The sequence below is a fragment of the Halichoerus grypus genome, chromosome 7 (assembly GCF_964656455.1).
Source record: "Halichoerus grypus chromosome 7, mHalGry1.hap1.1, whole genome shotgun sequence".
Classification (NCBI taxonomy): Eukaryota; Metazoa; Chordata; class Mammalia; order Carnivora; family Phocidae; genus Halichoerus; species Halichoerus grypus.
In genome coordinates this window covers 21997532-23150964 of record NC_135718.1, presented here as the reverse complement: position 1 = coordinate 23150964, position 1153433 = coordinate 21997532, and the positions used below count along the sequence as shown (strand labels likewise).

At 38.9% G+C, this 1153433-nt stretch overlaps 1 protein-coding gene and 1 pseudogene across 5 annotated transcripts; one reads left to right on the top strand and one right to left on the bottom strand.

Moving 5' to 3' along the window:
- Positions 1-402625: 402625 nt before the first annotated feature.
- Positions 402626-403203, top strand: LOC118540830 (large ribosomal subunit protein uL11 pseudogene; annotated as a pseudogene).
- A 92212-nt stretch (positions 403204-495415) lies between these two features.
- On the bottom strand, positions 495416-1015911 carry SORCS1 (sortilin related VPS10 domain containing receptor 1). 5 transcript variants are annotated; one of them, XM_078077135.1, is made up of 27 exons: positions 1015164-1015911; positions 834103-834170; positions 745092-745191; positions 698568-698726; positions 681581-681654; positions 651550-651614; positions 637228-637346; positions 634395-634484; positions 627807-627986; positions 618991-619137; positions 611093-611195; positions 610753-610829; positions 608778-608869; positions 607326-607433; positions 605495-605612; positions 603519-603649; positions 600241-600354; positions 586643-586814; positions 562034-562220; positions 553216-553349; positions 550925-551048; positions 544600-544712; positions 541792-541923; positions 532306-532405; positions 515958-516063; positions 515675-515835; positions 511121-513865 (listed from the first exon to the last, which is right to left on the bottom strand). In XM_078077135.1, exons 1-27 carry the CDS (start codon positions 1015719-1015721, stop codon positions 513801-513803), a joined length of 3597 nt encoding a protein of 1198 aa, XP_077933261.1. In that variant the 5' UTR covers positions 1015722-1015911; the 3' UTR covers positions 511121-513800. The 5 variants fall into 5 exon arrangements, with proteins under 5 accessions (XP_077933259.1, XP_077933261.1, XP_077933258.1 ...); XM_078077133.1 differs by lacking the exons at positions 511121-513865; positions 515675-515835 and adding an exon at positions 495416-495460 and having other exon boundaries at positions 1015164-1015893; XM_078077132.1 differs by lacking the exon at positions 515675-515835 and having other exon boundaries at positions 511121-514147; positions 1015164-1015908.
- Positions 1015912-1153433: the final 137522 nt, after the last annotated feature.

The following is a 1153433-nucleotide window of genomic DNA, read 5'->3' as shown; positions in this document are numbered from 1 at the left end:
CTATGAAGGGATAGAATATTTCTCTAAAAATGAAAAACAAAAAAGTTTTTTAAAGAAGGGATTGATAAGATGTTGGTTGAAAAAAGGAAAAAGAAAAATTAAAAAAAAATTAATTTGAAAGACTAAAGAATCATGGTAAAAAAAGCCATGGATTCTATGTACAGTATTCCCCTAGCTCTGGAGTTCTTCCGTTCTCATCGGCAAACTTGGTCTTGGCTGGCTGTTCTTGCTGATCTTCTGGGGGAGGGGCCTGTTGCCGTGGTTCCCAAATGTCTTTGCCAGAGGTGGAATTGCCCTGCCCTTGCCTGGTCTGGACTAAGCAATCTGCTCAGGTTTGCTCTCAGGAGCTTTTTTTCCCTGCAAGCTCTCAGTACAGCTTTGGAGGATAAGAGTGAAAATGGCAGCCTCCCAATCTCTGCCCCGGAGGAGCTGAGAACTCACGGCCCCGCTCCTCAGTGAGCCCCCAGAGAAAAGCAGTCAATCACTCCCCTCTCCCCAGTCTCTGGCCGCACTCCATGCTCACCCAGCCTGTGACCGAGCGTTTCTATCTCTGGCACCCGACTCGGTGTGGAGTCTCCAAACCCAGCAGATCCCTGCGGTGCGCTCCCGCACCACTCCTCCCAGGGGAGGAAGGGGAGTCTCCCCGGATCTGCCACTTGTTTGGTCCCTGCTGGAGGAGCAGTGGCCCGACTGTGCCGCAGATCACAGTTTATGGAAACCCCGAGCTGAGAGCCCGCGCCTTGGCTCCGTCTCTGCAGCTGGCTTCCCTGCTCCAACACCTGGGAGCTCTGCCACACTTAGGCACTCCCGGTCTTTCTGTGACCCTGAGGGTCCTGAGACCACACTGTCCCACGAGGGTTCCACCCCCCCCCCCCCCCCCCCGCTTAGCCACTGGAGCGACGTCCCTCAGCGGAGCTGACTTCTAAAAGTTCCGATTTTGTGCTCCGTGGCTCTATCACTTGCCAGAAGCAGCGGACAGAGACCCCTCCCCCGCCATCTATCCTCCCGAATATCACCTCGGATTCACTTCTCCAAACGTCCTACCTTCCAGAAAGTGGTTGCTTTTCTGTTCAGAGAGTTGTTGCTATTCTTTTCTTCGATCTCCTGTTGAGTTCATAGGTGTTCAGAATGGTTTGATCCCTATCCAGCTGAATTCCTGAGACCAGACAAAATCCAGGTCTCCTACTCCTCCACCATCTTGCTCTGCCCCCTAATTATTAACTTTTAGTAGTGAATGAGATGACTGGGTGCTTATAAGTTAGCAATACAAAAAACATTCTTAATTTGTTTTTGGGTTGTCTTAAATCAAGGCAAAAATATCACAAATATGAACTGACCCATTAGCATTATGTCTTTTCTTGTCTTTTTTTCCATCTTAATCTATATTTATTTTCTAAACTACACGATATTACATGATCAATATAAGAAAACAGAAAATGTGATGGGCAAATAGAAAAAAAAAATACCCTTTATTCACACTGTAATACAACCACTCAATATTTTGTTTAAAGCCCTCTAGATCTTTGTTTCTTTGCATATATGAATAAATATATTCAGAAAATTAAAAGGCATTATATATTGATCACTTTTGAAACATGGTTTTTTTAAATATATCACTATCAAGAAATATGTCACTGATTTCTGATAATGATGGAATAGCTTAATCACACTCTTCCACGGGTAACAATTATATAATCTAGCAAAAAATAAAAAATGCACAGCACACTATTTGAAGACAGAAAACGGAGACTACCTGTCTTAGTCTACTTGGGCTACCATAACAAAATACCATACACTGAATGGCCTTAACACTAGACATTTAAGGTGGGAGAGGCATAGGATAGTCCTTTCCTTTCCAAAAAGGAGAAATAAAAAGAAGAGGTGACATGTCTTCAGTAAGTCCAAAACTTGGCAAGGCAAATTCTACTGGATCTTAAGATTCAAGAGTAGTCCTCTTTGGTTGCATGGTTTGCTCTACTGGCCTCCTAGAGTGGCAATATGACCCCTATGGCTTGGCAGGGCAGGCTCACCCTCTTAGCCCCTGTGACTCCCTGCCAGGGCTCTGCCCATGTGACTCTGTCTCCTTTAGTCCCACCTGTCAGTGCTTCTGTTAATAGGAACACATCTGTCTTCCTGGCTTCTATTAAGATAGCTGATTAAGTCCATGAATCGTATTCAGGAGCTCTTTATTCAATGGTAGTCCAGCCACACTTTTGATAGTCTCTTCCAAACATGTTTCCTATCTATCTATCTATCTATCTATCTATCTATCTATCTATCTATTTATTTATTTATTTAATACAGGCAGGTTGAGAATTTTTGAAATCTTTAAGTTCTGGGTCCCTTTTGTTTAAAATGTTTTTCTTCAGTTTCTCTCCTTGCATTTTTACTCTAAGTAGTCAAGAGGAGCCAAGTCTCTCCTTCAACCACTTTGCTCAGAAACCTCTTTAACCAAATATCCATTTTCATCACTCACAAAAAATCATAACACAGTTTTGCCACTTTATAATAAGGATTGTCTTTCTCTCAGTTTCTAATAATGTGTTCCTCATTCTCATCTGAGACATCACCAGAATTGCTCTTACTGGTCATATCTCTAGCATGTACCCCAAAACTCATTTGGCCTCTTCCCTTTATCTAGGTCCAAAACTGTTTCACAATTTCAGGTGTTTGTTAGAGTCATGTCCCACATCTTGGTATGAAACCCTGTCTTAATCTTCTTGGACTACCATAACAAAATACCATAGATTAGGTGGCTTGAACAGTAGGAATTTATTTCTCACAGTTCTGGAGGCTGGGAAGTCCTAGATCAAGGTGCCAGTGAGGTAGATTTCATTCTGAGGCCTCTTCTCTTGGCTTTTAAGTGGTTGCTATCTTGCTGTGTGCTCACATGACTTCTTTGTGTGTGCTCAGAACAAGCTCTTGTGTCTATCTTCTTAAAAGGATACTAATCCCATCATGGCTGCACATCTTATGACCTCATCTAAAACAAACAAACAAACAAACAAACAAAAAACAAAACTGATTAATTCCCAAGGGATTAAACTTCAGTCTGTAACACTAGCCTTGGAAGACAGGAATCATATCTGGTGAGAGTTGCCTATTGGTGTTTTTTTGAGGACATCTCTCAAATTGTAGGTGGAATGAAGCAGCAGAAAGCAACACCCTAACTGGTCTGAGATGTCAGAGGACAGAGTTCATTGATGGTATGACAGACTAAAATTGAGTTGGGGGTTTCCCAGAAGGAAGGGAGACACAGGAGCGATATATATAAAATCTTCCCAAATTTGACTGCTGAACAATACAGGTATCAGAAAAAACCCAGGAAGTCAGCTGAAAACACTGAATGGAAGTTTCCACTGTGGCCCAAGCCCAGGACACAGACTATGGAGTTTAAGTCCCATCATATAAATTACCTGCTAGAACAAAAATCACTCTTTAGAGGAATATAATAGTATCCAGAATCTCTGCAACTGTGGTAGCTTTGTACAAGTCAGTTTAGCTAAACTGGGATTACCGTCCCAGAATTATCTTCCCTATGATGTTCTGAATTATTGTTGGCCACTGAGAAATTTTATGAGATTTGCAAGGCATAAGTAAAGGAGTAGCTGTTTTATTCTCTGCAGGCCACCATACGGAAGGTGCTATTGCAACTCATACGCAACTCAAACATGTTGTCACACACTCACCTTATGGAGTGAAGCAATAGATGGGCTCAAAGTTCTTCCAGCTGCAACCAGATTTCTTCCTTACCTTCTCTGAATCCTGGGGTGGGTGTGTGCACACCTATGGTGAAAGGTGCCAGTTTTTCCTAGAGCCTATCACCATCAGTGAGATTGGGGGAATTGATAGTTTTCCTAGATTCATATTTGTCTCTGGAATTCCCCACTTCATGTCCATCTCCCCATCCTGACTGCTAGCCTTGCTGACTTTGACCCCAAAGAAAACAGACTTATAAAAATGATTCAATCAACTCCTACAAGGGAGTTGGGTCTAAACTTTTAAATTTTCTGCTTTATTATAGGGATAAGATAGGGATAATGATGTCTATGCTAGCTGATTCATAAGGTGGTTGCAAAAATTAAACTAAACCTCATTCTTAATTACCCAGCTTGCTTTTTGAAGCACATCTCCAATTATACTCTGTCACACACCTTCCCATTGCAAGGGACTACTTCTCCCTGTTGCCTACATGCAAATAAGACCCTCCTTCTATGCCTTTGACATGCCAAGATATGATATATGGTATTCCAGCGAAGTCAAAGATTATACCAATGAGCTATTTATCATTTAAGGTCGAGCTCAAATACCAAACCTTTCAGAGACATTTTTTTGATTGCTTCTTGGTTATACTCAATCTTTCTTTTCCTATAACTGCCTAGCACTCTTGACAGAACTCCAAATTAATTATCTTACATAACATTAATCACTGTAAAGAGCCTGAGTTGTACTTGACTTTGCTACTGGATTGTGTGCTCAATGAAGACAAGGATTTGCTATAATCCCTAATGTTCAATACAGTGCCTAGCATTGTATCTTTATAATCCCTGGCACTCCAGAAGTGTTTGACTTGAACTGGGCTTATCACATCCACAGAATTACTTTGAATGTATGAAACAACCCTAAAGAGCAGAGATTCTATTTTGATATCTTTCACCTCATTGTTAGTTGTGCCAGTTATGCAGGAGTTATTGATGTGATTTTTTAAAAGTTCTTATTATTCCAAATAAAGTTATGCTCATAATTTTATTTTTGCCCCAAGATTGGAAATCCTGGATATTCATGTTAAAATAAGGAAACTATGTGGAAATAGTTAGACAAAGGACTATGTTTTATGTAGACTTTTATACCAACTTGAGTTTCTTTGATTCTCTGATAGACAACTTTTATTGTGGGAACCTAAGCTGTTAAAACTGATTTCTTGACAACCTAATAAATTTTCCTTTATTGAGAGACAGCACTCTCACCTTACCTAGGTGTGATTTTCCCTACCATCTGCATGCGCCCCAGAAACAATTATTCTATATTTTTTCTCATTCAGTAGAATCAGGACTTAAAATACGTTTGTTTGTGTACATGTAATAGTGTACATGCTTACATGTAATAGTAAGCACATATTGTATCATTCAGTTCCTCTCCTATGTTCTTGATGTTAACAGGATTGTTCTATATTCTTTGACTATGAAAATAGTACAGTAAGGCTCCTACTATTGCTCTCCTCCTCACAGGGAGTTGTGTCTCATACTGTAATTCAGAAAGCAATGGTAGTGCTGAATTCTTGAAGTAAAGACATGCCTTCTCTCACTGTGTTTTCCTCAAACTAGAGATGCCTTCAATACACTCAACAAAAATTTGAGGATACCTAAATTTAGGATCTACAGTTCTTCCTGAAAACCTGAAAAAGTCATCTCCCCTCTCCTTAATTTGGCATCCCAAATCTATTGAAATTATTTATTGCTCTTTTTAATGCACAAACATGAAATGCAAGAAAGACCATCTATTTTTCTGCAAATCAGGAAGCTAATTCTCTCCCATTACCTGATACTTTTTGGAGTGTAACTGTAAGTCTTAGGTAAAAGGTTTTTTTCCATTACTTGCCTAGGCTGAATTCACTCCACCAGTGAGTTTAAATATTCCAAGTTTCTGCTTAGAGTATATTCACCATGATACCACTGTAACTGGAAATAATTACTTTGATTTCAACAAATCCTACAAAAGAGTAGTTAATCCTACTATGCAAGTATCCTTTTGACACAACCTTAACTACACCATTACAAGAGACATGATAATTACCCTCCCAGGAGAAGATTCTTTTAGGGAAAGTATGCATAATGGGCAGAGAAAGGGAGAGACCGGAAAGGAAAAGCAAAGCTTTGAATCAAACAGAACTGAATAAACAATTTGGGGCAATTTAAAATAAGAGCTTTAACTGAATTTTATGGAAGCAAATTGAATAAAGTAGTTAGAAAAATGGATATTGTGTTCAGAAAAAAAATGTATATTGGCACAGATAAATCAGGCTTGTCACATGTGGTTTCAATATTTGATCTCTTGCTTACAGAGATGAGCTGCGACATTTTCTTTTTATCCTCTTCGCTCACTGTGGGGGAAGCAGGGCCGTACCTTGATTTTATTTGCCTAAAAAGTGTGGTCATTAAAGGAAGTGGATATCTTTTAACCCATCTGCATTATGATGTTAGAAGGGGTTTAAAGTCAGAAGGATCCTTAGCACATTATATAACCTCAAAATTGTAGTCCAAGTACAGACTCTGTCACCCTCAGTTCCAGCACAGCTGTCAAATCAGCATTCTTCTCAGTGATTAGTATCAGAGCTGGACCTGCTTGATACTTAATGGTGAGTTAAACCAGCAAGAGACAGATTTTGACTAGACAGTGTATCGCTGACTGGGTTTGGAATGTGGAATGAGTGGGTTTCTTCATAAGTGGCCAAGAAACTTCATCAAGGAGGTGTCTATGTGTGTTTTATTCATTTTAATTTTTTTCCCCTAGTTTTTGAAATTTACTTGCTTAGGACTTAGGTATAATGGGTCTTATAAAGCCATTTACCTCACATGTGCAATTTCATTTATGAGACTGAGAGATTTTAACAGTTTGGGAGATACTGTCTACTGTTTCACCCAGTGTGTATGAGAGGAGTAATGAGTACTTACGTGTTAAGTGTGGTATGCTGACCAGCAGCAGTAGCATTCACCTGGGATGAGTTAGAAATGCATTCTCAGGACCCACCTTATACCCACTGAATCAGAAACTCTAAGGCCCAGCAATCTGGGTTTTAACAAGCCCTGCTGATGATTCTGATGCACAAAGAGTTTGAGAACCACTGACTTGCAGTAAGCCTAAGATTGAAGAAGTAAATCTGCTGCCTCAGCCTTGTCTTGATCTGCCCTCGTGAGCTGAATAAAAGTATGCATTTGAAGATGAATTTTATATTTTTCATGCAAAATGGCTGTTACACATAAGCCAACTATTTTGAAAAATATTCAGAGTAATAACGTTAAATTTTAGAGAAGAAAACAACTGTATATACTTAGAAAAGGTATCGTTCAGCATTCTATCCAAAATTAAAAGAATTTCCAAGGGAAATTTTTGCCTTGGAAAATGACTTTAAAATTTACCACCATCATGCACAGAAAAGGTAATATCATGTAACTACTTCCCATGTTTTTCTGGATAAAATTCACAACAGGTTAGGAAGAGAGAGAAAAATGGGAAAAAAATGAAAACATTTTTGACATTTTCATTCGTGTGTTACTCTGTATAGTCACTTAATAGAACTCAGCTAATACTCCCAACAGGTACGTAAAATTGTTACACGATGGGGAGCTTAGTATTCAGAGATCTTATACACAGATTTTAGAGAGGCTTTTTTGTACTATGCTAAAAATCACATAACGTTTACCATCTTGACCATTTTAAGTGTATAGTTAAGTAGTGTTAAGTATATTCACATTGTTGTAAAACATTTTTTGTGGGTTTTTTTTTTTTGTTTTTTACAAACTTGAAACACTGTACCAATTAAACAACTCCTTTATTCTCTCTTACTTTATCCCCTGGTAACCATTGTTCAGTTTCTATAAACGTGACTGCTTCTGAGATGAGATTATTTAATCAGGATATGAATTTGAATCTTTCTGGTTCCAAGGTCCATGTTCTTTGTCCTTTACAACATGTTATTTGTTGCACTACATCAAAACACATTCTTGGCCTTTAAGTCTTATTTCTTTCTTACCAATTTGAATATGTATAGTCAACTCTTTCAAGGCTGTTCTTTTGACGATTTCTTAGAAGAATAGGCTATTTTTTTCCTCATTTCTCTTTTTCCTTAAAATGGCCTAAATGTTCCTTTTTATCCAAGAAAACTCTAATCTCCTCCCTTTTAGTTCCTGTCCTCCCAATCTCTTCAGTGGTTTCTCCCTTTCTTTGTTCTGAATTCCCCACAGAAATTAATGCTTCACTACACATCCTGTCAATAAGAATAATGGACCCTCTGTGCTTGTAAGGACCTTAAATTCCAGCTAAATCAACAATTCATTTGGTGCATGAATCCCCTCAACAATAGAGCATAGGCTTATTCACCCCCAGAACTGTCTGGAGCCCATCCTATTTTTGCACATCTTTATTAGAAATCTCCTTATCTGGAGTTAAAATTTTGCACCTTTATAGCATCCACCCATTCTTTTTGGTTCTGTTTCTTGATGTTATATGGGGTGAGTCTAATGTGCTTTCCATATAATATCCCATACAATATTTAATATTCTCACAAATCTTTTCCAAGTTAAATATTTCCCATATTAGTATTAATCAATACTTTTCAAAGGTCTTCTCTCTGCTCTGGCTACCAGTTTAAAAAAATGGCCAATTGCTTTCTCTCTTAAAAACTGGACACCACAAATTAAACCAGTTCTCTAAGTATGTTAAAACATTACTTGCTTGATACATGCATTTAATAAAGGCTAAGGTATTTATTACTATTATTATTATTACTATTGGCAGCCACTCATCTGTGATGTCTATCAGCTCCTTTTTCCTATAAACTCATCATTGATAGAAACTTTTAACTATGTGTCAAATATGCAACTAAGACAGATAAAGCCAATCCTGAGTATATTCCCTTTTGTACAGTTTTTTTCACCATTTTACATGTGTATGGGTGCATGTTCCCAATGAAATAAATGTGGCTTTGCCTGGTATAAAAGTTGTAAACACAATTTTTGTAACTCCCTTGGGAGAATATGGTTGAGCATACTTAGTAAGCATGCATGGAGGTAACTATACACAAATTTTACTATTAGGTTGCGCTGGGTCCACTACAAAGTTCCCAAGTCTCACAAAATTGATAGAAAACTTCCCAACTTTTTTTTAATTAAAACATGATACCTTTGGAAATTTCTATCTAGCTCTGAAATCAGGTGGGTTTTAAAAACTACCCTAATTAACAGTTCCAGGAACTATGTCATTAAATGTATTTACAAGCAGAAAGCTCTTTCTCATGATGTGAACCAGGAGGAGAGGAGATGAAGCTTTGGTGTCTATTTCTGGCTCTGTCACTGACTCACCCCTCACTGCAGTGAAAAGCCAATTAACCTCCCCCAGTTTCCCCGTTTGTGAAATTAAAAAAAAAAAAAAATCACCAGGAGGTTGAGGAAATGGAGGTTGTGGAAATTTTCAATATGTGTAAATAAAGGGTGCTGTAAAAATGTAAAATCTAATTATTTTAGTGATGGAAGTACACTAAATTTGAGCAGGAATTACTGACACCCACCTAAGCCATTTTTAGCAGGCAGCTATTTGTATATCTACTGAACATTTATACTGAAATTATCTAAACATTTTGTATTTACATACTGTCATGCCTCTTAATTCTGTCATAAAATGATGAAATGAGTTAAAATTTGTTACTTAATATCCCTTGTAGGTGTTTTCACAGCATGATACCTGAAACCTGGTAAAATTCTGATTAAGGAATGGCTAATAGTAAAGTATTCCAATCTTCCAAATTCAGGATCTTGAGAGTTCTGACAGTGAACTGGCAATTTAACTTTACTGGACTAAATGACGAGAATATGGCCAAAATGTCATTAGGAGATATGGACAGAATCTGGTCAAATTACAGTTTTTCATTTTGTTCTTATTAAAGAGTTACATTTTCAAATTGGAAGTCTTGGGACAATTCATATAGGTTCTTTAATACCACTCTATTTCATTATTTTAGTTGTTTTCATGATCTTGAAGATTTAAAAATATGGACTAACTGATCATGGGTCCTCATCAGAATTCTCTTTCTTACTGCTGCTTCATCCTTTAAAAATAAGCCAGACTCTTTATTTCTGTATCCCAGGTTAGAATGATTCTGCATATGCATGTGTCTCTTTAAAATACAATTTTAAAACACCAAACAACCAATTAAAATGTTTATTTACCTCTAAGTTGAAAAAAATATGAAATTAAATTCCATGAATAGATAAAATGAAAAGTGATAGAACTAAAAGATTCATCCAATGTCCTTAATATAGTGATATTTTAAAAAAATGAGTCCTTTCAATTTTAAGGTATTTATATAATATCACATAAAAGTTCTAGTAAGTTGAATGATATTAGATTAGCCAACACCTGAAGGGGAAACTACTGGAAAATTATGACAACTTCTTATTTAAAACAAATTTCTTTACAAAAACAGACACAACCAATAGCAATTCATTTAATAAATTTCTCTTGAGTCAGCACACATTTCTGTTTTTCTCTCTGTCTGTCTTTATCTCTCTCTCACACACAGCTTCAAATGGAAAGGTCTGACAACCCCTGGAAATAAAATCACAGCATACATTAAAACCAAGGCAATAGCTAATAAGAAATACACACTACTTACTGTTTTGTCCTGAGTAATCCAAATTAGAATAGTTCAAGTACATTGCTCCAAAAATTCTAGGTAAGTTTCCAATTTAGGAAATTCTACTTAAGTATTGTCTCTTGAAACTTCATGTAATATTATGATATACCACCCCCAGGAAGATTTTCTTGAAGAATTTAAAATATGATTAGAATTCATTTCATCTCAACTCATTAGTACCACAATTACTAAACACTGTAAGGCAATTCATTTGAACATCAAGTAGTCATGGTTTCTGAACACTTATATAGCATTATTTGTATATCTTTCAGGAAGAGTATAGAGTGTTGCCTTATACATCATAGAAACTTTATGCACGTTTCCTGTCATAACTGATTTAAAGTCTTTTTTTTTTAACTTTTGTGAGAGTCATGGAATCCTACTCTCACACTAGATAAGTGATGCACAGGTGACTACAGCTAAACAAGACAGAAGACAGTATGTGTCTTTTTTTTTTTTAAGATTTTATTTATTTATTTGACAGAGAGAGAGTTAGTGAGAGCAGGAACACAAGCAGGGGGAGTGGGAGAGGGAGAAGCAGGCTTCCCGCAGAGCAGGGTGCCCGATGCGGGGCTCGATCCCAGGATCCTGGGATCATGACCCAAAATGAAGGCAGACACTTAACGACTGAGCCACCCAGACTCCCCAACAGTATGTGTCTTTAGGGGGCTTTGGGATGAACAGGAGTGATGGGAGGATACAGTGGAAAAGGAAGTAAGTAAGAAAACAGTTTGGGTCAGCACTATTCAGAGTCTATGCTGAGTGTGGAATTAAGTGAAGTGAGGATTGAGATATTGAAATGAGACATTGAAAAAAAGGGAAGATGAGAAAAATGGTACTAGATTAAGTAAAAAAAAAGAGTGGGGATGGGTGGGAAGGGGTTAAAGATCCTCATTTTAGCTGAGAAGCCTGGCACGTACTTAAAATCTTCCAAAGCATACTCCAGGGAGCATTATTGATTGGCACAAGTGTGCATTTGAGATGAAAAATTTTGGGTTTCCATTTTTGAATTTAGACACTTGGGTGGTAAAGTCTCCTGCCTTTGATGACAATATCTCAAATGAATCATTTCTCAGCAATGGATGTCGAGTAATGCATTTAAGAACTTGAGTGATTGTATCTGCATCAATTCCCTTATATGAGAGAAAACAATACCACTATGAGATCAGTGAAAATCAAGACCACAGCATTTAGGGAGAAGTATGAATGCATTACTTTGTGACAACATTTCATTTCACTGACAAGAACATGCTTGGTTGTGTGTCTTAGGTGCTGAAACACCAGCCTCTCTAGTTTCCAAGAGGAAGAATCCTTTGGGCTGGTGATTTAAGGTGACACCTACATTATTGTATCCCATCTCACTTGTGTCAGCTAAAATGATAGGATTTGCTAGAACCAGCATGGGTCACCATCAACCCCACCAACTACAAAGACTATGCCAAGGTTAATTAGAAACAGGTGCTGTTCTCTTAGTAAGCATAACTTCTTATTTGCATGGGCTGGCAGGTATATTCTCATTTTGGGCCATCCCTTACAGTGCTCTTCCAAAATGATTGTCTTTCGAGTGGTAGGGTATGTGCTGGGGCAATATTTATATGTCTTTATTCAACAAATACTTATTTACCATGTGAAGGTCAGAGATAGTAGCTATAGGAGAAAAAAAGTAGATATAAAGTCTTTGCACAAATTTAAAATCTATTAGGGGAAATGCATTTATTCATCCTTTATATTGCAATACAAATGTGATTTAAGTTTTCTCATTGGTTCTTTTATTTATTATTGAAATACAATTGACAATGTAACATATTAGTTACAGGTATATAACATAATGATCTGATATTTGTATATACTATGAAATGATCACCACAATGTCTAGTTTCCCTCATCACCATATAAAGTTATATAATATGCAATACATTAATAACTATATTCATCATTCTGTACATTACATCTCCATGACATTTATTTTATGAATGGAATTTTGTACCTCTTGACCTCCTTCTCCAAATTTGTCCACCCTCCCTCCCCTCTGGTAGCTACCAATGTATTCTCTGTGTCTATCAGTTTTGTTTCATTTGCTTGTTTTGTTAGGTTTCATGTATAAGTGAAATCATATGGAATTTGTCCTTCTCTGTCTGGCTTATTTCATTTCTCATAATGCCCTCAATGATGTCCATCCACATTGTTGCAAATGGCAAGATTTAATTTATTTTTAAAGCTGAGTACCATTCCAGTGTGTGCGTATGTGTGTGTATATACACATAAATATATACATGTGTGTGTCTCTGTGTGTGTGTGTGTGTGTGTTTCACATCTTCTTTACTCAGTCACCCACAATGTATACTTTTGTTGTTTCTATATCTTGGCTAATGTGAATAATGCTCTGTAATGAACATAGGGGTGTATATATCTTTTTGAATTAGTGTTTTAATTTTCTTCAGATAAATACCTAGAAGTGAAATGGCTGGATCATGTGGTAGGTCTATTTTCACTTTTTTGAGGAACTGCCATACTGTTTTCCATAGTAACTGCAGCAATTTACATTTCTACCAACAGTGCGCAAGTGTTCCCTTTTCATCACATCCTCACCAACACTTGATATAGCTTGTCTTCTTGATAATAGCCATTCTGACAGGTGTTAAGATGATACATCCTTATGGTTTTGATTTGCATTTCCCTGATGATTAGCGATGTTAGCATCTTTTCATGTGTCTGTTGACCATCTGTATGCCTTCTTTGGAAAAATGTCTATTCAGATCTTCTGCCTACTTTTAATCAGATTATTTGTTGTTATTGAGTAATATAAGTTTTTAAAATATTTTTATATTAACCCCTTATCAGATACGATTTCCAAATATCTTGTCCCATTCAGCAGGTTGCCTTTTTATTTTGTTGGTTTCCTTTGCTGTGCAGAAGCCTTTTAGTTTGGTGTAGCCCTAATTGTTTCTAGTTTAGTTTTGGTTTGTTTTGGTGTTTTTGTTTTTGCTTTTGTTGCCATTGCCTTTGGAGTCAGAGTAAAAAAAAAAAAAAAAAAAAATATATATATATATATATATATATATATATATATATATATATAACCAAGAGTGATGACAAGGAGCTTACTTTTCTATGTTTTCTCCTAGGAGTTGTATGGTTTACATTTAAGTCTTTAATCTATTTTGAGTTAACTTTTGTGTATGGTATAAGATAGTGGTACAGTTTTCCCATCAACATTTATTGAAGAGACTGTCCTGTTGCCACTGTATAATCTTAAATTCTTTGTTGTAAACCAATTGACCATGTATGTGTGGGTTTCTTCCTGAGTTCTCTATCCTTTTCTGTTTATTTATATATTTGTTTTTATGCCTATATCATACTGTTCTGATTACTATAGCTTTGCAATATACTTTAAAATCACAGAATCCACAATGCCTCCAGATTTGTTCCTCTTTCTCAATATTGCTTTGGATACATAGGGTCCTTTGTGATTCCATACAAATTTTAGGATTTTTTTGTTCTATTACTGTGAAAATGCCATTGTAATTTTGATCAGGATTACATTGAATCTGTAGATTGCTTTGGGTAGTATGGACATTTTAACAATATTAATTCATCCCTGAACACAGAATATCTTTCCATTTATTTGTGTCATCTTCGATTTCTTTCATCAATGTGTTGTAGTTTTTTTGGTGTACAGATCTTTCACCTCCTTGGTTAAATTTATTTCTAAGTATCTTATTTTGATGCAATTATAAATAGGATGTTTTTTTAATTTTCCTTTTTGGAAGTTTATTGTCAATGTATAAAAATCAACATTTTTTTGTATATTGATTTTGTATCCTGCAAATATATGAATTTGTTTATTAATTCTAATGTTTTTTTTTTTATATCTTCTTCAGGGTTTTCTACATATAAAATCACGTCATCCACAAATAGTGACAGTTTTATTTCTTCCTTTCAAATTAGAATGTTTTTTATTTATTTTTCTTGCTTGATTACTCTAGCTAGGATTTCCAATGCTATGTTGAATAGAAGTGGTGAGAATGGATATTCTTGTCTTGTTCCTAATCTTAGAGGAAAAGCTTTCAGGTTGTCACCATTGAATATGTTAGCTATTGGCTTGTCATACATGACCTTTATTATGTTGAGGTACATTCCCTCTATACCTGTTTTGTTGATTATTTTTATCATTCATGGATGTAGAATTTTGTGAATTTTTTTTTTCTGTATCTATTGAGATAGCATATGATTTTTATCTTCCATTTTGTTAATGTGGTGTATCAAATTGATCAGTTTGTAAATGCTGAATGATCCTTGCATCCCTGGAATAATCCTACTTAATTATGGTGTATGATCTTTTTAATGTATCAGTGATTTTGGCCCACTAACATTGCATTGAAGACTTTTGCATCTATATTTGTTAAGGATATTGGCCTGTAATTTAATCTGTTTTTCTTTTCTTTTCTTTTTTCTTTTCTCTTCCTTTCCTTTTCCATTCCTTTCCTTTTCTTTCCTCCCTCCATCCCTCTTTCCTTCCCTTCCTTCCTTCTTTCCTTTTTTTGGGGGGAGGGTGTCCTTGTCTGATTTTGGTGTCAGGGTAATGCTGGCCTCATAAAATGAGTTGGATGCATGCTTTCAGCTTGAATTTTTTGGAAGAGTTTGAGAAGGATAGGTATTAAGTCTTTGAATGATAGAATTCACAAGTAAAGCCAACTGTCCTCGACTTTTGTTTGTTGGAAGGTTTTTGATTACTGATTCAATCTCTTTGCTAGTAATTGTTCTGTTCAGATTTGCTATTTCTTCATGATTCAGTCTTGGTAATTTGTATGTGTCTAGGAATATATCTATTTCTTCTAGGTTGTCCAATTAATTGACATTTATTTGTCCATAATGGTCTTTTGTGATCCTTTATTTTTCTTCAGTATCTGTTGTAACTTGCCTCCTTCATTTCTGATGTTATTTTTTTGAGCCATAACTCTTTTTTTCTTAGTGAATCTAACTAAAGAGTAAATAATTTTGTCAATCTTTTTAAGGAATCAGCTCTTAGTTTTATTGATTTTTCTATTTCCCTTGTAGTCTTTATTTTATTTATATCAACACTGATCTTTATTATTTTCTTCCTTCTGGTAACTTTGGGCTTTTTGGTCCCTTTTTTCTAGTTTTAGGTACAAATTTAGATTGAGATTTTTATTTCTTCAAGGAGGCCTATATCACTATGAATCATTTCCCTTTTATAATTATATTTACTGCATCCTATAGATTTTAGTATATTGTATTTTCATTTGTTTATTTTTATTTTTATTTTATTTTTATTTTTTAATTTTATTTCATTTTATTTATTTTATTTTATATTTTATTTTATTTTAATTTTGTTAGTCCACCATGCAATATGTCACTAGTTTTTGATGTAGTGTTTCATGATTCATTGTTTGCATATAACACCCATTGCTCCATGTAGTATGTGCCCTCCTTAATACCCATCACCAGGCTAACCCACTCCCCCACAAGCCTCCCCTCTAAAACCCTCAGTTTGTTTCTCAGAGTCCATAGTCTCTCTTGGTTTGTCTCCCCCTCTGATTTCCCCCTGTTCCTTTTTCCTTTCCTTCTCCTAATATCCTCCATGCTATTCCTCATGTTCTGCAAATTAGTGAAACCATATGATAATTGACTTTCTCTGCTTGACTTATTTCACTTAGCATAATGTCCTCCAGTCCCATCCATGTTGATGTAAAAGTTGGGTATTCATCCTTTCTGATGGCTGAATAATATTCCATTGTATATATGGACCACATCTTCTTTATCCATTCATCTGTTGAAGGGCATCTCGGCTCTTTCCACAGTTTGGCTATTGCAGACATTGCTGCTATGAACATTGGGGTGCATATGGCCCTTCTTTTCACTACATCTGTGTCTTTGGGGTAAATACCCAGGAGTGCAATTGCTGGGTCATAAGGTACCTCTATTTTGAATTTTTTGAGGAACCTCCACAGTGTTTTCCATAGTGGCTGTACCAGCTTGCATTTCCACCAACAGTGTAAGAGTGTTTCCCTTTCTCCACAACCTCTCCAACATTTGTTGTTTCTTGCCTTGTCAATTTTTGCCATTCTACCTGGTGTAAGGTGGTATCTCAATGTGGTTTTGATTTGAATTTCCCTGATAATTAAAGATGATGAACATTTTTTCATGTGTCTGTTAGCCATTTGTATGTCTTCTTTGGAGAAGTGTCTGTTCATTTCTTCTGCCCATTTTTTGACTTGATTATTTGTTTTTTGGGTGTTGAGTTTGAGAAGGGCTTTATAGATCTTGGAAATCAGTGTTTTTTCTGTAGTGTCATTTGCAAATATCTTCTCCCATTCTGTGGGTTGCCTCTTTGTTTTCTGACCATTTCCTTTGCTGTGCAGAAGCTTTTTATCTTGATGAAGCCCCAAAAGTTAATTTTTGCTTTTGTTTCACTAGCCTTTGGAGATGTATCTTGAAAGAAGTTGCTGTGGCCAATGTCGAAGAGGTTACTGCCTATGTTCTCCTCTAGGATTTTGATGGATTCCTGTCTCACATTGAGGTCTTTCATCCATTTTGAGTTTATCTTTGTGTATGGTGTTAGAGAATGGTTGAATTTCATTCTTCTTCATATAGCTGTCCAATTTTCCCAGCACCATTTATTGAAGAGACTGTCTTTCTTCCATTGCATATTTTTTCCTGCTTTGTTGAAGATTATTTGACCTTAGAGTTGAGGGTCCATATCTGGGCTCTTTATTCTGTACCATTGGTCTATATGTCTGTTTTTGTGCCAGTACCATGCTGTCTTGGTGATCGTGGCTTTGAATATAGCTTGAAATCCAGCAACGTGATGCCCCAGCTTTGTTTTCCTTTTTCAACATTTTATTGGCAATTCAGGGTCATTTCTGATTCCCTACAAATTTTAGGATTGTTTGTTCCAGCACTTTGAAAAATTTCATTGGAAGTTTGACTGGGATGTCATTGAAGGTATAGATTGCTCTGGGTAACATAGACATTTTAACAATATTTGTTCTTCCGATCCTTGAGCATGGAATGTTTTTCCATCTTTTTGTGTCTTCTTCAATTTCTTTCATGAGTGTTCTGTAGTTCCTAGAGTATAGATCCTTTACCTCTTTAGTTAGGTTTATTCTGAGATATCTTATGGTTTTTGGTGCTATTGTAAATGGAATCAATTCTCTAATTCCTTTTTCTACAGTTGCATTGTTAGTGTATAAGAAAGCAACTGATTTCTGTGCATTGATTTTGTATCCTACCATTTGCTGTATGAGTTCTAGTAATTTGGGGGTGGAGTCTTTTGGATTTTCACATAAAGTGTCATGTCATGTGCAAAGTGAGAGAGTTTGACTTCTTCTTTGCCAACTTGAATACCTTTTATTTATTTTTGTTGTCTGATTGCTGTTGCTAGGACTTCTAGTACTATGTTGAAAAATAGTGGCGAGAGTGGGCATCCTTGTCGTGTATCTGATCTTAAGGGAAAGGCTCTCATCTTTTCTCCATTGAGAATGATATTTGCTGTGGGTTTTTCATAGATGGATTTTATGAATTTGAGGAATGTTCCCTCTATCCCTATAGTCTGAAGAGTTTTAATCAGGAAAGGATGCTGTATTTTGTCAAATGCTTTTTCTGCATCAATTGAGAGGACCATAGGCTTCTTCTCTCTCCTCTTATTAATGTGTTCTATCATATTGATTGATTTGCAAATGTTCAACCACCCTTGATCACGGGGATAAATCCCACTTGGTCGTGGTAGATGATCCTTTTAATCTACTGTTGGATCCTATTAGCTAGGATTTTGTTGAGAATATTGGAATCCATATTCATCAGGGATATCAGTCTGAAATTTTCCTTTTGCCTGGTTTGGGGATCAAGGTAATGCTGGCTTCATAGAATGAGTCTGGAAGCTTTCCTTTTGTTTCTATTTTTTGAAACAGCTTCAGGAGAATAGGTATTATTTCTTCATTGAATGTTTGGTAGAATTGCTCAGGGAATCCATCTGGACCTGGACTCTTGTTTTTTGGGAGGTCTTTGATTACCATTTCAATCTTGTTACTGGTTATTGGCCTATTCAGGTTGTCTATTTCTTCCTATTTCAGTCTTGGTAGTTTATATGTTTCCAGGAAGGCATCCATTTCTTCCAGGTTGCTTAATTTATTGGCATATAGTTGTTGATAATAATTTCTAATAATTGTTTCTATTTCCTTGGTGTTAGTCATGATCTCTCCCTTTTCATTCATAATTTTATTAATTTGGGTCCTTTCTCTCTTTTTTTGGATAAGTTTGGCCAGTGGTTTATCAATCTTTTTAATTCTTTCAAAAAACCAGCTTCTAGGGCACCTGGGTGGCTCAGTTGGTTGAGTGACTGCCTTCGGCTCAGGTCATGATCCTGGAGTCCCGGGATCGAGTCCTGCATCAGGCTCCCTGCTCAGCGAGGAGTTTGCTTCTCCCTCTGACACTCCCCCCCTCATGTTCTCTCTCTCATTCTCTCTCTCTCAAATAAATAAATAAAATCTTAAAAAAAAAAAAAAAAACCAGCTTCTAGTTTCGTTGATCTGCTCTACTCTATTTCTGGTTTCTAATTCATTGATCTCTGCTCTAATCTTATTTCTCTTCTAATGCATGGCTTAGGCATCATTTGTTGCTTTTTCTCCAGTTCTTTAAGGTGTAAAGTTAATTGGTGAATGTGGGACTTTTCTCTTCTTCTTTTTCTTTTTTTTTTTTTTTTTTGAGTGAGGCTTGGATGGCTATGTATTTTGCCCTTAGGACTGCCTTTGCAATATCCCATAGGTTTTGGACCAATGTGTTTTCATTCTCCTTGGTTTCCATGAAATGTTTAAGTTCTTCTTTGATTTCCTGGTTGACCCAAACATTCTTCAGCGGAGTGGTCTTTAGCTTCCAAGTGTTTGAATTTCTTCCAAATTTTCTCTTGTGTTTGATTTCCAGCTTTAAAGCATTATGGTCTGAGAATATGCAAGGAATAATCTCAAATTTTTGTTATCAGTTGAGACCTGATTTGTGACTCAGTATGTAGTCTATTCTGGAGAAAGTTCCATGTGTGCTCGAGAAGAATAAGTATTCTGTTGTTTTAGGGTGGAATGTTCTGTATGTATCTATGAGGTCCATCTGGCCCAGTGTGTCATTCAAAGCTCTTGTTTTTTTGTTGATCTTATGCTTAGATGATCTGTCTATTGCTGAGGGTGGAGTGTTGAGGTTTCCTACAATTAACATATTATTATCAATATGACTCTTTATTTTGGTTAACAGTTGGCTTATGTAGTTGGCTGTTCCCATGTTGGGTCTTCTTGTTGGGTAGCCCCTTTAAGAATGATATAGTGTCCTTCTATGTCTCTAACTACAGTCTTTAGCTTAAAATCTAATTTGTCTGAAAGGCAATTGATACCCCAGCTTTCTTTGAGGTCTATTGGCATGCAAGATGGATCTCCATCCTTTCACTTTCAGTCTGGATGTATCTTTAGGTTCAAAATGAGTCTCTTGTAGACAGCATATGGATGGGTCCTGTCTTTTTACCTAGTCTGCAACCCTGTGCCATTTTATGGGAGCATTTTGGCCATTCACGTTGAAAGTGATTATTAAAAGATATGAATTTATTGTCATCATGTTGCCTGTGAAGTCCTTGTTTCTATAGATTGTCTCTGTAAATTTCCGTTCTATATCTCTCTTGGGGTCCTTCTCCTTTTATAGAACCCCCCTTAATATTTCTTGCAGGGCCAGCTTAGTGGTCACGTATTCTTTCAGTTTCTGCCAGTCCTGGAAGCTCTGCATCACTCCATCCATTCTAAATGACAGCCTTGCTGGATAAAGTATTCTTGGCTGCATGTTCTTCCCATTTAGGACCCTGATTATGTCTTTCCAGCCCTTTCTGGCTTCTCAGGTCTCTGTGAATAGGTCTGACGTTATTCTGATGTTCCTCCCTCTGTATGTAAGTAATCTCTTCCCCCTAACTGCCCTTAAGATGTTTTCCTTGGTTCTAAGATTTGCGAGTTTTACTATTACATGCCAGGGCGTTGGCTTGTTTTCTTTGATCTTGGGGGGGGCAGGGTCCACTCTGCCTCTAGGACATGAATGTTTCATTTCCCAGATTAGGGAAGTTCTCAGCTACGTTTTGCTCAAATACATCTTCTAGTCCTCTCTTCCCACCTCCTGAGGGATCCCAATAATTCTGACATTGGAACATTTCATGGTGTCACTTATTTCTGATTCTGTTTTCATGGATTTTGAGTTTTTCTCCCTGGCCTCCTCTTTTTCCTTCTTTTCTATCAATTGGTCTTCTAGATTACTAATTCGTTCTTCTGCCTTGCTTACCCTAGCTGTTACATTACCTGGATTAGATTAAATCTTATTGGTAGCATTTTTAAATTCTGCCAGTTCAGCTTTCATTTCTGCTCTTAGAGACTCTATGTTGCCATTAATCGATTTCTCCATTCTAGCTATTGTCTTCACAACTGCTACCCTGAATTCCATTTCTGACTCCTTGCTTATATCTGTATCCATTTGTAAATCTGTGGCAGAAGTCACAGTCTCTGAGTCTTTCCTATTTTGGGGGTTCCTCCTCCTAGTCATTCTGTTGAGAGGTAGTTGAGGGAATGTACAGAGTCCAAATTATTGACCACAACCCAAGCAAGATGCACCTGTTTTATAGGGACTTTAGGGTTGTTGACCTCTTGTTCTCCCAGCCTGTCTTCTGGGGGATGGGCCTGCTGGGCTATTACTCAGGCAACCCTGTTTGTGCAGAGTTGCCCTGCCCCTGGTGATAGGGGAATGGGCTCAGGGAAAACCATTTTTATGGGGTTCTCTGGAGGCTTTCCCTGGTAGCTTTCTATGTCTCTTCTGAGAGTCAGAGCAGAAGAGATCATTTCCAACCCTCTGCCTCAGAGTCTGTTCTTCAGTGAGCTTTCCAGGCCACACTATCTCCATTTCTGTCTGTGCTGCTATAAATTGTAGCGTCCTGGGTTGTGCGCCCCTTGGCAGCACTCCCAGTCCTGGCCTCCAGGTTGGGGCTCGGGGGCACGTCTCTGCCCTTTGTACTTTTAAAACCGCCAGCCACCCCCAGTTCACATGCACGGCCCTGCCCCTCCAGGTTTCAGTCTGGGGGGGCTGCCCTACAGTCCTTTCCCCATTGCTACCGGTCTGTGAGTCTGTGCCCTGTCCCCAGTGCGGGAGGCTATCACTCTCTGGTGGTGTAGGATCCCCACGGCTCCCTCCCCATTCCATTTATCTTTGGATATGTGCCCGTAGAATCACAGCTCCCTACTTCATACCTAAAACCACCCACCTGCGAGATTCTGTTTGTAGAGATCCAGATTTATCTTCTTGCATCTCAGGCTGATTTCATGGGTGTTCAGAGTGGTCTGGTAGATATCCAGCTCAATTCCAGGGACTGGTTGGAATAGGGTCCCCTACACTTCTGCCATCTTTTCCTCCCCCCAGTATTTTTTAATTTTTTATTATTTCTCCTTCAATTTCTTCATTGACCTATTTGTTATTGAGTAGCATGTTGTTTAACTTCCACATATTTGTGATTTTTCCAGTTTTCTTTTTGTGATTGATTTCCAATTCCATACCACTGTGTTCTGAAAAGTTGCTTGATATGATTTCAATCTTCTTAAATTTGGGGCACTTGGGTGGCTCAGTTGATTAAGCATCTGACTCAATTTCAGCTCAGGTCATGATCTCAGGATTGTGAGATTGAGCCCTGCAGTCTGGTCCATGGGCAGCATGGAGTCTGCTTCAGATTGTCTCTCTCCCTCTCCTTCTGCCTCTCCCCCTGCTCATTCTCTCACTCTCAAATAAATAAATAATCTTAAATCTTCTTAAATGTATTGAGACTTGTTTTAGGGCCGAACATATGATCTCTCCTGGAGTAAGAATGTGTAGTCTGCCTTTGGACGGAATATTTTATATATATCTAGTAAGTCCATCTGGTCTAATGTGTTGTTTAAGGCCTCACGTATTCATAGATGTAAGTGGGGTATTAAATTTCCTTATTTTTGTATTGTTGTCATTTTCTCCCTTTGTGTCTGTTAATAATTGCTTTGTATATTTAGGTGCCCCTGTGTTGGGTGCATAAAATTTACAAATGTTACCTCCTCTTGTTGGATTGACCTTCTTCATTATTCTGTAATGCCCTTCATTACCTCTTATTATGGTCTTTGTTTTAAAGTCTATTTTGTCTGATATAACTATAGCTATCCCAGCTTTCTTTTACTTTTTATTGGTGTGAAACATCTTTTGTCATTCCTTCACTTTCAGTCCATGTGTTTAGGTTTGAAGTGAGTCTCTTGTAGGCAGCATATTGAAGGTTCTTGTTTTTTATCCATTAAGGCACCCTATCTTTTGGTTGGAGCAATTAGCCCATTTATAGTTGAAGCAATTATTGATAGGTATGTAGTTATTGCCATTTTGTTAATTGTTTTCTGGCTATTTTTATGGTTCCCTTCTGTTCCTTTCTTCTTTTCTTTCCATCTTCCTTTTGATTGTTCTCTTTAGATTCCTTTTTTTTTTTTTTTTTTTTTTTTTTAGCTTTGCGTATTCATTTTAAGTGTTTTGTGGCTACTGTGAACTTCACATATAACATCTTCTGTTTATAAATCTCTTTTAGGTTGCTGAGTTCATTTTGAACACATTCCAAAGCTTTGTATTTTTAATACTCTTCCTTTTTATATTTTTGATGATATATTTTACACCTTTTTACTTTGTGTATCTCTTACATATTGTATGTTTAATTGAGTTTACCACTTTTGTCTTTTACCCTTCTGCTTGCTTTATGTCATTAATTCACTACCTTTTTTATTTAATTCTCTCTTCCACTGAGATTTTTACTTTTATATGTTTTGTATTACTGGCTTTTTATCTTAGAGAAGTCTCTTTAACATTTCTTTCTGAGGCTGATTTAGTGGTGGTGAACTCTTTTAGCTTTTACTTATCTGGAAAACTCTTAATCTCTCCTTCAATTATGAATGACACCCTTGCTGGGTAGAGAATTCTTGGTTGACTATTTTTACCTTTCAGCACTCTGAATATAGGCCAGAAGGGAGTAACATGACAAAATTCCCACTAAAGAATTGGCTGATAGTCTTATTGCTGTTCCCTTGTGTGTAACAAGTTGTTTTTCCTTTGTTCCTTTTCAAATTCTTTCTTCTAATTGTAACATTATAATTATAATGTGTCTTGATGTAGATCTTTCTAGGTTTATCTTATTTGGAACTCATGAGATTCCTGTATCTCTGGATGTCTATTTCCTTTCCTGGGTTAAGGAAGTTTTCAGCCATTATTTATTCAAATAAGTTTTCTGTCCTTTTCTCTCTCTCTTCTCATTCTGAGACCCCTATTATGTAAATATCTGTTTGATGTTGTCCTTAGGTCTCCTAAGATATCTTCACTTTTTAAATTATTTTTATTTTCTTTTTGCTGCTCTGTTTTGTTAACTTCTGCTCTGTCATCCAGGTCACTGATCTATTTTCCTTCTTCACCTAATCTGCTGTTGAACCCCTCTAGTATATTTTTTCAGCTCAGTTATTTTATTCTTCATCTCAATGACTTCTGTCGGTACTTTATGTTTTTCAGTCTCTTTGCTGAAGTTTTGTCTCTGTTCATCTATTCTTCCCCTGAGATCAGTGAGCATGTTTATGACCATTACTTTGAACTATTTATCAGGTAAATTACTTACCTCCATTTCATTAAGGTTTTTTTTTTTTAAACTGGTTTTTATCTTGTTCTTTCCTTTTTTTAAGATTTTTACTTATTTGACAGAGAGAGAGAGATCACAAGTAGGCAGAGAGGCAGGCAGAGGGAGAAGCAGGCTCCCTGCTGAGCAAGGAGCCTGATGCAGGACTTGATCCAAGGACCCAGGGATCATGACCTGAGTCGAAGGCAGCTGCTTAACTGACTGAGCTACCCAGGCAACCCTATCTTGTTCTTTCATTAGGAACATAATCACCATTTCCTAATTTTGCTTGATTCTTTGTGTTTAGTTTTAGGCAAAATAGTTATCTCTCTATCTTAAAAGGAGTGGTCACAGGAAGACCAGGGGCTTGTTTCAGTCTGTCTCCAGGGCCCTGGGCATGGTAGCCTGCGAACTAATTGTTTCAGTACTATGGGGCCCAGAAATGCAAGCCCCCCTAACCAACTGCCTTATTAGATTTTATATGCTCCTATTCTTCACAAAACACATGAAAGTTCTAATAGCACTTTCCCACAGGTTTATAAACTTTATGTGGTCCACTCTGAGTCTGTTTTACCATTTATAACTTTACTATAGCCTGACACATAGCATGTGCTCAATAAGTAAAATCATTACAGAAATGATCAGCAATAACACGTTGTGTTGTTCCAAATTCAAGGTGCCATTGAAGTTTGGAGAAGAAAGAAGTTGCCACTGACTGTATAGATCAGAATATTTTTCATTAAGCACTTTAATTGGGCTATGAAATATAGAGGCTATTTGGATGTGTAGAGAAAAGATGAGAGAACAGAAATTGGTGAAAAATGGGTACAAAGTCAGATCTATTCCTTTTGCCTTCCTTCTGTCATTTATTCAAATATGAATAAAGCTAATGGAAGTAGAAAAATAGAAATTAGTATTGGGTCCTGGCATGGACATAGGTTGTAGAATGGTGATTGAAGAAAATTTTGAGCCTAGCCAATGACATGGCCAGAATCATGTGTTATTTGTTTTAAACTATCAGTGTCATATAAAGGTGAAGAGACTGAAGATCATGAAATAGGTAGAAAGCCATTGCTACAAAGACAGTGAAGATCTGGCAATGGAAATAGGGAGAAAGAAAGCCCCAGCTCAAAAAGTGTTGTGAAGGGACTTTGAAGCACTTGGAAATTAATTGGATGTGGAAATTGGGATGAAAGAACAGAGAGGAGTAAAATAATGTGTTGTGTTATTCAACTAATTTTTCAAATGAGCATTTACTTTGTCCCAACAAGAAAGATTTTAAGCTAGAGAAATAATGGATATCATGGAGCAATTATTTTATTTTTTTATTTTTTCCAGTTTTATTGAGATATAACTGACATATCACACTGTATAAAGTGTAAAATATAATGATTTGACTTACATATATCAAACAATAATTACCACTATAAATTTAGATAAAATTCACCATCTTATACAGATATAAGAAAACACAAAAACATAACATTTTTTTCTTTGTGATGACTACTCTCAGGATATGCTGTCTTAGCAACTTTCATATATATCGTATAACTGGAAGTTTACACCTTTGACCACCTTCATCCAATTTCTCCTCTCCCCACCTCCCACCTCTGATCTCTTCTATGAGGTTTTTTTTAATTCCACAAAAAATTGAAATCATACAGTATTTGTCTTTCTCTAACTTATTTCACTTACCATCCATGTTGTCACAAATGGGAGCATTTCCTCCTCTTTATGGCTGAATAATATTCCAGTGTATGTGTATGTGTGTGTGTATCTCATCTTTTTATTCATTAATCTACTGACAAACTTTTACATTTTTCCATGTTTCGGATATTGCAAATAATTCTGCTATGATGTTAAGGGTGCAGATATCTCTTCAACATAGTGTTTTCATTTCCTTTGAATATATTCCTGGAATTAAAATTGCTTGATCATCTGGTAGCTTCTATTTTTAATTTTTAAAAGAACCTCCATAGTGTTTTCCATAGTGGCTGTACCAGTTTACAATCCCATGAACAGTGCAATGGGTTCAGTTTTCTCCACATCCTTGCCAGCATTTATTTCTTTTCTTTTTGATGTTAGCTATTCTAACAAGCATGAGGTAATATCTCATTGTGGTTTTGATTTGCTTTTCTCTAATTATTAGTGATATTGAGCCTCTTTTTATGTACCTGTTGCCCATTTGTTTATCTTCATTAGAAAAAAAAAATCTATTCAGGTGTCTTGCCCATTTTTGTAATTGGGTTGTTTGCTAATGAGTTGTATGGGTTCTTTGAATATTTTGGATATTATTTCCATATCAGATACATGGTTTGCAAATATTATTTTCCATTAAATAGGCTGTCTTTTCACTTTGTTGAGCATTTATTTTGCTGTGTGATAGTTTTTAAGTTGACATAACGCCATTTTTTTTTTACTTTTGATTTTCTTCTTTGTGCTTGAGATAACATACCCAAAATGTCCTTGTCAAGACCCATGTCAAATAAATTTTTTTCCTATGTTTTCTTATAGAATTTATGGTTTCCATTCTTACATCTAAGCCTTTAATCTGTTTCAAGTTCATTATTTTTTAAAATTTTAATTCCAGTATAGTTAACATATAGTGTGACAATAATTTCAGGTGTTACAAAATAGTGATTCAACATTGCTATACATTTCTCAGTGCTCATCATTAAGTGTACTTTTAATCCCCTTTACCTATTTCACTCGTCCTCCACCCACCTTCCCTCTGGAAACCATCAGTTTGTTCTCTGTGGTTAAGAGTCAGGTGTTTTTTTTTTTGGTTTATCTCTTTTTTGTTTGTTCATTTGTTTCTTAAATTCCACATGTGAGATCATGTGGTGTTTCTTTCTCTGACTTATTTCACTTAGGATTATACCCTCTAGATCCATCCATGTTGTTTCAAATGGCAGGATTACATTCTTTTTTATGGTTGAGTCATATTCTATTGTATACATGTACCACTTCTTCTTTATTCGTCTATTGATAGACACCCGGACTGCTTCCATGACTTCGCTCTTGTAAATAATGCTGCAATAAACATAAGAATGCATTTCAAATTAGCGTTTTTCTTTTCTTTGGGTAAATACCCAGTAGTAGAATTATTGCATCACATGGTATTTCTAATTTTTTGAGGACCCTCCATACTATTTTCCACAGTGGCCATACCAAGTTTGCATTCCCCCCAACAATGCATGAGGGTTCTTTTTTCTCCACATCCTTGCCAACACTTGTTGTTTCTTGTGTTTTTTATTTTAGTAATTCTGACAGGTGTAAGGTGAAAAGTCTTTGTGGTTTTGCTTTGCATTTCCCTGATGATGAGTGATGTTCAACATCTTTTCATATTTCTGTTGGCCTTCCATATGTCTTCTTTGGGAAAATGTCTGCTCATGTCTTCTGCCCATTTTTTAATTGGATTGCTTGTTCTTTTGGTGTTGAGTTGTAAAGTTCTTTATTTTGGATGCTAACCCTTATTAGACATGTCATTTGCAAATAGCTTCTCCCATTCCATAGATTACGTTTTAGTTTTCATAGTTTCCTTTGCTATACAGTAGCTTTTTATTTTGATGTAGTTCTAATAGTTTATCTCTGCTTTTATTTCCCTTCTCTTAGGAGACACATCTAGAAAAATGTTGCTATAGCCAATGTCAGAGAAATTACTGCCTGTGCTATCTTCTAGGATTTTTATGGTTTCAGGTCTCACATTTAGGTCCTTAATCCATTTTGAGTTTATTTTTATGTAAGGTAAGAGAAAGTGGTGCAGTTCCATTTCTTGCATGTAGCTGTCCAGTTTTCCCAACACCATTTGTTGAAGAGACTGTCTTTTTCCCATTGCACATTCTTGCCTGTTTTGTCAAAGATTTATTGATCAATCATGAGTTTATTTCTGAGCTTTCTGTTCTGTTCCATTGATCTATGTGTTTTTGTTTTGTTTTGTGTGTGTGTGTGTGCATGTGCACACGTGTGCGCCAGTGCCATACTGTTTTGATTACTATAGCTTTGTATATGTTGAAATTATTTAATCCCCATGTATTTGTGTTCTTTCCAGATTTTTTCTTATGCTTGATTTCAAGTTTGATAACATTGTGGTAAGAAAAGATGCATGATATGACTTCAATTTTTTTGGAATTTGTTGAGACTTGTTTTGTGACCTAATATGTGATCTATTCTGTAGAATATTCCATGCACACATGAAAAGAATGTGTATTCTGCTGTTTTAGGATGGAAGGCTTTGAATATATCTAATAGATCCATTTAGTTCGATGTGTCAATCAAAGCCAATGTTTCTTTGTTTATTTTGTTTGGATGATCTATCCTTTAATGTAAGTGGGGTATTAAAGTCCCCTACTATTATTGTATTACTATTCATTGCTTAGTTATTAGCTTTTTCATGTATATTTTAATTTTTGTGAGTGATATAAGATAGTTGTCTAGTTTCATTCTCTTACATGTGAAAATACAATTTTTCCAATAATAGTGGTATTTATTGAAAAGACTGTCTTTTCTCCATTGAGCATTTTTGGCTCCATTGTCAAATATTAGTTGGCTGTATATGCTTGAGTTTTTTTCCGGGCCCTTGATTCTGTTCCATTGGTCTATTTGTCTGTTTTTATGCCAGTACAATTCTGTTTTGATTGCTACAGCTTATAATACAGCTTGAAATCAAAAGCCTAATACCTACTGTTTTGTTTTTCCCAGGATTGCTTTCATGATTGAGTCTTTTGTGGTTCTGTATAAATTTTAGTGTTTTTTTTCTACTTATGCAAAAAAAAAAAAATGCCACTGGAATCATGATAAGAATTGTACTGAATTTATACATAGCTTTTTGTAATACAGGCATTTTAACAATTTTAATTCTTCCAAATCATAAACACAGAATATCTTTCCATTTATTTGTGTCTTGGATTTCTTTCATCAATGTCTTATAGTTTTCAATGTATAGTACTCTCACCTCCTTGGTTAAATGTATCCCAAAGTATTTTATTGTTTTAAATGCTATTGTAAATAGAATCATTTGCTTATGCTTCAGAAAATTTGTTGTTACTACATAGAAAAGCTACAGTTTTTGTATGTTAATTTTGTATCCTGCAATTACTGAATTCATTGATCTAATATTTTTTGGATGAGTCTTTAGATTTTTTTCCCTATATATAGCACCATGTAATTTGCCAGTAGAGACAATTTTACTTCTTTCTCCCTAATTCTGATTTTTTTTTTTTTCTTGACTGATTGCTCAAGTTAGGATTCCAATACTATATTGTATAGAGGTAGTGAGAGTGACACTTTTGTCTTGTTCCTGCTCTTAGAAAGTTTTCATCCTTTTATTATTGAATATGGTGTTAGCTGTGGGCTCGTAATAGATGGCCTTTATTATGTTACATATGTTCACTCAATACCTACTTTGTTAGAAGTTTTTATCATTAATAGCTCCAGAAAAAAAATTGACAAAATTCAATATCCATTGACATAATTTGATTTTTTTCTCTCATTCTATTAATATGATTTAATATGTTGTTTGATTTATAGATGTTGAACCATCTTTGAAACCCAGGAATAAATCCCACTTGATCATGTAAAATAATCTTTTTAATGTGCTGATTTATTTAGTTTGATAACATTTTATTGAGGGTTTTTTGTTTTGTTTTGTTTTGTTTTGTTTTTTTTGTATCTGTATTCATCAGGGATATTGACCTATATTTTCTCTTCCGGTAGTGTTCTTTTCTGGCTTTGGTATCAGACAATGCTGGCCTCATAAGTGTTCAGAAGTGTTCCCTTCTCTTCAGTTTTTCTGTAAGAGTAAGGATTGCCATTAATTCTTGTTTAAATGTTTGCTACAATTCATCTGTGAGTCCATGCGGTTCTGGGCTTTTCTTCATTAGATTTTTTGGGTATTTTTTTAGAATTTATTTATTTGACAGAGAGAGACACAGCGAGAGAAGGAACACAAGCAAGGGGAGTGGGAGAGGGAGAAGCAGGCATCCCACTGGGCAGGGAGCCCAACACGGGGTTCAGTCCCAGGACCCTGGGATCATGACCTGAGCCGAAGGTAGATGCTTAATGGCTGAGCCACCCAGGCACCCCCATTGGTAGATTTTTTATTACTTCATCAACCTGCTTACTAGTAACTGCTCTGTTTAGATTTCTTCTTTCTGATTCAGTATTGGTAGGTTGTATGTTTCCAATTATTTTTCCATTTCTTCTAGGTTGTCCAGCTTGTCGATGTATAGTTGTTCATAGTGACCTCCTGATCCTTTTAATTTCTATGGTATTCATTGAAATGTCTCTTTTATCATTTATAATTTTGTTGATTTGGCTCCTTTTTTTCTTGCTTGGTCTACGTAAAGATTTGTAATTTTTGTTTATCTTTTAAAGGAACCAACTCTTACTTGTGTTAATCAGTTCTGTTGTTTTCCAGTTCTCTATTTCTGCTCTATTCATTATTATTTCCTTCTTATTTTTAACTTCAGGCTCTGTTTTATTCTTCTGCTACTCAATGTATAGAATTTGGTTGTTTATTTGATAACTTTTTATTTTGGTGGGCATTTGTTGGTATAAAATTTCCTAAAACTATTGTTGTATCTCATAAATTTTGGTATGTTGGGTTTCCATTCCATTTTTACTTTTCTCAAGGAACTTTATTTCCTCTGTATTTTTTTGGTCCACTAGCTGTTGAGTGTTGTTTCATTTCCATGCATTTGTGGATATTCTAGTTTTCTTCCTGTTGTTGATTTCTTGTTTTCTGCCATTATGGTCAGAGAGGATACTCCAATCTTTTTGAATTTGCTAAGACATGTTGTGTTGCCTAATATATGGTGTATCCTGGAAAACATCCCCTGTGCAGGAGCGCCTGGCTGGCTCAGATGGTTAAGCGTCTGCCTTTGGCTCGGGTTATGATCCCAGGGTCTTGGGATCAAGCCCATATCAGGCTCCTGGCTCAGAGGGGAACCTGCTTCTCCCTCTCCCTCTGCCTCTCCCCCTGCTCATGCTCTCGCTCTCTCTGTATCTGTATCTCAAATGAATAAAATCTTAAAAAAAAAAGAAAATATCCCATGGCCAGTTGAGAAGAATGTGTATTCTCCTGTTGTCTGATAGAGTGTTAAGTATATGCCTCTTAGGTCTATTTTGCCTACAGTGTTTTTCAAATCCTCTATTCCCTTATTGATTCTCTGTATGATCTACCTATCCCTTACTGAGAGCAGGTACTAAAATCCCCAACTATTATATTGCTGTTTATTTCTCCTTTTACTTCTGTATTTTTTGTTTTATATATTTGTGTGTTCTGATGTGGGGCATATAAGTACTTAAAATTGTTATGCTCTTGATGGATTGACCCCTTCATCATTATTTAATGAGCTTCTTTGTCTTGTTTTACTATTTTTATCTTAAAGTCTATTTTTTCTGAGATAAGTATAGCTTCACTACTGTTTTTTTCTTTTGATACCATTTTCTTGAAATATCTTTTTCCATCCCCCTCCTCTCACCTGTGTGTGTCTCTAAGGATAAATTATACCTCTTATAGGCAGCATTTGAATGTTTTGTTTTGTTGTTTTACCATTTAGCTGTTCCATAGTTTTTGATTGGAGAACTTAATCCATTTATGTTTAAAGAAATTATTGATAGGTAAGGACTTACTATTGCTATTTTTTTCCTCACTGCTTTGTAGATCAGTTGTTCCTTGTTTATATCTTACTGTCGTGTGTGTGTGTGTGTGTGTGTGTGTGTGTGGATATCTTTTGGTATCAATGTTCTTTGACTTTTTATTATGTTTATTTGTATAACCTCTACAGGTTTTTCCATTGCAGTTATCATAAAGCTTACATAAAATATCTTAAAATTATAACATCCTACTTAAACTGATAACAATTTCACTTCAATAGAATTCCTAAACTTTACATTTTAACTATAACTTCCCTTCACATTTTAGGTTATTGATGTTAATCTACATAGTTTTATATTGTGTAACTAATAACAGATGATTGTATTTAAGGTAAATTTTAAACTGGAATTGTAGGTAAATTACACACCAAAATTACCATATTATAGAATCTAAATATTTTTACATATTCACCAATATCAGTGAGCTTTATACTACCTTATGTTTTTACAATGTTAATTAGCATTATTTTTCTCAAAGAGTCTTTATTGCTCCTTCATTTATGAAAGACAGCTTTGCCAGGTGTAGAATTCTTGGTTGACGGTTTTATCTTTCAATATTTTGAATACATCTTCTCATTCTCTCCTGGCCTGAAACATTTCTATTAGAAATTCACCTATAGTCTTAAGGAGGTTCTCTTATAGGCAGCTTTTCTCATTTTTCTTGTTGATTTCAAAATTCTTTTATTTCTGACAATTTAATGTGTCCCAGTATAGCCCTATTCAGGTTCATCCTATTTGGGTTTTTTGAGTCCTCATGGATTTTGGTGTCCATTTTTCTCACCAGATTTGAAAATTTTTCAGTCACTATTGTTTAAGATATAATTAATCTCCTACTCTTCCGGAATTTACATAAGGTGCATATTGTTTCTTTTGGTTGTGTCCCCTAAGTCTTACAGAGTTCTTTTATTCATTTCTTTTTACTCCTCTGATTGGATAATTTTAAAAGTCCTCTCTTCTAGTTGACTTTTTTTTTTCTTCCCATAGTTGACTCTGCTTTTTAAGCTCTCTACTGAATTTTTCAGTATAGTCATTGTATTTTTCAGCTCTAGGATTTTTTTGTATTGCTTTTTGATGGTCTTTATCATTGTTGAACTTCTCATTTTGTTCATGTATCAGTTTCCTAATTTTGTTTAGTTGTCTGTGTTCTTATACTTCACTAAACTTCAAGAGGAGGATTAGTCTAAAATCTTTGGCAGTTCAGATTTCTCCATTTCTTTAGGGTCAAGTTTTATTAGTTTCCTTTGGCATGTCATGTTTACCAAATTTTTCATGACCTTTGATTCTTTACATTGGTATTTATGCATTTGAGTAAGTGGTCTCCACTTCCAGACTTTGCAGGTTTGCTTTGACAGAGACAGTTCATCTCTAGTTGGTGCATTTGGGTTTCTGGATGCATCTGCTTGTAAAACTCTCAGCAGGTAGGGCTTGCTATCAGGTTTATTTTGGGGTAAGGTCACTACCGAGCTTTGGGGTGGAAGGGTACGCTGGCTGAGAACAGTTGGATAAGGTTGATGGCTTGGTTCCCTGCCTAAGCAAATCTACTGGAGAGATTCTGCATTCACCTGGATTTTTTGGTCATGCTTAGTAGTCAGTCAGGACTGGGTACCAAATTCAGCAGTAGGTAAGGCTATGAATTAGCTTCTCTGCCTTGGCATGGCAGCATGAAGCATCCCAGTGACTGACCCATTTGCTCTAAGGGACCTGAAACAGGCATGACTATGCACTGAATTTTCTGGCTAGATGGAACCATTGGTTTTGCTGTGCAAATGGAAAGAGACAAGGGTTTGCTCTGTGTTTAAGTGCCACTTTATATCTGGCTATTGGATGGGAAGTGCAGCTTCCTATGTATTTTGGGTAGGTTCTGTGGTCAGGCAGGCTGAAAGATTTTTCAGCACTGGATGGGGCTACAAATTGGTTTCCATGCCCAACAGCAGTACAAGCACTTGCTTCAAGGCAGGTAAGGGTTTTGTTTGTTATTGACTCAAGGCAACCTTTGTCCCAATTTCCTTAGCCAAACAGAGCCACTGGCTTTGCTCTGCAGACTGTCACTCTCTCTGCCCCAAGTGGTTTTGGCCTATACAACTTTTTAGGCATTCTGGGCACGATTTCTGGTCACGTGAGGTTGGGAGCTTCCATCAGCAATGGGCAGAGCTCTGATGTAATTCCACTGCCTGGGCAGAACAGGCTCTGAAGCTAGCAAATCTCTTTGTGTGAGAACCCATATCATACAGACCTATATACCACCAGGTTCCCTAGTCAGACTGTGCCACTGATTCTATAGATAAGCAAAACTGCTGGCCAGGACAACTACTTAGGTGCTATGGGTAGGAATTGGGTCTTCCAAGATACAAGTGCCTGTTGTTGGAAGCCCCTCTCCCCTTCTCTGTCACAGTTAGGTTTCTACTGGTCAAGCTCCACAGATTCCCCTGTAATTCCTATGGGGTAAGACCAGAGTGGGGACTCCCAGGAAGTGACCCATCATGCTGGGGTTCTGGATGTGTACTCTGTCTCTCTTTTTCCACTGTGGGGAATGGTACATTCAGAGGACACCTCTTGGCATGGTACTTTGCTAGCCTGGGGGAATGGGCAATGTGGTCTCTCTTGGTCTGTGTGGTTCTAGGATTCCTTCAGTGGTGTCTTGCCCATAATAGTAGTTATTTGTTCTTCTTGTGAGGTGGATCAGAGTCAGGAACTACAGATGTTGCCATTTTGTGACATCACTTCTAGCTGGTAGGACATTTGTAAAAATGAATAAAATAGGAATAGAAGTTTTTTAATGGAAACTATATATATATTTTTAAAGTTTGATGTGTTCAAGGAGCATTCACAGAGAGATATCTCCTGAAAGGTGGAACAAGCAGGTAGGAGAGGTCAGAACTAGAAATATTGCAGATTTGGGCAGAGTTTAGAAAGGGACTGTTGATTTTCAGGTTCAAAAGAAGTATAAGAATGGATTCACTGGAGGGTCAATTTTTTAGCTCAAGAGAGAGGTCAGAACCAAAGATATAAAGTCATTGTTATAGAGGCTATATCATGGAGTTATGTATGGAATGACTCAGAAAAAGAAAAGGCAGGGGAGGAAAGAGTCCAGGAGAGCACTGCCACTATTTGAGAACACAAAGAAGAAACTAGAGAGAAGAATGCAGTGTACTCTTAAAGAAAGTGAGATAATAAAGTGAAAACATTCACATTCTAGTGAAAGAAGAGAATTTCAAGAAAAAACATTGTTGTCAACAGTATCCACTAGCATATTAATGTATAGGTAAGTAAGAACCCTAGATTATTCCATTAAATTGAGCAGCTTAAAGGCCATTTGTATCCTCAGAAGGCCATTCCTAATAGATAGACGCAACAAGCTCATGATCTGAGATTTACTAGGAAACGTTATAAAAAAAATTAAAAAGTTTAGCGCTTCTTTATTGAATGTGGTCATGAAGGAAAAATTGTTGACCAAAATGAAAAAAGAAAGTTATGTTTCTTTAGGCTTTGAGAGAGCAAGTGTTCACAGTTTAATGCTGGGGTAATAGAGGGAAAAGTGAAGGCATCGGGGAGGAAGAAGAGACATAAACAGATACCCAGAAAGTCAAAATCACTGACCTCAAGGACAACAGTGATAGGATTATTTGGCAGGACTTTTATTTGCATCTGTACTAATCTTTATGTCCATCCTTCTTGTATACAGGAAGGAAAGAATGCAGATCCCATGGTTTTTAATGCAAGCTCTCGATTTCCTTTGTTAAGAAGAGACCGTGTCATTGGCTGAAGAAAAAAAAAAAAAGGCTTAATGAAATAGGAAGGTCTAACATAACTTCATTATTTAAAATGTATTACAGTGCAATGATTTAGAACATGAACATCCCAATAAGTGAAGAAAATGAGATACACAACAAATAAGCAGTGTCAGTGTTGAAAGAATAACACTGAGCGAGATACTCCCCAAACCCAAACAATCTGCAAAACAGGGATAATACTGTTATATGGTGAGAATTAAATAGGAGTGTTTCCACTATTTCAGGTTGTATGCCAATAGCTTCAAATGCTTTTCTATTTCTATATTTTAGTTCCCTAACTTTAAGGATTCATAAAGATATAGGCACTATACCTTATATATATATATATATATATTTTTTTTTTTTTGCTTTTCTCTGCTCAGCATAGAGAATTGTACCCAATGAGCACTTTAAATATATTTGAATTCACTAGAATTTTGAAAACATTTCTTTGGGTCAGTCTTGTGGTCTCTTACCAGTGTGGGGTTTGGAGTGGGGGACAGTAACACTAAGGGATTTTTACTAGAAGAGGTCAGTAACTAACAGCATGTACTATAAACTGACATTTTTAGGGTAATGTCAAAAACACCAACTTCCTTTTGTTGTCTGTTAAAGGTGTGTCATAAGCTTATGGAGAAACTTCTGTAATATTTCAAAACTGAAAGGCATTCATTTTGACTTAATTTTCTACCTCTTTTCATAAAGTAGGTCTTTATTTGCCCCAAACAGAGGTTCCCCCTAGGGAAACCCCTAGGTTATTTTGTCTTCTTTGAGCTCTTTTGCTAATTTTATGGGTTCTACTCTTACCCATTCTTGGCACATACATTATATATAATATATATATATGATATCTGGGACATCTTAACCATTTTAATCTATCTTCTATGGAATCTACTCCATTCCCATATTTTTTTTTCTCTCCTATGGTATAGAAATGAATCTTAAGTTATATGGCAATTGGAAAATTTCCCTCAGAATCCATTGACACTTATAACAATAAATTTCTAAAAATAAGCTAACTCATGTCCAAATGACTTATGCAGCAGTTCTACTGATTCCTGGGATGATTTCACATCAAAACTAGAATGGGATAAGACTTTACATTTGGGAGAGAGATAATAGTTTTGTTATTTATATATTAAAGCATAGCCTATTGAGCATTTTGTTGATGGAAAAGATCTAAGAGAGCTTTTTGCCTAGTGTTTTTAAAATATTTTTACAGGATATTTTATCAAATAAAACATTCATGGAATCTCAACAAATAAACCAAAGCAACTACACTTTTATCTGTTATAAATGGGGGTTATAGCCCTTCTTTTCTTTTTCAGCTCTCTCGTGGGTGTAAGGCAACATGGCATCTTGACAAGCATAGTGCAGTAGGAACACGAGAACATATCTTGATTGTTGAGATTACAGACAGACCTAAGTAAGTAAATGATCCTCCCTGTTAAACTGCAATGATCTAAAGTTGTGTTGTTATTTGGAACCTAATATATTTCTATCAATGCCACCAGCACTAGTGAGTTCTCTATAAGAAAATAATGTACAGGCATACTTCAGAGACATTGCAGGTTTGGTTCCAGACTACTACAATTAAGTGAATATTGCAATAAAGCAAGTCAAATGAATTTTGTTTGTTTCCTAGTGTATTTAAAGGTTACATTTGCACTACATTTTAGCATATGATTGCATACTTAAAAGACTATCTAAAAACCCAATGTATATACCTTAATTTAAAAATACCTATTGCAGGGGCGCCTGGGTGGCTCAGTCGTTGGGCGTCTGCCTTTGGCTCAGGTCATGGTCCCAGGGTCTTGGGATCGAGCCCCGCGTCGGGCTCCCTGCTCACTGGGAAGCCTGCTTCTCCCTCTCCCACTACTCCCCTGCTTGTATTCCCTCTCTCTCTGTCTCTTTGTCAAATAAGTAAATAAAATCTTAAAAAAAAAAAGAAAAAATACCTATTGCTAAAAATGCTAACCATTAGAGATTTCAGCGAGTTGGAACTTTTTGCTGGTGGAGGGTCTTTCCTCAATGTGGATGGCTACTGTGGGGACTCTTCCTTTCATGAATGCAATGCTGTTTGATAACATTTTACCAATAGATCTTTGAAATTTAGTCAATCCTCTCAAATGCTGATGCTGCTTTATCACTAAGTTTATGTATATTTTAAACCTTTGTTGTGATCTCAACAATCTGTACAGCATCTTCATCAGGAGTAGTTTCCATCTCAAGAAACCACTTTATTTTCTCATCCATAAGCAGTAGCTCCTCAGGGAGCCTGGGTGGCTCAGTTGAGCATCTGACTCCATGATGTCAGAGTCCAGGGACCAAGCCCTGTGACAGGCTCCCTGCTCAGTGGGGAGTCTGCTGGTCTCCCTTTCCTCTTCTTCCTCCTCACTCTCTCTCCCAAATAATCTTTAACAGATGAGGAGCTGCTTTTCTTTTTAATTTAAGTTTTATCATGAGATTGCAATATTAAGTCCCATCTTCAGGCTCCATTTCTAATTCCCTTGCTGTTCCCACCCCATCTGCAGTTATGTCCTCTACTGAAATCTTGAACCCCCATAAAATCATCCATGAGGTTTGGAATCAACTTCTTCCAAACTCCTGGTAATGTTGAGTTTTGACCTTTTCCCATGAATCATGAATGTTCTTAATGGCATCTAGAATGGTGAATCCATTCCAGAATGTTTTCAATTGATTTTGCCCAGATCCCTAAGCTTAATCATTTTTCCCTTTTGATTCAAAGTGAGAGATGTGTGACTCTTCCTTTGACTTGAACACTTAGAGGCCATTGCAGGATTGTTAACTGGCCTAATTTCAGTATTGTGTCTCAGGGAATAGGGAAGCCTGAGGAGATGGAGGATGGATGAACAGGTGGTTGGTGCTGGTGGAAAAATGGTGCTGATAGACTTGCTCAGAAAAGGGTTGCCACACATTTTCAATTTGTGGGGTGGGGGGGACAGTATCTGTGAAGTGCAATAAAGTGAAGCACAGTAAAATGAGATATGCCTGTATGTTCTGTTGTTTTGTTTTGAATCAAAACTTGGTGTATCCTATTCCTAAACTCATTGAACTTTGACCAACTTTTGTATTCAAAGCATTTATATATTCATTCTGATGTTATGGATTCAAAATATATATTCTGGGGATTTATTATTGCAGTCAAGGGGCACAAGCTAGTGAGGAGTAGTGAGATACACAAATACTTTGATAATAATATATATTTGCATATTAACTACAATATTTTACGAGTAATTTTTTTAAAAAATGAACTTTAAAACACTAGCATAGTGATTATTTTAGATAGATTGATGTATACACAGCATTTATAGTTTCAATTGGTAAATTATTACCACCAAATCTCCACCTCATTGTCTTTGCTCATGCATGGGTATTCCTACTTGCATCTATATTAAATACATAATTAAATTTTCCACATACAAGCTGTATTAAATTTTATTGGTCAGATAAACCAGTGATATATGTTACCAGTAATCTGAGTCAAGAAAATTATATCTGTAACTTTTGTTGTCCAAGTCTTCATACTATAAACCATTAAAATTTAAGAAACCTTTTAATAATATCTTTCTTTCCTTGTGTTTAGGAAATCTGTCATTAATCTATCTTTGCTTCAATAGTGTTCCTAAGCACATTTCTGATTAAGAAAAACTCAAGCACTTTTGGAGCCAAGTGTATTTCCATTCCCCATTACTCCATGATTAATATATAACAAGTAAGCCACTTTATTTGTTCAAGTACTAATTTTGATGTGGACAGCTCCCCATGGTCTATGTACCTTTACTAGTAGAGACACCAAAGCAAAAGTAATTTAGCAATAATGAAGATTAACTGTAAGTAGTTGCCTCGAAACTGACTGAATATGGCTAAAGGAAGAAAAATGATTCATTTTTAACTTATTTATCTGGTAGTGACTTCCTGTTCTAAATAATCATGCATGGGCATATTGTTATGAATATTCAAAAGGTTTTTTAACGGCTTAATTTTTCTTCCTTTGTTTCTAGGAACAGAAGTCATAACACACACTGAAATAGAGTATCACACTTGCCAGCAACAGATAAAGTAATGTATCATTTGATGCTTTCTCTATCTGCCATGGCACCAACAAAGGCAGACCCACCATCAAAGGAAAGCATCACTCCCATCTGGGTTTTAATGCAGAAATAACACATAGCTGACTTAGTCTGGGCTCCCTTGATTAAAGTTAAGAGTCATCACTATCAAAAGTATGTCCCAGATCTGTTTGAAATAGATAATATGTTAGCTCCAGATTTTCTCAGCATCATGTTTCTGCTCACTTCTTTCCTGAGTATATAGAAATTGGTAGTTGGCAAAGTCACCTGGAAGAAAGAGAAAGAATCAAATTTTTCTCATTTTATTTCTCCTTCACATCTAACAAAGTACTGCTTTTGTTGTTTACACTCCTTTTTCCTCTCAGACTCACCCTCTGCACTTCCTTGCTAGCTTTGTGCCCTGGGTTACTTCCTCACTCTCTGGCTTCTAGCTGAGTTGGCCAATAGGAAGCACTGTTAGGAACTAGACGACAGGAGGCGATTTATTTCTTCTACTCTTTGTCTATAGTTTTGGTGGATATATTCAGTGTTTATATATCCTATGGGAGGATTTTCTTTCAGGGCTCAACATTTTTTAAAGGTTCTTGTTGGACAGCTTCTTTCTTTCCCACCAACAGACCTAGAAATGGTGATGGTTTGCCTCTGTTGCTAGTCTGTGTGTGTCATCATTTTTTTTTAAGATTTATTTTTGTGAGAGAGCGAGCACACATGAAGGATGGAAGGGGCAGAGGGAGAAGCAGATTCCCCACTTAGCAGGGAGCCCAATGCGGGACTCCATCCCTGGGATCATGACCTGAGACGAAGGCAGACACCTTAACCAACTGAGCCACCCAGCCACCCTGCCTCACCCTTTTTTTTTTTTTTTAACTTTAGAACTCTGTAGAATGAGTCTATCAAGACAAGTCCCAGAAGGAAACAGCATACTCAAAGGGTTTATCTAAACAGTCTCAAGAAAACACAAAATTTCTTGATTTTTGTTTCAGGTCAACAATACATTTCTCAGGAAAGGATCATAGTCACTCTTCTATTTCTCTTCCCTTTTGCATTAGTAGAAAGCAAAAATATAATTTACAGGCAAGTGGTTTGCAACCATTTTTCTTCATGCCACAAGACATATACCACATAATGTTCACATGTTCAGTTCAGATCTATGCACAAGATAAGGTTGATACCTGTGAGGTAAGATTTTCCCTTTTCTGCTTAAGAAAGCCTATCATAAAGCGAGTGTTTGAGAATATAGTTGTCATAGGTGAAACCTTGAAACTGTGCAATGTTATTTTTAAAGAAAAGTATTTTCTAACTTTGTTAGTAGTAATCCATCATTTGCAACATGCCACAGATTCTCTTGTGGGTCCCCTATGCTGCAGCCTGGAAAAGCTTTTCCTGAGATACAGATGGACAGCTAATTCTCTTATCAGGAGATGAGTGACAAAATGTCCTACATCTTCCCTTGACTATGGTAGGCTGGCCCTTTAGCTATACCTCAAAGAAATATGAATGGAGTAACACTGACACAAATGCAAATATGATAGATCTTTCAAAACTCTTTGAACTATGTTGGCATTATTTGCTACCTAGAATGACACTAAACTTCAAAAACCAAACATACTGTTAGATATTTAAGACAAAGAAAGTGAGGGAAGACATGTCTTCTTGGCCAGTCACCACCAGGTTCCTTACATTAGACACTGAAAGCTCTAACTTTTTTAATTGCATGATGTTCATTGAGCATCTACTAAAGCCAGCTTCAGGGTGAAATATGCATTATTAATGCCCACAGAGAAAGATGACTGAAAGCAAGTAATCAAAGCAATATTCTCAACTCTCTAAACATAGTTTTTGATTCTCAGTTAAGAATCACATGAATTCATTATTATCTTCATTAATGCATAAACTCAAATATTTTATAAATGTTATATTTCAATCTTTTAGTGCTATTCCTTTCTTGAAATCCCCACACCCTGACATATTCACAAGTAGTACTGTGTTTACATATTTATATCCTTAAAAGGTTTATATATAGCTCCAGGTAACCCTACAGATTTGCACACAATTTTTTCATCCACAAATTTAAATTTCACCATATGTTAGCCATGTTGTCACCCATTAGCAAAATCATTACATACTATATCTTCAACAACTGGAGACACAATAAAGACATTCAGAAATATTTTACAGAACTGACTCTGCAAGTTAGACTTCATTGTGAAAGAGAGTACCTTTATTAAAAAGCTTCACCACAGTATTCATAGTTTTAATGTTTCTTGCTTTCACTTTAGAGAAAAACTAAGTATTTCAAAGAAAAGTTGGAGTGAACATTTGTTTTGCTTATATATTCCCATCACTATAGTATATAGAACACCTCCAAGAAGTCCCAGCCTTGAAAATGCCATGAAACAATTACTTTAAATGAAAGACACTATTAATAACCTCATTTTCAGATAAGGCAGCTAATAGATTTGAAAGGTTTTAGTATCTGGCTTGTGTACTTACTGAGCTAGTAAGTGACAGAGTCAGCACTTGCGAGACTAGGTTCAATTCCCGAGCTCCTTCTGAGGTACCAGAAGTGTCCGGTTAAAATTATACCAGCAAAGGAATGACAGAATTGAGAGCCCTGGCAAATCCTAAAAATGATTTAATAGTCAGTGTCATCCTACCTTCAGAAGAAAAGGAGCTAAAGTATGACTTTTTATTAGCTTCAGATAACTGCTTTGCCAATGCCAATCAGTAAAATAATCATGAAAGAAAAATGCAGTTTAAATGCAGTTTATAATGTAGATTTCTTCACCCTGCTTCTGAGATTCTCATTCTAGGACTCTGGAATACAACCCAGGAAGTTTGATATTTAGAGATCACATTGGATGATACAAGGGTTCAAGGGCTATACTTTGAAGAATGTTGCCATAGAGAATATAAAGGTTAACTTAAAATTTCTTACTGGTCACCTAAAAAAACAAAACAAAACACAAAACACAAAACAGTATTCCCAATTTCAAATTGGAGAGACTCAGTTGCTTGCCACTGATTCTTCTGATTAGAAATCTGATTTCTAAAATTATTAAAAAGTTATATTTAGGACAGACTGAGAGCTATTGAGAGATTTGAGGATTTAATAAACTGGTTCTTTTAGAACTAAGTAATCTTAGCTCTGTTGAAAGCTGATGGTATTACCAGTGAATATAGTGAACATGATAAGAGATCACCAGTGTCTGTCAGAGGTCTCCAGAATGCAGTGAAATAAAAATTAGATATGTCCTCAGATGAGAGATTAGTTTTTTTTTTTTAAAGATTTTATTTATTTATTTGACAGAGAGAGAGCGAGCGAGAGAGGGAACACAAGCAGGGGGAGTAGGAGAGGGAGAAGCAGGCTTCCCGCGGAGCAGGGAGCCCGATGCGGGGCTTGATCCCAGGATCCTGGGATCATGACCTGAGCCGAAGGCAGACGCTTAACGACTGAGCCACCCAGGCGCCCAAGAGATTAGTTTTGAGTATAAATGGATAAAAGGAACCACAGAGAGGTTAAAAAAGGTTCCTTGGATCTCCTTTATCCTCATGTGCTGCAGTTGCAAATTACAAGTAATGTTCCTGACCGTAGAGGCATCTCCAAAGACAGAATAAGAGTAACATTTCAAATGTTCTCCCCCAATCTACACCCCCCTAGAGCCATCCCTCTGTTACCTCCCTAAGACAGAGGTCCTCCAGGCAGTCACTAACCAGACTTGACAAGTAGCAGAAGTGGGAGTAGTTTATTTCCTGTACTTCACCTTTTACCCACTATCTCTTATAGTGCTAAAGAGGCCCTTAACACAAACTTAGTTTACTCTCTTGGCTTTAAGTATAGGTCATGAAATCCAGGTTATCATAGGATGTGAGAAATAAAACATGGAACTAAATGACTTATAGAAAGGAAAACTCCTTAATAGAGATAGTCTGTGTGTGTGTGTGTGAGGCAGCAGCTGGTGCATGAAACGGATTTTAGTATTACAAAATAAAACCCAAGTCATTTGGAGATCATCAATGAGTAGGTTTGGTCTGAGCAATGTTTATGAGCTTTACAGGGCATGAACAGCAAGATCAATAAAGCAAAACCAGAAGTTCCAGAAAGGGTAACACAATGAAGCTTAAAAATCTGTACAGTTACTAGGAAACCTTTGTGTTTGGATTCAAATTGAGCTTAATATTTATTCAGATGCTGCTGGAAGAGGACATTGATAATTGAGTTTTCTCTTTTACTTAAATGTTACCAACCTTCATATGATCATGAGATCATTTAAAAATGTTTAATCTATGCAGTTTTAATATTGTTCTTTTTTGCATAAGGATCTTTTTTAATAAAAGCAAAATTAAAAAGGAACAAATGTATTTTAGACCTTGGAATGTAGGTGCTTTGTATTCATTGCTACACAAAAACTGAGCAGCTCTATATTGTGTGATTGTTTTATCAAAACCACGTCAATGACATTTAAGGTTATTCTTCATTAAAAGGATCAAGCATGGGTTGTCTACTTCCCCTCAATAAAGAAATTAAAATATAGATAGGGATTTCAAATAAACTTGGCCTAAGAAAGTTAAAAGCCCCACAATTCCATCAGCTCCTACTTTCTGGCAGTGTTACTCAGACTCAGGTAAAGTTTTTTTTTCTTTTTTTAAAGGTTTACACTAGTGGTTTTCACGATGCACATTTTATTTGACTATCTATCTATAGGTAATATTTCTTTAAGTTACTATTCAAAAATAATACCCCAGATATGAAACCAGTAACCAACGGTTTAACGGGGCTAATAAGAGCAACTTTAACTTTTTACCCAAATCTGCTTGTTCTCAGAAGGCTGTCTGCCACCATGTTTCTCTAAGATAACATTCTTGCCTGGCACCATGATAACAAAATGTTGATTTAGTTGTTTTGCAGAGACTCAAGCCTTCATAAAAAAACTGGCCACAACCAGTGAGGACCACCAACCTTCTCTTTGAGCATGCATGAGTGTCTGATGGGTAAACTTTTGACATAGAAGGGCCTAAATATCCACCCTTGGATCATGCTAAGGATGCCATTCTCTGGTCATGGACCACATGAAAATGTAAGCAGATCCTCACAGGTGCAGACAAAATGACTTCAACCTTCCCTTACTTTCTAACTTTATCTAATTTTAAAGACACATAGCTCTTTTCCCCTATATCCAGATCCTTTTTCTTTTACCTTTAAGTATCCTTGACTCTCCCCTTTCTAGGAAGTGGATTTGAGGCTTGCCTTCCTGTCTCATTGTTTGGCTGCATCTCAAATAAACCCTTTCCTTGCTGCATCCTTGATGTTTTAGTGACTGCGTTTGCAAAAGACAAACTTCAGTTTGGTTAAAAATTTGGTGAACAACACTCCATGGTTCATTGGCCCCCAGCCAGTAATGGGAATCTGATGAGGAGTCCATGCAGCAGCCTTCACTCTTTGTCCTGGGGACAGCCCCCAGGGCCCTACCCCAACAGGGTGCCACTGACCTTTAGCATTTTAATTTAACTCTTGTGGCAGGGAAATGGTTTTTGGTTTCAGTTTGGATGGACATCTTTCGGTGAGTACTTTGTGTGTGATGGCACATGAGCTTCTTTCTTACTCCTATTTGATTGGGCTCTCTGATTTCTTCCTTCCAACCAGCCTCTAGCTGGGGGGGGGAGGGGTTCTTAGCCTTTAAAAGAAAGGTTGGCTAGGAAGCCCTTTGGTTCAGTTGGTAAAGCTCTGACTTTTAGGGATGAACTAGAAATTAGGGAGGAACTAATACTCACAGAGGAAATCTGGGCTTGGTTTGTTTGTTGCTATAGCTTTTGGTATCTTCAGATAAAATCAGCCATGTTCTGATTGGAGAAGGGGAAATGGCAATTCAGTCCCCAAATGCAGCTCTTTTGACTGTATTCTACAAAATTGAGCAATGTTTAGTTATAAACCTATAAAAAGAAAAAAAATATCTTTTTTTGCAATACTGCTTGGCCACAATATTTGTTAGACCCTAGAGAAAAATAGTCAATTAACACATCCATAAATTAGAATACCACATTACAATTAGATTTGTTTTGTAAAGGGGAAAAAATAGGATGCAATACCTTATGTTCCATCTTCTATGCTTTCAAAATATCAGAATAAGCCAGCTCAGAGAAAATGTAAAATTTTACTCCAATTATAAAGCATGTGCTACCCAATTCTAACCAGGGAAAATAGGATATTTTATTAGTTACTGAATTAAACTCCCTCACAGCACTATTCCCAACAACTTAAGCCCCAGCAGGACCCTGAACCAGGACCTCCTACCTTGGGGGGCCAAGAAGTAGGAATGGTCTTCCCTTCTCATTGCCTACGTGGTACTCAATTTGGTCAGGGAGCCACTGATCGCCAAGGAGGCCAATCTCTGCTAAGGCAATTGGAGCTTAGATGCAGGAAAGATTTGGATCCATTCTCCATTCTCTACCTTGTATCTGTTTACTTGAATAAACACTATGACCATTTATAGAGATTGCCTCAAGAGGGTGAAAAATTTGTTCTCACCTATTTTGCCACCCATAACCCCACTTGGACAGATGTACAAAATTTATTAACCACTTTCCTCACTTCTGAGGAACACTACGTGGTCCTAAAAAGGCTAGGGAAGAAGCTAATTGAAACCCCCAGTAACCTCCTAAATGCTGATGCTATGATGATCCTTCCTACCATGGATACCAAGGTAAGCTTAAACACTATTGAGATTGTATTTTAGTTCGATTTCTAAAAAGGGGGCCCTAAGCAAAAAGTTTAAAAGAAGTTAAAAAATTTAAAAGAAGTTAAGCAAAAACTGAGAACCCTTTGGAAATTCTTGAAAAAAACAAACAAACAAACATTGAGATAGATTGGATACTGGTTTGGATACTCCAGAAAAGTTGAAAATGGTCAATATGATGTTTATCAGGCAAAGTGCCATGTATATTCAAGAGAAACTCCAAAAGCTAGAGGATGCATTGGGGATATCTAGGTTACAGTTGGCTAAATTTGCCTTTATGGTTTTGAACAGCACAAACCAAATGCAAGAAAGAAAAGGTCACTGGAAAATGAAACAGCTGGCTACTTTGTTAGCTGCTGCCCTAACTCAAGGGAATTCAAGACCAGGACAAGAACCACCACAAGGATGAGGTCAACCCAGGTAAGAAGTTTGGGATCTTGTCAATGTGTCTATTATAAAGAAGAGGCCCATTGAAAAATAAAATGCCCAAGCTCATAGAGGTCTCTTGAGGAGAGAGAGCCCTAAACTGCACCCCCCGCCCCCCCGCCAGGTGCTAGAATCGGTTGATAGTGACCAGGAATGAAGGGGCCCAGTGGTTCCTGTATATCTTACAGAGCCTGCCGTCATTTCCCACAAGGAACCCCAGGTTACAAGGGCAAATAAGCTCAGATTTTTTGATTGATACTGGGGCCACCTATTCAGTACTAAATACCTGGCTCTCTTGGCTTTCAAATCAAACTATCACTGAAATGGGAATTTTCTGGGAAGTATTGACTAAAACCTTCCTCCGACCACTAGATTGCCACATAGGTCAAATTCACCTTAAACACATTTTTTTATATGCCTGAATGCCCTATCCCTTCACTGGGTCATGACTTATAAACTAAATTGAATGCTGGAAGTCCTATTAGAGTTGCCTGAAGATGTCATCTAAAAGGTAAGATGGGGGGCTCTGCTCCTTCCCTCAATTGTATTCTCTCTCAAATAAATAAAATCTTTTAAAAAAATTATTAAAATAAATAAATAAAGGTAGGTTGTTTGGATAGATGAGAAGCCAGGACAAGCAATTATCATACATGTTAAACTTCACGATGGAGTTAAGATTCCAAACCTCAGATACAAGCCCTTAAAGGAATAAGCTAAAAGGAATATTCAGCTCATTCTTTCTGCATTCTTGGAATATGACCTCACCGGCCTTTGTTAATCACCAAACAATACATCCACTTTACCTGTACAAAAACTTGGGTTTTTGCAAGATTTAAAAACTGTTAACCAAATTGTAGATGATATCTGCCTGCTGGTACGCAATCCATATACTATTAACAACTTTGGGGGCATTCAAAGTTTCACTGTACAGTATTTAAAAGATGCATTCTTTTGTAGCCCTCTCAGTTCAGACTCTGGAGAACTGTTTGCATTTGAATGGAAAGACCTCAAGACTAAGAGTAAGCAGCACTATTGCTGGATACCCCTTCCCCAAGGTTTTAAAAACTCTCCCCCTGATCCAAAGTATTTTGGTGGAAATCTTAGCCAAGGACTTTCAGGGAGGAACCCTCTTTACCCATGTAGATGGTTTGGTTGCTAGCAAGACTAGGAAACCTCAGACTAAAATATGATTTTGACCCTGAACTTTTTGGCTGAGCAAGGCTATAAGGTCTAAAAAATCAGACTGGGGGCTAAGATGGCAGAGGAGTAGGGGATCCTATTCCAACCATCCCCTGAATTGAACTGGATATCTACCAGACCACTCTGAACACCCACAAAATCAGCCTGAGATCTAAGAAGATATATCTGGATCTCTATAAACAGAATATAGCCAGCTGTTGGCTTCAAGGTATGAAGCAGGGAGCCATGATTCCGTGGGCAGATATGGGAAGATAAACGGAAGGGGTTGGGAGCCTCCAGGATCCTGCCCTGCCAGAGTGTGAAAGCCTCCCACTCTGTGGACTGGGCACAGACTTGCAGACCGGTAGCGGCAGGGAAAGGACTTTAGGGCAGCCCCCCCTGCCCTGGACTGAAACCTGGAGCTACAGGGTCGTGTGTGCAAACTGGGGGCAGCTGGCAGTTTTAGAAGCACAAAGGGCAGAGACATGCATGGACCTAGAAGCAAGAGCTGGGGGTGCTGCTGCGGGGCCCGCAACCCAGGACGCTACAGTTTTAGCAGCACAGAAACAGAGACATTGTGGCCTGGAGAGCTCACTGAAGAACAGACTGCAATTTCTCTGTTCTGAGGCAGAGGGTGGGAAATGGTCTCTTCTGCTCTGACTCTCAAAAGAGACACACAGAAAGCCACCAGGGAAAGCCTCCAGAGAAAAAACGCCCCCCAAAACCAGTTTTCACTGAGCCCATCCCCTGCCACAGGGGGCAGGGCAACTCTGCCCAAACAGGGTTGCCTGAGTAACAGTGCAGCAGGACCCTCCCCCAGAAGACAGGCTGGGAGAACAAGAGGCCAACAACCCTAAGGTCCCTATAAAACAGGTGCATCTTGCTTGGGGTATGGTCAATAATTTGGACTCTGTACATTCCCTCAACAACCTCTCAACAGAATGACTAGGAGGAGGAACCCCCAAAATAGGAAAGACTCAGAGACTGTGACTTCTGCCACAGATTTACAAATGGATACAGATATAAGCATGATGTCGGAAATAGACTTCAGGGTAACAGTTATGAAGATGATGGCTAGAATGGAGAAATCGATTAATGGTGGCATAGAGTCTCTAAGGGCAGAAATGAAAGCTGAACTGGCAGAACTTAAAAATGCTATCAATGAGATCCAATCTAATCTAGATACTCAGCGAGGGTAAATGAGGCAGAAGAATGAATTAGTGATCTAGAAGACAAACTGATAGAAAAGAGGAAAATGAGGAGGCCTGGGAGAAACAGCTTAAAATCCATGAAAACAGAATTAGAGAAATAAGTGATGCCATAAAACGTCCCAATGTAAAAATTATTGGGATCCCTGAGGTGGTGGAGAGAGAGAGAGGCTTAGAAGATATATTTGAGCAAATCATAGCTGAGAACTTCCCTAATGTGGGGAATGAAACAAAGATTCATGTCCTAGAGGCAGAGAGGACCCCTCCCAAGATCAAGGAGAATAGACCAATGCCCCAGAATGTAATAGGAAAACTCACAAATCTTAGAACCAAGGAAAACATCTTAAGGGCAATTGGGGGAAGAGATTCCGTATGTACAGAGGGAGAAACATCAGAATAATGTCAGACCTATCCACAGGAACCTGGCAAGCCAGAAAGGGCTGGCAAGACATATTCAGGTTACTAAATGAGAAGAACATGCAGCCAAGAATACTTTATTCAGCAAGGCTGTCATTTAGAATGGATGAATAGATGCAGAGCTTCCAGGACTGGCAGAAACTGAAAGAATATGTGACCACTAAGCTGGCCCTGCAAGAAATATTAAGGGGGGTTCTATAAAGGAGAAAGACCCCAAGAGTGATATACAACAGAAATTTACAGAGATAATCTATAGAAACCAGGACTTCACAGGCAACATGATGACAATAAATTCATATCTTTTAATAATCACTCTCAACGTGAATGGCCAAAATGCTCCCATAAAATGGCAAAGGGTTGCAGATTGGATAAACAGACAAGACCCATCCATTTGCTGTCTACAAGAGACTCATTTTGAACCTAAAGATACATCCAGACTGAAAGTGAAGGGATGGAGATCCATCTTCCATGCCAACGGACCTCAAAGAAAGCTGGGGTAGCAATTCTCATATCAGACAAATTAGATTTTAAGCTAAAGACTGTAGTTAGAGACACAGAAGGACACTATATCATTCTTAAAGGGTCTACCCAACAAGAAGACCCAACATGGGAACAGCCAACTACATAAGCCAACTGTTAACCAAAATAAAGAGTCATATTGATAACAATACGTTAATTGTAGGAGACCTCAACACTCCACTGTCAGACAGATCATCTAAGCAGAAAATCAACAAGGAAACAAGAGCTTTGAATGATACATTGGACCAGATCAACCTCATAGATATTTACAGAACATTCCACCCTAAAACAACAGAATACTCATTCTTCTTGAGTGCACATGGAACTTTCTCCAGAATAGACCACATACTGGGTCACAAATCAGGTCTCAACTGATACCAAAAGACTGAGATTATTCCTTGCATATTCTCAGACCATAATGTTTTAAAGCTGGAAATCAATCACAAGAAAAATTTGGAAGAAATTCAAACACTTGGAAACTAAAGACCACTCTGCTGAAGAATGTTTGGGTCAACCAGGAAATCAAAGAAGAACTTAAACATTTCATGGAAACCAATGAGAACAAAAACACATCGGTCCAAAACCTGTGGGATACTGCAAAGGCGGTCCTAAGGGGGAAATGCATAGCCATCCAAGCCTCCCTCAAAAAAAAAAAAAAAAAAGAAAGAAAAGAAAAGAAAGAAAAAGAAAAAGAAAAGAAAAGAAAAAAGAAAAATCCCACATTCACCAACTAACTTTACACCTTAAAGAACTGGAGAAAAAGCAACAAATAATGCCTAAGCCATACATTCGAAGAGAAGTAAGATTAGAACAGAGATCAATGAATTAGAAACCAGAAATAGAGTAGAGCAGATCAACGAAACTAGAAGCTGGTTCTTTGAAAGAATTAATAAGATCGATAAACCATTGGCTAGACTTATCCAAAAAAAAGAGAAGACCCAAATTAATAAAATTATGAAAGGGGAGAGATCATGACTAACACCAAGGAAATAGAAACAATTAGAAATTATTATCAACAACTATATGCCAATAAATTAAGCAACGTGGAAGAAATGGATGCCTTCCTGGAAACCTATAAACTACCAAGACTGAAACAGGAAGAAATTGACAACCTGAATAGGCCAATAACCAGTAACGAGATTGAAGTGGTGATCAATAACCTCCCAAAAAACAAGAGTCCAGGGCTGGATGAATTCCCTGGGCAATTCTACAAAACATTCAACGAAGAAATAATACCTATTCTCCTGAAGCTGTTTCAAAAGATTCCAGACTCATTCTATGAGGCCAGCATTACCTTGATCCCCAAACCAGGCAAAGACCCCATCAAAAAGGAAAATTTCAGACTGATATCCCTGATGAGTATGGATTCCAAAATTCTCAACAAAATCCTAGCTAATAGGATCCAACAGTAGATTAAAAGGATCATCTACCACGACCAAGTGGGATTTATCCCCGGGATGCAAGGGTGGTTCAACATTCACAAATCAATGTGATAGAACACATTAATAAGAGGAGAGAGAAGAAGCATATGGTTCTCTCAATTGATGCAGAAAAAGCATTTGACAAAATACAGCATCCTTTCCTGATTAAAACTCTTCAGACTATAGGGATAGAGGGAACATTCCTCAAGTTCATAAAATCCATCTATGAAAAACCCACAGCGAATATCATCCTCAATGGGGAAAAGCTGAGAGCTTTTCCCTTAAGATCAGGAGCATGACAAGAATGCTCACTCTCACCACTATTGTTCAACATAGTTCTAGAAGTCCTAGCAACAGCAATCAGACAACAAAAGGAAATAAAATGTATTCAAATTGGCAAAGAAGAAGTCAAACTCTCTCACTTCACAGATGACATGATACTTTATGTGGAAAATCCAAAAGACTCCGCCCCCAAATTACTAGAACTCATACAGCAATTCAGTAATGTGGCAGGATACAAAATCAATGCACAGAAATCAGTTGTTTTCTTATATACTAACAGTGTAACTGTAAAAAGAGAAATTAGATAATTGATTCCATTTATAATAGCACCAAAAACCATAAGATACCTTGTAATAAACCTAACCAAAGAGGTAAAGAATCTATACTCTAGGAACTACAGAACACTCATGAAAGAAATTGAAGACGACACAAAAAGATGGAAAAATATTCCATGCTCATGGATCGGAAGAATAAACATCGTTAAAATGTCTATGCTGCCCAGAGCAATCTATACCATCACTGCCATCCCGATCAAAATTCCAATGGCATTTTTCAAAGTGCTGTAACAAACAATGCTAAAATTTGTATGGAATCAGAAAAGATCCCGAATTGCCAAGGAAATGTTGAAAAAGAAAATCAAAGCTGGGGGCATCCTGTTGCTGGATTTCAAGCTATATTACAAAGCCGTGATCACCAAGACAGCATGGTACTGGCACAAAAACAGACATATAGACCAATGGAACAGAATAGAGAGCCCAGATATGGACCCTCAACTCTATGGTGAAATAATCTTCGACAAAGCAGGAAAAAATATGCAATGGAAAAAAGACAGTCTTTTCAATAAATGGTGCTGGGGATAATTGGACAGCTATATACAGAAGAATGAAACTCAAAATGGATGAAAGACCTCAATGTGAGTCAGGAATCCATCAAAATCCTAGAGGAGATCATAGTCAGTAACCTCTTTGACATCGGCCACAGCAACTTCTTTCAAGACACATCCCCAAAGGCAAGGGAAACAAAAGTGAAAATGAACTTTTGGAACTTAAGATAAAAGTCTTCTGCACAGCAAAGGAAACAGTCAACAAAACAAAGAGGCAACCCACAGAATGGGAGAAGATTTTTGCAAATGACACTACAAAGGGCTGATATCAAAGATCTATAAAGAACTTCTCAAACTCAACACCCAAAAAACAAATAAGTCAAAAAATGGGCAGAAGAAATGAACAGACACTTTTCTGAAGAAGACATACAAATGGTTGACACATGAAAAAATGTTCATCATAATTAGCCATCAGGGAAATTCAAATCAAAACCCCATTGAGATACCACCTTACACCAGGTAGCATGGCAAAAATTGACAAGGCAAGAAACAACAAATGTTGAAGAGGTTGTGGAGAAAGGGTGGGAATGCAAGTTGGTACAGCCACTTTGGAAAACACTGTGGAAGTTCCTCAAAAAATTCAAAATAGAGCCACCCTATGACCCAGCAATTGCACTCCTGGGTATTTACCCCAAAGACACAGATGTAGTGAAAAGAAGGGTCATATGCACCCTACTCTTCATAGAAGCAATGTCCACAATATCCAAACTGTGAAAAGAGCCGAGATGCCCTTCAATAGACGAATGGATAAAGATGTGGTCCATATATACAATGGAATATTACTCAGCTATCAGAAAGAATGAATACCCAACTTTTGCATCAACATGGATGGGACTGGAGGAGATTATGCTAAGTGAAATAAGTCAAGCAGAGAAAGTCAATTATCATATGGTTTCACTTATTTGTGGAATAAAAAGGAATAGCATGGAGGATATTAGGAAAAGGAAGGGAAAAATGAATGGGGGAAATCAGAGGGGCAGACAAACCATGAGAGACTATGGACTCTGGAAAACAAACTGAGGGTTTTAGAGGGGAAGGGGGTTGGGGATAGGTTAGCCCGGTGATAGGTGTTAAGGAGGGCATGTATTGCATGGAGCACTGGGTGTTATACGCAAACAATGAAACATGGAACACTACATCAAAAACTAATGATGTACTGTATGGTGACTAACATAATACAATACAATACAATTAAAATTAAATAAAATAAAAAATCTATCTGTTAAATAGCTGGGCTTTGAAATGTCACAGAGACAAAGGAATCTGCTCCCTTACAGGAAGAAAGCATTCCCACTACTAAAAGACAATTGTATACATTCCACCATTTTTGGATGCCCAATTTTGAACTCATTGATAAACCCCTGTATGAAGTACTTAAAGGAGGAGGAAATGGGCCTCTTAATTCCAGAGAATGCCATAGGCATTCCACGTTACTAAAGGGAAGCTACTCAATGCTTCCACTTGGGGTCTCCAGATATCACAAAGTGTTTTTTTATTTCTTTTTCCATGAAAGACAGGTGATCAATCTGAGAGTGGTAACTTAGAATTGGAGTAACATAAGAGGACCTGCTGTGTATTTTTCAAAACAATTGGACCTAATAACTAAGGGGTGGCCTGTATGTCTGAGAACAATAGTGGCCCCTTGTGATCTATTACAAGAAAAAGAAAAATTTACATGGGGACAGCCTACTCTAGTGCATACTCCACATTATGTACTGTCCCTACCAAAACAAAAGGTTGGCTACTGGCCCACCTTATGAAGATGAGGCAAATATCAAGCCATCTTATTTGACAATTCCAATGTTACTTTGAAGGTAACACTGTGACTTTGCTCCCTACTAACTCTTAGGGACACATACATGACTATATATGGATAATTGAACAAGTTTATTCCAGCCATCGCAATGTGATGGATCTGCCTGTGGCAAAACCAGACCTTGAGATATTCACGGATGAGAGTTTTATGTATCAGGGATGATAAAGAGTTAGATATACAGTTGTGATCCATCAACAGACACTGTAAGTAGAAGCCTTCCCTCAGGTATCTCAGCTCAGAAAACTGAAATAGTAGCTCTCATAAGATCCTTCTATTTAGGTTAAGGATGAGAGAGTGACTGTTTTTATTGATTCTAAATATACCTTTTCAGTGGTTTATGCACATGGATTGATCTAGAAGGAAAATGGGTTAACTATAGGAAATAGAAAAATTAAATATGCCAAAGAGATTTTAGAATTATTAAAGGCTATTTTGGAACCCAAGGTGGTAGCTATTGTCCACTACTGAGGAGACCAGAAATCGGATTGCTTGATTGCACCAGAGAACAATCAGGTAGATCAAGCCTCCACGTTTGAACATCTTATGAAAGAGATAATGGGTGCTTTGGTGAATATGACTAATTAAGTGCAAGATGCTAATCTTCAATGGATCCTGAAGTATATTGTGGGTCCTGATCTTCAGCGGATGATTCAAATGATAGTCAAAAATCTGCTAAAGTCATCTGGGCTAAAGACAATCATAAGTCTGGGCCCCCACTAGTTCTAAATGGTGTACATCCTTGAGGGAGCTATCTTGGAAAAGACTGACAAATAGAGTTGGCTAGTATTTGTAGATGCCTTCAGAAGTTGGGGTGAAGTTTTCATGCATTCAGAGAAGACCTGAAAAGTTGTCAAAAACGCTTTTTTTAAAGATTTGTTTATTTTAAAGAGAGAGAGCATGAGCAGGAGGAGGGACAGAAGTACAGATGAATCCTCAATCATGGAGCCCAATACAGGGCTTGATCCCAGAACTCCAAGATCAGATCATGACCTGAGCTGAAATCCAAAGTTGGATCCTCAACTTCAAAAACACTTTTAAACAAAATTATTCCTAAATTGGATTGCCACAAACAATGGAGCATCATTTGTGGCAAAAGTCATACAAGCAGTATCCAATGCCTTGGGCTTTCAATGGAAATTACCTACTTCCTGAAAACCCCAATTGACTGGGAAAATAGAACCACACACTTGAAAAAAAAAATTGGCACAAGTTTTCCAAGAAACCAACTTAACTTGGAAAAAAGCCCTCCTGGTTACCCAAAGCAGGGCAAGAGGGGCCCCTAGTAGCAGGTTTGGTTTAAATGTTTATGAAATGTCATATGTAAGACCCTTTCTATACTCTTTTCATGACATAGGAGTTCTGGATGTGGCTCAAGTTAGGAAACTGGATACTATCAGGTACATTTAATCTTTAGGAAATACTCTATATAAGTTTGCTTCCTGCAAGTTGATGGACCCCACAGATATGCCCTTGTACCACCTAAATCCTGGAGACTTGATGTTTTTGAAGATCTGGAAGAACAAGAACCTGGAGGACCAACTCCAACCTCACTGAAGAGGACCTCATGAGGTGCTATTGACTACCCATTCTTCAGTGAAACTGAAGGGTATTAAGCCATGGATTCACCACACTCAAGTTAGGCTGTCCACAAGATTCCACAGGTTGCCTATATACTCTAAGGGAAACTTCAGAAAGAACCCTGCTTGCACCAGTGAGCCTCTGATGTACCTGAAAGAGCTATTTAGTAGAGCTGTTTGGAAAAGAGTCTTCTATGATAAGTAGCAAATAACCTGTGAACTACTCATAGCTTATACATTATGAATGTTACTACTTTTTCTCATTGCATTTTCCTATTGTTTACAATATCTCACTCTTGGGAAGATTTAGGATTTTTCAAACATTGGCCAAGGCTGGGAATCCTCCTCACTGTTGGGTGTGTTACCCTAAGCCCCACTCAGAGTATGACAACAACCCTATAGTGATGCCCATAACCAACTTCTTTCTGGTCTATAAGTTTTCAAAACATCCAAATTGACACACTCCCTTATAGAGTCATATCAATCAAGTTAGCTTTCCTCACTGCTCCCATCCCTTTTTTCTTAACTATCCCAAAATATGGGTTCCCCACATTCAGTAATTGAAATCCACTGTGAGAAGCTTGTAATTTTCCTTATGCTTACAATATAACCATAGGAGTTAATAACTTCACCTTTTATAAATTTAATTGTACATTGTTCCTTTCACCACCTTCCAGAGACATTGGAGAAACAGTTTTAACAAAATTTCCTCATCTGATTCTACTCCTCTCTGTAGGATACTGATAAACTTGGCTACATGGGGCCCCCACACCCTTCCCTGAATGCCTCTTACCAATTACACTAAACTTAACCATACAAATGGCACCTTTAGTGATTCTGCAAAACAAAAATATTGAGCCCCCTGAATTAGCAGACATGTTATGTGTGCCCCCAGTTTTTTTTTTTCCTGTGGTTATAAACGATAGCTGAAGCATGGAAAGTACTTGTCTTTTAGGACTTTTGGTCACCCCTTTTTTGACATATAACTCTGATAAAGTCACTCTTTAGACTGGTTTCTCTCAAACTGCTCAATAGGTTAAAGAGAGAAACAACAAAATAATCTAATTATTTTCCCAGAAATCAGAAGTATAAAATTTGGTACATATCTGGGAGAGAGTGGCATCACATGAATATATAAGTACAAATCTTTTAATGACTTTAGGAATCACAACGAATGAAACTGCCCAAACCATACAGAGCAGCCCAACAAAAGGCCTTCAACTCTTTGGCCAGAGTAATTTTAAACAATAAATTTTTATTTTAACGGAACAAGGAAGAGTTTGTGTAGTTGATAATTCATCATGCTGTACATATATTAATATTCCCTCAGAAGTTAAAGTTTGTCTTGACAAAACAAGACAAGTTACTTGGTTACAACAAATCTCTCCTAAAGTGCCAGAATAGTTTTGGACTGGTTTTCAGGGATTCTTTCTTGGATCCTTCCAAGAAATTAAGTCAGTTTTACTAAGATTACTCAATGTGAAATGCCCATTTTCATAATTCTCCTTCTTTGCTACTTAATCATAAAATGTGCTATGCAATGTTTTATAAAAACTATTAGTTAAAGAACAAAAGAATAGGTAATGCAAAATGTTGAGTTTTAACCTAGAAATAAGGAATATTTCCAAATGAGTGCAATAAAGTTCATTCCTCTAACTGATCTCCACCCCTCTTTCAGCAGGAAGTAGCTGGAGCAATCATCCCAAGTCCCTCAAGAAGATAGTGGGGACTAAAACCAGTAACCAAAGAGTTAATAGAACTAATAAGCTTAACTACAACTTTTTACCAACATCTACCTGTTCTCAGAAGGCTGTCGGCCACCATGTTTCCGTAAGATAACATGCTTGCCAAAATGTTGATTTAGTTGTTTTGCAGAGACTCAAGCCTTCACAAAGAAACTGGCCAGAACTAGTCAGGACCACCGACTTTCTCTTTGAGTATGTGCAAGTATCTGATGGATGGACTTCCGATGTATAAGGGCCTAAAAATCCACCCTTGGATCATGCCAAGGATGCCATTTTCTGGTCATGGATCACACACCATGTGTGCACAAGATCCATGCAGGTGGAGGCAACAAAATGACTTCAATCCCCTCTTAATAACTTCATTTATCTGATTTTAAAGTCATGTAGTTCTTCTCCTCTATACCCAGATTCTTTTTCTTTTTCCATTAAGTTTCTCTTACTCTCCCCCTTCAGAGAGGCAGATTTCAGGCTTGCTCTTCCATCTCCTCATTTGGCTGCCTCTCAAACCCTTTCCTTGCTGATACTGACATTTCACTGATTGGCTTTGCTGCATATAGGGCAACTGAAGTTGAGTTCAGTCACATAGAGGGCATGGCCCCAAATGTAAAGGGAAGAGGCTAAGCCTTATTTCACAATTATATAAAAGACAGTGAAGTGGCTTTACTTCTACCCTGTCACAATGCCTTGAAATCCCACCAGTTCTGACACTTGAGACATTGTCTCCAAAGTTACAGGATACATATGCAGATATGAAAGGTAACACTCCAGGAACACCCAATACTCCCTACTGTGAGTAATTATTACTCCCTACTGTGAGTAATCAGAGTGGGAACCAGCAAAGGTGAATTCTAATTGACAGAATACGAAGAGGAAGAACAATGGAAACACTGATGTTCAGAGACTTAACGAGGGCAGTCGTGAATGATACACCCGTGTAACAGAACAAGCAAAGCAGGGCACTGATGATGAGGCCAGGGGTATGTAGAGAAAGGTGCCAAGAAAGAACATGAAGACATGAAACCAACATTGAATAGAAGCATAATGTAGAATTTTGTAGGCAGCAAAATCATGTTATAGAAGGATTTCTATAGGCTTGTAATAAAAATGTATTGAGTGCAAAAAGCTGATATAAGTGAAGATACAGTCATTGGTATTTGTATATAATTATGAAGCAAACTGTCAGGAGACCTTTGATCAATTAGAATAAAAATTAATTAGATGAATATTTATCTCTCCTTCATTTGAACAAGAAACATATAGAGAAATTTAAGCATTCATTTTTTCTGAGTCTTTTTTGTTTTTCACTCAGTATTGAGAGAGTTATAAGAATGGAAATTCCCCACCTGCAGAGATTGATGATTTACTCCCACTACAAAGATAGGAAGAGTACCAGTTCTCAAGAGCAGTGCCTGATTCTGAATGATCATCCAGATCCCAAGAGATTTTCCTGGCTGTTAGAGGCTTTTGATCTTTGTTTTTCCTGATATTAAAGAATTCTCTATATTCCTGTATGGCCAGATCATGGCGCTCAAATATCTTAACTTTACATAAACCTTCAAGTTCCTCCTCTCTCTTTCCAATTTTCTATTTCCTGAGTGAATCTCTAGTTCATACACCAAAAATCTTAACATAGGTTTTGAGTCAATTACTCAGACTCTCTCTATAGATATGTAGATGACATAGACAGATGATATATATATATATAGAAATCTTATAGATGGAAGATACATGTCAGATAATTAAATAATATCAACTGTTGATAAGGATATGATGCATTGAGAACTAGTATAAGGAGAAATGTAAATTGGTCCAAAAATTAGGGAAATAATTTGGCATTATTTACACGTTTGGGCACATACACTCTGGATAAACTTGAGTCAGTGTACCACCAGAAGACATGGAAACAAGTGTTTGTAGCACACTGTTTATAAGAGCAAAATCTGGAAACCGAATTTCCACTGAAAGGAGAATGTGTAATAAACTAAGTATATTTTGATAAAGCTTTGGGAATAAAGGAAGTATACAGCTACTTGCATCAACATGAATAAATTGTGTCAACAATGTTTGACAAAATTAAGTCACAATAGAATACACAGAGTCTAACACCATTTATATAAAGTTCAAAAGCAATAAACACTAATATATTTCATATGGGAATACTTGTCTGTATAACTGTTTTTAAGTAAGAGAATGATAAACACATGCTCAAAATATGGTTATCCCTGTGGGAAGGGGAGGAAGAAAATGATCAGGGAGAGACACAAGGCATCAATAGTGTTCTGTTTTTTAAGTTGTGGTGAGTACACATGTGGCCATTTGATTATCCTTCATATCTTATAAATATGTTCCTATATATGTATTGAATATTTCAAAACAAACAAATTTAGGATATAGTCAAAAAATTTTAAATTGTATCACAAATCTCTGTGCCTTAAACTGAAAAAAATATTATACATGTGAATGATAATACACATAATATTTGACAGGGAGAAGAATGGTGCTATTGACAGGGAAAATACTGAATATTACTTATATCTAAAGTCATTTTAATTCTGCCACATGGTAAATACTTAATATATGTTAAATATTATCCTCCCACATTCCACCATCACAAAATAAGCATTTGGCACTGGATAATAATTATGATGCAAGAGAGGACAATGGTTAAGAACAGGAGTACATGTTTGTGTGAATGTGCATGTGTGTGTGCATGTTACTTAGAGAACCTGAATTTGAATCTCAGCTCTGTGTCACTAGTTATGAGACTTGTCAACTTTCTCCTCTATGCCTCAGTTTATTTTTTAAATTTAGATGATAATAGTTATTAATTATTGTTTTTGTGATGGGTAAATGAGACAAAACTAGATGAACTCTTCATTTAATAATTTCCATGCCTCAAGAACTGTGTTGAGTTCTGTGTATGAAGTAATATAAATATTAACATGGCAGCAGTACTATTTTCTTAGAATTCTATTCATCTACTCATACAAAATTTGGCTATTGTTAATGAACCTAAGAGGTAACTATAGAAAAGCTCAAGTTTGGCAATATCTGTAATCAGCTGGTTTGAATGTCTCATCTCTCATTTCTAACCTATAATTGCTTTCTTTTGATTAAGAAAAAAGACTGAGTGTCTCTGTTCTAATGATTTTTTTTTTAAAGGGGATAAAGGAAGATTTTGAAGTATCATCAGAAAGATCACATACACATTCCTAAAATTAAACGACCTGATTAAATGCCAGGCTGAATTTGATTTGCAATATGTTACAACAAGGAAAGCTTATTTTGAGGCCAGCTTAAGGTCTAAGTATTCACTGCATCAGAAAATAGAAGTCTTCAGCTCAGATAGAACTTAGACCTAATGTAAAATTCAAAACAGGATTGGACAGGCATAAAAAGTTCCACTCAGAAGTGTACACACTTGAAGAAACAAAATCACAGTAAGTACCACCTTTATTTAGCATGGCCCTTGACAAACATTTCAATATGACTTCCAGGAGGCTTTAGATTGAGTAAACTGTATTTGAAGGAACACATCTAATTGTAATATTACAAAGATAGTTTTCTTAAATTTCCAGTTCAGATGCAATACATTTAGTCACGTATTATTAAAAAAACAGAAAACAACAATGTTCAAGGAATTACTCTACATGACTTCAAGACTTACTGAAAAGCTACAGTAATCAGCACAATGCAGTATGTGAAAGAATAGATTGGTGGAACAGAATAGAGCATAGAAATATACTCCGATAAATATAGTCAATTCACCTTTGACAAAGAAGCAAAAGCCATACACTGGAACAAAGATGGTCCCTTCAACAAATGACACTAGACATCCACATGCAAAAAAAAAAAAAACAAAAAAAACCCCACGAAAACAAAAAAACTAAATCTAGACACAGACCTTATACCCATCACAAAAGTTAACTCAAAATGGATCATGGACTTAAATAAAAAAATTTTAAAAAACCCCCTCAAATTCCTAGAAGATAAACCTAGGAGAAAGCCTACATGCCTTGGGTATGGCAATGCCTTTTTAAGTACAACAGCAAAAATACAATCCATGAAAGAAATGGTTGTTAAACTGGAGTGAATTAAAATTGAAAATTTCTGCTCTGTGAAAAGCAGTATCAATAGAATTAGAAAACACACTGAAAGAAATATACCTGCTAAAGGACTATTATCCACAATATGTAAAGACCTCTTAAAACTCAAGAAAATAACCCAACTTGAAAATGGGCCAAAAGCTTTGACACAAAAGATATACAAATGACAAATAAGCATATGAAAAGATGTTCCACATAGTATATCATCAGGGAAGTACAAAGCAAAACAATGAGATACAACTACACATCTATTAGAATAGCCAAAACCTGGGGGGCGCCTGGGTGGCTCAGTTGGTTAAACGACTGCCTTCGGCTCAGGTCATGATCCTGGAGTCCCGGGATCGGGTCCCGCATCGGGCTCCCTGCTCGGCAAGGAGCCTGCTTCTCCCTCTTACCCTCCCCCCTCTCATGTACTCTCTCTCTCTCATTCTCGCTCTCTCAAATAAATAAATAAATCTTAAAAAAAAAAAAAAAAAAAGAATAGCCAAAACCTGGGATACTGACAATACCAAATGTTGTCAAGAATGTAGAACAGTGGTAACACACATTGCTGTAGGAATGCAAAATGGTACAGCCATGTTGGAAGGCAATTTGGCAGTTTCTTACAGAACTCAAAACATTCAAGCATATGATCCAGCAATTGTTCCTTGGTATTCATCCAAAGGAATGGAAAACTTATATATACACATACACACACCTACACATGGGTATTTATAACAAGCTTATTCATAATTGGCCGAACACTGAAGAAACTAAAATATACCTTCAGTAGGTGAATGGACAAATCAACTACATGTAGACAATGGAGTATTATTCAGTGCCAAAAAGTGTGAGCCATCCAGCCAAAAAAAGACATGGAGAGTACTAAAGTACACATTACAAAGTGGAAGATGCTGAAGGAGTTCATTACCACTAGACCATCCTCACAAGAAATGTTAAAGGGAGTTTAAGATGAAATGAAAGAAGGCTAATTAGTTACAGAAAATCTTTTTTTTTTTTTTTAAAGATTTTATTTATTTATTTGTCAGAGAGACAGAACACAAGCAGGGGGAGAGGCAGGCAGAGGGAGAAGCAGGCTCCCCACCGAGCAAGGAGCCCGATGTGGGACTCGATCCCAGGACCCTGGGATCATGACCTGTGCCGAAGGCAGCCGTTTAACCGACTGAGCCACCCAGGCATCCCTAGTTACAGAAAATCTTATCAAAATGTAAAAAATCACTGGAAAAGTAAATCTATAAATTCAGAATACTCTAAGATTGTAATGGTGGAGAAGGAATCACTTTTTACTCTAGCAAAAAGGTTAATGACAAAAATATTAATAACTACAATGATTTGTTAAAAGATATAACAAATATTGTAAAAAGATGAAAATTGTGACATCAAAAACAAAATGTGGGGGAGGGAGTATAAAAATGTAGAGCTTTTATATTTGTTTGAAGTTATCATCCACTTAAAATAGACTATTATAAATATGTGTTTTATATAACCTCCATGCTAACCACAAAGGAAAAGCCTATAGTAGATACATAAAAGAGAAAGAGAAATCAAATATACCACTATAGAAAACTATCAAATCAAAAAGGAAGAGAGCAAGAGAAGGAATAAAAGATTTACAGAACAGGGCGCCTGGGTGGCACAGTTGGTTAAGCGACTGCCTTCGGCTCAGGTCATGATCCTGGAGTCCCAGGATTGAGTCCCACATCAGGTTCCCTGCTCAGCAGGGAGTCTGCTTCTCCCTCTGACCCTCCTCCCTCTCATGCTCTCTGTCTCTCATTCTCTCTCTCGCGAATAAAAAAAATCTTAAAAAAAAAAAAAAAAAAGATTTACAGAACAAATGGAAAACAATTAACAAAATGACAATAATAAGTCTATACCTATCAATAATTACTTTAAATGTAAATAGATATATTCTCCAGTAAAAAGACGCAAGTGGCTGAAAGGATAAAAAAATAAATATACCCAATATGCAATGCCTACAAGGGACTCATCTTACTTTAGGGACACACTGAAAGTGAAGTGATGGGAAAAGATATTTCATGCAAATGGAAACCAAAAGAAAACAAGAATTACTATACTTGTATCAGACAAAATAGACTTTAAGCCAAATATTGTAAAAGAAACAAAGGTTATTATATAATGATAAAGGTGTCAATCTAAAAAGAGGGTATCATATTTGTAAATATTCACCCAACATACTGAGCATTGACATTAAGTGAATAAAAACAGGCCTAACAGGAGACATAGACAGCAATAATATTAGAAGATTTAATACACCACTTTCAACAATGGATGGGTAGTCCAGACAGAAAATCAATAAGGAAGCTTTGAACTTAAAGGACACATTGGAACAGATGGACCTAACATATATCCCACTCACTAGTAGAATACACATTCTTCTCAGGTGCACATGGCACATTCTCCAAGACAGTTCACATGTTAGGTCACAAAACAAGTCTTAAAAAATATTAAAATTCTATGAAGCAACTTTTTCTGATGACAATTGTATGAAACTAGAAATTAATTACAAGAAATTAGAAAATTTACAAATATGGAGATTAAACCATAATCTCCTAAACAAATGGCTCAAGGAAGAAACAAAGAGAAATCAAAAAATATCTTCAAATGAAAATGGAAATACAACATACTAAATCTTACCAGATGCAGCAAAAGTAGTTCTAAGAGGGAAATTCATCAAAATAATACCTACATTCAGAAAAAAAAGTCATCTCTAATAAGCAAGTTAACTTTGTGCCTCAAGGAATAAGGAAAAAAAGAATAAAGTAATCCCAAAGTTAGTATAATGAAGAAATTAAAAACAATCAGAGAGGAAATAATTGAAATAGAGACTAAAAAGTAGAGAAGATCAATAAAAACTAAGAACTAGATTTTTGAAATAAGCAAAATAGACAAAACTTTAGCTAGATTCACCAAGAAAAAAAGAGGAAAGAACTCAAAATTATAAATGAAAAAGAAGACATTACATTGGATACCACACAAACACCAACACCATAAAAGACTACTGTGAATCATAATATGCAAACAAATTGGTTAATCTAGAAGAAGAGAATAGATTCCTATAAATCTAAAACCTACTAAGAGGGACTCATGAAGATATAGAAAATCCAAACCCAAGTAGTTACAAATAAAGAGATTAAATCAGTAATCTAAAAACTCCCAACAAAAAAGTCCAGGATCAAATTTCTTCACTGGTGACTTCTACCCAACATTTAAAGAAGAACTAATGCCAAACCCTCTGAATCTTCCAAAAAATAAAAAGGAGAAACACTTCCAAACTCATTTTATGACACCATTACCCTGATACTAAAACCAGATAAGGATAAAACAAGAAAATTACATGCCAATTTCTGATGAACATAAATGTAAAATTCATCAACAAAATATTAGCAAATTGAATTCTACAGTATATTAAAATGATGGATCACCATGAGCAAGTGGGATTTATTGATCCCAGATTAACCACATTAACAAATGAGGGATAAAAATCATATGGTCATCTCAATAGATGCAGAAGAAACATTTTACAAAATTCAATTTAATTTCCTGATAAAAAATGCTAACAAACTGGGAATGGGAGTAATGTACTTCAATATAATAAAAGCCATATATGACAAGACCACAACTAACATCATACTCAGTGTTGAAGAGCTGAAAGCTTTTCCTCTAAAATCAGGAATAAAACAAAAGTGCCCACATTCACTACTTTTTTCAACATAGTATCAGGGCAGATAGAGAAGGAAAAAAAAGCATCTAAGTTGGAAGGGAAGAAGTAAAACTGTCTCTATTTGCAGATGACATAATATTATATATAAAAATCCCTAAAGACTCCACCAAAAAAAAAAAAAAACAAAAAACTGTAGGACTCAGAGAAAGACAAATACTATATGATTTCATTCATATGTGGAATTTAAGAAACAAAACAGATGAATATAGGGGAAGGGAAGAAAAAAATAAGAGGAAAACAGGGAGGTAAACTGTAAGAGACTCAACTATGGGGAACAACTATAGGGTTGCTGGAGGGTGGGGGGATGGAATAACTGGGTGATGAGCAATAAGGGCACTTGAAGTAATGAGCACTGGCTGATGTATGCAACTTTTGAATCACTGAATTCTCCCTCTGAAACTAGTAATACAGTGTGTGTTTGCTAAATTGAATTTAAATAAAAAATTTAAAAAAAAACTGTAGGACTAGTAAGTTCAGTAAAGTTGCAAGATACATCATCAATATACAAACATAATTTGCATTTCTATGTATCAGTGAACTGTAAGATAATTTATGAAAACCATTTTATTTACAATAGCATCGAAAACAATAACATATTTAGGAATACATTTAAGCAAGGAAATAGAAGATCTGTACACTGAAAACTAAGACACTGGTTAAAGAAAATGAAGATATAAATATATGGAAAGATGTTCTGTGCTCATGCATTAGGAAAATTAGTATTGTTAAAATATACATACTACCCAAGCAATCTATACATTCAATGCATATCCCTATCAAAATTCCAATGGCATTTTTCACAGAAATAGAACAATCCCCAAATTTTAATAGAACCACAACAGACCCTGAATAGCCAAAGCAGTATTGAGAAAGAGCAACAAATTTAGAGGCATCATACTTCCTGATCAAATTATATTACAATCCCATACTAGTCAAAATGGTATGGTATTGACCTAACAGACACATAGATAAATGGAACAAAATTGAGAACCCAGAAATAAACCCATGCATAAATATTTAATTTATAAGAAAGGAGACAATAACATACAATGAGGAAAAGATGGTTTCTTCAATAAATGGTGCTGGGAAATAACACTGAATTATATATTTAAAAGTTGCTAACAGAGTTGGTCTTAAATGTTCTCACCACACACACAAAAAAATGGTAATTATGTGATGTGATGGGGATGTTCACTAACTTTATTGTGGCAATCACTGAATACATGTGTATCAAATCATCACATTGTACACCTTAAACTTTCAAAATGTTATATGTCAATTTTATCTCAATAAAGCTTAAATGACAAAATCTTAAAAGCAGTCAGAAAAAAATGACACATCACATACAGGAGAACAATAAAAATCAAGGCTGACTTACCAGAAATGATGGAGACCCAAAGGAAAATGGACTAAGATATTGAAAGCACAGAAAGAAAAAAATAACATAGAATTCTGTACCTTTCAAAAAGTTAGAATGAACTCCAAGGCTTTGAAAGCAGGGACTCGGATGACTTGTAATGTTCATGGAAGCATTATTCACAATATCCAAAAATACCCAAAAAGTGGAAAAACAAATATCCATCATTGAATGAATGGATAAACAAATGTAGTATATCCATACAGTGGAGTATCATTCAGCCTTGAGAAATAATGAAATACTGAAACTTGCTACAACATGGATGAACTTTGAAAATACATGCTAGGAAGTCCTTACCAGAATAATTAGGCAAGAAAAATAAAAGGCATTCAAATCAAAAAGGAAGAAGTAAAACTGTCATTATTTGTAGATAGCATATTATATATAGAAAACCCTAAAAAGTACTACAAAACCATTATATAAATTCAGTAAAGTTTCAGGATACAAAATCAATATACAAAAATCTGTTGAGTTTCCATACACTAGTAACAAACTATCAAAAAGTGATTAAGAAAACAATTCAATTTACAATTCCATCAAAAAGAATAAAATATTAAGGAATAAACTTAACCAAGGAGGTTAAAGATCTGTATACTGAAAAGTATGACATTGATGCAAGAAATTAAGACACAAACAAATGGAAAGATATTTTATGTTCATGGACTGGAAGAGTAAATATCATTAAAATGTCCATACTATCCAAAGCAGATTCAATGCAATTTTGATAAAAATCCCTATGGCATTTTTCACAAAAATAGATCAAATAATTCTTAAATTTGTATAGAACCACAAAAAAAACCAAATAGCCAATGCAATATTGAGAAAGAGGAACAAATCTGGAGGCATCACATTCCCTAATTTCAAAGTATATTACAAGGCTATAGCAGTCAAAATGGTATGGTATTGGTATAAGAACAGACACATATATCAGAGACATTGCAAGACGGCGGCATAGTAGGAGGATCCTAGGCTTGCTTTGTCCCATGAACACAACTAGGTAACTATCAAATCATTCTAAATACCCCAGAAATTGACCTGAAGACTTACAGAACAAACTCCACAACTAAAGGGAAAGAAGAGGCCATATCAAAGAAGGTAGAAAGTGAAGAAACATGGTTTAGGAGAGAGAAGGATCATGGGTGCTGTGGAGGGGAAGGAGCCATGGTTGCAGAGAAGGACAAGAGAGGACCTCACAGGGAACACACAAGGAGAATGTTTCCCAAAGCAATCAGCTTAGGAAATGAGACAGGCTGAATTCCATGAGTTCTTGCAACCAGTGGGGCTTAAAGCCTAGAGTTTTAAAAGATCAGTGAGCTTGGCTGGGATAGGTTCCAGAGGGCGCTGTGCTGCTCCTGGAGAGAGGGCAGACAAACAATCGAGGGGGCAGACAGTATGTAAATGGCAATCGGGAACGTCTGGAGCACACAGGGGGAGATTGTTCACTCTTCTCAGAGTATGTCCCTGAGACACAGTGTTCATAGAGATGCCTCTCTGGAAAAAAGGAGCTGGCTGGCACCATTTCCCTCCCCCACCCCTCAGCATAAATACAGAGCCACCTGTGGGAAGCAGTGCAACACTGACATTGGCTGCCTACCTTGCTGAGACCAAGCCCCACCCCTTGTGCTCTGAGGGGACTGCCCTTTTCAGTCAAGCTTGCCTCAGGTGGCCCTGTGTGGTGGGCCCCTCCCCTCCCCCAAAGACCAGCACAAGCCCTTGCCCATACCATGTCTCCCAACCAGAGAGTTCTGTAGGGCCTCAATTCTACTGGAATTGGTGTCAGGACTCATTTCACAACAGACAAGAGCACACCTACTTAAAAGTCAATACATTTAGGCCAGGGATCAAACACTGCCCACAGCAGGCAAGGAGAGCCTCTGCAACCAACTGGCTGAAGGTCAGAGCAGCCAAAACACAACAGCAGAGACACTCCCAGAAGCAGCAGGCCCTGGGTACTACTTGACTTCTTCTTCATAAGGCCATTACATTCAGAAGCAGGAGGCCTAACTGGCTTTTCTAACACACAAAAGAAGGCAGAAACAGACAAAATGACAAGATGGGGGATTTCATCCCAAATGAAAACTAAGCAAAATGGATATAAGTAACATGCCTGACGGAGAATTGAAAGCAACAATCATAAGGATACTAACTGGGCTTGAGAAAAGAATACAAGACATCAGAGAGACCTTTACCACAGAGATAAAAGAGTTTAAAAAGAACCTATCAGAGAGGAAAAATGCAATAAACAGGATTAGAAACAGGCATGATGCAATAAAGAGCAGGCTGGAAGAAGCAGAGGAATAGATTAGTGACCTAGAAGACAAAATGACAGAAAACAAAGAAGCTGAAAAAAAGAGAGGAAGAAGAATGATGGAACACAAGAATAGACATGGAACTTGATGACTCTGTTAAACATAATAACATTAATATTACAGGAGTCCCAGAAGAACAAAAGAGAGAAAGTGGGGGGGGGCAGAAAATTTATTTCAAGAAATAATAGTAGAAAAGTTTCCTAATCTGGGGAAGGAAACAGAGATCCAGATCCAGGAGGCACAGAGAGTTCCCATCAAAATATATAAAAAGCAGGCTAACACCAAGACATATTGTAATTGAACTTGAAAAATACAGTGATAAAGAAAAATGAAAAAAAATCTTAAAAACAGAAAGACAAAATAAATCATTAATTTACAAGGGAAAACCCATAAGGCTAGCTGCAGATTATTCAACAGAAACTTGGCAAGCCAGAGGGAGCTGCATGATATATTCAAAGTGCTGAATGGGAAACACCTGCCACCAAGAATCTATCCAGGAAGGCTATCAGAGAAAGAGAGAATTTCCCAGACAAACAAAAACTAAAGGAATTTGTCATCACTAAACCAGCGCTACAAGAAATATTAAATGGGACTCTTTGAATCAAAGGAGAGACCAAAAGTGACAAAGAAAAGAAAGGATCAGAGAAAATCTCCAGAAACAATGACAAAACAATAAAATGGCAATAAATACACATATCAAGAATTACTTTGAATGTAAATGGACTAACCACTCCAATTAAAAGGTTTAGGGTGTCAGAATGGATTAACAAAAAAAAAAAAGACCATCCATATGCTGCCTCCAAGAGACTCATTTTAGACCGAAAGACACTTGCACATTGAAAGAGGGGATGATGAAACATTTATCATGCAAATGGATGTCAAAAGGAAGCTAGAATAGCAATACTTACATCAGACAAACTAGAAACAAAGACTGTGAAAAGAGACAAAGAATGACATTATATAATCATAAAGTGGACATTTCAACAAGAAGATATATAACAACTCTAAATACTTACAAACCCGACATTTCATAGAATTCAAAGAACATTCTAATTGACTTAGAGCATTTAAGAAACTAGTTTTCAGTTTATGACTACAATGAGCAACATACCACTATCCAACTTGAAAAAACACTGGTTTCAGTTTGCCTAAAGAAAATTTTCCTTCTCCAATTCTGAATTGAATATTTCCTTTCATTGTCTTGTCTTAAAAATGGAAATTTTATTAACAAATCCACTAATTTATACATTTCATAAAAGGTATGTTTAAAATTTTTTCTAAATGAAATTCAAAATCTATTTTAGAGCTCGTTTTTTTCTCTAATAAGGTCAAATACATGTGTTATGTTTTCATATCATGATCTTATTTTTTAAATTTCTTTAGTCTTGTAGCAACCTAAATCAAATGTGACTGTAGACTGTTGTAGAATATGAATTAAAATATACTAATCAAAAAAAGTTACTTGTTGAACAAACTATTTTAATAATAGAATTAAAAGAAGGGTTTGGAACATGGGTTTGGGAAAAATTTTTCAGAAAAATTAAAATTCACATGTGCAAGAACAGTATTTTTGTATACAGATTAGACTTAATAATTTAATTTACTTTTCATATCTTGAATTTTGATAAACATTTTAAGAATTGATATTCAAGTATTATCAAAATCAAATATTTTATATAATCTTGGAAGTTTTCTTTATTAAATGTCATGATGCAATAGATTGAGTTGGACATTTTGTTTAAATGTTTTAAAATTATTTTGAAATAATTATCTTCTCAGAAATAAGCTAAAAATGATAAACAGAAAATTCTGTTAGTAAATTGATTTTCAGGTGGCTTCTTATACTCTGATTTGAAATATGGTATGTTCTTCCCTGGGATTGTCTCCATCTACTAAAACTGTTACTGCTCATTGATAGGAAATATGTGTTTGACTCTAAATAGTATAAATCTGTATATGATTAAAAAATATTTGTTGATTGAATGTTAAGTGATTCATATCCTGGCAGAGACTCACTTTATAGAATAACATTGTGGAGAAAATGTTCTTATAATAATGAGTTATTATGTTTATACTAGAATAAAAAATAGGAAGCTCATTAAACAACCTATAAATAGCAGTTGTTAAATGTGAAATTTAAGTCAAAGTTTTTCCTTATTCCATAAGTTACTGTGCTTTACCTTATAGTTTACAAGACTGAACATAAAGAGATTTTGACATTTAAAAAAATGTTAATGTGCTCAATGAGAACATATCACCCAGATAATTTAATTGTATATATTTTCATATGTTCTTTTCCTAGGCATCCTAGCTTCTCATTTTTATCCTCTGAATTATCTGAATAGAAAAACATACACATCTGTAAGCTTTGTGCTGAATTCTAGAAAAAAGTGTTTTTTAGTCAAAAGTTTTAGTAATAGCTACCAGTCACAAAGAAAATTCAGAAAATGTATGGAAAAAAATTCAGTAACTCTCAATTATGGTGGCCCTGGGAAACACTCATATAAACATTCTGAAATCAGGGAAAATAAAGTCTTAGTTTTTTTGTGAAAGCAAAAAGAAACAAAAAACCCAGACATGTATATCAATGGAACAGAATAGAGAACCCAGGAATAGATCCACACATATATAGTTAATTAATTTATGACAAAGGAGTTAAGATTATACAATGGCAACAGGACAGTCCTTTCAATAAATGTTGATGGGAAAATTGGACAGCCATGTGCAGAAAAAAAAAAAAAAATGAAACTAGACTCCTATCTTACACCATACACATAAATGAACTCCAACTGAATTAAAACTTAGATGTAAGATTGGAAATCATAAAAATCTTAGAAAAAAACATAGGTGGTAAGCCACTGACATTGATCTTGACAATGATTTTTTTGGATTTGACATTAAAGCAAAGGCAACAAAAGGAAAATAAACAAGTGGAACTATATCAAATAGAAAAGCTTCTGCATAGGAAATGTTCAACAAAATGAAAAGGCAAACTACTGAAAATGAGAAGATATTTGCAAATCAGGTATCTGATAAGGGGTTAGTATAAAAAATATATATAAAGAACTTATACAACTCAGTAGCAAAACAAAACAAAACAATTACTCAATCCAATTTAAAAATAGGCAGAGGATCTGAATAGATATTTATTTCCAAGGAAGAAATACAGATGGCCAGCAAGGTACATGATAATGTTCTCAACATCACTAATCATCAAGGAAGTGCAAATCAAAACCACAATGATCAATTTGTTCTATTTATAGGTCTGATTCAGCTTTTAATTTGTTTTGTTTTTTTTTAGATTCCACATATAGGAGATACAGGCTTCCAGTTATTGCATGAATAAATCACGAGAATAAAAGGCACAACATAGGGAATATTGCCAACAATATTGTAACATACCTGCAGTTAGTATATAGCATAAGATGTAAAGAAGTTGAATCACATTGTTGTACACCTAAAATTAATGTAACATTATGTGTCAACTATACTTGTAATTTTATTTTTCAAAACACCATGAGATATCACCTCCTCCCTGTTAGAATAGCTATTATCAAAAAGACAGAAAATAAAAAGTGTTGACAAGGATGGAGAATAGAGAACCCTTGTTGGAAATGCAAACTGGCACAGACAGTATGGCAAACAGTATGGAATTTCCTCAAAAAAAATAATAAGAGAACTACCATATGATCCAGCAATTCCACCAAACAAAAAGAAAATATTAACTCAAGAAGATATATGCACCTCCATATTCATTGCAGTATTACTTATAATGGCCAAGATATGGAATCAACTTAAGTGTCCATTGATGGATGAAAGGATAAAGAAAATATGGTGTACGTACATTATATATATAATGGAATATTATTTACCACAAGAATTAATGACATCTTGCCATTTGCAACAACATGGGTGGACCTTGAGGGCATTATGCAAAGTGAAATAAGTCAAAGACAGATACTGTACAATCTCATTTATATGTAGAATCTAAAAAAGAATAAATAAACCCAAGTTCATAGATAACAAAGAACAGACGTGTGGTTGACAAAATCAGGGGTTGGTGGGTGGGTGAAATGGGTGAAGGGAGTCAAAAGGTACAAGTTATAAAATAAATCTTCTAGTTATAAAATAAATAAGTCATGAGAATGTAACTTACATCATGGTGACTATGGTTAATATTATACTGCATGTTTCAAAGTTTGTGAGAAAGTAGATCTTGGGGCCTCTGGATGGCTCAACTGGTTAAGCATCTGCCTTCAGCTCAGGTCATGATCCCAGGGTTCTGGGATTGAGCCCAACATTGGCCTCCTTCTTCTCTCTCTGCCTGCTGTTCCCCCTGCTTGTGCCTGCTCTCTCTTGCTCTGACAAATAAATAAAATCTTAAAAAAAAAAAAAAAAAAAAAAGTAGGTCTTAAAGGTTCTCATCACAAGAAAAGAGTTGCACCTATGTATGACAGTAAATGTTAGCTACACTTACTGTACTGATCATTTTGTAATATATACAGTAGCAAATCATGTTGTACACCTGAAGCTAATTTAATGTTAAATGGCAATTATACCTCAATTAAAACAAAACAAATAAAAAAAAAAACTAGCCTAGATCTGGCACAGACATTTGAACTAGCAGATGAGAAAATGGAAACAGCTATTATAATACATGTGCACAAAGTTGATTATAGACTGGGAAAATATAAAAAAGTACCAAATCTAATTTCTAGTGATGAAAACTATAATTATGAGAAAAACACAACTGGATAAGATTAATAGATGAACATCATAGAGAATAAGATTGGTGAACTTGATGACACAGCAATAAGAATCATCCAAAACGAAATACAGAGAAAAATAACAAAATGAGCAAAGCATCCATGAAAATACAATAACTTTAATCAGCTTAATGCACATGTAATTATAAATATATTTGGAGAAATAATTTGGATAAAGATTCCCAAATTTGATGAAAACTACACATCTGCAGATCCAGGAGTCTTGATGAACCCCAAGAACAAGAAACATGAAGAAAACCATAAGACCTATCATAATCAAATTGCCCAAAACCAATAATAAAGAGAAAATCTTAAAAATGCCTGGAGAAAAGATGTATTATATACAAAGGAACAGAGAAATGGATGGCACCAGTTGTCTCAACATAAATATGTCGGAGATAGTAGAGCAGTATCTTTTAATTTGGGGATGACAAGAGGGAGGGATTATAAAGGAGCATAAGGAAAGTTCTGAGAGTGATGGATATGTTCATTATCTTGATTGTGGCAATGGTTTCACTGGCATATACAGATGTCAAAACTTCTCAAATGTTAGACATTAAATATATACAGTTTATCATAGGTCAGTTAGAGTGCAATAAAACTATTTAAAAAGTAAATGTAGGAAAACAAGTTCACCTTCACCAATAATCATATAAAAATGAATCAAAACAACAAGGTTCTTTCCTGTTTCATGTGTCTGAATATATGATTTTGACCTTAATGATTAATGATCCTGATAGTCTAAAACATGGCACTCAACTCAATGGACCTATGATAAAAACCACACTTGGGAAGGCAACTTGGAGGTAAGCATCAGAAACTTTGAACCATTCATTCCATGTCTGATTATCTATACCAAGAAAATAATCCCAAAATATAGAAAATATTTAATCTACAATTATTTTCAATATGGCATTATATGTGTAGTCCAAAAAATGGACCCAAGCTAAATAGCTCATGCATCTGTTAAGATAACAACCTATAGGCTACCCTATGAAAATGAATTGGCTTTGCACAAACAGAAGTTCATTTCTCTCTCACACAAAGATGCAGGTCAAGGGGTAGCTCCTCTATCCAATCACTAATCAGAGATCCAGACTCACTCCATCCTGTGATTCAGCTATCTCAAAATGTGGCACTGTGTCGGGGGAAGGTAACTGAACAAAATCATACCTTAACTGCTTCCACATTATTTTACTCACAGTCCATTGGCCTAAACTAGCCACCTGTCTCCTAACCAAAATAAAAGGAAGCCTAGTAAATGTCATGGAACATATGGGATAGCACTACAGACTCTACCGTAACCCACAAGAGAGGAATTGCTTTTTAAAATACTGCCTGGCATAGAGTGTGCCTTGAATATCCACCAAAAAATTATGTAGAAACTTAAAATAAAGTTGAAAACACCTATAACATGGAAAAAAATGCTTTTGCTATGATGTTTAAAAAAACATGCTATAAACTTGCTTATGTCACTTATTCATTTGTACCCTTCAGTAAATCACTCCATTTCTATAAACCTTACTTTATCCATATGTAAAATTTAGATAGTGATATATCCTTCATAAGCTTGATGTGAAGAAAAAAGAAATCCAGCTATGCATGTTGAACCCTTGGGTCAGTGCCTAAATCTACCAAAAGGTCAAGAAATAACAATTTTTAACATTTATTTTTACCGATAGCTTTCATTACCTAACTTGTCTTATATGTAAGATTATTTTCTATCTCTTTTCAAAAGAGCAGGGACTTCTGCTTGTTCAATGATATATTCCTCGTGCCCAGAAAAAAAGAAAAAAAAAACAGAACTGAGTATTCTTATTAGATTGTTAGTACACTTTTCTGGTTTTTTTAGTGGATATCCTAGATGTGCATACTTGTCTTATTATTGTCTACCCTGAATTAGTATATTTACTACATCTGGAATAATGCAAGGAACTTAAAAAAAAAAATTTAACTCTCCCCGTGTTTTTTTTGCTATCATAGTTTCCTTCTACATGCTATGTAAGACATGGTTGCTATTTTTCACCCTTTCACATTCTTTCCTATTTACCCCCATGTTTATCTTGTCTGTAATCCTTTATTCTTTCATGTAGTTCAAAGCTTCTATCTGAAATCATTTTTTCTTCAGCCTAAAAAACTTCCTTTCAGATTTTATGCAGTGTGAATCTCTGGTAATAAATTCTTTCAGCTCTTGTTTGCCTGAAAGAGTCTTCATTTTGCCTCCACTGTTGATGAATATTTTAACTAGGTAAAGGATTCAAGACTGGAATTATTTTTTTTCCCCAGTGATTTAAAAAAAAAAATGTCATTTTTGTTTTCTGGATTCCATCATTTCTATTGAAAAGTCAGACATCAGTTTTATTGTCGCTCTTTTGAAGATAATATTTCTATTTTCTCTAGCTGCTTTCAGGTTTTTTCTTTAATACCCAGCAATCTGGGTGCCTGGGTGGCTCAGTTGGTTAAGCTACTGCCTTCAGCTCAGGTCATGATCCTGGAGTCCCAGGATCGAGTCCCACATTGGGCTCCCTGCTCAGTGGAGGGTCTGCTTCTCCCTCTGACCCTCTTCCCTCTCGTGGTCTCTGTCTCTCATTCTCTCTCTCAAATAAATAAATAAATTCTTAAAAAAAAAATAATACCCAGCAATCTGACTAGGAGGCATCTAAAGGTTACTTTCTTTGCATGTCTCCTGTTTAGGTTTCAGTGGTCTTCTGGAATTTGAGGGTTGGGATCTTTTATCAGGTTGGGGGAATTCTCAGTCATTATGTCTTCAAATTTTGTCTCCCTCATCCTCCCTTTTCTCTCATTATAGGACTCTAATTCCCAAGACATTAAAAGATTTGATCATGTTTCACATGTCTTTCACACCCTGTTCTATTCTATTTTATTCCTATCTGTGCTTCAGTTTAAATGCTTTTCTGTTGACCTGTCATTGAATCCATTTTTCCTGTTTTCTACTGTGTCCAGATTCTTTTTATATTCATACAATGGGTTTTTTAATACTGTATACTTTATTTTGTTATAAAATTGCTAATTTATTAATTTTACAAGTACTAATTCTCTATTGGAATTCTATAGGTTTCCTTCCACTTTTAACCGTCTTTTCCTCTAACACAAGTATTTATTTTAAAATTTTGTCTCTATTATCTGAATTGTGATTAAGTTATTTTTATCTGTTGTTTAAGAAACAACTATAAACTAATCCTTTTTAAAAAACTGTGTGTCAGAATTTTTATTAGATGCCAGTCATATGGAGAGTCTATAGAGTCCTTGAAGAAGTATATATGAAACTCCCCTAATACTATCCCCATCCTGACAAAGAGAAATCTGAAGCATTATAGTTCCTCACAATCCTTTGCAGAGATTAATGCCACCCTAAAAAATTTAAAGAATTTACAAAAATCAAAGTATTGTTTTGGATAACTAATAATTACAAGTTTAACTAAGTGATATCCACAATCCTAACTGTTCTGATAGATGAGGACTGTTTCCTGGAATACATCAATACAGCCCCTTGGACCTGGTATGGAGCTATTTGTCTGAAAAACGTGTTCTTTTCAAACCCCATCAATAATGAGAATTTAATTCAGTTTGCTTTTATATGGAAAATAGAGCAATACACATTCAGTGTCTCAACCCAAGGTTAACTCTCCTGATTTCTGTCATGATACAGCCCATAGAAATGTTAAATCACCTTTATATTCATGCCTAAACTCTTTATTGATGACATCAGGCTAATCAACAGCAATCTATGATATGATGGAAATGATACATTTAAAATTGTGCCTGAGTGGTCCAGAGAGTGCAAGTCAGTTTCATGCACACAAACAAGATACTTCCCCTCCTTACTGATGTTGCACCAAAGGTTATGGCTGTGGCCTTCTGTGCCATTCCCTCAAACCACATGAATGAAGAAGAGAAAAATCAGGCTTGCTGTGCAGAAGCCTTGTCCAGCTAATATCAGTGCAAGCTGAAATGTTATTCTGCCACTCTTTAGTTTGAGAATTAGCCCTAAAAGACAGTGGTGAGGGGAACTTCTAGAAATATACCTGTTTGTTTGTTTGTTTATGGAGAGAGAAATGGTCTGAAGTAAGGATATACATGACTCATGAAAAAGTACAAATATCTTGGCTGGCTGGTCAGGGGACTGGAAAAAATTGGGAATTCAAATCCAAGAAGTTGTGAGGTTGATGCATATTCATGAATCCATGCTAGTGGGCACTAAGTACACAAATATTTGTGTATCCTATCAGTGAACATCAAAGAGGACCCACTGCAAAGGAAGCACACAACCAGTCACAAGTGGACAGAATGACTCATCCAATGGATGTTATCTAGCTTCAATAGTCTGTGAATCTCTGCTTGTACAACTGGCTTACAAAAGGTGTATCCATTTTGGATGGTGTCAACACGTGACCGCAATGGGAAAAGCCCCTCTAAGTGAAGCTGATTTAGCTACTCAAACAGCTGAACAGCAGACATATAATCAACAAAATTCCACTCTGTGACCCCAAGAGTAAAATCCCTTGAGGAGATTAGTTTGTAATTTCTATCTAGTTGAAGACATTGGATTCCTTCTACCCTGTAAATGGCAATTGTGTATCCTTATTCAATTTGAAATCTAGTCCAGATAGGTTTCCCTTCCCTTCTCAAAGTGGTCTTATAGCAGCACCATTAGAGTACTTATAGAATTTCTCATATCCTGACATAGACTATTGTATAACATCACTTCGGACCAACTGGCCAAGTTTGCAGTTAAGGAGTACCAATTACTACATTATCACATAACTTACTGGCCTTACCATACAGTATACCACATGGAATTGATCAGTCTAATAAAATATTAGAGTGACCCATTAAAGGCTCCACTAACATTCCAGAATAACACTCTGTCCTCCAGAATGCAATATATATAATAAACCAATAGCCTACATGTGCTGAGTCTCCCATAGATGGAATACACAGGTCTGGGAGCCAAGTTTTAGAAGAACTGATCTCTCCCATCATCACTGCTAGTGAGCCACTTGCAAAATTTGTGCTTCTCATACTCTTTTAGATAAAGAGGTCTTGGTTCCCAGTCAGTGAGGTGAACTTACACCAGGGGACATAGTCGATTTTTCCTCAAACCCAAAATTACAACTGCAACCTGATCACTCTGGGATATTCATGTTGTTATTATTGTTTTACTTTAAAAGAGCTAGGATTACTGCTATATAATGAAGGTTGGGGGGAGTAGAGAGACAGTCTCTGGAATCAACAGATTTATTGGGAGCCTTTCTTGGTGCTTTGTGTCTTCAACTACAGCCTAACAAGGGCAACAGTCCTCAGGAACAAGGGCTGAGTCATATCAGCAGGCAAAAACTATAGAACACTGAAAGGCTGAAAAAAGATGTAGGAATGTAGAATCAGTGGTAGAGGAGGAAGATTATTATTTTCATGGTCTCAGCACCATTTGCAGCAGTAGGAACTATAGTAGATTCAATGAACTCTTCCCTAATATAAGTTTTTAAAAGAGATTTTATCTGGCTCCCATCTTTAAGAATCAGTAAGAGATGGACATAATATCCAAAAGTGGTTCTGAGTCATGCAAGGGAAGGACTATACCAGATGCTTTTTTATATTCTTTATCTTTTTTGCTTGGACCAAATCTGATTTCTAATACAGCAGTGGTGAACATTTCCATGCAGACAGTACTCCAACTTAAAGACATGCTGTGCATCTTTTTATGGTCTCCTGCTTCAGGGCCTTCCTCGCGTAAAAATGTAGTGCAGATATAAGAGAGTTAAGGCTCTCAGAAGCCACCCTTGACCAGTTGGGGTGGATTGTGGTGGGGGGGGGAAGGAGCCAGTGCACAATTCTGGAGGCTTTTGTCAGGCTACTCAGAGACCCTAGAAGAATCAAAGCCTCATTACTCACAGCAACAACTACAATAATGCACTTTTATGTTGTGACTTTTTTCCTCTCCTTATTGGTCTCACTTTTTTTCCTCCCTTACCCTGGCTTCCTGGGATGACCTCCCAAATAAACTGCCTACAAGCATGTCTGGTCTCAGACTTCTACTTTCATGGGAAGCCAATCTAACAAAACCCATCATTCACAAATTGGGCCCACTGAACTCAAAGTCAGCACTGTACAACCTCAGGTATGTAGTGAGCATTTTATTGAGCTCTACAAAAACAAAGTTGTTTCAGTCTCAAGCCTCCATCTACTAGGATTGGGGAAATGGAAGTTGACAGGAAAATTGAACCATAGACTTTTCAGAGTTCTTCTGGTGTTATGTCAAGTTGCTGGGAGTGATACATAGTGCTAAGGCGTTGGCAAATGAAGATTTTTATTTTTTTAGTCACTGGTCTGCACAGATGGACCAGATCTTCATTAGCAATATTGTCTTCATGGCACCTTGAGGTCTATCAGTTCTCCTGTTTCCCTGCCGATGTTGGATTAATGGAATTCTCTCTACTACTGCATTACTGTGGCACCAGGGACCTACGAATCTGGAAGGTTTTCTGTTGTTCCATCTACCGTATATCACTGGACAAATTTTTCAAGAGCTGTATCAGAGAAAAGAAATGAACTTTTTCTTCAATACATCAACGTATTTCTTTTCATTACTTCCCTCTATCTGCTTCATAGGATAGGGAAACCTATCTCTTGTCTAAGATGGCAGGATCCTTTTTACTCTATGTTTCTCTCCATCATTTTGCTGAGATTCTGAAGCTCTGTTTCCACAGACATTGGTTTTTAGAAACCAAAGCCAGGAGAAATCTCTGTATTTTCTACCTTCCCTCCCTCCTATGAGTCAATAAATATAGAACAGTAAGAAGGAGTGGGAGGAATTCTAGGAGGGGAAAAAAAGTACATAGATTAAATCTAAAAGAATGTATATGAAACACTCATTACTATTTTTATTTGTTGTGTCCTCGTTGAAATCTAATCATAGAGAAAAGAAAAATAGTAATTATTTGTTATTTTCTCGAACTTTCAGTCACTATTCCAAATACAAATTATATTCCAGTTAGGCAAGAGTGTGCCTATACACACACAGCTCTTTGTCTCTGTTGGGAGGGAAAGGAGGAATGCCTCTATTTTAATCTACTCATATCTGTCCATACAATCTCAAACCAGCCTGTTAATTCAGAAAAGTAATTATGTTCCACAATACCTAGTTACCTTTATTTTTTACTTTTCAAACTTTTAGAGTGATATAGACAGATTCTCTGTTCTCTATTTTCATCTTCTATATAGCACTTATTTTTCCCTCTGCCAAACTTTGTTTGCACCTGATAAATCGATTTTCATCACAGGGTGAGTCCTGGAAGATGCTGGAAAATAAATTCCACCTCATGTGCAGAATTCCTGGATACTCTGTAGTTCTCTTTCATGTAAAATTATTCTCAACCATTTCCTCCATCTGCACATTCATCTTTATGTGTCTTTTAGGGACTGAATTCACCACTCAGTCAGCCAGCTTGGAGTACTGCAACAATGTCCACAGGTGACATTTTCTTTCAATATGTTGTGATGGGAAAAGGAACAATACAAATTTTCAAGCTTATCTGAAGGAAAAAGTCCCCAAGAGGAAACTACACTCTGCTCTACTCCTTTACTCAAGGCCCAATTATTAGTACAGAAAAGACAAGAAGAAACAATACTGAAAAATGTTAAGACAAACCTATTTCATTACTTATGGGACCTCAACAGCCAAAATTGCAAAAGAGTGTGAGAGAGGTTCAGGTAATTATGATTAAATGCAAAGTATTTTAAAACATTAACAACACCCTGAGAAGCATGGATAAAATTACATGAAAAACAACAGTGATATGATAGGACAATTAACGCTTATTTCAACTCTGTATGGTAGGTGTTCACAGCATGAGTAGAGGTCTGAAGGCTGTTTTGTTGTTGTTTTTCTTTTTTTCTGAATGGAAGCAAACAGTTCCCTGCACAGGAGAGAAACTGGTGCTATTTGAATTGCAAATTTCTGCTGCAACCATTTGTTTCCCCTAATATTTTTTAGAATGGCTTTAAATTGGGACTATTTAGATATTTCCAGTTGAAATACATTGTCCTTAGTCATAAGCACCTTGAAACACAGTGAACAAGAGCTTCATAATCCCTGCCTTATAGTTGTAAGTGATACACACACACACACACACAGATGTCATTACTGAATGCTCTTTTGTCACTATGTACCATTTCTCTCACTAACATCTGTTTATTTAAATACAGAATAAATCTGACAATTTGCCATTACGTTTTTACCACTGAGCTGGAGTCTCTGAAGTGGAACAGGATCCCCCATGTACTATAAACCTGGCATTTCAGGAACAAGGTTTTCAAAAGTCTGTGCATTCTTTCTGCTAAATGAAAACTTCAAGGGTGGGGGTGTATCAATTTTATCAATATTATAAACTATTCACTAAGTTATCCAATTTTAAGTGGCCACCAGAAAGAGAAAAATCTTTTGTCTGAAATAATGTAACAAAAATAAATGGGGATTAATTGAAAGCCCATGAATGGTTAATGAAAAAACCTGCATCCACTTTGAAGCCTCCATCTGTGTTCTGAACTGTTCTATGAACTATTGGGCTTCTTTTAACTATTGTAAGAACACTCCACATACTCTAACTTGCAGCTTGAGTAAAGAACAAACTGCCTTTTAATTAGGTAGTAATTTAATAGAGCTCCCAGGTACACACTTGGTAAATACATTGTAATTATATATTCCTGCTGACAAAACTTTCCTGCTCTCTAATTTCATTTCATACTGTATGTTGGCTGGACAGCATGGAGCATATTGAACAACCTGTTAAGTAAATGTTCATTTATATACAGCCAGTTAAGGTATCTATTGACTTCTGTAATAATATAATATCGAAAGCACAAATGTTTGAGGAGTTTTCCCTACACCCACTTGGGTGGTTCAAAGAAGACTTTTCTCTCTGGTTGTGGGTGATGGGAGGGAAAGGGCACTGCCATGTTTTGGAAAATGATCTGAATTCTAGAGTTACCTCCCCAGGATCTTTGATATTTCCATTTATAATAACAAGGATGGCTTTCACTTGCAGATTTCTTTTTACCTGGCTATCTCAAATATTTCACAGATGTCTCATTCTTACTGCCTTACCATCAGGTTTATGGAACCATCTGTACTTTGTGTTTATAAGACAAGTCACCTGGGGTAGGACACAATAGGCCAGACCCTGACAGGGATAGTGTCTTTTCACCACTATTGAATCAACCAGGTGGTGCAGAATTTTTTTAATGGTTATTTTTGGATCAACATTTCAGTAACTTGATTCAAGTCACTGAAAACAAAATAATAAAGCATACATCCAAATTGAAGTGAAATTTTGTGTCTCTGACAGTCACAAAGTTCTCTGGTATAACCAGAAAGCACTCAAAACCCTTGAGAAACATAAGTATTTTTGGAAAAGCACTTGTTTATCAAGGTTTTTGGAAATAAAATATTAATTAAAAAAATTTCACACCATTCTGACAAAGGCAAGAGCTCACTATTAGGGTCTTTATCTAAGTAGCTTAGAACAAAAAAGTGGAATGAAAAGCAGTCAAAAGAAAAAAAATCTCTCAGTGAGATAGAATGAGACATTTTTAGGGTAGTGGTAATATTTAATAATTTGGTACACATTTCAACATGAACTATAGTAATTTATAAAACCAAGAATATCCCATTCCTATTAGATGGAATAATCACATTCAGCATTTAAAAGTAATGGATGCTAAAATATCATTACATCCATTCTCAAGAAATTATAGTGCCCAATATGCTCTTAGGACCTCATGCAAAAGCCGCCACCGCAAAGAATAGCAATTGTTTCCCATACTGCTTTGCCGCAAGGACTGCCTCCTCTGCATGAAAATTAAGCAGACTCATTATGAAAACTGTGTGAAAAAAGATCAAGAGCTTGCATGTAAAGAGCCATGAAGTAATAAAGATATTAGGGTCATTTAAAGGGCATGCAGTTCATTCATTAATTAATTAAAAATGTGGTTTCTACTGTCATGGTTCAATGGTCATTGGCCCCATTATATTGTATCGAGTACAGTGCTTGTTTGCTCTTCTGTTTTAAACCACATTACTGATAGACTTTCTACCGGTTCCACTAAAAATAGAAATTGGTAGGCACCAAGCTGATCAATGAGATAGTATGGCAAACTTATTAAGACTGCCTGTTGGTGGACCTAAATCTCCCATCCTTATCTACTTATTTGTTCCACTGCATCTTCACTTTTAATTATCTCATTTCTAATTCAAACTTTCTTCTCTCAGATTAACACTTTTATTTATCTATGCAGGTCAGCCCTTGACAATCTTTTTTTCAAGCTTCTTAATCCCTTAGTATTTAAAATGCACACACCATCATAGAAAATGGGAAATGCAGAATCTTTTAACATGCATAAATAGATTTTTGTTAAGTCTTCAAGATCCTCTGCTGAGCACACATCTAATTGGAATTTTTAGACTTCGTTATTACATGAATATCTATAGTCATTTTTAAATTTGAGGTAAAGGCATTTAAAGTTTGAAATACAGCCGATCCTTGGACAACATGGATTTGAACTGCAGAGGTCCACTTATAGGCTTTTTAAAAAAAAAATAAATACAGTACCATAAATGTATTTTCTCTTTATGATTTTAGTGACATTGTTTTCTCTAGTTATTGTATAAATACAGTATACAATACACATCAAATATGTGTTAATCAATTGTTCTTGTTATCAGTAAGTCTTCTGGTCAACAGTAGGTTACTAGCTAAATTTTGGGGAAATCAAAAGTTATACATAGATTTTTGACTGTGTGGGCATGGGGAGGTGGGTTTCAATGCCCCTAACCCTTTCATCACTCAAGGGGTCAACTGTAATAGTCAGTAGGCTTCCAGTATTATAAACTGTGTAAATGAGTTATGTGCACCCATCTCATTGGGATTTTTTGTTAAACTAATGCACCTGTTTAGATCAATTCTGACTAAAGATTAGAAAGAGATGGCAAAGCACAGAGATACCCTAACAATTTTCCATGGGGCTTTGAGTGAGCTTTAAGTATGAGAGAACAGTCTACTTCTCCAACACATTTCTCAGGCTATGACAACTGTCAGTAAAGAGGTCAGCTAGAGTAAATGCCAATGGGTATTATAATTTTAGAAATGCTATATAATGAGATACCAACATTGGGTCTATCTGTCCAAAGGCAGAGGTATGAAGGTCTAGGGAACTGAGAAAAGCCACACTGTAGCATTAAAAAAATAAAAATAAATAAAAATACTTAGAGTCTAAGACATGAGTCATGGAAATAATGTGAAGTGTCTCCAAGACCAAATATAGTACTCATCCACTTCTCAGAGCTGTGTGAGGGATAAAGGTTATGTAAAATTATTTAATATTAATATGATTCATACAAAAAAGTAAAAGAGATTTTCTTAAAGTTAAAATATGAGTGGTGAATGAGAGGTATTTAGGACACCAGCCTGCACTGCACAAGGAGGACAAGGCTCTCACATAATCAGCTAAAGCTGACTTCAAGTTCTTCTCTGCAAATGTTTACTTTCTTGACATCCTGGGGTCATCCTTCTCTTTATAGTACCACATTTCAGAGGGTTTACAGACCAGCACTGCTCAGCCTGGACTCACCCAAATGAGGATACACCATAGTACTACAGAACACTCCAACCACCACCAAAAGTCTGTACTTCAAGTCAAGAATGACCCAAGGTCTTATGGAGCAATCTACGTAAGCATGAGATTCTTGGCCATTAGTGCTATTGCTGCAGCAGTGGCCCCACTTCTGATGGGTTTGCTGGCTCATCCTAACTTCTCCCACATTGCTGTTGGAGACAGAGCTGGAGTTCCAACCTGAGAGGCTAAGACTCTTACACTGACATTCAAGAAGTGATAACAACTTCCTTTCTGGACTCTCTGATGGTCAGTTGCAAAAACAAGGTTCCCAATGTGGTGAAATATGATGCCATCTGCCTTCCAAAGAGGTAGAATCATTATTGACAGCATTTTGTCACTGCTAGTCAAGTACAAAAAAACCAAAATTATCTGTTCTGTCCAAGGAAGCCCTTTGGGTTTCAAAGAAGTCAGTTGTGTGATATTTGAGGAGAAACAGTACTTATATATCCCCTGAGTCAAGTCAGACATTTCTCTGAAGTGCCATAATTAGTAAAGCAATTCCAAGTGTATTCTCTATACTCATACAATCTCTAGGAGTTAGAGTAGGTACATAGCTTCAAAATCCAAGTTTCTGTCATTACAACAAACTATGTAAAAACAAATCTGATCCTGCAGAATAGATGCTCTTACCCTCCAGCTAGACTCTAAGCATCATGAAAATAATAATTATCTTTTTTTCTTTTAATTTTACCACTATATCATCCCATCAAACAGATGTCTACACAATAATTGTGGCTGATTTCCAGTCTTATATCAACTACATTTCTTCCAGTTTTATCCTTGTGAATATATATATTTTTCATATCAAGCCATTATTTTACCTGGAAAGTCCCTTCAATCAGGACTAAGTCTTACATTTTTTTTAAGCAAGTTCATATTCTACCTTCTCCCAGATGTCTTCCCAACAGCTCCACTCAGTTTTAATCTCATTCCTCCTACTCCCTTAATATATTGGTTGGAAATCCAATCACTTATGCTCTCTGCCATCTAACAATGCTATTTATGTAGCTTTCCCTGTCCTTCACTAGATCATGAGCATCTAAAGGCCAGGATATTAATTTCTGAATTCCAGAGTCTAACCAGTAACTGACAGATAGTAGGTAGTCAATAAATGTTGGATTAATAAAATTTATACCACCTTGTCATTTTAGGAAATAATGTCATATACTAAAGAAAGAATCATGTACTAGATCATACTCCCCTTTATGTCAAGCACTATTTTTTGAATGATTTTAACAAGGCAACAGAATAGTGCTTTGCCTATAGGGAGGTCTCAGCAAATGCATTAATTACATAACTACAAATGCAATATAGGTTTTCATGATGCTTAAATTACTGTATGACTAGGTGAGCATATCTGTCCCTTTTATTACGCTATTGATATTATGTACTAAAGAAAAATGACGGGGTTAAGGAATCCTCATCCAAGAAGAACTACAGGGCAGGAAAATGCCACCATTTTAAAAAATGCCTTTTCTCATTGTCTGCCTGGCAGTGCAGAGGCAGAATATCATTGATAAAAAACAAAACAAAAAACCTACCTTGTGGCTTTCCCTTAATAATAAATCACATTGCTCTCTACATCTGTCGTTAGTCAACAATGCACACACCACACTCACTGGGGAACTTGTAATTATTTGAGTAGTAGCCAGTTTAGGTAATGCCTAAATTACCTAAGGGGCGTCATAAACAGTAATTAAAGGTTTCTATAAAAGCTTTAAATTTGTTACTCCACATCTTATTTACATTGTATGCTCTATGTCACTGAAAATATACCCAGAATACAGGGACTGGAGAGAATACATTAAGTGCATCATCATATGTGTTAGAAAAATATACTTTTTCATCCTCACTACAGTTGCTGTAAAAAGCAAGAAGCTAAGGACTCCAAAGCCACGGTGCATAATTTGGAACAATGTGCTGCTGCTCCACAGCCCTGTGGGCTGCCTGTGTGTGGTTTAGACAGTTGGCAAGAGGACTGGTGCAAGGCTCCGGTGACTAATTGAAGCAATTCTATAGGCTCTGGGTGAACATGAAAAGCTGAGCTACCCCAACTGAAAAAAAAAAAAAATGTTTGCCTGCTCCCCCTTCCTTTGTTCAAACCATAATGACAGGATAATTAGTTTTTTTTACATTTTTAAGATCATGTTTTCCTTAGGGGACCACCCATGTTCCAGCTTCCATGGTGGAAAAATAAAACCCTCAAACAAAACAAAACTGTTTAAAATAATCTTTGCAAATCACTGGGACTTTGCCTTAATAACAGATCTATGAAAAAAAAGTGGATCTATGGCCTTACGGATTTATTGTTCAAACCTGCAGAGGTAAAAATAAATAAATAAAATAAATAAATAATAAAATTAATAAAATAATAATATATAAAATAAAATTAAAAAATGGCTGTGCATCCTAAAGCCAAAGTATGATTTTGTCCACACGTAAGGAAGATAGTTTTCAAATCCTCCAATTTTCAGGTTCTAAAAATCCCGCACTTTTCCCATAAATCCTTAGGGTGATTTGACCTTGATTCTCTTGCTTACCATTTAGATCCATACCCTCCTTCGCTAGTAGCTGATGATACTGGTGCTTTCTTGATTCCACCCACGTCTCATAAAATATTGTTTTTTTTAACTGAAATCTAAGCAGCGCCTCAAGATGTGTCTCAATTCTATAGTATGTATAAAGTTCTTATTTCAATTTCACTGCAATGGATCTTTGGCTCTATTTCTCCAAAACTGCATGCTTGTTACTATATGCCTGAAATCTGCATCAAAACCTTGCATATTTCTTAAGAAGCCTGATTTACAAATCTTTCACTTTCCACTCTACCGTGGCCACAAAGCTGATTCTTTGGTGAAAGATATTTTAGAATATGGTGAAAATTTTATGCAAAGATATAATCAAAGGAGTAGTGAGTAAACTATCAAAGGCTACAATTGTACCCCCTACTTCAATTAGCTTAGACTATAAGCATAATAATACTTCTTTTCAAGCTTTTAAGATTTCAGACATGATCTAAGACTTCTCACCAGGTTGGGAGATAAGCTTATATTGTTCTAACAGAAGACGGACTGGAAAAACTCCAGATTTATGATTTAATTTATTCCTAAAAGATAGCAAACCACCATTTAAGTAGGCTTTTTATTTGCTTCCAGTGCAGTTCTAAAAATTAAGGTTCATATCTTGTAAGTCTATTTGCTATTTTCTCAAATTATGTAAATAACAGTATTATATATATTTTTATGAGTTTTTCCATTTTAATTTAAAACTGAAAACTAAAAGAAGGTTACAAATGTTCTTTTTTGTGAGTTTTTTAATAGGAACTGAATGCCCCGATGAGGCTTTTGAAACCCTGGATTTAGTAAACTTTGCACTGAATCTTTGTCCTTTTTTTCCCTGGTAAAAATTCCTTTAGCAAGCATCCTTCAATAGTTGAAAGTAGTGATTGGCAACAAAAAGTCTACAGGTCAAATCTGGCCGTCCACCTGCTCCTGTGGATAAAGGTTTATTGGAACACAGCCATACCCATTTGTTTACATGTAGTCTAGGGAGGCTTTTGCCCTGTGTTGGCAGAGTTGCACCCATGCAAAAGAAATCATATGGCTCACAGAGCCTAAAATATTTATATTCTAGCCCTTTCCAGAAAGAAGTATCAGCTCCTGGTTACATCACTTCATTCAAAGTAGGTGCATCTGCCTCCCAAAGTGTCATTTTCTTTTGAGTATCTATAAATGTCACCAAAGTCTTCAGATAACATGTGCTGGAGATTAGAATTCTTTCTCCTTTTCTTCTCATCCTCTCATGTTTCTCAGGGCAGAGGAATAAGGAAGAGCAAGGAACTCTGATAGAGAGGAGGGGGAGCAACAGCCTTTCCTTGGCTCCCTTATAAAACTTTTTTTTTTTTCCAGTGTAACTTTGCAAAGATATAAATTTCCAGAAGGTCTTTACACTCATCACAGAAAATAGCTTTCCTCTCCAAATATTTAAGTGAATTTTTATGGGAAGTCTTTGTTTTACGCTGGCGCTTACAACATATTCCTGTCCTCAACAGTTATATAACCGGGGTCTGCTCTTGAGTCATGTGCTATTTATCAAAAACACTTCCTCACTTTCCCCTCTGAACTTGTTAACCTCTAGAAAGACAGACATTGTCTTTACCAGAATTCCTTCTTGATTCAGAGGTGTAGGATTCCAGGTATGCCAAAAGTTTTCCTCCTTAAGTGTTCCATTACATGAAACTCCTGCTTTTCAAAACACTCTATTTTTTTCTAAGTTCAAAATTATGTGTGGAATGAAAATTTTGACTTAGAGACTAGCTCCCTTTCAAGCAAGAATTTGGTTGACTCAGAATATAGTTCATGTACAGATATATTTGACATTCTCCTATGCATCATTGTTTCGTTTTCTTATGTAAGATTAAATCAATTTCTAAGTTTGAAAAAAAAAAAGTACTCAAAGACAAAAGGCTTATGATGGATATATCTTTCCTCTGATTCTATGTTCAGACTCAATCAGCCATGTTCCTCTCACCTCATCCTCCAATGGAGTCAGCTATTAGCTGTTCATAAATAAAAACCACAGCTATTAAGGTTATCAAAGAAGAGGGATATTGTAGGTCAAAACATCTTAAGTCCGGAAATTTGTTTTCATTTCTTTCAACAATTATATTTTTGACAAAATTTTAGTATCATTTTCTTCTGTACATAGTCCCATCATTAAATATGCAATATAAAAATTTAGTAGAAATTAAGAATCCAGAAGCCCCCTTGGTAGGATGATAAAAGAGCAAAAAGCTAAGAAGATACAAGAGATTGGGCCAGATAAAAGAACATTACATTCAGTCTCCTGCTAATATTCTCCTATAGAAATCTCACTGGTCAAAATTAACACTCCATATTCTCTAAGATATAGAAAGAATTAAGAATAACTACCTATGTAAAGTCAACAATGGAGTGGAATGTAGACTCATTTACTGAAATGGGGAAGGGAAGAGAAACAGTTCTGTGGAAAACTGGGAGACCTATCAACTCTGAGCCATTTAAAAGCATATGTTAGTACTTTAGTCTCCTTTTGGTGTCCAGGTCCAGAGCTCAAAGTGACGACTCCTGATTCAAATCTGAAAGTCATCAGAACACAGTATTTAAAGCTTTGGAACTGGGACGTCTGGGTGGCTCAGTTGGTTAAGCATCTGCCTTTGGCTCAGGTCATGATTCTGGGATTAGGTTCTGCATCGGGCTCCTTCCTTAGCAGGGAGTCTGCTTCTCCCTCTGCCTGCCGCTCCCACTGCTTGTGCTCTCTCTCTCTCTCTCTCTGACAAATAAATAAATAAATAAAATCTTAAAAAAAAATAAAGCTTTGGAACTAAAGGAGATAGAGATATATACAGTGTATCTATGAAGACTCAACTTTCCAGTATCCAATAGCAGGTAGAGAAGGTAGACAGAGAAAGAAGAGATACCAAGACTAATTTACATGATTCCACAATCCAAGGGAGATCTGTGATGAGAGGGTGAGAGAGACAACATGTCCAATGTCACAGAGCAATGTGCTAAATGCTGCTGTGGAGATGGAAAGCAAGGCCAATACAGAGAAATGGTCCCTGGATTGGACTACTTGAAAGAACAGTTTAGTTGGGGGTGGGAACAAAGTGGATACGAAAGAGGGGGAGACATAAAGAGTAGGGATCAGTTAGATGACATCTACTTTTGCAGCATCGACATGATTAATTCAGATCCTCCTCTCATCCTAAAAAAATAAATAATCAAGGAAATAAAGAAAAACACAAGCCATAAATGATGTAGCTGATTGTTTAAATTGTTATTAAGGCATCTGAGTGGTGTCTGGAGCCACCAAAGCCTTCTTGGCAGAAGGCTAAAAGGAGGACAGTATGTTACAGTAGGATGTGACATGATCACACGTGAACTTTTCCTGCTTGCAATGATGAGATATCTTGCTGAGAGTTCATCCAAAGCAGCCCCTGTGGTTGCCATTCATGAAGAGCTGCTTATAACCATATGGTCAACACTGAGTCTATGATGAGATCCTATCACTTTGCACTCAACAGAAAAATTGTAGAGGACAAAATTTATTAAAGGCATATTTTTTAAAGTCTTTGTTCAAATGAACAACAGGATCTGTAAGTAAGACTCTTAAATCTCAAAATTATGTGCTCAAGCTTTTTCTACATTATTTTGTTGGAGTACCAGTGTAGGGCTTGACTGGAGAAAGCCCCTAAAATCAGACTTTCAGTTGTGGAAACAAGACAGTTTACCTTTTTAAAGCAAAATCCCTTTCCCTGGTAGATAATGATACAGTTAGACTAGAGCCACAGATCTTGTGAGTTTGAGGGTCAAAAGAAGGTGATTCAAAAGAAGGATACAAACTGACAGATGAAGGTACTGCAAGAAAGTACTGAAAGATAAAAGGAATTATTGACAATGATTGTAATGTGCAGTAATGCAATTTACCCTGCTGGATTCTGTCAAGGGAGATTCGTGGGTGAGGCCAGAAAATAACCTGCAAAAGACAGCCTTTTGAGTTGAACCGTTAAGCAGATTATTGCTAAATCTGAATTCTGGAGAGAAGACTCTGTTTATTTACTTAAAAAGTATCTGGATTACAAAAATATGTGAAAACTGAACTGAATTTATAAACGTCTAGAGTGGAGAACCATTTTTCATACAGTAGGTACAATACAAAGATTTTAAAACTCAAGAATATTCATTAGGAATTTATTATTTCCTGGGTCTTTTAGGAGGGTCAATCTGTTTTGTGTCTGTAAATGAATTCTAAGTCAATGCATACATTCTCTTCCTGCAATAATCAGCCAGTCAATTCCCTAGGTAAAACTCTTGATTTGATGTTATGGATTGTGAAGCTGATTGGACCCAGGTAGAAAACTGAAGAATGTAGTAGTAAGACCATCTCTGTGGTCCATTGAGAGGGCAGGGGTGCTATTTCTTTGCTGATTGGAGCACACATTTCAATACATATTTCAAGACTTTATGAATCATGAATATGAGAGTGAAGTTTATGATGATGGTATTGAACTACTATCCTTTTGAAAAAGGAAAGATTGATTCAAGAGTGATTTAAAATAATGTGTTCTCGCAGGAAATCTTATCTGTTGCTTGAAACACACTAAACTTTTACTGTATCGCTATATATTTTTTTTTTTTCCAGATAAGCCTTTGACAGAACTTTCCACAGAGGAACCAACCGGTTAATATGGGGAAACTTTTCTGACATAATCAGAATAATAGTATCAGAGTAACAGGCAACAATTTCTGATTGTTTACTCAGCCCCACTATGCACATGCATGAACGCCTTTAATCTTTAAAAATAGCCTATTAAATGGGAACCTTTCTTCTCCTTAATTTACAGATGAGGACACTGAAACTTAACTAGATTGAGCAATTTATTCAAAGTCTTGCAATATACAGTAATCTCTGGAATTTGGGGTGCTTTTTGCTTCAGAGCCTATACTTTTAAATTCCCTTGCATACTGTACAGCCATGATTAGATATTCAGGTTTTGAACAAAGACTATGTGAGTTTGAATCCCAGCTTGGCCCCTTGGACAGAGTACCCTATTTTCTTGTCATGTCAGTGTTCTTAGTGGTGGAATATCAATAAAGCGAATAATCCCATTCACCTCATAGAACTGTGCTGAGGATTATATGAAACAATATATGTAAATATTTAGAATTATCCCTAGTTCTCAGTAAATACTTAGTACACAGTAGGTTTTAACCACAACAAGAACACAGTAATACTGCTGCATAACTTGAAAACTTTTCTCAATCATTGAAAAATGGGTGTCAAATGGCAAAGAGAATCACATTTGGAAATTCGTCAATGAATTAGGAAGCTCAAACTAGAACTTTTTTAGTGGATCTTCACACTATCCTGATAAATTAATAATTTTAAAAGGACAAATGAATTTCCCAAATTCACTGTTGTCACCATGGGCTTTTCTATCTCCTAAGTGATTTCAGCTGAAACCTTTCTAAAAGGATTACTTTTGTCAAATGTAAAGCAGATGGAGTGACAATGGTTCCTTCTCTGAATACATTTTGAAGTGGATACAACATTGGAATTCTACAAGAGCAAACTAAGCCTACATTCAGAACTCAGCCTTAATCTGAATTAGTCCATTTATTTGATCATGAAACCAAATGAAATTCCAACACATTCCTTCTCCAAAACCACCCACTTTGACTCTGTAATCCTTAAAAATTTCATTGTCAACCAACATTGAAAGAGCAGAAAACAATTCAGGGTACATTCACTTCTCACGTTCTCATGAAAAGTTTGAAGGCAACTTCCACCTGTCAAACTGATTTTGACTCATATGTACAGAACACGTTCACCCAGTGAACCATTCATCAGTAACAAGAGGTAACAAATTCTTCACAAATGCCCTAACTCACTGCACTCTTCAGGTAGTAGAGGAGGGTGTAGGATGGGGGTCAATTTAACAGGCTGGATTTCATCGTCAGGAGGTTAAGAACAAAGAGGACTGTCCTTCCAGGGTCACACTACACATAGTGCTGAATTCCCTCTAGAAATTTCTGATAGTTATCACTTATGTGCTTATTTGGTGAGCATTCAGTATCTAATATGTGAATCAATTTGTAGTGAGGGAATTTTCAAGATTAAAAGATTATTTGCCTGAACCAAGTATGAAATATAGCAAGATATAATGGTCCACATTGTGAAATAGTCAAAGAAATACTTAGCAGAAAACCATTCAAATTTAAGAAGGAACTATGGGCAAACAAGCTGAATCTCTCTTGGAGATTCATAATACACATTAGCGAATAAAATGCTCTCAACAGGTATGCATTTAAAAGAATCTATTTAGCTTTTCCTAAACACAGTCATCGCAAAATTTAGTTACCATGGAATCTTATCCTAGGTTGTCTTTTCCAGATAAAAAGAATAGCATGTGTGCAGAGTTAGAAGCTAGAGAAGTAACCATAGAGCATAATATGGAAATTCTCAGTTTTCCATGCCAAATACTCATTCATGAGTACTAAATTCTTTGGCTAGAAAAATAGGTTGCCAGAGGAGTGGGTATAAAATAAAATAGGCCTGAATGCTAAACAAAGGACTTGTTGCTAAATTTTAAAATATGATATTAATAAAAATAATTAGCATTCTACTTCTAAAAATAAAATGTATTCAAATAAATTTGAAAAATAAAACATAACAAGGAGAAAAAAGATCACCTATAATTTAACCGAAGTCATTTATAAAATATAAAAGTGGAGAAAAATACAGGGAATTATAAAATGTCATGAAACTTTTATCTATTTAAATAATTCACACATTCATATATTCTATAAATATTTTGAGCACCTATTTTGTAACACATACTTTTCCAGCTACTGGAGCTACAACAGTGACTAAGACAAATTTCCTACCCCTCAGAGAACCTGTACTCTGGAGGGAGAGGGAGAACAAACAAACATTTTAACAAATAAATATATAATGTGATGTAGTGACAAACAATAATCCCCATTCTTGTGGAGTTCTAGGGGAAAAGACTAACAGGAGATGAACCAGTAGTGCAATATAATGTTAGATAATATTAAGCATAATTAAAGGTATAAAATAGGATAAGGAGATAGAGGGAGTTTGGCATTGAGAGGGATAAATCATTTTAATATGGTGGTCAAGAAAGGCATTTCTGAAGAGGCTACTTTATAGCAGAGACATGAAGGGAGTGAAGAAGGAAACCGTTTGCTTCCCTGTTGATAGAAATTTAGGATAATTTAAATTTTTGCTAATACAAAAAAATACTAAAATGATAAACTACTTTTGTCTCCTTTTGCACACAGTGAAAAGTTTCTTTAGGGTATGTGATGAAAAACAGGATTCCAGGGCTGCTCATTTTCAAGGTTGCTAGATACTGTTTCACACATTGCCCACCAAAATGGGCGTACAAATGTACATCCACCGAGGAGCACATAAACTTAGAGGGAAGGAAACGTTCCCCTGATTAGAGGAGCTGTGGTCCCAAGAGGGTGAAGAAAACCCCAGTTGTGTTTTTGTTTTTTTTCTTGTCTTCCTCTTGGCCAAAAAGCTGGAGCTTTAGTTATTCTATTCTGTGATGTCCCTGGTGCTGGCAAAGTCATAGGAAGTACATGGTAGGTAGAGTAGCTAAAGTTCCATATTTCTGACTAGAGCACAGAAAAGGGGAATACCAGAGTACTGTAAAGTATCAGAGAAAATTTGGAGAGGGAGGAGCTCAGGAATGCAAACCCATGTACTTGTTTATGAACTAATGGGCTCTAAATGATCTAAATACACTAACAAAAAGAAAGATTAGCAAAGTGGGTTTAAAAATTGACTCAGCTGCATGCTATCAAAATCAAGGATATAGTTTGGTTAAAATTAAATGGATGGAAAGAATATTTACCATACAAACACTAAGACAGAGAAAGCTGGAGTGGATATATTAATTTCAAAGCAGACTTCAGAGTAAAGAAAATTACCAGAAATTAAGTGGGGCATTACATAATGACAAAAGGATAAATCCACGAAGAAGCCAAAATAGCCCTAAATGTATATGAACATAAGAAGAGAACTTGAGAACGTGAAGGAGGAATGGAATAGAGAAAGAAAAAAATCCCCAAATATAGCAGTGGATGTCCTTATCAACCATAAATAGAACTAGTAGACAGAAAATCAGCAAAGATATAAAAGAACTGAACAATACCATCAACCAATGGGTTCTAACTGGTATTTACAGAATATTCCACCCCAAAAAGTAAAATACACATTGTTTTCAAGTGTGCATACATGAACCAAGATAACTGAATTCTGGTTCATAAAACAAACTTTTAACAGTATTAAATAATTAAAATCATAAAAAAACATGTTCTCTGACCATAATGGAATTAAAATATAAACTAGTATGGGGATTAACATAACAATAAAAAAATTAAAAAATATATATAAACTAGTAACAGAAAGATAACAGGTAAATTTCCAAATACTTAGAAATTAGACAAATACTTCTAAATAATCTGTGGGTCAAAGAGAAAGTAAAGGAAATTAGAATGTATTTTAACTGAATGAAAATGAAAATACAATGTATCGAAATTTGTGGGATGCTGCTAATCAATAAAACGTTCTCAAATAAAAATAGCATTGCCGGAGTCCAGCTCCAGCCGGGGTGGGTCTCGTAGGAAAGGACGGCATCGGCGAATGAGGAGACACAGACACAGGGTCAGGTTGCAAGCATCTCCTCCTGACAGCCTCGGAGGAACTTTATTTATATGTTAGGATATTTTTGTTTTTCCAAATCTTAGATCATTTTCTGGATTATAGCCATAGCCTTCTTTCATTTTTCCTTTGTAATGATTAACATGACCTTTATTGATTTCAGCTTATCGGCTTTCACTAAAACTAAAAAACAGTACGTAAAGAGAAAGGTGCTAGACAGAGTGTGACCGTTTTGTTATTTTGTTCTATAGAAACTAATTCTTCGTGGAATTAGTTTCATTATGATTGCTTAGATAGGCGTAACTAAGATGAGTAGTCACTTTATCATGAAACCGCAGAAATATTCCCACAATTATAAAGATTGCCATAAATAAAATGAAAAAGAATAGCAGGAGCCAGCTGTGGAGTCTCCTGTTTTCAGGATCGTCCCCCATACTTGGACTTTGTCAAACAGCATGAGTAGCTTGGCTCGCGCCATAGCATAGCCATTTTGGAAAAAGAGTTTGTCAGTTCCCTATAAAGTTAAACAATATCCTGCTCAACAATTCTGCTCCTAGAAATTTACTCCAGAGAAATGAAACATTTCCACACAAAGAACACTTGAGAATATATATTGCAGCTATATTTATAATAGCAAAGAAAACCCCCAAAAAACTAGAAACAGTCCAAATGTCCACCGATGATGAATGCATAATCGAATTATGCTATATCCACCCAATTGAACCATCATTCACTGATAAAAGAAACATACTCTTGGGGGCGCCTGGGTGGCTCAGTCGTTAAGTGTCTGCCTTTGGCTCAGGTCATGATCCCAGGGTCCCGGGATCGAGCCCCGAATTGGCCTCCCTGCTCCGTGGGAAGCCTGCTTCTCCCTCTCCCACTCCCCCTGCTTGTGTTCCCTCTCTCGCTGTCTCTCTCTGTCAAATAAATAAATAAAATCTTAAAAAAAAAAAAAAAAAAACCACTCTTGATACATGAAACAATGTGCATGAATCTGAAAAGCCTTATGCAAAATGAATGAGGCCAGGCACAAAAAAGTGTTGAATAGATGGCCTTGTTTTTGCCCCAAACTCAGGGGACAGAGTTTAATAGTTATTTAACCATGAAGAAACATGTTATCTGACACCTTTGCATTGAAACCCTTTATCAGATTAAGAAAGTTTCCTTCTACTCCAAATAAGTTGGAAATATTTATCATGTGTGTTTAAATCTATTAAGTTATTTTTATCCATTGAGAAGAATTCTCTTTATAATAGATTTTTTAAATATTAAATTAAGTTGTCTTAACCGAGGTTAAGCCTCATTTGCTCATGTTATATATATTAGAAGATTAAATTTGCTAATATTTTAATATTTTTGTGTTTATGCTTGAGAGATAATTTTCTTTTCTTACTATTATTTAGGTAGTGTTGTGACAAATTATGATAACCTTATAAAATGAGAAAAGTTTACTTTTTATTTTTTCTCTGGAAGCACCTATTCCTGCTTTAAATGTTTTGTTCATCACAAAGTCATTGGAGCTGAGATGGTTTTTAATTAGGATTCATCATATTTAAACAGATATCAGGCAATTCTTTTTTTTTCTTACTTCAGAATTTTCGTGTATTTGATGTATGTACTTTTTTAACTTAAATTTTAATTTTTTTCTTCTATCACTTTCATTAAGTTTAATTTTGCAAAACAAAATATCAGCTTCATAAAAATTGTTAAATTTATTGGCATGAATTTGTTTATAATGTCATTACAGTTCTTTTAATGATTATAGGATCTGGAGAGATGTCCCTACTCACCTATACTGTCCAATATTCAGCATAAATGTCTTTGAGAGATTCAAATCCACTAGCTTTGTACTTAATTCTACAGGTTCATTTCTGTAGGGTAGCCCATAAGCAGTGAAAAACAGCTCTGTTCATTACTTCTATGCCTCCGGAAAATACTTTGCCCATCTATGCCAAAAATGAGAAGTGCCTGGAGTAGGAAAGTGGTATACTGTTCCTTATACCTAAAAAGGGATAGCACTCTTTTGGAATTGGGTCCTTTTAGATTTCTTTGCATCTCTCTCTCTATCAGATTAAAAAATAGAGAATACATCTAACATCCAGATCTCAGTTTCAAATACCATCTCTAATAAAAAGAATTGGCTGATTCTTACACTGGAGAAGGAAATATACAAGATGAACAAGAGCATCTTATAGTAACAGAAAGTAAAGAAATGCTAAAAAAAAAAAAAAAAAATCCCACTTAGGTGGGGATATGCCAAAGAGACACAAGAACCACCTGAAAGAGCAATTGACAAAACTAGAGCAATTTGAACAACAAAATAAGGTAGTATTGGATTACTACCCAAAGTATAAAATAAATATGTTTGAGTCCCTATGATGAATAAATGACTAAATAAATAAATAAATGGGGGACAAAAGACAAATCTCTTATGCAGAATAAATCCAGATATTTTATGTAGATACTTCACCCCCAAAGAGGGGAAGATAAATTTCCACTCCTCAAGTATGGGCTATGCATAGTGATATCCTTGCAAAAATTTTAGTATAGTAAAGGGGTAAAAAGAGGAGATTTAGAGTGAAGAAAGCTGAATATTATCACCTTATCCAGGTGATCTTGATTGGGTGGATATAGCATAATTCAATTATGTGTTCATCATTGGTGGTCATTTGGATTATTATTATTATTTTTTTTGCTATTATGATTATAGCTGCAATATACATTTTCAAGTGTTCTTTGTGTGGAAATGTTTCATTTCTCTGGAGTATATTTCTAGGAGCAGTATTGCCTCTGTGGTTTTCCTCCCAAAACAACAAAAACAAAAAACAAAACCATAATCATAGTCTAATCATGAGGGAAAATATCAGGAAAATTCCAAAGTTGGCTATTTTACAAAATACCTGACTAGTACTCCTCAAAACTGTTAAAGTCATCAAGTACACGGACAATCTGAGAAGGTGTCATAGCTAAGAAGAGGCTAAGGAGATATGACAGCTATATGTACTGTGATCTCTTTGATGGAATCCTGGAAAAATAAAAGGCCATTGGATAAAAACTAAGGAATTATAAATAATCTACAAATGCTAAATACTAACAATGTATCAATATAACTTCATTAGTTGTAACAAATGTACCATGCTAATGTCAATTGTTAATAGGGGAAACTGGGTACAGGGGTATATGGAAACTCTTTACTAACTTCTCAAATTTTCCAGTAATTTTGAAACTAAAAAATAAAGTCTATATAAAAATTTTTTTAAATAGTAAAATAAGGGACTATGTAGTTCACCTTTTTTGTTTGTTTGTTTTGGGTGGGTGGGTGCTGTTAAGAAATCTGTATCTAAATCATTTTGGAGTGTATTGATGTTCATTTGTTGTGTCAGTTTGCAGTTCATTTATTAATATTTAGCCAATTTTCCTCACAATATGCATTAAATAATTTGTAACTTTACTTTAATGATTTTTTTAAATCATACATTAAATTCTTACATAATTCAATCAATCAAACAGGACTTACAGTGATCCTTAAGCCACTTCTCTAGCTACCCATTCTGGGACCTATTCTGCTGGCCCTTTAACTTTTTATTTCAAGGTATTTTATTTAAAAAAATATCTTTGGTCTTCACCCATACATCTCTCAACCCAAAGAAAGCCATGACTCCAATTCCACTATCCCCAAATCTAAATCCTTTAATATTCCTCATTAGAGAAACTGTTTCCAAAACTCACTGCCTCATAAGCATTTTTTATTTTAAGCCATTTTTCAGGCTCAGTGTCTCACAAAACAACTAGTCATACATCACTGACATAAATACAGTTAATTAAAATTCAAAGTATATATGTATCTTCTATACTCAGCTAATAATCATTATTTTCATTTTTACCCATTTACTAATGACTTTTTTGAAAAGAAAAATACAAGAATTATAGATAGTATTACATCTAAAAATGATCTCTTTAAAGCATCATTTCAAAGAACAGACTACAGATCAAGTAAGAAGAACCTGTTTGTAAATTTTAAGATATTGTTTGCCACATATTGATATAATGGTTGTAGAAAATGTTTCATTCTTCAGATAGTAGTCTCACTAAGAAGCTCTTGCAACTGTATATTGATTCCTTAGTGCTTTCATTTCCTTTAAATCTGCTCACTTGTCTTGATCTGGCTCTTTACAGTAAAAAATTAATCACAGTTGCTATTGGTTGACCACTTTGTGGTCTTTTAAATTTTTCAAGAATCTCTGATTACCATCTGAGATTAAATAGGTAACCATTGACCCTGGGAGGTAAATGAAAGAGCAGAGCAGGCTATTACCTTACATAAACAATCTTTTCTAAGATTTTTTTGTTCTGTAGTCCTGTTTTCTCAAGAATGCCAAGCAACACTGATCTATGAAGATATTTGCCTTCTATTATATCTAAGGAGTGTATTGTACATGATATTATGAGACTCCAGAATATGTTTCCCAACTCTCAAAGTATCCCCTTTCAAACCTTCTGCATTAGTACCAATGTGTTTCATTCTTCCTACCTCTCATTTTAGCTGCATGTCATATAGGATGAAGACAGTGAATCCATCCTTTTATCTGTATTCAATGTGATGATAAACACAAGAATGAGGTATAAAGTTAGGTATTACAAGATCACAGTAAAATAGAGTCTTTGAAATCCTACATCCTTAACAAAATTTGCCCACACTAGCTAGTTATCCAAATTCTGCCCTGTTAGATAGGAAACCATCCTTGATGAGGTAGCTGTAGGATATCATTAAACCTTAACACATGAATATGATCATGTTTGAATTTTCTGCAATCAGGCCACAGGAGAGACTGAACATTTTTAGTATTCAATGGTAAAAAAGCAGGATGAAATTCTGAATTCTGAAGATATGAAGACATTATTAGATCCCTTCACACAAAGTTCCCAAAGAGTCTATGTATGCATGTGTTTGTGTATCTGTGTGTGAAATGTGTAATTTTTCATTTTTCATTTTTTTAATCTGTGGCTTAGATTTCAAATACCAAAAGAAAATCTCTTTTACAAACTGGACTAGGGAAGCTAGTAAATTTGTTTTTTCTAAAGTAGCTTGGTTTAAGAGTTGAAGTGAAAAAGAACAAGCTTGAGAACTGCTCTTCTCAAACCTACCAATTTCACCTTATGTTAGAATATGAAGGAAGATCAAACTCACACATACTCAGACTAGGACAAAGGCAACGACCACAGAGAGATGGAGACCAAGGAAGAACATTTGATGGAGGAATGTCAAAGCAACACAAGAGCCAACCAAAAGAGCTCCTGGTGGCCAAAACTGAAGCAATTTGAGAGAGCAAAATTAGTAAAGTAGTACTGAGTTACCAGCCAAAGAATAACACATACATGAGCCAACAGTGATACAAACAATACATACAACCACACACACACAAATGTTTCTTTATTCCACATGAACCCAGAGTTTTCAATTTGGATCAAGACCATATTTTCATATTTTTTCAATTGTCAAAATCTATTCAAATAGCTTAAGAATGTGTGATGGACTAACCGGACTCAAAGTAAAACACTGATGGTCCCGCACTGATCCTATTTTTCTAGAGGAAGAAAAGATCCCCATTGCCCTGGGATATACTACAAACCTTACTTTGCTGGTCTTATGGTTATGCTATCCTATTCCTGCCAGAGTGCTTCTTGCTCAGAATGACACTTCTGATTTTGGTAACTGTATGAGAACTGTCTGTATTAGAACACAGCAGATACGAGAAAGCAAGCGAGAAGATATTTGTTTCACTCAAGTCAGTGCGAGTTAACCTGTTTTCCTGTGCTTCAGCTCTCCATCATAGGCATGGGATGTTGAGCTGTATCTGGCATATTCCTAAGCTCTAGAAGCAGAGTCACAGGGGATTGGTAAAAAAGATCATCCAGATAATAACAGATTAGTTTCAATCTTTGCACAAGATTAAACCCAAAAACTTAGTTTCCTACTAAAAGATGTATTCACAAATGGATGCCATATTTGTTTCCATCCACAATTTCAACAACTTCTACATAAAACTCAATGATAATAGCATGGGAATAGGTTTGTGCCTCGATCAAAATCATCATAGATTTTGGTAAGCCCACGGACAAATAATTTTACATGGTCCTAGAGAAACCATCAAAGCCAGTGGAAAAGTCTGTGTACAATGAAGGCAGTGGGGCTGGTGCCAAGGCTCAGGTCAAAGATGAGAGGTCAATTTACCTTAAATTTGCTGATTAGGTCATTGAGGTGACTCCACCCTCACTGTTGACTTGGTAATTGGTCACATGTTCCTGGACTGATTAGGTCCTGGGGGTCTCCATATACCTTCAGGAAAAACTACCATCATTTCCACTAAGACATCCAGTACTAGGATCCAAGGCAAAATTCAGGTCACCAAAGCCATCCACAGCTTTCCTCCAAGTACAATTACACATCTATTTGATGAGGTAAGGTTAGCCTCAACATGAAAGACAAACTGCTGGGGGTGCCTGGTTGGCTCAGCCAGTTAAGCATCCGAATCTTTATTTTGGCTCAGGTCATGATCTCAGGGTTGTGAGATTGAGCCCTGAGTTGGGCTCATGCGGGGCATGGAGACTGCTTAAGATTCTCTCTCTCCCTCTCCCTGTGCCCCTCCCCCTGCTCTCTCTCTAAAAATAAATAATAAGTCTTAAAAAATTTTTAAAAGACAAACTGCTGACTTTTTAAATAGGGAATACCAATGGAAATGAATTTTGTCAGGTCTTTAAAGTTAGACTAGAAAATACTTCATGATAGAGTTAAAATTCCAGTGTCAACAGAACATAAGCTTCCTTCATGGTTGTGTGTGAAACTCTGGATGCTGCCCACTCTCCCACTTACTCCCTGCCTCCTTTGGAGCCATGCAAGAATCTTTAGGAGACCTGAAGCACAGTCCTCTGAAAGCAAACCTGTCCTGAATTCCCTGGAGAATAGGGTCTCTGGTTATGGGCAGTAGCACCTGCTTAAGGTTCTAACAGCAACCAAAGAGAACATGGGATGGCAGAGAGGGGCATTAAAAGAGCTAACAGCTGAACTAGAAAACAATAACCTCCCATGGCATGTTCAGAAATTATAAGGTGCCCTCAGAATATGCAAACAGACAATAATGAATGTGTGTCAGTATTGCATTGCTATAGACACATACACAGACAGAAGGCAATTTACGTCCATAATCAACCAAACTCCAGAACAGACTTACGGTCTCAAAGACCAAAACTCAACTTACAAGGAATTCTTAAGGGTTTACTTCCTCAAACCAACCAAAAAAAAACATTATATCCTCTTCATCGATTTTGAATATTTCACTCCTGTGAACAAAAATTTTCTTTTTATCCAAAACATTTTCTTGGAGAAACGCCATGACCCTTTAAAGTGTATGTTATCAGTACGATTTTCCAAACAATAAAGTCCAATTTTCACTCCCCTGCTGAGTGTCATGTTTTCTCATATACTGAGAGTCAAGAGGCTCCTCTGCCCTGCAGACTATAAGGCAGTTCTTGGAGGAGGCGTCCATACACATCTTTCCTCTAATGTAATTCTTACTGGCAAAGTAGTGGTTCTGAATGTTGACTCTGTTGCCTTTTTTTACATACCAAATTCACATGACTCCACATAAATATTGAAAGGCATATAACAGAATGTGTTTATTTAATCTAAGAGCCTGCATGAATAGTATAGGGAGCAAGGGCATGCCTGAGTTGTTGGTCCTAGGTTTAAAATTGGCTCTGAAGGTTAAGGATTTCCAGAACACTTTATAGGGGGTACAGCAAGTCTTGGTAGTTGGGCTGATGAAATTAAGACACTGGCAGTGACTTCTGCACTGAGACAGGTGCAAACCAAAGGGCCATATCTGTTACTTTCATCTGTTTCAACCATGTGCGATGTTCAGCCAGGACTCTTAGTGAGTATAACCAGTTGAAATTTTGGAATTAGGTGAAAAGGTCATGCCTTAGGAAACTGGAAAATCTAATGGTACATGAGTCATTTGTATAGTCATGTGTAAAGCATTGCTCAAATATTGCATAGATTGGCCACAAAATATTCTTTCCTGTGACTTTACTAAGTTCATTTTATTTTTTAGTTTAAATTTAATTAATTAACATATAGTGTATTATTAGTTTCAGAGGTAGAGTTCAGTGATTCATCTGACCACAGAATATTTAGAAACCATGACCTCATGGACTAGTACAGCCGTTCAATTTCACTTAGAGTAGTTGTTTACTAAGAATCAGAGCCTAGATCTATTACTGAAATATTCTGTAATCACTACCCTTTGTAAATGTTAGTAGCATTATATCTGTATTTTGCCAAGACATTCTCTATTGTCTCACAGCCATGTTGATCTAAGTTTGCTCCTCATAATATATAAAAACACCTTTTCTTAAATCTGTAGTATCATTGGTTAAGGAAATAATTGAGTATATAAATGTATGCATACATACATACATACATATGTCAAGCAAGCAAGCAGAGAAAGGGTACAGATAGAACCTGGTATGAGGGCTAATTTTTTGATGGGGAGGTCAGAGAAAGTCTCTCTGAAAAATTAACATGAGTGAAGTAAGATCCAGAAAAAGGAACTGAGAGGGTGACCCACATGGGTTCCTTGAGGGGGGAATGCTTCTGGCAGAGGAAAGAAAAAAAATGAAGATCCAGAGGGAGAAGCCCATTTGCCATGGGCAGAGGTCAAAGGCAACCATGTGGCTGGAGTAGAATGAAAAGTAGAACACCTGATTGATTTCATGGGTTCTTATAGGTCACTTCAAGGACCTTGCCTTTTAGACTTAATAAATACATATTTTTACTCTAAAAATATCCAGATTAAATTGAAGCTCATCCTATCCTTGGCACCTCTTGTCGTTAATTTGTTAGGTGTTATTTTTCTAGTAGTGGGTGAAAGTTGAGCCATCTACTATTTCTCATATTATCCTTTTTATTGGCTACAGTCATGAGATTAGAGACCTATAGCAATGAATTAAAAGAAAATTAACCATTATTCTTACTGATTTAGTACGGAATATTAGTACTCTTTACTAACTGATTCTTTGGAGGACTATCACTAAGCAATTTCTTAGTCGTGCTCTAGAAGCTCAACTGTGAAGTCCAGGAGGATTGGGACATGATTGTTTCGTACTTTTTTCCTTCAAGATTAGCAGTTTTTGGTGTAGGTAGCCACTCAATAATATAGGCTGAGTAAATAAATTATTACTATGGGGCTACAATGAGGGACAGTGTATACTTGGAGCCTAATTTTGTGGAATTTACAGTCAAGTGAAAGAGATTATTAAATCAGTGATTATATTGTTTAGTCATAAGTATGATGGAAGGATAGTTACATAGTGATCAGTAATTAATCACTGCAGAAATTTGTAACAGGAGGACTACTATCCAACAAAATAACAATAACAAAAGTCATTGAAATACTAATGGATGTTCTTAGAGGAAATTGAAAGGGAAAGATTCACAGTACAATTTGCAGATACTTATTACTTGTTTAAAACATGATTAGGCAAATTGTTGAAAGGCACCTAACAAAATTAAGTCAACCTTATAAATGGTGCCAGGATGCTTATTGGATTTGTTTGGAAATTTCTCAAAAAATAATTTAAGACTTGGCCAATTTACTGCAAAGCTAATTCTATAACTATATCCACAAAAGAACAAATATATCACCTCAGCATCTTCACTAAGAACAAGAGTAGGCACAAAAACTTTAACAGTAATTTCAAAGCAGATGTTGATTTCTCTCATATTCTTCTCATAGATAATTCATTAAAAGCTTGCAAATGTCAATTCACAAATCAAAGACACATTTGTATCTTTGGGTTCTCACATTTAAAAGGAGAAATGCATTCATGTTTATGTAGGATATGTCATCTCAATTTATAATTACCTGTCAGCTTTAAGGACAAATGAATATTCAAGACACAGGAAGAACCATCATTACAACAAAACCCACAACTTCACTGATTGTTCTGGAAGGCACTGAATAAGTTGTCTATTGACAACCCTTAGTATGGATCTAAAATTACCTAAAGCTTTTCCTATAGACCATTAAAAAAGAAATAAAATCTAACCAACAGAATCTTGATTACAGGAAGTGATCTTTATAGTTTCCAAAGCAGCACTTGGCAAACTTTTTCTGCAAAGAGTCAGACTGTAAATATTTCAGCTGTGTAGGGCAAACATTCTCTGTTACAGCTACTCAAACTCTACCCAAGTAGAGTGAAAGCAGCCTATGCCAACAAATGAGTGTAGCTGATAAAACTTTATTTACAAAAGCAGACAGCAGACAAGGCTTGGATCTAGGGTTTTAGTTTGCAGATGCTATTCTACAAGATACTAAAATTAAATCTCAGGGGTGCTTACCACAAATAATTACAACCAGGTACATTCCAAATTCTTGAATGGTATGGTGTCCCAGGTGATATCAAGCCTGGCGAATAAATACTATTTATGTTAATTAATTAAAAGCCCAGATGAAAACATGTGAACTCAATGAAATTTGAAATTATTCCAAACTAGAAAAGTTGCTGGTATTCTGAAACAAATGGCCTCACTGAAGATATCACCAATGGTAGGAAGTCACTGCAGGACAGCCAATGACAACCAAGAGGATAGGTGCTCCATTAGGCAGATCTTTTGTCTTTGAAAACTGAGTTGCCAGGGACAATTACGATGAATGACAATTACAGCAAGATGTTGGAATACCTTATAGCATACGTGCCATACATTACAGGGAAAGTCTGTTCAACACTCAAATAAGCAAGTAAACAAATGTACTGCCAGTAAGCCAAAATATTTATTTGCTTGCAAAGTAGAAGCAAGTATGGTTTACCTCAGAACATATGAAGCATAGCCTTCTATACATATGTGGGTTAGTATCCTCACATTTCTTTTCTTTTTTAAAAAGTCAATTTGCCTTTATATTTGATTATTTAAGATGCTGCATTTAACTGTGAATCTTAAATAGCCTCAATTCAAGTAGTTTTCAAGAAATATAATTTCAAATTCCCAGAAGCTCAGTTTTCAAAATTCAGCAGAGAAAAATATTGGAGGACTGCCTGAAGGATATACTGCCTGTTGATTATTCAGGATTCTTTAAAATCTATCTTTTCATTAAGCCGGATCAGCAGAGAAACAAACTTCTAATGTGCATTTTATTGTTCAACCCAACCCTCTGACCTGCTCACCATAGAATTGTTTTTACTGAATTATACTTGGCTATCATGTTATAAACATTAATCGATAATACTTGTATACAGTGCAGCTATATGGTCTGGTTTGCTTGGGGCAATCCTAGTTTATGCCTGTGGTCCTGGCACAATGACTAATAATGCCCTTCTAAGCACCATTTTTTTCCCTAAATGATGGAGATTTTAACAATTAACACATTTTCAATAGTCACAGGGAAAAGAAAAGAAAACAAAACACTATAACGCTCTCTCTTATTTTCCCTAAACCAAGTGAGAAGAAAGGGAAGGATCAATGAACAGATGTTCACTGCTCTAGTATAGGTATGGCAAATGTTGGGTGTTCAAGGAGGAAGACTAATGGCTTTCTACTTCTTGGTTACCAAGGAAGCCAGATCTTGACTTGTGCCGTGACAAGAGGAGCAGCAAGGTTCAGTAGAAGGATGACAGCTGTATAGACCAGAGAGATGCCTACCTTATCCTGTTGCCTCAGGTTACTCTGTAGAGATGAGCAAAGGGATCTCACTTTTTAAGGATCAGCTGTCTTTGCAAGTAGCTAAGAATTCAGGGCCAGAATGTCTAAGAAAAAAATAGATTGCAATCCTTTTAAAATACATCACTTCCATTTAAGGTATTCCCGTTTGCACCTGAATTCAAATAGCTACATGATATTCAAGGTTTATCAGTTAACTATGTTTTTAAAATACACAAATTTCAACTAATTTGTGGGACAGCACAATGATTAAGTGGAGAGAACAACATTTGTTTTTGTAGGACCTCACCCCCAAAATGTTATCTAAATTCCCTCATTGTCTTCTGTAGTTTATATTTGTTATAGCTACTTGCCTACATTTTTATACCATTTTAAATCCTTGTTGGAACAAGGCAGCTTATAAATAAATGAGTAGAAAAATATAAATGAATAGTGAGAAGGCAGGATATTTCTCAGGCTTCTTCAAATCATGCTGAGATTTGCTAAAGATAGAATGGGACTTGTTCATCTAACAACTATTAAGTATTAGCACTATGCACTGAATTAGGGATGATAACACCATATCAGCCTCTCAGAATTGTATATAATTTATTTTCCTTTCTTTCTCCAACAGTGGACTATAGTTATACAGTGAACCCCTCTCTGCTGCCCATTTCTCTGTATGAACGCACACACATTTTCTCAAAGGACCAGCCTGAGGAATGTGAGGCAATGGAGAATTTTGTCCTATCCATTGATTTATTTAAAACCCTTTGGCCTCTTATGCATCCTGTGTGAAGTATAATACTTTATCAAGAGAGCTAATCCAAACATAACTTCCTAAAGAACCATGGCTAAAAAGGAAAATGGGATAGTAGTGTTGTGGGTTAAACTGTGTTCCCCAAAATGGTAAGTTGAAATCCTAACACCCATTTACTATAAATATGACCCCATCTTGGAATAGACTCTTTGTGGATGTGAAAAGGCAGGAAGAGGCTGCCTGGGTTATGGTAAGCTCTAAGTCCAATGACTGTTATCCTTTTAAGACAACCATGTGAATTCATAGAGACACACAGATACAGAAGGTAGAAGGCCATAAGGCAATGGGAGCAAGGGTTGGAGTGATCCAAACCTGTGTATGTCCTTATAGCTGGACACTGTCCTATTAAAGATGTCATCAGACCCCACAGGTAGAAAAAATTTTCATATACAGTACATTCCACTTTTAGCCTGCATCTGATGAAATCATACTTCTGGTTCATTCACACCCAAACCCTAAGTGAAGAACTAGTGGATACTTAATCAATGTAATGGTTATCATTAAATGAACATATTCTGTATGTCAGGTACAATGCCAAGTATACGTGAGGTACAATGCCAATGCCAATAGAATCACATTAACCCTACCTATCGACACATAGAAAGCATTCACTGATGTCTGTTCAATAAATAAATAAATACGAATAATATATCAATGTGCCATTAAACTAAATTTAATAAAGGTCTCAAGTTATAAAGTATTTGAAAATTTCTACTTACAATAAAGGAAAAGAGCCATTTTGTGCATGAATGTGACCATTGAGAAACTGTGTTTTAGAATTAGGCTTCTGTAAACTTCTCTTCAATTATACTAATACATATACTTTAACCAGAATACCAGAAATCATATTCTTATTGTTTATGTTGTTTTGTTGTTGTTTAGTCTCTGGCCTATAGCTCAAAGCTGGTCCTGCATGATCTCACATGTAGGGCTCTCCTCAGGTGAAGGTAGTGCTCTGAAAGCCAAGGAAACCAACATTCTTCTTTGGAGCAGGTCTTGCTGCTCACATTGAGGCCTTGGAAACTTATGATCCTCTCCTCCCACTGAGTTTTGCTTGCTTGTTTGCTCATAAATAGCAAGAGTAAGAAACCCTTTATAGATCAATGATTATGAGCATAACCCCCGGTGTCAGACAGCCTGGGTTTACCATTCACACCACTTAAAATCTGTGTGAACTTGGCAACTTATTTCAACTCCTTGAGCCTTTTCTTCATCTGTGTAAGGAACTTAAAATAGTGCCTAACTCAAAGTTTTATTCTAATAATAAAATTTAGAAACAGAAGCTCACAGCACAATGCCTGCCAGATTGTGAGCATTTAATAACTACTAGATTAAAGCACAGTGATAATCAAACTGTACCCTGCTTTTCCCTTTCTCCCTCTCTACCATATAACACTCACCCACACCCTTCCTCTAGTACCTTATACAAACATACTCTGAAACATGCTGGTATTGGAGAATCCTGCATGCCCATGAAGGGTGTGGACATGGAGGATGCCCAAGGCACTAGAAGTTGTGTGCAGATATAGAAGCCCAACATCTGTCTCTTATCATGTCTGTATCCCAGTGGATTCCTTTCAGTTATAGGATTTCTCTGTGTCTGTGGTGGTGATGGTATGAGGGGGGAGAATCGTGGGCAGAGAGAGTCTCAGAATTCAAGGACAGAACATTTAAACTAGAAGAGATATTCTAGGTCAAGACATCTACTTAATAAAGACATGAAGCCACAGAAGTGTCATGCCTGACTCAAGTCTGAATTCACTAAAATCCTTGGCTTCTGCCTCTCTCTGGGAACCCTGTTCCTGTCCCACCCTATCTCCCTAGAAACTTTAATAATGCCAATCAGAAAGTAGCAGAGAAGAAATCACTAACCAGGGAACCACTTTGCAAGAAGAGGATGATTCTAGGTCATTAACTGATTAAATGAAGCAAATTCCAATGGAGTATTTCCTTTTCTCTCTGCCACTCCTTGGAGGAAGATTTGAGGAAGAAGAAACAAAACTACTAGTCAACTAAATGTTAAGTATTCAAATAATCTATCTTAAATAGATGATTTTAGTATTTTAAGTAAGAAAGAGCATGAGTGTTTTAAAATGAAGATCTAGTTTCCCTTTAATTTTAGCTTTTGATTAGCTAAACTATAACATTATTCTACTTATATAAATTTAAATTCATTTAGCTCAGTCAGAGAGATGTCCTAAGAGCTTTCCATAGTATGGGGAAGGAGTGATCTCATAAGGAAAGGGATTTTTCTTGCCTAAGGATCCTCAGAAGCATTTGGTGATAAGTGAGGTGAGGATGATGTATCATGTCTTCACTTAACATATGTATATTGAGTGGGCTGTGCCAGGTACCATATTAGCTACCAAGTATATGAAAATAAGACTTGGACCATGTTCTCAAGAAGCCTATTGTCTAGTAGAAGACCTTAACATTTTAATTATTAGAATAAGGCACAATAAATGTAAGGCTATAGATAAGCCCTATATACTATATTAATCTTAAAAATGCTCCCTAAATCACACTGGAGCAAAAAAGAAAGATATATCACTGAGAAACTGACTCTTGATGGACACATTGATTGGGAAGGAGAAACTCTTTGAATTAAAGAATAATAGGGGTTTAGAAGCTTTGATTTTAAGTTACCAGATAGTTGGTAAAATCTGATCTGGCTTCACCTCACTTTCCATTTAACAGGTATTAAAATCATACAAATAATTACAGACTAGGAATACTCATTAAAAAGTTGTAAGATTCTATGGGGGAATTTTCATTAGTCAACCCTCAGATGCAGTCTTATGGCCAAATATGTAGAGAATACTGGGAGAAGGTAGATTTTTTTTTTTTTTTACATCACTTATCTGCTCCTATCCCAGTGACAAGATTTCTGTTCATAGAAGAAAGGCGGGAACACTGGATATGTTTGTGGCCCTGAGTAGATCTTTCTAATAGTGCTGGCTTCCCTTTTATCTTCTGCTCAGGTCCTGATCTTAGTAATTAGCAAATTAAGCAAGCTATGTATATGAGTTCACCTTTCCTCTTTATGGGTTTGGGAAAATAATAGTCTAACTACCTTACACTTAAACAATGAGATATTTATTATTTTTAATGTAAAGGACACTTGTTCCATTAGAAATACCATAAATCTTAGCAAAGGTAGAACTTGAGCTGTAGTGAGTTCCACAAAGTCATGGTCTCACAGAGCACCCCCTACCCTTACCATTGCCTCACATTTAGAGGTCTAAATTTAATCTCCAGGATTCCATTAGGAAAGGGAACTCAGGGGCTAGGGCTCTGACTGGGAATCAGGATTTGGAATTTTAGCCTGATTCCAAAGACCACAACCAATTCCTTGGTTGAGATCAGTTTAGCAGTTTTATGCAGTTATCCAAAATTTATTGAACCTACACTGCATGCCAGGCACTATTCTATGTGCTAGGATATACGAGTAAATAAAACAACTAGAACTGCCTGCACACTATGACTGTTTTTGTGGAACTAGACAAGTGTCCATCAAAATGGCATTAGACTTACCAGTCCAATTACTTGTCAGTTCTATTGTTCCCCAAAAACAATAGTAAATTCAACTCCTCTTTCATGTTCAGGAAATAGGAAAGCTTTGAAATTGGTCATTTCCATTGCAACAATGACTGGTGTAAAAAATGGACAAGAGAGGAAGTTAAGATAATCAGGAGATGTAGTGTTTAAGTACAGCACATTTTCTTGAATTTAGAATTGGGATCCAAATTTATACCACACACACTGTGAATTTGTGTGATGACAATTATTACTGAAATGGGTCCAGGTTTATTAAGTTTTACAAGCTCCTGGCAAAAATAAAACTCCAGATTTCACCCATGATACAGAACCCACTATGACTATGACCAGCATGAACAAAACTCCCATAAGCAAATATTTTATTTCAAGGGTAATCTCACATCAAAATTTACAAACAAAAATTAACAAACAAATGTTGAAGTCATCCTACCTAATGGACAGCCTATTGGCACAACAACAAAAAATTAGTATTGGAGAACTTGATGTAATGGGATGATCTAAAAAAAGGTCTAAAATAAGTATGTTAAAATGAGATAAAGATTGAAAATACAGAAAATAAACCACAATGAAAGAACAGGGGGCTATGATTAATCAACTGAAATTTAAACTATAGAGAATGAGTTAAATAGCGAATCTGACACTGATAAAGAGAGATTTGTAAATGGAAAGATAAATATAAGGAAATCATTTGAAGTTCAGTAAAGAGATAATAAGAACTAGAACAGCAGATCTCAAAGTGTGGTCTCTGGATCAGAAGTATCAGCATCACCTGAAAATTTGTTAGAAATAAAATTTTTGGGCCCTATCCTACATTTATGGAATCAGAGATTCTGGGGGTATAAGCCAGCAATCTATCTTTTAATAAATTCTCCAGGTAATTCAGATATTTACTATATTTGAGAATATCTGAACTAGAGAAGATGAAAAATAGATTTGGAGATATGGAGACATAGAAGTTTTTCAACATACCTTAAATATTCTAGGAGAAAGGAGTAGGATAAATAAAAAAGATGCACTATTATAAACCATAGTGACTGAGAGTATCACCAAACTGGAAAAGAGAGAGAGAGCTTTAAGATTGACAAACAAATGGGGCACTTGGGTGGCTCAGTTGGTTGAGCGACTGCCTTCGGCTCAGGTCATGATCCTGGAGTCCCGGGATCGAGTCCCACATCGGGCTCACTGCTCAGCAGGGAGTCTGCTTCTCCCCCTGACCCTTCCCCGCTCTCATGCTCTATCTCATTCTCTCTCTCAAATAAATAAATAAAATTAAAAAAAAAAAAAAGATTGACAAACAAATGATCCATTAACATAATAAATGCTAGCAAATCCAAGTTACACATTGTGGTAAAATTGCAGAATATCCAAGACAAGCTATTATCTTAAGAGCAACCAGTGAGATTGACTTTCAAAATGGCAGTATGAGAACGCTTTTCCAGTCAGGCAAACAAATATTTAATGAAAAATTTAGAAATTAACCATCTAAAGGCTTTAGAAATTGTCCTAAGTGTATATAGCAAATGGACACCCATTTATTCAAGACAATTTACTACATCTAGGTAAAAGCAGTAAGAATCTGTGGCATTTAAACCATGACTCAATATCATTTCCTATCCTGTTCTCCTCCACCCCCAGCTCAAAGTGATGGAAGCTCTATTTCAGGCATTTGAAGCAAAGCAGATAGAGCTCTAGAGCTACACTAGGACCCAGGAGGGCACCCACATCCCACCCCAACTCTGAACTGCAGAAACCCTATTCTGGGAACTGTTGCCAAAAGCGATGGTCTCTTCCTTTACCCAGTCACACTCATGTGGCTGAAGTTCTATTTCAAGCACAACAGGCCATGGAAGCCTGATCCCAAGCACCCCTGCCCACCTAACTTGTAGGGCAGAGGTTCCATGCCAAAAGGGGCAAGTCCAGAAGTCCAGGGGCTACTTTCCTGCCCAGAGCCCCACTTGCTGAACAGGAAGTCACTCTAGGAGAAGTGGGCAATTGTCTTCCACCCTCAGCCCAGACTCAGTGTGGCACAGTGGTTCTGTCCACTAGGAGAAGCAGACAGTAAGCACAGAGTTCACAAATTTTCCTAATTAAGTTTCACTTAATTTGGAAGAGATTATGGGCATTTTTGAACACAACGGATATCACCAAATGAGCAATTAAGAGATTGGTAGTTCTCTGAACCTAATCACAAAAAATCAAAACTGTAAACGGGAAATTATTTTAACTGAGAGAACCAGTGAAAGAGACAATTAAGCAGAGCCTTCAGGGGATCAGAACAACCACAAAGACTGGCAAGACTCTGTCCCCGTACAGGGGCCTTACTTTAATTGGATCAGACTGTGGAACAATTTATGCCTCAGGATAGTGTTGCAAAAAATACAGCAATCAGCTAGCAATTAGTGAAAGCAAATGGGTATGATATTAATAGAGGCTGACCATCTCAGGTGCTCAGGGGGACTGTACATGCCCAAGGCTGCATACTCTCAGAAGAAACATTAGAGACTTCACACAACTGGAAAATCAAATACACTAAACTAGTCAAATTATCAAGCAACTAAACATGCAAACAATAAGTCCCAAAAGGTAGAGGAAATAAGGATCCAGAGTTGCTGGATTACTTAAAATATCCAGTTTTCAAGGAAAAATCATAAATCATGCAAGGAAATAGTAAAGTGCAACTCATAAACAGGAATAAAAGCAAACCTGTGAGGCGAAAAATCTCAGGAAAAAACAACAACTAAAAAGAGTTGAAAGCATCAATTAGAGAAAATCTACCTTCAAATTAATAAAAGCCAATACATTTATCCTGTAATTCAGAAATTCTGAGAAGCTCAGTGAAATATCTCTTGCTTTCAGGTCTCCCATACCAAACATGTTTCAAATGTTTCAAAAAATTCCTCATTTCCAAAAATCCCAAAGAAATAAAAATATTTGCAATAGCTGAGAGATAAGTTATTTTTTCCTAGAACCTGTGAAGACTTAGCTCGTTATTTAGTTGAACTCTGAACATGATCCTCAACAGCATCTTGGGACAATGGGGTCTCTGACCATGTTCACTGACAAGGATCTGATTAGACCTTCCACTCTTGGACTGTTGTCACTGGTATTTTTTCTTTGTATAGTGCAGAAATCAACTACCTCGTCACTTTTCCACATAGTTCTGAATGTGTCCTCCAGAACAATGTAGAATAAATTGATAGAGACTTCATCTCTGAGCTCTTACTGTACTTGCTCTTCACCTTGCACAGGATATATCTTATGTTGTGGCATTTTGAACATCTCCCTGCAATGTTTCTCCCATACCATTCATCCAGATTTGGTCATGCTGCTACGTCCTATCTGTGGTGACATGGTGCAACTTGTGAAACCAAGTGGTTCTTTGAGGGTTTTCACATAGAACTACCAAGTAACAAACATTGTAAGTATCTAATTCTAGGTATTTTCTCATTTCTTTACTTTTCCTGCCATGTGTACTTCTCGGACTACCATATCCTGAAATATTCATGACTTCCTCTCTCTAGGCATCATGTGGGATTCCCTGCAAAAGCAGGCGGGATCAGAGAAGAAGCTTGATGCCAAAAGTTTGCAGAGTAAAGACAATTTTCTCAGCCATTTCACAACAATCTGAGTTATTGCTGTGGTTTACCAATCCTTACTCTGTGTTTCAGTATGAGTTACTACGAGTCTGGCTTTCTGCAAGGTAGTGATATGTTTTCAATTGCTAGTTATTTTCCAGGAATGTCGTTTCTTGTCATGTATTCAATTAGTCATTTTAAAAAACACATTTATCGCTATAAAGCAAGGCTAGGATTAATGCTGACCTATTTCTTTTCCCTGGATTAGTGCATTTTTTCTCCTATTTGTGCCTTAGCACATGAACCCTATGTTCTTTTATTAAGGAAAAAAGAAAAATGTTTACAAAAACGTTTATTGGCCTACTTCACAGTGTTTTGCTCACTGCCATTTATTCCAAAGATTCTATCTGTGCTCTGACCAACACTGTTCATATCTGAAATGGTCATCATATTACTTAATAACACATTTTCTACTCCATTTGGGATCTCCTTGTTCTAAACACTACCACATATTTAAAAACTTGTTTTATTTATGAATTTGTATGGTGTTGGATCTCAGATTTAGAAGTGGTATTCTCAAACAATGGTATTTTCAACCAAATTATAGTTTATGGTCAAAAAGTCAAAGTTACTTCCCAAACTGGTACTTTAAGATGGCTTTAAGATATGGAGAACAGGATGCATATTGTGTTTAGGGTAGACTATACTATTTCCTGTGGAATCAATTTGTTTCTTTCCTCTTGTGAGGAACGAAATTGAACAGTCTCCTAGATGGCAGATTGGCCCATGTGTGGTATGGTGCTGTTACTAAAATAAAAACTGCTTGATCCCATACGAACTATATCCTATTCCCTTTCACCTATGTGCAGTGGCTGAGACCTAACAGCTGCTTCAGTGAACATCAAATCTTGCCCAGAGGAAGATTTGCATTGCTCTTCCTGTGTATACAGAAGTTTCTCTGGATTCCCTACCCATGCACATCTGCTGGAGTATCAGGCCTTACAAAGATGACAACTCTTACTGAACACCAAGTGAGTGGTTTTGAGACATTTTTGCATACAGAATCCTTGTTGTGGATTAAAAACAAAGGGACAAGATCGGGTGCGTTCAGGGTGGGATGGCCGTAGACTAAAATCAAAGGGATAGAACCTCATGAGATGCCCCTGACAAGGAAAATCAGATTCTAACAACAACCACTGATATTTGTAAATATACAGATATATATCTCTATGAATGGATATTGACAGATATCATCTCATTTTAATTTCAACACTGTCATGTGGGGTAAAATAGTAGACCTTTTTGGTTACCACATTAGCTTCCACCTAAATATTTACCCTTTGCAGAAGTTTCACTTTCTGTTAGATAAATTATGTGAATCTCAAGAAGCTGCTTCCTGGGGGGCGGAGCAAGATGGCAGAGGAGTAGGAGACCTGGATTTCGTCTGGTCTCAGGAATTCAGCTGGATAGGGATCAAACCATTCTGAACACCTACAAACTCAACAGGAGATGGAAGAAAAGAATAGCAACAACTCTCTGAACAGAAAAGCGACCACTTTCTGGAAGGTAGGACGTGTGGAGAAAGGAATCCCAGGCGATATTTGGGAGGACAGATGGCGGGGGAGGGGGCCTCCATCGGCCGCTTCTGGCAAGTGATAGAGCCCGGGAGCACAAAATCGGAACTTTTAGAAGTCTGCTCCCCTGAGGGATGTCGCTCCAGTGGCTAAGCAGGGGGTGGAACCCTCATGGGACAGTGTGGTCTCAGGACACTCGGGGTCACAGAAAGACAGGGGGTGCCTGAGTGCAGCAGAGCTCCCAGGTACCAGAGCAAGGAAGCCGGCTGCAGAGGTGGAGCCAAGGCGGGGGCTCTCAGCTCCGGGTTGCCATAAACCGTGATCCGCGGCACAGTCAGGCCACTGCTCCTCCAGCAGGGACCCAATAAGCAGCAGATGTGGGGAGACTCCCCTTCCTCCCATGGGAGGAGCCATGTGGGAGCGCACTGCAGGGATCTGCTGGGTTTGGAGACTCCACACTGTGTCGGGTGCCAGAGATAGAAACGCTCGGTCACAGGCCAAGTGAGCACGGAGTGCTGCCGGAGACCGCGGAGATGGGAGTGACTGACTGCTTTTCTCTGGGGGCTCACTGAGGAGTGGGGCCCCGAGTTCTCAGCTCCTCCAGGGTGGAGATTGAGAGGCCGCCATTTTCACTCTCGGCCTCCAAAGCTGTACCTAAAGCTTGCAGGGAACAAAAGCTCCTGTGAGCAAACCCGAGCAGATTACTTAGCAATTCCGCCTCCGGCAGAGACATTTGGGAACCACGGCAACAGGCCCCTCCCCCAGAAGATGAGCAAGAACAGCCAGCCAAGACCAAGTTTACCGATCAATGAGAACAGCAGAACTCCAGCGCTAGGGGAATAATGCACATAGAATCCATGGCTTTTTTACCATGATTCTTTAGTCTTTCAAAGTTAATTTTTTTTAAGTGTCTTTTTTTTTTTTAATTTTTCTTTTTCCCTTTTTCAACCAACATCTTATCAATCCCTTTTTTATTTTTATTTATTTATTTATTTATTTAAGATTTTATTTATTTATTTGACAGAGAGAGACACAGCGAGAGAGGGAACACAAGCAGGGGGAGTGGGAGAGGGAGAAGCAGGCTTCCCGTGGAGCAGGGAGCCTGATACGAGGCTCGATCCCAGGATGCTGGGATCATGACCTGAGCTGAAGGCAGACACTTAATGACTGAGCCACCCAGGCGCCCCATCAATCCCTTTTTTAAAAAAACATTTTTATTTTTCATTTTTAGAGTCATATTCTATCCCTTCATAGTAGTTACCCTTATTTTTGGCGTATATATATAAGTTGTTCTCTCTTTAAAATTTTGAGATAGTTTCTTCTAACAGAATAAAATATACCCTAAATCTCTAGTGTATGGTTTTGTTCTACTCTCCTGCCTGATCACATCCTCTCCTTTTTTTTTTAATCCTCTTCTTTCTTTTTTTCAAATAACTTCCTATCAATTCCTTTTATAAAATTTTTTACAATTTTCATCTTTACAGTCATATTTCATCCCTTCATCATATCAACCCTTATTTTTGTATATATATAAGTTTTTCTTTCCTTAAAATTTTGAGAGGCACTTTCTTCTAACAGACCAAAATACACCCAAAATCTAGAGTGTGGCAATGATCTATGCACCAGCCTGATCATATTTGATCATATTCTGTTTTTTTTGTTTTGTTCTGTTTTTGTTTGTTTTTATCTTTTTCTTTTTCTTTTTCTTTTTTCTTTCTTTCCCTTTCTTTTCCCCTGGCTTCAGGGTCTTTTCTGGTTTTTTTAGAGTATATTTTCTGGGGAGGTTGTTACCCTGTTAGCATCTGTTAGCATTTTGTTCTCTCACTAATCTATTCTCCTCTGGACAAAATGACAAGATGGAAAAAATCACCTCAACAAAAAGAACAAGAGGTAGTACCGACTGCCAGGGACCTACTCAATATGGACATTAGTATGATGTCAGATCTAGAGTTCAGAATCATCACTTTAAAGATACCAGCTGGGCTTGAAAAAAGCATGGAAGTTATTAGAGAAACCCTCTCTGGAGAAATAAAAGAACTAAAATCTAACCAAGTTGAAATCAAAAAGGCTATTAATGAGGTGCAATCAAAAATGGGGGCGCTAACTGCTAGGATAAATGAGGCAGAAGAGAGAATCGGTGATATAGAAGACCAAATGATGGAAAATAAAGAAGCTGAGAAAGAGATAAACAACTACTGGATCATGAGGGCAGAATTCGAGAGATAAGCGATACCATAAGACGAAACAACATTAGAATAATTGGGATCCCAGAAGAAGAAGAGAGAGAGGGGCAGAAGGTATATTGGAGCAAATTATAGCAGAGAACTTCCTAATTTGGGGAAGGAAATAGGCATCAAAATCCAGGATGCACAGAGAACCCCTCTCAAAATCAATAAAAATAGGTCAACACCCCGACATCTAATAGTAAAACTTACAAGTCTCAGAGACAAAGAGAAAATCCTGAAAGCAGCCCGGGAGAAGAGATCTGTAACCTACAATGGTGGAAACATTAGATTGGCAACAGATCTATCCACAGAGACCTGGCAGGCCAGAAAGGACTGGCAGGATATATTCAGAGCACTAAATGAGAAAAATATGCAGCCAAGAATACTATATCCAGCTAGGCTGTCATTGAAAATAGAAGGAGAGATAAAAAGCTTCCAGGACAAACAAAAACTAAAGGAATTTGCAAACACGAAACCAGCCCTACAAGAAATCTTGAAAGGGGTCCTCTAAGCAAAGAGAGAGCCTAAAAGCAACATAGACCAGAAAGGAACACAGACAATATACAGTAACAGTCACCTTACAGGCAATACAATGGCACTAAATTCCTATCTTTCAATAGTTACCCTGAATGTAAATGGGCTAAATGCCCCAATGAAAAGACACAGGCTATCAGATTGGATTAAAAAACAAGACCCGTCGATATGCTGTCTGCAAGACACTCAATTTAGACCCAAAGACACCCCCAGATTGAAAGTGAGGGGGTGGAAAACCATTTACCATGCTAATGGACACCAAAAGAAAGCTGGGGTGGCAATCCTTATATCAGACAAATTAGATTTTAAACCAAAGACTGTAATAAGAGATGAGGAAGGACACTATATCCTACTTAAAGGGTCTATCCAACAAGAAGATCTAACAATTGTAAATATCTATGCCCCTAACATGGGAGCAGACAATTATATAAGGCAATTAATAACAAAAGCAAAGAAACACATTGACAACAATACAATAATAGTGGGGGACTTTAACACCCCCCTCACTGAAATGGACAGATCATCTAAGCAAAAGATCAACAAGGAAATAAAGACTTTAAATGACACACTGGACCAAATGGACTTCACAGACATATTCAGAACATTCCGTCCCAAAGCAATGGAATATACATTCTTCTCTAGTGCCCATGGAACATTCTACAGAATAGATCACATCCTAGGTCACAAATCAGGTCTCAACTGGTACCGAAAGACTGGGATCATTCCCTGCCTATTTTTGGACCACAATGCTTTGAAACCAGAACTCAATCACAAGAGGAAAGTCAGAAAGAACTCAAATACCTGAAGGCTAAAGAGCATCCTACTAAAGAATGAATGGGTCAACCAGGAAATTAAAGAAGAATTAAAAAAAATCATGGAAACCAATGAAAATGAAAACACAACTGTCAAAATCTTTGGGATGCAGCAAAAGCAGTCCTAAGAGGGAAGTATATAGCAATACAAGCCTTTCTCAAGAAACAAGAAAGGTCTCAAGTACACAACCTAACCCTACACCTAAAGGAGCTGGAGAAAGAACGGCAAATAAAGCCTAAACCCAGCAGGAGAAGAGAAATAATAAAGATCAGAGCAGAAATCAATGAAATAGAAACCAAAAGAACAGTAGAGCAGATCAACGAAACTAGGAGGTGGTTCTTTGAAAGAATTAACAAGATTGATAAACCCCTGGCCAGACTTATCAAAAAGAAAAGAGAAATGACCCGAATCAACAAAATCATGAATGAAAGAGGAGAGATCACAACCAACACCAAAGAAATACACACAATTACAAGAACATATTATGAGCAACTCTATGCCAGCAAATTAGATAACCTAGAAGAAATGGATGCATTCCTAGAGATGTATCAACTACCAAAACTGAACCAGGAAGAAATAGAAAACCTGAACAGACCTATAACCACTAAGGAAATTGAAGCTGTCATCAAAAATCTCCCAAAACACAAAAGCCCAGGGCCAGATGGCTTCCCAGGGGAATTCTACCAAACATTTCAAGAAGAATTAATACCTATTCTTCTGAAACTGTTTCAAAAAATGGAAATGGAAGGAAAATTCCAAACCTCTTTTATGAGGCCACCATTACTTTGATCCCCAAACCAGACAAAGACCCCATCAAAAAGGAGAATTACAGACCAATATCCTTGATGAACATGGATGCAAAAATTCTCCCCAAAATACTAGCCAAGAGGATCCAACAGTACATTAAAAGGATTATTCACCATGACCAAGTGGGATTTATCCCTGGGCTGCAAGGTTGGTTCAACATCCACAAATCAATCAACGTGATACAATACATTAACAAAAGAAAGAACAAGAATCCTATGATCCTCTCAATAGATGCAGATAAAGCATTTGACAAAGTACAGCATCCTTTCTTGATCAAAACTCTTCAGAGTATAAGCATAGAGGGTACATACCTCAATATCATAAAAGCCATCTATGAAAAACCTACAGTGAATATCATTCTCAATGGGGAAAAACAGAGCTTTCCCCCTAAGGTCAGGAACGCAGCAGGAATGTCCACTATCAGCACTGCTATTCAACATAGTATTAGAAGTCCTAGCCACAGCAATCAGACAACAAGAAGAAATAAAAGGCATCCAAATTGGCAAAGAAGAAGTCAAACTCTCACTCTTTGCAGATGATATGATACTTTATGTGGAAAACCCAAAAGACTCCACACCAAAACTGCTAGAACTCATACAGGAGGAATTCAGTAAAGTGGCAGGATATAAAATCAATGCACAGAAATCAGTGGCATTCCTATACACCAACCTCAAGACAGAAGAAAGAGAAATTAAGGAGTCGATCCCATTTACAATTGCACCCAAAACCATAAGATACCTAGGAATAAATCTAACCAAAGAGGCAAAGGATCTGTACTCAGAAAACTATAAAATACTCATGAAAGAAATTGAGGAAGACACAAAGAAATGGAAAAACGTTCCCTGCTCATGGATTGGAAGAACAAATATTGTGAAGATGTCAATGCTACCTAGAGCAATCTACACATTCAATGCAATCCCCATCAAAATACCATCCACTTTTTTCAAAGAAATGGAACAAATAATCCTAAAATTTGTATGGAACCAGAAAAGACTTGAATAGTCAGAGGAATGTTGAAAAAGAAAAGCAAAGCTGGCAGCATCACAATTCCGGACTTCCAGCTCTATTACAAAGCTGTCATCATCAAGACAGTATGGTACTGGCACAAAAACAGACACACAGATTAATGGAACAGAATAGAGAGTCCAGAGATGGACCCTCAACTCTATGGTCAACTATCTTTGACAAAGCAGGAAAGAATATCCAATTGCAAAAAGACAGTCTCTTCAACAAATGGTGTTGGGAAAATTGGACAGCCACATGCAGAAGAATGAAACTGGACCATTTCCTTACACCACACACAAAAATAGACTCCAAATGGTTGAAAGACCTCAATGTGAGACAGGAGTCCATCAAAATCCTAAAGGAGAACACAGGCAGCAACCTCTTCGACCTCAACCGCAGCAACTTCTTCCTAGAAACTTCGCCAAAGGCAAGAGAAACAAGGGCAAAAATGAACTATTGGGACTCCATCAAGATAAAAAGCTTTTGCACAGCAAAAGAAACAGTCAATAAAACCAAAAGACAACCGACAGAATGGGAGAAGATTTTTGCAAATGACATATCAGATAAAGGGCTGGTATCCAAAATCTATAAAGAACTTATCAAACTCAACACCCAAAGAACAAAGAATCCAATCAAGAAATGGGCAGAAGACATGTGCAGACATTTTTCCAAAGAAGACATGCAAATGGCCAACGGACACATGAAGAAGTGCTCAACATCACTCGGCATCAGGGAAATCCAAATCAAAACCTCAATGAGATACCACCTCACACCAGTCAGAATGGCTAAAATTAACAAGTCAGGAAATGACAGATGTTGGCGGGGTTGCGGAGAAAGGGGAACCCTCCTACACTGTTGGTGGGAATGCAAGCTGGTGCAGCCACTCTGGAAAACAGTATGGAGGTTCCTCAAAAAGTTGAAAATAGAGCTACCTTATGATCCAGCAATTGCACTACTGGGTATTTACCCCAAAGATACAAATGTAGGGATCCGAAGGGGTACGTGCACCCCATGTTTATAGCAGCAATGTCCACAATAGCTAAAGTGTGGAAAGACCCAAGATGTTCATCGACAGATGAATGGATAAAGAAGAAGTGGTATATACATACAATGGAATATTATGCAGCCATCCAAAGGAATGAGATCTTGCCATTTGCAATGACGTGGATGGAACTGGAGGGTGTTATGCTGAGAGAAATAAGTCAATCAGAGAAAGACATTTATCATATGACCTCACTGATATGAGGAATTCTTAATCTCAGGAAACAAACTGAGGGTTGCTGGAGTGGGGGGTGGGGTGGGAGGGATGGGGTAGCTGGGTGATAGACACTGGGGAGTGCTATGGTGTGTGCTGTGAATTGTGCAAGACTGTTGAATCACAGATCTGTGCCTCTGAAACAAATAATGCAATAAACAAAAAAGAAGAAAATAGCAGGAGTGGAAGAATGAAGGGGGGAAAATTGGAGGGGGAGATGAACCATGAGAGATGATGGACTCTGAAAAACAAACTGAGGGTTCTAGAGGGGAGGGGGGTGGGAGGATGGGTTAGCCTGGTAATGGGTATTAAAGAGGGCACGTTCTGCATGGAGCACTGGGTGTTATGCACAAACAATGAATCAGGGAACACTACATCAAAAACTAATGATGTAATGTATGGTGATTAACATAACAATAAAAAAATTAAAAAAACAAAAGAAGCTGCTTTCTTTCCTAGATCTAGGGTAAAACCCATGAATCATCAAAGCCAGTCAGCGTATATAACTTCCGGGGTCACAGTGATTGGTACCAGCATGGACATAAAAACCCATGCTGACATTTTCTAAGCATCCCAGGATGAAAATATTGTCTCTTCCATACCACATGTAAATGATAAAATATTTGGCTCTGGAAGCCAGTGAAACCCATCTTGAGACTATGAAGAAAATCTACCACAGGGTGAAGAAGAAGGTATTTTGGAAGCCAAGGAGAATAATGGAGAGAAAGCAAATCTTTGGAATGTGGTAAAAAAAAAAAAAAAATGCAAGGTTGAAGACGCACATGAAACTAATCCTTCTTCTGGATGTTTACTTTTCCAAATCAGTAAAACCTCCTGTTGTCCCAATCAGTTTTAATTTGGTAACTGAAAGTAGTATCATAGATCTTTGATGAACTGCCCTCAAAACAGAGCCTGAAGCAAGGACTTGCTCCAGGAAGCCTATTTAAGATAAAATTCTAAATAGGATGATAAGAGAGAGATAGTAGAGAGAGAAAGGCAAGGAAGGATAAAAGCCAGTAAAGGAAGTATAATCAAGTTCATCACTCCTGTGGGCAATTGGGGTTAAAATCCTGGGGATCCTGAGGGATCAATGTAAAATGTGCCTCAGCGTGGTTCCTTTGAAGGACAGGAGACTGCACATTTATCCACCAATATCCACATCCCACTGATGGAGAGTAAGTGTTAACACCCCTTCACTTCCTGGTTACACTTGAGGCCAGGTTGAATGGCTTCCAGTGGCAGGAAAGCCTTGGGGTAGAAAAGTGAAGAGACTTTGCAGAGACTTCAGGTTATGTATCATCTGGTGCACTGACCTGTCCACAACAGCAGTACTGACATCAGAAGTGGGTTGAAGGGTTGGATTTTAAGCAAAGAAAGGAAGGAGAGAAGGAAAGAAAGCAAGAAAGAGCACATACTGTGGTAGAAAGATCAGGAATTACTACCATTTTTTTTGTATCAGTCTTTTTAAGAGAGATTATAGTATCTCTCCAAAGTCAAAGAACTAATAAGCAGGGATTGTGACACAACAGTACTGAAAACTGATATTGAAATTTTACTACAAATAAGACTGTGTGTTATGTTCTTTTCATGTATTATCTCATTTAATATTTAAAATAGTTTCTTGAGGAGAGGGAACCCTTATGCATTGTTGGTAAGGATATAAATTGGCACAAAACTATGGAAAATAGCGGCGCCTGGGTGGCTCAGTCGTTCAGCGTCTGCCTTCGGCTCAGGTCATGATCCCAGGGTCCTGGGATCGAGCCCCGCATCGGGCTCCCTGCCCGGCGGGAAGCCTGCTTCTCCCTCTCCCACTCCCCCTGCTTGTGTTCCCTCTCTAGCTGTCTCTCTCTCTCTCTGTCAAATAAATAAATAAAATCTTTAAAAAAAAAAAAAAAAAAAACTATGGAAAATAGTATGGAGGGAAGTTCCTCAAAAAATTAAAAATAGAACTACCATACAATCCAGCAGTCCCACTATTAATTACCCAAAGAAAACAAAAACACTCATTCGAAAAGATATATGCCTGCCTATGTTTATTGCAGTATTATTTATAATAGCCAAGATATGGAAGCAACCAAGATATCCATCAATTGATAAATGGATTAAGATGTGGTATACACACACACACACACACACACACACACACACACAGAGGAAACTTATGCAACCATAAAAAGAATGAAATCTTGCCATTTGTGATGACATGGTATTATGCTAAATGAAATAAGTCAGAGGAAGACAAATACATATGATTTCTCTTATATGTGGAATCTAAAAACCAAACAGACATAAATACAGAGAAAAAACTTGTGTTTGCCAGAGGGGAGGTGGGTAGTGGGACAGGTGAAATAGATGAATGGAAAGAGGTACAAGCTTCCAGTTATAAAATAAATAAGTTGTGGAGATGAAAAGTATAACACAAGGAACGTAGTCAACAATATTGTATTAATGTAGGGTGACAGATGGTGACTGCACTTATCCTAGCGAGCACTGAATAATGCATAAAATTATGGAATCAATATCAATTTTACACCTGAAACTAATGTAATATTGTATGTCAATTATAGTTCAATAATTAAATTTTAACAGACATCCCTAAAATGAATGAATGAATGAGATAGTTATAATATCCAATATATAGAAAAAGAAACTTGGGTAGAGAAAATTGTACAACATACTCCAAGCCACATGTTGAACATGCCAGAAGTCGATCTCAAATTCAGATCTCCCTGACTCCACTACCCATGCAATGCTGCCTTATACTCAACCACAACACATAAGGGAAGGAAGAGACAACAAAATACTCTCACTATTGAAAGAAATATTTATGTGAATTCTCCGGATTTCCTTGGCAAATTTAAAATATTATTTAATTTTAAACTAAGGACATCCTAATTTCTCAAAGGTTCATTTTACTCTTTGATAACATGAAAAACTCAGACTATGTTATCTTTAAGGACCCTCATAAATCTTAGATTACATAATTGATGTAAGCATTTAAAAATTCAGTATAAGTGAGCTTTAAACTATTGTCTACATGTAAGTACACCTGAGAATATATTTTTTTAAATAAATAAAATTCAATGTGCTTTTGGGTTTTCTGGGGCCTGAGGGAAAACCAAGTGTAATTTGTGGAACCATCAGATATAAATACAGATTAATAGCATTCAGCCTTTCAAGGATATTGGAGTACCTGATTTAGGTCGGACACTATAAGGAAATGGGGATGAAAAGATGTCCAAGAGTTGATGGCAACAAATTGCATGCCGCTAGAGTTTTTCCTCTGGAGTGGGATGAGGGTAGTATAGATTGAGATCAGGAAAGAAAAATAAATCATTTAATTCTAACCTGTGTCTCAATTTTTTCCCAATCTTGAAGCTGATTAGGGACTTGTCCGGAGATCAACAATTTTACATAAGCCTGTACATGTACATGCAAACACACACACACACACACACACACACACACACGTGCATACACACTTGTCATGGGACAATTTCCCAATATGGTACTCCCTAAGGAGGCAGCATAACCTGGTGGAAAGAGCAGTGATTTGGAAATGAGGGAGATTTTGGAGTAAACTTAAGCTGAGCCATTTTTTAACAAGATGCTACCTCTCTGAGCTTGACTGTTCCATCTTCTGAGTGATTTGTGAAACTGCAAATTTGTCAGCTACGGTTGATTTATATACAGTGCCTGATCTAGGTATTTGAACAGTGGAATAATAACAATAATAGAAACAACAGCAACTACTGTTTATTGAATGAGCATTTTAGCAATCATTTAAAATAGGGGTTTTGAGGGGCACCTGGGTGGCTTAGTGGGTTAAGTGGCCAACTCTTGACTTTGGCTCAGGTCATAGTCTCAGGGGTCGTGGGATTGAGCCCCTTATCAGGCTTCCTGTTGGGCATGGATCCTGCTTAAGATTCTCTCTCTCTCCCTCTCCCCAACTCCACTTGAGCATGTGCTCTCAATAAATAAATAAAAATGGAGTTTTGAAAACTGCTTCCTTGAAAAATATAATTTCTTCAGCCTAAATCACAAAGTGAATTATAGTTTTTAAAACGTTTTGAATGTCACAAATGATTGTACATAATTAACTACCACTGGCAAAAAAAAAAAAAAAAAAAAATCTAATGTGTGATTCTCCCTGGGAATCTAAAAGTTAATTTAAAAAATACTGGTATGTAAACTAAGTTCTTTTAAGTGTAGGAACTGTTTTTCTATTTTAGCAGCCTTCTTCTTTGCTTTAATAACATAAACATTTAAAAGTAAAGGACTTAGAAAGCTTATTCTTCTGAGCTAATAATCCCTTAGATCAAAGACTAGAGCAGGAAATTTTGGAAAGTCGTACATACGGAAGCAAAGGCATCCATTTGTCTCTATCATTTTACCTTACACAGTGTTAATTCAACATTTCAATCCACTATTTCACATACCAAGAAAATGTTTTTAAACATAAGTAGGCCCCATCATCCACATTAATATTTAATGATTAATTATCAGAATTCAAGTAGTTATATAGGATAGAGATTTGTCCAATAAATGGATTTAATTTTTTTAAAGATTTTATTTATTTGACAGAGAGAGACACAGCGAGAGAGGGAACACAAGCAGGGGGAGTGGGAGAGGGAGAAGCAGGCTTCCTGCTGAGCAGGGAGCCGGACGTGGGGCTTGATCCCAGGACCCCGGGATCATGACCCAAGCTGAAGGCAGACGCTTAATGACTGAGCCAGCCAGGCGCCCCATGGATTTAATTTTTTTATTTAAATTCAATTAGCCAACATATAGTACATCATTAGTTTTCGATATAATGTTCAATGATTCATTAGTTGTGTTTAACACTCAGTGCTCATTACATCATGTGCCCTCCTTAATGCGCATCACCCAGTTACCCCATCCCCCACCCACCTCCCTTTCCGCAACCTTCAGTTTGTTTTGGGGATTCAAGAGTCTCATATGGTTTGACTCCCTCTCTGATTTCTTCCCAGTTTCCCTGACCTTCCCCTATTGTCCTGTGCACTATTCCTTATGTTCCACATATGAGTGAAACCATATAATGGTTTTTCTCTGATTGACTTACTTCACTTAGCATAATTCCCTCCAGTTCCATCCATGTCAATGGATTTAATTTAATTTAATCTGTCCCTTTCACGTTGGTGAGGATCTTCAGATACAGTTATGATTTGTCTGTCTGTAATTCTTCATATATTATGTTGTGCCATTTTTGTCGTATTGTCTTTTGTTAATATTTGTATTAAAATCTAATTTTCTTAGGTGCTGACATCTCTCCTCCCCAGTAAGATTGTAAGATTATTGGTAAAAAGTGACCTGCCTTATGCCATTCCTCTTGTAGCCCCTGAGGTCACATAGCACGTATTCCTCCTGCAGAGCAAGAGCCCAGTGTATAATGTATTTAGTGTTTGGCTGATTAGTTCACTCATCTCTGCACACATCTCCATTTTTTCAAGCTGATTTGTTTCTGCTCCGTAACCCCTGTTCTCCAATTTGACCTCTCCATCACGGAGAGGTTTTATCAAATTTCCTCCTCATTTTAAATCAAATCAAGTCCTTCTGTTTACTTTCCACTTACATCACCACCCACAAATGTCTATCAGGCACACTCATATCCAGGTTATTTATGCTGGGACCGTAATGCATTTCACAACACCGTATGCATCAAAGAGGCTTCCCAGAGTAAACCTCTTTCTGATTTTATTACATCTACTCAATTTTGCAAGACTAAAACTCCTCCCAGTTGTCATTTCCACAATAGGGCCTTCCACAATGGGAGGTCACTGAAGGTCTGAAGATTTTACAAGATGCCTCTCTGTCTAAGGCCATTTTTCAGTTAATCAGTTTATTTTTACTTGTAGTCCCTGGTAATCACCACACACTCCACATTATTTGGCATTTGAGAATTTCTACGGTCTCCTCCTCCTTTAATTTACGTTCAGTTAATTTCAGACATAAGTTTCTCATGGACATTTTAAACACCTGCTCCATGTACCAAAAAAAAAAAAAAAAAGTTTTGAAACATAAGAAGTCCTTATCACCCACATTAACAAAATGTAGGATCTGTCACTGACTTATCTGTGCCTAAATAATGGGCAAAAAAATACAAAGGTAGATTGTAACTAAACTGTTACATTACATTACCCATTCTATGACACTAACCTGTCCTAGTGACAACAGTTACAGTGTAACTTTTGGCTAATCCTTGGTTCTCATTAGATCTCAGTTTCCTTTCACATACAGAAGGGAGAGGAGGAAGGGCTAGAAGTCCTCTGACAGCCTCATTTGTAAGCTCTACCCCGTGTCTGCCTTCTCAGTTGCATGACATAGAAAATACATTGTTTTGTCCACTGAAAGTCTGTTTATTTCATAATTATTCAATGGTAAAAGAAGAGACAATAAAATTCTGCCTAGAAGAACCAGACCATAGAGCAATGACATGGTTTTTGGTGGGTGCTCTAATTTTTGAGAGTTTAATTTCAAAGTATCTCAAGCCAAGGGTTAGGGTCTCTCTCTGTCCTGAGACAGGTACACAAGAGGCGGTGAAAACTAATAGGGATGATTTGTTCCTAAAATCCAGCTGCCAGAGCCACATCCTTGCACTATACTATAGCCAATGAACAAGAGATCTCCCAGGGTAAAAACCAAACTTAAATAGGGACTGAGTATCTGTTTTCATGCTCTTGACAGAGTCAGGTATCCGTGGCTGAAAAGTAAACAAAGATTACCTTTAAAATAATCTATTTTCAAATCTAAAATGTGGAACATAAACTCTAGAAATATAAAAACCCATATGGAGTAAATTAAAGTTACCTTTGTCCTGGCAAATTTGGGATATGTAGTCACTGCAATCAAAGTGGACAAGCCCCTTCTCTTTCCATAAACAACCCTCACTGGAACGCACCTGTGGACTTCCTAAGAAGCAGCCTGGAATAGAGAGACTTCAGGACTAATCAGATTTGGTAGGGACAATCTGCTTTCCTGTGCATACCTGGGAACAAAAATCAGATCTAAATGGACTGATGCAGAATTAAAGACTTTATACATTAACAATATAAAGAATGACACCTTGTTGCTGATCTATATGACACATTTAACCATGCTATTTTTCTAAACTGCATTAGGTAGATTTACTTGGCTTTTGGGGAAGGCTTTTAACAATGGAGGCTGGTTGGGGAAGATTTCTATTTTGATGCATCTTTATTAAAAAGGCTTGAATTTAGACATATCTAGAGAGTGCCACCTTGTGGACAAAAGTCAGTAGAGGTAGGTGGAAAAAAGCTCACACATAGGACATGTCAAGCTTACTATTTGTACCTGATTGCTGTTTTATATTAACCTTGACAAACCACATATTTCTTCAATCGTACACAAAGATTATGATCTAAGAGAAAGTGGTTCAGATTGGCCTAAAGATTATAGGTAAACCACCCCCTCACCCCGTTTTATTATGTGGTTATTACATAAGGAAAAATATCAGTGCATTATATTAAAAAGGAATCACAGGTGTACATGTATTTATACAAAATGTCACTTTGGTGGTGTTTGTTAAACACAGAGAAACAAAGTCAACAAACCCTACTTAAGATTGAAGTACTAAATTTACCTCTACCTTCTCATTTTGGTTAGTCAACACAACCTCAATCCCATATAATTATTAATTCGCAAGTACTTGGAGTCTAACACAGCATAAACATTGCATTCCTTTTATTAAAGAATAATGTTGTTATAAAGGAAAGAAAATACAGTACTGCAGTGGGTTTCCATTGGTGGCAACTTCTCACTCAATACATCATGTTAACATTATGCAGCTTTAATGCTAAAAACAAACATGTCTCAATTCTGGGGATAACCGATTTGATTTGGATTTTCATAATCTGCAAACACCATACTGTCTTTGATTCTGGAATGATAAACTGGAAAGACATCAAATATAACCAAATCCTTCCAAAGAAATATTAGGATTATTGTGTATATCTATAGCTATTTGTATATTTTTTAATATCTCAAGTTCACCTCTGAATATCTGACTGCTTTGAGCTCTTCAAAACAAAGCATTTGGATACAAGGACTTCTTAGTAATTATTATAAAGAAATCAGTTCCTTCCTCATTTACCAACTATTTTATGGATTCTGATTAAAAGGATAGGTAAGTCAGCTGAATTCAATTATAACCTCAGACAAAAATATCTGGAGATGTATTAGGCTGATTTATCTCATTAAAAAAAACGCTTATTTATCTTTGAAATGTACACACTCAGTGTACTCTCTTCCCAAATATCCTAACTCTGAGCCATTGTACATCCATGTCTCTACCTGTCCTGGCCAAGTCCCACAGGTACATGTCACAAGGGAACAAAGCAGAGACAGGGGTTTAGTTAGGAAACACTTTCCAATGCCCTCACCATCTCTCCTTTGTTTCTTTCCATCTCCTCCATGAAGCCATCCTTGACTTCTTCAGAACTCACCAATTTCCATCCCCTTAAATCTCTATACATCTTCATCACACCATTAAACTCTTAATTACATAATATCACGTTTTGCCCTCTTACTGTTTTTACAAGTGCTGATCTTGATTCCCTGCTCTCTGGTGAGCAACTTGAGAATATGGATCATATATTTTATTTTTTTCTAAACCCTTCACAGCATCTATCACAAGACTGAGCACAGCCAGTGCTCCATAAATACTTTAAATAGAATGAATTTGGAGTGTGGCAAGACCTTGGCCTTGTCCTGTTGAATATCTGGGGAAATGCCTTAGAAGTCCTAGAAGAAAATCTTCTCAAGTTTGCAGCTATCTTTAGATTGGGAATGAGAACTCATAGTCTAGTGAAGGAGACAGATATGCATTTAATGAACTTATCATGCATAGTCAAGGACTAGAGATGTGAAAAAATACTGTGGGGAAATTTAGGATGGAGAAACTATCTGTATGAGTCCACAAATACTGAGAGAGGACATCTGAGCTGGGAGAGAAGGGCATTGTGTACACAGGTGGCATGTACAAAGCAAAAGAACAGAGTGATCCCGAATTATCTAGAATTACCTAGAATTGTATATTTGAATGGCAGAAACATATGCGGATAGGTGGGCCTTGAAATATGCTACTCTGAGAAAGATAAATTAAATACAGGTTGTAAAGAACCTTATTTACCTTGCAAACTGCTAGAATTCAACCCATGGATTCTGTCCATCTCAGCCTGTTTCCAATACTATCACTCTAAAGTCCCTCTTTGTGTTTTGAATGAAATGTTAGAATAACCACTAAACTGGTCTCCCCATCCCCAGGTTTTTTTCTATGTAAATGAAACTTCCACTCAGTCTAAGAATATCAAGCCGCTTGTGGTTTCTTGTTCCAACAAATGGAGAATAAACTCTCCCAAAGTACTTTCGGCTGTAGGACCATGACCTAAATATCGTGCACCATCTACACTATTCCTCATGAGACAGTCAAACCCAATTTCCTCTGGCACCCAAACATATTTCAGGTTTTGGAAATTATTCATATTTCCCAATTACTCATGCCTTTCATTTTGAAGTGCCCATCTGCTTACCAAATTCTACCTCCTTCAAGTTCCACCTTGAGTGAAAAATCCCACATAAATTATCTCCAGAAACTCACTAAACCATAGGACTTCTACCTCCTTTGAATCTTTCAGACCTTTGTTTATAAGTATGACAACTGAACATACACTTTCTGTCCTACGCAGGAGTGATCTGTGTTCTCATCACACGATCACCATCTCGACCCCACCTTGTTCTCTCCTTGAAGGAAAATACGTGGATTATAGTCATCTATGCAGACCCCAAAGATGTAGGTATAGTACCTTGCTGAGGTCAACTGGCAGCATCATACAACTTTGTTTGCTTGCTGCTTTACTCCCGGTCATGGTGTGATGGGCATTGTGCTAATACCAAGGATGTATTGCAGGGCCTGACACCATGTCCTCCACAGACCCCACCCAGAGGAAGTTTATCATGTATGCACTTAATGTAAGGTGAAAAAATGAATCGGGGAAGCTAATAGGATTGCTAAGTGTGAGTTCATTAAGGAAATAGCCAGATTTTTTAGTCTAATCTCAGAAGGTCTGGTCCATGGACTGAAATGATCCTAGGCAATCATACAGAGGTAGATAGAGCAGTGTATTTGATAGAAGGGGATGAGGGACGAGTAGATCGAGTGACACTCCTTACCAAGATCCAGAGGCTGGATAGAAGGGCCAATGGAGCCCTTTTTAAAAGCAGAGCAGGGATTTTCTTTATGTTTATAAAGAAACACATACTCCTTGTAGAATCTTTGGGAAATAAAGAACTATCAATACAGAATTTTTTTTTTATATCTTTGACTATTCGAGATTGTGTTACATAATGTTGTTTGAACCCTGTCTTTTCTTACCTACTAATATGTTGGGAAGATTTCCCCATATTCATTAGATAGGGTCAAAAAAAGTGGTTCCAGAGTGCTGTGTCTGTGTGCTATACTGTGCACTAGAACTTATTTAACCAATCGATTGGGACCACTTAATTACTTCTGGGTTTGCAGCAAGGGGCAAACTGTTGTATTTTCTAAATTGGATTAAATGGAAAGCAGTTGTCAGGGGAAAATGACTACAATCATGACTACTTAGTCTCAGCTCAAATTTACCTCAAGATAATTTAATATTATGGAGAATACTTCTGCCTAATTTTTCTCCCCTTGTATTCTGGAAACATCACTAAAGAAGGCATATAATGGCAACCTACATTGATGGGGCAAGCACTCCTCTGTCATGAAATCAGTTTACTCATTTGATGAACTTCAAAGACAACCAACTCAAAGCAGAGACCTCCCTGAAGAGAGCGCACACCTCATTTCCTTATTAAGCACCAGCTGCTTTTCCAAGATGGGCCACAGAAGGGAAGGCAAAGGAAACGATTGTTAAAGAAATCACTGGAAAAGTGACAATTTGTTCTTATTGACACAAGCTTCCTCCTCTGAGCTTGTCTTCAGAAAGTAGCACACACTAGTCCATGAGCAGTTTCCTTTATCTATGTCTGGGTCTTATTAAAGTACAGCTGTTAATACCCACTTTGAATAATCAGTGTGGAGTTTGTAAATTAATAATAATCAATATACCCTTAAAATTGATGATGGAGGGTCACCTGAGTGGCTCAGTCAGTTAAGCATCTGCCTTCAGCTCAGGTCATGATCCTGGGGTCCTGGGATTGAGTCCTGCATTGGGCTCCCTGCCCAGCGGGGAGCCTGCTTCTCCCTCTCCCCCCACTCATGCTCTCTCGCTCTCAAATAAATATTATCTTTAAAAAATTGGTGATGGAAACTTAAGGGTTTCCCAGAGTCTGCCAGCAGATGATTTTTTTTTTTTTTTTTTTTTTTTTTGGTGGAGTGAAATGTCACTTCTAACTGCATGTGGATGTTCAAGAAGCACATTTATAGATGGAAGGGGGTCAAAAAAAGGTTAAAGAAAGACAACCTCAAACTTATCTTAATAATGGATTTTATGATTCTCTTGGAGTCCTAATATGTAATCCTATATATGTCAGATAAAGATATATAAATACAGATGTAGACCTAGAGATACGAGCCTATGCACAGACATAAAATTGAGTACTTAGCCACAAGCCAAAAAAATGTAGTAAGTGTTTTATGTATCTTGTGTCATTTGATTTAGCAACCAAAGGAAACTATCATACCCTTCATTCTCTGATGAAAGAGAATGAATCATGGATTTTCCACTGACCTTACAGCCAGCCTATCCAAAACTAAAGACCATGTTTTCCTGGTACTGCTGCTATTGGTGTTATTGTTACTGGTAATAGTACGGATACTGTAACTACACTATTTGCTGTATCAATAGCATTTATTTCCTACTTGGCATCTATTTGTTAAGTGTTTGCATGATGTGTTAAGCTAAGCAACTGATATGTTAGATACATTTATTAACTTTGTGGTGACCCTATGACTCTGGTCTACTGGACATCTCTTGCTTGGTTGTTGATGGTTTTTCTTTTTCTTCAGGATTCCTCTTCTCTAATCCATGAGATTCTTGTGGGGCTGCCAATTAAAGGGACTTGCTCCCCGTGATACAAAAGGCAGGCATGAAGTCCAAACTAGCACAGCCCGATTCTCTCCTCCAGAAACTGGAACAACATACATATGGAGAGGAATTCTATTTGGAGTTCAGTCATCTGTTCAGAAACACCCAGCTCTGCTATGGTTCTTGCTCTTTCCAACAATGTTCAGTTGCTCAGTCCTTCCTTCGATTTCCGGGAGCTACACTCAAGTTATTTATTAGATCCTTTCAATAAAGTTATTTTTTCAAGCATATAGTCACTTTGATTCCTGTTTCTTGCCTTCACGTTCAAATTACTTCCTCCAATTCACAACGAGGCCCCTGAGATTCAGATCTAAAACAGTGTCGGCAAGATGTGGAGACAACAACACAGATGTTCACCCAACTAGCAAGAAGGATTTGAACACAGCTCAGGCTGACTCCCAGGCCTGCACGCAGCTGGGCAGTGGTGCCCCCTCACACTGTCCCTAGTCCTGTCCTAGAGGCCTCTAAAGGAATCGGACAGATTTCAAGAGTGAAGGGAGACTGAAGGACACTGAAAAATGTCCCCTCTTTTGATCAGGAGGAATATTATTCATCATCAGCACTTTGTTAGGTGGAGGCAGTGAACACCCACAACCACCATCACCCATGAGCTCAGACAGAGGTCTGAAGACCACCTGCCAGGCTGGATGCCAACTTGGATCATGAAGAATCTGTGGGTTCCAGGAAGGAGCCCAAGTGGTCAGGGCAACTGAGGAAACTAGGGGGCTCAAATCGTGTCAGTTTTACCAAACAGTATGGAAAGATTTCATTTTTGTTTTGTTTTTAACCTATGTGTTCATTCCAGGACACTTGGGCAGGACATCAGAGGTGGATGAAAGGTGGTCTTTGAAGAGACCCAGAGAGGCTCCCTTGAGATTTCTCTTGAGCTGCACTTGAAGTAAGGAAGAGGGTTAAGCATGGGCAGAAGCTCAAGCTATCCCTCCCAGAGGCAAATTCCCACGGCCCCACCCCCACCCGGCCCCCCACAAGGGGGTATCTTGTAAAGAAACAGCAGTTGACCATTTTACTTCCGTAGGGATACAACACCCTTCTGGGCAACACTGATTCCTAGTGAAACAGAGTATGTCCCTATTTGTTTGCCTTTTATGTAGATATAGTTCAAACAGTGCAAGATGCTTCCCAATGTCCACATAGAATCCGTGGTGCTGGCTGGAGCTCTCTGTGCCTCATTAAGAGGCCTGTTTAAAATACACAGCTCTTGCTCGAAATAGGAAGGCAGGCTCACACCTTCACGCTTGTCCTCACTCATTTCTCTTAGAAATAGCGAATAGTTTGTTCCTCCATGAGGCTCTGCATGAGTTCCCACTCTATGTGATTTTCCTCCATAAAACTGCTCACTGAAGTCAGAAACTAAGCAGATGATTAGGGCCGGAGGGGATGGCATACAATGTGTTGTGGTCCCAGATATCTTCATGGCTTTAATTACCTAAAATTTTATATATATATATATAGTTTGGCAGGGTAGGAATCTTATTCCTCAGCCTACATGAGGACAGTGGCTGGGAGAGATGGTTCTTGAGTCTGCTGTTTATAGATTTCCCTAAAAATACTTTTTCTGGGAGCAGACCCAATGACTTTGATGGATATATGGTATATGTCCTTCAAAGTGGCTTAGGGGCTGGGCTTTGGACACCCTGGGGACCTGGGAAAGGAAACAATGATATTTATTACGGGTCTGCTATGTGCTGTTCTTTCCCTCACTGAATCGATACTATGTAGCTACTATGTGTCAAGCAGTGTTCTAGGCACCAGGAATGCAACAGTGGAAAGACAATCCCATTCCTTGCTCTCCTGGAGCTTATGTTCTAACTGGGGTAGGGGGAACAGGAGAAAATGATCAAAAACAAATACATGGACTATTTCTAGATGATGAAAAAGAAATGTGAAGATCTGGGGGCAGACCATTTCAGAAGATTAAAGAATGTAAAAAGGCCCTAAGGCGGGAGCCAGCGTACCACCGTCGAGAATGGCCAAATCAGATGGGCTGAGCAGATGGGGCTAGCATCGGATTTGACAGCCTAGCTCTGCCACTTACTAGCTGTGTGAATTTGAAAGAATCACTTCCCATCTCTCACCTTCAGTTTCTCCGTCATTATATGCAGTTAATAATGCTTCCCTTACAAGGCATTATAAAGTTACAGAATGTAAATTGACCACTTAGTGCTTGGCAAATACAAGGATCAAAATAAATGACATGGGTCTTGGACATTGTTATTAATTTGTAGTATCTTTTCTCATCTTCTATAGCATCCTACACTCCAGAGCAAATCATTCTCTCCATGTGCTATCTTTCTGATATGCCATCCCTCATCCTGAATGCCATACACAAAATACTCTCCACTGCCACCTTGCAGTCTTTTCAATCAGCCCGCTCTAAAGTTCTATCATCCTTCATGGCTCTTGGATGGATCTCCCTTCATATTTGACAATCAGTTGATGAGATACATCACAGAGCTCAGCTTAGACTCATTGTCTTGCTAATGATTAGACACATGAGGGTACCTCAAGGTTCTGCAGGGTCAGGGCTCCCAAGGTCTTTTTGCATGGGACTCGACTGGGAAAGTAATACCCATTCCAGGTAAACAGTAGGATTTTAATACAGAAAACTAGTTACAAAGATGTGGCAGAAGTCAAAATATCAAACAGTAGGCAACTCAGAAATGAGCAAAAGCAAGAAGTCTCCATCACCCTTGGGCTATAGGGATAAAGGGAAGAAATGGAATGGCTAGAGCCCAGAGATTGGCTACCCTCAAGGGGGCAGAAGTGGTGGGACGTGGGGCCAAAGAGACAGGAGGCATCCAACAATAGCAGAATGCAGTCCCTACTAGGAACAGTGCCAAATCACCGAGTCAAACGTACCTGAGGCTCTCCTTTCCTCCTCAAGTTCAAGCTCTTGTCAGTGTTTGCTATCAGCCAGAGCTAGCTGGAGGCCAGATGGAAGAAAAGTAGCCTGGGAAGTAGAGTTTGCGGAGCTCAGTCTCTTGTGACATGGGGTGGAGCGAAGGATGGAGAGGTCAAGCACTCTGAGCACAAACAGACCAATGGACAGCAGAGGAACAGACACGAGGGCTGCCACACTGTACACCACACATCACAACCTGAGTATTCACCTATGGCAGTTACGCAGCACCCATAGGCACCTTGGAAGGAGAACTGATACTTAGGAAACAATTCATCAGCAAACGAGAGTCAGATACCCATACCTGCTGAAGGGGAAGAACAATCCCAAGGACTGCACACTGCCAGACATTCCGCTTCTCCCAGCCTGAGCTTAGCCCCAGGATAGAAGCCTGAGCCTTAGCAAGGCTAGTCTACAAACCAAACCTGAAAGGGTTGATTAATTAAATCTGTAAAGTATAAAAAGTCTCAAGCCATGCTGGCGTGAGCTATGAGTAACAATGTGACACAAGGTGCATCCGTGAGATTAGCTTCACGTTAGTAGAAATCAAAGTGATTTGGGGCATAGTAAGTACTAATCACTCTGGTAGTAAAGGAAATTATTGCTCTCCATGGATTGTCAATGCCTCAGACCTTGACTGCTGGACACCCTAGTGCAGGTACCAGAAACAGCAGCAACACAAACAAGTTTTATTCGATTCCAGCTGTAACATCCACATAATTATATGAATCAGATCTAAACATCAGATCACCACATTGAACCGGATCAATAAGGAAAAAACATAGGAATATGCAGGTAACTGATAAGGGCTGTTCATGAGCCCATGATAATACATATTATTATAAATGTTATCTGAATACATTATAAATGCATATATGCATGTTATATAAACATGCATTTTATAGAATTCTCCTTCATTGAACTCAAGACACTGTATATTTGATTCATATTCTAGCTTCAGAGATGTTAAAGTAGAAAAATCCATCTGAGTCAATGAAACATGTAATATAGATCTAATTACAAAAAAAAAATATATAGATCTAATTACATGGACAGATTTATAATAAGTAACTATTGAGGGCTTACATCAGGCACTACATACCAAGTGCCTTTACATTAATTGATCTTTATAGCAAATCTGGGGGAGAATAAGTGCTTTATTTCCATTTTTCAGAGGATGAAAGTGAGTTAAAGAACTTGCCCAAGGTTACCAAACTATTAAGTGGTATGGGCAGGATTCAGATTCCAAACTCATGCTCCCACCCATTTGTTTATGCTGCTTCTACAGGAGACACTTCTTGAGCGCTTCCAAAAACTTGGGGTCTGGGAGAGACCCCAGACCCCAAGTTAATCTGAAAATATTAAATAAATAAATCTAAAAATATTAATAGATTGAGCTGTTAGGCTTTCTGCTTTGTTATTTTAAATTATAGCTACATCCATGGGACCTGTGCACACATGTGCATGCACACACACACACACACACACACACACACACACCCCACACATTCACATCATGATGTAGTCTAAGGAAAGTTGGATTCCACATAGGTGATGTCTATATTTTGTTGGTGGACCTGGACTACGTCTCTCTCATCATCATATACTTCATAACACCTATTCCTTAATCAGTGACTCAATACATGTTTTCTCAGTGAGTAAATTAAGCTGTTGTATGCATGTGGTGGGTTAGGGGTGTAAGGATGCTGAGCACAGAGGGTCAGAGAGACCGTTCCTAGCTCAATGAGAACCTAATCAACGTGACATGAGTATAAGGAGAAGGAAATGCCAATTGGAGGGTTAGATCTTTTTAAATTATACTGGGACACTAGCAACAACGGGGTGGGGGGAAGCTGTCTCATACATTTTTCACCAGCTAAAATGATAAAATATTGATTCAGGACTCACAATTAATCCCTATAAACCAACTGAGCTTTTAATAATTCAGTCCCATCTCTCAGTGGTCTTGTTCTTTCCCTCTCCATAGCTGAGCAGAAATTGCTTTCTGAAAAGATGGGTACCATTTTTACCCAAGAGCATCAGCTCAAATTCCTGTAGTTACACATCATGGTAAATATTAACTCACTCCAAGTGCTTCGCCTCATTCCCAAAACATTTTTTAAAGCAGAAACTCAGGCCATTCTTTGCCTACTGTACCCACCCACTTGAAATCAATCTTCTTTTGTATGTTCATCAGATGCCTTTTTGTTTTGACTTCTAATTAGCTCTGAAGCCTTCTGAGTTACAAAATACACTATAACTTTGAAGATGTACATGCAAAATTACATGTGGACAGTCTCTCAAAGGGCTGCATATAAACAGAAATCTAAAGCCCTGACTCTTGTCGTCAATCTACTTTGAGAATGTAAGTCTCCTTAGTAGGCCTCAGTTTCCTTATTTGTAGAGTGTAGGCCCCCTCAAGGCCCCTTTTGACTTAAACAACTTGCTTGAACCTAAGTCCTATTATTCTATGAATTCAGGTACTTATAGTTCAAGTAAATTCTGTGGAGTTTACAGAGTAGTAGAGGTAGCATCTTACTCAAAAGGAATTTATTTCAGTAGAAAAGATGCCAAATGTGGGGTCTTTGAATTCCTAGAGACTTTTTTTTTTTAGGTGATACAGTGTTTACTCTGCCTCCAAAGTCAACAAATTCCCATTTTAGCCACATGCTCAGTATATTCTGTTGATATAATGATCACTGCAAGCACATACATGTTATTTTTTTGTTATTGTTTCTATAGTCTACAGGTCTTAGTTGGCAGACTTATCCTGGAATCATAGGGTAAAAACACAGCTCATCGTATGATTTTTGATGTGTAGAATCCCTATCCCAGTGTGTCAGTTGCATTGATAGTCTTGGAGGGAGGTCTCTAGATATAGGAGTTAAAATATTTTGAATCAAGCAGATAGGACACTCTGCTTCCATCCCTTCATCTTCTCTAAACTTCTGCAGTTTCTTCTCTGGTTCCCTAACAAAATTCTCATTTTCTCCCATTCTTTGATTTCATTTTCCTGCTCTGACAGCCGCAGTACCCAGAGATGAGGCAAGGTGGCTGGGTTGGAAACTTCAACTTAAGCCTTCCTTAGCTACCAGGAAGTAAGAACCAAGTTGAGGTTCAACTATAGCAAGGATATGCTCTTTTAGGCTGACAATCTACAGTATTACTTTCTCTTTTGCCTTGATCCATTAAATTCACCAATGAGCCTGACTTTTTTCGGCTTTCTTTTCTTATATATATGCAAATATCTATCTGGCTATAAGTCACCTGAAATCCTTTGTGGAGGGAAAAAGCAAGTCTAGCAAGTGCTGTGAGCCATTTCCTTAGGTAAACTATAGCTCCAAGTAATAGACTTACAGAAAAGGCAACTGGGGAAAGTTTCAGATATAGTAATTATATGCAGCAATTTCCTGGATAAAATACCAATGCATTTAAATAATTATATTGTATACATATTTAAAATGCTTAGAAAATCTCCCTCCATCTCTGACCTAAGAAAGCATGATGGTAATCCTATTAGTAAGGCTAAAATTGAAGAATGATAGTAACTTGCCCCATGTGGGGAATAGGAGGTAGGGGGTGGGGAGGTGGGTGTCAATTTAATCACCCAAGCAGGACTGGAGGCCAGGTTTTTAACACCTGTTCTTGTTTTCTTTCCCTAGTTCAGTTCTTCTCAAACTGTGTTCCACTTGAAATATTCTGTAATATACTGATTGTGTTTTATATTATATCTCCCTCTTGGTGAAGTAAAGAAATAAACTTGCTTAAAGTTATGTACCCCAGATTTCTCATGAATCCTATCCTACTCACACAGGAATCCCCCACCCCCAACATCTAGGAACATCTTGGAGAAATATTCAGGTCTTGGGAATACAATCGCAGGAAATCACAGGAGACCATCATCAGAGCACAATAGGATTTGTAGTCCTGGCCATTCTCCAGGGTACCAATTTGCCCACAAGGTCTGGATTCAATTTTATTTCCAACTCACATTGGCTTGGTCAACTCATTCTGGTATATTAAATTCCAAGTTTGCTCCTTCATTAGTAAGATGAGGATAATAAAAATCTCGTGCATTTGTTTTGAAAATTAAATGAAAGAATATATACTGCTTGACTGAGTAATAACACAGCTGGTAATTGTTCCTGCTACTCCGATCATTAGTTCCTCCTGGGCCTGGCCTCTGACAAAGACAAGCATATTGCTGCCCTCTACTGGAACTGGAGCCCGTTTTGCCTCCTCCAACAAATGAAGGTCATTGATCTTTTCATGAAACCTCTCAAACTCATGTCAGCCCTTTACCCAATACTGGTCTTCTCAGCAGTTGATATGGTGACCTTGCAAATGCTAAGAAATGGGTAATTAGCCATGCTCTTAAGTCATTCAAATCATCTTACTAGTCACTTTAATGTGGGGTGATAAAATTTGTAATTTTTATGAGGCTTACCCTGCAGAGCCTAACTATAAAATATGCCACAGAAAGATAACTGGGGGAACTGCTACCTGAGGATTACAATACACCCCTAATGAACCCAGCTCAACTCCGCCAGCCATGCTTCAGAATCACAGAGAATGGGTACCGGTGACAATACAAACATCCATAGAAAGATCTCCTTTATCCCTACTCTCTTCTTGCCCTTATTTATGGTTTAAGATTCTCCTAAAGTAGCCCCACACAAATACCATCAAGGTCTAGTGGTTCATATTGGCCAAAACAGAGTGCATATCTCAACGATGTATTATCAAAGCCATTTTCTCTTAATAACGGACAATCCATCAACAGCTTCTATCAGTTTTATGAGTGTGGGTTACAGCAGAGACTGGAGACATTCAGACCCCAACTTGAATTTTCCTGGTATTTTCACCCTTGACATCACACACCTTTTTTTTTCCCCCTCAAAGTAGATATTTTCACTTGTCTGCTCACAATTGTCAACCACAACCAGGTAGATTTGTCCTATTTCCTCTCTCCGTATCACCTAGGAATTTAAATTTGCTTTATTGATTCTCTATCATGCAAATTTTTCTATAAACTAATCTACTAATTCAGACCAGAGCAGCACTTATTAGTAAGCAAAACACATTGGCAAAGGTAAAGTAAATACTGCAGAGGTGTTAGGAAAGAAAAAAGGAATTAATGTACTAATCCAAATTCTGTCCCATTGGTGAACGAGGAATTATTCCCTTACCTTTTCTTGTGATAACAGCTGTGTGGGTGTCTGGGCTTCTCAGGGAGGATTAAAATTCTGGTGACTTCCTTTAAGAACACACCAGGACTGGAGCCTGGCAATAGAAGATTGTCACGATTTCAGACTCTTTTTGAATTGACAAAACAAATATTTCTACTTGAGTTGATTTCTCGACTATGAAGAGCCTCTGAAGCTGAGTGCTTTTTTGTGTCAACTGACACAAAGAACCTCAAGAAAATTCCTAGAAATTAAGTTACAAGATAGCTCAAAGACGAATACAACCAATCCAATTACCCACCTTCTTGCCAACCGAGCATCTTTCCAGAAGAAATCTACTCTTCCTTGTGCTTTGGGGTTGGCTTTTAACTCCTGGGTCCTGATTGCTTATGACAATGATTCACAACTAAATACGCACATTAGGAACACCTTCTCCCCCAGATGAATTCAATCAGAATCTAGTCTAGAGGTTTGTTGTACAAAGTGAGGTCCATGAACCAGGACCATCAGCATCACCTGAGAGCTTACCAAAAATGCAGAATCTCAAGCCCTAGCCCAGACCTACCAAACCAGAGTCTGCATTTTAACAAGATTTCAAATGATTTGTACTCACATACAAAAATACACATGCCTGGGTCCTGTCATCAGAGATTCTCATTTGTTTAGAAATGAGGCCTGGACAGTGGTTCTCAAAGTGTGGTCCCTGGACCAGCATTATCATCACCACCTGGAAAAATGTTGAAAATACAAATTATTGGGGCACCTGGGTGACTTAGTCGGTTGAGCATCTGACTCTTGATTTCGGCTCAAGTCATGATCTCAGGGATCGTGAGATCGAGTCCCATGTGGGGCTCTGTGCTCAGCACGGAGTCTGCTAGTCCCTCTCCCTCTGCTTGTCTTCTTCCTGCCTGCCTCTCTCATAAATAAATAAATAAATAAATAAATAATAAATAAATAAATAAATATTTTTAAAAATTACAAATTCTTGGGCTCTATACTTACCAAATTAGAAATTCTGGAAGAGAGATTCAGTAATCTCTGTTTTAACAAGAAATACAGGTGATTCTAATGCATGCTAAGAATAAAAAACCCTTGCTCAGTCCCTGCTCAGCGGGCAGCCTGCTTCTCCCTCTCCCACTCCCCCTGCTTCTGTTCCCTCTCGCTGTGTGTGTCTCTGTCAAATAAATAAATAAATAAATAAAATCTTTAAAAAAAAAAAAAACCCTTGCTCAGGGGGATATGTCAAATTTATAGTATACTCATAATTTATTTTCCACAGATTATGAGTCAGAGTTGGGTTTATGACCCAGATCTACATGATCAGCACATTCAGGGATAGGTATGAGACTGAAACAGTGAACTTTATTGCAGCTGAGATTTCTCTTGTCTAAATACAAATTAAGATTCATGCAACTTGCAGCCAACATGAGTGAAGCCAGATTAAAAAATCAAACTGTATCCCTGGCAATAGGGGATATGAACTTTTGGGTCTTACCTACTTCTAAAGCATGCCCCACCTCCTGACTTCCATTTATATAAGCTAATGAGTTCCCTTATACATTGAGCTCATTTGCATTGGATTACCTCTTCTTTGAAACATAGAAAATCCTGGCATTTAAGGTATCCCCTTAAATCAGAAAAGGATAATATCTTTGATGAGAGGTTCTCAACCTATATTTTCAAACCTCTAGTGATCAGAAATTCACCTACTTCAGTGACAGTCCATCCCAACATCCCAAAGATGATTAGAAATGCCTTCTTATATTGAGCTGAATCCAGGAAAAAGTTATGTTTACAACAACCTAAAACACCTGACTTACTCCAACAAGGAACACTCTTTAAACATTTGAAGATATATCTGATGCTCCCCTCTCTTCTTAAATAAGCATCCAGATTTTTTTTCCATCATAAAATGATTTTGAATGCCCTCACCATCCTAATTGCTTGACCCTGAATACTTGGCACTTTATCAATTTTTCTTAATTAGTGCCTTGCAAATGGATGCTGTATTACAAGTTTGATCTAACCCATGCAGAGAGGACACCAAATAGTCTTTCTTGGAATAGTGGATTGAAGCATGCATTAGGGAAGCCGACTCTTCATATTGCTGCCAACCCATATTTGTGAGGCAATGATTCTCAATTGGGTAGGAGAGAGGTTACAAAAATCCTTTGGGGAAATTTTATACAACTCTGTCACCCCTCACAATTATTATTCTTTGATTAAAAACCAAAGAAGTTTCTATCTGTTTTATAATCTAGATCTGACACTATCACTCTTCTGTTCCAATTGCTTCATTGATACCTTCTCTTTATAGTTATTTGCAGCTTCTTAGCCAGTTAATTCAAACTTCCCTTCTCAACCTACTCTTAGCTGTTCTAATTTCTTAAGGCTTAGTTTCTACATTTATAATATGTGGATAGAAATCCCTTTCTCTTGGGATACTGCAAAGATTCAATGAGATACATTATATGTAAACTGATTAGTTTCAATGTCTGGCATATATCCAGTGCTCAATGAAATCTTGACTTAAAAATTAATATCATGAGGGCTTTCATAAACTGATTTATATGTATCTTCCCAACCTCATGTGCTTTTAGTTCTCGTACCTTAATTCCAACTATTTTCAATGATGTATAATGTCTGTCACACGCATATTTTCTCTACTGGCCTTTTTTCACATATATTTTCTATTCTATTTTCACATATATTTCTATTCTACAACATAATTACATTAGGCACTTGGGATGCAGTTTCTGCAGACTAAAAGGTAGTACCTTACAATAATGGAAATTCAATTTCACCTCATCAGATGAGATACATTACTCCAATATTAAATTGTTTTTATCCTAGCTCTGTCATGTATTTTATTAATTTTATCTTTTCTGCCATCATTCTTTAAGCCCTAAATAAGGAGAACCCTGATAGAACAAAGTTTCTCATATTTAGAAGCTTATCCTCTAAGAAAGACACAATCCAGTCTAAAAATAATGGCAAAATAACACACTAACAAGGTAGAACCTATATACATGATAGAATAAATATATGATAATGATTAGACAGGTTCTACATGGAAATCTGGATGAAAGAATTATCAGAGTAGGAAAATTTTGGAAGGTAAAGTGGAAAAAACCAGTTTTGAGATAGAACTTAAAAGTAACCACTCAATATGGACTAATATATATGAGAGGAGAGGAGGGAAATATTGCAGGAAGATGTGTGGAATTGGTTGGAGGCAGGGGTGAACAAGTTTTATATTATGGAATTAAAGTTGATATAAGTCTTTATTTTCCTAAGGTAAGTAAACATTTTCATTTGGATTCTCTATCTGTGTTTGCCTAAAATTATCAGGGGTTCTGAATACATAATGCAAATTCATAGGTGAACCTTTAGCTAGCCATCTTAGAGATGTCTGGCCATCTTAGAGATGTCTGGCCTGGAATGATATGTGACTGGTCCACACTAGGAATTTGCATTCCAAAGAAAAATACTGTCAAGGCAGGGAAATATTTTATCCAAATCTTTGGAAGTGAAGAAAGGAGAGAATTAAAATTATGATTAAAAAAGACATTTACATATTTTGCTCGTTTGATTAATCTTTTCTGTATTGTATGAATACCCACAATATGCAATGTACCATCTGGAAAACCAAACACAGGAAAGCTGCAGGGCTAATGTTTTATAAATCTCTTGATTCCAACATTCTCTGGTCTCCAAAGTATTATAAAATAGACATAGAATCAATGGACTATCTTCTCTTTTCGAACTTTCTGACTCACATAAACTAGTTTCTGTCATGAAATTTTGGCCATAACTACAATTCCCCAAAACATCCAGATTTAAATATTTTTAAGCAATTACTTAAATATGGTACAAAATGATAGCAAATCTTTTCATATTCAACATGTTTCTTATTAAAAAATCATAGTGGGTAACTAATTTGTGCAAAGCTCTACTAATTGCCACTGGGAATTTATAATGCATTAAGAGTGTTAAAACATGTACACCATTATCAAAAATGCATGGCAGTATTGGATAAGAGATAAGAAATTCAATTTCCAATCACTGTCATTAAGGAAATCATTGGGAAAGAGGTGAAATTTGAATTGTGACTAGGTAGAAAAAATAGTGTGATTGAAGTCGAGGACAACGTGCCAGGCGATGCAGATGGCAAGAGTAAGATGCTATCTGCTTAACTGTGAAACATTTTTGTGGATTCCTAGCAAAATGAATTCAGATAAGCTGGGTAGGTTCTCAAACATCGGATAGTCAAAACTGGTAATAGACCAATTATCTTCTGGTTTTGCATTTAGAGTGTGCGTTCTGTTTGGCAGGGCACTTTGTTTATCTTCTGAATGACATTTATCTCAGAAAAGCAGGGAAACATCATTGCTTTCTTCACCCTGCCCCACCCCATTCACTGTCTATGCCAATTAGGCTATAAAATTAGATTAGGTGCATAAACATCTAAAAAACAAATTTAAAAATATAGTCTTACTTATAACAAAAGAGTGAAATCTTCACTTAAGAATGGGAAGACACAAGAGGGATTAATAAATATTAAAACTTCTGATAACTTGTAACAAAGATTTCCCTCAACTTCCTCTATGGCTACGTACCATTTTGGATTGAGACATAGACTGAATACACTAAGCACTCCTAACTTAGAGAGCAATTCCTTGAAATAGAACCCAGGGAAGCACAATTCCCAATTCAGGCTTTTTTTTTTTTTTTTTTTTTTTTCTGAATTAAACTTGGACCAGTCACTGCCAAAACTATCAATTAACTTCTTAAAATAATTATATCAGTTAATGAATGTATAGGTACACAATGATCAGAGGGCTCTAAAATCAGTAACTGATCTTAATGCACAGTAGAAAATGTGATAACAGGATAGTCTTCCAGAAGGCTGGATCCATGTGAGTAGGAACCCTCTCTTTTTGCAGGTTTCAGATATTCAGACTACCCAGAATTTGACTCTGGGATGTTAACAAAGAGCAGTTTTGTGTGTGTTTGTGTGTGTGTATGCATGTATATAAATAGATATAGACATAGATATTATATATAGAGAGAATATTAAATAATATATATGTAAATATTAAATGATATGTTGTGTAGGTTTCTGTTTTTGTTCTTTCTTATTTTGCAGTATTTGCTTTTTTAATGAATCAATTGTTATATTTTTTATCTGCATAACTCTGTGTTATCTCCTAAATCCCCTCTTCATTCCCAACATATTGATGTAATTAACATTAATTGCCTAGTACATCTCCTTCCATAGTGGTTTTCTATGTACATATACATGCATAACTCTGTTTTTCTTTCTTTTTGATGAAATAAAATTGTACAATATATATTCTTCTGTATGTTTTCTCCTTGCTAACAGATCAACACATGCAGACATAACCTGTTTTTATTAGTTGCATACTTTTCATAAAATAAATGCCTACAACTTCTTCAAACATTTCCCCGATGATGGACTTTTTTTCCTCAAGTTATTTGATGTCACAGTAGAGTAATAAGAATCCTTGTAAACATATCCTTAGATACTGATATTTTTATCTCACTCTGGTGGATGACTAATTAGGGGATTGTGGAAGCAAAGCAAAGGCATAGTTTGAGTTTAAGATTATAGATAAGGCCAATTTACCACCCAAGAATATGGTTGTAGAAATTTACACTCACACCAGTAAGGTATGATGGTGCTTTTGACACTGTACTTTTCACATCCCTGCATGAAATCAATCTTCCCCATTTTGCCACTGGGGGAAAAAATTACATAATCCCTCATTTTGCCGTTGGGGGAAGAATGACACATTATTATTTTAATTTGTGATTGACCAGCTATTTGTGAAATTGAACATCTTTCCATATGCTTATTTCACATGTGCATTTAATTTCTTGTGAATTTTCTGTTCACATTTGTTGTCCATTTTTCTTCTCAGATTCTCTTAAGAAATCTCTAGATCTTTGTATATTAAAGATATTAATATTTTGTCTATTTTACCATATCCATATTTTCTATATTTAAAAAATATTTTGACCATTTTTGATTCATTTAACCACATAAACATCCTAATTATAAATGTCACCTAATATTTCAGGGTTTTTTTTGTTTTCTTGCTTTGCTTTATACTTTATGGTTTCTCAGTTTTGTGCTTCTCCCCATAAAACTATTCAAATATTTTCTTATAAATATTTATATACCTTATATTGAAACCTATAATACATTTGGTGTGTATGGTGTGTGTTTGTATGTTGCCTGTGATATGAATTATACTTTTACATCTTTCAAATTGAATAATTATGTCAATTAGGATCCTGCCTGGCATGAAAAAGATGGCACATTCAAACAGAGTAAATTAGAAGTCTTAATAAAGCAACTATTTACAAAGGTGAGGTGAGGTTGGGGAAAACCAATAGTGAAGCACCTTTCCTTTATTCTACTTGGAGCAGGAAGGGCGGGAAAGGCAGAGGACAGAGTGGTTATTACCAGAACTCTGCAGGACAGGGATGAAACCTACTCACAGCTCAGCAGAGAGGTACATGGAGGAATAAATACACCAATACTCCAATAAATATTCCTTTCACTCCAGGTTTTTCTCCTTAGTGCTTCTTTTTGGCTGAACTCTACAAGAATTCATAGAACAAGGGGCTCTGATGGGTGCAGTTCACAGCATTTATCTCATCAATGGGAGAGAAGATCCAATATGGCAGCCAATAGTTACATGCTCCTCCTGAATACTTAAAATATGCTAGTCTAAACAGATGTGCTATCTGTAAAACAGATACTGATGTCAAAGAATTAGTAGGAAAAACAAGCAAAAAAGAATATATAATTAATAATTGTTTATAATCATTGTATATTAAAATGGTAATATATTGAATTAAATGACATATTAAAATTAGTTTGATGTCTCTTTTTATTTTTTAAATATGGCTCCTAGTTTAAAATTACATATGCGACTTGCACCGATGATATAGATGAATAAATAGAAAGAATCCAATTATTCTTATAAAAGATCTGTCTCTTTTCCACAAAATTCAAGTGCTATTCCTCACATATATTAAATTTCCCTATAAAATAAAGTTTGTTCTTGAACTCTATATTCTGTTTTGCTTTCCTTTATACATTTGCCTGTCTCTATTCTAATAACATACTGTTAAGATTAAAGAAGTTTTCTAGAAAATTCTAATGTGAAGGGGATACAAACGCTTCCTCACTTTCTTTTTTTTCTTCCTCATTTCTTACCAATTTCCATATATATGTAAAACTGAAATTGGCCAAGTATTTTCTTCTCCCAAAAATATCAGTTGGTAATCTGAATCAAAGTATATTTTAAAAACCTGATAACAAATTTTATATATACATTTGGAAAGAAATGGCATTTTTAAGTTGCTAATTTATACCATCTAGTGAAATGGTCTGTTACTCCATTTACGAAGATCTTGTTTAATGTTCTTCTGTAACATTTTATAGATGTCTTTATGCTACATGTTATATATTTCTTATTAAATTGACTTCTAGGTATTTCATATTTTTTGGTCAAGATTTTCCCATTTTAACTCTTGACATATTATTTATTTGAATAAAGACAGCTATTGGGATTTATAGATTTATCTTTGTAATCAAATGACTTATTAATTCCATGTATTAGGTTCACTTGAGTATTTTCAAAGCACAGGTATGTTACCTACATTTCACGTTGATTTTCTTTTATTCATATTTTGACTATTTTAAATTATATTAATTAGATAAAACATCTACTACAGTGTTGATTAGTAATGGTAATAGCAGTCATCCCTGTTCTCATCCAGATTTCAATGAGAATGCCTTTATTATTTCACCTTTAAAGATGTGTTTGCTATTAGTTTTGAGTAAAGAAATAGGATTAGGTATAGGTAGTTTCCTACTATTTCTGTTTTACTCACACTGCATAATTTTTACAATGAATTTTTGTCCTCCTTTAACTTATTGATATATTTATTTAATAAGGTGTAGGTGTTATTTTTAATTTAAATATATTATTCATATTTTGATAGATTACCTCACACTGAGCAATGTTGGCATTCCTAGGATAATCCCAACTTTCTCACGGCACCCTATTCTTTCAATATATAATTTATTACTATTTATTTAGCATGTTCACACCTGTATTTATAAATTAATTTTGTCTATAGTTTTTGTACAGCATTTCTCAGGTTTGACTAAGATAATTTGTGATTACTTATGAAATTACCTGCAGAAATCTCTAGATTTTTCTTTGGTAGGGGATTATCAGAATTATAAATCATCTTTAAACTCAATTCTTATGTAACTCTTAAGAAACCTATAATTTGTAAGCCCATCTGAATTTGGCACCATTCAAGTTGTACTTTCTTTAAAAAAAAAAAAAAAACCTTTTGAAATTTCCTTCTGATGATTTGTCTGTCATTATTTTATAACTCTTCCTTAATCAAAGTGATATCTAATATTTTGTGGCAAAATCACCTATTTTTTCCAAAGTTTAAATATATTTTTAAAGAGTTATGCATCATATTACCTTGTAACTTCCTGTAGTTTCACATAAAACAGGTTAAATTTTATTCTTAATACTGTATGTGTTCTTCTTTCTTTCCTTACCCAAACCAAATAGCATCTTCAAGAGCAGCTATTCATTGTATGTAATCTTACCACTTTCTTGTTTCATTAATTTCTATTTCTATCTTTATTGAAAAGTTTCTTTCAATTTTGGGGGCTTAGTTTTAGTATCATTTTACTAGTTTCTTATTAGTAATAATTCACTCACAACTTCCTTTTTTAATTAAAAAATACTTAAAGCTACAAATATTCTTCTGAGTCTAGCTTTAAGTTAAGCTCATGTTTTACTATGATTTGTTACTTTCATTCATTTCTAGACAATTTTTAATGTTGAGTTTATCATCACTGTGATTAGGAAATACTCAGAGGATTGTTTCTTAATTTTTCAGGAGTAAAATTTGTTCTCTTTTATTAATGTTTTGAATTTGTGTGTTTATATCTTTGTTTTTGGTATATAGTCTTATTGGACTATGATAAAATAATTTGGCCTAGGCAGTATCTTTAATTAGTTGCTAACTATTAGTGAATTTTTCTGTAAATATTCCATTGATTTAAGAAAAGAATATGTGTGTATGTGATCTCTTTGGAAATACTTGATTATATTATTCAAATTTCTGTTTGATTTTTGCCTACCGGATTTATCAGTTTCTGTAAAAGACACATAAATACCTCCCTTTGTGTATTTGGCTGCTATAAGATTTGGTACAAGACAGTAGTGACTAGCATATTACCATAGATCTTTTCCTTTAAGATAGAAAGTTGTCTTTTTCTTTAATTTAATGTAGTTAGTATCAAATAAAGCATTAATATTAATAAATCCTATTTCTTTTTTGCATTTACATTACGTAGATATAGTAAGTACAAAATATATATCAGAAATATATGTGTTTGTTGGTATATGTTGACTTTAAGTAAATTTTTCAACAGCTTTATTGAGGTATAATTGTTAAGCAGCTGCACACATTTAATGTATGCAATCTGATGAGTTAGTACATACGCAAACACTCGTGATAACATCACCACGATGAAGATAATAAATGTATCCGGCATCTTCCAGAGTTCCCTTGTGTCTCTTTCTTTTTTGTTTTTTTGCAGTAAGAACAAAACATGAGATCTATTCTCTTAGAAATTTTGAAGTGCATAATACTGTGTTGTTACTATAGCCATCGTGTTGTATAGCAGACCTCTAGAATTTATTCATTTAGCATCATGGAAACTTGATACTGTTTGTAGAACAACTCCCAATTTCCCCACTCCCCAGCTCCTGGCACCCACTATTGTATTCTCTGCTTCTATAAGTTGGACTATTTTAGATACCTCATGTAAGTGGCAAAGGGCTAGTCAGATGTTTCACTAAAAAAAACATACAAATGGCTAACAGGCATATGAAAATATGTTCAACATTATTATTTTAAGTAAACTTTTAATCAAAATCTAACATTCCTAAAGGTCCAATATCATAAGTGCACAGCTTGCTAAACTATTATGGAGTGACTATACTTTTGTAGCCACCAACAAGATTAAGAAATATAGTATTTACAGTATCCAAAAAAAATCTTTGTTTCTGGTTCCAGTTATTTCCCTTTAAATAAACACCTTTATGTAGGTACTTGGCAGGCAGACTGTAAGGTGCCCTTGCCATCCCCTTCCCCCCCCCGAACCAATGATCTTGACTTGCTTCTAACCAAAAGAAATGGTAAAGGGGATGAGATGTCACTATGTGCTTTTATGTTGTATGTGACTTCTTCTTGCTAGTGAATTAGCTCCACAGACTCCTTGCTGGCTTGACAGGGTGACTATGTTGGGAAAACCCACATGGCAAGGAATTAAGGGCAGCCTCTAGGAAATGCAGGAAGTCTCCAGGACCAGAGTCAACTGACAGCCAGAGAAGCCATGTCTCTCATTCCTACCAGGAAATAAATTCTGCCAGCAAACTGAATTGTTTTGGAAGCAGATCCTTCCCCAGAGACACCTCCAGAAGACAATGAACTGAGCAGATACCTTGATTGCTTCTTTGTGGTAGTTTAAGCAGAGGATCCAGAAAAGCCATACTTGACCTCCGAACCCATAGAAAATTTGAAATAATCAGTGTGTGTTGTTTTAATTCTCTAAATTTGTGGGAATTTGTTACGTAGTGATACATGACTAATAAGCCCCTATTCTGAATTCAATCTACCGTAGTTTTGCATGGTTAGAATTTTATATCAATAATTTAGTGTGTGGTCATTTGTATCTGGCTTCGTTTGCTCAGTGTTATATTGCTTCTGCAGTTCTTTGATGCGTTACTGTATATAAACGTTAGATTCTATCTGCATTTTCTCCTTGTTTTCATGGGAGCACTGGCCTATATATGTGGCTCTCCATGTGAATCTATAGTCAGTCTTCGTTACTTTACTGGTCAGAGTGCCAGTAGGTGACCAAAAAGACACACAGGAACACCTATTTAATTGGCCATCGTTCCTGATTCCCCTCAACTTTTCAGTTTATTATTAAATTAAATATATGTATGCCTTTAATCTCTGAATTTTTTTAAGTTGGAAATTATGCAGACAAATTAATCTGTAATTCAATTTACAATTTTAATATTTTCCCAAGTTATTTTGAGTGAATGCTACTTAGAAAATCCTGGTTATAAAAATAGTTTTATTTTGCCACTAGCTAATATGGAATATTCTCATAGAGCTGTAAATGAGCTCAATATTCATTATGCAAATGAATAGAACCAGACAAAATTAAATGGGTTCAGCTTTGTGGCATCATTTCAGGGACCTAATTCAGGGGTTTCAGGCCTCCAGGCTAAGGCAGTCACATTAAGTTGCTCTTGAGAAATAATAAAACATTTCAAAGAGAAATTTCATTGCAAGGGGTCTGACCTAAAAGGAGGAAAGGTTTCAGGGAGATGGTGCTAGGAAGTGATGATAACTCCATCATATGCTGCTTCGTGCCTGAAGGCAACTTTCATGGTCCATTCTGCTGTGTTTGGTTTGGTGATCAACTCTTAGCCCTGACTATATAAGGACCAATTATCTATTTTTATCATCTTCTTCCTGATGAACTAACTGGGAGATACATATTCTCATGTATTTAACTTTTTGAGAGATGGATCCAACAGAAAAATATTCCTAATTTACTTAGCACAAAACTAAATCTAGGTACTGTTTCTGGCTTTGCCACCAAAACGCTGTATATTTTTGAGTAAATAACTTCATCTTCCTGGTTCTTCATTTCCTCCTTGATTAAAATACTGTTATCTTACTACTATTAGTAATAATAATGATAGAGGAGAGATGGATGGTCCAGATAATCATACAGGGAACTAAAACCTCAGAAACTAAAATGGAAAGAGTATTGAGCACAATCTGATTCACAGACCTTATGTGCACAAGGATGGAACTTATGCTAGGGAAAGTAAAGTAATATCTCATGAGACTAACTAGGGAATATACCCCAGTTTTCTTGAATTCAATTTCTGGTTCTTTTTTACTATGATACTCTAATTTCTAAGTGTATTTAAGATTCAAAAATTCTTTTCTAGACAACATAAAAATATCCAAAAGGATCTGCAAGATAATTGGCAGCTATATTGGAAAAAAAAAAAAAATCTGGAACTCTTTGGGTGAATAAAATAAGTTAATCAAAGAATAAAAATTTCTGGTTTATGGACAATATGTGGAGAATTCTATATATTCTATATTCTTATTCAACAGTGTTGTACATTAAGAGAGACGCTGACTCCAGCACCCCAAGGAAATATGTAAGGATAAGTTGTAACATAATAATCCTAAATAAGGCTTCACAAGTCAAAGTTTTCACAATGAGGAGTATCTCTTCACCAATTTCAAAGAAACTAATAATTTTTACTATTTTTCTCATGTAAGAAACAAGTGAATGGTGGCTCAGTTGGTTAAGTGTCTGCCTTTGGCTCAGGTCATGTTCCCAGGGTCCTGGGATCGAGCCCACATAGGGCTCCTTGCTCAGCAGAAGCCTGCTTCTCCCTCTTCCTCTGTGTGCACTCTCTCTCTCTCTCAAATAAATAAATAAATAAATAAATAAATAAATAAATCTTAAAAAAATAGAGAAAGAAGTGAATGGGCAAAAATAATAATGAAATTAGACTTTATGTATAAGAACATGCTTTAATATATAATATAATTTGATTTATCATGTTATTATTATTGCCAGATATAAAATTCACTTTCATTTCTCAGATGGAATTTTGCCTCTATTTTTGTAGCATCACTAAGAAAAACAGGGGACCCCCTATAATTGGCTCAGAACATCCAAATAAGTCCAGCTCTTTAGAGAGAGATGTAATTACTTTGATGAGGTTGTCTAAACAACCAGCCATCCTGTCTTTGCAGGATTAGATGCAAAAGAAGCAGTTATTTCTCTAATGCCTTCTGCTAATCTCAAGGAATTGTTTTCAAATGGGAAGGAAAAGTTCATCATTTTTCTTGCAAGGAGCTGTTTCATAAGTATTATTATCAAAATAATTGCAATTTCAAACGGTCAAAGACGTATTTTAGTAGAACTAGCAAATGCTCAAGGCTAGTATTTCACTGGGTGCTCTAAGAATTTTGTATGCAGCTCACACCTTCCCCCACTAGCCTCACATGCCTAATGCCACCAAATTTAGCCAGAAAAATCTCCCTTTTGCTGCTGGGTGTTGACATAACCCAAGAAAAAACCAAAGTCAACCGCTGGTGTGAGCCACCAGAAGGACCCTGAGGAAATCTGCACCTGTCAGGCGATGCACAACCTCACTTCCCCAGATCCCATTCCTGGTATTATTCTGACAAATATCCATTTTCACTATGCCATGCCTTCTATGACATCTCCAGCAGTGCTGGTGTGTGTCTGAAACTCTTCCACCCATGACAACAGTAATGTTTTAATGAGACTTTTTCCCCAGCTTCAATGACTATTTTCAAATAGATTTTACAAGGATCCTGGGCCGTTATTTTGAAGACAAATCAGAGAGAATGAAGTTACTATAAATCAGAGTAGATTTTGGTAGAACATTAGGAAGAACATCTTATTTGTCTAGGATAAAAAACAGAAATGAGTGACTGATGAAGGCTGAAAATCTTCCAGAATAAAAGAGACAAGCTCCATTTCAGAGCAAGCCTGAAGGCAAGGCTTCTATCAAATGGTCTCTTCAAATTTTAATCTGAGAAGATATAGTTCGTTTCAAGTATTACCTCTCAGCATATAGACCAGAAACAGGCTCAAAGAAGAGCCTAATGGGAGGATTGTTTATTTAGTATACTGGAAAGTCACCTTCACTGCTTTTACAGAGTTTCTAATCTTGTTCTCAAGTACATCCCCCAAATTTAGCCTATCCCAGGTGTCCAAAAGATATTAGTTGAATAAAGTTGTAAAAGAATTAACCATTGTCTCTTATTTTATAGTACAGGTATCTCAGTTCTAAAAAGGTAAATGATTCATCCAAGGCCACACAGCAAACCTTGAAGCTCACTCCAATTAAAAAAAAAAAAAAAAAAAACCATGCTTGAGCAGAACAGTGTATGGGGGAGAAAGCCTCCCAGGAAGTCTCCAAATCACACCCCCTATAACTGAGGACTAAGGTGTGAAGACCAACTCTTCCTCTAGTCTTTGTTCAGGCACTTTCTAACATGGCAATGCAGCAAAACTTGATATTGGCAGTAATTCCTTCCCGAAACCTCCTTTATTGAAGCTCAACATCTCATTAGCCTATCAAGTTGGTTGCTCACCTTTACTAGTTAAGGAGGTTTTTTTCTTTTACCCTAAAGAAATAATATCCAGCTCCTTTTTTTTTTTTTAAAGATTTTATTTATTTGACAGAGAGAGACACAGAGAGAGAGGGAACACAAGCAGGGGGAGTGGGAGAGGGAGAAGCAGGCTTCCCGCGGAGCAGGGAGCCCGATGCGGGGCTCGATCCCAGGACCCTGGGATCATGACCTGAGCCAAAGGCAGACGCTTAAGGACTGAGCCACCCAGGAGCCCCGATATATCCAGCTCCTTATTTGCATTTCTTGTGAAAAATCTTTTTCTTAAACCTCAGCTTGCTGTATGTGAAGTGCATGTATTTTCGAACCTGAGAGTTAATCATCACTCAATTGTCATCTTAGGCGTTACTTGAGAACTTTGTTTTTCTTGTTTTCTATACACCTGATTTATCATGAAGAACAGGTTTGTATAAGGGCATCAAGTACACCGTTGCCATATATTTATCAAGATAATAATATTATCCAGATGGACTTAAGGGATGGATACAAAACAGGCAAATAGTTAATAGATTAAGAAAATAAATGAATATTTGGACCTTTTAAGGCATTGAGTCTCCAATGGGAAAAGACTCTAAAGGTCATCTCATCCTTCTGTCACTTGGTCACTCTATGTATGCTTGCAAACACCAATTTCCAATCTCTACCATTCATCCTAGGTTTCTCTCAGTCTTGGCCAGCACATCAACTAATCATAATGATTTGCCTGGTGGGATGATCCAGGCACTTATCCCTAATATATTTTTGCTCTTAATTCACTCTTGTAAAGTCAAGGTTTTGCAAGTGTTCATTCACTCTTATTGCTGGGTACAGAAGCACAAATGCCACAGAGAGCTCCCTAGTTCAGGACATTCTTTCCATCATCTACTACTATGTAGAACCAACACCAGCTCATCATGATAATCTGAATCTGCTATTTCCATCAGTATAGTGACTCATTTTTATGCCTGTTCCTCTGGCATAAGAAATCCAAAGCAACTAGAAAGAAGTTCTGGCTTAAAATTCAACAGAACTCTTGATGTTTCTAAGAGAGGCATTCTTTCTTCTAAGATCTATGGTCACTAATTTGGCAAAGCCTAAGGTCTGGGGGACAGAAAGCACTGATTCTATCAGCACATCACTGGGAGTAAGGTGAGAAGAGCCAATCTTACTTCCACTGCTTTGGTTCCCAGACCCATATATACTAGCTATTATGGACACTTTTGGTCCATTGAACAGACTGTATTCTGGTGGTCAGTGCCCCAATCTCCAGGATGTTGTTCCTGAACTGTCTCATTAGCTGAACTTTTAATAATGCATTCTACTGTTCTGTCTGGATGATGGAATTTATGGTATGACCGATGTATCTGTTATTATGCAAACATTGTTCATAGTCCCTTTGCTGTAAAAGGGTCCATTGTTCTGAAACAATGTTATTTAGGCTACCATGATAATGAATTAGGCATTTTGTAAGTTCCTAAGTGGTGATGGTAGATGCACTGCTGGCAGGGAAGGAAAATCCATATTCGTAGTAGAAGTCAATTCTTTCCCTTTCTGGGTGGAAGGAATCCAATTGAACTGATCTACCACCGTGTGGGTAACTGGTTTTCTGGAGGAATTATGCCATATGGAGGGATCATCCTTACAATGGGCCTAATTTTCAGTGCAGTCTGTGCTGTGGCTTCAGAAGAAGAAAATCTCCTTAATAGCTGCCCCAGAGGCCCTCTGGCTTCTGTGGGCTTTGAGATAGCAGTTGGCTGCCCTGAAGCTATCATCAACTTATTGCAAGTTTTCCAATAAAGAGCCAAATGAATTCACATTCTTTATAATTATCATTTCCCCCATGTCATTGCAGCCCTCAGCTACTGCACAGTCGGTGCCTTACGTTCTACCAGCACTTCATTCTGATTACTCACATGAAAGCCCCAATGATAATGATGCCACATCACCAGTCATTAGATCCTTGTTGTCATCAGACCAGAGTGTAATCCAGCTCCAAATTCCCATCTCCTTTCTAGAGCCACCCCCAATTCCACTGTCTTAGTCTGCCTTCCCACACAATGCAGGGTCTAATGTGAAGAGGTATAAGCTATTGTTTTATCCAGAGTGCTATCCCAGGGAGCAGGATTGTGGGGGACAAAATTGAGATAGGAAGCAAGGAAGGGACAATATGAGGATGTGTTATAGAATCAGGTTTGTGTAACCAAATTCTGCCCCTTGACCTGAGTCATATGGTTCAGAGTTGAATTCTTGACCTGTAGTAGATCATTGACAGACTTCCTCAAAACCTCTCTTCCACTCCAACCCTTTTCCTATTTGTGTTCTAAAACAAAAATGAAATGTGGTCTATACTTAGAAAGAATATAGCAGAAGCTCAGAGTGAAACAAAGACAAAAGATGGAGACAGGGAAATGCTTTTTCCTTATAACAACCTGATCCCCGATTCCAAACTGTCCCTAAAGTCCAGAAACTACAAGATAGTCAGTTTTCTGTCAAGGAATTATACTCTCTTGCTTAAGACAACTTTTTAAAAAAATTTTTGCCCAGAAAGTAGGTATTTTTTAAAAATATTTTATTCATTTAATTGAGAGAGAGAGCACAAGTGGGGCGGAGAGGGGGAGAGGGAGAAGCAGACTCCCTGCTGAGCAGGGAGCCCAACGTGGGACTCCATCCCAGCGCCCTGGGATCATGACCTGAGCCGAAGGCAGATGCTTAACCGACTGAGACACCCAGGTGTCCCTGCTTAAGGTAACTTTAATGAGAATCTGATACAAGAGGAAAAAGGCTCTAAGTAACTATTTACTATTCACGGCTAAAGTTTGTCTCCCAGAAAACTCCAGATCTTGGCCATCTATAGGATACTGGTGCATGAGGACAGGTGAAAGAATTAGATGTATGAAACTTTTTATACACCTTTTTTTTTGGCATTGGCTTGTTTCATTTTGCACAGTGTAGGACAGATTTTAAGTTGACCTCCAGGATTCCTGCCTTCTGGTATCTGTGCCTTTGTGAAATCCCCTCACTTGTGTGGGAATTGAACCTGGAACTTGCTTCTAACCAATGAAATGTGGCATAGGTTAGAGGGATTATATAAGGATCTAGTCCCTGTTTTGCTAGAGTGTCTGGCTTTCCCTCTTTGGCCTTGAAAGAAAGGTTGCCATGTTGTAAGAGGGCCTATGGTGAGGGCCATGTGACAAAGAATACAATTGGCCTCTAGTTGCTGAAAGCAGCTCCTGGTTAAAAGTCAGCAAGAAGCCTGGGACATAGATCCTTCAACTGCAAGGAAATGAATCCTGCCAACAACTTCAGTAGCTTGGAGGCTGTTTCTTCTCTGGTCTAGACTCCAGATGAGAATGAAGCATGAGTACCTCTTGATTACAGCTTTATGAGACTCTGAGAACCTTGCTAAGCTGTGCCAAGATTCCTAACCCACAGAACTGTGAAATACTTAATATGTGTTGTCTTAAGCTTCTAAGTGTTTGATAATTTGTCACACAGGCATAGGAAATTTATATATATATATATATGACTAATTATTGAAACCATACTATCAGAATATGACTGTGACCTGGGTCATTGCAGAGGGATATGAAAAAAGAGTATTAGGGTCAAGTCCCTGACTTACTATGTTTCCTTGAGTCACTTCTTATGGTTAATTCCAGGTGTTATCTTTTTGATATTCAGAGCTACAGTGAAGTTCTTTAAGAAGAAGATATCTGCTCATCATAACTCTTACACTTTTCTCCTGTGGACTCCCTTGAACAAGTATGAGATAGATGATAGATAGATGATGATAGATGATACATAGATAGATGATAGATATAGATAGATAGATAGATAGATAGATAGATAGATAGATAGATGATAGATAGATGATAGATGATAGATAGATGATAGATAGAGGAAAGAAAGAAAGAAGAAAAAGAAAGAAAGAAAAAGAAAGAAAGAAAGAAAAAGAGAAAGAAAAAGAGAAAGAAAGAGAAAGAAAGAAAGAAAGAAAGAAAGAAAGAAAGAAAGAAAGAAAGAAAGAAAAAGAAAGAAAGAAAAAGGGAGCGAAGAAAGGAAGGAAGGAAGGAAAAGAAAGAAAAAGAAAGAAAGAAAGAAGAAAGAAAGAAAGAAAGAAAGAAAGAGAAAAAAAGAAAGAAAGAAAGACCTTGCTCTTCCTAAAGTGCGGATCAATAATTTGAAAACTAAATCACTGGGCCTGGTTAGATGGTTTGTAAATAACAGCAGTGGCAAAAGATGCAAAAGTACCAAACTGTCCAGGTAAGTGTCCACTCAAGTGATACCACTGGTGTCACTTTCAATTTGTCAGAAGTGGAAACGTTCCAGGAGATATATATTAAACATTTATGACTTCCTAAGCTGAGCACAAGGGAAAGAACAGCTGTTTTTTTTCTAGAGGACTTCATTCTATCTGAGGATGAAATAACACAATTGCAGCCTTTGTGTACTTCTTATTAGAAGTAAGGCTGTAGTCCCACTGTTGTCAGTTCCAATTCCAGCTTTGTCCTTCATTAACTGTGGGAAACTGAGTGAACCATATAATTCCTTTAAACACTTAACACACCCATGTAGTGGTAACGATTTTTATTTATTTTTATTTGTTTTTTAATTTATTTTTTTGGTAACAGATTTTAAATCATGATCTTGTGGCAAAGCTTGAAAGTGAGGTTATATACTGACTAAGACCAGGACCTTTGACAGGAGACAATACTGTATTTGATGTAAATCTCTAACTTTTGTGAGTTTGTGTCCATAAGTGACTGCCTTAACCACACTAAGTACCAACTTGTCATGTGTAACATGGACATTTAATTTCTACCTTCTCCAATTGTTATGAAGCTTAAATGACAGAATGCACAAAAGCACTGGGTCTAGGATGTTACATATAGTAAATGTTCAATAAATGTTAGCTAACATACCTAGATAATATATAACATATCATGCACTCGATACTTAGTTCCATTTTCTATATACTTTTATCACCCTTTCCTGTGTGTCATTCCTACCTTAATGTTCAGAAATAATTCTTCCAGAAGGTCCAGGTATACTATAAAGTTGTAACAGACTAAATAAAAAAAGGTGTTCAATCAAACATTTTCTGAAAACATAACCCCACTAAAATCTAAAAGAACAGTGGGTCCAAAATTTCAAACTGTTTGGAGAAGTAAGGTGTAGTGTTTAACTTTCTTCTTGTACTTTGTCTGGACAATATAAATGCCTATATTCCAATCCAAAGTAAGCATCTATGACATGTATATCACTCTCCCAAGTACCATGTGTAATTAAAAAAATGGAAGTGGTTTCCTGACATAATGTTATGTTCAATGTAGTTGAAGAAAACATTTATTTACTATGTCAAGGGAAATTTTAAATGCCTAATAAATTATAGGTGAAGAGAATAAATATTCTATTGGGTTTATTCACTTGTTTGCCTTAAAAATTTCAGAGCTCTGAAAAAAAAGCCTTCATAAATGTGAATACATTTGGACCTCCCACAAATTTTTAGAGGTCTGAGGAAAATGGAGGATAGGGAAGAGGGATAAACTGATGATATTAATGTAGAAATTGAAACATTGTCATAGATTTTTAAAGATTGATGGTGGGGATAATGGAAGGAGGCTTTATTGTATTGACTGAAAATAGAATAAAATGCCAATATTCCAGATAGATAAGATAGTGAATTGTGAACACTTGATTAAGAGTTATATTACCACCAACCTCCTAATTTCATTTGAGAAGAAAAATAATGTGAATCATATAGCAAAGGCAAATTTTGAATGTCTCATGGAACATCTGTGATTAAACATTTTTCATGTTCTTCATCAAGATGTAAGACATACAAAAGTATTCTTAAATAAATTTTTAATTAGAAGGTTTCAAAATGGTTTTCATGTACATGAAATTTATAGCACTTCAAAACAAAGTAGTAAATTAAAATACCATTATCTCTTGAATGATTGAGGAAGAAGGAAATGAAAGAAGGAGGCAAGCTCACAATCTATTAAATCACTAGGTAGCTGGCTGACTTTATTGGACCATGGTAACAGATCCTTTTTTTTTTTCCTTGCCCAACACATTTTTCTGTCTCTGTTCTTTGGTAACTCACACAGTACTTTTGATCACATAGATTGGCAAGTGAGCCAGTTCTGTGGAATCATATCACCCCATCTTCCTGGTAACAGTGAATAGGATATGGGATAGTCATTCAGGTCTAGAAGAATCAATCAGAATTTATAACCTCTATTGACATATGGACCCTAAGGAAAGAAGCTCCTTTTGTTGGAGCTGCTAAACTGGAGCTGACAATGGTTATCCATCCATAATGTTAAGAAACTATTGCATAAAAGGAAATAACACCAACACATTGAGAAGTTGGAAAAAGCAGAGATGAAAAATGAGCAGAGTCAAAGAGACAGAGAGAGAGATAGTTCTGGAATGTTGTCTCAGATTGCAATCCTTTAGACCCTAATTCCTACAGAACCTTCTTCATTCTACTAATTTCTCAGTATCTTTCTCAACTTCATGAGCCAATAAAGCCCTTTCTTCATTAAGCTACCATAAATAGGGTTTCTGTTCATTGCAGCAGAAAAAGTCTTGACTGTGACAAGAATATAGTTTAAATATGCATTCCACTAAGTTTTCTGACATGAAAGAATTTCACTTTACTCCAGGATAGTAGAAACCTAGCGGAAGTGTGATTTCCAGTATGAAAGAAGTTAGAAATTTTGAAAATCTTTCTGCTAATTTTTTTAAAATTTTAGCACACATCTCAGGTTTACAGCACTCTACTATTCCTCAGAAAATGTTTCTCTCTCTCTCACTCTCTCTCTCTCTCGCTCAGTAATCAGAAGAGTAGAAACCTCTATATAATTATATTTAGATGTTTGGAACGATGGTTCAAAAGGCTGGGGCACCTGGGTGGCTCAGTCGGTTAGGCATCTGCCTTCAGCTCAGGTCAGGATCCCAGCGTCCTGGGATCAAGGCCTACATGGGGCTCAGCGCTTCTCCCTCTGCCTGCCGCTCTCCCTGCTTGCACACACACTCTCTCTCTGTCAAAAAAATAAAATCTTTATTTAAAAAAGGCTAAGAATTAACTCTTAAAATATTTACTGATTCAGAAAACATAGCTGTTCTTGTCACAAGGAAAGTCCCTCAATGGGTAATTTACATCCTAAGGTAGATGAAAGGATCATGTGGATGCTATTGTTCTCAAATGAAGTTATACAAAGACATGAAAATGAGAGTCAAGGAAAGGGGAGAATAGCTTCAGGAAGAGAGCCACATTCTGTGTCTTGGTTTCCATTGAGCGATAAGAAAGCTCTTCCTTATTTTGCAGGTTGTAATGAATCAGCATACGGATTGTGGGGAAAGACTCTGGGTTCAAAACTTGGTGCTGCTGCTCCTGAGATATAGGACCCATTTGCAAACCACCTTAGTCAGTTGCCTTACATGTAACACAGGGCTAATATTAGCTACCCACGTGATATGATCATTGAGGGGATCCAGTCCATTATCTACAGGATCACAAGACAGTGCTAGAGAGTGTTTCCTTACTCCATTTTTCTCCTCCTGCCTTGGTGCCTGGAAGGCAAACCTTTGTACCCTGAGCAGCCAGCCTCCTCCTCTGGCTTCCAGTTAGGTTAGTTGCTTACAAGACAGATCTGCAGGAGGCTGGAGGACACAGGAGAGTGAGGTCTATGTATATTTGTCCTGCAGCAGCCCCCTGCCAGGGCACAGATAGGTCACACTGCAGTCCTCTACCAAAAGCCAACTTGGTACTGAGTGGTCCTCTTCCTCAGCCACTGCTGGCCAGGTTCTGGTAACCTCACCCTAGTCTTGTTGCTTATGAGTCTAGCAGCTTCTTTCTGTTGCTGACTCTGGAGTACTTAGCCATCCCCTGTTGTTTTCTCTTAATTCTGCTCATATTTTTGTAAATAGTCCGTTAATTAAACTCTCTAATAATTCCTTTTGTGTATGCTATCTCATTCCTGATGGATCCCCGAACAACAGACACTTAGAAGGTTGTCCATCATACAGTCAATATTAAATAAACGTTACCTATTATTAGAGAACCTCACAGGTAAAAGTGATGTCTTTTCTGATATGTTGAAAAATCATCATAAGAACAAAGAGCAAGATTATAATTCAAAGACTGAAGAGGACGAGAATGACTATTTCATTCTAGAAGCAGTGCCAGGAAGATTGTTGCTTGTCGAAAGCAAGGCAAGCAACAAAGATTAAGATATGCAGTAAATGAGAATATCTGAGTGAAAAAGAAAAAGTAGTTTGCTATACTTAAAGTTTTAAAACACTACGTTCTTTCATTCCAACAAAATAAAATACACGAGTAACAAAACATAAACTAAGAACTGTCTTGAAAAACAATATGCTAAAACATTTTTGAAAACAGGCACACTGGAATAGGGTTAATTTTTTTTTTTACTACCCTAACAAACCAAAAATAACTTTGCAGTGATCTTAGAGGAAATAAGCAAATCCAGAGTAGGTCTGAAATCTGGACTCACCAGGGGATGACAAGTTTATGCCAATTTACCGTAGAGAACATATACAGAGAAAGGATTATGGAAATAAGTGGTTGCAGAGATTGCATCTTTCTTCTTTAAGAACTGGAGGGAAGTGAATGCAATGAATGGTAACATTGCCTGTTTGTAGAGGAAATAACAAATGACCATGAAAATGCTGACAATCAGGATTCATGCACTCATCTTATAGTCAGTGTATTTAAATGGGTGACTCATAATGTACGATTGTATAAATGTTAGAATTTTAATTTATTAGGATTTTTAATTCCTTGGAAGCAAAGAAAAAGATGCAAGTGCTTTAAAACTCTTGCCATCTATTTTGAAAAGTTGGATTGAATGTTATCAGCATCTTACTTTAGGGAAATTTCCTATAAGTAGAAATAAAGGCAAGACAAAACATCAGTGCTGGTTTATTTCTGTAGGTCTGCCAAAAGGATTACATATTTACAAACAGAACATATTCTATTATTAGTTTTTTAGTATTACTGCAAAACTTCAATGATTTTCCATTTAATAGGGGAAAGAAAAAAAAAAAAAAAACCTTCCCATTCCTAGAGAATTATTTCTTCAGAGGTAAAGGAGAAAAAAAGAGAAACAGAGACAGAGAGAGAGACTGAGAGACCATGCTCTTTTCAGCAGAAATCATTCCAGGGTGAAAAGGTAATGTATTTCATCTCCCAGTCTACTACAGTTTTAAAGGTTTTATGATTTTTTTCTTCTTCATGCTTCTTTTTTTCCCAGCTGCCCATTGTCTCACCAGCTCTTCTGCATTGATCAGATATCACTGTTATTATTCTCTCCTGTTAAAGGTGAGGGATGTTTCTAGGATATTTGCTTTTGCTCTTTATGTTTTGGCAAAGACAATTCAAGCATCCTCTCTTTAATCAAATCAAGTTTAAGGTAAAATAGGGACAAGGTTCTACATGCATAGGCAACGGGGATAAGCGGAATGGGATAGATTGAAGGTAGCATTTAAACTTACAGAGACTGGTTTTTATAGGGCTGTTCAATGAACTGGTAAAGCTATTTGTGTGCTAAGCATCCTGTGAACTAAAGTAGCCTTTTCCTATTATGCTCAAGTGGGGAAAAATAACTATATATTCAATGTTAACTATACAATACAACCTAATAGAATCTTCCTCTGCAAAGTACTAAAATTAGATATTGGACACTGATGGAAAAAAAAAAAAAAAACCCTAGAACTATTCCAAGTCATAATGCTACTTTAATAAAACAGGAGGAAGAAGCTGTTAGTGGGATATTAATTTAGAAAGCATGTTTGCTCATAGGGGCCTGGCTAATGCTTCTCCATGACCAATCTCTACTCTATTAGATTCATATCATTCTCTCTGTGTTTGATATTGAAACTGAGCTTAGGCTTAGGGTAATGAAGTAAAGGAAGAGATGAACATTAAGCCTTCCTCCATGAAAGCTGGATGGTATTTTCTATATAAACACTTGCAATGAAAAATGACAAGTAGCATCATGTTGGCATTAGAATTAGCAGGCTTCAGTTTGCACAACTTGCAGGAACAGAGGAAGATAAAGGTTTGGTAATAGATTGGAAGCATCTTTAAACAGGGAAACCAGTGATAAGAGGTTCTGTTTGGCATCTTACTTCCCTGCCTTGTTGGCACGTGAACTAGTATAGTTGCAAATTACACACAGGTTTGGTGGTTTACACCACTCAAGACTGAATTTCCATGTCACTGGGCTATGAATCCTTTCCTAGATTTGTGACCACTGCATTCCCACATTATCTCCCTCTCACACCTTCAGGGAAGAGGGAATTGTGTTTTATTGAAGACTTAGTGCAATAAAAGACCTCCAAAACCAGCCAATATCTAATGTCTTATAAGATCACTTTATTAAAAACATATTTTCCTTTTATGAGCACCAATCTTTCCTTGTATAGCTTAAATACAGGCTAAGGCCAGCAAGGTCCTTCAACTGAGTGGAATTAAAGGTTATTGATGGTGATCTCAATTTGAGGGGCATTGGATTGGTCATTGTTTACCTCAATATTTGCCCATTTGACTAAACTTCCAACGTAAGAAGTCTAATTCCAGACAAAATGCAACTGCTCCTGTGAGGAGAATTATCTCCATTTTGTAAGAGCTTTTAGTTAATTGGAGCAGTTATCTAAAAGCAGGCAGCCTGGGGCATGGACTATGGGATAGGCAATGGGTGGACAGTCGGTGGAAAGGGGAATGGGAAACAGGAAACAGAAGAGACACATTCATCCACTCAGCGTTTGGCATACACATACTGAGCTATTCGTGGGTCTGGTGTTCCACAGGACACTGAGACAGAGGATGGACACTCAACAAACAGACAGGCCCCTGCTCTCACTGAGCATTCCTTTTAGTGAGAGGAGACAAACAAATAGTAAGTAGATGAGATAATGTCAGAGAGTGAGAAATGCTGAGAAGGAAATAAGAGAAGAGTATTGTGGAGAGTTCTGGGGGTGGGGTAGGAAGGGTTACTCCCCAGGAAATGATCAGACATAACCCTTCTGATGAGGGGGCATTTGAGTTGAAACTTCAAGAAAAAGAAGGAGCCACTCTTGAAAACTACCAGGGAAAGAGAGTTCCAGACAGACAAACTTCAAGTGATGATTTTTTTTCCCTACAAACTCAGAATATCAAAGGAATACAAGACGATGTGGATGGAATTTAGTAGGGAGAACAGCAGCAGATAAGCTTGGACCAGTGGATAAAGCCAGATCCGGTCAATTAAAAAGATTGATTTTATGCTGAACTAAATGGTGAGCGATAGGAGACGTTGGCGCAGGATGTATTAGTCCGCCCGGATTGTCATAACTGAATACCACAGACTGACAGCTTCACCAGCAGAAATTTATTTTCTCACATTTTTGGTGACTGGAAGTCCAACATCAGAGGGCCAATAGGCTTGGTTGCTGGTGAAGCTTCCTTTCCAGGCTTTCAAATGGTCTCCTCCTTGCTGTGTCCCCACATGGTCTTCGCCCTGTGCACACACATACCTGGTAGCTCTTCCTCTTCTTATAAGGACAACATTCCTGTTGGATTAGGGCCCTCATGACCTCATTTAACTTTAATTACTCCCTTAAAGGCCCTATCTTCAAATATAGTGAGGGTTAGCATTTCAACGTGTGAATTTTGTGAGGGAGACACAAGTAAGTCCATAACACGGGGGCTGGGTGATATTATCCTATACTTGTAAGTATGCCTTTGTGCAGCGTAGAGCTCAGGTAGGGGAAGGGGGTCATAGCAATGTGGAAACAAATGCAGTCTTCTTCTGTACTTTATGCTAATGTCCCCCAAAACCTCACCAGTGTTAGAAACAGGTAAACAAACAGAAAAACTTATTAGCTGTTCATGTTTGACATGAAGGTCAAGGTTCAATCCAAAGAAAAGAACCTTGGATATACTCAAACAAAACCCACAAAATTCTTTTGTCAGTTTATTTTCCTCCTGTGGTAAGGATTGTATGGTCATGGTTTTTCTTTCTATAAATTCCAAGAAAGGCCCTGTTGGATCATCAGCACAATAACAACAATGTAAAAGCCTCATAGATCAGAAAAGACCTGTCTCCTTCACCAGGCAGCCTGCCGTTGTCGCTCTATTAACCAAGAAGTGATTTGTTACCTGAGCCTCATGGACCATGGTCCTTATAGAGCTGGGATGATGGCTCCTACATGTATTGAAACAGAATTGTTTTCCCAAACCACACCAAATTGGAGCAGAAAATGAGAGAAATCGGATAGTAATAATGGCTATAACATTAGAGCCTTTAATGAATGCCACTATGTGTTTCAAAACATCATCTCCCTGAACCCTGAGGACAAACCTAGGAAGTAGGTATTATTAACCCAATTTTAGAAATGAAGAAAATGAGACTTAGAGGTTTGAAGCAACTTGTCCAAAACACAAGGTAAGTAAGGGCAGAGCCAAATGCAGACCCTGATACACCTCGAAAGCCTTGATTCTGAGCTAAGTGCAATGGTACATACTCTGCACACCACTGGGGTTTCACCTCTGGAATTACCCAATGCAGCAAACATTAGCAAAGTTCTCCTAGACTTGAAATAATCAAAACTGAACATCCAGATGTGCAGGCTGTGAAACAAGTTCTTGTCTATCCTGATTAAACAATATATAAGCATCTCTTTTGTGGACATATTGCTTGTTTAGCTTAAGAGTTCCTCAACATACATAATCTCACTTGCCTCTCATGACACTTCTGTGCATGTTAAATACTACTTGTCTATATCTAAGAGATAAGAGGCTGTAAGAGTCTAAGTGTCTGATCCACGGTCATATCGCAGCAAATGGCAGAATTTGAATCCTATGGCAGGATCCTCTCTTACGTGTAGACCAGTGTGTTTTGCACTGAGCATATTGTCTGTCTTATAGCACCTCCCCACGCCCTGATCAACCACTGTCCTCCCTTTATGCCTGCTAACTTTGGAACACATACAGCTTGCCAAAACTCAGCAATGGAAAGCGTGAATCCTAGGGAATAAGACAGTATTATTTGAATTCCTCCTGCCCCAATGACCTCTTTTCTGACCTTCGTCCTTTATTTAATTTAAATTACTTAATTGTAGGAGCACCTGGTTGGCTCAGTTGAAAGAGCATGCGACTCTTGATCTCAGGGTCATGAGGTCGAGCCATATGTTGGGTGTAGAGATTACAAAAAATAAAAATAAATAAATAAATAAATCTTAATTGTAAAAGTCTCAAACATTAGAAAGTTCTACCTTCTACAGAAAATGTTTTTTCTTTTTTGTTATATTAGACCACCAAATGTCATTTGTTGGCTCTATGCACTTGCCTGGCTCCTAGTGGTATGCTGGAACAAGGAAGCTTAGGCTGTATAAATGAGGATAAGAACACTTACCATATAGCTAACTGTGTATTGACATGGAAGGATGTCCATGATGAATAGGAGGCATGGCATGATCCTAATTCTGTTTTTTTTAAAGTGTGTATAACCTCATAGATAAATTAAATGGGACTCCGGGTGCAATAGGAAAATATTGCATTCCTCTCCCCCATTTAAACCTCCCCCCTCCGTGAGGTTATATGTCTAAATCAAAATATAATATTGAGTAGGCTCCATAGGTTATTCAATCACTCTCAAAAAAAATACTACTTTCTTATTGCCAGAAAAATCTCATTTAAGTAATTAAAATGTTCAATGCCATGTAGTGGTCAAAGTTTGAAATTCATATCCATTGGTACCTCTCCCCTCTGCAGACGGAACTCTCCCAGTGAGGAAGCCTGCATGGGGAAATGCTTGCATAGGTATTATCTTCTCTCTTTACTGGAAAACCTCCTCTCTTCTACCTCCACTTCTAGAAGGAGGCAGGAAAGCCGTAAGGAAAGGTCTTACTGACCAGTATTAATGCAAGTGTCATTTGTTTTCTCTGAACCAAGTACATATCTAAAGCTAATTCTCTCCTCTCTGGGGTCCTCTGTAGCTTCTTGAGAAACACCTACCACTGAAGATCTCATAACTACAGCTCTGTTGACTCACAGAAAAGTACCTCTACCAGTGGAGTTGTGGTGTTTCGGGGCAGAGCCTCCCCCCACTTCTCTAGGCTGAGGGCTCCTTGGTCCTCCCAGTGACTCTGTCAGACATTGCTGGGCCCCATCTCTCTCACTTGTAGTTCTTATCAAGTGAAAACTTATACATTTGTTCTGCCACTTAAAAAATTTGATTGCTTCTCAAACACAGCCTCCCCAAATTTCTACAAGGGCCACTTTTGATTTTCTCCTTGAGAGGAGGCTTGAGGTGAAAGCAAATTAACCCTTCCACCCTTCGAGACACAAAGAGGGAACTCACAGAGTCAACAGTTTCTCCAATGAAATCCTTTCTCTAAACTCCAGCATCTCCTTTCTTGGCTTTTTCAAAGTCTTAGAGGATGGAGATGGGTGGTCAATGGTTGAAGCTTCATAACCAGCTAGCTCGTTCAAATCTTCCAAGTTCTCCATTGTTGGTCAAGAGACTGACTCTGAAATGTGAAGTTAGTGACTCCTAGGGCCACAGAGGAGTCAGAATATTTATGGCCATAGAATATACTGACAAGGATATACAGCACATTATGAACAGAGGTTATATATCTGGGGAGTGGATTTAGATGCAAATAGATTTTCTGCACTATTTGCATTTCTTCCCATTGAGGATTTATTATTTTATAATTATAAAATAAGACATTTTTATTAAAATAGCTTCTACCTCAAGAATTGTTACACTTACAGAGAGGCTTAGCACAGACTAAATCTTGGTTAAATGGTAGCTGTTATTACTATAATTATCAGTGTTTAATTTAAACATTTAGCAGACATTTATTGAGCACTTCTACACAAGGCACTGCGTAAATTCCTGGAGATAAAATAGTAAACAAGACAAACCTATTTCCTGCCCTTGTTTCTGTTAAGGGGACCAAGGAAAATCAAATAAATAAATACAATGATTACAAATCATAATTAGTGCTATTAAAAAAAAAGAAACAATGAGGGACTGAGAGAGAATTCAAATGATGGGGGTAGTCATCTGCTTTCCCTAGGATGGTCACAGAAGGCCACTCTGGGCACATAGACTTAAACTGAGACCCAAATGGTGTGAAAGTGAGAGGAGAAAAGCCTGGGGAGAAACGTTACTCTTCAAGAGAAGAGCATTTCCCAAGGCAGGAAGTAACTTTCTATGTTTGAGGAACTAAAGCAAGACCATTATAGTGGCTGGAAAATAATGAGCACGGGAGACTCTGGTTTGAAATGATAATGAGAGAGAGAGAGGGGTCCCCCAATGCACAGCCCCAGAAGCCAGGGTCTGGTCTGGATTTCATTCTAAGCACAGTAGTGATTTTCTTTGGTCATCTTTACAGCATATTGCATGACATAAACCTGGGGGTGACCCACTGAAAGAATCCCTGTGCTCCAAAATCATAAAGATTTATGCTCCTCATCCTTTAACTAATAAGCCTTATGAAGACAAAGATGGTCACTGTTGTGTTGACTGTTTTGTCCCCAGAACTTAGAAAATGATCTGGCATAAGTTAAAGCTTCAATCACTGCGCTCTGAAGGAATAAACGAATGATGTGACTACTACACAGGGGCTAAATATTTGAGCTGTGGAATCTCACAGACCTGGATTTGAATCCTCACTTTGCAAATGTCCTGCATGTGTGGACTTGGACAAATACATTTAACACTTGAAGGCTAAGGGAATGATGGGTTCCGTGAAGGATGGCCTCCCAGATTGGGAGCTGGTCTCCTACAGAGCAGGACCATTTGAGAACTGAAACCTGCTCCATGGAAGCTGGCCACTGCTGGGAGTGTTCAGCAAACAATCACGGCCATGGCTGGGAGGTAGTGCATCACTCCGGAACCATGTAGCCGTATCACACAGGGATGGGACGTGAACCTGTCACCAAGAACCAGAGACAGGGAGACTGTGACCACACAGCTACAAGTGATGCCTCAACTCCTGCTCCTAGACATGTCCAGGGAGGGGCCGGTGCTCTGCCAGCCCTGCAAGCTGAGGTGCAGGGAAAGGGCTTGGAGACCACAGATCCACTAAGTCATAGCAAGACCACCTCATCCTCATCAGCAGCTGAAAAGCTCCACAACATGTGGCCACAGCTCCTCTCTGCATCTGACACCCAGTCCTACTTAGATCCCTCTGCACCTCCCAGAGCACAGTGGACACTGGGTGACACATACCTGTGTCTGTCTTTGAACTCCTTTCCTAGCAAACACTAATCCTAATCTGGGGGACGGGGAGCAAGCTGTTGCGTCATTCTTCCCTCTTTACCTCTTCACTACTTTAAGCCTCGTTTCTTAACAGTAAAATATGTATAACAATAATATCACCTCCATGTGGTTGTTTGGGTATTAAACCAGACAAAGTAGGCAAAGAGTTTAGCATCTTACTACTGAACTTGTCTTTATTTATAATTTTGACATTTTTTCATTTTTGGCATCAATTTTGATTTTTTAAAATCTTGCTTTAAAATATTGTTTATCTTGGGACGCCTGGGTGGCTCGGTTGGTTAGGCGTCTGCCTTTGGCTCGGGTCATGATCTCCAGGTCCTGGGTTCCAGCCCCATGTCGGGCTCACCACCCAGCAGGGAGTCTGCCTCTCCCTCTCCTTCTGTCCCTCCCCCACCCCCACTCGTGCCCTCTCTCTCTTCTCTCAAATAAATAAATAAAATCTTTAAAAAAGTTATTTATCTTGATTCTTATTTTTTGGCAGTTTTTTAAATGCTTCTGAATTAAGTACTGCACTTACCTCACCCTAGTCTCAACCCTGCCTTATCTGACATATATTAAATAATAAGTATTACACATATTTTTTGTTGCTATTGTTACATTTTATTAGTAGTTTTACTTCTCTTCCTCTCTTTCTCTCTCTGTCTCACTCTCTCCCCACTCTGGTGCCCCCTTCTCTCTCAACCTCTTTCAATTTATCTGTTTTCTTCCCCTTCCTTCATACACCCACATTCTCACACACACACACACACACACACATACACACACACACTGCAAAAAGCTACCATCACAGCTGCATGGTTATTTATTGACATAGAGCTTCATTTCTGAAAAATGAAAAATGTATAAGACATTCATCGTAGACAGCCTTTTCATTTTTAATCACTCCCTATCACAACGCACAGACACCTTGTTTTATAAAGGACTCAATGCTGAAATTGCTGCATAAAGAGGCTTTTATCTGTCACTAACATGTGCTGTTGCTATAAGCCACATTTCCATCTAATCTGATCAACAGTGTCAACAATTCTAGGACTGTGTCTCAGGAAATAGGCACAGATTTAGAGCTTGGCATAACCTCATATAATGCCCAGCCTGCGAAAGTAGCTATGGATAAGTTTCTCGATCCCTACTGGCATTCCTGAAGGAGGACAGTGACCAGATTATGGGGGAATATGCTTTAGGGGAGGAGCTGCAAACAGCCTCCCTATGCATTAAAAAAAAATGACCTACAGATAAGAAAATGGCCATTTATTTATTGCCATCGATTTTATTAATTTTTCCTACATGATTTTTTAAAAATATCAGTAATTAATAGCAATATTTCAGAAACTATGAGGTTTAAACTTTGTTCTCCACTAAAGTTGCATGCTAATGTTTTCTGGCATGTTCCATACGAAATTTTTGGCAACCATGATCATTGATTGCAAAGGCAACACACAGAGGAGGGGAGAACAGGAGGTGGAAGCAAGAAGAGGGAGTAAAGAGAGGAACGTAGAGGTAGAAGTGGATGCTTGTAAATAACAGAATATTTGAAAATTACTTTGGGTCTTACAGAGAATAAACCTAGTCCTAAAATAAATCTGGGAGCATTAGAGTCAAGATTGTAACAAAAATGAAATGTGAAAACCGTGCTCAAATGCAAGCGATCATCCCTGGATTTTTGTGCTTCCTGCCAACAAAGGGGTGTTTTACTGATTAATCTCAGAATCTGCATACTGGCTGAAATCTAATTAAAAGAAAATTCTGGGCAGAATTAGGATTAAGGCAAACCAAAGACATGTGGGATCACTTTCAATTAAATGACCTTCTGAAGAGTGAGAATCAGAGTCTTGTATATGCTGGCAAAACATCCTGATCATCTTAAACTAGGAGCTGTCTTGAGAGCAGATGGAATTTATGAAGTCTCTCACCGGATGTTATAAAATACCTCTTTCTATTATCAGGTTCTATAGAATCAGAGAGTACCAGAGGGAAGAGGGGCTTTCATGAATGATTAAATAATCAAAGGAAATAAAATGAAGATGAGCTACCAGCAAACCCAGGAGGGTCATATTATGGGCATAATAGAAGCAACTTGATATAAAACCCTTGGGAGTAGTTGCCATTTGGGTTTACAGATAAGCGGGGGAAAGAATGAATGCAATTCCTGAAGTAGCTGGCTTTCTCTGGGCTTTGCATATGGGCAGTCTCTCTTAGGACCATCCTCTGTGTATGTAGTCTATTCAGAATGGAACCCTCTTGTTCAGGATACTGTGAGCCTGTCTAAAATAAATGAGACTTCAGATTTCACTGGTGAAGGAAATATTTCTAGTTTCATTTTAGGGAAATGCTAAACACCAGGTTAATTTACAATATGGGAGGGGGGCACGAGCATTTTCTTGTTAAAAAAACTGTGTTTCACCTTATGTTCGCCATCCATAATTTATATGTATCTTCCCTGACCCCAAAGTGACATACTATGCACTGTTTACAGGCTAATAACTAACCCATAAAAGGCATCATGTGTTCTAGCAGACTTCTAATAAAAAATAATTGTCCATAGATAGAGTAAATCTTAGATGTGCATTTTAACAGAAAATTAATTCTAACAATTTGAGTTTCGGAGAGTCTTAACATAGACAGCATTTTTTAATTGAATGTTCTAATAAAAGCAACAGCTAGTCAAAGCTATAATAGGTTATTTTTAAAAAAAATATTGAGAGGCAGTATATTTTACAGTAAATTAAACATTTTATATAGCCTACATTCTTGGGATATTCTGTTACAATCACTTATGAGATTTAGATCATCTCCAAATTTACCAGTGAATAGCCCTGAAGGAAATATTCAAGCATACCCAACCTCTTGATTATTGTTTAAAGTGTAACAGAAAGAGAACCATTAATACCTCATATTTAGACTTCCAGTAGAATGTATCTAATTAGATAGGCACTAAATCTAGTGCCCAGCTATCAGTAAAACAATTAGGAACCACCTTCATAGTTGACATATAAGTGAGAAAGAATAAACACTATTTTGTATATTCATTTTTGTTAGTTTGCTTTTAAAGTGAACGCACAGACCCTTATTTAGTATCTTAGTAGAAGACATAAGTTGATTCTTTCTAATATTTACCAAAAACAAAAAAGCAATGCAGCAACAATATAGTCTTCTGGATTAGGAGCAGAGTGCTGTAGGCCGGATATCAGGAGAAAAGATATCCCTGTCATTTGGAGAGGGACCAGTTCTGAGACCCATTGTAAACTTTATTATGCCACTGTTTGTAGAGATAGATGCTCACCGTAGAGCAGTTTTCCTTCATCTGGATCCACAAACATGTTATCAGAGATCAAAGACATTGTTTCCCTTTTAAAAAGTATTCAGGACCCATTGGCATTTGGATATCATTGTGATGGAATAGCTCCAGAAAGACATGAAAGTGAGGAGCTGTTATCCCCCACCCCCCGTATTTTCTGAAACCTTCAAATGAAAGTGAAAATAGATGGGAAAAACCACATCCTGACATTTGCCCTTGGAGCCATTTGCTCAGATCCTCCCCCAGGGATTTTTCTTTATCAAAAGAGAGAGCCTGTGTTTTGCTGGGGTGGGCTTGAGGGTAGGGAGAAGGCAAAATGCAAGTTTAAAGAGTATTTTCTGACATCCAAGAGGCAGCGTCTGAGCTGCTCTGCTCCAGGGACCCAGGCTTATCAAGGTGATATACGGAGTGCAATGTAGTAATAAAGGAAGTGATGTTTATCACGGTTCGCTGATGTGCACAGCTGGGTTCTATGGCTTAACTAAAGGAATGGAGAAGTCTAATGTACCGTAGGAGATGGGTGGTAGGAAGGTGGGAGGAAAGGAGCAAAAAGTAAACCAATAGGATTAGTCTAAAAGGGTCAACCTTGAAAATGAGCCAGGCACCAGAATTAAAAGTTCCTTCCCCCAAATTTCCATGTCCTTTAGTGATGTCAACCAAGGACTTTAGTCAACCTGAAAATCCTGGAAATTTAATCTTTATGGAGTAAAACTCTTGAGTATATCACTGCTTTGCTCAGAAACCTTCAACACTGACTCAGCCATTTGACTATTATCAAATACTTGGCTTGACATTCCAAGTCTTGAACAAACTGTTCCAAACTACCTTTCTACTCTTAATGTTCTTCTCTTTACTACCATAAGCTCCAGCCTTACTCTTCTTTCTATAGTTTTCAACTTTTAATTCCATTGATACTGAATTTTGGCCTATAATATTCAGTTCTTCCTTGCCTTGCCTAAGCTGACCCAGCCCGAATGCTATCTTTTCCATAGACTCCACAAGATTTCCTCCAGCAGGAAGCATGTTTTCCTCTTTTGCAGCTTCCTTCATATGCTCTAGGAGAGTCCACGTGATGGAGAAAGAGAAACACAGCCTATAGAGTTAAACTGGGGTGAACTTCACAAGCTACTGAGCATGTCAACTTTGACATTTCAGTCTTGCTTCATTTGGATTTCCTCATCTCTACAACAGGAACAAGGGGAGCCCCCAACCTCACAGAGCTGTTGCGAGGACAGGGCGGTAACATGGCCAGGGTGCTAGCCTACTGTTTCCTCTGCACTCTTTCCCATGGCCCCTTCCCATGTAAGCCCTCCTTCTGGAAGAGAGCTATTGAAACTTACCCTGTGGATTCAGCTCCTCTCCATGTTCAATCTCTGTCTCCATCCCTAGTTCTAAGCCAGGGTCCTCCAACGAACTTCACACTCAATATGCCCCAAATCAAATTTATCATCTCTCCATTGCCTTCCTCCAAATCTGTACATCATTTTGCATGTCCCATTTCCCAGGGTTCTGACAAAAGTGGATCATAGAGGAAACTGAGGCTCAGAGAGGAGAACCAACCTGATGAAGAACACATAGTGAGGAGAACCAGAGCCTATTGGATATCCACTCATTGAAATCAGAGGCCTTATTTTTCTTCCTGAGGGCTGTATGTCTATGTCACAGAGCTGATATAGTACCTAGTATATTTCAGGTGCTTAGTAAATGTTTTTAAATAAATGAATTGGGGGTGGGGAGGACTCCAGTCCCCTTGGCTCCTTATTCGGTGATGTTTCTGTTACATTCTGTTACATTTTGCCATTAGACTTCCCCATATTTTCTGGTTATATTTTTTTTTTCTGGGCTTCTCCGGAGAGATGAGGGCAGGTGCTGGCACCTTTCATAGACACCCTTTCAGTCATGAAGTCTGATCTCTCAGAGTGCCTTCTTGCAATACCAGCATTCTGACATGCTCACTTTTTTACTGGTCATACATCAGTGGGTTTAATTAACTTTTTTTAAAATGGCACTAAATTTTGCTTTCCCAGGACAGAATGTGGACTCTGGTGGTCCACCGCAAAATCAATGTCTGTGTCTGGATCTTTTATAAAATATATAGCCCCTAATATTGTCTTTCAGTGAGTGATGCAAATGACTTCCTTTACGTCTTTAATCATCCCAGGATGATAGCGCCTCTTAATCTAGTCATTGCTGAAGCTTTGCTCACTAAAGAAACTGGTTGTGCAAAGAATTGTCCCCCATGGGGAAGAGACAAAATCTCCTGTATGTTAGAAAGACAAAATACAGTAGCTGTTTACAAATGGCATACCAATTATTTAATGGAAATTACATGCCAAACACTTTGTTATCAATGTTTTAAGTTTATAATGCAAATACTGTACTTGTTATCTTGATAGTATCTCTCCTTCTAAGCAAGGTAAGAAACCCATAGCACTTGCCTAGCCATATCTAGGGATCCACAATGATATGTTTTCAGTGTGTCTATCAATCTTTGTCTTATCTACAGTCACCAGGAGGAACTTGCCCTGTCCTCCCTCCCTGCTTCAAAACTCTAATCGTTAATATGGCTGCTCAAAGAGGCCGCACAGCTGCTTCTACTAATCACGAGAAAACCAATGTCTGTGCCAAGAGTGCTATATTTCTATGTCCCCAGAGCTTGTAAACCCAGTGTCACTAGATCAGTACTGGGTCTCATGCAGATGAGGTGCTTGTAACGCATGAGCATAACCTAATACTCAGGAAAGCCCCATTTAATCACTCTTGTATTTACTCCACCTTACAGATGATTGCACCAAGGCTCAAAGAGGTAAGGAAACTTTCCCAAGTCACAAAGTTAATAAAGTGTTAGAACCTAGATAATACCCCCAAGTTGACTGGTACTCTCCAAATGGTATCTAAATAATATGACTGGGTTAAAATAATTTTTAAACTTAAACCATATTCTTGACGTATCACATGGGGAAGTACACTTACACATATACAAACATATTTTTTGTTCTGTAAGTATAAGCACCAAATTTGAGTTTTAATTACTTGGACTCTGTCTTAATGAGTAGGAGAGAAAGACAAAGAGATGGGAGGAGAGAGATCAACAGAGAGAGAGAGAGAATAGAACACAGTAATCAGCAATGATTTTAAGTAGATAGTCTTCTTGAATCTCTTGGAAGCAAAGTCACACAGTGGAAAGGGCCCTGAACATGTGACCAGAAGACTTGGGTAGTAGCCCCCTGGCTGTAGGTCATTGTTGTTTAAATCTGGACAAGCCTAAACATTTTTGGACTTTAGTTTTTTCATCTGTAATTGAAAGAGGGAGTGGTCATATGCTTTTTCAGGTTCCTTATTCCTCTGGCACTGTATGATGTAGAATCAAAAATACACACATAGATATTTATACCATACACACACACGCACACACACACATACACATACACGTCTTAATTATTTTTCTTTGTCAACACTTCAAACTGCCTTCTGGTGGAGGGAAGTAGGAAGGTTCTTGGAAAACTCCTACCCATTTGAAAGGCAGAATTGGATGCTTATAAAATAGTTAGAAGGGATAGAGTGGCACAAGTCAGGGAGTTACCTCTGGCCTGTGAAATTTAAGAACATTTTGTTGTAGCAATGACCCTGAGTGTTAAAGGCCTTACCACCACAATCCGAAAACTGAAATCTCAGCACTAGAGTGAAGCATCCAGCTGCTGCAAGGAGTTCCAGTGATCCCACAGAAGGAAGATGACTTCTATCTGAACTATTCACACATGGAACCTGGGTTTGCACATGTTCTTCTACTCGCAGAAATTAATGTGTATTCAAACCTGCCTGCAAGAGAGTCTGGGAATTGTGGTCTCAAATTTTCCAGCCTCTCCAAAGATAAAATAGGTAGAAAGGAGGCTGACAGACTCAATACAAACTATCTACCACACATAATAACTGGGTTCAACAATCATGGCATGATATGAACATTGCTCATAATCAGCATTACCCTTGAGGATGCCATAAGTTTCCCCATGGTATTATCACTCCCTAAACTCAATACAGGCAGATTTACTTCAGTCAGTTTTACACAGAAGATTGTGTTCTAGTTCGGCACTTGTTGTATGTTTAGTCACAAGATGTTTTCAATCATTACAACCACAGTCAGGGACACAAAAGGCTGAAATCTGCAGGGAATTGAGAACAAGTGAGTCTGAATGTCCAGCAAGTGAAATGGCAGGATAAATAGCTTCAATCTATGCATTATTTTTTTTACTATTTTCCTCAGTCTGTATAGTTGCATCTGCATATGTTAAATGCTCATGTAGTTCAATTCCAGTGAATTTTTTAAGTTTATATTGTGTGTGCCTGGCACTTTGCTCAGGACTGCAACCACTACAGATATGCAGCAAGCATGGATCATAACTTTAGGGAGTTTGCCCTTAGCTTCGAGAAGAAGCATGAGTACACACATGTAAGCTAGAAAGAGTGAAGTAAATGAAACAGATTTGCATTTAGGGAGTTCCCAGAACGGGGAAGAGGTCTCTTTTGATTGGGAGAAGTTAGCATCTGAGATAAACAAATGTGATGATATATGGAAATGAGTACATACTTTATAGAACTTTTGCCTCTCTGGATGCAAATAATCAGATTTCTATCACTGTAACAAAATAGTACTAACTTTCCCCCTAAGACTCAATTGTAATATGTTTTCCTGATATTCATCTGGCCAGACCCATAGTAAATTATTATTTGCCTAGTGGCAGCAAGAGAATTCTTAAGATATTAGTTTTGTTTTATTTAGGGTATTTTCCCCCTTTATTCCTACCCTTTACCCTTCCTCTAGGCCATGCCAGTCTTAGTGTTTTCTTGTTTCTGGAATTTTATAGGTATAATGCAAAAGCTTCAATGTTAAATGTTTCCTTCCATTCTTTAAACTCAGGGCAGAGAATGTTCTTGGTGTACTGCAGAGGAAGGGGGAGAGCCTCAACCTTTGCAGGTGTAAGAGGAGAAAGGGAGATTTTCCCTAGGCCAAGTAGGAGTTAGAGGTCTCTGGGTTTCTCATGTCTGATTCTGGACATCAGTCCAGTGTGATGGTGAAACACCTAGAGGATAAATTTTTGCAAACTTAGGGAGGCTATACCCTGGCCCCTGGTTCTTCCTGAGGTAGTAAAGCATCACATGCCAGCATGTGGTATGGGATCCATGAGCCAGTATTCTTCCAGTAAGTTTGTGGACTTGAATGATAAGGCCAGCAGCAACAAGCATGACAGACTGGAGATTAGAACTTGCTGGATTTTCCCAGAAGCACATAAACATTCCATGGATGAGTGAGAGAGAATTTCCCACCTGTGTTCTCTTGCATACTTGAGTTAGGGAACTAAGTCACATACACTACATACATTTCTCCAACAAAAGTAAATATTGATTTGCAGCTCTGTGAATGAGAAAAAAAAATATTTGCAAAGGGAGTTGTATGGACTTAGAGACAAGGAAAATAAAATCCTGCTGACAGATTTATCTCTAGCTATTACAGAGGAGCATACACTGGACCCGACCACTTCAGGGAACAGGAGCTTTCTCATCTCATTTTATCTCTGACCTGTTGTCAGACATCATTTCATTTCCACAAAAATGGGGAGACTTTTATTTGCAACTGTAAAGTTTCCCTAAAGCCATTCTGCTTTAATCAGAACCTCAGAATAGGGAGAAAGGTCAGAGGATGATTTGGATCTATGTAGTCCAGTCAAATCAATGCACAAAGGCGTGATTCTAAGTAACAATCCCACTTTGGAAGTGTGTACACAATTCTGAATCGCTGACATGAAAAGTTTTTAAAAAGTCTGTTGGATTTTGGTATTTTCCTCTAAAGTAAGAAATGTCTGATACATAATATAGGCCTTGGTTACCCCTCAGTCAAAAAAAACAAAATAAGAAGAAAAAAGTTTGTCTTATCAACTTCATATTCTGAGGTGGTTTCTTGATTCATTTCTTTACAGTGAAGGTCTGTCTGGGAAATACATATTAGATTGAAGAGATCTCAGACAATGTTAGTTTTGATAACTATAAATTCTTACAGCAGAAGCAATTTTAAAAGGAGACAAATGAATTTAAGATAGGTTATTGATCATTATTTTCAATTGTGAGTGGGTATTCTTTGATAAGCAAACCTATTGAAGACTTCTTTAAAAACAATACAGTAAGAAGCTTCACAATTCCGCCAAAATTTTCCATTTAATTTCAAGTACATTTTTAAAAAGAAAATTGTTGTAACTTCTAATGATTTAGTTCCAAGTCTAAGAATAAAACTTTTAGGGGCAGCCTCATGGATTGACTCAAAAATACTATATCTTAAGTAATTCAGAGAGAAACAGACAATCTCATTAGATGACCCAAAAAGTAACTAATAATAGTGAAAACATGGCAGAAATGATTTAAATAATTCAAATAATGCTGTTTCATGGAATATGTGAAAAAGTCATTATAACATGTTATTTTAAACATGTATTGGTAAACATGAATTAATTAATAAGTAGACATTCATTTCATGTGTAAGACATTAATATTCATGTTTACAAACAAAAGAGAAACTTTTTAAAGAATATCTTTTATTGAGAAAAATGTTTTGATATGATTTTACATAGTCATATGTATCTGTATATATACATATATGACAATTTATATATATTTTACATATAGTATATATTTATGTACAAATATAAATAAAATTAAATATAGAGAATTATCACATGTGCTATGGTATTCTTATAGAACATAACATCACAAAGCAAAAATAGTGCTTATCATCACTGAGATTATTTTTTTAGCTTTTCCTTTTTAAAATGACTTCAGACAAAAAAAGTGTGTACTATACAAAGCAGTATAGAGTTCCCTTATGCCCTTCAAACGGTGTCTCCTAATAATATCTAACATAACCAAAATGAAATTATAGAAACCAGGAAATTAATACTTACATAAAATTACTAACTAACCTTAAGACCTTTATCAAGTCTCAGTTTTTCCATAATGGCATTTTTTCTGGTTTAGGATCCCATCCAGGGTCACACATTGCACCTAGTCATCAAGTCTCCTTAGGCTCCTCCAATCATGACAGTTACCAGTCTTTGTCTTTCATGACTGACATTTTTCACAGTGACCATTTTTTGTAGAGTAACCTTCAACTGAAGTTGGTGTCTTCTCACAATTATTGAAGTTGCATAGTTTTAATGAGTAATGCAGAATTGATGTTGGTGTGCTTCTTAGTGCATTCTAGCAGGGCATCCGTGATGTTCATGTATCTTATTACTGGTAATGTTAACCTTGATCACTTGGCTGAGGTGGCATCTACCAGACTTCTCCATTGTAAAGTCACTAATTTTTCCACTGTAATTAGTAAGTGTATTGTGAAGAGACACTTTGACACACTGCATATCTCCTATTTATCATTATAATTTCTGTCAATAGTTTTAATGCCTATCAATGATTCTTTCCCGTAACAATTACTAATGGAGTATTTCCTATGGTGAGTTCATTTGTATTATTTTTCTTTTTCAGAGATTCTGCTAATACTATTATTATTACTCCTTCTTTGTCAGTCTTCTATTTCTACTACTTCTCCTTTGACCAAATTTCTTTAAGATTTTATTTATTTATTTTAGTGGGGGGAGGGGAAAAGGGAGAAGGAGAGAGAAAATCCATGCAGACTCCCCGCTGAGCATGGAGCCCAACACAGGGCTCAATCTCATGATCCTGAGATCACAACCTGAGCGGAAACCAAGAGCTGGACACTTAACTGACTGAGCCATCCAGGCACCCCTCCTTTGATCAATTTTTAGTTGTTTCTTTATCTCATTTGCTTTCTCTTGGTTGATTCTATGCCTTTCTTCAAAACCACTTATTAGATTTGCATTTCAGTCTATCATCCTGTCGATAACCTGTTATTTTTTGTAATTTCATTTCTGAGATAATTTTATCTTTTTCTTCCAGGTCTTTCTTCTACTTTGTTTTTGTTTCAAGTTTTTATTTAAACTCCGGTTAGTTAACATATAGTGTAATATTGGTTTTAGGAGTAGAATTTAATGATTCATCACTTACATACAACACCTAGTGCTCATCACATGTGCCCTCCTTAATACCCAATCAGCCATCACCCCACCCACCTCCCCTCTAGCAACCCTCAGTTTTTTCTCTATAGTTAAGAGTCTGGTTTTTTTTTTTAAATTTTTTTAATTGTTATGTTAATCCCCATACATTACAAGAGTCTGTTTTATGGTTTGCCTCATCTTCCAGGTCTTCCCTGAGCCCAACAAGTCTATTTTCATTTCTCCCTTTTTTGGCCATTTCGATTTTTGTTTTTGTAGTTCTGAATCAAGGTGGTTTTCATATCCTCAAATGCTTGTTTGAGTATACTTAATTCTCTTCAGAATGTTGATTTGCAGTTTTCTTCTGCTTCCTGACTATTTTACTGGAGAAGTATCTGCAGTTAATATGTTCGGAATTTTGTTTTTAAAATTTTTACAATGGATCCCTATGGATAATACGTGTGTGTGTGTGTGTGTGTGTGTGTGTGTGTGTGTGTGTGTATTTCCCCCTTTTGCTGTTCTGTATTGTTTTGGTAGGGAATACTAAGATGGGTAGGTAAATAATTTTGTCTTCTGCTACCTAGACAGTCTTTTTTTGAAGTATTTTTTATCTTTCTTTTTCTTTGCTCTATTTAATCTTCTGTCTCTTTCTTCTTCCCAACTTTCTCCTTCAGGCTTTACTAGATTAAAATATAAACCTTGATATTCATGATAGAACTATTTATGCTTGGATTTCTCTTATCAAAACAGACAAAGTAATTCTGGCATGAGAAAGAGTAGTATTTGCTTAAGCCATGTGGTCATTAATTTTTATTCTAGACAAAGCTAGTAGGAATCAGCCTAATTTATGATTTAACATTTTGTTAAATGAGAAAAGAATGTCATGGCACTGATTCTTTTAAATTTTTTTACATAAAAGTATGTGTTTATGTACTTAGAATCAAAGAATGCAAAGTAACAAGATACTTTGTATTTTTACATATCTTTTCACTTGTTTGGATCATTTGTAGCATATAGCCAAAACATCAAACTATTTGATGGGATCATTTTTCTCACCTCATTTCAATATGTGGTGCATCTCCTTTAGAGTGTTTATAGTTCCCTTAAATTTTTCACAAACCTCTAGTCAGAAATAAGAGAAAATATTTAGATATTTTGCACATTAAGGATATTCACATTTTTAGTCTTTCTTCATTGCGTGGCACCACTCTTGCAAATGGTGCCTGTTTTGTGGTTCACTGTCTTTGGACTTCTCTCTTCCATGTTTATCTGACACATCATACATCTAACTGTCAAAATCAGGCTATGGTGGGGACAACTCCCACACTACTATGGTCAGCAAGGCAACACTGACAACGAAGGAAACATGCATCAAGAAAAGCGAAAGCAGCAGCCTCATAAACCACTGCACGGGATTCCACAGTGACAAGGCACATACAGCTAATGAAGTTCAGAGAAAGAGAAAGTTAGGAGATGGAGACAAACTGGAGAGCTGACTGGAGACAACAGTCAGGATTCTTCAGAGGATCCTGAAGCCACAGCTGCTTCTAGTCTACCCAATAACTTCTTTATTGTTTCCAGTTATATCAATATCTTATATTGACATGGGGTTGGCAAAGAGGTTTCAACCTGAATGCTAAATTCTAATAAGCTGGTGGTGAATTACAGAATTTTTAGGAGCAGAGAAACTCTATATTCCATTTTGTTTGGACATTTCCATTTCATGTTTTTTATTCAAGCATGTTTATTAATAGCTATCACTTTAACTCTCATAAGAGTCCTAGTTTCAACAATCAATTATGTTTTCACTTCATCTATGGGGAAGAAGTTGAGTCTTCCTAAAGCTCACTGATCAATTTTTGATATCTCCCCAGGGTTAAGGTAGTTTAAAAAGCTGGTAAAGTTGGCAGGATACCATATGTACCTTCTGTTCGCCATGTCCGTGTTAATGAATGAGCCAGATAAAAATACTTTGTTTAGCTAGAAGAATAGTAAGAATAAAGGAAATAGACAATATGGGGAGACAACTTGACAACATATTCTATATTGGCATATATAAATAATATTTTTAAAATAGTGATATGGTAACAAGAGTAAGTGCTTAATAAAAGTTTAATATCACTTTCTAGTTTCATTGTAAGATGCACATTTTTTTCACATTTTACCACCATTAAAATTAGGAAACATCCTACAATTGATGAACTGTTGTAATTTAATTACTGTAATATTTGTTCCTAGTGCTACATAAAATCAGTGCGTTGTATCTGTCCCAATTTACTTTCCCTTTAAACAGCCACCACCATCCACTTACACGGTGAGTACCTATAAAATTACTTCTCCTTGGAGTGACCCTTAATGAATGATTTAGAAGTGAATTTATGTAGGAGGAGTTAAGATGTCAGAGTAGTAGGGGGACCCTATGTTTGCCTCATCTCTCGAATCACAGCTAGATAAACATCAAATCATTCTGAACACCCAAGAAATTGATCTGAGGACTAAGAGAACAAACTGCACAACTAGAGGGAGAAAAGACACCACATCATGGAAGGTAGGATGTGCGGAGACATGATTTGGGGGAGAAAAGAACTGTGCGTGCTGTGGAGGGGAGGGAGCCCTGATCACAGAGAGAGGAGAGGGAGAGAGAGAAAGAGAGAGAGAGAACAAGCAAGTAGCATACAAAGGACTGCACAAGAAAAACACTTCCCCAAAACCACTGACTGGGAAAATGAGAAGGCCTGATTATGGTGAGATTTTACAACCAGTGGAGTTCAAAAACTGAAGTTTTAGAAGTCTGCACAGCGGCCAGTGTGGAGACTAGCGGGTATAGTGGTGCTCCTGTGGAGAAGGAGGGCAGAGGCACTGGAGTGGACAGCATGATCTGAAGATCCCCTGGGTTGCACTGGGAGAGACAGTTCCCCTACTTGGAGTGCATTTGGGAGAGGTGGCCTTGCCTCTCAAGGGACAAAAGAGCCAGTGGGCACCATTGTGTTGTCCCATTCATTAGCATAGGGGCAGAGACACATGCTGAGGGCAGTTAATCTGGATACCAGCTTTTTTGCTGCACTTTACTCTAAACTCCAAGCACCTGTACATTCATTACAACTGCCTTCTGGGACAAACCTGCACCAGCCCCAGAGCGGTGAGACCCTCCCCCAGAGGTTCTGTGCTGTGCTAGGTCCCTAAAATTTGGATTTTTAAATTCAGTCATTATGTCTGAGATAAAACACAGGTGCACTGCACTGCTGGGTGGGCAGATGGCAAAGACACAGACAGGATGAAGGCAGGGATCTGAGGAATGTGTGGAAGACAAGAGGAGAGATCGTTCACTCTTCTCTGAGGGCTTCCTGGACAAGAGTGGGCACAAACTCCCCTCTCCAGGTATAACAGACCAGGCTGGCACCATTTTTATGCCCTACCCATCAGCACAGACAGACTTCAGTGAGCAGCACAGTGTCCATAGTGGAGGCCGGAGCCACTTACACCAAGCCCTGCCTCCCTGCACTCTGCAGGTGCTCTTTTTACTAGGGCAAGTGTGCCTGAAAGCCAGAGCAGCAGCAGGCCCTTCCCGCAGAAAGTCAGCACAAACTCCCTGCATGCACCAAGTCTACTGACCATAGAGTACTTCAAAGCCTCAGCTCTACTGAATATAGGATCAGGCTTATTTTAACAAGCAGACCAAAGCACACCTAGTTAAAACTCACTACATATTGGACAAGGTCCAAACGCTTCCCACTGCAAACAAGGAGAAACTCTGTAGAGAGCTGATGTGAGGGAAAGAGCAGCCAAAGCACAACGGCAGAGTGCACACAGCATACACCAGAAACATTTCCTAAAGCACCAGGGACAATATATGACCTCTTCTTAATAAAGTCATTACTCTCAGGAACAGGAAACATAACAGGCTTTCCTAACACACAGAAGAAGACAGAGACTTAGACAAAATGCCAAGACAGAGGAATTCATCCCCAAAAAACAAAAAGAAAAGGCCATGCCCAGGTATCTAATTGAAACAGATATAAATAATATGCTTGATCCAGAATTTAAAACAACAATCATAAGGATACTAGCTGGCCTTCAGAAAAGCATAGGAGACACCAGGGAGTCCCTTACCACAGAAATAAGTGCCCTAAAAACTAGTCAGGCTGAAATAAAAAAAATGTTATAACTGAGATGTGAAACCAACTGGATGTAATGACCTTGAGGATGGAAGAATCAGAGGAACAAATAAGTGATATAGAAGAAAAATTATAGAGAATAATGAACCTGAAAAGAAGAGGGAAAGAAAAATAATTGATCACAAATGAGACTTAAGGGACTCAGCAACTCCATAAAGCATAATAACATCTGTATCATAGGAGTCCCAGAAGAAGAAAAGAGGGAAAAGGGGGCAGAAGGTTTATTTGAGCTAATTATAGCTGAAAACTTCCCTTATCTAAGGAAGGAAACAGACATCCAAATCCAGAGGCACAGAGAGCTTCCATCAAAATCAACAAAAGTAGGCCAACATCAATGCATATTATAGTAAAATTTGCAAAATACAGAGATAAGTAAAAAATCCTAAAAGTAGCAATGGAAAAGAAATCCCTAACTTACTAGGGAAGACAGATAAGGTTAGCAGCAGACTTATCCATAGAAACTTAGCAGGCCAGAAGAGAGTGGCATGATGGGAAAAATATGCAGCCAAGAATATTTTATCCAGCAAGGCTGTCACTCAGAATAGGAGAGATAAAGAGTTTCCCAGACAAACAAAAACTAAAGGAGTTTGTGACCACTAAACCAGCCCTGTAAGAAATATTAAAGGTACTCTTTGAGTGGGAGAAAGACCAAAAGTGACAAAGACTAGAAAGGAACAGAGAAAATCTCCAGAAACAATGACTTAACAGGTAATACAATGGCACTAAATTCATATCTATCAATAATCACTCTGAACGTAAATGGACTAAATGCTCCAATCAAAAGACACAGGGTATCAGAATGGGTAAAAACAAAAACAAAAACAAGATCTATCTATATGCTGCCTACAAGTGACTTACTTTAAAACTAAAGACACCTACAGAAAGAAAGTAAGGGGATGGAGAACCATCTACCATGCTAATGGAGGTCAAACGAAAGCCAGAGTAGCAATACCTATATCAAACTAGATTTTAAACCAAAGATGAAGGAGGTCACTATAACATCATAAAGGGGTCTATCCAACAAAAAGATCCAAATACATAAATCACTTAATAACAAACATAAAGAAACTCATTGATAATAATACAATAATAGTAGGGGACATTAACACCCCACTCAGAGCAACAGACAGATCATCCAAGCAGAAAATTAACAAGGAAATGGCTCTGAATGGCATACTAGACCAGGTGGACTTAAGAGATATATTCAGAACATTTCATCCTGAAGTAGCAGAATACACATTCTTTTCGAGTACACATGGAACATTCTCCAGAATAGATCACATACTGGGTCACAAATCGTGTCTGAACAAGTAGAAAAAGATTAAGATCATGCCATGCATATTTTCTGACCACAACACTATGAAACTTGAAGTCAACCACAAGAAAAAATTTGGAAAAACCACAAATAAATGGAGGTTAAAGAACATCCTACTAAAGAATGAATGGACTAACCAGGAAATTAAACAAGAAATAAAGAAAATACATGGAAGCAAATGAAAATGAAAACACAACAGTCTGAAAACTTTGGGATGCAAAAAAGTGGTCATAAGAAGGAAGTATATATTGGGGTGCCTGGGTGGCTCAGTCGTTAAGTGTCGGCCTTTGGCTCAGGTCATGATCCCGGGGTCCTGGGATCGAGCCCCACATTGGGCTCCCTGCTTGGCGGGAAGCCTGCTTCTCCCTCTCTCACTCCCCCTGCTTGTGTTCCCTCTCTCGCTCTGTCTCTCTCTGTCAAATAAATAAATAAAATCTTTAAAAAAAAAAAAAAGAAGGAAGTATATAGCAATACATGTCTACTTCAAGAAGCAAGAAAAATCTCAAATATGCAACCTAAACTTATACCTAAACGAGCTAGAAAAGGAACAGTAAATAAAGCCTAAAGCCAGCAGAAGAAGGGCAATAATAGAGAAGAGCAAAAAAAAAAAATGATATAGAAACAAACAAACAAAAAAACCACAGGAGCTGGTTCTATGAAAGAATTAATAAAATTGATAAACTCCTATCCATACTTATCAAAAAGAAAAGAGAAAGGACCCAAATAAATAAAATCACAAATGAAAGAGGACACATCACAACCAATACCACAGAAATACACTTATAAGAGAATACTATGAAAAATTACATGCCAACAAATTGGGCAATCTGGAAGAAATGGATAAATTCCTAGAAACATATAAACTACCAAAACTGAAACAGGAAAAAAATAGAAAATTTGAACAGACTCATAAACAGCAAAGAAATTGAATCAGTATCCAAAAATCTCCCAACAAATAAAAGTCCAGAGACAGATGGCATCCCAGGGGAATGCTACCAAACATTTTTTTTCAATGAAATTGGGTTTTTATTTATTTTATTTATTTTTAAATTATTATTATATACCAAACATTTAATGAAGAGTTAATACCTATTCTTTCCAAACTATTCCAAAAAATACAAAATGGAATGAAAACTTCCAAACTCATTCTATAAGGCCAGCATTACCTTGATTCCAAAACCAAAGACCCCACTTAAAAAGAATTACAGGCCAATATCCCTGATGAACTTGGATGCAAAAATTCTCAACAAAATACTAGCAAATCGAATCCAACAGTACATTAAAAGAATCACTCACCATTACCAAGTGGGATTTATTCCTGGGTTTCAAGGGTGGTTCAATATTTGCAAATCAATCATAAACCACACTAATAAAAGAAACGATAAGAGCCATATGATCCTCACAATAGATGTAGAAAAAACATTTGACAAAGTACAGCATCCATTCTTGATAAAAAACCCTTAACAAAGTAGGGATAGAGGGAACATACTTCAACATCATAAAGACCATATACAAAAGACTCAGAGCTAATATCATCTTCAATGGGGAAAAACTAAGAGCTTTTTCTCTGGTCAGGAACAAGACAGGGATGTCCACTCTTACCAATGTTATTTAAGATAGTACAGGAAGTCCCAGCCTGGGCAACCAGACAACAAAAAGAAATAAAAGGCATCCAAATCAGCAAGGAATAAGTCAAACTTTCACTATTTGTAGACGACATGATACCCTATGAAGAAAACCTGAAAGACTCCACCAAAAAATTCCGAATACTGAAACACAAATTCAGTAAAGTTTCAGGATACAAAATCAACATACAGAAATTTGTTGTATCTTTAGACTTCAATAATGAAGCAGCAGAAAGAGAAATCAAGGAATCAATCCCATTTAAAATTGTACCCAAACCCATAAGATACCCAGGGATAAACCTAATGGAAAAGGTAAAAGATATATACTCTGAAAAATATAGAACACGTATGAAAGAAAATGAAAACAACACAAAGAAATGGAAAAACATTCCATGCTCATGGATTGGAAGAACAAATATTGTTAAAATATCTATACTACCCAAAGCAATCTACACATTTAATGCAATCCCTATCAAAACACCAGCAGTATTTTTCACAGAGCTAGAAAAATCCTAAAATTTGTTTGGAACCACAAAAGAGACTGAATAGCCAAGCAATCTTGAAAAACAAAAACAAAGCTGGAGGCATCATAATTCCAGACTTCAAGCTATATCACAAAGCTATATTCATCAAGACGGTATGGTACTGGCATGAAAACAAACACATAGATCAATGGCACAGAATAGAAAACACAGAAGTGGACCTATAACTATATGGTCAACTAATCTTCGACAAAGCAGGAAAGAATATACAATGGAAAAAAGACAGTCTAACAAATGGTGTTGGGAAAACTGTACAGCAACATGCAGAAAAATGAAACTAGAACACTTTCTTGAAACATACACAAAATAAATTCAAAGTGGCTGAAAAGACCTAAATGTGAGACAGGAAACCATCAAAATCCTAGAGGGGAACACACATACAATCCTAGAGCAACCTCTTTGACCTTGGCCATAGGAACTTCTTACCAGACACATCGCCAGAGGCAAGGGAAACAAAAGCAAACATGAACTAGTGGGACTTCATCAAGACAAAAACTTCTGCACAGTGAAGGAAACAATCAACAAAACTAAAAGGCAACCTACAGAATGGGGGAAGATATTTGCAAATGACATATCTGATAAGGGATTATTATCCAAAATCCATAAAGAACTTATAAAACTCAACACCCAAAAAACAAAGAATCCAGTTATCAAATGGGCAGAAGACATGAATAGAAAAAAAAAAAAAGAAGACATACAGATGGCTAGCAGACCCATGAAAAGATGCTCAACATCATTTATCATCAGGGAAATATAAATCAAACTACAATGAGATACCACCCCACACCTGTCAGAATGGCTAAAATTAACAACACAGGAAACAACAGATGTTGGTGAGGATGTGGAGAAATGGGAACCCTCTTGCACTGTTGGTGGGAATGCAAACTGGTATAGCCACTCTAGAAAACATTATGGAGGTTCCCCAAAAAACTGAAAATAGAACTACCCTATGATCCAGCAATTGTACCACCAGGTATTTACTCAAAGGATACAAAAAAAAGATTTGAAGGGGCACATTCACCCCAATGTTTATAGCAGCATTATCAATAGCCAAATTACGGAAAGAGCCCAAATGTCCATGACTGATGAATGGATAAAGAAGATATATATATACATATATATATATATATATATACACACATACATATACATACAAATATATATATATATATATATACACACACACACACATATACATACAATGGAAAATTACTAAGCCATCAAAAAGAATGAAATCTTGCCATTTGAAATGACATGTATGGAGCTAGAGTGTATTATGCTAAGCGAAATGTCAGTCAGAGAAAGACAGATACCATATGATTTCATTCATATGTGAAATTTAAGAAACAAAGGAAATGAACATAGGGGAAGGGAAAAAAAGAGAGAGAGGGAGGCAAACCATAAGAGACTCTTAACTATAGAGAACAAACTGTGGGTTCCTGGAGGGGAGGTGGGCGGGAGGATGGGCTAAATGGGTGATGGGTATTACAGAGGGCATTTGTGATGAGCACTGGTTGTTACATGTAAGTGATGAATCACTAAATTCTACTTCTGAAACCAATATTATACTATATGTTAGCTAACTGGAATTTAAATAAAAACTTAAACAAACAAAAGGAAGTGAATTTATATTCCTCAGTTTCCTTGCAGGACATTTTCTGAGATCACACCTTTGTTTGGCCTCCTCCCTGTGCTAGGCAATGAATGTGGACAGCTTCCAATCTCAAAAAGGCAAGGAAACAGATTCTTCTCTAGAGCTTCCATCAGGAAAGAGTCCTGTCAACACTCTGATTTTGACCAGTGAGACCTGTGTTGTATTTCCGACATAGAGAAGTATAAAATAAAGTATTTGTCTTATTTCAAGCCACTAAGTTTGTGATGATTTGTTACAACATCAATAGAAAACTAACACACTCTTCTTTCTTCTACTGCTTAAAACCCTTCAGTGGCTACCATTGCACCTAGGCAGAGTCTAACACCCAATTTGGCATCCAAGATTCTGCATGATCTACCCTGTGCCCAATGTCTGTCAACTCCCCCCTTTCTGTCTCTGCTCTGGCCTTCCTCAGATGCTCATGAAAACCAAGCTCCTTTCCTTTAGCGGCTTTGGCAATGCTGTTTCTTTTCCCTGGAACACTTATCCCTCTTCTTTTCTCTTGGCCAACTACCTTCTACTCACTTTCAATTTCTAGTTTAATATTTTATTTTTCCTTGGGAAAGACAATCATGATTTCCAGACATCTGAGCCGTTCACTTAACCTGGTAAAAATTTAAGAAATCATTATATGTGATTTAATGTTTTAATTCTCTCTCCCCCGCTAAATGGCAAATTCCACGAGAGCACAAACACATTCATTGTGTTCATTCTTATGAACCTAGGCCTAACACAACACCTGGCACAAAAATTATTTCCTAATTGAATGATAAATTCTATGAGGCAGACACAGATGAGATAAACTTGAGGATCAAAGAAGATAACTTGCCCCAGATCACACGGCTGGTAAGGGGCAGATATAGGATTCAAAGTAAGGTTTTTCTTGTTGTCAAAGCTTGAATGCTTACCATAAAACACTCCATTATATTGCTTCTTACAGACTTTTAAAGATTCACTTCAAAGAACTACAAAGAAATGTATAAAATATCTGGTAGGGCCCGGTATAGAGAAGATATTTAATATGTAAGCAAAGAATGCACAGAAAAAGAAAACTAGGAAGTACATGCACTAATAGAGGAAATACGTGGGTGAAACAGATGATATCATGATCGTGAGAAAATGGCACTCTGTCTTCACCCGAAATGCCAGAATTTTAATCAAGTGGAAACAATTGTTGATTAAATTTCTGATGGTCTCTTTTGATTTCAAGATGCCTTCTCAGTATAAACAATAACATCAGTAGTGCATTGACCTGATTTTGCAGGCCACGTGCCCTGCTATGGTTTTATTAAATGCTACTGAGAAAGTTAATTTCCCTAAATTATTCAAGTTCAACTCCTGTCCCTGAAAACAAAGTTATCCTGCCTAACCATTAATAAATTGGATGAATGTTAAATAGCACTTTAATTTTGTTTCATTAATGTTCATTAAACAACCAAAAAAGGAAGGAAGTTGATTATGTCAAGCTCACAGGTTTTAATTAAAATGGAAAGAAGCAGGAGCTCCTAATTTGCAAACACAGAGCTTGAGACAGCAAACAGATAAAGTTTACTGTGCACACCGCGGGAAGAAAAAATTAGCGGTTAATTAAAACTTCAGGCATTTAAAATGTCTCTACCGCAAACACAAATTGCTACTTTGCATCTTCCCATAAACCACCAAACTCTATGGAATGTTTCATATGAAGAATCTTAAATACTGACCATGCATTTTGTTATTGTACCTTGAATCATATGTACTTGCATACCTTATGGAGACAGCACCCTAGTAGAAGTTCTACTTGCTAAGAATCCAAAAATGTGGTTCTCGTTCCGACTTGGCTTTTGTCTGATTTGTGGTGTGATTTGGAATAACAATAGTCTTCCTGTAACTCAGTTTCCTTTACCAGTAAAATGAAATAATATTTGCTCTTAAAGAGCAGCTGTCTTTTTTTTTTTTTTTTGCTTGTTTGTACATTTTGGCAAATAGATGCTGGGGCCGCATTACAACTGGGTCTTCATCCAAGCCAGTTCAATGTCAGGAAAGAAAATTCATAGACTCGCTCACTTTGTCAGCCGACCCTTGAAGAATCTGATTCAGATTCAAGGTGTCAGCCTGTCAACTCAAAGACTGTCTAAAAACCACAGGCTTCCTTTTATCCTTACTGCCTGAACAGACAAAGGAAATATGCAAACTTTTCAATCCTGTTTCACCCAGCCAAGGAAAAACAGAAAAGTTATGATTCCCTGCAAAGTAACTACTTTTCAGAGCACGACAGGTAAAAATACTTTATGTTACAGGTGCATTCATGGGAAAAAATAGTATATAATTGAATCCCATTCCAAAAGTACTTGGAGAACTTGCTATTTAAGAAAGCCTTGATAAAAATACAATTTTTTTACACATACACCACATAGTCAATTTTACTTTTATCTTTTAATTTTATCTGTACCTTAGGTGCACAGAATTAAATTAAATTAAATAATTAAATTACTCACCACTCACCACTAGCCTTGGCAGTGTCCCTCTTCTATTTCATTGCATTATTTTCTCTTCATTTCTCATCCCTACTGCTTTTCCCCTCCTTTTTAAAGGTACTCACACTAGTGTTTTTAATATACATCTTTCCAATTTCCTTCTTGTGTACCTATTTAGATATATGTGTATCCTTGAGAAATATATGGTGTTAACGTGCAGTTTTAATTTGCATAAATGGTGCTATAAATCTTATTCTTGCTTTCTTTTCTTATTAACATGTTTGTAAGATGTAGCCTAACTGCAATAAATCTGGCTCTTTGCTTCTGACTCCGCATATTTTATTTTATGCATATACCATATTTTATTTAATAATTCCCCTGGGAATGGGCATGTAGGTTGCTTCCAACGATTCACAACCACCATCAAAAGAAAAAAAAGTTGTTATAAAAAATTGTGTGCATGTCTTTTGATGAATTTACACAGGCTTATTTTGGATATAAACCTGGGAATAAAAGTTCTTGGTCTTAATGAAATTATATATATATAACCACCAATCTCTTCTTCACAATGAATGGACAGTTCAATCACCCACCAGCAATTCACAAGAGCTTATAATAGTCTCAGCAGTACATTAATATTTGACAACTTTGTAATTTTGTCATTTCTGGAGTTAAACTATCTTTTGTTCAAAATTGTCTATTTTTATCACAGAGTCATATAGAACATGATCATATTTCTGCAGATTGTGAGATATCTGCATGTTTGATGTGTTTTTTCACCTGTAGTTCATTATTAACTACAGTTTTATTTTTCTAATGTTAAAACATCATTACATTTCTGGAATAAACCTATTGGTTCCTGATGTATTAATTTAACATATTATTTCTTCAGTTAAATTAATTTAGAATTTTTATATCTATATTTAAAAGTGAAATTGGCCTATGATTTCTCTTCTTGTATTTGGGTATCAAGATTATTATTAATTTCATGAAAAAATTAAATTACTTCTTTATTTTACTTTTCATAACCTCTTATAAAGACTGGGATTATTTTTGTTTCTTGAAAGTTTAGCACAACTCACCTTTAAACCAGATTTGAGCTTTATGATAAAAATGCAATCAAAAGTTTCATTACTAATTAAAGTTTTTGTTGTTTTTATTATGTGATTCACATTTTTATTCTACATTTAGCCAATTTTGGTATTTTATGTTTCATGAAAGGTATCAAATTCATCTAGATTTCTATTTTTATTGATATGTAAATTGATAAATGTTTTATTTTTAAAATCTATAATATATATAATTATTTAAGAACAGAAGAATATGTGAATAAATAGAAAAGAAAGAAGAAATTAATGAAGGAATGGGGCACCTGGGTGGCTCAGTTGGTTAAATGTCTGCCTTCAGCTCAGGTCATGATCGCAGTGTCCTGGGATTTAGCTCAAGTCGGGCTCCCTGCTCAGCAGGGAGTCTGCTTTCCCTCTCCCTTTGTCCCTCCCCCCTACTCGTGCTCTCTCTCTCTCTCTCAAATGAATAAATATTTTTTAAGTAATAAATAAAATCTTTAAAAATTTTTAAAAAGAAATTAATGAAGGAATGTACTGTTGACCATAAAGTTTTTACTAGCACATGATTTTCAAACTTCCTATGTATTTGCTTATTTGTGTTTCTTGATCTACTACTTTTAGAAAAAGGTATTTTAAATTATTGAACTATAATTGTTCCTTATTTTTTTCTCATATATTTATGTCAACTATTAATTATGAATTTTAAAATATTATTCAATACATACACATTAATTATTTTTATCTTTCTGATGCATTCTCTCTTTCATCTACTCTTATATTACACTTGGTTAGTTCTTAAAATTCCTAGCCTGGATTACTTTGGGCTTTCAGATTTTAAAATAAATAAATAATTGTTTAAATAAAATTTTTGTGTAACATTAGCGTATCTTGATTTTTATTCACTTAGCAGTCTATCATTTGACTGATGAGTTGAGCCTATTTATAATTACTGATATATTTGGATTTATTTCTGAATCTTATTTGGTATTTTCTACTTGCATTGTCCTTTTGTACCTTTCCAAATCTTCCCCTTTTCTGCCTTTTAAAAATAGATGAAATTTTTTTCTGCCGATATATAAGTTACTCTTTAATTTTTATTTTTAAAAAATTTTATTTATTTATTTGTCACAAGCAGGGGGAACGGCAGGCAGAGGGAGAAGCAGGCTCCCCACTGAGCAAAGAGCCTGATGCGGGACTCAATTCCAGGACCCCGGGATCATGACCTGAGCTGAAGGCAGACGTTTAACCGACTGAGCCACCCAGTGATCCCTAATTTTTATTCTTTAAGTGATTCCTCTAATAAAAGAAAAAAAAAATGTTCTCTATTAATATCCTAAGCTCAAGAATACTTCTGCTGCCAAATTGTAATCATAACCAGAAATCTAACATACTCTCCCCTCCAGTCCCTTCATCCCTAATAACCTCTCTGACAACACCAGAATTTTAGGAAAACATGATCTGTTATGTGTTGAATTGTGCTTCCTGGCCATTAGGCTTGGCCTTACCAATTATTAGGCATGTGAATTTGGACAAGAAAACTAAATGTGCCAGGCTGAGTGTCCTCATTTGTAAAGTGTAACATTTTACTGATACACCTACCTCATAAGACTTTTTGGTGAATCATAAAATGCCAAAGAAGGGAAAGTGATTCATGCACAGTGATACACCATATGCAAGTAAGGTTTGATGCCCAGAGCCATATGTTACTGGTAATATGGATTGACTGTCCAGCTTCTGAAACAAGAGAGTAGGCACTTGCCATACACAGCAAAAATATGTTGATGACTCCTTGTTTCTTTTACCCTAGGGCATTGCCCAAGAAGGGAAGGGTTTGAGCAGCCTGTTATGGCTGTGGAAGGCAATTTGGCACTTTGAGTTTGGGCAGCACCAAAAATCTTCACCTAGTTCATGTTTTTCCATAATCAACATACTAGTTTCTCATTATACTTTAAACATATCATTAAAACAAAAACATGATATCTGAGAAACTGGAAGTCTTTGTAGACTTATCATAATTTATGATATCAGATAATTCCAAATAGACTGCTCTCGACATTTGGGAGTGCTAAAAAAAAAAAGAGAGAGAGAGAGAGAGAGTATAAAGGAATGATTCTCACACTCCTCCTCCACCCCAGACCTGGCTGGCATGTATAGAGACCCATCTACATGTTCCGGCACCATCCCCACATGTTCTAGCAACTGCTGTTATGCTCACTAATTGGGCACTGCACCCACAATAAGATGGACTTGGAAACAGGTCCTCACAAGCCCTGAAACAGACCAGAGACAGGTTAAGTTTGGAAATTTCTGGATTCCAGGTACATGGAACATGGTCTAGATAGGAGCACACATGCATACACCATTGGCAGACATATCCTATTAGCTCTGTGGACACACCTCAGAGAATGAGAAGGAAGGCAAGGAAGGCTAGGGAAGGGTAAGAACAGACCCAATAAAGCACAGTGTCTAAGGCAGGGGCCCCAGTACCTCACAGATAAGGGTATTACTCATCCCAGGTTTCTCTGGTGTCATATTAATAACACCAAGGAAATACTCTCCAAAAATCATTTAGTTTTTATTTTATTGCCTGTGAGGTAGCTTAGTGAAACAGCTTCTCTGTATAGTGTAACAAAATAACCTAAGGTGTCTTATTTGTTGGTACTTGTTTTCTGACATTATGTCTGAAAATTTTGATTCACTGGTTCTGACAGTTATATATATATATTTAAATCTCATATATTGGGGCATCTGGGTGGCTCAGTCATTAAGCGTCTGCCTTCAGCTCAGGTCATGATCCCCAGGGTCCTGGGATCGAGCCCCGCATTGGGCTCCCTGCTCTGCGGGAAGCCTGCTTCTCCCTCTCCCACTCCCCCTGCTTGTGTTCCCTCTCTCGCTGTGTCTCTCTCTGTCAAATAAATAAAATCTTTAAAAAATAAAAAATAAAAAAAATAAATCTCATATATTGTTCTTAAAAAACACTTTATTGAGGTATGACTGCCCCAAAAAAGCATATTTAATATGTAAAACTGATGAGCATGAAGGTAAGTATACATCCATGAAATCATAACCTTAAACTATGCCATAAATATATCCATCACCACAAAAAGTTTCCTCCTGCCTTATTTATTTATCATTTATTTATTTATTTATTTATTTGAACACTTAACATATGATCTACCACCTTAGCAATTTTTAAGTATATCATACAGTATTGTTAACTAGAGACTCCACACTTTCTGGTGCATCTTTCTAAAGGAGATGTTAGTTAGACATTTAAAAAGTTAAGAAGGTAGATCTCATGCTAAGTATTCTTTTCACACACACACACACACACACACACACACAAACAAATGGACACAGCAATCTTTTGGAGATGATAAATATGTTTATTTCCTTGATTGTGGTGATGGCGTCAGAGGTATATGCATACATGTCCTCAAAATTAAGTATGGACAACCTCATCAAAATGTGTATATTGACTATGTGCAAATTCTATATTTTAAGTATAACTCAATAAAGCTGAAAATTATAATAAAAGCATATGACTGCCCTTACAGCCTAGTTCAGACATCAACAATTTTATAATGACTACAGGTGGTCGGAAATGTAGTCACACTTCATGGAATTTAGTACCTCATGAGATTATCACATTAAAACTTGTAAGTTGTGAGGAGCTATATAATATTACATAGGTTTAAAAAAGAATAGTAGGTTACACTGACACTGAGATAGAGTGAAAAGACAGAAGGATATTGAATCAAGGGTCAAAAGAGTCAAACTAGATTCTAGTCAGAAAACAACCACTAGCTTTTGGCTTTTTTAGGGGAACTCAATTCACTTTCTGTACCAAGTTCTCTCTGTGAAATGAAAGATTATAATTAGATCATCTTTCTCTTTTTATTCCTAAAATATAATGAGTAAATAAAAGTCTGCAATGCCATATCATATCAAAGTCAAGTGCCCATCCTGTCAACTATAAGAATCTCCGTGTAGGTTATGACAAAAACTGGACTTCACCTTAAAGTAGTCTACCTGATGGGCCTGAAAGGAAGGATTACTGATTGGTTGCTCTCAATAAATTAGTCTCAAATGCGGGATTTTGCCAGGCAGAAAGTCTAATTATATTTTAATTGATCTGTCAACCAACTTAATTGTAGGTATTTAAAGTCAATAGATACCAAGAAACACACATGTAGGAATTTCAGCATGCTCTCCCACTCCAGTGTCTTCCAGCTAGAATTCCATTAGAATTCTCAACTGGACTTTGGATTTTACAAGAAAAGATGGAGTGGTGAAAGCAACACCTGTGAATGAGGGGACTTGGCTTCTACCTGCTCCTTGCTGCTTGGCGAACAAAGTTACTTACTCTCTCTAGGTTTCTGTGTCCTATGTTGAAGGAAATAAGGGCAACCACATTTGTAAGAAAAGAGGTTCCCATGAAAGACATGATGATAAATAAATGTAAAGGTGTTTTAAATTACTTTTTAGAGCTGTAGACATTTATGCACTACTGATGACATTTTGAAACCTGGAATAGTGGTACTTTACCATCTCCTGTGCTCTCAGGGCGAGGTCAGGCTTAAACACATGTCTGTGGGGGGAGGGAGTAGAACTAGCAGACAGAGAAGCAATATAATGGTGCTCATTATAGCTAAAAGGCCAATAGCAGAAAGGAGTCACTGTGATTAAAAAAGAGAGAGAGGGGCATGAGATCACGACTCAGTTGGTTTTAAGTGTTTCTAAAACATCTGTTTTCTTATCTACCTTTTTCAATCATTAAACATTATGCTTGTTGTCCTTTAATTTCTATAAAGCTCTACTCTGATAGAGTGCTATTGCATGTATAAAGCAAAAGATTCATGTATATGCATATACATATATATGTATATATAACTGCATATATATATACAATAATTTATAGCACATGAAATCACAGTTGAATCTAGGTCATACGAAAGTGAGATTCTAACAACCAAGAAGAAAATTAGAGGTATAGAACAGGCATGTGTGTTAAATACAAATGTGCTGTGAGGGATAGAGAGGAAAACAATATTTATTAAGCATTTACTATTTGGTAATTCACTACATCACTGTGCCTGATGTGTTTTATATAATATCTCATTGTATCCTACCAACAAATGTATGTTTGTAGATGATTCTGAGATGTGCCTACGGTCACAGAACTATTCTAATACATACTGCTGGATCTGAGATTTGAACCCCTCGAGCCCATCTGAGGTTGAGGGTGAGAAGTTTTCTATCTTGCTGTGCTGCATTCCAAAACATATGTCAGTTATCTTCAGTTGCTTATGCCAGTGCAGTCTCCCTTTGCCTTTTTCCCAACCATCTCTAAGAAGATGGAAAGGGTCTTGAGGAAGAATGCTGTCTATTCCAGTTAACTCCCTTTACACCCATTCTGATCTTTACCCTTTAATTCGCCATGATGCTTATCATCACAGACAAATGATTTGGTCATGTTTCTGCTTCTTGTCATCGTAAGTAGAAAATTTTTGTGACAATTAGGACATTTAGCTATCGAACTTCCATTCCCTGTGAATTGTACATTAATTAGTGCCAGACTGGATACAAATTGTCAAAATACCCAGATGAATTGCACAGATACCAAGGCTAATCAACACCTTATTTTACTCTCAATCTATTGAACAATGAGGTTAACCATGTTCCATCAAAACTTACTAGATTGAGAAATGTACCAATTTAATGTAGCTATTGAACCTGTCATCTTGTATTCTAAAGAAAGGCATTTTTACTCTTCATTTTTTCCAAAAGCATTTATGCTTCAATCAAACTAGCAATAGGGTCACCCCCTCTTTCCCCTTCATATCAGACACAATTCATAAAGTTATTTTTCAGGGTTTTGGGTATTTTATTGATGGGCTTCTCTGTTGTTCTGATTATCTAGACGAAGAACTCTAGATTCTATTATATATCAGGGTCATTAGGTAGAAGAATTATTCTTGGAATTATGAAAACAATGAAAAAGTACACTTCACTAGCACCTATAAAACAACTTTTTTATAAAAGTAGAAAAAAGTACAACTCTCTGAATATGTTGTTCTTTTTCTTTTTCTCAATAAACTAACAAATGCAACTCAAATAATTGATTTTTCATTTAAGTATACACATTTTTACCCATATACCAAAGCATTCTAAAGAAAACAAATATGCAGTGGATAACCATGGGCAATTATGAGATTCCCTCAAAATTAAAGACTCTAAGTTGGGGATACATATTAGTTATGGATGAAACGGATATTACTTAGAAGCAATGAGATGGGATTGACTTGCATTAGAAAGAATGTCTTATAATGCAGATTTAGAGAAAAAAAAGTGCCACTACTCCACCTGTCAAAACAGAATGGCAATCTGAGAGAGCCACTTCACACATTTTCCCATTTGGGATGACAGCTGATTTTTTGTACAGATGGCAACTCTTCCTTCATGTATAAAGTCATCAGCCACTCCTGCTAGGAGGGAGGCACCTGCCATTTTTTCTACTAGCTTCTAACACTGACTTCTCCATATGCTGCTGAAAAGAATTCAGACTCTCTTCATGTGGCGCAGTGGCTCTCTAGACTGATGAAGGGAAGGAAGTTAAGCAGCTGAAGTTGTCCCCACACAAAGTTGATGTCATCACAATAAGTACTGGCAGTGGAAGATCAGGGGGAGCCAATGGAATCATAATAGGCATAAGGTGAAAAGAGTTATAGTTTTTATCTTACTCATCCATTTCCAGCATCAACGTTTGTGAAAAACAGCTTTATGAAATAATAATTCCAGAAGATACTCAATTAGAAAAGGAATACCTGGACTTGTAAATATGGAGAACACTCAAAATATATAGTTCTTTTGTAAATTCACGTGATACTCTAGCCTATTAAAGGTACTGAGAATTCCAGAGTTTTAAAAAAATCTGTTTAAATTTTGCTACCAATAATAAAATGTATTTGAATACAGAACTTTACAAAAAAAAAAGGATATAGAATTATTTTCTACCAAAGATAGTTGAAAAAATATTGTCTCATACAATGCAAATATTATGAGTTATTTCTATATACCTGCCTCATGTTATTCATGCGAGGACATTTGACCCTACTTTTCCTTTAATTATATAGATACCTTGTTTTCAGATAAGCTTCATGACAACAGATTTTTGTGAGTTTTTTTTTTCTCTCTATCATTGTATCTTTAATGCCTAGTGGAATTTCCAACACATCATAAGTATGTCACAAATATTTATTGAATGTGTTATAAGGTCTTCTATTGCCATTGGTCCTATTTATCCTCATCCATTTTCTCCTCCTCTTCAACATCTAAAGCTCTCTTGGTCTAAGTCAATTTGCTTGGCTTTTAGCTCTCTCACCTTGCCTGAGTTTGATTTTTGGGTTTTCTTGGTAAGTCATCTAACTGAATCCGAGCCACTGCTTTCCCTGACTCTATTCCGACTGCCTTACCTGACCCCTAACTTGTATCATCCTGTCTGCATCCTACTTCTTATCTTGTAGTTCTGACTTCTGTCCTGATACCACCCCCATTAGTTGTGAATTCACATAACAGTGTGAAAGTCAGTACAAGAATAAAGGTCACCAAAGAAGAGAGGCCAGTTGGACTTGGAGGCACATCTAGGATTGGAGTGGATCAGAAGTTTCCAGGACAGGGCGCCTGGGTGGCTCAGTGGTTAAGCGTCTGCCTTCAGCTCAGGTCATGATCCCCAGGGTCCTGGGATCGAGTCCCACATTGGGATCCCTGCTCGGCGGGAGGCCTGCTTCTCCCTCTCCCACTCCCCCTGCTTGTGTTCCCTCTCTCGCTGTCTCTCTCTCTCTAATAAATAAATAAAATCTTTAAAAGAAAAAAAAGTTTCCAGGACAGTCTGCTGTCTAGAAGCACCAATGGAGGCTTACTGAGCAGCGGGTCAGTAAGAAGTAAACCAGTGCCAACATGCAAGGTAAGGAAGGTGGACATTGGATAAGATTTAAAATAAGAACCATATCTAGAGAAAAGAAATTGATTTCAACTGAAATGAAAATTAGCTTTTACTTACCATGTGCAAAGTTGTCAGGAAAGCCTACATGAGTAACAAAGGGGAATGGATACTGAAATAACTTGTGGCTTAAGTTTGAAAGTGTCTTGAAAGCTTGCTCCTTCCAGAACAGGAAAAATCTCTTATCATGTAGCAATCCACTGGCCTGGATGTATGGCTCCAGCACCTTAACCCAATCAAGTAGAAAAGCCTGACAGTTAAGCCTTTTTGTTCTTTTAATTTTTTAATTTTCTTTTCACAATAAGAAAATCCATGTACCAGAAATCCAGAGAGACCCCACTCCAGTCCCACTACACCCACAGAGACTCTCAGCGCGAGCCAGCGCCACATGCTACTGCAAACAATAGTCAGTGTACACGAACATGCTGGACCGCTGCTATGGGAAGGACGTGCAGTCAGAGTAGAACAGGGCCTTGAAAACATTCCCGGCCTTCTATAATTCAGGCAAACTGGATGCTGAAACATAATTAAGGTTCAGCCTCATTTCTGTTCCCTTACAGAATCAAGCTACAATGAGAGACATAGAAGCAAGAATAGAAAGGATGATTGGTACCCTGAGGTGGCATGAGTATAATGAATTAATTTCCCCACAGCATTCTTATGACTAAACGTGCCACGCTGAACGTGGTGAGCCTGTGAACAGATGCCAGTCATTCTACAGCCGCCCCAGCTCTTTCATTATGTTTAAAATAGAGTAACTCCCATGTGCGCAAAGACATATGTATGAGGTTGTTTATTGCTTTATTGGTTTTAGTAGGGGATCACAAGCAACCTAAATGCATATCAGGAGGAGAGAGGATAAATAAACAATGGTACATAAACAGAATACTCTGCAGTATTAACAATCATAGAGTACATGTGCAATATCCTGTTACTGGGAGAAAAAAGGAAGGCATAGAATGGTCTGCAAAATGTGGAAGTACTTTTGTATTTTTAGCATATACCTGTGTGATATATATGTGTGTGTGTGTGTGTGTGTGTGTGTGTGTGTGTATATATATATATATATATATATATATATATATATACATATAAACTTATCTATGTATGCATAGTGTTATCTCTTGGCAGCTACAAAAGAAACTGACAAGCTGTAACCTCTGAGAGAGAGAAAATTTTCACTGTATAACCTTTTGTACCCGCTTGTATTAAGAAAAATAACCCACCCTATTTAGACACCAACAGGCATATCCCCTCTCAAAACAAAGAGGAAGAGGAGACAGGAGGGCCATACATCACACTTTCATTTTAGAATGTCTAATGTCAGCTATCATTACTAGTAATCCATCTTACAGTTTACATAGTAGGAGTCCTCAGCCTGGAGTGCAGACCAACAGAGGATTCATGAAAACTAAGTGAAAAAAATTGAGTGTATCTGCTTATATCCGTTTTTCTTCCTGAGAGCGTTCTTAGCTTTCATCACATTTCTCTAAAGAATCTAAGGACTAAAAAATGTTAAGAAATACTGCTCACCTTAGGCAGACTTTAAAGAAGGCTTTTGTCAATTTTTGTCAACTTTTGCCAATTCTTTAGATTACATATAATGTTATTTGATAAAATAGCCGTGTAGCATCTTTCCTTGGCAGTGTGATAAATATTCCTTTTGTTTTTAGTGAATACCGTTTTTTTTTTTTTTGCAATTTGATCCCATAGTTCTGTGATATGAATTTTAACAATGATACCTTACTATGTGCTTTTTAAATGAGAAACCACAGATCTCCATGGTACCTGCCAGCTGGCTAGAGATTCCTTGAGGCCACAGAACAAATAGAATTTACCTTTGGGCAGCATCCATTCTACTCAGGAATTGTAAAATTGTATTTCATAGTAGAACAAAGTTAGGTTGGTTATGTAGTATTTAAACTTATTCTTAAGATAACACTTGAGATTAAAAACATTTTATGTACTAGGGAGGGGTACAATTCTTGGCTATAGACTCAATACTGCTAGCATTTGTGTTCCTCTGCAATATTTGATGAAAGCATTTGAAAAGACCCACCTTACATTTATTAACATCCTACAGTTTACAGGGCATTTCTACTCCTTTATTCTGTCTTTCCTTTCATCATTCAACCCTTAAGTAGATGCCAGGCACAAACATACAAAGTTTTTGCCTTCTTGAAGTTAATATTCTAATCTAGACACATCATTTCTTTGGAGCAACCATACAAAGTATATTAAATCTTTAAATAACTGTCCTCACATAAACAGTGATTGAAAATAATCAAAAGACAAAACCTGATCAATTTTTCCTGGTTTGTAACCTAATAAGGCCTGAGACATGCTATTTTCTTTACTTACTGGAATTTATAATTTCCTAATTTGTGTTCTTTTGGTTGTCCATTCCTCTAACTTCATAAATCAAATGATATTAGGAGGAGAGGAAGATTTCCAGCCCAACATATAAGAAGTCACCACTCCATCCTAACAACAACAACAAGATTCTAAAGTTACATGGAGAGGCAAAAGATCCAGAATAAATAACTCAGTATAGAAGGAGAACAAAGTCAAAGGACTGACACTACCCAACTTCAAGACTTAGTATAAAACTCCAGAAATTAAGAGGGTGTGGTATTAGTGAAAGAAGAGGCAAATAGATCAACAGCATAGAGATCACAGAAATAGACCTATATAAATATAGTCAACAGATCTTACAAACAGATCACAGAAATAGACCTACATAAATATAGTCAAACAGTATATATACAGTAGAGCAAAGGTAATCATTGCACCAAATGGTGCTGGAACAACTAGACATCTGTATGCAAAAAGAAAAGGAAAGGAAAGGGAAAGAGAGAGAGAGAGAGAGATGGAGGAGAGGGGAGGGAGAGAGGTAGGAAGGAAGAGAACCTAGACACAGATCTTGCACCCTCCATAAAAACTAATTCAAAATAGATCACAGACCTAAATATAAAACACAAGATTATAAAACTCCTAGAAGATGACATGGAGAAAACCTATATAACCCCATGTATGGCGATGACTTTTTAGATCTACCACCAAAGTGGTAGATCATGAAAGAAAACTTGATAAGCTGCTCTTGATTGAAATTAAAAATTTCTGCTCTGCAGAAGACAATGTTAAAAGAATGAGAAGACAAGCCATAAATTGGGAGAAAATATTTGCAAAGATACATCTGATACATCTGATAAGGGACTGTTATCCAAAACATACAAAGAATTCTTAAAAATAATAAGAAAACAAACTACCCAATTTAAAACATGCGCAATAGATATCTCACCAAAGAAGATGTACAGATGGAAAATAAGCATATGAAAAGATGTTCAACATCATATGTCATCAGGGAATTGCAAATTAAAACAACAGTGAGATACCACCACACACCTATTAGAATGGCCAAAATCCAAAAGACTGACAAATTCAAATACTGGCAAGGATGTGGAGCAATAGGAACTCTCATTTATTGCTGGTAGAAATACAAAATAGTATAGCCCTTTGGAAGACAGTTTGGCTATTTATTACAAACCAAACATAGTCTTACATTAAGACCCAACAATTACTTCTTGGTATTAACCCAAATGAACTGAAAGCATGTTCACACAAAAACCTGAACATGGATGTTTATAGCAATTTTATTCATGTCTGCCCAAACTGGGAAGCCACCAAGTTTTCCTTCAGTAGGTAAATGGATAAAGAAATGGTGGTATCCAGACAATGGAATATTATTCAGTGCTAAAAATAAATGAGTTATCAAGTGATGAAAAGACATAGAGGGACCTCAAATGAATATTTATTAAGTGGAAGAAGCCAATCTGAAAAGGCTACATACTGTATGATTACAAGTAAATGGCATTCTGGAAAAGGCAAAACTATGGAGACGGTAAAAAGATCAGTAGTTGCCAGGGGTTTGAGGAATGGAGGGATAAATAGGCAGAGCAAAAAGGATTTTTAAGGCAGTGAAACTATCTGTATCATATTACCAGAGTAGATACATGTCATTATACATTTGTCCAAACCCACAGAATGAATAACATCAAGAGTGAACTCTAATTTAAACTATGGAGTTTGGGTGATAATCATCAATGTAGCTTCACTGATTATAACAAATATACCATTCTGATGTGGGATGTTGACAATGGGGGAGGTTGTACTTGTATGAGAAAAGGGGGTATAGGACAACTCTATACTTTCCACTCAGTTTTGCTGTGAACCTAAAAAAGTTTATTAATTTTAAGAGAAGAAATATGGAAACTGCTCTCAAGAAAGAGTCCAACCAATTTTTACATGGGTATGTCTGATTTTAAATTGACATGGATGGAAAAATTAGCCCTTTCAATCAAAGAATTTCTAGTGGCACAAAAACATTTGGTTAATCATATAAAACTCGGTAGAAGGTACATCCATTGGTACAAAGTTTTTACTGCTTGCTATAAACACAGAGAATCTAGTTAATTATATGCAAATAAGCCTCACTAACAAACACCTAAATAACTCAGCCTTGTCTTCATTAAGCTAGATGATATAGTACATTTCTCAGGAAATTAGACAAGGAATATTAATCAAAGATGCTTGTAAGTCCTAATGAGTTTATTGATTGTTGACCTCGATGCTACAGCCAGTGGCAGAAACCTAAATGACAAGAGTTATTTGAGTAAGCAAATCTGATCTTCAAAAATTTAGAATACAATTTGTTTTTCATATTTGTGATATCATGCCCAACGCTTTTTGTGCAAACTCTCTTTGTGGAGAGAAAATCTATATTTAATGTTGTCCTTATTGTCTACTTTACACCAAAAATCATGAGCAATATTTATTTTGCAGCAATCTGGAGAGCATTTGTGGCTAGGAGAGCTGGAAGTTACTCTGTGCGCTAAGGGCAGAGAAAAAGGGCAGGCAGCAAATAAAAGGCAAAGGACTGAGAAGCAAAACTGAACTTCATTGCTAGCAGTTGACCTTGAAACTGATTTCTTCCTTAATCCTGTATTCTCAGAATTCAATAGCTGCTTTTCACTTCCCCTTGGCTAGAGTGGATGGAGGGTATATCCTGTCACTAATTAGGCTTAATGTTAGCTAAGTGCTTCCAACACGGACAGCAACTCCTGAAACATGGCTGCCTTTCTGTACGGTAGTTGCTTGGTTACTTTTCTGTAGTAAAACACTCTGTTCTCTACCAGCTGATGATTTGATCGAAAGTTTTAAAGGGTAATTTAGCCCTTGTTATTTTCCATTGTAAACTTCTCCAATTGGGCTTTTATCCCATTCCTTGATACTATTGATTTATTTTCAATTAAGATTCCCCATGTTCGAGCACCACAATTAGCTGCTGTCACTATTGATCCCCAACCCCAGGGATTTGTACATGGCTTCAAAGTGGACCACTGACAGTTTAGCACCAGTCCATTAAAGCTGAATGGAAAAAAAGAAAAAGAAAAAGAAAAAAAAAAAGCTGAATGAAAAGTGAAGGCAGCAAGAATCTTCTAGCAAAGAACTTCCTTATAATAGTGTTCAAAGCAGCAACTATGAGTAAAGTGTTTATAATGTAGTAGACATTATTCTATGAACTTTATATATGTTAACTGTTTTAATTCACACTACAACCCAATAAGGAGGTACTCTTATAATCCTCATTTTGCCAGTAAGGAAACTATAACGTAAAGAGATTAACTGCCCGATTCACAGATATAATAAGTGAGAGCACCAGGATCCAAACCAAAGTAATCTGGCCTTAGAATTTCTATCCTTTTCCAGTACAATCTACAGCTCTTATAGTTGATACTGAATGAGTGACATTATAATTAATAATGGCTGCCTGTTCTGATAAAATAAGCTTCTTTCATAGGTATCTCCTGGCACTACAATTTTATGGTCCTTTACTTGTTCCAAGCTTTGAAAATGAACTGACTGATAGTGATCATATATCTAATAAGTGGGAGAATCAGAACCAGAACTCAGATTCTCTCTGTACTTTACTCAATGTTCTTTCCACTACATCACTCTTACTGGGCATGTAGAGGTCAAACCATTGCGATATTTGACTATTTTTGATCTCCGTGATAGTACTTTCTTATGATTAAATCTGATGTGTGAAGATGACAGTAACTCTTTTCTCCCTGTAAAGAGACAGAATTCTCTGTCAAGAGAATGAGGAATGACTAATCTGGGATAAATGTTCCTTTGTTTGAGGAGTTAACATCTGGGGTAAAGCAAAACTCCTCATCCTCAAACTTCTTACAGAACATACCACATGCAGTTTGTGAATGCCAAAACCTTTGCGTCTGAATCTGCTCATGCAGTTCAAACCTGGAGCACACCCGTCCAGAGGCAACAATAGTTATTTGAGGTCTTATCTTTCTGAATTATTGTTTTCTTAAATAATACACTCTGTATGGGACCAATTGGTCACCAGGTAGTTTCAAGGAGTTTGTTCTTATAATTGTCAACTCATACGAGGAAGCTATGTGATGTGGATCTCTGTGCCACAGCACAAGCAGTGCTTACACGTGGTTGTAGGACAGAGCTTCAGGCAGGCAGCTCTCCCCTCTTCCATAACTCACAACCAGTTCTTCCCCCTGATTTCTCTTAGTGTCACCACCCCCTACCACATAATACTTCCCAGATTCTTTCTATTTTATTCATGTGGTTTTCTGGCACCCTCATAGCTTCTCACCTGCACTGTGGCTATCTCTTTCAAATGCTCCTATGTAGCTCCTTTTGCAATCCATCCACCACTTACTGTCACTATAGTAAGTATCCTGACACATGCTCTGTTCCTATTATTTTTATATTCAGAAGACAGTCAGCGATTCTCCACTGATTCCCACCCAATGAAAATGAAATTCAGGGTCATCTATTCTCCAGGCAAAACGTAATTCCCACTTTCATTCCCCCTAATTGCCTACATGGGCCAGATTTCTCACTGTTGCCCAGGTGTGCCTGGACTGTCTCACCTGTAAGTTTTTGCTTAAGCTCCCACCCTAACCTATTGACATTATGCTTACTTTGTGAGACTTCTGTCAAGTGCTGTGTACTAAAGCATATAGGAAGCCATCCACCTGACCTCTTACTTGGGAATGATGATCCCCTACTCTGAAATCCATGCATGCTACCCCTTTCTTAACAGAAGTTCCCACACTTTTTATAGCCTCCACATGTCTGAATTTTCTTGACAGGAGTGACTGTGTCATTAATCTTGGAATTCCCACATGTATAGGGAATTGCATTTAGTTAGCAACAATAAACAGCACAAGAATGAGTGTGTGGATATATGTTCACCTCAATAAATTTTTCAAGTCTCCTTTAAGAACTCCTATGCTATGGGCCTTTCTTTCTGAATTTCCCCAAGATCTCATACTAAATACAACAACACGTGAGATTCAGCTGTGTTCACTGTGCTGACAAGAGAAACCACAGTAATGGAATATTCACATTAGAGATTGGGTCCCAAGCACTGAATACCTGTTTTTAGTTTATACTCTAATAACAGTTTGGCCATCATTTATTTTACATAGTATCTACTTGTTCTCTGAAAAATCAGACTGTTTTGCTCCTTTTTGCCTGTGTGCATGCCATCACTGCTTCCCAGGATGCCTGTCCTCTACCTGACCCTCTGAGTCCATTTCAAGACACAGCTCTCTACAAACTCTTCCCTGAAATCCACTGTGGGAAGAACTGCCTTTTATGTCCCTTATTGTTTTACTTTTTTTTAAAGATTTTATCCATTTATTTATTTGAGAGAGACAGAGCCCAAGTGGGAGGAGGGGCAGATGAAGAGGGGGAGAGAGTCCCAAGCAGACTCCATGCTGAGTGCGAAGCCCAACATGGGGCTCAATCCCACAACCCTGAGATCATTACCCCAGGCCAAAATCAAGAGTCGGATGCTTAACCTACTGAGCCACCCAGGCACGCCATTTATTATTGTTTTACTTTTATTTATTCTTCCCTGTTGCTCATATCACACAGTATTATAATGGAATTGTTTTAATGTCTTTTTTTTTCCATCACACTGTGATTGTTTTGAGAATAAAGGACAGGTCAGATCCATGTCTCTGTCTCTAGCACCAAACCCAAATATGTTTGTCATAAATACACATAATGCTGAACCATTTAGTTAGCACTGAAATGAGGACTTAAATTTAAGGTAGAGGATGAATAAAAGACTGACCAGTCTTGTCCTCAGAGCAAGTCCCTGAGCCAAGAAAGAGGAAGGCTTTCACTTGAAAAGGCATTACGTTTTTACTTGGATTAAACACAGCTGGAATTTTCCATAACCAAACATGACAGGAAACCCATGGGATCTGTCCAAAATATTGAAAGATTCAAAAGAACATGGCTAAACAAAATGCTAGGAGTAAAATTGCTTCAAGTTTGTACTTAACTTCAGATCTTTTCATATATTGATTATATTAGGACACTGATCAAACATCCAAACATTTACACACAATTTCTAAGAAATATTAACATGTTTAGTTTATTATTTAACACAACATAGGCCAAATGACACACATAAGAACAATTGTGAGCATCTTTCTCACAGGAAAAATGCAGAATACCTTCCTGTCTTTTCTAATTCCTACTTTAACTTGTGAAGGAGGGCAACACATAATTGCTCCTTGAAAGTCTATGCTATGAATAATAATTTATTAAAAATCACTTGGCAGAAGTGTTACAGGGTAGATTTTATAAGAGCTATTTTTAAAACCCTTGCTGATTTTTTGGTGTGTGTGTGCTTTTCAGCTCTGCATAAAAGGCTTGCAATAACTCCACAAAACTTGTCTTCTGTCTACAATATAAGTGGTTGCTATTGAGAAGGTCAAAGTTATAGTGGCATTTGAGACTGTTTTGTAGAAAAACTTCTTTTAGAGATATGGGCATATTTTGCTTTTATTCACCTGGTTTTTTTTTTTGTGTGTGTGTGTGCTCCTTACTCATATCCATAAAAAAATATGTATATCTTCAAATTCAGGCTATTGGTAACTGCAGGTCTGAAAGAGAAAGAGATGACTATATGCTGGTTCCTCAAAAGCATGAATAACAAACTACCTGAATATTCCCTTTACTAGGTCATCACCCATCAACATGGTACATAGAGCCAAGGGAGTATAAGTTTAAATTTACCACTTATGGCCTCTTAATAATAAGTCTCAAGCTATGTTTATTATTTTTTAAACTAAATGCTTAGAAGTTTAATAAAGAAAGCTAGAATTCTTTGCTTCTTAAACTTGGCTAGAATTTTTCTGAATTTCACAAATTAAACACAGGGTAGATTAAGGGGTCAAATACCTTGAGAACAAAAATCAGGACTGTTGCTTCTGTTTTGGTGAATACGGTGCAGAGTAGTGGTGAGGATGACAGGCCCCAGGGTCAGATTCAATCTGATTTCAAGTCCTAGGCATTGGACTTAATTAGTTGAGACACTGGGCAGAATGCCCAAATTTCCTAAGCCTGTGTAAAATGAGGATAATAACAGTATCTAACTCAAGGCAGCCATATGGCTCAAATGATGTAACCCTTGTAAAGGGCTTAGCATAGTGCCTGCTGCAAAAGAAAAGGATCAACAGATGCTAACAACTGTTCTGTTATCTGACACTAGGTAAGGGTGCACACATCAAGCCAGAAATAATGGCATTCTCATCACTCTTAAAAAATTTCAGGGGAACAAAAGAACTTCTATCATATTTCATCATCTGTTCCCATGGGTCAATTTGCCCAACTCCACCTCCATATCCTTCTCAGTTTACATGACAGCCAGCACTCAAGATGCTGAAGTCATGTTTATGTGTGTGATTTACTCCTCAATATGTTGATGGATCATGCCAGATGCATAGTTAGAATAACCAAGTATTGCAATTTTAGCATATGTTCTGCACAGTGTTAAAACTTTCATATAGTTATACTTAGCCTTAAAAACAACATTTTGAAATAAAACTATTAATCCCATTTTACAGATGAGGAAGGTTAATGTGTAAAGATGCTTAGGTGTTTGCCTCAGGTCACAGAGCAAATATGTAGACTTCTAATACAATTTTAGGTTCTGAAGGCATTGAACTTATCACTGTCTCAGTTCTTACAATCTTCAGCTTCTTTGGAAATGTTACCCAAACTTATTGGAAGAATTCCTCATTTAATCTGTCAATCAGTCTACAAAATCAACAAGCATTTAAGAGCCACATACTCTGAAGGCAGAATGTTAAAGATTTAAAAACAATCCAGGTGGTATGTCTATCCTCAAGAAACTCTTATTCTTTACATTCATGGTTCAACATGCATGCCATTTTTAAAAATTAAATGAGAAAAGAATACATATTCTCTGTATTGTAACAAGGGGTTATAACATTGGGATTATTATTAATGATTGCCAACCCTTTGCAACACCTCCTCTAAATTCTGTACAAAAGTTATTTCATGCAATTCTCTACCTAACCTATTTTTATTGAGTAGACACTATTATCATCTACTTTTATAATTAAAAAAATCATAAGGGCTTAAATATGTTAAGAAACTTGCCCAAGGTCCTACAACTAATGGGTTTGCAAAGTCAAGATTTCAGGGTGATAGATGGATTTTTAATTACAGACTTATATTGCATTTAACTAAAGTCCTAATAGAACTTACATGCTTTAAGATCCAGATCATGATGTATTTTTATTTGTATCTCCACATCTCCCAGTATAGTGCGTTATATGTTACAAATGTTCAACCAGTATTTGTTGGAAGAATAATGAGTAACTATGACGTGATCTCTGATGACCCCAGGGTAAATTCTGAGAAGGCTATAGAAATATAAACCATCTGTGTCACTGAAAAATAATTTAATTGGAAACAAATCAAGGGATTCAATGGGCAATGAATGATAATATAGTATGATAGCATTTTTCACAAATCCTCAAGCCAACTATTAGTTGTTAAATTTATAAATTTATAAATTATAGTGATCCAATGCCCATAATTATCAATCATCAATCCATACCTTTCCTTCCTGGAATCAAACTCTACCTCCTCCATCTACCTAGAAACAATGATAGCTACAAGATGTCTTTTATCCCAAGAAGCATGCTATTGCTGCATTTCACATTTGTCCTAGAAAAAGAGACACCATTCCTCAGAAAAAATTAGCACAATCCATCCCGGCATAGGATTACATGGCTATTCCGAGCATCGGCTGGCACAACCCAATCCAGTTGAGAATAGCAAAACCACTCGCAGCACAGAATGGCACAGCCCACCTCAGTCACAGGACTGCACATCCCCTTCTAACTCATCCAGGAAGAAGATTGGCAATACTAATTTCACAGTATCCTTGATTCCCCATAGAGAGTATTACCCCTCCCAAAATTAAATCAAGTGCCCATTCAGCTGAAAGACATGCCCTGTGAAATTTGGGCTTTTGAACTCTAAAATCATGAACTAATCTAAAATCTAATCATGATAGGATTCCATCATATGATACATTTAAATTCTACCTCAATCAACGTGAAGTTAAATAGCAATAGCTAAACTTGGACCCCTCTCCTGTGATGACGTAGGGAAGTCAGCCTGAAATTCTAAGCAAACCTCCCTTTTGAGTCCATCTAAAAATTCCAAAAATGGCCATGTTGGTGGCAGCAGGCTGCATACAAAAGAGGGAACAAGAGAAATTATCTCTCTAGGAGCTCCAGTACAAAAGCCATCCAACCCTTCTGCACTGTAACCCCAGTTAAAGGGAGTGAGCTAGTGCTCATATATCCACTTGGTATTTGCATTGTCCTTGTTAAGAGTTTTGAAAAATGAAAGCTTAAATAACTACATGAAACAACATGTGTGTGTGTGTGTGTGTGTGTGTGTGTGTGTGTGTGAATGCCCATCAATTTGGGGTAATACAGAAACTTGAGTCTGACACTGGGTTGGAAGAACTGTCATTGTTAGTAAAAGGCTAATGTATGAAAAAAAATTCTACCGTTTGGTATTCTGCTATGTTGATGATTCAGGGAAGTAGACAAAAACCTAAAGAGGGAATTTCTGTACCTGTATTGTGATACAGTGAATGCTAGAGGTAGCAAAACGGAAGATTGGCTGTCAGCACACCTGTAATCTAAAGAAATGTGAAAAAAAAAATCCACCTGTTAGTAGGAGTCCTAATGCATGTAGGAAGGGAAATACTGCAGGTAGTTCTTACAAATGGCTCCAGGGTTTAAATGGTGAAGGTTTCATATATATGTGTGTGTGTGTGTGTGTGTGTGTGTGTGTGTGTGTGTGTGTGTGTGTGTATCTCTTTTGTATATAGAGAGGAGTGGAGGGATCAGGGGATGTCTCATCTGAAGACAGAGATCACTCCTGTGTATATTCAACCTGGAAGACACAGCCTAAGCTACCTAGTCTCCTTTCTGCTTGGGAACATCGTATGGGTCCCAATATGGGGAAACTCCTCCACCGGGTGTGAAATAAGATGCTGAATCCCCTCATGGAAATATTTGACAGGCTGAGAGGGAGTCTAAGAAGATGTCCGATGTAACAGCCATTTGGTAGCAAACAGTGTGTTGGAAGGCAAGGGATCCGGCCTGAGCTTCACTGTCACAAAAGTCTTTCTCAGATTTAGGCTTTTGGTCTTATCTTCCTAAGATACCGTAAATTGATTTAAAAAGTGTCAACTTTTTAAATAGAAAATTGGTTCAATGGAAAAATTAAAGCACCAATGTATTGAATGGAAAATTTTAAATTACCTCAATTTGCATAACATTTTCTCATCTTATAATGTAACAAAATCAAAAAATGGAAAGCCTACACCTCGGTTTATCTTGACCATGAGATGCTGACTGTAGGATTTGCACATACCCTTTGCAAACTTGTATCAGTTCTGTTTGTACTTTCTGTTAATGCTTTTCTCGATTGTGAATAAAATTCTTTTCTGATGCCAATAACTCAGCTCTTCTGAACACGACTGGCTAAAAGATTCCTATTCATTCTTAAGCTAGTGAGGCCGGCACAGTGCGGGTAAGAGGGAGACCCGAAGAACCAGTATGCGTCAGTTCCAGTGGCGGGGATACACCTAACAGAGCCTCGGCCAACTCAAATTGAGGTGAGTCTGCATATCCATTTTCATGAGGAAGACTGCGAGTGTTCAGCATACTTCATCCTCTGAGGGCCCCGCCTGAGCAAGATTACGTCCAACCGTTCCATCTGGCAGAGACAGGACTGTATCTAAGCCGCCCCTGTTTCTAAGTGACCACAGGGAGCTCCAAGCCAGGGTTACAACCTGTTCTATGTCTCTCTGGCTGCCTTGCAATTAGCTTACATAAAAATCTCCTCACTCAACTCACAGGCAAGCAGAGAAAGCAGCAAAATTTTCTGTTTTCCTTCTTTTGGACTGTCACAGAACCAAGACACTGGTAAAAGACCAAATCTGCATAATATCACACATATTATTTGGTACTTCCAAAGAAAGTTTGTAACAAGTGTTTGTTTTAGAGGGTTGCTAAAAGGTCCATGCTCAATGAAATATTGAGGAGAGGGGCTGCACCTGTCCAGAGATTCCGCCTGGCTTTGGGGAGGCATTTGTCACAGACACCAGCACTGGAAACACAGCTTACGTGCTGATCCTCCGACAGGCTGAGGGAGGAGAAGCTCCCTATCGTTACACCTACCCCACAGACGAGATTCCCGGCATAAAGCACCAGGGCTCCTACCGCTTCAGGATAAAGCAGATCAGATGCTAATGCTTCTTGTCCGTGTACAATGTCTCAGAACACGTTCCCATAGAAGGGAAGCAGCTTTAAGCTTGGAGAAATCCAGCTTTATCTGCTCGGCTGCAGAGCGTCATTAAATGAGTACCCTTGTGGAGGATGCAAAGGAGGGAGGTGGGGAGAGGGGGTAGGAAGAGATGCAAACTGATGAATGAAAAGTGAGCTTTCAGACTCAGTACACAGCACCCGCCTGTGGTCGAATGAGGTATGAAATATAGGGAGCCCAGGCAGCTGCCCACTGAGATAAGTCCCTGAAGAGGGAAGACACTTCTTCACCCACAAGCCGTCACTGACAGTTAAAAGACCCTCAAATAAATAGCTGATCCTTGAACAATACGGGCTTGGAAAGTACAGGTCCACTTATATGTGGTTTTTATTCAATTAATGCAATGCAGTACTGTAAATACATTTTCTCTTATGATTTTCTTAATATTTTCTTCTCTCTAGCTTACTGTATTATGAGAATACAGTATATAATACATATAACATACAAATATATGTTAATTGACTGTTTATCGGTTACTCTTCCAGTCAGCAGTAGGCTATCAGTAGTTAAGTTTTGGGGGGAGTCAAAAGCTATATTATATGTGGATTTTTGACTATGTGGGGGGTCAGCGCCCCAGCCCTGCCATGTTGTCCAAGGGTCAAGTGTATTTGAAGGGATCTAAACTAAAGTCTTTAGTGTTTATTGAAGGATTGCATTGCAGAGATTCCTTAATTCAGCTGCTTTTAAAATCAGTATGAAATGCATGCTTCCTAGATGAATATCTCCACCAGAGTCCCCTGGACTTTAATTCAGCTATACAAATCATAGCCTCTGGGGTAGAGCCCAGAAGGAAGCCCCCGACCCAGGCACCTGGGCCTGGGGGAATATTAGACATTCTAATGGAGATCCACTGCTGTAGAACTTCCAGTGGGGATTTATCACTAAAAAACTAACTGGATTTTTTCTTGTCTGAACATTGCCATTCATGCCTTGCATTTTTCCTAGTTCTTTATCACCTGGTATCATTTCCATAATTTCTGCATCTTTAAATTGCTTGTTTAGATAGGAGTATTTTCTTTTTTCCTGATATGTTTTCCAACCTGTGTTTCCTAGTGCATCACTGAATCCAAAGCTACCCTATGAGTTTCAGGTCTATCCTCTCAGTGCCCAGGCCACAATCCATAGGGGCTCTTAATAAGATTATCTTCAGAGCCTGCCTGACTTGGCACTATTATTCCTTTCAGCTTTAAAAGAGGTTTCAGCATTAAAGAGTACCCCTACTCCCATTAAAAAGACATTCCCGTTAGCAGTGAGCAATTCAGCAATATTTATGAAACAAGATTTTTGGATTTTTTTTAAATTTTATTTTATTATGTTATGTTAATCACCATACATTACATGATTAGTTTTTGATGTAGTGTTCCATGATCCATTGTTTGCGTATAACACCCAGTGCTCCATTCAATACATGCCCTCTTTAATTTTAACTGTATTTACTTACCCAGTAAATAGATAATTAGTGATATACACTAAGCTGATAGTATTCAATCTATAATGGTAAAACCTTGAAAGCAACTTCAATGGCTGTTAAGTACATTTTTATGCTCCAGATGAAAGAATGCTATTAATATTTAAATGTCTTTGCCATGTAATATGAAGGGCAATTTTTTAAAACAATGTTAAATCTGGGCGCCTGGGTGGCTCAGTTGGTTAAGCGACTGCCTTCGGCTCAGGTCATGATCCTGGAGTCCCTGGATCGAGTCCCGCATCGGGCTCCCTGCTCGGCAGGGAGTCTGCTTCTCCCTCTGACCCTCCCCCCTCTCATGTACTCGCTCTCTCTCATTCTCTCTCTCTCAAATAAAAATAAATAAAATCTTTAAAAAAAAAACAAAAAAAAACAATGTTAAATCTGATCATTTAGTTTGGGCTCTACAGCTTTTGTCCCCAAAGCTACCTGTGTCATTAAAAAAAATGAGTGAGAGAGAAAGAAAGAAAGAAAGAAAGAAAGAAGGAAAGAAAATTAAAATTTAGAATGTGCTATAGGGAGGAAGAAAAGAGAGCAGGAAATAAAAATAAATAAATTACTAAAAGAATATTAAAAATATTCTACCAAAACAGGTAGAATATGATTCCAAAGAGTTCATTAAACAAGCTGTCACCCAGCCCCGACCAGCAAGGCCCGGAATGTTCTCACCTACACGTAATTCATCAAGGACTCAGTGAAGTCACTGGTCTAGCTGCTGGCCATGAAAGAGCTCTAAACTGTGAGCATTGCCAAAGGCAGTAGAATTTTGGAAAAGAAATCTCTGTGCCCCCCCTCCCCCCACAAAAGTTAAGAAAATAATGCAGTTTTTGGTGCTTGCCGCATAAAAGCAGGCTTCCCCCTGACCAAACACTCTAGTGTAAACATGACTGCAGGAGACAAATTGGATAAATAGCTGTAGAAAATTCAACTATGAGAATGAATCTTAGACCACAAACTGAGAGGTGCAAAAAATAGAACATTAATTTTCTGTATTGCACTAAATTTCTATTTCAACCCCTCCTCTGCCATGGTATAGGGATACCAGATCTATTTCAATTTATCTGCCCTTCACAGCTTTTTCTCCCTACACTGACTCTGAATACCAAGTCATGAGGCCTCATCATGCTGTTAGTTCAACTTGTCATTGTTAAGTCATCCTTTGTGCCCATCCACAAAGCCCCTTTATATTAACCAGCTCTTTCTATTAACTTTGTGCCATTCATGGGTACAAAGGAATCTTCCTGACACTTCTGGGCCTTGCTAAGCCCTGGAAATATCTTGCAAGAATGCCTAAGGCCCCATTTGTCTAGGCACAATTCTTTTTTGTGGCGTCTTACCACCTCCCCATAAATTCTTCCCTTTCCTATACCCATGAATTTGCAGTGTAACTTTGCCTTTCAGTCTGTTGACTCTGGCCTCATAACCTATTGTACCCAACATGCATGGAGCAAACATGATACCGGCAGAGACTTGAAAAGTACTTATGCCCTGAGCCTTGTGTCTCTCACTATACTTGGAAGCTGGAGACCATCAGGAGAACAAAGCAAATAAACCCGGGCTAGTGTTCTGGAGGCATGTGTCCCCTTTACTGTTTATCTCAGGGGCTGGTGTAGACATATTTATCAATGGTATAGACTAGAATACCAGAAATAAATCTACACAGTTATAGTCAACTGATACTTGACAAAAGGTGTTAAGGGAATTCAATGAATGGTCTTTTCGACAGAGATGCTAGAACAATTGCATAGCTGCATTCAAAAAGAAAAGAAAAACAACCTTAGACCACCATGGCAAACAACTCAGGGGATCAGAGACCTATATGTAAGAACTAAAAACATGATAGTTACACAAGAAAACACAAAACACATTTTGCATGACCTTAGGAACAACAAAAAGAGCACAGTCCATAAAAGAACAAAAAGAAAGATGCAGTCTACTTCCTCAAAGTTTTAAAAATTTGCTCTTTAAAAACCAAAAATAAAAAGACAAGCCATAGACTAGAAGAACAGCTTTGCGGATCATATATTCACTGTTGGCCTTATCTCTAAATTGTAACAAGAATACTGATAACTCTGTAATAATAAGAGTTATATGTTAAATATTAATTTTTAAAAATATTGACACAAGATTTAAATAGACATTTCAACAAAGAAGATGTACCAATGACTAATAAGCACAAGAAGGGAAGCTCAACATCATTAGTCACTAGGGAAATGCAAATTAAAATCATAATGAGACACTGGGGCGCCTGGGTGGCTCAGTTGGTTGAGCATCTGACCCTTGATTTCAGCTCAGGTCCTGATCTTGGGGTCCTGAGATCAAGTCCCGCTATCTGGCTCCATGTTCATCAGGGAGACTGCTTGAGAATCTCCCTCTCCATCTCCCTCTGCCCTTCCCCCACTCCAACCCATGCATGCTCTCTCTCTCTCTCTTAAATAAATAAATCTTTTTTAAAAAAATAATGAGACACTACTAGAGTGGAGACTATGATGATAGCTCATTGTAGTTTTAATTTGCATTTCAAAGAGACTGACAGTACTAAGTGTCAGTGAGAGTATGGAGAACACAAAATTCTCTTACATTGCAATTTTGCAAAACAGTTTGGTGGTTCCTTAAAAAAATAAACATGTACTTCCCATACTGGATGACTGCAATTCCACCCTTATTTCTCTTTTCAAAGATATGAAGATATATATCTGTACAAATGTTCATAACAGCAATTATTCATAATCACTAAAAAACTTTTAAAAATGCTTGTCAATGAATGAATAAATAAAATTTAGGATAACAACATATTGGAAAACTACTCAGTAATGAAAAAGAACTAACTATTTTTACAAGCAAAAAGGATGTGCCTGCAAAAATGTTCCATAAAGTGAAAGGAGCCAGACACAACAGATGATACAGTGTATGATTCCATTTATTTGGAATTTCTTAAAAAGCCAAAACTATAGGAACAGAAAGCACATTAGTGTTTTCTTGGGACTGGGAGTAGATGGAGAAATGACCTCAAATACACTAGAGAAAACTCTTTTGTGTAATGAAACTCCTCAAAAACTAGATGGAAATGATGCATGTACAATAATATAAATGTACTAAAAATAAATTATCTATACATTTACAATGCATAGATAATTTAGATAAAATGAACAAATTCTTAGACCCAAACTACCTAAACAAACTCAAGGAAAGAGAAAATCTGAATAGACCTTTGAGAAATAAAATGCCTAGGGGCACCTGGGTGGCTCAGTTGGTAAAGCGTCTGCCTTCAGTTCAGGTCATGATCCCAGGGTCCTGGGACCAAGCCCTGTATCAGGCTCTCTGCTCAGTGGGGAGTCTGCTTCTCCCTCTCCCTCTGTCCCCCACCCCTTGCTTGTGCTCTCTCTCAAATAAATAAATAAAATCTTTAAAAAGAAAGAAAGAGAGAGAGAGAGAAAGAAAGAAAGAAAGAAAGAAAGAAAGAAAGAAAGAAAGAAAGAAGAAAGAGAAAGAAAGAAAGAAAGAAAGAAAGAAAGAAAGAAAGAAAGAAAGAAAGAGAAAGAAAGAAAGAAAGAAAAAGAAAGAAAGAAGGAAGGAAAGAAAGAAAGAAAGAAAGGGTGAGTTAGCCTGAGTTAGTAAACAAGAAAACTCTTCAAAGAAAAACCCAGAAACAGATAATGTCACTGGCAAATTCTACACATATTAAAAAAAAATTAAAACCAATAGTTTACAAATTCTTCCATAAAGCAAAATGGGAATTCTTCCTTATTTTTCTGAGGTCAAATATTACCCTGATATAAAATCCAGGCAAAGATATCACATGAAAATAAAACAGACCAACATTCCTGTGATGGTTGATTTCATGTGTCAACTTAGCTAAGGCATGGTACCCAGATATTTAGTTAAACATTATTCTAGATATTTTTGTGAAAGTATTTTTTAACACATATTTAACATCTAAATCAGGAGACTTTGAGTAAAGCAAATTGCCCCCCATCAAGTGAATGGGCCCATCCAATCAGTTGAAGGTCTCCCCTGAGGAAGAGGAAATTCTGCCAGCAGACTTCCTTCAGACTTAAGTGTCAACTTTTGCCTGAGTCTCCAACCTACTGGGCTGCTCTACAGTTTTGACTTGCCAGCCTCACAACCATGTGAGCCAAATCCTTAAATCAATCTCTGTCTCTTTTTCTCTCTCTCATATACACTATATATATATATATATATATATATATAGAGAGAGAGAGAGAGAGAGAGAGAATATATATATACACATAATAGCATAGATAGGTGTGTTTGTGCATGTATTTATCCTATTAGCCCCTTTTCTGAAAAACCTTGAGTAACACAATCCCTTATGAATATAGATGCAAAAATCCTCAACAAGTACTAGCTAAATAAATCTAGCTAAATAAATCTATAAATGATTATATAGCATGACCAAGTAGGATTTATCCTAAGAATGTAAGGTTGGTTCAATATATGCAAATCAATGTAATATACCATATTAATAAAGGATAAAAATTCACAATCATCTCAACAGATGTTAAAAAAATCATTTCACAAAAATTAATACTCTTTCATTACAAATACACTCAACAAATTAGAAGTAAGAAAGAACTCCCTCAACACAATAAAAAACGTGTATAAACAAATCCATAGCTAACATATCTAACGATGAAAGATTGAAACCCTTCCCTCTAAGATCAGGAATAAGATAAGAATGTCAACTCTCATGAGCCATGTCTGTTCAACACCGTTGTGGAACACTAGTAGCATCCAGATAGACAAGAAAGAAGTAAAAATGTGTCTATTCACAGATATTGTATATAGAAAATCCTGAAGAATCCACACACAAAAGAAACTATTAGAGCTAATAAATGAATTTTGCAAGATTGTAGGTTACCATATACAAAGAGATACACACACATGGAAAAAGTGATGATGGAAGAGAGCAGGAGTGAAGTCCTGGAGTAAACAAGAAACAATGGAACTTAGAACTTGAGTGTTAGATCAGGCTGGTGACAGCAGTGGAAACATACCATACATAGCAATGAGAAGGAATACCAAGAGTGTGAGTGTGGTTGTACGAAGGTTGGTAGATTTGATGGTGGTAGATGATGTTTCTCATTCTTCATGACTTCACTGTAAGTGTGGAGATCTGGTGGAAGATATGAGGTTTGAAGAAAGAAGACAAGTAAAACATTCTGGAAAGAGGGAAAGTGATCTGAGTAGGGAAATTTAGAAGAGTATTTGGGTACTTCTGATAAGTTGAGTCCTCACTTTATATATGCTGTTATAAATTTAAATTAAATCCTAGCAGTAAGGTTATGTGATTTCTCTAGACACTGCTTTATGGGAGCAAGAACAGAGCAGGAAGTGTTAGGTTTAAGAAACACTGAACTTTTATGAGATTCATGGTGGTAGGGAGGGGTGCAAGGGAATTGAAAGTAAATTAAAAACAAGTGATGAATGATGGTGGACTGTGGAAACTAAGCTGGGTAAAAGGGAATGCGTACATACACCCAGGAGAGAGTAGAAAATGGTAGGGAGAAAATGGGTTAAAAGTTCACATAGAGTTAAGCTGTTGTCATGGAGGGAATGAAATAAGTGAGCAGAAATATAGGAGGTGATGGTCAGAGACATCTGAAATTTTGGAGATTGTACTGTTATTACTGGTGATGTGTAAGCAATGAATATAGGACTAGATAGCCAAGGTAGAGTGGTAAAAATATGAGAGCCCACAGCATACAAGAGATCACCCCATTGCTGCTAATGTCACCAGGAATTATTCCAAATTACAAGTCAAAAGAAAACCAATGAGCCTGGTGTTAAAATTGGAAGGTTGGTAGATGACAGCAATAAGAAGGAGGAGTAGGTAGTCAAGTGCGATGCTAAGTACTTTAAAGGAACAGGAGTTTTTGAATGACAAAGAACTGGAAATGACAAAGAGAATCAAGAAGCAATCCTATTTCTGGGACTTGTGGTGTAAAAAGTATACAAGTAAAATACAATGACAAATTCATAGAGTTGCAAGTAAAGCCATGGATTCAGGATGGATTCAGGATTCAAAACAAGAAAAACGACCAGTAACTGAAGAAGTTAAAGAGATGGAGGACTTACATGCTGACAGATTATGAGATCTGGAGGGTTTTGAGTGTTTGGGGGGAATGAGGTAAAGCATAGAATGGAATCAAATTGGGGGATATATGTATTCATACAGGAAATAAGCCATCTATCTACATGTAGGAACAGGGAATTTTAGACTTCCCACAGTGACTGAGGTAAACAATAGAAAAAAGTGGTTCTTTCCAAATAATTTACCAGAGAAAGATAGAAATATTCTAATGATACCCTCTCTTAGAGATTAGCTGAGATAATAAATCACAGTCCCTGTGGCATGACATGGATTAGTGGTTTACCAAGAAGGAGGAGAGCTAAGGAAACACCTTGTTTCTTACTAAATGATATATGATAGCCAGGAAAAACATGTGGAGTACTAAAGCTTCTGTTTAAATTCAGAACCTATTTGTTTTAGTAAACCACCTTATGCCAGTCCTTCAGAAATGAATCTGTGGCCATTGTACTTACAAAACTGCCTTGGATTTTGCAGAAGAACTCTGAGTCTTGATGATTTTATTTTTTCCCTTAATTGGGAAAGACTTGGTTTTACTTTTTCTCAATTTTTTTATGAGTCTATTCCCCTACATTTGGATAATGCAGAAGGAACAAACTGAACATTAGCATGACTCTTTAGCAGAACAGCTCTGGTATGCTTAGTGCAGTCCATGAAATTTAAAGAGAACCTAGGTAATTGGGCTGTGGAGTCCTAACATCTCCTCCACCTCTCCTACCTAAGACATTCATTTCAAATGTCAATGTTAATACTATCCCACCTGAACTTGATAAAATTGTACAGGAGGATTATAACCTTATCAATAAAGTCAGAATGAAAAAAAAAAACGCACTGCAAGATTTAATTTTCAGATCCCATGAATTTCTATCAATTTGGGAGTACACAGCCAAGAGTAGTGAGAAAGTAATCTGCAATTTGTATCAAGGAAGCCTATTTCAAATGCCTTTGTGTTCCCAAGCTGTTATAGTGCAGAAAAATGGTAACCCTGCTGATGGGAAAACTCATGAGACTCTTCCTAGATATTGTATTTTTCTAAAATTAGTTTTAAATGTAAGAATAAGAGGTAGTGATAACCTAGTAATGCTGTGAATGTATATATATTTTTAAAAAATATAAGTGAAGCAATGAAGATTAAAAAAAAAAAAAAAGATCACATTCAAAATGACCTTACAAGAAAACTTACATGAGGGAGAAAGGTTTCTTGTAATTTTATCTTAGAATTTATCCTTCAGGCTTTAAACGGTCAATTATTAGAATTAAATAAGAACAAGTAAAAAAAAAATAACTTCCAAAAAATGAATTTTGCCTAGAGATATGGCATTGTATATTCCCATGCATGTCTGATTTTTCAAATTGAACTGGAATAAAAGCAGATGAGTAAATTTAGAGAGTCAGACAAGTGAGGATCATGCAAACAGTTGCTTCAAACATAGTGTTTACTCAGTTTCCTTTATAATATCTAATTTGGGCACTTTTACTTCTAGATCAAGGGTAAATAGAACAAAGAGTGAAGTAAATGAATAGTGATGCTTTTTTCTCCATCAGATTCACATGGTGGGAAGAATACACATGTAGCAAAAACATGGTCTCTGTCAGCAGAGAACTCATCCTCCACTTGCAGAGAAAACTTACATAAAATGTACATATAGAAATCTAAAAGTTGCTCAAAAGAGTTCTTAGAGTTCAACATTGCTCAGTGTAAGTTGGAGGAGGCTATAATCCAGAAGGGAGGTTGCCTTAAATAAATGAAGGGACGTGGTCTAGAAAGGAGGTGGTTTTAAGTGTAAGAATTTGAACAAAGCACAACCAGATAATGAAAACCTCAGGTACATAGGATGCATCACTGTTTCTGCTCAAACAGTAGGTTTGCCTCAAATAATACATTGGTATGCCTGGATTTGACAAAATGGAAACATGTTCTTGCTGATTTAATAAGTTATTTTGAAAATACATTTTTTTTTCATTTCAGTTGCTACATCATACTAAAAAATCAATATTTCTCTGGAGTCTCTCAAAAAAAGTAATGTCTACATTTTTTTGTTCTTAAAATCTTTCGGTTTATAGAGTTCTTTGACCTCCAAAATGCAAAAACACATACAACCAAAATGAATTTTGCATACATTTCTGGATAGTTATGGATTCCCTGAATCATTCTTGGATCAATACACCAGGTTAAAAGTCTGTCTATTGCTATTCGGTAGTGCATAGTTTCTATAAAAAACAAAAACAAATACAATGAAATGCACAAATTTCTCTCTCTAAAAACTAACATTTTAGGTTTTATGAAGGAATGTTTATATTGATTAATATATGGTCGTTCCCTCTAGTATTTTTCAAAGTATTTTTATGAAGAATGTGAAACAAATACAAAAATAGAATATATATGAACTCCCACACCCAGCTTCAGCAATTACGAACTCATGGTGAACTACATTGAATCTATGCCCCTTCTACTATCTCATCACCCATATTATTTTGAAGCAAATCTCATCTACCACATAATTTCATTCATAAATATTTTCGTATGCATTTCTAAAAGATAAGGACCATTTTCAGATCTAAGAACAATACCACTGCCATACCAAAAAAAAATTATTTCTTAATATAATCAAATTTCTACTAATGTTCAAATTTCCAGTTGTCTTACAGAAATCTTACCTATTTTTACCATTTATTAGAATCAGGATTCAAATATTACCCCCATACTGTAATTAGTTGACATCTGTTTCAAATCTTTTTTACCCTATATTTTCTCTCTCCCTTTCCTCTATCTCTGTCCTACAATTTATTAGTCAAATAAACTGGGCCATTTTTTCTGTGGAGTATTATAAAATCAAGATTTTGTTGACTACACTCCATGGGATAGATTAACATGCTCCTTTGTTATCTAAATTTCTTATCAATTAGAAATTCGATCTAGAAGTTTGATCAGACTTGATCAGATTTTAAGTCTTTTTTAAGACTTTTATAAAAAAAAGTTTCTTTTCTAATGTTTTTCCATTAGAAAACAGAAAATATCTGGTTGTTGCTCTCTCTTTCTCTTTAAAGATTTTCTTTTTATTTGAAAGGGGGGAAGGGTAGAGGGCAAGGGCGAGGGATGCACACTCCGTGCTGAGCACAGACCCCAACGCAGGGCTCAATCTCAGGACCCTGACATCACAACCTGAGCCAACATCAAGAGCAAGACTGTTAACTGACTGAGCCACCCAGGTGCCCCCTCTCTCTTTTTTGATGTAGGCAGTCTTTGATGTTGAATGTCTAGATTCAGTTCTTTTTTTTTTTTTTTTTAAAGATTTTATTTATTTATTTGACAGAGAGAGCGAGGGAGCACAAGCAGGGGGAGCAGGAGAGGGAAAGGGAGAAGCAGGCTCCCCGCCAAGCAGGGAGCCCGATGCGGGGCTCGATCCCAGGACCCTGAGATCATGACCTGAGCCGAAGGCAGACGCTTAACCATCTGAGCCACCCAGGCGCCCCTTTAAAGATTTTATTTATTTATTCATGAGAGACAGAGAGAGAGAGAGAGAAGCAGAGGGAGAAACAGGCTCCCAAGGAGCAGGGAGCCCGATGCGGGACTCGATCCCAGGACTCTGGGATCATGACCTGAGCCGAAGGCAGACGCTTAACCATCTGAGCCACCCAGGTGCCCTAGATTCAGTTCTTGATTAGAGATTGAAAATGTTGATATTTTAATATTAACATTCATTTTTATTCATTACTTCCCTTCATTTATTTGGTTACTCAATTACACAATGGCACAGCAAAAGCAGAATAAATATTTGACTTTCTTCCTTTATTTAGCAGTTTCCAAATGATGAACTGGTTTTTACTATCCTTTAATGATAATCATTATTTTATTAGGATCTCCTATTTAATCATCAGGAAAATGCAAATCAAAACCACAATAAGATACCACCTTACACCTGTCAGAACAGCTAGTATCAAAAATATATAAGAAATAACAATGTTGTTGAGGATGTAGAGAAATGGGAACTCTCATGCACTGTTGGTGGGAATGTAAACTGGTGCAACCACTATGGAAAAAAAAATTTCCTCAAAAAACTAATAATAAAAATATCATATGAGGGGTGCCTGAGTGGCTCAGTTGGCTAAGTATCCAACTCTTGATTTCAGCTCATGTCATGATCTCAGGGTTGTGAGATGGAGCCCTGTGTTGGGCTCTACACTGAGCATGGAGCCTGCTTAAGATTTTCTCTCTCCCTCTCCATCTGCCTACCCCCTACCCCATCTCTCTCTCTAAAAACAACAACAACAACAAAAACAAACAAAAAACATATGAACCAGTAATCCCATTACTGGATATTTACCCAAAGAAAACAAAAAGACTAATTGAAAAAGATACACACACAGAGGATTAAGAGGTACAAGTGTCCAGTTATAAAATAAGTAAGCCATGGGGATAAAAAGTACATCATAGAATATCATCAATAATATTGTAACAACATTGTACAGTGACAGATGATATCTTTACTTATCATGGTGAGCACAGCACAATGTATAGAACTGTCAAATCACTGCATTTTACACCAGAAACAAAAATAGTATGCAACTATACTTCAATTAAAAAAAGGATTTAAACACACTTGATATGTTTTAATATATTCCTGTTATTGTCTTTATAGATGACGAAATTTCCACATCATTGACCAATGGGAGCCTTTAAAAAAAAAAAAAAGATTTATTTTTAGATAGAAAGAGAAAGAAAGTTCAAGCAGGGGGAGGGACAGATGGAGAGGGGGAGAGGGAGAGAGAGAATCCTCAAGCAAACTCCCTGTTGAGTGTGGAGCCCAATGCAGGGCTCCAGCCCATGACCTTGAGATCATGACCTGAGCCAAAATCAAGAGTCAAACACTTAACCAACTGAGCCACCTGGGGGCCCAAGTGGGAGCCTCTTAAAGTTGACTCCTGGATGTTTGTGACTTGACTTTTGCTTTTTACTATAAAAATATTTTCACATAACAGGAACCTAATGAATAAACAAAGAAAGGAAAGCTAGTCATCAATTCATAGTCACTAAATGGGCACTTACTACTTGTAAGCTTAAATTTAAGGACATAACAGGAGAACACAAAGACACTTTGTATGGAAAATAATTGTGGAAACAAAACATACAAATATGGATTATATAAAAGATAATGCCTCCTTGAACTGAAAAGTTAGAGTCCAGTGAGAGGCACAGATAATAGGTACCACGAACTTAAATGAAGAGAAAGTTTCCAAAGCACTAGAGCGCGAAGTTGCTGCTGTTGTCGTTCAAACTATACCCAAAACAATCAAGGAGCCCCACTGACAGGATGGTTAATGTCAGGTTCAGCTTTTGCTGAGAACTTGTGTTCTACCTGGTTAAAGTTCAACTCTGTGTACAGTTTCTGTGATCAAAGAATGTAAAACATTCAGCAGTTTACTCCATATTTTGTTTCATTCTCTACAAGGTTGTGTTCACCTGTATATGTTCCCTGAATTTATGCCTTTGTATGATATCTAGTAATTAACAATGGTTCATTTCTCTCCTCTAGTAATAGATTCCACCTCTGATTAAGCAATGTTATTTCCAGAAAGAGTCCAGCCAGTCAATGTTGCAAACTCAAATGAGAGCAGAAATATGTCAGTATGGGAGAGACAACTACTGATCTCATATTATTAAATAATATACTTTTTAATGCAACAGGAATTTAAAATGAGACTCTGCCTCATCTCTGGCTGATTCCCCAAAGGCCTAGACTAATACAATAAATGTTAATTATCCTTGTATGGAGAAATAAGGTGCTAGACCTGCTAGTCAGGACATGGAAAGAGATTGTAAAAATGTCCATAGTGCCTTTACCTTATACCTACTTCAAGACTATAAAAGGCTTTTGGTGAGAAGGATAGAAGGGAAAGGATGGTGTTTGAAGAAAGGGGTTAATATTAATTTACTCTATGTTCTGTCTCTCCATAGAAGTGGGGATTGGAAGGCTTTTCAATCACCTGTGTCCAACCAGACAGGCTTCAAAGGGAGTCTTCGGAGTATTTGCTGTATTTCTTCTGGAGAATGGGGATTGGTGGCTTGGTTTCTGATGCACTCCTGAGAACTATGGAAGTGACAGCCTGTCCATGACCAACAGAATAAAGAGAGAGGATTTATTTAGAGAGAGCAATTACTGTGCTATTTATATTGCCAACCATGAGGAAAAGTAGAGGCAGACTTCCTCAAATCAAATTAAGACAAAAGGATTGCAGAGGACCATTCAGTGACCCTGAAGGATATCATATGGAATATAAGGACCATGGTGACTAGCGTTTGCCTCACACTTGAGTATCTAAAGTTGAGAATCTATGGTTCCTGAACTGTGGAGTATGGAGGGCTGCGTTGAAGATCAAGCTGCCTTTTCCTTCACATTTTGTAAAGTAAAAACCTGCATATTTTCTGGGAATTTGATGTGGACCCCCAGGAAGTGAAGTGGACTGAGGTCTTCTTAAATTCATACAGAAGACCATAGAAAGAGATAAAGGGACTCCAATTATAACAAGTGGAAGGTGAGTCATAACTGACCAGCCAAAGGAGAGGCAATATCCAGGAGGAACAAAGAACCCCAGCCTAGAAGATATTTGAAGAACCTGCAAAAACATCCCTGAATAAAAGTCAACCTTGGTCAATCCATGCCAAGAGGACACTGATACTAGACTGCATCTATACTAGCCATGTAAAGCTCTACCCTTCTTCTTCTAACTTTTTCTCCCCCAGGTCCAACCCTGAAGGGGTATAGATCAGCAGCAAACCAATGAGAGAAGTGGTGAATGAAAAGAGTAAAGAAGGCAACCAAGACCACTTTTTCCACTGCAGCCTCCCAAACTTGAAGCATGCTGGATCATGATGAGGAGGAATTTTAGCTTTGAATTATTTTAGAGTTGTGACATCACATCACCAATGCTTGAGCACTAACACAGTTCATTTTATTGTCTCAATATAACTGGGATAGCCAAGAGTTCTGCCTGAGATTAATCCAGGGACTGAGGGACAGGGGAACCATAAAGAAAGTTTAGTGGGAAAAGGCAAGAAAGAATAATGTTGTTTTCAAGATTGCACCTTATTAAGTTTAGCTCTTTCCAAAATTGGGATATGTTCAACTATTATATCAAATGGGTAGGAAATAAAGGATAAGCCCATGGAGGAAGCATAGTACCTAGTAGATTCCTAATTTAGGCCACACGTGACAATATTTTATTAGACATATAATTATTCGAACTTTGATCATCTACTGTATGCCAGGTACTGTTTTGAGTTCTGATGATATAACAATGAATAAAACACATGGATCTCTCTTTTAGTTAAACTTAAATTCTAGCAGGTGGAGGTAAGATAAATAAAAAAAATTAATGGGACGCCTGGGTAGCTCAGTCAGTTAAGCATCTGACTCTTCATCTCTGCTCAGGTCTTGATCTCAGGGTCATGAATTCAGGCCCTGTGTAGCCCAGCAAGGAGACAAATAAAAATTAAATAAATAAATAAATAAAATTTTAAAGTGTGGTAAATGTTACAGAAAAATGACACAGAGAATTATGACAGAGAGTGATGGCATATGTTTGTGGGTAGAGAGGCTTAATAGAGCTAATCATGGAAAATCTCTTCAAAGAGATAATAGATGAGCTGAATACTGAGAAAACCAGACATGAAAATCTGGAGGATGGGTGTTCTTGGTAAAAAGAATGTCAGATGTAAAAGGCCTCAAGACAGGGAAAAGCAGGGTATATTTAAGGAGTGAAAAGAAACCAATAAGGTTTGAGCAAAGGAATCAGAGGGACAGTGAAAAAAGACTGTGAGAGGCAAAAGTACATAAGATCTTGAGATCACAATAATGCTAAGCTGAGTACTTTTGGGATGTCAGAGTTGGGGGTATTGTGTAGACCAGTTACGGAGATTAAGATTACTTCAGATCACAAGATGGCACCACACATCTGACAGCCTTTTGAATTAGAATAAACCATGAAACATGCCCTAGTAAATCTATGAATAAGCAATTGCTTGCTGCACTAAGCACCATGTGACTCTTGAAATGCTCTCATTTTCATGCTATAATTACCATTGAACACAACTCAGAGCACATTATCACGCATCTGTGTGTCACGGACCTGCTAAGGCATGAATCCAACTAGAAAGAAAACCATCTATCTCAGATGTACTCTCACCTTGTAACACACCAGTTAATTTCTGACGTCAGGAGTGAGGAGATGAGTTCCCAAGGTATCTCAGACTAGCCACTGGATATAGTTGTCTAGACAATGATGGCTGATGAGTTCCTAAAGCCTTCAAAGCAGCCTCTCCATCTAAGCTTTAATTCTAAGATAATTGCTTTAAAATTATTGCCTCTCCATCAGAGCTCTTTGCTGAGGTTGTTTTAAATTATCTGTCATGGTAGGATACAATATTACTGTATTTTCTATAACCCCAGATTCTATGCATCTTCATTGCAAAGTAAGTATTTTTTTTAATTTTCTATAATATTCAAAAATCTCTTTCATTCATATGTATATATATGAGATATATATGTGATAATATGTGATATATATTATTTTAAAATATATTTTTATAAATTGTATATATTTCTATATATATTTTCTATATATAAATATATATTTGTGTGTGTGTGTACATATATATATATGTATATATATTGCCCTTGCACAACTACAAAATGCTCTTATGAGTTCATTTTGAGAGAGAATAAAGATTTACCTTACTATGTCTCACCTTAGGCAGACTTACATGATCTGCCCTACTCTCCACATCCCTATGGAAGGATGAAATGCAAAAAAAATACCATATAGGATTAACTGTGATTGGCAATGTGCCTTCTAACAAAGAAAGATTAAGACTTAAAATAAACTAGCACGAAGAAGTAAGCAAAATTCTCCTAAAGCCCAGACTGGTGTCTGCAAGGTTAGTGGTTAGAAAAGTCTTTGGACTTAGTCTATTGTTGTTTTTCACAAAGAATTAGCCTGAAGAGATCTAGAGATCTCTGTTGTAACTTCTGAAGCTCCTTGAAAATATTATAACTTAATCCCCCATCCTTACCAAAGTCCCAGTAAATTTCCTAGGGCAGTCGGCCAGGAAAAAAAACAAACAAACAAAAAAAAACCTCATAGAATGTAGACTTCTTTAATACAAGAACCCCACTCCCCAAACTTCTCAAATTTTTTACCCATTGGACCATTATAGCTCCAGAAATGTACAGAACCTAATGCCATGAATCCCTCTACAAGGGACTGGTGAGAGATCATTTCAAGTTTACTATGTTTGAAATCTGTGTGGGCAAGTTCATCAGTTCTTTATTTCTTTTACCATCCTCTTAATTCTTTGATTTCTTTCTGACATTCACTAAAATTTTGTCAGTCCTGGAGACTGCGGACATTTGCATATCCAAGTGGTAGTCAGTGGGTGCTTTTCAGTAGCCTGTGAAGATGCTTCTATTATTGTTTTTCAAGCAAGTTAATTGAGCCCAGGGTCCTCTAGGACAAAGGTCATGCCTGAGTGCACTATGAATTGTGCTGGTTCTCACCAATATTCTAGGGCACATTACCTTTGGCTTCCTTTTGGGTAAAATAAGGAGTGCACAGAGTAGATGCTCATTAAAACTTAGTCTCCTCCCCCTTTCCTAACTGAGATCTTTCTCCTTCTGGGAATCTCTAATTAGAATGCCAAGATGGGCACTAGTGAGGAACTGGTGTTGATGGCTACTCTTACAACCAAAATACACGGTGCAGCTTCACACAATGCCCGTTACATGGTAGTTACTCCATCATTACCCACTGAGGAAACACATGAATGAATCTTTTAGACAGTTGGCACCATTTTAAACATACAGTACTTTCTAGCAAAATATATAATCCAGGGGATGTGTGTTTCTAAATTAAAATTACACACCTAGTTTTTCATGAATTCAGCTCAAGAAGTATTCATTAAATGAGCAGAAGTAGGATGAGGCACAGATAAGACCTGATTGTAACCCTCAAAAGAATCTGAAGCTACATCAGGGAGACAGACGTGTAAATAAAATGTGTAATGTGGTAAGAGGCACACCACTCTATAGAGATGGCACGGCGGCAGGACGAAGAGGGAAATTTCAGCTTGTGTGGCTCCAGGAAGGTTCTTAAAAGAAAGGGGTAAGTAAGTACCCACCAGGCAGATCAATTCTGGGGCAAAGGCACTGCAATCACTGGAAACAGCATGTGTCAGGGCACAGAGCCATGGCAGCATGGTACATCTGAGGGTTCTAAGTGGTTTCCTATGGCTGAAGAAATGAGAAGCATGTTTTGTTTGTTTTTAATGAAGATGAACAGATAGAGTCCAGGACACGAAGTTCCTTACATAAAGAGTTTATAGAGTTTATCTCCCCCAGAGAAAATGAAGGACCATTGAAGGTTTTTTAAAGTGGGCTAAGACATTGCTAGATTTGAGTTTTAGAAAGATCATAGGGTAATAAATATATATTAGAGGTGGGTTAGACAGGAGTTTGAGGGATTAGTTGCAAAACTATGGGTAAACAGAGCATAATGTATAAACTTGTCAAATCACTATTTTGTATACCTAAAACTAATATAACATTGTGTGTCAACTATACTTCAATTGAAAAAAAATTAAATTACATGAGATATAATTATTTTAGGCAACTTCACCTAAAATGCTTTTTATCATCTCTCAATATAGGTGGCCATATAATTTATAATCCCGGAGGATGCCTTTTACGGTGAAATTGGGTGCCATTAATAATTACCAGAGAATAACAGAAGTAAACCAGAATTGTCCCAACAAACCAGGACACAGGCTGATCTTAAATTTAGAGTCCCTCAGGTACTCAATGGCACTGTTTCCTTGAGGGTCTATATTCCCATGTTTTTCGTGCATTGCTTTTCTTGTCTATCTCCCTCACTTAACTCTATGGTCACTAAAGACAGAGTATCTTTCATTACACTTCTAGTCCCTAATATTGTACCAGCCCATGGGAAGCTCCCAATAAATTTGACTGAAGTTGACTGACAATCGGTAAATTGGAATTCGATTCTAACTGGATTTAGAAGAGTTGATACTGGATTGCATCAGACTGAAAAGAATTTTTCATGTTAAGTTATTGACATTCTTGCTCTTGGCTACAACATCCATTCAGTAAATGGCCTTAACTTCTCTGAAACCTTAGTTTGTAGTCTGTAAAATGATGATAGGTATTTCTGACTTTCCATATAATACAGAAAATCAGATGAGACAACAAATAGGAGAATGCTGTGTACATATGAGAGTTAACTAGTTTTTTCCATCCACTATGTTCCTAGAACATTGTTTCTTTATTCTATTCTCCATAGCCATTTGCACAGATGTAGCAATGACTTAAAATTTTAAAAAATCAGAAAAGACTTGGGGAAAATTATTTTTTCTCAGTTTTGCCTTTCAGCCCCCTACCAATTTTGTACTTTGCTAACATAGCCAGTATGCCTTAGATTTTCTTACAACTTTAGAAAACATTAATTCTAAAAACTCCAGCAGCTGAGTTTTCCTCCCATCAACATCTATTCAACCAAAACTACAAACTAATAGTCATTACTGCTTTGTCTCACCAGAATTCTGCATAGGGTTTTTCTTCACAAATAAAGTATCTGACTTGCAAGGAAGACTATACATGCTAATCCCTGCTGTGTTCTCATACTTTCAGAAAAAAAGGGTCCCTTATCAAGCTAACTAGCTATTTTTGCTTTCAGAGAATGAAGATTTTTTTTAATGTTAGTTTGAGGCTGTAACAAGATCCATAAAATCCTAATGCAACTTGAATTTGATGGGCTTGATAAGATTAGTTTTAATGTTAAAGCTATTCCAAACAGGGCTGGAGAGGGGGGGGGAAAGAAAAAAGTCTGTATTCATTTAAGAACAACACCAATACAGAAATTAGAGTTACCTTTTAAAATATCCTCATTTGGCAGGCACCTGGGTGGCTCAGTTGTTTAAATGTCAGACTCTTGATTTTGGCTCAGGTCGTAATCTCAGGGTCTTCAGATGGAGCCCCGCATCTGGCTCTGTGCTCAGAGGGGAGTCTGCTGGAGATTCTCTCTCTCCCTCTCCCTCTGCCCCACCCCTGCTCTTACGTGCCCATGCGCACACATTCTCTCTCTCTCTCTCTAAAATAAATAAATAAATCTTAAATCTATTTTTTCTAAAATAGATAAAATATCCTCATTTGATTCTTTATCATGACCTAAGATTATTTTAGCTAATAGTTTTCTCTACCATGTTTGATAATCTTCAATTATAGATATTTTGTTTATTTTTGGTGATTAAATTTATCAAAATGGCCAATCTTATTCCTCTACATTTCTCTTCTTTCAAATGATCATGTCTGTGTGGTGATGGTAATCAACTAACTCTCTGGAATTGGAGAATTATTGATCAGGTACCTGTAGCAGAGCAAAATTAGTATTTATTAGGAAAGAGGCCAGACTGGAGATCCTGTCCAATTTTTTTAAACGACAACAAAACTGTCTTGAGATTATTGCCCATTTGGTAACTAGCTCTTAACATCTAAGTACTGCTTTCCTGCAGAACTCTTACTAAATACAAAAGGTTCTGGCTCAAAGAGTTTTTATAAACTTTAAAAACAAGATTGATCCCTGCTTGGTTGGTTTTGCATCAATGAAGATGAGGGTATGTTCCTCAAACCTTCCTCCACTCAAAGAATGAAAATGAGTAAGAGCTCCAAAATCCTCTCTGACATTTTACAGCAGGGATGGGGAAAGGAAAAGAAAAGGAGAGAGGACCAATATCAAAAGCATCCCTTCAAAAGTAGATTTAAACTCCACCACTCAGATATTCTATGACAAGCACTATAATTTCTTTCACATTATCTTATGGGCAGGGGTTATAAGGGAGGTTGGTAGATATTCCAGTTTTCAGAAACTGATGCTCTTCCTCACTGAAGAGCAATGTCTGAGCACTTACAGTGAAGAAAGCCTTGTACTGTCTAAGAAGAATCATATGAAATGAAAAACTCATCTCTGACCTCATAAAGCTTTATGATCCTTTGGAGGAAGCATATATACACATGTACAACTTTTGTAAACCTCTACTGAATTAAAGGCAGAAATTAATTCATGGTCAATTGTTTTATATTTAAATTATTTTCATTAATTGAGGTAAAGGTGGGGAAAATCACTATTTTTTCAGCCAACAAAGTCACTACCTATGATAGGTGCTAATTGCAAATGTAAGGATACAAACTGGCTTTGAGATATATTGACAGAGAACAAGACTGAGATCCCTAAGATCTTGACTTTCATCTGGGCTCTGTCACAAAAGAGCTGTGTGACCTTGAGCCAAGGCACTTCTCTTCCTCGGACTAAGATTGTCACACCTAGGGAGATACAGATTACATTTTTATGTTCTTTGAATTCTAAAAGTCTGTGATTCATGGTGCCAGAGCACAGTTAGTATCAGTCAATATCTAGGCTACCATATCTCATTGAGGTCTTTTGGTGCCATTAACATACTATTTTCCAACATTAGGGTTGCTTACAGGAGGTGGACTATTCTTTCACAGTTTATATACAATTTAGGATCCCCTTACACAATATTCTTGGGTGATTAAATTTTAATTAATGTTAATGGGTAAAATTCTAGATGTCAGATAATTGGACAAATATATCAGAACTTAGTCCTCATTATTTCTTTAGGGGAACCATAAATAAGAGGTCCCAAAGGGAGAGCTGACCTTCAACTTCATTTCTGCATATACAACATTTCAATATTTTGAATAGATCCAAAATGCAAGCAGAAAGAATATTTTCATCTTCCATTACCATGTGTGAAGCAAGACACCTCTTTAAATAGAAAAACTACTTTGGAATTCTGTTTGCTGGCTGTGGATACTGATTAGCTCTCTGTGGAAGAATTTTTGTTTCAAGTATAAGAAGAAAAATGCTTGTAGTCACTAATGAGTACTCCCATGTGGGAATGATAAAGATCCCCATTACATTTTGTCCATAGGCTGCCCAAAGCCTGGGCTATATCCTCTGAGGTTTGAGGGTGAGATTCCAGGCTGAGGCCTGAGGTAATTTAGACAAATCATTGGAAATGATCTTAGCCATGCTAATACAAATGGGTTTAATTGAAACATTTGGTTTAAGGGCCAAAGCAAATAAAATATTGTGAGATGTTTCAATTATACTGATTGGTTCTCTTGAAAGAAAGGTTTCATATGCAATAATTTCATTCTATCTTCCATTTGCATCTCTGAGCTCTTTGGAAACCCATTCAATATCAAGTTTCCTTGCTATCATGAAGGGCAATTAGATCTCACTGTGGTATGGATGACAAGCACCATTTTATTGAAGCACATGTTTACCTGACTTATGCATGTGGGCAGGGGCTCCAATTTTCTCTAACAGTCATCTTCAACCTGGGTTGCACAAGATAATTCACTGGGATCAAGGAGAAAATATTAACAGGTATTTGTGTTTATTTTTAATAAAAAAATAAAAAGGTAAGTTTTACTAGTATTTATATTGCTTCTGTGGTTGCTGTTCTGTTTACTGGTGCTTACCCAGCATATGTGATAAGAGAAGTCCTGATAGAAAAGGTGACTTAAAAAGTCAAAGGGTTTAAACTACTAAGTATTTACCCAAAGACTATGAAAACAAAAATAGTAAAAGATATACATACCCCTATGTTTATTGCAGCATTGTATACAATAACCAAATTATGGAAGAAGTTCCAATGCTCACTGATAGTTGACTAGATAAAGAAGATGTGGTGTGTATACACACACACACACACACACACACACACACACACACACACACACCTACATACATTGGAATATTACTCAGCCATAAAAAACAACAAAATCTTGCCACTTGCAACAACATGAATGGATCTAGAGAGTATAATGCTAAGTAAAATAAGAGAAAAACAAATACCATACGATTTCACTCGTATGTGGCATTAAAGAAACAAAACAAAGGAAAAAAGAAACAAACCAAAAACCAGACTCTTAACTACAGAGAACAAACTGATGGTTACAAGGAGGGGGGGGTGATGAGTGAAACAGGTGATGGGGATTAAAAGCACACTAATTGTGATCAGCACCGAGTAATATATAGAATTGTTGAATCACTGTATTGTACACCTGAAATGAATATAACACTGTATGTTAACTGTACTGGAACTTTTTTTAAGTCAAAGGATTTAATAAAGGCACTCCAAATTCCTTGTTTATTTTCAGTGTTTTGCAACTTAATTCATTTCTGTTTTTCCAGTTAAGACAAATAATAGGGAAATTAATTTTGCTAACTCTCACTAAATGTCTGTGTGGCTTGAAAAATTAATAGAAAGGCATTGCTAATTAAATATTTATAATGCAAGCACAAACAAATAACAAGAAAACGTCAAAGGACACTTCTCTTAGAATTAATTTAATCCCCCTCCCCTCCACTTTTTATCCTGTACCTGACGTCTGAAAGTCTTTACCTTATTCTCTATTATTCCAAATCAAAATTTTCTTCGGCACTCACTTCAGGTTCCATTTTGTCCATGATATCTAAACCTCTGATTACAGACTTCCAGGAATTGACATCACCTTAGCTAAACTTGGGGCAGAAACTGCCATTCTTACTCCTTTGATCATGAAATATGCGTAGTCTTATGCTAGCTCTTCTACTATTATTTAACATTGAGTTTTTGTGTCTTCTTTCTCCAGCTGCTATGAAGGATATGAGCTTTGTGTTTTCCAATAGAGGAATTTCTGTCCAATAAAACTTTCTGCAGGGAGGAAATGTTTTAAATCTGCACTGTCCTACATGGTGACCATGGGTCACAGGTGGCCTCCTGAGCATTTGAAAAATCATTAGTGCTGCTGAGCTTTTATTTAGTTTTAAATTATTTCAATGTAAATAGGTTCATGTGCCTAGTACCTATCATATTAGATACCCTGGCTCTAAAACATCGACATGGTCTTCTGAATATAGTGAGTGTTCATTAGCTTCCCATTGTAAACTGCCTGACCTTCTACTGTCCTTCATTTGCTCTCAGAGCCAACCCCTTCATTAGCAGGGAGGACTGAAAGAAAACCACAATCCGAGAGATACAGCTGCAGTGAGCTGGAACAGGGAAACTAGGGATTCTGAGTGCTAGTCCCAGCTTTACCATTACCACATTCATTCATCAGTATTTTATAAAGTACGTGTTACATGCCAGGCATATGCTCCATATCTGTGGAATGGTAGTAGGAGGGAAAGACCCAAGTCTCTGCCCTGCTGTTTGACCCTGGCTGAGCCATGTCACTTCTCTCAACTTGTGCTCTCTCTCCTGTTCTGAAGGAGTTGGGAGGCTCTCAAAGGTCCTCTTCAGCTCTAGATCCTACAGATTTATAGCTTCTTTTTTCTCCATTAACTCAGAAACAGAAGACTATGCCTGTGCCCACCCAAAAACAAACACACAATTTGGGGGAAAAGATAAAGGAACGATGAATGTGAACTCAGAAGTTTCTAGTGCTGAGGTGTGCCCTGTGAGAGTCCTCCAGCATCTCTAGGAATAAATGCGGCAGTAGTAATGACATTTCCTGTTAATGACCTCATAAATATTTTTACTACCTTGTCTTGAAATCCTAGCCATTATTGAGTCAAGTTAAAAGAAAATGAAATCATCTCATGCTATCTGGTATCTGGCTAGGATAATGGCCAATGTTGTCTAGGAACAGGATCACTTACAATGTATTTCTTTTGTGTATACCCTTATTCTAGAGTGCAATGGCTTCAGTTCAACACAGATACCTAAAACTGTGCATCTTTTGGTCAAACACTCAGATATAGCCTTCAATTTCTATTGCTCAGAATGTCCATGTGATTGAAAGTATGGTTCCCACACAGGTCATTAAATTAATATCTCCTTGCTGAGGCTATCATTAACAGACCTCAATTGTCTGTGTTGCAGTGTTAAAAAGTTCATGGTCATATACATATATTTCAAGGGATCAAGTTAATGATCTGAGATGTTATGACATTGAGCAAGGTGAGGAACGAGGGGTTAGAATCACACACACAAAAAATTATATGAGAAATGTTGTATGGTCTCACTAAAGTAAACTATACTAAGTACACAATCATGAGATTTAAAATGAAATGCAATGAGGAAAATCTTCCCATGCCTTATCTGTAATTAATTGGTGCTCTTTTCATGCAATGTTGAAAGTGTTAAAGGACCTGCCATCTCTAAAGAGTGTGATTAGCAGAGCCTGGTCTACAGATGGGGGACTTTAGTTAGCAGAACTGCCCCTTACAAGGCGGCTGTTTCAAGGTGGACATAACTCTAGAGATGTTCCAAGACATTTCACTTAGAACTGTGTTGTGTAATTTCCCTTTGATATCCCCTTAAGAAAATCTTCCATAAAGATGTACATGATTGTTTCAAACATTCTGGAGTTGTTATGTGGCCATTTGTTTGTACCACTGTGCTGAGACCAGGCCATTTCTGTGGTGAGAGCAAAACGAGCCAGTTTTATTTAGATTACCCATTAATGTTGGTGAGGTGGAATGAAGTAGAAATTGCAGTACTGACTTTTAAGTCTAATATGCAAAACTTACAAAATATCTTTCCTATTGCCCTCTGAACAGTAATGATTTCTGATCTGAAATTAGATGCAAACAATTCAGAAGACTGATTTTATTATTACCATCTGTTCCTATGGTGTACTGGAGACTGTTTCTGTGCCCCAAATCCAGTGATTTCAAATCATTTCTGACCACCTTATATGTTTCTTTCCACCCCAACCCATGGAGGGTCAAAGTATTATTTATTATTATTGTTGTTACTATTATTATTAATTTTAGTAGCATGAAATTAAATAATGTAAAAGGATACCAATTAAGAACATTTAATTTTAAGGAAAAGCAAATCTGACTGCATTTCAATTTTGGTAAAATAGCTTAAGCATTTGATATTTCAGAATTTCCTTCTCTATTTATACTATTCTTTTTGGCTCATTCAAAATGGATTTTTTAAAATTATTTTTTGAAGTGACTACTATACACCCCTTTTCATCAAATGTTTTTATCAGGAAAATTCTGAGAGACTGCTTGTATCTTAGAAAGACATGACATGATGGAAAGTGGTCTTTGGAGTTTTATAGACCTGAGTTCAAATTCTGATTTAATTTTAAAATTTCAATCTTTTTATCTTTTTAACTATGTGAAGGGAGAGAGAGGAAAGATGGCAGAGTAGGGGACCCTATTTCAACTGGTCCCCGGAATTGAGCTGGATATCTACCAGACCACTCTGAGCACCCACGAAACAAGCCTGAGATGTAAGAAGATCTGGATCTCTACAAACAGAATATCACAGGCAGTTGGTTTTGAGGTACAAAGTGGGGAGCCATGATTCTGCTGGCAGATATCGGAGGATAAACGGCGGCGGGAGGGTGCCTGGCCGTGGGGAACCCACACCGCCGGTGAGCGACAGCCTTGCGTGCTGGGGACGGGGCACAGACTCGCAGACCGGTAGTGGTGAGGAAAGGACTTTAGGGCACCCCCAGGGCAGAAACCAGGAGCGGCGGGGTCGCGCCTGCGAACTGCAGCCCCCGGGACAGAAACCCAGAGTGGCGGGGTCGCGCATGCGCGAATTGGGAGTGGCTGGCGGTTTTAGAAGCACAAAGGGCAGAGACGTGCCCCGACCTGGAGGCAGGACTGGGGGCGCTGCGGAGGGGCACACAACCCAGGACGCTGCAGTTTATAGCAGCACGGACAGAAACGGAGACGGTGTGGCCCAGAGAGCTCACTGAAGAACAGACTGAGGTCTCTTGGCTCTGAGGCAGAGGGTTGGAAACGGTCTCTTCTGCTCTGACTCGTGGAAGAGATGCAGAAAGCCACCAGGGAAAGGCGCCAGAGAACAAAAGCCCCAAAAACTGATTCCCACTGAGCCCATCCCCCGCCACAGGGGCGCAGGGCAACTCCACCCAAACAGGGTTGCCTGAGTAACAGCGCGGCAGGCCCCTCCCACAGAAGACAGGCTGGGAAAACAAGAGGCCAGCAACCCTAAGGTCCCAAGAAAACAGGTGCATCTTGCTTGGGTTCTGGTCAATAATTTGGATTCTATACATTCCCTCAAACACCCATCAACAGGATGACTAGGAGGATGAGCCCCCAAAATAGAAAAGACTCAGACATTATGACTTATGCTTCAGATTTACAAATGGATGCAGATATAACCAAGATGTCGGAGATGGAATTCAGGCTAGCAATTGTGAAGACAATGGCTAGAATGGAGAAATCAATTAATGGCAACATAGAGTCTCTAAAGGCAGAAATGAAAACTGAATTGGCAGAACTTAAAAATGCTATCACTGAGATCTAATCCAATATAGATAATCTAACAGCTAGGGTAACTGAGGCAGAAGAACGAATAAGCGACCTGGAAGACAGTATAATAGATAAAAAGGGAAAAGAGGAGACCAGGTAAAAACAACTCAGAATCCATGAAAATAGAATCAGAGAAATAAGTGACACCATGAAGCGTTCCAATGTCAGACTATCCCGGAGGGAGTGGAGAGAGAGAGAGAAGACTAGAAGATGTATTTGAGCAAATCATAGCTGAGAACTTCCCTAATCTGGGGAACGAAACAAACACTCGCATCCTAGAGGCAGAGAGGACCCCTCCCAAGATCAAGGAACACAGGCCAACACCCTGGCATGTAATAGTAAAACTTGCAAATCTTAGAACCAAGGAAACCATCTTAAGGGCAGTTAGGGGGAAGAGATTCCTTACGTACAGAGGGAGGAATATTAGAATAACATCAGACCTATCCACAGAGACCTGGCAAGCCAGAAAGGCCTGGCAAGACATATTCAGGGTACTAAATGAGAAGAACATTCAGCCAAGAATACTTTATCCGGCAAGGCTGTCATTTAGAATGGATAAAGAGATGCAGAGCTTCCACGACCGGCAGAAACTGAAAGAATATGTGACCACTAAACCGGCCCTGCAAGAAATATTAAGGGGGGTTCTATAAAAGGAGAAAGACCCCAAGAGTGATATACAACAGCAATTTACAGGGACAATCTATAAAAACAACGTCTTCACAGGCAACATGATGACAATTAATTCATATCTTTCAATAATCACTCTCAACATGAATGGCCTAAACGCTCCCATAAAACGGCACAGGGTTGCAGATTGGATAAAAAGAAAGGACCCATCCATATGCTGCCTACAAGAGACTCATTTTGAACCTAAAGATACATCCAGACTGAAAGTGAAGGGATGGAGATCCATCTTCCATGCCAGCGGACCTCAAAAGAAAGCTGGGGTAGCAATTCTCATATCAGATAAATTAGATTTTAAGCTAAAGACTGTAATTAGAGACACAGAAGGACACTATATCATTCTTAAAGTGTCTATCCAACAAGAAGATCTAACAATTGTAAATATCTATGCCCCCAACATGGGAGCAGCCACCTACATAAGCCAACTGTTAACCAAAATAAAGAGTCATATTGATAACAATACGTTAATTGTAGGAGACCTCAATACTCCACTCTCAGCAATGGACAGATCATCTAAGCAGAAAATCAACAAGGAAACAAGAGCTCTGAATGATACATTGGACTAGATGGACCTCATAGATATTTATAGAACATTCCACCCTAAAACAACAGAATACTCATTCTTCTCGAGCGCACATGGAACTTTCTCCAGAATAGACCACATACTGGGTCACAAATCAGGTCTCAACTGATACCAAAAGACTGCGATTATTCCCTGCATATTCTCAGACCACAATGCTTTAAAATTGAAACTCAATCACAAGAAAAAGTTTGGCAGAAATTCAAACACTTGGAAGCTAAAGACCACTCTGCTCAAGAATGTTTGGGTCAACCAGGAAATCAAAGAACTTAAACAATTCATGGAAACCAATGAGAATGAAAACACATCGGTCCAAAACCTATGGGATACTGCAAAGGCGGTCCTAAGGGGGAAATCCATAGCCATCCAAGCCTCACTCAAAAAAACAGAAAAATCCCAAATTCACCAACTAACTCTACACCCTAAAGAACTAGAGAAAAAGCAACAAATGATGCCTAAGCCACGCAGTAGAAGAGGAATAATTAAAATTAAAGCAGAGATCAATGAATTAGAAACCAGAAACACGGTAGATCAGATCAATGAAACTAGAAGTTGGTTCTTTGAAAGAATTAATAAGGTCGATAAACCACTGGCCAGACTTATCCAAAAGAAGAGAGAAAGGACCCAAATTAATAAAATTATGAATGAAAGGGGAGAGATCACGACTAACACCAAGGAAATAGAAACAATTATTAGAAATTATTATCAACAACTATATGCCAATAAACTGAGCAATCTGGATGAAATGGAGGCCTTCCTGGAAACCTATAAGCTGCCAAGACTGAAACAGGAAGAAATTGACAACTTGAATAGGCCAATAACCAGTAATGGGATTGAAGCAGTGATCGAAAACCTCCCAAAAAACAAGAGTTCAGGGCCTGATGGATTCCCTGGAGAATTCTACCAAACATTCAAAGAAGAAATAATACCTATTCTACTGAAGCTGTTTCAAAAATTAGAAACAGAAGGAAAACTTCCAAACTCATTCTATGAGGCCAGCATTGCCCTAATTCCCAAAACAGGCAAAGACCCCATCAAAAAGGAGAATTTCAGACCAATATCCCTGATGAATATGGATTCCAAAATCCTCAACAAAATCCTAGCTAATAGGATCCAACAATACATTAAAAGGATCATCCACCGCGACCAAGTGGGATTTATCCCCGGGATGCAAGGGTGGTTCAACATTCGCAAATCAATCAATGTGATAGAGCACATTAATAAGAGGAGGGAGAAGAATCATATGGTCCTCTCAATTGATGCAGAAAAAGCATTTGACAAAATACAACATCCTTTCCTGATTAAAACTCTTCAGAGTATAGGGATAGAGGAAACATTCCTCAAGTTCATAAAATCCATCTATGAAAAACCCACAGCAAATATCATCCTCAATGGGGAAAAGCTGAGAGCCTTTCCCTTAAGATCAGGAACACATCAAGGATGCCCACTCTCACCACTATTGTTCAACACAGTACTAGAAGTCCTAGCAACAGCAATCAGACAACAAAAAGAAATAAAAGGTATTCAAATTGGCAAAGAAGTCAAACTCTCTCTTTTCACAGATGACATGATACTTTATGTGGAAAACCCAAAAGACTCCACCCCCAAATTACTAGAACTCATACAGCAATTCAGTAATGTGGCAGGATACAAAATCAATGCACAGAAATCAGTTGCTTTCTTATACACTAACAACGCAACTGTAGAAAGAGAAATTGGAGAAACGATTCCATTTACAATAGCACCAAAAACCATAAGATACCTTGGAATAAACCTAACCAAAGAGGTAAAGGATCTATACTCTAGGAACTACAAAACAGTCATGAAAGAAATTGAAGAAGACACAAGAAGATGGAAAAATATTCCATGCTCATGGATCGGAAGAATAAACACTGTTAAAATGTCTATGCTACCCAGAGCAATCTATACCGTCAATGTCATCCCGATCAAAATTCCAATGACATTTTTCAAAGTGCTGGAACAAACAATCCTAAAATTTGTATGGAATCAGAAAAGACCCCGAATCGCCAAGGAAATGTTGAAAAAGAAAAACAAAGCTGGGGGCATCACGTTGCCTGATTTCAAGCTATATTACAAAGCTGTGATCACCAAGACAGCATGGTACTGGCACAAAAACAGACATATAGACCAATGGAACAGAATAGAGAACCCAGATATGGACCCGCAACTCTATGGTCAAATAATCTTTGACAAAGCAGGAAAAAAACATGCAATGGAAAAAAGACAGTCTCTTCAATAAATGGTGCTGGGAAAATTGGACAGCCACATGCAGAAGAATGCAACTCAACCATTCTCTAACACCATACACAAAGATAAACTCAAAGTGGATGAAAGACCTCAATGTGAGACAGCAATCCATCAAAATCCTAGAGGAGAACATGGGCAGTAACCTCTTTGACATTGCCCACAGCAACTTCTTTCAAGATACATCTCCAAAAGCTAGTGAAACAAAAGCAAAAATGAACTTTTGGGACTTCATCAAGATAAAAACCTTCAGCACAGCAAAGGAATCAGTCAACAAAACAAAGAGGCAACCCACAGAATGGGAGAAGATATTTGCAAATGATACTACAGATAAAGGGCTGGTATCCAAGATCTATAAAGAACTTCCCAAACTCAACACCCAAAAAACAAATAATCAAGTCAAAAAGTGGGCAGAAGATATGAAAAGACAGTTTTCTGAAGAAGACATACAAAGGGCTAATAGACACATGAAAAAATGTTCATCATCATTAGCCATCAGGGAAATCCAAATCAAAACCACATTGAGATACCACGTTACACCAGTTAGAATGGCAAAAATGGACAGGGAAAGAAACAACAAATGTTGGAGAGGTTGTGGAGAGAGGGGAACCCTCTTACACTGTTGGTGGGAATGCAAGTTGGTACAGCCACTTTGGAAAACAGTGTGAAGGTTCCTCAAAAAATTCAAAATAGAGCTACCCTATGACTCAGCAATTGCACTCCTGGGTATTTACCCCAAAGACACAGATGTAGTGAAAAGAAGGGCCATATGCACCCCAATGTTCATAGCAGCAATGTCCGCAATAGCCAAACCGTGGAAAGAGCCAAGATGTCCTTCAACAGATGAATGGATAAAGAAGATGTGGTCCATATATACACTGCAATATTACTCAGCCATCAGAAAGGATGAATACCCAACTTTTACATCAACATGGATGGGACTGGAGAAGATTATGCTAAGTGAAATAAGTCAAGCAGAGAAAGTCAATTATCATATGGTTTCACTTATTTGTGGAACATAAGGAATAGCATGGAGGACACTAGGAGAAGGAAGGGAAAAATGGGGGGGAGGAATCAGAGGGAGAGATGAACCATGAGAGACTATGGACTCTGAGAAACAAACAGGGTTTTAGAGGGGAGGGGAGATTGGTTAGCCCGGTGATGGGTATTAAGGAAGGCACGTACTGCATGGAGCACTGGGTGTTATATGAATACAATGGATCATGGATCACCACATCAAAAACCAATGATGTATTGTATGGTGACTAACATAACATAATAAAATTAAAAAAAAAAAAAACCTATGCGAAGGAATGCATGTTGCTTAATTTCTCTGAGTCCCACTTACCTACAAAATAATATTTTTTAAGAGTATTAGGTATACAGATTTACATGGAGACATACATATATCTCAAAAATACAGTTTTTCCTTCTAAGATCAAATTTTTAAAATTCCAAGAACTTCTTTTTGTTTACAGAAAATAAAATGTTGATTCATTCTTTATCTGAGTTTTTGACAGTATTGCTCTAATAAAACTATCTCCTTTATAATTTGGATAATATTTTTCTTTTAGTTAAGAAGAATTAGGGGGAATTTTTCTCTTTTGTGAAAAAATTTTTCTCCTCCCAAAAAGGAGATTGCACTGACTTTGATAATCCTCTACTTGACATTAGCCTATATCCTCTATTCTGAATTAGCAGCTGAGCTACTCTCTATTTTTATTTAGCTAGAGTTGAAGTTGTCTACAGTTTTGTGGGATCACTTTCCACAGTAACATAAAAATATATATTCACTAACTATATGCACTTGAGGCTCTGAGCATGTGCCTAATCTTTCCATGGGGCATTTTATAATTTTATTACTTAACTGATCCAGGGTCAACATATATTTTGGTCAGTAAATGAGATGATGTTACAAATGTCTGTCCCCCCTATTCATACAATGTAATAATCTGGATCTGAGTAATCAGTAATACAAATTAGGATGGGGTGAGGAGAACAAGCCAAGAGGTAAGCCATGAGAGTAAGAAAATGAAGGTAACTTATGATACGTTGGAATCAACGCCTGGAAGAAATGGAGAATAAGATAAATTCCCTGAGGCAAACAGTTGTGTATTTATGATGGCTCTTATTTCATAGATTTCTATAATCTTGGAGCCTTGCAAGAAAATGTGAAGAACCTTCATGAAACACACACAGACATGACAGAAACTTTGCGAAGGGGCCCCTTCCAACTCTTCATGATATTCACCAAGCACACGTTATTTCAAAGTCTACTTAATGTACATGGCTACATGTACACATGGCTACAGGTCTCTGCTCTCAGCAAATATCCAGATCTCAGCCAGACCCAATAACACAAGCACACTTATATATCCATTTCACCAACTTGTGCAGGGGACCATTAACTGCTTTGAAGGAAAAGCCACAATATGATCAGCCTGAGATTATGATGAAACCATCTCTCTTCAAAACACAGGGTGTAAATGTAGCTCAGTGATTGAGTCTTGCTCCATATAACTGAGGGAAAATAAGTTTCCTATGCCTTCTGGGTAAAGATGACAAATGAGATACCTCAGTTGCAGGACAGGTAATGGGGTGCCTCAGATCATTCCAGGGCATAGTCTTAAAGTCAACAAAGATAAGTCAATCACATCTTCATTCCTGGCTTCCCTATGTACTTTCTTTAGAAGTCTTAAACAGCTTCCTCTACTGTTTTTTCTTCAGAATCTCAGCAATAAAAAATCTAATGTATTTTCCAAAATAATTTGGGGCTACACAGACACAAATGTAGCAATTATTCCCCTTGCTTCTGGAAGGATTAAGGGAGAAAGTTTTAGAAAGCAAATAATCAAACATAAAAATATAATTTTATGGCTGTATTAAAAAGACAACGGTGGTATTCATTGCACAAATTACAGAAAGTAAAATTTAACAAAATCTGTGTGGCTGGGGAAAGAGGCAGATTTTGTTTTCCCTGGTAGATGGTGGATGATCACATCATAATCTGGAGGAAAATAGAATTCTTTTTCACACTGAGATAGATTGGATTAACAAAATAATCCTGTTACAAAGTAGAGAGCAGGAGAAGAATGCTTGCTTGCAGTTTAGTAATCTAGTGATAAGTGTGCAATCCTCAAGGAAGTACACATGTTTGTCTTGTGACGACACAGCCTCTGGACCCTACCATTAAATTAAAACCACACTCCGTGCATCACCTGTGCCACCAGCTTCTTGTGATGCTTTAGCTAATTGGTTGAAAGTTCTTTGCTCCATTAATGAATCACTCCTGATAAAAATAAGAAGGGCCAAAGGTAATTTTTAGATGACCTGAGAGTGACTTTCGGTCATTGCTTTAGAATCTAAGAAAGCCTTCCCTGCTGTACTTGAGGATAGTCAGAAGAAAGGCAGGCGGGGGCAAAGGGCACATCTCCTTAGAGGAATCTACCCTTAAAAGGCAAAAGACCCCATCCTGTTATTGTACACCACCCTGAAAAGAGCCCTCCACCCTTTCCCATGTAAACAACTATTTGATAGGTGGATGAGTGCGTAGACAAAATCTGATTGGGTGACAGTACATGGAGGGTTAAGCAGATTTAAACAGCCTGCCCACAGTCTCATAAAAACCCCTAGACTTAGAAACTCCAATGGCAACCCTCTCAGGTCCCCTCCCTCTTCAGGAGCTTTGTGTTATGGCTCAATAAACTCCTTCTGCTGCCCACCACTGTTCATCTGGTCTGCCTCTTCGTTCTTCAAAGCCTCGTGACCAAGAACCACAGGCACTAAAGGAAAAGAAATCCTGCAACATTAGGATCAAAGAGGCTAATGGACAACATATGTTTTGGGTATCCTACACCTGGCTGAATAGTGACACCTATCTATTATTCCAACGGATATCAGTTACCTAATGACTTCACACTGGGAATAGTGCTCAAACGTCTATTATCTTACTACTTTTCTACAAAACGAAGATAACAATGCCTTCCTCAAAAATATGTAATCAGACGTGTTGAAAGAGGACTTCTACTACTTTCATTTTGACCTCAGTCTGTACTTCTAATTAAGTTCCTCTTTCCAGTTTATCTCTTAACTCAGGCAAAAGAACCTGTGGGTAAAGCGTCCCCTGATGAGAACCAAAACTAACCCCTCAAACAATAAGGACTTAGCCAGCAAGCCCCTGCCCATGATTGACTTCAAGACAATGATAAACTTGACCTTCACTGCCCACCTGCTGTACCCACTGACCTTTGTCCCACATTTTCCTTATATAAACCTAGAAGTATTTTTGGAACTTCAGAGATAGTCTTTGAGACCATGCCAGTCTGCTGTCTTTCCGGTGCTGGCCTCACTGGAATAAATCCCTTTCTTGTTTTACCACCACCTGTCCCTCTGCCTCTGGATTTTGTTAGCAGGGAGTGGCTGAACCTGGTCTGTTTGGGACCCCTGGAGCCAGGTGCTCTTGCACCCCTGCACCCCAGTAACAATATGATAGCAAATGTAACTTCATCCACCTAGAAAATGGCCTGCCACCTTCCAACAGCTAAATGTGTTCCCTAGTATTGCATTTTAAACAACTCTTGTGGACTAAAAATATGTTAATTAGCTTTAAGAATACCTATTTAGACCAGAGACACTAATGATTGAAGATATAGGGAAAAAAAACTACCTGGGAAAACCAATGATGGCAGTTTTTATTATTTTTTTGTTGCTGTTTTTTAAGCTCCCAGGAAAAAAAAACAAACTTAAAACTTATGTGGGGTTTTATGCCAAAGACAATTTTAAAAAGATTCCATTTGTGATAAGTTTTGGAGAAAGGGAAGTCATTTGGGCAATGGCCAGGAGAATTACAGTAGAAATTTGAAGAAAGAAGCAGAGAAATAGAAACCAGACAACTTAATGTTTAAAAAGAAGTACACTGGGAGGAGTAGGAGACCTGGGTTTAGTCTGGTCTCAGGAATTCAGCTGGATGGGGATCAAACCATTCTGAACACCTACGAACTCAACAGGAGATCGAAGAAAAGAATAGCAACAACTCTCTGAACAGAAAAGCGACCACTTTCTGGAAGTTAGGATGTGCGGAGAAGGGATCCCTAGGCAATATTCAGGAGGATAGATGGCGCAGGAGGGGGCCTCCATTGGCCAATTCTGGCAAGTGATCGAGCTGCGGAACACAAAATCGGAACTTTTAGAATTCTGCTCCCCTGAGGGACGTCGCTCCAGTGGCTAAGCGTGGGGTGGAACCCTCATGGGACAGTGTGGTCTCAGGACCCTCGGGGTCACAGAAAGACTGGGGGTGCCTAAGTGCGGCAGAGCTCCCAGGTATCGGAGCAGGGAAGCCGGCTGCAGAGATGGAGCCAAGGCACGGGCTCTCAGCTCGGGGTTGTCATAAACCGTGATCCGCGGCACAGTCGGGCCACTGCTCCTCCAGCAGGGACCCAACAAGTGGCAGATCTGGGGAGACTCACCTTCCTTCCCCGGGAGGAGCAGCACGGGAGTGCACCGCAGGGATCTGCTGGGTTTGGAGACTCCACACTGTGTCAGGTGCCAGAGATAGAAACACTCGGTCACAGGCCAAGTGAGCACGGAGTGCAGCTGGAGACCCGGGAGACAGGAGTGATTGACTGCTTTTCTCTGGGGGCTCACTGAGGCGTGGAGCCCCGAGTTCTCGGCTCCTCTGGGGTGGAGATTGGGAGGCCGCTATTTTCACTCTCGGCCTCCAAAGCTGCACCGAAAGCTTGCAGGGAACAAAAACTCCTGAGAGCAAACCCGAGCAGATTACTTAGCCCGGACCGGGCAAGGGCAGGGCAATTCTGCCTCTGGCAAAGACATTTGGGAACCACGGCAACAGGCCCCTCCCCAGAAGATCAGCAAGAACAGCCAGCCAAGACCAAGTTTACCGATCAATGAGAATGGCAGAACTCCAGCGCTAGGGGAATACTGCACATAGAATTCATGGCTTTTTTACCATGACGCTTTGGTCTTTCAAAGTTAATTTTTTTTTAACTGTCTTTTTTTTTTTTTTTTTGAATTTTTCTTTTTCCCTTTTTCAACCAACATCTTATCAACCCCTTTTTTAAAAAAACATTTTTATTTTTCATTTTTAGAGTCATATTCTATCCCTTCATAGTAGTTACCCTTATTTTGGCATATATATATATATATATATATATATATATATATATATAACTATATATATATATAACAATATATATATATAACTATATATATATAACTATATATATATATATATATATATATATATGTTCTCTCTCTAAAATTTTGAGATAGTTTCTTCTAACAGATCAAAACATACCCTAAATCTCTAGTGTATGGTTTTGTTCTACTCTCCTGCCTGATTACATTCTCTCCCCTTTTTTCCCCTTTTTTTTAAATCTTTTCTTTTTTCAAACAACTTCTTATCAATTCCTTTTATAAAATTTTTTATAATTTTCATCTTTAAAGTCATATTCCATCCCTTCATCATATCAACCCTTATTTTTGTACATATATAAGTTTTTCTTTCTTTAAAATTTTGGGAGGCACTTTCTTCTAACAGACCAAAATACACCCAAAATCTAGCGTGTGCACTGATCTATGCACCAGCCTGATCATATTTGAACATATTCTGTTTTGTTTTGTTTTGTTTTGTTTTGTTATGTTTTTGTTTGTTTTTATCTTTTTCTTTTTTTCTTTTTCTTTTTTCTTTCCTCCCTTTCTTTTCCCCTGGTTTCAGGTCTTTTCTGATTTGTTTAGAGTATATTTTCTGGGGACGTTGTTACCCTGTTAGCATTTTGTTTTCTCATTCATTTATTCTCCTCTGGACAAAATGACAAGATGGAAAAAATCACCTCAACAAAAAGAACAAGAGATAGTACGAACTGCCAGGGACCTACTCAATACGGACATTAGTACGAAGTTGGACCTAGAGTTCAGAATCATGATTTTAAAGATACTAGCTGGGCTTGAAAAAAGCATGGAAGTTATTAGAGAAACCTTTCTAGAGAAATAAAAGAACTAAAATCTAACTAAGTCAAAATCAAAAAGGTTATTAATGAGGTGCAATTAAAAATGGGGGTGCTCACTGCTAGGATAAATGAGGCAGAAGAGAGAATTGGTGATATAGAAGACCAAATGATGGAAAATAAAGAAGCTGAGAAAAAGAGAGATAAACAACTACTGGATCACAAGGGCAGAATTCGAGAGATAAGCGATACCATAAGACGAAACAACATTAGAATAATTGGGATCCCAGAAGAAGAAGAAAGAGAGAGAGGGGCAGAAGGTATAGTGGATCAAATTATAGGAGAGAACTTCCCTAATTTAGGGAAGGAAACAGGCATCAAAATCCAGGAAGCACAGAGAACCCCTCTCAAAATCAATAAAAATAGGTCAACACCCTGACATCTAATAGTAAAACTTACGAGTCTCAGAGACAAAGAGAAAATCCTGAAAGCAGCCCGGGAGAAGAGATCTGTAACCTACAATGGTAGAAACATTAGACTGGCAACAGACCTATCCACAGAGACCTGGCAGGCCAGAAAGGACTGGCAGGCTATATTCAGAGAACTAAATGAGAAAAATATGCAGCCAAGAATACTATATCCAGCTAGGCTGTCATTGAAAATAGAAGGAGAGATAAAAAGCTTCCAAGACAAACAAAAACTAAAGGAATTTGCAAACACGAAACCAGCCCTACAACAAATATTGAAAGGGGTCCTCTAAGCAAAGAGAGAGCCTAAAAGCAACATAGACCAGAAAGGAACACAGACAATATACAGTAACAATCACCTTACAGGCAATACAATGGCACTAAATTCCTATCTTTCAATAGTTACCCTGAATGTAAATGGGCTAAATGCCCCAATCAAAAGACACAGGCTATCAGACTGGATTAAAAACCAAGACCCATCGATATGCTGTCTGCAAGACACTCATTTTAGACCCAAAGACACCCCCAGATTGAAAGTGAGGGGGTGGAAAACCATTTACCATGCTAATGGACACCAAAAGAAAGCTGGGGTGGCAATCCTTATATCAGACAAATTAGATTTTAAACCAAAGATTGTAATAAGAGATGAGGAAGGACACTATATCCTACTTAAAGGGTCTATCCAACAAGAAGATCTAACAATTGTAAATATCTATGCCCCTAACATGGGAGCAGACAATTATATAAGGCAATTAATAACAAAAGCAAAGAAACACATCGAAAACAATACAATAATAGTGGGGGACTTTAACACCGCCCTCACTGAAATGGACAGATCATCTAAGCAAAAGATCAACAAGGAAATAAAGACTTTAAATGACACACTGGACCAAATGGACTTCACAGACATATTCAGAACATTCCATCCCAAAGCAACGGAATACACATTCTTCTCTAGTGCCCATGGAACGTTCTCCAGAATAGATCACATCCTAGGTCACAAATCAGGTCTCAACGGGTACCAAAAGATTGGGATCATTCCGTGCATATTTTCAGACCACAATGCTTTGAAACTAGAACTCAATCACATGAGGAAAGTTGGAAAGAACTCAAATATATGGAGGATAAAGAGCATCCTACCAAAGAATGAATGGGTCAACCAGGAAATTAAAGAAGAATTTAAAAAATTCATGGAAACCAATGAAAATGAAAACACAACTGTTCAAAATCTTGGGGATGCAGCAAAGGCAGTCCTAAGAGGAAAGTATATAGCAATACAAGCCTTTCTCAAGAAACAAGAAAGGTCTCAAATACACAACCTAACCCTACACCTAAAGGAGCTGGAGAAAGAACAGCAAATAAAGCCTAAACCCAGCAGGAGAAGAGAAATAATAAAGATCAGAGCAGAAAACAATGAAATGGAAACCAAAAGAACAGTAGAACAGATCAACGAGACTAGGAGCTGGTTCTTTGAAAGAATTAACAAGGTTGATAAACCCCTGGCCAGACTTATCAAAAAGAAAAGAGAAATGACCCAAATCAACAAAATCATGAATGAAAGAGGAGAGATCACAACCAACACCAAAGAAATACAAACAATTATAAGAACATATTAGGAGCAATTCTATGCCAGCAAATTAGATAACCTGGAAGAAATGGATGCATTCCTAGAGATGTATCAACTACCAAAACTGAACCAGGAAGAAATAGAAAACTTGAACAGACCTATAACCACTAAGGAAATTGAAGCTGTCATCAAAAATCTCCCAACAAACAAAAGCCCAGGGCCAGATGGCTTCCCAGGGGAATTCTACCAAACATTTCAAGAAGAATTAAGACCTATTCTTCTGAAACTGTTCCAAAAAATAGAAATGGAAGGAAAACTTCCAAACTCGTTTTATGAGGCCACCATTACCTTGATCCCCAAACCAGACAAAGACCCCATCAAAAAGGAGAATTACAGACCAATATCCTTGATGAACATGGAGGCAAAAATTCTCACCAAAATACTAGCCAATAGGATCCAAGAGTACATTAAAAGGATTATTCACCACGACCAAGTGGAATTTATCCCTGGGCTGCAAGGTTGGTTCAACATCCGCAAATCAATCAACGTGATACAATACATTAATAAAAGAAAGAACAAGAATCATATGATCCTCTCAATAGATGCAGAAAAAGCATTTGACAAAGTACAGCATCCTTTCTTGATCAAAACTCTTCAGAGTATAGGGATTGAGGGTACATAGCTCAATATCATAAAAGCCATCTATGAAAAACCTACAGCGAATATCATTCTCAATGGGGAAAAACTGAGAGCTTTCCCTCTAAGGTCAGGAGCGCGGCAGGGATGTCCACTATCACCACTGCTATTCAACATAGTATTAGAAGTCCTAGCCACAGCAATCAGACAACAAAAAGAAATAAAAGGCATCCAAATTGGCAAAGAAGAAGTCAAACTCTCACTCTTTGCAGATGATATGATACTTTATGTGGAAAACCCAAAAGACTCCACCCCAAAACTGCTAGAACTCATACAGGAATTCAGTCAAGTGGCAGGATATAAAATAAATGCACAGAAATCAGTGGCATTCCTATACACCAACAAGACACAAGAAAGAGAAATTAAGGAGTCAATCCCATTTACAATTGCACCCAAAACCTTAAGATACCTAGGAATAAATCTAACCAAAGAGGCAAAGGATCTGTACTCAGAAAACTATAAAATACTCATGAAAGAAATTGAGGAAGACACAAAGAAATGGAAAACGTTCCATGCTCATGGATTGGAAGAACAAATATTGTGAAGATGTCAATGCTACCTAGAGCAATCTACGCATTCAATGCAATCCCCATCAAAATACCATCCACTTTTTTCAAAGAAATGGAACAAATAATCCTAAAATTTGTATGCAACCAGAAAAGACCCTGACTAGGCAGAGGAATGTTGAAAAAGAAAAGCTAAGCTGGCGGCATCACAATTCTGGACTTCAAGCTCTATTACAAAGCTGTCATCAAGACAGTATGGTACTGGCACAAAAACAGACACATAGATTAATGGAACAGAATAGAGAGCCCAGAAATGGACCCTCAACTCTATGGTCAACTAATCTTTGACAAAGCAGGCAGAATGTCCAATGGAAAAAAGACAGTCTTTTCAACAAATGTTGTTGGGAAAATTGGACAGCCACATGCAGAAGAATGAAACTGGACCATTTCCTTACACCACACACAAAAATAGGCTCAAAATGGTTGAAAGACCTAAATGTGAGACAGGAGTCCAGCAACCTCTTCGACCTCAGCCACAGCAACTTCTTCCTAGAAACATCACTAAAGGCAAGGGAAGCAAGGGCAAAAATGAACTATTGGGACTTCATCAAGATAAAAAGCTTTTGCAAAGCAAAGGAAACAGTCAACAAAACCAAAAGACAACCAACAGAATGGGAGAAGATATTTGCAAATGACATATCAGATAAAGGGCTAGTATCCAAAATCTATAAAGAACTTATCAAACTCAACACCCAAAGAACAAAGAATCCAGTCAAGAAATGGGCAGAAGACATGAACAGACATTTTTCCAAAGAAGACATCCAAATGGCCAAAAGACACTTGAAAAAGTGCTCAACATCGCTCGGCATCAGGGAAATCCAAATCGAAACCTCAATAAGATACCACCTCACACCAGTCAGAATGGCTAAAATTGACAAGTCAGGAAATGACAGTGTTGGCAGGGATGCGGAGAAAGGGGAACCCTCCTACACTGTTGGTGGGAATGCAAGCTGGTGCAACCACTCTGGAAAACAGTATGGAGGTTCCTCAAAAAGTTGAAAATAGAGCTACCATACGATCCAGCAATTGCACTACTGGGTATTTACCCCAAAGATACAAATGTAGGGATCTGAAGGGGTACTTGTACCCCGATGTTTATAGCAGCAATGTCCACAATAGCTAAAGTGTGGAAAGAGTCAAGATGTTCATCGACAGATGAATGGATAAAGAAGATGTGGATATATACACAATGGAATATTATGCAGCCATCCAAAGGAATGAGATCTTGCCATTTGCAACGACGTGGATGGAACTGGAGGGTGTTATGCTGAGCGAAATAAGTCAAACAGAGAAAGACATGTGTCATATGACCTCACTGATATGAGGAATTCTTAATCTCAGGAAACAAACTGAGGGTAGCTGCAGTGGGGGGTGGGGTGGGAGGGATGGGGTGGCTGGGTGATAGATACTGGGGAGGGTATGTGCTATGGTGAGCGCTGTGAATTGTGCAAGACTGTTGAATCACAGATCTGTACCTCTGAAACAAATAATGCATTAAAGAAAAAAGAAGAAGATAGCAGGAGTAGAAGAATGAAGGGGGGGGAATCGGAGGGGGAGACGAACCATGAGAGACTATGGACTCTGAGAAACAAACTGAGGGTGTTAGAGGGGAGGGGGGTGGGGGGATGGGTTAGCCTGGTGATGGGTATTAAAGAGGGCACGTTCTGCATGGAGCACTGGGTGTTATACGCAAACAATGAATCATGGAACACTACATCAAAAACTAATGATGCAATGTATGGTGATTAACATAAGAATAAAAAATTTTTAACATAAAAAGAAGTAGACTGAGAAGAATAGCAAAATAACAATAAATGGCATACTTAAAATATTGTTTTTATCTAACATTAAAAGGTGACTTGTGAGTTAAAACAATAACAAATATTCATCCAAATTTCTGGGAGATTTTCCAAGCTACTCTACAATTTAGAATTGGTGGAATTTTACTCCTTTCATGTTTTTTTTTAAAGTTGTGAGTAATGAAAATAATATATTATTATTTTTAATCTCAAATTGAATCACTTGGAATTAGCTCTCCAAAAATAGCTTCTATTGCCTCACATTAAACAAACTACTGACAGTTATTTTGAGAACCTACATATGCCCTTGTACTGACTGTTCTGTTACAGAAAAAAAATATTAAATTTAGGATATGAAATTATTTTTTTGGAACCAGGTGGCTTCTGGTATAAAATGAAACAAGCGTCCAATGCTGCTTGGAGAATTACAGAAGAAAAATACAGGATGTTAGTTTAAAAGAGATCTTGGCCACCTGTGTTTTACAGATGAAGTCATTGAGGCCCAAAGAGATAAATTGTCTTCCAATATGGGTACTTAGAAAAAAAGAGAGAGTAGGAAAGTAATTGCTAATCAAATTCAAGAAAACAAATTTGAATCAAAGACAAATCTGAGAAGAGAAGGAAACTGTCACAATTATTAACACAATCAGCCTTTAGAAGTCAGAACCATATCTATGCAAATATGAGGCTGAGTAAGGGTGGTGGGCATTATAGATTGAGTAGGAACATTAGCTTCTCTGCATGGCTCTGAGCAGAAATAAAAGAAACACAGATTTTTCTCCACAAATGTAGAAAATGTTTGACTAATCTCTGATTGCTATTTTGCCCCCATGGTCCTACCTATTATTAAGTTTCCTGGTAAATCAGATTCTTTCATTTGCCATGGCTATAATCATATGAATTATAGGTTTCATTTAGACTCATTTTACCTCTCCCAGTGGGAAATATCCTTCTGTCATTTTCACTAGACAAAAATAACATTTGCCAATATGAATAAGGAATCAAATATGCTCAATTACACAGCCGATCTCTATGGACATCTGAGAACCTTGTGCCTTGCCCAGAGCTGTGTCCTGATGGAAAAATGCCTGGTGAATATTTGATTTCTAGAATGTCCTTTTGGGTAATATGCACATTGATAGTTATCAAGACCTGTTATACCCTGCATTCTGTCTGTTATCAGAAACTACACCTTTGCCTCCCTAGTCTATTAATCTTCCTGAGACCTCAAAATTGCTGAACAGTATTCAAACTTGAAAATAGACTATTGGTTTTGTAAGACGTTTCATTTCCCATTTATTCTAACATTTCCATTTCAACCCTGCATTTTAAATGTCTACACAAGAAGTTTAAGGAGAACACTTTTAGAATCTAGCCAGAAAGGTGGACACACCTGTACAGGTATGGTACATACTTACTAAATTGTTGTGAGGATGAAGGGGAGAGAGAGGAATGACCATTGCTCTGTACAATATATGACCAGGTGGGACTCCATGCCATTTTAATGGGTGAAGTTCCTTAGTGACTTGTCTGAAGCCCTATAAATTAGGACCCAACCTATGTATCACCTCCTCCAAAAAATTTCCCAAATACTTTATTTTTATTTTTTAACAATTTTATTTATTTATTTGAGAGAAAGAGAGCATGCACAAGCAGCGGGGGAGGGACAGAGGGAAAGGGAGAAGCAGACTCCCCACTGAGCAGGGAGCCCTATGTGGGCCTTGATCCCAGGACTCCAGGATCATGACCTGAGCCAAAGGCAGACGCTTAACTGACTTGAGTCACTCAGGCACCCCAAATTCTAAATAATTCTTAAAGGGACAGAAATCTGAGGATGGCTGCTTCCTATGCAGGAGTTTAGACACAAAGAAACATTTTTTTTTTGTTTAAAAATTTTTTTAAAATAATCTCTACACTCAACATGGGGCTTGAACTCGTGACCATAAGATCAAGAGTTGCATGCTCTACCCACTGAGCCAGCTAGACACCCCCAAAAGGAAACATTTTGAGGAGGGTACGGGTAAAAGGGAAAGTATGGGGAAAAAAAATGATACTTCAGAAAATAGGAATGAAGTAGCTTCTTTTCTTTATGCAAGCTACTGCTTGTTTTATTAAATGAGTGTGTTCTACAATATGCAGTAGCTTACAAAAGTTTTTAAATAGCCCACGGATTTAAACATTTAATGACAGAGAATTGTTAACCTAAGCCATAATCTAAAACCGAAGAGAATGATTCCTTTCACTTTTAAGAATTTGGAAGCAGTGAGAGCTGAACCCTACAGGAAAGTAATGAGCTTCACATTTTGTGCCTGTATTTTTACAGATATCCTTAAGGCATGAGAATTTATCCTTTCACCAGAGACTATAATTAATATTTCAAGGCCGAATTAGATCTGTTCACCAAAGATGTAATAGAAGACCCCAAGGAAAACACTGTTGGGAGGAGGGTATATAAAAAGACAAGATACTGTCTGAAATGTACCTTAAAAAAAAGTAGGGGAAACTCAACCAGAAAGGAAAACGCTGCCAACTTTTTCCTGAGAAAACATAGTAGAAATTCCTGTCCAGTTCCCTTTTGCCTGAGGTAAATATTTAAAATCTAGATGCAGTATATTCCTTTTGGAGGTGGACTATCAAATCACTTGAGAGTCTTTGAATATAACACACAGAACCAAACAAATCCAGAGACTAGTTTAAAAGGCAAAGTCTTCCCCTACAGCCCAAGGTAGGCTTCCCAGGCCTCCAACTTAACCTAATTCCCCAGTCCATAAATAACAAAGCAGATGTCTAAATACTGATTCACAACAAGAAAATCAATCCCCTGCAGGCCAGCTCTACCCTGTAGATAGTCGGTTTCCGAATAGAGTTCTTTTATTTATTTATTTATTTATTTATTTATTTATTTATTTATTTATTTATTTTTAAAGATTTTATTTATTTGACAGAGAGAGCACAAGCAGAGGGAGAGAGAGGGAGAAGCAGGCTCCCCGCTGAGCAAGGAGCCCAATGTGGGACTCGATCCCGGGACTCTGGGATCATGACCTGGGCCGAAGGCAGCCGCTTAACCAACTGAGCCACCCAGGCGTCCCTAGAGTTCTTATATTTAATAACCATTTCAGAAATAGCTTCAGATAGAGAAAGATCCAATTAGAACCCTGGCATCTAAGAATAAGGATAACTTCCTCATTTAAAATTGAATATACTGAACCTAACATAACTCTTATTTAAGCCCTTTTCATTGACACCAATATATTTGGCTATCTGAGCTATGGTGCATCCACAACTGGCAGACTATGACCCATGGGCCAAATCTGGCCTGCTGACCACTTTTGTGTGCCCCATGAATGAAGGATGGTTTCTATATCTTTAAATGGTTGAAAAACATCTAAAACAAGAATAATATTTCACAGCATGTAAAAATTATGTGAAATTCAAATAGTATACCTAAATAAAGTTTTATTGAAACAATTATGCTCATTCATTTATTTATATATTATACATGATTATTTCACCCTACAACAGCCTAACTGAGCAGTTGTAACAAACAGTGTATGACCCACATAGCCTAATGTAGTCACTATCTGACCTTTACAGGAAAAGTTTGTTGATCTTCGATCCACAATTCCGATTTTCTGGAACAAAACTAATTTTCAATGTTGTCTTGTGAATGTATTTGTCCTAATTGTTTGACAAAACATGTGTTAACTATAAATCTTCATCTGTATAGTATAAAATGATTTGACTCACAAAATAATCAAGTTCATGACATTAAGTAGGCACCGAGAATAAGAATTTGTCTTACCCTGAGTCCTTATTTCACATTCACAGCCTAGTGAAGTATCCAAATTTTGACCCATACTTATCTAACACTGAATGACTGGAATCATTCATAGTAAAACACCCTTAGGGATGACATGTGAGTCAATTCATTTAACATCTGTGCTTAGGAAGTTATCTAGATTCTCTCAAGTGTTGGACTTTAGCAATACAAAGAAGAATGGGACTGTTTCTACCCTCAAAAACTTCCAACATATAGAAGAACACCTAAGGTGAGAAATCACAGTATGTGTCTGGGGAATAAACTGATTCTATGGTTCTATACCATTATGGGAATTCTTTACAGGTTATTGGCCGAATGAGGAAAATAAGTACAGAATTGTTAGTGTTTTATGAAGACAGGTTGTTACAATTTAAAAATAGCCATTTATTCCAAATTTGTAATCTTTATAATTTTTTAAGGTCTTTATCTTATGAAATAATGATATAATTACAGGATATGGCATTTTTATTTTTATTTTTTCTATTAATCTTATGTATTATAATCTTATATATTAAACATATGTCCAAACCTCAAAATCAAAATAGCAATTAATAATAATTACAATAATATAAAAATCCATGAAATCCTGAAGTCTGGAAACTACTGGTCTGGTTTGTCAAGACTAGAGTGTCCAAGTAAAGCAATAGCTGTTGGAAGGTTTCAAGGGTGAGGTTGTTGTATTCAAATTACCCAGAATCATGATAGTTAAATGGAAAACTTCAAATTTAATTTGTGAGTCAAAGGGGGGAGCATTAAATTTTTGCACTAGAGAATAACATAATTAGAGTTGTGCTTCAGGGTGATGAATTTGGCAGCAGTGAGATTGGGTGAGGAAGAGACCGAAAGTGCAGGATCATTTAGGAGAAGACTGTCCAAATGAGAGGGAATGAAGTCCTCAAACTAATAGTGACCATGGGAGTAAAAAGGAGAGAACAAGACATTTGTGGAGTCAGACTTGACAGGACCTTGTGACTAACTGGATAGAAGAGATGAGAGGACAGACAAAGTCAAAGAAGGTACCATGGTTTAGGGTGAGGCAACTGGGTAGACATGGGTACCATCATTAGAAACAGCAAATGGTAAAAAAGAAACAGATTTAGGAGACATTGCAAATGCAATATAAATTCTATGATGAAGAATGAAACCTAGGCTAGATATAAGGCATAGAGTGTGGCACCTGGAAATATGAATATGATTATGTAAATGCTGTAACACTACTGCGACCTCTTCATTATAATTTCTGCCCACAGGAACAGAAACCTAAAGAACTGTATTTCCAGAAGACTATGGCATTTTAAAAATTGAAGTAAACAAATACAATGAGGGCTATCCCTTCTTAATTGATAAAGTACCCTAGAGGAAAAGTAGATCATAAAAGTTGAACATCTTTACAGATTCCTTAGTTTTCTGGACATGATAACAGCTCTTAAAATTTCCACAGGAAACCAGAACTTTCTGTGTATATGCTGTCTGGCTCCATCAGCTACCCACTTGGCTCAGGGAAACAGTCAGTGTGATGCAGTGTAGAATTCTCACTCCCACTGCCTAATTACCAGCACCTAAGATCATGGATCATAAATAATTCTAACAATTCTAAACTTCAAGAATGTAATGAATTATGAGCTTTTCATCAGAAGACATGAGGATCAATAGAAGCAGAAGGTTTCTAGATAAGCACATTCCATAATTACTGCTTAGGACTGAATAAATCAATTTAATACCACACTTCAGAAAAGTTTTCAAAATGTATTTTCCCCCAGATTTATTAGAGTAATGGTGTGTTGGTTCATGGTTCCATCCCATCTCCTTCTTAATATAACCTTTTAAGGAAATTTAATTCCTACTTCAAAAAGAGTTACATAAAACATCAATTCTCTGTAACTGGATTTGACACATTTCTGTTTTATTTTTTTCCCCTGGAGGAGATGAATCAATCATCCAACTACTTCTCCATTTATCTTATTTTTTCACTGTGCCACTAACTTAAATTTATCAGGTTTATTTAGCAATTAGATAATAAATAGGTATTTAAATACTCTTTACTTACAACCTAATCGCCCAGGTAATGAGGCTGAAATAGATTGCATGATGCATGACAAGCTAGCCACTACTTTCACATTTAATAAACTTTTTGTAGAACAATTAAAAATGCATACTTGCTGATCACCTAACCAGTCTACAACACTGTAAATAACTGAACATTTTAAAGCTCAGTGCCAATAACTGTAAAAAAGTTATTTGGGTTATTATTTCTGTTGTAAGAAGCACATTAAAGACTAACAGGGACCATAATACAAATGTATATATTTGTTTTGTGGTGTGTGTTTGTGTGTCTGTATTATAACATATATAATTAAAAATTCACTGGTTGTCTAAAGGATTGTCTGCAGTACATAAAATAGGATTGTTTAACAGCTCAACACTGCAAAATGCTGCAAGGTTAAATAACCGATGATGTTTTTGAAAGTGAAAAAAGGCTCTTGATAAAACTAGTGCCATCAAACTTTTCAAGGCTTTCTTATGTTCTTGTCACATGAATATTACATTCGCTAGTTTTAAGTGTGTATGAGTTTTTAAAAAATATTCTGTAAGAAAGTAAATTGAGAGATCTATGAGTATACAAGAGAAAAAAAATCAGGGTAAATATCAGCAAGCTCTTGCAGAAGAAGAGATTTTAGTTATTAAAGCGAGTTGTCAATAATGCCCACAGAAATTCTTTTGCCATTGAATTAGATATTAAAGATCTATGAGCCAAAGAAAATCAAGAACTCAGAGTGAAAGGAAAAATAACAGACCTTGGTAGTCATGCAAACTCCTTCTTCTTACCCAAAGACTTGAAAAGGAAGGAGAGGCAAGCAAAGGCCCTCTATGCCTTTCTTTCTCAATCCAAAGGATCCCACAGAGGCACAACCTCTCCAAACCGGGGTCCTGAGGCCACATCATTATAACTCATCCTGAAGAAAAATCAGGACGTTTGGAAGAGAATGGAAAATTCGGGGGATGGGGAAAGGTAATCCACACTAGTTATAGAAACAGCTCTTTTAGAACTTTCAATCAAGCAAGGATATTTTTTTAAATGGGATGTTGAAAGAAACATTTGGGGAGACTGTCATATTGCTTTGCATCATGTATTGTTTCATCCTTCCCAGTGTGTGAAGCAGTTCCCCACTCTGTTTTGCTTTTTCTGACAAACAATATTCAGAAGATGATGATTTTATTCTTTAATTATTGGGGCTTTAAAAAAAAAAATCTTACTGAATAAAATAGGGCCCTGGAAATGGAGTAGTGATTCTTCATTCTTTATGAAATGTTTCTAATAAATAGAGAATTTGATATCAAGAATACATCCCAGGGTACCTAGCTGGCTCAGTGGGAAGAGTATGCAAGTCTTGATCTCAGGATTGTGAGTTCATGCCCCATGTTGGGTGTAGAGATTACTAAATAAATAAATAAACAAATACACTTAAAAAAAAAAGGGAGAATATGTCCTTGAACAAAACAAAGTTACAGAATAAGAATTTGGTCTAAGCTTGGAAGTATTAGCCAACATCCTAATATGTGATATTTGCTTGATTAAAAAAAAAAAACCAGGCTGGTCCCCCAAAGCACTATAAATATGACTTTAGAAATCAAGAACTTGAATTAAACAATTAGTAACTCATAGAAGTTCTAACCACAAAGTAACATATTCATATACATTAAAGTTTTCATTCTCTCTTTAATATTGTACATTAGATGTGATGATTGTGTTAATTTCTGAGAATGACACTTACCAAAACAACTGAAGGCAAACAAATAGAAAAAGATGGCTTTGAGTTATCAATGTCCCAGGGATTAAGGTTGTGACTTGAAGCACTTACTAAAATTATTTGCTTATCTTGAAAACGCTTCTAAGCATGAATTACACTGGAGGTTCCCTTTTCAGATACTCAGCTGAAATAATGAGTCTCCCCCCCACCTTTGTCTGGGCCCTTGTACCAATAGCAGAGTTATTTCAGGGTGACTTTTCTGCCAATGTTACAAGTGCAACTAATCTTACCGAAGGGAAGATTTGTGTGAAATCTTTTCATTAAATCAAGTGTCTGCCTACAACATCCATCTCAGCCACAGTAAATGATCTTCCCAGGGAGAGGGAAAGAAAGAAAGAGGAACATATTAGAGGATGGTTCCTGCACTCCAGACACACTGGTCCTTCCTGCATGCCTGCTTCTGACCATGCACTTCATTTGAGTCCTCTTGAGGAGCCAGAGTGATGGAAGCAACCTCCTCAGTACACAACTCTGTCAGCTCAGTAAATTAAAAGGTTTGTAAGTACCAAACATGAAAAGCTTTAAAAATAGTAAACATAGAAATAGACAAGCAGGAGGACAATAATTCTGAATTTCAGACAACATGATAAATTTGCCTCTGGTAGATCAAGAGTAGAATCACACACCTTTAGGGAACAGACTATAACCAGAATAATCATTGTTTCGAAGGGATATCTACAATAGTCCTGGTTATGAAAGACAGAGAGAGAGAGAGAGGAAGAAAGAAAGAAAGAAAGAAAGAAAGAAAGAAAGAAAGAAAGAAAGAAAGAAAGAAAGAAAGAAAGAAAGAAAGAAAGAAAGAAAGAAAGAAAGAAAGAAAGAAAGAAGGAAGGAAGGAAGGAAGGAAGGAAGGAAGGAAGGAAGGAAGGAAGGAAGAAAAAGAAAGAAAGAAAGAAAGAAAGAAAGAAAGAAAGAAAGAAAGAAAGAAAGAAAGAAAGAAAGAAAAGAAAAGAAAGAAAGAGAAAGAGGAAGGAAGGAAGGAAGGAGGGAGGGAGGGAAGGAAGGAAGGAAGGAAGGAAGGAAGGAAGGAAGGAAGACAGAAAGAGAGAGGAAGGAAGAAGGAGGGAGGGAGGAAGGGAAGGAGAAAGTAGATTACCAAGAAGGTACACTGGTCAAAAAAATTTCAAATGATTAACATACAGAATATTCTTTCTTAGTAGATTTTAGGACACTCTCAATGGAAAATTCCAATCTGACCATAGCAGCACCCAAACATACTTTATTTTGTGTTCAATATATATCTAGATCTCAGGTTCTGAAAAAAAAAAAAAAAAAGAGTTAAAGTGAATCTGAATTGTTCTAATTATTTTATAGAAAAAGTATATTTTATGATATTTTGTGTCATCCTTGATATCAAATATATAGTCATATATGGCTTAAAAGTCAGAAAAGCATCAGTTTGATGTCCAAATCCCCTATTTCTAGCTATAAATCTTAGGAAGGCAATTTGGCTTTTTCATGTCTCAGTTTCCTCATCCATAAAATGATAATAATAATAGCTGTCTAAAAATAAAGTAATAATTGTGGGTTTTAAGTGAGGTAATGTAGATACTTCCTGAAACGGATATGTCCAATGTTACTTATAATTCTCATTCTGGTATTGATGGTAAGATTTTTATTGTTGTTGAAAATTATTTACATTACCCACGAGAAATTGATCTACTCCCTAGGGAAAGTATATTGTACTATTTAAAGAAAATAGAGCTATCTCTAGCTTCAGGATCACACACCATAACTATCTTAATATTTTCCCCCTCCATCTTGGCTCAAAAAGGGAATATTGGTTTCTTGGAAGGGAATTTCTGTACTATAACTGAATTTCCTTGTCTGCATCAGAGTATTTTTAATTATATCTTACAGTGAAATGGAAGAATAAAATGGGGAATATCCAAATTATATTCATCAGGGAGAGGATTAGTGGAAAACACTCAGACCAAGTGATATCGACTGCAAACCTGTGAGTGGCAACTTGACCTTCCTGAGACAGGAACCATTAAGAGGAAAAACAAAAGTCTCTTTTTAAACTAAGTGCTGTGAGATCTCAGTAAGTAGTTTCTTTACAAACTTAGTTCATTTCTGCTAGTACTCCAAAAAAAATATTTTATTCATAGTGCAAAGGCACCATAAAAATCAAAAGTCCTCGAACTTGAGAAGGTCTTTGTACAACCTTGAAAGGACATTAAGAATAAATCAATGCCGTTCTTACAATTTTATTTAAATTGCAAATTCAAATCTCTCTTCACTATAGGGTTTTTCTTCTATTTGTTAATGCTATCCTTGCTCTAGAAGGAGAATTCATGAGTCCAAACGCTCTACCTGACAGGTAGACAGACCTCTCCAGAGGTTACTTGCAACAGAGGCAGTGCAGAGTAAATCTGGAATCAATCCATTTGTGGAAAAGATTTGGAGAAACATCTCAAGATTTAGTGTTTGCATGGTCAATTTCAGATCATTGCCATTTCAAAGCTTGTCCTTGATTGGCAGTGTAGCTGCCTCTGAACATTTTCATCTCAGGAAGGGACAGGCAAGCATAAGGAATCCATCAAGCCTGCCCCTACTATTAATGCTGCAGAACTGGAGACCTGAATAAGTTTCAGGCAGTAAATCCTAAATGTTGCAGAAGAGACCCATCTACTACTCTTCTGTTCTGCCAGTCAAGTCCACGCTGCAGAAGCAAAAGAATCTATAGCCTATCACAGACACTGAAAGCTTTAATTTCTCACCATCTCATCTGATAGATGGGGTAAGAGCAGAGAGAAATGGACCACAAAGGACTTCTTAATGATATACAACAAGAGGAATTGAAATACAGTCATTCAGTCACTCCTCCAAACACATGACATTTATTGAAGACATGCAACATGTATGGCACCCACAGAGTTTATAATCTACTAAAAGACAGACTTGTAAACATCTAATTATGTAAGAAAGAGTTTTGGAAGTGTGGTTATTGACTATTGCCTAGGGCTGTGGTATGGCTTCTAATAAAAAAATACATTCACATTAACACCAAAAAACAATAAAATTAAGGTATCCAGGAATAAACCTAACAAAAAATGTGCATGTATTTATAGAGAAAAGTGCAAAATGTTAAAGTTATTTTCCTAATTAAATTAAACCAATGCAAATTATATTAAAATCAAAATAGGGTATTTCATGAAACTTGATGAATCTTTCTATCCATCTACCTATCTATCTGGCTAGCTATCTAGCACCATAATACCAAGAAGAATAAAGACACCTTTGAAAAATAAGGGTGGTGGGAGAAAACTTACTCTACTATATATCAACATTTATAACATCATTGTAATTAAAATACAAGATGATGTTTGCAGAGAGATAGACAAATTGACCAGTAACTAGACTAGCAATCACAGAAAGAGAAAAAAACCCTCATGAGTATATTAATATTTTTATTTGATATTTTCTTTATGATATAATTTAATAAATAAATTATTTATTATTTAGAGGTGGCATTATTTAATAATGATGCTGAGATAATTACTCGTATGGATCTGTACTTTAAATGGTACACAAAAATAATTTCCAGACATATTTAACATCTATATGTAAAAACAAAACTTTTTTTTTCAAAAGAAACTATAGGAACACATTTAATGACCAGAACATTGAGAGTGACTTAGAAAGACAGAAAACTGTTAGCTATGAGAGTAAAGATTGATACATTAAAAATAATTATGTAAAGATAAAATTTTTATATAATAAATAAATAAAAGCCTGCAAACAATGTTGAGATGGTATCAGCAATACACAAAACTGACAATGGGAGAAAACACAAATGGCCAAGAAAAATGAACATATGCTCGATTTCACTGGAAGTCTAAGAAGTGAAAATATAAACAATAATACATTATATCACAACCATAAGTCTTTTTGTCTTAAGTCTGAAAATGCCAAGTGTTGGCAAAATCACAGAGGAACTAGAAATCTCATACTCTACTGGGGGGAGGGAATGTAAAATGTTGTAAAACTATTATTAAAAAGACAAGTATCATATAATCTCACTGATATGAGGAATTCTTAATCTCAGGAAGCAAACTGAGGGTTGCTGGAGTGGTGGGGGGTGGGAGGGATGGGGTAGCAGGGTGATGGACATTGGGGAGGGTATGTGCTATGGTGAGCGCTGTGAATTGTGTAAGACTGATGAATCACAGACCTGTACCTCTGAAACAAATAATACATTATATGTTAAAAAGACGAAGATAGTAGGAAGGGAAAAATGAAGAGGGGGAGATCGGAGGGGGAGATGAACCATGAGAGACTCTGAGAAACAAACTGAGGGTTCTAGAGGGGAGGGGGGTGGGAGGATAGGTTAGCCTGGTGATGGGTATTAAAGAGGGCACATACTGAATGGAGCACTGGGTGTTATATACAAACAGTGAATCATGGAACACTACGTCAAAAACTAATGATGTAATGTATGATGATTAACATAACATAATAAAATAAAATTTAAAAAAAAGTATTCTAGCAATATTGTGTAGAGCAGAAGATATAGGACTTCCATCTACAGGCAATTCCTTTCTTAAGTAAGCACTCCTGAAAAACTCCAAGGAATGTTCAGGGAGACATATAAAGCATATTTTTCATACCACTGTTTTCAATAGTGAAAAATTAGAAAGAGCCCAAATATCCATCACAGGAGAGAGGATAAATATATTATGGTAAAGCCTTGCGATGGAGTACCATAAACATCAGTGCAAATGACCTGTATCTCTATTTATACCTACACCTATATCATTACCCAGATATATCTCCAAAAAGTAATTTTAAGTAAATAAAGTTGTAGATTGGAAATATACTGTGATACTATTCATATAAAATGGAACAATGTGGAGAATATATTACTATACTATATCATTTATATAATATATATTAAAATGTTTATATATTTTGTTTTCAAATGATAAAATGATAAAAATATTTATGGAGATGATAAACAACAAATCCAAAATAGTGACTACCTCTGGAGTAAAAAAGAAAATATTGGGAAAACATACAAAGACAGAACCAACCATAGCTATAAAGAGAGAACAAGAATAAAAAGCAAATGTGCATGCTAAATTTAAAAATGACAAAATATAAGATTTGTTAAAAATTGGACAATAGGCATAGGTGCTGGTAATATTCTCCATACTTTTCCTTATATTTGAAATAATTCATTATAATTATTTAAGCAGTTGACTCAAAATTATTAAGAATTTCTAGGCTAAAATATTTGAACTTGAACTACTTAATGGGAAGTCCACGAAGGTTCTTAAATCATAGAGTAGCTAAATAAAGATCCCAATTTCCTCAGCTTAGCAGCAAAAATGTTTCATTTCCTGCAAATAATTATGATCAGCCCTGACCTATTTTTTGAACTCACATAAAGAACTGTATTTTTTACATCTGAACTTGCACATTCTACCCTAAATGTCCCAGATAGGGTTCCTGGACTTCCTTCTAAAGTGTGCTTCTCCCGTAGTCTTCTCATTTTCAAATAATGGTAATCCCATCATTTGAGCTGCTTTATAAACCTTGGAGTCATTTATCACACTTTTGTTCATTTGCCCTATCTTCAAATTCTATTGGCGCTACATCAAAATATATTCAGGTTCTTACCATTTCTTAGCTCTTCTATTACTAGTATGTTTATCCAAACCACCATCTCTCTTGCCTTGATTATTGAAATGACCTCTACAGAGGTCCCCCTATTTCTATTCTTGATATTTTATATATTAATACAGATCTAGAATGATTCTCTGGGGAAAAGTAAGTTAATTTCAACGCTTTACTCAAAAAATCCCCAATACCTCCCTGAACTGAATGCCAATGGTGCCAAGGACTTTGAATCTTTCTACTTTACTACTTTATGCAGTAAAAGGACATTTATTTTCCCAACTGCTGGGAGTATGGGCTGCTAAGAACTTATGGCTGAGTCTCTTTCCAGTAATTGTCTTTGGCCAAAGCAAGTAGCCTCACCCCAAGTTGGACTCCCTTCCCAGAAGCAGCTCCCATCTAATGGCTTGTTAATGCATGAGTACAAAGGTCCAGACTCCTTGCCTCAATTTGGAACAACTCTGAAGGATCCACTTAGCTCTAAACCTCTTCCTATGATTTTTGGAGGTTCTACTGCAATTACATCATGGTTCAACTTCTCCCTTTGCTAAATCCCACTTCCCTCACTTCCTTCAGGTTTTGTTCCTGAGAGCACACTCCCCAGTCGACCTCCTCTGCCTGCAAATCCCTATAGGATTTGCTTTCCTTCTACCCCCTTACTTCTTTTCCTTTACCCTCTCCCTCATTTCTGCTCCAGCCCACTGGTCTCCTGGCTATTTCTGGAAGGTACCAGGCACACACTTACTTCAGAGCATTTCCACTCATACTTACCTTTGCCAGGAATACTGCAGAAATACATTACTCCTCCCTTATATCCTCCAGCTCCAAGCGTTCAAAGTTTACCCTTCTTACAGCACCTAATTTAGAAATTGTAATCCTCTTTCACTGCCCCACTCCCACATCCTGTGCCTTTTACTTTGCTTTTTTTCCTACATTGCATTCATTACCATCTTATATCAATATATTTTATTTAATGTCTATGTTCTCCACCTGGAACAAAGAATCGAGGAGGGCAGAGGATTTTGTCGCTGCTGTATTACCCAGGGCTCAGAACAGAACCTAACACACATTGAATGAAGCAATGAATTAAAGTGCATTCAGGACCAAATTAAAGACGATCATTTGCATTTCAAGGAAACTTCCAAAGGATTCTATTTCCTGCCCCAAATGTCTCTATGCCTCCTCAAATAAGTGGTTCTCTGAAGTAATATCCTTACCCCAAGGTGAACCACTAATGCTCCTGAGAAGGTAGGAATTGGCACCCACCTGGGAAAATTGAAGTACATTTTCAGTTAAATCATAGGTTCCTAAATCGGATTTTTTTCTTTTTGTTAAACTGAAGTTGGGGAGGTAAGCTGCCCTTACATCCCCAAATGTGGGGGTGGGTAGAGGAGAGGCAGAGGGAGGATTGATTTTAAAAGAAGTCCCATATTGCAGCCTTGGGGACAAGGATTGAAGCAAAGGATGGCAGAAGTTTCAAGGCTGTAAAAGTGTAATGAAAGCAAAGATCCAAACTTACTCCTTACTAATGTATGGCTTACAGGTCACAAGGTCATCAAAACTTACATCGCTTATTCAGCATTGATTTATATATTCCTTACAAGAAAAAAAAAATTACCTTCCCAGAGTCTCTTTGATAAGATATTAATATTCTGCATTTTGAATACATTTAATGCATGTCTAAAATGATTTTATATCCATTATCTCATGTGATCTTCACACAAAGCCACTAGCAAAATCAATAGGACCAGCTTTGTTCCCATATGGCATAAAAGGACAGTCAAACACAAAAGCGTTGTTAGATGTTTAAGATCACATTAAATTCATCAAGGACTTTGAATCTTTCTACTAAATATATTGCTCCTTACTGTTTCCTGTTAGAGACTGCTGAGCTCTGAAAAAGACTAAGAAGCTCCAAAGGATAATTATGAATCTGAGATCAAAAGGTGTTTTCAGGTTTGTATCAGAAAAGATCTGTTAAGAAAATGCAAACTGCAAAGACATTAAAGAACCACACAGGAAAAACCATAAGCTCACAGTAGGAAGGGGGAAAAAAAAGTCTTTCTTGAAAGGAGATAATTTAGTACAAGTAAAATTGTAGTTTATTGCACATTAAAGAAGCATATCCCCATTTTTTGTTTCTAAATTACAAGTAGCATCAATCACTCAGGAGAAAAGCAGCAGGGCAGAATGTCTTAAATCCCTAGGTTCAATAAAATTCTTAATTGGTATAATTCAGAGTACCCTCCCCTTAGATTTCTTAAAATCTCATTTTATTATAATTGAAATTTGATCAATATGCAGTTTGGATTACTTATACTCGTGAACAAGTTATTAAGACGGTTCTTACGGGATACCATAACTACCAGTCAATTAAGTAAAGGGGGGAGAAAAAGGCAAACTCACTGTTAGTGCTCTGGAGAAGAAATAATAGTGGATTGACTCAGAATTTCATTTTTAATGACTGTGTGTAGGTAGAGTTTAAATCAATTATCTTCACTCATCTGCCCAAGCTATAACAAGCTATAATTTCTTTGCCACAAATGTATTCCACCGAGTGAATGAATGTAAGTTTGTGAAATACTCTACAGCATGAGCCAGGTCAGTAGTAAAAGATATCCAGTCCTACCTCACCAAATAGTCCGTGATTACTGTTATCATCATTATGATTGTATATGTGTTCAGCAAGCTCTGAAGTTTCTGAATAAATAATTTTTAAAAATTAAGGAACACTACTAACAGTCTGCCCTGTGTATATATAGATATCTGTATAAAGATAAAACAAACACTGTAAAGAGAGAAGAAAAAACCTATGATGGGTAAGGGAAGGTTGGACTTTATCTGTGCCATTGTGGTTTTTAACCACAGGCCACCCATTCTTGGTCTATTGGAAAATTAGTATGCAAGTGGGTCGCTAATTTCTACCTCTAGTCTAGACCAGCATTTCTCAAACCATTTATGGTAAAGGAAAATTGTTCCTTTTTCTTCCCTTTCAAATTTACCACTGATGGATGTTTTTATAAAACACAGTAAATATACAGATTACTAGAAAAATGAAATAAAAAGCCAAAAGCATGTAAAACACAGCCCTTTTTCATTATTAGATTCAAAAGGCATGAAATCACTCTGGCAAATTGCCATAAAATTATTTAAATGCTTATGCTCAATTTTGGTCCTTCTCATGGACTAGTGACAGTTTCAAGACTGACAACCATGTGAGGAACACCCACCATATAGCACGGACACATTGCTTAGAGGTCATGATGAGAATGTTAATGGTGATGGTTAAGGGTTATGAAAGTCTTAGTGTATGTGAGACATTGTGCTGAAGTATTTCTATATACATTATCTTGCTTAGTCCTCACAACATTCCTGTGAAGTCTTTATAAATTTTAGCCTCACTTTACAGATGAAAAAACTGAACCCCGGTCTTCTTTTAAGTTTTTACTTAAATTTGTTAGTTAACATACAGTGTAATATTAGTTTTGGGTGTACAATACAGCGTCAACACTTCCATGCAACACCCAGTGCTCATCACAAGTGCCCTCCTTAATCCCCATCACCTATTTCCCCCATCTTTCCACCCACCTATCCTCTGGTCACCATCAGTTTGTGCTCTACAATTAAGAATCTGTTTCTTGCTTTGTCTCTCTTTTTCTCCCTTTGCTCATTTGTTTTGTTTCTTAAATTCCACATATGAGTGAAGTCATATGGTATTTGTCTTTCTCTGACTGCCTTATTTCACTTAGCATTGAATTCCCTAGCTCCATCCATGTCCTAGCAAATGGTAAGATTTCATTCTTTTTTAGGGCTGAATAATATTCCATCACACACACCATACATATATATATACCATTGCATATATATACATATATACCACCTCTTCTTCATTCATTCATCAGTTGATGGACACTGGGGCTGCTCCCATAGTTGGGCTATTGTAAATAATGCTGCAATAAACATAGGGGAGCTTATATCTCTTCAAAATTAATGTTTTTGTCTCACCTTCACCTTTCATGTCTAAGTCCTTGGCCTACTTTTAGCAAGAATCCTGTTTGATTCAGAAAGAATCCTCCTAAGTTTGAGGTCTTCTCTTAGTGATTTTCCATCCACTGAGCTTCTCATTCTGCTCCTTGTCTACAATTTCCCAGCTGTCTTCACTGTAGTTGGTTTTGAGCCTGATCTCTCTCCCCTATTGTGACAGCCTTGAACAAAATCTTCCTTACTGTTTTAACAAGTATCAGAATAATTTTTCTTTAAATGAAGGCAAGCCCTTCTTACCCATAAAACTCAACAAACAGCCTTACAAGGAAAATGAAATGTAGAATGTGTATTTTAAGTAAACCACAGAAGAGACCATTTAAATAGCCCATGTAATTGTTTCTCACTAACAATCAAGGACTTTTTTTAATTGTAGGCAGTAGACCATAGTGGTTAAGAGCATGTGCATTGAAGAAAAACTTTGGATCCTGGATCTGCCATTTACTGGCTGTAGGACTTTAAGCAATTCTATATATAAAGTACCTCTATTCTTCATTCATCAGTAAAATGGGAGTGTGATACCTCATAAGATTGTTGTGTTAGATGTTAATATGTATAAAACGTGTACAAAAATTGCCTATCACAGAGTAAATGTTTCAGTGTTAGTTATTTTTATTCTTGTCATACTCCTACTCCAGTAAGGCTTTTAGATATCAGATACGCAATGTGATACTCTTGAAAAGTCTTTTTTATTGTGCAAGATCCTACTCTATCCCAAGTAGATTAACAATTGGGTTCACTCAATTGGATTGGGATAAAATAAGAAACACTTTTTGGGTGTCCAACATCCTATGCTTGGTATTGTGCAAGAAAGGAGCTTTTCAGATTATCATGATAAGAAAATGATGTGGTTATCACCACTAACACCTATAAAGTAGCTCAAAATACCTTCATCATTCATTCATGAACATTACTGATGAATACTCAGGTGCTCTAAAAATCACCAATGATGTTTTATCCTTCTACTGGATCACTTATTTCAGAGCTTGGCTAAGGAAATTGTATTTTTAACCAATTCTTGATTTTTACTGGGTATAAACACAGGCATTTTCCCTTTTGCTGTATTCTCATAAAGAAAACCAAGGTTCAGAAAAGAAAGCTTGCTTCAAATCAGTATAGTAATATGATGATCCTTTAAATGTTTCATAGTACATTTTAGCTTCTAGTAACATTGCTTCATTTCCTAACTAGAGGGGCAATTTGCACACTTCAAATCCCTGTCAATTGTGGGCAAAAAGAAAATATGCCACATAATTACCACTGACCAGGACATAACTTTATTCACACAAATAGGCATCTTTTGTGTATTTTTATTCCTTTTCATTATGGAGTCACATGAGTAATAAAGTTGTAAAGGTCAAGAAGAAAATTGTCGCTACCCACAAATCTCCCAGGGTATTACCAGAGATTCTGCAATAGATCCCTCCTACCCTTTTAGAGAAAGAGAGAGTGTCAGGAAGTTTGTCAGGCTTCCATGGCCACTGAACCAGATGGATGAATGACACATTCTATCATTTTGGTAGCCAAAGGCATCTCATGATGTCCAGGTATAAAAGGAGATATTTAAACCACACTTAGTACCTTTTTGAGTAGAAAATGGAACCCTATTTTTCATGGGACTTGTTTGTTCTTTGCTTAAGAGACTTTTGGCATAGAGAGGAAACTGGTTTCACTCTGGAACCAGTACCACAGATTCATATACATGGCATTACACTTTCTGACTCATATTCCAATATACAGATGCATTTTTGCAACTCTAGTAAAGAACAGATCAGGGAGGGACTTATTTCAGAATTCAATATGTCTTTACTGTTTTCTAAACTGGTACTAATCTCCAGAATGGCAGAGATCACCTTTCCTTTAGCTGTGCATCAACCACATTATCAAAGCCTGATGCTTTGTGCCCAGAGGCATTCTCTCTCTATGTATATATATATATATATGATTATTGTTCATCTTTAGAACCAGAAATGATGTGTTTATTTAGGGGAAAGGGGGATTTAATGACTTAAAATCTTTAGATAAAAGGTATGTTATTTCATTATTCTAGTCATCACAGCTCGTGAATACAGTTACACAGAGATGGCTTTAACATAATCAAGGACAAGAAATAATTGTCTCCTCAGTCCAAAATGCCAACATTTTGCAAATTATGTCACAAAAATCACCATAGAAACATGTTTTTTTTCCTCAAGACCAATTTAAAGGAGGAAGAATACTGTTCAGTTTTAATAATGAAAGTGGGTAGAACTTGTCCTTAAAAGTCATGCTGAAATTGCTTTTAAAGTTTGCATGACTGTAATTACCCTCGGGCTGAATGTTGGAAATACAATCTATAAAACAAAAAAGCAAATAAAATTAACCTCACTCCTTAAATGATTATTCCTTCTGACTATGGGAAGAGAAAGCATTATTTTTAAAAAGTGTATCCCTCTTTAGATTGCTGAACAGAATAGCTCATGAGAAGGACTTCTCTTAAACAGAAATATGGAAATCTTCTAATGGCTTCCTATTTAAATAAAATAAAAATTGAAACTAGATAATTCAGTAGATTTTTAAAATGTTAATCAGAGAAGGAAAATTGAAATAATGAGTTCCTAACATGTTTTCTGTGATATTTAAGATTTAACCTATATCAAAAATAAAAATAAAAAGGTTTAACCCATATCCAAATGATTTCCTTTTGCTAAGGCTCTATACATATATATATGTATCATGAATCATCAACAAAAAGTTTGTCTTTGTGCTGTAGACTGATAGAAACCAAGGAGTCTCCGGCCTAACCAAATAGCCTATCAGTTCCCATTCTCTCCTTATAAGACCATCTTCATGAATCTGAGTAACTATGACCCACTCAAAATTGGGCTGGTTTCTGGTTATACTATTGTAGCACACAAGTAGGGTAAGTCACAGATACCTATGGAAATAAAGAGGCCTTTGTCCTCTTCAATACAGAGGTGAGAAACTAGAGTCTAATACCAGCAAAGGATTAGAGTGAACCAGCCCTACCTCACCCAACGATCTTGGAAATATCAGCACATACTGATGAGAGTTAGGAAAGAATTATAGCTAGAAATGATAAAGGAAATGGTTTTGTTTTCTTTTATATCCCTACCTGTGTGTGCAACTAATACAGTTAAAAATGTCATGCCAGTACCAGAGGTTCTAAAATCTACTGTCCAAGGCAACTTAGCCCTAACTTGTAGTCCTCCTACCCACTCACTCCGGTAGAATAATGTATCCCAGTTCTATTATATTCAATCATCTTATAAATATTTATTGTGCACCTATACTTTAGCAGACACTATGTGAAACACAGAGAGTAACCTCTAGTTGCTCAGAATCTCATGGTAACATATCTAAGGAAAACAATTATAGTAATGAAAAAAAACTGTTATATAGAGGCACATGTAAGTGAGTAGTCAATTCTTGGTTGAAAATCCATGGAATACTTCAACAGACGATCGATCAATGGATTGATGTATGTACTTACAAGTTGAAGAAGAGAGGAGGGTCCATTAAGCTTAAGAGTTTAACAGTTTAAAGCCATCCATGGCTTCCTATTTGCTCTCAAAACTAACTTTAACATCTATCAATAAAGTCTTTATGGTCTACAGGATTTGTCTTCTCATGATTTGTCCAGGATCATCACTGGATTTTATGCATTATATTTTTAGAATATGCATTAACAAGTGTTTATTATGCTTCTACCATGAAGCAGGCATTGGTTAGGCTCTGGGAGCACAACTGTGAATCAAAGAGACATACTGCTATCATGGCATTTAAAGTCTAGTGGGGGAGAAAGGCAATAAGAAGTGAATACCCAAATAAAATTATGGCATATAGGAGGTGTGATGAAATAAAGAAGGTGTGGCAACAGAATAATAAAGTGGGAGTAAGTCCAGGGATAGGAATAGGACTCACTGAGTAAGCAATACTTAAGCAGAGATCTTTAGTTTAAGAAGGAACTTACCTTACTAAGAGCCTGTAAAACATCTTTCCAGGCTTAGGGGACTGTTAATATAAAGGTCATGAGATAGAAATTAGTTTATTGTAACATAAAAAAAGAGTAATATTAGTGAAGAGGGAGGGCAGATCTCAATGACACAGATCTTTATAGGCCCCTACTAAGAGCATGGATTTTATTCAAGGCACAAAATAATATGCACTATACTCTTTCTCACACTGAGATTTCACATATTTGGTCCCCTCTGCCTGACCTACTCTCCCTCTACCTTCTTCACCTGCTGTTAGTCACTGATATCAGAGACCAGGTCTGAATTCACTTTTGCATCTTCAGGTCTGGCTTATATTAGCTGTTCCATGATTGAAGAATGTAAATATGGAGACCATTCTCTTGCTTAATAAGACTTTGAATACATTGTAGAAAAACTTCTTCTGAATTTCAGTGAGAACATAGCAAATAATATTAAGATCCAATGAAATAGGAGGGAATTAACTCAAGTTTGAGGAAGGAATCCACCTGCCTTCTTTGAAAAATATATACATAGCATATACCCTTTACCTTTACCTTTGAATTAGCAAAGTCTAATTCTTTACCTTTTGCAGTCAGTATTTAAAATCAATACTTTGGTCTTGATTTATCCCATTGCTTTTGCAAGTATATATAGATATATTTTAGTTTTATAATGTAAAAAAAAAAATGAACAGTTTTGCACTAGGCACCAAGGATATTGAAGAACACCAATGCAGATACAATTATAGTGAACACTCAGCCCCTCTCTCCTTTGTGAAGATGATTATTTTTTTAATTTTTAATGGGTCATTGGTTATTATAGAGGGTACTCTATAGGATGCATGTTACAATCTAATGATATACTTCCAATGATGCTGTCATGGTACTTACAGCAATGGGAATGTATCTATCACTGCTGTTGTTGTTAAGGATATCCTTAACACATTCCGCAAGGAATTTCTTAGCTGCAAGAGGAGTCCTCATAAAGCAAATTTCTAGTGACTAGTGAGCAGAAGCATCACCCTTTCTCAGTGCAAAGGGAAAAGGAGACAGTTGCCATGAATAATGACTAATTAGGAAAATTTTGACAAGGGTGTAATTTCAATTGGTGATTCTCAGCACTGAGATAATTTCATGCTTTGTGAAAACCATTTGGTGAAAAGTTAATTCAAATCTAAACTTTATTTTTGTAGGAATTCAGTGAAATTGATTTGACATTGGCTAATGGTTTTATAACAAGCAATCAAGATGAGAGGCCTTTAGGGAAAAAATTTTAAATCCCTCTTTTTTTTGGTTTGCTTCTTTTTTTCCCCCCTATGATCATTTGACTCTTAACTATAGAGAAAAAACTCTATATTACCAGAGGGGAGGTGGGTGCGGGAATGGGTTAAATAGGTAATGCGGATTAAGGAGGGCACTTGTTATGATGAGCACCAGGTGTTGTATGGGAGCGCTGAATCACTAAATTTTATGTATACCTGAAACTAATATTACACTGTATGTTAACTACCTGGAATTTAAATAAAAACTTTTTTAAAATCTCTATTTTTTCCTATGTGGTATCTTGGTAGTATCAGAAAGACTTAGCTGCTATCAATATATAAAAAAGTATATAATTCAATCTTGGCTGGACGGGTGTGGGAAAAAGAAGCCTGTACATTATTTGACCATATTCACTGTTCCACAAGCAGAACATCTGTAAACATTCATTTGATTTAACTTATGTATCAGAACATTTCAATTTGCCACATTTAAGACAGTCTTTGAATCCTTAAACGTGAGCTAGATGGACCTCTTCACAGAATTTGGCATCAAAAAGTAATATCAAATTCTATACAAATTATCTACTTCTTGAGATACTTGAAGGGAATTGTACTTTTAAAACTTGGTCGAGCTAATGTAATTCTTCTTCCCTTTGTAGCAACTATTTTCAATGGCAAAAACATCACTTTAAATCCTTTAAAGCAATGAGGATTCTGATGAACATTAAAAAAAAATTCACAATTCCACAATGTGATTCATAGTCTATGCTGCAAGATACCCTATAAGAAGTGTTCTAATCAACTTAGTAAAGAAATACTGTAAGATCTATTCATGTCCTAATAGAGCAGGAATTGGCAAACATTCTATAAATGGCCAAATAGTAAATATTTTAGACATTGTGGGCCATACAGTCTCCATCATAACTATTCAATGGCACTGTTATAGTTCAGAAGCAGCTACAGATAATATGTAAAGGGGTATATTTGTGTTTTAATAAAACTTTATTTACAAACACAGGCCATGAGCTGAATTTGACCCATGGGCCAAAGTTTACCAACTTCTACTATGTAAAAATAAGAGGTAGTTCATATTAAATATCTTTTAAAGGCAATTTTATCATGTTGAAATCATCAGCTTTTATTCAAACTTCAGAAAGGGCCAGATATTAAATGATATTTCATAGTACTATTCCATATAAATATGAAAACAGGTGTCAAAGAAATAAGTAACACTTTGTAGCCATTTGTGCTAACATACAGTAAAAATATTGCTTTAACGTTATTCCAGATTTGAAAAATAATTTAGAACATTCCTTATGCACAATAACCCAAATGCATAGACAAGTCCCATAAATTCTACTTCCTCAGTCATTCAAATCTGTTCACTCCTCTTTATCCCCACACCGGCTCACATCACTAGCATCATCTCCTTTCTTGACCACAGCAACAGCTTCCTAACTTATATCCCTGAAGTCAGTTATCCACCTTGTTCCACAAGCCCCTGTCCAATTCTCCATTCAGTTACCAGAATGATCTGTGATAAATAAAAATTTAATCATATCCTTTTCTCTCTCCTGTTTAAACATTCCAAAGCTTCTGACTATGTTTAGGATAAAATCAAATGTTAACGTGGCTTGCAAAGTCTTAGCTTGATTTTGCCTGTCCACTTCAGCACCACTATTCTTTCTTTCAACTCATCACGTTCCTTTTGCTTAAAGACATTTGCGCATATGGTTCATTTTGCCTACAATTCATTGGTAAATAATGATCTCCTCACCAGGCTCTATGAGGGGAAGAGTGATAATGTGTATTACAGCACTTGACCTGGTTTGACATAGAGTAGATGGTTGATATAATAGCTGCTCAATAAATATGTGTAAGGCATGAATAATTGAATGAATGATAGTCTAGAAGATTTATTTAGACATTTGTTGAAAATACATCCTGGTGGAAATGGGGCAAAAGCATTCATATTGCTCTTGCCAGTAGTTAAATATATGTATGCTGTTGCTTCCTAGTTTATAATTTTTTTTCAATAAACCTTGTAAGAGTTCTTTTCCCTTCCCCTGCCACATAATATTTCAATCAGCTTTCAAAAAATCCAATTGAGATTTTGTAACTTATTTTTCCAGATCACTAATACTAATTATCAAGTAGCATCTTTCATTCCCTAAAGCATTCCCAATCTGAGATCCTTGCAGAGACTTCAGAAAAATGGAAAGCTGGAAACATTCCCAGGTCTTAGATTCAACCTGCTGCCGGCTTACAGTTATAAACTATTCAGAGAAGCAAAGCTGTTAGATCAATTTGTCTTGTAGAAGTTCTAAGACAGTTGGCTCATGAACACTTTCTGATATGTTCAGCAGTCTACAGCTCTTTTGCTGAGTAGACAAGAGACGTGACTTCCCAGATGTTAAGACAGCTGTCATAGTCACCCCTAAGGATTCACAGCAATTGCTAAAGTTTTCATTTTTTTTTTCCTTCTGGATGCAAAATGTTTGAAACCTTGCCCTGTGAGAACTGATCTTCAGTATTCAGTGTTGCTACAAAGCTTCGTACACATTTGTGAGTTGTGCGGGTGCAGGGGAAGCTGTGGAATGAGGGTAGAAAGGTCCTACATGAGCTTGGGATAGGATTTGTAGGGGAGACTTTTATTTCTTGATGTAGTGGACTAAAGAGTATCTTCATTTCAAAATTCAGTTAAAAACCCAGTGTTTAAAGAAGGTACACTGGGGCACCTGGCTGGCTCAGTCAGTGGAACATGTGATTCTTGATCTCAGGGTTGTGAGTTTGAGCCCCACGTTGGGTGTAGAGTTTACTTAAAAATAAAATCTTTAAAAAAATAAAGAAAGAAAGAAGGCTCACTGGAAAGAAACATGAAGTACCAGAAAGACACTAACGTGTATCTGGGCCTCAATGTATCCCCAAATCCCTATGAATGTCTGAATATATACAATCATAAGTTAAATATTCTTGATTAGGAATCTAAGTGCATTCAATTATTTTTAATGGTTTCTCACAGCATTTCTGTGATGATTTTTGTAATGAGAGGAGAGGAAAACCAATTCAAAGATGGAAACCAATTATAGTAATTATATGTTTTATGTTATATATATATATATATATATATATATATATATATATATATCCATATATCTGAATATATATGTTCACAAATCTTTTTGGAGAAACCAGAAATCATATTATCAAAATACCTTATTTTGCCAATAAAGAACTTAAATAAAAACATGAAATGTTAAATAATTTGCCCAATATCACAGAACCAGTGGCACAGTCTGAACCAGCATCTAGATATCCTAACTCATAACCAAGATATTTTCCACTACGTCACACAGATAGTTGTATTAAAAGAAAAAAAAAAAAAACCTTCAATTCTATCATTCTGCAAATAAATTTCTAGTTTAATTAAGATGTATGATGATTTATTTTTTAGCTGTGCTTTATAAATTGCAATTCTAAATCTCATGCAACTAAGACTTTCTTCCTCTTCTCTGAAGAAACTGAATAAGATTCACACATCAACTTATACTAATTAGGTACATTTGACATCCAAAAGAATAGAAGCTTTCAAGAAATAAACAAGAAAAATAATTCTACATATTTAAAAAACACTCATATATTCTTTTCAGAAAGAAAGATTTTTGTGCTAAACCAAAATGAACAAATTGCAAAATAAAAGCTTGGGGACTATTTACTCCAACTAATATTTTACCTTCAAATGCAGTTTTAGCCATCCCTGCCTTCTGCTCTCCTGAAATTAGGACAGGTTACTTACAGTAAACCACCAGGGTAGTTCCTAGAGCCCCCACTCCTGTATTTACATGTATAAAGCAAGCATAACCTTGGATTGCTCAACATCCCCTTGGATGTTGAACAAAAAACACTGTTTTCTTGTAAAGATAAGAAGTGACATAAATGTACATCGGCAAGTTCTATCTACATAAAGGAGAAAGGTTCTAATGTAAAAGAAAGGTTCTAATGTAAGTTCTAATGTAAGATTATACCTAATGACTGACATAATCCCTACTGTTAGCAATTGTAGTAATAGTAACACTAGTACTATCAGTAATTGTGGCTACATTTTCCATTTTGCCCTAAACAGAAAGAAGTTTTGACATATCTACTTGCTATGTGGATCCTGTGCAATGAAGCAGCTTGAAGAGGATCTTTGACCTAAAAGGTGAAATATTTTATACTTTGTCACACAATTATGCAATCATGTACCAATTCATATCCTGAGCTGTAGGAAGTCATCTATAGACAGGACATTAGCTTATGAAATCTCCTGGGATAGGAACTCAGCCCAAAAGGGCATTCAGGATTGCAGATTGAGCATGTAACCCAATCAGAAGCTGCATCTTAGGGCATCTGAAGTCAAGATGACATGGGTGCTCACAAGGTGCATGGCACAGTAACTGGTACAGAGTGAACACTAATAAATAAAACTAGGATTCTGAGTTGCTATAGAAGCAGTCCAGGTATCACCAGGGGAGAAGACAAGCTGAGTGATGAGGATATTGTTAGAACTGCTTGTGGGTTACAAGGATGTTCTGGAGGAAAGCCATTTCTCTGTAAGGTATCACTGATGAGTTACTGAGGTCCCTTCCTGAGCTTCTGGACTTCCTTTATTTCCTCGAAGTAAGTGCCTCCCCCTAGTCAGTCTCCTTCCTCACCACCTGATAGAGCCTAATTCTGTAGAAGCAGCTCCCAGTCCCGTCTCTTGATTACGTTACATATGTCAGAGAAGACATTTAATGTGCTTGGGAAGAGGAAATATTATTACACTGTCAACTTTCTGTCCCTTAACCTTGTTTAGAGAACATGTTAATCACTTTGAAAGAAGTGAATGGCTTTCTCTTCATAAATGTCTAATATGCAGAAGTATACCTTATGGAAGGAGGCAGTATGACTTCACGTACCTACCACTCTTCCAGTTTGTCTAAATTGCCAAGGAGTATTTTGAGAGAAAACTCATAACCTAAGAAAGATGAAAACTCAAGGCTTTACGAATTGACTGGTCCTTTAAGGATATACTTAGAAATGGCTGCTGCATGATTTCTTTTTTCCTTTTACTATTTGTGGACAAAGCTGAAAGCAATAATTAGTTATGGTCAATACATCATCATATGCCAATAGTTCCTGTAATTGAGAAAAGCAGCACAATACTATTTGAAGGCAGTATCATATTATAAAATGTATCCAAACTGCAGAATGTCATAACAGCATCAGATAAGAGCACCACATTGCAATTCTTATCTTTGGTAATAGTATGACAATAGCATATCTGCTTTCTTTTTACCTTGAGAAAAGTAAGAGTTGAACTAGAAAAGATCCAGAAACATAAAGTAATCCATAAATCTGGATACAGCACTTACAATGAAGAGGTTTCAAGTAGAAGTTCTAAGGAGGGAAAAGAGCTAGGACAGACTTAATTGAGGGGATTTAACCTTGTGAAGGTCACACACTAAATGGTTTCTATGTGTGCTCATTCTCTCTCTTTCTTTCTGATTATACAAAACCATGAACTAAAAATTACTTTCTCAAATTAAAGGCCTAATATTCAGAGAAGTGCACTGAAGAGTTTCTGTAAGCAGTATGTATTTCAGAGTTAGTTTTGGTAGATGACCTTGGGGATATGGTAGATATTCAGTAAGTATTTCCTGATTTGCAATGCTTAATTTTAGAACCTGGAGGGACTTTAGATAATTATCATTTATCAAGCACAGATGATGAGCTAGCATTTTATTTAGATTATTTCATTTTATCCTCACATCAACCCCCAACCCCCAAGGACTATTATTATTTCTATTTTAAGGATAAGATATGGGAGCTTTGGTGAGGTCAATTGATTTACGCAAGAAAAGATCTGTGACTGGTGGAATTGAATTCCCCTTTGAGGCTTTAAAGCCTGCACTTTTAGCTTTTGCCTTTGGATATCACTTAGTCTAACACCTATTCTTTCCACCAGGAAAAGAAAAACGATTTGTTTTTCAAAACTGAGATTTTGAAACATTACATAATTGACTAAGGTTGTATGACAAGTTCATGACAGAGCTGGACTGGAAATTAGCCTCAGTGCTCTTAGTTCAGAATACTATCCTAATAACTCGATGTTATGGCTCTAGTTTAAAGGACACTGGTGCTGGCTGGCAGGTCAGGTGGCATAAACCTGCATCTGCTAGGTGAGCTTAGACAAGTCAATTCGTCTTTTGGTGTTCCATTTACTTCATGTTTAATATGAGAAAGTTATGCTGTCAACCAAGACTCTTTCCATTTCTGAAATGTGATGCTTCTGTTTCTGCGGTCTATGATGCTATTGTCAATCTATGTAGCAAATACCTCAGCTACAATCTCCACTTTTGATCAACAAGATCAGTAGAATATGATTTCTAGGACTATAGTCATGGTCTAAGGAACCCAAACCCTAGGTTCCAAACCCAGCACCATTTCCTAATTATGAGAACTTGGGGAATTTCCTTAACAGTTCTGAATCTCAGATCTCTCATTTGCAAAGTGAAATCTAAAATCATGCCTACCATAGAGGGTGGTAAGGATTAAATGGGATGTCTCACATAAATTCTGAAAAACTGCCACTCAAGGGACACCTGGGTGGCTCAGTCGTTAAGCGTCTGCCTTTGGCTCAGGTCATGATCCCAGGGTCCTGGGATCGAGTCCCACATTGGGCTCCTTGCTCAGTGAGGAGCCTGCTTCTCCCTCTCCCTCTGCTGCTCCCCCTGCTTGTGCTCTCTCTCTCTCTCTCTGACAAATAAATAAATAAAAATCTTAAAAAAAAAAAAAGAAAAAAGAAAAACTGCCACTCAACAAGTGGCAAATAGTTATGTGAGGATGTTGACAATAATGGTGATGAGGATGGTGACATTGGAATGTGTCATCCTATGATTACAAGGCTTTTAAGTCAGTTTTTTTTTTTTTATTATTTGACAGAGAGAGACACAGCAAGAGAGGGAACACAAGCAGAGGGCGTGGGAGAGGGAGAAGCAGGCCCCCCGCTGAGCAGGGAGCCCGATGTGGGGCTTGATCCCAGGACCCTGGGATCATGACCCGAGCCGAAGGCAGACGCTTAACGACTGAGCCACCCAGGTGCCCTTAAGTCAGTTTTATAAATTTCTTCCCAGTGTGGAGAAAATCTTTGATAGTGATGTTCCACAAAGACTTAAATAGACAAAAAAATTATAGATGGAGATGAATGATTGCAGTTGTAATTAAAGCTGATAAAGCCAGAAATCCTAGGACTAATATGACTAGGTTCTCTCTGTCTCATTTCCCCCAAGCCCTCCCTGCCCCCATATCCTCTCTCTCCCCTACCTCCCTCCCTTTTTTCTGACTTAAATGGATGATTTCCCTAACAAGACAATAATAATGAATCTATAAGGATATAAAATTACATATAGGATATGTAAAACTACAAAATATGTGAATTATATACACACTTGTGAATATATATATGTATGCATTGGTATAAAAATTCCCTCAAATGTTAACATACCTGGATTGTAGAATTATTGGTGATTTTAACTTTTTTCTTTATAAATTCCTGCCTTTCACAAATAAGTGTGCATTACTTCTAGTTTAAGAGGGAGACTTTGAGTCAATAAAAGTCATAGCAAAAGGATCACAAGGGATCAAAGTGTCTTAATGGCTATTTCTAGGCGGCAGGACTAAAGGTGGTGTTCATTTTACTTTTTATCAGCAACTGTTTTCTAAATTTTCTAATTGAGCGTGCATCCTTTTAAAATTATTTTTAAAGTATTTAAAACCACATATAAATACTCAATAATAATATGGTAGATTTCTACCAGTATTCAACCACTTGATTTATGGGCTTAAACAACTCTGCCTGGGACACAGAGACACCCTCACATTTCAAAATGTCTCAAATTGTTTGACAGTAAGCAAGTTATTTATGTCTCCCTTTCCCTTCCGGGATGATGAAAGGTAAACAGTCTTTCAGAGTGATCATGAGGATTAACCAGGAAAATATACATGGAGTGCCTGTAACAATGCCTGTCACTTAATCAGCCCCAAAACATCACCACTGCCCCTGATCCAGCATGCTCTCCGACCTCTGCTACTGTCTACAGAAAGAAGACAGAGGCCTCCTGGTCAACAAATTGCTGCAGAATTTAACCTTCCCTGGAGTCTCCAGTACATCTCTGCACTCCCATCCCATTGTAATCTGTTAAGAGTTCTGCAAAAGATCATAACCATTAGGATGACACCACATAATCAAAGAATTACTGCGTAATTTAACAAAGCCGGTATAAATGTCTTCAAAAGGAACAAATAGAGAATTGAATTATGATCCCAGAGCAAAGAATTGTTTACCACAGTGTTTGTTTTCAGGCTTAAGTGCAGGACAATTTGTCTACACAGAGTGGTCTCAATGCACAGTTGTTCTCATCAGCACTGGTGCCCTTCTCCAACGATGTGGCTTTGAAAGGAATTGCTTTGGATAAAAAAACATCACTTCAATCCACTAGGCATTTAAATCTCACACTGTTCTTTCATAGTCTCTGTCACACGAATTCTACCACTTCTTGTTTACTGACAAACCAAAACAGCAGAATGAACTTAGAGGAAACTTGGATCTAGCTTCTCAGTGTGAGAAAACCTTGAGATTTGGGGACTGTCATCTCACATGTATCTGAGAAGATGCAAGTTCTACAACAAACTCCTTGCTAGAAAGGATAGAGTGCTACTAAATCAGGAACTGCAGTAACTGTTTTGCTGGGGCCAAAGGCAAAGCAGACATTTCCCCATGGCTGATTATCACGGGGTGTATCAGAGGTCCTTAAACATAGTAGGCATTTGATGTTTATTTGGATACATGGGAAAATACACAAATAATTAATAGTAGCTTCTCATTTGGATTTTAGTTTCTTGAAGAGTGAACATAAAGTGTTACTAACCATCTACTTTACACAATGTCTGGGCTTGGTATTCTTAAATCTATAGTTTCTATTTGAGTGCAGCAAGCCTGGGTGAATGGGGTGCTGCAGAGAAGGGGAATACAAAACCCAGCCATAATGAAAAAAATCAGAATTAAAGAATTATTTTCAGGAACAAGGTATTAAAAGCTACAATATATTGCTTATTACAGATCAGGCATTTTAGCATCTTATTACTTCATTTAGTCTCCTCACACAATGGTCTCCCCTTTATGACTGGTGTTTCCATTCTGCAGATGATGGAACAGTCTTGTTGTTGCTAAACAAACTACTCTGATATTTAGTGGCTTGCAACTATAACCATTTTATTATTCATTTTATATTTTATTATTTATGGGAATGGCTTTTCATGGCTTCATGATATCCAGGATCTCTTCTGGGAAGATTCAAAAGCTGGATGATTCAAGAATTAGAAGATAGAATGATCTGGGGTCTCCTTCATTCTCACATCAGGCTCCAAAATGACTTACAAACCAAGACTGCTGAGGGGCTTGTCTTCCTCAAAGCATGTCATTGGTGTTGGCAGACTCCTCACCTGGTGGCTAAGGGCTCCAAGAGCAAGTGTTCCAGACACCAAGGCAGAAGCTGCATCATCTTTTATGACCAAGCTTTGTGAGCCATACAGAGCCATTGCTTTTGGTTGAAGAGTCACAAACCACCCAGACTCAAAGGCATGGTATATAGTCCCCACTACTTGATAGGAGGAGCGTCAAAGAATTTGGGAGCTATGAGACTTAAAGGGGTTAAGGAAAATGACAAGTTTCAGACCTGGAATTGGGACCTAGTTCTTTTGAATTCAATGTACAAGCCATTAGTCTCTCATTCAGGTGGCAAACTAAGGTTTTCATGGAGGACATTTTTGGGGGTCAGTTTCAACAACAAACAGAAAAAGTTGGGGGAAATGTTGTAATCAACTTAATTTATCATTCAAGAGCATTCAGTTTATAAGGTAAAATATTCCCCTACAAATTTCTTTTATTATGTATATCTTCCAACAAATCCCTGAAGGAAAAAAAAAAAAGCAATAATGGTGTATTACAGCCCAGTCTGCCTGAACTATAACAAATATCAAGCTAATGAAGTCTGAACTAATCAAGTTTAATGCAGCAATAATTGTGCAGTCCCAGTGAGAGAAAGGAGATAGTTATTTAGGCTTTATTTGGTTTTAGAATAGACTGTGGCTTTCAAGATACTTACTAAGTGACTGAGCATGTGCACATGGAAACCTCTCAATCCAGTGTTTGTCAGGAAAACAAATGTGTCATATTCTGGAAGACTTTTGCTAATGAACTGCATAGACCACAGCTCTAATTAATATCAGAATCCACTCCTACATTTGTGGGTTGTTTTAATTGCTTGAGAGATCCAGCCCAGGGTAGGCAAATTTGTTTCATAAGGGATGGATAGTAAATAGCTATCACTTTACCGAACATCTAATCTCTGTTGCAACTACATAACTCACCTGTCATCACCCAAAAGCGGCCACCGACAGTACATAAGCAAATAGGCATGTCTACATTTAGTAACACTTTATTTACAAAGACTTGCAACAAGCCAGATTTGGCCCTTGGGCTACAATTTTCTGATCCTTGTCCAAATGTTTCATTTTACGAGTGAGAAGACTGAGACCCAAAGAGCACAGTTTACTTTACCATGTGAACCTAAAAAACAATGGATGAAACAGCAGAGATCTAGAAAAATATCCAATAATAAAAACAGATATGTTTGATTTCCTAAGTTCTAAACTATCGTCTGATTTTCACCATCATCAATGAATATTTATTGAATATCCCCTTAGTGCAAAGTTCTGTACCTTCCATTTGGCTTGTCAAGTGTCCCTTTAGGTAGGTTACATTCATTGTACTGTTCTTTTTTTTCTATTTTCTTGCTAAAGATAGTCAAAACCCCTCCAAATTTCATCAATTTTCAGTATGCAAGTTTGAATGTGTTTAATTTTCTTTTATTGAAGCTTCTAACATTCTTTGCATCTCTTCAACTATTCTTTATTAGAGGATTCAGACAACCAATGATAGCATCCTGTGAATGATGTCATATCTCCTAGCTAATAGCAGTTAATATTTTTCTACTCATATCAAGCATCAAACATCTCCATCTGAGCATCTACAAGATAGAGATGTTTGTGCTGGCCAGGGAACAACCATCTATTTCACTGCTCTGGCCCATGTCCGTTCTCCTAAGAATCAACATCTAAAAACACAATAATCTTCCAGGTGCACGGAGATGCTCCACTCAAGTAAATCGGACAGAGAGAGGATAAAGTGTAATTTTGCTCTTCAGTGATTAACTGCATCAAATAATAAGGAAATATTTCTATTCCAGCTAATTTGTGTAAAAAAGAAATATGTAAAAGAATGAATATATAAAAGAATGTGACAAAGACAACATACAGATGACCAACAGTCACATGAAAAGATGCTCAACATCACTCATCATCAAGAAAATGCAAATCAAAACAACCATGAGATATCACCTCACACCTGACAGTATGGCTAAAATCAAAAACAGAATAAAAAACAAGTGTTGGTGAGAATGTGGAAAAAACGAGACCCTCATGCACTGTTTGTAGGAATGCAAACTGGGGCAGCCACTAGGGAAAACAGTATGGAGGTTCTTCAAAAAATTAAAAATAGAAATACCATATAAGCCAATAATTCCACTACTGGGTATTTACCCAAAGACAACAAAAACATTAATTTGAAAAGATATATGCACTCCTATGTTTATTGCAAAATTATTTACAATAGCCAAGATATGGAAACAACCCAAGTGTCCATCGATAGATGAAGATACGTTATAGATATACGATGGAATATTATTCAGTCATAAAAAATAATGAAATCCTGGGGTGCCTGGGTGGCTCAGTCGTTAAGCGTCTGCCTTCAGCTCAGGTCATGATCCCAGGGTCCTGGGATCGAGCCCCGCATCGGGCTCCCTGCTCTGCGGGAAGCCTGCTTCTCCCTCTCCCACTCCCCCTGCTTGTGTTCCTGCTCTTGCTACGTCTCTCTCTGTCAAATAAATAAATAAAATCTTTAAAAAAAAAATAATGAAATCCTGCCATTTGCAAGAAGATAGATGGATCTAGAGTATATAATGCTAAGTGAAGTCAGTCAGAGAAAAACAAATACATGATTTCACTCACATGTCGAATTTAAGAAACAAAACAAATGAACAAAGATACAAACAAAAAATAGATTCTTAAAGATTTATTTATTTATTTACTTATTTATTTATTTATTTATAAGAGAGAGAGAGTGGGGAAAGGGTCAGAGGGAGAGGGAGAGAGAGAATCCACAAGCAGACTCCCCACTCAGTGCAGAGCCTGACATGGGGCTCGATCTCAGGACCCTGAGATCATAACCTGTGCCAAAACCAGGAATTGGCTGCTTAACCAACTGAGCTACCCAGGTGCTCCCCCCAAAAAATAGATTCTTAAATATAGACAACAAAGTGGTAGTCACCAGAGGGGATGTAGGTGGGGGGATGGATGAAATAAGTGAAGGGGATTAAAAGTACACTTATGGTGATGAGCACCAAGTAATATACAGAATTGTTGAATCATTATATTGTACACCTGAAACTAACACAATACTGTATGCTAATTATTCTTGAATAAATAAAAGAATGAGACAGTTTATAGTAAACCACCTTGTCCATCTTTGGAAGTATATTGCCTTTCTTAAAGTCAGACAGAAATGCATAAAGGAAAATTTTGTTTTTAAGATATAATCAAATAAATAGCTGAACTGTGTTTTGCAGTCTTTGGGGCATGAGCAGATTAATTGCTGATACTTCTGATAACCTACTTATGTTCCATCTATTGAACAGAGGAAATGACCAAAACTCGTTAACTTGGCATTCAATGTACCCAACATGCTTACTTCAGTCTTTCTTTTCAGCCCCATTTTCTGGAATTTTCCTCTACCAATTCCATATTTACCAGAAACTTTCCCCAAGTTGCTCTTTATGCTTTGCTGCACCATTTCTCTTGCCTGTAATTCTCTTCCTTCCTGCCCAATACCCCTTAAACTTTTACCCTTCCTGGAGGATCATCAAAATGTCTATTTCATCATGGAATCTTTCTTGATCCACCCAGCTAATAGGATGCATCCAGCTAACTTCTTCCATATTTAACTGAGAAATCATATTAATACCTTTGTTATAACATTTAACATATGCTGTTTTGTAATGTAATTGTTTGTATAGATCCTTCAAGATTTTTGTTTTATGCACCTCTGCATCTTATTCAAACACAAGCAGGTTTTCCCCCTAATGCAGATAATTAATAGTTTAAGGATGAAAGGATAGTTGGATGAATACATTTCAAGTTTTGCCTCAGTGATTCAAATGTTGCATTATTCCTCTTCATAATGACATTGGGAACATCTTGATACAGCCCTATATGCTATGGTCCATATTACAAAGAGATGTGAAATTTAATTTATATGTTTTTAATGCCTAAACATACTCTATCATTTGAGAATACAATAAGACCACCTCCCTTGGGGCACCTGGATGGCTCAGTAGGTTGAACATTTGATGCTTGGTTTCGGCTCAGGTCATGATCCCTGGGTTGTGAGATCAAGCCCTGCATCAGGCTCCATGCTCAGTGGGGAGTCTGCTTAGGATTCTCTCTTCCCCACCCCAAGCCCCCTCAAATAAATAAATAAAATATTTAAAATTTAAAAAGACCACCTCTCTCAGAGAATGAGCCATGTCCTGAAGCACTCAAAGAGTAAAATAAATTTTAAAGATCCCAAAACTAATTTAACCCTAGAATATATTTTTTATTCCATAAAAATGTACTCAGTCGTGACTAATGACTAAAAAAGATTAAACTTTGATGAATTTTCTCTCCTTTCACACAACATATCATCTCATTTATTCCTTTTTCTTATATATATATATATATATATATATACATATATATATATATATATATATATATATATATATATAGTCCACTTTACACTCAAGTTCCTCGAGAAATCGGCAAATTTATAGTAATAAATAATACTGTTTCATTATTTGGGAACAATGTTCTGAAGATAAGATATTTAATATTTGATCTAATAGAACCCATGCATTTTTATTAAATCCAACCAAATATTGTCTACACTGGCTGGGTTTCGAGTAGATTTCAGTGGCCATGTCACCACATAATATTTCTTCCTTGCCCTTAATTGAAGCTAAGCCCATGTCCTCATCAGCTTAGGATATTCTTTTTTTTTTTTTTTTTTTTTTTAATTTTATTTATTTGACAGAGAGAGACATAGTGAGAGCAGGAACACAAGCAGGGGGAGTGGGAGAGGGAGAAGCAGGCTTCCCGCGGAGCAGGGAGCCCGATGTGGGACTCGATCCCAGGACGCTGGGATCATGACCTGAGCCGAAGGCAGACGCTTAACGACTGAGCCACCCAGGCGCCCAGCTTAGGATATTCTTAAATATCAGAACAAACTTTAAAATTTTAATGCCCACAACTTGTAAATTACTCTGAATCAACCTGTCCCCAAGGAAGTTTAGAGTTAAGAGTTTTGTTTTTATTATTAATCAAGAGAGAGTTAAGTGAGAATGTCAGAGTATAAAAAAAATCATGGGTCTTATATGTTGAAGACAATTGGAAAAGTTCAAAACCAGTAAGAGAGAAAAATGCAAGGATCCGTGGAAACAGAATTCTTGCTAAAGCAGCTTCCATTCTGGCTGCAGTTTTATCTGAATGATGTACAGGATATTAGCTGGCTATTGGCCAGTGAGGTGGAAAATACTTTTTTTGGTACTAAACAACTGGTGGTAAATAGACCCATTCTCAGATTGCCTGCCAGAGCCACAGACCCCTTCTACGTAAGCTGGCTCACCCACAGCTCCTGTTTGTTCTTTGCAAAACCCTATGCAGACTCTATGACCCTGTCTTATCCCCAAGGATGATGGGATTCTAGGACAATAATACCCAAAACAGTAAACCGTAAGGTTGGTCAGTGGCAGTGTTAGAGCCCCCCCAAAAAATAATGGTCTGGGTCAAATAGAGTCTCAAGAATTCAAGCTAAAAACAAAACAAAACAAACAAACAAAAAACCCCAGAAAATTAGGCCATTAGCAGATTGAGGGATAATCAAAGGATGCCTTAAAACAGAATTTGATCTATGACAGTCCTCATATGTTAAAGCTATGAGTGAACCAAAGTTATAAGCAGCAACATAAAGGGAAAAAAAGGTCAATAGTATATGGAAAGGGAAAGCTATCAGAAAAGGAGAGAACTCAGACATTTCAGTGGTCCCAGTGTTACTGAGTTTCTTTCCCTCCTCTGGTCTGGCTTGTCAGTTACATCACATTTTACTCCGAATTCAGATTCTATAGTGAGTGCATGCAACAGACATTGAAGATAGTCATCATTTCCCTTGAAAGTCCTTTGGGGAAAATATCACTACAGACACTAAAGTATCTCTTTTTTTTCTTCTAGCTTTGGAACAAATCATGGTTTCTTTCATTGAGTACCAGATGAAGTGACTGTCTTGTTTTTGGAAGAAATTGTATGTGAAAAATATGCTTCTTTAAACATTATAATCTCCTCAGGGTTTTATGTGATGTTCTTGCTGTGATAGAGAATGACCAAGGAGACAGAAGATTCCCATCTTCCAGCTCATGCTCACTCCTGGGTGCAAATTTATTAAATGGTCACAGGAATGCCCCCACACATTTTAAAAGTGCTACTTCTCTCCCCTCTCAGAAAAGCAAGTACAGTGGAAGGTGCACAAATTAACAATGCCTACCCCAAGAAGTGCCCTGTGTTATCATACATGTGTAGCTTACTAAATAATCCTGGTGCTTTAAGTAAAATGAGAAAGCCTCAGTCCCTTGCAGCCAAAAGAATTTAATAGAATGGGAAAATCATGTATTTTATCACTTTATCTTCTTACAAAGAAATAAACAATCAAATATCTAAAATTAGCCCTGTTCTGAAATCATCAAGGAGAACTGGAAAGCATGTAGCCTAAAAAAAATGCTATACATCTGAGCTGAAAATTCAATAAGCTAGCTCGTGGTTTTATTAAAAATAACCCCTTCCTTCTAAGATGGGTTTGCTCGTAATCGGATAGTTGCCTCTCTTCTGTTTCACTTAGCATACTCCGCTGGACAAACCATGTGCTCCCCCCTCACCATCCTTTTGGCCCACCTTGCATTCCACCCACTGCTCTAGCAAGGAGCCTCCTGCAGGAGTAACTGCAAAGCATCTCACCCAAGAGCGTCATGGCTCTGGCTCTCTGCCCTTTTGCCTCTCTGGCTTTGTCAGTATTATTGGATAGCTTTGGAAACCAACCAGCACTCACACATACAGACTAGAAAGGAAAAGGAGTTAACATCCCAATTAGGTGGGGTGGAGGGAAGTATCCAGAGAATAAGTCATTTTCTTCTGTTCCTCTGGTGAGTAATCCTGGGGCACATTTATTGTGTTCCTTAGTCCACATCTGTACAAAAGCTTTCCCTCTTCTCCCGATTCCCTCCCTCCTGCCTTCCATTTATGTTTCCTGAGATCACTTCCCAAAATAAACTACCAGCATGCAAGCTCTTGGTGAAGTTTTGTTGTCTAAGAGTCCTCAAATTAAGACATACCCCAAAGTAGGAGAGAGGACCATGGAGACAACAACTATTTACTGAGCATATACTATGTATGGGATGATCAGCATGTGTTATCTAATTTAATACTCATTCCAGTCTTATTAGTTGGGTATTATGATCCTCTTTTTCCCCAGACCCCCTTGTTTCCCATGAGATAGCTGAGATTGTCAAAGGTAATGGGATTTACAGAGGTCACATAGCTAATCAGAGATAAAATAAGGACTTCAAATCCTGATCTCTGATTCCAAACTCACCTTCATTCCACCATCTAACAGAGTCTCCCTGTTATACAAATGAGCCGAAGTTGACTTCCACATATTGGCCCATCTGTGGTTTAGTTTCTCATAGGGGACCGAGACCCAGTAGCTCAAAAGCCTACTGGCACCAAATTCCTTTTTTAACACATTGTTGTTTTGAACATAAACCAAGTACACAGATTTTTAGCCACTTAGAGCCTGCCTACTTTGCATACCCATGAAACTTTGCCCAACATATGTTAGCTATAGATAAGCTCCGGGGCTGTACATAACTCAAGCTGCTGCCCCCTTTTGCAGCTCTCTGACCCAGAGACTTCCCAGCACACTGCTGAGCAACATCACCCATCACCTAGATGGATATTAAGCCTCCTCTCTGATCCACCTCTCCCTGGTAGTTCCTTGCCCTGTTTCCCTTCCGAATGGTTTTCCCGCTCTTGTAACCCCTGTGTGGTCTCACGCTATAAGGGATTTCTCCACGTGCAAACCTGTCAGAGGGTTGCTAAAACAAACCTTGTATGTGCTACTGCCACCTAGTGGCCATATCTTTTTTCGATCAGTTCCCAAATCCCTCAATGCCCTACACAAAAGGTGACCCATGCTGAAAATACAGATTTATGTCAAGATAAATGAAAAGATGACAAGACCATACTGGCTTATTAAGACTGATTGCCATGTGCCCTTAATCTCTAACATGAGAGTTAAGGAGGTTGAAAGTTGAAACGAGGGACTTTTTTTTATTATATAGGTATTCTCCATATCTACCTAGTACGATTCTTAGTAACAATACCTAATGGATGATCATTGAGAGGAAACCAATGATTTTTCACAGCCTATTCTGCAATATTGAAAAAATATTCTGATTCTGTGGCTGAGAGGCACATGAGGCAGGACCACGGGGACAATTTTAAGATTTGTGGGGTCCAGTTTTGGCCCAAATTGAAAGTATTTGATTCTATTCTATATAATGTATTTTACTAATTTTCATAAGGCTGATTTGCTATCCAAGATTTGATCCACTTGATTCAAGGCCATGAGCTAGAAACATTTAAGACCTTCAATACTTTTATAGCCATCAAAATTTCCAAAATGTTCCAAAATGTTATAAAATTTTACAACCTGACTTGAGTCACGATAATCCTCAAATTACTTATCACAAATAAGAATGATTAGTGTAAGGATTTAGAATAAGGGGGCATCCAAGGAAATTTGGAGTATGTTTTGGTTTATCACAATGAAGGGCTTTGACTAGAATCTAGTGAATGGGTGCCAGGGATGCTAAGTATCCTGCAATTTACTACAGGGTATTTACCCCAAAGACACAGATGTAGTGAAAAGAAGGGCCATATGCACCCCAATGTTCATAGCAGCAATGTCCGCAATAGCCAAACTGTGGAAAGAGCCGAGATGCCCTTCAACAGATGAATGGATAAAGAAGATGTGGTCCATATATACAATGGAATATTACTCAGCCATCAGAAAGGATGAATACCCAATTTTTGCATCAACATGGATGGAACTGGAGGAGATTATGCTAAGTGAAATAAGTCAAGGAGAGAAAGTCAATTATCATACGGTTTCACTTATTTGTGGAACATAAGGAATAGGATGGAGGACATCAGGAGAAGGAAGGGAAAAATGAAGGGGGGGAATCGGAGGGGGAGACGAACCATGAAAGACTATGGACTCCGAGAAACAAATTGAGAGTTTTAGAGAGGAGGGGGTTGGGGGGATGGGTTAGCCCGGTGATGGGTATTAAGGAGGGCACGTATTGCATGGAGCACTGGGTGTTATACGTAAACAATGAATCATGGAACACTACATCGAAAACCAATGATGTACTGTATGGTGACTAACATAATAAAAAAATAAAAAATAAATAAATATCCTGCAATGCATGGTTGTATCATCCAATAAAGAATTATTCTACATCCTGCATCACTTTTGAATACAACTTATTTGCAAAGACTTTATTCTTCCTCATTTCTCCACTTCAAGATTTTACAATTTCTCCTGGCATGTTTTCCCTATTCCACATAAGCATTATCTTTCCTTCTTGTACTATACTCAAATCTAGTTGACTAATACTTAATCTGATATTAGTTTTTATTCTAGCATCTACTCATATAATTTTATATTAAATTCCTGAGTGTCTTATATGGAAAACTTCTGATCTTTTACATCTAAATTAGTTAATTTTAAGTGGCGCTACTAGTAGAATTATAATCTAATATGATCATGCACACATATCTATATATATATGTAAATTTATATTTTTCTCTTTTTTCTCTTTCCTCTTATTTCTCCTTCATATTATAGGGTTTTATATTGTTTTATTATGTGTTTAAGTAGGTTATATGATTTATGGGTATCATTTTGTGACAGTAAGTAGGATATAAAAATATTTGTAATGGAAAAGGAAGCCGATAGGTCTGAAAACCACTTTTAGAATATATTGGAAAAAGACCATATTACCTCTTACTGGCTGTTGGCTTAGTGGCTGTGTGTTCCAAATATTAGGTTAGATCTCTTATCTTAGATTTCTTATATGTAAAAAGGGAATCATGATACCTGCCTGCCTCATTGGAATAAGTTTAGGCTGGAATGAAGTAAGTAATACATGCCAGAGTGCCTGGCCCATACAGACAGTCCTTCCTACACTATAGTTTCAAATTCTACATTAAAAAACAGATGTTCACTCCAAAATAAGAACACAAATCACTTAGTTTTTTAAAATAGGCAAGAGATCTAAACATATATCTTGCCAAAGATGCACAAATGGGAAATAAGCATATGAGAAGATGCTCAACATTACTTGTCATTAGGGAGATCAAATTAAAATAATGAGATATCACTGTAGACCTATTATTATGGCTCAAATAAAAAAAAATTGACAACACTAACTGCTGATGAGGATGCGGAACAATGGGGACCTTTCCTTTATTGTTGGTGGGAATACAAAATGGTACATCCACTTCGAAGAACAGCTTGGCAGGCAGTTTCTTACAAAGTTCGACTTGGTCTTACCTTACAATCCAGCAAATGTACTTCTAGTTATTTGCCTAATTTGAACCTGTCCCACACAAATATCTGCGTGATTTGAATATTTACAGCAGCTTAATTCAAAATCACCTAAAAGTGGAAGCAACCACAAGATATCCTTTGATAGGTGAGTGGATAAGCAAACTGCGGCACATCCACCCGATGGAATATTATTAAATTGATTTTTAAAAAAAGCTCTCAAGCCACCAAACACATGGATGCATTCAAAAGCAAATTGCTAAGTAGACGAAGCTGGTCTGAAAGGGCTACATTGTTTGATTTCATTTAGATGACATTCCAGAAAAGGCAAAACTATAGAGACAAGAAGCAGATCAGTGTTGACAGATGTTGGGTGGGAGAAGTTTGAAGAAGTGAGGCACACGTTTTTTGAGGTGGTGAAACTATGCTGGATAATACTGTAATGGTGGTACATGACATTTGACACTCACCAAGACTTAGAAAACTTTATAGCACAAAGAGTGAACTTTAATTTATACAAATTAAAAAAAAATCATTTAAGATGTCGCAGAATGAAGAATATGAAAAAATCTAACTGTATTGAAAGTGTATGAAACAATCTCATTGAAGAGGATGGAAGAAAAGTTGATATAATTAGGGGAAGGAGTAGACTCTCTAAGACTAAAGGCAAAAAGAATTGTACATAAGAACTGTACTCCAGTTGAAGAAGTTGTTTCCCATAGCGATACGGGCTAACAATTCTGAAACCACTCTACCTGTTGTTGTTGGGTTGAACTGTGTCCCTCCAAAGAAGTTATGTTGACGTTCTAACCCCCAGTACCTTTGCATGTGACTTTATGCAGAAACATGACTTTTGCAGATGTAATCAAGTTAAGATGAGGTCAGCTGGAAGGGCCCTAATCCAGTATGACCAGTGTACCTATAAGAAGAGATGAGACACAGAAATAGGGACAGAGGGAAAATAGTCACATGAAGACAGAAGCAGACATTGGAGTTATTCTGTCTCAAACCAAGGAACACCTAACATTATTAGAAGCTGGAGAGACAAGAAAGGATCCTCTCCTAGAGGATTTGGAGGAAGTGTGGTCTTGTCAACATTTGGATTTCAGACTTGTAGCAACAAAGTAGAAATGGATTACAATGCCAACGTGTAAAATAAATATCCACAAGGACATACTGATATAAATAAATACATGGGGGAAACAATGGGAAAGAAATGACAAATCTCCCATGCAAAAGAATTCCAAATAATTTATCTAGATAGTTATCCAAATTTGGATAATTCATCCAAATGTATCCATTCTTAAGGAGCTATAGTATAACTCTCCACTCTATAAGTATGGGCTGTCATAGTGACATTAAAGAAAACCTTAGGAAATCTGAAAAAAAAAAAAAAAGGTAGAATTAATAGTATTGTTTCAATATCGATTAATAGTGAATACAACTTAGTATTGTAAAATGTTAATAAGAGGGGAATCTTGGTATGGGGCATATTGGAAATCTATTACCTATTATTGTAAAATAAAAAGTACACTACAAAAGTAAGCCAGATGTTTAAGTCTGAGTCTAAATTTTGTTCCAGCACTTCTTTATATGTGATGGGCAAGAGTTTAGTTACTTATCTTTAAAACGCAGGTGATCCCTAGTCTAGAAGACAGTGGTGAGGATTAATAAGTTAACATACATCAAGGGTCCACCTGCAAAATTCTAAAATAATGCCCTGAATGATTCTGGAACTTTTAAGTGTTGTTTTTCTTCTGTCTTTGTGAATATATTTTCAGACTAAGAAGTCAATTAATTAGTAGGAAAGGGGGATAATATAAAAAATAGTTGTGATTTGAAAGCTGGGCTTCCCAAACTGTTTCAGGTTGATGTGAATTTGGCCAAATATGAATTTCTTGTTGGTTTAAGTGGGAGGTTGACTGGAAGTTGAATCCCTCTTGGATGAAGCACAAGGTCAAGCTGTCTCCTAGATCTTGGCTACTGGCTGCCCTTGGTCAGTGTTTGTGGCTTAAAGTGATGATATCATGTGGCCTACAGATAAAATGAAAATGCTTGCTCGTGGAATGTTCGTTGGAATCACTTAAGAGTAAATATGGAATTGTACTTCAATTCCAAACTTATTGAAGTGCTATTATCCCGTAAAATGGTATTAGTAATCAATATTTCCCACATAGAACGTATTACAAACCATCTATATATAAACCTCAATATAACAGAGAAGGTTTCCTGTTTAAACCAGCCAGCCCAACCCGATAGTTGGGCAGACAAGCTTCAATTAATGTAATAGAAATCTTGTCCTTATTTACCATCATCTCTGCCCACATGGGTAATTATGGGTAATTATAACAGCATTATTTCAGTTTGAAAGGATTGTGTAATATGGAAAAAATTCAGAGAGCCATTATGAGTCTGTGTACTTTTGTTTCCAATACCATCTGGACAAGCTCTAATAATGAACATTTTCAAACTCTGGAGTCTCCAAAATATATAGTATCATCAATGCCTTTAAACATGTAACAATAATGTTGTAACCAAACAGAAGTTAGTAATATATGAGTGCTTCAAGTTCTCCCTCCCTTTGCCCATTAGGAATAATTTTGGCTTGACTGAATATGCATATCCTTCTCCCTGCCCCCATCCCTAACATTTCAAGAATGGGGGTGGGGAAGAGCACAGGAGACTCCTGGAGGGCCGTAGGGAAATTATTGTTGCAGTACTCATTCTCTCTCATGGTGCTCCAAAACCCAAGGAAAGAACTTGAGTCATGTTCATGTTATCCTTGGTTTTTAGATTGTTTTATTCTGAAACCCATTGCATCACTGACAAGGATCTAAGTAGCCGAAGGAGACTTTTACTTCTCTCGGGTTACAAAGGCAGAAGCTCAGTTTCACTTCTCTCTGGTTACAAAGGCTGCACTACTTCCACTACATTAAAGATTATGATTAACTCAGGTGGGAATGTGCCTGCCAATATTTGATTCCAGCTTCTTCACTACTTGGGATTTAGATCCCAACATTCTGGTCTTTGGCTAAATTGTTTCACCTCTCATTATCTCACATTCCTCACGTGTAAAATGGAGATAGAAGCAGTGCATAGCTGATAGGAGTAGTAGTAAGAAAGAAACTGTATGACCTGTGTAGAAACAACAGAATAGAAACCACATAGTAAGCACTGAAGAAATGTTAGCCAAGATTACATCTTCCTTTCTATCACTTCTCCATTACTATCTCAATCTTGTTGTTTTGTTAAAGCTTTTTACCTGCAGGGAAATAAGACATTTATATTAAACAGATATGCATTTCTTTTGTGATGAATTTTTATTTATTGGGACAGCTAAATCCTGAAAGTGCAGCTAAGATGTTCAACCCAGTGACTGTGTGATTACTTAACTCCTGCTCCTGACTGGCTACAAAGATGATACACTTTGCATTCAGTGAATGTAAAATGTGAAATAACCAATTTTCTGAGTACCAGGATTTAAAGAGACATGTCTTAATTTAAGTAAAGGACTTTCTACTTTTCCTTGCTTTGATAAAATGATGACACCCATCAAGTTGAACTGGTGTCTATGATGCTTAGTCTTTCTGATGTAGGCTGGCCATTGGTACAAAAAGAAAATCAGCCAAAATGAGGCTATCACAAATGGTTCACCCAGCAGCAAGAATACTTTATGAGCTGAAAAATCAGCCAATAGGGAAAATATAAAACAACCATAAAAAGATCTTTCATCATTTAGATCTTTTTAAAAATATTATTAACTTCACAGGAGCAGCTGAGCCACATTTTGCACCCAGTTGCTGACACTCTTTTCTGACCATATTGAGAATCTTTCTCCCCAAGATATGCTTTTGCATCTTAAATGCTTTTAGGAACCAATGGGCTAAAACCAATATTATTTATGTTAATTGTGCTGTGAACTGTATTAATAAAAGAGTTTAAAAAACATTTGTGATATTATGCATTTAAATTCTGTATCTTCACCCTTCGGTGACAGCAGCATTTGCACAAATGGTAGAGGACCGAAAATAAAATCATTTTTTGTGACAAGCTTGCAAATGTGAAGGCGAATATTAATGGACAAATGGAAAGCACTGAATTTTCACAAAAGAGAATTTCAAGTAGCGAATGCACCCGAGAACAGAGTTTAAGGGTAAGCGGGTAACTCATCTAGATGAATTCCTATAAATTAGGCCTATAGTAATGCACCTGCCCTTGCTAAAATGGAGGGCCGTCCTGAGTGTTACTAAGGACATTAACAATCGATCTCTTCTTAACTCAAAGAAAGATTAAAAAAATCAAAAACTCTCAGTGAAAATTCTGTCCGAGTTGGATGTATAATTAGTGGTAGGTCACAGGGGGTAGAGAATTCATTAACACTGTCCATACTTCCAAATAGCTAGCATCCCATAGTTGTCACGGGCTTCCACGTATTATATGTGATAATTATTTAATTAAAATGATCTCAATTTAATCTTATAATAATCCTTTATGTAATGAGGGCAAATATTATCTTTCTAGAGATGAGAAAACAGACCAGAGAAGTTGTGATTTGCCCAAGTTGACAGGCAGTTATTCTGCATTCAGACAATTGATTTTGTGAGAACTAACCCTTTCAGAGAAACGCATAGCTACTGCTAAGTCAAGTCTCTCGGGTTGAATTCAGTTTTCCATGCACTTACTCACTAGTAACATTTTACCTGTTTGAACAGTGATACTTTCTGCCATACACAGTACATTTTTGGCCTCATCACTGAAGTATTTATCTCATAACAGTTGGTAGGTTATGTAGGTATTTTGGCATTGTTATGTAGATATTGCTGTATAACAATATTACTATAAACTTAGCAGCTTAAAATGACACATATTCACTATCTCACAGGGTCTGCGGGTCAAGAATCTGAACATGGCTAACCTGGATCTTCTGTTTAGGGTCTCACAAAGCTGCAATAAAGGCTCATATGTCTGGGGTTGCAGTTTTACCTAAGGATTAACCGGGGAAGTTTCTGCTTTATAAGCTCACTCATGCTGTTGGAAGAATTCAACCTCTTGCAGCTGTAGAACTGAGGACTTCAGTTTCTTGTTGACCATTGACTAGAGACCACTCTCAGCTCCTAGAGGTCACCTACAGTTCCTTGCAATGTGGGATTCCCCAACAGGGCCACTTGCTTCCTCAAAGCAAGCAAGGGAGGGAGAGACTCTAGCAAGAAGAGTGTAAATCATATAAGTTTTGTGTAAATCATATAATCACATACAAATAATCATGCACATCCTAGCACTTACCATATTCTATTAGAAGAAAATCCTAGGTGTGGTCCACACACAGGGGTAGGGGACCACATAGCAGTATGAATACCAGGAAATGGGAATAATTAGGGCTACCTTAAGAGCCTATTTGCCACAATCACTATCAACTTATACAATGATATGAATAATTCATTGTATTTTGCCCTTATGAAAAGGTTAAAAAATTTAAGTGTGCTGATGTTACTGATAACAACCACTAAGTATAGCAATTCAATACAAAGCTAGAAACTGTTACATAAATATTTAGTCTGTCAGGTGCTATAATTTAAATTGAAATGAGAAAAAAGGAAAATAAAAAACATGTACAAAATTCTAAATATATATTGACATGGTATCTGAAAGAAAATTGGGGAATTTATAATTTGTTGTAGTTCTCTTAGAACTCTTCTTATAAAGTATAAGGACATTGTTTAATTCTTGCAAAAATTTCATATAATTACACATACATTCACTGGATATGAAAGCGTTGCCTCTAGTTAATAAGAGGCCAAGTAGATTCTGTAATACTTTCTGGAGTTTTCATCTCAAAGTTTTACTGTCAAAGCTTAGATCTAATTATGGCAATGCTGCTTAAAATTGTCCAAAGGCTTTCTGTTGCACATAAAATAAAAATCCTTAATAGGGCTGCAAAGCAGTGTAATCTGGTTTCTGCTCACCCACCAAGCACTCTCCCTATACTTTTACCCCAACACTGTTGGCTTCTCTTACAACCCATACCCTTTGTACGTACCACTCTGGCAGCAATGAATGCTCCTTCATCACTCTCTCATTAATTTATCACTTACTAATATTGCAAGTATCCTTTTCTCAGTAAAGCCAAGTTATTTTATTAATTCCTTGTTTAAGAGTGATGTTCCTTTCCTTCATAAAATTTATCTCCGTTCATAATTATGAACTCATTAAAAAAAATACATGGTTTGATGAATGCTTTTCTAGCCACTAAAGCAAAAGTTGGTAAAGGCAGGATTCACCAAGTCTAATAATGTGCATTTCTGTATCCTTAATGGTTGGCATTATGCTCGGCACATAGATGATCAGTAAATATTTTCATAGATGAATCAACCAACCAACTGACCAATCAATGATTACCGATGCTTTTTACCTCCTCCCACCTCCTAATACAATCTCTATTTTTTGCTGCATTGAAATCATTGATTTTTATATGTAGTTTTATTTTTTTTAAGATTTCATTTATTTATTTGAGAGAGAGAGCATGAACAGGGGGAGCGGGAGAGAAAGAAGCAGACTCCCCACTGAGTAGGAAGCCCGATAGAGGGCTTAATCCCAGAACCCAGGGATCATGACCTGAACCAAAGGCAGATGCTTAATCGACTGAGCCACCCAGATGCCCTTCTGTGTACTTTTGGAAGTAAACCATAATCCATTTTCAATAGATAGAATTAAACGGGATGCGTTGTGGTTTATTTTGGTTTTGGGGAGTTTTCTTTTTTTTGGAGGATAAAAGGACATAATTGAAATGTTGAAAATAAAAAAGTACTTATGATTTTTGGGGAGTCTCTTGTCAATGAAGATAATGGCATTAAGCTTCTAGAAGGAGTGAAATCTTTTTCATCATGGGGAAGCAGGGCCCAATCTTCTCTCTTCTGCACCTTGCAAAAAAGAACTCTTGGAATCCGGGGACAGATATTGTTAAATTCTTTATTTTCTTTTGAATTTTTTGAATTGCAGTGAAGTAGCAAAATATATTTTTTAAGAAATAAGAGAAATTTCCTGAAAACTAAATATAGGAAGCAGTCCTCATGGAAGTTAAATATCCAAAGAGAATCCATTTTTATATTAAAAGGAAATTTATAAAGTAAAAGGAAACTAAAAGTTTTGTATCACGGTCTCATATTTAATCAGCAATTACATTCTAAATTAGAAGAAAGAAATTCACAGTAATTCTGAGATGGGTCTGCGTGATTTACCCACTGTTATCTCATGCCAGTTAAATCTTACACAATTCTCTTAGAATAAATGCTGATTGTAAACAGATCTTGGGTAACCACTCCCTCCCTCCAACATTCTATAATAACTATTTCAGCTGAGAAGTTTTCCACTTGCTGGCTCTCTAAGTGAACTCCATGGGCTCTGCCATTGCAAATTGTTTTGTTGACTTGACTTAAGCAAATATATGTTAAAATCAAATGAGTTTATCACATGGGTCTTTTTGGATATCCCTTTTAACTTCTAAGGAACTTCTGTAGAGAAAATTTGGTTCAACTATCTCATTAACTCCAGGGTGGATATTGCAATCAAAATCACGAAGAGTGAACACATCTGCTATGTAAAAGGAAGCAATGGTATCTGGAATCAACTACCCTTTTCTCCTACTTCTGCTACACAGAAAACTAGAGCAAGACTTTTCCCCAAAGTATTAATGGTACACTTAATCCAAAGAAAGAAGGCTCTTAAAACCTCAGATTGATTTTAACATTATTTTCTCTACACATAGCACCCCTGCTAAATTTCCCCCATTGTAACAACACATTTGAGTCCCCAAACCATTTTTTTATGTTGTTGTTCAAATCTTCTATTATCAGTATTATTTGAAATGAATTCCTAGATTTTATTGGGAAATGCTGAAATTATGGCTAAAGTTTTTAATCTCTTTGTAAGTAGGTTGAGCTTTAAAGAAATCTAGATACTTTCGTAAGGAAACAGAAGATTTATCTTCAGAAAGATCAATAGGGCAGAGCTTTCAAGCTGCCTCTAGTTATGAAACAGAAAGAAGTGTGAAGCCCATTTATTTATCTGAAGCATTTGTTCCATGCTGGGTCAACCAAGCCCCAAGCACCTGTTTTCTCTGTTAGCACACACAGTGCCTGAATTACCCTGATTATTGCCTCAATTCTTCCTTTTACCTTGCCTGTGGGGACAGTCTGCCAACATTCAGGGCTTCAACCAAGAATGACAAAAACCCACAGGAGGCTCCATTTGGCTCTTGCCAGCCAAGGAGAGAACTGGAGCAGAAATATGAGCTACTCATTAGACTTTCCCAGTTGATTTCAGCCCTTATCTGTCCTAAAAATAACTGTAGGTATTTTTCAAATGTACATTATAGATCAAATCACATCATTCACTTCAACTGCCCTCTTAGGTAGCTATTTTAAGTGGCATCCAAATTTCCAAGCAAATGAAGATTTACTGAATCAAAGTTCCCAAGTCTATCAATAAGGTATTGCCAGTTTCAGGATGGAAAGTATCACTTGAGCCTCAACAAGATATACAACAATGGACCTGTTTTGCTAGATTCCAAAATATGTGAGCGTGGGCTAAGGAATGTGTGGGCTGAAAACTGTACAGTTCAACATCACTTCCATTTCTATATCCAAGTAGCTAAGAGCCCATTCTACCCAAAATGTAGAGGAGGCAATTAGATTTGAAGACAGGCTATAAAGACATACATGGGGGCACCTGGCTGGTTCAGGTGATAGAACATGTGACTCTTCATCACAGGGTTATAAATTTAAGCCCCATGTTGGGTGTAGAGATTACTTAAAAAATAAATCCTTAAAAAAATAAAAAGGACATACGTGACTTTATTTCTCCCCCTGTGTCCAACCTAGCAGAATATAATTTGATTAGGAAAGGAATGGTACCTATACAAATGCCAAGTAAAGGATTGAGGAAAAATAAATTTTAAAAGCAGATCAATGAAAATGGTTTATGTATCAAAGGAGGAAGAGAATATTTCTGCCAGTGTCAAGCGGCAAAGTAAGATATCAGAAATATATCAGAGAAATAAGTATATGTGTGAAGAATAAATTAGGAAGGAAAGGGGACACATCATGAGCAAGGTCGTCAAAAAATCTGGTTATCTTTGAACATGATCATCTTTATTCGGTTATACTAAATCAAATAAGTAATTTTTTAAAAAGTACTTTACTCAGATAATACAATGAATTTGGCATTCCTAAAGGTTGCAATCCAGTGCCAACAAAACAGGATCTATGCACAAGAAGAGTAATTACTTTTAATAGCTGTGGGAAAGACTAAGTATGACAAAGACAGGAAGGAACAAATGTCCAAATTCCAAAGAACTGGTAGACTAGTTTCCTTATGCTGTTTAACAAGTTATCACAACCCTAGTAGCTTCAAACAACACATATGCATTTTCTTACAGTGTTAGGAATCTGGATTCAGTGTAAATGGATTTTCAGCTCAGGGTATTACAAGGCTACAGTGAGGTGTCAACCAGTCTGTGATCTTTTGTAGAGCTAACAGTCATATTCCAAGTTCCTGTGCTTTGGGCAAAATTTAGTTCCTTATGGTTGTAGGACTGAGGACTTCCCAAGGGCTTACCAGTTCCTTGCCATGTGCACATCTCATAGGCAATTCACAACACAGCAGTTTGCTTCTTCAAGACTAGCAGGAGAGTCTCTCTCTCCAGCCTCCCAAGATGGAGTCCTAGATAAACATTCCATCATCTTTTTTAACCAATGACATCTAATTACCTTTGCTAATTACCTAAACTACAGATCCCATCCATACTTAAGGAGAGTGGTTTATACAACGGCGTGGATCATTGGGGGGTTGTCTACAGTATGTCAACCCCACAAATGGAAATAACATAAATGGAATGATGGGGGAATGTTGGTCAATGATATTGACCCAATGAAATAAGTCCAACTTGAGCCCACATATCTGTTTCATGCTGCCCTCTAGATACTTAAGTCGGCAGAACTGGCCACCTGAATAGCACCAAGCCTGTTCCCTGCAGCATGTAGTCCTTTTCCTCAGTCTGTACTCCTAAAGGGAGAGAATGCTAATGACATACATACCTTTAAATCCTAGGAGTGAGTCAAGAAGCAGCTCTTTTCAAGAAGGCACTGGCTGACAGGACTGGGACTTATGGTCTGAGGTCTCTACAAACATGCTCGTGGCTCTCCACAGTACAGCCTGGAATGAGGGAAGAGAATTGAAAATGTGGGCATTAGTGGAAGGACTCTCCGTTTGTTCTCTTTCCCCAAGGCTTGCAAATGTTATCAGTGGGCCTGTTTACATACAGAAAATAGAAATCCCACTTTGAGCAGACAATTTCATTCACTCTCATGGTGTGAAGTGATAGCCGGCTCAAATATTTTCGCTCTATGCTGAGTGAAGAATGGTCTCTTGAGAAGTTGGAATAAAAATGCTACCTCATCAATAAAAGCAAACACATGGAAAACAAACAAACAAAACCTCACAATCATCCAGGGGGAAAATAATTCCCATAGGGTAATTGATACTTAAATGTTTTATACTATGCATTTTTTAAGGAAGTGAAAGAACAGAACATGTGAGAATTAGTTTAGATTCTCATCATATTAAAGCATAAGAGATATAATAAAACATTGAATATAAAACTCAAAAGAGATACTGGGGAAAATTTTCTCAGAAAACACATTAATTGGAAATACTGTTCAGATATGAAAAAGACATCTCTGACTTGGGGTTTTAGTGCTGAGCACATGTACTTTTGTGCATCCTCTATTACTAGAAGAATGCAAGAGAATCAGGTATTAATGCTACCCCTTGGAGGCTGTCCTGCCTGTTTACAATATGGCATTGGAGAGGTTTGGGAACTCAATAGCTCCCTTCCAAGTTTTCAGTTTCCAACTTCATGGCCATTTCAGATAAACATCTGTGCTTCATATCGTGTGCTGGGCACATTGCTACTGATGTGATATCAAATGGCTTTCCCTCCATCTGTTGCCTGCTGTTATAACACTTGATTAAAAATTTTTTAAAGGCAGTTCAGTCAAATCTCCACTTCCACCACATTTGACCCCTAAGAGGAGAGAAAATCTGGGCGAGAACTCACTTAACATTAATAGATGCATAGATTTAACTTTTTGTAAGTTATTATCATTTAAGTGTCTTGGGAGGTATATATAATAATTGGCCACAGTTTTCACTTAGTGTATGCATCCTCATGCTTATAACTTTCATGGCAGAAAATACATTTAATAAAAAGCCATAGGATGTATATGGATGATGTTACACAGAGTTATTCACTCTCCTTGGCCTAGACCCTTTTTTCTTTTACCAGGAGCATCTTCTTACAATATAGCTGGGTCACATCTAAAGTATAGTGATAGTTAAGAAGATAAAGTCAAATGTGATTGAACTTTCCACTTTAGTCTCATCAGTACTGACTTAACTGCCAGTTCAGCTTGCCAAATAATTTTTTAATTAAAAAATGACAGTAATTTTCCTCATGAGCCCCATGTTTCGAAAGTTTGTTTCCATCAACTAAATGGCATTTATTTATTCTCAATATGACCATTGTTTATTACAAAGGCATATGTAATTGCTAATCAACATGATTCCTCTGTATGAAATCAGCACTGGTGACTGGAGTAAGTTGATCTATGTCAAGGCAAAGCAAGAACAAAAGAATTGGTCTTTCAATTACCCGTATCTTGGATTTTGGAATATGTAACAGTCCATCAACCCTTATCGATTTTAGATCAAAGATGAGGAAGAACTTACTCCTGTAAGAGTTGAAGTTTTTAACAACAGATCACTGTGAAATAAAGAAAATTAAATAATGCCATGAGTTTTCCATTATATCAAGTGTGTTCATGTTAAAGTGTCTTTTATTGTGAGATGATGTTCTTTCCACTTATGTTAACAACATTTTTCCCCTATGAACTAATGCTGACAGCAAAACTTTCTTCTTCTCCTCCTCCTTCTTCTTCCTCCCTCCTCCTCCCACTTTAGTACTGCCTGACTCTGGTCTCTATTCTTAGCCCAAATTCTCAAAAGGTAATTAACCAACTTATGAATGGATGCCAACCCTCAGCCAGCTGTCCATTTATGTTCCAATCGATAGTAGCCACTGAAGAAAGGATCACATTACAAACATGTTTCTTGTATGCAATTACAATTTTTTAAGGCAAGTTACAAAAAAACACATGTAAAGAATACAAATCAATGTGGACATAATGATCACTGCTTTGTAAATAAATAGTATTGTAGAATTAATTAGAACAGAAAGGAGTCCCATCCTCACTTCACCCAAGAGACAGGTAGCCTCATGGTATTATGCAGTCAGTAAGAGAAATAAAAAGTGATTAACGTTTGACAATCTTACTGCAATTGCAGACACTACTCTTGCCCCATAGTATGCTGTAGTAACAGTCCTTCAGTATTCTGACTCTGCTCATTTCTGTGGCTTGAGCTCTCCAAAAGAGTTAACAGGGGAAACCAAGCATGGGAAGAGCCAAAAGAACCGTATTTGTTGTCTAAGCACTTGGAAGGCAAAATTTATAAGCTGATTTGTCTAAGAAATAGTTTTATGCTAATCTAGCATCAGAAAAACAACTATCATAGATCCAGATATAAACACAATTATCCATTATATATTATAGCTCCTTTGTCATAAATTAATCGATTATATATACATGGCTTTATTTCTGGGCTTCCTATTCTGTTCTATTGCTCTATGTGTCTTTTTTTATGCTACTACCATACTGTTTTGATTACTATAACTTTGTAACAGAGTTTTTTTTTTATTTTTTTTATTTTTTTTAAAGATTTTATTTATTTATTTGAGAGAGAGAGAATGAGAGAGAGAGCACATGAGAGGGGGGAGGGTCAGAGGGAGGAGCAGACTCCCTGCAGAGCAGGGAGCCCGATGCGGGACTCGATCCCGGGACTCCAGGATCATGACCTGAGCCGAAGGCAGTCGCTTAACCAACTGAGCCACCCAGGCGCCCTGTAACAGAGTTTTAAACAGGAAGTGTGATGACTCCAGATTTGTTCTTCTGACTCAACATTGCTTTGGCTATTCTGAGTCTTTGTAGTTCCATACAAATTCTAGGATTTTTTTTTTCTATTTGTGTGAAAAATGCCATTGGAATTTTGATAGCAATTGCATTGAATCTTTAGATCACTTTTGGTAATATTGACATTTTAACAATATGAATCCTCCCAATCCATGAACATGGGATATCTTCCCATTTATTTTGTCTTTTTCAATTTCTTTCATAGTCTTTGGGATACAAATCTTTCACCTCCTTGGTTAGGTTTATGCCTAAGTATTTTATTCTTTTTGATGCTACTGTAAATTGGATTGTACTTAGCATCTTTTTTGCATAGTTTGTTCTAAGTTATAAAAATACAACTGATATTTGTATATTGACTTTGTGTCCTGCAAGTTTATTTATTAGTTCTAACAGGTTTTTTTTTGGTGGAGTCTAGGATTTTTTTATATACAAGATGTCATCTGCAGAGACAATTTTACTTTTCTGATTTAGATGTCTTTTACTTAATTTTCTTTAATGTTCCCCTGTATTTTTTTATTATTATGTTAATCACCATACATTACATCATTAGTTTTTGATGTAGTGTTCCATGATTCATTGTTTGCATATAACACCCAGTGCTCCATTCAGTACGTGCCCTCTTTATTACCCATCACCAGGCTAACCCATCCCCCCACCCCCTCCCCTCTAGAACCCTCAGTTTGTTTCTCAGAGTCCATAGTCTCTCATGGTTTGTCTCCCCCTCCAATTTCCCCCCCTTCATTTTTCCCTTCCTGCTTTCTTCTTCTTCTTCTTTTTTTTTTTTAACATATAATGCATTATTTATTACAGAGGTATAGGTCTGTGATTATTTCTTTAATTTTCTTGATTAATTGCTCTTGCTAGAATTTCCAGGACTATGATGAATAGAAATTGTGAGAGTGGGAATATTTGTCTTTTTACTGAACGTAAAGGAAAAGTTTTCAGATTTTTACCATTGACTATGATGTTATCTGTGGGCTTGCCATTTATAGTCTTTATCATGTTGATGTACATCCCTTATTTTTTTTTATTATTTTTTAGAAAGAGAGTGAGCACAAGCAGGGGAGGGGCAGAGGGAGAGGGAGAGAGAATCCCAAGCCCAGCATGGAGCCCAACTCAGGGCTCAATCTCATGATGATCCTGAAATCATGACCCAAGCCAAAATCAAGAGTCAGACACTCAAATGAGTGAGCCACTCCAGGCACCCCTTTCCCTTATTTTTTTAATCAGAATATTTCAAAAGTTAACACTTGAAAAAAAATATTCCCCTGAGTATAAAGAACTAATCATACAATAAAAGACCATTACAAAATTAAACAATTAGAGGTATATCATTCTCTGCATTTATCTCTATTATAAACTTGTTCTTTAAAATATCATGTATTGGGGTACTGTAGATAATATTAAAAAAGGGAAAAGCTCATTTTGCACCAATAATATTGAGGTATATTCAATCTATCTTTATCAAACTCCAGAGCAATCTTTAAATCAGTGCTATTAAGGTCAATAGATTGATGTTACATATGATAGAAACAATTATTCTCCTTGGAGGAACCTAGTTATTTATACCTTCTGCACCCATTCTTCAGGAAGGGACTGGCAGCATACTACCAGTAGCCACTGCACCTTCGGTATGTAAGGCAACATTCATGTTGTTGGAAGAATTCAGCTCCTTGCAGATGTCAGAAAGAGGGCTTCAGTTTTTTGCTGGCTGTTGGCTGGAAGCCACGCTCACTTCTAGAAGCTGCCCACAATTCCTTATTATGTAAGATTCCTCAAAATAGCCACTTGCTTCCTCATGGTGAGGATGAGAAAGATTCTAGCAAGACGGACACTACCATTTTATGAGATATAATTATATACATCCCATTACTTTTGCTATGTTCTATTATTTAGATGCAAATCACAGGTTCTTCCCACATTCAAGTGGAGGAAATCATGTAATAGCATGACTACCAGGAAATGAGAATCATGGGGACCACCTCAATTTCTGTTTTCCACATAGGGCAGGGTAAATATTTGTTGAAGTGAATCAATGGCCCCCCAAAGAACTCTGCCATTACCAGTCAGCCCTCAAATGCAAAATTAAAATGGGGTAAGAAGCATTCTAGACATTACATGCAAAGTTAGGGAAGTGAGGGTTGGGAAGAGGATGGAGACATTAATTAAACAAAACATGCAATTAGAACTTCAGTTTGATTGGTTTAAAATATTATATTCCCTTACGTATTATCTGTAATATCTGTTTAATCCAAAGGAAAAAAATATAATGTGAAAAATACAATAACTAAGGTAGTTTATAAGGATTTCTGAAGATCTGCTTTAGTACACATTTTCTCTGAGCACATCTGTCAACATTCCCTATTTCTTTCAGATGATGTAGAAAGACCTCTGACATTTCAAATGCATCACCCTAATCAAATCCTCATCCTCCAGAATGATTTCAGAGAATGTATTACAGACCTAAGGAAAGTTCTGAATGCCAAACATTTCAAACACAATAGACGAACTTGGAAAAAGAGGGAGGAAACTAAGAGGCCAGGGGTTTTAGATCAGGTGTCTTCACATTCCTTATGATGGCGGCAGGAAATTGTCCATATATGCTTTCGAGCAAATGAAAGCATATATCTACACAGGAATAGAACATCAAGTCTTTGAGCGACATGTTTTAGTTTTTGCTACTTGTAAAGCCAAGCCAAAAATTGTCTGGGGCAAAGGAGAAGCTTTGCGCATAAAACTTTCATTGGTCAGAAGATACACGCTACAGGTCTTCCTAGACGCTAAACTGTCATGACACAGTGACTGTACTGCAGATACTAGGCTGATAACATCTGCTCTATTAAATATGACTTAGAAAAACTATTTTAACTCCTTTAAAAACCAGTATCACTCTATGAAATGAGGATACATGTCTGTCATTTCCATAGTCAGCCCACTGATCTTTAAAGACATTGTTTACATTGTTAAAGCACCTGGGTGGCTCCATCCATTAAGTGTCAGACTCTTGGTTTCAGCTCAGGTCATGATCTCATGGTCCTGGGATCCAACCCTGAGTTGGGCTCTGTGCTCAGCAAGGAGTCTGCTTAAGATTCTCTCCCTCTCCCTCTGCCCCTCCCCTCACTAGCACTCGCTCTCAGATAAATAAATAAATCTTTAAAGAATAATAAAATAGAAAATGAAGACATTGTTTGGGAAGCTTATTTAAATATACAGACTCATCAATACCTCCCCTGGAAATTCTGAGACAGCAGGTCGGCCTGGTCTGAGAATACGTTTTGTTTTTTTTTAAATTTTCCCCTGGGATATTATAATGCAGGTTTGGAAACTGCTGATCATTAAGTATATTTTATAACCAATACTCCATGATTCTCCTATCAGCAGACTGCCAGGTCTTACAGGTCTTTGGGAGAAACGCTAATCATGAAAGTGTGAGCCCTAGGTTAACTTAATTTAGAAAACTAAATTATTGGGGGCATCTGGGTCACTCAGTTAAGCATCTGCCTTCGGGGTCCTGGGATCAAGCCCCACGTCGGGTTCCCTGTGTAGTGGAGAGCCTGCTTCTCTGTCTCCCTCTGCTGCTCCCCCTGCTTGTGCTTTCCCTTGCTCTCTCTCTGTCAAAAAAAAAAAAAAAAAAAAAAAAAAAAGAATACTAAATTATTGGCTCTTAATGTAAGAATAATGAGAGGATTTCTGGCTGATGCAGATTTTGCCTCATTTTTAAACTCTTGCTATTTATTGCAGGTTGTGATTGCTCTCCTTTATTTATCCATGCTATAGACTATTTTGTTGCCCCAAAATTCCTATGTTAAAACCTAATCTTCAAGGTAATATTATTTGGAGGTATGGTCTTTGGAAGTGCTTAGGTCATGAGGGTGTAGCTGTTATGAATCAGATTAATTAGTGCATTTATAAAAGAGATCCCAGAGTGCTCCCTCACCCCTTCCTCTGTGTGAGGACACAGCACAAAAGATGTCTGTCTACAGACTAGGAGGTGGGCACTCACCAGACACCAAATCTGCTGGCACCTTGATCTTTGACTTCCCAGCCTCCAGAACTGTGAAAAACCTCATTTCTGTTGTTTAATAAGCCACCCAGTCTATGGTAATCTGTTACAGCAGCCTGTAAGGACTAAGACAACCCATTTCAGAACCTTAACCTCTGGTCAGTCATCATCACTTTTCTGGAGGAATATTTCATCTGATCTGTTTTATTCCTCGGCTACAAGTTCCTTGTGACTTGGAGCTAATACTTGGTTCCAGGCAAGCCCTTCAGTATTCCAGCCCTAGTTTATTTGCCTTCCACTTTGATTCACCGCACATACACAAGGAGGATGCCAGAACTTCCACTGTACACTTTGGCATTCATAGGATCCGGGTTGCACTGTAACTGATAGCATAAGTATGGAAGGATCAAACGAATAACAAGACATGTTAGAACAAAAGGAGAAATGGAAATAAACTTGAAACCTACTGAAGTGATACCTTCATACATGCAATGATGATCCTGAGTTTATGAAACTTAATTCCCCTTCAATGGCTCCTGCTTCTCTATAGACTTGAGGCATTACCTTTCAGCAATTATTCAAGGTTTGTCGCATTTAGGCATTTTATCTGGTAGGTAGAATAATACCCCTCCCCCAAAGATGCCCTCCCTCATCATAATCCTAGAAGCTGTAAATATGTTATTTAATATGCAAAAGGGACTTTGTAGATATGATTAAATTAAAGACCCTGGGATAAAAAGATTTTACTGGATTACCTGGGTAGGCCCAATCTAATCACATGGGTCTTTAAAATTAGAGTACCTTTGCTGTAATTAGAGAACCAGAGAAATGGCAGCCTAAGAAAGACCTCATCTGCTGTTGCTGGCTTTGAGAACGAAGGAAGGGGGCCATCAGCCAAGGAATTCAAGACCTCCAGAAGCTAGAATAGGCAAGAAAACAGATTCCTCCCTACAGCCCTAAGGAAAAATGTGGACCTGCCAATTGCTTTATTTTAGCCCAATGAGGACTTTAACCTTCAAAATTGTAAACACAAAATTTGCTGTCATTTGTGTCATTTTAAACCTGTAAGTTTGAAGTAATTTGTTACAGCAGCTAAAAACAATCTACCACCCAATAAAATGCTCACCATTTCCCTTGAAACTTCTTCAGCTGAACTGGTAAGCAAACTGTGCATACTTCCTCCAAATACTTTGCTTTGTGGAGTTTTGCAACTTTTGCTCACAAATAGTTTAACCATTTGTGACTTTCCTGTGCTCTCTGCCTCTCCATTTGATCCTACAATTCCTTTAAAATTCAAAGTCCTTCTTTATTAACCTGCTCATATTACATCAAATGTTGTGCATGTTATTCAAACTTTCATAGCACTGTATTCACCATTCAGTTCACCTTTTTTATAAGCTCATATTGTTGGTACTGTTGTCAGTGTTTAACTCATTAAAAAAATCATTTTTAAAAGGCAAATTCTATTTCATAACAACTTAAAATCCCAATTATGCCCCAAAGGGAGGTAGAGTAGGTCTGTATTTAAATACTATAAACATTTGCTATTAAACCCATTCACCTGCGGGCAGAAGTCTAATAAAAAAAAGAGGTACTTAAAAGATGAGAGGAAAAAATATTTTATGACAGCTACTTAACCAGAGGGGGAAAAGGGATGATGAATTACTGTTACATAATGTTCTAGTCAAAGAGGGGAAGTGTGCTTGAGAAATGGTAAAACAAATGACAAGACTTTGACTGGAAATTCCATCTCCTAGAGAGCAAAGCAATCTAGTAGAGCAGTGGTTCTCAACCAGGATAATGGTGACAATGTCTGGAGACATTGTAACCAGAGGAAGGTGCTACTGGCATCTGGTGGACAGAAACCAGGATACTGCAAAATAGCATGCAATGCACAGGGTGGCACCTCACAACAAAGACTTATCTAGTCTAAAATTCAATAATGTTGAAGTTGAGAGATTTTGATGTAGGGAACCATACTTTGGCTTAAAAAGGAATATTGATTAGTGAAATAAAAGGGACAAAATTTCTCAATAGACATTGAAATAATAGTTACCTGTGAATAAAATTAATAATTTTCCTTGTTCAGTTCTAGTATATGTGGCTGTGAAGCCTGGCTATCAAATGACTAGCATGGATTTTTAAGTAGCCAATTTTTTCTATATTCAGGTTATAGGAGAGATCACACAGCGTTTCAGCCTGGAAAGATGATGGCTTGAGGAGATTGTGAGGTTCTAAGAAACATAATTCTAAGTCACAGGTATAAAAGGTACCAGCATAGGAAATGTAGTTAATGGTATAATAGCATTCTACGGTGACACGTGGCAGCTCAAATTGTGGTGGGCATAGCATACTGTATGGAGTTGTTGAATCACTATGTTGTATACACCTGAAATTAATACAATGTATGCCAATTATACTTCAATTAAAAAAAAAGAAAACATGTAATTCTGACCATGTAATTGTAAAGTACCTCAGCGAGATAGAAAAAGGAAACCAGAGTGGTTATGTAACAAAACCTTTGGAAAGATCAAATGAGTGAGGAAATACAGAGACAATATTAAAAAAGGATATCGCAACAAACCATGATGATCATTGTCAGCAAAACCAAAACTACTTTGTAAAAAGTATTGAGAACTGAGAAAAAATTTTGAATTGTTTTAACGCTGGTGATTGACAAAGATACACTTGAGCTATTCAACACCTACATTTTCTGCCTTCTCTGATGAAGAAAATTATATGCAAGTAATTGTGGTAAATGGTTAGGGGAGGTCTAAAATGGGTGAGGAGAATGAACAAGATTATAAAACTTCCAGGCTAAACTTTAGAAGGACCACATCCTGGGATGCTGAAGGATATGAGTTATCTGATCTACAACCAGGTTCTTGGAAGAATCAGAAAGAATGGGAATGATGCAAAGAAACTGGAGATGGGCTGATGTCTTTGCAAGACTCAGAAGGAAACAGGCAGAGTTTCAAATTTCTAAGGCGAGCTTTATGTAATTTCCAGGAAAACTTCAAGAAAGATGTTATAACTGAGTGGTGGGTGAGCACTGGGAGACAGAAATGGGTTTGTTAAATACATGAGTATTTGAAAATGAGCAATATCATACTAATCGCATTCCATTTTTTGTAGAGTTGAGAGATAGTTAAGTTAGACAATATACACATGGGATAGCTGGGTTGCAGTAAAGCATTTGAAAATCTTTACTTGATATCTATATGTAGTATATAAAAGTGGGTTTGAAACAAGGAAAATTTAGTAGATTCACAACTAATTAAAGTTCCATGTTTAAAGAGTAGCACCTAATGAAGTGATTCCCTACCAGGCTTACCTCAATGAATATTTTGGTCAGTGACACTGCTGAAGTTGTTGGAGACCCTATTTATCAAATTTCAGTGACATAAGCCTGAGACTATCATGACTACAATACCTAAAAGAATCAGGATCTTAAATTAACTAGATGGAATCCTAGAAGAAAAACATAATAAATGTTCATAAATTCATAGTGTATTGGGATTAGAGAAAATTTTAGTTGAAATCTTCATTTTGTATGCAAAGAAAATAGGTCACAGAAGGGTAACTTTAAGTAGTTCACATATGGCTTACAGGAGCAACACAATAAGTTTATAGGAAGATAAACATAAAGGGCTGATTCATTTAAAACACACACACACACACACACATACACACACACCAGGGCTGATTGTCTCAAGCAATTATTTGCACTTCAATAATTTGTAGCACTAGCAAATATAGCAGAAACAAAACAAATCATCAAAAATCAAAAGACCTACTGCATCCTATTCTGCATGAGTAAAGCTATAGTTATTGATGATAAAAAGGTAACCAGTTCCAGATTTTTTCCCCTTAGTTTCAGTACATTTAAAAAGTGTACTATAGCTATTTATAGACACTAAAAAGAGAAATCAGTCTCTCTGTATACTGAGGCTTTGTTTTTGAAAAATGATCCACATGGGACTAAACATATAAAGAATGCCTTTATAAGGCAAACAGACGTGCTGGGGGGGGGAAAGAAAAATAAAACTTTATTGTCAGCAATGCTTATTATAGAAATGAAAACACACTGAAATTCTGGGTTCCTGGGTAATGTCAATAAAACCTACGTGCTGGCATAAGAACTTGCTGTCATTACCAAATAACATCAGATCAGATGAGGGTGTTCATTTATTTGGGTCAATGTGTGTCATGCTGCTCTGTCATGCAAAAACCAAAAAGTCATATATGGGCATCATAAGGACAAGAGACAGGATTGGTGAAAGTCTCACTCAAAGGATATGACTGGCACTTTTATGGCTAGCCCAGAGAATCTCAAGCCAAAGAAACTCAGTCTATGAACCCACAAGGGTGGGAAAAGAAAGCTCCTATTGCTAGCTCACAGGACTAAGATCGGAAAGAAATGAACGTTAGGAACAATGGTGATTATATCTGCTGATATAAGTAAATATTACAACTGCATGAGTATCAGACTTGGTGAAATTAATTAATTTACTCATTTATTTCTTCCTATCCTCATTCAATAAATTTCGGTGAATGTTTACCACATGTCAGGCACAGTGATAAGTGCTGGAGATTCAAAGACAAATGGAATTCAGCCCTCAATCTAAAGATTTACAGTCTTTTAGGAGATGCATAAGTCTCCAACAAAATTTTACAATGAAGCATGATATATCCTATAAGAATCAAATCTATTAGGTAAACAGTGATCTGATGGAGGGATAAACAGATTAATGGAGTAAGAAAAGGGTTTACTAAGGGAAAATCAGCACAAAACCAGCCATTAATAATCTCAGAAACTCCTGAGTTTTATAGAAATCTCGGCTTAGAACAAAAGAACAAAGTTGACATTTTTCATGGTATCAGGGTATTAACTGTTAATATTACCTGAGTTTCTATTAGGTGAAACCATAGCCAGAAAATCTAGAAATACCCAAGCCCAAGTCCAGAATGCATCTCTACCTCAATTTTCTCAAGACAGCTATATAAACAGCAAACAGTGGTATCACAAAGTATAATAGTAATGAGTTATGATGCCCAAATTCTAAGTACAGCTCCAATCCTACATAAGAGGTCTCCTTTCCCCATTGAACTAAAACAAGAATCTCAGATATTGCTGAACTCCAGCTTAACCCTTGGGCAGATAACCACAGAAAAAGACGAGGTTATGGAAGTAAAATCCACATCTGGACTGAATCCTCCTAGCACTCAAGCCACAGGGACTACAGAGCCTGAGAGAGCCAGCTACACCCGGGCACAATAATCACAGCCATGCAAAACTCAGACCAATTCCTAGCAGTTCCTCCCTGTATAATCTAGTTGAGGATGAGTACAAGTGTGAAACTAGAGGAGATATTCCTGGAAATCCTTCCCTCAAGGGGACCACTGACCAACAGAAGAGTGACACGCTACACTACGTAAATTGTCAATTCAGAATGTGACTTGGAAGTATAGTCCACCAACGCTTTGTCCTACAGTATCCTTGCAGATTACAGTCTACAGAGTAGAAATAAGGAATTCTTATAGTTCTGATAATCTAGAACAGCATCCTGTAAAATAGCAGTTTTTGGTCTTTAATCATTTATAGACTTTTTTTGAACGGCATCAAACATAAAGGCATTTGCTTTTAAAAAGTTTTCAGATGGGGCGCCTGGGTGGCTCAGTTGTTAAGCGTCTGCCTTCGGCTCAGGTCAGGATCCCAGGGTCCTGGGATCGAGCCCCGCATCGGGCTCCCTGCTCTGCGGGAAGCCTGCTTCTCCCTCTCCCACTCCCTCTGCTTGTGTTCCGTCTCTCGCTGTGTCTCTCTCTGTCAAATAAATAAATAAAATCTTAAAAAAATAAAATAAAAATAAAAAGTTTTCAGGTAAGAGTGTTAATAAAACAAACAAACAAAAAAATAGAAACAATCACAATCCTGAACAATCCTGAACCATCATGACATGCCATAAAAGAAATAATTTTAAAATCAAAAAGTAAGAAAGGGAAATACTAAAGAGCTATCTAAAGTTAATGGCAATAGCATTAAGAATTGACAACATTCTCACTTTGCTACAGACCAGTGAAAGCACCATCAAATTACAATGGGCCAAAGTTGAGTATCTGGGGAAAATTGTTCTATAATCTTCATACCCCCCTACTAAAAATCATACTGTGTAGAATAATCATCTTAAATATTTTGGAAATTATATCTTACTGTACTGGACATAGGAGACCTTAGCATCTTATCCTTTCTTTGACAGAGGGAACTGTTCATTAAAAGTCAGTATAGTCACTCACATTGTGTATACTTGAAACAACTCTTGAATTGGTAGATTTACCTCCCCTCATACAAATCTAAATCTCTTCAAACCTTACTTACCCAGTCCTCAATGTGAGTGACATGGTTGGCAGACAAGGACATTGACTTAGTGTCTGAGGAAGATGTGTGAGAGTGTGCCTCCCTTCAAAGCCCCTTAGAACCATTTCAGTTATTAGAGATTATTTTGTTGTTGTCAGTGTTGAAATGTTTTCTATGGTAAGAGAATGGTGAATGTCACATAAGCTACAGAATTAGGAGTTTTGCCCAGAATAATGAAACTGAAAACGATTTTAAAAGTCAGAAAAAGTTTTATGTTGCAATCATATGGCAAAATAAGAATAATTTCTAGGGGAAAAAAGGGAAAGAAAAAAGAGTTCCTTTAAGAAAGATTTGTAGCAGGGGCGCCTGGGTGGCTCAGTTGGTTGAGCGACTGCCTTCAGCTCAGGTCATGATCCTGGAGTCCCGGGATCAAGTCCCGCATCAGGCTACCTGCTCAGCGGGGAGTCTGCTTCTGCCTCTGACCCTCCCCCTGCTCGTGCTCTCTCTCTCTATCTCATTCTCTCTCTCAAATAAATAAATAAAAAATCTTAAAAAAAAAAAAAAAAAAAACAAAGATTTGTAGCAAATTGCATAATTCAAAGCAAGGCTCTCAAGATCCACTGTCCCCAAAGTACTAGCTGAATTAGTTTTCTAGTTTGAGCATCAGTTGGGAATTCACTTCATCAGCATGACTTTATGTGTAATTAGAACAAGATAGCTTATGAACAACCACTTACAGAAAGGGACTGGTGATCCTTTACTACATTAAAGACCTCTACTAGGAAGGAATTGCCAGTGTCCATCCAATCTTGATGCCACTGCAGGGCTAGAGGCAGAATTCTCTAGACAGAGCAGATCTTATTTCACAAGCTTTCCTCTTCCAAAAAATATAGGAGTCTCAAAGAAAAGCCCCATGTCATACATCATTCTTTTCAAGCTAAGTTCTAAATATATTTGCTATCTGCAAAAAGAGACTAACTGGATTTTAGCCACTGAGCAGGACCTAAGGACCTAGTTACACAACACTGACTTGGTAAAGAGAGTCAACTAAGCCTCATTTAAATTTAAAACTTGAAATGACTGTTCACTTGAAATTACATAAGACTTGAGTTACACATCATATTTCCATCCTTCACACTCAGTGTATGTGTGTGCAATGAGCCATCTTTCCTTATAATAGACCTTCTGTATCCCTTGCTACATTTTTAAAATAAACAAGTGGATTCTAGAATCTGTCATGGTCTAAATATTTACCTTATAGGACTACAACTTATGATCCCAGTTCTGTATTTATGTGACACATTTTGTTTCCCTCAAAAATCACATTACTTCATTTCAATCTGCTGAAGTCATTAACTAGTAATCATTAACCCCACACCTTTATTCAACTCACTTAAGCAACTTGTCCCATAACATTAAACAGAAAATTCCTTGGAACCTCTACTCAGAAATCCTACTTCTCTTCCACAAATAACATCTTTTCAAGCATGTGTAGCGCCTCTGTAATCACACACGTGCTATATTGCCTGACAGAGTGGGCTATTTTTCATGCATCATTCCAACCCATGTCATCTTAGGAACATCAGCTTAGACTTCCTTGAATCTCTGATATACACTATAAGATATTTGGCTTAAAAGAGTAAGAAAATCAACTCTGCCAAAATATGCCTATTTATTGCTTTTAGACAAGTAGCTATGTAACTGCTGAAAATTGCAAAATGGAAACTGTTTAATGTTAAGATCTCAAACATGAAATGACTCTTCCCTTCAAAGAGTCAAGAAAACTCTATCATTGGTAAGTATTGACATCATAGGTGGGATAGACACTTAGATGTGATGGGTTCTATTTGAGTGAAAGGAAGACACAAAAGAACATATACTCTATGATTCTATGTGTATAAAGTTAAAAAAAAAAAAAAAAAGTAAACTAATCTGTGGTGCCCAAAATCAGGGTGGTGTTTGCCTTTGGGGAGAAGCTAGAAAGGATGATTGGGAGTGGCTTCTAGAATGCAACAGTGTTCTCTCTCTTGATCTTTGTGGTGGTTATATGGGTATGTTTATTTCATGATAACTCATTAAGCCTTTCACTTATAATTTGTGAACTTTTTGTGAAGGTTAGATTTCATTACAAAATTTAACATACAAAAATGCCTAAAGCCTACTTCTAACCAATTAAATCAGAATCTCTAGAAATGGAGCCCAAGATCTGGTAATCTTTCAAAGCTCAGAGTACTGATTATGCTTCATTTGCTTCCCCACTCCTGGCCATACTTGGATTTGTACGGTGGGAGGCTGACAGCTAAGAACTGCCTTACCCAATCCCCTTACCTGCTGCACCCCCAATGGATTTGGGAATAGAAGGAGTCTGGAGAAAGGGAAGGATATTGGAGGATTTGTTCCTTCCACCATGCTGTCCCCCTGACTGACTGACTGTGATTCTGAGTGATTCTGATTCTGAAGGTTAGGAGTCCAAGGTTAGTGTTTCCTTCAGTGACCAAGACAATGACTTTCACTGGGTTCAAATTGCACTCTTCCCTTCTTTTGCCTCTTTTAATCTGGTGTAATAATGGTATCTGAGAAATCTGGCTCCTGGCAAAAAGACATGTGTGAATTGTCAGGCCTGACCACAGACAATTACAAGTGCTTTACCTGGATGGACCTCATGGGGGAAGGTTGCCCTACCCACACTTGAATTGGTGCACAACTAATACATTCCACTCCCTGAAGGCAAGGGCTCAGGCCTTTCTGGCCAGACATGTTCTTAATACATTTACATTTCTATACTTTGTGACATCATTCCCAGGTCTCTTTATCTGAGGCCTTAGGCAGAGGTCTTCTTCAGGTGCCTCCACTGAGACCTCTTTATTGGGGGAGGACAGGGAAAACTTGAGACGTTTGCCCACCCTATCTCAATACCAACACTTTTCATTCCTAGTCCCTCCCCCTTACCCACTCTCTCCCCACAACTCGCCAACTCAAGAGCCCATTAAGCTACCACAGGCTTTTGTTTAGGGCTCCCTTAACATTGAGATGACCCCCACATCTGGGCTAATCCATTTGATTCTTGACTGATATGCCATTCCGTGGGAAACAATGGAACACTGAGAATCTAGACTTTCTCTGGTTTTAGATTCTTGCTTGTTTTATCACCTCAGTCACTGACTGAAGGCTTAACTGCTCCAACACTTGGCAGTTCAGCTCTCCCTCTCCCAGCTCAAGGGAGCTCCTGACAACACCTTGCTGCTGATACTGCTAGAGGCTTCACCATCATTTAGTGGTTCTCATAACCTTGCCCACACCTCTGTAAATATAACTGTATTAAATTCTCTTCAGTTATTCCCATAGAGCATGCCATGTGTCCCGAGAGCCTAAATGATACACCAACTAAATGGTTCCAGTATGCAGGCAGTGTTGAACAGTACTGATGGAAACCTTACGTGCCATTAGAAGGAATAAGCACTTGACCTTTGCATGTGTTTCCCTAATCTGCCATAACAAGGTTTCACAAACTGTGTGGTATAAACAACATAAATTTACTGTGTCACAATTCTGAAGGTTAGGAGTCCAAAAATCAAGATGTTGGCAGGGCTATGCTCCATCTGAAGTTGCTAGGGAAGGATCTGATCCAGGCCTCTCTCCTAGCCTCTGGTAGCTCCTTGGCTTGTAGCAACATAAATCCAGTTTTTACATGATGGCTCATTGTGTTTAAGAAACATCTTGAGAATTTCATTTGCAACAAGTTCACAGGTGATGCTAAAGCACCCAATGCTGGTGATCCAGGAACCACACTTTGAGAACTACTGTTTTAGAGAGATTATTTAGGTAGTAGTTTGGTGGATGGAATAATTTTAGCCAGGAGAACAGAGAATTATATTACTTTTATTGTTCTTATCAGTTTTAAAATTACAACTGATTCAATGAAAATGTTATTTGGTATCTGGTATCATATAAGTGTTTCTTTTTCTCAATGAAAAACAAAAGCAGGTCCCAAGCTCCAGGGCTTCATCTAATTTCCATGCAAATGACTAGATCTGTAGGTTGTTTTCTCAGTATCAGAAATCATTTGCACACCTCTTTCAGAGTAGTACTTCATTGCTACTAAACTGATGAAATTTTCCATGGCAGAACTCAAGCTGCAACAAATCCCTTGAGGCTAAAGGAATTTATTATTACCTAGCATCAACACCAACAGAAAAATGTAATCACATGCTGCCTGTTCATGTATGATGAATCAATTCTGACACCAGGCACTCACCTCTGACCTCTCTAATGTGAAATCATCCCTCCAGGGATATTCATTTTGATGACAAGCTCTCTTGAACCTTAATAAGGTCAAAGTGTTTGATCAGTGAATACATTTCTGGATTCAAAGCATACAGGCTGTCAGGAAAGACAGGGGAGAGAATGTAATGACTAAAACTCCAAATTCTCATAGCCTCAACACTCAGTGGCACAGTCCAAAGGATCTAAGATCTAGGAGCATCATGCTGGCCTAGGAATCTAGAGACCCACCTTTCAGAATGGTTTTAGCAACACTGGAATGGATGACCTTGGAAAGTTACCTAACTTCTCTGAGCTAATCTGAATAGACAATAAATTAAAATACTTGAATTCTACATTTCCTTTTATCCCTTTGAGTTTGCCTATATATATATATATATTGATTCCAACAGGAGAGGGGACATTCTGACTTGGTATCCCATTAAATAAAGGGAAAGCAAGGTAAGGGAGTTCAGAGAAAACCAAACCAGGTCTGGATTCAAACACACCTGGCTCTGAATCCAGGCTCTGCCACACAACCCAGATATATTTTTCAAATCACTCTGAGTTAGAAATTCCTCATCAGCAAAACCAAAGTAAAAATACTTACCTTGAGGGTTCTTATGAGGATTAAAGATAATATATGCAAAGCACCATGCATCAGTTTTCAATCAAGGGTCGTATAAATCACTTGGCATCTTAAAGAATTTCTGGAAGTAGAAGCTTCTGAATGTGGAACAGGTTTAAAAAAAGAAAGTGAAAATAAAATCCAGTGGCATCAGGAACCAGCCCAACAGAGTTGTTTCTTTGCTCTGGAAGCATCTGATGTGTGCTGGGTTTGACCCACGTTGGCTGTCTAGCTTCTCCTTTTGCATTGCCCTGAATTACTCTTACTCTTCAACCCTAGCTTTGCTTTGGCTTCATTTCTATTTCCCTGTTATGGCTAGCACCTGTCTCAATTCTCTCCAGCGTTGGACTTCTTTAAATGAGAATTTTGATGCGTGCTCCTGGCTTACAACATGGTTCCTACATCCCTGGATTCTGCCTCAGCAGAATAATTCTAGTATATTTATACTGATAAGGGTTTATCTAATGAGTATTCTTAATAAAAATCAACTAAAATGAAATACTGTCTTTGCAGCTTACTGATTCCTCAGTACCACTATGAATGTAAAAGAGCAAAATTGCTGCTGTGACAGCAGCAACAGATAATGGAAATAACCGGAAAATTCAAAGAAAGCTTAGAAGAGAGCTTTAGAGGCAAAGGCACCGGTGCTGTGGGCAAATCTCCATTTCTAAATTTACTGGTGAGAGACAGAGACATGCATCTCCAGGGAAAAGATTATCTCCCGTAATAAATAACAAGAGACTGGTATTCCCACACCCTGGTCACCAAGACAGACAGGTTCTGCAAAATAACTCTAAAGCTGGTGAGACTTTGAACATCTGAATGTAGCAGTCACTCTGGAATCACCAAACCTAATGTTGCATTTCTGATAGCTATAAACAAACTAGAATTATTCAGCAGGGCATTCCAAATGTCTGAGCCACTGCTAAATCGGCCTAGAGGTAGGAAGATGATCTTAATGATGTATGACAAGACTTGCATTACAAAATCATTTCAATTACTGGACACGTTAAAAAGCCACTTCGCAGCTGTTAGAAAAATTTACAAATAAACTTTAAATACATCTAATGCAGAACAGGCTTTAACCTTCCTGTTCCAATTCTAATTTCACTCTAACCTGCAGAAACAAGCTGGAGAACTGATCTACGGATGAAGATAGGGACACTGGGATGAAACAGAGGCAAAGAAAGCCTTCCTCCAACCGAGAAAATACTTCCTTGATCAGAGTCACATCAAGGACTAGATGAAGAGGTCTCGCCATTTATGTTGTTTCAAATTGCACCAAAATCCTAACTCAATTTAAAACCCTCACTGTATGGGCAACTAAAAAACTTCTTAAAGACCCTTCCAGAGAATTCTCACTGGAGTACTCAACTTTCTGTGAACTGCCTCCACTTAGCCTACACAACCTTCAAAAGTGCAAGCTCACATTGAGACATGAGATGCATTTTTACTTACCATTGTACCCTGTCAACTAGGTAATTAGACATGTTACAGAACTGCAAAAAAAAAACCCTAATTTTCTGGATTGTAAACTGGAAATAAAGTCTTCTAATGTAAGTTTGTTTTGAGATTGGACAAAACCACATTCTTCAAATGACTGAATTTGGCACATTATAATAAGAATAGTTTCTATTATTAAGGGACATCCTCAGCTCCAATCACATTGGGTTATTTTTCTCCAAAGGCACCAAGGTTTTGTTGTTTGCTCCTCACCAAAAAGAGTGTCTTGAATCTTCTCCAACTACACGCTGCCTACCTAAGCTTTAAGATCTAATTCAAGTCTCCAATCTTCCATGAATCCTCTGCATACCCAAACCATATTGATCTCTCACTTTCCTGAACCATCAAATTCAATGATCCTTCTCATTTTGAGAACTATATAAAGCAGCTTCCCCCATTCATCTGCATCACGTAAGCAATCCTATCTTCCCAACCAGAAATGAAAGTGTGGGATGATAAGATGTTTCATGTGTTGTGTTTTTTTTTTTTTTTTTTTTGAGTAGAGTTGACACACAATATTACTTTAGTTTCAGGTGTACAACTTAGTGATCTGACCTGGTTTTTAAACCTCTGTGTTATTCCCTTCAAGTCCCAATGCCATGAGATCCACTAAGTAGTATAAAAAGATAATTCTCAATCATATATCTATATTTAATAAGTATTTTCTCACCACAAAGACAGCCATAAATACAAATTAAAGGTCGATACAAGTTAACTTATATTGTAGCATAAAAATGAGCAGTATATGAAATCTGTTTTCCTTAATTGCAATTTACAGGTTCCCACAAATAAGAGCGAGGAATAGGGACAGGGGAATAACACAGCCTGGTCTCTATCTGTCCACTGGGCCTATTCAGCTAAACTCTCACTCTCTGTGTAGAGATCCAGGCACCCAGTCTATCAAGATGAAGCTGGGAAAAACAGAAAAGAGTGCTTTTCTCCCAGCAATCCTAATAAAAGTCTTATTCATTTTATTGACTCTGATTATCTGCCTATCACTGAATCAATCACCTCAGCCAGGGGCATATGATATTCTCAGTGGCCAGACTAAGACATAAACCCACTCCTGGAGCTGGCAATTTACCAGACTCCACAGAAAACCTACAACCTAAAAGTGGGAAACAGGGCAGTTCCCCCCAGGAAAGCTGAAGCACTGTTAGAAGAGTGAACAGTTTCTGCATAATATAAACACAGGGCTCTGCTACAGATGCACATTTACCAGTTGGTTATTTAAATCTGTAGATATGGGAACACTCTAAGTCTCCCACCTTGTACATTTTTTTTTAATTCCTGAATAAAACATCCATGAACACTTTGTATAAAATTAAGAATAATTCTTTGGAAAACCACAGTTCACTGAGTTTTCCCCATTATGTGACCTGTTTTTTTTCCCCAGATCATTTAGTAGTATGACCAGAATGCCCAAAGTCCATCTGCCTGGGCTACAATTAGGGACAGACATGAGATCAAAGGACAAAGTACTAGTCTGATTTCAATCTGCCCACATAGAATGTACCACAAAGCTCTGGAAGGTCATGACCAGTTAAAAAAAAAAAAAATAAAGAATATTCCAGTATGAAATTATTTTTCTTTCCACTAAGATGTAAAAACAGGATGCTAAGAACCACAATCATTATGAATTCTCATCCCCACCCCATCTTCTTAAAAGCAGATTTCCATTTTGGTTAATTACATGCTGCCTCTGAAAATATTCAATTTAGGGTTCAGTTTTCTCGCTTTATTTTCAGTCACACTTTTGTATTGTCTTATTTACTCTAATTCAGATCAAATTAGATGTTGTTCTTATTTCTTCAAAATACAAAATAAATCCATGCCCTACAAAATGTCAGCAATGTTGTGGGAAAACAGCAACAACTAATATTTATTGAGAACATACCATAAAGCAGATACTGTTTCGGTCTCAAGATAAGGGCTCTGCAGGGAATGAAAATAGGACAACATGGGAGAAAGGGATGGCATGGTCAAAGGAAACTTTTTTTTTTCCAAAATGCAACAGTAATGTTGGAATTTCAATGTCAAGAAAGGCAGACAAGCCCGTATAAAGGGAACAGACATTCCAGAGAAACTAGTGCAAAGACCCTGAGTATTTGTGTCCTCCCAATATTTATATGTTGAAACCCTAATCCCTACTGTAATGGTTTTTGGATATTTGTGATGTTATATTGGAGGTAATTAGATAATGGGGGTCAGGCTCTCATGAACAGGTTTAGTATCCTTATAAGAGGCCAGAAAGCAGGCTTTCTTTCCATCATGTGAGAAAATGGCAAGAATTCAGCTATCTACAAACCAGGAAGTGGGCTCTCATCAGACACCATATCTGCTGTCATCTTGATTTTTATTTTTCTAGCCTCCAGTTCTCTGAGAGATAAATATTATTTAAGCTATCCAATCTCTGGAATTTTGTTATAGAAGCTGGAACTGACTAAGACCCTGAAATGTGACCAAGGTTGATGTGTTGAAAATAGAAAGAAGCCATTTGAGTATGTGTGTGTGTGTGATTGTTTTATTTTTCTTGATTACAATATACTTGGGTAAGACTAGCATGAAATGAGTTCTGAGATTGGTCAGAGGCCTGGTCATAGAGAATTCCATAAATAACAGTACGGGGTTTGATTAAAATTTGAAATTGAGGCTTTTATTATCAGCAAGAGGAGTCAAATTATCTGTAAGTTTTTTAAAAGACTTATCATAGAAGGTATATAGACAAAGAGTTATAGTGGAAAAATTGAAAGCCAACTATTTATTCAAGATAAGTAATCAGGATAGGATGATGATTTGGATAACAGCAATAGCAGAGAGAGACAGAAGTGGGTGAATATTTGATTCAGAATTAGAGTAAAAAAAATGGTACTGGATCTCATAAGGTAAAAGGAGGGAAATGTAAGGCTAAAGATTATTGACATAAGCAACTGAGTGGGTGATTTTAATGTTTACTTGAATGGTAAAGAATACAGGATGAGTAGAGTAAGGATAGGCATCAACCAAGAATTCCAGTTCATAACTTTTAAATTTGAGATGTCTATTAAATATTGAAGCAGTATGATAAGTAGGTAGTTACATATAGTGAGGTAGCACTGTGGGAATAGGTCATGCTGTAACTAGTGAATTTGAAGGTGCAGGGCAAATAGATGCTATTTATAGACAGGAGGCTGAGTTCATCTAGGAAGAATGAGTAGTTAAAAAAGAAAAGAGGGTCCATCACTGAACCACGGGGCAATGCAATATTCAAAAGTTGAGAAGAGGAGCAGTTAGTAAAGTGGGTCAAGAACAAAAGGCCACCAAAGTAGAAGAAAGCCAGGAGAATGTTTTGTCACAGAAGGCAAGGGAAGAGACTTTGAAAAGTAGTGGAATCACCAGCCATGGTTAGTGTTTATGTAAGTTTAACATAAAGACAGAGAAATAATTATTGGGTTAACAACATAGATGTCATTGATAGCTTTGGGAAGAATGGTCTCAGCGGAGTGGCAGGGATAAGAGAACAATCATAGTGGGTTGATAAAAGAATGCAAGATGGTAAAGTGGAAACACCAACCATATACCACACTTTTAAGAATCTCACAACAAAGGAAAAATTTAAAAATAGGGTACTGGTAAGAGGAAGTCTGGCAGAGTTCACAGAATGCATTTTAAAAGAGGAAATATTTGGAAATGCTTTTGTAATGATATGGGTAACTAACCAACAGAAAGGGAAAAATTGGTGCTCAGGAGTATGTGTATAAAGCAGGAGTGAGGCCCTTGAGCAAGAAAGGATAGACTCAGGAGTCCAAATGGAAGGGTCAGCCTTGTCTAGGAACAAGAACAATACCAGTCATTGTAACATAAGAATGAGTAGAAATGCTAGTCATTGGTAAATCTGATGGTGGAAAGATGAGGAAATGTCTATTGATTTATAAGCTCAATAAATTATGAGGGGGGTTATCAGCAGAAGGTAAAGAATTATTTAAATGGAGGACACTTGAGGAGAGTCAATAAGGCCACATATAGTTGTTTGGTGAGTGGGAAAATATACATGATTGACATGTATAGTAGGATTGCTGGAGAGTACTATGTCTGCATTTAAGATACAAAATAAACAGAGTAAACAAAATCACTATGTTTGATTATTCTCCATCAGTCCTTGCCATCTGCCTATAAGCAGGAAAAAAAGTAATCTTTGGAAGTAAGTCCATTATTTCTGTAACAGAGATATAAGCCATGAACAACCAAGGAATGTTTACTCAATAAACGACAAAAAGGTGTACTGATAAGGAAACATTGAACATTCAAGGCAAAGAGAAAGGTAGGAAGCTGCATTGTATACAAAGAGTGAAGCTTTTCCCCAGAAAGTAACTGCAACATGCAGCACTGAAGATTAATATATTAAAGGGAAGTGAAGCTCCTTGCAAATCTACTGAAAGATGACAAGCATACTGGCAGTGTGCACCTTTTGCAGTGACTGCCTAGCCCACAAATTCTCATCTGTGGTATTTTCCCCTGCTCAACCAAAGGGATATGGGACCCTGCATCCTGTTTGCCCTAATGACCTTCTCTCCATGGTCCTTGCCGATTCATGCAGAAGTGGATATCTCATCCAAATTGGTCAATCCACTTTGTCTTGGTTATTTGAATCAGGATTAATTGCTGCTTATCAGTTTCAGCTCATAATTTGGGCTAGATCTGTAAACTCAGAAACTAAAGAAAGGAGAAATGTTGAAAAAAAGCAGGGATGAAATTGTGTCTAGAAAGGGAACCCATTCTTTCAAAATGCTTTGATTCTTGAGAGCTTTACAGCCCCAAGCTTCAGGCCCCCCTCAGACTTGATTTCACTCCCTAAACTAGGGTTCTGGGAAAAAGCCCTATATACTTATAATCAAGTCTGTTCTGTGGCTAAGCATTTTGAGTGGATTTTTGTAATTTGTAACAAAGAGATTTCCAAGGCTAAAAGTGAACTTTAAGTACATAAGGAATAATGAGAATCTCCTGAAAATCATAAGATGTGATGAGGAAATAAAATCTCAGTGTGGACTGCCCTGTGCTTAGTTATAGGACATGGAGAAGAACTTAAGTAGAAATTCAGATTCTATCAAAATAAGGACTCTTTCCTCAGCCATTCCCAGCTGAGAGATTTCACCCACTACTTAATTAGGAACAATGAAAATGTGGTATTCCTCTCTTTAACATCAAAGTTGCCTTAATCAAGCTAATATAAAATATGTAGCACAGTATATATATACTTATTCAACAGTGTAGATTCATGCAGTCTCAATCTTTCTGTTGTTTTCCTGAAGTTTTAAACCCTGAAATCTCTTTTAGAAAATGTTAAAGATAAATAACTCAATGGAATGGACATACCCTACCTGGCTTTTTTTTTTTTTTTTTTTTTTTAAGATTTTATTTATTTATTTGACAGAGAGAGACAAAGCAAGAGAAGGAACACAAGCAGCGGGAGTAGGAGAGGGAGAAGCAGGCTTCCCGTAGATCAGGAAGCCCGATATGGGGCTCGATCCCAAGACCCTGGGATCATGACCTGAGCTGAAGGCAGACGCTCAATGACTGAGCCACCCAGGTGCCCCTACCTGGCTTTTTTATAGATATGATTCTTGTGGTCAGAGTGGGTTAAATAAGATAAGCAGTGTATCTGGGAAAAAATGTTTCTTTAACCCCACATATCATTTTAGGTACATTACAAGTTGCACTGCAATTAAATACTGCAATGAATACTGGTGTCTTGGAAGAGGCATGGGAGAAACAGGACCCAAGTAATTGTCATTGCTGCCACAATCTGCTATTAACTGAAACTTGCTCTTTGATGTCAGCATGGATGCCTTGAGGAATGCACAGGGATCCACAGTACTTTCACTACTGGGTCTCCCTATGCCTAGCAGCCCCTTTCCAATCAAGAACAAAAGACAAGACAAACTCATGGACAAACTCCAAAAACACATATCAGGAAAACAGAATTTTTTTATTCCAACATTTCCAGTACTCCGTCATTTTGGCTTTCGTCCATGGAGTCTGTAAGAACTTTGGGAATTCTGTTAGTTTTTCTCAGTTGCAGTTTATTTATCTCTAAGTAGATTTAGTTAATCTCTAGTATTCATTTGTGCTTTTATAGTTTATGATATTACAATCACTGCAGAATTTCAATTTCCTCAACTCAAAGTGGGCAATAAAAATATTTACTCAATCTCTACCTTAAAGGTTTGTTACATATGTAAGCTACCAGAGTGAATCTTCCCAGCAAGGATTGGCATTTAACTGAAAGCAGAGAACTAAACCTATATTTCTATTTTAACTATTTTAAGCTTTGTATGAGCCTGCGAAGATGGACTATTTAATCTTTTAGTCAATTTAAAAATCTATGCAAGCAAATGAGTAATAAATGTGAAGGGCACTGTATTGATTCAAATCAATCTGACAAACATTTATTGAGTAATTATTATATGCTGATCTGTGCAATAGGTACAGACTGTGACATGTTCCCAGATCTTGAGGTGTTCATAATCTTGAATGGAAAGAGTTTTATAAGGAAAATATATTAAGGAAATATACTATGTAATTCATATAATAAATTAGCATATAGATATGTGTATTTACACATATGAGTATATGTGTATATAATTTCAGGTGAAGATAAAGAATGGTTACATGTAGATGGGTAATGGGAAGAGGAGGTGGACATTCTAGCTAGTTCAGTCAGATGAGAATTCTGAAGCGGTAACATTTTAAAAAGACATAAATGAAATGAGGGGGTGAACCATGTGACAATGTAGTGGAATAGTGTTCCAGACAATAGAATAGCATGCTGCTGAGGTACAAACAAGTTGGTGTGCTCAGGAAACCATGAAATGGCCAGTGTAGCTGAAGCAACATGAATGGGGAAGAGGGCAGGAATAGTGTTCCAGGAAGTAACCTTTGACCAATAAGAAAGTTTTCAGTCATGGTAAGAATTTTGGATGAGGGTGCTAGTAAGAGAAGTGGTCAGAGTGCGCATAGGTTTTGAAAATAAAGCTTCCGAAACTTGCTGATTGGAGATGCATGTGAAATATCCAGGATGACATGCTGGCTTTTTACTTGAACAAGTCATTGAAAAGTCGAGCTTGAAATTTTATAGAAAGGGAAAATTTGTAAGAAAATTAGGGAGGTATGTTTGTCGAGGATGTATCAGAAGTTCTGCTTAGGACATGTTGCTATCAAGATGCCTATTAAACATTCAGTAGAATGTCGAATATGCAACTGGATGTTCAAGTATGGAGCTCAAGGGAGAGGTCAGAGCTAGAAATTAAACTGGAGAGTCATCAGCAAATACATGACATTGAAAGTCATCAGAATGAATGAAATCACCTTTGGAGTGAGTGTAGAATGAAAATAAAGAATAATGAGTAACAAAGATTAAATGGCATTATATGCATAAAAGAGAGACAGAAAGAGCTCAGTCAAAAATGACTTTAGGAGTTTTGTCATAGACAAAGTTATGATCTAGGAGGTTTAATATTATAAGTGATAGAAGATATGCACACATACACAGCAAAAATTCCCTATAGCCTCAACAGTACAAAATAGTTACTACTTTTTGTATTGCCCTTTACTATCTTTTTTTCACAGACCTTTATCCTTTTTTGTACAACTATAGTAACACTTTATATAACTTTATATTACTCAGGTATATATCATAAGCATGTGACCCATACTGAATGAAGGGCACAAGAGTATAATTTCCACATGTTGGAAGAAACTACAGCAAAGAGCTCAAAAAATATTTGCTGAAGTTGTGAATAAGTAGGTGTACTCCATATCCAGTCTCCAAGTCACAAATTCTATTTATGGATCACTAAAGGAAAAAATGTCAGATTGCCCCTGTACTCATTCAAGCTCCTTAGGAGTATTATTGGAATACTATTTTCTCTTTCTTTGGACAAATGTGCCACAAAGTCACAAAGGCAAGAAGGCTGTGCATTTTCCTATCAGGTTCCACATGACTCACTTTGTTTAAATAAAAACATAGCATTTTAGGAGGAGGAGCAAGATGGCAGAGGAGTAGAAGATCTAAATTTCGTCTGGTCCCAGGAATTCAGCTAGATAGGTATCAAACCATTCTGAACACCTACGAACTCAACAGGAGATCGAAGAAAAGAATAGCAGCAACTCTCTGAACAGAAAAGCAACCACTTTCTGGAAGGTAGGAGGGGCGGAGAAGTGAATCCAAGGGCATATTTGGGAAGATAGACCGTGGGGAGAAGGAGCCTCCATCAGCCGCTACCAGCAAGCGATAGAGCAGTGGGGCACAAAATCAGAACTTTTAGAAGTCTGCTCCACTGAGGGATGTCGCTCCAGTGGCTAAGCGGGGGGTGGAACACTCACTGGGACAGTGTGGTCTCAGGACCCTCAGGGTCACAGAAAGACCAGGGTGCCTGAGTGCTGCAGAGCTCCCAGGTATCAGAGCAGGGGAGCCGGCTGCAGAGATGGAGCCGAGGAGTGGGCTCTCAGCTCGGGGTTGCCATAAACCATGATCTGCGGCATAGTTGGGCCACTGCTCTTCCAGCAGGGACCCAACAAGCAGCAGATCTGGGGAGACTCCCCTTCCTCCCCCGGGAGGAGCAGTGTGGGAGCACACCGCAGGGATCTGCTGAGTTTGGAGACTCCACACGGGGTCGGGTGCCAGAGATAGAAACACTCAGTCACAGGCTGGGTGAGCACGGGGTGTGGCCAGATACTGGGGAGACGGGAGTGATTGCTTTTCTCTGAGGGCTCACTGAGGAGTGGGGCTCAGAGTTCTCGGCTCCTCTGGGGCCAGAGATTGGGAGGCCGCCATTTTCACTCTCATCCTTCAAAGCTGTATGGAAAGCTTGCAGGGAACAAAAGCTTCCTAGAGCAACCTCGAGCAGATTACTTAGCCCAGCCCCCAGCAAGGGCGGGGCAAAGACACCTGAGAATCATGGCAACAGGCCCCTCCCCCAGAAGATCAGCAAGAACAGCCAGCCAAGACCAAGTTTATGGATCAATGAGAACAGCAGAACTCCAGCACTAGAAGAATACTGCACATAGAATTCATGGCTTTTTTCACCCTGTTTCTTTAGTCTTCCAAAGTTAATTTTTTTAATTTTCTTTTTTTACTTTTTCTATTTTTTTTTGAATTTTCCTTTTTCCCTTTTCAACCAACATCTTATCAATCCCTTTTTTAAACATCTTTTTTATTTTTCATTTTTAGAGTCATATTCTATCCCTTCATTGTAGTTAACCTTATTTTTAGTATATATATATAAGTTCTTCTCTCTTTATAATATTGGGAAACAGTTTCTTCTAACAAACCAAAATATACCCTAAATCTCTAGTGTATGGCTTTGTTCTAGTCTCCTGCTTGATCACATTCTCTCCCATTTTTTTTTTAATTTCTCTTCCTTCTTTTTTCAACCAACTTCTTATCAATTCCTTTTATAAAATCTTTTATAATTTTCATCTTTACAGTCATATTCCATCCCTTCATTGTATTTACCCTTATTTTTGTACATATATAAGTTTTTCTTTCTTTAAAATTTGGGAGGCACTTTCTTCTTTTTTTTTTTTTTTAAAGATTTTATTATTTATTTGACAGCGAGAGAGACAGTGAGAGAGGGAACACAAGCAGGGGGAGTGGGAGAGGGAGAAGCAGGCCTCCCGCTGAGCAGGGAGCCCGATGCGGGGCTCGATCCCAGGACCCCAGGATCATGACCTGAGCCGAAGGCAGACGCTTAACGACTGAGCCACCCAGGCGCCCCGGGAGGCACTTTCTTCTAAGAGACCAAAATATGCCCCAAATCTAGTGAGTGGGACTGATCTATTCATCAGCCTGATCAAATTTGATCATATTCTTTTTTTTTAAATTTTATTTCTTTTTTTTTCTTTTTGCTTTCTTTCCCTTTCTTTTCCCCTGGTTTCAGGTCTCTTCTGTTTTGTTTAGTGTATATTTTTCTGGGGTCATTGTTACCCCAGAAAATGTAACCATTGTTCCATTTTGTTCTCTCATTCATCCGTTCTCCTCTGGACAAAATTACAAAATGGAAAAACTCACCACAAAAAAAAGAACAAGAGGCTGTACCGACAGCCAGGGACCTAATCAATATGAACATTAGTAAGATGTTGGAACTAGAGTTCAGAATGACGATTTTAAAGATACTAGCTGGGCTTGAAAAAAGCATGGAAGATACTAGAGAAACCCTTTCTGGGGAAATAAAAGAACTAAAATCTAACCAAGTCGAAATCAAAAAGGCTATTAATAAGGTGCAATCAAAAATGGGGGCGCTAACTGCTAGGATAAATGAGGCAGAAGAGTGAATTAGTGATATAGAAGACCAAATGATGGAGAATAAAGAAGCTGAGACAAAGAGAGATAAACAACTACTGGATCATGAGGGCAGAATTTGAGAGATAAGTGATACCATAAGATGAAATGACATTAGAATAATTGGGATCCCAGAAGAAGAAGAAAGAGAGAGAGAGGCAGAAGGTATATTGGAGCAAATTATAGCAGAGAACTTTCCTAATTTGGGGAAGGAAACAGGCATCAAATCCAGGAGGCACAGAGAAGCCCCCTCAAAATCAATAAAAATAGGTCAACACCCTGACATCTAATAGTAAAACTTATGAGTCTAAGAGACAAAGAGAAAATCCTGAAAGCAGCTCGGGAGAAGAGGTATGTAACCTAAAATGGTAGAAACATTAGATTGGCAACAGACCTATCCACAGAGACCTGGCAGGCCAGAAAGGACTGGCATGATATATTCAGAGCACTAAATGAGAAAAATATGCAGCCAAGAATACTATATCCAGCTAGGCTGTCATTGAAAATAGAAGGAGAGATAAAAAGCTTCCAGGACAAACAAAAACTAAAGGAATTTGCAAACACAAAACCAGCCCCACAAGAAATATTGAAAGGGGTCCTCTAAGCACAGGGAGAGCCTCAAAGCAACATAGAGCAGAAAGGAACACAGACAATATACAGTAACAGTCACCTTACAGGCAATATAATGGCACTAAATTCATATCTTTCAATAGTTACCTTGAATGTAAATGGGCTAAATGCCCCAATCAAAAGACACAGGCTATCAGATTGGATTAAAAAACAAGACCCATCGATATGCTGTCTGCAAGAGACTCATTTTATCCCAAAGACACCTCCAGATTGAAAGTGAGGGGGTGGAAAACCATTTACCACGCTAATGGACACCAAAAGAAAGGTGGGGTGACAATCCTTATAACAGACAAATAAGATTTTAAACCAAAGACTATAATAAGAGATGAGGAAGGACACTATATCCTACTTAAAGGGTCTATCCAACAAGAAGATCTAACAATTGTAAATATCTATGCCCCTAACATGGGAGCAGACAATTATATAAGGCAATTAATAACAAAAGCAAAGAAACACATCGAAAACAATACAATAATAGTGGGGGACCTTAACACCCCCCCTCACTGAAATGGACAGATCATCTAGGCAAAAGATCAACAAGGAAATAAAGACTTTAAATGACACACTGGACCAAATGGACTTCACAGACATATTCAGAACATTCCATCCCAAAGCAACGGAATACACATTCTTCTCTAGTGCCCATGGAACGTTCTCCAGAATAGATCACATCCTAGGTCACAAATCAGGTCTCAACGGGTACCAAAAGATTGGGATCATTCCGTGCATATTTTCAGACCACAGTGCTTTGAAACTAGAACTCAATCACACGAGGAAAGTTGGAAAGAACTCAAATATATGGAGGCTAAAGAGCATCCTACTAAAGAATGAATGGGTCAACCAGGAAATTAAAGAAGAATTTAAAAAATTCATGGAAACCAATGAAAATGAAAACACAACTGTTCCAAATCTTGGGGATGCAGCAAAGGCAGTCTTAAAAGGAAAGTATATGGCAATACAAGCCTTTCTCAAGAAACAAGAAAGGTCTCAAATACACAACCTAACCCTACACCTAAAGGAGCTGGAGAAAGAACAGCAAATAAAGCCTAAACCCAGCAGGAGAAGAGAAATAATAAAGATCAGAGCAGAAATCAATGAAATAGAAACCAAAAGAACAGTAGAACAGATCAACGAGACTAGGAGCTGGTTCTTTGAAAGAATTAACAAGGTTGATAAACCCCTGGCCAGACTTATCAAAAAGAAAAGAGAAAGGACCCAAATCAACAAAATCATGAATGAAAGAGGAGAGATCACAACCAACACCAAAGAAATACAAACAATTATAAGAACATATTAGGAGCAACTCTATGCCAGCAAATTAGATAACCTGGAAGAAATGGATGCATTCCTAGAGATGTATCAACAACCAAAACTGAACCAGGAAGAAATAGAAAACCTGAACAGACCTATAACCACTAAGGAAATTGAAGCAGTCATCAAAAATCTCCCAAAAAACAAAAGCCCAGGGCCAGATGGCTTCTCAGGGGAATTCTACCAAACATTTCAAGAAGAATTAATACCTATTCTTCTGAAACTGTTCCAAAAAATAGAAATGGAAGGAAAACTTCCAAACTCATATTATGAGGACAGCATTACCTTGATCCCAAAATCAAAGACCCCATCAAAAGGAGAATTACAGACCAATATCCCTGATGAACATGGACACAAAAATTCTCACCAAAATACTAGCCAATAGGATCCTACAGTACATTAAAAGATTATTCACCACGACCAAGTGGGATTTATCCCTGGGCTGCAAGGTTGGTTCAACATCCGCAAATCAATCAATGTGATACAATACATTAAAAAAAGAACAAGAACCATATGATCCTCTCAACAGGTGCAGAAAAAGCATTTGATAAAGTACAGCATCCTTTCTTGATAAAACTCTTCACAGTGTAGGGATAGAGGGTAATACCTCAATATCATAAAAGTCATCTATGAAAAACCCACAGTGAATATCATTCTCAATGGGGAAAAACTGAGAGCTTTCCCCCTAAGGTCAGGCACATGGCAGGGATGTCCACTATCACCACTGCTATTCAACATAGTATTAGAAGTCCTAGCCACAGCAATCAGACAACAAAAAGAAATAAAAGACATCCAAATCGGCAAAGAAGAAGTCAAACTCTCACTCTTTGCAGGTGATATGATACTTTATGTGGAAATCCAAAAGACTCCACCCCAAAACTGCTAGAACTCATACAGGAATTCAGTCAAGTGGCAGGATACAAAATCAATGCACAGAAATCAGTGTCTTTCCCATACACCAACAACAAGACAGAAGAAAGAGAAATTAAGGAGTCGATCCCATTTACATTTGCACCCAAAACCATAAGAAACCTAGGAATAAATCTAACCAAAGAGGCAAAGAATTTGTACTCAGAAAACTATAAAATACTCATGAAAGAAATTGAGGAAGACACAAAGAAATGGAAAAAGGTTCCCTGCTCATGGATTGGAAGAACAAATATTGTGAAGATGTCAATGCTACCTAGAGCAATCTACACATTTAATGTAATCCCTATCAAAATACCATACACTTTTTAAAAGAAATAAATAATCCTAAAATTTGTATGGAACCAGAAAAGACCCCAAATAGCCAGAGGACTGTTGAAAAAGAAAAGCAAAGCTGGTGGCATCACAATTGCTGACTTCAAGCTCTATTACAAAGCTGTCATCATCAAGACAGCATGGTACTGGCACAAAAACAGACACATAGATCAATGGAACAGAATAGAGAGCCCAGAAATGGACCCTCAACTCTATGGTCAACTAATCTTTGACAAAGCAGTAAAGAATGTCCAGTGGAAAAAAGACAGTCTCTTCAACAAATGGTGTTGGGAAAATTGGACAGCCACATGCAGAAGAATGAAACTGGACCATTTCCTTACACCACACACAAAAATAGACTCAAAATGTTGAAAGACCTCAATGTGAGACCGGAGTCCATCAAAATCCACAAACACAGGCAGCAACCTCTTCAACCTCAGCTGCAGCAATTTCTTCCTAGAAACATTTCCAAGGGCAAGAGAAACAAGGGCAAAAATGAACTATTGGGACTTCATCAAGATAAGAAGCTTTTGCACAGCAAAGGAAACAGTCAACAAAACCAAAAGACAACCGACAGAATGGGAGAAGATATTTGCAAATGACGTATCAGATAAAGGGCTAGTATCCAAAATCTATAATGAACTTATCAAACTCAACACCCAAAGAATAAATAATCCAATCAAGAAATGGGCAGAATACATGAACAGACATTTTTCCAAAGAAGACATCCAAATGGCCAACAGACATATGAAAAAGTGCTCAACATCGCTCGACATCAGGGAAATCCAAATCAAAACCTCAATGAGATACCACCTCACACCAGTCAGAATGGCTCAAATCAATAAGTCAGGAAACAACAGATGTTGGCGAGGTTGCGGAGAAAGCGGAACCCTCCTACACTGTTGGTGGGAATGCAAGCTGGTGCAGCCACTCTGGAAAACAGTATGGAGGTTCCTCACAAAGTTGAAAATAGAGCTGCCATACAACCCAGCATTTGCACTACTGGGTATTTACCCCAAAGATACAAATGTAGTGATCTGAAGGGGTAGGTACACCACAATGTTTATAGCAGCAATGTCCACAATAGCCAAACTATGGAAAGAGCCAAGATGCCCATCAACAGATGAATGGATAATGAAGATGTGGTATATATATACAATGGAATTATGCAGCCATTAAAAAAAAAAACAAAAAACGAAATCTTGCCATTTGCAACGAGGGTATTACGTTAAATGAAATAAGTCAATCAGAGAAAGACGTGTATCGTATGATCTCACTGATATGAGGAATTCTTAATCTCAGGAAACAAACTGAGGGTTGCTGGAGTGGGGGGTGGGGTGGGAGGGATGGGGTGGCTGGGTGATAGACATTGGAGAGGGTATGTGCTATGGTAGCGCTGTGAATTGTGCAAGACTGTTGAATAACAGACCTGTACCTCTGAAACAAATAATACATTATGTGTTAAAAAAAGAGAGATAGAAAAGATAGTGGGAAGGGAAAAATGAAGGGGGGGAATCAGAGGGGGAGACAAACCATGAGAGACTATGGACTCTGAGCAACAAACTGACGGTTCTAGAGGGGAGGGGGGTGGGGGGATGGGTTAGCCTGGTGATGGGTATTAAAGAGGGCACATATTGAATGGAGCACTTTGTGTTATACACAAACAATGAATCATGGAACACTACATCAAAAACTAATGATGTAGTGTATGGTGATTAACATAGTAAAATAAAATTTAAAAAAAAAGAAAAAGAAATTGGCAAATGACCTCCTACAGACCAGATCTGGCACCCTGCTTAAGCTTGTAAATAAAGTTTTATTGGAACACACGCACACAAAAAAACCTTTCTCGCCCCAAAAATAAATAAATTAAATTAAATTTTAAAAAAAGCATAGCATTTTAATGGAACTTCCTCAATATTTTATTGCTTGACACTGAACAGTCAAAAATCAGTTGCAGTATCAATTAACCATGAAGGATAAGAACATATAGTCTATAAAATGAATAATAAACTAGAAGAACTTAGGAAATGATAGAGCTGACTCATTCATGTTAATGCTAGATGTCCTACCTGACAAAAGTCTATTTCACCCACCAGCTAATTCCATCTCTTTATTTTATTTCTGTGGAAGAGGGGAGCTACATTTCACACGGTGTTTTCCTTAGTATAACCAGGGTAGCCCAACCTAAGTTTGCTTTACTAATAATGATATAATGGTAAATACCATTTAACAAGGATCTCCTATGTGCTTGGTTTATAACAGGCTTAATACAGCATCTCATTTGATCCACATGGCAACCCTATAATGTAGATTTATATGTAATATATATATACGTGTATGTGTATGTGCGTGAGTGCATGCATAAGGTACACCCAAGGTCATAGAATTTATAGGTTGCAGAGCTGGTACTTGAACTAAGATGTGTCTGATGCCAAAGCTGCTATGGTTAGCACTATGTTACACAAAAGGTCTCAGAGTTTTCCTGTAGTGGCTACTGGGCAAAGGCAGTGAGAATGTATAAGATGCATGGATTTTGGAATAAAATAGTCCTTAATTGAAATACCAGATACCAAACATCTCTGAGCCTTTCATTGCTCATGTGCAAAAAAAAATCAAATAATAATTTGTTGGGTTTTTTTTTCAGGTTTATTATGAGGATTAAATGAGAAAATTTATGTCAAGTCACATAGTTTTTATCTGGTATTACTAGATTCCAATTTCCTTAAAAATATTTATTTGTTTATATTCTGAGCTCCTTGTCATGTGTCTGTTAAAAAAAAAAAAAACTAAATACATGTATGTTGAGTAGTACATAGTAGGAAACCTACATAATAGCTGCCCTCATTTGCCTTGAGAATCAGCAAAATAATCTGGGAATGTCTGTTTGCCTTTGATAAAAGAGATAATTAAGAAAGGTAAGAGATTTCACTGCTCTGTGAAAGTACAGCCTCCTAATTCAGGTATTTTGCTTTGTACCCCATCATTGGGTGCTTTCTAAGAAGATCCCAAATGTGTGAGAGTAGTGGAGATCAGCCCATGGGAGGCTGAAGCATTTTCAAGGCAGTAGATTAGCATGCTTGGCACATGGCCTTACTAACATTGCTTACAGTAAGTTGGTTTTACTAGGGAAAATTAAATGAGACTCTCCTGGGAGCACTATTTTAGACTAAAATACCCCATTCCATGAGGATACTTAGAGAAATCTATGGTGTTGTCATTAACTGATGTCATTCCATATTGATAACAGATAATTTTCTCAGGGAACCCAAAGCAGAAAGGCTACGTGTGTGTGTGTGTGTGTGTGTGTGTGTGTGTGTGTGTGTGTGTGTGTGTAAAGGTTGATACAAACCAAAAGAATGAGAATCAAGTATGGCAGTGACACTCAACTGCCCTCTGACAACAAAGCTGAGGAGTCAGAGGGACACTAGATATAGTTAAATAAGCTATGAGCCAGGACAATAACAAACATAACAAAGGGAACTTGCAACACTGAACATATATTGGCAGAGGTTCTATCAACAGAGGAGATGACACCAAAAGCCCAAGAGCAGACAAGCTAGAGGCCAATGTTTTCCATGAAGTCTCAGTCTTTCAGACCACGGGAGTTCGACAGACCTGGGCTTGAATCCTGCTCTTTCATTTACTAGTCGAGTGACCTTGGGCAAGCAATTTCCAAGTTTCAGTTTCCTCATCTATAAAGGAGAACAGTAACAATGCCCGGTTCATGGGGCTGTTAGGTGGTTTGTAATGACAATGCAAGAATAATACTGGGCATTTATTAAAAACCCAATAAATGTTGGTGGAAGCGGCAGAGTAGTCCGTGCTCAATAAATGTTGTTGCTATGGTCTAGGAACTGGGCTAAATGCATTTAATCCTCCTAATAACCTTATGAAGTAAATGCAGTCATTTTCCTCCTGTAACAAATGAAAAGACTGAGGCACAGTAGCCTAAGTAACTTAACTGTGGATCTACGGCTCATATAGGCCAGAAGGCTCTAGTGTCTGGGGTCTTAAAAGCTACGGCATGGCAATGGCAGTGGTAGATCTAGAGAAGAATAGTAGTTTATTAAAAGGTGCCTGGGTGGCTCAGTCATTAAGCATCTGCCTTCGGCTCAGTTCATGATCCCAGGGTCCTGGAATGGAGCCCCGCATCATCAGGCTCCCTGCTCAGTGGGGACTGCTTCTCCCTCTCCCTCTGACCCTGCTTGTGTTCCCTCTCTCACTGTCTCTCTGTCAAATACATAAATAAAATCTTAAAAAAAATAAAAGGCATTAATGTCATCCTTCTTTAATAATGCACTCCATAACTCATTCATTTATTCCTAAAATATAAAATAATATTTTCTTCCTGTCAGATACTCTGTGACATTTAGAAAGCAGTGGCTAGCTTCACGGGAGCCTGAGGAAATCTGTATTGCATACACACATTGGGATTTGAATTCAAGCCCTGCTAGTGCTGTGTGACATGGGGAATGTTGCTTAACTTCTTCAGCTTCAATTTCCTCTTTGGTGAAACTTCACAGCATTGCTATGAAGATTAAATGAAGAGGATAATCACATAATGCACCCAGCATATCATAGAGCATGTGATAAATGTTAAACCTGCTGTCATCTCTCTTTCCTGTAAACTAGTTGGATAGATTTGTATTTATATCTGAAAAGTTAAATCAAACAATGGAAGTTTAGGGATACCTTAACATAATGCAAGCAGTTTCAAATTTCTTCCTTCTCTTATTCTTTCTGTCCATCTTCCTTCCTTCATCATGCTATCTATCCACTCCATGTACTGTATATCCACTGCATACCATGCCTTGTGCAGGGCACCAAGGATAGAACAGACAATAAATATATGATGAAGTGCCACACTTAGTGTTCCAGAAGGAGAGATCACTCTGTGCTGAAGTGATCAGGGACAGTCTCACACAGAAGAGTTTGTCCTTGAGGATGAAGGATCTGGATAGGGAATAATAATCTAGGATGGGGGGAAAGGACAGAAAAAAATATAAAAAGCCTGAACGTGTGAGATATTTGCTTGTCAGTAAGGGGTATCATTTGACTAAGTAAACAGTTCATAGAGAACAACCAGTATAATTAATTCCCCCAACAGCCCTATGGAAACTTATTTTTAACAATAACCTTGCAGTGAAACCCAATGCATAAACCAGATAAAGCTGAGGTATCCTAACTGAAGTTGGGGGAAAAGTCCAGAGATCTTTCCAGGAGCATGTCTTATGCTCCAGGGGATCTATGAAGATTCCTTAGCCTTTTTAGAATAAAATGTAAAGTAAAGAAAAACAAAATCTCCCTTAAGAGAGTAATGAAAGTTTAAAAATTCATCTGGGAACAGCCTAAGGAAAATTCTCAGTACAAGTCTGAATAAGCCTGTACACAACAGAAATTGAATGACACATTTGAACAAGAAAAAGTATAATGAAAGTCATGTTGAGGAAAAATAAACTGACCAGATGAACAGTCTGACTTGAGGGACTAAAATATTGCCTGCAAGGTGATTAAATGGATATTACTACAGTCTAGTTGTAATGCACCCTAAGATTCATATAGAGAAATCAAGATGGCCTGAGTTGCAATAAGGATCCAACCACAAATTTACATAAAGCTTTAAGTGTCTTCTTCAAAAAGGAAAATGGAGTTCTACTATTTTCTCTCCATTTTTTGAAGTGTGAACACTTTTGTGTATGAAATAAAATACACGAAATGGTTCTTCCACAATGATTTCCTCAGATCCACGACACTGTGAACCTCCATCAGCAGTTTATATCTTACTCGTAAACCCAGAATCCCAAATACAGGCAAAATTGCACTCAGTAAATTAGCATTTGATTTTACTCAAAACATGTCTCACTGAACAATCTAAATATTCTGTTGCTTTAGTTGGATAGTGCTGATTGGCTTATCTTTTAAGGAATTCAAATAAAGCCTCTGAGGTATTTTCCTAACTTGTTTTTATTCTCTGTATGGACCATGTAGTAGATAGGATAATGAGCCCCAGCAGATGTCCACATTCTAATCCCTGGAGCCTGTGAATAGGTAACTTCACATAACAAAAGGGATATTTTCAGGTGCAATTAAGCTAAAACTCTTTAGTTAGGAGATTTTTCTGGATTATCTGAGAGGCCCAAGGCAGTTAGAAGAATCCTTCCAAGTGAAAGAGGGAGGAAGAGTCAGAGAGAGGGGAGACTGAAAGCTAGAGCCACATTTATGCCAGCTGAGAACTCCATTGCCTACCTCTACTTTGGAAACTGGCAGGGAGATCACAAACCAAAGAAGGTGAACGGCCTCTGGAAGCTAGAAAAGGAAAGGCAATAGATTCTCTTGTAGTCTCCAGAAGAAACATGGCCCACTCAACACTTACATGTTAGCCTACTGAAAAACTCATTTTGTTCTGATCTTCAGAACCCTAAAAAATGCATGTTGTTTTAAGCCACTAAGTGTGTGGTAATTTGTTATAGCAGCAATAAGAGACTAATACAGAACAATCCCCATATCTAACTTGAAAGATCTCTAACTAGAGAGAAAATCTTGAGGTCAAAGAGGCTCATTGACTTGTTCCTAGACTTAATTCTTAAAACATCTCTTTTTCTTAAAATTTCCAATGACTAGCTATGTCCTCAAGTATTCAAACCATCTTGAAAACAATACTCCAAGATACTAATCAGTTGCATGTTTCTGGAAAAGTAATAATCCTCTCTAGATTCCAATTTCAATTACTTTAAAACAAGGTCAGTAAAAGCACCTACTTTATAGGTTTTTCTAGGGGAAAGGGGGACTGAAAACAAGAATTGTATAGCTTAATATGTTAATTTAAAAATATGTATACAGGAAACATAACTACTCTGTACTAGGCATTTTGTTAAACTCTAATAAACAATATAGTCAGGGCCTCTACTTCAAGGACCTCACAGTCTTACACATTGCAGGTGCTCTGTAAATATTGGTCCTACATTGTCAGCATATAGTAAGTACTTATAACAATGACATTTAGCCAAGTTTTTATGATGTTGGAGATAGTAAATGTCAGTTAATATTTACCAGCATTGTTGGTAAATATATATTTAGCCAATAAAGACATGGCGGGTCATAATTTTAGGCAGTACTAAGTATCTTATACACATGCAAGGATGGTATATAAATATATGGATATTCTCTCCATGACTATACATAACTCATCTAATTACTGAAAATTTACTACAATATGGTCTGTGTCATGGTGATAGTAAATCCCACCATAATAGTTATTCTCTGCTTAAAGTCCTTTGAAAAAATTTCTTTGTAGTTGTGGTATACTATGAACTGTCTTTTCTGGTCCCTGATATTATGCAGAAATATGAATGTATCATCAATACACTAATGCTCAAATTAATGAGCTGTAACAGCTTGTCCTATAGGTCAAATTGACATGAGGCATTTAGCAAATTCAAGGAAATTATAAGTGAAAGGGAGATTCCTTACTTTACTCACCTCTACATTTTTCCAATGTTCAGGTCTCCCCAGCAACAGCAACATGCACTCCATAGAAGCTGCCAAATGAAAACAGGAATACAAATAGAGTGGTACACTGTCACTTAAGTAAATCACACCAGCCTTGAAGACTGGGGAAGGTGGTAGGGCAAGCTGGACTTTCTTGAAGACAAGATTAAAGAGAAGTTCAGGGAAAAGTCACTGAAATGAATACTTCATATTCAAAGGCAACATATATTTACAGAAAATGAAATCTTGGTTAAAACATTTTTGAATCATGTCTAAATGTTCCCTATAAACTAGAAAGATTTTGCTTGATTTACTTGGTTCAATTTCTAGGCTTTTCCCCCCTCTGTGCTAATGGCAAGCTATCAATCATCAAAGCTGTAATCAGATTTTGCAGAAGGCCACCGGCATCATTTTCAATCATTTAAACTTTGCCAGCCTGCCTCCCTTCTTTATGAATCACAGAGATTAATGTAAAAGGATTTTTCAATGCATTTTAGAAAAATTAGCAAATTATGATTGTTCTTTAACTCACAGCTCACCATTTCACCAGGCATTATGCATAGTCTTTATTGTGGCTCCTAACAGCTTTATTGCTGGGAGGAAGAAAAATAGCAAAGGCATTCTATACTTAACACTGGGATGGCTCTTTGAACAGATAATGCATATATTCAAAACAGAAAGCTTTAGATAAATGTGCTTTTGTCGTAATATTTTTCCTCCAAATTATTTTCCTGAATAAATACCTCCCAAGGTAGGCTATGGTTTAAATAGCAATTCTTATTTATTTATTTTTTTTAAATCACGTATTTTTTTAGGCTGGTTCACCTTTTGAAATTCTTAGACTCTTCAGGTACAAGATTTTTGTTTCAATTTAAACAAGAACATTTTTAGACTTCAACCTAAATATTTTCTTTCAAAGCCTTTTTCCAGTCCATTGAAATCAGATTTATTATGCTTTCCTCTTTATGTAAACATTGCATTCTCATTTTAAAATAGGAAATGAAAGAATAAATTATAGGAATAAATTTAAAATGACCTAAAATCCCATCAGCCTGAGGTAGAACCCATTAATTTTAAGACAATAATTACATATATGTAGATTTATTTTAACATCTTTATTTTTCATCATTCCTCTCTTTCTCTTGTTCTTTCTTTTTCTTATATATTTTCCCTTTTGTCCTCATACTTCAATACCCTTATACTCTGTTCTTCCTCCTTAAAACCAAAGTTAGCAACTTGATGAATTCCTTCATATTTCCCCATATTCATATAAAACATACAGATGATTATGTAAAATATACACATACATGTGCACACATACAGCAGGCAAAAAGTCATCAAGGACATAGTTGAACACAACAATAACACAAATCAATTGGATATAATTGATATCTATAGACTAATTCATCTAGCAACAGAAGAATACACATTCTTCTCAAGCTAATATTAAATATCCATCAAGATACACCACATTCTGGGCCCAGAACATACATAACATATTTAAAAGAATAGAAATCCTACAATGACTTTTTTTCAGACAACAATGGAATTGAACTGGAAACCAGTAACAGAAAGATGACTGGGAAATGCAAAAATATGCGGAGATTAAAAAACACAATTCTAAATAACACAGGAGTCAAAGAAGAAATCTCAAGAGAAATTAAACATTTTTAATTAGATGAAAATGAAAATGCAACTTATCAAAATTAGTGGGATGCAGCAAAAGCAGTGCACAGAGGGAAATTTATAGCATTGGAGGTATATTTTTAAAAGGAAGAAAGATCTAAAATTAAGCATATAAGTTTCCATGCTGGGAAACTAGAAAGAGAGAATTTAAACAAATTTAATCAATAACTTTCCAAAACAGAAAACACCAGGCCTTGATGAATTCACTGGTGAATTCTACTAAAAATTTAAGGAAGAAATTATACAATATTTTCTTTTTTTCTTTTTTTTAGATTTTATTTATTTATTTGACAGAGAAAGATAGCGAGAGCAGGAACACAAGCAGGGGGAGTGGAAGAGGGAGAAGCAGACTTCCCACAGAGCAGGGAGCCCAATGCAGGGCTCCATCCCAGGACCTTGGGATCATGACCTGAGCCGAAGACAGACGCTTAATGACTGAGCCACCCAGGCACCCCAATTATACCAATTTTCTAAAATCTCTTAAGGAAAATGGAAGCAAAGAGAATACTTCCCAACCTTCTGAGGACAGCAATACCTCAATGCCAAAACCAGACAAAGAAACTACAAGAAAGCTACATACCAATATTTCTCATGAACATGGATGCAAAAACCCTCAACAAAATATTAATAAATCAAGTCCAACAGTGAATAAAATGAATTATACATGATGATTAAGTGGGCTTTAGCCCAGGTATGCAAAGCTGTTTCAACATTTGAAAATCAATTAATATAAACCATCATATATACAGACTAAAAGAAAAAAATCACATAATCCTATCCAAAAAATGCAGTAAGAGCATTTAACAAAATCCAACACTGATATATGATTAAAACAAAACAAAACACCCTCTAGGTAAATTAGGATAGGAATAGAAGGGAAAATCCTCAACTTGATAAAGAATACTTAAAAATCCTATAGCTAATGGACTCTGAGAAACAAACTGAGGGTTCTAGAGGGGAGGGGGGTGGGGGGATGGGTTAGCCTGGTGATGGGTATTAAAGAGGGCACATATTGAATGGAGCACTGGGTGTTATACGCAAACAATGAACCATGGAACACTACATCAAAAACTAATGATGTAATGTATGGTGATTAACATAACATAAAAAAATAAAATTTAAAAAAATTCTATAGCTAACATCAAACTTGATTGTAAGAAATTTACACTTTCCTGTTAAGATCAGATACAAGGCAAGGATGTCCCTTCTCACCACTTATTTTCAACACTGTACTGGAGTACAAATACCTAATGCAATAAGAAAGAAGGGGGGAAAATATACAGATTGAGAAAAAAATACATAAAACTGTATTTTCAGATGACATGTCCACCTTTGTAGAAAATCTGAAAGAAGCAACAACAAAACTCCTGGTACCAATAAGCAATTATAGCAAGGTTATAGACTATAGTTTAATACATGGAAGGCAATTGCTTTCCTGTATACCAGCAGTTAACAAGTGGAATTTAATTTGAAGTTGAAAATTTAACATTTACATTAACACTTCAAAAAATGAAATACTTAGGTATAAATCTAACAAAATATATATAAGACCTGTATAAGGAACACTACAAGACTCTGATGAATGAAATCAAAGAATGAAATAAATGCAGAAATGGTCTATGTCCATGGAAGGAAGGCTCTATATTGTTAAGATGTCAATTTTTCCCTACTTGATCTATAAATTTAATGCAATTTCAGTAAAATACACCAGTAGGTTATTTTGTGGCTATCAACAAACTGATCCTAATGTTTAATGGAGAGGCAAAGAACCCAGAATAGGCAACACAATATTGAAGGAGAAGAACAAAATTGGAGGACTGATACCACCTGACTTTGAGACTTACTATAATAATGATGTAATCAAGACAGTATGATATTGGGATGCCTGAGTGGCCCAGTCGGTTAAGTGGCTGCCTTTGGCTCAGGTCATGATCCCAGGGTCCTGGGATTGAGTCCCACATTGGGCTCCTTGCTATGCAGGGAGCCTGCTTCTCCCTCTGCTGGCTGTTACCCCTGCTTGTGCTTGCTCTCTGTCTCTCTCTCCCTGTATCTCTGACAAATAAATAAAATCTTAAAAAAAAAACAAACCAGTATGATATTAATGAAAGACTAGACAAGTAGATGAATGGAACAAAATAGATAACCCAACAACAGACTCAAATACAGTCAACTAATCTTTCACAAAGGAGCAAGGACAATATGATGCAGCAAAAGTATTCTCTTCACCAAATGGTGCTGGAACAACTGGGCATCTACATGCAAGAACATGAATCTAGACACAAACCTTACATCCTTCACAAAAATTAACTCAAAATGGATCACAGACCTAAATGTAAAATGCAAAATTGTAAATCTAGCAGATAACATGGGAGAAAACCTATATAACCTTGGGTATGGCAAAGACTATTTTAGGTATAGCATCAATGGCAAGATCTATGAAAGAAATAATTGAGAAGCCAAATTTCATTAAAATGATAAACTTCTGCTCTGTGAAAGACACTGTCGAGAGAAGGAGAATACAAGCCACAGAATGGGAGAAAATATTTGCAAAAGACACATCTGATAAAGGACTGTTACACAAAATAGACAAAAAACAAAGCTCAGCAATAAGAACCAGATTAAATAATAGGCCAAAGATCTTAACAGATACCTCATCAAAGATATGCAGATGACAAGCATATGAAAAGATGCTCCTTATTATATATCATCAGGGAAATGCAAATTAAAGTAACAATGAGATACTACTATATACCTATTATAATGGCCCATATCTGGAACACTGAAAACACCAAATACTGTTGAGGATTTGGAACAAGAGGAACTCTCTTCATTTGCTGGTGGGAATGGAAATTGGTACAGCCACATTGAGACTGTGCGGCAGTTTCTTATAAAACCAAACCTACCGTTACCAAATGACACAAGAGGTGTGCTCCTTGGTATTTGCCCAAAAGAGTTGATTACTTATGTCCACACAAAAATCTGCCCTTGATATTTACAGCAGCTTTATCTATAATTGTCAAAATTTGGAAGCAACCAAGGTGTCCTTCAATAGGTGAATGAATAAATAAACTACGGTACATCTAGACAATGGAATATTATTCAGTCCTAAAAACAAATGAACTATCACACCATGAGAAGACATGGGGGAATCTTAAATGCATATTATTAAATGAAAGAAGCCATCTGAAAAGGCCTTTATGATTCCAACTACATGACATTCCAGAAAAAGCAAAACTATGGGGACAATATGAAAATGGGTAGTTGCCAATGTTTGGAAAATTGAGGGAGCAAAGATTAGGAAGAGCGTGGAGGAATTTTAGGGCAGTGAAATATTCTTTATGATACTATAATGAGAGTCACATGCCATTATACATTTGTCCAAACCCATAGAATGTACAACACCAAGACTGAACCGTAACGTAAACTATGGACTTTGGAGGATCGTGATGTGTCAGTGTAGGTTCAACGATTGTAACAATTGTATAACTCTGATGGACGATGTTAATAGGGAAGATTATGCATTTGTGAGGGAGAATGTATATGGGTAATCTCTCTACATAAAAGTGCTCTTAAATAGTCTTTTTAAAAAAAGTTTGAAGGGTAATTTTGAGTCTATGCACGAAAGAATTTAATTTGCTTCTGGATATGTAGTGAGGCCAGAGTCCCATTGTCTTAATTCAGTGTTTGCAATTATTCAAAGCTTTGTTTTATTCTTTTGAGAGAATTTCCAGTTTACTTTTATTTTCAGAAAGTAGCACATCTGGGTTCAAAAATTTAGGTTGTCTATTAGTGTCCTTCTTCCTTGGTAGGCCATGAATTCTAATGTTTTGTTCTCCTGGATACTGTAAAATTATTTAAAGCTCTGCTTCATTTCTCTGCCATGACTTTTACTTTCAGAAGTAGCAGGGATAACCAACATTTAGAAACTATCTCAAGGGGAGAAACAGCACCAAACAAATGTCAACTTTTTTTTTTTTTTTTTAATTCCCTTGTCTTCTAAATTGGCCCAGCAAATTAACAATATCTTTGATACTTCTCTCATTCCTTCAAAGAGATTCCTATTTAATACTATATTTAGTTTAATACTTGTTCTTAGTGGGAAAGCTTGTCTGAAACAAAATAATAATCTGGAAGCAGCATCCTTTTATAAATTTCCTATCCATGTCCTTGTTCATTTTTTTCTTGTGGATCGGTTGTCTTCGAAAATAAATTATTAATTATTAATATTGTGTAATTTTGCATATTATTTTAATAGGTGAGTATCAATAACTATACCTTTCACAAATGAAGAAAACTTTGCTTTCCTTTTGATTTTTTTAACCAAAAATATTTAATGATTTCTTATCTGTGAAATACTATACCAGGTGCTAGAAATACAGTGAATAAGACAGTGACAGGGTAATACATATATAAATATATATATATATACACAGACATATGTAATATCTCCACTGAATTAGACGTATATATACACATATTCATATATACATATGTATTTATATACATATTTACATATATACCCACATATATACATATATATGTATATTAAGTGGAAAATGCATAACACTTGTTCATATTTTAGCCAGCTAATTCCTGGCCTGCATGTGCCTTTTTATGACATATCCTCCCTAGATTTACAGAGCTCTCTTCTGAAATACTATTTCTTGAGCATTGATACTTGTCAGCAGAATTTCTGCACAGCAGCTAGATAAACCTTATGTATTTGAGGGTCTTTGATTTATTGTTTTTTTTTTTTCAGTTTTAAGGGGCTTCTCAAAGGGCATTTTAAATTTGGTATTAGAATGAATTGTGCCCTTGGCAATGTAATTTTTATACACAGATGGACCATCTGTCCTTGTTATGAAGCAATATCGTATAAGCATAATACAATCTTCATTGAATCCTCTGAGACCATATAACATTCTGGACAACTGAAAAGACTCTTTCCTGGAATTAGATATGGAACACTACAGAATATTCCTGGCTCTCTTTGGTTGCAGGGGTAGATTATGTACTAGGGCCAACACTTTTATGGCTCAAGAAAGTCATCTGAATCATCTGGAGTTCAGAAACTTGTTTAAACATTTCAGAGAAGAAATAAATTGTAGGAAAAATGTGATATGAAGGTTAGTATGCAGGAGCTTATCTAAGACATTGATAGTCTTCCATCTCATTTGTTTTAAGGATAAATCTATTACAAATAGAAATCCAATGCTTTTAACAGAGTAGATGCTGACAATCTAAAACTAAGTGGAAAAAACCACCTCCAATAAATTCATCAGTCAGTGATCATTATTCTTTCATTTTATCATATTCCCAGAAATAAACTTGAATTTAATTCACAGAACTTCAGGAATCTGCTATTAGCTGAATAAGAACAGCAAAAACCTGATCTTACAGGGTACATTATTCACTATTATGGGTTATTTGATACCCAAACTTTGAACTTCATCTCAAACTAGGCACTTGATGAAATTAAAAAGAAAAAAACGAGTAGTGTCTTTGTTTATATATTTACTATTTTAAAAGTAAAAAATAGAAAGTATTGGCAAATAATTTTAAATGCTGTTTTGGGTAGATTTTTTAATTGGGGGTCTATCTTGAAGGCTAGGATTCAGCTGGTTAAAGTTCTGGCGTCATGCAGAATTCTTACCATCTTTTTAATCTGGAAAAGTTGCCCAGAAACAAGAGGATTTTAGGTAGGCTTTAGAGGCCATATGTGGTAAAACCAGAAGGATTTTTCTACCATGTCCACTTCGACAAACTGCCACATTCTCTTACAATTGCTAAGAAAGTAACCCCAAATAGATCAAGTCCTCCCTATGCCTCAACACCCTCCTCTCCTCAGATTAAAGTTAGTTAATCCAAACAGCACAATTATTTTAAAATGAGTTAATCAGAGGATGAATATGTCAGGAATTTAATCACTCTTGTGATAAGATAGCACAAATGGACCCTCAATGTCATTCATCCAACCCCACTGTTTTGTTCACAAAGAGCCTGAAGCCCACAGACATTTGAAAAGTCACAAAGTTAGTGGTCTAAGTAGAAGGAAATACTTGGTTCTGTTATTCTTAGACTAGGACCCTTTCTACCCTAGAACACAAGCTTGCTAGCTTGAACTAGCCCAGATAAAAAATTCCATGCTGAACCTTCCATTACACATTGCCCATCCACAAATTTGAAATGGTCTTGAGAAATTATGCTGTTCAAGAGATTTTCATAAGCAAATAAAATAGAAACAAATTAGGTGATTTCACCTTAATTTCTTATCTGGCATTTCTCCTAAAACCTGCTTTTTTTTATATCACCACTAGTTCAAATACAGTTAGAAACGATTTTCAGAAATTACTTGTTTGGAGGTCCTCTGGGTCCCATCAATGAATTGGAATTCTGAGGACTCAGGAGGAATACTCTTTAGATAGCCACATCCCTCATGGCAACATTTATTTACATGACTTATAGCATAAACACATTTAAAAAGGACCATTGTGAATTTTCCAATATACCAAAGAATACAGTCTGTGTGACATATCAGCATATTTGGGGAGGGGGGAAGTGGGATGGGATCATGTATACCATGACATTTAAATGTCCACAGCCCTATGTGGTTTTCTTGGGAAAAAATGGATTTTACCATTCCTACTCATTTTCATTCCTATTCATTTTCATGCAATGTTTTAATTGTGCTAGAGGCAAAAAATGTGATAAGTAATCAGCCATGCACTACTCTTTCGAGAATGAAACCTATGGAAGATTTTTAATTATCATGAGATGGCATGAACACTTCTACTCTATAAAAGCAACAGAGCTCTTTTCTCTTTGACCACTTTCACCTAAATTTTACCAAAAACTTCTGAGGTTAAAGTAGAATTTACAGTTTGTCCTTTCCTTTTTCCTTAACAGTCAACTATTGTCTAAATATTGAGTCCAAGGCCACAGTTTGGAAATATACAAATGTAGCTCTCATTTTAAGTTAACAGGAAGATATTTAATTCAAAAACAGGCGTCCAAAATGACTGCACTTCATTCTTCATTCAAGAACAGACATATCCTCACTACTCTACTACAGTTCTATTGTGTCTGATCATTAAAATTACCAAATGGGTAGTGAGTCTCTGCCATGCTCTAGACATTGTGCTTCTCATATTCTAGTGAGAAGAGACAAAAAAATTTGAACACATGTATCATGTCAGGTGGTGGCACATGAGAAGAAAGATAAAGCAGGAAAGGGACATGGAGAATGAGGCATCATGTGGGTGCTATTTTCTATACAGACATGGAGAGAGAACTCTCTACTAAGGCGATACTTGAAAAGAGTTTGGAAGCCAACGGGGGAGTGAATCATGTGTATGTCTGGAAAAAGAGCATTGTAGAAAAGGAAAAGACAAGTTCAAAGGCCCTAAAATAGGGGTGTGCTTAGCATGTTAGAGCAAAAACAATGGAGGCCAAGGTAGCTGAAGAGGAATGACTGAGAGGTTAAGTTGCAAGGAATGAGGTGGGAGAGATGGTAGGGGTTAGGTCATAAGGGACTTTGACTTTTGCTCTGGGATAGAAAACCATCCCACTGGTTTTGGAGGGTTTTGAGCATAGAGTTAAGGAATAGTGACTGATGGGTGAAGAATAGACAAACGGGATAAAAGTAGAAACAGGGAACCAAGTTAGGAGTCTACTGTAACAATCTACATGAGAAATATGGCAGCTTGGACCAAGTAATAACTGATGAACATATGGTCTATTCTTTCTCAGCAATCCTTCCCTAACCTGGTAGACTCTACCTACTCAAGCAGCCTTCCCTTTGCTGAAACTGCCATCAAGAACTTCTGGAGTCTGCCACATTCTTTCTCCTCTCTAGCCTAGGCCATCACCACTACTGTGATGAGCACAATAAGCATTGAGGTAGACTCTCAAATCTATTCAAATATTTGGAGACCTAGGGAGGCTCACAAGTGCAAACTATTAAATTCATTCTGTTCTCACTATGGACACCCCTCCCCTCTTACCTCTAGTTGGGTCTCACATTATTTGGTTTCTCCCAGACTGTAGGAGAAAGCACCTGTGCCACGGGTTTTCCCCTCTACCCATACCTAGAGGTAGACAAGTGTACATGTGTGAGCATCTCTTCTGCCCTCCTTCCTTTTAATCTCTTCTGGGATAAAACAGTTAACTTCTCTTGAATGATCTTTGTGCCATATTATTGTCATTTTTAAGCAACAAGAGTTAGTCTAAGTATAATAGGGATGCTTATTCTCTAAGAGAAGAGAAATACAAAGATCTGAGTCTGAGCTTTGTTCTTTGCAGAATTGCTAAAGACAACTGATGGCTTTGCTAAAGAAGTCAAGTCCCTACTTTCTCATTATTTGGGGTGAAACACCTAATAGTTCAAACCTGTTGGCTAGCTCTGTTCATGGTTCATCTCTTTCTAAGAGGTCTTTTGACCAAATACCGAGGTATTGACAGTCCAAGAATGTTACAATATTGTCACCAACTGAAAATCAAAAGCTCACAATTGTCATTCAAGAATTTAGTGAAAGCTAATACACATTTATACATCTCTTGCTCTCTCTCAAAATTATCATCTTTAATATATTATATATTATAATTTTTAAATATATTATATATTACTTAATACATTTTGTGGAAAAGCCATAATAATCTGTAGAAGCTTAGATAAAAAGATTCATACAATGATGCAGATTTTTGCAGTCAGCAAAAAGGGTGGAGTAAGGATCAAATTCAAATCAAAATATCTCCTCCATAAAAACAGTAAGAACACTACCAAAAACTGAATCAAAGTTTTTTTTAGAACTCTGGAAAGTAACCAAATGTTTGCAGCAATCTGGGGAATGCTTAGTAAAGAAAAACAGCTGACTCTCAGTGAGAACTCCAAGGTTTGTGGCAATTTAACTTACACTATTCCCAGGTCTCCCTCCCCAGATCTGCAGTATCCTTGAAAACCAATAGTCCATAGTCACAGTAAAAAACAACCTGGAAAAGGCAGAACAGTGTTAGAGCTACTTCAAAGCCCAATTGCCAGGGATTTCTCATTATATGACCTGTCTTTTGGCTTCCTGGAATATCATAGTTATAAAAATGATTTTATTTGACTTGACTCAGCATACACAATACAAAAAGCCTTTTGCCCCAAGGCATTTATTGAAAACCACATGTAATTGTTAAACATTATGGCTGCCTAAAGTTCTTTAACAGGGCAAACAAGTGGCTAGCCAAAAAGCTTAATAGGAAAAGCTGGGGAATGAAATGCCCATAAGTGGATTTGAAAAGATCAAAAATATTTCTGGGAAACTAGGTCATGCATATGAAAAAGACAGTGCATATGCGCAGGAAGGACCTAAGAAGGTCCTAAACTCTCACTTGTGGCTGATCTTGAGGCTCTGTGCAAGCAGAAATTGAAGGTTAATATGGAATTGTAAACTGCCTGGCTGAGTGAAAACACCAAACAAAAACAGGGATGTCTCAACAAAGACTAAGAGACTTACTGGCTCCAGGCATCAAAGGAAATATCTATCCAATCACTGACTACTGAGCTAACTGAGCAAAGGCTTTAATGGCCACAGATAATAAAAAATAGAGATTCACATAATTAATTTTAAAAAAACACTAAAACAATTACAACAAAAACAGTAGAAAATGGGAAGAATCTGATTTCTAGAAATGTCACATTATACTATTTAAAATGCTCAATTTTCAACAACAACAACAAAAAAACTGTAAGTCTTGCAAAGAAATAAAAAAGCATGCCCCACAGGGAGAAAAATAAAGCAATCAATAGAAAGAGAACCTGAGGAAGCCCAGACATTGGGTTTACTAGATGAAGACTTTAAATCAGGTATATTAAGCATCTTTAAAATCCTAAAGAAAACCATGTCTACAGAAAAAAAAAAAGGAACTATAAAAATGTTATCTAACTAAATAGAAAATATCAAAAATATATAGAAGTCATTTAAAAAACAAATATAAATTGTGGAGTCTAGAAAGATAATAACTGAAATGAAAAAATAATCACTAGAGGGGCATAATAACAGATTTTAACAAGCAGAAGAAAGAATCAGCAAAATAAAGACAAGTCAGTTAAGATGAAACAGACTGAAAACCAAAAAGAATGAGATAACTGAACAGAGGCTTAGAGACTTGTGAGGCCCCATCAAGTACCTATACATGCATACACATTCTGGAGGAATCCCAGAACACAAGAGAAAGGATCTGAAAGAGAACTTAAAGAAATAATGGTTAAGATATATCAAATTTTATAAATAACATTAATCTATGTTTCCAAGAAGTTCAACAAATTCCAAGTAGGATAACTCAAGGATCTCTATACCTAGACACATCACAATCAAACTGGCAAAGACAAAGAATCTTGAAAGCAGCAGAGAGGGGGCATCTCCCCATGTACAAGGGCATGTCAAGGAGATTAAAATCTGATTTAGTATCAGAAATCACGGAAACCAGAAGAGAGCGAGGTACATTCAAATTGCTAAAAACAAAAACAAAAACTGTCAACCAAGAATTCTATATCAAATCTAATTACCCTTTAAATATGAAAAAGTAAGAAAACATTCTCAAATAAACAAACCTAAGAGAATTTGTCCATAGCAGATCTGCCATAAAGGGAATTCTTAAGACTGGAGAGAAACACTAGACACTAAAATAAATCCACATGAACAATAACACTATTAAAAATGATGATATAGGTAAATATAAAAGACAAATAATAAACATGTGTTTGATTGTAACAATTTTTTCCATTTGATTTAAAAGGACAACTTCATAAAGTACTAATTATACCTGGATTGATGTATATATAATGTAGAAATATGCAATTTATAAGACAATAACAACACAAAGAAAGAGGTAATGGAGCTATAAAAGAGTAAAATTTTGCCATGTTATGAATTATGAATAATAATCCTCAGAGCAGCCCCTATAAAATGATTTTTATTTTTTATTTTTATTTTTTTTTAAGAATTTATTTATTTATTTGACAGAGAGAGAGATAGTCAGAGCACGAACACAAGCAGGGGGGGTGGGAGAGGGAGAAGCAGGCTCCCCACTTATCAGGGAGCCCGATGCAGGGGCTCGACCCCAGGACCCTGGGATCATGACCTGAGCCAAAGGCAGATACTTAACGACTGAGCCACCCAGGCGCCCCTAAAATGATTTTTAAATAATATAGTAAAGGAAATGAAAAGGGATTTAAAATAGGACACTGGAACATATACATTTAATACAAAATAAGATAGTAATGGAGAAATATATATGCGAAAAAATAGAAAATAAATAACCAGTGGCAGATGTAATTATATTAAATTTAAATTAATTAACAATTACAATTATAATAAAGAGACTGGTAGAAAAAGTTTTAAATGATGCAACTATATAGCGATTCAAATACACAAGCACGTTGAAGGCAAAAAGATGAAAACATATATGTACCATGAAACATCAACAGAAGAAAACTTGGATTGGGTGTACCCGTATCAGACAAATAGACTTTAAGACCAAATTGTTTAGTAGGGACAAAGAAAGGCATTTTATGATAAATCTAGCAACCTGTTAAGAGAATATGTAAGCCTCCAACAAAAGGGTCCCAAAATACATGAAGCAGAAACTGACAGAACTGTGAATTGAAGGGAGAAATAAACAATTCAGTAATGATAGTTGCAGAATTTAGTACTACAATTCAATAATGTATTGAGTGACAAGACAGAAGTTCAGCAAGGAAATAGAAGACCTTAATAATATAAACCAACTAGACCTGAACAGTTGTTTATAAAACAGTCCACTCAAAGACATCAGAATACACATGGTTCTCAAGTGTACATGTAGCATTTTCCAGGATAAAGTATATGTTCATCTATAAAACAAGTCTCAATATATTTAAAAGATTTGAAATCATGCAAAGTATGTTCTCTGAACACAATAAAATGAAAAAGAAATGAATAACAAAAAGAAAGTTAGGATATTTACAAAATGTAAAAATTAATACATTCATGAAAAACCAAGAGATCAAAGAAGAAATCACAATTACAGTAGTAAATACTTTGAGATGAATGAAAACAAAAACACAAAATGCCAAAATTTTCTGGATGCAGCAAAAGCAGTCTTCAAGGGAAAATCATAATTATAAATACACATCAAAAAAGAAAGATCTCAAATCAATACCTATTCTTCTACCTTAGGAACCAGCAAAAGAAGAGCAGACTAACTCCAAAGCAAGCAACATTAGGAATTAATAAATATTAGAAACCAAGTAAGAGAAAAAAAAAAAAAACAAAATAAATGTTAGAAAACAAATAAGAAAGCCAAAATCAACAAAAAGATAGTTTTTTGGAAGTATCAGCTAAATTGACACACCTTTAGCTAGACTGGCTAAGAAAACAAGAAGACTCAAATGACTAAAATCAGGAATAAGAAAGTAACTACTGACCTTAGAGAAAAAAGAAGTTTTATTAAATTACTATGAGCAATTGCAGGTCAATTAAACTTCTAGAAATAAACAAAATATACAAAGTAAACAAAATTACTATGAGCAATTGCATGTCAAATAAACTTCTAGAAATAAACAAAATATTAAAACTCATTCAAAATAAATAAAAATTCTGGGTAGACATATAACAAGGAATTGAGGTAGTAATTAGGAAAGAAAAAAATTCTCAAGTCCAGTACCAGAGGGCCCCACCAGTAAGTTCTACCATAAGCATACAGAAGAACGAATCCTTCACAAACTGTCAAACATTAGACAAGGAGAAACCAAGTCATGCTATGAGGTCAGTGTTACCCTGATAACAACACCAGACAAAGATTTAAAAGGAAAGCAAAAACAAAAAACCAAATACCAAAATTTACCACCACAAAAATTCTCAATAAAGTAAAAAGCTAAACCCAGAAACACATGAAAAACATACACCATGACCATATGGAATTTATCTCAGGAATCTCAGACTGATTCACATGTGAATATCAATTAATTAAGAGGAAAAACCTACACAATTAATAAAGGAGAAAACCCAGTACAAAAAAAAAGATACAGAAAAATCATTTGATAAAGTCCAGTACACTTTAATCAGAAAAACTATTCTCATACTTTTATTCAACATTGTACTGAAGTTTAAAAAATTAGGCAAGAAAAAAAACCCAGCTGTTTTGGAAAGAAAAAAGGAAAGATAGTGCTTTTTGCAAATGACATAAACTTACACATAGAAAATTCTAAGGAATCCATCAAAAAAAAAAAAAAAAACTATTAGAACAATAAACAAGTATAGCAAGTTGAAGGATAAAAACACATATACAAAATTCAATTATTTTTCTAAATATTAAATGGAAGAATCCAAAAATGAAATTTAAAAAATAATTTCCTCTGAAATAGCATCAGCAATAATAAAATACTTGTGAATAAATTTATCAATTCATTCCTGCAAAATAAGAGAAGTTTAAGACTTACACACTGTAAACTATGAAACACTGTTGAAATAAAATAATGAAAGCCTAGATAAATGGAAAGACTGAATGTCATTAAAATGGCAATACATCTCAAATTCATTATCAAAATTTCAATTGCCTTTAAAATTTTTTTCATTTTTCTTTTTTCATTTTTTAATGCTTTTTTGCAGAAACTAAGTGATCCTAAAATTCATTTTGAAGTGCAATGGACCCAAAGTAGCCAAAACTTGAAAAAGAATAAAATTGGAGGACTCACTGTACCCAATTTCAAAAGTTACTACAAAGCTACAGTAATCCAGATAATAGTAGTACTGACATAGGGATAGATCTATAGATCAATGGAATAAAATTGAGAGTTGATAGACCAGTAGACAGGCAGGCAAGTAGACAGATGGATATCCACACACACATGCTCTCACACAACCATTTATATATATGTCTTAGTAATGTGTAGTGCGGTCAATTTTTAATATACAGTTGACCCTTGAACAACACAGAGGTTAGGGGTGGTAAAACTGCAGACAGTTGAAAATCCACATATAATTTTTGATTTCCCCCAAATTTAACTAATAGCCTTGTCGATAACTTAAACACTTGATTAATGCATATTTTGTCTGTTATAATGTATTATATACTATATTCTTACAAAAAGGGAGGGAAAAATGTTAAGAAAATCATGAGAAAATAAATTTACAGGACTGTATTTATCCAAAAAAGTCGATGTATATGTGGACTTGTGCGGTTCAAACCTGCGTTGTTCAAGGGTCTACTGTAGTATTTTTGAAATACAGATTTAGGCTATGACTGAAGAACAATGGCCACCTAGTAAAAGTATATCTAAATTTCAATAGAGTTATTTTATATAAGAAGAAAGCAGTCCTGCCAAAGAATGTAAGTACTTGTATGCAATTGGTAAAAATCAACCTAGTTGTTGATCCAACTAGATTTATGAAATTACATTTTTTTCTGTCGTAGTATCATCTGATAGTTTTAAATATGCTTTATTCACTTTTCTGCAGTTACATCCCAGATGACTGTAGAAAATAAAGTTAGCAGTATCCTAGTAAATATATAAAGAGAAAATTAAATTACCTTTTTAAGAGTGGCAAAATAAGTATGATTGGACAGAGAAAGCAATGGAGTAATCTTTCTGACACCTGGGCAATCTTTATCTCTAGGCAATAATGCAGACCTTCTTCTTTACCAACCAAGGTGCCTAATTGACTTCTACATTATGTGGGCTACAACCTTGCTTCTAGCCACTGATTGGAAATATATTATATCATTGTCCTACTTTAAAGATCGAGACACCTGCCTTGAGCTATAACAACTGAACATTGAATAACAAGGCAAATAAATTATCAAGCCCCAGAAGCCTGGCTTCTGTAATGAAGTCTTTTGTTACTTTTCAAAAGTAATCCTTGGGATATGCAGAATGGGAAACAGTACTTTCATTGATGAGAAATGAAGATTATTCTCTTTCCTATGATGAAAATTTATGAGAACAAATAGCAAAAAGGAATTGCATAATGCCAATGTGTTAACAGAAAAGTTTTTTTCCCCCCAAAGTATGATGTGTGGTAGGAATAAGAGAAAGTTCTTCATTTCCATAAAGCCCACTACCAACCCAGAAGATTAAGATGATGTTGCAGGCTTAAATTACTATTCCTTAATTACATGGTTCAGGTAAATAAATGTCAGCTAGGATTATTTATTAGTTTAAAAGCCCCTGGAAGTCTTATATCACTGCGTAATAAATTACCACAAATTTAGTAGCTTAAGACAAAACATTTTTTCATGGTTTCTGTAGGTCAAAAGTCCAGATATGGCTTAGCTTAGTCCTCTGCTCTGGGTCTAAAAAATGCTATACTCAACAATTCACTTGGGCTACATTCTCATCTGAAGGCTTGACTGGGAAATAATTAGTTTCAAACTCATTCAGTTTGTTGGCAAATTCCTTTCCTTAAGGTTGTATGACTGAGGAGTCCAAACTTTTTGCTTATTGACTAGAAACCATCCTCAGGCCCTAGAGACCATGCACAGTTCCTAATGTCCCCTATTAGGCACCTTACCACATAGACTTCTCCAACATGGCTACTTACTTCTTAAAACCCACAGAGTCTCAATCTGCTAAGATGGAGTCTCATAATAAAATGTAACATCCCATCATCTTTGCCATATAACATAACTAATTAGGGGAGTGAGATTCCACACCTTTGTCATACTGGTTAGAAAAAAGCCACAAGTCCTGCCTACACTCAAGGGGATCACACAAGCATATATACATCAAAATATAGGGATGGTTGAGTAGGACTCTAGTCTGCCTACCACAACTGCTCTTTGGCTACTTCCAGACTCAAAAACTTATTCCAAAGACCTAGTAGTTTAAAAATCTATCTTCAAAATAAGGCAGACTTTGCTGGGACTCATTTTATGCTTCAATAACTAATAGGCATTGATCGCTTCCTTCAGGAATATCACTGCAATAACAACCAGTTAATTGGTGCCAACATGCTGCAACTCTAATATTCTCATCAACACCCCCGTTGGTTATATCCATGAACCTTGCATCAAAACTCCAGTGATAGGAATACAAATACAACTCCTAAATAGAGGCCAATTTAAAAGATAGCAACACAAGCTGCAGTGTAATCTCCCATGGGAAGATGCTGTGTGCATCCTTATGCCTTTGTATTCTGGGCATAACTTTCTTTTGCTTCTAAAACTAGTAGGCTCAGCTCTTGGTGCCTTGAGGACCCAATTAATTGAAGGCCAAAAGAGAACATTCCCTCTCACTTTTTTTTTTCAACTGCAATTATCTGAAGCTGAAAACACATGCACCTGTGGTATCCTAGGGATAAGTGGAACCATACCTGTCACCTGTACATATCTGTAAGGAGGCAAAAGTCCAGAAATCCACCCAGGTGCTTGGCTTGCTTTAAAAATATTTATATATACTTTGTTCTCTTTCATTTTGAGGGACTAAATTATGCATCAGACTCAGGTCTTGAACTGATGACAGGTTGATTCAAAAGTAAGCATTCATTGCTTGCTGCTTTGACCTAGGACTGAATCATTTCCAAAGCAAATCTCAATTCTGGCAAAATTGATAAATTCTTGGGGAAAAAGGCATGAAGGTCTCAGGTGGGAAAAACACAGTTGTGGACTGAGGGGGCAGGACATCTTAGGTTTCCAGGAAACAGGCAACATATCCATCCATATTTGTTTTCCTTTGTAATTCTTGAAACTAACCTTCCATGCTGACCTATTTGAGAAAAAGAATTAGTCCCCACTGCCATTTAAGTACAGGCCATTATCTTGTAAATATAAGGCATTTTAAAATATTTTTGAGCTCCCTTGCTCAATAAGAAGATGGTAAAATCTTTACATAAACACCTCATAGCCCACCCCCTCCCCCTGCAAAGCAGCCTTCAGAGGCGAAATCATCTATTCAACATTTTCACCAAACACAAATTCTTACAAGCTTGTGGGGGTAGGGAGAGGTGGGATAACTCCAGAGAAGAAGAAAGCCCCTCCTGGTTTGAGTGGGAAGTGGAGTGGAATGAGAGAGGGAAAAGAAAAATCATGGTAAATGGCTTAGAGGTACAATGATATATTTCCAGTGGTTTTAATGAATTGCATTTTAAAAGATGTCGATTCGGTAGTTCTCAATCCTGGCTGCACATTAAAACTACCTGGGGAGCTTTTAAAAATGCTAATACCAGGGCCTAATCTAGACTAATTATACCAGTTATCTCTAAAGGTGAGGCCCTGGCATGAGCTTGATTTGAAAGCATCCCAGGTGATTATAATGTGCAGCTATGGTGGAAAACCTCTGCTTCAAGCTAGAAAATATCAATTTTGTATGAACACACACGCCTTCCTCAGTGCTAATTCTCTTGGGTTACACTTGAAAATTCTGGGGCACATCCACAAATCGTCACCAAATTCTCTGAGGTGGTGCTCTGAATAATTTTTTTGAGCTTTCAAAATTATGATGCAACCCTCTTGGCTGATCTATGATTCATAGGCTTTTAGAAACCACTGCTCTAGGCTGATGATCTTGCTTCTTTTTTCTTATTAACCAATAACCATTCGGGGTTCAGGATAAAACACTGTCTTGGAAAAATTGTTGTTTACTAGACTCACAAATGTTTATGTCCCATCAACTTTGGGCTTACATATACAAAGATACATAATACTTGGTTCTTGTCCACATATTGCCAGCAATCTGAAAAGCCTCCCATTTAGTGGTATGTTATTGCTCCAGGGATTCAAAGAAGGAAGAAGTCATGGGGAGCTTGTGAAGGCAGATAAATCCTACATAAGGAATACACATAAGGGATAGCTAAGATTAGAGCTACTAACGAAAATATGCAGAGAGGTGTTTATGGAACATAAACAGAGAGATAAAAGATTAAAACATCTTTGAGAAATAGTAAACATGTTTTATGCTGAGCCATAGGGTTAGATGATACTGAAATAGAGCCCAAGAGAAGACTGAATGCCAGCGTTCAGGGTTTAATCCTAGAGGCAACAGATCATGGTTTAAGTTTATGAAGACGTTTTCACGTTTATTAAGGTGGACAGTAACAACTCTAACCACAAACAGGCACATTTTGTGACTAATTATTGATGGAGATATTAGCCAAAGGTGAATTAAATATCTATAGTCTTTGTGTGAGTAAACTGGACATTTATTCAGTGTCCAGATATTTTCTATTTACTAGCCTTTTCCATCTGCATCTTGTCATATTTTTGCAAAGCATATATACATACATGTGCATACACACATAATTCAATGTGAGGTGAAAAAAATAAATCCTTTCTACATGTTGCTTGTCCTTTAAAGAGGATCATGCCAAGAGGGTGAAGTAAAGATATTCAAAACTCAGAGACAGTGAGATCTGGGGGGAAGAGGACTGGGATTTTAGTTTCTTTCTGGTAGGAATTAGCAGTGTTACCTTAGGAAAATTGCCTCCAATTCAAGCAGTAAATTTCTACACACACAGAGAAAGAGAAGGGGAGGTGGGGGAGGGAGAGAGTGGGAGAGGAAGGAGAGAGAGAGAAAGAAAGTCCTTAATATTTCCAGAATTACATGGCATAAATGTTTTTATGCTTTGGATACTCTTCAGTGAATAAACCTTACCTTCTGTCAACAGTAAGATAATAAAATATCTATTTTCAAGTGAGTTATTAGAATACATTTGGGATCAATTGGCTGACATCATGATCATTTGCAGTTTGCCAAAAATTCAACCTTTGCCCTCACTATGGCCACATCCTAACACTGCAAAACATATACAGGTGCAAAAAAAAAAAAAGGGAAAAAATAAATACCAACTAGTCGTAATTGATCATAGCACATCTGCACAACAGTCTCACCCTGCTTCTAAATTAAAACCAAGCTATTTTCACTACATTTAAGGACTTCTATAGATTTACCATGAATTTAAAAGCAGCTGTTACTATCTTTCAAAAATTGCATAAATCAGATTTTTAAGTGATTTCCTACCACAGTGAAAATTTTCAGGAAGAAAAAATGGGACACCTGGGTGGCTCAGTTGGTTAAGATTTCGACTCTTCATTTTGGCTCAGGTCATGATCTCAGGGTTGTGTGCTGGGGCTCTGTGCTGGACATGGAGCTTGGTCAAGATTCTCGCTCTCCTTCTCCATCTGCCCCTCCCACCATCTCTCTCCCTCTCCAAAAAAAAAAAAAAAATTTTCAGGGAAGTATTTTTTAATTGCATTATAATTAATATACAGTGTTGTGTAGTTTCAGGCATACAATACAGTGATAAACAATTCTGTACATTACTCAGTGCTCATCATAAGTGTACTCTGTAATCCCATCACCTAGTTCAACCCCACCCCCATATCTTCCTCCCCTCTGGTAACCATCAGTTTGTTCTCTGTATTTAAAAGTCTCTTTTGTCTCATTTTTTTTTTTTCCATTTGTTTTGTTTCTTAAATTCCGCATGAGTGAAATCATATGGTATTTGTCTTTCTCTGGCTGACTTATCTTACTTAGCATTGTGCCCTCCAGATCTATCCATGTTGTTGCAAATGGCAAGATTTCATACTTTTTTGTGGCTAATATTCCATTCCACACAAATACATAACACTTCCTTATCCATTCATTTATCTATGGACACTTGGGCTTCTTCCATAATTTGGCTATTGTAAATAATGCTGCAATAAACATAGGTATGCCTATATCCTTTCAAATTAGTGTTTTTGTATTCTTGAGTTAATACCCAGTAGTGGAATTACTGGATCATACAGTAATTCTATTTTTAATTCTTTTGAGGAACCTCCATACTGTTTTCCACAATGGCTGCACCACTTTGCATTCCCACCAACAGTATACAAGGGTTTCTTTTCAGAGAGAACTTTTATTCCATGTACAGATATATAAAGATGTTTAAGCATAGGCAGGTAAGAAAGTTAAAAGAAACCAAAAAGAAATACCTTCAAGCTCACTGAGAAAACAAAAACTTGTATTGCATCCATTTTCATGAACTTACTCAATGGATTATAAATCAGTTGGTAGACCAGTGCTACAGAGGAATTTGAGACAAAAATGCTTTTGATGAAATGGCTCAAAACTAGTCAAATCAAACATTTTTCAGAGACTAACCTTCCCTTTGCCCTTAGAAATCATCCTAAATGTGAGCAGTATGTTGTATAGAATTAAGAATAAAACTCAGAATATATTTGTACCACACTCGCCATGATCCATGACAGTGGCTTTCCAGGCTTTCTGCTAATTCTTCTTTCACTTCCATGCACACACGTTTCTCAAGCTTAAAAAAACCTGATTCTAAAACATTTAAAATACAGAATAGTGCAATGAACTAATACCTATTACTAACTTTCAACAATTAACACATGACCCACCTTGTTTTATGCAAACTTCCTACATTCCCTGTTTTCCTTCCTAGCTGAGTTAGCATGTCGTTTCTTCTGTGAATACTTCTGTATGCAACTGTAAAAAATATTTTTTTATTAAATCATTAAACTATCATACCTAAAATAATTCAAAATAATTGTAATCAAATATCCAGTCATTATCCAAATGTTCTTTTTTTTTGTATAGTTTTGTTCTTTAAATCACAGCCCAAAGAGGTACTACATACTTAGTATAAATATCTGCCTCTCTTTTATAGTTTAAATTTCTAATAAAAATCATTTTTGAAGATTTAGAATGTACAGAAAATTGAAAAAATAGTACAGAAGTTCCCATATATGTCACACTCAGTTCCCCTATTGTTAAAAATCCTACATTACTATGGTACATTTGTTATAATTATTGAACCAAAACTGATAAATTATTACCTAGAGTCCATACTTCAATTTCCTTAGATTTTTTTCCTAAGGTTTTTTCTTGTTCCAGGATCCCATTCAAAATACATTATGTTTAGTTACCTGTTCTTCTTTGGCTCCTCTTGGTTGTAACAACTTTTCACTTTCCTTTGTTATTGATGACTTTGACAGTTTTGAGTACTAGCCATGTATTTTGTAGAATATCCCTCTACTGGGATTAAACTAGGTTATGAATTTTAGAAAGAAGAGAGATACAGTGCCATTTTCATCACAGAAGTATACACTATCTACTTGGCTTAAGTTACTGTTAATGTTGACCCTGATCACCTTGCTGAGGTAGTGTTTGTCAGGTCTCCATGTAAAATTATTCTCCCTTTCAACCCCCTTTTTCCACACTGCACTTTTTACAATCAAGTCCCTCCATGCAGTACACACTTAAGGCATGAACAGTTATGCTCCACCTTCTTGAGCACAGAGTATCTACAGAACTATTTGAAAATATTTTTTTGCATTGTACATTTTTCACAACTTTCCATTTATGTATTCATTCAACTTTTTAATTTTATCAGTATGGACCCACAAATATTTTATATGTGGAGTTATATTTTGCTTCGTACTTCCATTCCAATACTACTTTATTTTGTTGCTCAAAGTGTTCTAGGTATGGCCTTTGGGACTTCCTTTAGCAGACTTCTTAGTCCCTTTGACATAGTATCATCCCAACGTTTTGTTTTTAAGCACTTCCTTACTTTCAGGCACTCCAGTCTCATCCTGTATGTTTCCCCACAGCAGTCCTAGAATCAACCATTTCTCTAAGAATCTTAGTTCCTTTTATTGGAGAATGGTATTAGAAACCAAATTCTGGGTACTAGGGGTGCTCATCCTTGTTACTGAGATATCATTTCTTTTAGGCCTTCTCAGCTAACAGCAAAGAATCATTTGTGTAGTTATTAGTTAGTCCATGTGTATGCATCTACCTATATAGATGCGTTTCTATGTAACCATCTGCATATTAAGCTAAACCTAAGTTCATACTGACATCTCCAACTCTAATTCATTACTGCAAGAATCATTCCAGCTAGCTCTTCTCATCTTCTCATCTATAAATTCTCACTTCAACAGTGAGAAACCTGGTTCACATCATCTGTCATTCATTTATTTAATTGTTCAAATCCATTGTATATGTGTTGTAGTATCAGATTTGTTAACCTATATCCTTCTGGGGAGATTTTTCAAATGGCATATAGTACTTGTGTACAGTTTCTTTCGCTTGTCTTTATGAACTTCATTTCCAAAGTTATTTACATTAGCATTTTTTCCCAACCCCTCAGGGAGTTGTTTCATATTTTTGTAATATAGATTGTTTTAGTACATTCTGTATTCCATCATGAAGTCCCCTCACTTCCTATAAGACTTTTTAAGTTTGTATACAGTAAGGTTTATTCTTTGTTATAAAGCTCAATTCTGACAAATGCATACTGTCATACACCCGCACATGGTGTCATACAGAATAGAAGCACTCTAAAAAGCCCTCTGGCACATAGTTAACACTATTCCCTCCTTCCAAATTCCTGAAAGCCACGATTTTTTTTTTAACTGTCCCCAGTTTTACTTTTTCCAGGACATTAGCTAATTAGAACCACATAGTACATAACCTTTCATGTTGTCTTCTTTTATTTAGAAATATCCATCCATGTCATTTCATGACTTGATAGCTCATTCATTTTTACCACTGACTACTCCATTGTGAGGATATACCAGTTTGTTAATGCATTCACCTATTGAAGGACATCTTGATTGCTTTCAGTTTTTGGTGATTATGAATAAAGCTGTTATGAGCACATATAAGCACATATAACATTGCATGCAATGTTAAGAAGATTTCAAATCAATTGTGTAAATACCTAGGAGCACAATCACTGCATCATGTATGACTTTATTTAGCTTTGAAAGAAACTGACAAAGTGTCTTCCAAAATGGTTGTAACATTTTGAATTCTACCAGCGATGAATCAGAGTTCCTGTTGCTTCACAGTCTTGCAAGCAATTGGTATTTTCCTTTTTAATTCTCTTTTATTCATTATGTTCTTCTTCTTTCTTTTCTTGACATTAATATGTTAAAGAAACTGGATTTTTCTTCTCTGCTATTTTATGGATTTTTATGATTTGCATCCCCATATTTTTCTGTCCTCTATGTTGCTTGGAACTGATTATTAAATCTTGAAGTATAATCAGATTTAGATTTGATTTTTTTAAAGCATACATGATTTAATCCTTTACTATATTTGATTTTTTTGTCAAAACACTCCATAGGTTGTTTAATATGTTATCTATTGCCACCCAACTGCTGATATATAATTTTTGGTTGACTCTCTTTGTGACTTTAAGTCTGATCAATAAGCTTAAGTGTAGTCATTCTGATGCATCATTTATAATCGTTCTTATCAGTTTATTTTGTAATTGCCTTGATCCATTTTTAAGGGTTATCTCCCATTTTTAACCAGTGGCCCAATGGAAATTATTCTGACCAGTATTTTCACACCTGTTCTTAGTATTTGTTCAACTTCTCTTGCTATTGCAAAGCAATAGCTTTGCTGACAAGTATTAATTTTAAAATACCAAATATTAGTTTTCTAACTATAGGACACTCATTAGATTCAGATATGACTCCTTGATGGGATTTTTTTTCATGCCCTACTATCCCATGGCAGTTCAATACCTTCCACCAATTTTACCTGCTCTGTACTCTTTAAATAATTGTGTCATTTTATGTCCTTACTTTATCTCTTTTGGACCACATTTATGCCTGATGGAACTCTCTATAAACTGTCTCACATCATAAATCACCACCTGAAGCTCTTTCATCATTCTTCTCTTTTCTAAACTGCCTCTGATATTTATTCATTTGACATCTTTCGATCAATGTGTTACCCCAAACCCAAAGCCATGTTGCAAAGGGACAATTAAAACTGACATCTATCTCAAGGGATTGTCTTAAAGATTAAAGGAAATAATATATATAAAGTTCCCATCACATTTTTAACATATAATACTTAAAAAGTGCTTGCTTTTAAGTCCTCCAATTTTATGACTTCTCTCAAGAAAACTTCACTGGTACATATAAAAAATGTATTTTTTTCAGGAGGTTGTTTAACACTATATCACTTTTCATTATAGAAAAAGTCAGATGTATAATCACTCCTAATCTTAACCTGCAATAAAAATGGTTACAATTTTAACTTACCTCCTTCACTTTTTTTCTGCTTATTGTTTACATAGCTGAGCACATGCTATATATACAATTTTGCATTGTGATTTTTCATTTAACTTGTCCTATAATTCTATAATGTTTTAACACACTTGGTGAATATAATGTTTAATGCTATACTATCTTTCATGCAATAATTTTGACACAGTGCTGTCTCAATTATAATTTTTCAGGTCTATGGTCCTATTTCACCTAAATCCCCTAACTTGCATCAATATAATTCATATCCTTTCAAACTTAAAAACCTCTTTTGTCTTTCTTGGATCAAATATTCCCAAGGCAACCTCTCTTAAGAATCAAATACAACCAAGGCAACTGGGTGGCTTAGTTGGTTAAGTGTCTGCCTTCGGCTCAGGTTACGATCCCAGCGTCCTGGGATCGAGTTCCGGGTTGGGGTCCTTGTTTAGCAGGGAGCCTGCTTCTCCTTCTGCCTGCCGCTCCCCCAGCTTGTGCTCAATCTCTCTCTGACAAATAAATAGATAAAATCCTTTAAAAATTTTTAAAAATCAAATACAACCTAAAACTAGGAAATATCTTTTAAAAATATCTTTCTTCTAAGAAATGAAAAAAAAAAAAATTAAACATCAGAGAGCCTCTTAAACCAAATATAGCTTTTAGAGCTAAATTAAAGACCAGGTCCAAATTCTTTGTTTTACTTTTAGCTACTGATCACTTTACTTCCAAATTCTATCACATTCCTACTTTAAAAAATAAATAAATAAATAAATAAAGGCAAGGAGGAAATGGCCACTGTGTACAGGTCTCATTGGCATGCACTAATGTGTTAAATTTTTCATTCTTCTACACTGGTAAGTGTTTCTAGCCACAAAAATTGTCTCTCTGAGACCTCAAATGAGGTATTAAAATTTGGCTTCTCTCAAAAGTGGGAGAAAAATTTAGTTTCATTTTAAACCCAAATGAATCAGAATAGCCTACTCTTTTCCAAACTAGATACTTTGCTGTTGATATTTTACCGTTTGAGACCTTAAGTAGTTTTCCACCCACAGGCACGACTCATTTTCCAGAAAATTTGAATTGATATAAATTTCACTAGAGACTATCACATATAATAAAATAAAAACATATTACAATCACTTCCTTTCCATAGTCTATTAATTTGGTAATCCTATCAAAAAGCTATTAAATCCCATCTGTCACAATTTTTTTTTATAAACCAATTCTATTTATTGTTCATGATTTTGTTACCTTTGAGAGGTTTTTACAGGTTCTTCTTTTTAATAGTCGTCCCATTATTGAAGGATTTAAGTTACATTCACTGAACCATAATTACCATGATAGCAATTCTTTCTACTCTGGAAAATTGATACAATGTTGGCATTCAATTCTGTCATTTCCCAGTTCTCAGTAAATTTTCATAAATAACCATCAGCAGTGGTTCAGTAAGTTTTTCAACAAAATCCATTAACACCTTAGATGGTAGATCATTCAGACCTTGCATGCTTATTTTGCCCAAGTGTACCCTTACCTGTTTTTAATCAACAGCTATTTTTGAAAGTATTATGTTACATTGAAATCTTAGAGTAAGAATAATGATTTTGTGTAAAGTAATTTCTTTGTGTGAAATAGAGTTCTCATATTTGTCCTGTACAATAAGAGTGGCTATATTCTGAGGAGTTACATAGGTAGGCTTATAACAAATAGTTTGAGGTTTGTGTTTAGAGAGTAGCTCCTCCCTGGCTGTGAGTGCTCCAACTTATACCTTTCCCTCTTGGTTGTTCGGAAGACATCCTGTTATGCCACCAAAACATCTTTTGTTTCTGAATATGAAAATGAATCACATTTATCTGAATATATAATGGGCATTTTAGTAGGTTGGATAGCAACCCCCAAAAGAGAGAAGCTCATGACCTTACCTCCAAAATCTGTAAAGTTATCTTGTTTGGAAAATGTATGTTTGCAGATATTAGTAAGTTAAGGATCTTGGGATGAGATTCTTATTTAAGAGCCCTCATAAGAGAAAGGAGGAGGGTAGGGAAGAGACTTGAGACAGGAATACACAGAGGGCAAGATCATGTAAAGATTGGAGAAGAGATTAGAGTTATGTTGCTATAAGCCAAGAAATGCCAAGAACTGCTGGCCACCAAAAGCTGGCAGAGAGACATGGAATGATACTCCCTCTAAGCCTCCAGAGAGAACCAATTGGGTCGATACTTTGATCCTGAACTTCTAGCTTCCAAAACTTGGAGAGAGAGTACATTTCTGTTCTTTTTAAACTAACCATTTTGAGGTAAATTCTTACAACAGTCATAGGAAACTAGTACATATCCTTTGGGAAAAAATGATAAAACTGTGGTCAATAATACTTAAATATACAAATCCATTTTTTAATCAATTTGTATTCAAGTAAAAGTGTGGGGTTATCTTTTAACTAGGATCTTTATAAAGCTGATATTTTTTGTGATGTTAGTTTTTCATTTCCAATGTTTTTTCAGAGTCCTACTCTTTTACCTACAATCTAATAGATTCACCTTGAGGGTACACTGGAAAGGTGGAGATTTCCCCAGAACTGGCTAACATTATTGGTGCTCAGAGTCCATTACTTTAGCCCTAGAAAAATAATATTAGTGAGGGATTTGAGAGTTCAGCTATTTGTTACTATTTGTGGCCCTCACTAGATATTATCACAATTCTGATCTCTACTCCATAGACTTTAAGAGGGTTGACTGCAAATGAATACTTGCAAAACTTTAAAAGTGATTTGATAGGGAAAAAAATGAAGGCCTCAGTTGAATCTAATTGCTCTATGAAGAAACTAAAATATTCATAAGTTGCACGTGTTTTACTGCAAAGTAATAAAGTAACTCATACAAAACTATTTTTCTAGGTCTTTAAAACATGGTGGATATAACCCAGTGCTCTTGATTTATCATAGTTCATTTGGAGCCATAACAGGTAAAGTCATCTAACTGGCTTCCAAGCCAAGGCACTTCCTTTGAGCAATAGTTTTCTCACTTATGGGTGAGAATCTAGAAAACCATGTTGAAACTAGAATATTATATAAACCAAAAATTTTAACATTCCGTGATGGCAAAGGCACAAAGGAACTTCCAGATAGAGAATGAAGTGGAAAGGGGAGATGGAAGATCTCGATGAGAAAACAAGGAATCAATTTTATTTATTTATTTATTATTTTTTTAGGGAGGAAGAGGGGGTGGGGGGGGCAGAGTGAAGGGAGAGAGAGAATCTTAAGCAGACTCCATGCTCAGCATGGAGCCCAAAACAGGGTTCGATCTCAGGACCCTGAGATCATGACCTGAGCCAAAATCAAGAGTCGGACACAACCAACTGAGCCACCCAGGTGCCCCCAAGGAATCTTTTTAAAAGTGATCTGTGATGCAAAGCTAATTGTTGTGGACAAGACATAAGACCACCATTCATCAATAGGTTAAGTGAAGAGAACAGAAGAAAACATCTACAGATGTTCAATAAAAACTCCAGTCATAAGTTCATAAAGTAGTGATATCTACCACCATGACATATCAAATATACTATAAATGAAGATATAGAAAAACAAAATACCATAAGGCTGTAACTGGAATTAAGTTTAGGTAGGTAACAGAAAATCTAAAACAATAGTACTTAAAGCAAAATAAAAATCTGTATTATATATATATATATTTTAAAATATGGTTGATCAATCCAGGCCTAGTATGTTACTTTGTTCCACAAAGTTTTCAGAGACCCACATTTCCTTTGGTATTCTACTCCACTATCATAAAGGAGTGGCCCACATTCTTATGACCCAAGATGGAATTTGGATGATAAAATGATCAGCAATATTATTATATTCCAAGCTATAGAGTAGAAAAAATGAGGAAAACAGGTCAATAATGCCTGACACCTATCTCTTCAGGAAGTCCCTCAAAATTGATAGAGGATATGCTTATATCTCATTGGCCAGAACTCCATCATATAGCTGCACGGAGGCTGAACTTACTGCCTTAATTCTGAGCAACGATGGCCTATCAAAATTTATATTATAGGGGTGCCTGGATGGCTCAGTCAGTTAAGCATCTGCTTTTGCCTCAGATCATGATCCTAGGTTCCTGGGATTGAGCCCCATGTTGGGCTCCCTGCTCAGCAAGGAGCCTGCTTCTCTCTCTCCCCCTCTGTCCCTCCTCCCCACTCATGTTCTCTCTCATGTGCTCTCTCTCTCTCTCTCTCAAATAAATAAATAAAATCTTTTTTAAAAAGTTATATTATAGAAGGGATGAATGAGCAGATAGTAGTTTCTGACATATGTATAAATCCTGAAATAAGAAAATATCATTTCAACTATCACAATACACTAAAACTGACTACACATTTATTAAAAAGTAGATTTTCCAAAATAGAAATAGTACTCTAAAAATTATATTCAATACAATTAACACTTAATATCAAATGATAGAAAACAAAATGATCTCTAATTTTAAGAGTAGAGAAAAATTATAACTGCAATAATGAAAACCTATCTTTGAGCAGTTAAAGCAGAGATCAATGAAAAAAAATTAATGCTTTTAGTATTTACATTGTAAACAGTAAGTGATGAGAAAAAATTAAATAGTAGCATTTAAAGCAAAGAGACAGCTGAACTGGCTATATTAATAGAAGACAAACTAGATTTTAGAACAAAGGAAATTAAATAGGACTGGAGAAACATTGCATAATGGTAAAAAAAAAAAAAAAATCTGTTCTCCAAAATTAGGTAACAATGTCAAATGAGTACCCACCTAATAACAGACTTTCAAAATACATGAAGCAGAAATTGAAAGAACTGAAGAGAGAAATGGACAAATCTATAATTATAGTTGGAGACTTCAACATTTCTCTTCCCATAATCAAGAGCAGTAATTGAAAATTAGCAAAAATATAAAACTGAGCAGCATCAACTAATGAGATTTAATTGACACTTCTAGAACATCCAACTAACAGCAAAATACACTTTTTTTTTTCCAATTGCACATGAGACATCTACCAAAATAGACCATATTTTGGGCCATAAACTTTAACAAGTATAAAAAACTTGACATCATACAATGTTTTCTGAGTATATGAAATTAACCTAGAAATCAGTTAAAAAAAAGATAACAGAAATCTGAAAATATTTGGAATTTAAGCACTTAGATCTAAATAATCTATGGGTAAATGTGAAAAGTCTCATGAGTTCTTAGAAAATATTTTTAACTAAACAAATACGGAAGTACAGCATATCAAAATTTGTGGGATACTACTAAAGCAGTAAATAGGAAGAGTATGATAGCAACAAAGCTTCTATTAGAAAATAAAAGGGTGGAGGAAATGGGAATATATTGGTCAAAGGGTACAAAGTTTCAGTTACACAGGATGAATAAATTCTGGAGCTCTATTTTACAGCATGGTGATTATAGTTAGCAATATTGTATACTTGCAGTTTGATAGGAATATCAATATTAAGTACTCTCACTACAAGAAAAAAAGAAGTAACTAAGGTGATAGATATCTTAACTAGCTTAATAATGGTAATCATTTCACAATGTACGCAATTATCAAAATATCCAGTTGTACTACTTAAATATACACCATTTCTATTTGTTAATTATACCCCAATAAAATTGAGGGAGGGCGGAGTTTTCAAAGAAATAATCTTATTTTTTCTTTCAAGGTTTTATTTAAATTCCAGTTCATTAACATACAGTGTAATACTAATTTCAAGTGTAGAATTTCATGATTCATCATTGCATATAACATCCAGTGCTCATTGCAAGTGCCCTCCATAATACCCATCACCTATTTAACCCATTCTCCCTCCACCTCCCCTCCAGTAACCCTCAGTTTGTTCTCAATTGTTAAGAGTCTATTTCCTGGGGGCACCTGGATGCCTCAGTCATTAAGTGCCTGCCTTGGGCTCAGGTCATGATCCCTAGGTCCTGAGATTGAGCCCCATATCGGGCTCCCTGCTCAGTGGGGAGCCTGCTTCTCCCTCTCCCTGTGCCCCTCCACCCCTCTCGTGCTCTCTTGTTCACTCTCTCTCAAATAAATAAATAAAAATCTTTAAAAAAAAAAGTCTATATCCTGGCTTGCCTCTCTTTCTTTCCCCTGCCATATTCATCCATTTTGTTTCTGAAATTCCATATGAGTGAAATCATACGGTATTTGTCTTTCTCTGACTGATTCATTTCATTTAGCATAATACTGTCTAGCTCCATCCCCATCACTGCAAATGGCAAGATTTCATTGTTTTTGATGGTTGATGGCTGAATAATGTTCCATTACACACACACACACCACATATTCTTTATCCATTCATCAGTCAATGGACATTTGGGGCTCTTTTCATCTATTGTTGATAATGCTGCTATAAACATCAGGGTGTATGTTCCCCCTTAGAATCAGTATTTTTATATCCTTTGGGTAAATACCTAGTAGTGTAATTGCTGGGTTGTAGGGTAGTTCTATTTTTAACTTTTTGAGGAAACTCCATACTGTTTTCCAGAGTGGCTACACCAGTGTACATTCCCACCAACAGTTCCCCTTTCTCTGCATCCTTACCAACAGCTGTTGTTTCCCGTGTTGTTAATTTTAACCATTCTGACAGGTGTGAGGTAGTATCTCATTGTAGTTTTGATTTGTATTTCCCTGATGATGAGTGATGCTGAGCATCCTTTCATGTACCTGTTGGCCATCTTTAAGTTTTCTTTGGAAAAATATCTATTCATGTCTTCTACCCATTTTACATTTGGATTATTTCTTTTTTGCATGTTCAGTTTTATAAGTTCTTTATATATTTTGGATAATAACCTTTTGTCAGATATGTCATTTGCAAATATCTTCTCCCATTCCAAAGGTTGCCTTTCAGTTTTGTTGATTGTTTCCTTCACTGTGCAGAAGCTTTCTATTTTTATGAACTCCCAATAGTTTATTTTTGCTTTTGTTCCCCTGCCTCAGGAGACATATATACTAAGAAGTTGCTCCAATGTCAAAGAGACTACTGTCTGTGTTCTCCTCTATCATTTTGATGGTTTCCTGTTATCACATTGAAGACTTTCGTCCATTTTGAATTTGATTTTTGTGTATGGTGTAATAAAGTGGTCCAGTTTCTTGTTTTGCATTTTGCTGTCCAGTTTTCCCAGCACCATTTTTTGAAGGGACTGTCTTTTTTCCATTGGATATTCTTTCCTGCTTTGTCGAAGATTAGTTGACCATATCACTGTGGGTCCATTTTTGGGTTTTCTATTCTGTTCTATTGATCTATGTGTCTGTTTTTGTGCCAGTACCATACTGTCTTGATCACTACAGTTTTGGAATATAACTTGACATCCAGACTTGTGATGCCTCTGATTTTGCTTTTCTTTTTCAAGATTACTTTGGCTATTCGGGGTCTTTTGTAGTTCCACACAAATTTTTTAATTGTTTGCTCTAGCTCTGTGAAAAACACTGGTGGTATTTTGATATAGATTGCATTAAATGTGTAGAGTGTTTTGGGTAATATAGACATTTTAACAATATTTTTTCCTCCAATCCATGAGAATGGAACATTTTTCCATTTCTTTGTGTCACCTTCATTTTGACAAATATTCTATAGTTTTCAGAATATAGACCTTTTACCTGTTTGGTTAGGTTTATTCCTGGGTATTTTACAGGTTTTGGTGCAATTATAAATGGGATTGGTTCCTTGATTTCTCTTTCTGCTGCCTCATTACTGGTATATAGAAATGCAATAGGTTTCTGTACATTGATTTTGTATCTGGCAACTTTACTGAATTCATGTATCAGTTCTAGCAATTTTTTGGTGGAGCCTTTTGGGTTTTCTATATAGAGTGTCATGTCATCTGCAAATAGTGAAAGTTTTACTTCTTCCTTGTTTATTTGGATGCCTTTTATTTCTTTTTGTTGTCTGATTGCTGGTGCTAAGACTTCCAGTACTATGTTAAGTAACATTGGTGAGAATGGACATCCCTAACTTGTTCCTACCATAGAGGAAAAGCTCTTGGTTCTTCCCTATTAAGGATGATATTAGCTGTGGGTCTTACATATATGGCCTTTATGATGTTGAGGTATGTTCCCTCTATTTCTACTTTGTTGAGGGTTTTTATCAAGAAAGGGTGCTGTACATTGTCAAATGCTTTTTCTGTATCTATTAGGACGATATTGTGGTTCTTTTCTTTTACGAATGTGGTGTATCACATTGATTGATTTCCAAATATTGAACCACCCCTGCAGCCCAGGAATAAATACCACTTGATCATGATAAAGGATGCTTTTAATGTACTGTTGGATTTGAATTGCCAGTATCCTGTTGAGAATTTTTACGTCCATGCTCATCAGGGATATTGGCCTGTCATTCTCTTTTTTAGTGGAGTCTTTGTCTGGTTTTAGAATCAGGATAATATTGGTCTCATATAATGAGTTTGGAAGTTCTCCTTCCATTTCTATTTTTTGTAATAGTTTAAGCAGAATAGGTATTAACTCTTCTTTGTATGTTTGGTAGAATTCCCCTTTGAAGCCATCTGGCCCTGGACTTTGGTTTGTTTGGAGATTTTTGATTACTGATTCAATTTCTTTCCCGTTATTTGTCTGTCCAAGTTTTCTATTAAGAAATAGAGGTTGGTAGCTTATATGTTTCTAGGAATTTATCCATTTCATCCAGATTGTCCAATTTGTTGGCATATAATTCTTCATAATATTTCTTATAATTGTATTTCTGTGGTGCTAGTTTTTATTTCTCCCCTCTCATTTGTGATTTTATTTACTTGGGTCCTTTCTTTTTTTCTTTTTGCTAAGTCTGGCTAGGGGTTTATCGGTTTTATTAATTTTTTCAAAGAACCAGTTCTGGATTACATTGAACTCTTCTGTTATTTTCTTTGTTTCTTTATCATTTATTTCTACTCTTATATTTATTATTTTCCTTCTCCTCTGGCTTTAGGCTTCATTTGTTGTTCTTTTTCTAGCTCCTTTAGGTTGCTCCTATAGGTTAGGTTGCTTGAGATTTTTCTTGCTTCTTGAGGTAGGTCTGTATTTCTATATACTTCCCTCTTGTGACCACTTTTGCTGCATCCCAAAAGGTTTTGGACAGTTGTACTTTCATTTTCATTTGCTTCCATGTATTCTTTTTTATTTCTTCATTAATTTCCTAGTTGATCCATTCATTCTTTAGTAGGATATTCTTTAACCCCTATGTACTTATGATCTTTCCAAATTTTTCCTTGTGGTGAACTTCAAGTTTCCTAGCATTGTGGTTGGAAAATATGCATGATATGATCTTAATCTTTTTGTACTTGTTGAGGCTGATTTGTGGCCCAGTATGAGATCCATTCTGAAAAAAAATGTTCCATGTGCACTCAAAAAGAATGTATATTCTGCTTTTTAGGATGAAATGTTCTCAATATATCTGTTAAGTCCATCTGGTCCAGTGTGTCATTCAAACCCATTGTTTCCTTGTTGATTTTCTGCTTAGATGACTTGTCCATTGCTGTAAGTGGGGAGTTAAAGTCCCCTACGATTATTGTATTCTTATCAATGAGTTCCTTTATATTATTGTTTTATATATTTGGGTGCTCCCATTTTGGGACATAAATATTTAGAACTGTTAGGTCTTCTTGTTGGATAGACCCCTTTATTATGATATAGTGCCCTTCTTCATCTCTTGTTACAGTTTTTGGTTTAAAATCTAGTTTGTCAGAGTATTGCTACTTTAGCTTTCTTTTCATGTCTTTGCATGATAAATGTTTCATTATTCCCTAACCTTCAATCTGCAGGTGTCATTGAGTCTAAAGTGAGTCTCTTCTAGGCAGCATATAGATGGGACTTTTTATCCATTCTGACATGCTATGTCTTTTGATTGGAGTATTTAGGCCATCTATATTCAGAATAATTATTGATAGTTATGTATTTAGTACCATTTTATTACTTTTTTGTCATTGTTTCTGGAGATTTTCTATGTTCCTTTCTAGTCCTTGTCACTTTTGGTCTTTCCTTCCCACTCAAAGAGTCCCTTTAATATTTCTTGCAGGGCTGGTTTAATGGTCACAAACTCTTTTAGTTTTTGTTTGTTTGGGAAACTCTATCTTTCCTTCTATTCTGAATGATAGCTTTGCTGAATATTCTTGGCTACAGATTTTTCCCATTCAGCACACTGAATATATCAGGCCACATCCTTCTGGCTTGCCAAGTTCTTGTGGAGAGATCTGCTGCTAGCCTTATGGGTCTTCACTTATAAGTTAGGGACTTCTTTTGTCTTGATGCTTTTAGGATTTTTTTCTTTATCACTATTATTGCAAATTTTTTTTTTTTTTAAAGATTTTATTTATTTATTTGACAGAGAGAGACACAGCGAGAGAGGGAACACAAGCAGGGGAGTGGGAGAGGGAGAAGCAGGCTTCCCTCTGAGCAGGGAGCCCGATGCGAGGCTCGATCCCAGGACGCTGGGATCATGACCTGAGCCGAAGGCAGACGCTTAATGACTGAGCCACCCAGGCGCCCCTATTATTGCAAATTTAACTACATTATGTCTTGGTATTGGCCTGCTTTTGTTGATTTTGATGGGAGTTCTCCGTACCTCCTGGATTTGGATCTCTGTTTCCTTCTCCAGCTTAGGGAAGTTTTCAGCTCTTATTCCCTCAAATAAGCCTTCTGCCCCCTTTTCTCTCTTCTTCTTCTGGGACTCCTTATGATATGAATGTTATTACATTTTAAGAAGTCACTGAGTTCCCTAAGTCTACTCTTGTGATCCATCATTCTTTCTCTTTTGTTCAGTTTCCTTACTGTCCATTAATTCTATCTTCTGTGTCACTTATTCATTCCTCTGCTTCTTCCATCCTTGTAGTCATTACATCCAGTCAGTTTCTAATCTCAGTTATTGTATTTTTCATTTACTGATTATATTTTTTAGCTCTTTTATCTCTGCAGTAAGGGTCTCCCTGATGTCTTCTATGCTTTTCTCAAGGCTAGCGAGTACCCTTATGATTGTTGCTTTAAAATCTGCATCAGGCATATTACTTCTACCTGTTTCGATTAGATCTCTGGCCATGACCTTTTTTTTGTTCTTTCTTTTGGAATGAATTCTTCTGTCATGGCATTTTGTCTAGGTCTCTTTCTTCTTTGGTGTGTTAGAAAATCCTGTTATTTTTTTTCTGCTCCTGAGAGTAATAGCTTTATGAAGAAGATGTCATAAAATGTCCAGGGCCTGGTGCTTCACGAAGTGTCTGGTCTGTGCTACATGCACTCTGCTGCTGTGTTTTGGCTGCTCTATCCCTTAGGTCAGTCCTCTGCAGAGATTTTCCTTGCCTGCAATGGTCAGTGTTTGGACCTTGGCCACAGTGTGGTGAGTTGTAACCAGATGTGTTCTGGTCTGCTTGTTAAATGACACCTGATGCTATTTCCACTAGAACTAAAGCTTTGCAGAACTCTCTGGTCAGTAGACATGGTGTGTGCAGGTTTGTGCTGGTCTTCTGGGGAAAGGGCCCAGCACATTGGTACTTAGGCACACTTGCCCAAGAAAAGCAGTACCAGTGGAGCACAGGGGGCAAGACTTGGTGTAAGTAAGTTAGGCAGTCAGTATTGGCACTGTGCTATTTACTTAAGTTGGCTTTTGCTGAGGGTGGGGGAGGGAAATGGTACCAGCCATCTCCTTTGTTCCTGGAGAGGGGAGTCCATGCTTGCTGCTCTCAGGGAACCCTCTCAGAAGAGCAAATAATAACCCCTTGTGCATCCTAGGCATTTTTCAGATTACTGTTTTCACACTGTCTGCAGGTTGTTTGCCTGCCTGGAACAGCACAGAGTGCTTTGGGCTCTATCTTACCCAGGCTGGCTGAGTTTTAAAACTCCAAACTTTAGTGACCTAGTATAGCGAGGACCTGCACTGGTCTTCTAGGGGAATGTATCACCATGCTGGGAATGATGCAGGTATGACCCAGAAGGGCAGCCATACTAGTGCACAGGGGTGTGGAATTTGGAGCAAAGCAGGCTAAACAGCCAGTGTCTGGGTTAGCTGCCCTCAGCAGGTGTTTCTGTGCCTATCAAAGCAATAATCTCAGATTTTATCTTAAAAAAATAAGAAAAAAGTAGAACAAAATGAATCCAAAGCAAAGAGAATAAAACAATGAAATGTAGAAACTAATGAAATTCAAAAATGAAAAACAGATTCTTGAAAAGACCAGTAAAATTGATAAATCTCAAGCAAGACTAACCAGAGAAAAAATACAAATTATTCATATTAGAATTGAAAGCAGACTACTACTAGAGAGCCTAAAAATACTAAAACCATAATGAAAGAATACTAAAATAACTCTGTACACTTAACGATTTAGATTAAGTAGTCCAATACCTTGAAAGCCACAAATTGTCCAAAATCACTCAAGAGACCCTAGATAACCTGAATTGTCCTGTAATTGTTAAATATATTGAAATGATGGTTAAAATCCTTCTAAAATAAGAATCCTTAGGCCCAGACAGTTTCAGTGGTGAATTCCAACAAGTGCTAAATAAGAAATATCAGTTCTACATGAACTTTCCCAACCAGTCTTAAGCAAGGGAATACTACCTACTCATAAAATGAGGCCAAAATTAATGATATCAAAACCAGACAAAAGGGTACAATAAAATAATGCTACAGGAGAATGTATCTTATGAAAAGATGCCAAAGTCCTCAACCTAATAGAAGTGAATCAAATTTAGCAACATATAAAAATAATACATGACAATCAAGTAGAGTTTAATCCAAGAAAACAACACTGATTCAACATTTAAAAATCAATGTAATCTAATGGACTATTACTCAGTTATCAGAAAGGATGAATACTTACCATTTACATCAACATGGATGGAACTGGAGGGTATTATGCTGAGCGAAATAAGTCAACCAGAGAAAGACAATTATCATAAGGTTTCACTCATATGTGGAATATAAGAAACAGCACAGAGGATCATAGGGGAAGGGAGGGAAAATGAAATGGAAAAAATCAGAGAAGGAGACAAACCATGAGAGACTCTTAATTATAGGAAGCAAACTAAGGGTTGCTGGAGGGGAGGTGGGTGGGGGGATGGGATAATTGGGTGATGGGCATTAAGGAGTGCACGTGATGTGATGAGCACTGGGTGTTATATGCAACTGATGAATTATTGCACTCTACAATTGAAACTAATGATGTACTATATGTTGGCTAGTTGAATTTAAATTTTAAAAAAATCAATGGAATCTACCACATTAATAGTCTAAAAGGAGAAAAACTATATACTCATGTCAGCCCATGATAAAAAAAGCTTTTGACAATTCAACATCTGTGATAAAAATTTTCAACAAACTGTAATTCCTTAAAAAAATGATCAAGAACATCTATGCAAAAACAAAACCTACAGCTAGCATCATCCTTGGTTATAAAAGACTTAATATTCTTCTCCTATTATCAGTATCGAGGCAAGGTATTCCATTCTTACTATTACTAATCAACTTTCTATGAGAAGTCTCAGCCTAAGAGTAAGTCAAGAGAAAGAAAGAAAAGGAATACAAATAGGAAAAAATAGGTGTCCCTATTTACAGATGACATTGTCTACCTAGGAAATGTCAACAAATCTACCAAAAAGAAACTTCTAGAACTAATCTGAGTTTAGCAAGGTCACAAGATGCAAGGTCAACAAAATTAATCATATCTCTATATACTATTAATGTATGATTATATACTGATATTTAGTAAATAATCTCATTTAAAATAATTTCAAAATGTTTTGTTATAAATGTAAGAAAACATGTACAGGATCTATGTGCCGAAAACTACAAAATGCTGATAAAAGAAATCAAAGATGATCAAAATAAATAAAAGGATACACTATGTTGGTAGAGTTGAAGATTCAATGAAGTTCAGAATCTGGCAGAAATCTACAAATAAGTCTAGATAACTGAAACTCAGTTTTTCATATTCTCCTTTCTAACTTCAGTCCAAATTTAAGTCCTGATCATACAAAAAAGGCAAGAGAAAAGGAAGAGTCTGCCTCAGTAAAATGTTCTGCAACTGCTTGTGATCACTGACAAATATAAAATGGTTGTCCTTGGTTGGATAAGGTCAAGTTAAGAGCTTTGGAAGCATTTGTGAAACAAGAAAATCGATAGTTTTGTGTATTTAGTGTCTCCTCTGCAAGCAGAGTCACAGAAGAAAAACAATGCCATTTTGTATGTAGTGCTCTACAGGAGATAAATCCTTTCAAATGATCTAGTTGGAGGTATACATTATCTGAGAATTGGCAATTTAGCACAAGCTAATAAATCATTTCACTTGACCTAAAAACATGTAGAGAAGATGCAATAAAATGGCACCTAAAGCACACTCTCTTGATGTGCATATTTTACTTAGATGACTGATGGCTTTTTTCACTCCTTCTCTGTAACATAAATTTAATGTACTATTTCAGATATGGGAAGCAATTTTTTTTCTCACAATTCAACCACATTGAAAATATTAAATGTCAACAAGTTTTGTTGGTGGTGGTTTTCATTTGGTATCAGTAATGCATTTCCCATGTGGTTGTCCCACATCCAAGTGGAATGTCCCCACACATTCACTCTTGGATTTACTTCAACATGCAAGCATAGATCCAAAATATATTTGCTAGTAAGAATAATTTACAAACCCTTATAAAGTCTCCCTTTACAATATAACTCACATTTATTATGCCCTTTACATTCCAACTGTTGCTATCTTAACTCAGGTCCTACATGCTCCTGTCTTATCTCCCTAATACTAGCCCTTTAAGACATGTTCCCAGTCTATTCTTTCCCAGCTCCAGGGCAACTCATATATAAATGCTAGATTTTTTTTTATTAATTTTTTTATTGTTATGTTAATCCCCATACATTACATCATTAGTTTTAGATATAATGTTCCATGATTCATTGTTTGTGCATAACACCCAGTGCTCCATGCAGAACGTGCCCTCTTTAATACCCATCACCAGGCTAACCCATCCTCCCACCCCCCTCCCCTCTAGAACCCTCAGTTTGTTTTTCAGAGTCCATCGTCTCTCATGGTTTGTCTACCCCTCCGATTTCCCCCCCTTCATTCTTCCCCTCCTGCTACATTCTTCTTCTTTTTTTTTTTCTTTCTTAACATATATTGCATTATTTGTTTCAGAGGCGCAGATCTGAGATTCAACAGTCTTGCACAATTCACAGCGCTTACCAGAGCACATACCCTCCCCAGTGTCCATCACCCAGTCACCCCATCCCTCCCACCCCACCCCCCACTCCAGCAACCCTCAGTTTGTTTCCTGAGATTAAGAATTCCTCATATCAGTGAGGTCATATGATACATGTCTTTCTCTGTTTGACTTATTTTGCTCATAAATGCTAGATTTTTTAAAACACTGTTCTATTAATAGTTTTCTTTCTTCAAATTAGTGGTTCTTTATTATTCTTTTAATCAATCAACACCAATGCATACATTCAAAACCCTCTGTAATCTGGCCCAAGTCTGTCCCGTACACACACATACTCTAAACTCAGCCACACTGAACTGTTTTTCATTTCCTGAACGTATTTGGTTCATTTTCATAAGTTACTGCTATACATAAAGTTCTCTCCCTTCTAATTTAATCTGTATCAATTTAAAAGTTTCTATTCATTAAGGCAAATTTCAAATGCACTTTCCCCCATGAAGCCTTCTCTCATCACTTCACAGACACAGGTGATCTTTCAGGTCTTATCACTTATGTAATATTTTCCATTTAAGTTCTGTGGTAACCACTGGCCAAACACTGAACAAAATCAAGTTCTTGCCTATTTTCTATCCCTTAGTGATTACAAAGGTCACAGTCTCCTTTCTAGAAACTAGGGCTGCTTAGTCTATCTCATACACAGCAGTATTCAACAAAAACATGTGGAGAGATGGAATATGAAATCACCCATGATCTACCCAGATTTATAATACATATGATTTCTTTCCTAACACACAAAATACTTAAATTTAATATCTTTAACAAATTTTCTCTCACAGAAAACCCATTTTAAACTTTACATATCTTTCTGGGAGAGACAAAGGATTAATTTCCTGGGGCACCTGGGTGGCTCAGTTGTTAAGCGTCTGCCTTCGGCTCAGGTCATGATCCCAAGGTCCTGGGATTGAGCCCCGCATCGGGCTCCCTGCTTGGCGGGAAGCCTGCTTCTCCCTCTCCCTCTGCCCCTGCTTGTGCTCTCCCTCTCTCGCTGTGTTTCTCTCTGTCAAATAAATAAATAATATCTTAAAAAAAAAAGATTAATTTCCTGATATTTTATCAGATTCCTGTTTTTGCTAAAAATTGAGTTCCTTCATAGGAGAGCTCTTTACAGGTATATGAAGGGGATCTGAACTGATATAAAGTGAAGGGCAGTCCCTGAAGACAAAGGTCTCCTGGCTTCAACACTAATGAGAGGTGTGGTGCACAATAAGAAACAGACATTATATATAATGAGTGAGGAAAGCTAGAGAGGGATAGAATGTTAACACATGAAGGAAAATAATAGCAGAAGTAAGTCTTCAATTCTAAGAATGGCCCATAAAAGGAGTATGCTAAAAATGGCAGTTGTACATTTGAAACAAATGGTCTTCCCCAGATAGTAGGAAATGGGAATTTAAAGAGAGCTAATATTTACCTAGTTCCAACTATATGCTATGCACTTATATCCATTATTTTATTTGGTCTCCATGGAATATAGATATCATTACCCTCCTTGCATAGAGACAAGTAGTGATGTTGATATATTTTTTAAAGCACATGCTGTTAGAAATGATGTAACAAGGATTTGAAATCGTGTCAATCTAGCAGAGGTTATTTTTCCAGGATTGTTTAAGACATGACCAAATTGTGGCACATTAAGATTAGGAGGGGGTAACTATGTAGACATTAATAGTTGATGATAGTACTCTGAGTCCAGATTCTGCATCAGCATTTTTTACGTAGTAATAGGAGTGGCCACTAAAAGTAAGAGTTCTTGGGGCACCTGGGTGGCTCAGTCGGTTGAGCATCCAGCTCTTGGTTTCAGCTCCAGTCATGATCTCATGGGTTGTGGGATCAAGCCCCACTTCGGGCTCTGTGCTGAGTGTGCAGTCTACTTGAAGATTGTCTCCCTCTGCCCCTCTTCCCACTCACACACACGCACTCTCTCGCTCTCTCTCCTTCTCTCTCAAATAAATAAATGAATCTTTAAAAAACAACAACAACAAGAAAATAATAAGAGTCTTTGTGTAAGTTAAACTTATGGAACATTCCTAATGCCTGTTACTTTTCTAGCAGCAATGAAATGAGCACTGTGATCACAGAGATTCTCTGGCCTGGAAATTATGTCAACATTAACAACAACCAGTTAACATAATGAAAATTGAAACTCATTTATTCTTAAACAACATTTTTTAAACAGGGACATCTGAAGAAATCTATTACGGAGGCTTTTTTTTTTTTTTTTTTTTCTTACATACACACTTCTCAACTAGTTCGCTACAAAACTCATTATGAGAATTTACAATAATCACTATTACTCAGCACATTGTAAGGGCTGAGCCCTGGACCAGACTTTTATATATCACCCCTAATGAAGTCTGGTTACAACATTTGAAGCTCCCTCATGTCCAGATCAGCGGGGTTCATTTGATAGATCACTGTGACCATAAAAGTATTCCCTTCCTCCCCAGTTTGTCTCTTCATAGCTTCTCCAAAATCACCACAAGTGTTTGAAGAGGGCTTTTCCAAACAGAGAATATTCTGCAGTCAAAGCTACATGCTATCCACCGGAAATTCCCATATGGTTTCCTTGAGTCCATTTGCAAGAAATCAAAACAGCAGAAGCCCTGTGGCCACCTGTACAGGTACTTGAATTAGGTAAGACACCATCCCTGTAGAGTTACTCAGCAATTACAGAATGTATGGTAATTAAAAACTGGGCCTATTCGTGGACTAATCAGTTCCTCCCTTATCTTTCTTTTCTTTGGGGTATAAATCAAATTTATCAAATTTATCAATTCACTTTGCTTAAAATATTTCTGTGCATTGCTTGTTTTCCTAGAATAACTAAAATACAAAATGTCAGGGTGCCTGGTGGCTCAGTCGGTTAAGCATCTGCCTTGGGCTCAGGTCATGATCCCCGGGGTCCTGGGATCGAGCTCCGCATCAGGCTCCCTGCTCAGTGGGGAGCCTGCTTCTTCCTCTCCCTCTGCCTCTCCCCCTGCTTGTGCACGCTCTCTGTCAAATAAATAAATACAATTTTAAAAAAATAATAAAATAAAATACAAAATGTCTTCCTGATCTAGCATCGGTCTACCTCTTCCAGCTTATCTTCGCCATTCTGCCCCTTGCTCACACTGTCCTCCTTTTGTTGTTCAATGTCTGCAGTCATCACTCTCACTGTGTATCTTCACTTCACAGCTCTCCACCTAGAATACTCTTTCTTCATTGCTTCTCAAGGCTGGCTTAGTCTTCCTCCGGTAGGTCTCAGATCAAATGACACCCGCATGACTAATGATAGCTTGACCTTACGGCCCTTCTTATTGCCTTCAGACACTGTATCACAATGTCTGTTAGGTTTTTATCCTAGCTTATTGCATTTCTCACCATACTAACATTGTATGTCTCTCACAATAGAATTCTCTTTGATTACATCATTAAATATTTATTGAGCACCTATTATGTGTCAAGCACTATTCTAAGCACTGGACATGTGGAAGTAGGCACAAAGTCCTTGCTTATAAATTTATATCATGGGGTGCCTGGGTGGCTCAGTCGTTGAGCGTCTGCCTTTGGCTCAGGTTATGATCCCGGGGTCCTGGGATCGAGCCCCGCATCGGGCTCCCTGCTGCAAGGGAGGCCTGCTTCTCCCTCTCCCACTCCCCCTTCTTGTGTTCCCTCTCTCGCTGTCTCTCTCTCTGTCAAATAAATAAATAAAATCTTAAAAAAATAAAAAAGTCTATATCATGGGGGCAGGGGCTGGTGGACATTGAAATAAAACAACAAAACGCAATTCTCCATTATTAAGCAGTAGTTACAGTCTATAAAGTCACCACAAACACTGAATTAATGAATACTGAACCACTGCTCCTAAGGGAAAAGAGTTTAGGTACCTGCAAGCTTCTGATCACAACATTCTCATCAAGCAATCAATACATAACCTTGCTTTATGTGTGCTTCTGTTTAGAAACACCTTATTTAATATATATTATTCATTCATTAACACTGAACTCAGGGCCAGCAACACTAACTCATGCCTAAACAAAGCTTATTTAATACAGGTATTTTCTCTTTAAGGAACACTAGAACCACTTAAGCTGTTTTAAACTGTGAACTCACCAACAACAGACAAAAATGAGAAAAATCTGCTTTTGGCTTTAGGCTTGGGGAGGCAAAGGTGCAACTTTCTTCGGTCGTCCCGAATCCGGGTTCATCTGACACCAGCCACCTCCGCCATGCCGCCTAAGTTCGACCCCAACGCGATCAAAGTCGTGTCCCTGAGGTGCGCCGGTGGCGAAGTCGGTGCCACGTCTGCCCTGGCCCCGAAGATCAGCCCGCTGGGTTTGTCTCCAGAAAAGTTTGGTGATGACATCGCCAAGGCAACCGGTGATTGGAAGGGTCTAAGGATTACAGTGCAACTGACCACTCAGAACAGACAGGCCCAGATTGAAGTGGTACCTTCTGCCTCTGCCCTGATTATCAAAGCCCTCAAGGAACCAGAGAGATAGAAAGAAGAAGAAAAACATTAAGCACAGTGGAAATATCTCTTTTGATGAGATTGTCAATATTGCCCTACAGATGTGACACCGATCTTTAGCCAGAGAACTCTCTGGAACCATTAAAGAAATCCTGGGGACTGCCCAGTCTGTGGGCTGCAATGTTGATGGCTGCCACCCTCATGACATCATAGATGACATCAACAGTGGTGCGGTGGAATGCCCAGCTAGCTAACTACAAAAAGGATCATTTGACAACCAAAAAAAAAAAAGAGAGAAAAATCTGGCACTAACAGACTACAGGGACAGTTGTTTGCAGTTTGAGAGCTGAAGGAAGAAAGCAGAGCATCCGTTGTCTGACCTCAGCTGGACATGCATGCATCATACACTCCAATTTTTCACCACTTTGCACATGTCTGTGAATGGCCATGAAAACGCTGCAAGTATTGATTTGGGGATTACAAATCCATTTTATCAAGTAGGAGAATTCACAAATGTGTAAGCTGTGAATAATGGAACATCAGCTATAATTACAGATGATTGCAAGGATGAGAAATACTAAGAAAAATTTAAAGGCAGAGGAAGGAGAATGAATGTGTTAGTTCAGATGGCTTGGTCAGGGAAGGTCACTCAGAGGAAGTAAAATTTCAACAGTTAAATGAAATGAAAGACAAATCGTGCAGGTATTTGTGGGGAAGAACACACCCAACAAAGAGAAGACCAAGTGCAAAATCTGGGGGAGATGTGCTTGGAGTTGGATGTGGACACAGAAGTCGCAGACGCTATAACAGTTTGGGGTGGAAGGGTAAAAGCAAGCCATGTATGAGGTCATTACTGGGTCTCTGTTACCTAGAATAAGATGGAAAATCACAAGAGGGTTTGGGCCACAATTATATCAAATTCTAAATGTTGTTTAAATGCCCTTGCTGGCTGCTCTATGGAAAATAGACTCTAAGGATCAACATTGGAAGGTGAGACCAATTGGGAGTAAGTCCAATATTCCAGATAAGAAAACTTGATGGCTTAATGTAGCCCAAAAGTAGAGATAATATTTAGAAGCCATGGAACTGGAAATATATTTCAGGTTTACCATTAACAGAATATATTCTAGATTGGATTTAGGGAAGTACAGTGAGACAGAATGAGGGAAATAAGGAGGGAGAAGGATTACAGAGGACTGGAAGATTTTTAGCCAGATCAACTAGAATGAAGTTAGTATTCTGTGGATGGAGGAGGGGAGAAGAAGAATAGACTGGGAGAGACATGGATGGTAAGAGGAAAAAAAGTTCTGTTTTTAACAGTTAATTTAAAGTACCAAATCATCAGCCCAGTGAAGATGTCATCAAGGAGATATATATCTGAAGTTTAAGAAACAGGCCCACACAAAAGATAATTTGTGAGTCAACAGTTTATACTTGACATTAGTGCCTTAAGACTGAGATAATTGACTAGGGAATACCAAAGCGGGAGGTGTGAAGAGGTCAGAGGACAAAGGAAGGCAAGTTTCAAGAGGGTAGGGATCTTATCTGCCTTATAACCCTTAATTAAGCCTATCATCATTTTCAGGGCACCTGGGTGACTCAGTCAGTTAAGAATCTGACTCTTAATTTCAGCTCAGGTCATGATCTCAGGGTTGTGAGATCAAGCCCCACGTATTTGAAAATACATTAATATTTTGTACCAAAAACATGATGCACAATATATTTTTATTTAGCTTTTTCAAATATCTTGTAAATATATTTTCCATGGGTCTATAGAGACAGAGAGAATAACTGCAGTAGCGAAGGACTTTGGATTAGGTTTTTTCCCTTAATTTCATTTTATTTTAACAGAATTCATATATTCTGAGGCCTTGTGTATTGTTCAGAAGAAACGGTTTCTATAAATCTAGGTTGATGATTAGGGTAAAAAAGAATTGCCTCCAAAATGTCAATCAAACAGAGGAAGTTTATTCTCCTGTTTGACTTTCCACACCCACCCCTGAAAGTAACAGCTTCCTGAAGTAACAATGGTAATTACTGTTGTTGTTACCAACGTTGTGAGCTGGTACAGAAGCAATTTTAAAATGTTAATTCTTATGTTGGCTCATCAGCATTTCATCTTTTTTCAAAGGTTATCCTATCCTCCTAATTGAGCAGCCTTCTCAGGAGAATGAGCCCGTCTGACTCATCATTAGAATACAGCCTTAGAGACATCAAAAGGAAAAATAAAAGAGACAAGGCAGCGCAGGGCCCTGTTGTAGCCTCTTCCCCATTGCACTGTATGTATCAGAGATTTAAAATTTCCAAAATAAAAGTGTTGTCTTGAAGATTTTGAAATCAAAATGCAATGATAACTCTCCCTGACCTTATCTCTAAATTTTCTTGGGCAGCTGGGCACCTCTCAGCATAATCAGGACTTGTATTTAGCAACTGCATTTCCAGTTCAGACCTTATGATTGAATTACTTGCCCTGGCCCACTCACTTTAAAGAAAGGTCCCCCATTCAGGGCCGGAGACTTAGTCTAAAGTTCTACTAGTTTATACATAGCAGTAGAAACACAAGCTTTTTTTTTTTTTTTTTTTTTTCAAGTGTGGTTACTGAATTTGGTCCACTTACAAGCTCTTAGTGAACAGTATTTTATTCTTCTATCCCTGAATCTCATGGCAAAGCACTCTTAAAATGTTTGTCAAATGAATGTATATTTAAACTAGCTGTAACATAATTTCACTTTCACAGTTCTGATTTCCCCAAGAGAGTAGCCCAGTTACCATTATTCAATAATCCATAGTTAATCAATCATCTCTGATGAGATTACAAGAACTAAGCTAACCACTTGAGACAGGTGGGCATGATGACTACTTATTTCAATGAGTTCTTGAAATAGTGCCTTGACAAAAATCACTTTTCCTGATGTCAGATGGCAGATGAGTAAGATATCACATGTGTCTTCCTAGATATCAGTATCCTGAGACACAGTTGTCTCGGAATGGCTCACAGTTACTGTAATTCTTCATTCTTGAACAAGTATCAATTGAGCAGTATGTATATGCTTTGATGGTCTATGTGCAAATGCTTTGTCATGGACATTATCATTTCATGGTAAATGTTATCTCTAAGCTGTGGCACTGTCCTTAGTAAGGATTCCACAAAGGCCCTTTACTGCTTAGAGTGAATAGAGCATCAGAAGATCTAAAATATTAATGTATCCTTTCAAATCAGCTAAGGATGAGTGTATTCCTCTTAGTAGGAAAGCCAAGTGGGAATGACGGACTCCAGGTAGGGTGTAAAGGTGAAAGTAGACACTTGCACTCAAGTGAGTTACAGGTAAAATGAAGCTGATAAATTTTGAGGTGCAAGAAATAAGCTGTGAGCTGTCTCACAGAGAAATTTGCTAGGAGGGGAAGAAATCCAAAAATGGCCTAGTAAGCTGTTCTAAATCTGAACCCTAGATGGTATTTGCAAGAGCAGCTGGACCTTGTGCTGTGTAACCTCACTAATTATATGACTCTTATTTTATGTCCTTCCTATTGTTACTTAGTATTTAAAATAATTCTTTTTGAAAATGCTAATCTCTCATGGATGGGCTAGTAGGAGGCTAAAGAGGAGGCTGGATATAGAGATAATAACAAAAGTTAAGGGGAGGAAAACCCTGTGCCTATCTCGGCAGCTTGTTACTTACAAATTCCTATTACCGGCCCTCCCTCCAGACCTCCTAAGTCTGAATGCATGAATAAGAGAACACACAAATAATTTTTTAAAAAGCATCCCAATGAGTCTCCAGATCATTAAATGTTGATCCTTATACTTGAAAGGAAGTTACAACTCAGAAGTATCACCTTCATCACCTTCTCTTTCTACCCAGCTCATTACGTATTCTCCTTTGCCAAATATTCTAAGTTCAGTGTTTTCTTTACCTAGATTTTTTTTTCCTGACTTTTTTCAATGGATCTTGATTTTGCCGCATTCCTATCAATATTAAGAATTCTAAACCACAAAAAAAGTACATTTGAACAACCCTTTACCTAGCCAACATCCACCTATCTTTTGAGACTCAATTCAGATGTCGATTTCCCCTGGAGGCTTCCCCTATCTCCCACCCGCCATCACAGTCTAAATTAGGTACCCCTCCTCTATATTCCTAGAATACTCTGTATTTACTACTGAGACACTGTGGTAGAATCATCTATTTACTTGTCTGTTTCCTAAATCAAAGATCCTCCATATCAGATTTTGCATTATTTGTCATTCATAGTTTTACCTCCAGCTTCTCAACCAGCACCTGGAACATGGTAAGTATTCAATAAGTGTTGGTTGAAAATAAACATGCATGCATGAATGAAAGCATGAAATATGATTCTGAAAGAAGCACTGGACCAAGCAAGCCCGAAGCTGATATTTAGGAACTAGAGCTTCAATTTCTACTTGACACTTAAAGACATAGAATTATCTGGGAAACAGATCAGATTCATAGACTTCTAAGACCTTGAGAAAATAAAACCTAATAGTTATCTTGCCATAGCATCTATTTCCCAAAGCAACTGAAGGAAAAACCAAACCCATTATTCTTTTTTCTCGTTCCAAGATTACTAATGTCTTGGATGTTTTACTAACAATAACTGACATCCTTTTACACTAAATGGGTTTCCTATTTGCCATGAAATGTGCTGACTGGAAAATACAATTAGCCAACTAACAACTATAGATTAATAAAAAGAAGAACCAAAGACACTAGGGAGAGAAACTTCAAATTTTTACTCTTTCACAGGCCCCCTTATGCTCTTAGAATATGCTACCTGGCCGAGATGGAGGGAGATTTTCCCATCAAGGTGAAACAAATGTCATGTTTCACCATCAAGGTGAAACAAACAAAATGGTATACATATATACTGAGGCAGTACACTTAACTATACACAGCACAGACATTTAAGAAAAAGTATTTTCTCTAGTGTTAAAGGTTTTTGTTTTTTACATGGTATGATGTTAGATTGTGTACTCCAAGAGCAAGTTTTCAATGCAGGGCAACTTTCTCAGCTCATTTCCAGTGGATGGCCTCAGAGTCACCAGCTCAGACACTAATGAGCTGTAGTCTAGTTGCTTTCCCACAAATCACCGATTAAAGGTAGCCTCTCGTTGGTCTAGATACAGCAGAAGAAAATAAAACAAGGTTCTCCAGCACCAGTCTCCTGAAATTAAGTGGGATATAGATTGACTCACGGTGGCGTCTATAATAAATCCATAAATAAAGAATGTCTACCAAAGATCAAGATGAGAAGAATGGCCTAAGTTAGTCATCAAGTTAAGGATTGCCCCTTCAAGACTCTAATTTTTCTGCCCTAATTTAACACTAGAAAAACATCTAACTTTATCCAGTGCATAATTGAAACATTTTCAAACTAGCTATAATGATTCTGGTTTTGCTTGATGGTTGTTTAATGGCAAAAAAACAAGGTGGAAGGGAATCGGACTCTTTTACATTCTAGTTTGGAGGACCAAAATTCATTTATACACTATTAGCTCTAAAGCACACATTCCTCTTCTGTGATTTCCCCCTTCAACTGAAAATTTTTACTCAAGTACATAATAGGATTATAGCTCCCCATAGGAAAGCATAGGGCCAGGAAATCTCATTTTGGTGGAGAATCTCAGGACCACCTGGAGACCCATTCTCTAAACTCTTTCTAACCTGATAACATGAAAATGCAAGCCCTCACATAACTACAGGCCATTAGATTAGGAAACCATAGGGAAAAACCAACATTAACCATGCACATAAATCACACCATAGGAAGTGTGGTTTATCTTCCCCCCAAATGGAGGCAGCTAAGTGACACAAATAGCATTATTAATAATTCTAATGCCCCATCCTTCCATAGTCACTCATTTTTTATCCATTCTATAACTCTACTGAAAGCCAAAGGAAACTTCCTTTATTAATATTATCACAGGCAGTGTTTCTGAGGACTTTTTAACTACCAAGCAAAATGTTAACATATATAATCTCCTTTAATCTTTCAAGTTATGGGACAGGAGCTATTCTCGCCCTCGTGCTTTCCTTTTTCTTTTATTTTTGTTTTTAATTGAAGAGTACACAAATGACAAAACTTTAAATGGGACAAATAAAAAATGAAGTAAAATGTGATTCTTTTTACTTATGATCTATGGTGTCCCAGACAGCTTTCATAGAGGAACGATTATAACCAATTTCTTATTCTTCCAGAAATATGCAATATCTCATTTTTCATGCAAATGGGCAGACACTGTGCACTACATTTTACAGAATTTTTTTGTATACTTAACTGTTGATCTCGAACATCCTGCCTTTTTGGCACATGAAGCTCTATCAGACTCTTTTTTAATGGCATCTAGATTAGATGTACCATAATTTAATCATCTCATCTTGATAGATGCCCAGCACAATAAAAATACAAGAATAAAAACCTAAGTGTTTTTGCGTATTAGCTAATTTAATCCTCATAACAACTCTGTGAGATAGGTGCTATTAATTTCAATATATAGATGAAGAAACAATCTTCAGAGATGAATAATTAATCTTCAGAGATGAATAATTTACCCCAAGTCAGAAAACTAGTATATAAAATCTAGCTACTTAATCATGATGCCTACCTATCCTTTCTTTATATTTTCTGTCTCTCCCCTCTCTTTCTTGCTTTTTCCATCACCCCTCCCTACTCCTCTATCACACACACATACTCCCAGTTATTGTCTCTTCCTTCTCTTACAATGGTTGGTCAGGTGGGTGAGCAGAGCCCAGTTATGTTAAATCCAGAGTGAATGGTCTCCCAAACCTGAAAAGAGCCCCTCAAGAATAAATTGCACTGATACAGGTTCCCTCACACCTTCCTGAGATATTTTGCCAAGTGCCTCGTTCACAGTGGAAGAAATCATCACCTATAGCTGGTCTCCCCACACACTCCTCTTTCTTCTCCTCCCCACCCCCTCACCGTCTTGTTGTAACGATCTTTAGTTGTGGCCAATCCTATATAAAAAGGATATAGTTTTGATTCAGGAAGAAATAAAGATACACACCATGAAAGCAGACCTCTTTCTTATCAGTACATGCTCAATCTCCACTTTGCCCACAATCAAATCATTAAGTTGTTTTGATTTTTGCGTTTTCTTGTTTCATTTGTTGGTTTGCTTTTCTGAAGATGTCAGGTCTAGTCTGTTCATCTCTGAAGTCCTTGCTCTTCTCTGCTGGTCTGTCCTGTCAGCATCCAACCCTACCTGGGACTGGGGAGTAACTGGTGCTAGTAGTTCCAGAATGGCCCTGCCTTATACCCATACCTAGGAGGTACCTGTGCATCACATATTGCACTGTAGCTCTGGCTTCCTGCTCTTGACTCCTAGAACATCACCCACTCACCAAATGACCAATGTTGGATAAGGCAGAGTGATTAGGAAGCTGGGACTGTGACAAAACAGTATTAACAATAAGAAAAACTGGGGCGCCTGGGTGGCTCAGTCATTAAGCATCTGCCTTCGGCTCAGGTCATGATCCCGGGGTCCTGGGATCAAGCCCCGCATTGGGCTCCCTGCTCCGTGGGAAGCCTGCTTCTCCCTCTCCCACTCCCCCTGCTTGTGTTCCCTCTCTCCCTGTCTCTCTCTCTGTCAAATAAATAAATAAAATCTTAAAAAAAAAAAATAAGAAAAACTAATCATCACTGAGAACTTACTATGAGCCAGGCAGATTATGTGTATGTATTAGTTTGCTAAGGCTGCTGTAGCAAAATGGCACAAACTAGATGGCAAAAAACTAGAAATGTATGGTCTCAGAATTCTGGAGCTAGAAGTCTAAGATCAGGTGTCAGCATGGTTGGTTCCTTCTCAGGGCTGTGAGGGACAATCCATTCCAGGCCTCTTTCTTAGCACCTGGTGGCTTGTTGGCAATCTTTGGTGTTTCTTAGCTTGAAGATACATGACCCCGGTCTCTGCTTTCCTGTTCAGAGGCTATCTCTCAGTGTGCCTGTCTCTGTGTCCAAATCCCCCCTTTGTATTAGGACACCAGTCATATTGGATAAGTGTCTGCCCTAATGAATTTATTTCAACTTCATTACCTCTGTCCAGACTATTTCTAAATCAGGTCATAATCTAAGGTCATACCTTCTTAGGGGTTAAGGCCCCGATACGTTTTTTGGGGGCACAATTCGACTCATACCAGTATATTATCTAATTTTAACTACTCTTGAGAAGTAGGTGTATTATCGTCCACACTAAAACAAAACAAATAAAGAGTATACTGAGACTTTGAAAGATTAAGTAATTTACCAAAGGTCACACAGATAGAACATGGCAGGGCTCAGACTCAACCCAGAGCACATGGATCTATATCTGGAGCCCCCAGTCACCATGCTCTCTTGTCTCTATGTATAATAGGTTCCTCTAATGTGCAGACTGAGCTGTGCTAATGTATATTCTCTAATGTGCCATCACCTGCACGTGCTAGGATATCTTTATTCCAAAAGCATAAAGCTTCGGCTCAAGTAAATAACACCCATTAATCTTATCTGTTTATTTCAGAGATGAAACCCTGAGTGATTATTGCTAAAGGGGGTTCGCTGTCATCCACAACAAAAGGAAGCATTATGCCTTGTTGCCTAAACTGCAAACTGATTTGATGGGCAAAAATGTCCACCACTTGATACCATCACATGTTAACTGTGTACAACCTCCGACCTGAGTGGATCTAAAACAAATCCTTTTGTCAACCTTCCCGTTGCTTTCAGGACAAAATCCATAATCCTAAATATAAAATCTGAAGATTTGTTTTTTTTTTTTTTTTCTCTAGACTTAACTTCAGGATCACCTAAGATGTGTTATCTCCAAAAACATGACTTTGTCAGAAAGGACTCTCCCCACCCCATCTTGCTTTCCCATCTTCTCAAATGCCTCATTGTCCTAAAGGCTGCTTATCACTTTAGAATCACCTCTTTTTTTTATCTCCTTCAGAATGTATTTCTTGACCCTCCCCACATCCCTGATGCTAGGCTAGATGTTCTTCCTCAGGGCCTACTTTAAGTACATCTCAAAGATTACTGACCAGACACAGGTATCTATTAGCTTGTCTGTGTATTTTACTCAACCATGAACAAGCATCTTGAAGGCAGGATCCATGACTTCAGGACCAGATGTTCTGTACATGACAGGAGGTCATTACTAAGTAAATGTTATAAAAACTAGACTCAACTTAAGTTATTAACTGCAGCAGCTCTAAGCATCTAAGTATATTTTCAAAAATGTAAAAAAATACCACTAGTGAAAGATCTGTATATTGAAAACTATAAGACATTAATGAAAGCAATTGAAGACAGATAAATGGAAAGGTAACTGATATTCATGGATTGGAAGAACAGTTAAAATGCCCCTATTACCCAATGCAATCTACAGTTTCAATGCAATTGCTGTCAAAATTCCAATGTCATTTTTCACAGTAATAGAAGTAATAATCCTATAATTCACAGGGAACCACAAAAACCTTGAATAGCTAAAGCAATCTTGAACCAGAAGAACAAAACTAGAGGCACCACACTTCTCAGTTTCAAATTATATTACAAAGCTATCATATTCAAAACAGTATGGTATTGGCATAAAAGCAGACACATAGACCAGTGGTATAGAATAGAGAACCCAGGAATGGATTCACACATATACTTTCAACAAGTCTTTGAGAAAAGCTGGGAAAAAAAATACACAATGGGGAAAGAATGGTCTTTTGAATGAATGGTATTGGGAAAACTGGATATCTAATATGCTAAAGAATAAAACTGGACCCAAATTTTATACCACTTACAAAAATTAATTTGAAATGAATTAAAGACTTAAATTTCAGACCTAAAGCTTTTTTACATTGGTCTTGGCAACAATTTTTTAATATGACCCCAAAAGCACAGTCAACAAAAAATAAGACTACATCATATTAAAAAGCTTCTACACAGCAAAGAGAACAATCAACAAAATAAAAAGGCAACTTACAGAATGAGAGAAAACATTTCCAAGCCAAATATCTGACAAGAGGCTAATATCCAGAATATATAAGAAAGTCATACAACTTAACAGCAAATAAAAACAAAAATTAAATGATCTCAATCAAAGCTGAACAAAGGATAGAATAGAAATTTTTCCGAGGATGATCTACAAATGGCAAACCAGTGCATAAAAATGTGCTTAATATCACAAATCATCAGGTATATGCAAATCAAAACCACAATGAAATATCAGTTCACACTTCTTAGGATGGCTTTTATTCAAAAACAGCAACACATAAAAAGTGTTGATGAGGATGAAGAGAAAAGGGAACCCTTGTACATTGTTGGATGGAAATGTAAATTGGTACAGCCATATGGAAAACAGTATGGAAGTTCCTAAAAAATTAAAAATAGAACTGCCAGATGATCCAGCAATCCCATTTTCAGATATATATCCAAAGGAATTGAAGTCGGGATCTTAAAGAGACACCTGCACACCCATTTTCATTGCAGAATTATTTATAATAGCTAAGATATGGACCCAACCTAAGGATCTGTCAATGGATGAATGGATAAAAATGTGAGATGACATTGTAGATAATGGAATATTACTCAGCCAAAAAAAGAGTAAGATCTCTCCATTGACAAGAACGTGGATGGAACAAGAAAGTATTAAGCTAAGTTAGAGAGAGACAAATACCACATAATTTCACTTATATGCAGAATCTAAAAAAACCAAACAAATGAACAAAAAAAACAGACTCATACAGAGAAAAACTGGTCCTTGCCAGAGGGGAGGTGAGTGGGGGGGGGGGGGCAAAATAGGTGAAGGAGATTAAGAGATACAAACGTCCAGTTATAATATAGTCACAGAAATGGGGCACCTGGGTGGCTCAGTCAGTTAAGTGTTGGACTCGATTTTGGCTCAGCTCATGATCTCAGGGTCATGAGACTGAGCACCTTTGGGCTCCATGCTGGGCGTGGAGCCTGCTTAAGATTCTCTCCCTCTCCTTTTGCCCCTCCCCCACCATTCACAAGATCCCTAAATAAATGAATAAAACAGTCACAGAGATGAAAGTTATAGCACAAAGAATATAGCCAATAATATTACAATAACATTGTATGATTATAGATGGTAACTATACTTATATTAAGAATTAAATATATAGAATTGTTGAATCACTATGTTGTACTCCTGAAACTAATACAATATTGTATGTCAACTTTTCAATAATAAAAATTTTAAGTTTTTAAAAGATGTGGTATTCACACACACACGCATGCACACACACTCACACAGGAATATTATTCAGCCAGGAGAAAGAAGGTAATCCTACCTTTTGCAACAACACGAATAAACGTAGAAGACATTATGCTAAGTGAAATAAGCCACACAGAAAAAGACAAATACTTATTAATCTCACTTCCATGTGGAATCTAAAAAAAGAAAAAAACCTCCCAGAAACAGATTAGAATGGCATTTACCAGAAGCTGAGGAGTGAAGTAACTGGAGAGATGCTAGTTGATGGTTCAAGCTTTCAGTTAGAACATGAACAAATTCCGGGGTTCTCCTATACAGTGTGATTACTAATTGCTAATACTTGTATTGTATACCTTCAATCTTCTTAGAGTAGCTTAAGCATCCTCATCACACACACCAAAAGCTAACTATGTGAGGTGATCAATGTGTTCATTCATCTGCTTGTGGTAATCATTTCACAATGTACACATGTATCAAATCATCATGTTATATATTTTAAATTATACAACTGTATTTGTCAATTTTACCTTAATAAAGCTGGGGGGTGGGGAATGGACAGTGACTTGACTGAATTAGAAATTTAGCAAAGGCAGGGTGCCTGGGTGGCTCAGTCGGTTAAGTGTCTGACTCTTGATTTCAGCTCAAGGTCAAGAGATCAAGCCCCACGTTGGGCTCCATGCTGGGTGTGGAGACTGCTTAAAATTCTCTTCCTCTCCCTCTGCCCCTTCCCCCATACATGCACACACATGCGTGCTCTCTCTCACTCTAAAAAAAAGAAAGAAAGAAATTTAGCAAAGGCAAATTAGAGAACAAGGAAAAATGGGGCAAATGGGGGTAGAGTTCATGCCAGCTAATCTCTAATTTTATTGTGCATATACTTCAGATTCCTCCTATAGGAGTTCTTAGGTGGGACAAAGTCATTTGCCATTTTAATAGGCATCAGGAGTGACTATTATAAACGCTGAACTCAGAATAATTGCTGTGGGACTTACAGTAGAGTCAATAACAAAAAAAAAAAAAAAGCAACACAACTACTGACCCCTTTTTCTTTTTTTACTCCTTCTCAAGGCATAATGTTATAATTTAAAACAAGAGCAGATTCATTAGTCATTCTAGCTACACGATTTTCTCCTTGTCACACTTCTCCACTTTTCCTTGTGCAAAGCCTGGTTAAGTCATTTTTCCTACTTCTAATTCATCACAAAGCCCTTCCTGAAAATCTGAGCTTCATTACTTAATTACATGTCATGGGGGCTCTGATTGAGAAATTCATCCAAAGACATTTTATTAAGTTGTCTTGAAATAAAGTAGAGTTGTAGCTGAAGACATGAGTTTGTGAAAAGTCAGGTAATGAATACCTCCCATCTCTAAACATTAGTATAAAAGTATCTTTCTTAAAGATGATCATTAGTCAGAATTTTTCTAATATAAATTTATCTCTGGTCTCAGTAGAAAAGAACCACAAACAAAGATGTGAGAGCATTTGTTCAAATAGTTGTATCTCAAAAAAAAAAAAAAAAACCTGACCTTGTGTTGGCAAACTATCCAAGCTTCCACCTCTCAAACACCCTACAAATTGTCTTTTTTTTTTTTTAAAGATTTTATTTATTTATTTGAGAGAGAGAGAATGAGAGACAGAGAGCATGAGAGGGAGGAGGGTCAGAGGGAGAAGCAGACTCCCTGCCGAGCAGGGAGCCCGATGCGGGACTCCATCCTGGGACTCCAGGATCATGACCTGAGCCGAAGGCAGTCGCTTAACCAACTGAGCTACCCAGGCGCCCCCAAATTGTCTATCTTTAAAGGGTGTTAAAATAATCAAATTTATTCCTAGGATGAAAGATGTTGCCATAAAGTACAAGTGCTATGAGAAATCACAGGCCCCAGAGGGCTCCCCTCTCTCCTGTGGTTTACTGGTTTTATCATGTTAACAAATCACTGAGTACTTACTCCAGGTCAATGATATTATCTGAAAGGAATTTCATATCCAGAGATTTAAGAGAATTAGGAACCGTAACAACCTCTCTGGCTGTACATCCAAAGTAAAATGAATCATCTTTCAGAAACTGAAAACGACTTTAGGAATAAATATAACCCTGATGGAAGATTAAAGCCTATCAAAAGAACATGTTGGCTCCATACCAAAACACTTCACGGCTACTTCAAGAACTTTTGCCCATCTATACCACAGCAAGCTGGCCCTTCTGACTTTCCAAGAGGTGTGTTTAATCTCTTGATAGAGAATGCTGGAGAGCTCTCCAGAGTGGACTTGTGGACTCCTATCCACTTAAGATTGAAATGTCATCAAGATTGTTAAGATTTATACCTTGATGACTTGAACAGCTCTAAAGAACTGAATGTTACCTATTTAAAAAGGGAAAAATTGGAGTTAGCAGAGTATAGCAAGCAAAGGGACATCTTAGTAATAAATTAAATTAAAAGAGCCATTTAAAGATATTGAGTAGTATGTGTCAGGAACTGTTCTTTGTATGTATCAACTTTGTTAACCCTCCTGACAACTCTAGGGAGTGGCATTATTCCATTTGACTTTGCTCTTAGGTGCAGAGGGTTTGAGCAACCTGCCTGAGATCCTACTACCAGTAGTAGAACAGAAATTCAAGCCAGGCAGCCCGGCTTTCAAGCCCAAATACTTAACCACTATGTATACTGCCTTTACCTACCTCTGATGGGTGCCCCCTGGTCCCCATCTCCTTCGTGGTAAAAGAATGCAAAGTTAGGCTTTGTGATGAGATTTTATAGAAATTGCAAACTATTTCATTTACAAAGGATCCTGAATAGGCTTGAGTAAGAATAGATTTAAGAACTCCTGTGCCAAAGTCAATGTGAGCTATTTTGAGCTTTAAAATCATTTTCACTCTTGAAGTTTTCCCTCACCACCTATCTTCAGAGCAGTATTTGTAGTTCTGAGTTTTGACAGAAACCCAATGAGCCAAAATTATGTTGGAGCAGCTGTTCCTGAAGCATTTCTAGATTGACTGGTGTCATGAGACACTTAGTATACCCTATTTATTCATAAGTACTGAAAATGTAGGCTGTTTGTTGTTTAAAATCACCAGTGACAGTTGATCAAAATTTATCAGTATGATATATGTGGATGACAGATTTCTAGGCTTTTAAATTGGTTTTCTTGAATTACAGTTCACCCAGAGGCCATCCCAAACACTAATAGTAGCGAGTGAGTTTTTGAATACTTAATACAAAAAACAGTGAATATTTGTCATCATCATGTGAACCAGAAAGTGCAAATACCTCTATATTTCAGATGTTCATTAAAGGGTTTATTAAATTCTAATGGTCTCCTTTGACAATCTGGCATGGAGATTTAACTATAGAGTTAAAAGTTTTTTCTGGCTATTGTGTTAGTGGGTAAATGAAATCCCAAGCTTGCCAATACTGCATGAGTGTTTCAAATTATCATCTTCAGTTATCTTAAATTCATGTTGAATGTGTATAATTATTTGAGTGAACTTAATTAACTTTTTCCCCTATTATAATTTCGGTGAATTCTTTGCTCACAACATTAAAGTGCTATTAAATTCATGTGTAGCCTACTATTTCTGCCAAACTTATCTTTCTTCATACCAGAATTTCTCAGACAGAAATAGAGCCTTCAGCATTAGAGTTTGGTTCTGTAGGTGTTCTGAGTAAGAGTCCAGATTGAAAGGCATCTAGGCTTTTCTCTACAATATATTCAGATAGAATAAATCAGAATTTTATAACCTAAAGAAACATGGAAATCCATCTAGTTCAGAGGTTTTCACATCATGTTCTGTGGAATTCTGGTTGTTTGGTAGAGTAGTCTCAAGTGCAAAGCCAACTTCCCAAGGAATGCAGAACCAAAAGGTGGAAAGAACCCGAATCTTGAATGATGTCATGGAACCTGCCCTATCTACCACTCTATTTCTTGTCCATTTTGAGTGGTTTCTTCTGTGACCCATCAAAAGCATCCAAACTGATATTTCCTTAAAGTTCTATTGTCCAGTATAGTAGGCACAACTCCTGGATATGAGTAAGATGTACTGGCCAAAGCTGAATACCTACTTGCACCTAAACCATAAAATCTCCACTTTTCCCTGACATTCCACAGGGCACATGCGCACACATATCATATATTCAACTTCTTTACTCCCTGTTTCCATAAGAGATTAACTCAACTTTTAAGGGAAAGAAATTATCATCTGAGTTCTGAACCTCAACATAACAACTATCAAATTGAAAGAAAATTAAATTGAAGCAATGTAAAATTTTCTCCAACCACTCATCAAGCTGCTCTAAGGATTGGTTATTAATGCTCTTAGCTTGCATCCTGATGGCAATGCTGTATTGGGTTTTGTTTGTGCTTTCTTTTCCCTAGAAAAGGGAATATGTGAAGTTTCCAACATAAATCAAATATGCTTTTTCTACTAGCTTTAGGTCTAAGAATACATACTCTATTGACAACTCAGTGAAGTCTTGAAAATTCATCAGGAGTATAGTTCCTTTGCAATTATACTTTAACCAGTAATTATAAACCATCTGATTCAGTTTGCATCAAAATGGCACATCTTTTTGAGACAATTTCTAATTTGTACTACTTGTTTAGGTGAAAGCGAACTTCAGGAGAATTAATAACATATACACATGTGTGCTAAACTATGTTTTACTCCAATTAAGCATGTGAGAAGCTCATGCTAAGATCTCTGGTTTACAGTCAAAACCCAGTTCAATGAATTTGTTGAAACCACACAGGTCTAGAAAGTTTTATCATTCGTTATTGTGAGTTTTGCCTATTTTTTCTGGTCTTATCCCTTTTCTGAGATCTGTGCCCAGAGTCTTCTGCTTTGAAACAATGACAGCATTCAAGATCCTGCTTGATTCAATCCCAGATATGTGTTTTGAATAATACCAGTTAGGGGTCCTACTGTGCTTTAGTTTTCAACAAGTTTCTCTCTACACTTCCTCATTTACAAATTGGACCTCAGAAGCTACATACGTCAATGAGAAGTTTTCCCCCCTCTGGGCTTAGTTCTCTAGAAAGGCAGACTATTCCCTGGACCAGTGTTGCAATGATCCCATGATGTAGACTTTCAGATTTTCTTCCTATTCTATCCTGATGGTTTAAGCATACTCTCTTGTCTTCTTGGAGAAACTGGGAAGACAGATGAACAGTTAATACATCTTGTATGATCACACAAAATCCAACTCAAAATGTCCTTAATATTAAGAAAAATAACTCCTAAGAAACTCCAAGGTAGGGCAGCTCCAATGTGATTCACTCATTAGCTCAACAACATCAAATACACATGTAAGCTCCCACTTTTCCCTTAGCCATTTCAGTTTGTTGGCTTTGTCTTGAGGGTCATCAAATGGTTTCCCAATTCTAGATATAACTTTCAGACATAAAAAATTCCAACAGAAGAAAGACAAGGTCTTTGTGCTTGGCATTACAAATAGGGCAAACTTTCCCAGAAGACTTTCCCTTGACTGCCATTGGTCAGAATTCTATCACGTACTTATTTCCAAACTCAGAGAGGAAAGGAGGAAATTCCTGAGACTGGCTTAGTGAGATATAGGACCATGCTTAGAAGACTGAAGTACCAAGAAAAGGCATTGTTTTATTAGAATCTATTAGAGAAGCAACTGGCCAAATCTACATGCCCATTGAGGTATGGAAGGGTAAAGCTGGTTACTGTGCTTTTACTAATAGCCCAGAATTCATGTCTCATTACAAACTCAGCAAAAACACACCTAAAACACACTGAAAAAACTGTACAATTTCTTTAATCTTTCAGAGTAACTAGCAGAAGATCAGGCCAGTCTAAAGAAGGTAGAGCAATAAATTCATTTTAGATATGGCATGGTTGTAGTCAATATTTTCTTAATGCTTCTACAAGTCAAATCTGAAGAAAGATGCGAAACACCCAGAACTGTTCTAAGAAGGAGGCAGCACACAAGCAGTTTACCTGTGATCCAAGGGGCACTGCAAGTCTTCTCCAAGGCAAACACAGTTCCCCAAATCCTGACCATCAGGGACTCCACATTCCTGAAAAAAATGCAAAGATGGTATCTTCAAACCTGAGTAGTATCAGATTGAGAATTGAACCTCACCCTTTATCTCCATTTACATTTTAATGTGCCCTGCTCCTGAATTTAATAAATTTGCAACATAATTCTTGAAGTAATACTAAAGTACAAGGGAAAAAAATGTGGTTTTCATAAATATCATGGAAACATCTAAGGAATGCTTGCTGTATTGGGGTTTATTAGTTCTTCAGCAGTGTACAAAATTTTTATTTTTTTATTTTTTTATTTTTTATTATGTTATGTTAGTCACCATACAGTTTTTATAATGATGAAAAATTAAAGTGCAAATCTGACTATCATCTCATATAGACACCGACCACTATCACACCTACATATTATGTAGGTACCTAATACTCCTGGTTTTATGGTTATGCCCAAGGTTGCCATCAGCCAAGGGATTCTGGGAAAACGAAGCAGTGCAAAAATCCACTTTTTCCCTTAATATGTTTTCCTTGTGTAGAAAAGATAGGCAATAACCTAATGATCTCTTACATAACAGGAGCCCTCTCTTAGGCTTCACCCCCTATCAATTTGTCTTCTGAGTTACTGGGAACAAAATTTCTTCAAAGAATGTGTGAGTTAAGGGAGGAAGTATGGGAGGTCCAATTTTTTTTTGAAATTCAAGAGTAGTACTTTTTAATATCTAGGTGGTCTTAGTGGGTCATAAGCCAACTGGCTCAAGTTGACAAATCCCTTTGGAGTTCAAGTTTAAGTCCGTTTACCCACAGGGTTCAGTTTAAACTGAAGTCCATTTATAAATAGGGTTCAAAGTCCCGTATAAAGGGAAGAGTTTGAGGTAAACCAAAAGAATCCTCAATATCTGCTATTAATCATTCTGCAGGCACACTTCAGACTAGCTCATAACAGCACATTTTTTTTAATTTCAAATATCATTAACATCCTAAGTATTATTGATTTTCTGTTTGCTAAACCAGTTTTTTTTTTTTTTTTTTTGCTTTCCCAACAGATTCTTAGGGCAGAAGGCAACTCTGAGGCACTTAGTCCATTTCTCAATTCTATTGAACTTCATTCTATTCCTAAATCCTCCCTAGAAGTGAAAGTTTCAGCTAAATCTCTACAGCACTGAGTCTCCTGTTACAACCTTATCAATCAGATACCACCAGAGTCCCTTTTTATTTTGGAAACAGACCACCAAAATCCATTATCAAATGCCAGATAAACACTGCCCAACTGTTTTAATTAAATCAACCAAATTAATTAGTTCCTTGGGTGTCCTCTAGATCTAGTCACACTATGCAAAGGTGATCCATTAGGTTATTACTGAGTGTTGTTGATGTATAGAGTGACTGCACTCAGTTTAAGGTCCTGGAGGTATTAACATTCCAATAAGAGGTGAGGAGCCTCAATATAGTCATCTACTTATCCATTACTGCTTATTCCTTATTTCTACCTTCAGTGGCAGCAGCTGGGCAAGCTTGAGCCTATTTGCTCATCTATAAAATTGCACTATATCACAGGCTTCTTCCACCTTGAAAATGTGATGATTAATTAAATGAACAATAACTGTATCTGCCAAACTAATCAAAAATTGATTTTACCAATGGTCATGGAAATAATTCAGAATCATGAGGATAAAGGATGTTATCAAAAATGTCTTCAGGAAGGTTTCCTTGGTTGACATTCTATGAGCCCCCGGAGACTATTATCACTTGTACGCATGCACTACAGGCAGAAAGAGCAGTAACTTCTACAGAGTTCTTCACAGTTTTACTGAGTGCTTCCATGCCTGCTGCATTGATGGACTCTCACAATAAGCCTGGAAAGTCAATGGTTCTATGCTCCCCATTTTACAGGTAAGTAAACTGGACTCAGCCAAAAGAAATAATTTACTCAAGCCTTAACACTTGCACCTTGAGAGCAGGGTTGAGGATTCTGCCTTAGCAGCATGTTTAGATCATCAAAGGTTTTCCCTGAACTTCATTGTGATGGCAGAAACCTTTCCCTGGTCTGGGTGCCAGTATCTCTGATGACTTTGCTCTCTCTTGTTTGCTAACTTGTTATGCAGTTGGGGGATATAGCATTTTACAATATCACATCCCCATTAAATAATGCAGACTAAGTCTCCACTTCCCAATTTTTTTGTCTCTCAGTAGAGTTTTTAATTTTTTCCATGTAATTACAATACGGTTTTTATTTGAACTTTTAAAAGAGTATTAGATTTCTACAAATAATGTAATATATGTTAAGACAAAAAAAAAGAAGATAGCAGGAGGGGAAGGATGAAGGGGGGGAAATCGGAGGGGGAGACGAACCATGAGAGATGATGGGCTCTGAAAAACAAACTGAGGGTTCTAGAGGGGAGGGGGGTAGGTGGATGGGTTAGCCTGGTGATGGGTATTAAAGAGGGCACGTTCTGCATGGAGCACTGGGTGTTATGCACAAACAATGAATCATGGAACACTACATCAAAAACTAATGATGTAATGTACGGTGATTAACATAACAATAAAAAAATTTTTTAAAAAGAGTATTAGATTTCTTTCCTCCTGTATTTTGTAATTTATTACAAGTACACAGAAAATAAATGTATTTTTACTTGCAGTTGGTTACTTAATGAAATATCTCCTTGTTCTTATGTTTTAATTTTTTACATCTTGTTTTTTATTCTCTTCTTTAACAGAATAAAACCAACTTGTTATAAAATAAACTCATGCTCATTGTCAATAAAAATGCTGAAAGCAAATAAAAGCAAACTTAAATCCCACCATTCAGAAAAAGATAAACTTGAAAAGTATTTTGGTACATCAGAATATAAATTTTTCCGTCCACTTCTTTTTTATGTGTGTTTGTGGGATATTTTTTTTTTTAATTTCTTTCTGCAAAATTGAAATTTTAGAGCATATACAATTCTATCTTTCTATGTTTAATTAATATTTTTGAGGTCATTTCCTCATGCCATTTAAATGTGTTTTCAATGACTGTATATTTCAACAAATGGATATACCAAAACTTAATAGCAGTAGTGAGTTGAATAGTGATTTTCAAAAAAGATATATTTCTATCAGAAACCCTGAAACCTAAGAATATTACCTTATCTGGAAAAAGGGTCTTTTTGTAGATGTTACTAAGTTTAGGATATCATCCTGGATTACCTAGGTAGGCCCTAAATCCAGCCACAAGTGTCCTTAAAAGAACACATACAGAGAAAGAAGGAGGCAACATGACCATGGAGGCAGAGACTGGAATGATGCAGCCACAATTCAAGGATTTCCATCAGCCACAGGAAGATAGAAGACACAAAAACCAAATTCTCCCCTAAAGCCTTGCCCACACTGATTTCAGACTTCTAGCCTCCAGATTGAGAGATTTCTGTTCCACTAAACCACCAAGTTTGTGGTAATTTGTTACAGTATCCATACTCAACAAGTACAATGGCCAACCTAATATTGTTAAATACTTACACTAGTTTCAATTTGGAACATTCTAAATAACACTACAGTTTGTGTTCATCTGATTTTGCAGTAGTTATGTAATTACTAGGTGAAAGTGTATGAATAGGTTAAGATCACTTCCAGGGAAGTTGTACTTACAACAAATTGCACTCCCAAAAGTCATAAAGGATGGTTCTCCTTCACTGTAACCTTGCCTATAATGTATAATGTAACTTTGCATATTTAATGACAAATACTTTGATATTTTAATTTTAAATACTTAAATTATTGGCATATTTGGATATGTTTTCATAAACTTATCACCTATATTTCTTCTTTGATTTGTTATTTAAAATTATCATTTTCTTTTGGGTTGTTTATATAAGAACTCTATGTATTAGTGTACTAATACTTTGCCTTGTAAATGTTAGCAAATTTGATTTTACTGATATCTCACTTGTCTTCAATTTTATCACATTCAATTTTATCATAATTTATACAAAAAAAAAACCCTTTTTTTATCCTTTTGAAGTAGTCGGTATTGTTATTTTCCCCATTTTATAGACATGGATACAGATATACATTTCATACTTTTATGATCATATCTTGCTATCAGAGATAGCTTGATCCAAAAAAATGAAATTGAAACATATCCCGCAAATAGGTTAATGGGCTGAAAATTATGCATTTGTGTGGTAAGTTTTGGTTTGGCCTGAGAAAGCGGGGGGAGTTTACAGGTACCTGGGAGCTGTATGGCAAACTGATGAACAGCATAGTGTGGGAGTTATTTTTAGCTGGATGAACTGAGTCTCTGAGCCCTGTGAAAACAACTGCAGGGACCAGCTTAAAGACGTATTTGAATGCAAACACAAGCATGACAGCCTCTGGAGAAGAGCTCTTCTCCCCTTTCTGCATGGAGCCAGCAGCTCAGACCATCAGGAGGCAATTCTGGAGGCACACCACAATGTAGAAAGAATGGCACTGCTGTGACATGTTCCGGTGGGTTCTTGGTCATCAGGCATCACTTGAGGGAGAGGGTTACAGACATGGGAGAAAAACAAAATCAGATGCCCCATGGCATGTGCAACTAACCGATCAGCTTGTGAACACATATCTACTCAGGTTCAGGCAAGATTTTCTAGGAGCTGAAGGCCCTATGGGGACAGGGAGGGACAAGAGTCAGTTTCACCTAAACTGAACCCCATTTAGCAAGTCCTAGGGAAATTCAATCAGTATGAACATCATTCCTCCATGGAGCCCTCTCAAACCCCAGTGAAGCGGGAAGAACAGGAATTTCTCCTGTATTGGCCAAGTGTCTCCAGTGTTGACTGGAGACATGTTTATTGAACTGTAAGATGTCTAACTCTCCTTACCAAAAATAAGGGACTATAAATGAACCAAGTATGGGAAGCTGAGGTCCTGCCATAAATACTTACACAGGTAAATATATCAATTCATAGACCCCCTTGGGGGCAGGGTGGAGACAGACAATGCAAGATATTTCATTTGAACAATTCTACAATAAAAATGTTTAAATTAGATGTAAACAAGAGTCCAGGTATTGGGGCACCTGGGTGGCTCAGTTGGTTAAGCGTCTGCCTTCCGCTCAGGTCATGATCCCAGGGGTCCTGGGATTGAGCCTGTGTCAGAGCTCCCTGCTCAGCGGGAAGCCTGCTTCTCCCTCTACCTCCACCCCTTCCCCTGCTCGCATGTGCACACCTGCGCGCTTTCTCTCTCTGTCAAATAAATAAAATCTTTAAAAAAAAAAAAAAAAAAGAGTCCAAGTATTTTCCCCCTCTATAATCATTAGCTATGTCTCTTTAATTTTTACTTTTATTCTGGAGCACATTTGATTTGAGGGTGGGTGGGTGCTACTTCGGAGCTTCATACAATTTAGGAGAGGGGTTCTGTGCTTTCTCTTTTCTCTAATCATTTTTTCAACATCAGAATTAATTGCCAGACACTAACCTGTGACATGCTGAAAACAGGCCACTCCACTCTGAAAGTGTTCTTTCCAGGGAAAAGATCGCTGTCTCCCTTTTTTTGGCAAATAAAAGAATGCTTTTTAGGGAAATCTTTTTCCTATAAAAGCCAATGAAAAGGAAACTAAATTTTCTTTCCTTGCTGTTTCCTGAATTATCTAGGTATTTTAAAGCCAAGAAATTTTTGTTTATTAGGGTCTTTTAGTAGGTACCAGTTGGGAGTTTTTTGCAAATGAAAGGCACAGTTAAAACCACAGCTACATGTGTTTTCCACAATGTTGAGATCATCATGTGCTTGAGATCTTTTTCCCCATCTGTTAGAGCAAATTGATTTCTGGTCAACTTCTCATGCTTGCCAAAGATAGGAATAAACTAATTTTTCTGCAGTTTACGTCACTGATCATTTCCTTTTTAAACTTCTCTCCACCTCTTTGGCACTGGATTTTCCTTCTCTCTCTTCTAGGACTTTGGCTGTTCTCAATTTCCATCACTGGACTCTGTTCTTATTCCTACTCACAAGACGCAAACATTTTTCAAAGTTTTGTTCTCAACCTCTCCTCGTGGTCCCTCCCCAGTCTCTCACTGGTCTCATGTGCCCCCAAACTTTGACATTCATCTCATTGCAGATAGCTGCAGGGTCTCTAGCCCAGGTTGTATCCCCACCTGCGGGCTGGGAAACCCTTCTCAAACCGTGCAAACAAATCTTAACCTTCTTCACATGCATTTTGTTCCCTGTTTCCATTATAGCAGTACTTGCTTCCTAGCCACCTGTGCCTGGAATCCCGGAATCCCAGCCATTCCTGACCTCACTCTCCTCCCTTAATTTCCAGCTTAATTACTCAGGAGCCAAAATCTTTTACATTTGACCCTGGTGGACTTTCATATCTGTCCCTCTTGCTATATTTACTACTAAAAACAAGATTATATCCTATTAAGACGACCGTGACAATTACAATAACCCGGCAACTGGAACTTGTGTTTCCTGCACCTTCTCCCAAACAAAATGGGCTGATGTTCTGCAGAATTCTACATTTTCATACATTATACAAATGCCTATTGGGCAACACAACTGCCTGTTGTATAATGTATAGAAGTATAGAATTCTGATTTCATGACTACTCTGCACAAGAACCTTCCATTGCTCCTTATTACCTTCGTCCTAGCATATAAAGCTTTCCAACACACCATTCTATATCTGTCCATCTGTCTCTCTATACTGTTTCTCTATACTCCCTTACCTATTGCCTTAATTTATTAAGGACTAGTTTTCTTATTTAGCCCCTGTGTTAGGTAGAATTCTAAAGAAGTCTCCTACCTCCCAGCCCAGATTTCTGTCCTCTGGTTATTCAGTCAAACACTAGATACTGCAGAAAAACTTTGCAGATGGAATTACTAATTAGTAATTACGAATCAGCTGATTTGAAAACAGGACGATTATCTTTCATTATCCAGTTGGGTACAATGTAATCACAGGAGCTCTTAAAAGCAGAACAGGAAAGCAAAAAAGGCAGTTGGAGAGAAAGGAAGGATGAGGAGAAAAGCCACCCACTAACCCAATTGCCACAGCAGGAGAGGAGGGAGGCAGCCACTAAGAGCAAATGTCAGTTCCCGGGCTAACAGCCAGCAAGGAAACCGGACCTCAGTCCTACAACTGCAAGGAATTGAATCTGGCCAACACACTGAGGGAGCTTGGTTGTGGATACATGCCCAGAGCCTCAGAAAAGGATACAGCTCTGCCTTCCCTTACTACAGCCTTGTGAGATGCCAAGAAGAAAGCCCAGCCACATGAGGCTGCTCCCAGACTTCGACCTACGCAACCAGATGACAGTATTGTTTTAAGTCACTAAATTTGGGACAAATCATTATAACAGAGATAAAAATCAAAAACATCACCCCATATACACTGCTTTCTTTCCGCAGTGGATTCCACCTTATAAACTGAGATACTACTTCATGCCCTGGCCTCAGCCTTTCCACAGTGACATTATTGTCTAGAAACGCCTGGGAGCACTCACCTAAGCCCAGGAGCCCCCATACACGTATTTCCTCCTTCACAGCCAATGTTGCGACTGGACCAGCCCTCGTGCTTCTTATTGTGACTGCAAGACACACCTCGGCCATGACCATCAAATAAATGAGGAAAAAAAATAAAAAAACAAGTCTTACTACTCACAAGTCTTGGAGGTATGCTGCATACTAGGGCCCCACAGCAGGGTTGCAGATAGAGAGCCCGCTCATGCGCATGCAAGCCCTGCATTCTGTTTTTATGGGCGGCAGGTTTCCTTCGGGTTTCTCAAGTGCACTCTTTATTGGTGAATGTAAAACTTGATTGGGAAGGGAAAAACAAGCAATCAAATGGTCAGTTACTAAGTCAACCAGAGATCTCTAAAACAAAGAAACTTCAGCAGAGGAGGCCTGGCTGTTTTTCTAGGCCCATATCTGGCAACGTGTTTTTTGGGGAGAGCTGTGTTGGAAGTGGATGAGGAGAAAAGCCTTAATGCCAGGCACTGGTGTTACAAAAAAAAAAGAAGGCAAGCAACTGTCAGGTGCTTACACCAGATACTTTGTCCTTGCTTCCCTTGTCTCCCCACAATCTGATCAAATCTTATCCTCCTTTCAAGAGTACTGCTATCCCTTTCATAGAGTCTTCGTAAACATGGGGCCTCTCACTTCCTCTGTGACACCACTTCCCCAGCATACTTTATACTACTTTCAAGACACTTATCCTATTTACTGAATAGGGCAGTCATTTAATAGTATAGTTATTTAAACAAACCATTATTTCCCCTCTAGGTTCAAATTTATATGGGGGCAACCTGAATTTCTATTTTCTATTTTTCTCAGTCAGTTTTTACTGGGTAGCAAAAAACTCCAATATCTTAGTGGCTTATAACAAACATTTATTCTCCTACTCCCGATCAGTTTAAAAATAAATTAGCCGATCTCAAATGAGCTCTGCTGGGGAGTTGTGCTTTTGCATAATGGAGCCCAGCTGTTCAAGGATACAGTTGAGTGTTGGGCATGGATCTGCTCCATGTATGTTCCTTCTCAGGTCTGGGCAGAGGGGGACATATTTCAGCAAGTTGCTTCATGCAGCAGATTTAAAGACACAAGAGCGAGTTCAACAATGCCAGTGCACGCCATGCTTCTGCTCCCATCACATCCAGTAACAACTCATTTGCCAAAGGAAGTCACATGGCCACCACCAAAGGGAAAGGACGTATATACACCCAACCACACACCAGGTATGAGTGTAGATGTAGAATCCTATTTTGGGGAAGTGAAAAATTGGGACCGTCCATTCAATTTACCTAGGTATTCCTCATGGTGATACCCTTATTCTTCCCCCATCCTCTATAAAAAAATGTTTAGCACATAGACTTCTGTATGTTAGATGGCCAGGAAGGAATTGATTTAATCTCTCCTCATGGGCACAGTTCTTTCCTCCATAGATGTTCTCTTCCTGATCACTCAAAACATGCATTCCCTTTATCATCCACTTGCATACATTTGCCTATGTTCAGTTAAGCATTCAGTTCATTTATGATTTTAAAAATTATTTCCAGTATATACGTTTCACCTCCCTAGAGAAGTGATGAAGTCCTAAAAAGCAACTCTGCTTCATTTGCTTATTCTGTCTCCCACACCGTGTCTAGGCTGAATGAAGTGGATACCCAATATGTTTCTGATGACTGCTATTTCACACTAAATATGATGGCTCTTCTTTCCTGGGAATTTTCAGAATGTGTTCCCTGCCTTACTATACAGAAAACATCAATGGTGTTCATCTCGTTACAAACCTGAGTGTCAGCTTTAGCTGTATTTTATTTAAAGGTGAATAATGATACATAAAAGCTCTCATAGAGCCTTGAGAAGCTGATATGTGACATTTCCTGCCAATCTGGGCTTGTTCTGTCAGTGTAACTGACACTGTTATTGAAATCCCCACTGATAGAGAGCATACCTGTACTGTTGAGGAATTAAAGAAATCCTTTCTTGTAACAAGTTATTGGTGATAATCTAATGCTACTATTTGTTTGGTTGTTGGACACCGGCATTGAGTTGTTGAGGGGATGCGAGGCAGCCAGGAAAGAAGCATAGGGGTTGGGAAGAGTGTGGGTGCAGTATTTGATTACATTCTACGGGATGGAAGTGAGGGCTGGAAAAACTCTTCAACACTCCTTTTATGCAGCAAGGTAATATCATCTTCTGACTTCATTATTATTCATAGATATGCCTCTGACAGGTTAATAAACCATTGCAAAAGGCTTTGGCATTGTAATCCATGCTATTAGGAAGAACCATGACATTAGAAGTTAAGCTGAACACGTTTCTTAAAGACCTCCAGCTATTTTATCCCACAGCAGGTGACTGAGTCATGCTCTGGCTTCATCACATCACCTGACACCAAAGGTATTGGCACAATAATTGCTTTGGCAGAATGCAAATGAAGATGAGTGGCTCTCTGTAAACCAGAACAGAATTACATGGGTGCAATGCTCTCGGCAATACATCAAGGTTGCATGTTCAAACTGACTTAAGTAAACTGTAATATGATAACATTCTATAGGTCTGCAGCTACTATGGAATCAGAGAGAGAGAGAGAGATTTAATGAGAGACTGCCTGCCCACTAACTTCAAAGCTTCGACAAGCCAGAAACTCTATAAACATCTTTATGTTTGGGGAGATTCTAGAAATCATGCTACAAAGTGTACAGGAGTTTATGCCACACATACTGTATTGAAGTCATAGTGTTACAGTGACTTTGGGCAAGACATTTAATCTCTCTGAGCCTCCATTGTCATGTCCACAAAATGGAAAACAGTCTTCTTACTTGCCTCTTCTATCTCCTAATATTGTTGTGAAGGTTGCATGATGTCATATTTTGAAATGGCCCTGTAAACTAGAAACAATTACAATCACGTATAGAGATCAATGGTTCAAAGTTTGTAGTTATAGGAAAGGCAATTCGGATTCAGAGAAACTGACTTTTCCAAAGCAAATATTATTGTTATCTGTGCATTCTAATAGGTTAACAATAATAAAGAAAAACAGCTAGCTTTCAGTGGAAATTTACTATGTGACTGACATTCTTAAGAATTCTATGCTATATTAACATAATTAATCTTCTCAGAAATAAACTATGAAGTAGCTACTGTTACCCCAGGTGTTTTCCAGGTGCAGAGTCTCAGAGATTTTAAGTAACTTTTCTAAGGTTATACATTTAGCAAAAGGTGGGACCAGTATTTGAACCAAGAAGTTTAGGTTCAAAGTCTCTACTTGCAGAAGAAATTATGGTAATATTGTTTTTGCAGATATGCAAGATCTGCTTTAATCCACTTGTAAGAGTTTACTGAGTCTCTATTATGAATGTTAGTGTTGTGCTTTCCACTTTCTGGAAGTCCCATAAAATGTGACCTTTTTCTAAAGCTAATTGTTCTTTCTCCTCTAGGTTGTCCTACGGAAATGTGGTGGTGGTGAATTTGTTTTGTTTTGTTGTTTTATTTTGTTTTGTTTTTCTCGTGGCTCTGTTAGTTTGCTGAGTATTATATCTGAACAATAAACTAGCTGACTCATGAATCAGCTGAATGTGAGCTGATTCATATGGTCTGCGAATCAGCCACAATGAACCCTGACTTCTCATGCCATAAGCACCTTAGAAATGAAGGACATTTCAGTCAACATGAAAATAACTACCAGGCTCTGCTAAGTTACAGCTCTAGTAGCTTCCCTAGATTAAAAATGTGTTGTGATTTCTATGTAAGTCTTAACGACAACCTGCCCCGTCTAAAACAGCATTTAGTCCTTTAAATACCTCCCCCTCTCTCCTTCTCCTTGTCTCTCTGTTTCTCTTCCTCCTTCCCTCTCTCTCTCTCTCTCTCTCACATGCATACACACACAGAGAGGAGATTTCTTGAAGTGACTTGCTTTTTGACTAAAAGAATGAGGCTCAATCTTATAGACCAAACTTTAGCTTAGTTATTAAATATCTGAAATATAAAATGTCTTTTGGTGAGGGGAAAGCTCCCATGATTTAGCCCATGCCTGTATACTGCCAAAATAAATGAGACAAAATGTGAGGCTAGAGAGAAATGGTTCTGCAGAGGTGCTTATAAAGCTGAAGATTGTCAGGAAGTCTTAGAAGACATTGTATCTTTTTTTATGTAAACACACCGATCAGGTTAGTTACAAAGAGTCAGGTGTACCTTAATGACTTCCCCTGCTACTGCATCCCAAGCGGGCGGGGCTCCTGAGATATAGGTTATATAAGTATATAAAGAGAATTGTGTTTAACTATAACTGTTAATATTTCTGCTTGACAAAGAATTAAAAAATATATATCAAAGTGACACCAAGTGGCTACTTTGCAGATTAGCCATGAGAATTTTTGGCATAGAGCTGCATTTATATAGATATCCCCATCTGTAATTTTCTCATATATTTTGTTTTTATAGAAATTCTAAATGTGCTAAGCTTTCTAGGGAAGTATCATTCCTATAATAAACCACTGTTGTCTCCACCTACTCAACATTTCACTCCTGTTTTGGACCAGGTTCACAGCTTTTATCTGAGAAATCACCTTTACTCCATTATATATGCTATTGTTGGGACTTCCCATCGGGGAACCCAACATGCCCTTTGGTAACTTGGGTCAGGCAGGGCTAACTCTCTATCCCTGGAATTTATCTCTTGAGAGGAATAACGTAACGGCAAGAAATGGATGGAGCTGATCACTCCCAACTCTGGAGATCTAAACCAACTTTCCATTGAGTCTGGTTATTTCTACCTAGAGTTTGTCCTTTCTAAGATCTATTTATTCCATTAGCTGCTTTATGTCCTTGAGCTGCTCCATACCTTCTTTTGATTTTCTCTGCAAGCTTTTGTCAAATTAAAAAAAAAATTAAAAACTAAAAATCTGGACTTAGTAAGGAGAGACTATTCAAAAAAAAAAAAAAAAAAAGGATTATTGCAAGGAATGGGAGGTAGCAAAGGGACTGTTTCAATAAGGAGAATGCTCAGACCATAAGATATGCAAGTGTTCTCAAAGGTTGGGCAAAAAAGTTTTCTTTTATAGAGAGGTCTAAACCAGTTTGGAAAGAATCAGGCATAGAAAAGTGTGGGAAAAGGCTGGCTTGGTGGGTAGTAGATTAGAGAATGTTTTACCCTGAGAGCAGCCTATTCTCTGAGGGCTGTTAAGAAGCTGGTTGAAGACTCAAGCTGAGGGTGGGCCAAAGCTGGGGACCTGAGGAAGGAAAGAAACTTAACCAAATTTGCTGAATGAACATTTTGTTCCAGTTGATCAGTGGGGACAAGCATTTCAGCTCAACGTTTAGGAGGCAAAAAAAATAGGAATTTGGAATGTCTGTATCTGGTCTTGTCATAAGTAAGCAAGAGGAGTATCCATGAGTCTATTTAAGTCCCATGGGGATGGGTAGTTTTTTAAACTGTTTCCCAGAACATAAAAGGGTTGGAGGATTTCCTAAAATTCACAGTTCTCCAGAATCACAGGGCTCCTGTGAAGTTCAAAATTGTTAGTTTCTATTGCCTGCAACAAAAGAATACAAAATAATGCACTACCCTAATTCCCAGATTATTTGATCTACAGTTGCCATTAGTTTCTTAAGTCATCTGATGCCTGGTGGAGGAAGGAAGGAAGGAAGGAAGGAAGGAAGGAAGGAAGGAAGGAAGGAAGGAAGGAAGGAAGGAAGGAAGAGAAGTAGGAAGGAGTAAGGAAGGAAGGAAAGAAGAAAGGAAGGCAAGCATGCTAACTTTAAACACATGATGCAAGCTGGAGAATGACTCCACCCTAAGCTCATAAAAGGGTACACTGCTCACAATCTAAAAAATATGCAAAACTTCAAAGGCAAGCAGAGACCCAGATTACTACTCTACAAGTTTTATCTAGCCTGAGAAATCTCTGGGGACATTCTGACCATCTCTTTAGTGCATCTCAGAAAACTGCCAGAAGTCTTCCTTGTACATTCATTCTGGTGTAAGAACTACACACACAGATGTAATGAATTTCCCCAAATGCCTCATCCTCCAGAATATGAAAAGAAAGGACATGAAGTGTGAGATACATTGATAATAAAAAGAGCTTTCCTCTTGAGTTCATTTCCTAGTTTCTGCTGCCAAGCCTTGCACAGAGGCTATTGTAAATTTTTCAGTATCGTCCCAAATAGGATTGCACGCTAAGATAATCCCTTAGAAAACCTGATGGGCCCATTGCATGATGATCCATAATCACTCTAGAAAGAAAATAAAGAACAATTTAATACATCCCCTTTCTTGCAATAAAGCATATCCCAGTACAGTATCTTCTTGAAAAAGGTAAGAATATGAAAATCTCATCCCCACTGCTTTGACCATCATTGTAGATGCCCTTATTATGGAAATTGATCAGAAAGAGAAAACTTGGTAGGAATATTCAAAGACCCATGCAACATTAATATGTTTTTTAAAGGAAAGGAAAATAATCACACTTGGCTTGAAATACCTATGAAGTCCTCATTAAGATCTCAAAAGTACATTATAAATTGTCATTTGTCTTCTAGGACATGACTCAATTATTCCTGGCTTGTAAGTGTTCATCACCTCTTTATGCCTATTTTAACCTCTTTATGCCTATTTTATGAAGTCCCATCATGAACAACAATCTGCTTCTCTTAATAGCACCTCCTTTATAGAGCACATCATTTCCATTTATCTGCTCTTGGACTGTGTGTTAAATCCAACTAAATCAATTTCAACAAGCCCTTTATTCAATTGTGAAGAAGCAATTAGCACCCAGTGATGTCACCCAAATTCCAGTAATTGTGAAGCAAATGTCTTCCATCTTTTCTCACAGGTTTTAAAATTCTGACAACTTGGCATTACTGATCCATTTGCAAATGGGATTTAATTTGTCTTTTTAAAAAAGTCCCATTTTCCCTAAGAAGTGTGAGTTACATAACGAAAGAAAATATCCTGACACACAGAGAAATATCTATGAAATATCTTGGCTTTTATGACACTCCTGCCTCAGAGGCATTCTCTGCATTAAAAATGGGGGCCAATTCTAAGAGAATATGGTATATCTCATTGGCCTTTCATTCATCCCTACACTGATCTGTTGTTGCCTAAGTGAAAAATATTCACTACTCTCTCTCCGGTTTTGTGGTTCCTTAATTCTGGTCTCATTACGTTATGCTAATCCTCATCTTGCTGAATTTGTTGCCTATTAGACCACATGCTGAAATAATCAAAACCCTTCAGTGTTTCGGTTTCATGGTCTTTTCATCTTCCCCTTTACTGAATCCCTCCAATATCATTTCAGGCTGCAGATCTGTCAGGTGACTGGAAATCTGCCTTCTCACCCCAGCCTCTCCTATATCAAATGTCATGGGGATGACAGTGAGCTTTTTGAAAATGTGATGTCTTTGTTTACTTAAGAGAGACCCAGTTCACCAAGTTCCCATTATTTGGAAGAGGAGATAAATTTGGTTTCAATTTGGGAAATGGATTTCAAGTTGTCTCGACTCCACCTCTAGGGAAAGGGCCCAGAGTCTAAAAGCATATCCCCATATTTGCATCTACTTTCACTGGAAGCTTTCATTCTCTAAATCATAGAAATACAACTGTGATTTTCTATTTGGAGGAGGAAAAGCCATGCTTTCTTTTCCTTGAAAAGCAATAGAAAAATATTCTTTTAACGTGTAGACCTTTAGAAGGGAAGTAGAAAACATACATTACACATTTGAAGATTATCAGATATTGAACACTTAATGTCAGGTAAGACTGGAAGACGGAGGGAAGGGTAAAGGAGCACAAAGATGACTTCACATTGCTCCACCTGCACTGGCACTCACAGTCCAGTAGGGAGAGAGAGAGAGAGAGAGAGAAAGAGAAAAGGAGAGAGAAAACTTTAGACAGAGATCCTCTTGAAAAACCTGAGTTTTGAGAGATTCTTTGGGTGAAGCAATGAAAGACAAGCACAGCTGGCTTGTGAACAGTCTCTTGAGAGACTATGCTTTCTGGGCCTCTGAGCCTTAAATCCTCCCTCCATTCTACCTGTATTTGTGCACTTATCCTCAAACCATCTGGAATTCCATTCATTCAACATACTTTGGATTAAATAGTTTTTGAATAGAAGTGCTTCGAGGAGTGTTGTCGTTCTAGCAGCAGCTCTGAATTTAGTGTAAATTAGTTGTTTACTTTTCCTTCACATATAGCTTAGATCAGAAATATGGAGGAGACAGAACATAAGAGGCAAATAGATTCCTGGACCATAAAGTACCTTGAAGTGGAAAGTAGGCAAGGGTTTAGAGACATAAAAGTCTGGGGTGATAAGTAGAAGGAGAAAGAGCTATAGAGACACAGGACGCTTCCAGAACAGTTCTTAGTTTGCCTCGGGTTGGCCATCTGCTCTGGAATTGGAGAGAAGTTGTACTCCCTTCTCTTTATAATCTCTGCCTTTGTGTGCTTTCTGTTTATTTGATTTCTACCTTCTTTTTCTTTCACTTTCAACTCATCCTCTCCTCTCGTTCTCTTCTTTCACTGCCTTGATTCTTTCACTTAAAGGTTCAAAAACCAAGCCAGTATTATGTGCATTCCGTTGCATTAAAAGTTAAATCAGTTTGAGTCTCTGGCTTGACAAAACAAAACAAAACAAAACAAAAACACACATCAGTCTTAAGAAAAAGTATTAAGAATTTGTAATAACCAAATTACAACCAGATTTTGGAGCAAAAACTGTGTGCAAATTGGGTCTTGAATTCTTCTGTACTCCAAGGCACAGATTGTACATCTTCTGCTTATCCTGATCCTGTTGGAATGATTTTCCCAAACATAACCGACTCTGGATGGCATGGTCTGGTTAGTGCCTCAGCTCCACTACAAACATGTTAGAAAATTACTGAAATATAAGTGATAAAACATACTTTTTTCCTTCCCAAAATTAACACAGCCTTGACTGTTTCTGTTGACTATGATCATCCGATATAATCATGGTAGGACAACTGAATCATAAATACTTCCCTGTTTTTGTTTTATTGAATTTGCTTGGAATCCATCCAAAATAATTTCTATTCTTGATCACTTCATTAAAACCACAGAAGAACATGTTCAGGGCTTAAATGCTCTGCCCTGAGATTTTATGCATGAACATTATAACCCCATAGGCTGGCCAGAGATGAATGAAATAGATCTTACCCTTAGAGAGAAGCTAATTCAGTGGAACAGAGTTTTTCCTCTGAACATAACATTTCTACATGTTGTTGGTTACTTCGTGTGTGTGTGGCTATTCTTGACTTTACCACATGGTATTGGTTAAATAATAACTGATGACTACCTTTTAGCTTATCAAGGTTTAAATTCCTATCATGTAAGCCACACTGCTAGACACAAAAGTATAAAAATCCCAAAATTCTGGAGCTACAGCAATTTTCTGTACACTAGTGGTTCAATAGAGAGTTACAGATGTGGGTCCCTCCTGCAGAGCTACCATCCGGATTATAATGCATTAGGGCAAATCCTGACATTAAGTAGCTTTTGACTTCTCATCCTCATTCAGGCTTTCCCACTGCCATTGCATTTTTATCTATAACCATAGAGAAGTACATATAAATCCATGATTTCATTTGGTTCATTTTATAATTGACTCTTCTGACTCCCATAATAAACTGGCATTAAATAAAACAGGAGACAAAAGATAGTATTACTCAGGAAGAGGTATTAGAGCACAAGAGAATGATAAAACAATGTCTGCAGTTTATGCAATATGGTAAATTTTAATTGTGAACTAACAAAAAAAAATAAAAATAATTTTACCACCATTTAAGTACAAAGTCAGCCCTCAAAGAGCTAGCAGATGATCCAGCTTGGGTTTAGAGGTCTTAGTTGCTTCTTCTAGGTACTTCCTGATGCCCTCTCACTATTCATTTAGGGCGTGCAAGATGCATCCACCCATAAGATTCTTTTGGAAGTGCTGCTTTAGAGAGCAGCATGAATTTACACAAATCAAGGGGCCATCAGAATACAGAGTTTGCTTTTAGCTGTAGCTACAGAGGTCTAGTTATCTCTAATCTCTGGCGATCTGACTACTAGACTTACCCGCAGATTGACCCATAAACAAAGTTCAGTTCCTCAATGCCACAAGAGCCTTTCCCCTTTAGAGTTTTACCTCTGGACTGTTCTTCATACTTCACTCCTATTTCTGCAGGTCAGTTTAAATGTTCCTTTCTGGACTAACTCAGATCCTATGGACTCATGATGAACTCTCAAAGCATCCTCTGTGTTTCCTGGTAACAATCATACACATTATAATAAATTCAGTTTGTGGAACAGTACAAGAGATTTGAAGATAAGATACTGTTAGGCTGACTTCTAGAATTAGACAACTGCCTTCAGAGGTTCTCTGGGTTCTGTAAGGTGTGGCATCCTGCCAACTGGCACTGTTTTTGAACATTCTGTGGCCACCATGAAGTTCCCCATTCTGTGACGGATTCTTTCCCACCTTCGGCCCTCGATGTCAATGGACATACATGAGAAAGAATTTCACCCAAAAGTGAAGTTAAGTTCTGGGGTGAACTGGGCACACTAAAGGAGTCCAGCCTCGAAGGAGAGAAACAAAGAAAACCCCCCATATGTATAGACACTGATGCTACAGAAATGAACAGTTTGAATCACAGGGCCAGAAGGGTATAGTGATTCCAAGTATGGTGTGAGACTCTGTCTCACCACCTCCTTAACCCAGACTCCACTTCTATCATTTGAGGCCCACTGGACAAATGTCTCATGATGATGTGATTCCTTCCTTCTGAGGACTAACTTTTATTCACAACATATACTGTCTTGGGAGAAGACAGTAAATATATTATCAGGTTTGTCACAAAAGGCGGTTATTTCTGCTCTCTGTCACATTTGATATCATCTCTTACATACCCATTCAATTATCTGCTTTTGTTTTCATTTTTCAAGGAATTTCCTGGCAACTACATAATTGTGCCAATCAGCCTGTTCTTGACTTGCAGTTTCTGGAAACACGCCAGGAGGCGAGTTCTAAATTCTTTTGGTTGTAGTTTCCATTTTAGTCTCTGTCTACATGGCTTTCTCTTGACTACTAAAGACTCCTTTCTGGTCCTGATCATTTTCTTATTCCTTTCTTCTTAATTACTATTGCAGGGACTTAAAAAATTCCTAGCCAGGGCTCCTAACCCCACCTTTATTTATGAATTAATCTCATGGCATCACACAACATTTTGTTAGGAATCTTTTCTCCCAAATAATAACATTTATTGAGCCTTTACTATGGAAACAGGCACCATTTTATGCACTTTCTATGTATTCACTGATTTGATCTTTGGAGCGACTATAGTGAAAGCAGTCTATATTCTATAAATGAGGATACTGAGGCACAAATGCTGCTAGTCAATGGTAGAATAGGATTCAAACCCAAACTGTCTAGTTTCAGAGCCCAATTCCTAGCTTCAACATTTTAATAAAATTTACGTATTATTGATAGGGTTAAGTATATACCAGCTCTATCACAAGATACTTATAGCAGAATAGCATTTCAAACAAAGATTCAAGTCTTTGAATCTTGGTGTTGGAATCACTTAATTATCAACTTAAACTTCTAAAATATAAATTGGATTATAATGGGTCTTAATGGGAGGTCTTGGTTTCATTCTTTAGGGACAATAATTATAGTCAACAACAGAATGGGACCTAGAAGATCAAAAACACAGGCCAAGATTTCTCTTGATGACTGGTGTTGTGGAATGACTACTGTGTTTAGAGTCAGTGATCTGAATTTCATTTTATCTCTAACACTTACTACTTGAATGATCTCTAAAACTTTACTTTTCTAATACTCCATTTCCTCATGGTGCTGGAAACTAACGTTCTGCTGATTGTCTGCTAGCCACTCCCTGCTGGTGCTGTATGTGCATTACTTCATTAAATTGTCAGATCTTTTGGGTGTTTAATATAATCTCCATTATCTAGGTTGAGAACTGGAAGGTCAAAAACATTAAGTAATTTGACCAGAGACGATAGTTATTCAATAGCATAGCTAGATTCGGAATCTAGTTCTGCTTGACTTCAGGATCTCTAGCTGGTATCATACCAGCTTGGAGAGTTACTATATGAGGGCTGCCTCACAGAATTTTGAGGTTTGAATACAGAAATGTGTAGGAAAAGTAACTAATACCTGGTAAGCAGCCAATGTTTGCTAAAGAGGGATATCAAGTTGACTTTACAAACAGATCTCTAAGTTTTGTATATTGGTTCTTTAAAGTAGAGACTTGGTATAGAAGTTAATTTAAAGTCATATTAGTCACATAAGCAGATAGCTTTCAGGGGATCTCAATGTCAGAACTATAAAAAGTCTATTTTACTTGAGGGGTTCAATGCCCACAATACAGTTTGCCCTAATAAAGCCTTCATGTCCAGCTCTAGAGCACACTCTTGAGATCCACACATATCACCTTACCCTTTTCTACTTCAGTACATAGGGGCTAGGATTTCAACTGCCAGTACATGAATATTTTTGCTATGCATCCTGCCCATGGTTCCAGAACCTTCTGGCCATGTTGCACTGCTGTGTCTCTGAAGTGTCAGAGAATTAATGCCCCTCAGGAGCAGCTCCCAAATCATGACTGATGGAAGTTGATGTATAAATGGTCCAAGTCCTTCACCTCTTGGTTGGGATAACTCTAGTCTGTTTCCAAAGTTCCCCAGTCAGATAAATCTCAAGTTGGTCACATGGAAACTGGCTTAAAAACATGTCCTTTATCTACTTCCTTCCCTTTCCTTAGTAAATTATTTGCTCTCTAATCTTCACTCAGGGTCTGCCTCTGTGAGACTATAAAATAAGACAGATCTTTTTAGCCAATCCCATTGATGGAGTTTGAGGATACCAAATAAAAAGCTCTCCTGTTTCTGCCAGAGTTCTGAGCCAATTAAAAGTTGTTAAAGAATCTCATTTTTTTAAAAAAGTCATTATAAGAGAATAAATATAGGTACCATAAATATTTTTATTACTAATGAATCTGATCAATATCTTGCAAACAAGTAGACACATCTATATCTGGGCAAATGGCACTCCTAGCAATGATCTTCAGAACTAACTAGCTACTTCTTCAGTCTCAGGTAGCCCTGGACAGGGCTTCTCCTGCCTCTCCCTGGTCAGTCTGACCCTGATAGGAAATATGGCATGGAAAGCAGAAGAGAAAGCAAGCATGATACTCTAGGTATATCACCATGATAGAGGGAAGAGAAAGGGGCTGGGAAAAACATACCAAGTTTTCTTCAACCTCACAAGTCAGTGTATCTCTGTTTCCTGGGAGCAAAATGAGTCAAGTGGCAAAGAAAAGAGGTATCATACTAACTGCTAACCATCACATGGAGGGAAACATCAAGACAGGGGGATCCATGTTCCTAAAGCATGTGATTCAAACCCTTAGAGCCCATTAATATGCAAGACAACACTTTAAGCTTTGATGCCAACAATCCTTTTTTAAGAAATGCTAGATTAAAATTTTTAATCTAATGACACTCAAAGAATAATTAGATTTGAAGTACAACTTTTCCATTTTCTGTATTTCTTTAACTGCATTCAGAAAATGATCAAGAGTAAAGAGAGATTGGTCATACTATTACTTGATCTCTTGTCAGCCTTAGATTCTACAGATATCAACTAAATCAAGTTTCATAATCTCAGTACAAATACTAAACTGGTAATGTGTCTCAAAGTCTGCCTATTTTAAAAACTGGGGAAACATTACATTATAGGTTGCATTATAATAAAAATGCCCATCTGTATCTTAAACGTTCACCCCAATACGTAAAATTGTATTTAAACAAGGTCATTGTTATCACTTAAAATCATGTTCATCTGCTATAGCAAATAAAAGTTAAGAAGAGTTTAATGACGGGGGCGCCTGGGTGGCTCAGTCGTTAAGCGTCTGCCTTCAGCTCAGGTCATGATCCCAGGGTCCTGGGATCGAGCCCCGCATCGGGCTCCCTGCTCGTCCAGGAGCCTGCTTCTCCCTCTCCCACTCCCCCTGCTTGTGTCCTCTCTCTAGCTGTCTCTCTCTCTCTCTGTCAAATAAATAAAATAAAACCTTTAAAAAAAATAAAAATAAATAAAAATTAAAAAAAAAAGAAGAGTTTAATGATGATTTGTGATTTTATAATTATAAGCTTAAGAAGTTTCAAGATATCATAAGTTATCATTGATAAATTATAATGGAACAGAAGACTTTAACACTTGCTGAATTAAAAATTTAAAAAAAACATATTTAAAAGATATTCTCCAAAAAGCAAATGACCAATGCCAAATAATTTTTATTTTACTTTACTATATAGAACTAATCATGGTCAACATCTTGCTAATAGGCACAGTGTTATTCAGAGTTCTCAACACCAGATGTTCTACTGGAAACCATACAGGCTGCCCTCACCTATCCTCCACCTGGCCTTTGCCCACCACTAAACTATTATAGGTCCCTTTGACTTAAGTCTAGAGTCAGTTGTCCACTGAACCCCAACACAGTCACCAGAGTCTCTTGAAACCACCATCATCACTGCATATGACATGCTCTATTCTGATATAATAGAGCACCCTGTATAATATTATGTATACTTTAGCCTCTGTATAATATGCACCCTGTATAATATGTATGTATATTTCTCTATTATGTATAATATAGCACCCTATAGCATATTTTCAAGTCTCTGATGACAGTTACTGTATATTATTCATCACCTGCCTCAACCATCCTAATCAGAGGTGGGCAACTCATAGACTATCAGTAAATTTTTTCAGTGATCATAGAAGCCCCCTGCAAATACATTCATACAATTGAGGCATCTAGTTTGAAATATATACCATTAGCATTGTCATGTATAAACTATCTTTCCTAAATCAAATACCACAAAACTCTGGGAGTCCCAACTAAATATTTATCCAGGAAAATTTAAATGTATCCTTTTGATTCTCCCATTTCTTTATTTAGGCAATCAAGAACAAAAATTTAATACATGTGTAGAATATAAACTTATTCTATCTAAACATGTGATATTCTAAAGTATGTGGATTTCTCTTTAATCAAAATTGAAGAATATAGGGCACTTAACACACTCATCAGATACGTGTATCACAAATTCACTGTGATCTTTTCTTTGCAACATTTAATGCAGAGTTTAGGGAATTACCATCCAATTTTTAGGTCTTCTATTTCTCCACTGAGTCATGATATAATGCTTTAAGGTAATTACTATATTATTTAAAAACTATTCCTTGATTTTTTTAAAGCTCCAGGCAAAAAGATTTTTACCTATTGAATTTTGTATGGGAATTAATACAATAGCATATCCAAGAATACAAAGTCATTATTAATTTGAAATACCACTAATTCAGAATTTGACATAGCCATGACCAGAAATTGATTTGTAGTTTATCTTTACAAACCTTATGTAATCACACATAGACATATATACACACACACACCTATACACATTCAACAGGATAATTGATACTGACAAAATTATAAAATTAGAGTAAATATGAATAATACAAAACCAAATTACCCCCTTTGGATTTTTCTAAAACCTGCTTTCTTTCTAACTACACAAGAAAACATATCTGTGGTAGAAAACTAGGAAATGAAGAAATGTCACCTCTATTCACCTATAGACAGATTTGACTATTGGTATTTTAGTAGATATCACTAACATATATTTAGCTGAGTTCTTTTCATCCATCTCTCACTTCACGATATATTTTTCCCTTTGATTTCTTGTGTTTCACACTTTTCCATGTGCCATATATTAACCAAGCATTCATATAATTGTTCTCAAGAGCTGCAGAGGAATTGTAGGTATGTTATGGCATTTTAATATAGTTGACTAGACAGGATATAAAAACACATAAAGTGGTGTTAAAATAGCAAGAAACGATGTTATTAACATATTTAATAAACAGGCAATGATCTATAAAGACCAGGGTGCCTAAGAAAGACTTCATGGAGGAGATGACATGAGGTTTCCCTTATTGATTTAATAAATCAATAAAATTTTAGAAAATAAACAATAAAAGTAAGAACCATTCATATAATCTTCTCAGAGAAAGAAAAACCAGGACTCAATGTGAGGGGGGGGGGGGAAAGGCAAGTAAGCCCAATCGTTTGAATAGGTCAGAACCAACTATGAAATCATTTGCACCGCATTTATTGAGACCCTACTATGGAGGCAGTGTTGGAGGTTACACAAGACAAAAAAAGAAGTACTTTGTCTCTGCCTTCATGAATCTCACATTTCTATGGAATAGAAAGCTGTCTAAGGAAATAGTAATGTCCACGATAATTATGTGGCAATATAATAAAGGCTATGGTCAAAACACATTTGAGTGCTATAAAAATGCCAGGTGTGAGAAAGATGCTCTGCCCGAGGACTGATAGGAAAGCCACTGATTAAAGCATTTCAAAGGCTGGTAGATTTTTTACATTGTGTGTATCTGGCATTCATTCACCCATATACCAATAATTGCACTCATATACTAATAACTGAAATAAGTATTTTTTTTTTTTCCAATGGGAAATCATCCTTCTTATACCTCTATCCCAAGTTTTGACAAATGACCCATTCCTGGTCAGTTAGATGCACTCCATGACATGTAGCTGGAGTAATTGATTCAGAGATGGGCCTATGACCCAAGCCAGTGAAAGGCAGGTGAATTGCTGATTATGCTCAGCTGATGAGACAAAAGCCTGGAGCTGCATATACCATTACAAAGTGGAAACCTGCCTATGAATACAGTCTAAGAAAAGGACAAACTGATATATGGAGACAAATAGAATAAGTTCTAATGACATAACTTAAGGTCCTGAATATAGTTGTGAAGAGAGCAAACTCCAAACTGTGCTTCTCAGTGACATGATTTTAGGAAGAGAGAGTGTGCAAGAAATCCCCTTTTGCTTAACCCCCTTTGAGTTGGGTTGCATTCAGTAAAGAGTAGAAAATGTTGAGTGTTATACAGAATTAATGATGAGCAGGTTCTTCTCAATGAGGAGTCGAATTAAAACAACAACAACAACAACAACATTAGCCCAAATGAACAAAGAAAGAAATTTTCTCAGAGAACCTCTAGTTTTAAGGTACTTTCACCAGCAGCACCTGGCATGCGGTAGTGTGTTCTGCCTTAAGACACACCTACCAAGCACAAGAAGCTCTCTATTCCTAATTCTGTGAATCATCATCACTAAACTGACACTGTTTGTGCTGATAAAAATCCTCTTAGAGACCTTCTGTTTGTTTTGTTTCAGACACGGGATTTTTTTTCTCCGTGCAATTTCTCTTATTTTCATTGACACGTCAGTGGTGTGAGAGACTGATTGGTGTGATTCCATTCATTGGCACCTCCTGAAATGAAAGCTGCCGCATAATAATTACTGGTGAGAAGGTGCCTGGTTGTGGAGTCGCCAGTTCCAACAAAATAGAAATGAGTTGTATTTAATCTCCCTCTTCAAGAGGCTATTTGTCTCATCATAGAATCTGGAAGCTACTTTTTTTTTTAAGGGAACAGGATGAAGACGCAGTAAGGATTTGCATGTTTGTTTTCACTGAGTGTAGAACCTGGAAATTGTTCCTGAACTGGGAAACTACTCAGCGCTAATAATACCAGGAAAAAAAATGAGTGAAGATAATAAAAGGTATTTGTCACTACCAAATGTAGTGTTTTTCTTCAACCTGATTGTAAATCCCCATTAGGAAGTCTAAAAATGCCTTTAGCCACCAACACCAGCTGGTTAGTTCACTGAAACAACTGGTTATTTTAAAAGTAACTAGATCAACGGCCATTGTTAATGGGATACCGGAGCAAGCCATGGCTGTGGTCGATTATGGGGACAATTATGCTGACATTATTCACTGATGATTTTTCAAAAGGGCTAGAGAATGAAACCAAATTGAGTAGAACTGCAGAAAAAATGATTATACCAGCATCAGCTTCATTAACACAATTCAGCAATGTCTTCATTGTGAATAAGAGCTACCAAAATGCCAAGTAACAACACCTTCTGAATTTATTCCAGCAACTGATTACTAACTAGTTGTGTAGAACTGGGCATAGAGGAATTCATGAGTTCAACTGCTCATTTGTATGTTTTGCTTTTGTATTTTTTGGTTTTGTTTTTGTTTTTGTTTTGTTGTTGCTGTTTTGGGGTTTTTTTTGGAGGGGGGCTGTTGTGCGGTTGTGGCTACAGTACAATGGAGGATTTCATTCGGCCACCCTAATAAAAGGTCACCATGAGGAGGACCATCTTACAGATAATTTTACCACAATCTATTGTCAGCATCCATCACCTTTCCTAGGCTACTTGTGGGTATAAGACACAGCTTAGCAAAAAAATTAAGAAATAAAATCAATGCACCTTTCCCCAAACAAAAGAACACATTTTTCAATGAAGCAAAAAGGTAAAATGCAAAGGGTTGGCCTTTGTAGATGTTTGAGAGGGGAGCAAAGCCTGCACCTTTCTTGAACTTCTACAGTGATATCAGCAGACATTTGTTTGGAAAAGACTGACAAGCATGTTGTAGGGTGTCTTGAATTGTCTGAGAAGGAAAACAAAACAAAATTTAAAAAAACAAAACAAAAACAAAAACAGAGGGAACCCTCCTCCAACATTAGGAGATGGTATATGCATTGAACAAAGAGCCCATGGTTTTCTAGCAGCTTCCCATTCCTGGCATGTATACACTCTCCTTCCTGGCCCTCAGTAACCCACCAAGTATGGATGTGGTATTCCCTCTGGGACAAGGGCTCATCACAGATGCTCAGTCCTTTCAACACACTTCCTAGAAACTGGACTCAGGAAATGAGCTTGGAGTCCACTGGTGATCACTGACTATGTTGGCAAAATAAAAACTTCCCCTTCTCCTGTTTAATTTCAACCCAAAGAGCAACCTGTGCCCTCCTGCTTTCCCTAATCTTCACCTCACACACATCGCCCCTTTCTCTAAATGCCCTTAACAGCTAATCTAATGTTCATGTTCAAAGGCCTCCCTCCCCCAGAACAAGGAGCAAGACTACATCTTCTCCGGACAGCTTTCCTGACCTGTTTAATTGGACCACCATTCTTCAGCCATTTGAGCTTAAAACATGTGGCAGCCTTCAATACATGCTTCTCACCATCCCTTCCTTTCATCTAATCATTCGCTAAACATTATCAATTCTACTTCTTCAGTGCCTTTCCTATACTTGACACTATTCACAGTCTCACATCCCACTTCAAGAACTTCCTAACTCACCTGTCTCTGTCTCATCTTGACTACTATACTAGTATACATCACACACCTGCAGGAATCTGGTTGTGCAAATACTCATCTCAGAAACTTTTCCTGATTCCTAGCTACCCTCAAATGCTACTCCCAGCTCTTTTACCTTCTCTCATCCACGTGGTTTTGTATAAGACCTTCAGCCAACACTGTTCAACTGTCATGAAGTCCACAATACCCTAAGAGAAGGTGCAGAGAGATGTGTGGGCTTTCTGAACATTTTCCCATTTTAATATTTTAATATTTGACTTCTTCAGGGGAGCCTGGGTGGCACAGTCAGTTAAGCATCCGACTCTCAGTTTCAGCTCAGGTCAGGATCACAGGGTCCTGGGATAGCCCCACATCTGGCTCAACACTCAGTGGGGAGTCTGCTTGACAATTCTCTGTCCCTCCCCCCACTCACTCTCTCTCTCTCTCTCTCTCTAAAACAGATAAAAGAATCTTTTAAAAAATATTTGACTTCAAAAAAAAAATATTTGACTTCTTCAAATTTTTGCATCCATTCTCCTTAAGTAAATAAGTGTATCAAATTTATCAACTACGAAATGAGAAAACAAAATTAACTAGCTTACTATGGCACACAGATCTGCTCTAAGAAGTATTAAGTAAAACTCTCCCCTTAATGGAGACAGGTTGAGAAAAACACCTTGCCCTAGGCATACAGTTAGAATACATTAGTGATTTGCAGGAGTGAATTAGGCTTCTTTAACAATCAAGTGTATCCTTTATCATTTCCGTGCCCTGACCAAATCTTGAGCCAACAGGAAAGGAGGAGGTAGTAGGGTATCTCTGCAGGGAAACTTACTCATGTTTTTCTCATAGTTACCCAACTTATGGAATTACAGAGTTCCCATTTGGTTTTGATTAATTTTCACATTTCCATCTGCCCACAGACAGCTCTGCTCTGAATACCTCCAACAGAACATGGTCAAATTAAATTGACCACAGATCAGCTACAACTTCACTGAGAATCACCTTCTCCTTGAGACTTCCCTAGTTTTGTTAATGACTCCATTATTTAGAAAACATTGATTTAGACATTTTGTTTCTTGCCATTCAATCATCTTCTCCTTTCTGATGATGTTGAACTTATCAAGACTTTTTTTTTTTTTAATATTTTATTTATTTATTTGACAGAGAGAGAGAGCACAAGTAGGCAGAGAGGCAGGCAGAGGGAGAAGGAGAAGCAGGCTCCCTGGGATCATGCCCTGAGCCAAAGGCAGATGCTTAACTGACTGAGCCACCCAGGCGCCCCTCAAGACTCTTAAATCTGTGTTCTCCTTTATACTTTTGAGATCATAACAGTAGTTAAGATTCTCATAGCTTCTTAGCTGGAAAGCTTAACTGAGCTCTGGTTTCCTCTCTCCCATTTGAATCTACCCAACATTCCACTGTTGCACTTCTAGGCACACGGGTTCTGCCTTCGCTCAAAATTTTCTATGGGTCCATTTGCAGAGGCATTAGGCCTAAATAAAATAATCTGTGGACAGGCTTATAAATACACTACTATGACACTGACAGGTTTGCCACCACCTTCTATGCCTTAATTCCAAGTGTTAGCATTTTTTTTCCCCTTAAAATCAGTAAAGAATGTATGATGCACATGCATCTATAATTGTCTTCTAGAGCTATGTTGCACTAGACAAATAAAAAAAAATTTAAGGCTAGATAATAGTTTCATATTATTTATAGAATAATTCCTACATAATCCTTACCCTTTGCCAGACAATGCTCTAAGAGCTTTACTATATTAACTCATGTAATCATTATAACAACTCTATGAAATGAGTAGAATAAAGGAACAACACCATAGTTCCCTCCCTCCCTCTACTGTCAGATTAATCTTTCCAAAGCCCAGCTCAAAACATAGCATCACCTCTAAAAACCTAAATATTTCTCTGTTGATTTATAATAAGTTCAACTATCTAACGTGGAAATCTGGGCCCTGGACGTTCTGACTCTAAGCTGCCTGATTACCTTCTACTCCACCAGCACAGTGTCACACCAAGACCTCCTCCCTAAACACATCTCCTGCTTCCTACCTTCCACATCTTTTTCCAACTTCCTTCCACTACTCCCAGATCTGCAAAAGGAAATTGCAGTCAGCCTTCAGCCACCAGTTTTTGCTACCAGTTGTTTTCCTAAAGATCTTAATTAACCCACTTGTATGTGATTCTCCTTCCTCAATACCAAATATAGCATTGCAAATCTTTTAGGATTGACCACTTTATCATGTTCCCTCCTGAAATGCAGTAATTTATGAATATTTTTTTTCTCCATTGTGGTGGAAATTCTGTGCCATTTTTTATCTTTTTCCTCCCAGAGGAGAGTGAAATAAGTTGATGAATATAAATGATCAGGACAGCACCTACTATATGGTAAATGTTCAATAGAATGAAGTATTATTAGCTAGAGAAACTACTGAATTTTTATGAGAAATTCAGCAGCACCATGGTTCCTTTGTCACCAGTTAGAGCCCAAGGCCTGACCTTTACTGCCTACCTGCTTGTATTCACCAACCTTTGTCCCACATTTTTCCGTAAGCTCTTCTTTCCAATTTATCTCTTACCTCTGGCAAATGGAAAGCCAAACTGCCCCTCCAGGGATCGCTGTGCTCTGACAAGACCTCCAGGTGGGCCAGACCACCCACACCAGTTTGAGCTTATTCCCTGACTCACACCTGTGCAGATGGACCATGGAAGGACCCAGAATGAAGGTCACTGAACCCCCATTCACCCTCTCTCAGGGAGTCACAACTTCGGAAGCCTGTGATCTCCTTATTTGCTGCAAATCAAGTTTTCTCTGTGCAACAACTCTACCTGGTAAAGTTTCTGACTCACCAGGGAGCCAACTCACGTGAGTTCAGTTACGCCTTGACTTACGAATGGCTATTTCCTTTTCTGAGGTGAAGAAGCTGTATCTCACACACGCCAAATGGTGTTCTCACATTTTACATAGCACCTAGAGGCAGTGCAAACAAGGTTTTGAACCAGGATATTTTTTACTTTAAAGTTGTCACCAGCTAGAGCCCAATGTGGTGCCTAAACGGGATGTCTCTCTATTGGATGGGGACCCCCAAACGTGGGGATCTGGTGGAAGCTGGTGGGGGGAGGGAGGTGAAAGAATTCCCCTGAGGCAGAACAAAGGAGATAGAAGTTTACTGAATATACCACAAGGGAGCTGCCGGCAGGACAGCAGGGGAGGCTGTCTGCAGAGGTAGGGAGTTGAGATCAAGAATCAGACGCTTAACCAACTGAGCCATCCAGGTGCCCTTTGGAGGCTGTTTTTAAAGGGAGAAGATGAGGAGGTGTGGCAACCTATGAAATTCTCCCTTTTTTGATAACTGTGCCTAGTTGTAAGTAGCCCATTAGTCCATGAATATTTTGAGGTGGGTCACCTGATGGGCCTTTTCTACATTCCCCTGCTCAAGCCTGTTTGCCTGAAAGCGGGCTCCACACCCAAGACCTGACCTTTACCGCTCACCTACTTATACTCACAGACACTTGTCCCACATTTTTCCTTAAGCTCTTCTTTCCAGCTTATCTCTTAACTCAGGCAAAGAACCCTGTGGGCATAACGCCCCAGAATGGAAACCGAAACTATCCCTCAGGCAATGAGGACTCAAGCTGGCAGGCAGAGCTCTGGTGGCCCAGGCAGCTCAGACTCGTTCAAATGTAACCCCAGACTCACGCCTGCACAGACGGACCATTGAGGGACCTCCAGAATGACCAGCAGCTACCTTCATTATAATTCTAAAATCTCTGCCCAAGGAGCAGCACAAACTTCATTTACATGACATAACAATGTCTGTGTAGGCATGTTTCCTCGAGGGAGGAGCACACACAGCCTTGTGCCCGCCTCTGCATATGATGACAAGGTTCCCCTTTCCTAAAGATTCCTCCTAACCTTAAATAAAAGGAATTCATTCACCCTTGCTCTGGGAGTTCCAGCTTCGGAAGTCATTCCCTGTGTTCCCCTTATTTTAAGCTGCAAATAAAGTTTCCTTTGGGTGACAACTCCACCTGGTGTATCTGAGATTTACCAAGGAGCCAGTTCATGTCGGTTCAGTTACAAAGCTAATGCTCTCTTTTGTATATTTTGCCGTCAGTCAACACATCTTGGTGAGTGCTCATTTATTAATTATGGATTCTGAGGCTAAAAGTCAGATTAAGGGTTACTAATCCAAGTCCTTTATATCAGACCAAATATAGCTTGTTAATGTTAAAAAGAGAAGCACAGGCCCAAAACGAGGCATTTAAGCCAAGTTACCAAACTGGGGTTTAATACCTAGCCTAATCAAAATTTCAACCTCCCCCAGGAGGGCAGTCTTAACTGGTCAGGAATTTCCTCTTCCACACCAGTGAGGTAATCTCTCATTCCCCTCCAACAGATGAGGTATTCTGCATGGTAGGAACCCTTGCTCTTTTCCCCTAAGGGAAGGGACCTTGACTCAAACAACCCTTCCTTTTCTTTTGTTAATTATTTCCTTGCCCCACCTTCTTTCCCATAAAAACCTCCCATTTTCTACAACTCCTTGGAGTTCCCCTCTACTCCATAGATGGGATGCTGCCTAATTCTTGAATCAATTAATAAAGCCAATCAGGTTTTTAAAATTTAGTCAGTTGAATTTTAACACTGCCTTTAAACCAATCACAATGTGTGTGTGCGTGGCAGGAGTCCCCGCACAGAGCGATTTTCTGACATTAGCTGGATGTCCTACGAATCAACTCAATTCTGACACTATTTACCCAAAGACAGCATCAGATTCTGTGGGTTATGGGCTCCAGTCCTACAGGATGGCCCCTCCCTTCCTGCTTTAGATGACAGTCACAATCTCAGGTTCTTACCTGTGCTTCTAATGGGCCAGCTATAGAGTAAGTTCCCAACGACGCCCCTCCTTGTGTTTGATTAATTTGCTAGAGGGGCTCAGGACTCAGAGAAACATTTTATTTACTGGATAATGGTTTCTTTTTTTTTTAAGATTTTATTTATTTATTTATTTGAGAGAGAGAGAGAGAAACAGCATGAGAGGGGAGAGGGTCAGAGGGAGAAGTAGGCTCCTCGCTGAGCCGGGAGGACGATGTAGGACTGGATCCCAGGACTCCGGGATCATGACCTGAGCCGAAGGCAGTCACTTAACCAACTGAGCCACCCAGGCGCCCCTGGATAATGGTTTCTTATAAAAGGATGTAACTCAGAAACAGCCCGATGGGAGAGAAGCCTAGGGCAAGATGTGGAGGAAGGGCAGAGTTTGCATGCCTCTTCTGAGCAAGACACTCCCCAGGTCTCATTTTCATTAACCAAGAAGCTCTCCAAACCCTGTGCTTTTGGGATTTTTATGGAGGCTTCATTACATCGGCACAATCGACTAAATCATAAGCCATTGGCGATCGATTCAATCTCCAGCCCCTGTTCCCTCCCCAGAGGTCTGGCATTCTTAGGTGCATTTCAAAGTCCCCTCATTTGCATAACAAAAGACACCTGTACACTCTCATCATTTAGAAAATGCCACAAGTTTCAGCTCCATGCCAGAAATGAGGACAAAGACTAAATAACTATTTCTTATTATAAATCACAATTTCACTGTTGTATATAATTTTGCAGGAATGAAGCCATACCCCTTCATTTACATATTGTTTATGGCTGCTTTCACGGCAGTTGCTTAGTTATTACAGAGTTATATAGTTGTGACAGGCCTAAAATATTTCCCATCTGGGCCTTTACAGAAAAAAAACATGCCGACCTTTGGTCTCTGTCAGTGATTCTCAACTCTGGTGCATATTAGACTCACCTACCATCAGGTCCTCCTACCTCTAGAGAGACTCATTACATTGCTCTGGACTGGGAACGTGGGCATTTATGGTTTCTAAAAACCTTTCAGGTGATTCTAATGTGCAGTCAGGCTTAAGAATCACTGGCTAGGAATTGCTTTTACAAGCTGATTGTGATAACAATCAAAACCACTGGAGACAGAATTAGAAAATATGACCAAGTCACAGTTCAGAATTTTGTAATATGCCTGGTTGGTAAAGATACTGGTATGATTTACTCAGTGATTGCATGAAGCTTGCAATGTATAAGCACTAATTTTCTGGCTCTGATGATAAAGCCACTGGAAAGCAGAGAGAGGAGCCCCATAATAAAGTCTGAGATGAGTCTAACATCTACTTGATTTCCCTAAACAAAACTACATTTTATTCCAGAGGATTAGACAAAGGCAGTTAATTAGAAGATCATTTGTGCCTTGATTAGAAGCCTCACTCTGTGAACAGTACAGAATGCCACTTACCTTAAACACAATTGAAACAAGAGGAACTCTACTCTAGTGTACTTGTGTTGTCCATTATCTACCTAATCGGCTTATAATTGTAGCTAGTTTTCATATATATCTCATATAACGAATGATTCTTTATAAAGAATAGCCCCCCTAAACACACACACACAACCTCCAGTCCACATTTATGTAGAAAGGTTTATAAATCCTGCAGTCACAATTTTTTGGCTGTGAGTATGTGCTGTGTGTGTGAGAGAGAGAGAGAGAGAGAAAACCACCTAAACACTACTAAGATTATATTCTATAGCTTCTGTCCTTCTAATTTAATAGAAATGTGGTGGTCTTTGGAAACTACAAAAAGAGATCCAAAGAGGAATCCATCTGTGAAGCGGATTTCTCTAGAGTTTTCATACTCACCCATCTCATAAAAGATACGTTCATGCAATACTTCCCACAGAGTTTGGCGAGTTCCTAGAGATGTAAACTACTAGGAAGGATACTCAGGGTATGACACAACCAGGGTCTAGAATTTACTATCCAGTGTCGTTAGAATGAGTTACGGTAGCTAGAGAGAAATCATGCCAAAAACTCCCATGGCAGCTCCTCTACTCATTGTGAAAGTATTGGCCGAGAGTTGAATCCTTTGTTACTGAAAGAAAGGGGAGGCCACAATGATAATGGAGATGATCATATTAATAGAAATCATTTCCTTCCCCTTAACTCCTGCCAACCTGTGTGCAAGGAACTTCTATTGCTCGGAGGTAATGGGGAGAAAGAATCTACCCTTCTTCCCTCTCTCCCTTGTGGAAGGGGGATCATTTATTTGATTGTTGGGACCACCGAAATACAGCAGTCATTGGTCCTTATTTCTTTCTCAGGCAGGACTAGTATGTTAAAGGCTGACTGTGCCACCTGAATCTCAGACTCTTGCCCTTTTTGTGCTTGGTAAGGTGTGGGGCTGGCCACCACCTTCCCAATATCCAGCTGGGTGAATGTGTGCTCTGCAGATGCGCTCCCCACACACACACCTGAATTTTAGGTTTGGAGAGGAGAGAGGATCTGTTAGGAAACCGAAATTCATGTTCCTGCTATGTTTCTCAACCCAAATAGGCAGAAATAAAGCTGGCCCACTGATTCAGAATTTGGAGGGGAAATGCATGCAATTAACTAGCAACTTCAAACCTGCAACAATACCATTTGAGGTATTTACTATCCTTCCCATGATTCGGAGCACAGGTTTTTCATAATAACCCTATAAAGTCACTGAAAGAGGTACTTGTTTCAAATCACTTTTGAAAGTTTGTGGTTATTCCTTCTCAATGTGCTCATGTCTGCTGAAGAATCTACAGTAATTTATTTCTCCCTCTGTCTCTCCTTCCACCACACCTCCAGCCAATTTGTTTCTTTTGACAACACACATTACCCTAAACTTCTGTGTTCCTTCTCCAGCAAGCTCCACCAAACAGATTGGTTATTATTCCTAAGAAGTTTTCTGTCCCTTAACTAAGCCTAAGGAGTTACAAACTGCTTTTAAGAATACCTAGATGTAGAGAGGGGAAGAGAATGGGATTGCCAGTTTCATTCTCTAAATTAAAGTGATTGACTTCCTACCATGTGCCAAGATACAGAAGCAAAACACCTGCTGTCTCTACTTTCAGAGACATCACAGTCTAAGGGCTAACATTTAATGCTACATTACCTTGACCAACCATTGGATCTTACACAAGCCCCATCTTGAGCTTTGGTTTCCTTGTTCTGTGCTGCCCCATGATAGTACATGTGGTCCCTGAAAAGAAGGATACACTGATAATAATACAGCTACAGAGAAGAAAGGCATGAGCAAAAGCCATTTGGGGAACCATTGACAGGAGCTCTATTTCTCGTTCCTCTTCTTCTTTGCTTTATTCTAAGTAAGGAGATGAAGGGGATTTTGTGAAATCTGTTCCTCTTCTTCCCCAAGTCACAGAACAAGAAAACTACCCATCAGATTGGACAAAGCAGCTCCTTCATCCTCATGGCAACTCGTGATAAAAACAGAAAGAAAAAAAACACAAACTATAACTTTAAGTAGGAATAGAGTACTAGAATTTAATAATCTTTTAAAAGCAAAAATTATTTCTCTACTCAACTGTCTTAGAGAAGAATTACCTAAAAATAGAAAGTAAATAATGACTATGAACAAGACTGAATGTAGTAAATAGCCAGAATTGTTTCAAATTACTACTGAACATTTTTTTAGAGATGGCCCTGAAGACAAAGACTTTTAACGATCAAATAAACACAGTTTGCACAACACTCTGCATTATTATTATTTCAGTAGTGAGGAGCACTTTTTGGAGATTGGTTCTACATTAACATACTGGAAGGCAGATGGTCATCATAATTTTAAGAACATCATGAGTTAATCTTGGCCTTGGCTTCCTTCAAACATTACAAATCACACAACTTTAAAATCTGTCAGTTTGAGTGCAAATTGTAACTTTTATATTTTTTTTTAATAAGCTCTAAATTTTTTTTCTTGAAAGAATTCATCAATCTCTCACGGATTGTGGAGAGAGCAGTGAATCTGGAAGAGGTTGCGCAGTTTGGATAATTGCAATGAACACTGTAATCTTTACTAACTTAGTCATAAACACTGATCTGATTTTTGAAATGAACTAGAAGACAACCGTCAAATTATATAGGCCCACAGTACGTTGGCATGTTAACAATATATTAGTACAATTTTGGTTTTGTTGGTTGTTTCCTTTTATATATGTTTCCTTTTAGGACTTTTATCATGACATTCTACTTACAGTTTTCATTTATGTACTTTTTAAAGATTTTATTTATTTATTTGATGGAGAGAGACAAAGCGAGAGAAGGAACACAAACAGGGGGAGTGGAAGAGGGAGAAGCAGGCTTCCTGAGGAGCAGGGAGCCCCATGTGGGGCTCGATCCCAGCACCCTGGGATCATGACCTGAGCCGAAGGCAGCTTAACGACTGAGCCACCCAGGCACCCCTCTACTTACAGTTTTTAAAAATCAAGTCTGACATCACTGATGTTCCCTCTCTAAGTGCACACAAAAATGTAAAAGATTCCGTTTTGAAATCCTAACGCTGCTATTTCTCAGCTGAATGTCTTTGAAAAAGTGACTTAACTTCTCTGAAGATTTCTCATCTATAAAATAAGAATGATAGTACCTACGTTAAAGGTGAGCATAAGGAATAAAGAAATTTTACAATATTCTCACTTCTCCAAACAACCCACAGCAAACCAATCTTAGCAATAATTCCCAATTATTTATTTATTTAGCATTTTCCCAATTATTCTTCTCTGATACGTGTATCAGTTCTCATGTGAAAAAAGATAATTTTGCTGAAAGCTATTTTCATTGCTGAAAAATGCTAGAAACCAAATTATTCATGGTTCTCCCACTGAGTTCAGGTTTTAGGCTTGAGATGTGAGTTTTGGCACTGGAGTGGTAATGGTTAACAGCTGCCCAGAAACGCTACTGGCCTCTAAATATATTATCGTTTGCCCATGTGAATTATCTCCTCATGTTTGTTGCGAGAACAGTGCTTACCTGAAATGCTGCAGTATCATAAAATCATTCTTCAATAATACATTCTGGGTGAAGGGGGGATATATCAGTTAGACAAGATTCTCAGGCCATAAGATTTAAGTAATCAAGTCAAGTAATCAATGGGTTTTATAGCTCATAATGGATAAATTCATCTTTCACTTAAATAACCTGAGTAGCTAAAAGCTTTTGGTAATTTTCTCATTATAAAATTCACTTGTTTAAAGACAAACTGTTTTTCTAAAATCGACCAGGCATATTCTGTAAATCACAGTTCTGGCACCTTGCTCTTACAATCCCACATAAATACCTTCCTTTCTGAAGTCGATTTTGGATTCATAGAATATTCATTTGTGTGCCTGGACACTCCATCAAACAAAAAAAAATTCTGCATGATTAGACAGACTATATTATTCTGCCTCTGTATTTGCATAATAAATCAGACCCTCACCGTGGGTCACTGAGCCCTAGTTACAGCATCTAACAAGTTGTACCTTCAACTGAGCTCTCAATTTTCAAATTAAAATAATTTTAAAGGGATACAAAGTTTCCACAATTATTGAATTGCAAATGGATATTCAAGAACATGTGAACTATTTTAATATGAACGTTGCAGCTATGTGATGCCAAAGCAAATGATTCTATCCATTATACCGTTCAGGGTTTGACCTACTATGCAATGACTCATAAACCTACTTTTGAGATTGAATACTGTATTAGGGTATAATAGATATAAAATTGTGTCACAGTCCAGACTCAAATATCAACAATGCGATGTTTCTGCTTATATCACTCTGTGTTCTCCCTATTGCCTGTTTAGGTAAAAAGGTATTTACTATCTTCAGTGGAGGTATATACAAAGAAAAAGACTCAAGTCATAAGACATTCAACCATTAAGTGTTTAAATTCTTAAGATACTAAAATTGAAAGTAACAATGATCCAAAACTGATCTTCATTCTGTTCATAATTAACTATTAAATGCATAATATATGAAAAAATATTATTCAGGGCCTCTGTGATAATATGGCAAGTGATATCTATTTTACATGTGGATACTTGTAAACAATGAAAAATATATTGAATGAAAAACACAAGAACTAATAGGACTGGACCTCTATATTAAAATGGGTGCTTCCAAGTTGGAAGCTAGATTATATTCTTTCAGGGTTTCAGATTGATCTGATCATGTCTGAAGATGGGTGAGGCAGGTTCTTCAGAAGCCTATTTATATAATAGATCTAGTAGCCTTCTGAGAAATATCTTATCTCAAGAGAAAAGAGAGTTGAGCAGCACTAAGCTGGTCCAGGAACAATAAAATAATGCCAAAGAGGAAGAATGGTCTTGAGTAGAAAATAGTATTGATCACTTACAGTTTTATAGTCCAATCTTCATGAATTTATGTCCAACAGTTGAGTAGATTAGTTAGAATTTTTTTTAATCACTAAAAATAAAAGAACTGTCTTACTGAACTTTGTGAAAACATTGAGGAAATGAAGTAGTTCTACTATGTACCTGGGAAACAGAATAAATCAAAAGTAGGGGAATGAACTATCATCTCTCTTGCTCTTATGTATGTGAATGTGAAATACAGAAGTTCATGTGAGCAAAGCTACAGACCAGAGAAAGTAGGAAATAACATAGAATATCAGTAAGTTTTTGATGGCCTTAACAGAAGACAATGGAACAGAGCAGAAACAAACAAAAAGAAATAAAAGGTATATAGGATGCCCCCTGGAGACTTTGATGACTATTTGGGTTGAACTACATGTTTATAACTTTTCTCCCTCTGATTTTATAATATATAAACAATGCAGGAAAATGAATCGAAAAGACATATATTAGAGCAAATATAATTCACTTGTGACCTTACCAAAATCAGGAAGAATTAGTAGAAAATGGAGTTCTTGTAGGTGAACACAGCAAACAATAACCATAACAAAATTCCATTACTGATACTGTGATCTCATGTTTACTCTTAACTGGGATAATCTCATTAATTTCTTATGTTCAGATTAGCATATCATAGTTACCCTAAATACAATACTCACTGTACTCATTGACTCATTCCTTGAATAAACCATTTTTCCCTAATTACTTACAAGTCAGCTTTTCTTGTCATATCTATATCAGCAAATATAGGCGGTGGCATCCCTTGAAACATGAGTCATGAAGCCAACACAGTATCTAGATGGTCTCAAATGTATTTGTTCTTCCCTTAGTTGAGTGCTGATGACTCTTGGCTTACTTTTTTTTTTCCTTGAATTTCTTTAATACATACTACAGCAGTCTACCTCCTCCAGAAAGTCAACACAGTGATTAATACTGACCCTTGGGGTATAATTTCATGCCATTAGCAGAGTGAAACCAATAGCAATTGCAAAATGTTGCATTTTTTAAGCTTCTCTGCTCAGCCTCATTTCTGTGATTTTTAATATGCTATTACAAGTCAAGTTTTGTCATTTTCTCAGAAAACTGAACATCTGGGATGATATTGCCTTCCTTTATTCTTGCTTCAACAAATGTTCACGTCTGCAACGCCGTCAGACAGGACCCTAAAAATTGCACCACAACAGTATAACACAACTGAGTTTGGTGTTGTGGTACAAAAGACATCAACGCCAAGGCCCTACAAAAGGAAGAGTCCTTTGTTCCAAAATTGTATAGATAAAATTAGTTAGGGATTTGAGCTGAACATTTTGAGGCAGCATGTTTCAGCTCCATATCTTTAATCAGTTTCTGAACATTTGAGTCCCCACATACTGCATATTCCCTGACACATAACAGATTTTCAAGAAATGTGTATTGAATAAACAAATGAATCAATCCTTTGATTTTGAGAGTGCAGTATAGTTGTAAATAGCAGCTTTCATTAGACTAAATAGCCTCTGTAAGATGGACCATAGATGGTAGAGTCAGGTGACTAGTAGTCATTATGTCACTGCTTGATTGCTGACACCAGTCACGTGGGATCTAGTTGGTTTTTCTGTTCATTCTGCACCTACCTGTCTGCCCAACTCCCATGCTTGGTCATTGTCTCCACCATCTCACAATTCTGACCAAAGCTCTTTATTCCCTATTGCAATACCTGTGAATTTCAATTTCTTATCCTTACTTTTAAGGATTTCCATGATTTCTGGCCTATTGAACCCCATTTCCCATCCTTCTCTTTCCTATGACTTTATCCTTTCCTTGTCTTAGTGCTCATGCTTTACTGATCCATGGCGATTCAACAACCATTCCTCTCAGTGGTTTACATCATCACGCTCTCCATTTTTTACAAATACTCAGCTTCTTTCTGTCCTTTCAAATGCTAATGAGTGTCCAATACTTAGATACAGGGCTTCTGTGAAGTCTTTTCAAACTCACTGATATCTCATTGATCTTTCAGTCATTCACTGCTCATTTCCTATGTGCTGAGATACAACGTTACCAGCTGCCAGGGATGCACATACTAGTATAATGCAGGTCCAAGTTTTGAAATTCTTATATTCTAGTGGGAAAGATGAACATGTAAATAAATATTTATAACGTAGAGAGATAAGCACAAATCTGAGTGTATGCAGATGGCCATAGGAGTACATTTACAATCCGTAAATATCTTTCGCATATTTGAGAACACATTGTATATTTATTGCCTTGTCATTTAATGTTGTATATGCATTCAATTTGGTTTTCAGGACATGCAGCTTGAGGACAAAAACAACATTGGATTGCATTATGCTTGTGTGTTCTTCCTACTGCTTAGCATAGGGATTCTTACTAGTTGTTTCTTCCTTTCTCCCTGTGGTTACCTAGATTTATAGAAATAAACAAATTAACAAATAAAAACAATTATTTTTTGACATCATTCCTCAGTATATTCCCTTTTAAAAATCCTTTGATTTATACAAAGAGAATAAGCAGATACTCATACAAGGGGAAAAGAAGTAGAAACTACAAGTATAGAAAGATACTCACAAATTATTAAAGTTTTTTAAGATAGATTAATGGGAGGGGCACCTGGGTGGCTCAGTCAGTTAAGCGCTGCCTTCAGCTCAGGCCATGATCCCAGAGTCCTGGGATTGAGCCCCGCATCGGGTTCCTTATTCAGTGGGGAGTCTGCTGCTCCCCCTGCTTGTATGCTCTCTCCCTCTCTCTGTCAAATAAAGAAATTAAATCTTTAAAAAAAAAAAAAGATAAATCAATAGGATAGCATTTGATACAAACTTTCATAGTTTTAGAATATTCTGGGTTATATATTATATAAATTATACTATATCTGTTGGTAAATAACAGAACACCTGGGTAAAAGCCATTTCAATACTAAAGGTTTATAAGAAATCTAGAGGCGTGTATAGCTTCTCAACAATGTTGTCAAAGAGTCATTCATTCATTTATCCCACAAGGGATTCAGCAGTGATCACAGTAATTGTTATTCTCTTGAATTTTTATTCTAGCTATATTTGGGTTTGGAAGTAAGAGACAGGTGGAAATAGGTAGATAGGTAGGTGGATAGGTAGGCAGGTAGATAGATGATAGATGGATAGATAGGTGGATGGATAGATAGAAGAGAGATGAGAGATAGATACAGATAGATGTGTGTGTATAAATATGCACATACACATAAGCACACACATACATGTTAGAGCAGGTAGTGATAACAATTAAGAACAACGAAGCAAGGTAAGATAGATAGTTTGGCATTTCTAACTTTCTACTCTTCCATATTAGTTAGCAATATCTTCATTCATGTTCACAGGATGGCTAGAGCAGTGTCATTTGCTCATATGACAGCCTTTAGCAGAGGAATTGTAAGAATAGAGGAGGGGAGGGAATCTTCTTATCCTGAAGCTTTCTGTTTTTATGGAATGGAAAATATTTCCCAGAATTCACTCAGCCAACATCCCCCAATTTCTGGTCAGGCAGCAACGAGTCCCATGTCCTCCCCTACCCCAGTGACTGAGAATGGTGGGATTATCATGACTGGAGTAAAAATGATTCATCCTCTGGAGTCACACAAGAAGTTCACCTTCCAACCACCTCTCCCAGTTTGACACAGGAACCAAATCAGTCTTCAGTTATCAGGGAAAGAAGGAGGAATATGGCTTTAGAGGAAGTCAACCAACATTGTCAGTCACAAGGTTAACTTAGAATGTGAAACTGGCTGCCCAGAGCCCCATGGCTATTAACTTGAGAGCTCTGACTGGAACCCGAGTCTTTTGACTCAGGTCTCGGCTTCTTCACTATTGAGCAGACTGTAACTCCCTGCTGTTTTATGGTAAACATATGCAGACACAGCATAGTCAGAGTAAGTGTGCATGGAAGGAGCGGGTGAATGATTAGAATATGCTAAATATAAACAATATCACGGTTCTCCAGAATGTGTTTGGGTTTTTTAAAATATGTTCCCGTTTTTCAACTCCATTCCTAAAATATGTACACAGAGCTGAATACAGTGCTGAATTTCAGTTTTTTTATAAAACAAAGGGTTAAACCTCATGATTTCAATGGCCTCTCAGCTTTATGTCCCTTAAAGGAAGATGTATTCTTACTTTCCCCGGTGAAAACATTCATATTCTTAATCTGTAGACCTCTGAGGACCTTAAAATTTATTCAAAATGCATCATTTCAGTCTCATTAGAAACAAATTATTAAATAACTTACTTTTTCAAAGGGATATAGCATTATAGGAGCTTGCACCCTGGAACAGGAACAAAACTGATGTATGGAGAAAACACACAGCTCCTTCATGGACATTTTTTCAGCTAATTTCATTCCATACCAATTTCCCCTTGGCTTTGGGTTTGACTTTCTCTATGTGTAAGAGATTTTCTAGAAGAGTGGGTAGACCTTGGACTTCCTGTTTTACCTCTACCACTAACTTAGCAAGTGGGCTTAACAAGCCATGTGATCATTTATAATCTCTATTTCTTTCCTTTAGAAAGAAACTAGTTGCATCTTCCTTGCTGAACTTTGGTGAAGATCACATGTCATTTTTATACGTGATAATAAATACACAGTGCCCGCACATAGCTATCATTTATTAAGTGATAACCATTGTTTTTAATAATCATTGCACTTTTTACATCTATAATTTTGTTTTATTCCTTAGTAACTTAGTTTTACTCGTTAATCATGTCTTACTGGGCCATCTTTAAGAGCTTAGAAGGCAAGAAAAACAACAAAATATTTCCTTATTATTTTTACTCTACAGATTTCTTAATGCACACTAATTAATAGCAAATATATATTAAGTTAAACTATCTATGAATGAATATAGTGCTTGCTGTGGACCCCTCAAATAAAGAAACGATGAATAAGTAACACAGAAACTCAAAAATCTTAGGAGTTAATGGCCCTAAAATCATAGAGTATGAGTAGCTATGAATCTTACAAGTGGTATAGAAAGCCCTAAAAAATAACTCATTTTTTTCTATTAAAGCTAAAATAGGGATAAATAGCTAAAATAATATGAAGTATTTTCTCAATCCACAAAAACTGAGGGCTTTTTGATATAAGATGTAAAGAAGTTAGCTAGTATAACCCATCTTGAAATATTGGACAGAAAACTATCAGATTTAGCCAAGGCATTTGAAATTAAGTCTTGTGTGGAAATAAGAGGAAGTATATTAACCTGGTTAGGTCTTCTCTCATTTTATGCTAGAAGAATAAAAACTATTTTTAACAAAAGTATCCTTTGATGTTGATGTCAGTTCGATCACCCTCCCAAAACAGAAGCTCAGTGCAGGGACCCAGAAGTTTGTATTTCCCATTCAATTATCTCCAAGGAAGATATATGAAGCATCTATTTACATGAGTCTGAAACACCAGCCTAAGGGGAAGAAACTAAAGCCTATCTGCTTGTGAACAATGGGATTCATTTCATGCTTTGTTCTAGCGGGCAATGGACTTTACTCAATCATTGAAGAACAGTAGCTAATTTTCCCTTCTAGTCCCTAGGGCACACTTGGTATTAAATGAAAACAGTAAACTGGCATATGGAAAGCATTCAATAAATGGTGGATAACTTCTTATCTAAACTTTGGATCAGTTCTATTGAAGTAGGCTTTATTATTCTCATTTCATAGATAATGAAATGGAAGCTCATATATATTACATACATTTGGCATCCAACAGACCTGGATTTGAATCACGGCTTTGCTGCATTCTTACCCTGTATCCTTGGGCAAAGTCTGTCCTCTTTCCACTACTCTGTAGTAAGTCCATTTTCCCCTCCAACAGTCAACTGTCATGGAACTCATAGTTTGTTGACCTTCCACGTCTACTACCTGATCTTTACTTTGGACTGTATGGAGTAGGTACAGACCTGCTCTGAGCTCTCTGTGGATTTACTTCCATCATATGAGGATGCATACTCTTGCTCTTACGTCGTTAGTGCCAAGGGAATTTAAGGCTTTTTGTTCTGCTGATGCAAAGCTTAAACTCATGGGCTAGGGAATTGTTTCAACTTTTCAAAAATGATTTGTCTTTTTGATAAAATTTCATCTGATTATTCATAAAAAATGAGGAAAATCCATCACTACAGGGCACCTTGGGTAGATCAGAGCGTAATATCACAGAAACTTTCCCCAATCTTTTTAAATCATCAAGCTAAATAATGGATCTGAAGTTTCCCGATGTCTTTTCTGCCATGAGGTTTAAATTAGATGTGGTCTCCCCTGGGTACCATTCAAAAGAGTTCTAATGACAGTATAAAAATATTGAAAGAAGCTAAACGAGATTCTTGTATTTAAATATACATAACTATATATGTACTAACTTCACTTGATTGAAATGAAAAGGAAAGAACTAACTTCGGTGTTAAAATCATTCCCTCATTGCTTGACTTTGTATATAAATGCCAATAATTCTGAGGTTTTACAAGATGGATATTTATAATTACTGCAGATTTCATTAGCTAAAAAGCCAGCATTAGAAGGTAAAAATTAGATTTTAATGAACAATTCTTTGGAAGGATGTCATGAATTGGTATCTGGAGGATATAAGCACAACTTAAAAATCAAGCAGATTAAATGAGTCCAGAAAGGGCTGGCTAGAATAAAGATTAAAACAACTTCAAAGACAGGCCCCTCTTGAACCACTTTTCCCACCCCTTGGGGAAAATGACACAGTAAGAAAAGAAATAAGAAAGAATAAGAAATGTAGGCTTTAAAAATATAATTTGTGTTTTAAGGCTTTATATTTGATGGGAAAAATTTCGGTTGACAATTTTTACAGTTGTGATTTAACACAGCGAATTAAAGGCTTTGGCAGCAAATAAATAGATTCACAATGATTGGTGCTGAAATTTGATGGCCTTCCACAGGATATTGTCCAAACTCTGCCTTGTCAGACTTCATGAATCCAGCAGCATCCTGGGTGAGGTTAATGATCAAAATAAATTTAGGGTATGGTTTTTCCAATCCAGCCTGGGAGGAGATCTTCTGCTGAGATGATAGAAATAATAGCAAGTAATATTGTTATCATAGCCAAATGCACAGAGCAGTTTTCTATGCCAGGCACTGTGCTGAACATTTTATACACATAAAGCATGTTTACTTGAAGACATGATTTAACAAGGAGACTGAAGAGCCAAAGGAGAACCTTGCCTTGTAGTCCTAGTTTATTTCTGTTGAGTATTGTGTATTAGGTCATTATAGTTTCACATCAGTTAGACTTGAAATTGCATTTATATTTTTAAAATAATAAAGTTTTGGGGCACCTGGGTGGCTCAGTCAGTTAAGCGTCTGCCTTTGGCTCAGGTCATGATCCCAGGGTCCTGGGATCGAGCCCCGCATTGGGCTCCCTGCTCAGCAGGAAGCCTGCTTCTTGCTCTCCCACTCACCCTGCTTGTGTTCCCTCTCTTGCTCTCTCTCTCTCTGTCAAATAAATAAATAAAATCTTTAAAAAAATAAATAAAATAAAGTTTTTTTAAAATATAAGAAAAGGGAAAAGAACCACCTCTATGTAGTGGTAGTCATTAAGCACGAACACTTTATTCTAGAAACTAACACTTACTTAAAAGAAGTTACGGAATCACTATGACCACCTAACAGTATTGTGCTTGGCAGTAGATTATAGTGAGTGTGTGTTACTCTGGCAGAGGACTGAGAATTATAATTCAGTCTAGGTAGTGGGCCAGTAATTCTCAGCTCTCTCTCATGGCCATTCATAATCCCCTTTCCTTTTGCTAAAATATATCTTCCTTTCTATGGTCTCATTCTGAAATATCTCTATCTCCTGTGATTCTTATTTTATAAACGAAGCAGGAAAGGAGATTCTTTATGGCTCTGTCTTTGATTGTTCACAATTCTGTTGTAGGCACTAATTGCAAATCATTTCAAAAACTGACCCTGCTTACATGTTTGAGATAATTTGGCCCTTCTGGAAACTTCATGTTTGGTGTTGTTATTGTTTTTGTGAAAGTGTATGTGTGTGTGCATGTGATGATTAGGGAATGGACTTATAATTACAACAGGGAGAAAACAGAACACATTAGCATCCCAACTTAGCCCTCAGATATCTTTCCACTGTCTTCCATTCCTCTACAAATCCTAGTTATAGAATAACTGGGCTATTCCTGGTATTTGCTACAATGTAGTCTCTTCTGCCACAAAATCTCCTGCTTGTGCACACCCCTAGTACTTTTAGTATCTGTCCATTGAAATGTAACCTATTTTGGGGGGATATAGGTAAAAATGGCACCATGTCTGTCAAGACACCCATTAACTGCTAGTCAAATTTTCCATTCTAATACCAAAAACCTTTAGAAACATCCCATGGAATCCCTCTATATATTATGATACTTTGCTAGTCATGCATTTCCTCTTACTAACTAAAAGAACCTTGAAGATGGCATCCGTAATTTATGTGTCTTTATCCTCATCAGTGTTCTTTATTCAGAGCTCTGCATTTTGAACATATTCAATCAGTGTTACTGAATGATGTATGCCTAAAATAAAATTGAAGTCCTATAGAAATTTGTCCTTCAAGACCCCATTAAAAAAAATGGTTCCTATAAATAAGAGGAATTCCCTATTACGTTTTGCAAACCCAGGGTCAAATGCAAAAACTTTGCCATCAGATTACTTACATCAAATCCCAGTTCTTGTACTGTCTGGGCAAGTTACTTCTCTTGTCTTTCCTTGGTTTCCTCATCTGTGAAATGAACTTGATAATAATAAAACTGATTATTAATACCAATCTTAGAGGGTCATTGGAAGGCTTAAATATATTATTGATATAGGTAAAGTTCGTAGAAGTATGCTCACCCAGCATGTGGTATATGCTATATAAGGATTAACTGCTTTGCTGTCTGTTATATAGATGAGAGATTTCAAACTGGCATCCACAGGCTGGATCTGTCCTTCAACCATGCTGTGTTTTGTATAACACTGTTGTTATACACAATAATTTTTAGTTTGTTACCAACATTTTAATAGGATATTTTACATTAAATCCAGATTTCTGGATTTTCTTGGGGAAAAAATGGAAGGCTCAGTTAACACTGAAACCTTTATTTACTACATGGAAAAAATCAGCTGGGAGCAAGTAGTGCCTGCCCTGTGTAGACAGGACAGGTGTTCTCCAGGGTTCTGGGCTCCACAGCTGCCTGCTGCCTCCCTGACCAGGATTCTGAATACCACATGCCATTCCTCACATCACACCTCTTCTGAGACACCTTCAAGCTATCTAGCTGGAACATGTAGGCACTGGATTTAAAAGGCTCTGAAATTTAAAAAAAAAAATAATAATTTGTGAATACATGACTAATGATCACCTATAGCAAAATGACAAGACCTGGATGTTAACGTTACTGTTGCAATAGCTATGACCTTGACAGCCTCTAGCACTACTGGTCCATGTTTACTGAGTACACACTATTTATCAGACACTGTAATAGATGCTTTACAGAACTTATGTCTGCCACTTATGAGAAACTTGCAAGTAGGTATTATTAATTTACTTATTTTACAACTGAGGGAATGGAAGGGAGCTCAGTAAAATACAACCACTTGCCCGAGATCAGTGATGGTGCAGCAAGAAAACACAGGATTTTCAGGCTCCGAACCCAATGCTTTTCCACCATATTCGCCTACCTTCCTCTTGTCAGTCTTTTTGGCTTCTCTCACACAATATTTATCCACATATGCAGGAAGACTGAAAGAGGATGATTTTAGCTTTATTGTACATATGAGGAATTAAAGCATAGACAGACAACTAAGGAAGAAAGTGACAGAAATGAGTCAGCATTGTCCTGGGACAAATGCAGACCTGCTTTCTCTCTTAGAAATATTATGAAAATTAACTCAGAAAAAAATCTTGCCCTCATCTACAGTAGAGCCTCTTTGAATTGGATCCTCTGAAGTGAGGCAAAAACCTTTAAAGATATAATTTTCCAATTGCTGATGCTCAGCCCTAATTTAGAAAATATAGAACTTCTGTTTTGAAAGCATAACAACCCCTTTCTAATGAGGCAAAGAAACAATGCATTTTGATTAACATTACAAACTGGGAAGGGTATTTCAAGTAAGGGAAAACTTACTATATGTATAGTGAATTAGGTATCCATTATTCGTTCTCATTAGGATACATAACATTTTCATAATTTTACCAAGAATACTTTTCGGTTGCTTGTTAAGTTTTGTTTACAGTTTTATTGAGCTCCTTGGAGCTCAAACTATTATTGTTTTGCTGGATCATTTGTAATATTACTAGAAATTATACTTTATGATGTCTGTTGGAGAGAGAGGATCCATTTTTTTCAATTCCTGACTATGTTTTCTGATTCTCCAAGAAGCAAAGTATTCAATGCAATGCTGCAATGCTTTAGTTTCAGAATCAATTACTTAAGGTGCCCTGAAATTCTGTTTTCTCTACTTCTCTCTCTGGAAAAAAAAAAAGGAAAGGAAGCTATAAATTGCCACAATAATTGTTATGATAACTCAGATATCCAGTTATCAAATCATATTTATGCTGGATTAATTAATAATATTTTTCAAGAGAGACTATTAAATGTAGATGAACTGGATAATGTTTAGGAGAAAAGAAACACACAAAACATTGAATTATTGCAAGGAAATCACTCAGAGACCAATTCCTGCAAGCTCTAGAATAATTAAATCCAGAGAGCTCATGAGCTCTCGAATGTTGATGGGCATTCCACCATGGCAGTCCCTAAATAAATTCACCCAAATTATTTCCAAATAAATGAGCTTTTGCTTTAGAAAACGGGAAAACTATATAATTCAAAATTCTTTTTAATTGTTCAAATTTCCACACTTGCTATGCTCCAAGCAGGCATAAAAGGAAGGGAAATCCGAATAAGTAACATAGAGGAAGAATCCTTTGATTCCATTTAAATGACAATGAGAATTGATGGCCATAAGCAAAATAAACAAGTGACCAAGCTCTGGGTTCTATTGGAATTCACCTGACTCTTACTCTGATTTTGCCAACTCATTCTATAGTAATTGAAAATGTCACAAAAATAATGCCTCCTTTACTATAGTGTGAAATTAAGCAATTACTGTAAATAAGGAATAATCAAGTCCAACTATTTTAACAATAAATTGTCACAATGCTGTTTTTAATCTATATGTACAAAATAATTTATCATTTATATAGCACCTTCTCCCTTGAATATGTCAACACATCAATCTGGCTTTCTGTCTCCTGAAAGTTCTCAATCATCTTTACATGAGCAAACTGTCACATTCTAAGGGAAGCAAACATCCTAATATATTCATGCTATTATTGTTCCTTGGAAAAGATCCAGAGCCTCAATAAGGCAGTGATTGGAAATGCACAAAGTATTTTAATATCCTAATTATTTTGATTTAACTTCCTCTAATAGTTTAAATTGATACTGAATTTATTTAGAACCCATTAGGGTGGTTTTTTTTTTTTTTTCAACAGATCATAAACACAGTCTGAACTTAATCTCAAGACAAAATTAATTATTCATGCTTCAAATTGCCGATACACTTTCCAAAAACCTGCCACCCCCTTCTGCATTCAGGCTTTTATTTTAATTCCTTTTCCATTTTAGGAAAGTAATTACTGGCAAAGTATATGTCATTCTGAAGAGAAGTGAAGCTTTCTACTCACCAATCTGAACACAAAACAGGCACTCAGAGCCACAAGGAGAGAAGTTAGTGGGGTCATCAATTCTAATTCATTATTACAGCCTACCATCATCCCCCTGAAGCCGAGGTACCATGGTGAAAAGGACAGAAGGTACAAGAACCATCTCTCCTGCATTAATAACAGGGTAATCAATGATTAAATTATCTCACACACTACAGAAGACTCAAGGCTGTGTTTTCAATGAACACAGTACACTTCTTTACAAGTTAATGCTCACCTTGTGTTTTTCTTTTTTGCTGAGTTCAAATAGTTGTTTTCAAGAGGAGTAGTGTTTGATTCAATGGAAACATTACATATTTAAACCTGCTCATAGCCAACTATGGCAATGCAAGTCTTTTTGACCCATTTTCTCAAACATGAGTAGTTAGATGATCATAGCTACAATTAACCAAAAACCTACCAACACCATAAATGGTGCTAAGCATCTCACGTGCATTAATCCATTTCAATTCTCAAAGAATCTTATGAGATAGGTTCCATTAGTACCTCTATTTTACAAATGATTTTAAAAAATCTAAAAAGCAGAAAGGTGAAACAACTTGCTTAAAATTCTACAAATAGCAAATAACAGAGCCAGGTCTGTTTACCTTTTAACCCTACCATGAGTAACTCCATCCTGCTGCCTCTCTGCTGCAGGGGCACATGTACATTTAGCTATTCATTCAACACATAGAGCAGGACATCCTTGTGTAGGACCCTGGTGTATGCCAGAGGTTGTGAAAAATACTAAAATGGTTAAGACATGGCCCCAGTGCTCAAGAAACTCTTAATGTAAGAAGACAGGAATACTTCACAAATATACATTTTGATTGTAAGGAATGAAAGTGGTAATTTTGAAGGAAATTTATTTTTTCCTTAAAATAAGAGACAGCCAGTCATGTAAATGGAAGAAAGTAAAGAGCAAGGGCATACACCATCTAGTTCAATCAGGCAGAATCTAGACCTGCCGTCCTGCTTAGCTCTATCACTCACTTCAGCATTACCTTGGCAAAATTTTTGACCTGCTTGGCCCAGATTCCTCAACTGTGAAGAGGAATTACTAGATCAAATTAAAAAAACAAAAACAAAAAAACAACAAAAGAAACCCAAAACATATTAAAACCACTTAGAAAAAGAATAAAACATGATCCAATTGTGAGATGATATCTCTAGTTTCAGGGACATAGTTCATTTCATCTCTGTCTTCTATTGTATGGGACAAGAACTGCTTTAAAAAGCTGCAGTGCTGATTTGTTTTGTGTTGCTTTTTTGGTGAAGGAAAGATCTATTTTTTTTTTTTTTTTTGGTCTCCTTTTTCTCTCCAGACTGATGTTCCTTAGGTGGAGAGGGTCTGATCGGTGATATTACTCACAGCCTAGGGCAGAGAAAATGATGACATAGAAGACAAATAACAGGGTGATTCAACAGGCCTGTGTTTCTCTTGTTCTAATGGATGTAGCCAATGGAGAGTAACTCCACACGTCATCTCTCCTGATATAGGACGTAATCTATTTCTGCACTTCCCGTTCACGGTATTCTGAACAACCGCCCTGTTGGGCCCTGCTACAATACATGACCAGCGTGCCAAGGACGTGAACCCAGTAGATGTGACTTTGGCATAAATTATAAGCTTCCTAAATCATTGAGTTCTCCGTTCCTTCTTCCCTCCAGTGATTTCATCCTCATCTACTCAAATCACAAACAACCTCTGGTTCACTTCATGCCTTCCATGCTGCCTTCCTGGGCCAGAGTTTGACTGTTAATTAAAATCCCTGAAGTTGACTTTTGGCTCTAATACTTCATAGCTGGTTTAAGTTTGGGTTAGTTACTTAAAGATTTATTTACTTATTCATTCATTCATTCATTCATTCATTTATTATTTATTTATTTGAGAGAGACAGAGAGCAAGCAGGGGGGAGGGATAGAAGGAGAGGGAAAAGGAGAGAAGCAGAATCCCCACTGAGTGTGGAGCCTGATGAGGTGTGAGATCCCATGATGCGGAGTTCACCACCTGAGCCGGAATCAGGAGTAAGATGCTCAGCTGACTGAGCCACCCAGGCACCCCTGAGCTAGTTACTTAAAATTTACTGAGGCTTAATACACTTCATCCCTAAAAGGGAAAATATATAGTCTACCGTAAGAATTTAAATAAGCTAATATATGTAAATATATTTATCACAGTGCTTGACACATTAACTTGTTCTATTTTTGATAGCACCTCTTCTAGAACTGTTTTCAGGTGTGGCTTCCTAATTCATTTTTAAGGATAAGAATATATGAGCTATTTATTTCTGCATTCTCCATAGCATCCAGTAAAGGTGCTCAATAATACTTTTTTGTAAGAATAAATGAATAAATAGGTGGCTCGCTTGGCTCCTGAAGTATAGACTGTGGCTAAGCTTCCTCCGAATATTTTGCTTGTTGGTTCTTCTGCCCCCACAAGAGTCTGAAATTTGGATTATCTCCCAGCCTGTGAATAGTTCCTTCCCTTTTCATATTCCACTGCACGCACTACTCAGCCAGTGTTCAGCTCTCAGTCCACTGCGGCCCATTAAGAGAAGACAAAACTCACACTGGCAGTGCTCAGGTAGTTAGACTCCAGGATACACAGCAGAATAGGAGTCTGGACATCTGGTGGATTGACAAGAAAATACATTAACATTTTAAGAGTAACTTTGAGGCAAGTGTGCAAAATAATGAAGTCACCTAACAGTCAAGATATTCTTTGTAGAGGGAACAAAGCAGTCTTCTCTTGCATACAGATCCCACCCCTGCTGAGACAGAGGCTTGTCATGGAAATCATCCTGGCCTGAGAGTGAAAGCAGGAAAGACCAGAATTCCTGAATGGCTTTTAGTGAGCTTGGGGAATTGACTCCTCTCTGCTGCACAGCTTCCCTTGTGCAAAGGAGGGTAAACCAGATGTCCTCTCAGATTCTTTCAAAATGCACAGTTGCATGAATATAAAACGTATAACACATATAATGCATAACATAATAAACCAGACCAGCATGAAGAAGGGGTGGTTAAAAATAGGAAAAGTGGAGGCACCTGGCTGGTTCAATCAGCGGAGTATGAACTCTTGATTTTTGGGTTGTGAGTTCAAGCCCCACATTGGGTGTAGAGATTACCTAAAATCTTTTAAAAAAATAGGAAAAGTATTTTGAAGTCCACTTTAGAAAAATAAAAACCCCATTTCAATGGATCAGTCTCATACAATTCAGTCAAGATTTGACATTATCAAAGAGTCACTTGATTTGGAGTCAGAATGTAGGGGACAGAGGAAAAGATGTTAGGTCCCAAGTGACACAAATCAGAGCCCATTTCAAACTAGTGCAAAAAGTTAACTTATTTTTTTTTATTTTTCAAAAAAGTTTAAAAAGTTAAAACTTCTTTTTAACTTAGAGAAACACTGTATAATATTGTTCTTACAGGTTCTAGGATAGAGCAGGTAATGGAAATAGGCTGATATTTTCTTTTTAATCATTGCTGTCCCAAGGAATGTGAATTCAAGCGTAGGGATCTGAATTTAAGCAGTTTTATTGTTTAAAATCTGGGAGCTGAAAATTCTTCATGTGAAATGCAGATAGAAACAATCTAACAATTCTCTACAGTCACCCCAGGCCCCTTTGATACCTGTCATCCTCCCACCTGCTCCAACACCCACACAGACCCAGTATCCCTGTGTCTCCCAGAGGAGATGCTACAAGGGAGGGGGAGAAGGCGGTGAGGGAAGCTATTTGCCATTTGTAACTATTTCTCAACAACCTGCAAATGTTCCAAGTTGCTTGGCAGCATGCCGCACATAAAATTAAATTTGAAGTGCTAATTTGGCACAATTTTTTATTCATAACACCAATTCTCAACATTAATTTTGACACGTCCTTTTTTTTTTTTTAAGATTCCCAACTGGAACCCAAAAAAAAAATCACTTGGCGGAAGAGGTGTTTGGTGAGAAGTGTGATGAAGCCCCCCCCCCCCCCCCCCCCCCCCCCCCCCCGCTTCTGGCTATAGGTGAGCGGTGTTCCTGCCTGAGCAGGTGGGAGCTATTTCCTGATTAGGCTTAGGAGTCAGCTCTTAATCCAGCTGTCTGCCATTGACTCCAGAAAGCTGACAAATGGCACTTATTTCTTACTCATGACCTAGTTTGTAAGCTCACACCCTGAAACTCATTTGCTGGAGCTTCCACTTGATAAACCGGAGTTAGGTACCTAAGTACAAGAGGTCAAGGGATCTGCTCAGAGATCTGGGCTCCACTCCTAGAGCCCATTAGGTTCAGAAGTAAGTCATTTCTGTCGTTAAACACTGGCCAGCTGGAATGTCTACCATTAGAAGTGTGTGTGTGCACAGCTGTGGCCAAGGAGGGGCATTGTGTGTTACATGACGCAGATGGTGTCTAAGTAATATAACCCTAAAAATCAGAGTATGTAATGAGTCACCCTAGCTTGTGTCTTAAAGTAGTTTCCCCCACCCACAAAATCCAAGCCTCTCCATATCACCTCTATGGTTTTTGCTACATCTGTGTTCCCCATTTATCAATTAAAATTTTTACTTACATTTCTGTTTTCAGATCAATATCTGCCTCAAGCCTTGTCTTTAAAAACACCATCTGTGAAATTAAGAAATTTGTTCTGCCTATATATTTTATAATGAATACAAAAATAAACGCAGACCTATTAAAATTCTTTAAAAAGTGATCTGTGTGGCATCTGAAATCAGGCATTTCTCATTAGTAAATTGTTTACCACACTCTGGGAAACTGCTCTAGAAGATTGACTCTCTGTGACATTAAAGATCAGCGAACTACTACAAGAAAGCAAAATTCTTGCTGAATGTTTTTTTGCCTGTTTTACTTCTAAGACCAAGCAACCAAATGGAACCCTGCTGGGAATGTGTTGCAGAATTCAGACTTGCAAGGGGCCTCTAGGAACTTAAAATCCAGCTTGGAAACAGCTTTAATACATAAGACTCCTAGAGTTCATTAGTTAAACCAGAAGAAAATGGTCTATGATTGGAAAGGCAATATACCAACACAAAGCAATGTAACCAATGAAGGATTTTAGGCTATTAAGAGAAATGAGCTCAACGGAAGTCTTTTTACCTTTAGGAGAAAGAGGCCTAAAGTTATCAACAGTATTGCAAATAAATCTTGAACCAAATTGGTTATAAATGACTTTCTAAACCACACTATATTGAATTCATTTAATTAATTCACTTAGATTTTTCACGGTGGAACAGGCTTGGCTCATGGGCACAGACCTTGCTCAGAATTAAAGGTATAACAGAAAGGATGAGGCCCTGACCTTACACTTGAGCATCATGTATTGGGTACTGTGGCTCTCTTGGTCTTCAGGAACTCCTGAACTCTAGCCATTTACCTTGCTAATTGTGCTTACTGAGCTTGGAGCGAGACCAAAGTGCTGTGTAGGCAAGTAGCTTGATCATGCTCTCTTAGCCCATATCATAAGAAGCCCTGTGTAAATGGAAGCTTTAAGCCACAGCAGAGGCAGAATGTAGATGGCTCAGTCCAACTCAGCTTTAATCCTGGGAAAAGTCAGTGTTCTTGCTCTAGGGTCAGAGAAGAAGTAAGAACATTCCTGAAAGTGCTAGGGGCTACTAGGCCATGTGACAAATTTCCCTACAAAGACTTGGTTGGCGTTTGGCTACATGAAAAGAGAATATCTCTAATCATAACTATATTTTAAAATGGATTTGGTTTTGACTTTTAAAAATCAACTTTACTGTTTTAAAAGTCAATGAAATATTGTATCATCTGCATTATAATGTAACATATATAATGAAATATAAATTATATGCAATAAAATGCACCCGTTTAAGTGTACAAACAGAAGGGTCTGAGCTAGGTACTTGTGAAACTAACACCACAATCAAGATCAAAAACATCAATCACACCAACTTTATCTCCCTATCAACACCTCTCTGTGGATTTATATTTTAAATGGTTTTATTGTAGACAGTTAACAGTTGGAACTCCCTTTCGTCCAGTCTGAAAAATCTCTGCCTTTCAACTAAAATATCTATAACATTTAAATTCATGATTTTCAAATATGAATAGGATTAAATCTATAATCTTTTGTCTCCTATTTATCATGAATCTGTTTTTTTTTTCTCTCTTTGCCTTTTATCAGATTGATTTATTCTATTCCACCTCCTCTGTCAGTTTGGTTGGTGCTTCAGAGTTTGCAATATGCATCCAGAATGTAAAAATGTATGAGCCTTACAGGAATATTCTTTAATTTTCCTCTTCTTGTTCTTTAAGATATTCTTGTCATACATTTTTCTACATATATTATAAACCCCACAATGCATTGCTGTTGTTTTAAACGGTTATTTTTCTTTTAAAGACGTCTAAAAATGAAAGAAAATGATCTTTGTATTTACCATTTATGGTGATTTTCATTTATTTATGCAAACCCAGGTGTCCCTCTGGTGTTACATCCTTCTACCTGAAGAACTTTTAAAATATCCTCCATGGTATGAATCTACTGGCATGAAATTCCTTCAGCATTTGTTGTCTGAAAATTTTTCATTTCTCCTTGATTTTTGGTCAATTTTTTTTTTCTTGGCTGGATATAGAATTCTAGGTTATCAGATTTTCCTCACAGACACTTGACAGATTTGCTCCACTATCTTCTGACGTGCATTCTCTGTAAGACACCTTCAGTAGTTCTTACCCTTGTTCTGCCTTTGTTGTGTCCGTTTTCTCTGTGGCAGTTCTGATCCTGGTTCCTCAGTATTTCAAATGTCTTTTAATATCCTGGTGCTTTTACGTTATTTCTTCTTTGTCACTGTTATTTATCCATTTGATTATGATGTCCGTTGGTGTGGTTTTGTATAATCTCTGTGCATCAAATCTGGAACAATTTGGTCATTATTTCTTCAAATATTTTTCTCCCTTCTCCTTTGTTTTCTGAGACTCAAATTATATGTATGTTGTACCAATTGGTATTGTCCCATAGGTCGCTGAGATAATGTTCTTCTCGCAGTCTCTCTTTTTCTATGTTTCAATTTGGATAAATTCTAGTGTTCTTTGTTGAAATTAGATCATATTTTCTTTTGTAATCTCTAATTTCATATTAATTCCATGCTGTGAATTTTTCAACTCAGATATTTTATTTTTTACTTCTAGATATACCACTGGTTCTTTTATATATCATTTCTTTTTCTCATGCTAATCTTTAAAAACTTTTACATATCCATAAAAGCTGTTTTGACATCCCACTGAGCTAGTTCTATTATCTCTGTCATTTCTGGATTTTTAAAAATTCAGACTTAAGTTTTTTATAACAGCTTTAGGTTCACAGCAAAATTGAGAGGAAGGCATAGAGATTTTCCATATACCTCCTGCCCCCACACAGGCATGGCCTCCCCATTATCAATATCCTACACCAGAGTGGAACATTTGTTACAATTGGTGCACTTACATTGACACCTCATTATTACCTAAACTCCATAGTTTACATTATAGTTCACTCTTGGTATTATACATTCTCTGGGTTTAGACAAATATGTGATGGCTGGCATGTAACTATCATTATAGAAATATACAGAATATTTTTATTACCCTAAAAATCCTCTGTGCTCAATCTATTCATCCTTCCCTACCCCCAACCTTTGGCAACTACTGATTGTTTTACTGTCTCCATTGTTTGCCTTTTCCAGAATATAGTTACAATCATATAGTTTGTAGCCTTTTCAGATTGACTTTTTTCACTTAGTAATATGCATTTAAGATTCCTCCATGTCTTTTCCTGGCTTTGACAGCTCATTTCTTTTTAGCACTGAATAATATTTCATTGTCTGGAGGTACCATAGTTTATTTATCCATTCACCTATTGCAGGACATCTTGGTTGCTTCCTGGTTTTGACAATAATGAATAAAGCTGCTATAAATATCTTGTGCAGGATTTTTGTGCAGATACAGGTTTTTGACTCCTTTAGATAAATACCAAGAAGTGTGATTGTTGAATCACCTGGTAAGAGTATGTTTAGTTTTGTAAGAAACTGCCAACTTTTGTAAGAAACTTCCAAAGTGCTTGCACCATTTTGCATTCCCAACAGCAATTAATGAGAGTTCCAGTTGCTCCACATCCTCTCCCACATTTGGTGTTGACATTGTTCCATATTTTGGTCATTCTAATAAATGTGTAGTGAAATCTCATTGTTATTTTAATTTGCATTTCCCTGATGACATACGATGTGGAGCATCATTTCGTATGCTTGTCATCTGTGTATCTTCTTTGGTGAAGTGTCTGTTTAGATCTCTGGTCCATTTTTTAATTGGTTTTTTTGCTTTCGTTTTCTTGAGCATATTTTATATATTCTTTATATATTTTGGGTATCAGCCCTTTGTCAGATGTCTTTTGAAAATATTTTGCAAATATTTTCTCCCATTCTGTGGCTTGTATTTTCATTCTCTTGACATTGTCTTTCACAGCACAAGTTTTTAATATTAATGAAGTCCACCTTATCAATTCTTTAATGGGTCATGTCTTTGGTGTTGTATCTAAAAATGCATTGCTGTACCCAACTAGGTTTTCTCTACAGTTATCTTCTAGTTTTATAGTTTTGTGTTTTACATTTAGGCCTATGTCCACTGTGAATTAATTTTTTGTGAAGGGTGTATGGTCTGTGTCTAGATTCATGTTTTTGCATGCTGATTTAGTTGTTTTAATACCATTTGTTTGAAAAGACTATCTTGCTCCATTTTCTTGTGCTTGTTCCTTTGTCAAGATCAGTTGAGTATATTTATGTTATGACTATATTTATGACTATGTTAGTTTTCTGTTCTGTCCTATTGATTTGCCTATTGTTTTACCAATATCACACTGTCTTGATTACTGTAGCTTTATAGTAAATCTTGAAGTCAGGTAAGTGTCAATCTTCCTACTTTGTTTTATTCATCAATATTGTGTTAGCTATTCTGGGTCTTTTGCCTTTCCATATAAACTTTAGAATAACTTTGTCAATATCCACAAAAGAACTTGCTGAAATTTTTATTGTGATTGCTTTGAATCTATAGATCAAGTTGGGAAGAACAGATATCTTGATAATTAATTGAACATGGAATATCTCTCCACTTATTTAGTTCTTTGATGAGTCTGTTTTTATTTTTTATTTTTTATTTTTTTTAAAGATTTTATTTATTTATTTGAGACAGAGAGAATGAGAGAGAGAGAGCACATGAGAGGGGGGAGGGTCAGAGGGAGAAGCAGGCTCCCTGCCGAGCAGGGAGCCCGATGTGGGACTCGATCCAGGGACTCCAGGATCATGACCTGAGCCGAAGGCAGTCGCTTAACCAACTGAGCCACCCAGGCGCCCTGATGAGTCTGTTTTTAATGACTCATCTTTCTTCTGGTTATGGAATTCCCTTACCTGCTTTTTGACTTGTCTGGTAATAGCTCGAATTTGTGAATATTACATTGCTGAGTGTCTAGAATTAAAGAGCACTGGGCTTTTTTCTGCTAGGCAGTTAGATTATTTGTTGATCCATATGGTCCCTTCATGGTATGATTTAAGCTTTTATTTTATTTTTATTTTTTTTTAAGGTGGGTCTAGAGCTAGAGTAGTTTTCACTCCAGGATAGTTCAGGCTTCCTCCTACAATATGAAATTTTTGGAATTCACTCATTGCTCTGGGACATCACAAAGAACTCTCTATTCTGGGGGGTTGAAGCTTGACCACCTCTTGACCCTCTGTGAGATTTGAGTCTGGATCATCCCAGTGCTCTGTGATCCTTATTTGTTTATCTCTGTGGTTTCATCTTATAGAAGGGTAGCTTATTACTTAGCAATTACTCAAGAGGATCCTTACCCAGATTTCTAGAGTTAATTTTTTACATTGCTCTATCTTTTTCAGAGTTCTACCTACACTTCCAGAGGACTCAGCCTCCTTGAATTTTGAGCTTTATGTCCTCCATTCAGCAAGTTCATCAGGCCCTGTTCATTCACTCTTCCCTGCAGCATGGTTCAAAAATTGTCCCTAGGCATTTATCCAGGGAAATTGTAGTACTCATTTCACTTATTTCCCTTCTCTCAGGCATTATATTCCAGCATTTCCTAGTGCCCAAGTTATGAATGAAGTCAGTTAATATATGTTGCCCAGTTTTATAGTTGTTTGTGGTGGGTTTTGATACTCCATTATAGCCAGGAATGAAAGGAATCCCTTTATCTCCTATATGTATTTTAAATTTTGATGAAGTATACTTTGGTTGAGTATGTTCACAAGGTAGTTTGAATTTTCAACTTTCTGGATCTCATTTAAAACACCGAATTTTGTATTTATGTCATGCCAAGTAGCTAATAAATCATAGTCTTTCTCTTCCAAAGCCATAGGGAAATTCCATTGTTAGAAGAGAATAAAGGGAACATTTAAGTTAATCCTTGTGTGATATCTGGATGACCATCTCTAGAATTGTTCTGTCTTATTAGGAACTTATATTTGAACATCTGTAATGGTGTGGAACTCCATTCTCCCAGAGGAATCATATCCCGTGGTAAGACAGCTCTGTTACAAAATGCCTTCTTAAGTGAGCCTAACTTCTTTCCTTTTGTACTTTCTAGTATCTGACCTTTTTGCCAGACACTGGGATAATCCAGAATATAATTTTTTTAATCATTCATGTCCTACTTGCTTCAAAATCATATTTGAAGCAGTGTATTCAGAAGACATGCATGGCAGATATTTGATGCATAAGAATAGCTCTCAGGTCCCTTGGCATACTCTAGTCCAAATTAAGCATTCCTGGTCCCTCAATTATTTCTCATATGAATAGGCAATAGGGCCCTTATAAGAGACACTGGAGAGTAGAATGGTGTTGGCCAAAGCCTAGAAGGGGGAAAAGGAGAAACAGAGTTTTTGTTCAGTGGGTATAAAGTTTCAGTTTTGCAAGATAAAAAAGTTATAGAGAGCTATTACTCAACTGTACTGTGCACTTAAAAATGGTTAAGATGGTAAATATGTTATGTGTTTTAACCAAAATAAAAAAATGACAATGGATCCATGTAATAAAGGCAGTTGAAGAAATAAGCAAAAATGGAGATCTCTTCCACAGCCCATGGTGATGTTTTCATTCTGTAGGCATTGATGGTAGATCTTCTTATTGATGGACATTGTTAAACTTTATTTCAGAGCTCTGGTGAGTGGGAGACAGGAAAGAAAACGGAGTTAGGACCATGGTGGGCACCAAAAATAAGGCAATCAGTTAAGGCAGCTAGGTCTGCAGAAGTAAAATTGCAAGCTCTACTGTTGCTACTATAGTGACCAGGGATTTAGGTCTTGACTTGAACTTGGAAGCTGACCGAGAGCCAGTGTAAATTAAAAAGTTAATGTCAGGATGCCTGGGTGGCTCAGTCAGTTAAGCTACCAACTATTGATTTCAGCTCAGGTCATGATCTCGGGGTCCTGAAATTGAGCCCCACATTGGGCTCTGTGCTCAGTGGGGAGTCTGCTTGTTTCTCTGCCACTCCCTCTGCTCATGTTCACTCTCTCAAATAAATAAATAAAATCTTAAAAAAAAAAAGTAAAAAGTTAATGTGGGCTGGAAGTCAGCCAGCTAGCTCTGGAATAAGCTGCACCCTAGATTCAGACCAAAGAAAGCCTCTATGTCATCCACAAAGTGAGCTTACCTTTGAGGCTATTACTGTGACAAGACTGAAGGTCACTGAGTTGGGCCACATGATACTACACACCGTGGTTCTGTGGTCTTATGAGAAGAATCTGTTCTGCTCACGCAGCATCCATTTCTCCCTCATCTAGTTAGAGCATCTGATTTTCATTTTGGAAACTCCTAATCTTAGTATATGGATAATGCTGACCTACTCCAATACTTAGATAGACAAAAAACCTAGGCCTTGTCAATTAGTGAATTTCTTCTTACTGACCATAGAGATAGATTCAGGGATTGCACGTAATCTAAACAAGCACTATAAGACTCAAATTTTCTGGAATTAATGAAAAAAAAATTCCTTCATCTGCAGTTACTAAACTAAAAGAAGATAAGGTTCTAGAAGCCATTCGAGAGACACAGAGTAAAGTAGAACCAAGAGATAGGTAGATTCCAGGTGACACTTTTGGACCCCTGGATTTGGCTGTGCCAAGTCCAGGGGTTCAAAATTCCCTTTTGTGTCTAAATCAATTTGAGCTGGTATTCTGTCATTTACAACAAAAAGTGATCTGAAAATAGTACTATATCAAGTTAAATTATTCCATAGATCTTTCTCCTCATTCCATATGTCTGTAACTCATGCCACAAACTGGTTTGTAAATTCCAGAGCTCCAACAGAGGGACTTGCTCTCCTTTGTTATTTTTCATAATGCATATCACAATCCCTGGAACATAATAGATACTCAATAAATAATTGGTGATTAAGCTCTATTTCCCTCACCATCCCCAGGTTAATTGCATTATTCCTGAATTTGGAAGCTCAAGGTTTTTTTGTTTTTAAGATTTTATTTTTCATTTATTTGAGAGAAAGAGTGAGAGAGAGCATGAGTCAGGGGAGGAGTAGAGGGAGAGGGAACAGCAGGCTCCCCGCTGCGGGGGAGCCCAATGTGGGGTTCGACCCCAAGATCCCGGGATCATGACCTGAGCCAAAGGCAGATGCTTAACCGACTGAGCCACCCAGGCACCCCTCTGGGTGTTTTATTTATTTGTTTCTTTGTTTTTTTGTTTGCTTTCTTTCTCATGAAAGTGAAACTCTAAGTGTGTGTTTTTAGAAGATGTATTAAGTTTTTCTTTTGTATCAAAACAACTCCATCCCCCCCCAGGAAAAACAAACAAGCAAACAAACACAAGAATAAAATCAATCTCTTTAGACATTTTGTATCTCAGTACACCCTCTCTCTGCCAAAAGCTCAGATCATATATTTTAGAACTTCTATTGTAGACATGACCTAAACACTGCCTTCCATGTTAGGGATTCAAGGAATCGTAACCATGAGTATACCAAGTCCAGTAATTATTCTTTAAATGTACTGCATGTTTCCATTAAATGCTTTGAATATTTAAGATTAACATGCTTTGCTTTCTTATATATCTAGGAATAAGTAGGAGGTGATAAATTGATATTTTAATGTCAAAAGGAAAGAAGGCCATGAACAGGTAGATTGCTTGGGGCATAAATTGAGTTTACCTACTGGCTATAATAGGTTTTTTTTTTTTTTTAAGAGAGAAAAAGAAGAAAGAAAGAAAGAGGGAGAGAGAGGGAGGAAGAAAGGAAGGAAGGAAGGAAGGAAGGAAGGAAGGAAGGAAAGAAAGAAAGAAAGAAAGAAAGAAAGAAAGAAAGAAAGAAAGAAAGAAAGAAAGAAAGAAAGAAAGAAAGAAAGAAAAGGAAGGTAGGAAGGAGGGAGGGAGGAAGGAAGGAAGGAGAAAGAAAGAAAGAAAGAGAAAGAAAGAAAGAAAGAAAGAGAAAAAGAAAGAGAAAGAAATAAAGGACAACAGACATGGTGGTTGTCTTAGGTAATGAAATGATTTAAGCAATATCACAGTGGTGGGGGCAAGAAGGGTTTGTCTGGTTCTATTCTAGTGATGTGTTTGAGAGTGTTGAATTGTAAGCTGCTAGGGTTTGAATCATTATTAGCTCTATCACTTTGAGTAAAGTATGTCACCTCGCTATGACTTTGTTTTCTCCTATGTAAAATACATTCATAACAGAATCTACCTCATTGGGTTATTACGAGCATCAAGTAATAAAACTTGTAAAACAGTGCACAAAGCAGGTTTTCAATAAATGTCAGCTTTATATAATGGAGGAATGTAAGGATGAATAAAGCTTCTTTGTATAGGGAAAGAAAATCCTCCTGAATGAAAGATGATTAAAACAAGGAAAACAAACAAACAAAAGCAGAAACAAAAAACATTCTCTCATTTCCTCCAAAGCTCTCTTTCCCTCACTGGGTGAAGAAAGGCAAGACGGTTCTGAAAACAAATGAGCAAGAGATATGTTTATGTGGGTAACTTCTACATACATCTTCCCTAGTTGCTAAGAACTTCAATGCTGATTGGGGAATATCATTTCATGTGTATCCTGATGGGCCATGTTTATTTTCTCTGTTGATATCTTAAAGGAATGGTAAAAGTCATTATTGATGGAAACTATACATTTTTCTCATTGCTTTGGTAATAAAATGCTATTCACTAGAGGGTAGAGTAAGTCAGATTCTTTTCTTTTGAGTGCGATGGACTAGTAGGACAGGTAGGAAAATAGGCAACCCATTTAGGCAGAAGAGTACCTTCATCAGTGCCAGCTCCACAGTGCCAACAGATGAGGAATGAGCCTGTGTGTTGGATGAGGTCATTGAGAGGATATGCCTGCCGGTTGACCAGCAAGCCAACACTGTGCCACTCTGCAACTTCACTTTGTTCATTCATGGGCACTGACTGATAATTTTAGAAGTGGGGCTTAGCTGCTGGAACTCATCCTCCAACTCACAACCAAGGAGTCAATCTTTACTCTTTTCCAAACTGAGCCCAGCAGCAGCACTGCCTTTTTTTCATTTACCCTCAAACCTACACTTTGCTGCTGCAATGCTTATTTACAAAGCCAGAGCTTGCATTTCCTTTCTCTACTGTTTCCTTTTCTGTTTTATTGAGGGGAAAACCATAAGAAAAAAAAAATGATGGAGAAATAATTTAAGGTTTTGCTAGAAGACAGCATGGTGTAGAGCAGTTGTCTTCAAATTTAAGTTTAAAATGGGCCACTTTTTTACAAGAGACCCACCAAAAAAGCATTTCTTCCAAGTCATTGAGATTTCAGCTCATATCCCAATGTGAGAATCATTGGTAGGAGAGAGAAAGGAAGGGGCACAGGAGTTATCTACTTCAAAATCAATGGCTAGGATTCTCTTGAACTCCTACATGATTTTTTTTTTTTTTAGTTTACATACATTAAAGTTCACTTTTTGTTTAGTAAAGTTCAGTGGTTTTGAAAGATGCATAACATATGTATTCACAATTGCAGTATCAGAACAGTTTCACCTCCCTATTCAACCCTCCCTCCTCTTCCCTAGAATCCTCTGCACCCAGTTTTTATGATTATGAATCAAGCTGCTATAAACATTTGTGTGCAGGTTTTTGTGTGGACATAAGTTTTCAACTCATTTGGGTAAATACCTAGGAGCCTGATTGTTGGACATATGGTAAGGCTATGTTGAGCTTTGTAAAAAACTGACAAACTGTCTTCCAAATGGCTGTACTCTTTTGCATTCCCACCAGCGATGAATGGGAGTTCCTGTTGTTTTGCATCTCCACCAGTGTTTGGCATGGTCAGATGTTTCAGGATTTAGGTATTCTAATAGGTATGAAGCCTTATCTCATTGCTTTTTGCACTTTCCTAATGACATCTAATGTTAAACATCTTTTCATATGCTTATTTTCCATTTGCATATATTCTTTGATGAGATGTCTCTTCAGGTCCAGGGTCCCTGTTTTTTTGTGTTCCTATTGTCTTTGGGTTTTCCTAAGAAGTCTTCCTTAGACAGAGTCTGTATTTACAGTTCTCTTAGCTGCAATCCCCTATTATTATGCTGCAGCCCTGTTGGTATGGGGGTTATGTGTGGGCAATGGGAAGTGTTCTACAATCTTTTGTCCCAGACTTTTAGTTGATCTGTGTTCCTGGGCTGTGACCTCCACAGTGTTGCTTACCATTTTCCCCCTTAGGTGAACAGGAAAGCTAGAGATGTCTGGAGTGGGGGAAAGCCACTAAATCCAGGTTACTTAAGGTTTTAATAAAGTACTTTCTTCCTGAGAGCCAGCCTTTGTTATGAGGCTCTGGGTGTTTTCACAAGGATTACTTATCTCCTACCCCTGGCAGAGCCATGAGAGTATCTTTCTTTGTTCTTAACCATGAGAACCTGGTGTATGTCCTGGAGGTCAAACTCACAAAACTTTGGGAGCCCCCAAAATTCAGCACCCCAGGAGTCTCTCATTCTTAAGAGAATTCACACTCATCCTCAAAGATTCATCAAAATTACCATTAAAATGTTCCTACCACGTTATGGCTCTCGCGGATTCTGCTCCAAGTAAGCATGCTTCAGCTATGACTCTTAGGGTTCATCTGTCTTGTCAGGTTTGGGGGTGGTAGTTTGCCTGCGACTTCAGTTCTCTGATGGGTCAAAGAAAAGCCTTTTTTTTTTTTTTTTTTTCAGTTTGTTCAGTTTTCTGTTGTTGTTGTAAGGATGGTAGTGACAACATCCAAGCTCTTTACAGGTCAGAGCTAAGACCAGATGTCTCAATTTCATTTATTTCATTCTAAGAAAAGCCCTTTGATGCAGTTTTCCCTGTTCCTACTTCCCTCTAAGGGAAAGGAATTTTGACGAGGGCAGCTGGTAGGCTTGTAATCAATTAAGAGCAATTCCCACACTCAGGTTTCAGGATTCTAGCCCAGTGTTCTTTGCAACACACCTTCATCTTCCTCAATACCTCTTGCAAAACAGGCTAATCATTCATTTGTTCCTTCCCCAAATATCATTGCATACCTAGTGTCCACCATTGTTCTTGATGCTCTGCTGCAGCAGAGAACAAAACAGACAAGGATCTCTGCAATGGGGCTCATATTCTAATGAAGGAGATAGATGAGGGAATTTATTTATCTTATTTTTGTTTTTATTGGTGTTGCTCAGAAAGGATTTTAGGAAAGTTTATAGATTATTGGGTATCCCTCCAATGGAAAACTGGGTTTTAGGTAGTGGATCCTCTGGGTATTATATGATTCTAAAGGAGTCTGAGCTGTTGATTGACCTTCATTGTATGAGGGATAGACTATCAGGTACACCCCAGTGATCCATCCTCTGGTATTCATGCCTTTATGTAACCCCCTCCTCTTGAGTGTGCCTGGAATCTGTAACAAGATGGCAGTGTGTCACTTCCATGATTACTTTATGTTATATAAATCTCTGTCTGGCTAACAGACTTGCTCTGAAGACTCTGCCTGCTGGCTTGATCAGATAAGTGGCCATACTGTTGAAACCCACATGGAAAGGAACTGTAGTCAGTCTCTAGGAACTTTGGGTGGCCTCTAGGAACTGAGGGAGGACAGACTCTAGCTGAGAGCCAGCAAGAAGCCAGGGTCCTCAGTTCCACAACCTCAGGAAAAGAATTCTGCCAACAATCTGAATGAGCTTGAAAATGGCTTCTTCCTCAGTTGATATTCCATATGATAAATTTGCCCTGGCCAACTCCTTGATGGAAGCCTGGTGAGACACTAAACAGTGCCTTTTAGTTTAAGCCATACCTAGGTTCCTGACTCATAGAAACTCTAAGTGCAGTTTCTGTTAGAAACTGTCTTCACATCTTACTGGTTCACTCATTAATTGATGAGTCAAATGAAATATTTGATATTTGTTAATTTGACGTTGTATTACTCCAGGCTCTTCAAAGAAACAGAACCAATAGGATACATAGACACACACATGCATGCACACATGCCCCCCCCCACACACACACACAGACAGAGAGACAGAGAGGGAGAGAGAGAGATTATAAGGAATTAACTCATATAAATCTACAAAATTTTCAGTGTGGGCCAGCAGGCTGGAACCCAGGAGAGTTGGTGGTACAGTTCTAGTCCGAAGGCCAGCAACCTGGAGATCTAGAACTGACGGTTCAGTTCCAGTCTAAAAGGAGGCAGCTTCTTTTTATGCTATTCAAACCTTCAACTGATTTGATGAGGCCCACCCACACCATGGAAGGCAATCTACTAACTTGAAGTTCACCAATTTAAATGATAATCTCTCCAGAAACACCTTCCAAGTTAACACATTAAAATTAACCATCACAGGTGTTTATATGAGACTCAAAGATTTTAAGATAAATCATCTTTTAACAAGAAGGGTAAGAAGTGCCAGCAGTAGTGAAGTGTTGAAATTTCAGGAAACCCCACTGAGATTTAAGTGAGGCAAGTCCTGTAGAAAATTAGGGGAAGAACATTGTAAGAATAGCTACCAGTGAGAGCAGAGGGCTCTCCCAAGGAAAAGGGAATAGGCCAGTATGGCTGGAGCAGCAAGAATACAGAAAAGGGCAACAGGATCTGAGGTCAGAGTGACAGTGCAGAGTCAGATCACAGACCATTGAAAGGACATGAGATTTTGACCTGAGTGAAATAGCAAGCCATTCCATGGTAGGAGCAGAGAAATAATATTAGTTAATCTTATGCTGTTGTTGACATTATTTCAATGAAAACAGCCCTAAATGGCAGAAAGGTGGGCAATATTTCAGACATGTCTCAGATGTCATTTGAACTGAAGTTCAAGGCATTTAAATGAACTATTAAAGGCTACAACACTAGCAAGTGACAGTCAGATTTGATTCTCTTTTCTCTCTCATAATATGCTGATGTCCAGGTCATTTTGCACCTTCTAATAACCTACAGGACCTCCAGATCATTATTTGGTGATTTGGGATAATGATTATTAGATCCATAATTTAGAATTCTCAGGAAGAAGAATCAAATTAGTCCAAATTTGAAATGATCCAAATCCTCTTTTCCTTTTTGTGAGCTCAGAACTAGGATTTGTATGCAGTTATGGAAACCATTCCTACCTTTTCTACTAATGTTCTTTGCTTTAAAATGTCAGCTTGTTCATTTTCCCAGATTTCAATCTACTTAGTGATATAAAGAAACATATTTTTCCCCTTTCCTCTAGTCAGGAGGATAAGAAATATTTCCCTGGATGATGCTATTACAATATTCAACAGCATCTCCCTGGAGAGAAAGAATAATTCAAAATCTTAAATAAGATATTCAATTTGAGATTAGTTAAGTGGTTATTTGGCTAAAAGGGATTTGACAAATAAGAAGCACTTTTATATCTTCAGGTAAAGGAAATATTCAGTTGGATTTAATTAGCAGTGAGATTTTTCTGGCACCTCTCCATTATGAACCTTCAAGCATCGAAAGTATAATTAAAATTTTTGCAGGTTAATAATCACAATAAAGTTTCATTTAAAAAATAAGGATTCTAAGCTCAAGTGCAAAACCATGGTGTGAGATTCCCAAGGGTATTCCCTCTGAGATCATAGTTAATACACAGACTGTGGTCGTGCATTTTATTAACAGTTGTGGTTTTGATCAATTTGCTTTAAACTCACACAGCGTTCAAGTCCTGTAATTTTAGGCTTGGGAGAACATGTATCATGAATAAATGTTGGCAATGAGTTTCTTCAAATTCTCCATTAAGCAAATTATCCTTCTTATTTGTCAAATCCCTTTTAGCCAAGAAACACTTACAGTTTAGAAGAGCACCCTTGTCTTTGTGTTGTTTTTGTTGGGATTCCTGTGTGGAGAGGTGGTGGCTCAGGACCAAGAATGCCATTGACCAAAATCACAACGATGGTGAGAAATATGAGTGTTCTGGTAGAAAGAGGTAGTGGGTAGCTGGTCCTTCACCATGAAATCTCATTTTACATATTCTGAGTGTGGGAAGACATGCTTCTCCTCCCTTCTTTGTCCCTTTATCCCTCACTGGTTCTTATCCCTGGTTGGGGAGAAGGCTATAAACATGACATATCAATAATCTACCGCAAGATAACAGATACTAGAAAGAAGGACTTCTTTTTTTTTTTTTTTTGTACTTCATTCATGAAGAATGTGAGTATTCAAGGCAAAAGGTTCATTGTGGAGAAATGTAGCTGCTGTGAGGTGAAGTCAGCCCTAGGGGAAGAGTGATGGAAAGGAAGGAGGGAGGGACACTAAGGGAAAGTGAGCTGCAGGTGGCTATGTGACACTAACAGGACACAGAGAGTGCAGGGGGAAAGAAAAAAGATTTCTTCTGTCCTCCCTCTGGATATTGCGAAGAGTCCTGGAGGCTTTCTGAGAGTATGCCATGCCTTTCCACAGTTAGAAGGCATAAGTGAAGTTACCATATCTATTTCCAAAAAGTTCAAAAGAATGCCTTATATATACCTATTCATCTTTTAGTTCCCTCCAGTGATATACTGTAACCAGCTCATACAGACTTGTGAGAATCAACTGTCAAATTTTCAGGAATTTTGTGAGTCAACTGTTAAACCATTGATAGCTTGTAATTGGCTAGGATGGAAGTATTGACACCATAAAATCTGGCAAATGCTACAAATCAGGGTCTGCCCCCACCCACCCAGAGAGCCAGATGAAACCTTTTTCAGCACACCACTCAAATCTTGCACTCACTACTCAATGCCATAACATGTGTGTTTTGCCTCCCTTTCCATCCTACTTATAACTTTCCCTTAGATGTCACAGAGGACATAACTTCCAAGTACAGTGTCCCACACAGTCCACATCCGTCCTGACTTCTCAGCATTTGAGAGTGTAAGCTGACTCCACCTACCTTTCCTCCCACAATACTGTTATCTCTTGGGTCCCATGCAGTTCTGAACTCTTTTCAGAACAGTTTCAACAGCTTTCTTTCTTCCTTCCTTCCCTTAAATGTAACTATTTCTCAGAGTCTGAACTTAACCTTCTTCACTCTTTCTTCTTTGGTGAACTCATTCATTGCCTGGTTTATGTTACTACTGCTCAGTGCAGACGATGGCCACATCCACCCTTATTTTCCAGGCTCATTGATCAGTTCCAGGTTAGTATTTCAACAGCCTGCTAGTGTTTGCACATGGAAGGCCCACTGATAACACAGACTCAGCCTTTCCAAAAGCAAAAACATTATCTCCCCATCTTTCCTCAGCTCATTCTTAGACTTTCTTACTTATCCAATGACATCATCATCAGACCAGTCCAGTCTACCCCATCTGATGATCACATGTCGTTTATAAAAAAAAAAAAAAAAAAAAAAAAATTTGATTATCTCTCATTCTTCTTTCCTGCTTATGAAATTTACTGCATGTCTTCCTGAAATCTTCCTTCAAAATGTATCTCACACGTGCTGCCTCTAACATTTCTCTTGTGTTAGCTAGTATCTGCTTGTTTGGTCCCCTTCACCACTGCACTAGCCTTCTGATTTGTTTTCCTGTCCCAGATACCTGTTGGGATGGGAGGCACCAGGTGTAAGGCAGAAAATCTTTAGAATATTCTGATGCTAAACTACCTATACTGGTTTTAATTTGGGTCCTTAAATTCTTTGCTATCTCTCTCTTCAAGAGATGAACCTAATTACTCTCCCTTGAGTGTAGGCTGGACACAGTGACCCACTTCTAACGAATGGACTAGAGCAGAAGTGCTAGTGTTAGACTTCGGAGACTAGGTCATTAGAAGTTCCAGGCTTCCTCCTCACTCACTTTCTCCTGGATCATCCACGCTAAGGGAAGTCAGCCACTATGGCATGTGGACAAGACATTCAGGAAGCCCTGTAGAGATGTCCACGTGATGAGAATCTAAGGATTCCTGTGAGAGCCGTGAGACTGACCTATCTTTGTGTATCCTCCAGCCCACTTAAGTCCTCACATGAATGTAGTCCTGGCCAACAGCTTGACTGTCACCTCATGAGGAACCCTGAGTCAGAACTGCCTGGCTAACTCACTCTTGGATTCTTGCCCCTTGGGGATTGTGAGATAATAAATGTTTGTTATTTTTAACTGGTAAATTTGGGGGTAATGTCTTACACAGCAATAGATACCTGAGAGACCTTGTATCTTTCACCCTGCTCCAAAGCAAACATTAAAAGTAAATTCTGACTATGCCATTTCATTGCTGAAAAATTCCAAAGGCTTTGGACATGAACTTTCTATTAGACACAAATTCTTCTTTTTAGTCTGGTATTCAAGGCCCTCTACATTATATCACCAACCCATCCCTTAAGCTTTATATCCCAGAAAACTCACTATTGGAGTCCATGTTTCAGCCAATTTGGAAGATTATCCATTCTCTGTGTAATGGGCTCTGTATATCCTATCCCATTCCTAGTCCTACAGAGGGATGTAATGGCTTTGTTATGGTGATCACAGAGACTTTTAGCTTCACTATTTTTTCAAACCTTCTTCCTTGGGGAAATCCAGATATTAATGCTTCTCTTACGTATAGCAGAAGGATAGAACTTTGAAGGAAGATGGGGTCTAGAATATACTTCAGGCTATCTGTCCTTTTGCAGTTGAAGACACTGGAATCATTCTGTTTTAATTGGTCAGGAGTATGACTCTGTCCTCTTTCTCTGCTCTTATCCTTTCCTGGCTATGGCTTGGGTCCTGTTCTCTAGAGCTGCTGCTTTTTGGAGTATACTATCTAAATATCCACTGCCTTGGCTCCTGCTTGATTATGATATTTTGTTCCAACCTCCCAAATATTAGATTGCTCTATTCTAAGTTTGACAGTAAGAATGACTAGCGTTTGTTTTCTTCAATAGCCAATTTCTAATTCTATGGCTCTTCTACTTAGATTTATAATTAAATTCAGTTTAGAAGCTTAGTTTCTTAGGAAGCAAAATACCCAACACACACTCCCTCCTTCTTAGAGGGTCTCTCAGCCACCTTCGCCCTGCCTGGAGGTTCAAGAAACAATAGAAAGAAAAGTGGTGAGTGTCCCCTCCACCCTCCCGGATGCTTCTCACCATAACTGGAGTGATGAGTTCCTGGAGTTGATGATAATTATTGCATGCACCATCTGTCTAGAAACATTTCTCTCTACTCCCTTTCTTTCTCCCCTTCTCTTTTTCCTTGTTCTTGCTTTCAGTTTTTTAATCTTTATTCTCTGTCTTTTCTTTCTCTTCTGCTTAAGTGCTGTTCTACAGCTTTCACCCTGTGGAAAATATGCTTATGTAAAAAAAGTTAATATTTTTAAATTTAGTGAAAACAATACAACAGTAGTTCAGCCCTTGTGGATCAGCAGCTGCTGTTGCAAGGGCTGATTTTTTACTTCTCCTGCCTAGTGCCTTTGGGTTCATGAAGGGGATATCTCCAGTCCTGATGTACACTGCCCCCTTGAGCCATCTTAATTTAGTCATATGAATGCATTAAAGCCTATTTTTACTCAACTCTCTCATGAGAATAGAGTTGTCAGGTGAGCCAGCCATCTACCTATATCCTTAAAGTGGACAGTGACTTGTCAATACTTCTCACCTCCTGAAGTACCAGAGTCTGCTAATTTTATATCTGGAAGAGAAAAAAAAAGAGGTTATGTTTGCTTCTTCAAGTCTGTTACATATTTGTGTGGTATTTCTTACACAATGACCAACTTTCCTATATGAAGACAATTCCTAGGAAGGGACATGAGAAATTGGAAGATCTTCTACAGGAGAAAACTGAGGCTCAGAGAAATAAGTGGCTTGACCAAGGAGACCAAGAAGAAAGGAGAATCAAAGGGACAAACAACAGTTTACCTAATTGTCACACCAATTCAGAGTCCAGGGAGTTACACTGATGACATGTGATAAGTAATACATTTGAAATGTCAATTTGGCTCTGGTGCCCAATTGTTTGGTCAAAACCAGTCCCAACTGCACTGTGAAAGTTGTTATTTTTAGACTTGATTAACAATGAAATCAGTAGACTTTGAGTAAAGCAGATTATTCTCCATAATGTGGATGGGCCTCATCCAATGAGTTGAAAGCATTAAGAGAAAAGACTCAGCTTCCCAGAGAAGAAAGAAATTCTGCCTCCAGATTGCCTTATGAGTCAAGACTATAACATCAACTCACCAGAATTTCTGGCCTGCTGGTATGTCTTGCAAGTATCAGACCTGTCAGCCCCAACAATCACATGAGTCAATTTAAAATCTCTCTCTCCATGTACATATCTCATTGGTTCTCTTTCTGTGGAGAACTCTGATTAATATATGACAATACCTCATTGAAGCCATGCTTCTCATCCATGACCTGAAATAACCAGATACAGGAACATTTGGAGCATTGTATTGCTGCCAGTACCGCTTACAGTTACTAGAGTTCCTGGCCAGCATTTATTGAGTTCTTACTACACACCAGACTGTGCACTAAATATGTTCCACAGATTATGTTTTTAAATCATACACGACTCATTGAAAGTTGCTGTGTACCTTATTTTGTACAATTGGATTTAAAGAGAAAATAAAGGAAAAGAAATGAAAGTAGCGGAAAGGCAAGGAAGGAAGGAAGTGAAACCCTTGCCCATGCCACACAGTCAGGGAAGAGGAAGATCCAGGGCAGAGATCCAGATTAACTCCAAATTCACACTGATACCAGTACACTGAATTTAGGGCCAGAAAATCTGTTAGTAACTTGTGAATTGAGGCTCTGATATTAGGGACTCCAAGCACACTGAGAGAAATCCAGTTTAGTGATCCTATTTACCAACATTACTAGGCAATTTCTAAGTAGCTGGCCCTGGTGAAAATGGGTTACACCTGAACTGAAAAAAAAATAAGGATGAACAGGCTTTACTAAAGGACAATCCATAACTCAAACTTCCAAATTTGTTGGTTTCTTTAGGACAATTGAGATAGAGGAAGTTCACACTTCACATTATTTATATGGCAACTTTGGAGCATCAGGAGTTTTACATAAGTGAGGTTTTCTTATTTTCATTTTAAAATAACTGAACCATATCACTGTAAATGCTAAGATGTATTTTTAATAATTGTCACTGGATTTTTCTAAAATATACTGTACTTGGCACCCCCTTCCTCCATAAGGAGACCCTGAATAATACAAATGCATCTTTCTGATGTAGATCACCAATATGACTATACACCTTTGTTCATAGAGACATCTTCCAGAACTAAGTAATGATGTACTTAGGATTTTTTTCCTCTGTGCTAAAGAGCCCTGGATGTCTAGGATTTTATATTTTTGTCTACTTCTTATGTTTCAATTTCCTTATATTATCTGTTGGAACTGCTCACCACTGCTGTCAGTGGGTTCTTACTGCCTCTTGTATACAACGTATCTAAATCTGAAATCAGTATCTTTGCCAAGATCCTCTTTTGCAAATAGCATCATTATTCTCCAAGCTCCAAATCTGGTATTACTGTTGAATTCCTCTTTATCTCTTATTTCTCATGTTTGACATATTGCCAAATCCTACTGGATCTACTTCCTCCTATTAATACATATCATTCTGAGGCAAGATTTAGGGAAGCATAAGCATTCCCTCCCTTTCCCTCATCCACTGTGTAAAAGAGAGCATTTGGAAAGCAGAATCAAGTGAACGAGGAGACATCTGGCCAGAGACAGGATTTAAGCAGCAATCTGAGTTGACTTCCTCAATCAAGAGCCCTAGGTGATGGGTACAAGCCAGAAGGGAGAGTTTGGTTTCTTGCGCAAGAGAAGCCAAAGCAATCAGGAAAAGGAGAAAATTGGGACATGTCAAAAGTGCTTTTGAAAATCGTTGTTAGGGTTATGAATCATTTCCCCAATAATGGTCCTTGAAAGATGCAAGCAAAGGTTAGAATTGCTTTTTAAAAAATTGCTAGTTGATAGTGAGGCTGTTGCTTTGGAAGCTACGTGCCTCAGAGACTGTCTTGTGGTTCAGTAGTCAGATGGTTTGTTGAAGAAATGAATGGATACACAAATGCTCTACTTTTCATGGATTGGGGACCATGTCACACCCTCAAAGCCTGGGTTTGAGGGCAGTCCTTTTTCTCACCTCTCCTGGACCCTCTTCTCTTCATTCCAAGGTTCTTGGCTGTGTTCTGCAAAAATGAGGATGGAAGAAGTTATCACTGAGAAAAGAATAGAAACTAGCAATGTGGTATCTGAAAGAGGGTTTAATCTGGGTGCATGAGTCTTTGCTCTGTTGATAGCTTGCTATGTGTCCATGAGAAAATTGCTGGATCGCGATCAAATAAGGTGATTGGTCAAGTTGATAGTCTAACAGATGCACAGCACTTACTCAGTGCTCAAGAAATACTTAGAGAATGATTTTTTTAAATTTCCCTTCCAGTTCTAGAATTCTGAGTCTATGGTTCTAGCAAAGCAGTTTTGGCTGACTTGACTCTTAATAGAGATAGCCTCTGAGTGCTGAAAATTTTGAACTCAGCCAGAGTTTTCTGCCTCTGCTTCCCATGAGTGGATGGATGGCAGTCCCCTTTGTAAGGTCTCTGAAATTATGCAGAGTGGGCCACTGCAATATTCTTAATAAACCATCCTGGTGTTGCTTTCAGTTTGTTCCTAAAAACTGCCTACCACACATTCTACCAAAAAGAGTGCATCTGCACATACAGAATAAACAAATGTGCTTGTTTATTAAAGAGCTTACCCTGAAAAAGAGTCGAGGGTGAGTTGGTTACATGTTCACTGGCTTTATTTGTTGTTCCCTAAAATTACACAGAGGTAGACCCCAGATCAGCACCAATGGCAAAGAGAGACAAATGGTGTGGAGAACGTGTGGGAAAAGAAAGTGCAAACAAAACCTATTTGAGCCTGATAACAAATGGGCAGTTACTCTCATTTACTTGGCTCTTTCTTCATGTCACTTTTTGGGAGACTGTCAAAGAAGCCCAGACATGGCCAGAGAATCCATTCCCAGATGGTTTGGAGAAAGTGGAATCCACTTTGTCCCAGAACCAAGGCTACCAGGATTGAAGAATATAGTAGAAGTCTCCAGCTCACTTCTTCATTCTGGGAGAAATTGCAATGCTTTTAACTGTGGGTCCAGTGTGCTTGGGATTGGCTCTTAATGCTTGTTTTTACTGCATCCCCACGAGTCTCTTCTCTCCACCACATGGCTCAGGCCTAGGTATTTGGTCTTTGTCTCAGCTTTTTGCTTAGACTCCAAACCCTTGCTATGTCCTGCTAACAGCCCACTTGAAATGGAACCCAGATGCCCTGATTTGTTCCTGACATCCTGTCCTTCAGGGTCAGACCTTGCTGACCTCCCAATCCCAGGTGCTTCAGTAGAGTCTCATTCATAATAGAGCGGTACTGATGGCTGAGGAGACGCAGGGGCCTCCTGGATCACGGCCACCAGCCTGCCTTCTAGGAGAATCACTGACTGGAATCCAGCTACATGTTTCACCTATGGGATTGTGCTTAACACAACCTAAAATTGTCACGCCTCTTTGGGTACTGCATTCAAGAAACAGCCATTCCGCTGGGTCAGGCCTGTCTTACCAGTGCCCTTTCAGTCTTGCTATCTTTGTCCTTCCCACTTACCTCTCATGATGACTCAGCAAGACATGCCCAACCAACCAGTTTTGTCCTATTGACAGTAATACTGTGGATTCTCATCAGTTAAAAAACAAAAACAAAACCATGTTTGGTCGAATGTGCTTATATTATATAATAGAGCCACAAGGCTTCACTGTGAGTTATTACAAGAAACTTCTTACTCCCTGGGGGAAGGTCTTGCCCTGCAGTGAGGCTGCAGACGCATGAGGATCACAGTCAGGAGTCCAGTCACACTGAGCTAAGCCATTTCTGTGTCTATGGTGTACTCGGGGTGAAGTGTGAGCTCCTGGGTTTCAGATTTCTTAGTGTTGGTATTTGGAAAACACTTCCTCTATATCTACTTGTTTGCCGAAGTTAGTAGCAAATATCACTTCTTTCCTCCGGGAGAGCTTAGACAGCCTATCCTCCCCATGTACCACATCAAGTAAGGTCAAAAGGGGTAAGTCTTCATTTGTGTAACTCAGTAGCAAGGGCTGAGATGAGATTTGATGTGTGCTTTCGAAAGAATGATAACTCTTTTCCTTGTGTAAACTCTTTCCCACAACCACATTTGGAGCAGGGAACTGAGTGAATGTACAATTTCTCATTTTAAACCATCTTCTGTTTGTGGCTTACCTGTAGAAGGATTGGAGAGGAGGGCAGGTAGAGTGGAAGGAGTGGGCATGTCCTTTAGGAGTTCTGGGTTGAAATTCTGACTTTACTACTTTATGGGCTATGTGACCTTGGACATGCAACTTGAAATTTTCCAGACACAGGTTTCTGCATTATTAAATGAACGTACTGCATTAAAGCATCTGCATGTTTTAAATCATTTATTCCTTATAACACAGCAAATGTACCACACATCCCTACCTTTTTCTCTTCTCCTTTTATATCTTATTGCCTCCTCATTACATAAAAAAATGCCACATCCACCTGTCCCATAGCCCAAAAACACTTGTATATATTGCATGAAATTAAGAAGCTAAAAAGAAGAAATAATGCATATAGCACATTTAGAAATACATCTAGAAATTGGGAATGATATACTAGGCAGACCAAAGAACTGATTTGTCTGCCATATTAAAAACAAACCAGTAATAGTTCCTGCCCTTCTAGATTTCCTGGGAGCATTTTCAGATCATTTCTTTGGGAAAAATCTCATGTTAATTATTTCCCTTCGTCTTGCTAGTCTAGCAATCCCTGCCCCACCCCAAATAAAATGCACATGCTTGAGAGAGATCCATTTTACCAACTTATGTCCACCCTCCCTCCCTGGATGCCCAGAGATTGAATTCCATAAATCCCCCCTCTATCCAATCCCAACCAGGGAGAAAGCTCTGCAGAGCTAGAAGGAAGAACTGAATTTTTTCTGGGCATTCTTGGCCGGGCATGTCACTGAGGATGGCTGTGTCTGCTTTGTTTTGAGCCATCTGAGATGCAGCACACTGCAGGGTTCAGGAAACAGTCCTCATTGTATCGAGAGCAGCTTTCTTTCCTTTAATCCGGTGCATGAGAGGCTTTGATTTAGAGAAGATCCAGGAGCATTTCTAAGCTGCTCAAGCCCCAGGCCTGTCTGGTCATTGAGTCTCGACCCACCCTTTGGGTCAGCCCAGACCACCAATTACCCAGCCCCCTACTAACCACAATGATGAGTCTAAAACATTGCTCATCTTGTAGGAAGTACTGCACAGAAGGAAAAGTGAACATTTTGATGTCACACAGACCTGCTACCCTGGGATCACGAGTGACTCATTTTACTTTTCTTTTTTTTTTTTTTTTAGATTTTATTTATTTATTTGAGAGAGAGAGAGAATGAGAGAGAGCACATGAGAGGGGTTATGGTCAGAGGGAGAAGCAGACTCCCTGCCGAACAGGGAGCCCGATGCGGGACTCGATCCAGGGACTCCAGGATCATGACCTGAGCCAAAGGCAGTTGCTTAACCAACTGAGCCACCCAGGCGCCCCTCATTTTACTTTTCTGAGCCCTCTTTTCACCAAATGTAAAGAAGTAACCATTCTTACTTTGGGAACTTGTGTGGATTAAATGAGACAGTGACTATAGAGTGCATTCCATAATGACATATAAATAATGTTACAAGACGCTAGCCACTTTGTTATCGTCATTAATATATTTTCCATTCACAACTTCCTCATTCTATACTTTCGCCTCATTCACATCTTTTATTTTTATGTAGCTCTGAGCTCTTGGTTTAGGAATTAAAATCGTGATAGCTTTTGGCTCTTTGGACTCAGTGTTCATATATATTCACACCAGTGCTTGGACCTAGATGTTACACTATGAATTTGGTTTGCTTATACCTCTGGATGTCAGTGTTGCCTCTGTGCCCTAGCCTTGGCCAATGAGAACATCCTGCCCAGTCATTTAGCGAACACTTGGCTAAGCCAGTCCCCACCATTTGCTCTGTGTGCGTGTGTGTGTGTGTGTGTGTGTGTGTGTGTAGTATTAAGAAGTACGGTTGGCACCTTCCTGTGGCCAGAAGATGGCGGGGAGAGTGAACAGCTGCTGGTTGAACAGTTAACATTACTACTACAGAAATTAGGTCAGGGTACCTTCCAGAAGCTTCCACATTTTTTTTTCCTCTAGAAGTAACTCTTCTGTTTACACACACCCTCCCCAGTGCAGTCTGGGAGCTGACCGCAAGTACCTAAGAGCATGAAACATTCTTCAGAGAGCAATGGCTTGCAATACTTAACATGCAATCTGAGTGACAGGTCGAGACTCACTAATAGGACATGTTTCTGCATGTGTATGGCCCGTAACTCATTACTGTTACTTCATTATTGTGCATGTCTATGTGTGGGGGTTTATTTCCACATGTATGTGCATATATCCAAAGAAAGTGTAAATATGTATGTATATTTACATTGTATTTATACTGTAAATGTTTATTAATCATGTAAATGTGTATGTATGTGTGTATATATGTAATACCTATATACACACATGGCTGGTAAGTTGCACAGCCTAAAAATTTTAAACATTTGAAACTTCAAGAATTAAATTGCAGGTACCAGAGTAGCAAAAGAGTGTTTTCGTCTCAGTATGAATTTAAATTGAAAAATGAGATGAAATTTGTCTTTTTTATGTATAGAAACTATTTTTAACTTCTTAAAGGAATTTAAATGAACAATTTTGAACTTTTCTATCAACTCTACATAGTATATTAAATATATTATTACTCATAATAAGTCATTACATAATAAAATAAGGAAATAGAGTATTTTAGATTAACTTCACAGTATATTTCTTGTAATTTTTGTTAAAAACACATTTTTTCTAGCCATACAAGTAATATATGATCATTTTAGAAGACTTTAGAAAATATGCAAAAAGAAGAGAATTTTCAAAACCTGGAATATTATGAGTTAGAAGTAAGCAGTGTTGGGGTATCTGGGTGGTGCAGTGGGTTAAGTGTCCAGTTCTCGGTTTCAGCTCAGGTCATAATCTCAGGGTCGTGAGATCAACAACCACATTGGGCTCTGTGCTCAGCATGGAGTCTACTTGAGATTCCCTCTCCTTCTCCTGCTGCCCCTCCCGCTCATGCTTGCGCTCTCTCTCTTATGCGCATTCTCTCCCTCTCTCTAAAATAAATACATCTTAAAAAAAAAAGAAATAAGGAGTGTTCCTATATTTCAATCTCTCAGTCCATCCCTATATATTTTCTGTACAAATTGTTTTCACACTATGTAAAGTATTAAATTCTGCATCCTTCTAACATTAAGGAAAATGTTCTCATGCCATTAAGTATTCTTTAGAAAAGTTTTAGTGGAAGCATTCTATTTTATTACATGGATATATATATATATATATATACATATATTTAACACTAGTTTATAAATACTGTTTACTGCAGGGCAGAGCAAGATGGCGGAGGAACAGGAGACCTGGATTTCATCTGGTCCCAGGAATTCAGCTGGATAGGGATCAAACCATTCTGAACACCTATGAACTCAACAGGAGATCGAAGAAAAGAAGAGCAACAACTCTCTGAACAGAAAAGTGACCACTTTCTGGAAGGTCTTTTCTGATTTGTTTAGAGTATATTTTCTGGGGACATTGTTACCCTGTTAGCATTTTGTTCTCTCATTCATCTATTCTCCTCTGCACAAAATGACAAGACGGAAAAAATCACCTCAACAAAAAGAACAAGAGGTAGTACCGACTGCTAGGGACCTACTCAATACGGACATTAGTATGATGTCAGACCTAGAGTTCAGAATGATGATTTTAAAGATACTAGCTGGGCTTCAAAAAGGATGGAAGTTATTAGAGAAACCCTCTCTGGAGAAAAAAAAGAACTAAAATCTAACCAAGTCAAAATCAAAAAGGCTATTAATGAGGTGCAATAAAAAATGGGGGCGCTAACTGCTAGGATAAATGAGGCAGAAGAGAGAATCAGTGATATAGAAGACCAAATGATGGAAAGCAAAGAAGCTGCGAAAATGATAGATAAACAACTACTGGATCACGAGGGCAGAATTCGAGAGATAAGTGATACCATAAGACAAAACAACATTAGAATAATTGGGATCCCAGAAGAAGAAGAAAGAGAGAGAGGGGCAGAAGGTATATTGAAGCAAATTATAGCAGAGAACTTCCCTAATTTGGGGAAGGAAACAGGCATCAAAATCCAGGAAGCACAGAGAATCCCTCTCAAAATCAATAAAAATAGGTCAACACCCTGACATCTAATAGTAAAACTTACGAGTCTCAGAGACAAAGAGAAAATCCTGAAAGCAGCTCGGGAGAAGAGATCTGTAACCTACAATGGTGGAAACATTAGATTGGCAACAGACCTATCCACAGAGACCTGGCAGGCCAGAAAGGACTGGCAGGATATATTCAGAGCACTAAACAAGAAAAATATGCAGCCAAGAATACTATATCCAGCTAGGCTGTCATTGAAAATAGAAGGAGAGAGAAAAAGCTTCCAGGACAAACAAAAACTAAAGGAATTTGCAAACACGAAACCAGCCCTACAAGAAATCTTGAAAGGGATCCTCTAAGCAAAGAGAGAGCCTAAAAGCAACATAGACCAGAAAGGAACAGAGACAATATACAGTAACAGTCACCTTACAGGCAATACAAAGGCACTAAATTCCTATCTTTCAATAGTTACCCTGAATGTAAATGGGCTAAATGCCCCAATCAAAAGACACAGGCTATCAGATTGGATTAAAAAACAAGACCCATCGATATGCTGTCTGCAAGAGACTCATTTTAGACCCAAAGACACCCCCAGATTGAAAGTGAGGGGGTGGAAAACCATTTGCCATGCTAATGGACACCAAAAGAAAGCTGGGGTGGCAATCCTTATATCAGACAAATTAGATTTTAAACCAAAGACTGTAATAAGAGATAAGGAAGGACACTATATCCTACTTAAAGGGTCTATCCAACAAGAAGATCTAACAATTGTAAATATCTATGCCCCTAACATGGGAGCAGACAATTATATAAGGCAATTAATAACAAAAGCAAAGAAACACATTGACAACAATACAATAATAGTGGGGGACTTTAACACCGCCCTCACTGAAATGGACAGATCATCTAGGCAAAAGATCAACAAGGAAATAAAGACTTTAAATGACACACTAGACCAAATGGACTTCACAGACATATTCAGAACATTCCATCCCAAAGCAACGGAATACACATTCTTCTCTAATGCCCATGGAACATTCTTCAGAATAGATCACATCCTAGGTCACAAATCAGGTTTCAACTGGTACCAAAAGATTGGGATTATTCCCTGCCTATTATCAGACCAGAATGCTTTGAAACTAGAACTCAATCACAAGAGGAAAGTCGGAAAGAACTCAAATACATGGAGGCTAAAGAGCATCCTACTAAAGAATGAATGGGTCAACCAGGAAATTAAAGAAGAATTAAAAAAAATCATGGAAACCAATGAAAATGAAAACACAACTGTTCAAAATCTTTGGGATGCAGCAAAGGCAGTCCTAAGAGGAAAGTATATAGCAATACAAGCCTTTCTCAAGAAACAAGAAAGGTCTCAAATACACAACCTAACCCTACACCTAAAGGAGCTGGAGAAAGAACAGCAAATAACCCCTAAACCCAGCAGGAGAAGAGAAATAATAAAGATCAGAAGAGAAATGAATGAAATAGAAACCAAAAGAACAGTAGAACAGATCAACAAAACTAGGAACTGGTTCTTTGAAAGAATTAACAAGATTGATAAACCCCTGGCCAGACTCATCAAAAAGAAAAGAGAAAAGACTCAAATCAGCAAAATCATGAATGAAAGAGGAGAGATCACAACCAACACCAAAGAAATACAAACAATTATAAGAATATACTATGAGCAAGTATATGCCAGCAAATTAGATAACCTGGAAGAAATGGATGCACTCCTAGAGATATATCAACTACCAAAACTGAACCAGGAAGAAATAGAAAACCTGAACAGACCTATAACCACTAAGAAAATTGAAGCTGTCATCAAAAATCTCCCAACAAACAAAAGCCCAGGGCCAGATGGCTTCTCAGGGGAATTCTACCAAACATTTCAAGAAGAATTAATACCTATTCTTCTGAAAATGTTCCAAAAAATAGAAATGGAAGGAAAACTTCCAAACTTGTTTTATGAGGCCCCCATTACCTTGATCCCAAACCAGACAAAGATCCCATCAAAAAGGAGAATTACAGACCAATATCCTTGATGAACATGGATGCAAAAATTCTCACCAAAATACTAGCCAATAGGATCCAACAGTACATTAAAAGGATTATTCAAGGTGCCTCGTTAGCACAGTAGGTAGCGCGTCAGTCTCATAATCATAAAAGGATTATTCACCATGACCAAGTGGGATTTATCCCTGGGCTGCAAGGTTGGTTCAACATCCACAAATCAATCAATGTGATACAATACATTAACAAAAGAAAGAACAAGAATCATACGATCCTCGCAATAGATGCAGAAAAAGCATTTGACAAAGTACAGCATCCTTTCTTGATCAAAACTCTTCAGAGTATAGGGATAGAGGGTACATACCTCAATATCATAAAAGCCATCTATGAAAAACCTACAGCGAATATCATTCTCAATGGGGAAAAACTGAGAGCTTTCCTCCTAAGGTCAGGAACGCGGCAGGGATGTCCACTATCACCACTGCATTCAACATAGTATTAGAAGTCCTAGCCACAGCAATGACACAACAAAAAGAAATAAAAGGCATCCAAATCGGCAAAGAAGAAGTCAAACTCTCACTCTTTGCAGATGATATGATACTTTATGTGGAAAACCCCAAAGACTCCACCCCAAAACTGCTAGAACTCATACAGGAATTCAGTAAAGTGGCAGGATATAAAATTGATGCACAGAAATCAGTGGCATTCCTATACCACCCCATTGCCACCCCAGCATTCAGAAGAAAGAGACAGAAGAAAGAGAAATTAAGGAGTCAATCCCATTTACAATTGCACCCAAAATCATAAGATATCTAGGAATAAATCTAACCAAAGAGGCAAAGGATCTGTACTCAGAGAACTATAAAATACTCATGAAAGAAATGGAGGAAGACACAAAGAAATGGAAAAACGTTCCATGCTCATGGATTGGAAGAACAAATACTGTGAAGATGTCAATGCTACCTAGAGCAATCTACACTTTCAATGCAATCCCCATCAAAATACCATCGACTTTTTTCAAAGAAATGGAACAAATAATCCTAAAATTTGTATGGAATCAGAAAAGACCCCGCGTAGCCAGAGGACTGTTGAAAAAGAAAAGCAAAGCTGGCGGCATCACAATTCCGGACTTCCAGCTCTATTACAAAGCTGTCATCATCAAGACAGCATGGTACAAAAACAGACACATAGATCAATGGAACAGAATAGAGAGTATGGCACAAAAATAGACACATAGATCAATGGAACAGAATAGAGAGCCCAGAAATGGACCCTCAACTCTATGGTCAACTTTTCTTTGACAAAGCAGGAAAGAATGTCCAATGGCAAAAAGACAGTCTCTTCAACAAATGGTGTTGGGAAAATTGGACAGCCACATGCAGAAGAATGAAACTGGACCATTTCCTTGCACCACACACAAAAATAGACTCCAAATGGTTGAAAGACCTAAATGTGAGACCGGAGTCCATCAAAATCCTATAGGAGAACACAGGCAGCAACCTCTTTGACCTCAGCCGCAGCAACTTCTTCCTAGAAACATCTCCAAAGGCAAGGGAAACAAGGGCAAAAATGAACTATTGGGACTTCATCAAGATAAAAAGCTTTTGCACAGCAATGCAAACAGTCAACAAAACCGAAAGACAACCGACAGAATGGGAGAAGATATTTGCAAATGACATATCAGATAAAGGGCTACTATCCAAAATCTATAAAGAACTTATCAAACTCAATACCCAAAGAACAAATGATCCAATCAAGAAATGGGCAGAAGACATGAACAGACATTTTTCCAAAGAAGACATCCAAATGGCCAACAGACACATGAAAAAGTGCTCAACATCGCTCGGCATCAAGGAAATCCAAATCAAAACCTCAATGAGATACCATCTCACACCAGTCAGAATGGCTAAAATTAACAAGTCAGGAAACGACAGATGTTGGCGGGGATGCAGGGAAAGGGGAACCCTCCTACACTGTTGGTGGGAATGCAAGCTGGTGCAACCACTCCTCTGGAAAACAGTATGGAGCTTCCTCAAAAATTTGAAAATAGAGCTACCATACGACCCAACAATTGCACTACTGGTTATTTACCCCAAAGATACAAATGTAGGGATCCGAAGGGGTACATGCACACCAATGTTTATAGCAGCAATGTCCACAATAGCCAAAGTGTGGAAAGAGCCAAGATGTCCATCGACAGATAAATGGATAAAGAGAATGTGGTATATATATACAATGGAAAATTATGCAGCCATCAAAAGGAATGAGATCTTGCCATTTGCAATGATGTGGATGGAACTGGAGGGTATTATTCTGAGCGAAATAAGTCAATCAGAGAAAGACATGTATCATATGACCTCACTGATATGAGGAATTCTTAATCTCAGGAAACAAACTAAGGGTTGCAGGAATGGGGGGGGGTGGGTGGGAGGGATGGGGTGGCTGGGTGATAGAAATTGGGGAGGTAGGTGCTATGGTGAGCACTGTGAATTTTGCAAGACTGTTGAATCACAGATCTGTACCTCTGGAACAAATAATGCAATATATGTTAAGAAAGAAAAAAAAGAAGAAGAAGATAGCAGGAGGGGAAGAATGAAGGGGGGAAATTGGAGGGGGAGACGAACCATGAGAGACGAGGGACTCTGAAAAACAAACTGAGGGTTCTAGAGGGGAGGGGGGTAGGAGGATGGGTTAGCCTGGTGATGGGTATTAAAGAGGGCATGTTCTGCATGGAGCACTGGGTGTTATGCACAAACAATGAATCATGGAACACTACATCAAAAACTAATGATGTAATATATGGTGATTAACATAACAATAAAAAAATTAAAAAAAATACTGTTTACTGCATCCTTTTTCTGCACCTGCAATCTGTATTCATGCTTCCATTGGCAGGGAGATTTCATGATGATATCTGTACATGCATATATTGAAATATCTTACTCAGGATTGTCCATAAAGGACAAATGTAAGCTTAAGCTTATTTTTAAATATTTCACACTTCCCTGTTTCATTCTTCATGGAATATTTTATAAATGTCTTTTTCATACTATCCTTTTTTAACAAAGAGTTCTGACCACAATTTAACATTCTTTGGGCCAAAGACATATTTCTAAACATGAGTTGTTGAGGTTGGTTGAAACTGAGTGATGCTCTGATGTCTGTGCAAGCAGGCAGGCTGCTGGTCTCACAGCCAAAATGCTCAGGTTGGTGATGATGATAATGAGGACCGGTGCTCTGTTCTTATCTTTTCCCTCTGAGGTCAAGTTAGACTCTTCCTTTTATTAGTATATCCAAATTACTTTTAAACTAACATCTGAGTTACTGTTCTTTGATAAAACTTTTCTGAAGATGTACATTTATTCTAATGGGATTGATATATTAGAGAATTCAAAGATAATGCAAATTTTGTGTTTATGTGCGATTCTGCCAATAAGAAATATTAAGTGAACAGACAAAACTATACTCTGTTGGATTCAGCTATGCACCATGCACAACATACACAGATACACACACACACACACACACACACACCCCTCCACCATCTACCAGCTACCTCCATTTGCCTCATGTGACCCAGGCATACCATCCATTTGGTGTAACAACTTTCTGTCAGATTTCAGGTAACTCTCCGTCTTTACAATAACTCACTTCACAGTAACTTATGTCACAATAACTCACTTTACAATACTCACATGCTATAAGCATTCTAATGCCCACTTCCACGAGCCAACATTGAGTCTTTTCCAAGGTGTTTTATCTGTGTATTTCTTAACCTTTTAACACCATAGAAGTGTGTTACCATTTTTATTAGGTTTTGCTATGGTCTGAATGTTTGTGTCTCCTCACAAACTCATGTCCAAAGCCTCATGCCCCAAGTGATGGTATTTGGGGCCTTTGGGAGGTGATTACCACTGTTACAGAAAAGATGCCTGAGAGCTCCTTTGCTCTTTCTACCCTATGAGGACTAGTGAGAAAATGCCACGTATGAGACGGAAAACAGGTCCTCTGAATGTGGTGGCACCTTGATCTCGGACTTCCAAACCTCCAGAACCATGAGGAATAAATTCCTGTTATTTTTAAGGCACCCAGTCTCTCCTATTGTGTTATAACAGCAGAATGGACTAAGAAGGGTTTGTATCTTGTGTCACTGACATATTACACATTAAGCTTGTGTCCTGGTCCCATTTCTTTTCCCAAGCCTCATATTTTTATTGTGCTATTCTGCATTGTGAGGTGAATTTTAGGAGCACATATGCCACATAACAGAACTGACTGTATATACAATTCTGTGGGGAAATTCCTGTACGTGACCACTGTGAAAGTTAATTTTTCTTTAAACTCAGAAGCATTTCTAATTGCTGTGCTGAGGTCCAAAACTTTGTTTTCTGGTTGAGGTTGATCTAAGACTGATGTGGAACAAGTTGGGACAATGTAAGTGTTTCCAAATGGCTGGCTCCTTTTCAGCTTTCAGATCTTAGAGAAGCTGGGACCAACTCCCCCTCTCCCATCCCCATCCCTGGTCACTATGCTCTCTGCTGTGTTTTATTTTTACTTACCTAATTATATTATATGTATGATCGCTTTGGATCTGTTACACTACATTTTACTATTTGTTCATTGTTCCTATTAGAATATACGCTCATAAAGGCAGATAGCCTATCTGCCTTGTTCATAGTTGTATTATCACCATCTAAAGAAGTCTGCGACACACAGAGAGTAACATAGATTTGCATTTTGTCAACAGAAGATCCCTTTTCTGGGATTTAACATGAAAACTATAACACCTATTTCCGTTTATACGTCCACCTAGAATTATTTTGGGATTTTCCCTACTATGAAAGCATCAGCCTCACATTCATTTTCAAAATACTGTTAACTTCTAAGAAATAGGTAAACACATAATGATTCAGAAACCAAACTTAGGCCTCTGTTTTTCGTACTCTTTTCTAACCAGTTTTTTTTTTTTTTTCTTTTTCCAAACTACAGTTATTTCACTTACATTAATATCTAAGAATAGGCCCCGAATACAGTGGCTTGAGTGGTAAGAGAGAGGAAGGGCAAGGATGTGTTGGCTCTTGACAAACACCAATTGAACATGTAATTAGAGGTGCCGGCTCGGCCAGGGGAGTCAGGCCAATGGCAAGTCCAAGATTGCTCTCACTACACAAAGCTGAAAATCCAGGGTTGAGCTTCAGCAAACATTTATCTAGTGCCCCCTAATGGCCATGTCCAGCGCTAGAGACTGAAGGAGTGAAACGAAAAATCAAGATCCTTTCCTCCCCGAGTGTAGAATTCGGTGAGCAAGGTGTAAAGAGTGGCACACGTAAACAGATTCCTGGTTTAAATAGGTACTGTCGAAAGGGAAGTGGGTGAAAGGATGCCGCAGGGAAAGGGGCACCTACTATTTAACTATTTGCCTTCAGACTGGGGGAGAGTGTGGATTTGATGTGGGCTGAACCTGAAAGGGGTGCTGTGCTAGTCACCTGCCTGTGTTCTCTCGAGTCCATTCCCCACTCCTCCCTGCTCTGCTTGGTAGTTGAGGAAACCGTATTTCCCAGGGTCCAGTGCCCACTGGCTCGTGGATGGGCTTGGCCGGTAGGAAGCTTCGGCTGAAGATGGGAGGGCCAGAGCAAGGGTGACAGCAAGCTCCCTCTCTCCATCTCCTTTACTTGGGCAGTGTGGCTGGCTACGGAGGTGGCTCCTCTGTGATTCCAGAAAGCGCCAGCCACGTCCTCCATGGTTTCAGTGTCAAGGGGCTGGTGCTGGTCCTGGGCTGTGGGAATCCCTGTGTCCTTCCAGCCCAGGGAAGGCAGAGGCTCCTTACTGAGGCTCATCTTGGCATTGCATCACCTCCCCCCATTTGGCATCTTGGCTCTTCAGTTACTCAAGCAAAAAATTCCCTGTGTTAAATCTCCTCTGTTTTAAATCTCCAGGGATGGCTTTTGTTTGACCGCCTGCACCCTCAGTGAACAGGAGATCAACTCCTGAGGGGGAAGCACAGCATAGGCTCTGGCCTAGAAAAGAATGAAGGGTCAGGTGGAAGATTTAGCCTGTGGGAAAGGAGAGGGTCAAGGCCACCTAAAAACAGGGATTCTCAGACATGCGGAGACTATGCTGTTGAGGCAACGCCATTCTGCGCCTGGTGGGTCTCTGGAAGGCTGAGGAAGGCTATCTTTCTATACAAATACAAGGGCAAAATGTTGCCCAAGAAGAGATGTCACCTACGTAGGCAAGCCACAAGGCTGGAGGATTTTGGATCCAGTGCACCTCTTTGTTTTCCATCGAGTTTAAATCAGCTGGATGGGGCTCTTGGGAATGACTCACCCACGCAGGATACCAAAGCTGGAAGTTGTTTTCTTCCTTCAGATTATATGCATGAGGACACTGAAGCTCTGGTATGGGAAAGCACTTTGCACAAGGTCACACAGCTGGCAGAGCTGGAAGGAGAACTCCACTCGCCTGATCTCAGGGTCAAAGCCTTTTTCATGCTGTCCTTGGAGCCCTTACCACGCCCCGAGTTTCAGCTCATTCCATTACAGGCAGGTTCGCTCTTTCCATAACTACGAGATTCTGAACAAGTTTGAATGGGTTGGTCACATATTAATAGTTTTTAATTTTGAACGAAACATAATAAGCATGTTACTCACTCCAAAGTGACCAGTTTGGAGTGGTTTTTAAGTAGAATAAAGTCATTTAATAAAGCCACAGACATTATATAGTCAACTAAAATGCAGTAGAATTCAGGTAGTAGAACATAGTCTCCTTTGTTAGCAGAAACAAAAAACAAGCAAGCAAGCAAACAAACAAAAATGCACCTTCGAGACTGTGGTACTCACTATATGCTCACACCATTAGCCTTTATAAAATCCTACAGTTGTTACCACTTCTGTATGAAGACCGAACGCCACGGTTTGGTTTGACATAAAATAAACTCCTTGAGGCCAAGACTTTAGAGACATTATCTGTTTAATAAATATGATTGTAAAAGCAATAAACAAGAGCAAGTATACATTACACTACATAGTATTTAACAAAAAAATACATCAAAAAAGTCATCTTAAAATTAGAAGTAGTTCCGATACTATAAGAAAACTTTCTTTTCTTTTTTTTTTTTTTTTTTTTTTTAAATTGGCTTCCTAGAAAAATAAGTTGGCAAATGAGGGATTTCAATGCTCAGTTGGAATCCTGGAAAACAGAACAGCTGCCAAACACCCCATTGCTCTCAAAGTTGCTGTTTGGAACTTCTGAAAAAAAGCAAAGCAAACCTCTGCATTTTGGATAGTGAATCCAATTAGGAATAAGGCAAAGGAGAAAATGTTGGCTGGGTAGTTCAGGGTAGAGCACGCACAGTTTGCCTTCTGGGATTTTTGGAAAACGTGGTAATATCAGATTCTTAGCTTGCCCTGAATCTTCCCTTCCACATCCATCCCTCCCCACCCACTCCTCTGGCCTGAAGCCCACCAAACTCCTCACTGTGTTTGCACCTGCTGTTAGCGAGTCGGTAGGCACTTTGGTCCCTCCCATTTGTAGGCTCTCATTACTACCTTCTCTTTGGGATTGAGCTGGAGTGGCAGGGTGTGGTGGTTCCCAAAGTTCTGTGTACAGTACAATAACCTGAAAAGCTGGTAAAAATCGACTGCTGGGCCCTACCCCCTGTAGTTTCTGGTTCAGTAGGTCTGCAGTAGGGGGACCCTAAATTCTAGTAAGTCTGTGGTTATGCTGCTACTGCTCAGTCCAGGTACCACACTTTGAGAACCATAGCGCTAGGTTGTAAGAACAATGAGGTCCCCTCTGAGTGGTACCTTGCCTCACTCATGTCCTACAGGTGGGAGGGAGCTTCGAGGAGAGGCACATGAGGATCCTGGAGATGCTGAATAGAGAGCCGGCCATCTGTGATCACTTTCCAAAATGCCAGGCATCTCATGTTTACCTCTATTTTTAATTAGGACTTACGCGCCCATTTTCCCTACATCTTCTCACATATTCTTCCATTTATCCCTTCAACAAAGTAATTTTCTTAATACCCACTCTAGGCAAGGCACTGTGCGAGATTAAGAGGGTGATTCCCTTTTTCATAATTTTCCAATTAAAATTAATTGAACTGCAACTCTGAGGACTCCCTGTGCTGTTTTGAGTGAGCCTCTTTTGGTTTCCAAACATTTTGTCTTCCAGATTAAACTTGGAAGGCTCCAACTGAAGTGGATCGATGAGGATGTTTCCTATGGGATAGGAAGCCTGGCAGGTTGGGGATCAACTGAGTTCTACAAGCAGATGGCTGCCTCAGGCATAATCCATTTCCCAGATTCATCCTGGGCATCCTCAACCACCAAAACTTCTGTCTGATTCATTTCTGACTGCAGCTTTGCTACTCTTTGCCTGCCTGAGCTACACAAGGGCAGGGATCGCCAGGATCTTTGGGACATCCCCAGGATCACCAGGACCCTGTTATCAACTGTGACTGGACCGGGAACATGGCCAAGCAGGAGGCTGCTCTCTCTGAATGGTTTTAAAAACTGCTTTCTCCTATATTTTAGAGTGGGCTTTGCCTAATTCATAATCCTCCAAGGGCTTCTGCTGAACACATTTTTGTTTCCTTCTTTCTCTGGACCTTCTTTCATCATTGCTCTGGGCAAATGGGGATTGTTCATGCTCTGAGCCAATCTGCTTTAGTTAGACATCTACCTCCTCCCATTTAAGTTTACTAATTTTTCCTTTGCCAATACGGATACTCAGAGATCAGAGAGCATACCTGGGAGATGTCTGGGATCATCCCACATAATCAAAATCTTATCCTAATGTAAGACAAGACCTCCATATATTCTCAGACTTTTTAACACTCTTAAATATTAAATCCATTAACCTGCTTCTTCTTCTGGTTAAAATCAGTTTTATTTTACAAATATTTTTACTGTATTGTGAGAGAACAAATACTGGGTAATAGCAACCATTACAGAAGGAAATTGCCCTGCCACATAGTAACACATTCGAAACATTTCTCACAAGAATATTCTGGAATCTGCACACGAGATTTTTGTTAAGGTGTGAGAATACCACTATTCATCTGTATGCTTTCTTTTCCAGTGTACATGGCCAGGTTTGAATCGTTTTGCATACATCAACTCTTTCACGCACTCTGCATGTTTCCAGGTGGGAAAAGGCAAAGCTATTTGGAAGAGGCAGGTTCTACAGGAGGGGACAAAGGATACATGGAGCCGAACCCTGCAGGGCAGGATGCAGCTGGGTCAGTGTGTAGGGAGGTTGGCATGCTGACATGTGTGGGTGGTGGGGGGCAAGGCCAGCAGAGACCAGGCCAGTATTTAGGGAACACTGAAGTTAATGTCTAGAATCCAGTAACATGTTTGGGAAGAAAAAGTAGGAGTTGAAAGACAACTTGGAGACTGGAAGGAAGAGGTACAAAGACATCAACAGATCATGACCACACATGGATAGCAAACAAATGGGGAGGCCAGACAATGGGGAACTGGGATTCTCTCTTCTACGTAAGTTGGGGGACGGGAGTAAGAAAGCTACAAGGGAAAGCCTTGGCGACGGGAAGAGGTGAACAGGAAACAGAGATCCACTTCTGACATGCTTGCTCCCACTCCCTGCCTTCCCTAGTCTGCCTGCGTATGTGGGACTTCACCTCGCTCCTTCGTCCCTGTGGCTGCACAGAATGCAAGAACGCAAGCAGTCTCGTGGCCACGGCTGGCCACTGGAGCTACCAGAGATAACTTAGAAAAGAAACTGGGACAGAGAAACAGCTCAGGGTTTCACACTCCTGTGCATGTCTTTGTGTCTTATGAAAGGCGCTGGGGCGGCTAATCCCCCCCACCGGCCTCTAGTGCTAAAACAGCTGTTAAGTCGAGAGCCAAGAATATTTCCAAAAACACATGCAGATTTCCTTGGCCTCTATATGTTATGAATTTTCTACAAACACGACCGATCAGAAAAAAGAGAGAGAAGAGGAAAGGGGGAGGGGAGTGTTTTTCCATTAAAATAGAGCACCTGTACACTGCCCCTCCAAGCATGTTCAAGGTATTGTCCACATGCACAGGCTTAAAGCTAAAAACCCTTGTTGTCTGTGTCTGAAGAATTAAAAAGTCCCGATGCAGTGAGTGTTTGTTTGTTTGTCTGTCTGTTTGGATTTTGATCGTTTTTTATTTTATTTGTTTGTTTTTGTTTTTACTGGCGTCCTCCATTCAAACATTTACATAGGTAGGGATTTCTTTTGTGCTTTGATTCTCAGCAACTATGGAAATACTTCCTGGCAAAATAGGAAACAGAACAACAAAGGAAAGAAAAAAAAAAAAAACAAAAACATCAAGTTAGTGGTCATGAAGGATGGTGCACTTGACAAGAGCGAAATTCTTTCCTGATCAGCAGGTCGCCTGTAGCCTTTGGGGGCTTTCCTTAAATTGCAAATTGTGCCCCAGCAGATCCCCGCTTTGGCGTTGAAGGTGGAGTGGCGTGTCTTGCTCTTTGCAATCGGAGAGATGAGTCACCAGGTTGAGTAGAAGGGGAGGGAGGGGAGGGTAAAGCTACTCTCCTAAGAGAAAACGTGTAACACTTACTCATTTAATGACACTGACAACGGAAAGGTGTCAGAGACTGTGCAATGTGCTGCCGGATGCTCTTGGTGAAGGAGGGATTGCTACTTTAATAAAGTCAACAGCGCTGCGCTTCATACCCCGTGGAAATGGGATTGAAAATCAAATGACCCACAAAAATTCACTTAGAAGCTTTAGAAGTAAATAGGGTGAACGCTTCTCTGGACTTGAAGACAGAAAAGCCTTTTTCTTTTGGACCTAAAGCAATTACACATTTATCACCCTGTCTCCCCAAATAAAAGCCAGCACGCTGTGAACACTGGACCCCAGATGTGGCTCCAGCTGGTATTATTACGTCCAAGACAAGCCAGGCCCTGCGCTGAAATCTCACCCAGTACCATCACAGAACTCTTCCACATCTGCTTAAAGAGAGGCTTGTGATTCCATTTAGGTGCTCCTTTCCCTTTCTAAGTAACAGATTAAAAATCTTAGGTAGCGGCCTTCTAGAAGGTTTGGTTTCTGACATTAGAGTGAGGCACGGATGGTTATCTAGTAATGTTTCCGTCTCGGTCAGCAATGCAGGATTTGAGGTGGCAACATTACAGCTTCAAGTCCCGACACCAACAGACAGGAGGAAACAAGGCCAGCCATGGATCACAATGGGAGCTCCACGGATTTGTCTAACTCCCTGGAAATTCTCCTCCGCCATAGAGAGTAGGACTTAGCAATTACGCCTGAGACTCTAGACCCAGTGGTTGGATCCCCAGCTTACTTCGCAGGCAGAGAGAGAGAGAGCTCTACTGATACATGGCAAGGTCCACTGTAAGACCTCTGCTAGGGGGCAGGTAAAGAGGAGGAAGAAATCTGCCCATCGGCTCTGTAACAGGCTAACCCTCCAGGGATCTCTCTCAGGAAACCTCACTCCTGGGACGTTCTGCAAATTTTCTGCCTCTTGTCCTCAAAATTCTCAGGTTCCATGTTTCCTGGGGGGTGGGGGGTGGGGGGCAGTTTTAAGATTCCTGCTAATTGAAAAAAATCCCAGGATAATCAGCTTGGCCCTCCTCTATTCTGTCTCATGAGGTCACTTCTCTATAAGCATTCTGGAGCAATTTGCCCTCCAAGGAGTTGTCTCGAGTCCAGGCGGCCCTGTCCTACCCTGTCATTCCCTACCCTGCCCGGCCCTCCACATCACCAGATCCAGCCTCTGAGGCCTCCTCCTTGCACATTGTTAGAGACAACACTCTGCGGTTTTGCCCATGAACATTCTGAAGCCCCGTATTTTAGAGCAAGGGATTTTACAAAAGGAGGAATAAAGTCACGAGAGAGAAAAAAACACTACATAGGAGCAAGAAGGCTTTTCCCCCCACTCATTCCAATGGAAGGAAGCAGGGAAAGAGACATCTTAGCTGTTTCTCTCAGCAATGTTAGAGCAGGAGAAAGTGGTTACGTCAAGCCAGAAAGGGGTTAGACAGAGTCAGCCGTCGACTACCAGGCTGAGCAGCTGATGGCTACTGGGAATCATTTACCTATGAGCTGGCATTCCACCTTCTCATCTATCAGTTGGCCAGGCCGCCTTAGTTCAGTCTGAGGGATATGGGCCCTGCTTTCAGTGTGACTGACCCGACTGACCATCTCTCGTTCTTTCTCATTCTGCATCTGGGCATAAACATTAATCCCCGGGATCTTCCTAAAACATTAACAGACAGCATCATTGCTATGCATGGGAGACACACATCACGGCAACACGTGCTTCCACACCTGTCAGGGAGAAGGAAGGGGGAGGGGAGATGTGGACGGAGGGCCACATACCTTTTAAACTTGTAGATGACGAACACGGCCAGCCCTACAAACAGCACCGAGAGCAGCATCAGCATGGCGGATCCACTGTGGGTTGGAGTGAGGTCCACCAGTGGGGCTAGGGAAGAACACAAGGCATGGTCATGGGCGGAGACGCGGGCGTGCCGGACTCCATAAGATGCTGACGCTCTTCATTCACACAGAGGCACAGTGAGTCCAAGGAAACCAAGGGGGGCCTAGGCACAGATGCGTGTCACATGGCTGGCGTGGGTGGGGGGCATCTGAGGCTGCCCCCGCCCCCAGAACATTCCAGCTGGCCTATTCGGGAAGTGCGGTGGGGCCCTGGAGCCAGACTGCTTGGATTCCAGGCCTGCGCTAGCACGCACGGGCCCTGTGATCCTAGGCAAGTGATTTCACCTTAATGGGCTTACGTGGTGAGAGAATAATAGTGCATATCTCATCGGGTCTGTGTGAGGACCAGGTGAGTCCACGTACGTAAAGCACTGATAACAGAGGAGGACACATAGGAAGTCTTCCTTAAGTATCAGCCTGTCTTACTATTGTTGCTGCTATTCTATCTGATCAATATTTATCAGACTATAATTATTAATTTTTCCTATACTTTGAGTGCAACTTTTTCTCACACTAAGCAACGCACATCACCAGAAAAAGCAACAGGAATATTCTTATGAATGATCTGCCATCTCTCACTCCTGTCCCTGCAAGGGTCATGTGAGACAAAGGGCTGTAGGGTCATGGAGCACGCTTATCTTTTCGGCACACAGGAAACTGACGGCTAAGTGAGTATTTTACAAGAGCAGCCGCTGTGGTGCAAGCAGAGGGGTGAGCGACCCGATGTTGTCTCAACGACTTCCCAAAGCCCTGAGAGCAGCTCGTGCCAGGAGGCACCAGGATGCACAGAGTTCTCCTCTTTGCATCCATAACAGATTCTCCTCCCTGAGTTTACCCTTAGACCGCAGCTCTCGGGAGCATCTCTCTCCACCTCCAGATCCTCTGCAATCTTAGGATCAACTCTGTCGTGCTTTAAGGACTTGGTTTGCAATTAACTTTCACCCTCTCAAAAAACTGATGTGTTGCAAAAATAGCATCGCTCAAGCATAAAAGACACGCCACGTGTACACCTTGGAAGGCCCGGATGCTGTACTTTACCTTCCATCATTTAAGTAAGGTCTGATACTCAGAAATATAGGTGACTTTCAAGCACCATTTTCTGTGGCTTTCTCTGTTGAGAGCCCAGAAGGCAACGTTCTGGTCACCTGGGTGCAAAAGTTCAAGAAGAGATCCTGGGATACTGAAGGACTCCAGCAAGACTCGAGGCTCCTTCCACTTTGTCTGGTTACTGTCAGGTTATGTTCCAGCCACTAGACGCAACTAGAGAGCATGTTCCAGATACCAAATAGTTTTGCTGGGGAACAGGTCAAACCTTGTTTCTCAGAAAACAGGTTTAGTTGTTTTAGTAGAATCAGCTTTTAGGAAGCAGGGAAATCAAGCAACCCCTGTGATTCTCTCTCTCCTACGTCAAGCAGTGCTTATGCCTTGCAGGGCCCATGGGTGAGTCTGTGTGTGAGGAGTCCGTAAGGAGACACCCAAGGCTCCTGTGCTTCTGGGTCAAAATGAGAAAAATAAAAGTGTCTTTCATTTACTTAGGCAAACACAGTGCCATTAGCGAAGGAGTCCAGAAAACCTTCAGAACTCACACTGCAATTGGTAGGATGTCGCCGGGGAAGGGGACACCTTCCATTTTTCATAGACATTATCGCAACTGATTTCCACAAATGGAAGGCAGGGCTGTGACCTCCGCTGAAGAGATAAAAACAGTGAGGCTCTCACTGGTTAATGTCCTTCCAAAGGACTCGAAACTAGGAAGTGGAAGAACAAAGATTTGAACCTGAGTCCTACCAAAAACACACACACGGAGCTAATTTCAATGGAAGATACTGGAAATTTAAAAACATATTTCTGAGAGTGGGGATTAGGGCTAAAACTACAGTGCGAGAAGCAAATTAAATATTATCAAGTCTTAAAAGGACCAGTTAGAATCATAAAGCATGCTCTCTTACACTTGGGCGACACGTGTGTGTACATACATACGCATATGTGTGTACAGTACATGTGCGTAAAGAAATGTACCCAGCACCCGGCTTCAACAAACATCGACCCGCAGACAATATTGTTTTATTTTTTCCCCCACCAGTCCTCACAACCCCAACTGTTGGATTATTCTGAAGCAAATCTTAGCCATCGTGTAATTCCATCTGTAACTCTAAAAGATAAGGTCCTTCTCTCTCTTGACATTATCACAATACTGTTATCACACTCAAGGAAATAAAAATGGGAAGCTAATTTATAGGTAATCTTCTAATGCAAACCCTTAGTTTGGCAGGGAACAAAGGCAGGTTCAGGGACGGGCCTCTCTGGTTAGGATGGTTAGAGGCAGCTTAGCTTTATTAGCTAAACTTGTAATTCCTAGTGGCCTGCTTTGTCAGAATAAGCAGAGAGCAGTGCTATGGAGTAACCAAGAGGGATACTAAGCCTGCTTGAAGGGCTGGCATTTGAAATAAATGGAAAACTAAAGAGAGGAAATTGCTTTGGCCAGGCTCTTGCTAAAAGAGAAAGCAAACACACACACACACACACACACACACACACACACACACACACACACACACACACATTTCTCTTCTCTTCCCTTCCTCATCCTCTTTCTCCACATCACAAGTTTCTATCATTCAATTCTAAATCATTCCTACTTAAAACATCATTCGTACACAAGGGCATTAGCACTGGTAAGTAATTAGCATAGTATTTTGGGAAAAGGAGCTTCTGTGTTCTGAGAACTAAAGCGCGGCTCTCTGCTCCCCCATCTCTGCACCTCTTAGTCTCAGAGGCGGCCGGCCGGCCAAGCAGGCGGAGATTGGACGCCACTGCCCCGTGTGTTCCGCTGCTGAGCTGCTCGCTGACCTGCCCTGAATGTAAGCGGGCCTGTTACCACTGCTCACAGCGGCGGCTGCCTTACCTTCGTGTGCCTGACGCTTATGTGCGTTTGAGTGTATTCTGCTGACAATGGAAACTTGTGATAAATGGGCTTTAGCTGGTTGTGTGGAATTAGCATAAATTAATCCCTCTCCAGTTGCAGCCTAAACGAGGTAGAAGCGTGAAGGAAAATGCTGAGCAGTTTATTTGTCCTTATCCACACAGAGTAAAGCATGGATAGGACCCTACTGTAGGTGACTCCACCTTTCTTTCTTCTTTTTTTTTTTTTTTTTAAGAGAGGGAGTGGGGGAGGGGTGGAGAGAGAGAATCTTAAGCAGGCTCCATGCCCAGCGCAGAGCCCGACGTGGGGATCGATCCTTACGACCCTGAGAGCATGACCTGAGCCGAAATCAAGAGTTGGACACTTAACCTACTGAACGACCCAGGTGCCACTAACTTCACATTTCTAAGTGTGGGTGCGGGCACACACTGTTTCTGAAATCCTGGGAGGACTCAGAAATGCACTGAATTATCATGTTCTATTCATGAGGACCCAGGTTGATTATAACAACAGCAATGCTTACAGTAAGGACAACAGTCTACCTGTGAAAAGTGACTGGAATATATAAATAAATGCTCACAGCCTGTGCACACGAGAGCAATCTCAGAACTCCATGACTGGGGTCAAGAAATTGATACAGTCCCTTTTGAGAATCAGATTCTGAGTCTGCCACTTGTGGGACTTAAGTGACTTAAACTGAACCTCAGGTTCCTCATCTGCATAATGGAGGTAACACTAAGTGCTTGTTCTGGAAAGTTGTGAGAATAAAACAAGATGGGATCTTTATAGCACTTGGCATAGTGTCCAGCACATAGGACATGCTCAGTATTTTTAACACTGTCATATCATTGCTATCATATTCTACAGAAAACAAGCCCCAAAAGATAACAAAAGGGTTCCATGGTTAGATAATTTGGGGAAATGGTATATACAGGATTCCCCATCTTGGAGATTTGCAATGCTCATCAGTAACTGAGCGTTCACAGCAGTCCTTGGGCACCTGGGTGGCTCAGTCGGCTGGGTGTCTGACTCTTAGTTTCAGCTCAGGTCATGATCTCAGGGTTGTGGGATCAAGCCTTGCCTCGGGCTCTGCACTGGGTGTTGAGCCTGCTTGGGATTCTCTCTCTCCCTTTTCCACTGCTCTTCCCCTGCCTCTAAAATAAATAAATACATCTTAAAAAAAAAAAAAGCTCACAGCAGTCCTGCAGGAAAGAAATTCATTTAACTCTACCATAGTGTTTGCCAAACTCATATGGCCATAGCCCCTTTCCAGACCAAGGTCCCACACAACATGCTTGAGGAAAAGCTTTACCCTGGGTACCACCTTCCCCTTCGCTGCAGCCTTGACCCTTTGTTTGGTTTATTTCCAAGTTGTAAAGTCAACAATAAGGTGGTATCGGCTGGTGAAACCGTGCTCTTTGTATTCACTCTCATTCGAGCAAAGGGACTTTCTTGGAGAATTTCTACCTGCTCTAGTACTCTGAAACCCTGAACTACATTTCTAATTCATTTCTACATTTCTAATCCAGAAGTTAGTGAGGTCAAGGAACTTACAAAAGCAAGTTTGCCAAATCTTGAATTTCTTTTTGACTACAGCCTCCAAAGCAGAACTATACTGGGCTTCAATTACATGCCTGGAATATCACAAAATCCATGTGGTCTGAAATCTCTTTGCAGAAATTAAAGTGATATGGGAATGGCACAAACAGAATTTATTTAGAAAACAGAAAGAGTGGGGCGCCTGGGTGGCTGAGTCGGTTAAGTGTCTGCCTTCGGCTCAGGTCATGATCTCCGGGTCCTGGGATGGAGCCCCACATTGGGCTCCCTGCTCAGTGGGGAGTCTGCTTCTCTCTCCCTCTGGCCCTCCCCCCACCTCTCTCTCTGTCTCAAATAAATAATTAGATAGATAAATAACATCTTAAACAAAAAAAAGAAAAGAAAACAGAGCAAAAGGTTTTCATTTACAGTAAAAAGCACTCTTTCTTGGCCAACAGGCCTTTCTGTCAGTTCATATCCAAACCCAATCATGACAGTCTTAAGGCCTGCCATACCCTGTTGGGATAAAGCCATGATCCAGCAGGCCTAATAGCCAGACAGTCTGAGAACTCCAAGGAAGCTCTAATGATGAGTAAAGCAGTGCTGCTAGTTTTAAACTGAAGATGAGTCTTCAAGAACATCCAGTCATGGAGTTTAGGTCACTTGGCCAAGTAATGATAACTCTGGGTACCTCAAAGACCAAACTTATCACTGTAATTGACAGACAGGAAGAGAAAGATGCATTTTCGTTTTCTAGGGTTGAAAGTCAACAAGACATCCTGCTTACTTTGGAAAGTGTTTCTCAAAGTAGAAGTTTGCAGACTACCTGAATCAGAATCACCTGGAGAATGTGTGAAAATGCAGTCTCTTAGGCTTAACTTGAGGAAAAAAAAAAAAAAAAAAAACTACATCTCTAAGAATCAGTCCCAGAAATCTGGACATGTAACACACTACAAATGTCATTGTTCTGCATACCAGTTTGAGAGCACTGCATGTTAGGTCCCACCTACTACCATTCCTAAAACATCCAGTCCTTATCTTTAGAGTGTGGCTGACCTTTATATTCTCTGGGTCACTAATAATAAAACAAAACAAAAAACACACCCTTTGATTACTCATAGTAGCTTAATCTGGTTATGACTTCAGGAGACCCTGCTAGACTTCCTAAAAGCATTCAAGTCTCCCCTAAGAGAGTGCTCAGCCTTGTGGAGATTGATTGTATTGCTGGATCAATTCTCTATCTCCATCTATGTCCAAGCCTTCTACAATTTGAGTTTGAAGCTTTTTGTACCACCAAGTGAAATCTGTTTCCTCATCCCTTGAATCTGGGGTAGGGCGACAACATCATGTGGCCATGGAATGACATGAGAATGAGGGTGTGCCAGTTGTGAGCTTCAAGGCCTCTGCACTTTTGCTCTCTCTCGGAATCCCGTCATTGTCACGTATGAACACATCCAGAGTAGCCTGATCAAGCATGACAGACCATGTGGAGGAGAACTTAATTATCCTAATCAAGGCTGTTCTAGAGCAGCCTAGAGCCAGCAGATGCCCAACACCTGGGGCAGCCCAGGTAAGATCAGTAGAACTCCCTACCCAAAGATCCATAGCTGATTGCAGACACACAATGAGCACAGATAGAACCAGGACCATCCAGTTGATCCATAGACTCAACAGCAATAATAAACGCTCACCGTTAAGCCAGTGAATTTCTGGGTAGTCTTTGTTACACAGCAATAGCTTACTAATACCTTCTCTATTCAAAACTCTTCTCTTTCAACTGTTTAAATATCCAATTAGCAATTCTTATGTTTGGGCTCTACATTACTCACTTCTTGCTATGGACCTCTGCCTCCTCACTTCTTGCTATGGACCTCTGCCCCCACTGGCAGGGAGGCAGGATATGAGTAAGATAATCCTAACTATTCTCTTCTAAACCAGAAAACTTTACTAACGAAAAGGAATGCAATTAAAGTTTATGCACACACTATAGATATAATCCAGAACAGTCCTCCGTCACTCTAGATATACGAAACTTAGTGTCTAAAAAGTAGCTTGACCTAGGTTCCTGTGTCTTCTTTGTCTTTTACATGTGTTCTCCTGCCTTCTGTTTCCTGCCAATTTCTCTGGACTATGTGCCTTGCCTTCCCCTTGGGGAACTGTATCTGGTGCATCCTAACTACTTATTACTTCTACCTATGTCCAACGCGATGCATACCAACGTGTCCAACGTACCCTGTCTCTGAATGGTTCATCTGAGCACTCCCCCTTGACCATTTTTCACCCAAGAGTTTCTAGAAACACCTCACGCTGGGCCAACTCAGGCCAGTTACCATGTAGATATTTAAGGCTTCTTTATGGGCCCAGAAAAATCTTAGAAAAAAACGATGAAGAAAGAATCTATTAGAAGCTAAAGAGCAACCTCAGTGCTGGCCCCTGGTATATTTATGAAAGTATCACATTATGTAACTGCATTGGGGAAAGGGGTATGTTTAGATATCTTGGCATCTGTTTTTACTTGCCATAATACCATAATGGCTTAGTAGTTGTTGGAAGCCAATGGATCCACAACAGCCTAAATATTTGCAGAGGAAAAAAAAAAAAAAAAAAAAAAAAAAAAAAAAATATATATATATATATATATATATATATATATACATATACTTATCTGGGGCAAAAAAGAAGAAAGGAAAAATACTACTAGGATGACTTTATTCACAAAGACTTATAAATGGTAACTGTGTAGATAACAAGGCAACCAGAGACTAAAGGGACAGATGAATTTATTGGCTGTGGAAGAATTTCACTAGTATTAATTTCATCCCTAAATGGAAAATGTTATTGCAACAATTTATTTCACTTTACAGTTCAGAGCCCCACAACTCCACAATGTGGCATCTGCATCCATAATGATATGGCTTAGATTATACTGTATTTTCTAAAGCTTCTCGACTAATGCTAATTCTGCCTTCAAGTGGAAAGGATCTTTCTCAATGTGAAACTGTCAGGCAGAATTCATGATGTATCCTGACCTAGGCTGAAATTCTGGTTCCTCATCCCCTTCCACATTTACTTATAACATATCCAAGGGTAGCAACTGAAGCCCGGAAATATTAATTCTCTAATATCTCTGTGATAGTATCTCTTTAGTACACCAAAAAAAAAAAAAAAAAAAAGAAAAGAAAAAAGAAAAAAAGAAACTGAACCAGTTAGCAGCAACCACGGAGGGCCAAGATCACACAAGATAACAGTTTTATTAAAAACCCACACATACCCTTGACAAAGGACAGCTTTCTTAAACCCAACGGCTTAAATCAGGTGACTGCTAGACAAGACAGGAGGGGGTAGGAGGTTACTGTGTATTAATTTTTTTGTAATTCAACCTGCAATTTGAGGCTCTTCCTTTGAGAAATATTGACCTTTCACATTTTTTTATCATATGTATCCAAAACTCTGAAGAAGCCGAGGGTTGAAGAGCACCCTGATTCTCTAACACATGCAAGACTACAGTGAGATGCAGATGTATCATTTTCTGCTCACACTAGCACATTAATAGCATCTAGATAATATAATTTGTTCAACTTTCATAAAACTCACGGCTATTCAATTACATCTGCCACTAAGATTCTAGTTCACACTTTAATCATTTTTCAACTGCCTCACGGCCACAGCTCTTGGCTGGCCTTTGCCATTTGTCTAGATTATGGATAGAGTAGATCTCAGATTCAGAGACATGTTCCATTTTTTCCCCCCTTCCTCCCACTGTCATCTACCCATTCTGCCAATTAGGTTGGCTCCAGATAGGCGGAAAATTAGATTTTAATGTTTATTACTAATTTCCTCCTACACTTAATATCACAGACCCTTCTTTTTTAATGCATGCCTCTGTTTTAGTGGATGCTCTGAGCTGTAAATTGGATTTATTGCTGGTGACAGACATGCGTGCATGCACCTCCCCTTGTTATGCAGATGGTGTTGTGTCTGTGCAATGTTCTACTGGAGTGGTTGGTGAGCCTGGGGACAGATGTGGATGTATCTGCATCATTGGGGGAACTTGTTAAAAATGCAGATATTCAGGTATCACTCCTTGGGATTCGGATTCAGGGTATGTTCAGGGAGTCCTGAAAAATCTCTATTTTTGTGAAGCTGCCGAAGTCACCACCATGTAGAGTCGGGTCAAGAACAGCTGCTTTATCGCTGGGATGGTCTACACTGGATTGTGCAGAGTCTTTCCAACCATACCTGTTTTGAGGGAAGGATCAGTTTCAGCCCTTCTAGCTCTTCTAGGTCCTCTGTGGAGCAGCCCCTACCACCTCAATTTCAGTTTATTTATCCAATAAACCACTCCTGTGAAATGCAAATCATCCCCATAGTGCTGTTGTTTGTTAATTTAGTGTGAATCAATCGGGTTAGGTGTTGTGTTCTCAAATAAAATGTCAGTGTTATCCCTTGCTTGTCAGCTGAGTAACTTCCATTCTCATGCAGAGCCTCACCTCTTCTACCTTGAAAGAATGACACACTTTTAAGTTGCTTTCCCCCACTCCCACTCTCAAATATAATCACCAAATTTACTCATGACCATGGGTCCTCACAGCAACAAAGATACAGAGTGTGAAGTAGCTTGAAAGATTTGTACCAGCAATTAGGGCTTTGATCTATCCACTGTCAGCAGACCCCTCCAACCCAGGAACCTGCTAAAAGGTAGTAAATCAAAGCTCTGAGTTGAATATGTAGTCTGCTCCTGGGCTCACCTGAGTTTCAACTTCTTATTTCCAGCCTCGAGGGGGGGTTTCCATTCCTATGCTTTATGACATCAAACCCAACATGAACCACTAATCTGTGGCAACCAAAAAAGAGGCTCCTACTTCTAGGTCTCCATCTCTATCAGATAAATTACCATCTCTTGCCTCTTGGGTTGAAAAGGTCTTGTAAAATGCATAGATACTTTGTTAAAAAGAGAAAGGATTATTGACTGTTGCCCAAACTTATTATTATTATTTTTAAAAGATTTTATTTATTTATTTGAGAGAGAGGCACAAGCAGGGGGAACGGCAGAGGGAGAGAGAAGCAGACTCCCCGCTGAGCAGGGAGCCCGACGCGGGGCCCAATCCCAGGACCCTGGGATCATGACCCGAGCCGAAGGCAGACACTTAACCGAATGAGCCATCCAGGTGCCCTGCCCAAACTTATTATTTAAAAAATCTTTCTATCTGCCCCTTCTTTCCTTTTCCACATTCATCATACTTTGTAATTTCAAGGATGCATTAATGACAGTTGTCTCACTAGTCTGCGTGGACGATGAATAGCAGTTTATAATATAAATGGAGTATCAAAATAATGGCAGACTTGATTTCCCTGAATTTATCCCTCTCTCTTTCCTCTGCTCATAATTTCACCTTCAGGAGATACACCAATTAGGAATATTTAAGGATATATATCTAGATACACCAAACCACGTCAAACTATGCATCACTTTGTACAAAAACCACATATAGATCTGCCTCTGTTCAACGTAGTTCCTCAACATAGCATGCTTATTTTCTCTTTCTTTGGTGAACTCATATTCAACATTAGGGCTCATTTTTCTTGAGCCTTCTGCATGGAATATTCTTCATCTTCTTTATTTAGAATTAGCAAAGTTTCATGCAAATCATTTTCGTGCCTCAAGTCGAGCCAGTGTGGAGTGAATGAGGGTCCTAGCTCATCTCACATCCCCAGATGAACAGAATTTTGAAGGCATAATTGCAAAGTGAGGCACAGAGTCGTGTGAAGAATAGATGATAAATTTGAAACGGATCTCACCCTTGAGTAAATTCCAAGTTACTAGGGGCAATGAGAAAACTACTGGCATTACAAGGGTATTTTCTTAACAGCTTAGGTTTTGTTTTTCCATAAGTACCTACAGAGATCAAATGCTCTGCATCAGATTTGACGTCTTCCTGTGAGTCTTACTGGAAAAACTCTCCCTAGGATGACATCACAGCTCTTAAAATGTGGAAGAATATAGATAAATAAAAATAATATAAATAAACAAAAATTCAAAGGCCAGCGTAAAAGCATGGATGAGAGAGAGTTCCAGGGAGATGTCGCAAAAGATGTGAAGAAGGTCTGGTTTGATAAGGTCAGGAGAGTGCAATCTAAGGTGTTGACCCTGAGCTCTGCCATGAAGTGAGGCTGCTCTCCGACGTGGGGAAACACTCCTGCCAGTGACCAGGGCAGGGAAATAAATGCTGATGTGCAGACTTGCTGCAGTCTCCTTCAGGAACAGCCCTCCTTCTCGCTCGGTCTCTAGGTTCTCTTGTTCCGAGACGCAGAACTCTAATTTTTCTTCAATCTACTCATTTCCCACAATGTGTATATAAACAACTATAATACTTCCTGAAGGGATACCTGACATAAGAAAAACACCGAGATGCATTTTCTTTAGATGAGTGTTGGATACAGGAAGGCAAGGCTCCCCTCGTTGTTTAGTAAGAAGCAGCATGTCATGGAGCAGGTTCACAATTGAATAAACTGAACCTAAAGGTTAACTGAGGGAACGGGATTTTGAATCTATCTCTAGTGGTTATAAATTGATTACACATATAATTATTTATAAAAGCCATAGTTACTGAGCACCTGATATGTGCAAGTTCTCTGCCAGGTACAATGGTTACCATCATCATCATCAGACAAATACAGGTTTTAAAAACCCATGTGAGTTCAGAGAAGGGAGAGATGATAAAAAAGTAAAAGTAGTAAAAGTACTTTTTTCTAGTAAAGTCTCTAGAAAGACACCATGGAAATGCTGGCACTGAGCTGAGCCTTAAAATACAAAGAGGAGATGGAGAGAGGTGGCGAATGGGGGAGGGATATTCCGTTTGGGAACAGCATGAGCAAAGGTACACAGTCAAAACACTGGCATTTCTAGTCTAGGACCCGGCTTGATTGATTTCTACCCCTTTTTCCCACTGTCTGGGCTGTGTAACATCATGGCCTTTGTCCGCTAAACACGACCGATGCTTTCAGGTCCCAAAAGGCAAAAACAGCTACAGCCGGTCACAGTCCTCCCTCAACTTCTCCTTAACAGCTTCTCATTCTCACCCTGTTCACATGTAATTTAAAATCCCTTTTTTCCACAAAGAGAATTTCAGAAACAATGCTGTTGAGTGGCTGAGCTCTCAAGAGGAACTGAAGAGAAAGGGAGAAGCACAGGAATCACTAAGAACAAAACAAGGACTGCATTAGAAGTTGAGCTCAGTGTAGATACCAAAGCTAATGAATTCCCAGGTAGAACATGGGGCGAACAACCTAAATCCAGTCAGTCTCTAATGACATTCAGACCTAGAAGTGCTTACCTGCAAACAGGGAACTGAATTTGAAAAACAAAACAAGGCCAGTAAATTTCTGGAAGGAGACAGCTCTTTTTCCTTGGAGACAAACCAAATTATGCACTGCCTCTCTCACTAGCAACACACTCTGGCTCAAACATTTTTAAAAGAAGGCTGATGAACATCTGCTGGGCAATTAATGGAATGCAGCAGTGTGCTGTAATGGTCCCTGGGAAGGTATTAGCAATCCTGCTTAGGAGACATGAAATGTTGCAAACCGTCGTACTTTTTCCTTCTTTTTTTTTTTTAAATTTTTATGTCCTCCTGCCTGCAGGGGGGATGAAAAGAAGGGAAAGGGAGTGAGGTAGAACTTCGGCATCAAATACTCTTCCTCACTGTTTCCTCTTTTCCCCACTTATCTGCATCCTTTTCTTCCTAGCCAGCCAAATAGGAATGTGCTGATTTTAACTTAATGAAAGAAAGTGTGGCAAGTGTCTCAATCCACTGATCTCCCACCCAGTGTGCCACGTTTTCTAAGTGTGAAAGAATTCACTCTAGCGTCTTGGTAGACACAATCTACTACTCTGTTCAAATAGTTTACAACAATCAGATGGCCGGGGCCGACTCAGGGGCACTCTAAGGGAAACGGATACCTCACATACTTCACTTCCTCACCAGAGGTACCAAAGAGTGCCCATCTTTACATAAACCTTGTCTTTTGTAGTGACAGTCAGGCTGAGAGCGATGCTGCACCTGTGGGTAGGGCCAATTTTACCGCTTTTATGAGGAACATGGCAACACTCAACACAGACAAAGTTTCCAATTCCATTATTCTGTCAGCCCTTGATGTCCTCTCCCTTTACTCTTCAAACTGGAGCTGATTATTCACATATAAGTCTACATCTACTGCAGTCACTGAGCCAGTCATGATAGGAAGATCAATAATGCCAGTTGGTCAAGGTTTGGAATTATCCTGCCAAAAGGTCCTACTGTCAATCTAACAGAGAAGAACCCTGAACAACCCACAATGGTTGGAAGTCAAAGACTTTTCTCACTTCCTCCCAATTGCCTAGTCTAACACTGGGGTTTTGCCTCAAACTACTTTTTAATTTTACTCTCTTGATAATCTTGCATCATAATGATCTAGTCGTGGGGAGTCTTCAAATCTCAGCGGGTTTACATGAGCTCCCAGTAACATACCTTCCTTTTGGCCACCCCTTCTTCCCAGAGATCTGAGTCCTGTTCCCCAAGTTCCCAGTGATGGAATGAACCATGAACATTAACTGGAGAAGTTCCAGATCTTCCCAACTTTGCCATCTGGAACTTACATTGGTGGTATTAACTGTTCATGGTTACCGGGAATGGACTTTCTTTCCCACGTGGAACGATGAATCCCACACGGATGCTTTTGCATGCCTTTGCTGTATCCGTTTCCCTGGCCAAGCCCTGGCTAAGTCAGTTTCAGCTAATTACCACTTTTTTGATCCCTGTTTTTTTTAGCCTGATCCCAGCTCTACCAGTTGCCATTATAGGAAACTTCCTAAGTAACATTTGAAATTAGGTTTCAAATTCAGCAAGATATTCTGAACCATCTCTGGAGTGTGATATGAAAATCAGTTAAATAAAAATCAGGCACGTAGAGTAACTGATGGAAGATAAGTATGGGAATATGGGAGGAAGCAAAGGTGTGAAATGCAGGTGGCCTTCAGAGCTGGAGGAGTGGGGTTAGTTCTCTGCCTAATTTAACCTAGATGGTCCCCTTTCCAATAGAGGCCCCTGGTAGACAGTAAGGGAGTTTTTTTCTAATAAATCAAGCTACTGCACAGCAACATTTGTTGCCTGAAGATAGTGTTCATTTAGAAGCTGCACAACTGTACAAGGGGTGGGCTAAGCTGGCCGCCTCCCTTCAAATCCAGAATTCAGTATGGCCGCCTCCCTTCAAATCCAGAATTCAGTATGGCCGCCTCCCTTCAAATCCAGAATTCAGTATGGCCGCCTCCCTTCAAATCCAGAATTCAGTATGGCCGCCTCCCTTCAAATCCAGAATTCAGTATGGCCGCCTCCCTTCAAATCCAGAATTCAGTATGGCCGCCTCCCTTCAAATCCAGAATTCAGTATGGCCGCCTCCCTTCAAATCCAGAATTCAGTATGGCCGCCTCCCTTCAAATCCAGAATTCAGTATGGAACGTCAGGCTCAGCTGTTTTTAACCTCTGAACTCAAAGAGAACAAGTAGCTCTAGCTATTATAGGAGAGGATGATAAGGTTCAGCCTGCCACCTAAACAGGCTAGGCTGTCTAATTAATCAGTAAATCTATTTAAAACAATTTCAGGTTGTTACTTGCCACTCATGTGAAAATTTTGTCAGTGGCTTGGCTATCAGGATGACTACAACTGATATTTTTGTACGTTGTTTTCTGGTACAACGAGCCGTGTGTAATTGCCACGTGTCACCACCATTCACCAAAAACCAAAGGTCAACCTTTTCGTGGAAACCACTAATCTAGATCATCAAATGCCCTGAGATAACTTGGCAGCTTTCTTTCATGCCTTAGGCTTAAAGGGTTTTCTCATAGGTCTTGCTTAATTGTTCTCTATACTCTCACATTTTCTCAATTTCTTCATGGCATTTTCATCAGCAATACAATTCAGAAAGTAGCATTTGTTAATTTGTTCCCTGCATGGCTTTCCCCAGGCATGGAAGCTTCATGAGGGCACAGACTCTATCCTATGCTGAGGACATTGCTTGGCTCAGAGTAGGCAGGCACTCTAAATGCCTGTTCAGTGGATGAATTAGGATGGCAGGCTGGAGAACACAAAACCAGCTCTCCTCAATCCTCCTTGCTCTTAAGAGTCATCTTCTTCAAGGGATACTCTGAATCAGTCACACCTCCATTTAAACATCTTGATGGCTTCCCAGAGCCCACCAAATTAAGTACAAACTGCAGCCTGGCATACTTCCATGCTCCTCTTCCATATCCCATGCTCACAACAGTGACTTTTATATATTTGTTTTTTTGTTTTTTTTTTTTTTAAGGCAGTGGGAGTTTTTCTAAACAAAATATTTCATGAAACCTTAATAAACAAAGAAAAAATATGATCCGAACAGAAAAGAGGCTAGCAGCCAAACTGCTTGGCCTTCCTCTAGACTTAGGCACACCTCTGGAATCTCCAGAAATCCAAAGAATGGAAGTGGGAACTGCTGCTCTTTGTTTCCACTTATTCAGCATCCCCAAAGCTCTGGAGACTTTCACACTCCTTCTTTGGGGTTTTGGTGCTTGGAATGGTCTCTTGAGGTTAATCCTTTCCATCTTTTCCCAAAGACCATCTTCTCCATGAAGCTTTCCTGTATCATGAATACACACAGTTCCTTTCTGCTTTAAATTTCCTATACAACTTTGATTGTTAATAATAAAAAAAAGAAGGGAAAAATAGTTTACTATGTGCCAGGAACTACTCTAAGTGCATTGCCTGAATTAACTTCATCCTCACACAATCCCATGGACATCGGTGCTAGTGCCATTTCAAAGCTTCTGAGAAGTTAAGTCTCTTCTCAAGGTCTATATGGCAAGTAAGTGAGGGAGCTAAGACTGAAACCAACGATCTGGCTGCAAAATCGCAGTCTAAGTGCTTAAGTATATCACCTCTCTATATAAGCATTTATTCACTTTACTCATGAGATATCCGGCCATTGCCCATTTCCTGCACCTCACCACACCACCACGCTGTTACCATCCAACTATGCCACACCACAATCAGATTATATGGTTTTTGAGGCTAAAGACCATTTCCTATTAGCCTTTGTATTCCATGCAGCACCAGCACTATACTCTGAAAAAATAAGTACTCAATAAATATTGTTAATTTATTATTAATGTAACACAATAATATCTATTTCTATACACTTGGAATTATCTGAGTTACCACTGAGATTTCTACATAGCCTTAGTAGGAGGATCCCACCCCCACCCTGCTTTTCCAGGTGAAGAGACAGAAGCTTAATGATACTAAGACCATGCATGACCCACTCAGGGTTTATCTTGGTTATGGCCCTGTGCAATGCCTAAGTTCCAGTTATTTCTACTCATTATCCCAAAACTTAAAGAAAATTCTTTATAACATAAATAACTGAAAATAAGTTTTTGTAGAAAGATCGGAAAAAAGTTATTTGTAAGGTTAACTTTATTTTTAAGACTTCTGTTGAGAAGGAGCATGGCATCATTTGAGGAGTATGTATTTAGGTGATTCCCTGACAGTTTTTGCCAGTGACTAAGTAGGAAAGTCTCCTTATTCTGCTGTCTTACGGGTCCCTATTAGGGCAAAAACGCCAAGTAAGGGAACCTCCAAAGACTGGTGCTCTTATTTCTCATTAGCAGTGCCATCATTTCATCTATGCCAAAAAAGCGGATTGGGATCCCCCTTTGCTAGAGCCACCAGCCGGCAGCCACGGACCTGGAAACTGACCTGCTGTTAAGTGGGCTGCGTGGACAAGGATTTGGACCCCAGGCTTCAGCTCAAAGTGCACCGAGTTTTGGTTGAGCTTGTGGATCAGCAGTTCTGATATCTGAAAGAAGAAGTGTTACAGTGAGTGCCTCCAAAATTGCCATGCCGACAATAAACAAACGTGCTGAGAAATATTTACTGTAGTTACCAAGGCGTCCTAATGTTATGCCTCTGAATTCTATAAATGAGTCTTGTATCATTTTGAGTTTTTATTCCAGAATACGCACACATAGTGATTTTTAAAGCATGACCCGAGCTTACATCCTAATTGCTACAAAATAGGACAAACTATTAGTAAATACAAACATTTCTGCTCTTAAAAAATTATCCTGTGTTATCCTAGAAAATTCACCCCCAGTTTTTTGAAAGAGCATTTGTTATACACAAAAACGTAAAAGAAGTAATTATGTACACTTTATACATTCTGGTGAGATTTGTATGCATTAATTTTACTTCTTGAGAGTAGACTCCATCTTATTCCTTTCTGTGCTTCCTTCCTCTTCCCCTAACTGTACCCTGTGGCTTTCACAGAATAGATACTTTATGAATATTTATTGAACAGTAAATATAGTTTCACTAAAATAATAAATTATACAGTTGGAACAAACTGTAAGCACAATCTCAGTGATGCATTGGCTGATCCTTGTTTCCTGCTTAGGGACATTAGCTAAAACACTCCCCAGGCTGACACCTGTGTACTGGGCAGACCTATGGGATTCTGGGCCATGAAATACAGAACCCCAACAAAGGACAAAGAACCATGTTTGGGTAGTAACAGAATAAAGATAGGTTTGATAGAAAAGGTGAAACTGTTCTGTTCACTTGTTTAAAGTAGAAAATCCAGCTCAATTTTCTTATCCTTCTGAACAATTTCTGAAAAGCTATCAGGGAAAATCACGCTCCTATTATTTTTATCTGGACTCCTTACTTTATTTTTAATAGTCTAATCATCAATTTAATATTTTATTTAATAAGCTATTTAAGTCTAGTTAGATGCTTTCTTTTTTTAAAATTAATTTATTTTTTTATTTATTTGAGAGAGAGAGAGAGAGACAGCAAGAGGGGGAACACAAGCAGGGGGAGTGGGAGAGGGAGAAGCAGGCTTCCCGTGGAGCACAGAGCCGGATGTGGGGCTCGATCCCAGGACCCTGGGATCATGACCTGAGCCGAAGGCAGGCGCTTAACGACTGAGCCACCCAGGCGCCCCTAGTTAGATGCTTTCTGACAACCATTTTTTTTCCTTTTATAAAAATTTGTCCAGTTTCACTTAGCCTACTGAGTTGCCAAAATGACACCTCTGAATGATCTTTTTACCAATTAAGCAGAGCCTGATGGCTTTGTTTTGAAGCAGAGAGTCCCTGGCAGACCCCCCTATGGGTAATGGAACTGAACTGCCTTGCAGATGAACTTGTTTGCTTAACAACAGGAACTTGGGATGACTGTCAGTGACCTGCAGTTGAGCACCTGGGATCCAGTGCAAGCTCAGCATCTCAAACGCTTTCATTTGGCATACCATGCAGAAAAACAAGGCTGTGATACAATTATGTTGAAAACAACTTTCTCCTCTATATTAGGCTCTCTATTACTCTTTTTCCTGGGCACTGGGAATCTTCTGGAATGCTCCAGGTTTATAGGAACAGATTTCTAGCACAGACTGTGCAGAATATTTTTCCTGTGTGATCTCTAAAGTGTTGCAATGTATAGGTTCCTATTCTATCTTATAATTTACTTGGTAAGGTCTTTATGGGAATCTGACAGGACTTTTAGTAGAGGTCAATCAGCAAGGTTTTTGCTAATGAAACCCAGAAATGTGTGTCTGTGTCTGTATACATACATACCATATATATATATATATATATATATATATATATATATATATATATACACACACACACACACATATATATATGTATACACACATCATATATGTGTGAAATATACACATTTACATACATATGCATATATATGTGTACATATCTATGTTTATATTTGCAGAGGAATATTTTAACTCAAATGGGAAAGACTTGTCAGAAGTAATTAATGAATTGCCCTGTTTTGCAGAGTCCATCATGTGGCCAAAAGGGAAATACGTATTCGCAAGAGAAAGACTTCTCTCTTTCAACCAGCTGAAGTGATATTTATTTCTTATTCCTGAGGATGTTTTTTCCTCAAGTGAGAGGTATAAATAACTAAACCAGAAGAAAGTGTTCATCAGAACAACATATTTCTAATTTATAATCTCCAGGAGAGTTCCTTGTGAAAATAATTAACTTCCTGGATTTGTTTTGGTTTATAACATTGCTTCACTGGATTTATCTGTATCATTTACAAAATTAAGCAGGCTACGCCAAAATAATCTGGTAGCACAAAGTATGTTTCACATATTCAACTTGCATCAAAGGACATGTGGTAAAGAACATGCATCTATGGGAAAGAAATTATGCACAGAAACAAAACTAAATGAAATGTACATTGCATACAAGAGTAATCTCAATTAGAACCATGTAACTCTCTACTCAAATAAATGAGTATGAAATTGTTGACAGATTTTCACAATTTTAAATGTTTTTCAAGCCATTTGCAGAATTGTTTATACTGTATTTTTCTATCACATCATGACTTGTTATATATTTTATATAAAATATACATTAAGTATATATACCATATATATAATATATATGCATTGAACCCTTTATATTGGCAAAGTTGCCTATTTCTCAATATTTTTCTAACATAGCATGTCTTAGGTATTAGTGCTGGTATCTCCATGGAAAGGACCATGGAGCTTACAGAACATACCTAAGTTTACCCAGTTAATATTTGAAGAGTTGACACCAGACTTCAGTTTTGTTTGACTCCTAATCCTGGGGCATTTTCATTAAAAACATTTTCCTTGAACCAGCTGACAAAAAGAGAGAGCAAGAGATATATGGGAAGAGGGCTGGCTGAGCAGGTTTAGGAAATTAAAAAAAAAAACAAAACACTGTAGCATTTCATTAATTATGCTGCCACCTCTTATTCATCTGTGAGGCGCACTTGTAACACCAGTCCCAGGTCAGCTGCCCAGTCCCAGTTGGCCCAGCTGCGCCAACAGGCAACTGCCAACCCTCTCCCCCGGACCGCCACATTCTGCTCACCAGTCAGTATAATTTGTACTGATCGGGAGAGACTTTGGCTATGAAAGGAGTGGAATAAACTGGAATCTGTAGGGCAGGTGGTTGCAGCCTAAATGGGAAGGACAAAACCTTGCATGATAGAGACTAAGTGGAGTAATGTGTGACTGCTGGGACACTGAACTTGTTGGAGCCAGTTCAATATATTTATTTTTCTTTCTCTGTCCAGTGAAAGTGTGTTGTCTTAGCAAATTGCACGTACCCTTTGTGCTGTTATCCCTCTCCTGCTGCTCTCCCACACAGTCCATTTTCTATTCTCTTCCTAAATAATCATGACCAAAGAAACAACATATTATTCTTGGTATCTGCCCATTGGTGGACTCGGCCTGGAATTCCAGTGCAACCCACACTTGCCTTCAAGTACCAGTTAAAAACACAGTGGGGACACAAGAAAAACACTTGGAAAGCTCCCATCAGCATGGCGTAGTGGGAGGGACCTGCTATAGGGGAAAACACCAATTCTCTTCTGTATCTTCTTCACAAAATATAAAATTTAAGTACGGCAGTCAGAACAGGCTAGGTTAGGCTGGGGTAACAGGGTTAAAGGCTCAGAGGTTTCCAACAATGAAGATATATTTCTGGCTCCCACTTCATACCCAATGTAGGCGGACAGTGATGCTTTGTTCATTATGGTCACACAGGCCACACAGTGGAACTGCCCCCCCCCCCAAATGTTTCTGTCCACAGAACCACAGGAGGGAAAAGGAGCCCTCAAGGGTCTACAACTGGTATTTGAATACTTCTGCTTACAAGGAAACAAATCACTTCTGCTCCCAACTCATTGTCCAGAATCAGTCACGTGGTTCTGCCCACAGAAGAAGCACACGGTACCAGGCTACCGTGTATCCAGGAAGTGAGCTGGAAATAGTCAACAGCAGTGACGGTTGCCACACAAAGAATACATTTAATGCTGAAACAATTTTTAATGAAACCAATAGGAGAAAACACACTCTCAGATTATAAGAATGAAAAGTGTCAAATATTGAAACATGAAGAAAGAGAATTTAAGAACAGAGCAGTTGGTAAATTTATGAAACATATAAGCCAAAGAAGTGGTACAAGGTGCAACTATAGATGCGCAATGGTCTTTGGCAGATTTATCAATGATAAAGCTGCACTGGGCCAAAATACTAACGTTTATCTCTGAAGTTGGCAGGAGGAATGCAAACCCTACTGAACATAAATAGCATTCTGGTGCCATGTTCAGAGATACTTGCCTGTAATGATCTTGGAGCTGACCCACCAGATCACTCCTGATCCTGTTAGATTATTAAGCTCTTTTGAAATAGCAGTTGAAGAATCTTCCTTTTGGATTCAACCCAGGAAGAGCTTTCCCAATTCATACAACATAATTTTTTGGATAAAATCATGGGGAGGGCAACAGAACCAAACGCTAATTCTAGTTAACACTAGCTTACCCAATTCCCTTCTTTCTTAGCACAGAAGAATCATCTTGATTAAAGTGCCTGAGAAGTTTCCTGGGTGATATAATGAAGAAACACATTGGCTATACATATCTCCTTCCCGGTATTCCCCATCACCAGCTCTAAATTTGTCTCCCTTGGCCATATTCCTTCCAGTACAACTCTTACCTAATCACCTTTCAATTATAGTTTCCTGCTTTAATGATCTTCCTTGTGAACTCCAGGTATTTGTATAATCCAACTCCCCATGTTAAAAAATCCAGACAGGGTAGATTATGTGGGTAATAGTTTGAGATTATCAATTATAGTTCATAATGAATCTTTACTTCCTTAAAATGCTGCGAATAGATGGTTCCACTTTCAGAGGCTCCTTTCCTTTCTCTGGATTTTGGATTCTCCATCGGTCAAAGGTATATGGTAATAAAAACAGCCAAGGAGGAAATTCAGTGACGGTGGTTGACATTTTTTCCATAATCTTTTTGTTTCTTTTTAAATGTTTTCATGCCCTTTAAGGATTCTGCAGGACAACAGGTAGGCTCCCTATCTCTCCAGCACAGTGTCACAAAGACTCTCGATAGAACATGGTGGTCTTTCCTCCCTCCAGGAGAGCCAGATATACATCTGCTCCCCTCTGAGGACTCCGAGAGAAGCAAGGGAGTATAGGCGGGGGGCGGGGCGTTGCTCCAGACCTGAGCCGTTGGGGCAGCAGGATGTGCTATCCCTCATGAGGCCAGTTAAGGGCAAGTGAGCCTTTTCTCACTCCTCAGAGATCTGAAATAAAGACTGGTGGAACCCTCCCAGACAGAGGTCACTTGATTAACCCTGTGCACGTTAGCCTGATAACAGGGTCAAGTACTTCTCACTGTGAGGAATTTTCAATTTATTTCACAGACAAGATAGCTTGATCTGAGCCAGCATGGCTGCTCCCCTGGGGAAGCTAAGGGAGGAGAGCCAAGAGCCCTTTGCTGGGGCCTCACCCTTGCAGTTTCCCGGGCCCGTCTAGCCAGGGCCCCACTTCTTCCCCTGCTGGGGGTTCTGTGTGGTACGCTTACAAGAAAGGAGCCAGAGCACCAAGAGAGGGATAAGGTCAGCCCTTCCCAAGTTCCATCTGGGATTTGGAATGCAGACCTCGGGGAGGGCGGGGGCCGGGGCACATGGTGGGGAGCATTTCCTTCTGTTGTTTGCTTCTGCTCTGCATTCCTTTAAAATTTCTGTGTAATTTATTACAGAGAGAGTCAGCTGCTTTAGTCTGCCTGGTGTTACTTCTCTCTCCCCACTTTCTTTGAGGAACCATGTCCTTCTCCGTTCTCTGTCCACTGGATGCTGGAGAGGCTTCCTGACCCCCAATCCAGGCGGTGTGTAAAACACCTGAGTTGTTGGAACCAGCACACCGTCCCTCTGACTACAGGGATGAGGTAAGAGATGTCCACTTCGCCCAGGTCGGGCCAGTGAGAACTGTCCACCTGGAGCTCTCGCGGTGCTCTCGGGAGACAGACACTGCTTTTCCGATGGGGCTGACAGGCTGACTAAACAGAAGCCCGGGCCTCTGGTGGCCATCCTCGCCTTCCTGCCCGCTGGCTTCATTCTCAGGCAGATTTCCCCATGGGGTAACAAAGAAAAGAGATGGAGAAAGAGGGAGAGAGGGGGGTGTTTGGTGGCATTTTTGAGTGGCTCTGAATTCACTGAATGAATCCATGCTTGAACTGTATCCTTGGACCTCCCCATTAAATAAGCTTGTAGATTCACTGTTTTTGCTTAAACTGGTTTGAATTGGCTCTCTCTCAGTTGCATCAGAAATTAAAAGAAAAAAAAGGATATAAAAACTCAAGACAAAACAATGCATTTCTCATTCATTTCCTGGTGCAACAGCCTTGGTACTTTCAGGCCCACGGAAGCAAAGTGGCAACCAATCCATGTCTGCAGTGGGGCCGAGTGGGGGCCACAGGCTTGAGTTCCTCGCAGAGACACAACTAGCATCTCATTGTCTTGAAGAGCTGTGTCACCTCAAGCAAGTCACTCCTTCGTGTTGGGGCATCAATTCCCTCACTTTAAAAGGACTGAGTCAGCGAGAAGGGTCAAAGAACCCTCTTTTGTTGAAAACTACAGGTTTCCAGTGGTAGCCCGTTTCATAATATCTTGACACGAGGCTCAGTTTTATATGTTGATTTCATTACTGCACGTTTTAAATCAAGGTAAGAATATTCGCCACGACAAAGACACGCATTTCTTATGTGCCTAGTTTGGCATTTGTTTGGTTAGAGTCCTGGATAAGGTGGATGCACTTGCAATTTCCTTAAACAGACGTACAATGCTAGCCTGGTAGCTTGTTTTCCTTCATGCTGCAAATCCACATGAAAACTCAGATGGGGCTCCCTCACTCCTGTGTAGTCAACTCATGCATATCCCTTCTGTTTCTTACTGTCCTCGTTCTCTTCTCGATTTTGTATAATTTCATGCAGTCATCTTCTTCTTACTCCTGCCAGCCTCTTGCTTCCAATATGTGCCCTTGACTATACCAAATAGTCTTCTTTCACAAGCTTAAACTTCCCTTTTGCGTTTCCATATATCCTCTTCCTATCTCGAGATTGCCACAAATGTATCCAGAATCTATGTACCACTTACTGAGCATTTACTAGGAGCCAAGTACTTTGCATGTCATTTCTTGAATGTTCTCTCGCCCTATGAAATGGGTATTATAGATTGCCTCACTTTGGCTGACTTACATGACTTTCCTAGTCCTAACTTACTTTATCTATAAATGATACAATGGATATTAGAGCTAAAACTAGAAACTTGGTTTTTATTTCTCCATTCCTGTGTTCTTATTTAAGATTTTATTTATTTATTTGAGAGAGAGAGAGAGGGCACAAGTGGGAGGAGGGGCAAAGGGAGAGAGAGAAGCAGATGCCCCACTGAATGTGGGGCCTGATGTGGGGCTCCATCCCAGGACTCTGAGATCATGATCTGAGCTGAAGTCAGACCCTTAACTGAGTGAGCCACCCAGGTACCCCACTCCTCTGTGTTCTTTCTAATGAAATGGCTGGTCTCCCTACAATGTGTGCCAAATGCTAAGTCACACAGCCTTCAAACCTGACTCAATGGTTCATCAGTGACATCCGGCGGCCCCAGAGACAGTCACTCAACTCTCAGAATCTTGAGTGGGGGGTAGTCGGATGAGAGAGAGAATGAAGGGAAACAAGAGCTCCAGAGAAAAGAGTCAAAACAAGATACATTCTTACACAAGCAAAAGAAACTTTACAGAACATACCCCTCTTCTTCCCACATTTCTCAAGAAAACATCTAAAAAATATGATACTTTTAGAAAAAAAAAAAATGGAAAGCATGAGAAACAGGGATGCCCAGATGATGTGATGCCTTGGAAATTGGCTGGCTCTAAGTGTGGACTCTCTTCCATACTTGAAAAGGTTATGATCTGGATTTCATGGAAGACTGACACGATTTCCAGAGGAAGAATGACTGTACATGCTCATACCTCAAGTCTTAGATACTCATCTACCTCCCCTGAAGGTTCTCAGCAGTGCTGGGATAAGAAGCAATCCATTTCGTTCTCCCACAAAGTTGCAGGTGCAGATAATAATTTGTGGAAAATAATGGGAAGCTGAGTGCCAGGGCCGGGTGGGGTCAGATGCAAATCCAATGGACGACCTGCTGTGGGCTCTTCAATCGCAGTTCACTAGGAGATGGAGTTCAACAGGGCTTTCCAGGACAGCTTTGTTCTTCATTACTTGCCCATGGAGAAAATTACAGAGGTGAGCCTTCTGCCAAGTGAGAAAGCGCAGTTGAAAGGAACGTGTGTACTAGGAGGTGGGCCATGCTGTAATTCGGGGTTGTTGTTAATAAGGCTGTCATAGGAGGTTCTCAAGCCATCTTCAAAGACGAGAGATCATGTGACTAGATTACAGGCTCATTCTAAGCAAACTGAAAAACTCCACGTACTGGAGGGGAAAAAGCCAATATTTATTCAGAGTCTGAGAAGAATCCTATTTTTAATCTTTCTGCCAGAAAGCACTGAGAAACCAAAATCATGCAGTTTCTAACGGGGTAACCAGACCAAGACTGATGATTTTAACTGAACGATGATGAAGAAAAAGGGAAAGGGGAAGGAAAATGGGAGGAAGAGGAAGTAGAACAATATAATAATCATTCTCACTACACAAGATTAAAGACTCCTTTGAAGTTAAAAGGAGGAGAGGGGGATAACAGAGATGGAAGGGGGCAGGACACACACACACACACACAGAGTCTATTACTCCAGAAGGTGCTAGACATGAAGAAAAGATGGACCCCACACAGCCAGCAAAGGTGGTCTGGAGCCAATATTACTTCATTTATTAGAAACACAAATCAGGTCATCTTAGCATGGTGGCGATACAGAGGATTTATGATATGTATAAAAGTCATACCTTTTAAAAACAGTATCATGCATCGCATATCATTTGATTCTAATGACATTCTTGTGATGAAAGTCAGAAAAGGAATAAATGGGTTCAACTTCCATGTATTATTCAGCCCCATGCTTTTCCCCCACTTACTATCTTGGACAGTTTGCCCCATAGATTGATCTAATTCACGTAAGCCCTCTGTTCTCCAGCGTGGAGGTACATTCTGAGGAGGTCAGCTACCACCTGCAATGCCCACGCTTGCGCGTGTTTGGCGGTGAAGCTGTAGTTAGGATCCGCAGATTGTGGGTGAGGAACAGAAGACCACAAACAGCCAGCGCCCTCACCCTCAAGCTGGGATCCCTCAGAGCTGCCGTGCTGGGGGGGTCTGGTACCAGCGGGGTGTGGCTCAGACTTCTGTGGAAGCTGAGTATCACCAGGGGGACTCACCTGCTCTAGGTCCTCAGCCGACCGTTTGTTTTCTCCAGTCGGATCCTGATAGGGCAAGACAAAGAGCTCAGCGGCGGTGGGTAAGCCAGGGAGCACCGCCACCAGGATGTGCTGGCCTGGGACCCCGGTGGCCTGAGGGAGAGACAGAAGCTCACGTAAGTTCTACAGGAGAAGGTGGTGAGGATGCATGGAGTACTCGCGGGCAGTAGGGCGGCAGGAAGACACAGTGGGTGGGGTGGGCAAGCAGGCAGGCAGGATGTGAGCCTCATGGAAAGGGACATGACACGGGGTAAGGCAGCTGGAGCCTGCGTCCATGGCACTCCCAGGGGCTAAGACAGTGATTTCTCCCTGCGGGAGGTGGGTGCAGCATCTCTCTTTCTGCGGGACAGATGGCAGATGCAAGAAGGTTCAACAGTGGCTTAAGGCCATCTAGGTAGTGCATGGGGATGCTGAGCTTGGAACTTGGGTCTGACCACGAAGCCCTTCTTCAGCCTCCCTTCGCCTGATACTTAGCACTCAGTAGCCCGAGTCACAGCTACCGTACTGTTTTATGGCCCTCCCAGATTTTAAACTCAGAGATTATATCTGAATCATCCTCATTATGTATGAAAATGTTGATTGAATGATATCTGATTAAAGATTTCATTGTGAAATTCAATAGAAAAACCCCATTTGATGAGGTAAAGGTAACTGCTTTTATATCCCATTCTGTTACACAGTAAAAAGGAACAAAACTGCAAATATATTGATCTCAAGTTGTACCTCTTGTAGGGTTTATTTGAGTCCGCCTGGCAGTAGGTACCTCAGGGCTTAAGGAAATAGTCAAGTGTAACTACTCATCTCAAAGACAGGGTGGGCTTCGAGGAACCAGGGGCGGGTCAGCTGCCTCCTGAGATGGGGTAAACAAGGAGCCTTTGAAACTGTAAGGGATCGACCCCTCCACCCTATCAAACCCTGTCCTGAGAGGCGTGGAGCCAAACGGTTTATTCTGCGTTTAGCTGATTATGCTATGCAGCAGCCTGGAAATATTGATGAGCAGTAATTTCTAGCCTTCTGGACAGCTGGTGGAAAGGTAGAGGCCCAGGGGATGTGATCCCTAGACTATCAATGTGAAGAGAATGACGCCTGGAAGATTGGTCACTGCAGGGCTAATGCTTGGTTGATAAATCACCTGGGGGAATCGGGCAGCTACCTGGGAGGTCTATAGGGTCATAGATCCCTAGAACACTACAGGTGGAAGGGAGGGGGCTGTGGACTCATTGAGGGGTGTAAGTCCTCACTCTTGGACAGCAGAGGAGAGAAACCCCTAGTCACACCAGGGACAAACAGCTCCAAGGGCAGAAGGATCTATTCCAGGGAGGCCTGGGGGCTAGTTGATGCGCCCCCTGGTGGCCCTAATGTTTAGCCACACGGCGGTCGTGGACGCTGAGTCATGAAGACAAAGGTAAGGTGGCATTTACGCAGAGGTGCATGAAGACAGCATTCTCCACCCCACTGTTCCATGTATCCCTGTTTTTCCACGGGAGAAAGCAAAGGATGGCCATAGAATGGAGAGGTTAGGAAACCACAAGGGCAGTCTGACTCCAGAGCTTCACTTTTAACAGTGTGGCCGTGGCCAGAGCACCTTAAGTCTCTATGTTCAGTTTCCTCATCTGTAAAATGGGAATGATTATAGTAGCTACATAATACGCTACTTCTTTTGTGATTAAATGTGCTAAAAAATGCAAAGCACGGAGAAGAGTATGGGAGTACTGTAAGTGCTAAATCAATATCAACACAGATAATGGCCTGAGTATGGGGAAGGCCAGCCCTTTGCCAACAGGTTTTCTGAGCAGGCGGTACCTGAATGCCTTTATCCCATCAGCACTTTGTGTCACAAGGCATCATGTGCTGGGTCCCGGAGACAATGTATAAAACACCCTACACGGATTTTCCTGTTAGGCTAAGAAGATGCTCTGGGGAGAGGGAGCTCATCTCTGATTTTCTGGGTTTGTACAATAAATCCGAGCAGCTCCACGAGCAGATATTCCATTCCTCTGTTCACTCATGAAATTGTATGTTTGCAGGGGGTGACGTGCCTAAAAGAAAGTGTTTTCTCAAACTGTCAGTGATATTTACTCAGACAGGGATAAACCTCACCACCTTGCTGTTCTCCCAGAAACCACAGGGGGCCGTGTTTCATACGTACAAATCCAGACCCTGGACTCAGACCTTTTGCTTCAATTCACTACCTTCATCACTCACCAGCTGTGAGACCTAAACAAGTTATTTAACCTCTCTGAACCTCAGTTGCTTTGCCTGCAATAATCCCTTCCTCTTGGGGCTGTGAGCAGCAGAGACATGCCTTTGAAAGAACAGGGACAGAGAGAGAGGACTGATCATCAAGTGCTGAGTGCTCACGCCTGCGAGGCTAGAGCCCAGGGCTGCTCTCGTGAACTGCATTCTCGCCGTGTCCCTTCAGTATTGGGCACGGTGGCTGATTTTGCACTTGCTAGTGACCTGAGCACGAACCCTGCCGTATGAAGAGGACGGTCACAAATTTCCATGTGTTTCTCCTCTAAGTGGAAGAAAAGTTTCCCGAGGCTCAAGGACCGTGTGTTTGTTCCCAGTTTCATCCCCCCACCCAGAGCACCTATGCTGTGTCTGCCCATGTGGGGATCAGCGGTGCAGACAGCAGGTGGCCAGCAGACTTCCCATGGGCTCCAGCTATTTCCTGGCCGCTCTTGGCCCAAGGGTCCCTCACCGTGCAGCTCCTGGAGGACAGAGAGAGAATGTGCTCCGGCGAGAGAAGGAACTGTCTGCACTCACTTCCACCAGGGATTTTTTGATGACTCGGCTGATGTCCCTCCTCCACTCAGGGATATCAGGGTTGTAGTCATCCAGGTTCGGAGAGAAGGACAGGCGAAGGGATCGGAATTCCTCTGGGGATACAACAGTAGGGTGATTACGCAAAGTCCAATAGTTTCCTCGAAAGTGTGTTATATATTGCATGCAAAGCCTTAACAAAGGGCCCTTTTCCTCCCCACTCGCCAAAGACAGCCTTCTAGAAGACAAATCTGCTATTCCATCTGAAATCTACTGTCTCTCCCAGCCCTCACTTTCTAAACCAGAGCCGTAGGTCTGGCCCATGCCTCGCTCTGCAGCCTCTGCGCACTGGTCCCGGTTCTAGACTGAGCCCTCGAGGACACTAGAGCCCCGGAATGCCCTGGATGCACCGCAGGCTTCTGACCCTGGGCCTCTGCACACACTGTCCCTCCCGCAAAATGCACATCCTTTCTCTCTGCCACGCACACAGCGTTCAAGCTCTAGCTCGAGCACTTAGTGACGGCATACTCTCCCCCGCTATGGTTCAAAGTTCTTTCTCCATGGCACTACTGTGTCTTGCACACATTTCCATTATCATTATATGATTTTATAATTATTATATGATTACATGATTATAATTATTACTAGAGTCATTCTGTTGCTATGTTTTGCTTGTATGGAAGTTTTACTTCATGGAATTTTAAACTCCTTAACTCAAAGAATTTGTTAATTGTCTTTGCAGCCTCTGAGTTCATCTTGGTCCTCCCGAAAGTAGGATGGGATTGCAAAAGCAAGGCTGTTAGGAGGAGAAGATGGGGAGGCTGAGGAGCGGGGGAGCACTGCAGCACTGAGATGCATACGTGACAATTGTGGAAGGGAGGGAGGCTTGGTGACCGCCCTGCAGCGTGAGGAAGGTCCGGCAGGACTGTCAGGGAGTCCTTGACCCACGGCAGTGATGGAGGAGTCCCCTGCGTGCCAGGGATGAGTCTGCCTTCATATGCCTGTCACATTCGGTCAGTGGCTGTGGTCAGCACCTGAGAGGCGTGGCCTTGGCCCAAGACAGTGATGGGTTTCAGAGCCCAGCCCTGGGGAACTCAGCCCCGGACAAGTCGGGTCATGTCACCACCCTAACACCTGCTAGTGGCTTTTAGAAAAAAAAAAAAAAAAATCAGCTTCTTCACCACGGCCTTCATCATCCCATAGAACCCGGGGCCGAATTTCCCTGCTGCCTACTCCACTCTCCTCTGTGCTCCAGGACCCCTCCGGGCTGCCATGCTCCTTCCCTCATGAGCACACTCCACTCCCCAGATATGGCACAGTCGGCTCCTTTCTCATCACCCATCAGTCTCTCCCAGGAGAAACTCGGCCACTAGCAAACTGAGTTACCCTCCTTTCTGCTACCTCAGATACCCTTCATTATATGACCCTATTTGTCATCTTCGCACTCCTTGCCACTTAAATTCTTTTGTTTTTACTGTCTGTCTCCCACACTGAGACATAAGGTCAATGAGGACAGGAAGGTCGTGTTCCTGGCCCTGTGGGATGGTACCCAGCAAATGGTAGGTTTTCAATTATTAGCTAGTCATTTAATTAATAAATTTGTTAAATAAATAAATATATAACACTGGAGGCTCTCTAATTTATGCATTTACTTATTCAACAAACATTTCTTTCTTGTTTAAAGCATGTCTTCATGTTTCAGTAGGGGCTCAGTGATATCCGTAATGCTGATTATACATTCAGGAAACATAGAAGCCCACTTGCACATTTCCTAACAATGCTAAAGACTTATCAGACGCAGGGTTTGAAGACTCTTAAATTACAGGGGGTGTATTATGGCAGTCAGCCTATTTCAAAGATGTATTTTTCATAGCTTGACTATTTTATGAGACACTGGTCACCTATGTGAACATCACTTCAGTTCTGATGTAGAATAATGAAATTCACCTTAATTAGTAACATGGTAAATGGGAGTACCCAAGGAATCAGCCACTGAGTCCTAACTTTTCACTTTAAAGATACAAATTGATGTCATTTTCACTTTCCCTGAACCTCTTACCAAACTGTAGAAACTTCATCTATAAGGGAAGCTGTTTATCTTAATAAAAAGACACAAATAGAAAAATAATGTGGCTCTCTCTGTAATAACTTAGCAAGCTCAGTAGCAGGACACAGGAGTGTTATATTTAAGTCTACTCAGCAAACAGGTGCATGTGGGAGCACTAAAAAAGGTAAATACCAGTAATAAACACACACAGACACACACACACACACACACAGTTGAGCATTGAACCATGTGTAGTTTAGGATGCCATCCCTCACCCTGGTAGTTGAAAACCCATATTTAATTTTTGACTCCCCAAAAGCTTAACTACTAATAGCATACTGTGGACCAGGAGACTTACTGATAACAGAGTCAATTAACACATATTTTGTATGTTAGTTTTCATATGCAGTATTCTTACAATAAAGTAAAACTAAAGAAAATGTTATTAACAAAATCATAAGAGAAAATACAGTTATAGTCCTGTACTGTAAATGTACAGTACAAAAAAATCCATGTATAAGCGGACCCTTGCATTTCAAACCTGTGTTACTCAAGGGCCAACTATATTTGTGTGTGTGTGTGTGTGTGTGTGTGTGTGTGTGTGTGTGTGTATTTGCAGCTGCTGATGCAGATGAATTCTACACATTTACATTTTCTTTTTTGTATTTAAAAGCAAACCTGTGCCCTGAAGCAAATTAAGGAAAACAATGCAAACTAGATTAACTAGATTTTCTTTCCTGCAGTTTATTTCGTGGCTTTGGGTGGACAGTTTTTCCCCTGTCAATTTCCCAAATATAATGCTTCCTGCAGTCTGACCATGAGGGCCTTACTGTTCCCCTCAGCTTAACTAAATTTTAGATAAGTTTCTTCCTGACTGCAGGTCTCTGATGTCTCTTTACTTAGAGCATTTACTTTAGAAAACCTGCAACTATAAATTCCTTCTCTGCTCTTCTGAGATACACACCTTCTCCAACCCAGGAATGTGTCTCTCAGGAACCTGGGAGGCATCTCTTTGAAATGTAACCATCAAGAAAGATAGAAAAAGAGTATGGAGGTTCCTCAAAAAATTAAAAATAGAACTACCATATCATCCAGGAACTCCCCTTCTGCGTATTTACTAGAAAGAAACAAAAATACTAACTTGAAGAGATATCTGCCTCCCCACGTTCACTGCTGCATTATTCACAATAGCCAAGATATGGAAATGACCTAATTGTCCATAGACAGATGAATGGATAAAGAAAGTGTGGTATAGACATACAATGGAATATTATTCAGCCATAAAAGAAAGAAATCCTGCCATTGGTGACAGCATGGAGGTACACTAAGGGACTTGTGCTAAGTGGAGTATGTCAGACAGAGAAAGACAAATACTGTACGATCTCACTTATATGTGGAATCCAAAAACAAAAAACAAAACCTCAGATACAGAGGATTGGTGGTTGCTAGAGGCAGGGGTTGGAAGGTGGACAAAATGGGTGAAAGGGTCAAAAGGTACAGACTTCTAGATATAAAATAAATAAGTCACAGCATGGTGACTATAATTATTAATACTGTACTGTAAGTTTGAAAATTGTTAAGAGAGTAGATCTTAAAAGTTCTCATCACAAGGGAAAAAAGAATTGTAACTACATACAGAGCTGGAGGGTCACTAGATTTGTGGTGATCATTTCACAATATATGCAAACACTGAATCATTATGTTGTATACCTGAGACTAATATAATGTTGTAGATCGACTGTATCTCAATAAAAGAATAAGATTGATATACTATTGCCATGTATACTATGAGAGCAAGGAAAGAAAAGGAAAGAAATGGAGGAAGGAAGAAAGGCCCTCTGTCTCCTGGAGGGTAGGAGCCTAATTTCCAGAAGCACAATTAACAAACACGGATGGTCTAATCACATTGATAATCCCCTCACCCCCAAATTCCTCCAGTACTTTTCCATTAGGTCATCCCAGGGTTTAAAAATATTCAACTTTTGTTTCAGTTGAGTTCAATCTTGCTCGTCGAACTCCGTGTGATATAATTTGTCTTTAACAGGTCACACGTGTCATTAAAATGTTCTAGTGATATATATGAAACTGACACTTCATCTAACTGAAGACAAATTAAGGATGTTTGCTCAGAAATTTGGTTAGGGGAGGGAAGACCACTTCCTTGCTCAAGGTTTGGATGAAGAGACCGTTTTTAGTGAAGGTAACTCACTGGATGGAGAGTGATCCACTCTTAGATGACTCTGTTCAAGACATTTTAGAAGAGGAAGAGGTAAGCCTGGCGAGGGAGTGCGAGGTGGTTAGAGACACTCCTCTGGATTCAATTCCTAGGCTCTGTTTCTTATAGTTATTTCATATTTTCTCATTTGCAAAATAGGAGTAAAAATAGCATATTTCTCATAAGTCTGCTCAGAGGATTCAAGGAAACATATTTATCAAGTGCTTAGAAGAGATGCTAGTAAGGGCTTTGTCAATGTTAATTTCTATCACTACCATCGCTATTATTATTATTACTGGAGCTGTCACTGAAGAGCAGGATGACTTGAAACCAGAGATTTCCCACTTCTGAGCTACAATTTCCTATCTGGGAGATGATGGGATGGGCCACATAAGCCCAAAGACCTTCTAGGTTTAACATTCTCTCCATGGTTTCGATGAGGCTGCTGATTGGCTTAACCAAGAGGACATGTGTGGTGAGTCATGGGTCATGACGCCCATGACAGCCAGGAAGGAGAGAGAGGAGAGAGAGGAGAGAGAGAGCCTCACATGGAACAGCCATGAGAACTGGTTAGTGGGGTCATTACAGAGCATGGGCCCTGGGTCTAGATGGGCTGGGTTAGAAGCCCCCCCAGCTCCGCCACATATAAGCTGGGGCAAGTTACCTGCCCTGCTGAAGGAACAAGAGTAATAACATCACCTACCCTTTGCTAGGGTTGTTGTGAGGATTCAGTGCATTCCCAGAGTACAGAAAGGAGATGCAGAAGGAAAAAGAAGCAGAAGCTCTCCTCCATTTTGTCCACCTGGCTGAGAGGTCTCCTCACTGACGGGACCTTGTTAGGAAAACCACGGCCCTGGTTTGCTTTCAGTTACTGTTTGGACTTCTCAAGCCTCTTGCAGGCAGTTGGGGGTGGGGGGCAGTGGGCAGGGGAGGGGAGGAGGGAGGAAACATTATGAATCTAATACGATTCATAGGGCATTCGAAGAATAGTGTCCTCAGACTTGTTCAAAGTTCCTTACAAATTACTTTTTGAATTTGAAGGTCAAGTTGGCAAGATAAGCAATGAAAAGCAGAATCTGCATCAGAACCAAATAATTCTGGGACTGGGGCAATTGATATTTGGACCACTAGCTAGTTTCTCTCTGTCTCTCTCTGTCTCTATCCCTTCCTCCCTTCATCCCTCCCTTTTGCTCTGTCTCTGCACAGCATTTACCTTTCCTATCTTCTTTTAAATTCTTGTTGTTTTAAATTTTAATTTTCCATGATGCATATGTACCACTTTGATATGAGCAATAAATACACTTCACGTTTTTATCATCCACTAATAACACTCAGTGCATACCTATCTTTCTCTGCAGACAAAAATTACCAAAATGAGATCAATTTGTATAAACTGTTTTTAATCCCGCATTTTCAGTCAGTGATCCTACCTTTCCACTTCAGTAAACTATCACTCCATGCAATACTGACTATATTCAACTTCCCAACCAATTAGAAGATTGTTCTGTACAGCTGTTTGTTCAAACTAATATCCAATCTAGGATGATACGTGACATCTGTTTGGGTGGCCCTTCATTGCTTTTCATCCAGCAGAGTTGTGTTTTTTTTTTTTTTTTTGATGATACATATTTGAGGGATTTTCAGAATATATAGATATTGGTATATTGTTCTTAATAATCACGACTCTTAAAGTTGAATTTTAAAAAAGCCTCAATATTAGCTATTTTCTTTTATAATGGGTTTTTGTTATTCAAACACTGCCAAAATACCAAATGGAACGAATCAGCTTTACGTGTAATGAAGCTCATTCTATCCGACTTCGGGTGAGTGAGAGTAGAAGAGCCATTTCAGAACACAAACCAATAAAGGCTCTGGGGGTCTTGGGGCCATAACTGTGCTGGTGAAACCACATCTCCCCCAAAGGAGGAGACCAGACCTGACTCAGCTCTTTCTCCACCACCAGCCTCTGTTCTCTGGGTGGAGGCCTAGTGGCCTCCGGTAGCCTACAAGCACCCTACCTCCCTGAGCGTGGGGCCAGCCAGCGGCTCACGTGCACAGGCACTCACCATACACCGCGATGGTCTTTGTGTCTTGCAGGATGGCATTCCCAGCTGAGACCTGCACTGTGATGGTGTTCATCCCTTCCGAAGTAAACTTGAATGATATGCTTCCCTCCAAGGTGATCAGAGGCTGAAACAGGGGAGGGCACAGAGTGAGGGGACAGCTGGCCAGACATCGATGAGACAGCCACGAGCTCCGAGCCACCAACCAGCCACTTAAATCAGCACAGGCTCTTCCCGGGGTGCCCCCATGCAACTGGCTCCATCTACTTGCCCGTCATCTCCAGTCCGGGCCAGAAAGGAGTTATTAGAGCCATGACCCCAAGCGACTCTGCCCATTCTCTGTGACTAGGACACCTCTCTTCTGGTGTCATCCTGATTCAGGGCTGGGGAGATGGATAGGTCTTGCTTGTTGGCGGGACAGATCTCTCTATCTGCAACCTACTCGTGACAGGCAGGTCTCTTAATACAAAGAAATACTCAGATTGGACCCACACAGGCAGCTCATGTTAATCCGGATGTAGGCAGCAGTCACTGAAAATCTCTAAGCTTCCAGTTGGTCATCACCAGGGGTACGATTCATAGAATATTCCGATGGAACACAGCAACCATGGACACCAAAACTGTCCTCGTTAGACTGGAGTGGCCTTGTTTGGCTTGGTTCCTCTGAGAAGCCCTATCAGCTGTTTCTGGAAGTAGCTGCTATGGAAACAAGTACTAATTGGACAGTGGTTTGAGGACTGAAAAAAAAAAATACAATTTGGAGTCGTGCCTGTGATAGAATCGGACGCCGGGGTCCTGGAGGAAAAGATGATTAGCCTAATGACCTCCCTCAACTCATTCCGCACAAACATTTCTTTCCTGTCTTTTCTTAATTAATTAAAAAATCTAAATTCATGTAACCAACTCCCTGTATAGCAGAGGGAAGACCAACACCCAGCATAAGAAGCCTGCTCAATGTAATCTGTTGAGAATTTGGTTTTCTGCTGTCAGGTTAAAAAACATTAAAAAAAAAAAAAAGGAGACATAGAAAAAAGTTTAGTATATTCATCTTCTAGCACTAGCTTTTAGGCAAATAACTTAGATTTCTCCTCCGCCACTGTGGGTAGTGGGCCCAATTTAGGCCACATTTACATGCAGAGTTTCAGAAGAAATTAAAAAAAGCTTCTTTTCAGAGGAGTTAAATTAGCAGTAGAGGTGAGCGTTTCCTTCCCCTGCCAGGCATGTAGCAGGTCTGGGGTCAGGGGAGGTTTCCTCCCTGGGCCTGTGCAAAAATTATGACTCCAGTTAAAGCCAATGTTCAGCTCTGGGGTAGAAAAAGATTGGCATCAGAATAAGATGCACTCTATTTGAAGAGCAAAATCACCAAGTGCAAGAGAGCGGTTCTGCTGGAGGAAGACGAAGCTTTCTTATCCTGAGCAGCTCATGCCAGTGCCCTTTGGGGAGGCCTTCGCCCGGACTGCCTTAACTGACATTTGGAAGCAAATTGTAATCTCTGAGAATGGAGGAAGTTCAAAACGGACCTGGCAGCCTGGCACAGGGGAAGGAAAATACATGTGGGCATGGGAAGGCCTTGGATCTGGCCTCCACGTGAAGCAGCTGAACGAGGCGGGAGGAAAGCCCTTCACGTGTGTCCTCCTGACTTTATCATCTGTAAAATGAAGGCCTTAGAGTAAATGAGGTTTAAGGTCTCTGCTGCTTTTAAAGTTGCTGCTGACTTTTGATCACAGGGCATGTTTTGGGAAAAGAGAAAGGGTAAAGATGAGAGAAAGGAGCGACCACGTCCAATTTAGGGGGCCTGGGGACCAGGCTGTAATAAGTATTTGTTGCTTTTGACTGTCTGGTATCTACTGGTTTTTTGCGGGGGGAGCATTTTCCCCCTTCTCTTGGTCCATGTGGTTCCAAGGAGGCTGACTTCAACACCTCTCTTTCTACCCCGAGCACTGGGAAGGCTTGGTCAATGATACTCCATCCTGGGACTTCTGTTCATTTTCTCTGCTTAGCTGTGAGAATATAAAGCTCGGGCTGCTGCTAAGGTCTTTGCAAAGGGAAGGCCAGTTGGAGAAGAAGGTAACATGGAGGAAGGCAGAGGTGAGGGGCAGGGGTGGCGTGGTGAGAGAGAGACAGAGGGACAGAGGGAACACACTGATGAGATTTTTGGAGCACTATGAGCCTGCTGTGCCCGAAGCTAGGACTACCCCTGGACTCTTGAGTTACATAAGCCCTTTCCTTTCCTTTCTCCCTTCAGCCGGTTTGAGCGGAGCTGCGACTAGATGCTGCATGGAAGTCTGACCCACCTCCGTGTTGTTTCCGTACCACCACACGTAAGTAAGGGTGCCCACTTGGCTGGGCCACAGCACTGCCGTTGCGTTGACCTCTTTGTTCTTTGTGGTGACAAAGGGAAGAGACAGGTGTACATGCTCCAGGGGACCTGAGGCACAAGAGAAAAGACGAGGCATAGAGAAGGAAGAGCTTTCTCTGCTTCACCTTCCCTGCTCTGAAGAGAATACATATTCGTTCTGGAAGCCTCCAAAACATCACAGTCATACTCCCTGAGGAAAGTGCTAAGGGGCTTTCCCTACTTTGGAGAAAAGATATCTTGTGACCCACTGTGTCTCAGTATTTTCCATCTACTGATCTTTCTGCCAGACCTAAAACCTGAGTTATTTATGTGTAAAACTTTAAAAACTTACAAGTAATTTATGAATTCCTTAAATGAAGAGGCATAATATGAGGATTCACAGGAAGATGCAAAGTCTTTCTAAGAGATCGTATCCGTGGTGGTAAACCAGGATGATGAAAACCTCACGGACTCCATGTGTGGGGCCGTGGGGGCAGGGGGTGGTGGTTATGGCACAAATCCCCAAACCATTCTAGATGTCATTATTCTTGACTCTTTGTTGGGATTTCCAAGATCTGTATATGTGTAAATCTGTGTGTTTGTGTGTGAGAGTGTGTGTATCTCTCTGCAGGAGTATATGTAACACCACCTGGTTCAAACTGTTTGGTGTTGAGTTCAGTTTGTTCAGGGTCAAGTATGCATGAGCAGGTAGAGACAGCTTTGTGGTTCTCTGGATGTGCTCAACTAAAAAAGGGGATGATTCTACCTATGGAGATCCATTAGAGAGAAGCCTTGATCAGATGCACAAACCCCCAAAGCTATGAGTTCTCTCTTCAGAGAGAACAAGTAGGGACCTTCCTCTGACCCTTGGTCTTCCCTTTGAGTCACTTCTCCTAGGCAAAAATGCAGTTTCCTCTGAAGTGAACGTGGCAAAAATCTGTCATCCCACCATTATTCCATGAGGTGGAGAAGAAAGTGGTACCCTTCCACCTGGTTTAATCACCACCTCTTCTGCTAGATCTTTAAATGTGTTTCCTACAGTACTGACTTTGGCCTTTTTTCCCTCCATATACTGTTCTGCTGAGCAATCTCATCCACACCCTGACCTTCAACAATAAACTACATGCTCATAACTCAAACCACCTACTTGACTCGGGACTCAATTAGGAGCCAGATGTTCCTAAGAAATTCATTATTCCCCCCCGCCCATTTTCTATTCTCCATGTCTTGATGAATGGAAACCAATGTTTATCCAGGGGACCAGCCCAGGAGCATAAAGTCAATCTGGATTCCTTATTCCTTGCCACCCATTCTATGTTGGAAACCACTGGCTTGGTTTCATAAATATCTCTCAGTGAGAGCTCCTCTCACCGTCGCCAATCCTTCCCTAGCTCATACAGCTGGACTGTCATGAGCCGTACCAATCTTCCTGCCTCCGACCTGCCCCCAAGCTAATCCACCCTCCTGCTCTATGTGTTCAGTGTGTGCCTTCCTCAGTAATAATAAGTTGCACCAAGTGCCAGGGTCCTCAGCCCCCAGAATAAAACATACAGTCCAAGGTCAGGGTAGAGCAAGTGCAAAGATCTTGAGGGCCAGGTGGTTCTCCATGTTTGCAGAATAGAAAGAAAGCCCAAGCGGCTGCATAGAGAGATGGAGGGAAACAGTGGGAGCCAATGAGATCTAAGAGGGATTCAGGACACATAGCATATTGTTTTGTAGGCTCTGAAGTATGCATATGTGTGTTTATATGAGTTCATTCTTACATGTATGCACATTATACATTCATACCACATATGGCAATGACTATGTATCTTCTCACACTACAAACTGTTGTGAGAGTGATTTTTTAGAAAGCCAAGTTGATCATGCTACTTGTTCGAAATTAAAATTCCCATTACCTAATGACGATGATGATAGTTAACACAAATTGATCTAAAATTTGTGAGACAGAGAACACAGGCTGCAAACTTTCGGAGGGTAAGAGTCTTTCACATTTATCTTTGTATCTAAAGACTAGCATAGTTCCTGAGATGTAGCAGATAATCGAATGTTTGTTGGGTAGGTGAACAGATGGTGCAATTTCTTGTTGCTGCTTTTGTCTATGCTTCTCTCTCTTTAGAGAATTAGAGGCTTGGTGACCAGCATACAGAATAGAATTGATTTTCTGGCTTATAAGCCATATGATAAGAAGTAGTTGTTAATAAGTCAGAATGGTTCAATGTGCTAAAAAAGGGCAGCATCTACTGAATGATGACCATGTGCCACATATTCTGCTAATGACTCTTTTCATTCTCATTTGCTCCTCACAACAACCTCACGAAGTAGGCACGACTATCATTTCCATCTAGAGATGAACAAACAGAGGACAATGACTCTCCCAAGGTCACGCAGCTAGGAAACATCAATTCCAGGGTGTGGGCCAAAGCAGTTTGATTTTAAAGCCCACGCTCTGGCCAGCTGACAAAGGCTCAAAAAGAGCTCTCCCATATTCACAAAACAAGCTACGAAGAGTCAGTATCTACCCATCACTTAAATGTATCCCAGGCGCTGGCAAGGGCACTTCACACGTGCTCTCATTTCTTACATGGCTCTCCTGTTTCCTATCACTCAGTTTGTTCCAGCAGGTTCTGCCCTGAGGCCTCGGCAGAGACTCCTCTCTCAGGGCACCTGTCAGCCTTTGAATCTCAGGTCCAGTGACCAGGCTTCTGGAATATTCTTTCTGACTCCCCTGATTGGAGGAGAGTGACTCAGCTAGAATACAAGGACTAGATAAACTCAAGCATGCCGGTTCCATTCTAAAGGGGTTCATTTTCTGTGTCTCTCTCACATATGAGTATTGAATATTTTTTTAAAGTCCGACCTTCAAAGTAAGGACGGTGTCTGTGTGTCCTGTTAATGGCAAAAATGGAATCTTCTTCGGGAAATGTGGTCATTAATTCATTCAACAGTTTCAGAGGGCTGCCACATGTCAGGCATTATTCTAGGTGCTGGAGACACCTGCTACTTGGTGGAGCTCATGTCTTATTGGGGGAGGCGGGCACTGAACACATACAGCGGGGGTAGGTGATAGAGTGCTGGTTTTGTCTCTCAGGAGAAATGACATGTGAGCAGTGACCTGAATAAAGTGAAGGAGTGCACCACATACTCTTCGTGATGCTCCAGGGTGAGGGCAGGGCAAGTGCAAAGACCTTGAGGAGGAGGTTTGCTTGCCATGTTTGAGGAACAGCCAGAAAGCCCAGGTGGCTGCAGGTGAGAAATGGAGGGAAAGAGTGGGAGCCAATGAGATCTAAGAAGGATTCAGGACTCGCAGCGTATCGGCTAGTCGGCCCTGAAGTATGCATATGTGTATTTGTAGGAGTTCATTCTTGCAGGTATGCACATTACACATTCATTCAAATGTGCGCAATTTACCTTTCATATTCCTGCCTTGTCCTCTTGTACTCATTTACTTTTCAGGTGCTTAACACACCTAGTTCCTGCTGCCGAAAAGCCTATCTTTTAAGCATCTCTTCTACGTACAGAGGGTGCAGTCTGCACTAAGCGAGCTGAGCTGCGGAAGTACCACTCCAGCCCCTGGAGGCCCGCAGCTGGCTGGCTGCACTAAATCCAGAGCTGAACAAGCCCCAGATGTGGCTCCAGCAGACAGGTGCCTGTGATGCACAAAAGGGACAGCGGGTGGCGCTGCATCATTCCATATGAATCTTCCTGGCAAGGTGGGTGAGGGAACTGGGAAATTGCCTGTGGAATTGGGTCTCCCTCTTTTCTTGTTTAGCCCTAATGTGCTATAGGAAGCAGCTGATGTTTGTGAGGCTGAACATCGTGTGTGTGTGTGTGTGTGTGCGTGTGCACGCGCGCGTGTGTGTGTATACACACCTGTAATGCTTGCTCTGGACTGTCCCTGCCATTTGTTTTGGAGACCTCGTCTGACCACCAAATTAAATACTGTGTGTGCGTGACATTGCTGTTTGTCTGAAATGTGAAAAATTCTCTAGAAGAAATAAAAGTTGTTCAAAGTATAAAGATGAGATCCTAAAATGGAGTTCCTTAAACTTCAACGTGCAAAAGGATTATACTAATCCGTTCAAGGCAGATTATGATGCACACTTCTAGGAATTCCAATATAGCAGGTCTGGGATGAGGCCTAGGACACTCACTCTATTTTTATCATGTAATTCTGGGGCAGGTGACTCGTTAAACCACACTTTACAAAACTCAAGTCTGCTGTTTGTTGGCCAATATAATAATCACGTGAAAAGTTGCAAAGCTGCATAGGTTTTCAAGAAAACAATCACTCTAACATAGGAACAGAAAGACATCTGCAAATGGCACCTGTGTACAGAGGTAGTTGGGGAGATTTGGGAAGAACTAGAAAATCTGTCTCATCTTTTTTTGTTTTTTCAAACCTCCCATTCTGCAAATTTACACAGTTTTCAGTGCCTTTTTTCTGCGAGACTGGCTGAGATGGGGTAGCCTTCTGAGCAGAAATCTGCATGTCCTCTAAATTCTGCCGCCTGCCCCGCCGGCTGAACGCAACACTGTCTGCACCATGTGTCTCGTTAGTTTGCCAACTAGCAGAGCGCAGTAAATCCTGTCCCCAAGGACTTTCCAACTGTCAGGTTACAACAGATTACCCAGCCTCCCAGTGAGAACGGCTGGTCCACACCTGGGAACATCGGAGCAGGCACATCGTCTTCATCTGTTTCTGATGACCTTTGCAAACCCATATTAAAAAAAACAAAAACAAAAACAAAAACAAAACAAAGCCCTCTGGCCTTTGGCTCAGGTCATGATTCTGGAGTCTGGGGATCGAGCCCCGCAGGGCTCCCTGCTCAGCAGGGAGTCTGCTTCTCCCTCTGACCCTCCTCCCTCTCATGCTCTCTGTCTCTCATTCTCTCTCTCTCAAATAAATAAATAAAATCTTAAAAAAAACCCAAAAAACAAAAAACAAAGCCCTCTGATTTGGAATCAAATCACCTTTCTGACCTGGAGAGGAGAGAGAGAGTATACCATCAAGTCAGGCAATGGGGGAGAATTCCAGGCAAGGGGAGGGGTCCTGGTGACAGAGGCAGAGGGCAGGCGTGGAAAATGAGCTAAGAGTTGCTGCTCCGAACCCACTAAGTAGAAACACACGCACTGCTTTGTAATAATGGAGAAGCAAGCTTTACTAGCTGACGGGTCACAGCATATTTTGCTTGAAGGAACCTTTGACAAATAAGGTGTGCCTTCTCACATGACAGAGGAGAAAACCTAGGCTCAGAGAAATGGAGTGACTTGGCCAGGAGTTCAGGCCAGCATCTGCACCTAACCACTCCTAACCCAGGCCAGTGTTCGTTTGTTTTTTCTACAAAGAATACCCCCTGCCCTGCCCCCAGGCCCTGGGACTGCAGCACCAAAAATTGCCATGATCCCTTTCAGGTTTGAGATTTGGGGGAATGTTAATCACTTATGGTCTTGTTCTGACTTCCTCTTAGTGTAAAATAGCATCAAAGACAAGGTCCTCCAATCTCTGCTTTCTCCTTCGGAAAGCCATGCCCATCGTTGTGCGAGGCAGAGTCCTGCTTCAACAGAGTTAGTATGAAAGAGTTAATTCTTATGCCCAAGGTCAGGCTTAGAAAGGGGTTCCATTATATGAAGTATGCTTATCCGAACACTGAACCCAAGATGAGCCTAACAAAATTAAAATCAGAGCACAAAACTTCCCCTTACAAAGCATCTGCCCCTACGGTAAAAGTCACACTGCTGAGCCCCTCAACTCGGCTAAAGAGAAGACAAAAAAAAAAAAAAAAAATGAAAAAGAAGCTTATTTCTTTTAGAAGTCCTGGCATCGGCAACCTTTGATCTCTGTGCTGGTTTCCTTCCCAGGGTCAAGTAAACCTGGCAGAGGGCCAGGGTAGGGAACTAGCCCTCAAGGGATACGATCATTTTCGGGGGCGAGGACGAATCCAAAGGGTGACCAGGAGGGCAAGGTGTGGGTGATCTACGGGAGAGCCTGAGAAACGGAGACCGAAAAGCTGCTGAATTTGAAATCAGGATTCACATGTGGTTAGAGTGCGGTAGATGTTTCATACATATACAAGATATGGACTAAAATTACTGTAATTCTTCAGGAGAGCAGCTCTCAAACAAAAATCCTCCCCTTACAGAATAGGCCATGGAAAATGAGAGGCTGCTAGGTAGGCGGTCATGAGAATGAGAGGCTGCTAGGTAGGCGGTCATGAGAATGAGAGGCTGCTAGGTAGGCGGCCATGAGAATGAGAGGCTGCTAGGTAGGCGGTCATGAGAATGAGAGGCTGCTTGGTAGGCGGCCATGAGAATGAGAGGCTGCTAGGTAGGCGGTCATGAGAATGAGAGGCTGCTAGGTAGGCGGCCATGAGAATGAGAGGCTGCTTGGTAGGCGGTCATGAGAATGAGAGGCTGCTAGGTAGGCGGCCATGAGAATGAGAGGCTGCTAGGTAGGCGGCCATGAGAATGAGAGGCTGCTAGGTAGGCGGCCATGAGAATGAGAGGCTGCTAGGTAGGCGGCCATGAGAATGAGAGGCTGCTAGGTAGGCGGCCATGAGAATGAGAGGCTGCTTGGTAGGCGGCCATGAGAATGAGAGGCTGCTAGGTAGGCGGCCATGAGAATGAGAGGCTGCTAGGTAGGCGGCCATGAGAATGAGAGGCTGCTAGGTAGGCGGCCATGAGAATGAGAGGCTGCTAGGTAGGCGGCCATGAGAATGAGAGGCTGCTAGGTAGGCGGTCATGAGAATGAGAGGCTGCTTGGTAGGCGGCCATGAGAATGAGAGGCTGCTAGGTAGGCGGCCATGAGAATGAGAGGCTGCTAGGTAGGCGGCCATGAGAATGAGAGGCTGCTAGGTAGGCGGCCATGAGAATGAGAGGCTGCTTGGTAGGCGGTCATGAGAATGAGAGGCTGCTAGGTAGGCGGCCATGAGAATGAGAGGCTGCTAGGTAGGCGGTCATGAGAATGAGAGGCTGCTAGGTAGGCGGCCATGAGAATGAGAGGCTGCTAGGTAGGCGGTCATGAGAATGAGAGGCTGCTTGGTAGGCGGTCATTCCCAGCAAATGTACTGGCGTTTGTGCCGTAAGTTAGTTTGGCTACCAATAACCAATGTTTGTGATGTATTTCTGAGAGATTTTCTGACCATTCCTTAGTAAGGAAGATTATTTCTTAGTAGGAGGCAACCCCAGAAAGTCCATACAGGACAGCCTGGAGAGGGGAGGGGCCACCACGGCGTCAGAGGGGCCTCTGAAATGTGCCTTGAACCTACGTAGTTGTCTAGCGAGTTGCTTGAGCTCCTTTGGGACAATCTGCAAAGGGGTGGAGGGGACAAGGGCTGCTGGAGACAAGTTCCATCACCCACAGCACTGACAATGACCTTGGGGTTCAAGAGCTGGCATTCCAGAGACGGGTAGACCTGAGTCTGAAGCCTGGCTTTGCCAGATAGCAGGTCTGCAATTTCAAATACATTATTCAAGCTCTCTGGCCCCCATTGTTCTTTGTAAAGTAGGGTTTCTAACAGTGCCTACTTCATCAGGTTGTTTTGAGAAGTGAGATCATACATGCAAAGAGCTTGCTTAGCACAAGGCTTGGCGCATAGTAATTGCTTAATAAACTTTAGCTGAAAAGAGGCAAGAGGAGTGTGCAGGCTGTGAATCTGATAAAACTTTGCTTAAACCCAAAGAAGGGAGGATGTGTTTCTTCAAAGCACATTTGTCATGAGTGTGTGGGAGAGAAAGATCAAGAATCACCGATACCGCAGGAATCCTCGGTAATAAACAATCACCTGGGGAATCCCTAAAGAGTCTTGTCCTCCCACTGGACCACAGCAGCTTAAGAAAAAAGGAATCTAGTTGGTATGTTCTGTACGCCGTTTAATGAGCAAGAGGCAGGTGGGAGGCATGGAATATGGCCAGCCTTAACGCTCTTGGCCTAGAATTTAGAATTAATCTGGACAAGGCCATTGGTAAAAGGAGCTGCTTTCATTGTAGAAGGCCAGCACCTTATCCATTAGGTCACTGGGGTTTCACGTAGCTACCTTCATTTTAAAGCAAAGCATTTCTGTGGCAACATAAACATGCCCTAAGCCTGTTTGGGGACACCCACACACCTGCCGCCAGGGGCATTCGTGGAGCATGTTTGTCCCACACATAACTTAGGAGCTGTTGTGACCTCATCATACTTATTACACCTTCATATTCCTCGATGGGACAAACGCTTCAACCCTTCTCAATGCAGCTCTTTCCCTCTCTCAACACCACCTTCCCTCTAACACCACACATCACAGATAAAGGCCCAGGAAACGCTTTAAAAAAGGAGCAAAAGTCTAAAAGCATAATTTACTATGAGACGTATCATGGGAAGAGAAGAATAATCAGATGGGGAGAAATTCCATCACTTGCGCTCATTCTCAATGTATTAGATTGAGCCATATGTGGGGATTGTTTTTAAATGTTTCTGACTTAGAAAAAGACAAACTCATGTGCAATCAAAGAGCTCGGCCAGTGGCCAGACACAGGGGTGCCATGTCAGAGGTGCCTGGAAGAGGCACAGTAAGTGCAATGAGAACAAGTTCAAGCAACACAAATTCTAGGATTATTCAAGCTCCACTCCCTGACTTTCTTTTTACTTTCTCCCCACTCGGCTCTCTTATCCTCCTTCCCCACCTCCTTAAAGATAACTGGCGAGCTGCTTCTAGACAGGAAGCTCTGGGTTATACTTTAAAAGGGACATGATATTTGAAATAGGTCATAAACCAACAACAGTAATAACATACAAGTTACATGTAAGTACAGGACGGCGCTGTCAGAGCCCAGACTGTTGTCCACCTGCACGGTCACTCGGAAAATGCCCACGTTGTGATAGACGTGCTTGATCCCATCTTCCATGGAGCTGAGGTTGACGTAAGACACTGCAATGCCATCACCGAAGTCCACTTGGATGAGTGTCCTCTGGACGTCACCCTGAAAAACAGCCCAACATCAGAGAAGGGGAGTCGGTGCTTGCCGCTTCTGCCCCGGGGGCTGGGGCTTGTCCCCGTCCCTGGGTCCCTGGCTCAGGGCTAACGGCAGACTCTGGCTCCCTCCTGCAGCTGGGAGCATCTGTCTGCATTCGACAGAATCCCTGTGACATTCCCTGGCAGACAGGAGCTTACCAAGATGGATGTTCTCCAAATCTGAAGGGCACCCACCACCAAAAGTTTCAAGGTTTGGAAAACTAAGTCTTTGATAATCTGTTCCAATTGGATATTCAATTTCTCTGAGGGATCTGTTTACACTCTTATCGTCCCCATGAATAAAAGGTGTACACACACAGCTTTTTAAAGATTCAGCCTACCTGACATGGTTACAGACCTCTTCCCTTGTATCCAGGAACCTGGAATCCTCTTCTTATTCCTGGTTCCCTAACCATGTTAGAGGAAGGATAAAAGACACCTTGCCTCACACCTGATAGGACATTGGGCTCAGTGCTATTATTATTTAAGATAATGACAGTTAATTCTTTTATACTCAGTATTTTGTGCTATAAAAAATGATAATATTTTATTCTTCACAGAATCTTAGCTGGGAGAGAAAAACAGGCCACATTTGTCCATTTTAGTGGTAGGGAAGCTAAAGTCAGGAAAGACTTAATTATCTGTTCAAGGTTAACACAGCTAGTTAGGGGCAGACCTAGGATTTGAACCCATCTCTGTGGACTTGCATTTCATTCATTATAGGTAGATAAAGCACAGATGGTTCCTCCGGGCTTGAATCCCAGGGTGCCATTAGCAAGCCGCATGACTTCATGCAAGTCATTCAGCCTCCTTGGGCTTCGGTTACCTCATCTATGAAATGGGCATAATAATACGTTACTGTCTTCACTCAAGGGGTTGTTATAAGACATGTGAGTTAATTAATCCTCTGTAAAAATCTGGACCAAATCAATGACTGTCAAAACCATGCAGCTGTGAAGGGCGTGCAATCCCCCTTTTACAGCTGGATCGGAATCATACAAATCTAAATTTCCCAGTGGGAGGTAAGAAGAGGGAGGATAAAAGTCTGCTTTCTAAAATTCCAGACCTGTAACAAAACTGTTTTGGAATAACAGTAGAGATTCTTAAGGAACAAAGTTTCTTAGACCCAACTGACAAAAACCAGCTTCTTTCCCATGCAGCCTATCCTTTATCAAGTTTTTCTTGTTTGTTTTGTTAGCTTTTCCCATTTTCAAGGAAAAAAAAAACTAAAAAAAAAAAAAAAAAAACCCAGAAACCACACACACACACAAACTCTTTGAACTAAAAAAAAAGTATTTTCGATTAAGTAAGGTTCATATGGTATCATATTTTTTGAAAAGGCCAAGTTTAAAATGCTGACATTTAAAAGATTAATTCACAGGGAAAGGAAAAGCAGTTCAAATCCTATGAATCTCTATGACCTACTCTTCTGATCTATGCCCGGCCAAGCATCATGTGGGGGGCACACAGCAGGGCAGCTAACTCTCAGGGAGGACATGAGCAAGAATTCTCCCCTCGGGAGGGAGAAAGAAACTCCACTCGGAACTACAAGACAAATTATTCACAAGCCCAGACACTGTGCAATTACTTGAATTCCCTTCGCTAATAAATATAAATGTCAACTATTCTTGCTGACTTGTCCTTCATTTGCACAAATCAGACTGGTAAATTTCTCAGTGCTGTTTCTAGTCAGTTCTCCCATGTTTTCTGGATTTTCAACAGAGGTGCTGCCAGCCAATCTTAGGTATGTGCACAGAGGAAGAAACTGCCTTAAAATCTACTCACATCGTTTGGGACAAGTGTCTGAGGGAATTATCAGGAGTAGTTAGGGTTAACTGGGTTAGCCATGAAATAAAACAAGCAATAGAATTTCTGAGAAAGAGAGGGAGGGAGAGATTGAAGACGGAAGGAGAAAGAGGGAGAGAGGGAAAGAGGGGAGGGAGGGAAAAGAGGGAGAAAGAGAGAAAGTGAGGAGAGAGGGAGAGAGGGAGGAAGGGAGGGAGGGAGGGGCATTGAGATTGAGAGACTGAGAAAGAGAGGTTTAGGGTTCTTTGTGGAGACAGAGTGGGCATCAGGTAAGGGTCACCACTGGCAAGAGCACAGAGGGGAGACTCACATCTCAGCTGATTCTACCTCAGCCCCCATAAGTTATAGCATCTACCCACACACCTGAGAAAAGTCCAACTTGGGCCGGCCTTGCTTGAGTCTCCCAGCCTCGCCCTTTCTGTCTGGTGTTCACCACTGTGCTTTTGTGGGCCTGGACTTGGACCTCTTTCAGCGACTTAAAACTCCTCTCAAGTTCTGTCTGGATGTCCACTGTCTTTCATGCTAGTCTTTTGGCCTGAAAGTATTCCTCATTATCCGCTCACGACAATGTTCCCCACATATGTAACAGGTGAAAGAAGGGAGCCACGGTGTTGGGACGGCTCTATCAGTAGGGCTGCCTTCACAGAGGAGTCATGCTTTTAGGGTACTCAGTCAGGTATTAGGAAGATCTCTCTAGCTCTCGCTCTCGCTCTCCCTGGTGTGAGTGCAGGCCCCTGGGCTTGGTCCTCTGTACCAGGAGACAGGGGTACCAAGAGGCAAAGGCAGCAGATTTCATCCCTGCTGTTGGAGCTGTGCCCACTCAAGTGGAACATACTAAATGCCATGCTTTTGCCTTCAGAGGCTCTCAGGTGCTTCATAAGCCTAACACAGCTGTCAATGCATCGTTTTGGGGCTCATCAGTCATCAGCCTCTGCCTTCCTTGGGCTGTAATTGCCATCTGAGATGGGGATGCCAAAACTCCTTTCAAAGAATAAGAAACAGGGCAAAGGCAAGGGAGCCTAAGTCCTAGATCACCAGGATTAGGCACACTTGCCCTGCTTTAACTGGCTTTCTGGTCATTCATTCATTCATTCAACCAACCAACCAACTGGCAGATATTTATTGTTCTATCTTGTGTCAGGCATGACATGGGAAAATGATGATAAGTAAATTATAACAAACCAAGCAAAACAGATGTGGTCTGGGCTTTCATGAGCATATGGACTACTAAGTGAGACAGATGAAATAATCCCAGATAAATAAAAAGTTTTACAGGGGATGTTATGAAAGAAAGTCCACGGTGTTCTAAGTTGTAGAGTAGGGAGAGGTAGAGAGCTAAAAATCTGATCTGATTGAGAACTTCAAGGAAAGCTTCCCAGAAGAAGTTATATCTGAGCTGAGATGACCTTAAGGAAAGAACTGGGGTGCCTGGGTGGCTCAGTTGTTAAGCATCTGCCTTCGGCTCGGGTCATGATCCCAGGGTCCTGGGATGGAGTCCCGCATCTGGCTCCCTGCTCAGCAGGAAGCCTGCTTCTCCCTCTCCCACTCCCCCTGCTTGTGTTCTCTCTCTCGCTGTGTCTCTCTCTGTCAAATAAATAAAATTAAAAAAAAAAAAAAAAGAAAAGAAAAAACCAAACAAAGGACACGAGTGAGTGAGATGGAGGTAAGGAGTCCAGGCAATGGTGACAGAGGGAATCAGCTGTGCAAGGGCCCCGTGGCAGTGGGGGATGGTACAGTCATAGGAAGATGAAGATAAAGACACAGTATGGATCAGAGGAGCAAGATAGTGGAGGAGTAGGAGACCTGGATTTCGTCTGGTCCCAGGAATTCAGCTGGATAGGGATCAAACCATTCTGAACACCTACAAACTCAACAGGAGATCAAAGAAAAGAATAGCAACAACTCTCTGAACAGAAAAGTGACCACTTTCTGGAAGTCATATTCCATCCCTTCATCATATTAACCCTTATGTTTGTACATATGTAAGTTTTTCTTTCTTTAAAATTTTGGAGGCACTTTCTTCTAACAGACCAAAATACAGCCAAAATCTAGTGTGTGGCACTGATCTATGCACCAGCCTGATCATATTTGATCATATTCTGTTTTTTTTTGGTTTTGTTTTTCTTTATTTGTTTTTATCTTTTTCTCTTTTTTTTTCTTTTTTCTTTCTTTCCCTCTCTTTTCCCCAGGTTTCAGGTCTTTTCTGATTTGTTTAGTGTATATTTTCTGAGGACATTGTTACCCTGTTAGCATTTTGTTCTCTCATTCATCTATTCTCCACTGGACAAAATGACAAGACGGAAAAAATCACCTCAACAAAAAGAACAAGAGGCAGTACCAACTGCCAGGGACCTAATCAACAGGGATATCAGTAAGATGTCGGAACTAGAGTTCAGAATGATGATTTTAAAGATACTAGCTGGGCTTGAAAAAAGCATGGAAGTTATTAGAGAAGCACTTTCTGGAGAAATAAAAGAACTAAAATCTAACCAAGTCGAAATCAAAAAGGCTATTAATGAGGTGCAATAAAAAATGGAGGCTCTCACTGCTAGGATAAATGAGGCAGAAGAGAGAATTAGTGATATAGAAGACCAAATGATGGAAAATAAAGAAGCTGAGAAAAAGAGAGATAAACAACTACTGGATCACGAGGGCAGAATTCGAGAGATAAGTGCTACCATAAGACGAAATGACATTAGATTAACTGGGATCCCAGAAGAAGAAGAAAGAGAGAGAGGGGCAGAAGGTATATTGGAGCAAATTATAGCAGAGAACTTTCCTAATTTGGGGAAGGAAACAGGCATCAAAATCCAGGAGGCACAGAGAACCCCTCTCAAAATCAATAAAAATAGGTCAACACCCCGACATCTAATAGTAAAACTTACGAGTCTCAGAGACACAGAGAAAATCCTGAAAGCAGCTCGGGACAAGAGATCTGTAACCTACAATGGTAGAAACATTAGACTGGCAACAGACCTATCCACAGAGACCTGGCAGGCCAGAAAGGACTGGCATGATATATTCAGAGCACTAAATGAGAAAAATATGCAGCCAAGAATATTATATCCAGCTAGGCTGTCATTGAAAATAGAAGGAGAGATAAAAAGCTTCCAGGACAAACAAAAACTAAAGGAATTTGCAAACACGAAAACAGCCCTACAAGAAATATTGAAAGGGGTCCTCTAAGCAAAGAGAGAGCCTAAAAGTAACATAGACCAGAAAGGAACACAGACAATATACAGTAACGATCACCTTACAGGCAATACAATGGCACTCAATTCATATCTTTCAATAGTTACCCTGAATGTAAATGGGCTAAATGCCCCAATCAAAAGACACAGGCTATCAGATTGGATTAAAAAAAAAAAAAAAAAAACAAGACCCATTGATACGCTGTCTGCAAGAGACTCATTTGAGATCCAAAGACACCCCCAGATTGAAAGTGAGGGGGTGGAAAACCATTTACCATGCTAATGGACACCAAAAGAAAGCTGGGTGGCAATCCTTATATCAGACAAATTAGATTTTAAACCAAAGACTATAATAAGAGATGAGGAAGGACACTATATCCTACTTAAAGGGTCTATCCAACAAGAGGATCTAACAACTGTAAAAATCCATGCCCCTACATGGGGAGCAGCCAATTAATAACAAAAGCAAAGAAACACATCGACAACAATACAATAATAGTAGGGGACTTGAACACCCCGCTCACTGAAATGGACAGATCATCTAAGCAAAAGATCAACAAGGAAATAAAGACTTTAAATGACACACTGGACCAAATGGACTTCACAGATATATTCAGAACATTCCATCCCAAAGCAACAGAATACACATTCTACTCTACTGCCCATGGAACATTCTCCAGAATAGATCACATCCTAGGTCACAAATCAGGTCTCAACCAGTACGAAAAGATTGGAATCATTCCCTGCCTATTTTCAGACCACAATGCTTTGAAACTAGAACTCAATCACAAGAGGAAAGTCGGAAAGAACTCAAGTACATGGAGGCTAAAGAGCATCCTACTAAAGAATGAATGGGTCAACCAGGAAATTAAAGAAGAATTTAAAAAATGCACGGAAACCAATGAAAATGAAAACACAACTGTTCAAAATCTTTAGGATGCACCAAAGGCGGTCCTAAGAAGAAAGTATATAGCAATACAAGCCTTTCTCAAGAAACAAGAAAGGTCTCAAAAACACAACCTAACCCTACACCTGAAGGAGCTGGAGAGAGAACAGCAAATAAAGCCTAAACCCAGCAGGGGAAGAGAAATAATAAAGATCAGAGCAGAAATCAATGAAATAGAAACCAAAGGAACAGTAGAACAGATCAACGAAACTAGGAGCTGGTTCTTTGAAAGAATTAACAAGATTGATAAACCCCTGGCCAGACTTATCAAAAAGAAAAGAGAAATGACCCAAATAAATAAAATCATGAATGAAAGAGGAGAGATCACAACCAACACCAAAGAAATACAATTATAAGAACATATTATGAGCAACTCTATGCCAGCAAATTAGATAATCTGGAAGAAATGGATGCATTCCTAGAGAGGTATCAACTACCAAAACTGAACCAGGAAGAAATAGAAAACCTGATATAACCACCAAGGAAATTGAAGCAGTCATCAAAAATCTCCCAACAAACAAAAGCTCAGGGCCAGATGGCTTCCCAGGGGAATTCTACCAAACATTTAAAGAATTAATACCTATTCTTCTGAAACTGTTCCAAAAAATAGAAATGGAAGGAAAACTTCCAAACTCGTTTTATGAGGCCACCATTACCTTGATCCCCAAACCAGACAAAGACCCCATCAAAAAGGATAATTACAAACCAATATCCTTGATGAACACGGATGCAAAAATTCTCACCAAAATACTAGCCAATAGGATCCAACAGTACATTAAAAGGATTATTCACCACGACCAAGTGGGATTTATCCCTGGGCTGCAAGGTTGGTTCAACATCTGCAAATCAATCAATGTGATACAATACATTAATAAAAGAAAGAACAAGAACCATATGATCCTCTCAATAGATGCAGAAAAAGCATTTGACAAAGTACAGCATGCTTTCTTGATCAAAACTCTTCAGAGTATAGGCATAGAGGGTACATACTTCAATATCATAAAAGCCATCTATGAAAAACCCACAGCGAATATCATTCTCAATGGGGAAAAACTGAGAGCTTTCCCCCTAAGGTCAGGAACACGGCAGGGATGTCCACTATCACCACTGCTATTCAACCTAGTATTAGAAGTCCTAGCCACAACAATCAGACAACAAAAAGAAATAAAAGGCATCCAAATTGGCAAAGAAGAAGTCAAACTCTCACTCTTTGCAGATGATATGATACTTTATGTGGAAAACCCAAAAGACTCCACCCCAAAACTGCTAGAACTCATACAGGAATTCAGTCAAGTGGCAGGATACAAAATCAATGCACAGAAATCAGTGGCATTCCTATACACCACCAACAAGACAGAAGAAAGAGAAATTAAGGAGTCGATTCCATTTACAATTGCACCCAAAACCATAAGAAACCTAGGAATAAACCTAACCAAAGAGGCAAAGAATCTGTACTCAGAAAACTATAAAATACTCATGAAAGAAATTGAGGAAGACACAAAGAAATGGAAAAACGTTCCATGCCCATGGATTGGAAGAACAAATACTGTGAAGATGTCAATGCTACCTAGAGCAATCTACACATTCAATGCAATCCCCATCAAAATACCATCGACTTTTTTCAAAGAAGTGGAACAAATAATCCTAAAATTTGTATGGAATCAGAAAAGACCCCAAATAGCCAGAGGAAACAAATTCAAAAAGATCACTCTGGTTGCAATATGGAGGGTGAATTGGAAGGAGGCCCAAGGATTCTGGGAGGTTAATTAGGGGGTAGCTCAGGGTAGATGATGGTAGATTGAAATATGAGTTGCAACAGGAAATTACATGTACCTTCCTATCAAAATTAACTCCCATAGTTGATTGGTTTTAAAACCAATGAATCTCAGATTTTGATATCATCACCTCTTGTAGAAATTAAGAGAAAAAAGCGCTGATGCCCAGCTACCACCCAAGACTCAGGCCCTCCTGGGAAGATGCTCAGTTGGTCCTGCTGTGGTCTGAGAAGGTCCACAGCAGATGCTGGACTGCACCAAAGGTTAAGGCCCTTGGGATTGGATTGTTGAATATTAGGTTTTCTCATCATTTAATCCATCTGAAGATGAGGACAACCCAGTACAAGCTGATGCTATTCTCATTCCATTTTGGTATGGGGGTGAACCTTTCCCATAGGATTAGTGTGAAAGTGCATCAATAAAAGCCAGGAATGAAAGAACTAAACTCGTCTTTAAGTGACTGAAGCACAACTACAAACAAAAGTTCTAAAGTGTACGTAGTCAAGATTCATTAACCTCTGCAGGAAAGCGAGTGGCTGGATAATACATGAGTAGTTTGTATAAAGTCCTAGGTGCTGAGATGTGTCCTTACTGGCTGTATCCTCACTACCTAACACAGTGCCTGCAGGTCACTCTTTTCCTTTCAATATGTTTTTGAATACTGTGCATCTGCTTGCTCATGGAAGTGCTTTCTTATATATTATCTCAGTTGGCTGTTAGGACTCCAGGGAGAGAGCAAGGGCAGATGTGCTTTGATTTGCTCCCCCAGGAGAACTGGGACATAGAGAGGTTAAGTAAGATGCCTGGAGTCCCATCGCTCATGAGACTGAAGGAAGGGTTTAAGATGATCTGTGGTTTAACTTTATCCATGCAGCTCAGTTCTTGGTGAAGCTTCTTTAATTGAAAATTACTTTTAATGCCTTTCAGAGTTACAGAAAGGTGAAAACAAAGGCAAGGTATCGGTTTCTTTTCTTGTTAGGCTCCATCCCTGGCTTTGACTCTTTCCCCCTCTGACAACAGCTTTGCTTAGAAGTGGAAAGATGGATTAGCATGAACGCCATACTGCATTCTGACGTCTTCCCGCTGGTGAAACGGTATTGCGTGCAAGCCATAAAGAAGATAGAGAATATGGGGAACAATAGGTATTCATAACTCAGTAGTCAGGAAAATGCACTGTATAATTGAGAGTTACTTCCATTTAATAAATCACAAGTCATCATTCCTGAAATGGCTCCTAGGCTGGCAAATATCTAGGCTACCGTATAACATTTTTTAGACCTACTGCCCTTTCGTCACCTGTTCTGATACAGATACAGAACTGAGAATATTATCAAAAGATGTGCCCAAGAAAAGCACAAAAGCCACATGAAATCCATATGGGGATTCTCCAAGGGCATTACTGACTTCGGTAATAGAAAAACAAATATATCAAATGGCCACTAAGGAGCCAAGATTAACCTGAGCAATGGAAGGTGTGTGAACCTATCAGAGTTCCTGCAACATGGCTTGAGAGAAAAATGGGAAAACAAATGCTATAGTAACTCAATACTGACAGCCTCATCCAAAAATGAGACTCCAAGACACTCCTGAAGGCATTATAGACTCACTGCAGATAGGAACTGGGCTCATATGTCAGAGCCTGGCCCCTGCAAAGCTTGCCTCAGGCTTCCCTGGAATTCAGTGTTGAAAGTGATCTTAAAGTTCATGTAGCAAAAACTATGTTGTAGAGAACTGACTTTAGTATAACCCATTTTTTGTCAAAAACAAAAACACAGCAGATAACAGGGTATGTACTGCATATGCGTGTGTCTGTATGAGCATAAAGGTGCTGGCAAATATAATCCAGTCTGTTAACACTGATTCCCCCCGGGGAGGTGGGGGCAGAGAGAGACCAGCATTTAGGATTAAAAGAGGGAGGGAGTAAATGAGGGGAAGTAGAGAGTTCACCAAATTTAAATGGGGGGGGTGGAGTATGGTATAACACAAGCAACAAGGCAAAACACAACATTCTATTTCTACCATTACTGTAAATCAATATTTAAATATTGATTAAGTATATGAGATATAACCAGAAGGTAACACAAATTGATAACAGATTGATGATGGAATACAACCAACTTTGGTCTTAGATTTCTGTTCTTTTTAATGCTCTTTTGACCACACAGTAAGATTAAAAAAAAAAAAAAAATGATTAAGCAGCATTGAATGACAGAAACAAAAATTAGATATTTCAGCCCTTTCTTTTTAAGGCTAAGAATATTTAGTAGAGTGGGGAGCACGAAATAACAGTAACCTGCCTGTGCTTTGCATACCCTATTCCAGGTAGGTTTAGTTAGACTCAGGTTAGCGGAGTCTCGACAAGAAAAAGGAAAGGAGAGGACTATGGTACAATGAGCTTTCAAAGAAGAGATTTTTGTCAGCTGGTAGAAGTAAGTTCATGGGGAGAAGTGCTATCCACCTTGGGCTTATTCAATAAGAGTGAACTATGACACATGAATTCTAATATAAAGTATGCAAGATTGTTCTAGAACATATCCTTGTGGTCACTAGGAGAAAAGAGAACATTTCTTGAGAGTTTATTGTGGCAGAAATAATAACTGTTCTCTATATAGTATCTCATTTAATCTTCGACCCTAAAAGACTGCTAAAATTTGCCAAAGACTAGTTTGAACCAAGCTCTCCTTAACTCCAAGTTGAGCACTTCTACTATTTTATTGTGCTCATTCCCGGTGGGTGCTCCTGAAGAATGTATTCACTCATATGTGAAACCAGAAAGCTTTTGTAAGCTTCAGTAACTAAAACCTTTTAGAGAAATGCCAACATGGATCAAATTCTTCATTAAGTAGTGATGTAAGAGGAGCCCGGTGTAATATGCCAGGCTCTATAAAATACTATGGGAGCTGCAAAGCCTGTTTGGGGAGACCCTGCCAATGTGAATATTCAACCAAGAGTGAAAGGTCTCTAAGCAAGAATCAACTGCTATAACTGTCGAGCCTGTCCTTTTATAATGGTAAACTGAGTCCTTCCAGCACAGACAACACCAGTCTATGACAAGAGGTAGTTGCAAATGCCCTATCTCCTGTTCCTAAGCAAGTCTTGGTTCTCTCTGGTATCCTTTTTAAGAGGTGCTACCATTGCTGAAAGCTGAGGTTGCCTCACTAGATCAGCTGGGAAAGTATTTCCTGAATATTTGGTTCAATTCATGCTTTATGGTTTTCTCTTCAGCTTCAAAACTGAGGTCTGGACGCAATCCCAAGATATGAAGATACTGGCATAACTGCAAATTACAGAGTCAGCTTCTCCCCTGGTCTATTCAGAGATGGTTATCTAGAGTACAGGTGCCTCTCTGAAGATGCTGACCCCCGCACCTCTTGCAAGAAAAGGCAGCAGTGGACTTGGATACTCTGACCTGGAGGAAGAACATTCACACCAGTGAGGAGGGCAGTGCATGCATGGGGTTTTAGATTTCACCAGAGAACTCAGGTCTGACAAGGTCAGTGATGCCAGAAGACCAGATTACGGATCCACCAAACCATTTGTCTGGATACATATTTCACCCTCTTTAGGATGAAATGCAGATGGCTCAGCCCTTCCCTGAGAACTCTGAGCCTTGGGACTTATCTCACTAAATATCCAAATACTTCTGGATCTAACACTCAGACCAAGAATTTCCAACTGGAACATCACTAAATGGTTTAATCCTTCACTTGCAAATGAGCCACAGCACCATGTGTTTGAATGAACAGCAAATTTCCACATTCCCTTTTTATGTCTTCTGTACTAGGTGTCTGGCTTAGAATGGAACAGAATACCATAAGGCTGGAGGAACATTTGGCTTGTGTAAGCAAATAAATAACTGTAAGCCGAGGTCTCTTTACTCCATCTAGACACTGTGGTAGAAAGAGGTCAGAACCTTGACCCATTATGTTTTGAAAATACTTTTTAGGTAATAAAGGACATTACTACACTGTTACCACTACATGGTGGTTTTAGGAATTAGCTCCGCAGGCTTTGGTAGGAAAACTATGGTGCCACCAAATAATAAAAATCATAAAGATGTTTTTGAATGACTTTGAAAATCACTCTAAAAGTAAAACATTCAGGTATGTAATAAGAACAAAATTATGCTTTTTAAAAAAAGTGGTAAGATGGCTTTAGGAATAAACCTATGCAATGGGTTTTTCCTAGTAGCAAAATATGTAATAGAAATATGTTAGCTCAATTAGAAGAACGAAGAAAAAAAAGAGAAAGCCATGAAAAATTTATAAAGAGAATGTAGGAAACACATAAAATGAGGAAAAAGAAAATTCAAATTGCTCATAATCCTACTACCCAGAGAGATCAACATTAGATTGGTAAATGCCATACTAGCCGATGAGAAGCACATGAACACATACATACACACACACAAAATACTGGAATCATTACACTGTTTTATGTTATGCTTTCAAAATTTCTAAATAGCTTTCAAAACTTTTATATCTAGCATTATATATTATTGCTAGGCTTAACCAAGTCATAAGATCTTATCTATGAGATGGATATATGATTTCTTGCCCTGGATGTTACTTTGTCACTTTTCCAGATTATTAGGTTCTTGAGAGATCTAAGTGATGTTACAGAGCCCTACAGAGGCACTGTATGGGCAGGGGCCCTACAGAAGTCAGGCAGTAACCTGGGAGGTACATGCCCTTTGACATGCAATTTATATTTCAACCTCAATATCTTTTCTTATAAAGATAGGCAGAATGATCATGATCCTAATCATCAAATCTAGTGTAGAGGACCAGCTATTTTTAAATTCTATCATTCTTGCTATGGGCATTATTGAAGATCCATTCATATTCCAGCATCCCTTCAGGCTGCTAAAGTGATCTCAGCTCTCAGGTGAAGAAGTAGAGCTTATTCAAGTGCTGTTGGTCATAGGGTAGAGACTTTCCATTGCACATCAATGGTGGGTCACCCTAAGGAACGAGCTGATAAGGCTGCGAGTCATGGAATAGGCAAAGCGCAAAGCCAGAAACCTGAGGAAGTTAGACACTTGGGCAAAACTTGTATGGTTGGGTGAAGTTCTCACATTCAGGGGTGGTGGCCACCCATGGGGAAGAAATGGGGCGCCACTGTTGCGGGGCCTAAAGCAGACAAGCTGAGAGACTGAAAATCTATCTGAAGACTATTTCCTACATGAAAACTATGACCCCAGTTGTTGGGATGTGCACTGAACTGAAACTCTCAGTAATGAGCCGGGTATCACTCTTTGCTTATCAAGGCAGAATGAAGTTCTTTGCAAACACCGATTCCCTGAAACTCTAAAGAAGAGCAACACCCCAACCTTTGTGAACCAGAACCGAGGAAGGAAAATTGGAGCCTTAGGAAGAGTTGCTAACTAAGCCAAGCTGAACTTCAGATGCTAGGCCTCTGGCTAAAGACAACCTATATTGCCCGCCTCATTTCCCTCTTTTCCTTTGTAACTTGAAGCCGCAAGGTATAAGAAATGAAGTGGCTCAGTTACCTTGCTCGAGTCAAAGAGAATAAAGCTGAATGGAGTAAGGAATAATACATGAGAAAGCCTTTTAAGTCTCCACGGCTCATTGAAATCAGCTCCTGTTTGTGTGGAAGGAGAAAACAGCTGAGGCTTCTGAGTCAGATCTGGGCTGGCTTAGAAAACAGATACCTGCCCAGACTTACCAGTGCCTGTGATTTCTTTGTGCCATTACTAAAAGCCCCAATTTTTCCCCAGATGAAAAAGTAGGTCAAATTCTTTTATGAATTCAACAAATGAGGGTCTCACAGCAAATTTTATCAAGAGTCATCTTCTCTGCCATCCGATGGCTGGCAGCATCCTGCAATATTTATGAAGTGTTATTACGCTGTGGTTACTTTTATGCTGCCCATAAGTCTTTCAATGTATGTGAAATTACAGATCATTGAAATCCATTTAATGAGGACACAGCCTTCACGTTTTGGAGTTAAATCTCACAGAAGAAGTTATAATCATGAATTTTCCTTATTAAGTTCCAGTCTTTGTATGTAAATTGAAGTATTAAGACAATGAGATACAGATCAAAGTTTTAATTTTAGTCCCTTGCCTCAGATTTAATTTAAAAGTCTTAAATTATGCAGCGAATTGCATCTCTTTATTCTTACAGCTGTTTAAAACAGATTTAATTATCTTCAGTAACATGCAGACACTACTTCTGCCTAGCAGTCCTCTCAAATGAATGCCTTCCAAATCGGTTTTGTTGAGTTCTTAAGACTGATTAGGCCCTTTGCCATCCATCCTGTGCCTTCAGGTCCTCACATTGGATTTCTCCATGAAGCCTAGTTATTGCACTGAAAGTCTATAGGCTCATTAGGTGCTCATTAGTGGTCCAGAGAACATTCATCTTCAGCAAGTCTCCAGACAGAGAGATGCCACCCCTCATTGGATACCTGGCTCTCAGTGCAAAATACTTTCGATCGGCTTCCTAAAATTCAGGTGTACCAGGAAAATGTTTGGCTAGGTAGATATACCTTTACGGACACTTCCTCTCCCCTCTTGGTTGGTTTCTGGATCAACTGTCCTTTGTTTCCTCAAGGAAACAGTGATGCATAAATGCAGAGGGTGTGCATGTGTGTGTACACGTGTTCTTGGATCAGCCACGACGAGGGAGTCTGGGATGGAAGAAATACGGTCTCCTTTGCCTTGTTGCTTCTGATGAAGGTTCCTTCATTACGGTACATTGGGAGAGAACCCTGAAAACAGCAGGGATGCAGTTCTTGACAATGGGGCTTTTCATAAGCTTCTACAGACTTATGTGGTCCTGAGTAAGAGGTGTGAGCCAAGCTTTGGGATTTTGAAGGAGCTATTTCTGTCTCTTAGAATTGGAGGGTGGCCTCACATGCTATTTGTAGGAAAGGATTCCATTTCTTGCCTATGTCAAATCGGCAAAATTTTGACTCGGTTACATACTATTGTGCATGGAGTTACGAGCTAGCATCAGTGTATCTAGCCTTTGATTATCTTCCGGCAATAAGAAGTTCTCTTCTTTGCTCTGATTTTAGCAAGGTTTTCATTGATATCCTTATGTTAGAATTAGGACATGCATTAGTATAGAATAAAGGAAGGAATTTAGATTTCAGATGAAGACTTTAACATGTTTTGGGTGTTATTCAAATTTTAAGAGTCTTTTCCTTTTAAGTTCGGCCTTTATCTCTACACTCCTTGGGGAAGCCTATCCAAATCCACACACATTTATTGAGTTCCTATCAATGTGTTAGGCACAGTGAAAAGAGATGCTAGGGCTGGGACCAGGCATGGCATGATTTGTATCTTAATGATATTTATAATGTAATCGGGGCAGCCAAAAATACTGTTACAATATAATGCAGTAAATTAAATTTTATTTTTGTTTTGAATGAATATAAAATATTTACAATTTTCTATTTCATGCAGTTAGATTTTTTATTTAAAACTTGATACAGCGGAGGCCCTAGTTAACCTAAAACATGTATTTCCACAAAATGAATATGTCTTGAATGAAAAGTACATGATATAAAATTGGAACTTAGTAAAATATGTGTTGAAGAAGAAACAAACACATATGTCTAACTACTTCATGGGACAGTTGATTCCTCAGGTCACTCACACTTCAGTTGGAATGCACTGGAGATGGTGCCTACATAGAACATACCTGGGGACAAAGAAAGGGGTGCTGCCTCAGTCCCTAACCCAACCCAACCCAACCCAACCTCACAGAGAGAAGACAAGTCTATGGGAGACAGCAGAACTATGAGTAAGCCATGAGACACACAGGCATAATCCTTGGTGCCCAAATGACAAAATATTATACCAACCTGGAGAATCTTATGCCTACTTCTGCATTAATCACAATGTAGTGTAGTGATCAGAATGTAGTGGGGACCTCTTGGTCCCTTTGGCACCTTGAGGACTTGTTGCTCAAGGAGCATCAGAAGCTTGGCATTAATGTCCCTACTGTTATGAAAAATTGGCACTAGGTATGGTGGCAAGAGCCAAATATTATATTCTAAGTAAATTTAGGAGCATCAGATTCAAATGAGAAGTAGACTCAGAGATTTTGGGGGGGATAATACAGACCCCATGTATTGCCAATGGCATATGTCCGAGGTATTTGTTTGTTTTGGTTTTGGATTTGATAGCCTAAATCATACCCAAGACTCTGGAGAAGTTTGGCATACATGGATGACAAAGTCCTAGAGTTCTGCATTCTTACCCTATGTTTTCCGATATTCTTCAAAATAGATAAAACAATACCAGATACAGGGAAGCCATTCAATAAAAATATAATTTTACAAAGAGAAGAAAACCTAGAGAAGATTTGGAATCTCTCTTTGCTGAAATGGTTTTTAATGAACTGATCACAAGTCATGAATATTCTCAGAAAATCCAGGAGGAAAATCATGTTTTATATATTGATCAGTGTCTAGGAATATAACAGCAGCTATAGGCCAGACTGGTTAGGGCATAGATAATTTTACCTATTCTTTCTACTCTTTGGTCTTTGTTACTACCTGCCCCCCAGTGAAGTGTTACTAGGGAGCCTTAGGGAAATTCTTCCCCAGGAAATGGTTCCTTCCACCAGAGAGAAGTAATAAAAAGACAGGATACTGCAGAGCCTGGATTTGACTCCTGACTTGATACTTAAGTAGCTGTGTGACCTTAGGTAAGTGACTTTGCCTTTCTGTGCTTTGGCTGGGCCATCTGTAAAATGCAATGAGGACAATAATACCTACTCTCATAGGCTTGGGATCTAAATGAGACAATCCAAAAAAGCATTCACAAACCGGACTACAGTTAATGCTCAGTGTTAGATACCCGAATTGTTATCACTGTGTCAAATTTCAAGGCTCCCCAGCTTCTCAGAGCTACTCTGCTTTCATTTATTTTGCATTGCTCATCACATGCACCACCCATGCCTATGTATATAATCCAAAGATTAATAGAGAAACAGGTTGTTTCTGTACGGAGAGCTTGTGAATCATCAGCACAGGATCCCACAGTTGAATGTGAGGTCCCCAGGGCCTCTTGATGTGGGGACAGTCTTTTCGGCTTGTACCCCGCACCATGAGACAAGAGCATCAAGGGGCCAGGTCTGACAGCTGAAGGTAGCAGATTTCCTCCCTGCTGTTGTAGCTTTGCCCACTCACGTGGAATGAACTAACTTGTTATTTTTTTCACTTCTTGCGCCCAGAAGGCATGAATTTACACATCTTAGAACCAGATTCCCCCATCTGTTCTCACATCATTCAGCCAAATCTGAGATGCCTGATGATCTTGTTTACATCGAAAGCAAAGTTGGTTGGAGGAGAGCCTGGCCTATGTCCCTGGGGGATGAACAAAGGTCAGAGCCAACCAGGCCTGAGTTCTTGTTTCAGATCTTGCTCTATTATGTTCTTAGAAATGGAACAAAAATCTGAATTCTGAAGCCTGCTCCAGCACAAACATCTGCTGCTTCAAAAGATCATGTTCTTGTAAGTTATCATAACCAGGTTCCTTATATCCCTGGGAAAGGGGACTTCACGTTCACTATGCAGGGTGACACAGGGTATAGGATTGGCTCAGAAAATAAATCTTTCCCTAAATGTCCCCAAAGTGTTCTTTCTTTTTTCTTTTTTGCCCTAAAGACCTAAAGAGAAAATGTACAAATCAATGCTATTTGAATTCCCCAAATGACTTTTAAGTAAGCTTTTTGTTGAGCATAATAGACATAAACAAAAATATGTAAATCAGATATACAGCTTGATTTTTTTACAAAATGAATGCATCCATTAATCAACAAAAATTTAAAAGTTTCCAGTATCCCCTTATCCTCCCTGCCACTTCCCCTCCAAAGGTAACTATTATTCTCACTTCTATCATCATAAACTAGTTTTGCCTACTTTTGAAGTTTAATTAAATAGAATCATACAATACATATTTTTTTCAGTCTGATTTCTTTAGCATAATAGTAGATATAAGATTCATCCAAGTTTTTGTAGGTAGCAATAGTTTGTTCTTTTTCATTGTTCTATGGCATTCCATTTTATAAGTATACTGTAACTTACTTCTCATTTGTATAGTTGATAAATGTTTCCAGTTTTGACCTCTTATGAGTAAGTCTGTTATGTACATTATTTTATGTACATTCTGGTGCATATTTGTATGCATTATGATGACTGAATACTTAGGAATAGAAATTCTGGGTCATAGGTTGTGCGTATATTCACAGAAGGATAAAATGATTAGTAGTTAATGTCAAACAGATCTCCAATATGGTGATAACAATCTATACTCCAAACACCATTGTATGAATGACTAGTTGCTCCAACAACACTTGATATTACTTGTACTTTAAAATATATATCTTCTGATGGGTAGACAGTAATATTTTATTTTATTTTTTTAAAGATTTATTATTTGAGAGAGTGAGAGCACAAGCTGGGGGAGAGGCAGAGGGAGAAGGAGAAGCAGGCTCCCCGCTGAGCAGGGAGCCCGATGTGGGGCTCAATCCCAGGACCCTGGGATCATGACCTGAGCTGAAGGCAGAGGCTTAACTGACTGAGCCATCCTGGTGCCTCAGTAATATCTTATTTTAGTGTTAAGTTGCATTCCTTTGATAAGCAGTGATGCTGAGAATTTTTTCATACGCTTATTGGCTATATGATTATCCTCTTTGAAAAGTCCAGTTAAGTCATTTGTGCATTTTCTAATTGCATGGCCAGAATTTTTCTTACTGATTTGTAGAATTCATTTATATTTTTCTGGGTATGAGTGCTTTACTAAAATTAGGTATTGCAAATAACTTCTTACCCTCCAGGGCTTTTTAAATTTTCTTTTTATTTTCTAAATAGTATATTTTGAAGAAAAGAAATTCCTAACTTTAATGTAGTCTAATCAAACTGTATTCTTCCATATATATATAGTGGGTTTTGTTTTCTGTTTTAAAACAATCTCTGCCTAACCCAAGTTCGTGAAGATACTCTTCTGCATTTTCCTTTAAACACTTTAATCTTTCAAAATTATTCCAGTTGGAATTATTTTTTGTGTTAAGAGAGATCAAGATTCATATATTCCCACATGGATTTTGATGTCATCACACCATTTATTGAAAAAATTATAATTTATCTACTGTATTACAGGGTCTCATTTGTCATAAAGAGTATGTGTGTGTATACGTATATATATGTGTGTGTGTGTGTGTGTTTCTTGACTCACTAGTCCCTTTCTTAATTAGCTTGTGTATGTAGGATATATATATATCACCACACTTTTAATTACTGTAGCTTTATAATAAATCTTGATATCTGATAATATAAGCCATCCAGTTTGGGGAGTCATCTTTAAGATTATCTTTGTTAGCAATGTCCACAATAGCCAAACTGTGGAAAGAGCCAAGATGTCCATCGACAGATGAATGGATAAAGAAGATGTGGTATATATATACAATGGAATATTATGCAGCCATCAAAAGGAATGAAATCTTGCCATTTGCAATGACATGGATGGAACTGGAGGGTATTATGCTGAGCGAAATAAGTCAATCAGAGAAAGACATATATCATATGACCTCACTGATATGAGGAATTCTTAATCTCAGGAAACAAACTGAGGGTTGCTGGAGTGGGGGGTGGGAGGGATGGGGTGGCTGGGTGATAGACATTGGGGAGGGTATATGCTATGGTGAGCGCTGTGAATTGTGCAAGACTGTTGAATCACAGATCTGTACCTCTGAAACAAATAATGCAATATATGTTAAGAAAAAAAAAAAAAGAAGATAGCAGGAGGGGAAGAATGAAGGGGGGAAATCGGAGGGGGAGATGAACCATGAGAGACTATGGACTCTGAAAAACAAACTGAGGGTTCTAGAGGGGAGGGGGTGGGAGGATGGGTTAGCCTGGTGATGGGTATTAAAGAGGGCACGTTCTGCATGGAGCACTGGGTGTTATGCACAAACAATGAATCATGGAACACTACATCAAAAACTAATGATGTAATGTATGGTGATTAATATAACAATAAAAAAAAGATTATCTCTGCTATTCTTGAGCCTTTGCTTTTTCATATGATTTATGATCATGTCAATTTTAACCCATACATATATGCTGGAGATTTTACTGAAATTGCCTTGAATATAAGATCAATGTGGGGAAAATTGGCATCTTTTCGTAATATTGCATCTTCCAATCCACAATCATGGTATATCTCTCCATACATTTATGTTTTTTAAAATTTTTTCCAAATGTGTTGTAGTTTTCTGGGTAGAGATATTGAAAATAAGGTGTTAGGTTTTCCTGTAGGTATGCACTGTTTTTATGCTATTATAAAGCGTATTATATATAATTATATATAATGTATAATATATATGTGTATATACACACACACACACACATATATATATACATACACATATATATATATATAATATATATATATATATATATATATATATATATATATGTATGTATGATCTTCTATTGGTTCAGAGAATTTTTATCTAGGCTAACTCTGAATCTAGAGAAATTAAAATGTATTTTAGGGGCACCTGGGTGACTCAGTTGGTTAAGTGTCCAACTCTTGATTTTGGTTCAGGTCATGATCTCAGGGTCATGAGATCAAGCCCTATGTTGGGCTCTGCACTGGGAGTGGAGCTTGCTTTAAGATTCTCTATCCCTCTCCTTCTGCCCCTCCCTCCTCTACCCCACCTCTTGTTCCCATGCTCTCTCTCTCTCTCTCTAAAAAAAAAAAAAAAAAAAAAAGTGTTTTAAATTATCAATTAACACAGGTTCAAAAATAAAAACCAATGGAACAAAATAAAGTATCTAGAAGTAGATCCACACAGATATGTTCAATTGATTTATGACAAAGACTCATAGCAAGTCAGTGTGAAAAGACTTGTCCTTCACTGGTGTTGGGTCAACTGAATATGCAAATGGAAAAACATACCTAAACCTTGGTTTTATTCAAGATAGATTATAGACTTAAATGTGAAAGCTAAAGAAAAAAACCTGTGGTGCAATTTCTTCACAATCTTGGGTTAGACACAGACTTCCTACACAAGCCACAAAAATCACTAATTATTCATTTTATGTAATTAATGATAATATTTGGGTTTATATATACCATTTCAGTATCTGTTCTATTAGTCTCAACTGTCAGTAGGATCCTTTTTCTCTCTTTCCTGCCTTTTTTCGTATTAATGAGGCACATTTAATATTATTCCAGTTCCCTGCCAATAGCTTGATAGTTAAATATTCTCTATTCTTTTAGCTGTTTCTCTAGATATTAAAGCACATATTCTGGGCATGTTGGTATCTAATATAAATTAGTACTTCTATCTCTTCACAGACATTTCATGGAACTTAAAACACTTTTACTCCATTTAATACATACTGAATTATTGTTGTCATGTATTTTAATTCTATATGTATTTAAACCCACAATGGATTATCATTATTGGTCTGCAAAGTTATTATTAATTTCAATTTACCCACATATATGCCCTCTTTCTTGCTCTTCATTCTTTCCACTATTGTGCTTTCATCTGGGTTCATTCTCTTTATGCCTGAAGAGTTACCTTTAGTGTTTCTTTTTATAGAAATCATCTTATATGACTCATCTTGGTTTCTGTTTGAGAAATGTCTCTATTTTACCTCTACATTTGTGTTCTTCCCCAGCACTTCAAAGATGTCATTCTAGTTTCTTATGCACTGCTTTTAAATTTTTCTTTTTGTTTTTTGATTTCAATAGTTTGAATATGATACCTAAGTACATATTTTTCCTTATATATATCCTGCTTGGGGTTTGTGGATTCTTTCCAATCAACATTGATACACTGATACCTCTTGTCAGTTTGGGAAAATTCTTAGACATTATCCCTTCAAAACGGATTCTGTCTCCTTATCTTCCTTCTCCCCTCTAAGCCTCCAATTACATGTGTTGGCCCTTTCCCTGTTTTCCACGTGTCTCTTCTTACTCTTTTCTCTACTATCCTTTCTCTCTTATGTTTCAAATGTTATACTTCCAACTGTCCTTTCTTCCAGTTAACTGATTCTCTATCCATCTGGGTTCAGTTGGCTGTCAACCCACCTAACTTCTTAATACCAGTTATTTTAAAAAAGATTTATTTTTTATTTGAGAGAGATGGGAGGGGAGGGGCAGAGGGAGAGAGAATCCTCAAGCAGACTCCCTGCTGAGTGTGGAGCTGACTTGGGGCTCCATCCCACCACCCAGGAGATCATGACCTGAGCCAAAACCAAGACTCCAAGGCTCAACTGACAGAGCCACTCAGGTGCCCCTTAATATCAGTTATTATACCTTTATTTCTACAACTTCCATTTGTTACTGCCTCCTACTGATGACTGATGGAGGGTTGCATTTTCTGTCTTGACCTATATTCATGAACATATTAATCATATCTCAGACAACTGTTCTTTTTTCTGATGTTTTCCTCCTCCTGGTCCTGTTTCTTGATATATATGTAATATTTTAAATTAAAAACCCAATATTTTATATGAAAAAATATAGGTAAGGCTTCTGATTTATATTATTTTCCTCTAAAGAGGATTCATTTTAGCTTCTGGCAGATTTAGAGTGGGGGAAAATCACTCTAACCCCTTCAGAGACTGAAATAATTCCAGATTGGGTTTCAGCATTTAGAGAACCTGATCTAGTTCTGGGGTGTCCTCACTCCTAGGATGGAGCTTTCCAAGAGTCTCAAGAATCTAGTGTTGTATTATTCACCAGGGCTTTCCTTCTTAATAGTCCCTGAGCTCTAATTTTTATTTCCTCAAAATGTAATACTTTCTAAAAACTATACCTGACTTTTGCTTGTATCACTTAAGATATTGCCACACAGCTCAGAGAGAAAAAATGCACAGAATATGGTGCTACTTCTCTATGCTTCCTTTCTCTCTGGGATCTGACCTGAAGTCAATTTTTATCTTCGCAGCCTTGTGAGCCTACTGTCAGTTGTTTAGCGAAGACTTTCTGTCTGGCCTTCTAACTGGGAATCTGAAACCTGACCTCTTCTACAGTGTGATGTATGAATTGGCAAAGTCCCTGAGGGCAAATACAGTATGAATTGTTGGACCGCTACAATGAATTTCCCATCTCTGAGGAAAAGGGTTCCGTTTGCCCAAATCTTCATGACAATGCTCTCATGCTCTTCTTCCTCCTTATGTCTCTCTTTGTCTCTCTCAGAATCTCACTCCTGCTCTAAATATATACATATATATTTGATTTTCTGCAAGCTAATATGTCATAGCCTCAGGCAGAAGCCTAAAGATTTTATTTCTATGAAATGTGAGCAACTCCAATTGGCCTAAATTGGTCTGTATCTTTCTACTTCCAGCTGAAGAATTTTGGGGAACCTTGTATTTAGGAGATTGGGTATGGCTGAAAGGCACTTATTAAGGAGATAACAGAAAGGAGTATTAGGTTAGAGGGATGGTTCTCTAAGCGGTCCTTGAAGCATCAGCATCATCTGAGCCAGAATTTCAAACTCATTATTTCACAGTTGTCTTTCCTACAGGAATTAAAATACCTACAATGTTGATCAATCCTGACAAAGTAATCCTAAATGCTTCATCTTTTCCCTTTCAAGTCACACTCAGAGCCTCTAAAGGCTACTCTATCCCCCTTGCCTTTGCTCTTGTTTTGTTCTGTTTATTCTTGGAGCACAATGCATAACCTATAGTCTTATTATAAATGCATATTCTTGGGCCCCACCCAACCTACTGAATCAGAATCTTTGGAGAGGGGGCCTGGAAAACTGTTTTAACATGTTCACCAGGTAATTTTTATTCATGTTAAAGATTGAAAACCACTGAGCTATCAGAAGAAGCTGGAAGTCAATGATGGAGGTCTTAATCCTGGTATCATTAACTTTTTAAATCCTTTTGTGCTCACAAGGCCTAGCACAGTGCTGCCCATATTTTAATACTCAGAAGACCTGGCTGAAGGCAGGACTGTCTGGCTTGATAATTGAGATCATTTAATGAAATTGTTTATCCTTCAGAGAACATCTTCATTTATAAGATGATAAAAATGCTTGTGCATATTTAAAAATACATGGTATAAATTATCTTATCCACTATCTAAATATTCAGAAATCTCAGATAACCATAATTTGTCAGTCACTGATGCTCATAATGATATCACTGAGATGCTACAAAATTAAAAACGTTCAATCACCAAAGAAAGTATACTCAATTATATTTAGATTAGCCTTAGTGTTTTAGGTATGACCAGCATGCTGCCTTTGGAAAAGAAAAGCCAAGACGTCAGGTTGAAAGAGGAAGACAGCATCAGTATCTGTTAGGCTGAACATGTGTGTGTGCTAAATTATTTTTGGAATACCATTAATGTATTCTGAGAAAACTTTGGGCTGGAAATGCCAATGAGGCACAGTTAAATCCAAAAAGAACTTCCAAGAAATGATATATTAAGCAAGAGTGAAGAACAGCTTGCAGTGAAATGAGAATAGTTGAGGAAGGGGAAATAAGAGCAATAACAACAACAAACCAAGGAGCCAAAAGTAGAAAAAAATTAAAAATGTCAACAACATTTAAAATGAAAAAAAAAATTAAAACAAAAACACACGTACACCAAATCTGATTTCCTACGAAAAATCACTGACCCCAGAAGATAAAGTGGTTGGGGATCTGGTCCTACCTCTTCCAGCTGCACCATGAGGGTAACATTGTGCCCTTGCTCTGCTGTCAACTTTCCATCCGCAGTGACGATGCGCAGCCCCCGCGGGGCCTTCCCAGGACACTTCTGCGGTTTGGCGGTGTACTGTTCTCTCACTCCGTCCGTGCAGTTATTGGAAACGACTTTCCTATACCTACATGGAGAAAAGCTCAAGTGGTAATCCAGCTCATTACAATTCGGATCACTCCCCATTTTTTAAGCTGGACCTATTACCGTGTAGCCCAGAGGGCTATGAAGAACTACACTTCACGGCACTATGAGGACTAGAGCTAATTCATACAAAGCACCCAACGGAAAGACAAATCATCATAGTAACATACTGTACCTATTGTTAGCACTTTAAGGGAATTCTTTTATTCAGTCACTCAATGAATCATTTCACTTCAGAGCTGTGGGAAATGCACAGCAGTAGAAGGCATGGTCCTGGCCCTCACTATGTTTATAATCTTGAAGTGATATATGTGGATAATCCAGGAGACACTTTAAAGACTAGATAACTGAGGGTTAGAATGAGTACTATAGATTGCAAGGGAATTTGCGATTCAGACAAAGATTGTTATGGATTATGTAATTTAACATTAGCCGCACAGAGGACGCTATGGTAAGAGTTTTATACAGAATGTTGACTAAATTTAATAGTTTTTATTCAATATTTTATGAGGGACTATATTGGCTAACTATTGAAAACTCCTATTAAGGAGACCAGTCTGCATATTGAGTAAATCTTCCCTCCTCTTTTGCTTATTTCTTCTTATTTTAGCTTTAATAGGAAAAAAAAAAAAAGATCATTCTACAAATTTGTCCTATGCAATTTATCAGATTCATAATAAATTAGAATCTGTGGTTTTAGGACAACTCATCTTTAAGACTTTAAGCTTCAATGTTATCTGTTCATCATCCTTTTGAGTGGGGTCCACAGTAACCACTCTGAATACTCATATATCAGACTCCCCAAGCCTGCTTACCTAGAGTGGTAAAGCTCAAAGTGGAAGCAAAGTCTAAGATCTTTCCACTCTCCTAGACCAGAAGTTGAGAAACTTTTAATATAAAGGGTTAGACAGGAAATGGTCTAGCTTTGCCAGCTATATGGTCTTTGTCACAAGTAATCAATTCTTTGTAGCATAGAAGTAGACATAGATAATGCACAAAAGAATGGAGACAGCTGGGTTTCAGTAAAACTTTATTTACAGATATTGGCAGTGTGTCACATATGACCTGCAAACTATACTCTTCCAACCCCTTCAAATCTGGCCAATATCCTTTCCTCTGTCCCTGAGTCTTGGGCTCAACCACCTAAGAGCATGGTTGAGAAAGTCAAATTAAATACTGTCTGGGAAAGTACTCTGAATTCTATGGATCACTACAAGGTCAATTGTTAATATTTAATTCACCTCATAGGGTAATTGTATAAATTAAATGGATTAATGTACACAGAGTATTTAAAACAACCCTGATGATTAGCAAGTGCTTATGAAGTGTTGCCAGTTATTTTTGTTTAATATTATTTCTCCTACCTGTTTATAACCTTCACGGCCTCCAAATGTCCTTAGGATAAGTCATAAATCCCATAACCTTGTCCATGAAGCCCTCCACAAGCTAACTAAACTACATCTCTGAATTCTTTCTCACCAGAAAGCTCATCTGCCCTAGTCAAACCTCTCTTTCAAGCCTCTTGAAAGTACTTATTTTCTTTTGCTCTTCCTGCTTCTATATCTCCCTACATGCTCTATCAGCTGCCTAAAACTTCCACTTTAAGTTAGAGCTTCTCTCTTCTGTCTCTTCCTGTGATAGTAAAATAGTAATTGAAATAGTAAGAAGTTCATATGTAGAGAGTACTTCCTACATTTGCCATTGTGCTAAGTTCTTAACATGACTTTTGTCATTTATCTTCAAAATATCCCGAACAGTTTTGCTTAAGGAAGGTATTATTATTATTCTCAACATACAGATGAAGAAATTAAGATTCATAGAAGTTAACCAGTTTTCTCAAGATCACCCAGTCAGGACCCCAGACAATTTGTCTCTAGAATATCCTCTTTACTACTACTGTACTGCCTCTTTAAATGGAATGAGATTGTCTCTCCTCTAAACTCTTAAAGGATCCTTAGGATTTATTGATAGGAACCCATTTCTGCCTTGTATGATTGTCTTCCTGCGTGTGACTATGAACTTTAAGTTCCTTGAGGGCATCCTTGTCCCTGGGGACATGCAAAGCTGATAATCAGGAGGTCCACAGTGGGATGACTGTTCCATTTTAAGTGTTCAAATATCTGCACAGCAGTTGGTTATTACTACTGCCCCCAAACCTTTCAAGCACCTCCCTCATGAACCAGCTGTGACTAATCCTTATCTTTGGAGTCCCTGCTTCTCTTCACAATCCAGCAACTAAGGAGTTAGCACCCAGCCCTTCAGGCAGCCTGGAACTCTCTGCTCTTGCACTAGGATCCCTACTCATTCCATTGGTCATTATCAAGCCTGAGCATGTTTAACATCATTCCATCTACTATTTAAGTAAATCCATTGGAGGTGCTTATAAGTGCATGCTGATTAACAGAGAAAATAATGGCAGGTGGGAGAGAAGGAAAAAAAAAAAAGGTGCCAGCACTGGAGAATGCTGACATTCTGGTACCAGCAATGGTAGCAAGAAAATGACCAGCAATATCACATAGTAATTACGGCACCCCAGTGAGTTTGGGCATCAGAAACTCCCTGCGTGTTTCAGGGGCAAGGCACCATGCAAACTAAAGGTAGCTTATGATTTTTAATCACTCAGCATCCAAGCCCACCTGTGACTCTGTCTTGGCGAGCGGCTCTGGAGGCATGGGCTCACCATCACCACCAGCATCATCAGCTAGAGAACATTCCTTTTGTCTGTCGCTCTTCTGACCAATCATTGCCTCGGGCTTTCCTGAATCCTGCAGCAACAGTTCTGCTTAAATCCTAAGCACGAATCCATCCCCCCCTGGGATTCTGCCACAGAGAAGACTGTTGGTAATTTTTTTAAAACGCTCATTAAAAAGCATTCTGAAACCATTTTATTTCCTGGATGAAAATGGCATCACATTAGCCCTGCCAGACCTGTCCCTGAAATTTAGAAGAAAATTGTGTGCAGAAATACAGAGTTCATTTACTCAAGTAAGCACACACCTGCTTTTTGCATTACAGAATGGTTCTATTTTCATCCCAGCAGCTGTCCCTGGGTCTGAGTTACATAAATGAATAATGCATTTAATATGTTATTAAATGGGGCTGCTACCTCCATAATAACAAGGCAACTTATGATTATGTTGGACCTAAGCTCTGAATATTACTGGGATGCATTTAGTTGGTAAAGCATTCTTCAGTTCACCAAGAAGAAAAGTGCTTTGTAATGGCAAGGGAATCTTTGTACAATTACTGAAAAGGAAACATTCTGCAAATGTGCCTTTGATATTACCGACCGCTCATCAGTAGATAGTGTCTTATTACTTCAACAGCCCCAACTTCAACCATTCTCTTCCTTCCCATCCCGAAACCCCTTTGTCACCTTTTCCTTTTTACCCCACCTTCTTTGATTTTTCTTCTGCGCTTCCTGCCAGTCTTAACACAGATCAAGGCCATAGTTTTTCTTTGTGAGTGTAAAACTGGAAAAAAGCCATGAAGGACTTCATAGTCTGTGATTTTGTTATTTCATAGTTTTTTTGGTTTCTCTTGTGATTTGGGGGTGGTGGTGGAATATGGATGTTTATGACTATCCACTGTATGTTAAGGTGACAGTATAGTCTAGCTCAGTAGATCGCAACCCTGTCTGTCCTTTAGATTCACTTGCCAGAACTTTTAAAACAAATGGATGTCAAGATCCTGCTCCCAGGGGTCTTGATTTAATTGAGAATTAATTATGTTATGATTTTATTGAGTGTGTTTTTGTTTTTGTTCTAAGTTCCCGTGGTGATTCTTGTGTGCATCCAGAATTAAAGACCACTGCCCTGGTGGTTAAAACTAGCGTTGTAGAACCAAACTGCCTGAGTATTCAGGTACTTACTGTATGAACCTGGGCAGTTACCCAACCTTTCTCTAATGCTTGGGTTCTCTGCCTATCAAATAGGGACAATTACAGAATCTTTTCAATAACATTCTTGGGAGGATTAAATGAGATGCTGCATTGAAAAGGGCTTAGCCTGAAATCTGGCACATTGTTAGAAACTTAATAAATACTAAAATATCAGTAATTAGTTAAAAAGTTAGTATTTAAAGCATTAAACATCAACTTGCTATTATACAGCAAGTTCCCAGAAAATAGAAGTGGCACTCTTATTGCCAAGATAACCTTAAGATCAAATCGGACCACGTCAATTCTTTCTTAGATGCATTCACAACTTCCCATGGGATTATTCAAAGAGCGTCAGGTTGAAGTTTTAAATACAGTCCGCAATCTCTCCTCAGTGCATTTTTCCAGTTTCAGCTCTTTCCCAACATGCTTTCTGAGCCTAGGCCATACTCAAACCTGCATGCCTTCTTTTTTCCTGTGCTGTTCATTCTTTCTGGGATGTTCTTTCCTCCTGTCAAGCTTTTATTCATTCTTTAAAAATCAGATTAGAATACATGTTTCTCTGTGAAGTTGTCTCTTGCCGTTTTAGAGTAGTTATCACACGTCATGACCAAGTTAGAGCTGGGACTGTAGGTCTTCTTGAAGCGAAGCAGGTCTTACTGTCACTGAGCTATGGTGTCCCTCGTTTGTGCTCACAATGTGAAGAATTTAAATGTTTTACTTTCTTGGATCGTACAACGTGCCTTTGCTTTCAAGGGAAAAGCGCTGTGTTACAACCCTCAACAAAACAAATAATGGAGCAAGGCTTAGGGATAGAGAAGGGGACTAGCTGTGGCTACAGAGTATGACTAAGACTTAAAATCTTCCTAGACCCAATGTGCCCATGTTTCAAAAACAGCAACAACAACAACGAAAACCCTGTGTAGTAGCCTTAACACCTTAACTTAACACCTGTAACAGCCTTAACATTCAGAAAGGATGTGGTTCCATGGCTGACTGAGCAGGTTCTAAGAGTTTCTCTCTTCAAAGGAACTGTTCTCAGGACTTATCCTTTAAAGTGAGTAAGCAACCTTGGGGTTAGGAGACCAGGAAGAGACTAGGTGAAGGGAAAAATTTTTCCTTGTATTAAGCAGGGTGGAAGCACAAGTCTTTTATTCTGACTAGTAAATGGAATGTGACTTTATTTTGAATATCAACTTGATGAAATGGGACATATGGCCACAATAAACTAAATGACTTAAAATCAAGAATCATGAGAATGACTCATGGAATCCACAATCTGAGTCAACGAGTTGTACAACTAATTTATATAAAGAAATTTTCCTTCTTTTTTAGCACCCACAGTCCTAGGAATCCTAATACTGAGTCATTCAAAACTGGTCATGGACATGTCAGAGTCTGAAGGGATAGCAGAGATCATCCAATACGACCCCTCCATTTTTCACATAAGTAAAAGCACACAGACTTTAGATTTTGCCAAGGTAACATGGGAGGTGATTAGCAGCTCTGGGCCTCTGGACTGAGTTTGGTGTCTCTTGCCACTGTGCCATACCACCTGGATGAGAATAGCCAACACCACTGACATGGGCAACAACAGCTACATGAGGATCTAGGTCTCCACATAGCGACATTCACCTTCTTCTTCAATCCCTGACCCCAATGTCATCCCATGAAAATATGGAAAACCATATCTAAGCAAGGTGCTCTAAAGAGTCAACTTCATAGCCACAAACATTTCTTGAGTGTCTGCTGTGACACTGCATGGCTCTTTGCTGGAGAACCTCCACACGGGCCCCTGCTGTGTTGAATCTGTAAATTATGCAAATGGTTTCCTTTCTATGGACTGTAAACACATGCACCACTTTTCAGACTGATTATTCTCCACGATGCACACTGACAAATCTTGCTGAGCAGATCAGACTGAACATCAAAATCGCCTCCAGGCACAGGAGTGGGGTCATCTGGGAAAAGACCACAGACAACCCTCAAAGCCCCTGGAAATAGCAACTCTAGGGCAATGAATGGCAGGTTAGCTGGGGTCTAATGTTCTCGTGGCTGATACAGAAAAGAGTATGTTTCTAGAAAGCATTTTTATTTTTATTTATTTTTATTTTTTTATTTTTTATTTTTATTTTAAAGATTTTATTTATTTATTTGACAGAGACAGAGATAGTGAGAGCAGGAACACAAGCAGTGGGAGTGGGAGAGGGAGAAGCAGGCTTCCCCTCAAGGAGGGAGCCCGATGTGGGACTCGATCCCAGGACCCTGGGATCACGACCTGAGCCGAAGGCAGACGCTTAATGACTGAGCCACCCAGGTGCCCTAGAAAGCATTTTTAAAACATTCCAAATGTATGTTGATAGTATGGAGATTACTATTTTGCTAGAATTTAGGTATATATATATTTTTTCCTAGACCCACTAAATGTTCTTTCATAGATACTGAATTAATGTTAAAAATTAATGCTAAAATTAAAGCTAAAAATTTTTAAGCCTCCTGAGTAAATATCTTCATAGTATATTAAGAAACTAACCCTGAGGAACAATAAGAGCTGTCATTGTACATTCTTTTAGGAGGGATTAATGGCTTCTCAAAAGAAACCCCATAGACAGAAATTTCTATACACATACTTCTTTTTTAACACATCTAGAAATATCTCTAGCTTAATAGCAAGAAGAAATCTGTCCCCTGAGAAGATTATCTTGGTTTCTTATAATAAACCAGCCCAATGCCCACTTTATTTTATATTTACAGAATCTTTTACGGTTGGCATGAAACAAGCAATGTCCTAGTTAATTTAGCAACTTAAATTTGCAGCATGTTCCCTGGATCCAAAACTGTATAAACAAGATTTAACCATCTATAAGTACAACTAGAGATCGTGCTTTGTGTGTGTGCAAACAGAGATATTTATAGACACAGATGGAGAAACAAAGAGAAACAAATTTAGGGTAATTTCAGCACTAAAATGCAAGAAAATACACGAATGAATACTGATTTCATTCTATTTGGACAAAAGGAACTTTTTCACTCATCAGGTAAATGTGTTATCTGCCTTGAGTGGTGGAGAGGGACACACATGTTTTGATGCCTAATAGTTTTTAATCATGTGACTTTATGAGTGTATGCAGGGGATCATTTGTTTTACAGATGAAAAAAGAAACAAACAAACAGGGCCTTAGATTAAATATGTCCTAGATCTCAGTGCTGCAGTGATTATTAAGGGTCAAATAAATGTCAGGACTATAGATACACAATAAAACAATGTCTCCCCTCTTCTTTACTTCACTCCAAAGGAGCCCTTAGATGATGACTATTGGTGATGGTATCTGCATTTTGCAAAGTGACTACTCTCTGCTATGTACTGGGCTACATGCTTTATATACAGTGCCACGTTTAAGTCAAAGCAGGTGTCAAGAGCAGATAGCAAAATTTTATAGGTAAGAGGTGAAGGCTCAAAGAAAGGAAGCCGCTTGCTAAGATAACAGTAAATGGCAGAAGTCATTTAAAACCCTTACTTGTTTCATTCTAAAATACCTCTCTTTTTCACCAGACAAAACAACCCCATTATATTTCCTTTCCTGCCCGTAACAGGCTGTGGCCTCGGTATCAGCCTCCTGGCTTTCCATGGACCGGTGTGGGGAAGGTGTGAGGGCAAAGGGTGAAAAGAGGCAGGGAGCTTACACTGGAGAACATGGAAGAACTTTGCTCACATGTGGTTCCATGGTGTGAACCTTAGAAATCAGACGCCGCTGGACCAAGGACTGAGGACTAAGGACAGGTAGCGCCAGCCTCCTGGAAGAATATTTTGCACTAATTTCAGCTCTTATTCCAACTCTCTTTTCTAAGACCTAGCCAAGAACTAAAACAAGTTGCGTGACTGTTCATGTCTATACAGAAATGCTGATAAAAATTTTGGCGTCTCCCAAAAATATTATTTCTATTAGGCATAATAACAACCGATGCTAGATTTTTTCCATTCTGGTGAAGTAAGCAAACCTGTGGACACTGTTATATATACCAGGGTAATAAGGTGACTGTGAAGGCAACCATAACCATTTATAAAGTGAGGTATTACAAAAAATAAAAGGAAAAGGAAGGTTCACCTGCATGCTTTGAACTAAACTCTCAGAAGGTGCTGCTGGGAGATTTGCTTGTTAAACTTCACTGACAAGGGGCAGTCGTTCAATAGGCCCTTTCAAAAGTTCAAGTTCTGATGCATGTCTGCACCGTGGGCTCTGCTGGAAGGGGTGTGGTGAAGCAAGAGGGGCGCCTGGGGAGTACAACAGACGGATGCTCTCATTCGCAGGCTGACCTTGCCCTTGTGATTCCTCTGTACTTCATCCCGGCCTGATGCCAATATAGGATCAGTACTAATAGAGCATGGGATGCCCACAGATGGCTAAAGCTGACAGGGGAGAGACTGAGGGTGCATGGTGGCTCCTTAGTCTACCGTCGACTTGCAGACACTGGCAGCAGGTGACCCTTTCAGCCTGATCATCTCTTACTCCTTCTGCCTGAAGTGACCTTCCTTACTTTACTTTGGGAAATCCCACTCAGCTTTCCCTTATAGAATCCACTGGCATTTGTATTTTAAAGGAGGATGGCAGTTAATACAAATGAATCTGTAATGTGTGGGACTCCTGGCAGTCTGTGAGCCAGAAGCTAGTGTTTTAATCCTTCTGGGGAAATATTTGGCGTGCCTGGATCCTCAGGTCTAAGAAGAAAGCAGTTGGCTGGGTGGGATTTGCTTTACAAGTTAGCAGAAACACTTCTAATTGCCAAAAGAGAATCCAATTATCTTTGTGTGTTTTTATAACAATTATTATGGTACGACGATGTTAATTGCAACAATGTTTATAGCAGGTAAAAATAGAAAATAACCCAAATGTCCATGACAGGGGATGACGAAGCAATACCAGGTGCCTTAATACTCTCAAATTAAAAGAAATTAGATGGAAGATAGCCCTATATACTCTGTCTTACAAAGTTGTTTAAGACATATTTCTGAATGAAAAGCAAAATAGAAAAATAATATATCTAGTAGGAAATGAAATGTAAGAACAACCTCCCAAATTAATTTTGTATATTTTTCTCAGCATAATTATTTGCTGACAAATGCAAAGTGTCTGGAAGCATGCATACCAAAGAGATCACAGTTGTGCAGGAAAAGGGGGCAGGATAGGGAGTGATGATCTAAATTAGTTTTTTAAAGATTTATTTATTTGACAGAGAGAGAGACAGCGAGAGAGGGAACACAAGCAGGGGGAGTGGGAGAGGGAGAAGCAGACTTCCTGCCGAGCAGGGAGCCCGATGCGGGGCTCGATCCCACGACCCTGGGACCATGACCTGAGCCGAAGGCAGACACTTAATGACCGAGCCACCCAGGGGCCCCTAAATTGGTTTTTTAAACAGAAAACATATGTATATATTTCTTTCATAATTAAATATTTTTAAGTGAAAAGCTCAACGTTCAATGGCAGCAGTAGAGTGCTTACAACATTAAAAACTGAGTCTGTGCTCATGAAATGCCACTGAGTCCACACACAGCCAAGGGCTTCTGGGGTGAAGGGCTGGAGGGACGTTGCATTCTTTTCTAATTTCATCTATACTTTACCTCTTGCCAACTTTTGAGTTGTCTACAAACACAGTAAATAGGAATTTGATGGGATGAAGTCTTCTTTGAAGATGATTTCAGCCACCTGTACCAGCTAAGGGTCTTCTTGTCCTTAATGCAGAATGTATAGGGAGGCAATATGCCCATTGGTGGGGTTACTATTCATACCCTTCCCCCGACCTTTAGCCCGCAGGGCCCTGTGAGGGTGATCACTCCTCCACCTGTGAGCACCTTGCTTTTGAGAGCAAGGCATTCATCCTCCCTGCTGACGGCTGGAATTTATCTCTCTTCTTTACACAAGCTCACTCACTGCTGTGGATGCTTTTCTGGAAAAAGTCTGAATGGAACAGATGAAACCAGCAGATGTGGTAACTTAACAAAAATTTTTTTGGGTCCGATGCTATCATGTAATACCCACTTATATGAACAACACTCCGAGAGTGGAGGTGAGCCCTAGGGAATAATCCTGTGATTCTGTGATTAATAAACATCACTGCATTGACAAACATTTATCTATCTGAACACTTATTGCTGAATCACATTTTTTTTAAAAGATTTTATTTATTTATTCAACAGATAGAGAGAGAGCACAAGTAGGCAGAGTGGCAGGCAGAGGGAGAGGGAGAAACAGGCTCCCCGCTGAGCAGGGAGCCGGATGTGGGGCTCGATCCCAGGACCCCAGGATCATGACCTGAGCCGAAGGCAGCATCCTAACCGACTGAGCCACCCAGGAGCCCCTGCTGAATCACATTTTTAATTGAAATTTTAATTTTATAGGGCATAGATGAAAAAATCCCATTGGATAATTTATTATGATTTAATCATTTCTGATGTTTTATTTTATAGGAGTCAGGGTTTACTTGAATTTCACATACTAAGTTTACCAAAGGAATGGGGAAACTTATTTAAGGGTAGCCTAAAATGTGTGTGTGTGTGTGTGTGTGTGTGTGTGTGTGTGTGTGTATTCTCAATATACTGAAGAGTGAGGGTCATTGCCTACACTCTGCCTTATTCCAGTGACTTGAGTAGCATGTGGAATAATTTAGACCTCTCTGTACTGGGACCTCCCCTCATCAATACCAAAGAGAAAATGATCTAACTTCCTTGACTGACTGAGTTAGTGAAAAAAAAAAAAAAAAAAACAGAGACTAGCATTAGGGGTTCCCAGTGCCCTTTACAATGTCTAAACATGCTGGTACATGTAAGTAGTAAAACTCAGTTCTCCGGCGCTCCTTCACCATTAAGTGTACTCATTTCAGCAGCCCCCTTTCTGGTTTCCCACGGTGCTGCATGCTGAAAGCCTCACTGACCCACTGCTGTAAAAATGTCATTTGTATTTTCCTCGGGTTTTATGTTATAGTACAAATAAGTCACAGCTTATTCCTATATTCAAAAGTTCTAGGAGTCCCTAACCACAGAGATAAGAACATCTGAGGGTACAAAAGTCTGTGTTGTTTCCCTCCTTTAGAAGAGTAGTATATGCTATTATGGTAATTTTTTCTTAATTAAAAAACTTTTTAGGGGCACCTGGGTGGCTCAGATGGTTGAGCGTCTGCCTTCGGCTCAGGTTGTGATTCCAGGGTCCTGGGATTGAGCCCCACGTTGGGCTCCTGGCTCAGGGGGGAGGCTGCTTCTCCTTCTCCCCCTGCCCCTGCTCATGCTCTCTCTCTCTCTGTATCTCTGTGTCTCAAATGAATAAATAAAATCTTTAAAAAAAAAAACTTTTTAAACATTTCAAATACAGAAGCACACAAATGGAAATGTGGATGTCCTCACCTCTGTCCTGCAGCAGGCATGAGAAATGAGAAGAGCAATTTTCAAATGGGACGGGCCTGCTAGTGAGGCGTCCCCCTTCCTCCTACCTCCCTTCCTTAGTTCTTCTCTTTCTCATGTTTTAAGATCAGGATTTTCAAATACATACAAATGAGAGGAAAGAGTATAATAAATACCCCTGCCCTCCATTAATTCACTTTCAAACATTTTCAACACCTGTTTTTTTAACATTTTAAAACAAATGTCATACATCATGTATCTTTAAAAGACAAGGTTTCGGATGCCTGGGTGGCTCAGTCAGTTAAGCATCTGCCTTTGGCTCAGGTCATGATCCCAGGGTCCTGGGATCGAGCCCCTGTGGTGTCGGGCTCCCTGCTCAGCGGGGAGTCTGCTTCTCCCTCTCCCCCTGCTGCTCTCCCTGCTTGTGCTTTCTCTCTCTCTCTCTCTCTGACAAATAAATAAATAATTAATTAAATAATAAGTTTTCTTTTTTTTTAGTCATCCAAAATACCATTATCACACACAAATATATAACTATATTTAGTTAATACAATAAATATAAATATTTATACTTAGATATAACCTAATATTACCTGTGATAGTTAAGTTTATGTGTCAATTTGACTCGGCCATGTGTGCTCAGGTATTTGGTCAAACATTATTCAGGGTGATTCTGTGAGGGTTGTTTCTGATAAACTTAGCATTCAAAATAGTAGACAGAGTAAAGCAGATTGCTCTCCCAATGTGGGTGGGCCTTGTCTAATATGTTAAAGGTCTCAATAGAAGAAAATGGCTTACCCTTTCCTGAGCAAGAGGGAATTCTTTTTGCCTGACTGTCTTCAAACTGGAAATTCGCCTTTTTTCCTGCCTTCACACTCATGCTGAAACACTGGATCCTCCTGGGTTTTGAGCCTTCTGGCCTTTAGACAGAACTACACCATCAGCTCTTCAGACTTGGACTAGAAACAAACCATCAGCTCTCCTTGGCGTCCAGCTTGCCAAGGCACTTCGCAGATTTTGGGACTTGGACTTGCCATTTCCATAATCATGTGATCCAATTCCTTATAATGAATATACACACACACACACACACACACTCACACACACACACATGTATATATAAAATATCTATATATCTATATGATCTCCTATTGGTTCTCTTTCTCTGGGGATCCCTGATTAATACATTACCTAATCACCAGACCATATTCCATTTCTCCAAATGGCTCAAAGATGTCTTTTTACATACTGCTTGAATTTGAATCAAAATAAGTTCCGCAGGGGCGCCTGGGTGGCTCAGTCGTTAAGCGTCTGCCTTCGGCTCAGGTCATGATCCCAGGGTCCTGAGATTGAGCCCCGCATCGGGCTCCCTGCTCAGCGGGAGGCCTGCTTCTCCCTCTCCCACTCCCCCTGCTTGTGTCCCCTCTCTAGCTGTCTCTCTCTCTGTCAAATAAATAAATAAAATCTTTAAAAAAAAATAAATAAGTTCCGCATAATATTTTTAAAGTCTATAAACATCAATTCCACTCGTGGAAAAGTCACAAAATGTTTTCTCTTTTATGGTATTTCTTAAATAATATTGGATAAGCCCTATAACTCAAAACATTAAACACAAACTTTTAGAATCTGATTCTATATATATAAAGATCAGAATGTATGCCTTAAACATATCAAGACTGGACATATGAAGAAAATGAAACCCGTTTCAACTAACAGCAGGGTACTCTTGAAAAGTCAATGAGCTTTTTTGTTCACTCTATCTTCCGCATCTATAAAATAGGAAATGCACCTATGAAATATTTATTTGGCTTCCTTCACAGAGATGCAGTGAGCGGGGAAAGGGAATTCACAGAAATAGTTCTGAAATGAAGTATCAAAAAGTGAAGAAATGTATAGATTATCATCATCATCTTCATCCAAGGAACTGGTTTTGTTTCTTTATTTGCAACTGAAGTCTTATTCTCAGATGAAAATTGCACTATTAATACAAATCTGGGCTGCATTACTAACATGAACAAAAACAAATGCATTGTGCTATAATGAAAAAGGCCTGGTCTTCGATCAGACGTGATTCTGTAAGTTTAACACCAGCTGAAAAACAGCAGAGGTTGACCTCTCAAGGTCACCACCTCAGACACTCACCCAGTACTGTTGAGATAACTCTGTCCCAAGCTGCAGTCCTTTGACAGAGAAGACGGATTGAACCAAAATGCTGGCAGACACTGACCATTGCTGTGTCGCTCATACCCATAGTCACTGTGGGGGAAAGAGCCAAGAGAGACCTTTCAGTACGTGGCACAATTACTGAGAACAGTTTCATGGTAGCATACAGCCAACTTCTACTCTAGCCAATGAGTCAAAAAACAAGAATTCACTAAATCAATACCTTTCCAAAAATGCAACTGTTCTTTCCCCTGTGGAATATCTATCAGTTAATTACCCACGACAATATCCTACGAGACCCATTTCCAGAAAAGCTGACGTGAAAGCAACAAAGAAGCCTGTGTAGAGACGGAGGCTCAATGACCAATAATTCCAAGTAAGCGGCTTTAAGCTGAGAGAGTAGATTACGTGCTCATGAGGAGAGTCCATGATACTGATGGTGGCTGGGCCCCAAGAAAGCTGCAATTAGAAAGCAGGCAACGGTGGGAGCTCACGCCTCAGTGCACACATCGCTGAAGCAAACACAGCCACACGTGGCATGATTTCATTACCGGTGATGTCTTTGGGGTGCTCTTTCAAGACATCTGGATCTACTAAGCACAGCTGAGCCAGGTCTCTCTGTGCACGCTCCATATGCTTCAGAGTCACAGCACAAAAGGAAATGTCCTTCAGGGGTGTCACGGGCACTCCCCCAAGGAAAAGTTTTGTCCCAGTCAGTTAGCATCGTCAGTTGGGACTAACTGGTTTAAATCCTCTCTGTAGTTGGGAAAGAGTCAAAGACTCTTCCCTCCGTCTCCTCTCTTTCTTGCCTCCAGGGGCCTCTGCATGGCCTAATACTCTTGGCTTCTGGAGGACGAACTTGGGCACAGAGGATGACAACAAATTGCACCTCCACATGCACAGACAAATTGCAGACAGTAACCAGCAAGCAGTAGTACGAATTGGCCCATCTGTGTAATGGAGGTGAGATGCTGGCACACAAGGGGCAGGAAGGGAGAAACAGGCTTAGCCAAGGGGCCTGTCACCAGGCAGCTGGCACTTAGAATTCTGCACACATCAGCTGCACTTGGTGCTGGTTCAACACAGCATGGATAGGAAGACTTCAGAAATGCTGCCTACAGGACACCCGGCGTTCATTTCAGGGAATTACTTTACAAATGCTGAAGAATGGCAGGCAAGGTCATGTGGGGGACTGTCCAGGGGACAGCCACGCTGAGAGGGAACATTTAGTGACAACCACCTTTTATTACACTACAGTCAAGTAGAATCACCGAAGCTCTAGCTACTGTAGGTAGAGACTCAACAAGGTCATGGTGAGTCTTCCAAAATATTTTTAGAAATCATGCACTAAATAAAAATCCCATTTGACCAGAAAACCTTATAATGGCCTCATTTATGATTCATTACCCACTTCTCAGAATACATTTCAGTTAGTGGAATAAGTAGCAGATTCCAATCATAAATGAGTACAAGAATTGGGCCAAGACTGTAGGGGAGCGAGAGATAAGGGAAGGGAGAGGTCTAATTGCCTCCCTTACCCATGTTCTTTTCACTCTAGACTAGCTTAAAACTGGAAAAGAAAAACAACACATGACAATGACAACAACAAAAGACCAGCTTATTTTGGAACCTTGTAGAAAAGATGTCCCCCCAAAACAGTATTTTCAGGAAAAATCGGGGAATCGGATGTCTCATCTCACTTTTTCTCTTGCTTCTCTACCAGCATAAATTTGCACTTTACAAAAGCATGACTATATGGTAAGACTGAAGTTAAATGACTAAGATAAAATGTTAACCTCCTTTACAAACTCTCCTTGAACAGAGGGGATAAAGGAGAAGCAGTCAGAAAGAGGGATGGGATGAAGGACTTTAAAATTCCATGGAAGTTTTCCCTGTGACTGCATTTCAGGATGTCAATCCTGAAAGGCAGGGCAGGGATAGGATACTTTTATCATTGTTAATAATGGTGCACTGGCTAAAACAGAAGTTACAGCTGGGAAGGCCCCTGCAGAATTCCTTGTGAGCTCCAATGTAACTGAAGTTCTGTGGCCCTCTGGCTGAGCCCAAGAGATACAGCACTGGCTCTTGGCTTGCCTTGTCTACTAACAAGAGGGGAACAGCTTTGGGTTATCAGACTGAGGACTGGTGGCCGATTCTGGCAGGCCTGCATAGGACTATTTATTCAGAGAATGTCTCCAGAGGTCTACCACGAGAGAAGACTTACTTTTTCTAAGCCATATGATGTGTATTGCACACAGTATCTCAGCCCACTCGCTGATATTTTGATGATCAGATAAGTGATCTGTGATTGCTATACAGGCAGATATCCAATATTAAAAGAATGACTTTGCTTTCTTATGTGGGTCAAGTTTCAATCATTTAACATTGACAATATATATTCAGCAATTGCTTTCTCTAAACAAAAACATATACCTAAATTTAAAGTAAAAGGAAGAAAAGAAGAAAAAAAAGGCATTAAATGAGATGGAGATGATGCAAGGAGTTACCACCTACTCATCCTCAATCATTTCCAACCTCACCTGAAGGCCAAACCCCAACCTAGAACAGAGCAAGGGAAGCACCGACCCCACAGGCCAGCTTTCTGCTTACCAAAGGCTTCAGAAAGAATGCTATGGCGCTCAAATGTCTAGTCCTTCCCAGTTTATACTAGCTGAATCCTGCAAGAGGGACAAGTCTTCTGTACCACTAGGTCCACAGAATCACAGATCGCCAATGCCACTGAATCAGTCCTCGCACTGAAGTCAAAAAAGTCTTCCACACCTTGCACAAGCAATCATCAGCTAACTAACCACTGACTGAAAACTTCCAGGGACAGCAAGTCTACTGCCTTATAAGGTGATTGTTCCACTATGAGGAACCAAGAATCTAGGAAGAGTTTACCTTGAGCACAAATATATTTGCTGTCTAAAAAGTCAACTTATTGTTTTCAGTGTTGTTGTCTGAAGCAATTCAGGGTGGATGTGGTCTCTTTTTTTGTCCTAAGATCTATCAAATATGTGAAGCTAATTATCAGCCATCTTGTGAATCCTCTTTCAGTCCAAAGAAACTCCAAGTTTTTCCATATACACATGCACATAGCTAATAAACCATGTTGTCTTCAAGAGGTAATTTCACAAGAATATGAGGCTTGTGAGAGCATAGGTATATGCTACTATTATTTCAAATCTCAGCTTTCACTAAGACCCATGTGAATTTGATATATGGAATGAGTCCACGGAGTAACAGCACAAGCTTACCAGTCAAAATCGGCCTCTGTGCAGACACAGGGTTCAGATTCCATAGCTCTTGCATATTTTCCTTGCATACACTTACGCTCTGATTTTCGCTTCTTATATATCCTCTTTGCTCCCATGATGCATGCTTCCCCCTATAAGGACAAAAGGATCTCAGACAGTTGGACACATAGCTTGGACCTTCCCTGCTCCACATCAGGGGACTCGGGGAGATATTCCCAAGCTTTAGTGTAATCTGGACACAGGTAGCCTGCTTTGTGCTAATGGCATTTTATTTTGATGTCTAGAACCCTAGTGTAGAACGCAACTATAAAGACAATTCTAAGAAGCATGGAGGGTGTGTCAAAAAACATCCTTAACTCCTCATGTATTCAGCAAACCTTCGCTTATCAAGGTAGGTAGGAGGCACCATGCTATGAGGGACACACAGTCAACTCAGACTCAGCCTATAACAAATGTATTGCCAACAAATCTATGGTAATTAAGTTCAATTCTTCTATAATAGAAGATTTATGTGCTTGGTCATTTATGAGCATATGAAAGAAGAGTATTGTTAAGAAATATAAAGATCTATTTTGCCTCGATTTATTATGCCTCTGCCCACACAGCTTCATAGCACTGATTTTAATGTCCATCTATCAGACAAGTGAAAGAACTAAACTCAGTGTTTCTCCACAAAATAAATAAAAGCTTTGAATATCACAGTGCCTGTGGATCCCAAAAGGGAAAATAACAGTGATGTAAATGAGCAATAATTTTATTGTTGAGTCTCCAAAAAGAGTATACGATTCTAGTGGATGCAGCCCCAACTGTCAAACACAGCTTTCTGTCTGAAGGACAGAAAAGAGTTTTGTCTCTTGAACAAATTTGCTTTAACCGGCTCCATCGCACATACACATCTTTATTAAATATATTCCAGTTGACCCTTGAGCAACGCAGGAGTTAGAGGTACTGACCCTCTCACACAGTCGAAAATCCCATGTATAACTTTTGATTCCCCAAAAACTTAACTACTAATAGCTTACCTCTGACCGGAAGCCTTACTGATAACATAAATAGTCAATGAACACAGATTTTGTATATTATATGTATTGCGTGCTGTATTCTTACAATAAAGTAAGCCAGAGAAAAGAAAATGTTATTAAGAAAATCATAAGGAAGAGAAAATACATTTACAGCACTGGACTGTATTTATTGAAAAAAAAATCTGCATGTACGTGGATCCATGCAGTTCAAACCCATGTTGTTCAAGGGTCCAGTGTACTTAGCCTAGGCTTAGGGGTATGATGTGTCAGTCAGTGCCTGAATATGGCGATGGCCATGCAGGGGAGCCTCTGCTACGTCCTTGGAGGGCCCTGCAGAATGACTTCCACCTTGGGAAATCAAAGGAAAGATGCTTTCAGCTAAGCATTCTGATACAAGCTGATCAGTTGAGGGGCCAGAATGAAGGAAAGTGTCCTATTAATGATTCTGCATCCTCTTACCACGAGTACCTTGGAAGGAGGCAAGAAGCACTGCCTAATCTCAGGGAATCACAGAGTGACAAGGAAGGATTATACTGGCACCGCTCACTGAGGGTTAATTTTATTATTTTATGTCTCTGTTTGCATTGCTCAATAAAACTGAAGATCCTTTCCTCACCCCTGCCCCTACCCTGCACCCACACGACATGCTCAGATAAATTGTTCGGATCTGCGTGCTGAGCTGGTATTTCATTTTGAGTCGTAAGTCTGAGCCAAGCACATTTGAATTTTATCTCATTATATCCTAGTATAATAAAAAAAAGAAATTACTTTACAACAAGCCATAAATGTTGAGTTTGTTCACTGCTGTGGAACACAAAATATGTAAGAAAGCAGTCGATGTAGCTTCTGATGTAGCCGGAGAGGTAAACTGTGGCCGTGCGGACCCCGATTCCTACACCTCCATGACCGCCGTGCCTTCCACCCAGGACCGCACCTCAGCTCAGCGCCTCCTACCTGGCTGTGCAGCTGCCACGGTCGGTAGTCCTCCTCGGCACACCGTCGGTCGAAAACGGACTTGTAGTCCACTTTGACCAGCTGCCATTCTGAGCGGTGGCTGAAGTGTCCAAACACGCTACAGAGTTCATAACGAGAAAAATAATCAAAATCGGAGCAACTCCAGTAGCCAGCCCGTGCCGGGTGTTGAACACGAGCTTAGCACAGTGCTCAATGCGTTACACTGAGCAGATCACTTAATCCTCAAAACGCATTGACGAGGGGGGTCACTATTATTGGCTCCGTGTCACCCATGAGTAATTTGAGGCTCAGAGAGTTTCACTAACATGCAAAAAACCAAAGTCAAACCACTAAGAACTGGTCGAGTCAGAACCCAGAACCAGGTAAAGTCTGACGAAAAACCCACTTCTGCATATTGCACCACAAGAACAGCTGACAAGAAAAAAAAAATTAAGAAAACAATCGCAAGTGCTGCCTTCTATGCGGTGCAGGATTACACTTCTGGGTTCTCTTACTAAGGTCCGTGGTTCCCATGGTTTCTGTGCTATTTCACCTTCCCGCCAGTCCCTGGGGAGAGTGGGCAGCAGGGCCAGGGCCTGGAGTGAGAACTGTGTCCTGCACTCTGCATTCTCTCCTTACTCAGACAAACTCGGGCATCTAATGAGGTGTTTGAATCACCAGTTATAGCCCTCTGTGGAGAAAAGCCATGAAGTAGCCTTTTTCATCTGCGTTCTGCAAATATGAAAACTGAATAAAGACAGATTATGGAACAAATTGCTAATCTGGCTATGTGTTCGGTGGGCAAAAGTGCAGCTATTGGGCATACTGAATTTTTGTTGATCTTTTGTATCATTAAAAGAAGGGAAGAAAAAATTAGAAAAAGTATCAACTATTCACTATGACTTTTAAATTTTCATTGATGACAGGGTTGACTACTTTAAAACCTTCCCTCTGTTTTCCATGTCCAATTTTCCAGGGGAAGAAAAAAAAACCCTCACAGTTTCATGTTTCAAATTCCAAGTTCATGTTTTGAAACCCTTAAGCAGGCAACTCATTAATCAAGTCTTTCACAAATTAATGATCATCACTTTCCAGACAAGAATGAATGCAAATACAATTTCACAAGAACAGATTGTTCTCCCGGTTTTTCTAATATAGCCTCACAAGTGGGTTAGGTAAAGAGCCAGGGAAAAAGAAAATCCTTTGTGGGGTTTTGATCAAGCTCAGTGTTCTGCCTTAAAGTGAAATCATTCTTATACGCCTGTGATTTTCTGTATATTGAGTTTATTATTAAGTTTTAAATTTATAGTTTCATTTTCTATTGAAATAATCATTTCTAATTTCCCTAGGCCCATTCAGTATAGGAAGAAATAAGTTGTGCCCTTTTGCTGCCAGCCCTCAGTGTGGGTGTCCTAATTAGTAAAGAGCCAAGAAAATGGCCACCCACATTTTTCTTTCCCCTTTGCTGGGAAACCATGAAGTCAGATGTAATAACCCTGCTGGCAATTTCATATTTAACAGTAGCAAAGTGGTTAGGATTTGCTAAAAACAACATGTTTCTGGGGGCACCTGTGTGGCTCAGTCCATTAGGTGTCCGGATCTTGGTTTCGACTCAAGTGGAGATCTCAGGGTTGTGAGATCAAGCCCCACCTGGAGCTCCGTGCATGGCACAGAGTCTGCTTGAGATTCTCTGCCTCTGCCTCTGCCCCTCCCCCTGCTCATGCTCTCTCGCTCTCTCAAATAAATGAATAAATTCCTTAAAAAGAAAACAAAATACAACATGTTTCTGGATTTATATTAAGATTAGAATACATCATACTTTTCCACTTACGTCATGATTAGAGTCTCCTCCCCAGGCTCACCCAGAACCCCATCCACAAAAAGTGGAATAGATGTGAAACTGTATTTGCTCCAAGATCTCCCTTCATCAAAACTCAACCTAATAAAAGAAAAAAATAGCAGGCATCAGATCTCAAAAGAAAAAAAAATCCTTTCAGAGGGAAGATACTATCAGCCAAGAGAGAATACATTTTAAAAGTACCCAGGGCGCTGTCAAAGTGAGCCTTTTATATGAATAACTATTCTTAATTACATCAGAAGGTAGAAATCCAGTTAGCCAAGTGATCTGGGACCCAGATGTGTTATAACAGCCATAAGGGGAGAACTGCATGAAATGGGAATAATAATAAGTCTTTGATAGAATTTTTTTTTAATTTGGATATTTTATTAGAGCTTAGATCTCAATGTGACCCTCTCTAAAACCTCACTGCAATCTAGCAGCAAGGCTTACTGGTGATTCTGAAGAGCAATGGCCTCATTGGACCTACTTAGATGGACTTGAACCAGCTGCCTCTAAGTGAGCAAATCCTGAGCGGCTTCCCTCCTACCCTGTTATGAATCCTAGCTGACTCATTGAGGGAGGGGGTACAAAAGGACTGGCTCTTGAGAGTAAGAGAGATGTGCAACTCTGCTGGTCACACAGGATGTTTCCTTCACTCTGCCTTTCTCTGTGGATGTCATCCCCCAAACTAAGCCTCCGTTTCTCTTATTTTGGCAGCTTTCCCATAGGTCTCCAAAGTAACTAGCACCAGAGGCAAAATCACGCTTTTGGTTTTGAACAAGCTTGCCTGTGGAGAGAGGCCCTTTCAAAAACACAGATGAAGGAGTCTACTGGAAAGCATTCTGGAAGTTAGGCCTTGCACATCCATCTGTGTGAGACCTACAGGTAGAGTTGCAGATTTTCACACACACCGCCCCCCCCCCCCCCCCCGCCCCACCCAAAGGAAGCGAAGGAAGTAGGATCAGGGGAAAGGAGACAGAAAGAAACAGTGCCCTGAACTGCTGATCTCTGTGCAGAACACACATAATGAATACACGTTAAGCTACTCTTAACTTCTCCCCATTGTACCTGACATGCCACTGTACCTGGGAGTGTGCTGAAGGAATAAGGAAGGTATTGGAGAGGGTACTCACATATTTGAAAACCATCATACAACTCCTCTCTCAGGGGCAGAATCGATCTCAATCTCTCTCTCTCTCTCTCTCTCTCTCTCTCTCTCTCCCTCTCTCTCTCCCCTTCCTTCCTCCCTTCCCTTCTTCTATCTCCTTTCCTCCTTCTTTTGTGAAACTGCAGGCAATAATCTTATTTTAATAGAGCAAAGGTATAAATTATGTTCTAGTAGACGTTGATGTTTTACTACAAACCCAGTCCCCATCTGACAGCCTGACCCCTCAACTGCGCTTAGCGGTATGGAGCCATCTGGTCCATGACTCATGCTTTTACCAGAGATGTCGAATCGGGAGAGACGTGTGCTTCATAGCAACCAGGACTCCACCCTGATCCAGATACAAAATACTGTGCTCTTCTTCAAAGATCTGCAAGAGGGAAACACATCCACATGGATACACATCTACACCCACACACGCCCAGAGTTCAGAGAATTAGTCTTCATCTGAGGAGATAAATCCCTCCCGTGATAGAACAGGGTTTCCCAAAAATCTTTGGAAAGATAGTTATAAACAATGCTTCCCAAGGTGGGCCGCACATACCATTGGAGTTAGATAAAATGATTATAGGTGTGCCACAAAAGAAATCTGAAGAATTAATAGTTACATATTCATGTTTATATTCCCATCTTTTTGCAGTAAGTTCTGTTGATTCCCACTGATGACAATGTCAGAATACTGGGTAACCATGCTATTGTGTAACATCTTTAGAAGGAAGAAACCTTAGAGATACTTTACTCCATATTCTCATTTTGACAGGTTTAGAGAGATGTAACATGCCTAAGGCCATGCGTAGAGTGACTCACGGGGCTGGGACTTGTCGCATTACACTGCCCTGTCCAGAGGTAATTATTTCAGTTTCCAAGTATTACAGAGGAAAGCTGTTCTTGTTCAATTCATAGATTCTCTATCAAGTCTAAAGTAGTTCTGATCAAAATGGAATCAACTTGGGTACATGTGTCCTTTAGGTTTTTCTCCAAATGTGGAGAAATCAACTTGAAGTCCAGGGAAGACGGGCCGCAAACAATTTCTGTGTCCTCTCCATACGAGATGTGTGCTGTTTTCTCATAATTGCATTGTTGGTATTGCCTTGTCTGTGGCTACACTACAGACATAATTATTTTCCCCCTTGTTTACCTCTTATACCTAAGAGGTATCCCAGGACTATGGATGTGAGAGCTCTCTGCTTGGTTTGGGGTGCTGGAAGAAACAAAATGGGATCCTGGCTCTTGAACTGTTCTCCAGAAGCAGCTTAATAGTCCATGTTCCTACATACCTACCTCCAAGATCAATATCCCTGGGGTTTCTTAAGCAAATTTCTTTCCGCCTCGCTCTTCTCAAACCATGTGAATCACACGGAGGGCCTACGAAGGGTCTGAAGCTAGGAAATGGTAACTGGACCATAACATGGACATCTCTGTCTAAAATTTAAAGCAGAGTGTTCTCATTTCTGTGTGATTACCTGTGCATTAGATTTCAATTTATGGTGCTTGCTAGTTATTGTATGATAATTAAACGTCAGTAGGTTATTAAAATATATTTATTGAAGTGTAACAACCATGCATTAGGCACATATCTTGTTATGATTGCTAAACCTCATTAAATGTCTGTTTTATAAGCTATGGGTATCTAATTTTCATTCAGAAGAAAGAGAGGAAGCATTTAAGCTAAACACATTGGCTTAAAGTGATTCCATTTCTACCTTTCCAAACATATGCACCCTGATGGTTATTACTCTGTCTTCTGCACGTGAAATTTAAACATTTCAAAATACCACCTGGGTAACGGCTGTTTCTGTATCACTGCATTCCTCTCTATTCTGACTCCAAGGCAAGGGGAATTTATGGAAGCTGAGTTGCCAACACTGAATTGTGCTGGGTATATAATCTACCCTTCAGGCTCTGTGTTCCCTATACAATAACCTCTTTGGGATCCTGGTTTTCTTTGTGGGAAAAAAAATTCAGTCCAATTGGATTCAGGTCCAATTTGGTTTCATTGTCACTTATAAACTTTCTTACATAGAGGCTCTGAAAAAAAGGGTCATTTTTATTGAATGGCAAAAAAATCATATTGCATAAGTATTTGCTAAACTCAAAGACTTATTTAAGACTCTCATAAAACAAAAAGGAAAATAAACACACTGACGAGCTTTAGGATTTACATATAGCCGAATGAGTTCCCAGAATTTAACCAAGCTGAACAATGTTTATGTCATTTAAACCGCAGCAACGAGACCCAGGATGCCTTCTTACCTGCCTCCAGGTGTTCCCTGCATCTGAAGAGACAAACATGCTGATGTCGCTGTCTGATAATTCAGAACCTATATTACCTAGAGAGAGCATGTCACCATTAGTGAAAGGAGCTGTTTGCAAAAGCTAACAATGGGCTCTACTGGCAATCTATGCTGCCCGAGATGGACCGAGACTGTCAACACTGTATGTGAGCAGGGCTTTTCAGCATAGTTGTTCAGGGTCAATGGTTTAGGTGACTTGCAAAATATTTTTGCTTGCTCATTAAATTCCCAGCACAGATATCTAGCTTCTTAAAATAAATACAATTTGCAACAGCAAGCCCACCAGGCAAGCTTCTTACCTGAAGCCACTATGATGCTGGGAGCTGTGTCTCGGCTGGCAATGATCCCTGATGTGTAGGGATTCTCGGAGACCTTAAGGTGAAGGTGTAGTGAGCAATAGGGCTGAGAAGAGGAGAAATGAGGGTCATAAACACATATAATCTAAATGGTCATTTTAAGTCCAGATTCAGAGCATCCATGCATTCTTCCACCCATCCCATCCAGCCATTCATTCATGCACTCATCTTCTATTCCACAGATATCTGGTGTCCACTAAGTATAAGACAGATACCAAACTGCAGAAGGAGGGAGCATCTTCATTTTAGGTCTGATCTACTGCCTTGATTGCCATTTGGCCATTCAACAAATATGTTAGTACTCTATCTGTAAAGCACTAGGTGTAGCTTATGAAAGACTTATATTGACTAAAATTTGGTCTCTGCCATTATGGGGTAATTTAAAAAAAAAATTAAGATCTTTCTATTGATTACCATAAAGAGAGACTAGTGTAACAGCCATAAGATCAGTAAAGATGAAACATGAAGTTCTAGAGGCTGACATGACTATGTCCAACTTTGGATCAAGGAAGGCTTTAAGGAGAAAATGGTGCCTGAGGCAAAGATGGGTAAGGTATGAACTGCAGGTGAGATGTTCAGGAAGATAAAGAACATTTCAGGCCTGAGTGATATCAGTAACAAAGAAAAGAAGCAGAAGAGTTGAGCCAGGTAAGACAGAGGAGGAAAAATTGGATATAAAGATAGGAAGAAGATTTGCTCCATCTGGGAAGGATCTGAAGAAGTCAGCTGGCACCTCTTGGCCACTGTCCATTGGAGACCTTGGTCTCATCTGTCCAGAAGAAACTGTATGACATGTGAAACTTTCCTAACATCTATCAGGCAATCAACAGAGTACCCATGTCAGGGTATTCTCAGAATCAGTATTATTCAATATAAAAGTCATGCTTGTAGACAAAATGCACTACTAATAACAATTCAAATGAAAATTTAAGGGACTTATTATCTACGTATAAAAATCTCGATCAAATTCTCGGATTAAGATACCAACAGTTTTCAAATACAGGATAATAAATCTTATACGAATTTCATTTAAAACAGTTCTGGTACTGAGTTGTCAAAAACTACAAGTTTGTGTCTGAAGCTACATCTCTTTTCATCTCTCAGAAAGATTATTTTCTAATCTTATCGACTTGAGTTTTCGGAATCACCAATGTATCTCTGTTATTACTTTCATTTTGCTCTGTAAGTCTCAGCCAGCAGATATTCAGAGAGCCACAGAGATACATTGATTAAATTTATATGGGATAGCGTAAACGGCAAACTAAAAATGAAGCGCAGGAATAAAAGCAGCCAAAATACTGGTAAAGTAAAACAGTGGATTGCAACAAGGCCTTTCCTTACTGCCAACGCAGAGTAAACTCTCAAGGGATAATGATCTTCATAAATAATGGGTTTTGCCTGAAAATTGCATGGAAGGCTTTCAAAAAAGGCATTTTTACTTTACAATGTTTCATAAGAGTAAGGAAGACTGCCCCTATAAAAAGAATCAGTGGGACCCAAATGTTTGGCTTCCTTTTGTCTGAGAGGAAGATGAGAATGGGTAGGGTTGTAGGTTGTGGATGTTCCGGACAGGCCTGTGCTGCACTCAGATGCTAAGACAGGAAAAAGCAGAGATGGCAAACCGTGCCTCCATGAAAGTTTTCCTGACAGCTGCAGCCTATCGGGATCTCTCCTTCTCTGATTTACAATGGTTTATTTGACCATGTGCAATCTCATATTATCTATTTGAGGTATGTACAGTTTTATCTCCCTAAGAGATAAACTCTACAAATAAAGAGAAAACACCAAGTACTACACTTTGAGTCTTCTGTGGACCCTGGCATAGAATCTAAAAGAGGTAAGTCAATAAACGCTTAAAGTATCAAGCAATGCTTTATATAAGTGAGGACCTGATAGACCTTTGTTGGCTATTTGACTCAGAACAATGCCAGAAGTACGTTGGGCTAATGTATAAACCACATCATCAGATTAATGTTGAGTATCTCCATGGCATTCCAAGAAGTCCAGAACTCCTCGGGGATTAGCCTAGTCATGTGGGCTTCCTGTAAGTCCTTTTGTGTCACCCAACAGAGCAGAACATCCGTGGCTAAGGGATCACCCAGTCTGCCATCCTGAGCCAGATGCTTGCCACATACTTCATCAGCCAACAGTCTCGAAGACTGCGAAGCTCAGTTGCCATCTGACCTGCTCAAGGGTTATTTGAGACAGGGCACTTGCCATTACAAAGGAAAGGGCATTTTCAATCGGCCATCTTGGTACTGCTCTGTGGCTAGGGCTTTCAGAGGCTTGAAATAAATTAATTTGAGAAGGAAAGATACCAGCTCAGGCTGTAGCAGCCACATTAGAAGTGTTCTTTTTGGTGCACTTTTTTTCCACTCTCACATTTGCAGTACTGGATTGCCCCCAGCTGGTATGAGGAGAATATTCCGTGGCTTTTTATCCCCCTTCTTCCATTTTTTTCAAGGAAGTTATATTGTCTACATCAATGCTCAAAGAAAAACAATGTTAAGTGATTCATCTTTACTTTTTGAAGTTAAACTTTTGTACCTGACCAGTTTTGGACATCTGTCAAAGTTAAGTCACCAAAAATTAATAGAGAGGTTTATTAGAATGGCTATCAAGCCACTGCCAGTTCCTGCAGGACACCGGACAAGGCTCTCTAATTATGCACATTGTGCCCGGGCAGGGGGCACTTGGTTTACCTCTCCTTTCTCCTTTCCTGCCCTCTCTCCAGCCTTCTCGTCCTCTTTTCTCCCATTACTAACCATGTCGTAAATATGTGAGTATCTTTCCAGAGTTCTCTGCAACTCAGTAGAGTCAAAGTACACTTTGTCCCAAGGGCATCTTCCTATTCCCCTTATCTTTGCACATTAAGAAGATACAGCTCTGTACACTGAGACCACCATGACCTAGCAGCTGACTTTACAGTTTGGAAATTGCCCTTTGTGTCTTCACCCATAGTCACAGGGCATGGCATATCATCAACTGGTCAATCCTAGCAGCATCTAGATCTCTCGTCTTTCATCTTTTCAGGATCAGGTTTAGAGTTTGAGGATCTGAGGCAAATTAAGGACACTATCCCAAGAAAAAATACACAAAGGCAAATGCACACAGAGTTCTGTGTTCAATTTCAGGGAGCTCACAGACTCCTGAAGCCCATCATGGACCTCTAGGTCCCAATGACCTTTCTTTTGCCTTATTCTTTTATTTCTTATTTTAACCAGCGAAATCCTTTGGCCATTGCTAGTGTTCAATAAATGTTTGTTGGATTTAATTGATCCATTAATTAGCTACTGTCTTCTTAGCACTGTGGATGGCCAATGGAGAATTACTATATGATAGGAGACATGCCCTCCAACATGAATTAAATCAACTTAAAAATACTGTTAGATATATTTGAGAATCAATCAGCTTCTCATTCCACTTTCTCTTTTCCCCAACCTCTGTACTAACAGCCTTTAGGTCTCGTCTTCATAGTACTCTTATCCCTAGGGCTCCTAATCTGAGTATTACACTGAAAAGCCAAATCGCACCTTTTATAAATAATAAGGCAGCAGCTAAAGTCTTAAATAGTATCCTCCAAATCCACTCCCTGAACACACACACTTGCGCTGTTTATGATCCTGAATTGGAACTAGAAATCCATTAGATTTTTAGTAAAGAGTCAATGGCAAAGAAGAGAGAGGGCTCTGGGCCAAGAGGAGATTCAGCTCCACTCCAATCCAACATAACATGCGGTGTTACAGCCTGTGCAAAGGAATGGAAAGCAGAGTCAAGAATCTCCTGGGGTAGCTGGCCGCTTAGCTCCAACAGAGAACTGTCAACTGAATCCATAAAGAAGTCACGGCTTCTCTCCACAGAACACTATGCTTTCCCTAGGGACCCAAAGCATTTGTCACAGGCTCAGCTCACATCTCACCTCTTGGGAGCCCAATCCTGAGGCTTTGGAGGCAGGTGGACCATGACCTGTAATACCCCATCTAACTGTACAATGCACTCTTCAGAGAAAAAGAAATCCTAGCTGAGCCCTCCGGGCAATCAGTCTAAAAGTCCTAAAAATACAGCTGCAAATTACTCTGGATGTGTTATTTCTATAGAATGCATTTTACCAGGGACATTCCATTTGGGGCTGTAATTCTGAACTTGTTCCACATTTGTAACAGCCCTGCTGGAAAATCTCCTTTCTAATCACTAGGCTGTGCTTTCGGGGACACTGTCACTTTCCAAGTACTCACAATCTAAAAGCACTTTTTATCTCCTCTCTGCCACCAGCTCCCAAGCCTAAAGAAGGTTTTTAACGGTCCGGGTCTCCTGTAGCTCAAAGATTTTCTTTCCTATTTTGTGCCTTTGGCAGATTTTTATAAGTGATTTTGGTCCCTGCCCTCCACTCCCTTTGCCATTTCATTTCCTCAGCCTGTTTTCTAAAACTCAGACTGAAACTACATCAAACAAGGTTAATGAGGGAGGCAGGCCAAAAGACTCCTGGGTGCCACACATCCAGAGCCCATTAATTCATCTTTGCTGGATCTTAATGAGCCTACTGATTTTGTTAACTGTAGGGTCAACCTGAGCCTCTGAGCTTCAGAGATGGCTATTATGACAGATCCCTCAGTGTGGCTGTCAGTGGCAAGGGAAAGTTTCCACTCAAGTCTGAATGTGAAACTCCAACACCACCTGTCAATGGAGCTTCGACTTCAGACAAACGATACCCATAACAACAACACATGCTGAACACCTCCCACGTGGTTATCCTTGAGCTGATTCTCTGGAGTGGCCAGAGAGACAGCCACAGTTCCTATACTCATGCTGGTTACATTTTAGCAGAGGGAGGTAGAAAAGACAGTCAACAAACACATGCACTGATTTCAGAGAACGAGAAGGGTCATGGGTAAAAAAGAGTTGGGCCAAGCACCACCTTTGAGAAAGCGTAAGAAAGCCTCTGAGATTAAGGTAATCAAGCAAGAATCTGAAAGCCAAGAAAAAGCCAGACTCGGGAAACGGGATTTTAAGAGAGATAATGGTGAATACAGGGCCTAAGACATAAAGAAGCATGGTGAGCTCAAGGTATGGAAAGAGGTGCTGTCCTCTCCCAGGGTAGCCCACGTGAGGAAGGGCGGGGGGACAGAGGCTGGACAGCTGGCTGGGGAAGCAGACAGGAGCCGGACCCTATGAGACCTCACAGGCCATGGTGAAGTACTGGAACTTTATTCTACCTGAGTTAGAAAGTTATTCGAAACTTCAAGTAAAGGAGGGATAAGATCTGAATTTTTAAAGGTCAAGTCGATCTCATTCAATACATAAAATTTGAGAAAAGATAAATCTTTTTACACATAAAAATACATTTAATACATAAAATTTGAGAAAAGATAAATCTAATCTATAGTAAAGAAAAGCAGATTTGTGGTTGTCTAGGGCCGGGGGGAGTGGAAAATGACTGTGAAGGGCACAAAGGAATTTTTGAGGGTGATGAAAATGTTCTATCTTTACTGTGGTAATGGTCACATAGGTATCTACACTTGTCAAGATTTGTCGAACTATACTCTTAAAACGGGTACTTTTTTATGTATGTTTTACTCAGTAAAGTTAGATTACAAAAGAAAAGATCTCATTGGTTGCTGTGTGGAGAAGAGATTGCCAGGTAGAGACAGGAGGACCAGTTGGGAGCCCATCACCGTAGGGCAGGTGAGAAATGATGGTGGCTTGGATTAGGACAGTCCCAGTGGAGATGGGTAAGCAAGCTGATACTGCATTTATATTTTAGAGGCATGGCAGTAAGCCTTCCTAAGTGCGTGGGTGGCTCAGTCGGTTAAGTGTCTGCCTTCAGCTTGGGTCATGATCCCAGGGTCCTGGGATCAAGCCCCAAGTCCAGGTCTCCGCTCAGCAGGGAGTCTGCTTCTCCATCTCCCTCTGCCCTTCCCCCCACTCATGCTCTATCTCAAATAAATAAAATCTTAAAAAAAATAAAAAGACTTCCTAAAACTGGGCTGGAGGTGGAGTATGAAGCACTTCACTAAGTGCTCTGTGTGTCAGAGGCATTTGTCACAACCCATTTATGACGCCAGAGTGATCACAGGCAAGCCTCTTCAGGTGCTTCGGTTAATTCTGTCTCATGGGCATTTAATCTCCAAAGTGCATGGTGGGAAGGAGGACTATACTGAGGCACTGGTGCATCCCATGCTTCTCTGGCTAAGTACCATGATGCCGCAACTTGGAAGAGTAAAACTAGGAAGGTGGCTCTGTTTTTTAAAATGCTACTGAACAGTGCCTTGTACAGAGTAGGTATTCAATAAATAACTGTTACATTTCCTTACTCTGTCACTGGCTTTGTGCACTTATGATAACAACTGGCTTTTCTCCCCCTGTAAGTTGCCAGTAATAAGGGTAGAAGCTGAGTGGGAGGCTGAATTTTAGACTGCTTTGCTGATGCACAGTGACAACCATGATATCCTTTGCAACTAATTAGGTCAAGCCACGGCTGCTGGCATCTTCTTGGGTAGGAGGGTGACCCGCCCACAGCGGTATGAGATGAACCTGCAAAGGGACTGTTCAGACTTGATGGGACAAAGCAAGCTGAGTGTGGATAACATCAAGGTCAGAATTGTATGAAGACTGCAAACACTGGTGTGTGTGTGTGTGTGTGTGTGTGTGTGTGTGTGTGTGTAGACACACAACCAAACCCTTCATACTAAAATGAAGTCTCCCCTGTTTATATACTGATCTCTCCTTTTTATAAACTGTTTCAGAGGAATTAGCACTTAAGTACACTTTGTTTTGCAATTATCAATCTCTTCCTCCCCTCCTCTGCATCAGTCAGTATCTATGCATGCGTCAAGCATGGGCCAGCACCAGAGCGACGATGAGGAGTGAGATGTGACCCTCTCATCTTGCATTTATTCATCTAGTCTCTTTCAAGTAGACTGTAAACTCTACAGTCAACAAACACATTTTAAGAGAAATAATGGTGAATACAGGGCCTAAGACATAACACCTAAGATATAACACCTAAGACACCTTCATATAATCAAATACACAGATAAATTCATGCTCATCTATCTACTCAGTGTCCAAAGGTTAGACAACTAAAAGGACACCATGCTTCAAAGGAGGGGACAGTAAACCTTTTTTAAAGGGCCAGATAATAAATGCCGTAGGCTTTATAGACCATACAGTTCCTGCTGTGACTACTCAGTTCTGCCGTGTAGAGCAAAAGCAGCCACAGTGGGTCTATAACTAAACATGACTGTGTTCTAGTAAAACTTTATTCAGAAGAACAACTGGTGGGCCATATTGGCCCCACAGGCCATATAGTTTACCAACCCCAGCTTCACGGAATGAGACATAGATGAACAGAACATATTACAAAGAGTACAAAAGAGGGTTTAGATCAGTGCTTCTTACCCTTGTTTGAGTCATAAACTCTTCTGAAAATATGACTAAACACCTTTGCTGGAAAACACATCTACAAAATTCTCCTTTCAGTTCATCAGTTCTGTAGCTGAATTTATGCATCCTTGGATATGTAACAAGCCATTCATGGGAAAGTAAAGGTGTATATCCCCACCATATAAGGAAACTATCACATTCTCCCTGAAACTACAATTTGAGGTTCTCAACAGAACTTGGTCACAACTCAGAATCCTTGACGTGAGCAAGGAACCCACTCATGCCCTCTTACCTCTCTGGCCCAGCATGTAAGGCAGCGTGGTGCCTTCATGCCCAGCCCTGTGCCCTTTTGCTCACCAACTGAACAACGAGCCCTGGAACCCACTTCATATGCCTGTTTAATATCCACTTCCAGCCTTCCGCTGTGCAGAACATTCTTCTCCAATGTGAAAACTCACCAGTAAGCAGTGCACAGGGTCCCCCCTTAGATCCGTGTCCGGCGCCTGCAGCAAACGCCAGTCTCGGCCTTTGTTATACGTGATGAAAGTCTTCACTTGGTTGTCAATCTTCTTGTTAGCCAAGAACATTCCCTTTATCCCTGCTACCTGGGAAAAATTGACATGGCTGAAAAATACATCAATTTGAGACAGGATATATTTGTTTACTTAAAAAAATGCAGACTGTCAAATTCAGCTTAAGCACTTGTCTTGGAGAAAAGAGAGGGTGAGGATGGGGGAAGGGGGTAATGCTTAAGTATAATGACTCCCTGGACTATGGGACAGAAAAGCAATATATCTATGCCCCTCATGGTATGGTGGTTGTATTCTAAGTTTGATGGAAGCTTCTTATTTCCTCTAAGGTAGGTTAGTGGTAGCTCGCCATTGCCTAGAGTTACAGTCTGGTGCTTTCAGTTCTGCTGCTCGGTAAATGATACGTACATAGGGCTACTTTAATTTTATGGTAGGCATAGCGCCCATGCTCTTAAATACTCGATCTCATTTAATCTTTGTAGCAATCCTCTTGGCTAAGTATAACCTATTCTTTTTCACGTATGAGGAAACCGAGGCTCATCCGGGTAAAGTGACTTTTCCAAGGTCATGCCACCTAAGGTCACACAGAGAGTAAGTGGCAGACCTGGAATTTTAACCCAGAGCTGATGGCTTCGCAGGCCATGCTCTTAACAACTATCTAAGTCACTGAGCTATCTACAGCCTGGGGCAATTGAAAACAAGGTCAGTTTAAAGCTCATGATCCAATTGCTATTGTTTCCCCCCCCCCCTTTTTTTTTTCCTATAAAAAGATGGCTCTATTAAACCACTGGAATATACTGAACAAAAGAGAACAGCGTTTCAACATAAAGAAGCAGTGTTTTCCCTAAGCTGTGAAATCATTCCCTCCTCCGTTCCTATAACACCTTGAGCCCACTATAACCAGTCCGCATTAATTACTTGGCTCTGACAATATGATTGCCTTCTCTCTTCCATACTTGAGGAAAGAGATCAACTGGGTAAGTTGATGAAGCCGTGAAATAACAAATCATGACTTGTGTACCGTATTTTTCAAGCGTCTTTGGGTGTATTAAATGCATTCATACCCATTTTACCCTACTTGGAATTATGACAACCCAGGAAGACTGAGGGCCAGTGAAAGAAGGATCTGAATGTGTGTAACAGTGCAGGCCATCCCATTTAATGCTCACGGCAACCATGAGATAAGAGTTACCGGCAGCCACATTTTGAAGATAAGGAAACAGAAGCTTAGAATGCGTGGTTTTGTGGAGCACAGATGGTGGTAGTAAGTGGACAAGCTAACAAGTATATATATATATATATATATATATTTATTTATTTGAGAGAGAGAGAATGAGAGAGAGCACATGAGAGGGGGGAGGGTCAGAGGGAGAAGCAGACTCCCTGCCGAGCAGGGAGCCTGATGCGGGACTCGATCCAGGGACTCCAGGATCATGACCTGAGCTGAAGGCAGTCGCTTAACCAACTGAGCCACCCAGGCGCCCTAACAAGTATATTTGAACCCACTTATCTCAGGCCCTTTACAGGAGAATATGAACATTTTTAAGCAGAAGAGTGAAAAAAGAGCAGGAGTCCGTGCCATTCACCCAGCACTATGCCCAGTGATTTATATACCAAACCTCCGATATTCACTACAAACCTGCCTCATAGCTACGGCCCAGATTCTATGGATGAAGAAACTGATGCGTAGACAAAATTTAATTGCTTATGATAACAGACAGTTGGGGCTCACATTCAAATCTGTCCAACTTCCAATGTTCTTTTAACAAATACAGCTCTGAATTTCTCAACTCAAAGAGGTCGGGTTTCGATCAACAGAGTATGTACATTTTACCTTGGCTTTTGACACACAGTCAAACCTCATTAGTTTGTACCTGCTGATGTGACATATGGGATACTTTAGAGTTGGGCCAACTTTGTATTCCTTTGGAACGACATGTTTGTTAAGCAAATAAATGGTATAAACAAGTAGCTGGGAGGAATACTTTGAACTACTTAGAACAAGCCTCATCTTGGGCAATCAACAGCAAGCAGACAGTTTGTTATGCATTGTTGATCCTCGACAAATGTGGGAGACATAAATTTCAGGGGCACTGTACCTCCCAAAGATGGTATGTTAGTTATGAATAGTATTTAGTTATTCACTATCCCAGCTCCATAAGGACTGCTCACCAGGGAACCCCATATTGGTTTTGCATATGTTCCAGAGGCTGTTACATATTTAAATATGACTAAACTGCCAGTTCTTTAAAAACGAAATTTCATGAATCAGAATTTTCACAAGTCATGCTTGTTTTCTCTCCACAGCATACTCGTCCATGAGAAACAATGCTGTCTTAACCATTCAACACTCTAGGTTACGGTAAGCACCGAAAGAATGAAATTATTACCTATTCCAGTAGTTTCCTTGCCCATTTTCCTTCCTGCCTCTCCCTCTTTTGGCAAGAGTGTCAGAGCAGGGTTATATGTGTTTAGGAGCTGGGTTCATTTGATTTGCAGAAGCGGTGACTTTATTGGCCCCCGACTGCTTGGCATTATCAAATGCCACTTGAGTGGAAAGCTGCGCTTTGTAATTCATCTTTGGCAGCCTGGCCTTCGGGTTTATCTTGGGGAATAAAAACTTGCCAAAGCAGAGGCAATGGGTGACAACAGGGGACGAAGCTGGAGTGGGTCTGCTTATTTTCCTCTTGTGGCCAAGGCACTGTATCTGAAAATCCCATGTGTGGTGTCTTTTTATTTTTCTTGCTTTTTTGGTCCGCTCTGCAGAGATGGTCACCCTGGCTCTTTAGTTTCTTGGGCCATCCACTCCTCCTTTTGCTCTGAGCCTGAGAAGCCCATCTTTCCGGGTGTCTTGGTGCCCCTCTAGGCATAAAGCACGTTCCTCAAGGGCTCTTTTGTGAGGTCTCATCTTCTATTTCTTGGAACCTCTCGCCTCTTATTTTGGATATCACTTTGGAAATCAAGGGAGCAGTGTCAGTGCCCAAAATATGGAATGTGTGTGTACTGGTGGGTACATGTACGTGCATATGTATGTATAAGGTCTGGGGTTCCACTGAGGATGGGGGGATAGGTTTATGTTGCCAGACAACCTCAGTATTCATAGTATGTGCATATTTGTGTGGAACGGGGTAGGGCTGAGGGATGGCGCAGGATGGGCAAAAGTAATATTCCCGACGAAGACATGCCTTCATGTGAACACGGACAGTTTCTGAGAATGATATTCCTATGGCAATGACACTCACATCAGGGAGTCTGTCTTCCTTTGGGGAAAAACCCGTTATCTTTTTTACCTTTCTGAATTCTGCTCAAAAATGCTGAGTGAGTTGAGAAGCCACTTATCTTTCTTTGCCTCTCATATGGGGAGTGTGATACCAGAAGTCTCAAAGGTATTTAGTTATTATTTCTTATTCTCTAATCTCATAGGAGCCAAAACACCATTCTGATTAGACTTTAAATATGAAGCATTACAGCTTAAACCTCAAGCCACCACAAAGCACATCCGCACACTTAGTGGGCCCCTGGGAGCCAGCTTCACATTGCTGCCCTCCCTTCTCCTATTTCACTCCCCGGGTTCATACAGGCTATCTCCCACTCCCTTGGATAACATGCTGATATGTCTCCACCCACCCACTTCCTTTGTTTTTTATATGCATCTCTACAGAGCGCTCTTGTATCTCAATCTTTCTTTCACCTGCTCCACCGGAGGCTAAGCTGGGAAGACCCCCGAACAAGAGTTTCTGCTTGTTTCTGACTCTACTGCTTAACTGGGAGATGACCCCTCCCAACCTCTCTGTCTCAGACTGCAACTACAAAGCCGAGGTGTCAAAATTAGAAGAGAATAAAAATTATGAATCAACAAGCATGGCAAGAAAGAGAACGTATCCGTGACCATAATTTCTTTGGGCTTTGGACATAGGATATTTTTCTGTTCTAAAGAGAGGATTGCAGGGGCGCCTGGGTGGCTCAGTCGTTAAGCGTCTGCCTTCGGCTCAGGTCATGATCCCAGAGTCCTGGGATCGAGCCCCGCATCGGGCTCCCTGCTCCGCGGGAAGCCTGCTTCTCCCTCTCCCACTCCCCCTGCTTGTGTTCCCTCTCTCGCTGTGTCTCTGTCTGTCAAATAAATAAATAAAATCTTTAAAAAAAAAAAAAAAATAAAATAAAATAAAGAGAGGATTGCAGCCAGGAGAAACACAAACTCAGAGGGAGAAAGGCCAGGGGTGACTTTGCAATCAAGGAGCCCACTCCCCCAAAATGCCCGAGTGTTCTTTTCTTCCCTCTACTGACTTAACCAGGCAGAACTCCTCTCCTAAGGAGAGAGTAGCCTTAAGTATAATTAGACGGTAACATTCCGTGTCCTGTAAGCAATATGGCCCGGAAGGGAGAGCATTTTTCTTCTCCACCTCCTATGCTGGATTGTAAGAGGCACCTTTCCCCAAGCAATCAAGGTATAAGTACATCGTCACAACTGTTGAGCTTTTTCTTTTAAAGAGGGGGCACTCATCATGTGCAGAAGACACAATGTGGGTAACCGAACATGCACTGCTCGTTGGTTATGTCTTCCATGATGCTCACTGTGCTTACTCATGTGTGCGCACATTCTGTGCATTCCGAATGTGCCAGCCAGGTGGCTTCACTCCCAACACAACCCTTTCTACTTGGCTGGGGTGAACTGTCATTGTCCATTAAGCCAAAGTGCTCTTCATTGTCATTAATTGATACTCTATTCCCAGAGGAGGGAGGATATTGTCCAAAGCTGTCAGATCCCCCTCTCATCAACCACACCAGACGAAAACACTAGGAATCACACGTCTCAGACACACTCATCATGTCTCCTTTGCTCTGGCCACCATCAGGCACCATCTTCTGTTACCCATCCCACGTGATGCCACTGGAGCATTTGTGCTTTCAGGAATGACAGAATTTTAGGATGCTTGTTCCTGGGCTTCTCTTATGGAAACACATCCACCAGACAAAATTGGGATGCATAATGACAGTACTGCCTGAATTGAGCTATTAACTGCAGACCCAGGACTTGGGTCAGAAGGTGGTGAATAGGTCCAGAGCTATCATTTGTGGATTCTGTTTATGTTGGCTTTTTCAAGACTGTTTTATTTTTCTTGCCTGGTTTCTTCTACTTCTAGGTAAAGTCTAATACTATTTATTCTACCCTTCAATGACCTCCAGTCTAAGGGCTATTACTGGGCCACAATCAAATACAAGCCCAAATCTTTCGAGAGACACAAATAGTTTGTTCTTAAGAGTTTGCATACTCTAGGATTCAGATCCTAATTCTGCCACAACTAGCACTGTAATCTTGCAAAAATGATAGCATTTTCTGCCTCCATTTACTTATGTTTAAAGTGGAAGTAATTATAGTCCTAGCATCATAAAGTTAATACATGGATTGAATGAGATAATTACGGAAAGTTCTTTACACAGTGCCTGGCACATACTGGCACCCAAAATATTATCTGTTGTTATTATGAACTTGCATCAACAAAAATCACTATCCAGCATTTTTGCTCTGTGGCCAACTTTCCTGCCTCGTATTTCTTGAATCTTTTGAATGTGGTTCATGTTCAGTAGTCAACTGACTCTGAAGAAAAATTCTGGTATTTGAATAATTAAACCATGTAAGATGGTCATCCAACACTCTGTCCCCAAAATCACATGCATACATGTACCTCTAGGGCAGAGAGAGCCACATTTGTTGTAAAGTTTCAATGTGTGTATGTGAACAAAATGATTGAATTTAATGAGAAATATGCTTCACAAAGCCTCATCAACAATACATCTCCTTGATACACAGACTCATACCGTTATACATTGCACAGTTTGCCTCTGCTGAAAAGCTTAAAGAACACACAGAAATGGCAGGTCGTTGGCATGCAGAAGCATACAAGCAAAGAACTCACGCCATCCTCCTCAGTCACCCCCAAATGTGAGCAGACGTGCACTCCATATATTCTATCTTTGTCACCCCTACCTCATATGTTGCTCATCTATGCTCCTCATTAATTCATTTATGGATTTTCTTACTTTTCATTTATCTCTAAGCACTCATCATTCATTGCAATTCTACTGGGAAATTCATGCTGGATGGCTTTCAGCTTCCTGCTAGCCAGAACAATCAGATTTAAGGAGCATTTGTGCCAGGTTCCATGTCAGCCAATATTCTTTCTATCTAGGTAATCAGCAGATACGGCACCGCCGTTCTGATCACATCAATTTCAATTCAAGTTGCTGCAAACTGTCAGGCTAATAAAACCAAAGACTCTTCTTCCCAGGCCCCGGGATGCAGAACACCTTTACATAATGCAGTCACATCACTGCTCACAATGATGATAATAAGAGCCAGCAGTTGTCCTATGGACAGTCAACTGCAAGAGAGACACAAAAGGGAAACACCAGGATTAATCAAGAAATGATTTGCCATGTCCAGAAGTTACCCTGTTTCCTCTTCTCATTCCATACCTGTTAGCAATTTCTGAATTCAGAAAACCATTCATGAAAACAGGTGTAAATAACGGAACACTGCAAAGCTGCCCCTGTCCAAATCTGTCATCTTTTGTCATCATCAAGGGACCAATTAGAATGGCCTCTGTTTTGGCAGAAAACAAAATTTATCCCAGAAAAAACACTTTCACAATGACTTAAAAAGAGGGGAGAAGTTAATCAAAAAGGGAAAAATGCAACCTGAAAATGAGAAAATGTTTTTGGGAGAACAAGGACAGAGTCAAGGCCAGGGAAGCAAACCAGGTGATTGATCTGGGGCAGCTGCTTTGACTTCTTATCAGACTCTTGAAGCAAGATATTTCCATTGTAAGTGCTGGAATCAGCCATGAAAATGCATGGCATTTCAACAAAACACACTAACAATTTAAATGTTTGCACGACATTTACAAATGAGGAAAGAAATGTGGTAATTTACACTTGTTTATAAGAAGATGACTAGTTGGCATTAAGCAACATCCTATGGCCATGCTAAGTGCAATACGGGAAGAAACAAAGATCCAAAAGTGTGGAAGTGTGTTAGATATTTAAAAAATGTGGGTAGATTTTAAGACTATAAGAACAGAACATTGTATGGGGGCTTAACTTCATTGGAATATAATATTAATTATGCTATCTATGATTTGTTGAACATTGATGCATTTTTGGCACTGTTCATAGTACATACAGTAAGAAGATTAACTTAAGTAATCCTCAGAAATTCTATCAAGTAGGCATCATGTATAGCTCCATATTTTAAACAAGGAAACTGAGGCTTGGAAGTTCTTGGTTTTGTCTTTAGAAGACTACATGTGGTGTAGCTAGGATATAAATCCAGACATCCTGACTCCAAAATTTATACTTTAAATCACAGTTTTATCCAACATGAATTTGAAACTAAATCACCAGAATATGTAAATGTTTTCCAGAATACATGTTCAGTTTGAGGCTGAGATACATGATACTACTATATTTATCTGGAACATAGGCAGGAAAAGAGTTGGAAAAACTTTGTGAATGTGTAAAAAAAGTCTACAGTGTATTTTTCTAAATATATACACACAAACTATGTCTCACGCTAGTTTGGGCTCTGAATGGGGCATGTAAGTTTGTTAACATGACTTTATACATACAGAGAAGTTTAGACACTAGAAGAAAATCCCCAAGAGCTGCTAAAGGAGAAGGGGGATGGGTAGACAGCATTAAAAGGAATTACAATGATAGGTTTAAATTTGTTAAATGAAATTGGTTTCTTTCTTTAATATACTAGATATCATTCCTTTGCCTCTCGTTATATAAACAACCTCTTGACTCTATGAACTTATACTCAACCAAAAGATAGCATCATTATGATTGCACATATTTGAATCAGATTTTTTTTCAGATAGGATATAGGTAAATGAGTGCACTTCCCAAATTCTGAATACATTTTGTAATGGCTCATTATAACCCATTTTAAATCCTTTATGGTACAAGATAAGACTGACAAATGGCTAAAATCCATCCCCAAATAGCAGCTTGCTTTCTACCTAGCCATGCTTTAAATGGCATTCAAGTGTTGGTATTTGTTATGAAAGCTAAGCAATCTAGCATATTTGGTGTTATTTTGTATCCTGGTCATTTTGAGAAACAAAGGGCCATAGCTGTTTTAGGGAAATACGGTAAACTCTGTTTTTTGTCTCTGCCTCCCCCCTTCCCATTTAGGAGAGAAAGACCTATCACTTCTGTCTCACTCACTGGCCCTCTGAGGAGATGACAATTAGCCAGTGGAAGTTACCAGTTTAGAAAGGTATTCAGGTCCAATGGGAGTATCTTCTAGTGTAATACCCGCCCCCCCCCCCCGCCCCGCTGCCCTGTTCCTTCTTCAGAGGGGAAAGGAGGATGCCCACTGCCCCTTTGCTCAAACTCTGACACCCTGTTTGCCCTTCAAGATTATTTTCAAATTTCACACTAGGATCACCCTTGTTCAAGCCTTTCAATTGTTTGACTGCTTCCCCAGACACTCTCTCCAGGTCCCCGGAGACTTCATGGACTGTGGACTTCATCAAGAAAGGATTCCTCCCAGAGGTGTTGTGTGGAATGCAAATTAACCAATAAAAATGTTCTACAAATCCTCCCCTCTCCCAAATGAAATGAGGCCATATAAGGAACTAGGAATTAAAATGATGGAGGCGGCAGCCAATGGTGGGCCCTTACTAACTGCCAGCCCAGGCACTGCAGGGGCTCAGGAGTACACATGCCTTGTGACATACCTCATAGAGGTCGATCATGATGTTGCCCTCAGGACCTCTGTTGCTCTGGACATTCTCCAAGGCCAGTGTGAAATAGACCCCACGGGTGTCTGAGATATAGAGGTTGTAGGTGTCATTTTGGTTCCATTCTTGAACCGCTGCAAACACTTGATTCTCATCTGTGCTGATGACATGCATGTCCTGAAGAAAGACACAGAGAAGTAAAAAGGATGAAGGATGAAGAGCTTCATATGTTAACATGGCATGTGTCCAAAGAGAGTGGAATCTCATGAAGAATACCAGAATAGGCTCTTAGGCACTGTCATGGAAGATAAAAATTTTCCTTTTGTATATTCATGAAATAATAATTAATTAGGTAAATGTTAATCATTTCCTTTGTCATTTGTGGGGTTAGGCAGTAAGGTCATGAGAAAATTGGGCAGAGAGATGCCTGGTAGCTCACTTATAATTTAATTACCTCATTAGATAATTGAAGAATACTTTCTCAAATATGTATAACTTTGGAGAATCAGTCATCCTGATATACTTGGCCAGGCACAAACATGGTACGTGTTCAGAAGGCTTATGTGGGGCAAATATGAGGAAAAGTTGAAGAGACAGAGAGAAAATAGGTAAGTCCTGCTTCTCTCAGAGTGGTCCATGGGCCACCAGCATGGGCATCACCTGTGAGCTTGTTAGATACACTGAATCTCAGGCCTCACTTACTGAATCAAAAATCTGTATGTAAGTAAAATCTGAGTGATTCATACGCACATGAAAGTTTGAGAAACATTCCCTAAGGCTCAGCAACTCCCAGAAGCCCCTGAGGAAAACATTCACCTGAGAATCACCCCAAAGCACTCATCTTCACATCAATGAGTGTTCAAGGACTAAGTGGCTTATCTAAACCTTTACTCTGAGAAGTTCAGCAGGGAAACTTAAATGAGAGAGGAAAAAAGAGGCCTCCTTTCAGACTCTGGTAGTCCAAGGCAAAGGTAATGTGGAGGCAGTGAGCGCATGTCCCTGGGATGGGAATTCCAAACCCTTTCTTCCCCATTCAGAACTCCAGAGAAGTAGATGTTCAGGGGTGGCTGACACAGACCAAGGCTTGCTGTCTCAGACCAAGGCTTGCCGTCTTCTGTGCATAAGCTCTTGGCAGCTGCCTACTGCCTTTACTCAAGGCAGTAGACACTGGTGTAACTTTCAAAAACCAAAAATCAAAACAAAACAAAAACAGAATTACAAATAAGCATAAAGACTGAAGAACAGTATGGAAAGATTCTTGGCTTTTGTGTAGCTTAGTACTCAAATCTTCCCAGATGGATCATCCTCCATCCTTGAAAAGCTTCAGGGGAACTTCCAATCTTCTTTGGCAATTATTTCAGTGCTAGAAAGTTCTACCTAACTTCTAACCTACATTTCTCCTTATAATATATGCCCATGTTCTCTCAACCAAACGATCAGCAATTCAGCTTGGACCTTGCTCTAAACATATAGGAACGAGTCTCTCCCTCCTTTACCATGATCACAGTGAACTCCGATGATCCCAGAAGGAAGAAGTCTTCATCCACAGAGTTTCATATTCCTCACCCCTACTTGAGTCTCACATGCCATACTCTAGAGTTTGGTAATGCTTTTATATAAAGAATACAGAGTGAGAAGCCAAAAATGAATCCTTCCCATTAATTCAATGTGAATCAATAATGCAAGCTTATGTTTGGTATGGAAGTTGGCCATTGTTTGTATCGGTCAAATGTCTATTCCATTTCTTCTGATAATTGTAGTTAATGTTCTTTGAAAAACACCCTTACTACTCTCAGACAAATTTCCTCCCTGTACTTAGTCTTTGCTACGTTTTGCTACCCTCAACACCAGAAAAGAGCTTACTGGCTTAGCATTCAGAATATTCAATGTCCCTGACCACAACAGTTGGATCAGTGATAGGTATGCAACACGAAGTCAATAAGAAACAATTCTACAATGACACTGGTATTATCAGAAAGTAAAAAAAAAAAAAAAAAAAAGAAAGTCTAGATCTGATGAAGGCATATCTTGGAGGGGAAGCAGGGGATGAAGCCAGTCCTGAAGAAAATAGGCTCAAAAGGAAGAGAGATAGGTCACATTCTGTGAAAGTCTTTGAGCCTTTGATTGTGGACAGCTAAGAAGCCTGCCCCACCTGTAAACCTTTCAGTTAGAGAGAACAGTAGAACAAAATGGTTAAAAGAATGGACTTTGAAGTAAAGCTACTTGAGTTCAGATCCTCCCTCTATAACTTAGCTGTGTGAACTAAACTCTGTGTCTGAGAATTTCTACCTGCAAAACAGAGATATTAGTGTGCCCTCCACGGAGTTATGAGGATTAAATCAGTTACTAAGTGGTAAGCACTGAGAATAGTGCCTGGCGCATAGCATCTGTTCCATACATGCTAGCTATTCTCAATTATGCAAGCCCTTAAATCCCCTTTGTTGATGAAGCAAGGTTGATTTGGCTTTTCTGTTCACCGCAAATGTTGGCGGGCTAACTAGTATACTTAATAAAAAGTGGTTCATGCCAAGTATTTTGCTTCTTTGTAATGGAGGGGATTAGCTATGGAAATTAGCCCAAGGGCCATTCAACCACTGAGGGCCAAACTTTCTATGGCTCCCCACTTCCTAAAAGACAAAGACCCAAATATTTATTCTGCCATTTGGAATCCTCACATAACTGCTCCCAATTCACTAGTAAGCAGGATGCAGCATCTTCCCTGAATTCAATTCAAAATATTGAAGCACAGATCTGGCCCCCATGTAACTATTGCCCACCTCTGTGCCTTTGGAGTGAATCTGTGCACTGGTGAACCTCTGAAGTCCGGGTCATCACAGATATCTTGTTAATAAATGCTAGGGGCTGGATACATCAACTATATTATCCCAACTCATGCAAATTTTTATTTTGTAGATTTGGAACTAAACAGTGCTTCAACTCGACTAGAGAACTAGTCGAGTAACAATAACAGATTCAAATGGCCATCTCTAGATAAGGGCCAAGATCCGATCTCTCTCTCTCTCTCTCTCTCTCCATATAATCCAATGACACTGAAGAGACTTAAAAAATGTTGGTCTCAGATATCTTAATTGAAAGATCTGACATATTTAAATGTCATCTTTCTTTTCTCTTCTTGCCTACATTCTCCTCTATCAGGAAAATACACTCTTTCTACATAAAGTGGCACTTTATGTTCAATACTTTTACTGAGACACAAAATTTTAGAACAAGAAGTGACCTTTGAGATCTTCTACTAGAGTGTTTCCCAAAATCTGTTCCATAGGACATCAGCATTGATGGATTCTAATAGACTTTTTTTTTTAATGGATCCCTTTATAAAATGTTTTGATTAATGCTGAGTTATAGAGTTTTCTTGCTCACAGGACATCCTAGAGCTTTTGACACCAGTGACCTACCGTTACTCTCGAGGCAAGGGGCATAGAATGGAGTTTATTTTTTTCTTAAGCTTATTTAATCATGGAGCCAAATTTTAGTGAAGCATCTCTAAGGATATTTTATTCAGAGTAACATTTATTTTATTTAAAAAATGTAAAAACAAAACAAAACAAAAGCACAAACAAACAAAACACAGAGAAAGAGAAATTGGTAAGCTAGTTGAAGGCTTCAAAGCAGGTTAGTGGCAGATGCAGGTCTGGAATCCAGGCCTTCTGCTGCCAACCAACCTCTGCACCACCCACGCCCCTGTTCCCATCGATCTCCCACCACAGAGGCAACTAGATCCATTCTGATAATAATATTACCTTGCTTTTATAGAGTATCTGTCCTCCAAAATGCTCAAAGCACTTTCATATGTATTGCCTCATTCATCTACCTTGAGTAGCTCAGAATGAGCTGCACATAAGTTAAGGCAAGGAAACCGTCACCATGTCTCCCAGCCTGGGTTGGGGGGAGGGCTCATGCTTTTAATAGCGGCAGCAACATTAAAGTCTCCCCATCTCCCTCTCCGGTCAGTGTTACCATTATGTTATTATTATTATTTTTTTAACACAGCTCAGGATAACCATGGTCTTTCAAGAGCTGATACAATGCAGTGGATGATTACAGAAAATTTGAACATGAAAGTGCTGGTTTGTCTCGATTCCTTTGGTGGGCATAAAGCTTTGTTCCTTTCCAGCCAAGGCAGCCCTGGCTTTGATAGAAGGCCGTGAAATACAGGCGCCTTTCTGGCAGATCGCTCCACCCAAGCTGGGGCTATTCTTTGAAGGTGTAATGGGATTGTAATGAGACGTCTCATTGCCTTAAGTAATAAACACCTGTTTGGACCACATAATACGTTCATTTGCTGTGCTGGCTCCTATTTTTCCAGGGATGAGAGAAATTAATCATGGCGTTCTACCCTCATACCTCGGATGAGGCTAGTAATGGAGCATGCTCATCTGGGATAGCAAGGGGAGGGGACAGACAGCTGATTCAGGGTAAAAGTATCACTTTTCCTTCCAGAATGGCTGGATGTCACTGGGGGCAAGTGTCAACAGTGATCCGTGTGATGGCTATGAACAAGCAACACAAAGGATGTGTTTCCTAACACTCCAGCAAGAGATCCAAAGATGGTTCTTTGGTTTTAAATGACCATTCCTGGGACTCCTTAGGTCCACAGGACATTTTCTTTTGATGGTCCTCCAGTATATCAAAATTTGTGGGGGATCGGCTATCTTCTAATAGTAAGCTATTAATTTATTTCAAGAGAAGAAAAGTATAATACAAAGGATGCCAATTTGGGAGCTCAGGAGACTTGAGTGCTTGCCTCACTTGGGCTGCAAACAGCTTTTGGTTTGGCTGGGACTTATTCCACACAAAGAGTATATTCCCAGGAGAGAACACAAGAGGAGTGACTCATATCTGCTGCTTCCTGATTTGGTCTCAATTCCCACATGCCTCTTGAGGGAGAGCATCTCCCTGCACTGACTTTAATTCTTATTTTTAAAGGTGTAAATCTTGCAAGCTAAACTACTGCATTTGCTGACCAATCAAAGAAATAGCAATTTATTTCAGCACTCAAGGAGAAAAAAACAAAAACAAAAACAAAATGGCTCTGTTGGACTTACTGAGGAGGCATGATCATATCCCTCATGGACCTTCCTAAAAGATTATCCAGTGTAATTTTAACAACACTCAGATTTAATTTTACATATGGACTTTACCCGATTTTCATCTGAGGCACAAGTCCAAAGTTGTAAGTGCTTGTCTTTTTTAAAACACTTTATTTATTTATTTATTTATTTTAAAGATTTTACTTATTTATTTGACAGGCAGAGACGCAGCGAGAGAGGGAACACAAGCAGGGGGAGTGGGAGAGGGAGAAGCAGGTTTACGGCTGAGCAGGGAGCCTGATGCGGGGCTCGATCCCAGGACCCTGGGATCATGACCTGAGCCGAAGGCAGACGCTTAACGACTGAGCCACCCAGGCGCCCCGAAAACACCTGAATCAAGAGCAGGGAGCATTTAAGTGTATAAGTCACAGACATATAGTTCTGGGCAATTACCACTGTCATTAATCTCTTAGCAGCTGGAAATAAGAACTACTAACATGGATATTGTTCCCTGGAGTCAACAGTGCAATTTAATGTGTGTAGTTATCTTGAATGGGCCAATGTCTCAGCCCACCTTACTATCCTGCTAGGCTTAGGGGCAGAGTGATGGCCAAGAAGGAGAATTCTGCCTGTAGAGGCCAGAGCAACTGGCTACCACTGGCTCTCCTAGAAGAGGAGACCTGTGATGTCCTTGTGCTATCCCATGATTTCCTGGCAGCTAGCTGGTGTTGGTCCAGGACAGCATACTACAAAGTCATGGATAAAAACACAAGATAAGGAGTCATGAACACTCAATCAAAAAAAGTTCCCTATGTTCTTTGTCCAACCTAAAGGTTGCAAAGCTGAGCTACAACTACATTTAAACCTGCACTGTCCCCTCCTACAGCCATACATACCTCCCTTGCTCTAAGATCAAGACACAATACATTAACTATTTCAGACCACAAATCCACATAACTTTGAGCTCCCAAGTCAGTTTGTCCTCCACTAGGTGGTGCTCCATATTAACACAGTTGTTCAGTGTTTCTAGAAAGATAGCCCAGGGATGTCAGCAGTTGAGAGTGTCTTTAACTTCTGTCTGTCATTATTTTCAAAGGAGTATGTCTTTGGGGAAGTTCAAAAAATTAGCTGTGCCTCAGAACTCTAAAACCAGTCTCATAAGTTCCATCAAGAGACAAAGCAAAGGCTGGGTGTCATCTAGATGCACCACCTCTCAATAATTAACAATAAAATGGGATAGAAACGTATCACACCTGTTGTACTGATATAACGTGTATCCAAAGCCTATTTTCTGTCTTTCTAGAATACCTATACATACTGCTTGAAAATCTTTATTACTGAAAAACAAAAGCAAATCAGTTGACAATCTATTCAGATGCTCCTATAGCAAGAATTAGAGCGAGAGAGAAGTTGAAAAACGTTCATGGGGGGATGCGAAAAGATAAATGAATATGAGGGTCCTTGGGAAAGGGGTGAAGGCGAGAATATGGGAACTAGAAAAATACTGAAATGAAGAAATCCATTCAGGTCATACCTTGGGCAAAGCATATTTGGGCAGCTTCATTTGGGCAAAGGCATTCCTCCGGTAGGACACGTAGTAATGTGGCCGTCCTCCCGATGTCAGCTGGATCACAAACACAAAGGTAAGAGGAGCTATTATAACAGTTACAGGCCATAGAGAAACAGCCTCGATGGCGGGGGCTAGCTGCCAACCCAGCAGTGTGAATGACTATTGTGGACAAGTGTGAAGAACTAGAGTTCCGTTCAAAAACAACTCATACAGTGTATGTGAGTTGGTCTGAGGCGCAAGCTAAACCCACTGCATGAAAATATAATTCTTCAATTTGCACTGTGGCTCAGAAGCCAGGATACATTTTCAGTTTCTTTCTTTTCTTCTTCTTCTTTTTTTTTTAATGACACAAGCCACAGAGTAGATTAGCTTCACGTCCGTCAGCAGTCCCCAGCTGTCTAGCCCGACTATGGGCGTGCAAACAGGTCCCCGAGCCATACCGGAAGGAAATGGCCCAGGTCAGACAGTGCCAGAGCAGAAACCCCTCACCTCTGAGCACTGAATTCCATTTGCTGCTGTCACATTGATGCCTCTGAGTACGTCTCAGGTCCAGCAGTGCTGCTGACACAGTAGACGGGAAGCCGGCCAGCATCGTGGTCCAAAATCACTACAGATCTCTATCTCCCAGAAGAGAACTGTGAGCGACCTCCTCCACGTCTGTCTGGCACATACAGCCCCATGAACCCCGTGGGTGCCAGGGAGGGCAAGAAGGGGTGCGGTCTCCACCTCAGCATGAGCACTATCCCGTGCAGTGTCCCGGGCTCCACTGACCATCTCTCTCCTCTGTGGCCACTCTTGTTTTTCAGCTTTATTGAGATACTATTCACATATAACGTATGTGAGTTTAAGACGTACCTGATGGTTTGATGCATGTGTATACTGCAAAATGATTACCACCATAAGGTTAGTTCACACCTCTGTCTCCTCACTTAATTATGATATTTTGCGTGTGGTGATATCTTTAAAAATCTACTGTCTTAACAACTGTCAAGTATATATTACAGTGTTGTTGATTATAGTCACTATGCTGTATGTACATTAGATCCACAGAAGTTACTCATTTAATAGCTGGAAATGTGTACCCTTTGACTCCCATCTCCCCACCTCCTAACCCCGGGCAACCACCATCTACTCCCTGTTTCTGTAACTTGGTTTAGCTGCTCTTTTTTTTTTTTTTTAAGATTTTATTTATTCATTTGAGACACAGAGATATATATAGAGAGAGAGCATGAGCAGTGGGAGAAGCAGAGGCAGAGGGAGAAACAGGCTCCCCGCTGAGCCAGGAGCCCGATGCGGGGCTCGATCCCAGGACTCTGGGATCATGACCCGAGCCGAAGGCAGACGCTTAACCATCTGAGCCACCCAGGCATCCCTAGCTGCTCTTAATCCATATAAATATCCAGAGTTGGGATACCAGCTAGAGTGTGCATGCTCAGACTGTGTCAACACATGCTCTGGGGGAACGTCCCCAGACACATAAAAAAGTGACCAGAAGTTATCATTTCTCCATTATGGAGCCAGATCACCTCACAGTCCTCGTGATGGGCTGTAGGATCATGTTCACAGTGGCATGGGTAGAAAATATATGACACTCTAAATGCAGAAGGGATTCCCATTTGTAAGTTACATATGTGGATTATAAACCATTATTAGAAAACAGAAAAAGTTGCTGGGAGAAACAGTGATAGAGAAATGAATTATAGATAGAACCCATATGTGTAACCATTTTAATATCACTTGATAATTTGATGTTGAAGCTATCAGAGTACTCATTACTCATTTCCCTAAGGAAACCTGATGTGTGTGTGTGTGTGTGTGTGTGTGTGTAGTCATCTGTGAAACATTTTAAGAGTACATAGGCTGATGTTGGGCATTTTGAACATTTGCTTCCTCAAAACATGGGATTGAATATTCTTAATTATGATTTCTTGTCCAAACACATAAACAGTGTTTAGAATGTGTCTCAATCATAGTGAAATTGTGTGTATATGTATATATAGTATGTATGTATAAATAAATAAGTAAATATACATAAATATATATTTAATATATAAACATATAAACTACACAGATATAAACTATTTAGCAATTGTACCTTTGCCACTCTTAGTACGGGAAGCAATAAGTGAGGTCTATCCAAACTTAACTAATAACTGACGCATTATCTAAACAAGCCTAGAATTTTCCTTAAATGCTGAAAAGAAGCAAAGCATACTTGCTCCCTGTCTCTTCTAACCATTCAACCTCAAAGGTCTGCCACTGTCTTCAGGGGTGAAAAACCCGGCTGAGCACATCTCATCTCATCTAATTCTGATCCCAATCACAGTCAGAGCCTGAAAATAATGGCTGATTACTCTCCCACCTCACCCCTGCCTCCCACCACCTCCAGCTACCCCACAGCTTCCTGCTCCCATCTGTTTCTCTATTTTTAAGGTGAATATTGGGGAACAGGCTGATTGGCTGACTATTCTGATAGGAAGAGACTGACATATCCGCTCAGTCCCATGAAGGCAGAGGAGGGAGGTGAGTAGAAGTGTGCATCATTCTAAGACAACCTTGACCTCCATGATCCCACATTGATAAGGTCCTCCAGACAATGCCCAAAGGAGTTAATTAATATTCTGTTAGCATAGAAGCTTCAACACTTGGTAATGCTCCCTTTGTCAAAAAGAGAATGATTTTTTTTTCTTTCCTTTTTTACTCTTAAGGGAGTGTAAGCAGGCTAAGGAGGGTGCATTAGGACAGAAGCAGGAAAGAGAAATGTCTGAGACAATCAGCAGAAGTGGATCTTTCATACCTGAACAAACACGTAATCATCCTGGACAATCAAAGAGTCTGGGTCAATGTAGCCTGGGAAAGGTTTATTTCTGTTGGCCTCTGTGCAGTTCTGCATTCGGCAAGTTAGGTACTGTGAATCTGAAAAAAAAAAATGGGTACAGGGCATGTATACACACAGAGTATTGGACTCGGAGTGGACATTGTCCATTTCCCTTGCTATCTCCAATTCTTTAAACAAACCTCACATTCTTTAACTGCATTATTGATCCAATTATTATTGTTAAAAGCAGTATCGTTACTATTTTACTCACTTCCTAGCAACACCATCACCACTACGCCCCAGTGCCTCCACCAAATCTTGCCAGCCTGGAACACTAAATTCTCATTAATTAATTCTCCCCTCCCAAACCTAAATGAAAACATTTTTAAAAACTGCCATTAATACTAGTGATTTTGTTGGGTACTTTTTGTTTTGTTTTGTTTTGCACTTGTAGGCTCTTTCTCCACACTTTGACCTTTGACCAACAGGCAGGGAAACATGGTCATACACGCAATCACCAGTCATCTCATGCAAGAAGTGCACTGTTATAAACAGGAAGATTCTATATCAAGAAAAAGGCTTTTCTTCTCCTAAGAATTAGAAGGGAAACAGAATAGAGAGGAGATTCCTGAGTCCAAAGCTCTGCTCTCATTTTACAGAAAAGTAAACTAATCCCACCTGAGACTTCTGCTGCAGCAGAAGACCCTCTTCTGCCTCTCCCAGCAGATGGGAAACCTATCAGTGATAATAACTTTTACATGGATTTGATATTTATTGCTGGAAGTACACTGTACCAGGGAGGTTGTCTTGGTTTTTAGACTACAACTATTCTGCCCTGTCTACTGATCAGATGTCGCTTCCTTACTTAAAACTCCTTTGCCTCATTGTATTTAAAATAAATTCAAACCCTCTAGGACCCACCACTCCAATTTCCCCACATGCTAATCTCTTTTTCTCATTTGGCCTCCTTTATGTTCGGAAATGTGGCCAAACTTTCTACCCACGTAAGAGACTTTTCATTTGTATTCCCTCTGCCTGAAATGCTTCTCTCCAGGTTGTTCACAAAGAAAGTTCCAGATTTCAGCGCAGTATTACTTCGGAGAGTCTTCCATGATTACTATTGATCACACACCATTTTGTCAATTCCCTTCATGGAATTTATCACAATATAAAATACCTGTTCCTTATTTATTTCTGTCCTTCTCCATTAGAATATAATCTCCTTGAAGACAGTGACTGCCTTTTCTGGTTGTTCACTAACGTACTCCAGGTTCTAATACTGTTCCAGGCACATATTGGGAAATAAGTAAATACTCACTGGAATGTGCTTCTTGATTGAAATATATATATTTTGAATGTAAAATAAAGTTTTGCTTTTTTATTTTGATGCTGAATGAAAGGATAAGTTTGCTTTTAGGACATCAGGGATATACACAGAAATCCACTCTTTCAAATTAAAAAGAAATCAGGAGATGAAGACTTACATGAAATGGGGGTACGCAATACTATTGGGTTGGATACAAGGATTCACTAATGACTTCCTGAAGAAAATTTCCAGGATCATCTTTACTTAAGGAACTTGGGTAAACCTGTATTCTAGAAGGAGGACCACTAGGGGGCAGCATGCACGTTTGCTCCATCTGACCAATGACTGATGTAATTGCTGATAAGCTCTTAGGAGACTGTGGAGGAGACCTTTATCTATAATATTCCTTCATCCTACTGCCATCTGTGCGGATGGGATGGCTCTGAAGTACTTTAAGCCATCTAGTCCCGGTGAAACCATCTCCAGAAATAAACTAAAGAAGAGCCACTACTCACTCTTAATTATCTCCTTTTGCAAACATTCTTAGTTTTAGTTATCATAGTTTTGTTTTCAGGCATAACTCAAGATCTTTCTTCTTGAAGAAAATTTCTGTGACTCAGTCCTACCCCACCACTACAGCACACAAAAATCTTTACCTCACAATTTCACACTCCACCAGAACCTTCTACAACTTTTAATCAACTTCTGTTTTCCTAAAGGTAGCCTGGGGTCACAGAAACAATGGACACTGGCAAGCTAGGAGACCTGGGCTTGAGTTCTGGTTTGATCACTTACTAGCTGCATAGTTCAAAAGAAATCATTTCATCCTCCTGAGTCTTGCCACCCACATTCATTAAATGGGGATGCCAACGTCAACGCTCTTGCAGTTTGGCTCTAATTAATGTATATGCTACATGTTTTTCTAAACTCAAATGTGTACAGATCTCAGTTGTTATCAGTAATGGTAATATTCCTATTTTCTCTTTTGCTACCTTCCACAGTGATAAGATCAGTTTGGGGTCACATAGGAGGTCCTTTAAAAGGGTAGTTAAACTGAATTTGAGCACTCCAGTTATGTTTCTCTATCAGTTATGTTCCCTTGGTGACCTGCCAATACCCATTCTTCCCAGCCTCTTTAATGGAAAAGCCAATACTGGATCTGTAGGCTTGTCCTTCCTCCTGTGTGACTGATAAGTGCTCATATGCAAGGATTAATCCTTTTGGGTCTATGCCCATTCAAGGTCTTCCTACTCCCCTTGCCACTGGTTGGTTCAGGAAAGGGCATTAAAACCCTGTCATAGTAAATGAGAAGAGAGGGAGGTCTTTTAAGGGGCTGCAGGGGAGGGACCAGGAGCTGCAGCAGAAGACCCTCTTCTGCCTCTCTAGAACACTGTGTCCAATGGGATGCTTGGGACTGCGTTAGCCTTCTTTTTACACAGAGGAGCCAGTTTTACAGTTAAGCTTATATAATGAGTATGCAAAGAGATGGAAAGGACCTATTTCCAGATGACGCTGAGTTACTGATTGTACTGAGCCCAGAGTTGCTCTTTCTCTGTGCTTCTTATGTGAGATAATGAATAAAAACAATGATTAACCAAACTGAATCAAAAGTTCTTGATTAAGAGGTCTTGGTCTTCAAACTACAAATACAACTTCCAATCAGAATTTCTTGGGACTGCCACCTAATGAGGAGTTCTTGATAAATACACAGTGCTTGTTTTATGTGTAATGGAGTCTAAGAGTTTCTTTCTTAAGACTTTAACCTCCTTTTCAAAGGTTCCTGAACAAGCACAAGATGGAAAATATAAAGATACAATTTTCATATTTATAACTCAACTATTCGGAAATTCTGAATCTAAGGGATTTGGGAAGAAAATAAAAGAACAGGGAAACTAACATTTGTTGACCATCTATGTACCAGGTACTCTGAAGCATGTTCACCTTTATTTCATACATTTAATCTTCACAGTATGACAAAGTATAATATATCAACTGATTTTTTAGATAAAGAGAATGAAGCTCAAATAGATCATGATTTATAGAAATGGCATTATGGGTTTCAAACTTGGTTGGCTCCAAGGCTTTTATTTCTACTACTCTATGCTGTGTGAAAAATGCCCATGAACTGGGGGCCAATTTTTGTTAAGTATAATTTGGCTTTGAGCTAAGTATCAATGCATATACCTAGATACAAAAAAAAAAAAAAAAAAGACCAGTAAATTTATATTTTTGTGGGGTAATTTGGCAATATGAATCAAGATCCTTGAAAATGAGATCTTTTAAGCTCACGTTCATTTCTGAGAATTCTACCCAAGGAAATAATTAATGATCTATGCAAAGATTTAGCTATTTCAATATTCATCAGTGTTGTTTATAATAGAAAGAGAAAAGAATGGCCAAAAATGGGGGAATAAGTTTTGAAAACCTCAGAACATGTACAGTTTGTGATTAAAACCGTGCTTCTAAAGAGTATATGAGTATGTACAGAAGTGCTTAATACTTTTCATATAATAAAAACAGGTTACCAATTAATAATATTGTATCAATGTTAATTTCTTAGTTTTGAAAAACAGACCTTGGTTGTTCAAGATGCTAACATTAGCAGAAGCTAGGTAAAGCTGTACTACTGTCTTGGTAACTTTTCTGTTTACCTAAAATTATTCTAAAATAAAAGTTTTTTAAAAGTAGGTTACCAAAATACGTGTGCATCAACCAGATTCTGGGCAAGTTGTATATATAGATACCTACATATGCATGTTTGCACTGGAAAAATGAATAAAAGATATATAGGAGATGTCAACAGTAACATACAGGCAGTGATGTGAGAGAGGGAGACTACTCTGTGCAAATCCCCCGGTCAGCATCTCTCAGCCCAGGGGTGGAGGGGGTGTGGTCCACGGTAGGCTTGTGAGATCTGTCTCTCAAGACTTAGAGAACCATCTCTAATTCCTCTGCTTTTCGATCTTACTCCACATGACACATATTGAAGTGGAGCACTATGAGCAATACATGCCATGAGCCTGTCCTTGGGCTAAGAAATACAGAAGCTTCAACTGGGTGACACAAGGAAAGCCCCAGGTAGAGGTCTTAAAATCATTTCTTGTTTAGAGTGGCTCAAAGTGAAATTTGCAAGCTGAAGGGGAAATGAACAGTTTTGAGCTGCCTGCCCCTGGTAAAGTGCTCCTGGTTTGTTCTCTTTCTCCTTCTAATGGAAACAGAAAGAAATTGGCTGCACTTCATAATGAGGGACCAATCACTCTTATTCCCCTTGGGGCTTGCTGTAATAACATTAAGTATGATGAACTCTTTCCATATTCAATTCTAGTGAGTGTATGATGCGATTCCATAGGAAGTATCTTGTAATTTGGCATTAATTAACGTCAATTAATGCATGCAACTGCTAGACTTTAGAATTAATTTCATTACTTTCCCCACACAGATGTTTTCCTTGCCATAGATAATTAGGGCCCTGTGAGCTCTTCGCAGGCACCCTCACTCTTTGCAACAGTTGCTGCTTAGCATCACGCAGTTCCACCCCTGCGAAATCTGTGATCTAGAGAAAGGCCGCCTTTCAAGGGCCAGGCTTTGAGCAGAGGGACAGGGCTTTAAACGCAGGTTCAAGGCCTGCTAGCTTGGTAAACCTAAGCAGTGGCTGCACCTCTCTCAACGCCGATCTGTAAAATGGGAACGGGTGCGAGGCATCTTTCCAGCGGCCGTGACGAGGGAAGAGCTCAGTCATGAAAGGCAAAGAGTCCGGTGCCGGGCTAGTCTGTGCTCCAGGAACAGGAGCTGGGGCTGCTACTGAGTGGTCTCTCTTTATTCACCAGTACTGCCTACTGTCTCACGGAACCGACTGTAAAATACTCCAGATACTTCTACCTGACACAGTAGCTTTCTTCATGTTCAATGTGTGGTTTGGGTTAAAGACTTGTTTTCTTTAAGTAATTTTTTTAATGACACCGTGAAAAATATTCTCCTTGCATAACTAATAGAGAATGGTGTGAGGCAGTGGTCAGTGGGGAGACCTGGCAAATAACTCGGGCTATGGGGAGGACATGGGAGGCGCGCGGGAGCCCAGCACACGGGGCCAGCCAGCCTGCGGCCACATTGCTCTGCAAGTGCGCGCTTCTGCTGGGGGTGATGTTCTAGGTCCTAGGTCTATCTGCACCATGCTGTGTGACTCAGAGAAGGTCACTTACCGAGCGAGCTAGGCTTCAGATTTCTCCTCTATGTAATGAGGGTTATTAGAACTTTACAATTCAAAAAGGATGTTAAGAATCAGACTATCACTTTAACATCCGACAGGTCTTTACTGTACGCATTGAAACCTGTCCGCTTCCCACCCCTGCACTAACAAATAAACCTCTGTCATGTTGGTAAATCTGTATCATCAGACTTCTGCAATTTCTAAACAGCACGCTCATTCCTGGCTGACACCCTATGTTCATTCAGACGGTTCCTCTGGTTTGAACTGCCCTTCCCTTGCCTGCCTCCCCATCCAAATACATCCTGGGCTTTTCTTCTATGGAGTTTTTCCTGAGGCTTGGGCTGACCTCTCCCCAGAATCTCTCCAAAGATGGCAGCAGCACCATTAACCTCCAGAACAACCAGAGCAACCCTCTCCTCCGGGCTAGGAACCATGCTAAATGAATTGCATGCTTTTTCTCTTTTAAATTTTATAAAAAAAAAAATTCCAGAAAGTGGTAGCTTTTACAGATGAAGAACTCCAGACTTAGGGATGAGATTTGTATAAGCTCAAATGCTAGTAAATGAAATGCATCACAGATCTCTAGGACTCTACCACTGATTTTATCATTCAACAAATATTTATTTGGCACCAAATCCTTTCATATACCTTAATATTATAAATGTTTCATTTTAAACAAAACCATAAACTCTGTAGGCAGTCACAAACACTTTGAAACTCTCCCCACCCCCCACTTATTTTCAACTTTAAAACAGGGCAGTTTTTAAAGCCCATATATCTGCATATATATTTTCCTTATGTTCTTTATGTTGTTCTATTATTTTAGAACCTTCATATTAAATGTTCCCACCCAACACACACACACACACACACACACACACACACACACACGTCAACATGCTTGTGCTCACGTACACTTCATTACCATCAGGGTTCTGGAACCCTCTGCGGCATGTACCAGTTAGAAATTGACATCTGCAAAACTGAGACTCCAGCTGTGGCCCCTGAAAAGACTAAGTTTAATACATTTCTTATAAACTTAGATCAAATGTTCTCCCTCAATATAATGACATTGTGGCATTGCGTTCTTCTATGAAATCTCTTGATTTTGGTCCAGGATAACTTTCTAAATGTTGTCTTTTATGGCTAGCCTTCTGACATTTAGGAGGCCATGATTACTACAGGAAAAGTTCTGAGATCATAAATTTTTTTGCCAAGCACAAGACTAGAAATTAGGGACATGAAAGAGGCCCTAAGGACATAATAATTTAATACTAATACAAAACATCACTTGCCAACTACAGTGCAGTGTGGTGAGTGTACCTTAGGAAGGATCAGGTGTGTCCCACCCCACAGGTGAGGGACACACAAATTTATACCCTTCCACAGATGGTCTACTTTGTGCCAGGACTTCTCCTTGACTGCAGCTATTTTACTTTGCATCACCACAACTGTGGACCTGTTATGCCTCCCTGGCCTACAGTACTTTGGGGGACAGAGACCACTTTACTATTCATTCTAGTGCACAGAGGGAACAATGACCTGTGTGGGGGTAGGGCAAGGACACCTGTGGAAGGCTTCGTGGAGGAGCTGAGAAAAGTCTGGAAGGCTGCTTGGAACGGTGATAGGGTGAGTGATAAGGATGACTCCAGAAAGAAGGAACACTGGTGAGAGCACAGAGGCATGAGGGGGAGGGTATGAGATGTGTCTGAGGAATGCTCCCTGTCTGTTCTGTGGGAAAACCACACTGGAAATCCAGTTTAATTGAGAAAAGACACAAAGTTATCTAGAAGGTCACACCGAAGCACATTTGTTCAAACAACTTTCCAAATGGTAGGAAAGCCAGAAGGAATAAAAGCAGGAATAAAAATGGGAATGAGAAAGAGAGGAAGGGGAGAAATGAAAGCAGTTTGGTGCATGGGGGAAAAGCACACAGAATTTTTTCCAGGGTTTTTGGGGAAGGGGTGTACAATGTCTGCTTAGATGTGTTCACATGTTATGTGATTAATTTCAGGACAAAGAGTCAGTTCAAGGGATTGCCTCTGAGGCATGTGGGTATGGTCAATCCACTATTTCTTCACTTACTAACTTTCTATTTTTATCACCCTCAATACCAAATATCATACTTGGAACATGGCCAATGTTCAACCAAGACCAATAGGGTACAATTTCTGCCTTTCATGGTGGAATGAACAAAGATGACACATTGGCCTGTCCTGTCCATATCGCTGGCCTTCCCGCTATCCCCCAGCCCCTGCCAAGCATGGCCATACTCCATATCATTTGCATGAGCTGTTCCATCTGTCTGGAATGCCATTCCACCAGGCTGTCTCCCTTACTTCCATAAAGACTTGGCTCAAACATCAAATGTCGGGGCGCCTGGGTGGCTCAGTCGTTAAGCGTCTGCCTTCGGCTCGGGTCATGATCTCAGGGTCCTGGGATCGAGCCTCACATCGGGCTCCCTGCTCGGCGGGAAGCCTGCCTCTCCCTCTCCCACTCCCCCTGCTTGTGTTCCCTCTCTCGCTGTGTCTCTCTCTGTCAAGGAAATAAATAAAATCTTAAAAAAAAAAAAAAAAAAAAAAAAAAAACATCAAATGCCACCTTATCAGAGATTCCTTCCTTGACCTCCCCTCCCCCTCAATCACTATTCCCCTTGCTCTGCTTTGTTTTACTTCCTGGAACTTAGCACCACTTGGCATTATACACACGTTTAGAATGTCTCCCCTAACTATAAGGGAAACTATGAGAGCAGGGCCTTTGCAACGTTCCCTCCTATCTCCCATCCGTGTCTACGACAGCATGCAGCACAGCATACAGGTCCAACAGTATCTGCTGCATGAATGAATGATAGAGCTTCAAATTCTAGCCCTGAGGCAATGGCCGAAACATTTAATCACTAAAAGCCTTGTTTTCCTCAAAGTTAAAATGAGAAAAATAATAACAGAGCCTACTTATAAGAATCGGTGTAAGTAATGCAGCTGAAAAGTACCTAGTACTGCATAGCACCAGGCGAATGAGAGGAATATAATGCATAGTACTAGCATCACTGCTGCTCGGGAACATACAGGACCCAGGAAGGGAATGTGTAAGTGCCAAGACCATTAGGACACTTTTTTTTTTTTTTTTTTTTTTTTTTTTTTGGAAGCAGGAGTAAGAAGCATTAGGAATTTTCCAGACACTTGGAAATTGCCATCCATGTTATATGGACTAGTGCTGCTATGTCCTGGGGGATCCTGAAAACCCAGGAGAGATGCAGACCTCTGTCACTGATTGAGGGCCGGGGGAAAACGGGCTTCTGCACACTCCGTCCTCGCTTCCTGAGCATGAGAAGTAAGGGCACAGACCTCCTCCCGGCCTGCTGGGCACACAACATGCAAGGGAAGTAGCACAGAAGCGTACAAAGAGCCCACTCTGAAAGCTGCCCAGCGGGGCCCGCTCCTGCATGTTCCTGTCAGGTTTTCACGGCTGTGTGGGGAGGCCTGTGTTACCGTGTTGCATGCTTTTCCGGTTGGTTTTCAGGGCTGTCTTTTTTTTTTTTTTTTAAAGATTTTATTTATTTATCTGAGAGAGAGAATGGGAGACAGAGAGCATGAGAGGGAGAGGATCAGAGGGAGAAGCAGACTCCCCGCTGAGCGGGGAGCCTGATGTGGGACTCGATCCTGGGACTCCAGGATCATGACCTGAGCCGAAGGCAGTTGCTTAACCAACTGAGCCACCCAGGCGCCCTTCAGGGCTGTCTTTAAGGCTACTAAATCAGAAAGGCCAAGTTGAAATCACTAGGGGTTGAAATCAAGCGGCTTTTGCAATATGAACAATGGGGTCAGAAGGAGGCAGCCAGGAGAAAAAGCCAAGTGCAAGGTGCCCCTGCGCACCCTCATCCCTGATGCCTGCTGTGGGAACAGGCAAGAGGGGAGAGGTGCTTTTTCAGCACGTGGGGACTAGGAGGGGGCCATCGGAGCCTGCAGCTGCCCCGAACTGGAAACTTCTAGCCTCTTCCCAGGTCCCACCCCAGGAACTATTCCTAAACTGACTGAAAAGAAGGTAAATGAAGGTTATGAAATGTGGGGTCAAATAATGCCAGTTGGTGGGCCAGCGCTGGGACCTTCACTGGAGTGGGAGTGGCCAGTTTGACTTTTTTTTTTTTTTTTTTTTGTATAGAAATGCCAAAGTGTTCGTCTTCTCCGGAACATTAAAAAGATTTGCTATCTTTTAAAGGTGCACTGATGAGGAAATACAAATAGCCAAGAAAAATAAATAAAAATACCTCATTCACGATTAAATAAATGAAAATGAAAACAATAAGGATATAGCTCTTTGCTCATCAGATGGGTTATGTTTAAAAAATCTTTGATAATGTCTCGGGCTACTGAAGGCTTACAAACACAAGCATCCTAGCATCATCATACTGACAGTGTGCAATGATACAACCATCTCAGAGGACAATGTAACAAGTATACAATGTGTATCATTGTATATCAATGTACACACTCTCAGACCCGGAATTTGCCTTCAATAATTTCTCTTCCCAGCAGTGCTTACTGCCTGCACAAGTCCAAATGCTTACTAACCAAATCAGTAATGTGTGGGTGTCTGTGTGTGATGTATTAGCACTACATGAAAGAGCCAAACCTCTACAGGTCTATTAATGAGAGAAGGGCTAACAAGAGCACAGTTGACTGCACAAAGTGTGTTTGTTTGTGGGTTTTTTCTTTCTTTTTTTTTTTTTTTGTAGTCATCGGTCACAAAGTGGCTACATTTACATGTACTGATATGGAAAAACTGTAACTTGCTATTGTGTTCCCCAACAGTGAATTTGGCATAATGGTTTTACAACACGAACATTTGTGAATGTGTATGTATGTGTACTCACATACATATTCACCTGTGTAAGCCCAAACAATTTCTGTAAACATGCAGAAGAAATAAAAACAAAAACAAAAACAAAAACAAAAACAAAACAAAAAAAAAACCATAGTACCTCTGGAAAATGGGAATGAAGGTCAAGAAGTGGATTTTAGGGCGCCTGGGTGGCTCAGTTGGTTAAGCGACTGCCTTTGGCTCAGGTCATGATCCCAGGATCCTGGGATCGAGTCCCACATCAGGTTCCCCTGCTCTGCAGAGATCCTGCTTCTCTCTCTGCCTCTGCCTGCCACTCCCCCTGCTCATGCTCTCTCTCTCTCTCTCTCTCTGTCTAATAAATTAAAAAAAAAAAAAATCTTTAAAAAAATAAAAAAATAAAAAAAAAAAAAGAAGTGGATTTTACTTTTCACTTGATGCACCTGAGTACAGCTTATCCTTTTTATTGTCATTGTTGCTACTCTTGTTGTTATAAAAGTAATCTATTTCTATAGGAAGAACTGAAAGCACCCCATAGGTCACCTACTGAGGCCTGATGAGAACTGAGGTCTCCATCCCAGCCCCTCAGCATTGTACCCATGCTCCCCCTATTCAGACGTTGCTAGGCAAGCCGCTCAATATGCAAGTCAATTGGAGCACTGGAAAATGGGAAGTAGAATGGGATGTCCAGTTCTCACCCAAGACCAGAATTTGTGGGAAGGTGGTTATATAAAGTTGTGACTCTCCTCTGATTTTTATTTCAGCTTGTAAAATGCTAGTCTGTGGTTCATTTCAGCAAGAGTTTTTGGACAATCATTTTCACAGTTGATTAAAGGGCCAAGGTTGTTTCTCCCCAGTGAAAGAGATTAGTCCTTGTGCAAGTTGTTACAAGGTTACTTACTCATGCAAATAGACAATGAGCCCAGTAATTGTCCCCTGTTCCCTGTCCGTGTTAGCACGGATCACCACCAGTACGGAAATAGTCGTGTCACTGACCAGGCCTTTCATTTCAGAAGTCAGAGGGAGGAGCGATAAAGGTCAAACCTGGTACTGCAGGTTTTCTTGCAAGATGATATTTATACATGTGCATAGAGAACTCTGCATTCCCATGTAATTGCCATGTGAAGAATTCTGATCACAGTTACATTCTTTTCCTCCAAAATCACATAAATGTAACATGCAGTACACAATTTCAGGGAGTTAGTGAGGTTCTTAAACTTATCCATTAGCCCTCAGGACTCTGTAGACCCTATGGTTAAAGCCCTTCTTTAAGAAGACATGCTTACACAGATAAGGTTATGTATTAAGTCAACAAATGGGTCAGTCTCTGAGCTTTGTTTGTACAAAGAATCAAAATAAAATGAGATATGGCTTTACACAAAGCTTTCAATCCAGCAGTTTAGTCAACATTTTCTAACTACATACATTACATACATATACAGAAATGCACCTATATTAGGTGAATCAATAGAATAGGTTTCCTTTTTATGGTTTTAATGCACTGGGCAGCAGTTTTAATGTACTGGGTGCATAGGATGCCTGAGTGCATGCACATTCATACACACACACGATAGTCAAACAGTAAAATCTTTGTCTCTGGGATGAGGACCTGCCAGTTTGTCCTCAGTTAAATGCAGGGGCCAATAACAAATGCCACATCCAATAAACATGTTCAAAATTTTCCAATAATAATTCCTGTGATTGATGGTAATTGAGGTTGCTCTCCCCCGCCTGCCTCCCAAGGCAGAGAGGTAATGCAAGGAAGAATAACATCCTTGTCACAGTGTAAACTACAAGACATCCAGATCCCAGAGCACAGTGGCAGAAATGTCTATGGTAGTCATAGACTGTCGCAGAGCAAGGGAAAAAAAAAAAAAAAAAAAAAGCTCTTTCCAGAGCTTATCTGCCCTCAGCTATGGAGCTCTGGAGACGTCAGGTGAAGTAGAAATCAATTATAAAGTGTAATCTAGGGAAATGTGAAATGAGACTAAAACTGAACTTTGAATAACTTTGTAAGCCACCCTATGGGGATGAGTCAAATAAGCTATTGAGGGCTTGTTCCTGTGTCAATATAACAGAATTCCTGAATCCATTAAAATCAGAAAGCAATCACTTATCCAAAGTCAAAATATCGTATTATTTTGGCATATACTCTACAAGATGTATAAACAATGGGTTCCACAGACAAATTTTGTCCTGAATACTACTGAAGGGATAGAAATACAAGAAGGATCTCAATCAGAAAATAGAGAAGTGACATACAGACATTAGAATTCCTGGAGCAACTGACCAGCCTGGAACCTGGGTTTAATAAATACAGTCTTCACTACACATGCTAATACCTTACTACTCTGATCTCTCTGTGCTCTTTCCTTCTCTCCTCTTCCTCTCTGTTTCTTTGCCCTGGAGTCCTGGTTACCAAGTACCTTGAGAAAAAGGAAGAGGGAGAGGAAGGAAGAAAGAGAGAGAGAGAGAGAGAAAGATAAAGAGAGGGACTGGATATGATACAGAAAAAATCTCTTTTTTTAATACCCAGTCAGGTCAGGCATTATGCCTAGATCCTTTATTTCAATTGGTAGGTAATTTTTTTTTTTCTGTTTTGTTTTGACAGGGATGACTTTTCAAATTAAACCCCTTTATTGAATTTTCACTCTTGGGTAGTTTCTGAAGATGCTGCCTTTGCAAAAAGGTAAAATAAAATAAATAAAATTAGAACTGATCTATTTCATGCCATGTGAAAGCTGAGCCCGAGATGACAGTTTGGCATTATCAACCTTCATGGCTGCAGGGAGCATAGGAATAATGTTGGGTGAAAGAAAACATGCACATCAGGGAAAGTGACGGCCTTATTGTTTTCAGGATATGGGGTTATGTGCGTTAGATGCCACAAGCCAGAAGTAGTATTATCCCCAAAAGCTTGAAAATGAAAGCAATCTGGGATGTTACCAATTCCATCCGGAGCTTCCTAAACAAGAGGTGCAGTCATGGGAGACAGACCCTAAAGCTCTTTCATTAGTTTTTCATTGTGGGACTTTGTTACTTTAAATGTGTTCTGCTGACCAGCAGCACGGGCTTCATCTGGGAACTTATTAGGAATGCAGACTCTTGAGCCCCTGTTGAATCAGAATCCACATTTTAACAAGATCCCTCGTTGGGCCATATTATGTTCAGATTTGAGGTGCAATGCCCTAAAATTTTCCAACTTAGTAAGTGACTTGGTCACCCTGACAATTGGTCAACTATGTATTCACTCACTCAACTAATATTTACTAAGCTCCATCTACATGTGGACAATGTGGCATGTGCTGGAGACGTGATATTGACTGAAGATGCACACGGCCCCTCCTATCCTAGAACCCAGAGGCCAATTCATTGTAATTAATCACTATGGATGGTTCAGACGTAAACATCCATTTCTACTTTTTTAGCTTTTTATTTTGAAATAATTTTAGGCTCACATAAAAGTTGCAAAAACTAGTATAGAGAGTTGCCCTGTACCCTTCTCTTGGCTTCCCCCAAAGATAACATCCAGTATAACCACAGAATGAAAGCAAATAAAATATGAAATTTGTTTAGAATGGGAGTTCAAGAAAGACTCTCCTAAGAAATGGATTCCTTCTCTGGTTCTGATATTATTCTATGGTTTTTTTTGAAACTATATCTGTTAAAATAAGGAAACTGGAAAAACAAATCAAAACAAAACAGCAGCAAAAACATAATCATAACAATAACTACAAAAACACTTCAGAAATAAGAAACAGGGGCATTTCCTCATTACCTGGAAAGGAAAACACCTTGGCTGGATGAGAGATGTTGGAAATTGTTAAGACAACTCTGGATTACTAAGGACTTGAACTACTGCTGCTACGTTTCCCTAGACACAGACTCGGCTCATGGCAGATTGGGAAAACTAGTATTACTATGAACATCATGGAGAAGACGAATTACTTACGACCATCTACAGTTCTGGCCTCGAGATGCACAAGATCTGGTTCCTTATTTGACCCCATCACAGACCTAAAAAAAAAAAAAAAAATGGAGAAACAGGAAAAGGAAGACCAACATTAATGACTTCACATGTGCCTCAGAGAAACTCAGTGGAGCCCAGGGACTACTGATGTTCACAGGATTTAAACACCACAATCCTTGGAATCTATCTGCCGTATTTATTTATATAGCCTGACAGTAAAATTTCCACTTCAAATAAAAGCTATAATGAAATCTTTATTTGATGAAGGCCAGGCTTAACTCTGACAAGGATATTGCGTGTTATTAGCTCCGACCTGCAAATAAGTCCTACACATGGCCTGGATGTCCTCCTGTGACAATCTCACTAACAATATGTTAGACTTTCAAGACACACCAGGCAAATTCCAGGCAGGCTACTTTAGCTGGGTTGCTTGAAAAGTGATTTCCATAGCAAACTGATCTAATTAATTTTTTCATTTGAAATTAGCAGAACTAGGTCCTCCTATCCTACGCACTATGAACATATCATGTGACCCCACCCGATGCAGGGCCCAGTACGGCACAGAGGGACCACTCTCTGTATCGCTGAACCAGTGTGAGAGGAAAATGCAAATGCACCACACTTCACGGTAGGTGCTTGAAACCGTATGTATAAGTAAAATAAAATAAAAGCAAAATAAAAGTCTATTTAAAATGCTTGGAGGCACCTATTATTTAGCATAATCTTTTAGTAAGCCTTATTAAGTAGAAAATAATTATTCTGTTACCTGAGCTATAATAGATAGTCAAATGTTGAATGAAAGAAGGAAGGAAATGAACAGAGGGAGGGAGTATATAATGGTCTGTGAGCTCTTTGAAATAAGTAAATTAATCATTGTCCTAAGGGCATTCCCAGAACTCTTCTTATTTGAACTCATTTTCTGAGCTCAAAGAGTCTGAGGCATAGCTAGCTTAGTCTCTCTTCATCTTAAGAAGTCTCCTAAAGGCCCAATTATCACTGTCAGTAACTTTTCTCTGATTGATACATGGCCTGAAATTCAGAGTCTATGCTCAAAACACTAAACCCTGCTTTCTTCTCTCCAACAGCCGAAAAGTCCTAATAAGGGTTTGATAATTTTCCCCAAAGAGCCAGGGTACACGCACTGGGACACTCCACATCCTTGGAATCTGAATGCGGGCAGTCGGTGATAATCTGACCGTCACTTCAGTTGCTGGTCCAGGGAGGGTGGCTCTCCATTTCCGACACTGAAGCCCCGACTGGATCCACAGGCGACCTCTTCTGACGAGGCCACAGTCAGGAGATTAAGAAAGAAAACAAGCTCCTTAAAAGCCTTCCAGCTAGAAATCTCAGTGGCTAACTGGTTTTTGTAAATTATTAGTGGGTAGTTCCATGCTGTTCACCTCCCACGGTGCCGGCTACCCTGAGTTTCTTCCTTGAAATGACTAGCACCTGTGATTCCCAGAAGGCTGGCATTGCAGAAACACAATGGTAAAAACTAGCATGCAGACCTATCTGCTTGGCTCATGGTGAGTGTCAGTGCGAGATGCAATAAGTACCCTGCATCCAGTTGCATCTTTCCATGTGCTCATGGCCCCAAATCAATAAGGGCAGTTGTCTCTTAAGATCTTTTGTTATTTCTAACAGAATTAACAAGATTGATAAACCCCTGGCCAGACTTATCAAAAAGAAAAGAGAAATGACCCAAATCAACAAAATCATGAATGAAAGTGGAGAAATCACAACCAACACCAAAGAAATACAAACAATTATAAGAACATATTATGAGCAACTATATGCCAGCAAATTAGATAATCTGGAAGAAATGGATGCATTCCTAGACATGTATCAACTACCAAAACTGAACCAGGAAGAAATAGAAAACCTGAACAGACCTATAACCACCAAGGAAATTGAAGCAGTCATCAAATATCTCCCAAAAAACAAAAGCCCAGGGCCAGATGGCTTCCCAGGGGAATTCTACCAAACATTTCAAGAAGAATTAATACCTATCCTTCTGAAACTGTTCCAAAAAATAGAAATGGAAGGAAAACTTCTAAACTCGTTTTATGAGGCCCCCATTACCTTGATCCCCAAACCAGACAAAGACCCCATCAAAAAGGAGAATTACAGACCAATATCCTTGATGAACATGGAGGCAAAAATTCTCACCAAAATACTAGCCAGTAGGATCCAACAGTACATTAAAAGGATTATTCACCACGACCAAGTGGGATTTATCCCTGGGCTGGAAGGTTAGTTCAACAACCGCAAATCAATCAATGTGATACAATACATTAATAAAAGAAAGAACAAGAACCATATGATCCTCTCAATAGATGCAGAAAAAGCATTTGACAAAGTACAGCATCCTTTCTTGATCAAAACTCTTCAGAGTATAGGCATAGAGGGTACATACCTCAATATCATAAAAGCCATCTATGAAAAACCTACAGTGAATATCATTCTCAATGGGGAAAAACTGAGAGCTTTCTCCCTAAGGTCAGGAACGCGGCAGGGATGTCCACTATCACCACTGCTATTCAATATAGTATTAGAAGTCCTAGCCACAGCAATCAGACAACAAAAAGAAATAAAAGGCATCCAAATCGGCAAAGAAGAAGTCAAACTCTCACTCTTTGCAGATGATATGATACTTTATGTGGAAAACCCAAAAGACTCCACCCCAAAACTGCTAGAACTCATACAGGATTTCAGTAAAGTGGCAGGATATAAAATCAATGCACAGAAATCAGTGGCATTCCTATACATGAACAACAAGACAGAAGAGAGAGAAATTAAGGAGTCGATCCCATTTACAATTGCACCCCAAACCATAAGATACCTAGGAATAAATCTAACCAAAGAGGCAAAGAATCTGTACTCAGAAAACTATAAAATACTCATGAAAGAAATTGAGGAAGACACAAAGAAATGGAAAACGTTCCATGCTTATGGATTGGAAGAACAAATATTGTGAAGATGTCAATGCTACCTAGAGCACTATACACATTCAATGCAATCCCTATCAAAATACCATCCACCTTTTTTCAAAGAAATGGAACAAATAATCCTAAAAGATGTATGGAACCAGAAAAGACCCCGAATAGCCAGAGGAATGTTGAAAAAGAAAAGCAAAGCTGGCAGCATCACAATTCCGGACTTCCAGCTCTATTACAAAGCTGTCATCATCAAGACAGTATGGTACTGGCATAAAAACAGACACATAGATCAATGGAACAGAATAGAGAGCTCAGAAATGGACCCTCAACTCTATGGTCAACTAATCTTTGACAAAGCAGGAAAGAATGTCCAATGGAAAAAAGACAGTCTCTTCAACAAATCGTGTTGGGAAAATTGGGCAGCCACATATAGAAGAATGAAACTGGACCATTTCCTTACACTACACACAAAAATAGACTCCAAATGGTTGAAAGACCTCAATGTGAGATGGGAGTCCATTAAAATCCTAAAGGAGAACACAGGCAGCAACCTCTTTGACCTCAGTTGCAGCAACTTCTTCCTAGAAACATCGTCAAAGGCAAGGGAAGCAAGGGCAAAAATGAACTATTGGGACTTCATCAAGATAAAAAGCTTTTGCACAGCAAAAGAAACAGTCAACAAAACCAAAAGACAACCGACAGAATGGGAGAAGATATTTGCAAATGACATATCACATAAAGGGCTAGTATCCAAATCTATAATAAACTCAACACCCAAAGAACAAATGATCCAATCAAGAAATGGGCAGAAGACATGAACAGACATTTTTCTGAAGAAGACATCCAAATGGCCAACAGACACATGAAAAAGTGCTCAACATCACTAGGCATCAAGGAAATCCAAATCAAGACCTCAATGAGATATCACCTCACACCAGTCAGAGTGGCTAAAATTAACAAGTCAGGAAACGACAGATGTTGGCGGGGATGCGGAGAAAGGGGAACCCTCCTACACTGTTGGTGGGAATGCAAGCTGGTGCAACCACTCTGGAAAACAGTATGGAGGTTCCTCAAAAAGTTGAAAATAGAGCTACCATATGATCCAGCAATTGCTCTACTGGATATTTATCCCAAAGATTCAAATGTAGGGATCCGAAGGGGTACATGTACCCCGATGTTTATAGCAGCAATGTCCACAATAGCCAAACTGTGGAAAGAGCCAAGATGTCCATCGACAGATGAATGGATAAAGAAGATGTGGTATATATACACAATGGAATATTATGCAGCCATCAAAAGGAATGAGATCTTGCCATTTCCAATGACGTGGATGGAACTGGAGAGTGTTATGCTGAGCGAAATAAGTCAATCAGAGAAAGACATGTATCATATGACCTCACTGATATGAGGAATTCTTAATCTCAGGAAACAAACAGAAGGTTGCTGGAGTGGTGGGGGGTGGGAGGGATGGGGTGACTGGGTGATAGACACTGGGGAGGGTATGTGCTATGGTGAGCACTGTGAATTGTGCAAGACTGTTGAATCACAGATCTGTACCTCTGAATAATGCAATATATGTTAAGAAAGAAAAAAAAAAAGAAGAAGATAGCAGGAGGGGAAGAATGAAGGGGGGGAATTGGAGGGGGAGATGAACCATGAGAGACGATGTACTCTGAAAAACAAACTGAGGGTTCTAGAAGGGAGGGGGGTGGGGGGATGGGTTGGCCTCGTGATGGGTATTAAAGAGGGCATGTTCTGCATGGAGCACTGGGTGTTATACGGAAACAATGAATCAGAACACTACATCAAAACTAATGATGTAATGTATGGTGATTAACATAACATAATAAAAAAAAAGGATTAAAAAAAAGATCTTTTGTTATTTCTAAAGGCAGGAGCTATTGTTTCAAGTGATGTTTCCGCTCTTATCGATTCACAAAAAGACATGGGGACAAAACAGAGTCCCTTGCTTCTCTAGAGTCTGCTGTGGCTAACCAACTCCCCTTACACTGCCTAAAATTTTTTGCCCCCATCTGGAGTAAAACAATTGTAACAACAAACTAAAACTTTAAAGTCAAACCACAATGTTTCCAACAACTTTTATTGGCGGTTAGGCTCACCCCTTTTCCTGGTAGTCTGGGAGTACCTCTAGATCTGCAGTCATAGATCATAAAGAATTATCGCTGCTTTTATTTTGTGGCACTGGTAAGGGGCACCTGGGTGGCTCAGTCATTAAGCGTCTGCCTTCAGCTCAGGTCATGATCCCAGGGTCCTGGGATCGAGCCCCGCATCGGGCTCCCTGCTCCACGGGAAGCCTGCTTCTCCCTCTCCCCCTGCTTGTGTTCCCTCTCTCGCTGTGTCTCTCTCTGTCAAATAAATAAATATTTTGTGGCACTGGTGAATTCTCAAAAGCTGAAGCCAAACAATGCTAAGTGTCTGCACAGGTGCTGGTTTTAATGGTCCTATCATTGACCAGACACCTTGCAGAAGCACATCACTGCAGTTGTCCACAAAGTATCATTCTCTAGCCCATTTATACATTTTACTTGTAACCGTGGAGCTGGGTGGTTATCTGTGTATATTAAGACCTGAGTGGCTCAGTTGTTAAGCATCTGCCTTCGGCTCAGGTCATGATCCCAGGGTCCTGGGATCGAGCCCCGCATTGGGCTCCCTGCTTAGTGGGAAGCCTGCTTCTCCCTCTCCCACTCCCCCTGCTTGTGTTCCCTCTCTCACTGTGTCTCTCTCTGTCAAATAAATAAATAAATAAAACATTAAAAAAAAAAGACCAGTTACTGTGCTTTGCTTACTAATGATGACAATAATGTTAACAGGTGGTTGCCAGGGGTTGGCGGGAGGAGAAAACAGGGGCAGGATGGTAAAAGGATACAAACTTTCAGTTATAAGATGAATAAGGTACAAGGTGATGAGTATAGTTGATTAATACTGTATTGTAAACTGAAATTTGTTAATAGAACTTAAGTGTTCTCACAAAAAAAGAAAGAAAGAAGAAAAGAAAAAAGGTAAACATAGGAGATGATGGATCTGTTAACTTGGTTGTGGAAATCCTTTTACACTGTATATGTTTCTGAAACCATTAACATTGTATACTTTAAATATATTATAATTTTATTTGTCAACTATACCTCAATAAGGCTCAAAAATAAAAATAGCAGAAACATAAAATTCAATCCAAATGTTCCCTTGATGATCTTCTTTTCAGAGTGAGACCTCAAGAATGGCTTCAAGTATCTCTGTCCATCATGATAGGAAGTCTGACTTTTGGTATTTAGCACAAAAGGCTGGACACTCTTGCTTTATGCTTCCAGATTACCCTGTATGTATGCATCCCTGTCATGGTTCATAATGGTTTGCTCGATCTCCCTGCATAAATGCCTCTTTTACTTCATGGAGCTCCCATAAGGCAGGTGCTCTGTTTTTTATCACCAAATTCTCTGTGCTTACCAGAGCACAGAGAAGAATGTTTCCTCTGTAAACATATAGACAACATTTTTACACTGGTCAGTATCTACTATAATATCTGATATATTGGGTTGTTCAATTCTGGGACTCAGAAGGAACCTCTCTGTATTATGAGATGAAAAATTTTGATCCAGGATCTTTTAATTATATAAAAAGGCAATAGGTGGCGGTATCTAATTTATCTTTATATTGCCTGTATGTCTATTTGAGAAAATGAATTCCCTTCTTGAACTAAATTTTACAGAAGGGCAGGGAAGTCTTCATGCCTTAGCACGTACTGGGGTCTCTGTCTGGAATTCCCTCTTACCCTTATTCTGCCTTCTTAACTCTTTTATTTTAGTATTTTTTTTCCATTTCGTGAGCAATAATTCAACAATCCTATACATTTCTCAGTGCTCATCAGGATAAATGTATGCTTCATCCTCTTTATCTATTTCACCCATCCTACCACCTACCTCCCCTCTAGCAAACACCACTTTGTTCTCTGCATTTGAGTGGTTTTTGTTTGTTTGTCTCTTTTTTCTTTGTTGATTTGTTTTGTTTTTTAAATTCTACAGGTAAGTGAAATCATATGGTATTTGCTTTTCTCTGACTGACCTATTTTATTTAGCATTATACACTCTAGATCCACCCATGCTGTTGTAAATGGCAAGATTTCAGTTCTTTTCTTTTTTTATGGCTGAGTAAAATTCCATAGTATATATGTACCACATATTTATCCATTCATCTATCAATGGTCGCTTGGGCTGCTTCCATATCTTGGCTGGTATAAATAATGCTGCGAAATTTCACAACTATTAGAATGGCTAAAAAAAAAAAAACCACACACAAGAAATACCAAGTGTTGGCAAGGATGTGGAAAAAAAGAAACCTTGTGCACTGTTCGTGGGAAGGCAGACTGGTGCAGCCACTGTGGAAAACAGAATGAAGATTCCTCGAAAATTAAAAAATAGAGTTACCATATGATCCAGTATTCTATTGATGGGTATTTACCCCCAAGAAAAAGAAAACAGTAATTCTAAAAGATACATGTTCCCCATGCCTTCTTAACTCTTACAGTCTGTGCACTCTTAAAGTCTCGGCAGCAGATATATGAAGTTGAAAATAGATTTTCCAGTGAAGATGTCACTTAGACTAAGTTGGTTACTCCTTCTGAGACTTCTAGAATCATGCACATACTTGTGCATAGCATTAACTAGGCCATGTTTCAATTGGTAACTTATCTGTCTACCCCTCTTATTGACCAATAAGCTCAAATCTTTCTGTATTTCCATGCCATGCATTTCCATGCATGACAAGTACAACTACTCAATAAATGTTTACTGAATGCTTTTGGAAAAAGGAGAAGTATACAACCAACATGCAAGTATTTATCAATGTATTTGTATATGTGAAATCTGGTGAGTTACTTCACATCCCTGTGCTTTTATTATTGTTTTAATCGACAAAATGAGGCGAAAATAAGTTTTCCTAGAATATATATCTTAAAGCACTTATCAGAGTCCTTGTACGTAGCAAGGGTTCAGAAATGCAGCCGATTTGTTTCCTCTCTTTTTTTTCCCTTTCTCATTTTAGGAGAGAGGTGGGGAATGTAAATACCCATCTGAAAATTAAAGCTAATGCTGGTAATAAAAGCTTCTTGAGATTTCATGGGTACCCCATTAGCCAAAATGATTTATCAACATGATTTATCATCATAACTCAAAAGATAAAAAAAAAAGAATCAACAGCCCAGAGATCAACTGTATGAATAAATAAAATCACTTTTTTAATTCAGTGAAACATTCCAAGCCCCTAATATGTAATAAGAATAAAGGCTGTCCTTAAGAGCTTTAGAGCTAAGGAGGAGCTCTACAGTTCCCCATGTAACAAGAGTGCTCATATTCAAGGTGCTACTTGAACACATAGAAGGAATGACCTTTCACTTGCAGATAGAAACCTGTGGGAGAAGGAAGGCCCGGGAATCCTTTAGGGTAAATGAATTCAATCTTCAAGGATATGCAATAATATGATCAATGGACAGAAGGGGTGGAAGAATATTCCATTTAGAGATAAATAGCAAGTAAAGAGGCTGCAGGTCAGAGAGAGGATGGCCCAGACAGGTGTATACTAGCAAGTCAGTAGATCTAATGTTTTCAGAGTAGAGCAATAGAAAATAAAATAAAAAGTTAGGCAGGGGTCCAATCATGAAGCACCCTGTGCATCATGCTAAGGTTTTTTATTTGATCCTAAAAGCCATGAAATGCTACTGAAGTACATTAAGTGTGCGAAGCTATAAATAGCTAAAAAGAAGAACTTCTGTCCCCATCTATGTGTGAGCCTCCCTGTGCACAGAAAGTAGACGGTGAAGGCCCTCAGGCTAGGCTAGATCCAGTTCTGTTGTTGAAAACAAGACAAAGCCAGCATCACTCATCCTTGCTTCCAGTATCTTAAGTTGGTGTTCACATATAGCAGCCATTTCTGAACAAAATCTGAGGATAACTGGAGTCAAGAATGCAAATAAAACACTCACACCCTGATACAGTGCACCGTGATATGAGCCGTGCAGAGTCAGCCTTCTGAAATGTAATCAGCCAAATGCAGCCTTTGTAGACATTTTCTACAGAGGAACTCAGAAATGTCACTAGTTTATCATTCTCCTGGCATTTCGTCAGAGTTTATACCAGTTTAATATAGGGCCGCATAGATGGTGCAGAGCCACAAAATGTCCTGACATAGATAACCTCAGAGCAAGTATTAAAAAATAAATACCGTGCCAGGATAACACCTGTTTATTCAGATTCAGAATTGCAGCTAATGGCATACGGAGGAAAGAACAGGGATCTGCAGAGTAAAAGGGGCTGGTGAGTTGGACACACCTGTCTTCTTCTTTTTAGAAGGAGCATCATGTTCCCACAGGCTCTCTCCATAAACAAAGCCCCTAGAAGCAAGTGGTTCTATCTGTTCGAGAAGAAGCAAAAGCTGGCGGGTACCAGTGGCCGGCTCCCTGGATCTCCTCTTCTGTAGCCAAGGGTTCCCCTTTCCCCTGGCCTCACAGCTAGGCTGTCAAGATACAGGTCATCAGGAGAGTCCTGGCTAATGCAGTAACTTTTATTCTAGAACAAAGCAGCTTATTCAGAGGTCTCATCTCCTGTCCATCTGGGGAAAATGGGCTAGGGGGAAAATAAAAAAAAAGCTGCTTCAAGGCGTCATTTTAGCCTCTCTCTTAGTCCTAAGAAACATGCTTGCTTGATTTCTTCTGGCTTCCACACTGTCACACTGGTTTCCCAGAGCCAAAGATAGCCACTACAAATAACAAATAAATAGAAAGACAAAAAACAAAAAGATGCTTAGTTTCTTAAATGCATAATGGCTACTGAGAATCAGCATGGCCAACATCCGCAGGCCCATCAAATTCTGCATTTTGCCATCCTTACTCCCCCTAAGCCAGAAGCCCAATTGTTGAATTAGGTGATGTCTGCAACAAAGTGTATGTGAGTATGCACGTGTGGGCATGCATGCGTGCGTGTGTGTGTGTGTGTGTGTGTGTGTTTATAGGAGCAAAGTGAGGAATGGGGTATCTGACTCAGAATGAAAGAATACAGGGGTTCCTGGGTGGCTCAGTCGTTAAGCGTCTGCCTTCAGCTCAGGTCATGATCCCAGGGTCCTGGGATAGAGCCCACATCGGGCTCCCTGCTCAGTGGGGAGCCTGCTTCTCCCCTCCCTCTGCCCACCCCCCCCCACTCATGCTCTCTCTCACTCGCTCACTCTCACTCTATCTCAAATAAATAAAATCTTAAAAAAAGAATGAAGGAATACATAAAGCTCAGGAATGAAGGAATACATAAGGGGATGAGGATGTTGGTTGAACAAAGCGCATGGTAGAAAACAAAGCCGAAATTTGCAAGAGCCATAGTGAGCAACAAGCAACATGCTGCTTCAGACATCAAAAAGACCAGGTCCAAGTTGGTCAGGACAAGCCATTGTGCTACAATGCTCCCCCTTCCCCCACTTTCCCCTTCTCTCATATAATGGCTTTACTTCTAAAACCATGGATTCACTTCCCATTTTCTTCTTATTTCCCCACTGTTTGGGCCCCTCTCCTTGCCTTCGTTGTTTCCTGCATACAGGATTGAGGGGATCTAGAGGCACCAGGGAAGATGACCAGATCACTGGCCCAGTCCCCAAACAGAAATCATTGTGCCAATGAGATAAGAGAAATATATTTAAAATGATCAAACAGTTTGGGATTGAGGTAAAGGAGTGGCTCGAAATATTTTTTTTAATAAGGCTTCTTTTTATCTTTTTAAACTGTAGTGCTATCATACATTACGCATTTTTAGCAACTTGTTAATTTTACTCTAATCCATCTTGGAGACTGTTCCATGCCAGGACATAAAATTAATGGGATAGATCTCTAACTACTATATTGAAATTTATTAAATTAAAATACCCAATTTGTCTATCGCCTATTGATTGACCCAAAGCAAAAATGTATAATAAATGAAAAAAAAAAAAAAAAAAACACTGGAAATACAAAGACAAAATTCATAATAGTAGCCATCTCTGAGAGGTTTTGGAATTGGGGGTGACAAAGAGATTATTACCCTTGTCAGTAATTTAAAATTTTTTGCAATGTATGTATGCATTACTCTTATAATTAATATTAATAAATTTGTACTATTATGAACAACAAGAAAGTTTCTTCAGTCTGGAAAACAGTCTGTGAGGAGACATATAATCAGTGTGTGCAAGTCACAAAGGGGTAGTGGGAAGGAATGAGCGTAGTTAGTATGGAGAGGAGACCTGGAATATGTCAAACCTCAGACTCCTGGCAACTGTGCCACCATCTTACTCAAGTGCTTGGAAAGCTAACGCCGTGGAACAGCTGTGGCAGCAAGAAACAATGCTAAGGACAGCAGGAGGTGTGTGTTTGTGTTGATCTTAAATTCGGAGTGAGAGGAGGAAGGTGTGGACCGACGTCCGGCTTGGGACTAAAGGGGCCAGGGTAAAAGAAGACAAGGAGAGGACAGAACCTCACCACTTACCCCTTTCTTTCCCTTTCTGTTAAAGACAAAGAGCTTCAGATTAGAGGGTAGTATGTTAAAGGATTGAAACCTGAGCATTTTGCTGCTGGAGAAAATTTGGCCCAGAGAAATTATATTCTATAAGAGCATTCCAAAAATAGCAATCTCCAAAGTTTTGGTTTGAACATACCAAGCAGGGAAAATGAAAATGAGCACATGCCAGTATATGATGACTTATTGGTTGTAAGCTGAGGAAACGTACTAGGGTGTTTATGCTTTAACTTTAGAAAATATACACAAAATAGAAAGTAAAATAGCAAAAAAAACCAAAAAACAAAAAACCCACAACAGGAATTGTAGTATCTTCTGCCTACATCCCAATGAATCATCTTGTACACACCTGGGTGCTGCTGCAGGGACCTCCCCATGGAGACTATGGATCTAAACTGTGGATCCCTGGGTTATCCTTAATATTTAACACCCAGAAGGGCAGACAGCTGGTCCTCAATTACGTTTTTTAATGAATGAATGAATAAATTCAACAAATATTTATTAAATACCGACAATATGTCAGAGGCAATTCTAAGGTGCTGAGGATTTAGGAGTGAATTAAACAGAAGATAATCCCTGCACTTTATGAAGCTTCCATTTCCATACAGAAGACAGGGAAGGTATAAATAAATGTAAATATATATCAGGTGGTGATAACAACATTTACTAAAAGTTATGTAGAAAAAAATATATACAAACTATAAGAAGCTTTAACTACATCAAAAACACTACGTCATATGGTGTTAATCAAAGGCTGGTGTTCATCTATTAAGTGTAGGATTGATATCATACAGGGCTTGCAGGGCTGTGCTCTTGTTGGCATCCTGCTCATCAACTGTCAACAACGTGGATAAGAATGCCTATTGTGGGCCTACAAAATTCACACATGACACAAATTGAGGAAAAATAGTAACAAGATAACAAAGGTGGTGGTAGCTCTGAAAGCAAGTCACTTGCCTAAGGGCATACAGCTAATAAATGATGTAATCAGATCAGAATTTAGACTCTCTAATTTTTCTACAGCTCCATGTATCATCTGTAAAAAGGATATTAATAATAAGACCTAATAAAAACGTTGTGGAGAGTAAAAGGAAGAGTAGGTGCAACATCACTATTGTCAACAGTATGAATTAAGGGGTCCTTTAGAGATGAAAAGTCTGTTAGAGATTAACTAGTCCAAACACCACATGTCACAGTTAAGGAAATCAAGGCTTCAAGAGAGCAAATACCTTGTCCAAGTTCATATCACTCAGAGAGCATCAAGGTTGGAACTACTAACCCAGGTTCTTGACTCACTCCAATGATCCTTCTCATGAAAAAAAATTCATTTTCTTTTTATTCCTTAGTGTCTCAGCAAAGACAGTATTGACTCAAAAGATAATGTATGTGTCTTACACCAAAAAGGTCAGGAGAAATGATGGGAAACTTCAATTTGACATCCTACAAGGGTCATGTGCTTCTATGGCTTAAATGTTTGTGTATCCCCAAAATTCATATGCTGAAACCTAATTTCTAAGGAGATAGGATTAGGAGGTGAGGTCTTAGGGAGGCAATGAGTGCCCATGTAGAAGAGGCCAGAGAGGGCCCCCTTGCTCAGTGCAGCATGTGAGAACACAGTAAGAAGGTAACCAACCACATGCAACCCAGAACAAGGCCTTCATCAGACCCCCATCCCACTGGCACCCCGATCTCGGACTGCAGGCCCCCTAAACTGTTAGAAAGAAACTTCTGTTGTTTATAAGACATCCAGTCTGTGGTATTTTGTTATAGCAACCCCGACCAACAGAAACACGTGCAGTGGGCATTAGGGTAGCATGCGCCTGGGCATATTTGGGAGGGTGCCCTGTCTTGGGAGTCTGGAAATAGCCTGGAACTAAGTTTAGTTTAGATCCTCAAATATCAGAGCCTGTAAATGTGAAGGTGAAAAATGACTAATAAATTTTGATCCTTGTGAGAAACACAGTGTTAGTCTCCACACTGGGCTGCCAGGTCCCTGGCCCTCACCTAAGGCTGGTTTAACCATCCTCGAAGAGCTCTGCTCTGCTTTTTGAACCTGTTATGAAACAACGACATTCTCTTGTTTTGTTGCTGGGTATTGATACTGCGGAAAAAACACCCCAAGAGGCCATAGCTCACAAGCCCCCCAGTGGAGAAGGGAAAGTGACCCAGTCAGTAAAGCCTGGAGAGGAGCAAGGACAGAGAAGGAGAGGTTAGATAAGGAAGAAATCAGATTCACCTTCACAGCAGGAGCACAAATTCCTGGGGTGTCAAACAGCAGTTACTCTCCTCAGTACTTTGCTTATTCACAAAGAATTTCTGGAGTGCTGAGTACAAGGTGTCAAGGGATTTGGAACTGGGCAAATTCAGTGATGATATCCTGTGAAAATACTCTGAAGGCCATGCCAGTGTGCCTTTGAACTCGTACTAACTGCTTGGCCAAGGAAACACATGTGATGATGGAAAATGTAAAACATACCTTCTAATTTTTTTAAAATTAATACTCCAGTATGGACACAAATTCTTAAGTTCTCACCGAAAACATCTCATGGTGACAGAAAGAGAAGAGAGGGAGACAGGGAGGGGAAGTTAGAAGGAGGGGAAGGAGAGGAGGAGAAGGGAGAGGCCATGGAAGAGGAGATGGGGAAGAGCAGACAAAGAAGAAGAAAAAGAGGGGTAGATGAAAGGGTAGAGAGGTGAGGAGGATGACCAGAGGGAAAGGAGAAAAGAGATGCCCTGCTAGGGGGCTATGCTGCAGGTCCCATTCCTGTTCATCTCCCACCACCACCCACCCCGAATTCTGAATTCTGCCAGCTGGAAAATAGGCTTGACTGCTCTATTATTCTTATAATTGGCATCATTTATTGAAATAACACTGCTTTTAGAAATCTGATTGTAGGGGCGCCTGGGTGACTCAGTCGTTAAGCGTCTGCCTTCGGCTCAGGTCATGATCCCAGGGTGCTGGGATCGAGCCCCCGCATCGGACTCCCTGATAAGTGGGGAGCCTGCTTCTCCCTCCCCCTCTGCTGCTCCCCCTGCTTGTGCTCTCTCTCAAATAAATAAAATCTTTAAAAAAAAAAAAAGAAATCTAATTGTAAAAATAATACGTGTTCATTTAAAATACAATGGAAAGTGGACTGAAGTATAAAAAGGAAAATAAAACATTCACATGGTCCTTCCATCTGGAAACAATCACCTTTAACATTTTGTCATCAATCCTTCAGAGTATTTTTCTGTTTCTGTAGGCATTCCTTTTTTAAAAAACAACTTTTGCATCATACCATTAACAGAGCATAACATACTATAATGCTGGAATGCACTGTTTTGCCAGCTGTGCAATATTCTGTAATTTTCTTAACTGACAGGCTGACCACAGACTATCGGGAGTGTCTACACATAATACTGCACTGATTATCTTTGCACGTAAATATTTGCATGTCTCTCTTATCTCTCAGTTTTTCAACAGGCAGGATTATTAAAAGAGGGAATTTCACTAACACAAAGAGAATGAGCATTTGTTTAAGACTCCTGATAAACTGTCCAACTGTCCTCCAGAAAGTTTATATAAATTATGCTAAGAACAACAGATGAGCATCCATTTCCCAAGCCCTCACTTAGGCTAAGTATTATCTTCTCAAAAAAACTATCCCTTTGGCAGATTAATAAATGGCCTATCCTTTTTAATTTTTAAAAAAAGATTTGATTTATTTATTTGAGAGAGAGAGAGCACAAGTTGGGGAGGGAGAAGCAGAGGGAGAGGGAGAAGCAGACTCCCCGCTGAGCAGGGAGCCCGATGCGGGGTTCTATCCCATGATCATGGGATCATGACCTGAGCTGAAGAAGGTTGCTTAACTGACTGAGCCACCCAGGCGTGCCTTTTTAATTTTTATATCCTTTTTGTTTTAATTTTTATTTCCTATTTGTGAGATTCAACATTTTTACGTTGTCTCTCTTTTTTTCTTGTATAGAATGCCTGTTCAGGATCATGGGACTTATATCTATAGAGATGTTTTTATGCAAGTTTTCATTTATAAGAGGGATTAAACTGTTGAGGATATTTACCCACTTCTTGTGCTGTCTTTTTCACATATTTTTAGTTGGTTCGTTTGGAACCTGAATTGTTTGTTTTGGGAATTAATGATTTTATTTATTTATTTATTTTTTTAAGTAATCTCTACACCCACCCTGGGCCTCAAACTCACAACCCTGAGATTAACAGTCATGAGCTCTACCGACCAAGCCAGCCAGGCGCCCCTGTTTTGGGAATTAAAATCACTGTTGGGGGCGCCTGGGTGGCTCAGTTGGTTAAGCGACTGTCTTCGGCTCAGGTCATGATCCTGGAGTCCCTGGATCGAGTCCCGCATCGGGCTCCCTGCTCTGCAGGGAGTCTGCTCCTCCCTCTGACCCTCCCCCCTCTCATGTGCTCTCTCTCTCATTCTCTCTCTCTCAAATAAATAAAATCTTTAAAAAATATACATATATATATAAAATCACTGTTGAACAAAAGAGGTCAGTACCCTTTCATAGAGGTTTGTTTTTGGGTGGGGGACAGCAAACCTTGCTTTTTTCTTTGGTGAGGACAAAGAAGATGGGGAAAGGGAGGAATAGTGTGTGAGTGTGTGTGTGTGTGTGTGTGTGTGTGTGTAATGGTGAGTACCTCCAAGTCACCCTCCTGATAGTGAAGGTGGTGTGAGATGCCCAACTGAACAAACTGGGGAGAGCCCAGAACTATGGAGTCGGGGGAAGGGGGATATCCTCTCCTCTAGGACCAATAAAGGGACTCCATCACTAGGAAAATCCATTTCCTTCTGAGATCTTCATCTCAGGTCAGACCCTAAAATATTTCTTTAAAAATAATTTTACTAGGCAGACAGATCGTGCCCTTAATTAGCAGGTGGCACCTTAATGGCATACTAACATCTAATAGGAATTATGGGCCCACGAGGTCAGAGTGAGGGCACAGAGGTACCTGAGGTGAAGAAGAGACAACAAACAGAATCCAGAATTGGGCTTACTCACCATCTTTTCTGGTCACATTGTTGGCTGACCAACTAACTGATGGCATAAATAAATAATTGGTCAAGATGGGCCAGTTATTCCTTACAGAATTTCAATTAATACACATATAGGAAATTATGGAAATAGAAAATTTCCATTAGGACACCACAGAAATCACTGCGACAGGCAAGATCCGCTGATGAATATGGAAATTAGTGGGCGAAATGCATAGCCTCAAAATATCTCTCCCAAAATATTTATTAACTATTGTGGTGCTTTTAACATATGTTCACACAATTTTTGATACTCTTCCTGCCAGAAGTTGGAACTTAATTCTCTTTCCCTTGAGTGTGCACTGGACTTAGTAACTTGATTTAACCAATAGCATATGGAACAGGAAAAACAGTAACTCTGCAATGGACAAACCTGGCCGACCCTACCTTCATCAAGTGGTCAAGGTTAACATCACTGGTAATAAGACATACTGATATCTTGTACTGTTTGATAAGATATCATGAGAAGGGCGCATCATTTCTGTGATATTCTTACCAACAACCTATATAACCCTGTAATCATGAGAAAATATCAGACTAACCCAATTTGAGGGACATTCTAAAAATATCTGAGTAGTATACTTCAAAACTGTCCAGGTCATCAAAGACAATGAACGACTGAGGACTGAAGAGACTAAAAGATAAGACAGATAAGCGCCATGTGGGATTCTGGATTGGACCCTGGATCAGAAAAAAAGGGACATTAGTAGAAAACCTGGGGGGATCCAAATAAAATCTCTAGTTTAGTTGACAGCCTTTCACCAATATTAATTTCTTAGTTGTAAATACTGCTCCATGGTCATAAAACATGTTAACTTACGAGAAGCTGATTGAAGATCATAAGAGAACTCTCTGTCCTCTCTTTGCAACTCTTCTTTCATTGTAAAATTACTTTGAAATAAAAAGTTAGGGAGAAAAAAAAACCATTCCCAAATCTCCTAAGGATATACTCAATTATAGCAAAGCTACTATAGATAGGAAAGTGATCTGTTCCTTCTAGCCTTTCTAAATCATTGTCACTACAGGGAAAGGATGGGTCATGCCATTTTATCACATAAAGCAGGTAAGCCACTGTAGCATTTCATTTGCTCTAAGTTTATGATTCACAGATTTCAACAATCACAAAAAAGAAAGTTATTCTATTCTAAAAATGGTAAGACTGGAAAAGCGGTTCTTATTATTGAGATGTTCTTACTCTTCATTTGTTTAGAAGTAGAAAACAATGTGGACAGCCCGGGTTTTTACTAATTCTAGGGCTGCCCTGGTTACTAGGGGAAGGGCCTGATTGCAGCTGATGACAGAAATATGGTGGCCTAGGAACTGGTGAAGTGTGAGGGTGAGTGGGAAGCGGTGGTTGATGAGGCTGTAAGCTGCACTGCTTTGGGTTCCTCTCTCTTAGGCACCCTGTTTTCCTTGGCTACTGAATTACTCGGGAAGGCTAACTGCTCCTAGGAGGCACATTCTAGAAGAGCTAGTTTGTTCCCTGGGTTAGTGATGCAGAAGCTATCCCAGGAACATATGTATTCTAACAAGTTTCATCTTGTCACAATAGAGTCACAAAATTGCTCTGTTCAGCACACGATGATGGCTTTGTAATTCAATTATTGGTAGAATTTATCTTCTGCTTTATCTGCCTTAAACTTCGGGCACTCATGGAAAACCCTTTACCATAAATTTCATAAATGCTGCAGCAGGTTCTGTCCTCCACCTCAGGGCACATCTTGCCATGCCTGTGAAAAGCTTGACAGCCTTCTCTAAATTATGGAATTGTTTTGTTTAGAGATGTTGATGTTTTAAGTGCCACAGCCAAACAATAAAAAACAGTGGGACAGGTCCATCTGCTCTGGTTATTCTCTTTAGAGAAAGAGAGATCCTGACAGACAGATAGACAAAGTTCATTCTCAATCCAAAAGGCTGCTTTCAGCGATTTATCTAGAATTGTGTAGAAGGGATTCCTGCAACTCATAGGAGGTCAGATGTGGTAGCGTCAAAGTTCTCTAAGAATCCTGATAAAATTCTTAACACATTCATAAACATGTCAGGGCTGGCTGGTCATCTACATGGATTCACTAGTCTGGGAGTTGGTTTTAGGATCTTCCTCTGCCTTCTTCTGCCTTTCCTTCCTACCTAGTCAAATGAGCCAATTTCTGGGTCTTCTCCTACCATTCTGTTTAGAATTTACCATCCCATATCTTATCAGTTACCTACTAAGACAACCTTATCTAATCTTTGATTTGAAAAGTAGGTATCTATGGTTACCTCATCCCCATATTCATTTTCCAATTTTTGTATATTCAATAAATATTTATAGAGTACTTATTTTGTCAATTCAAAAATGCTCACTTTTATTTTTTCATTTTAACATTTCTTAAATCAGCTGGTATCTTACAATTATTGAAATGATAAAATTTAACTGGCAGAGGTTTTTGACAATACACAAAATAAAGGTGTATCTTCATCTGATGGGATTTTAGAGTTGATGGTATACGGTATGGGTCAGGCAGTGTTCTAGATACTTTGCTGTCCTAGTTTCTTCAATCAATTTCTTCTCATCTTTGTCCTAACAACAGACAATTCCCTTTCCCTAGAAACCATTGCCCAGGAACACCCCCTCATCATAATTTAATATGAATGCATATTGTGTGTCTATCTTCTTTTCCTTCTCCTCCTCCCACTTCTCAGTGTTTTAACATGAGATGTGTTAACAGTGGCTGACCTTACATCTCAGGGTTTTGGTGACAGACTATAAAAAAAGGGGAAGCATGACTCAACTAGAAGAGGAATACCACCTGAAAACCATATGACATATGCAAATTTTTCTCATCTTTTTGGGGAGGCATTTATCATGTTTTAAGTTGTATGAGGGACAATCCCATCATTGTAGGTTGAAGCATAATTGTATTTTTGTTTGTATTTAGAGATTATATATGGTATCACAAGAGGTACCAGGTACCAAGTTTTCAAGGGGTAGACTGCGGTGATTTTGTACTGGATCAGCCTGGCCAACCTACAACTATCTTTCCCAGAGTCTCCATATAGTTTCAGATTAGAACTGACCAAAAGGAAATACACGTGAGATGTGGAAGGCAAGAGGGGAGCAGCAGTCAGTTCACTCTGAAGGCTTCAAGGGTTCAAGGTAGAGACAGTGACAAAGTGCTGGCAGGTCCCAGTCTGTCCTTGCTCTTCCCTTCCCAATTTCCTGCCTGACCACTCTTCCAGACTGCCAGCCCTGTGCCCTTGGGCCTCAAGCCCAAGGTGTGAGGCTGCAAACTCCCAGAGGGGGTCCCAACTGCAGTCCCGCCTCAGCAACTGCAAACCCCTCGAGGGCAGGGGCTGTGTTTCCAGTATGTTCACAGCCAGGAGTTAGAGCTAAAAATTACTCACTAAATTAATATAAATTAAATGAACCGAGTAACAAGGGCTTTTAGGTAATCTAGAAGCTATAAAATTAAACACTGAGCTATAAAATTAAAATTAAATGAACCGAGTAACAAGGGCTTTTAGGTAATCTAGAAGCTATAAAATTAATTTACCCACTGTTCCTGATTCTGGGGCAACAGAAAAGTAAAATACATGTGTGCATTAAAAATTCCCATCGAGGGGTGCCTGGGTGGCTCAGTCGGCTAAGCATCTGACTCTTGATTTCGGCTCAGGTCATGATCTCAGGGTCGTGAGATCAAGCTCTGCATTAGGCTCCACGCTGGGCATGAAGCCTACCTGAGATGCTCTCTCCATCTGCTCCTCCCCCTGCTTGCATGCACTCTCTTAAAAAAAAAAAAAAAATTCCCAGTGAAAATATAAATTATGAAACTGGGTATCAAAATGAGATTGCCACATTTCTGAAACGAATGCCCAACTCTTGCTTATTCCTCTTTTAAATGACAGTTAATATTCACTCATGTATTATATGTGTCTGGAGTTTAACCTGAGTTCTCATTTTAATCCTGACAAGTAGATAAGGAAGACCGCACAATGATGACTGATACACAGATGAAGACTGTAAGGCTTAAAGAAGCTAATTAAATAGCTCATTGTCACAGCCCTTGAAAACAGGATTCTGACAAGGTCATTCTGACTCCAGAGCTCTCACTCTTAAACACTAAACACCATCTCTTCTTGGCTCGAAGCATCAAGAAAGGTGCTTTGGTGACGCATCATTGAATGAGCACGAGAAACCACACGCACAGACACTGTATAAACCCAGAGGCTCTGGAACTTGAAGGCTAAGTGAGGCTGGATCACTAGGGCATAAGTCAATTTCTTTTACTATTATTCTAAATTAGAAGCCATAATTATGAGGATTTTCCCTGTCTCTTTTGTGCTTCTTTGCTGCCATCCCCCTGCACTCTGCTACCATAGTAGCTGTTGCGGATCTGGAGAAGTGACCGAGGCTCAGCTGCTCGCAGATGGAGGAGCTCAGCCCAGGGAGACAGGACATCATCAAGATAAGGAGGACAGGGATCAATGATGGCCATTAGTGAATGAAGGCTATGAGAAAAGTGATGGGCTCACAGGCAGGAGCAGGGGGAAATGAACTTAATTTGTAGGGAAAACTTGCTAATCATCGGGGGAGATTACGATGTGGAGGAAAAGTGCAAGAGGATTAGAAAACCGCATTCACATGGAGATCATTAACAGGAAAAAAAAAAAGATAAAACATCAGGCCCCTCAAGGATAATGAAAATTCTCTTATCGAGCACTCACAGTACAGGAACCAGAAATGCGCCAGTGCAGGTCTTGGGATATGATTTCAAGAATGATTTCCTGCCACTTCTCCCAGCTTTTTACCCAAACCACAGACATGGTTCAGCTCCCATGGTAGAGGGCTAGGAACCAGAAAAGACTGTCTAGGAGGAAGAGGTAGAGTGTTAAGAAACAATCAAGTCAATACTTCAAAGAAAGGGGGTCGGGGGTTCTTCTCCTGAACCCCATAGAAAGGAGGGGCTGGGTTTCTTCTCCTGAAACCCATACTCTTTTAAGTTGTGTAAAGAATCTGTCAGTTTGGGCAGTCTAGGCTGCAGTCACTTCGTCCTTGGTTACACAGATCTCATTACCCCTTAGGACAGCCTGTGGGGTTCATAAACAGCCTACTGCATAAAAAAAAGTGTTCCTTTTACTGATGCAGAATTCTCCCTCTTCAATATGTACTTAGATGGCTTAGGAGTCTAACCTTTACATGCTGGAAAGAAAGACAGGTCATCTGTTAATGGCTCCCGGATTTAACAAATGAAGTCCATTCAAGATGTGTTTCAATCTGGATGTATATGTGGGTTTATGTGTGTGTATATATATACATGTGTGTATTCAATGAATTTCAGCACTGTGTGTGTATGAGTGCGTACACCAAGTTTCTACTATTCCATTTACTGTCATACGCACAATAGATAGAAACATGTTAAAGACAGGTCCTTAAGGAATTATCTATTAGCAGGAGAGGAAATGAAGAAATAAAAAGATAGATATGCAGAACATACTAAGTGCTAAGTTACTTAATAATAATTATGATAATATGTCATTTTTTAATTCTCAAAATGAGCCTTGGATTAAGGAAACTGAAGCTCAGGCAGGTGAAGGAGTTTCTCAGGATTGCTCAATTAGTAAATAGCAAAGCTGGAATTTGAATTTCAATATGCTGACTCTAAGCCTGTGCTCTTTCCATCAGTCACATATATAGACCTGCAGTACAACACATGTTATGACGCACTGCATTTTATTTGTGACATACGCACATTTAAATTCAAAGAAAGGGATTCTTCTTGAATTGAAGAAGGCTCCAAGGGTAAAGGCAGGAATCAGTATGAGTCCATAAAGATCCACTATTGTGATCCTAATAATGGCAAAGATCCTTATCCATTATCTTTGTAGTCAGACCAAAACTGTCCTAACACATAATAAGTGCTAAAATTTAATCTCTGCTAAAATAAATAAATAAATAAGGACAGTTTATTCCTAGGTAGGAGCATTTATAAAATCATAGAGATAAGAGATATAGACTGGTCCATAGACTAATCACTGCTTAGAATTATTTACCTGGCCTTAAAAAAAAAAAATTACCTGGCCTTTTGGGAATTTAGCACATAGAATTGGGAGTATGGGGGCGGGAGGTGAAAAAAATGTGCAAACTCAGGTTGACAAGCGTCTAGTTATGTCCTTACTCTTTTTGAATTTATGTTGTAAGCAATGAGGAACAAGGCAAATGCTTGATCAGGGAAACGCTTACACGATTCCTTAGGCAGTAGTAGGATATAAGGAGAGTAGGGCTTTTTCACTGTCCCCAATGAGCCAGGGTAATGCTAAGGAGAAGAGAAGTAGACAGGTGTAACTTCACAGAGGAAGAAATGATGGGAACTGGAAACACAACATTTAAGAGGAGGTGAGTGAGAGAACAGAGTTGAATATGTTTCAAGTGTTAAGGCTGGGACACAGGATATAAGAAATACAAAATCCTATAAAGAAAAATCTAATTCTGAATAGTGAGATGTTCCACTCCCAGCTGAGCATAAAACTGAAAGCTAGTGATGGTGTTTGTTAAGAAGTGCCCTGCAAACAAAGACCTGCTTCAGAGAGCTTTGGGTGAAGGATGAAGCAGAGTATCTTCAGAAAACAGCCATACTCCCTTTCTATTACAGTACACTTGATTTTCTAGTTGTTTTGATAGCGTAGAATTTTACATTTTTATTTTATTTCACTAAGTTTATTCTATTTTTTTATTTTTTATTTTTGTAATATCATTAGACTCCAACCCTTTTCCACTTTGCAGGACACAGGGAAGGAAAAGTGCAGAGGATTCTGTTGTGGGGTCCATTAAACCCATCTGGGAAAAGAGAAAAGACAGCCAATTCACACCACACCCTCTATGTCCCTTGGGTGTGAATGGCTTAGGAGTCTAGGAGAGGCCATACTCAACAGCCAGCATATCTGAAGGAGGAAGAAGAAGGGTCATGGTGACCCAGTGTATATAAAACAAACTATCAAACAACAAGGGAAATAAAAAAAAACAACAACAACAACCTCACACTGACCCAGCAGCAACATCCAACAAGGACTTGAGGATGGGTGGTAGCAATATGAGTCAGAATCAGAGACAGAAACTGCTTCAAGTCGTGAGGTGTTCTCTGACATAGCCAGATAATACCAGAAAAAATTCATGCACCTGCATCTTATGCCTGAGGTTAGAGGAGAGAATGGTAGATAGGGATGACAGGCCAGGTATCTAGACAAATGGGACTTTAATGACTGGGCATAGGGCCCAATGGGAGGGAGGCCAAAGGAAACGCCTGCTAACATAACAGTTCTGAGTAAGAAGAAAGCTCTGTGGAGCAGGGTCCTCAGAAAAGCTTCAAGGAAAGCTGGTGCTCAAGCTAGTCTTCACTGGTCCCCAGCACAATGGGGCTTGTGAAGGTACACCGGAGGGGACATAACATGCTTAAACAACACGGGCTCCTGAGCCAGTCATATCTGGGTTGAAATTCCGTCACCATAACTGATGAACACATATTAGTCAGGGTTATTTAACCTCTCTGGGATTTTATTTTCTTATTTATATTCTTATTTATTTCTCATCTAAAAATGGGAATGAAAACACCAGCAATGGGCACCTCTTGTTGATGTTTTCCCATTAACCTTCTCCCTTCCTTTGAGAAAAGTTCCTGAATCTTTCCTGGGGGCAGCGCCATTCCTTACTTTGTGACCATGTGGTTTACTGGAATTGGTTCTACCCCCAGGGTCTAGATGTGAGCATGTTACCCCATCAAGGACTGTGAGATTTCATCCCAGAGTTCTGTGGGAGCACCAGGAAAGGAGGTATTTTCTTTTCCACTGGAGTAAATTAGGGGAAATATTTGCTGCTAGAGACTACCAGGAAGAAAGAGCCTGCCTGAGAGTGAAGCTAACATTGAGGATGGTAGAGCCAACGTAGCAAGAACTGATGAACTTAATGAGCCTCTGAATCGAGTGCAGTCTGGATAAAGTTGGACCTTTTGACTTTCTAGATCCATGAGGCAATATCTCTTTTAAAAAAACACACACACACACAAAACAACTTTATTTTTAAAACAGGTTGCATTTTTCTAACACATATCTTGAAAAAGTTTGATCACTAAATTATTTCAGATCATTGATTTGAAGATTGACTGAAACAGTGTATGCAAGACACAGCATAGGGCTTGACATACAGTAAGTGCTCAATAAATGGGACTTGTTGAAGATATGGAATGGGGAGTCATTCATATTGACTGGCACTGAATCAGCAATGAATGGCAATGTGTATGTATACATGCTCAAAAGCACTGAGTATGGACTAACAAGTATTCCTGTACCCCTCTGCTGGAAAATACAGCTGTCATGTGCCCCCTGAGGGACCTAACTGAAACAAGGCTGACATTCTAGAATACAAAGGCTCATTGTTGAGTCAACTCTTAATTTTCTGTGTGTGAATTAGTCAGAGAAAATATGTAATCACTACTCAGCTGTCCCTGTTTACAGCCAGCCCCCTATATGTCAGAACAACATAATTAATAAGGTAAGTCTGAACCTATTTTTAATTAAGTGAAACAGCTCTAAGATTGCCTTGTCTTTTGCATAGATAATAGATTGCTGAGTGGTTTATAATGAAAACTGCCTTCCACTGCCTTGTTCAAAAGTTGAAACAGATCCCAAAAAGGCCATATTCAGCAACTTTTTTTTTATTATGTTATGTTAATCACCATACATTACATCATTAGTTTTTGATGTAGTGATCCATGATTCATTGTTTGTATATAACACCCAGTGCTCCATGCAGAATGCAGCAACTTCTAATAGTGAATTTGGCTTTTGGCAGGACCTTCCCTTATTCAAGTATTTTGGATACCACCAATCATCCAACTCTATGTCCTTGTTCAATGTCAAAGCTTTTATCTATTGAACTGTTAAACTAACATTTATTATTGGGGGATGCAAGTCAGAAATAAATCTTAAATATAAAGCTGATTTTTACTACTGCAACCAAGGTCCATGGGCACAGACAGACCAAGTTTCAAAACTTAGCTATATTACATATTATGTGTGTTATGTTGGATAAAATATATCACTTTTCTATTTCATCAAAATGAGGATAAGAATCCCTACCTCACAATCTTGTTATAAGGATCAAATGACACAATTTATCATGTGCCCAGATCATTCTAGTAACTTAATAGAAATCCCCATTATGGGATTTTATCTTGCAGATGCTCAGTTCTCCCATCTGTATTTTTTTCCCTAATGAAAATCTATTCTCCCTTTTGATGATAACAGAATGCCGTTTTTCTCCTTTTTAGTAATCATCTCTCCCCTAACCTTGAACCATGCAGTTGGACTGGGACTCAACCCCATCTCCTATTTCAGGCCCCTGACCTACATGAGTAATGTACCACCTTCTATAGCCTTGACCACTCAGATTCAATCCCTGGAAATATAAGGAAAGAGGCAGGCTGGTTTGATAGGGCTTCTAAACTGTTAGAAAGTAGACTAAAGCTGATAATGTCCATCATTGCCACAAATGAGAAAACCAACCTGAGAATGAAACCAGCAGGGGGGGAAAACAAAACTAATAGATGTAGAAGTTCAGCCACTATTAAGAATATTATTACTATTAGTCAGTGGGCACTTAATACACTTCTTAGGTGCCAGGTATGTAACCAGTTTATGAAAAACATCTCACTTAATGAAGTAGGTATTAATTATCTTCACTTCACAGAGGAAAAAAAACCGAGGCTCACAGGAATAACTTCCCCGTGATCCCTTACTGAGTAAATGGCAGAGCTGGAACCCACCTCAGTATCTCTGAGCCCCTTAATCTCCAGGCTGTACTCCCAGGGTAACTGATTTCTGACATAATAAAGAACAACACTGCTATCACAGTTAAATGAAAAGAACACCTCCTCTATTAAGAGCAATATTGTACTAAGACGTGTTTTATAAGCTGCTAAATATAATATATATATATATATATATATTATATATATACATACACACATGTAAATCTGTTTTAAAAACAATATGAACTCCTTGGAGGAAAGTTCGTATTTATGTTCGTTATGGGAGTATGAACAGCAACCACTGTGATTACATAAGAATACGCTCTTATGTTCCAGAATGATTTTCCAATTGCCATCGACTACTTTCAGAGGTGGCGATGTTATTGCCACCCAAAAGAGGTATTTCTCAAGTGGACTAGGTGATGAGGAAAAGATGTGAATTAATCTTCATTTTTCTCTGGGGGAAATGCTATGTTATTACCCAGAGTCACTTACACTAGAAAATTTATCACTAGAAAAGTTGCCCCCAGTCCTTTCCACACCCCCACAGCCAGGCTCCAAGCAAAAATGATTAAAGGGGGCCTCTTATAATTAAGCTTGCTGAGCAAGCCTAGATAGCCCCATAGTTCCCATGTAATTTGAAGCAATTGGTTTCCAGGAGTGAGTCTAATAAATACCTCTCTGACTGACCCTTCTGCTGCCGGGCTCAGGAAGTTGCTCAGTCAGAAATACAGACCATGTGGCCAGAGATCCAGAGATTTTCATCAACAGTCATGTGCACTGTGCAATTTATAAGGTCTCATGCCTTCTCTGGAAAAACGAACAGAGCTTAAAGAACCCATGGGGGCCATCTGCCAAGCCCAGTCGGAGACATACTCATGCAGGCACCGTGGCCAGAAGAGCTTCGGGTTTTCTCTACTCACCTGCCTGAACGGGCTGGGTTTCCAGAGCTCACAGCCGCAGCCCAGAAAAAAAGGCCAAGAGGCAGAGGCAAGGAAGTCCACTGATTTAGCAGAGCATGGACCTTGGAGCCAGACTGCCTGCATTTGAATCCTGGCTCTGCTACTTTCCGGCTGTGTGACCTTGGCTAAATTAGTTAACCTCTCCATGCTGTAAGCTCCCCATCTGTGAATGATGATAATGCAAGGCTTACTTCATTAAACTGTTAGGGGAATTAAACAGCTTAAGTTTAAATCACGCTTATCACAATGTTAGGGCTTGAATGGAGAAGATGTGTCTCTCTGTTCCCAAAGGCGGAAGGAGGGGCATTATTTATTTAATGGACAGATTAATCAGAACTCATCCACAATCATTTTTATAAAGATAATGATATTATGACATTTAGTTACAAGGGCTTTGCTAATCAGGCTTTCAGATAAAAGACCCCTATTCAAAGAATAGATAAGAATGTATGCAATTAGCACCAGCCAAAGCAATGATGGGGTCTATTCACCTCATAATGCTGTGTGTAAATAAGACCTTTAGTGAGCTAGAAAATATTCTGTTCCATGTACCACCTACATGGAAAATATTCTCATCTCAGTTCTTTTTTCTTGTCTATCTTTTTAGTCAACACTTCTCTTCATTTCTACTGGTAAGAACACATGTCCATCCAGTCCTCTGTGAATTGCAACTTTCTACTTTCCTTTGCTGGGTCCACGGCAGCTATTTCAAGTCACTTGGAACCAGGATTTGAAAGATTGGTCCCTTACACTTTCTCATTGGCAAACTATCAACTCCATTTCCAGGTTAAATTAGGTGGACTCCATTAGTTTATTTTAGTTCTTCATTTATTTATTTTCTGAAGCCTTTCTTTGCACATATGGCACCAAGTAAAGACAGAATGAAAAACAAAAACAGAAACAAAACAACATGGGCCCTCTTTCCAAAAAGTGACTTTATACTTTATAGGCAAAACATACAGAGGTTCAAGGTGTCATGTCAATAAACGACAGGATGAGTAAGAGAGGAAGAGAAGAAATGCTGACCAGAGAAGGTAGGCTCAGTGACAGCTAGAGTGGAATTCCTGGAGAGGCAGAGGCCAATGTGGACCCCGAGAGCAAGGCTCAAGCCATTGCTGAGCCAGAACCGCAGCGGGAAAGAGGTGAACAGCTTCTGTGCAACAAAATCCTTCTTTAGTTATAAATGTCTCTTTCTGATGGGGGAAAATTAGGTGTCATTCCATATAGAATTCCCTCTGTGTTATTTTTGAGCCTGTTTGTTTGCAAATGACTTGTCCTTCACTTTTTCAGGCAGTTTCACAAGCATTTTAAGAGATTCCTCTAATGCAGTTCCTCTAGCTTTCAGTTCCCACAGGGGTTTTTAGGGCAGGGTTTGAGAACCAGAAAGATGAAAATGCATTGCCCTCAGAAGTGAGAGAATTGGGGTGGGTGTGGGGAGCTAGCAGGCACGTGTAAGTCCAAAGGCTGATAAGAAGCAGTGCGATTTCAGGAGTAAAGGGGAGACACCTTTCAGAGTTGCAGGGAGCCTGTTGGCCCCTAAAAGGTCATGGTTCCAATGATTCTGAATGATGTGGACATGAGATACTGAAACTCTTACTTGAGCTAGTTCTTATAGTACTGTTTATACCAGCAAAAGTCTAGAAACAACCTTTACCGTAGGCAGATTTCAGGTCAAGCAGGGTAGAGTCATATCTTTTGGCAAACATTAGGTTGTAAATTCAAAAGCAACTGATAGGTAAAGTCAAAATTACACCAGAATGCTTCTTACTTTGCTCTTACTTTGCCAGGATCTAGGCCTTTGGAAACTCAAAAACCAAAAAGAGCTTGTATTATTTCCTTTCTTTTCAATTGTGGCCACTGGTTCCCATGGAGGGACGACACCTCTAGTTTAAACAGGGGGATGGGCACAGGTGGTAAAGAAAAGGAAGAATTATTACTTTCTTTGCTTCCTTCTTTCTTTTGCTGCTCCTCTGTTGTTCTCCCCTGTGTGTGACACAGCAAGAAGGCAGCCCTCTGTAATATCCTGAACCATCCTCTGAAATATCTTGCAATATCCTCTCAAATATCCTGGTCTTCACCAGGAACTGAATCTGCCAGCCCCTTGACCTTGGACTTCCTGGCCTCAAGAACCATGAGAAATAAATGTGTTGTTTAAGCTACCAACTCTATGGTGTTGTGTTACAGCGGCCAAGCTAAGAATATATATATATAAGAGATATATATATATATATGTATGTTTGGTAACTCACAGAATATTTATGGAAGGAGAAATAAGAAACTAAGAATGCTGGTTGTGCCCCATACAATGAGGAGATCAAGGAGATGTGAAATCAGGAATGGAAGAAAGATCTACTTTTAGGCTAATAAGATCTACTTATTTACACTGAAAACCCTTATTTTAACATGTAACATATGTGTGTATAATGCTTTTAGTAACAAAAGCCAGTATTAAAATGTTTTTAAGTGTCTATTTCACAAGCCCCATCGAAATATAACAAAACAGCAGTTACGAAGCCCTTGTTGTTCACTAATCTCAATGATCTATTTGGAGCTCATTGAGTAATCGGTGGTACAGCTTTAACATTCCCTTGAAATGCTGACTATTCCAGTATCACATCCTGCCCTATGGGGATGTGGGCATATCTTGATAAGGACAGACCTCATGTGAGAGATCTGGGTGAGAAAAAGATTCCAATGCTCATTTACTAGGTGATCCCTTAATGGGCTACAAGATAAAATGAGACTTACCAGTAGAACCTGTTTGGTACGACCCCTTCCTGGATAAGCTGCCACCTTCTCCCAAATTCAGCAGAGCTGTATAACTGTAGAGAAGAGAACTTATTTAGCACCTTGACCCCAGGGTACATTAAATATACAAATATTAGTTCACTGGCTCAATATTAATAACAATCACAGCAACAGTAGTAGTACCTACCATTTATTGAGCACCTGCCATATGCCAGGTGAATGATCCACATATCATCTCTACTCCTCATATGCATTCTGCAAGGCGGATCTTAATATCTCCACCTTACAACTGAGAAAGATGAAGTTCAGGAAGATTATGTGATTTGTTGGAAATCACATGCCCTCCAAACATGAGAATGAGCTGGGATTCATACCCCGTTCTAGCTGGTGACAGAGTCAGCAGTGCCGCTTGACCTAGCCGGTACAGGTCACTGTGTGGAATACAGAGAAGTGCAAAATCTGAGATCTGGCTCTTGAAGAGCAGGTAGTATAACCTGCACCCATCTAAAATCACGAGAGATGCACTAAGGCCATGAGGCCACCAGTGACAGAGGAATGCCAAGGAAGGAGACTCAGAAGTCAGTTAGGGATGCTCCACAGATGTGTGCGGATTCCGCTGAGGTCCAAATGAATGGCAGCGTTCAAACTGACAGAAATGGGACAGGCGTGACACGAGGAGCAACGTGGGTCAGAGTGGTGGGGTATGCAGGGACAGTATACAAATAAGCCTGGCTTATCTAAATAAGTGTAGATGTGAATGTTGAGGGCAGCTTGGAAGACGGCTTTGAATGGCAAGTTCGGGAGACCGGAACTGACCCTGTGGCTGGTCTTTTCGACAACAGCCAGAGAAGTTTCAGGCTATTCGGGCAGCCCACACGGACTACACTTTCACTGTGATCCAAGTGCTTCCCGTGCATTATTTCATTTAATCCACACGCCATCACTGTGATGGTATCTGAAGTTATTTTACAGATGGCTCTACAGCTGGAAAGAGTTCAAGTCCACATGCTACACTGCTTCAGTACTCTCCGAGGGCAACTGCAAAGAAGCAGTGCTCATGAGACAGGGTCTAACGCTCCACATGCTCCCTCCTCTCCAAACATGATTCTTCTCTTACTTCCTGCTTTGTATCTCGGCTCACTCCACACCTCTGCTCTTCTCCAATAATCTTTACAGCTCCATGGAAGTGTCCTCTGATGGCAGCCTGGAGATCCCTGTTGTTCCAGGCATTCTGGTTCCCATGGACTACTGGCTACTGATTTGATAAATATCATTTGGAGTATCTCCTTTCTACTATGTGCCTGGTCTGTAACCTACTGACACTCCAATCTTCCACCACTGCATTCGCCAAATCCCACAGTGAATGGATAATGAGCCATACCATCCTGAGTACCATGATTGCCCAGCCTTGTCCTGTCTCCAGCTCCAGCATTCAGTGAAGGGTCAAATGACTCACCAAGTGATTCACCCCGGTTGCAGATGCACTGGGCAAGTCCAGGAACAGGTCAGCTCAAGTGACTATTTACCAACCCTTGGAAGAGCTTCCTATGATATTGTGTCCATTGGATCAAAACACATTCTAGAGCCCCCCAAAAAAGAAGCTGAAATATGTGATTACTAAGCAAGCAGCTCAATTGGCTCAAACTACACAGTATTTGGGCATCCAGTCAAGGAGAATCTGTGGCTTTTTCTTTCAAGTCTTACTATTTTTTCTCCACCCCATTATGCCTGGGTACATTTTATGCTTGATTCCTCTTAAGAGTGCTAAGGGGAGATGGGGAGGCAGTTCCCCTCACAGAAATAACAGAGGATGGGGACAACGCGTTCCCTCTTAATTCCAAAGCCAAGTGGCCAGAGTATGCACGTCCTGCTTCTGGTTCACCAGCATGTCCCAAACACTTGGCATCTGAATACACAGACTTGTAGAATAACAACAAGCACCTGGGTTTGGGAGGATCTGCTTCTCCCGCTCCCCTTGCTCTATCTTTTTTTAAGCCCACAGCTGCACTTCTTTCCATGAGTTTAAAGAGAATTGAATGGAAAGTCATCAGAGAGGGAAAAAAACCATGAGAGACTCTTAACCATAGGAAAGGAACTGAGGGTTGCTGGAGGGGAGGTAAGTGGGGGGATGGGGTAACTGGGTGATGGGCATTAAGGAGGGCACGTGATGTGATGAGCACTGGGTGTTATACGCAACGATGAATTACTGAACTCTACATCTGAAACGAATAATGTACTATATGTTGGCTAATTGAATTTAAATAAAAAAAGAAAAAAAAGAAAGAGAATAGAGTTCACACCGTTGTGTGTCCCTGTGTCTATATATAAATGTATGTTAACATCTATATTTATATACAAAGACTTATGCAAATGTAACAGAATCAGGATGGCTTGAAATAGTAACAATTCTGCACATGAGGCTGGACTCACGTATATCTTGAAAATCAAATATTAACTCTGAGGGCTCATACGGTGACACCAAGGATTGCCATCCCTGCCCCCACACAGAATTTATCTTTGTGAGGAGTTACTGGGTGCCAGCATGTGTGTGTGTGTGTGTGTGTGTGTGTGTGTGTGTGTGTCTTTTTTAATTGATCCCCCTAGGCTTGGATGCAGGATCTGTGGACCAGTCAGGTATGTCCCATGATATTTGTTTTTATCCTCTTCAAGGGGCTGCTTTGTTATCTGTGAGCATCAAGAGGCCCCTCAAGCAGTAGGGATACCAGACAATCCAATAAACCAAGGCTCTCTTATTCAGCTCAGTGACATTCTTTTCCATTTTCTCTCTCGAAAAGAACACTTTGGTGCTGATGGATGCCCCTTCTCACTTTCTCACTCACATCTGAGCAGGCTTCCTTTGGTGTGTCTTCACTGCTGCTCCCCATTCTGGCTGAGGTGACTTTAAGACTTGCCTACCTCACTGCCAGTCTTCTTTTTAGGCCCAGACCAAAATATGCCTTTTCTATGAACCTTCTCCTACACACTAAACTTCCCTGTGGCCTCATTTCCACAGCTCAACAGATCGTACCAAGCTACAGGCCACATATTTATATTTAATTTTCTTAGGAACCTTCCAAGAGAGCCATCTATGAATGCAAGGCAGAAGTTCCTTCCTTTCTAAAGTCACTCTAAAATATCTGAGACCACTCCCTGCCCCGTCAATGAAACCACAAAGTTTACAGGTGTCGGGAATCCTTTCCTTCTAGAAAATGTCTAGCACATAGTAGATTGGCAAGGGGGAAAGAAGTGTCAATTTCGCACCCTGCAAATTTCCTAGTGATGAATCTATCTAGTAAAGTACCCAGGTTTCCCAATGGGTGGACAAAGGTAACTTATCAGAAGAATATATTTTATTTCCATGGAGCCATGGTAGAGGCCTATACCTAAAAAACAAACAAATGAACAAACCAGAACTATAAATATCAGTATATTTGAAGCTTCCAAAGATTTGGAAGCAGGGTCTTGCATATTTACCCTTAGCCAAAGCTGCTCTGTATACTCCACCTACTATTCAAATATTTCCCCCCTATTGTCCAGCCTGGTGTCATACCTAAAGGGGACAGCAACAGCTCACAGCCACTCAGGTTAATGTGTTAATTAAACCTGCAGAGTCTGACAGCCAAGTTCTCTTCTACAAAGAAGAGAAAAGGATCAAAGCCTCTTACCCAATGACACTGTCTCAGCTGCCAGTAGAAGGCTTTTCCTGCTTTTAATAAAATTCATAGTGTTGGCGGCACCTAAATAAGATTTATTTCCTTCTCAGTCTGTCTCTGGCTCTAAGGTTTCTTTTGACTGTCAGAACACAGAACTGAGAACTATCAGTACTATCTGTCACATCAGAGAAAGCAGAGCACCTTTCTCCAGCAATGCTGAAGAAAGAGAGAGAGAGAGAGTGAGAAGGAGAGAGAGACAGGTATCAGGGAAAGGAAGACAGAATATATGAATTAGCTTTAGGAGGGCAACATTCATCTGCTAACCTCTGTCAGAAACCCCAAAACACCATTCTTGGAGGGGTTTTAGTTTTGTTTTGGTTGTGCTAACTCTGGTACAAAGTACTGGGGAAATTTTTTGCAGGAGTAGAAATTTTAGAAAGAGAACAGGGAAAAGATTCTGGTTGACTAAGAATGCAAGGCAGAAAGTCCTTCCTGTCTCAAATCATCCTAAACTATCCAAGACCGCTTCCTGCCTCAGTAAAAAGAACTTAATGAGCACAAACCCAGTGCTCGTCTACACTCAAGATCTACTGTCAGCCTCAGGGCCTGACCCTCCACTCTGTCATTATGCTGGTCCAGGGCTGTCAATACTTCCCCTCCTGCCATGCTCCTCTCCTGATGGTCGCTCTCCTCCTCCTCCTCCCTCCCTCCCTCCTTCCTTCCCTCTTTCTTTCTTTACTTATGTTTTTTTTTTTTTTTCTCTTTTAGACATCCTTCACATTGGCTTGTTTTCTTGCCATCTGCCTTTGTCTGCTGTAAGAAGAGTACAGATAAAAATACAGTTAATTGCAAAGGATGCAATGGTGAGGGTTAGTTTTGTGAGGAGCTTTTAACTAGTTGCTCAGCCGTCTCTGTCACCATCCTCAGGAGGCTGCAGAGCTGCAAGCTGGATTAGGGGCACAGGCTTGGAGGGAGGATCAGAAGGGATGCCAGGGGCAGACAAATAGCTGGGGGGGACGGGGGCTGGGAAACAGTGAGATTCACTGGCATAGCTCAGCATTCCTGATCTAGAGCAGACTAAAATGGGGTGAGAGAAGGGGGGTATGAGAGCAGCTGTGGCCAACGTTCATTTTCCATCTTCTTAGCACCCACGTGGTAGTTGAAGCCCTAGCAGAGTAGCATCTTTCTTTGGAGAGAAATTCAACTTCCTTGTGCTGATGCAAAAGTGTGCACTCATCACTGTCCCTGGAGAGTCTTCTCAATGTTTCTAAACCAGATCGACGTAGCCCCTCTTTTCAAGTCAGACAAGTACACATTAGGGATTTTCTTCTGTGGCTAGGAAACTGGTGCAAGAACACAATTTGGTAAAAGGGAGGAGTGATAACATGTTTTAAATCTTTGGTTGATGGGATTGAATGCTTTCCCCACAAAGCTCCTCATGGAGACTTTCCCGGTCAGGAGGTAGATTCCGGGTCTCCTCCACACAGACTCCTTAAGAGGCTTCCATGTTGGCAGAACACTTCCTGCGGTGGGCTCTTTTCAAGGCTGCCTGCTCACTCCCTTTTGCTTCTCTGCCCTTAACATTTTAGAGGCAGGAGGCCTGCAAATTGCACTTCTTGAGAAGGCTGACAGAAAACCCTGCCAGCTGTATTTCACTTGCCTCATCCTAACACTGCCCTGGGGATGGCCTGGGTACAAAGCACTCATCTACCTCATGATTCTCCAGTTCTCACTGCTGTTACTGAATTCCTTTTAGGAAGAAAGGGATGGTACCTTAAGGACTTCAAATGATTTCCTAACACCAGGCCGAAGGCATAGCAAATATCAAGCTCTTTCCTCCACCAGCTTCAACAGGAAGAGAATCCATCCACAGAAATCTATGGTCTTCAGAAGTATGCTCTGATGCTCTGGTTCTAAGCCACAGGAGAAGGCCTGAACTCACTCTACGGGAAAAAAGCATCCTGTGGTACCTAAAATAATTTGATAAAACTTCACTAAGTGCTAGCATGAGTGTTCTTCCTGGCCGGTGTGTATAGAGACAGAAGGTGAGAGAACCATGATGGCCATCACAGACGAGCTCTCCCATCCCCAACAGATGAAAATTCCTTAAAGAAAAGGCTAGCTTATCAGGGAGTATCCAGACAACCTAGAATAATAATGTGTAACGTTTTGTTCAGAGTACTATGGTGGCCTATGTAGGAGAGGAAAAGGTGGGCATCTGTCAGAGCTTTCAAAGTGGGCCTGGAGTACAGTAAACATTCCTTACTATAACTATGTAGAGAAAAGGTGTTCCAGAATGCTTGGGTCAGTCTGAGCAAATAAACAGAGCAGCAAAGCTTAGGGTGGTGTTTTTGTTCTTCTTTTGGGAACTGCAAGAGACTCAGCTTGACTGGCCTGCATGCAGAGAAGTGAAGGGGGAGCAGAGATTATAAACAGAGCCTGGCTGCAGGCTGGACAGATGCAATCCTACCGTAACTCGTGGGGAGCTAATAGAGAGACTGGATCCAAATGTCAACAAAGTCAAAGGACAAGAGCATCGAGGCTGGGTATTCGGCCTTTGCTGATGAACAGTGAGCAGGAATGATGACACATTGCTGGCTCCATCCATCTCTGCTGTGGCTGGATTTAACAAATCTGTCACTGGCCATTCCCCAGCTGTCACTGAAGTCTGTCACATGCCCCTCAGCTGGGTTTGGCATTTTGAGGCAGGCTTGGGAGATTAGACATATGGAAGTGAGGCTGTCTGGGAAGGAAGGGTCAATAGGTGACCGAGGGCCCCTTGCATTTGTGGACACTTCCCGGGCACCCAGATCTGGAGGTATACCAAAAAAAAAAAAAATTATAAGATGGAATCTTGGCCTTAAAGATTATCTACCTAATAGAGATGGAGAACTAAATACAAGATAAATAAAATAACTGGAAGCTGAAATTGGATCTATGTTACAAATGCCTCAATAGCCATAGGATCCTACCATTATTTAAATGCACAGATGAGAGAGCACAGCAGTGTGAAACACAACTGGAATGTAACTGGAACCGTGCCTCCAAAAGATGGATGCCTCAGGACTGTGAAGACGGAAGGGAGGAGGGACAGCCAGCTGGAAGGTGCAGCACCTGGGCAGGCGAGAGGCGAGTGCCCCGATTAGCCAGGGCCCCTGGGTATGAGCAGGAGGGAAGGGGAGGGACACCATTAAAAAATATAAGCAAACAAAACAAAATTTAAGAAGAAAAAAAAAAAAAAAGGAAAAGAAAAACATCTGACCAGAAGTGGGTTACTTCTGAACGTCCCCGTCACTTCTCCTGGGCGGGGGGCAATTTTACACGCAGACTCCACTCTTTCACAAGGGGCACGGGGTGCCTAGGAGCCAGCCAGGGGTGCTTTCCCTCCGGCTCACAGGTACCCCCCTACCCCATCACCCCTCGCTTCCTCTCCCTTATAATCTTCAAACAACAGTCCTCCCCGTGCTGTGAAATGAGCTCCCGAAATGGGTGCCCCAGCATCTGTCAAAGGGAACAGTTCTCATGGTAGGTGGGACAGGGAAGAGATCATTACAGAAAATTAGAAAAAACAATGGCAATTAAAGAAAATTTAAAAATCACACTGGTTTTTCTAGGTAGGTAAATGGTTTTTTGGTTTTCAGTTTTGGGATCTACGGTGCAGGGAGGACAAAGTGGGAAGACATTCAAACATAGGCTATAATATGGCTCTAGCAATCGCCTGACAGGCCACCTTAGGAAATTTTCTTAATTCCTTAGAGTCCCAGATTCCCCAAATGCTAAATGGGCATAATAACATCTCTAATGTTTGCTCTAAGAATGAAGTTGAGCAATCGATGTGAAATGCCTTGCAGAATGCTTGCTCCAGAGCAAATGGTCAGTGCTAGTTCTCTCTTTCCTCTCTCTTGCTCGCTCATTTCTGCTACAGATTATTGCCATCAGCCTTCTCTGACTGTCCTCAGATCCCAAGGAAGGGAAGAATGACAGGGAGACGCAGATGAGACTGCCTTTTTCTTCCAGGCGTTCTGGAAGCAAGGAAGGGTCCTAGACAAGGCTCCCAGTTCCCAACCTTTGAAGCTGAGTATTTTATTATCATGGTCTTTCCTAGAACAACTAATGCTGTTTGGCTTTGAACCTCATGTCTTGCTTTTCTGAGACATTTTCTCATCATGTTTGTAATTGGATCATCCAGGCAGGCATTGGAGTTAAGCAAGTCAGGAGAGTGAGAGCCTTAAAGGTCTACATTGGTGCCTCTTCATCTGATAATATGTTATATTAAGAGTATACCTCAGTAAAGGAACCTGGCAATTTTAGGAGGGCACATGATTTCTGGTTTTTCTTCTTCTTGCCAGCTATGTGATTTTGGTCTCTGTCCCTTGAGGCAATGACTGTACCATTTATAATTTATACTTACAACATCCTGGTAGGAGATTAAACAAGGTAACATTTTTATTTTTTTAAATATGAAAACCATCGAGTCATAAATTCACAAAATGTGTCTACTCACAAGGCCAAGATCACTCCCCTTCTTGGCAACATCATTGCTTGCAACCACTCTTGTCACGGAAGAAAGCGGAAAACCCTAGCATTACTAGATTTCTAAAGGGCTCCCCTTAGAGGCAGGTCTTTCCAGGTATCCCATGACCTTTTTAAGGAAAGAGATCCATGTTCTCTTATGAGATCGAATGTCCTTCAAACTTTCCCAGACTGATGCCTGGATTAAGGACGTATCATAATGCATTCAGACAAGTGCTAGTGGACAGAACAGATCAGAAGGGCTGGCTAAGGAGTTGCGCAAGCGAAAATGTAACTCTATTTCAAAGCTTAAAGAGCTACCAAATAGCATAATTGTGCCTGTCCAAACCTTAATCCCATTGACTCCTTTTATTTTTTTTATTTTTTTATTTTTTTATTTTTTTTAAAAGATTTTATTTATTTATTTGAGAGAGAGAGAATGAGAGAGAGAGCATGAGAGGGGGGAGGGTCAGAGGGAGAAGCAGACTCCCTGCCGAGCAGGGAGCCCGATGCGGGACTCGATCCAGGGACTCCAGGATCATGACCTGAGCCGAAGGCAGTCGCTTAACCAACTGAGCCACCCAGGTGCCCCCCATTGACTCCTTTTAAAATGTCCATTTTTCCTTATTCTTCCAGCCCATTCCTCTCAAATGGTTAGGAACAGGTAGAGCAAAGTGTCCCAGAATGCAAGTGAAAAATAATGATACAACCTGGTTAAACAAGGTTTCTAAGGTGAACGGGGGCCTCTCTTGTTTACATATGATGGCATTTCAGCTTGAGAATTTGTTTTATAAACAAACATTGGGATGACATTTAGCAAGCTCCCTGGTTTCCACTCTAATTGCCAGTTTTGTACTTGGACACTTAAGTTATTTACATATTCATGAAATTAGAAATCAGCTCTGACATTGGAAAATTTCAAGCACATGGAATTCCTACCAAATCAGCATGGAATATAATGCTCAACATATTTCTTATAAATAACTGAGTGTTTTTTTACTTAATGCAGTGCCTTGGGGAAACATGATGGTATTAGGTAGATATCAGTTTCCTAAGTGTTTGTGCCTGTGCAGAAATTATTTGAATATCCACAGGGGGCTGAATTTCAAGGATCTATTTATCTTTTATTTCAATTTTGCCCTTTTGACATTAAGGGGCTGCTGGGTCTATTAAAAAACAAATAGAGTTACTGTGAAGACAAATGCTTTAACATTTAATGGTTTACTGTTATTATAATCAATATTTTCTGAGTACTGTGTATTGGTTTTTCCTTGCTCCATTCATTCTGGTTCCATGGTACCTTTTAGTGACTGAACGCTAAGTGGCATTTGACATTGACTGAAGTGTCTATGACTTCAGGCACTGGGAAGACACTGCCGCTAAGACAGCCTTGTGTCTAAATCCAGCTACGCCACACCAGGTCAGCTATCTCTCAGGCCTGTGAAGAAGGCATTGGCTGGCATCTCCACGATGCTTGCTCCATACCAGGCTCTGTGTTAACTGTCCCACGTATGTTATGCCAGCATCCTCACACAGTCTTGTTGGAGAACCAGTAAAGTTCAATGACCTGTCGGAGGTCCCCCAGCCACTGGCAGGACCTGACGCAGTAGAGAGATCATGCTCTCACCTGGCTTCTGTACTGTCTACCACTGGTGAGAAACCAGGATGACTGAGTTTTGGAAAATGCTGACATTTATTCCTTCTTCAAGCAGTCAAAATTTCACAGGGAATTCCCAGCATCCAAAGTCTCCATGATCAGCAATGGCCTCCCGTTAGGCCCCAGTTAGGAGAAATATGAATGATTAAAAAGGAATGAAAAGACGTTGTTGTTGTTGTTGTTGTTGTTGTTTTTCCTAAGAATGGATATGAAACTAAAAGTATTTTTTTTAATTTACTTGTATGCAAGTGACTAAAATTCTACGGTATGCTATCAAACACATTGGCAGTATAACTTTCCTTTTCTATCAGTATATCATTTTAACTCAAAGTCAGTCGTCACTCATACAGAGAATGCTGACCGTTAATATTTAGAGTTTCAACTATTTTTTTTTAAGATTTTATTTACTTATTTGAGAGAGAGAGAGCACAAGCGGGAGGGAGGGGCAGAGGGAGAGAGAGAAGCAGACTCCCCGCTCAGCAGGGAGCCCGATGTGGTACTGGATCCTAGGACCCTGGGATCATGACCTCAGCTGAAGACAGACACTTAACCGACCGAGCCACCCAGGCGCCCCAGAGTTTCAACTATTCGTAAAGAGAGACTCCTTATCAAAACATGTTCTCCCCCTTTAAAGCAATGGTTTGGTTTTGTGTGTATCTTACACATATACATAAATGCCAAAATACTGAAGGTGAGGCTAACATGCAAGCCTTAGGATTTCTTATTTCTTTCATAAACTGTGGTTTGGAATACAGAGGAGTCAAGCAGGTCCCCACATGATAGTACTGTACTGCCGAATCACAGAGCTCCAAAATAAATGAAACAATATAAACTGGTGACTATCCTAGAACCGCCACGAAGCACAGAGTGGCCCATGGAACTGTCTTAAAGGTTTTGTCTTCCCTCCACAGAACTGATCACCCAATTTGGATGCATTTTTTCTTTTTTTTTTAATTCACAAAACAACTTAACATCTCCTAAAATAAAACTGATAGGGAAATCCACGAACAGGAGAAAAACAAAGACGATGGGAAAGACAGAAGGGACAGAAAAATGACTGGGGACCAATGCAAGGCAGCAGATGAGGTTTCTTTGCCCTGCGTAGTTTTCCGTTTTAAATTTCTGAGTTAGTTATAAATACTTAAAAATAAGAAAATATCATATTTCACACAAAGCAGGATTACTTCTCTTGAAAAACTACGAAGGTCGGGCGCCTGGGTGGCTCAGTTGGTTAAGCGACTGCCTTCGGCTCAGGTCATGATCCTGGAGTCCCTGGATCGAGTCCCGCATCGGGCTCCCTGCTCGGCAGGGAGCCTGCTTCTCCCTCTGACCCTCCCCCCTCTCATGTGCTCTCTCTCTCTCTCTCATTCTCTCTGTCTCAAATAAATAAATAAAAAAAAATCTTTAAAAAAAAAAAAAGAAAAGAAAAACTACGAAGGTCTGGTGACGCTGGGCAAGCCATCCTCGGTTGCAAGAACACAGGCTGGCGCTTCCCGACACCTCCCCACCCCGCCCTCCTGAATGTCTACACGAACACCTGCTCTCCACTTTCCCACAGCTCAGACCCAGCCGCTTTGTTCAGTTTGATTTCTTGCTTGTGGGAGTGGGAACTGCATTCACGGCCACCATGGACTTGGACATCCACACGCGTGGCGAGAGGAAGTACACCGCACAGGACCGGGGGAAAGGGGTCAGGGGCAGTGGGCCCCCTGGCAGAGCTTTGCCAGCTGGACAAGCAGAGCGAGGGGGGCCTCTCCTCCCCGAGCTGCTCAGCAGTGTTCATGTCCCTTTGACAACACTGCAGACCCTCCCCTTTATAAATCGCTCCGGCGGCGCGACCCCCTGATGGAGAGGCCATGAGCCCAGTGCCACGGTGGGCTGCAAAACTGAGGTATATGCATATTCTTACACTTTTCTCCCTTTTTTTCCTTTCAGTCACATCTGCGTTTTGTTTTCTCTCATTTCAAATGTTTCCCAACACATCATGTTTAGTGAGGTGTTTAAGTCAGACTGAGAGATGCTGTTGGAGGCAATGTTTTATAGCACAGTTTGTACACTAGTTTATTGCCAAATTAAAATAAAGATGTAATCTGGCAGGCTCAGCCTGCTGCTAAGCCTTCCTTGGGTGGTTTCCTGCACTGAGGCAAGAAAGTGAGAGGAAACTAGCAATGAAGCGAAGAACTCTCTGTTTTCCAGCACCTGCTTGGTTTCCAAATGCAAAGAAACAAAAAGAAGGCACAGAATGCTTACTTTGCCTACTGCTTAGTTACAGAAATAAAAAATAAATAAAGGAAAGCACAATTTTGGTGCTCCTATACTAAATGCCGTGGATTCTTCAGAGTGTCCACAGTGATGGACTGCTGTTTTGTAAGAATTCTAAGCAGTGTGACTTTAGGGGATCAGTATCCCCCTGTCCATTTGACATAAAATTTCCATAAGGTCTGTAACACTTATTTTTCTGGAAATTCTAAGGCTTTCCAAAGGCACATCCTCACAAAGACTTGTTAGAAGCCAAGAGGCTAGCTCCTATGTCTATACCGTATAAGGCCCCAGACAAGGGCTTCCTAAGTAGCCAGGATACCTCTTCAGGACTTCAGAGGGATTAGGGCTCCTAATCTCCCTGCCCACTCAAGAAAGCTTTTACCTCTTGGCAACTGCTTAGACACTGCATATCACAGACAGATTTCTCTCAGGAAAAAAAAAAAAGACTAAAACATCAAAAAAAGTCCTGATTTTATGAATTCCGAGGCCGTTTGTCCATACGCATTTCTCCCGGATTAAAAGCTATTTAAAACAAAAAAAAAAAATCTGATTTGCTAAGGAACTGATGGCCAGTAAAACTCTATCCGGACCAGAAAGGACAATCTGCTCAACAAAACTCTTTGAGTCCCTTAAAATGCTCACATCAAAAAGCCTCCACTGGGTATTGAGGCATTCAAGATGAAACGCAGGCAGAGCAGAACACCGAACCCGTATGGGCTCCATCCCGCAAGCCAGAGATCCAGACTCTGTCCCCAGGGTCTTAAAAGTCTCTTGCAAAGCTGGTGCAGCCACTCTGGAAAACAGTACAGAGGTTGCTCAAAAAGTTGCAAATAGAGCTACCGTACGACCCAGCAATTGCACCACTGGGTATTTACCCCAAAGATACAAATGTAGGGATCCGAAGGGGTATGTGCACCCCAATGTTTATAGCAGCAATGTCCACAATAGTCAAACTATGGAAAGAGCCAAGATGTCCATCGACAGATGAATGGATAAAGAAGATGTGGTATATATATATACAATGGAATATTATGCAGCCATCAAAAGGAATGAAATCTTGCCATTTCCAACGACGTGGATGGGACTGGAGGGTGTTATGCTGAGCGAAATAAGTCAATCAGAGAAAGACATGTATCATATGATCTCACTGATAGGAGGAATTCTTAATCTCAGGAAACAAACTGAGGGTTGCTGGAGTGGTGGGGGGTGGGAGGGATGGGGCGGCTGGGTGATAGACATTGGGGAGGGTATGTGCTACAGTGAGCGCTGTGAATTGTGTAAGACTGTTGAATCACAGATCTGTACCTCTGAAACAAATCATACATTATATGTTTAAAAAAAAAAAAAGAAGATAGCAGGAAGGGAAAAATGAAGGGGGGGAAATCGGAGGGGGAGACGAACCATGAGAGACTAAGGACTCTGAAAAACAAACTGAGGGTTCTAGAGGGGAGGGGGGTGGGGGGATGGGTTAGCCTGGTGATGGGTATTAAAGAGGGCACATTCTGCATGGAGCACTGGGTGTTATGCACAAACAATGAATCATGGAACACTACATCAGAAACTAATGATGTAATATATGGTGATTAACATAACATAGTAAAATAAAATTAAAAAAAAAAGTCTCCTGCACTGAAGGAGAGAGAAAGCCATGGCCGGGAAATAAAGGGGGAAATACAGTTGGCAAAAGAGGGAGAGCATGTATGCAAAAGAGGGAATGGATGCCTGAGAAGACAGTGAGGATGGGACACAAGGGAAGAGGGAAGAGTGGAGGATTCTGTTAACAGGTGAGTCTGAGGAGTTGCCACCTCATGAAGATTCTTTCTAAGATACAGTGCCTTTTGCCTGAGGATTCTGTTTGCCATCCATTGGTGCAGAAAAGCATCCAGCAAAGCGAGTACTCGCGCCGAGGCGAGGATCTTAGCTGGGAGCCTTGCCGCAGCAGCAACAGTGGCTGTCACAGAAAATCTGAGGAGCAATGCTTACACGGAAGAATGAAAGTTCCCTTCTCCTGGGCCAGGACAGTCGCTGGCCTGCCGACACCAGCTCAGGGCCCTCCTTGGTGCTCACTGCTGCATCTCATCAGTGGTAAATGCTTCAGGATTCACGGGGGATTGCCAGCTGTCATTTCCATATCACTGGCCCACCTGAGCAGCCACAGACCCTCTCAACTTGACTTCCAGCCAAAATCATCGGCCAGGAGGTCATCTGATGGCTGCAGCCCATTCTCCTCCCAGCAAACGCCCCACTCCTTATTCTGTGATTCAAGCCTGAGACAGGGAGTACTGTATCCCCTACTCAGATTAGAAGGTTATCCACAATTTTTTTCCAGAATGATTTCACCTTCATTCTCTCCTGGAAAAACAGAGAGAGCAGCAGAAAGGCTGGTTTCTGCCTATCTGCTGATCTCGAGATATCACAATCGAGAATGAGAACCCTACCAAATTCCAGGTAAGCCTTCATTCCATTCACTGAACTTTGACATGTGATGCCAAAGAGTGGTATTTCCCTTCGGGAAAATTCATTAACTTCTCAGACCTGTGGTTTGTTAGCTATATACCAGCAAGGACTGTTGAGGCGTCTTCCAGCTCTGCAATGACAGAATTCATTGGGTCCACGGTCACAGGAGGTACTTTCTGGTCCAGACCAGGACTATGGTGATATCACCCTAACTGGTCTTCTTGCTTTTGACCTCATATTACCACAGTTCATCCTAAAATTGCTACCAGATTAACCTTTGTAATCTATACCTCCGAACACACCATTCCACTGACCAAAATTTTCGCAAGGCTCCTAATTACGAAAACAAAACTCATTCTGCCTAGCAAACAGTGAAAAACAATCAAGATCAGATTCCACAAATATACACAGAATTAACTTTATAAAATTTTAGTTTCATCCAAATGGACACATTCTCAACCATGTAAACACGGTTTTTCTAACTTTATATTATCGTTTATGACATTCCTCTTGTGTGAAGTACGAAGTGTGACCCTCCAAACAGAAATATGACATAAATCCTTTAAGGTCAAGGTGAAATCATTTCATAAGATCTCCATCTCCTGAACTTTGGGCTGCCAATTCCATATAATGCATCCAGCTACTTCAACTGGGTATCTATTTATGTGTGAATGAGGCACTGACTTTTTGGCCTCTCTTAGACTACTGGTGAGCTCATGTGCATTTATCTTCTCTTCCCACATGGACTGAGTGTTCCTTGATAAAGTTATTTTAGATCAACACTGAACTATGATGAGCACCTAAAACAGATGTGGGCTAATGTATTTTTTTTTTTTTTAATCTCATTGGACGCGCACCTGCAAGTATACTGATCCGTACAAACGTATCTTAAGGCAAAGAGAGCCAACACCAAGTACTGTGCACAAGTCCATGGCTGAGTTGGGGCCACAACTCAGATGTCCTCTCCTCACTCCTCCACAGTTGTCCACTCTGCCACATTGATTGTGGGAGGCACTGTTGGAAGTGCTGGGACATGAAGGGTTACATTTCTGGGCATCTCCTCCAGCACAACTCCAGAGATGCATAGTTTTCCTTTAGGCAGGTAAATCTGGCCCTCGCTATGCCTCTGGCATCAGGGGGAACATTAACTAACCGTCAAATAAAATACAATAGCCCAGGGGATTAAATTACTACTCTGTGTCCTGAGCTGCTCAGCCTCGCCTCTGGTAACTGCACCATCTTGGACCAGATGCACGGTGGCTTTACTCCAGGAACAGAATTGTACATTCTGCTGAAAGGGTAGGCAGGCGGCTTAAGAGGAAAAAAATACTAATTGTAAATCTTTTCTATTTTTAGGCTCAATGTGCACTTTATTTGGCAGTAAGGGCAGCATAAATAAAATTCCAATCCTGAGAATTTTAATTTTAATTTGCTTCCTCCAAAATGCCCATGTCAGTAGAGACCTTGGAAAGTTACGTCCATCAGTCCCCTCCCTTCAGGAAGAACCCCACACATCTACATTTTCCCAACAGAAAAAAACCCTTGAGTACCCTCCTCACTAACATTTCTTTAAATACGTGTAATTTCTAGCATAAGATTCCTATAAAAATAATTTGCAGGATAACTTCACTGAATCACGCACTTCACAAAGAACATTCCAGTGTTGCACCTATTTTCCAGTTGGCTTTTATGGCTAGAGTCTGATATTTGCCTGTGAATCTTTTATTTAATTATATTTGCTGTTTCTAGCCTTACATTCTACCTGAAAATGTAAGTTTTTTAAAAGCAGGAGCTAAAGGTATTTTATAGCGCATCTGTAGTACAGAGTACATAATATGTATCCCATAAAATACATATACATATCACACATGCACACGTACACACAACCTCATTAAATGCTTTCTTAAAAAGTAGACTTCTCCTTCAATGCAACCACTGAGAGCAGACAAATCCTGACATTACTTGACTCTGAATAATATTATCTATGGACATTATTATTGCTCCTCTGGCCATTTCTCTCACTGTTCTAGCAAATCTGTAGTTAGTGTTCTTCACCTTTTCAGGGTTGTCCTTCCCTACAAGGCTCTGAGAAAAGCCTTGGGCCCTTTATCCAGAAAACAATCACATCTCCTCATGCACAAAGCAGTCTCAAATTCCATGGGTGTTGGGAGCTCCTCATGGCCTTGCAGTATCTAGGTTAAGAACTGCTTCTCCACCATGTCTTCCTTAGTGTCAGGCTTTTCCCTTGCATGCTGTTTCAGATGTTGACACAGCTCAAGCAAGCACCCGGAAATCCTCCTTGCTGCCCCCTGACCCCCTGGCTCATAGTTCAGGCTACTGCACAGAAAAAAAGTCACCACCAAGAAGAAATGTAGAGATAATTAGCTAGCGGCCTGTTCCCTGGAAAATCGTGCACTGTTGTCTCAAACAAGGTAATCACGCTCACCTTTTGGTCTTGGCTATATGCCAGAATCCAGTCCTCTTGCTTGGGGTGGAAAAGCAAGCTTTGGATGTAAAAGTTCAGCCGGTACTTTTGATAGGTGGCCCCTTCATCCGAGCTGATCAATAAGCTGCTCTCAATCTCCGGGTCTGTGAGTAACATAATCTGCAGCCAAGAATTGTTGGGGAAAGAAAACAACAAAAAGTTAAGTTTACAAATTTACAAGACTTAGAAATAAGCTAAATTTTTGGAAAGAGAGGAAAAAGGAGCAAAGAATGTTTGGTCAAACAAGGACCTTGACTCTGCCGGTTTGTTCTCCTGGACCAATGCCATGAAACTACTTAAAAAAAAAAAAAAAAAAAGAGGCAGACAAGGTGGAAGGAAGGAAGAGGACACAGAGGAGTGCATTTTAGTTTCTTCTATGGGGCTTCTTGTTTTTTCCCAAGGTTATTTCCTTAATCTAAAATATGTCCCACTCTTCCCCTAACCTCAGTCCTCTTTCCTATTGTACCTTGTCTACTTTCCATTTTGGAGAAATAAAAGAGCAAGACTTGTCATAATCTGTTGTGGTTAAGGTGGAAAGAAACAGAAATAGGATGGGCTCCATTGGTTTTTCTTTCTTACCATAAGCCCTCTTACTTACATCAACACTATCCCCATATGTCATCCTACCTTCAGTCTGATTTTCTGAGTCTTGGCTCAAAGGCTGGGCTTTCTAAAGCCTTCTCTGGAAATTGTATAAAGGTGACTTTGTCACCTTTTAACCTATTTTATGATTTCCTTTTTTATTTTGCTTATCATCTACATACTCCCTACTAGTCCATGAAGTCCATGAGAATAGGGATATTGGATATTTCTCTCTTTTTCCGCCCCACAGGTATATTCCCAGCAGCTAGAGTAACACCCAGCATATTTTATAGACTCCATAAATATTTTCCAAATGAATGAATAAGTAAATAAATGAATGAATGAAAAGAGTTTTCAGAGTCGTCACACGGAAGTAGAAAGACGCCCAGAACAGTCTGAGCGGGTATAAATGGGAGCGCCGTGGAAAGAGTAGCCAGGCGTCCTGCTCAGTCCGTAGGCTACTGACCAAAGAATATGCTTTACATGTGGACACATTTATAGCTTCAGATGCTTTGTACTTTCTTGTTAGGACGGTTAACCATGGCCAGAGCAGTGGAAACCATCCACAACAGGAACAAGATGGAGGAGCTGCCCTGGAAACTGCTTTTTATTCTCTCATTTTATGCCTCTAGGAACGTGTGATAAAGTACCTCATTCCTAACTCTCCGCAGGTCTGCTTTCACTCACTCAAAGTGCTCACCTAATGCCTCCAGACAGGTGGCCTTAATGTTACCCACTGACTTCTTCCCCATCAACTTATTAATTGGCACTTTCTGAGTTTGGTTCGGAGAAGCATGAAAAATGTGCTTAATGTGTGGCTGCATGAAGAGAAATCGCTGCAGCCCAGGGTTTAAAGATTGCCAGCTAAGGATGCGGCAGTTCCAGGAAAAGAAGAGAGAGGGAAGGAAAAAAAAAAAAAAAAAAAAAAGAGCCATGTCATAAAAGATCCGCCTGCCAGACAAACACACAAGGCTTTCTCAAGCATTTGGAGGCAATCACATTAAAACCTCAGAATAGTTAGTGTCATCTCTGAAAGCGGCGTCCTGTCAGTGCAAATGGCACATGAAGAGCGCACACCAGACTGAGCTGTGTTTATGTAACCCAGGATGGATTCAAGGCTCCTTGCCACTCCTTCAACCTGCCCCTCCGTGAAGAGGAGAACGGGACGCGGTGAGTGAGTGGAATCCTGGCTGTCAGCCGCACTCCGGACAAGATGAAAAGCACACATGAAACTGGAGACTAATTGCCTCATTCCATGTTCCAGTGAAGCCACTGTCTACCAATCAAAAATTGTGACAGAGTTACATAGGTTTCTCCGTCTCGCATTCACTAAGCAGACAGTGTCCGCTCATCAGATGGCTGAAGCAGAACCACCAGGTAATCTACTAAGTACAAACTCATGTCCCTTCATTAAAATCTAGTGTATGCATTAAGTCTGGACGTTCAGGTGGCTCCTAAATTCACAACAATACTTCCAGGTGATTTCATATTTATTGGCACATAAAAGCTGTCATTTTCCAAATAACAAGTCATCAAATGATCACATTGCTTTGTGTCTCCAGCCACAATTAACAAGGATATATAACAACCTTTTGGCACTATGGCCAAAAAGTCATTTCCATAATAATACAAAGCATTTCAATTTTATAGAGCATCCATTGTCTCAGGCAAGGTGATTTTTTCCCTCCTCTGATTTTCTAGTTCCCTGTTAACCAAAATATGTTTTCCTTTCTTCCCATGAGCGCAGATTTGACCACCTGCTTCTCCTGGCAGATTATTTCATCAAAATAAAAACAGTAGTTCCACAGAATACCCTCAAATAAAGCTGATTTCCATGTGTCATCTGAAATATTTTTGATACTCATATGTGCTCCAAGTCAGCAGACTATATGAGATCTTCTGCTTCCAGATAATACTAGACGAGGGAAGGTAGAATAACACAAATATTTTCAAACATATGAATACTTAATATGAAATAAACAAAACTCATGGATTCCTTTGTTTTTATTCTGAGTGCTGAAAATATGTAGACCAAAATCTCACCTTCCCTCTATAGTCCTCACCTGAAATCCTCTGTCTGAAAATCTGACATTCTGGAAATGATGGAAGCTGTCAGGAAAGTCCCCCTGTCAGATTTACAGATGGGTCTGAATTACACAAACCTTCCAGTGGTTCCTCTCTCAAATCTCTGCTCAAATCCACGCAAAACAAACAGGTCAATCTGGATCCATTTTTATTTAGCCATTTTTTATTGCACAAACTTTGTAGGACTGCCAGCAGAATTCAAAATAAAAGAAAAATAAATTGCTGGTGACCCTCTTCCTTCAACAAGTCAAACTACATGTGTGCTTCCCTCTACTTCTTTATTCACATCTCTATATAATATCATGGATGTATTGGTTTTTTTCCATTTAACGTTATGACCCATGTTAATTTTCAACTGAACCATAAACACACAAATGCATGTACACACGAGTATGTACCATTGTGTACAATGTATTTCAATTTCTTAATCACAGCCTTCGACATAATTAGGTTACAATCACTGCAGTGGTTGAATGGCAATAAGTACTTAAATTATTTGAATAAATGGAATTTTATTATTTCAGTCTTTAAATTCAAATTCTTTAGTAACTTATTCCTAAATAAATTAGGTTTGTTGTGTCCTTTTTTTTTTTTTAAGATTTTATTTATTTATTTGACAGAGAGAGACACAGCGAGAGAGGGAACACAAGCAGGGGGAGTGGGAGAGGGAGAAGCAGGCTTCCCGCCGAGCAGGGAGCCCAATGCGGGACTCAATCCCAGGACCCCGGGATCATGACCTGAACCGAAGGCAGACACTTAACGCCTGAGCCACCCAGGCACCCCTGTTGTGTCCTTTTGAAGATTATTAAAAGTAAATAAGTTAACAATAAAGAATTTAAGCAAGATCTAAACAGAAACTGTGTAACCTATCTGAGCAAAACAAACAATATAAAAATAAATGTGATCCAACCTTTAGACATAAATGATGTCACTTATAAAGTCCTACCTTCTCAAGAAGATGTTCTCCTGGGAAATACTATCAAAATAGTACCTTCAAGTTAGGGTATACTCCTCAAAAAATAACAGATTACATTTCTTAGACATGCTCAATGATCCCTGGTTTTGCCGGTTTACCCTGGCTCTCTGTCCCCTTCTGGCTTTGCATGTTTAATCCTCTGCATTCTAGAATATGATCAGGAGAGAATTTTAGGAGGACTCTGTAAAAGGCATGAATCTAAACTTTGCACAATTCCTCAAGTGAGCTCTCTAAGAAGAGGGGTCTTTGGCATAAAGCGTGGTCCATAGTAGGTCCGTCCATCTTTGTAAATAAACAAATGAATGAACGAATCAGTAAGTGAGTGAGTGAGTCCTCTTCATACCTGACTTTGGCTGAAAGCAGTCTATGGACCCCTGTGACATTGAGTCTGAGTCCTCTGGAACAAATCCCTGCTGCTGTACTTGGGAGGCAAAGGAGGGTTGAGACAAGGGGAAGAATGTGTCTTCAACAGGAAAGTAATTATTCTCTGTTCAGATCAGCCATGAGTGATTAGAACCAGTTCACTTATGCCTTCCAGGGTGAGCAGACACTGCCCGGACTGCATCTGCAGATGAATTGTTTTCCATAGAAAGTCAATAACGGCGACACAGGCTCCCGCCACCCAACCCTAAGCAATCATTCATCATCCACTTTGGGAGAAGAAAGAAACTTTATTTGCTTTTCCTAGAGGTGACAAATGAACATGAAATGCAATTTATAGATTTAAAATACGTCACTTCTCCCTTTTCTTGATATTAGTCCTTCTGACAACACAGTGTCATCAGAAATTAAATGCATCTTTACTCTCTTTGACTTGCTCCAGATTCAACATACGGCTACATGATGTGATTCTACAAAAGGTTGCCTGGCAGCTTTCTTTCTGATCCTTCCAGGTGCCTACTGAGGTCATTCCTGCCTAAGGAATACCGCTACTATTTAGTTTTCCAGATTCTTTTCCTAGTGTGCTGTTCTTGGAATTCTGCCATTTACCTCTTTAGACGTGGCGGGAGTTAATAAGGGGCAGCTTCACCACCTCCAGGAAAATACCTTTCCCTACCATTCCTTTGGTCCTAAATCACAGAGTATTTATTTTATGTGTTGTTCATTACTTGTTTGCTCATTTGTCTACTGCTTGTCATTCATGGACTGTAATCACAAAGAGGTAGTATGCTGGGGATATCTCTCTTGCTTTGCTTAAGGCTTAACTCAGATCCAGATGCCTGCATCATAGGTGCGTAACAAATACTTTCCATAATGAGAATGACAATGGCAGAGGAAAATATCAGTAGTAGCAACTGGGCACTCCAGTTATCTAACCACTATATTTAAACAAGAATCTATCTATAAACACTGTAAGAGGCTATTTGCAAACCTTTCGCTTCAATATTAAAAACAAATTAAGTAAAATTGAATGATAGCAAGTAAATAATTTGCTGATCAATGTAGGTGGAAAACCTGCTTATTCCCAATGTGAGGCTGAGCATTTATCCTTCCCAGATGAGCAGAAGGTGAGAGCAATAAGTGCTTATCAATTGGCTACTATTTGGAGGACAGTATTAGGGAAAGTTACACAGGATCCTAGAATGACCCAAGAAAAGAAAATCACTGAAGTACAAACAATAGCAAGAAAAGGACAGGCAAGTGATTAAATAGGGAAAAAAAAAAAAACTTCGAGTAAGTATACACTGATAGACTCTGTAGAAAGGTGGACTCAGTATGCAATCACTTGTCCTAAATCCCACTCCCACCCTCCCCCCCGCCAAACTCCATGAAGCTCATCTAATGCACAATCCATGTTCATTAACACAAAATCGGGTCATTCAATACCAAGAAACCACGAGAACGTCTGGGCAACAGACCATCTACTCATGACCTGAAAGCTGATTCAATGAAATTGCAGGGAAACTTTGGCATTGTATTCTAAAGAGTTCATTGCGTGAGCTTACTTTTAAACTTTTTTTTTTTTTTTCCCTTAATGCTGACCCAAAGGCTTTGACTTTTTAGGGAAGAAAAAGAATTTTCAAGAAGTATATATTTCAGTTTCAGTCCTTCACATGTCTCTTACTAGCCCTGTCAGAAAACTCTGCCTTTTAATTATTACATAACAATAAGCTATACTCCTTTTGCCCAACCCTATAGAGTACACAGAAAAAGACTGAGGTTCACCAGGAATTAGAGTGTATGGGTTACACTCCTTGGAAGACAATTCAATAAAGAAAGCTTTAAAAAGATTTCTTAGGGTGCCTGGGTGGCTCAGTCAGTCAAGCGTCCAACTCTTGGTTTTGGCTCAGGTCATGATCTCAGGGTTGTGGGATTGAGCACTGAGCACAGAGCCTGCTTAAGATTCTCTCTCTCCCTCTCTCTCTGCCCCCCACTCCCACAAAAACAAGGTTTCTTATTTCTCTTGGAACTACTGAACATAATCCTCTCCTTTGACTCAACTTGGAGAATCTCAAACTAAAAAATAGCATTTCATGGTAAGTCCTTGCTTCCATTATTGAGGGTGAAACTGACCCCTCTCACAAAGGAAACATGCTCATGGATATGGGAGGTTTGATCTGCAGGCCTGAGCATGGGGATCTCAAACTACAGACCTATTTTCCACAAGAAGAGCCATGACCAAATCCTAAACCTGACCCTAGTCAACGTTGCCGTGAATGTGTGTACTTCTTCAGAGAAGACAAAGAAAGAGTGCGTGTTTAGTGAAGGTCATTCATGTCAGGAGAAGAAGGAAAAACAAACTATAAATATATACTATAATCACAAGAAATAACACGGGGCCTGACTCCAAAGATGGATTTGAGTTTCATCTCTGCTGTGTATCAGTCATACCACTTTGAAGAGCTCATAGCTCACTTAATCTTTTCATGAGCCTGTTTTCTTGTTGAGAGTAGTGATACTATAAAAATGTTTACATTTATTGAGCATCTGTTGTGTACCAAACATTCTACTAAAACTTTAAAATATTACTTCATTAAATTGCTTAAAAATACCTCAGGTAGATATTATGTCCATTTGGTAGATGAGGAAATAAGGCTTAGAGAAATGAGGCAATTAGTTCAAGGTCACACAGCTAGTCAGTGCTAAAGTTATCTACAGCATACACTGCATGGGTTTATGTGTTGATTACATAAGATCATCTGCGTGAAAGCCATGCTAAGTTTTGTGTTAATGTTACTATTATTACTTCACAAAAAAATGGCATATTTAGTACTATATGTTTTGCAAAAATGTGATAGTTGAGTTCAAGAGAGAGGAAGGGGAGGGAGGGATGGGGAGAGACAGGGTGAGTGAGAGAGAGAGAGAGAGAGAGAGAGAGAGACTGTATTGCAAATATCTCATAAAAATATTGCCTAGATGGGAAAAGCAGGTTGGCAGTAAGGAATTAGGAGCTAGGTAATGGAGACTCTCAATAACAAAATGACTGGTAAGATATTCCTAAAGAAATAAAGAGTTTTTTGGCTCTAAAACATTTTTGCCTTTAAATATAAATCTATGAAAGCAAAATACCCAGACCTGCTTCACACTCAGATTTTTCACAATGGCCCTGGCCTTCTTTTCCTCATCCTTCTAGCACCTCTCCTCCAGAAGCCTGGTTTTATGCTTTATCATAAGTATGGGTTACAAAAATATGACAGAAATGAGCAAAAAGCTCTGACGTAATAATAGCACAGGTAGGGAAACAAACATTTCCTCATAAAAGAATTCTCCAAGAAATGTATACTAAAACCAATAAGAGTCATCCCAGTGTAACTGGTTTTCTAGGAAACAGATCATATGACTAACTGGCATCTAAAAAAGTCACTTTGCCAGAGAAATAGCTATTGTCATACTAAGGGGATAGTAGGGAATATGGAATATTCATTAATGCTTAGCACTGTATCATCTGGTTTTTAAAAAATGTCATTTTAGAGGAAGAGAATGATGGACAAATTTGAGAAACATTTTTATTCTTGCAGCCACTATGGAGACTGATTAGATACCTTGAGAATATTTGAGCTTCCTTAAAAATCCCAGCATTATCCCATAGCCTCTGCTCAAACTCAATCAGAACACACTTGCGTGGGCATTACAAGCCCCAGAGTAACTTCTCTCTTAAATCCCCTAAGATCTATAAATGCCAAAAGGTTACATCATTTTAAAATGTTAGCTGCTATCAGAAGGAGCGGCAATGCTTGGAGAGGCGGACATTCATCTTCTTTGCTCATGGGAAACTTTACAAGAAATGATGTTCATTTAATGATAAGAAATCTCTTTATTCCACCAGAAATGATAAAGGAGAAGAGGTGGGGAGGAAGAGAGAGCAAGAAAGAGAAGCTATCGGTATATTTTAACACTGATTTAGGTGAGGGACACACCATTTTTGGTTAAATCTCTAAGTTGTGCATTTGATTTTAGAGTTTGAATAAATGTCAAGTTGAAAGTCAAGAGAATGAAAAGAAGAGCCCATAGGAATGAATCTATTCTAAAAATTAGTGGACAGAATGTATCCAGTCTTCATTCCTTGCTTTACTTGTACCATCATCCTGACAGGTATGTTTTAGTTTTATTTACTTATATTAATGCTTCATGGAAAATGGGCAACTATACCAGGGTGGATCGGGGAAGATTAATGAAGTCTCAGCCACAAGAGACCTTGCTAATGCATTTGGCTATTAACGCTTTCCTGAGAAGACTGTGGAGACCACCAGGGGTTCCTCTCAAACAGGATTTGCAGATTAGTGAAGTGAGAATAGTCTCTGCAGCTCCACCACAAAGCTCCCGGGAAGATGGCACTGAACGGGAACATCCAGGAAGAAGTGCCTCCTGTTAACAAGGAGATCTGCCTCATGTCAAATTTTTTCTTAGTCCTTCAATTATTTAAAGACAGACACTGATCATTTCAAGTTGTTTTCAAGAGGCAGAAAAGGGTGAGTGTGCTTAATTGACATGCCCCTGAGTGTAGTTACATTATCTGCTGCTTTTCCTCTATACTTTCCTCCTTTCCTTCGGTCAGAGCAAGTCAGAGCAGGTGATATAGTAGTGTGGTGTTTTAAGAAGACGATTTTTTTTTCATGATTACGGTTTCTAGGCAGTTCTATATCTTGGGCTAATTGCATCTCAAAATATGCATCTCATAAACAGCAGAACTGTTACAATATATTAAAGAGAAAAGGACCTCTGTCCCACTTACATATTGCTGTGTAACAAACTACCTCAGAACAGTGGTTTAAGCCAACTTTTATTTTGCTCATGGTTTTGTGGGTCAGGAATTTGGGAAGAGCCCAGCTAGGCAGTTAGTTTCAAGTCCACGTGATGTCAACTGTGGGGCTGGAACCGGAGGTTCAACTTCCAAGACGGCTTCTTCACTGATGTATCTGGCCTGAGCCTCTCTCTCTCTTTCTACATAGAAGGACATTCTCTCCATGTGGTTTGAAATTCACAAAGCATTGTGTTTTTATGATTCTTGGATTTCATCATTCGTGGCTGGCTTCCTCAAAGTGTGAGTGTCTCAAGAGCAAGTATTTCAAGAGACTCACATGGAAGCTGCAATGCTTCTTATGACCTGGCTTCAGAGGTCCCAGGACATCCATTTTGTCACATTTGACTGGATAAACAAGTCACCAATTCTGGGCTAGGTGTAAAGGGAGGGGAAAAATAGACTCTACCTCTTAAGGGAGGAAGAACACATACACATGCATACAAAAGGGTGGCAAGAATTGGTGGCAGCCATCTTGGAGATACATGATGACAACGATTTTCTGTACTATTTCACTTAAAATTAAAAGGAAGAGGATATGATAAGAAGTTTGTTATTATTGTTACATTCAGTATGAATAGGAAGGTCTTGTGATCATAGCATATCTGACAGAGATATGACTTCATGACTTGAAGTTGTCAGATTTTTCACTGGGTTCCAGCTACCTTGAAATTTTTGAAGGCTGTACATTTCTAATCTGATATCAATTCAAGGTGAATATTTATTGAAGACCAAGTGATTTTTATTGTTAGTCAGTCACAGAGACATCAAGAGACCCAAGGTCCAGAAATTCCAGGCTGTGGATTTTTAGGGTGCATAAAATATCCAGATTAAATTACAGAAGGATAAATGTGTTTAATGTCCATGAAAGTGTGTATAATTAAGTCATTATTAAGGGAGCCTATATCTACTATAATCCCATCATTTAATTAAGGATCTGATACTTTTTAAAAAATGGGTTTCTTAAGAACAAATAGTCCTTGTCTCTTTATGTTCACAACAAAAGCACCGATATCAATTACAATATAACCTATTGAAAGCAGAATACTTACTGTTCCCTTGGGTCTTAAAAACAAACAAACAAACAAACAACTGACTTTTAGGTAATCTTGGGCCAACAAAAAAAAACAAAAGGCAATTTGGGTCTGAGGGCGAATGGTTGTATGGTAAATGTGTCCCAGAAACATACACAAATACCAATTTTTATCATGGCGCAGGCCCATATAAAACCATCCAAAATTTTTATTTTATGTTTTTTTATTTTATATGCATCCTGCTGTATAACTCAATTCCTACTGATACTCTGCCAACCCTATAAAGCCCTCACCTGCTCCAAGTTACTACCAACAGGGAATCCACGCTTTAAGAAAATAACCACAAAAAATCAGCTCTCTTGACTTTGGTGGTATTTCTTTTTTTTTTTTTTTTTTAAATTTTATTTATTTATTTGAGAGAGAGAATGAGATAGAGCATGAGAAGGGGGAGGGTCAGAGGGAGAAGCAGGCTCCCTGCTGAGCAGGGAGCCCGATGCGGGACTCGATCCGGGGACTCCAGGATCATGACCTGAGCCGAAGGCAGTGGCTTAACCAACTGAGCCACCCAGGCACCCGACTTTGGTGGTATTTCATAGCACCGCTATTCAAAAGGAACAAAAGGGTTCTTAAAAAAAAAAAAAAAAAAGTGTTGGGGGTTGCCTGGGTGGCTCAGTCAGTTAAACATCTGCCTTTGGCTCAGGTCATGATCTCAGAGTCCTGGGATCTAGCCCAGTGTCAGGCTCACTACTCAGAGGGGAGTCAGCTTCTCCCTCTCCCTCTGCCCCCCACCATCCACTCATGAACTTACTCCCTCTCTCTCAAATAAATAAAATCTCTTTTTTAAAAAAAGCATTCAAAAAGAACAAAAATTTTGTACCTCTGCAAACAACATGATCTTTTATGTATCTGAACTAATATCATTTATGAGTCTTGTCATCACAACTGCTCAGAAGTTAGCAACCCTTAACAATTAGACTAATCCTTAATCAAGGTGCTTTCATACAATCCAATTATAAAAGTGCCATTCTATTTTGTGACTGTACAAAAGCATTTTTAGACTGAGATTCATATATATGATGAGTCGAATCCACCGATAAAGATAGAATCATTTACAAAGTTGGCTGATGTTGATTTAAGAGCTGCTTTGAGCATATGACAGCTCACAGTCAATTTGGCTTTCTCTGAATGAATCCTAGATAGGGTGAACATATGTCAGAGTTTGTCTGGGACAGTCCTGGTTTAGTCATGTTGTATCATCATAAATATTATTCCTAACACTCAAAAATGTATGGTTTGGGCAGTAAATTAGAAGTCATCCTTTATCTGAAGTCATTTCTTTATCTGAAATCCTCAGAAAAATTATTACAAAAGTAGGTAACTGGGCAAATTAAAAACAAACAAAACAAATAAGAAACAGTGATTACATTTAATGAAAGAAAAAAAAAAATCTTCAAACTCACAGATAGACCCACACTCTCCTTAAAAGAATATACCAGGTATTATTGACCTTTCTCTGACCCCAGGGGCATGAAAATATATCTCAATTAATTCATGTTACTATGATATAGTAACACTTTCTGGAACTACTGAAGTGTGCTAAGCTCTCCACTGAACATGAAATAGTTCTCTGAGGTCAGATCATTCTTCTTATCCCACCCCTCCAGCCTTTCCACTGTCAGACAGACTCCTGCTAATTTAACAGAAACCTCTCTTCCACCTTCAGTCTAAATAATTCTCCCAATGAAGGATTTTATTAAATCAGGGACACATGTCCAAAGTAAAACCTGTCTTAAAACCAATTTGGGGCGCCTGGGTGGTGCAGTCGGTTAAGCATCAGACTCTTGATTTCAGCTCAGGTCATGATCTCAGGGTCCTGGGATAGAGCCCCACATCGGGTTCCACACTCAGCGGGGAGTCTGCTTGAGATTCCTCCTCTCCCTCTGCTCCCCCCAATAAAAAGATACATCTTAAAAAAAAAAAGTTATGTTTTTCTAGAAACCATACTCAAATATGTGGATCATGAAGTGAAGCCTCACCTGTGAAACAGTGACTGGCTACTTCGCAGTTCTTAGATATTCTCGACTTAGGTTTGGGTGTTATGAGAATGACCGGTTCTTCTTTAGTATCCTCACCAATCATGGTCTTCTCCTCCAAAGGCTACACATTAACTGTCGGGCTGCAGCTCAGTCTTGCTCCCGGAGGCCCCCTCAACCCCGGTCCTTCCTCAATTCACAAACAGCTGGTACTGGACCTAATTCCTTCAATTCAGAATAAAAGGATGAAGACAAAGAGCACCCCTAGTGATAGGAGTCCAGGTGTTTAAGCTACTCCGCAGGCTTCTAGCTTTTGCTAAATACGAATGTGCCAATGATACGATAATTTTGGTTTTTAATTACTCATCTTGCTTTAAAATTTAGTATTTCTCTTCAAATATGAGCAAGAATTACATGTATTCATTACCGTAAACTTTGAAAAATACCCCAAAAAGTGCTTAGGGAAAAGAAAAATCATTCAACCATCACTAGGCAGAGATAATTATCACTCGTGTCTTGCTGTTTGCTTTCCCAATCTTTGTTTCTATGCAAATATAGATATACAGAAACATATATAATTGGGGGAGGGGAAGAAAGGGGAGGAAAGGAGAGAGGGAGAGAGTGAAAAGAGATTTATATAGTGAGAGAGTACCGTGTGATACTTTGTTTTTTAACCTGCTTTCCTCATTTTAAAACTATGCTGCAAACATTTTCCAGGATATTAAATATTCTCCTGTGTTATTACATTTTATCGGCTACATAGAATTTGATTGTATGGATACGCCACTATGTAATTAATCCCTTATTAGAAGGTGTCCAAATTCCACTAATATAATCTTATGACCAATGCATACTAATATTTCTGTCCATCAGTTATTAATCCTTCAAGTAATTTCCTCAAAGTAGAATTTATGGATCAAGGAACGTGAATTCTGTAAACCCCTTTGATTCATATTACCAAATGTCTTTCTGAAAAAGAGAGTACTAATTCATAGTTCCTTGGCGGGGCCTGGGAAGTACCTAACACCAACACGAGGTTTTTTTTCCTCTCTTTTTATAATGTTTTCTAAGCTGACTGGGGGAAAAAGGCATATTTTGCATCAATACATATTACTAATGATAGTGAATTTTCCCTTCCTCCCTTTCTTCCTTTTGTCATTTGTGTTTAGTCATTTGAAGATCCTCATTTGGTAGACTGCCAGTTCATATTTCTTCTCCATTTTAAATCATGATTGTGTCTCTTTTTCTTATTGATTTGTATAATTGCCATTCCGACCTCATTGCTTATTTATAAGTGCCTAATGTGTTTTTATGCACGTTTATACATGTTTCCTGTCCTTATCTAAGTTTCTGGAAAAAGCAATGTAGTATTATTCTGCATATATTATATACACATACACATGGGTGACCTCAAGTATTTCAAGTTTGAAGACAAGTTCCTAAGAGATTAGAAACTCTGCACTGCACAACATTTCCGTAATTGTGTTCCCTGAATAAAGAAGCTGCACAAAAATATTATTTCTCCACTTTTCACTATGCCATCAATTCGCAGGCAAACCTTTCTTGCCACCCATTTACTGCAAATTGTAAGATGTTAAAAAATAGTTCACTCACAAAGAAATTCAAATTGGGTAAACTACTATTTAAGAAGATTTTATACATCCATGATGTTTTCATTTATGCATGATACAGCACTTTACAAATGTGAATTAAGATATTCCAACTGGAAACTGAAGCAAACCTCAAGGGAGTGAAATTAGGCAGGGTGGGGTATGATGATGTCAAGATAATTTCAGAGCATTTTTGGCATCTCTATGGCTCACACCTAAGGACCTAGTTCTCAGGGCTGAATTCTCAACTTCATACCACAGGATAAGCAGATCTCCTAAGCAGTGAGCATGAGCTTGTGTTGGTATTAACCAACTTTGTCTCAAACATATGAAATAATGTAAATTAAACAATTTTTCCTCTTTGATACAATTTACATTCAAGTCATACGTGAGGCACTAAATGGAACAGTATGATCTGTCTTATTTACAGGCTATTTCAATAAAAATACTCTCAATAATTAAAATTCTTACAATCCCTTTTCAGGCATTTCGAGAATAGAAAAATATGACTCCTGGAATATAGAGTTTGTTTGTTTGTTTGTTTGTTTGTTTGTTTTGAGGGAAAATTGTCACTCCTTGTAGGGTGGCCAGATGTTTCCCATTCAACCATTCATTCCTATTTCTTCTTCTCCTTCTCCTTCTTTTTTTTTCTCTCCAACTTATTTAGGTAATTTCAGGTACCAAGTGATAGCTATTGTGCTTAAGACTAGAGAGTAAATGATGAATGAGACACTGAATGCCTTACAAAACTGAATTCTTCTATAGCCAGCTCTGATACAGAAGTGACAGACAAAATTCCATGGGAAGAGTGCAAGTGCATCGATACTGGTACATACGAAGTAATGTGAGAACACAGAGGAGCACTTGTGTGCCAGTTCTTGGAATGAGGGAAGGAGCTACAGAACACTTGACACTAAAGGGGGTTTTGAAGGTCGTGCCAGTATGTCACAGAAGGGACAGGGAGGATTTCATGGCAGAGGAGTCAGCAAACAAGGACAGAGAAATGTGAACAGGTACTACATGTTCAGGTAAGAGCAAGTTCCTCAGTACAGCAGAGGATACCTAAAGCAGTCCACAGTCAAGTTCAAAGAGCTTGACTAGCCGTGGAAAGGGATTTTGACTTAAATGGCAAGAGAACCTATTTATTCTGAGCCATCCACTCAGGTTCAATACAGGAAATGGAAAGACCATAGCTCATTTAGGATGTTCACCTTGGAGGTAATAAAGAGGTTGGATTAAAGAGAAGAAAATACAGAGTCAAGGAACTCACTTAAGAGGTTATTGCAATGGTTCATCGAAGAAAAGTTTGTCAGGAACATACCCAGACAATCCTAGACCAGATAAAAGTATCCCTAAAGTTGGTCGTTTAAGCATTTCCACAAGGATTCTAATCCACTGGGATTCTAATCATACTTTATAGTTATTTCCAGCTAAATTTATAAGTACTGGAGATTCTAAAAAGGATTTTTTAGAAGCACACCACTTGGGAAATTACAGCTAAGTCTGATAACCAACACTCTTCAAGGATCTAACAGGAGGGGAGAATAAACATATGTCTCCCCAATTTAACACTTGCCAATGTAAATGAGCACATGTGCCTTTTCAGTGTTCAACAAATTCCTCAAGCCCACAGAATGTGGAACTGCCACAAAGGAAACCATCAGGATAAAAAGAATCATTTCAGTGAGAGACTTTTTTCCTTGGCCAGTAACACAGTAAAATGCAGAGGTTAAAACCCCCTGGTCCAAAGTCGACTCTGACCAGCACCCAAGTTCTGTTTGGTGTAGAAAACCTTAAATTTTCCAATAACATGCAGACTTACAGAGACCCTATTCCCAAATGGTCATAATCAACAAGAGCTTTAGAGCTGCCATCCCTGATAGAGGTCATATGTTTTACAGTTTACCACAGTCCACATCATCCTTTGTCGCTTTCTGTTGGTACTTGTCATTAATATAAGAAAAAAAAAAAAAGACAGCATAAACTCAGAGCTAAAATAAAAGAGAAGTACTGCATCTTTGTTGCTGTTCAAAATGGGACAACAACAGATTGAGAGGACAGGGAGCACATTAGACACTGAGGATATTCCTCACTTCCCCCAGTTCATATGGTCTCTCTCATTTTTTCTTTCTTGAAATAAAGCGCCTGTGCTCAAAAAGTCCCTTGTCACTTAACTCATCTACAATTAACTGTTCAAACCAATAGGTATTCAAATTGAGACTCCTGTAGGTACTATGAACATAGGCTTCACTTGGGATCCCAGTTGGGTTTCTTATTAGTCATGTGACCTTGGGAAACCACTTCTTATGTCTGATCCTTTATTTCCATGGCTATGAAATAGGGCTAAAAATGCCCTCTTCACAGAGTTAAGTGTTTATGATGATTAAATGAGGCCAGAGCAATGAGCACAGCATTTTCTTAGCAAAATTGTTTTAATACTTAAAAAAAAAATTGTTATATAAATCTGAGGAAAACTAGCATAAAGAAAAAAAAAAAGTTCCTTTGGTTTACTAAAGTCTCTAGAGAGCACATTCTGAAGCAAAACAAGGGAAATCGTGTGTAACATCTGCCAAACATATTAGAAGACAGAATGCATTTTTGTTCATGGAGCTTTTCAGAAGCAGGGCTCTGTGAATGCACCTTGGGAAGTACTGGTCTACCATCTACATTGCTGGCTCAGAGAAGACACATGACAGTTGTCAGTTCCCTCTTACAACTCCCTCTAGCTTCTGTGGCTTTAGATCACCCTCACTACTTTCAAATTTATCTGTGAGAATAAGAAAATAATCAGAATGGGAACACTGAGCAACAGATCAGGTGATGTTGTTGCTGGCTACAGATGTGGAAGGAAGTCGTGGTTTTCATGATCTTTCTTGTCTGGAGAGATGACTATATCTGCATCTATTCTGAGTCCTTAGAATAATGGACTTTTCTGTTATCTTTGGAATTTGTGGGGAAAAGATGTTCGCTACGTGTACCTGAGTTATCCAACATGAGGAAGTTAAAAAAAAGTTGCTACAACTATGGGACTAGGAAAGAGGTCCACTGTTCCCAATCAGGATGTTCTGTGAAGGTAGGGGACCTGCAGGAGAGGACATGGGGAAAGGCAGCGTATACTTGGATGGGAAATTGGGTTCTATTTCTGCCACTGTCTAGTTCTGGGGCACTGGGAAAGTCCCTTAACTTCTCTGAGCCCAAATACATCCTCTTAAACTGCTGGGTTGGAACAGAAAGATAGTTTCTAGTATCTCTTTTGGTTCAAACATTATATAATTTTTCTAGGGTGAAAGGTGCATTCTAGTGAGATTATGGGCATATCAAATTCTAGTGAATCAAATCCTCTCTACCTATAAACGGCATTACCTTTTCCAAAAATACCATTCTTCATCTTTAATTGATCTTTTTCTGGTACTAAACTCTGGCATTGGAGTCTTAAATTCTGCCATTAGTTAGGAGAATGTATAAGGACTGCCTGTTATTTCCAAGAAGCCTGTGCTGTTTCTTTGTGTTAAGTGAAGAACTGCTTAATTTACATGTTGGCAGTTCAGATTTTCTGAAATCAAGGTAAACCTATGGTACCAAAAACAGCCGAAAGAAGTTTGTGCTAAATGGAAGCTTTAAACTGTGGAAAGTTCAGTAACCTTCTAAATCTAAGATCACAAATTTTTAAGAAGATGTATATCTTCTTGACATACAGCATTTCTCACCAGTCCCTTTATCAAATTTGTTTTCTCCCTGAAGGTAAATTCTAGTGCTGCCTTCTACCCATAAGTCCCATCCCACCCAGGCTCAGTTGCCAATGATACGTATAAGATTATATTTACTTCTTTGAGCTAAAATGTAAAGGTCACTCTGTTTATTAAAGCTCAGCCTTGAGGCTAAATCTTTTTCTTCACTTTTCCTGGGGTGAAGGAGGGAGCGAGAGACAGAGAGACAAAGAAGCATGGGGAACAGAAACTTTCACTGATTAATTGATCTGAAACAGAGTTCCCTGGATCCTAACCAAATTTAATTTGGCTCATCCACAGTTGAACCAGAATTTTCACTTTGAACCAAGAATAAATCTTACATAGAAGAGATAGCACCTTTTTTTTTTTTTTTTTTTTTTGATTTGATAACCACTTTTCTCACTGATATATCACCTTCTCTCTAAGAGATTCAGTAAGATTACCTACTGGGAAAAACAGTGCCATTTTGTTCTGGCTCTTTTTGTCTGCATCTAGTGCATCAAACACCTCTGCACATTTTGGAATTCATAGGCAATAGGATCCAACCCAAATTTCCATTTTTCAAATACAACATTTGGCTAAAGGATGTTTTACTCTAAGACTGATTGAAAAGTAAACTGCATCATGCTGCTAACTCTTGGGAATCTTGACCTGAAAAACACCCCATCTTTTCAGTTTACAGCACTATGCTTAGGTGATTTTCATGAAAACTGCACAGATTTTCTTCTAAGCTCTGAATACAACCCTTTTCCAATTTAGTCTCTTGCTGAGGAGGTTTTTAGCTGTACCAGAATATCTGAAAAACAGAGGATAGGAACAAACAACCAGGTGCATCCATGAATTTTTAAACCAGGTCTGTTGAAAAACATGCAAAACAAAACCCCTCCTATCACTCTTGGGGTAAAACATCAATCTGAATATTATCCAGGATCATCTCTGTTATGTGTCTACACCAGCCCCAGACAGATGGCCAGTTTGCTTTTACCACCTTCAAATCCATGCAGCCAGACCTACCCAGCTGATGGATCTCTCAGGCTGGGGTTCTGACTGAGTAGTCTGGACACCCAGGAAAATGGTACACCCCCAGAGTGGTGCAAGGATAGAGAAAGTAAAGCTAATCACACAATCCTCCAAAACACACACACACTTTAAAAAAAAAAAAAAAAAAAAGCAGTAGGCACAGATTGGCCAAGAAGTAAAGCTACCTAACACACAAATAAAAAGTTTATTTGACCTTTTTTTGAAATATGAGGTACCATTTCTTAAAGGTCCTAAACGGAGAATTGCCTTTGGTCACTTTACTTTTCCATTTCCTGCATGGAAGCCTACAATTCCTAGATTCAGGCAAGGATCTATACGACCGAAGACAAAACCATTACATGCATTTCCTCAAATGTTGCATTGGCAAAAGGGATCAAGCAGGCCTTAGTACAGAGCATGGGAATCATCTGCCAGCCCTATTTCGTTGCAGCTTACCACAGACCGAGCTTCTGATGGTGATGCACTGTTGCAACTGGATGCATTATCTCATTTGTAACTGACCTACAGTGAGTGGTGTGTCCCAACACTTCAGCTCTAAGCTAAGGCTCCAATCTCTCAAGCAAGAAATAATCTTATTTGTGAACAATTAAATGTACAGATAGGACTCGCATACCATAGGAAGTAATTGCTCACCTCCATGAATCATTTTGAAAATAAAAATGTATTCCCAAATAACACTAAATAAAGAACATATGAATGCAAGCCTTCCTAAATGTTGGTATCTCAGTTTTCCAGAACATTCCTAAGACTATAAACAAAATTATATACAAGAGGTTACTGTGTCTACATGTTCTAGTTCACCAATGAACCACTGACACCACAAACTGAGGGGCCAAAAAGTAAATAGGCTGTAGGTCAATCTTGAGAAGAACGAGAGTCCCCTCTGCCCTCAGCGGGCTGGGCTGGGTGACACTCTCTGTCCTTCAGAAGCACGCTGGATGTAATACCATCCCTGAACTAACTGCTCAGTGTTATTGCTGCTTTACTTGTATGTTTTCTTTACCAGACTGGGGTATCCATAGCAGACTTAGAATCCTTCATCTTCCTCTAGTGCCTTCTGCACAATAAGTTGTTAATATATGGTGACAGAGTGGACAGAAACAGAATTTTATTTCGTATTTTAGGATGATTTACTCATTACTTAACTCATTAAGTTTTTAAATGGGCACTTAATATTCACATATTATTACACTGCCTAATGTATGTGCCATTGTTCCTAATTTTAAAGATAGCAGTTGGAACAAAGGAAGAAAGGGAAAAGAGGAAAATGAGGAAGAAAACAGAATAGGGAAGGAAGGGAGAGAAGGAAGGGAGTAAGAACATCTCTAAATAGAATTGTCTGGGGCATTAAACTAAATCTCTGTATGTGTGTTATGTAGTAACCATAAGTAGACTGTAATTTTGATTTTTTTACTAATTCACAGATCATATTAATAAGTAAATATCATCAGCCCTTAGTATGTGCTAGGATTTGTTCTAACAGCTTTATATATACTAGCTCTTGTGAGCCAATAATTCTGAGGCAGCTATTAGTAATATCATTTTACAGATTAATAAACTGAAGCACAAAGAGGTTAAGTGACCATCCCCAAATCACACATACAAAGTGGCCAAACCCAGATTTAATGTAAGCATCTAGCTCCAGAGTAAGGTCTGCACCCATTATGCTACACAGTCTCACTGTGAATGTATAAGCATTTACTGAGCACACTCAGAGATCAACTCAGTCAGGCACGTGAGGGATAGACATGTCTAAGTCACTACCTCATAACACCTTCTACCTTCAGTTCCTTTACTGAGTATATATGGTATTTTCTAAAATAGAAAGTAGCAACCCGAGATTAAAGACAAAATCTCAAATGGGGTATAGATACTGCAGAAGCAAAATGTTGGAAGATATTTTTTAAAGATTGGCTAGACATAGAAAGTATCATGAGGCCGGAAGGTAAGCTTGGCCTCAGGGAGGATCTGCCTGGAGAGAAGGTAAAGAAAAGTATATAGATGCTCTGCAAAACTTCACTTTATACAATTAAAAAAAAATGCAGATGACACAGGGAGGAAAGGGCCACCCCTTATTCGGGGATAATCTCGTCCCTCTGATAAGGAAGCCTGAGCCACCTCTCTTATCACCTGATTATGTACATGGGCCTCATTTTCTGTAACGTAAGTTGGAACCAACCTAGAGCACAGATCTTGGGTCTAGGCCTTTGTTCACTAAAGCAAAATCACCTAGCTTGCAAGATTTAAAAGGAGACACTTAACAATTGTGCTAATAGATAAAAAAACATGGTTTGAGAATGAGGGATAGTCTTCTTGATGGAACAGATTTAATGACACAATCATTCCTGTCAATGCCTTTACAAGGAAGTACATTTTACCGGATAAAAGGAGCACATACTTACATGAAGATATTGAACATTGGGGAAATATGCAAGGTTGGGGCACCAAATTTACTCATATATGTATTACAGTAGGCTATATACTCATTCACCTACACATGCACATGCAGAAACACATACAACCCTGATGCCTGGCAGTGGTCTGCACTCTCACAATACTTGGTGTGTTTGAATGGTAAGATTATGTCCTCTGGATGGCACGGCTGAAGGTTGTTCATCAGAACCCAAGCTGTTCTGGCTACTGGTGACACTCAGTATCTCTGCTCCAACATCTATCAACTCTTTAGGCCTCCTTATCTCAATGACACATCTTGGCTTATCTCCAACTAGTATATTGTTTATTGATTGATGTGAATAAGGTAGGGAGAGTAGAACATTCTCTGAAAGTTATGAACAACTGATAAAAGAAGTTCTGAATGCAATATCTGTAGAATTGTTAACAGCCAAGGGATGCAATGAGATAAATAACTGTGCAACTTCTCCCGGGCTCTCACTCTAGGCTTGCAGCAGAGAAGGTTTCCTCTTACAGCTGATTTCTACAAGGACATTTTTCATATCAAAATCTCCAAACATCCACTGTATAGATGATTTGTGGGAGTGAAACTGACATGCAACCATTTAACAATCAGCCTATCTTACAGGTTAAATTTGAGGAGGATATGGGGCCAATTTGTGGAGACTATCATAAAAGGAGGGTATTTAGAAACCTGTTATTTCATTAGAAAGAGGAAGTCTGTTGGGCAAGGCACAGATAAGTCAAACAAACTGATGGGAGAGAAAGAGCGAGAAAGTACTTGCCAAAATTGCTGCATCAAAGAAAATCTCTTATTCAAAAAAAAAAGGGGGGGGGGCACCGTGCCCAGAGACTAATTCTGCTAGCTGCCATATCACAGCAGTAGTTTGGAAACATAATTAACAACTGTGTGTATGGAAATAATTAATCCCATGCTCTTGGGGAAAATGTACGGTGAAATGTTTTCTTTCAGAAGAAGATGGATGGCATCTTGGGATCTGGACATCTGGAAGCAGTGCTGGAGGAGAAACTTTAAGATCGGTGATGTCATGGATAAAGCTTGCATGTTCCCTGGATGCCATCTGAGACAAGAGATGAAGGAAGGTATGCCAGCTACACACACACCCAAAAACCCAAAAAGAATTCTGTTTTAGGAAAGCAAAACATCCACGGATAGCCCTCAAATCCCATGGAAATCTAAGGTCAGGTAATACTATTCTCAGATTCAGAGGACTTTGTGTTTAAATCGCCTGGGCAAAATCCCTTCCCAGAAGTCTCTAGTAAACCTTAGGTATTTAAAAAGTTTTATCAGTGGGAAGAACATCTTAGAGTCTCTGAAGGACAATGTATGAATGTGGGAACACTTGAAATTCTTCAGGGTGCAGATTCCACCTGCCTCTTGGTCTTTTAAACCAGGACTTCACTGAATATAAAGGTAATTTTTTTGCCTGGTGTTCGCTAATCTCAAGTTTTCATATCCCAGTATGCTTGGACTTGGACTCTTTGAAGTCCCTGATTGTAGTCCTCATACGTACTTCTTCCTGTCTCATGCAGAGTGCATACTGTAGACTGGTGTTTCCACTAGGTAGTAGGTTACATTAGTTAATTTCTCTCAGACTCGGTTGCCTGGGGATAGAAATGCATCCTCTTTTTCAGAGATTGCTGCTTTGGGCTCCTAAATCTGTGCACCTTCACTCCTGCCCTCTCTGACTTTCCAAAATAAATGTCTGATCATGTCCATTTTCTGCCTAAAATTTCTAATGCATTTCCATCCTTTTCAGCATGATATTTAAACTCCCCGATATTGTACACAAAACCATTTATGATCTTACTCCCACCTCCCTCTTCAGCCTTGAATAACTATTTCCCCCATAAACTCAAAATTCTTGTCACAAACTGTCTTTGAGACCATGAGTGTTCTTTCTCACTGGTGTTTGACATACATACTTTTAGCTAGACATACTTTCTCATCTCCCCTAATTCTTTATTTTCTTAATCTCATTTGGACATCTCTTGCCTTGAAATACCTTTCCTGATCCTCTGCCTACCTTAAATCTGGATCAAGTACTCTCCATGGGCTTATTTAAGGAACCCTGACTTGCACGTGACAAAATCCTTAGAAATTACGTATTTACTCCATAACATGCATTTTTTCACTAGACTGCAAACAATGGAGAGGATGTATCCTGCCCATCTTATCCCATACATTAGACTATTGCCTCCCACATAGATGTTCAATAAGTAATGGCTGAATCGTTTAAGGAGTACAGCCTAGTCTGTGACAGAGCTGGAAGCTTGGCACATGCCCATATAACCTTGACAAATACAGCTGAGTGGCCTGAAAGCAATTTGAAACCCTGTGGTAGAATTTGTCTCACTTCTTCAGAAATATTTTCTATTACCCTTTCAAGTCCATCATGAACAGCCCCACACCAGAGTGGGAACCACATCAAGTTATCTAGCCCAGTGTTACCAGTAGAGGAATGAGGTGTGATCTGGGGCCATGTACCTTCTTCAACAGAAGGCTCTTACCCAGCCTAGGAATGCCATACTGACAGAAGCAAGGCCCATCTCGGTGGGGCTCCAACACTTTCATTTCGAGGTCCAAGGGAGGATGGAACTACATGCAGGAAGATTGTACCTTGCTTCTCTTTTTCACTCAGAATGTACCCATTTCTTCTCTGCTTCAAGTACATGGGGTGACTCTGCTCTGAAGAGCCTATACGGACCTTCAAATATAGATATCACTATAGCAAAGCTGCATCCTAGAAGTTTGGGTGAATCAAGCTAGAATTTCATCCGTGATGCATCAGTGGTAAGCAAACACCGCTATCTGAAGTGTTATGGGATAGGAATGAACAGCCAGGCAGTGAAAATTTATGTCATTTAGAAAGAATGTCCCTCGTTGGTAGAGAGTTACTACAGGTTACCAGGCAAAGCACTAGTTTTTTCTTTCTTTCTTTCTTTTTTTTTTTTTTTTTATTTCAAGTTTTATTTAAGTTCTAGTTAGTTAACATATAGTGTAATACTGGTTTCAGGAGTGGAATTAGAATTAGAATTTAGGGCGCCTGGGTGGCTCAGTTGGTTAAGCGACTGCCTTCGGCTCAGGTCATGATCCTGGAGTCCTGGGATCGAGTCCCACATCGGGCTCCCTGCTCGGCAGGGAGCCTGCTTCTCCCTCTGACCCTCCCCCCTCTCATGTGCTCTCTCTCTCTCTCTCTCTCTCATTCTCTCTGTCTCAAATAAATAAATAAAATCTTTAAAAAAAAAAAAAAGAATTAGAATTTAGTGATCCATCACTTACCTATCACAAGTGCCCTCCTTAATCCCGATCACCCATCTAGCACATCCCCTGCCCACCTTCCCTCCAGCGACCCTCAGTTTGTTCTCTATATTTAAGAGTCTTTTATGGTTTGCCTCCCTCTCGTTTTTTTCCTTCCCCTATCTTCATCTGTTTTGTTCCTTAAATTCCACATGAGTGAAATCATATAGTATTTGTCTCTCTGACTATTTCATTTAGCATAATACATTCTAGCTCCAACCACACTGTTGCAAATGGCAAGATTTCATTCTTTTTGATGGCTAAGTGATATTCTAGCTTATATATATATACATATATATACACACACACACACACACACACACACACACACACACACATACACATACATATATATATATATTTCACATCTCCTTTATCCACTCATCAGTACTAGTTAAGAGGGCCACAGAAGTCCTTCACTGTCATAAGAAGCTAATCAAAATATAATTGTTTCAATTTAAACCTTTATAAAATTTTTGGGCGCCTGGGTGGCTCAGTTGGTTAAGCGACTGCCTTCGGCTCAGGTCATGATCCTGGAGTCCCTGGATCGAGTCCCGCATCGGGCTCCCTGCTCGGCAGGGAGTCTGCTTCTGCCTCTGACCCTCCCCCCTCTCATGTGTTCTCTCTCATTCTCTCTCTCTCAAATAAATAAATAAAAATCTTAAAAAAAAAAAAATGTTAAACCTTTATAAAATTTTCATTTCTTTCCCATTTCAGATTTGAAAATTCCTTATTAAAAGCAGCAAAATGAAAACCTTAATAGTGTAGCTACAGGAAATTAGTTATCTAAGGAGAAATTTTTCCATATGGTAAACAGAGGCAAGCAAAGCAGGCTAGCCACAACAAAAAATAAAGAAAGAAAATTCAATCAATAAAGGAAATTTATACACCACAACCACTGTAAAGAAAAATTTATTTAAAGTTCATATAATGAAGGAAGTAACAAATCTAGAGTATTTTCTTTAATAAGGAAGGTGAGAATATAATTTTGAAATATTTTTAAGTAAAACAAAAGAAAGGCAGTATTGTCTTTGATTCTGAGATTTAGAGAGAGCGCTCCTGTGTGAGTGCGAGGCGGTGGGGGGGGGGGGGAGAGCAGAGGGAGAATCTCAAGCAGGCTCCATGCCAAGCATGGAGCCCCACCTGGGGCTCGATCTCAGCCTGAGATCGTGACCAGAGCCCAAATCAAGAGTCAGATGCTGAACCAACTGAGCCACCCGAGCCCCACCTGGGGCTCGATCTCAGCCTGAGATCATGACCAGAGCCCAAATCAAGAGTCAGATGCTGAACCAACTGAGCCACCCAGGCGCCCCAGGCACCATTGTGTTCTAAAAGCTAAGCTAAGGTTATCTAGAAAATCCACTTCAACAGAGCACTGAAATCCCCTAGAGCATGGTGCACCCACAAACAATACTAAAATATGTGGATCTCTCCATGAACATATCACATTACAGCAGATCCCAGAGCACAGAGGTGTACTGAGAATTAAAGGAGGTGTTCTGGGAAAGAACATCACTGTTCTGAAGATAGAGAACCCATTCTATGGGATATGAATGCACTAAGAAAAGAGAATTCATTTATATTTACTTATGCAAACTAGCTCCAGTTATTCAGTATTTTCAGAATGACCTTTCACTGAGGCCCTAAGATTATGTGCAAACTATAAATATAAGAAATTGAATTTTAAAACCATTTGTATCAACCTCAAGAACCAATTGTCATAACCTCTTCAGCTTTCCTCAGCACTACAGATTTATCACTCCCCAGACCTTCAAAAGGACTTGAAAAGGTGTTTTATCTCAATATATAGCATTTAAGTGTATTCACTGTAATCTCTTGTTAATGGATATCATTGCTGCAAATTAGACTACAATGGTGTTTAGAGATAACAAATCAATTGGTTAGATTAAAGGATATTATCTAACAAGTATCAGAAAGCCTGATAAGGATGATAAGGCACTAACTGTGGAGATTTTAAAGGATTAACTTACTCCTGGAAGAGGTAAGGCTTGGAATCTATTACCTTCAGGAACCCCATGCAGAGGCCAGAAGCTACAAATTACTACTTAGTCTTACAAAGCAAAGGTCAGTTAAAGAGAGCAGATTGTAGTAGACATCAAAGGAACTAGAATATGTTAAGTAGAAAGAACCCCATCGCATTTATATGAGATCTTAAGATTACTATCCATTTAACTCATTTAAAAAAAAAAAAATCTTATGACGCTATTTTATTCCCACATCCCAGGAAGATAAGACAAGTTGCCCAAGGCCACTCGGCCTATTGACTGGCTTGTCATTCAGAGCTCCCAATAGTGAACTCATGCCATCAGAAATTGATTTATATGCCCATGTGGCATTTGGGTATAGCATTTATTAGCTTTTTTTCCCCTGGGTGTGTGTATTAATAATATATACAATATTTTATATATAATACATACATATGTGTGTATATATATATATATATATATATATATATATCACATATCATAGTAATCTAAAGGAAATAGAGAAAAGAGCATTTCATATAGCAACCTCTACACTTGGGTATTCAGAACAACAGTGAAACTACGAATTTAAAGCAAGCAAAGTCCTGTGGGACTAGAGCCCATCTGATGGAAGAAGCCGCCCTTTAAATAAAGAGGACAACTCCACCTTCCCCATTACCCATGACAAATGCATAATTGCTTGGCTCTTTTCAACATCCTGTCCCACTCACTTACCATCATGCTATAAGTGGAACTGAGAAACTGTATTTTATTTTTTTTTTTTTAATTTTTTGAGAAACTGTATTTTAATTTTCATAGTCCTGAACAGAATATCAATAAAGCCATGGGAGAAAAGCACATATGTGTACCATCTTTCTTCCCTTGGAAATTCAGCACAATGAGATTAACTCAAGGGACCCCAACTTGGTGGTTTCCCTTTCTTTCCCATCTTTCTCTTTAGATTACTCCCATGGCTGCTTCACTTGTACTGAAATGTAGGTCAATGACACTCTCAAAAGGCACTCTGCTAACATGACAATCGCTCCGCAGAAAGGAGGAGGAAGAGGAGGTGAGGATGAGAGTGATTCTATCAGTAAGAAGAATGCAGGACTGGATTAAAACAAAAAACAAAACAAAACAAAACAAAACACAAAAACTTTCTCCTCCTAATGTTTGTGGTCAGGATAGAGACCAAAAAGTAACAGTGAATGAGAAGGTGCCCCTCTTGAAAATGTAGACTTCTGTTGAAATGGCACCGAAGACACCCTATGATAAACTTTCACTGACTTAGCATGGGGACGGCTTTGACAGCCTGCTCCTCACCTGTGGGCTCAGATGTTGAGTTTACAGGTGGATGTAAGAAGAGTGATTTTTCTTGGCGGCTGATTTCTGGCTGTGTGGTTTTGCAGGCTCTTCACTAAGATGTAAAACAGAGGTCCTGACCAGCTCACAGCCAGGAAGGCTCACTGGAAACTTTCTGCAAGGGTAAGTGATATTAACAGCAACTGCCCTGGCCAGATTCCATTCCAAGTAATTGCATTCCACCAGGCACTTTGTAACAAAAACCTCTTTCCCTGCAGTCTTCTTGGGCTCCTCCGCCAATAAAATACCAGCGCGGGGCTCCAACTACTTTTGGGGCAAAGCAGTTTAGGGAGCTAAGTGATACAGAGAATCTGTATGGTGCGCCCGATCCCCACAGGCTCCTTTGTCATCTACGATGATTCCCTCCTTGGTTGACAAGGTCAGAGCATTCTTTAAATCTTCCCATTGGCCAAGATCGGGCTTTTTCTCTTCCCGAGTCCTTCAAAACCCTCCCCCAAGTTTCTTCCCTGTGGTATAAATAGAGTTGAAAAATATTGAATTTAGCTCAATAAATATGCATCCCTTTGTGTTTGTCATTTCCTGGTCCTTGCCCCTGTGCAGTGAGCTAAGAGGAAATGTGCTATTATCTCTATTCACAGGTAAAGAAACGGTAGCACCCAAAACTGTGTGGCTTTGCATGTATATCAGACAAGAGAATATTTAAGGCAAAGTGATGAGAGGGTGTCTTTTGTTAGCTGGAGTGGTAATTAAAATCAGAAGAGTCTGCTACCTCCATCCCAGTTAGAGATCTTTGTTCTCTAAAATTCCCTCTACTCTGTAGGTGGCACTTTCACAATTTTGCAAAAACCAAGGCACCCGTGCCAGATGTGATCCTAGAGGAATCTGCTTCTTACTTTTTTCTCTCACGTACATGTTTCTCCATACCTCAACTAATGCCTTTTTCATATAAAGCACATTTTCCTTCCCCATCATTTTTCCAAAACGCTGTCCTGGAAGTAACTATGAAAACATTGATCTTGTACATCTGAACCTTAGTTTTGAAATATCAAACCATCTTTTCATATATGACTGCATTTTACTCTTTTAATAATCCTGAGGCAGAAGAATTAGTACTTTCTCCATTTCCCAGATAGAATAAGATGTTTTGGATGCTGTTAACTGGTTCTGAAATGCTTCTACTCTACAACTCAGAATGAATGATTATAATCTCTCTTGGCTTCTCTTTTCCCAAGACTGGTGCTACTAGTCCATACGTGCCTAAAATAGAACCATCTGCACCTTGTAGCAAATATGACCTGCAATAGCAGGTAGAGTTTGTCTTACACACACACACATACACACTGGAAAAAAAAATTCTCCTTTGCAATTGCACTTTGAGTTTTTCCTACAAAAGGTACATCAGAATGAAATGTCCACTGGCTTTTGAGTTCACAAAAGGCAAAAGCTGGTATCTTGAAAGAAAGATCTAGAACACAGTACTCAGGAGTATTCACCATATACTTTGTCACCACACCCCTCCATCCATGTCATCTTACCTACTACACAGAGAAGTACATCCTCAAGCACACCCACCAGTGTCACTGAAGTTGGGGTATGGGGTAGAGGTTGGTTGTTTCTAGGAGCCACACATTATTTTTTAAGATTTTATTTATTTATTTGAGAGAGAGAGAGGGAAAGAGAGAGAGAGAGAGTGCACCAGCAGGGGGAGGGGCAGAGGGAGAGGGAGAAGCAGACTCCCCGCTGAGCAGGACCCCAGGATTGTGACCTGAGCTGAAGGCAGACCCTTGACTGAGCCACCCAGGCGCCCCTAGGAGCCACACTCGTAACTACCCTTCAGCATCGCCTAAATGTAGGTGGGACAAAGGTACCACTTCCCCTGATTTATTCTGCCCATTCTCACTGTCACATCCAGCAATCACACTGCTTCTCGTTTTCCTAAAGGACTTGAAGAGCTAACCCAGAAGAGCAAAAGGAAATAAAAAGGATATTGAACTTGTTCAGAGAAAAGCTGAGATGGTTTTGAAGCAGTTGTCCATTTTACTGCCAGTTGTAAAGAAAACAAGATATGGGATTTGAGCCACGTCATCAGACTCAGATTCAATCTTTGCATATTTTTTTTCTCGAGCCAAGGCAAATTTTCTCCTTCCTTTCTTTCTTGCCTGCTAGCTTTCTTGTTTTTGGGGGTGGGAGTGGGGGGCTAGGGACAGACTATGTAGGTATATAATCAAAAACAAACAAACAAATCCCTCCCAGACTAAAAGTCTCCTCCAAGTTCCTGGGCATGAGAAATGAAGCCTGGCGGGGGGCTTGGCACAATACAGAAGGTGCCAGGGATGGAGGAACTTAGTCTTCCCTTGACTGATCTGCTCTGCGGGCAGGCTGCCCTTTGGAGAAGACAGCGGGACCCGATCCACACTGGTCTCCCAGGAAGGCCCTCTTGTGCCAGGATTCCCCTCCCAGCCCTGTTCAGTTCCACTTGTCACCGCAGGAACTTGAAAGACATGACAGCCAAACTGCAAAATGGAGATGAGTGACAGCTAAGCTTTGGCAAGGCTGGGGCAGAGGAAGGCTGAGCTGCTGAGTACAAAGGACTGGAAAGGGGGCATCTGGTGGTATCTAAACCATTTATTCTTCCATTCATTTTACAGCCTTCATAGACTCTCCTTCAGTGTGAACAAGAATTCCAGAATCTGTATGGGAGGCCAATATGTGCATCTGGCTCTGGATATAAGTGAGGGAACTCAGTCTGTGCATTTGTATCTGTCTCTTTTTCCAACTCACATTGGTCCTTTTCTTCCTTAATTTTTTATTTCACTGATCTCGTGTTTGTAGGTACGGAAGGGGAGGCCTCAGAGACATGAAGTAAAAAGTACTCATGTTCACGACCATCTTTCTTTCTTTTGGGAGCTGGGGTTCAAGTTCAGTGACAGGTGAGAGTTCACACTGCCATGCTTCCTTAAAACTACACTTTCATTGGTCCAAACTCAAAGCAATGAAACCCCCTCCTGTCATTCATCTTGCAGACAATGGCAGGTGTTCGAATTTATTCCCAAATCTGCTTTTCAAAATATAGCTGCCATTTTTTTTTTAAATGTTTCTCTCTCCTGGGCTCTAGGAACAGCAGCTTTTATCTAGGCAGCCTCTGTGGGCGCCTGTGTTTCATACCAACACAGAGCCACTTGCTGGGCAAAGGAATGAAGTCAGAACCCTGGAATAATGGAGCGGAACTCTCAACAAGTAAAATTTCAAGAAGTCCCCGCACCCCCCGACCTAAACAAATATCTCTGAAACACTGTAACAGTAGCCTCCCCACAGCTCTGCAAAGTTAAATTGCTAGTAAGCAGCTCTATGCACTAAAGTGACTAAGAATTATTTATCCCAGCCCCTATTTACTTCATTCTTAGCTGGAAGAGCAGAAGGGCAACCCGCTGCCTGTACCTTGTGCTTTCCTAACTTCCTACTAAAGATTCTTAAACCCGTGTCCTTGAATCTCAAAACTGCCCTGAGTGTGTCTACACACTCTGGACCTTTATCTCACCCAGCCATCAAATGCATATACAGTTGTCTTTCTGTGAGGGGAATGATGAATCCAGTTTCAATTGTCAAAAGGACACATGGTGAGAAACAGTCTAATTTCACATAAAATCTTCCATCGTCCAGCAGAGGGCGGCTGGTTCCAAACACATAACTTAAGTATACTTGTGTCACCAACGCCAAGAACTGTACCCACTTATTTTACTTTTATAGAGGAAAATGAAACCAAGAGAGCCACTGAAAAATGATACCTTACTGTTAGTGCAGCTCTTCCCTGTTGGACAAAGTGTGGCCCGAGGTCTGTGTGCAGCAGTTACAGGGAGATGGAGAGGCGGGATCTGCCGGTTAACACGTGGGTTCTCAGAGCTTCTGACCCAGAATCTACATTTCAGCAATCTCCCTAGATGATCCTACATCTAATATATGTGGAGGCTTAGGAACCTTAGTACTAATTTGGCCACTTCATTCCACTAATTCCTGAAAGGCAGGTGGATGTATTTTTAAGGATTTTCGCATGTATCAGGTAACAGACAGTAAAACATTCAAGCTACAGCATTCTTCTATAAATGGCTAAAAACCAGAACTACTGTTACTGCTCACTTCCTTGAGCAGATGCTATTGTCCCCCATGCCCTCTTACAGGAAATAACTGTGGCTCTAGGGAGACTATACTCTTTAGTACATAGGGAGGGTGAATATTAACTAAGAAGCTCAGGAAAATCTGCAGACACGCTGCCAAATCTATGTGCAGTTACCAGCTACATGACCTGGACAACTACTTTTTTTTTTTTTTTTTTTTTTTTTGAGAGAGAGAGCACCCGTGAGTGGGGGAGGGGGAGAAGGGGCAGAGAGAGAGAGAGGGAGAGATAATCCCAAGCAGCTCCATGCCCAATGCAGAGCCTGATGCAGGGCTTGATCTCATGACCCTGAGATCATGCCTGAGCCGAAATCAAGAGTTAGATGCTTAAGCAACTGAGCCACCCAGGTGCCCCTGGACAACTCACTTTTTTACACTTACCTTTCTCAAAGTTAAAATGGAGTTTATGGTGCTTTCCCTGCTGATTTCAGAGTTTTGTTCTGTTTGTTCTGTTTCTGCATCAACTATCCTCATACATGGCAATGTTCTCAGTACATTTCATCTACGCGTATCTTACAGCTTAGTTTATTGTATTCACTGATTTGAGGAGCAGGAAGCCTACTGTTCTATTACTTCTTTGACAAGTGTGAGAGTCTGGGTTACTCCAAATACTTCTTAGCTCAAGAGGCAAAGGAAGATTTTGGGTTCCAATTCAGGTCTCGTTGAAACAACTTCCTTTCTAATACTTCTTTTGCATCTCTCCCTTTTATAATGTTCATACTTTCTTTTATTTTTTTTTTATTTTATTTTATTTTTTTTAAAGATTTTATTCATTTATTTGACAGAGAGAGGCACAGTGAGAGAGGGAACACAAGCAGGGGGAGTGGGAGAGGGAGAAGCAGGCTTCCCGCGGAGCAGGGAGCCCGACGCAGGGCTCGATCCCAGGACCCTGAGATCATGACCTGAGCCGAAGGCAGACGCTTAATGACTGAGCCACCCAGGCGCCCCCATACTTTCTTTTATACATTTGATATAGAAAAAAATGAAAAAACAAGTTGGGGGGGGGCAGTCCGGAAGTTTATATACTTGGGCCCAGGTGTCAAATCTTAACAGGGTATTTTTTTTTTTCTTCTTTTTTTTGGCACTGCTGTTACAGAGGAAATTGCTTAAAAGAAGAGGATATCTAAGGAATTGAGAGGGAGTAGTAGCCTCTGCAGAAAAAGCTGGTGTCTAGAGATTTAATGGTGGTATATTTCAAACTTTAAATGCAATGATGGAGTCACAAGATCTAATCAGAGCCCACGATTATAGCTGCACAAGGGGAAGAACAAGTCCATTGCAGTGTGTACAGGCAATGATGTCAGAACCACTTCTCGGGTGGGATTTCTCCAGGGAGCACCCTCCAGGACAATGGAGTCGACTTCTCAGTAGATCCTTGCACCAAACATTGGCTAGTTGTTTTGCTCCTCAGGTCACTGGCCACAGGTGTGATGGCAGGAGAAGTGTGTTTCTGATATGCATTCCCTCTCATGGAAAATAACAACCCAGGGTTCATAAAAAGACATCGCGAGTCAACAGAGGGAGCCTACTGGGCCCCTGGGAGAGGTCAGAGCCAGCACAAGGAAGAGTGCCAGTCACAGGCGGCATTTCAGAGTGCAAAGGCACTATGAGGGTTACTCTGTCCATCCTCCTGCCAGAGCAAATCTAGCCTGATTCAACTGGGGTTAAAAGGAAGTTTCCTTGGGACTGTATATATGGAGTCCTTTTCAGATTTCTAAAAGTATCAGGTTTATCCTGTAAAGCTGCCAAGCCTATTATCATGAAATGATAAGCAGGAAGCCGAATGATTTTATACAAGCTGACTTCAAATGTGACATATGGTTTGCCTTTACATTTTCTCTGTGCTTTGCATTTTATCTGAGATTATATAATTCATATTTCAAACGTGAAATTTATTAAAGGTCTACAGAGGAATCAGCACTTAGTCTCAAGGATACTATCACAAAGTAACCTCCCAGACAAGACAACTGGGGCAATATTTAGGGAATGGTGAACTATGATGGAAGGAACACAGACAAGAAATGCAAAGACCTGGGTTCTAGTTAAAGACCACCAGTTATTAACAAGGTCTCAGGTACAAAATATTATAACTTCTCCTCCCCACCCATTGTTTCTGTAGGCATGCCATGATTACACACACACATACACATTTTTGTAATCATTTTGAAAATATATTCTGTGTGAAATATATAAGGTGGTCTTGTTACTCTCTCTTACTCTCTCACATAAACAAGCTTTGGAAAGCAAGAGAGACAAAGAGAGAGAGACTATGGAAGGAAGGGGAAAAGGCAGGGTGGGAGGAGTAAGGGAAATGAAAGTAAAAACAAACTAAGCAGTTGTAGATAGGTAATATCCAATCTCAACACACTCTCCCCCACATATTTATTTAAGAGTTCTTCGTAATTCCCGAGTTGGGTTTGTATAGGAGGAACATAATGAACCATGGATGAAAGTTTGTATTTGTAATAAATGGAGCCAAATGGTTTGGGTTTGATAATCTTCTGGGCTTTGTCATATGAGCTTAAGCAGGTTTCATTGGTTTCCGGGTAATGGAATGCTGACATGGATCTCCAGGGAGCCAGGTGGCTTCCTGCTCGCCGCGTTACCCTCCCAGACTCTACCAAGGCTGCGGGGTGGGAAAGGCGAAATGTTGGTGGCTCTTGGGAAATTTTAAGCCCTCATACCAAGTATAATCTTCACAAGTGTATAAAATTTCAAATAGTAAAGAGAGGAGAAAAGGGGGAGCATAATACAACTCCAGGAACCCGATCAAAGAATTGCATTCTCTCACTCTGGTTCACACTAGCAGTGCAGGGGACAAGGTGGGAGGGAGAGGCTATTTGCACAAGTGAGGACGGTGCTTTCCATCGAGCTTTAACTTGCTTAGCTCTGGAATTTTAAACTAAACAGGGAAAGGCAAATTTCAAGCTCCATTTACTTTAAGCAAATCGGGACTTTTTGTCTCAATCTGAGTATAGAGACCTTGTTCTTGGGCCACTTGTCCCTATGTTTACACTATAGCCATTTTCTACTAAAATAACTGGGTCACTAGAATTTGTCTTCAAACACCATTAAAATGTCAGCATCATCATACCCCCAGAGCACAGAGGGTGGGGAGATACAGGAATCGAACGACTTGCAAAGAAGGTGATACACCTCTGAATACAAGGCCACGTTTGTTTCCCCAAACTAGCACATCTTAATTTGCTGGTCGGCCAGAAATAGCAATCTTTTTATGATGAGCATCTGTGATCTCATACAAACTACTTCCAGCACTAAACACCCTGATCTCAAAATCCATTACAGAAAGGAACTTAAGTTTGCCTAAAAGCCTACCATCCTCGCATTGTGCGGGTAACACATACAATGTGACATGTAGAGAGAGGGCTTGGCGCCTGGCTTCCCCCAAGCTGGGACTTTGGTCTCTGTCAGCTTGCCATGGAGCAGGCCCAGCCATGCTTCGGGCAGAACGGCCCTGCAGTTTGCCACAAATCACCACCACAGAGTGACTGGAGAACTCTGCTGATACGTGAATGTGGAATAAACCTGTAGGCAGTATCCCGAATTTTGCTTAATTATACTATTTATTTAAGGTTTTCATTTGTGTTGACACAAAATGCAATTAACTGAAAACTGTCAACGGACAACTGAAAAGTTGTCCACTCTGATGGTCTGCTTCTTTTTCTTCCCAGAAGCACGCATTTCCATTTGTAGGTCACTCTCTTGTTTGGGGAACAAAAATAAGAAGATGGCACTAAAAAGAAGGCATCCTACCAGTTACACTGGGCAGTGAGCCAGAATTACAGGAAGCACTGCAGGGGTGAATAGCAATAGATTTTAATTGGTGCCTAGGGGTAAAGGTCAGCTCTCTTGGAACAATGGGCATCTATGGTGGTAACTGACTGAGTCCTCGGTGGGAGTTTGTAAATGTCAGTAACACACTTCCAAATGGAAGCACAAAGGGCTTGGGCCCAAGGAACAAAGACAGCGTTAGCCAGCGGAGAAAATACGTAAATCTGCTGGCTAAATAAGGCATTAATAAAGCGTAAGGGGCAGAGACCCACAAACATACCACATAACATAAATTCAAATTAAAGTAGACTGCTTTCAATACAGACAAGTGCCTTCCTATGATCCAACATCTTTTTCCTCAGCTCAAGTTCATTTTTCGTTTTTGTTTTTCCTCTGGAATTCAAACACTACAATTACTTAGGTCAAGCGGGATGGGTTTAGCTCCTGAAGCTACATCCATCCTAGTGAAATTTGTGTTTGGTCAATGAGAGAGCATCAGCATTGGCTAAGAAGCTGTAGCCGTTTTCTGGGAAACAATGAATTGCTAGTCATTGGAATACCAGACGCCCCCCCACACCCTCTGCAAATGCTACACTGTTTCTCTTGTCGCTGCTTTGACTCTATACTTCTCATTCTGTGTGTCATCCCTGATATTCACCTATTGCCCTAATAATCTGGGCTCTCTCCTAAGCATTCAATAAATTTAAAGAAACTATATTTTCATAATCAACAATTAGGATAAGCAAAGGAGACTTTAAGGAGCGCTTTTAGAATGCAAAAGAGTAAGATGTGTAATATATATTATCAAATTATTAAGATTTCAGGAAATGAAAGGTGTAGTACCTGCACCAGGGTAAACCTACGCTCATCTCTATCTACCTACCTCTCTCTTCAATTTCCATTTTTGCAGACAGCGCCCTGTTTTATGTGTGTTTGTATCTCTACCACCTCGCACTAAATAATGTTGGTTCAACTAAATTATATTTTTCTGTTGTGAATGTCATGACCCTGTGTCGTACCAGTCTGCTTCACTGAGCAATTTAAGCCCCTCTCATGCTGTTTTCCTGACTATCCAGACTACATTCCTCTCTAAACTCTTAGAACCTTTGTCATTTGTACCATGCAATCCATCATCTTCTGTCTTGCACTGTTCTTTAATTGTATCCCCGCAGCAGGATGGTAAACTCCAGAAGGGCAATGTAAGGTTCACACTTTTTTTTTTTTAAACAGTCACCGATGAGCTTTCAAAGAACTGGGCACAAGCCAAGTGTTCAATAAAATGCGTCAATTGACTTCTTAAAATTGTACCTCCAAATCTCATCAGTAGTTCTGAATGACCAGTAGTTAAGACAAATGCTGACTATATCAATATCAATCAACTGTAATAAGGTAACATTTACTTTTATTAATTAAATCTTAATGTCACACTGCCCACTTACTGATTTCATAAGCAAGACAGAAAAAAAGTTTATAACAATCGAAAAGACACTGTGTTACTATTTTAGAATTATAATGCAAATGGGTCATGAAGGCATTTTTGGGGGTCTAACTAGCACAGCCAGATATAAATGAAAATTAGCATGTTTTAAGAGTCAAAGTAGGCACATGCTTATTCATTTAATATTTGCAAATCAATCAAAGTTATGTATGCACTGTGGTCTATGAGCACTGGTTTCTCACTACACATACACTGAAAGACAGTTTTCATCTTCTTTTTCCCTTCTCCTTTGACAAATATTTGCTTCTCTATGAAGCCTTCGTTGAATCCCCAAAGATAGAGTTCTATGTACACAGCTGTTATGATACATAAGTTCTATACTGTAGTTGACTGTTTTATACATTCATCTCCTCTACCAGACTGCGCAATCCTTAAAAGAAAGGACAATGTCTTATATTTTTATTCTACTTCCTAGTTCTTAAAAAGATCTGGCACAAAACAGACATTTAATAATTTTGGTTGGGTTGACAAATGACAGCACACGGCAATGCCAAGTCATCGGAAAGAGATACTAGTGGTAACAATGAGACTAACATTTATCTAATGCTTGCTATGTGTCAGGCACTGTTCTTTGCTTGTTTTGATTCTTTTCATAACTACCTTATGATATCGACACAATCATTCTATTTTATTTTGGACATGAGGAAACCGTATCATGAAGAGGTTAATAACACACAAACCAACAAATAAAACCTGTCTAAAGGCATACAACTAGTATGTGGCTTGGCTGGAATTTAAAGTCAGGCAGACTGGCTCCAGGGTCCATTATATGAACCACTACACCACAACTAATGACTCCACCAGGCAAAAATGCACAATGACCACCTTCAAATGACAAAGTGTAGCTCCACAGTGACTGCAAATGGGTGCTGAGCTGGTACACCTGGCAAGTGCAGAAATTACAAGGTGTACACGTAAATAGAAGGAGCCATACACAGAGGGTTGGGGAGTAGCTAGGAGAGATGGCATTAAAAGGACAAAAGTTCATTAAGTTGCAGGCAGCAGCAGTGATATTTGAATCTGCTGCTGGGGAGCTGGGGAGCCTTGATCGAGACCTGCTACGCCCCCACACTTGAGTCATAATTGTGTTTTCCTTTCTGGCAAAACCAATTTCGGCCACAGCCATCAACATCCTTTACCCCTCTGAAAGCACCGAGGAAGAACAGAGAGATAAGGGTAAATTGTACTCCCTCTGAAAGCCCTAATAAGTTCCCGGTAAATGAGCTCTCCTCTCACTGAGAGATCTCAAGAGATTCTTAAACTATTGTAGAAAATATTTTTGATTTTATTAGTATTTTTTTTCTACCTTATGCGCTCACCATGCTCTTTGCATTAGCTTTCTCTCATCATCACTTTTGTTACTTAAAATGCTTTGTAGTAATCTCTGCCATCTTCTCTCTTGGCTTAGTATCTGTGCCCTTTCCTCCTGTACCCCTTCTTCTCTTATCTGTGAGAGACTGTGTATTCAGGTGTTTTGCTTTTCTCCATTCTTTATTTTTTGGACTCATCCAGCTCATCCTCTTCTCCACTACAAGCATGCTCATTCCTGGGTGGCAGATGCTGTCAATCAAGGCAATACTTAGTATTCTAGTCCCCAGACACACACACACACACACACAGCCCCAAGCAGCCAGAAGAAGAGATTTCTCTTCCCAGTCTCCAAAATGTATATTCCATAGTGCAAGCCTTTTCACCCATGAAGATCTAAGCCCATCTTATTGCCTACAAATGACAGTATTTTGTTCTGGAAAAGTTATTTTAAGTAGCTGACTTGGAAGGTTATGGAATGAGAAGTATGTTAGCAGTTAGGGACCCAGTAAACTGGGAGGTAGGTGCCTCGAGGAACAGAGGGACAAAACCATCAAAAGAAGATTCGGTCAGGAGAAAGGTCAGGTCAGAAGAAGGAATGTTTACATGGAAGCGATTTAGCCCCTGAGGCTGGTGGTATTCTCTTAATTTTTCCGGTGGGGGAGGGGGGGTGGTTTTATTAAAGATTCATCGACATTGACTTTGTTTTTCCTGACAGCACCAAGAGAAAGCTTGAGGCAGATCTGATATATTGGAGAGAAACATTCCCACCCTAGTAAATATGGCAATTTCCTGTGGCGGCCAGCATTCACTCCATCCATCCTGAGAGCGGCTCAGGCTATTCACTAGAAACAAATGTTCTAGATACAGTATGTCAAACACTGGATGATGGAAACCTCTGAGAAGCCACAGGGAGTATGCTGGAAGCAAACAGACCAGAATGTTGAAAAGACCTCCAACCATTTTCCACAGCAGAGCATAACTTGGAACCAACCTGAAATAATGCATTTGACCTTCATAAAAGGGTAATGGATGGGCATTTAACACTAGGCCAGCCAGACTTCAGAAAATACAAGTTCTAATAAGGACAGATGATGAGGCAAAAATAAATTAAAAAATAGGCAGGTAGATAACTAAATTTAAAAAAAAAAAAAAAAACTGCTCCCCAAAGAAGTTTGAGCAGGTAGTCAATTGTGCATATGTGAAGAATGATCAGCCTCTGATTCAGGCTTCATTTCCTTTTTGAAAACTTCTGTTCACCCAGCCAGAGAGGTAACCTACCTTTTCAGACCCAGTCAGTGGTATAAGAAACATGCAGTTTCTGGACCAGTCTTACTTCATAATATTTGGAGACCAACTCAGACTATATTTATCCTGATTAGCTTCATTTGTTAAAAAAGAATAAAACCAAAAGGCAGGGTTCTAAATTTGTTCCCATTTTGATAAATATCATCTGATGTCAACCAGAAAGCATTGTCTATACTTAGAAAAAGTTGATCTGTGAATCTATCACCTTTCTACCTACCCATTTGTCTAGCTAGCTACGTGCATATTTTTTAAACATAATTGTGACTAATAAACTCTGAATTTTTTTTTTTAAGATTTTATTTATTTATTTGAGAGAGAGAGAATGAGAGACAGAGAGCATGAGAGGGAGGAGGGTCAGAGGGAGAAGCAGACTCCCTGCTGAGCAGGGAGCTCGATGCGGGACTCGATCCCAGGACTCCAGGATCATGACCTGAGCCGAAGGCAGTCGCTTAACCAACTGAGCCACCCAGGCGCCCAATAAACTCTGAATTTTAAGAGCAACATCCTGTAAAGTTGATCTTCATACAGATACAACTTTTTAATCAGCAATTCACGATTAATATTTAATGTATTAGATGCTGACATATGATAGACACAACATCTTACAAATGAGGAATGGCAAATTTGTAATGTTAATTATGCAAGAAGTTTCTTTCCAACAAAAAAGTACTTAGCACTACTTAACACCACATGGAATAAAGCTGTAATTTACTACTTAACTGGATCAGTTCTGGGAAACTTGGTATATTATAAACCTGCTATTTTTTTTTCCCTTAGACACAGATGAGATTCAATAAAAATCAACTAGGTACCTACTATGCTAACATCATGTGCTAAATTCGAAGTTTGTGGTTTTATTCACATTTATTTATGCAAGAATGTTATCACAGGTGCTTTGATTTATATAAAATTGAACAAGGTACATGGTTGTTCCAGGTATAGTTTAGTATACAGAGGGAGGATGGCCTAGCTCAGTATTTTTCCCCAACGGTGTTCCATGGAGCCCAGAAGTCCCAGAGGGCTCTCCAGGACCACCCTGAGGTAGTGACGGGGTGTGCTAGTGGGCCTTGCTCCTGGCACTTTGCCCGTTTCAAACAGAGCACTTTGCACTTACTAATCGGCAGCTTGTTTGAAACCCAAGGGTTTGGATGACTGTTGGAAAATTACCTAGAGGAAAAAAATGTACGTGCAGCATGTTTTTTTGGATTTGATTTTCTTTTTGAATGCTCGAAAAGAGAACAGAACAGAGCCTGATGGACTGAACCAGTATCCACACTCAACCGTACCCAAGAAGGATCAAAGGAGATGATCTCTCCCTTTAGCCATCATTGCCCAGGTTAAGTGTAGGGAAGTTTGGAAAATGGCACTTCCACTATGTCTCAGAGTTCATGCACTTCTTTATGAATGAAATAGATGTTATTTTTAAAAGATAAGAGGCAAATGCATGATCTTGTGTACAAAGGGACAGATGAAAGAGTTAGGGTGGAATGAGCAACTGCGGAGTATCTGCCAAGGGAAATGTCATGTACCCCCTTTGATGTATTATACAATACACTAGTTCCCCTTGGCCTCGCCAGATAATGTCGAGTGAGTGCTATGCAAAGTCCTGGCATTTTAAATATTAATCATGCTCCTTTTGGCTAGAAAAGATAAAATTATACATTTTGGCCTAGAAATGACTAAAATCTATAGGGATTTTTACTATCCTTATTTATTCACTTGAAAGAATTAATTTCATAATTAGAGAAAATAAATGAGTCAAAGCTGGTGTTACAATGTACTTTGCTTTTCAATTTGCAGCCTAGGAGCCCCACACTCAACCAAGCTCTGGTGAAATCCTCAGCCATGTGCTGGAGACCTACCCCCTAGACACTGTGCTCAGCCCGTTACAGCATAGGAAGCTGAAGAAGGTGCTTTATCCCCTCTGGGGCCTCTCATTCTAAATGGGGCATTAGACAGGGTCAAAACTGACTCATCAGGAGTGAGAGAAAAGTGCTAGAAACAAGAAGTAGATGCCTGGAAAATTGGAGGGAGTGAGAATATCTGACTAATGGAATTGATTACATTTTGTGGAATAGAGGGCATTTGAGGTTCACGTTAAAGGTCTAATGATCTCAGCTTTTCTTTCACCAGTTGCCTGTAACCTCAGGCAAGTCACTAAACTCTAAGGACTCAGGTGCCTTATCTGTTAAATGAAAAAGCAGAATCTGAATACCTCTGACATCTTTTAGGTTCTGATTCAATGATTCTATATCTTTTAGGTTCTGATTCAATGATTCCGTATTTTTCCTAAGAGAAGTTGGCAGATGCTATCAACAATACCTTTTTTCTGTCCCCAAAAGTCACCTGCATGAAATATATATATATATATATATATATATATATATATTTCCTCTCCCGAGGAAATGACAAGAGGAATTAAGCATGGCCTGGATATAAAGGGAAGAGGCAAAGAGTCAATAATCAAACGCTTATTTAGAAAGTGCCATATACGGTAAGGTAATTAAAACCTAAACATCTGGAGAAAATGCAAACAGTGTTTAATGCTGGCATGTACCGAGGGACCTGCAAAAATGATCAATGCGTCTGAGGAGCTGGGGGCCTATTTATAGGATGAAAGTCTTGGAAGGCTCTCTCAGCAGAAATAGTATTAATTAAGTGGTGATAACACAGAAAGGAGAAGAAACTGGGGTATAGAGGGGCACAGGAAATATAAAGAGCAAATACTCTCTAGGGTTCTTCTTTGCTGAGAACACAATGCATGGAGGGTACAAGGATGTAACAGTGAAATGAAGTGGATGCTCCAAGTTTAAAAACAAAACGCTTTTTTCTTCTTTTCTCCCCCAGTGTATTCCACTTGGGATTTTGTATTCTTTAATCCTTGAAGATGTTATAGCACACCTCGTGAAGAGACAGCAGCTAAGGTTGATTGGGGGTGAGAGGAAACGTATTGCTGACAGATACACTCAGAGTATCAAGAAGTTTTCTTTTTAGGCAGAATACAAATAAACTCAGTGAGAATTTAAGATTGAGACTAAGATTTCAGCACTGATTTTGTTTTTCTTTGTTACATTTGTATTAGTTCTTTCCATCACGATCCTCCACATCCCAGCTGCTCATTCCAGGTGCACGTTAAATCATCCTTTCTCACAGAAGATTGTATGTATGTAGCCAATAAAGCACTGCTGACGCCAACGAGCCTTGGGATTTATCATGGACTGGGTTGAGGAGTGGTCTCCTTTGGAGACATGGTGACAGATAGCTACCCTGCCTCTCCTCTGGGGCGAGGATTGACTTATGCTTGTTCTTGGGGGCCTACCTCATCTATCAGAGGCCAGGTGCAGGGCTCTGCTGAAAGAGGGTATGCATGAGCTAGGATAATCCTGGGAGTAGGCTTTCTATGTCTCTTAGTCAAGATTTCCTAGACTGACCTACAATGAGATTACAGTTTTTACTGTAACAGATGCATCCAAGGAAAGCTGCTGTCATTTACAGCAGGCTTGCGAAGAAACAGCCAATGGATGATCATTAATTTAAACTGTAAATAAGGGCCAGTTTTGTTCTGGACTCTGATCCCAGTAATGCCCCTAACAAGCTGTCTGCAAAGCCAGGGCATGATGCCCGCTGTTGGAAACACGTTGATTGAAGAACTGAGCTTGTCCTCACAAGCAGCTAAAAATAGCAATAAGCATGTGAAGGCAAAACAGGTTTCTGGGAAGGCAAGGCAGTTTCCCTGATGTCAGTTTTATTCCAGTTGCTCCCACTGATGTGAAAAGCAGAGAGACATATCCGATACAAAAGATGTTAACTTGCTAGATAGCACCCTAGGGACAGAAAAGAATTAATACAACCCTAGAAAGGGAGCCTGCCTTTTCACTGGAGGCTGCACAAGTCTTAGGAGAATTGCAGTGAACTTGAGTGCCTTTGTCCTGTATAATTAAGAGAGCCTGATATCTCTTTCTTTTTTCTTCTTCTTTTTTGCTTTTTCTTTCTTTCTTTCTTTTCTTTTACATAAACTCTCGATTGGTGGCAAACATACTCACACTTTAAAATGTTGTATAGGTACTATCTCTTTGGTTCAAGTAAGTCCCTTTGGGGGCGGAAAGTACATATTTCATGGTGATAAATTCACCTCATAAGTAGAAAAACTATACACAAATATACTGCTATTTCAACTTTATTGATTTTTGCACCATTGTAAAGACCTTCATCGTCCTCCAGTATTTCTTAAGTCTATCAGCATCTCAGAAAGTGACCCTGAAGGCCTCATTTATCTGTACACAAAAAGATCCCTCCGCTTAGATTCACCCATAAACACTGTGATTTAAACAGCTCAGGCCCGTCTCCGTTTCTGGAAGGCAAAAGGCCCAGAGAAAGCTGTTCTCTAATAGTCATGGACAAGGACTTCTCTTTCTGTGGAGATAGGGTCTGCCAAGCTTTAATTTTCACTAAATGCCATGGCCAGTGACTTTTCAAAGTCTTGCAGATGACTACAGACTAAGTATGCAGGGCCACTGGTGCTGGCACCCTGGCGTGAATGGGTTAGAAGATGGGGCTCCTTGCTGTGTTCCCTCTAAGCTTTCCTTCCCATCTTAGGAGCTGCTTTTGGACTTGAGAGTCTCACGTTTCAAGCTCTGCTCCTGCAAACCATCTTGGAGTCACATATTCTGCTGCTACAGAAAATCCTATGCTCACTATTCACTCTTTGGCATCTTACTTTTCTTTTTTTATCATATTCCTCTCTAACACCATCAATAAAACAAAGACTATCACTAACTTAGAACAATTCTAAGAACAATTTTAAGGTCTCTTCCAGCTGTAAATTCCTTCGTTTTTGTCTCTGTCACTTTACAAATGGGAAAATGTAAATGTCTCACCCAAAGTCATCTGTTAGGTGGAAGCAGAGTCAAAGGACCTTTCAATGACAAAAAAGTCATATTGCATTTATGACTAGGACACAGGACCTTTGAGGGTGGAATGCTGACTTATTTCTCTTTGCATCCTATGATACCTACAGATTGTTGATTTGATAAATGAAATTTACTGAAAATGTGAAACTAGAGGAAAAAATCAATATGGAATTTAAGAATTGATTCAAAGCTAACAAACATAACTAAATCGCATTATAAAACTAAAGGGCATAAGTTCAGCTCTTCCATTTAGGACTCTAAACAGCAGGTCAAATTGTTTAAATGTAATTGCTGATGATGAGCCAGTAATTAGTCAGTAAGGGGAAGACAGGAATGTATCAGCTTGTATCTCTACATTTGTGAGGTTGACATTATCGAGCTATTCTGTCCAATACTGGGGCCCATCAGCCACAGGTGGCTATTTACATTTAAGTTAATTATCGTTAAACTAGATTTAAAATCCAGTTCTTCAGTCATATCAGCTATATTTCAAATACTCAATAGCCACAAGTGGTTAACGTCTAAGGTTTCAGAGAGCTTAAAGGAACATTTCTATCATTACAGAAAGTTCTACTAAACATTGCTATTTAGGGAGGATAATCACTACTATTACTTCTAATAATTATATGAAGAAGGAGGAGGAGGCAGATGAGAAAAAAAATAAAGTAAGAGAAAAACATTGATGAGCCTTAGCTGTTCTGTGCTAAACACTTGAAATGCCTTATTTCAGATAACAGTTACAACTTTTCACATGAGGTAGGAATTATAACGATCCCTATTTTAAATTCGATGACACTGCTTGGAGAGATTAAGTAAATCACCATAGTTATACACTTGTTAACTCGTTTAGCCGGGTTTTCACTCACGCCATCTGACATCGGAGTCTCTGCACAGCTGCTTGAAATGTTAGGGCCAGAGGGAATGTTACACTTTGCATAAGCAATTCTTAATCCTAGATGCATATAAGAAACATCTGGGGAGCCTGCTCAAGGTACAGTTACCTGAGCCCTAATCCAGAGCAAGGGGGGTGAGATGAAAGCTTGCACATTTGGGAATCATCTAGTGCTTTGGATGTGCAGCCAGAGTTAAGGAATGACCATTCAGAGATGTTCTCATCCACTTCCCAGAGTTCAGGTAACAAAATGAAATACCTACCCAAGATCACTAACAGTAACTACTGACAGATCTGAATGGAGAACCTGGATATCACTGCTACTGTCGTAAAAGAACACGACTTAGGACATACTAAGGAACAACACTTTTTCCTGATGGATACTGTGATTTCATGCAATTCACACAACACTTAGAAACTGTATGTCAGAATTCAGAATCTGACAATGCAAGTTTATAAAAACTGAAGAACGGATGTAGTGACACTCTTCTCCTGAGACAAGCAAGTCTTTCTCATTTAAAAGCAAATATTGCCTTCCTTGAGAAAACAATATTTCTCTCTGAAGAGGAGATAAACCCTCTTACCAGGAGCAGTATAATACAGCGGAAATAGTATGACTGCCAACCAAGAAACCTGAATCCTAGTTCCAACTGCACCCATAACTCTGCAAAGAGGCAAAGCATTACCTTTCACTTTTCTCATCTATAAAATGAGGGTGCAGTATATGATGATCTCCAAGGTTCCTTCCAGCATTGTCTCCATCCCGACATTTATGTGCAGGCTGAATAAACCTTATAAATAAGATATCCAACGTGCACCAGGAGGACACGTTCATCCCAATTTTAGTTAATCTATTTACTCATGTCAAGGGAAAAGAGGGAGACTTCAGATGAAAACCCCACCTTTTCCTCCATCTTGTCAAGGCTCATTCTGATTCTTGTGACTGACTAGTCCGAGCTCTTACAAGACAGCATCCACTCAAGGAGACCCATTCCTAGGAGCTGCCTTTCGGAAATGGTAATGATGTACCTACCTCTCACCGTCCTACGTTCACAGCTGTTGCCCTGAGAATTATGAGGTTTCAGACATTTTACCACCTTAACCTCCATCATCAACTCATCTTTACACCTCTAATCCCGGCTTGACTGTAATGGATTTTTATGTAGCTAGAGAGGTTGGCCCACCAAGACAGAAGTCACATCATGAATAAGCAGCATGATGAATATACATGTCTTACCTTACGCTTGTTGGTGGGACACACGTAGAGATAGCTTAGAATTGTTTTCAAACCAACTTTATCATTCAGCTTCTCATAAGTGGTTCCATAATCAGTTGACCTATAATTCAAAAGGAGAATTAATGAGGACAAGAGTATACGCCATTTGCCTGCTTGTCAGTACAATGCATGTTTTACATAGTAGCATGGCTCTCGGGAAGTTTCTAGATGATTCATGTAGTATATAATGATGCTTAATTATGTACACAGTAGCATCATGTGAGTGGTTAACATTTGCATTTAAATTGAATTGGTAAAAATTAAAACTCCCATCTCTTTACTGCTCCTTAATGTACCTACACTGCATAAAGAATGTGGTTAAGTTTAAAAGATTAAGAGATGAGGGTGTCTCTGGAATTGACCACAAAAATAGTTTTTATGTAGATTTGACATTTTCAAACTTTTGCTTTATCTTTGGCACAGTGGAAAAGTAGGTTCTCCTGATTTATCTACAAACTGCGTTTCCTTTCATGAGTCATAGAGTATATGGTGGGTCAGTCCCTTCAAAGGTCATTCAGTCTTTTCCTATTATTTAAGAGTAAGAAAACATCTTAATAATAAGGAAATTTCACAGCCTTACTCAGTGGCCTTTTCTGGTGTTAAGCAACCTGGAGTTGGGAGGACATTACTTCTTGGCACTGACCTATCTTTTTTGAAGATTCTCTCATCTTTATCTAGCCCTTGGTTAATAACTTATTAATTCTGACTGAATCAATAGGCTTTAATCACCATCTCTATCAAAGTTTATTACATATTTCAGAATTGTAATCTCATTAGATCATCATTACAACCATGTGCAGGAGAAAATATTATCTGTATTTAAAGAAAGTAGTTGACAGAACCTAAGTGACCTATTCAAAGAAAACAACTGATAAATTGCCAGCTAACATTTGAATCCAGGTGTTCTGATCCTAAGCCCTGTGTTACTTACTCTATACCACAGTTTTTCCATTGTTTTTGTTTGTTTCAATTTAAAGGAAACATACAATTTCCTCTCAGCCTTCTTTTTACATATATGAGATCCCAATTCATCCATTCATCCATTTACATCTGTAGAACTCCTAAAATGTACCAGACTCTGTGCTATGTACCAGGATACAACACATTGCCCCCACTCTCAAAAATCTCACAGCTTTATTTGATAGGCAGAAATATAAGGCTATAATGTGTTTAGTTCAATGCTATAGATAAGAATTAACAAGGCTTAGACATTAAAGTTGGTTTAAACAGAAATAAAAAATGTAACCATTTTAATTCATTCCTGATAGTGATAAAAGTATAAATTCCTACAGGCCATGGAGACTACTAGAAGTCTGTGTTAACAACCTCATCACCATGCATTAAGAAGCTACCCTGGACCAGGGACTGGAGCAAGAAAGCTGCATAATTTATGATCCTGCAATTAAGGGATTAAGAATTTAATCTGGCTGGAGGAGATCCAGGGCATTTTCCCCCCTAAAATTTGTGTGCGTGTGTGTGTATGTGTATTTATATTAATTAATTATATTATAAATTAAATAATCAATTATATATAATTAGATAATAGTCAACACTTTATAGAATTTAGGTGACTGCAAATCAGAGAAGATTGGGGTATTATGTAAAGTTTCTTGAAGAACTATTGCACTTGAAAATGGAAAATGGGTAGGATTTTAGGAAAGGGAAGTAATCAGAGCAGAGCATCATGAACTAGAGGGCACCTTGTGTTACCCAAATATATAACTGGTTTTCTTCTGGACCAGCCTGCGCTCTATCCCAATCCAACAAACAGTGGTTTGATAGCCAAGAATATTTGAAGAGCATTCAAAACTTTCACAGATCTTATCCATAAACCACAAATTTTAGATCCTCCTTCCATATTCATCTTTCTCCCCCCTCAAACTCATGCTGGCGTGAAATTTCCTCCAGATCTCTAAGAAATACCTGAGACTTCTTTCTTCACTCAGTTGGATCTTGGTGTTTGACATATTTTTCCCCCACTCCTAGGTCAACGTCCCCTCCTTCCTAAGACTTGCTGTCTCCAAAATTTCACTAGCCTTTCTCTAGCTCCTTTCATCAGATAACTTTTTCTAATCTTTATTCTAAACAATACTCACAAGTTCAAGAACCAACAAATAGATGCAAAAACCTACTGGGGGCGGGTGGTGGTAGCGGGAGGAGGACAGGGTGAGCAAATACGGCTCCCCTGGCATATGCTGCCCGGCCACAGGTGGACGTCAGCAGGACTCTGTTGGAGATGAGAGAATGGTTTAATTTTCCTAGTGGGATAATAGGAATGGAGGCTAGAGAAGTAGGAACCAGTCTAGAGGGGGGCAATAATTAGTTTCTTATCATTTCTATCAACTTGAGCCTTGAGCTATTTAATGAATATGTTTACATTAAAAAAGTATATTCTACAAGGGCAAATGAGGATGACTCCATGAGGATTCTACATGGACTCACTCTCATTTGTATGTGTGTAGTATGTGTGTGTGTGTGTGTGTGTGTGTGTGTGTGTGTGTGTGTGTTTAGCTGAAATCTCAATGTGACAGGATGACAATAGAGTGACCAGCTCAGACATACATTAGTAACTTTCTTTTCAGAGAGCTTACAGTATGTCATTGGATACTTTCCCTTTATTATAGTATCACCAGTCCAGATCCTTCAAGGTGTCTGCCACCATTGTTTAATGCTGTCTCTTGCCCCTTGATTTTTCAAAGCTCAGCAACTGAATCAAAATTTAATTCTCAATTCCAGCAGAGCTACGTGTTTAAACATTATGGCATTGTAATAATTAACAGAAAGAGAAAAAATTATGCATTTCCACATGCCCAAAACAGCACAGACTAGCAGTTGTTCAAAGTTGTCCCACAAAATTAGAATTAGATTGTGCTACATGCATCATGGGTAATACTAACAGCCAGGATACATTGATTCAAGGGTACAGAAGTGAAAATATTTAATATTTGCAGACCAGTTGGTAAATAGTTACTGCGCTAAGTTCTCCGAGTAGCACTTCTTCCAGTCTTACCCCATGGCCTCTCCCTTGGAGACCTCCTAGATTTCCTCACAGTCCACCAACCAAAAGATTGAAGGTGGGCACAGCAGAGGTCCTCAAGAAATTTGCTCAGCACTAAGAGGAGCACCTGCTCTGATTGGTTAGTGCCTATGCCAATCAGCCTGAGCCCCAGTGGAGGAGACAGTGACCTTGGAGAAGGCACTGCACCCTGGAAAGCAATTCCCAGTGCCCACCTGCAAACTCCCCTTCCCAGCTAACAGATGCTTCCAGTTATGCTTGCATGGTCAATGGTGGGAACTGCAGCCCCCCTAGGGATCTGGGCTCTGAAAGAGCAGACGAGAGACAGACAGTTGAGCCAATGTATTGGCTGTTAAATATTTTAAGTATCATCCCTAGTATGGGAGAGAGGAGAGTAATCTGAGATAAAAAAATGTTAGGAAATGCTTGATAAGGCAAAATTTAATGTTCCTTTACTTGAGAACTTATAAATTTTATTCTTCTCAAATACATACATAAATCTTTTTATTTTAATATATGCTGTGAACCTCCTAAACGCATATTCCATGAAGCATTTTCCAAAACATATTTGACTATAAGGTTCATTCTTGAGGGCTATCTAATTAAATTACTGTTCTGAGCAACATACTTTGGAAAAGCATATCAAAAACAAAAACAAGGGACGCCTGGGTGGCTCAGTTGGTTAAGCGGCTGCCTTCGGCCCAGGTCATGATCCCAGGGTCCTGGGATCGAGTCCCACATCGGGCTCCTTGCTCAGCAGGGAGCCTGCTTCTCCCTCTCTCTCCCTCTGCTTGTGCTCTCTCTGTCAAATAAATAAAATCTTTAAAAAAAAAAAACAAAAACAAAAACAAAAAAAAGGCACAAGAAATATTATGAATCTCTGTTTTATAAGAAAAAGGGAACAATAAAAATAGTTAAAACAAATCAAATTTGCAAAGAGAAATGCCCGCCTATGCTAACCATAAAATGACTACTGTTGTCAAGGCAAAAAAAAAAAAAAAAAGTAATCTTAAAAAGATATGTAGCACACAGAAATGTATTTAAGATGCAATATAAACAGCCTTGAATTCTCAACTTGTACCATTTCTTAAAACATTCCAAAACAAACATTTTTTTTCAGGTTTTGTTTATAAGTGGACTTATATACAGATGGAAAACAGGGTTTTTGTCAACATCTATGCTGTGTAAGAAAAAGCTGAAAGCTTAAAAAAAAAGCACATTCCAGTAAATATACAAGTGATTAAATCAAGGTGCTCAGGTTTTTACTTTTGATCCTTAATCCTTACACTACCTTTTTGCAAACATATCTTAAACAGTGACTTTTAGAACATTTGAAAGTATGTCTTTATTTAAGTATTTACTATATTCATAGAGCTGAAACGAGTTGCCCTGATGGATGGAGAAACCACGTTCAATGTATGGCACCACCCACCTTCCAAGACCTTGTGCTCTCTTTCAGAGGGCAGTGTCCCATCACACGCAAATAAGGATCAATACAGAGCACGACTAGTTTCCACAGGGAGTGGCAGAAAGAAAACGGGATTGCATTTCCTCTGCTATAATCATATACCATCAAATGAGATAATAAATAAGCACAGAATCATTTGTAAACTACATTAATCCATAAAAAGTACTTAACACAATGACTGGCATGTAATAGCAATCTCTAAATGACAGTGTGTGTTTATTTATTTTGTCACTAATTTTTTTCTTGATTATTTTTGGTATCCTTTAACCATCACTTACTAAAACCCACAACATGAACCCTTAAAAAGAATTTGAATCACAGAAAATAATTTAGATTTAGCTTTTTTAGAAGAGCAAATATTCGGGAAGTTACTACCATTTTTAAATGTAACCAAATCTAGAGGGGGGTGGAGCAAGATGGCGGAGGAGTAGGAGACCTGGATTTCGTCTCCTCTCAGGAATTCAGCTGGATAGGGATCAAACCATTCTGAACACCTACAAACTCAACAGGAGATCGAAGAAAAGAATAGCAACAACTCTCTGAACAGAAAAGCGACCACTTTCTGGAAGGTAGGACGTGCGGAGAAGTGAATCCGAGGCGTTATTAGGTAGGATAGACGGCGGGGGAGGGGCCTCCATCGGCCGCTTGTGGCAAGTGATAGAGCCGCGGAGCACAAAATCGGAACTTTTAGAAGTCTGCTCCGCTGAGGGACGTCACTCTGGTGGCGAAGTGGGGGGTGGAACCCTCGCGGGACAGTGTGGTCTCAGGACCCTCGGGTCACAGAAAGACCGGGGGTGCCTGAGTGCGGCAGAGCTCCCAGGTATCGGAGCAGGGAAGCCGGCTGCAGAGACGGAGCCCAGGCGCGGGCTCTCAGCTTGGGGTTGTCATAAACCGTGATGCGCAGCACAGTCGGGCCACTGCTCCTCCAGCAGGGACCCAACAAGCGGCAGATCCGGGGAGACTCACCTTCTTCCCCCGGGAGGAGAGGTGCGGGAGTGCACCGCGGGGATCTGCTGGGTTTGGAGACTCCACCCGGGGTCGGGTGCCAGATAGAAAGGCGCGGTCACAGGCCGGGTGAGCGCGGAGTGTGGCCGGAGACCGGGGAGACGGGAGTGACTGACTGCTTTTCTCTGGGGGCTCGCTGAGGAGCGGGACCCCGAGTTCTCAGCTCCGCCGGGGCGGAGACTGGGAGGCCGCCATTTTCACTCTCCGCCTCCAAAGCTGTACGGAAAGCTTGCAGGGAACAAAAGCTCCCGAGAGCAAACCCGAGCAGATTACTTAGCCCGGACCGGCAAGGGCGGGGCAATTTTGCCTCCGGCAAAGACATTTGGGAACCACGGCAACAGGCCCCTCCCCCAGAAGATCAGCGAGAACAGCCAGCCAAGACCAAGTTTACCGATCAATGAGAACGGCAGAACTCCAGCGCTAGGGGAATACTGCACATAGAATTCATGGCTTTTTTACAATGATTCTTTAGTCTTTCAAAGTTAATTATTTTTTTTAACTGTCTTTTTTTTTTCCTTTTTTCTTTTTTTTTGAATTTTTCTTTTTCCCTTTTTCAACCAACATCTTATCAATCCCTTTTTAAAAAAAAAAAAAATTTATTTTTCATTTTTAAAGTCATATTCTATCCCTTCATAGTAGTTACCCGTATTTTTGGCATATATATATAAGTTGTTCTCTCTTTAAAATCTTGAGATAGTTTCTTCTAACAGATCAAAATATACTCTAAATCTCTAGTGTATGGTTTTTTTCTACTCCCCTGCCTGATCACATTCTCTCCCTTTTTTCTTTCTTTTTTTTTTTTTAATCCTCTTCTTTCTTTTTTCAAACAACTTATCAAATCCTTTTTTAAAATTTTTTATAATTTCCATCTTTACAGTCATATTCCATCCCTTCATCATATCAACCCTTATTTTTGTACATATATAAGTTTTTCTTTCTTTAAAATTTTGGGAGGGACTTTCTTTTAACAAACCAAAATACACCAAAAATCTAGTGTGTGGCACTGATCTATAATCCAGCCTGATCATATTTGATCACATTCTGTTTTTGTTTTGTTTTGTTTTGTTCTGCTTTTGTTTGTTTTTATCTTTATCTTTTTCTTTTTTCTTTCCTTTTCTTTTTTCTCTCTTTCCCTTTCTTTTCCCACTGCTTCAGGTCTTTTCTGATTTGTTTAGAGTATATTTTCTGGGGACGTTGTTACCCTGCTAGCATTTTGTTCTCTCATTAATCTATTCTCCTCTGCACAAAATGACAAGACGGAAAAAATCACCTCAACAAAAAGAACAAGAGGTAGTACCGACTGCCAGGGACCTACTCAATACGGACATTAGTACGATGTCAGATCTAGAGTTCAGAATCATCACTTTAAAGATACTAGCTGGGCTTGAAAAAAACATGGAAGTTATTAGAGAAACCCTTTCTGGAGAAGTAAAAGAACTAAAATCGAACCAAGTAGAAATCAAAAAGGCTATCAATGAGGTGCAATCAAATATGGGGGCGCTAACTGCTAGGATAAATGAGGCAGAAGAAAGAATCAGTGAGATAGAAGACCACATGATGGAAAATAAAGAAGCTGAGAAAAAGAGAGATAAACAACTACTGGATCACGAGGACAGAATTCGAGAGATAAACGATACCATAAGACGAAGCAACATTAGAATAATTGGGATCCCAGAAGAAGAAGAAAGAGAGAGAGGGGCAGAAGGTATAATGGAGCAAATTATAGCAGAGAACTTCCCTAATTTGGGGAAGGAAACAGGCATCAAAACCCAGGAAGCACAGAGAACCCCTCTCAAAATCAATAAAAATAGGTCAACACCCCGACATCTAATAGTAAAACTTACGAGTCTCAGAGACAAAGAGAAAATCCTGAAAGCAGCTCGAGAGAAGAGATATGTAACCTACAATGGTAGAAACATTAGATTGGCAACAGACTTATCCACAGAGACCTGGCAGGCCAGAAAGGACTGGCAGGACATATTCAGAGCACTAAATGAGAAAAATATGCAGCCAAGAATACTATATCCAGCTAGGCTGTCATTGAAAATTGAAGGAGAGAGAAAAAGCTTCCAGGACAAACAAAAACTAAAGGAATTTGCAAACACGAAACCAGCCCTACAACAAATATTGAAAGGGGTCCTCTAAGCAAAGAGAGAGCCTAAAAGCAACATACACCAGAAAGGAACACAAACAATATACAGTAACAGTCACTTTACAGGCAATACAATGGCACTGAATTCCTATCTTTCAATAGTTACCCTGAATGTAAATGGGCTAAATGCCCCAATCAAAAGACACAGGCTATCAGACTGGATTAAAAAACAAGACCCATCGATATGCTGTCTGCAAGAGACTCATTTTAGACCCAAAGACACCCCCAGATTGAAAGTGAGGGGGTGGAAAACCATTTACCATGCTAATGGACACCAAAAGAAAGCTGGGGTGGCAATCCTTATAGCAGACAAATTAGATTTTAAACCAAAGACTGTAATAAGAGATGAGGAAGGACACTATATCCTACTTAAAGGGTCTATCCAACAAGAAGATCTAACAATTGTAAATATCTATGCCCCTAACATGGGAGCAGCCAATTATATAAGGCAATTAATAACGAAAGCAAAGAAACACATCGACAACAATACAATAATAGTGGGGGACTTTAACACCCCCCTCACTGAAATGGACAGATCGTCTAAGCAAAAGATTAACAAGGAAATAAAGACTTTAAATGACACACTGGACCAAATGGACTTCACAGACATATTCAGAACATTCCATCCCAAAGCAACAGAATACACATTCTTCTCTAGTGCCCATGGAACATTCTCCAGAATAGATCACATCCTAGGTCATAAATCAGGTCTCAACCGGTACCAGAAGATTGGGATCATCCCCTGCCTATTTTCAGACCACAATGCTTTGAAACTAGAACTCAATCACAAGAGGAAAGGCGGAAAGAACTCAAATACATGGAGGCTAAAGAGCATCCTACTGAAGAATGAATGGGTCAACCAGGAAATTAAAGAAGAATTAAAAAAATTCATGGAAACCAATGAAAATGAAAACACAACTATTCAAAATCTTTGGGATACAGCAAAGGCAGTCCTAAGAGGAAAGTATATAGCGATACAAGCCTTTCTCAAGAAACAAGAAAGGTCTCAAGTACACAACCTAACCCTACACCTAAAGGAGCTGGAGAAAGAACAGCAAATAAAGCCTAAACCCAGCAGGAGAAGAGAAATAATAAAGATCAGAGCAGAAATCAATGAAATAGAAACCAAAAGAACAGTAGAACAGATCAACGAAACTAGGAGCTGGTTCTTTGAAAGAATTAACAAGATTGATAAGCCCCTGGCCAGACTTATCAAAAAGAAAAGAGAAATGAGCCAAATCAACAAAATCATGAATGAAAGTGGAGAAATCACAACCAACACCAAAGAAATACAAACAATTATAAGAACATATTATGAGCAACTCTATGCCAGCAAATTAGATAACCTGGAAGTAATGGATGCATTCCTAGAGATGTATCAACTACCAAAACTGAACCAGGAAGAAATAGAAAACCTGAACAGACCTATAACCACTAAGGAAATAGAAGCAGTCATCAAAAATCTCCCAAAACACAAAAGCCCAGGGCCAGATGGCTTCCCAGGGGAATTCTACCAAACATTTAAAGAAGATTTAATACCTATTCTTCTGAAACTGTTCCAAAAAATAGAAATGGAAGGAAAACTTCCAAACTCATTTTATGAGGCCAGCATTACCTTGATCCCAAAACCAGACAAAGACCCCATCAAAAAGGAGAATTACAGACCAATATCCCTGATGAACATGGATGCAAAAATTCTCACCAAAATACTAGCCAATAGGATCCAACAGTACATTAAAAGGATTATTCACCACGACCAAGTCGGATTTATCCCTGGGCTGCAAGGTTGGTTCAACATCCGCAAATCAATCAACGTGATACAATACATTAACAAAAGAAAGAACAAGAATCATATGATCCTCTCAATAGATGCAGAAAAAGCATTTGACAAAGTACAGCATCCTTTCTTGATCAAAACTCTTCAGAGTATAGGGATAGAGGGTACATACCTCAATATCATAAAAGCCATCTATGAAAAACCTACAGCGAATATCATTCTCAATGGGGAAAAACTGAGAGCTTTCCCCCTAAGGTCAGGAACGCGGCAGGGATGTCCACTATCACCACTGCTATTCAACATAGTATTGGAAGTCCTAGCCACAGCAATCAGACAACAAAAAGAAATCAAAGGCATCCAAATTGGCAAAGAAGAAGTCAAACTCTCACTCTTTGCAGATGATATGACACTTTATGTGGAAAATCCCAAAGACTCCACCCCAAAACTGCTAGAACTCATACAGGAATTCAGTCAAGTGGCAGGATATAAAATCAATGCAAAGAAGTCAGTGGCATTCCTATACACCAACAACAAGTCAGAAGAAAGAGAAATTAAGGAGTCGATCCCATTTACAATTGCACCCAAAACCATAAGATACCTAGGAATAAATCTAACTAAAGAGGCAAAGAATCTGTACTCAGAAAACTATAAAATACTCATGAAAGAAATTGAGGAAGACACAAAGAAATGGAAAAACGTTCCATGCTCATGGATTGGAAGAACAAATATTGTGAAGATGTCAATCCTACCTAGAGCAATCTACACATTCAATGCAATCCCCATCAAAATACCATCCACTTTCTTCAAAGAAATGGAACAAATAATCCTAAAATTTGTATGGAACCAGAAAAGACCCCGCATAGCCAGAGGAATGTTGAAAAAGAAAAGCAAAGCTGGCGGCATCACAATTCCAGACTTCCAGCTCTACTACAAAGCTGTCATCATCAAGACAGTATGGTACTGGCACAAAAACAGACACATAGATCAATGGAACAGAATAGAGAGCCCAGAAATGGACCCTCAACTATATGGTCAACTCATCTTTGACAAAGCAGGAAAGAATGTCCAATGGAAAAAAGACAGTCTCTTCAACAAATCGTGTTGGGAAAATTGGACAGCCACATGCAGAAGAATGAAACTGGACCATTTCCTTACACCACACACAAAAATAGACTCCAAATGGTTGAAAGACCTCAATGTGAGACAGGAGTCCATCAAAATCCTAAAGGAGAACACAGGCAGCAACCTCTTCGACCTCAGCCGCAGCAACTTCTTCCTAGAAACATCACCAAAGGCAAGGGAAGCAATGGCAAAAATGAACTATTGGGACTACATCAAGATAAAAAGCTTTTGCAAAGCAAAGGAAACAGTCAACAAAACCAAAAGACAACTGACAGAATGGGAGAAGATATTTGCAAATGACATATCAGATAAAGGGCTAGTATCCAAAATCTATAAAGAACTCATCACACTCAACACCCAAAGAACAAAGAATCCAATCAAGAAATGGGCAGAAGACATGAACAGACATTTTTCCAAAGAAGACATCCAAATGGCCAACAGACACATGAAAAAGTGTTCAATATCGCTCGGCATCAGGGAAATCCAAATCAAAACCTCAATGAGATACCACCTCACACCAGTCAGAATGGCTAAAATTAACAAGTCAGGAAATGACAGATGTTGGCGGGGATGCGGAGAAAGGGGAACCCTCCTACACTGTTGGTGGGAATGCAAGCTGGTGCAGCCACTCTGGAAAACAGTATGGAGGTTCCTCAAAAAGTTGAAAATAGAGCTACCATATGATCCAGCAATTGCACTACTGGGTATTTACCCCAAAGATACAAAAGTAGGGACCTGAAAGGCTACGTGCACCCCGATGTTTATAGCAGCAGTGTCCACAATAGCCAAACTGTGGAAAGAGCCAAGATGTCCATCAACAGATGAATGGATAAAGAAGATGTGGTATATATATACAATGGAATATTATGCAGCCATCAAAAGGAATGAGATCTTGCCATTTGCAACGACGTGGATGGAACTGGAGGGTATTATGCTGAGCGAAATAAGTCAAACAGAGAAAGACATGTATTATATGACCTCACTGATATGAGGAATTCTTAATCTCAGGAAACAAACTGAGGGTTGGTGGAGTGGGGGGTGGGGTGGGAGGGATGGGGTGACTGGGTGATGGACACTGGGGAGGGTATGTGTTCTGGTAAGCGCTGTGAATTGTGCAAGACTGTTGAATCTCAGATCTGTACCTCTGAAACAAATAATGCAATATATGTTAAGAAAGAAAAAAAGAAGAAGAAGAATGTAGCAGGAGGGGAAGAATGAAGGGGGGGAAATCGGAGGGGGAGAAGAACTATGAGAGACAATGGACTCTGAAAAACAAACTGAGGGTTCTAGAGGGGAGGGCTTGGGAGGATGGGTTAGCCTGGTGATGGGTATTGAGGAGGGCACGTTCTGCATGGAGCACTGGGTGTTATGCACAAACAATGAATCATGGAACACTATATCTAAAACTAATGATGTAATGTATGGGGATTAACATAACAATAAAAAAATTTAAAAAATAAATAAATAAATAAATAAATGTAACCAAATCTAGTCTATCATATTTTAAAGGATATGAGTGCCAGTAGCTTTGCATGGGGTTTGAATTAGAGAAGAAAGGATAAGAACTGGAATTGGAGAGTGAATGATTCTACACTCTGCTTCTATAATAAGTGTGCCAGGATTTCCTGAATGAACTATTATGCTTAGGAAACCTAACAGATAATAAAAATGAATGTTTTTCAGGGTGCTTACAATGTGATCTAAGCCCTTCACATGCAGAAGCCCATGAGATGGGCACTGATATTAATCACAGGTTATAGACAAGGAGGAACCAGGAGTATAAACGAGGCCACAGAATTTGGAAGATGCAGTCCTCACACAGGCTGCCACTCGAGAGCCTTCATCCTTAACCCCATGCTGCATGGCCTCTCTCAAAAGCCACAAGAGGAAAAGGAAATATATCTACAAAATCTAGTTCAGCATTTCTTTATAAAAGGAATATGAACTCAAACTGTTTGAAGTTTTACATGGTGTAGACCAAAAGCGGGCTTTTCTTCATACCAGGTAAAGGGACAGGCGGCCTGCCAGAGGGAATCCATCTTAAGAATACTATAAGCAGAAACTGTTACAATAGGTTAAGGAGAAGAGAAAGTAGGTCTTTCATCTGGTCCACTCTAGCTCCTAGAAAGGCTAGAAATATGGAAAAAGTGGGTCAACTTGTGAATTATCTGATGACGTCTTGTGAAGATTATCAGGACGTCACAGCTTCACAGAAAGAGGAAGTACTTGAAGTCAAGCAGAACCAGACACAGGCTCTCAACCAGCTGGGTAATCAGTCCATTCCCCGATGTCCTCAACAAATCAACTACAGATGTGCTTTTTTATCTACTAAGTTGGTGACGTAATAGATGCCCAACTCTTAATTCCTCTGCCTTTTCTGCCTGCCCCCCACCCCAGCCCACTCCAGCCTTGCTATTCCATATGTCTAGAAAGTTCTTTCTCCAGATGGCCTCCCCATTTCTTTCTGAACATTGGTCATCCTGTATGAAATAGCAACTTTCCCACGCCTCCAGCACACTCCATCCTCCTTAGCCTCTTCTATTTTCTCTATGCATAGTATTTACCCCCATCTGATAGATTTCTACCTTTTTTTTTTTTTAAATTTTCTGTCTTTCCCTCTCCGGAATGAAAGCTCCATGAGAGTAGAGTAGAAAAGATGTCTGTTTTGCCCGCCGCTGTCTTCCTCACTCTCAGAAGACTGTCCCAGACACGGCAGGCACTCACAATTTGTTCTTCACTGACTGGCTGACTCGATGGAACCTTGCTCTTCTTGTATGGCCAGCTGGATATCTACTAAGCCAAAATGAAGAAGCCTTTATCATCCGGCAGGGACTCCTACAGTCCTTGCTCCTAGCAGATTCAATCAGCCGTGTGGGGTGAAGTGGGACCAGGGTGGGGAGCATGTCTTATGCTCCTCTACTTTTAATCGAGAAACCCCTGCCTGGCATCTTAGACTACTCTAAGTGCCATAAGGGCAGTGGACACATGTTTGGTCCCCCCTGCCCCCAAATCCCCAGGCCTCAGGACACTGGTGGCACATCAGGTGACTTCTCCATACAGAAAGTGAATGAATGCAGAAGCCTACTGGACACTCTTTGAACCAAGAATGAGCCAGGCCACTTCTTTAAAAAGAAGTAGCCTTCAGACCCCAGGGAGGTAACATGCCCTAGCCCATGCACACCAAGCCAAGGTCACAAAACGAAGACCTGAGCGGCAGAGGGAAGCTTAGGGACAGGAAGCAAGGGAGCACCGGGGAATTGCTCAAAAATCAGTACCAGTGAGATTTCCCAAAAGCGGAGCAACATCCTCCTCTCAATCAAGAAGCTGTGGCTTCTGTGTTTTGTTTCTTTCCTAAAATCATTAAGAGCAGTCACTTTCATTGCTCCTAGTGCATTTGGCGGCATAAAAATAGCTTCCAGAGCCAAAGGCACATTGGCTGCATTGCAGACACTGCTCCTTAATAACTTAGGATGCATGAGGTTAAGGCAGTGAGAGTAATTTAGGGTTTGGAAAATGTTTGCGAGTGAGTCGACATTTAAATAACTTCATTATCATTCATTGACAGATTTTTTTAACCTGTCACTGCAATTGATATTTCTATTACCATGTTATAACAAACCCCTGCACATTTTAAATACAGTCACCAGATTCCATTAGTCTACCCACTGTCAAGAAAATATCTCCAAATCCATTTTTCATAATACCTCAAGAATATAATAGGCAATCTACATCAAACGGTGACGTGGAGCTGAAGGAAATTGTCTCCTGCTTTCTAAGGATTCTGCCGTGAAATACGTTTGCCTGTCAGCCTAAACATATAATTTAAACGGGCTGCTGAGACATTATGGTGCATCCTGAGCTGAACAAGCTTCCCTGTTTCTTGGATACCTGGAGCTTTTCAGGTTAATTTGCAGAATTAGAGGGAAGGGGGTTAAATAGTGGGTTTAGGGAGAGGCATGTCAAGGTGATATAAAGATATTTCTACTCTGCCATGGGTCACAGTATTTCCAATTTAATTTGATTTGTAAATTTTTTTAAAGTTATTTTTTAAATGTAAGGGATGGGTACCTATGTGTCCACAAGTTATAAAAGTTCCCGCTCATCTTTCTGGTCCTGCTGAGCCATTGTCTTCGCTTCCTTGTTGGATTATCACGCTGTGTTCCTGAAGTTCCTTTCTCATCACACAGGGTAGCTGAGGTAAGAACCCTGAATGCATTTGAATGTGACTATGTAGGACTCCAAGGAGAAGGTGGCAATGTCGTCCACACCACCCTGCCACACACACCACATATTTCCACCAGAGGTAAAAGTGTTCGTCCATAATACAGAGCACACCAAAATAGCGTTCACTTGTACCTCTGAAAGATATTTCAGTTCACCAAGTATAAAAATAACTAAAACCCAAGCTGATACCTGGATCTCTAACTATTTTGCCTAAGAAAGGGAGGGAAAATAATTTAAATCAAGGCCTCCTTTTCAAGTAAAGGTTTCTTTTTCAGGAGCAGGGACAGGGAAGAGCATTATCCTTAACTAGATGAGGTCCACGACGTCCATCTCACACACACGCACCTGCCTGTCCGCAGCGTCTCCATCTGTACTCTCCACTCCCCTCCTACTTCCCAAGCTGGGGCAGGCGGTTCCCATCCTGCTGTGGCCAGAACTCCTTGCAGGAGCACTCTAAAGCCACCACTCGCTCTTTCTCAGGGGCGGCCGCTTTCATGCCTCCCAGGCTTTGCAAATGCGATACCCACTGCTCAGCAGACATGCTGGTGGTGGTGGCGAGGGCAGAAGGCATTTATTCCTTCTTATCTTTCAAGATTTCACTCCGCAGCCACCTTCCCTGGGATGCCTTTCCTGGCAATGCCCGATGACTAGCAGACTTCATTTTTTCTTCCATGACATCCCAGGTCCCTGTCCATTGTATTGAAAGTGTCGATGCTCACAGTTTTCTGTGTGAACAGACTCTGTTCTCAGTAGGCAGGACTCGTTCATATTTACCCTTTTACCCTTCTTTCTGCCCGTTTCTCTGTTTCAAGGCTGCACTCAAATACCTCTTCCTTCACTGAACTTTCTTACGTCCCTCTGAAGAATGTGCTCAAACTCATCCAAATGGCTCCTGCATTGTTTTTATATTCTGCTGTGTGTGACCTTATGCGGTGCGGCTCTCCCCACTGCTACCACCTACTGCAGAGCACAGTGCATTTACACTTACTCTTCTGTCTCTCTCCAACATCGTAGCTGCTTCTTGCAATCCAGAAGGGGCTCCAATCATGGCGCTGATTGAACTGAACACCACTTCTCTAAATGTGCTCCTCTGTTATTACAAAATATAATAGGAGAAATTTCACAGTTGATGTTTGTATTTCCTTTTGCATGGTGAGGGGGCAAGAAAACTTCAGAGCTCTCCTACCCTGAGTTTATGTCAGGCAAGAGTCATTATGAGACATAAATATAAGAGAATTTAGGGGCTTACTTAGGAAGAGCTCATACAAATATATACATAAAATGTCTTATACATTATTAAAGTATTCAATATAAATATAGCAATGGAAAACAAAATATGCATTTATCAGTTACGCAAAGATAAATTTGGGGGGGGGGCATGTCTATTCAGCTTTACCAAGGGCTCTCTCTTCTGATATGACCCTAATCCCCAGGCATTTCTGGTCCATCACATAGCACATCCATCCTCATGCTGAGGTCACATCTTCATAGGCTGCGTTACCCCACGCTCATACCTGCTTGCCAAATTATTTATGAATAATAATAGTGAACACTTACTGAACACTTAAAACATACCACCCTCTGGCTGAGCACTTTACAAGGACTGGCTCACTTAATTCTCATGGCATTCCACGAGTTAAGTACTGGTGTGATTCACATCTTATGGATGAGGAGATCGAAACTTAGAGAGGATGACTGACTTGGGCAAGTCGGGGCAACAATGAGCTGAGCCTGATTCAGACCAGGCAGTTAGTCTTCGAAGCCTGGATGCTTAATACAGAGAGGTAGCAGCTCATGTATTGAAATTGTGCCCTTTATAGGATAGTTCGTCTGAAAAAATGAAATAGGATGGAATTTTCCAGTGAAGCACACATAACTTAGATCACCTGCCTCTCAAACAATAAAGCACCTCTATGCATAATATCTGCCAGTTATCATCCTAAAGTCAATTCTGTGTTTGAAGGAGGACCCCCAGGCCAAGCATCTAATAAGCCAAGACTCAAAGGTAGTGATGAGTACCATCACGCAGGGACCACTGCGGACATCCCCCCTGGTTGTGAAGAGCTCCAAACGGGAAATGGCATACAGAATCCTGTGTTTTGCCATCCTCGCCAGAAAATGAATTTGAGCTATAATTGCTAATGTAACATGTGACTTCTGCCAGAGTGCTCCACTCTCTTCCAGGACACCCTGTTTGGCTAAAGAAGCACTGTAATTGTCCTGCCCTGGGAATAGGCAAACAGTAGTGAAATATTTATTGAATGAAGCCAACATTACTTGGTCCTCCTCGCCCTTCAGTCAGAACATGCACATGAAAATTATGAAAAACATCAAAAACTAATGATGTACTATCTGTTGGCTAACTGAACATAATAAAAATTATGAAAAATGTATTCTGGAAGCATAAGCAACTTAAACGTTTAATGGTGACAATGGGCTTTACTTGATTCCCTGATTGTAAATGATCCAATTATCCTAAGGTGTGGAAGTTGTTCTCTGGGTGTCACGGTCTAGGGTCAAATTAGGGTTTGTTTCCCATAGATGGACGGAACCTCAGCCTCACATGATGGTGCATAACAGAGCTTTTGCTACCTTGAGTTTTCTGAAAGCCAAGTGAATGAAAAATGAATGAGATGCTTCCTCATATGTAATCAGAGAGGACTGGCCTAGCTGATCTCTAGCCTTGTTTGTAATAGTCTAGAATTCCTGTAGCTGGAGGAGTTTGGGGGAACTCTGCATCCATAGGGAAGCCTACAACACACTTCTGAGAAGTAAGGCTTAGAGAAAAATACCCCCATCCCGAAATTGTAGGAGACAGCCAGGGGTTGAAGTGTTGAAATGGAGGTATATCCTTTGCCTGTTATATCCTATCTATTTTCTTCTTAGTTTCTTTAAAAGTGAAATGATTGAGCCCTGGTCAGAAAACATGGTTTGTTCATTGTTGCATATCCTTGCAATATCTTATAGTATCTCCATTTTTGTGTCCCAATTACTTTCAGGAAAGCTAAAAATTCTAGACTATTAGAACTTCAATAAGGTCTTAGAGATGATTACATCTCTATTCAATGGTTTTCTTTTCTTTCTTTCTTTCTTTCTTTCTTTCTTTCTTTCTTTCTTTCTTTCTTTCTTTCTTTCTTTTTTTTTTTTTTTTAGCAGTGGGAGAGTTTAAGCCCTACTCTAAGTACACATTCAACAGATAGAGAGCTATCCTCACTGAAACACCTGTCTGCCACTCCAACTGGTGCCCCCCCCACACACACACATCCTAGTCTCCCTCTTTTAGTAATTCTTTAACATTTTCACACAGCTTTCAGGGATCAAAAAAGTAGTTTCCACACAATTGAATAGGCTCAACTTTAGGATTCTGCAGATGAAGAAGCTGAGGGTCAGGGTAAAGCAAGTCAAGCATTCATGAGTCATGAAGAGAACCCAGGTTTTCTGATTCTTGTGCCAAGACACTTCTCAGAATTACAGGTTATCAAATATGCAAAAGTACTTTAATCTCATCAGAGAATAAAATTCACTTTATAAAGCCTATCCATCTTAGAACTGATTAATACTGTAAGGAAGGAACATAATACTACATGGGAAAAAGCCAAATTCTCCTCCAAAACAAAATAAACAAAAAACCATAGAGGCTTAGATGTTTAAGAAACCTGTACAATTATACTTTAGAATCATACCAAAATGAAAATGATGGCAACATTTGGGAAAGGGACCAGGGCTAGAGCTGGTAGTCAAAGAGGATATTAAAAATTTTTAAATTACATATAATCCTTAAAGAGAATGTATTCCAGCATCCCTCATGGAATAGATTAAACAAACAAACAAACAAAAAAGCCCAGAAACACTTGTATCATTGATGTGTACCCCCTCCAATCTGCATGCAGTGATATCCAACTGACCCACAGGCAAAATCCCTTCCACAACATCTGGATGATCCAGCTACCTAGAGACAGAGTTCTATCCTACACCATCACTTGAGGCCATACTAACATTCATCCACAAGTACCCAGGAGAACTGCCAGGTCTCACTGCCCTCAGATTTTCCAATTTTGTTTAAAAAGCAAAGTAATATTGGAAAAACCGGCAGTCTCATCCACAATCTTAAAACAGCCCCTTCCTTTGGGATGCCTGGGTGGCTCAGTCGGTTAAGTGTCTGTCTTTGGCTCAGGTCATGATCTCGGGGTCCTGGGATCCAGCCCCGGGATGGGCTCCCTGCTCAGCGGGGAGCCTGCTTCTCCCTCTCTCTCTGCCTGCTCATGCACATGTGCTCTCTTGCTCACAAATAAAATAAAATCTTAAAAAAAAATAGTCCTTTCCCTGAATTCTTATATGCTTCAAGATGAACCCAGTATAAATTAAAACATTCAGGTCCTTTTTGGCTTGCATCTTTCTGTGGCACTGGTGGCATCTGAATATGTGGTAACAGGTGCTGCAAAATATTCACCAGAATCCAAGCCTGATTCTTCGTAATCAGGCATGATGTGCAGCTCCCGTGAAGTTAATCTAATTACTAGAAATAGAGTTTAGCATTATAGTGCAATGGTCCATGCATTCACTCATTCAACAATTATTTATGTTACGTTGTGTCTCCCATGTTCCAGGCCTTGTTCTGGGCCTGGGCAATAAAAGAGAGATAGGGGGAAAAAAACAAACAAACAACAACAACAAAAACAACTACAAAATTGCTATTCTTGCAGAGCCTAAATTTCAGCGGGGAGAGACATACTGTAAACATAGACACAAATATATAATTTTTCAGGTGATGGTAAATGCCTTGAAGGAAAAGAAAAGAGTAAGGGGGACAGAGAGTGAAGATGGGGTGTTCAACTTTACATAGTACGGTCAGAGAATGGCCGCTGTGATCAGGCATTTGAGAATACACTGGAATGATAGAAAGTGGGCAGGTATGTATGATGAGAAAGATTATTAGAGGCAGTGGGAAGAGCAAGTACCAGGACATTAAATGAGGTCCAAGCTCAGAGTGTGTGACTCACAGAAAGGAGGTGAGCACACGTAGGGCAGAGGCTAAAAACAAGGAGAGCGGGAACATACTTGGCCACTTCATGAAGATAACAGCACCTACAACACACTGAGCCTCACAGGCCATGTTAAGCCTTTGGAAGGTTCTGAGAGGGGGAAGCATGATATTAGTAACATCTTAATAGCACAAAGGTTCCAGGAGTTTAGTTTCCCTACCTGTAAAAAGGGGATAAAATGGTATCCATTTTCATAGGATTGTTGGAAGCGTTAAAGGAGATGCTCCCTGAAAAGTTCTCGATGTATAGCAAGAATTTATCAATGTAAGCAGTTATTATTATAGGTGGTCATTGGTTTAACAGCATTTGCTTCCAAGGAACAGATTTAGGAGATACAATCTGAAGGTCCAAAGGGCGAAATGATATAGAACATAATAGATCACTGACTTAGAACAACTTATCTGAAATCCCAGAGGAAGGAAAAAAATATATAAAGGGAAGTGAGATACAGCATGTTTTCTTAAAACAGATCATTCTCCTTGATATAATATTCCTAGAAGATATTTAGCAGGACACATTGATAATGGTGGGGCCAGTGAAATTTGTATGTTGGACTTTAGGGAATGAAACACTATATACTTGAAAGCAGCTCTCACACTCACAAAACATCAGAAAACACTGCTTGAGGGAGGTGAGTCGGTGGCATATTATTTTAGAGAACTCGACTAATTTCTGACTAGAACTTAGATCTGATACCATGACCCAGATTCTTCCTAAAATATTTTGGTCCTATAATTCATTATTTCTCAACCCCCAAAGCCACCCAAATTAATTTTCTACACATATCCCTGCTTTTTACATTCCTACTTTTTCAAACTATAATTCCCTCCTTCTCTCAAAAATAATGTCCTCCAATTCACCTCCACTAAGCACCATTTTCAGTTTTCAATTGAAACTGGAGCTGGCTCCAGTTTCTAATTGCACCAATAACTCCTTCAACTCAAGGCCTTTATACTTCCCTTACTTCAGAACAGTCAGTGTTTATATGTCTACCTTACAAGGAAAGCGATGAGGGGTCACCCTTCCAAGAGGAGTCAACGTCAGGTCTCGTCACAGTAATGGGCTCTGAAGTTGCCAGTGCAGGCTTTGCCAATGACCTGCTGGGTGACCTTGGGCAAGCTGCCCAACATCTCTGGGCTGTTCTTTAATAATACCGATTGACCTCACAAGGTTGCTGGGAGGAATCACTAATCAACCTGATTGAGAAACACTTAGTCAATAGAGTACTTCATAAATATTTACTAATATACAATGAGCTCATCGCATCTGAGAGCCAAAGAATTTGCATCATCAGAGAAAACACTATCCAGACCCTGAAATAGTAGTCAACGTTGTACCTGAAATGGATCTTTTCTCTTAAATACAAGTCTACTGGCATTTTGGGATGGCTTGGGATTCTTATCATAAGTGATGGGGGTAAATCGGATCAGAGAAGTTTAATTACCCTCTAAACAAAGAAAACAGTGATTCTAGCCCATTAAAGCAGTAAAATGATATGCAGGGGAAAAGTATTTAACACTCCTATAATAACATGTGTGTACAACTGAGCTTATCACTCAACAAACCAGATGAATTGGGAATAATACATGACAGACACCATGCTGGATACTGCAGATGAAATATAAAATAAAACAAGAAAGACTCCAGTCTCAAGAAGCATGCATTTTAGCATAAGAGACAATCAATCCCACCAATAAGATTTGATATTTTGTTGTTTATGTAAGTTCTCAGATGAAAATAAAACAGGATAGGGGTGCCTGGGTGGCTCAGTTAAGCGTCCGCCTCTTGATTTTGGCTCAGGTCATGATCTCAGGGTTGTGAGATCGAGTCTCTCGTCCAGCTCTGTGGAGCCTGCTTAAAATTCTCTGTCTCCCTCTGCCCACCCTACCCCCTGTGCTCTCTCATTCTCTCTCCCTCCCCTCCCTCTAAAAAAAAAAAAAAAAAGATAAAATAAAACAGGGTATAGCTATAAAAAGTGACAGCATGGTGACTGCTTTAATTTGGATGGCCTTGAAAGACCTCTCTGGGCAGATGAGTTAAGCTGGGGAGGGAAATGGGTGTACATGTAAAGCAGAAGAAATTACAGGTTCCAAGGCCTTAAGGTATATATTCAAGGAACCAAAGAAAGTTGCACACTTATAGCTCAGAGGATGATGAGTAGAGTGAAGCAGGCAGGGGCTAGATCAGGCAAAAAAGCCTTCCTTGGAGGATAGCATAAGAAGGTTGGATTTTCTCATTTGTGTGATGGGAAGGCACACAAGGGATGTGATCAAAAATATGACAGAAACTGACAACATTTTTTAAATGGTCATTTTGACTACTATGTGTAGAATAAGAATAAACTAGAGAATGGCAGAAGTAGGAAAAGCAGGAAGTCCAGTTAGGGGATAAGGATGCCTTGGACAGAGGACTTAGACTAGGAGCCATGCTTAGGCTTCATTTTTCAGCGAGGAACACTTATAGGTCATCATCAAGTTATCAACTGCACCAGAACATATCTTGAATATCCCCCCTAATTAGCTTATAATTATTTTTATCAACAATTTCTAATAATTTCTCTTTGTTATTTACAACATTTTCCAGTTACAGTAATTTTTTCAGTTTACACTTTTTAGTGTAATCCTGATTCAGTATGTGAACCTTCCTTTTCATGTAGGACTAGGCAACTCCTGTGATTTCTGATTACAGATACCCTGTATGGGATGTGGCTTATTTGACATTGAGGGTGAAGTTTTTATAATCAACATGAATAATTCAGCAGTGTATTAGTTGTGCTTTATTATTACCATTTACTTCAACTTGAACTATAGTTTGAGAGTTATGGACTTTTTTTTTTTTTTTTAATCAACAGAAGCTCATCCATCACTTTGTATCCAAGGGAGATACCAGGTTATAAAGTTTGCTATTTATAGCAACAATTGTGATTCGAAATGAGAATCAGTATTTTGTTCCCCTGCCATCTAACCTTAGGTCAAGCACAGGATCTACAATGGAATTTTACAGGAAGTGAAATGAAAGCACACAGCTGGAGATTAATGCCAGAGCAAGTGCTCAAGGGAATGCACTCTCTGGCTGCTTCCCAGAAGAAAAATGGTCAGTTATGTGGATTGTGTGTCAAAGCTACATGGAGGGGTGGCAGAGAAATGACAGACAGGATGCCCCAGCATTTCCACATCAGGCTGCATGAGCCTAATTCTCTGAAAATGAAGGATGATCTCCCAAAATTCTGTTCAGAGATTGCCTTGGGAAAGAAGTCTCCAGGACTTGTTAAATCTTCAGCTCTTTATTGAGTATCATTTATGTGGTTAGCTGTAAAGCTATACTTTCCTCCCACATTGTAATGTAATTTCTTGTGTCCCTTGCAAATTACCACCACCATCAGCACCCCCTTAATCAGTCCCTTCATGCTGTACCCAAAGATGTGGTGCTTTCATTAAGAGCGTTTTCTAGAGCAAGGTGCCCATGGACAGAGACTGCACCTGTATGGTGTCCTCTGCGTAGCCCCCACCATAAGGCCTTCAGTAATTAGGTATTTATTTAATTTTTTTTCTTATAGTGATGAGGCTAATGAGAATCTGTTGCTATTTTCATACCTCTGAAGACATTTCAGCTCTTGTTTGCTTTAAAATGTGTTTGAAAATCCTGAGAGAGACCTTTTCTTTTTTGCCACAGCTGGGTTTTTATACAAATTATGAATAATAACCAATCTTCCCTAAAATTCAGGGAACAAAATTCAGGTTGCTTAACGGGCTTTAGGAGAAAATTCAAACATCGGTCTATTTTTGAAGAGGTAACACTCTAGTCAAAAAATGGACAGAGCCCTCAGCAAACAAAACAAAACAAAACAAAACAAAAAAAAACCCACCACAGTAAAAGTTTGGTGAACATTGGAAAACAAAATAAATATTTGATCTACTCATCATGAGAGACTTCTAGGACCTGATGGACTAGAATTCTGGAGAAGGACCAGGGAATATGCAGATTCTGGAAGAATCTAGTCCCTCTGGAAAGCCAATCTCATCTTGCAGATTCAAGAAGCACTTGTGCATTAAAGAGGAATTATCTGCTCCATGCAGAACCCTGGGCTGGTGCCGCAGTGCAGAGAAGAGAGACAGAGTGTGCCTAAGAAAAGCAGGGCTTCTTCCAAAGCACCTGGCAAGGTACTCTTACAGACATACTTTCCTATTTTCCAGATGATGAAAACAAGGCTCCAAGAATGGAGGGAACCTGTCCCTACTCAGGCAACTGATAATGGGCAGAACTTGGTTTCAAATGTCAATCTGGCTGACTCCCAAGTCCATAATCATAACCTCTACCTTACACTCTCTCTGCAACACACAACCCAAGAATGAACTGAATACTGCAGGTCTCTCTGACCCTCACTTCTTACCTACGCATATCTCTATGGTATAAATGGCCAGATTGTATATGACCTAGGGAATGTGTTTTTGATTAGTTATTAAACCTATATGAGCAGGCCAAGAACAGATAGGGCTTCTTTTAAAGGTCCAGAGAAAAGCAACCACTATTTCCAAGCTGAAAAATTTCCCTTGTCACTTCACTGGTATTTCTTATCTGGGGTGCCACCATCTCCTAGGGGACCCTTTGTAAATTTGTGGGATGTTTTAAAATTGTCATAATGACTGGGGGGGGGCATAGAGTATGGGCCAGGAGATGCTAGATATCACCACACATAATGTTCAAACATTACAGTAGGCTTTCCTATAGCTGGAAAAATATCTCTAGAGTCAAACTCCATTTTACATATCAACATATTTTTTTTGAATTTTTAATATATACTAAGTTTTACAGAATCTAACTCCCATTTACCTCAAGGGAAGACTGAATTCTTTTTCAAAATTTTATTGAGAACTTTTTCAAGAGCTGTTCACCATTTCTCTTTTATTTTTTTTAAGATTTTATTTATTTATTTGAGAGAGAGATGGGGGAGTCACTGGGAGAGAAAGACTCTCAAGGAGACTCTGCGCTGAGTGCGAAGCCAGACTTGGGGCTGGATCTCACGACCCCAAGATCATGATCTGAGCCAAAACCAAGAGTCGGATGCTCAACCAACTGAGCCACCCAGGAGCCCCTCACCATTTCTTAAAATCACATAACTGAGAACCATGCTGCAAATGGAAATTGGGTTGCCAATCCTACCCATTTGTATCAGTCTACATCATTCTCTTCTTTCGGGCAACTTGACTTCTAATAGTGTAGGATCTGTACTCTCACATACTAAAATAAATGAACAAATGTATTCACGTATTATACATTATACTTCTTTTATCTTTATATTATAGACAACCTATTTTTATTACATTTTAATTATGTGTGTGGGTGAGTGTGGTAGGCAGAATCTTGCCTTCCCCTCCAAAGATGTCCTTCCCTAATGAATATGTTAGATTGCATGACAAAAGGAACACTGCATATATAATTGAGGTTACTAATCAGTTAACCTTAAAATAGGGAGCTTATCCTGGATTATCTGGATGGACCCAATCTAATCACATGTGCTCTTAAAGACAGGGGGAAAAAAAAAAAAAGAAAGAAAAGCAGAAGAGCAAGCCAGAGAGTAAGCATGAGAAGGATACTAGGTGCCATTGCTGGATTGAAAATGGAGAAGCCATGTGAGAACAGATGTGGGTGGTCTCTAGGAACAAACAGGACCAGATGACAGCCAGCCTAGAAACAGTGACCTCAGACCTACAGCCTCAGGAACTGGATTTATCAATAACCTGAATGAACGTGCATGAGAATGCTATCCCAGAGTCTCCAGTGGGGGAGCCTAGCCAGTTGACACCTTAACTTCAACCTTATGACACCCTAAGTAGCAAACCAGCAGAGTTCACCTGGTCTTCTGATCTACAAAACTTTGCTTTTTTAAGCAGCTAAATTTATGGTAATTTTTTAGGCAGCAATAGAAGTCTAATACAGTTTCATGTGAGATTGTTTTTTTTTTTTTTTAGAGAGGGAGGGAGGGGGGAGACAGAGGGTGGGGGAGGGGTAGAGAGAGAATCCTCAAGCACTCTCCCCTTTGAACATGGAGCCCGATGCAGGGCTCGATCTCACAACCCTGAGATCATGACCTGAGCCAAAATGAAGAGTCAGACACTTAACTGACTGAGCCACCCAGGCGCCCCTGAGACAGTAGTTCTAATAAGATTGATGATGATGGACTTGGTGGCTAAGATGGTTGGAATGCAAAGCATAGTCTGTATCCTTATTCGGACCCTAGGACAGATATTGATCAGGCTCTGATGACAGTGCAAAATGAAGTTTTGTGTGCAAGAGTTCCATTTTACTTGTTACATAAGCATGCTGTGTTCCTCCTGACAGAATCATAAAAAGAGCCAGCCATATTCTAGTTAGAAATATTAACTAGACTAGCCTTGGAACTGAAGAACTACAAAATAATCTTTTTATATAAAAAGAAAAGAAAAAGAAAAAGAAAGAAAGTGAAAGAAAAGAAAGGAAAGGAAAGAACAGAAAAAAGAAAAGAAAAGAAAAGAGTATATCTATCTATAAACTTAATTAGGAAGAGTTCTAAGTTGAGTTCCTAAATCTTATGTCATTGAAGAGCATTGAAAGACTAACTCTCTAAAGGACAGTCTCTCCAACATTTATGATGTAGGGCAGAGGAAGGAAGCCTGTTAAAAATTCAGATCCCTGGTTCTCTTCCCCAGAGCTTCTAGTCCAACAGGTCCTAGAAGTACTCAGGAATCTGTAACTTCAAGTTTCCTAGATTTATAACAATCTATTTTGAGAAAAGGTTCAGTGTTTGAGACTCTACAGGATAAGCAAAGAGGAGGCTAACAGGGAAGAAGAAAAAAATGGAACAAAAATATCAAAATTCCTCTTGGTACAAGTGCACAGAATGAGCGCTAGCCTAACAACCAAGCAGGAGCTCCACTTTCCAAAACAGAGTAAATCTCTTCAAAAAGGACAGAAAGGACCAATTACTTTGAACAGAAAGGCTATCATGGTCTAGTGGAAAGAGCATGGGTTGTGGAGATGGCTAGACCTTTATTCATGTGTTGAGTGATTCACTCACAAGGTGACTCTGAGTAATTAATTTCTCCATCTTCCTCAAGTTTTGGTATCTTTCTCTGCAACTGAAAATGGTATCTAACCCTCAGGATGGTGGTGAAAATTAAAAGAACTATTATGATTTTGGGCACACTGTAGCTATTTAATAAATATCTATTCTTCTGTTCCCTGTTAGAAACAAAAGTTCCAAGGGTGATAAATATATTTTAAGTTGACTAATTCCCACCCCTGGTCTTTAACCTTTTCAGAGAGAAGAGCTTGCATCCCATTAATTTTTAAAGGCCAGAAAAGGAAATTCATTAACATCTCTTAGTCATTTGTTCCAGTAACATCATTTATACCAGGAATGCCTTCTTCAGATCCCACCTAATAAAACTCAAGCCTATTATCCATCCACAACATGTACTTATGGAGAAGAGAAAAATTAAATTGAGACAACTAAAGGTAGTTAAAGACCAATGGGCTTAACAACAAGAGCTGAGAAGATTAAAATATGCTGCCAGCCTATGAACCCACCATTCTTAAATAGATTTCTTACCGGGTATCCTATCAATCCCCAGTGGATTAGTAATAATCATGGTGCCAAGTGCCTTTTGATATGTCTGTACTCATTCAACCACATGTACTGAACATTTGATTATTTGCCACAGGCCCTGTAAATACCTTGGACACAGAAAGGTATATGAATTGGCCCAGTTCCCTCTAGGATTTCTAAGGGAAATCTCACGTGAAGTGAAATCTAAGTTACTATCAGATGCTCAATGAAAGTAGCAAATACCTAAATTCTCTGCCTATAGGTTTACTGTGGTTACTCTTGGGTTGTCTGTGTATCATTCTCATCTTTAACAAGGTACCTGCAGAACGGCTTGCAGTTCATCTGGTTCTACCAACCTGATTCTGGGCATAATGTTAGGAATACTGTCTAGATCAGGGTTTAGCAAACTTTTCTCTGTAAATGGCCAGACACTAAATATGTTCAGCTTTGTGGGCCATAGAGTCTCCCTTGCAATTCAACTCTATCACTGTAGCAGGAAAGCAGTCATAGACAATGCATAGATAGGGTAGCTATGGTCTAATAAAACTATTATTTATGAAAATTAAGTGGTAGGCAGAATTTGGCCATAGCTTGATGACTCTGTTCTACAGTCCAGATTCTTTAGACTAGATTCCCTGGCTACACACTCAATCTAAAAGAAAAAATAGGATCCAGTGTTGAGCACTTTAGAGATTTACTTTTTTACTCAGCTTTTTATCCTGAGGATTTTTTTTAACACACACACACACACACACACACACTCTAATGGGATAGGAAGGGAATGACAAAACAAAACCAAAAGCAGTGGTTCTCCTGATAGAAGGCTTTCCTAAAGAATTTTAATACGAATGGGATAAAGAGCATATTACATTTTCTGGAGATGTAGCCCAGGGCTGGATTTGGAGCTCTGGAGTAAGTGGCCCCTTGATGACTGCTGAGGTTGAATGACTCAATTAAAAAACCAAACAACAACATCAAAAAAACAGCAAAACCTTCATGGACTCAAAGTGAACAACTGTCACCACATATGCATTAGAAGTCATATCACTCTGCCCACAAAAGCCAGATGATATGCAGAAATAACTGCTGAAAGTCTCAGAAGACGTTCAACATAAGGTATCCCAAGCATGCTTAGGAGATACCTACCCAGCCTGCTCCCTTAGCCATTTGTAGAGTCATTGACATTTCAGAGTAAGCAGATGTCTTTCAATTTGATTTGATTTTAGAAGAGCCACTTGCCACCAATCTCAGATATGTGTCTGATCTACATAATCATGTTATAAGCCCTAAGAGGACCTCTGAATGAGGGGCGAGGTTCCTAAGTTTAGAATATATTATCAGCAATATTAATAACACCTTCATTTTTTTTTTCCTTTTACCCTTTGAAAGAGTTTTCATTTCTCTTTCATCTAGCAGGTTCTGTCATGTTTAAAGACTGAATGGGGCACATAGGACCTAATGTGCACAATCACAAAACATAATTAGCAAATCTATCAACCAATGATCTTGGTTGCATCTCTGTTACCAGCTCTACTTATTTCTTTGACTTAAGCTTCTCTGACTCAGAGGAAAGAAAATAATGATGTTTCTGACCTTGCACAGTAAAGTGACTCTTCATACAGTGTCACAGCAGGAAGAATCTGGTGTGTTCATTCTTTTTATATTTTGGCATCTCTAATCAAGGCACAAATTCTTGCTCAAACTTCACAATGCACCCATAGCTGGAGTTCTGAACCAATGAATTGTTACTATTCTTGCCGAACACATCAGCCATTTCTCAGACCACATCTCTATAACACTGCTTCCTCTCCTTAATTCTGTGAGCTACTCAGCATCTAGACAAGTCAAAACTTACTCTTTCCTCCCTGATTCCTTCTCTTTCTCTCTCCTTCATTCTCTCTCTCTCTCATTTGAAACATATTCATAGCACTGTTACCATGCACTATGCGATGTGGGGCTCTTGGATTCTAGTGATGTTGAAAACTTAACATTCAATCCCTTCATACAAGATTGCAAATAGTCCAGCCACATCTACTGTGGAATGCAGAACTTTCTTTCCCTCAAACAGGTTTCAAGATAATACAAGAGTATCCATCTGGCAGATGAGGCACCTTAACCTTCACATCCTTTTTTTTCCCTCTCTTTTAAATTTATGGACACCATTTAGGGAGATTTCAATTCCCATTAATAATATGTGCAATTGATCTACATTTAAAAGAATTTAATCATGTCTTAGTGACAAATTTAGCTTAAAGCAGAGCTACACTTAGGACTTCCAAGTAAATTTCTGTTGAAAAGGTCAATTTCTAACATTTGTCAGTTAAAGCCCATACCAGACAAATTAAATTTTCCTCCACTTGTCTGGAGCACAAACACTTTCAATACTGAGTATCACCAGTGGTTGTCAATTAGGAAAACGACCCAAACAACAACAGAGACTGAGAACATTTTTTAAGACCTGGATATTTATTTATTTATTCAATATTTATTATTTATTCAATTTACTCTAACTCTTGAATAAATAAATATTAGCTTTTTCATACTAAAAAGCTATCTCAAGATGGTAATGGAAAAACAAAACAAAACATTATCTTACTGGATAATTAAAATCATTTCAATGACATAAGCACTTGAACATCTATTATTGAGGAAAGAAGTAGGGGGAGGTTTTAAACCCTCACTGAAGCTTATGAATTTCACTAGGGATCCAAAAGCACATGAACAACTGGAAATTAACATGGGACAAGGTTTGATAAAATTATGGTCCTCATGTTATGCTGAAGACAGTGTTTTGGACAGCAGAAAAATTTATGTGTTGGATTTCTGGAAAAGCTTTATGTAACAGGCAGGATATCATCAACAGTCACAGATAGGCAGTGCTATAGTAATCACATTATTTTTTTTTCCTTTTGATTCTCTATGTTTTCGAATTTTATATCATACATCAATTATTTTATCAAAAATGTAATAAAAATTTTTAAAGAGAGAGAAAAAAGGAAGAAAGAAAAAAGACTCCCTTTTCACTTTCCTCAGGTCAGTCTCATATCCAATAGGACTGCATGTCCTGGTTTCTCTGCTTTTTGGCCCTTAATTATTAAATGGTTCATAATTTACTCTAAGGGAAAGGACTCAGGGCCAAACATCTAAAGATGATTTTTGTCCATGAGGTCAGCAGCAAAGGAGTGAGATTTGGCAGGCCCAACAAAAGACTGCATTTATTGTTGCAACAAACATGAGCGACTAAGAAGGTTATCTCTAAGCACCCCCAGGGGAAGGAAGTAAAGGACAGCCTCAGAGTAGGGGAAGCAGGCACACTCATTGTGCCATTCACGCCCTTATCTTCTGATAAAGAAGATGACAAGGGAGTCATAGCCGTGAATTTTTGTTGTTGTTTGTTCTTAGAAGTCCTTAAAATCAACTATTACACACACACACACACACACACACACACACACACTCATCTGGCGTTGAGTGGCAACACTAACTAAGCTGTCCCAAGATTATAGAGGAGGCTGTCTTTTCCAAGCACCCTGTGATTACTATCGATCTGTTCAGCTCATTGCAACTCAACCTTACCAGACTGGTCATGGAAGAAGGATGGATGTTATTAAAGATCCTGAGTAGCTGCTCTGCAGGTATCATTCACTAGAAGTAAATTAAATGTACTGACTTTCAAGCATACAGAAAGATTATGGAGCAGATCCATTCCCTTCCCAGAACCTAGAACCTGTCATGCCCCAAAGCACAGACAGATGGAAATGGAAACACCTACTCTCCCAGTGTAATGTGGAAGCTCAGCTTTTAGACAATCCAAATAAAGGAGCAAAGCCAGGACTGGAGTAGCTGGATTCAAACCCACCAGTTGCTGATTAAGCTAGTGTGTGCCCAGGGCTATGCCAGATACTAAACAGAGAATGTTCAGAAACAGAGTGGTCTGCAGAGAACCAAGAGTCAAAGGCTTCTGAAATAAAGTAGAAATACCACTTACAACAGGTATAACAAATAGATTCATAAACACCAATGAAGTACCAATATTAGTCACAAAGGAGAGCATTAATCCTAGTTCATGTTAATATCAATTAATATTGATTAACAATCATGATTATAATATTTCAATAAATCCAATAAAATTAAATAGATTGTTGAAACTGGAACTGTTGACAAGGGAAAAGGAAAACGAAGTCAGAAATGTGTTAATTTACACTATTTTGGGAAAACATCACTAATTCAGGAATTATTTACATAATCATTTTTTATAGTATTCTTTGTTAAAAAGAATAAAGAGATGAAGGTGGCAAAATCACACCTGACACGCAGTAATCTTAGATGGATTAAAGGGTTATTGGAAAATGAAAAATGTTATTACTGTGGCACAGAGTTCATGAGACTAAACTTAAATAAAACCTCCCAGTAAAGAAGCAGATGTGAAGTGCTAGCACATAGTAGGCTTTCAAAAACTGGGAACTCTTACTAGTGGGAAAAATAATTAGCTTACAAATACTTGCCCATGTGACAGTTACACACTTAATCTAAAAGAAAAAATAGGATCCAGTGTTGAGCACTTTAGAGATTTTTTTTAACTAAAATTTTTTAATGTGGTAAAAAAACACATATCCTAAAATTTACCATCTTAACCATTTTTAAGGGTCCAATTCAATAGTTAAGTATATTCACATTGCCGTGCAACAGATTTCCAGAATGTTTTCAACTTGTGAAACTGAAACTCCATATCCATTAAACGACTCTCCGTTTCTCCCTCCCCCCGGGCCCTGGAAGCCAACATTCTACTTTCTGCTTCTATGAATTTGACTACTTCAGATACATCATGTAAGTGGGACTGCGCAGTATTTAGCTTTCTGTGATTGATTTATTTTTTTATTTATTATTTCTTAAAAGATTTATTTTTATTTTAGAGAGAGAAAGAGAGGGAGTGCACACGTAGTGGGGAGGGGCAAGGGGCGATGAGAGAAACTGAAGCGGACTCTGCAGACAGGGAGCCTGACCTGGGGCTCGATCTCAGGACCCTGAGATCATACCTGAGCCGAAATCAAGAGGTGGACACGTAACTGACTGTGCCACCCACGTGCCCCTATTTTCTTTTTTTTCTTTTTTCTTTTTTTAGATTTTATTTATTTGAGAGAGAGAAAGAGCAGGAGCAGGGGGAGGGGCAGAGCGAGGGGGACAAGCAGACTCCGTGCTGAGCGGGGAGCCTGACCTGGGGCTCGATCCCAGGACCCCAAGATCAGGACCTGAGCCAAAGCTAGATGCTCAACTGGCTGAGCCACCCAGGAGCCCCTTCTTTTTTATTTAACTGTAATTTCAGGGCAGTTAACATACAGTGTTATATTTGTTTCAGGGTACAATATAGTGATTCAGCTATATATATATATAACTCAGTGCTCATCAAGATAAGTGTCCTCTTAATCCCCATCACCTATTTCACCCATTCCCCACCCACCTCTCCCCTGGTAACCATCTGTGCGTTCTCTATAGTTAAGAGTCTGTTCTTTGGTTTGTCTTTTTTTCCTTTGTTCGTTAGAGGTTTACTTTCTTATGTCCTGTAATGTTTAAATGACTATAATTCTCATTACAAATGCATTGTTTCCTAATGCGTGGGCAATTTACTGCACACCCTGTATTTCCGTGTTCTTTCTCTCGCATACAGGTACACTGTACCTGAAGACGGAATGGCCGTGCAGACAAAGCCCCAAAATATGTGCTCACCAAGACAGTTTTCTGTTGTTTCCTCTAGCACAGACCAGCTCCTTGGGCCTTCGTTTTATCAACTATAAATGGGCCCAGTGTTGGCTCACCCCCGCCTTCCATGGTGTCGCAAAGTGAAACAGAATCTGAGAATGTTCTTTGGATTCTTAGAGGAAAACACAGGAGACATACTTTTCCATTCTTCAGAAGCTGGTCTGAGATGGTATATATTTTACGCAATGGATGGAAAGAATAAAATGTTAGTGGCCTAATAAAGAGGTAAAGTCTCTGGCCTTCTAATAAAGTCAAGCTCATCATGGCCTCGTCGACAATTAGAAGGTATCTGAGGATGGTGCATGTTTATTAGGGAGGTTAGGCGCCCCCCTTTTTTTCTCTCTCTCTCATGGTAGAAACAGCACTGGAAGAAAGTCAAAAGATGGAGGCCCTGAGCAACATAGAGGAAGGAATAAAGACTGACCTGTTTACCACAGACTTACCTGTTCACTCTGGGGAATCAATTAGCCTTGGGTACATTACTTAAACTGAGGGGAGTAGTATTTTGTATTGTTGGACTCACAGGTTTTTATTCCATGCCCAATGCAAGTGTCATTTCAGTGATTATCTCAGATAGAACTAATCTACTCTCCCTGGACTGAAGGTCCTAGTTGCATACAAAATAAAAATAAAGCCAGTGATACACACCATGGAATGATGTCTTATGTCCTCAATTCAATTATGAGACTAAATGTAGAAGAACCCAGTCCTAGACCTTGCTCCAAGCATCGTGTCAGGCACCGGAGGAACAGAACAGAACACACATTCAATAGATTAATTAACCACAGATGTGAAAGCATCTGGAAAACTTGCAAGGATTTAAAATTACAAGGTGCTGTTTTTAGGGAGAGGCCTATGTGCCTCAAGAGCAACGGGAGAATAATTACTTGCAAAACATCAAGGTCATTCCAATACTCTCTTCCTAGGAGGTAGCTTTAAAAAAAAGAAGAAACACACATGCTTGTCGTGGTGTTATGTATTCAGAGATTAGATATAATCCTTCTGTACTTCAGAGAACTTTGGCAAAAGTCAAGATGTTACTCTCTGCGACAGCAAGCTGAGGCATCCTGGGACTAAGCCCCATTCACTGGTTCCCCACACAACCCAGACATTGGCAGAAAGCCTGACCTCTTTACTTTAGGACTTTCAGTAGCTCTAAAGGGTAGACAACCTGCCAACTCACCTTCTGCCCTGGGGAACCAAGAAAAAACAGACGAATGTTCGATGCACCCCAAGTGCATTCCACTGTCCAGGAGAAATGGCATCACTCCCTGGAGCTTCTTAGAGGAGAACAGAGGCTCACACCTCACGTATACCCAATGAAAGAGAGCCCCAGCTGATTTGTGCCCACAGTAAAGTATAAGAAGTACTGCCTTTGACCTAACTTTTTACTAGGACACCCTGCTCTTCCGATATCTTTACACTAATGTTTCTCAGGATGCACTGTGCAAAGGACCACCTTCTGCCGTGAATCATCTTGGGGGGGGGGGGTTGTAAAAATACAGATTTCTGGGCTCTTCCAAATACCTACTTAAGTTGCTATGTGGGAAACAAAAATCTATTTTTTTCATTTCTTTCATTTTATTGTGATATAATTGACATGTAACATTGTGTATGTGTAAGATGAATAATGTGCTCATTGGATACATTTCTTTATCAGCAGCAATCTAATTTTTAAACAATCACTCCAGTGATTCTGAAGCTCAATTCTGGGGACCACTGCATTATTTTTAGATGGGGACTGGATCTGAAGACTGCTATATTTCTGTCCTATCTTCCTCTCTCATTCAAAACTCTGACATTTCAGGTTGTCTTTCTCTTTCCCTCTATTTATATGGATTGAACCTTTTTTTCTATCTCTAAATCATCTGGGGATTGTTTTCTTCTAATAAAATGGCTACACTCCTGATTAAGGAATGTGATAAACCTGCTGTCAATTACCTTAATTGATCTGACAACCTGATTAGACCCAGAAAGGGGAAGATCTCCTCAGTGGAGCCTTATTAAAAAGGAGAAAACAAAACAAAGGCCCATGTAATTAAAATGTGATCGCTGGTGATGAGTATGTAAAATCAGCCCTGAGAGGCATTAATGATGGGGAAAACTTTTCTAAATGGCATCTTAGGCAGACAAAGGAACACAAGATGGTCAAATAAATCAGTGGGCTACTAGGGGAAAATGCTGAATAGAAACATAAGGGAATTTTCTCAATTATTAACTCACCAGCAGTTTTGAAATTAACAAAATCCACTCTTGGCTTATGGTGGGAAAAGCTTAGTTACTGTGGTTTCTGGCCACATTTGGGGCACTATGAACCTAAGGAGAATGACAGTTACTGGCACCATTTGTGGTGATATGATATATTTCTAGATATATCAATAGATAGATAGATAGATATTGTTTATATATATATATATATTTGTTTGTTTTCCTGGACAACTATGCTGAAAGTAGAATCATGGGTCCATATCTCAACAGGAACTAAATAAATTGTCCTATGGAACAGAGTTCAGAGCATCGATGCCAGGTCATAGTAACCATGACTGCTCCAGCAAAAAGGCCAGCACTTAGCATGTGTACCAGAATCAAAGATTTTCTTTTAGTATTATTTATGATCCATTATTTCCCTCTCAGTGGAAAACACCTAAACTTTTCCCACATTTTGGTAGACTCCATGCCTTTAGGAATAGAAAGGCAGTATGGTGACTGTGTTATTTTACACAACAAAAATATCTAGGTCCCAAGAGTGCTGAGAAATAGAATATTATTAGCTAATTAGGATGAACTGTCACACTAGAGTGTTTGATTAAATTAATTAATCAAGCTGATGATTGGTCTGGAGGGGGTAAGAAGCTGTTTTCACACAGTGCACCTGGTAAATTGTGCTATTAACCAGTGGCCCCTTAGAAATTTAAAGAAAAAGTATTTTGGGATGAGAAATAAACAAGTTAGCATAAAGTTGACAGAGTGATCACAATGAAGGATAATGCCTGTGTACAGCAGGTGCCAAATACATGAGTGAGTGAACAGATTCGAGTTTACAGTTCCCTTGACCCTTATTAGTACACTAAAGAAATCATAAGTTTCAATTTGGATCTTCTTTAAATTGAATATAATGATTTCCTCTTTGATATTTACACAGAATAAAAGATTGAAACAGACCAAAGAAGAATCACATCACAGACTTCTGTCTTAATTTAAGGTTTCAAATAAACCAATCCAACTACCCATTTTTGTAAAGACATAAATGAGAATTAAAAGACCTCTAAGGTTTATTTGACAATCTCCCATGCCCAACTCACTTCAGAGATGCATTGTTCTTTCATTTCCTTTTGGGCAGCAGATAAACCATTTCTTCCACCATAGCTTGCCCAATTTGGCAAGCATCAACACTGCCTTAATTCTGACCAATTCGCTCCAAATTTAACACTCAATGCCAAACTACATTTTATATGTGACCCTGAATATGCTTGACACAAAGCCTTCTCTATATCCATAGGCAAAGTCTCCTGGCATTTTGTACCCTATCTGGGTTTGCTACTTGGCTAACCTGCATATGTGAAATTGAATGAAATAGACCAAGATTCCCCTGTAGTCAAGTCAACCAGGGTCAACACTCCTTGTTGACCCTAGAATTAAGCAGCAGTTCAAATAGAATTGCAACTGTGTGCTATTTCTCAGACTCAAAAACAATATATTATTCTAAATCACCTAGAGTTTGACTTATTTTATTTTATTTTAAGATTTTATTTATTTATTAGAGAGCGTGCGCGCGAGAGAAATAGCACGAGAGGGGAGAGGGTCAGAGGGAGAAACAGGCTCCCCGCTGAGCTGGGAGCTCGATGTGGGACTCAATCCCAGGCCTCCAGGATCACGACCTGAACCGAAGGCAGTCGCTTAACCAACTGAGCCACCCAGGCGCCCCTGAGTTTGACTTATTTTAAACAGATGTGGTTGTTTATCTATTTCAAATAGTCCCTAGACAGTGTCCTCAATCACACCATAGCTGACAAAACTCAGGGTCTGCGTCATTCTTATGCTCTACAGAACATCTAGCACAACTCATTATTCCATGCCAGCATTTACTAAAGAAGCCCTCTCAGTTCAAAGCCTTTAAACTTGAATAACAAAGGTTGTAGGTATATATGTTGGGACTTTATCAAAGCCTATGGTTCATCCATCCATTTACTCATTCATTCATACATCCACTCCAATTATTCCAATCTTTCAAGGAGTTGCCTTCAGGTAAGATGTAACTATAAATAAGGATAATTCCTATCCTTCTAGGGTTCATAGCGTGTACTACTGACATTCTAAAGGGCTTTAGATAAATGAAACCCCATATATATTGAACCCCAGTTTTCAAATAAAAAAAGTATTTTCTTATATACTTTGTAAAATTCCCTCAATAAAATCACAGGAAAAACAAAAACAAGACCCAACTGAAAATTTTATCAATTACCATTCTCCTACCCCTACCCAAGGACAGAGTTTTTGTCATCAGTTACCAAATATGGTCACATTCAATGAATACTCTAAAAAATATATAATGCATAAAGTCAACAAAACGAATGAGAAACACCTCTTTTGATCGGAAATATTAACCTTAGCTCAGATTTTATAATGATACATTCACTTAAAGCTACTTACCTATTGGTTTTTTTCTCACTATTTGCCTAAAAACTCCATGAGTGCAAGGGCCATGTGTACTTATGATCATTAATATGTGATCTGCACTTAGTACAGTGCCTGACACATACTGCACTCACTAGTCATTTATGGAATGGATACAATGAGTTAATGAATGAAATAAATTAATGCAATATAAACTTACACACACAAAGCTATGAACATCGCTAAATAGCCTTCAAATTAAAAGATGCAGTTATCACATGCTGCATCAAGTCTAGGGGAAAAATAAGTAGAAAATTAGTGCACATCATCGGAAAGGGCCAGGAAGGGTAATTTTTTTCCCCCTCTAAAAGAGTCACAGAAAGAAAAAAAAGAAAAAACATGGGTGGGAAAGAAGAGTAGAAGGAAGAGTAAAGGGAGTGTTCAGCTCAAAAGACAAACTAAACATTTTTATTCAACACTTCACAATCTTCCAGAAATGGGTAATTCTCTCCCAGCTCTTCAGGCCAGCAGCATGAGGCTGAATACATCATCAGTTCTGATATAAAACATGAGTTTTCAAGTAAACAGGAAGTTTATCTTATAAAATGGGGCTTTTTATTTGCATAGAGGTTCTTCATTATTAACAGAGATGGACTTTCAAATACTCTCTACAGCTGTTGCTCTCTCCCTGACATATGGACCTTCTTAAAAGGAAAAAAAGTACAAGTCAGGGGGATTTCTCAGTAAATTCAATTCCTTTTATTTTCCACAGGGGCGGGGGTGAAGCAGCAGGTGGCTAATTCATTTTTATCTAATAACATTTGATCATGTGACATATTTTATTTCCACAGTCAATATAACTTAATGAATAGCAAACTGGGAAAATCTGTCAGCATGCGGGGAGTTAGTGGGGCGTGTGTGTGTGTGTGGGGGGTGTGCATGCACGTGTGTATGTGTGCGTGTGCATGGGGACACAGAGAGAAAGGGAAGGCTTCTGTGGTGAAGGTGGGGGAAGAATAAGGCTGCTTTGACACGGTCTGTGTTAAAAAGCCATTTCTTTTAAAGCCACTAGTTCCAATCCATGTTGACACAGGTCTAAAGCAATTATGTGGGCTAGAGAGACCATCCTTATTGAGATGAGGCGATCTCAGGCCAGGTCCTTAAAGGACTGGACTTACAAGAAAAACCCTGCAATGCTGGAGACCTCCGAGGAGGGATTACAAAGACGGTGTGGATAAGCCTGGAAGCCTCGGAAAGAAGGAAGGAAGGACTTGAGGGAGCTGTCAATCTGACCTTTTCCACCAAGAAAAGTAGCTGCTCATGAGTTTCGAACAGTTATACCTAGTTTTAGATATGTGTAAAATCAGCAAAACGAAGATTTCTAGGCAGGTAAAACAAAAGTGACTTGCTATTTCATCACACGATTGACGCTATGAAGAATCCCAAAATCTGGTAGAAGAGCCAAGAGCTCTGGCTGAATTCAGAAACATGTAGTATAATCTCAGGCAAATTGTTTTCCACAAGCCTCAGTTTCTCAACCCACAAAATGGGGATTACTGAGAATGTGTTTCATACAGCTATTGAGAGATTACCTGAGTCTTTTTTTTTTAATACTCTAACATAATAGCTGTTCTCATAACAGATACACTCCAGATAACAGCTGGGAGCCTTCCTGACAGGGATCCCCAAGTAAACTTGATGTACTCAAGCTTCTAGACGAAACGCACTTTAGTTCATTTGTCAGTTCAGTTAAGACCCCAGCGTTAGATGTTTACTTGCTTACCTTCCCCAAGTCCCTCTTGGGTTTCCTCTCTCATATCCCTTCATAGTATGTATTTTGAAACCACTGGGGGCTCCCAAGAAATGATGAGAAACAGCATTTTAGTGACCCCCACCTACTCCAGACATTAATTCTGTATATGGTCTATGACTTTTAAGTACAGTTTTTGTTTAAAAGATAAAATGAAGTTGGTGAAGAAGTAGATAACTTGCAACCTGTGTGCACTGTTGGTGAGATTATAAAATGGTACAACCACTATGGAAAACAGTATGGAAGTTCCTCAGAAAATTAAAAATAGAATTATCATGATGATTTAAAAAGAATTATATAGAATCACCATGATTGATGATTACAATCCTACTTCTGGTATATACCTAAAATAATTGAAAGCAGAGTTCCAAAGAGCTATTTGCACACCCATGTTCACAGCAGCATTATTCACAATACACAATAGCCAGAACATAAAATGCAACCCAAATGTCCATCAATGGATGAGTGCAAAAACAAACATGATACACACACACACACACACACACACACACACAATGGAAAAGAAAGAAAATTCTGTCCTGTACTACAACATGGATATACCTTGAGGACATTTCCCTTAGGCAAATGAGCTAGTCCCAAAAAGACAAATACTGTATGATTCCACTTACTTAACTAAGCATTCTAAAGTAGTCAAAGTCACAGAAACAGAAAATAAATGGTGGTTACCAGGGGTTATGGGAGGGAAGAAAGGGTAGTTATTGCTTAATGAGTGTAGAGTTTTAGATATACAAGATGAAAAAGTTCTGGAGATCCACTTTACAACAATGTGAATATATTTAACACTACTGAACCGTATACTTAAAAATGGTTAGGATGATAAATTTTATATTGTTCTAATTGTAAATTATTTATATTATATATAAATTTTACATTATGTGTTTAAGGAGATAAAAATAAACTTAGCAAACATACCAGATGTACACTCTCTAGAAACTTTCTCCAAATTAGAGCATCCACCCATAGTATTAGATATTAGAGCTGAACCTCAGTTTATTAGAGTTTAGGAGAAAAGCTGAAATAACTCAAGGTCACAAGCTCAGGTATTTTGACATCCTACCCACTCCATTTCCATTGTTCCTGAATAAAATACTATTTTATTTTTTGTGCCTGGGCCCAGAAATGGCAGAGAGGTTTGAGGATATTTGGTTGCCCCATGATTAATCTCCTATTTGCTTTTCTTGACCCTTTTTCTCTTTCGGTTTACCCTTACACTATGGCCTGTAAAAAAAGGAATTCACCTTTTCTATTTACTTCTCCTTGGCCTGAAATCTTAATATCTGATAATCCCATCATAAAAAAAAAAATCAACTTTTATGGCTGGACTTTCCTACCACCTCCATACCACTTCCACACTGGAAATTTGCCTTCCCGTGTGTGTGTGTGTGTGTGTGTGTGCGCGCGTGTGCACACATGCACGTGCACGTTTGTGACTTAGAGCCCATTCTTCCTTCCCAACATCCAAATTCCTTTATAGGGAATTCTCTCTCCACCACTGAGAAGAATCTTGGGAGATGGTTAAAAGCAGGTGTCTTCTCTCTGTAGAATTCAAAGGGGTTAGAGTCCTTTTCCTTCCACTCTGTAGAACCACAGAGTGATCCTGTAGCCAAAGCTTAGCCAGCGGGACATGCTAGCCCAGGATTTTAAACTTGAAGTGAGAAACATAGGAATGGAAGAAACACTTGAGTTTGGACATGTGCTATCAGCATCCTGACATGATGGCGCCGAAGTCCCTGTTTTTCAGACCTCTTGACGCAGCTTTGGCCACCATCCATTCCCAAGCTGGGACATCACCCCTATTGATTCCACGAGCACCAATTATCCTGCAGGTAAACTCCCCTTCAGTTAATTAGACAGAGTTGGTTCCTGCTGCTTGCAAATAGCAAATCCTACCTGACAATGTTTATTTGCACAAGTAACTTCAAAAAAGCAATGCTGTGGCTGCCATCTCAACAAGCTACTAGAGCCCTGGGACAGCCTCCCCTCCCCTTGATTCTTTTTAAGGCAAGGTTTTGAAAATGTCTCCACATTTCTTGTTATTCTGCTCTTCAGATTTCTTTCAATTCATGCTGATCAGCTGCTGTCCTGCCCACCGATGTCCCAAACACTATTAAAACAAACTCACCTATGGCACTGAGCCTGCTAGTCATCCTCTCATTTAATTAGATGTCTGACAACCAACTTCTTCAGCAAGATTTCTGTTCTTCTGTTGGACTTTCTATGCAGAAGTTTTATAGGTAAATGAGGGACTAGTTAGCTGCCCACATCCATAATCTTCCTCTGATTACTCATGAAAGAACAACCATGTCAACCATTCCAAATCCACATGGCACAGGAAGCCACAGTCCCAGTGTCAAACGAATAGCCACCACCACTAATCAGAAGATGAATTTCTGTGTGGGGGGCTGGGAGGTGGCTCTCAGGGTGCAGATCCAGGTTACATTGCTGAAAAGATGCGGGTGGTGTGTTTGATAGGAGCCAGGGCCAGACATGTGGGGAGTGAAAGACACACGGGACTGCTAGCCTGATTACATCATTCCTTTTACTCTGTTTTCCCTTCCTTATTTTTCTCCTAAGAAATGGCTCCTAATTTTATTTACCATCCTGATGGTTTCTTGCCCTGTTCTAAGTCATGCATTTATGCCTTTATCTTTATTATCACCTTTTCCCACAAACTGTAAAGCACAATTATTTATATTCTGTCCCCAGTTCAAAGGTAAGGGACCCACTGTATGTTCTTGACAACTCTTATGAGAGTGTTGCTTTTATTTTTTTTTTACTTAATTTATTTCCCTTATTTCATGAATTAACTGCTTTTATATTAACATGGTCCTTAAGGGTTACTAGGCATATATTTACTCCTTATGTTGTTAATTTCTCACAACAATCTCTTCAGGTGCTAAGTGGCCCATTCCAAAATCCTACTGGTAGGTGGGAAGACTGCTGGATTGAGAAGCCAGGGTTAAATCACGTTTATTTGTTTGTTTCTTGTGTAGCAGTGAAAAACCCACCCTATTCCAACTCATTTGCTTTTTCAGTCTACACATGAACCCAAATGGCAGCCATGAAGTTCTCTGTATGGATTCCCCACTGAGCCCTGAGGATTTCATAAAATGTGTTTGGCAAGAAAAAGGAAATCTGCCCAACTGACACTGAAGATTCAACTAGGCACTAATGAGGAAGAAGGGAAGGGATGGTGGATACTAAAGAAAGAAAGCAACACCCTGCCCTATTATATCATCCCATCCTCCATCCCATAAATTGTCTCTCTCTCTCCAGCACCCACTTGATGAGTGGCATAAGCATGCAGTCAGTTGCATGCTTGAAATCTTGAAAATCAACCTCACTCATCTGATTCCCCAACCCCCATGACCTATCTCACAACCTTTTTTTTTATTTTAATTCCACTATAGTTAACAGTATATTACTATTATTTTCAGGTGTTCAATACAGTGATTCAACAATTCTATACATTACTCAGTGCTTACATCCTTTTGACTCCACCCTCGTTACCATCACTTGAATCTCTCCTGCCACTAGGGCTTACTTCTTTTTTGCTATAATTTCTATAGTTGACCCTACACTGGTCTCTTTGCTTCCAGAATCATGTTTGTACAAAGTATCTTCCAAATAGCACTCAAAACACCTTCTGTGTAAAGTTTTTCCATGACCTGTCAAGACTTTCCCAAGGTTCTCACCCCTTCTTCTACCAGTCCTCTATGACCTAGAACTAGTATGGCTCTCGAGACTCAACAACTATCACTTGACCAAATGAACCCTTCCTTGCAGGTATATGGAAGTACTTGTAAACCATCTTATTTCATTACCCCATGCTTTTACTCATTATGTTATATTATACAGATTTTCTCCCTAGGGTATCCACCTCCTCCTTCCTTGACAGGCTATCATCTACTTATTTCTCAAAAGGAAGCTCAAAGGTTACTTCTCCTGGAACTACCCTCCAAACCACCTACTAAATAGATGTGACTTCGCTTTGTGAGTTCTCATGGTTGTCTCTCCGAAAAATTTTCATCAAACACTGATTTCGCATTTGCAATACTGTATATTTATCACACTGCTGGCTTACTCCTTTGTTTATAATAACAAGATTGTGAGCTGTTTGAATCCAGAATCCATGTCTTAGTCATTATATCCCCAGTGGCTATCACAGTGTCTGGCAACAATGTTTATTGACCAGAACTGAAATCAGAAGTTACATTGCTTGTGTTTGAGGTAGGGCATGCTGATCACAGCGATGTTAAGGTACAGACTATCCAGGGACCTACAGTCCCTCTGGTACTGGATATTAGCTAAGCTGCCAGTCCTCTAACCCAACACTCCTTGGCTTCACGACAACAATAATGTATTCATAACCCTATTTCCAACTGCCTGTGGCTTTTCTAGGGTTTCAGGAGCCCTCCTCCTCTCCAGCGATTACAGAAGCAGGCAGGGGGTGTAGGGAATTAACAGCCCCTGCGGCAGTCCTCAATCAAACACTGATAAAAGTTGGTATATAAATAATCTAATTCCCTCACCCTTCTATAGAGTAACTCAGGGGTGTGAGTTCTACACTGACTCCCAGACTTCCCTGGTGAGATTAAGCTCTAATCACCCATAGTGTTGACTGATTTGATAATGTATGCTTTATTGTACCCTTCCTATGCCTATCTCACTTTCCCACTGTCCAAATTTGGTTTCCAGGGATCATCTCACAATAAATATCTTATACCAGAATGCTACTCCCAGAATCTGTTTCTGGGGGAACTCATCTAAGACAGTTTCCAATACTACTTTTGTTTTTAAGTTTAAAAACAGTTCTATAACTCTGTGAAGTAGGAACTCAAATCATCTTTATTACACATTTGAGAAAACTGAGGTATAGAGAGTTTAAACTTGCATTAGTTTAGAACATGTAATTGAAGAGACAATCTACCTTAAGTAGGACTTCATGGGTTTTTTTCCCCCACCAGCTTTGTTTTTTCACTAGTCTTTCTAGCATCTTTAATTAAAAAGCTTGCATACCAGTTGCTGATGGTACCCTCCATCTAAAAGGCTGTTCTCTAGAGAAAGTTTATAGCACAGCATTTACAGAGTCACAAGCCGAACTCTCTCCCTAAGAGAACATTAGGGCCAAACACAAGGATCACTCCAGAGTCTTGGGAACTGTGCTGCCATCATGATGATCATCCAGGATACAAGGGATTCATCCACAGTAACTAGAAAGCAGCCCAATGCAATGCACAAAATATACAAATGCAGTACACGAACCTATAGTTATTTTTTAGATGAAAACCAGACAAGGCAGAAAAGTATGTAAGAGATACAAATTTATCTACAACATGAAGAAATGGAAAAGAACACATTTAAATTCTCAACTTCCATCGATACACAAAGCTTTAAAAATGAGATTTTATTATTCTATTTTAAAATAAACAGAGATTAATATTGCACCAAGATAATGTGCAATGCTTGTGTAACCAGTAAAATAGGCACTTGGTATAATGTCAGTGGAAGTATAAACTGGGAGAACATATTTGAAAATTAACTTGGCATTTTGTAATAGGAGCCTTAATACAGATCCTGAAATTGGACAAGTAATTTTAAAAATAGTCCCTAACCTTTAATTTAAAATATTTTTCCCCTATAGATTTACCTTAAGGATATAACTCACACCTACATATATAACCAAAATATGTCCTGAAATCACATTATTATTTATAATAGCCAATTAAAAAATCACCTAAATGCCAACGAAGAGAAGAAAAATAACTATTGAAACATATGTTAGAATACTTAAAACATTAATATTTGAGACCTTGAAAGCTACAGAATGGCATAGAAAATAATATATAAAGTTTTAAAACATGTAGGGTTTCTAGTTTTATATATGGTATGAGCTTACTTTTTTAATGTTAATAAACCTAGATTAAAAGACAGGAAGAAAACATCAAGTGATTCATAATTATTATAATTGGCAATGGAATTATGGGTGACTTATTTTCTTACCAACGCTTGTGAAATTTCCAAACTTTCTGTAATACACATGCATAATATTTGTATTTATGTGAAGTTATTTTAAAATATCTGGATTGGCTATGCCTAGAAAGTGAATCTATGGATGGTTATCCCTGCATAACAGGATATTAGGCATTGAATCAAGAATAAGTACTAACAGGTGAAATAAACAAAGTAATTTATGTAGCGTTCCCTTTGTCTAATTCATCCTCCAAGTTTGCACGGTGCATGCCTCTTTTTTCCTTCTGTTTTAATGTTTTCAATCCTAACATCCACCACTGGAGAGTCTTGTTAATGGGTATTTGCTAATTCTAAGGGTTGATGGACCCCAACGAAGGCATTTGTTTCTGTAGTAATTTCAATTAGGGCAACAACTGACAAGCTTTATAAAAAGCAGCAAAGCCAAGGTCATGTATCTGATAATGAACTGTTTTCCTGAATTGAGAAAAAAAAGAGAGGTTCACTGTGAATGCCGGTTGCTTCTTGTCATTTCTTAAAAGTTGCAGCAGAATAAGTGTTAGAAAATTAAAAAATAATACAATCCAAAACAATTCTGTTTTGACTTGGCTCTGTGGTGATTTCCCACACCATCATCTCTTAATGCTTTTGCCTAAAATTTCTGTAAATTAATGAACATTGTTTATTCTGAAAGATCAAACTGACCCAGCAGGACTTTCTCAGAGACAAGAAAGAATGAACATTTTGAAGAGAAAGCAACAGCTAAACCAAATGTATTTTTAATTACTTTTAAATTACACTAATAACAACCTTCTCAGTGGGACAAAGAAATCAAATCCTACTTACTATGAGATTCCTCATGAGCTTGGGAAAAGGTTTCCTTTCTTCATTTGTTTGGTTTTGTCTTAGGGACTGGACGATAGCTGTATGTAAATCCTATAATGTACATCCATGGTTTGCAAAAGACTAGATGGTTTTATTTGCCAGCTGACTGCGGTTTCTCCTAGACGAGTGATGGGGTTTGCATCTTTGCCATTGTTTGTCTTGTAATAACTTAGAAAAATCACCCTTCTTCCTAGCCCTAATGCAGAGTCTAGGAATTAGGAGTCATAGCTCTAGGAAAACATAGCTTCTTTTTGCTTATGGAGGAAGCAGAGAGAAATGAATCAGCATTGCCAAAGTTCACATATTTGCTACTGGGATCGTGGATATCAACCAGCTCCTTTAAATCTCTCCTTTGGAATATTTTCAATAGTTGACACCAGGGAAATGCACCATACAGTAAATGCATACATTCAGCTCTGCCTTTCTCCACCAGTCTCAAGAGGTGGTCATGAAATTTGCTGAAATTTGCCAAATCAAGTAGATTTACATCAATTTTAGAATTTAAACTTGGTTTCAAGATTTAAAGTTTAAAACAAAAAACTTTACTCGGAGCTTATTATGTATATGGTATATGCTCAGGTCTATCTTCAGACATATAAAAGAAACCAGAACATGTAAGAATGCTTCTAAGAGCTTACTTTCTGATGGAGAAGAGGAGATCCATATTCAATGGCTCAGCCCCAGAAAGGGGAAAAGCGAGACATGCCAGAGAGGAATGCAGCTAAGGACCACAGGAGTTTAGTGTTAAGACAAATCACACCCTGGGGCTTGAGAGGAAAGCAGAAGTCAAGCATCCTGAGTGCTTACACTGAGACTTGAAATAGATCATTAACTGTTTTTGATAGAACTGTTAGCGGCATCCATATTTCTCTCCCCTCCTTTGGACAAACCCATAAAATCATGGAAAGATGCACAGCCATAGAAGGGGAAAATAAGATTATAGCTAAACTATGCCAAATTTGGAAAAAGCCTACCTAATTATCTCACAGATGGGTCCAACAGAGTGGACCCCTGTTGGCCAACTTGGATGTAGACATCTGGTGTAAAATGAGGAGAGGTGGGACCTGTGACTTTTATATTGGGCTACATAACTTGCTAACTTCAAGAAGTAAAATGAGATTATTAGATAATTTTTTTAAATAAGAGCAATGTTATAATTTGGAAACCAAAAACACTCTCCAAAGAGAAGCACTGAATGAAAGAGGAAAAACTACAATTAGAGACTAATTAGAAAATAATGAAAATTCAAATACTATTATCAAAACATGGGATATACCACAACTCTACTGTGCATTTAAAATAAATGCTTTGCCTCAAATGCTTTAATAATTAAGAAGTTAAAATGAAAGCAATAAAAGAGGTAATTATTAAATTTAAGAAGGCAAAAAATAACCATAATTTTTACAGACAAAAGCAGGAGAAAGGAAATCATAAAAATAAAGGCGGGAAAGGATGACTTAGAGAAGAGGAAAAAAAAGAAAAATATTAAAATTGCTCAATAAATCCAGGAGTTGCTTCTAGGCAAACGTAATTAGTATATGAATATTAAGCATTAAGATGTGACTCTGGTGAATTTATTAATAGAAAAGCAAAGAGATAAAACTGGAGAAGGAAAAGATAAATGCAGTGTTTAAAAAATATATGAATTCCTCTACTCAATGTAGATATATTTGAAAATCTAGGTCAAATAAATACATTTCTAAGAAAATCAGTATTACCAAATGTAATAAAGATTTGAAAAACTAGAACTTTGGGGCAATATTTTTTTTAATTGCAGCATAGTTGACATAGAATGTTATAATGGTTTCAGGTGTACAACATAGTAATTTGACAATTAAAGGCATGATGAAATGCTCACCATGATAAGTGTAATTACCGTTACCATACAACATTATTACAACATTATTGACTACATTCTCTATGCTGTACTTTTCGTCCCTGTAACTTATATGGGGCAGGATTATTAAAAGGTAACATACTATTACTCATTCTTCCATATCTCCCCCCTCCTCAAAAAAGGCTACAGAGTAAGGTTATTTTGTGAGTGATTTTTAAAATATGTATGTAATTTTCACTCCAAGTAATTTTATAATTAAAACAGTTAGTTATCATGGAAGAGGGAACAAATTTGCCAACAAGCCTGGGCATTCAGGACTCTGGTTTTCCAATAATCCACGTCTAACTTCCATCAAATTACTCTACTTCCCTGATTCTCACTTCCTTTGCCTGTAATACAAGCACTGGTTCACATGTGCAAGCGTGTGTGATGTGTTTATGCGTCAGAAGGATGACTTATAATGCATGTCAGCCAAATCTACTATCAACTGCGGAAACACTGAATTTGAGTTAGGAAGTTCCGGAATGCTTTAAAACAATCTCACAATTTATTAACAGTGACCTCCGTAATTTATTGTAAACTCTTCGTATGGTCTCTGAGGTTATAACTAAATCAGTTTCTATCCTCTTATAACCCAATCTCATCCATCTCCTATCAACACCTCTCTCTCCTTTGGGGAAACATTTAGGTTCAACAACTATAAGTTGTAATAACAGGTGAGTCTGCTTTAAATACAAACCTGAGAGACCACAGTATGGAAATCAACATTCTGCTTGGATCCCAAAGCATCTCTAAATCAATAGCTGAGCACACGATTGAGGGATGTGCCAAGTGACCAACTTGCCATAATATAGAAAGAATCAGACTCGAGACACTATAAAGGGCATACAGACCAAAAAAAAAAAAAAAAAAAAAAAAAAGCTACTTCACCAAGCCTTCTTTCCAAGTGTATGGGGAAACAAGCACTCAAATAACTTGCCGGTAAGTGTATATTCAGTGCAACTATTCCAGAGAGTAACTGTTCAAATCATTTTGTGTGAATCTTTACAAGATTTCTTCATTATTTCCTAGCAGTGAAATTGCTAAGTCAAAGGATTCTTTAAAAAAAAAAAAAAAAGATTTTATTTATTTATTTGACAGAGAGGGAGAGACAGAGAGAGCACAAGCGGGGAGGAGGGAGCAGCAAGCAGAGGGAGAGGGAGAAGCAGGCTTCCCGCCGACCAGGGAGCCCAATGCAGGGCTCGATCCCAGGACCCTGGGATCATGATGTGAGCCGAAGGCAGACGCTTAACCATCTGAGCCACCCAGGCTCCCGGCTAGGTCAAAGGATTCTATCCCAGTATTACAAATAATAGTATCACATCAGAAAGAACCTAATGTCCAATAATGGGGGCATTGGCAAACATTTTTTATATATCCATTAAATACAGTCACATTAAGATAATGACGTGGAAATATGATTAGTACACACTAAAATGAGAAAAAAAGGACATAGATCAAATGTACTATGATTAAACCAGCTCCCTATTTGTACCTACACATACAGAAATAAAGAAACATACATATATAAATATCAAAAATTATTATCCTAGTGTACAGAGATACAGATTTTATATGCTTCTGTTTTTGTAATATTTAGGAAATAAATGTTACTCTGATAATTAGAAAAGTAATCAGAGTATTTTCATTTTGATAACAAAATAAAATAGGAATATCTATGAATAAGGTCAAAAAAGATTATGCCTCACATATAGAAACTCGACTCATACATACTCTAAGCATAGTCCTGGTTCCGAATTTCCTAGGAAAGCTTCATTAACAGCCACTGACTACTGTCCTTCCTCGGAAGTAATAAATGTACCATAATTTTTCTCTCAAAATATGCCACCTTAAGTTTTTATTCAGCCACTTTCTCTGGGCAGAGGTCTCCCTGCAGTGGTCAGTAATCATGATTTACATGTCTCCGTATGTATTTATGTCTCTGCCCCCAACCCTGGAACCTAGCATGACAGCTTATCTACTGTTAAACCCAAGAACCTGCATCCCCCTCACCATTGTCGGGCAACAGTTCCAGAGGACCTCTGGGCATGTGTTCGTATTCCTTGTCTTAACTCCCCAACCATCTTGGAAATGTTTAATGTTTGCAATAGGTGTTTTTACCACTGAGTAGTACTAAGAAGTTTTGTGAACACACAATTACTCAGAATTCAGATGTTAAACCTGAAGCTAATATAACTTGCCTATCAACACTGAAGGCTTCTAGGATCTCTTAGCATTGATCCCCTTTTATTCCAATGATCAATTTTGTCCTTTCTCTGGATTGGCATGGTTGATCGGGTTGACTTCTCTGCATTAGCTGTTCAGCTGAAGAATTTCACTGTGTAATTAAGTTTGTTCCCTCTGAGAGTCAAGCTGGATGCATCTTAAGTAGGATACACTGTCTACTCTTTCCCAAGGGCCCCCTAGTACACCCTGAACACTGGAGGGACCTTGCAACAGAATTGTTCCCTTTGCGGCCCTGGAAGCCATCTCAGGTAGGTAGGCGACTGCACTGCTCTGCTTCTCCTAGTCAGCTCCTGGGAGGTTCATTTACAACTTCAAGAATTGTCCCAACCTGCATGTATGGAAACCACTGAAGTCCGCACTACAAATCTTTAGGCTCTGCCGCCCAATTCCTGTCCCTCCAACCAACTTTAAACATTCCACGCGCTCCATTGTTTTGTCTTCATAGTCCTTGTACCCCTCCTGTCTTCCTTGCTCCTTCAGATGCTTTGCAGGAAATGTATGCCATTTTTCAGGGTCAGCTTTTCCCTGTGATGCATACCTTGGCTAATCGTACAACATCCACTAGGCAAGCAATATCTTGCCCTCTCCACCTCCTTCCCTCTCGGGCTGTAGGATCCTAGCCCCCTTGGTGTTTGGGAAGAAGGCTCGGACACAGCCTTTTGAAATTCCACAGAACCCATGGTCTTTGAGGACTGTATTCAATTTTATGCTGGCTGCATGGCTGCCTTCCTTGCCCTCAATCCACAGTTCTCATGCTGAGGACCCTCGCTGACTTCACTGGGGTGAAAAGAACGTATTTCCGTTTGTCATAAGTCATCATCTTTTCCTTGCAGAGTGGCTACAGGTAGAGAGTAGGAGAATATAAAGTGCGGCAAGAGAGGGACAGAGAAAATATACTCAGGAATAGAAACTGAAATACAGAAATGCAGACTCACACATGTACACACAGTTAAAGAGACAGGGATTCTTTGCTCCCAGTCCATGGCATCACATCACCTCTGAAATCCACATGCCCATGTCCCTCCCTACTACGCCTCTGCCAAGAACACGCAGATATGCCCTTGCTAGCGACTATGCACTACTGTATGAACGGGGGAGTGGTAATGTGTGCTTGTCTATCCCAGTTAACAGTTTAATCTCTTTACCCCCACATCCTTCTCAAGATTTTTATGCATTCTCAAAATATTTCATTTTCTTTCTTTTTTTTTTATTTATTCATTCGAGACACAGAGATACAGAGAGAGAGAGAGCATGAGCAGGGGGAGAAGCAGAGGGAGGGGGAGCAGCAGACTCCCCGAGGAGCAGGGAGCCCGATGCGGGGCTCGATCCCAGGACCCTGGGATCATGACCTGAGCCGAAGGCAGACGCTTAACCATCTGAGGTGCCCCAAAATATTTCATTTTCAAATTACTTCCAATTCCAAACTGGTTTCTCCATCGCTCTTACCTATGACCTCTAGTGACTGTCCCTTTGCCTCTCATCTGTAAAATCCAGTCCCCTTCGCTTGATCTCTCTACACACACACACACACATCACAACATACACTCACACACGCACATACACAGACCAAACGATACGTATCCACACGACACATGCACAGGTATTGCTACAATATGGTCACCGATCTGCCGGGAGTTAAGGTCTCCAGAGCTTGGCACAGTGGGAGGGAAACCATGTTGTATACCATGGCAGGAAAAATGACTTTAAAAGTTCTTTAGTAATTTTCACTCATGCCTACTTACTGGATGTTCTTTTTTAGCCGCATCATTCTGCTTTAACAAAGTAAAACAGCTTTGCTAAATACATAATGCAGAACAATTCTGTTCTCTTTGGCCTCTGCCTGCAAACTTAGATTTGACCCTGCTCCCCTTTCATATGCAAAGTCTGTAACTGGTTGAGATGCAGGGAAGGAGTTGAGGACTGGGCTCTGGATGCCAGGAGCCTTGTTTTCTACAGTGTGAAATCAGGGTAGGCTACTGCACAACTCGTGCCATAGTCTTTTTACATATAAACCGCAGCTAAGGAGATAGGATACGAGGATATATATATAATATCAAGCCATGGGGTTGCATGAGGCGTACCTGAGATGACACAGGAAAGGTGCTCATCAGGTGCCTGGCACAGACTAAAGCCTCTTTGGTGTTCGCCCTAGACAGAGGGTCATGCACGAGTTAGCATCCTGACTCCTCCTCCTGCAGGGAGCAATTAGTGTGCAGATATCAATAACATCACTTACTACAACTGTCTCCCATGGAAGGCAAAGGAAGCCATAGGAAGTAGTTTTAGACAGCACAGTTTTTCTCTATTTAACTTATCCAGTGATTACTGTCTGAACACACACACACACACACACAAACACACACCGATGGCATGATTACAGCAGCACGGCCCAGCCAAGGTCTTCTGTGTACCACCAGTGGGATTCCATCTAATTGCTGGATCGCATGTGCTATTATTCATCCCACTTTTCTTTTTTCTTCTTTAAATCAACTCAACTATTTTTCTTGGACCTGCTCTAAGCTAACAACCATGACATCATACGTCTGATGTGCTGTGAATCACTGATTCATGTTTGTAAAATAAGTAGCAATAATTAATATTTTATTTTATTTTATTTTAAGATTTTATTTATTTATTTGACAGAGAGAGACATAGTGAGAGCAGGAACACAAGCAGGGGGAGTGGGAGAGGGAGAAGCAGGCTTCCCGCGGAGCAGGGAGCCCGATGTGGGACTCGATCCCAGGACCCTGGGATCATGACCTGAGTCGAAGGCAGACGCTTAATGACTGAGCCACCCAGGCGCCCAATAATTAACATTTTAAATGTCTATCCATGTCCCAACTATTATAACTGTCTGCATTTAGAAGCAGAATCACAAGACTTGACTCCTGTACCCCAATATTGTCTGGTCTGTTCTCATCCTGTGCCCTTGGATAAATCATTTAAATTCTCTGAACCCCACTGGCTTCAATGGGTCCAGTTCCCAGATCTCTTCTAAAAGTCAAGGAGAAAATGTGTGTGAAAGGGTTTTGTAAACTGGAAAGCACTGGACAAGTACATGGTGTTAATTTTCAGTTGACGTCCATGAACTATTTGTTGTTACTAACGATATCTATAGATTAGTTTCAACAACCAAAAAGGAGCCTTTTCAAAGAAAAGAGAGTTTCTTTCATCCATAAGTTCCCTGCTTGATGTGTCACTCAGGAGTCCACGAACAAGTGTACCCCCAGCCAGGCGCACATTGGGATTCCCTACTGCAACAGCAGATGATATCGACATCACCCTTGGAGTCCAGTAATAAGAACAAAACCTATGTATGTCCTTTTTTTCCTTCTCTTGACTTTTTTCCTAAAGATTTATTATTTATTGGCAAGAGAGAGAGATAGAGAACAAGGGGGGAGAGGGGCAGAAGGAGAGAGAGAAAGATCCCCAAGCTGACTCCCCACTGAGCACAGAGCCAGAAGCAGGGCCTGATCCCAGGACCCTGAGATCAAGACCCAATCCAAAATCAAGGGCTGGATGCTCAACTGACTGAGCCACCCAGGTGCCCCTCGACATTTTTTTTTTTTTTTAAGTTACGGCCCTCATCTCTCTACAGATTAGCTTCATGATATCAGTATCAGGGAGTCAGGATCCTGACCTCTGTATCAGGTAGTGCAGTCCCCAAGGACAGAAGACCTGACCCCATCAGCACTGTCAGTATCTGTGGTCACAGTAAAGCTCTTTGCATTTCTTGGCCAACCCAAGAGCTCCTGGGCTTTGTACATTTTTCTAGGAAGTGGTTCTCAATCTTGGTTGCATCTTAGAAATCACATGGGGAAATTATTTTTAAAATACTAGTCTGAGCACCATCCCAAACCGATTTAACTAGGATCTCTTGGTGGGCGTAGGGGTTCGGGGATCCATTTATATTAACAGTTCCTCAAATATTAAGACTGCTTGGGAACGGGACACCTGGGTGGCTCAGTCGTTAAGCATCTGCCTTCAGCTCAGGTCATGATCCCAGGGTCCTGGGATCGAGTCCCACATCCGGCTTCTTGCTCAGTGAGGAGCCTGCTTCTCCCTCTCCCTCTGCTGCTCCCCCTGCTTGTTCTCTCTCTCTCTGACAAATAAATAAATAAAAATCTTTAAAGAAAAAAAAAAGACTGCTTGGGAACTACTGCTTTAGGTTAACCATGGCTAGATAGTAAGGCTGCACCCACTGTGCATGGAGAGATGTGGGAATGAAATCCAGTTATGCTTAAACTGGCCAAATCCTAGAAGTCAGAATAACCAAACAAGAGTAACACAAAAACAAGCAAAACATAAGAGCAAAGGCACCTGCCAATCTGCCTGCACCACTTTATCTCATGAGATGCTCCTTTTATTTCTTGCACAAGAAGGTCTTGTTAAATTGTAGATGCCTAGTACTCACCCCTGACCTACAGGAATCAGAGTCTCTGGGGGCCAGAGAATTTGCATTTCAGCAGGCTCCCCAGAGCATCTAAGTCCACAAAGGTTTAGAACTTCTGCTCTCTATGCGATTACATGAGAGAGTTGTATAATCCCTTCTGGACAGCATAATCTTTTTGGGGTTCTTCATTCTGGTTGCACAAGCAGAACTGAACTCCTTGAGCTTTAAAGTCTAGGCGCCCAGATTCTACTCCAGGCACCCAAATGTGGGACCCGCGCTGCTGAAGTTTTGAAAGCTTCATACGAGATTCTGAGAGGCAGGCAGTCAGATTTCCAGCCTCTGCTGTAATGGCAAAGCCACTGGGCAGCGAAAAAGGGGAAAAAAAATGCAGGGACAACATTGGCAAAGTGTCTTTTTCTTGGGCCAGGTGTCATTACTAAAACACACTCCTCTACATCAGTTCTCTTTAGAATGAGAAAAATGAAAATCTCCTTCCTGTCAATTTGCCTTTTGCACAGAAGGGAACACAAATTTAAAAAGTATTTAAAGCAGCAAGAGCTGGGAATGTCCATTATTCAATGCCGGAACCAGAGGCTCCCCAGGCATTATTAAAACAAATTGATGAACACTGTGCCTGGATTTAGAGGGAAGAAAAGTGCTGCTGGAACTGAAATACACTGATTCTTCATCTAAATGTCTTGTAAGTAAAGACCCAGGAACTGACTTCATGGATTTTCATGCAGAGGGGATGGTATTTACATCTGAAAAGCCCACTTCCACTGCCTTCTCAGTTACTCTGGCCATTGGGGATTCGGAGAACGAGCACAGGATGAAATGCAACTTAATTCTGTCTATTAAGGAGAGAGGGGTGTCACAGCTCACCCCGCCAGGCCTGTGCATGGTGAGGCGGTTATGGCCTGAACAAATGGAAACCCAAGCCAATTACCGCTTCAACCTCCTGGTTTACTTTTCAGTAGGACTTTGAGGCATGCGAGATGGAACGCTGGTTCTTGTCTGAATTCATGACTTAACATAGAGGGATAATTTTTCCTGTAAATCTTGAAGGCAGGGGGAAGCCCTGAAAGCAGGCCCCTCCGTTCTACTCAGTGGGTGGCTTCTGGAACTGGGCATTTGAGGGACAGAAGCCTAAGGAATTTCCTTGTGCCCAAACCACATCCCTTTAAGTGACAAAAGGGATAAAGAAGAGCCACCTGCCGCTCACAGGGAAAAGGAAATGCAGGGGGAGTCTCTGCTCTGCTTGTGAGTCCCTCCCCAAACCTAACAAACTAACACACACCAGTCAAGGAGAAGACAGCAATGAATTCCTGTCTCTCCCAAGTCTGTGATTGGCTTCAAAACACTGTCATCAGTCATCCTAATAAGCACTTAAAAAGTAAATCAAAGGCTATTAAAACACTTTTGACACTGAGCTTGCTTCCTCAAGCAAACCATAAATGCCCAGAATTTACAAAATTTGCTGGGGGGAGGGAGGAGGACGTTGGGTTTTAAAAACAAATTTATTAGCTCGTTTCTTATACTGTTGCCCCCCCCCTTTTCCCCCCTTGGGACAGCAATAAACTAAAATTGCTGGTTGCTATAAGAGACTGCTAAATGGGTAGCTAAAGTTCATATCATTATCTAAGCTATTCTGGATTTCAGCTGGGGGGGGGGGGGGATTCAGGAGTATGTACCAGCAAAATGCAACAAAACACTTTCTCTTCAGCTAAAGGGGCCTGGGGCTATTTGATCAACATCTATACTCTGAAGTGCAAGGCAGCGGAATAATACCCTGCATCACTCCTTTCACAACCAGAATTCCGGGGAAGAGGCAAGTAGGACAGTGAAATAAATTGGGATAGATGGTAGCCATCCTCTGTCGTTAATATGCAGGATGAACTTGGGTAAGCCATTTATCCTCCCTGGACCTAAATTTCTTCAACTGCAAAAGGCATGCATTGGTCTAGATAACTTTGAAGATCCCTTTCCAAAACACAGTCCTATCATCCAATTAGCTCATTAGCCAGCACAGCATTAATCAGCTACTTCAGGGCTTATATGAACGGCTAATGTGAGACCTCAATTCTTTCCAAATTATGTGAGATGGATGTGCTCCCCCTTCACACTAGCACTTCTGATTTCTAACCCTTCACGTTCTTTCCCCCGAAGCATGTGTTCAACAATTGAACTTGGATATAAACTCTCTTTGGCTCCTTGATTCACTTCAGAATAGCAGAGCTGTGAGCCTGGGTGGCTCAGTCCGGTAAGTGTCCAACTGTTGATTTCAGCTCAGGCCCTGATCTCAGGGTTGTGAGATCGAGCCCTGCATGGGGCTCCGCATCAGGTATGAAGCCTGCTTAAGATTCTCTCTCTCTCTTCCTCTGCCCTATGCCCCTCAAAAATAAATAAAAGAGATGGAACTGTGATAGGGCAAGGTACCAGCCTCTGCAGGGGAAAGAGGGTCAGCTTTTAAAAGTAAGCAGGAGCAGGGTGGTTGCTTATCTGCAGCCCCAACCTCTTCGCTGAGTTCCGGACCTGCATGTGAGAACTCCTCTTAGATACCTCAAACACACCTCAAAAGCAACTTTTCTAAAAATGAATCTGTGATCTTCTTCCCCAAGATGGGTCTGGGTGCAGAGCTTCCCTCCCTCAGTGACTGGTGCCACTATCTGTGCTGTTAGGCACTTCAGGCACCCAGCCTTCATCCCTGACACTCCCATCTCCTTCAACTGGTTTATCTCCAAATCTTCTATTTTAGCCTCCAACCCCTGCAGAACACTTCTTGAATACGAACAAAGCAATGCATGTTTCCACCATCAAGACCTTAATGGATGCATTATTCCTTTCCTGGTCTTCCGCAATATTTTCCTACATGAGTTGGCAGGACTTGCTCCTGGATCTTCTAAAATGCATAGTTGCCCATTTCTCCCCAGCCCCACCTGAATCCACCCTGTCTTCCCCGCAGCTTCCCTATCACCCATAGCCCTTCCATTCCAGTCACACTGGAGTTCCTTCAGTTCTTTGGGGCCATGACTCTTCCCTCTAAATGCCACTACCGTGGCTGAGGTCTTTCCGCTCTCCCTTTCAGTCCCTTTTCACCTGGTCAACCTGTATGTGCCTCTCGGTTACCACTTTTTCAGAAGAGTCTTCCCTGTCACTGCTGTCTAGCTAGAATCCTGTAATTACAGGTTTTTAGGAAGACAAATATCCATTCATTTCAGTACTTAACTTTGTGAATACCTTATTATTTTTATTATTTTAGTGGCGTCTCTCCCACTAAATTGTAAATTTCCTGAGAGCTGAAAACCATTTCTGATTTCGCTCACCAAATGGTCCAGGGTCTAGTGCGTCAAAGGCACTCAAACACATTTATTGAGTGAATGAAGTGGGTAGCTGCTGATAGCAATACGTTTTATTTTATTTTTTTCTATCCCACCATCAGTCAATTCCATCTGCCTCTTTTAACTGTGTGATTTTTCACTGCTGAGAGAGTTCCTCCACATAAAGTTACCTGTACTAATTCCTTTACAAACAAGGGTCTATTTTCCCCAAATTTTCATTCTTTTCTGTCACTCATATACAATGTCACCAAAGAAAGGACCTCATTTAAAAAGCACTCTGATGAAAGTCAAAGTTCCTATCTCTCTTGTCCTGCTTTAACCCAGGAAGGCCAGATTCTTTTGTTTTCCTTTATAAACCAGACATCCTTATTTATCTCTCCAAATACTGCCTGTGGATCCTCCCCCCAAACACACACCCCGCCCACCACTGACTTCCTATTTTCTCCTCTAGATCTTCCCTGGTGACCCTTAGCTGTATTTATTTCTCCCTTCCCTGAATTCTTACTGGGTTAATTGGCTTGACTGTACCCCATCTCCACGTTCTGGCTCACACAAACCACCCGCATTACTCACAACCACAAGCTTTTGCCTGCCTTGGGGTCTGGGCCACATTGCTACTCCTGCTTGCCTCCCTCCCCCCACCTTCACTTCTCACTGGCCAACTCTTTCTCAGCTGAAATACCATGTTCCCAGGGAAGTTTCCCCTGATCACCCAACCTAACCTTCTCTTTATTCTAAGGACAACACTGATTTCCCTTCCAATTATGACTTATCTCATGATACAGTGAATAAGCTGTATGTTTTCCTTTATAACATGTGTCCTCCTCAGTACATTCTAGGCTTCTTCGGTACAGGTACTACCATGACTCCTAGTAATGCTAAAACCTTGCAGATTCCCTGGCGATAGTAAGGGCTCAGTAAATATTTCTGGATGTAGCAGTATTTCAACTAATGGACATATTGCTCTGGTCTCTGCATTAGTTCTCTAAATCTCTTGAGGGCAGGGATCCTGATTCCCTCTCGTTTTGTATCTCCCATGGTGCTAAATTCACAGAAAGGTTAGGCCAGCGTCTGTCAACTCGCTCTGTTGGTATCATGGGCCCAGTAATTCTTTGTCATGAGGAGCTGTCCCAGGTACTAGACGTTTATCAGCAATTCCAGCCTCTAACTACTAGATGCTAGTAGCAATCCCCACCGTCAGTCATAACAACCAAAAATGTTTCCAGACATTGCCAAATATCATGTGTGGGAAAAATTCACCCCTCAATACCCCACTGGGAATCACTGGGTTAGGTGTTTAATTCAATCAAGGTTGACTAATGGATTGCAAAGCAGCCTGGCAATCGCTAAGTTCTAAAGAGTCCCTCAAAGTCTGGGAGGAATGGTTCCACTCTACGCAAGGAACACAACAAATGTCTAAAAATACCTGACAGCTCCTATGAGTCGTGCTCACTTCAAGGGCTAGAGACTGTAGCCAAATTGGCTGGAGGCCTATGCTAACTTCTTCCTTAGTAATTGTTTTCTCAATAGATAGAGCTCATTTTGAACATCCTTGGATGAATTTATATCTTGTTTACTATTCCCTGAACTCACCAATTAAGTTTTCATCATTGTAACTACCTTTTGTATTTTTTATCTTCCTGTTCACTACATCCTCCTGAGAGGTAAGAATCTGCACCTGTTTTATTTCATTGCCTTCTGCCAGATGCAAGAACACCTGAGCAAAGTGCCTTCTTAATAATGAAGGTCTGGTTGAACTTTGCCATTTGCTGTGCATTCTCACATATATGATCTCATCAAACAGCTGAAAGAGAGACACACAGGGAGAGGGAGAATGAGAGAGACAGACAGGCAGGGACAGAGAGAAATGAATAGGGTGTTCAGTGATTTAAAATCTATGACCAGGGTGAAAAACAAGTGATTACTCCTTACCAGAAGTTTCAACATCTGGGCTCCGATGCGGAGGTGAGGCTGAAAAGTTTTATACTTAATTTTAGTGGCAAATTAAAAGAACTAACAGGTGTTTTCATAGTGACTACCGTGGAAATGGTATAATTATAGTACATATTTTAATGCCCTTTATAATATCGACCACTTAAACACCTCTCTATAAAGAGTGGATGGAAAGGGAGCAATGCTTTTCCGATGAAGAAAGGTTAAATATTTGCTAAATCTCACGCAGTACCAGTGTGAGGTACTTCTATCCAGGTCTTCTGATTTAAATCTTATATACTTTCCAACCTGATCCCACTGACTCTTACAAGGACCACACCTAATTTTACTAACTCCTCAACTACTATCCTGACAGTTGTGGTCATTTGTTTTTCCCTATTCCTTTGAACGTGGTCTGCCTGGGAAAAGAGTATCTGCGGGGACCCCTAACCAGATGCACGTACAGATTCCTGGAGAGATACACATTGCTTCATAATTTGATATCTTGGTTTAAATGCCTTGGCTGGATTCTGATAGGTGTGTGTGTGACCCATAATACCATCAAGCATGAAGTGAGTAAATAGTAAATTCCCTGAGCTACTTGGTTCAGGGGATGCTTAATGGTGTTACATAATAAATGTCATAAAGCTACACAAAAGCAGGGTAAGATTTTTGCTCTCACTTCTGGCAAAAAGAAAAAAAGAATGAAAGAAAAAGAACCTCTTTCTTCTATAGATCAGAAGCGACAGAAGATGGGTAGAGTGACCACGTTATGTACTGCCTTACTCAGGACAATCCTAATTTGTTCCTGCTGTCTCAACATGATTATTTACAGTGTCCCCTCTCAAAAGCATTGCAGTTTGAAAGCTAAATTATATAATCATACTAAATATGGCCCCAGGTTCACAAGGTACCTGACTGGGTTAGTATATTACTAAGTTTCATGTATAATCACATTTAAAATAGTTGTATGCTTCCTCCCCTAGGTTGTTCATGATATTAGATAGGTCTAGGGACTAGGTGGCAAGTTCCTCCCTTCTCTTCAAAGGCTACACTATCACTTCTCAGAAGAGGAGTTTTACACCCCCACCACTGCATGCCGGAGAACAAGAGCCAATGCAAAGAGAAAGGCAGTCACTATGCATGAAGTAAAGGGCCCCAGCCACCCGCTGGGATTGGGCAGACATCCACATTCACATCTATTCCTGTAACCACAGTGTTAAACAAGCATGACTAGTGTCTTAAAACATGCTTTTGTTTCTTCCTCCCCTTAAATTTTATTCTTTGGGCAATGTTCCCTGGATGAAACCCCTGGCAGACCCCTGGGCTTTCTGTTGCATCTCCAGTCTAACTAATAACTGGAGACCCTCTCCCCAGCTGGTGGTCACCTGGAAGCCCAACTCCGCCCCTTTCCACCTCCCCTTCAGAAGCAGTCTCCTTGCCTTTTCGGACAGGCCTGCTGAATGAGACGCAAGAGGACGCCAGGGACACGCTCTCCTTCATGGTCCTTGCTAAATGCTCCCACTTCCTCAGACCCAGGGCACCAGAGCCGCAGCTCCCTCTCAGACCCAGGCAACAGTTCTTGCCTCTTGCTTTATACTTCCCAGGCAGGAGTCACATAAATCCATAAATCATTTTGTTTCAATCAAGAGTCAGGGGCCAGTCTTTGTATCCCCAAATTTGGGGAGACACCGAGGAAGCCCTCTTGAAGCCCAATCCTTCACCACCATGTGATGGAGACAAGAAATAACTCAGTGCTTTGACAACTCTTTTTTCAAGAAATCCTCTTCATCCACCTCCTCACATGTGAGTCCTACTGAATGCCTCTGCCTGCTGATCATTATCGGGCTCAGCAGAAGTGACAGGCACCAACCTCACAAAATTGAGAAGGTAGGGTTCAGAGTCTACCTTCTGAGGTACCCACCTTACAAAATTCTCTCACCCTCCTTGCCTATTTGCGTATTCTCTATCCCACTCCTCTATTTGACTGAAGGGTGTAAATGTCCAGAAACAGGTTACAATTAACATTTGCCTTAGAAGTCAGTACACGGTGCGGGGGGGGGGGGCAGGGGTTGAGAAGGGAGGGGAGTGTCCACCTCACACTTAACCTTGGAACCATGACCTCTATCACACTGGCCCCTCAGCAGAAACTATGTAGACTCAGAGGCAACTATAAACCCTCTGTGAGTATTAACATTAAGGGTCTAATGCCCAGGAACACAAAACCAGGTTATCAGGCTGACATCCCTTCTCTGCCCATTACAACTTCAATCTGAACAATGCTTATTTCTTTCCATGTTGCCTGGGTTTCCAGAAAAGCTCTCTCTGGGGTCCTACCTCATACAATCCAAGCACCTTACTCCCACAAGGGAAATCTAAGAAATTGCTTTCCTGTGTGCTCTATCTTATACAGAGTTGAGAAATCCCCTCTGATCTGCTGAACTTTTGAAGTCCCAGAAGTAGAAAACACTAAGAAATATATAATAAGGTCAAGAATCTGAAAATGCCACTTGTAAATGGACAGTCGTATTGAGTAGACCGGGCTCCTCAGGTGGTGAATTAAGGCTTAAGAAAGCATGAAAGGGATAAGTTACTTTGGGCACTTTAATTTTGTGCCAAGGACAAAGTTTTTATTTCCTTTCGATGTGTCATGTGCTCAAAATGCCAATAAGCACTAATGCAGAACCTCAACAGAATAAGGAATTATAGGATTGCCACATAAGGGACATGGAGGATGAAACTACTGAGCTTCACCTCAACGTGAAGACTCCAGTAGGTTCTGTCATCTGGGCAGGTCCCCAATTCCCCTTTGAAGGGCTTATAAAAGTAAGCAAACACCACAAACAGACGAAACTGTTGACCAGAACATCAAAGCGCCAAAACCAAAAACTAATAGAATCATCAAAGACTTTTTAAAGTTCTCTTCTTTTTTAATAGACTTCATTTCATTTAAAGCAATTTTAGATTCATAGCAAAATTAAGTGGAAAGTATAAGACTTCCTATATCCTGGCCTCCAACATGTAGTCTTCCCCACTATCAACATCTACACCCAAGTGGTAAATTTGCTATAACGGATAAACCTACGTTGACACCTTTCATCACTCAAAGTCCATAGTTTACATTAAGGTTCAGCTCCTGGTGTTACATATTCTATGGGTTTTGGCAAATGTATATAATGACAAATACCCACCATTGTAGTATCTCACAGAATAGTTTCACTGCTCTAAATATTCCCTCTGGGGGCGCCTGGGTGGATCAGTCATTAAGGGTCTGCCTTCCGCTCAGGTCATGATCCCAGGGTCCTGGGATCAAGCCCCACATCAAGCTCCCCGCTCAGCGGGAAGCCTGCTTCTACCTCTCCCACTCGCCCCGCTTATGTTCCTCCTCTCGCCTTGTCTCTGTCAAATAAATAAATAAAATCTTTAAAAAAATAAAATAAATAAATAAATAAATAAATATCCCCTCTGTTTCATCTATTCATCCCTCCCCTCCTCCCAAAATCCTGGTGATCACTGATCTTTTTATAGTCTCAAGAGTTTTACCCTTTCCAGAATGGCATATAATTGGAATCATGTAGCCTTTCCGATTGGCTGCTTTCACTTTGAAGTATGTACTTAAGGTTTGTTTCTCCACCCCTTTTCATGGCTTGATAGCTCATGTCTTTTCAGTGGTGACTAATAATCCATTGTCTGAATATACCACAGTTTATTTGTCCACTTACCCACTAAAGGACATGTTGGTTGCATCCAAGCCTTGGCAATTATGAATGAAGTCGCTATAAACATCCATGTGCAAGTTTTTTGTGTGAATGTAATTTCTCAACTTATTTGGGTAAATACCAAGGAGCAAGACTGCTGGATCATATGGTAAGATTATGTTTAGTTTTGTATAAACCTGCCAGACTGCCTTCCAAAGTGGCTATGCCATTTTGCATTTCCAACAGCAATGAATGAGAATTCCTGTTACTCCAAATCCTCCCTAGCATTTAGTTTTGCCAGTGTTTTGGATTTCAGCCATTCTAAAAAGTGTGCAGTGAAATACTGTTGTTTTAATTTGCAATTCCTTTATAATAGATGATGTTGAGCATCTTTTCATATGGTTTCCCCCTGCATATATTCTTTGGTGAGGTGTCTGTTCATATCTTTTGCCTATTTTTTAAGTAGATTCTTTTCTTGTTGATGAGTTTTAAGCATCCTTTAGAAATTTTGGATAACGCACCTCTATCAGATATGCCTTTTGCAAACATTTCCTTTCAGTCTATGGCTTATCTTCTCATTCTTTTGAAAAAGCTTCTAAAATGATCATCTACATTTTAATTAAAAATCATTTGTTCCGGGCGCCTGGGTGGCTCAGTCGTTAAGCGTCTGCCTTCGGCTCAGGTCATGGTCCCAGGATCCTGGGATCGAGCCCCACATCAGGCTCCCTGCTCAGCAGGAAGCCTGCTTCTCCCTCTCCCACTCCCCCCTGCTTGTACTCCCTCTCTCGCTGTGTCTCTCTCTGTCAAATAAATAAATAAAGTCTTTAAAAAAGAATTTGTTCCGGTGAGAAATGCATGATGGCAGAGGTATGTGATACATTAATCAATGATTAAACAGGATCTTTTAGCCTATTGGATATGATAACATGGTCCAGTATGGTAAAAAATAAAATAAGGTAAAACAAAATCAAAACAAAGGCTCTGCCATTTGTTAATATCATGAAAATCCCAGAAACTTCACTAGATAGATGGATAGATATAGAGAGATAGAGAGATATAGATAGATATAACACCTATACCATATACATCTATGTAGGAGCTGTTCCAAAAAGTACACAAAAAGCCAAAAGAGAAATTTGAAAAGAAAGTGTAAGAACAAGAGGATGAGTGGCATGGAAGGACTGTTCAAATAGTTGCCCACCATGCTCTCTATTTCTGCAGATGTTCATGATGCTGCTGGATATCCCCCAGAGTGAACAGGAATCCTGGAATCCTCTACTCATTTAATTTTTTTTTACATTTAACTACATTTTGTTTTGTTTTCATTTTAAGGTAACATGACTGTAAAGTGAATTCACTTTTTCTGCAAAAACAGACCAGCAAAATGTATTCCTTGTGTAACTTTCCTAATATCTAGGCTTTTTGCGATCTTCGTTCTGCTTTCAACAAACTTCAGATGCTCTGATCTATGCAGAGTAACAATAATTTTCTCACTCATGAGATAGATTTATACTAAAGAAATACACAAATACTTTCTAAAACATGTTGACTTCAAAAATTATTTTAAAAATTATACTTTTACTCTTCAATCCTGTAGTATGCATCATACCGTATGCACAAAAATATCATTTTGCAACCACTGAATCCTTGCAAATTAAAATATCAAAACTCTGGCAGAATGACTAACTTGGAGCAGGCAAAGCCTCATAATTCTGGATAAATGATTGTCTTCTATATGGTTTTCTGTTGTATACCAAAGGTACCTTCCCCAATCCTGTCTTCCCCTGCAGCCAAAGCAGCCTCAGATTTCCCCCAGGGCCTATTGCTGGCCACTATTCATGCTACACAGACTGCATGATTCATCTTCCATCAAGCACAGCATTCGCTCTGCTTTCGGACTCCTGGATGGTCCACCACCATACTTTAACTCGGCTGTCCCTGCAGCACACACTAAACGCCCAAATTACACTGGCTCCCTGCTTAGCATGAAATTGACTTGAAATACAGATGCTAATAAGCAGCCCCTCTTGTTGGCCTCAAGCTTGCTTACTGATATGTAACTGGTTGAGACCCTAGGACAAAAGCCAGGGTCTCTCCAACCCTGATTAACAATTCCCCCCTTCACTGTTCCCGCCATTTGAAAATTGCTTGAAGAATGTTTGAGCCCAAACAATTAGTGTTTCCTTTTATGTCTAGATAACCTGAAATTTGTTCATGTAGCATTTCACATATAATTGCTTCAAGTCTATTTCTGTATTTTTACGATGAAATTGTTCCTTCCCAGCAAAACAGCACAATGCAAAACAATTGCCCTATATTTTTGGGGGGAATACTAGAGCCTAAGGGACAGTGTGTTCTATGGAGTAGGAAAGCCAATGACTTTGCTAAGATTTTCTTGATGATGGAAAGGAGATGCAATTACAGGTATATTAGGCTCTCTAAAGTAGGTGTATCTCTGGAAATTTGTGCACAAAACTAATGTTTTATATAAACACATTACCAGGGCTCTGCTGTTAAAAATATTCTGAAATAAAACACTTTGAAAGTAAAAAAAATGACTTAAGAAAAAGATAAGTTCCCTGTTGGTATCTCGAGGCTCGTACTGGATATTATCCATCTATGGAGACCAGAGGATTAGATACAGAGACAGAAAATACTTTCAATCCCAGCTACAGCATATGGTTATACATACACTAAGAATTATATTCATCACAGCATTCTTCATAATAATGAAAAAATAGCAACAATGTAAATCTTAATCAGGGGATTTACTATTTTAAAGGTAAAACTACTCAAGTAGATTCATCTAATGAGCTATTATGTTGCCATTAAGAATGTGTATTTTTTAAATAACGTGTGTGCTTTGAATAAAAAACTGGAAAGTCAAAGAGAACTGAATATTAATACTGGTTTGCCTCCTTGTCTGACATCTAATACCGAGCAGCCACTTTACCTTTCTGAGCCTCAATTATTTCATCTGAAAAGTGGGGATTAAAGAGCAATCCTGAATGGACTGTTTTGGGACTTAATGCGGGTGATACGTGGGAAGTGATCAGTGAATGATAAAGTCACCTTTTACTGAGTACTTCCTACTCTCATAGTTCAAAATGGTCAGAAATTTCCAAGCTCACATGTTTAAAACTAAAAAGAATACTAGAGAAGACAGGATACAGAAGTAGACTGTGAAATCTCACCCAGACGTATAAGCAGGCACACATGGAATAGTTACCTCTGAAGTCGAAGAATTATTAAAGAATGGTACTGGTATTAAATTGATATTAGATCAAGAATCTTAAACTACAACCATTCGTCCCACAAAGATATGTTTACATACCGAAGAGACAATGACTAATGCTTCTGTCAGTCATAATATGTGTTTATCTATGCTATCCTAGAAATAGAACATAAAATAAAAATACTATATGGTACAAGGTGGTAGCCAAGGTTCTTCTGAGCTAGGTAGGTAAATAGGAGAGACAGGACAGAGCACAGGGGAGGGCAGGGTCCTGTCCTGGCTGAGCTCTGGGCCCACAGAAACAGGGGGCTCCATCTGAGCATGGGATCTGGCATTTCAAGTGACCATAGGCAGAGGTATTCCATTCTTCTGGGAGGAGACTCCTTCTGGGAGGAGTAAGGGAAAGGAAGGCTGCCCTACACAGAGGAGGGGAGCTGATAGCTTCCACTCACCCACCCCTGCCTCTATGTCTACTTTTTCTCACTTTTGCCTTTTGTCTTAGCAAATAAACTTGCTCTGTTTCCTCAAATGTTTTTCCTACTGTGATTGTGATTGTGTATATGTGTAATTTTATAGCAAAAAAAGAACATTTTCTTTTACTTGCAGTTGCATCCAATTAAAGATGACAACTAAAGTATACTGACGACGAGAAGCACCGAAACATGCAGAGGAAAGGCACAGACTCTCACAGGTGACATATCAATGGCCACTTCTATGCCACTTTGTCTCCACGAATATGCTTTAGTGGTTATGAACTGCTTCATGTTCAAGGGTGGCTTAGCCTTAGAGGAGAGACTTAGAAGGGGATTACGATTATATCAAAGATCAGAAGAGAATGAAATTTTCCAGAACAAAAGATTTCTAAAATCTTCTAAAATTGCTCAGCCTTTTTCCATCTCCTTTCCACTATACATTATATGTAGGTCTCCTTGTAACAGTTAATAGCAAAATTCAAATCATAAAAAAAAAGAAAGAAAAAAGACCTGGGATATTAGAACAGAAAAAGATGTGAATTGGCCCATTAGAGAAAACTGAGATCCACAGAAATATGGACTGTGTTTACTTTCCTTCCTTATAAAAATGGCCTTTTTTTCATAAAAGAAAAGGCACTGTTTCTTTCTTCCTCTTTCCCTCTCTCTAATAATGAAGCCACACCAAGACAGATCAGAACTCTAATCAGCTTCTGAAAAAGCAGATCACCCAAGGAAGGCTATTTTACAGTCTTTCTGGTTCATTTTCCCTCCATTGTTTTAGGATCCTGGGTGTATGAAAAATCAAACTTTGTCACTTATGCTGTTGTTCTTGGCTGGATTTTGGAGCAATCAGCAAGGTTTCTAGAATAAACAGATGACCATACACACTTGCAAAGGTATATGCACACACACACACACACACACACACACACACACACACACACACAGAATAATCAGAACACTCAAGTTGCTGAGATTCCAGCCAGAAGGATGAAAATAAATGGTGTACGGTCATTACAATTCCCAAACTAATAATTTCGAGTATGGCGTAAAATGAATGATTGCTAAGAGAGAAGGGGTAGAAGTGCTCCCTCTGCTTAAGCAAATTAATTAATTAAAGGGTTAAGACTGATTGGTTAGAAAATCATCGGGAAAGGTCACTCTTAACAGCGTCATTTATGCTTAGAGTAAATAGTTATCCGCTTACCCTGCAAAATAAGTGGCAGGGCTGCTGTATGTCTGAATACAAATTATTTGCAGAACGCTCAGCTAGCTTTGCCTCATTTTGCCACTGGGAATATGCAGAAGCTTGCATGAATGTGTACATTTGCACATCTCATTGTAAATCACTGTCTTTGTATTAAAGAGACTGGCCAGCTCATAGACCTAGACAGGAGGGCTCCACCTATGTGCCAAGTGCTTAGATCAGGCGTGTCTTGTTTTGTATTGTTTTGTTTTTTTCTTAGAATCTGGAAAGGAGTAGGGACTTCTTAGAGGAATAAGGACTCTCTTTTTGTTTTATTTTTTTAATGGCACTGTTGATCAGGTAAGGTTCCTAAGTGAAATTTCTATCAAAAGTTTAGGAAGCCTGGTGTCCTAATACTTCCCATGACCTCCACAACTCATATCTGCTCAAAGCCTTAGTAACCAAAGACAGCCATGAGGGAATGTGCCTTTCAAACGCAGGAAAATCTCCACAGATTTCAATACCTTTGCAATCTGAATTTCCTAGAGTTGAAGTGTGGTGAAACCGGCTGTGTGGTATATGAATGCAGATACTGTGGCCTTAGGATCTCCACAAATTGTAGGGGTGTGATTCTGGAAAAGCCACAGGTTGTGGGATAGGATCCTGGGAAGATTAATACTGACTGTCTGATTTCTTTCCTAATTCTGAGAAGACCTGGAAATCCTTATCCTGTTCTTTGTCTCCTGGCAGACTCTGAAGGCTCAATAATATTTGGGAGGAGGTTTCACTTAGATCCTACCTAGAAAATTCCAGAAATATCCTTTTGCATCTTTATTCATTCATTCAGTTCGTCATTTAATTTTAATGAGCCGACTTCATGTGGCAGGCACTCCAGTAGGCAAGGGACACACAAAGCCATGTTGTCCTACCATCAAAGGGTTTACAGTAGAAGCAAGACGGAAGAGTGACAAAATATATTCAATGTGATGAAGCTCAAAGCAGCTGCAAGAGCAGGGTCTCAGAACTCATCAGGGAGAGCATGGAAGGGATACGGTATGGGGGATGCTTGGTAATAAAGGCAGAAAACTCTGTTTCACCATGCTGGACTCCAAAGTGAAGTTCTTTCTCTGAAAGTTGGCAATCTCCCCAAGTGCACAAATACAGATGTTTGCTTGTTTCTAACTCCTGAGCGGGAGAGCCACCAGCTCAGGGGCATCATCACGGGACAGCCTCCTGCAGGTTTCATGGATCATGCCTTATGAATAATGGAAACTCTCAAGAATGATTTTGGTTTAAGATCAGGGATAAGCCCTTTTTGTGGGGCTATGTATGTCAGCACTCTGCCCTGGTAAATTATCTGCAGACAGCATAGTCTATCAAAATGAGCACACCACTGTTCATTTTTTCCTGCCTGCCATGCTGTTTATTAACTGCCATCCATTATTTTAAAAACGTTTCTGGAATCAAAGGTAAGAGTAAAGAGAGAAACAAAAGGGTGATAAGAGATAAATGCACTGCAAATCCAGAATGCATGTGCCACTGAGATAGCACAAAAGTCTGGGGGGAAAAAATGCAGATTCTTCCAGAAGAGCAGGAATAGTCATAGGCTTGCACCGTTCCAGGAGGCTCAAGAAATACAGGGTTTGGGGACACTGACAGTCAGAGTCTGGGGGTGTTCTCATAGGGAAATGATGTGTCAAGCAGATCAGCACATTATGTGAATTTTTGTCCACCCCCATGCTCTCTTAAAAAGCATACTATGATATTAATATACTCTACAAGTATATTATTATTTTTGAGAAGTATGTGACATTTTTTAAAATACCTAGAGATACCCTAAGGTTTTTAAAAAAACAGTATAGAAATCACTGCCTTGAGTAAAAATGACTTCACATGTGGCTGCTGAAAGCTCCCCAATACCATTCATTTGGCCTCTAATCACCCTTCCTTGAAGCACCCACCTCACAGCACTCCTGTCACCCTGTGTTATTACTGGAATCCTGAGTTGTTATTTTACTTTGTCACTGGGTGACAAAGCAAAGGTCCATGTTGCTGCCCTGGAGTGATAGCAATCTTTTCCCCTAGTCCTCACCACATGTGTGTGCATACCTTCTACTGCAGGACTTATGTTAGCTTTTTAAACAAAATGACACATTGGTGGGACTCAGGAACTAAAGAGGAAGAAAATGTAACCATCCAAGAAAAACAAAACAACATAGTTTCCAAGAATCCAGACCAGGTTTTGCTCTAAGGATATCCTCATCGCACACCCGGGAGGAGGCTGTTTGCTCTGCAATCCATAGAATCAGAAGTACCTTCAAGGTGACCACGCCCTCTTGAGTGGCAATGGCAATATTTAGCTGGTCTGTGACAATACAGTTGTGAAGCAAACACTTAAAAAGGAATTAGTCTCCAATTGAAACCACCTTCCCAGTGCTGCCTCCTCATTTCATAATGTTATGGAGCAATTACCAATAGTTGCAATTCTGAAACCAGTCTGAGACCCAGACCTCTGCAATTTACAACATATCAGTGATCTTTGTCAACATTAATTTTCTCCATCCTGATTTACGTGTTTTCTTTCACACTACAAAAGGATCTAAGTTTATGATTTATATGGAGAGCACGACTGTGTTTCAGGACTAGATGCAAAAAAGATTACACTCTTAATGTGGATGATAAATTTGCATCCTTGTTAAAGTAGAATATTTTAGCCATGACAAATGGCAAGATGGGAGAACATGCTCACTGAAACTTGGATGCCCAGAAGTAAGTAATTGGCAACATTAGCAAGCAGCCCAGTCATGCAAACCCCAGGAAAACAATGGATCAAGAGTTCATTGATTCTGTGTCTCTCACACATTAAAATCACTTGGGTATAACTTTTAAACTACCTATGTCCTGGGCTCAGTCCCAGAGATTCTGATTCCATGAATTTTGGGTGGGACAACACATATATTTTTAAAAGCTCCCCAGGATTAAAAGCCACTATGAAATATACTTAGCATATCGCCAGGCATATGATCAATAAAATAGAAGCTAAAATAAAATCAGTGATTTATTAATTCACTGATTCATTAAAGAGATACTTATTGAGTACTCACTATGTGACAGGCATTGTTCTTGCTCCAGTGCTGTAAGGCAAAAAAAAAAAAAACGTTGCAAACTAAACACTTATTCTCAAGGAGACCAGTATCTAGTGAATTACAATCATACTTAGTCCCCTGCCATGTTGGAGGAGACACAAAGGTCAAGTTTTCCCTGCACCAACTTATAACTAAGGATAACTATGTCCACAGAGCACTTCACAGCTTGAAGAACACGGGGACCATGATGATATCTGGCTACCAGATATTTGTAGCAACCTTAACTAAGGAAAGCATTTTTAAAATCCTCATTTCACAAATTCTCAAAACTGAGGCTCACAGAGGCTTTTCAGTAAATGATAGCTAGCTCTCTTCCCTCTTTTCCTTTACAGTCAGAAGACCTATTAGTTGTTTTTACCTTTTAAAACTGAAAATGTATCAGACAAGTTCTTAAAAATGTTTATTTACTCCTCATAGAACCTGATTGATAGAATTACTATTATACCCAATAGGATATGGAAATCAAGGGTCAGAGACATAAGGTGATTTAGGCAAGGTAATTCTTTGTTTTCTATCATTTTAATTTGGGATATGGATTTTTTAATTTAATGGACATAAAACCAGATTACTATCTGCAAAACCAGAGTGAGCTTGCCGCCCTCTGTCTACTTCTAATCAACTAGCAATGAGCTATGGTGGAGACATTTAAGGAAAAAAAAATCCTAGAACAAGAGTACTAGTATTTTCTCATTAGCAGTCCAAAATATGTGAGGACATGTGCTTTGAGCAAGGCAGCTATTTGGGGCAATAATTTTCAGAAATATGGAATGCCAAAGCTATACTGAAAAACAGAGTCCATCTGATGTGGGAAACAAAGGCAGAAGAAAAATTCTTAAATTTCCTGACTACCTACAGCCCATTGACAAATCCTTGTAACAGGCAGAGTGACATTCCTCCAGGGACTCAGCTGCCTGGATGTTGATACTTTGCTAAGGGCAACAGGCAATCTTAGCCCAACCCCCAGGATCCTGTAAGTCTACATTAACATAAAAAAATTCCTTTGGAAACTTCCTTTATCTCTACCCTCCAAGATACATGTTGGCAATCATCCCCCAAGCATATGACCCACCAATATACATCTGAAGGTTCTCATGGCTCAGGTTTTACTAGACGGAAATAAATGACCTTTTCCCAACAATAGCTAGACCCCTCAAGGTCCTGGAAACTTTGCTTCCAAAATTCCTTAGAGACTTACACTATCCCAAACTCCCTTCCAACTTGAAAGTATATAATGGGTCACTCCTCATGACCCCAGCACAGCTCTTTCTGCCCACGGGTCCTGTCCCTGTGCTTTACTAAAACCACCTTTTTGCACCAAAGACAACTCAAGAATTCTTTCTTGACCATCGGCTTCAAACCCTAACGTCTTTCCTACATCACATCTAGTACGTACTTTTCTTCTTATAAATGGGGAGCCTGGGACTCTATGAAATAAAATGATCTGGCTGAGATCACACAATTAGTGGCAGTGCTAAAATGAGAACACAGCATGTGTTCATACCAACTTTCAAACACACACAGGACATACTATTTACTTTTTATAGGACTGACTAAAGTACTGATCTAACAGATTAAACATTTTTATGTATCTACAAAAGTTTGAGAAAAATCTAGGGAGATAATGCTTATTCAATTTTCACTTAGAATTTCTAACATTTCTAAAAATACTCTGAAACTTAAGAATGAAATTTAAAAACCGGCAGCCTGTAAGCTCTGTTCTTTTGTTTTTTTTTTTTCTTTTCTTTTTTTTCTTTCTTTTTTTCCTCTTTTTTTGTTTTGTTTTTTTTTTTTTTTTTGGTTTTTTGGTTTGTTTGTTTTTTTTTTTTTTTTATTTTTTTATTTTTTTTTTTTTTAAAGATTTTATTTATTTATTTGAGAGAGAGAGAGAATGAGAGACAGAGAGCACGAGAGGGAAGAGGGCAGAGGGAGAAGCAGACCCCCTGCTGAGCAGGGAGCCCGATGTGGGACTCGATCCCGGGACTCCAGGATCATGACCTGAGCCGAAGGCAGTCGCTTAACCAACTGAGCCACCCAGGCGCCCTTTGGTTTGTTTGTTTTTAAGCTCTGTTCTTTTGAATACATACCTCTATCACCATCTGATTGGACCACATTTGAATATTAACTTTTCTACCTCCTGAAAATCTGCAAAAGTGATCTTTGCAGTATGATGCAGGAAACTAACATTCTTAAATGCAGATTCACTGCTGAGAATCTCAACTCTCCTCTTTTCTAACTTTCAACTTGGCCCCAAAGCATCAGCTGTGATAGAGGCACTTCACCAAGCTCTTTCCTTCCTATGTCCACTTGGGCCCTGAGTGGGATCTTGGACCACAGTTGCATGATTTTCTGAGGCAAAATAACAGGACTGCTACTAACTCACAACCCCAGGATCCTATGCCCAGAAAAGAGCACAAAACTGAGATGAAATGCAGTAAGGAGACACTCAAGTCCATGACAAGAACCCCGATTTGGTGAGCCAATCTGAGAACAGGTTTTTTATTAGCCCCCGTGCAACTTTCAGTGGCTTGAAATCAACGTCTTCAGCCATTAAGAAAAGAACAAAGTATGAACATACTATTGAAAGAGGGAACTTACATTTAATGAGCCCTCTTCTGCATCTGGAGCTTCAAAGACATTTTTTCCTCACAGCAAGTTAACATGAAATGTACTTGTAGGGAATGAGGTTTTCATGGACATTGGGAAGCTGGAAGCAGAGCTATTGTTCAGGGATTTAGTGAACCCTGATTTCCTCCACAGATCAGCTGTGGCCGTGATGATGACAGGTTTGGCATTAGCCCTGGAGGAAAATGAAAACTTAAAAGGAAGCATCAAGTGCAAAGACTGTTCTTGAATATAATGTAAGCCTCAACTCCAAAAGCATCTTGGAAAATCAAAATACTGGACTTCTCAGATATGGCCGCAGACTATCCTTCACAGACAAAATCACTAACAGTTCTTGGTGACCACCCAGTTTTTGATAAATCTCTGCCCTTGCTTAAATGCAATAAAAACTCAATCTAATCTTAAATTAGCACATGTGTATTCTCTGAGGGAAATGAGGACCCACGAGGGTAATTACACATCTCAACTCTATCTCCTCCAGGAGGATAAAGAATCCATAAGAAAGGAAGGGTAGCATTATTTCCAGTGGGTACAGGAACTACTGGGTGACAGAAAGTGTCAAATCAGTGAAGAAAGATGGCCCAGGAACTAGATGCAAGAGGAACCAAAATCCACAATCTAAATCTGCTCTAGTCTAGACCTATTTCAAGGCTTATCACACCCCACATCCATCAGCTTGATGTTTGCCACTATAAACCAGACTGGTACCAGTACCTTGACCTTTGCCCAACTACAATGTGTCTTTGGAGTAAGTGAAATTGCTCTAAGTTTCAGTCTGAATATACCCTGCAGAGCTGTATCTGGAAAAGGTGAAGAACACAGATGAGTTAGTACCCAGGAACAAAGGTGGCAAACTGATGTACCTCAGGCTACCAATGCCATGCTGCCATTAGCTAAGCTAATCAGGACTGTCATGGAGGCAGCATTCTTAGCTGACAGGAGTCCGGACAGTAGCTGACTTCCGTCGCCCCCCGCCCCAGCTCCAAATGCTTCCTGGTGATTGGAGGAACAATTGTATCATGTTGGTTTCAACAATGGAAAATGTAAGCAGAGCCCTTTTGACTAAGAGTCTTCCAGTTTTGTAGATACTCTAAAACTGGCCCAAATTAAAAAAAAAAAAAAAAAATGTAATAGACATAGGCAGAGTCCATAGATTCATAGATCATCTCAGCATCGAGAGCATCAGCCTCTTTGCAGAGCTGCCAAGAAGGGAAAATTAGAGGCCAGACCTCTATCAAGAATGCAGCAGTAACTAGAATCATTTGATGTCAGCAAAACTCTGATTGCTAAGGCTACTACAGGCTGGGACCCACTGTCACCTGGTAAAAGTATAGTCTCCATCGTATAACATTCATTTCAGTTTTGAAGGGACAGGTTGTTGGGATTGCCTTCTGCAACCCAACAAGAGGAAATGTCTCATGCAATGTAGAAGGAAGAGGATGGTTTAAATTCTGACACACTCCTTTGAGGTCAGAAGTGATAGATTCCCAACTGAGAGAAGGCAAAAATAAATCAAGAACGGGTGATCTAGGAAGTTGGGAAATGACAATATAAGTGAGAAAAATTTCACAATAAATACTAATCAAGTTCTAAGGGTTTTCAGATGAAGAAATCTCCTTGTCCCACCAAAGAAAAGAATTTATGCATCGACTTATTACAGGCATGGCTAATCCAAGTCCCCAATTATTTCCAAGCATATGGAATAATGCATAATGCAGTGAGTATAAATTTCCCAATTAATGTGGTTTAGAGTTGGGGATGGAGAAGACAGACTTTCGTCAAGTCATCTTCTTTCTTTCAAACTCAAAGACTTAAAGCTAAGTTCACACTGGCCTGATTCAATGTTCTTATTTGAAAGGGGCGAAGAAGCAGGACACTCAAAGATAAATTCTTTTCAAAAAGCTCTTTTAAGTCCTGGTCCCCAGAAATGCTGGCAGAAATAAATATACATTTTTTAAAAGAAAAAAAAAAAAAAGTCCTGTGCCTTTCATGAATTGATTGCATCTCCTGCTTCTGCAAGCTAAGAAGTCATAATCCTCTGCAATCACAGATTGTTTGAAGCCAATAAACCAAAGGTGATGACCTTGCTAATACATCCCAGCAGGAGGAAGAAATAAAGCCGTGCTGAGGAATAACTCTTCAGCACACCATTTCCCTTTGGAAACAGGAGAATGGAACTGAAAGTGCCCCAGCTTGATTTATGGATGAACAGTATTTTGGAAACCTCACCTGAAAGAAGAGGAAGGGTTTTCTGAAGTTCTCCAGTAAAGGCTGCTTTCATTCCTCTTGTTCTATGACACACAGGGCAAGCCCCCGCCCCTGGATACCAGCTTCCTTGACATGCACAACTCCCCTGGCCTCTGCTCACAGGGAGGCTGCTCTATCATGACTGTCCCATGTCCCTCCACCTAAAGTTAATTCTCTGGTGACAGCACAGCACAGAGCTCAGGATCAGGAATTCAAATGGGCCCAACATATATCTGTTTTTCAACAACCCTCTGATGCTAACAGAAGGAAATGCAACCAGGAGACACAAATGGGAAGAAATTTATCTTCCTTTTACTATCATACCAGCTTCTGACACTCACGGAAGCATCGCTATAGACATGCAGCATAACAGTGTCAATCTACACGCTGAAATCAAATTAATATTTGTCACCTCCTTCATGTGCCATGGCAATAAATTACAGCAAGAACTGACATTCGAGTTCAATAACAAAGGGAAGTTAACCTTTGATTACCTTTGATATACAGTATGGGGCAAGCTTTACATCCATTAATTAAGTACACAGGAGACATAGATAATTTTTTAAAAAATCTTCTTTCCCCAATATATTTGTCCTGGTGCTCCTTTTTACTGAACACGTACCACAGGCTGAGAACTGTGCTCAGCACTGGGGACACAAAAGAAAATAAGATAACAGGCAACCTTCAAAATATTCCCCGTAAGGGGAATAAATATACAGAAAGTACTTAAAATTCAAAGTAATGCATTCAAAAAGGAAAACATGTAAAACAGTAAGAGCACCTGAGCACTAATTTATTCTCTGTATGGAAGAGGGTGGTCAGGGAAGAGAGAATCCCTGTGGGGTTCAAAGCCTGCGTCCTAGACCCAGAATGCCTGGATTCAGATCTCTTCTCTACTGCTTAATACCCTTATGATCCTGTGTATAAGTTTCCTCATCTATAAAATGGGTATAAAAATAGTACCAACTCATAGGGTTATTGGAAGAATTAATTTAGTTGATATGAATAAAGCTCTCTTGAAGAAGTTCCTGGCACAAAGGAAATAGCCATTATAAATGGCTATCATCATCCTTTATTAGATAAATCAAATACAGGAGAAAAAATATTTCAAGCAAAGACAACCACAGAAGTATAAAATCCAATGTTTTTGTTTGTTTTGCATTATTTACTGAGTGTTTAGTAGGTGATACACATTTAACATAACCATCACCATAATTCTATGAGATAAGTGCTATTATGACTCCTTTTTTTTGATGAGGAAATGGAGCAGAGAGATTAAGAAACCCCACCACCATCTCAGAACTAGTGAGTGGACAGAGCCTGGATTCCTGTCTAGGCAGTTCAACATCCTAGCCCAAGTGCTGACCTGTTTATGGATTGGCCTTCCAAGAGCACCTGTTGTCTGGCGGAACCTACAAGCAGTTGACCATGGCTAGAGCATATAATGATCTTCCTTCATTGGAATTCTAGGAAGTGGAGTGATCAAACTCAAGGAATATGGTTATCCAAGAGGAGAGGGATAAGGGAAGCCAAAGCAACATAAATTTAGAATCCAGAATATTAAAGTCCCAAAACTAGACTTTTAAATATAAAAGGAGCAAATCATTGGCATGGGCTCCAGAGCAAACTGTGGGAAGAAAAAAAAAGGGGACCAAAAGAAACTCAACATCACTTCAGTGTGACATCTGAGCTGGTCTCTGTCTCTGTCTCTCTTCTTTCTCTCTCTCAAGAGAGATATGACAGTGACTACCAGACGTGGTTAATACACAAGCTGTAGGTCTTGGAGGTTAAGAGCTGCCTGGTGAAAACCTACCATAACCAGATCAGAGGAGGCTGCTCAGTGTTCACCAAAGCTATGGAGGTAAGTTGTCACTCACGAATACCTAGGAACGTGGGGGACCTGACAAGCAGATCCAGCAGTTCCATACATATGCAGAAAAATAGCAACTCCTCCTACAGAGCTGAGTGGATTTCTTAACAATAGCTTTAATAAAAGGCTTTTCAGATAAACTCCACCTGCTCTGACCAGTTCCTTTTCACAAAGTCCCCTGGGGGCTAGATACGTACTAAGTTTAATATTATTAAAAGTCACACTCCTCTGGATATTATTTCTTAAGTGTTCTGTAGGCTTTTAAACACACTTGGATTGGGGTTCCTACTGTTCTGCCATTTGTCCTCCCCCAACCCCCAGCTTCACTTTCTTCTCTATGTAGCATGGACCCCCTCATCTACCACTGCAACCTCCTCAGCAACCTCACCCTGTTGTCATTGTTCAACACCTCTCAGGAGCTACATAACCAACCGTCTTTTGAGTATGACATAGGGCTCACTGCAGTGAAAGCACAGTCATGCTAACCCCAGCCTATAGCCACCCAGCACTGCACCTGCAGCCCCTGAGCCCTCCCGCCTCATGCCTCCTCAGCAGCCCTTCCACATTGTTGATCCTCAAGTCCATTTCTCACTCACCGTAAATCCAAATGTCAGGAACTCTCTCAACTCCTGGTCTCCCAGGAAAGCTGATCTGTGTGTGCCCCACTCTGGCTTCCTTGCTCAGTGGAAGAAATGCTCCCCCTGTGCTCACCCCTCAGGCCATCCTGATCTACCATGGCTGGATAAGCTCCCAACACTTACCTTCTCTGCCACTCAATCTACCAGTTGGATTCACTCTGAGGTTTTCACACATTTTCAACATCTTCCCACTGATTTATCCCCCCATAAAACATGGTCAGGGTTGCCCTCTCTTCAAGAAAGGAAGATATCCCTTTAGTCTATGACCTCCTTTATGGAAAATCATGTTTCTTCCTTTATTACCCTTCACAGCTTCTTCCTTGGAAGAGTTGTTTCTATAACCTATTCTCAGTTGTAGGTGCTCAGTAGACATCAGTAGAGCAGATGTATGCAGTACATGGCCTCACCATCCACTGGACTATCCAAAACAATAGCAGAAAAGTCATTCTAGAAATGTCTCTTCCTCCCACCTTCTCACTCATCCAATTGGTCCGTTCATTTTTACTTTATAAGATCTATTGGAATCCACCCCCATGAAATCCCATACTCCATTTTTTCATGCCCGCCCACCAAAAGTCAACTCCTTTTCATCTCTTACTTTACTGACTACTGTTCTCATGGTCACCAGTCTTGCTCTTTTCCAACTATATCTTCAACATGATACCATGATAATTTTTTCCCTAAAATTCCCATTTCATCAAGTCTTTCCCTTGCTCCAAACTTTCAGTGATGCATTACTTCCTCTGGGATAAATGTCAGAACACCTAGCACAGATGAATTTGAATTGGCCCATTTCTATTTTTCTGAAATCATCTCTAAAATACTCCATCCATACACAGACTATATTGTGATCTCGTGTAATCTCCTTAAGATGCTGTGTCATCAGCATATAAAAATGCCTGGAATACAGTACACACTCAATAAATAAACAATTAGCCTCGGGCGCCTGGGTGGCTCAGCTGGTTAAGCTTCTGACTTCAGCTCAGGTTGTGATCCTGGGGTCCTGGGATTGAGTCCCACATCGGGTTCCCTGCTCAGCAGGGAGCCTGCTTCTCCCTCTCCTCCCTGTTTGTGCTCTCTCTCGCTATCTCTGTCTCTCTCTCTCAAATAAATTAATAAATAAAATCTTGAAAAAAAAATAATTAGCCTCTTTTACTGGCCTGATTCCTACTTGTTCATCAAGAGTGAGGGGGGCATCTGGGTGGCTCAATCAGTTAAGCAGCTGCCTTCAACTCCAGTCATGATCTCAGGGTCCTGGGATTGAGCCCCACATTGGGCTCCCTGCTCAGTGGGGAGTCTGTTTCTCCCTCTCCCTCTGCTTCTCCCCTCTGCTCATGCACAATCTCTCTCTCAAATAAATAAAATCTTTAAAAAAAAGTCAGTGCAGGTATCCTTTCATCCAGGAAGCTTTCCCTTCCCAACCCAGAGCGTGTTATGGTGCCTCTATTATGGTACTTGACACGTTAATCTCATTTATTTATCTGTCTCTCCCACCAGACTATGAGTTGCTTAAGGGTGACAATCAGATCTTATTCATATCTGGATTCACACCATTTAGCATGATTCCAGATGTGTACTTATTTATACATTCAGTTAATTTGACAAATCTCACTTAAATGGCAATGTGCCAGGCACTTTTCTGGGCATTTGCAATAAAACAGAAAGTGAAAAATACAAAGTCTCTGCCCTCAGGGAGCTTATATTCTAGCGGTGGGCATCAGACAATAGCCAAGTAATAAATAAAATCATTACAGATCACGACATGTACACTGAATGAAATACACAAAGAACTGTGGTAGACAAAAACAAGGGCCTTCTCTTAAATAAGGTGGATATAAATAGTTTTTTAGAAATATGGTGGTATTCAGGCTGAGATCTGAAATATGAATGCGTTGCATTGACTGAATAATGAAACTGTATGTTGCTACACATAATTAAATTGTGCATCTTCTGAAATTCTTTGTGCTCAGTATAGAATTCTATACTCAAAGACAGTGTAGTAAAATGGGAATTAACATTCTAAGTACTTCCTGAATTTATAACTAGTTTTGATATTAGAATGTTAGTTGCTCCGCTTTCTCTAGGAATATTTTCTTGTTTCCTGGGCTCATATTGATAAAGTTACGAGAACATCAGGGCAATGATTGCTTTAATGTCTATCTCGTCTGTTACTTTGCTAAAAAGAGAAATGGGGGACTCAGCACAGAGCCAACCGCTGAGGTCAATGAGGAGCGCAGAGGGGCAGCCTGAGGCCTGACCCTCACAGAGATCTCAGGAAGGTGCGCAGAGTCTGTAGGAAGATCCTTGTAGAAACGGCCTTCATGTGGGTATTCAAGAAGATTTTGTCAGAATTGAGGAGGCCAACAAACATTCATGGTCATCTGTGGACATTACCGGGTTCCCGAACTTGAATCTGGGCTCTTCCCACTTGGCACTCGCTGTGTTCCTACTCTGATCGACTGTGATGTCCTTTCACAAGATCATGTAGCATATGATTCATACAGTATCTCCTACCTGGAGGGCATGAGGTTAAAAATTTAGGATATAAACCAGTACAAGACACAAACCCGGATTTCAGAAACCCTAAACCATTTCTTAATATATTGCTTCTAAGCAAAAAAACATATAATGATATTTAGTATGTGCCAAGTTCTATTTTAGGTGCCAAGCAAACAAAAATAACTAAGACGTGGTCATAGACTTTGAGTTTCCAGGCCAGTATAGAAATAGATGAACATTGACAATAGCTCGTGCATAGCTACACGCTGCATTTGCCACACTTCTGTAATCACCCGCTGAGTGTCCGCCCTTCACTAGATTTGCAGTTTTTGTAGGGAAGAAACGATTTCTTACTTGGATCTTTTTCCCCAGGGTCTGTCTAGCACAGTGCCTGGCACAAAATAGGGGGCTAGTCGACGTTCGTTAAACTGAACCAAATAAATATATATCTGACAACCATCCTAAGACAAAGATACATAATGTGCTACAGTATTAATGAGGAAGGAATGATTTACTTTGGCTGCGGGGGGAGGCAGGTGGGAACAGAAGTTCTACAGAGCCACAGAGCAATAAACCTATGAGGAAGTGTTCAGTGTCACTAGTGGTCAGAGAATACCCCTCAAAACACACGGAGATCAACACACCATTTTCACTGAAAAAACTCGCAAAATTTTCAACTAAATTAATTTTTTTTTTTTTTAAGATTTTATTTATTTATTTGACAGAGAGAGAGTTAGCGAGAGCAGGAACAGAAGCAGGAGTGGGAGAGGGAGAAGCAGGCTTCCCGCCGAGCAGGGAGCCAGATGTGGGGCTCGATCCCAGGACCCTGGGATCATGACCTGAGCTGAAGGCAGACGCTTAACGGCTGAGCCACCCAGGCGCCCCTCAACTAAATTAAATTTTAATTTAATTTTAAATTCAATTTTTAAATTGAAAATCCCCAGGGCTGGCGAAATCATTGGGAAATATATAATTTATTACTGCTTATGGGTGTGAATTGTTCCAATCTTTTTAAAAATCATCTCAGCTATCCATTAACACTACGTATGTATATATTTTTGAAACCACAGTGTCACGTTTAGGACTCCAGAGTACGCTACAGCAAGAAAATTACCCCAACACAAGGACATGATTGCAGTATGTTTATGGAAGCGCTATATGTAATAGCAAATATTGTGGACATGAGCTAGAGATCCACTGAAAAGGTAATGGGGAGGCCGTGGGGCACAGGCATTAACAGGATCGATTCAGGAACCACTTCTGGCTGCATTATGCTGGGAACATGACTCAGCTTTGCAAGCCTCACTCCTCTCATCTGCAAACCTGGGATACTAGGAGTGCCTGTTCTGTAGGCTGATAGGAAGGTAAAAAGCACTGAGGACATTTCCTGGCACACATGAAGCACTACGTAAGTTAGGGTGTAGCTGTTTAACTCTGCACTGGACATCCATACGATCTGATGCTTAACTTTATCTTTTTAACATAGTCATCAGGACAGACACCAATGACTCACTGTTAAGGAAACAAACAGGTTATCAGAGTTCTGTGACTGGTTATGCCTATTGATCCTGACATATGTGTGTATCTGTTGATCTTTTTGAGTTGGGGCATGATGATATGGACGGAATCACCAAAGACTCTTAGCATCATCGACCTCAGGAAGGCTAGATCTGTGTGGGAAGAGACTATTAACATTTTTATTTGTCTCTGCACTGTTTGGCTCATCATAATTGAGCATATATTACATTTTTTCAATTAAAAAAATAACAATAAGGTTTAATACAATAGTCTTATAACTCCAGGAGCAACAAGCAACTCCATGTGACACAAATATGGGAAAGGGAGTGAGATTTAGAAAGCTCAAAAGAAGCCAGAATCCAGAATCCAAAGCATGTCCTGATCCTGCTGGGGAGTGTGGCTCTTGCATTGAGACCCCTGGAAAGGCACTAGACATTTGCATGCACAGAGAAGAGTAACACCATCAGAGCGGTGTGACATGAAGAGTCCTCCTGTGGGGAAATTACCATACTGTAGCTTGATTCTTTTTCTTTTTTTAGGGTGGGTATCCCTATTTTTTATATTCTTATTTTTGTAGTTGACTGAAAGCTGGATTTTGTAGCAAAGCATCCTTCAAAGCAGGGACTAACAACCTATCCTAAGCTGCCACTTTGCTCTTGCCCTGGATGAGGAGTGGGAAGGCAAGGTATGCCTAGCTAATGTGTATCCACCACAGGGAAGGCAGAGTCCCAGACTTCCGGTCAGCTTCTGTCAGCCTGAACTACAGGCACTCTCCAGACAGCACTGTCTGCAGCCAACCCCACACAGACACTGCCTCAAGGGACTCTCCACAGAACCATTCTCTCCACAAAGACTCCACGGGGAAGCCTCTCTTGATAACTGCTGTGTGTAACACCCAAGATGAGGACACAGGGCTGGCTCCCAGGGTGGAATCACAGAAAGCCTAACCATGCTCCCTACCTTAGCCACATGCTCCTTGTGCCCAAAAAGCAGGTATTGCTCCTAGAAAAGTACCTAATTTGAAGATGTGTTAGGATGCTTGCTTGTGTTTCACCTGAATCTGAAATGGTACCCTGGATTTGAAGAGAAGTCAGCCATGTCAGCCGAGCTCTAGGACATGGGCACCGCGGGCTGCCTGTCCCTTTAAGAGTATCCCTTTCAAAAATGAAGGGGGGGAATCAGAGGCGGAGAGGAACCATGACAGACTATGGACTCTGAGAAACAAACTGAGGGTTCTAGAGGGGAGGGGGTGGGGGGATGGGTTAGCCTGGTGATGGGTATTAAAGAGGGCACGTTCTGCATGGAGCACTGGGTGTTATACGCAAACAATGAATCATGGAACACTACATCAAAAATAAATAAATAAATAGGAGAAAAAAAAAAAAGAGTATCCCTTTCAGCTCCTTCCAGAATTGCCTAGGGCTTTCTCACCAGCTAAGCCTCTCTCAGCAAAGTGCTGATTACCCAGGCACTAGAGGGAAAAAAGCTGAATATATTTCTTCTCAGAGATACTGTATCTAGATTTTGACATTTTATTTATCTCAACCTTTAAGCTTATCTTGCTCCAATATGGCAAAACCACCAGCTCTACCGAATCTCAAAGCTTAATCCACTGTAAAGTGGAGAAGATTCTGAGGGGTAGTGAATTGTTCTGTGTCAGATCATCCCCCTTTCCTCTCGGTTGGACTCCCTGAGTGAACAACAACACAACACAAAACAAAATCAACAACTTGCTCTAAGATTAAGGTGTAGTCAATGACAAGACCACCTGGGAGCAGAAGCTCATTAATTCAGCGCAGCTGCATCTCACCCTGTCATCCACAGCTTGCTGAGCCAGCAAGGTGTGAAGCTAGGACATCACTACAAGGTCAGCTGCCTCTGGGCCTCTTTCCTGTTCTGACACCCCGTGCCATTTGCCACTTGACCCCTTCTCACTGTTTGGTGGGAAAAACTTGTAAAGAATAAGGGCTCCATTGAAAAGTGCTTATGTCTCTTTGTTGGACAAGAAGCCATTTCCCTTTTGCCCGATATTTTTCTGGAATAGTAATAAGCTGCTCAGAAGGTCACAGTTCTTTAAAAACTCTATTTATTTCATATATTTATGATTAAAATTTTGTTTGCTTATTTGCTCAGGTACAGAAAGAGTCACCAGAAGGCAGAGGGGACTCCCGAAGACAGGTAAGTGGTAAAATGATTGAAGTTTATTAACTAACATCCCCGTAAGTGTATGGCCTATTATTTACTAATCGCATGACCCTGAGCACACCATAAAAATGAAGTAAGAGGACGCAATACTGCATGTGTGGCACTTAATCTCATGCCTGGCACATAGTGACCGCTCAATAGAAGTTTGTTTTTATTATTGTTGTCATTATCATCATTATCACCAGCATCATTGCCATTATCATTAAACCAGAAAGGTGTTGGGTTTAAGGATTTAAAGTCTGGTTGAGGAGAGAAAATATACAAGTGAGTAAAGTAAAGAAGCAATGCTTATCTCGTGTCTTTATTACAAAACTTATGTTGTATGACAGTTTGTTTACATTAGATCTATCTTATTCTGGGATCTGGCAGCTCTAGGTGGCTGCCTAAGTACGCAATCCAATACAGTTATAGAAGGCAGGTTCCATACAAGTACATTTAACTCTCATTTGAACTGTCCACGGATCTTTGCCCCCCTCTAGACAATGAACACCTGAAAGACAGACAGGGCTCACGTGCTCTTGATCTATGTACACACCCACATTCCCCTCCATGGACCAGAACAATCTAAGACCTACAGGAGTTAATCAATACATCTTTGTTGAATAAATTAATAAGAATATGAAATTTAAGTATTCACTGGTCTGTTCAAGAACAGATGCTTACTGAGCATCGTCAATGGGCTAAGTCCAGTGCTCTGTGCTAGGGATGTAATGAGAATATCTAAATTCCAGCTTGTCCCCAGCAAGCCCCCAATTTTAAGCCAGGTTTCTAAAAAGAAAGTAAGAGCTGATGCAGGAGAAAACGAGTTTGGCACTAGTTTCCTTCAAGCAGGGCTAACCCAGACTCTCCCTCTCCTCTTCTATATTAACACCCCAAAGAGATCCCCTAAAAACCAAACATGGGCATCGTGAACCACCCTAAAACGCAAGCCCTACCAAGGCAGTTATGAAGTATTCGAAATATTTTTCTTTCTCCTTCCCTCTTTTCTTTTCTAAATTATATGTTCATTAAGGCATGGGTTCTTCTATCAAAGCATTAAACTGATAGTTCTAATGGTATAGCGCACCCACAGTAGTTATTTGCTACAAATGAGACATGTAACATAGGGCAGACACGATAAATGAGTATCGTGGCTCGATCAGAAAAGTAAACATATGCAGGTATATTATATGTGTATACGTGTGTGTGTGTATGTATATGTATGTGTATTTATGTGTGCATATGTATGTGTATATATCCTCCATTGAAATCGATCCTAAGATTGAAGGGTCAATAGATGATTCCTTCCACACTTTCCAAAGCTTAAGCCCATGGAGGTTGCTCCTTCAGAAGAAAGGCCTGGTATTACTTTTGTTTGCTTATTTGCACACAAAATTTTTATTTATTTATTTTTTATTTATTTATTTATTTTAATTTTACTAACTCACCCCCCTTCTTGAGATGAGAAAAAAACATCCTCCCTAGGCCAGGGCATCAGTCACAGTGCTCCACAAGAGGGAAAGGAGCATGGTGAACCTGACTTTCAGCAGTCTAGGGCAAGCTGTTCCTCCTGTCCCTGGGGCATGCCCTTTGCCCTGCTCAGGTTGAGACTTGGGGCCGCCAACAGCCTCTGTCCCCACTGAGACAGAACTGCATATCTTTTAATTTTCTAACATGCCGACTACACTTCACACAGCAGATGCACCGCAAAGTAAAAGCTGGCTTTTACTTTCATGTATGTACATACATTAGAGCAATCTATCAAGGAAACATAAGCTTACGCCGAGTCACAGAGAGTCTGATGAAGGGGTCCTGAATTTAAACAATAAAGCAAGTGTCAGGCCCTTAATGCATTAAAGAATTGTACTTTCTGAGGCTCCTACCAAATTTCCCACACTTTAATTTAGTTACATCATTTCCTTGGGACCAAAACTCTGCATAATTGACCTTCTTGTTGGGGGAAGAGTTCAATAATCTAAACACCTCACCACAAGCACAAGAACAGGATCCTATCCTTTTCTTTGGTCTGCTGGGGTTTTCCTAAAGCACACAACAATTTATTTGGGGTTTCTTATACGGAGTGTGAAGCCTAATGGAAAACAGCCATCAGGTTAAAATGAAATTTAGCGAACAATCCTTTTGTGGGGTAGACTCCTTTAGGGTGTATAACTCATGACCCTCCTCTGTGTGACAAGGTCATTGCCCTACAACCCAATTGCTAAAGCAAGTACAGTTACCTCCCCTCCAGCCCTGTCACTGTTCACTGTAGCAGGGATGGACCCCTGACCCAAAGGGCAGATTGGACTCCTTCTCCCTAGACATTAGCCCTGCGACTGAGGCCCAGTAGCCAGTCTCTCCTGGTCATGTTAACTGACAGCGGATGAAGTTCCCTGCTGATCCTACGTGCGGGAGAGCTGCCTGCTTGTGTCTGCCCAGAGGCAACTCCCAGCTCCCATATTCTTTGTACCACCTCTCCCCGCACCCCCCCATCCTCTGTGCACAGCAGTGTACGTGCTCAGGGATGGCTGATCAGAAATGATGGTCAACGTATTTAAGCCATCACTGTAACGACGGCACTGACCCATCAGACTCTGGGCTGGGCGCCAACCCAGTGATTGCTGAATATCATCCCTGGGGTCATCTCCACCCTCTCCCCAGCTCAGGGATTATCACAAGATCCAGGCCTAAGCAACCAAGCACCTCCTGTGGCTGAGGTCGGTTTGGGTGTGGGCACATGACACGGGCTGGCAAAGACCCAAGCACGATGAGACCAATAAAGCCCATGTTTACAAACAAACAGAAACAATGGAACATATAGCCCCTGAGAACAAAAGGAGCCAAGAGCTGCCTGGATTTCTGAGGACCTTCCTGTCCCTAGTTTCAACCTAACTGCACATGTGTGCTGGTGTTCAATGAGTCAGTCAGATCCTCAAGGATCAATAGCATTCATCTGAAGAATTTATATTCACACAATACAGTGTGAATCCCAGACAGGAAGGCATGCACGCAAGTGTGTGTGCATACACGTGTGTGCTAGTGAGCTGAGGGCCAGGAAAGAAGAGGTGCTGTAGATCCTCTCTGCAAACACCCCTCCTTTCCTTTGTTTCTGCTCCAACAAGCTCATAGATCAGTGAGAACTGTGGGAACCAAAACACATCAAGGCAACCTAATAATGAGCAGTTTAGCAAAAAGACCTGTGGCCAAAACAAGGGGTCTATAAAGAAGTAAGGATCTGGCCTGCCTGGGGATAAACCCCAATCTGTGACTAAAGAAAACAGAGAGCAAATAGAGGAAGCCGTGAGAACAGAGAGCCAAAAATCTCCACCACCCCCCCCCCCCCGGAAAAAAAGAGGTGGGGAAGAGCAGTCATGGGCGTCATGTTTAAGTAACACAGTAATCATTAGCTCACTTTATCTACGTACCTCCAAAGCGAGCTCTCAGTGATGCTCCCCAGGTTATAGTCATAGAGCTTTGTCAAAATGAGAATCACCTGAAGGCAAAAGAAGACATCATGGTTAGTCTCAAACAATTACAATATCATAGAACTGAAATGGCCCAAGGGAGGACTTAGGATTCCTTTAATGGGTGCTTAACATAATTGAATGAATTGTTACAGCATCACTTAACTGACTGGGGAAGGGTTTGCCAGGGCCTTCCTTTAAACTGCTCAGGCCTGATCCCCTCCCCAACTTTCTCCCTCTGTCCTGCAGTAAGAGTTACCTGCCCATCCAGGCATTCCTTACCCTGGTGGGCTGAAGGCTTTCAGGGAAGGCTAGCAGAGCTGTCAAATATGCACCCTGCAAGGGAGCCCCTGAGCAGATGGTCAGGAGAGAGTAAGGTCAGTGATGTAGGTCCCAGCCCTAATAGCTGTACCACACTGGGCAGGTTGCTTAGCTTCTCTGAACCTCAATGTCCCCATCTATTAAGAGGGCAAGCAGTAATGCCATCACCCAGAAAGGCTTGCTGTGAGGAGTTAAAATAGGTAATAAAGGCTAATTATTCTCCAATCTGCATGGGGTTCTTAAATGTCAGTTCCTTTCCCTTTCCTCTCCTTTGCAGGGCTGGCTTTATCCGTTTCTTCTGATTCTCCAATTTCTGGGAAAGCCACTGGATGGAATCCAGGCTTCCACAAGAGCTCAGCAAGAACATTTTAACAGGAGCATATTTATGTTTTATGGGGTCCTGAAGCTTACAGAATTTGGGGAACCCTCCATAAGGAACAGCATATAAACATACAAATTCAAACTTCAGAACAGGTCCCAGGACACTGACACTTCAGCTCCATTAGCTTCACGGCAAACCCTTCTTGGCTTTGAAGCCACTGCTATTCTCAGCATCACTCAGAGGAACTCCAACGATTTTGTTCTTTCTTTCAGAATTCAACACTCATTGAACACTTATTAGGAACCCAGGATTTCGCCTGATGCCTGGGGAGAACGTAAATACAGATGAGGCCTGTAGTCTGTGATCCAGTTAGGACAGGAGGAGCTCATCAAAGAAAACCTCAGTTGACAGCTTATCTACCCCTCCTCAGTCCCACGGACACTCATGCCCATCATGGCAGCTTGAGAAGACTGCGTCTTCCGGCGTCTGCAGTGATGACCAGGGCCCCCCGTTACCTGGAGCACATGAGCCCCAGGACACATGGGAAGAGTCCACAGAGCAGTGTGTTCCCACCCAGTGAGTCCTCACCCCTCATTCGCTCTCCTTACATAAGGACAAGAACTTAATAGGTTTGCTCTGTTTTCTGTTGAGGTTTCCATTTCTCTCCTGATTCACATAACCGAGACCATTTGGCCCAGCCCTGCTGTTTCCAACTCAGCAGAAAAATGTTGACATCGATTTCCAGGATTTTCCCTGAAGGCCAAGGGATCGGTTCTAGTCACAGTGAGCACAGAACATTCTAAACTTGAATTCCAAGGCAGCAAGCTGCCAAGGAGTACAGAACCTTTCCAAGTTCCACTCTGCCAGCACAGGGCTTGATTTACTGAAGGCACGAGCATCAATGAGCAGATTCCCAACACTTCTTTCACAGCAAGCAAACTAGAACTCCACAACCTTAGGTCTGTCCCAAGTTCAAGGGAATGAAGAACTATGGTAACCCAAAGATAGGCAGAGATCTGAGGAGCTGTTCTCTAAGGCCACCCCTCTCCTGAACCACTGCGCAGGCTTCCTTCAAGGACCTGCTCAAAGCTTGCTTCTTTAGCAAAATGTGAGCACGTGTGAGGTACCGGGCACCCCATAGGTACATCAGATGGTGCACCTGCAGTGGGGGCATATGCTTAACAGTTCTGCGTGCCAATTAAGTCACTCTAAGTGCTAAATTTCAATCACCGCCATCCCAGGAACGCTGATCAGCGGCAGCAGGGTGGCTGTTTGTTGGAAGACACAGAGTGACGTTACCACTCCACCTCGGTATGATTTTGCCAAATAGGCCTATAAATCCCCCACCAAGAATATGGGGGTGTAGGCATAAAGCATTTCTCGGTAGTTGCTCTCTTGATTCAATACAACAGTACACTCAGTAATGAAGTTCAGCTGGGCACAGGCTGCATCTCCCATCCATCTGATGAGGGAATTCAGAGGAGCCCCGGAGAAGGAACATTTTAACCCAGCAGGTAATGGTGTGGAGCCCCTCACGCACACACACACACACACACACACAGAAACTGTTTAAGCAATTCTCAGGCAGGTGGGCAGGGAGGTAAAAATCCACTCCCTGCCTCTTCTTGAGGGGCCAGTAAAACGAAATGTCACTGATACATTCAGGCAGTTTATCAATACCACACCCGGAGAGGCGTCCTTTCTGGCATTCCAAAGTATATCTGCTTGAATCAATCTAATCTTTCTGTTTTCAGAACGAGAGCAAGAAAGAAGAGCGAACTGCTAACCTTTAGTTATGTCTCCAGTCGATTCCTTGCAATCTCTCTCCCCCGCTTTTTTCCCCTTCTCTGTCTGTGTGCATTATTTACCCCCATACTCCTGGATAGTGATGCCTCATTGTATTAGATCTGGTTTGTTGTTGTTTCTTCGCTTTTCTGTCCTGGTTAATTAGCAATACTATTAATAGAATTAGTACCCGTTAAAGGGCCCACAACCCAACCCAATGAGGAAAAGGGGAGAATGCAATTGCCTGCCTATTCTGGTCCCATTGTCTACTATTTTTGTGCAATTTTCCCAAACTTAAAAAAAAAAGAAAACAGTGAAACTTTTTCGTCAAGTGAAATGTTATATGTACTTAAAAATACATAAACAGTAATTTATTTTTATTCATTTGGTAAACAATTTCCATGTATAGATTTAATTCTACAAGCCCAACTGCATAGAATTATAAATCCAATCAATGAGAGCAAGGCTGTTTTGATACACGCACACACAAAATGGAATACTCATCAGCATCTCATTTCTTTCTATATCTCATTTCCATTATATAGTACCAAAATATCCCTGATTCAAAACAGCAAGTGATGACCATAGGGTAATAGCTTTTTTAGGTTCCTTTTTAAATTTTAGGATACTTTCTTTAAATAGCTATAATCCAACTATCAACGGCTTAACAACCTCTACCTACGCTGGGCCAGGACCTCAGCACCTAGTCATCTGTGGGTCTTGGCGCAACGGCATGGCTCAGGATTCCCCACCCGGTCTGTCACCATGTGCCATCTGTACTCTTGTTTTGCTGTGGCTCTTCCTGCCATATCCATTGTTTGCAAAGCTACTGGGGGAACGTCACTTGGTCCGTGTGTATGTTGAAGCCAACCCACCAAGCTGTTATTTTCAAACCATCCATCCCTTAGAAGGTGAGAGAGTGCCAGAAACAGTGCCGGGATCTGTGCAGGGATGAGTGAGGTTCCTCAAGGAAGTGATCACGGGCTTCCTCCTTAGGACTGAGCCAAACTGACACTATCTGGGCTCACCAAACTACTACCCCTTTTCCCAGAGTTTTCCAAAGCTCCTACAGAATAATTCCACCAACTTACCCACCCCAGCCTCTCACCTACCCCTCTGTACGTAGCTGCTAAGAAACCATCACCTTAAAAAAATGTATGTGGTATATATACACGTGCACATATACACAATGTATATGTATCTATGTGGGATGTTGTTCGGCCATTAAAAAAAAATCTTGCCATTTGTATCAATATGGGTGAAACTGCAAGGCATTTTGCCAGGTGAAATAAGCCAGATAGAGAAAAATAAATACTGTACAGTATCACTTACATGCAGAATATAAAACAAACACAAAAACTGATTTCATACGGACAGAATATAATGGTGGTTGTTAGGGACTGGGAGGGGAAAGGGAAATGGGGAGATCCATGTCAAAGGATCTGAAGTACAAACTTTCAGTTATAAGAAGTTCTGAGGCCCTAATGTACATCAGGGTGACTATAATTAATAATACGATATTGTCTCATTGAGGTTTTGATTTGGATTTCCCTGATGCCGAGTGATGCTGAGCACTTTTTCATGTGTCTGTTGGCCATTTGGATGTCTTCTTTGGAAAAATGTCTGTTCATGTCTTCTGCCCATTTCTTGATTGGATCATTTGTTCTTTGGGTGTTGAGTTTAATAAGTTTTTTATCGATTTTGGATACTAGCCCTTTATCTGATATGTCATTTGCAGGTATCTTCTCGCATTTTGATCTCACTGATATGAGGAATTCTTAATCTCAGGAAACAAACTGAGGGTTGCTGGAGTGGTGGGGAGTGGGAGGGATGGGGTGGCTGGGTGACAGACATTGGGGAGGATTTGTGCTATGGTGAACGCTGTGAACTGTGTAAGACTGATGAATCACAGACCTGTACCTCTGAAACAAATAATACATTATATGTTTAAAAAAAAAAAGAGAAGAAGATAGCAGGAAGGGAAAAATGAAGGGGGGGGAACCGGAGGGGGGAGACGAACCATGAGAGACTATGGACTCTGAGAAACAAACTGAGGGTTCTGGGGGGGGGATGGGTTAGCCTGGTGATGGGTATTAAAGAGGGCACGTACTGAATGGAGCACTGGGTGTTATACGCAAACAATGAATCATGGAACACTACATCAAAAACTAATGATGTAATGTATGGTGATTAACATAACATAATAAAAATACAAAACAAAACAAAACAAAATATATCATAAAAGCAAAAAAAAAATAATACAATATTGTCCATTTGAAAGTTACTGAGAGTAGATCTTAAGCATTCTCACCAAAAAAAAAAAAAAAAAAAACAAAAAACAAACACAAAACAAAAATCGAGAGAGAGAGAGAGAAAGAGAGAAAGTTAACTATGTAAGGTGATGGAAGTGTTAATTATCTCGATCTTAGCAATAATTACACGATGCGTATGTTTATCAAAGCACCACACTGAATACTTCAAATATATACAATTATTTCTCAAATAAAGTTGGGGGGTGAGAAGCAACCATCACAATGGACCCTAGGGAAGGAAAATGTCAATCCACCTCCCCCCTCATCTAACCCCAACTTCCGTCTTCACTGGGTTACAAAACAAAAGAATTCACAGAGATAAACAGAGACACTACTGTGCCAATGGTTATTAACAGTGTTCTCTTGTGAAACAGCAATAGGCGGCCAAAACTATGCTGTTGTAGCAAAACATCAGGACAAGCCTTATTTCCAGGTATGCATTCGACTCTCGTATGGCAGCAACCTAAGTTTACATGTGGGCAGTCTCCATCATGCCCAGCATTTGGACATACGACACCTTCGAATGTGACAGCATGTTTTGTTTAATCAACGTAAAAATATAATTTAGAAATGAAACCCCAAACATTTAAGGAACCCCTAAAACACCCTCCTGGTAACCTGGTTCGACACAATATATTTTTGAAAACACCCGTATGAATAACTAGACCAACGTTTATTCCACACTTCCCAAGTAGAAGGATAGGAATTCTCCATTTCTTTTCCTAAGGAAGGAACATAGTGTGCTGACCCTTTCCTTTGCTAACTTACAACAATATATCCCAGAGGAAGGGGGATGGAAGGTTGGGGATGGGCATCAATATATCTCCCACATTCCCCCCACTCCCTGAGGAGGATGCACATATTCCCCCTATGAGTGTTCTCTCCTAATTCTTTAGCTTAGGAGTAGCAACCTGGTGGAGGGCTACTGAGAATCTTTCTTGAAGGAGGAGCTTGCTTAGCAAGCTTACTATTCTTCTTAAATGAATAATTTAGGTTAGGGTAGCTGTAGGAGAACTTACAGACATTTAGGGAGATTTGACTTCTACCAGAATCCTTGGCCTGGCCACTGCACTTCACCTCATCTCATCTTCTCTGGGAAATCTTAGAAAAGCAAGACATGTCTCCTCATTTTCCAATTATTAATGATTTGCCTCCTTTTTTTTCTTTGTGTCCAACTGCAGAAGCAGATTCTAATCCCGAGGCAAACAGAAGTGCAGCCCTGGTTTCTTGACAGTGAGCAATCTGGGCTAGAAGATCCTAAAGTCTCTTTTATTCCTGAAGATCTATAGTTCCAAATCCTGAATAATGTAGATGGCGACACAGATGCTAGTCTATAAAACAAGGCATTTTCTTTTGTATTTCTCTCAGTGATTAGTGATTCAGGGCTGGCCTGGGCAGGCGTTTTTGTCATTGTAACACATGGGAGACTCCACAGAACTCATCCATGCTAACACTCCTAATTCCACCTACCTGGGGTGGGCCACAGTCTAGCGTGGGTGAGCAATGGCAAAGCCACACTGAAGATGCCAGTAGATTGGCTCAGGGGCTAAAGCTGGCTACCTCCATCCTTTCCCCACCAACTTCCAGCATGCCCTGATGTTTCCTCAATTCCCTGTCTCCAATGGCCTCCTCTCTGCTTGCCAGAGACCAGCTTGTTGGATATTTTAAAAAATGTGGATAGAAGTGATACGGGGACAAAAAAATTATAAGGCCTGAAGAGATTTAGAACAATCTTTCAGGGGACTGAAGAACAGGATACAATATAAGAGGGGTGTTCAATAGCCAGAATTTTTTGTTTTTGTTTTTGTTTTGGGTTGTTTTCTTCGCACTCCAGTTTTAGGGGAAAAGAAGCAAACTTACAACAGTGGTTTTCCTAAAAATATGCACACTCCAGATTGTGTCTTTGGATGAGAGAGCCAAAGACAAAATTATTCAACTTTCTAACTTAAACAGAAGTTCTCATTCCTTTGAGTAGCCATGAATTCTTTAAGAATCTGATCCAATAAAATCTAGGAGCATAAAACAATGACTATAACTTTAATGATACCACTGATCTCCTGAATCCTAGGGGGGTCATGAATCCAAGAATAAGAACCTTCTGTAATTCCCAGAAAATGAGAGCTTTCTTCAGAAGAAAGAACATTCAGCTCTAAAATTCTACACATTTAATTCAATAAACATTTATCAAGCCTTCTTAAGAGGCAGGGATAAAAAACAAAACAAAACAAAACAAAACCACAACAAAAAAAACTACATGCTGTGAGGACACAAAGAGAGAATGAGACTTGGTACCGGGCCCTGGAAGCTCACAGTCAAGTGGGGAGGCAGAGCTGTGCAGATGGTTACACTAAGGAAGACAAAGGTTTGCAGCAGGACAACAGTGTTTAAATCTCCTAGCGAGCACGAAAGGAAAGTATAATCAGGTATAGACTCTTACAAAAGAAGACAGTCAAGACAAATCCCAGAAGATGTGCGTGATTCTGATGGTGACGAGAAGCTATAGAGCTGGTATTCTAAGGGAAGGGGGCATGAGGATAGCGGTCCAGAGGTGTGAAAGCTCACAGAGCAGTCAGAAGAGAGCAAGTCCCTGGGACACAGAGTATCAGAATAGAGAGATACATTAGGCTCTACTGTGGATGCCTTAAATACAGGACGGCAGTATGCTCTGCCAAAACATACAAATAAACAAGCAAACAAATAAAGGCTTTGGAATCAGAAGACCAAATTTTGAGTCTTGCTTTAGCCACCGTATCTGTTAGAATGGCTTTGGCAGCAAGAAACAGAACACTAAAAATCACTCAAATAATGAGGCATATATTGTCTCAGATAAAAAAAAGGTCCACAGTTTATGCAGTTCCAGGACTAATACAGCTAACAATGCCATCAGGCATCCCCACGATGTACACACTTCCTCTCTGAAAGTGTTAACACTTAGCGTGTGTGCCCTCCTGTTTGCAAGGTGGTCCTAACACTTCTTTGTAGCACGTGCAGACGCAGCTACACTCAGCAAAGAAAAGAAGGACCTCTACTGTACATCTGCTTTTTTGTTTTTAAATTAGAAATGACACTTTCCTAAAAGCCCTTCCAGCAAAATCTCTATAGTCTCAATGAACACTATTCAGCCACATGCCCACATCATGGCTTCAATGAAAGTTGGGAAAATGAGGAAGACAGGGGTCTGGAGATGGACTTGGTGTTTCCTGTGGTAAGAGATGGGCTCTGCCAGTAAAGAAATTGTGGGTAGTGGCTGCCGAGTAACAACGAGTAATGTCTGCCACTGAGAGACCTCAAATAAGTCACTCAGATCCTGAAAAGACATTAAAAACAAACATAAAAAAAAGGAGATAATGTTATCTCTCTCCTTAATCTCTTAGAAATGGGAGAAGGGAGAAGCAAAGAACAGGAAGTGGAAAAATTCTGTGAAAATGTTCAAGTACTCTGCAAATGTAAGTAGTTGCTATTATTAATAACATCTCGAATTTATTGGAGCCCTAGTCTGTGTGCCAGACAAATTTCATTATTAAGGGTATTTCAAGTAATTCTCTCGCTCTCTCTTTTCTGATGAGGAAATTGAGGCACACAGAGGCTAGGTAATTTATTCAGCTGGTAAGTGGTGAACAAGTTTAAATCACATTATATATGGACTCTTACTCACTGTGCTTCATTATCTCTATGGTATGTTGTCCTGAGTATTTCTGTTACTAAAGGTTAGTGAAAGATCCTCACTTTCTGTGCAATTCAAAAGTATTGTAGACCTGTTATCCATGAGACATGGTACCGGCCACAGACTCCTCCTTCACTCTGCCTTCTTCCAGACATCCCTGGAATATGTTTTCCTTATATGAGATAAATGAGTTTTCATTCTTTATTGACCTTAGGTAAGTGGCATTTTCATTTGTCATTTTTAATTTGTTTTAAAAAACCTTTGAACCTTGGTGAAATCCAGTGTTAGGGGATGATTCTTCCACTTCAATCACAGAAGTTGGCAGCTTCCAGATCAGGGGTTCCAGATAATGAATGCATGCACATGGAACTGCAGATTTCAACAGAACAGCTTATAGTATCTTCATTTTCAGAAGATTTAAGGGAATGTGTAATTGCACTCCATTTGAGTCATCAAAGGGATGAGAATTCAGTAATAGCTAAATCGGATTAAGAGTCCTCAGAGGGGAGTTGAAAGGTTGGTATAATGGTTCGCACAACCACCACACACGGGCATCTGGAGTCATCAGACAGAGGTAATTCAGCACACACAAACACAATTTGAAAAGAAAAAACAGTAGAAAGGGTGGGATGAATTTGGGGTATGGGGCCAGCCAGAAAGCAATCAGATTTTTGCCTCTGGGGAGTCCTTAATTCCAAATGGCCTTCATATTTTCTAAGAACCCACACATAATTTAATAAAATGTTTCTTTATGTAATATCCTCTGAATGACACTGAGATGGTGTGAGTGAGTTACATGGCTAGTGGACCTCCCTGAGGAACTTAAAAGACCAGACAGCCAACAGTGTTGCAGACAGACACAGTGGTATATAGTAACTGACTCAACATGAGGCACAGAGCAAACCCTAGAATATGGGACTGCCCTTTTGGAGAGTAGAACGTTTTTAAGTAAAAATCTGCCATATCCTCCTCTGACGCTGTTCCCCTCTAGAGGTCATTTGCAGCTAAGATATGAGGTCACGGATAGGACGTGAGCTGTGGACCAATGTCCTAGGAGTTTCCATGTGAGAAAAACTACAGCTCTTACTCAAGACAACTCACATCTCTCTCCCCTCTTCTGCTGAAAGTCGAAGTTCTTTCCTGGTAGTGACTAGCAAAGAAATGCATGTAATAAAAGGCTATTAACTCTCTTCCTAGAGCCAGGTCATTATATTTAGCAAATAAACCCAATGGACCTAAGTTGTTCTTTGACGCAAGTCTTGAAAATAGAACTTGTTTTTCTATTCTTCAAGGGGAGGGACACTATCAACTAAAAAAAAAAAAAAAAAAAAAAAAAAAAGCATTTTCTCCAAAATCCATTAATCTCACAATATGCAGCACTTCAGTCCTCCATAATCTTCTTTCTTCTCCTCCTCCTCTTCTTTTTGAATAAAAAAAGATAATTCCCAAAGCATATATCCATATCTTGTGGATGTTAACCATTTCATATTCTCCTTTCTCTATTTAAATTACTCTGCTCTAAATTATACTCTATTTTAACCATCTGCATTACACCAGGAGAGCTAGAGAGGTGCTAAATTATCTTTTTTTTCCTAGAAAAAAGCCTGATACCAGTATCAATGTAATCCCCAAAGAGTACCATGATAAAATGGTTGTACAAAATATAAGGAAAACACATACTCTAGGCAAGACCTCTTGACAAGAAGGAGAGAGTAAAATAGAAAAATTAGACCTGGAGAGACCTAAAGGCAAAGCTTCAAGACATCAAAGCAAATGAGGCTAGGGAGGAGGGGGAGAGAAGCAGGAAACTCAGCGAGTTGTTTGGAGAGACAAAGTCCAAGGAAACCACAAAGAATACCCAGTGCAAATCTACTATTTCATAAAGAAACCAACCATATACCATGCTGTCCTCATTCCCCTCCATAAGAAGGGAACAGACCATCTTTCTCTGACTTAATCCCTATTTGAATTAGGTCACTGGGTACTTAGTTATAGAAACACAAATAAGGAGTTATAAAACAGTAAGAAAATATTTCTTGCATTATCTTCTCTCTGGAAACCTAGAAAACAAAGAGAGGAAACCCCTATGTCTATGTTAAAGGGGGACAACCTGAAGTTGTAAGGAGAAAGAGGTTGTAAGGAGAGGGAAAAGGGATATGAAGAATGGAGAAGTTCCCTTTCAACTTCCCCCATACACTGATCTGAGGGATACAGGCCTCCAAGTTCTCAAATCACTCTCTGTCTGAATTATAGACATAATCTAAATATTAAACTCTCCCGACATGAGAAGCCACACATAAAATGAACAAACCATTAAGCAGCAAACTGTCTGTTAATGATGAGGGGCCCTTCTGTTCTTATGCTTCCTTATATTAAGCTTCAATACAAAGAAATGAACCAAGTCATTCCTTTTCTACTTTGGCATCTTGGTTTTTATGCTGTTATTCATGGATCTGAAGAGGTTAACTCAATTTTTAAAAATACTATGTTTTCAAGGTTAACACAACACACTAACAGGAAGCTAATAAATAAAGATATGCATCTTATGGTGATCCAAGTGTCAGAAGATGAACTTCAATAAAAATGGAATTTAAAAAAATGAGGATACAGGCTTTAATTTTTTTTTTCATTTTCTCTTCTCATTTACCATACAGTGAAACTAACAAAAACAATAAGAATAAAAAATCAGAGACAGTAAGGGCACCTGGGTGGCTCAGTCCATTAAGATGGCTCAGGTCATGATCCCAGGGTCCTGGGATCGAGCCCTATGTCAGGCTCCCTGCTTGGCGGGGAGTCTGCTTCTCTCCTCTGCCTGCCACTCTGCCTACTTGTGCTCTCTTTCTATTTCTCTCTCTGTCAAATAAAGTCTTTAAAAAAAAATCAGTGACAGTTAATATGGTAAGTTCAAATATTTTCCTTTACCTTGGGAAAATCTTAAGGTGAACCAGGGAGAAAGAGAAACATCTTATTCTCTTTAAAAAAATAAATAAATAAGCAGTAACAACAGACCTCTATTAACAGATCTTTTGTTCGCCTTGTCTGAGTGCTAAGGCGTGATGGGACACAATTTGCCCAAGAGGAAATTCAAAGCTTAAAAAAGCTGTCTTGAAAGTGAAATTTAAATAACATCTTGAAATCCCAAGTAAAATCTATTAATAAATAATAAAGGCTTCTGTTGGAGGAAAGAATCCTCTAGAAGTTAAATGATTCTTACGCATTTCTTGTCATTTAATCACAGAACCCAAATGCTTCTACAGGACTCTAGTTCTAATCCTCTACAACGGCATCTAGATGACTGGTGGGTGGTTATAAAAATATTTAGCACTTTGTCACTCTTTTACAGGAAACTTAAGACAAAATTGGAAAGGACTGCAAAGATCATGTAACTCTAACCATCTCGTCTGACAAATGGTGGAGGTTATACTTTTAGAAGAATCTGTTCTTGAATAAGGCACTTCTGAGAGTAAGGAATAATCTGAACATACCATATGCTGACTCGGAGCATGAAGCAGGGGTTCCTATGTACAGAAGGAAGGACTGGAGGGGGCCAGTTCTGACATGGGGGAGAGATCAAGGAGTCAAGTGAGGACTGCAACCAGGAGCATCAGGCCTAGACACCGGTTTTGTGAGGACGAGAGTCACACAATTTGAGGGCCTTTCTTCAAGAAACAGAACACAAAATGATGAATAAAATGACGTTTAACAGTGAACATTTATGAGAATGACAAATTAGCTCAAAACAAATTACCAGTGCCTTAAAAATTCACATACTTCTCTTCTGAGATATCTTTAGGCAGTTTGGCAAAAATAGGAAAATAGAGATGTTTCCTGATTGCAACCTAGCTTTCCCTCTGTACCTGAAACAATCTACAATCCCCCCCAAATGCCCAGCATACACAGGAGTTCATGCCTGTGAAGGCTCTGAATCTTAAGCTTCATTGGCTTCACTGTAAAGTCCCCTTTGAGTGGGATCCCACATTAGATGCTCATTAAGAATGGAGCTATCCATTTCTGCCATCCTGGGCTGTGAATCCAGAGAGATGGACTTACGCCTGAGCTCTGGGATACTGAGGAAGCCAATGCACTCTTGGGCTTCAGTCTCCTCCATGGTTACACTACACATTTGTAAGATCTCTTCCCATTACAATACCATCCAATGTCAAATACCCCAATCTACTCTAATTTTCAGTGTTCCCAGGCTTAATAAATGCTACTGTCATTGCTCAAGCTAGAGCTCTGAGTGAGTCTTCCTTGACTCTACCCGCCCCACCTTTTCTCCCCAAACCTAATCAGTCACTGAGCCCTACAAACCTCTCTCATTAACCTCACCTCAACTGTTCTGGCCTACAGCACTGCCTTTGTCAATGCCACCAGCCTTCTGTCTTGCTTCCCTCCAGCCGCCCTCTGTACTGTTACCACAATAACTTTTTTTAAATAACAAAATTGTTTTTTTCCCCCTCTTCAAAACATCTGTGTGTCCTCCCGTTGATCTTAAAGTCTAAATTTCATAATCTGACCTACAAGGCCAAGTATGACATGGCCCCTACATGCACATTCAAATCACTCCTTCCAATACTTCTTTACTCTCACAACTGCATGTGAACCCAGACATAATGTTCTCTTGCTGACCTAAAGAACTTCAGTATTTGTTAATGGTCTGACTAACTGACTGTAGTTATATTGGTGATGGACTTTTGTAGGCATAAACATCACGTTCCAGTTACATGAGCAATTATTGTAGCAAGCATCTAGAATAGAGTGGGATCAAAAAATCTGAGTAATTGTAACACAAGGGCATTGCTATTTCATGAAATTCTAATCTTAGGAATGATATTCCAAACACTTTGGATTTCCTTTTGGAAGTATGGGCTGTTTAAGGAATTAAATGCTAGATGATTCAATGCTGTGTATCTCTTTTGGGAGGGCTGGTAGTTGTAAAACGTGCCTATGAACCAATCCAAAGGTTTACTGATTTTCTGTCCTTTCATTCAAAAGTGTTAGCTTTCATGCGCAAATCCGCAAGAGACCCAAAAGTTGGCCAGGAACTGCAGAGAACTGCTTCCCATTCTGGGAGTTTCTTCTATCCAGAAATGGACAGCCCTGGATCAGTACAAGTATATCAGGGTGCATATTTGGAATTAAAGTCTGAATTCTAGGTCTTTCAACTATTTCCTATAGGACATTCAAAACTGGACAGCCCTGGATCAGTACAAGTATATCAGGGTGCATATTTGGAATTAAAGTCTGAATTCTAGGTCTTTCAACTATTTCCTATAGGACATTCAAAACTGGACAGCCCTGGATCAGTACAAGTATCCTCTGTACAATGGGACAAAGCCAAATCAAGTCTCTATTTTGGTAGGATGGAGACTTAAAGTTAGAAGTTGAGAGGACTAGATTCTGGTTACAGAGTCAGTTTTAATTCCTTGTATGACCTTAGTCAGGTTAACTCTTTTTCCTCCTTTTCCTATTGAATAAGATTGGTAACATTAGAATTCCATTTCTAACTGGATTATTATCACCAGTTTACTTTATGGAATACTTCTTAAAAAATTTTTTTTCACTCTGCTAAGCATTTTGAATAACATGATCTATGTACATTATTTATTTTAAGATTTATTTATTTTAGAGAGAGAGAGAGCGTGCATGTACGCAAGTAGAGGGAGAAGGAGAGAGAGAGAATCTTCAGGCAAACTCCCCATGAGTGCAGGGGCTCGACATGGGGCTTGATCCCAGGACACTGAGATCATGACCTGAGCCAAAATCAAGAGTCGACTGCTTAACCAACTGAGCTACCCAGGCACCCCAGTCTGTGTACATTCTTAACTATCCTATGAAGCCAATACTTTTTTTTTTTTGGTCATTTTCAGATGACAGAGGAGAGTTTAAGGAATTTGTCCAACATCAGCTAGCATATAAGTGGGATGTTGGTATTTGAATCCAAATAAACTTAGACCGGAGCTCAGGTGCTTAACCACCATGATACACGGTCTCTTTGGAGAGGGAAAGACAGAGATTTAAAGAGCTTCAAAGAGTATACTTCTTGCTTTCTCAATCAGCCTGATGCCAAGCTCTAGCTAGCTAGCTATCAATCAATCTATCCATCATGTATTCGGTTGTTTTTCTAGGCACTGACCACAATCCATATTTGTTTTTCTAAGTGCTACTCAGAATGCAAAAAGAGAAAACAGATACCTGCCCTCATTGTATATTGTAGTTGGGAAGGGACTCACAGAGCTGAATGCTTTAGAAAGGAAGTACTGTGGGAATAAAGAGAAAGGAGCATTCCCTAGCTGGATATAAATGGGATCTTTTCAAGTTCTTACAACAAGCAGGTGCTTTACACACAGTATGTCATTTAATTCATTTCACAATGCTGGGTGGTAGTTATTTGCGATTCTCACACAGGAAACTGGGATGGCCTGGGGCTTGGGTCACACATATGTAAGCTTAGATCTTCTTGGCTTCTGATCTGGAGCAGGCGCTTGAAGGACAGGCTGAGTTAGCATTTCCACCATCCTGAGGAGGGGTCAGCTTTGCGTCTTTCCTGCTGAGACCTCTGTGGACTCCACAGGCCAGAGAGTCACACCTCTCCTCATCCACCAGCAGGTATAAAACATGGAGGGGTCGTGTGCAGAAAAGAGGAGAGAAACTTCCCAAGAGTCTACAACAAGACCATTTATCTGCCCCTCTGCTAATGAAAAAAGCTGAGAGTCACTCAAATGTCCCCAAACACAGGAAACAAGGCTTCAGTAAAGAAAGATAAGACTAGAATGGTATCTCGGTCCCATGTGGGAAATCAGTTGCAAAAATGGGTAAGTATGTCACTGCTGCTTCTCTCTTTTTAATCCTTTAATCCTAAATCAAGACACTAGTGAAATTTAGAAACCCCATAACCTGTCTGCCCTAGGAAATGCAAATCTCCCAGGAAAGACCCCACGTGCTGACCCACTGTGAATGGCTCTCTGCAGAGAGAAGGTCATGTGTTGATCACAAAGCTGACCATGAGTGTGAGGGGCTCTCTGGGCCCGTCGGGAGGGGGGGCTTCAGGAAGTGATTCAGAGAGACTGGAGAAAGGAGAAGCGCCTGCTGCAGGAGGCTAGAAGGCAAAAAAGAAAGAAAAGAAAAAATAATCTATTTTCTTGAGAATAGATCCTCTTCTTTAGATTTCCTCCTGTTTTTTTTTTTTTTTTTCCTTTAAACTGTCCAAGATTAATGTGGCAAAAATAAAATGCCCCACAGGCTGCTTATTTTGATGCTTACTACAGCACATAAAAGTGAAGAATTAGCATGGAATGAATAATTTATTTAGTGCTTTACTGTTGTTTTAAACAAATCACTTCCATGGAAGCAATGTGTATTCAAGCAATAAATCACTGTTTAGCACTCTGCCGTGAGGAAAAGATACCACTTGGCAGAATTACTGAATGGCAGTGCCCGGCAGGGAGGCAGGCACAATAAAGATAAAGGTGATGTCCTTGCACTTGGGGATTTTGAAGGAGGCTGGGTCTGAATGAGATTCAGGAATGAGACCCTTCCCTTTAGTCACAAGGTTTAAATGAGCACCTACTTCTGCTAATGCATCTGATATTATGACTAGCAGGGCATAACTTATTATTACCTCAGGGCTATACATATAATTATATGTATGACATTATACATACCATGTCATAAGTATTAAGATAGTGGTGCATACAAAATGCTATGAGGATTTGCCTAGTAGGGGGATGGGAGTCTGAAACAAGATTTCACGAGGGGGTAATATTGTATCCAAAGCTTGATCTAGCTAAGGGGGCTAAAAAAGTGAAAATCATACATTACAAGAGTTGTGTGGGGCCAGAGGAATGCAAGCATGAAATGCACATGATATCTGGGTGGAGAGGGTGTGTTTTGAAGTGGTACAACTCGGTGAGGGTGGAGAAGGAAATGAGAGAAGGCAGGCAGGAGAAGAGGCTTGAAGGGGGATCAGCAGGGATGCAGGGGGATCAGCAGGGATGCAGGGCGATCTTCATGGACCCTGTGCAGACACTGTGCATCTTAGATACTTTGGCCTGAGAGACCACAACCCCAAACCAGTGTCAGTCTGGAGGGCAAGGCTATGAATGCTGTTCTTTACCGGTCTTGCTAATTAATTACCACATCTATCTACATTTGGAACCACAGCAAGGGAAACTGGTTCAGGCCAAAACAATGACCCTGGTTCTCTCCTTACGGTCAAATCAGAAAGTGGAATGTTCTATTGTCCCAGCTTTATGAAGTTCTCAGAATGAAATAATAATCCTAGTTTTTGTTGGGGAGAGAAACAAAGCAGTCCCCAAGGAGCTAAACCAGCTCAGATTACAAATTTTAAAACGTCTTTTTTTTTTTTTTTTTTTTTAAACCAATGTCACAAACATAACCTGAGGTCGGACACTTAAAGCTGAGATCCCTGCAGCCTTCCATTACTTCTGGCAACTTGTGACAATTAGTACAGGCTGGTAATTCCTGTCACTTACACTGCAGAAGGCTGACGGCTTGATGTTTACACATCTGGAGGAAGAGCAAAGAGCAAAACCCTTCCATTCTATCAACTGCATCAAAGGTTTCCGCGGCAAAAACCTTCATCTCATTTCCGTCCGGCTTCAACAGTAATAATTAATAATAGCATGTCACCCTCAAGGAGTTTAGAAAACTTCTACTCCCCAGCCCTACTTTAAGTGGTTTAAGAAAGAATAAATTCTCAGCCTCTTTTATAAGATAATCTCAACTTTGCCAAAAATTTGCTGAAAGCTGAAAACAACACTTCTGGCCCCTGGAGTGAAGGTGACAAGGCACTGAGAAATGTCACGAATTTGATGCTTTTCGTCACCTTAATAATATTTGCTTTTTTTTTTTTTTTTTAACTATCTCTGTGTCAGCATTTTATCAAGCTCAGACAAAACTCAAAATGTTGTTGGCTACTAGCCGACCAGAAATGCTTCCCCCTCAGGAAGAAACTAATCAATGAACAACTCTCTACTGAATGTTCACTATGTTCACAGCAGAACCGGTAGACCTTATGGGAGACAAAAGGATAGAAAATGTAATTTCTGCCACCTAGGTATTTATGATCTAGGCAGAATCTGATTATCACTCTGTTGTTCAGAAACACTCAAGTTTCCCTTGCCTCAAGAGGACTAAATTAATTCCCTCTTCTTCCGTAGAACATCGAAGGTCCATTCCATACAGCACTGATCCTCTATTTTGTATTGGTTGCTGCTTCTCCTTGCAATCCTGCCTTCATGACCGCCATGCTATTCTTTGAACCATCATGAATTTTCAGGCTTCTAGGGCTTTCTTGATTTCCAATACCCAGTTCAAACACCATGTCCTCCATGAAGCCATCCCAGCCTCTCTGGGCAGAGTGTGCAGCTCCATCTTGCCTCTTTACTGTAGTGTGTTTCAACTATGGCCTGAGCACACCGCTTTCATTACTTGTTTACCTGTCTCTTCCATTAGGTTATCATCTCGTTGTTGAATTTTTTTTTTTTTTAAAGATTTTTTTTTATTTATTTGAGAGAGAGAATGAGAGAGAGAGAGCACATGAGAGAGGGGAGGGTCAGAGGGAGAAGCAGACTCCCTGCTGAGCAAGGAGCCTGATGCGGGACTCGATCCTGGGACTCCAGGATCATGACCTGAGCCGAAGGCAGTCGCTTAACCAACTGAGCCACCCAGGCACCCTCGTTGTTGAATTTTTTAATACAATTTCTTGCGCTTGGGATGCCTGGGTGGCTCAGTTGGTTAAGCATCTGCCTTCGGCTCAGATCATGATCTCAGGGTCCTCGGATTGAGCCCCACCTTGGGCTTCCTACTCAGTGCTTCTCCCTCTCCCTCTGCCTCTCCCTCCCTCCCTGCCCACTACTCAGCCCCCTCCCCGCTCCTGCTCTCTCTCTCAAATAAATAAAATCTTAAAAAAATAATTTTAATAACAAATATAATTTCTTGTGCTAAGATGGAATATAGCATAAAAAAACCCCAGTATATATGGTCAGTGAATAATTACACAATGTACAGACATGTATGCTTAAAAATGTGAGTCAATTTGGAAGGAATGAAATTGATTTATATGTTGCAAGGCTACTGCCATCCTCGATACACAGTAGATGCTCAATAAAAATTAGTTTGGTTAGAACCAAATGCCCATTGAATATCATAGTTTGAAGAATGATGGAGTATAAATTATACTGCTGGCAGCACATTCTCAAAAGTTCAGACTTAGGGTGAGCGTGGTGTATTTGTGGTTCATCATTTAACCAAACCTGGCCAGAGATTACAATGATGTTTGAAAAATATGGCGTGTAAAGATAAACTGAGGTAATTTTTGGATGGTCTCTAATGCCAGGGTGAGAAATCTCTAGAACTTGTTGTGTGTGTCTACGTGGTAAAATATGAAGAGGAATTTAAGATTTTTGAGCACAGAGGAGACACACATAATACTAAAGATACAAAGCTATGTATTTTAAATCTGACACCTACGTAATAGATTAGCGGGTACCATCAAACTTTTTCTTAAAGAATAAGATAGTAAGTAATTTAGGCTTGTGAACCACAAAATGTTTGTCACAACTACTCATTTCCACAGTTGTGTCATGAAACCAGCCATAGACAATACATCCACAAACAGGTGTGGCTGTGTTCCAAAACCCTTTATTTACAAAACCAGGTGATGGCCAAATTTGGCCCTCAGACTGTAGTTTGCCTTAAGCGACTGCCTTCGGCTCAGGTCATGATTCCAGAGTCCCAAGATCAAGTCCCGCATCGGGCTCCCTGCTCGGCAGGGAGTCTGCTTTTCCCTCTGACCCTCTCCCCTCTTGTGCTTTCTCTTTCTCTCAAATACATAAATAATAAAATATTTTAAAAAAAGAAAAAAGAGGACTAGGAGACTAGAGGCATCTTTGACAGGACAGGGTCTTCTGTGTTAAGCATCTGGGAAAAATTCTCCTAAAAAGTTTAGAAGAAAGCAATTTGAAAAGATGCATATATGGGAACTAGAAACTTGAGATAATCAAAGAATTCTACAGAATTTTGGTGCTAGGGGGTACCTAGAGATTACTAAAATTATCAAATTAGTCCAAATTTGCCATTTTATAATGTAGCAGGGTAGGTAGCATTTAAATAATAGATCATTAAGCAGAGGACACACCACAGCTGCCCCGAATCATGCTTTCGTCCTACACAATACTGGTCCTCAGCAAGTTTGAAAAACAAAGTGGATCAAGTTGCCAGCATTTAAAAATCAGGAATTTATATACCGAACTGGAATTCTTACTTCTCTTGAAAAAAAATCAGAAAACTCGAGCAATACTAGGTTCCTATTCCCACACAGCGTCATTAGGCAGCAGGATATAGCAGTTGTTCCTCCATAACTGAGTTCTCCTTTCCCTGGAGCAAACGCAATGCCATTAATCACAGACACCACCCGTGATGCTAGTGAGTCCTGAGGTCAACGTCTAGGCTCTGGAGGCAAACTGCCGGGCTGGTGTTCCGGCTCGGCCTCCTTCTAATGGGAGGTAACCTAACTTTCATAAGCTCCAGTTTCTCCATCAGGGAAGTGTGGAATAATTTCAGCCCCTTAGAGGCTCTCAGAGGGTTATTAGGAGGCTTAACTGGACGACTGTATGTAAAGTACCGGCACAGAGCAGCCCCTTAAATGCTAGACACTGTGATTATTATCATGAGGGGAAACTGAAGCCCAGAGAGGTCACATGAGTTGCCAAAGTCCACACTCAGTTTGTGATAGAACCAGTAACAAAACTCATTTCCCATGACTTCAGGGCTATTTCCAATACTCTGAGGGTATTCTACCACAAATGCAATCGGGATGTTTGGAAAACCTAGCAAAGGTAAGCCCTGAATCAAGAAGAAAAAGTAAAAGGAACAAGTCAGATATGATGATGGGCCAGTATGATGAAGCATTTCCATGGGTAACATCCAAAACATGCAGTATAGTGGAACAAACAGACAATACTTGTGTGTCTCTGACTCTTTTTTTTTTTGCCAAAGCTACATAAAGGGATTCTAAACATTTATTCTACCATTTGTGGCAGAGTAAAAACCAGCCTACATCTCAAATCAAAGTCTGGTGACTTTTAGCTGCATTCTATCCTGAAGAGCAACTGTGGGTAGAAAGACTGGCAAAAATACCCTGGAGCTACTTTGTCCTGCTTATGAATTCTAAGTTCCTGTCTGTTTCAAAAGCAGAGGAGAGAAAGTGCTAAGTCAACCAACTTTGGCTAATTAGTTCTTTTTATTTGGTGACTGTAAATCAATGACAAACAAACTTCTAATACTTTCACCCTGGCTGAGAAGTTTGCTGCCACTCACCATCCATCACTTCTGCCTGTAAGTGGCCTTGCTGAAGCGTCCAGTTCTCTGGTTATATGCCTGCCCTCTTTTCTGCAGCCCATAAGAAAATATGCTGGCGGTAGCTGTTTGTAATAAGCCGAAGGCTTTGTGAGACCAATTGTAATGCAGAGGTCATATTTTCTAAGCTGTTTATAGATTGCAATTTGTAAGGTTATAATGTCACATGCTGTCAATAATTCAAGGTGGAGAATTACAACTGTTAATAGGTCATCAATTCTTCGTCCTTCTCTTTCAATGTTCATTCTCTTGAGAGATGTAATTTGTTTCATGGAAACGTCATTCCTTGAACTTTGAACTAAAGGTTTCATTTGTTTATGAGAAAAAAAAAAAAAAAACAGGGAGGTACACGGTAAAAGTTTCAAGAGATCTGAACCAATCAAAAGATCACAGTTTGGATAGGAGATTCATAAAGTCTATTTTCCAGGAATCCAGTGATGCAGAAGAGGTCTTTATGTTGTCAGTATATGAGAGGCTTAACATCGTCCTTCCCTCCAAATCAAAAAATAAAATAAAATAGGAGGCAAATGTTGCTGAAATCTACCCAATACTAGAAGCTAAAGGAGTTTCAACCTGTGTGCAAGAATGCATTTGCTATAACTGTGGGCTGCCAGGAGTCTGTCCAAATGCTTCATCAGGGAGAATAATTAAATCTGAATTCTAGGGGCACCTGGGTGGCTCAGTTGATTAAGCATCTGCCTTCGGCTCTGGTCATGATCTCAGGGTCCGGGGATGGAGTCTCACGTCAGGCTCCCTACTCAGTGAGAAAGCTATTTCTCCCTCTCCCTCTGCCCCTCCCCCTGGCTCATGCTCTCTCTCTCTAATAAACAAATAAAATCTTTTTAAAAAAATCGGAATTCTAGTGAGATCATGAGTTCTGTGCTTGTTGCACCTGTTTTTTGGGGGGAGGGTATAAATTTCTTTGAATATCTGATAAAAGCTATGGACATTAGATACACCACTTCCAATGAACAATAGCTATAAACAATTCTGGGGCAACTTTCTGAAGCTCATTTATTTAACTCTGGGTAAAGAACATCATCAGTTATAGAGATGATCTTTCTCATACAACCCACGTGCTTTCAAAACAGACGATAGAGACAGACCGATGTAATCACCTCTCCAGGGCACTTATAACCTCAGAGAATTCAAAAGAATAACTGATTTTTCATCTTTGAGAATTCTAGCCCTGTCTCTAACTTTAGACTGAGGCATTCAGAAAAATAACCAGTTATCCAAAGAGAAGACAGGTAGAACAGGGCTCCTCATTACAGGGCAAAGGGGCATTTAACAGCCTATTTGTTTTGTTGTCTATTGGTTTTTCCTGTCACCTCCTTCTCTATAAATGCATTCCCAATTCCTCGATTCTTCTATGTCCATTAGGGTATGAAACTCTCATGGATATCCTGTGAGAAGCTCAGAAAATGTTATGAGTACCAAACATTCACTGAGGGTTACTGAGTTTCTGACCCCAAGACCCATCCAAGCCTATTGGCTTTCATCATGTTTATAGACTTCCAAATCCTAAGTCAGCAAGATACATTAGCCAAAGCATGGTAATTATTTCTCTAAGGACTTTGGTCCCTGTAGATGGTCAGGTATAATTAAAAGAGATAGAACATAGACTTAGATTAGATTGTGTGTAAGAGGCTGAATTGGATTCCTTAACCACAAGAAAGGCCGTTATTGAAATCTGATCAAGGAAAATGCAATCTTTAGATGCAACCACAACTTAATGCCTAAGATTCTCACTGTGTTGACTTATAAGAATAACATTAATATATATATAACAGTAGGGGGAATATATATATGTATATAACTAGAGCTAAATAACTATTGATATAAAGGAATTGCTAACAAAATTGTGCTTCTGTCTTCTAAGCTAAGGATCGTGCTTTTTCAACATACTGTATATTCATTAGCCAAAACAGCTAGGCTTGAAATTTCACAGTATGTTAGTCCATGGAATGTGGAAATGTAAACAGAGAACTGTGCCCAGTTTCAAGGATAAAAAAACTAATTTAGATTTTAAGGGGTTTGGAGGGAACTTTTCTTTCATCAAACTATTACCATTTCAGAAATCTATCTGAACTCACAGTTAAGAAAAATATCTTTTCAAGGCTCTTGGTTGTTTAAGACAGGCTTTCTATTGTCTTATGTTTCTTATAGGTGTAATTTTGCTCCCAATCCCTTAAAGAGATCAGTATCATGGGTAAAAGATACAAACATGACAATCAAATATTCTAGAAAAGACAAAGTTCTGCCTTCCTGGTTATAGCTTACCAGAACTGCATTTTAATGTTATTGGAATATTATCAGAGTTTGCCTAAAATTTACCCGTTAATATGTCGATCTGCCCTAGTGTTAATTTTTTTAATGATATAAAATAACCAAATAAAGAACATTTGATTATTCTCGAAGGCTGTCTATGGAAAGTTCTTTGATATCAGAGACCTTATTATATTTATCTTATACCACAAGTGCCTAGCTTCCTGGCACAGGATGATAACCGTTGGTCAAATGAATGAAATACCAAAGATGCTACTAAAAAAGAACATTTAAACTTGTGCTGTCTTTTAAATATTCATTTTAACAATATACAGTATATTGCCTAACTCAGAATGATCATATATACAGTTGCATTCCAATAGTATTTTCTTATATAATCTATCCTTATAGGCAATGGACAGAATTCTGAAAATCAGAGACAGTGTTTTTTTCTCTTTCCTTAAGTCAATGGGGGCCCTGCCAAAAACAGCCCTGCTTTTTTTCTGTCACGTAAGAAGTGAATGTGGTCAGCCATTCAAGTAAAAAGTGCTATGGTGAGCGCTGTGAACTGTGTAAGACTGATGAATCACAGACCCGTACCTCTGAAACAAATAACACATTATATGTTTAAAAAAAAAAAAAGATAGCAGGAAGGGAAAAATGAAGGGGGGGAAATCGGAGGGGGAGACGAACCATGAGACTATGGACTCTGAGAAACAAACTGAGGGTTCTAGAGGGGAGGGGGGTGGGAGGATGGGTTAGCCTGGTGATGGGTATTAAAGAGGGCACGTTCTGCATGGAGCACTGGGTGTTATGCACAAACAATGAATCATGGAACACTACATCAAAAACTAATGATGTAATGTATGGGGATTAACATAACATAATAAAATAAATTTTTTTTTAAAAAGTGCTTCCTGCTTCCCATGGATTTACTGCCTTTTTGTCACTACTAGAGTTCCATAAGCAACACTGCCCATCGTCTTTGAAACCATATTAGTAGCCATTCTTATGACTAGTAACCACTGGTTACTTAGAATAAGTTCACTGGTATGAACTTATTTATTTAAGTTCATACAGTGCACTGCCATCTCTGTGTTTGACTTTACCACAAACTTCCTGATGGAATAACTCATTACAAAACAGCAGCAACAGAACAACAGAAGCCTAAGTCACCTAGCCGGCAGCAATCGTGAGGAATATTCCAGTAGGGGAACCAATGGCAAAATTCGTGTTACCTCTAAGTTGTCCAAGGCCCTAATGACAACTTGTAAAGGTCACATCTAACTTTATGTTCATACGTAGGGTGATAATTATTAAGAAAGAAGACAATTTGTTAAAGGCCAGTTGTTAAGAAATTTTAAATGCAAGAGCTAATGACTTTTGCCAACGTCTGGGTTAATGGAAATTACTAATGCATTTTATGTTACAGAAGAACTGGAGTGGAATAAGGGACCACATATTGAAACAGGATGATGCATTTTTTAAAGATTTACTTATTTATTTTAGAGACAGAGAAAGAGAGAGAGAGAGAAAGAGAGCACGCAAGCGGAAGGGCAGAGGAAGAGGGAGACAGAGAACCCGACTTCTGGCTGGGTGTAGACCAGAGGACTAGTGAGAACACAACCTGAGCCGAAACCAAGAGCTGGACATTTAACCCACTGAGCCACCCAGGCACACAAGGATGATACATTTTAATCAATTATAAAAGAGAATCCTGAAAGTCCCACTGAAACATTATTTCAATAATCAAAATGTGAGGTTTTAAGAGGATGGAATGATAATTTATAGCTGAGTGTTATCTTTTTAATCAATTTAGAAATATTTCCAACGGCACAAGCTTATTTACTGACATGTAAACTGCTTAACCAATGTCTCAAGTTATTTGTCAGATTTCCTTGCAAAGCTTTAGGCATAGCTAAATCAATTTAACTTTACAGAAATGACAGAGTGATCACCATTCTTAATCATAAGAATTACTGTTCTTGCCATTGTTCGTGCGGTACTAAAAGACATGGAAGTGAATTTTATCTTTATAGGCACATTCTTAAAAACTTATTTCAGAGATGCTTTCAATCCTGAAACCTCATGGACACATGAAGACAATGAAAACATTATCAAATGTGAACTACCTTCTCATTAAGTTGCTTAAAAACATGGATGAGCTTATTTTCAGACTTCTGTTTTCCATGCATGTCTTCCAAAGACATGTCTTGCAAGTGGAAACATTATATGAAATATTTTAAAAATCAAGTTGAAATTACCAGAGGCCTATGATTTAGACTTAGAAAATGGATTTTCCCCTCTCGTAATATATACCTTTATGCATATCCCATAGAATAGCCAGAATTATGTATACTCAAAGGCACTCTAAATGCCTGGGAAGAAAAAAGAAAAGAAGTGAGCATTTACAGAGCACCTCTCACAGGGCCTTATGTTAAGTCTGTGCATCTCCTATTATCTCATTCAAGCTTCACACAGCCTTTTGGGGTTTCTATGGTTACTGACAATCTTACAGACAAAATGTGACACAGGGTGCCCCTTTCTCCAAAGGTTCAGTCATTGAGCATCAGAGCCAAAATTCAAATTGTGGTCTATTTGTTCACAGTTGGCATGTTCCTTCCACATCCTTGTATTCTACTGGTAATCATAATGTAACAATTAAAAGTTTCCTAAGAATCGGCTCCATATTAGATGGCAGTCTTGTCTAAAATGAATTTTGAAACACAAATGATGTTTTCAAGAAGCTTCACTATGATGTGGCTAACTGCGGTTTCCTTTGTATCTATCAGACTTCGGGTTTGCTGAGCTTCATAGATATTTAAATGTTTTAATCAAATTTGGGGATTTTTTAGCATATATATATATAATATACATATATAAAGAACTTGTTTTTTCTCACAGATCACTAAAGCTCTATTTTTAAAAAAATTTTAGAGGGGAGTTTTGTTTTCCTTTATTCTTCAGGTTAGGTAATTTCTAGTGACCTATCTTCAAGTTTATTAATCTTTTCCTTACACTCTGTCAATATCCTCATCTAATACGTGTTTTCATTTTATATAGTGGTTTTTTTTCTCCCCCCAATCTGGTTCTTTTTTTTTTTTTTTTATAGTTGCCATTTTTCTTCTGAGGCCTGCATCTATTCTCTCAGTATGACCACCTTTTCTCTTAAGTCCTTGAACATATTTATAAAAGCTACTTTAAAGTCTTTGTTGTCAATTCTAACAACTAGGGCATCTTCAAGTGGGTTTCTCTGGACAACTTTTTCCCTTGACCTTAAGTGACATTTTCCACTTTTGTATGACTAGTAACTTTTTACTGTTCATTAAACATCTCGGATACTGGATGCTATGTTGCAAGAAAATAGACTTTGTTACCTTCTTATGAAGATTTTTTTTCCTCCTAATAGGCTATTAAAAAATTACTAACCAATTGCCCGGAGCTTGTGGAAGCTTATCTTTATACTTTATCAGCAGGAGACAGTATAAGCTTTCACTTAGGCTTCTGGAAAATTCCTTAGTTTTCCTATATACTCTTTTTTTTTTATTATTATGTTATGTTAATCACCATACATTACATCATTAGTTTTTGATGTAGTGTTCCATGATTCATTGCGTATAACACCCAGTGCTCCATTCAATACGTGCCCTCTTTAATACCCATCACCAGGCTAACCCATCCCCCCACCGCCCTCCCCTCTAGAACCCTCAGTTTGTTTCTCAGAGTCCATAGTCTCCCATGGTTCGTCTCTTTAACCCTAAGGTGTGTTTCTTCTGTGTTTGAATGGAAGGCTCAAGGTATTTCTCTCTTGGTTGGGCAGAATTCAAACTATAAACCGTTTCCCTTTTAGTAAGCAGCAGCTGACACCCTGTTTTAGCCCTTTTCATCCTAAAACTGTTTCATCTGCTGGCTCCTTACTATTCAGGAATCAGGTAGTATTTGAGAGGAGCTGAGGCTCCCACCACTGTGGCTTCTTCCTTTTAAAGGCATCGTCACAGCCTCTTTGGATGCCCCACACCCCACCCACTGACACCCTGAATACAGCAGCCCTCTCCCTGAGGTCCACTCGCACTGTGCCACACGAATGGGGGTACGTTCTCAGGGGAAAACTCAGGTGTCACCCAGTTTGGTTCCTTTCTTTCATGAGCTAAAGCGCCTTCAGTCTGCCTGTTGTTGATTGCTCTCCAGTGTCTTCCAGTAGTTCCTGTGTATTTGTTTTCAGGAGTTTATAATTATTAGCTGCAGAAGAGCTAGTCCACTACAAACTACTCCTCTAACACCCTAGGGCTCCTTCTCAGAAACAAACAAACAAAAAACCTCCCAAACTCTGTCTTTTACAAGTACTGTTTCCTTTTTTAACTCGATTTCAAACAACATTTGGAAGACGACGATGATTGAAAAATCAGTTGTTTGCTTATGTTCTAGAATGTTCTTCATCTTTTCTGCTTGTGTTCAAGGTGGATTACAGGGCCACCTTTAACAAAAAAAATGATAGAAACAAAAACAGACTAAATGGTTAGAGCAAGGCCGTTTCAGCAGCCTCATCCTCCTCTCCTCTTGCTGGATTAAAGAGGAATATGGGAAGCTATCAATCTGCCATTTCTTTCCATGCTTGGTGAAGTTCCTGTATCATGTCAAATTAAGTCATCACAGGAAGCAATGGGAAAGGCAGAAGCGGACCTCTAGCTCACATGTCAACTGGAAAAGCACCTTAATTCTATAAAATGTGAGTCACCACCATACCCACACTGACATGGGGCAAAGGGATCAATCTACCTACTCCCAAGATCTAAAGTAGGGGTGGGTTTAAAGTTATTGTTTGTTCAGAGAGGTACCAGAGGAAGAGCGGCATCCATATCTCAGCTGACAAGAAAGGCGGTGATTGAAAAATATATGATCTCTGCTTACCACTGGTTAAGGTAAGGCTACCTCGCCCTAACATAAAGCTAGAGGCTTGATAATTATTCCAACCCCTCAGCTCAACTTCTGTGTATTTAAGAAAATCTGTCTACTTCTGGAGAGAAACTCATTTCTACGGAGCCACTGGGTTAAAAAGTGGGTAAATCATTTTAATTTTTTTTTAAATAATCCTTTGCAAGAGGGCATCCTTTTAAGTGTAAAGTAGGACAGCTCCTAGGAAGCTTTCGACTGCTTTTCCAGAATTATACATTCGCGTGATGCCTAGGTACCAGGAGAGCTGGAAAAATACATTAATATTTAACACTCATATAGCAGTATAAATGCTTGCAATGCTCTACAATAAATAAAATCAGGTCTCAAAATGTGCCTTTTTAACACAATTGTAACACAGAAATATCTTCAGAGTTTGTAATAACCTCCCAGGGGAAACAGCCAGAAGTCCCATCACGTAAAACTATAGTATCCTGAGCAAAGTGGAGGAGACTATTCTATAAAACACAATCTTGTACTGATGAGACAAGGATCAAATGTCCCTAGGAGAGGCTTTTTTTTTTCCTCTAATTTAAATGATGTTAGAATATTGCAAGTGCATTCCCTAAAACTCCCCTTCAGGCTCTCCTTCTCCCTTGGCACTACCCTCATTCTGTCAAGTTCACTAATAGTGAGCAATAACCTTGATGTATGGAGAGTTAACTCTCTCTCACTTCTTTTCTCTACTACCCATATTCAAGCCTCGTCTCTTCCCTGTCTCCATTCAGTAGGACATCGCTGACACTTTAAAGCTCAACCATAATGCAGTTTCCCTAGTAGAGCCCCACCCTCCCCTTAATCCACCATGGAGATCCTCTCTGCCTATGGCAGAGGACTTTTCAAGTTGAACAACTGGTTCTGGGTATGCCTTCATTGACATAATCCATTCTAAGTCAGAGCTTCTCTTTATGTGCACATCCTTCCTTAATTCAGCTTCCTCTAAGTTGCTCTTAACATTAAGGGTCATTTATTGAATAGGTACAAAAAGGGTCGCCTTGTAAAAAATTCTCTTGTGATGAAGACACTTCTGAAATAGTACACAGCTTCCTTTTTAAGATCACCATCTCAGGGCACCTGGGTGGCTCAGCTGGGTAAGCGGCTGCCTTCGGCTTGGATTATGGTCCCGGGGTCCTGGGATCGAGTCCCGCACTGGGCTTCCTTCTCAGCAGAGAGCCTGCTTCTCCCTCTCCCTCTGCCTGACTCTCTGCCTACTTGTGCTCTCTATCTCTATCTCTGTCAAATAAATAAATAAAATCTTAAAAAAAAAAAAAGATCACCAGCTCAGAAGCAAGTAGTTGGAAGGAGATAGTCTCGTCAGGTCCCTTCAAACCTAACACATCTTATCCAGTCAAGGCCCAAGTGAAGCAAGCATTCATCCTACTCTGAAAACTGAAATCCTTCTCACAGCTTTGGGAGTCTACTACATGTTTCAAATTGTTCTTTCTTCAGAATGAATGCTGCAACCAGTGTCATAGTGTATGAGAGCACAAACCAAAGGGCAAATGGAGACCAAATAGTTGCAATTAAGAAGAACAGGATTTAAGGAGATCGGAGAGAACCTAAGTCTTTATTTGCCACTTTCCATTTCTACCTATATCCTATTCATTTTTTGTGCACACATACAGTTAATGCAATAGGTCTACTTTTAAAAGTGTGAGTAAACTGATTCCTTAAAAAAAAAAGACAAAACCAATTAAAAACACAAAAATTATAATTTTATCAAGAGTTTATAAGTTAAAGAGATTTATGGACACCTCTTTTAATCAAGGCAAATTACCCTTCTGCAAAATGAATAATGACCTTCTAATTTGTGCTTTTCATAGTTACAATTGTTGACAAAATAAGTTTGCTTAAAGAGAGTCTCATCCATAGCCCATGATTATTGGAGCTCAGTTACTCTGTTGAAAAAAGGCTGTCACTTTTTCACCTGTTCAGTATTCCATGAGCCTAACTAATGTGACTTATGTTTAGCCATTTGTCAAATACCAGGTACAGCACAGAACTTTATGTTCCATTGCCTTTGACTTACATTTTATATTTGACATGTAAGGCCCTTGGGATACAAGAGAGCTTTCCACCCAAACCAATGCCTACTCAGCATGTGTTCTAGAAGCAAGAGTGTTATTTCAGCTTTCTCGTTTCCTGGGTACAGGACTCAAATGGCTCAATAATTCTCCCCACAGTGATGTGTTTGACAAGCCGGATGGGGAGATGGCACCCTCATTCTGTCCTCTCTATTCCCCAAGTATATGAAATCAAAACCTGAAACAATGAGAACACGTTTAGCTGGACTTAACAGGTGAGCTAGGCTGAAATGTTTGAAAGTGCATAGATCTTAATTGTAGTGGGCAATTCTAACTTGAAAATTGATTTTCTCAGAACAGATCTCTGTGTGAGTCCTCAAAGTGTGCCTGCCAGTTTTACTGACAAAAGTACTTATGTCTTTTGGAACAGAGTCAATAGAATCAAGGAAAGGTGAATCCATGATTTTCAGCCTTGAACATCACTAATAATTATCTGTCTTTGATTAAAAAATCATTACCCCAGGAGCAGAGCTAGATTTTAAATCCCAGGCAGGCTACAGAAAATACTAGAAGGGGGAAAGGGGAAATACACAGGGAGAAAGAGAATGGAAGAAGGAGAGAGAACAAGAGAGAGACGAGAAGAAAAAAGCACGAAACTGAGGTTGTATAAAGTCATTTTTGCATTTTCCATTTGTAACTTCATTTTAAAAGTATGCAAACATCTCATTAATTTCTACATTTAGAATCTGATTCTGATGGTAAAAGTAAATTAGTCTTTTGGGTCTTTTTATCTCCACTTCTACCAGTGACAGATGTGAAAGAGATGAAATATTTTATGCAATTAAATACCGTATGTTATAATGTGACTCAGTGTGAATACTGTCTCGAGAACTTAGTGTGAAGAAAGGTACAGGGAACAAAAAGGTGAAGACTGAGCAATCAACACAGGATCACAGTAGCCAGGCTGTTGGATGCTTGCTTGTAATCTGCTTCTCGGTGCATCTCTCAGGAACCACAGTCCGCATGCTCTTTAAAAGCTCAGGCGTTGACAAAGGAGCCCCTGCTTCTGTACAGGTTTCCCCAACATTCACGGTGCTCAGACTTCCTCTCCTCGTCATGATAATGAGGAGCTGGAGTGGCCTTCTGTATAGGCTCAAACCAGGAAAAGAGAGGCTGATTCTGGACTCACTAGCAACAGTTTATAATAGAGTGAAAAGTATCATACATTTAACCACCGTTTTTCCAAGATGGGAAAACTATAGTGGTTTCTAATGACATGTATCGCAGACTCCTCTCCTAGGCTTTCCTGTCAACCCTAAGGCCCCACTTGTTTCTCATAGGGCTTTCTATCAGGTCAAGATGCTACTTCCTGGGCCGAGGTTCTAAGCATTTGTTCAGTTCCCCTGTCAGACTGACAACTCTTCCCATGCATGGGCGCCAACAGCAGACTGCTCACTTGCTTTGGTTTGGGTCACCAACTTCACATGAAGCTCCACTGGTATTTTTGATTACTATAACCCTCAAAGTATCTATCTTACTAGTTTTATCATGTCCATTTCACAGATGAGAACATTGAGGCTCAAAGAAATAAAAGATCTGTCAATGACATAAGGGAAGTGATGGAGGTGGAATTTTGAATTCGAATGTTTGACTTTTAGAGGAGTGTACAGATTTCCCTTATTTTTTTTTAAAGATTTTATCTATCTTTTTTGAGAGAGAGATAGAGAGAGCACAAGTGGGAGGAGTGGCAGAGAGAGAGGGAGAAGCAGGCTCCCCGCTGAGCAGGGAGCCAAACTCAGGACTTGATCCCAGGACCCCAGGATCATGACCTAAGCCTAAGGCAGATGCTTAACCAACTGAGCCACCTGAGCACCCCAAGATTTCCCTTTTTAAACAAATAATTTTTGAAAGCTAAAAACTAGATAATATTTTTGTTCATTCTGTAGCAAATATAAGTGCCAGTCTGGCATGGTATCCTCCCCCAGCATTCACAGTTGAAACTATCAGCACTTTATTTGAATGTGCTATCTATGAGGGGAAAAATGCTCTTTTCGAAGTTAATCAACCAAGTGAATTTTATTCATCCAAGGATGTGATATGAAGAAGGGGAAATAAGATGTATAGAAGGGGAAATTAGAAACAAATATATTCTTAATTTATGATACTGATAAGAAAAAATAAACCTACTTTGCTATTAATATAGGCCTTTTAAAACTCTAATTAAATCTTTTTTTTTTTTTTTTTTTTATTTGAGAGAGAGAGAATGAGAGAGAGAGCAAGCACATGAGACGGGGGAGGGTCAGAGGGAGAAGCAGACTCCCCGCCGAGCAGGGAGCCCGATGCGGGACTCGATCCCGGGACTCCAGGATCATGACCTGAGCCGAAGGCAGTCGCTTAACCAACTGACCCACCCAGGCGCCCCTAAAACTCTAATTAAATCTAATCCCAAGGAGTTTCAGAGAACCTGCATAATACTGAAATTCTTCTACCGACAGAATTGATTTTTTTTTTTTTTTTTGAGGTCAACCCTTTATGGAAAATGACCACAGCATGACAACAATCCTTAGGAAATATGCTGAATGTCTTAAAAAATAGAACTCAGAAAAACAATATAATCAGGTATCCATTTCTCTACCAGTATGATACTCTTCAGTATGTAATTCCATTCTAAGTAATCAGGGAATAAAAAAAAAAAAAAAATAGGATTATATCATATAAAGAGCAAATAAAGATCACAGAGATACAGTTATAGCAATTGACCCTATTTAAGCCAACAGATAACTCTGGGAAAAGATTCTGAAACCATTTTTTAATGAAAATGCTATCAATTTAAATGGTGATTTTGATTTTAGCAGCTAATTAAAACTATCTTGGACAGAAGTATACGCCACTGAGCTGTTTTTGCCCTGAAGTAAAAGTAATAGTTCAGATTCAATTTAAATTTTGCTGGTGAATGTGCTATTTAGCATTATTTGAATGTGAAAGTACTAGTGAAGTCTGAACAACTCAGGATAAAACATTCTGAAATGGTGACGAATATTTTTGAGGAGAAGGATAAGATGCAGAGGCCATAACTTATTGATAGCAATCTGGCTAAGAGTCGACAAATACCCCAGAGAGGCGGGTACCAAAATGTGTTTTGCCTCCTCTCCATCCCTTGAGCACAAAAAGCAAAGTAAACCTACCACTCCATTTCATAAAAACCAAATGGAAATCTTGTCAACAGAAGGACTATTAGTAATACCTGAAAGGAGGGATAAAATACATGTGGGATGGGTGATATTAGGGGTTAAGAAGTGAGAACAGAATTACAGAGACTAGAAGAGCAGTGTTAGGAATGAATTAGGAATCTGAATTGGCACTGAATCTTGGAGTTACACATCTGTTAGTGGTGGGGGTTGGGCTGGGGGTCAGGAAAATGAATGGGATCCGTTCAACAAGTGGTAGGTTTTCTGCTACACTCTGGCAAGCATTACCACAGAGGAGACTAACATCAGGTGATCCTCTAAGTTGGGAAGGTGGGGGGGGTGGGGCATGAAGTGTAGCCTTTGCTTTGCCAGGTGAATTATGTTACTAAAAGGTACCTGAAGCATTGCCTTTCTGGAGCATTACGTTGTTCTTTTCTTCCTAAATTAGGACACTGTCCCCAAAACACCAGTCGCGGCAGAAATAGTACCTGTAGCCTCCCTGGCAACAGCAGCAGCAACAGTGGTAACTTGGTGCTCAGAGATCACTTTCCAAACACGGCAACATCGTTATTCTCATACAGACAGGAAAAGGACATGGCTTAAAGACTTCTTTTACTTACCACCAAGGAACCTGCAAGATGTTATAACCCGTCAAAGCGAGGTCCAAAAAAGCACCAATGTGTATAGATTACAAGAATGTTGAAATGAATGTGCAAACGCAGGCAAAACCCCTGTGCAAGGCTGGGGTGTCAATGGACCTCCCCAGGTCAGGACAGAATTTGCTTGTCTGTCAACAAAAATTATTTTTGTGTGGCTGGCTAGCACTTCTCTGCAATTTTAAAAACTGTAAAACGGCTTTCATAAAATCAGAATCAGATAGCTACCAGAAGGGTGTGCTACAGACAATGTGAAGTTTTCCACTGAGGCACAGATTTTTCACACACACACACACACACACACACACACACACAAAACCTGAATTATCTGAGCTAAAAATGGAAACACAAGATCCTCACAAATCAGTGTGAATTCCACATTATAGCCACATGCCATAACTTCTCTCAGGCATTACCCCAACCACCACCTGACTTTTTTTTTTGTATCAAGAAATCAGAAGCATATTGTTTTCAGAGCTACAATTTTCCCATTTGCAAATGAGGCATCCCAATGATATAATAGCAGACAGGCAATGTGGTGATCATTCTGGATGATTTGACCGGAGCGTGTCACCTACATAATGTGATTAGTGCTGATACTCTGGGGAAATGATAGAGCCCAATTTGTAAAGAACTTAAACTCAGTGTCTCTAACACTTCAGGAAACTTGCCCAGTGCCTACATGACAGTTATAAAGGAATATCTATGATGTTTTCTAAAAATGAAAAATATATATATTTAAAATCACAAGAGAAGCATATGGGACTCCATTTCCATTGCTATTTTTTTCTTGGATTTTTTTCATTTAGGGAAAAGGAAAGAGTAGGAGGAATGCATAAAATCCTTTTCACATCCTTTTTTCTTTATAAAGCTGCACCAGAATAGCCTGGTGCCTTTAAGGTGTTGAATACAGTGTTGTGGCCACAAAGCTGGTACCACATAAATTAATCCTCTGATACTCTTGTTCACAGTAATTTTAACTACCCTGAGGGCAAGAGCTATGCATTATTTACCTTTATACTCAACACAGTGCCTGGCACACAGGAGGTGGGTTATGAATGGTTGGTGAACTCAGCCTTTACCTTGTTCTGCCTTCATCCTGAGCTCACCTCTGTTCCCCAGTCCTGTCCTGATTGTTCCTGCTTCTGAATTTCTGACTCATTTTCCCATGCTTATAGCTTTGCCATGTTCTTAGAACTTCCCTGCTGGCACAAATTCTCTGAATCTGACCCAGTGCTTTGCTCTTTGACTATGGCTAGACGATGCTATCATAGATATGCTGACACAGAGCAATCCCCAGCCCCCAGGAACATAACCATCCCAATTCATCTCCTGTCTAAGCACTTTACACGCATGCAAACAGGGGCATGTTTCAAGTCCTTTGAAAAGAAATTATAACCAACACAGAGAGAGTTCCCTTATTCAAGAAACCTCCCAAAGGGCATCAAAAGCCAAAGAAATGTGTGCTACTCTACTGAAGGTTTTTCCTAAATGTCTACATAAAAGCTCAAGAATATGATTTGGCCATTTTTGCAGTAAAAAACCATAAACAAATGTGAAAATGTGCTTCCATTGGTGAACTACCGGTCTCCCCCCACACTGAACAGTGCCCTTTCTCACTGCCTCTTAGCTGCCCACTTCCCTTGTTTGTAGCTGCATGGGTGGGGCAAGGAGAGAGAAAGGACTCTGCATTGGAGACCATTTACTGTGGTCACTTCTCAGAGATTCAGCAGATACTTACACTGTCTGCTTTTAATTTAGAAGACTTACCCTGAATGCAACCTATGAGCAGCCTTGCGAATGTAAGAACAGAAGCCTAACGTACAAAACCTCCTTGTAGTGAGAATGTCAACCCCCACAACTTCACCAGCACACTTTAACACACGCATTCACACACGTTCATATCCACTGCCTTCACTTGACTTGTCAGTATTTTATTAAAATGTGCCTGAGCCAAGGGGCATAGAACTTTCGGTGCCAAGAGCCACAGGCAGCAGCTCAGGCTGTGAAAAGCCATGTCCCTGTAGTGGTAGCCTATCAGCAGGCTGGCCTGGTTACCTGAACTACTGGGCTCATTCATGCTGGCCTTTCTTGTCATCAGGATTCCCAACCTCTGGCTTCTTTCCTGTCTTTAATGTTCAATTAAGAAACACATTTTGTTTTTGCAAGGAGACCAGGGTAGGGGTGGGGTAAAGGAGCAGTCGAGCACAATTTCATCTCAGACTCCTTTTATTTTTTTTATTTTTATTTTTTTTTTATTTTTAAAGATTTTATTTATTTATTTGACAGAGAGAGACACAGCGAGAGAGGGAACACAAGCAGGGGGAGTGGGAGAAGGAGAAGCAGGCTTCCCGCAGAGCAGAGAGCCCGATGTGGGGCTCGATCCCAGGACGCTGGGATCATGACCTGAGCCGAAGGCAGACGCTTAACGACTGAGCCACCCAGGCGCCCCTCAGACTCCTTTTATTTTTAAAAGTGAACTTTAATATGACAGCCAGTCTTAAACTACTCTTAAAGGCTGATAACTTGACCTGGACTAAAAATAAGCTGTATTAGATACTTTCAGATACAATGTTAAAGTGAAACGGCGATTATCTTTTTTACATTAAGAGAAGGGCAGAATGCCATCCCCTTTCATTTCTCCAGTAAATCAAATTGAATTATTCATTAGCACTAAATGTTTCCAAATTCCCTCCCTCTACACACATACCATTACCTCATTTTAAACAAGGAGTGGTTTCATCTCTCTTTTTTAAATATTTTATTTTTTTATTTGAGAGAGAGAATGAGATAGAGAGAGCATGAGAGGGGGGAGGGTCAGAGGGAGAAGCAGACTCCCTGCTCAGCAGGGAGCCCGATGAGGGACTCGATCCCGGGACTCCAGGATCATGACCTGAGCCGAAGGCAGTCGCTTAACCAACTGACCCACCCAGGCATCTCTTTTAAAAATAATCTCTCCGGGGGGCGCCTGGGTGGCTCAGTTGTTAAGCGTCTGCCTTTGGCTCAGGTCATGCTCCCAGGGTCCTGGGATCGAGCCCTGCATCAGGCTCCCTGCTCTGCGGGAAGCCTGCTTCTCCCTCTCCCACTCCCCCTGCTTGTATCCCTCCCTCACTGTGTCTCTCTCTGTCAAATAAATAAATAAAATCTTTTAAAAAAAATAACCTCTCCGATACATTGAGCTCCTAAAGTTTTGAACTCTGTAAGAATTAATTTCTGTGCTTAGTAAAGCTAAGTCTCTAGAGTAGAATCAGACAGTAAAGACAATAAACGAGCAATTAAAAGTAGCCCCTTGTACTGTTTCTCAATTCTCCCATTTGTCACTGACTATACATCTTCAATGACGAATAATTCCTGGGATCTGAGGTTAGCAAGGAATGACTCTAAGTAAAATCTTAAGAAATAACTAGTAATAAAACATTTGGTCAAACAAAGGCAAGTCCTCAAATGCCTTCCCAAAAGCCTGAGTCAAATAACAGCTTTAGATTTATACTCTGCAGGTTTAATAGAAACACACGAGTAATGCCCAGCACCTTCGGACCACTAAATATGTATTTATATACACACACACACCCCATCGTACACACACACACTGTTAAACACAATGATACACACTGCCCCACACACATCCATCATCTACACACACTGCCAAACACACACAATGATGCATACTTCTCCACACGCATCCTGTCACATACACACACATCATCATATACACATATATTGCCAAACATACACACGCACACCACCAGAGCCACCAAACACACATACTGATACACACCTCCCCCACACACAACCTGTCATACACACATTCACTGCCAAACATACACACTGATACACGTACACATACACAAATAGACATCTTTTTTCCTCTCTAACATCAGATGTCCAGGCACAAGGGTCTATATTTCATACGGAATCCCATCTCTGGTCTTCTACGCTGATCATTTTGCATCTGCTGTGTCCTGTTTCATTAAAAGGAGCTCATCAGAGCCACATCAAAACGTGAAGATGCATTGTTCCTATTACCATTTATAGCACCATTTGTTTCATTTAAGAAAATGTGCTTAGTCCCTGGCCTTAGATTACACAGCAGAAACAGAAACGGGATTCTGGAGTTCAGGGTACATATTTATTCTCCCATCTCTTCACTTTGTCAGAAGCAAAATCACTTCGACTTGACTTTAAGACAGACTGTTTCCATTTGCACCAGCAGAAGCTCAGCTCTTTCAAACAATAACTTAGCTTCAGGGACTTCTGAGCCATTTTTATTTCCAGATCAGGCAGTAGTCTCAAGAATACACCTCCTTAATTCAGGCCTTACAAATTCAGCCAAGGGCTGAGCTTAAATTTTATTTATGCCTGATGAAAATGGGATTTCTCAATTGTAACAATAGGGGAAATTGTATTATCTTAACCGCTAACACCAGAATTCCTCTTGGATTTGGATCCTGGGTTTTTTTGTTTTCTGTTTTGTTTTCTTCTCTTTGTCTGTTTTGGAAAAAGATCTGAGCAGATGATGGCTGGTAGGAACATTTAGAGTTACAGGGAGCAAACTGGAAAGGGGCAGGTGAGGAGGAGAGAGACATGGAGAAGGAAGAAAGAAATCAAACCTGAGTCATGGTGGAAACCTATGCTCTTGGGGTCCCTCCTTCCCCCCACCCCCCCGCTGCCAAATCTTCAGATATGTCCACAAAACTCACAAGGATTTGAAATTGCTGATTTTTTTAAAGGTTGTTACTGTAGAAGCCAGAGAAAGATTTTATTTTACTTTGTGTGGTGCACACCCAGGAAGTGGATGCCAAAGTGGTCCTGAGAACATCTACCTTTCTCCCTGAACTTGCAAAAATCTCGGGGAGGCCATTAACTGTAGGAGTCAATTTTACCTCAAAACTTGAATCTCAGGGGGGCACCTGGGTGGCACAGGTGGTTAAGGGTCTGACTCTTGCTTGGTTTTGGCTCAGGTTGTGATATCAGGGTTGTGAGTTCGAGCCCCATGTTGGGCTCTGTGCTGGGTGTGGAGTCTGCTTAAGACTCTCTCTCCCCCTTCCTATGCCCCTCCCTCCCTCTCAAAAAAAACAAATAAATAAATCTTAAAAAATTTGAGTTTCAGTAAGCTTAAAGCTAATACCTATCTTACCCAACATGAGTGTTTAAATTATATTATACAGATAATATTGAACAAATACATACAAATTAATAAACGATACTCATATTTTTTTAAATTATGTTACATTAATCACCATATATTACATCATTAGTTTTTGATGTAGTGTTCCATGATTCATTGTTTGCGTATAACACCCAATGCTCCATGCGGAACGTGCCCTCTTTAATACCCATCACCAGGCTAACCCATCCCCCACCCCCTCCCCTCCAAAACCCTCAGTTTGTTTCTCAGAGTCCATCGTCTCTCATGGTTTGTCTCCCCCTCCAATTTCCCCCCCTTCATTTTTCCCTTCCCGCTATCCTTTTTTTTTTTTTTAACATAGAATGTATTATTTGTTTCAGAGGTCATATTTTTAAGACATTAGTCCCAGTACTTTGTTTGCTTCAGGGGACCCATGGAACGAATGACACAGTCCCCGTCCTCAAGGGTTTTACAACATAGCAGGGGGGAGGGGGAGGATAAGATACAGACGTAAGTACTTACACAGATCTTCCTCAACTTATGATGGGATTATGTCCCAATAAATCCATTGTAAATTGAAAATATCCTAAGTCAACAATGCATTTAATAGGCCTAACTTACCAAATATCATAGCTTAGTCTCGCCTACCTTAAACATGCTCAGAATACTGACAGCCTCGGGTTGAACAAAATCATCCAACACAAGCCTATTTTATAATAAAGTGTTGGATACCTCATTTAACTTATTGAATACGGTACTGCGAGCGAAGGACAGGGTGGCTGTACAGACAGAGAATGGTGGTAGGTGTCTCGGTTGTTTACCCTGGTGATCATGGGGCTGACGGAGCTGAGGCTGCCTCACCCAGCACCGCCAATAAGGATCCTACCAGGCATTGCTCACCTTGGGAAAGATCCAAATTCAAAATTCCAAGTAGTTTCTACCGAATGTGTATCACTTGCATGCATGATAATGTTGAAAAATCATAAATTTGGGACAGTCTGTAATCTGGGGCAGAATAAGAAGTCCAGTGAGAACACGAATCCAGGAGAAGCATCAATGCCACTTTGGGGGAGGGTAGGAAAGGAAGATGTCAGCGAATAAGAAAAGAGGATGTTATGTGTATGGACAAAAATAATGGGTAGTGGGGGAAACGTTATTTGATTAGATTTTCTTACATAATTATCTCAACATCTCTCACATTACCTTTAAAGGTAGTAAAAATGTCTTACCTAAGGTAAGTCATTCTGGAGTGACTAGCTCACTGTCTTGAACACAGTAGTTCCTTTAAATTAATGTTGGATTGAAGCCCAGACTGAGGCTGATCATTAATATAAGCAGAGATGCAGAAAGGAGTAAGGTGTAGACAAGAAATTTCAGAAGTCTAGTTTGTCTGGAACTTAAGATGTGTAAGGGGGGGAAAAGTGCAAGAAAACAGAGGTTACGTAGACTGGGGTCAAATGTGGAGGGGTCTAAATGGAATTTCATTGTTTTGTTAGCAATGGGGAGTGTGGTGGGAGGCTTCTGGGAGAAGGAAATATAACACAGAGCACATTTCAGACCATTAGAAGCCATTTCAGTAATCTACATAAAAGCAAAGCCATGGAGGGTCAAGCTGGGGTTGGGGTAATAGGATAGAGATAGAATTTGGCTGTTTATAAGCCGGGGCTGGCTTCAGGTCAGTTTAACAACTATTAATTGAGCATCTATTGTGTACCCTGGCTGAGACAGTTAAATTTAGATCTAAAAGATTTCATGTCACACTGTTATTAGTGGTTATATTTGAGATTTGACTTGAAAGAGAAGGTCTTTATTAACTTTGTTCCTCATATAATTTATTTTCCTTTGACTTCTTACCGGTAATGTGTCACTTTTATGATTATGAAGGAAAAAATTCCAAGAATATATAACTTTTTTAAAAAGGAGTTACATAGCAAATGAACACAGCAAAGACTACTGGATTTGTATGCCAAATCAGGAAAAAGAATGGCCCTGAGCAAATTAAAAATCATCTTTATCTCATCATTAAAGCAGGCCCAGGAGCATCACCACAAAAGGTGTTAGGCTACTAGTCTGTGGTTTTGAATATAGCCTCAGGTAATAAAGCCGTGTTTTAATTTAAAATGTTACATTTTTCATGCTTCTCATTAAGCCAAACTAATATCTCTCTCAATAATTCTGAATTAGTCAAGTCAGACTACACTGGAACTAAAAAATAATTATGAAGCAAGTGAACCTTCCCAATTTCCTTTAAATTACTCTCTCAGACCCGGGCCCTGGGAAGCTCCTACCTGAGACTAATTTAGGAGGCCTTGAGAAACAGTCACTCTTTGGGGCTACTGTATGCCCTGCCTCCCTCCCTGGTTGCAACTCCTTCCAGCCCACAGAGCACAGGCTGAAGCAGAAACTGTAGCTAATGAGTCCTCATTTCTATAGCTACAAAAACCTGGGAGAATTTAAAAAAAACACAGTATAACTTTCCGGAATATGCCAGATCACATGAATTGTATGTATGCTGGAGTTTCCTACACATAGGAACTAAGACAATTACGTCTAGAAAACCCAGGCTACATTCTGTACAAAGAAGCTCATCTGTATCTAGCAGGAGCTCAACAAGCAGGTTCCACTATATTCTCTTCATAACTTAATACATCTGATTTTAAATCCTAGAAGAAATAACATGGGTTATTTTTAAACAAAAGTGTACAGGTTCCACATGGCTTCTGCCCTACTATTTGCTGACATGTATCATTCAGTGCGGTGGCCGTCACTGAGACTCTGTCAGGGAACTGGCATTCTGACAGAAATCAGTGTAGGGTTGTATTGCTCAGCCCACCTGTTACTACAAAAAGTTGTTCTACAAGAGGTGCCTACGTGCATAAATAAAATACCTACCCTTTACATTCTTTCAATGGAGTATAAGAACACATAGGTCTATAGAAAGCTGAAGTCCATATACAAGTAGAGATACAAATATTTTTTGATTACCTACCTACCTATTAATAAATTTGTTTCCTTAATCTACTATTAATCATTTAAATAAATATCCAAGGGGGAATATTAGCTCCGATGCTCTCTTGTTGTCTTTTCCATATATAAAATGCTAGCTAATAAAAATGTGCCATCACACTGCACTGCACTCCTCAGGGTCAAAGACATTATCTGCAATATCTGCGTAATGCTGGATGGAGCTTCTGGCCAGCAACGAGGATGGCCAGGTGGGAGGGAGGCTGGGTGGGACAGAGGCCATGGCACAGAGAAGATCCCACCTGCGGCTCAGGACCACTATGCCTCTCATTATGTAATTAATATGGCCCTGAAAATTTGGGAGGAAGGAAGGTAAGAGAGAGGGAGGAGGGATGAAGTAAAATGAAGGTGGAGGGAGGTAGTTAGTGAGGGAAATACAACTACAGAAACTCACAATTAAAAGGCAACCCATGTAACTGTAGTTAGTAATCCCGTATTGTACACTGGAAAGTTGCTAAGAGCAGATCCCAAGCATTCTTACCACATACACACCAAGAATTAACTATGTGAGGTGATGGATATGTTAATTATTTTGATCTTGGCAATTATTCCACATATTTATGTATATCGAATCATCACATTGTATACTTTAATATATACACTTATATTTGTCAAAGAAGGAATATGATTCAATTATACCTTCTATTCCCTAATCTATTTTAAATGTATAATTTACCAATAAGTTTCGATTATAAATACATACACAAGCATTTCACCATAATCCCCATAGTGTGTTTTACTGTATAAATAAACCTTAATGTCTTTACTTTGTAAAAAAAAAGAAAAAAGTGTCAGTGATGATTTACCTGGTGATACTTTCAATACCATCAAGTGTATTTTATAGAACACTGCATTAAAAAGTAAAATAGATTCCTAAAAACTCCCCCAAAATAAATAAAAAATAAAAAAAATCCATGCCATATTCCTCTTTAAAGCTAAGAATCCTACTGTTCCTATGTGTAATAAATTCCCATATGCAAGCTTGGATTTTTAAACAGGCCACTACAATCATTCTCCTGTTTCCTTCTTTGGTTAATTCCTAATTATTCTTTTTTTTTTTTTTTTTTTAAAGATTTTATTTATTTATTTGAGACAGAGAGAATGAGAGAGAGAGCACATGAGAAGGGGGAGGGTCAGAGGGAGAAGCAGGCTCCCTGCCGAGCAGGGAGCCCGATGCGGGACTCGATCCAGGGACTCCAGGATCATGACCTGAGCCGAAGGCAGTCGCTTAACCAACTGAGCCACCCAGGCGCCCTAATTCCTAATTATTCTTCATAATTCAGTTCAAGTGTCTGCTTTTCTGGGAAGTCCCCCTTAGACTCCGCCTCTACAGGTCCATACTTCAGGTTACAGGCAGGGCAGGTAAAAATGTGGAATACATCACCCCCATTGTAGTCAAGGCATTGTAAGAGAGGAAATGGATAAATCCCCGTAAGTATGCTGGCGTGTGTGTGTGTGTGTGTGTGTGTGTGTGTGTGTGTGTGTGACAGAGAAAGAGAGAGAGACAGAGAGAGAGAAAGTGATACTTTCATGCAAATTTCAAGAAAAGAATGTGTCCACACATACAAAAAAATTCTATAATGTTCCTGGCTGTTACTAAAAAATCACAGAGACAGCAAACAATTCTAAGCAAATAACTGAAATATGGTCAAAGATAAGCATATAAAATTTTGCCACAGCATTATTTATAACAGAAAAAAAAAAGGGTGAACACCATACAACCTTTGAAAATAGAGGATGATTACATTGCTGAAATTTCATATAATGTAATGGCAATTCATGTCAGAAATTATGATTTTTTGAAAGGTAATTCATGAATAAAGGCTGAGTAGAGAATTTTAACTGAAATATATAGAACTTTTAAAAACTGTATAAGTATTACGATCCCCAATTGTATTTTGTTTCTTTCTATATGACCACATATATATATATACATATATATGACTACATATAACATATATTAACATAGTTATTTCTTGCTAGAACTCTAGGTAATTTTTTGGTATTTTTTCCTTTTTGTACTATTCTGTACCTTACATATTTCCTACAATAAGAATATTTGCTGTGGTAATCAGAGAAAAAATGTTAATGAGGTGAGATCATAAAAATAAAGAAAATGGCAAAATAGGCATATGATCCTGAGGTATCTTCTGACACTGAAATTAAAGGAAAGTACTGGTCCCCTTTTTATCTCTCTGTTAATACCTAATGATAATTATCTGAGTGAAGACTTGAATTAGTTAGAATCAATATTCCAGCTTGTATACTATTGTGATTGAAAATTCTATCAACTGCTCATTCTTGATTTTGTGGTAATTTGTTTTTGGCTGGGGTGTGTAATCGGAGGCTGGATCTGGGGCCCCCCTTCATATGTCCATAACACACTGTGTATCTGTTAGAATACATATCACAGGGTTTTAATTACTTACTTCTATATCTCCTATTAGGTTTTCAGTTCACTGAACACTGTGAACTTTCATTCAGGCACTCAACACTCATACTTATTGACAACTTATCTCACAGACCCTGTTCAAGGTCTGGTGATAGCTCAGTGGGTGGAAAAGAGACAGAAAAGTCTAACTCACATCCTTTTGTCTCTGTATCACAGCTCACCCTGTCCTTAACACTAAAATTCAATATGCATTTGTTAAATGAATGAATACATGAATTAAAATATATTAAATCAGAGCAACAAAAAAATAGACAGCAGAATGATGCACTACATAAGCAATGAAGAAACTAAGGAAGCCCAGGAGGGTAACAAATAGAACTAAGAAGAATATTTTTTTTTATTTTTTTTAAAGATTTTTATTTATTTATTGAGAGAGAGAGAGAGAGAGCATGAGAGGGAGGAGGGTCAGAGAGAGAAGCAGACCCCCTGCTGAGCAGGGAGCCCGATGCGGGACTCGATCCTGGGACTCCAGGATCATGACCTGAGTCAAAGGAAGTTGCTTAACCAACTGAGCCATCCAGGTGCCCTAAGAAGAATATTTTTGCAGAAAGAAAGAGAATTCAACTTTGAAAGAGGAATACATGAAAATATGTTTCAAATTATGTTCACAGAATCCCAGATTCCTCTATTAGCCTCATTCTTTTTAAAACTACATTTTCAGGGGCACCTGGGTGGCTCAGTCTTTAAGCGTCTGCCTTCGGCTCAGGTCATGATCCCAGGGTCCTGGGATCGAGCCCCGCATCAGGCTCCCTGCTCCTCGGGAAGCCTGCTTCTCCCTGTCCCACTCCCCCTGCTTGTGTCCCCTCTCTCGCTGTGTCTCTCTCTGTCAAATAAATAAATAAAATCTTCAAAAAAAAAAAAAACTACATTTTCAGTATTTTTACTGATTATAATTAAAAAACAAACTTGCATACTCAAAGGTGTTTTATAGCAAATACTAACATTCCACAGGAAATCAAAGCTGTTCATTTTTCTTTAGGTTAAGTCATTTACCTGCGTTAACTCAGTCTAAAACATCTCCTGTAATCCCTGTGTAATTATTTGGAATTTCTTGTAAAGATTCATTGACTCTCAAGGTGGTAATTCTGTGTGGTGATTAGAGATAGTCACAAATTCCTTGATAATGCTCCCAAGAAGGAGAATCCTGGGCTCATCCCTGTGAATCTGTGTAGGACTCTGACAGTTGAATAGAATAGAACGTAGCAGAAGTGATACTGTGTCATCTTCCAGACTAGACCTTAACAAACTGTCAGCTTCCATTTCCTGTCTCTTGAAACTCTCTTGAAACCCAGGCTGCATGCTGAAAGGAAGCCCAAGAAACCCCATAGAGAGGCCCCAGTGAAGGTCGGCCCCTGGCTGAGTTCCCAGGGAACAGCCATCACTGTGGTGTCACGTCATGTATGTGAGCCATCTCGAAGATGGATTCTCCAGCCCCAGCTGAGCCTCACCAGCTGATATTGCATGGCAATGCCACGGCTAAGCCATGCCCAAACTGCAGATCCATAACCAAAATAAGTAGTGTTGGGGTTTTAGGCCATAACGTTCTGGAGTGGTTAGTAACTCAGAAGTAGCTAAATGGAATATTCTACGTGACTCTTTAAAAAAGATTTAAAAACCAGACCTGTGCTGGTCCATTACACAGGAGTATACTAAAGTGAATGAACCACTCTCTATGCTGGGTACCACTCAAGGCTCAGGCCCTTGTCATGACTGTCTGATACGTGTGCAATAGCAAGTGAATACACAATTGACCCTTGAGCAGCGTAGGGTTAGGGGCGCTGATCCCCATGCAGTCAAAAATCCATGTATAACTTGTGACTCCCCAAAACTTAACCATTAACAGCCTACTATAGACCGGAAGCCTTGCCAATAACAAAACAGTTGATTAACACACATTTCATATGTTACATGTATTAAGTACTGTATCCTTACAATAAAGGAAACTAGAGAAAAAATGTCATTAAGAAAATCACAAGAAATAGAAAATACATGTACAGTACTATATGGTAAAAATTCCACATGTAAGTGGACCCATGCGGTTTGAACCCCTGCTACTCAAGGGTCAACTGTACAACATCTTCTTATAGAATTTCAGGGCTTATTTAAGTTTTAGGTCTTCCTATGACAACTATTATAAAATTTTTGTATGTTGTATACATTTCAAGAGCACTTTAGTTAGTTACTGCAGGTTAAATAATTATATTAGAAATGTATCATTACATTTACAGATAATTTTTTTATTAGAATAGACTGCGATGACATTGATCAGTTTCAAAATGTGATAGCAATTTATACTAACATCGTACGATTCTTCAACTAGTGCCAATGACAACTTCAATAATACATAAAATAGCAGTGTCCCCAATATTTCATAAAGTCACTCATAAAAAGAAAGTACAATAAGCATTTATCATTGGTTTCACTTTTTAAGGTGACAGAAGTCCCAACCCTCAACGTAATTTGTGCAGTGCAATTTTGTGTTTCAGTGTTTCAGCCAAGTCACCAGGTCATTTTTACACCAAAATACAAAAGTACATCCTAGATTCTTTCAGAGCCCATTAACATGTAAATGTTATTAAAGAGATGAAAGCAAAAAAAAAAAAAAAATTCAAACATGTTAAAAACACAGTTGTGGCACTGTCCAATATAAATGTAAAGGAGGTGTGCCCACAACAGACAAAAAGTATATTAATCCCTGACCATGACACTGCAGTATGTAGTCTTAGGAGACAGATCATGTTAAAAAAAACACAATCAGAAATATTATTTGATAACAGAGGGCAGAGATGGAGCTAAGAATGTGAATTCTACATATGGGATAAATCTGCCTGAAGCCAGGTTATATGGGATCATGAGAATCCAACTGTAAATGAAAATGAAAGTTATTGTAGACTCTCTCCATTTTGCATATTTAGGTAAGTTGTGAACAGGCAAGTAGGTATCTGGGAAGATTTGTTATTTGATTATTCTGTTTATACAACAGAAACTCTTAAGGGTCTGGATCAGTTTTAGTTTTCTGTTTGTTTATTTAAGAGAGAACAGAGAGAGAGAGCACTTGAGTGGGGAGGGGAGCCAAGGGAGAAAGAGAATCTTAAGCAGACTCCACACCCAGCATGGAGCCCAATGGGGCTCAATCTCATGAACCTGAGATCATGACCTGAACTGAAATCAAGAGTTGGACACTTAGAGGGGCGCCTGGGTGGCTCAGTTGGTTAAGCGACTGCCTTCAGCTCAGGTCATGATCCTGGAGTCCCGGGATTGAGTCCCACATCGGGCTCCCTGCTCAGCAGGGAGTCTGCTTCTCCCTCTGCCCTCTTCCCTCTCGTGCTCTCTATCTCTCATTCTCTCTCTCTCAAATAAATAAATAAAATCTTTAAAAAAAAAAAAAAAGAGTTGGACACTTAGGGGTGCCTGGGCGGCTCAGTCGTTGAGCGTCTGCCTTTCGCTCAGGTCATGGTCCCAGGGTCCTGGGATTGAGCCCCATATCGGGCTCGCTGCTCAGCGGGAGGCCTGCTTCTCCCTCTCCCACTCCCCTCACTTGTGTTCCCTCTCTTGCTGTCTCTCTCCCTGTCAAATAAATAAATAAAATCTTAAAAAAATAAAAGAGTCGGACACTTAGCCAACTGAGCTCCCCAGGCACCCCTGGATCAGATTTTTAAACATCTAATCCAGTATGGCAAAATGTAATTACATCTGTAGAGATGCTGAGAAAACAATAGGAAAATCTGTAAAACATCAAGGCCCTTGTAAAAGCTATTCCCGTAATATGTTCAAGTAGCCTCTGTATCTTGCATGAGCTAACACCACTTTCTAAAATGCCATCTTCTATCAAAGCTCTGTTGGATAATGCATTTCACTGTTCACTAAATCACAGACATTTTACAACTATTTAGGCAGTGAGTTCCAAGTTTTATGTGTTCACTGGAGTTCTTCAGCTCTTCTGCTGGATGCAAGGTACAAGTATGACTATTTCAAGTGAGACAAGAAATCACTAATTTTTTGTGTTTCTCTAGAACATAGAATGTGGTTGCAGCAAGATTTCTGTGAATCTTGTGGAAGTTTTTAGTAAGTAGAACACACTCAATTTGGCAATGCAGGCCATAAGGTTTTTGAGCTTACAAACTATGGACAAAGGGACTAGAATGAAATGGAAATTTAAAGTTTGTAGTCAGCATGCAAAGCAAAATAAAATTTTCTGTTTTAAAGTGCTGAGTCACTGGGGCGCCTGGGTGGCTCAGTCGTTAAGCGTCTGCCTTTGGCTCAGGTCATGATCCCAGGGTCCTGGGATCCAGCCCCACATGGGGCTCCCTGCTCGGTGGGAAGCCTGCTTCTCCCTCTCCCACTCACTCTGCTTGTATTCCCTCTCTCGCTGTGTCTCTCTCTGTCAAATAAATAAATAAAAGCTTAAAAAAAAATAAATAAAGTGGTGAGTCACTGAGAAACTCACCAAAATATGCACAATTAAAAAATGATTGACAATATCACAATCTCATAATATACACAAAAGTATTTTGCAAAAAAACAAAAAAGCTTTTAAACTCACTGAGGAACCTATATTTTTTACTTCTTTTAAGTTGGATTTTATTTATTGGAAAATGTAAATAATTATTAAATGACAGTAGTGATTCAAGGCATTCAGTGGATTCAACTAGAAAGAAGACCGGAGGAAAACAGAAGGACATTTTGAGATTGAGATTGCGCTGTTGAAAAATTGTTACGATGCGTAATTACTTAACTGTGTGGGCTAGTGTATTCTGACTCTGGAAAATCACACTAGCATCAACAACCACAGCATTGAACATATTTCTAAAAGCAGTTATAACCATCCATAACATCTGCTCATCAAGTTTTTGTTCATCAAAATAAGCTTAATGTTTGAAGTGGCAGATTTTAAAAGCACATGTAAATCCAAACTTATAAATTACTTAAAATACTATTTAAATCTTTTGATAGGATGGAGTAAGGGAGATTTCACAGAAAGTTTTGTTTATAAAATGGGTTCCCAGCTAAATGAGTTTGAAGATCCACCAAGCCAGAAATATTTCAAACAGTTCCTCTGCAGGACAGAATATAAAACTCCAGACATACCTGGTCATGCTCCACTGATCTGAGGCCTAGTTACCTGCTCACAAGGCAGAGCATTTTCTGCACCCCAGCTTTCTCTGAATGGCTCTTGAAAAGAAAATGCCATTCAGTTACACATCCTGCTTTGGTGAACATTCATCACTCAGCTCATCTCTCGGGCAGATGTGTTTATCCACAGCTCTGGGATGTCAAGCACTGTGGCGTCAGTTTCTATCAGGCTCTTCCCTTACCAAACCAAGCACAAAGCTTGGAAAATCAGTCCGGCTTGGAGAGTTTAGTAGGAACAGATGGAATAATTAAGTTAACCTCAGGGCTGCGGTCATTTAGGGAGGGCTCATATCTCTGAGTAAGTCAGATGTCCCTTCCCTTTTCTAAGGCAGAGCTCAAGGCTCTGGTGGCCACGAGGGCCCATGGCAGCTTCTATTGGCAGGGCTCTCTCGCATCTTTGTTTTCCTGCTATATGGAACTCATCTTGCAGACAATGTTTTAGCTTCTCTCACATCAGAGCTTTCAAATCAGATAATCCCACCAGAAACAGACATACAATGAGTTTTCACACTCCCCACCAGAAAATGCATAAGTCAATGGAACCATATGGAGCCGAGACTTGTTACTCTGCAACACACTATAAGATCTGCCCAAAATGACAAAGGCCAGTCTTGCACACTGGGCTGGGCAGAGGAAAGGGGACAGGGGAGGAGAAAAAAATAATTCTGCTCTAATCACCAGGTAATCCAGACAGATACCCCATGAATAGCAGCTCCTTGTATTCACTGCTCCACCTTCTTGGCCGTGGACAAAACGAAGCCCCCATTTTGGGGTTGGTTTTAGTTCTATTCTCCCTTTCACAGATCGTTGTCCACAGGGGGAGAAATTTTCATTTATGTCCAAAACCACTTTTCACTCCTTATTCAAATGCTGCCTCCTGCAGGAAGAATGTGCTCATTGGAAGTCTGAGAGAGAATAAGAGATCAAACTCACCAAGAGCAGATAGCAAAAAATAAGACCTTCCCCATAAGAGAAAAGCACGTTGTTTTCTTAATAAAAATCCATGTAAGCCTCAGACAATTGCTCTCTTTCTCTCCTGCCAACACTGTATCCTTGCTTCTGCCCTGAGAGCCATCTGATGATCGCTCCTTTAGATGCTATGTGGACTCTCATCCAGTCTTTATGGACGCAAGGTTTATCTTGCAGCTAGCCACAATGCAGAATTCCAATTCTCAGGAGATCTTGACAAGTCTCCACCTCTTAGAAACCTGGTCCATGGAGGTGTTTAAAGACTTGTCAGATAATACAATGGAATACAACAGAGAACACAACAGAATGTCCCATCTTTTCCCTACATAGCTCCCACTTAGGCAAAAATCACTGCCTGCCTGCAGAAGGGGTTCTCTCTCCCCAGTCTCCTTCAGTATATGACACAGAGAATTTACTACACTTGGAGAATTTTAGGTCAGAAGACACTGGATTGAAAAGGTGAATCTGTTCAAACACTGACTTCACTATTTTATCTTTATGATGAATGGGATAAGGAGATGTTCATTTCTCAAAGGGGAAAAAATATCATGAAATATGTTTACTGTTTCATCTTCTTTCTTGGCAATATTTAACATCAGAAGCAGTTGTCTGAGGACCACACAAGCACCGTGCGGATCCAGGCAACAGAGAGAGCAAGCTGTTACTGCAGTGGGTTTGGACTTCACGGATTCCTACACAAACTGCCTAAAAGCGAAATGGGGATATTTGCTTGGCGTCAATTGTGCACCTGCCTTCCATACCCCACGTCGTTGTTTAGCTTCAGGGAATAATCCTCAGTATTGATCTGGTTTCATTTCTCACACTCCCTTGCCGACTTTTTGGCTAGACATCTGAGGCATACCGGTAGCGGTTTGTGGAACATAGTGTAGTATTAGGATTAGAAGCCAATGTCTTGACATTGGACAGGTTTGGGAAAAAAATCCAAGTGGGGACACTAACAGTTCATTGGACTGTTGGGAGAAATGACGGAGATGATGATGATATTAAACATACTAAATGTTTAATAACAATAAATAATAATAATAATTGCTAGTTTTTATTTAGCTCTTACTATGCTAAGCACTTAATTTGTTTTCACAATAACTCTGAGAGAGTATCATCATCCTTATTTTATATATGACTAAGACATGAAGAAGTTAAGCACCCTGCACAGAGAGATTAAGTGACCTGCCTAGGGTCACACAGTTAATTGTGGAAGAATCAAAATTTGAACCTAGACAATCTAGTTCCAAAATCCATGTACTCTACCACTATTTTATACATGAAAACTGAATGACCATTAACAGGATGACTGTTGGCTCACCATGATCCTTTCTCCTCCTTCCCTGTCTTAATAAATACACTTCTCCAAAGATACTCTGTGACTCATCATGTTTATGTTATTTATAACATTTTATAACATCTACGCCTCATGCCCTTCTCTCTCTCTCCATTTCCCTAACTCCTATAAAATAGTAAAGATGCATGTCAAGTTCCCACCTCTACTAAGAAGCTTGCACCTGCCCCTTCCGGCTGAACTGTTTATCCCTCTTCTAGAATCTCTTAATAGTCGGTTCATGTCTCTGCCATTATCTGTCAATGTGTCCAATGTTGTCCCTTTATTGGGCTCCTCAAGAGCAGGGAAAGAGCATTCACTTCCACATCCCAGGGGCTTGCAGAGTACCTGGTACTAAGTAGGTAGCTCATTAATGTTGAATTAATGAACAAAAAGAAGTCTAGGTACTGTCCCCTAGCCCTTGGTAGACAGGCTCTCTCACAATGTTAAACTGCATCTGCCTCAAGTAGGTTTGGAGGATGGCAAGGAATCAAACCTGTAAGAAAAGTTGCATAACTAATGTGGCATTTAACCCAGATCCCAGGCTTCATTGAAATTCAGTAAGGCGGCTTGCAGAAGGTAAAGTAAATGGCATCAAACTACCCAGGAACTCCACAGAGCACTGAGATGGAACCTGCCACCGACGAAGGTAATTAGTTCTGAGGTAACTGTGAGTCACAAGGAGCCAGGAGGAGACTCCCTCTAACTTTGAAGGGGCTAATAAGAGGCCCTTACCCACACTTCCTTTCATTGCTAGCCTCCCCTTCCTGCACTAGCACTGGGATTAACATCAATAATGGGCTGTCTGCGTATTTATGCGTAGTAATTATGCCTAGATGGAACCTGAAGAGCTCTTTAGGATTATTTATTAGAATGCAGAATTACCTCAGCTTGTAGGCTCCCTTTGGCCAGTGGTTGGAAGACAGAATTAAACAAAACATGGACTCTGCAATGACACCGTAAATTCCCTCTAGGCCTCCCGCTGCCAACGTACCTGACCTCCTCGTGCTACAAAGATGTAGGTCCAGGTTGCTGAAGGTTTTGTTTCTAACAAGATTATCAGGACTAAAAGGTCTGGAAAAATGTGTAACTCTTGACTCCTGTTCCTGCTAATTCAGAATCTCCAGATTCCCACAAAGAAGACCCACTTGGTTATTTCCCATAGTCTTGGGGGGCGGGGCAACTCAAATGTGCTCATTAAAAGAAGGAAGGAAAGAAAAGGAAGAAAGGAAGGGAGGAAAGGATGAAGGGAGGAAGGGAGGGTGGGAGGGAGGGAGGGAAAGAAAGCATAAAGAGAAAAAAGGAGGTTGAGTGAAGGAAAAAAGGAAACATTTCCATCAAGTGGCATCCACTCTCTTTCACCCTCTTTCCAGCGCATTTGCTTCCTGATACCTTGTAATAACACTGGTTCTTAAAAGTGTTGGCTCTGGACCAGCAGGACCTGCACAATCTAGAAACTTGTTAGAAATACAAATGATCTGGTCCCAGGTCAATGCCAACAACAACACTGGGGTTGGAGCCCTGCAGTCTGTGTTTTACAGAATTTCTATAGAAAAAAAAAGATTCATTTTCTTTCCAACTTACATCTTCTCTCCCTCTAGGATGCAGACATGAATTCCTAGGAGAAGAAATAGCCAGTGTGGTCAGAATCACCCTTCCTTTACAAACACTGAAGCAATAAATTGCTGGATTAAAATGCCATGTTTAAGATTAGGATGGGTTCTTTCCAGGAAGCTCCTCAGAGTCTCATGCACACCAACTAATTTTCTAGGGCTGCCACACCCATTCACTAGACTGTCCTATATATGTCTAAATCACAGGTAGAGATGGGTTAGGTTTAAGAAAGAAACATTCAATTCATTCTACAAATACTTATTGAGCATCTACTATGTGCAAGGTACTATTCTTCCCTTGGGATATATTAGTCAATCAAGCCAACACCTCTGTTGATGTGGACAGACAATATAAATGACCCTTAATCAGAAATACATTAGATGGTACGTCAAAAAGTGACAAGTGTTACTGTCATCTCTCTCTCTCTCTCTCTCTCTCTCTCACACACACACACACACACACACACAAGCACACACATACCAATAGAACAGGGCAAGGGGGTTAGAAGTTATAAGTTTAACTACAATCAGGTTTCATTGAGAATGTGGTGTTTAAGCAAGATCTGGAAAAAGGTGAGGGAGTTAGGCATGCCAGTAATGGGGGAAAAACATTCTCGGCCTAAGGTACAGGCAGTGCAAAGGCTCAGAGGCCGAAGCACCCGAACTTGAACAAGGACAGTTATCCTGGAATCAAAATATGGACAACTGACATATATATTTGAAAAAAATATATAAACTTTGAAATAATTTTCAAATAACTATAATAATACAGTAACATATAATACATGGCTCCCTGGTCTCTGAATAAACTATGGTCTTAAGCGATGAGAACAGATGCTTGGCATGGGATCTTCCCTATTACCTCCTTGCAAACGTGCAAGAGTTAAGAGTTTTGTTCTTATTGTTTCTGATTGTAGGGGACAAATTTATAAAGTTCTCAAAGAAATAACTTTGGACTAGAAAACATCTAAGTCAAAATGAACATTAGCAGTTGATTATAAAATAACAGGGAAACACAACTGGCCAAGAAGGTCCAAGAATATTTTTTTTTGAGAGGGAATGGGCGGGGGGGTGTAGAGGGAGAGGGAGAGAGAGAATCTTAAGCAGGGTCCATGCCCAGAGCAGAGGCTCGATCTCACAACCCTGAGATCATGACCTGAGCCGAAATCATGAGTCAGACACTTAACAGACTGAGCCACCCAAAATTTAAAGGACTTACACTACCAGATATTACGTATTAGGATTTTCTGTAAATCTGTAAAAATTAAACGGTGTGAAAGGCTAAATGAACAGGAAAGAACAGAGAATTCAGAAGCAGGCTCACAGTGATAGAAACATGATTTATAACAATGGTACACTATAGAATAGTGAGGAAAATATGGTCTCTTCAATAAATGATGCTGGGTCAACTGGATACATCCGTACATAAAATAATAATAATAATAATAATAATAATCCTGACCTTTAATGTGAATCATACACAGAAATCAATTCCAGGTGGACTGTAGGTCTAAATGTGAAAGGCAACACAATAAAATTTCCAGAAGATAATGTAAGAGAATATCTGTCTAATCTTGGGGTAAACAAGAGACTTTTTTAAACAGGACACATAAAGCACTAACCAGAAATGCAAGGAATGGTAAACTGACTATTTTAAAATGAGAAACTTCTACTTAGCAAAAGAAACCATGAACAGAGTGAAAAGGGAAGCAAGGTGTCAAGTGGGAGAATATAGTTGCAATATATGTAACTGATAAGGGACTTGTATCTAGAATATATAAAGAATCCCTCAGTCAAAAGGAAAGATTGCCTAACAGAAAAAAAGAGGGCATGAACAAGGAGTTCACAAAAGAGGAGAGCTAGGTGGCTAATAATCATTTTAAAAATTCTTAACTTCATTATTCTTCACGGAAATGCAAATAAAAGCTATCATGATACACCTGAACATACCCACGAGAACAGTTAAGATCAGAAAGACATGAAAAATATATAGTGTTAGTGAAATGTGGAGCTATTGGAACCCTCCTACACCACCAGTGAGAGTATGATTATTGGTTTAATTACTTTGAAAAACTCTCTGGCAGTGTTTATTAAAAGTGAACAGTGGCTCAGTTAAACGTCCGACTCTTAGTTTGGGCCCAGGCCATGATTTCATGGGTCATGAGATCAAGTCCCACACAAGTCTCCTCACTCAGCTGGGAGTCTGCTTGAGATTCTCTCCCTCTACCCCTCCCCCCCCCCACTCACACTCTCTCATGCTCTATTTTGCTCTCTCTCCCTCTCTAAAATAAATAAATAAATCTTTAAAAAAGTAAAAATAAAAGTGAACAGTGCTTACTCTATAAACCAGAAATCCCATGGCTAGATATATCCAACAAAAATTCATATATTTGGATACTAAGAGACAGGTGCAACAATGTTCATTTCAGCATTATTTGTAGCAACCAAAAACTAGAAACAATTCACATGCCCATGAACAGTGAAACTGATAAATTAATGGTGGAATATTTATACAATAGAAAACTACAATCAGTGAAATAAGCAAACCACCACTACATGAAACAAACAGCAATAAATCTTAGAGTCACAATTCTGATCAAAAGAAACCAGACAAGGAATAATATGAAGTGTCTAATTCAATTTACAAAAAGAACAAGAGCAGGCAAAATCTAAATAATCTACTGAGTCAAAAGTCAGGAGAGTAGTTAGCTTTGAGGATTAAGGCCAGGACAGACCTGGGTTCCTGGCATGCTGGGAATGCTCTGTCTGTTCACAACAGTGATAGTTTTATAGGCACATTCTCTTTTGTGATAATTCATTGAGCAGTGAATTCAGGATTTGTACATTTTTATGTGTATGTGTTCTATTTTAATAAGAAAATAGATTTTCAAAACTGAAAGAAAAAATAAATACAGGCTTAGGACAAAGCAGTTTGGTGGAAAGAAGACCAAACAAACAAACAAACAAAAAAAAAAACAACACAACTGGGAGTTCCACGTTTTAGCCCCAGCTCTGTTATTTAATAGCTTTATAAATCTGGGTAACTCATTTCACCAATCTAAACTTCAGTTTTTGCAACTGTGAAGGGGATCCCTGCCCATCTCACAGGGTAGTTGAAAATACTAAATGAGATAATTGTGAACTATTTTGTAAACTCTTAAGCATCACATAAATACATAATGCAGACTAGTGGGTAAACTGTAGATTTAGAATATAGCTCTATAAACTTTCAATAAACAAACTTCATAAAAATCAGATTTGTCATTTTAACTACTGGTTTCAGATTGTTGTTGTTGTTGTTGTTGTTGTTGTTTTAACATTTGCGTGTCTTGCAATCCTTGGCTCACATCCTTGACGGCAACAACTGAGTGAAGGTAAGAAGTAGCTGCTCCTTCAATGGATCATATATTCTCAGGCTCACCACAGCCTCCACCATTCATTTTTATTGCAAAACTGGCTATTATAGGAATAGGATTCTGTGAACCACAAAACAGAGTATTATAAAAATTGTGTTTTAACTTGTCTAAATCGGAAGAGGCAATTGGTTTGCAGAATTCCAGACTGAAGTAGGGTTCAGTCAGGGGGTCTTCTGACAGGGAGCTCGTTCACTCTGCCAATCCCTTTTCCTGTGCTATGTATTTCAGTCTCTGCAGGCTCCTTCTAGAAGTCATCCCTTTTAAAGCGCTAACAGCCCAAGTGGGGGAAATGCCATTCAATCGAAATGTATCACTAGAATTTCTCAAATGCCAAAGGCAAGTACAGAGGGGCTGTGCTTTCTGTCCCAACAGCAGGTATCTGTCAGCCGTGCACCAAGTGTGGTATGCTGTGCCAAGCCCACTGGGGTGTGACTCTGCCCTTTTGGAACTTATGATCTACTTAGGGAGGCAGCTCCAACACAGGAATCTGTTGGACCGACAAGGAAAGTAAATGCCAGAACAAGAGCTACAAACAGAGTGAGTGCTCTGGGGCTCCAAGAAGGAGCAATCACTGTAAACTACAGAAAATCTGAGAAGGCTTTTTAGAAGTAATGCAGTCATTGAGGATATGGACCCAAAATTCAATAACCAAGGCCATTCTGTACCTTCTATCCAGGGAGAGTTGCCCCATGTCCCCTATGGTGATGACCACTGAGCTCAAGTCAATTTGGGATGAGTGCTTTTATCTCAAATTACCCAAGTCACTCTGCCCAGACAAGAATGACTAAAAGGAGCCATGAATAGGACAAATGCCTCTACCTTTTATGCTAATAAATGTGTAGCCTCTAATCTCAGAATTTCACTAATAGGCTTAAAAAAAAAAAAAAAAAAAACTCTTTTGGTTAGAATTACATGTAGTAAATGGACTGCAGGATGGAACTGGAATAATGCCCAAATGACCTGGCCTGTAAGATTTGTTCAAAACTGATGCCTGGATGTGTTGCCAGGATTATCTGTCCTCTGCAATGCTGGGGGGAGGGGCAAGTGGGGAGAAAGGAGGATGGAAAGGGAGAATGTGTAATGTCCACATGTTTGAGACCTTTAACTTTTGTTCCTATAGATGTTGGCATATTAAAGACCTAAAACAATTCTTCAGTGAGAAAACCTGTTTAGGTTTAGCATTCCTACATCTTTTTTGTGATTAACACAATCAATGAACACTGCTCCAATCAACGTTCCTCAAAAGGCACTTTAAGGAAATTCTGTTCCAGGGCTCATTTTTGTATGTAAGCCCTCAGACAGTGTGGAAAACAAATACACTGAATCTCTGTGTCATAGGTCTCTTCCCTAAACATTTAGAGACAATTCTCTCTAATGGATTTTGGAAGCTGTACAAAATTTCGTACTTTTGACTGGGTGGTTGATTCGGAGAAAGCAATTCTAAGAAATTTTGAAAAACAGAGGGCAGTGATCTCTAAACTTTTGTTGTTGTTGTTGTTCCCCTAGGGAACTAAATTCTCAACTAAATCTACTTTACCCCTCCCCACTGGATCCTCCCTGCATACATACAATACACACATTGATAAGATATAGAACTTTCATTTGGGTAACTAAGTTTTTTCTCTTCTCCATTAAAAATTGAAAAGGGAAGAACATCCTGATATTTACTGAGTGCCTATTATATGCCCAATGTCTTACATACAAAATTTCAATGAAACCTCACAATTAAAGAAAAGTAGATGGGTAAACAGACCCAGAGAGCATGTGCAAAGCTACCAGAATACCAGTCCAGTTTATGCTGAGGGCTGGCTTTTTGCGTGTGCATGCACATGTGTGTAATTCAACCTGTCAGAACAACATGTCAACGGGTCAGACTTCAGGGTGCCCAAACCCACTGGGTAAAAATGCAGATTGCTAAACCCCACCCTCAACATTCTGATTTAGGGTGTGGGGAGAGAGGAGCATAAACACCCCAGGTAGTCTCCCTCAAGTTGAGCAGACCACACTTAAGACACTTTTGATCAAAGTGAGAGCCTAATAAGGAAGGGCTTGGCCTCCAAAATCCAAGGTCTGAGTTTGAAACCCTGATATGGTACAGACTCAGAGAGGTTGAGTGGCCTGTCCAAGTTCACGGTGAAGTATGACTTCAGGAAAAGGAACACAGTAGTAACTACCTGCAGTGGTATTGTGAGGGTTTTATCAGATGATGTATGTAAATCCGTGCATCTGGAACACGGCACACTTGTAGCCGCCATCTCCCGAGCTCCAGCACTAGCTACAGGCCAGGCAGCTCGTCACTCTTGAGTCACGGCAACATCCAGGTCTCCTGGTGTCCTTACCACGCTTTCACCCACACACAGAGGTTTCCCAGAAATGTTGGCCTTCCCGCCACCAAGGGAGCTAATCAAGGGCCCTCTAAGACTAACAAGTTGTCCATCATTCTCTGCCACTCTCTGTCCCCGAACTACCTTTCTGGGGTTTCAATTGGTTGCATCCATTTTAGCATTTCAGAATCTAGGCAATATCTACCTTTTCCTCTCCCACCCTGAGGCAAATCTAACTCTAAAAACAAGTGTTAGGGGGAATAAGAGTACAAAAGACATAAAGCGTAGTTGGGACTTGAGAATGAACCTGAGTTAGGCCATGATGGACAGAAGGGGTTTGTTGTTGTTTGGAAAATTCCAAATATTTACAAATGAGAAGAAAATATTATAATACCTTACTTCTCAAAGCTTCCAAAAGTGTGGTCAGAGGATCAGCACACCAGTGTCACCTGGAGGTTTGTTAGGAATACAGAATTCCATGCCAACCCCAGATTTCTCGAATCAGAATCTGTATTTTAACAAGAACGTCAAGTGACTTCTGTGCATTAAGTTTTGAGAGGCTGGAGTGTAATAAGCACCCAAGTACCCATCACCCAGGTTCAACAGTCACCCATAGGCTGTCCTGTTGTATGTGTACCTCAGCCTACTTTCTCACCTTCCTCTTGGATTACTTTAAAGGAAAGCCAGTATGCCCTATCATTTCATTGATAATTGTTTCACAGGTACATTTTTTAAAAGGCATGGTCTCTTACAAAGAATAATAACTGTAAGACATTTATAACTGTAAGACATTTGCCATATCTAAAAATATAATAATTCCTGAATATCATTAAATATTCTGGAAGCATCTGAATAGATTAGGAAGAGAAAGGATATTCTATTTTGGAAGGTTCTGCAGAGATTTACCTAGGCTGCTCGAAGCTGAGGGATAGTCTTCTCAGTATTGGAGACTTGTGAAGCTGAATAATGCCCACAAAATTACCTGATGCAAAGCACAGCAGATCCCTACTAACATGAGTTATGGCAAATGACTTTTGCCAGGTGTTATATAAGGGGTCACAAAGCCAGAAACTAAAAAGTGAGGAGGGGTACATTGTTATAAATGGCTTGCCAAGAGAGTAAAAGGGACTGAAAATGTTAAAACTAAAAACAAACAAAACTAAAGCTAAGGTTATAATAACCTGGCTGAAAATTCTAGATAAAACACAGAGATTTAGAACTATTGTCATGGTAAAGTCTGTCTGAAAGAAGATATCAAACCCAAGAAATGACAGCTTGGGTATAAATAGTTCTTGAAGGCTCAAGCAGACCCCAGATATGTGGCTAAGACTTGGAGGAAGACTTGTAAGTTCAGGGAGTTTCCAAGAGGCGTGCCCCTCAACTGAAGCAGGTAACTGAAATTACAAAGGAAGCCTAACCATGAAATGAATGATCATGAACTATTTTGGGGGTTTAGGTGAGAGAGAGAGGTGTGATCATGTTAAGTTTTATAATGCTCAGTATATCTGAATATAGAGAAGATGAAGAAAATCAGATACACTGGAAACAAGACCCAAAACAAAACCAACTGATTATAGAGTGTAACAAAATGGTTAATTTCTTAAAAAAAAAAAAAAAAATATTTGAAAGAGAGAGAGAAAGAGAGTGTGAGTCGGAGGGAGGGGCAAAGGGAGAGGGAAAGAGAGAATATCAAGCTGACTCCCTGCTGAGCACAGAGCCTGATATCAGTGGGGCTCAATCCCAGAACCCTGAGATCATGACCTAGGCCAAAATCAAGAGTTGGCCGTTTAGCCAACTGAGCCACTCAGGCACCCCCAGAATGGTTAATTTCTGTGTCCCAAGGGATACTCCAAGGGGAATGTCAAAACCACGACACATTTCAGGAAGGTAAATTCAGTCAGAGGAAGGTTATTTTCTGGAGTACCCCAGATGTCAGAGTAAGGAGCTGGAACTTAGTTCCACAGGCAGTAAGTAGGAAGCCAGGGGAGTCTGACGGGTAAAAAGAGCTCTTCAGAAAGGTGCTTCTGATAACAGCAGTAAGCAAGAGGGAGATCCTAGAACTAGGAGGGCAAGCGGAGGGATTGCTGAAATAACCCTGGCATGAAGAGATAAGCCCTGGAACAGCTGAAGGTCAACTGAATGTCAGCCTTGAGAGTTACATCAGCCTCTCTTCAGACAACTTAACAGCCTTCCTCTCTCCCACCCAGGACCCCGCGGTTGCCAACCTAAAAATCCACCATCTGCTGCAGGAATGTGACCACCCACATTAAAAGGAAATCGCGAGCATCTTGGTAAAGAATAAATGACTCCAAAGCTCTACAGACTTTCAAATGAGTTTGAGATAAACTTCATTTACACAATGAAATGTTTCTGAGAAGTTTAACAAGATGGAGAAAAATGTTATTCAATGAAATTTCTTTCACAGTATTTATTTCTTCAGATGACTAGAGCAATGGGTTTCTTTTTTTTTTTTTTCTTTGGAAGAGCAACAGATTTGTTTGGAGGGAGTGCTCTGATTAAAGCTTGAAGCAGAGGCTACCTCTAATTTTTTTTTTTTTTCCAGATGGGAAGAGAGACACAGAGAAAGAGAAGGGAAGAGGTAGGAAGGGGAGAAAAGGGAAGGACTAGGAAAAGAGAGAAAAGAGAAGCTCAAGCATGGTGGTGAGAAAGTGTCCAGTGTGATGGGACACCTTCATAGGACCCTTCACATTGGCAGTAAAGTTACCAAACACACAAGACAAATGATGTGGGTGGACTTCTACATCTCTGGGTAGAAACCAATTAAAAAGCTGAATGTCAGCAAACCAGAAATCTAGCTTATATGTGCAATTAAATTTCTGTAAGTCATATGTGTGAGAGCATGTCTTAAAGGAATCTCTAATGAGGCCTTTAACAATATGAGTAACTCATGCCCCAGTTTGTCTGGTTGGCAATTAAGGTGCCTGACTATCAGATTCTCTTATACTGGGGTGGTCCTATAACTCCTCCCCGAAGGCATGGCAAGCAAGAGAAAACCCGGTTACATGATTTGTAAAATATTTACTGTTTAAAATAGGGCTGGGGGTCGGGGTAGGGGAGGAAGATCTGGAAGTCTTCCAGGATCTAGCTGAGTGATGTGCCTCCTCCCAATTGGATAATGATGTTGTCAGGGGCTGACTGAGGAATGAACAGCGTGATGGCATCTCTCTATTCCTCACTAATGTCCCCACCCGAGCATCCATTTTCTCATTTACGATCTCCTTGACACTGACTCTATTTACATTACATCGGGATTAATCACCCAGGAGTTTTTTAGCTGCAGGAATCAGGCAATCCGTGTAACTCAGCATGGCAGCGTGACATTATCACCAGCTAAAGCAATATTCGTTCTGTATGATCACCATCTCCAGGGAACTTGCTGTGTGATAGGACTTCAGGTGCTGAAGTCATAAACCATTACACTCATCCCCGAGACACTGTATGACACCTTTCCTCAAGGACAGCCATGAAAGCCACACAGTGGATCCTACCTGATTTATTAGCAGGATCAGCAAGGGCACTGCAGAAGTTTCAATCACCCAATGCTACAGGGGAAGGTTCCCATCCTCGACTCCTCTGGCAGGTCCTTATATACAGAATTACCTGAGACCCAAACACAACCCACTGGGTTCAATGGCAAATGGATTTCTGTCAAGGTACCGAAACCACTGCATCACAATTATTTGTTGGCCTGTCCGTCATCCCTCAGTGAGAATGTGAACACTCTGATGGAAAGAACAGAGACTGCTTTATCTGTCTCCTCAGTTCTCCACCTGGTGTCTCTACTAAGTAAGTTCTTAAACTATGTTTGGTGAGCAGATAAAAGAATGAATAAATGAGTTTTGGTGAAGGAGATAAGGTTATTTTACCAAAGAAAACAGAAAGTTGGGGTTGGATTTACTTCTCTATTTTTTTTTTTTTTAATTTTATCCCTCACAATTTGGAACTAATTGGCCAGTTTTGATGGGGAGGAAGGTGTTTTCTGGATCAGCTGACTCCTGCCAGCTGGATTGGGGGCCTCTATATCTTTACCTGGTAAAACTATTCAGTTCAAAAGCCATTTTAAGGTTTCGGCTAACACATATTAGATGGTGGCATTAATCATTTTTCATCTGACTATCCTTAATGTTGAATTTCCCATCTTTTCCTCATGTGAAACAGCCGCCAGGGAACAGAAAAAAAAAGTGGCCCATATTTCAGGCAGGCTCCCACCCACACCACTTCTTATCTCTGTAATTTTGGCAATGTGTCTATTACCTTGGAGCCTCAGTTTTCCTATCTTTCTAGACCACATGTAATCATGGTGCCTACTTGACTTTAAGTGAAATACGGTACTGAGTGTTAGGGCTCTAACATATTGCCTGGGTTAACAGGTACTCGTTAAGTAGAAGAAAGCCCTGTTAATCTGTGTTCTCTCCCCACTTCCCTTCACCTCAGGGACATAACATATTACACATGCTGACTTCTAAATCAAAGAAGCACATGTGTGACCTTTGCCAAGTCACTTAACCTCCCTTGGCTTCTCTTTACTCTTGTTATAAAAATGAATCAGTTGGACCAGAGAATCTCTAAAGTCATTCCACCTCAATGGTCTGTGATTCCAGGAAATGAACACTCACAGTTGCTAGATAACAAAATCAAGAAGTCAGCCCAGTTAAATAAACCAAATGAAGCCCCATAATTTTCTTAACTTTGCTCTAGTGGGAAGAAGATTAATATATATTAAGCCCATAGGATGCACAGACACTGTGCTAGATGTTCTCATAAGGGATTTCAATCGTTATACTTCATTAAAGCAAATTCCCTAAGGCAAGCCTGAAATTTAATTTTGTTTTTATAGAGAATGTTTGGGTCATTCATTAGTAACTTGGCATCTCTGTGTAATACTGGGAGAGTACCATAAACTCATGTGCATTTTGGTCAATATTCCCTTCCAACAGTCAGGGGGGTGGGTGTATTGGTTTGGGAACACATTAGTCAGGAAAAGTCACACTAAATCTACCTACTCGCGTGGGCATCCACAGCCTCCTTACCATACACCACTCATGCAAGCATTCAACTGCAAAAATCAGTCTGCGTCTCCCTTTCCCTGTAATTTCCCCAAACCATAGTATGTGGTAAACGTGTACAGTGAATGTTAGCTCACTCACTCCCAATAAAATCCCACAATTGAAAGGAGAGCCTCTCCATTTTAAGCCTCTTTCCTAAATGCTCAACAGGTCATTCAATTAACCCAACAGATATGTATTGAACTTGTATTTTCTGTCAGACCAGAACTAGGTATTCGGGATATGGGATGAGGTAAAGAAAGTATGTCTTTGATTTGACAGACATTACAATTAAGGGTGGGGAACAGACATTAATCAAATATAAGCACATACAGTTGCACGTACACATACACATAACAAACTCATTCTGTCTGTCCCACTCTTATCCAAGTTCTAGTCTGGCAGGTAGGCTCTTTAGTCTTATACCAGAGAATTACTAGTGTTGAAAACATAAGCTACATTCTAAGCAGGGTGAACAGCTTGTGTGATGTCTTTGAGGCAGGAAGGAAAACATCGTGGCAAAGGAAGAGTTGATAGAAGGAAGCTTTGGAGGGGTATGCTGGTCCAGAGAGGATTACCATGGCATACAAGAACTTACAGATTCAAAAATTATGTGAACCATTTTGCCACTTGAAAAAATGAAGGACATAGAGAAGCAACTCTATGTTGCTTCTTTTAGTCCTAAGAACATCTCTTTTGTTGGTCAAATGCCAGTTCCCACATTTATTACTTAGTATCAGATGAACTCAGACAAGTGTAATAACAGCATTATTAATAATAATGGCAATCATTTATTGAGAATGCCTAAAGACCTGGGTGAAGTGCTCTACCTACATCACATAGTACTTTATCCTCCTCTCTACACCATGAGGTAGGCATTATTTTGATCCCAAAATTCACAGATAAGAAAACGGGGTTAAATATCTTGTTTGAGGGCGCCTGCGTGGCTCAGTTGTTAAGCGACTGCCTTCGGCTCAGGTCATGATCCTGGAGTCCCGGGATCGAGTCCCGCATCGGGCTCCCTGCTTGGCGGGGAGTCTGCTTCTCCCTCTGACCCTCCCCCCTCTCATGCTCTCTGTCTCTCATTCTCTCTCTCTCTCAAATAAATAAATAAAATCTTAAAAAAAAAAAAATATCTTGTTTGAAGTCATACAACTGTTATTGTAGTTGAACCACATCTAAATCCAAAATTTGTACATTCTAAAGTCCACTGTGCTTTTATCTATGCCCTCTTTGTGTCTTGGTTCACCATACCCATAGCTCTGCTGTGCAAAGAGAAATCACAAATATAAAGGTACTGACATATATTAATAAGACTTTTTTTTAAAGATTTTATTTATTTAGTTGAGAGAGAGTGCAAGCAGGGAGAGGAGCAGAGGGAGAGGGATCAGCAGACTCCGCACTGAGCATGGAGCCCGATGTGGGGCTCGATCCCATGACCCTGAGATCATGACCCAAGTCAAAATCAAGAGTCAGAGGCCTTACTGACTGAGCCACCCAGGCACCCCAACAAAACTCTTTAAAGTCCAAATTCACAGAAGTGGAACAGCAACTTTATTACTCAGTATTTTTCTTTGTTTGGAGGGATAGCGAAAGATTGCAGTAAAAGCATATTCATGGCCAAACTCAACTTTGAACAGAAAAAAAAAAAAACAAAAACAAAAACAAAAAAAAACTTTGCTCGATTAATACAATAATCACTTTAAGGGCAAAACTCATTTCTACATTATACTGAAAGGATTTAAAAAATATAAAAAAGAGAAATAGACATAAGGGAGAAAGAATACAGGAGAAAAAGAAAGAGTGGCTGATAAAGAACTAAAGAAAACGCAGAGAATCACAAACACAAAAAGAGAGCAGGAGAAATGCCAGTAAAAGAAGAAGGGCGACAACATGTAGATACACACAGGGCACTGAGTCTTCTAAGTATCATTTGCGCAGTTCACCTGAATCCCAGAATCTTGCCTCTCATCGCTGTCCTCAGAGAAACAAGTAGACTGCTCACAGTCTCACAGTTCTCAAACTGTTCTTTTTTCAGAAACTGGCTTGTTTCCAAATGGGAGAGCTCAGCTTACCTGGGGGGCATTATCCCCCAGGCTGAGGCAGATGTCTGAACACATGAAGTCACAGCACAAGTGAGAAGTGTCCCACCTCTGGCTGAAAATAATGATAGAACAAACTCTCCTTTCCCTAACCCTTGAGGTAAGAGATCATGAGAGATCATGAGAACTATTCAGCATGTCAATAGTGTCTCCTTTCTTTCATTGTTAAGCTACCTCTTTTGGTTTCATTTTAAAAAGTAACTTTCCAGTGAGCCTTTCCAACCCCTGCCAGATTTTTTTTCCCCATTTCTAACGCATTTTTTTTTTTCTAGCTATGGCCTATAATACTCATCAGATTAGCAATCCAAAAGCAATTGATCATGTCCAGAGTCATTTTAGGAATCAATGCCTACAGCTTGGAGGCACAGAGTAATATAATTTGGCAAACTGCCTTGAATGACTTTATTTCCATTCTTATTGAAAATGATTGACTTTTTTTGGAAGGTTTCTTTGCATTAACAGCCTCAAAATGTGAATGACACCCAATCTCCACTTAGCCCTGGCTTTCAGGTAATTATGTTTAACTGCTTACACCATTCTCTGGGGTTCTCTCTGACACCTGAAAGCCTATTTGTGCTTCATAGTAGCCTCAGCATCTCCTCTCCTTTCCTGTGGTTCCCTTGCCCAACTTTTCTGCACTAAGACCCTGTGTAGTTCTGTCTTCCAAAGCCAGAAATCTGGACTAACTCTGATACGTCATTCTTCCTCATATGTTATTCGATCACGTCCAGAATCTCAGACCTAGGCATGATCCAGTGGTGCCAACAGAGAGAAAGGAGAGTCCATTGGAATCAGCAGCATCATTTGCAATGTTTTGATAGACCCAAGAACAAAGTCTCACAGCTTCTCTGTGGGACTGAGACTCTGAAGGATTGCATTTTGAACTGGATCTGTTACCCAGAGCTGCATTCCAGACACATAAATACACATAAGACACACACACATCTATTAGTAAGGACTCTTGTGGTTCCAACAATTAACAGACACCAGATGGAACTAGATTAAACAAAAAAGAGAAAATAAAGGGAAAGTTATTACATGCATAAAGGGGCATAGCATGGATTGAAAGCCTTGGGGCTGAAATCAGGCATGAAAACCATGAAGATCCAAGGAGTCCTCCTTGTCCATATCTTTTCTTGGTTTCTCTCCTTATTTGAATGTTTCCCCCCTCTCTTGCTCCTCAGTCCGCACGATGGGTGGAAAGTGGCCTCCCCAGAACAACCAGACTTTCTGTCAGTTGTACCAATGGCTGTTCTCCCTCAGTCCCAATTCCAGTTTCCTGGGGTGGGAAAGTGCATTGATTTCGACCAGCTTTAAGTTAGGAGAGGTAAGTCACTTACTATAAACAAGCCTGCTAGGAACCTCCTCTTGTTGCCCCACAGATATGTGGAGATGTCTCCAGAAAAAAGAGGTCTTATGAGTTGGGTAGTTCTTCACAGTGTCCAATGCCAAAGGAAAATGACAACAGGGCTGTTGTTACTTGCATGATCCCAGGGTCCTTGGATGGAGTCCCTCATCGGGCTCCTTGCCTAGCGGAGAGCCTGCTTCTCCCTCTGCCTGCCGCTCCCCCCTGCCTGTGCGTTCTCTCTCTCTCTCTCTCAAATAAATAAATAAAATCTTTAAAAAAATTTAAAAAAAATAAAGAAAGCTTCTAGAGTTTAGTGGTTGTTTCTTCCCTCCTTGAGGTATATGAAGTTTTGGCTGCTTTTCTTAAATCCTTACCCCACTTCCTTATTTTCCGAGTTCTGTTGTCTACAGTACAAGTGGGTTTTCTGCTTCCAGGAGAACTTTTCAGCCATGTACAGTGAAGGAGCCTGGGGCTGCTAAGCCTCCCAGATAATGAAATACAGAGTGAGCAAAGCCAGCTGCATGTGGCACATTAATCACTCCTGATGCTCTGGGAGAAGTGAGATACAATTATAAGTCAGTTAATCCCCTAGCTCACTGGTAGTGGGTTGGGGAAACTGTTAATCAGCATCATAAACACATTTGGAAAGAGAGTTCCACGGGACAACTTGGCGAGAACAGAGATAGGCAGATCAATTCAACAGGAAAATCTCTTATTTGTCACATCTGGAAGCACCCTGGCTAAGTCTTAATTAGACTGTGTAGTAAAGAAGGTCTCATAAGCAGAACTGGTGGGAAGGGGCAAGACGGGAGCTTGAGGTGGTTGAATCAATGCGTCCAGCTGGCCTGGCTCCAAGGATCAGAAGCAAGTGGAGAGTGAGGAGCCCAGAGGCTGCTTGAGGAAGTGTGGCTGAGAGGCATTTAGGAGCATGCTACCTTTCCTTCCTTTGTACTTCAGTGTAAAGCAACGCTAATGACTCTAATGGAGAAAACTGAACCTCTCTCCAGCTCCACTCCAAACCTCAAGAATGGAAGAAATACCTGTTTCTCTGAGGGGGTCGGGTTACCAGGACGTTGACTCCTATCTTTTTTTTTTTTTCTTTTACCACACCATTCACAGTGTTCTCCCATAAACACCAAGTTTTACCTTTTTAAAAATAAATATATTGTGAGTTATCGATTTACTTATTTTTATTCAATATATAAAAATGCTAACCTGACTTCTGAATCACTTCGATAAACTCAATGTACTCTTCAGCATATTAAAAGAATATCCACCAAAAGCTGAATGATTTAGCTATTCTGTGTAATTAAAAACACAAATATACATAGACTTTTAATTGGGCATCTATAATTTAAAAAAAGCAGCTTAGGATATTTATTATCACCTTGATAATCCCAACCAATCTCCACGTTAAAGGGAAGACAATGCTGCACATGATCGCTGGGTTCCCCACATCTTTATAGAGATGTGGAGGCTGAGTCTGTTCCACCGTTCCTATAACGCAATCTTAGAACATCTTGCTTCAGTGAATTCCTCCAGAAAAAAAATAATTTTGACACATGACATTATGCAGGATTGCTCTTTGAGGGAAAAGCACAGGGAATCAGGCGCTTAGCTTACCACCAAGAATGTCTCTTCCCAGTGATAAAAAACAAACAAACAAACAAAAAACCCTTCAAAGTGAACCCAGTGACCCAGAGCCCCACCTTTCGCCAACTCCATAGGAGAACCATGCTTTGATAGAAGAATGGAGTAAAAACCTCCTATTTATTATTAGTAACAGATTGAAAGTGAATCAGGATACTATGTATGGTGCTTTATCATTGCCAATGAGGTCTATTTTTTTTTAAGATTTTATTTATTTATCAGAGAGATTGAGAGAGAGCACAAGCAGGGGGAGTAGCAGGCAGAGGGAGAAGCAGGCTCCCCGCTGAGCAAGGAGCCTGATGCGGGTCTCGACCCCAGGACCCTGGGACCATGACCTGAGCTGAAGGCGGATGCTTAACCGACTGAGCCACCCAGGCGTCCCACCAAAGAATTTTTCCACAGATGACACACAAGGGCTCGGTGAGCGATTGCAAACATCACCCATAATTTGGGCTTTTCCTCCTTTAACTTTCTTTTGCCTGTCAATGGTAAATCTCGTATCTCAATTCAAAGTTATTTCACATTTGAGAATCATTAAATCTCTGCTTCCAAACAGACTGATAGTTAAAGGGATAACACTTCTAGAATTCTGGTCCTCTTAGTGCGTAAATTTACGTGGATGGTTTGATTTTATCCTCACAAACTTCCTATGAAACCGACATTATAATTACTGTTCTCATTTTATATTTTATATTTCAAAGTCATATTTATTGTAAATGGCAGAATCAGGGTTTGAACCCAGACAGTGTGATTCCTGAGTGTACATGATTATACTGTGACAAAAGGCTGTACCTGCTAGGGATAAAGGGACATTAAAACCTGCCCCCAATGCATGTATTTTTTGTTTAATTTAGCCAGCATAAAGGGAAAGTATTTAATGCTTTTGTAATAAGAAATGCTGGGTTTTAGGTTCCTTCATTTTAGACAAGATCAGGCGCATTCAGGGCACTATGGCCGTAGACAGGTTCCTTCATTGTAGACATCACTTCGAGGGAGTATTTGTGAAGTACAGTTGGGGAACCTTGAACCAGCGCCAGGATACTTCACGTTCCCACGTGTGCGCACACACACAAGTCTGTTGAAGAGGGCGGTGATACCTATAGAAGTGAATCAAATTCTCTAGCCCATCAAGCCTATAGGTGACCTCATCAAATGATTCAGGTTGTTTGGCCTAGAGATCCACTGTCTCTCTCTGAGCTGGTTCCACATGACTGTTCATAATGGTCATTTCAACACAAGTTAGAACTACAGCTGTTGGGAGTTTAGCCATAGCTTCAGACCTGAGACGTGAGACCTCCTTAGGGACTGCTTCCTCCTTTTCCGCATCTCCTGAATACCCCCTGCGAAAATATCTAGACCCACACCACCCAACTCACGTTTGGGTGAAGGAAATCTCTTGGTTAGGAAAATGTCGAGTTCTAAAATAGTTAATTGGGTGTTATAGTCACCCTCCCTTATTGTTCAGAATTCCATTTATAAAGAAGGCTCCACTTTTGCTAGTTCTCTATCTGGTCATTTATGTTTTAAAATTAGTGAACCAAACAAATGAAGCCAGTCTTTCAATAGGTTCAATGATGTAACACGCTCCCATGGTGACACGAGTTATGTAATTTACTTTAGCACATGAGGACCCGCTAGTACCCAAGCTCCCAGAAAGGAGCGAGGAGTCTGTGTGCTCATTTTAGGACTGTATACGGCCCAGGTGGTAGCTCAATAAGAATTAAATGACCATAATATGTTTGCATTTTCTATCTGCCTTCCAGACCCAAAGAAGCTCGAATATATATTGGCATATTTTATAAATGAGTTGCAGGAGTAGGGAAATCCAGTGTCTTTCTCAGATAAAAATCAAACCGTGGGGAAACTTGGTGCAATTCTCAAAATATTGAATATTATATTGTTATTCCAGCAAACGACTCATCTAATTCTTATAACATCCCTTTGAGGTAAACACCAGAAAAGGATCATTAGTCCCAATTGCTTCAGCTGGAGAGGCTAATAGGAGAAACTTGCTCATTAGGTCCCAGATAAAATTTTAAAAGAAGGAACTTTCTTTGCACTTAGTTCTGAGGACACTTTATTCATGTGTTCATTCTTCCTCTTAGCTATTTATGGCCAGGTGTCACCAAACAAAGTTACAGAGGAAAAAGGAGATTTGTTAAAGAGTACCAAGCTTCTCTAAATGGAAAAACAAAACAAAAAACAAACAAATTTCTCCTAAAGCTGTAGAAGATGCATAAGGGGAAAAAGGGCAGGGAAAGTAAAGCAAGCATTTAGCAAGGTAGTGTAATGAATCCTGGAATCAGAGAGGAGTGAGTTCCACCTCTGAGTCAGCAGCTCAATAACTATGGTCCCATGGGAGCTGCTGAAATTCTCTTTGCTTCTAACTGGTAAAATGGGGGTGAGGGTGAAGGTGTAACCTCCCTGAGAGGGGTGGGGGTGGTGGTGTGGATTAAAAGACATAATGCAATGTTTAACATTCCCAGGTGCATGACACACATTTCAAGGGCAATAAAGGTCATAATTGTTAGCACTTCTGTTAGAAATGGGACCTAAACTTGCATGACAGATGAATATGCTCCAAATAAATATTCACCATCTATGGGAGGAGAGTCAGCCTCCCATTGGCTGAGTCAGCTATTTCTAGCATCTGATAAGATGCTCTACCTTCTAATCCCTGCCAAGAGGTCGACAGTAATTGGTTCTTCTTTTGAGGACCTTGAGGAGGACAGAAAAAAAGACCAATATTAAAACATGATAGGTCCAGAATGTTTAAAAAAAAATAATGCTAAAGATAAGCCACAAGAGTTTATGCCAAAACAAGGAGTCATTTACAAGATCAAAACAGAGATAAACTACCAAACACAATTAAGCTAAACAGTATGAAGGTAATCTAAAAAGCATAAAATAAAAAGTATCCCAGACCTCTTTATAAATTGACTGAAAATTCTGGCCCTACATATGCTAATTTCTCATTTGTTCTATAGAAACTTCTAAAATTTCGATGTACCAAGAATATTTTAATATTCTCTAGCATGGGCCAAAGTGTCTTAAATTTATCTGGTCTGATTATTTCCTGGTTCTCAGAATAACTGCGCTCAGCTCATTCTTGCTGGAATAGTTGGAAGCAGCCTTCCTTCCTCTCTGGATCTCCTCTGGGTTCAGCTGGGAGGCATGGGGTGCTTTTTCAACTCAGCAGCTACCAATTAACTACCTCTTAAGAGCTCAGCAGCTGATCTACTTTTTAAAGAGACCAGACAATCTTCCACCACTGCAATCTATGTTAAATAAGCTAAACATGTGACCACAATAACTGAGGGTTAAATAAACACATTTCTTCACAAGATTAAGGAAAATCAGGCTACTTAATACCAACTAATTCCAGGAAGCCAGCAACAAAGTGACAATGTTTACATCTTTCAAGAATTCCTAGGTCACTACTGTCACCACATTAAGCATGTTGCACAAGTGCCAAAGACTGCACTGTTCTCCACATGCCCTATTCTATGGAATGTATATGTTGCATTAACCAATGGCCCTTTTTTTTTTTCCAGTTTTCTCCTTGCCATGTTAATTTTCTCTGGGTTGCTCTCAGATCAGTAAGAACCTCAGCAATTTTCTTTTATTGACTCTGTGTTTCACTCCATGTTTCATTATGCCAGATAGTAAGTGCAGAAATACTGCACGGAACCCAGATCCCATATAAGGAACACCGGGATAGAACATTTGGGGATGTGCTCCTTAGCCCAAGACTAAGGGGTCAAAGACTCCCTGGCCAGCTGGGGTGGCCTAAGTAATATACCCTCTACCTTTAGAACATAAAGTTCATCTTTAGTTTATCAAGATGATACAAACACCTTTCTAAATTTAGCCAAGTGACTAGAACTCTCTGAGCCTCAACAGATTTTTCTGTAAAGCAGTCATGCTAGTATTAACATGTATCTCATATGCAAGGGTAACCCTATCTGGCCTGTTATAAGGATTAAAAGGGAACACTTGACTGAGCACCTGACAAAGAGTTAAGTATTCAATATGAATTTGCTAGGAACAGCAGCAGCAACATTATTTTAACTTGAAAATCTAATGAGACTGGTGAAAATTTCAGAGGTCAAGTGGCACCCATCAAAGGTGGGAAGCCCATAGCTTTTAACACAGCAGATCTACCTCCTGACACCCATTCTTGAGAAATAGCCTCATATGTAGCCCAATGCTGTTAATATGATGTATTATTTGCTAAGACAAAAACCACTCACATTGGTAAATTTTTAAATAATCAATATTCTATTTGTACAGTGTAATACCATGCAGCAGTTGAAAAGAATAAGATAGATCTACATGTATTCACACACACACACACACACACACACACACACATCTATGAAATGTATTCCTAAGTGGGAGGGAAAATGCAAGTTCAGAACAAATGCGTGGTATGACATAACTTGTATTTGGGGGGGGAACCACTAAAATGCAGCATATTTTACTGCATATATTCCTATCTGATGATTCATCCAGGAGCACATGGCTCTGTCTAATGCAACGAGAGGCAGCCACAGACCTCTGGTTAACACCACGGGGAGAGAGGGACGGTCTCTCCCTCTGCTGTGGCTTAAGCATTTCTTGACTGGTGGCTATCTTGGCCACCTTCTGGAAGATCCTGGCCAAGAATGAAACATACTTAGAGAAATGTCCAGAGGAAAGCAGGGAAGGGAGCTTTCTGATGACTAAAGCACCAGGCTCCAAGGGGGCCCCCCCGGAGCTGGGGCTGCTGCTTGAGGTTGTGGTTACAGGAGTGGTAACCACCCCTCTGCTCTGGAGTCAGTGGGGTTCCATTCGTGTTATTCACTTGCAAATGAAAAACACTCAGACTTCCAGCTCATTTCTCCTTCCTTTACACCAATTGTTTTTAAACACTTTTAGCCCTACATTCAAATAGAATTTTACATAAAAGCCCAGTAAATCCAGCTATGCAGTGAAAAGTGAGGAGGAATGAGATCACAGACCTTAGAACCCTTAGCCAGCAGGGCTGGGGCACTGCATTTCAAACAGCACTTTCAGAGTCCGTATCTGTTTCTCTAGACAAGCCAATTAACCTTCCAATGCCTCGATTTCTTTATCACAAATGGGAATAATAGTATGTTCCCTGTGTACCTTTCAGGTTTTGATAAAAGAGAGAAGAACAGTTCTTAAGGCATTTTGGAAACTGTAAAGCTTTTTAAAATTAAAATCCTTGTTTGGGTTTCAAATATGAGTCCATAACAAAGATTCATTAACCTTAAAATGCACCATCTCAAGCAAAGAGAACTTCACAATACCGTCAACCCTCAAGTAGGGCAAACTCTTAAACACCCCCTCTGTAATTACGCATGGGACAACCACACTAAATAAAGGGTGCTGACAAACCAGATGGCCACAGATCTCCTGTTGTGGTTTAGAACTTGTACCTATAGATTTCACTCTGTCTTTGAGTCTGGTGTAATCATTTCGGGCATTGTACTGGGTAAAATTATCCAATAACTCAACAAAAACAAGAACTATGAACCAGAATAATAATAACGAAGAGCTCTCACCTGGCAGGAAGGGACCCATACTGAATTCTAGGACAAACACCTCCAGGAGACTCACATCATCTAGACTTACAAAGAACCTTGGAAATCATCGAGAAGCAGGCTGGCAAGTAAGTGTTCTCTCTGGTGCAAACTCAAATTTCTTGGTAGTGAGTCTTTTTCACGGCCATCCAAGGACTGTGAATGTGTTGCCACAGATCAGGAATATCTGCCTTTGGCAAGGGAAGAGAGAGTTGTTGCTCTCAATGCTGCATGTGGGAAACCTCTGACTCAGCTCAGGCTTCCACTGTACCAGTGGGGAGGTGATGGTGGCGGGCAAGAGCTCCATGTTGCAGATGCTGCGGCTATTCCCAAATAAATGTGTTAAGATATTTGAGCTAGATTTCCCAAGTATTTTCCCAAAGACCCCAGGCTTCTAATTCATTCCTCTTCATCATCTGTCACCCACCAAATCAAGAATCAAATTAAGTGAAGAGAAAAAGAAAAAAAAAAAAAAAAAAAACAATCTGCAAGATAATCCAATTTGATAGGAAATATTTTTCCAGGGAAATACTGGGACCTGTGGGTTCTCAATTATTAAAATCTGGTGCAGGCAAAGATCTGGAAAGCATGTAAGGAGAAGGAAAAAACCCTTTTCGCACATACCAAAGGAGGAGGACTTACTTTGGGTAGTGTCATAGATTCTTTCTGTCACAGTTTCTATTCAACCTGCAGGTTTCATATTGGAAAATGTCTTACAATGTTGACTTTGCATTTGAAAGGTTCATGTTCTCCCTTGCCAGATGAAACTGAGATAGGGAAACTGAAGGGACTCGTGAAGGATTTTTTTTTTTTTTTTGCTCCTTTTCCTCCTTCTGTTCTCGCTAGGACCTACACCTCCACCTTACACACGCCTTGTAGAACAGAGAATGCATGTCATCCTTGTAAAGGAGTTAATGATTTCTTTGGAGTCTTCCAGCATAGGAGATAACATCTAAGGAGTGACTGGGTAAACTCGTCATGAATGTTTTCCAAGACTACTGACTCACCAAGACCCCTGGCTCCAGGGTAAAAGTGACTTAATGGAGGGACCTAAACACTCATTCTTGTTCCTGGCTGCCTGAGAAGACATGCACTGGACAACAATCCTCAGTAAAAACTACAGCCCCCGGGGCTAAGACAGAGACACACTCTCCTTTCTGTATCCCAGACACTCTTGTTTGTGTCTGTACTCTCTGTCTTCAATCAACTATTCCCACTTCTTCTCAGCTTGTGTTTGATTTCTATCCTGCTTGAAGCCAAGGACCCTCCTGGCTAGTCCTGTGGGATCCCCTCTGGGTCCTCAGACTCAGCCAGCCTATATCAAAATGGTGTTCCTTCCATGAAGACATAAGGGAAATAGGAAATAGCTGTATTGAGGTTATAGGAAGAACAGCTCTCCAAACACAAAAAGCAATCAAATCTTTCTTTCTTTAAAATCACTAACAAGGTAAGGAGTGTTTCTCAGCACTCCTTGTGGTGGTCTTCTTCCCTTCTTCCATGGCCCCAAAACTTCCAAAGTAAATATTTTCTCCATTGCCTTAAAATGTTCTAAGTTATCACTGCCTTCAGGCCACACTCCTCACTGCCAAGATCTGGCCCTCTCTTATCCCTCCAGCCTCATGTTCACATCGAGCCCCCTTTTGCCCCTGCCCATCCACAAGAAACTACCTGTGATGCTTACAAGAAATGACAATTATATTTTTCACTGTAGGATTTGATGTTTAATGTCTTTCCATCTACTAGAGTAAAAAGTTCCATGATCTGTGTGTCTTTGGTTCAATAAATATTCAATGAATTGAACTGAACTATCTCTCCAAAAGCCCTGCTAGTTTCCGTCTCTGGGCTTTGATAATGTTTGCATTCAAATTTAAGTTCCACAAAAGTAGGGAGTGCATACTTGTCCCTTTTTATATTCTCCCAATTATGCCACATTAGCTTGCCGACCTTTGCTCACTCCAACAACAGATCACACAGTGTTGGTTCCCTGCTAGTTTTTCTCTTCTCTCTCTTGCTGGAGAAAAAGAACAAAACAAAAACAAAAACCTACGGTGAACTGTTCATGATGAAGTCTTGTAATGAAGTCAGATGATCCTTTATTTTTAACTGTTTGCTTTCAATATTTTTCTGGTGATTTTCAACTTGTTTCCTAATCTCAATCTTATCTAACCCAATACATGCCTGGCTATTTCCTCATTAAAAAAAAAAAAAAAAGAAGGAGGAGGAGGAGGAGGAGGAAGGAGGAAGAAGGAGAAGGAAGGAGGAAAAGAAGGAAGGAAGGAAGGAAGGAAGGAAGGAAGGAAGGAAGGAAAGAAAGAAATCAAGATATCCTATCTGCCTGCCTAACATTAGCTAGATTCTGCATTTAGTCTTAAGGATTTAAATAAATAAACAAATCACACACACACACACACACACACACACACACACACACACAGAGCAAACAAACATAAATAAGAAATCTACTCTACTTTTAAGAAACATGCATTGCAATTTGTAAAGCAATAAGAAATAGGTCCTACTCTAAAGAAACAAACATTCTACTCCTATGGGTAAAGTCACAACTAAACAAATGCAATAATGTGTCACTAGTGGTATATCAGATATGCAGGCAGGGCACAAAGAAAGGAAAGGCTTTTACACAAAGGGGTCAACACAAGCTCAGGACCCTGAAAGAAGGGGATTTTAGCCCAAAGAGAAGGCTGAGCGTTTGAGCAACTTGAGGTACTTCAGCATGGCTGGAGAACGAGATGCCAGGTGTTGAGGGCTGTCCGACCACCGTATGAAGGACAGTCAGTGCAGGTAAAGAGTTAGGCTTTATCTTATAATGGAGAACTACTAGAACGAAGGAACCCAAATAGATTTTTGTTAGGACAGTGACTACAAGCTCATGTGTGCATGAGATTTCTATGCCTCACACACTATGACTCTGATCCAAAATACCTGATTCCATTAAACAGGGCCTAAGCAGCTGAAAGTCCATTAAAAGGGGCCTAGTTGGGGCGCCTGGGTGGCTCAGTCGTTAAAAGGGGCCTAGTTAACTGCCCCTGGTAGTTCTCATGTAAGTATTTTGGAAGCTGGTCGTTCTCATGCAAGTGTTTTTTGTTTTTTTGTTTTTTTTTCCCAAATTCACTGCAAATAAGAGATTACATCTGCCACTACTGACCAGAATGAAAAGGTCAGTAAAATGCATCTGACCTTTCCCCATGCTCCTACTGGAGAACATAAGGTATTTTCAAAGTATGCAATATCTGACTTGAAGTCCATATTTGTAGTCTTATGGGGCATGAACAACCTTGGACCCAGCCATGCATATGGGTTTTCAATTCGGCTTATCATCAATTCTCCACAGAAAGGAAGAAGTACAAACCAACCCAAAAGGCACTAAGGTTCATATTAGTTTTAGATTGCCAGGGCAAGGTTTTAATTTATTTTGAAATCAGAAGAAAAAAATAAATTTTAGCTCGAATAAATGTTTAAATAAATAACATATGTTTGTCTTTATACCAATTCAGTCATAAAATATAATTTTAATATATTTTTAGAGGGAAGCAGGCTCCACAGGCAAAGTGACTAGAGCCCATAAAAGTCTATATGCAGCCCAGAGAGGGTGAGAAAATGCAACAGGATGAAGAAGTCTTTACATCAGGCACTGACAGGCATCTCACATATGCCAGGGGGTGTGAAAGGAGACGCAGTTATTACTCCAACAGGAAACAAAGAATCCGAAAAGCGGGATGACTTTGATTCCAGGGAAGGAATCATTTGCCTTTCTAAATTCCTGTATTAATTGTTGGGATTTAAAATCCTTCCAGAAAAAAATACAATCTTTAATTAGGTTCAGTCTCCCTTGAGGCCTCACGACACTCTGGACAACCATTTAGAGTAGAAAGTACAAGAAAAAGCACTCAGCAAAGGTGGCTTGGTATCTGTCAAACAGTCCGTAAACTATGATGGTGGCTGCATATTTGAATTTCATAAGGTTTCTGGAAAAGGCCCATCTGGCATTCAATTTTATTTTAGATAGAACCCAGATGTCAGCAGAACAAGTAATTAAAAATCAAAAATCAAACCTATTGTAGGTGACATCAATAAACTTACATGATATTTTGCAACTCTTCTACTCTAAGCTTGTCTATATACTACTGACAGTTTATTACTGTATTACCATAGCTCTGACCAAGTTGCCTTTCTGTCTGAAACTTCATTATTAAGAACTGCCTGCATTTTACATCATAAAAATGTGTTATTTTGATAATCAGAAAAAATGTTTTAAATATATTTTAAAGTTGTTCTTATATTCAGATCTCTCACTTCGGCATACAAAGCCCTTCAAAATTCGGCAGCAAGGAAACTTGACACTTCTCTCTCTTTCACTGCACTCTAGCCAAAATGGGTCATTCATTACTTCGGTGCATTGCCAACACTTTCTCAATGTCATGTCCTTGCTCATGTTGTTCCCTATGAATGGAGCCCCACCTTCTACACCCCTGTTCTGGGTCTTTTCTCTTTTTCAAAGCCCTTTAACAGTGTACTGTACCTCTCTTATTGGCTTGCTTATATTCAATATTGTTTTAACTATTTTTATGATTCCTTATCTCCATCATCACACTGAAAAGTGTGTTATAAGGAATGAGCTGTTGGTATAAAGTGCTGCATCTAACTGGTGCTCAGTCATGCCCAAGAAGCTCTTCAGTTACAACACAAGTCAGCCTGGCATCTCACTGTCTTTCCACTTTTTCTGCCTTACTTTTTCTCGTAGCACTTAACACTATTTAAAATAGTATGCCTTGCATTTATTTGCTATCTTTCAATGAGGTATAAGCTCCATGAACACAGGAACCTGTTGTTTTGTTCACCGTTCTATCTCCAGTGCCTAGGACCTTGCCTGGGGTATACTATTTGCAAAGTAAATGTTTTTTGTTTTTTTTTTTGTTTTTTTTTTGTTTTTTTTTTTTAAAGATTTTGTTTGTTTATTTATTTATTTGACAGAGAGAGAGAAACAGCATGAGAGGGGATAGGGTCAGAGGAAGAAGCAGGCTCCCCGCTGAGCCGGGAGCCTGATGTGGGACTCGATCCCAGGACTCTGGGATCATGACCTGAGCCGAAGGCAGTTGCTTAACCAACTGAGCCACCCAGGTGCCCCAAAGTAAATGTTTTTTGAATGAACTGATAACTGATAAGCACTCAGAAATAAGTACTGCATGGGGTATGTGAAGATGGAAAAATATCTCATGACCTTTGGAATTGATCTATATGCTCTACGTAAGTTTAGTGAAGTGCAGCTTTTCATACCCATTCAGAATGTAGGTGAGAGAATGTTTTGGATAGGGTAGAAAAGTCATCTGTGTTAGGTGTAAATGAAAAGCCATGGAAGGGACATAATGAGCAAACAGAAGGACAGGTTTTATGGAGGAGGTATTCTGACAAAGCTACACAAGGCCACATTTAATAACAGTAACAGAGACTCTGTGTTTGAAAAATTCATATTAAAGACTCTTAAAATAGGCATATTTTAATCTTAAAATAGGCAAAAAAAGCAACACCAATCATAAATACATTTTAATCTTATTCAGCCCAATGAAGATCACACGCTTTAGGCATTTTAGAAGCCTGTAGATATGGAACCTGTGGGTCAGACAGCCACATTCACACAGAGAAAAACAGATGGAATGATAAACTGCACCAACTTCTAGTCTTTGATCAGAGGAGGGCACTAATAGGTTGGGAACCTAGACACCACTAGTTGGCACAGCTGGTTGGGACTCCATTGGGCACTATGGGCCCAACAGAGAATGAAACAGAGGAAGTTCACACAGAATTCACAATCTAGCCTCCCAATGAACTGTCCTCTCCTTGAGTCCTTCTTGGCTCATAGACAACAGGACATATTAGGTGTGAGACAGAAGCATCACAGGTAAGACAGCATGGCTGGGAGAGGAGTCAGGAACAAACACCCTAGGGCAGGTGGTAGGCGCAGCTGGTTGAACCTACAACTAGCCATCTAAGAAGACACTTAGCCTATTTCACTTCTGGCTTAAAACCTGTGGTGAGTAAATGCTAAACCATACTCATTTTTACATTTCTATTAATAGGAAACCCCATCATCTAGAACACAAGAAAACTTTCCCCTTTGTTTTTCACTAGGCATTGAAGTTTATCTTTAATGTATTATTCAGGTTGCACAATGATTAATTAATCAGAGCCCTTTTGTACTGGGAGAATAGAACTAGGCTCTTGGCTAAATAATACCAGATGCTCCAAGTTAGATTCTGTCAAGAGAATGACAGTGTCAGACATTATTGTTAATTATGCAGTAAAAATTACAAGAGTCTAGGAATGAATCTGGATTTTTAGGAAAAAGATTTTTCTACTACTTCTGGCACATATAAGATATTGCTGAAGTTCCAGTTCTGGTTCATGGTTTATATGAAGAGAGGGTAATCAGTAAACAAGTGCAATCTGCCTCAGTTTAGGATTTTGGCTTCAAGCTCATTTAATAAGGGATATTAGCATATGAAATTGGGTTTGCTGTTCCACAAAGTACACACATATATCCCAGGAGTTTCAAGAAACCTGGCCCATTAACACATGCTCCTGTAGGAAGAGGTCTCAGCAATCAGAATCCTTAAGTTTTAAAAACTAGCCTAAGGGAGAGATTAGGTCAAAACAAATATATTTGTTAATTAACCTTTCTGAATCTTAGATATTGGTAGATTTGGCTCAATAGCCAATGCTTACATATAAGGGTCATATATTTTCTTTTATTCTGCAGCTTGCTATCCAGGGTTGACAGGCTTTCAGAGAAAATGGTCACTTTTAAACACTTGACAGAGTAAATCCAATGTGAGATATGAATCAATCAAATAAGAACAGGAGTATAGGCCTCAGCCATAAGGCAAATTCCATTTCCACAATCAGAAGAGGTTGATTCCTGTGAGGGGAAGAATCTAAGGCATTGCTTTCTGATTCTGAAGGATGTATTTTGATTGCAGAGCAGTTCAACAGAAACCCCAGTGACAAAAATGCCATTCCATTTAGGCTTTATTTCTGGAATCTTCTAGTCCAGCTGAATAAAAGGAGGCACAAATACTTTTATTGGAACCTCTCCTCAAAACTGAATTCTGGATAGAAGTTCAATATGCCAAGAGTTCATCTTGTCAGCAGTTGAACCGAAGTTCCTGTGTATACCCAAGAAATGGATCGGTGGATAGTTCAGTCCATTCTTGCAATAGAGGAAATGTGCCTGGGAATCTTCTTTTTAGAATCAAAAGCACCACCCAAATCTACTTAAGGATTAGATAATATAAAAGGTTTTGAAGGCTAGAGAGCAAAACTCTCTATTGTGCCAAAGAAGAGTGGGGTGAATTTTGCCATTGCTCAGATGTCATCCTTCCCTCCACATTTTTACAATCTCAGTGAGTAGTACCTTTTTTTTTTTTTAAGATTTTATTTATTTATTTGAGAGAGAGAGAGCATGAGCAGAGCAGAGGGATCAAGCAGACTCCCTGCTGAGCAGGGAGCCCAACACAGGGCTGGATCCCAGGACCCTGGGATCATGACCTGAGCCAAAGTCAGGCACTTAACCAACTGAGCCACCCACACAGTCCTCAGTGAGTTGTATTTATTCATTCACATATCCTTTCAGTCTTGTAGTCATTAAATCATTTAATATATACTATGTGCCAGGTCCCACGTGAAGTAAAGTAGGTGTTTTCATTTCTCCCTGCCACAAGTAGCCACTGAGCACCTGTTATGGATCAGTTTTAGGTATCAGGCATATGGCAGTGAGTGAGAAAATCGAGGACACTGTTCTCAAGGAGCTTGTAGTTCAATGGCTAGCAACACACAAGTGAATGAAATAATAAACAAGAAGTTCTCACACTTTGGGCTGGTCTTGTGTTATGAGGATAACAAAACAAGGCACAGTGATAGAGAGTACCTGAAGACGGATGGGGTAGAACTTCAGAACGTTTCCAAGGAGCTGGCATTTTTTCGTCCACTAAAATATCTAGGGGATGGCAGGAGTAACAGCAATTGCCCAAGGCCGGAGCTGCAAGCCATTCTGGCATGATGAAGCTAGAGAAAGAGCAATGTGTGGCCAGGGTACTGAAATGGAAATTACAAGAAGCTCACAGTCCAGTGCTGAGGTTCTACTGTGTTCCTAGATGTCAGCACCATCGAATACACGATGAAAGCTATACACACCTCCCCCAGGAAAACCCCCAGCCACGTTCACAGGCACACACCAAATATTTGGTATATTATCTCAGAGCTTTGAAGCCCATCTATATATTTACTGGAGACTCGTGGACTCTTGATACAGAAGAAAGAACAATTTTTGGTGTTATTATGCTGCTCTTAAAATTTGATTCAACCAATCCATAATGAGCTACATGGGTGTACCACACATTTTCAGATACATAATTATTTTAACATTTACAAAAGGAACTAAGAATCCCAGAGATGCAGAGAGTCACTCAAAACTTGCTAATCCATGAAAGGGCTGGAATTTGGATCCAGTTATTTGACACTAATCCTATGTCTTGCCAGTATTCTCTCTCTGACTTAGAGACAAAGAGAATTGTGGCCGCAGACTTTTCAATGACATAAGTCACTTCTGTGCTACGCCTCACTTTGGTCTTACGGATTACTGACATTGCATAAAATTGCTTTAGAAAGTCACCCTAAATGGACTTTTACGTTCTGGCCCCTGCCTGGCTTAGATCCTTTTTTATTCATGCTTCAATTGTTGCTTTCAACACCTACAAATTTAGTATCATCTGCAGGTTTCATTAGCAAGCTGCTTATCACAGCTCTTCCAGGTCATTAATGGAGCTGTTAAATACCTCTGGTCCTGACCCACCCCTGCAGATACCTGCTGGTTACAGGACAGATGCATTTATCATTTCTCAGCAGTTGGGAATCCATGGACAACCTCAGACATGAGGATGACATTTTAGTCCAAATCAAGCATCATTTTCAGATTTCAAGAACTGTCCAATCAGTTACATCTCAGTTAATCAAGTCCACGAGGTTGGACTTACTGCTTCTAAGGAAAGTGACCGTATAAATGAGCAATTACTCAGGATGTTTCTGAAAAGGGCACCGTGAATAATTACCCAGAACAACAGATGTAAACTGTAACCCTCCAGGACAACTTTCCTGGATGTATGCTCACCTTACTTCTCTGTATCTTCATATTCAAGTATCATTTACTGAGCACCAGGTTCTGGCAGGTATAAATACATATAGAGATATAGATAGTTAAGTAGATATCATCTCCTTAAGCGATAATGTAAAGACATACACTGAATTCCAGCATCTGCAATCACAGAAGCACTTTTCAAAACAACATTATAGAAATCCTAAATCTGCTCCTAGTCTCCCATGGATTTATTTGTCTTTCCTTGCCCCCATGAATTATTTTCCAGCTACCTGTCAACTTCTATCCTACAACGGCAACTTTTTTCATCAAATTTTGTGGATCATATTCTAGTAGAACAGTCCCTTTTTAGAACATCAGTGATAGGAAAAGGCGTGAAATCCATATTTGCAGAAATGATTTTTTCCCCATTGAACTCTATAAGAAACTCATCACAAACAAAGGAACTCCCCCCTCTCCCTTCTCCGCATTTTTACTGCAAGCCATATGGCTCACTTTACTTTAAGGACATAATCAGTACAAAGCAGGAATCAACGACTTCCTACGTGTGGTGAAATCTTGAGGCAATGGCGCATCTAACCTGGGAGTACATTTTCTATGTGTACATTAAAAGCCTACAGGCAAACCCCATTGCTTTTTCTCACTTAAAGCCACTCAATCATTAACTCAAACGCTTAAGAAACCCTGGCCCAAGCTAAATTCTCCTACTTAAACTCTTTAATTGTGATTTCCACTAGCAGAGTAGTGATGCATTAGTCTCTTCGAATATGTACCCCCCCACTTAAATTTTAAAATGCATAGTTCCAGGGAAATCCACTTTACACATTTATGATTTATTATATTAAAATAAGAACAGCTTTTAGCAGGCTTTTTGCCATTACTGAAAGCCTTTAAAAATCTTTACTTCTAAAAAAAAAAAAAAAAAAAAACCTGCAGATCACATTTTGCCACAAGTAAATGAAGTTAGACAGGCAAAGGTTAAGTAGGTAGTAGAATATGAAATGCAGAGTGAGCCAGATATGAATATTTATACTTCACCATTTGTGTATTTTCTTTCTGAATCAGAAAAACACTTTTAGTCAAGTGACTCCAACTGGAAAAGAAGGTTGACTTGCAACTTTGAAGAGCTACAATATTTGAAACACACACATGGAGAGTCCTCCTACAGAGTTCACTGAAAATGCTTGCAAAAATCTGCCTGGGGCAAAAGAAGAGGCAAATCAAATGATTCAGAAGTTGAATAGGTTTCATTAAAAATGAAACTAAGCAGAAGTCCTGGTGTCTCGTAAAGATTTTGGTGTCTTACCATCACTTGCAGGAGTTTGTAAGAGTCCCTTCAATCACACAAGCTCACCTCCCGCTGCACATAACTTGTCTACATTTATGAAATGCACACACCTGTTTGGCAAAGAGCATTTCTACACAGAGTCCCCATGGTGCGCAATCACCATTCAAATCAGTAGTTCCCAGTCCTTGTTGCACTTTAGAAACCCTTAAGGGAATAAAAACGACAATACCTGGGACCTACCCCAAACAGATTCCAATTTAATTGGTCAGGAGTGGGACCCAGCTATCAAAATTTTTAAAAGCTCCCTAGGTGACCTTGATATCCCTCAAGCGTTCAAGACCTCTCATTTAGGTGATATTTATTTTGAAATGCCTCACAAATGGTTCCAGAAGGATACGCAATATGGTGCAGAGAGAGGAAACAGGAAGTGGAAACCTTCACAACAGGTGAGATACGAGTGGAAAAGTGAACAACTTAAATATATTTTTTTTTAACTTCAGTATCTTTACTGTGATGGGTGGTGATGATACAGTGATGAGCAAATCCAGCCAAGGGCCCTGAGACAACACAGAACTCTAACTGTAATAACTTTTGAAAAAGAAAAAGTACATGGCACCGTGAGAGCGTGTAACTGGGGGCTCTGGTTGGAGGATAACCTGAGGAAGTTTCGACTGAGGTCTAAAGGAGGAGAAGAAAAGCACCAGGTGAAGAGAGAAGGATTCCAGAGAGATCCGCATGTATACCTTACCTGTGCGACAGAAACAGCGGGGGCCCATTCGGTGGACAGAAAGAAGGAAAGTCTGGCTGGAACTGAGTGCAAGAGAGAGATTTTAACTGAGAGTCAAGGATAACCAGGGAAATGTCACATTCACAGCCTTGCTAAAAGACTAACATGACAACTCAGGGCAGGGGGTGAAACAGTTCAGCTAAATGCCGAGAATTCTACTCCCTCAGACATTTATTAATCAATGGCCAAGTGGCAACAGCAGTGCAGGAGCTACGCACTGATGAGAGTGGGTTTGGGGTTGTCAAATTCAATCCCAACACCTAGGAAGTACTATCTGACGTGAGCAAATTATTTACCATCTCTTCACTTTAGCTATAAAATGCAATAACATGTAGACTCTCCTCCTAGCGCCTACTAGGAAAAGATCAAATGAGATCATGCTTGTTGAGCCCATGTCACTAGGGCAGGCCCAGTAAGAGTTAGCTACACTCATTAAGACTCAAAAGAGCCTACCACCTTCTGGTAGTCAGAGACCAGATGTGAACACGGCTACCTCGGATCCACCAGAGAATGCACTGAGGGAAAGGCATTGATTCTGAATCGTGGGACCAGAGAAGACTTCATGGGGAGAGAAGATGTCTGAGGGAACCCTTGAAGAACAAAGAGATCATCTTCCTGTTCCCCTCTGGTTTATTGTGCCTGTACCACCAGCTCTTTCATCCCTGTTACCTTCTGTGTTCTAAACAAGAGCAAAGCACTAGCATCCTTTCATGTTAAGCCAGGATGCAGAAGAGAAGCAGAGATCTGGCCCAGGGGAAAGAGAGATGGACATAAAGGAATAGTTGTTAAGTTTAATTTATACAGGCAGGGTTTAATAAAGAAGAGCACTTGATACATGTCCAAAGATTTCCTACATTACTTACAATGAAGATGACTTTAACTGATAACATTTTTATAACTTAAACAAAAAATAATTAAAAAAAATACTTTTTAAAAGCAGTGTCGGCCTTACATGTTCGCACTTCACCAGTGGGCAGGGAATATTGCTATGAGCATATGAGTGCTGTTTTAAGTGCACTCTGCACCATCTGACTTGGTGATGAACTTGTTCGTTAATACACAAAGTATGTGCTTTTTTCCCTACCAGACAGCAGCAATGACAGTTTGATTCAAAGGGAAGAGAAGTCCATAGAGGTCATGACAGGAGACCGGGAAAATAATGCAGCAAGACATTTCTAATTAACATCTGGAGTTGCCTCCTGGTTGCTTCAGAAACAGAGAAGATATCAGGACATGCCTGGCACCAGTCCGCTGAGAGTGCAACCCGCTGCAACATGAGCCACATCAAGACAGAAACAAGGAGAAATACTTCCTTCAAAGCAGTTGCTATCAGACCCAATCCGTAATTCCCTTTTCTCTTTTGAAGGCTGAAGTCACCCGTGAGGGATCACTTTGAGAGATTACTCTTCTTTACACACCCACCTTTGACAATTTGAGCTCCAGCCATGGAGAAACAAAGCTATTTAATTTCAGAAACCAGTAGTTTCTTTATGACATTTGGCAGAAAAGAATGTTAGAAGTTGTGGAACTAGCTCCTTATAGACATTGGTTGTTAACGGAGTACAGACGTCTGGGGGGCTTTAATCACGACAAACAGCCCATCAACCATTATAAAAAATGTGCTCAGGAATGGGAAAGAACCTCATAAAAGAACCTAGATGAAGTGATGTACTCGTATGGTTCAGTGAGCTGAGCAATGGGCCAGGACTCGAGAGATTCCAAACTGCCACCATGTCCTGGAAAAACAAGTCACTTACCACACACTGCTCTCCTGCCTCATTGGGAAAGCACGGGGCAAGACCACCGCCCCACCTTGCAGGGCACACAGGAGGAGGGTTATGGGCCATCAGCCTGTGAGACACAGATAAAATGTCCTGCCTTTGCCACTGAGCTTTTCATTTTAATCATTATCTGCCAATTACTGGGAAATAGAATGATGCGCCATGTCCCCCAGTGGCACAGAAACTTGAGTTTACTGAAGGAAATGGCTTGTGAGGGCAGGAGAAAATCTCCCACCATATATTGAGCACACAGCCACCAATAGCTAATTCAAAGATGTACAGAAAGCGGAATAGTATTGCTCTTTTTCATTCAACTCATTTATAACTCACAAAGGGCAAGAGGGCAAGAAATAAGGGAAATAGATTGATCCCATTAGCTACTGGACTGGAGAAATTTATTCTCTCCTTACCCAAACTTTTTTCCAGGCCAGAGAGAGAAAACTGGAGCTGTATTTCTAATCTTACTATTGTCTTATAGTAACTATCTATGGCCCAATCATATAGGGGAGGTTCATGTCACTAAGAAGCCACAGTTAATTAATATAACCATACATGAGACATTATACATTCAGTTTACTGTCATTTTCTATTTATTTATTTTATGCTTATTCCTCTTTGTGCTGGGTGGCTTCCTTGTCACCTTACACTCAAAAACTTTAATTATCGGCTCCAGCACCCAATCTTCACTTCCCCAATCCTCACGTCTGACCACTGACCTCTCTCTGTTCTAAATGTCATCATTAAGACTCCAAAAAACATGACTGGGACACACAGAGAAGTTGAAAAACACACCACTAGCGCTCAAAGGACACGGAAAATGATGAAATTCCCATTGTTTATTCTCAAATAATCAGTGTAAAACCATTTTGTGAAACAGATGTATCCCCGCAGCTTAAAAAATTACCCATGAGTTTCTTGAACACAAATCTCAACTTAAAGTGATCATCATTATAAAGCCAACCAGTGTATTCTTTCTTACATACACATAAACACAACTCACTAAGTTTAATTATTAGAAAAAGGAATCCATTACAATAATGGCCTATCCTTTATATAACAGGCATTACAAAACATTATCTGCCTCTTGTGCTTATAGTCTTCAGTCATAGGCTTTCCCAACCCACACCTCCTGCAACAAGAATCCAACTGCTCTCAGCTCTGTTCTCATGTTTAACTAGAGTTAGGTATAGAGTTTCTGTCCATGAGCTGGGGCTGTCTCTCCTTTTCTTCCCCCTCATCTCTTCCTCCCTCCCTCCCTCTCTCTCTCAAAATCCAGGCTCTTACAATGTCTGATAGAACTGAGCTTCAGTATCTTATTTGGCACACAGATTCCAGCATTTAACAAGGGCAGTAAGAGAAAAATATATTGAATTTTAGATGAGATTTGTTCTCAATTTAGAAATTTCAAATTCTGTATAGTCCAATTTAAAATTACACACTTAAATGTTACATGAAAATGAAAATAGAAGGATACTACAATCAACACATTAATACTAATTCTTCTGCCAGATCCCTTGTTCATAGATGGCTGTGTCCTCACATGGCAGAAGGGGCAAGGGGGCTCCATGGAGCCTCTTTAATAAGGGTACTAATCCCATCCATGAGGGCTTCACCCTCATGACCTAATCACCTCCCTGAAAGCCTCACCTCCAAATGACATCACTCTGGGGATTAGGTTTCAACATATGAATTTTGAGGGGATAAAAATATTCAGGCTATAGCACCTTAAATGAAAGAAACCCATTTAATTTGCAGACCATTTTTGTTGCTTGTCGAAAGAAAAAAGAACTTGTTACGAGACAACTATTATGGCACAGGAATAACAACCCTCCTATAGTGGAATGTGTCTGCTGGACCTAATTCAAAAGTGAGACATCTAAAGTCAACTTTTATTCACCATGACAGAGAAATAGGGATTTCTGGTTAATAAATATTCTGGCTAACAGAGGATTTGTATTTAAATATTCAACATGGATTGTCATTCAAAAATATAGAATGTGTTAGATTAAGAAACAATAAAGTTATCTTGACTGTAATTTTCTTCAATGATTCAGAAAGCACTTCAAGTTGTTTGCTGTCCTTTCTCGGGGAACAAGGACTCCCAGTTCGGAATGCTTGAGTTCGAATCCCAGCCCTGCTAACTCATCAGTGTGGTCTGGAGTCTGCGGCTCACCCACTCTAGCTTCAGTTTCCTTATGGCTAAATGGGGAAAATAATACCTCATAGGGTGGTAGATTTGTATAGATAGAACCAGGTATGACACATGGGAACCAGAAAGCAAATGTTAGCAATCACACATGTTAGCAATTACAAATATTAACTATCCTTTTTTTTTTTTTTTTCCAAATATTAACTATCCTTACATTAAAGAGGGGGCTGACACAGAATTTTGGTTTATAATTCCAACTGCCTAAGATTTTATTTTCAAGTAGTACAACTTAAAGCACAAAAAAATCTGAATCTGTTTGATATCAAAATGGCATTAAAGTAAACACAATTTTTCAACTTTTCAGAGAAAACTAGGGAAATCACCAACTGGAAAGGCACAATGCTAACAGTGGTGCCCTGGCTGTTTTTCATGTGCTGAAACTCTTCCTTGTCGTGCATCTTGTGAAAGAAAACCAATACGCGGGCGCCTGGGTGGCTCAGATGGTTAAGCGTCTGCCTTCGGCTCAGGTCGTGATCCCGGGGTCCTGGGATCGAGTCCCGCATCGGGCTCCCTGCTAGGCGGGGAGCCTGCTTCTCCCTCTGCCTCTGCCTCTCTCTCTCTCTGACTCTCATGAATAAAAAAAAAAAAGAAAAGAAAAGAAAGAAAACCAATACGCCATTTTTATGTCTTCATTGACCTGAATTTGTTTCCTATGACGAATGTCTGTATAAAAATTCCTTAGCATAATCTAAATCATCTCTAACACAGAACATAAAACCTGTCTTTGTTGTTTTCTCATTGGAGCCTCGGGTTACAGGCGGGCCAGCCAATAGGCTCAAAATAAGGGACTTCCCTCCACAGAGCCAGCTCCTACAAGGAGGGCGAAAGCAAATCCCACGCACACATTATAAAGACACTCTTTCAGCAAAAGTGACAAATGCAAACAGTCTCATTTTGCTGAAACTGTGACATGATACGGCTATAGTTTCCCACACAATCTTATTGTTCAGTGTTTTCTCTTCCAAGATAAGGACCTTAAAACAAAAGCAATTACTTTGCTATGTTTTACACTGTTTAAAGGCATTATCTCTGGTGGAGACAAAGCTTCCATGCTGCCTGATAACTGCTCAGATGGCAGAAGAGATGTTCAAAATCCCAGTGAAACAAGAAGCTCAGATTTCCCACGAGGTCATAAATGACAATGAAAGCAAAAGTCTCAGAAACACTGTGGATGTCAGACTCAAGGAACTGCAGTCCTGCTGTTGTAAAGAATCCAGGGGATTCTGTATAAACGATGGCCCTGTTTAGGGCTTTGACTATGAGCTTTATTATGAAAGGACTGCTTTGGAGCAGTCGGAGATGAGACAATAATGAGTTCTGTAAAATGAAAGGGACCTCAGAAGTCCATCTGGCCCATCCTCCTGCCATCAAGCAGGCTTATGTTCCACAAGGGCAGACAATGGAGATAATACTTTATTTAATGTTTTTGGATGTCAAAAAAAAAGTAAATAAAAAAAAAAAACCCTCAGTAATCTACTCAGACTCTAGAGTAGATGTTCTACCAAATGAAATAAAATTCAATTATGAAGTATATCAGAATGCCAGAGATTTGATTATCATGAGGGTCAAAGAATGCTTCTGACAAACAGTGATCTTTAATTTATCATTTGTCCTCATACGCAGAATCCTTACCAGTGATGGAACACAGCTCTGCTGTAACTAAATATCCCCTGCCAGACCTTGTCACACACACACACACACACACACACACACACACACGTACACATGATCACCACAATATTAAAATGTAGAGAGCAGAATGGAAATGGCAACAAGGATTTAGAAAGTCTGAGTTCAAAAACAAACAAACAGTCTGAGTTCTACCCCTGTATTCCGTGCTTTCATTTATCGGTTTCTCAGTAATTTATGACCCATCCAACTTACTTTTTTTTTCTCATTTGTAAAACTGGGATAATAGTACTGAGGAGGGTTCTTGTGAGGTTATAATTAATTAACGCATATGAAATGCCTTCAAAGATAACAAAGTGTACACAGAAGTAGGTCTCTTTGCTCTAATTTTTATTGTCATGTACTTAGTGAGGTCTCAGACGTTCCAGACCTACAAATGCAGGCTGCCAGACTTACTCTATCCCCTGTTCACACAGGGCTATTCCCTCCTTAGAGTCCCAGCAGGCTCTCAGCCCTCGAGCACCCCCTTTGGATCAAAAGCATCCCTGCGTAATCACGAAAGGAGCTGCCCAATTCAGTATCTGTGCCAACAACCCTCTTCCTTTACTTTGTCATAATTGTGATCACAAGCCCCAGGTCACAATTCTCCCCTCCCTTTGACATTTCCAATTATGTTTACTCTTAGACAATATATTTTAGATGAAAAAAAATATTGAATGTAACTCACTTCATTCCTCTCTTTATTGCCTCGTTGTTTGTCTTCCTTTTCCACTAGATTTTTAAGGGGCTTAAAAATCATATTTTAGGGGTGCCTGGATGGCTCAGTCGGTTAAACATCTGCCTTTGGCTCAGGTCATGATCCCAGGGTCCTGGGATGGAGTCCCACATCGGGCTCCCTGCTCAGCGGGGAGTGTGCTTCTCCCTCTCCCACTCCCCCCCTGCTTGTGCTCTGTCAAATAAATAAAATCTTTTAAAAAATCATATGTTAGTTAATTTTATATAATCACTAGAGCCAAACCAAAGCCTTAAAAATGTTTGCTGAATCAAGTACATTTTCAAATATACCTTCTTCCTCTTCCCAAGTTAACTCAAGAAAATTTAGCCTCTGTCTCCATTCCACCTAGATAAATCTAAGAGTAAAAAATAACAGTAATCTTCCCTGACAAGTATAAGAGCTATGCTAGTGATGTATTCTATCAAGAAAAAGACAACTTTAAGGAAAATTAGATGTAAAAATGAACAGCTCAGACTCTCTACCAAGTAATCTACTGATACTCAACATGAATTTTCAGCACTTATTATATAATCTATTTCAGGGAACAAAATATACAACTTAATAATCAAAGGATAAAAGAAAAATAACTTGTTCAAAAACATCCCTAATGGATGCTTATCATATGGAAAATAAATTTAATAGTAAATTCCCAAGCAAATATCACTATAACATCATAACAAAAGACTACATACCTAATTAAAATGCTTACTTCCAGCTTATAAAAGGCAAAGAATATGACTTTAAGACTATTCATGATTTTTCTGGAGTAAAACTGTTAATAAAGACACCATCCACTTGGTTTTTCAACATCCCTTACATAAAGGCCAATGCAATATGTTTCATTTAGATTGCAGTGCAAGAAAAAAACTTTGAAAAACCAACAGGCTTTCCCTTATAAGATACTAAAAGCTCCATAATTCACTGTTTTCCTTTTTGCCTTTTTGTGGGCAGTTCAGAGCAAACTCCAGGCCTCCAATATAATAGCTTTCTTAGCCTAGGTTCTGATATAATTATTCTTTCATCCCTTTAGTAATGTGGTTGTTTTATTTCATTCATATAACTTATTATTTAATTTTATCTATCATATAATGTAAAATACCTTAAAATTAATTTGGAAATAAGTAGGGCATAGTATATACATGAATGAATCATTGCAAATTGCAAATATGCTGATTGCAATGCAAAGAGAAATACATTAACAAAATAAGGTTTGGTCAATAATAAATGTGGAAGAAATATTAGAAACTAATCTGAGTGGATAGTAATATTAGTAGCTAACATTTACTGAGTTCTTACTCTGTATCAGACACTGTTAAATGTACTTCACATTTTATTATATGAATGAATCCTCACAACGACCCTATAAAGTAGGTATAAGCAGCCCCCAGTTCCTCATCTACTGAGGAGGAAACTAAGGCACAGAGAAGTAAAGTAATCTGTCCAAAACCACATAGTCTGCAGGACACACATATATCATTTTAAAGGCAGGGTTATTTTCTTAACTTAAAAGAGCTTATATTCACAACAGTAATATTCATAAAAGGAATGCATGTTGAATTTAATTTCTTCTAAAGTTGATGGAAAAATCAAGTCATCCCTTCAATCCTCACCATATTTTTATCAATATTAACATTTTAAAATTGATTAATACCTCCATGGTATCATTTTCTATTATAGATGAGTGACGTAGGTGAAATTAATTTGAGGAAGGGGCACTTTGGGTTATAATTAGAGCTAACTAAAAACAGTCTTCATTAAAATATTCATAAAAACAGGAGATGTAATGTTAAAACACCACAGGAAGCTGAAACTATTCATCACCTACCTGTGATAGCGCAGAATAATTAATACAGCCCAGCTGAGACACGAGGTCTGAATTTCAGGGTCAAGAAAAGAGAAGTTAGTTGTTTAAACAATCCAGAGAGACCTCCACAAAAGGAATTGTGGCCACTCCGTAAGTGCATGGGGACTGATCTGCAAATCACTTGAATCTGTGCCATGCCTTTATTACTTCCTTTTTCCTTAGTTAGTACCTCTTCTCTCTCCAGTTCCAAGAATTCAACAAGGTCAGGGATAATGCACCCTTAAATGTGAAGTCAGTGGTAAGAATGTATGAAGACTTAGAGTTTTACTGTGGTTCACTGTGGTGCTGTGTGCTTGATTTTTGCTTTTGTTATTTCAAACAATTCTTTCTAGCCAAGGGACAAATTCCACAGTACTCATTTCAAATTACAGAGGAATAAATATGCTTCCAGAAAATCAGACAATCAGACAGTAGAAGTGGATGACCTTTCCTCGAATGACTGCTAGACACTAGAAAGTTGGCTAGAAGGAGTGTGTATATGCAATTATTCTCACATATGTTTATGTATATATGTGTATGTACATATCTATGTGTGGATAAATTATTGTATATATTTATGTAAATGTGTATGGGTATGTAATGAAATTCACCAACACGTTAGGGGTTATTTCTTATTAGTGGAAAAATGGGAGCTTTTGTGTTCTTCTTTATATGATTCTCTATTTTCATGTTTTCTAAAGTGAGTAGGCAGTAGTTTTATAATAAAACCGTATAAAAAAACCTTTTGGAGAAAATCACGATACTTACACACTATTATTATTTCTATGAGAGGAGAACATTCCAATATTACCAGTAGCTGAGAAAGTTCTGCAGAACCCCAACCATTTAAGACCATTTAAAAGCTGGGGGCAGGGCGCCTGGGTGGCTCAGTCTGGTAAGTGTCTGCCTTCAGGTCAGGTCATGATCTCAGGGTCCTGGGATTGAGCCCCATGTCGGGCTCCCTGCTCAGTGGGGAGTCTGCTTCTCCTTCTCACTCTCCCTCTATGCTCTCTCTCTCTCTCTAATAAATAAAATCTTAAAAAAAAAAAAGCTAGGAGTGTGTGTGTGGCTCTGTTGGTTAAGCCTCTGCCTTCAGTTCAGGTCATAATCTTAGGGCCCTGGGATGGAGCCCTGTGTTGAGCTCCCTGCTCAGTGGGGAGTCTGTTCCTCCCTCTCCCCCCAACTCCTGTGTGTGCCCTCATGCACGTTTTCTCTCTCTCTCTCAAATAAAACCTTAAAAAAAAATTTTTAAAGCTGGTGGCTTTTTCAATTCTGGTTAATAAAAAGTAATCATGAGTACCATATGTAGAAAATCAATTCCCAAACACTAGGATGTGTGACACTCATTGATGTTTAACATTATTTACTATCCATTTGATAATGTGAAAGGCATCAAAATCTCATGGTGCCTCATGGTCATAACAATAAAAATAAATCCTCATTGACCATGAGTCTAAACTAAGCCTGGTTATGAGTTTTCATTTTTGCATTCTTTTTTTTTTTTTTTTTAACGTTTTCTTTATTTATTTGAGAGAGAGCATGCACACACACAGCATGAGTTGGGGTGGGGGTGGGGGGAGGAGCAAAGGGAGAGGAACAAGCAGACTGTGCTCTGTGCAGAGCCACCATGGGGCTCAATCTTAGGACCCTGAGATCATGACCTGAGCCAAAACCAAGAGTCAGACGCTCAACCAACTGAGCCATCTAGGCACCCCTCATTTTTGCATTCTTAATGAAAGGAGCTTAGCATCTTTATTACCCCCATATTATAAACATATGAATATAGATGATAAGATTTTGATATCAGTCCTTAGCTTTCTCATACCACAGTCAAGTACCTAAATGAATTTGCAACTTCTTCCTCAGTTCTCCACATTCCCAATTAAAAATGGAAACTCACTGGGATCGTGCAAAAGTTCATGATAGTAACTCCTTAGTTGCAATGAAATCTGAGTGACTTTTAAAATACTTGAAGTAAATGAAGAATGGGAAGAAAGTAAAGATACCAGGCCTAAAATGTTCAGTAGAGTTCAATACTTGCTACACCTCGTTGAGTTGAAAGACATTGAACCAACAATCTTCATTACATCCTCCCTTCACCCTCACTCCCTCCACTAATACTATTTGTTCTCAAAAGTTTACAAATTTTTTAGGCAGCTACCTGTGGCTTTAAAAACCCCCCACCCCCACCAAGCTTAACTCACTTCTAAAATTTAAACAGTTGTCTTGGCTAATAAGGGAAGAGATTAAATAAGGTACCAGCAGCTGGGCCTACCATCTTAGAATCTTAAACTCGGAACTGGAAAGGACATTAAAAATTATTTAGACTTACCTGTCCTACCCTTGTCTCCCCTGACTCCCACAATCAACTGATACATTTGTCTTGATTGATTTTAGGTCTTCAATAGCCTGTTGCTCAAAGCTATACTTTCTGCACCTGAGGGAGACAAACAGGAAGGAGAAGCAGATCCACTCTGGCTCACTGTTAACAGCTGTTCCCAAGGAAACAGTGCTTAGGGCACAAAGGAACAACCAGGAAAGTGATTCCTCTCTGAAGCCTTCCCTCCAGCCTGCCTCCTATCAAGCCCCAGTTAATGTAAACAGTCTGCTGCACACTGACCCACACTTTATATGATGGAATTTTATTAATACTTAATCTCTTTGAAGGTTTGTTTATTGACAGTCTATCCCGAAGTGGGATCTACCCTCCTGCTCCTACCCATCCCTCGGCAGACATGAATTCCTCTTCTCTTGCTGACAGCAATCTCTTATTGTTGATGCACTGTGTTATATTTTTGTATAATTATACCATCTCTGTAAGCTCTGTTCAGAAGACTTACTATACACCCTCAGTGATCTGGATACAGATTAAAGGAAGTAGTAATTCTATAGTGTTATTTTTGCAAATAGCTTCCATCCATCTTCAAGACAACCATGAAGTATCATTTACTGTGATTCCCATTTAACAGAAGGTGAAAGTGAGTCTCAAAGTTCTTGCCTAAGGACAACATCTAAATAGTGGCAAAGCAGAGTAGTGAACCCAAATAAAGGCAGCACCACTTTGTTTTGATATCCTAGAACTGCCTGTAATTTGATTGAGTATTCTCTTCCCCTACCAATACCATGAATCCTAAGAAGCTCTGCATATGTTCAGCATTCTTAACTAGCATGTTCTGACATCAAGCCCTAAGAATGCAGCAAAAGACAATAAAAAGATCAATGGTTAACATTTAGTGAGTACTTCAAGCTTCTAATAGCATCATCTCTTTTAATCTTGTCAGAAGCTCTAAGGGTAGGTACTATTATTTCCCTCATTTTACAAATTAAAAAAACTGAGGCTCAAACTCAAACCTAAAATGTTGCAGAGACAGGATTCAAATCCAATCTGTTTAATTTTAGGACCTGAAACTTAACCACCACCTCCTTGTTATAAAGAAAACAATTTTTCTCAACCTTCATAAAGCAAGTTCTCAATCCTACAGAGACTGTACCTTTGAAGAAAAGTGGAAATGTTCATGGTCATTAATATTTTTATGACTTTTTCCCCCAAGCCCTAAGGTTACCTCAAATCAATCTAGATGGCTGATTTTCTCATTCTGTCTGAAGCTGAGAGGGCATCTGTAGCTTGTAGTCCAGCCCTAGGGTTCCAAGCATCAGGAGCACTTTCTATTGTCATTGAGGCATGAAATAGCTCCTACATTTCACTCTAGAGTTGTCTCTGTACCCTGTGTTCCACGAGCCTCAAATCCCTTCAGGCAGAAAACTAGGAGTTGCTACCATGTTCATTATCCTTCAATCGCTTTACCAAATAAAAATGTTTATGAGTGAAATGAGAATGTGCTATGCAAACCACAAGGAAATCTGCAAATATTACTTAGTATCTTCAGTCTTCCTTTTCAAAGATAATAGCCATCTGAAAGTGAAGAGCCAGCCATCTGCTACAAGGGTCCACAAATGAATCTCTTGCTTACACACTGGAGACCCAAGGCTAGAGAGAAATGAAGTTCAGTGATCAAAAGTCATTCAGTTAATGCTGATTAGGCCTTGACTCTTATAAGAGTCCAGACGCCTACTTTGTTACAATAATTTAATCATTTCTATCACCACTTTCTGAACACTAGTGAAATTTTTCTAGGGGAGAAACACAAAACAGGATTGGGTCCTTTATTAAAGATTAAGAGATAAAAGGAAGAAGAAAAGAGTGTTCCCAAACATATTAAGTGGAGGGCAAGGAGAAATGACAGATGTTGACTTGTTGCCATTGGGATGTAAAAAAAAATCTGTTTTTGGCCACAGTGGGGCCCTCTGTAACATAATCTTGCTTATCTAATTAGTCAACTCTAATACTAAAAATGTGTGGTTAATACAGAAAAGTTCTAACATCTAGTACGTTGGTAAAACTATAAAGAACTGAAAGGGTAGCGTGGTTTCATGGGAACTGGGCCGAAACTCAAAATCATTCTGGAGATGAGGCAGTTCCAGGGATTTCAGCTGTGGGATTTTGAAGTCATCCCCCCTGGGTTCTGCCTTCGTAAACTCATCTGCTCTATAAATGCAGCCTGCCTTCTCTCCTACACCTGACTGACACAGTTCCCCTGGATCCAAGTCCAAATCCTCAGGAGAAAAGCTAGCTGGTTCAACATTTTTCCCCACACAGTAAGTTTTTGGCCAGTCTCGGGATGCCCATCTGGATGACCATCTTCTGACCCTTGCCCAGTGGTCTGAGCAAAGGTCACAGTGGCCTCCTAGACTTGTCCCTACTGCCAGGTGACAGTTACGAACACTCTCTTTGAAATGGGGCATCAATTCGTCTAGCACTCCAAAACATCTTAGTGTATTTTTTGTATTTATAGAACTATATTGATGAGATTTATACAATGTTATGTGCTTTTCAGGCAGAGGACGTGTGAAATCTGGTCCATAAATACACCTTTTTAGGAACTATTAGTTCCCTTCTTTTATACAAGATTTAATTCATCATCATGAGAGGCATGTAACATGATGCCTAGTCACTGGAATCGGACTGGCTTCAAATGGCTGTTCTTTCCATTATTAGCTGTGTTATGCAGGACAACTCACTCTACCTCTGTGGTCTTCACTCAGTTTCCTCATTAGTAAAAGGAAGATAATAAAGAGAACCTACTGCATAGAGTTGTAAAGATTAAATAAAGCAATATGTGTAAAGTGCTTAGAAAATGTCTGGCACATTTAAAGCACTATTCATTGTTGGCAATGATGACAATGATGATAACTGTGATGATTCTAAGCCCTTATCCCACAAAGCTGTCAAGAGAAAAAAAGGAAGAAAAAAGAAGAAAAGCCAGCTTTTTGCTGCCTCCATGGCAAGCAAGGTGCAGAATGATTTTGTTAGCTTTCTTAAGACCCCATCTCTTGGTGGCGCCTGGGTGGCTCAGTCATTGAGCGTCTGCCTTCGGCTCAGGTCATGATCCCAGGGTCCTGGGATCGAGCCCCGCATCAGGCTCCCTGCTCAGCGGGGAGCCTGCTTCTCCCTCTCCCACTCCCCCTGCTTATGTTCCCTCTCTCACTATGTCTCTCAATGTCAAATAAATAAATAAAATCTTTAAAAAAAAAAAAGACCCCATCTCTCATTTCCTCTCCAAGGTCTTGCCTCCATCATAATGGTACTGCTGAGAAACAAGACAAGGACTGTCTTGCTTTTTGGTGACGTTAATCCCCCTCCCCTTCCTAGCGTGGAGGAACTCTCTCTAAGCTGCTCTAGAGAAGCCTGTTACCACAAGTCCAGAGTCTACCCTGGGCTTGGGCTTTTGGAAAGAAAGGCCTGGAAGATTTGTAAAGCACATTTATCGTTTTTTCCAACCAATTTCCTCACTGAGGCAATTGAGAAGCAAGCACACTACCTGCTTGAATTTGGTGAAACAGTACAAGGTAACAAGGAGAGACAATAGTTTAATTCCTCAAAATATTATCAAGCCCCATATGCACTATACCTTTCAAATCTTATGATAAACCACGAAGAACTGGTTACTTAAGTGGTTAGAATTTTTTTCTAAAGGTTGGGTAACTAGTAAGTATTTGAACAATCATTACTTTAGGCACAAATCAGTCTGACTAAAAGCTTGAGGTTTCGTGGTGGTGGGTTTTTTTGTTTGTTTGTTTTTCTCCTTAGTTCACTATGATCTCGGGTGGTGGGGGAGAGTGAGTGGGCATTATCCAAATTCAACAATAATTAATTATATATGAGACCTAGCTGGTGAGAGAACATACTGTTAGCAGATTCCCAATAGCTCCTAAGATGCATACTTGCTATTTTATCGTTATTGCTGTTTATCTCATCTGTCTTTCTGATTACAAACTCAGTTCTCAATCTTAAGAGTGTCCTTGACTTTGGTTTGACATTGTAGGTGTAGCTACTGATGAATAAGCACCTCCAGGGGAGCTGAGGAGATCCTCCAGTGTGAGCGTGGAGGATCTTACCTGGGGAAGGGAATGTGGCCACAAAACTGCAAGATATCCAGGATGACTCCACTTGCATCTCTAACATTTTCGTGTTTCCAAAATTCCATTGAAGATTAAATTTTAAAAATCATGGGTCTTTCCCTAAAAATCTCTTTTGAATTAGGCAAATTAAGCAGTCTTTATTTGAAAGAGGAAGGAGTACACAATTCAAACAGTGTCTTATGCAATGATTCTCTCAATGCAAAAGATTAATTTTTATCAATTCTTTTTAATTTAATGAGATATAATTCACAAACCCTGAAATTCATCTTTTTAAATCACGCAATTCAGTGAGTTTTAGTATATTTGCAGAGATGTGCAGTTATCACCACTACCAAATTTCAGAACACTTTCACCACTCCAAAAGAAACCCCATACGCCTTGTCAGTCACTCTTCTTTCTCTCCTCCCCCAAGCCACTAATTTATTTTGATTCTATTCTCTATGGAATTGCCTATTCTGGAGATTTCGTATAAATAAAATTATATAGTATATACCTTTTTGTGTCTGAGTTCTCTCACTTAGCATGTTTTAAGGTTCATCCATGTTGTAGCATGTTATCAGTACTTTATTCCTTTTTATGGCTGAATAATATTCCAAAATATGGATCAACTACATTTTCTTTATCCATTCATCAGCTGATTGACACTTGGGTTATTTCCACATTTTGGCCAGTAGGAATAATGCTGTTATGAACATTCAGGTACATTTTCTTGCCTGTGACTATTCTCTTGGGTATATATCTAGGAGTGGAATTGCTGGGTCATATGGTAAGTCTACACTTTTTGAGGAACTGACAGACTGTTTTCTACAGCAGCTGCACCATTTTACACTCCCACTTAAATGCCTCTTTCTTCACTCTGAGAGAATAAGAATTAATGACAATTAAGAGAGGAGAATTGCAGAATTTAAAACTCAGTTTTGAGTACTTATCCTCCATTTAAATCATCTTTTCCTAGGCTTCCTACCGTGCTCAGATCTGGTGGATGCAAAATCAGTCTCAAGAAAGACAATTTACTTTCCCCTCATCATTTTTTAAAATCTTTTTTTAATCCACTCTACCAACTCTCATAGGGCATGAGTAATACAGAAAAATAATACACGGTTTGCAATGATTGCATGGATTGTTGGAAAATTCTCAAGACAAAAAAAAACACCAAAAATCATTATTACTTATTTAACGATGACACTGAATATTTTGGAGAATCTAATTCATATATACGCTTATATATGAATATATATTTACATATATATAAAAGTATATATTTACAAATACATACATTTATCCTGTGAATATATGCTACATAAGGAGAATAATATAAATCTTCCAATGATCATTTTAAGAGAAGATACACCAAAAAAAAAAAAAAAGTCTCATAAATGAGGCTTGCTACTGACCTGAGTCAAGTCACCAGGAAGTTTTTTTTTTCTTTTTCCCACTTGGCATCTACTAGGTGTTAACAGTGAATAATGCAAAAGATGCAAAATGTAAACATTTACTTTGGCTCTATCCAGTCTGAGGTTGGGCATGCTGGAATGACCAGCACAAGTCAGAAACACAGCCCATCTGGCTCAGAATCATGATGCCAAAAGAGGGAGCATGGACCTTGGCAGGGAAGAGGAGTAGCTCTTCCCAATCAGCCTCAAGGGCAGGAAATATCCCACTAGATTTTTTGTGTAGTTATTTTTATTTATGTTCATTCCTAAAATAATTCTAAAGGCTTTTTTAAAAACCCATCCATATTTTCCTTCCAAATAACGCCACTGCAACTGTGTTTCTTAAGTTTTTATGGGTCAGGGCTCTGTGAAAAACCTACTGAAAAGAAAAGCCTCCCCTTCGAAAAGTGTCCATGCACTCAGCTTTTGCACACTACTGCAAGAGATTATGTGAAACCCCTGCACCTTATGAACCTTCATAGGGACACTGCCTTGGGGTGAGTCATTTCACCTCTGTGGCACTGGCTATGGGCAGAGAACATCCTCTGCAATTAAGGTTCCCATGGGAAAGTGAGACTTGTCTTCATTTAAGTAGCACGGAGGGCACCACATCCATGGAGAACTGTCCCTCCAGACTGGTGCACTTCCTTGGCTCTAAGAACTATACAGTACTTAGCAAGCCACCACCCAACTGGCATCTGCCAGCTGGCCTCACTCAGGCACCGCCAACACGGTGCACTGACCCACGTGGCAGCCCCCGCACCAGGCAGAAAGCATACCGCTTATCTCGAGAGGCAGAATTTCAAATGAAGAACTGTGAGCTAGGTATAAAACTGCGAACTAGGTAACTGACCGTGGCTAAAGGGAACTTAAAGGTGTCACGAGGTGATTAACTGCAGAGAGCTGGGGGTTAGAGGGGAAAGAGGCCAGAATTGCCAAAACTCAGAAACTCATACCCGAGAGAAGCGGGTGCTGCTTGGCTCGTGGGGCGTCTCTGAGGGGCACCATGAGGTTGGTTCTTCAAGTGCTGGCAAAACTACACCTGGGTTCGGCTGACGCTACAGGAAGGGAAGCAATCCTACTGCTCAGGTGAGCAGCATTGCTATGGTGATGCTCATGGTAACCGGAAGACAGGGAGCCAAAGGCAGCGAAGGAGCAGGTCCTGACTTCCCTTCCCACCTGCCGTTTTGCTTGAGCGCTCTCTCTGGGCAGAGCCAAACATGGAGTCCCAGAGAAAGAAGGGCAGTTAGAGGAGCACCTAGGGGTGGATTTAGAGCCAGTAATAATACCAGGCAAGCCACATTCTGCCAATGAGAACATCCAGATTATGTCATTTTCAAATCAGCAATTGAATAAGTTTCTATCTACCTAACCCATCCAGATGCCTTAAAAGGCCAATCACACTACAACATGCATTGAGCATCTGCAAATGCCAAAGTATGATTTAATCGGTACTATTTCATTTCATCTCTATTACATGAATTTCTTTCTCTTTATATATGTATATTAATAGTATATATAATATAGACACACGTATATACATACCTCTATAGATATATGTATAAAAAGAGAAAAAAAGAATGAGCAGTTAATATTGTATAAAAAAAGAAAGAAAATGAGGGGCGCCTGGGTGGCTCAGTCGCTAAGGCCTCCGACTCTCGATTTCGGCTCAGCTCATGATCTCAGGGTTGAGAGGTCAAGCCCCGTGTCAAGCTCCGCACTCCCCGTGGAGTGGTATCGTCCCTCTCCCTCTGCTTCTCCCCCCAGCACTCTCTCACTTTCTCTCTTTCTCTCAGACACACACACACACAAATGAATAAATAAAATCTTTAAAAAGAAAGAAAATGAGAGCACACACATTATTTGGATCAATTCTAGAGAGCTAATATAATACTCATAACAAAACAAAACATAACAACAACAAAAAGGAACTAGCAAGACTAGGAAAGTTTGAGTAATTGCCCCAGACGCCACATGCAGACCTGACCCTCAACCCTAGCTCTTAACTACTCTATCTACACACTACTCTGCAAAGCCCGCAAGAGACACACCAGATCTCTGTCTTTCAAAGGCCACTTCCCCAGTAGGCACTCCGTGCTATTCAGTGGCACTGACACAAAGGCCCGTTGTGCCCCAGGGCTGTAGGGTTACTAGAGTTCAGTGGGCTAGGAGAGCACCAGGGCACTCTGTCTAGTTGATGCCTGTTGCGCTCCTACTAGAGCCCATTCACTGTATGGTCTCAATTACTTTTAATTACAATGAGCTACTGCTTCAATTACATGCAGCACAGATATTCTTATATAATTCTTCCCTAAGGATACCACTTTAAACAGAGGAAAAGATTTGGAGAGATGGGATCAGCCAAGGTGGAATGGCCAAGAATAACAGGGTAAAGAGATGCAACTAATTTTCTAAAGAGCATTCACCTGACATTTACAGTTCTTTAAAAAACACATGAAAACCACCGCAAAACCGTGAGGAAAACATCTCCATAGGCATTCACTCGGCACATTTATTCAATAAAAAATATTAATCCGGTGCCTATCATTTGCCAGACAGGGATGAATGAGGTATGACCACTATCTTCAAGGGGCTTACAATCCAATGGAGAGTAGGGATATGAATTCAATAGCAACCACCATTTGTTAAGTTTTAACACTTGCCAGCCACGGTTGCACCTGCTGACCATACAATAACATACTCACAACACCTTATAAGGCAGATATTCTTAGCATCTCCATTTTACAGATAAGGAAACTAAAGTGCAGAAAGTTTAAGCATTTTGCCCAACTCACATTGCCAATTAATGGTGGAACCGGCATTTAATTCCAGGAACTCTGACTCCAAATCCTTTGTGCTCTCCTGGGCCCTACTGCCTCTCATAATGACAGCAAGGAAATGCAAAATGTCATATAGCATTTTGGACACTCAGGGACTGGAAAAATATCTTCTAATTTGGGGGACCAGGGAAAATGGCATGGAGAAGATAACATGTAATCAGGCTCAGGGGTCTCTTCAATAAGATACATTCTATAACGGTTTTCACTGATAATGGTAATCACATTTATTGAGTATTGACTGTTAGGCAGTAGAAAATCAAGGCATAGATATCCAAAATTGGGACAGTAAATATCTGTAAAAATCAGCCTTATTAAGTACATTCACCTGGAAGAAATCTTCAAAATAATCACTGGAGATTTTATCAACTGGACAGTTCAGCTTCATAATGAATAGAATATATTAAATTTGATATGTTAAAATAGAGGGCTTGAGGTTCTGATACCACAAACCAGTAATGGTGACTCCTCAATTAATGCCAACTGAAGAAGTCACTCCCTCATTAGAAAGCAGGATGGTACAGCATGGTATGGAAGTAGGCAGGCTTTGTTGAACATCCAGTCTTATGTGATGGGGTGTCTTGATCTCTCTGGACCTCAGTTTACTCATCTGCAAAGTGGAATCAATATCTTCTTTAGAGTAAATGTCCTTGGCACAGAGAACTGGATAAACATTACCACCACGCAGAAGAGACATTAATATTCTCACATGATAAAATCATGAAGGTTGTCAGAAATCCCCAAGTTCACAAATACAGAAGACTTCTTCAGACCCCTGAATTCCTCCATTCATGTCTCTAAAGTCACACCCTTCCTATGTACAGCTTTACAGACAAATAATCTAGCTTTTTACCTTTCAGGAAAGCTCTTTTGGTTATATAGAGAGCAACTTTCACCCTAGCTGGAGAACTTAGTAAAATCTGTTCTTGAATCATTCTTGTTTCCATACAGATTACATGTTGGATGTGTTCCTATCAAGAACAGCCACAGCTGAATTCAGTTTTTCACTCCTTAATTGTCTCTGCAATTTCTGTTTCTGGTTAAGATTTCTTCACTTCCCATTCACTTTATCATTGTCCCCAGCCATATCAGCTGACTTTCTTCTGATGCCCTCTCTCTATCTCTCTCTCTCTCTTTTTTTTCCCATAAAGAAACAAAGCTTTATTACTTCAAAAGGGTGACACCACCAGGAAAAAAAATTAAGGATGTAGAAAACAGCTGGACTCACTGATTAACTTAAATGGCTTTCTGTACAGTGCCTGAAACTCAAATACTAACTTGGACAAAATTAAAAATTATCTCAGACCGTAGGCTTCCAAGGGCTGCCACAAATTTGTGACATTGTAATATCAAAGTCTGCTCTTAGGTTTTTTGGCACGGAGTTTAGCAGAACATCAGGACTGTGAGATACAACACTCTGAAAACCTCAGGCCACAGTGACATAAGTAAGAAGCCTTCTTGGTGATTCACAATGCACACCAGCATATTAAAGTCTCTGACGTCCTACAGTCAGGAAATCTACTTAATATTGCATAAACCAGCATATCCCAAACATATTTGACTATGGAAGCCTTTTTAACACTTGTTAACACATATTAATATCCTCTAACATTGATATTCCTCATAGCAATCTCTTCTAAACAATAAGCACAGTAGTCCAGTGAATTCAAAACTAGGGTACCCAGCATATCACCAATGTTTGAACAAGGTCTAATTCATCCATCCAACAACTATTTGTCAATAATTAATAATATATAAAGGCAAGTTGTTTATTCCCTTGGTTCAGTATGAGCATAATTCACTTTCCTTTTCTGAGCCAACACTTAATGAGCCCAGTGATGGAACTTTTGAGAAAGCACCATAGAGCTATTTGTAAGGAACCAGAGGTCAATATTTTATTTGGGTTCCCGCTGAGGTGAAGATCATGGTAAAGAGGACTCTGCTAGGCATCCCTGGAGCTTATTTTCCTGATTGTCCTGACTGTGGTAGTTGTTACTCCACTCATCCCTGGAACCATTTCTCATAATACTGTAGGTATCTGGGACATTGGTATGAATGAAAGATTTGCATCATGAGAGAAGTTGGTGTGTTTATCCAATAAGTTTAACTCCTTTGTGAAAAGTCTTATACTGTAGCACTCACATTTGACATGCATCCTTTATCTGTTGTGTTTTTTCAAGATGAAAGCAGCTTGTTGACTATGTGCATCTGTTACTTCTAATAACTCTACCTTGGAGGGATTCGCCCTATTTTTTTTTTTTTTCATTCTAATCATACTTTTCTTCCCTGAGACTTCCAGTCTCCAATGACCTAGAGTTTCATGTGTTCCTGTTTCATTTTTCCCCTCTGATGTTTTATTACTTTTTTCCCCCATGGTCTCTGCGCTCTTGCATGTGGTTTAACCGTGTTTCCAGTTTTTAAAATACTTAAACATTTAATTAGGTAATCAAATTCTCAAAACTGAATACCATTTTTATAAACATTTTTAGCTCAAATTAGATGGCATAATGAATGTTACCTGCTGTATAAATTCTAAATTCAGTCTCAAATGTTTAAAAAAGTACATACTTGAAAATCATACCATTCTTATAAACTGTTACCACTCATCTACCACTGGTTATTATCAAATAACAGGCGTGATTTTACTGTGGTAGCTTCTGGATGCTTATATGAAAAGAAGTATAGGATAAAACTTGGGAAAACATACATAGAGATCTTCATTTTATGTATTCATTTATTAATAACTGAAGTTGATTGAATATTTGTTAAAATATAAGCACTGTATTAAGCATTTTAAGTGCCATATTTAATTCTCACAATAATCTATTGGTTAGCTACCACTATTGTATCCATTTTACACTGGAGAGAACCAAAACAGAGAAGAATTGAATAAATGGGTCAAGGCCACACCGCTGTATAACACGGAGCTAGGTCTCAAACTCAGATCTCTGACTCCAGAGATTTCCCTTTTACCCATGAGGCCTTGATGCCTCTAGAAAATGACAATCTGCTCTCTATGTGCTTCCTATAGCAAGAGGAAAGGAAGAGGTTTAGATGAGAATATGGCAATTAGGGGAGAAGGAAACATTTAGGAAGAGAAGTAGGGTGAGAACTGGGACATCAAGAAACTCATTTTCACTGATTTTGCAATTCCAAACCACCATTTAATATCTGGGAAACTTACGGTTCCCATCTGTTCAATGTAACTGCTATTCCTAGATCACTTAAAATCAATATAGAGAGTTATGTGAGTAAAAGGGAATTAGAAAAACTCAGAGGAAGCCCAATGTTACGTTTGAAATGCTTTCCTAGGTGATGTACATTAAATACTATTGTAAAAATACTTTGGGACAGTGGTTCTATTTCATTAATCCTACCAACAAAGTCTTCCAGTGTAACAATTTTCACTTTTCCTAGAAGAAGACCACACTGTTAGATAACTTACAGCCAGAAAAAGGGGTCCCGCCCTGGAGTAGTAGAAGTGTGTGGGATAAAAAAAAAAAAATACTCATTCAGTTCGAGCTCAGCCTGCAGAGAATTCAAAACCAGATCAGAAACAAGAAAGGGAGAGGAGCCTGTGTCGGACACTGAATTGTGGGGTTAGGGACTTTGCATGTGAACTCTTTCTGCGTAACAGTCTTGCCCAGATCCCAGACTAAAGTTTTCTCCAGCAATGAAAACAATTCCAAACAGAATGAATGCCTTTGGTCTGGATACACATCTTCCATTTAACCCAGTCCCCAAGTATCCCCCCAGCACCCAATCTTACAGAAGCTGCTCTCTGCATTTTTCTCCATGAACTGTGTTTAGGAAACTCTTCCCAGTTGAATTACTTAAACCTTTGTATTTGGTCATTCTTCCAGGACCACTACTGAGATTGACGATCCAACATCCTCTCTTCTGAGCTTCCAAAGCAGTAACATCCCATAGCTCATAATTAAGCACCAAACAATAGTAATATCATTCATTGATTCACGGTGGTGGTATTTATGTAAAATATTCTCAACAACAAGCCTTAAATTCATTGAGCCCAGTTGCCACATTTTATTATACTGTATTCCCCATGAAATACATAAAAGCTTCTCAAGAAGTTAATGGGTATTAAGGAGGGCACGTACTGCATGGAGCACTAGGTGTTACACGAAAACAATGAATCATGGATCTCTACATCAAAACATAATGATGTATTGTATGGTGACTAATATAACATAATAAAATTAAATTAAATTTAAAAAAGAAGTTAAGGGGCGCCTGGGTGGCTCAGTCATTAAGCGACTGCCTTCAGCTCAGGTCATGATCCCAAGGTCCTGGGATCAAGCCCCGCACCAGGCTTCCTGCTCCGCGGGAAGCCTGCTTCTCCCTCTCCCACCCACCCCCCCCGCTTATGTTCCCTCTCTCGCTGTGTCTCTCTCTGTAAAATAAATAAATAAAATCTTAAAAAAAATAAAATAAAAAATAAGTTAATTGGTTATAAATGGTGGTGAGATCATAAGGAAATACTCTGAAGGAGATAATACCTCTCACTACATACAGAATTTTCACCATTCTTTGGAAGAGTTCCATAGGTGTGTCAACACAGATTCTCTCTGGAATTGGATCATTGGTGTTAAGGCACTAAGAACTACACATCTTTTAAGTAGCCACATTCTATAACATTGGCTAGAGTGGAGGGTTGGTTTTGATGCTTCATGTGTTCTTAGCACTTAATCCTGAAGGAAATACCAAGGAAATGAACAATTATCACTTGTTCCAAAAGTTACCATTACTAAAGGTTTCTTTCTTTCTTTCTTTTTTTTTTTTTGCTACATCTTTCAGTGTAAAGCAAAGAGTAAGGAAAGAAAAAGGTTACTAGATGCCAAGGTATCAACTAATGAATCCTCCAAAGAAATTTTGCCCCCCGATTCTGGAAAAAATGGATAATAAAAATTTGAAGCAAAAGATTCTCTAGAAACAAACCAGGGAGGTCCTGTGTGAGAAACTCATTCCATCCGACTAGCATCCTTGGTGGAGTGACAATTCGGTGGAAGTCAGCACAGATGCCACACAAACATTGCCAAGGGGAGAACTCTGAGTTGTCACAAAACCTGGATTTACTGGCCAATAACGAAGGTATCTTGGATGGACCCCAGTGCCTGCCTTTGGCTGGCTAACAATTTTCCTCATGAGCTGCTCCCATCTAAAAGATTAATAAAATAAAATGTATGATAAAAACAAAGAGAGATTTAGTTTTCAAATTGTAACATAATTATGCTTATGCAATCCAAATAATTCTCACCAGCCTGAAATTCCTCAGAGACCCAACTGAATATATTATAAACATGCTGGTCGTAAAGACCATGTTTCCCAGCAATAAAATTGCTGCAATAAACATTTGGGTTATTTTCCATTTTTAGAACCATTTTGAACAACCTGCTTCTAATGTATTTTATTAGCACCCTCAAAGTCTTCCAATGAATGACAAAACCCCAGTGTTTTTTTTTTTTTTTTTGAGTGGCTGACACTAAACAATAATGTTATTTTTCAGTGTGCAGTCTTCCCACTGCCAAGTAAGAGCTTTCTCTCAGGTTCCCCGGCACTAAATCTCTCCCTCCAAGGTATCTTCTGCAATCCACAGGCAACTCATAAAATGAGATGATCTCCCTTAAACCCATGTCATTCCAGCATTAGCCAGAAGGGATTCTAAACACTCATAATCCTTCCAATTTAAAGACAACTTGCTTCCTTAGATCGAAAAACCCATGTAACTCTTTGATCAACTACCCACAATCCTTTCTCTAAGTCCCTGTGTCTAAGTAACAACATACTTATTGATACAAGATTGTCTTTAATTAAATAGTGCTTCATTTTATAAAGAGCTTTGCATGTGAAGGACTTTTGGCAGTTCTGTAACCAAAGTATTAAGAAATTACTACACTTCTATCAGAAGTGCTTTGCACACAAGGGCTAAAAGTTGCCCCTCTGCTATAATAAATAGCAAAGTAAATTTTAACAAGTTCTCCTCTTTATTCATCCTCAAAACTTGATTATTAAAACAGTAAAAATAATACACAATCTCCTAGATCAACTGTAACCTGAAGGTACTGACTGATCTCAATGGCTTAAAAAATATCATATTTAAAATAATCTTACAGAAAATTCAAAAGCATGGTTGGTCCCCAAGGTCCTAATATGCACCTAGAGCCTTCTCTTCACTCCCCACCATCCACCTTTCATGATTACAGCTAATATTCTCCTTAGAAGACAGTGTGTTAAGCACATTACTTTTTTCATCTCATTTTAGTCTTATGACCTTATGAAGTATTATCAATATTCCCATTCAATAAATGAATCCACAGGGGTTTGGAGAGGTCAGTCAACCTGATAACAAAGCTAGGAAGTTCTCTAGACGACACAATTCAAAATCTTTCTGATTCTAGAACCCGTACCCCTAAGCACTTTGCTAAGCCACTTCATTAGTCATTCCCTCTCTTCCACATGAGTCCAAACTTACCATAACTTTACAACTCAGGGGATCATGCTAAAGTAAGAACACATTTCCTGAAAAAAGTCCCAGGTCACCGACTCACAGTCTGACCCCCAATAAAATCACCGAAGTTGAAAGCAGCTTATGTTTCTTCACCAGGAATCTTATCTAAGTCATCGGAATAGAAAGTCGACTTGATTGCTTTTCATATATCATGTGAACAGAATGTAAATTCAGAGACATGCCTACCACTATATGAATCTTCCACTGTAGCATTGGACTCACAAGGTTTGCCATTTTGAGAGCTGTTCTCAGCAACCCTACCACCCAATCTGTCTCCGGTGGGTGAAAGACTTGAGCAGCTATTTCCCTCAATGCTGCTTTCTCTCTTTGCCTTCTATAAAAACTGAATCCAGCCGCATTCAGAAAAAGTTAATCACATGTTATGCATTGCCTGCCCATGGCTATCACTTAGTCCATTTCTATATTAGCAGAGTTTTAGACCTAGTGAATATATAAAGACATGAAGAGAAAGGGAAAGAAAGAAACCAACAATACATGATGGGAAGAAAAATAGATTAAGATGAAACAATAGGAAAAACATCAACAAACAAAAACCAAGAACTCTGCAACCATCATTGGTCCCTTCTGTGGCTCTCCATCTCATGGCTGACAAACATGACCCAGAAAACCACAAGGAAGAACTCACAAAGTAAAACACCGCTGTAAGCTACCCGGACCAACAGGACACCACTAGAAAAACTCCTCTTAGTCTCTCAACTTACAACAAATATACATGGCCTTGTTTCTCTGTCAGTGAAGAAAAAACTCAGTTTAAAACTGATAAGAAGAGATCCCACAAAGAGACAGCAGCACTTTCCCATTTGGCATGTTTGAAGCAACAGTGCAATTTCTAAATTGCCCAATTTGTTGTGAAATTGCACAGTTTTCCTTCATTTTAATTTCAGGCTTTGTTTGTTTTTTAATCACACCTGCACTTCCAGAAACTCTCAGAGCAAAGATTTTCCTGTTGTCAAAGCCCGATTTCCCAGCTGTCTGAACAAAGCCTCGTCTGCCCTCAGGGGCTCTGAGGTAGAATTGAAATGGCCTCAAATGTTTGAAACTTTACTTTCCCTACCTTTAAAAAGAGCGTATTTTAATTAACTTTTTTTTTTATTTTGTAAACATTTCTTACGTATACATTTTTCTTCTTTTTCATTTTAGACACAGTTCTGTTCAAAGGTGAAGAGGTTGTTTACTACACAGGGAAGTAGGTTTTTTTTAAATAAATAAGGTCCTTAAAAAATCCAAGAGCTGGATTTTCTGATGTGAGAAGGTATCTATGGGAGTGAGATGCTTAAATATTTCACAGGAAAATTTTAAAGGAAATGTGCATTTGAAGAGTAAAATATTTAAATCCAAAGCAACATCCTATGACATAAAATCTTGGAGGACTGTTAATCTTATATATTTCAAAACAGACTTCTAAGTTTTGTTTCATTTTTTCCATTAGACTTTCAAATGATTTTATTTCAATTGTCAGTTTTATTTTTTTTCATGTTATTATTCCAATCCCATTTCACATGCTTTTTAATTAACAACTTTCTTGCCTAAGACCCAGCCATTTAAAATACAAGAGTGTCATGGGTCATACTTTTTTTTTATGTTTTTAATCCTTACTCTCAGAAAGATTAGGAATGTTCATAACCGTTTTGTGAACTCGAGTAACCCTTCAAACCAATTACCTCCCAATTCTAGGAAATGGGACCACATTTTTAGAAGATTCCTAACCTATCCTTATGCTTCAAAATGAGTCACAACTGCGTTAAGTGAAAGCTTTTCTTCTCTGGACAAGGGATCTACATCTTCATGAGAAAGAGGCTGAATAGGTCTCTTTCTGGAAACACTGGGCCTCTAACTGGGAACACTGATAGGAACTGGGGCAACCCCAGGCATTCCATTTAGATTCTGACTGCAAAAGGATCCTATTAAGGGTTTGGATGTGACTCTAGCACTCCAGCATGTGGCCTTTTGTCCTGCTATTTAAGGGCCTACTGTAAGGAAAGGTGTTGGATATTCATCCAGGACTGGATGAATATGATATATCCTCCCATATTCTAGCTAAGGGTACTTTTAAAAGTGTATACATCTATAACTGTTAGGTATTCCTAATGCTAATGTGAATTTCTACAGTAGGGGATAAAAAAAGGTTGTAAATGAACAAGAACTATACTATTTTTTTTTTTTTATTGTCAGAAGCCAAATCTCCATTTAAGCCATAGTTTGTATAATGAGCACAGATGTCAGTGTGTGTGTGCGTGTATGTACGTATAGGTATGAAGAGAGAAGAGCGGGAAATCAGGGCGAATGGAGGGAGCGGATGGGAGGGAGGGGAGAATGAAAATATTACACTGAATTTTCTGGTGTAAAAAAACAGGACTTAGAAAACTGAAATGTAATTTCATCTGTTAATGGTCAATAACAGTCCACAACAGAGTTACAAATGCAAGCTAATCAAATGCACTCTTCGGCTTCTTAATCTAAAAAATAAATAGAAGTATAATAATGCATTCTTTGATGTATTTCTCAATGAACTTCCTGCCCCATAATGAGACCAAGTAAATGCTACAAAACCACAAAGACAAATTATTCAAAAGATATTGTGAATTGGTCTAAAAAGAATACAACTTCCAAAATTATTTGGGGCTCTAATCTATTCTATTCTCTGAAAAATACTAGGTCCATGGTTCATGAGATCCTGATTACAAGCTTATTAAAACATTGATGATCCACCTCATATAAACTCAAGGGCATAAAGATTTTCAAAATCTCAGCTTCTGAAACTGTGCTCATCTCTCAATACCAGTATCAGGTCTTCATGAGAGGTCAGAGTAGCATGAAGCCCTCAAAGCCGCCATTTTATTGAAGACCTCAGGTTCCAGATACTTAAAATCTTAGAGACCCAAGAGGCAAGTCCTTTAGCCCATTCACATTGGAACAGAGACAGGGAGAGACAGAGATAGGGACAGAGATTTACTCAATGTTACTCAAGGTCGCTCTGACTCTGGGATTTTCTAAATCATCATATTGAAAACGGCATTGTCTGAATGTTAGAAAAGCCTAGTTTGTCCTTAGGTAATCCCATTTAAACACAACAACAAACAAAAGCTGACCCGAATATCAATATACCACATCTGAGCTGACCCAACATGGGTGTCCTCAAATCGGAGTGATTTATTATGCAAAGTTTAATGGTTCATCTTCTGCAAATAAATGTAAAATTTACTTCCAAACACCAAAACATGATTAAAGCTCATTTTACAGTTTATCCTTTACGGGCAATTTGTGCCACGTTTTATTTTATTAAACTCTTAAATAATTTATTTACTATCAAATAGTATCCTAATTAGAGACTACAGTAAGGACAACATAATGTGACCATGGGGAAATGCGGGTGAAGAAAAAAAATGCCAGGGGCTCTTCTGAAGGGAAATAGGGCAAGTAAATCAAGCCCCTGAGTGCATTTGCTCCATTTCCCAACCCAGAAAATACAGAAGTTTGGTGACACCCAAATGCACGTCACGTGCTGAAGATGGATCTTAAAGATCCTACTTGGCTGCACATTGTAGAAGCATGAGCACAATCCTTCCTAACAGCTACACAATGTTTTTCTCAGGAGGAGTCGACAATGAGTAATTTGTATTTACGCCGAGGCAATTGCATTACAGACTCTAGCTCTACATTTTACAATCACTCACAAAGCAATTGGAATTTGACAATAAAACACACTAAGGCCTTTTCCCCATTACCAAACAAATTTCTAAGCTGTATTGTTCAAAAGAAGAATGTGACTGAATAAAAAGAAGTTCAAAGCCTGGAAGTGACTTGGGGTTTAAAGCACTTCCACAGATGCTGTCAAAATAAGAATTTTCAAAGCTTGCTTTCACAGTGAAGAGAATTCAGGCACCAGAGAAGCATCTGAGTAATCTCATAGAAACACAATACCTGGAGGGCTCATTGCTTTCCAGAGACATATAATCATTTAATAGCTTCACAATTCACACAGAAGTCCTAATCCATTGTGTATTGTAGTAAAACCCGGCCAATACTACAAAAAGTCCAAGATGTGAATATACAGATGCAAAATTAATCTACTCTCAAGACTCCAATGTGAGTAGATGATATATTTAATAACACAGATGGATTATTTTGGGGGGAGTGGCTGGGGGGTTTCTAAACTCATTAAGAGACTACAGTTTTTGGGGCGCCTGGGTGGCTCAGTTGGTTAAGCGACTGCCTTCAGCTCAGGTCATGATCCTGGAGTCCCAGGATCGAGTCCCGCATCAGGCTCCCTGCTCAGCGGGGAGTCTGCTTCTCCCTCTGATCCTCTTCCCTCTCATGCTCTCTGTCTCTCATTAAAAAAAAAAAAGAAAGAGAGAGACTACAGTTTTTAATAGCTAAGAGAAGTTAATATGGAATAGCTTAAAATGTGGAGGTAGTCTGAAATTTTTATCCTAGATTTTTTATCTCTTCAAATAAATTTATCAAATTAGAAATAATATGTCAGAGTGGAAAGACCATGAATTAGGAATCAGGTAGGTCTAGGTTCAATATTTTGACTTTGTCACCTCTAACTGTGTGACTTTAGGCACTAACCAACCAATCTCTTGGGTTTTTTTGTTTCTCACTGTAAAAAAATAAGACAAAACAAAACTATTGAAATAACATGTCTATCATTATTCTTGGGTGGATTTAGTGGCCTACCAGCATGGTTTGGAAAGACAGCACTGCTAGTACATCATGCTATTTAAGTCCACTAGAAAACAATACCGGTAATCAGAAGAGCACAACCTGAGAGTCTCAAAATGTGGATTTCATTCTTATTCCTCTATGACTTCTTTTCTTGTACTTTAAGTCTTGGTCTTGTCCTTGGTAATGGCAAATAACTGTCCTCTATAAAATTTAAGAAGCTCAGTGCACTTAACCTGCCACAATGTGGTTGGCAGGCTCTTCAAATTTGGACCATTATCAATGGGTTCAGAACAGCTCCCCTCCTTTTTTTTCCCCTAGAAAACACGGCACTCCATAGTAGCACTATCCAGTCTGGTTTTATTAAGCAGCTTCATCCTCGTTCCATATGCTCAGTTTTCCTGGAGAAAAATACCTTTATTTCATAAATAAAAGGTAACGTATTATATTGGAAAGATCCTGAAAGACCTATGTAGATTGGTTCTATTACTTCCTAGCTGCACTATTGGGCAAATGTTTCATGTATCTGAATAGCCATTAAATTTTCTCTAAATAATAATGATCATTTAAATTGTCATAAAAACTGAATTTTATATATACATATATATAAAACTATAGACCTATAACTATACATATAACTATGTAACTATATATCTAGCCTAATTCCTGGAGCCTGGTGGGTGTTAAATACATAGTAGTAGTGATGATGAAGATAATGACAAGTAAAAAATATGAAGAGGAAGATGACTAGAACCTTCTACAGGCAGGGCCATCAAGAAGTCAAATGTCTGAAGAATAAGCATTTCATTCATCATGAAGACATGGCAAAAATAAAACGAAGAGTAGAGGAGGAGAAAAATAAATATTAGTGAGAGACTTCTGTCTGCAGAAATCTTCCTTATAGCCCCTTATAGCCTCTACCTCTTTCTCTTTTTGTTCCTAGAGTTTCTCAGTTGCTACAGTTCAGATAACTGTCTCACGCACTGAACTTCTTTTCTTTCCTTTTTTTTTTTTTAATGGTTGGATTTTTGTTTTGTTCCCCACTCTCTTCCCCAAATACTGTACACAGATTGCATTGGTGATAGTTAAATTCACCTTTTGATCCAGGAGTCTAAGAACTGTGAGACAAGATGGAGATAAACATTGGGAGAGGCAAGCACATCACCTAGGAACTCACTGCATTGGAGGCAGCCTCTGGTTGGAACTTTGGCTTTTTCCTGGTTGGGTATGGGATGACTGGCACACTGATTGTCTGTGTAATAGCTGGATAGTGCTAAGCTGGGTTATCTTCCATCCACAGGGAAAAGAGTATATATACACGGATGTGGTAGACCCAGAGATGTAATGAAGTAGGCATGCCGGTCATGTGTCTGACTCACCTTTACTCAGAAAGTCAGCTCTTACAGCCAGACTCGGTGATCAGTATAACCTTCTGCCTCTACCCCTCTGGGCACAGTCATGCGGAATACACACCAGTGGTAGGGCTTAGAATAAAGTTCTTGAACAACTTCTACTGCAGCCCCTAGAGTTGCTATGGTTCCTTCTTTTCCTGGAACCTTCTGGTTCAGCTCTTCCTTGGCTTACTGGAGGGAGATCTGTGTCCCTTCCAACTAGTGCCCCCTTTATTTAAGCTAATTTGAGAAAATTACCATTAATGTTACTACAATTTATTTTTGTTAACTAACATTAATTGCTATTAGCCACACTCAAATTGCAATAGGAGGCTGATTCAGAATCTCATGACATGCCAAAGTCACTCATGAAAAATAGTCTGTATCAATCAATGGCTAATCTTTAAAACATCAACAGGTATAATCACCCTATGTTTTTCATGTAAGTATATGACAAATCCTGTCATTTTTAAGCATTTTACTTGTTAATTTTGTTTTGTTGGCATCTTTGTTAGAGTAAAATAAAATATAAAGCCAAAGTTTTCACAGCATAAACTAACAAAAAGGCTGATGTCAGTTGATGAACTAAGAATATTTATTGAGGTTATTAAAAAATGGCATAGATGTCCTCGTTTTTGTGTGATTTCTGCACAAATAATACTAATACTATACATAGTCTATTACTCTGAGCTTCAGGAAAGAGTAGTCTAAGTTAAGCCAGGCACACAAAAAAATCTATCTTGTCTTAACACATACTGCCTATCTCTGAGGATTCAGTGTGTGCCTTTCTCACTGCCTTGTTCCCATCACTAAGCGCAGAGTCAAACCTTGAGCAAGGGCTCAAACTGGTTATTATATAATTAAGTTAAAGAAAGAATAAACGCACGAAGTAAAGAGGTAAAATAATCTAACAAAATGACAACAAGATTCAAGTCTGATGCTGTCAGGAAAAAAGCAAACCAGTTCTCCCAAGTATAAAGTCAATGCAATGCTGTTACTTGTACACCTTCTCAAACACTGTCTCTTATCCACCTAAGGCGCAGAACTCAGAAAAATGGCACAAAACTAAATTCAAGTTACTGTAAATTCTTAGAGCCTTAAAATAAGCCCACCAAACTCGAGCAATACTTATTCCATCCATCTTTACAATTATTAAAAGGACTCTAAGAATCCTGAAGCTCTTTTCAGACTTAAAACCCTGAATGGAAAACCAGGAAAAATGAATCATCCATAGAATCATCAAATCCCTTAAGTCTGTGTTTATTTCATTTCCTAATTCAGCCAACAATGACAGAGCGAGAAGAGGTGGAGAGGCTGATGAATTCCAAGCAGAGGGGCTCAGGACTTTGCCTGGGGTGAATAAGCCTTCTTGATCTCCATTCCTCTCACTCACAATTCCTTGTAAGGGTAGGAAGAAGAGGACCAAAAGCACTTTTCCCACCAGTGAACTGTCACAGTCTATTCACCCCTGGAGAGAACCTTGTGGAAGCATGAGCCTAATCAGGTACTATGAGGAAAGAAGTAGGGTAGGAGAGCAAAACGGAATGGGAGGCATCAGCCTCCAGTGACCATGTAAGTTTGGGAGAAATTAGATTTTTCCCTAGTGTAACTTACCTTTTTTTGTTGATTTGTTTAGCATTGTCCCCATAGAAAGAGTGAACAAAGCAGATTTGTAATTTGGACTGGGTCACTGCTTTGCTGACCTTCCTTTTCTCCTGTGTAAAATGATGGTAGTAGTGATGATGATGATGGTGATGGTGACGATGAGGACTGACAACAATATTAATACTTTCTATCTTCCAATACTTTTGATGATGTTAAGAGAAAGTATGCAATTACTTTACAAAATTTAAAGCTGTGGGTAGCTGTTAGTTATTCTTTTCCAACTGTGTGGAACCAACACTCAACCTGGATGCTTAGTGGGGTTGGGAAATTCTGGGCATGGGAGAGATGGTGAAATCATAAATAATAATAGCCTCATTGACTGCACACTTAATTTGGACCAAAGTCTTTATTCAAGGTTCTGGAAAAGTTGACCAGTGAGATGCTGAGCAGGCATACAGACCCAAGTCTCTCAGGCACACAAGCCAAGCTTTTCATCTGGTGCTCTCCTGCCCTTTGCTACACCAAGATTTCACAGCTGAAATGATATGGAGAAACACTGTCAGGGGAAATCCTAAATATAGGATTAATGGGCCAAAACAACATGGCCAGAAATCTATTCTAACATACACACACAAGTGAGCATTCGTGCGTGCAAGCGCGCACACACACACACACACACACACACACACACACACCCCTATCTGATGAGTGGAATGGAAGGTGAGAGAGCCAGCTCCTAAAAGAGAGCAATCATATGGGAAAAAGTATTCCCTCCATGGGGTTTCCAGATGAAAAAGCAAGGGAGACCCAAGCCTTCTGGCTGGTGCAGCTTGGGAAAACTACAACAAAAGCAGTTAATACAGCCATCCTTTACCACAGTCTGTCACAAATCTTGTCCTGCAGCTGCCTAACCTAACTTCTCTACTAATCCCTTCCCTGCCTGTGTAATGGAGCTGGTGAGTAGAGTAGCCCTATCTGAGCTTTCTCTGATAAATCCCATAATCCTCACCACTTATTTATGAGTCCCCCGCATTAATGATGCCGATGTCTTAGAATTTCAAGTGAACACTGCCCCCCTCCCATTTTTATGGAATCAGCCTTCTGATGATGACAATCCATTGTTTCATCACTCAGTGGTGTCCTATAAACAGGAGGGGAATTTCAGAAGTGAAGATGAGGCATCAATTTCCATTTCTGGCAGGATAACTCTTCTGTAGTTTCTAAATCGGTGCCTCTGGTCTTCTGACAATCCTGTAAACTCAGGAAGATGAATGGAGTGTCTCTTTTAAAGTCATCATTAACAGTTTAGGCATGGGCTTGAAATTCCAGAGACTGACTGAGTTCATCTGCTGCTAAGGTGTCAGGTGGAGAATAAGTCACTGAGATTCAAACACCTTTAGTAATGCCTACCTGAGAGCCTCTTGCCTAAAAGCTTTTGAATACTAAAGATAGAGTAACCACCGGAGCCCCCCACCTGCTTCTAACAGCTGGACCCTTCTTCCTCAGAGCATAAATGGTCCATATGGCTACATATTTTCTTCAACTCATTTTACTTTTTTGGATGGTGAAATAGAAAAACCTTAGGATCCCCCAACAGCAAAGTAGCTGCCATATGGTTTCATCACCCATCACTCACTTTCTTATTATCCTGTCCTTGTGTACAAGTGACCCCCTCAGTAATGCCATCAGAATGCACAACTCTCTAAACCTCACTGCCTATGGGAGCACATACAGGACCCAAAAATGCCAGTAAATCTAAGAGAATTAGAAGAAGAGCAGCAAGGATGATTTAAGAGTATTGGAAGTTGATTTATGAAGGAAAATGAAAAGATATCCCACTTAAGCCAACTGTGGAAAGATAGTAAAGAGAGCACATGCATACATCTGAAGTTCAGATATGCTCCTACATAGAAGCATTGGAAGCCATGCTAAACGCAACTGGAAAAAAAATGTGAGCTCAGAAGATAGAGACTCACTGACTGTTAGATATACCTTCTGGTAGACTATAAGATGCCAAGAACACTTCAAGAGTTGATGTTGCCCAAGATGGAGGTAAGCAACTTTTGCAGTAAAAAGCCAGAATGTTAGACAAAGATTCTTCAGTAGATAGCTGTTTATGTCCATGGAAATGAGTAGTGTTGAGCTTCACTTATCTAGAAAGTAGGAACAATATCTCTATTGCAGGATGAGAGTTATGGATGTCGCATGGTGCTTGGTACACACTAAGTGCTGAATGCAGGACAGCTATTAATATTGACTCTTGAAGGTATCATCCTCCCTGCCTTGGACAGGAGAGGAATGCAGTCCAATATGCCTGCCAGTCAAATGGCTCCTAAGATCTTTCATTCTTCCTACTGAGTCACCATTTGGGAACAAAACTTGTACTACATATCAGCAAAGAATTGGCTTGAGAACGAATTAAGGTGATGTGAGAGACCTATCACAATTTTCTTTTTACACTCTCTTTCGCAATAACCATAAGATGCCAAATGCATGTTTTTGTGGCTTTCAACTTGAGAACCAAGTGTAGGACTTGAGAAACAGAAGGCTCTATACTTCTAAGCACCTATACCAGACAAATCCTGAAAGCACTGAAAGCTTTTTGGAAAATATCCCCAGATGCATGGGCTGAAAACAAACCATGAAAAAGAAAGGAACAAAATCCTAAATGCTCTGTGATTCCAATTTTGCTTTACTCAAGTTCAATGATAAAAGTAACCATGATAATAATGATGTCAGGTGACACTTTGAGTTTTTATGAGCTAGGTACTCTTTTTGTTGTTTTTCATGTCATTTCTCATATAATCCTTTTAAAAGCCCCATGTGGCTTAGACTTCAGTGGAATTCCCCAAGATTCCATAGTCAGTAAGTACTTAAACTACAGCTTGGACCTAAGCACCCAGAGAGCACAGCCTGTGTGTGTGCGTGCGTGTGTGTGTGTGTGTGTGTGTGTGTGTGTGTGGTTTCTTCTGTTTTTCTTTGTCTGTTTGTTTTGAACCATAATGCAGTACTGGCTCCCAAAATGTATGAGTGATTTCCACATATACGTCCATCATGTGAGCACCTTCCTCAACTACATGCTGCATACCTGCTTCACTTTCTGAAATAAGTTCCTGACTAGAATCTCTTCCTTCTACTCTTCACTCCAGTCTACTCTCAACTAGAGTAATTCTATTAAAAAGTGAGCCTGTCCAGTCACTCCTTATTAAAGACCTTTTACTAGATCCCCAACTCCCTCAGAATAAAAGCCACATTCTCTACAATGGCCCCCAAGACCTCAGGCTGTGTGCCTGTCACTATCTCTTCCTCCATGACCTCTCTGACCTCACCCCATTCTACTCTCGTTCACTTGCTCTGTTCCAGCCACTGTGTCTCCTTGCTCTGTCTGGAACACACCAGGGTCCTTCCTGTCTCAGAAACTTTCCACCTGCCATACCCTTGCCTAGACCACTATGGCTCCAGATGCACACATGGCTCATCCCCTAACCTCCTCAAGATGTACCAACTTTCATCACTGCATTTAACACTGCAGAAAGCCTGCTTCTCCCAGATGTCCTATCACTCTTCTGGCTTTATTTTCTCCATAATACTGATGACCATATAATGTCCTTCATATTTTGCTTATGTATCATACATTTTCTATTTCTTCTCTAGAATATCAACTCTATGAGGGAAGGAGGTTTTTTTTTGTTTGTTTGTTTGTTTTCCTGCTACATTCCTAGCCCCCAAACAGTGATGCATGGCAAATATTTGTTGTAGAATGCATAATGCATAGTCTTACTATTCTAAGGAGTGTCTGTCAATCATATAGAGCATCTTAACTCACTGGGAAATCTTTTCTATTAAGTATTCTTTCAAATTGACATTTGTTCCTATCTATTACTAAAGTTGGCTAATATTTCTAAATATTACCTAAATTATATTCCTGTTTAGTAATTTTTTTCCCTTAAGCAGTCCTTCCTCCTTAAGAATAGACCAGGAGGGTGAGGCACATAACTCAAGAGAGGGCAACAGTTATAGACTAGAGAGGTAATTTTATTATTCAACTGTGAATTCCAAAAATTCTTCTCCCAAAGCCATAGCCTCTACAAGTGATTTAGAGCCCAAGACTTTTGATTGGTAATATTTAGATACAAAAAAATAGAGAAGTGGCTTTTGTTTTTAATTTTTTTTTTTTGTAAGTCTCCATGTATCAATGGTTGGTAGAATGAGAGAGTAGGGTAAGCATTGAGTATAAAAAGATAAAGGAGTAGTTTGCCAGCACCCCCCCACCCCACAAAAAATGAGAGAACCATTTGACCTGGAGGCAGGAACCTTGAGAATTAGAGAAGCAACATGGTTAGATTTAAGTATGGTCCCTGACTCAGCCAGCTCTGCCCCCTTTGGAGAGATCTTCAGTTGGGAAAACAGCAGGAGTCTCATAGACAGGTTTGGTGATCTGTGGGTAGTAGGGACTCCATTTCTTTCTGGAAATGGGAGAAGGCAGCCTTTCAGAGTGTCTCACATTAAGGCGGGGTATCGGCATGATGTGAAGAGATGTGGAAATTCCCCCTGGCCTCATGTAGGACACAGACATTTCCTAAGGGCACTGGCTAGCCATCAGGCAAGAGGGGAAGGGAACAGGCAGAAGAATTAGGGTAGACAGTCTAAGCTAGGGATTAAATGGCAGTCACAGTCAGTCTTGGGGAACAACATCACACAAGTGAGCATGAAGATGGAGGCCTACTCCACCAGGGCAGTGATCTTAAAGCGTAACATACAAAAGGAAAGCAAAAACAATTTATCTCATCTACAACCACATCACAGTCAACACTAATGACCAAGGGGTGACGTTCATCAGTGGAAGTGTGTAACAACCAGAGTGTGACTGAGCCTCTTCCCCACTTCAGGGGCTCCATGTGGCTCTTGAACTCATGGTCCCCCTGAACCCAGGTGGAAGAGCAAGAGAAAGGATGAGTTAAAAAGTCTGAAAGAGTATCTTCTCTAGAGGGTTTGGGGGGTTGGATTTAACCAAAAAGAGACAGACTGAAATTGGAAGTAAGGGAGATAAATTCAAGTGGCATATGAGTATTCCTTCCTTAGGCAGAAATGGGTGCTAGTAGGCAAGCAATATTCAGTTATGGAGAAATAAAGTTATATTTCTACCCACTTGGGTCACAGTGTATAAATTTTAAATCCATTCTATATGTAAGGACCAGTGATTTATCAGTGCTGAGTTTTACAGTAAAATAAAATTTTAGAAAGCTACCAAATGGCTAAGTATACGGCAGAAATCATGGACAATAAAAAAAAAAAAAAGAAAGAAAGAAAGAAAGAAAAAAAAAAACCTTACTTCTCATCCAAGGAAGCATGATAAAAATGATTCAGCTAAAATATTTTAAAGCCAAATACGAGAAACAGTTATGTGTCCTGTTTACAATAAACTATATAACCCCAACGTAGTTATTTCCAACTGGTGTGTGGGATTCAATATGCATAAAAACCCAAGAATAAAAACAAACTTCACAACTTGCCCCAGAATTTCCCTCTGGGGTATTTATGAAACCCTCACTGTGGATTCTGTTTCCATCCAACTAGAAACAACCATCACCATTATAAAATATACTAAGTTGACACAGTTACTTATGTTTGCTAATAGATGAATTATATCTTATCTGGTTTTTGCAGTCACCTTCCATGTGGATAATATATAGCTAAGTTATTGTTGTATTGCAGAAGCAACACATAGACAAAGTTATGTCTCACCCCCGCTTAAGAAATGAGGAATAAGAACTGGAAGGCTTTGTGCATTGCTTTAATACCTGTTAAAAGGTAGAAGGAACTGGCCATGAGGTAAGCTGGATGACTAGATTCAATTCCTACTTACCACATATTACTGGTATGACTTTCAGCTTCCGTAATGCCTCCATTTTCTCACATATAAGTGCTCAAATTGCTAGGGAACACAGAGCTTTTGTAGGTAAAGATTGAGCTTAGAACACAGCTTGCCACATCATACACACTGTCTACAGATTTGCTAAAATTATCAATATTTTTAAAGGCCAAATTCCTAACAAAACCAATCCGAAACCCACTTTTAACCCAAGATTTTTCCCATAAACTTCCCCCCTACACACGCGATTCCCAGTTAGATCTCCCATCTGATTTTCCCCCATTCATTTTTCTATGCTATCCCAACATTAATTTTCCCCAACTCTCACACTGTATTAAATGACTCATGTACTTTAAAGAGAACAACCTTTCTTCGTATTGAGATCTATGCTCACCATATCCACTTGGGATGAATGAAAAGTTCTGGGAAATCACTGGTCAGTGTTAGGATGTAGTCTTCAACCAAGGAACTGAATAAAACCCTTTGTGCTCAGGGGATAGAGTCATGAACCTAGTCCAATAAAGTCTAACCTAGCACTTTATTTTAAACAAGTGAACCAAAAATGGAGAACTTAACTAAATAAAATTTCTGGAATCAGAAATGTTTGATTTGATCCCTCTGTTGCATGCAATTAAGCAAAGCATCTATTCCCTCTGGGCTTCAAGTTCCCTATTTGCAAAATGAAGGCAAAAAATTGGCTGGATAACTTCCATTTGCCCCTCCAGATTCTTTCCTACCCTCCTTCTCCTTTTGGCTGTGTGCCAAAGGATGCTGATATTTGGGGCTGTGTCAACTGGGCTCCCTTGCCCTATGGCTTCTGGTTGGGCCAAGGGGAGGAAGTGGCAGGAGTTTCAAGGCTGGAGAGAGAGATCAAAGTTGTTCATTCCTCTCTCCTTTCCATCTGCCTCTCTCTCAGGCCACTGATAAGCAGTGGCCATGTTCCTCTATCTGTGCTTACCACTCTCCTATTCTCTGCCTCCATCACTGCGATGGCTCCCTCTCCATCCTGGTCACCATATTCTCTCCTTGTCTCTTTAGGACTGGAGGTGATAGCTGCACACTCTTGTTAGTGTCTATGTGCATCCTCATTGCTTATTAGTGTCCTTTAACTCTGACAGTAAGTCTTGAATAGTCCCTTCATTAAATGTTCCTCTATTCCCATTTGAGTGTGCCATCCCTTTGCTGCCAGGATGGACTCACACAAAAGTCTACATCACTGAGACATTGTAAAAATGATATGAAACAAGTGAAAATGCCCCATTCTGTGCCTGTTGCACAGTTAGGTAATCAATGAATATCTGTTAAAACCTACTGTGAAGCAGCATTTCCTGCAAAGCACTATCGTGATAAGATTTTTGCCTGTGCAGATCAGGTCCTGTGTCATATGCAAACGATCATTAGGTAAGCTGTAGAGCAAACTTTTGTAACAACCGCATTTTCTGGCTACTACCCAGGTTGTTCTTTACATTAAGTTAGACAACTACTGGCAAGCAGTTATGATATTTCCCCTTAGGCCTTTCTTTGCCAGCTTGTCTTTATTTCTTTCCATCTTTCCTCCCAAGTTAATCCATGCCACCCCTAATCAATCCTATGGCTCTTCTCGGAACATGTAGAGAGCCACTCAGCAGATAATGAGGGGCCCAGAAACAACCACCATTTTCCAGGAGCTGCATTTTTCTGAATGTAAAGTGGTGAGTTCTTTCTATGGTCTAGATCAATAATTGTATGTTTTGTTTTTTTCCCCCATGAGGTTTCTAGACTACCTTCATCTGTTATAAAGGTAAAGGACCGGGCATATGAATGGGTATCCTATGGCATGGAGGTATGTCCAATTAGATAATGTATCTTTTTCTGCTTGGGCTCATCCAACACCTTGTTCTTGCAGATGGCATCATTTTATAAGGAATGAGGGAATTGAACTAATGCCTTGTGGCATAACTCCCAACACTTTTGAATGACTTTTTCCTGGAATTGAAGTCAGTTCCTTTGAGATATCAATCTGAAGCTCCAGAGTGACAACAGTTAGATCTACTTACTCTTGATAACCTTTACGGATGTATACTCTCTTCCATGCAATCCTCATGTATTACCCTTGGGAAGCACTTGTTAATATTCTTGTTTTCCAATTAAGAAAACTGAAACTGAGAAGTATTAAATGTTAGACCCAAGATCCCTAAGAACATGGCAGAGACGGGACTAGAATTCAGATCTGCTGACACCAAATTTCGTTCTTTTTCACTAACTATTCATGAAAGACCAACCATGGGCGAGGTGTTAAGTTAGGCCCAGTATACCTTTTGCACAAAAATAAAAAGATACGGTGCCCATTCCATTAAAATGGAAGTTTTGATACAAGATGTTTTCTTCCTCCATTAACTACAGGCTACATAATGTATCCTCTGTATTTTAACTTAGACTCAAATTGCATCTCCTCTTGAGGGAGGAACTACTAGAAAATACAAGACGTCTGGACATCTACCTCCTAAAATGTGACCCTTTTCATAAGCAGGTCCAAACACTGAGCTCCTAGTCAATAGTTAAAACATTATTCCCTAAAGTTAAGAAATGGTCTATGTGCCATACAGTATGACAACCACTTGCCACACATGCCTGTTTAAATTTAAATTAAGTAAAACTAAATTTAAACCAAGTTAAAAATTCACTTTCTCAGTCACATTTAAAGTGCTAATAGCTACATGTGGCTAATACCATATTGAACAGAGGAGTATAAGACATTTTTATCATTGTGGAAAATTCTATTGAACAGTGCTAGTGTATGTTTGAAATACATTTTCCTTGAAGCTGTTGAATCAAAGAACCATAGGACCACATAATAAAAAGGCACAAGAACATTATAGATGAAAGTATTCTAAATTAATTCATTCATTTGTTCTGCATGGATTTAACAATTATGTATTAAGTGTCTATTATATGTCAGGCATTGCACTGGTAGTAGGAGACATAATTAGCAAAACAGATTCGATTCCTGACCTCATTCATCTCACAGACAATAAAATATGTAATTTCAATAGAACACGATTATTTACTGTTACCTCTAATTTTGTTGCAATCACAACAACAAAGGGCAACTCTCTGACATTTACATGTGAGAAGGGGAGCAAACACTTTTGTCTCCTGAGAGGTTACAATCTTTCTGAGTCACATAAAAACCCCTACTAACTAAAGGGAACTTTTCTTCTAGACATTTCTCTAGGTTATTGAGGTTTGAGCTTAAGAACAAGAATTTAGGTCTATTTACCGCACACAGATTCAAATATGAGTCTTTCTGACATGGGTACATTTTGTAATCTGTAATAATAGGTAACTACAGAGTCTCTTAGGCAGGCTTTATGATAGCATCGAAGCTATGTGTCTAGGGGTATAAGCCAGCATTGAAAATATCAAAAAAGGAGCCTGAAAATCAGCTTCAGTTAGGTTGGTTTAAGTCATCCTACAGATGACTACAGATATCTATTCAAACTGAACATTACTCAGAGGAGTGAGCACTAGTTCTAACCCACAACTTCGGTGGTTAGTGGGCTGGATCTTGATCACTCCCTCCTGGCATTGTTTGAAGATCTAACTCCCACAGAGGATTCAAGACAAAGATAAAAAAAAAAAATACCCATATAAGAACAAAAGTTTATCTGCCAACATTCTTTTTTTTTTTTTTTTTAAGATTTTATTTATTTATTTGACAGAGAGAGACACAGGGAGAGCAGGAACACGAGCAGGGGGAGTGGGAGAGGGAGAAGCAGGCTTCCCATAGAGCAGGGAGCCCGACGCGGGGCCCGATCCCAGGACCCCGGGATCATGACCTAAGCCGAAGGCAGACGCTTAACGACTGAGCCACCCAGGCGCCCCAATCTGCCAACATTCTTAATGTTACTTCAAAATTCTCCCTCCTTAAGAAAATACGAATTCTTCCTGCGGAGAAACAATGGGCATATACTGAACGAAAGCAATAACCTCAAGTTCTAGAATAAAATATTTCCAGAAGCAAGTCTTCCATGGACTAAGTGTGTGTGTGTGTGTGTGTGTGTGTGTGTGTGTGTGTGTGTGTGTTTATGTTTGGGCAAAGTTGACTTGATTTTCTTTAAAATAAAAATAACTTGAATGTCTTTAAGCATGACATTGTCCAGTTAACTATTGCACCCTATCAGCTTTAAGATGACCCACCTTGTACACAGATGTAACCTACACAGTCTCTTTAGTCTATGAAATTCTTAATTGCCCATGATCTACTTGTTATCCTTTTTCCTTGCTGTGGAATATTCAACGTTTTCAACATGGATTGGACAAAAGAGAAAGGGAGCTTTCCTTTATAGATCGTAAGAGACCACATATATCGTGTTCACCATTTTCCCCTGATGACTAACATAATGCATCACAAAGTAAGTATTTGTTACATCAGTAAGTACAGAATGAATACATGAATGGTTAACAGCAGTCATTGCATTTTAGACACTTGTCATTATTAAGCCTTAATTATTTTATTTTATTATTCTTTTTTCTTTTAAGATTTTTTTAAATTTATTTATTTAACAGAGAGAGAAAGAGCATAAGCAGGGGGAGCAGCAGGAAGAGGGAGAAGGAGAAGCAGGCTCCCCACCAAGCAGGGAGCCCAATGCAGGGCTCCATCCCAGGACCCTGGTATCATGACTTGAGTCAAAGGCAGACGCTTAACCGACTGAGCCACCCAAGCACCCCTATTTTATTATTCTTTCAAACACTGTGGATATGAGGGAATTTAAAGTTTAGAAGGTAAAACCTGTGGCCTTTCTCATGCAAGCCAATCTGCATATCTTACCTCCCTGGAGCTGGATACAGACCTCTGAGTTCTGGAAAGTCAGGGGAATGGATAAGGTATGAGGGATGTGGGCCAGGACAGCAGGATCAAGCAAGTTGTACCAAGTGAAGCCTGGTTTCCAGCAGCAGCATGGTATCGAATTTTAAGTTGTTCATACTTTTAATGGTATCACCTCTTTTGAGTTACACTTAAAAAGGGAATCTAACTGGGATTTGTTAAAAGTGTTTTATTTTGCTTCCTATATCTCACTGGGCATTTCATTAGGGTTTTACTTCTGTTCTAAAAAGAAAAAAGAAAGAAAGAAAGAAAGAAAAGTCTTTAAAAAACAGAGGAGTCTGAACATCTACCTATTAGATGCAAAGCTATGGATTGTGATTCTTTGGCCTAATTCTACTTTTCTACTCTGACAACTGAATAGGCTAAAAATGCACACACAATTAGAAGGTCAAGTAAAGAATATATATATGTGTGTGTGAGTGTGTGTAACACACACACATTGTAAAGAGTAATGCAAATCTTCACATTTTCTAAGCAGAAAGATGTCCTGTGATCACAGTCATTATAATGCTTACTCTACTGAGGAGTCACAAAAATTATCATAATATTGCTTCCAAATGTTTGCTATCAATCTTCCCTCTTCCGTGAAATAGCACCAAAAGAAGCATTTTCTGCCTATTGTATTTGTTCTGTCCCCGTACCTCTCTCTTTTCATACTCCTGACTGGGCAGTTGTCCAAAGTCACAATGAGCTCAGGAGAATATGATCAGAAAGTACTGCATAATTCTTACAATTCTTTAATCACTACACCTTGACACAGTTTCATAATTTAAATTTGGGCATTTTGATTTAACCTGATCATAAACAGAAAAAGAACTGGGTCTGCTCTGTAATTAATCATTTCTGCATTACATTTTCCACAAAACAATATAAGAAACAAAGGAACAGGAACCATTCTAACCCAGACCTTGATGTGCAAATAATTTGCCTGACTTGGCTTTTGTCATTGTAGAGGACAGAGGCCCTGACTAAGGTTTATTAATATATGCTCTCTAGACAGACACAGAACATTATAAGTCCTACCCATCCTGAAGCCCCAGGAAATTCGCAGAGCATGCCTCACTTTTCTGCTCCTTCCTTTTCCCTATAGCTTCCTCTGCATAAACATTCTTTGTACAAAAATGCTGGTTTTGATCTTCCTACTTTTAAATACCATAGAGTGCCTAAGGCTTGAAAACTACATGTTTCTTTGCTCTTGGTTCAATATGCTCAGTGGGAGAAATTTGTCATCGGAGTTGTTGCTGTTGGAGAAATATAGAAATCGCCTTTCCCCTCAGTCCCCGAAGCATCTGTTGCCTGGACTTCTGTTTGTATTAATGAAATATGCCATCTGCATTGTGTAGGCTTTTACATTTCAGTAGGAAGCAAAGAGGGGAATCCCAAAGAGGAATCCATTAGCCATAAAATAACCCCTTTGTGCTCCTTCATGCATGACTCAAAGACCAAATGCTCCTGACCACCTGTGACCACTGCCATGGGCACCATTTTAAAGCAGGGCAAACTCAAGTTCTAAACAGGCCATCATTTCATTGTGAATTGACTCACAGTCTACTCCTCTTTTTGGAAAAAAAAAATTCCAGATATAGTTTTCCCTCTGCCTTAATGAGTGGTGGCTTAGTCAGAACCCTTTTAGATACAAATGACAGAAACCCAACTCTATCAAGCTTCAACAACAAAGAAGATATATTGTCCATGCATCTGAGAAGTTTAAGGAGGGAATCCTCAGGTTTGACTGGTGCAGGTGCTCAAATATTCTCCGGAAACAGCCTCCCCCACCTGTTAGCTCAGCTTTCCTTGCTGCCGGATTTTACTCAAGTAAATTCTCATCAGGATGCCATCCTTTTATCCTGAGTTAATATCTGACCTGCTTACAGCCCTATTATTCATTAGTTCCAGGAAAAATCTAGAAATTGAGTTTCTTTGGCTTGAAAGGTTTTGAATTGAAAGGTTCTGGTCACCTTCCTTCTTTTGAGCCAGAGTTTCTGGCCAAGAGGGATGCTATACCCTCACTGACAGATCAGAGTCATGTTTCCCTCAGGATCTGGAGTGTGGGATCTACTCTACTGGAACCACATGGACTGAGAGTAGGGAAGCAGAAAGGACTATCAGTGTGACATTCCCAGTAGAAATCATGTTTAAACAGACCAAAAGCAAAGGTGTCTACTCCAGAAAGAGAAGCCCAAAAGACATCCTAGGACTTGGCATTTTGGATAATTATTTAACCTCATCTGATCATAGTATTGGCAGAGTCCTTTCCTTTGTTCACCCCCCACCCCACCCCTTCACCAAACCCCCTGAAGAATGTAGAGAAATTCCTTTGGGATACAGTCATATTAATGTCCTTTGAAAGAGTCACATCTGGGTCTAGGTTTTAAGAAAGGGCATGTCAGGAGTGAGTAGTCAGACCTAAGAAATAGGGAGCTGGCAAGTATGAAACAACCTCAACTTTATGTGGAAGATAGAATCAGAAAGGGCAGAACTTGAAGAGCCAAGGATGACCTGAATGCCAGTGGTGTATCCAAAAGAACCAACCTGGGAAAGAAATGCTGGACAGAAAGCTCAATTTTATTTCTCAATAATCAACATATATTTTGAAAGTATAATAATACTAATACTAGCAATCAAACTGTTAACATGTATTGAGTGAAAACTATGGATCAATCACTGGGCTTAGCATACCTAGCCTTATGAGGAATCAAATTGTGGGGGCAAACATAACAGTGGCTCAAATTAACTATCTGAAGACTCCAGGAAGTATAAGGACAGAAGGTGATATGTCAGTTAAGATCTGAAGGACACTGTGAAAGGCAGAGTGAGAGGGAGATTGATCTAGAAAGTGAACACAATATATACAAAGCCCTTGTGACAGGTCAGAGAATGCAGAGATCAGGAAGGAAAGAGTACTTCTTCATGGCTAACACATCACATGAAAAGGGCAAGAGGAGGGGAGAAAAAGAGTAGAAGATGTCCAGAAGGTTAGAAGGGCAAAAAAAACGTTAAAAAGCTGCACTGGATTTGGACTTCTTTGGCCCCCAGGACTGATCAAAGCAAGAAATGGATATGCCTCTGCTGTTGGATGCAGATAATGAGAAGTTAGGATTAGTATCAACTCACCAAATATACTCTCCTATTACTGTGTACATTCAGATGATATAAAGGAGACTCACTCCTAGGACATCCTTATGCTGGACAAATTCAAACGTCACTCCACATTTGATAAGAGCAAGAGGCTTTTCCCTGACAGTAATTATGCAATAGGTCAATCCAGCTACACAATGAGCCCCTAATCTTGGTACTTCCCAAATCAAGCACAGTTCCCAGCATATCACAAGCTCAATAAGTATTTGTCAAATGAGTACTATGGACAGATGAGTACAAAATGTCTTTTACTGGAATCAAGCCAAATCTGAGAACTACCTATTTACTCTGTACTTACTTAGCTAGCAAAAAAGTGCCACTCTTCCACCAGCCAGCCATCTAAATATTGAATGCATTATAAGACAAAGCTGTTATAGCTCTTAAAGGAAATGGCTCCTGCAGAGTTCTGAAGAAAAGTCACACCTAGCTTGCAGTATCTGGAGTAAGATACTGGGGCACCTGGGTGGCTCAGCTGGTTAAGCATCCAACTCTTGATTTCAGCTCAGGTCATGATCTCGGGATCCTGGGATCCAGCCCCGTATCGGGCTCCACACTGAGCAAGGAGTCTGCTTGGGATTCTTTCCCTTCCTCTCCCTCTGCCCCTCCCCCCCAAAAAATAAATAAATAAATCTCTAAAAAAGGAGTAAGATTCCTCTCCTTAACCACAATTTTTTAATCAAATGAACACTGTTAATCTTATAAATACATGTGTATATTTTTTGCTTTAGCTACTAGAAAGTTTATAGTGAATGTGGAGAATAATCCATCCGTTGAAGAGAACTGTATCATATACAAATGCCCATGACAGATTTATTCTAGTACTTTATCATTTTCCTCCACTGACTTACTTAACATCCAAGGTCCTTTGATTTAAAAATTATCCCTATCTTATTCCATAAGATCATAAGGAACTTGATAAAAATTTATATAATTTACAAGGATAAACAGATCAATGGGTGACTACACAGCTGAATCGATAGCTAGGTACACAACACCTATCAAGTAAGGTTGTTATGCCCTTGTCCACTTCCTTTTAGTTTTTCAGGATATCTGCAATACTAATAACATTTTTCTCTTGAAATAATAACTACTGAGTACATCAGCATCTTGATTGTTTCTAGGCACCTAAAGACATATGACCAGATGTGAGCAACTGGGTAGTGATAAGAAGTGACATATACAGCTTCCAGATCAGAACACTTAATCATAATGTAAGATCCTCCGTGGCTTTCTTCCCTAGCCTCAAAACTAGCAAAGCTACAGGTGGTGAACTCCTCAATATCTTGGTCCCTGAACAATAGTTACGCAGAGCACAGCCCCCAAATGACTTACTCTTGTCACATAATATAAATAAGATACAAACATTCCCTGTTTAAAGCTTCTGATAATTCAGAGTTGCTTGTTACTGCAGCATCAGCTAATCTGTCCTGCTACATACCCTAATGAAATGCAGCATACAGCCAGTAAAATGAAAGCAGTAGACAATCCTACAAAGGAGCCGAATCTTTCAGTTCAGGAAGTAAAAGAAGAAGGTAAAAATAGCAAAGCTTTATTGTGGATTTTGATACATGCTTTCAAAATTGTGCAAAAGAATTAGGAAGAGTTCAGAGATGCATGGCCAAAGTTACTAGGATGGACACAGATACAACAAACAAATATGAGAGGTGCTGTTATTGTTTACCTGCAGATTCTTGTTGCTTTGTACTCAGCTGAGGTATATGGCTGGTTTTAGAGAAAGAATATGGTTTATATAAGGTTTGTATTTGAATGGTCCCTAGCAGAAATCCAATTAAACCTGTTAAGAGAATTACAAAGCAGAAATACCTTACCATGTCTCAGGCCTTGAGAAAGTTACCTGCCTTGCATGGCCTTGATTTCTGTTTTATTAGTAAAATGGAGAGAGTATTGTCCCTGCTTTACAGCATTGTTGAGACAATCAAATAGTCAAAATAAATCCTTGGCCAAAAAACAAAACAAAATAAAACCTCAAGAATTGTTAGAAGCCTCTTCAAACTTCTCGTTTTACATATGAAATGTCCTATGTCCAGAGAGGTTAACCTAGTTGTCCACATCCCAGAATTGGTCAGTAGAGCTAAGAAAAAAGTCTTATGATTCCTCATAGGTGCTGGGTACTTTTCATATTTCCTAAGGACCAAATAAGTCGATCTGTTACAAATTAAGTCAGATTAATTTTCAGATAGGTAATATGTGTATTGATCATCAAGACAATGCAGATGTAGAAAATGAAGGAATCTGGGGAGTATCTGTGCATGGAGTTATCCATTGAGATCCAAGACCTATCACAACTATTCCAAAACCTGCCCCTCAGTAGAGCTTTTTATGGTCTCTTCCAGTTCATTCTATCTACCTTTTCAGAGCACAAAGCACATGCCATCTGGGAGAAATACCAGGATTCTAATCATGGCCTGCTTTGTAACCTATCTCCTTATTATCATTGTTATTAATTCCACTTCATATTGGCACTACCTTCGCAAGTGAATATATTTCGTGTCAGAAATAAATAAGTAGTCAAACCCTTTGAGGGTAGGTATTAGATGTTGAGTACCTTGCATCATTGTGTATCATAAAACACATCACATATTGGTAGGTCATAAGGTATTTCTTATAGTGTTATACACATAGAAGGCACTTAGTTTATATTTTCTGAGTGAATAAATAAATGTATGAATAAAGAAACAAACTAATAAAAGAAACTTACCTGGGAATAACCAAGTGCCTGGGAGAGATGATTGTATAGTACTATATTATTCTGTTCTCTGATGGTAAGAGTCTGATTTAGACTGGCAGATTCAAAATAAGTAAGAGGCCATTCAGACGAAGCAAATCACAACAGTGATACTTATTAGTTTATAGAAAAAGACCAAAGACTTATAACGTGGGTCACTTGAAATAGGGATAAAGCAAAGACCCAGCAAATTCACAGCAGTAAGCAATCGCATAATGCAAAGGATAGCCTAATAGATCTTTTCCACCTGTTATTTCCCTAAGGGAAGATTCTTTCCATGAAACCAGAGATGACTAACTTGAGAGGCAAAGCACGATTGCCTAAACCAGTCATGCATCACTGGCACCAAATTGCTACAACTGAAAATGTGAAAAGCAGGCTAACCCCATTCAAGAAAACCCATTTAATTTCCATAGAACATCCCTTCTTGTAACATGCTCCTTGTAGGGAAGACCACAGTGAGAAAATCCCTAGGTTCCATATTTCAAGGCTCCAGTGAAAAAAACAGCAAGCATTGATCTAGGAGAAGCAGAGGAACCCTGGCCGATGAGAGCTTTGCCTCAGGTCTGTATGAAGAAATGAACAGGATGAAGAGCAAAATAACCAGCACTTTGAACAATGAAGTTCAAATTAGAAGGTAATGTGGCACAGTGCAATTCACAAATGTCTTTGAAGCCAGAGTATTTAAATTTATAATGCGCCACTTACTGAGTGCATGTGTCATCTCAGACAGGTTACTTCATTTTCCTGAGCTTCATTTTCCCTTATAAACTGGAGGCAGTTTCTCAGAATTGCCATGGGATGACATGAGGTCATTCCTAAGTGTGTCTGGCATATAGGAGGAGCTCGTAAAATATGATTCCTTTCTGGCTCTCCTCAGAGACATTCTTGATTCAACGAACATGTGTGGCATGTTGAGATGATCCACAAAATGCACAGATTAAAGTGGGGCAGGAGTTCAGAGCTGAGCTGACCACAAGAACATAAGTATTCTCCCTGCTCTCCATGAATTAGGCTTTCATAGGGCAAAATCCAAACAATGATGGGTTTGGGCCAATGCCATCTTATTTTTCAGGTGTTTCAAGAAAATCACAGCAGAGGAGGCTAGATGATGGCTGTCATCACCATATTGTGAAATATATTAGTAGTAAAATGGCTGTGATTTAACCACATTCTAAAACGCCATCCTATAGTAAAAATCGCATGGTATTCTGTAGGTAACATCATGGCAAATGCCCATGAAATACCATTTAGAGAAGAAAGAAAACTGTATAGCAGTATACACAGGATGAAGCCAGTTATTTAAAAACAACAAAAAAATGCATTTTCTTTCCCTGTATATGCATCTCCATACACAACAAATATGAACCATCTGAAAATAATATGTAGCAGTCCCCTTTGGCAAAAGAACTATGGTTTGGGCACAGACCAGAGAAAACCAATATTTTTATCAATTTTTTTTTATCTTTTACAGCAAAAATTTTCTCATGCATTATTTTTATAACAGGAAAAGGAGATAAGGAAATGAAGGCAAGCACGTGTACATGCAGACGTGGGCACGGGGCACGTGCCAAGTGCAGGAGAGCAACAGAAGGATGCCTCCATGAATGTAGACGGTGCTGGTCTGCACACACTGCCAGGATGGGCAAGGGCTGCGGAGCCTGTATCTGGCCTCCTCTGCTCCAGAGGGCACAGAGAGGTCATCTCATAGGGGAAAATATCCTTTCAAATTACAGCCTTATTTCCATCTCTCTGTTCTCGCCCCTAAGGCTTTCCTGACCGTGGTCAATCTTGATATTTCTTCCATGTTTTTTTTTTTTTTTTTTTCATCATCAAGTAAAACCATCAGAGGTCTGTTTTTCATTTTCTTCCTTTTTTTTTTCCCATTCAGAATGAGAACTGGTGAGCAGAAAGTAGCAGGAGTTCTGCTCTAATGTCAGGGTTCTGCTTCCCTGATCACTAAACCAGGAAAGGTGAGGAAGAAGCTACTCAAATTAATTATAGATAAAAATAGGACATTTGACTGTGTGTGTGTGCATGTGTGTGTGAGAGAGAGAGAGAGTCTGAAGAAGGAAAGAACACAAAACTCTAATCTTAAATGATTCATAAATGAATAGCTATAGGTTCTGTTATTTTTTTATTGAACAAAAGTATTGATACCAGTACTGATGGCACAACAGCATGATGCAGCTTCAGGAAAACCTCAGTGTCTAAATGTCTATCATCTCCTTACAGGCTAAAAACAAAGAGACGAAAAACATCCCATCTCATGGTCCAAAGTGAGGCACCAATTTAGCACTTGTCTTGCAGCCTGAATTTGCAGCTGGACATAAGCTATGAATTGGACGTGAAGGGAAGCAGGAGAGGAGACTCAAGTTGGGATAATGCTCAGCAAATCCTCCGTGTTGTTGATGTCATTCTAGACATTGTTAGAGATGCAGAGACAATATCAGTCATTTTGACAAGCCCCTTTCTGTTCATTGTTACTGCTTTCCCTCCTATTCAAGATGAGAAAATATATTGCTTCACCTCCACAATTTCCCCTCTCTCATTTTCACTTTTCTCTAACTTCTAAAAATTATGGAGGAGAAACAAACTGGCCAAAAAAAAAAAAAAAAAAAGTAGGAAAACAAGCAAACAAACTGAATGAGGCCCAAAGCATTCACTTAAAGAGCCAAAGCAATTTCCAACTGAGAAGTGGGTGCATGGTGAAAGATTCTAAATGAAGTTGCATCTCCTCACTAAAAAGTGAAATAATTGGTCCTTACATTCACAGTTTTCCCACAAATGATGCCGAGTACTTAGAACAGATGAAATAATGTGCATATGGTCATGAAGCAATATGGTAGACAACCATACTATTCAATAACCAGTAAAAAAAGAACTTAAAATGGACTGGAACTATGTGAATGTTAATTCTTGAAAGTAGGTTCAACTAGAGAATCTTGAAATGAATGGATGAAAAGTCACAAGGCAGGACACTTTGAGAGCAAGGAATATAAAATACATTCTAAACATTTTTATACCCCAGCAATTAGCCAAGAACCTAGCACATGAGGCACACTCAATAAATACAATGTGTCACAAATTAATGCCAAGATTACAAACAAGATTAAAGTCTGTCCAGAGTTAAAGATGATATTATCGCTGGATAATTTTTGGAATGTTTAACTCAAAATGTGACAACCTTCTTTTACCCATAAGATAGAGCTTAATGTTTAAATTCAGGTGCTGTGGAGAAGGCAGATAAGAGTTAAAATCTGTGATTTACCATTTTACAAGCTGGGTGACTTGAGCACATTACCCTTTCAAAGATTCAGTTTTCTCCTCTGCAAAATGGACACAGTACTGAAACCCACGGAGTGAGGGTTAAATAATATAATGCATGAAAACTCCTTTATACCATGCCTCTCAGTGTCCGTGTGCTTATGAAATACATGTTGTCATTGTTCTTCTCGAGCACGGCCGTCTCCAAAAGAGAGGAGATATGTGCAGTGGTCTCAATAAGCATGGCGTGTTCCAACCAAGAGTTCCCAGTTCTGACCCCTGTCTGCAGTGGAGACAAGCCTCTATTAAATGCACCTAAGTCCTACTCCCTCTGCGAGTCTGATTCCAATGTTAGGATCAGGCATGCAGTGGGAAACCTGCCAAGCAGCTGACAGGAAACAGAATCAAGGATGGGCAGTTTTGAAATGTATGTTTTTCTCCCAAACTGGTGACGTCTTAAGCTAGCTCTAAAGTGTTCATAACTGAGTACAGAAAACTGAAAAGAAAAGAAGCATATCATTAGTAGTGTCTACTCTTCCCTGTCTATGTTTTCTTGGGAACTGGTAGCTAGTCTGATGTGAGCACTGGTATAGTTACCCGTGGTGGGAAGTTCAAAACAAACAAAAAGGTAATCCAATCTAAGAGTCAGTGATCCATCAACTTGCAAAGTTATGTCAGAGCAAAACCAAAAAAAAAAAAAAAAAGGAAAGGAAGGAAAACATCCAAACCTGATAAATAACCAGCCAGTGTGTATAAAATGTGTAAGTTTCTGTTTATGAAACTCACAGAGCAGACAGCAGTTCTCCAACCTGATCACGGGAACTGTCAGCCTTTTGGTCAGCTAAATGCAACAGTTGAGAGCTGAATTCTCTCTTACTGCCCACTGTTCCCAGCTTTCTCAAAACAAAAATGCCCATTTTCTTTATTTCCAGAAAGGTCTTGAAGCTTTGTCAATTTGGTCAGCCAGACATTTGCAAGGATTATAGTGATATTTGGCCATCTCAACATGAAAATTGCTTTGGCTGTGCCACTGGAAGTTGGGACCAACTTACAGCATCCACCCTTGCTGTGCCTGCTCTCACTAGAAGGGCTTCCTTAGAAATGTCAGATCAGAAGAGCCTGCCTCTCTAGATCTCCCTCTTACCAATTACACAGACCTCCAATACTGAGCTTCATTCAAGCTCCCTAGATCAGCCTGATTTTGTTACCAATGTAATATCAATCACGATATGGTTACCAATGTAATATCAATCATGAACTAATAACTAACCAAAATAAATCCATTCACCCAAAGTCCTGAGTATCACAATACAATTAAAATCAAGCTAGATTCCCTCCAAAAGTAATAATTAAGGGACCTACAGACAAACACAATGACAAAAAATTCAATATAAAAATTGTCATTATGGGAAAATCTACTGGTATCTAACACATAGATTCTAAGATTTTTGTGTGTTTTGTTTGTTTGCTTGCTTTGGTCTTTCCTGGTGTTTGCAGAACAATTTCACAAACAGAGCTGCTAGAAGGATCCATAGAAATTACAGAACACCCTCTCTCTTAAATTTATGGAAGGAAAAAAAAAAAACAACACAGGTGTTCTCAAGTACTAAGCACTTTTCCCACCACTGAACATTAATGAAGCTGGACCTAAAATTCAGCATTCTTTGGAGGTAATTTTCTCCCTTTGCCAACAAACACTGCAATTTGTTCGTTTCTTAGAAATTGCTAGTGGGGGCGCCTGGGTGGCTCAGTTGGTTAAGCGACTGCCTTCGGCTCAGGTCATGATCCCAGGGTCCTGGGATCGAGCCTCACATCAGGCTCCTTGCTCTGCGGGGATCCTGCTTCTCCCTATCCCTCTGCTATTCCACCTGCTGTGCTCTCTCTCTCTCTCTCTCTGTCAAATAAATAAAATCATTAAAAAAAGAAAGAAAGAAAGAAAGAAATTGCTAGTGAGCTATACACAAATGTGCCCTACACAAGAGTCAGGAAGTTTCATTCAGTCCCTTAGTCCCAAGAAGCAGTATCTCAAACCCTGGCAATATCTTCCCATCTGCACTGGAAACAAAGCAAGGGAGGGGATGTAGATACTTCACCGCACACCTGTCTTTGTGGTGGTGGCTATAGCATCTTTCTATACAGAAGAAATGGCTTAATGTGTTTGGATATGGGCTAAATCTCTGAAAATCTGGCAATGGGCACAGCATGGGAAGACTGGGAAGCTAATAATAATGGTGAATAAGAGGGGAAATAGGCTTCAAGCTAACTTGAAAATCAGTATTTCTTGGTCATAACAGGAAAGCTAATTCAGTGCCAAAGACATCTGGTCGCTTGTGTCTTAATTGAATCACTCAGTTGTGTGTTTCTTTTTTTTCTCCTCTGCCCTAATAACTGAAGTTTAATGGGATTTTAACATTTCCAGCAAGGTGGCACATACCCCAGCTCTCACAGAAAGGTAATTGACCAAGATTGTATTAAACCACCATTATGGGAAATGCTTCAGGTCCCAGAAGAAAGGCGACCAATGCTTCTAAATTGGAATGTTCTTCCTTCCTTTGTCCCTAAGGTGATTTGCCAATAAACTAACATGTCAGCAAACGTCTATAACACATGATTAAACATGATGCAATCTGATTAAATACCTATTTAAGGTCACATTTATCTCTGCTTGACTTTATTATCTCCTCTTTGACCTTCTTGTCCCTTTTCTTTCCTTCTTGTCTATGTCATTGCTTTGGAAGTGTCTCTTGAGTCACATCATATTCCTTCATTTTAAGCTCACTTTAAGCCTGACCTCTTCCAAGGAAACCAATGATCACCTCACCCTGTTTAAAACAAAATAAACAAAACAAACAAACAACCAACCCTCCAATGCCTGCTTCTAAATTTAAAAACTGCAATTAAATAAAACACTTAGGTCATCAGCCTAGAAGAAGCTGACATTCTAGGACTTCGAGGGCACATGGTCAGCATCTTCGAAAATTTTCCTGTACCACTCAGAATACTATGGTTCATAAATAAGAAAAATCTTAGACAGACAGGTTTCTGCTTTACTAAAATCCTTGGATTCTAGATTATAATAAAATTTTAATGAGAAACAAAAACAATCTGACCGCCTGTGACTTTTAAGGGAGAAGAACCCCTGTGATCTTTTGAATTCCACTAATTTGATTTAAACCATGTTCAGCCTCTGGGATGAAGTCAGAAATCTTCCTTAGGACCTTTTCCCTGCACATGTGTGGAGTGCCTGTGTCCATGTCTCTAGCCTCATTATGAAACACCAACGAGAGGGGGCACAACAGTTCTGCTCATCACCGGGGCACTTATTTTGATGGATGGGAATTTAATCTCCTCTAATTGTGGGCATTTCCCTGTATCCCAGTTATAAGAGAGGATCTGTGACCTCAAGATAATTGTATTAATGAATCAACTCCAAGCAGAAGGGACACAGTTTGTCCATGACAGAAAAGGGAGTCTAAAAGATTTGTTAGGAACTAATGAGCAAACTGGGAGAATACTTATAAGCACTCTGCTTGCCATAAATAGCAACAGCGAGGGAACACATACAACTTATCGCCATGGGCAAGTAGCCTTTCCTTCCCCCACCCATTCATTTGAGCCCAGCAGTGGTTAACATGATTTACAGATCTTTGGTGGCTTCGGCAGCAAATGAGATGCCAACCTCAATCCTGTTCATGACAGGCTGATTATTCAGAGGAGATATGTAATTGCAAAAAATGCCCATGGTACATTGGCTCTTCAAGAAAGCTTGCTGATAATGAGCCAGGTCTTGCCAGGTAAGAGAAATTAACTGGTCCAGGATTCTATGCTGCCACTTAGGGTATTTCTTTTCCTTACGTGTCTTGGACCAATGAATGCACTTTCCTGTACACAGCTCCTTCTGCTTTCAGGGCTATGCCTCAAATTCCTCCAATTCGAGGATGTATCTGCTTGGCCCTGCATAGGTTCGGACCCCACCGGTACTTAGATTTTCTTAGAAGACATGTTGTTTGTAGGCACTTTTATGTAACCGGTATGTCTTTTAGTTCATTTTCTTAAATGTCCGTGTGTCCTTGTGGGTATCTTTCCCACATGGCATAACTTGGCCTACCATCTGTTTAGTTCTCAAGGTGGTAGAAAGATGGAATCATTTTCCTGAAGACAGCAGAGAAACTTAAACAATCTCTGATCATGTCTTCTGTATGGACCCCAGGCCTTTCTGATTCTCTGTCACTTCACTTATGCTTCATTCCTGTGTGGGGCAATCTCCCCTCTGCCCTTATGCTCGAATTCTGCCTTTCCATATGATTTGGTTCAAAGCCATGACATCTTGCTTGATTTCTTCCAACTAGTAGGTTGGACCTACTTCCTCCTCTGGATCTGATGGCACACTGTCTTGTATAACAGGGGGTTGGGCAAACATGGCAATCAAGACTGGTTTTGGAGTCAGGCACACCTGGGTTTAAATTGTGCCTCTCTCATATGATTACCAGTTGTGTGACCTTGGGCCAAAAACTTTCCATCTTGGAACCTTTTCTCACTGGAAAATGGGGACACTAAGAGTGTCTTCAGCTATTTCAAAGACTGAATAAAAGTAGTTCTGCAAAACAGCTAGGAAAGTGACTACAACTCAGGAGGTTCTCAAAACATGTTACTCTACTTTCTGTCGATGTTTCTACTAGATTGTAAGCTCTTCAGGGTAAGTGGAAAGTCTTACAAATCTTCAAAAATTCCACAACACCTGCATTTTTGCTCAGGGGTGTTTAATTCCTTCTTCCAGATAAAGATAAACTTAGCTTAGGGGCACCTGGATGGTGCAGTCAGTTAAGCCTCTGACTCTTGGCTTCGACTCAGGTCAAGATCTCAGGGTCGTAAGATCATCGAGCCCCACATCAGGCTCCATGCTCAGTGGGATGTCTGCTTGAGGTTCTCTCTCCCTCTCACAATGCCCCCCCCCTTTCTCTCTCTCTGTCTCAAATAAATAAATCTAAAAAAAAAAAAAAAAAAAGATAAACTTAGCTTAAAGCATGCCCTACATGAAGAAGAATTTACACAAAAGCAACAGGAACCTCAGGCATCCTCTGGGAGAGCAGGATCCAGGGCTGAGACTAGGCTCCATTCTCCCTTCACATTTAGGAAAGCCTGCCTAAAGCAAGAGTGAACTTTCACTGGCAGGGAAGAGGCAAATGGGCAGTGTAGTTAAGAATCATCAGGCCTGGTTGGCTGTATCTCTACCATCTACCAGTTGTTTGGCTTTGGACAAGTGTCTGAAGCTTACTGAGCCTCAGTATTCTCTTCTGCAAAATGGAAGTCACAAGGATGCTTTTGAGGATTAAATCTAATGACAAAATCCATATAATATGCTTAGCAAAAACAAACAAGCAAAGAAACAAAAATCTTAACCACAACATAAGGGATTACTAAATAATTACCAACATTATTTTTCTAGGACACATTTTCCTAACTGGGATTTCATGAATGCCAACATCCCTTTAAAAGTTGGAGGTGGAGCACTTCCCCCAGCCTTCTCCTTGCTTCATAATGTGGATTAACATTAGTTCTCCGGCATTTTTCCTCACTGCCCTTTAGCTATCATCTCAGTATTTGATAAAGTTTCCAGAGTTTTATTCTCAGGTGTTGTCACTATTTCTAGCAACCAGGCTCTGCAGAGGAACATATTTCATTTCAAGTGTACAAACTTGTTCCTAAGATGGTTGCTGAAAACCCTATCATACACATCTATAGCCCTTAAAAGCAATAAATTATTTGCAAATAAGGATGCTCTTTCCCATCACCTGTCTCTGAACACGAACTTGCAAAAACAGCAAGGCAATATCAAAAGTTTCAGTTCTGATTCAAGATGCCAAGCACAAGTCCGGCTGAGCAGGCTCCTTCAGCTGGTTACTACTGACAGCAGACTGGGTAAAATTACTCTGAAGTACCACATGCATGATAATAGCTGTCTAGATACAGCAAATAGATATAAGCAAATGAATGGTCTTGGAACTGTCTGCTGTCATTCATTTAAAAGAGGATCTCTCAGAAGCGGACTATCTTTGTCCAAAAATAAATTTAACTAGAATTTAGTTGCCGTGGGATGAAAGAACACAGAATCAATCAGTTGGGCTCACACAAGAGCTGCCATTTCCTTCAACGGCAAAAGAAATACAATGATTGGGCTCAACTGGACACTAGCTTTAAAAGGAGGGAGGAAAAGTGTACAAATAACTCCTGTTATCAAAGGCTCCACACGAGCCTGAATTAAAACACAATTGCCTTTATTAGGCATTAGGGAGAAACCAGGTAGAGATGGATTAACTTATTAATTAGGAAAACGTTTCACATAAACATGATTTAGGTTTTTATATTTTATCCACTTTTCCCAACTTGCCGTTTAATTTGAAAATGGGAGTGTAGATCTGTCATCTTACATTCAAGAGGCTTCTCTGAACAAGCCCTCCAAGGGAGATCTTTAAGACCCTCTCCAGGTGCTCTTCTAATTCTCCTTTCTCACTGTCCTTAATAACCTCTCTGATGCCTTGGCTTAAATCTCTTTTCTTTATTGATTTTAGTTTCCCGGTCACTAGCACTAGTACTATTGCTGGGTTCTACGTGAGAGATCATTGATCATTTTCGGAAGTTCACAAAAGCTCTGCCCTGCTCAAGTGGGAGTTCCTGTGGTTGTCAATGTCAGTTTATTTATTGGAGATGGAATTATGTTGTTCTGCATTACAAAGATTCCATCCCCTATAACTATAGCAGACTCAATAATGTCTTCAGGTATGTCCAAGGTTTCTATATATTCTAGAGAAAAGACCAAGCTGTCAGGGAAGAAGGGATGAGTTTCACATACAATAAAGGACTGACTAGAAGGAATCACTGTTTTAAGATCCTGAAACTGAGACTTCATTGGGAGTCAAGAGAATGCAAGCGCCCTCACTAGAACCACCAACAGTGAGAAAATCTGGAAAACCTAAGCCATTCAACAGCCCTTAGGGGCAGAGTAAATTTTTCAAAAAAAAAAAAAAAAATAGGATGCTTTATCTTAAAGCTGCTTTTATCTGCAGAAGGAACAAGTTGACTATTCTAGAGTTGCAGACTGCATAGCAACAAATAATCAGCATTTCCTGAAATCAAGCTTGATATTTCTAATATCTTTAGAATGGAAAATGCAAAAAGTTCTCCAAGCAGTGACAGAGTTAAATAACTTGAAGAGGTAAATTTTATTTATTTATTTATTTATTTATTTATTTATTTATTTATTTATTTATGAGAAGGGGAAAGAGAAAAAGGAGGGGGAGGGACAGAGGGAGAGGGAGAGAAAGAATCTTAAGCAGGCTCCACGCCCAGCATGGAGCCCAACTTGGGGCTCGATCTCACAACCCTGAGATCATGACCCAAGCTGAATCACAAGTCAGTCACTTAACCAATTGAGCCAGCCAGGTGCCCCATGGTAAAATGTATTTTATTTTTTTAAATATTTTATTTATTTGAGGAGCGCCTGAGTGTCTCAGTCAGTTAAGCATCTGCCTTCAGCTTAGGTATGCAATTGAGTGGCATTAAATGCATTCTTGATGTCATATAACCATCACCACAATCTACTTCCAGAAGGGTATCGTCATCCCAAACAAAAACTCTAGAGCAATAAAGCAGTAACTCCCCATTTTTCCCTCCCCTAACCCCGGTGACCTCTATTTCACTTTCTGTCTCTATGATTTTGCCTATTCTAGGTATCTCATATAGGCGTAAAGGGCTAGTAGCTAAAATCACTTTTCAAGGTTTTCTTGTTGCAAACACCACACATAGATTGCTAGACCCTGGGTACTCTCTCTTGCTCCTTACCCTACCTATTCCAATTCTGAGCTATCTTGCACATGGGCTCTTTAAGCATGGCTGTCCCCTGGTGTTGGCAGAGCCATTATTACTGGCATGCCCCCTTCCCTGGGCCTGTTACTGAGATCATTCAGATCTCATTTCTGCCTTATGTCCTCTCCCAATTCCAGCTCCTCTGACCCCCACTTCCCTCTCCTATAACTCATCTACCAACTGCAATCTTCTTTCAAAAACTATTGCTGCTCATGGTCTGGCTTCAACACCTCTCTTGGATGTTATGGTACCTTAGAAAGGGTACCTCACTCTTCTATCATCTAGAATATTTCTTTTAAAAAAAAGATTTTATTCATTTATTTGACAGAGAGAGACATAGCGAGAGAGGGAACACAAGCAGGGAGAGTAGGAGTGGGAGAAGCAGGCTTCCCACCGAGCAGGAAGCCCAACGCAGGGCTCGATCCCAGGACTCTGGGATCACTACCTGAGCCGAAGGCAGACACTTAAAGACTGAACCACCCAGGCGCCCCTCATCTAGAATATTTCTAGGCAGAGTCTATACTATACAAAGGACACCACCATGATGATACTTTGAGACTGAGTTATCTCCCACCCATTTACAGACTGGGCAGGTGAGACAGAATCATAGATGAGAAAATCCTTTATCTTCCTTGTCCATTCCTTCCTGTCACTTGTCCCCAGCCTCTTTCCAACAAGTCTACTGTTGACCCAAAATAGAAAATTTGTTTGCCATCAATGTTTTTCTTTAAGAAGAATAAAGTAGTAAAATAAAACCTCAAAAATTAAACCTCTCAGACTCAACTGGAATTTATAATTCTCTTCTTCCTCACATTGAAAGGCTTCCAATGTTGATCAGTCTCCCTCTCCCCCATCACCTCTCCCCCCTTTTACTCCCCACTTCTCTCCCTCATCATCCCCAACCTTTATCCATAACACCTTACCAGGGTCAAGTTTTTGTAAACTCCAGAAAATCTCATTACTTCTCCCTATAGCCAAGGCTTTCCCCATTGATGGGAAACATCTAATTTTTTGGACCCAAACACACCTATCCTAAATCATCCAGTGAGAATCTGCTGTGTTCTACAAAGCACTATCCCACTGTCTCTGTTCTCATTTCCCATGCTATATGTTCATTTCCACAAGGTAGCATTTAAGTTTTAAATCGGTTAACATAAGTCCTTAGTTGTAGACTAAATCTCCTTCAAAACTGGAGTTATTATATATTATTTATGTTACATATCCACCATGGTGCCTAGCAATCCTTAGCAGATAGTAGACAACAAATACTTGTTGCTTGATTGATAATTCAGTCACAGCTGGGCTGAAGCTTATCTCCTTACTGTCAATGAAATAAAGGGCTTGCTAAGCAAATTAATACTGTAAACAGAGAGAGTTTGGCCTACTTTAATGTGAAAATCAACACACTATTTTAAGCAGAACTTCCGAGGCTGCTTCCATTCAAAGAATCAATGGGCTGATTGTGATTATCGTCTGTTTGTTAAAGCATTAACAAGATTCACTAAGATTACAATCTTCAACAGTCATGCTGTTACCCTAAGCGTGCAGCCACGTTTCAGCTATTATTTCTTCTCTGTCATATATTTTAAGAATAAAATCTAGAGAAATGAGTCCTTGCACAGCTTACTTTAACAACACATGCAGGCTTTTTCTTGGCTTTGAAAAAAAGTCACACTTTTGGAAGAGCCTTAGAGCAGTTTTGTTTTGTTTTTCCCTTGTCAAGAATATAAGACGTCTTTAAAGGGTCCGGAAATCTAGACTGCAGGACAGACTTTGTGGGAAGAGCCCTTCAATGCAGCCCTGCCGCTTTCTTCACATCCTTCTTTCCACATCGCCTCTCTTTGACTACTCTCGGCACTTGAACACAGCCACAACTTTTGAAAATCTCTAGTATCATGACTCCAGGAATTTGAAAAACAGGATAGGTTCGAGAACGGAATGGAAATCCTCAACGGATCCCCAGATTTCCATTCCAAGTTAAATAATTTTCTTCTTCTGTCTGTTGCTATCTCTGCAACAAACATGAGCAGCTTACCTGAGTGCTCTTCCATTTTATGTGGGAGAGCTGCTGAAAGAGACAACTATAGATTCCCACAACCTTTGCCACAAGTTGCTGAAATTTCTGGGTGAGTCACTGAGATCATTGTCCCTGTGTACCATGCTGTTGTTGTTACTACTAAAATAATAAAATGGTCAGAGGCATGTGGCCTCTGGGCAAAGTAACTGACGTACTTTCACTCTAATGGGAGGGAGGTGTGGGGTGGGACACAGATGTGAGGAAGGAAGAAAGGAAATGATGTGGGTATGATTCATTTCATAAAGAAATAGCTATCATTCCACTACAATACTTTGTAACTTTTAGACTTGATGCTATTAATTCTTACAGACCAGCCTTCCCTCCCTCCATCTCTGACTAGAGTGGATCATTGAAGATTGACATGCTGTCAGTCTACTGGAGTTTCATGTTGTTAGACAAGAATGTGAGGGGTAGGTTGGAGTGGGCCATGGAAAGCTCAGCAGGGATGGTCCTTATTGTCCCATTATTATTCCCTATAGGGAGCCCTGAAGGATGTGAAGAGGAGTGACAAAATAAAATCTTTGAAAACCTAACTCTGGCTAATGGTGGCAAATTTGGAAAGAAGAAGATGTTGCTTTGGAAAACACACTCATACTACTCCACGTTTAAATATGTACAATATATCTTTGATTGAGGGTCCTTTCTTATTTACCACTGTAAACCCTGTGCTGAACAGAGACCCCAACACATTGTAGGTGCTCCCTGAATATTTGTGAAATGATTTCAAAGAGAGAAAAAAGGGGCCTTGAGAAAAAACTATTATACAATGATAGATAAGTCTTTGTTACAGTAAATTTATTCTGAAGAGAAGTCTTCAGCATCCTTTAATCATTGAATGCTTCTCCCAGGATTTACCACAATTACAAGATTCTTTGTATTATTCGTGTATCTTACTCTCTTTCCTGCTGGAATACAAATTCCAGAAGGCTGCAGACTGTATCTACTCACCCAACTTGGCACTGAGTGCAGTGCTTTGCACATAGTAGGTACAAAATTGAATGCACTGAAGTATAACTGTGGTTTATATTCTTTTCTAATTAAGCATTGAAGAAGTAATAGTGTCATACACACAGATCAGAATTCCCCTTGACAAAGGAGAAAGATATCCAGACAGTTATGTGGCCAAACACAGCTTTAACTGTATAAAATGAACAGAAGTCACTGGACAAGTCATGCAAGGGTACTGATCAAACTAGCCTCCCCACCCAACACCTGCCAATCCGTAAGAGAGCTCCTCTAGAAGCTCAGAACATGCATTAGGAGTTTCCTAATGACTCCAACTATAAGTGTTTCAGATTAATACTGCATTCTCCAGAAAGCAATATATCTTCCAGTGTTCTAGAAGAGACAGAAAATTACCATGAAATGACATATGTTAACACACCCAGTAGAGTACCTGGCAGGTAGGGGACCCACAACACTTGATAGTCATTGTTGCATTTGTGTTTCTTTTTCAAGTATTGTTAAAAATCACATGTCCTTTTGTAAAATGATCCCAGGTGAGTTTTAGAATCAGAAACCAAAAGATAGGTTAGATACGCTACTAAAAGCAAAAAAGAAAGAGAATACAGATATTACATATGGTTGTTATAGCAACTGAAAGTGTATCTGATCTCCTCATTGGCCCCCACCCTTTGTCACAATCCTGTTTTCAGATAAATAACCTCTGGTTTTTCTTTTAAGATATTCATCAGGATGAAAGTCAACTGTGGCCTCTGTTTAGTAGGAAAGATTCTGAAGTCCTAGAGGAAAATAGAAAAAGAAACAAAAAGGCTGAAAGGAACAGACGATTTGAGATCAAGAAGGCAGAAGCCAGAAATCTGTTTATGCAAAACTTACGGGGGCATTTTTCATTAGACTTTTCATAGGAGTGGCCGGTGAACCCGTATTCAAGGAGAGTGCAAAGAATCCTGACTGGTCTTCATGCAAATGATCTGTTAAAATCTTAAAAATCAAAAGGGAATGAGAGAATAGAATACAAACAATAAATATTTGCTTTTTCTGATCCAATCTAGGGTTACACACAGCCTTCAATGAAAACAGAATGCATCAAGTCCAGATTGAGTCAAAGCTTGAAAGCAGTGCATTTCGCTAGACAAATTTGGGGCTATGATTGCCATCATCAGGAGCATACAAAACATACTTCAGCACTAGGCTGTGTGATCATACCATTTTAGTTCTGGAGAATCACCAAGTTTTACCATCAGAGGGCAGCGTGGAGACCTCAGAGTTTGGGGTGCAGGTGAAAGAACTGAGACTCAGAGACGGAATGTGACTTGTTCAAAGTCACAGCTGGTAAGGGAGGGTGCCCAATTCAATAACCAACACAAGATGCTGAGATATAGCAGACAGTGTTCTGCACGCCTTGTATATAATCCTGTAGTCATTGTGACTGCTTTTATTATGATGTCCATGTTAGATATGAGCAAACAGAGCCATGGGACGTTAAGTGTCATGCTCAAGATGACCCAGCTACTAAAGAGGGATGTCGGGATTCAAGTCTGTGCCATCTGACCTCAGCGTTCATTTCTCTTAGCCTCTTTGCAACACTGCCTCTCCTCAGGAACTGGCTATCTGCTGAGTAAGCCACTCAGCCATTTGTCCTTGCCCTGCACCCAAATAGAAATAGCTGCGAGGTCAAGTTTCTAATAAAACACAATATTCTCTTGGCCTTTCCATACTTCCACTAACCCAGTGTACACTGGCTACTTCCCTATACTCCATTGAGCAGCCCCCCTTCCTTTCTTCCCATTTGCAGAACAAATTTGGGAGAACCAATCAGTTCCATCTAACTATTTGGGAACAAATTCCCTTCAAATCACTGCACTAGACAGGTCTAAGACCATGGTATAGCCACCTCTCTTAATGAAAAAACATGCCCAGTGTTCCATCCTGGAAAGTAAGTGTTCATCAACAGAAGAATCTGGGGCTTTGTGGTCTCAGGGCTCTTGTTGTCTCCCACCAGGGAACCCCTGTATTCTGTGGTTACCAGCCTGGCCCCTCAGTCATCATTCCTCTAGCCTGGGAGCCAAGTAGAGGAGGAGAGGGCGGGGAGGTGGGACCGCCAGAAAGGACAGAATAGACCTTGGCTGTTGCATGGGCCATAGATAACGCAGGTGCCGAGGGAGCTGTGAAGCCCACTGCACTGATCCCACTCAGTCCTTAGCCATTCCTGCCCTAGAGGAGTTTTTGAAACTGTTCCTGCCCTGGATGTCAGCATATATGTATGTATATACATACAGCATGTAGTCATTCTGTCTGGACTACATTCCCCCTAAGCTGAATTTCACTTCCTCATAGTTTCTTCTGCCCCACTAGGTTAGGTTAAACCTCCTCTATGTGTGCTTTCATAGAGTGTATCAACTGTTGGAATATTGCTCTTTACAAGAATGTCCATGGCAGCAGTATTTGGCCCCAAACTGGAAACTACTCAAGCACATATTATGGGGAGAATGGATAGATAAATGGGGGTTTATCCACACCGTGGAACACTATATAGCAAAAAGAAGGAATAAACTACTACTATACGGAGCAATGTGGATGAATGTTGCAAAAGAAGCCAGTTACGAAGAGTGTGTATGGTATGGTTCCATTTATACCAAGTTCAAAAACAGGTGACACTAATTTTTTGCTTTTAAGAATAACATAGTGATTACCCCTGGTGGGTAGTGACTGAGAGAGAGCACAGGGCATTTTGGGGTACTAATAATATTCTATTTCTTGATCTAAGTGCTGGCTACACAAGTGTGCTAACTCTGTGAAAATGTACCATTTATGATTTGTGTGTGTTATACTTCAGTAACTTTTTACCAAGAAAAAAATCAATACTGTTCTGTACTTGATATCTTTCTCTACCTACTAAACTCTGATTTCCATGAGGGCAGGGACCATGAGCATCCAGTTCATTAGAGGAACTCTGTCTCCTATTATTATGTTCCCAGAATATAATGAGCTCTCTCATATGCTTGTTGAGTGAGGTATGGAATAGATGGATAAATAGTTTCCTTTCAATTCTCATTATCACCAAAATAACCAAAGCTATAATCATCTTTCTCAGGTCTTGATATCTGAAAATTTTCAGGGCAAAATTCATATTTGCTTTGTTACTGTTGAATCTCCTCTTCTTGGTATGGTCCCTAGTGCATAGTAGGTGCTCAATCAATATTCTTTAAAAGAAAAGAATGAATGGCTGACTTCCTAAATGATCTCTCCACTTCCGTAATTCTTTCTAAACTTCATACCTGATCACTCTTATTTTAATGCAACTGTCTTTAGGTCACTTTTTATTTAAAGTATTTACTTGTCCTTAATGCCCATGAGAGGAAGATAACACTTAGTGTCCAGATCCAAACTATCTTTGCAAATCTATTGTTGATTATTCTTCATGAGGATCAATCTTTCCACAGACAATGTCTTTTCTCCTTCCCAACCTTCTCTGCCTGCGTCAACCCACAGTAACCATATCTGCCTGCAAACTCCTTCCAAGGTTGGTGGCCTACATGACTCACCAAGTTTTACCAGTCCCTCTTTTTAAGATGAGCAAACAGAAACATCAATTCATATTTACATTTTACTTCTCAAGTAGACCAGGCACACTCTGAGAACAATGTACCTCTTTTTAAATCTTAGAAATTACTTTTAACAGTAAAATCCCCAGGACAATCTGATTGATTGTTCATGGGCACACTTCAACATGTGCAAAGCACATCCTGAAATTTTAGCAGACTCTCCATTTAAACCAAAGAACATAGTTTGAGCAACAAACATGTGCCCAGCTCCTGAGAAGTGGACACCTTAATGCTTCTATTTGCTCCATGCTCTGTGCTATCTTTCAATACAGACTTACCTCCATAAAGAGGCCAGACAAGTGTTCATTGCTACAAGATTTAGTCCTAGGGCCAAAAGTGTTCCTTCTCTAGACTTCCCACTCTTTTCCTTTTCTCAAGCCACACAAGACATAGCTTTGTATGAGAGAGAAATTCCTTTGGTGCCAAACACATGAGGGTAAACAAAATCCATCTCCCCTGGCAAAGTTTCTCCAATCTAATTTGTGTAATTACCTATCTCCCTAATGATGTGCTTGTTTACAGATTAAAGCTATGAATCTAAGCACAAAAGTAAGATTAAATCTTATGAATTAAATTCTCATTTGCTTAAATCATCTGGATATTCTTTCTTTCTTTAAAAGAAATTGCAGGTAGAAAGGAGGACATTTAAGTTGCTGGTTTTAGAAAGACACATACAAACATAATTTTTGAAATTAGAAACCAAGCTGGTAAAAGGCAGAGGTATACACTTAGTTTTAGCCTTGCTGATGCAAGATGAGCTTATCTGGAAAGCCTGGTGGGGTGGGGGTGGGGGGACAAAATACAATTCTCATTATTGTTGTTTTATCCTTCCAAAATCTTTCCAAATAAAATAAGGACATCTAGACCCTGTGGTCTGCTCTTGAAATCAATTGGTGACTTAGCAGTGAACTCCTAGTAAGTCCAGGGGACACAAATGAGAGGGCAAGGAGGAGAGAGGGAGATGAAGAGAAAAGGAAAGATAGAGGGACAAATGGAAAGTAGACCCTTAAAAGTCTAGTCAGGCTCCCACACATACACACCAAGACTTAGGAACTCGTGAAGCCTGTATGCATGAGACTGTTCCACTGCCGTCCGGAACAGAAAACGGAACCAATCCTTGTGGACTAGTCTTTCGGCAGGACTTTTTTATTTAACTACTTCTAGTGATTGTACAGTCCTTTCTGAGAAATCTGGAGTCACCAAGAGATAATAATAATAGCCCAGACATAAAACTAAAAATTCTAACTGGCAGGTATTCAGAACCTCCTCACACCTAACCAAGCACAAAGTGCTTCAGGTGTGTTCTCTCACTTGTCTCTCACAACACTTCTGTAGGGTCACCATCATCAACCCCATTTTGAACGTGAAGGAACTGAGGGGCAGAATGTTTAAGTGATTTGTCCAAGGTCACCTGGCTGGTAAAAAGTGGACCCAAGATGCAAACCCATGTTTGTGGGCTTCTAGCAATTCTCTCTGTCTCTTTTTTTTTTTTTTTTTTCGTTTCAGAGGTAGAATTTAGTGATTTATCAGTTGCATATAACACCCAGTGCTCATTACATCAAGTCCCCTCCTTAATGCCCATCACCCATTCACCCCTTCACCCAACCAACCTCCCCTCCAGCCACCCTCAGTTTGTTTCATAGAGTTCAGTGTCTCTTACGGTCTTTCCCTCTCAATTTTCATCTTATTTTATTACTGATTCTCTTAACCACTGCATTTCACTCCTGCATATCAACAAAGGTAATGCCAAAGCAGCATTCAAATTAATCCAGTAATAAAACAATCTCAATCTTGATTGAAGAGTCATTCACAATTTTCAGTTCCCTAACATTTGAAAAGAAAATGAGTGTCTAGTTGTGTTTATCTGAAAAAAAAAAGACATAGAGATGGCCAACAGACACATGAAAAGTTGCTCAACATCACTCATCATTAGGGAAATGCAAGTCAAAACCCTAATGAGATATCATCTACACCTGTCACAATGGCTTATCATCGAATAGACAAGAAATAACAAGTATTATTGGAGAGGTTGTGGAGAAAAGGAACCCTTGTACACTGTTGCTAGGAATGTAAATGGGCAGAGCTACTTTGAAAACGGTATGGAGGTTCCTTAAGAATTAAAAATAGAACTACCATACAATCCAGTTATTCCACTTTTGACTATCTGAAGAAAACAAAAATGCTAATTTGAAAAGATATATGCACCCTTTTGTTAACTGCAGCATTATTTACAATAGTCAAAATATGGAAACAAGCCTAAGTGCCCATCATTGGATGAATGATTAAAGAAATTGTGGTATATATACAATGGAATATTATTTAGCCATAAAAAGGAATGAAACCTTGTCATTCATGGCAACATGGATGGACCTCGAGGGTATCAAGTGAAATAAGTCAGAGAGAGAAGACAAATATCTAAGATTTCACTTATTTGTGGAATCTTAAAAACAAAACAAACAAAACGAACAAAACAAAACTGATCACCAGACTTACTGTGGTGACACTTTGTATGTGGTGTTATGCAATATCAAATTATGTTGTACACCTGAAACTAGTATAATATACCAATTTTTGCCTCAATAAATAAATAATGAAAATTTAAAAATGTGCTATGTTAAAACCTGTTAAAATTCAAACTTCTAACTTCATGACAGGTGGTTTTACTGTCAGCAATCATTTCACACTGTCATTTTTGTGGTTTCCTTCTTTGTGGTTTACTTTTAAGTGTTGAGTTTTCAAACAAATGAACACATATTCATTTTTATTGGACCATGTTGTCACAACTGAGCTAAAGCTCTGAATGTTCTCAGTGAATGCCTATTACTTTATAAGTGAAATGCACTCTACAACTGCTTGTAGTAGAAAATTCTTCTGTTATAAAGGTCTGCTGCCTCATCAAACTGTGATATGGAAAAAATTGTATATATACACATATATACATATTCCTGCAACTAATGATTTTCAAGATGTCTATAGGTACATCCTCTCAAAAGATCTTTTTTTTTTTAAGATTTTTTTTTTTATTTGACAGACACAGCAAGAGAGGGAACACAAGCAGAGGGGTTGGGAGAGGGAGAAGCAGGCTTCCCGCTGAGCAGGGAGCCTGATGAGGGGCTCGATCCCAGGACCCCGGGATCATGACCTGAGCCGAAGGCAGACGCTCAATGACTTAGCCACCCAGGCGCCCCTCAAAAGGTCTTTCAATGTTCCAACAGGGAACACACATGGTACTGGCATTGCTCAAAATGCTTTGCGTGTATTATCTCTGGTAAGACTCCGGTGAATCCTGTTAGGTGAATGCAATATTAGTTTCATTTCAGGTGTGAAGAAACTGTCTTAGAGAGATTAAGTGATCTATCCAATATTGCCCAACTAGGAAACAGCAGAACCAAGAATCCAAACCCCGTCCAAATTACACCACATGTCTTTTGAACACTTTGTAAAAATCAAGAACATCCACTGAAGTCCTTCACAACATAGTTCTGTTTCTACAGTTTTCAGATCTCTCATCTGTAAAATGAGGGCATCAGACGGAATGATCTCAGAGATCTTTCTGCTTCATAAGGGACCCAACAGTTAACAACACTCAATTACCAAAATCAGACTGGTAGAAAAGCAAGGAATGGAAGTATCTAGCTAAATCCCCATGTGCACTCAAGTTGAGCTCCTAAGCATCTGTACTGATCATCCTTTGGGCAAACTTTCATCTTGGCCAAATTTTCAGAGATTGATATCATGGAGGGGAGGGGCACAACCATGTTATTTAACAGTAGAACAAATTAATATTATTACTGTGAACATAAATTTCAACATTCCCTCTCTGAGCCAGTTGTTAGCACTGTTACAATTCTCCAAGCCAGAACAAGCTGAGAAAGTATGCGGTGTGCCCAACAGGGATTATTGGACTATTTTTCAAGAAGGTGGTAGTTATGTAATGCAGACTTGCTTTGGGGCAGGGCTCAGATCATTAACTCAAAATTGTTCCTGGCTCTTTATCATGTAATGCAAAGAAGTTATTATTACTGTTTCTTGTTTGTGTGCATGCAGAAGTCCTAGGTAGTGTGAAGTGATGACGGGCATGGCACAGAGGAATCTCTTGGGCTCCTAGTTAAGGGCTTAATTGGGTCTATTTTAGAGGCTGGCAGTAGCAAAGAGGAGTTTTCGCCTTTGATCACAACTCCCCAGATGCCTGGCTTCATGCTGAACACAGGAGCTTCCCCAGTGCAGTCCCAGTGGCAGGTCCCGCACTCAGGGAACTATGCTGAGGCAGCGGTGTCACTTCCTGTCTTCAACACCATCCCATTGACTTCACTGAACACAGCACTAGAAAAAACACCAGTGTTCACCGTCCTGAAAAATAGCTCCATTCTTCCCCCCGACTTGCAACACAGTACTTGACAACACACTTAAATGAAGCTCAATTCTAAGGAGACAGAAAAGACGGTGAAGGAGGAAAAGAGATCGGGCATCTTGTATTACCCTCCCCTGCTTTCGTCTTCCAAAGCTTCCCCCATTCAACTTTGGGAAAATGGATCCTGGGGTAGCTAGCCCTCTCATTTCCTGCCTCCCTGGGGGCATTCTCCATTGTCCTGTGGTGTTACAATGCAGCAGAGTTTTGGGAGGAGGAAAGATATTAAAATGTGAGCCTGGGAGATAAGGACAGTAGGAGAGGTCCCACTGAGGATTGCTTTCATGAATCCTACCGGGGATTGTGTGGGAAGCTTGGATTTTGTGGCATAGAAAACCTGCAATACAAGAAGCAGCTGAAAACATTAGTGCTATTCTTACAAAAATGTCCAACCATGCTCAGAAGAAGGCATTTTAAATCGTCTTCATTAGCTGACATTTCTCAAGCATTAGTGTAAGGAGGGCACTGTATTAGGCATGGAGACTAGAGGAAAACAGATGTCATCTGTTTGTTAAAGCTGCTTAAAATTAATATGGAATATTTATTTAACACCACCTGTATGCTCAGCCTATTTATCCATAGCCTATATTTATATGCTATCTGTGTAGTGACCTATATTAAAATGTCTTAGCATGGTTCAAATCCATACTCTCTATCCCTACAAAGTCCTCTCAATCATTAGAACATCAGTGTAAATTCCAGTTTCACCCGTGGCTCCTCTCCCAGCACTTCCTAAATACCATTTCAAATCCTTCTTATCACTAGATCATAGGTAGGATCACATTTATAAGTCTATAGAATGGATGAGACCTTTGCTATTGTCCAGTCTGGCATTTTCATTTTGGAAGGGAGAACATAAGCCCAAGGAACTAAAATGACTCACATTAGGTACTCAGAAATTTGAGAGGGAAACTAGGGCCACACCCGGGCATTCTGAATCCTACCACAGGCCTCCCTCTAGCCGGCTTCTGCATTGCTGAGATAATATGTGTTATGTTTCCAAAGATGAAGGCTAAAGTCATAACAGACAGAGGATATCACTATTGATCACACATTTTGTGACACACTGTGTGTGTTGGCCCTGCCCTCTGTAGTGTTACCATGAAAAGTATGTGTGAAAGTCACAAGGCACCATCATCGTCCATAGGCAGGCACTCAGCGGTTCACACAGTGCCTCACAAATGGGCCCCATTGACGAGTGAGTCCTACAAGACGCTTTCTAACCAGCCCCTCTTTCTCCAATGTTTCCTCCATCCAATTCATTGTCACCATATTTCTTCTTCCAAATTGAAATGCTGATCATATCACTCCATAATATGCTCAGAATGCATCCCAAGTTCTTCGCTTTGGTTTGCAAGACTCTTCAGGACATGATGCTAGTTTGCTCCTCTGGCCTCATCTCCTTCCTCCACCTTCCACAGAGTGCCAGTGGCTCTCCCTTCCCTTCATGATCTGTTCCCTCTGGTGCCTCTGAGCTCTCATATGAGCCAATCTTTTCACAAGGAGCATGTTCTCTTCACTGCTTCACCTGAAAATTCCCATTTATCCTTTTACGTTACCAGGGACATGATATGTTACCTCTTCTTGGAAGTCTTTGCTTAGGTCATCACCTCACCCACTGCCCTTCTGGCTAGATTCTTCTCCTCTGTAAATACCTGCATATTGCACTTACCAAAAGTATTTTAACTATTTATCTTCCCCCTTAGACTGTGAGCCACCTAAGAGGAGGACTACTTCTGTGTTCTCAGCCCTACCAGAGAATTAAGCACATGAAAGGTTTATGTGATGCTACAACAAAAGGCAAAGAGTTAGTAAATATAAAACAAAACCAGGAGGCAACACAGTCCATATTTTCAACTACTATTCTCTCCTTCCTCTTAGTAAGCCTTTATTGACCACACATGATGTTCCTGAGAATCAGAATGGTCAGCTACAGAGCTAGGCACACATTGGCAGCATCTCATCATATAAAGGGACATACCCATGTGGAGATTGCCTGAGTTTGAAGAGAGCATAATCCTGCAGCTAACTTGTCTCTGCCAAACAAATAAGAGCCCGTGGCCTTGCCCGGGTGGGCATGCAGCAGTGAGTGGCTGAAGCCCACAGCAAGAGCTAGGTTCAGCACTGCTTCACAGGGAACAGCTCCACCTGCTGAATTCCTCCATATTCCTCTCCCCCTTTAGCAGTTTTCCTCTAACCTGTTGTGTAGGTGTGGTCACAATTTTTGAGAAACAATAGCTTCACAGAGGGGACAAAGGCATTTTACATTCAGTTGCTTGCCTGAATTTTGTACAGGATTATAAGGCTATATGTGTGACTAACCACACCACCTCTTGAAAAAGAGGAAAAAAAAATAAATGGTTACGTCAATATGCCAAGACTTTCTGTAGTGCCTCTTTTAAAGAATTAAGCTATCAGGGTGCATGGTGCTATTTAAAGGATCTTCCTCTTCAGCAAGGTGGTGATAATCTCTATCTTCCTGTGGATAAAGGGGGAGGTATGAAAGCATTCTGATTTCTCTGCTCATATCCATCACCAAACAATGTGATAAATACCAATGTGAGTGGGAAGTGGTGTTAAAACATGGGCAAGCAATGAATAAAGCAGATTGTTTGGTAGGAAAATCTTGGGCAAACACATTAGGCATTTCTGGCTGGTACAAGATATTTGAACTACCAGGAACAGTGAAGTGAAAGTTGCTGAATTAAATCACCTACAAGAAAATGAGGAGACTGGATAAAGGCCAGAAACCAGCAACTTATGGGAAGGAAACATTTTGTCAGTCATCCCAGACGGGCACATTGCAGAAATGGTCTTGTCTAAAGGATGTGGAACTCATTTACTATCCTGGTTTTCTGTCAGGACTGCAGTCCAAATATTGCATTTTAAGAAACTCTATCCAACAAAAAATCACTGTGTAGGAAAATTAAGTAGCACGCACCAAGTGTTTTAACAAAGAAACAGAATAGGTCTTAATTAGAAACCCATGATTTTGCAAGCAATTTAGCATAAATAAAATGTAAGCAGGCCTAAAAATAAGGAAGTCCACTAAAGACACAAAAATGTTAGCTATAGGGTCGTTTTAATAATAAACCAAGGTCAGACAATTCAAATGTGTTCTGATTGAATTAGGGCCACTTAGCTGTTAGGATGAAATATAGCAATTGCATACAACACTATCTAGTTTAAACAGTCCCTGATTTAGAGAAAGAAATCAAGCACTCCTTCTTAAATAGAAAGGAGCATTCTCCAAGTAAGAAAAGGTACTGAACTACTGCAAGAATAAAGAACCCCAAATTCTTTGCTAAATAACTTTCACTTAAGGTCTACTTTTTTTTTTTTTTTAAGATTTTATTTATTTATTTGAGAGAGAGAGCATGCACAAGCCGGGGGTAGGAGCAAAGGGAGAGGAAGAAGAAGACTCCCCACTGAGCAGGGAGCTGGATGTGGGGCTCAATCCCAGGTCCCTGGGATCATGACCTGAGCCGAAGGCAGACGCTTAACCAACTGAACCACCAGGCGCCCAGCTCTACTTTTAATTCAGTGCTATAGCTACTACTGCATTTGAAACACTTTTATCATTTTTCCCCATCTATAGAGAAAATATTTGCTTAATCACATAACTGGAGCAAGCAGTTTTGTTTTCATAGAAAAGCAGCCCTATAGTTTTATTATATACTTACATAATAGAATTTGCCTCAAACTTGGAAAACAAAGCAGAGACACTGAATGAGACTGTCCAGCTATAAGTATGGCTGATGATTTAGATATGAAGGCAGAAGCAGAGATGTGTGTGTATTTATAAATGTCCCTCACACACACACCCACGCACAAACACTAATTTGCCAAAGTCCATGACAAGAGAACCCCTAAGTGTTTATATCTCTCTGGACAAAGATTTCTGTGAATACATTATTTTAGCCATGACAACCAGAACTCTACCTGTTGCCTAACAATGTTCATCTCATTTTAAAAAAAAGTTTCTCCCACATTTTTTTTTCAATTAACTCCTAAAGAATGAGTAAGCTCTGGGAGTTTTGAAAAGCTTAACTCTCAAAAGGAGTCCTGGATCATAATCTCTCAAAGTCTACAGAGAGTCTGTGGATGGACCACCAAGCTCTAACTAAGCACATGGAGGGTCAAGATGATTACTGGTTTATAATCATGAACAAATTCCCAGTGTCTGGCACATGCCTGACATGTATTAGGCACATGATAAATAATGATTTACTACCTGAACAAGCTGAAGCTACTTAAAGATGAAATGTCATAGTGTTCCAAATGCAGTAGGATATAATGGCAAAGAGCTGAGCTTTTTAAACCATAACCATCTGGATTGAAATCCCAATTCTACCTTCTGCTATCCTAGTGACTTTGGGTGCGTTATTTAACCTCCCATTTTTCAGTTTCTTATTTCTAAAATGGGGATAATAACATTGCCTAATTCCTACTGCTGATATGTGTCTTACCAAGAATTGTGCCTGGCACATTGTAAACACCCAGTAAGTATTGGTTATCATTTTACCAACCTTTGCCTAAGTCATCAATATATAGCAGTCCTTGCCCACCTTTAATTGAACTCCCACTCTGTCCAAACTCACTTGGGAAATCCACCAACCCTCAATTCACCCTTCTGAGTAAATGTGCCTGAAAAAAACATGTCTGTTTAATCTATAATTCTTTTCTCGTTGTTACGGTGCTCTCAGTTCAGTCCATTATCACAAGTGCAATTTTATCTCTCACAATGCAATATGTCCTCACCATTTCTCAAACGCTCTGGCCTTGCTGAGACTTCTGTATCATGGGGACTGATTCTCAATCCAGCTCCTTAAATTAGGAGCATGAAGTTTTTTTCTCCCTCAGGCCTGAGGCAATGCTAACCCCTACCAGCCATCAGCACATCCTGGCAGCTAGAACATCAGACTTCATTAAGACACAGCCCTACCCCTCCAACACAATTTGATTTATTTGGTTTGAATCTATGCTTTCTCAATCTCTCTCTCTCTCAGTCTGTCTGTCTGTCCGCCTGTCTAATTTTGGGTCATTTTACTAGAATTATCTGGATGAGGCAATCCAGATAGTTTATACTTCATGAATCAGGACAGTGAAAAATATCCAGGTGGCCCATCATTATGGTGTCTCAATGTTGATGAGTAACCTTCCCTATCAAAAAAGGCCAATAAAATGATCCTATACTGCTTTAGTGTTCTGATATTTTATTTTTATTTTTTAAAGGTTTATTTAATTGAGAGAGAGTGTGAGGGGCAGAGGGAGAGAGACAATCTCCAGTAGAGTACCCACTGAGTGCAGAGGCCAACACAGGGCTCAATCTCAAGACCTTGAGATCATGACCTGAGCTGAGATCAAAAGTCAGACGCTTAACCAACTAAGCCACCCAGGTGCCCCTATTTAAAGTACATTTATCAAGCACCTCCTGTGTGCCAAATACTGGTATATGAAAATGAATGGGAGGGAGCCTTGTCCATTGATTGGAATATAAGCCAGTGCTTGGAGAGAGACATAAAGAGAGTAACTTGGGACATAAGATCTCTTCTCATAAGATTCAGCTGTCTCTCCTTCTTGGGAGTATTAGAGAGACTCTCACCAACGAGGTGATACCCACGTAAGGACTTAAAAAATGAAATGGATTTAACTGGGCAGAACCAAGGCTGATTAAGTTTCTAAGCAGAGGAAATAGTGTGAGCAAAGGGACAGAAACAGAGAACAAAAGGTCCACACTGGGACCGAGAATTTGCAGTGGCTAGGAGTATGTATGCCTCTGAGGCAAGAGAACCAGGGTCAAGTGACCACCCTCAAGTTAGCACACAGATAACAACTTCAGTATCTTCATTCTCATGCCCCACTGCTCATATGCTCTCCAATCTCCTCAATCAGGGGACAGCAAATCTTTCTCAAAAAGGGAAGAGGATAAATATTTTAGACTTTATGAGCTATATGATCTCTGTCATAACTACTCAACTTTGTCATTTTATTTTTCAACTTTGTCATTTTTGCACAAAAGCAGTCCTACATAATATGTAAATGAATGAGGGTTGTGTTCCAATAAAACGTTATATCAAATAATTTTGTTACAACCTATCATTCTTACTTTTAGTGTTACAACTTATCATTCTTATTTTTATTTTTCTCACCCACTGAAAAATGTAAAAATTACTCTTATCTTGTGGGCCATACGAACTCAAGTCTTAGGCCAGATTTGGTACATAGGTCATAGTTTGTTAACCCTGCCTTAAATAAACTACCTCAAATCCCACATGTAAAAGAAAGATAAATTAATCCCTCTCCCTCAAATGGTAATATAAGTGCTGCTTCTTTACAGATTTTTCAAGACCTACATACATTTATTTATTTATTTATTTATTTATTTATTTATTTATTTATCTTCCAAGATTTTATTTAAATTCAAATTAGTTAACATATAGCGTAGTATTGGTTTCAGAAGTAAAATTTAGTGATTCCTCACTTACATATAACATCCTGTGCTCATCACAAGTGCCCTCTTTAATGCCCATCACTCATTTAACCCATCCCCCTGTTCACCTCCCCTACAGTAACCCTCAGTTTGTTCTCTATAGTTAAGAGTCCCTTATGGCTTGCCTCTCTGTTTTTATCTTATTTTATTCTTCCTTTCCTTTCCCTATGTTCATCTGTTTTGTTTCTTAAATTCTACATGTGAGTGAAGTCATATGGTATTTGTCTTTCTCTGACTGACATATTTCGCTTAGCATAATACCCTCTAGTTCCATCCACGTCATTGCAAATGGCAAGATTTCATTATTTTTGGTGGCTGAGTAATATTCCATTACACACACACACACACACACACACACACACACACACACATTTTATACATACCACATCTTTTTTATCCATTCATCAGTCAAAGGACATTTGGGCTCTTTTCATAATTTGGCTATTATTGATAGTGCTGCTATAAACATCGGGGTGCATGTGCCCCTTTGAATCACTGCTTTTGTATCCTTTGGATAAATACGTAGTAGTGCAATAATTGCTGGGTCATAGGGTAGTTCTATTTTTAACCTTTTGTGGAACCTCCATACTGTTTTCCAGAGTGGCTGCACCAGTTTGTACTCCCATCAACAGTGTAAGAGAGTTCTCCTTTCTCTGCATCCTCACCAACATCTGTTATTTCCTGAGTTGTTAATTTTAGCCATTCTGACAGGCATGAGGTGGTATCTCATTGTGGTTTCGATTTGTATTTCCCTAATGATGAGTGACACTGAGCATTTTTTCATGTGTCTGTTAGCCATTTGCATGTCTTCTTTGGAGAAATGTCTATTCATGACAAAACCTACATTTAGGTGGAGCAAGAGGTACTTGGGTACTTCCATAGTTGATGAGCTTTTAAGTCAAATACAATTTTTACTTCTCCTTTTCCTAAGATTTTAATCTAACTTAAATGAATATCAAGGAGAGTCTCATAAGAAATGAAGCTTAGGTGACTGGCAGAGAACTTGTCCAGTCCATTCAGGCTGCTATAACAAAATACCATCTGCTGGGTGGCTTACAGCAGATATTTCTTTCTCACAGTTCTGGAGTCCAGGGAGTTTAAGATCAAGACAGCATAAAATCTAGTGTCTGATAAAGGCCCACTTCCTGCTTCCATAGATGGCACCTTCTTGCTGTGTCCTCACATGGTGGAAAGGGCAAGGGAGTTTCTTAGGTCACTTTTATAAAGGCACCAATGCTACTCATGAGGGTTCCATCCTCATGACAGAATCACCTCCCAAAAGCCCTACCTGATAACACCATCACTTTGGGGGTTAGGCTTCTACACATGGATTGGGGATGGTGCATTCAGACCACAGTAGAGTTCATCTTACTCTTCAGGGATGGTCATTTATATGCCTCAAGGCATATTTATTATCAGCTGAAAAGCACATTCTCAAGTCATTTCTGTCTGAAAATGATGACATTCCTAAGTCAATGAATTGACTACAGTAGCACAAAAAGCTAGGCAAAAATTCCTTAGTCACAATACTCTAAAGACAGATCTGGACCTTGTAACATCATCTTAAACCACAGTCTCATTGAGAGTCCTGTGCATACAAAGGCTGGAACTCAAAGACCACCGAAGTGTCCCTTCAACCACTCATGGTCTATCTCTGGCCATGCCTTTCCTCACCACCTACCCCGTTTTTTTCTTTTTTCTTCTTTGTGTACAAGAAGGAAGAAAAGGGGCCAACCAATAAAAAGCTAAATTTATTCTTTGGGATTTTCCCATATATTTATATATGTTCTCACTGTGATTTGCAAGGCATACTAGTTCGGTATTGATAACACTGATAGGTAATACTCTACGGTATTCTCTTACTGCCTTGAATCATACTGCAATCCTAAGGGGTGATCATCCAACTCATCCTAATGTACCCAAGTCCCCTTCCCATGATTTGGGAAGCATGTCCAAGAAAATGACAGAAACACCCACTTTTAACTCTTTAAAAGCAGAAACATACGGAATAACCAAGGGAAAATCCCACCATTGCTTAATCAAATTCTCCTGTGAATAGAGCAGATAGCAATAGGATTTTGTGTGTGTGTGTGTGTATGCATCTGTGCACATGCGTGTACAAGTATACATGGGTATGCAAAGATTCAGGGGAAGAATTTTTCCCTTTGGGCAAATCAGGTTCCTTTGGTCAGTGTGAGGTCAAGAACTTAATAGGACTTTTTAAACTGGGGAGTCCAATCTGATATTTAAACATACTGTGAGGCTCCGTTCCAAATATCTTGGGCATGGAAATAATGAAGAGAGTACCATCCCTTGTCACAGCTTGTTGACTGTGCTAACAACCTAAAATGAATCCAGGACCTAAGATTTGGGGAGTTTAAAATAGGCAGGAGGGGCCTTTCCTCCTGTCCATCCTATTCCGTCTGCGAAACTCCTCATCTTGTATAAAGACCAGCTTAAATATCACCCCCCTTTAAAGCCTTGCCTCCCACTCTCAGGAAAAATTAGTTGTTCTCTGCTCATCTTTGCTCCCATAGCACTTTGCACAAAACTCTATTACAGCTATTATGCACTTATCATACTAAATTGCAATTTATCTGTTTATGTGTCTATTTCCACCAGAATATGCACCCTCGAGGTTAAAGGTCGGGTCATATTCATCTTTGTATTCTCAGCGCTCAGCACAGTCAGCACTGACCCAACAGCCACTTAAAACATGTTTTAGTATTTTTATTATTAAAGAAATGCATGCCCATGTTAAAAATTCAAAACAGCACAGACTGGTATAAAGGGAAAGGTTAAAAGTTGCCTTTCCACCATCCAGACCACTGGGTCCACTTCCCACAGGAAATCACTCTTAAGGCTTGTGTAAAAATGCCTCAACACTACATGCCCCCCTTCTACCCCACACGCAGCTAACCAACATGCATGGCTCTCAAAGCTGCCACACGTGCAAGGCTGACCGCCTCTGCTAGCAGCACAGCAGGGCTGGGTATGAGGCCCCCGACCCCAGGGTAACGGCCAGGGAAGTGCTGTTGCTACAGGACAAGGGTGCTGTTAGACTAGGACTCAGTTCTACTCCGAAGTCTTGGAGTTGATAGTGAGTTCTCTTCACTCACTGACACGTTTCCTCTCTATTTCATCTCTTACTCTTTTCCCATGATCTACTCCAGTGCTTCCATGCCTCTGTTATAATTCTGTCTTTTTTGTCTCTCCATCTGCCTTTCTCTGTCTCTGGTCTGTCTGTAAGACAGACAGAGGATATCTGTCTTTATCCCCTTTATCCAAAAGATACCCTCTTTATCCCCCTCTCCTGTCTTGCTGTCTCTCTCTGCCTCTGTCAGGATCTCATACTGTCTCTCCCTCCCCCTCTTATTCTTTCTTGCTCACCAGCTCTCTGCTTCTACTGTCTCTCTCATTCCTGGGTTTCTTTCTCTCTCTCTGTCCTGGAGATGTTCTTCCACTCAGCTCTCAGAGTCAGTGACCATCGCCACAACAGTATCTAACATTCCACTTTCAAGGGTAGAGACCTAAGTGTTGTATATCAGAGCTTAAGCCGCTGTGAGTATATGGACACGCACGGGGATGCACATATCTATTATGTAGGCGATCATATGTACATATATGATTTAGAGATGGAGACGAAGCTCAAGACAGAGACTAAGATTTAAAACAAAATACATGCTCTTTTATTGGAGACTGGAGGTTACTAGAATTTTTGGAAGGGGTGGTCAGGCAGATTTTTGAAATTACCTCTGGATCTCTCTTTCCGGAATCAGCAAGGGGGACGGTAAACAAAGGGCCTGGTAGCCCCTGCTGCTGCTCACTGCACCCGAAGAGAGACACAGAGTGATCTTGCTGCTTTGCAAAAACCCTGGGCACTAGCTCTCTCCCAACAACAGTGATTGGAAGCAGATCAGGCAACTTGAACGTGGGCTCTTTGTTTAGTTCAGTTGCCTGGAATTCAGTTCTAATGAGGCCAAGTTCAAAATCGCGCCTGCTCTCTCTTGTTTTGTTTTTTTCATTTTTCAAATAACTTTTAAAAATAACTCAAGCAATGCATGTTTATTGAAAAACAACAACAGTGAAACTATGGACAAGTGAAAAACATCACCTATAAACCCAACATTCATTATAATCACAGGCGAACATTTCGAATCATACTCTTCCTCTTTTTTTTTATTTTATTTTATTTTTTTATGAAAGTGGTATTTTATAGTATATAATAAATTTTTAAAAATATTGAGTCCCGGGCACCTGGGTGGCTCAGTCGTTAAGTGTCTGCCTTCAGCTCAGGTCATGATCCCAGGGTCCTGGGATCGAGTCCCGCATCAGGCTCCCCGCTCAGTGGGAAGCCTGCTTCCCCCTCTCTCACTCCCCCTGCTTGTGTTCCCTCTCTTGCTGTCTCTCTCTCTCTGTCAAATAAATAAATAAAATTAAAAAAAAATATATTGAGTCCCTTCCATGTCCCGGTATATTTCTAGGGGCTTGAGATATTTGATGGAACAACACAGACCAAAAAACCCCCTGACTTCATGTGCCTTATATTTGTACTATTTTTTAATCTATTTTTTCCCTTTCCAGTATTTTGTGGGGGGTTTCCCAATTCAATGTATATTTTTACATAAGCAATCTTTTAGTGGCTGAATATTCCATAACACTCATGAATAAGATCATGGGTTGTAAGTGAAAAGCCATTTTCCCCATGAAAAGAGCAAATAAAACACTGTAGTTGCTAAGGGCTGGTGGCCCCAAAATGTGCCACTTTGGTGTGCAGATTATTTCAAGCTGAAAATAATCAAAGCCCAAATGACTTGGGAAGAATTTTTGACCTACCCCACAACTGCTAAAAAGAATTTAGATGGAGGACCTGCTCCGGGAAGGGAGCTATCCCCATAGACAACTATAGTATAACATGAACAAAGTGTAGGAGACATGGAAGAACCTAGAGAAGTCTTTGTTAAGATTCCTCTCTGTGTCCCATTGTTTCTATATGGTCCAGAAAATATTTTGTTTACCAAACATTTTTTTCTTTTTCATCTTCCCGTGAATTGTCCTCCTCCTCTTTCAAGTCTCAGACCCATACCCCTTTCTCCTTAGTTCAGAATGACATATATACCCCATTTTGCTTTACTCTCTTTGGAATCTCATGCTTATGTGGATTCCCTACACACAAGAATTAAATTTTATTTTCTGTTACTCTGCCTGTCAATTTAATCCTTCGACCAGCTAGAAGAACTTTTTTTTTAAGATTTTATTTATTTATTAGAGAGAAAGAGCGTGCACATGAGCAGGGGGAGGGGGTAGAGGGAAAGGGAGAAGCAGATTCCCTGCTGAGCAGGGAGCCCAAGGGTGGGGCTTGATCCCAGGACCCCAGATCATAACCTGAGCCAAAGGCAGAAACTTAACCAACTAGGCCACCCAGGTGCCGCCCCTAGCTAGAAGCACTTTCTTTAGAGTTTAGAAAATTTTCCCATCCCCAAAACAGCAAATATTTAGTAAGCAAGTTGTGATATTGTGATTTATAATAAGAAATGTATATTTGATCTTCATTTCATCTCTGGCACCAAGCTCCCAAGACCCTGGGAATTTCCTAAGTGATGAGAAAGATAAAGGTGTCCTTTGTTGGGGCACCCGGGTGGCTCAGTCGTTAAGCCTCTGCCTTCTGCTCAGGTCGTGATCCCAGGGTCCTGGGATCGAGCCCCGCATCGGGCTCCCTGCTCGGTGGGAAGCCTGCTTCTCCCTCTCCCACTCCCCCTGCTTGTGTTCCCTCTCTCGCTGTGTCTCTCTCTGTCAAATAAATAAATAAAATCTTTAAAAAAAAAAGTGTCCTTTGTTATGTTAATGAGATGAATATGGGATCACACCTAAGAATGGAGACTGGTTTCAACCCTGATTGGAGGGTTGGGAAATTTCAGTCCCACTCCTTAACCTCGGGGGAGGGAAGAGGAGCTGAAGGCTGAATTGATGGCCAATGACTTAATCAATAATGCCTATGTAATAAAGCCTCCATAAAACCCAAAGGACAGGGTTCCAAAAGATCCTGGTTTGGTAAACATGTGGAGATTCAGGGACAGCATGCTCAGAGAGACCACCATGCCCTTTCCCCATACCTTGCTCAAGGCATCATCTTGCTCATCTCTTCCATCTGACTATTCCTGAGTTATATCCTTTTGTAAGAAACTGGCAATTTGGTAAGTGAAATGTTTCTCTTAAGTTCTGTAAACTGCTGTAGCAAATTAACCAAACTCAAGGAAAGAGTCATTGGAACTTCTAATCTATAGCTGTTTGGTCAAAAGCACAGGAGACACCCTGACATCTGAATTTGGGAGGTGGGGGATGGCAGTCTTGTGGGACTGAGCCCTTAACTGGTGGAATCCAATGCTACCTCTGGGTAGATGGTGTCAAAACTGAGTTGAATTACAGACACCCAGCTGGTGTCAGGGAATTGTTTGTTGGTATGGACCCCCCCCCCATCGCCCCCCCCACACACACACTGGAAATTAGGCCCAGAGCCTTATTACAACTATTATGTGTAAATAGCTGGAGACATTGAGAGGGATGACAGAAAGAGTAAGACAGAGTCCTGGCCTCATTATAAAATGGAACTGGAATGCAAGAATGTAACTGCAGAAACAGAAGCAATATCAAGAGCAACATATTAAAAACACCATTTAGTAGGTCCTACATGAGCATTAGTAATTCTAGTATTAATACTAACAAAATAATGGTGATAACAATGATGATGATAATAGTTAAACTTTACTGATTGCTTGTTATGTGCCACATGCCACTTTCAGCATTTTTATATCTATTGTCTCCTTTAACCATTAAGAAACCCTATAAAAAGTATACCATTATTATCTCCATTTTGCAGTTGGGAAAACTAAAGCACAGGGTCGTAAAGCTAATTGCCCAAGTTCACATATCTAGTAGATAGTGGAGCAAGAATTCAACCCCATCACAAAACATTGTGTTCTAGTTAAAATAATGTAGTCTTTCAGCCACCGAAGACATGGTTTACTCATGGTCATATGGACATCCAGGAAAGAAACTGCCTAGAATACATCCAGTGATAAAAATATCACCATTTGGCCAAAAAGTATCATCTTCTTCTGTCTGGGGACCTGCGCTGTCCCCTGTAATTGTCTCTCATTCTCCTACAATATGTCACACCAGGTCTTCTTCCCTGGGGTCATAGTTTCCATGGAGAAGCTGATAAAAGCTGTGGGCTTTAGCTTGTCATGGGGAAAAGTGAAGCATATTGATACTTATACACAGTGCAGACAATGGAAGGGGTTCATGGACCCCAAAACTCACATATGAATTTTAGGGAAATGATTTTCAATCTTTATAGAGTTCCTAAGGGAATTTGTAAAATAAAGATTCCTAGTCCCCATCAACAGATTTAAAAGCAGGTCCCATGAGGTCAGACTTTGAGAAATGCTGCCTGAGGTGCCCATGGCTGCCCAGTTCAGGATTCTCCCATCAACTCAGCAAAATGTAAGTCAGGGTAAACAGGGTTACAGATAGGTTTCTAAGCAGGTGACAACCATGCCTAAAATAGCTTTTTCTCCCCTTTAATGGTTCTTATCAAGAGTATATTTTGGGGGGGCTCCTGGGGGCTCTGTCAGTTAAGTGTCTGCCTTCGGGTCAGGTCATGATCTCAAGGTCCTAGGATTGAGGCCCCAGTTGGGCTCCCTGCTCAGTGGGGAGTCTGCTATCCCTCTCTCTCTGCTCCTCCCCTCCACTCTTGCACATAGGCTCTCTCTCAAATAGATAAAAAAAAAATTTAAAGAGTGTATCTTGGGAAGTGTTAAGGGGAAGACCTTTTGCATTTAACCCACCCAACCCTCCCCCAAAGACCCTGAAGCAGAAGGATCTATGGCCCACAATTTTGTGTCTCAGTAGCCTCTGCTACTCTGGTTAGGGGAAGATGACTAGAGGCATCAATCCACTGGCTTCAGGGCACAACGGGATTAGTTGGTGGTCTAATAACATGACTCTTATTAGCACTTTCTTTACAAAGCATATAAGTTGCCCACAGTGTCACTCTAGGTTCATTAACCAGCAGGGAGAAACCAAATAGCACATCCCACACATCCTCCTACAATAACAAGACAACCCATATTAATAACCCCAGGAGAGCCACTCATGTGGACAGATGGCCCTTAAGGCTTTGATCAAGCTCCATCATGAAGAAGCTTATTACCAAGTAAAATGTATCAGGTTAGTGCCCTGAGATCGGGATAGGACAGGGAAAACCCTGAGGTGGGGTTCCTGTGCTAGGAGCTCCCCTAGGACTCCTCTGCCCTGACTTGTGAGGTTCTCCCTAAAGAAACTCAGAACTGAACCCTTACAGAAGGTCAATGTGATCAAAGAGAAAAAGCTTTAGAGCCAGAAAGGGCAAAAATCAAATTCCAGCTGTGCCACCCTCCGGCTGGGTGACCTTGGGCAAGTTCCTTAAGCCATGACTTCCACAACTTTAGAATGAGGACAATAATACCTCGTTTGTATTACGGTGGTGGGAGGATGGAGTGAAATAATGTGATGCTCTAGAATGTACTTCCAGGGAAGCTGCTCACTAAATTGGTGGTTATTTATAGTATTGTGAAGAGGGGATTCTATTATAATCGATACACCTTATCTGGCCATAGGGAGCTATCATGGTGTTCAGCAAATTCTCCTTTGCTCACATCCCCACCCCTACCCCCAAAGTCAGAAGGAGTAGAAAAGGCAATAGCTGGTAACTCCATTATAATCCTTGAACAAATAAAATCCGTGAGTTTCAACAGGAACCCTTCAGTTTGGCTACTGCTGTCCCCAAATGTTGACATTCCCTTGACTAGACCATACTTAATGTTATTTTAAATGGCATTTCCTCTGCATCAGACAATTAAGGAGGGGAAGAGGTGGCTATTTCCCTCTTGCCCCCAAGCCCCTCCTACAACTAGCTCAGTTATAAGTAATCTGATCTCTGAAGTCCATTAGCCGTGGAAGATGGAGAATGGGTTTTTGCCAGAGACCTGGCTTGCAGAAAGTCCCATCATCTCTTCTTAAGGTTCCCTCTGAATGGTTTAAACAATGCCAAGAGCATGACTTTTCATAAGGCCACTTGCTCTGAAGCCCTGTAGAAATAACCTGAGCAGCTGAGCCTAGAACTCAGGAGCTCCGTGGCCAATATCCACACTTCTTCAAACATCAGCAAACATTATAGACACAGGTGCATAGGCTTCAGGCAAACCGAGAGGCTGGGATGCAGCTGTTCTAACTCTTGCCTGTGGAAAGCCAGTGGCAGGCCAAACCAAGAATCAGTCTACAGTGTGACAAAGCGTTGTTGACCCTCTTCTTCCACTAACTGACCTGCTTATTAAGAGCAGCGCCTTGATTTCCCTACCTGAGAAATGTAGATGATAGTTGCCTTTCTTATCTCATAGGCTCTTGGTGAAAAAATAAAAACAAAAAACAACAACAACAACAAAAAAAAAACAAAAAACAAAAAACTGAGGTAGGGGAAGTAATATTCCAATCTTTGAAAGCTGAAGCATTTTGCAAAGGAAATGGCTATAACTGATCTAAAGTGGTATAACAACATTCAGGAGGGCTATAGACACAGACACAATAACTTTTATATACATGGAAAATTTCACGTGGGATTTCCTACAGAACATTCATGCCCTTTTTCTATCTACTTACCTTTTAGAAGGGGCTCTGTTCTTTCTTCATAAACCTTGCACAGTAAGATTCCACCTTTGTTTCTTGCCGACCATTTGACGATTCCTCTCATCCCACCTGAGCACAGCGCACCCCCCTTCAGAGTAACCATTCCTCCACCACAGCACCTGGCTCCCCCTCATACTGACCACGCCTATTCTCTGCCATCACCATTGGCCACTGCAGCAACGCCATTTTGGCTCGTTTCCTCTCTAGGACACACAGATGCATTCTCCACTCTTTCTAGCCAGAGATACAGAACAGTAATTGAGACATACACAAAGACAGGATAAATATTTTACATATGTTTAGTGATTTAACATCAGCTGGCTGGGAACTAAATTAATTTACCCTCTGGGCAGCCGGGCCCATGATATTTCTGACCAAGGACTTAAACAAAAGAAAGCCCTTTGGAGAAAACTGTGTGTGGCAAATGTCTAGGTAAAAATGAAACAATGATGTCTCCAGCTGAGATTTAATGTGCAAATAAAGGCAATAAACGCAATCATATCTTTAAGTGACCACTCTGGTTTTATTTTCTTTTTGGGCTTGGATTATACCCAAAGTCACTAGAAGATGAATGTGTATATTTTTGCTTAAGGAGTATTTTTTAAACTATTTCTAAGACGAAAACTTCAGTTAAACATGGTTTACATTTAATGTAGGCTAATTTCTTGGAATACATAGGAATTTATATATCTCTACCCTTGACCTTCAGTCACACTATCCATTCAGCTCAAAATATCCTTGTAATAATCTCTGTCTCTTGACTATGGACTCTGAAAAACAAACTGAGGGTTCTAGAGGGGAGGGGGGTAGGAGGATGGGTTGGCCTGGTGATGGATATTAAAGAGGGCACGTTCTGCATGGAGCACTGGGTGTTATACGCAAACAATGAATCATGGAACACTACATCAAAAACTAATGATGTAATGTATGGTGATTAACGTAACATAATAAATAAATAATCTCCATCTCTTAATCAAAATATTATCTCCATTTCAAGGTTCACTTGAAGCACCTGTTTTGCAATGAAGTTTGAAGACCACCCCAGTTTGTAGATGTCTGATCCTCTTCTGAACTCCTACAGCATGCTACGCCCTCAGAGGACACTTAGCTTCGGCTGCCTCTTCAGAGGATTCTTTGAGTACAGGACAGAAAGCGCTTTGAGGGCGCATATTATTTCTTTTCACCTTTGTGCATCACTCCACATATATCTCTATTATCAGTGTCTAACAAATATTAGGACTCAATACATATTTGTAGAATTAAAAGTAAATATGATAATTTGTGTAAGCTTCTTAGCATAATGTTGCCACATGGCAATCTCTCCTTGAAGGTGAGCAATTATTCTTCTCTTACTAAATAATTATTAAATTAATAAGTCCATCAGCTTTTGTACCTTAGTCTATGAATTTCTGGGGGTTTTCTATAAAAGGATGTGGAGAGAGTTCCCAGAGTCAACATTCATGTTGTTTTCCTCTAGAAAACCCCTTAAATATCTTAAGAGAAACTGACTTCCCAATTTCATATGAAGATTTTTTTTTGTCCAAAGATAAAAAATTCCTTAACATGAAGATGTGATACAATAAATATAATAAATTAGGTTTTGCTGCAAACACACATTGAAAGGAATGCCTGCTTGGATCTTAAATGTTTTGATTTCCTATAAGTAGATACGCACATGAACCATGGAAAAAAGGAGGAATCACGTGAATGAAAGGCTTGCTCCTTATAGGTCAAGGGTATAGGTCATTGTGTCATTTGTGCATCCCCAACACTCCTAGTGCACTTAAATGTAGTAGGCGCACAATACCTGCACGCTGCACAAACTGTTAAGTTAATTTTAACCCCTCAGGGATTTCTGTGGTGCTCTGGTCTATTTCCATCATTTTACAGAGGATGAAACTGTTGAGGCCACATTATGACTACATATCTAATTGTTGTACACAGTCGAGACTGTAACTCAGGATTCTTATCTGCCAGTAGAGAATTATTTCTGCAATTAAAAGAACAAATAGCATTTATTGAGCACTTACTACATACCAGCCACTTCACATACATGATGTCATATCTTCAAGAAAAGCCTGCGAAAGACACACTATCCCCATATTTTAGTCGAGGAAGGTGAAGCTCCAAGAATTTAAATGTCTTGTTCAAGGCAGAATGTGGTAAGCAGGAGAGCTAACATTCAAACTCAAATTTGTCTGCTCCAAACCCACTGCCTTCCATGTCACACCACATTAACATTCATTAATAGCATAAAGCACCGATCAGAGAAGGAAATATGTGGGCTTGCTAGAGAAAGCTAAAATTGTTTATCATTTTACTTTATTAAAAAGTAAAAAATATGTTTAAATGTACAGTCAAAGCAAGTGTTTACATGCAACCTCTCTCCAAAATCAGGTTTGTAAGTCACTTAGAAAAGGAATCTGTTCGTGAAGAACACCAGATCTGAGAGCAGAATGATGGCAGGTTACCTCGTGCTCAATGAATCACCAGGTGCAGATTCCATGTCTCACTAAAGATGAAGAGGTAGGCGGATAAGAGAACAACCAAATCACTACTTAAGGTAAAGAGTGCAATGTGACAGGCACGTGTTAAAACCCTTGCTTTTCTACAAGGAGATGGAGCGCCCAGCTAACACTGCGCCCTCTTCCAGCATCATCTGAAATCCACCCCAAGAGAGGATTATTTAAAATACTGACTCCAAGAGGTCTGAGCTCTTCTGTCCTACCTGAAAATCTTTAAGACCAGCCATTCTATGAGGTTTGGGTGCCAGCCCCTATTTGCCACTGACCTTTTGTACCATCTCAGTAACTCAGTTAGCTTCCAGAGCCTCAGGTTGCTTCTCTATGTAATGAGAATAAGAATATCTACTCATAACATTTTTGTGAAAATTAAGTGAGATGATAGAACGTAAGGCATCTACCCAAAACCTGACCCAAGCTGGGACTCAGTTTATTCACGAAGGTTGGATGGTAAATGTCAAGTCCCAGAACAACGAAAGGCAAAGTGGTACATGGAAATCAACCAGATCATCGTGGTCTATACTAATGCAGCATTAAAGTATCATAATGGCAAAAGAGAAGTAAAAGCCTCTGACACTATTTCCGGTAAGAAAAGGACAAGACAGTGAACTGAAATACTCAAATTGACTCCAGCATAAAAATATGAATAATCAATATTAACACTTGCCACTCACCTATTACCTAACAAGGGTTTTATAAGGGTTAATAAGTGTGGCACTTTGAAATTTCTTGGAAATAAAGAATAAACACATGCCCCATCACACATGCATATATAGACAAATATATATTTTAACAAACTAAGGATTACTGTATAAATTTAGATCAGGGCACAGCATGCCTAGGATGAGTAGGGTAGGAACAATATGTTCTTGCTTACGACACCAAGCTCATGACAAATGATTCATACCCAGCACCTTTCATGCCAAAAGATCCCCCAGGTGTTCCACCAACTCTAGCAACACTTTCCATCAAGCTAGACTGCAGTATAGAGGAATCACATCACTCCCACGGATGAGGCAAAACAGTCATGTCTTTACACAACTGCACAAGTCCAACAGTGGAGGGGGCAGGAAGAAGAAGGGAAGGAGGCGAGAGAAACATCCAGAATTCCTCACAAGTTTGACAGGCAGCCTATAATTACCATACAGTTACACCTTTAATGCAGGTGTTATTGTAATCAGAAACCCTACTTAACAAGGCTTTTAGCTAAAGGTGAGACAGGTTCAGAGGATGTGTATTGCCTCTGGCCCTGAGTGGGTCAGGGGGTGGATTTACAGGGGGACTGACGTCTAAATGGGAAGAAAATGAGAGCCCCACAGTGTTGCACTCAGGTTTAAGTTAGTGGATTTCTTGCTCTAGGGAGACGTGAAGTGCTGTAAGTTGAGAGTTCCAAACAGGTGTACCGTACTGTACTTGACAATCACAACACACTTATGTGCAACCTGGCATGTGATGAATTGGCATGGACCCCATTTTAAGGATGAGGAAATTCACACTCAGAGTGCAATCGACTTGCCAAGATCAAACCACAAATAAGCAGAACTAGAACTCAAGTCTCCACACAGCTTTTCACCTCACAGAGTTGCCCAGAAAAAGTTTTTTCTGCCTTCCTTCCTTTAAAAACAATTGTTAAACTTTGTGTCTCCTATGAATCTGGGCCAGTTTTGTTTTGTGGGACCTGGATTAAGACTATAGCTCTCCCTCTGCCATCTGCATATATATGCTAAAAAAAAAAAACCAATTTTTTTTTTTAAAGATTTTATTTATTTATTTGAGAGAGAGAGTGAGAGAAAGAGCACAAGAGGGGGGAGCGGGAGAAGGAGAAGCAGACTCCCTGCTGAGCAGGTAGCCCGATGCGGGACTCGATCCCGGGACTCCAGGATCATGACCTGAGCCGAAGGCAGTCGCTTAACCAACTGAGCCACCCAGGCGCCCAAAAAAAAAACCCAATTTGTGTGTAAACAGGCAGGGATGCCGAGCCGGGGGTTCCTTACAGAATTAAAAACTTCAAAGAGTAGAAATCTCACTAGCAACATGATCTGAATGCTCAAACCTTTCACATGCACTACCTTGATTATTTGCTACATTATCTCAGACATGTCTGCATATTGCCCATCCAAGTCCTGACCCTAAGAAGCCAGACTGTGCTTATAAGTATCATATAAAAAATAAAAAAGGCTGGCAGTGCTTGGCGCCATTTCTTAAATGGAGTTTAAAATTTGCCAAAGATGTATTCTCCTTTTCCAGCTCTTTCCAGGATCTTTCAAGAGATGAACTAAAGTAGAGGTCTAACGGGTGAGTGATATTTTACAGCTCAAATTACATTAAAAGCCAGAAATATTTTGAGTCCAATGTCCTTTACTTCTCGATACAACCAGATATAATGTTTGATGTGTTTAAAATCTCCCCTTAGAGCCAGAAGCTTTGAGTTAATCACTTAAAGCAGTGTGAAAGTTATTCAGTTTAAGAAGATTTGAGTTCAAATTGGGGGATTAATTTTAGTGGTTTTGATATGAAAGATATGATAGTTAAGGTAAGAAATGAGGGCAAGGGTCTCCGGAAACTTGAATGGAAAGAATTTCAGCTTCAATTATTTGATTAAATCATTCCTGAGAACCATAGAAAACCATAGCCTCAGTCATGAGAGCTGAATTGTAGGGAAAACCTTGCTGATCCTCTCAGGACAGAAACATCAATGCAAAAAAAAACCATTTATCATGGTTTGCCTTAATACAGTTTATATCTATATACCCAAAGAACCCACGACAACAGACTATTATTTTAAAACGTTCACAACTTTCGTTAAAAAGCTGACAATGAGCACAACTCACTAAGGTGGCACTTCCCTGGGAAGGTTTCTGGCAATGACATCACAACTGAAAACATTCTGAAAGGTACCAGGCTGCATAGACTTGTACATATTACGAATACTACAATCTCAATAACGTGATGGAAGCTGAAACTCTGATTTTTTTTTCATTTTACCCATCCTTGGTTTTTACGTTCTTCTTGTCTGCTTAATGGCAGCTCAGAGAACTTTCCACACTTTTAAATCATCTTCACTTATTACCATCAAAGCTGGATCTTTACTATTTCAGCTCATTGAAGTTTTCTAGGTGCAGTTTAAGCTGGAATAGCTACCCCAGATTCCAGACATGCAGGCTTTTCCAAAAATCTAAAACCTCCCCTGACGTGGCCAATGCTCATGGACTTGCACCCACTCTCCCCAGTGTCAGCATGGGGAATCCAGCAATCCCCCCTGGTCCCTTCATAAAAGGAGGGCTAAGTCTTTATTTGTGCTCTTCTCTAGAGGAGGTCAGTCAATGGGGAAGAACAGGGGGTTGTTGTCACTGGGATATATCTGATCTTCCTGGGACTGATCATGCCGGAGAACAACCACTCATTCACAGGCTGGAAAGCCCCAGCTCTCAAAACACACTGGCTGGTGCTGTTAGAAGATGCTAGAGAGTTCCCGTCCTGAAACTTGCATCCACTTGGTCCCCAGAAACAGAGAATACATTAAGGGCACCTTAGTGTCTGCTGCATATCTCTTCCCTTCTGGGGAAGAGGGGGTTAGAAGCTTTGCATAAAAATAAGCTTATACGTAAAGTCTTCTTGATCTTACTTGTGCTCACCCATAAGTCTAGCAAGTAAAAGGAAAGTCACTTAAAGGAATGTCATCCTGCCTGGAAATTTAACCCATTCACCTCCACATTCAGAACACTTAACCCCCTCTGTTTGCCTGTCTTCAGCTCTGTTACTACACCAATGAGACCAGGAAACAGGAAACAGGGATTTGCCTCCCCAGTCTGAAGCTTTTGAGGGGTTCTGAGAGGACTCTGATGGTGTCATGGGTCTCCTGATAGGTGACATTAACTCCTAGGGGAGGTGGGCAGGGAAGACTTTAGCTTGCAGCATCTCTCAAGTCCAGAAACCTCATTTCCCCAAATTCTCCATCAGAACACAACAGTCTGCTTTAACCCTTTCCATCTTTCACCCCTTGCCCTCAGACCCCATCTACTCACGCTGCTGTTGTGGCCAGACCAGTGGACCATGGCTTGGTTGTGTGCGGAGTCGCCTGTCAGCGCGAACGTGGTGCTGGTCAGTCTCAGCTCCTCCATCCGGAAGCGAGTGGCTTTGTCCGGGTCCCGCTCCAGAGTCCCAGGCTCCTGCTGCCCTCCATCCCTTAGCACTCCCCGGGGGCTTCGACTCGCGCCCTCTCCCCGTTCTGCCTTCCCGGGATCCGCTTCACTCCGTCTCCGCCGGCCAGAGCGTGGGGCAACCGCCACGGACCCCCCGGTGCCGGGGGCCCGCTCCAGGGACAGCGCTCGGTCTCCGGGGGCCACTGCGAACAGGGGGCGCCCAAGGAGGGGCAGGGGCGTGGCAGCAGCTCTGCCTCGCGGCCCCTGGCGAAGCAAACCCCCTGGGGTCGGAGCCCAGCGCGGGGCCGAGCCGGGGGATAGCTGGGGGTAGCAGGAGCCGCCGCCGCAGGCGCCCGGGACGCAGAGGACCAAGAGCCCCGCGCCGGCTAGGAGCGCGCTCAGCCGGGCTGGGGAGCCGCCGCCGGCGCCAACTTTTCCCATCGCGGGAGCGGCGAGCAGCGAGCGGAGAGGGGGCCGGAGCGGAGGCGGCGGCGCGGGGCTCTCCGCTGGCCGGCTGTGGGGGGCAGGCGCTCAGGACCCCAACTCCATCCAAGTTGGGCCGCGGAGGGGGCGGGCGGAGGCGGCGCGGGGCAGGTGGCGGCCGCTTGCCCAGGCTGGGCTGGTGCCGAGCGTGGCTTCGGACCGAGCGAGCCGCCGCCACGCGGGGGTGGAGCTGAACTGAAGTCACGGGCGGAGCGGGCGCTGGCGCGCTGGCGGGCGACGCGGGAGAGGGGAGGGCGGGAGCTGCCGGGGCTCCGGGCGCCGCGTCCCGCTGCCGAGCTGCGCTGCGCGGGTGGCTGCGGGGACTGGATGCGTCGCCGGCCCTCCCCTTGGGCTCGCGGGCGCTGCTGGCGCCCGCTCTGCGCCCCCGCGGCCGCGGTCTCCGCTCTCCCTCCCGTGGGGGCGGCCAGCCGGAGCTCGCGGAGTGCTCGCTGTGTTGGGGACTTCCTATTCCTGTTTTACTGTTTCTGTCAGTCTCTGCTGCCGTTTCCTCCTCCGCACTCCACCCCCTCCTCGTCTCTTCCAGTTTAGATGATAAGGTTGGGTGGGCTCCTGGTCTTTCCCTCCTTCGTCTCCGCGAGTTGGCGTCTTTACCGTAGCTTAAGCAGAGCCTGAGTGTCCCAGCCTGGGGGAGATCCCAGGAAGGCAACAGCAGAGAATGATGTAATTAAATGATCGTGTGTGTGTGTGTGTGTGTGTGTGTGTGTGGTCTGGGGGGATTTTTTTTTTTTTTTTTTTCATCAATTATTACGCTTAGATTCCTTTCCGGACCTCCTAAAGCGCTCACTGTATTTGAATTCAATCTTCTTGCATTTTGTGGGCATGTATCTTGGCTCCCCTAAGAGACCACAAACTCACTGAGGACAGGAATTGTGAGCAACTTGGAAGAAGTGGCCAGTTTATTTTGTTTGCCATTTTTATCCTCTGCTTGACACAGTGTCCTACGCGGTAGGAAATCTGTCAGTCTTTAATTGAATACATACGTATTGTGAGCCTATTCTATGTCTGTATGCAAATAGATACAGGAAAAAAGGCACGATGCTTTATTTATCCTATGTCTTTTGTGCCTAGCCTAGAGCTACTAGCACATACCTGAAGATTCTTATCAGCAAACTTCAAGGCTATGCTGGATGCTCTGCCACAGCCTAGTTTGCTGTGGGGCCTCAGACGAAGTGGCAATCTCTCAGCTTCCTACACTTTAAAATTAAGCGGTTGCATCAGATGACCTTTAAAATTCCTTCCACTCCTAAAATTCTATAATTGTATAATTATAATGTCTGTCCAGCCCAGCTCCCCTGCTACTGTTCAAAAGTTCAGATGAAGATTTATAGTAGGTGAATGGGCTTTGAAAATTACAAAGAATTTTCCCAAACCCAAGCCTTTTTCAAATGGAAAGTTTGCTTCTAAGGGTTGAAATACCTTCAAATTTCTTTGTAGTCTTCATGTGCCTAATAACACTTCCTTATCACATGGTAGCTATTAAATTATTCAAAGCGTATTTACTGATTAAACAAATGAATGCCACGCAAATCTTCAGTTTCTAATTACATTTTTGTTCATTTTCACACTTGCAAAGGTAACCTTCCTGAAAAATCTAAATTGTGAGTTTGTGATAGGACCAACTTAAAAGTAGCAGTGATGATTATTCTTCAATTAATGATACCCTTTTTGATACTGTTCAAGAGGAATTTCTCTTATATCAATCCAACCCAGAGCTGTGTTACACAAACAATTATTTAAATTCTTGTTCTTATGTCCAATCCAAGAAATATGCAAATGCAAGGGAACAGACTTCTTAGCCTTTGAATGTAAGTACTAAAGACAAAGAGTGACCTGTTTGTTTTTAAGGGAGACACAGACTGTTCTTCCAAAAGCACCTCAACTACCCAAGCCTGGATCCTCCTAAAAAAGGAACATTGTCTGGCAGGCTTCTAGATGGAGAGGAGAGCCAGAGGTCCTCCCTCCTCCCAAAACTGCAAGTGCTCTTCCTTAAAACCCAGGGCAACTGTTTTCCTCTCCTGAGAAAGGTTTTCAGAGCTTTGTGGGATTGTTTGTCTTATGGCTTCTTTCTATCCCCTGCTAACCTCCTTTCCAGTCTAGATGAGTGTGTGAGATTTCCTCCAAGAGAGGAAAAACCAGATTAAAGAGTCAGAACCCGAATAAATTCCCATTCTAATATAGGACTGGAAAATGCAAAATGGAAAAAAGAAAGAAATTAGTGAATTCAAATTTTCTGGTCTTAGTCTATTATTGCCCTACCAAAATTTAGGCGGTTTTGATTTCAAAATGAAGTTCCACCTGAAGAATTGGTAGAAAGAGAGCTGATTTTTCCTTCCCAAATAATTGATAACTCCCATCTTTTAAAACAGACCCATTACAATAATCCCTTTAAAATGAAATCATTTGCAGTCCATTTGCTGAGAATTCAGAGAGGGCAGGAGTTTTTTAAATGCCTGATTCTAATTATTCATTTGAGAAAAAGTTACACAGATGTGGGTGAAATTGGCTCCAAGAATTTTTTTTTTTTTATAAATTCATTTTATTTCTTATGTCTCTGATCCTTTGTCAACAAGCAGAAAAGGAAAGTACGAGTAGTTCCCTAAACCATTTTCTTTTCCTGGAAGACTTCAAGAAATGGCTTAATTATGGGGGAAAGTGGGCTAGCCTATTTCAAGGTATTTCCAATCCAACAACTCACTAAGCAACCCAACAGATTGTATTAATGTACTGCATTAAGAATGGGTTATTAGGAAAATAGTCGCTATCAAATGTCAGTAGAGAACATAGATCTGTAATTCCAATAAGGAGTCTTTTCATTGTACATTGAAAGATACGCTCGGGGCGCCTGGGTGGCTCACATGGTTAAGCATCTGCCTTTGGCTCAGGTCATGATCCCAGAGTCCTGGGATCGAGCCCCGCATCGGGCTCCCTGCCCCTTGGGGAGCTGGCTTCTCCTTCTGCCTGCCTCTCTCTCTCTCTCTCTGTCTCTCATGAATAAATAAAATCTTTAAAAAAAAAAAAGAAAGAAAGATATGCTCTGCTCTGTCTTATCTCTGCAATAGTCATCTCCGAAGTGGGGTACATGTATCCAAATAGTACCATAAGATAATTCATTGTGTGCAGGAAGAAAACAGCCTTGTTAATATTTAATTAAGAATTAACATATATAAATGTATGTTTCTATCTAACTATACACAGAGAGACAGAAAAAGAATATGAACATTTTGGAGCCACGTGCTAATTGGCGTTGCATGATCAAAAAAGTTCAGATGACTTGCCCTGCCAAGCAGCAAAAGTGGTCTTTGAAATGGATAAAAAAATATTATTCCTTGCCATCATTTGAAACTCTTCACTGACTTACCATTGCAAACAGAATAAAATCCCCATGGGATCCTTGTATGGCCAATTAGGCCTGCAAGAGGTGAGTGCTGCCTGTTCTTCAACTACTTTTGGCAGCTCTCTCTCCCCTCCCCCATATGCTCCAGCCATTCTGGGCATCCTTTCTTCCCATGTGCCAAGTTTTTTCAACTCATTCAGTTTTGCATATGCTGCCTGGAATCCCCATGACCACGCCTACTTCACATGGCTGACTCTTCTTTGATATCTGTACTTTAAATGTACTTCCTTGGAGAGACTTTCTCTGACTCCCTACCCAACAAAAAATTTCTTTCACATTTTCTGTGTCAGTCCCCTATTGGCTTCTTAACATATATGGTAGTCTTCAATTATTTCATTTGAGTGTTTTTTGCTAAAACTCCCCACAAATCTACAAGTAGGTGTGGACCACATCTCCCTCATTCATCTGTTCTTTCCCCAGTGCCTCCTTCAGTGCGTGACTCATTGGGAGGGCTCACTGAATAATGTTTGGCTGGCTGAGTCACACGGGTAAAGCAACGTCAGCTGCACAATGTCCAGTATTAACATTTTGTCAATTAGATGTGTACCCATGCCAGAAAACTTGCTAAGGATTTAACATGTATCTGCTCATTACTTAATTAACTATTTAATTAATTATTTTAAACAAAACTCAGCTAAGTATGATCATTGTTCCCACTTCACAGATCCCTTTCCAAACAACGCAGTCACACACCAATTTAGTGAAAGAGGAAGTCTTCAGTGTAGGCATCTTATTCCTAGTATGTTCTTGACTTTATGCAATACTCCTTTTTCTCCCAATCCAACTAATAACAGCTAATGTTTATTGGTGATTTATTTTGTGTCAGGCACTACATTTAGCACTTTGAATAATTTCTAGTAATGTTGAACAGTTTTGAAAACAAGTTGTTTAGGTTGAAGGTGAAATTCGTATTCTCCAGTTTACGTTGGCTTTTATTTGGTGGGGGTGGGGGTTAATGTTAAAGACGGTGGTGTATTCACTACACACATGACCTTCCTGCACCAGTTATAGGAGTTGTCACATCGGTTTCCTGTCTTCCCCTTTCCCTAGGTCTCTCCATAGCTAGTGGATAACTTGGCTTCCGCTGCACTAAATTACATTATATGCTTCATCATTAGAACAATGTCTTTTAATAGCTTTCAAAATACTTGACTCCCCTTGGATACCATTGAGACAAGGTGTCTTGCATTTCAGATCAATTACACGAGGAACCATAGAAAGAAAGTGAGGGAGAAGAATATGCAGACTCTTCTCATTAACTGCTGAGCGGATGATGGGAGTTTTGCAAAACTGCCCTTTAAAATACTTTCAGGTATCAACAAATACTGGCCTGAGTCTGAATCCAGTAATTGTATCTCTTCTCATATACCCAATTTAAGTGGCTTTAATGTAAGGGCTTAAACTCTCTTATCTATAAAAATAGGTCTAAGATTATCTACTTGACTCATAAGGATGTTGTAAAAGTTATTTCAACTTCATATAACTCTTGGAGATAACAATACAGCTTCATATTTACGTAACTTTTATCTCATCAGACCTCTAAAGAGTTTTTGGGTTTTTTCCCCCTAGTTTAATAAATCTTGCAGCAGCTTCAAAAGGTAGGTAGGGGGCAGTTTTTGCCTGCATCATACAGAATAAAAAGAAATTTTTCCAAGGTCATGGAGTTTGAGAAAAAAACTTAGCACTGAATTTTGTTATACTTCACTTCTACCAGTCCAAATCTGCACCCAGTTTATATATACATGAATTAAAATTCCACGTTACTTTTGTTTAGCTACTATGCACAGCCTACACAATCATTTCAGGTTTCAAAAGATGGTTTGTATAATTAAAAAGGAAGAGAGAAGCATGAAATAATATCACTGTCATTGTGTGAACTCATATATGCATATGTATTTTTTCCCATTTTAATAGTCCTACTTAATGTGAAATAGATAAAATGTGTACTATGACTAAGTAAGTTTATTTAGAGCAGTATTATTAGACTTTTAAAACTATACCTTTACCAAAAAGACTTAGAATGTTTTTAAAAATTACTATAGTCTTAAAATTATCTAGAAACTATAAAAAGTAACTTCTATCATCTCTCTCCTGTCCTCCAGTTGTCTGTTAGTCCAAAATAAAAAGGCTTTATCATATTAAATCACAAAACCAGCTTCATAACACTTTTTGACTCCAGTCTCCTTGAAAGTACAAATAGTAAGAAATGCACTCTGTTGGTTTTGCTTCTTTTTCTTTGGGAGTACTGTGTAGGGAGGTGAAGAGAGAGACAGAAAGCTACTCCCCAAATCTTTAAGGGCCACTGAAATGACAATCAAAAGCTTTCATATCATAAGAAGTCGTTTGTTATTTTTGTCTCTTTTCCATAGAACTGATCCAAGGATGAATGAGGTTAACATTGAAGCCAAATTCAGTAGATTTCTAGGGCATAATATTCTAGCAGAATACAACTCCATAAAATGTACAGTAGCCATTGAAAATAAGATCTTTGGGACTTCTCTCTCAGAGTGCAAGAGTAGCTTGCAAAGAAAAGGAGGAAACAAATCAAAGAATAAGTAGCACAGCTGGGTAGATATTAACTACTCTGTGCGGCTTCCCATTTCTCTATTTGATCTGGACAAAGAGTAGATATAGTCCAGCCCCCAAGAGTCCAGATATCCCTGACAGTATGTTAATCTCTGATAGGAGCACAGAACAGAAGGGAAGGGAAATGATCAAAGCCCAAAGTTTATTGTGTCTATCAGCCTCTACTGCTTGGAATAGTACAGTGTGGGGCTTAAATTCCCAAATTTTGAGGTCAAAATCCTAGTTTTCAATCCAGTATATGCCACTCACTAGCTGTACAAGATCATTTGACTTTCTGAATCTCTGTTGCCTAATCTGTAAAATGGACATTCCGTCACCTTCTATCAGTAAGTTTGCTCCCTATGGCATGGAGCAAATACACAAATCACATAGAGTAATACATGTTAGCTGTTGTTAAATTTATTTCACAGTTCAAATATCACCTTTCACTTGACACTGTCCTCCAACATGCCTCCCCAGATGAAGACAAGAAGTTAAAAACACATTTTTGACTGATCAAAAATAAACTTATTTCCTGCTAGAAATAAAACAAAATGTAAAGGCCACCGTACCAAGAAATAGAGAACAGGGGTTGAAACTCAGACGTTTTGTGTTGTAATTAAATTGAAAGGATGGAATGAACTACTGTCTTCCTACATCTTGTCAAACCTGTCTTTTACGTGAATCATAGTGCAAGGACTCTGCCCTTGAGTTTCACAGGCTTCTAGGAGGTAAGCAGTAGATTGGATGGTAGTCTGAAATTTTGACTACGTATTTGAATTATTCTTTGCAATGTGGAAAATTAACTTAAGATAGGTCAGAGGGAATCCCTTATTTAATACATCATGGAATAAATACATACAATTTATCATGTAGAGATATTCTAGAGTCTGAAGATGTGAGTAAGCTTAGATCAACACCTAGACGTGGACCCATGATTGTTTGCCTTGAAAATGTTACTGAAGTGCTCAGCTAGCTACCTTTATCTTCTCAGTTACTATTACCAGGTATGACTCGGAGTCATATTGTGGGCAGAGGCTGGTCCATTTTCTAAAGCCAGATGTGGTCCTAGCTGTGGTGGTCTGAAGAACTCCTTTTTAAGAAGGTGATTGGTTCATTGTTAATCTAGTGCTATGTGCCTGCTATCTAGATGCTGGACTTCTTCAGAGGTCCCACACCAATGTATTTTATCCCATTCTCCATCTCCTAGTCTAACTCCCTGATATTTCTAGGTTTTGATTCCCTTACCTACTTAGATTCACATTATCTACTTTTGTTTCCTTTATATCTGTTGACCATGGATCCAACTCTGAATTGATAGCCTCATGGTACGTACCAGTCATCTTTTTTATAACCTAACTCTTGGTCCCTGCCTACCATGGCCTATAACATTACCTCATAGACCTGAGCATTTCATTAGGGAATGTTTGGAATTTACCCATTGACTTTTAAGGGTTCTTATCATGGAAATTATCTTATAATATATATTTCAGTGCTGTTGTTTTAGTACTAAATAGGTAACCAGTATCTGTTTTCTATATTCTGTTGGCATCCTGCATCTATTCTGACATTATATTTTTGTTATAATCATCTGTCTTATCCATCCATCTTCTTCATCAGAGTGCGAACTCCAATGGACTAGGTGTCCTGTAGGTCTTATATATTTATCTCCTAGCCTTAGTATCCAACCCAAGGCAGAAGCACAGTAGACATGCAGTAAGTGTTTATTGAATGAATAAATGAATGACAAGGCTGGCATTCTCCCATCTTTGATATGGTTCTTTTTTTTCTTCCGATAGCTTTTCTTAATATTGTCAGGTAATCATCACTAGGATGAATCACAGTCACCCACCCCGAATGTCACATAAAGCTAAATTTACACCCAAGACAAAAGTTGAATCAATAAATGAGCAATTAAAAAATCATTAACTGAAATGTTAATGTCTTCCAACCTATCGCTATTAGCTACAGCTTGTTTGAAGAGAATCCTACCCCATAAAAATGACAATGCTTTTTAGCATTTAAAATATATTTTAATACATTATTTTGAAGTTTAACCTACAGCCACAAGAATGTCCAAATCTTAACTATATTGCTCAGTGATTTTGTTTTTGCACATACACATGCATGTGTGCACACACACACACACACAGATAGAATTCTTTTCCAGAATCGCCAAGGTTTCTTGAATGTTACTAGTCAATAACACCAATGTGCACCCACTCTGACAAAGATATGCCTATTCTGACTTCTGTCACCAAAAATTAATTTTGCTCTTCTTGAAAATATTTAATAGAACCAAACAATATATATTCTTGTATCTGGGTGTTATAATTCAATATTGTATTTGTGAGATTCGTCATACATGTAGTATGTACTAGTGACTGGTCCATTCTATTGCCGTGTAGTATTCCAACAGTATGAATATACAACCATTTATTTTTTCATTCTACTAGTGGCAGATCTTTAAGTACTTTCCCCTTTATGGCTCTTATGAATACAATGGCTATGAGCATCACTGTTCATGTTATTTGGTAGACATAAGCACTCATTCTCTAGGATACATTCTTGGGCCTGGAATCCAGAAGTCCTAGGAAGGCACGTGTTTACTTGTACTATATAGTACCAATTTTTCAAAGTGTTTGTTCCAAATAGCAATGTATGAGAGTTCCAGTAATTTTACATCCTCACCGACACCTAATTAAAAAAAAAATTTTTTTAGCCAAGCTGGCAAAAGTTTAGAGGTAACTTATGGTCATTTAATTTACATTTTCCTGAAGAATAATGGCTGAGTATTTTTAAAGTATTTATTGACCACTTGAATATCCTATTTTCTAAAGCAGTTGTCTCAGGCTTTAGTCGTTTTAAAAAATATTAGGTGGTCAGTCTTTCTTATTGATTTGTAGAAGTTCTTATATAATCCTTTTCCTCATATGATTTATAGAGACAGTAGTGATATTTTATATATAATGTCCCAATCTATGGTTTGCTTTTTCTATATTCTATTTCTGATGAATAGAAATTCTTAATCTTTATGTAATACAATTCATCAATTACTTCAAAACTTTATGGTAATGCTTTTTATTTTTAGTTTAAGGAGTCTTTTCTTACACCATATCCATGGATGTATTATCTTATTTTTTCTGTAAACTGTGTTGTTTTACTTACCAATTTATGTCTATAGTCCATCTGTAATTAATTTTTGTATATGGTATGAGGTGAATGTTCATATTGTTTCATTTGGCTACCAATTAACCCAATACCATTAATTAAAAAGACCATCCTTTTCCCACTACACTGCTGTAACATAATTACTATAAATCAGGTAACTGTATGCATGTGTGTCTGTTTCAGAGTTTTCTATTCTGTTTAATCAGTTTGTCAAACCCTGTGCTAATAAAACACATTAATTGCTGTAACTTTATAATAAATCTTGATATCTGGTGTGAAGTCCCCTACTTCATTCTTCCAGATGGTTTCAGAACTACCTTGTTGATTTTGAAAAGGCTGGACTTTTTAATGGGATTACATTGCATCTATAGATCAATTAGGGAGAAATTAACATTTTAAAAATATTGAGTTCTCCAATCTGTGAATACATTATTTTTCTTTCTTTATGTAGACATTCTTTAAATTCTCTCAGCAATATTCATTAGTTTTCAGTGTAGAAATCCTGCACACCTTTCAATAAATTTATTCTCAGATAGAGGAGGTGTTTTGTGACACTTTGAATATTATATTTATCTTAATTTTCAATTAATATTTGTTAGTCTATAAATTTGGAATTAATTCTTATATTAATTTTGCACCTAGTGACCTTGTTAATTTTACTTGTTAATTCTAATAATTTTTAGAATTTTTTAGAATTTTTATGTGCCTAATGATATATCATGTGCAAATTGAACATCTATTTCTTTCCTTCAAATATTTCTATCATAAGTTTATTTATTTATGCACTGCTTATTGCTTTGGATAGGAAGACAAATATGATGTTGAATAGAAGTGGTGGCAATGGGCTACTTTATCTGATGGCATTGGGCTCAGAAAATAGTTTTATACTTTATGTTTAAGCTTATGATATATGTTGAGTTATTTTTTGCATAAGGTGTGAGTCTTAAGTTGAAAAGTATCTTCCCCCCATAAGATTTTGCATGCATCTTTGTAAAAAAATTAGTTGGGCATATTGGGTTTTCATTTCTGAGCTCTCTTCTGTTCTGTTGATTTGTGTGCCTACCCTCCATACAGTCTTGATGCTATAGATGTATAATACATCTTGAAACTGGGTAGGTGAATTCTTCCTACTTTGTATTCTTTTTTAACACTTTTTTCATTTTAAGGCAGTTTTCAGTTTACAACAAAATTGAGAGGGAGTTACAGAGGTTTCTCATAAGCCCCACATATACATAGCTTCTCCCATTATCAGCACCACTCACCAGACTGGTACTTTTTTTTTTTTTTTAACCAAGCATGAACTTACAGTGACATTTTGTAACCATGTAAAGTCCATAGTTCACCTTGGGGTTCACTCTTGGTGCTTTGCATTCTATGGGTTTGAACAATGTATAATGACATGTATCCATCAATGGATATTATATTATATTATATTATATTATATTATATTATATTATATTATATTATATTATATTATTATATTATATTATAACAGAGTACTTTTATTTCCCTAAGAGTCCTCTGTGCTCTACCTATTCATTTCTCTATGATGCCCCAATCCCTGGCAACCATGGAACTTTTTACTGTCCCATAGTTTTGCTTTTCCCAGAATGTCATAGAATTGGAAACATACAGTATTGTAACCTTTCCATACTGGCTGTGCTCACTTAGTAATATGCATTTAAGGTTCCTCCATGTGTTTTCATAGCTTAATAGAGATGAATAATATTTCAGTGTCTGGGTATAGCAGTTTATGTAGCCATTCACCTACTGAAGGGCATTTTGCTTGCATCAAAATTTTGGCAATTGTGAACACAGCTGCTATAAATATCCTTATGCAGGTTTTTGTGTGGGCATAAATTTAAACTCTTTTGAGTAAATACAAACAAGTATAATTGTTGGATCATATTCTAGGAGTATGTTTGGTTTTATAAGAAACTGCTAAACTGTCTTCCAAAGTGGCCATACCACTTTGTATTCTCACCAGCAGTGTATGAGAACTCCTGTTGTCCCTATCTTTGTAAGCATTTGGTGTTGTTGGTGTTCTGTATTTTGGTTATTTGAAGGTGTGTATCAATACCTCATGGTTGTTTTAATTTGCAGTTTTGTGATGACATATGATGTGGAGCATCATAAACTTATTTACTATCTGTATATCTTCTTTTTATTTTCTATTTTTTAATTAACATATGTGTTATTTGTTTCACGTGATTCATCAGTCTTACACAATTCATAGCACTCACCATAGCACATACCCTCCCCAATGTCCATCACCCAGCCACCCCATCCCTCCCAAACCCCACCACTCCAGCAACCTCAGTTTGTTTCCTGAGATTAAGAGTCTCTTATGGTTTGTCTCCATCTCTGGTTTCATCTTGTTTCATTTTTTCCTCTCTTCCCCTATGATTCTCTGCCTTATTTCTAAAATTCCACATATCAGTGAGATCATATGATAATTGTCTTTCTCCGATTGACTTATTTAGCTTACCATAATGCCCTCTGGTTCCATCCACATTGTTGCAAATGGCAAGATCTCATTTTTTGTGGCTGCATAATATTCCAGTGTGTGTGTGTGTGTGTGTGTGTGTGTGTGTGTGTGTGTGTGTGTGTGTTTGTGTGTTTATACCACATCTTCTTTATCCATTCATCTGTTGATGGGCATCTAGGCTCTTTCCATAGTTTGGCTATTGTGGACATTGCTGCTATAAACATTGGGGTGCACATGCCCTTTCAGATTACTACATTTGTATCTTTGGGGTAAATACCCAGTAGTGCAATTGCTGGGTCATAGGATAGCTCTATTTTCAACTTTTTGAGGAACCTCCATTGTGTTTTCCAGAGTGGCTGCACCAGCTTGCATTCCCACCAACAATGTAGGAGGGTTCCCCTTTCTCCGCATCCCTGCCAACATCTGTTGTTTCCTGACTTGTTAATTTTAGCCATTCTGACTGGTGTGAGGTGGTATCTCATTGTGGTTTTTATTTGTATTTCCTTGATGCTGAGTGATGTTTAGCACTTTTTCATGTGTCTGTTGGCCATTTGGATGTCTTCTTTGCAGAAATGTCTGTTCATGTCTTCTGTCCATTTCTTGATTGGGTTATTTGTTCCTTGGGTGTTGAGTTGAGAAGTTCTTTATAGATTTTTGAATACTAGCCCTTTATCTGTCATTTGCAAATACCTTCTCCCATTCTGTTAGTTGTCTTTTGCTTTTCTTGACTGTTTCCTCTGCTGTGCAAAAGCTTTTTATCTTGATGAAGTCCCAATAGTTCATTTTTGCCCTTGCTTCCCTTGCCTTTGGTGATGTGTCTAGGAGGAAGTTGCTGCAGCTGAGGTTAAAGAGGTTGCTGCCTGTGTTCTCCTCAAAGATTTTGTTGGATTCCTATCTCACATTTAGATCTTTCATCCATTTTGAGTCTACAAGCTCTATTACAAAGCTGTAATCATCAAGACAGTATGGTACTGGCACAAAAACAGACACATAGATCAATGGAACAGAATAGAGAGCCCAGAAATGGATCCTCAACTCTATGGTCAACTCATCTTCGACAAAGCAGGAAAGAATATCCAATGGAAAAAAGACAGTCTCTTCAACAAATGGTCTTGGGAAAATTGGACAGCCACACACAGAAGAATGAAACTGGACCATTTCCTTCCACCATACAAAAAAATAGACTCAAAATGGATGAAAGATCTAAATGTATATCTTCTTAATTGAGGTCTCTGTTATGATTTTGGCTCACTTTTAATTATGTTGTTTATTTTCCTATTAAGAGTTTTAAGAATGTTTTGTATATTTTGTACAGCAATCCTTTATCAGATGTCTTTTCTTCCAGTCTGTGACTTGCCTTTTAATTCCCCTGATTTTGTCTTTCATAGAAGAGAACTTTTAAACTTTAATGAATTTCAGTTTATCAGATATTTCTTTCGTGGATTGTGTCTCTCTATTGTATATAAAAAGGCATCACCATACCCAAGGTCATCTAGGTTTTCTCCTACGCTATTTCTCAAAGTTTTATAGTTTTGTGTTTTACATTTAGATTTATGATTTGTTTTGAATTAATTTTTGTGAAGAGTGTAAACTCTGTCTAGATTTGTGTATTTATTTATTTATTTATTTTTGCATGTAGATGCTCACTTGTTCTAGCACCATTTACTGAAGAGACTATATTTTCTCCATTGTATTATCTCTGTTCCTTTGTCAAAAATCAGTTGACTATACTTATGGGGGTCCATTTCCCTATTTTGTTTCATTGATCTATTTGTCTATTCTTTTGCCAATATCACACTTTTTTTTTTTTTTGAGATTTTACCTATTTGAGAGAGAGAGAGAGAGCACGCATGAGTGCGGTGGGGGAGGGTCAGTGGGAGAGGGGCAGAAGAAGGAGAAACAGACTCTTTGCTGAGCAGGGAGCCGGACATGAGGCTCAATCCCAGGACCCTGAGATCATGACCTGAGCTGAAGGCAGACACTTAACTGCCTGAGCCACCCAGGCACCCCCACACTGTATTGATAACTGTAGCACTGTAGTAAGTCTTTAGGTTGGGTAGCATCAATCCCCCAACTTTGTTCTTTTCCTTCAATATTGTGTTGGCTATTCTGGGTGTTGTGCCTCTCTATATAAACTTTAGAATCAGTTTTGTTGATATCCACAAAATAATGTGCTGGAGGTTTGATTGAGATTGCATTGAATCTACATATCAAATTGGGAAGAACTGACATCTTGACAATAATAAGTCTTTCTGTCCATGAGCATGGAATATCTCTCCTTTTATTTAGTTTTTTATTTCATTCATCCGAGTTTTCTGGTTTTCCTCATATAGATCTTACACATCTTTTGTTAGAATTATACCTGAGTATTTCATTTTGAGGGGATACAAATGTAAATAGTATTGTTTTATATTTCAAATTCCACCTGTTCATTGTTAATATATGGGAAAGCAACTGCCTTCTGTTTATTAACCTTGCATCCTGCGACTTGCCACAGTTGCTTATTAGTTCCAGGTTTGTTTGTTTATTTCAATTATTTCAGATTTTCTACATAGATAACCATGACATCTGTGAACAAGGCAGTTTTATGTCCTCTTTCTCAATCTACATAATCTTTGTTTCCTTTTCTTGCCTTAATGCATTAGCACGGACTTCCACTGTAATATTGAAAAGGAGTAGTGAGAGTGGACATCCTTGCCTTGTACCTAATCTTAGTGGGAAAGCATTGAATTTTTTCATCAAGTATGATGTTAGTTGGAGATTTTTTGTAGATAGACTTTATAAAGTTGAGAAAATTCTCCTCTATTCCCAGTTTACCAAGAATATTTGTCATGGGTGAGGGCTGGATTTTGTCAAATGCTCTTTCTATGTCTACTAATGTGATTTTCTTTTTTACTCTGTTGATATGATGGATTACATTAATTGATTTTCAAATGGTGAGTGAGCTTTGTATAACTGGGATAAATCCCAATTGGTTGTGGAGTATAATTCTTTCTATTCTTTTTTGGATTTGATTTATTAATATTTTATTGATAATTTCTGCATTTATATTTTTCTCCTGTCCTCTCCATTCTTCTTCTAAGCCCATCTACTGAGTTTTACATTTTAGTTATTGTATTTTTTAGTTCTAAAATTTTCATTTGGTTCTTCTTTGTCTTCCATTTGCCGTGTCTTTCTATGTATTTCTTGAGATTTTCTATTTTTACATTTGTTTCAAGTATGCTCATAATTGTTCATTGAAGTATTTTTTTAAGGAGTACTTTAAAATTGTTGTCAGATAATTCTAATATTTCTATGATCTTGGTCTTTGCTTCTATTGCTTGTCTTTTTTTCATTTAGATTGTGATCTTCCTGGTCTAGATATGATGAAAGATTTTCAGTTGAAAACTGGGCATTTATGGTATTATGTTATTTAAACCTCTGGTTTAGATGCTTCTTCCCAACAGAGAAAAATGGACTGCTGTCTCATTCCTGCCAGGTGAGGGAAGAATTCCACATTGCCCTCTCAGTCTCTTTGACACTCACAAGGGTGTCTTCCCTGTTACTACCAGGTGGGGTTAGAGTTCTGGCTCTCCACTAGGTTAGCATTAATACCTCACTATCTGGGAGACTAAAAGTTCTTAGTACTGCTGTCTGCATAGCCTCAACAACACCCAGGTGAGGGTTGCCTTGTTACCACTGGACAGTTGTGAGAGGTCTGTGTCTCTACTAGGCCTCCCCTACACTACCTCAGAAGGCAGAGAGAGGGACTCCGCATTACTTTCAGCACATATGGAAGTCTAAACTCCTTATATGGTCTTCACTACAGGGAAGGAGTGCCTTATTATTGCCTGGAAGGGATGAAAATCTTTGCTCCCTCCTCTGTCTTCTCTGATACCACCCATGAGGGTGGGGGATTTGGCATACCTTGTCACAGCCTGGCAAGAATGGAAGGCTAAGATCCTCATGTGGCCTTTGTTGGCATGGTTGAGAGTGAGACCACAGGTAGGGTTTGTGTGTGTGTGTTTTCTGTTATGTTTGGCTTAAGTAGTGCAGTTATTGACTAAAAGTTTGTGTCTTGCTAGTCTATACCTTTCCTTGTCCTTTGGCTAGAGAGAACAGTCTTTTGTTAGAATTCTTTGTCTGTGACTGTTAGTATTTTTAGGTTGTCAGCCTTTCCAACTTGAAATCTGTGATATATACGGCAAAAAGAAAACCCAGGGAACTTGCTACCATATTGCTCTCTGGGCCTTAAGGTACCCAGCTGATCTGCCTTCTTGTTTCCACTTTTCAAAATCATTGTGTTTGTAATGTCTAATGCCCAATGTTCTTAAATGTATCACAGAGAGGAAGAGGGAAAAGTATTTCTACCCCATCTTCCCAACAACTTTCTTTCAATTTAGAGAGAATTTAGTACATTTACATTTTATATTTTTTGCTATTGCCACACAGTCCTGCATAAAAAAAAAATCCTTCAAACTATTAACTTAAAGATAGAATTACAAACAAGAGTCTTTAATTCTTAGTCATGCATCTGCAGGTTGGTTGTGATTGGGTGTGAGCTTTGGTAGTTTGGCTGGGTCTGCATAAAGGAGGCATCTGTTTACACAAGGGCTTTATGGGTTTGCCATCCCTCTTGGTTCAGCAGGCTGTCTGAGGTATATTCTTCCATGATGATAATAGAAGAATGAGAGAAGAAGCCCTAGTGTGGAAGTATTTCCCAAGTCCCTTCTGTATATTGTATGCTATCATCTAACTAGCCTCAGCAAGTCTCATGACTGAATCCAAAGTCAAAAATCAAAGGTGCTCATGCTATCCTCCATGAGATTAATGCAAGGCATGCAACCAATCTAAGACTCCCCAAGTTCTAATTAAGTAGTGGTATCCCATAAGAAGTTCATGATCACATGATATTCATTTGTTCTTGATGTTACATTTCACTTTTTTTTTTCCCCAGTTTTGGAGAGTTATATTGGCAAGTATTTCTTCAAATATTGCCTATGAATCTTCCTCTTCTTATGGAATGTAATTAGAAGTGTGTTGGGAAGATGGCGGAGGAGTAGGAGACCTGGATTTCGTCTCCTCTCAGGAATTCAGCTGGATAGGGATCAAACCATTCTGAACACCTACAAACTCAACAGGAGATCAAAGAAAAGAAGAGCAACAACTCTCTGAACAGAAAAGCGACCACTTTCTGGAAGGTAGGACGTGCGGAGAAGTGAATCCGAGGCGATATTCGGGAGGATAGACGGCGGGGGAGGGGCCTCCGACGGCCGCTTCTGGCAAGTGATAGAGCCGCGGAGCACAAAATCGGAACTTTTAGAAGTCTGCTCCGCTGAGGGACGTCACTCTGGTGGCGAAGTGGGGGGTGGGACCCTCGCGGGACAGTGTGGTCTCAGGACCCTCGGGGTCACAGAAAGACCGGGGGTGCCTGAGTGCGGCAGAGCTCCCAGGTATCAGAGCAGGGAAGCCGGCTGCAGAGACGGAGCCCAGGCGCGGGCTCTCAGCTCGGGGTTGCTATAGACCGTGATCCGCGGCACAGTCGGGCCACTGCTCCTCCAGCAGGGACCCAACAAGCGGCAGATCCGGGGAGACTCACCTTCTTCCCCCGGGAGGAGAGGTGCGGGAGTGCACCGCGGGGATCTGCTGGGTTTGGAGACTCCACCCGGGGTCGGGTGCCAGATAGAAAGGCGCGGTCACAGGCCGGGTGAGCGCGGAGTGCGGCCGGAGACCGGGGAGACGGGAGTGACTGACGGCTTTTCTCTGGGGGCTCGCTGAGCAGTGGGACCCCGAGTTCTCGGCTCCGACGGGGTGGAGACTGGGAGGCCGCCATTTTCACTCTCCGCCTCCAAAGCTGTACGGAGAGCTTGCAGGGAACAAAAGCTCCGGAGAGCAAACCCGAGCAGATTACTTAGCCCGGACCGGCAAGGGCGGGGCAATTTTGCCTCCGGCAAAGACATTTGGGAACCACGGCAACAGGCCCCTCCCCCAGAAGATCAGCGAGAACAGCCAGGCAAGACCAAGTTTACCGATCAATGAGAACGGCAGAACTCCAGCGCTAGGGGAACACTGCACATAGAATTCATGGCTTTTTTACCATGATTCTTTAGTCTTTCAAAGTTAATTATTTTTTTTAACTGTCTTTTTTTTCTTTTTTCCTTTTTTCTTTTTTTTTGAATTTTTCTTTTTCCCTTTTTCAACCAACATCTTATCAATCCCTTTTTAAAAAAAAAAACATTTTTATTTTTCATTTTTAAAGTCATATTCTATCCCTTCATAGTAGTTACCCGTATTTTTGGCATATATATATATAAGTTGTTCTCTCTTTAAAATCTTGAGATAGTTTCTTCTAACAGATCAAAATATACTCTAAATCTCTAGTGTATGGTTTTTTCTACTCCCCTGCCTGATCACATTCTCTCCCTTTTTTCTTTCTTTTTTTTTTTTTAATCCTCTTCTTTCCTTTTTCAAACAACTTATCAAATCCTTTTTTAAAATTTTTTATAATTTCCATCTTTACAGTCATATTCCATCCCTTCATCATATCAACCCTTATTTTTGTACATATATAAGTTTTTCTTTCTTTAAAATTTTGGGAGGGACTTTCTTTTAACAGACCAAAATACACCCAAAATCTAGTGTGTGGCACTGATCTATAATCCAGCCTGATCATATTTGATCACATTCTGTTTTTGTTTTGTTTTGTTTTGTTCTGCTTTTGTTTGTTTTTATCTTTATCTTTTTCTTTTTTCTTTTTTTCTTTCCTTTTCTTTTTTCTCTCTTTCCCTTTCTTTTCCCACTGCTTCAGGTCTTTTCTGATTTGTTTAGAGTATATTTTCTGGGGACGTTGTTACCCTGCTAGCATTTTGTTCTCTCATTAATCTATTCTCCTCTGCACAAAATGACAAGACGGAAAAAATCACCTCAACAAAAAGAACAAGAGGTAGTACCGACTGCCAGGGACCTACTCAATACGGACATTAGTACGATGTCAGATCTAGAGTTCAGAATCATCACTTTAAAGATACTAGCTGGGCTTGAAAAAAACATGGAAGTTATTAGAGAAACCCTTTCTGGAGAAGTAAAAGAACTAAAATCGAACCAAGTAGAAATCAAAAAGGCTATTAATGAGGTGCAATCAAATATGGGGGCGCTAACTGCTAGGATAAATGAGGCAGAAGAAAGAATCAGTGAGATAGAAGACCAAATGATGGAAAATAAAGAAGCTGAGAAAAAGAGAGATAAACAACTACTGGATCACGAGGGCAGAATTCGAGAGATAAACGATACCATAAGACGAAACAACATTAGAATAATTGGGATCCCAGAAGAAGAAGAAAGAGAGAGAGGTGCAGAAGGTATAATGGAGCAAATTATAGCAGAGAACTTCCCTAATTTGGGGAAGGAAACAGGCATCAAAATCCAGGAAGCACAGAGAACCCCTCTCAAAATCAATAAAAATAGGTCAACACCCCGACATCTAATAGTAAAACTTACGAGTCTCAGAGACAAAGAGAAAATCCTGAAAGCAGCTCGGGAGAAGAGATATGTAACCTACAATGGTAGAAACATTAGATTGGCAACAGACTTATCCACAGAGACCTGGCAGGCCAGAAAGGACTGGCAGGACATATTCAGAGCACTAAATGAGAAAAATATGCAGCCAAGAATACTATATCCAGCTAGGCTGTCATTGAAAATTGAAGGAGAGATAAAAAGCTTCCAGGACAAACAAAAACTAAAGGAATTTGCAAACACGAAACCAGCCCTACAACAAATCTTGAAAGGGGTCCTCTAAGCAAAGAGAGAGCCTAAAAGCAACAGAGACCAGAAAGGAACACAAACAATATACAGTAATAGTCACTTTACAGGCAATACAATGGCACTGAACTCCTATCTTTCAATAGTTACCCTGAATGTAAATGGGCTAAATGCCCCAATCAAAAGACACAGGCTATCAGATTGGATTAAAAAACAAGACCCATCGATATGCTGTCTGCAAGAGACTCATTTTAGACCCAAAGACACCCCCAGATTGAAAGTGAGGGGGTGGAAAACCATTTACCATGCTAATGGACACCAAAAGAAAGCTGGGGTGGCAATCCTTATATCAGACAAATTAGATTTTAAACCAAAGACTGTAATAAGAGATGAGGAAGGACACTATATCATACTTAAAGGGTCTATCCAACAAGAAGATCTAACGATTGTAAATATCTATGCCCCTAACATGGGAGCAGCCAATTATATAAGGCAATTAATAACAAAAGCAAAGAAACACATCGACAACAATACAATAATAGTGGGGGACTTTAACACCCCCCTCACTGAAATGGACAGATCGTCTAAGCAAAAGATCAACAAGGAAATAAAGACTTTAAATGACACACTGGACCAAATGGACTTCACAGACATATTCAGAACATTCCATCCCAAAGCAACGGAATACACATTCTTCTCTAGTGCCCATGGAACATTCTCCAGAATAGATCACATCCTAGGTCATAAATCAGGTCTCAACCGGTACCAGAAGATTGGGATCATCCCCTGCCTATTTTCAGACCACAATGCTTTGAAACTAGAACTCAATCACAAGAGGAAAGTCGGAAAGAACTCAAATACATGGAGGCTAAAGAGCATCCTACTGAAGAATGAATGGGTCAACCAGGAAATTAAAGAAGAATTAAAAAAATTCATGGAAACCAATGAAAATGAAAACACAACTATTCAAAATCTTTGGGATACAGCAAAGGCAGTCCTAAGAGGAAAGTATATAGCAATACAAGCCTTTCTCAAGAAACAAGAAAGGTCTCAAGTACACAACCTAACCCTACACCTAAAGGAGCTGGAGAAAGAACAGCAAATAAAGCCTAAACCCAGCAGGAGAAGAGAAATAATAAAGATCAGAGCAGAAATCAATGAAATAGAAACCAAAAGAACAGTAGAACAGATCAACGAAACTAGGAGCTTGTTCTTTGAAAGAATTAACAAGATTGATAAGCCCTTGGCCAGACTTATCAAAAAGAAAAGAGAAATGACCCAAATCAACAAAATCATGAATGAAAAAGGAGAAATCACAACCAACACCAAAGAAATACAAATAATTATAAGAACATATTATGAGCAACTCTATGCCAACAAATTAGATAACCTGGAAGTAATGGATGCATTCCTAGAGATGTATCAACTACCAAAACTGAACCAGGAAGAAATAGAACACCTGAACAGACCTATAACCACTAAGGAAATAGAAGCAGTCATCAAAAATCTCCCAAAACACAAAAGCCCAGGGCCAGATGGCTTCCCAGGGGAATTCTACCAAACATTTCAAGAAGAATTAATACCTATCCTTCTGAAACTGTTCCAAAAAATAGAAATGGAAGGAAAACTTCCAAACTCATTTTATGAGGCCAGCATTACCTTGATCCCAAAACCAGACAAAGACCCCATCAAAAAGGAGAATTACAGACCAATATCCCTGATGAACATGGATGCAAAAATTCTCACCAAAATACTAGCCAATAGGATCCAACAGTACATTAAAAGGATTATTCACCACAACCAAGTCGGATTTATCCCTGGGCTGCAAGGTTGGTTCAACATCCGCAAATCAATCAACGTGATACAATACATTAACAAAAGAAAGAACAAGAATCACATGATCCTCTCAATAGATGCAGAAAAAGCATTTGACAAAGTACAGCATCCTTTCTTGATCAAAACTCTTCAGAGTATAGGGATAGAGGGTACATACCTCAATATCATAAAAGCCATCTATGAAAAACCTACAGCGAATATCATTCTCAATGGGGAAAAACTGAGAGCTTTCCCCCTAAGGTCAGGAACGCGGCAGGGATGTCCACTATCACCACTGCTATTCAACATAGTATTGGAAGTCCTAGCCACAGCAATCAGACAACAAAAAGAAATCAAAGGCATCCAAATTGGCAAAGAAGAAGTCAAACTCTCACTCTTTGCAGATGATATGATACTTTATGTGGAAAATCCCAAAGACTCCACCCCAAAACTGCTAGAACTCATACAGGAATTCAGTAAAGTGGCAGGATATAAAATCAATGCACAGAAGTCAGTGGCATTCCTATACACCAACAACAAGTCAGAAGAAAGAGAAATTAAGGAGTCGATCCCATTTACAATTGCACCCAAAACCATAAGATACCTAGGAATAAATCTAACCAAAGAGGCAAAGGATCTGTACTCAGAAAACTATAAAATACTCATGAAAGAAATTGAGGAAGACACAAAGAAATGGAAAAACATTCCATGCTCATGGATTGGAAGAACAAATATTGTGAAGATGTCAATCCTACCTAGAGCAATCTACACATTCAATGCAATCCCCATCAAAATACCATCCACTTTCTTCAAAGAAATGGAACAAATAATCCTAAAATTTGTATGGAACCAGAAAAGACCCCGCATAGCCAGAGGAATGTTGAAAAAGAAAAGCAAAGCTGGCGGCATCACAATTCCAGACTTCCAGCTCTACTACAAAGCTGTCATCATCAAGACAGTATGGTACTGGCACAAAAACAGACACATCGATCAATGGAACAGAATAGAGAGCCCAGAAATGGACCCTCAACTATATGGTCAACTAATCTTTGACAAAGCAGGAAAGAATGTCCAATGGAAAAAAGACAGTCTCTTCAACAAATGGTGTTGGGAAAATTGGACAGCCACATGCAGAAGAATGAAACTGGACCATTTCCTTACACCACACACAAAAATAGACTCCAAATGGTTGAAAGACCTCAATGTGAGACAGGAGTCCATCAAAATCCTAAAGGAGAACACAGGCAGCAACCTCTTCGACCTCAGCCGCAGCAACTTCTTCCTAGAAACATCGCCAAAGGCAAGGGAAGCAAGGGCAAAAATGAACTATTGGGACTTCATCAAGATAAAAAGCTTTTGCAAAGCAAAGGAAACAGTCAACAAAACCAAAAGACAACTGACAGAATGGGAGAAGATATTTGCAAATGACATATCAGATAAAGGGCTAGTATCCAAAATCTATAAAGAACTCATCAAACTCAACACCCAAAGAACAAAGAATCCAATCAAGAAATGGGCAGAAGACATGAACAGACATTTTTCCAAAGAAGACATCCAAATGGCCAACAGACACATGAAAAAGTGTTCAATATCGCTCGGCATCAGGGAAATCCAAATCAAAACCTCAATGAGATACCACCTCACACCAGTCAGAATGGCTAAAATTAACAAGTCAGGAAATGACAGATGTTGGCGGGGATGCAGCGAAAGGGGAACCCTCCTACACTGTTGGTGGGAATGCAAGCTGGTGCAGCCACTCTGGAAAACAGTATGGAGGTTCCTCAAAAAGTTGAAAATAGAGCTACCATATGATCCAGCAATTGCACTACTGGGTATTTACCCCAAAGATACAAAAGTAGGGACCCGAAAGGCTATGTGCACCCCGATGTTTATAGCAGCAATGTCCACAATAGCCAAACTGTGGAAAGAGCCAAGATGTCCATCAACAGATGAATGGATAAAGAAGATGTGGTATATATATACAATGGAATATTATGCAGCCACCAAAAGGAATAAGATCTTGCCATTTGCAACGACGTGGATGGAACGGAAGGGTATTATGCTGAGCGAAATAAGTCAAACAGAGAAAGACATGTATCATATGACCTCACTGATATGAGGAATTCTTAATCTCAGGAAACAAACTGAGGGTTGGTGGAGTGGGGGGTGGGGTGGGAGGGATGGGGTGACTGGGTGATGGACACTGGGGAGGGTATGTGTTCTGGTAAGCGCTGTGAATTGTGCAAGACTGTTGAATCTCAGATCTGTACCTCTGAAACAAATAATGCAATATATGTTAAGAAAGAAAAGAAGAAGAAGAAGAATGTAGCAGGAGGGGAAGAATGAAGGGGGGGAAATCGGAGGGGGAGAAGAACCATGAGAGACGATGGACTCTGAAAAACAAACTGAGGGTTCTAGAGGGGAGGGGGTTGGGAGGATGGGTTAGCCTGGTGATGGGTATTGAGGAGGGCACGTTCTGCATGGAGCACTGGGTGTTATGCACAAACAATGAATCATGGAACACTAAATCTAAAACTAATGATGTAATGTATGGGGATTAACATAACAAAAAAATTTAAAAAAAAAATAAATAAATAAAATCTTTGAAATATAAAAAAAAAAAAAAAAAAAAAAAAAAAAAAAGAAGTGTGTTGGCACGCCTGGGTGGCTCAGTCGTTAAGCAAATGCCTTTGGCTCTGGTCATGATCTCAGGGTTCTGGGATCGTGCCCCACATCAGGCTCCTTGCTCAGCGGGGATCCTGCTTCTCCCTCTGCCTGTTGCTACCCCTGCTTGTGCACTCTCTCTCTCTCTGACAAATGAATAAATAAAATCATAAAAAAAAAGTGTGTTAAAACTATCCCATCTTTTTTTCCTTTAAAGCATCAATCTGATCACTTTATTCTGACATCATTCTCAATCAAACATACTCTGTTCTTCTGTTACACCCCCTTATTGAATTCTTAGGTTCAAAATTAAACTTTTTTTCAGTTGTAGACTATTTTTTATAGCTTATAGAATTCTTTAAGCATTATTCTTTTTTCTCTATTTTTAGGAACATATTAATTATAATTATTTTGATATGACTGTTTATGTGACTCATCTGTGGGTCTGTTTCTATTCTCTCTTTCTCTCTTTGTCTCTCTCTCTCTCTCAGTATTTTAGTCCTGTTTTCTTGCATGCTTTGTACTTTTATTTAGATCTCAGACACAATATAATTATTTAGATATCTGGATGAATTATCTTTAACATATTGTATAAACATTTCTTTTGGATGATGGATGGAATACACAAACTTTATCTGGATGAGATCTGTTTTTAGGTTTTGTTAGAACTGCTCTATGTCAGTTTTGCCCTTGCTGCTATGATATGATAGTTCTGGGTTTTCAAACCGAACTAGGGAAAGGACCACTGCATCCTGATGGGTCTTTAACTTCAACTTTTGTTTCCCCAGAATGGAATGGTGGCTGAAATCACTGTGCAGCTCAGCTCTTTAATCTCCAAGCAGCTACTACTTTCTGCTGCTTTCCTTCAAGTTTTATCCTGTAATGCGCAATCATGAATTTCCAAGGGGAGATTACATGCGTATTATTTTACTCACTTTAAGTGTTTCTTATATCTGTAGTATCTTTCCTTTAAGTCATAGATGCTTTGCCCATCCTAAATTTAAACCACTTGGCCCAATGTGACTGCTACTTTGTTAAGGAAACTATTCCCCCAAGCATGAAATGATAAATGGACTCAAGAGTAAAACCCTGGGAAAATGGAGCTCAACTCATTGTATGAATTGTAGCCCCTTGAGTCCTCTATGCATAGTTTATTTCCGAGGCCATTAAAATAGTCATTTTGTGTTATCGCCTGAATTTTACAGTTGTTTTCAACAGGGGGTTATTCTGACTCAAGTTCCTACACCTTGGCTATAATCAGAATTCTAAAATATCATAGTGCTCTTTTGTTTTTGTGTGTCCACTGGACCCTTTAAAATACATCACTGGATTTTAGTCATTGCCAACAACGGTATGACATATTTATGCTAGGAATTTATTTTGATTGACAGGATTATAAAAATTCTTGTCTATCACTGTCACCTACAAGCCCTTTATTTTGAAAGAGCTAATTGGAAGAAAGAGAATAATGAAAAAAAGGAGAAGATTGTAAATAAAATGAACTCTAAACTGTATTTGTAGTTGTTCATCATTAAAGATGGTATTGTACTGCTAAAAATAAGCCTTTTTCCTTGTTGGCAAATAATTCCAAAATGATTTAGATGGAGACTTTAATTTTTAAAGAAAGACATTGTTTTTCCTTACTTTTAAAAACTGGAAAGAGAAAACAGAAATGCCTAACACTTCAAGACAGTTTAGAAGTGTCTATTGACACTTGTGCAGTACAACTGGGAACTTGTTAGAGACGTAAATTCTCATGCCCCACTCTGGACTTCCTAGATTAGAAACACTGCGGGTGGAGCCCAGCCATCTGTGTTTAACAAGCCCTCCAGGTGATTCTGCTTCATGCAAAAAAACCCCACAGCTCATGCTGGTGAACCAGAGAACACACTTTGAGAAACATTGTCCCAGAATACAATACCTGGCACCATATAGGTGATCAATAGATGCTTATTGAATAATTGAATGAATAGATGGATTGATAAACAAAATCAATCATACTGCTCCATAGAATCACTTGTAATTTGAAAACAAAGTTCCTAACTCTATGACACTAGGATCAGAGATGATGGGAGGAAGGATTACGTTTATTAAATTTTATATGAGAAGTTCACATGTATGAGTTTTCTATATCTCCCAAATGTTAACTCCAAGACAGTACCAGAGCAGGGATACATTGGCATCCTGTTGTCCTACAGTAGTAGTTTCAATGTGTGGTCCCTGGAACCAGTAGCATTAGCATTACTTGAGAACTTGTTAAAAATGTAGAGACTCACTGAATCAGAAACAGAAAGTTTACAGACCTTCCAGGGGATCCCAGTGCATACAAAACTTTAGGAACCACTGCTCTAGGATATGGATTTTAGTAAGTTGGCAATGAATCACATGGAAAAGTTAATTATAGGTGATATTTCAACTAAGCACCAAGGTACAAGAGATGGAAAATTCCGGAGTAACTTTCCAAATTAATATTGCAAATGTTCAAAGGAAAGTCTTTAGTTCTACAACTTTGAGAACTTTCAGCTAGATAATATATACGTGTGTGTGTGTGTGTTCCTGAGAATATAGGAAACTTAATATATGATTTCTGTGATCAAAGATTATGGTCTAACTCTTATTACTGAAATCTCAGTGGTGCTAGAGGGGCTGCTTTGTCATTATTTTTTTTTTTAAGATTTTATTTATTTATTTGAGAGAGTGAAAGCGAGAGAGATTACAGAGGGAGAGGGAGAAAAAGACTCACCATTGAGCAGAGAGCCTGATATGGGACTTGATCCCAGGACCCTGAGATCATGACCTGAGCCCAAGGCAGATGCTTAACCGACTGAGCCACCCAGGTGCCCCAGCTTTGTTATTATTTTGCAATAAACCTGCACTCCTCCAAGAATTGGTCAGTACAAAGAATATTTAGGTCTTTCTCTTGGACCAGTGGCAGGTCATGTGGGAGACTATTGTCCAACCTAGAGTCACCTTGGGTCATCTAGTAGTGTCACTGAGAGAGTTCAGGAATGAATTTCAGGTCTCAGCAGCAAAAAGCTAAGGGATGGCCCTGGATACTAGGGCTTGCTGAAGTTAGGGCATGCCATCAACTACAGTATCATGCCCAGAGTATGAGCTCTATGGACAGAGGGCCCCAATAAAGAAACTTGAAAAAGTCTCTGACAGCATCCAAAGAGAAAGTGGTTCTAAACAGTTGCCCAGGGAGCAGAAAACTAGCTCATGAAACTGCCATTTAAACAAAAGATTACACTTCTTTTCCACTCCATTGTCACTCTGCTCCAACTGCATAGGAGTCATAAACAATCTAGCAAGGTAGGGTGAGGGCAGTGAAAGCACATGCAAAGAAATACAAAAGAAGCCAACCATGCTTCTCTTCCACTGCAGGCCTCCAGGAGATGCAGGCTTCTGCAGGCTGGGAAGGTGAGAGTTTTTAACGCTAAAGCAAATCCAAAGTTTGTATCAGTATCTTGAACTGGACATTCTACTTCCTGAATTAGGACCAGTTTGTTACTTAAAGTGACTCCAGAATATTTTAACCAAAAAAAAAAAAGTGAGCAAAAATATCATTGACTTGAAGTTTTCACCCAGGGGCAGAGAAACATTATCACAACTGAACACATTTTGGAAAGATGGTGAGAGACAAAAATAAAGTTTTGTTTTGATTATGTCAGGAGTCGTGCTTGCTCAACACACTGGTTACACACAGACTGAGCCTTAAACAATTTGGTTCAAGTCCAAAAATTCTAAAAAACCAGAGCTCAGCCAGCTCTGTGCACGTGAAGCCTAGACTACAGCAAGTCCACATGTGGACAAGTGCCCAGATGCCCACAGAAATGTTGACTGTGAATTTTATGTTTAAAATAGTTGATGAAGATATGGAGTGATTTTGTAGGGCCAAAGTGGTATAATAAATATAGATTTCCTGCTTCTGTTTTCAGTACTTTCTTGAAATATTAGATCTGCCATTCCCTAGCATGTGGTACAGAGTAAACCACTAATTCTGTAGGTCTCAGTTTCTTCATCTGTGTTATAGAAGACTGGGCTAGATAATTTTAAATGTTGGCAGTTATGATTCCATGACATCATAAAAGCAAATTAAGGTGTGAAATATACATTTAGTTCAAGCTTTTGCTATTAGCTTGAAATGAGATCTTTAGTAAGTCTCCTAATTTCTGCATGTTACAGTTCCCTTACCTGTAAAATGCCTGCCTTGCATTCCTATAGGTGGTTATGCAACTCAGAAAGATGTTGGTAGTTAGAGTAATAGCCTCCAAAGATGCCCATGTCTTAATCCCTGGAGACTATGACTATATCAATTTACATGAGAAATGGGACTGTATGTATGTGATTAAGAAAAAGACCTACAAATGAATACATTATCCAGGTCTGCCTAACCCAGTCACACGGGTCCTTAAAATCAGATACCATTCCCAGCTGTGGTTAGAGGGAACAATGACCATAGAAGAATGGTCAAAGAGATGCAAAGTTGCTGGTTTTAAAAGATAGAGAAAGGGAGTGCAAGCCAAGGAATGTGGGAGGTCTCTAGAGCTAAAGATGGCAAGGAAAGTGCTTTTTCCCCATGGCCGTCAGAAAGGAGCACAAGCCTGCCAACGTCCTGATTTTAGTCTAGTAGGACCCATTTAGACTTTTCACCTCCAGAGAATACATTTGTATCGGTAAGCCACTACATCTATGGTAATTTGTAATGGCAGCCACAGAAAACTAAAACAAGTGTGAACATTTTTAAAAGTTCAGAACCCAGTGCAAAGGCAGGATCTGGTGGTGATAAAGATAGATATTCTAAAAGGATGTGATATGAACATTTTTTTTTTTTTAAAGCATACCAAAATGCTACCAAGAGTGGGGAAGAAATTCTAAAGGTTATCCAGAGAACCTGCATCTTCCTCCACAGCTCATTCTTCTTCTTATCCAGATGGCATATTCTTTTCTTAAAAATCTCATGCACAGAAATTCAGCAAATACTCTTAGTCACCAATTCCAGAATCTCACCATTTTTATTACTGCAAAAAATCATTTCATTTTAATTAGGACAGATTTTTTAAAGCACGTAATTATTTTATTCTTAGTTGTGCTACCATGAAGAGAAAAGTTTTCTCTAACACATTAATATGGGAAATTATTCCCACATTAAGTAAGTTTTGAGCTAATGCCAAAGTATCTTTTTATTCCCATTTTTAGCTAACGCCTGCAATTTATTTTGATTTGGGGATTATTCAAATCATTCGGTATGTGGTGAATATCATGGTAGTGTCTTTTCTTTTAAAACCCACCCTTTCATACTATGGGATGCTGTGCCTAGTACTGTGCAAATTATACTTACCTCCGTTCTGCGGGCTTCCTGTGAGGCTCGACCAGCAGGGGGAGCTAGATGGAGACTTGTAAGAGGAGAAAGACAAATGAACGTATGGCTAGCATCACCACAGGGACTGTGTTCATCCTGACTGTGGTAGCTAGTTTCTGTATCAGTGGTTAGTTCCAATTTGCCCCCTAGTACTCCCTCAGAAATATCAGCACACCTTTCTTGGAGGTTTGAGTTCCAGCTTAATGGAAGTGCATCTCTGAGATTTTGAAACGTGGGTTGCAGTCAGCTGGTGTCTTCTCCTCAGAGAGCTGAGTGTCTGCTCAGTGGGACTTCTTCCTTTTCATCCTCTTCCTGTTGTCCTCCCAGGTCCTGGGGGTGGTACCTGTACATCAGCGATCTCTTTTGCCTTTTGGTTATCTAATATCTGGTTAAGCATGATACATTAAATTTGTTCTGTTACAGTTTGGTGGGCTGCTCTGTATCCTCACTGGAACCCGAATAATGCAAAATTGGTAATTTGTGGTCCCAGGATACAAACCCTCGAAGATGACATATTGGGATTCGATTGTCTATATCTTTGGGTTTGAATGCAGTTCTGTACTCCCTGAAATAGGAATGGAATGCTGGTAATCTCTGGCATTTAATGGTATGAGAAGCAATTAAATTATCATCTATGGTTGTGATAAAGTGCCCTCTGAGGCAAGGGGTTTGTTTAGGAGATGCAATACTTGCTGCATTTGACTATGATGGCAGCAATGATGATCCCATGAACTTTGATGTGGGGTAACTGCTTCTAAGTGTCTTGGAGTGTTTAAAGAAAGAAATGACAAGCCGAGGTTGGTACTGCACAGAGAACCAGTTTTGAACTCAGGTTCAGCTGCTTACCACTTGCAAATCAATACTTGAGAGAAGTGATGGTGGGAAAGGAAATGTTGCCTTATTTGGGAACCTGGCAACCTGAGAAGATTGTGGACTAACATCCAAAAGACCATCTTCCCCATCTAGGTGAAGGTTTTAAAGGGGAAGGCATGGGAAGAGGGAGGGGGGCTATGTGCAGGAGAGGCAGGTGCTCATACAGTTAGTCATACGTGGACATGACCCTGAACAGACTTGCTGGCATCAGTGGCAGATGTTTTCAAATGTAGTCAGGCCTTATTTTCTGGGAAAGTTTGGTTCTTCACTCCTGGAAATGTCAAGGAAAGTAGGTTAGTTCTACAGACCAAGGGACTTAGGTCAGAGGGCAAGGAGTGCATAAGCTTGAAGCAAGTTAACCCTTAAGACTGGTTCAATGCTGTTACAAGGTCACAACTCAACAACCAACAACTTCTCTGGTGGCCCTGAAGAGAGTATCTTATTCTTATAGCCACTGGGTTAAGCTCAATAAATCCAGACACAAACATTAATTGTGCAAGTTGCAGAATTACAGCTTACATTGATTCAGAGCTTTGCCAAGTACCTCATGTGAAAGTTAAGACATTTATTAGAAAATATTGGGGTCTTAACATTTGGAATGGGGATATATAGGTGAACTCAGATGAAGCTGAGACTCTTGATTCTCAAGTTATTTTGAGTCTCTTTTGCCAATCTATACAACCTACCTTCTTGTGTCTGAGGAGTCTAGTTTTCTTTCTCTTGAATACCATGTAATTTCATCTGGGGTGTTGCCTTACTGGGGAATGTCTATTATCTCCAAGTCCCACTATATGCCCACCTATTATTACCACCAGAATCATAACTTAGAATCCCAGGATAATATCTTAGAATCCTCTAAAAAAAAAGCTCAAATTTTGACCCAGCAGAAAATAGCTATACTCTTAAAAATTATCAAGATCTTCCAAAATCCTCAACAAAATCCTAGCTACTAGGATCCAACAATACATTAAAAGGATCATCCACCACGACCAAGTGGGATTTATCCCCAAGATGCAAGGGTGGTTCAACATTCGCAAATCAATCAATGTGATAGAACACATTAATAAGAGGAGGGAGGAGAACCATATGGTCCTCTCAATTGATGCAGAAAAATCATTTGACAAAATACAACATCCTTTCTTGATTAAAACCCTTCAGAGTATAGGGATAGAGGGAACATTCCTCAAGTTCATAAAATCCATCTATGAAAAACCCACAGCGAATATCATCCTCAATGGGGAAAAGCTGAGAGCTTTTCCCTTAAGATCAGGAACACGTCAAGGATGCCCACTGTCGCCACTATTGTTCAACATAGTACTAGAAGTCCTAGCAACAGCAATCAGACAACAAAAAGAAATAAAAGGTATTCAAATTGGCAAAGAAGTCAAACTCTCTCTTTTCACAGATGACATGATACTTTATGTGGAAAACCCAAAAGACTCCATCCCCAAATTACTAGAACTCATACAGCAATTCAGCAATGTGGCAGGATACAAAATCAATACACAGAAATCAGTTGCTTTCTTATACACTAACAACGCAACTGTAGAAAGATTAATTAGAGAAACGATTCCATTTACAATAGCACCAAAAACCATAAGATACCTTGGAATAAACCTAACCAAAGAGGTAAAGGATCTATACTCTAGGAACTACAGAACACTCATGAAAGAAATTGAAGAAGACACAAAAAGATGGAAAAATATTCCATTCTCATGGATCGGAAGAATAAACAATGTTAAAATGTCTATGCTAGCCAGAGCAATCTATACCTTCAATGCCATCCCGATCAAAATTCCAATGACATTTTTCAAAGTGCTGGAAAAACAATCCTACAATTTGTATGGAATCAGAAAAGACCCCAAACTGCCAAGGAAATGTTGAAAAAGAAAAACAAAGCTGGGGGCATCACGTCGCCCGATTTCAAGCTATATTACAAAGCTGCGATCACCAAGATGGCATGGTGCTGTCACAAAAACAGACATATAGACCAATGGAACAGAATAGAGAACCCAGATATGTACCCTCAACTCTATGGTCAAATAATCTTTGACAAAACAGGAAAAAACATGCAATGGGAAAAAGACAGCCTCTTCAATAAATGGTGCTGGAAAAATTGGATGGCTATATACAGAATGAAACTCAACCATACTCTAACACCATTCACAAAGATAAACTCAAAATGGATGAAAGACCTCAATGTGAGACAGGAATCCATCAAAATCCTAGAGGAGAACATAGGCAGTAACTTCTTTGACATCGACCACAGTAACTTCTTTCAAGATACATCTCCAAAAGCTAGTGAAACAAAAGCAAAAATGAACTTTTGGGACTTCATCAAGATAAAAAGCTTCTGCACAGCAAAGGAAACAGTCAACAAAACAAAGAGGCAACCCACAGAATGGGAGAAGACATTTGCAAATGACACTACAGATAAAGGGCTGGTATCCAAGATCTATAAAGAATTTCTCAAATAATCAAGTCAAAAAATGGGCAGAAGATATGAAAAGACCCTTCTCTGAAGAAGACATACAAATGGCTAACAGACACATGAAAAAATGTTCATCATCATTAGCCATCAGGGAAATTCAAATCAAAACCACATTGAGATACCACCTTACACCAGTCAGAATGGCCAAAATGGACAGGGAAAGAAACAACAAATGTTGGAGAGGTTGTGGAGAAAGGGGAACCCTCTTACACTGTTGGTGGGAATGCAAGTTGGTACAGCCACTTTGGAAAACAGTGTGGAGGTGCCTCAAAAAGTTAAAAATAGAGCTACCCTATGACCCAGCAATTGCACTGCTGGGTATTTATCCCAAAGACACAGATGTACTGAAAAGAAGGGCCATATGCACCCCAATGTTCATAGCAGCAATGTCTGCAATAGCCAAACTGTGGAAAGAGCTGAGATGCCCTTCAACAGATGAATGGATAAAGAAGATGTGGTCCATATATACACTGGAATATTACTCAGCCATCAGAAAGGATGAATACCCAACTTTTACATCAACACGGATGGGACTGGAGGAGATTATGCTAAGTGAAATAAGTCAAGCAGAGAAAGTCAATTATCACATGGTTTCACTTATTTGGGGAACATAAGGAGTAGCATGGAGGACATTAGGAGAAGGAAGGGAAAGATGAAGGGGGGGGAATCAGAGGGAGAAATGAACCACGAGAGACTATGGACTCTGAGAAACAAACAGGGTTTTTAGAGGGGAGGGGGGAGGGGGTATTGGTTAGCCTGGTGATGGGTATTAAGGAGGGCAGGTACTTCATGGAGCACTGGGTGTTATACGAAAACAATGGATCGTGGATCACCACATCAAAAACTAATGATGTATTGTATGGTGATTAACATAACATAATAAAATTTAAAAAAAAATTATCAAGATCTTGCTAATTTATACCAGCAGAAACCAGGGACTATCTATGAGAATGGATTCTAACAGCTTCTATGGTAGCCCCTTAAGGATAAAGGAAGTTTTAGTGTAACTCCTGATTCAATTAAATATATTTATATAGGTGTGTTTACCAGAAATTCTGGATTTGATGTTCACCAATTTAGAAAAGTTTATAACAATTTTGATGATAGAGTAAAGCTTGAGCTTAATGGTTTCAAACCTCACTTAATGTGATTGAGATGCCAGAACTTCCATGGAACAATGTAAAGAAAGAAATCCAAAGGTCCAGAGACATAGAAATGTGCAAGAGGCATGCATTTCATCACATCCCCACTACCTCCTCCAGGAGTGCCAAGAAGGTAATAGTTTCACTAAGCATTGAGAAATACCTTAATGATGAGAGCATTAGTATGGGTATAAGAATAGGAGATAACTCCCTGATTTCAAAGGGGATGATAGGATCAGAGGAACAAAAGACAATTGACAGTACATAACCACCATGGACAAGCTGCGGATATTTACCATAACCAACAGTAAGGATGTGGTAGAAATCAGACTATTTGCACCTGTAGGGAACTTTTGAGGTCACTAATTATGATGCCTTTATGAAAAAATAGATGATTGGTCTGATAAATATTACTTGATCCACATTAAAAAAAAAAAAAAAGAAAAAACACTCTAGTTCTGGTGATTTTTAATTACCATCATGGAGGGGTGCGTGGGTGGCTCAGAAGCATCTGCCTTCTGCCTGGGTTGTGATCCCAGGGTCCTGGAATTGAGCCCCAAGTTGGGCTCCATGCTCGGCAGGGAGCCTGCTTCTCCCTCTCTCTCTGCTCCTCCTCCTGTTTGTGCTCTCTCTCTCTCTCATGAATAAATAAAATCTTAAAAAACAAACAATTACCATCATGGAGAATCATGGCCACTCACCCAGTTTTCAGATCATAGCCAGCTCGCAAACCTGGAGCTGTTTGACTAGTGGGGGAATCAGTACCTAGGAACAGGGCCTGCCACACTGCCACAAATATGTATGGAAATATTCCTCCAAAACTTCTTCAAAGGGGCTTGAGGCCCTTTAACAAAGGGAAATGGGAACACTTAGCACTTATCAAGATCAGTAGACACTGTATTTGATCTGACAGTAATTTCTGGGAATCCCAAAATGTGACTGTGATCTACAAGTTAATTAGGGGACAATGGAGTTTTAGGCCATAAATGGAGTTTTTAGCCAAATTTGAATTAAAATAGGCCCAGCAGTTTTGTCGATACACTCTATTTTCCCACTGCTTGAATGAATAATTGTAATAGACAGATATAGCAAATGTTGGAATTCACGTATCTCTTTGACCATTGACTGAAGGTCATTGTGAAAATGAAAACTAAGTGGGAGCCCCGAGAATTTCTCTTCCCTTACCAGAATAAGAAAGAAAAAATCATACCATCCCCCTATAAAGACTGCAAAATTTAGTGCTTCCATCAAAAACTTGAAATATTCATGAGTCCTGATACCTATCATACCTCATTTAGTTGTCCTATTCAACCCATGATAAAGGGAGAAAGATCTCCAAGAATGCCTGTGAATTATCTTAAACTTAATTAAGTGGCAACTCCAAATAGGGCTGCTGTTCCAGATAAGGTAAAGTAACTTTCAGAACAAATGAACACATTTCCTGGTACCCAGACTGCTGCTAGCAAATGTTTTTTCCACTCTATACCAGTTTGTAAGATCCATCCATTTGAAACAATTCTATTTTATCCCACAATTGATCTTCACAAAGTTGCCTCATAGCAACTTCAAATCTCATACTATCATATTATAGTCTGCAGAAATCTTGAAGGTCTTTACAATGTCCACTATACTGATGACATTGTGCCAGTCAGACCAGAAGCACAGATAATAGCAATTACATCCATTGCTTTGGAAAAATGCATGCAATCCAGATGGTGCACTGAACTTTATGAAGGCTCACACAATCTTTGTGAAATATCTGAAGGTCCAGTGAAGTATGCTGAGCTATGCCCTCTGAGGTGAAAGACAACTTGTGTTGATACTATTACATAGAAAGCACCATGCTTAGCAGGACTTTTTGTATCTTATGGGCAATTTATACGTATTTTCAGATGCCACTCTGAGACTTTCACTGAGAAACCCATGAAGCTAGAGACGTGTCAGCTCTCCAGGACCTTCTCCTTAGTAGTGTGATTTGTGGTGCTACTGGGGTTGACGTCCAAGCTTCTTAGCTATGACCACTAGTCTAGAAGCAACCATGCATTAGTAGTCTTGGCCCCGGCTCTGCAGGAACTTGCTCTGAGCTTTTCAAGTATGTGTGGTAATCAAGCAGTAGTAGGTCCTCCTTAAAGTCCTGAATTCCAACTCCTTCTAGGCACTTCCCCAAACCTGTACATTTAAAAATCCCAACTTCGTCCCTTTCTCCCCACCCCCCACCGCGCCCCCCCCCGGGTGGTAGCTCTTTCTTCAATCACTGCCTCTGCCATACCTCAGATTCCTCTTTTTGTTTTATTCAGTTCTCTAATACCTAGTGAACAATATATTATATAAATTCTTCCTGTTAAAATGGAAGGTCTTGCTTCTGCCTCCTTACTGGAACTTGACTGATATTTAAATGAAAATATATTTGTGAACTGAACTTCGTAATTCAGAAACCATAGTAGGGAAGTATTTCTAAAGAACAAGAGGGCATGATTCACTATTCATAGTGTTAAAATATAAAAACTAATAATGATATTACATGTACAAAATTCATTAACATCTTCCAATTTTGTATATCTATATGTATATATGTATACACACACACATATATACACACATATAAAATTTCATAATCCCGCAGTGGATCAGCTACCTCATTTACATTTTTATTTGATCCTATATTTTGCTATAAAGTCCCCTTAAACCATTCCTAAATTTAAAAATCTCAACATTTGTTCTTCAGAATTTTGACACAACTGGGTCTCCAGCGTTTCTCTTGTATCTGTGACTTTAAATTCTGTCAGCCAATAAACAATAATATTTTCATAATCTGAATTGTCCCCTTGTAGCTTTTAGGCTAGAAAAATAAAATATAATCATGAATGCATTTGTTTTATGTCTTAGACACCTCTCAGAAGGTCTTAATTTTTATCCAATCTCAATATGTTTCAGTTTTTGTGGGTTGATGTTGGTGGTTGCTGTTAAAAAATTTTTTAGGGGCGCCTGGGTGGCTCAGTCGTTAAGCGTCTGCCTTTGGCTCAGGTCATGATCCCAGGGTCCTGGGATCGAGCCCCGCATCGGGCTCCCTGCTCCACGGGAAGCCTGCTTCTCTCTCTCCCACTCCCCCTGCTTGTGTTCCCTCTCTCGCTGTCTCTCTCTGTCAAATAAATAAATAAAATCTTTAAAAAAAAAAAAATTAAATTAATTCCAGGTGGGATTCTGGCATATCTGTGTGGTATAATATTGCTAGTGTTACTGTTTGTTTAGTGCTCTCAGTACTATAATCCATAAAACATGAGGAGATACCTGGTTTCTTAGCTTTCGACTTTTCTTTTTTTCCCCCAAGACTCTCTCTCCTGGTTCTAATGCGAAGGAGATGATGCTGTCTACTGAACGCCATGAAAGTAGCAAAAGTGGAGCATTTCCTGAGATCTTTCTTGTAGACCTGAGCCTCCAAGATGAGGAGGCAATGGTGTTCACTTCTCTTGTCTTCACCACTAAAGGTTCTGCAGTAATTCTTAAAACTGCACCCAGAAAATTCAGGGAATGTAATTACGACAGGAGGAACCACCTGCTTCATGAAGTTACCATTTTAAAAAGAAAAGTGGGAAATGATCAAAGGAAAAAAATCTCAGATACACAGAAATGGCCCCTAGATTGGCACTTAGAGAAGTAAAGAAAATAAATGGTTTTGTAAAGTGTACAAATGTTACTTTCCAAAAAAAAAAAAAAAAAAAAATGAAACAAAACAAAAAAACCCCAAACAAGGAGAGAATTACAGAGGAATACAGATGGAGACAGATAACTAAGCAGTCTAGAAGAAACATTTTTATGTACTCTCACACACATTTATTTTTTCATTCAATTGGTTGGAAATGTGTCTATGACCGAGAAGCTTTGACTGATTTAGCACAATAAAGATGAGCAAAGGGAGTTAAGTTTGAAATTAAATTGGAATTACTTAAACTATGGAAATGCGTACCTTCTCTGATAAAGGAGAGAATACACAGAGTGAGCAATGATAAGAAATGTTCTCTACAGCTAATTATTTAGGACAGTTGACCTTGGTGATTAAATGTGTAAGCTATAGAGTCACACAAAGGTCAGAAATTCAGTACAAATTCTCCAAAAAAACGATCCCTATTCAATATTTTTTAAAGGTTGTACTTTGTTAGGATAACTGTTAAGACGTTGATGAAAAGATGTTAGAGGAAGTCCTACCCCGGCCCAATGCCAGGCAAGTCCCCTGATTGAAACTTGTTTTTATTGCACAGGTCAACCATTATAATGTGTTCTGCACTAAAGAGAATGGTTAATTCAACTTTCTGCTTCTGAGATCCAAAAGAAAAAAAATTCTATTGTTATAACTCTGGTTCATTTATCTGGAAAGTAGAGATTATAATAGTGCCTATATTATAAGATTTATGTGAGAATTAATAATGATCAGTCCTTTAAGTCATGATGTACTATCTGTGACATGTTTGGCACATAGTACTCTCTCAATAAACATTATTTGTCACTATTGTTATTTGTAGAGAAGGAGATTTACCTAGCACTTTTCTGACAGGGGCTACACAGAACACTGATGGCTGGGGTTCTTCAACTAAAAGTGGATTAATAGTGCACACAAAATCTTCTCCAGTGTATTAATCATATCCTTAATTTTCTATATCTTTTGACATTTTGACATTTTGGGGGACCCTTGCTGGCTGAAGAGAGATCGTCCCTCCCAGGGCTAACTACTTCCTTCTATATGGTGAACAGCTTGCTGGTGACCTGCCTTTCATTTACAAACCAATCAACCTGGAATCTGTATCCTCAACCATCTCTTTTATCTAACTTCCACACATTAAGCCAATATTTCTCCAGCCCTAAATCAACTCAGGGACAGGTACCAGACAATTAGGGACAGCTTCTAAACACCAGAGCCCACAGGAAAATTATTCAAACTAGCCAATCCTAAGATGTTTACCCTGTTCTGCCTTATCTTTCTTGCAGAAACCCCAATAAAGGCTATGACCTATGTGTTTCCCTTTCTTCTTTCTGCCTCTGATTGAGACTAGTTTTTCCTTTGTGACCTGCGTGATGTGCCTTGCCTCTCATTTCTAGGGAAACAACAAGTTACATTAAATTTGTCTTTCAACAACACTGGACTCTCCATGTCATCACTTGGTCACTTCTTTATTTTTATTTTTAATATTTTTGAGAGAGAGAGAGAGAGAGAGCATGAGCCAGGGGGTGGGGAGGGTGGGGAGGAAGTGGAAGGGGCAAAGAGAGAGGGAGAAAGAGAATCTTAAGCAGGCTCCACACCCAGCACAGAGCCAGACACAGGGCTCCATCTCACGACCCTGAGATCATGACCTGAACCAAAATCAAGAGTCAGACTCTTAACCAACTGAGCCACCCAGGCACCCCTAATTGGTCACTTCTTTAAATTAAAATCACACAGGTACACTTTGAGACACCCACATCTTTCATCAAGAGGTGCATTCAAGTCCCCTCAGACATTTACTCAAACTTGACCATGTAGTTTGCTTTGGGCAAGGGGCCATCAACAAAGTAAGACTTGACAAGTACACATTAGCACTTTCCCTGTTGTTAGGCTGCCCTGAGATCTTCATGCCACATGAAAGCTGATCTCTCCTACTGGGAAACGAAAGGCATCACAGAGAAGAACTGAGGCATCCCAGCCCATAGGCAACACAGTGACAGACAGGTGAGTAAGGTCCTTTGAGACCATCTGCCTTTCAAGCCATATCTGATTTCAACCACACAAGTGAGTCCAGTGATCTACAAGTGAGATCAACACAAGAACTGCCCAGTAAACCCACAGGAATAGGGAATAACAGTAATCATTGTTTTAACGAACTAAATTATGGGGTGGTTTGTTATACAGCAATAGAGAAGTGAAACACAAAAGCAACTTGTGATGAAATTGTATGCATTATTAAGTGCCTTCTACACACATTCATACCAACACACATACACATATTTCTACATATCAGTTAATATGCAATATGAGACAAATTATGAAGAATTCTAAAAATGAAAAATATATAAAAAGACAAAACTATCTCTTTATTAATCAACATAACTTTGGTTAGTAAAAGTCAGGAATGGAATTAGTCCATCTGGGTAACATAGAGCCTTGTGCCAGATCTTAAGGAAATAAAACAGCAATTTCCCTCATAGCATTGTTTTGAGGTTTAAATAAGATAAAGTACAGAAAGCACATAGTTCAGTACTCAGCATGTGTTAAAAAATCCAGTACAGCAGCCATTATGATCCCATACCACTTACCTGAGATAGAATTATAATGAAATTCTTATAAATCAACAATAAGAAGGCAAGCAACCCAAATAAAACACATGGACAAACAAGTTGAATAGATACTTCGCAAAAAAAGAGATCTGTATTTGTCACCTTGGGCTGCCATAACAACAACAACAACAACAAAAAACAGATTGGGTGACTAAAACAACAAGAATTTATTCTCACACAATTCTGTAGACTGGAGGTTCAAGACCAAGGTGCCAGCAGTGTTAGTGTCTGGTGAGGACTCTCCCCTTGGGTTGCAGTTACCCATCTTCTCACTTTGTGCTCACATGACCTTTTCTCAGTACATGGATGTGGAGAGAGTGATGGAGCAGGGGAAAAAAGGACTTTGGTGTTTCTTCTTATAAGGACACTATGACCTCATTTTACCTTAATTACTTCCTTAAAGGCTTCATCTCCAAATATATAGTCACATGGGGGGTAGGTCTTCAACATAAAAATTTCATGGGGATACAAACATGTAGTTTATAACAATGTTCTAATAGACAAATAATCTCATGAAATAATACTGGTTTTTGCCAGTAAGTGCAAACTAAATCCTCACAGATATAGTATGTCACATCTACTAGGATGGCAAAAACAAAAAAAAGTCTTACAACAGCAGATGCTGGCACTGACATGGTACAACTGGCATGCTCAGTCATTGATGGGAGTACTGAAAATGGAGAAATATTTGGAAGGTTTCTTATAAAGGTAAACATGAATATACTCCTAGGTACTTGGCTAAGATAAATGAAAATATATGTCCACACAAAGGTCCGTGCAAGAATATTTATAGTGGTCTTATTCATAAAAATTAACAACTGGAAACATGGGAACAACCCAGAAACACATAAACAGAAGACTATCTAAACAAATTGTCATGCATTTAAATAATAGAATGATACTTAGCAATAAAAAAGTGTATATTACTGTTATACACAACAACATGATAAATCTTATAGCATTATATTAAGTGAAAGAATCCAGACACAAGCACATGCAGTATTATTTTATTTGTATGACATCCTAAAACAGGCAAAGTTAATATTCAAAGAAATATTTTATTTGGCTGGAGGCATGACTGAGTGAGTGATAAAGGGCACAAATAAATTTTCTGGGGTGATAAACATTTATGCATTATAAAAATCCTTGAATTTCACACTAAATGTTGGTGAATTTCATTGTATAATCATAAACATTCTACCAAAAATAAAGGCAAAAAGAATCACAAATAGATAACTCTAATAGGTTTACTTTTGTTGATGGTGTGTTTGCTGTTATGAGGCTACTGCCATATATTCTAGGATTGAGGAATTGAGTAACTATATAGAATGTAATGGGAGCAAGAATTCTCTTTGTTGGAGAAGGTAGTTACAAATATGAAAGAGGAGAATACTTTAATGTACCATATTGTGTTAGATTGGAATTTTAAATATCAGTATGAAAAAACATATATACATATACCTATACCTATATATATACACACACACATAGATATCTAGTAGAGTGTGCCCCCACATGAGTCCAGAATGCCAGAATGTAATACTTCCATGATATTGCAGCTTCAGCTTGTGACAATTGCTCTATAGCTCTCTAGAAGTGAAGGCCAAACTACCAATGGAACTTTCTGCAAGCTGCCTACCTGTGTCATGAGTGATCCCACAGATTTGTAAGCCCCCATATGTCCTGCATGCTTTGATGGCCTCCTATCTCCGCCAGCTCTCTGGAGGATCATTTATTGTTTACCCAGCAAGTCCAAACCAGCTCCAAGCTGGCTAAACCAGGAAACTTCTCTGCTATCTTGTGGGATGAACCACACCTTCTCCAAAGAGGTCTGAACTTCTAAGTTTGTACTTTCATGGGTACTCTCCCTCCACCTAAAATACCATATAGATTTTCTTTGTAGTTATAGTTTGTCTAATATTTACTCTTTTATCACAGCTAATAATTCTTTATGTTAAACCTCTCCTGTTTAACCTTCTAGTATTTTATGTTTCTTGATTGAATTCACACTTCTATATGATCAAAACTAACACCATTAATGTTGGAACTAATTGACATTTTGTAACCCTTAATGTGATGTACTGATAGAGACACAGAATCTTTTCTGCCATTTTCTGCCAAAATTATATAACCTGAACCTAATCGTAAGAAAACACCAGACAATCCCAAATTATGGGGCAACCTAACAAATAATTGCTCTTTAAAAATGTTAAGGTCAGGGCGCCTGGGTGGCTCAGTTGGTTAAGCCACTGCCTTCGGCTCAGGTCATGATCCTGGAGTCCCATGATCGAGTCCCGCATCGGGCTCCCTGCTCAGCAGGGAGTCTGCTTCTCCCTCTGACCCTCTCCCTCTCATGTGCTCTCTCTCTCATTCTCTCTCTCAAATAAATAAATAAAATCTTTTTAAAAAAAAATGTCAAGGTCATGAGAAAAAAAAAAAAAGATTGAAAACTTTTTCAGATTAAAAAGAACCAAAGAGTTATGACATGTATACAATGCTCAATCTTTCATTAGATCCTGGACCTGATGAAAAAATACCTATGAAGGGCATTATTTGGCCATTTGACATAATTTGATTATGGCCTGCAAATTAGTTAATAATATTGTATTAATGTAGGTTTCATGATTTTAAAAATTGTACCATGGTAATTAATATAAGAAAATAAACTTATTAGTAATTATACATCACAGAATTTGAGATAAAGGAACACAGTGCTTCCAATTTGCTCTCAAGTGGATCAGAAGAAAGGTGTGTGTACACATATGCACATACATACACAGAGCAAATGTGACAATATATCTACAAGTTGGAAAATTTGGGTTAAAGGTATATTTTTCATGCACTATTCTCTTACCTTTTCTAAGTTTGAAATTATATAGAAATGAAAATATTTTAAAAAATGAAAACATTAAAAAACAAGTAAGCTCAGGGTCTGGCCTGATATAAGTCCTGAACCAACCTTCTTCCACTGCCTCTCTCTAGACACTAGGTTTGGTCCTGCTCCTGCCTTTCCTAATTCTTTCTTTCCTTTTCTACCTGCAGTGGTTTCTTCCTTCCCTCTGAGGGGAGCTAAATCTTTCATTTTGTTTTGTTTTGTGTTCTTTTCTTCTCTTTTCTATTTTTTGAATGACTTTTTCCTTCAGCTAAGACAGCAGAAGACATGATTTATTGTACACGTGTTACATTTAGCCACAAATGTATGAAGTCCCACTTTTGGGACTTTAGTCTATAAATTGGGAGTTATGGCAGTAATGACAGACTTTAGTCCCAAAAGTCACAGGTCCAGGGCAAAGGACCAAAACAGACTGTTTTAATATGAGAGCAAGATAGGTCTCTCACAGGTGGTCACTGTGATCAGATACCAATGGATGTTTTTGATCCATTGATTCAATTTATAGAAAGTGGGCATGCAGTCCAATAATTTATACCAGCATCCCTGGCCTCTGGATTTCCTTATTTCTGCTCCTATGGCTTCCATGGATGCACAAGCTATCACTTCACTTCCTTCTTTTTCATTTCAGCTTGCACATTCACTTCTTCCTCCACTTGGCTCTCATGGAACAGAGGTTTCTAAGAAGATAGCATTAGGCTGAGGGCCTAAGTTTTTATTTTCAAAGCCAAATTCAAGTCCATATTATTGTCATCACTTAAAGGGTTTTCCCAACTCCCCAGCTTAAATCACACTAATCTGTCTTCTATCCAATTTTATTACGTTCTCTATTTTATACCTTGGAACAAGAGTTCTAATGTATCTGAAGTGCTTTTATCTCCTTTATTTTGGAAGTTCTTATGCTTTACCACATAACTGTAGCAGAATCCTTAGACCTATTTGATCTCATAGCTCAGCTCCACAATTTATTAGCTGTGTGACTTGTGGTAGATATCTACCGCAAAGTAGATGACTAACCTCTCTGTACCTCAGTTCAGTCTATAAAATGGGAGCTATGGCAGTAATTAAAGAACAATACTCATAATGTTGTTGGAAAATCAAAGAGGGTGATGTATGTAAAGTACTTAGGACATTGTTCTTCATATAGTAAATGCTATGGAAATATTCAAATTTTTTGTATGAGGCACAGGACCTGGTATAGGAAATAGGTGTTCATTACTTCCTTTCTTAATAGGTTGATTGATTTAGGTAGTTTATTTTCCTCTACACTATGAACTTTTAAAGTCCATATCACAACCTCTATTTATGCTCTTTAGAACAACTATTATACTAGAGAGTTGAAGATTTTCTTTTTTTTTTTTTTTAAGATTTTGTTTATTTATTTGAGAGAGAGAGAATGAGAGAGAGCACATGAGAGGGGGGAGGGGCAGAGGGAGAAGCAGACTCCCCGCCGAGCAGGGAGCCCGATGTGGGACTCGATCCAGGGACTCCAGGATCATGACCTGAGCCGAAGGCAGTCGCTCAACCAACTGAGCCACCCAGGCGCCCCGAAGATTTTCTTATGCAGGTAATGAAACAAACAAACTAATAACCAACCAACCAACAAAGCCAGTCTTGCTCCTCTCATAGTGTGTTTCTATGAGAACACAAAACTAACTGCTAAAAAAAAAAAAAAGAAAAGAAGTGGAAAAGAAGCCCCTTATATACAGTAATTGACATTCATTGTTATTTTTGGCTATTTTCACACATTTTAACACTTGGGATTGAAATCATTTCAGCGGAAAAGCTTCTCTCAGTTAAGAATCCTAGATTTATGTTTATTATTAGCTTGGCAGCAAGGAGACCTGGCCCAGCTTTAACATAAGAAGCATGTTTTCCTGTAGAGTCAAGGCAATGTGGAAAGATACTGCCTCAAGTGAGGGGTCTCAGAGACTCTTCTTAACTCTGTTAAAGTTAAACTCAATATATTAAGCATCTACAACATGCTGCTCTAGGTACATCTGTGGGGGGAGGGTGGAAATCTCTGCCTAACTTAATATCTAAAGTGTCTTATAGCAGGCATTGTGTGACACAATTCATTTGAGAGGCAGGCAGATTTGAGGATTCGGAGGAGAAAACTATTAGAACCATCTAAAGAGCAGTATTCGGCAAAAACTCATTGGATGTTAGTAGTATGACCTTGAAGTTTGGGAGGGATTTCAGCTGAAGAAAAGGACAAGAAAAAGTCAATGAGTTGTGTTTGGATACACAGACACGGTAGAGCCAGCAAATAATTAGACTCTGTGTCAAGAGATGGTATGTTAGTTGGGAGGATAGAAATTAGGAATAATAGACTCAAATATTTAATTAGAATGCCTTTGGCACATAAAGAGTACTCATAGTTAAATTATAATCCAAATATCAATCTCATGGACCATGAAAAGGTGATTAAAATCACGATTGGGTGAAATCCTTATTTATTAAGCTATATAACATAATAGATAGGTCTGTAGCATGAACTAGAAATTCAGCGCTGTATTGGGTATCATATCCTAGATGATAAGCAAATGCACTGTTCATTCTTTATAAAAACAATGCCATTGACCTGTGTTCAATAAGTCATATGCTCTGAGATTCTGCAAGGGTGGTGGCACTCTGCCAACTGGTCCTCTATAACAAAGACCCACATTCACAAAATGGTCATCATAGTAAGGAGTCTGGAACTTAACAACAATGTGAAACTGGCTAGTATACAAAGCCCTGGGACTCTGCCTACCAGATCGCCTCTGAGCTCTAGTCTCCAGCTCATGCTGAATGAAATAATTAATGACCAGTGACATAAACACCATACTTTCAAATAACTGGTCACATAATGCTGACCTTCTCTACATTACTTTTCTTTTTTTCACTAAAAAGATAATACCTATGCAGGGCAAAAGGCCAGTAAGAGGTTAGGCTGCCAAGAATATACTTGGATTGATTTGAAATGGACTTTTCTTTGAGGATCAGACATGACAATTTAACAAAATGACTGGCAAACAGTTAAGAGGGAAATAAATGAGGCTGTATGAATATTATTATGATCTTTTACTTAATATTTCCCTCTTCTGATCTTGAAGTTCTACTGCCTTCCTTCCTTTGTACCATGGTCTTCAAAAATTTGCACATTAGTTTTAAATTCCCAAATACCGGTTTTGAAATCCAAACTGACCATGTTGCCCTTCTGCTTAGAATCTTTCCATAGCTTCTGATAGCTCTTAGAATAAAGGCCCTGTAGTACAGTTAGGGGCTGCATCATCTGATGTCACCCTTCTGCTATGTACTTACCCCTCATCGTGTTGACCCCACATATCTTTGTTCCAATTTCACCACCCTTCTTCCAGCAGCTTGTGGCTTCCCACATGGGCATTTGCACATGCTGTTTTCCATGCGTGGAATGCTTAGCTTCTCTCTTCTTCACCTGGTCACACAACATTTATTGTTCAGGTCTCAATTTAAATACATTTTCTCAGGGGAGCTCTCGCCGACCTTCCTGATGAGCTTTCATAAACCATCATATCATCACATGCCTCTCCTTCTTATCACTCACCACAGCTGTGAGTCTCCATTTCTGTGATAATTTGACCTAATATCTGTATTCCCTACTAGATTCCTATAAGCTCCATGAGGGAAGGGGCAATGTCATTTTTCTTCATATTGTATTCCAGAACCTGGTACAATACTCAGTACATAGTACTTGCTTTCATAAATAATGTTCTATTTACTTTATAAATATTGATCAAATACCAAGTAACTATATTTGTGACAACTGCTTAAAATGAAAAAAGTAAAGAAAGAATAATGGTTATAGACCATAAAGTAGAATCATTATAATACAAAAAGGTAAATACATACAAGATAAAAGTTAGTAAAACAATTTAAATATTCTACAAAGTAAAGTTTCCTATATGACTTTGTGTGCGTGTGTGTGTGTGTATGTGTGTTTGTGCCAATTGTCATCAACTTAGGGCTTCACAAGGATTACAAATGCATTTATGTAGCTAGAGCTAGAAGCACCAAAACAGTAGTGAAGAGCTTTTTAGAGTTCTAGAAAAATCAGCTTAGGGAAAATAATTATAACTATACCTCTCTATTCATAGATAGATAAATCTATAAATATACACGCTCAAAAGTACACCTAAAGGTATCTACTTAAATTATATGTCATGGCATTGCATAACCATACTATATCTGGTAAAGAACAGTTAGATCATCGTATCTGTATGGAAATAGTAGAGCCAAAAGACTGAATGCTAGCTGAAAAAGAATTTTACAAGCAAGGCTTATTTATGTCATTTCAGAAGTATCTTGAAAATGGTTTATTTCGGAATGAAAAAAATTGCCAAATAAAAAAACAACTTTTAAAGAAAGGTTTGTTTTCACTAACATGCTTGAAAGCACCAATTTGAGTGTTTGTATCCATGATTTGCTCAACTGTGGAAGGAATATAGTATATGACATCCGCCTTAGGCATTGGGTTGTAAATATTTCATGGCTTTATAAATGTACCATGATTAAGTGTGTTTTAGTAGTCAACTGAATAACGTTTTACGGCATCAAAATGAAAAAGTTTCTTTTTTTATCTTTATCTGAGAGCTTTGAAAATACATCTCAATATTATTTTTACTTCTTACGTATTAGGACCAAACCCAACATTCTCCTGGTGATACCAAGAGTGAGAGTCCTGAGTTGTGATTTGCAGTTCTTTCTTATTCTAAGAGGAAATGCTATAAAAAATCTAATTACAAATCCTCAGCTAGGCCACACATTTATTTTGGTCAAGAGAATAATGGAAAAGATGTCCACATCCGAATTCCTAGAGTTGTGTTTATGTTACCTTACATGGCAAAGGAGATTTTGCAGATGTGATTAAGAATCTTGAGATGGTGGGGGGAGGTGGACGCAGGGATCATAATTAGAGAAGTTAGAAGATGCTCTGCTGCTTGTTTGAAAATGGAGGAAGAAGCTAATGAAGGCAGGCAATCTCTAGAAGCTAGAACAGGCAAGGAAAAGGATTCTTCAGAGCCTCTAGAAGGTATGTAGTCTTGCCAGAACCTTGATTTCTGTTCACTGAGACTCTTTACAGACTTCTGACCACCAGAACTATAAGATATTAATTTTTTTGTTTAACCATTAAGTCCATGATAGAGGGGCGCCTGGGTGGCTCAGTCGGTTAAGCGTCTGCCTTCGGCTCAGGTCATGATCCCAGGGTTCTGGGATCGAGCCCCGCATCGGGCTCCCTGCTTCGCGGGAAGCCTGCTTCTCCCTCTCCCACTCCCCTGCTTGTGTTCCCTCTCTCGCTGTGTCTCTTTCTGTCAAAGAAATAAATAAAATCTTTCAAAAAAAAAAAAAAAAAGTCCATGATAGAGATAACTAAAACAGTATACTAAATAGGACACTAAAACAGTAACAAATGATATATATTTGGTATCAGTTTTAATTAATGCATTAATAATGAAAAAATTTTAATGTTACAGTGGCCTCAAAAATCAAGTAAGCAAGAAAACAAAACTCAACAAATGTTTTTGAATACTTATTATCTCAAGGGCTCTTTTTATTAGTCAAGCATATCTATTTTTTAAAAAGATTTATTTATTTATTTTGGGGGGGAGGGGCAGAAGGAGAGAGAGAGGGAAAGAGAAACTCTCAGGACCCTGAGATTAGATCTGAGCTGAAACCAAGAGTTGGGCTTAACCAACTGCACCACCCAGGCACCCCTATTAGTCAAGCATACCTACTTAGCATGTAGCTTGGTTTCCCAGGGCCTTGGAGATATAGATGTTTGCATTAGACACCTAATTCCATGTGTTGTAGAAGCCCAGATCTCTCTAAAGGAATATAGCATTCAATAGGGATGATAAAGTAAAAGATTATAGTACAGGAGAAAAGTAAAGTGGCTACAAAGGTTTAGGGGAAGGGGTAGGGAGGGAAGGAGAGAAGGAGGGAAGAAAAGAGTAAGGGAATGAGAGAGAAAGAGAGAGAGAGAGAGAGAATATGAATGCCCAGTTGGGAGAACCAGGGACTGGATTTTAGAAATATGGCAGTCATAAGGTAAGGGTGAAGACCATTATAGAAAAATGAAGTAAGGTGAGTAAAAATGTGATTTTAGGAAATCATGGGGCAGGAACAGAGGAAAACTTGCACTTTCAAGGATAAGATTGGATAGCAAGCAAGAAAAGCCAACTGAAGACCCTGAAAGCCAAATTCAGGATTTTGTTTTTTTATTCTGTGGGCAATGGAGAAATTACGCCAAGTCGTGTAACATAAAATCTTTTCTTTATCTCCTTGTACCACTGTCAAAACAAGCACTTCTGATTTCCTTGAGGGAGCTGTAAAGGAGAGAAAATCTATCAATTTCCAAGTGCTCTTCCCAACATCTCACTTCTGGATGAACCTCCTAAAGCAGAGCAGAATTATCAGTTCTGTGAGCGTGGGAATTTACATGTATGCTTAGGGTTGTGAGAAAATATATTTCTCACGAAATTCTTCAGTGATTTGTGTCTCCCTCCATCTTGACAGGAGGTGGGAGACCATAGTGAAGAAGAAGAGTGTGGGTGCGACCCACACTTTGCCATTAGGTGTAGCGTAGGACTGAGCTTTAGTCACGGAGTATAAACAAAGTGATCAAATCATTTCCAGAAATTGCCCTTATAATGAACTCTCACGCTTACTCTGTTGTTCCCCCTCTGGTGGGGTGGAATCCACAAAACCGTCACAATGACCTGGAAGGCAACATGCTGAATATGGCAGAACCTCCATGTAGTCTGCATATCAGAAGGAGCTGTGAGCTTGTATTTGGTAATCACTTGGCAGTCTGTGACAGAGGGAATAAGGTAACAGTTGCCATTTCTCACCAGAACTTCCCTGTACCTTCTGCTCAACAAGGGGTTGAGGTGTCAGATGCCAGGGATTAAATCACTGAGGAGTGAGTGCTCTAATAAAATTACTTTCACATTTATCCACTAGTATATCCTCATTTACACAGTAGGGCTGATATTATGCTCAACAGAACAAAACTGTGAAAACTAAATTCAATATGAAGTGTGTAGCATGGTGTCTTATACAGAGTAGATATTTACTCCAATGCCCAGAAAGAATCCCTTGTGTTGAAGACCCCCTGATGGTCATGCACCTATTTGTCATCTGCATCTTATAACTAATTACTCTTTTTTATGAATAACCCAGATTACATTATACTTGAAATCTGCTACCTGGCTACTTCTAAGGTTGTCCATTTATTAAGGAAAAATCAAGCCTCTTTTTTTACTTACAGAGCGCTCACCATTCTGATCTACCAGCCCAATCCTACCCATCATGTTCTAGTCTCACCTCCTCCATGAAGCCTTCAATGATAGCCTTTCTTCATATAAACCTCACTGCTTCCTGATTGATTACTCACAGCATTTATCCCTTGAATTATATATTTTACTGAGCCACATTTACTTTTTATATATAGTATATCTAGCTTTGGCTTCTCTCAAAAAAATAAAGTTTAAGTAGTTATGTATTTTGAAATATCTTTGGTGATTCTATAAATATGCATAATATACATTCCTTTCTCTTACAATTTAATTACATCACTATTTGCTTAGAAGCCTTTGATGATCTCTGTGGCTGATTTTTTTGTTGACCCCTAATTAGCCATTCTCCACTGATTTTGGGGTCATATCCTGATTATTCAATCTCCCCTTCTTAGATAAAATTAGAATTTTAGTTCAGCATGAAGCCTGAATTTCACTGAAGACTTTATTTCCCTGCCTTCCTTGTACTTGGATATCACTAGGAGACTAAATGAACTATTTCCCAGTTTTATCTGAATGCTCAAGTAAGACAGAACTTGTATTTTCTTTGTTGAATAGTGGTGTGGGGGGAGTAAAAAAAGCCACATGATTAGAAGCCGCGAAGTCTAGAACCAGATTCATCAACTTGTAGCCAGGTGTGAGTCATTTGCCTAGGATAGGTTCAGTTTACTCAGTTTGAAAACTGGGATAACAATATCTACTTTTAATTCTTCGCAGTTGTGAGTGGTCAACTGGCATGGTCAAGAATTTCACAAGTATTATGGATTGCAGCTGTAGGTCCACAAACATGTTAAGCCAGAAAAGCCTTTAGAAATTCAATACTGTCATTTCACATATTAGGGGGGAAAAAAAAAAAAAGAACTGACCAAAATCCAACCAAAAAAACCTCTGAGGCCAAGTGGGTTGAATGAGTTGTCCAAGGTCACATGACCCTTAGAAGCTGGGTCAAAAAACCCCTCCAGGTTCCTGACTTTAGGTCTGGGCACTTCCAAATGCACCACCCTCAGCTTTGGTGCTGAGGCTCAATCAATCCTTTGTCCTTTCTCCTCTTACTGGGAAACAAACAAGAGTGAAAACTGTACCTCTGAGTCATTTATTGAGCTAGTTAAGCTCAAATTTATCTCCAGTCTGGCCACTGTGTGACCTTTCCCAAATTCCATTCTCTGGGAGTAGGAGAGAAGCCTATCCTTCCCCCACCCATTGTTTGTATCCTTGGGAATTCTCTTATTCTGTCAATACCACTTTTAATGCACCAAGCCTCTGTTTAGGGTAATAGCCCATCTGAAGTTAATGAAACAAAAGATTGATACCAGCTTCATAAAACTCAGGAAAATGCAATATCTTTCCTACATCTTGTTATGCCTTTAATTCTAGGAACCTTTATACTTGGGACTATGGAAAAATGTTATAATTAGAAATAATAAGGGAGAAAATGAAAACAACAATTGGAAATGTGTCTTCCCAAAGCTACCATTTTTGTTAATGTTCTTTCTTTATTGATTTGGTGACAAGGAAGGGTATACTTACTACTTTCTCTAGGCTAAAGTATATTTTCTCTTTTTTTAAAGAAACTGAAGGCTTCTGAGGATATGGCTTGAATGTCAATGTGTTGTTTAAAAAACACCTACCTGGGCACCTGGGTGGCTCAGTTGGTTAAGCGACTGCCTTCAGCTCAGGTCATGATCCTGGAGTCCCGGGATCGAGTCCCGCATCAGGCTCCCTGCTCAGCAGGGAGTCTGCTTCTCCCTCTGATCCTCCCCCATCTCATGCTCTCTCTCTCTCTGTCTCATTCTCTCTCTCAAATAAATAAATAAAATCTTTAAAAAATAAATAAATAAATAAATAAATAAAAAACACCTACCTTACTTATGCATTGGAAATGTGGGATGCTAAGATGAATAGCCATAGCTAACCCATTCTTCAAACCAGGAATGATTTTGTGAGAAAGATATCATTTTTGTAAAAAGTAAATTTCCAGAAATTAAGTCAGTTACACAACTTTCTAGGAGTCTATCTCACTTCATCTATCGGGTTATTATTTTTGCTCATAAAGACAAATAGCAAATGTAAGGATTTGGCAGTTTAAGATAAACTCCTTTACTCCTATGATTCAGTACCAGTAAAACTTGGCTTTTTCTCTCACTTCTCTAATTAACAAGCATGATATATAAATTGAGTGGAAAAAAGTCATCATTTCCTATATACTTACTTTCACTTTTCTTTGGAGGTGGTTGTTTTAAAATAAAAAAAATTAAATTAATTCATTTTTTCAGCTTTATTGAGATATAACTGACATATTGTGTAAGTTTAAGGTATAGAATGTGTTGATTTGATATACTTATATATTGTATAGTGATTATCATCATAACATTAAAATGAGAACACTGTGAGGAGGATTCACTTTTCTTAAGTAGAGAAATATGGAGAGCCTACTACGTGTCAAGCCCCATTTCAGGATTTTGAGCTGGGAAATGACACCATTTGATTTATCTTTGTTAACTAAAGTTAACAAACAAAAATTTGTTGATAGCATATTGTAATCCAGGCCATGGGACAAATCCTGGGAACAAAACAATGAAGGAATTTACAATTCATGGTCCTTGTCTTTGATGAGCTCACAGCCTAGTTGAGGATTTGACAGGTAAATATGATGGTGGCAAGAAGTGATGGGTTGGGTGTCAGATGAGCAAGAGATGGATTTCCTAGAGTAGATAACACTGAGATAGCTCTTAAAGAATGAGAAGACTTGAAAATAAATGTAATGGCATAGAGAGTTCCATGTTGCTGGGTGGAAGCAAATCTTTGTTTATTAAATTTCTCCTGCCTCAAATTTCTTCCACTTTCAATCTTGTGTTCCCCATGAACATATTCTTTACTCTCCACTCTTTATTAAAATAATTAATTAAAATACTACATATTCAAAGAAACTTTTCTGATGCCAAGAGGAAAAAGTATTAGTGTTTGTATGGTTTGTCTAATTGTCTCTGAATAGACTGAAAAGACTTTGCCAGTATCCATACTTTTATACATTTTATAAGTGTTCCGCTATGTTTCATAGCTTGCACATGGCCAACAAATCTTCCACTGCCACTTCAGTTTTCCATATCTGAACTCAAACATCACTTCATCAGGTTTGGTTCAGTCTCACAAATATTTTACCAAACTTATTAGGTTGCCATAACTGCTACTTGTTGCTCACCATTATCATTGACCACTTTCAGGTTAACCGATGGTGTAACATCCCTTTATTTACACTCTACTACCTATTATCTTGTACCTGGAATCTCAGACCTGAGAGAGAGCTTAAAATTCATCTCTAGCATAATTCACAACTCCAATTGCACATTAAAATACAACAGGTACCATTGAAATGCAGTGGACAAACAATGGTCTTTTATATAAACCGAGCTGATTTCAGTTAGATATCCATATTAGAAAAAAAGTAACTTTGACTCTTGCTTCATAACATACACAAAAATTATAGATGAGGCCAAATATGAAAAAAAAATTAAAAGCTTCAAGAAGAAAACACAGGAGAAAACCTTCATAATATTGAAGTAAGCAAAAATTTCTTAAATGTAACACAAAAAAGCATTAACTGTGAATTGAAAAATGTATGATTTGGTTATTGGGGAGGACATAGAGATGTGATACTTAGAGCCCCCTCCAAGGAAGGACTCGTCCCAGCTGCAGGGAAGGTTGTCAGTGGACACTTTCAGCTAGCAATCCATTTTAGGGATTGCCTCAGGGGCAGAGAACTATCTTGCCCAAAGTCATGCTCTTCCAGGGTCAGATCAGTGACCCGATCCAGACAAAGGTACAAAAGTTCTGCCATTTTGGCCGATGCAGGACAACTCTAAGAAATTATATATGCTCCAGAGCTCCCGTGGTCACCTGAGACTGTTGGACATACACCATGAACAGGCATGTCCTTTTCTCTCCTCTTTCCCATTGGTGTTTGTCCAAAGTACAGTCTATAAACATCCTGAACACTAACTCTCTCAGAGCTCGCTGTCTGGAGAACTCAAACTGTTAGAAGTCATTCAAACTAAGAACTTCTATTCATCAAAAGACCCCATTAAGAGAAGATATTTGCAACACATATATCTAAGACCTGTCACACATCTAGAATAGATGAAGAATTTCTACAGATCCATAAGAAGATGACAATTATATTAAAAATTGAGAAAACTCAAGAAGGTATTTCACAAATAGAATATCCATATGTCCTGTAAGCATAGATGAAGGTGCTCTCTTCTCATCATGGGTGAGACTGAAACAAACAGACTCCAAAACAGAAAAAAACTGTGGAGCAATGCCATACACTATACACTCAACTAGAAGGCCTAAGATCACAATGACTGACAATAGCAAACATTGATAAGGATGGGGAACAGCTGGATAACTCATATATTACTGGTGGGAGTGAGACTGGCTCAACTACTTTGAAATATATTTCTGTCCTTTCTACTAAAGGGAAATACAGAGCTACCACCCTATGCTCCAACAATTCCTCTGCTAGGTATACACCCGAGAACAGTGTGTTTATTTTCTAAATGACTTGTATGCATATTTTCATAATAGTATCATTTATAATATGCAAAATTTTGGAAACAACTCAAATATCCATCAACCATAACACGGACTAAAACTTGTGATGTATTCAGTTAATGGAATACTGTGAAACAATAATAAATGAATGAGCTGCACAAAAAATGATGGTTAAATTATATATGCTTAATACTAAGTGAAAGAAACCAGACTCAGAATAAGAAATACTGCTTGATTCCAGTTATATTAAGTTTAAAAACTAGCAAAACTGATCTATGGTGTTGGGAATCAGCATGGTAGTTACTTCTGGGGTGTGTGTTGGGGGGTATTGATGGGTAGAAAACCTGAAGGAGTCATCTTTAGTGGTGGAATTGTTCTACTATATTTTTGATGCAGGAGGTAATTACATAGATGTATAAATGGTAAAAATACATTGAACTGTAAACTTAAGATTAGTTCACTGTATTACATGTAAGTCATACCTCAACAACAACAAAAATCACCTGGGGATATATATGTATCCCCAGACCCCACCCTCCAGAGACTGATTTAATTTGTCTGCCTTGCTATTTTACTTTAGCAAGCTTCCCTGGTGATTCTAATCTGCAGCCAGTGTTAAGAACCACAGATCTGATGAAACGTTCTTGTGCTTCCAATTATAAGACAAAGTCAGCTCAGAGAGTCAGGTGACTTACCCAAGGGGACATACAACAAATCTGATTAAAGCCTCACACATCTAATGGTTAATATTGTACTTTTGATCATGACCACCTTGTATTGTCTTTTTTTCTCATGTTATCAAGTAAAGACATCCTCAGATAATGCTTTCTGAACCCTCTCCCAACTCCCCACTTCACAGGAGAGCAAGTACACCTTTCTGAGCCTCTCACCTTGGTTGCACTAATTCCATCCTGATGTGCTCAGCTTTGAGGGACAGAATTTGTTTTCAAGCAGAATTAAACTACATTTCACAACAGAGATGCTTTCACTTGTCTGGATTTGATAATCAGCTGGCTGTAATCCCAGAGATGTCCACATTGGAAAACTTTTACAAGGACAAAGCTCCACTGGATTGTCTCTCTCTCTGGGTTTTGTGTGGATTGAAGGAAACAACACACATAAAGCTTTTAGCAGAACGTGTGTTCAACAAATGGTCATGATGATAAGAGTAATCATACTACTACTAATGATGATTACAATTTTTAACATGACCACAATAGTTATCAGCCTCAGTAAATTTCACTTTAGTATCATATTTTCATCTACCATTGTTTGTGTTCCTATCTCACCAGGCGACCCAATATATCCTTTAGAGAATTATTTGCCCCCCAAACCAGAATCCAGTCTATAGTTAGGTGTCACATTTAGTTGTCACCATTTTTTAAAGATTTATTTGTTTATTTTAGGGGCAGGGGTAGGGGCAGTGGGAGAGAGAGTCTTAAGCAGACTTTGCACTGAGCATGGAGGCTGAAATGGAGCTCGATCTCATGACACTGAGATCACGACCTGAGCCAAAATCGAGTCGGATGCTCAATGGACTGTACCACCCAGGGGACCCAGTTGTCATGTTTTTTTAGTTTCTTTTAATCTGCAATATTTCCACAGCACATTTTTAAAATAACCTTAACATTTGAAATAATATAGTCACCCTCTCCCTTGATTAATAAACTATTGCTCATTTTGTGTTTGCCTTATGTTCACTCAAGATTTGATTAGGATATGACTTCTGTGCCAGAATTCTGGATAGGTGAACCTGTATTTTCCTCCAGGTGTCACAGCCTGAAGCACATGATTGCTATATTTCCCTTGTTGAGAGTGTAAATTCTGATCACTCAGTCATAGTATTGTCTGATATTTGCACTGTATAGTTATTATTTTTTAAAAGACTTTTATTTATATATTTGAGAAAAAGAGAGAGAGAGCAAATGGAGGTGAGGGGCAGAGGGAGAGGAAGAAGACTCCTTGCTGAGCAGGGAGCCCAACACCGGGCTCCATCCCAGGGCCCTGAAATCATTACCTGAGCTGAAGGAAAACGCGCAGGCAGCTCTGTACTGTACTGTATCATTATTTTTTTTATCCACTGCAAGTAATAAACATTTGGTGAAGAATCACTTTAATATAATGCAAATATCCTGGTTCTCATCAAAATTTCCCCTTAGGTTTAACATCCATGCATTATTCTTGCCCGATCCAATTTATAGTTGAAAAAGTAGATTAACATACCTGAGTTATTTCAAACATATTTTTTTAAAAGTTTCCAATAACTGAATGAAGCAAAAAAAAATCCTTCAGTGTTTGCATCCACATTGACAACACCGATTCATCTTCTGAGTTGACTTTGAAGTGAAAGTTTATCCATTTTGAAACTACATCTGTCGGGCGCCTGGGTGGCTCAGTTGGTTAAGCGACTGCCTTCGGCTCAGGTCATGATCCTGGAGTCCCTGGATCGAGTCCCGCATCGGGCTCCCTGCTCGGCAGGGAGTCTGCTTCTCCCTCTGACCCTCCCCCCTCTCAAGTACTCGCTCTCTCTCATTCTCTCTCTCTCAAATAAATAAATAAAAATCTTAAAAAAAAAAAAAAAGAAACTACATCTGTCTGTGTTAAATAAATTTACTATTTTTTTGTGTCAGGGTATCATTATAACATAAAATTCAAAGGGGTATGATGTAAAAATTGAAAAGCAACTCCAAACTTATCAACAAGGAGTTTTCAATTTTTTTGGAATTTTTGACGTCAATTTATGTAGTTAAAGTCTGCACATTGGATTCAAGTTAGAAAGATGTGTAAAATGCTTTGTGGTTAATATGAAAGTTTTAATTTCAACAAAAATGATCACATTTGTCTAAGTAGTTCATAAATAAGCTTTTCTTTTCCTTGGATCTTCAAATTTAACTTCTTCATATGCAGTGTAATATCAGTGAGAAAAACATAAATCGCATTGCCAGTTTTGTCTTTGATTACAGAATATCTGTCAAATATTATTGCTACAGGCTGAATGTTCATACATCCAAATTCAGATGTTGAAACACTAATCCTCAGTGTGATGGTATTTGGAGGTGGGACCTTTGTGAAATAATTAGGGTAAGATTAGATGGTAAGATTAGATCATAAGAGTGTGTGCCTCTCATGATGGAATTAATGTCCATATACAAAGAGGCAGCTCTCATTCGCTTCCCCACTCCTCTCTTTCTGCCATATGAGGATAGAAATACAAGGAGTCAGCTGTCTACAAGCCAGGAAATAGGCTCCCTCCAGGCACCACCCTGCTGGCACCTTGACCTTGCACTTCCTCGCCTCCAGAATTTTAGGAAATAAACATTTGTTGTTTAAGTAACCCAGTCTGTACTCTGAGTTATAGCAGCCCAAACTAAGACAATTACTTTTATTTCAAGAAAATCTTGGACTGGAGTTAAATCGTGCATCTTGGAAATATTACTTCACGACTCAACCAGTTAGTATTGACATACAACATAAAATTAATAAATTCATTATCCTTTAATTCTTAGAAAGGTTCTATAAGCTGGTGATGATTTGCACTAATATAGTGAGAAAATTTAACAACTACATCTTTGATAATTTTCATATAGTCTGCTTAACGAAACTGTGTACAAATTGTTTAAATATCTCTCATTCAGTGGAATAACAATCTCTTATTTTAGGGAAAATAGTATCTTATTTTAAAATCTAATACATCTGGACTTTTGACCTAACAAACCTGGAGCACCACTTATTGTGATAGAAACAAAATTTTTAATATCAACCTGAAATTCTCCTTGGGCAGATGTGAAAGATTAAAAAATATCTGTGCTCTGAGTTTATTTTCTTTGGCCTTAAATTGACATTTCTTGGTAAATTTGGAAGCCCTTTGAGGTAAAATGTATCTAAAATATTAATTGGGCCATGATTCTTATATCAAACTAAACATCTAAAGCTAAAAAAAAGTATTTGCAATTTTTCAAATTTGAATCAATTGTTCTTTCATATTGCTAGAAAGATCTGGTAACCATAATTACTTGGTGGTTCAATTGAGGAACTTTTATTTTTGTGAAATATCTTTTCTAGTCTGTTTTTCACAGATTTGCAGCAAAATTTTGTAACTGAAGCAGTAACCTTTCCATCTAATGTGTGTGTGTGTGTGTGTGTGCACACTCACAAGCATTCATACCATTTTATAATAGGTAGAAGTTACAATTTCAGGTCCTTTTAAAAATCATTAAAAAATTTATTGTTGGATGTTTAATTCTGATATCAGTTGACTAATTTTGATCGACTTTCTTATGATTTGAGAAGAAACTCCTTACCAAATTCACCATGCATTTTCTGAGAATGTCTCTTAACATTGTTCACTTTATTACCTTAATTTTTTTAATACAAGGAACAGATGGACTTTTTATTTTGCTCCATTTCAGAAAATTACAATTATCATTCAATATGAAATTTATGACATACTTTCTTCCAGTTTTTTTTTTTTTCAAGAAAATTGCTGATTGTGGTTCTGCTCCCACTGTATTCTACATTAGTGCCATGTCTATACTTTAAATATTAAATTTTGTTCATACTTATTTTTAAACGTGAAAAATAATTTAATTATATTGTAATAAATATATACTTAAATTATCTATTATAATTCACACAGTATATCTTAATTTGTGCTGTCTGTATAATATATTCAAATAAGCATATTATAATGTTATATCAATGGATAGAAAAAAATCCTTCTAAATAAATCAAACTGCTGATACTACTTAGATGCTTAGATTGGTATTGTGTTTATGGTATCCTGGAAATTACACACAAACATTAAATGAGCACTATAACAAAACAATAGTATCTATGTATTTCACTCTTTTTTTTGAATAAAAATATGTTAGGTTTATTTTGTTTGTTCATAGAATGTTTCAAAAATACATCATGGTTTGGCTATAAATTAAAATCTAAAAAAACAATGCTTTTTTAAACCAGGTTCTTTGGTCATATACAATAAAATTAAAATATCGGGGCGCTTGGGTGGCTCAGTCAGTTAAGTGTCTGCTTTTGGCTCAGGTCATGATCCCGGGGCCCTGGAATCGAGCCACGCATTGGGCTCCCTGTTCCACGGGGAGCTTGCTTCTCCCTCTCTCTCTGCCCCCCCCACTTGTGCTCGTGCTCTCTCTCTCTTTCTCTGTCAAATAAATAAATAAAATGTTTAAAAAAATATTTACTAAAAGGAACCAAAAATCCTAAATTTTGGAGATTAAGGAATGTATGCCTTGGGTTAAAGGGGAAAATCAAATAGGACATCATAAATTATCTGGAAAGGAGTAACGTAAGACAATCTTCTACCAATTTTGGACTTACTTTGTACTTTTTCTAGTTCTTTGAGATGTACAGTTAGATTGTTTATTTGAGATCTTTGTTTCTTAATGTGTTTATTGCTATAAAATTTCACTCTTAAAGCAAAATGTTATTGTCCCAGAATGATAAGGTTGTGTTTCACACACACACAAAACTTACACTATGCCAGTTTTTAGATTTAACTTCCAATTTAAATTCATTAAATTGAAGAAACTTTAAATCTGTTTCTCAGTTGCACTAACCACATTTCCAGTGCTCAGAAGACATGTGTGGCTAGAGGCTACCATATTGGATAGTGTAGGAGAGGTCCTGATTCTATGAGGGGGCATACTTACGCTAGTAGACCCAACATGAGTTTCACTAAACTTAAAACTGTCACTGCTGTCTGATCAGTTTGGTTTCCTCATGACAGTGTAACAGAAGACAAAGAAGGGAAGTACCATTCTGATGAAAATAGTTGGCTTTCACCTTCTTGAGGAGACAGGGTTCTTGTACAAGAAGATAGTAGTGGGAATATGTTAATCAGGTGATCCATTTGGTGTCTCTTTTTTTTTTTTCTTGAGAGAGAGAGAAAGAGAGAAAGAAAACATGAGCAGGGGGAGGGGAAGAGGGAGAGGGAGATTCTCAAGCAGGCTCCAAGCTCAGCATGGAGCCTGATGTGGGGCTCTGTCTCACTATCTGGAGGTCATGACCTGAGCTGAAATTAAGAGTTGGAGGCTTAACTGACTGAGCCACTCAGGCACCATTTGGTGTCTCTTGATGTTTGCCTAACCAGGTTTCTCCCTGAATGGGTAAGTAGAGTAGACCCAGCCTGAAAAGTGAACAGTAACTGGGGTAGATACCTCAGTAATTAGGTAGGCATGATGCCATGTGATATACTATCTAGACCAACAGAAGTACAAGCAAAGGGTAAGTGGAATGTGAAATGGATCAGCTAATTTGGGGGGCCAGAGAGTATGAATATCAGTTATATCTTGGAGATTAACTGCAGCAACAAGGCCTGTAGCTTATCTTTCTAAACCTTCTTTTGAAATTTTGAAAGATAATTGAACATATTTCACTGACAGCATTAACTGAAGAGGTGTGAAAAATGGATAAAGAGCAAACAGACACATGAAAATATACTCAACATCATCAATCATCAGGGAAATGCAAATCAAAACCGTCAGAATGGCTAGTACCAAAAAACCCCACAAAAAAAAAAAAAAATACCAAATGTTGGTGAGGATGAGGAGAAAAGGGAACAATTGTGCACAATTGGTGGGAATGCAAAATGGTACAGGCACTATGGAAAACACTATGGAGGTTCCCAAAATATTAAAAATAGAAATACCATACTACCTAGCAATTCCACTTGTGGATATTTATCCAAAGAAAATGAAAACACTGATTCAAATAGATACATGCATCTCCATGTTTATTGCAGCATTATTTATAATAGCGAAAATATGGAAGCAATCTAAGTGTCCATCAATGAAAAAAAATGGATAAATGGTAGTATATACATATAATACAATGGAATATTATTCCATCAATAAAAAAATTATATCTTGTCATTTGCAACAATAGGGATGGACCTCTAGGGCATTATGCTAAGTGAAATAAGTCAGAGAAAGACAAGTACCATGTGATTTCACTCATATGTGGAATCAAAAAAAGAAACAGAAACAGAAAACAAAACCAAGTTCATAGCTATAGAAAAGAGATTGGTGATTGCAAGAGGTAGGGAGTGGGATAAATGGGTAAACTGGTTTTTTTCGTTTGTTTTGTTTTAAAAAATGAGTAAAAATTTTAAAAATACACAAAACACAGACCATGATTCATACAAATATTTCGGAGCATAAAAATTGTTAATCTTTTAACTTATCTCCACCTCCTCTGTAAAACAGGAAACACAAGGCCTGTCTTGCAGATCTTGGAGCCTGTGCTTTACTGAAGTCCCTAGTTCAAACCCTTGCATAAAAGACCCTCAGTAATTTTTTTGCTGTGATTTTATTATTATGTGCACCATTCCCAGGGGTATTGAAGAGTTAGTTATATTTTAAGAAATTATTTTCAACAAATAAAACAAAACCAATCAAGTACATCCATGCTGTGCCAAGCCATATTAGGGCCCAAGGCAAAAGAAAAAAAAAACAAAACCAGTAATACTGATCTTGTCTTCATTTAAAATGTTGATATCTTGTTCATCACTGTTTTTGCATTGTTTTTTATTATAAATTATTGAGTTAAAATATTTATTTTTATTATTGACTTTTTGGTGCCCCCTTAAATTTTGCTTGGGAGGCCTCACTGGCCTAGTCCCAGTGCTGAACATATTCTCATTTTATTGATGTTTCTGTTCTTATATTGGATGTTGTGCTGTGTCTATATTCTCCTGATTAAGCACTGGTGCAATCATTCCCTCAGAGGTTGAGAGCTAATGGCAGATTATTGCTCAGTCTCTTCCGGAAATCACCCTTCATGAATGGCAGCTGTTTTGTCTGGATCACACAGCCCTCCCTGGGGGACATACAGAAATAATGACTGGTAGATGTGGGATATAAAGATCCTTGTCCTGATTGGAGAAAACTCTAAAGGACCATCAGAGTTTCCTGGTGGACTGGCTCCGGCCTTTTGCGTGACTGTCTCACAGCCCAACTTCTCCCTAGGAGTTGATTCCAAGATCATTCCCTAACACATTTCCTCTACTCCAATCTCCATCTCAGAATCTCACTTCCAGGAACAAAACCTGTGATAGTTGTGTCCAGGAGTGGTCTGAGAAAGCGGGTCTTACAATCAGATTTTGGAGGTGAAGCACCAACTGGAGGATGACAGTGAGAACCCATTACTGGTATTATGTGGAGCATGGATAGACCCTGGTGCAAAACTGCAGTACAATTTTAAAAACTTTGACCAGTGAAGAACTGAGATAATACTGGGGAAGGAAATTTACTAGCAGGAGCAAGATACCCAGGATTTGAGTAACACTGGGAAATAGGAACAAAGGAATGCTATTCCTGGATGTGATAGAAGCTTTGAAGAAAGATAATAAAAGGCTGAAGACCAATTAGCTAGCAATTAAAAGCAAGGAATGAAAGCCAGAGGACCTTGTTGGTAGCATATAAAGAGATTCCTATCTCCTGCAGCTGGATTGATGAAAAAGATGAGCACAATTCTCAGGACTTACTCATAAGACCTCCAGAGCTTTAAAGAGGGCCAGGTTTCTAAGACCTGATTGGTTTGCTGAGCCGTGATCAGGATCCAATTTGGGAAGGAATAGAATCCTGGAAAACGGGATTGGGTTGCTGAACTAAAAAAATGTTGATTCCTTAGATTCCCTCAAATTATCTGTGCTGACAGAAGTGTACCATTTCACCCACTTTCTACAGAAGTGATATCCCAAGACCTACCCCCTTACTTGAAGATTATGTAGAAACCTTTGCCTTTGCTGGACAGAACCTCCACTCTTGCCTACTAGATAGATAAATAGAGTTAATGCATAACATAGCCAAGCCAGTGAATGCTGTGATTATTAAAGGAAGAGATGAACTCTATTTTTAAAGAGCTGCAAGATATACTAACCGTATATAGGCAGGAGTTGGGACAGTACATATGGAACAAAATTCTTAAGGTGCTGGATCAAGGGTTGCAGAATGTGGAGCTGGAGTTTGGAGACTTTCTTGATATGGGTATACTCTCTCAGGAGTCAGAGATAGCAGTGGTCCCTGCTTGATAGAAAAGAAATGCCAGCATTTTTGTGGGAGAAGGTCAATGAAGGATTCAAAAGGCTCAGAAAAGTGGATTTGTTAGAGTTATATACCTTATAAGTCTTGAAAATCCACTAGATGAGTATTTTTCCTTGGGAAGACTTGAAAGACCATCCACTTGCCAAAACAATAAAGAATGTGCTGGTGAGCAGGGAACCAGCACGCCCCCACCCCAAGAAGCTCAGAGACTGTTACCCTTTCTTATCCTGTGTTATTATACAGTCTGAAGAGACCTAAGCCATCTGGACACCCCACAGAGCATCACAGTGATGAACTTATTTGTGACATCATGCTAATCAGGCCAGATTAGAAAGAAGTGACAAGTTCACTGGAGGACTTGGTATAAGGCATGCACTTCAAAGAATGGGTGATAAAGCCCATGAATATTCAGGAACTAGCTACATCAGTTAATTATTTAGGATCCAATGAGGCATGCCAGGACATTACCTCCAAAGGACAAACTATTGCATCTCATAATACTTATCATGAAGAAGGAAGCACAATGCCTGGTAGACCTCTGACTTTTTGGAGGCAGCACATTCCACCTTTGGGAGTACTGCACTGACTCACATATCAGGTCACATAAAAGGTATTAGGAAAGTATCCTGTAGCAGGACCATGCTCTGGTGGAAGAGCCCTGCTGCTTGGTATATAGGATCTGTCATCCCCTGTGTATTAAAGTGACGGTGGTAGAAAAGATGCTCAGTAAATTCTGGCAAGCACTGAGTAGGAGATTCCATAATGTATTGCCCTAGGGTTCTGAGAGAGACTATGTAATTCATAGTAATGTATTAATCTTTTTAAAAATAGCCCTTGGTTCGTAGCCAGTCCCTTTGGGCCTCCTGAACTGAGAAACCAGAAGGAAAAGAGTCACTACTCTGACAGTGGTCATGATCCTACTCATTGAGAGGAAGCAGAGATAATATTCTTGGAAGTGGGGAGAAATATTATTTTCACCCTACTGATCCACAGAAGGGTTTCTTGATACCAATGCTAGCAATTATTAGACAAGTACAGTAGCCACAGCCCAACAAATGTAAGTCACCTAGACAAGCAAAAGGGAACCTAGAATGGACAATAGAAGAGGGAGGTGATGAGTGTAGTTGTGGCCTCAAGACCAGCTGCAGCAGTGGGAGTCCCTGGACTCATCCTTCTTCTTGCAAATTTACTCTAAGGAAAGAGGCCACCAGAATCATGAAGAAATGGCTTCCAGAACTCAAATGAAGGAAATGAATTGGAGTGATTCATGAGGAAAGCTGTCATGTTGCAGCACTGCATCCTCCAATTCCTCCTGCTTCAGACCAAAACCCTAATTCTTCTAGCTACCATTGGTTTTGGAGACTAAAATTTTGCAGCTTACTATCCACAAGATCCTGCCATAGGCTCAATAGAAACACGTTTCCTAACTTCACATCTTCTTCTCTCCGGGTAAAATGGAGGCATAAAGGGCCAGCACTCCCTTACCCCAAATTGTAACAACTCTGCAGGGTCATCTCAGTGTCTGGGTTCCCCCATAAGGTCAACTGAGTCCTTTATTATGGTTTCATCATAATCCAGTTTCTCCTGAAAGTTCTCTTCCTTCACTTCTTCCACAGGTGTTGACTTGAGTGCTCCTTCAAACATTTCTTGTAGAGTCCGCTTCCTAGATGCCCTGATCTTTGGCAGGTGTTGTCCGCACACCATCCCTACCTTAAAACTCACTCTCCTAGTTATCCTTTCATTTATTGACATACAGGTTAAATTGTCTGAAATTCCTATTTTCATCATTGCCTCCCCACTGTGTGGAGTCTTGTTTTCTGTCTGTGGTACCGGTTCTGCTTTTTCAGTTGAGTAAACTTGCCCTCTGCAATTAATTCCAAGGTTACCATCCCTGTCTCCAAGGGAAAGTGAGAACATGGTATGTATTTACCTATTTCAACAATGTCAAACCTCTTGCACCTGATGTGTTTGACGGATTCTAAATTGAGAAGCATCTGAATGGAGAAGACCTGAGCCTTGTAAATGTACTTGTCACCACTGAGATGTCATCCTCAAAGATTGCATGAGCTGGGGATGCACAGAGGGCAAACTGCCTGAGCAAGATGAACATGAAGAGGCATTTGGGAATTTTGTTTTATGCATCCTTAAATAAATAAGCCCAATTCACTCAATGTGGTAGACCGAAATCAGGAAGTGAGGCAAAATATCATCTGAAGTCCCCACCCAGAGGAGTTACTCCTTGGGTTTTCCATGTAAAATCATGAAAAGATTAAAAAATAACTATTAATTCTCTTCGACATAGTCTATTGCTGTCACCCAGGGCAGGCCCACCAGTCACTGTGGCTGACATCCTTTCTCTACTCGTATTTAGTAAAATTAAATTGTCAGTCTTCATTTTTCCTGATGGCTTCGGGACTGTACCCATTTCTGACTAAGAGGATTTTTTTAACATTAATTTTAAAGAGAGTCTTGGTGGATTCAAAGCCCTTCTTTTCATATTGACACCTTCAGATGAGATCCAGGATACTGGAGACAAAGACATCAGGAAAAATGAAGTTTGACAGCATAAAAGCAAAAGAAAGCATTTTCTCTTTTGTTGACTTAACGTTCTCTAATTTGCAAGCTTGGGAGAGATCCAGACTTAGAAATGGCCTTGTTGTTGCTGGGATGGGGTGTGGGATAGGCCTGTCACTGTGTTCTGAGATAGTATCAAATAGACTAGAGATGAGGAGGGCCCTGCCCACCAAAGAGGCAGAGGAGGGGCAGAATGGGATCACTCACTGAGGTGGTCACCTCCCCAACTACTCTACCACGGGCATCCCTGGAGGCAGCACTACTCATCCTTCTTACTGTTTTAGCGGCCTGAGTTACATCACAGAATGTGCCTCCTGGATTCAGGACCTGACTCTGTGCTCTGATCAACTGGACCCTTCAAATATAGCAACACAGACTAGATGTACTTAAAACTGACACTGTACTCAGTCACCTTCTCACCAAATCTGTTCGGCATGACTTTGGTTAATTTGCCCAATAGACAAGTTTGCTATTGAAGGCCTTCGTTTTTGATTTCTTGTTTTTTTCCTCACCTCTCATCTTTTCATTTACACAGACACCCAGGATGCTCGTGCTGCTTTCTGCAAGCCCAGCCCGATCCATACTTAGTTCTTGTGAAATATCATCGTATTCCCTGACTCAAAACCACATTCCTTCACTCTCCTAATATCCAATTTTACATTCTCTTAGTATATCAGAAAGTGCTATAGCTATAAATCAGTTATACCTCCATTGAAACCAGTTTATTTAGCTAAGGCTTAGAAGAAAGGAAATGAATAAAAGAGATTCAGTGCAAAGTAAAAACAAAGTTTTATCATTTATGGAGTATTTATTTTTTAAAGGACAACACATGCTAACCAAAACTGAGTTCCTTAAAGACATATCTGAATCTCATTCATGTTTCTGTATCCCTCAGTATTTGCCACAATGCCTTGAGTAAGTGAAGAATTCAAATAAATGTTGAGTTCACTGCAATCAAATGAATTAAAGTTGCTACATGGGACTCTATGGAAAATACTCCTTTTGTATTTAAAATCATAAACTTTTGTTTTTTTTTAAGATTTTATTTATTTATTTGAGAGAGAGAGTGAGTGAGAGAGCACAAGCTGGGGGAGAGGTGGAGGGAGAAGGAGAAGCAGACTCCCCACGGAGCAGTGAGCACTGAGCAGGGAGCCCCACTCGGGGCTAGGTCCCATGACCCTGGGATCATGACCTGAGTCAAAGGCAGACCCTTAACCAACTGAGCCACCCAGGTGCCCCCAAATCATAAGCTTTTGGGTCAGAAAGTCATAGACTAGTTTTTGGCTATCATGTACTTGGGGAAATATGTTTTGTGGGCAAGTTATGAGGCACTGATGAGTTTCAATTTCTTCATCTATAAAATGGACATAAGAACATTACCTGTCTTGCAGGGTTGATGTAGGGATTACAGAAATTTGTAAGATGCTCTTCATTGTGACATTCACATGGGTAATGCATGTTGGTAATAATAACAGTAATAGTAATGCTAATGCAAAGAAGTGGATTCTATTTCTCATGACTGTAGACTTAGGGTTAATTTAGTGTGCTAATTCTAAACTATTTCTTTGATCTATTTGAACTGCAAGAAAAGTAAAATTTTTAATATGTAAATTCCCATTATATTTTATTTCTGTGAAAATAAAAGGGAGTGAGATGCTTATGTTTGAAGTTGTTTAGAATAGAGCAGGAACTGGCAAACTTCTCCCGGATAGGACTAATAGTAAGTATTTTAGGTTTTGCAGGAAGCATATGGCCTCTCTTATAACTATCCAACTCTGCCATGGACCCATAAGTGAATGGGCTTGACTGTGTTCCAATAAAAGTTTATTTACAGAAACAGGTGAAGACCCGAAGAAAGTAAAACCAGAGGAAAACACGGAGGTAGTGAAATTCACCATTGAGTGATGCCTCATTTAAGTGTTTTCCATCCAGCATCCATAAGACACCACTGTATCCTTATAATAAACTCTATTCATGTGCTTAAAAAACAATCAGAAAAATAATACACACCACACACACACACACACACACACACACACACACACACACACACAAATAGAAGAGGCACTTGGCTGGATTTATCCCCAGGCTATAGTTTGTAGAGAACATCTAAGGTTACAACAGAGTAGGTGAATGAATGAATTCACTATTATTTTCATCAAGAACTGACAGGTGGAGCTCTAAAGAACGCCACTCTCTTCCCACACAGAGATAACCTAGTTATACCAGGGAAAATACTCTTTGCACAGAGGCTAATAAGACATATATTGCAAGACCATCATAGGACATGTAGCCAAGATAAATCAATTCAATAACTAACTTCAGCAACTTGTCAATCTAGTGTTTTCAGTTTGTATTTCTTTGTTGGGAAAATAGCTGGTTAGGAAATCAGTTACTGTGGCAAGCTTCCAATTTTAGTCCAATTTTAGAGAGTAGAAGTGTTCCGCTTGTTTTTGTTATACGGGCAAATAATGAGAGAGAAGCCAGGGAGGGAGATGCTAAGTCTTTCTTGATGTGAGTTGTCCCACAGCCAGAGTGTCTTCTTTCATTGGGTTATTTACAGAACATGCGCACAGCAGACTTAACGACAACATGCAATCAGCCATTGGGAAAAAACTCACCCCATTACAATGGAAGAGAGGGAAACAGGAAACCTGAACTCCATCATTGGTGGCTCTGGGGAGTGACCTGGGAGACCTCCAGCTATGCCACCAAACCCCCTCATCTTTTCCTCCTGCTTTTCAATCCCAGTTAAAGAAAAAAAAAGCTTCAAAACAAATCTGAGAGCTCCCACTTCCAACCAGATTCTACCCTCTTCTTTTTTAAAATAGAAAATCGATGGCAAAAACTGTCACCAGCCAAGAATATGAACATGACTAGAGCAATCAGAATCGTCAACACTGGGCAAGATTCCACAATCTCTGACCAGTCTCTGAGAATAAAAGAACCAAATTTTTAGCAAGTTGCTTTTCAAAGGTTCCTTACACATAAACGTATACTAGTTCAGTCCAAGCCTTGTGATGATAATAGATTGAACATGAATATAAATTACCCAATCCTTCTTACCCTAGCCCTATTACTGGGGTATATGACCAGATGACAGTACATGGGTTGGTTTTCTACCCCTAAAAATTTGAGAATGTGGATGTGAACATAAATAGCCAAACAAGCCCAAACTTCAGAAACCAGTTTATCTGAACTTCCAGAAAATCATAAAGGACATTAAACTTGAATGAACATTATGAGAACTGAAACTCAGCTTGAATTGATGGATTTTCATTTCAATTACATTTGATTATTCTTGTTATGTTATTACTATGTTCATAACTGTTGCGATTTGTCAGTACAGAGTGATTTTTTCCCCCAAAATAATATGGCTTGAAATCAAGAATGTCAATGACAGTTTTCCCTGAGCAGGCATTTTAGAGGTAACTGGTCAGGCAGTATTTTATTTAGGAAGGTCAAAGTAGTATGTTGGTCAGACTTTGAATACTTGTAATTGGGGGGAAAGATCACATAGAAAAAACACAAACTTGAACTTAAGCTCTGGCTTTAAATATTTGCATAACCTTAGGCTGATGGTACAAACTACATAATTAATGCCCTTGGCCTCTGCAAAAGGTGTTACCTCTTGAAAACACCTCCCTTCTTTCCCCAAGGTCTTGGAGAATTCCTCCTCTTTCTTCAAGTTTCATCTCTAATAGACATTCCCTCTGATGTTCCCCTGTAGTGTTGATTAACAACAATCCTTGAATAATAATAACAATGGCATAACCTTCATTATTTTCATGCTTGTATAATGGTATGATGTTATCAGGGTGCCTATAGCATTTTGTATTTTAATTTTCTGTTTTTCTATTCATCTTCTGCAATAGACTATTCATTTCTCGAGGCGGGGGAAGGTGCTTTGCTCAAATTTATATTTGCAGCATTCATGGCATTGATGACATAGAGTAGACATTTACTAAATATTAATTGCTTATGTTTTTACCTCTGTAAAATGAGGATAATGGTATTTTGTGCTTTACATCTTATAAAGTTGTTACAAGAATCAAATAAAATGATGTGTATGAAAATATTGTGTCAAACAAAATGTACTCTACACATACCAGAAGTTATGATGATCTCCCAACTAGGTGAATATAATCTGTATGGGAAATCACAAAGATGCTCATTAGTACCACTGGCATCTGGGTGTGGTGAGAATCAGGCTATTACTTCACCTATTCATCAAGAATATAAAAAAATCTAACTTATCCTTAACAAACTTACAAAACTTAAAAAATCAGTAAAATTCATTACAATATTAACTTTTATTTTTCAAATTTATGCAAATTGCTTATTTGAATTTATTGCACATCTCTGTTTTAATATGAAATAATGTTTGTTTACAAAAGGTATTTAAGAGCACAGAAATCACCCTGGAAAGCTCAGCCATAATAACCTCTAAATTCCAATGTCCTCTGCATTAGCATCGCATAGCCTGAAAGTTGGTGAGCTCAGATCTAGGTGATCTCAAAGGCCTTAAATTGAAGCAGACAATTCTTCCTGCTACTCCCCCTCCTTTCCTCACCCTCACAAACAGACTGGCAATTAGTTCTCTTCTATCCCATGATATATTATAGTCTGAAAATTGTATTTTTGTTAGTAACTTATGGGATAGCAAACTTATATGTATTTCTTCAATAGATCTTAAAATTTTTAAGTTTCTTTACTGATGGATGAAATTCATGGCTTTCTGGTCATCTAGCATCTTAAAAATGTGTAATCGTTAGGTTGACATTAGTCACTGAAAAGTTTCTCCAGTTTTAAAAAAATTATGCCATGGTCATTTCTTGGCATTTATGAAAGGCCACTTGCTTACTGACAATAAGCTGTTGAAAAGCTTCATTTAGACTTTTTATTCATTATTTTCATTTTTCATTTCTCTTAGTAATGAGATGTATAATGGCAAAATTTGCTTCGACAGTGCTAAACAACTGTGTTTTCTATTTAAGAATGCCTGAGTTTCTGAGGATTGAGAAATGACAAGTACCAAAATTATGGAGAAAATTAATACATTCTACCTGTACAGTTGCTGGAAATGCTTTGCCAATTTTCTTCCTTCTGCCCTCTCACAACCATTAAAGCCTACCAAGGGCCAAACAAAATTGTCCCTAAGTTGCAGCCCTTGGAAAAACACTTCCATAATGAGAACAAAGAAATTACAGAGGCCTTAAATCAAAATGCTGTTTTAAATGCTATCTTAAATCAGAATTCTGTCTCAATCCTTTGGGACAGGGAGGGAGGAGCCCCACCTTCCAGGTGGGTGAATTTACTTGAAAATTATTAAAAGTAAGAACACAATCCTCAGTTTGAAGGACCATCTCAAGGACATATCTCTTAGTCATCAGAGGTGACAACTGCATGTTGCAGAAAATAATTTTTCAGATTCAGAGCAACATATCATCAGTATGTTGTCTTTTTTTTAAGATTTATTTATTTTTTATTAGAGAGAAAGAAAAAAAGTGCACGCGCGTGTGTTTACCGGGGTGGGGGAGGGGAAAAGAAAGAGGGAGAGAGAATCTGAAGCAGACTCCCTGCTGAGCATGGAGCCCAACACCCAGCTGTACCTCACAACCCTGAGACCATGACCTGAGCCAAAATCAAGTCGGATGTTTAACATACTGAGCCACCCATCAGTATGTTGTCTTTTGAGAGAAACAATTTCACATGAGAAATAGGAATTAATCTCAAGGGGAAAAATTATTGTGATTCTTGCATTTACATTTGACAGTGCATGCCATAATAACCCATATTGAAACAGATCCCCAAAGCCCACTTGTTTCTCATGTAATAGTGTCTTAGTCCATTCAGGCTGCCATAACAAAATAGCATAGACTGGGTGGGGCTTAACAAATAACAGAAATTTATTTCTCACAATTCTCAAGGTTGGGAAATTCAAGGTCAAGGTGCCAGGAGATTCGGTGTCTAGTGAGGACTTGATTTCTTCTTTTTTTTTTAAAGATTTTATTTATTTCTTAAGAAGAATGTAGCAGGAGGGGAAGAATGAAGGGGGGGAAATAGGAGGGGGAGAAGAACCATGAGAGACGATGGACTCTGAAAAACAAACTGAGGGTTCTAGAGGGGAGGGGGGTGGGAGGATGGGTTAGCCTGGTGATGGGTATTGAGGAGGGCACGTTCTGCATGGAGCACTGGGTGTTATGCACAAACAATGAATCATGGAACACTATATCTAAAAGTAATGATGTAATGTATGGGGATTAACATAACAATAAAAAAAGAAACTCCAACAAAAATTAAAAAAAAAAAAAAAGATTTTATTTATTTCTTTCACAGAGAGTGACACAGCGAGAGAGGGAACACAAGCAGAGAGAGTGGGAGAGGGAGAAGCAGGCCTCCCGCAGAGCAGCGAGCCCCATGTGGGGCTGGATCCCAGGACCCTGGGATCATTACCTGAGCCAAAGGCAGACCCTTAATGACTGAGCCACCCAGGTGCCCCAGGACTTGATTTCTGATTCACAGACACCTGTCTTCTGGCTGTGTCCTCACATTGCAGAATAGGCAAAAGAGTTTTCTGGGGTCCCTTTATAAGGCCACTAATCCCATTCACAAGGGCTCCCCACTCATGACCTAATCACTTCCAGATGCCCCATTTCCACATGCCATCACATTGAGGTTAGATCTCAACATACAAATATTGGGGGAACACAAACATTCGGTCTATAGCAAATAGCAACCCATATTTATGAATGATTGTTAACTCAATACTTCTAATTACATGGATAGAATCTCCCTTACTAAATGGAATGACTTCTTGGAATAGACATAATATATTTTTCCTTGAGCTGACTAAAAGTAAATAAAAACATGAGATGGGCATCAATTATCCTTGGGCTTCAATAAATCTAGAACACTAGGTTTAAAATTAGACTGAGGGAGGGTAATAACTGCTTGGTTATATTTGAAAATAGAAATTTTAATTTTATTAATGGATTTGAATTAGAAATTCATTCTCTTATGATGAAGAAATGTGAAGATGATCATCCAAATGGGAGTTATTTGCTTCCAAGTGCAGGCTGGGATCCTATTTAAAATAAGCATAGCTATATATATATATATATACACACACACATACATAGTGTATGTAAATGTATGTATATATACAGATATACTTAAGGACTTCTCAATTAAATGTTACCAGTGAACAAATAACCTACAGAAGGAAGCAGTGTTCAGTATTACTTGATAAATGTGATGATGGAGACTGAGCATAGAGGGTAGGAAGAGGGGAGCAAGAGAAGAAATTAATGAACAATTCACTCGTTTTTGAAGAAAACAGCCTGACAGTGTAGTGCATGTTTTTTTTTGTTCCCAAATGTTCCCTCACTTTTTTCAGTTTTATTGAGGTATAATTGAAAAATAAAAATTGTCAAGATCATAGAAGATCATAATCATTCAAATATGTAAAAATATTGAACTAGTTTATACTCCAGCCAACAGTGGCTGAGAGCACTTCTTTTTCTGTACCTTGTCAACAGCAAGTATTAACAAATTTTTAAATCTTTATCAATTTGGTAGGTGAAACGTGGTATCATTTTAATCTGTTGCTTGTTTACTGGTTAGGTGACATATTTTTTTATATTTTTGTCCACTTGTATTTCTTCTTTCGTAACTTTCTTATTTTGACATTTTGTTGATTTGTTTTCCTTATTGGTCTGTAGAATGTTTTTACATTTACTAAGATTACTCTTTGTCTACAACATATTATCTATGGGATTTTTTACCCCCAGGTTGTTGTTTACCTAGGAAATCTTTTTAGTGACTGTTAAAAAGTTTTAAATTATGTGATATCTTATCTTATAAAATAACTTATTAACATGTTATGAAGTAGAATAATAGACACCCTGAAATTAAAAAAAAAAGAAAGAAAGCAGTGTCTCCATCATCTGCAGGTGGTTGTCCTCAAAAGGCTCTGATATAAATGAACGATGGAGTTGGTATGATACTGTATCATGGTATTGTAGATTTTATGATTTGTGACATGTAGTTTTTTATTTTTTAAGGATTTTATTTATTTATTTGACAGAGAGAGACACAGCGAGAGAGGGAACACAAGCAGGGGACGTGGGAGAGGGAGAAGCAGACCTCCCACCGAGTGGGGAGCCTGATGAGGGGCTCGTTCCCAGGACCCTGGGATCATGACCTGAGCCGAAGGCAGATGCTTAACGACTGAGCTACCCAGGCACCCTGACATATGTAGTTTTTTAAACAATTATTTAGGAAAACTTGCATATTACCAGAAAGGTACAGTTAAGCGTTATAGATCAAAACTCAGATCATTACCCCAACTCCAGAATCCCACCACATGATCTCTCCCAGTCTTTACCATTCCCAAGGGAATGTCGAACATTATTTATGTTAACGTAAACTAGTTTTGTCTTTTTTTGAATTTGTATCAATGACATCTTAGAATATCTACTCTTTCATGTCTTCTTTATTTTGTTCAACATTATGTTTGTGGGATTCATCCATACTTCTGCATGCAGTTGAAGTTTACTCTTTTTGTGTATATTATACTATGTTATAAATACACGACAATGCAATTTTCTATTGTTGATGGACATTTGAGTAGTTTTCTTTGATTAATTTTAAATAGTGTTTGAATGAACTTCTTATGACCCCATAGTTAAAATACATATTATATGGGATACAGAACAATGTAAGGACTTTATTAAACTGTACTTTGGGGGAGGGCAGCAAATAGCTGTCAAAAAATTGTACAGAATTAAACAGGCAAAGGAAGACTTCAATTAAAACTGTCACCACAGGTGAGAGAGACTGAACTCAACTTGGTTGAAACATAAGGAAGATGAAACAGAAGGTAGGAGGGTTTTTTCTCCCCTGGGGAGAAGAAAGTACTGGAGGATATTATGGAAGACATTGGTCTATGGCTATTATTACTCCCAGTGTAACTGGGAGGTAGGCTTCTACCCTATTTTCTCCATTTAAAAGAATGGCGCCCAGGTCTTTGAGAAAGACATTCCTGGGTGATAAAACTAGCAAGGGACTGGGAGAAGAATTACATCTCAGAGGGGGATAGGAAGAATTTACAATTGCAAGTTTTCTAAAGTAAATGCACTAAACAAAGGGAGGGTAGGGGCATATAGTCAGGGAGAAAGCTGTCTGAATGAACATTAGGGAAATGAACATTAAGATCATGTTGGTCATAGAAAGTTAAAATACTACCTAGCACCATTGCTGGTTGATTTCATTTTCATTATCTTTATTCTAATCTGCATGTTACAAATTGCCTACTATATGTAATGAATATCTTTATTTATTATTGACATTTATTAATATTTCAAATCTTACCAAGGAAAGCCAGAGGTGCAGAGCAAAACCAGGCTTCTTTGAGTAACATCCCTCAAAGGGAAGAGAGAACAGTAAGATCAAATAGACAAAAGATGTAAAGTGAAAGTTTACTGATCATCCTGAGTTCAGGTCAGAGAAGAAAAGCAAATAATTAGTCCTCACATCCTCCAATCCTTTGGATTATAAAGAAGAACTTAATGCTCTTCTTGAAGACTGTGATCATCATAATGTAAAATATGGGGGAAAAGGGGAAACACACAAAGCTGACACTTGCTCACAATTAAGATGATAATATAATGCTGTGTTATTACCATGGAGACCTTCAATTCAGGAAATTGGGGTCAATAATTTAAGGAATTCAAGGAATGTGGTCAATAATTTAGGCAGGTTAATTTTGCACACTCTCACTTTTCCTGAAAGTCCAACATACATCTCACATAATTATATACACCCACTTGATAGCCAATATTTTCTTATTCTTAGATTACTATTTTTAAAATTAAAATTTATTTTTAAATTTTTGTTGTATTTTTTCAATTTTAGATTATTTATTAATTCCATTCTGAGGCCCTGTTCTGGAGAGTGTATTTGAATATTAGAAATATAGGACATGAACCCACAGGTATGTTTACATCTGTACCAGTGGACAGCAACTGTGTTACACTAACACCTTTTCTTAGCACTGTTAACGAAACTTCGGGGAAATACACTTGGAAAAACTGGCTTAAATTAATTTAAAAGATAGGTTTCTTTAAGCATTTCTTGGAGACGTAAGTCGATTGAGATACTGCAGGAGGGGGAGGTTACATTTTAAAGCATTTCTAATTGCAACCATTTTAGCTGAGTAATTCTTTGTGTGTGTATATAATTCTATGCATGTGTGTGTGTGTGTGTGTGTGTGTGTGTGTGTGTATGTGTAAAGCCTATTTAACAGATCATGGAACTGATGATATTTTGGTACACATTCATTAGCATTCCCTAATTTAAATGCCTGCAAAGACCAGGCAGATACTGTAAATGAGTAAGGAGACAAGGTAGGGAATTTGACAAATAGGAAAGTTTATGTTCATAAAAATGGGCACTTACTGACTTGCTCCAGCTGATTGCTGCTGTGGAAAAGTTTAGGCATAGTATATTCAGATCGTTTGATTTTCCAAGAGAAGACAACAATCCAGATATTTATGTGAAATAATCTTATTTTTAAATATTGGCAAATAATTAGAAAGTTTTAAAAATACTGTATAGGCCAGGGGCACCTGGGTGGCTCAGTCAGTTAGGCATCTGACTTCAGCTTGGGTCATGACCCTGGGGTCCTGGGATCGAGCCCCACATCAGGCTCCCTGCTCAGCAGGAAGCCTGCTTCTCTCTCTCCCACTCCCCTTCCTTGTGTTCCCTCTCTTGCTGTCTCTCTGTCAAATAAATAATAAAATATTAAAAAAAATACCGTATAGGCCAAACAAAAAAATGTGCTGACCACATTCAACCAACCATCTGACTATTGTAGCTTCTGAATAAAATGCATCTGCTATTTTGAGATCTATTTTGCATACCACAGTGTTATAATGATATTTGAGACATACATTTTCATATGTATTTTTATGTGCATAAGGAAAACAGTATTATTTTATTGAGCATTACTTATCAAGTATTGTGCTGAGCACTCATGCTATAATATTTCCCTTAATCTTTACTTTGGGAAGGTATACATGGTTCCAGTTTTAAGACCACAAAATGGAAGCTTTAAAATAGGGTACGTAGCTTGTATAAGGCCAAAAATTAGTAGGTGGAAGTGGCATGATTGAGGCTTACTTAATGTGCTTGACATTAAGTCCGGATGCCTGATTGCTAATGCTATATATTGCATAAATCTTCTTTTCTGTAGGCTGGACAGTACTTTACTTATGTCCAATTAATGTCTCTTTTGCTTCTGAGGTTGAATGTCACTTGTTGAAGACAGGAACCATGCCTCATATATTTTTTCCCATATCTTGCAATTTTCTTTCATATAGAAGATTTTTAGCAAATGTTGATTCAAAGACTTGGTGCTGGGGCATAGGTTCATTTATTTATTCTTCCTCTACTTCATTAAAGAACACATAGAGATAAGTGTATTGTTGGATCTCAAGAAATCAAATATGAAAGTAGTATAGGGTGGTGGACAATGCACTAGTGTTCTAGGAACCTTACATTTGAAATATAGCTTGAACTATAATAACCAGCCACTATGTACCTTAGTTTTTTCATTTCTAAATTAAAAACATTGAATTAAAACCTCTTAGTTTCAATGACTCTATTTTTTTTTTTTTATTACTTGTAAATCAAGCTTGAAAATTAACTTTGGTGCAATTTCCCATGCTGTTGTATTACTTAGGACACTTTCTGTTCCAAGTATTAGGAAATCCAACCCAAGGTATCTTAAGCCAAAATAAGAATGTGGTTAACTCCCAGAATTGTAAAGTCCAGAGACAGGGCTGATTTCAGGTATGACTTGAACAGTGTCACCAGGATCCTTCCCTCTTTCTCTCTCTCTCTCTCAGTACAGTGCTACTCTCCTTTGTTTTGGCTTTATTCTCAAATGACACCATCTTCATAGTTACAAGATAGCCACAGAAGCTCCATGGTTTACATTATTTTATCATGAGGTCCAGGTGAAAAGAGAGAACTTTCTCCTCCCTAGGCCCTGACAGTTGTGTAGGACCAGGATCTCTTCTTGGTTTTTGTTAGGTTGAATTCCTATCTGTGAACAAATCACTCTGGCCAGTGAGATTATATCCATTGATAATCTTGTAGCAGAAGCTCTAAGATCTGGATGGACCTACATTAGGATCTCTTAGGAGATTGAAATACTTAAGTAGGTTTACCACTCTAGAGAAATTAGGTCAGCATATCTGGGAGTGAGATCCAGGCATTAGTTTTTGGAAGCACCCTAGTAATTCCAGTTTATATCCTGGTTTGGCAAAGCCCAGTTCACATGATTTAGGACGCAACCCTGGACATCTGACTAAGGCCAATTCATTTCAAAACACATGAGCTGAGCATTGGTAAAAGGTGATTCCCCAAACAAACTTGGAGCAACTCTTTATCAGAAACTATTTGATGGGTGCTGGACTTAAAAAAAAGTTGGGCTTCACTATTTTGAACCAAAAATTTGGACTCCTTTATTTTTCCATTAGACCACCTTATTCTTTCCTATGTGGGCATGAACTAAGAGATAAAACTCTTATCTGCTCCCACAGCCATATGGTCTGGCATATTTAATAACTTGAAATTTAAGAGTCAAAGTCTGAGAACATCTAGATAGTCAGATCTCTCTTTCAAGAAGTTATATTGTTGACACTGGCCACCAGTGGACACAAAGGGCTTTCTCTGAGAAGCCTCCTTAAAACATTACCCTGTCCCACAAATTTATCTGTCTGTGACTTTCATCCATAGTATTCACATCATTCCCATGTTCTCATGAGGTTTATTTCTTCTTACAAATAACTTGACATGTGCTCCTGAAGAAAAATGCTTCCCTAGTTCCTGAAAATATAAGTTAAGATTTTAATTCCCAGCTTCACAGGCTGGACATACACTCAGGCAGTATAGCTTGGCAGAGCAATATAAAACTAATAATAATAATTAAAAAAAACCCACAACAATACGAGCCTTGAAATAACAGCCAGACACCTGAGTGCTTCTTTCAGAAAATAGGAACTCTAAATGAGCCCCATGCTTAAGGATCTTAGAAATTCCAAATGCGCCCAATTCTGAGGAACTGCTTTGTCATTCTTTCAAAGCTGTAGCAGATTTCTCATATGCAAAATAAATCCCTTCACAGTCTGAAAAATTCAATGTTTTGTACTTGAAGTCATACCTGGGTCTGGCTTTCTAGGCACCTTTATCTCCAGCTCCTCTAAAATTCTTTGAAAAGGGGTCCATCTCCTTCACAATGTCCTTTCCACAGATCTTCAAAGACATAACAACTGATGATATAAAGAGAAAATAAACTAAACCCCATGTTATGGCAGACACTATACCAGGGCTTTATAGTTAGTGATTTTACTACAGCCAAGTGAGATATATATAGCATTCTAATCTGCTTCCAAAGATAAAGAAACAGAGACACAATGAAAGTAAATAATTGGTTTCAATTTTACACAGCTAGTAAGCTGAAAATTAGGTTTGGAACTCGAGACTTTTTTATATCAAACCTTAAGTGTTTACCTACCCAGAAATCCAGTAGTATCTACAAAATAGAGAAAATTCAATAAAATCAATATCTGGATTTTTGAAAAGAATAATATTAGTAATCCATATGCTAGACCAATGAAGCAAAAAGAAAGAACACAGAAATTACCAATATCAAAATGAAAAGTAGAAATAAAAAGAAAAGTGAGATATTACAGATCCTATAGTCATTTGTAGGATAAGTGGAATTATTCCATTTCTGGAATAGTTGTGTAAAAACTGTAGATCCATTCCACAACAACTGTAACCTGTGAATGGTGATATACCCCAGCTCCCAGCTTCTCCATGGGGAAGGAAGGAGTTTGACCCTGCTTACAATGCCCCAATATTTCTGCAGGGTGGTTTGAAGACTGACTTCCATCTTGCCTATCTCAGAGCATTAACATGACCAGTATACTCTTGCTTCCTGGTGGCCAGTGAGAACAAGATGACAATGTGATATAGCATGCAAGTAGTTGTTATAGTTTCTTCCAGCTTTGTGAAAAGCAAACAGGTGAAAAACCTTAGATCTCAACTTATCTCTGGGGAGAGAAAGAGTTTGACATCTCAAATTAGATGAACGCAAAGAAATCAACACTGAGACTTATCAAACTGTCAAAAATAAGAGATAATTTTGAAGCAGCTTGAGAAGAGAATTGTCACATTTGAGGGAATCCTCAGATTATCAGTGACGTTTTCAGCCAAAACCCTTGCAGTCTAGAAGGGAGTAGAGTGATATATTCAAAATGCTGAAAGAAAAACAAAAACAAGCCAAGAATACTATACCCAGCAAAACTGTCATCAAAGATGAAGGAGAGATAAAGACCCTTCCAGACAAATAAAAGCAGGAGTTCATCACTAGACCTGACTTGAAAGAAAGGTTAAAGGGATTTCTTCAAATTGAAATGAAAGGATGCAAAACATGATAGCACAGTAATATGATAACATAGAAAATATAAAACTTGTTGGTAAAGTTAAATATATAGACAAATGAATACTGTATTAGTGTAATGGTGGTAGGTAACTCACTTATGTAGCATAAAACCTAAAAGACAAAGTTAGTAAAATAAATATAACTAATGAAATTTAACAGATGCACAGTATAAATAGATGCAAATTGTGGTATCAATAATATCAAGTGTATAAATTCTGATATCAATAACAAAGGGAGGAGAAATAAAAGTGTAGAGTTTTTGTATGAGCTTGAAATAAGTTGTAATCAGCTTAAAATAGACTTATAAGATGTGCTATGTAAGCCCATGGTAACCACAAGGAATATACTTATATTCTATATTCTATAACCTATAGAAGTTACACAAAAGAAAAAGAAGAAGAAATCAAAGCATATGAATACAAAACACGAAACACAAAGGAAGATAGCAAGAGAGGAAAAGAGGGACAAAAGAACTACAAGGCAATCATACAACAATTAACAAAAGGCTATACAGTAAATACTTCCCTACCAATAATTACTTTATATATAAATGGATTAACCTCCCCAAAAGACATAGGGTAGCTAAATATATATTAAAACAAGAGCCAACTATATGCTGTCAACAAATGACTCACTTTAGATTTAAGGACACACATGTGCTGAGAATAAGGGGATGGGGGAAAATATTCCCTGTAAATAGTAACCAAAAGAGATGAAGATGGCTCCATATATATATATATATATATATATATATATATATATATATATAATACACTTAATGTTTATATATATACCAGACAAAATAAATATTAAGTCAATGCTATTACAAGAAAAAAGGGCATTACATAATGATAGTTGGGTCAATCTACCAGGAAGATATAACAATTATAAATGGATATAGACCTGATATCAAGATTCCTAAATATATAAATCAAATGTCAACAGAACTGAAGAGAGAAATAGACAACAGTACATTAGTAGTAGGAGACTATAATACCCCACTTTCCATAATGAATTAAATAACAAGACAGAAAATAAAGACACAGAAGACGTCAGCACCAGTATAGAGCAAATAGACTTCACAGACATATACAGAATATTCAACCCAACCACAGTAAAATAAGCCATTCTTCTCAAGTGCACATGGAACATTCTCCATGACAGACCACATGTTAGGTCACAAAACAAGTATTAACAAATTTAAAAGATTGAAATCATACTGAGTATATTTTTGGACCACAACGGAAGGAATCTAAACATCAATAGCAGGGGCGCCTGGGTGGCTCAGTTGGTTAAGCGACTGCCTTCGGCTCAGGTCATGATCCTGGAGTCCCTGGATCGAGTCCCGCATCGGGCTCCCTGCTCGGCAGGGAGTCTGCTTCTCACTCTGACCCTCCCGACCCTCCCCCCTCTCATGTGCTCTCTCTTTCAGTCTCTCTCTCTCAAATAAATAAATAAAATCTTTAAAAAAAAAAAATAAAAAATAAACATCAATAGCAGAAGGAAAACTGGAAAATACACAAATATGTGGAAATTAACATACTTTTGAACAACTAATAGGTCAAAGGAAAAATAAAAAAATCAAAAAAGAGATCAGAAAATATCTTGAAACAAATGAAAATGAAAACACACAGACCAAAATATATGGGATGAAGCAAAAGCCATACTAAGAGAGAAGTTTAAATGATAAATGCTTACAGAAAGATCTAAAAAAAACCCACAACATATAATTTTACACTGCAAGGAATGAGAAAAAGAACTAAGCCTAAAGTTAGCAGAATGAATGGAATAATAAGGATTATATCAGAAATAGAGAGTAGAAAAACAGAAAAACTCAATGAAACTGGGTTTTTTGAAGACAAGATTAACAAATCATTAGAACTAAGGAAATGTGAGAATCGAAATTTTAAAAAATAAAAAATTGAAAGAGGAGATATTACAACGATGCCACAGAAATAAAAAGGATCATAAGAGACTATGAACAATTATACAGCAATGAACTGAATAAGTAAAAGAGTTGGATAAAATCCTATAAATATACAGACATATAACTGGTAAGGAGATTGAATCAGTAATCAAAATCTCCCAGCAAAGTAAAGCCCAGGACCAGATGGCTTCACTGGCAAATTCTACTGCACAATTAAAGAAGATTAAAGGCAATCCTTCTGACAGTCTTCCAAAAAATTTAGAAGGAGGGAACACTTCAAAACTCATTTTATGAGGCAAGCATTACCCCAAAACCAAAGCCAAAGACAGTACAAGAAAAGAAAATTATGGGCCAACATCCTGGATGACTACAGATGCAAAAATACTCAACAAAATATTAGCAAACCAAATTCAATAGCACATTAAAAGGATCATACACCACGACCAATTGGGGTTTATCCCTGGGATGCAAGGAGGATCAGCAAATGAAAAATCAATCAATGTGATACACCACATTAAAAGAATAAGGATTAAAAAAATCACATGATTATCTTGGTAAATGCAGAAAAAACATTTGACAAAATTCAACACCTTTTAATCATAAACACCCTCAACAAACTAGGAATAGTGGGAAATGACCTCAACATGGTAAAGGCTGGATAGGAAAAGACCACAGATAACATCATTTTCAACAATGAAAAACTAAAAGTTTTTCCACTAAGATCAGGAACAAGACAAAAATGTCCACTCTCGCCCGTTCTCTTCAACATAATACTGTAACTCCTAGCTAGAGCAACTTAGCCAAAAAAAAGAGAAGTAAAAAAAAATCTGAAAGAAGGAAGTAAAATTGTCTTTGCTTGCAGATGACTTGATCTCATATAGAAAACCCTACAGATTCCACCAAAAAACTGTTAGGACTAATAGATAATACAGTAAAATTGCAGGATATAGAATCAAAATACTAAAACTGTTTGTTTTTTCTATATACTGATAATTAAGTATTTTAAAAGGGAATCAGGAAAACAATTCAATTTATAACAGCATCAAAAAGGATCAAATACTTAGGTATAAACCTAACTAAGGATGTAAAATACTTGTATACTGAAAGCTCCAAACAGTGATGAAAGAAATTAAATAAGATTAAAAAAAAGGAAAGAAATCCAATGTTCATATATTAGAAGACTTCATATTGTCAAAATGTCTATACTACTCAAAACAATCTACTGATTCAATACAATCCCTACCAAATCCAATGGAATTTTTATAGGAGTAGAAAAAAACAATTCTAAAATGCAAATTTAACCAAATAACACCCCTAAAATTCAAACAATCTTGAAAAAGAACAAAGGTGGAGGTATAACACATCCTGATTTCAAAATATATTACAAAGCTGCACTAATTAAAACACAGTATGGTACTGGCATAAAGATAGACATACAGACCAATGGAACAAAATAGAGAACCCAGAAATAACTCCATGCATATGTGGTCAGCAAATCTTTCACAAAATTGTCAAGAATACATAATGGGGATAGGAGAGTGTCTTCAACAAATGATGTTGGGAAAACTGAGTATCCACATGCCAAAGAAATGAAATTGGACCTTTATCTTACATCATAAACAAAAACCAATTCAAAATTCATTAAAGACTCAAACATAATACTTAAGACCATAAAACTCCTGGAAGAAAATGTGGGGTAAAACCTTCAAGACACTGGTCTTGCCAATGATTTCATGAATATTTCCTGATTTCACCAAAATCACAGGGAACAAAAGCAGAAATAGACAAATGGGATTGCACCAAACTAAAAGCCTTCTGCTCAGGAAAGGAGACAATCAATAAAGTGAAAAGAACATCTATAGAGTGGGCAAAGATATTTGCAAATCATATATCTGATAAAGGGTTAATTTCTAAAGTATATAAGTAACACCTACAATTCACTAATCAGAATAAAAAAGTAATAATATAATTAAAAGTGGCCTAAGGACTTTAGTAGACATTTCTCTAAAGAAGACATACTGATATCCAACATGTATGAAAAGATGCTTGATGTCATAAATCATCAGGGTAATAAATACAAATTAAAGCCACAGTGAGATATCTCCTCATACTTCTTTGGATGGCTGTCATCACCAAAACAAAAAATATCAAGTGTTGGTGATGATATAAAGAAATTGGAACCCTTGTATATTGTTGATGGGAATGCAAAATGGTGCAACCACTATGGAAAACAGTGTGGACATTTCTCCAAAAATTAAAAATAGAACTTTCATATGAACCAGCAATCCCACTTCTAGGTGTTTATCCAAAAAATTTGAACTCAGAATCTTGAAGAGATAACTGCATTCCTATGTTGACCACACTATTCACAGTAAAATCAAGATGCTGAAACAACATCATTTTTTATGGAAAGAAAAATGGATTTTAAAAGGGTGGTATATACATACAATGGCATATTATTCAGTCTTAAAAAAGAAAAAATCCTGCAACATATGATAACTTGGATGAATGTTGATGACATTATGCAAAATGTGATAATCCAGTCATAGAAGGACAAATACTTCATGACTAGCCTATATGAGGCACCCAAAATAATCAAACTCAGAGAAGCAAAGAATAGAATGGTAGTTGCCAGGGACTGGGTGGAAGAGGACAGGAGGCAATGCTAATCAACAGGTATAAAATTTCAGTATTCGAGATGAATTAGTTCTAGAGAGCTGCTGTATAACACTGTGTCTATACCTAATAATATTGTTCACTTAAAATCTTTAAGAGGATAAATTTCGTTAAGTGTTTTTTACCACAATTTAAAAAATAAATAAATCCATCAGGAAGATATAGCCGTATAAATATATACACACCTAACAACAGAGCACTAAAATCAAGGAAGTAAAAAGAGGAAGTGTAAACAAAGAGGAAGAGTAAAAATGACAAAAAGGAGAAATAGACAATCTGATAACAGTAGTTGGAGACTTCAGTACCCCCTTTCAAAAATGGGTAGAAAAACTAATGAGAAGAGCAACAAGGAAATGAGAGCTTTGGACAATAGTATAGTCCAACAAGGGCTAATAGACATCCATAGAACTTTCTAAATAAGTACAGCAAAATATAAATTTGTCTCAAATGCACATGGAACATTCTCCTTGATACCATTTGCTAACCAATAAAACATGTCTCAAAATATTTAAAAGAATTACAATCATGTAGAGTATGTTCTTTAAACAGAATGGAGTGAAATTAGAAACAACATAGAAATTTGCAAATTTGTAAATATGTGAAAAAAAAAAAAAAAGACAATGTACCAAAAGTTAGGGAATGCAGCAAAAGCAATGCCTAGATAGGAAATCATAGCTATAAACACCCTCATCAAAAAAGCAGAAATAACTGAAATAAATGACTTTTCACATTTATACACTTAAGAAAGAAGAATAAAGCAGGCAAAACTCAGGAAATAATAAACTATCAACTGGAAATTCATGAAGAAAAAGAAAAAAAAGTTTTAAAAAGTTGGTTCTTTGAAATGTTTGAAAAAATTTATAGACATTTATCTAGACTGACAAAAAAGAAAATGAGAAGATAGGTTTATAGAATAAAATGAATAGTTCAGAAATAAACTTAGGCATCACAAGTGTGCCAAGACCATTCGATGGGAGAAAGAATAGTCTTTACAATAGTAGTTGGAGACTTCAGTACATGGTGCTGGGACAGTACATGGTGCTGGGACAGCTGGGTATCCTCATGAGGAAAAATGAATTTGACCCTTTCTCCAACATTAACTGAAAATGGATCAAATACCCAAATGTAAGATTTAATACCATAAAACTCTTGGAAGAAAACACAAACATAAATCTTCATGACTTGGATTAGGCAATGGTTCCTTAGTTATGACAGAAAAGTACATGCAACAAAAGAAAAAATACATATATATTTGACTTAAACAAAATTGGAATCTTCTGTACTTTATAAGTTATCATCAAGAAAGTGAGCAAACACCACATAGGATGGGATAAACTATTTGAAAATCATATATATGCTAAGGGACATGTATCTAAGATATATACGAAGCTTTTACAATTCAATAAAAAGACAATTAACCCAATTACAAATGGGCCAAATATTTGAATACGCATGTCTAAAAAGTTATAAAATTATCCAATAAGCAAATGAAAAGATGTTTAATATCATTAGCCACAATGAGATAATATATCACATCTACTAGGATGCTTACAATAAAAAAGACAGATAAAAACAAGCATCAGTAAGGATGTGGAGAAACTTGAACTCTCATATATTACTGGTAGGAATGTAAAATGTCATGGCCATTTTGTAAAATGGTTTGGCTGTTACTCCAAAGGTTAAATGTAAAGTTGCTGCATGATAAAACAATGCATTCACACAAAAACTCGTACACTAATGTTGATAGAGCCATTATTTATAATAGGAAAAATATTGTTTAACAACCCAAATGTCTATCAACTGAATAATGGATAAAAGAAGTGATATATTTATACAATGGAATATTTGTTAGGCAATAAAAAATGAAGTTCTAATACATGCTACCACATGGATAATCCTTATAAGTATTATGATTAAGTGAAAGAAGTCAGTCACAAAATATCACATATTGCATGATTCCATTTATATGACACATCCAGAATAGGCAAATACACAGACAGAACTTATGTTAGTGGTTGCCTAGGGCTGGGGTTGGTGGGAAGAAATGCTGAGTGACTGCTCATGGGTGGTGGGTTTCTTTCTAAGCTGAGAAAATATTCTAAAACTAATTATTATCCTTGTTGATGAGCTCTGCAGATACAGTAAAAAAAAAAAAAAAAATACAAACAACACCCCCAAACCCACAGTAAATTGTACATTATATAGGGATGAATTGTATAGTACATGAAGTATACCTCATTAAAGCAGTTGTTTAAATGGGAGAATACATGAATATTATGAAGAAATATATACTGATAAATTTGATAACTTAAAGATAAAAATTTCATAAAAGACACAAATGACTGAAACTAGGAGATGAAGAAGACAAAATCCAAATAGTAAATACAATAGATAGTAAATGAATTGAATTAATAATACATTAATTTTCAAAAGAAACAACTGTCAGTAAAAGTGGCCTCACAGGCGAATTCTATCAAACATATAAGGGAGAAATATTCTGAATTCTCCATTAACTCTTTCAGAACAGGGATTACAAGGTAAACTTTCCCAACACATTTTGTGAGAATAAGTTAAACCCGAAAGCAAAACCAGATAAAGACATCACAAAAAATAAATATTACCAACCACTTTTTCTTGTGAATTGAGACAAAAAAAAATCTTTAAGATAATATTAGAACAACTCCAATTATATAATTGATAATATATAACATCGGAAGAGGAATTATACCAAGGAGCAAGGTTGTTTTAACAACTGAACAACAATTAATTCTATTGGCCATATTAAATAAAATGAAGGGGACAAATGATAGGATTATATCAATATACCCTGAAAGAGTATAGGGTATCAATATACCCTGAAAGAGTATAGGATTATATTAATATACCCTGAAAGAGTTGACACAAGTCAACACATATTCATTACACAAATAAAGAATAGAAAAGACCTGGAGAGGAGCAAGATGGCAGAGGAGGAGTAGGAGACCTAAATTTCGTCTGGTCCCAGGAATTCAGCTAGATAGGGATCAAACCATTCTGAACACCTACGAACTGAACAGGAGATCGAAGAAAAGAATAGCAACAACTCTCTGAACAGAAAGGTGACCACTTTCTGGAAGGTAGGATGTGCAGAGAAGTGAATCCGAGGCGATATTCGGGAGGATAGATGGTGGAGGAGGGGGCCTCTGTTAGCCGCTTCTGGCAAGTGATAGAGCAGTGGAGCACAAAATCGGAACTTTTAGAAGTCGGCTCCGCTGAGGGATGTCACTCCAGTGGATAAGCGGGGGGTGGAACCCTCGCTGGGACAGTGTGGGCTCAGGATGCTCAGGGTCACAGAAAGACCGGGGGTGCCTGAGTGTGGCAGAGCTCCCAGGTATCGGAGCGGGGAAGCCGGCTGCAGAGAAGGAGCCGAGGTGCGGGCTCTCAACTCGGGGTTGCCATAAACCGTGATCCGGGACACAGTCAGGCCACTGCTCCTCCAGCAGGGACCCAACAAGTGGCAGATCCAAGGAGAATCCCCTTCCTCCCCCAGGAGGAGCGGCACGGGAACTCACCACAGGAATCTGCTGGGTTTGGAGCCTCCAAACGGGGTCGTGCACCAGAGATAGAAACGCTGGGTCACAGGCTGGGTGAGCACGGAGTGTGGCCGGAGACCAGGGAGACGGGAGTGACTGACTGCTTTTCCCTGGGGGCTCACTAAGGAGCAGGCCCTGAGTTTTTGGCTCCTCTGGGGTGGAGATTGGGAGGCCACCATTTTCATTCTCGGCCTCCAAAGCTGTAGGGAAAGCTTGCAGGGAACAAAAGTTTCCGAGAGCAAACCCGAGCAGATTACTTAGCCCGACCCGCAAAGGCGGGGCAATTCCACCTCCAGCAAAGACATTTGATAACCACGGCAACAGGCCCCTCCCCCAGAAGATCAGCAAGCAGAGCCAGCCAAGACCAAGTTTACTGATCAATGAGAATGGCAGAACTCCAGCGCTAGGGGAATACTGCACATAGAATTCATGGCTTTTTTCCCCATGATTCTTTAGTCTTTCAAAGTTAATTTTTTTAATTTTCTTTTTCTTTTTTTTTCTTGAATTTTTCTTTTTCCCTTTTTCAACCAACATCTTATCAATCCCTTTTTTAAAAATCTTTTTTACTTTTCATTTTTAGAGTCGTAATCTATCCCTTCATAGTAGTTAACCTTATTTTTGGTATATATATATATATATATATATATACATATATATATATATATATATATGTTGTACTCTCTTTAAAATTTTGGGATACAGTTTCTTCTAACAGACCAAAATATACCCTAAATCTATAGTGTATGGCTTTGTTCTAGTCTCCTGCCTGATCACATTCTCTCCCTTTTTTTTTTTTAATTTCTCTTCTTTCTTTTTTCAACCAAATTCTTATCTTATCACTTCATTTTATAAAATCTTTTATAATTTTCATCTTTACAGTCATATTCCATCCCTTTATTGTATTTACCCTTATTTTTGTACATATGTAAGCTTTTCTTTCTTTAAAATTTGGGAAGCACTTTCTTCTAAGAGACCAAAATATGCCCAAAATCTAGTGAGTGGGACTGATCTATTCATCAGCCTGATCATATTTGATCATATTCTTTTTTTTTATCTTTTTCTTTTTTCTTTCTTTCCCTTTCTTTTCCCCCAGTTTCAGATCTCTTCTGATTTGTTTAGTGTATATTTTTCTGGGGTTGTTGTTACCCTGTTAGCATTTTGTTCTATCATTCATCTATTCTCCTCTGGACAAAATGACAAGATGGAAAAAAATCACCTCAAAAAAAAAGAGCAAGAGGCAGTACCGACTGCCAGGGGCCTACTCAATACGGACATTAGTAAGATGTCAGAACTAGAGTTCAGAATGATGATTATAAAGATACTAGCTGGGCTTGAAAAAAGCATGGAAGATATTAGAGAAACCCTTTCTGGAGAAATAAAAACTAAAATCTAAACAAGTCGAAATCAAAAAAGCTATTAATGAGGTGCAATCAAAAATGGAGGCTCTAACTGCTACGATAAATGAGGCAGAAGGGAGAATTAGTGATATAGAAGACCAAATGATGGAAAATAAAGAAACTGAGAAAAAGAGAGATAAACAACTACTGGATCACGAGGGCAGAATTCGAGAGATAAGCGATACCATAAGATGAAACAACGTTCGAATAATTGGGATCCCAGAAGAAGAAGAAAGAGAGAGAGGGGCAGAAGGTATAGTGGATCAAATTATAGCAGAGAACTTCCCTAATTTGGGGAAGGAAGCAGGCATCAAAATCCAGGAGGCACAGAGAACCCCCATCAAAATCAATAAAAATAGGTCAACACCCCGACATCTAAGAGTAAAACTTATGAGTCTCAGAGACAAAGAGAAAATCCTGAAAGCAGCTCGGGACAAGAGATCTGTAACCTACAATGGTGGAAACATTAGATTGGGAACATACCTATCCACAGAGACCTGGCAGGCCAGAAAGGACTGGCATGATATATTCAGAGCAATAAATGAGAAAAATATGCAGCCATGAATACTATATCCAGCTAGGCTGTCATTGAAAAAAGGAGAGAGAAAAAGCTTCCAGGACAAACAAAAACTAAAGGAATTTGCAAACACGAAACCAGCCCTACAAGAAATCTTGATAGGGGTCCTCTAAGCAAAGAGAGAGCCTAAAAGCAACATAGACCAGAAAGGAACACAGACAATATACAGTAACAGTCACCTTACAGGCAATACAATGGCACTAAATGCATATCTTTCAATAGTTACCCTGAATGTAAATGGGCTAAATGCCCCAATCGAAGACACAGGCTATCAGATTGGATAAAAAAAGAAGACCCATTGATATGCTGTCTGCAAGAGACTCATTTTAGACCCAAAGACACCCCCAGATTGAAAGTGAGGGGGTGGAAAACCATTTGCCATGCTAATGGACACCAAAAGAAAGCTGGGGTGGCAATCCTTATATCAGACAAATTAGATTTTAAACCAAAGACTGTAATAAGAGATGAGGAAGGACACTATATCCTACTTAAAGGGTCTATCCAACAAGAAGATCTAGCAATTGTAAATATCTATGCCCCTAACATGGGAGCAGCCAATTATATAAGCCAATTAATAACAAAAGCAAAGAAACATATCAACAACAATACAATAATAGTGGGGGACTTTAACACCCCCCTCACTGAAATGGACAGATCATCCAAGCAAAAGATCAACAAGGAAATAAAGACTTTAAATGACACACTGAACCAAATGGACTTCACAGATATATTCTGAACATTCCATACCAAAGCAACAGAATACACATTCTTCTCTAGTGCCCATGGAACATTCTCCAGAATAGAACACATCCTAGGTAACAAATCAGGTCTCAACTGGTACCAAAACATTGGGATCATTCCCTGCCTATTTTCAGACCACAATGCTTTGAAACTAGAACTCAATCACAAGAGGAAAGTCAGAAAGAACTCAAATACATGGAGGATAAAGAGCATCCTACTAAAGAATGAATGGGTCAACCAGGAAATTAAAGAAGAATTAAAAAAATTCATGGAAACCAATGAAAATGAAAACATGACTGTTCAAAATCTTTGGGATGCAGCAAAGGCAGTTCTAAGAGGAAAGTATATAGCAATGCAAGCCTTTCTCAAGAAACAAGAAGGTCTCAAATACACAACCTAACCCTCACCTAAAGGAGCTGGAGAAAAAACAGCAAATAAAGCCTAAACCCAGCAGGAGAAGAGAAATAATAAAGATCAGAGCAGAAATCAATGAAATAGAACAGATCAACGAAACTAGGAGCTGATTCTTTGAAAGAATTAATAAGATTGATAAACCCCTGGCTAGACTTATCAGAAAGAAAAGAGAAATGACCCAAATAAATAAAATCATGAATGAAAGAGGAGAGATCACAACCAACACCAAAGAAATACAAACAATTATAGGAACATATTATGAGCAACTATATGCCAGCAAATTAGATAATCTGGAAGAAATGGATGCATTCCTAGAGATGTATAAACTACCAAAACTGAACCAGGAAGAAATAGAAAACCTGAACAGACTTATAACCACAAAGGAAATTGAAACAGTAATCAAAAATCTCCCAACAGGGGCACCTGGGTGGCTCAGTCGGTTAAGCGGCTGCCTTCGGCTCAGGTCATGATCCCAGGGTCCTGGGATCGAGCCCCGCATCAGGATCCCAGCTCTGCAGGAAGCCTGCTTCTCCCTCTCCCACTCCCCCTGCTTGTGTTCCCTCTCTCGCTGTCTCTCTCTCTGTCAAATAAATAAATAAAATCTTAAAAAAAAAAAAATCTCCCAACAAACAAGAGCCGAGGGCCAGATGGCTTCCCAGGGGAAGTCTAACGAAACATTTAAAGAAGAATTAATACCTATTCTTCTGAAACTGTTCCAAAAAATAGAAATGGAAGGAAAACTTCCAAACTCGTTTTATGAGGCCACCATTACCTTGATCCCCAAATCAGACAAAGACCCCATCAAAAAGGAGAATTACAGACCAATATCCCTGATGAACATAGATGCAAAAATTCTCACCAAAATACTAGCCAATAGGATCCAACAGTACATTAAAAGGATTATTCACCACGACCAAGTGGGATTTATCCCTGGGCTGCAAAGTTGGTTCAACATCCTCAAATCAATCCATGTGATACAATACATTAATAAAGGAAAGAACAAGAACCATACGATCCTTTCAATAGATGCAGAAAAGGCATTTGACAAAATACAGCATCCTTTCTTGATCAAAACTCTTCAGAGTATAGGGATAGAGGGTACATACTTCAATGTCATAAAGGCTATCTATGAAAAACCCACAGTGAATATCATTCTCAATGGGAAAAAACTGAGAGCTTTCCCCCTAAGATCAGGAACATGGCAGGGATGTCCACTATCACCACTGCTATTCAACATGGTACTAGAAGTCCTACCTACAGCAATGAGACAACAAAAAGAAATAAAAGGCATCCAAATCGGCAAAGAAGAAGTCAAACTCTCACTCTTTGCAGATGATATGATACTTTATGTGGAAAACCCAAAAGACTCCACCCCAAAACTGCTAGAACTCATACAGGAATTCAGTAAAGTGGCAGGATATAAAAATCAAAGCACAGAAATCAGTGGCATTCCTATACACCAACAACAAGACAGAAGAAAGAGAAATTAAGGAGTTGATCTCATTTACAATTGCACCCAAAACCATAAGATACCTAGGAATAAATCTAACCAAAGAGGCAAAGAATCTGTTCTCAGAAAACAAAAAATACTCATGAAAGAAATTGAGGAACACACAAAGAAATGGAAAAACGTTCCATGCTCATGGATTAGAAGAACAAATATTGTGAAGATGTCAATGCTACCTAGAGCAATCTACACATTTAATGCAATCTCTAACGAAATACAATCAAGTTTTTTCAAAGAAATGGAACAAATAATCCTAAAATTTGTATGGAACCAGAAAAGACCCCGAGTAGCCAGAGGACTGTTGAAAAAGAAAAGCAAAGCTGGTGGCATCACAATTCCGGACTTCCAGCTCTATTACAAAGCTGTCATCATCAAGACAGTATGGTACTGGCACAAAAACAGACACAAAGATCAATGGAACAGAATAGAGAGCCCAGAAATGGACCCTCAACTCTATGGCCAACTAATCTTTGACAAAGCAGGAAAGAAGTCCAGTGGAAAAAAGACAGTCTCTTCAACAAATGGTGTTGGGAAAATTGAACAGCCACATATAGAAGAATGAAACTGGACCATTTCCTTACACCACACACAAAAATAGACTCAAAATGGTTGAAAGACCTCAATGTGAGGCAGGAGTCCAACAACATCCTAAAGGAGAACACAGGCAGCAACCTCCTCGACCTCAGCTGCAGCAACTTCTTCCTAGAAACATCACCAAAGGCAAAGGAAATAAGGGCAAAAATGAACTATTGGGATTTCATCAAGATAAAAGGCTTTTGCACAGCAAAAGAAACAGTCAACAAAACCAAAGACAACCGAAAGAATGGGAGAAGATATTTGCAAATGACATATCAGATAAAGGGCTCATATCCAAAATCTATAAAGAACTTATCAAACTCAACACCCAAAGAACAAATGATCCAATCAAGAAATGGGCAGAAGACATGAACAGACATTTTTCCAAAGAAGACATCCAAATGGCCAACAGACACATGAAAAAGTGCTCAACATCACTCGGCATCAGGGAAATCCAAATCAAAACCTCTATGAGATACCACCTCACACCAGTCAGAGTGGCTAAGATTAACAAGTCAGGAAATGACAGATGTTGGCGGGGATGCGGAGAAAGGGGAACCCTCCTACAGTGTTGGTGGGAATGCAAGCTGGTGCAACCACTCTGGAAAACAGTATGGAGGTTCCTCAAAAAAAGTTGAAAATAGAGCTACCATATGCTACAGCAATTGCACTACTGGGTATTTACCCCAAAGATACAAATGTAGGGATCCGAAGGGGTACATGCACCCCAATGTTTATAGCAGCAATGTCCACAATAGCCAAACTCTGGAAAGAGCCAAGATGTCCATCGACAGATGAATGGAAAAAGAAGAGGTGGTATATATATATACAATGGAATATTATGCAGCCATCAAAAGGAATGAGATCTTGCCATTTGCAACGACGTGGATGGAACTGGAGGGTGTTACACTGAGCGAAATAAGTCTATCAGAGAAAGACATGTATCATATGATCTCACTGTTATGAGGAATTCTTAACCTTAGGAAACAAACTGAGGGTTGCTGGAGTGGGGGTGGGTGGGAGGGATGGGGTGGCTGGGTAATGGACATTCGGGAGGGTATGTGCTATGGTGAGCACTGTGAATTGTGTAAGACTGTTGAATCACAGACCTGTATCTCTGAAACAAATAATACATTATATGTTTAAAAAAAAGAAGATAGTAGGAAGGGAAAAATGAAGGGGGGGAATCGGAGGGGTAGATGAACCATGAGAGACTATGGACTCTGAGAAACAAACTGAGGGTTCTAGAGAGGAGGGGTGGGGGGATGGGTTAGCCTGGTGATGGGTATTAAAGAGGGCACATATTGAATGGAGCACTGGGTGTTACACGCAAACAGTGAATCATGGAACACTACATCAAAAACTAATGATGTATTGTATGGTGATGAGCTTAACTTAATAAAATTAAAAAAAAAATAGAAAAGACCTTCCTAAAATTGATAAAAGACATTTATTAAATATCCACAGCAAAATCATTCTTTAAAGATCAAAGAATGACTATCATCTGCTTAATATTATTAATAATACAAGGTTATACTCTCATCACTTCTACTCAGTATTGTATTGGAAGTCCTAGTTACCAGTGATTCAGAAGAATAAACTAAAAGCATACGATTAGAGAGGAAGAATCTGTCTAACTCTTATTTGCCTTAATTCATAGATTATCCGCCAAGAATTTACCAAAAGAAACACAAAAAAACCCTACTAGACTAAGACATAAAATAGCAGAGTCATCTCATGCAAGTTTTATAATCACTAATGAATTTTGTTTATATATATTAGTAATAAATACTTAAAAATAAAATTTAAAAACAATATCACTTATAATAATATCAAAACATGAAATCCTTAAGATATAAATATAGCAAAATGTGTGCTTGAACCACAGACTACAAAAAAGAAAATATTGCTTTGGTAAATTTAAAAAGAGCTAAATAAATGGAGATACGTGCCATAGTCGTAGATTGGAAGATTTAGTATTGTTAAAATGTCAGTTCTGCCAAAATTTATCTGTAGATTCAACACAAGCCCTGTCAAAATATGAGCAGCACTAAAAAAGAGAAAAAAAAATGCAATCTGATACTAATTTTTTATGAAAGTACAAAAAGTTTTAAAGTACACAACATAATCTTGAAAAAGAAAACATTAGAGGAATCACACTACCTGAACTTCAGCAGTTATGACAATGTCATATTTACATTAAAAATTGACATATAGATCAATTGAATAGAACAATGACACCAGAAGTAGTTTGTTTGTTTGTTTATTCAATTGATTTTCAGTAAAGGTGTCAGATGTCAAACTAAAAGAATCATCTTTTCATGAAATGAAGCTGGAACGACTGGATATCTATTTGGAAAAAAACAACAAAAAAACTTTGACCCTTACATCACACTAAATGCAAAAATTTACTCAAAATGGATCATATAAATAAAACCACAGAGTATGAAATAATTACAGGAGTGAATTTTTTTTTTTTTTAAGATTTTCTTTATTTATTTGAGAGAGAGAGAGAGAAAGCACAGCAGGGGGAGCTGCAGAGGGAGAGGGAGAAGCAGGCTCCATGCTGAGCAGGGAGCTGGATGTGGGGCTCGATCCCAGGACCCTGGGATCATGACATAAAGCAAAGGCAGAAGTGTAACCAATTGAGCCACCCAGGTGCCCCTACAGGAGCAAATCTTTATTGCTGTTGGGAAATCATAGTTTTTTTTTGTTGTTGTTGTTTTTTTAGTTAGAGCCTTATAATAAGGAAGAACTATAAAAGAAAAGAAAATTGATTAAATGGACTTCATGAAACTTAAGAACTTCTGTATTTTATAAAAAGTTTAAAAATTAGTATCGTCTATCCTCTTAGAAGTGAGGGAGTAGCTACCTAGAACGGTGTTGTGACCATAAGGGAGCACAAGGTAGGGGCTTCTGCAGTGCTATTAATGTTCTCCTTGGCTATATAATATATATTTCCATAGGGATGAACACATTTTGGATTCCACTTTCCCAGTTTTCACTTTGCTTGTGTGGTACCATATGTGTAGGAGAGCTGGAGGTTTAGAACTCTGTACTTTTATGGCCACGCTTATGAGGTTTATTAGTCAAGGGGAAGAGGAACATTCTTTCTAATCTTTGTCAATATGGATCTTACTGTTTATACACATGATTACTGACTCTGAAATCATGGTTATGTTCAAAACCTAAGGAAAGCAGCAAGGTTAATATGCCTAGGCACTATGCTATGTGATTTATAAATATTAAATTATGTCATCTTCTGGAAACCTTGTGAGGTAGGTAATGTCCCTAATTCATAGAAAAGGAAGCTGAAGTTTAACTAGGGCCAATTCATGTGTTGTGTGAATTTCTATATTTGGTCCTGTGTCATGGTCATGAGATAGTGTTTCATTATACCATGTTCATGAAATCAGCTGGCTAACTAAACTCAATTCCATTCATGAATAATTAACTCAGATGTGGTCAAATAGATGCCATGTGGCAGAAATAATAGCAATGAATCAGGCCTCTCTCATCCTTAGAAAGTTTTAAGATTATGTAAGATTTCATTTCCCTTAGGTAAATCTTTGGCAAACTCAAATCCCTGAAATGTCTTTGGTTATAGAATCACAAAATTATTTGGTTGAAACGGAAATTGGTAATATCTCTATTAAACTCCTTCCTTTTAGGGGCGCCTGGATGGCTCAGTCGTTAAGCGTCTGCCTTCGGCTCAGGTCATGATCCCAGGGCCCTGGGATCGAGCCCTGCATCGGGCTCCCTGCTCCGCGGGAAGCCTGCTTCTCCCTCTCCTGCTTCCTCTGCTTGTGTTCCCTCTCTTGCTGTGTCTCTCTCTGTCAAATAAATAAATAAAATCTTAAACAAACAAACAAACAACTCCTTCCTTTTAGAGCTGAGGGACTTGATGTCCCGGAGTGTATAATGCTTTGCCCAAAGCGATATTGGGAGATTATAGCCTTAGGTTACCAAATTCCAAATCCTGCCCTCTTGCTGTTCCAACTGTTTCCAGTGATAGTCTAGATACAAAATCTAGGTGGGGGGATGAGAATGCATAGCGAGTCAGAAGAAAACAAGCAATCCTGGTGGCATTCCTGACTTTCCTTATCCCACACCAAGAAGGACAGTGAGCATAGAATAGGCATGGCAGCAGCTACAGGAGTCTGCAGTATGAGGAGGTGGCTGGACCGGAAGGCAAATATCATTAGCATTGGATGTTGGATGGACAGCTTATTGATCTTCTTTTCACTTTAGTCACGATGCACATCAGTAAATAGCAGATCATGTCAAGGGAGTCAAGCTGGAACCTGGCAATGCTGGGGAGAAAGCAAGCCTGAAACAGGAGGCTGACTGTTGTGGCAAACGTGTCACGTCCACAAGTCCCCTATGTGCCACTCTTTAGGTCAGAGAAGGTAACTTATTCTGGCGTTCTTCCAAGTACTGCAAAGTACCACAACTTCCTGCCTCTAGTTCTATAGTTCTCTTTAACATTCACGGTTAATCCTTCCTGGGAGGAGGTTAGAATAGGTACTTCCATTATCACGTGGCAGATAGAGGGTGGTTTTGGACAGTCATGAATCCTCAAATTCCTGCCGTGATCTCAGCCCCACACGGGCCAGCGCCTGCTGAGAAAAACCAATCCTAGACTCTGTACATTTAGAGGTTTTGACTTCCAGACAGCAGTAATGCTACTAACTTGCACATAGTAACTGTCCCCCAAATGTTTTGAGCTCCTCAAACCATCAGGCAAGGAAAGGAGTCACCATCATGGCACGTCATAGGCTTCCATCGTTGGGAGGAGCTAAGATTACCCTTATAAAATGCGCAAACATATGTTTGGCATCTAAATGATCCACATGGGACTCTGTTGGCTTTGATGGTAAATGAATAAACATGGCAACCTCATCCAGAGAAAATCCTGGTAATTCAACCAGGACTGAGGCTCTGTCACCCCACATGGCATTCATTATTTGACCAGACTGGAGTTATTCATGGAATAATGACCAATTCTTTTTTTTTTTCTTTTTAAGATTTTATTTATTTATTTGACAGAGAGAGACATAGCGAGAGAAGGAACACAAGAAGGGGGAGTGGGAGAGGGAGAAGCAGGCTTCCTGCCGAGCAGGGAGCCCGATGCGGGGCTCGATCCCAGGACCCTGGGATCATGACCTGAGCAGAAGGCAGACGCTTAACCACTGAGCCACCCAGGCGCCCCATAATGACCAATTCTTGCCCAATGCATGGAAAATGGAAACCAAAATGTGTTCATTCTTATAGAAATATATATTATATAGCCATGGAGAACATTAATAGCACTGCAGAAGCCCCTACCTTGTGCTCCCTTATGGTCACAACACCCTTCAAGGTAGCTACTCCCTCACTTCTAAGAGGATAGACGATACTAATTTTTAAACTTTTTATAAAATACAAAAGTTCTTAAGTTTCATAAAGTCCATTTAATCAATTTTCTTTTCTTTTATAGTTCTTCCTTATTATAAAATTCTATCTAAAAAAAATGATGATTTCCCGACAGCCATAAAGATTTGCTCCTGCAGGGGCCCCTGGGTGGCTCAGTCAGTTAAGCGTCTGCCTTCAGCTCGGGTAGATGAAAAGGATGGTAAGTATTAGTTTTGTCCAAGAAAGCAGCTGCCATAGTTAGGGCTCTAATTAATACCATAAATATTTTCCTAATACAAATCATCCAGTGGAGTTGGGGGGGGGGGCCTACTAGAATCCTGAAGAAGTTGCTACCAGAACTTACAGGATATAAATAGATCCAAGTGCCCAAGAGGTGGTCTATAATAGACATGGTGGTGCACTGTCCAGATCTAACTTCTTTGGGACTGAAACACTCATTCACTCAGCTGCTGGTAGTGTTAATAACCAATAGCACAAAACTTGGTTTTCCTTCACAGCATTTGCCCTTGGAAGAGGGCCATCTTGCCCAAGAATCACCCCTCATTCCTGGAGAAGGCCTCATGCGAAGAATGAAAGATAAAAGGTTAGTAGGACCTGAAGGATTGGCTGAGGCCTCTGTTGTTCCCCTACAGCAGCCAGATTCCTCTACTCAATTCGGCATCTTCACTTCCCCCTAAGGGGTTGATTCTGAGAGGACTCCTCAGTGAACTTTCTGTGCACTTCCTCAAAAACCTAACTTGTGGCATCCTCATATTTTCCTTTTTCCTATGTCCTTCATTTTTTTGCAGTTTCATTTTTATATCTGAGATTATTTTTCAGCTTTTAATATATTTTACAGGCAAGTATATGGGCAACAGATTCTTCCAGATCTATTAATCTGAAAATGTCTGGGAATTGCTCTCAATTATGGGACATATTCTCCTTGGGATAGAATTCTAGGATGGCATATTCTTTGTCCTCTTTCAGTACTTTAGATACATCATTTAATTGACTTCTGTTTTTAATCATTCACATAATTAAAACAGCCATCAGTTTATTATTGTTTTCTTCAAGGTAACATCTTTTTTCCTCCCCTCTGCATGCTCTTAATTTATTATCTTTGGTTTTTAATTGTTTGTGTATCATTTGCCTAGATGGAGCTTTCTAAGATATTTTTCCCCTTAGGATTCCTGGAGTTTCTTGAAATATGTCAGGTTAAACAAAAGGCTAGTATTTCTCCACAATTTTTTTTCACGTGAGACTAATCCCATGTATCGGGTGTATTTTATAGTTTTCTTTTTCTATTTCCTATCAGTTTTGGTCTCCTCCTTCAATTTGGATATTTTCTATAGGCTTTCTGCTCTTTCTTTCTTTCTCTTTCTTTCAAGAGGGAGAGAGATAGGGGAGGGGCAGACGGAGAGAGAAAGAATTTTAAGCAGGCTCAATGCCAAGTGTGGAACCTGAGGAGGGACTCGATCTCATGGCCCTGAGGTCATGACCTGAGCCGAAACCATGACCTGAGCTGAACAAATGAGGCACCAGGTACCCCTCTGCTATTTCTTATATGATATTATGCCCAGAATTTAATTTTAGTGATTGATTTTTTTCATGTCTATAATTTCTGATTTGGGCATTTTCATGTTTTATTTTTTTTAAAGATTTTATTTATTCATTTGACAGAGAGAGAGACAGCGAGAGAGGGAACACAAGCAGGGGAAGTGGGAGAGGGAGAAGCAGGCTTCCCGCTGAGCAGGGAGCCCGATGCGGGGCTGGATCCCAGGACCCTGGGATCATGACCTGAGCCGAAGGCAGACGCTTAACGACTGAGCCACCCAGGTGCCCCTGGGCATTTTCATGTTTTAAATCTTTTCTCAAAATGTATCTTCTTTTATTTTCTTAAATGTATTAATTATAGTTAAAATTATTTTCTGAAAAGTCCATTTCTTTTGGTCTTTTCTCTATTTTTCCCTATTTTACTATTGATTTGATGTCACTCAGTCTTCATTTTTGCCATGTATTATAATTTATTAATTGGATGCTGGACTTATGAATTTAAAAAAAAGGAATCAATGTTTTCTTTCTGCAAAGATGTTTACATTTTCTTATCAGGCAGGTAGTGTTGCAACAAATAGGCTTTATTCTTTCAAGAATGATTTTAGGCTTTATTGCTCTAGTTTGTTTTTGTGTTTATTTATTTATTTTTAAAGATTTTATTTATTCATTTGAGACACAGAGAGAGAGAGAGAGAGAGCATGAGCAGGGAGAGAGGCAGAGGGAGAGGGAGAAGCAGGCTCCCCGCTGAGTCAGGAGCCCGATGTGGGGCTCAATCCCAGGACCCTGGGATCATGACCTGAGCCGAAGGCAGACGCTTAACCATCTGAGCCACCCAGGCGCCCCTGTTTTTGTGTTTAATCCTAGGAATGGTCCTTATTCCCAAGGCCAAGTCCTTCTTGGGTTGCAGGAGAAATCCCTATGTGTTTGAACTCCAACTTGTATCACCCCCTCTCTGAGTGACAACAGAAAACTCTACTCTGGTCTTTCACTTACTACCTAATGTTCTGTGCTGGGTTTCATGGAGTTTTCCATAAAGACTTTGGGATTTATTCGAAGACTTGAGAATATGTGTTTGCAGATTTTGAGTATTGTGTCTCTGTGGTTCTCTCTGCTCCACAACTTTGTCCCTCATATTTATGCTGTCCGGTGGCCTGGAGCATGGTCTCTGACTCTTCATACTCCTCAGTTTACTAAAATTGACACTTAATGCTTGGGGCTCTATTCCCTGCACTGCCAACCAGAAAATATCCCAAGAAAACTCAAGAATCATGTGTCCCTCACCTTGTGTATTATCCTTATCTCCAAGGACTGGGGCCCCTCAGGTACTATTTGAGTTGGTTGCTCTTTAATACAAACATACATCTAACCATAACCATATATATGTATATATATTTGTGTATATATATTTATAATTCTTTTCTAGAAAATTAATCTAATTCACACATTTGTAAACTGTAATATCTGCTTCTCTTGGTAACTTCATGTTTTTAACTGCTACTTCAATGCAACCTATACTTTAGTATATTGAAATATTTAGTATTCTCCGATCATTCTTCTTTCTTATTTTATTTTATTTTAATTTTTTTTTTAGATTTTTATTTATTTATTTGAGAGAGAGAGAATGAGAGACAGAGAGCATGAGAGGGAGGAGGGTCAGAGGGAGAAGCAGACTCCCTGCCGAGCAGGGAGCCCGATGCGGGACTCAATCCCGGGACTCCAGGATCATGACCTGAGCCGAAGGCAGTCGCTTAACCAACTGAGCCACCCAGGCGCCCCGATCATTCTTCTTTCTTACTCTCCTGGTTTTACATAAGGTATTCCTTCTCTCCTTGATACCTCTTCCTACCCCATCGACTTTGTAAATGACTACTTGTCTTTCAAGTTAGTACTGACTTAACCATCCTTAACGGTCTCTTTTTCCCCACCAGGATGAATTGGTTAATACTTTTATATGATACTTGAAACTCTGTCTTTAACTGCTCCCATAACGTTTTCATAATATATTATAATCAGATGTTCATTTGTCTGTTTCTATCCCTAGATTGTGAGTTTTTTATTGAGAGGGATTCTGTTTTGTACATTTCGGTATCTCTGGGGTCTAGTGCTAGGTCACTTTTTAGTGGGTTTACTCATGAATATGTTTGACTTCATACTTAGACTGAAAGAGTTGAGTTTTTGAACCCTATTATTCATAAAGGGAAAAGTGTGTGAGATGCAAAATCTTTGTCACTACCAGTCCAGGAGACCTCCCAGTTAGGAAGTAGACACTAATCCCAGGTCTTTATGTTGGTTGAAGTACTTGAACACACTAATTTTGGTTTGATTACTGGATCAAACATCAAGTTACTTCTGTAACGCCCACTTCCTACCCACCTCACCTGTACATTTCTATCAAAATGCAGCACACTTATTCCACCTGGAATAATGCCATTTAGTCTCCTATATTGTTCCCTTCCTCCATACTTAGGCAAATACGACATATCCTTCAAGCACCAGACTATGCCTCCTCCATTCCACTCCCATGCCTCTGGACACTCTCATTCCTCTGTATTTGCTCCTCTGATATATCATCAGGTCCTCTCAGACTCATACTCACTTTGTTTTTGCCAATTTTCCTCTGGGTTTTAACATCTCTTCACGATAGACTGTAAGTTTCTTGAGAACAGGCAGTAAGTTTTTTATCTTCTCCCTGTTTTGTCAAACACTAAAGAAACAAACACATTGAGCTTCTAAGGTAATCATAAGAAATATTGTTCAATAAAATGTGTAGTCATCTGTCTCCTTTGGTTGGGAATGCTACAATTATATTGATTAATAAAGAATTTTTAAAAATCTAAATACTATCCTCATAAGAGCTTAATAGCTTCTGCCTTATCCAATTTGCCATAACTTTACCACCCATTTTATTTGCTTAGTGGTATTTCCTTAAATTGGCTTTAAATTTTTTTATCTATCTATCAATCACCTATTGAATCTACTTAGCCTCATAGCAAACATGAAACATGAGTTAAATGCACTACTGAAGCTTTATTTTTTCCTGATAACAATGACAATAACTTTTAAAAGTCTCTCTGTACCACCCAAATTTTCCTACAAGTCACAAGAGCTAGATTGTCCATATGGAGGATAGGCCAGTCTTATTTTATTTTTTTAGATTATATTTTTTGAAAGATTTTATTTATTTACTTGAGAGAGAGAGAGACAGAGACAGAGAGCATGCATGAATGGGGGAAGGGACAGAGGGAGAAGCAGCAGCAGACTCCCCACTGAGCAGGGAGCCCAATGTGGGACTCGATCCCAGGACCCCAAGATCATGACCTGAGCCAAAGGCAGATGCTTAACTGACTGAGCCACCTAGGCACCCCTTTTTTAAATTACATTTTATGTATTTTTGCCCATCTTCTTAAACCCTAGAGACATATTTTCACTATAATTAGATACTATCCTGGTGCCAGGCAGTGTGGGGAATTAATCCAGGCTCTACCACTTACTTTCTGCCCTAGCCTTGAGCTAATTTCTATACCATTAGTTTTTTTTTCTTCCAATTTTTATTTAAATTCAAGTTAGTTAATATATAGTGTAGTATTGGTTTCAGGGGTAGAATATAGTGATTCATCACTTACATATAACACCCAGTGCTCATCACAAGTGCCCTCCTTAATATACAATTAGTCTTGAATCCAGATTCTTTCTTCTTTGTAAAACTTTTAGACTGATCACTCAGTTATCTGTCTGCCTGGTCTTTTTAATGGGCACCTTTGCACTTTGACCATAGATCTTCATCCACTTTCCCAGAGCCCAGTCCTTGTTCATTGTGCTGAGATGATGAGATGGGACAGAATCAGACACCTATGGCCCAAAGAAATCACCAGTAAGAAAGCCAGTTATGCATACTCATCCTGCCGAACAGCAGTAGAAAGAATATTTGGTTATGAATCAAACCCAGGTCTGTGTACATGTGATCTTCAGAAATACTTAATTTCTTTAAGCTCAATTTTTTTATCTAAAAAAATAAAGTGAATATTAATACATGCCTCTAAGGGTTTATGTGATGATTAAATGAGAATATGAATTAATATTCTTACTATTTCTGGCATAGGGAAACTCAATAAAAGTTTATATCATTATTACGTTAATGCTATTATTATGCTTATTACTACACCACTACCACTATTTACAATGGGCCCGAGTAGTTGGACAAATTCCAAATAATCCATTTCTTGGCAACTTCTGGAGAATCCAAAGAGTATTTCCTGCTGACTCACCCTGCCCTGGCATCCGGGCTCTAGGCTCTGTTGGCTATCTGTGTAGGCAGCTGTTTCTTCCAAAGACAAGTCTTTTCTGAGGGAACCATGAGAGCAAGGACCCACCAGACAAAAATCAAGAGAAGCGATTTTTATTATTATTATTTTTTCTGAGATGATCTTTGCTAAATATCAGAAAGCAGAGCCCAGTAGTACAGATACTGTTAAGTGGAAAAAAGAGATATACGGTAGATTAGAGACACTTTGTCAACAGGTCCTATAGACAGGTGACAATGACATAACCCTCTGTTAGGGAGACCTGAAGAGTGATTGTGGTGCAGTTCATCCGTGAAGGACAACTGAGTGGAGATCTGATTGACTTTACTGAGGCACATTTCCTCCTGAGCAATAGTCCCAATATTCCGACTATTCATTCCATGTCCACCACTTTGCCACTTCTACACTTGTCACCTGTTAAGCCAGGGCTTTGACGTTTTTGGTGGTTATCCATGCCTGGCCAAAGGAACCAGTCAGCTGCAGGAGACAGCACACTCTTGCTTGTAACAGTGGGGTTGTAAACATGGCCCTTCTGTTAACTCTAGTCATTAGTAAACTATTGCTACCTCACAAAGGAAATGCTTTTAAGTGCTGTGGCCTGGTGGTAGTAGAGGTTGAGTTTGTAAAGGAGCCAGGGAACAGAGAGTCTTGAAAAGTGATCACAGAGATAAGGTGCAAGGTTAATTTCTTCATCCTAGTGATATAAAATCCAAGGTAATTTTCATGAGAGTTTTCCCAATTGCAAGTGGCTAAGCAGGAATTGCTTTTGGGATCCTGATTTAAACATTGCATTTATGTGTGTGGTAATTTGGCCAGGCATATGTAAAAGACTGGGTTAAGAGGCAATATTTAGCAATGAAACTCATCTGAGGCTGAGGTTGCGAAAACACTTGAGAGGGATAGGGGAATATCATAGAAAGGAGACATGGCTTGGGTTCATATATATCTGTGTTTGAGTTCCTGCTCTGCCTCTTACTGGCCATGCAACCCTGAGCAAATTATTTCCCCCAGCTGAACTTTAGGTAAAGGGGACCACTTAAAGCTTAGAAATAGGCAATAACTTCAAATAGAGTTAATAACAATAATAATACCTACTTTATGAAGCGCTTTTGAGGATCAAGTAAAAGAATACTTGTGGAAGAGCCTGTATTCATTTACCATTGCTTCTATAAAAAAATGACCATGATACTTGGGGTGGCTTAAAAAAACAAACATTTATTATCTTATACTTTTGTAGGATAGATGTCCAACACAGGTCCCAATGGGTTAAAGTCAAGATGGTAGCAAAGTGGCATTGCTTTCTGAACGTTCTAGGGAAGAATCCATTTCCTTGCCCTTTCCGGCAACTAGAGGTCCTCAACATTCCCTGGTTCATATCCCCTTCTTCCATCTTCAAAGCCAGAAGTGGTGGGGCAAGTTCTTCTCTGCTGCATCATTTTGACTTCCTCTTCGTGCCCTCTCTCCCATTTTAAGAACCCTAGTGATTACATTGGGCCCACCTGATAATCCAGAATAATCGTCCCATCTCAATGTAATCACATCCACACGGTCCTTTTTGCCGTGTAATGTAACATAGCCATAGTGTCCAGGGATTAGGATGTGGATGCTTCTGGGGAAACTATTCTGTCCACCACAGAGCTGATACACTGCAGAGCTATACGCACGATGCTATTGGCATATCAGAACATTGTGGTTTTTAACTGAAATTCTGGGGAGAGATGAGGATTATATTTATCTAACTTTTGCCACTGTCATGGAAAGGCACTTCATCTTTCCTTGGACCTAGAGGGCTAGGCGATAGGGACATTGACTTACCTCCACGCCTTGATGCATATATGTCACATATTTAGGACCAGAAAAATTGTCTGTAACACTTTGCAATACTGGTGTCAAGCTGCCAGGTGAGGAGACAATAAGTCAAACTCAAAGTTAGCAATCAAGCTTTTATTCCCTCAGGAGACAGTGAGCAAGAGGCAAAAGGAAAATGTGCCAACTCCCCAGTGTTCTATTTTTCCCCTCAAAGCAGCACGTGGCTGGGGTCAGAGGACATGTAGCACGGATGGGGGAATGACCTTACTGCTGAGGAGCCTGCAGATAGGGCTCATTCCTTCCATGGACCCAGGGACCAGAGGAAGGGAGGAGGGGAGAGGCAGCAGTGGAGAAAAATGGACTCAGAGTGAAAAAAAGGTATCACCCAAGACCCCTGATTGGGAGGTCCTGGCAGAAGTGCCTCTGGATGCAGCTGCCTAAGCCAGAGTCCTCGACGGTACTTCCTCCAGAAAACTGCAGTGCCCAGAGTGTGCATCAGGAAGCCTGCCCGGCAACGCTTGGAAATGACCATGGGCAGCCCTGAAAGATCACCTAAGATCTGGGCCTGGAACCAGACTTCCCAGCTGCTATATGTTTTAAAAAACAAACAAACAAACAAAACCCACAAAAAATAGAGAAATATATAAATATACCTCAGAGCAGTTGCTATAATAACTTGCTGTCAGAAACTAGGTGCTTTTTTGGGGACAAGAAAATATTACTCATTTGTAATTAAAAATGACACTTAGGAATTACAGGAAGTGATGTATAAGGAGGCACATTTGCGGAAATGGTACATACTGATCTTTTCCCATATAATTTCATAGAATTCCCATAGAATTGCTATTGAATCTGGAACAAACCTGAAATTCAACCTTGGGTCCTAAAATTTTTACTTGTGAGCTTATGAGTCTATGCTCCTCCTTGATAAACAAAGGAGGAATCAACCTTTTCTCCCCCTCGTTTAAGGAATGTGGAACAGAGAAACAAGGAATCTTTTTGTCTGCGGATTCAGCTGAATTAGCCGCAGCTACGTAATTCACCTTTGAGAAAAATTGGGCTGAGGATGGAGATACATCTTTTATGTTCATTTTCTTCATTCCCATTTAGCGCAGGCTGTGACGTTCCTGGTAGCACATATCCCATGACTTTGTCCAGTTGAGTTTTAAATAACTCAGATGATTGCCCTCTTACTATTCCTCCTGGGATCTAATTCCACCATAAAATGGAGCTGACTGTTAGAGAGTTCTTGATATGATATTCTTGTGTTGAATTCTGGAGGAATTTTCCTTTACTCAATTTTACCTCCATAAAGAAAATCAATAAGAACACAAATAGAAAAACAAGAGAAGAAATGGCAGTGAGATGAACTGGAGCAAGGGAGGGTTTGTTTTGTTTTGTTTTGTTTTGACAGGGTAGGGGGGATGCAGGGGGAGGCAGCCTGTACCAGGACATGCTGAAAGGAAAGATGAGTTGAGCAGAGACAAAAATAAAACATGCCCCTCCGAATGGATCTGAGGGGGCAGCCCAGCCCAGAATCAATAGCAAATCCCCCGTCTGACTCCTTTCACTCTGTGTGAAATGAATCTCAAGGTGCTGATTTCGGTCCTTTCTGTGGATTTGCTGGAGTCTCAGGTTGTTAACTTCGAATTGATATTTAACCATTTAAAAAAGCTGCACAATAATGTTTGTTCTTGAACATTTACGCTGGAGGGATTGGAAAATCCTGGTGAAGAGATGAACTCTCTTCTAAATTTTAATATTGTAATCTATCTGTTGCTTTTCCCTCAGACAACCACTACTCCTCTTCCCCATCCCAGAAGACATCCTCCTGTCCATCAGTCTCGGAACTCAGTTCTCCAAGTACGCAATTCCTGTAACAACAAGAAGCTGGTGGGTCTCTATTGTCTCCAGAGACAAAAAGCACCAGATTTCCCCCACCCACCTGTCAGGGTAGTCCTTCCGGATGAGTGCCACAAAGATAAAAACATCTGATGACATTCTTAAGGTTGTTTTGTAAAAAGATATGCAGAAATAGGAGTGTTATTAAAAGACATATTTCTTTATGTTGCCCTGAAGCAGAAATGCTTTAAATGGAATCAAAACCATCCATATATTATATACATTTAATGCCACAGTTTTGAGGCCCTCCGGATGTCTCTAATCATATCACTCTCCTGTTGATCTCTCCTCCACCTTCCAGCCCAATGACTAACCTAGTTCTTGGAATAAAATTTAAAATACTGAACACCATCCACTGGACCCAGCCTGATTTTGACTTTGTTTCTCCAGCCTTATCTCTGGCCATCTACCCTGCATCCTGTCCACACTGATCAAGTTTCTAAAATGAGTCACACCCCTTCATGCCTCAGCGGTCTCAACATACTGCAAGTTCCCTTGGCTTTTACTGCACCCTCCAATACCTTCCTCTTTCCCTCACCAAACTCCACTCACTTTTCATATTATTATTTGTCACACCTTCAGAAAAAAGTTCTCTGAGCACCCGTATTCCCATACTAAGTCAATTTACCTGTCATGAGCTCTCACAATGCCCTGCACAGGTCTTTTAAAGGAGGTAAGATCACACAGTTGTGTAGGTAAATATGCAGATGTGTCCTTTTCCCCTGTCCTCCCCCACTGGACAGCAAACTGCATGAGGACAGGGAGAGACCTTGTCTGTTTCAGTGCCTGACACAGAGTGTACATTATGTAGCTTTTTGTTGGAGAAATAACTTTGTATGTTACAACCCTAACTGAGAATGGCCAGAGAATAACTAGATAACTGCCCAACTTCAGAGACCTTTGGGTGGCTGTTCAAAATAATTGAACTGAGTAAACAAAGCATTTTCCATGTGGAAACTTGTTTGCTGCCTTCTTAAGTCATCAAATCGATCTCTAAACATGTGCAACTATCTTGTAATAGATGCCTAGTGTTTTACACAACAACGTAACACAGACACTGCTTCACCATATACTTGAAACATCTTCACTAACAGTTACCTTTCCATTGTGGATTCTGAAAAATCCCCCTGATGGTTTATACATGTGCATATGCATGTTTTGCTGCTTGTGTATTCTTTTTTTTCTGATTCAGACTGTAAATCTACTGAAATGTGATGACATCTTTATTTTGTTACAGCATAAAGTGCATTGTTAACTAATAACTTATTTGGTGGTGTGCTGAGCCAGTGCCCAAGGGCTTGCAAAAGCCGATTGTGAGCTTCTCTTCCCAATTCTGTGTTCAGTCATGTCAAATATGTAGCTTGAAGTCAGACATGGTAGGAATATTTACAGCACGAAAATCAGCAAACACTAGAAATCAGGGCTGTCTTCTATGGAGGACTGGTTGTTAAATATTTACCAGAAAAAAAAAAAAAAAAAAAAAAACAATGGTTATAATACTAGTTAAGGATAATGATTACCTGTATCTTGAGAAAATTAAGAGGCTCTCAGAGCAGGCTACAGCTAGTGGATCACTAGCAGAGTATAGCTAACCGTGGTACTCAAAGTCCTGTAGAGGTAAGCACTGGCTTATAAGGCTGAAGTACCCTATTGTAGATAGGAACAATTCTCGATCATTCAGAAGCTGAGTCATTCAAGATATGAATAAAGGGAACTGGTAAATTTAAAATTCAGCATTAGCAGGTTATGTTGGGAGAAGAAATCTATTCCAGAGTTATTGCTGGGGTGAAAGGGCAGGGATATTTTTAGGAATATGAGGGAATTAACAGTGTTTGATGGCCTTTGCTAGGAAGACACAGAAGCTTGGAAATTATGGAAGAAGAAGCATGAAAACCAATCAGTGCACTAAGTATGGGTTGGTAGAGAGCATTCCACAGAAATTAGTACTGACAGTTGAAAACATCAGGAGGCAATCTCAGAAGTAGTGTCTCATGGTCATAATGTTTAGAAAACCTCTAAATTGGAATTGAACGTTTCGCCAAGGGTGATATCCCAGCAAATTGATACCACACCTAAATTGAGCTGCCAAGTTCAGGGCCCAAAGACCCAATAATGGATGACCCGGAAGGGAGAAGACAGCTCACCCTGGATCTGCGGGGCTGAGGTGAACGGAGCCCAGGCTCACTTCCTATGTGCGGTCTTCCTTTACCCTTCAACCCTAGTGGTCTCTTTTCACTTAGGCTCTACTGTACTCATTGCCTGTTTTGCTAGCAAGGCACTGAGATTTTGACGCTTCTGGTGGTCATTGTCTTCAAATGTAGCACCTTTAGTCATTCTCTTTGCTACCTCTATGCCTGGCACAAAATGTGATGCCTACAGATGCCTCAAGTTGGTAAACAGCCATTCTCTCTATCTAAGTCACATGCATCACTCCACCTACAGTCCCAGCAATCACCAGGCATATCCTACCAACTCTCTTGATGTATTTTTGTCCTAAAGCTGAACTCCCAACCACACAGCTGTGAATGTTCAGGCCTGGCTACTCCATGCAGACACCCTCTCATGTAGCATTATGGCAACCAGAACATATCTTTCTTGGAGCTAACTAAAGCTTTGGAATTTTCTTTTTCCTTTCTTTCTCTCTTTTATTCTATCTGTTTTGAACAAATTCCAGGTCTCAGCGATGGATGCAGGTGGTCCAATTTTGTACACCACTGTGTGCTTTAATTAAGCTTGCTTCTGGATCATACTGTTGGCTCCCTGCTGAGTCTTCCCACATCCAAAGCGTGGTGGGGTTCTGGGAAGGCCCTTCTATTCTCTTGTTGTGTCCTGTAGTGGATGATTATTGTTTTTTAGAGATATCTGGGCTCTACAAATTTATTTAGTTCACACTGATTTCTGAAATCCACCCACAGTTATTTGTGTTTACATCTCCTGCCTGCAAAACTTCAGATTTAATATATAAGCACATTATCTGAGTTGGGAAAATATACCTGTTCCCATTTTGTACTTTTTATCTCTGTTTTTAATTTTTGTTGTGGGTTTAGCTAAGAAACTCACCAGGAAACTAACCAGAGAAATGTGTACGTTACTTTATTTTCTTTTATTAGTTTGGATGGTGAAATGAAAGGTGGACTAGAATAGAGTGTAAGTTCAGCCTTGTTACTACCTTGCTGAATGACCTTGAGCAAGCCACCTCATCTTTTCAGTTGTCTGTTTCTCCATTAGCACAACAAATAACTCCAAAGCTCTCTCTGGTTCTAATATACTATGGAGAGATAGCACAGAAGCCAGAAAGCCATAGAGAGGGACAGAACTGCTTTAGTCCACTGAATACTTGGTTAAAGACTGAAGTAAAGATCAATAGATATTAAAAAGTCAAGAGGAAATGCCTTTATTTTCTCCTAAAAAAAGCCATATCATCCATAGTGTTTCCATGTATAACATTATTGCAATAAGGCAAGATAAGAGAAAATACAGGGTGATAAAAACAGTACTATTTGCGAGTCACTGTGCTGATCAATGTGCATGTATCATCTTCTTATAATACAACTCTATAGGTAGGCTCTATAGGTAGGCATGGAGGTGGAGACTTTTTTACACATGAGCCTTAAAGAGGTTCAATACAGATCACTAACAAATTGTGTGTATCATATTCCAATCCAAATCTTCTTGAAGTAAATAACACTGCCAACCCGGAAGGCTGGAGGCTGGTGCCACACCATATTCTTTAGCAAATTTCTGGGTTTAATACTTGGATGCACACTGGAGAACTCTAGAGTCCTTACCAGTGTAAGGGAAGATGATAGGAGGTTTTGTTCCAGGGTTTATGAAGAAATCTGGAATTTACATGTTTCTATCAACAGTGTGCTTTGACTAATTAAGAAGTATCGTTCATGTCAGGCAGATGTGAGATGGAGTGAGTGTTCTGCTTGTCCTTTCTCGGGAGGCAGCATCTCTTCTGTGTTCACCAACAATATTCCCAAGGACACAATATTCCAACTTGCAAACCAGTTTTCTGAGGAAGGGGAAAGTAGATTAAGTGGATTGGATAAATGGTCCTGTGCCCTAAACACAAAACAAAACAAAAACAAAACAAAACAAAAAACCCAAACTATTCTACCCTTAAGCAGTGTTGTATGTACACGTCATTGCTATCTGTGAAGAGTACCATCTATAAAGTCAACTCATGTCACTTCCTCGTCACTCTTTGGCTTACCCCCTTTTTTTTCCACACTTACATTAATAAAGACAATAATCCTGGAGCTAATGTGCTTATTCTATACCCTGAAAGAAGGAACACAGTAGACGTTTAGATAATTGTTACTTTCTCCCAGGAGAGTATACACACATTGAGTCATTTGTGTAGCATTGGAGTATGCTGAGTTATCCACCTACTTTTGTGTGTTTTTCACTGATATTGGTAACACGTGCTAGTGTGATGAAAGCATGGCCACCCCCTGACAGCTAGATCCCTCAGAGGAATCTCCTCAACCAGTTCTAAGCTAGAAGTGGCCTGAGAGACCATCTAGTTTGGTTTCCTATTCACTAGGGCTGGGATGTTGAATGCAGGGAGGGTACATCATATAGGACTTTGCCCTCATTAACACCCTTGTGTAATTTCTGGTAATGTCTAGTTTCAAATTACAAGAAAACCTTTTGATTGAGTTTAAGAACGACATTGAAACGTATTTTAAGAATAAGGTCAGGGTCGCAAAGAAGCAGAAGAAAGCTCCTGAGGCTCAGGAAGGAACTGGAAGCAGGATTGGGAAAGATGTCAGGAATCAACGGAGTCTTCTGTGCCTCTCACATTTCTGCCTTATGTGGTCATTCTGCTTCATTCTTCTCTTTCTCTGTACACTGGCTTTCCCCTTACCCCCACATTCAATTACATGGCACAGAGTGCTGTTCTTTGGCTCTTTTGATAAAAAAATAACTGTTCAATGTCAATGAACGTTTTCTGACTCTCATGCTGTGGTAGATTAAATCATTGGTCCTAATTCATTATTTCCCTGTAGAAGAATAATAACATTCCTACCCTCATGATGGCTTCATATTGGGCAGAGACTACTCTTTGGGCTTTGGTGTGTGATGTGCTTTGGCTGATGGGATTTAAATTGATTATAATAGAAGCAGAAGCTTTAACTGTGCTCCAAAGGTTGTCTTTTTACACTCCAGTGATCTGCCATTAGAAGAACATGCTCTGAGTAGCTGCTGTTCCTTCCGCTCAGACCTCAGAATATATGTGACATAAATCAAACAAGCAGCCTAGAACTGAGCCAGTCTAGGTAAGCCAAACCGTAGCCGATATACAGACTCTTAAAATAAGATCAGTTAGTTGTTGCAAGCTGTTAATATTTGGCATGGCATATTCTGCAGTATTACTGTGCAGTTGCTGACTGATAAAGAGATTGGCATTGAAAGTGATATGTTACAATAACAGACGTCTAAAATGCTGGCTTTGGTATTGGGAATGAATAGTGAGAAAACGTTGAGAGGATGCTGGAAAAGTGGTAATCCATGTTATGTAGTGGCAAAATATTTGGTAAATCCATCACCTGTGGCAACTTGAAATACAGAAGATATTATTGATATATGAGCCCTCAGCTAGGTGGTTTTGAGTCATATTATTGAAAATGTAAGCTGGTGGCTACCAGGTGAATTTGAGAAGCTCTTATTACAAAACAAATGATGCACCCCCCCCCAAAAAAAAGAAAGAAAGAAGACTGGTAAATGTAATTGAGAGAAAATATATATAGCGCCTACACATTCCAAGATTTGCAGTTAAAATAGAAAACTTTTTAATTATTTCAAAGTTTTGGCTATTCAAACAAAGCTTTAGGACAAAGTCCCAAACCGGACACTGCCATTAAGAGGCAATCTAAGGGCAAAGGAAGTCTAGGATGTGGTTGTCACATTCTTTGTTAAGAATTTCTGGAAGGATTAAGGTGATCTAACTCAGTCCTTTCAGCAGAACAAAAGGATTCTCAGAAGTATTAAGGGCATGATCTGATAGAAACCTGATAAACTCTAAGTTTCCTTAATTAACTCTGGATTCTAGAGATGGAGTGAGACACCTCAGAAAAGAATTATGAATGTGGCTTTTTGGCATTCCATGTTTTCTGGAACTAAAAAGTACACATTTAGAGTAATTGCAGACTTAAATTCTTAATATACAGGTAGAAAAAAAGAGCATCTTAAAATTGCGGTTGAACAAAGGATTTCAGGTGAGGTCTATCAGTTCTTTATCCACCAATTTTCCCCACCTCTGTGTCTGTTTCAAGTTTGACTTGGGTTTCCCTGACCCCAGAAACTAACAGAAACATCTGGATTTCTTGTGCTAGGCCACACTGCCCAGTCAGAACCCACACCTTGCCTAACACGTCTTTCTTATGTGTGAATAGATGATAATACAGTGAGGTAGAGAGCCGCTGGGGTGAGTTACCTACAATCTGCCAAGGAAATGGCTCCAGGACAGAGGAGACAAAATCTCAGCATTTTATTGTGTTCATGAAAATTATCAGAATATCTAGAGAGACCTTTAAAATAATGAGTTCTGGCCCACAAAATGCAAAACAAAAGAAATGTGACTTTTTAAAAAATCCCCCTTTTTTATGTAATCATTAAATTTAAAACTTATGGCATTATTAAGAAGGGTCTTATCAATGCTTAATGTTTCCAAGTAGATTCCCCACTTAAAACCTGCCTTGGGGACCACAGGGAATTCAAGGATAAAGAACAAGCAGCAAGGTGCTCTCATGTCTTCACACCAAGGCTCCACTGATGTGATGTGCAGACTTTGAGCATGTGATGCTCTGGGGCTTCTGCTGACTCTGTTTACAGATACCGAGCAGATGTCAATGCTCAGATCTTAGTGCAGGGTAAAGACATCCCTTTTATCTCCAAGAGGAAAGAAAAGGGATTAGCTAAACCAGTCAAAGTGTGGTTTGGACATAGACAGCTGGACTTGGAGTCCAAGGACTCGATGCTCTGGGATGAACAGAATCTAGCCTGTACAAAGCATATATCCTCAGGGTTTTTGTTTCATTTCTCCAGCTGTAAAACAGAGAAAAATGAGAGGTAGAACAAAAATGCTCCTGCATTAAGCTAACACAAAAAAAGGATTTCTCCCCTTTTATTGCTTCATTTCCATCATAACTCCCACATTTATTCTGGTTGTAAAGTATCAGATACAGCTGTGCTTGGCTTGTGTCTACTGATGTTGACTTTCTGAATGCAAAATGCAATACTTTCTCTATTTCCCCTCTAGTGTACTAGTGAGCAAAAAGTCCTATACTGAAGATCTCATGGGGATAGAAGGCTGGGCTGAGAGCAGTGGCAATTTTTTATATTGTCTATTTTCAGCAAGATGATCTAAAACATGATCTAAAACACACCTATTGGAAATTATATTCTCCTAACGATATTTTCTGAGCCCTATACCACCAGTGGACACACTGGAATATTCTAGCATGCCTCTTCACTTCTTATTTTTCTATTTCCTCTCTTTTACCATCTCAGTCAGTAGCTACACGAGTTCCTCCTTGATATAACAAAACACTCCTATGACTATAGTTGTGTACTTGAGCTTGCACTCGGGGTCTTCCCTTCTAGCCAGACATCATGCCCCTAAGAAAATTTTTAGTGAATAACATATTCCCATCCCTTAGAGTCTTCTTCTTGGGACTTGTGCCTGTAAGAGATGCAGGACTGAGGACCTTCCTGAACCAACATTAAGACAAAGCTCCCTAGTTTCTTATTTTAGTAAAGAGTGACTTTTGTATCTGATTATTATTGATACTTTTATTTTCTTAAAAGAGTTCACTATGCTTATTTGGCTCAGGTTCCAGTAAACCTAGATTCAACTTTGTGCTCCTCCTATATATAATCTTTCCTATAGTGACTGACAGGGACCTGGAAATTCAGTGAGGATATCCCTCTGCTTTCCTCTCTCTACTGCCAGGCTGCCCAGGTCTTCCCTGAGGTTGGGTGGGCATTATCATGTAAAAAGAAAACTGCTGTAAATGGCTATTGCCAGGGTCCCAGGGTCTCACAGGTGGATTACTGTTTTGCTCATTGGATATGAAAGATGGTTAGAGGCACAGAAGACAGAATTCTGGGAAAAGGGGATTATTTTGGAACTAGCAGGAAATAAAATAGGGCCATTAGACCCCAAACATGTGGTGGGAGTTAACAGTAAAAGTACTTGATGGAGAAAAGCTAAAATCCATGGAAGAGAAAACTGACAATTTACTATTGTAGGGGCACTGAATACATTTGAGATGGGCAATAGAGCAGAACACACTCTCTAAATGACTTGACTTGTCTCTGCTAACCGTTGTCATGAACTAAAATAGACATTTTTTTCTCTTTTTTTTATTTAAGAGAAAAACACATTTCATAGAGAACAGCTAACCAGCGTTTAAAACCATTAAGTACTCCAAGAGAGAAATCTGAAGGCAAAACTATCAAATTTAACTGAAGGGATGAAGTAAGAGAGCAATGGATTTCTGATGACCAGTGAGATGTTATGATCATTAATGATAGGAGAGGAATCTTTTCAAAATTCTCCACCAGGCCAGATACTGTGGCTATTTTATGACAAATTCAAAGCGAACGTCTGTTGCTTTTTGGATGTCACTGCCTGTCACCTGACCTCAACCACATCCTTTCCCTCTATTAACCATAACACAGTGTTCTTGCTTCCCAAAGAATGAGTTAAACTACTGCAAAATACCTTAAGAAAGAGCAGTCTTCATCCCCTACCCTTCTTACCGCATGCATTTTGTATTCCCATGTATTTGTAGGTTTCTTTCTAAAAGTTCTAGAATGTTTTCAGTGCTTGTTTTTGCTACTTTCCCATAAAGTTGCAAGGTCCATTAAAAAAAAAAAGGGAAATAGAAACTGTATTTCTTATATCACCTTCAACAATGGAATTCAGGTAAATAAATATTTGTTATCATTTCTGAATTATTGTGTTTTCATTGTGTCTTTATAACATTGTTAAAGTTTTTCAGGTATTTTTGCTTTGTCTTCCCAACACAAGGATTATGTTAACAAAAATAAGTTTCAGGCACTTTGAGAGATGTGGAATTGATTAGGACCCAGTCAATGCTCTCACAGAGGTTTTAAGTAAAGGGGACTAAAACAAGAGAAAACTCTATTTATAACTTATATCATTATTTGTTCCATCTAAAGCTGTTTATAATGCCCACATTTGAGCATACAAATTCGTCTGCTTACTAGGGGCAAGTACAGTATCTTTATCAGCTCTATAATCTCCAATATCAAGAACAGTGATTGGCACAGAGTAGATGTCCAGTTATGTTTGCGTTTTTTTGGAACTATCTTACAATTCTGTATCCAGACAGTTGGGCATGTAAAGATATATAAGACATAATCAATCATTCAACATAATCAATCAATCAATCAATTGGGAGTGGTGAGATGACTCATAATTCAGAACAATGTAAGAATTTTTAAAAGCAGGTCCTTAAAAATATTGCTGACTAACTACCTCCTTGAAGGTAATAATGTCACCTGATCTGCATCACATTATTCAGTGGTTTTTACACAAACACTTCCCACATATCCCGAACGTGGAAGAAGCCAAAGTTTAAATAGAAACACAAGACTTTTAACACTAAAGGGATAATGGAATGTGATAATGGAATGTGAAACTGTGACTTTAATTTATATATTATTTTAATTTCTATTGTAGTAATGCTGCATAATAAGTCATATAAACAGAGGTACAGGCATTTCAACATCCTTAGTCATTTGAATGCATATAAAGATAATACCTGAGTCACAGGCATTTTCCTTTCCACTGTTTTCCCTGATGCATTTGCTTTGTTGAGTAATGGACAAAGTACAGGATGTTACGGTGTACTAAGAGACATCACAAAACCAACTCACAAAGTCTCAGGGGTAGGAATAAAAGCTAGCTGATATATGAAGTAAGGAAGTGAAGTCATTATTGCCACAACATTTTCACATGTACATATCATGGACCTTCTGCTGCAGGGGTCTGAATACTATAACGTGGTTAAGATAATGTGGCTTTTAAAAAAAAAAATGTGTTTTCCTATTTCAAACTAAAGCTGTTGTTCTCTTCCATTTCTGATTATGCAACGTGGCTTCATGGTCTCCATGGCAACTGACAGCAGTGATTACTGTGATGGTGAAGCCATAGTTCCCATGATGTCCTGGGTGAGGACTGGCTTCACCTACTCCAACTCTCCAGTTCACTTCCTGTGGCTTCTGCCCACATTGGATACCACTTTATTTTTTATTTTATATTTTTTAAAGATTTTATTTATTTATTGAGAGAGAGAGCACAAGCCCACGAGCGGTGGTAGGGGCAAAGGGAAAGGGAGAAACAGACTCTCCTGCTGAGCAGGGAGCCCCATGTGGGGCTCGATCCCAGGACCCTGGGATCATGACCTGAGCTGAAGGCAGTTGCTTAACTGACTGAGCCACCCAGGTGCCCTGGGACTTTAATTTCAGGTTTGGTTAATAACATCCCACCAAACCATGAATGTTCTATACATGTCCCATCCTCCTCCGCTCTTGGACCTGTAGTCTATGAATGATTCAAAGTCCAAGATACCTAGTGCCTAATTTATCCCTCTGAACATGCATGCTATTTTGCACACATGTTAAAATACTTGGACCCACATAAAATCCAGTCTTGGCTCTGTTCTACAATGTTCTGAATCATATACCCCTGTTTACTCCTTATTTGTCAGTTCATGATTTTCTCCTAGCCCACAAGGCTCTGGCCACACTAACCTTTCAATTTCCCAAACCCTAAGCACCAGGGCTTGTGACAATTCCATTCTCTCCCCATGCCTCAAGTTCCTCCCTATCCTTCAATTATTCACTTCTGAGTTATCCTTCTATTGTCAGCTTCAATAACACTCAGAAGCAGCCGATGAGGGTGTTTGATAGTTGGTACTCTGCAAAATAATGACAAATTCATACCTCAATGCTTTCTCTTACTAGAGGCTTGACCTTGGAAAATTTGTTTAATATCTAAAGCTTTGCCTCCTCCATAAAATGAGAATAATAACATTAAATAGCTTCAGGGATTGTGAAAAATAACAAATAAGAAAATCTAAGGAAATTCTTGAAAATAGAAATGATAGCACAATTTAAAACACATTCCAATGCCCTGTGAAATAGACAATATCTAAGTAGCAACAAAGATCCAAACAAACAACATAACCAAATTGGAAAAGGTTTACGTTAACACCAGTTAAAACGTTTTTTTCAACATGAACCATCTAGAATGTGGAGATAAACCACCATCAGTCATAGTCATTATTAAACCACCATCAGTCATAGTCATTATATTACTATAAACTTTGCAGGGCAAAGCAAAGGGAAATAACTAGGCATCTAGTGGACTTGAAAGTCCCCAAAACACAAACAAAAAAGTGCATAAATCAACATGCGCTCACTGGAAACTTCAGACAGCCGACTTGAAAATAGTTGCTCAAACTGGAGAGGCTTTGCCAACTCCAAAAGGGATGGAATGCAGGGTGTTGATAGGTTCTCTAAAGGGGCTGAGCAGTTTGAAGCTCATGAACTCTTAAATCAGTCAGGAGAAGCTTTCTTTGAGGAAAATTCCTACCCTGAAGGGATGTACTACATGGACAAAAGACAGTCCACCTCAAAGTGGAGGAGAGGAACAGGGGAAGGAGCTTTCAAAAAGTAAACATATTTTGAACATCACACCAAAACAACAGAAGAGGGTACTCAAGAGCCATAAAGTGAAGGGAATAAACCCTAATTTCTTATGTTACAAGTAACAAGAAGATTAAGATGAAATTTTATACAGTCCTATAAGAAAAAGAGAGTAAGGAGGGGAATGATAGTCCCACATCAAGGAAAGCATGCCAGAAAACATGACCACAGAAGAGATGAGAATTGTAACATATTTCAAGGGAAGATAACTACATAAAGATAATGGCACAAGATAGGAAACAAAACATAGACTATAATTAGAAACAGTTGCATTGTATTAGATCTTAATAAAGACTTGTAGATCAAATTTAAAAATAATTAGTTCAGAAATGAAAATGAACTATGAATGAACAGAAGATTGAATTAAAAAAATGATTTGAGAGGTAACCTTAAACATAGGTAAGAAGATACAGTATGATATAAAAGGTGTCTCCAGAAAACAATAACAAAATATAGAAACAGAGTGAATACAAACAATTATAATTCTAAGTAATTTTTCTGAAAACAAAAAACAAACAAAAGACTTAAAATTACATCTTAAAAAGGCCCATTACATCCTTAAGAAACCAGAATAACCAAATCTGAGATATATTTAGTAAAATTTCTCAACTTCAAAACAACAACAACAACAACAACTCTGGGTACCCCAGCAAAATTATAACACATATAAGTGAAAGAAAATCAGTTTATCATCAGTACTTCCTACAGCAACACTTTATTTTACAAGAAAATGTAGTGACACTTTCAGTATTTCCAAAGAAGGAAAATAGAATCCAAGGATGTTATATCCAGCCAAATAAATTTCCAAGTATAAAGATGGAAGATAAATTGTCACTAACAACTGTTAACCCAGAAGATATTGTTCCCATGAGTCTCCTCCAGAATTCTACTAAAAAACAAGCTTCAGACCATCAAAAACAAATATCTACAGAGACATTAACATAAAGGTATGGGAACAGAAAAGGAAAAAATATTGGTCATTTTTATCAACTAACACTATGTTATTTTTATTGTGTAACCGTGCTTTTTCCATTTTTGCTGAGATAGACACAAATTTTGCTTATTTAAGGTGTATGCAGTGTTGTGATAAATGTATACATTATGAAATAATTACCAAAATCAAACTAATTAAAATATACATCAACTTATATATGCATCAACTTTTTTCATTTGTGATGAGAAGATGTGAGACCTACTCTCTCAGCAAATTTTAAGTATACAATATATGTGCTTCACTGTAGTCACCCTGGTGTACATTAAGTCTTCAGAACACACTCATTTTATGACTGAAAGTTTGTACCCTATGACCAACATCTCCCCAATTTTCCCCACCCTCCAAACTCTGGCAACACCACTCTATACTCTGCTTTTATGTGTTTGGCATTTCTTAGATTTCATATAAAAGTGAGAACATGCAGTATTTGTTATTCGGTGTCTGGCTTATTTCACTCAGGATAATGTGTTCGTTTCATCCACATTGTTACAAATGGCAGGATTTACTTATTTTTTAATGATTGAATAGTATTTCATTGTTTCATCAAAATATTTCAAAATATTTTAGTATTTCATCAAAATATTCAAATGAAATAAAATAGGTATGATAATCAAAGTAGTCAAAGTGGAACATATTTCCAAGTGTTGGGAGAAGATGGGGTAGAGATGCAGAAGAAGAGAAGTTTGCAAAGTTGAGTTGAGTTTGCAAAGGCATCCATTTCCCCCCAGCTGAATTACCCTCTAGGCCAGGGTTTGAGGTCTAAGGGCTAACTGCGGCAGGAAGCCAAGTGTATGGTGAAACCAAAAATCTGGAGCCTAGAGTTCAGGAACCAAGCAAGAGAGCAGCAAACAAGTATTCTGTAAAGATTTTCATAAACATCTTTGGAGTCTTCTCAACTCTCCTTTATTTGCAGATGTGTGCGTAGCCCCTAGGAATATCAAGTTGTTTTACAGCTTCAGAATTGGCTTAAAGGATGTGGATTAAATTGTACCTAAAAAAAGAGGGAGGGGGTTTGTATTCACCAGGTTTTGTTTTCCAGAGAAACAAAACACAACTGATAGGAACTGTGTGTGTGTGTGTGTGTGTGTGTGTGTGTGTGTGTGTGCGCGCGCGCGCGCGCGCCTGTGTATGGAGACTTCTTTTAAGGAATTGGCTCATATGGAGGAGGCTGGCAAGTCCCAAATCTGCAAAGTAGGCTGGTAGGCTTGAGACCCAGATAAGAGTTGCAATTTGAGTCCAAACACAGTTGGCGGTCGTATTTCTTTCTTGTTTAGAGGTGGTTAGTTTTTTTTTTTAATTAAGGTCTCAACAGACTGAATGAATCCCTCTCAAATTATAGAGGGTAATTTGCTTTACTAAAAATAAACTGACTTAAGTTTTAATCTTATTTAAAAATTTCCTTCACAGAAACATCTAGAATAGTTTAACATTGGTACCATGGCCTAGCCAAATTGACATGGAAAATGAACCATAATACTGTCCTAGATCACGTCAACACCAGCACCTTAGTCAAGGTTTAAGATTGGGAATACACGGGACGGGTGGTTCTGAAGAGAAGGTATCTGATTCCTGAATTACACTCTTAGACTTCTGTCCTTCCAGATCATTGACCTGCTACCTCCATTTTACCAATTATACAACTCACTGCAGTCTTTAATCTTCTGATGTTATTTTTTCATTATCCCTACTGTTTCATGTCCTTCTCACCACTTCTACCCTGCTAGGTTCTATGATCCATTTTATTTTGTCCTACAAACACGATGAATTATTCAATCCCTCCCCCCTCCTTGTACTCAAATGGAAAAACTCAATCCTGGTTAGACCTTCTTGTCAATTACTGAAAAAAATCTTTATTTCCAGTTCTGACCTTCCCTAACAAGTTCACCAGCCTCCTTAGCATTTCCATTTAGGTAAAGGGCACTACAAGCTTAAGATGACCAAACTATAATAATTGATTCCTTCCATAAACTGCTCTTCTCCCACTGCATTCATGTCAATAAGCAAAGGCATCATTTTTTATGCAATTACTCAAGCTAAAATCTTGATTCTTTAATTTCTCTTTTTCTCTCAACTACCACCACAGACACATTACCAAATCCATTGAACTTTTTTTTTGAACGAATGTGCTGACTTTATCTACTCCCCTTCTACTTCTACTACTATAATTCCATACATCAAATAATTATCTCTCACCTGGAGTATTACAATGGTCTCCTAACTAGTCTTCCTGATCCTACTATTGCCCTTAATTCTTTCTTTTCCATTTTTCACTTGGCAGCTAAAGTGATCCTTTTAAAAGTGTAAATGAGTTTACGTCATTCTCATACTTAACCCCTCTAATGCAATTTCTCATGCATCATTAGTGAATGTAAAATGGCATAGCCACTTTGGAATATGGTTTGGCAACTTCTTACATAGTTAGACATGCTTACCACAGGATTGAGCAATCACCCTCCTGGGTACTTATTATAGAGAAGTGAAAACATAGATCCACATAACTACCCATATACAAATGTTCAGAGAGGCTGTATTTGTAATAGCTAGAAGCCAGAAACAATTCACAAATCCTTTAAAGGGTGAATGGATAAATGCACTGTGATACAACCATGCAATAAAAACTACCCATCATCGAAAACAAACTATTGATACATGCAACGATTAGATGGACCTCAAGGTATGTTAAAATGACACCATTTTTTATGTTTGACATCTGTCTCTTTGAAGCCCACACTTCCTTTCCCCCCCTTTGTCTCATATGTGGGCAAGCTGATAAGCAAGCTTGGATTCTCTTTCCTCTGGTGCTGGTGGAAAGTTTAAACCACACAAGCCCTGGGCTGCATTTGGGAACATTCACCACAGTCCCACTTCCAGACCATAATAAAAGACAAAGGTACTTTCCCTTCCTTGCTCTCTCAAAACACTTTTGGATCTGCTTGTGAGCATACTCAGATTTCTCCACAAAGCCTTGTTATAATAGAAATAAACACTTTTGGCGCTCCTGGGTAGTGCAGTCAGTTAAGCATCTGGCTCTTGTTTTGGCTTAGGTCATGATCCCAGGGTCATGAGATCAAGTCCCGCATCGGGCTCTGCATTCAGTGTGGGGTCTGCTTGAGTTTCTCTCTCCCTCTCTCTCTGTCCCTCATGCTTGTGCTCTCTCAAATAAATAAAGAAATCTTAAAAAAAAGAAATAAAGATTTTTGTACCCTCTTGGCGGGTATGTAGTATCCAAACTAAATTATGACATCCAGACCGAATTTTGGATCAGGCATCCTTTTCATCTCTGCAAGATGACCACAAGGAAGGGCATTATGCTGAGTGAAAACAGCCAACTGCAAAAGTTACATAGTATATGACTCCATTTATGTGATACTTTAGAAATGACAAAATTATAGTGATAGCTAATAGATCAGTAGTTGTGACCATGAGGTAGTTTGATGGAATGATTCTATATCCTGATTGTGGTGCTAGTTATATGAATCTATACATGTGATATGATTTCACAGTAATGTACACACAGTGCATGTAAAATTGATGAAATCCACCCTGTAGTTAATGGTATTGTATCATTGTAATTTCTTCATTTTGATAATGTACTTATAAAGGTGTTTTCATTATGGAAACCTGCTTGAAAGGTATATAGGAAATCTATACTGTTTTTGCAAACTGAAAAGTAAAATAACCATATAAGAGTTCCTTTCTAATGATTTGTCTTCTCACAGTAAATCTGGAACTAAACCTTGAGGTTCCTACAGGTTCTGTCCATGTTTTCTTCCTTGATCTCATCTTCTGCTCCTCTTCCCTCTTGCCCACTGGTCATCCATATTGAGCCTCCTCTGTTGACTGGAACAGGTCAAGCTTATTTTCATCTTAGGGCCTTTAAGATAGCTTTCTTTCAGTCTGGAATTTTCTCCTTCTAGATTTTCATTTAATAGTGGGAAAACAACATTTAAAAACATGTGAGGCCCCTGGATGGCTCAGTTGATTGACGATTTTGGCTCACGTCATGATCTCAGGGTGGTGGGATTGAGCCCCATGTTGGGCTCCACACTCAGCACGGAGTCTGCTTATCTTTCTCCCTCCCCCCACTTGCTCTGTCTCTCAAATAAATAAAATATTCTTTAAAAATTTAAAAATTAAAAAAAACATATAAAAAGCATGCAAACTTCCAGACTCATATCATTTACAGTGCTGGGGAAGAGTTGGCCATTGAAGAAATGATACCAATAAGAAACAAACCATAAGTGCTGTAAGCACTAAGAGCTGGGAGGTCTGACCCAGTCTGGGGAGGCAGGGAAGACTTCCCTGAAAGAGTGACATTTGAGCTGAGATATGAAGGCTAGGCTAGGTATAACTATATGAAGTACAGAAGAGAGTTCCAGATGAAAGGTGTGTGTACAAAGGCCCTTTGGCTGGTGAAATGGTGGTTTGAGGGAAGAGGAGTATCACAGGTGGCAGAATATAAGTCAGAAACTTGGGAGGAGGCCAGATCAGTTAGGATCTTAGAGATTTGGTCTCAAGGGTGGTTTCAATGGGCTCCGTTGATTACAAACTGCTTGTAAGTCTAGAAAGTAACCAAATTCCACTCTAAGTAATTGATTCTTTTGGACTAAGAGTTTAAACACAGATGGAAGGAAGATGCATGACATCTTGGGATAAATGATATCTCTGAGAACAGATTGTATGGGGAGAGGAGGGGATGAATTCTCTTATGAGAGCCTGGAGTGAAGGAAACAGAAATACTCGGGGGCTGCTTCATAATTTGGCCTGTGATGGCCCTTATAGAAATGCCTTGATAAAAGCAGGAGAGCAAAATCTCTCTCTTGGCCAAATCCTTTCTCTTCTTTGGAGGGCAAGGAGCTCACGGATAGTTCCCTTGGGTCAGGAAGCAGCAATCCCAAAGCTCCTGCCGTGTGGTCCAGAGAAGCAGCCAGTCCAGGCCAGCGTGACATGGAATGTCTGCCGAGCTGCCCTCCTGGCATCTGGTTTTCATTTCCCTAAATCACAGGGACAGGTATCTCTTCGAGCTCCTGAGCATTGTTTGAAAATAAGAGACATTAAATTTGGGCCCAGTTTTCCAGAGTGTTGAACAACTGCAGACGTATTGTGACTCCACATTCCAACTTCCTCTGTCGCTTTGGGTTCCTCAGGGTGCCAGTGATTTTTCTTTCATTCCTGCTGTCCTCCAAACTTCCTCCCGCCCTGGTCCTGCATTCTGAAAAGGAGAGGCTTAGGTGTTTGATAACACAGTGCTCATTGTCCATCTCACAATCCCTTGGTTTGACCGCCAGCCTCAGGTTCTAAATCTTAAAGATGATCACTGTGCATAGGCAGAGGGTCATTTATAGGTTCAGGGAGGGTCAGATGACTTTTTCAGTCAGCCCCATGAAACGTAAACCTTGTTTTCCCTCCTATCTCATCCCACATAACTTTGTTACAAATCCCTGCTCCTTTATAGGTTTGGGGGGTCTGGTTGCAATGACAAAATTCATAATTATCCCCTGAAAACCAATGGCAGTGGCTGTCCGTGTGCACTCAACCCAGACCCTCCAGTTCAGTGGGATGAGCTGGCAGGAGGCCAACAGCTCACTTTAATGAGCAGGACATATTTTCTAGTGATTGATCACTTCCTCTATAAATTAAGGAAAAGCACCTTTGCTGAGACCAATGACTTATTAAGAAGTCTTTCAAGCAGTAAATCCCGTCTTTCTCCATTCTCTAGGCAGTAATGGCATTGCTTAAGTCACAGAGAAATACAGGACTACCCTTTCCTGAGGTGACACCTTAAAATGCAAATTTTTACTTGCGAAAGCCACATCAGGGAGGACTTTGGGCAGGGTCAGCAACCTCAATCAGCAGCCATATTTCCCACTGTTCTCATTTAGCAAAGAATCTTTATTATTATTATTGTTATTATTAAAGTAAAATTGACATACAATATCTTATTAGTTTCAGTTGTGCCTTCCAGTGATTCTGTATTTTTATACATTACTAAATGATCCCCATGATGAGTCTATTACCATCTGTCACCATGCAAAGTTATTACAACATTATTGACTATATTCCCTAAGCTGCACATTACATCCCCATGACTTACTTATTTTGTAACTGGAACTTTGTACCTCCTAATCCCCTTCACCTATTTTGCCCAACCTCTAAACCCTCTTTGCTCTGGTAACTAACAGTTTCCTGTATATATGAATATGTTTGTTTTATTTTGTTTGCTTTATTTTTTAGATTTTGCATGTATGTGAAGTCACACAGCATTTGTCTTTCTCTGACCTATTACACTTAGCATAATACCCTCTAGGTCCATCTGTGTTGTCACAAGTAGCAAGATTTCGTTCATTTTTATGGCTGAGTGATATTCCATTGTGTGTGTGTGTGTGTGTGAGTGCGCACACGCACACATATACGTATCACATCTCACTTATCCATTCATCTATCAGTGGACACTTAGGTTGTTTCTATATCATGGCTATTATAAGTAATGCTTCACTTAGGAAGGAATATTGAGTGATCTAGACTGTCATCCAGAGTTAGGGTCTTTGAAAAACCAAACTATGGTGAAATGACTCCTTAGAGTACCCAGTTGCATAAATTGAAATATGTAGGTTTTGTTTTGTTAGGTTTTGATTTGGGCAGAAGTATATTTGATTGTTGATTGATCCAAGAAGGATGGGCAAAATGAGGAGAGAACAGAGAGAAATAAACGGTGTATATTTTTTCCTAGTCACTTGTTTCTGTTATGGTCCCTGGCCAGAAAGAGCTTAGGGGGACAGTGAAGGAGCTATTTTAATGGAGGCTCTGAACCTGTGGCCCAAGTGTCAATTTGGGGCTGAGAAGACAACATGCTTTGTGGAGCTGGAAAAGGACAATTTCCCCAATGCTTTATGGTACTCCTTTGTCCCCTTCAGGACTGATGGATTTTGAAGAATGGGAGTTGGCACTCCAGACACAGACACTGGGGTTCTCACAAGAGTGAGATGAAAGAGGAGAGAAAGATTAGAACAGACATGCTAGCTAATATATGGGGCATCTCTGGAGACTCTTAGAGATCCTTGGGAGGGCCCTGATGGGACACTTGGTCTACTTTATTTTCTTATAATTAAGCAACATTGAGGACTTGGGTGATATGAAGCAGACTTTAAGGTACTAGCGTAGAAAGAACATAGGCCAAGAACCCATCCTCCATGTGTAGTTAGTAACACTATGTAAGCTTTTGAATAAATTATTTTTGTGGGCCACAATTTTATCTTAAAATGAGGAATTTAAGGTTAAAGATGTATTAGCCCTTTCCAGCTCAAGGAGTCTGTATCTTTACCCACTTCTCAGACAAAGGCATCCTTGAAAATATTATCAGCATTCAGATTAAGCTGTTTTCATGCTTAAAACTTTTCAGTCTCTCCCCACTGCATATGGAATAAAACCCAAGTATGACTCATCATCTCCAGATTCGCCTAATCTGGCTCTTGCCTCTCTTTCTACCACTGCCCTGTAAGGTCACTCTGCTACAGCACCACTGGCCTTCTTTCTGGTCTTTAAATATTCTAATCTCATTGTCACCTCTGGGCGTATGAACTCCTCTCTCCTCTGCCTGGAAGGCTCTTCCCAGAGATTGTCTCGCAGCTGGACTCCCTCATCATTTAGAAATAGTGAGTTGAAATATCTATCAAAGAAACTCATCAATAAAATTATATCCCCCACCCAGACATTGTCTCTTAGAGTTTCCTGTTTCAGTTTATAGCACTCTTGGATTTCTGTAATTATCTTGCTTGTTTGTTTATTCATTCTGACTCTCCACCTTTAGGATCTCAGTCCTCTGAGAGCTGGACCACTGACTGTCTTACTAAGTATTTTGAACAGTCCCTCGTCCACAGCAGGTGTTAAAAATCCTTTATTTAATGCATCAAATAAATGAATAATAACTCAACATCCTGATTATTGACTGGGTATAAGGGTATCTCATGAGCAGTAGAAGACTTGAAAAGGGAGCCTTCTGAACTTTAGCTCAGATTTGGGGCTATCATTTGCTTATTCTATGTTTGAATACTGATGTATTAGAGAGGTAACTTCTTCCCTGAGATTGCAGCCTAAGTGAAATCTGAAAACAAGGGAAGGCTTTGGAACCAGGTAGGTAAAAGTAGTGTTTATTGACTGCCTACTTGATCCAGGCCCTGTGCAAGGCACATTTGTAATGTTACCTCCTTTACTCTTCAGAGCAAACCTGTCCTACGTATGTTTTCATTCTCATTTTTCAAATGAGGAAACCAAGACTCTAAAGCAATAAGTCACTTGTCCAAGCTTAACAGCTAGTAATTAGCAGGCTGGAGATTAGAAGTCAGGGAAACCTAGTCTTTGAGTCTCTGTCACCTAGCCTCTCACATTCTTTATATGTGGCTGCTACCCCTGAAAAAAATTGGTTTTATGACATTTTAGGTCCAAGTAATCTCTGTCAAGAAATGCAATTTGCATTCTTCTACTTCTGGCAGACAATTGAGAGAAGGGAGGTGTTGTCATTTAGAGGACACATAAAATCAAGGTCTTTGCCACTTATAGTCAATAAAATCTTCACGATGCATTTTCCATGGCTCTTCTGGATAAATTCCAGTTGGAACAATTAGTTTTAATGCCTTTAAATGTCCCCAACACTTTAGGTTGCTTAGAATATTCCAAGTGTCCAGCTCATTTTCAGTACATTACTGACTGTGAACTGTGAATGTCAACTTCCCCCAAACCCCAGAAGAGAACACATTCCAAGGAGAAAGAAATGAATGTAATCAATGTATTGTAGCAAGCATGAAGGATAGAAACTCATGAGGGCAGAAAGGAGGAAGGGAGTGAAGGAGAAAGATAGCAGAGAAAGTCCTGAAAACTAAAAACAGAGTAAATTACAAGTATTAGATTAAACATAGTAATCATAATGAGTTTGCTTATTATGTTGTAGGTATTATTCCATAAATTTTTTATTCTATGAATTTTTAAGCATTAATTCATTCAGTCCTCATAACAATCTTATGAGCTTCATAGTATCCCCATTTTGCAAATGGGCAAACTGAGGCATAGAAAATTCAAGTAACTTGCTCTGGGTCACTGATCTATTAGAAAGGTGAGAAGAGAGCAGGAGCTGAATGCACTGAATCCAGAGTTTATAAACAAAATGATATAAAATATAATGACATGATCAAACTTCAGTATGTTTCTTTGGAATAGAGAGATGGGGACATAATAGTTTTCCTATGCTTACGGTGTACTGAAGAAGTCTCCTAGCCTCAAATGTCTTCCACATTGGTCTCTCAGTGATAAATAAAATTTCTTCTAAGTTGTTTTTCATTGTGATAACTAAAATATAACGTCCCATTTCTCTGCAAACACTCCATAGACGGCTTTGCATATTGGTATTTCTGAGTTCTCACTCCTCTCCTCTGGGTTCTCAAATTCAGTGAGGCATAGAGAGAGACACCATTAAAAGGAAACTTGAAAGGGAGAACTCAGCTTTAGAGGAGAAGACAAGCAGGGCTTTCTATTCTTTTCCCTATTGAAATGGACTGAACCCCCACCCAGTGACACAATAGGAACCTGGGAGAAGGGTGGATTGTTTCCATCAGGTCTAGCCTGATCTGCTTACCAAATGGGCAGCACAGCCAAAGATCCCCAGGGCTTTTCACTCCATAGATCGTGTAAGCTAGGCAGGAAATTAAAGGACAGAATATTGGACTTACCAAGGTAGATAAATCACTCCTCATGTTGAAAAAAGGGTGAAGGATAGAGCCATGCAGGATGGGAACTGTATTTTCACTAGCTTTTCCCCATACCTGAAAACAAAAAAAGCAAGATAAACGGTACTTCCAATGAAATTCACTAGTCCTTTTCAATTGATACCCATCTAAAAGAAGAAAGCAGTGAAGGGACACAGAACTAAAAAAGAGAGTATGTTGGTATGGAAGAACTGGTAATGTTCTGTACCAGGATATCAACTGGAGAGGGCTGGACTGTGCAGGGATACTCTCTGGGTGTCCAGAATACAACACGAAGGCAATATTTGACTGCGATGTGTATGCATGTGATTCCATGTGGAAGAGAAGGTTTGAAAGGAGACTGGGAAAATGCTTAAAATAACCCTAGCTCCTTCTTAATTTTACTGCTGGCATCTGACTCTAGGGTAAAAAGTAAACCAAAAAGATCATTTTAGATTATTAAAAATAACAGTGAGATTTTTAGATTTTTCCAAGAAGCAACCAACATTTAGTTACTTCTGTATGTGGCTACTGAATACATCTGTCATAACGATCAAATGAGTAGTTAATCTAATCACTAATAATTAAGATTTTCATCATAGTGTTGATACATTTGCTACTTTTGGTGGCAGGATACCCAGAGTACAATACGTCACTCTGTAATATTCCATTGGCAGTCTGTGATAATTAATTGCAACTGAGTACAAAACTTGAAATATTCCAAGGTTGTTTATGATAGTGTGAATGAAAACAAGCTAAAGTCAGTATTGTTGATGTCATTAAACATTACTCAGATAGGAAAAGAAAACTATTATGAATGTAGGAGAGCCAATTTGCCTCATTGAAAACATATTGAGCTTTCCTTCTCAGAGAAGATTTTATAATCTGAAGTGGTGAATCATTTCACTAAATATTTTTGACTATCAAGCATTGCTCAGAGATTTTTCTTTTAGAAATTGATATGCATTATTTTGAGATTATGCATGCAATTAAGGACAATTAGCACTTTTTTTTCTAGATTAACATTGTCACACAAAAACATCAGTGTTGCGGCGCCTGGGTGGCTCAGTTGGTTAAGCCACTGCCTTCAGCTCAGGTCATGATCCTGGAGTCCCGGGATCGAGTCCCGCATCGGACTCCCTGCTCGGCAGGGAGTCTGCTTCTCCCTCTGACCCTCACCCTTCTCATGCTCTCTCTCTCTCTCTCTCATTCTCTCTCTCAAATAAATAAATAAAATCTTTAAAAAACAAAACAAAACAAAACAAAAAAAACATTAGTTTTACAATCTTGATGAACTCTTTTGGCAGAGCTGATAATTTCAGATGACAATGTATGGATTAATGTGGCCACCCCATGAAATGATAATAGTGTATTCTGATGTGCACAAGCTAACAAACATTGAGACATTAGCTTTTCTTTCTCTTTTCCTTGATTTATGTGGACAACATGAATTAATTTCACACTTGGTGTCCCAGTTAATGGGAATGTGTGCTCTATCTGCACAATTTAATAGAGAAGGTGGGATGAGAACAACTTTCTGTTTTCTCAACACATGACTACTAGAAGTTCATGTAATAAAAAGGCACTAGAAAAAGCCATTTTATTTTTATAAACTCTGTTTATTAGTAAACTTTGACTCTTCTTTCCCCCTAATTTTCTTCTTTTGTTCATTCATGAACTCTGACACAGACTAAGAAGAGGATTATCAAACAAAGAAGCACAGAATGTTAGATGTTGAGGAACCTGGGAGACCAGCAGGTTCCCCAGGTTGTAAAACTCTCAGTGATCCAAGGACACAATTTAAGTTGGTGGTAGAATGGAAATTAGGACTCAGTTCTCTGTGCTACAAGGTATTTCTATCACGCAGTTCTTTTTGGAATATTTACCAAAAGGCAAAGTAGGTAAACACGAATTTATTTATGTTACTAATCCCTACTATGTGCCAAGAACTGTACTTTGGCCCTGGGGATACAGTTGTGAGCAAGATAGACATAATCCCTGTCCATAAAATAAGAGGGAAGACATTAAGATATCAAACATTATTGTAAATATATTCAGAATCTATTGAAGGGTCTAAAGTAAAAGTTTGACAAGATCAGAATTGCATATTATTAGGCTCTTTCAGGCTTCATGGTGGAGAACTGTATAGATGGACAAGAGTGCTGTCAGGGGGCATCGCAAAAGATGAAGAGGAGTTACCATGGTGGAGATAGAAAATATTTGGGAAATATTTAGGAAGGCAAAGCCCTAATTTGCCAACCTGGAAATGGGGATGAATAGAGGGTGGAGTCAAAGGTAACTTCACATTTTCTGAATTGAGCAGCTTTGTTGATGGTGTTAATTTTCACTGTGTGGGGAAAACAATGTATTCAGTTATAGTGACACACCCAAAGAGAATATCCACTCAGCAGTGGGAAGTTAAACTTTTGGCATAAGCTATGGATCATTGGAGTATGGATAGTAAATGAAGCCATAACAGTGGAAGCGACAACCAATCGATCAACTATGGAATGAAAAGGAAAATGGCTGAGAGATCGACCTTCAGAGCATCGATGGGTAAGGGATGGACAAAAGGAAAAAAAGGAGGAAATCCTATAGAAGAGGGTGAGGAATGGTCAAAGATTTAAGGGGAAAAACACCTAAAGGACCAGTTTATGAAAGAAAGAATAGTCAATAACATTAAATAGTGCCAGAGTACAAGAAGGATAAGGACTGAAAAGAGTCCATTGAGTTTTAGCAAAAAAAGTTATTTTTGTCCAAAGTGTGAAAAGTTTCTGTGACATGATGAGGGAAATGAGCTGAATTATAATGGGTTGGAGAATATGTGGCTATGACAGGCACGGACCCATTTTTCAAGAACCTTCTTTGTGAAGAGTGGTTAAGAAACATGGTGATAAAGGAGGCTATGAGATCCTGGGAAGGTATTTCAATTACTTTAAAACATATTTGGAGGGGTGGGTAAGATAACAGAGTGGAGACATAACCAGAGAATAAGGTCCCTGGAAGGAGGCAGATGAGAAAGATTTTAAACACATAGGTGGAATGATTTGCCTTGGAAGGAGACTGGACACATTTCCCACTGGAACAGCAGAGGAGAAAAGAAAGATCGATAGAGAGCATAGGCTGGGTGTTGTGCCAGTCTGTTGACACTTTTTAAAGGCTTCTATTTTCTTCTGGATTTGGGAGCTAGAAGATACTTTGGTGATGGGCCATAATTTACAAGGGGATTTCTTGCACAAGGCACAGTTCCACCTACATTACGCCTCAGTGTGTAGTTTCATAGGACCAACCAACATCAGTTCCGTGAAAACTAACCTGGAAGACCTAAGTCACAGCCAGCAGTAAGTGCCACACCTACCATTAAGAAATATTTCTGATTTGTCTGATAATAAATTCATTGAAATCTTTATAGATGCAACCCTAACACATACACCTATTCTCCTCCTCTTCTGCAGCTTGTGTATTGTGCTCAAGATCATGCTAAAGGGGAATCGTCTCTTCAGGAGCTACGTGACTGTATGCTCTTCACTTCAACTTTCTGATTCAGAGTTCCTATCAATAAAATGGAAGAAATTATATACATTTTACACAGGTATTGTGAAGATCCAACTAGAAATATGTGGAAAATTCTAGAAAGGATACTTTTGATTACAAGGAAATGAAACCCAACACCAAATACCTTAAATTAATAAAAGGGAAAATGCTATTAAGAAATTGGGACTGTCTGGGGGCAGCTGGGTGGCACAGTCAGTTAAGCGTCTGACTTTTCGTTTCCACTCAGGTTGTGATCTCATGGCCCTGATCTCAGGATGGTGAGATCAAGCCCAGCCTCAGGCTCTATGCTCAGCGTGTAGTCTGCTTCAGATTCTCTTTCTCCCTCTGCCCCTCCCCCTGTTCTCTCTCTCTCTCAAATAAATAAATGAATCTTAAAACAACAAAAAAAGAGAGATTGGACTGTCTCATCTAATTCAAGGATAGGGACTCTACCAGCCTTAAGAAATGAGTGGAACCTGAAGCTTTAACACCACCAGGATCCTTTCCTTCATCCCCCCCCCACTCCTTTTTTATGTAGAATTTCCCCTTGCCTTTCCCTGATCCACAGAAAATCTGGTAGCCATCTGTATTATTTCTCCCCTAGAAATTGGAATCACAAGAAAACTATTATATTCTTAGTGCAAAAAATGAGAGGAACAGATTAATGTTGTTTCCTTTTGGTGTCCATCCTAAATCAATCAACTGAATCAGACCAGTGTGTCACAAAATTGTGCTTACTCCATGGTAACCGTGAGGTGGATGGTGGGGGTGAGGGTAGGGTGGGGGTTACATCCCACGAAGAAGTGCAGCTTTGAACAGATGCAATAAAATATCAATACATAAACAACAATAGACCATATCAATGGGTGGTATTGGTGCAATTGAATTAAATGATCGGCTATTACAATATAATTTATGACGTTTTGGTTCCTGTATTCTGGATATTTTCCCCCCAAGATAAGATTTAATGGACCTCTCCTTTGGGGTGCCTGCATGGCTAAATTGCTTAAATGTCTGACTCTTTTTTTTTTTTTTTTTTAAGATTTTATTTATTTATTTGAGAGAGAGAGAATGAGAGACAGAGAGCATGAGAGGGAGGAGAGTCAGAGGGAGAAGCAGACTCCCTGCTGAGCAGGGAGCCCGATGCGGGACTCGATCCCGGGACTCCAGGATCATGACCTGAGCTGAAGGCAGTCGCTTAACCAACTGAGCCACCCAGGCTCCCTTAAATGTCTGACTCTTGATTTTGGCTCAGGTCGTAATCTCAGGATTGTGAGACTGAGCCCATGGTTGGGCTTTGTGCTAGACGTGGAGCCTACTTAAGATTCTCTCTCTCCCTCTGCCCCTCCCCACCCACTCACACACACTCTCTCTCTAAAAATAAATAAATAAATAAATAAAATTAAATTTTTTTTTTTAAAATGGACCTCTCCCAGACTTTTTCTATCTTTGTTAGAGGGCACTGAAAGTCCTTCCTGTCATCAAATTGACTACTCCCACTATCTCTATCTTGGTCTCTGTCTCTCTGTCTCTCTCTCTCTCTCTCACACACACACACACACACACACACACACACAGGGTAGTCACAGACCACATATGTGAGAACATTCCATCCACTTCTATATTTTACCCTAACAGCCCCTTTCTTTCACCATTCTACCCCGGGTCAGGGTGTTCTCACAACTCCTTGCTAAGTAGTGTTATTCTGAAGGAATAAAATTCTCCAAAAGGCTAAACAGATCACTCTGACTCCCTAACCTGCAGAAGATCCTCCCAAATTTTGCCACTTGCTTCTTTAATGAAAACAATGAATAAATAATAAAGATTAACTATAATTCAAAAGAGATAATACATCATAAAAATTTTGCACACATGACTTTAAGTGAACTTATGGTTTCTTGGGTATATTAAGCTCATTCTTCTCTCACGTTGTTGGAATGTATGTCGACGTGAACTAGCATTGTCTCTCTAGGAAGCTTAGCACAGCTCTGTGCCTCCTGCCTTCAGGTCCCTGCTCAGATAGCACCTCATCAGAGACACAGTTATTCTTTTTTTAAAAAATTTTTAATTAACATATAATGTATTATTTGTTTCAGAGGTACAGGTCTGTGATTCAACAGTCTTACACAATTCACAGCGCTCACCATAGCACATACCCTCCCCAATGTCCATCACCCAGCCACCCCATCCCTCCCACCCCCCACCGCTGCAGCATCCCTGTTTGTTTCCTGAGATTAAGAGTCTCTTATGATTTGGAGAGACAGTTATTCTTAAATTAAAGAGTGCCCCTTGGCTTTGCTTGTTCTATTAATTCTTTATTGGACTGCCCCACTAGATTGTAGTTTCCGTGAGGGCAATGTTCTCGTC

Excerpts from the sequence above, each read along its gene's own strand:
- SORCS1 (XM_078077135.1), bottom strand. The coding sequence starts at position 1,015,721 with ATGGGAAAAGTTGGCGCCGGCGGCGGCTCCCCAGCCCGGCTGAGCGCG. Across the intron at positions 608,870-610,752 it reads CAGGGAACACCTGGAGGCAG|ATCTTTGAAGAAGAGCACAG; the intron begins GTAAGAAGGCAT and ends TCCCTCTTGCAG. Across the intron at positions 553,350-562,033 it reads CCTGTACTTACATGTAACTT|GTCCCCTGGAGCATGTACAC; the intron begins GTATGTTATTAC and ends CTTGTGCCTCAG.